The 1077879-nt window shown below is 47.5% G+C and overlaps 2 protein-coding genes and 2 long non-coding RNA genes across 8 annotated transcripts; all 4 read left to right on the forward strand.

Annotated features, from left to right (window-relative positions):
• Positions 1-46706: 46706 nt before the first annotated feature.
• LOC141051531 (uncharacterized) lies at positions 46707-52800 on the forward strand. The gene is made up of 2 exons (XR_012220655.1): positions 46707-51037; positions 51629-52800. It is a non-coding gene; the product is annotated as an uncharacterized lncRNA (long non-coding RNA).
• A 16546-nt stretch (positions 52801-69346) lies between these two features.
• PDE2A (phosphodiesterase 2A) lies at positions 69347-875566 on the forward strand. 5 transcript variants are annotated; one of them, XR_012220656.1, is made up of 32 exons: positions 306478-312230; positions 312639-312711; positions 497045-497134; positions 534578-534666; positions 642285-642394; positions 644829-644884; positions 664029-664088; positions 669843-670002; positions 670185-670237; positions 709404-709478; positions 736121-736162; positions 736332-736400; positions 742064-742191; positions 752145-752256; positions 784877-784916; positions 794659-794722; positions 795755-795833; positions 795969-796146; positions 796256-796368; positions 796453-796530; positions 798517-798639; positions 806023-806093; positions 807018-807140; positions 812823-812910; positions 812994-813041; positions 813355-813429; positions 813537-813636; positions 830936-831048; positions 831184-831222; positions 847205-847311; positions 849111-849644; positions 875429-875566. XR_012220656.1 is itself a non-coding variant. In XM_073548493.1 (31 exons), the coding sequence occupies exons 1-31, from the start codon at positions 69560-69562 to the stop codon at positions 849325-849327; spliced, it is 2841 nt and encodes a 946-aa protein (XP_073404594.1). In that variant the 5' UTR covers positions 69347-69559; the 3' UTR covers positions 849328-854173. The 5 variants fall into 5 exon arrangements, 4 of the variants coding, with proteins under 4 accessions (XP_073404594.1, XP_073404591.1, XP_073404592.1 ...); XM_073548493.1 differs by lacking the exons at positions 306478-312230; positions 875429-875566 and adding an exon at positions 69347-69627 and having other exon boundaries at positions 849111-854173; XM_073548490.1 differs by lacking the exon at positions 875429-875566 and having other exon boundaries at positions 849111-854416.
• On the forward strand, positions 215172-216092 carry LOC141051409 (uncharacterized). Its single transcript, XR_012220645.1, has 2 exons — positions 215172-215472; positions 215862-216092. It is a non-coding gene; the product is annotated as an uncharacterized lncRNA (long non-coding RNA).
• A 30717-nt stretch (positions 875567-906283) lies between the features above and the next one.
• Positions 906284-934903, forward strand: ATG16L2 (autophagy related 16 like 2). Its single transcript, XM_073548494.1, has 18 exons — positions 906284-906569; positions 908650-908746; positions 910743-910827; positions 910986-911059; positions 911302-911544; positions 912161-912226; positions 914102-914200; positions 917028-917090; positions 917400-917502; positions 917953-918058; positions 918384-918454; positions 922725-922793; positions 923144-923264; positions 924347-924452; positions 924992-925141; positions 933532-933579; positions 933707-933808; positions 934246-934903. Exons 1-18 carry the CDS (start codon positions 906446-906448, stop codon positions 934337-934339), a joined length of 1821 nt encoding a protein of 606 aa, XP_073404595.1. The 5' UTR covers positions 906284-906445; the 3' UTR covers positions 934340-934903.
• The last annotated feature ends 142976 nt before the right edge of the window (positions 934904-1077879 follow it).

The raw sequence follows: 1077879 nt of genomic DNA on the forward strand, positions 1-1077879 counted from the left end.
CTGGAAGCTGTGCCGGCTACCTGATGGGGCCACAATGAGAGGAAAAATAGGTTTCTGGGGGCCCCAGAAACCTATTTTACTCTCATTGGGGTCCCAACAGGGAGTGTGCAGAGACAGCAGAGCAGCTCACCACGCCAGGCTAGCCATCATTCTCTACACAGGGCAGGCTGCAGGGCAAGAGTCAGACAGGGAGCCAGGCGGAGAGCACACACCACCACCACACAGCCGGGCCGGCACCGCAGGACAGCGGTAGTCGGGAGCCAGCAGAGCAGAGCTGCATGACTCCGAAGAGGAGGACACTAGACGCACTGGGCAGGCCGCAGGGCTGCAGGAGTCAGACAGGGAGCCCGACAGAGAGCACACAACGCCACCACCACCACCACACAGCCGGGCCAGCACTGCAGGACTGCAGTAGTCGGGAGCCGGCAGAGCAACGCTGCAAGACTCCAAGGAGGAGGAGGACACCGGACGCACTGGTCAGGCCGCAGGGCTGCAGGACTCAGACAGGGAGCCCGGCAGAGAGCACACACCACCACCTCCACACAGCCGGGCCGGCACTGCAGGACAGCGGTAGTCGGGAGCCGGCAGAGCTACATGACCGAGGAGGAGGACACTGGATGCACTGAGCAGGCCGCAGGGCTGCAGGAGTCAGACAGGGAGCCCGGCAGAGAGCACACAACGCCACCACCACACAGCCGGGCCGGCACTGTCCGGCACTGCAGAACAGCGGTAGTCGGGAGCCAGCAGAGCTGCATGACCGAGGTGGAGGACATTGGACGCGGCACTGGGCAGGCCGCAGGGCTGCAGGAGTTAGGGAACCCGGCAGAGTCCACCACCACCACCCACCACCACACAGCAAGCCATCAGTCGTGGACATTGGACTAGTCTGTGACTGTCTGTCTCCCCTAGTGTCCCCTGGACCCCTTCCCCTGCTATTTTATACACTCACCGGACCCGCAGACCAGAGGGCTTAGCCAGGGCTGCCTGTGTACACTGTCTATAACACACAGGACCAGGAGCGGCAGCAGCAGGATGAGCGGCGCCGGCGACGTCCTCTTCTGTTCTGTGTGCTGGCGCTGCTATCAGCCAGGCAGCAGCCAGCTACAGAAGAGGAAGAGCGCGGGGGGCGGTGACTCACCGCCCATCAAAAACAGGCCGCGGCGCCGCGCGAAACACTGCACTGCAACAAGGTCACACGGCGCCCAGGAGGGTGACTCATCAGATGCTCAGGAGCCGCCGCCGCCACCGGAGACAGCCAGGGGGCTGCCGCCCGACTGCGCGCGGTGTGCGCAAAGCCAAGATTAAGTATGTGCACGTGCGCTCTTAAAGGGCCTGGCCCCTAAACAGTTAAAGGGGCAGGAAATTTAAAGGGCCCCTCGCGACCCTCGGGGCCCACCGGGCATTTACCCGATACCCCGCCAGGCCAGGCCGAGCCTGGTCAGATGAGTTTGCTGCCAATCAAGCCCAGTGATACTGTTGTGTGTACACCAGGTATTGGTCCTTTTGGCAGTGTGGACAGGGGCCAAGTCCTGCTGGAGAGTGACATTCCATCTCCATAAAGCTTGTCGGCAGAGGGAAGCATGAAGTGCTCTAACATGTCCTGGTAGACGGCTGCGCTGACTTTGGTCTTGATAAAACACAGTGGACCTACAGCAGCAGATGACATGGCTCCCCAAACCATCACTGATGGTGGAGACTTCACACTAGACCTCCAGCAGCTTGGATTGTGGCCTTTCCACTCTTCCTCCAGACTCTGGGACCGCGATTTCCAAATGAAATGCAAAATTTACCTTCATCTGAAAACAACACCTTGGACACTGACAACAGTCCGGTTCTTCTTCTCCTCGGCCCAGGTAAGACACTTCTGGCGTTGTCTATTGGGCATGAGTGGCTGACACAAGGAATGTGACACTTGTAGCCCATGTCCTGGAGACGTCTGTGTGTGGTGTGAAGCAATGACTCCAGCAGCAGTCCGCTCCTTGTGAATCTCCCCCACATTACTGAATGGCCTTTTCTTAACAATCCTTTCCAGGCTGCGGTTATCCCGGTGGCTTGTGCACCTTTTTCTACCACACTTTTTCCTTCCACTCCACCTTCCATTAATATTCTTGGATACAGCACTCTGTTAACAGCCGGCTTCTTTAGCAATGACCTTTTGTGGCTTCTCCTCCTTGTGGAGTGTGTCAGTGACTGCCTTCTGGGCATCTGTCAGGTCAGCAGTCTTCCCCATGATTGTGGAGCTACTGAAACAGACTAAGGGACCTTTATAAACACTTAGGAGCCTGTACAGGGGTTTATTGTGAATTATTCTAATGTACTGAGATAATGACTTTTGGGTTGTCATTGGCTGTAAGCCATAATCATCAACATTACCAGAAATAAACCCGTGGAATAGATCACTCTGTGTGTAATGACTCTATAGAATAGAGGAGAGTCACTTTTTGTATTGAAGAAGTAAATTAAATTTTTGATGATTTTCTAATTTAGTATGAAGCACTTGTATGATATCAATGGTGCCCATTGTCTTGTATAGGCCCCATGCTCAGGGGTGGTAATACGATCTATATGACCATCTATAGGGGGTAGTGGGTGTGATTGGGGTCCTAGCTGCAGACAGTCCTTAGAAGCTCCCGGATTTTCTGTATTTCTTGGAATCCTATATTTCCTCCTTTTCATAAGGGCGGTGGTGGGGAGAAGATGCTACTCCTGGAGAAGGGCAGAGGTTGCAGTCTCAGGCTCCATCACTCTCTGTAGAAATATACTAGGTGGATACAATGTTACCATGAAGATTCCATTCTGTTTAACCCCCGAGGGTCCCGGGTGCAACTGTCGGGGGAGTTCAGGTTATTTCCCTCATCTCTGTTCTGCCGCAGAATTACATCTCCAGAAGAAAATGTATTTATATAACTTGTCCTGAGGTCAGAATGGAGGCCACCCAGGTTCTGCAGAATTGTGGCTTGATTTCCTCCTCACTTGTTTGCTTCTGTCATTACTCTGGTTGTTGATGGGGGGCGCTGTGCATAGAGAAGGGTTATCCTCACTTGTGCTCCATGTCTTCTCCAGTGTGAATGGGCGCCTAAAGGACACGTGTACACCACGTCTTTCCCATGCGATTCCACTCTGGAACCCGACTGAAAAAGCACTAAATTAATGATCATGCCCCCCCCCCCGCGCGGTGTCAGAGCGGCCCGCTGGTCATTTGTTACGGCTTTTCAGCTTCAGGTTTCCGACCATGCAGAGTGGTTAGAAATAGTGACCCGACCAAAAAAACTTCTCCTTGGACGCCGCCATTAGATTACTCAATACAAGTTGATGTGGTTTTTTTTAAGTAAAAACAGCGACCAAAAATGTTGTAAAAAAAATAACCAAAGAGATTACAAATAGACGCTCCGGAACAAAAGACAGTGGCAGGCTGTATAGCGTGATCCTCCTGAAAAACTCAACAGCGCACATAAGAAAATAGGAAAAAATTCCCAAAAATTCAAAAAAACACATTTGAAAGGTTGACTCACCAAACCCTGAGTAATGCACTAGCAGGATGCAGCAGACCTCTCCACTGATAAAGGCTGGGGCAGCACAGGTGCAAACCACTGATGAAAACAGCCCAAGAGGGTCCGGCTGCCTAGTGGAAAAAATGCACACAAATAAGGCTTGCATAGGACATCAGTCACACAGATAAGTGTGGTGCAAAGTGCCACTAGGCAGCCGGACCCTCTTGGGCTGTTCTCATCAGTGGTTTGCACCTGTGCTGCCCCAGCCTTTATCATTGGAGGTCTGCTGCATCCTGCTAGTGCATTAGTCAGGGTTTGGTGAGTCAACCTTTCAAATCCTCCTGAAAAACTCCCCAGGTTCCTGTACTGCCCAAATCTGCTGGGTATTAGATATCCCTGGGGTCCACAGCAGACCCCCAGACTACAGCTTTAGTCCAGTAACTGGGACCCTAAGACTTGAATGGATGGGACTGTGGCCAGACTGGGACAAAAAAGCAGCCCTGGCACACAAACCCCTCCAGCCCCAATACTATAACACCCACCACCCGGATAAGTGAATTTTGCGTTACTCGGCCATGGACATCACAGGGATGGTTTACACAGAGTGGGGCCCTTGGCAAAACCTAAAAGTGGTGCCCCAAGTGCTGACATATTGCTCCATCACACATCACTGAAGCCAGTGATCTTCAGACTTCGTTCTCATGTTGTTTGCCCGAAGGCTCAGACAGTGATGCCACCGCTGATCGGGTGCCGGGCATCACGTGTCATTCCACCACATCACAGCCCCGGGGAGAGCGACTGCCGACACCGCGGGAACGGAGCCGGCACATGAGGGGAGTATAGGCTTTATTACGTTACTGGGGCCGAACATTTGCTTTAAGAAGGGGCTGTCCTAGTAGTGGAGAACCCCTTCAAAGACCAGGCCAAATTGTACAATTCTGACCACTGTCATTTCCTGAGATAATAACTCTCAATTGCTTCAACAGATCCCACTAATTCTGACATAGTTTTTTCATGACATATCGTACTTTATGATAGTGGTAACATTTCTTCAATATAATTTGCGTTTATTTATAAAAAAAAAAAAAAAAAACCAGAAATTTGTCAAAAATTGGCAAAATTTTGCAATTTTTAAAACTTTTAATTTTTGTACCCTTAAATCAGAGAGTCAAATCACACAAAATAGTTAATAAATAACATTTCCCACATATCTGCTTTTCATCATCACAATTTTGGAAGCATAATTTTTTTGTTAGGAAGTTATAAGGGTTAATAGTTGACCAGCGATTTCTCATTTTTCCACCATAACTTAAAAAAAAAAAACATTTTTTAGGGACCACCTCACATTTGAAGTGACTTTAAGGGGCCTTTATGACAGAAAATTCCAAAAGTGACACCATTCGAATAACTACACCCCTCAAGCTACTCAAAACTACATTCAAGAACTTTATTAACCCTTCAGTTGCTTCATGAGAACTGAAGCAATGTGGGAGGAAAAAATAAACATTTAACTTTTTCACAAAAATTTGAATTTAGACCCTTACTTTCTTATTCTTACAAGGCTAACTCAAGAAAATGTCCAGCAAAATTTGTTGTTCAATTTCTCCTGAGTACGTCAGTGCCCTATTTGTGGGGGAAATCTACTGTTTGGGCACACAGCAGGGCTCAGAAGGGAAGGAGCACCATTTAACTTTTTGAATGAAAATATTGGCTGAAAAACTCTGAGTCTATATTGTACTCTATGCGAGGATGCATTATACTCTTGATGGGGCTGCATTATATGCGACGGGGCTGCATTGTACTCTATGGAGCTGAATTGCACTCTATGGGGCTGCGTTGTACTCTGTGTGGGTGCATTGTACTCTATGAGGCAGCATCATACTCTATGAGGCTACATTATACCTTACGGGACTTCATTATAATCTATCAGGTCTGCATTATACTCTGGAGCTACAATGCAGTCTATGGGGCTGCATTGTACTCTATGGGGCTGTGTTATACTCTGTGGGGCAGCATTATACTATATGTACTCTATGGATCTGCATTATACTCCTTGGGGTTGCATTGTACTTTATGGGGCTACGTTATACTTGACGCTGCATTGTAACCTATAAGGCCACATTGTACTCTGTTGGGCTGCATTATAATCTATGGGGCTGCATTATACTCTATGGGGTTGCCTTATACCCTATGTGGGCTGCATTATACACTATGGGGCTGCATTATACTCCTTGGGGCTGCATTGTAATCTATGGGGCCACATTGTACTCTATGGGGCTGCATTATAATCTATGGGGCTGCATTATATTATATGAGGGTGCATTATACTCCAAAGGAGGCAGCATTATACTCTATGAGGTTGCATTATACTTGATAGGGCTGCATTGTACTTTGTGGGGCTACGTTTATGGGGCTGCATTATACTCTTTAGGGGGCTGCATTGTACTCTATAGGGCTGCATTATACTCTATGGGGCCTCATTGTGATATCTGGAGATGCATTTTACTTTATGGGGCTGCATTATACTCTATGAAGCTGCAGTATACTCTATGGGGGGCTGCATTATACGCCGAGGCTGCATTATACTCTGTGGGGCTGCATTATACTCCATGGGACTACATTATTCTCTATGGGGTTGCATTAAACTCTATGGGGCTGCATTATACTCTGTGGGGCTGCATTATACTCTGTGGGGCTGCATTATACTCTGTGGGGCTGCATTATACTCTGTGGGGCTGCATTATACTCTGTGAGGCTGCATTATACTCTATGAGGCTGCATTACTCTATGGGGCTGCATTATACTCTATGAGGCTGCATTATACTCTAGGGGCTGAATTATACTTTATGGGGCTGCATTATACTCTATGGGGCTGCATTATACTCTATGAGGCTGCATTATACTCTATGAGGCTGCATTATACTCTATGGGGATGCATTATACTCTATGGGGATGCATTATACTCTATGGGGTTGCATTATACTCTATGAGGCTGCATTACTCTATGGGGCTGCATTATACTCTATGAGGCTGCATTATACTCTAGGGGCTGAATTATACTTTATGGGGCTGCATTATACTCTATGGGGCTGCATTATACTCTATGAGGCTGCATTATACTCTATGAGGCTGCATTATACTCTATGGGGATGCATTATACTCTATGGGGTTGCATTATACTCTATGAGGCTGCATTACTCTATGGGGCTGCATTACATTCTGTGATGCTGCATTACATTCTTTGGGGCTGCATTATACTCTATGGGGCTGCATTATACTCTATGGGGCTGCATTACACTCTTTGAGGCTCCATTATACTCTATGAGGCTGCATTACATTCTATGGGGCTGCATTACTCTATGGGGCTGCATTATACTCTATGAGGCTGCATTATACTCTATGGGGATGCATTATACTCTATGGGGCTGCATTACACTCTATGGGGCTGCATTATACTCTATGGGGCTGCATTATATTCTGTGAGGCTGTGTTATTCTTGGCGCTGTTTCTGAAGTAAGCAGACACAACACAGTGTTATATATGAAGTCTACTTCATGCAGGATGCCGAAAACAACAAGCGGTGGATACCGCGTCTTAGATGACAGGCTTAACCACTGACCACCACTGCAATATGAGGACCTGTATTACATAACCATTACCCGATAGCTACTCCTGCGCTGATATTACAGCTCTGTACCAGATTAAGCGAATATTAGGCAGATCCAGGAGCCAATAACCTGTGTCCTATACATTCTTCTTTCTCCCTGCACTAAGCAGTCGGGCTGATGAAGGTCTTTGTTAGATCGAAACGTTTTTTGCAGACTGCTAAAATAAAAAGCTTCTGAAAAGATATTTCCAAGTTGAGTGCCAAGTTCTTGTATTAATACTTCATGCATGCTCCCCGTCCTCCAGGACTTGCTACCTACAATTACTCTATATCCAAACCCTTTAGTGCCCGGCTGTGATGATTCCTGACAGTGTACAGACTGAGGATGAAGAGCTTGGACAGGCAGATCCAGGAGTGCAGCAGCAGACGTCGCCTGTGCCAGGCCAGGTTACGTTTCATAAGCTGAAGATTACAACTCACATCAATGTCTAAAGTACAATGTCTATAACTTCTCAGAGGAAAAACGACAAGGAGCATGAAGGCAGCTGCAGGGGATTGACACAGCTTTGCCCCGCTATCGACCATCAGGCAAGGAGAGCAGACGACGCGTGACTGTGGATTTACAGTATATGCCCCTGAATCCCCCCAGACGATGTACGTAAGGCGGGAGAATATCACGGGGAATGTTTTGTGTAATAATTTCTCCAAAGAATCCCAGGAAGATGAGAGAGAATGTATCTATATCAAAACGACCCATGAGCGGATCTTTTGGAATTGGAATTCACCAACTTCACCAAATTTTTGCCTAATATTCAATTTGCAGTGAATAAATTTATGTATCTGAATACCATACCGCAAGTATGGGGGAGGGGAGACGACAAGAAGAATATATGCCATTTCTATGCAATGTGTCTAATTCACTCACACAATAAATCTTGAGATTTAATGAAGCTTGCTTGACGCGTGTCGCCAAGAACTGGCTTCTTCAGGGGCTTACTGTATTGTTGTGGTTTTAATGCATAACTTACTGGACATGATACAGGTGATCACTGGTCATTCATTGATGGTGCCCTCTTTTCTTTGTGAACTGCCATGTGATGTCACAGCCGAATGCATTGTGGGGAAGTAACTGACATTAATCCAATATGTTACCAGTGTGGGAAATGTGCTGGACAACATTTTCATAATGTAAATTGCGAATCAAGAGCTGTACTCACTATTCTGCTGGTGCAGTCACTGTGTACATACATTACATTACCGATCCTGAGTTACATTCTGTATTATACCCCAGAGCTGCACTCACTATTCTGCTGGTGCAGTCACTGTGTACATACATTAATGATCCTGTACTGATCCTGACTTACATCCTGTATTATACCCCAGAGCTGCACTCACTATTCTGCTGGTGCAGTCACTATGTACATATATTACATTACTGATCCTGAGTTACATCCTGTATTATACCCCAGAGCTGCACTCACTATTCTGCTGGTGCAGTCACTGTGTACATACATTACATTACTGATCCTGAGTTACATCCTGTATTATACTCCAGAGCTGCACTCACTATTCTGCTGGTGCAGTCACTGTGTACATACATTACTGATCCTGAGTTACGTCCTGTATTATACTCCAGAGCTGCACTCACTATTCTGCTGGTGCAGTCACTGTGTACATACATTACACTACTGATCCTGAGTTACATCCTGTATTATACTCCAGAGCTGCACTCACTATTCTGCTGGTGCAGTCACTGTGTACACACATTACAATACTGATCCTGAGTTACATCCTGTATTATACCCCAGAGCTGCACTCACTATTCTGCTGGTGCAGTCACTGTGTACATACATTACTGATCCTGAGTTACATCCTGTATTATACTCCAGAGCTGCACTCACTATTCTGCTGGTGCAGTCACTGTGTACATACATTACACTACTGATCCTGAGTTACATCCTGTATTATACTCCAGAGCTGCACTCACTATTCTGCTGGTGCAGTCACTGTGTGCATACATTACATTACTGATCCTGAGTTACATCCTGTATTATACTCCAGAGCTGCACTCACTATTCTGCTGGTGCAGTCACTGTGTACATACATTACATTACTGATCCTGAGTTACATCCTGTATTATACCCCAGAGCTGCACTCACTATTCTGCTGGTGCAGTCACTGTATACATACATTACATTACTGATCCTGAGTTACATCCTGTATTATAATCCAGAGCTGCACTCACTCACTGTGTACATACATTACTGATGCTGCACTGATTCTGGGTTACCTCCTGTGTTTTGCTTCTCGCCTCTGCTGGATTCTGCACCATTAATAATACACATATGTTGAGGGAGGTGACGTTGTTATGTAATAATGAAGCTGTTTCCCGCCATTAATGTAATTAACATCAGAGATGATTTGCGCGGCGGCCGTGGAGTGGTTGGTAATTGGACATGTTGATGAGATGATGACATTAGTGTAAGTCGCGGCTGATCACAGTGCGACCATATGTGCAATTATGTATGGAGAGGCGCAAAACAATCTTGGTGAGGACGACTACATGGCGGCACTTCATTACTGCATCATCCATTGAGCTCAAGTCGGCGGCTGTAGGTTTTTCAGTAATTAGTGAATATAAGATAATGAGGAGGAGATAATATAACTGGGGGTCTGCAGAGATCTCAGCAGAGGGGGCACAAATCGTAACCGGGAGGCATCAAAATGCTGAATATGTCTGCAGATCCGAGGTGGAAACAGACAGGAGAGCGCCCTGTGCAAAAAGGGTACACAGGCCCCGTAAAGAACAATAGCCAATGATAATGCACAATTCTACCTGATGTGGAGGCGACACTGACTCCCTGATCTCCTGGGCCCAGATATGGCTGCACCAATAGTAGGCCCGACCCTACCCCAGATAATGACAGCAGCAGCCACAGTAGAAGGTAGTCAAAGTGATATAGAAGGGTTAATATTTTTCCTTCTTTTGCTAAAATTTGTTCTTATATTGTTGTAGCCTTAAAGTCTCTGATTCAAGGATTTTATACTTATCTCATATGAAATGTTTTCAAGAGTCTGCAAAATCATGTTCTGGGTACATGGTAAGTAAAGGTCATCATGACCTGGGTAACGTGGGGGGGGGGCTACATGAGTTACACTGAGTTGCATTGCTGTAAATGGTATAAAATGCTGTTTCTTGTGTGAATAAACTAGGAAAGGATCTTGCTCACAAACAGTGTGCATTCTTTTCTCCAAGCGCTTGTTATCTGAGGGTCTAATCTCTTAATTCGGCCTCATTGGTGATCCGGCATATCTGACTTTGGGTCAGAACAAAATGAGCTACAACAGTTTTGGTGTCCCACGTTGGGCGCCAAAACTGTAGTAGGTGTTTTTGCTCTGACCTAAAGTCACATATGCTGGATCACCAGTGAGGCTGAATTAAGAGATTACGCCCTCAAATCACAAGCACTTGGAGAAAAGTGACTTGCTCACAACCCGTGTGCATTCTTTTCTGTGAGCACTTGTTGTTTGAGGGCGTAATCTCTTAATTCGGCCTCACTGATGATGCGGAATATCTGATTTTGGGTCGGAGCGAAAACAGCTATGACAAGAGCCTGAGGAGGAAACTTGAGCATTTTGTGGAGCTACTGGAGGTAGCCGCGAGGAGATCTCCGGTGTGAAGTCCTTGCTGAAGAGGTGTCAGTACGACAGGCACGCATCTTTGGTTTTTGAGAGGGACTACGGGAAGTACTACTCCCCAGACCCTTACAGAAACTGCAAGATGTCAGTGAATAGTAAGATAGTGATGGGGCTGACAGACAGTACGGGATCCCTGAGGAGATCCAGATCAGGGATCTTGGAGGTCGTCAGTTCATACTACTCGCACCTCTTGGGAAAGAGGGAACTGGATCGTGACAGGATGTCGGCTTTCCTGGCTGAAGCTGTTCCTGAGCCAGGGGCTGACCTCTCACTGGACGTTTTGGCAGAAGCGATCAAAGAAGAGGAAGTGAGACTGGCGATCGATGGGCTCAGGCCCAAAAAAATCGCCGGGACCGGATGGCTTAACATCTGAGTTCTTTAGGACCTTTAGGGACTCCTTGGTCCCTGTCATGGGCGGCGTTATTACCAACCTCGAGCTGTGCCATAGCTGCTTGGAAAAGGGCCTCCGATCTGGACAGGCTGGGGTGGGCAGGTGGTGGACAGTCCACTGCGGGACTGAGCATGGAGGTCTGGCTCCTTGGGGAGCCTTGGCTGAGCTCCCCCTCGCCGTCAATGGTTTTGTCCACCACCTCCTCATAGACCATAGCATTGGCCTCCCCCTTTGCCTTACTTCTGGTGCCTTCCACCATCTTGGGAACCTCTGGTTACTGACACAGCTGCAACCCTGACCTCGCACACAACTTATTATATTTGCACTCTGATCGTCTAGTGCTGGGCTGACCTTAAGACCCCAGCAGTGAAAGTTACCGCTGTTAGTCTCTAGTGTCTGGGAGTAGGGGTCCCACACACACTATTACTCTGATCCCACCGCTGCCACCAATGTGGAGGACAGGACCCGTTCCTCCCACGTCACCAATGTGACATAACTACACAGGCACAGCTCTCCGGCATCCCCTTTGTCTCTCTGGTCAGTAAGGGAGACCCGCTGGGTATTCTAAGATTCGTAATCAGAGTAAAAGCATCAGCCCAAGATTAATTTTATGGTTTAATTGCCTTAAGGGCGCACTAGATAATTACAGAAATATACAGTAAGCTATACAATGGAATTACAGTGGATTTGCAGTCAGAGTAAAATATAACAATAAGGGTATGTGATAAAACACTCCGGGATCGCCTTTGCTGGGGTCAAAGGTCACGTGCAGTCAGCATGAAACTCAGGCGCAGAGCTGGGATTCGTGTATAACTGACCCTGGGTCAGGTTTATTAACGGTGAAAGCAATGCAAAAGGAAATAAAACATAAAACAAATCCTTGCCTGTCCGGCACTAACTAAACAATGGACAACCTAACTACCAACTGGCGGGCTTCTCCCGTCCAGCCAAACCACAGTTGCAGTGGGCACTGCTCTCACTCACGTGTGTCTCTCACACAGACAGGCTCTCTGTGTTCCCAGGCTGAGACACTCACACAACCACCTGGCATCCTTTTATATCCACCTCCCATTATCCATTAGTAAGCAGGTGCGATACTGACCAGACTAGGCCACATAGGAAAGGAATCTGGGCGAGATATACCTGCCCTCATCCACTATTCCCACATGATTCTCACATATCCCCCCCTTCTGCTCAGACCACTCCGGTCGAGCAATGACACCCGCCAAGCAGTGCACTCGGGACAGGGCATCTGCATTTCCCATCTGTACCCCTGGGCGGTGCTCCACCGTAAAAGTGTAGGCCTGCAGGGCAAGGAACCACCGGGTCACCCGGCTATTCCGTTCCTTGTGCAAGTGCATCCACTTGAGAGGGGCATGGTCAGTGATCAGCCTGAACTTTTGGCCCACCAGGTAATATTTGAGGGCCTCTAGAGCCCACTTAATGGCGAGGCACTCTTTTTCTACGACTGCATACCTTTGCTCGTGTTTATTCAGCTTCCTGCTGAGATAGAGGACTGGGTGTTCCACTCCGTCCCTCACTTGTGAGAGTACAGCCCCGATACCGGTATCAGAGGCATCCGTTTGTACCACAAACTCACTGCGGAAGTCCGGAGTCACCAGTACGGGCTGAGAGCAAAGTGCCCGTTTTAGGCTATGGAAGGCTTCTTCAGCCGCTAAACTCCATTTAATCATGACGGAGTCTTTCCCTTTTGTAAGATCCGTCAGGGGGTAGCGATGGCTGCAAAATTGGGTATGAACCGGCGATAATAACCGGCGATCCCCAGGAAGGCTTGCACCTGCTTCTTGTTGACAGGTTGTGGCCAGTCCTGAACCGCCTGAATCTTATCAACCTGGGGTTTAACAACACCCCTCCCAATTACATACCCCAAATACCGGGCTTCTTCTAGCCCGATATGACATTTCTTGGGGTTCGCGGTTAGACCTGCCTCCCACAGGTCGTCAATCACAGCTTGTACTTTCTGGAGATGAGTCTCCCAGTCCAAGCTGTAAATGACAATGTCATCCAAATAGGCCGAAGCGTACCGCCTATGTGGCCTCAAGACTCGATCCATCAGTCTCTGGAAGGTCGCCGGTGCCCCGTGCAGTCCAAACGGCATATACACATACTGAAATAAACCTTCCGGCGTAGCAAATGCCGTCTTTTCTCTGGCAGCCTCCACCAGAGGGATCTGCCAATACCCCTTTGTTAGGTCTAGGGTCGTAATATACCGGGCTTTTCCTAACCGATCTATTAACTCGTCGACCCGGGGCATAGGGTAGGCATCAAATTTTGAGACTGCATTCAGTTTCCTGAAGTCATTGCAGAACCGGATGGTGCCGTCCGGTTTAGGAATTAGCACAATCGGGCTGGACCACGCACTGTGCGATTCCTCAATGACTCCTAACTCTAACATTGCCTTCACTTCTCGGGAAACGGCTTCACGGCGCGCTTCCGGGATTCGGTAGGGCTTTACGTGAACTGTGACACCAGGTTCCGTTACGATGTCATGTTTCATTAGCATAGTCTGCCCGGGTTTTTCTGAGAAAAACTTTTGGTTGTGAAGTAGAAACTGCCTGACTTCCGTCTTTTGCCGCTCCGAGAGAGTCTCTGCAACCCGTACCTCCGGCACGGTATGCGAGCAGACAGGACGGGCCAGCTCCGCTGACAAGGCAGACCGATCCTTCCAGGGCTTTATCAGATTTACATGATAAATCTGCTCAGGTTTCCGTTTACCTGCCTGGTATACTTTGTAGTTTACTTCACCAACTCTTTCCTTGATCTCAAAGGGGCCCTGCCACTTTGCCAGGAACTTACTGTCCACCGTGGGGACCAGGATCAACACCCTATCTCCGGGTGCAAACGTACGGATCTTGGCGCCCCTATCATAGATTCTTTTTTGGGCTCCTTGAGCCTGTATCATGTGTTCTTTGACGATAGGCATAACAGCCGCAATACGGTCCTGCATTTGTGTGACGTGATCTATCACTGTTTTAAATGGAGTGACCTGACCCTCCCAGGTTTCTTTTGCAACGTCTAACAGTCCGCGAGGACGTTGGGCGTACAATAACTCGAAAGGCGAGAATCCCGTGGAAGACTGGGGTACTTCCCTGATGGCAAAAAGCAAATACGGAAGTAAATAGTCCCAGTTCTTCCCATCCTTGTCTATCACCTTTCTCAGCATCTGCTTCAGAGTTTTATTGAACCGTTCGACCAACCTGTCTGTTTGAGGGTGATACACGGATGTGCGTAACGGTTCAATTTGTAACAACCGGCAGAGCTCCTTCATTACCCTGGACATAAAGGGGGTCCCCTGGTCGGTGAGTATCTGTTTTGGTATACCGACCCGACTAAACACATGCACCAGTTCCTTGGCAATCGTCTTGGTGGCCGTGTTACGCAAAGGGATGGCCTCCGGGTAACGAGTGGCATAATCCAAGATGACCAGGAAATGTAGGTGTCCACGTGCAGACCGTGGAAGGGGCCCAACTAAATCCATCCCAATCCTCTCAAACGGGACTTCAATAATAGGTAGGGGTACCAAAGGGCTACAGAACCGGGGCTTAGGTGCAGAGGCTTGGCAGTCAGGACAAGACTCGCAATATACACGAATATCGTGATGCATGCCTGGCCAAACAAAACAGTGTAATATCCTTTCGGTGGTTTTCTGGACTCCCAGGTGACCTCCCATCACATGTCCGTGGGCCAGGTCCAGGACCTGCCGCCTGTAGGGTTTTGGCACGACTAATAGTTGCACCGTATCTTCCCCCTTTTTCTCTATCTGATAGAGTAAATCATTCTCTAGAACCATGTAAGGATATGCCAGCCTAGAGCCAGGTTCTACGGGTACCCCATTTATCACTTTCACATTTGTCCTAGCCTGAGAAAGGGTAGGATCCTTTATTTGCTCGCTTTGGAAGTCATCTTTCTGAACTTCTAAATCCGGCAAACGGGGAGGTGGACGGCTGTCGGCCTCCTCCTCTTCCCCGGTCTCCTCCGTATCACCCGCCATGACTGAAAACGGGAACTGTAGGTCATTCCCAGCAGACTCTTCCCCGAGTCTTCCGGGGAGACCTCTTCCAGGGGTTCGGGACCCACACGCGCCCTGGGAGAAGAATCATGTACACTATTACCCGAGGGCATCAACTGATTCTCCCACAATTGCCAGAAGTGGGGAAAATCCCGGCCCAGGATAACATCATGCAATAACGCCGGGACGAGTCCCACTTTATGTTGCACAGACCCATAGGAAGTAGTAATGCATATGACCGCGGTGAGGTACGAACAGGTGTCTCCATGCACACACGTTACAGAAAATTTGTCTGATGGTCCAGTCGGGGCTGACACCAGACTGGCCTTCACCAGAGTCACCACACTTCCCGAGTCTAACAATGCCACCACATTTTTGCCATCAACAGTTAAATCACACAAGTGTTTTTCCGCATCCTTTTGACCGGCATTCACACTCACTACCCGTGCAACCATAGACATGCGGTTTTTAGAGTCTGTGACGTCGCACTGCATGGGTTCAGTAGTGACCGGACAGTTCGCAGCAATATGTCCCATCTCTTGGCAGCGGAAACACCTAACGGGCCCCTTGCTTAGACCATAGTTCGATAATCTCGGCCTCGCAGTGCGGGCAGTCCCGTTTTCCTTCCCCACTGTCTTAGGGATTTTTCCATCTCCCCTACTCCCTGGAACAGTCTTACCGGTTCCACGTGGAGATGATGAAGAACGAGGTGGGGTAGCGTCGTCTCGGAGTCCTTCCGCCACGGAGTAACGTTCAACCAGATCCACCAGCTGATCTGCCGTCGTAGGATTTCCATGGCTTACCCACTTCCTCAGGGCTGGCGGTAGAGCTCTCAGGTACTTGTCCATGACGACTCTCTGGATTATCTCTGGCGCTGTCAGCACCTCGGGTTGTAGCCACTTCTTCGCCACGTGGATCAGGTCGAACATCTGTGACCGCGGTGGTTTATCCGGCTGATAAGTCCATTGATGCACTCTCTGTGCACGGACAGCGGTCGTCACTCCCAGCCGGGCCAAGATCTCGGCTTTCAGTTTGTCAAAGTCCTGCGCGGCTTCAGGCTCTAAGTCATAATAAGCCTTTTGGGCCTCACCGGAAAGAAACGGGGCAATCAGGCCGGCCCATTTTTCTCTCACCGCCGTCTGTTCAAACGTGGTCAGGTATGCCTCGACGTAATCTTCGGTCGTCATTTTCTGCCAGTACCGACTCACGTGAATCACTCTCGACTCGGCTTCCAGGTTAAGCTCAGGTAAGCTTGCCAAGCGCTGCGCCACCTGCTGGAGAAGCGAACGATCGGTAACTGTCATGTCCACCAACTCCTTCAGCTGGGCCATCATCACCCGATTAGCTTCTTGCTGGACGGCGGTGGACTGTACCAGCGCTTTCACCATGTCCTCCATGCTCATGCTTGCAACGTGATGCCCGCGTTCTCCACCACAATGTGATAAAACACTCCAGGATCGCCTTTGCTGGGGTCAAAGGTCACGTGCAGTCAGCATGAAACTCAGGCGCAGAGCTGGGATTCGTGTATAACTGACCGTGGGTCAGGTTTATTAACGGTGAAAGCAATGCAAAAGGAAATAAAACATAAAACAAATCCTTGCCTGTCCGGCACTAACTAAACAATGGACAACCTAACTACCAACTGGCGGGCTTCTCCCGTCCAGCCAAACCACAGTTGCAGTGGGCACTGCTTCCACTCACGTGTGTGTCTCTCACACAGACAGGCTCTCTGTGTTCCCAGGCTGAGACACTCACACAACCACCTTGCATCCTTATATATCCACCTCCCATTATCCATTAGTAAGCAGGTGCGATACTGACCAGACTAGGCCACATAGGAAAGGAATCTGGGCGAGATATACCTGCCCTCATCCACTATTCCCACATGATTCTCACAGGTACAAGACTTAGAGATATTAAACTGGAGGTCAATTTACCAGATTGTAGGTTGCATGTGGGTGCCGGGAGCTCTGCAGTCCACAGGTACAAGAATCTTAGTTGCTGGACAGACCCCAAATCGCGGGCCACTGCTCCCCTTGGCGGATCTGTCCCCAGTTCCTTCTTAGATCATCATCATCTGGTTCTTCTGTGAGAGAGTGAGTGTCTCTGCCATGTGCTCCCAGTTCTTAAGCATGCTGGGTCCCTCCCCCTGTGTCAGAGGGTGGGCTAATAATCTCCACCCTTTAGCTCCCTGCAGAACTTATTCCCAATATCTAAGAAAGGGGGTAACTTTCTACAGCGTGATTGGATCAGGGCACGAGAGGTGCCAGTGAATGCTGTTTGTTTTGCCTGTCGTGTGGAGAGAAAACACGGCCCCATTGGGTCACTGTGGAGGGCCAATCTCTATATCTCAGGTCCCAGAGCCCTCACTGACTCAGGAGTTGCACTGCCAGATGCGCGATTTCCTCAGGGTCACGCGGATATTTTTTAGGAGTCTATAACTTAAAAGGTGTGCTCATAATCCTTGATCCTAGGATGGAGTCGAATAGGCTGGGAGAGACAATGGATGTGTATTTCTGTATCCAGCTGGCAGGTATATTCTAATTGAAGCCCCAGGCCCCTTCCTGCCCCATGCTGGCGTGGCTCCTACTCAAGCTTTGAAGTCCTGCTTTGGCCTTATCTCATTATCATACTAAAAGGCCTTTCCATTCAACATTGGAGCCCTAAATCCTGCTTTCTTCAATATACTTAATGCAGCGGCCAGGATCGTCCATCTGGGTAATCGGTACTCGGACGCGTCCTCTCTTCGCCAGTCCTTACATTGGCTGCCCATTCATTATAGGATCCAATTCAAAGTACTTGTTCTCACCCACAAAGCTCTCCACAGTGCGGCACCCCCTTACATCTCTTCTCTCATTTCTGTCTATCGGCCTAGCCGATCGCTGCGCTCTGCAAACGACTTTCGACTAACCTCTGCACTAATCCGTACCTCCCACTCCCGACTCCAAGACTCCTCCCGTGCTGCTCCTATCCTCTGGAATGCTCTACCCCAAGAAATCAGGACTATCCACAATTTGCATAGTTTTAGGCGCTCCCTCAAAACACACCTGTTCAGAGCGGCCTATCACATTCACTAATCAAAGTCATTCTCTGTGTAAATGTGCGTGTGTAGCCCATTCACTATCTCCATCCATCCTTCACTCCCGCAAGATGGCTGGACCTTCATTGTAAATACACCATTGTAAATACACACCTGTACTCTGTATCTCCCTCACCTCATTGTAGATTGTACGCTCTCACGAGCAGGGTCGTCTTATTTCGTCTTATTTTGCTTTAATTATTGTATTGTTAGCGTTGTTACTTATGACTTGTGTTTTGAAACTGTTAAACTGTAAAGCGCTGCGGAATATGTTGGCGCTATATAAATAAAGATTATTATTATTATTATTATTATTATTATATGCTTACAGGCCCTGGGGGGGGTAGGAGCAGTTAACTCCTTCATCACAGTCCCCCTCATGACTCAGGTGTTTAATGAGTGTCTCTCCTCGGGCACCCTGCCGAGATCATTAAGGAGATCAGCTTTGATCATTTTGTCAAAGATAAAGGATCCGTCACGCATTGATAATTGGCATCCCATAGCATTTCTCAATGTGGACAGGAAGGTTTTGGCTATGATACTTTTCAACAAGCTGGTGAAGTTTGCACCGCAGCTCCTTTCGGAGGCTCAGCACTGTTGCGTTCCTGGCCGTAGCACTTTCAGTGCTGTTCTAGGTGTCCGAGAGGCCATGGAGCAAGGCAGGGCAGGCATTTGGAAGGGGTTCTTGCTGACCCTGGATCAGAACACATAACAAAGAAAAGCGATCAAAAATGCCAAGATATCTTATAAAGATGCAAAAATAAAGTATTTATTAAGGTAATAGATATACGGAGAGGAGGAGTTCCACCTACTGGCACATGTGGAAAAGGACGCTCAAACGGGCCAATATACAAATATTACAATAGCCATGGGATTATATGAAAGCATACAAGGTAAGTATATAATCAAAATATATTGCACATTACCCAAATGGCCTATTACAACAATGTTACAGCCACTGCACCCAATATGACAGCATGAATCAGCATGTTACCTAATGGATTAGCAGGAGCCGGTCCAAGAGCGTCCACCCTGACACGCGTTTTGGCGGTATACGCCTTTCTCAAGGGCTTTTCTTTGTTGTGTGTTCTAGCTATATGCAATTTGCTTGTAATTGTCCACCAATGTGAAATCACACCATAATACTATCATTGGATTTTAGGGTTATATCAGTGTGATGTTGTTCATAAGACATTTTTATGACCCTGGATCAGGCAAAAGCCTTTGTTTGGGTCGACCACGAATACCTCCAGTCCACTCTTTTGAGGTATGGTCTGCCTGGAGAGTTTGTGGAATGGCTTAAGACCTTGTACGCAGGGGCTGAGAATTTCTCTCTGGTAAACGGGTGGATTGGACAAACTTTTGGGGTAGGATCTGGTGTCCGCCAGGGCTGCCCTCTTAGCCCTTTGCTTTATGCGTTCGCGATCGATCCCTTCCTCAGAAGGGTCGATTGCAGACCGTTGTTCGGGGTGAGGATGGGCGGAGTGGCGCCACAGGCTATCCTGAGTGTAGTAGCCTACGCGGATGATGTCACCGTCTTTGTTTCTTCTCAATCGGAGGCGATGGTGGTGATGTCAGAAGAGGAGAGCTACTCTGAGGCTTCCTGGTCCAAGGTCAACAAGGACAAGTGTGAGAGTCTCTGACTGGGAGCCTGGGATCCCGGGTGTGATCTTCCGGACACCCTCCCTGAACCTCAAGAACGTGCCAATGTCCTAGGCATCGAATTTGGCTAGGGTGATTACCCCACAAAAAACGGATGGCATAATCAAAGGTGTTGCCCAAAGAGTGGACCAATGGAAGGGTTGGTCTTTGACCCTGAAGGAAAGGGTTGGCCTGTGCAAAGCTTTCCTGCTCCCCTTGCTCATCTACCTGGGCAGCGTCTGTGTCTTGCCAGAGCCTCACTGGACTCAGGTCTACAGTCTGTTCTTCCAGATGTTATGAGGGAACAGATTGAACCTAGTCAAGCGGGAGGTCACTTACCGCACGAGGAGAATAGGGGGGTTGAATATGGTGAACCCCGTGGTGTTCCTAGTGAACACCATTTTGAAGGTCAACGTGGCAAACCTCTGGAAAGAGAGGGCTCCTCTGTGGGTATTCTCCTGCAAGGGATGGTTTCAGCCTTTCTTCCAGGAATGGGAGACAGGGGAAAGATTGAAGGATCTTCGCACACCGCACGGGTATCTCCCGGCTTATGTTACCCCGGTTCTGAAAATGATGCGCCGGTGGGGTCTGGGAATGTGGGAGGTGAGGTCCCTCCCGAGGAAACTCCCCGACATGGGGGTCTTGCTTTCGCATTTTCAGAGTCCATTGGTCCTCAAGGACTGCCCAAGTCGGGATCTAGAGGTTGGGTTGAGTTTGTTAAATTCTAACAGGATCTCCACAAAGTACTGGGACTTGACTTGGCGCTGCTTCCAAGGTAAGTTGTATATGAGGGAAAATTTGAAGTTCAGGAGCTCCGAGGACAGGAATTGCTCTGTGAGGCTTGTGCCAACATGCTGGAAAGCATTGAGCACTTCCTGCTTCATAATGCAGAGGTGTACGACAGGGTGGGAGCTTCCATTGGTTGGCCACGACTGGCTACTCTGTCCTATGCCGAGTGGGCCTATGGAGCGTTCAGAGACCTCGGGAGAAGGGACAGAGTCACTTTATTTATAGTCAGCGCAGTGGTCAGGTACTTCACGTGGAACACACGAGTTTTAGTTTCGACGCAGAGTAAAATCCTCCGTGTAGACGAAGTTTATAGCAGCATCCTAGGTGCCCTGGTGAAGGTCCGTTCTCTGGAGTATGAAAGACTGGGTGCCCGGAGGACGGCCCATCTCTGGAGGGGTTTCTCCTTCGGGGTGCCTTAGTCCGTTAGTACTCCTATATCCTGGTGGTGGGCTGATATCTTTGCACCCTAGATTTTTGTTTTGTATTTCTGTCTCCTGATTAGGAAGTTTGCAGGCATCGAACTTGAGCCTTAGGTGGTAAGCACGTAAGTTGTGTCCTGTAATGATGGTTTATGTATATATTGTATATAGTGTATTGTGTATAATAGTGGGTCTTCATAAGTTGGGTGTGGGGATTGGGGGGTTTCAACAGTGGTGATTAGAGACTGATCTGGCCTGGTCCAGGCCCCGCCTGGGGAAAAACTTTGGGGCCTGATCCTAGCTCGGAGAATTCCTGAACTTTGTGGCCAGAGCTGGATCAGGGGTGGCGGGATAGTTAGTGTAGGTGTGTATTTTATACATAGTAAAAAAAATTGTTAATATTGTATTGTATTTCAGTTTGTTGTAGTGTGAATATGGTGATTTAAGGAGGTGGCTGTAAGGTAAGGCAGCGGGACCAGTAGGTAATTGTTCTGTTTGCGGTGTTGTATAATATTCAGTTTAGTGTAACATGTTTATATTGTATATATTTTATATAGGACGGTGTGAATGTAGTTGGGGTTGTATATAATAGTTTGAATGAAGCTGGGCCATGGGTTTTACATGATTTTAAACTATTTATTATTGTAGGGGGTGTCAGGAACTGGGAGGCCGAGGATGCCCCCAGTTGTCTGGGATTTATTATATCCCACCAATTGTCACAAATTTACTATTTATTAGTGGTCATGGGTCTTATAACCACCACAACTTTTGTTTCCACCTTCAGTTCCAGTTTTTGAACTTGCAGCTCTCTGGCACCCCTTTATCCTCTGGTCAGACAGGGAACTACACCTAGGATAAGTAGTCACCAGAAAGGCTGCCTTGCTGTGTACTGGCTATTGGGCACTCTGCAGTAAGGACGGTATGTATGTCCCCAGACCCAGCAAGGATAATACACACATTAAACCTCTGTTCCGTCACTGCCAGAGTCTCCCAAGTCCCCAGATCACTGTGCTGCCACCAGCTCCTCATTCTATGTAAAAATCAATATCGGGTCAAGAGCCAACCCACACGGTAGCATGATTAGCGCGGAGGTCATGGTGGTACGTTATACAGCAAGGAGAAAATTTATAAATTTACTCCGGAAAGGATAGGCAGTGTTTACAAAAATATACAAGATGTTACAAAAAGAGACAAGATACAGTATATACAAACAATTACAAAATAAAGTGGATTAAAATAAAAACTTACACTTATATGAGTCCATTGCATGCTGTGTGGAGGAGGGGGAGGGATGCTTTCCCCAAGAGAAAATGGTCTATCAGCACAGCATCCTAGCTGGAACCTCGGGCAAATGACCCCCCTTTGTCTGGGCCTCTGAGCTTTATACCTTTGCCCAAAGCCAAGGGTCTCCCCTCTCGATGACCTCACTGGGTGGGCTGAGCTGTGGAATGTACTCTCCTTTTCAAAAGTTACTAAAAACTTCTGCAGGCCATATCTCGGGCTGCGAGTCTCACAGTGTGCCGGCAGCAGTGTTATAGTTTTTCTGACAAAATTAGCTTTCATTTAAGTCTAAACATCCCGTGGCTGTGTGCCATGGTTGGGTAGAACTCCGTTTCTCTGATTCTGGTGGAGGCAGATGTCACCAAACGCGGTGGTGAATAGCTTCAATGATGCAGATTCCAAAAATATATGTCTCCTTTTCCTATAACTATTCTGTGTTATTATATTTGGGTTTGAAGGAACAGAGAAAGCATGTTGTCATGGGGTCCTTCTCCGATACCACACAATCAACAGAGCGAGGGAAGGGTGAACAATCCCAAGACCTTTATTACAGGCAAAATTAGAAGGTCCATAAACAATCCACCACACTGAGGATACAATAGTCCAGAAAAAGAATGTAGTCCAATAACAGGATGAAATGTCCAGGGAGACAAGATATCAAAACTAGCACCAGAGGATAAAAATGGGTCCTTCTCTCTGAAGTGCAGTCTTTTCACGATCCACTCCAAACAGGAGCTGACTTGCCCAGCTCCTGTTCTCCCCACCCCCTTCCTTGTGTCCAGGGGTAGTCAAACAGGTTGGGGCGGTTTCCAGGCCTCCCAGAGGAGAACAAAGGAGCCTTGGGGATTAATGCACTACAGGGGGTCATCAAGAGACAGACACAGTCAGGCTGTAGACCCACAGGGCATCAAGAAGAACACTATGAAAACAAATGAAATAGAAATATACACAAAATGACATCCACATAGCATATCACACCATTACAACCTCTCCCCCCCCATAATAAGTGAGCACGCCATGAAGTCTACACAGACCTCTGGCCTGCTCACTTCAGTCCACATTGCTCAGTTATTTATAGTTCCTTGTACAGTGGCAGGGGTAGGTCGGCCTGGGGAGCCTATGGTTCTTCTTGTTGAGACACACCATCGGCGTTCTGGTGTTGGCTTCCCCGCTTGTATTGGATGGAGAAGCTGTAGGGTTGTAAGGACAAGCTCCACCACAGCAATCTTCCATTGTCCCCTGATACGCGGTTCAGACATGTGAGGGGGTTGTGGTCTGTAACAATTGTAAAGTCTCTGCCATACAAGTATGGCTGCAGCTTTTTTACCGCCCATACGATGGCAAGGCACTCCTTTTCAATAGTGGCATAGGCAACTTCCCGATCCAGTAGTTTCCGACTGGCAAAAGCAACAGGATGTTCTTCTCCGGCGGCGTTCACTTGGCTAAGTACTGCCCCAATCCCAAACGTGGATGCATCTGTCTGCACGAGGAACCTGCGTTTATAATCCGGGGCAGCCAAGACAGGAGCAGTGACGAGGGCAGTCTTTAACGCTGAAAAGGCATCCTCGCATGCAGGCGTCCACGTCACATTCCTAGGCATGTTCTTGCGGGTCAGGTCGGTTAGGGGCTTGGCCAAGGAGCTGAAGTTAGAAACAAATTTGCGATAGTATCCAGCAGTTCCTAAAAATGCAAGTACCTGATTTTTTGTCTGGGGTCTACACCAGTTGCTAATGGCTTCTACCTTGGCAGGCTCAGGCCTTAGTGTCCCACCCCCTACTCTATACCCGAGGTACTGCACCTCAGCCATCCCTATTTGGCACTTATCAGGGCGAATGGTCAGTCCTGCAGTAAGGATACAGTCTAGCACTATGGCCAAGTGTTTAAGATGTTCCTCCCAGGTTGTGCTAAAAATGCCGATGTCGTCTAAGTAAGCACAGGCAAAGTCCTGACATTGTTGTAACAGTCGATCCACCAGTCTCTGGAAAGTAGTGGGGGCAGTTTTCATCCCAAAGGGCATTCCCAGGAACTCATAAAGCCCAAATGGAGTAATAAAGGCAGAGCGCTCCCGAACGTCCTCCGTTAGGGGTATCTGCCAGTACCCCTTGCTCAAGTCTAACGTGGTCACAAATTGGGCACTGGCCAGACGATCCAATAGCTCATCAATCCTGGGCATAGGATAAGCATCACTCTTGGTGGCATCATTTAATCGTCTGTAATCAATGCAGAATCGTGTTGTACCATCCTTCTTGGGGACCTGGACGACAGGAGAGGCCCAAGAACTGTGAGATGGCTGATTAACTCCCAGTCATTTCATCTCCTCCAGTTCGTTCTTTATCATGCCTTGAACAGCCTCTGGAACCCGGTAGGCAGCCTGCTGGATGGGGCGTTGTCCGGGGGTTTCCACATGGTGGCTGGTGAGAGTAGTCTTCCCCGTATTTGAGGAGAAAGCAGCAGCCCTCGGCCTTAGTACGGCGACAATATCGTCCTTTTGTATATCCGATAAATGGCAGCCCAGGGGCACTTGTTCCAGTGATCCTCCCGCTTGGGCAACCTGGAGGAGATCGGGGAGATACTCGTCGTCGGCGGTATCACTAGGGGGGTGGCAGACAGCTAGAACAGGCAGAGATCGGTCGTGGTAGTCTTTCAGCATGTTAATGTGGACAGTTTTCTGTCGTCGACCACTAGAGTCCAGGGCAATAACATAGTTAGTGTCATTAATTTTCTTGACAACCTGATAAGGGCCTTCCCACACTGCTTGAAGCTTGTTGGCAGGGGAAGCAGTAATCATGAGCACTTGCTGTCCTTCCATAAATTCCCGGTTCCTGGCATTACGGTCATACCAGGCTTTTTGTCTGGACTGGGCCATTCGCTGATGTTCTTTAGCGAAGGTAGCTAGCTGGGCGAGACGGTCTCTGAACTCTAGAACATAGGGAACGATGGGCATTCCGGTATCTGAGATGTCTCCCTCCAAATGTTCTTTCAGAAGAGTGAGAGGCCCACGGACCTTCCGGCTAAACAGTAGTTCGAAGGGAGAGAACCCTGTGGACTCTTGTTGAACCTCCCGATAGGCGAAGAGGAGATGTGGCAGGTACTTTTCCCAGTCTTTTTCACCGTCAACAAAAGCCCTCAGCATATTTTTTAGGGTTCCATTAAAGCGTTCACATAGTCCGTTGGTCTGCGGGTGGTATGGGGTGGTGCGAATGGCTCGAACACCACAGGTATGCCATAGGGACTGGACCAGATCTGACATGAACTGAGTGCCTTGATCCGATAATATTTCACTAGGAAACCCTACCCGGGTAAAGATGGTAACAAGGGCCTCAGCTACCTTTACTGCTGTAATACTGGACAGGGCCACAGCTTCAGGATACCTAGTGGCATAGTCCACCACGGTCAGGATATATTTTTTCCCCGACCTGCTGGGGTGGGCCAGAGGACCTATGATGTCGACAGCTACACGTTGAAATGGTTCCTCAATTATGGGCAGGGATTGCAGGGGTACCTTATGTCGAGCTCCTGGATGCCGCGTTCACTGGCACACATCGCAGGTGCGGCAATAATGGGCTACCGACTGCGAGACGCCCGGCCAGTAAAAACTTTGGGTGGGTCTCTTTTCAGTCCTTTTTCTCCCTTGATGCCCAGCCAAGGGGATGTCATGGGCCAGTTGAAGTAGCTGTGCCCTGTACTTCTGAGGGACAATGAGTTGCCTGGTCGTTGCGTCAGGGTTGCCCTGGTCACTGCCCTTTGTTACACGATAATACAGTCCGTTTTCTCGAGTGAAGCCATCCCCATTATCTCCCATGTGCCCAGTTTCTGCCTTTCGCCTAAGGGCTGCTAAGGTAGTGTCACCCTCTATTTCTCTCCTAAACTCCTCTCTGTCCCAAGACTCTCCCAATGTAGTAGCAGCGAAAGTATTGCTTACCAACTCTGATGCGGTTCGTGGTGGTTGCTCCCCGGTGAGGTCCGGATGACGTAGTGCTTGAAGGGCCTGTAGTCGGGTGACTGCTCCCACAAATTGGCACTGTAACTCCCCAATGTCGTTCCCAACGAGGATATCTGCAGGAAGTCCTCCCATAACTCCAATCCAGCACAGTTTTTCTCCACAACCATAATCCAAATGCACAGAAGCTGGCTGTATATATTTGCGGGCACCCCCCGCCAGGACAATGGGAATTCCCGGACCCTGGTAAATTGCCTCGGGTCGAACCACACGGGGGTCAGCGATAGTCAAGAATGCCCCCGTGTCTCTAAATCCTGACACTTTGTATCCATCAATTAAGACATCCTGCAGGTGGCGTTGCCGTTGCTCTGAGTAGCTAAAGGACAGAGGCCGGAGACCGTACACTCCAGGAGGAGTATCTATGGTGCCGTGGTCGGTGGTTCACTCTGGTGGGGGTGGTGGTAGCTCTTCCTCAGGCGTGGTAGAGTGCACAAGATGCACTGGACGAGGTGGGACTGCATGGGGCTCCCTCCGAATCCTGGAGGGATAGCCAGACTGCAAATGTCCAGGTTGCCCACACCCATAACACCTCCTCTCTGTGATACCCCCAGGTCGTGGTCGGAACTGTTGGGGTCTAGGATTGTGAGGCGTGATTGTCATCGGCTTGCGACTAGGTGGAAGGGCAGATATAACTGGAGGAGGACGGGGCGTGGGAGCAGGCCGTGGTTCATTTTCCAGAAGTCTCCTCCATTGCGGCCGGATAGTAAGGACTTCATCGGCCAGGGCTGCAGCTCTATCCATGGTACACGGCGTGCGCTCCCGGACCCATTCCCGTACCTCTGCGGGGCACTTGGCAAGAAATTGTTCTATAAGGAACGCCTGTATAACATCTTCCACAGTAAAGGCGTTTTCTGCTTCCAGCCATCTCCGACATGCCTCGGGCATCTTATGTGCATACATCCTAAACGATCCCCCCGTGGTGCATGGGAGGTCTCGGAACTTGGCCCTATATGAGTCTGGGGTGATAGCATGGTAATCCAGGATTGTCCACTTTACAATGTTATAATCCCGATTCCTAGGTGCGTCAATGGTTCGGTAAGCCTCCACCATGCTTCCGTTCAGGAGCCCCACTAACAAATGCATCCAGCTAGAGTGGGGCACCTCCATCACAGCACACTGCTGCTCAAAGTCTTTGAAGAACCCATCCACATCTCCGGAAGCCTCATCAAATGACTTAAACTCTGTCCGGGTGATCCGTACAGGCTCCCGGATCGTTGGGGTTACACTCCACATTGCGCTACTCCCTCTTTCAAGCTCCATTGCTTCTTGTCTCCGCTGTGCCCGGCGGGCAGCCTCCTCCTTGTACTCCTGAGAGACGCCGGGGCCCAGAACCGCCATCTCTTCTTCGTACCACACCAACTACTGGCTTTTCTGGATGGGGATCACTGTCTGCAGTGCTCGTCCTTCAGACATCTGGGAGAGGGAGGGCCAGGCTAGCTCCCACCAGTAGATCGATTAAGGCCTCTTTAGTCAGTCCCTGGTAGTTCAGGCCCAGGTCTCTGACTCTCTCCTGTAAACTGGATACAATCCAATTTCTGTACTCACTCTGTGGGTGATTCTCCATTGGGTTACGCTCTGTTGATCCCACTGCTGCCACTAGTTGTCACGGGGTCCTTCTCTGATACCACACAATCAACAGAGAGAGGGAAGGGTGAACAATCCCAAGACCTTTATTACAGGTAAAATTAGAAGGTCCATAAACAATCCACCACACTGATGATACAATAGTCCAGAACAAGAATGTAGTCCAGTAACAGGATAAAATGTCCAGGGAGACGAGATTCCAAAACTAGCACCAGAGGATAAAAATGGGTCCTTCTCTCTGAAGTGCAGTCTTTACACGATCCACTCCAAATAGGAACTGACTTGCCCAGCTCCTGTTCTCCCCACCCCCTTCCTTGTGTCCAGGGGTAGTCAAACAGGTTGGGGCGGTTTTAGGCCTCCCAGAGGAGAACAAAGGAGCCTTGGGGATTAATGCACTGCAGTGGGTGATCAAGAGACAGACACAGTCAGGCTGTAGACCCACAGGGCATCAAGAAAAACACTGAAAACAAGTGAAATAGAAATATACACAAAATGACATCCACATAGCCTATCACACCGTCACACATGTGCTCAAACCTTCATTTTCCTGCTTGAGCCGGCCAGACCAGGGTCTCACATTACACAAGCTGGTATAGGGGGAGGGAGGGGTGAGTGGACATTCCAACAGGGGGGAGTCTGTGAGCTGAGCTGCACAGGAGGCTTTGTGTGCAAACTGCACAACCTAATGGGGGAAGAGCAGTGTGTCATTCAAACACCAAGGAGCTGCAGGAGATAGCTCTGTATGTGCAATCGAAACCATGGAAAATGTTCATATTTTCCTTACAGTGGGGTATTTATGCAGTTGTTTTTTTTGTTTCTTCCCTTTTTAGTTTTGTTTTCTTTATTTTATTAGAATTTTTTTTTCCCCTTATGAACTTTCCTCCATTTTGTTTCCATTTCTGGTTTATTTCTTTGTGATTTGTGTCCGATTCTGTTGTCTTGTCGTCTGATTGGAGTTTTACTCTTATGTTTTGTTCTGTTGGGTTTTATTTTGTAATGTATCGTTGTTGTGTCGTGAAGTATTTTTATATAATAAAAAAGACCTACAATCTATTACTCCCTGTTATCAGCCATTGGAAGCTGGATGAGTGGAGGGAGTGTCGGACCCCTGATATTACTGATTACTCCCCTCCTGTGTACTCTTGTGCTCCTGTCTGCTTTGTGCGTTGCTGTTGGACGGGATCACACATGACATTATTGATGCCGCTCGCTCGCGACATTATCGTCACATAATCTGACAGCTTCTGTGTCGGGTGGATTCAGTGTCGGTCCTTGTGTCATTAATGATCTTCAGTGAACTTTTCTCCCCATTCTCCTGTCCAGCCCTCCGCTGGCTGTCAGTGAACAGAAACGCTTAAAACTCATCCTGACCCCATTCTTTATAGCTGAGATTTTGCTACAAGGTATCAAATTTCTTTAAAATCCATCAGTTTGGCGCAGACACATTGCAATAAGATCCTCCATGTGTGAGTAGATGGATTTATCCTGATATACAGCTCTGGCAAAAATTAAGAGACCGCTGCACAATGTTCAGTTTCTCTGATTTTTCTCTTTATATTTTTGAGTAAAGGGTAAATTGCTCTTTTATTCTATAAACTCCTGACATGTCTCCGAATTTCCAAGCACTAAATTTTGTATTTATTTTCAGAAAATGAGAAATGGTCAAAAAATGTAGACCTCAAATAATGCTAAGAAAACAACTTCATAATCATTTAGAAACAATACTAATGTTTTACCTCAGGAAGAGTTCAGAAATCAATATTCTGTGGAATCCCCATGATTGTTAATCCCAGCTTTCCTGCGTCTTGGCTGCTTTCCACCAGTCTCTCACACGGCTTTTGGGTGACCTTATGCCGCTCCTGGTACACATATGTCAGCAGTTCTTCTTTGTTTGATGGCTTGTGACTCTCCATCTTCCTCTTGATTACATTCTAGAGGTTCTCAGTGGGGTTCAGGTCTGGAGATTGGGCTGGCCATGACAGGGGTTTGATGTGGTGGTCTTTCATCCACACATTGATTGACCTAGCTATGTGGCATGGCGCATTGTCCTCAGAGTTGGGGAACATTGCCCGAGCAGAAGGAATCAGCTGTTTTTCCAGGATAACCTTGTATGCGGCTTGATTAATACATCCTTGCAAAGATTAGCCTGCCCAATTCCAGCCTTGCTGAAGCATCCCCAGATCATCACCGATCCTCCACCAAATTTCATAGTGGGTGCCAGACACTGTGGCTTGATGCCTTCTCCAGGTCTCCGTCTAACCATTAGATGGCAAGGTGTTGGGCAAAGCTGAAAATTAGACTCATCAGAGAAGATTACCTTACTCCAGTCCTCTATGGTCCAATCCTTATGATCTTTGTCAAACTTTAGCCTGGCTCTCCTTTGCTTCTCATTGATGAAAGGCTCTTTTCTAGCTTTACATGACTTGAGCCCTGCCTCTAGGAGCCTGTTACGAACTGTTCTTGCTGTGCACTTCACCCCAGCTGCCATTTGCCATTCCTTTTGTAGGTCACTTGATGTCATCCTGCGGTTGCTGAGTGACATTCGAATAATATGACAGTCATCCAAGTCAGTGGAGAGTCGTTTTCACCCTCTGCCGGTATGTAGCTTTGTTGTCCCCAATGTCTGCTGCTTTACCTTGTTGTAATGGACTGCCGTCTTAGAAATTTTGAGGATGGAGGCAACATGATGCTCACTGTATCCCTCTGCTAGTAAAGCCAGAATTGAGCCCTTCTTTTCCTCACTCAAGATTTTTCTTTTCTACTCCTTTGGCATGGTTAAAAGTTATTTTTTCATTCCTATTACTTTTGGGATATTACTAGCACTTGTTTTGCCATCCAGCTTGTCCTATTGCAAGAGGATTGTGATCACCAGGTTTTTTATACTTTCGTTTGTTAGATAAAATTTGGTTCAGGTGATCACCTAATCAGAAGTACATTAAGTAGAATGATGTGCACTCTGGATGGAATTCAACTGACACTGGAATGGAATGGCCGTCAGACATGGAGAGAAGCTGATTTTTATAAAACTGTGCAGTGGTCCAGAACTGTAGAACTGCTTAATATTCATTGACTAGAGGGGTATTCCAGCTCTTCTGTATTTATGTGCTATTTACTCGGTCCCCCAGGGCAAGTTTTCATAACTCACCCTCCCCTGGTCCAGCGTTGAGTCTCCGCCACTGCTCCTGTTGTTTCTTATTGTCTGCAGCGCTAATGTCAAGACAATGTCTAAGTCTAATGCCATCAACTTGGGCAGAGCGTCTGAGGTCTCTGATTGGCTCCAGGACTGTTGCCACTTGGAGCAGCGGTGGAGACTCATGGCTGGACCTGGAGAGGGTGAGAAGAGCAACATGTTTTTATGATACAGATTGCAGCCGGGGTGCACGTGATTTCCCAAACTAAAAACCCCTCTAATGTTAGGATCTGTAGTGAGGCAAAAATAGTTGCAAAGGTTCAGCACTGGCAGTGTAGTACTACAACTCCCAGCATGGTCCTCAATGCATAGCATTCTGAGTGAGCACGAGACTAGGAATAAGATGTAAGAAGTAGAGGATAACTCCCACTCTCCTGACCCAGTATACTGCTGACACTTTCTAACATCCTGTATATTTTAACATTTCTATATCTCTGCTTGCTGTCAGTGAATGGGGAACTCCTCCACACCCAGCAGTTGTCACAGCGTCAGTGTTACTGTGTCCAGCATAGATACATTGTATCACCCCATCCTCAGCCTTGTGATGAGCTCACAGAGGATTGTCCGGTCTGGATGCTACTGCAACAAAAGCTCAGCTGTCAGAAGCAGCAATATTCCCAGTCACTGACAGCAAGCAGAGATCCTGAGGATGGTGAGGAATTGAAACAAGATGTTAATTAGGAACTTTCAGTGATGAAATTAGAGACTTAACCGTCCCTTTACTCCATCCTTCGCTGACACACTGTGACGCCTCCCGCAGCTGTGTGACGTTCTTCAGGCTGATTTTATGCGGCGGTGATAACAGACATAATGAATAATAATCAGCAATCACTGACTATCTTTTCGGAGCGGCCAATCAGAGTGCAGAATACATTCTACCAGCGTGAATTAGGAATGAGAGCTGAGCTGTGATTGGCTGTTATGGGTGGCAGATGTTGGGTTCATCTGAGGATGATGGGAGTGATCTTCCTGTCACTGTCACGTTCCTCCATGCTTCCTTCGTCTCCATGTAATTACGCCGATTTTTCTCCGTCATTCTCCGTACATCCCACTCATCCCCACTGTGCGCCGAGTCCTCCGTACTCCGCACTCCCACACTTCTGTTTTCTTAGTCACTTGCTATATCGGTCGTGGTGACTAGGTGGAGTGATATAGCAGAGGCGAAGCTGCGCGTCCTTCTGTGACCACTCGATGTCAGCGCCGAAGCCGAAATATCCATAGATCCAAATCCCTACGAGGAAGAAGAAAGGATCCGATTCATGAAAGATGTTGTCATCACTGCCCTCCACTCTTCTCCTGAAATCCTCTGTGCTGCTGGGCAGGCATTGCTCCAGTCACCGATGTGTAACCTCCCCCTTAATCCGCACTCGCCTCTGCTGAAATCCTCTGTGCTGCTGGGCAGGCATTGCTCCAGTCACCGATGTGTAACCTCCCCCATAATCTGCACTCGCCTCTGCTGAAATACTCTGTGCTGCTTGGAAGACATTAGTCCATCACTATGTTACAATTGATTTGTAGTCTCCCAAAAGACTAGCACACTGCTGTCCTGAAATACTTAGTGCTGCTGGGAACACATGGCTACCTACACTCCACCATGTAACTTTCAATCAGTGCCTGCTCACAAGATCAGCACACTCCTCTCCTGAAATCCTCATTCCTGCTGGAGGCAAGACCCGGCTCCTTCTACTATGTAGCTCCCAGTTTTCTTTTAGCTCTGGTGATTATTGTGTGTACCTTTACGTTGGGGGTCTACTGATCAGTGAGGAGAGGGGGCTTCTCATATATGACAGATTGGAAGAAACGGAAGAGGCTAAAGATGAGACTGCATGGGGAGTTCCTACCACCGAAGACTCACTTTGGGAGCGCAGTACACTGATGAGGCAGCAGCAATCTAGAAGTGAGAGCGAGGAAGACTCTGGTCAGCGGTGTTGCAGAATGGGCTGACATATGTGTGTACAAGGAACAAGTATATTTCTGTCCCTTATGTGACTTGTGTTTTGTATTTTCCACACGTTTTTCCCTCTGCAAGTTCTATCTCTACATTTCAGTTGTCTCTGAGCTAGTGGATGAAGTCTAGTTACTATACTGTGTCCCTTACACAGAACACATGGACGCGAGGAATTCCTGTCTCTATGTAGCACATGTTCAGAAGCAGCAGGGAGGACATTATATAGCAGTACTGCGCAGTGTAGCTGTGAAACCAGCACCAGACCACGATAAAACACTTATGTGGCGCCCCCAGGGGTATGGTCGCCACAGTGGCTTTGCCTTCCTCCAGGGGAGGGTAATGCCAGGCTTGGAGGCAATGATCGGTCTCTCTCGCAGTCAATCCATACATGCAACACAGTTCCACTCCAGGCCAGCAGGGGGAACTCTGAACTGGGATTAAGGGGAGGAGTGCTCTCTGAGGGCCAAGAGGAAGGAGTGGTCAGTTAGTCTGCGGAGGGTGAAGTGTGCAGACATGGAGAGAGAAGCTGGAGGTTGAGCTAGGAAAGGAGAGCTCCCTCACAGTGAGCGCATGAACTGGAGCCTGGTCTCCACGGTTGTATGGATACTAACGGTCCTACAACAGATAACAGAGGAGTAGGAGGCTGTAAATGCCCTACTCCCATCTAAGACTTGAGGGCACAACAGCAGCTTGGATAGAGAGCCTGGACTCAGGAGAAAGGAGTCCCGAGAGAGGCTACAGCTGTCTGCCGTGCAATTAAGGTTCTTGAGAACATCTGATAAGAGGAACTTCAGTGTAACTCGGTACTAGGAGTACTTCATTCAAACAAGCGCAAAGGAAGGAGACTGCACAGTCCACCTGCTGAGAGAGAATCCCTGAGTTGCTTCCAGGCTAGCCTGCTCCGGTACCATCTGTAACCAGGACCCTGGACAGCATTTATCAAGTAAAGGTACAGAAATTGCACCCGCTGTGTCTTGTCTGCTTCCTACCCTTACGGCACTGCTACATCAACGTGCCATCCACCTCTACACTGCCCTGGGACTATAGCTCCACCTGTGGGGAGCTTTTACACCCTTGCTGCACCATACCATCAGTCCCAGTGGATCTGCATGCAGCGTCGGCTTAACACCTCCCTTGCCGAACACCACAGGTGGCGTCACAAACTATTCCATTCCATTAACTATATTCCCCCATTACTTGGGCGCCCAGGGCCACGGACTGGGTCACCGCTGCTGTGACACATTCCCCTGACACCGACCCGGTACCGAGTACCCCACAGCCCTGGGAGGGCGACCCACTTACTAGAAAGCAGCAACATGGAGGAAAATATGCAACAGTATTTATTAGTGTAAATGTGAATCCTGCACTGGGGTAAGATAAACACTTGCTATATATGAGTAGTAAGGAGTACTTTATTTTATAGTAGTGAGTACTGTAGCTGTGAATCATGCACCAGAGAAAGATAAAACACTTACTGGAAAGCAACAGCATGGAAAAAATTATGCATGCAGCAGTATTAGTGTAAATGTGAATCCTGCACTGGAGTAAGATAAACACTTGCTATAAATCAGTAGCATGTGTAGATGTTTCACTCAGCTGTGGTTGAGGTAGGCACAGGAAGCAGTTTTTCATAAAAATGTCAAGTCAGGTTTATTTAACGTCATAAACCTGCTTAAGCATAAGCAAATAAAAACTTCTCCAACACAAAGTGAGAACAAACATAAAATCAACAGTCCATACAGTCCTGCGGTTCTGCCTGCTCAGGTCAGTGTCTTTAGCAACACACACTGGTTGCCTCCATACTGCCAGTCACAGACCCTGACTGAGAGACTCAGTCTCTATTTTGTCTGCCAAACCAGGCCCCTGGGGGGGATATGTGGGCGGTCATCCCCACCCATCTCTCTTGACTACTCATAAAACCCGGCCCTGGAATGCCCTAATAACTCTCTCAGCACTATATGTGCTGGAGCATGCTTTCTGAGCTCACCAACCTCGATGATACATATTTCCCTCCAAGGACCTGTCCAGCGGCCATCTTACATATGGAATACATTATTCTACAGTACTGAGCAGTGTAGCTGTCATTCCTGCACCAGAGCAAGCTAAAACAGTAGAAAACAGCAGCATGGAGGAAATTACATAGCCGTATTTAATTATGTAGATCCTGTTGTAGTTGTTTGTGTTCTGACCCAATGTCAGATATGCCAGATCACCAGTGAGGCTAAATCAGTAGGTTACGCCCTTCATTGACAAGCGTTGGAGAAAAAGGAAACTGCACACAGGTTGTGAGCAAGCCAATTTAACTGATAATCAGTAGCATGGAGGACAATATACTACAGTATTAGGTAGTGTAGCTGTGAATCCAAAACTGGGGTGAGATGAAACCCTTACTAGAAAACAGCAGAGTGAAGGACATTACATAGCAGCTCTGAGTAGTGGAGCTGTAAATCCAGCTCTGGGTGTCATAAAACACTTATCATAAGGTTGCAGTCCCAGCTTTCCATCTCTCTCCTACTCCGCTCCTCCTTCCTCTCCTTACAGATATTAATAAGCAGCTGTAATCTGATCCCTCAGTGATCCGGCTGTCAGTAGTGAATAATTTGTTCAGGAGTTTAGCATTCAAATACTGATGTGAAATGCTTCCAAGAAGCACAGAGTATTTTAGGACAGAAAATTGCTGACTTGGTGAGAGGAGGTCACAGATGAAGCTGTAAATGGTAGAAGGAACAGTGTACACAGAAAGCTGCCAATAAGTGGTGAGGGCGGGGTTATGCATATCTGCCAATCATTGGTGTGGGCGGGGTAATACACAGCTCAGCATTCAAGCTCTGCTACATCAGCAGCAAATAAAACTGATTCTACCCCAACTGGTGCACTCAGATACATCGCTGGAATCAGGGTCTCTGTCTCTACACCATGCTGCTGTCTGATTACATGGCAAAAATCTGCTGACAGTTTCTCTTGAAATAAAGCAGCACGGTCCTCATGCTGAACAGAATAGATCATGGGAGAAATACAAGAAGTGGGGCAAAGTAATGGAGGAGAGAGTTCAATAAGGAACCGACTCTTCCAGCAGCGCAGAGTGTTTCAGAAGTCAAACACTACAGTGGTAAAGTGTGAAGGAGCAATATCCTCCAGGAGCACAGAGTATTTCAGGAGAGGTGTCAGCGGATGGTGGGAGGCCGTGATGGATAGCTGGGGGTGCAGTGAGCTCCTCAGTAACTCTCGCTGAGTGTTCAGATCTTTAGTCGGAGCTGTCACTTTCCGCTATATAAGATTTCTCGCCGAGATCTGGTGACATTTGTCTGATAATTAGCGGTGAGCGTAGGAGGCAGCGAGTGACGGCGACGTCTCCTCCATCATAGAACTCATTTCATTTCACAACTGAGTACAGAACCGAACATGCAGCGGCCGGAGACACCAGGGGTGGGGTGAGGGGTGCATCATACCCACTGCCACTGAGAGGCTGATGGGGTGGGGGCATCGGATCCTGGTAATATTAGTGGGAAGGAGGAGCTGTGCCAGGGTGGGACGGAGGGACACCAGGAATAGTACAAACCTGCCATCACCCCGTCCTAGAACGGAGCATGGAGACACAGGATTAATATACAGGATGATCAGCGCTTCTGAGAAAACGTGGAAGAACAAACGTGGCAGCGCCACCACATCACGCTAGCGTCCCCATTCAGTGACATTAACTCTTTCCTGCCCTCGGCTGAGAAGTGGGCACAATGTATTCAGTGCAGACAATGCTCTGTGAGCGCAGAGCGCGGCTGTTACATTGTATCATTCCAGAACGTCTTCTCTCACAGAGCATTGTCCACACTGGACACAACCGATCCACCGACTGGAAACAAGTGTGATCCTTCACTGACAGCAAGCCAAGGGCTGGACGGTGATTGCGATTGGTGCGGCGCTGATCGGAGCCTCGGCTGGGCGGCCAATACTAGCGATGAGGGGGTCACGGCGGAGGACGGCGGGGGGGTGGGGGCTAGAATAAGGCAACCCATGGCGGCTTCATTATAATATCATCATCTCACAGTTATAAGAAGTTAGTGCCCCCCATAGATAACCCCCCCCACTCCCCATCCTTCTTGAAAAAGTGGTAAATCTCCGCCGATCGTGGCTGGATGTTGCGTTCCCATGGTAACGGTTGCTACGCTGTATCAGCAGTGCCTGATTCCTAGTAACAGCTGGTACATATGGAGGCCTCAGCGCTTCCAGGGATCGGAGGTTTCTCCTGAGATTCGATCATAGTCAGATTAGCAAAATTGTAATTAACAAATAAAGTGTAACAAAAGTGATTTTTTTTTATAGATTAGAGAATTCATCACCTGGAAATGGATTTTCCCCGTCCCCGTCCCCGTCATGGTCTATGGGATGTCTGTCAATGTAGGGGGCGCACTTGTACCCTCTAAATTCAATATCTCCATTAGAGCCAATCAGCAGGATACAAAATAAGCCCCGCCCCTGACTCTTTGTATTTTTCTTTAGGAGTCCGGGGGGCAGGGATCTGTCATGTGACTCCTCTCAGTTCTGCTGAGAGATGTGGAGGGTGTAAGTGTTGTACCCCACTCTATGGGGGCATTTCTGGGTCTGCTCTGCACAGTCGGACCCCCTAGTCTGGCATAATGAGGCATTTGTAAGGTGTGAGACCTGAGATGGGGCATCTGTATCTGTGAGAAGCTAATGGAGCGCCCTCACTCGCCAGGGCTGTGGGGTACTCGGTACCGGGCCGGTTGATCTTCTCAACGGGAGTTGTCATGGCAGCTGTGACCCGGTCTGTGGCCCTGGGTCTCCATTACAAAGGGGAATATTCAGTGTGCTTATGATGATTAAATGAGTCGTGACGCCACCTGTGGTGTTTGGCAATGAAGATGTTAAGCCGATGCTGCAGACAGATCCTCTGGGACAGATGGTGCGGTGCAGCAATGATGTTATAGCTCTCCACAGGCAGGGCTGTAGTCCCAGGGCAGAGTAGGTGAAGTGACACGTAGATGGTGTAGTGTCGGGCGCAGGGGGGGATGTAGCAGTGCCGAGCAGGTTGGCGCAGGAATAAGTGGAGGACACCAGGGCGTGTAGTTCCAAAGCTTTACTCACAGTCTATAAAGGTACAGGTGCCCGCATCCGTGCCGTGTCCTGCGGGTCAGGAACTCAGCCAACTTCCAGGCAAGATGAAGTCCTCCTCTCCAACACTCCGCCAACATATGTGCCTTTTCTGAACGTCTCCTCTTAGCGCCTCTAGTGAAGTACTCCTAGTACTGAGTTACACTGGAGTTCCTCCTGTCAGATGTTCATATGAACTCTACTTGTACGGCAGACAGCTGTAGCCTGCTTCGGGGACTCCTTGCTGCTAAGTCCCGGCTCACACACGTTGCTGTTGTGCCCAGGGCTGTGGAGTCGGTAAGCCAAACCTGCGACTCTGACTCCGACTCCACGACTCCGACTCCCACATATATTGCTTATATTTAAGTGAAAAATGTATTGTGGTACAATGTGAACATCAGACATTTAATCATTTTTATGATACAATAATCAAGATATTTAGATAGAACATAATATCTATTTATTGGAATACAACTTTAGAACACAAAAAACTGTAATAAATTGTAAATATGTAATACACTATGTAATATCAATTACATATACTGTATATATATATATATATATATATCGTTATGTAATAAACTATGTAAGTGGCAAAAAACAGTTTTCAACAAAAACATACTAAATAACATTTGTGCAGTCTATGAATTTGTTCTAAGAAATAGAATTGCCTCCATCGGATCCTCCTTCATAGATGACCTCACATCTGACCTAATAATGTTACGGCCAGAGAACAACCTCTCTACACTAACTTGGGGGCACAGCAGTAACCACATGGGAACATCTCTAACAATTTCCGGTTATAAAGGAATTGCCTCATGCACAGTCAGTTTTGATGAACGGTTGAATTTTTCTTTTTCTTTGAGAGCAAGTGAAACATTTTGCTGAAATATGGTCAATCTGCTGCTATAGGAGACGGAGTGAAATATTTTTCCTTGCGGCAACGCTTTGCCTGCTCCATGTCATCCAAATACTTGTCAAAGTCAAACTCCTTATCTGATGAGGATGAAGATATGGCAGCAGTAGCACTGTCAGGACCCAAGTCCTCTTACGCCTGGCAGTCCTCCTGTAGGCCACTCATCCTAACTGCTACCTCAGTCAGAGCTTCTTTTCCTTTAGTAAGCTGTTGATCATCAAGCAGTATACGATAACTTGGGTCCACATAAACAGCTGCCAGAAAATTTTTATTTTCCAATAGCTGTGTCTCTCTCCGTTTCATTGAAGCAGAAATGCCATCTGCGATTAAATCTCCTCTTTGGGACAGGCAAAATAGCAAGTTCTTCCACTCCCTTATGAAAATGCCAGGAGTTAAATCCTCAGCTTGTAATTTTTTAGTCATGGTAAATAGGTGATTAAGCAATTCCTTCAATTCAGCCACCTGTGTCCATTGAACTTCATTTAGGGTTACCTGAGGGTTCGCCTTATCTATAAGAAACGGTTTTAGCCAGGATCAAAACTAGGGGGGGGGGGGGAGAACCTCATACTGTTCCGCAGAATCTCATACTGCTGCTGCAGAACCTTATACTGCACACCCCTACACTTGAAAATAAAGCCTGCACCTTAAGATATCAATTGATGTTGATGTGTTACTGAAGACGAGCAATGCCTGTCCTGGGCGTCCTTTTGGGCAGCTATGAGGTGTACCTGACTGGTGCTAAAAAAAAAAAGGAGTGTTAGTCTGTGTGCTACCCGGCTTTCATTCTTTTTGGTACAGATAAGATATGGATAGACAGATATGGATAAATGGATAGAGCAGATTTCTAATCTGTTTTTGCTATTGAAAACATTATCTATGAGCTCAAAAACCTTTCAGGTGATGCGGTTTTTTAAAAAGATGATCTGCTTTTGCAGCTGAAAAACGTATCCTCAAAAAAATGCAGCAAAAACGCTGTGTGTGAATGTAGCCTTAGATCAGGAATAGAACAGCCATTTATAGGAGATTTCATAACTTTCCCAAATTCCTATGAAAAAATATTCAGCACATTCTGCATTGAACTACTGTACCCAATTTATTATATATTTTAGGAGTCGGAGTCGGACCATTTTATTCCGACTCTGACTCCACCAAAAATGAGCTCCGACTCCACGACTCCACAGCCCTGGTTGTGCCCCCAAGTCTGGTGTGGGAATAAAGTGGTCACTACTTCTATTACTCCGGTGTCTGCTGTAGGACCATTAGTATCCATACAACCTCAAGGACCGGACCCTGGCCTTGCGCTTAGAACTTGGGAAGGGTTCTCCTCTAACCCTGGTCCTTGTTCTCTTATTCTCACACTCCGTATCAATCCTTTCTTTCTTATGGAGAGTCAAGCTTCCTTTCTCTGTCTCTTTCCTGTGCCAGCAGACCCAGATCACTGTGGCCTGCTGCAGCGCTTCCTTCTTCCATCCCTCTCTCGGGGATCTTCTCTGTCTCACTCTCTGTCCTTCTACATCCTCACTCACTGACTGAATGACTGACTGACTGACTCAACTCTTCCCGCTCTTTTATGTAAACTCAGCTCCACCCACCTCCCAGCACGTTTCGTGTTACAAGCAGGGAGCTACCAAGGGGTGCTATGCTACACTCCAAGCAGGGAGCCGCCGAAGGTGCTTTGCTACACTACTTTGTGGTGTGGGGTGCATGTGTTGGAGCGTGGTCAGGTGTCTCCACCTTACCTGGATGGTGGGGTACCACACCTCAGGAGGAGGTGCGGTACCTCTGTGGCGACTGAACCCTCAGGGGCGCCACATACCCCCCCGTTAAACACAGCCCTTCCAAGGGCTGCAAGAAAACAGAAGTTGACAAATACAGGAACATACAAAAATTTTATAATGCTAATAAACAGTTCTTATCTAATCTTCTCAATATGAGAGGCACTGTTTCTTGAACGTTGCAAAGAATTTTAACTATCTATATCTTACTACAGTTCCTAATTCAAAGTGCTATTTCAAGCATTATCATTCATCTTTCACATTTTCTACTTTCTTTTATTAACCTTAAGTGACAACCGCTGATGCCTGGTTCATCACCTGCATTTTTCCAATCTTCATCTCTATTCAAATTTCTTTATTAAAACATTCCTATTAGTCATTGCTATTAACTAGGTTCTATATAAAAGCTATTCTCTATTAATACTTTCATAAGGCACATTATAAAATACTTCACATCAAAACTTCAACAATTCTTGTAAGTGTTGGACACCGCTCCCAGCCGGGATCTCTTGCAGTGTCCTTTTGGTAGGAGCCATGCTCCACGATGAGGTAGTTCTTATCCATAAAAGGGCTATGTAAAACCAAGAGAGGGCACCTAAAGAGGTGCAACTATATATATTAAAGTTCTGGACCATTCAGTGTCCATGATCTCCACAGTTCAGTAAAGAAAACGCTGCCAATAAAACTGGGCAACATAACTGGAAAAACATGGTGAATAAACAAAAATAACTTTAAAGCACAACGGTGCAAATACCCTCCTGGGTAACAGAGTTAGTTTTTGGTATTTCCTTTAATGTTGGTGGGCCCCTCCTGGGGTACTGGAAGCTGGTTTCCTTGGCTGCCTCCAGGGGAGATGCTCTGGGTGTCTTCATCCTGTTGCTGGCGGTCTACAAATTGCATGTACTCCTTTTCTCCTGGAGTGAGGTTGGCATCTACTGGTATAGATAGCACATCCACTGTTGCTGGCTGGCGGCCATTTTTAGCATTCATTTTACAGTCTATCAGATTGGTTATTCTGCACATTTTCACAAGCTGTTAAGTCCAATAAATCGTAGGCACACAGAACCCGGTGGCACCGGGCTTCGTCATCCTGTTCGTGACGCCAAGTTGGAGCGCCCTCACTCGCCAGGGCCGTGGGGTGCTCGGTTCCGGGCCGGTTGATCTTCTCAACGGGAGTTTTCTCGGCAGCAGTGACCCGGTCCGTGGCCCTGGGGCTCCATTGCAAAAGAGGAATGTTCAGTGCGCTTATGGTGGTGAAAGTTTATAAGTGATTCGTGACGCCACCTGTGGTGTTCGGTAAGGAAGATGTAAGCCGACGCTGCAGACAGATCCTCTGGGACAGATGGTGTGGTGCAGCAATGATGTTATAGCCCTCCACAGGCAGGGCTGTAGTCCCAGGGCAGTGTAGGTGAAGTGACACTTAGATGGTGTAGTGTCGGGCGCAAGGGATGTAGCAGTGCTGGGCGGGTTGGCGCAGGAATAAGTGGAGGACACCAGGGCATGTAGTTCCAAAGCTTTACTCACAGTCTGTTGCAGGTACAGGTGCCCGCATCCGTGCCATGTCCTCCGGGTCAGGAGCTCAGCCAACTTCCAGGCCAGATGGAATACTCCTTTCCAACACTCCGCCAACATATGTGCCTTTTCTGAACGTCTCCCTCTTAGCGCCTTTGAGTGAAGTACTCACAGTACTGAGTTACACTGGAGTTCCTCCTGTCAGATGTTCCTAAGAATTCTACTTGTACAGCAGACAGCTGTAGCCTGCTTCGGGGACTCCTTCTACCTTGTCCCGGCTCACTATTGTTGCTGTTGTGCCCCCAAGTCTGGTGTGGGCATAAAGTGGTGACAACTACTATTCCTCCAATGTCTGCTGCAGGACCATTAGTATCCATACAACCTCAGGGACTGGACCCCGGCTGTTTGAATGGGTCACCGAGGAGAAAAAAGCAAAACAAGCTAAGTAGCAAAACAAGCTAAGTCACAGAAAACCAGAGAGGTTGGTAACTATGCAGATTGCAGATCCCTGATCCTACCACACAACTAGCAGCAGCCGTGGAGCGAACCTACGATGTTCCTAGACGCTTCGTCACAGCCGGAGGACTAAATAAGCCTGAAGCATGAAAAGGGGAAAACTAACTGCCCCAGAGCAGACCCCAAAGGAATAGATAGCCCCCACACATGTATTGACGGTGAAACAAGATGAAGGCACAAACACAGGCAGGAAAATAGGCTGAGCAAACGATGGGGCCCAAACTAACTAGAACGGAAAGGAAAGGAAAGACACTGTCTGCAACCTGCAAAAAACCCTACAAAAATAATGTCCAACACTTCTGATAGCAAAATTAAGCCTGAAGTCACTAGACTTCTCCCACTATATCAGCACTCTGAAATATTCTGAGACAGAGCAAAAAGAGACCAAACTAGTAAGGGACAAAAAGCAATTTGGCAAAATACTGATAATAAGAGTGGAAATTCAGCACAGCCCCCAGCCGGGGCTGGCTGACCACACAAAAAACTGAATAGACCAACAAAATCCATTGTGAACATTAGCAGAAAAACTTAGCTTTAGATGACTGGAACAGAGCTGAAAGCCAAGAGCTGACAAGCCAGAAGGAATCTCCAGCAACTGTATAGGGCGTCAGCTGTCTTAAATCCAATCTGAGACTCCTGAGGTCCAATCGTCATCCTCATTCTCAGGTGGCAGATCTCCACCGATCAAATCAGCCTCACTACCTCCTGTTACCACCAGAGGGAGTCTGGAAGGAGAACTCACAACTGGTGAACCAGAGAATGAACTCACAACACCCGGCCTTGCGCTTAGAACTTGGGAAGGGTTCTCCTCTAACCCTGGTCCTTGTTCTCTTATTCTCCTCACGCTCCGTATCAATCCTTTCTTTCTTATGGAGAATCAAGCTTCCTTTCTCTGTCTCTTTCCTGTGCCAGCAGACCCAGATCACTGTGGCCTGCTGCAGCACTTCCTTCTTCCATCCCTCTCCCGGGGATCTTCTCTGTCTCACTCTCTGTCCTTCTACATCCTCACTCACTGACTGAATGAAAGAATGACTGACTGACTCAACTCTTCTCGCTATTTTATGTAAACTCAGCTCCACCCACCTCCCAGCACGTTTCGTGTTCCAAGCAGGGAGCCACCAAGGGGTGCTATGCTACACTCCAAGCAGGGAGCCGCCGAAGGTGCTTTGCTACACTACTTTGTGGTGTGGGGTACAGGTGTTGGAGTGTGGTCAGGTGTCTCCACCTTACCTGGATGGTGGGGCACCACACCTCAGGAGGAAGTGCAGTACCTCTGTGATGACTGAACCCTCAGGGGCGCCACACTAATATTCAGCTTTCTGTATACAGTCCAGGTGGCCTCATGACCGCCCACAATATTCCTTTTCCATCTTCCTGTCTTCTCTCCTCTACGGACCCCATCAGTCATAGGCCTCTCATCATCTCCCCCTGCTGGAGGAACGTTCTGTAAAGGTCCAGTTCACCTGATTACTGCTTTCTTCCCTATGACCAGTGAGGTCCTGGATCGTCCTATGACCCGTCCCCACTGGTGCGTCTGTGGGATGTGAGCTTGTCGCTGCGGCCGCTCCTTTATACATTTGACTCTGCCTTATTAAGGATTGCTAATGGTGATTAGGAGATTATTGCCGTTTTTCCGGAGATCAGAGGCTCCTGCTCCCCGGAGAGTCTGGGACGATTTCTGGCAGTTTTCTGCTGTTCCGATATCATCTCCATTTCCTGATGATTACTCCACTTTGTGAATCTCTGGTCTTTGATGTCTTCACATGAGTCTGCAGATTCTTCACAGAGCGGATCCTGCTGTGAAGAAACAGCGACATCCGTGTCTGAAGTCTTAGGATTAGGGCACTATGGCAATGAATGGTTACTCCATAGTCTCATAGGAATGTATACTGTCCACATAGGGGGCGCTGTACGGCTCGGAGGGTCACGCGGTCCAGTGCGGACCGAAACTGAGCGGATAACTCACCAATCAAGCGCCCAGTGAGGAAATTAGATTCACGGATGGATCATGAGACGAGACCCCGCATCTCGTATAAGGCATCCATGATCTGCTAGATCGCCTCCAGATCACTGGGGTTCAGGGCTTGTTTAGGATCAGAAAAACACATCTGTCTTCTTCCTATCTATAGGTTTATTCTTTGCTTTGCAGCTCTGCAGCATTCACTTTAATGAGACTGAGTTGCAATACCAAACACAAACTGTACAAAGGCGTCTTACGATAAGGCAGGCATGTTTTTTTTAATCCTGAACAGCTCCTTTAAGAAGCCAGGGTGAGAGTGGGATTACTGGCTGATGATCATGCTCCAAAAGTGAACAGAGATACGTTGTAAGGAAGAAAAAGAGAATCACCCAGCAGCACCCTGCTTCTCCTTGGTGCTGCAGACCCCTGCCCTCTCCTGTGCTCCTGACCAGCCTCATCCCTCAGGGATATCATCAAGCTAATCTAAAGGCAGACGTCACTTCATGCTTGTGTGCCAAACTCAGTCTGACCAAATGTATCATCTGCCATCTCCATCAGCGTCTGTGCACTGTGGTTTTACATCATCAGCTGGCTCTAGCAGAGCTCAACTTTCCTGCACTTCTCCACAACAGCCGTGCAGAGCTGCAATTTTTGCCTGCAACTAACAGATCAGTGATGTGAAACTAATGCGGCTCTATTGAGGCATGTGCAGAATATAATCCTCTGTCATATGCGTCAACAGAGCAGCATTTGTAGTTTCACTCACTAGTCTCTTAGCACTAGGCAATAGTGATGAGCAAGTATACTCACACAGCTGCGGTCGTCAAACACTAAATCTCCGAGCACGCCCAAAATACTCAGAGATCACCCAAACATGCTCGGGAAAACCAGAGCAATGAGTATACTCGCTCATCACTACTAGGCAGCAAACACAGCCCGATTAAACTAAGCCCCTGATAGGAACTGAAGGAGTTAAATTGAGTTCTGTCTATGTTGCATTCTCTTGTTTAAAACCTTATCTGTTCTTCGAGGAGATGTCTCAGACATCTCCCTTGTGAACCAAGGTCAAATACCTCTGCTTTTTCGCCTAAATGACTTTCTTTGTCTAAAACAAGTTGTAAAATCATTTGTACTGCGCATGTCTGTAAAATGTTTAAATTCTTTACTATAAAAGACGGAAGCCTAACTGATAAGCCAGAGGCGTCTTGAGAGGCATCCCGAGTGGTATTATACAGCTGGTGTCTGTGTAGTTCTTCTCGACGGAGCTGATTTAATTAGAGACATATGATGCTTCACACCTAAGAACATCGGTCCTTCAGATGAAAGAGTAATCTGAGGGATCCCGACAGTTTCCTGGCGCCCGAAACAGGTACCTGATATAGGCACCTCTCCAAGACTACCCGATCTACAGACCACTCCAGTTACTGATGAAATTGTGAACAGCAGACCTAAACACCTGGCCAGGTAAGAGATCAATTTTTCTCTTCTCTGCTCTTCATAATCTATCATTATAACTAAGGTCCGTATAAAGGGGAATCTAGTAGAGGAGGGGGCCGTAAAATCAGGTCCATATAAGAACTCTGAGGAAATCGGGTGTGACACGCATATGTAATTTCTGCTCGAATGAGAGGTTACTGTAGGTTCTGTGTGTGCACAGCTATTTTTAGAAAAAGAGCTGATGCAAATCAAAATGGGAGAGGTCTGACATTACGGAATATAAGGCTGGGTGAACAGTTCATACTGCGCAGCCCGGACGGACAAGTTTTTCACAATAGACGGTTCCGCACTAGGAATAGAGGAGGTTGTTGAATGGCTACTTTGATTTGAAAGGTTGTGGAAAGTAGACAAATAAGCTGCACAGTAGGTATTCGTTCAAAGAGTGGTGATATTGCCTAACTGGGCCATGTGACAGCGTCCTTTCGGGGAGGTCACCGCCTAAGCTTAAATCAACACCCTTTACGAATAAACCTTGTGACAGATAAGAGTGTGACCGAATGAGCACAGGACCGTGAAATGAGCCTGTGACAGGATATGACTGAAGAACCCCAGTAGATGGACACTTTATTTACAATCCTGTGTGTTGTGGGAGTATTTCTGTTCAGATGCTACATAGCATATAAGTACACGAAACACGTAGTACACCGAGGAACAGACACTCCATTTAGCCTGTTAGCACCTTAGGAAGAAGGTAACGAGGTATAGTAGAGCCTAGTCTTGAGCTTACCCAATACACCACCTAAGGCAGGGGACTAACAGGAAGACAACAAGAGAGACAGGATAAGAATAAAAGATAAGATGGGGAACAGTCAGGGAAAGATACCTGAAGAAGGAAATCGGTTATGTGATATAATTGAGGATAGATATGGAAGTAGTGCAGCAAAGAACCTGGAAAAAGTATTAATCAAATCCAAAGTGCAAGATAGGCAGGCTGTGTGAATCCTTATATATATGTCTATGAGAACCTCTGAATAAGATGAGAGATGAGTAATTGAGTAAAAAAAAAAAAAAAAATCAGTGAATGAGCACGTATGAATGAATCATCACACATCATTTTTGTGTCAAGAGATTTGTGACCTTTCTAGTTGTGGTGGAATCCCGGACAGATGCGTTATAGATATTTCAAATCTACATCTGAGACTGAATGAATTGAGTAATGATATAGTTCGTGTTATATGTGGCATTACATTGTAAAGTTTCCTGAATGCATTTGGCCAGAAAAAGGGCAAGACATGGTTAATCTCATTATACAGTTATCTGCCCTTACAGTGAAATCCCGTGATTTTGAGTTTCTTTGTAGAAATTGATTTTGATAAGTCTAAAGAACTACAGAATTCTGTGAAGGACGACGCTGCATTCTGACGGGAGGGGTGAATGATACCGCTGCGTAGTTTTTCTTCTCCCTTCGCTCTTATCTCTGCTGAGTGTGAGCTGTGCTCAAAATTCTCTGTAATTCTCTCCGTAAGGTACACGCTGAAAGATTTGTGCATTTTAAAGCAACAGTACTTAATTGAAGATTGGAAGTTAAAAGTAAGATATGGTGCCTAATTTAGAAGGGAATTGTAAGTGATTGCTTGGTCATTAATGTGTTTGAACCTGCTTCTAGTTGTGTGATTGATTTGTATAGCAAATTGTGTCAAATTACAAGAGACAGAGAAGGAAGGAAGCAGTAAAACAAGTGGGACAAATATTGAAAAAGGCAAAAATACCAGAGTGTGAATGTTTGGATGTACAAAAAGGCACAGACAAGGGAAGAAAATAGCAAGTGAATAAATGATGCTTGAGAATGTGCAGCAGTGTGGAAGGTGTATTATGAATGTTTGATTGACAAAGTGTAACCAGAGACCCAGACAAAACAGATGGACTTGTAAACACTGTGGTCAGACTCAGACAAACCCAGACTGAATAGCTACTTGTGTGACCTGTGCTACTGACCTAAGAGAATTGCACTAAATCCTATCCAGACAAGATCATAAGAAGCTGACATAATAGTGTGGATAGTGGGTAGTGGGACATTGGCCCTTGAGGAGTAAGCTGACAGTAGACATCAGACGGCCAACCCCATCAGGACCTAGAAGTGTGACTAGAATAAGAAAGATACAGGTGTATTATCCCTGGAGCCCCTCTGACCAGCTAGCTTTGCTGAAGCAGCTGCCTGCCCCTGAAGACCAACCATTCCCGTTTTACAGACACATAAAGGAAGTACAGCAGACATATAAGTGTACCTGGGCAGACCTAGAGAGGTTGGTGAGTTTAAAGGCAGGTGACGCACTAGATCATATAATTAAGACACACACAGATGTGACAAAGAATCAGGCTTGGGGCATGGATGATAAATCTGCACAATCTGGGGAGACGTACTGTGAGTCACTAAGACAATGGGCTGCAGTGGAACAATCAGAGCAGTCTGTACTCCTGACTAATGTGACACAGCAAAGAGGAGAGAGAGTAGAGATATACCTTGGACGGTTACAGCTGAAATGGGCAGACATGGGGTACATTTGCATAAACCCACTTGATGTTAGAATACTGGTGAATGCATTCATTGACGGTATGAACAAAGACTTACGAGACGCAGTACAGACAGCCAGACCTGAATGGAGACATGTAGATCCGAAAGACCTCCTTAAGGTAGCTAAAGAAATTGAGCAAACAAGGATAATAAAACGACCTGTCATGTATGCTGGAGCACAAGGAAAAAAGTGGAGACGTAATAGGGAAGGCATGTGAGATGACACTGATGTTTCTTTTGACAATCTATTCCCCACATGACATCCATGCCATACTCCTACAAGTTCAACCAAAACATCTGTCTATGGCCAGACAGCTCCGACTTGAGTGTGCTCTACTAATTCCTGAGTATGTCACTCCTCAAAAGATGTAACGTTCTGAATCCAGCCACCCTCCTGCCTGTGGATTCAGAAAAGGGGGAATTGGTGACCGTATTGGCAAGTGAGGAAGGATACTTTGACATGACGCATGAACATGTCTGCATAGAACTGATGAGTCAGGAGACAGTTGGGTTTGCACACATTCATGAAAAACCTGTTCCTAATGCAGACTTTGAGTTTCTTTTTTGTAGATGGCCCCAGATACCACCAGGATGGACGATTCTACACTGGATATGCAGTAGTATCCTCACATGAGGTAATCCGAGTGGAACCACTCTCTCCTCACATGTCGGCGCAGGAGGCAGAGTTGAAGGCACTCACTGAGGCGTGTAGAGCCGCTGCAGGTAAAGTCGCTAATATTTTCACAGATTCGAAGCCCATTAAAAATGCAGAGCTGGTGAAACAATTGATGGAGGCATTGATGTTACCAGTCCAGGTTGGCATTGTCAAGGTAAAAGCACACACAAAGGTGACTCCGTGGAGGTAGAGGGCAATAGAAGGGCGAACGAGGCTGCTAAAATAGCACAAGGCGGCCTAGAGAGAGCAGTGGACGGTGGCGGGGAGTCAGCGTATTCCAGCCACATTGGGTCTAGATGTCCTGAAATCCCTCCAGCAAAAGGCTGCCCAAACAGAGAAGGTACACCGAGGGAGACTGGGAGCTGAGCTGAACTCAAATGGAGTATGGGAGAATAAGGATAAAATGTGCCCACCAAAGTCCCTGTTCCCAATCATGGCGCAAGCAGCACATGGCCCCAATCACACCTCAAAAAGTCACATGTGTGCCATGGTAGATGCCTTCTGGATCGCTCCTGGCTTCAGTTGCGCAGCCGCGAAACTTGTACAATCATGCCTCATCTGTGCACAGCACAACCCAGGTAAAACAGTAAAAGTCCCTAAGAAAGCGACACCTAGGCCTCTCTACCCGTTTCAGAGACGGCAGATTGACGACATACAGCTACCAAGGTAGGAGTGTATGCAAATATCCTAGTATGTGTAGATCTCTTCTCTGGATGGCCAGAGGCCTACCCGGTGAAAACGGCTACAGCTCGAGCTACTGCAAAGAAACTGGTGATGGAACTAGTACCACGATTCGGTGTCCCTGAAACAATTGAATCAGACAGAGGTACACACTTTACTGCTGAGGTAATGCAAAATGTAATGCAAATGATAGGTGTAGAACAAGCATTTCATACACTCTACCACCCACAGAGTTCAGGGAAGGTAGAAAGAATGAACGGGACACTGAAATTGAAAATACAGAAAACCATGGAGCAGACCCATAGACCATGGCCAGAGTGTCTCCCATTAGCATTATTCTCAGTAAGGTACACACCCACGGGGAAAACTAAACTGTCACCCTTCGAGATACTGTTTGGAAGACCACCGAACACAGGGTTGTACTACCCACAGGTCTTAACACTTAATGTGGATAATTTGACAAGTTATGTAATCCAGTTGCAAAAGCATTTAACTCAAATGCATTCTCTAGTTTTCTCTTCCATTCCAGATCCAGATAGTGTGGAAGGAACTCACTGTCTACAACCTGGTGATTACGTATATGTCAAGAAACACTCCAGAAAGACCCTTGAACCCCGATATCAAGGACCTTACCAAGTACTCCTGACAACGCCTACTTCTGTTAAGTTGGAAGGACGACCAACCTGGATCCACGCATCGCATTGCAAACTAGCCACAGGAGTTAACAAAGCATAAGAGTGCATAATGTTTTGGTTTAGTTTTGTTGCATTATCTGTAATAATGGTAGCTGCGTGGGACAATCTAAATTCTCCAATGTCCTTGAATAATAAGTTTATACAACATCATGAAAAATTACTGAATGATTGGTCAAATCATTTGCTGGATCTGCACACATTCACCAGTATCAGCCACTAGTATTCCGTTCCTTGTTATTCCTATGCCACCCGAGGAATTATTTGCCTGGACCAGTTGTTCTGATACACTTGCTAATAATGCCACAAATAATGTGAAGTTATGGAACACAACTGTTGGTATACCTATTGTGGGATGGGTAGGATACCCTTGGTGGCAGGGTAATCTTTCAGGAAGTAACACATACCTTCAATATCTGGCATATAAAGGGGGGGCTTGGGTACCCAGGAATAGAACTCGATTAACCTACCTGGGGCAAATTCCAATGTATGGCCTACAAGTTAGTTTTAATGTAACTTCCCACTCTACTGATGCCTTCAAACCAATACTGCTAGAAAGAAGGTTGCATAACACGTCCTGGGAGTATTCCAATTTATTTCCCCAGGGCAATAATGAAACTTGTTTTAATATTTCAGGTAATATACCTTGCAACGAGTCATCTGGATATGAGAAAGGAACTCCCACCTGTGGAAATCCAGATGTAGGGTAGTGTAGCCCTTTAGGACAACTTCCAAATTGGTGTATGGTTCAGAATGTATCTGTGTTCATAGATTTAGTTCATAGACTGGTATTACAACATTCAGCCCTATGGGACCTACCTAGTGACATGTTCTGGGTATGTGGAGACAATGCATATAAATGGTTGCCAGTAGGGGTAAAAGGTGCTTGTACTCTGGGTCGTTTGACTCCAGCTACCTTTGTTATTCCGAATGACCAGTTGAATACTCAGAGCATACCTAAACACACGTTGTACAAAAGAGCTGCTGACAATACACCTCGCCTCTCTGGGAGACCACATATAGTGCAGATGAGTGTGGCTAATAAAATTGTCAGCTCTATTTTTATTTATCCTATGATTACTCAAATGTGGGATAAATTAGTCAGGGCTACAGATTACTTAGATGACCAAATATGGGATATATTGGATATATTGAACACCACCGTTGCTGTCCAAAAATCATTGTTGTTTGTATCTTCGTAATATATGTGCTATTGAAACTTGTTTTTTGGTGTATCTCTGTATGCAAGAAAAGATGTAGAAATAGATAAGGAAGTTTGACTGTAAACAACAAGAATTTAACTATTATTCCTTTGAGTCCTAGATTGACATCTCATTTCTGGCATGAAGGAGCGTACTCTTGCAATGATGGACGTGGCTTCAGTATCTGGGGGATGGAGAAGGTAGAAGACCTGTCTCCCTTGGGCAACCCGTCGGCCTGGGATAGTACCTGGTGAACGAGCCACTATCCGCTGTTGTTGCAGGATCCAGTGTTCCAGATTGTGGAAAATGAAGATGTCAAAGGGGGGAATGATAGGAACTGAAGGAGTTAAATTGAGTTCTGTCTATGTTGCATTCTCTTGTTTAAAACCTTATCTGTTCTTCGAGGAGATGTCTCAGACATCTCCCTTGTGAACCAAGGTCAAATACCTCTGCTTTTTCGCCTAAATGACTTTCTTTGTCTAAAACAAGTTGTAAAATCATTTGTACTGCGCATGTCTGTAAAATGTTTAAATTCTTTACTATAAAAGACGGAAGCCTAACTGATAAGCCAGAGGCGTCTTGAGAGGCATCCCGAGTGGTATTATACAGCTGGTGTCTGTGTAGTTCTTCTCGACGGAGCTGATTTAATTAGAGACATATGATGCTTCACACCTAAGAACATCGGTCCTTCAGATGAAAGAGTAATCTGAGGGATCCCGACACCCCTCTATACAGAGCCCCATCCTGCAGTATATTTCTCCTCTCAGCTCCTCTATAAAGAGCCCATCCAGCAGATCATTGCACCTCTCAGGCCTCTCCTGCAGTGTACCTCTCCTCTCAGCCCCCTATAATGCCCACTCTTGCAGCACATTGCTCATCAGCACCTTTATATAGAGACCCCCTCCTGCAGTACATCACTACTCGTATCCCTTTGTATCTAGTTCCCTCCTGCAGTATATCTCTCCTCTCAGCCCCCATATACAGCCCCCTCCTACAGTATATCACTCCTTCAAAATGCCTGTATATAGATTATCCTGCAGTACATCACTTAACTCAGCCCCTTGTATACAGCCCCATCCAGCAGTGCATCACTCCTCTCAGTCCTCTGTCTATAACCCAATTCTGCAGTATATCACTCACCTCAGCCCCTATATACAGCTCCATCTTGCAGTATATCTCTCCTCTCAGCCCCTGTGTGCAGCCCCATACAGCAGTATATCCTCTTCTCCAGTGTCGGACACTGACGGCTTGGGGCCCTGTGCAATAAATGTCTGGGCCCCCTCCTTTTATGGTGACAATGCGACATATACACTCACTGGCCACTTTATTAGGTACACCTGTCCAACTGTGTGTTAAGACTTAATTTCTAATCAGCCAATCACATGGCGGCAACTCAGTGCATTTAGGCATGTAGACATGGTCAAGACAATCTCCTGCAGTTCAAACCGAGCATCAGTATGGGGAAGAAAGGTGATTTGAGTGCCTTTGAACGTGGCATGATTGTTGGTGCCAGAAGGGCTGGTCTGAGAATTTCAGAAACTGCTGATCTACTGGGATTTTCACGCACAACCATCTCTAGGGTTTACAGAGAATGGTCCGAAAAAGAAAAAAAATCCAGTGAGCGGCAGTTCTGTGGCCGGAAATGCCTTGTTGATGCCAGAGGTCAGAGGAGAATGGGCAGACTGGTTCGAGCTGATAGAAAGGCAACAGTGACTCAAATTGCCACCCGTTACAACCAAGGTAGGCAGAAGAGCATCTCTGAACGCACAGTGCGTCGAACTTTGAGGCAGATGGGCTACAGCAGCAGAAGACCACACCGGGTACCACTCCTCTCAGCTAAGAACAGGAAACTGAGGCTACAATTTGCACAAGCTCATCGAAATTGGACAGTAGAAGATTGGAAAAACGTTGCCTGGTCTGATGAGTCTCGATTTCTGCTGCGACATTCGGATGGTAGGGTCAGAATTTGGCGTAAACAACATGAAAGCATGGATCCATCCTGCCTTGTATCAACGGTTCAGGCTGGTGGTGGTGGTGTCATGGTGTGGGGAATTTTTTCTTGGCACTCTTTGGGCCCCTTGGTACCAATTGAGCATCGTTGCAACGCCACAGCCTACCTGAGTATTGTTGCTGACCATGTCCATCCCTTTATGACCACAATGTACCCAACATCTGATGGCTACTTTCAGCAGGATAATGCGCCATGTCATAAAGCTCGAATCATCTCAGATTGGTTTCTTGAACATGACAATGAGTTCACTGTACTCAAATGGCCTCCTCAGTCACCAGATCTCAATCCAATAGAGCATCTTTGGGATGTGGTGGAACGGGAGATTCGCATCAGGGATGTGCAGCCGACAAATCTGCGCCAACTGTGTGATGCCATCATGTCAATATGGTCCAAAATCTCTGAGGAATGCTTCCAGCACCTTGTTGAATCTCTGCCACGAAGAATTGAGGCAGTTCTGAAGGCAAAAGGGGGTCCAACCCGTTACTAGCATGGTGTACCTAATAAAGTGGCCAGTGAGTGTATATGTACAGCCACACATACATGTATATATATTACATAGTCCCCTTTATTATGTATATTGCTGTCCCCTATTATACAGTGCCCTCTCTTGTTATGTACAGTACCGTCCCTTACATATTGGATTATATAGAGCCCTGTTTTTTATTACATACCGTCCTGTCTTGTTAGCTGTATAATGCAATGATGGCTGATGGAGCATGGGAAAGCTTCCTTTCTAATGGAGGAGCTGATGGACTGGTAGTCTGGTCACCGGCTGCTCCATCAGCACTCATTTTATATCTAACAAGAGAGGGGACTATGTAATAAAAGAGGGCACTGTAAATAACAAGAATACAAAGATCAGATCAGAAGAGGACGTTCTCTGACCCTCACGGATCTCAGTCTCAGATCCGTGATTTTCATGTATGTGTGAATGGACCTACAGTATAAAACTCTATAAGTCCGTGTGCCATCCGATAAATAAACCTGGAAGCTCACGGACAGTTCACACAAATGTGAGAATGTAGAGTAAGTGATGTTACAGATAACACTATCACTCCACATCACACAGTGCAGACACAGAATAATATCTACATCCAGGCACTTACCGCTGACATCTCGTCTGATTAGAGCGGCTTTCTGCTGTTTCTTCTCCATCTGGTCAGACCTTCATGTCGACATCTCCCAGTCACGACTCATCTTGTCACAATGATCGTCGCAGCCCTGAAAATAACAAGGTCACATATATTGTATACATACATGTGTCTCACCTCCACACATACAAACACACACACACACAGCGTCACTCACCTCCACACATACAAACACACACAGCACCACTCACCTCCACACATACACACACAGCACCACTCACCTCCACACATACAAACACACACAGCACCACTCACCTCCACACACACACACACAGCGTCACTCACCTCCACACATACACACACAGCACCACTCACCTCCACACATACACACACACACAGCGTCACTCACCTCCACACATACAAACACACACAGCACCACTCACCTCCACACACACACAGCACCACTCACCTTCACACACACAGAGCGTCACTCACCTCTCGGTTTCCCGCATTCGCAGCATCACCATGCCGGCAGCTTCCTATCTCTGACACAGCCGCGCGCTGAATGATGGCGTCATCCAGCTGCACCGCTGTGTTAGACAGGAAGCACGAACAGGACGGATCCCTGCAGCTCCGCTGTCATATTCTCATGTAGGCAGCGGATCGCTCCCTGCCAGCTGCACATGAGGGCAATCTGGCCAGCCCCCCCCCCCCCCCCCGGAGCCTCGGGGCTGGAGAAAAGGTCCAAATTGCCCTTATTATTAGCCCCCATCCAGGGACCCCCCCCACAGGCTGTACATGCGGTATGTCCGCCCCTGCTTTTCTCAGCGCCTGTATACAGCCCCAATCTGCGGTATATTTCTTCTCGCAGTCCACTGCTGCAGCAAAAAAGGCAAATGCAATTCTAGGATGTATTAACAGAAGCATACAGTCTAGATCATGTGAAGTCATTATTTCCCTCTACTCCTCTTTGGTCAGACCTCATCTGGAATATTGTGTCCAGTTTTGGGCACCACATTTAAAAAAGACATCAACAAACTGGAGCAAGTTCAGAAAAGAGCGACCAGAATGGTGACCGGTCTGCAAACCCTGTCTTATGAGGAAAGGTTGCAGGATTTGGGAATGTTTAGTTTGCAAAAGAGAAGACTGAGAGGAGACTTAATAGCTGTCTACAAATATCTAAAGGGCTGTCACATTGTAGAAGGATCAACTTTATTCTCATTTGCACAAGGAAAGACTAGAAGCAATGGGATGAAACTGAATGGGAGGAGACACAGATTAGATATTAAAAAAACTTTTTGACAGTTAGAGTGATCAATGAGTGGAACAGGCTGCCACGAGAAGTGGTGAGTTCTCCTTCAATGGAAGTCTTCAAACAGAGGCTGGACAGACATCTGACTGGGATGATTTAGCGAATCCTGCTTTGAGCAGGGGGTTGGACCAGATGGCCCAGGAGGTCCCTTCCAACTCTACGATTCTATGATTCTATGATTCTATGATTCACTGTATGTAGCCCTCTCCTGCCGCATATCTCTCCTGTCAGCTCCCAATATATAGGCCCATCCTGCAGTACAACCTCCTCTCAGCCCACTATATACAGGCCAGGGCTGGACCGGCCATCTGGCAATTCTGGAAAATGCCAGAAGGGCCTGACTGGTTGTGGGCCGCCTTCTCTGCTACATTGCTAACAGAATTAGTGTTCTCAAGACACCCATACTGTTAAGAGTTGTGATAGAGCACAAAGTCACTGACTCCGTCACTTATCCCAGCAGGCCACGGGTATCATTAGAAACATTGGCTTGTAGTTAATCTTGCTTTCCTTTATACAGGGTAATATTAGTAATGTATACCATCTGGTGCTTGGGGACGGGGACAGCATGGGCCTGTGTGATTTCAAATGCCAGAGCTGAATTTCAGCCCCAGTCCGTACCTGATACAGGCCCATCCTGCAGTACATCCTCCTCTCCGCCCCCTGTTTATAGGCCCTCTCCTGCAGTACATCCTCCTCTCCGCCCCCAGTATATAGGCTCATCCTGCAGTACATCCTCCTTTCTGCCCCCTCTATATAGGCCCTCTCCTGCAGTATATCTGCTCTCAGCCCCCTATATACAGGCCCATCCTGCAGTACATCCTCCTCTCCATCCCCAGTATATAGGCCCTCTTCTGCAGTATATCTCTCCTCTCAGCCCCCTATATACAGGCCCATCCTGTAGTATATCTCTCCTCTCAGCCCTCTATATATAGGCCCATCCTGCAGTACATCCTTGATATGAATGGGTCACCGAGGAGGAGAGCAGGTCCAGGCTAAGCCACAGAAAACCAGAGAGGTTGGTAACTAAGCGGATTGCAGACCCCTGATCATATCCACACAACTAGCAGTAGCCGTGGAGCATACCTACGATGCCCTAGACGCCTAGGCACGGCTGGAGAACTAACTCAGCCCAAAGCAAGAAAGGTGAAATCTAAACTGCCCCGGAGCAGACCCCGAAGGAATAGGCAGCCCCCTACATATATTGTCGGTGAGACAAGATGAAAACACATACGCAGCCAGAAAAATAGACTGAGAAAATGATGGGGCCCAAACTGACTAGACAGGACAGGAAAGGAAAGACACCGTCTGCAATCACGCAAAAAACCCTGAAAAATCCAACACGTCTGATGCACAAAAAACACTGAAGTCACACGACTTCGCCCCCACTATATCAGCACTCTGGTATATACTGAAAGCAAAGCAAAAAGAGACCAATATAACAGGGGACAGAACAAACTGACACAAGCAGTAGCATATGGGCGGTGATCCAGCACAGCCCCAGCCGGAGCTAGCTGACCCGCACAAAGCAGAGATAGACAAAACCAGATCAAATGCAAAAAGATTAGCAAATGAACCACTTAGCTGAACCATGCAGAAGCAGAGCAGGAGACATCAGACCTCAGAAGGCACAGGAAGAAAATCACCAGCAGGAATTTAAGGAAGTCAGCTGTCTTAAATACACCAGTCAGAAACCCCAGATCTCCAATCGTCATCATCATTATCAGGTGGCAAGCCTCTGTCAATCTGACCAGCTCCACTACCTCCAGTAACCACCAGAGGGAGCCCAAAAGAGAACTCACAACACCTCTATCAATCTGACCAGCTCCACTACCTCCAGTAACCACCAGAGGGATCCCAGAAAGAGAACTCACAACACCTCTATCAATCTGACCAGCTCCACTACCTTCAGTAACCACCAGAGGGATCCCAAAAAGAGAATTCACAACACATCCTCCTCTCTGTCCCCCTCTATATAGGCCCTCTCCTGCGGTATATCTCTCCTCTCAGCCCCCTATATACAGGCCCATCCTGCAGTACATCCTCCTCTCTGTCCCCTGTATACAGGCCCATCCTGTAGGATATATCTGTCCCCTGTTCATACCCATCTTCTGCAGTACATCACTCCTCTCAGCCCCCTATATACAGGCCCATCTAGTAGGATTTCTCTCCTCTCAGTCCCCTGTATATAGGCCCTGTAGTATATGTCCCTCTCAGTCCCCTGTATATAGGCCCTGTAGTATATCTCTCCTCCCAGCCCCCTATATATAGGCCCATCATGCAGTATATCTCTCCTCTCAGCCCCCTATATATAGGCCCATCATGCAGTATATCTCTCCTCTCAGCCCCCTATATTCAGGACCATCCTGTAGTATATCTCTTCTCTCAGCCCCCTATATACAGGCCCACCATGCAAATACAGTAATCACAAAGCACGTATTTTTACCAAAGGCTGAGAGTATGGTTCAATTATAGCCCTCCCAATGTATCAATAAAGCATTTAAATCAGGTGAGATACTCCAAAAGCAACATTTTAAACAACAAAATAAGGAGTACTTAAAACACCAAAGAATCAATATAAAAATTAATCCTTTATTATAATATTAATTACAATAATCTACATCACATACAACATAAAAAAAACAATAAAAACGAAAAAGTGGAGACATAGCTAGGTACACAGCAGGAAGGTTTCAAGTCCATGATAAGGCTTGGGTAAGCTATAGGAGTGTCAGTGTGAAAAACAATCAGATTAAGGTGCACAAAATTACCATTGCCACAGTAGTACTACAAACTGTCATACCAATAAAGCACCAAAGCGTTAGTCTAACACATACTACTGTCCCTCAATGAATGCTAACCCATAGTTAGGCAGGACTGGAAGGTGCCCTTCCCGCATCCCCTGACGCGTGTTTCGCGTGATGGCCTTCTCAAAGAGGAAATAGTGTTTTTTTATGTTGTATGTGATGTAGATTATTGTAATTCATATTGTAATAAAGGATTAATTTTTATATTGATTCTTTGTGTTTTAAGCAGCCAGGGTCATCTATCTGACTAATCGGTACTCGGAAATGTCCGCTCTTTGCCAGTCCTTACATTGGCTGCCCATTCATTATAGGATCCAATTCAAAGTACTTCTTCTCACCCACAAAGCTCTCCACAGTGCAGCACCCCCCTACATCTCCTCCCTCATTTCTGTCTATCGGCCTAACCGACCGCTGCGCTCTGCAAACAACTTTTGACTAACCTCTGCACTAATCCGCACCTCCCACTCCCGACTCCAAGACTTCTCCCGCGCTGCGCCAATCCTCTGGAATGCTCTACCCTAAGAAATTAGGACTATCCACAATTTGCACAGTTTCAGGCGCTCCCTCAAAACACATTTGTTCAGAGCGGCCTATCACGTTCACTAATCCCAGTCATTCTATGTGTACGTGTGTGTGTGTGTAGCCCATTCACTATCTCCATCCATCCCTCACTCCCTCAGGATGGCTGGACCATCACTGTAAATACACACCTGTACTCTGTATCTCCCCCACCTCATTGTACAGTGTAAGCTCTCACCAGCAGGGGCAGCTGATTGCGCTTTATTGTATCGTTAACGTTGTTACTTATGACTTGTGTTTTTGAAACTGTAAAGCGCTGCGGAATATGTTGGCGCTATATAAATAAAGATTATTATTATTATTATTTTGCTGTTCAAAAGGCCCACCTTGCAGTACATCCTCCTCCCAGCCCCTATACACAGCTCCATCCTGCAGTATATCTCTCCTCTCAGCCCCCTGTAAATAGGCCCATCCTGCAGTACATCCTCTTCTCTATCCCCTGTATATAGGTCCTCTTCTGCAGTATATATCTCTCTTCTCAGCCCTCTGTATATGGGCCAATCCTGCAGTACATCCTTCTCTCTGTCCCGTGTATATAGGCCCTCTTCTGCAGTACATCCCTACTCTCAGCCCCTATATGTAGGTCCATCCTGCAGTATATCTCTCCTCTCAGTCCCCTGTATATAGGCCCATCTTGCAGTACATCCTCCTCTCTGTCCCCTACATATAGGTCCTCTTCTGCAGAGTATCTCTCCTCTCAGCCCCCTATATACAGTCCCATCCTGCAATATATTTCTGTTCTCTGTCCCCTGTTTATACCCATCCTCTGCAGTACATCACTCCTCTCAGCCCCCTATATACAGGCCCATCCTGTAGGATATCTCTCCTCTCAGTCCCCTGTATATAGACCCTCTCCTGCCGTACATCCTCCTCTCAGCCCCCTATATACAGGCCCATCCTGTAGAATATCTCTCCTCTCAGCCCCTATATACAGGCCCATCCTGTAGTATATCACTCCTCTCAGTCCCCTGGTTATACCCCTCTTCTGGAGGACATCACTCCTCTCAGGCCCCTATATACAGGCCCATCCTGCAGTATATCTCTCCTCTCAGTCCCCTATATACAGGCCCATCCTGTAGTATATCGCTCCTCTCAGTCCCCTGTATATAAGCCCATCCTGCAGTACATCTCTCCTCTCAGTCCCCTGGTTATACCCCTCTTCTGCAGGACATCACTCCTCTCAGCCCCCTATATACAGGCCCATCCTGTAGGATATCTCTCCTCTCAGTCCCCTGTATATAGGCCCTCTCCTGCCGTACATCCTCCTCCCAGCCCCTGTACACAGCTCCATCCTGCAGTATATCTCTCCTCTCAGTCCCCTGTATATAAGCCCATCCTGCAGTACATCTCTCCTCTTAGTAACCAGCACACTCACACACCGTTGCTTCATGGTATTATCTCTCTGCACTGTAATTATGGAGGCCCATAGGGGTATGCTGATAGGATGGCAGCTGAGAGAGACTGGCTTTTGTGATGAAGGTCCGAGCATCTTTGGATCTTCCATCATGACAATAATTCCAGCACCTCACAGTCCACAGGGCCTGGTTTCAGAAGATGTTCTGAAAGATTCTGGAGTGGTCATCACAGTCACCTGACTTAACTCCAAAGAAAACCTTCGGTGGGATGCGAAGAACTTGGCTGCAGCAAACCCAAGAATATTAGTGACCTGGAAGGATCTGGATGAGGATTTGGCTAAAAATCTTCAGAAAATATGCCAGAAGCTGCTGTCTAGTCATGCATCAGGTCTGCAGCAGGTCATAACAGCCAGATAGACAGCAGGTCATAACAGCCAGAGAGACAGCAGGTCATTACAGCCAGAGAGACAGCAGGTCATAACAGCCAGAGAGACAGCAGTTTATAACAGCCAGAGAGACAGCAGTTCATAACAGCCAGAGAGACAGCAATTCATAACAGCCAGAGAGACAGCAGTTTATAACAGCCAGAGAGACAGCAGTTTATAACAGCCAGAGAGACAGCAGGTTATAACAGCCAGAGAGACAGGAAGTCACAACAGCCAGAGGGACGGCAGTTTATAACAGCCAGAGAGACAGCAAGTCATAACAGCCAGTGAGACAGCAAGTCATAACAGCCAGAGGGGCACTAAAGATGCTGGTCATGAAAGGCTGAAAAATCCTGAGGCTGCAGTAATTCATAATAGTGACAATTTGTGCAGAATTTCCTGCCGCCACCTGTCCTATAAGTCGTGTTCAGATATTTTTATCGTTCTTGTTAATTGTAAGTCTCTAAATTTTACAAATGAACCTAATGTACAATGGGGGTGGTGGGGGGTAAGTTGGATTGTAACTCTACCTATGTGCAGGATTACTGCCCTGGAATGGAAATGACCTCTTACTCTTAGAGATGTTGAACACAGTGAGGAAATGTCAATTCCATCAGAACTTTTTACTTAATCACAGATCGTTCATAATGCCAACAAATTCGATGTCGGTCTGAAATCTGAGAGTCGCCCCATTCACCAGCGCTGCCGCACAGTGTGCACAGGGCAGACGCACCGTGCGGGGGCTGTTCTCGAATATTACAGGTTCCATATTGCCATCCATTGCCCACCATGATATAGAGAAGACAGCACCAGGGTGGTCCGTCACAGGGGGTCATGTCACGGCTGGAGGGACCCTCACAAGTCATCATACTCACTCCCATTATATAGGAGCGCTGACAGTGAGGGGTTTCTTTTTATTTCCCCACCTAATAGTAGGATCTTTACACATTAATAAATGAGAACTCCTCCAGGAAACCTCACAGCTCAATCAATAGGACGACCCATAAGTCTTTCTCTGGACGGACCCCCGGACACACACCGCAGAGATCTGACGTCTGACATTTTCCCGGAGATGTGACATTTAGATAAAGGCAGTGATATGAAACACGAGACGTTCTGGAGAGATCGTGTCCTGGAATGAGAAAGAGAAGATGAATCAATGACCAATGAGCCTAGGAGACCCCCGAGCATGTGAGACACGCACCCCGGCCCCCCGCTTATGGACTGATGTGTATACGTGGAATTGATACTGTTGTACCACCAGATGCAAAGGGTGATCTTACATGAGGCGGCAGAAGGACATGTAACCACAATGTCCGCAACATCACACAGTGACCACATAGAGCGCCCGCGATGCCATCCTACATCCACAGGGGGGCAGTGCACCGAACACTGCAGACACTGCCATAATGCGCCCGTATAAAGGGTCCCCCATCCATTCCCAGCAACATATCGCCCCCAGCTAGAGCTCAAACATATTTTGTCTTCTCGCACAAAGTTACAAATCCCTGCATTTTTGTGAGACTTCAACAAAAAAATATGATTTTGTATACGGTACATATATGCAAGTAGTACAAACTGATGGAGGAAACAAAGTCCAGGGTCCTTACTGAAATACTGACTTACACCACAATTATCATAGATATAGAAAGCCTAAAAATTAAGGATTTACAGTTGTTCTCAAAAGTTTACACCCCCTGGCAGAATTTCTGCTTTCTTGGCCTTTTTTCAGAGAATATAAGGCTGTGTGCACACGCTGCGGATTATGTGCGGATTCATCCGCGCGGATTTTGTAAAATCCGCAGGTGAAACCGCAGGTCAAAAGACCTGCGGTTTTACCTGCAGATTGCTCTGCGGTTTTGCCCTGCGGTTTTTCATCTCCTCAATGGAGGAGATGGCAAACCGCAGGAGAATCCGCAGAAAGAATTGACATGTCAATTCTTTCTGCGGATTGAAAACCGCAGATAATCCGCGCGGAAAATTCCGCACCGTCTGCACTGCGGTTTTTGATTCCCATAGGGAATCATGGTACTGTACACCGCAGCAAAAACTGCTGCGGGTCCGCAGCGGCCAAAACCGCTGCGGAACCGCAGCAAAATCCGCAGCGTGTGCACACAGCCTAAATGATAACACCAAACCTTATCTCCACTCATGGTTAGTGGTTGGGTGAAGCCATTTATTGTCAGACTACTGTGTTTTCTCTTTTTACATCATATTGACAACCCAAAACATCCAAATGACCCTGATCAAAAGTTCACACACCCCTGGGGATTTTGGCCTGATGACATGCACAGAAGGTGACACACATGGGTTTGATGGCTACTGAAGGTAACATCCTCACCGCTGACCTGTGACAACTGCCAGGAAAACTGTTCTGGATGCAAAGAAAAACCCACAAATAACATCAGCTGAAATACTGGACTCTGTGAGAACTAGCGGTGTGGCTGCTTCATGATGCACAATAAGGAGGCACTTGATGAAAAATGGGCTGCATGGTCGAGTCGCCAGAAGAAAGCCATTACTGCGCAAATGCCACAAAGTATCTCATGTACAATACGCAAAACAGCACAGGGACAAGCCTCAAAACTTCTGGAACAAGGTAATTTGGAGTGATGAGACCAAAATTGAAGTTTTTGGCCACAGACATAAACGTTACATTTGGAGAGAGGTCAACAAGGCCTATGATGAAAAAAACACCATTCCTACTGTGAAGCACGGAGGTGGATCACTGGTGTTTTGGGGATGTGTGAGCTACAAAGGCACAGGAAACTTGGTCAAAGTTGAAGGAAAGATGAATGCTGCATGTTATCAGCAAATACTGGAGGCAAATTTGCAATCATCAGTCCAGAAGCTGCGCATGGGACGTACTTGGATGTTCCAACATGACAACGATCCAAAACACAAGGCCAAGTCGACTTGCCATTGGCTACAGCAGAACAAAGTGAAGGTTCTTGAGTGGCCATCTCAGTCTCCTGACCTCAATATCATTGAGCCACTCTGGGGAGATCTCAAGCGCGCTGCTCATGCTAGACAGCACAGGAATTTACAGGAACTGGAGGCTTTTTGCCAAGAAGAGTGGGCAGCTTTACCATCTGAGAAAATGAAGAACCTCATATACAACTACCACAAAAGACTTCAAGCTGTCATTGATGTTAGAGGGGTCAATACACGGTACACGGTATTAAGAAATGGGGTGTGTAGTCTTTTGATCAGGGACATTATGATGCTTCACCCAACCACTAACATGAGTGGAGAAAAAGGTTTGGTCTTATCATTCATATTCTCTGAAAAAGAAAGCAAAAATTCTGCTGGGGTATGTAAACTTTGGAGCACCACTACATACAAGAATAATAGGATCAATGGCTGCAAACAGGATCATATCATGTATCTCTGTATACAGGGAGCTCCCCCTAGTGGTGGCTGCAGACAAAATTTTAGCATGTATCTCTGTATACAGGGAGCTCCCCCTAGTGGTGGCTGCAGACAGGATCTTATCATGTATCTCTGTATACAGGGAGCTCCCCCTAGTGGTGGCTGCAGACAGGATCTTATCATGTATCTCTGTTCACAGAGAGCTCCCCATAGTGGTGACGGCAGACAAAATCTTATCATTTATCTCAGTATACAGGGAGATCCCCCTAGTGGTGGCTGCAGACAGGATCTTATCATGTATCTCTGTATACAGGGAGCTCCCCCCTAGTGGTGGCTGCAGACAGGATCTTATCATGTATCTCTGTATACAGGGAGCTCCCTCTAGTGGTGGCTGCAGACAGGATCTTATGTATCTCTGTATACAGGGAGCTCCCCCTAGTGGTGACTGCAGACAGGATCTTATCATGTATCTCTATATAAAGGGAGCTCCCCCTAGTGGTGACTGCAGACAAGCTCTTATCATGTATCTCTGTATACAGGGAGATCCCCCTAGTGGTGGTTGCAGACAGGATCTTATGTATCTCTGTATACAGGGAGCTCCCCCTAGTGGTGACTGCAGACAGGATCTTATCATGTATCTCTGTATACAGGGAGATCCCCCTAGTGGTGACTGCAGACAGGATCTTATCATGTATCTCTATATACAGGGAGCTCCCCCTAGTGGTGACTGCAGACAGGATCTTATCATGTATCTCTGTATACAGGGAGACCCCCTAGTGGTGCCTGCAGACAGGATCTTATGTATCTCTGTATACAGGGAGCTCCCCCTAGTGGTGGCTGCAGACATGATCTTATTGTGTATCTCTGTATACAGGGAGATCCCCCTAGTGGTGGCTGCAGACAGGATCTCATCATGTTTCTCTATATACAGGGAGCTCCCCCTAGTGGTGGCTGCAGACAGGATCTTATCATGTATCTCTGTATACAGGGAGCTCCCCCTAGTGGTGGCTGCAGACAGGATCTTATCATGTATCTATTTATACAGGGAGCTCCCCCTAGTGGTGGCTGCAGACAGGATCTTATCATGTATCTCAGTATACAGGGAGCCCCCTCTAGTGGTGACTGCAGACAGGATCTTATCATGTATCTCTGTATACAGGGAGCTCCCCATAGTGGTGGCTGCAAACTGGATCTCATCATGTGTCTCTGTAAACAGGGAGCTCCCCCTAGTGGTGACTGCTGACAGGATCTTATCATGTATCTCTGTATACAGGGAGCTCCCCCTAGTGGTGGCTGCAGACTGGATCTTATCATGTATCTCTGTATACAGGGAGCTCCCCCTAGTGGTGGCTGCAGACAGGATCTTATGTATCTCTTTATAAAGGGAGCTCCCCTAGTGGTGGCTGCGGACAGGATCTTATCATGTATCTCTGTATACAGGGAGTTCCCCCTAGTGGTGGCTGCAGACAGGATCTTATGTATCTCTTTATACAGGGAGCTCCCCTAGTGGTGGCTGCAGACAGGATCTTATCATGTATCTCTGTATACAGGGAGTTCCCCCTAGTGGTGGCTGCAGACAGGATCTTATGTATCTCTGTATACAGGGAGCTCCCCCTAGTGGTGACTGCAGACAGGATCTTATCATGTATCTCTGTATACAGGGAGCTCCCCCTAGTGGTGGCTGCAGACAGAATTTTATAGTATTTGTAACTAAGCAGGTAGAGTCTTCCAGACACATCGCTCCCTACAGATAAGGCTTTTGTGTGTTTTATAAATAATATAAGGTTAATAGTTTTATCATTATCACAAATAATGAGTCATACAATATGAAAAGAATAATATAAGAAGCATTAATAATGCTGATATATAATATAAGTAATATAACAAGGCATCTGATATTTCCTCCCTTACATTGAGCACTTTTGTGTCTGAGGCGAAGGACGCCCGTTGATGGACAGTAATGGATATATCCATTATAATTATCTGTTGTTACAAGATTGCGGCTGGATCTCGCTGCCTTACATTGAGGTTTCCAGCGGTTTAACTCCTGAGACGCCAGAATCAATAGTGTTACAGTGATGTTCTCCCTGTGTTTTTCCACAGGCCTCTAGCGTTTCGATCTAAGGCCACTGATGAGTTACTATGGCTGTTGGCGTCGCCCATAAAGCTCAGTAGTAGGACACATGTTTTTTTATGGATATATTGCAATTATTAATTTAGAAACTATATTTTGGCTTGAAATCAGATGCCGTTCGGATATAAAGAATGAAGAACCGGATGAAAAATCCTTCTTTCTTTGCTTGGTGAAAACCTGATGACTTTGCACATGCTGGTCTGAATACGGCCCAAGGATAGTTTCCAGTCCGTGCTTTTCATCCATGTATTATCCGTTTTTCTAGTGGGCACAATATAGTTTATGGAGCTGTTCACATTTGCCGATGGTTTTCTCCTCTAATGACGTCCATCTTACGTTCAAACTTCCAGAAGATGGGCCGACGACAAAGACTGACGGCGATTGACGCCATGTTTGTGCTGCGGGTTCTGGAAGAAACTTGTGACATTTCCATGAGAACAACGTGCGATACATAGAAACCCATTAACAGCCAGAAACCTGGACCCCGAGGTGCCGGACTCGATCTTGCTTTGTGGGTACAGAAAAAGCGCACGAGAGTTAATGAGTCCGTGAAGAATGGCGTCGGGGGGAATGGCGTCAGGGGAATGGCGTCTGTACTGAAGCTGCCCATTTAGATCTGTGAAAATAAGCGAAACATCGTAAAAAACCCCCAAAAACCTGCAATAACTAAATAAGGAAAAGCGAAAAGTGTGTGTAAATAACACAGGGTTCTGTGTAATACTTTTTTGATCACAAATCGTATAAAGCCGTCACCGCTGCCATCATCGTTTATAGCGGGGATGGGGTTTCTTTAGTATCTTGTAGGTTTTTTCAATGTTTTATGGCCAAAGTGACCCTGCGTTTATAGCTGCATGTATCCCAACTTCCGCTAAGCTCAATGTTTGTGTGTTTTATCGTAAAAAAAGAGTTGAAATTGTTTTTCTGACGTTCTAAGTGCTAAATGTTCGTTTTTATTTTAGTAAAGCTGAGAGCAATGGGAAGAAAGTGCAACAAGATGGAGGTAAAAACTGTAAGGTACCAAAGTCAGGTGTGTACGGGGTCACTGCAGGGCCAGTGTCAGGTGTGTACGGGGTCACTGCGGAGCCAGTGTCAGGTGTGTACGGGGTCACTGCGGAGCCAGTGTCAGGTGTGTACGGGGTCACTGCAGAGCAAGTGTCAGGTGTGTACGGGGTCACTGCGGAGCCAGTGTCAGGTGTGTACGGGGTCACTGCGGAGCCAGTGTCAGGTGTGTACGGGGTCACTGCGGGGCCAGTGTCAGGTGTGTACGGGGTCACTGCGGAGCCAGTGTCAGGTGTGTACGGGGTCACTGCGGGGCCAGTGCCAGGTGTGTACGGGGTCACTGCGGGGCCAGTGTCAGGTGTGTACGGGGTCACTGCGGAGCCAGTGTCAGGTGTGTACGGGGTCACTGCGGGGCCAGTGTCAGGTGTGTACGGGGTCACTGCGGAGCCAGTGTCAGGTGTGTACGGGGTCACTGCGGAGCCAGTGTCAGGTGTGTACGGGGTCACTGCGGGGCCAGTGTCAGGTGTGTACGGGGTCACTGCGGGGCCAGTGTCAGGTGTGTACGGGGTCACTGCGGGGCCAGTGTCAGGTGTGTACGGGGTCACTGCAGGGCCAGTGTCAGGTGTGTACGGGGTCATGCGGGGCCAGTGTCAGGTGTGTACGGGGTCACTGCGGGGCCAGTGTCAGGTGTGTACGGGGTCACTGCGGAGCCAGTGTCAGGTGTGTACGGGGTCACTGCGGGGCCAGTGTCAGGTGTGTACGGGGTCACTGCGGAGCCAGTGTCAGGTGTGTACGGGGTCACTGCGGGGCCAGTGTCAGGTGTGTACGGGGTCACTGCGGGGCCAGTGTCAGGTGTGTACGGGGTCACTGCGGAGCCAGTGTCAGGTGTGTACGGGGTCTGTGCGGAGCCAGTGTCAGGTGTGTACGGGGTCTGTGCGGAGCCGCATCCTGTTCTCGGTCCTGATGATGATGATGGTTGGAGGATGAGGCGGACACTCTCTCTCACACTCTCTCACTCTCTCACACTCTCTCACACTCTCTCTCTCACTCTCTCACACTCTCTCTCACTCTCTCACACTCTCTCTCACTCTCTCTCACTCTCTCACACAGGCTGCCGCTTCCCTCTCTCCTCCTCTCATCATTAGGATCTGCCTCAGCACAGGACGCAGCTTCGTCTGATCCGGATCGCGGCTGCAGAGCGCTCTCTCCGTCCTTCCACCCGGGACTCTGCTGCTGCTACATCTCCCATCGTCCTCCCTCTTCTGGGGGGAGAATGTGTAGAGATGGGCCAGGCTTGTGGCCACTCCATCCTGTGCAGAAGTCACCAGTACCAGCCGGCCACATCTGATATGTAAGTGCCGCACTCATGAGGGGGGAACTTTTTTGTACTGTGTTCTGTATGGGACATCAGAGGGCAGCAGGAAAGCCGGGCAGCCCCCATCACTGCTGCTGGTGGGTAATGTGCCAGCACCACCGAGAGCACATGGGTGAGATCAGCTCTTGAAGGGTGTCTGAATGGCAAATGTGTAGGGGAACTATACGATTGTCAGGGGGACTGTATGGCCGGCAGGGGGACTGTATGGCCGGCAGGGGGACTGTATGGCCGGCAGGGGGACTGTATGGCCGGCAGGGGGACTGTATGGCCGGCAGGGGGACTGTATGGCCGGCATGAGGACTTTGTGGCCGGCGGGAGACTGTATGACCGTTCGAAGGACTGTACCACTGTCAGGAGGACTGTATGGCTGTCAGGAGGACTATCGCGGTCAGGGGAACTGTATGACCGTCAGAAGGACTGTGTGGCTATCAGAAGGACTGTATGGCCGTCAGGAGGACTGTTTTGCTTGCAGGACAGATGTTGCTGCTGATGGGACTGTGCTGAAATCGTGTAGCTGATACCCAGTGCCCAGGACACTTACATTTAGTTCAGAGCTGGAAAGAAGGGACAGATGATGGGACTCTTGGAATCTGCCAGTGGATATCTATTGCACAGAACACTAACAGAATTTTGGTGAGGTAGAAGTGACAGGAGGAACTGCTGATGGAACTGGGCTAAAATATACTGCAACTGACTCCCAGTGCACAGGGCGCTTACATTATGTTAGAAGGGCTGGAATGACAGGAGGGACTGCTCTGGTGCTGACAGGATCAGGAGGGACTGAGCTGCTGCTGACAGTGACAGGAGGGACTGAGCTGCTGCTGACAGGGACAGGAGGGACTGAGCTGCTGCTGACAGGGACAGGAGTGACAGGAGGGACTGAGCTGCTGCTGACAGGGACAGGAATGACAGGAGGGACTGCGCTGCTGCTGATAGTGACAGGAGGGACTGAGCTGCTGCTGATAGTGACAGTAGGGACTGAGCTGCTGCTGATAGTGACAGGAGGGACTGAGCTGCTGCTGATAGTGACAGGAGGGACTGAGCTGCTGCTTCCCCTTTTGTATGATATTGCGCTCAGTGACACACGGTGCATATACTGCTGTTCTGGGGTCAGCGCCGCGCTGAATATTCTGAGCCTTGTAATAACCTGTAGCTGGAGGTCATTGAGGTCAGCTCCATACGGGTCATTGTCGTGCATGACCATACAGGTATTGTGCCATCCGGTGATCCGCGCAGAGCATTGTGCTGTTTTTTTGCGCTGATAACTATTAAACATTCCACTTGACCTGTATGTTTGCACTGCAAGGTCACCGCGTCCCTTTAAGACTATGACTGATTGAGATACAAGTGCGGAGATGAAAATGTCTATTCAGCTTCCAGGAGGAGCTATAAAAAGCCTCTGAAAGCCGATACCGGGAACGATAATGGGAATTGTGGGGCCAGCGAAGCCCGACGCCACCTGTAACTACCGGGGGAGAAAGAGGGAGATCTGACCCAGGTCTGCACAAGACGCAACGTTATGAGGTACAGGGGGGATAATAGCGATGATGGGGCATCCACAGCCCCCTACATCGCCGACGCCCGTCACAGCCTATGAATAATTAAAAGCTTCTCAACAATCAGAACATCAAGATGTGAGAAGCCGGGAAAAGAAGAGCAGTTTATCCTGCCTGAAGTATCGAGCAGAGGCGAAAGATTACATAATACAGCCGGAAAGAGAGAGACGATCATTCCACCTCCGCTCACAATGTCACACATTACATTATTAATATTACTGTAATGCTTACCTTATACATCCTGTACTATACCCCAGAGCTGCACTCACTATTCTGCTGGAGTAGTCACTGTGTACATACATTACATTACTGATCCTGAGTTACCTCCTTTATTATACCCCAGAGCTGCACTCACTATTCTGCTGGAGCAGTCACTGTGTACATACATTACATTACTGATCCTGAGTTACCTCCTGTATTATACCCCAGAGCTGCACTCACTATTCTGCTGGAGCAGTCACTGTGTACATACATTACATTACTGATCCTGAGTTACATCCTGTATTATACCCCAGAGCTGCACTCACTATTCTGCTGGAGCAGTCACTGTGTACATACATTACATTACTGATCCTGAGTTACCTCCTTTATTATACCCCAGAGCTGCACTCACTATTCTGCTGGAGCAGTCACTGTGTACATACATTACATTACTGATCCTGAGTTACCTCCTGTATTATACCCCAGAGCTGCACTCACTATTCTGCTGGAGCAGTCACTGTGTACATACATTACATTACTGATCCTGAGTTACATCCTGTATTATACCCCAGAGCTGCACTCACTATTCTGCTGGAGCAGTCACTGTGTACATACATTACATTACTGATCCTGAGTTACCTCCTGTATTATACCCCAGAGCTGCACTCACTATTCTGCTGGTGCAGTCACTGTGTACATACATTACATTACTGATCCTGCGTTACATCCTGTGTTGTACTCCAGAGCTGCACTCACTATTCTGCTGGTGCAGTCACTGTGTACATACATTACATTACTGATCCTGAGTTACATCCTGTATTATACCCCAGAGCTGCACTCCCTATTCTGCTGGTGCAGTCACTGTGTACATACATTACTGACCCTGAGTTACCTCCTGTATTATACCCCAGAGCTGCACTCACTATTCTGCTGGTGCAGTCACTGTGTGCATACATTACATTACTGATCCTGAGTTACATCCTGTATTATACTCCAGAGCTGCACTCACTATTCTGCTGGTGCAGTCACTGTGTACATACATTACATTACTGATCCTGAGTTACATCCTGTATTATACTCCAGAGCTGCACTCACTATTCTGCTGGTGCAGTCACTGTGTGCATACATTACATTACTGATCCTGAGTTACATCCTGTATTATACTCCAGAGCTGCACTCACTATTCTGCTGGTGCAGTCACTGTGTGCATACATTACATTACTGATCCTGAGTTACCTCCTGTATTATACCCCAGATCTGCACTCACTATTCTGCTGGTGCAGTCACTGTGTACATACATTACATTACTGATCCTGCGTTACATCCTGTATTATACTCCAGAGCTGCACTCACTATTCTGCTGGTGCAGTCACTGTGTACATACATTACTGATCCTGAGTTACATCCTGTATTATACTCCAGAGCTGCACTCACTATTCTGCTGGTGCAGTCACTGTGTACATACATTACATTACTGATCCTGAGTTACCTCCTGTATTATACCCCAGAGCTGCAGTCACTATTCTGCTGGTGCAGTCACTGTGTACATACATTACATTACTGATCCCTACCTTCTACATTTGTGGGTCTGGTGAGATTTGTTTGGGATAAGTTACTTAAACTGGAGTAAATAAATACGATCCTGGACCTGTTGTTAGGGCAGAATTGACCGACTTACCCCCCGAAGCTGTCACGCTTGTAACTTGTAATTCCACTGATCCATGTCGGGGGTCTGCACTGCCCCGGACGGTGATGTAACAGTTTTTCCATAGTCCTCCCTACAGTTTATTTTTGGGTTTGGTGATAAGACCAAGGTTTTCTGGTGACGATCTATGAATGCCGATGTTATAGGTCAATGTATCAAGGGCCGGTTTAGTATAAAATGTGGCCCTGAGAAACTATTACAAGTGGGGCCCCAAATGTGAACATATCGCGCCATCATACAGGGACCTTCAGGTTCCATTTACGGCAGATGATCTTCGGCACTTGTATTACCGGCCTCTACACAGGCAGACGAAGAACGCCGGGCACGGAACGATCACTGATCCCAATGTCCCCGTACAGGATCATGTTATCAGCAGCACGTCTGCAGTGTGCATCGGGCGATGTGCTGCCGAGAACAAGGAGTTTGGTTTCAGCATAAACCATCCGATCACTCATATTGCTCATTTGTTAGGTGATTGGCGACTTGTTGAACTCTCGTCCTGCCAGTGTTTATAAATGTGGATTCACACGCGCACACATATAGCGGTATATAACACACACTGCACGGTACATACACATCAGTGTGTTACACAAAGGCCCAAATTACAACAAAACAGGAATAACTCATTTACTGTACATGAACACCAGAAAACAGAGTAGATTCCAAATAAAATCAACGATTTATTGATGAAATGTCTTTAAAATCCAAACTAATACAGAGACCACTAGGCACAACAAGTGGAGCACAGTATCAATATAATATATATCAGACAAAATACAATGCCAAATTATTGAGAATTAAAGTCACTTTAAGCACTAAAGCCTAACTTACATGAAAAACTCAGTATAGATAATGGCCAGCCAAACAGTAACTAGTGAGCAGTAATAAATACCGAACTCATAAGTGCGCATTCACAATCACAAAACTGCATAAAAATAAAGAGCATAGTGCTTACAAAATTGAAAAATCAATCAGGGTGCTCTACATCGCCCTGACGCACGTTTCGTTTGCTACTTCATCAGGAGGCGTGTGTTGGGGGGAAGGATGGAACCTCTTAAATAATGCCGACCTGCCTATCCACTTCGTTATTAAAACTAATGATTGGATAACAGCGGTGGTTAATGAGACAGACGCTATACTCTCCTAAATCAGCGCATGCGCAGACGGTAGCCATCCCAAAATGGATACACCACTCCACGGCCTGGAACGCAAGCAACAACCGCCGTCATGGAGACGGCGCTTGCGCAATGCATCCCTGTGTCCGCGTCACGGAGCATCCAGCCGCGCATGCGCACAGGAGGAATCGCCCTGCAATCAACGCTGTGTGAATTACCGAAGTGATGCAAAGTGTAAAAGTGATATTGATGCACAGAGTAAGTGACGACAAGGTATTTTAGAGAGCTAAGACTAAAATTTAAAGTGCCAGTTACTAAAATTATGATGCAATTCACATATAAAAGAAAGCACACAACTTTGTCATAGAATATAAAGTGAAAATCTGCAGATGTGCCAATGATGAGAACAGTAAACGATACACGGCTAAAGATGGCAAGCTGATATAAAGAGAGCGCATATCAGATGAAATATCAAAACAACTGCGTCCTGTAATATAAAGTGACAAGCGCTTAAAGTGAAAATCTGCATGAGTGCCAATAAAAAAAAAATAATAAAAAATAACCAATAAACTTCTGAATATGGCAAAGTCCATTACAAAACTCAATGTTATACAACCATTATATATTATCTACGGCCCCTTAATAGAATCTCAAATAGTGCTTAATTACTAATCAGCAAATAATGTGTTGAACGATTTACAAAATAAGTATGAATATAATACACTATCATTTATATCAATGATGAAGCAGTAATATTCTGTCTTGACAATGCACCATCCATGCTGATCTCCAAAGTGCAGATGAAGAAAGGAGAAAAACGGAGCGTAAACCGGGTCCTGATCAATGCAGAAAGAAAAAGGTTAAAAAACAGCGAGATGAGGCATGTAAATAACATAAAATAAACCATCCAACCCCTAAAAATCGTGAAAGGATACCAATATCACAAATAAGAACTGAAGCCGAAATTTTCATTGAGACCCATTGGATTCACAGTGTTGAGACGGTAGATCCAGCGGCCCTGGATAGATCTCCTCCCCTCGGACCCAGAGACTTTGTTAATAGCCATAACTCTTAGCTTGCTGGAATCACCATTATGATAATTCCTAAATGTCTGGGTACAGTTTTAAGGGGAATCTGTCACCGGAAATTTGCGGGCTATGTAAATGCCCTGTGTCCGGTCCGATGGGCGTTTTTTTCTAATTCTTTTCTCCACCCCATCCATGGCCGCCGTCCGCGATATTTTCCAGAGTTAGAGTAGTTTGCCATATTTCGCGTGTGCGCAAAGCAATCTTGTCTTCTGCACGCGCAGTATGCTTTGCCCAACTGCGGGCAAAGCCGGAAATCATTACTGCGCATGCACCGGTGCACTATGTCCCGGAAGTATTTCGCTGTGTTCCAGGACATAGTGCACCGGTGCATGCGCAGTAATGATTTTCGGCTTTGCCCGCAGTTGGGCAAAGCATACTGCGCGTGGCTAGATTGCTTTGCGCATGCACAAAATATCGAGAACTACTCTTAATTCTGGAAAATATCGCGGATGGCGGCCAAGGATGGGGTGGAGAAAAGAAGAAACACCGCGGACCGGACACAGGGCATTTACATAACCCGCAAATTTCCGGTGACAGATTCCCTTTAAAAGTCTCATGATTCTGAGAATTTTTCGCCTTATCTATGTCTTTAACATGTTCTCTCACTCTGATTTTTAACTCTTGGGTAGTCATACCCACATAAATATAGTTACATGGGCATGTAGCATGATAAATAACGCCCTTAGATGTACATGTTAGATGATGAAGAATTTTATGTCTTCGAGCCATCCGAGTTTTTGAACTCCTTACTTTTGTACAGGCTAAACAGAATGTGCATGGAAGAGATCCCCTGATGAATTCCTTCATGGAATGTACAATCGACCTGTTTAGCCCTTGGCGAATAGTGACTCCGCACCAATAGGTCTCGTAAATTTTCCGATCTCTTGGCTGTGATTAAAGGTCTTGCTGGCAAAAAATTACCCAAGATCGTGTCCGTTTGAAGAACTGACCAATGTTTTTCAATGTTACCAGTAAATTCACGCCAAGGGCTAAACAGGTACATTCCATGAAGGAATTCAGGAGGGGATTTATTCCATGCACTTTATGCAAACTCTGATGGCTTGAAGGCGTATAAAATTCTTATTCTTCTAACATGCACATCTAAGGGCGTTATTTATCATGCTACATGCCCGCGACTCGACCATGCCGCCCATTATTCTTCCAGTGCCTCCTTATTGTGCATCTTGAAATAGCCACAAGGCTAGTTTTCAGAGAGTCCAGTATTTCAGCTGATGCTATTTTTGAGTTTTTCTTTGCATCCCGAGCAGTTTTCCTGGCAGTTGTGGACGATATTTTTGTTGCTCTACCTGACAGTGGTTTTGTTTTTACAGAGCCCCTGATTTTCCATCTGTTAATCACAGTTAGGACGCTGCTGACTGGCATTATCAATTCCTTGGAAATCTTTTTGTATCGCTTTCCTGTTTTATACAGTTCAACTACCTTTTCCCGTAGATCCATTGACAATTCTTTTGCTTTTCCCATGACTCACAATCCAGAAACGTCAGTGGCTGGATGAAAGATGCAAGAGTCTGTCTGGATCCCAGATACTCAGCTTTTATGCACACACTGATTACAAGCGAACAGGTAACAGGTGAGGATGTTACCTTTAGTAGCCATCAAACCCATTGTGTCAACTTCTGTGCATGTTATCAGACCAAAATCGCCAGGGTGTGTGAACTTTTGATCAGGGTCATCTGGATGTTTTGGGCTGTCATTATGAAAAAAAGAGAAAACACAGTAGTCTGACAATAAATGGCTTCACCCAACCACTAACCATGAGTGGAGGAAAAGTTTGGTGTTATCATTCATATTCTCTGAAAAAAGGCCAAGAAAGCAAAAATTCTGCTGGGGTATGTAAACTTTCGAACACAACTGTACATATGTATCTGTACAGATCACAAGCATACTCACACGTATACACACATACTCAGAACACATACATATACACAGCGCACATACATATACTGTATATATACATACCACACACACACACGTGTATATAGATACCTCTCACAGACATGTATAGACAGATCACACACTATAGAGGACTTACCATCGGTCTCTTGCTGTCCAGTTCCTCTAGGACCCCCCCAGGGTACAGGACCTTTCATCACATGACCATGAGGTCCCCAATAGCGCTACAGTTTTATCCTCAGCACGGCTGCTATTATCAATGCAGATCCTGCATGTAATTGCTGGGGGCCCCTATTGGTTTGTGGGCTCCATGCAGTTGTCCAGTATGCCTCCCCCCAACACAGGTGCTGGCAGCAGAATTCATATAGGATGTGACACCAATGCTGTAGCCATCGCTTGGACCCTGGTGTAAGGGAAGAAGCCCCTAGTGCCTGGGCGCTCTGCCAATGCTCATTGTTGTGATTGGGATCAATAGTGCTCACTAGGAGATTATCAAGCAATGACTGATCGGTGGGACGGGTCGGCGGGGACCGCTAAGGTGTCCTCTGCTTTCAAGGCACCCTAGATAATAAGTAATCGGATGACCTTGAAGGACCTTTGCTTTTCTTGCACTTTGGTAACTACGGAGAATTGGAAATAATGCAGAAATGAATCATGGGGCAATCATACGGGCCATAAATGCCGAGGTACGGAGCAGAGAAGGCCGCGTCTCCAAAAGTGTGACAACCTGCATCCTCCACAGTATAAGGGGCCGGTGTAGGGCCGAGTGATCCCCATGGGCTATGAGGGATCGACAGTGTGTAAACTGCGGCTGATCGCCCTCCAACAACCGGACGGACAATGCGACCATTAATGAATATAGTCTAAGTGCCAGTGTGAGAGCCGTCCGGTCACCGGACCAACACTGCTGGCTCCACCGTCCCCATAACTCCCATAGACTTCAAGGGAGAGAGCAGTATGCGCGTATGTATGTGCAACCTCCCCGAAACTGCACAGAGCGCAGTGTGTGAATGTAGCCGAAAATTATTAGTAAGAAGCCTTTCTGTGCTAAGTGATGCATAAGCATAGTAAAAACAGCAAAAAAACGAAAAGAAAATATTACAAGTAAACTAAGACTAAGAATCAAGAGGAATAGAAAGAAAAATAACAAAACAAATGAAGAAATAGTAAAGGGAAATGTCAGGTGAAGTTTCTGATGATGGATTGGAATCCAGTAAAAAGATATAAAGCTAGAAAAACGAGATTCAATTCTATTACTGTTGATTTAACAAACTTTGCAGAAAAGAACAGAACAATTGCAGATAAGAAATTTTGTTACATGTCTTTTAAGAGAAAATTACATCTTTCTCCTTGTATGAGAAACTTCTCCTCTCCTGCCTCCTGAACTAATCATTCCCTAAAAAAATCTATTTGCTCAAAAGAAGGCGGATTATCAACTCACTGAGAAGGAAGTTTAAACCCATCTATTAATGTATATGGGGAGGGGAGGAGGGAAGAGCAGTGAGACAGAAATAGGCAGAGACAAACAGAGGTGCTGCTACTTTCTAGTAAGTGTTTTATCTCACATCTAAACTATTCACAGTTATGCTGCTCAATGCTATGGTAAAATAATTTCTCCCATGCTGCTACTTTGTAATAAGTGTTTTTCTCACTCCAGAGATGGATTCACTGCAACACTGCTCAGTGTTGCCGTATAACAATAGCACATAAACAACGGTCATGTAGAAACTAAGTGAAATATATATAATTTTTTTAGCAAGAATTTTACCATTACAATTCCATTTATGTCATAGCCATGTTTCTATATCAGATGATCTTTCTTTCTGTAAGTGTTTTTCTATCCACAAAGCTGGATTCACTACACTGCTAGCTATTGCTGTGTATTCTCCTCCATGCAGCTGCTGTTTTCTAGTATGTTTATCCCCAAGTGCTGGATTAGCAGTTAAACTTGTCACAAGTTTACTGTGACAGAAAGGAGCCAAAAGACTGCAGCGTCTGATTTCTCCTACTCCTGCATGGATTGGAAGCACTTCTCTTTGATATTAATTGATGCAGGTTTCTTTTAATCTGCTCAGTTGAGAGCTCCTGGAAGCTTTCCTGCATTAAGTCAGCTGTGCACTGTTAGCCACTCCCATCTCCTATATAATCAGGGTCCTGGCTAGCACTCATTGTCAGAGTAGCTTGTGCTGCATGGCTGGAGGTTGTTGTTGGTTGTTATTGGAGAAGGCGTTTGGTGGATTTATCTGTGACTGTTGTTAGGTTTTGAGTGTGTGACTATTCCCTCTTTTCTCCTACTGTTTTTCCCCATCCTCCACTCCCCGGTGCATTCCTTTATTATATGTGTGAGTATATTTGTATGTTTGGTATTTTTCGTTATCCTGTTCATATTACCTTATAAGTCTGCTTGGTACAGTACTCTACTACTCCCCTCTTCCCTGGTTGGGGGAAGGGTACAGACTGTGGGCGGATTCAGGAGCTAAGGCATGGTGCGTGGCCCCGGCGTCTTCACCATCAGAAGGAATCCGGGGAACAGAGTGAGCTAGGGCACCCCTAGTGTTAGGGTCAGGTAAGAAGCCCCTGGTACTGGGACACTGAACAACAGAGTCGAGACAGCAGTGCTCACTACAGAAGTATAGTTTCTTCTATGCAGCTGTTTCTCAACATGTGCTACATAGAAACATGAGAGTTGGAATCCCTCAGGTCTGTGTGTGATGTGTATGAGAGACATCATAGTCTCCACCCAACAGCTCAGGGACAACTGAAAATCAAAGAGAGATCATGCAAAAGGGAAAACAGGCAATACATACAGGATAATAATAATAATCTTTATTTTTATATAGCGCCAACATATTCCGCAGCGCTTTACAGTTTGCACACATTATCATCACTGTCCTCGATGGGGCTCACAATCTAAATTCCCTATCAGTATGTCTTTGGAATGTGGGAGGAAACCGGCATAAGTCACATAATAGCCAGAAATGGTGTTATTCCTCATGTACACGCTCCACAGCTAATTCTGAAAAGTAACTTGAAAGGACTGGTTCACTTCAAGGTCTGATGACATCAAAACTCCAAAAAAAGGGAAAATATATATATGAGAAAAATCTGCATAAAATAATGTGATGTTTGAATCGTCCCTCTCCCGCACATGCAGTGATCGGAGCCGATCGTCGTGTCGCTTTCCGGCTCGGAGAAGGATCGTCTGCAGAGACTGCGACTGTCGCGGGGCCAGTAATTGCTGGGGGTCGGTGATATCTCGCCGGGGAGCTCCAGGCTCTTAACCGCATGTTATAAAACCTCTCGCTTTTTATTCTCTCTTGTGGCGGAAACTTCATGTTATTTGCCGCTATCTGAATATATGTGACATTTTTATGTCCCGGCGCTGAGGACTTTGTATCACACGATATCACAGGATCTGCAGCCGCTCCACGAATGACATCGATCCACCACAAAGGGGGAGACGCAATGTATCGTAGATCATACAGAGCCGAGTACCAGGATCTGGGAATCCAGGGGAGTCCGGAATATGCAGTGTGCACAGGGTGAAGCGCAGGAGAGCGTTATGAGCATGCTCTGTGACAGCTGCTCTCCCATTATCATCCACGGTCTGATCCTATCTGCCTCCAGGATGCCTGCTGACCCTGTGCCCAGTGTACTCAGCACACACAGAAAAGTGACAGGAAGTGTTATCCTAGTACAGAAGCACACACGGACAGCAGAGAACACCTGTGCAAGAGCAATAAAAGTCAAGATTAAAAGGATTTTATGTCATGAAAAATTTTACACAATACTTTCTCTATAGATTTCTCACAGTTTTTCAGATCTCTTATTGAATGGAAACCTTCATTATTTATAGCTAAAAAGTGTTTTGGTCATGAGCAGGATGCCCAGATACACAGCTCATTCCAGGACGCAATGCTGATGTCTGTACTGTATTTGTAACGATCTGTGCACTTGGGTGTCCATCACATGAGCTCAGTAGTGCGGATGGATAGGGGGAATTGTGTGCAGAGTCCAGAACCCATCCTCTATTTCTTCGCTAGCTCATGGGCCATGATCCAATAGGTTAGTCTGAGTGATCTTGCTGTCCTCTCAACCGAAGAGCCCCCAGACCAGGCCCCAAATCTATTCATACATCAGAATAGACGGTAAAGGGGTCAGTCCATACAGGCCGCATACTGTATATATCTGTTACATTGCTATGTGAATGCTGCAATAACCGTACAACAGGTCTAGTGACACCGCGCACGTGTGGTGTGAGTGACTGCTGAATATACAAAACATGTAAGAAATGCCCCAGGGTGAACTATGAGTAGTCAGGAAGCCGCTCAGTATACATGGTGAGAACCAAAGTGATTGCACTGTGTCCTTAAGAGATAAGGCATTGTGCACTGGTGACATGGCAGAGCCATCGGGTATCATGGGGTCAGCAGCACTAGTACAGGGAATAGAGAGGTCAGGGTCATAGACGGAGCAAAGAGGAAGAGGAGGAAGAAGCTGTGGAGACCAACAGAAAGTGCTTGCATCATAGCTAGCTAGGAAGTGGGGGTGAGTAACACTTCTTATATTTGGTGCCCGACACACTAAAAAGGTCCAAAGAGCATGTAAAGCGCTCCTGTCTGTGCTGCCTATTGGTGTTTTTATCCGCTAGGGAATAGAGCAGCTGACCTACAAGAGAAAGTCCTGCCTTTACAGAAAAAGGGCAAGGATAGCATCCACAGAGGGAAACAGAGCGGATTAATCTTGGGGTGATATGATGAGTGTGTCTGAAGATTAGCCAGTAGCCATTGTATGGGGGAGAATGCCATAGCGGAATGGAGCATAGAGGCTTATTTCTGACTGTGAGCAATGTCGCGCCAGAGGAGTCTGAGCACTGATACATGAGCCTGAGGGGCTGTGATGCAGGTAACAAGTAACAAGTGAAGACCCACAAGTGGACTGTAAGGAGAACTGTGCTCAACACTGTGTGAGCTGTACTGCATGGTGAGAGACATAGAAAATGTAGAGTGAAGGAAGTGCTGCTGAGGAGATTGCCAGCAAGCTGCTGTGTAGTAACTACTACTGACCAAACTGTGGCTTCTTGTAAAACTCTGTAGCCATCAAGCTCTTTTCCTACTGTGGATAAAGTTGTTGAACTGTTACCTATGTATAACTGCATCTCCACCTTCCCTGAGTGGAAAAACGACTCTACCGTCAATGCGTAGACCACACTCTTAAAGGGGCATGCCAATATAGCATAACATATCTGCAGCATTCACTCAGCTGAAGATGGCCAAACCAGGAGTGTTCAGAGTGCATAACTGGTGGAGTTACCGCTGTAACCCATGGCATGACAGTACAGTCACCCTCTAAGTGTCGGCTCTGACAGGGTCGGTGTGCCCCCCATAGGTCTCAGTGTTTGTTTTTGTCTTTGGCTCTTGCTGGCTTGTTGTAACAGGCGGTGATTAGCTGAGACCTAATCGAAGATGAGGCATTGGGTAAGTGAGCGATAAGGAGATTAATGTTCGGGGACAGACACATCCGCACTCTCATACAACCGTTAATTGAAGCTGATTTTACATTTTTATGCCGCACTCGGTAATAAACCTCCAACGTTGTTGGCGCACAGATGCCAGCCCATCCACACGCATGAAATATTGTGTTTTATGGAAATCGTCTCCACTGGAAATAATGTAACCCTTTAAGAACTGCCAAGTCTCAGTCCTAGAGCTGCCAGGTGAGCTCAGTGCCAGGAGGGTGGTGTAAAGCCCGTGTGATAGTCGTATCAGTGAGATTGGTTCTAGCAAAGCTCGGTGCCAAAATGCAAGTAATGTCAATTATGTACTTGTGTGGCTGGCACAGATGGCCTCAGAAGCACTGCCAGCGCACTCATCATTAGCACAGCGACCCGGGCGGCATCAGAGCCGCAGATCTGAGGAGGAGGAGGGAAAGAGAGCATAGAAGATGTTAGATATGAAAACCTGGCATCAATAATTGTGTTACATCAGGTCTCATCCTCTATTCACAGCCAAAGCTGCGCTCACTGTTTTGCTGAGTGATCATAGAGGGGATAAGAGGGGCAACCGCAGGGGAGGATTTAGGATTTTAAGGCCGGGGTCACACTAACCGATGCAAAATACGGTCCGTACTTTCCATGCGTAATATGGAGAAATGTCCCCTAAATAGTGCTCCGTATGTCATCCGTAATCAAGGTGTGGGCGCATATTTTGCGCATGTAAGCATCCGTATGTAATCCGTATGTAATCCATATGCCGAGATTTTCTCGCAGGCTTGCAAAATGTACATATAATGGAGCCCTATGACAGGTTTAATCCCAAACGAAAGAATAGATATATACACATAGAATGTGTGTATATATATATATATATACATGTCATTGGGACACATATATTTATATTTCATAGAGTTCTACATAGCAGAATAGCCGCAAAATCAATTGCCGGCTTCTGTAAAATCATTCCCCAACCCGACATGAAATGACACATGGTTACATACAGTAAACCATTTCATTTCATGTATTTTTTTTATATGTCCCTGACTAATAATTAGATGAGGGTTCGTGTGTAAAATTTGAGACGACTAGGTGTTAAATTAAGGGGTTAATTCGTTGGAAAAAATGCGTGGGCTCTCGCGGCAAACCCGCAACCAGAGAGGTAAAGCAGGTGATTGAAGGCAGATTTTAATAGCCTTGAGAGGGACCATGGTTTTTGCCCCCCCCCAGAAAAGGCGCGTCTATAAGATCCGCCTTTTCTGGCACTTATCCTCTCTATTCCCATTGCCCTGTAGTGGTGGCTAATGGGTTAATATTAATGGGTTAATGTCATCTTGCAATTGGAAGGTGACATTAAGCTGATTAATAATGGAGAGGTGTCAATTAGACACTTATCCATTATTAACCCTAGACTATTAAACGGTTAAAAAAAACACACACAGACATTAATGAAGCATTATTTTAATGAAATAAAGACACCAAGTTTTTGACCAATTTTTATTACTCTGCTATCCCAAAATAAAACCATGACCTGCAAAAATATAACATAAAAAATCAACAATATCCTTACCTCTCCGCTTTTCAGTCATGTCCCACGCTGTAATCCTTCACAAGGGGTTAAATAGTTTACAATGAGGACCAATGTTAATGCGACCAGCCCCACTGTAAACTACTTCAGAATGACTTCGTTCAGCTCTGCGCAGCCTCAATGGCTCCCTGGAGATGAACTAATTAGCGTGGGAAAGTTTCTGACTTTTTTCCCACGCTCATCAGTTCACCTCAGGTCAGCCAGGGACTCCCGCTGACGTCACTGAGGCTGCGCGGAGTCCCCTGGCTGACCTGAAGTGAACTAATGAGTGTGGGAAAAAATGCAGAAACTTTCCCATGGTAATTAGTTAATCTCTGGGCAGCCAGGAAGGCTGCGCAGAGATTAAATAATTCATTCTGGCAGTGGTTTACATGGGGCTGGTTGCATTAGCACCGGTTCATGTGTAAACCACTTAACCCTTTCTGATAGATTGCAGCTGGGGACCTGACTGAGCAGCGGAGAGGTAAGGATATGGTTGCTTTTTTGTTTTATTTTTGTTACAGGTTGATGGTTTATTTTTGGATTACCAGAGCAATAAATCTTGTCAAAAACTTGGTGTCTTTATTTCATTAAATGAATTTTTCATTAATGTCTTGTGTGTGTTTTTTAACCCTTTCATAGTCTAGGGTTAATAATGGATCGGTGTCTAATTGACACCTCTCCATTATTAATCGACTTAATGTCACCCTCCAATTGTAAGATGACATTAACCCATTAATATTAACCCATTAGCCACCACTACAGGGCAATGGGAATAGAGAGGATAAGTGCCAGAAAAGGCGCATCTTATAGATGCGCCTTTTCTGGGGTGTCGGATTGCATGAAAAAACAAGATGGAGGGCACCGCTAAATAGAGGGGGTTCACCAAAGGCTGGTCAAAAAATGTATGGCATGAAACAAGAAAACAAAGCGACTTGCCTATATGATGGGAACACATATATACACCATAGATGCAGGTGAAATATAATTAAATTAAGAAACCTTACTGGAGTGAGGCGGCAGGAGATTCGCACGGCTGCGGCCATCTTGTCAATGTTACAGCGTCTAACAATAAAGTTGTATAAGGTGATCAAACCGCGCATGCGCGGAAACAATCTTGCTGGAGTGAAGCGGCGAGATGTAATTACAACCGCGGCCATCTTGTCAATATCAGCGTCTAACAATAAAGTTAGGTGAGATGATCAAACCGCGCATGCGCGGAAACAATCTTGCTGGAGTGAAGCGGCGAGATGTAATTACAACCGCGGCCATCTTGTCAATATCAGCGTCTAACAATAAAGTTAGGTGAGATGATCAAACCGCGCATGCGCGGAAACAGCCTTGCTGGAGTGAGGCGGTGAGATGCTATTACAACTGCAGCCATCTTGTCAATATTAGACAGGGTGGCAATGAAGTTTACACAGATACTTGGATGACGCATGCGTGGAAACCAAAATACTTTACGCTTGCGCAGATGTCCAAACACTGCTGTGCAAAAATATACAACTTGTGCGCCAGATCATATATTTATTTAAGTGCCTGCGCAAAGATAATATTGACAGCACTTGAACTGAAATTAAACTTGGAGCAGCGTAAGAGATAAATGGTCAATCGCCGCAACACATGTCAAAAAGTGAGCGCTGAATGCTACACAAATGAGTCTGAATATACATGAATGCTAAATAGTAATTCTTTCTAAATGAAACACAAATTGTGCAAAGATAAGCAGTATTTATTAATTTATACACATATGTAAATTACAACCCATAAATGAGAATATTACTAAGAAATGCATGAATGCCAGTTGAACTATCGCATCCAAAATATATGTATAATGGTCTGTAAACATCGACACATTTTTTGTATCAATAGCGCATAGGCACCCGATCAATTATCACCTCTAAGAAGCATGTGTGAAATTCGGCACATGCAAACGCATACATATTTATATAATGACAATTGTGCATCCACGCTCAATAGAGTATCGCATCCAAAGCGTATGATTGAATACGCACACATGAAAAAATCTGCATATATAATCATGCATTTATCTATGGCGTCGGACGCACCTATAGATGGAACATATAAAAAATACTGAAATTAACAGGACCCATGTTAGATATAAATGATGCAATCATAAGGGAGATGCCTCAAATTTATAGGCTCCAGAAAAATTAGATAGTGCATAAATGCTTTGGTTTCAGCACAAGTTGATGCGTCATAAATCAGAAATATAAGTCAGTGTGCAATAAATCAAGAACATAGAAAGCTTACACACAATTATCAAGAGAATATACCCTGTGTTGTCAAATGGGTATAATGTATATTCGTTGGAAAAAATGCGTGGGCTCCCGCGGCCAACCCGCAACCAGAGAGGTAAAGCAGGTGAGTGAGGGCAGATTTTAATAGCCTTGAGAGGGACCATTGTTTTTGGCCCCCCCAGAAACCCCAGAAAAGGCGCGTCTATAAGATCCGCCTTTTCTGGCACTTATCCTCTCTATTCCCATTGCCCTGTTGTGGTGGCTAATGGGTTAATATTAATGGGTTAATGTCATCTTTTGTAGCCGGGGGGGGCCAAAAACAAAGGTCCCTCTCAAGGCTATTAATATCTGCCCTCACTCACCTGCTTTACCTCTCTGGTTGCGGTTTTGCCGCAGGAGCCCACACATTTTTTTCCAACGAATAAACCCCTTAATTTAACACCTAAACGTCCTAAATTTTACACACAAACCCTCATCTAATTATTAGTCAGGGACATATAACAATGACATGTGTGTGTGTGTATATATTTATATATATATGTATTCTATGTGTATATATCTATTCTTTCGTTTCTTTATTAAACCTGTCAGTGTGAGTTTACTGTATCGCGCACTGAATTGCCGGCTTTTCTAAAGGACACCGGCTGCGTATTTCTCGCAGGTCACACGTGTGGTCCGTGTGCAATGCCTGGTTTTCACGCCTCTCGCTCGTCCGTGTGTCTCTGTAGTGTGACCCCGGCCTTACTGGTTGGTGTAAAAATATGTCGCGAGATGCATTACACCGCCCTGCACCGTCTACAGGTAGATTACCTGACTGTGGAAGCTATCACAAACTGGGGGTGTGTTGTTGCCCAGGGTTTTCAGGGATTTATTATATCTCACTGCTTTTCACAAATGTATTATTTATTAGTGGTCATGGGTCATATAACCACCCACAACTTTTATTTCCACCTTCAGTTCTGGTTTTGGAACTTGCAGCTCTCTATCGACCCCCCCCTTACCCTCAGGTCAGTCAGGGAACTACACCAGATAAGTAGTTGCCAGAAAGGCTGCCTTGCCGTGTACTGGCTATTGGGCACTCTGCAGTGAGGGCGATATGTATGTCCCCAGACCCAGGGCTGGTAATACCCGCATAAAACCTCCATTCCGTCACTGCCAGAGTCTCCCAAATCCCCAGAAAGCTGTGCTGCCTCCAGCTCCTCGTTCTACATAAAAATCAATATCGGCTCAGGAGCCAACCCACATGGCAGCATAAGTAGCACGGAGGTCGTGGCGGTACGTTATAGAGCAAGGGGCATTGCACTCTTCTGAAGTGGCCTCTATGAGCCCCGACCTGAATCCTACTCAGCATCTCTGGAAAGAGCTGAAACATCTCCAGCCGTCACATTAGGGGGAGATAATTAAATGTTTGACCAAATAATACAGGATCATTTGCAAGTTGATAATTTTGTATGGCCCCAAATGATGGAATAAATATTCAAATAGCCCCTGGAAGAAAAAAATTCTTCATTCCTGATTGAGGCATTGACTAGTTGTATTATTAAGACATTGTCAGGCAGTATTTTTTACACACTGTCTAGCAGTATTATTTGTGTCCTGTCTAGCAGTATTATTCCGCACTGTCTAGCAGTATTATTCCGCACTGTCTAGCAGTATTATTCCGCACTGTCTAGCAGTATTATTCTCGCACTGTCTAGCAGTATTATTGTCGCACTGTCTAGCAGTATTATTCTTGCACTGTCTAGCAGTATTATTCTCGCACTGTCTAGCAGTATTATTTGCACACTAACTAACAGTATTATAAAGACATTGTCAGGCAGTATTATTTAGGCAGTGTCTATCGGTAATATGAAGATATTGTCTAGCTGCATTATTTATGCACTGTGTAGCAATATTATTTAGACACTGTTTTGCAGTATTATTTAGGCAGTGTGTAGCGGTATTATTTAGGCAGTGACTAATAGTATTTGTAAGACATTGTCAATCAGTATTATTTAGGCAGTGATTATATGCATTATTTAGGCACCCTAGCGGTTTTATTTAGATACTGTCTAGCAGTATTATTTCGTCAATGGTTAGTTATATTATTTAAGCACTGTCTACCGGTATCATTTTCGCACTGTCCGGTGGTATTATTTACGTACTGTTTAGCAGTTATATTTAGGCACTGTCTAACGATATTATTTACGCACCATCATTTCACTACATGAGACATGCACAAAAGTGAACAGGTCAGTATGACGGTGTTCACACCACCCAAAGACTGAAACACAAAGAAAAAACACAGTATGACAAACGTGCAAAAATACCCTGTTGTAAAAAATATATAACAGTAGACAGCAAGTGCTAGTAAAAAGATGATTTTTTGCAGAAAATGTATACTAAGCCACTCCCAACGTCACGGTATACCCATCTCGGAGCAGTCCTATCTAATGTATTTAAACCTGATCATGTGAACAGTACCTACATGAGCAGGATTCAGAAAAGCGCTGCCAGATGTGGGCACACTGTGCAAGACGGCTCTTTATGTGCATGTCTCACAAGAGAGGGGCGGGAATCTCCCAAACCTTGTATAAGCAAGAAACTAATAGATTAAAAACACATGAGACATGCACAAAAGTGAACAGGTCGGTAGGACAGTGTTCACACCACCCAAAGGCTGAAACACAAAGAAAAAACGTATCAACTAAATACCCTGTTTTTGTTATCATTTTTTACTAACACTTGCTGTCTACTGTTATATTATTCTTACAGCAGAGTATTTTTACACGTTTGTCATACTGTGTTTTTTCTTTGTGTTTCAGTCTTTGGGTGGTGTGAACACTGTCCAACCGACATGTTCACTTTTGTGCATGTCTTCATGTGTTTTTAATCTATTAGTTTCTTGCTTATGCAACCTTTGCGAGATTCCCGCCTCTCTCTTGTGAGACATGCACATAAAGAGCCGTCTTGCACAGCGAGTCCACATCAGGAAGCGCCTTTCTGAATCTTGCTCATATAGGTACTGTTCACATGATCAGGTTTTAAATACATTAGATAGGACTGCTGCAAGATGGGTATACCGTGACGTTGGCGGAGTGGCTTAGTATACATTTTTTGCAAAAAACGTATCAACTAAATACTCTGTTTTTGTTATCATCTTTTTTCTAGCACTTGCTGTCTATTGTTATATTTTTTACAACAGGGTATTTTTGCACGTTTGTCATACTGTGTTTTTTCTTTGTGTTTCATCATTTCACCACAGTATATGTTGGTATAGTGCTATTATGGTATTATTTGCACACTGTATTATTTTGTCTCTTCTTGGTGTTTTGCCAAGTATTGTACGGCACGGTTATTTGTACACTGTAGTATTATTTATCATGTAGCACTTTGTGGTGGGATTAGGTAGGCATTGTATGGTACTATTATTTGGCACTGTTTTGCTTCTCCTTGATATTCTGAGCATTGTATGTCACTATTATTTAGACACTTTGGCCCCAATTCACCACAGCTTTTCACACCAGAAAACTGGCATAAAACGCTTTATATCAAAGTGTCAATATGTTTGCAAAATGCGCAGTTGCGTAAAAGTTCTGCCAAACGGGCAAAGCTGCAGCAGGACTACCACCCGTCAAATGCATCCAATAGCGGCCACGATTTATAAACCAGAAACTTTACTCCAGTCCACGACTGGTGAGGAGCCCGCCAGTGAGAAGATGCGCCAAATTTATCGTGTCATTCACCCTTAATGAATTCTTCATTAAAGCCGTCAGTGCGGTCAGTCTTAATAAATCGTTTTATGCATTATATCCTGAGAGCCCTTGGCCCTATACGTTATGTACACTATGTATCACTATTATTCCGGTTCACTTTGTAGTTCTGCTCAGACAGTAAGCAGCACTGCAATTTAGACACTCTATGGTCGGATTATATGTGCAATGAATTTATTTATTTTACTCGCTTATATAGCGCCCTCATATTCAGCAGCGCTGTACAAACATCATTGCTGTCCCCATTGGGACTCACAACCTAGATTCCCTATCAGTCTTTGGAGAGAGGCAGGAAACCAGAGAACCCGGAGGAAACCCACGCAAACTCCTTGCAGATGTCATCTTTGGTGGGAATTGAACTCACCGCTTGCTAGGCAACAGTGCTAACCATTGAGCCAGTGTGCTAACCACTGAACCAGTGCACTAACTACTGAACCAGCTAACTAACTTCTGAGCCAGTGTGCTAACTATTGAGCCAATGTACTACTGAACCAGCAAACTAACCACCGAGCCAGTGTACTAATTGCTGAGAGTGTGCTAACCACTGAGCCAGCATGCTAACCACTGAGCCAGTGTGCTAACCACTGAGCCAGTATGCTAACCACTGAGCCAGTGTGCTAACCGAGCCAGTGTGCTAACCACTGAACCAGCAAGCTAACCACTGAGCCATTATGCTAACCACTGAGCCAGCGTGCTAACCACTGAGCCAGCATGCTAACCACTGAACCAGTGGGCTAACCACTGAGCCAGTGGGCTAACCACTGAGCCAGCAAGCTAACCACTGAGCCATTATGCTAACCACTGAGCCTGTGTGCTAACCACTGAGCCAGTATGCTAACAACTGAGCCAGTGTGCTAACCACTGAGCCAGTGTACTAATTGCTGAGTGTGCTAACCACTGAGCCAGTGTGCTAACCACTGAGCCAGCATGCTAACCACTGAACCAGTGGCCTAACCACTGAGCCAGTGTGCTAACCACTGAACCAGCAAGCTAACCACTGAGCCAGTGTGCTAACCACTGAGCCAGTGTGCTAACCACTGAGCCAGTGTGCTAACCACTGAGCCAGTGTGCTAACAACTGAGCCAGTGTGCTAACCACTGAGCCAGTGTGCTAACCACACCACTGAGCCAGTGTGCTAACCACTGAGCCAGCGTGCTAACCACTGAGCCAGCATGCTAACCACTGAGCCAGCGTGCTAACCACTGAGCCAGTGTGCTAATCACTGAACCAGCAAGCTAACCACTGAGCCATTATGCTAACCACTGAGCCAGTGTGCTAGCCACTGAGCCACCATGCTGAATGGCACCATTATTTGCACACATTACAGCAGAATTGTTTATTCTCCCCTACATGTTCTTCCTACTTCCATGCTGTATATTAGTATTATTTCTGCCTCATATACTGTTATTACTCAGGCATTGTCTGGCGCTGTTACTTTGACACCATATATTAGTATTATTTCTGCGTCGTACACCGACATTATTTCGGCATTTTATGGCGCTGTTTAGACACCATGTCATGGTAATATTGTGGGATTTCAGGCTCGGCAGGATCCTCCAGGTCAGACGTTTCCCCTCCGCCTCCATCGCTCAGGTGTTTTTATAGCAGCAGTGATAATACTATTTCTATATCTCTGTTATCAGTAGACGACTTGTCAGCTCTGTTCTGGGCTAATGAGCTAACAACGCCCGAGGCGCCACGGTGAATCCCGGATATCTATACACGTTGTCAGGAGGAGCGGAGGCTGAATCCACTCTGCTCCCTACAGTAATTATCATGTAGGTGATGGGACGGAGGAGAAGGGTCTGATCAGTCCCTAGAACGGAGGAAGAGGGTCTGATTACTCCATAGGATGGAGGAGAAGGGTCTGATTACTCCTTAGGACGGAGGAGAAGGGTCTGATTACTCCTTAGGACGGAGGAGAAGGGTCTGATTACTCCTTAGGACGGAGGAGAAGGGTCTGATTACTCCTTAGGACGGAGGAGAAGGGTCTGATTACTCCTTAGGACGGAGGAGAAGGGTCTGATTACTCCTTAGGACGGAGGAGAAGAGTCTGATTACTCCTTAGGACGGAGGAGAAGGGTCTGATTACTCCTCAGGACGGAGGAGAAGGGTCTGATTACTTCTTAGGACGGAGGAGAAGGGTCTGATTACTCCTTAGGACGGAGGAGAAGAGTCCGATTACTCCTTAGGACGGAGGAGAAGAGTCCGATTACTCCTTAGGACGGAGGAGAAGGGTCCGTTTACTCCTTAGGATGGAGGAGAAGGGTCTGATTACTCCTTAGGACGGAGGAGAAGGGTCTGATTACTCCTTAGGATGGAGGAGAAGAGTCTGATTACTCCTTAGGACGGAGGAGAAGGGTCTGATTACTCCTTAGGATGGAGAAAGGTCTGATTACTCCTTAGGACGGAGGAGAAGTGTCTGATTACTCCTTAGGACGGAGGAGAAGGGTCTGATTACTCCTCAGGACGGAGGAGAAGGGTCTGATTACTTCTTAGGACGGAGGAGAAGGGTCTGATTACTCCTTAGGACGGAGGAGAAGAGTCCGATTACTCCTTAGGACGGAGGAGAAGAGTCCGATTACTCCTTAGGACGGAGGAGAAGGGTCCGTTTACTCCTTAGGATGGAGGAAAAGGGTCTGATTACTCCTTAGGACGGAGGAGAAGGGTCTGATTACTCCTTAGGATGGAGGAGAAGAGTCTGATTACTCCTTAGGACGGAGGAGAAGGGTCTGATTACTCCTTAGGATGGAGAAAGGTCTGATTACTCCTTAGGACGGAGGAGAAGTGTCTGATTACTCCTTAGGACGGAGGAGAAGGGTCTGATTACTCCTTAGGTTGAAGGAGAAGGATCTGATTACTGCTTAGGATGGAGGAGAAGGGTCTGATTACTCCTTAGGCCTGGATCGCAATTCCCTTTTTTAAAATCCATCTAAATCCGTCGTTTTCCGTTAAACGGATCCGCCATTTTTTTGGAGGATCCGTTTTTTCGTCCCATAGACTTCCATTAGCTGCTACCGCGGATCCGTCAAAAAAACGGATCCGTTTGTGGCAAAATGTAAACGGATCCGTTTTTTCACACTTTGACGGATGCATGCGGATGCAAAAAAACGGATGTGTGAAACAGGCCTTAGGATGGAGTAGAAGGGTCTGATTACTCCTTAGGATGGAGGACAAGGGTCTGATTACTCCTTAGGACGGAGGAGAAGGGTCTGATTACTCCTTAGGATGGAGAAGAAGGGTCTGATGGTGGAGCGCCCCAAGGGGCCGTGGGGATCCTCGGAACCGGGCCGGTTCTTAAAGGGGATGGGTCACGGCAGCAGTGACCCAGTCCGTGGCCCTGGGCGTCCAATAAAAGGGGAAATTTAAAGGAGAAAAATAAGGAGTTTCTAAAGTTTGTAATAAGTTTGTGATAAAATGTTCGGAGGCCACCTGTGATTTTTGGTCAGAGGTGACCAGTGCTGCAGAGCATATCCTCTGGGACAGTTGTTGATGCAGCAGAGTTGGTCCAGATCTCCACAGGCAGAGCTTTGTCCCAGGGCAGACGTAAGATGTAGAAGGTGATGGTGATGTACTATTTAGCAAGAGATGTAGCAGTGCTTAGTAGGTGACGCAGGAAGAATGCAGAGGACACAGCTGGGTGCAGTTCCAAAGATTTACTCGCAGTTCTGGTGCACACAGATGCCCGCTTGGTGCCGCGTCCTCCAGGTGAGGGGTCCAGTGAACTCCCAGGTAGATCAGGATCCACCTTCCCAGGACTCCCTTCAGTGTGTGCCTTTCCTGGCCGTCTCACTGTGCTGGCTTCTCTACTCTTCCTTCCCAACACCTCCCAGTCAGTGTCCCAGGCCAGCAGCAGACCTTGTTGGGTAACGTCCTCGTTGCGTTCCCTTGCTCCCTTATGGCTGCCTTTCCGGAGAAGATAACTGTGGCTTGTGGCTAAGGTACCTATTGGTGCTTCTACCTCCGGCTTGCTAGTTGAGTCTGATGGTATCTCCACTAGGCTAGGGGTTGGTATCCCACTGCGACCTGATCCCTCCAAACAACGTTAATCGGCGTGGAATGAGCCCCACGGACAGTATAGTCGCTGTGCCATGCCTGTAGGATTCCTTCTCCTCTCCAGGAGCTTCCCTCTGTCTCTTTCCTTCCAGCAGCTCCTCCTGACAGGGAGCTGCTTCACCACAGGTCTGTTACTTTTACTTTATCCTCACATTCTCACTGAACTGCACTGCTCCACCCACCTCCCAACACCCTTTACTACCCAGGCAGGGTTGAGATCATGCTCCCGTAGTGTACATCCATGGTTCCCTGCTGCTATAGGGTGTGTGTTGGGTGCAGGTGTTAGTCTTGTGAGGTGCCCCTCCTTTCCTGAGAATGGGGTGCCACACCTCTGAGTGAAGTGCAGTATCTCTGTGGCGACTGAACCCTCCTTAGGATGGAGAAGGGTCTTATTACTCCGTAGGATGGAGGAGAAGGGTCTGATTATGCCCTAGGATGGAGGTGAAGGGTCTGATTACTCTGTAGGACAGAGGAAAAGGGTCTGATTACTTCGCAATGTGCGATAAACAGGTGATACAATTCTACTCCTTGACAAGCGCAGGCTATTGTAAGACAATGAACATGGAAGAGCGCAGCATGCAAAGCACCTGGCGGTCTAGTGGCGATATTTCAATGAAAGGTGGGGAGATTAGGCTCTCACCTGGAGGGTTGTGCACCCCTACACAACCTCGGTAGCGGGCGTCTTTGTGCACTCTCGCTGTGTTGCTCCGTGACCGCCCCTGTGCTTCCTGGTCTGGTCACGCGGGTCCAAGATCCGGTCACGTGTTACCACTTCACAGGATGTGACGTCACTCCAGGTCCTGATGCCTGGAGATACTCTCTATGGCCCCAAGCTGCTCCAGCCACAATCCCTCAAGGGGAATATCAACTTTTTTTGGAAAAAAAAATATGGATGTGGTCAATTTGAGAAGCACTAAGGCTCTTATAGGGCACACTGCAATAGGTTAGTGGTGAACAAACCTTTTCTAAAACCACTACGTGTTTTGGCAGCGGACCGCCACCTTCCTCAGGTGGATTTACAGACCGTGGAGGAAGCGACACATTAAATAGGAGTAATGACGAATAAGATGGAAGCATTCAATGATGTCGATTAACCCTTTGTATACCTGCGGTCAGCGATCAGAAATGCAGCAATTAAAACCAAAAACTAAAAACAAAAAATCAAAAAAGTCATATAAAATATAGAATATACAAAATGCAAATTTGAAAATAAGTAAAATATAACAATGTAATGATAAAATATAGGGACTAAAAATAATTACATTTCAAAGTAATGCAACCACCTAATCACCTACAAAATGTTTTACCATACACAATCTAAAAATGTCCTCGTCACATATTTCAAACCCAGTTATCTCAGGTTCAATAATGGGCTCCTCCCCAGATGGATTAAGAATATTCCATATGGCCAGTATTGGAGGGTTCGTGAAAATTACACAGACGATCAGGATTTCGTGAAGGAATCGGGAATCCTTATGCAGGGGTTCCTACAGAATGGACGATATCCTAAGTTATTAATAAACTAGCTGCTGGCCCAATTCTAAAGCATCGGGCACTCTAGAATATGGCCAGCGGGAGATTAAAATAAAAAAGTGATATACTCACCATCCGATGGCCCCCGGACTTTGTCCCTCCTCTAGACCAGGGTTCCCCAACTCCAGTCCTCAAGGCCCAGCAACAGATCATGTTTTCAGGATTTCCTGAGTATTGCTCGGGTGATAATTGCATCACCTGTGCAATGCAAAGGAAATCCTGAAAACATAATCTGTTGGTGGGCCTTGAGGACTGGAGTTGGGGAACCCTGCTCTACACGCTCCCGGCATCTTCCGTTCCCAGTAATGCTTTGCGCCTAAGACCGCTGCTGACGTCACTCTCGCGAGAGCGCAACGTCATCAGTGGTCTTTGGTGCAAAGCCTTACTGGGAACGGAAGATGCCGGGAGCGTGGAGAGGAGAAAAAAAGTCCAGAGGCCGTCGGAAGGTGAGTAAATCACTCTTTTTTTATTTTAATTCTATTTTTTACACATTTATGGTACCCAGGGTCCAGAGGAGTCTCCTCTCCTCTGGACCCTGGGTACCGTTAGCCGATCATCTCCTGGCTGCGTTGCTGCTGACGCCCGTGCGCCCGGAGATGACCCGCAGCAACCGTCGGGAGATCAGCGACTGGCGCCGCTGATCTCTCAACGGTAGCGGTGGCGTGCGTCCTTCTAATTGAGGACTGCGCCTGTGCACTGTGCTTGTCGCTGATTGGTCGAGGCCTGGAGGCCCCGACCAATCAGCAGCGCAGGATTTCGGTTACAGACAGACAGACACCATAAGACGATTATATATATATAGATGCCTCTATGCAGGTACGTACTGGGACTGAAATCCAGCCCTGGCATTTGCAATCACACAGGCCCATGCTGTCCCCGTCCCCAAGCACTAGATGGGATATATTACTAATATTACCCTGGATGGAGGAAAGGAAGATTTACTACAAGACCAATATTTCTGCTAGGGTAAGTGACGGAGTCAGCGACTTTGTTTTCCGTCACTACTGTTAACAGTATGGGAGTCCTGAGATCACCGATTCATTTAACAATGTAGTAGACAAAACAGCCCACGACCAGACAGGCCCTTCTGGCATTTGCCAGAATTGCCAGATGGCCAGTCCGGCCCTGCCTATAAGAGAACTCAACCTCTCACACAAGATTCCTGCATTGCAAAAATCCTTTCCACTAAAAGACCAATGAAACGAAATCTAGGGACTGGAGTATGGTGACCACTTACATCCAATCTTGAGCAAGTATTCCAAGGTTGTTAAGTCGGTACTGGTGCATTTTACAGGCTGATCCAATTCTTTCAAACCATTTGCCCAACAAGCCGAATATTGCATATAGAAGAAAGAGCAATCTGCAGAGTCTGGTGGCACCGAGCAACATTTCTTTGGAGTCGAAAAGTACAAAGGAGAAACCCATGAATTTTAATTTTGGGCTGTTATACTTGCAACACCCCAAAATGTCTGAGCTGTGGCACAATTGTTGGTGGAGCGACCTCAGATCGCAAGCACCAGGGGAGAGCTTCACCACTAACTGCAGGGCGGACTTCCAGTGTTCCTGGACTTCCAGCACCTGCATTGGACACTGGCTGGGAATGCCTGGTTGTGATAGAAAGAAAAGATCAAAGGGATGAATTTATATTTTCTTTGTGTCTTCATAGTTTTCAAAAAAAATTTTTAATCAATTTTACATGCTACAGTATAATCTGTTTTTTTTGTTTTTTGTTTTTTTTTTAGCATTTTTAGGTTGTGTATGGTCCAAAACATTTAGTAGGTGCTTAGGTGGTTGAATTACTTTGAAATGTAATTATTTTTAGTCCCTATATTTTATCATTACATTGCTATATTTTACATATTTTTATATTTGCATATTGTATATTCTATATGACTTTTTTTCATTATTTTTTTAGTTTTTGGTTCTAATTGCTGCATTTCTGATAGCTGACCGCAGGTATACAAAGGGTTAGTCGACATCATTGAATGCTTCCATCTTATTCGTCATTACCCCTATTTAATGTGTCGCTTCCTCCATAGTCTGTAAATCCACCTGAGGAAGGTGGCGGTCCGCTGCCGAAACGCGTAGTGGTTTAATAAACGGTTTGTTCACCACTAACCTATTGCAGTGTGCTCTATAAGAGCCTTAGTGCTTCTCGAATTCACCACATCCATATTTTTTCTAAAAAAGCACAGGGCATTGGCGCTTTCTGCATTTTGTCTTTCATGTGTCCTTAACGGATGTTACAATCATGGATTATGTTTCTTTAACCTTGTGTTTCTGTTTTCTGTGAGTTTTTGGCGCCTGATATAAAAGCATTTAAAAGGTCTTTGTCCCATGAAGACTTGACCACAGGACCCAGCACACCTTGATAAGGACATGCAGGGAATGACAGGCCAGTGTACCAATCAGAATGCAGAAAGTAGGCTCCACCCCCCTGACTCTTCAGATGCTGACTGTCTCATGTGATTTGTTTTTAGTTGCTGATCGACATAGGGAAAGGGGGGTGTTAAATGAATATAATCCTGACTGCTAATTTTCCTTTGATTAGATATTGTCACTAGAAGGTAACCTACGTTAATTAAAAATCCCCTTTAAATTTTATGAAGAAGCCCTTTAACATGGCTGCACTTCCCATGGCTGATACAAATGTGTTTTCTTTGTCTACCTAAATGCTATAGGATCACAACAATGCCCATGGGTACTCGCCCATGTTTGGGTGCAGCTTTTTTTTGAGGATCCAGGACTGCCATTGAATAGGGCTGATGTCTTCAGGGTGTCATATACAATCCATTATACAATGCAAAAATATTATACTGTACAGTGTCCACATAGCAAAACCATCCATATAAATACCATCATAAATAATATGGTAAGTGCCAACAATAGAGTTCACAAATCATACCGCCATATAGTGACCAAATAATACAGCCAATAATACTGACTTATAATAACAAAATGATATCAGCATATAGTGCACAAATTATACCGCCATAATATGCACAAATTATACCGCCATATAGTGACCAATTAATACAGCTTATAGTGACCAAATTATACCCCCATAGAGTGTACAAATAATAAAGCCTTACAGTGACCAAATAATACTGCCTTACCGTGTTATAATATCTAAATAATACCAGCATATAGTGCACGAATAATATTGCCATAATGTGCACAAATAATACTGCCATATAGTAACCAGATATTACCGCCTTATATTGATCAGATGATACTGCCTTATAGTGACCTGAATATTACCACCTTATAGTGACCAAATAGTACCGCCATATAGAGCACAAATGATACCATATTATAGTAACCAATTAATACTGCCACATAGTGCACGACTAATACCACCATATAGTGACCCAATAACAGCCTCATAAATAAAGAAAAGAAATTGGCAAGATGCATCGCGATGACAAGCCACCGGTATCAGGCCACACATCTCCCAAAACTAAGGCCGCCCTGTCTCTGCCCCCAGAGGAAAGTATAATTGACTCGTGGAATGACTTTTGCAATGTTAAAAAATATGGTTGTGAATGATACTGTATCAGAAGCATCGGATAATGGAGGCATCTCCTCGTTCTGTCTTCACCGCTCAGTGAATGGATCCAATATTTCCAGCGGTCGGGATCTGGCGCCTCATTAATAATTGACTCTGATCGTCTTTCGATCAATCAGCTCCGCCCACATGGCGGATTTTTCATCTCTTAATTACTGGAGTCTGCTCCTCTGTAAGGAAGAGTCAGTAATATCAGGGCTCGCAGATCCATCACAGGCGCTGACTTATCAGCAGATCCCCATGCGAGCCGTGTCTGCTGCGTCCCCCCGGGCGCAGGAAGTGCGAAGGACACCAGCGGTTAAACGCCATCAATTATGGATTTCTTCCCCAGACCCCCGGCTGCTGGACCACCGACACATGAATATTATATGTGTCCATCTACTGCTCCTCGACGGGACGTCCACAAATTCTGCTAATACCTGAGCCGCGATCAAGTGCAATCTGCACATAAGATACCGTCTATCACACAGATCAGAAGAATATAGAAGTCCAAATAAAGAGGAAAAATTAGGAGGGCACTCACAGGTAAAAAATCCAGTGTTTGTTTCCACAAGTTAAAACATCTTCGACGGGAGAATGGGAGTGGGAACGGAGACGGCGACCGTTTCGCTCTGCTGCACTTCTACGGGACGGGAGAATGGGAGTAGGAGTGCGAATGGAGACGACGGCCCCGTAGAAGCGCAGCAGCGCGAAATGGCCGTCATCTCCGTTCCCACTCCCATTCTCCCGTCGAAGATGTTTTAATTTGTGGAAATAAACACTGGATTTTTTACCTGGTGAGTGCCCTCTTAATTTCTCCTCTTGATTTGGACTGACAGTTTTGTGATTTTCTGGAGAGGCACCCGAAGTACCAGGCTTGTCTGATGCCAAAATGGTGCTGGTTTAATTGCTTTTGATGAGCACCAGGTTTTTGTACAGTGCAGATCGTTTTTTGCTTTGTGTGGACTTAGAAGAACATATAAGATGGCGTAAAATACCGTAAAACCATCATACTGTATATGTGATATACAAAATGTAACACAAATGTAAGAGAACATAGAAATGATAAAATCAGAATATCATGTAGCTGAACATGCAGGGAAAGAGCAGGAGATATCAGACCTCAGGAGGTACAGGAAAAAAATCACCAGCAGGGATAGAGGGAGTCAGCTGCCTTAAATCCCAATCAGAAACCCCAGATCTCCAATCGTCTTCCTCATCAGGTGGCAAGCCTCTGTCAATCAGATCAGCTCCACTACCTCCAGTAACCACCAGAGGGGGCCCATAAAGAGAACTCTCAATCTGACCAGCTCCACTATCTTCAGTAATCACCAGAGGGAAGCCAGAGAGAGAATTCACAACAGAGCTCCCCCTAGTGGTGGCTGCATACAGGATCTTATCATGTATCTCTGTATACAGGGAGCTCCCCCTAGTGGTGACTGCAGACAGGATCTTATCATGTATCTCTGTATACAGGGAGCTCCCCCTAGTGGTGACTACAGACAGAATCTTATGTATCTCTGTATACAGGGAGCTTCCCCTAGTGGAGACTGCAGACGGGATCTTATCATGTATCACTGTATACAGGGAGCTCCCCCTAGTGGTGACTGCAGACAGGATCTTATCATGTATCTCTGTATACAGGGAGCTCCCCCTAGTGGTGGCTGCAGACGGGATCTTATCATGTATCTCTGTATACAGGGAGCTCCCCCTAGTGGTGGCTGCAGACAGGCTCTTATCATGTATCTCTGTATACAGGGATCTCCCCCTAGTGGTGACTGCAGACAGGATCTTATCATGTATCTCTGTATACAGGGAGCTCCCCCTAGTGGTGGCTGCAGACAGGATCTTATCATGTATCTCTGTATACAGGGAGCTCCCCCTAGTGGTGGCTGCAGACAGGATCTTATCATGTATCTCTGTATACAGGGAGCTCCCCCTAGTGGTGGCTGCAGACAGGATCTTATCATGTATCTCTGTATACAGGGACATCCCCCTAGTGGTGGCTGCAGATAGGGTAATTACCAGGCCCTGTTGTATGCAGACAGTAAGTTTATGTTTGGAAACTAGGAGGATTGTTGACATAATGAGGCCAAAGAAGGAGCATGGCTGAAGATGTTGTAGTAGACTATCGTGGAGTGCGGTGGGGTGTACTATGCACTCCGGACACCCTTGTACTCACCCCGGACCGTCGTTTGGTTTTTGCACAGATTTACATATTAGTACAGCTGAGTTGCTAATTGAAATATGGAGTCATGATGGTCAGTAATGTGGTATTTATGAGCGGCTCAGCGGGGGAAGGGAATTAGAGTTAACAGCGGCCCTCCATTAAGTCTGAACAAGCCTCCGCTATTTGCCGCCGCCGCTCCGCCATGCTTCGTCTTCTCATTAAGCCTAATCAAAGATGGCGGCACTTTGCATATTTCAGCTCCGGGATTATCTGAGTCTTTGTCAGTGCGGAAAACAAGATGCAGAATGAGGATGTGTCACATATAAAAATAGAAGTTATCAAAGGCCGAAAATAAAAGGCTCCAGCGATGTCATCAGAGGCGCGCGCTCTGCTCTGCTCTGCAGGTTTACTACAAGGGGCACTGAGGGGCCGCACACAGTGAGCAGCCGCTGGGGGTCTGCCCTGATGTTCCATCATTTCTCTTTGGGTTTAAAGGGAAGCTGTCTCCTCATTTTGGCGGAACGATGGGCGGTGTTTTGGGTCCTTTCCTCCACACCTCTTTGGCCGCTGTCCGCAATATTTCTGGGAATTTTCGTAGTTGTCCTACATATTATGCACGTGCACATTGCAATCTTGCTTCGCGCATGCGCAGTATGCTTTGCCCAACTGCGGGCAAAGCCGAAAAGCATTAGTGCGCATGCGCCGGTGAACTATGTCCCGGAACACCGTGAAATCCTTCCGGGAATCTGTAATCTACCTACCTCTGTGCGGCTTTTGATCCCTGATTATTTTTTCTTCATTCACAGTCGGAGCCGCCACAACTTTCTCCTCTTTATGTAATGGCACGACATGACATCCGGGTCTGTTGTCTGTAAGGCCGTGTTCTCACGGTGCAGAAATACTGTGTTTTTTGTTTTCTGCATGATTCGCACCAAACTACACAATAACAATCGTGTCTAATTGTTGCTGCATTTTTAGGCCTTTTCCCCCTTATTTAATGAGCTTCTTCTGGTGCAGATGTGAAGCTGCGTTGTTAATGAGCTTTTTATAGTACAGAAAAGCTTAAATTTTGCTCCTTAAAAACTAACTGCAGTTTTTTACATGACAATTTTTAGGCGAAGAATCAAAACTTTTCTGTACTACTAAAAAAGCATTAAAAGCTATACTTCATATCTGCACCAAAATCACATAAAATATCGAGGAAAACGCATAAAAGAAATGCAGCAAACAAGGAGGACACCTAGAGTAAAAAAAAAAGCAGTAGAAAGCGCGCAGAATTTAGGCTGTGTGTGAACACGGCCTTAGCATTACATTGTTATTACATTTTTATGGGTGTTTAATAGTGAAAAAATATACGGTAAATCACTTTTTTTATGGTTTCATAGAGAAAATCCCTGTAAATAATCTGATGGCTGTGTTGTGCGAGTCGTTACGATTACAGGGGCACCAAATATGTCTGTTATCTGCTGATTTGTGATGTTTATTATTTTTCAAAAAAAAAAAATTAAAAAGGACAAATATTCTTTCTCATTATCAAGTGTTTTTAATTATTTGTAATTAATTTTATAGGATATGAAAATCTCTTTTAGTCTCCCTCTAGAATACAAATACATAGAAATACACTGCTATGTACAGATGTTTGTCTATGAAATCTGCCTGTGGAGTCAGAGCCTGCAATACAGACCGAGTACACAAAATTCTCCCTGTTCCATCACCAGAGCCTGTGGCTCAGCAGCTCTAGCTCCTGCCTGTAATATTAAAGATTGTGGGTCCAAATACCGGGAAGATGCACTAAAAAGAGAAAATTACATTTTTGTAAATGTCTTATTATTTTGAGTAGTTTTACAGGAACAAAAAACTCTAATTTTCTTCACCTCTACTGGAAACATAGAAATACAATGTTATATACCATGTATCTCTATGGATATGTATAATCTACTTCTGAGTTCACTGCCTGTAATACAGGTCAAGATTGCCAAATTCTCCTATCTACATCATTGTGGGCTGTGATTCATAGATAGAGCAGCATGGAGAAATGAGTTTGAGTCCTGGGAGTCCTGATCCCAGGTGAAAGTTGAATACTATAATTTAATTAATGCACTGAGCAGAGAAATGTGGCCCTGCCCCCGAGGAGGAGGAGCTACCAAACAATGAGGTGCAGGTGATTCTTAGAAGCCGGGACTAAAGCCCTGATGTGGCCCTGAATATGGAACACTTCAAACCTATCAATTAAGGCCTAGACTTTGACTAAGCCACTCTAAAACATTTACACAGTTCCCCTTAAAACACTGAAGTGTTGCTTTAACAGTATGCTTTGGTACATTGTCTTGTTGGAAGGGGAACCTTCATCCCAGTCTTAAATCACTGACAGACTGAAACAGGTTTTTGCACCATCCATGTACCCCTTAACTCTGACCATTTTGATTGTCACTGCTGCCGCAAACATCCCCACAGCATGGTGCTGCCACCACCATGTTTCACTGTGGGGATTGTGTTTTGGGGGTGATGTGCTGTGTCGGTTTGGAACCAGACATAGTGTTTACCTTGGTGGCCAAAAAGTTCAATTTTGGTCTCATCTCACCATAGCACCTTTCTCCATAGACTTGGTGAGTCTCCCACATGTCTTTTGACAAACTCAAAATGAGCCTTACAATTTGTGTGTAAGTAAAGACTTTTTTCTACCCACTGTTCCATAAAGGCCACTTCTATGGAGTGTACTGACTTCACAACAACTTTATCCCTGACTTGTTTGTAGATCTCCTTGGTCTTTGCCGTGTTGTTTGGAGATTTCCTTGGTCTTTGCCGGGTTGTTTGGAGATCTCCTTGGTCTTTGTGGTGTTGTTTGGAGATCTCCTTGATCTTCATGGTGTTGTTAGGATATCTCCTTGATCTCCGTGGTGTTGTTTGAAGATCTCCTTGGTCTTCGCGGTGTAGTTTGGAGGTCTCCTTGGTCTTTGTGGTGTTGTTTGGAGATCTCCTTGATCTTTGTGGTGTTGTTTGGAGATCTCCTTGATCTTTGTAGTGCTGTTTGGAGATCTCCTTGATCTTCGTGGTGTTGTTAGGATATCTCCCTGATCTTCGTGGTGTAGTTTGGAGATCTCCTTGGTCTTCGTGGTGTTGTTTGGAGAACTCCTTGGTTTTTGTGGTGTTGTTTGGAGAACTCATTGGTCTTTGTGGTATTGTTTGGAGATCTCCCTGGTCTTCATGGTGGTGTTTGGAGATCTCCTTGGTCTTCATGGTGTTGTTTGGAGATCTCCTTGGTCTACATGGTGTTTGGTTAGTAGCGTTTCTTGTTAATGGTGTTGCAGCCTCTGTGGCCTTTCAGAAAAGGTAAAGAGTGTAAAGTTTATATACTGACCGATATGTGACACTTAGATTGCACTCTGAAGGACGTTCTCTCGCTATGCATGGGACTTATGGGGGGAATTTCTTGTACCAGAAATATTTAGGGGTTTCATCTCAAAAGGGGTGAATACATACGCACATAGCAATTTTTAGTTATTTGATCAAATAAATTTAATTTATGCCTATATTTTTCTCACTTCACTTCACCAACTATTTAGTGCTGATGCATCTCACACAAATCTGATCTCAAAAATATTTCCCACACAGGTTGTATTGTAACAAAATGGGTAAAAAGCCAAGAAGGGGGGAATACTTTCACAAGCCACTGTAACAATACCAGTGCATAAGAGACCGAGCCTGTGTCATCTCTGCCTCTCTGGGGTTTCTGGAATTTCTGGTCCAATGTTTGAAGGCAGCAGTCCTGTCTCTACTGTCCAAAACGAAATGTGATGGATACAGATGACTTGGAGTAATATGCCGATATCAGTGCAGGAGAGACCTTGTGTCACCTCTGCCTCTCTGCAGCCGATAACCGTCATTTCTGTCTTCCCTGCCCAATGAACCTTTGTAGGTGTATACATATGGAAGGCGAGAATGCCGGAGATTCTTAGAGAAGGGACTTGTCCCATTTCACTAAAACTCCCCTCCTCTGTACCAGTATGTAACAGAAAAAGATGAAAATCTGAAAAAAAATTGCTCCTTAGAGAAAACTGAATGTAGAGTGTGACCCTCAGAAGTTACCGACGACCCTTATATGACTGATCGAAATTGTGAACTGCGCCCAAGAGCTAGCACTCCACCTCGTTATATGAGCAGCGCCTGCAGTAATACACTTAATGAGCAGATATTTGCCTGACGTGTTGCACAGCAGCATCGCTCACCATGAAGATGGAAGGTGAGAAGTGGAGAACTCGGAAGTGCCGCCACTTTGCCGCTCACATCCACGGATCAGACGATCTCCTGCGGTTCCCTCATTGACGAGCGTCTCAGGACTCGCAATTAGTTTTAATTGGCGACTGAAGAGTAAAAGAACGATTTGATCTCATCCGCAGAGAAGGTTTGATGCGCAAGTGATCCCTGACCCCGAGACAGTCAGAAGCAGCGCGTCCTGGAAGAGCAGCTCATACACCGACGGCTCCGGCATCAAGGAACATTACAAGAATATTCTATAGAAGAGAAGAAGACGACAAGAGACAAATAGGAGAAATGTAGAATCTACAGGCGCTAATGCAGACATTCCTATTTATTACAATCACCGACTCAGGATGAAAACAAGGAAAGTGCGATATCGGATTATTACACAGCTAAGGTTTATGTGTCATCCATCACTGTACAAACACCTGGAATAACAGAAAATGCAGAACCCGGACCACCTGTATTATAGAAGTTATATTCCTGTACATAGGGGCAGTATTATAGTAGTTATATTCTTGTACATAGGAGCAGTATTATAGTAGTTATATTCTTGTACATAGGAGGCAGTATTATAGTAGTTATATTCTTATACATAGGGGGCAGTATTATAGTAGTTATATTCTTGTACATAGGGGCAGTATTATAGTAGTTATATTCTTGTACATAGGAGCAGTATTATAGTAGTTATATTCTTGTACATAGGGGCAGTATTATAGTAGTTATATTCTTGTACATAGGAGCAGTATTATAGTAGTTATATTCTTGTACATAGGAGCAGTATTATAGTAGTTATATTCTTGTACATAGGAGCAGTATTATAGTCGTTATATTCTTATACATAGGGGACAGTATTATAGTAGTTATATTCTTGTACATAGGAGCAGTATTATAGTAGTTATATTCTTGTACATAGGGGCAGTATTAGAGTAGTTATATTCTTGTACATGGGGGCAGTATTATAGTAGTTATATTCTTGTACATAGGGAGCAGTATTATAGTAGTTATATTCTTGTCCATAGGGGCAGTGTTATAGTAGTTATATTCTTGTACATAGGGGTCAGTATTATAGTAGTTATATTCTTGTCCATAGGGGCAGTGTTATAGTAGTTATAAACTTGTACATAGGGGGCAGTATTATAGTAGTTATATTCTTGTACATAGGGAGCAGTATTATAGTAGTTATATTCTTGTCCATAGGGGCAGTGTTATAGTAGTTATATTCTTGTACATAGGGGTCAGTATTATAGTAGTTATATTCTTGTACATAGGAGCAGTATTATAGTAGTTATATTCTTGTACACAGGAGAAGTGTTATAGTAGTTATATTCTTGTACATAGGGGCAGTATTATAGTAGTTATATTCTTGTACATATGGGCAGTGTTATAGTAGTTATATTCTTGTCCATAGGGGGCAGTATTATAGTAGTTCTATTTTTGTGCATAGGGGGCAGTATTATAGCAGTTATATTCCTGTACATATGGGGCAGTATTATAGTAGTTATATTCTTGTACATAGGGGCAGTATTATAGTAGTTATATTCTTGTATATAGGAGCAGTATTATAGTAGTTATATTCTTGTACATAGGGACAGTATTATCGTAGTTATATTCTTGTGCATAAGGGGCAGTATTATAGTAGTTATATTCTTGTACATGGGAGCAGTATTATAGTAGTTATATTCTTGTACATAGAGGGCAGTATTATAGTAGTTATATTCTTGTACATAGAGGGCAGTATTATAGTAGTTATTTTCTTGTACATAGGGGCAGTATTATAGTAGTTATATTCTTGTACATAGGGGCAGTATTATAGTAGTTATATTCTTGTACATAGGGGCAGTATTATAGTAGTTATATTCTTGTACATGGGAGCAGTATTATAGTAGTTATATTCTTGTACATAGGGGCAGTATTATAGTAGTTATATTCTTGTACATGGGGGCAGTTGTTATGAATGGGTCACCAAGGAGGAACAACAAAAAGCTAAGTCCCAGAAAACCAGAGAGGTTGGTCACTATGCAGATTGCAGATCCCTGATCTTAACCACACAACTAACAGTAGCAGTGGAGCGTTCCTACGTTGTTCCTAGACGCCTCGTCACCGCCGGAGAACTACATAAACCTAAAGAAAGAAAAGGGAGAACTAACTGCCCCAGAGCAGACCCCAAAGAAAAAGACATCCCCCACACATATATTGACGGTGAAGCAAGATGAAAACACATACACAGGCAGGAAAATAGGCTGAGCAAATGATGGGGCCCGACTAACTAGAAACGACAGGAAAGGAAAGCCACTGTCTGCAATCTGCCAAAAACCCTACCAAAAATAATTTCCAACACGTCTGATAGCAAAATTAACCCTGAAGTCACTGGACTTCTCCCACTATATCAGCACTCTGAAATATTCTGAAACAGAGCAAAAAGAGGCCAATCTAATAAGGGACAAAAAGGCAAATTGGCAAATACAGATAAATAGGAGTGGAAATTCAGCATAGCCCCAGCAGGGGCAAGCTGACCACACAAGAAACTGAATTGACCAACAAGCGCAAGTGTGAACATTAGCAAAATACAAACTTAACTTTAGGAAGACTGGAAGAGAGCTGAAGTCCAAGACCTGAGAAGCAGGCTGAATCACCAGCAGCAGGATAGGGAGTCGGCTGTCTTATATCCAGTCTGATACTCCAGAGATCCAATCGTTATCCTTCTCATCAGGTGGCAGATCACTACCACTTAAACCAACCACACTACCTCCTGTCACCACCAGAGGCAGAACGGAAGGAGAACTCTCAACTGGAGGAGCAGAAAATGAGCTCATAACAGGCAGTGTTATAGTAGTTATTTTCTTGTACATAGGGGGCAGTATTATAGTAGTTATATTCTTGTACATAGGGGCAGTTTTATAGTAGTTATATTCTTGTACATAGGGGGCAGTATTATAGTAGTTATATTCTTGTACATAGGGGCAGTATTATAGTAGTTATATTCTTGTACATAGGGGCAGTATTATAGTAGTTATATTCTTGTACATAGGGGCAGTATTATAATAGTTATATTCTTGTACATAGGGGCAGTATTATAGTAGTTATATTCTTGTACATAGGAGCAGTATTATAGTAGTTATATTCTTGACATAGGGGCAGTATTATAGTAGTTATATTCTTGTACATGGGGGCAGTATTATAGTAGTTATATTCTTGTATATAGGAGCAGTATTGTAGTAGTTATATTCTTGCACATAGGGGCAGTATTATAGTAGTTATATTCTTGTACATAGGAGCAGTATTATAGTAGTTATATTCTTGCACATAGGGGAGCAGTATTATAGTAGTTATATTCTTGTACATAGCAGCAGTATTATAGTAGATATATTCTTGTACATAGGAGCAGTATTGTAGTAGTTATATTCTTGTACATAGGGGCAGTATTATAGCAGTTATATTCTTGTACATAGGGGCAGTATTATAGCAGTTATATTCTTGTACATAGGAGCAGTATTATAGTCGTTATATTCTTGTACATAGGGGGCAGTATTATAGTAGTTATTTTCTTGTACATATGGGGCAGTATTATAGTAGTTATATTCTTGTACATAGGAGCAGTATTATAGTAGTTATATTCTTGTACATAGGAGCAGTATTATAGTAGTTATATTCTTGTACATAGGGGGCAGTATTATAGTAGTTATATTCTTGTACATATGGAGCAGTATTATAGTAGTTATATTCTTGTACATAGGAGCAGTATTATAGTAGTTATATTCTTGTACATAGGGGCAGTATTATAGTTGTTATATTCTTGTACATAGGGGCAGTATTATAGTAGTTATATTCCTGTACATAGGGGCAGTATTATAGCAGTTATATTCTTGTATATGGGGACAGTATTATAGTAGTTATATTCTTGTACATAGGGGCAGTATTATAGTAGTTATATTCTTGTACATAGGGGGCAGTATTATAGTAGTTATATTCTTGTACATATGGAGCAGTATTATAGTAGTTATATTCTTGTACATAGGAGCAGTATTATAGTAGTTATATTCTTGTACATAGGGGCAGTATTATAGTAGTTATATTCTTGTACATAGGGGCAGTATTATAGTAGTTATATTCCTGTACATAGGGGCAGTATTATAGTAGTTATATTCTTGTATATGGGGACAGTATTATAGTAGTTATATTCTTGTACATAGGGGGCAGTATTATAGTAGTTATATTCTTGTACATGGGAGCAGTATTATAGTAGTTATATTCTTGTACATAGGGGCAGTACTATAGTAGTTATATTCTTGTACATAGGGGAGCAGTATTATAGTAGTTATATTCTTGTACATAGAAGCAGTATTATAGTAGTTATATTCTTGTACATAGGGGCAGTATTATAGTAGTTATATTCCTGTATATAGGGGCAGTATTATAGTAGTTATATTGTTGTATATGGGGACAGTATTATAGTAGTTATATTCTTGTACATAGGGGGCAGTATTATAGTAGTTATATTCTTGTACATAGGGGGCAGTATTATAGTAGTTATATTCTTGTACATAGGGGGCAGTATTATAGTAGTTATATTCCTGTACATGGGAGCAGTATTATAGTAGTTATATTCTTGTACATAGGGGGCAGTATTATAGTAGTTATATTCTTGTACATAGGGGCAGTATTATAGTAGTTATATTCTTGTACATAGGGGGCAGTATTATAGTAGTTATATTCTTGTACATAGGGGCAGTACTATAGTAGTTATATTCTTGTACATAGGGGCAGTATTATAGTAGTTATATTCTTGTACCTGGGGGCAGTATTATTATATTTTCAGGACAGATGAATCTCTAACGTATTCTGGTTTTGCACATTTTATAACACTTGTGGTTGGAGCTTTTTTCTGATTACAACATTTTACTTTTGGGAATAATCTTTGTTTTCTTGGATCCCAATCGTCAATAAGAAAGTGCAGAATGGCGTAATGCCGGGTGTATCCGTGTAATGACTTTGTGCTTTGACACTTGCACAATGATCACATTCAGTGTGGGGAGATCACAATGTGTCGTTATTATGGTTGGCGCTGTCTGGACTTAGCACAGAGGCGGCTGCTATAATAGAGCGATCTGCTGGCGGAGGCGCGCTGGATAATGGTGGAGCTGTCTCTGTGGGGATGGAGCAGGTGTTCTCAGTGCACTAACTGGCTTTGGCTCATTTACGCTGTATGCAAAGGGGAAGGAAAAGCTGCTGGAGGTAGAAAGCCCAGAAGACACCTGGATAAAAAGCTGGAACTAAAGCACAATAAACTCTGCCGTCCTGACTCGGGTCTTGTAGGATTCGCTTCCTGCACACTGTGAGTTATGAGTTGACTCCTGCCTCACTCTCCTGTAATAACCACATGTCTCATCCTCTGGAGGAATCCAGCACGTTTTACATCGTGTTGCATTTTGTAGCATCGCAGGTCGGGCTTCCTGGCAACATTTTAACTTCCTGTGTCAGTTTTCCCCCTAAAAATGTGCAAATCTGCAGCAGAAAACCAAGTTCTAGTGGAATTTTTTGCAGACCGAAGTGGCGGGATTTCAATCTGCACCTTGTGTACAGGCCCTAAGGTGTCACGATATGTGACTGGCCCTGCGTGACGCGACCCGACGATCGGTCGGTCACCAAACAGAAAACAAACAAGGAGACACCAGGGACACAATTACAATGGTGGGCCCTGCGATAGGTAACGGGGAAAGGGACACCTCCTGCACGCTGCTGCGGCTGAGTCCTGGACTAGCCTGACGTTCCTATACAGGTTCTCTCAACCTGTCGCAGAGCAGGATACCTTGTCTCTCACTTACCCTGCACCTATCCTTCACTAGGGAATTGGTAAGTGCGGATATCGGTCCCACCGCTGCACTAATACAACACCAAGGAAAGATAACAGACAAGGTAAGACAAACAACACTTAGCTTTCTCTTCTGAAATGCACCGAGCAGCAGAGTAAGGCACCAGATAAGCATTCCGCAGAAGCACCACTGCTCTCAGCCAGCTGCTGTCTTGACCACGGTTGGTATTCAAAAGGAAGTGTATCACCAACACCAGCTGATGCCTCAGGTGACCTTTTCTAGGAAGGTAGGAGTGGTCACCATCAGCAGACTCAGACTAACCAAACATGTGGTAACACCAGCGACCACGGGGGGGGGGGGGGGAACTAATATTAACCCCCGATGCCCTGAAAAGAAAAAAGTTTATATAAGAGAATCCAGAATCTGACACAGATCCCAAAATGGATCGTGACATAAGGCCCAGGAGAGGCTGAAGATGGTCCGGTGCAGCAGCGTGTTACAGGCAGCGAGCGCACGTCACCCGTGTCTGGATGGGGCACATCTACTGTCAGCGGGGTTTGCAGTGCATTTTTGGAAAATTTTTCTTTAATGGCCGCTCTCCTGCAAACCAGACCCGGAGGGGCCGTACTCAATTCTTTATAATTCTTGCAAAAAGGGTTAATAAGATGTCACCTCCTGATCAGTCACACATGGTCCTGGTGGGGGGTTTATTCCCTTCCCCCATTGGAGGTAGCCTTTCCTTCCTGATGAGTGGTCCAGTGGCGTCTGGCACAGCCTTGGATATGAGAGCACTGGCCCCAGGGGCATTGCAGGGTCTGGTGGATGAGATCCTTAAAGACAGACCCCTTCATACATCAGCGGGGGAGCCTCGGGTCACACGTTACCTTTAATCCTTCGGTAACTGCGATTATTGCGTTAGAGCGAAGTTTAAAGAGACGCTGACATTCAGGTAGCGGCTTCCAGCTGGTGCCGGTGCCATCCGACCCTTCCGCAGGTGTCCTCATACATTAACACAAATGTCAGCGTCTCCATAAAAGCTAATGAGCCTCATTGAGTCCGGCGCGGCGCTGAGTGGCGCGGATCCCTCGGCTCCTTGTTTTCTTTCTTCTTGGTAATTAGCTGCATTGTGCTGATTTAATACCTTCTCTAAATATAGCGGCAGAAGTGAGATTTATCGGGATCGTTGGCGGCGGATAATGTTACCTTGTAGCGATGGGAGAATCTTTCCGTCGTTAATTAGCGTTGTTGATTTGTAGAGAATCAAATCAAGAAAATTCCCCATCCGAGGCCTCAAAGTATTTACCGCGAGCAGCCGCCAGAAGCGCCGAGCGGCGGCCATGTTTATCTGTAGTGCCCGCATCATCATCATCATCAAGTTGAGACACGGACCCCACTAACAGGGGCCATGTGTACCAATACATTGTGAGTGCACCAGTGCTGTGGTGCAAAATGTGTCCTGACTTGGTGCACGTTATCCCGGTTATTATGAAGGTTTGTTCTTGGGAGAGCACGGCTTCCGTTCTCCGTGTGTGACGCGGCGGCATTGGTGAAGGGCCGGGGAGCTAAATCGAGTCTGATGTGCTCTCTGGCGATCAATCCGGCTTTAGATCAGCGCTTACAAGCTCTAATAAAACAGCTTGTATGGGGATGGAGCGCAGTGGTGGCCGATAACCAAGACAACCAGCATTACACATTGAAATTCTAAATCACTGATCTCGAGAGCAGAGAGAATTGCTAATAAGAGTTTGATAGTTTTTGCGATCACCTTGTCATCGTAACCTTCGGTTATGTCATAGATAAAGAAGCAGAGACTCTTACTATTCTAAGTTTATTTCACGTCCATTAAAATCCCGTCTGTCACATAGATAAACGCAGACGCGTTTCAGACTCCATCTTTACTCGTTGTGTGTTTTAGATTGTCATATTAGGAAAGTGGTAACAAATCAGCCGAGGAGCCGGTGAGATGGCGGCGACTTGTTTAGGTGATGACTTTCTTGGTCACCTGGACGTCTCCGCGAGATGCAGCAGCTCCATCTTTGTTACATTTCCTATCACATTCGCTCCAGCATCTGACTGATCAGTAAAGATTTTCTGATCTTCTTGAAGCCGTCACTTTCTTGTGTAAAGAAATGATTTTCTTTCTTGTTCTTGTGACATTTCTCTTCCATGTGGTGCCATTGCTGACCGCATGTATTGGGCAGGGTTTTTCTTTGTTCGGTATCCCATAGATAATGTGGATTCTGAAAGGAAACTAAAGTTTTTTTGGAGTGTACTCATTTCCCCAGAGCACTGTATGTAGCATGGAAAGTCAGTCTATTGTACAGCATATAATACTCATACAATACAATTTTTTCCAGCATGGAGAGGAAGTCTACTGTCCAATAAATACAGTTTACTGTACAGGTAAGTGCCCCATAAAGAAACAGTCTAATGTACAGCAGATAAAACAAGTCTGTTCAGCATTGAGAGGCAGTCTTCTGAAAAGCAGATAATACTAGTTTGTGTGAGAAAGTGCCAGTCAACTGTACCGCATAGTCTGCGCAGAATGAAGAAGCAGTCTACTGCTCAATAGATCTTAAAGTCTACTGTAAAGCAAATAATGCAAGTACTGACATTAAAGAGGCAGTACACTGAACAGCAAGTGATACAAGTCTGTGCAGCATTAAGATCATAGAATCATAGAATCGGAAGGGACCTCCTGGGCCATCTGGTCCAACCACCTGCTCAAAGCAGAATTCGCTAAATCATCCCAGTCAGATGTCTGTCCAGCCTCTGTTTGAAGACTTCCATTGAAGGAGAACTCACCACTTCTCGTGGCAGCCTGTTCCACTCATTGATCACTCTAACTGTCAAAAAGTTTTTTCTAATATCTAATCTGTGTCTCTTCCCATTCAGTTTCATCCCATTGCTTCTAGTCTTTCCTTGTGCAAATGATATTTGTAGACAGCTATTAAGTCTCCTCTCAGTCTTCTCTTTTGCAAACTAAACATTCCCAAATCCTGCAACCTTTCCTCATAAGACAGGGTTTGCAGACCGGTCACCATTCTGGTCGCTCTTTTCTGAACTTGCTCCAGTTTGTTGATGTCTTTTTTAAAATGTGGTGCCCAAAACTGGACACAATATTCCAGATGAGGTCTGACCAAAGAGGAGTAGAGGGCAATAATGACTTCACGTGATCTAGACTGTATGCTTCTGTTAATACATCCTAGAATTGCATTTGCCCTTTTTGCTGCATCATCACACTGTTGACTCATATTCAGTCTGTGATCTATTAGTATACCCAAGTCTTTTTCACATGTGCTGTCACTTAGCCCTATTCCTCCCATTCTGTATATGCTTTTTTCATTTTTATTGCCCAGATGTAGTACTTTGCATTTCTCCCTGTTAAAAACCATTCTGTTAGTTGCTGCCCACGGCTCCAGTTTATTTAAATCTTTTTGAATCCTCTCTCTCTCTTCTCTAGTATTAGCTATCCCTCCTAGCTTTGTGACATCAGCAAATTTAATCAGTTTACCCTCAATTCCTTCATCTAAATCGTTGATAAAGATGTTGAACAATGCAGGGCCCAGGACAGAGCCCTGTGGTACCCCACTTGAGACATTCTTCCAACTGGATGTGCAGCCATTTACGACCACTCTTTGGGTCCGATCACTAAGCCAGTTATGAATCCACCTAACAGTTGCCTTGTCCATTCCATACTTAGTCATTTTTTCAATAAGGATTGTATGAGAGACTTTGTCAAATGCTTTGCTGAAGTCAAGATATACTATATCTACAGCATTTCCTTGATCCACCCAATCAGTGATTCCATCATAGAAGGAAATTAAGTTAGTCTGACATGACTTATTAGTTACAAACCCATGCTGACTCTGTTTAATCACTTCATTCTTATCCAGGTATTGACATACATGTTGTTTAATAATTTGTTCAACGTAGAGATACAGTTACTTGTACAACAGATGGCTCAAATATATGTGTCACAGTGAAGCAGTCTAAAGTACAGCAGATAATACTGATATGTGCATTATGAAGTGGCAGTCTACTGTACAACATATAATGTAAGTCTGTACAGCATGGAGAGGCAGTCTACTGTTCAGTTGACAATACAGCCTATGGTAAAGCAAATAATAAAGAGGCTATACACTGTACAGCAAATGATACAAGTCTGTGCACAAATATGTGCACCATAAAAGGGCAATCAACTATATAGCAGATAAAACATGTCTGTGCAGCAATGAGAGGCAGTATGCTGTAGAGCAGGCAACATTGATATATGCACCAAAAGTAGATAGCTTATCGTGCAACAAATAATAGAGGTATGCATTATACAGAGGCAGTACACTATACAGCAGATAGTAAAAGTCTGTGTAGCATGGAGATGCAGTTATTTGTACAACAGATAGCTCAAGCATGTGTGCCATTGTGGAGCAGTCTACCTTATAGCAGATAATGCAATCTGTTGCAGCATGGGGAAACAGCAGATAATACAAGGTAATACTGTATAAAGAGGCAGTCTATTGTACAGCAGATATTACAGGTCTGTGAAATACGGAGAGTCAGTCTGTTGTACAGCAAATAATAGAAATCTGTGCAGCATAGAGAGACTGTGTACAATTCAAATAATACATGTATGTGCACCATAAAGAGGCAGTACACTGTACAGCAGTGCAACATAAATATGCAGTATACTGTGCAGCATAGCACACATGTATGTGTGTGCCACAGAGGGGTAGTCTACTGTACAGCTGATAATACACATTTCTACACACAGCATGGAGAAACAGTCTACTGTAAAGCAGAAGTCTACAACATGAAAAGACAAACTAGAGTATAGCAAATAAAACACCAGTGCAACTGCAGCAGGAAGAGGCAGAACACTGTATAGCAGATAACATCTATGCAGCACTGAACAAAAATCAAATGGAATTGCCATATCCTGTGCAGCCTATAATACAAGTATGTGCTACATGGAGAGGCAGTCTGTAGTACGGCAGATACTGTAACGCTATCTGGTTTGATTTTTATGATGTCTACTTGCTTTAAAGTGAATGCAATCTACCTGGAGGCTCTGGCAGAGCAGCGCAGACCTAGCCCTGCTCACACAGACAATATCCTGAAGAGTCAAATCTCCGGCCCCCTCAGGACGAGACATCCCCATAGTGTGTTACAATGTATCGGTCTTGACTGGATACAATAACACTGAAGGGTCTGCTGACCGCTAGTTGGGGGGGGGGGGGAATTCAATTTTGAAAAATATTTGTATTCAGCGACAGCAAACAGAGATCTTGAGAATTGTTACTTATTGAGATTATTTGTTTTTCCTTTCAATTCTCAGCACCAAACTGAATGTCCTGTGACGGCATCCTCAATGTGTGAGAGTCCCATGTCATTGTGTCTCTCCAGCCCTTTGGGGGTTAACAACATCTTTCCGCTGGGTTTATGGTGTAATGAGCCCCCCCAGTGATCGCCACTTTATATATTCCATGTAATGAGGGAAGTGCTTAACGATGTAACAAGCTTAATGGAATGTAATTAGAGGAGAAGCCTCGACGCGCGCTCGGTGACTGCGCCACATCTGTAATTGGATGATCCGCAGCTGTAAACCGCTGCACACCGGAAATAAGAATAAAAAAACGCAACGTCACAAGGACGACACAGCGGAGAGACGAGACGCCTCATTTATCAGGACGCTGCGCGATCTACAGTGCACATAGCGGGGCTTCTCACGAAAGGAGAATATCATCAAAAAGAGAATTGATTTCAGTTCTTCAATGCAAAAAGTGCCTCTCCTATACTATACAGAGTCATTCCACACAGTGTGATCTATGTCACGTGTTTATTTCTGGTAATGTTGATGATTACGGCTTACAGCCAATGACAACCAAAAAGTCATTATCTCAGGAAATTAGAATACTTTATAACACCAGCTTGAAAAATTAGTGTAAAATCTGAAATGTTGTCCTCCTGAAATGTATGATCAGTAAATGCACTCAGTACTTGGTCGGGCTCCTTCTGCATCAATTACTGCATCAATGCGGCGTGGCATGGAGGCGATCAGCCTGTGGCGCTGCTGAGGGGTTATGGAAGCCCAGGTTGCTTTGATCGCAGCCTTCAGCTCGTCTGCATTGTTGGGTCTGGTGTCTCATCTTCCTCTTGACAATACTCCATAGATTCTCTATGTGGTTAAGGTCAGGCGAGTTTGCTGCCAATCAAGCCCAGTGATACTGTTGTGTGTACACCAGGTATTGGTACTTTTGGCAGTGTGGACAGGGGCCAAGTTCTGCTGGAGAATGAAATCTCCATCTCCATAAAGCTTGTGGGCAGAGGGAAGCATGAAGAGCTCTAACATGTCCTGGTAGACGGCTGCGCTGACTTTGGTCTTGATAAAACACAGTGGACCTACACCAGCAGATGACATGGCTCCCCAAACCATCACTGACTGTGGAAACTTCACACTAGACCTCCAGCAGCTTGGATTGTGGCCTCCACTCTTCCTCCAGACTCTGGGGCCACTGACAACAGTCCAGTTCTTCTCCTTGGCCCAGGTAAGTCACTTCTGGCGTTGTCTATTGGCCATGAGTGGCTGACACAAGGAATGTGACACTTGTAGCCCATGTCCTGGACACGTCTGTGTGTGGTGTGAAGCAATGACTCCAGCAGCAGTCCGCTCCTTGTGAATCTCCCCCACATTACTGAATGGCCTTTTCTTAACAATCCTTTCCAGGCTGCGGTTATCCCGGTCGCTTGTGCACCTTTTTCTACCACACTTTTTCCTTCCACTCCACTTTCCATTAATATTCTTGGATACAGCACTCTGTGAACAGCCGGCTTCTCTAACAATGACCTTTTGTGGCTTCCCCTCCTTGTGGAGCGTGTCAGTGACTGCCTTCTGGACATCTGTCAGGTCAGCAGTCTTCCCCATCAGGGGCGGGCTGGGCCGGGTGGCAGGGAGGCAAATGCCCCTCGGGCCACTCAACCAGCAGCTGTGCAGGGCCGGCCTCCTGATGGCTGCACACAGCAAACTGCGTCCGGCCGTGTCTGCTGTGCTGCACAGTACTGTCTGTGTGATGCGGCTGGCAGCAGGGTTTGTGTCTAGAAGATCGGAGTTGATTTCTTCGGGTAATGATGTCACTGGAACGGGCAGGGTCTTCTTCAGTCCAGTGGCGATCCAATAGCAGGAAGTGAAGCTGTGTTTTGGCAAGGCTGCTGGAGAAGGAGGCTGAGGGGCTGCAGCATGGAGCCCTGTGAGGAGAGGACTGAGGTGCTGCAAATGGGAGTGAGGACGCAGGACTCGGTGTGAGGACCCTGAGGATGTGTTTTGGAAAGGGGTTGATGCTACTTGAGTGGGCCTGCAAAGGGAAGATTGTGATGAGGTGCTGTGTGGGGAATGGGGGGGGATGATGAGGGGCTTTCTGGGGAGAAAGGGGGGGGTGATGAGGAGCTGTGTGTGCTGAGAAGGGATGAGGGGCTGTGGGGAGAAAGGGGATGATGAGGGGCTGTGGGGAGAAGGGATGATGAGGGGCTGTGGGTAGATGAGGGGCTGTGGGTAGATGAGGGGCTGTGGGGAGATAAGGGTGCTGTGGGGAGATAAGGGGCTGTGGGGAGAAGGGGGATGATGAGGGGCTGTGGGGAGATGAGGGGCTGTGGGGAGAAGGGATGATGAGGGACTGTGGCGAGATAAGGGGCTGTGGGGAGAAGGGGATGATGAGGGGCTGTGGGGAGAAGGGATGAGGGGCTGTGGGGAGAAGGGGGGATGATAAGGGGCTGTGGGGAGATGAGGGGCTGTAGCAAGATGATAAGGGGCTGAGGGGAGAAGGGGGATGATAAGGGGCTGTGGGGAGAAGGGATGATGAGGGACTGTGGCGAGATAAGGGGCTGTGGGGAGAAGGGGGATGATGAGGGGCTGTGGGGAGAAGGGATGATGAGGGGCTGTGGGGAGAAGGGATGATGAGGGGCTGTGGGGAGAAGGGGGGATGATAAGGGGCTGTGGGGAGATGAGGGGCTGTAGCAAGATGATAAGGGGCTGTGGGGAGAAGGGGGATGATGAGGGGCTGTGGGGAGAAGGGGGATGATGAGGGGCTGTGGGGAGAAGGGGGGTTGATGAGGGGCTGTGGCAAGATAAGGGGCTGTGGGGAGAAAGGGAATGATAAGGGGCTGTGGGGAGAAGGGGGGTTGATGAGGGGCTGTGGGTCGAAGGGGGATGATGAGGGGCTGTGGGGAGAAGGGGGATAATAAGGGGCTGTGGGGAGAAGGGGGGGATTGATGAGGGGCTGTGGCAAGATGATAAGGGGCTGTGGGGAGAAAGGGGATGATAAGGGGCTGTGGGGAGAAGGGGGATGATGAGGGGCTGTGGGGAGAAGGGGGATGATAAGGGGCTGTGGGGAGATGAGGGGCTGTAGCAAGATGATAAGGGGCTGTGAGGAGAAGGGGGATGATAAGGGGCTGTGGGGAGAAGGGGGATGATAAGGGGCTGTGGGGAGAAGGGGGGTTGATGAGGGGCTGTGGCAAGATGATAAGGGGCTGTGGGGAGAAGGGGGATGATGAGGGGCTGTGGGGAGAAGGGGGATGATGAGGGGCTGTGGGGAGAAGGGGGGATGATAAGGGGCTGTGGGGAGAAGGGGGGTTGATGAGGGGCTGTGGGGAGAAGGGATGATGAGGGGCTGTGGCAACATGATAAGGGGCTGTGGGGAGAAGGGGGATGAAAAGGGGCTGTGGGGAGAAGGGATGATGAGGGGCTGTGGTGAGAGAAGGGGCTGTGGGGAGAAGGGGATGATGAGGGGCTGTGGGGAGAAGGAATGATGAGGGGCTGTGGGGACATGAGGGGCTGTGGGGAGAATGTGAGATAAGGGGCTGTGGGGAGATGAGGGGCTGTGGCAAGATGATAAGAGGCTGTGGGGAGAAGGTGGGATGATGAGGGGCTGTGGGGAGAAGGGGGGATGATGAGGGGCTGTGGGGAGAAGGGGAATGATGGGCTGTGGGGAGAAGGGGGGATGATGAGGGGCTGTGCGGAGAAGGGGGGATGATGAGGGGCTGTGGGGAGAAGGAGGGATGATGAGGGGCTGTGGGGAGAAGGGGGATGATGAGGGGCTGTGCGGGGAATGGGGGGATAATGAGGGGCTGTGTGGGGGATGGGGGGATAATGAGGTGCTGAGTGAGGAATGGTGAGGGTGAGGGCCTTCATAATGTGCCTTCATAATGTGTGTGTGTGTATATATATATGCAGTATATATATATATATATATATATATATACACACACAGTAGGGGAAAAAAGTATTTAGTCAGCCATCAATTGTGCAAGCTCTCCCTCTTAAAAAGACGAGAGGCTCGTAATTGACATCATAGGTAGACCACAAGTATGAGAGTCAAAATGAGGAGAAAAATCCAGAAAATCACCTTGTCTGATTTGACAAGATTTATTTTGCAAATTATCGTGGAAAATAAGTATTTGTTCATTAATAAAAGTTCATCTCAATATTTTGTTATATATGCTTTGTTGGCAATGACAGAAGTCAAATGAATTATCTAAGTCTTCACAAGGTTGGCACACACTGTTGGTGGTATGCATTCCTCCATGCAGATCTCCTCTAGAGCAGTGATGTTTTGGGTCTGTCTCTGGCAACACGGACTTTCAAATCCCTCCAAAGGTTTTCTATGGGGTTGAGATCTGGAGACTGGCTAGGCCACTCCAGGACCTTCATATGCTTCTTACGAAGCCTCTCCTTCGTTGCCCTGGGGATGTGCTTGGGATCATTATCATGCTGAAAGACCCATCCATGTTTCATCTTCAATGCTCTTGCTGATGGGAGGAGGTTTGCACTAAAAATCTCACGATACATGGCCCCATTCATTCTTTCATCTACACGGATCAGTCGTCCTGGTCCCTTTGCAGAGAAACAGCCCCAAAGCATGATGTTGCCACCCCCATACTTTACAGTAGGTATGGTGTTCTTTGGATGCATTCTGTCTTCTCCAAACACGACGAGTTTTGTTTCTACCAAACAATTCTACTTTGGTTTCATCAGACCATATCACATTCTCCCAATACTCTTCTGGATAATCCAAATGCTCTCTAGCAAACTTCAGACGGGCCCGGACATGTACAGGCTTAAGCAGTGGGACACGTCTGGCACTGCAGGATCTGAGTCCCTGGCGGCGCAGTGTGTTACTGATGGTAGCCTTTGTTACGGTGGTCCCAGCTCTATGCAGGTCCTTCACTAGGTCCTCCCGTGTGGTTCTGGGATTTTTTCTCGCCGTTCTTGTGATCAATTTGACCCCACGGGGTGAGATCTTGCTTGGAGCCCCAGATCGAGGGAGATTCAGTGGTCTTGTATGTCTTCCATTTTCTTATTATTGCTCCCACAGTTGATTTCATCACTCCAAGCTGCTTGCCTATTGCAGATTCAGTCTTCCCAGCCTGGTGCAGGGCTACAGTTTTGTTTCTGGTGTCCTTCCACAGCTCTTTGGTATTCCCCATAGTGGAGTTTGGAGTCAGACTGTTTGAGGGTGTGCACAGGTCTCTTTTATACTGATAACAAGTTCAAACAGGAGCCATTACTACAGGTAATGAGTGGAGGAAAGAGGAGACTCTTAAAGAAGATACAGGTCTGTGAGAGCCAGAAATCTTGCATGTTTTTAGGTGACCAAATACTTATTTTCCACCATAATTTGCAAAATAAATCTTACCAAATCAGACAAGGAGATTTTCTGGATTTGTTTTCTCATTGTGACTCTCATAGTTGTGGTCTACCTGTGATGTCAATTACAGGCCTCGCTTATCTTTCTAAGAGGGAGAACTTGCACAATTGGAGGCTAACTAAATACTTTTTTCCCCACTGTATAATACGTATAGGACAGTGAGGACCTTCATACTATAAATAGGGGGCAGTGGGGACATCATATTGTATATAGGGGCTATGTAGCCATTTTACTATATAGGGAGCTCTGGGGTCCTCAATGTATTATAAAGGGCTTTGGGGACCATCATATTGTGTATTGAGGGCTGCAGGACTATCATTCTGTATATATAGATCTGTGTGGGTACTCAGAGGACATTATTTGTTATAAAAGGGGACATAATAAGTTTTGATAGGGGCACTCAGGTCCCATTATTTATTTTTGTTTGGGGGGCATTATTAACTTTAAGTGGGCACTCAAGGGTATTTGTTGCTGGAAGGGGGCACTTGGGATATTATATAGAATACAGGTCTTTGCACAGTAGGGGCAATAATACTTTCTATGGGACACTTTAATTTTTTGGGGAGGGAGTAATCCTAATAATGGCACAATTTTTTAAATATTGGGGGTCAGTGCTCCACACCGCAAGTGCACGCAGAGTGGGGAGTTTTTGTAAGTTGGAAATAGATGGCGACGTCGCTTTAAATGTGTTTTTGTTGTAATCTGTGTAGACAAGCTGTGGCTGGAGAAGTGGTAATGGAGGTCTGGGCCAGATGGAAAAGAATGGAACAGTGAACAACCCGAATCAGAAAGAACTTCATGTGTAAGTTAGTATTTATAACTGTACTGTAATCATGTGTATGTTCTGTGGGACTGGTATCTACCAATATACGGTTACTGTAAGGTGGTAAGACTGCTCTTTTAGTAGTGTTTTTATTTTTTTATTTAGTAACAGGTTAATGTGTTTCAGTCATTCTGTAGTAGAAGGTGTATGGTGGTATCACTGGTCTTTGTATAGAGTGTTTTGTTATGTAGAGGTAATGGTCATATTATTATGTATTCGCTGTGTGGTGGTGATGGTAGTGGACATTGTGCAGCCGTATTGTTTGGTCTTTTGTAGTAGTCATTTTGATAATATTGGTCTTTGCATTGTGTTGTGTGTTGTTGGCTAGCAACAGTGATATACTGTAATTACATATGTACAGATGCTATTTTATATGGATATAAGGGGGTTATATTGGGAAACATGCACTATGGGGCTTGGACCCATGGTCTTTTAGGACCCAAGCAACGCCCCTGCATACTGTGTGATTACATGTCCGTGTTTCTGGAGTTGTATATATGTTTGAAGGTAAGCTCAGTTATGGTACCATATCTAAGCAGTAAGCTTGGTTCTGGTACTGTATCGATGTAGTAATCTAGATTCTGGTACCATATGTATGCCGTAAGCTTGGTATTGTTCCCGTATTTATGTAGTAGACTTAGTAAGCTTGGTTCAGCTCCCATACCGCTGTAGTAAGCTCGGTTCTGCTCCCATACTGCTGTAGTAAGCTCAGTTCTGCTCCCATATCTCTGTAGTAAGCTCTGTTCTGCTCCCATATCTCTGTAGTAAGCTCGGTTCTGCTCCCTTATCTCTATAGTAAGCTTGGTTCTGCTCCCATATCTCTGTAGTAAGCTTGGTTCTGCTCCCATATCTCTGTAGTAAGCTCGGTTCTGCTCCCATATCTCTGTAGTAAGCTCGGTTCTGCTCCCTTATCTCTGTAGTAAGCTTGGTTCTGCTCCCATATCTTTGTAGTAAGCTCGGTTCTGCTCCCATATCTCTGTAGTAAGCTTGGTTCTGCTCCCATATCTCTGTAGTAAGCTCGGTTCTGATCCCATATCTCTGTAGTAAGCTCTGTTCTGCTCCCATACCGCTGTAGTAAGCTCAGTTCTGCTCCCATATCTCTGTAGTAAGCTCGGTTCAGCTCCCATACCACTGTAGTAAGCTCGGTTCTGCTCCCATATCTCTGTAGTAAGCTCTGTTCTGCTCCCATACCGCTGTAGTAAGCTCAGTTCTGCTCCCATATCTCTGTAGTAAGCTCGGTTCAGCTCCCATACCGCTGTAGTAAGCTCGGTTCTGCTCCCATATCTCTGTAGTAAGCTCGGTTCTGCTCCCATATCTCTGTAGTAAGCTCGGTTCTGCTCCCATATCTCTGTAGTAAGCTCGGTTCTGCTCCAATATCTCTGTAGTAAGCTCAGTTCTACTCGATTATCTCTGTAGTAAGCTCAGTTCTGCTCCCATAGCTCTGTAGTAAGCTCTGTTCTGCTCCCATATCTCTGTAGTAAGCTCCGCTCTTTTCCCATTTCTCTGTAGTAAGCTCGGTTCTGCTCCCATATCTCTGTAGTAAGCTCAGTTCTGCTCCCATATCTCTGTAGTAAGCTCAGTTCTGCTCCCATATCTCTGTAGTAAGCTCTGTTCTGCTCCCATATCTCTGTAGTAAGCTCAGTTCTGCTCCCATATCTCTGTAGTAAGCTCAGTTCTGCTCCCATATCTCTGTAGTAAGCTCTGTTCTGCTCCCATATCTCTGTAGTAAGCTCTGTTCTGCTCCCATATCTCTGTAGTAAGCTCAGTTCTGCTCCCATATCTCTGTAGTAAGCTCAGTTCTGCTCCCATATCTCTGTAGTAAGCTCGGTTCTGCTCCCATATCTCTGTAGTAAGCTCGGTTCTGCTCCCATATCTCTGTAGTAAGCTCGGTTCTGCTCCCATATCTCTGTAGTAAGCTCGGTTCTGCTCCCATATCTCTGTAGTAAGCTCAGTTCTGCTCCCATATCTCTGTAGTAAGCTCTGTTCTGCTCCCATATCTCTGTAGTAAGCTCTGTTCTGCTCCCATATCTCTGTAGTAAGCTCCGCTCTTTTCCAATTTCTCTGTAGTAAGCTCGGTTCTGCTCCCATATCTCTGTAGTAAACTCAGTTCTGCTCCCATATCTCTGTAGTAAGCTCCGCTCTTTTCCCATTTCTCTATAGTTAGCTCGGTTCTGCTCCCATATCTCTGTAGTAAGCTCGGTTCAGCTCCCATATCTCTGTAGTTAGCTCGGTTCTGCTCCCATATCTTTGTAGTAAGCTCCAGTCAGTTTCCTTATCTACGTAGCATTCTTGGTTCCGGTCTCGTATCTATGTAGTCAGCTTGCTTCTGTTACAGTATCTATGTAGGCAGTAAGCTTGGTTCTACTCCCATATCTATGCAGCTAGCTTTGTTCTGTTCCCATATCTATGTACCATCCTGTCTTTAAAGCTTGTCATCGCTGCTGCTTTAATGCAGCGGCCAGAGATAAGCAGGGCAGAGGTGGGCCACCACAATTTGAGGGCCACTGCCTTGTGATTGCCCCCCAGGCTGAAAAGTGCCAGCCAGCCCCTGTTCCCCATGATTGTGGAGCTACTGAATCAGACTAAGGGACATTTATAAATACTTAGGAGCCTGTACAGGTGTTTATTGTTAATTATTCTAATTTACTGAGATAATGACTTTTGGGTTGTCATTGGCTGTAAGCCATAATCATCAACATGACCAGAAATAAACCCGTGAAATAGATCACTCTGTGTGTAATGACTCTATAGAATAGAGGAGAGTCACTTTTTGTATTGAAATAAATTAACTTTTTGATGATATTCTAATTTAGTGAGATGCACCTGTGTCATCAGATGAGAGCACTGCCTGCACTGATACAGTGTGACAAACCAGCAGCTGTGTGAGCACGACTAGGGCCGGGCAGATTTGTCAGCTCTGGAGGTAACAATTATTACATTCTCTGACAGCGGGAGCCACACTGCACCACCGCAGGGGACGAGTGTCAGGAATATACCCAGATGATTTGGTGTCATGGGGTCCAGCAGTGACACGGATTCTGGGGCCCACCATTTACACTGTTTCGGGGGGCCCAGCAATGACACTGATTAGGGGGGCCCACCAGTGACACTGATTCTGGGTGCCCACTCTGTTGCCAGTCTGAGCCTGCATTTTCGTGTGTCTGCCCTGCAGGGGTATAACTACTGTGGGTGCCAAGGATGCTGTCACACCCGGGCCCTGGAGCCTAGGGGGGCCCGAATAGTCCCATATCAGAAGACCAATCCTATTAAGAATCCATGATATTTTGGAGTCCGGTTGGAGATTTTGCACTGGGGTCCATGAGGTTTACTTCGCCCTGGTTTCGGAGGATCATCCAACTTCAAGTTGGAGACTTCTGGAATGTTCGAGAAATAGAAAAACCTCCGTGAAATACAAGAAGGCGACAAATATTCCTGGCGCTGCTGGAACGTTTCTCACGCAGGACATCGGACCCTCCGTCATCAGACCCATCTCGCTGGGACATATAATCCTGGCATTGCCCCATACTGGGCAGGGACGCCCCATATAGGGCAGTGACGGCAAATTCAGTACTGCCGGCGGTATAGGGAAACATATCTCGGTGGCACGCTTCAGGTGCTGCTGTCACCATCCTCTCGGGAGCCCACCCAGTGCCAGGCAGGTGTGCCCAAGTGACTGGTCAGATTGCGTTTGCCTCCTGTGCCACCCCCCATTCTTCCTGTGTCATCTATTCATTTTCCTCTTTCATTTGCTCTTAGGTTTTCCCGTGTCAAGTCATTCAGCAGGTAGCGCTAGACGAGCCACCTCGCCCTTTTCTTATGCAAGAGGTTCTGCAGCAGCAGCGGCATGCATGATTCTCACATTACCTATAATTGAAGGAGTGCATGATACCGTTCCTGCAACGGGCGCCTCTCCATGAGCGGATCTGCTCCTCCACATCCCGCATCTCCGGTACGGAGGATCAAAGTTGCTAGGAGACAGCATCCAAAGATTCCTTCTAAAAATACTCACCGCGGTTTAGGTCGGCCCGTGGGTGGGGGGCCGGAGTCTATCGATATCAGTCACTTCTAACAAAAAAACACACAAGACCCTGAAAAACTGAACGGAAAGTGTCTGAATGTAACCAATTCAGTTCTTGATCTCGTGATCGCTCCGCTCATTGAAGCTGCGGCGACGCCATTCATCTCAGGCACTTCCATGATGTAACATTTGAGGGGCTCCAGATAATTCCCGATCTCGTCCGTTTTGCAGCCTCATCCCAGATAATTCAGCTTCCAGTAAAGTCCAGGATGTGTAATGATCAGGAGATATCGATCGTAGGGTCAGTGATGATGGCGGCTGGTAATGCTCTCATCCCCTGTACTCTGACTTGTTAAGTGCTTCTCTGAGCCGTGAGGGGCTATGGAGATGGAGAACCCTCCTGGGTGGAGTCCTCCCTTAATTAATGGATACTGTTACCAGTGATCGAATGATAAAGCTAAAAGGAAAAAAGCATGAAAAATGCATCAGTTTCTTAACCCCTCAAAGGGAATGTATTTCTTTTTTTTTCCAAATCTGTTTTTTTTGTTATTGTAGTTTATTGTTACTCCTTTTTCGGCATATAAAGACAACCTTTCACCAAATTCTTTAGGTTGAACTGGACACACGATGTAACAGTGGTGGCAGACTAGAGTAAAAGGTTTTTTTCTTGTTTGTAATTATGACTCCGTTGTACAGATATTAGCAATCAAAGTATTTGGCACTTAATGAGTTAACTTCTTTCAAGTACAAGTGGGTGTTACCAGATAGTTTTCACTGGGGGCGTGTACTTCTTCCCCGTGTATGATGCTGTCCAATCATAAGCAGGCAGCGACACGCAGGAGAAAGGACACTCCCCTCACCACAGCTTAGACCAGATGTCTCATTGGGGGTCATATACTTTAAATGCTAATATCTCTACAGTGGAGGGGCGTATTAAAACAAAAATCCACTCTGAAGCCTCTACTACAGCATGTGTCCAGCTCAATATGAAACATTTGGTGAAAGGTCCTATTTAAAGAAATACCTTACAAAAGTCTGGTGGAGTGTTGTGAGCATGCTCTGTGATCTATGCAGAGGTCACGGTACAGAAAGGGGCAGGAAGGGCAATGACCGGGGGGGGGGGGGGTGACCCACTTCTTGCCGCAGACAGACACGAGACGGAGGCAGACTTTGTGTCCAAAAGGTCCGTTTTTATTGGCCGTCCTCCTGACGACCACAGCAATTCACCACAGCAGCTTCACACTTCTCCGTACACAGGCCCGGGTACCTTCACTTTCCTGTAGCCGTGGCGTCCCTCGTGGCTCTTTTCGCTGTGGCTACCCTAGGCCCATCCACCACAGCGCTTCACCAGTCCGAGTACACCGTCCGTTTGGCACCCCCAGGCTGTCTCCGTCTGCGGCTTCTGTCGTTTGGGCCACCCCCCGTGACCGTCTCAACTGTGGGTCCCCTCCGAAGCTTCTTTCCTGTCTCATCCCCTCAGCAGATCTTCCTGTCTCCAGTGCTCCCCTCGCTGACTGACCTTTCCAGAACCTTCTCTCAACCTTTTATATCCTTCCCGTTCTGGTAACCCCGCCCACCATGACTTGACAGTCTCTTTAGCCAATGGCTGATGTTTAGTCCAATCCTCAAACTCTCCACTGCCCTCTTGTGGTCAAACTCCAATATTACACTCTCCCTCTTTATCTCCAGCTGTTTCCCATCTTTCACTACCACAGTCCACCTACAATACACTACACCTTTGCCCTCCTACTACAGACAGGTCCGTACGTCAGTCCACCTTCCCTACATGGGCATGCTATGTGACATGTGAAGAGGTAGTTATGTAGGCTGAGGAGGTAAGCTGTGACATCACCTATTGACTTATATAAAATGTTGCTGTGGGCGTGCTCTGTGGAGGTCAGCGTGCAGAGAGGAAGAAGAGGTAAGCTGTGACCGTTATGTATTGGATATGATTGAATGTCGTGGGTATACTCTGTGATGAGTGTAGAAGCCATTGTGCAGGGAGTTGGAGGAGGTGTCCAGTGACCATTAGCTATTGACTTCTATGGGAGAGTGTTGCAGGAATGTGCTGTGATTTCTATAGAGGTGATGGTGCCGGGAGTGACCATTACCTATTGACTTCTATGGGAGAATGTCATGGGTATGCTCAGTGACCAGTATAGAGGTTGTTGTGAGGGGATAGAGATGATGACACCATCAGAGCCTGTGAATATTCTGGCTTAGTTGCCATGTTGATGTGTTTGCAACCAAAGTTTTAGAGGATCATCCCCCGTTCTGCAAGTTAGAGACTCCACAATGTCCAAGAGACCTCCCCTAAAAAAATAGGAAAAAGAGTTGTCAGATCTCCCATCTCCAAATCTCTCGGCCTCATCCCTACGTTCCCCGATCATCGGCCAGGACATGATCAGAAGATATTGATCGCAGGGTCGGTGATGGCGGCCGGTAATGGTCTCCTGCCCTGGACATGGGCTTGGTAAGTGCTTCTCGAGCCAAGAAGGGTCTGGAAACCTCCTGGGTGAAGCCAGGAGGAAACACATGAAACATGGATCAGGTTATCAGCCTCTTAAAGGGAACGTATCACCTCTAGCATCTGTTACTCATTATGACCAAATTATGATTCTTATTTATTCATTTTTTTATTTTCAGGTTTGAGCTGTTAATGTTATTTAGAGAATTTCAGGAAAGGTCAAGTGACTTTTATGGGAGAATGCTATGGGCATCCTCTGTGCAGGAAGGGGGAGGAGGTGAGCTGTGACCATTCTCTATTCTCTGCCTCCAGCTTTATATTAAAGGTCACCTGTCATTGCAGTTCTGGTAATGACCTGACGATTATAATCACCCCCTGATAATGAGTGCGGACTCCACCCTCCAGTGACAATGAGATCACTGTTGGCCCTGTCCTCTAATAAGAAAATGATCATTATCTCCACATTCTGACTGCCCAATCCTTTGCATCGGTTTACCGCTGCTTTACACTGCAGCTCAGCTCTCTTTGGTCTGCTGCTCCGTGGATGATCTAGTGGCTCGGATACTGACTGAACCCACATGATGGCCACAAATGAATATTCCTAGAAAATCCTTTAGGGCTCATACTCACTTGGAGAGACTCGCATGAAGACCTGGCACTGCCGCCGGCACTGGGACCGGAGCGTGCGGCTGCATAGAAATACATGTAGCTGCACGCTCCGGTCCGAGTGTCGGCGGCAGTGCCAGGTCTTCATGCGAGAGACTCGCACGAGAATCATGCGAGTCTCTCATAAGTGAGTATGAGCCCTAATGAAGACCCTGGGACATCTGGAGTCAAAATTGCAGGAGAGGTGAATAATGTGACAGCAAAAATCACAAAAATCCTCAACGACAAAAATAATAAAAAAATGATAAAACTTAAACTTAGATGTTTTCTGTTACTGAAGTTTCTCCGCATTTGTTGCTATGGGAACTAATAATACGGATACAATGTATCAAGGTTGCTGTAACAACCGCACATTTATAGAATCACAAAGATCATTATCACGTCCCGGTTATTTCACTAATTTTCACTGTATCTAGAAGTTTATACGTTGCATCTGTGTTCTGAAAATGACACCGTCCTATGACGGCAAAAAATAATGGTGGTTGTCGCTGATAAACTGGGAATATGGGATCCTGCCCCCTATAACCTGATCTTGCCCCCTATAACCTGATCCTACCCCTATAATCTGATCCTGCCCCCTATAACCTGATCCTGTCTCCTATAATCTGATCCTGCCTCCTATAACCTGATCCTGCCCCCTATAACCTGAACCTGCCTCCTATAATCTGATCCTGCCCCCTATAACCTGGCCCTGCCCCCTATAACCTGATCCTGCCCCCTATAACCTGATCCTGCCCCCTATAACCTGATCTTGTCCCCTATAACCTGATCCTGCCCCCTATAATCTGATCCTGCCCCCTAGAACCTGATCCTGTCTCCTATAATCTGATCCTGCCTCCTATAACCTGATCCTGTCTCCTATAATCTGATCCTGCCCCCTATAACCTGACCCTGCCCCCTATAACCTGATCTTGCCCCCTATAATCTGATCCTGCCTCCTATAACCTGATCTTGTCCCCTATAACCTGATCCTGCCCCCTATAATCTGATCCTGCCCCCTATAACCTGATCCTGTCTCCTATAATCTGATCCTGCCTCCTATAACCTGATCCTGCCTCCTATAATCTGATCCTGCCCCCTATAACCTGATCCTGCCCCCTATAACCTGATCCTGCCCCCTATAACCTGATCCTGCCCATATAATCTGATCCTGCCCCCTGAAACCTGATCCTGCCTCCTATAACCTGATCCTGCCCCCTATAACCTGATCCTGCCTCCTATAACCTGATCCTGCCCCCTATAACCTGATCCTGCCCCATATAATCTGATCCTGCCTCCTATAACCTGATCTTGTCCCCTATAACCTGATCCTGCCCCCTATAATCTGATCCTGCCTCCTATAACCTGATCCTGCCCCCTATAATCTGATCCTGCCCCCTGAAACCTGATCCTGCCCCCTATAACCTGATCCTGCCCCCTATAACCTGATCCTGCCCCATATAATCTGATCATGCCCCTATAATCTGATCCTGCCCCCTGAAGCTTGATCCTGCCCCCTATAATCTGATCCTACCCCCTATAATCTGATCCCGCCTCCTATAATCTAATCCTTCCCCTTTAATCTGATCACGCTCCCTATAACCTTATCCTGCACCCTGTAACCTGATTGTGCCCCCCATAATCTGATCCTGCACCCTGTGAAGAAACCAGATTATATCTTAATTACCCAGACGACTATGTTTAGCAAACCAAGAATTGACTTTTTATCTGTATGTTGGCTTTTGGATTTAAGTGTTGATTTCTGGTGGGTCAAGAAAACAGACTTTTGTTTGTGTAAGTCTGTAAAGGGCCTTTCACACATAACGAAATCGCTAGCGATATTGTGACGTACCTGCAACCGACCACCCCGCTGGATATCGCTGATCGTGCTCGAATGTCCTTGGCCATTTTTTCCTCATTGGCGTCCCGCTGGCGCCGACTAGCAACACATGGACGCAGACGGAAGTCATCATCACTGCGGTGTGAACGGTAACAGTGACCGTTGACGGATCGCTTATCGCTGCTGTGTCGCTGGTGAGATCTGCCTGTTTGGCAGCTCCCTAGCAACCATTTAGTGATGCACCAGCGATCCTGACCGGGTCGTATTGTTGTCGGGATCGTTGGTGCATCGCTAAATGTAACGGGACCCTAATAGTGACTTGTAAGTTCATATACCATATAGCATAGTGTGTTTATCTTTGTCTATTGAGGTGTGCTGATATGTTAATTGTGCATTGTATTCTGGAACCAGTTTGTTGACTTTGAAAGTAGAGAGGGAAAGAATATGAGGCTGGACTGAAGGACATTGGGTAACTCTAAAATCAGCTTACATGCCTCGGGTATAAAAAGACTCAGAGATCTCATCACACAGAGCTACCAGTCGAACATTCAGCAAAACACCCAACGGACGAGAGACAGGACTGAAGCCAATTCATCATGGCACCATCACGAGGGACACGGATCTATGATTCTATAGGAAACAACCTAGGGGTTTTCGGCTCCGGTTGGAAGGACACAGATTTGATCCAGTGATCGTCTCTAAACCATGGATATGTTTGGAGAAAGCCAGGTTTGGGACCCGCTGGTCGCCTGGTTCCATGGAGATGATTGGATAAGGCAGCTGGTGACTCTCGTGTCAAATGGCTTTGGACCTTGTATGGACTCCATGGACTGTTCTCGGTCATCTCCCTACACTTGTTGTTACCTCTTCTCTGTGTGTATATCAAGCTATGACGTAACATCTACCATTATCCCGGCGAGTCAACGGAAGGGTGAGACCCTGTAATGTGAACCATCTTGGGGGTAATTGCTGGGATTGCTCTGTTTGCTATTGTGTGTTGTGGTTCAATAAAGTATTGCCACACTGTTTTATCCTCACCCTGTGTTGTCTAAGTAGCGTTATGCCCATGTTTAACGGGAGAGCGGGTGTTAGGCAGGACGATTCCTGGGCCATGCGGTTTCGGCTAGCAGACTTGGGTGCCAGCCGACCACCCGTTTCCCCACACACCATATAACCTGATCCTGCCCCCTATAATCTGATCCTGCACCCTATAACCTGATCCTGCCCCTATAACCTGATCCTGCCCCCTATAACCTGGTACTGCCCCCTGTAACCTGGTACTGCCCCCTATAATCTGATCCTGCCCCTATAATCTGATCCTGCCCCCTGTAACCTGATCCTGCCCCCTACAACCTGATCCTGCCCCTATAACCTGCTCGTGCCCCCTGTAACCTGATCCTGCCCCCCTATAACCTGCTCCTGCCCCCCTATAACCTGCTCCTGCCCCCTATAACCTGCTCCTACCCCCTGTAACCTGATCCTGCCCCTATAACCTGATCCTGCCTCCTATAACCTGATCCTGCCCCCTATAACCTGCTCCTGCCCCCTATAATCTGATCCTGCCCCCTGTAACCTGATCCTGCCCCCCTATAACCTGAATCCTGCCCCTATAACCTGCTCCTGCCCCCTGTAACCTGATCCTGCCCCCCTATAACCTGATCCTGCCCCTATAATATGCTCCTGCCCCCTGTAACCTGATCCTGCCCCTATAACCTGATCCTGCCCCCCTATAACCTGATCCTGCCCCCCTATAACCTGATCCTGCCCCCCTATAACCTGATCCTGCCCCCTGTAACCTGATCCTGCCCCCCTATAACCTGATCCTGCCCCCTGTAACCTGATCCTGCCCCCCTATAACCTGATCCTGCCCCTATAACCTGATCCTGCCCCTATAATATGCTCCTGCCCCCTGTAACCTGATCCTGCCCCTATAACCTGATCCTGCCCCCCTATAACCTGATCCTGCCCCCTGTAACCTGATCCTGCCCCCCTATAACCTGAATCCTGCCCCTATAACCTGCTCCTGCCCCCTGTAACCTGATCCTGCCCCCCTATAACCTGATTCTGCCCCTATAACCTGATCCTGCCCCCTATAACCTGATCCTGCCCCCTATAACCTGATCCTGCCCCCTACAACCTGATCCTGCCCCCCTATAACCTGATCCTGCCCCCTGTAACCTGATCCTGCCCCCCTATAACCTGAATCCTGCCCCCCTATAACCTGCTCCTGCCCCCCTGTAACCTGATCCTGCCCCCCTATAACCTGCTCCTGCCCCCTATAACCTGAATCCTGCCCCTATAACCTGCTCCTGCCCCTATAACCTGATTCTGCCCCTATAACCTGATCCTGCCCCCTATAACCTGATCCTGCCCCCTATAACCTGATCCTGCCCCCTACAACCTGATTCTGCCCCTATAACCTGATCCTGCCCCCTATAACCTGATCCTGCCCCCTATAACCTGATCCTGCCCCCTACAACCTGATCCTGCCCCCTATAACCTGATCCTGCCCCCTATAACCTGATCCCGCCTCCTATAATCTGATCCCGCCCCCTTTAATGTGAATGTTTATCTTTTCCTGGCATTGGACCCTGCACCCCACAATCCTGCCCTATGATGATTTCAGCTCTGAGGTTTGGGTCTCCTGTGATACGTTCTACATGCAGCTGGTGAAGGATGAGATGTAATCGCTGTGATATTTCCCGCGAGTCTCCAGAATAAGACGTTTATCAGCTGGTGAGCCCCGATCTCTCGTCATGTCGCTGGATTGCACCTTTTCTCCTGGAAGTAAATCCTCATCGCAGACACTCAGCTCTGATGTAGAGAAACTGAGCCACAGATCTACCGGAGAAGCGGCGACGAGGCAGCAGCGCGGATAATTTATACGACATGTTAGACATTATATACATGTAGTACTGTGCAAAAGTTATAGGCAGGTGCGGAAAAATGCTGCAGAGAAAGAAGCTGCCAAATATGAAAGTCACTAGAAAAGAGAAATGTAAATCACATCAGTATCTGGTGACTGCCCGTCACCTCCATCATCAGTATCTAGTAATCGTCCGTCACCTCCATCATCAGTATTTGGTGACCGCCCGTCCCCTCCATCATCAGTATCTGGTGACCGCCTGTCCCCTCCATCATCAGTATCTGGTGACCGCCCGTCTCCTCCATCATCAGTATCTGGTGACCGCCCGTCACCTCCATCATAAGTATCTGGTGACCTCCTGTCTCCTCCATCATCAGTATCTGGTCACCGTCTGTCCCCTCCATCATCAGTATCTGGTGACTGCCCGTCTCCTCCATCATCAGTATCTGGTCACCGTCTGTCCCCTCCATCATCAGTATCTGGTGACTGCCCGTCTCCTCCATCATCAGTATCTGGTGACCGCCCGTCACCTCCATCATCAGTATCTGGTGACCTCCCGTCTCCTCCATCATCAGTATCTGGTGACCGCCCGTCACCTCCATCATCAGTATCTGGTGACCGCCCGTCTCCTCCATCATGAGAAGAAGTGATGGAGGTGATGGGCGGTCACCAGGTATTAGTGATGGAGGGATTTCTGCACTGCAGATTGAAAAAGTCCAGAGGTTTTGAGGATTTTGCTTCCATCTTGTCATCACTCGCAGATCACTGATGCCTCCATTCTCCTCCGCGCCTCCATTCTCCTCCGCGCCTCCATTCTCCTCCCCGCCTCCATTCTCCTCCCCGCCTCCATTCTGCTCCCCGCCTCCATTCTCCTCCCCGCCTCCATTCTCCTCCGCGCCTCCATTCTCCTCCGCGCCTCCATTCTCCTCCGCGCCTCCATTCTCCTCCAGGCCTCCATTCTCCTCCGCGCCTCCATTCTCCTCCAGGCCTCCATTCTCCTCCGCGCCTCCATTCTCCTCCGCGCCTCCATTCTCCTCCAGGCCTCCATTCTCCTCCGCGCCTCCATTCTCCTCCAGGCCTCCATTCTCCTCCAGGCCTCCATTCTCCTCCGCGCCTCCATTCTCCTCCGCGCCTCCATTCTCCTCCAGGCCTCCATTCTCCTCCAGGCCTCCATTCTCCTCCGCGCCTCCATTCTCCTCCAGGCCTCCATTCTCCTCCGCGCCTCCATTCTCCTCCAGGCCTCCATTCTCCTCCGCGCCTCCATTCTCCTCCGCGCCTCCATTCTCCTCCAGGCCTCCATTCTCCTCCAGGCCTCCATTCTCCTCCGCGCCTCCATTCTCCTCCAGGCCTCCATTCTCCTCCAGGCCTCCATTCTCCTCCAGGCCTCCATTCTCCTCCGCGCCTCCATTCTCCTCCGCGCCTCCATTCTCCTCCAGGCCTCCATTCTCCTCCAGGCCTCCATTCTCCTCCGCGCCTCCATTCTCCTCCGCGCCTCCATTCTCCTCCAGGCCTCCATTCTCCTCCAGGCCTCCATTCTCCTCCGCGCCTCCATTCTCCTCCGCGCCTCCATTCTCCTCCGCGCCTCCATTCTCCTCCAGGCCTCCATTCTCCTCCGCGCCTCCATTCTCCTCCGCGCCTCCATTCTCCTCCAGGCCTCCATTCTCCTCCAGGCCTCCATTCTCCTCCGCGCCTCCATTCTCCTCCAGGCCTCCATTCTCCTCCAGGCCTCCATTCTCCTCCAGGCCTCCATTCTCCTCCAGGCCTCCATTCTCCTCCAGGCCTCCATTCTCCTCCGCGCCTCCATTCTCCTCCAGGCCTCCATTCTCCTCCAGGCCTCCATTCTCCTCCAGGCCTCCATTCTCCTCCAGGCCTCCATTCTCCTCCGCGCCTCCATTCTCCTCCAGGCCTCCATTCTCCTCCAGGCCTCCATTCTCCTCCGCGCCTCCATTCTCCTCCGCGCCTCCATTCTCCTCCAGGCCTCCATTCTCCTCCAGGCCTCCATTCTCCTCCGCGCCTCCATTCTCCTCCAGGCCTCCATTCTCCTCCAGGCCTCCATTCTCCTCCAGGCCTCCATTCTCCTCCGCGCCTCCATTCTCCTCCGCGCCTCCATTCTCCTCCAGGCCTCCATTCTCCTCCAGGCCTCCATTCTCCTCCGCGCCTCCATTCTCCTCCGCGCCTCCATTCTCCTCCAGGCCTCCATTCTCCTCCAGGCCTCCATTCTCCTCCGCGCCTCCATTCTCCTCCAGGCCTCCATTCTCCTCCGCGCCTCCATTCTCCTCCAGGCCTCCATTCTCCTCCGCGCCTCCATTCTCCTCCGCGCCTCCATTCTCCTCCAGGCCTCCATTCTCCTCCAGGCCTCCATTCTCCTCCAGGCCTCCATTCTCCTCCAGGCCTCTATTCTCCTCCGCGCCTCCATTCTCCTCCAGGCCTCCATTCTCCTCCGCGCCTCCATTCTCCTCCAGGCCTCCATTCTCCTCCAGGCCTCCATTCTCCTCCAGGCCTCCATTCTCCTCCGCGCCTCCATTCTCCTCCAGGCCTCCATTCTCCTCCGCGCCTCCATTCTCCTCCAGGCCTCCATTCTCCTCCGCGCCTCCATTCTCCTCCGCGCCTCCATTCTCCTCCAGGCCTCCATTCTCCTCCAGGCCTCCATTCTCCTCCGCGCCTCCATTCTCCGCGCCTCCATTCTCCTCCAGGCCTCCATTCTCCTCCAGGCCTCCATTCTCCTCCGCGCCTCCATTCTCCTCCAGGCCTCCATTCTCCTCCGCGCCTCCATTCTCCTCCAGGCCTCCATTCTCCTCCGCGCCTCCATTCTCCTCCGCGCCTCCATTCTCCTCCAGGCCTCCATTCTCCTCCAGGCCTCCATTCTCCTCCGCGCCTCCATTCTCCTCCGCGCCTCCATTCTCCTCCAGGCCTCCATTCTCCTCCGCGCCTCCATTCTCCTCCAGGCCTCCATTCTCCTCCGCGCCTCCATTCTCCTCCCCGCCTCCATTCTCCTCCAGGCCTCCATTCTCCTCCAGGCCTCCATTCTCCTCCGCGCCTCCATTCTCCTCCAGGCCTCCATTCTCCTCCGCGCCTCCATTCTCCTCCAGGCCTCCATTCTCCTCCAGGCCTCCATTCTCCTCCAGGCCTCCATTCTCCTCCAGGCCTCCATTCTCCTCCGCGCCTCCATTCTCCTCCGCGCCTCCATTCTCCTCCAGGCCTCCATTCTCCTCCAGGCCTCCATTCTCCTCCAGGCCTCCATTCTCCTCCAGGCCTCCATTCTCCTCCAGGCCTCCATTCTCCTCCAGGCCTCCATTCTCCTCCAGGCCTCCATTCTCCTCCAGGCCTCCATTCTCCTCCAGGCCTCCATTCTCCTCCAGGCCTCCATTCTCCTCCAGGCCTCCATTCTCCTCCGCGCCTCCATTCTCCTCCAGGCCTCCATTCTCCTCCAGGCCTCCATTCTCCTCCAGGCCTCCATTCTCCTCCAGGCCTCCATTCTCCTCCGCGCCTCCATTCTCCTCCAGGCCTCCATTCTCCTCCGTGCCTCCATTCTCCTCCAGGCCTCCATTCTCCTCCAGGCCTCCATTCTCCTCCGCGCCTCCATTCTCCTCCAGGCCTCCATTCTCCTCCCCGCCTCCATTCTCCTCCGCGCCTCCATTCTCCTCCAGGCCTCCATTCTCCTCCGCGCCTCCATTCTCCTCCAGGCCTCCATTCTCCTCCAGGCCTCCATTCTCCTCCAGGCCTCCATTCTCCTCCAGGCCTCCATTCTCCTCCGCGCCTCCATTCTCCTCCAGGCCTCCATTCTCCTCCAGGCCTCCATTCTCCTCCGCGCCTCCATTCTCCTCCGCGCCTCCATTCTCCTCCGCGCCTCCATTCTCCTCCAGGCCTCCATTCTCCTCCGCGCCTCCATTCTCCTCCAGGCCTCCATTCTCCTCCGCGCCTCCATTCTCCTCCAGGCCTCCATTCTCCTCCAGGCCTCCATTCTCCTCCAGGCCTCCATTCTCCTCCGCGCCTCCATTCTCCTCCAGGCCTCCATTCTCCTCCGCACCTCCATTCTCCTCCAGGCCTCCATTCTCCTCCGCGCCTCCATTCTCCTCCAGGCCTCCATTCTCCTCCGCGCCTCCATTCTCCTCCAGGCCTCCATTCTCCTCCAGGCCTCCATTCTCCTCCGCGCCTCCATTCTCCTCCAGGCCTCCATTCTCCTCCGCGCCTCCATTCTCCTCCGCGCCTCCATTCTCCTCCAGGCCTCCATTCTCCTCCAGGCCTCCATTCTCGCCGTTGCTATTAATGTTGAGGAATGATCACTGCTGTACATCAGGCTGCCGCGTGCCGTTTGGCCGCATATACGGCTGTGAAACATTGCGCCTGCTCGCTACTTTTCACGACTCAGACACGACCGCGATACATTTCAATGGTACCGCAAAAACAACGGTGGCTTATTTTTGGGGTTCACTGTATTTGCCGATCCGAGAAGGTTTTTTGCGGGAGACAACAAAAATCACGGCAATGCGGCCCCCAGAACACCCAGGAAGTGTCAAAGAAGCCTAAAGCGTACGGTGCAGCAGACACAACATAGCAGGACTCTACTCAGAAAGGGTTAAGGGGAAAACGGTATCACCCCGAATACAGGCCCCTGTGCATGGCGACATACGACCTCCCGGGAAGCCGATCCGCTCTCACGTGTACGGAGACTTTACCTTACAGGTGTTCAATTAACACTTCTTGTCTCCGAAAATCCAACTCCCCCCCAGACTGGCACGTGTCGCCCAGAGGAAATTTTCATCAGTAACTTTACCAGTTTCCAAGCAACATGTCTGCCGCGCTCCGGCGCCCCCATCTCCTGGTGGCTGGGAGATTGTAAGTGACACTTCACTAACCGACCACTAGAGGCGCCAGAGACATGAGATTATCAAACATTCCAGATTATCAAACATTCCAGAACACTGGAAGATAAAGGTTTATGCCCCAAGATCGGCAGCACTGTGGGGGTCCTAGCAGCCCTGGTGTTCTGGGGTTAATGTCAGCTCAGTGCTGCTGGGGGATGGGCATTTTGAATTTTAGTGAACACTTTTGCCTTTTCCGCTTTTCGTCGTTCCTGATGACTCGGCGGATTTGTGGACATTCACTCGGTACATTAATATCTTTGCATTTGAATGACTTTTTTGGACCGTGAATCCCGAGCGGAGACCAACGCTGAGCATTAACAAACTTATCAGGAAGTCACAGGCGGCAGAAAGTGATTAGGAAACACGGAGTCACAACGAGAATTCTGGAAAAGAAGCGCAATCCAAGACAGACGGACTTCTATAAGACGCTGGTCACACAGATACGTGTAGTGCACCAGACTGGGAATCGCACAAAAACGGAGAGCCCCCGACACTGCCGACATCAGTGCTGTACATATATAATTATATACAGGGGATGCCCAGGTTATACCAGCTGTACATATATAATTATATACAGGAGATGCCCAGGTTATACCAGCTGTACATATATAATTATATGCAGGGGATGCCCAGGTTATACCAGCTGTACATATATAATTATATACAGGAGATGCCCAGGTTATACCAGCTGTACATATATAATTATATACAGGAGATGCACAGGTTATACCAGCTGTACATATATAATTATATAAAGGGGATGCCCAGGTTATACCAGCTGTACATATATAATTATATACAGGAGATGCCCAGGTTATACCAGCTGTACATATATAATTATATGCAGGGGATGCCCAGGTTATACCAGCTGTACATATATAATTATATACAGGAGATGCACAGGTTATACCAGCTGTACATATATAATTATATAAAGGGGATGCCCAGGTTATACCAGCTGTACATATATAATTATATACAGGAGATGCCCAGGTTATACCAGCTGTACATATATAATTATATACAGGAGATGCACAGGTTATACCAGCTGTACATATATAATTATATAAAGGGGATGCCCAGGTTATACCAGCTGTACATATATAATTATATACAGGAGATGCCCAGGTTATACCAGCTGTACATATATAATTATATGCAGGGGATGCCCAGGTTATACCAGCTGTACATATATAATTATATACAGGAGATGCACAGGTTATACCAGCTGTACATATATAATTATATAAAGGGGATGCCCAGGTTATACCAGCTGTACATATATAATTATATACAGGAGATGCCCAGGTTATACCAGCTGTACATATATAATTATATGCAGGGGATGCCCAGGTTATACCAGCTGTACATATATAATTATATACAGGAGATGCCCAGGTTATACCAGCTGTACATATATAATTATATGCAGGGGATGCCCAGGTTATACCAGCTGTACATATATAATTATATACAGGAGATGCCCAGGTTATACCAGCTGTACATATATAATTATATACAGGAGATGCCCAGGTTATACCGGCTGTACATATATAATTATATACAGGAGATGGCCAGGTTATACCAGCTGTACATATATAATTATATGCAGGGGATGCCCAGGTTATACCAGCTGTACATATATAATTATATACAGGAGATGCCCAGGTTATACCAGCTGTACATATATAATTATATACAGGAGATGCCCAGGTTATACCGGCTGTACATATATAATTATATACAGGAGATGGCCAGGTTATACCGGCTGTACATATATAATTATATACAGGAGATGGCCAGGTTATACCAGCTGTACATATATAATTATATGCAGGGGATGCCCAGGTTATACCAGCTGTACATATATAATTATATACAGGAGATGCCCAGGTTATACCAGCTGTACATATATAATTATATACAGGAGATGCCCAGGTTATACCGGCTGTACATATATAATTATATACAGGAGATGGCCAGGTTATACCGGCTGTACATATATAATTACATACAGGGGATGCCCAGGTTATACCAGCTGTACATATATAATTATATACAGGAGATGCCCAGGTTATACCAGCTGTACATATATAATTACATACAGGGGATGCCCAGGTTATACCAGCTGTACATATATAATTATATAAAGGGGATGCCCAGGTTATACCAGCTGTACATATATAATTACATACAGGGGATGCCCAGGTTATACCAGCTGTACATATATAATTATATAAAGGGGATGCCCAGGTTATACCAGCTGTACATATATAATTATATACAGGAGATGCCCAGGTTATACCGGCTGTACATATATAATTATATACAGGAGATGCCCAGGTTATACCAGCTGTACATATATAATTACATACAGGGGATGCCCAGGTTATACCAGCTGTACATATATAATTATATAAAGGGGATGCCCAGGTTATACCAGCTGTACATATATAATTATATACAGGAGATGCCCAGGTTATACCGGCTGTACATATATAATTATATACAGGAGATGCCCAGGTTATACCAGCTGTACATATATAATTATATACAGGAGATGTCCAGATTATACCTGCTGTACGTATATAATTATATACAGGATTTGCCCAGGTTATACCGGCTGTACATATATAATTATATACAGGAGATGCCCAGGTTATACCGGCTGTACATATATAATTATATACAGGAGATGACCAGGTTATACCGGCTGTACATATATAATTATATACAGGAGATGACCAGGTTATACCGGCTGTACATATATAATTATATACAGGAGATGACCAGGTTATACCGGCTGTACATATATAATTATATACAGGAGATGCCCAGGTTATACCAGCTGTACATATATAATTATATACAGGAGATGCCCAGGTTATACCGGCTGTACATATATAATTATATACAGGACATGCCCAGGTTATATCCGCTGTGCATATATCATTTTATACAGGAGATGCCCAGGTTACACCAGGTGTACATATATAATTATATACAGGAGATACCCATGTTATACCTGCTGTACATATATAATTATATACAGGAGATGCTCAGGTTATACCAGCTGTACATATATAATTATATACAGGAGATGCCCAGGTTATAACGGCTGTACATATATAATTATATACAGGAGATGCCCAGGTTATACCAGCTGTACATAGATGCCCAGGTTATACCGGCTGTACATATATAATTATATACAGGAGATGCACAGGTTATACCGGCTGTACATATATAATTATATACAGGAGATGCCCAGGTTATACCGGCTGTACATATATAATTATATACAGGAGGTGCCAGGTTATACCAGCTGTACATATATAATTATATACAGGAGATGTCCAGGTTATACCAGCTGTACATATATAATTATATACAGGAGATGCACAGGTTATACCAGCTGTACATATATAATTATATACAGGAGATGTCCAGGTTATACCAGCTGTACATATATAATTATATACAGGAAATGCCCAGGTTATACCGGCTGTACATATATAATTATATACAGGAGATGCACAGGTTATACCGGCTGTACATATATAATTATATACAGGAGATGCCCAGGTTATACCGGCTGTACATATATAATTATATACAGGCGATGCCCAGGTTATACCAGCTGTACATATATAATTATATACAGGAGACGCCCAGGTTATACCGGCTGTACATATATAATTATATACAGGAGATGCCCAGGTTATACCTGCTGTACATATATAATTATATACAGGAGATGCTCAGGTTATACCAGCTGTACATATATAATTATATACAGGAGATGCCCAGGTTATACCGGCTGTACATATATAATTATATACAGGAGATGCCCAGGTTATACCAGCTGTACATATATAATTATATATAGGAGATGCTCAGGTTATACCGGTTGTACATATATAATTATATACAGGAGATGCCCAGGTTATACCTGCTGTACATATATAATTATATACAGGAGATGCCCAGGTTATACCAACTGTACATATATAATTATATACAGGAGATGCCCAGGTTATACCGGCTGTACATATATAATTATATACAGGAGATGCCCGGGTTATACCGGCTGCACATATAGAGAAATGCTGATATAGCAGTACAGGTGACGCTCTCGCGTGGTCGGGCTGCGGTATTTTTCTTCTTTCTGCCGTTATCTTCGTGTTCTTTGGTCGGGGCCAGATTCCTCTTTATTTTATTTTTCCGCTTTGGTCGCTGCTTTCATTTCCTTCTCTCCCGGAGGCGGCAGGTTTATCTCTCGTTTATGGTGATTTTCGGGGAGATTACGGGATCTAGCGGCTTCTGATTACCAGCGATGGGTGATACATGACACAATGGCCGCTGCTCGCGGCTCCACCGCTGGAAGATTCTGTATATGGAGGGTTAGATTGTCAGCTCCTGGGGTCAAGGATGACGTCACTATAAAATTAGATATCCCTAAAAAGTAACAATGTGCCGCCCTCTCTGGGGCGCTGGCCTTAGCATCAGCATCCCACAAAGGATCCATCTTACCGGGCTTTATGTCCGCAGGCCGCTTCCTTATATCCAGGGGTGGGCAGACAGGTTGGATGGTATTCAGGACCCCCAGACCTGGGATTGGCACCTCAGGTCAAGGCACTACAGGAGAGCGGAGGGGTCCAGGAATGTCAGCCGGGGTCATCCGGAGGCATGGGCACATTCAGGCTGCAGATGGAAACTGAGCTCATTCAATTATCGGACCTTTTGTAAGATAGTTAAGACTGTAGACAATATGGGGAATACACGGAATGATGCAGAGCAACAAGGCAACTCTCCGAAAATCAGTGCAAATATGACCATAGACAGACTGATCCCTCACACCATGTCACACCATCACAGACACAGACTACTAGCAAACTCTGCAGTCCGATGTTACAGTCATGTGACCCTCTGCTCCGGCCACCTTTCCTTTTACTGTCTCTAGGAGGAGTCACACAGGAGTCACACATGACATCAGGACCAGACTACAGGGACTCATTGTAGTCTGTTACCATGGAGACACATAAGTTTGTATTTGAGATGCATACCTAAGTGGGAGCTCATCTCTTTCCTTTTTTTAATCAAAGCTATTAGCCATGTTGAAAATAAAACCATGACGTCAGCTCACCACTGTGTAGACTCCTCATGAGACAGCAAGCAGTCAGCACGGTTCCATTGAAGCAAACATGAGTAACAACAGGAGGGAAGGATCCAGCGAGAAAGTAGCAGTCTAAAAAATAACTTTTAATCCTTTATTTTTAAAAACATGGACGGCACAAAGTTGTCAGGCAAAAAAAAAAACATTGTTATCAGATCAACACGTTTCCAATTTGCAGTCTTCATCAAGATCTGTCTACTAGATGAAACATACATAGTTATATACAAGGAAGTTAAACATGATTGGTCAGACAATACACATACCGTATTCACTTGTGTATAAGCCGACCCGTGTATAAGACGACCCCCCTAATTTTGCCACAAAAAAACTGGGAAAACTTATTAACTCGTGTATAAGCCGAGGGTGGAATCCATAGACTATGCCCCCATATGCTGCTCCATAGTTTATGCCCCCATATGCGGCTCCATAGATTATGCCCCCATATGCTGCTCTATAGAATATGCCCCTATATGCTGCCCCATAGACTATGCCCCCATATGCTGCTCCATAGAATATGCCCCCGTATGCTGCTCCATAGAATATGCTCCCATATGCTGCTCCATAGAATATGCCCCATATGCTGCCCCATAGACTATGCCCCCATATGCTGCTCCATAGACTATGCCCCCGTATGCTGCTCCATAGACTATGCCCCCATATGCTGCTCCATAGAATATGCCCCATATGCTGCCCCATAGAATATGCCCCATATGCTGCCCCATAGACTATGCCCCCATATGCTGCTCCATAGAATATGCCCCCATATGCTGCCCCATAGAATATGCCCCCATATGCTGCCCCATAGAATATACCCCCATATGCTGCTCCATAGAATATGCCCCCATATGCTGCCCCATAGAATATGCCCCATATGCTGCTCCATAGACTATGCCCCATATGCTGCTCCATAGACTATGCCCCCATATGCTGCCCCATAGAATATGCCCCATATGCTACCCCATAGAATATGCCCTCATATGCTGCTCCATAGAATATGCCCCCATATACTGCTCCATAGAATATGCCCCATATGCTGCTCCATAGACTATGCCCCCATATGCTGCCCCATCGAATATGACCCCATATGCTGCCCCATAGAATATGCCCCCATAAGCTGCCCCATAGAATATGCCCCCATATGCTGCCCCATAGAATATGCCCCCATAAGCTGCCCCATAGAATATGCCCCATATGCTGCCCCATAGAATATGCCCCCATAAGCTGCCCCATAGAATATGCCCCATATGCTGCCCCATAGAATATGCCCCCATAAGCTGCCCCATAGAATATGCCCCATATGCTGCCCCATAGAATATGCCCCCATAAGCTGCCCCATATGCTGCCCCATAGAATATGCCCCCATAAGCTGCCCCATAGAATATGCCCCCATAAGCTGCCCCATAGAATATGCCCCCATATGCTGCCCCATAGAATATGCCCCCATATGCTGCTCCATAGAATATGCCCCCATAAGCTGCCCCATAGAATATGCCCCATATGCTGCCCCATAGAATATGCCCCATATGCTGCTCCATAGACTATGCCCCCATATACTGCTCCATAGACTATGCCCCCATATGCTGCAAAAAAAAAAGCCATACTCCCCTCTCCTGGGTCCATCGCCGCTATCTGCTGCTTCTTGTGGCAGTGACTGTTCAGTCAGCAGAGAGCATGGCGCACACTAATCACGTCACCGCGCCCCCTGCTGGCTAAACGTCACTGACACAGGATGCAGCAGAGACAGCGGTGAGCAGCGATGGACCGGGGGACGGGTGAATATCGCTATACTCACCCATCCTATGAGCGGCACCATGTGACCACTGGAGACAGTGGAGAAGCGAGGCTGCAGAGACGGTGGCAGGATGGGTAACTATGATCTGTGACACCCCCGCTCCCCCTCCGACCCCCAGGTATATGACCCGTGTATAAGCCGAGAGGGGGACTTTCAGCCCCCCAAAAATGGGCTGAAAATCTCGGCTTATACACGAGTACATACGGTAATTTAAATATCACATAAAGACATACAAGAGTAAAAGTATAAATATAAAATAAAAGAGGAAAAGTATATGGTAAAAGTCACAAAAAAGAGAATATAGAGAACAGGTCCAAAAAAGAAAGTTTTTTGCAATAAATAAAACCCCCATGATGAATCAAATCAATTGTAATATTTCATTAAATCTTGCCTGTTAAGCCCAGCAGTCCCCTTGTATTCAATGGGAAAATCCAAAATGATTCCCGGCTTAATAACTTGCGTTTGTAATTGCCACCTCGATGTGGCTTGTGGACTTTTTCAATTGCATTGAATCTGAAGGAGTTAACACTACCTTTATGATGTTAGCAAAGTGTTTAGACCCCGCAGATGGTGCAATCGCATTGGGGTTGAGGCTGTGTGCACACGCTGCGGATTGATCTGCGGTTTATCACCTCATGGATACGGTGTGAAACCGCTGCGGATTCCGCACAAACAATTGACATGCTGTGGATTGTAATCCGCGGAAAAATCCGCAGCATCTGCACAGCAGTTTTTGTTTTGCATAGGCTAACGGGGTACTGTACACCGCTGCGGATCCACAGCGTGTGCACATAGCCTAACTGCATCAGCCAAATGTTTCCTGCTGCGGACCTTAAGTGACATATATTGTAAGTTGCAGGAAATACGCTCCACCCGATAGACTACATACGGTGTGTTACAATTCATGTAGACGCTAGAATCTTGGGCTGAAAATTTTTTTTCCTGTTTTTCCTGCATAGTTGCATGCCTCACAAATATTGGCTCCACACTTGTCAAAGCCTTTTAAATTAAGCCAATTTTTTCGGGAAAAAGAAGCATCAGAATCAATAAAAACGCTGGGTGAAAGTATAGAACCCAAAGTGGGGGCTTTTCTGGGCAGAAATCTCACAGGATTTTTTTAAAACCTCCCTTAATTTTTTTGTCCTGATTCAAAAGGGGTAAATATCTCTTTACAATGGTCACTATTTTATTATATTGAGAGCCAAAATTAGTTGTAAGGCTACGTTCACACGTAGTGGAACTCTCGCGGAAGTTACCGCGAGAATTCCGGATTCCATTCCTATGCGGCATCAGTAGTAAAAGATAAAATGTAAAAAATATTGTTATTCTCACCTTCCGGCGTCCCGCGCAGCCTTCCCGCCTCTCTCCACGCTCCCGGTCCCAGTAATCCTTTGCGAGAATGACCGCGAGACGCCACGCTCCCGCGAGATCTCAACGTCATCGCGGTCATTCTTGCAAAGGACTACTGGGACCGGGAGCGTGGAGAGAGGCGGGAAGGCTGCATGGGACGCCGGAAGGTGAGAATAACAATATTTTTTATTTTAATTCTATTTTTTACAGGGATATGGTACCCAAAGCCCAGAGGACAGTCTCCTCTCCTCCGGACCATGGGTACCATCCGCAAATGTTCTGCTTACTTTTCGCATGGTGTGCACAGCCACATGCGGGAAGTAAGCAGAACAATGCATTCCTATGGGTGCAGGATCGCTGCGATTCCGCTAAATTAATGAGCATGCTGCGTTTTTTACCGCTATGTGATTCCGCGGGAAAATCCGCAGCATTAGCACAGCATTGCGGAATCCCATAGGAATGAATAGGATGCTTATTTTTTGCGTTTTCGCAGCAAAATCGCGTGTTTAAAACCGCCGCAAAAATGCGAAAAAACCGCCACGTGTGAACTCAGCCTAAAAGTAACCCCTGAAGAATAAGGCTATGTGCACACGTATGCAGAAAATTTCCGCATGAAAACTTCCGCATGAAAACAGGAGTCCTTCCCAGAAAACGTGCGTTTTTTATGCGTTTTTTTTTCCGTGCTTCCCAGGACACATAGAAAATAGCAAGAAATGCTGAATTTTCTGCGAAATTAATGCGCATACTGCGTTTTTTTCGCAGAAAAAATGCATCAATATGCACAGAAATTGCGGAATTCATTAAAATGAATGGAATGCTTCTTGTAAGCGTTTTATTTGGTAAAAACGCAAAAAAAAGCAACGTGTGAACACAGCCTAAAGATTATTGCAAGATTTAGGTTTTTTATTTTTTAGAAGGTTTTTTCTATCCATTTTTATTACCTTAGCCAGTGTTCACTGAACCTCATTGCATTGATCATTAAACATGAGGATCTTGAATGGACAACGCTGAATAAAGATATTGAAGATTTGCAAAATTCATTGCAGGAATTTAACACTTAGAAGGATTTTAAGTTTAAGGCTATGTGCCCACGATAGCGTTTTTAAACGGACTCCTTCCCAGAATTTTTGCACAAAAAACGCGCGTTTTTGATGCATTTTTTTCCGCACGTTTTCTGGGAACATTGGAAACAGCGAAAAACGCGGAGCAATGCGGAAATTAATGAGCATGCTGCGTTTTTAGCCGTTAAGCGTTTTCTGAGCGGAAAAAACCGCATGCATTGGCACAAAAAGCCAAAAATGCATTACATTTAATGGGAAGCTTCTTTTAAGTGTTTCTGCAGCGTCTGATCCGGCTCAAACGAAACACTTACAAAAACGCAACGTGGGCACACAGAGAACATGCCCAAATTGGAGAATCATATCATGGAGGTGAAAAAGAAAAAATTCACCAGAGACACCCAAGATTATACTATGGATGAAGTCTTTCATGGGCACACTCAACTGCAATCTATCCTTAAGACTTTGTGCCCACGGAAGCGGGGTTTTTTTTTTTGCGTTTTTTAAGTGTTTTACTGGCAAAAACGGATAAAAATTGCTGAAAAGAAGCATCCCATTCATTTTAATGCATTTTGCACTTTTTGTGCATATTGATGCATTTTTTTCCGCGAAAAAGATGCATCACGGTAAAAAAACGCAGCATGCTCATTAATCTTGTGGAAAAGTCCGCGTTTTTAGCTATTTTCTATGAGACTGGAGATGTGCGGAAAAAAACGCATAAAAAACTGCCGCCGCCGCCGACACACTGCAAAAAACAGGAAGCTGGGAGCGTGACGTCACGTGACCAGCCGCAGGGCTGGACGGATAGTAATGTCGGTCAAACTGAACGACGCGTTTCGAGGGACGAAGAAGGATGAAGAGGGACCGCGTCTTCCCTCGAAACGCGTCGTTCAATTTGTCAATTATCTAAATGACTCCGCTGATGTGCGTACTTTTTTGACATCGGATGATTACCCTGACTCTTCAGGTGCTTCTATCTGTAGCAGTGCTCCTCAATCTAATAGGGGTTCTAATACTAAGTCCACTCGAAAAAACGAAGAAGACGTGCGGGGCGTAGACACCGGAGGAGGCAGATATCAAACACGCCTCCAGAACCGCCGCTATCAGAACCGCCAATAATAAATCTGTCTAGTTTCATCATTTCTGATGATCAAATTTCTCTTCTGAGTGAAGGACTTGATTTTGCACCATCTAAAGACTTTGACATTTTTTCTACTATTTTGGACGTCAATAAACTAGCCCGTAACCTGACTATTAAATGCCATTTTTTGTCAGAAAATACTTCTTCTCCACAAGAACTTTCCAATGGGCAACGATCCACGGACGACTTCAGAAATTTGTCTGAACAAAAGGCGATGCTACTGTAGGCACGTGCGCCCACTGGGGGGAGGTCCCTTTTTCGCCGCGAACAGACTGGAGACAGAAACCGATGCACGTTCAACAGGTCCTCTTCATTGGCCGTCCTCCCGACGACCACAGCAGCACGACAGCTTCCGTACACACAGGCCCGGGTACCTTTCACTTTTTCTCCTTTCAGAATTGACGTCCCTCGTGGTTCTTTCACTGTGGCTGCCCTAGGCCTACCTCCACAGCGCTTCCCCTGTCCGAGTCCGTCCGTCTGGTACCCCCGGACTTCCTTTGTCCTGCGGCTCTCCTGTCAGGGCCACCCCCCTGACTGTTTCTCCTTCCAGTCCCTCCTCTCTGTCTCTTCCTCCTTCAGTCTCCTTCTCTGCTGAACTCCTCCTCCTGGACTGGCTCCCTTCTGGACCTCTCTCTGGCTATTTATTCCCCTCCCCGGGAATTCCCCTCTAGAGCTCCTGTAACTCCACCCACCATGACTCCGCGGTTTCATAGCCTTAAGCTGCTGTTAAGCCCTTTCCTCACTGCTCTCTGCCTCCATCTTGTGGCCAAACTCTAGTACTGCAATGTTTCCTTTTCCTGCTGTTCTTGGTCTCCCCCTAGTGGCCAAACCCAGTACTTTACCATCTTCCACTGTCTCTAGCTGTCTCCACACATACATATACAGCAGTCCACGTCAAGTACTTTTACTGCACGTTTTGCATTCACCTTCCTGCTGCAGACAGGTCCATAGGTCAGTCCACTTCCCTACACTACATTTGAGCTCTTTGCAAAAGAAGTCAGGAATGGACAGAATTTCTATCAGTGAAAACTTTCCCACCAGTAACCCTTTATTCTATCCTTTGTATTCAAGACCTTCAGTTTTAAATGGGTTTCAAGATTTAATTGAGAAAGAATTATTGGAGTTAAAAAATCAAATGGCTAAAAATTTTTTTCCAAACAACAAAAAAATTCTGTCCCATAACAAAGATCTTATGATAAAAGAATCAGACAAGGGGGGCTCAAGAGTTTTCCTAAATGCCAGTTTATATGAAAAATAGATTATTTTTCTGGATTTGGACAATAGGGATATTTATGAGGAGATGTTTTGTGATCCCACTGATGATTTCAATTTACAAGCTATTGATAAAAAAATTCTGATTTTTTATTTAATGATCACCCTATTATTCCCATATACCATGCGCTCCCCAAGGTCCATAAACACATATTCCCACCTCCTATGAGGCCCATTGTGGCCGGTATTGGATCCCTGGGTGGGATCTTGGGTAGATTTCCACCTTCAGCCACTTGTACAGGCTCTTCCTGGGTATATTAGAGATTCTAAGTTTCTGACCACTATCTTTAATGATTGTACATGGCAAACCAATCTTTCATGGCTCTCTTGTGATGTTGAGGGGCTATATCCCTCCATTCCTCACAATATAGCCCTACAGAGTTTATTATCTTTCCATTTGGATAAGTATGATCTCTATGATACTGCTACATGTGAATTTATCTTATTGGCAGTTGATTTTTTTGCTATCCCACAATTAGTTTAGGTTTGACAATCATTTTTTCTTACAGAGAAGTGGAGTTAGCATGGCAGCCAAGTTCTCCCCTTCATTGGCTAACCTCGTTATGGCACATTGAGAAGAATTATTTTTATATAATGATGACAACCCTTACAGTAACCAAATTATATGGTATGGCCGTTACATTGATGACGTCCTCCTGGTGTGGGGGGGGGGGTACACAGGAGGAGGCCATTAATTTTCTCAGCTATATTAATCATAACCAATTTAATTTGAAATTCACATATTTTTACAGCTTTTCAATTAATTTTTTGGACTTGATTTTATCAGCGGACCATGTTAATCATTCAGTGATTATTTCACCTTATTATTTCTACTTTAATGGCGAGTTCTTGTCATCCCAAACATGTCGTGGAAAAATATCCCTTATGGTGAATTGATCAGATTGCGGCACAATTGCAGCAATCTATCCACTTTTTTGGATGAATCTAAAAAAAACTTGTATAAAATTATCAGAGCGTGGGTATTCTGAGGAGGACTTAAACTTGGCTAGAAACAAGTAATAAAAATGGATAGAAAAAACCTTCTAAAAAATAAAAAACCTAAATCTTGCAATAATCTTTATTCTTCAGGGGTGACTTTTACTACTAATTTTGGCTCTCAATATAATAAAATAGTGACCATTGTGAAGAGATATTTACCCCTTTTGAATCAGGACAAAAAACTAAGGGAAGTTTTAAAAAAATCCTGTGGGATTTGTGCCCAGAAAAGCCCCCACTTTGGGTTCTATACTTTCACCCAGCGTTTTTATTGATTCTGATGCTTCTTTTTCCCGAAAAAATTGGCTTAATTTAAAAGGCTTTTACAAGTGTGGAGCCAATATTTGTGAGGCATGCAACTATGCAGGAAAAACAGGAAAAAAAATTTCAGCCCAAGATTCTAGCGTCTTTTACATTAATGACTACATAAATTGTAATACACCGTATGTAGTCTATTTCCTGTAAATTACAATATATCGGATGTACTACATGTCCACAGTAAGGCTATGTGTACACGTGTGGTATTCCCGCGGAAATTTCCACGGGAATTCCGGAATTCCATTCCGCGGGAAATATGCGAGAAATCCGCATTTTAAATGCTCGTGAATTTCCCACGGAAAAACTAGCGATTTGCAAGCGTAATTAGCATGCAGAATGCTAGCGTTTTCCAAGCGATCTGGAGCATCACTTGGAAAACTGACAGGTTGGTCACACTTGTCAGACATAGTGTTTGACGAGTGTGACCAACGTTTTACTATTGAGGCCGCCTATGCACCATCAGTAGTAAAAAGATCTAATGTTAAAAATAATAAAAAAATAAAAAATCGTCATATTCTCACCTTCCGGCGTCCCGCACAGCGTTCCCGATCATTGCGATGCTCCCGGCAAGTCCCGTTCCCAGGAATGCCTTCATGACCTTTGATGACGTCGCGGTCTCGCGACATCATCAAAAGTCATTGTCGCAAGGCATCGCTGGGAACGGGACTTACTGGGAGCATCACAATGATCGGGAACGCAGCGCAGGACGCCGGAAGGTGAGAAAAACACGATTTTTTATTTTAATTCTATTTTTTTACAGGGATATGGTACCCAGAGCCCGGAAGACAGTCTCCTCTCCTCCGGACCGTGGGTACCATCTGCAAATGTTCTGCTTACTTTTCGCATGGTGGGCACAGCCACATGTGGGAAGTAAGCAGAACAATGCATTCCTATGTGTGCGGATTTTCCCGCGATTCCACACAAAGAATGATCGTACTGCGTATTTTTCCGCGATGCGATTCCGCTGTGGAAAAATCCGCAGCATTAGCACAGCATGTGCGGAATGCCATAGGAATGCATGGGATGCTTTTTTTTTTGCGTTTTTGCGGCAAAATCGCGCGTTTGAAAACGCAACAAAAACTCTGCGTGTGATCACAGCCTTAAGGTCCGCATCAGGAAACATTTGGCTGATGCAGATAACCCCAATGCGATTGCACCATCTGCGGCGTCTAAACACTTTGCTAACATCATAAAGGTAGTGTTAACTCCTTCAGATTCAATACAATTGATAAAGTCCACAAGCCACATCGAGGTGGCAATTACAAACGCAAGTTATTAAGCAGGGAATCATTTTGGATTTTCCCATTGAATACAAGGGGACTGCTGGGCTTAACAGGCAAGATTTAATAAAATATTACAATTGATTTGATTTATCATGGGGGTTTTTTTATTGCAAAAAACTTTCTATTTTGGACCTGTTCTCTATATTCTCTTTTTTTGTGACTTTTACCGTATACTTTTCCTCTTTTATTTTATATTTATACTTTTTCTCTTGTATATATTATGTCTTTATGTGATATTTAAATTATGTGTATTGTCTGACCAATCATGTTTAACTTCCTTGTATTTAACTATGTATCATTATTATTATTATTATTATAGCGCCATTTATTCCATGGCGCTTTACATGTGAGGAGGGGTATACATAATTCATACAAGTACAGTAATCTTAATACAAGTCATGACTGGTCCAGGAGGAGAGAGGACCCTGCCCGCGAGGGCTCACAATCTACAAGGGATGGGTGATAATACAGCAGGCGAGGGTAGAGCTGGTCGTGCAGCGGTTTGGTGGATCGGTGGTTACTGCAGGTTATAGGCTTGTCGGAAGAGGTAGGTCTTCAGGTTCTTTTTAAAGGTTTCGATGGTAGGTGAGAGTCTGATATGTTGTGGTAGAGAGTTCCAGAGAAGGGGGGGAAGCACGGGAGAAATCTTGTATGTGATTGTGGGAAGAGGAGATAAGAGGGGAGTAGAGAAGGAGATCTTGTGAGGATCGGAGGTTGCGTGCAGGTAAGTACCGGGAGACGAGGTCACAGATGTACGGAGGACTCAGGTTGTGGATGGCTTTGTATGTCATGGTTAGGGTTTTGAACTGGAGTCTTTGGGTAATGTGGAGCCAGTGCAGGGATTGACAGAGGGGAGAAGCTGGGGAATAGCGGGGGGACAGGTGGATTAGTCGGGCAGCAGAGTTTAGAATAGATTGGAGGGGTGCGAGAGTGTTAGAGGGGAGGCCACAGAGCAGGAGGTTGCAATAGTCGAGGAGGGAAATGATGAGGGAATGCACTAGGGGGTTTTGCAGATACTTGATTAAGGAATGTACGGATCCAGGAAATATTTTTAAGTTGAAGTCGGCAGGAAGTGGAAAGGGCTTGGATATGTGGTTTGAAGGAGAGATCAGCATCAAGGATTACCCAGAGGCAGCGAGCTTGTGGGACTGGAGAGAGTGGGCAGCCATTTACTGTAATGGATAGGTTTGTTGGGGGAGTCACGTGAGATGGGGGAAAGATGATGAATTCTGTTTTGCCCATATTAAGTTTTAGAAATCTAGTGGAGAAGAAGGATGAAATAGTGGACAGACATTGAGGGATTCTGGTTAGTAGGGAGGTGATATCTGGTCACATGGAAAACCCGGGCCGGGGAAGGAAACAAACCGCCCAGATACCATCCTGTACTCCGTTTCAAAAATAAAGCCCAAGACCCACACCCTAGCATATGACACCGGTCACTGCCTCACAATATATATATATTTGTTGTTCCTACACAAAAAAGTCTACACACCTCCTTTTCTGTAGTCTTAAATGCAATGGAGAGCGAAAGTTTGACACCTAGATTTCTGGATTTGGTTTCAGAACCATGCAGAAAAGAAATACAAGACAGGGGTGAGAGAAAATTAGAAAAAAGTGAGAAATAGTGAGTGTGACGATGGTGAGACAGGTTTTAAATGTCATCAAATTTTCCTACCCATGATTTTGAGCCAAAAAATGCAAAAGAATTAGAGGACACAATGTGAAAAATGGTGAAAACCTAAAAATAATAAATATTCAAACTGCCATTGTGAATAAAGGTGCCTTACAGTTGTTTGCAAATGTATTCACCCCCTTGGCATTTTTTTGTGTTTTTCTACCTCACAACCTGGAATTTCACTGTTTTCCAGATACTTCAGTCTCTGCTTGTGAACTCTGCAGCTCCTTCAGGGTTACCTTTGGTGTCTGTGCTGCCTCTCTGATCAATGCCCCCCTTGCCTGGGCTGAGAGTTTTGGTGGGCTCCCTCTCTTGGTAGGTCTGTTGTAGTACCATGTTCTTTCCATGTGATGATAATGGATTTGATGGTGCTCTGGGGGATCATCAGAGATTGGGATATTTTTTCTAACACATCCCTGACTTGTACTTCTCAACAACTCTGTCCCTGACTTGTTTGGAGATCTCCTTGGTCTTCATGGTGGTGTTTGGAGATCTCCTTGGTCTTCATGGTGTTGTTTGGAGATCTCCTTGGTCTTCATGGTGTTGTTTGGAGATCTCCTTGGTCTTCATTTTGGTGTTTGGAGATCTCTTTTGCCTTCATTTTGGTGTTTGGAGATCTCCTTGGTCTTCATGATGTTGTTTGGAGATCTTGGTCTCTTTGGTGTTGTTTGGAAATCTCCTTGGTCTTCATGTTGTTGTTTGGAAATCTCCTTGGTCTTCCCGGTGTTGTTTGGAGATCTCCTTGGTCTTCATGGTGTTGTTTCGAGATCTCCTTGGTCTTCCCGGTGTTGTTTGGAGATCTCCTTGTTCTTCGTAGTGTTGCTTCGAGATCTCCTTGGTCTTCATGGTGTTGTTTGGCGATTGCCTTGGTCTTCAAGGTGTTGTTTGGAGATCTCCTTTATCTTTGTGGTGTTGTTTGGAGATCTCCTTGTTCTTCGTAGTGTTGTTTGGAGATCTCCTTGGTCTTCCTGGTGTTGTTTGGAGATCTCCTTGGTCTTCATGGTGTTGTTTGGAGATCTCCTTGGTCTTCATTTTGGGGTTTGGAGATCTCTTTTGCCTTCATTTTGGTGTTTGGAGATCTCCTTGGTCTTCATGATGTTGTTTGGAGATCTTGGTCTTTTTGGTGTTGTTTGGAAATCTCCTTGGTCTTCATGTTGTTGTTTGGAAATCTCCTTGGTCTTCCCGGTGTTGTTTGGAGATCTCCTTGGTCTTCATGGTGTTGTTTCGAGATCTCCTTGGTCTTCCCGGTGTTGTTTGGAGATCTCCTTGTTCTTCGTAGTGTTGTTTCGAGATCTCCTTGGTCTTCATGGTGTTGTTTGACGATTGCCTTGGTCTTCAAGGTGTTGTTTGGAGATCTCCTTTATCTTTGTGGTGTTGTTTGGAGATCTCCTTGTTCTTCGTAGTGTTGTTTGGAGATCTCCTTGGTCTTCCTGGTGTTGTTTGGAGATCTCCTTGGTTTTCATAGTGTTATTTGGAGATCTCCTTGGTCATCACCATGTTTTGAGATCTTCTTGGTCTTCATGGTGTTTGGTTAGTGGTGCCTCTCGTTAATGGTATTGCAGCCTCTGTGGCCTTACAGAAAAGGAAAAGTGTATGTACTGACAGCCATATGACAGATTACACACAGGGGGACGTCCTGTCACTAAGCATGGGAATTATGGAGGGAATTGCTTGCACCAGAATTTTTTAGGAACTTCATTGCAAAAGGGGTGAATACATATGCACATGCCAATTAATTATGCAATACAATACATTTAATTTTTGCCTACTTTTTTTCTCACTTCCCTTCACTTAGACTATTTAGTGCTGATGCATCATGTCATGAAGTGACTGGCCCTGTGTGACACAACCCAACAAACGGTCGGTCACTAAACGGTAAACAAACAAAGGAACACCAGGGACACAATTACAACGGTGGGCCCTGCGATAGGGAACAGGGTAATGGACACCTCCTGCACTCTCCTGAGGCTGTGCCCTGATCTATCTTGACGTCCCTATACGGCTTTTTTCAAACCGTCGCCGAGCAGGATACCTTAGCCCTCACTTGCCCTGCACCTATCCCTCAGTAGGGAATTGCTAAGTGCGGACACTGGTCCCACCGCTGCACTAATATAACACCAAGGGAAGATATACAAATGAGGTAAGACAAACAACACTTAAATTTGTCTGCTGCAATGCACCGCACAGCAGAGTAAGGCACCAGATCAAGGTAATAGCTGAAGTTCCACTGCACTCAGCCAGCTCCTGACTCCAGCTTGGTTGGTCTCCAAAGAGGAAGTGTATCACCAACAGTCAGCTGATGCAGATGGTGACCTTTTAAAGGAAGGTGGGAGTGGTCACCATCTGCATCAGCAAACTGACCAGCCATGTTATTACACCAGCGGCCACCGGGGGGAAAAACTGATATTAACCCCCGATGGCCTGAAAGGAAAAAAGGTTTAATATGCAAAGCAAAATCTGCCACAGATCCAAAAGTGGATTGTGACACATCACACACAAATCGGGTTACAAAATTATTTACACCCAAGTTGTAATGTAACAAAATAGGTAGAAGGCAGAGGGGGTAAATACTTTCGTAAGTCAGTGAAAATAGAAGAAATGCCGTAACACAACACTCCAGACTCAATGCGTCCATGTAATCAACTGACCCTTGTTACAACGCCTCCCAGACTCTGCCTCCTGCCCACAATCGTCCTTCTGAAGGATTTCCAGATTTCTGTTATATTTTCTGTTTATTGTTAGGTAAATCCTCCAATCACAAAACGCTTCAATCTGGGACATGACGAAGATCTGACATATAATTCTAAGCCCACAGAAGTTTCATAAGTCAGAGCCAGAACCTGATATTTTATTAACAATTGTCATGAGAGTCTGTGAGCATCAACATAAAGAGTCCGAATCCTATTGGTTATTTTAAATTTTGGTGGAAATTCAAAAGCTGAAAAGTGGGGCGTGCAATATTATTCGGCCCCTTTAATACTTTGTTGCGCCACCTTTTGCTGCGATTATAGCTGCAGTCTCTTGGGGTTTGTCTCTTATCAGTTTTGTACATCGAGAGACTGAAATTCTCGCCCATTCTTCCTTGGCAAACAGCTCGAGCTCAGTGAGGTTGGATGGAGATCGTTTGTGAACAGCAGTTTTCAGCTCTTTCCACAGATTCTCGATTGGATTCAGGTCTGGACTGTGACTTGGCCATTCTAACACCTGGATACGATTATTTGTGAACCATTCCATTGTAGATTTTGCTTTATGTTTGGGATCATTGTCTTGTTGGAAGACAAATCTCCGTCCCAGTCTCAGGTCTTTTGCAGACTCCAAAAGGTTTTCTTCAAGAATGGTCCTGTATTTGGCTCCATCCATCTTCCCTATCCCTGCTGAAGAAAAGCAAGCTCAAACCATGATGCTGCCACCACCATGTTTGACCAGGGGCGTATCTAGGGGGGGCAGCCGGGGCAGTTGCCCCGGGCGCAGCCGGCAGGGGGCGCAGTCCGGGCCGCCTAATGCAGCAGACCGCAGTGTCCTCCCTGGTGGCTGCATTCTGCCGCTCTCCCTGGCCTGAGAGTCGGCAGTTCTCTGTGTCAGCTGTCAAGCTGACAGCTTGCGCAGAGAAGGTGCGCGTGCCGGCTCCCAGGGAACAATTGTACTGGCGTCTGTATAGACGCCAGTACAATTGCAGCTCTGACCGCCGGGCCAGAGCGACGTCAGCAGCGTGACATGTCATGTGATCACGCTGCTGACGTCACTCCCCGGCGCCCAGAGTGAACGCTCAGCGCTGGTGGTAAGTGTGCTCCAATGTGGAGCTGAAGAAACCACCGAAGATGGGGGGTCTTAATGTGTGGCGATGGGGGTTAATGAGTGGGGCTGGGGTTAATGTGTAGTGGGGTTAATGAGTGGTGATGGGGTTAATGTGTGGGGGGCTTAATGAGTGGAGATGAGGTTAATGTGGGGATTAATGTGTGTGGGGGTTAAAGAGTGGGGATGGGGTTAATGTGTGGGGGTTAATGAGTGGGGATGGGGTTAATGTGTGGGGGTTAATGAGTGGGGATGGGGTTAATGTGTAGTGGGGTTAATAAGTGGGGATGGGGGTTACTGTGTGGGGGTTAATGAGTGGCGATGGGGTTAATGCGTGGGGGGCTTAATGAGTGGAGATGAGGTTAATGTGGGGATTAATGTGTGTGGGGGGTTAAAGAGTGGGGATGGGGTTAATGTGTGGGGGTTAATGAGTGGGGATGGGGTTAATGTGTGGGGGTTAATGAGTGGGGATGGGGTTAATGTGTAGTGGGGTTAATAAGTGGGGATGGGGGTTACTGTGTGGGGGGTTAATGAGTGGGGATGGGGGTTAATGTGTGGGGGGTTAATGAGTGGGGATGGGGGTTAATGTGTGGCGGGTTAATGAGTGGGGATGGGGGTTAGTGAGTGGGGGGTTAATGAGTGGGGATGGGGGTTATTGAGTGGGGATGGAATTAATTTGTGGAGGGTTAATGAGTGGGGATGGAATTAATGTGTGGGGGGTTAATGAGTGGGGATGGGGGTTAATGTGTGGGGGATTTGGAGTGGGGGGTACATAATGTGTGGGGGGGATTTGGGAGTGGGGATGTTTAATGTGTGTGAGGGATTTGGAGTGTGGATTGGGGGTTACTTAATGTGTGTGAGGGATTTGGAGTGTGGATGGGGGGTTATTTAATGTGTGTGAGGGATTTGGAGTGGGGATGGGGGATTATTTAATGTGTGTGAGGGATTTGGAGTGGGGATGGGGGATTTAATGTGTGTGGGGAGATTGAGGACACAGAGTATGTATGAGGAAACAGTATGGGGGTTGGGTGCAGACAGTATGGGGAGCGAACGGGTTAATGTATGGGGAGTCAGGGGTATGTGTGAGCAGACAGTATAGAGAGTGACGGGGTAAATATATGATGAGACAGTATGGTGAACAGAGGGATGTTAGAGGAGGGAGGGGAATAATGTGAGGCGACAGTATATTGCAGATATTTGTATTTAGGGGCATTATAATGACACTTCTATCTTTAAGGGCATCGTGTGGAGATTTGCTGCAGAAGACCGGAGAAGATGGAAGTCTGCAGAGACAAGATGTGGATGAGAAAACTCATCATGGGGTCTGGACAAGAAGAAGAAAAGGAGAACGACTTCAGAGACGACGTCATCTATAAGGTACCTGGATGTAAATGTTATTTGTGCTACTGACTTATTCTCGTGTTTTTATTTCTTAGAAAAATTAAAGGGGTTCTCCAGGTCTGTGCTGAGTCTGCAGTCATTCTATGTGACTGTAGACTTCTGAATTCTCACTGCACGCTGTCAGGATTCTCTTGTGCCGGTAATTTACATACATGCGGTCACATGCTGACTAGACATGTGTGGCCTCACTCAATGAAAATGAACGGAGCGAGGCCGGGCACGTCTAGTCGGAATGTGGCCAGAAGTATATAAATCACATACTTGTGCTGACATGACTGTACATCGGCAAGGAAGAATCCTAAATGTTTGCAGTGCATTCGTTGTGAGAATTCAGAAGCTGCAATGTCAGGATTCAGCTCTGCAGGTTCCAGTGTCATCACACGGACACTTCACTCATATGTGATTTTCATAGTTATGGTCCCGTGACAACGAGATTCTCTTCCTGCTTCTCTCAGACTTTTACTAAACATTGAGAGCATTAGGGAGAGCGGCTCGTGGGTACATGGCTAAGTGTGCAAGTCGCATATGGGGGGGGCGCCAAACCAAATTCTTGCCCCGGGTGCCAGGAAGCCTAGATACGCCTCTGTGTTTGACAGTGGGGATGGTGTGTTCAGGGTGATGAGCTGTGTCGCCTTTACGCCAAACATATCGTTTGGCATTGTTGTCAAAAAGCGATTTTGGTTTCATCTGACCAGAGCACCTTCTTCCACATGTTTGGTGTCTCCCAGGTGGCTTGTTGCAAACTTTAAACAACACTTTATGGATATCTTTGAGAAATGGCTTTCTTCTTGCCACTCTTCCATAAAGGCCAGATTTGTGCAGTGTACGACTGATTGTTGCCTATGGACAGACTGTCCCACCTCAGCTGTAGATCTCTGCAGTTCATCCAGAGTGATCATGGGCCTCTTGGCTGCATCTCTGATCAGTCTTCTCCTTGTTTGAGATGAAAGTTTAGAGGGATGGCCGGGTCTTGGTAGATTTGCAGTGGTATGATACTCCTTCCATTTCAATATGATCGCTTGCACAGTTCACCTTGGGATGTTTAAAGTTTTGGAAATCATTTTGTATCCAAATCCGGCTTTAAACTTCTCCACAACAGTATCACGGACCTGCCTGTTGTGTTCCTTGGTCTTCATGATGTTCTCTGTGCATCAAACAGAACCCTGAGACTATCACAGAGCAGGTGCATTTATACGGAGACTTGATTACACACAGGTGGATTATATTTATCATTAGTCATTTAGGACAACATTGGATCATTCAGAGATCCACAATGAACTTCTGGAGTGAGTTTGCTGCACTGAAAGTAAAGGGGCCGAATAATATTGCACTCCCCACTTTTCAGTTTTTGACTTGCCACAAAAATTTAAAATAACCAATAAATTTCGTTCAACTTCACAATTGTGTCCCACTTGTTGTTGATTCTTCACCAAAAATTTACATTGGTATCTTTATGTTTGAAGCCTGATATGTTGGAAAAGGTTGAAAAGTTCCAGGGGGCTGAATACGTTTGAAAGGCACTGTAAACTGGGAGCATCATGATGTCGAGGCAGAAACCCTCATTCCAGACATTTGTCACTTACTAGACTGCTTGTTGCAGTTTCAATACAATCAGTGTTTTATCAGCAGGACATTATCACTGGACTAGATGTATCATGCCTCCTCTATTAGGTGTCTAATCTTTCCAAAATTCTGGCAAAACCCGACAAAGTATTTATTTTATCATGTATTTTGCTGACTTATTTGGCGCCATTAACTCTACGGGGCTTTACACTAGTACTTTCCATCTACAAGTCCTCACCGTCTGCCGCTCCCGATACAGGAGCCATTGGTGTAACCTGTGCAGCCACACAGGGGCCCCAGGGATAAGGGGGCCACCACCGCCTCCAGCATCTGTCACAGACTCATGCTCCGGGGGCCACACACTGCTCTTGCCCAGGGGCCCCTCTGCCTGTGTCCGCCCCTGCATACAGGCTGTAGCTCGGAGACGTCTTCTATTATAAATTACCGTCATCTTGTTACATTGTATCATTCAGTAAATTACAAATTGCTTCTTCGCACTCCATTAATCGCGGTTTGGCAGAGATAACGCAGACTGACGTGGACATGTGCTCTGCAAATCCCGCGGTCGGACGGCGCCCTTCATTTATCTACATTAATTATTACAGAGGAGGCGCTGCGCCGATCACCGATCTGTCCGCCAAATGGCCACTAAACACCGAGAAGGTCGCGGCCCGGTAACGTCTGGCTGGGTTTCGTGTCTTTTTTCATCATCACTATGGATCTATATCTGGTGCCACGAGTTTAATGTCCGCCACGATGTCGCCCCAATCTGTCACCGCCTCTAGTATAATGGAGAAGTCCAAAACCAGAGCATCTCCACCACCATGCTTTACCCTGCAGGGACTGCCAGCTTCTTCAGGGTAAATGCAGTCTTGTGATCACATCGCTCAGCCTTTATACTGCACATGTCCCTGTCCTGTGTCCACACAACTCGATCTCCTCCACCATGCTTTGCACTGCAGGTATCATTCTCACCTGGTAAACTACTTTATGTGGTCTTCAAATATCTTCTGCTCCTGTGCCCATATATCTTACCCACCATGCTTTACACTGCAGGCATCAAGTTTGTCTGATCTTGCTGCTATATATCTTTATTTGCACCACCATGCTTTACACTGCAGGCATCCTGTCTATGGATCCTGTGGCCACACACTTCTCTACTGTCCAGTGCACATTGCACCAGAAGTCCTGCTGCGTCCCAGGTGCTCATCGGTGGTCTTTAGTGTTCCTCTACTGTTCTTCCTGGACAGTGGTGGTCTCCTTCTGTCACCCCCCATGTGGAGGTGAAATGTGCCTCTGTCACTAACACATGACATGCAGCACCCTCTGTCCCAGATACCCCTGATTCACACAGGATTCTGAATTTAGGGAAATTGTAGGGGGGCACTTACTTTTTCTTATAAGGAATTGAATGGTGAATGTCATCACCTTGGGATAATCGTCTGGATCCGTCCTCACTAATAACTGGACCAGTCCTGTAATGGATCTCTGTATATAAGGAGCATAAATCACACATTATCACACAGTGCAGCGCCCTCTGCAGGCTGACGCTGCCACTACACTATGGAATGTGGCCAGGTGCAGACCTGAGTCTGTGCCGCTAATTACTACCATGAGATGGACTGCCGCCTGCAGATAACAAGCATTAATGAGTCACCGTCCCCAGGGGCCCCGGGCCCCGCACCACATCCCGGCCACGGCCAGCGCCTTCTCTGATTTACATTTCATAATAAGTCATCAAAATTCACAACCATGAAAACTATTCTCCGAACATCAGTGAATTTACAATTTGCCGCTGTAATTATTTCAGGAGAAAATCTGCGTCATCTTCGCGCTCCGGGGAAAGTAAACACATCGCCATCACCGTTATCAATAACCGGCGCCACATCCGCCCGTGTCCCCGGCATCACCATCACCGGCTGCGGGAAGATGGGGGGACGTACCGGAAAGAATGAGCTAAAGGAAGGAATGAAAAGAATGAAATGAGAATCAAATTCCTTGACAGACATGAACATGGAATATACAGAGCCCGGAAAAGTCTTCATACGGTGAGGTGGATCCATAGCTGGCTCAGTGATCATACTCAGAGTGGTGATAAATGGTCGTACAGCCAATTGGACGAGTGTTACAAGTAGGGACCACAAGGCTCTGCCCTGGCCCCATTGTTACAAGTGGGGAGCACAAGGCTCTGCCCTGGCCCCAGTGTTACAAGTGGGGAGCACAAGGCTCTGTCCTGGCCCCAGTGTTACAAGTGGGGAGCACAAGGCTCAGTCCTGGCCCCAGGGTTTCAAATGGGGACCACAAGGATCAGTCCTGGCCCCAGTGTTACAAGTGGGGACCACAAGGCTCAGTCCTGGCCCCAGTGTTACAAGTGGGGACCACAAGGCTCAGTCCTGGCCCCAGGGTTTCAAGTGGGGACCACAAGGATCAGTCCTGGCCCCAGTGTTACAAGTGGGGACCACAAAGCTCTGTCCTGGCCCCAGTGTTACAAGTGGGGACCACAAGGCTCAGTCCTGGCCCCAGGGTTTCAAGTGGGAACCACAAGGCTCTGTCCTGGCCCCAGTGTTACAAGTGGGGACCACAAAGCTGTGTCCTGGCCCCAGTGTTACAAGTGGGGACCACAAAGCTGTGTCCTGGCCCCAGTGTTACAAGTGGGGACCACAAAGCTGTGTCCTGGCCCCAGTGTTACAAGTGGGGACCACAAGGCTCTGTCCTGGCCCCAGTGTTACAAGTGGGGACCACAAGGCTCTGTCTTGGCCCCAGTGTTACAAGTGGGGAGCGCAAGGCTCTGTCCTGGCCCCAGTGTTACAAGTGGGGACCACAAGGATCAGTCCTGGCCCCAGGGTTTCAAGTGGGGACCACAACGCTCTGTCCTGGCCCCAGTGTTACAAGTGGGGACCACAAGGCTCTGTCTTGGCCCCAGTGTTACAAGTGGGGAACACAAGGCTCTGTCCTGGCCCCAGTTGTTGTGAATTCTCTCTCTGGCTTCCCTCTGGTGATAACTGAAGATAGTGGAGCTGGTCAGATTGAGAGTTCTCTTTCTGGGTTCCCTCTGGTGGTTACTGGAGGTAGTGGAGCTGATCTGATTGAAAGAGGCTTGCCACCTGATAATGAGGAAGACGATTGGAGATCTGGGGTTTCTGATTGTGATTTAAGACAGCTGGTTCCCTCTATCCCTGCTGGTGATTTTCTTCCTGTGCCTCCTGAGGTCTGATGTCTCCTGCTCTTTCCCTGCATGGTTCAGCTAAGTGGCTCATTTGCTAATCTTTTTGCATTTGATCTGGTTTTGTCTATCTCTGCTTTGTGCAGGTCAGCTAGCTCCGGCTGGGGCTGTGCTGAATCACCGCCCATATGTTACTGCTTGTGTCAGTCTGTTCTGTCCCCTTTTATATTGGTCTCTTTTTGCTTTGCTTTCAGAATATACCAGAGTGCTGATATAGTGGGCGAAGTCGTGCGACTTCAGTGTTTTTGTGCATCAGATGTGTAGGACTTTTTGCAGGGTTTTTTGCGTGATTGCAGACAGTGTCTTTCCTTTCCTTTCCTGTCCTGTCTAGTCAGTGTGGGCCCCATCGTTTGCTCAGTCTATTTTTCTGCCTGCGTTTGTGTTTTCATCTTGTCTCACTGACAATATATGTTTGGGGGCTGTCTATTCCTTTGGGGTCTGCTCCGGGGCAGTTTAGATTTCCCCTTTCTTGCTTTAGGCTTAGTTAGCTCTCCGGCTGTGCCGAGTTGTCTAGGATCATCGTAGGTACGCTCCATGGCTACTGCTAGTTGTGTGGACAGGATCAGGGGTCTGCAATCCACTTAGTTACCAACCTCTCTGGTTTTCTTTGGCTTAGCCTGGGCCTGCTATCCTACTCGGTGACCCATTCATAACACCCAGTGTTACAAGTGGAGACCACAAGGCTCTGTCTTGGCCCCAGTGATACAAGTGGGGTCCACAAGTCTCTGCTCTTGCTCCAGTGTTACAAGTAGGGACCACAAGGCTCTGTCCTGGCCCCAGTGCTACATGGGGGACCATAAGGCTCTGTCCTGTCCTCAGTGTTACAAGTGGGAACCACGAGGTTCTGTCCTGTCCCAGTGTTACAAGGGGGGACCACAAGGCTCTGTCCTGGCCCCAGTGTTACAAGGGGGGACCACAAGGCTCTGTCCTGGCCCCAGTGTTACAAGTGGGGACTACAAGGCTCTGTCCTGACCCCAGTGTTTTTCAACATTTTTATAAATAATTCAGATAAGGGAACTGAAGGTAAAATTATCAAATTTGTAGACGATACAAAACTAGGAAGGATAGCTAACACTAGAGAAGACAGAGAAAGGATTCAGAAGGATCTAGATAAGCTTAAACAATGGGCAGCGATTAATAGAATGGTATTTAACAGGGAGAAATGCAAGATTCTACATCAGGGCAAGGAAAGCGAAAATTACATCTACGGAATGGGAGGAATAGAACTAAGCAACAGCACATGTGGAAAGGACTTGGGTATACTAATAGATAACAGACTCCACATGAGTCAACAGTGCGATGCAGCAGAAAAAAAGAAAAACATAGTTCTAGGATGTATTAAGAAAAGCATAGAGTCTAGATCATGTGAAGTCATTATTGCCCTCTACTCTTCCTCGGTCAGGCCTCATCTGGAATACTGTGTCCAGTTCTGGGCACCACATTTTACAGAAGACATTGAAAGACTGGAGCAAGTTCAGAGAAGAGCGACCAGGATGGTGAGCGGACTGCAAAGTATGTCCTACGAGGAACGCATAAAGGATCTGGGAATGTTTAGCTGTAAAAAATAAGTCTAAGAGGAGACTTAAGGGCTGTCAAAGTGTAGAGGGATCATTATTATTCTCATTTACACATGGAAACACAAGAATCAATGGAATAAAATTGAAAGGGAGAAGATACAGATTAACTATTAGAAAGCACTTTTTGACAATGAGTGGAACAGGCTGCCGCGAGAGGTGGTGAGTTCTCCTTCAATGGAAGTCTTCACACAGAGGCTAGACAGACATCTGTCAGAGATGGTGTAGTTGCATGGAGCAGGTGGTTGGACACGATGACCCTGGAGGACCCTTCCAACTCAAACACTGTAGGATTCTATGATTCTACCCAGTGAACTTTTCCACATGTTTCAAGTTACTCCCACAAACGTAAAAGTATTTTATTGGGATTTTCTGTAATAACAACACTAAGTAACAAGGATTTGTGAAGAGTAAAGAAAATGATGCAGTGTTTTTCATATATTTTAAAAATATAAATGTGAATATTGTGAGGTGCATTTGTATTCAGCTCCCTGTAGTCTGATCACCCAAAATAAAATATTGAGTGACCAATTTGTCCAGAAGTCACATAATTAGTACATTGCATCCTCTTAGGTGTGATTTCTTCTCAGTATAGCTACAGCTGTTCTGTGTAGGCCTCAGAGGTTTGTATGAGAACATTAGAGATCAAACAGCATCATGAAAGCTAAGAAGCCCACCAGACAGGTCAGGGATAAAGTTGTGGAGAAGAGTAAGGCAGGGTTAGGTTCTAAAAAATAACTCAAGCTCTGAATGTCTCACTGAGCATTGTTCATTCCATGTATGAAAACAAGTAGCACACAGGAAATGACCGCTTGATATAATAGTCAGAACCCAAAAGACTGTAGTGAAAGGTGGAGAGACAGACCCCAAAAGACTGCAGCAGTGACTGCAGAGAAAGGTGGTCCTAAAAAGTACTGACAAATCCCAATAATACACATTTAAGTTTTTCAGTGTAAAGTGGACAAATGAGAGAAAGTTCATGGAGCATAAATGCTTTTTCAAGGCACTGTATATACAGAAGATGCCCAGGTTATACTGGATGTACATATATAATTATATACAGAAGATGCCCAGGTTATACTGGATGTACATATATAATTGTATACAGAAGTTGCCCAGGTTATACCAGCTGTATATATATAATTATATACAGGAGATGTCCAGGTTATACCAGCTGTACATATATAATTATATACAGGAGATGCCCAGGTTATAGCAGCTGTGTATATATATAATTATATACAGGAGATGCCCAGGTTTTACCAGCTGTACATATATAATTATATACAGAAGATGCCCAGGTTATACCAGCTGTACACATATAACTATATACAAGAGATGACTAGGTTATACCAGCTGTACATATATAATTATATACAGAAGATGCCCAGGTTATACTGGATGTACATATATAATTATATACAGAAGATGCCCAGGTTATACCAGCTGTACACATATAACTATATACAAGAGATGTCCAGGTTATACCAGCTGTACATATATAATTATAGACAGTAGATGCCCAGGTTATACCAGCTGTACATATATAATTATATACAGGAGATGCCCAGGTTATACCGGCTGTACATATATAATTACATACAGGAGGTGCCCAGGTTATACCAGCTGTACATATATAATTATAGACAGAAGATGCCCAGGTTATACCAGCTGTACACATATAACTATATACAAGAGATGTCCAGGTTATACCAGCTGTACATATATAATTATAGACAGAAGATGCCCAGGTTATACCAGCTGTACATATATAATTACATACAGGAGGTGCCCAGGTTATACCAGCTGTACATATATAATTATAGACAGAAGATGCCCAGGTTATACCGGCTGTACACATAACTATATACAAGAGATGTCCAGGTTATACCAGCTGTACATATATAATTATATACAGGAGATGCCCAGGTTATACTGGATGTACATATATAATTATATACAGAAGATGCCCAGGTTATACTGGATGTACATATATAATTATATACAGAAGATGCCCAGGTTATGCTGGATGTACATATATAATTATATACAGAAGATGCCCAGGTTATACCAGCTGTACATATATAATTATATACAGAAGATGCCCAGGTTATACCAGCTGTACATATATAATTATATACAGGAGATGCCCAGGTTATACCGGCTGTACATATATAATTATCTACAGGAGATGCCCAGGTTATACCGGCTGTACATATTTAATTATATACAGGAGATGCCCAGGTTATACCAGCTGTACATATATAATTATATACAGGAGATGCCCAGGTTATACCAGCTGTACATATATAATTATATAAAGGAGATGCACAGGTTATACCAGCTGTACATATATAATTATATACAGGAGATGCCCAGGTTATACCAGCTGTACATATATAATTATATAAAGGAGATGCCCAGGTTATACCAGCTGTACATATATAATTATATACAGGAGATGCCCCGGTTACACCAGCTGTACATATATAATTATATACAGGTGATGCCCAGGTTATACCAGCTGTACATATATAATTATATACAGGAGATGCCCCGGTTATACCAGCTGTACATATATAATTATATACAGGAGATGCCCCGGTTATACCAGCTGTACATATATAATTATATACAGGAGATGCCCAGGTTATACCAGCTGTACATATATAATTATATACAGGAGATGCCCCGGTTACACCAGCTGTACATATATAATTATATACAGGTGATGCCCAGGTTATACCAGCTGTACATATATAATTATATACAGGAGATGCCCCGGTTATACCAGCTGTACATATATAATTATATACAGGAGATGCGCAGGTTATAGCAGGTTTGTCTTCTTCTTGGCGACTCTTTGGAGACGCGCTATGAGTTGGCCGCTCGCTCTGGCGCCTCCGCTATAACCCCATTACGGTTTGTGTGGGCTCGTTCTGTTCTTCTACAAATAGACATGTTTCCTGGTAATTGTCTTTACACAATGCAGATGTGCAGCAATTTGTGAGAAATCCCAGCAAGCGCTGGCGCGGCCCCGGTGAGGACACGTGCGGATCGCGGCTCGTTTTTAGGTTAGATTAGATTAGATGGAAGATAAATGAGCGATTATTTACAAAACTCACCATCATGAAGCTGTGAATATCAATATCGGGCGCAGCGGCCACTCTGCATCGTAATGGCGGGGGCTCCCGCAGCCGGGTGTGCCAGCCCTCTGGGCGTCACTGTAGGGGGTGCAGAGAGTGTGGGACCACCGAGGCCCACGGGCCTTAAAGATCCTAAAGACAACCTGCCTGAGATGAAGGAGCCACAATCATCACTACTTCCATCTCTGGTCATTTGGGGTCCCTGGATGGCGCCCGCTTTTTTGAATGGCTCCTAATCATTTATATTAAATAAAGGTGTTGGGCAATTGGTCTTAACAACCTTCAGGTCCTGTTGGGTGGAGGGAGATAATGGTGTCAGGCAGGACTGAAAGGAGGACCCCATTTTTACAATTGCTTTGACGCCCCCATTTCTCCATGTATGTCCCTGGTCCTAATGGTCATGTGTCCGGCAGACATGTAAAATATATGACTCAAATGGGACCCTGTGCCCTACAGCAGTAATTGTGCATTTTGGGGGCTTTTCTTTGCTTTTGCAGCCCCCTCAGGCAGTAGAGCCTTCATGTGCACCCTCTATAGCTGTGTCCTTGACCAAAACCTCTTCTGACTCCATCTGGGATTGGCTCTGCAGCTATGATAAGGGTCGGCATTGGGTTTTCTTCTCTTTTGCAAGGATTAGTTACATCATCAAAGGATTAATGACATTATCACTCAAGTTTGGTGATGTCACCCATCAGCTCTGCCATATCTCAGCGGCATGGAAAAAACCTCTAGGGACCGGGCTCTATAGTGCCCTCTGCTGGTGCATGATAGGTTGACCGGCTCCGTGTCCCAATACTCGTCTCTATTATCAGTACTGTTTGAGTATAAGCTGAATTAATCCTGCGTGGACATACAGGTGATAATCCTCAACACTAACAGAAATAAACCCGTGACATAGATCACTCTGTGTGGAATGACTCTATAGAAGAGGAGAGTCACTGTTTGTATTGAAGAACTGAAATAAATTCACTTTTTGATGATATTCTCATTTTGTGAGAAGCACCTGTATGACCGAGGAGTGGCGTCTTAGGCTTTTTGCCTTCTCCCTTTGCCCCCGTCTCTGCCCCCCACTGGTCACACACACAGTCTGGAGTAAGGCCTGGGCTCCTCTACATTTCTATTTGGATATTTTTGGTCAATTTGCTATAAATTACCCACATTTGAAAATCATTTAATTCTTTTTCTTATATTCTGGATCTTGTGGCGGGAGCGCGGCACGAAGTTAATGATGTCATCACCCCTGCCATGAGATAATCAGCAATTATCAGAAGATAACAGAGAACCCCGGATCATAATATGGAGATTAGGATATTATTATAACCTCATGACCTCAGGTCACATCCCATCAGATTCTCATCACCTTCTCTGAGTGCCGGCGACCAGCGCTGTGACCCACAGACAGTCTGTGCATTGGGGTCCGTGACTGAACTGAGAGCCACAGACTTCGGCGTGAGGCCTTGGGCTAGGAATAGGCTTAGTGTTAGGGATAGAGATAGGCTTAGTGTTAGGGCTAGGGATAGGCTTAGTGTTAGGGCTAGGGATAGGCTTAGTGTTAGGGCTAGGGATAGGCATAGGGATAGGCTTAGTGTTAGGGATAGGCATAGGGATATGCTTAGGGATAGGGATAGGCTTGGTGTGAGGGCTTGGGATAGGCTTAGTGTTAGGGATAGGCTTAGTGTTAGGGATAGGCTTAGTGTTAGGGATAGGCTTAGTGTTAGGGATAGGCATAGGGATATGCTTAGGGATAGGGATAGGCTTGGTGTGAGGGCTTGGGATAGGCTTAGTGTTAGGGATAGGCTTAGTGTTAGGGATAGGCTTAGTGTTAGGGATAGGCTTAGTGTTAGGGATAGGGCTAGAGTAAAAATATTTATATGAAAAAGGTGAAATATAAAAAGAATGAAGTCAAGAAAAAATACTAAAACTTTACTTTTTTAACTTTATATCAGATCAATAAGCTAAAAAAAAACCTTGTGGTTGAGGGGAAAACTCTAATGACATCAGCAACTTCTGAAAATCCCATATATGTGCTTTGCTGGCGGACGGCGTTCAGTGTTGGACTGGTGGAAGGGTCTGCGGGAACTTTATTACGGGCCACAAAAGACACTGTCCCAGGTGCATGCAACCCCCACTGCACCCCTGGACCCCCAGCCCCGGAGGGGACACCAGAGCAAAGTTCTTTGCTTTATTCATCTTCATTGATTCTGAGTTGCATTATATTATATACTCCAGTCACATCCAAAGCTGCATGGAGCCTGCCGCTTGTCTCCTGGGGTTGGACTTGGAACTGAGCTATTCCCATTTCTGATGGTGGGGGGTGACATAAACTGAAATCTGCCATTTCTGGTAGGGTTTTGAAAGCAGCTTTGGATGTGAGTGGAGAACAGGAGATGATGTGCGCAGATGTGTGATCTGATGATGGGACCCCCATTACCTGTAGAGGGTTTCTTGTTTGCTGTCCTATTTCGCCCACTTACCCAATATAATTGGATAATGGCGGTGACGTAAGTAACGAGCTCTGATAATTAGAGATGAGCGCGGAGCTAATGACAATACTATGAATGAGACCCGCGGCTCTGCGCATAATAACGCGGCAAACTCATCCCCATCATATGTGGCGCAAACATCGTCTGCAGCGCACCAGGAGAAGGTGAAAAATTAAAGGGGAAGCTACGAACATTACATGGAGCTGGATAGAGTGCAATTTATGGACATGGTGGAATTTGGGTGTGTGGGGTCCTGGACCTTGTAGGGAACCAGCAGCCCCCATCATCAGATGTTGTATCAGTATAGTATGGAAAAGACAAACTGACTGATGTGACTGCGGATGGGTTATAGGTAATGCACCGCGCCGCCGGTGTCACCCTGTCAATCATTATTAAAGGGCCGGTTCAGTCTTCGGCTTCTTTCCCATTTTGGTGAGTTTTTGACATTGCATTTCAACTCTTCACCAATGACCTCATACCTCTCACAGCTGAGGGTTCGTTACAATGTGTCCAGTTGAGACAATCCTCTGCTATCTAAAGCTATGGACAGTACAGCTTTCTTTGTTTGTCACAATGTATCAGTGCCGTTCACATGTTACAGTCAGGAGTCCACTACTAGAATGGAGACAATTGTTACCAAACCCTCAGCTGTGAGCAGGATCGGTATCAGCCTCCGGAAATAGAAAATATTAAATATTTCTTGGAAATAGTAATGAATTAAAAAGCAAAAATTAGGGTCTGTCTCATTAAAAAAAAAGATGATTTTTTATTCCTTTTCTGACCTAGCTCTTTTCTGGTAACGCACCGACCTCCCCATTCACATCTCCCCCGGTGTCAGTATCGCATCCTCCACAGTTGTTACAGCCTGGTTTCTACATTGTAGCAGATTATTGCTGTTATCTCCATGACAACTATTGTCTTCCACCAGATATTTACAGTCATGGCCAAAAGTGTTGGCACCCTTGAAATTGTTCCAGAAAATGAAGTGTTTCCCATTTCACGTGTCCAATTTGTCTTTTTTTTATTCTCTGTTTTTTTTTTTTGTTGTTGTTGTTCTTCCAATACACGAAGGAAATAAACACGTGTATAACAAAACATGTGGAATGGCAATCATTTTCTGGGAGAAATACATTTTAAGGGTGCCAGCACTTTCGACCATGAGCGTAGGTACTTTAGGAATAAGGAAGAAAAATGGTTGATAAACGACTGAAAATCATCAAAGCTTCTTTGTAAATGAATTCTTTGCACGGAGGATTTTTTTGGTTCCAGGGTAAATGCTCTTTAATAAAGATATCAGCACCTGGGATAAATTGACTCTCCCCCCCAAACGTCTCTTTATTTCCCGGCCCCTGGCATGTGGTCCATGATAAATATTCTGCTCATTTAGCATTTCTACCTTCCTGACATGAATCAGCGCTCGCCTGTAGCCGGATACGATGCATCACAGTGACACAATGTAATACCGCGCCGCTTCCCCGGAGTGTAATATTATGGTCGTGATGTCACAATCACCTCCTCCAGGGTGAAAACAGATTAGGAAATGTCACTGGAAGCCACACTTCACTGAGAAATAACATATACATTATCCCCAGAGATGATTGATCTCCACTCAGCTATCAACACAGTGTAAAAAAAAAAAATGCCGCAAGTGTCACAGAAAGCGTCGTCGGCTGTCGCATAAGATTCATCTATGGTTCCAAAAAATGCACTAAACATCTCAGACAGATGTCTGTCCAGCCTCTGTGTGAAGACTTCCATTGAAGGAGAACTCACCACCTCTCGTGGCAGCCTGTTCCACTCATTGATCACACTCACTGTCAAAACATTTTTTCTAATATCTAATCTGTGTCTCCTCCCATTCAGTTTCATCCCATTATTTTTTCATGGTTCTTTTGGTTCAAATTAAAAATAAAACCCAACAAACTAATGAACGTCCCGGACACAACGATGTTTCCTTCTCTTAGTGTTTTGTTGCACGACCTTTGAGGCGACCGCTGCAGACAGACGATTTCTGCGCCTCCCGGTGAGACTTTTGGCTCCTCGTGAGCAGACGGCTCCTCGTGTCTCAGGCGTGGAGACGTCTTCTCCAGACTGCAGATCTCAGCTCCGACCACTGATGTTCTGTAGGATCTAGATCACAGAAGCCTCTTCAGAAGACTCTGACATCCCCGAGCTCCTCCATGTGTCACAGCCGGTGCAATGTTCTGCTCTTTGCTTCATTTCTGTATCTGTGAACATAGAGCTGATGTGACCCCAAAAAGCCCCAGTTCTGCCTCCTCCGTCCACAGGACGATCCCCAGGAGCTTTGTGACCGTTAGTGTGAATTGTGGCTTATTTCACGATCACTTTTTTATGATTTGCTTTCAGCAGTGGTTTCCTCCTTGGTCGTCTTCCATGAAGTCCACTTTGACCCAGACATTGTCGGATGGTGCAACTGGACACTGACGGACCTGGACCTCAGAGTTCTCCTCTAGTCTCTCAGATGGTTGTTCTGGGCTCTGTGGTTCCCATTCATATTGTCGATCTCTTCAATTTGTCACCAGTTTTGCTCCTGCGGCCGCATCCATGGAGGTCGGCTATAGCCCCATAGACCTTACACTTCTGCATAATATGTGCGTCCGGCTGTAGGAGACGTCTTATAGCCTTTATCTCTATCGGGTTTGTCTATAATATTGTGGCGCCCCTGAGGCTCAGTCGCCACAGAGGTACTGCGCCTTCTCCTAAGGTGTGGTGCCCCACCATCCAGGTAAGTTGGAGGCTCCTGACCACGCTCCAACACTCGCACCCCACACAATAGAGTAGTTCAGCATAACCACATTGCAGCTCCTTGCTTAGAGAGAGGCAGAGCACCTTTGGTGGTTCCCTGCTTGGAACACAAAACGTGCTGGGAGGCGGGTGGAATTTAGGATACATAAAAGAGCGGGATGGTTTAGGATTACAGGTCAGTCTGACAGGAGGTCAGTCGGAGAGAGGAAGTCACTCAGAGAGGAGTGAGGAAAGGAGATCCCTGGAAGAAGGGATGGAGGAAGGAGTGCTGCAGCTGCCTCAGTGACCTGAGCCAGCTGGCACAGGAAAGGAAAGGAAAGAAGGAGAAAGACGTAGAACTGAGACCTGATCTTCCATAGAAGGGAAAGACAAGTACGGAACGTAGGAGTAAAGGGGAACACAGAGGACGTGGGTTAGAGGAAGAACCCTGCCTAGAAGTTCTAAGCGCAAGGCCGGGGCCCGGTCCCCGAGGTTGTATGAACACTAATGGTTCTGCAGCAGACACCGGTGGAGTAGTGAGCTGTAAATGCACTACTCCCATCTAAGACTTGAGGGCACAACAGCAATATGGATAGAGAGCCGGGACTAGGAGGAAGGAGTCCCCGAAGCAGGCTACAGCTGTCAGCCGTGCAAGTAGAGTTCTTGGGAACATCTGTCAGGAGGAACTCCAGTGTAACACAGTACTAGGAGATCTTCACACTTAAAGGCGCTATAGAGGAGACGTTCAGAAAAGGCACATAAGTTGGCGGAGTGTGGAAAGGAGCATTCCATCTTGCCTGGAGGTTGACTGAGTCCCTGACCCGGAGGACACGCACGGAAGCGGGCACTATAGACTGTGAGTAAAGCTTTGGAACTACATGCCCTGATATCCTCCATTGCTTCCTGTGTCCGCCCGCCTGGCACTGCTACATCCCCTGCGTCGGACACTACACCATCTAAGTGTCCCCACATCTACACTGCCCTGGGACATCAGCCCTGCCTGTGGAGGGCTATACCATCACTGCTGCACCACACCAACTGTCCCAGAGGACCTGCATGCAGCGTCGGCTTAACACCTCCTTTGCTGAACACCACAGGTGGCATCACGAACTATTCACCATTAACATATCGCCATTACTTGGGCGCCCAGGGCCACGGTCAGGGTCACCGCTGTTGTGACACATCCCGCTGACACTGAGTACCCCACAGCCCTGGGAGGGTGACCCAATATTCTCTCTAATCTCCTGAGACAACTCTCTCCTCAACTTTCTCGGCTCCATGTTCAGTGTGGTACACCATGATAACAAACAGCACAGTGACTACTTTTCACCTTTCATGATCCCTTTGGTCAAATTCTTTTCTAGGGAAACTCATTATTGTCCAGGATATTTTATTAGTTTGTTTTCATTTTTAATATTTTCTGTTTTTCATTTTTGATATTCAGTAAATAATTGACATTGAAAATGATTTCAGTGACCGGCGTGGGGTTTTCTTACTTAATAGAAGGGACAAACAGTTTTATCCACACCTGTATCTCATTGTCCGAAGGCAGGTAGCACGTCTCTGACATCACTCCAGGAGAGTCCACCCATGCCATTAAACTCTTAGTTTCCTATGGTGCTGCTCTGAGTTTGGGTGTTTTTTTGCACTTCCACCTCTACAGCCCAGATGACCATCCCACCTCATATATTGTCTAATTATTGAGAACATATTTGGGGTACAAGAGCCTCACGACTGTTCAGGACCATAAACGATGAGGTCTCATGATGACATCACAAGGTCTACCATGGTGGACATAATATAAGAAGATCCCAATGTATTTACAGAGTCACAAAAAAAACAAATCATGATGAGAGCGTCTAGAAAAGCCAATCATAGACATGGAGATCGAGGGCCAGGAAAAGGCAGCAGGAACGACAATATCCAACAAGAAATCCGATTAACCCCGTGTGTGTAAGTTGGAGGATTTGCCTTTAAAAACAATGAATTTAGTGCGGCCATAAATATCTCACCCGACAAGTACAGGAGATTGTTTATTCCCCTCAGCTCCCTGTAATGAGATCACGTTGTAGAAAGGATTCAATTACTTATGGTAACTCTGAGCAATGGAAATAACCACAGCAGCAGATAGTCAAGGAGAGCGTGACATGTCATGTGACCAGAACAACAATGTATCAAAAGCAAACACATTCTATAAATATGCAACAATGGGAAAATGCCCAGGTTATACCAGCATTTATTCACTATATGATTCTCATTCTATCCGTTCAGTCATCTCTGACTCTTGGACGCTTCATAGACCGTTTCTCGCCTGCTTCCCTGATGTGATGTCCACATCTTTCAGGTTCTTGCTGTTTTTTCCTAGTGTTATTCTTGATGGTCTTCAGACTCCTGTTTCCTTTTACCACTGACCATTCCGAGTGGCACCTTCCTTTCTAGTGAATTTGTCCCCATCACATATCCAAGCACACCACTGTGATTAATGAGGGACCCAAGAAAATGAAGTTGAACGCCACCTCTAACTGTTCATTGTTGATCATTATGTGGATTTCTTGGTTGGTTGTAGTCATAATGTTGGTCTTCCTGATGTTCAGTAGAAGTCCCATCTTCTCGCTTTCTTCTTCAGCATCAGCTTCTTTAGGTCCTTCTCACTTTCACCCTGTAGGCTTGTATCACTTGCCTATCTGAGAGTGTTGATGGTTTTGGTCTTCTGCCAATTTTCAACCCAACACTCAAACGGTCTAAGTCCAGCTTCCTCATGATTACTTCCGTATAGAGGTTGAAAACAAAAGGAGAGAGGAGTCATCCTTGTCTTGTGCCCTTTTGTGATCTTGAACCATTTTGTATCTCCATACCTTGGTCACATTGTAGCTTCTTGATCATTGTAGAGGGATCTGATAATCTAATCTGAGGTGTCGGCAGCACTCTGACCTCACTCAGTGCTTCCCAAAGCTTACCATGCTGAGCATAGCTAAAAGCCTTGGTGTAATCAATGAAGCATAGGTAGAACCTCCTCTGGTGCTCCCTCATCTTTTCTATGATCCACGACAGGTTTGCAATGTGATCTTGAGTCCCTCTGCCCTTACATAACCCATCTTGGAAATCCAGAAGTTCTTGATTAGGCTGTAGCCCAAGTGATTCTGAATGATCTTTAGAAGCACCTTGCTGGAGTGGGGGATCAGGGAGACTGCTTCATAGTTGACATAGTCCCTGGCATTGCTATTTTTTTTAGCAGTGAGATGAAAACTGATCTCTTCCGGTCTTTTGCTCATGTGCAGGACCTCCAGATCTTCTGGCATTGTGATGTATGTGCGACTTTTGGGTTGGGATCAGTTTGAGCAGCTCTGTGATGAAACCATCAATGCCAGGAGCTTTGCTGTTTCACAGCTGCTTCTACACCCACTTCACTTTCCAATATGTCTTGTTCTGGTTCCTCTTGGTCATTGCTGGTGCTGGAATACAGTCCTTCTGTGTATTTCTTCCTTCTGTGCTTGATGCTCTGCTGGTCACAAATTTCATTCCCATTTTTTACTTGTTTCACTGTAAGGGAGGTACAGGGCGGTAGTCGTGGCTGATAGCATTTGCATTAGCGCGCCCTGCCCTCCCGTCACATACACGTACTGGCCATAACACTGCATACCTGTGGCTTCTTCCCCAGCACCGTCATGGTCCTCTGTCCGTTTCTGGAGGTCTTCACGGTCCAGATTAATACAAAATGAGCCATAGACCAATTCAACTTTCAAACTGGTAACTTTACTGTTTCTGGAACACAGCATATTTGTATTCTTTCCAGCATCAACATCAGGTTCCACAACGTGCAACTTCTCCTCTGTCCCTGTACTAAGCTCGCTTCCAGGACAGACAGTACCTTACGATCCTTCAGTGTCCTCCCTGTTCAGCCTTACTTCATTGTGGGACTCCCTCAGCCGTTTCGCCCCGGTCCTGAGGGCATCAGCCCTCGCAATAAGCTGCCACATACTGAGAGACCTGCCCGTACTGCTTAGTCTTCGCTGGCAGCTGCAGTCCCACTAATACTGCACCACTAGCACTGTTGCTGTTGCTCCTACTGGTGAAATCCTTGCCACGAACACTATATGGGTGAGCATTAATCTTCGGCAACGTTGTGTAACATGGTGTTGCCTGGGGCTAGTAAGCCCAAGTGAGCTACATGGGCGCTCTGGCCCCAACTGAGTCCTATAAGGAAGTCCTTACTACCTTATCCACTGTGCCCCTCCTATCTTAACTATTTACACTACTATTCCTACTACTAAAATGCACCCCCATCTTGTGGCTAAACCTGGGTACTACACTCCCCCCTACCAGTACAATAGTATATACACATAAATACATATATATATTATATAGATACATAACCTTTATATATACAGCAACCGGGACGTAACTTAAGGGGTTAACAAGACTTTACAACCCCTTGCATCACAATGACAAATAATTCCACAGTGTGGCCCTCCTCATAGGCTTCTTCACGGTTCCTGCATTGACATTAAGGGCAGAGATACACTGGCATATTTCTCCTGCGATATTCGCATCGCACTGAACGGACTGGCCGGCACCGTTCCTGACCTGAGCATGACAGCATGATGGATTACTATGCAGCTGTCAAACTCAGGTCAGGAGAGCCAACAGCCAGTGCGAGTTTTGCAATGCGATTCTCGGACGAAAAATACGGCAGTGTGTCTCTGCCCTAAGACAGCTTCTCTCTGGATCTGAAGTTGGCATTGCGCGGCGCTTAGAAACCCGCTGTTCACCTTGGTTACCAGCTCGCTGATCGCTGGTCTCCCGTCTGGCCAGCGGGAGACCAACGGTCAAAGAAATGTCCAGGGCTTTCGAGCACGAGCAGCGATACCCGGCAGGGGGCCGGTCGCTGATACCTGTCACACACAGCGATCTCGCTGGTGAGATCGCTGTTGCGTCACAAAACTTGTGACTCAGCAGCGAGATCGCTGTGTGTGACGGGGGCTTTAGCCTTGGCCTCTCTCCTCTTACTAGTCATCTGGAGGGTGGCTGCAGTTAGCAATTTCCCACCACGTATTGGCTTCTTGTGTGGCACATGCTCTAGAGCAGTTCCAGTAATGGTTCTTTTGATCTCTGCTCCAAGTTCCTCTGGCCTCTTCCTCCTTTCTGCGTTGACTGCACAGAAATCTTCCCATCATTCTTCCTCTGTTCGGCTGTGTGCTTTTTATCTTGCCAAACTCTGAACTTGACTTCGGCTAAAAGGAGTCGGTGATCAGACCCAACGTCTGTGCCTGCTATGCTGGAGAAAAACTTGATCCTCTCCATTTTGGCTGGCAGAGGATGTCTTTGCTCTGGGTTTTGATGCTGTCCATTTGGAGATGTCCAGGTGCAGAGGTGCTACTTTGGTGAAGAAGGTGCTGGTGATGCCAAGCTTCTTCTGATGCGCAGAAGAAGCTCTCCTAGGCCATGGGTTCCACCCACTTCTGCATGCTCTCCTTCTCCAACTTTGGTGTTTAAGTTGTCCAAGATGTAACTAAAGTGCTTTCTTGGGGTTCTGTTGAGCGCACTTGGGACCTCGGAGTAGAAGACCTCAATGTCCTGCTCTGATGCGTCTGCTGTTGGTGCATAAACCTGGTGTTGGTGACACTCAAAGATTTCCCACTGAAGCAGATGAACTTGACCCTTTCACTGAAGTGCTGGGGGCTCTATACGCACCTTATGATCGTTTTATGGGCCACAATGGCTACCGGTATATTTCTCATTTTTCTCTTGTCTTAGTAAAAACATCATGTAATCATCTGAGCTGAGATCCCCAGATCCAAACCAGTGCAGATCACTGACTCCACTCGGTCCACAATCGATCTCTCCATTTCCCTCTTTTTAATGTCCGGCTTTCCAGGGTTCAGCCTTCTCCGATGGCAGATCCAATGGTAGACTATTCCTGGCAGCTCAGTTAACACTTTCCGTCTTGGGCTACATTCGCAGTTTGGACCCATTTGGGTTTCCCTCTTACTTTACCCTTGTCCTGATTACTCCAGATCTGCCACCGCCTTTCTCCAGTCACTTAAACCATGCAGTCTGGACCGAGTGCAACCATCGAACGTCATATCTGAAGATGATTCATTTTTATCCATATAATTTATGCTGAAAGTTTCATAGGTAGTTGTCCAGGATTTTCCAAAACCCATTGAATGTGTGTTTAAGTAATTATATACAGGAGATGCCCAGGTTATACCAGCTGTACATATATAATTATATACAGGAGATGCCAAGGTTATACCAGCTGTACATATATAATTATATACAGGAGATGCCCAGGTTATACCAGCTGTACATATATAATTATATACAGGAGATGCCCAGGTTATACCAGCTGTACATATATAATTATATACAGGAGATGCCCAGGTTATACCAGCTGTGCGTATATAATTATATACAGGAGATGCCCAGGTTATTCCAGCTGTACATATATAATTATTTACAGGAGATGCACAGGTTATACCAGCTGTACATATATAATTATATACAGGAGATGCCCAGGTTATACCAGCTGTGCATATATAATTATATACAGGAGATGCCCAGGTTATACCAGCTGTACATATATAATTATATACAGGAGATGTCCAGGTTATACCAGCTGTGCATATATAATTATATACAGGAGATGCCCAGGTTATACCAGCTGTACATATATAATTATATACAGGAGATGCCCAGGTTATACCAGCTGTGCATATATAATTATATACAGGAGATGCCCAGGTTATTCCAGCTGTACATATATAATTATTTACAGGAGATGCACAGGTTATACCAGCTGTACATATATAATTATATACAGGAGATGCCCAGGTTATACCGGCTGTTCATATATAATTATATACAGGAGATACCCAGGTTATTCCAGCTCTACATATATAATTATATACAGGAGATGCCCAGGTTACACCAACTGTACATATATAATTATATACAGGAGATGCACAGGTTATACCAGCTGTACATATATAATTATATACAGGAGATGCACAGGCTATATCGGCTGTACATGTATAATTATATAAAGGAGATACCCAGGTTATACTAGCTATACATATATAATTATATACAGGAGATGCCCAGGTTATACCAGCCGTACATATATAATTATATACAAGAGATGCCCAGATTATACCAGCTGTACATATATAATTATATACAGGAGATGCCCAGGTTATACTAGCTGTACATATATAGTTATATACAGAAGATACCCAGGTTATACCAGCTGTATATATATAATTATATACAGGAGATGACCAGTTTATACCAGCTGTTCATATATAATTATATACAGGAGATGCCCAGGTTATTCCAGCTGTACATATATAATTATATACAGGACTTGCCCATTTTATACCAGCTGTACATATATAATTATATACAGGAGATGCCCAGGTTATACCGGCTGTTCATATATAATTATATACAGGAGATGTCCAGGTTATACCAGCTCTACATATATAATTATATACAGGAGATGCCCAGGTTATACCAGCTGTACATATATAATTATATACAGGAGATGCCCAGGTTATACCGGCTGTACATATATAATTATATACAGGAGATGCCCAGGTTATAGCAGCTGTACATATATAATTATGTACAGGAGATGCCCAGGTTATACCGGCTGTACATAATTATATACAGGAGATGCCCAGGTTATACCGGCTGTACATATATAATTATATACAGGAGATGCCCAGGTTATAGCAGCTGTACATATATAATTATATACAGGAGATGCCCAGGTTATACCGGCTGTACATATATAATTATAAACAGGAGATACCCAGGTTATACCGGCTGTACATATATCATTATATGCAGGAGATGACCATGTTATACTGGCTGTACATATATAATTATATACAGGAGATGCCCAGGTTATACCGGCTGTACATATATCATTATATACAAGAGATGCCCAGGTTATACCGGCTGTACATATATAATTATATGCAGGAGATGCCCAGGTTATACCGGCTGTACATATATAATTATATACAGGACATGCCCAAGTTATACCAGCTGTACATATATAATTATATACAGGAAATGCCCAGGTTATACCGGCTGTTCATATATAATTATATACAGGAGATGTCCAGGTTATACCAGCTCTACATATATAATTATATACAGGAGATGCCCAGGTTATATCAGCTGTACATATATAATTATATACAGGAGATGCCCAGGTTACACCGGCTGTACATATATAATTATATACAGGAGATGCACAGGTTATATCGGCTGTACATATATAATTATATACAGGAGATGCCCAGGTTATACTAGCTGTACATATATAATTATATACAGGAGATGCCCAGGTTATACCAGCTGTACATATATAATTATATACAGGAGATGCCCAGGTTACACCGGCTGTACATATATAATTATATACAGGAGATGCCCAGGTTATATCGGCTGTACATATATAATTATATACAGGAGATGCCCAGGTTATTCCAGCTGTACATATATAATTATTTACAGGAGATGCGTAGGTTATACCAGCTGTACATATATAATTATATACAGGAGATGCCCAGGTTATACCGGCTGTTCATATATAATTATATACAGGAGATACCCAGGTTATTCCAGCTCTACATATATAATTATATACAGGAGATGCCCAGGTTACACCAGCTGTACATATATAATTATATACAGGAGATGCCCAGGTTATACTAGCTATACATATATAATTATATATAGGATATGCCCAGGTTATACCAGCTGTACATATATAATTATATACAGGAGATGCCCAGGTTATACCAGCTGTACATATATAATTATATACAGGAGATGCCCAGGTTATACTAGCTGTACATATATAGTTATATACAGAAGATACCCAGGTTATACCAGCTGTATATATATAATTATATACAGGAGATGACCAGGTTATACCAGCTGTATATATATAATTATATACAGGGGATGACCAGGTTATACCAGCTGTTCATATATAATTATATACAGGAGATGCCCAGGTTATTCCAGCTGTACATATATAATTATATACAGGACATGCCCAGGTTATACCAGCTGTACATATATAATTATATACAGGAGATGCCAAGGTTATACCGGCTGTTCATATATAATTATATACAGGAGATGTCCAGGTTATACCAGCTCTACATATATAATTATATACAGGAGATGCCCAGGTTACACCGGCTGTACATATATAATTATATACAGGAGATGCACAGGTTATATCGGCTGTACATATATAATTATATACAGGAGATGCCCAGGTTATAGCAGCTGTACATATATAATTATATACAGGAGATGCCCAGGTTATACCGGCTGTACATATATAATTATATGCAGGAGATGCCCAGGTTATACCGGCTGTACATATATAATTATATACAGGACATGCCCAGGTTATACCGGCTGTACATATATAATTATATACAGGAAATGCCCAGGTTATACCGGCTGTTCATATATAATTATATACAGGAGATGTCCAGGTTATACCAGCTCTACATATATAATTATATACAGGAGATGCCCAGGTTATATCAGCTGTACATATATAATTATATACAGGAGATGCCCAGGTTACACCGGCTGTACATATATAATTATATACAGGAGATGCCCAGGTTATACTAGCTGTACATATATAATTATATACAGGAGATGCCCAGGTTATACCAGCTGTACATATATAATTATATACAGGAGATGCCCAGGTTATACCGGCTGTACTTATATAATTATATACAGGAGATGCCCAGGTTATATCGGCTGTACATATATAATTATATACAGGAGATGCCCAGGTTATACTAGCTGTACATATATAATTATATACAGGAGATGCCCAGGTTATACCAGCTGTACATATATAATTATATACAGGAGATGCCCAGGTTATACCGGCTGTACATATATAATTATATACAGGAGATGCCCAGGTTATATCAGCTGTACATATATAATTATATACAGGAGATGCCCAGGTTGTACCAGCTGTACAAATATAATTATATACAGGAGATGCCGAGGTTACACCAGCTGTACATATATAATTATATACAGGAGATGCACAGGTTATATCGGCTGTACATATATAATTATATACAGGAGATGCCCAGGATATACTAGCTGTACATATATAATTATATACAGGAGATGCCCAGGTTATACTAGCTGTACATATATAATTATATACAGGAGATGCCCAGGTTACACCAGCTGTACATATATAATTATATACAGGAGATGCACAGGCTATATCGGCTGTACATATATAATTATATACAGGAGATGCCCAGGTTATACTAGCTGTACATATATCATTATATACAGGAGATACCCAGGTTATACCAGCTCTACATATATAATTATATACAGGAGATGCCCAGGTTATACTAGCTGTATGTATATAATTATATACAGGAGATGCCCAGGTTATACCAGCTGTACATATATCATTATATACAGGAGATGCCCAGGTTATCCCGGCTGTACATATATAATTATATACAGGAGATGCCCAGGTTATACCAGCTGTACATATATAATTATATACAAGAGATGCCCAGGTTATACCAGCTGTACATATATAATTATATACAGGAGATGCCCAGGTTATACCGGCTGTACATATATAATTATATACAAGAGATGCCCAGGTTATAGTAGCTGTATATATATAATTATATACAGGAGATGCCCAGGTTATACCAGCTGTACATATATAATTATATACAGGACATGCCCAGGTTATACCAGCTGTACATATATAATTATATACAGGAGATGCCCAGGTTATACCGGCTGTTCATATATAATTATATACAGGAGATGTCCAGGTTATACCAGCTCTACATATATAATTATATACAGGAGGTGCCCAGGTTATACCGGCTGTACATATATAATTATATACAGGAGTTGCCCAGGTTATATCGGCTGTACATATATAATTATATACAGGAGATGCCCAGGTTATACCGGCTGTTCATATATAATTATATACAGGAGATGTCCAGGTTATACCAGCTCTACATATATAATTATATACAGGAGGTGCCCAGGTTATACCGGCTGTACATATATAATTATATACAGGAGATGCCCAGGTTATATCAGCTGTACATATATAATTATATACAGGAGATGCCCAGGTTATATCAGCTGTACATATATAATTATATACAGGAGATGCCCAGGTTATACCAGCTGTACATATATAATTATATACAGGAGATACCCACGTTATACCGGCTGTACATATATAATTATATACAGGAGATGCCCAGGTTATACCAGCTGTACATATATAATTATATACAGGAGATGCCCAGGTTATACCAGCTGTACATATATAATTATATACAGTAGATGCTCAGGTTATACCAGCTGTACATATATAATTATATACAGGGGATGCCCAGGTTATACCGGCTGTACATATATAATTACATACAGGAGATGCCCAGGTTATACCAGCTGTACATATATAATTATATACAGGAGATGCCCAGGTTATACCAGCTGTACATATATAATTATAAACAGGGGATGCCCAGGTTATACCAGCTGTACATATATTATTATATACAGGGGATGCCCAGGTTATACCAGCTGTACATATATAATTATATACAGGAGATGCCCAGGTTATACCGGCTGTACATATATAATTATATACATGAGATGCCCAGGTTATACCAGCTGTACATATATAATTATATAAAGGAGATGCCCAGGTTATACCAGCTGTACATATATAATTATATAAAGGAGATGCCCAGGTTATACCTGCTGTGTTTATATATATATTATATATAGGAGATGCCCAGGTTATACCGGCTGTACATATATAATTATATACAGGAGATGCCCAGGTTATACCGGCTGTACATATATAATTATATACATGAGATGCCCAGGTTATACCAGCTGTACATATATAATTATATAAAGGAGATGCCCAGGTTATACCAGCTGTACATATATAATTATATAAAGGAGATGCCCAGGTTATACCAGCTGTGTTTATATATATATTATATATAGGAGATGCCCAGGTTATATCGGCTGTACATATATAGTTATATACAGGAGATGCCCAGGTTATACCAGCTGTACATATATAATTATATACAGGGGATGCCCAGGTTATACCAGCTGTACATATATAATTATATACAGGAGATGCCCAGGTTATACCGGCTGTACATATATAATTATATACATGAGATGCCCAGGTTATACCAGCTGTACATATATAATTATATAAAGGAGATGCCCAGGTTATACCAGCTGTACATATATAATTATATAAAGGAGATGCCCAGGTTATACCAGCTGTGTTTATATATATATTATATATAGGAGATGCCCAGGTTATACCGGCTGTACATATATAATTATATACAGGAGATGCCCAGGTTATACCAGCTGTACATATATAGTTATATACAGGAGATGCCCAGGTTATACCAGCTGTACATATATAATTATATACAGGAGATGCCCAGGTTATACCGGCTGTACATATATAATTATATACAGGAGATGCCCAGGTTATACCAGCTGTACATATATAATTATCTACAGGAGATGCCCAGGTTATACCAGCTGTGTTTATATATATATATTATATATAGGAGATGCCCAGGTTATACCGGCTGTACATATAATTATCCCTAGTTACACTAGCTACTTATGCTGTCACTCCCTCGGTTCTCGGCGATGGGATCTGTCATGTTCTGGCTTTATCTTTTCTTCATTAGTGAAATGACAATAATCTGGAATAATAAATAAATCATCGATCTTGTTAACGTGGCGACAGCTGTGATCGGTCGCGGTTCACGTCTCATTGATTTGCCGTTGCTGCGCTGAGATTTTATTAATATTAGAGAGAAATCTGCAGATTCCTTTGACATCAAATTGGAATTTCAAATAAGTCTTCAAGTCAGAACATATTGAGATAGATGGCAGCTGAATATTAAAGCTCCGACAGGGCCACGGTGCCAGGTGTGGACACATATAGGAGACGGGGGACTGAACCATGTAAGGGGCAGAGACAGAACATCCATCTATCTATTGTCTATCTATCATCTATCAATTATCTATCATCTATTTATTATCAATCTATCTACAGGAGCTTCTCACAAAATGAGAATATTAGCCAAAAGTGAATTTATTTCAGTTCTTCAATACAAAAAGTGAGTCTCCAATTAACTCACATAAATAAGAGATTCTGAATATATCATTACAACCCTCCGTGGTGGAAAAGTTGCGCACCTCCTTCCCTTTTAAATGGCATTCTGACTCCATCACCTATTTGGGAATCAAAATAACATCTAGGGTGTCCAGGCTATATGACACCAATTTCAAGCCTGCCTTACATAAAGCAGAATCGGACCTAGAAAAATGGCACAAGCTCCCGTTATCATGGTTTGGTAGAGCCAAAGTAATTAAAATGGCCTTATTGCCTCGCCTTCTTTATTATTTCCAAACGATCCCCATATATTTACCTGCCTCCTTTTTTTCCCGCCTTAAAAAAGCGATTTCCCAGTTTCTGTGGTCCCATACACGGGCTCGAATATCATACCACCTATTAAGTTGTCCTAAAAGATTGGGTGGAGTCGGCCTACCGGACTTTCTAACTTATAGCCGTGCATCATTGGGACCTTGTGTTCTAGATTTATATCATAGCAGGGATAGTAAGAAATGGGTCAGTTTGGAAAGTGATCTTAATGGTAGTGATCCTCAAATTATACTGTGCTCCACGGGGGGAAGGGGGGAGCCACCTTGCCGTTCCTGACCACAGGGCTCTTCAGACCTCAACATCTCCTGGGCCACTGACTCCTATTTATGACAACCCTAATTTCCCTGCTGGTTTTAATAGGAAATTTTATCTAGATAAGTGTAGAAGTTCACGTCCTATTGTTTATGATTTCGTGGATCGATCTGATATGAGGTCATTAGATGAGATATTTCAGGGCGGAGTACCACCCACAGGTGCCTGGTTCTTTTATGAACAACTAAGAAGTTTTATAACTGCTATATCCAAACAAAATGATATCAGGAGACCTTTAACTCCCTTCGAGGAGCTCTGTGTCACAGGGGACCCTCCGGCCCGCACGGTTTCCTTGCTGTACAATCTTTTTTAAAAAAAATCAGACTCCGACACATGACTTCCCATTATTTTTCTCAAAGTGGGAGCATGACTTGGGGAGATCCCTATCTTAAGAGGAGAGGGGCAGGGTGCTTCTATTTACATTTAGAACATTGTTCCACTCGGTATCACAGGAGAGGAGCTATAAGATTTTAACAAGGTGGTAGCGGTGTCCCTCTATGGTGCATTCTATGTTTCCGGTGATTCCGGACACATGTTGGAGAGGCTTACAGGATAAAGGAACATATGTTCACATATGGTGGGACTGCCCGCCTATAAGGAAGTTGTGGTTGTCGATTTTTGATCTCTACAACAGGCTATCAATATGTCAAATTCAACCTACAGTGGAACTTGCACTTTTATCTTTATGTGATATGTCGATTTCCAGGTTTAAGAAGAATCTCCTCAGGCACTTTCTCACGGCTACTCAGAATCTGATCCCCCGGTTTTGGAAGCAAGAGAAATACCCTTCTCGCTCTGAATTTGTTGCCGAACTCAATGATATTTATAGAATGGAGTATTTGCTGATTCAAACCACAGGGAACCCTGACAGACTATATAACACGTGGGCCTCCTGGCTAGCATTCAGGGAAACCCCGGAATTAGATATCTGGCTATCGGGACCTTGATTCATATACAGGATAGCATCAGAAATATTCTGTACACTTTAGATCTTGTTCACTTGGTTTGACCTGTTTGTCTTTGGCTTAAAATGGTCCTCACCAACTTATTATCTCCTCCGTATGGGACGGAGGACACAAAAGTGCTCGAGGGGGGGTCTGGATTACTTGACCCTCTACTTATAACTTTCTCCTTACCTCTACTTCCCCCTTTTTTTTCTCTCCCCCTCTCTTCCTTCCTCTCTTTCCTTTTTCTTTTCTTCCCTCTGACTTCTTTTTAATTTTTTTTTTCCTGTTATTTTAATGTTGTTCATCAAACCTCTATTTAAATTTTCATGAGAATACACAACACAGAGGTTGTTTTGTGTATGACAATTTTCTGGACTGAATGGTATTAATAGTTGTTATCCCAATTAGAAGATAATATTGGTGTTAAGGACGCAACAATGGAATTAATATGCAATTTGTTTCTCATTCAAGAACCAGACATGTTATTGTTGAAAGCAATGTTTTATTTTAATATTGTTAATTCAATAAACATGATTTACACAAAATGTGACTCTCCTCTATTCTATAGAGTCATTACCCACAGAGTGATCTATTCCACGGGTTTATTTCTGTTAATGTTGATGATTATGGCATACAGCCAATGACAACCCAAAAGTCATTATCTCAGGAAATTAGATACTCTCTGACCTTTCCCAGAGCCTGCGCACTACAGGACTTTGCTGTGTCCTCAACAGGGCACAAAAGCACGCCTGCGCAGGAGCGCCATGCCGGGGAGCCATGAAGCAAGCAGGAGGGCGGCATCACGAGAAAATGAGACGCCGAACCCGGACCTGCGACACCCATCGGACCGGACCGCCCTGCAGGTGAGTATTATAAAGCTTATTTTTCTTGTCTTGCAGGTCGGATCTGGGGCTTATCTACAGCATTATAGAATGCAGGGAGCTAGTAACATTAAACAATGAATAGTAACAAGGGGAGTAAACAAAGGGTTAACGCCACAGTCTGATATGCAAATGCACTTACTGTCATCTTCTATGGTTCTCATCCACATATAGTCCAGTGGGAGTTGGAGTACCGACAGCAGTTGGCTCAGTGTCCTCAGGTGGAATCCACTAATCACAGTCCAGCTTCTGCCCGCAACGGGCGGTCACCAGTTTTGCCCACTGAGCCCCGAGTCCATAAATCTTTGCAGCTGAAGTGGGGAGCGCCGCAGGAGTCTCTGTCCAACATGTGTGCTGCTGTGCGCCTATCAGTAATGGGGGACGCACCTCAGGGTCCTGCACTCGACACCATCTCTTCTGGGTGGACACTCCACACATGGGCGCGCGATGCTCTGCACACTCACTGTCTTATTAGAGCGTCCGCATGAACTCTGCTGGGGCACGACTGCGCACTATCTCTCATGCTGCTGAGCGCGCCGCACACCTGTCTCCCCTTTGACTGCCAGCAGGAAACTCACTGCTTTTTCCCGCACTTCCTGTTCTCTGCCTGGGTTATCTACAGCCCCCTCTCCGGGTCATGAGACCTGTCCGGTCCCCTATTCTTTCCCCTTGGCAACATTGGATGCAGCCTCAACACTTCCGGACAGGCATGACACAGGTACCTGCAGCCCGGTCTTCCTCCTTACAGAAGGCTGCGCTGACTTTGGTCTTGATAAAACACAGTGGACCTACACCAGCAGATGACACGGCTCCCAAACCATCACTGATTGTGGAGACTTCACACTCGACCTCCAGCAGCTTGGATTGTGGTCTCTCCACTCTTCCTCCAGACTCTGGGACCACTGACAACAGTCCGGCTCTTCTTCTCCTTGGCCCAGGTAAGACGCTTCTGGCGGTGTCCTGGCCATGAGTGGCTGACACAAGGAATGTGACACTTGTGGCCCATGTCCTGGATACGTCTGTGTGTGGTGTGAAGCAATGACTGAATGGCCTTTTCTTAACAATCCTTTCCAGGCTGCGGTTATGCCGGTCGCTTGTGCATCTTTTTCTACAACACTTTTCCTTCCACTCCACTTTCCATTAATATGCTTGGATCCAGCACTGTGTGAACAGCGATGACCTTTTGTGGCTTCCCCTCCTTGTGGAGTGTGTCAGTGATTGCCTTCTGGATATCTGTCAGGTCAGCAGTCTTCCCCATGATTGTGGAGCTACTGAAAGAGACTAAGTGACCTTTATAAACTCTTAGGAGCCTTTACAGGGGTTTATTGTTAATTATTCTAATTTACTGAGATAAAGACTTTTGGGTTGTCATTGGCTGTAAGCCATAATCATCCACATTAACAGAAATAAACACGTGAAACAGATCACTCTGTGTGTAATGACTCCATAGTGCCACTTTTTTTGAAGAACTGAAATAAATCAACTTTTTGATGATATTCTAATTTTGTGAGAAGCACTTGTATATGTCCTCCATCCTGATATATATCTCCACCATCATAGTATATATTCCATCCTGGTATATATGCTACCCCCATCCTGGTATACAGTGGGGCAAAAAAGTATTTAGTCAGTCAGCAATAGTGCAAGTTCCACCACTTAAAAAGATGAGAGGCGTCTGTAATTTACATCATAGGTAGACCTCAACTATGGGAGACAAACTGAGAAGAAAAAAAAAATCCAGAAAATCACATTGTCTGGTTTTTTTTCATTTTATTTGCATATTATGGTGGGAAATAAGTATTTGGTCAGAAACAAGCAATCAAGATTTCTGGCTCTCACAGACCTGTAACTTCTTCTTTAAGAGTCTCCTCTTTCCTCCACTCATTACCTGTAGTAATGGCTCCTGTTTAAACTTGTTATCAGTATAAAAAGACACCTGTGCACACCCTCAAACAGTCTGAATCCAAACTCCACTATGTGAAGACCAAAGAGCTGTCAAAGGACACCAGAAACAAAATTGTAGCCCTGCACCAGGCTGGGAAGACTGAATCTGCAATAGCCAACCAGCTTGGAGTGAAGAAATCAACTGTGGGAGCAATAATTAGAAAATGGAAGACATACAAGACCACTGATAATCTCCCTCGATCTGGTGCTCCACGCAAAATCCCACCCCGTGGGGTCAGAATGATCACAAGAACGGTGAGCAAAAATCCCAGAACCACGCGGGGGGACCTAGTGAATGAACTGCAGAGAGCTGGGACCAATGTAACAAGGCCTACCATAAGTAACACACTACGCCACAATAGACTCAGATCCTGCAGTGCCAGACGTGTCCCACTGCTTAAGCCTGTACATGTCCGGGCCCGTCTAAAGGTTGCTAGAGAGCATTTGGTTGATCCAGAGGAGTTTTGGGAGAATGTCCTATGGTCTGATGAAACCAAACTGGAACTGTTTGGTAGAAACACAACTTGTCGTGTTTGGAGGAAAAAGAATACTGAGTTGCATCCATCAAACACCATACCTACTGTAAAGCATGGTGGTGGAAACATCATGCTTTGGGGCTGTTTCTCTGCAAAGGGGCCAGGACGACTGATCCGGGTACATGAAAGAATGAATGGGGCCATGTATCGTGAGATTTTGAGTGCAAACCTCCTTCCATCAGCAAGGGCATTGAAGATGAAACGTGGCTGGGTCTTTCAACATGACAATGATCCAAAGCACACCGCCAGGGCAACGAAGGAGTGGCTTCGTAAGAAGCATTTCAAGGTCCTGGAGTGGCCTAGCCAGTCTCCAGATCTCAACCCTATAGAAAACCTTTGGAGGGAGTTGAAAGTCCGGGTTGCCAAGCGAAAAGCCAAAAACATCACTGCTCTAGAGGAGATCTGCATGGAGGAATGGGCCAACATACCAACAACAGTGTGTGGCAACCTTGTGAAGACTTACAGAAAACGTTTGACCTCTGTCATTGCCAACAAAGGATATATCACAAAGTATTGAGATGAAATTTTGTTTCTGACCAAATATTTATTTTCCACCATAATATGCAAATAAAATGAAAAAAAAAACAGACAATGTGATTTTCTGGATTTTTTTTTCTCAGTTTGTCTCCCATAGTTGAGGTCTACCTATGATGTAAATTATAGACGCCTCTCATCTTTTTAATTGGTGGAACTTGCACTATTGCTGACTGACTAAATACTTTTTTGCCCCACTGTATATGCCCCCAGCCTGGTATACATTATTATTATTATGCATTTATATAGCGCCATTTATTCCATGGCGCTTTACATGTGAAAGTGGAAATATAGACAAGTATAATAAACGTGTAAGACAAGGGAAACACAAGTACATATGGAGAGGGGACCCTGCCCGCGAGGGCTCACAGACTACAGTCTATATATGTCCCCCATCCTGGTATATATGTCTCCCATCCTGGTATATATGCCCCCATCCTGGTATATATCTCCCCCATCCTGGTATATATGCCCCCTTCCTGGTATATATGTCTCCCATCCTGGTATATATGTCCCTATCCTGGCATATATGTCTCCCATCCTGGTATATATACCTCCATCCAGGTATATGGGTCGCCCTCACACCCAGGGCAGTGGGGTACTCGGTACCGGGCCCGATGGTCCTCAATGGGAGATGTCACGGTAGCTGGAACCAGGCCCGTGGCCCTTGGCGCCGATTGTAAATGTTCAGTGTCAATGTGTAAGTCGTGACGCCACCTGTGGTGTTCGGCAAGATAGATGTTAAGCCGATGCTGCAGACAGTTCCTCTGGGACAGATGGTGTGGTGCAGCAGTGATGGTATAGCCCTCCACAGGCAGGGCTGTAGTCCCAGGGCAGAGTGAATGACGTGACACTTAGATGGTGTAGTGTCAGGCGCAAGGGATATAGCAGTGCTGGCCAAGTTGACAAAGGAATAAGTGGAGGACACCAGGGCATGTAGTTCCAAAGCTTTACTCACAGCCTGTGGTGGCTCAAGAGCCCGCATCGGTGCCGTGTCCTCCGGGTCAGGAGCTCAGTCAACCTCCAGGCAAGATGAAGCACTCCTTTTCAACACCCCGCCAACATATCTGCCTTTGCTGAACGTCTCCCTCTTAGTGCCTTTGAATGAAGTACTCCTAGTACTGAGTTACACTGGAGTTCCTCCTGTTAGATGTTCCTATGAACTCTACTTGTACAGCAGACAGCTGTAGCCTGCTTCGGGGACTCAATGCTACCAAGTCCCGGCTCTCTATCTTGTTGCTGTTGTGCCCTCAAGTCTGATGTGGGAATAAAGTGATGACAACTTCTATTCCTCCGGTGTTTGTTGCAGGACCATAAGTATCCAAACAACCTCGGGGACCGGACCCCGGCCTTGCGCCTACAACTTGAGAGGGGTTCTCTTCTAACCCTCAATCCTCTGTTCTCTTCCTCTCTTCACGTTCTGTACTAATCCTTTCCTTCTTATGGAGAGTCAGGCTTTCTTTCAGTGTTCCTTTCCTGTGCCAGCGGACCCAGATCACTGAGGTCGGCTGCAGCTCTTTCCCTCCTTCATCCCTCTCAGGGGATCTCCTTACACAGGTCCGACCTCGTCAGACTCCTGTGACCATCTCCCCATATCCTATCCTCTTCCAGCTCTTTAGTGCAAACTAAACTCCACCCGCCTCCCAGCACGCTTCGTGTTCCAAGCAGGGAGCCACCAAAGGGTGCTTTGCTACACTACTGTGTTGTGTGGGATGCAGGTGTTGGAGCGTGGTCAGGGGTCTCCACCTTACCTGAATAGTGGGGTACCACACCTCAGGAGGAGGTGCAGTACCTCTGTGGCGACTGAACCCTCAGGGGCGCCACATATATGTCTCTCATCATGGTATATATCCCCCATCCTGGTATATATGTTCCCATCCTGGTATATATACCCCCATCCTGGTATACATGTCCCCCATCCTGGTATATATGTTCCCAATTCTAGTATATATGCCCCCATCCTGGTATATATGCCTCCATCCTGGTATATATGTTCCCATCCTGGTATATATGCCCCCATCCTGGTATATATTAAAATTCAACTTCAAAGAAGCTTTATTGGCAGGACTAAAACACATTAGTTTTGCCAAAGCAAGTGTACAAAGGGAATGGGGATAGGGACTGTAGGGATGTTGGGTAGGGGTTGTAGGAAAGGTGGATGGGGGCAGATCCAGGATGGGGCTATAGAAGTCCATGGCATAGGGAAGGTGGATGGGGGGATGGGGGCAGATCCAGGATGGGGCTATAGAAGTCCATGGCATAGGGAAGGTGGATGGGGGGATGGGGGCAGATCCAGGGTGGGGCTATAGAAGTCCATGGCATAGGGAAGGTGGATGGGGCAGATCCAGGGTGGGACTATAGAAGTCCATGGCATAGGGAAGGTGGATGTGGGGATGGGGGCAGATCCAGGGTGGGGCTATAGAAGTCCATGGCATAGGGAAGGTGGATGGGGCAGATCCAGGGTGGGGGCCGTAGAAGTCCATGGCATATCATAGTTCTCTTTCTCGCAGTCTATGACATTCGCTCACATACTGTGTCGCTATCTCCACTGCTCTCTCTTCTTCCCCCCAGCAGGATATATGTTTTCTCTTCCTCCTTCATGGTGATGAAATCCGGGAAGAGATGTGAGAGTCTCCTAAAGTGAGTGTCCCTCACTGCTGAGTATATGGGGCAGTGTAGCAGGAAGTGGGTCTCATCCTCCAGGGCCTCCTGGTCACAGTGTTGGCACCGTCTTTCCTCGCTGGGCTTGTAGCTCTGTCTGTGTCGGCTGGATTCGATGGCCAGACTGTGGGCACTGAGTCTATACCGGCTCAGGATCTTGCGGTCTCTGGGTTCCGGGAGTTTCTCCAGGTATGGGGCCAGTCTGTAGTCTCTCTGTAGACTCTGGTACATGGTCAGTTTCTGTTAGCTGATGATGTCGTTCTTCCAGTCACTTTCGTACCTCTCCTGGCCTTCGTCTACCAGCTTCCTGATTCCGGCTTTTGTCAGGTTGTTGTGATTGGTGTTCTGGTCAGGTTGGGTTTGGGTGGGCTGTTCCAAGGGTCCTGGTTTTTCTGTTTCACCTACATGTGTCAGGGCTTTATGGTGATGGGAGCTTGGATTGCTCCTTTGTAGGTGAGCCCGGAATGACAGTGCCCTCTTTAGAACCGTTAGGTGTAGATTGAATCTGCCCAGCTCGGCCCGGCAAGCACTGTTGGAGGTGCTCTGATGGACTTGGAGAAGGTGCTTGCAGAATTCCAGGTGGAATATATCTGTTGGTCTGGAATCCCACCTTGACCAGTCTGGGTAGGTGTGAGGACCCCAGACTTCGCTGCCATACAGGAGGATTGGGGCGATGATAGAGTCGAAGATTTTTAACCAGACCCTCACTGGTGGCTTAAGATGGTAGAGTTTCCTTCGGATGGCATAGAAGGTCTCTATGGCTTGTTTGAAGCTCCCTGACCGGTGAATCTCTAGGCCCAGGTAGGTATATTTGTCCGTTCCTGTAAGGGCGCAGTTGTTGAGGACAAATGAAGGGTGCTGGTCTGATATTCTCTTTCTCTTCTGGAACACCATGATGTTGGTTTTCTTTAGGTTGACCGGTAGTGCCCAGGTGGAGCTGAATTTCTCTAAGATTTTCAGGTTGTCTTGGAGGCCTTTCTCGGTTAGTATAAACACTATAGAGAAAAAAGGTCCTCCAAGGATATTATATAAAATATTCAAATTTTATTAAATAACACAAAAAATAAAAAGAAACAGCAAACCATACAGAAAGTGGAAAATAGCATGACACTGGGTGACAATCATAAGAACTATAGAATGACTGGTACAATAATGTAGCACATGAGGGAATATAAAACAATTCTTAAAGTGCTGGTGCAGCAAGCAGAAATAGATAATATTAATGATATCATCTCACATATTAGAGCCTAATAGCATGTTAAATGAAGCCTGCAGCGACATTATGCGCAATGAAATAGAAGAAACCCAGACATTGCTGGTTTCCCCATAGCTGATCTCCTCAGAAGGAAAAAATCCTTCCTAAAAAATAAATGATGTGGGTATAGAGAGGATTAAGTAAGGGAAATACACCTCATGGCTAGAGAATTAAAGCAATAACATATTTACCAGAATGAAAGAATCACCCAGGGTCCCCCTTAACGCGCTTTTCGATGAATATCCCCTTCCCCTTCTGAGGAAGATATTCATCGAAACGCGCGTTAAGGGGGACCCTGGGTGATTCTTTCTTGGAGGCCTTTCTCGGTTGGTGACAGAAGCTGCAGGTCATCTGCGTACAGCAGGAATTTCACCTGCGCGTCGTGGAGGGTGAGACCTGGTGCTGTGGAAGATTCCAGAGCGGTAGCCAGCTCGTTGATGTAAATGTTGAAGAGCGTTGGGCTTTGGATGCAGCCTTGTCTGACTCCCCGACTCTGCTGGAAATAAGCCGTTCTTCTGCCGTTCACACTCACACTGCTGAGGTTCTCGGAGTAGGAGCTTTTGATAACATCGTAGGTCTTTCCTCCTAGTCCGCTCTCCAGCAGTTTCAGGAATAAAACTGGGTGCCACACCGAATCAAAGGCCTTTTTAAAGTCCACGAAACAGGCGTATATCTTCCCGTTCTTTGTATTGTGGACGTGGCTCTGAATGAGGCTGTAGATGTGTAGGGTGTAGATGTGGTCAGTGGTGCGGTGGTTTGGCATGAACCCTGCTTGGCTCTTGCTGAGGACGTAGTGCTCGGTGAGGAAACTGAGGATCCTTTTGTTCAGGATGCTGTTGAACAGTTTTCCCAGTATGTCCCCATCCTGGTATATATGCCGCCATCCTGGTGTATATGCCCCCATCCTGTGGTATATATGTCCCCCATCCTGGTATATATGTTCCCCATCCTGGTATATATATCCCCCATCCTGGTATATATGTTGCCCATCCTGGTATATATATCCCCATCCTGGTGTATATGCCCCCCATCCTGGTATATATATATCCTCCATCCTGGTATATATATTCCCATCCTGGTATATATGCCCCCATCCTGGTGTATATGCCCCCCATCCTGGTATATATGTCCCCCATCCAGGTATATATGCCCACATCCTAGTATATATGTCCCCATCCAGGTATATATGCCCCCCATCCTGGTATGTATGTCTGCCATCCTGGTATATATGTCCCCATCCAGGTATATGTTCCCCATCCTGGTATATATGCCCCCCATCCTGGTATATATGCCCCCATCCTGGTATATATGCCCCCATCCTGGTATATATGTTATTTTAATTATTTATTTATATAGCGGCATTAATTTCATGGTGCTGTACATGAGAAGGGGGGTTACATACAAAGTTATATATATCGTTAACAGTAAACAAATTTACAATGACAGACTGGTACAGAGGGGAGAGGACCCTGTCCTTGCGGACTTACATTCTACAGGATAGTGGGGAAGAGACAGAAGGTCGGGGGTGCAGCAGCTCTGGTGGTGATGAGGCGGCACGGACGGTGGGTGAGGCAGCAGAATGTTTATTGCAGGCTGTAAGCTTTCCTGAAAAAATGGATTTTCAGATTCCGTTTGAAGGATCCGAGGGTGGTGGATAATCGGATGTGTTGAGGCATGGCATTCCGGAGGATAGGGGATATTCAGGAGAAATCTTGGAGGCGGTTGTGTGAGGAACGAATAAGTGTGGAGGAGAATAGGAGGTCTTGGGAGGATCGAAGATTACGTGAGTGAAGATATTGGGAGATTAGTTCAGAGATATGAGGAGGGGAAAGGTTGTGGATGGCTTTGTAGGTCACTGTTAGTAGTTTGAACTGGATTCGTTGGGGAATTGGGAGCCAATGGAAGGATTTGCAGAGGGGGGAGACAGGGGAGCAGCGAGGAGAGAGGTGGATTAGCCGGGCAGCAGAATTGAGGACAGACTGGAGTGGTGCAAGAGAGTTAGCAGGGAGGCCACAGAGGAGAGTGTTGCAGTAGTCAAGGCGGGAGATGATGAGGGCATGTACAAGAGTTTTAGTAGATTGAGGACTGAGGAAGGGACGGATTCTGGAAATATTCTTGAGTTGGAAGCGACAGGAGGTGGCAAGAGTTTGGATGTGCGGTTTGAAGGACAGGTGTTATGAATGGGTCACCGAGGAGGATGGCAGGACCAGGCTAAGCCACCAGAAAACCAGAGAGGTTGGAAACTAAGCGGATTGCAGACCCCTGATCCTATCCACACAACTAGCAATAGCCGTGGAGCGTGCCTACGATGCCCTAGACGCCTCGGCACAGCCGGAGAGATAACTCAGCCTAAAGCAGGAAAGGTGAAATCTAAACTACCCCGGAGCAGACCCCAAAGGAATAGATAGCCCCCAAACATATATTGTCGGTGAGAAAAGATGAAAATACAAACGCAGGCAAAAAAATAGACTGAGCAAATCATGGGGCCCAAACTGACTAGACAGGACAAGAAAAGAAAGACAACTGTCTGCAATCACGCAAAAAACCCTGAAAAATCCAACACGTCTGAGGCACAAAAAACACTGAAGTCACACGACTTCGCCCCCTGTAAAGAATGGGTCACCGAGGAGGATAGCAGGCCCAGGCTAAGCCACAGAAAACCAGAGAGGTTGGTAACTAAGCAGATGCAGACCCCTAATCCTGTCCACACAACTAGCAGTAGCCGTGGAGCGTACCTACATTGATCCTAGATGCCTCAACACAGCCGGAGAGCTAACTAAGCCTAAAGCAAGAAAGGGGAAATCTAAACTGCCCCGGAGCAGATCTCAAAGGAATAGATAGCCCCCAAACATATATTGTTGGTGAGACAAGATGAAAACACAAACGCAGGCAGAAAAATAGGTTGAGCAAACGATGGGGCCCACACTGACTAGACAGGACAGGAAAGGAAAGATACTGTCTGCAATCATGCAAAAAACCCTGAAAAAAGTCCAACACGTCTGATGCACAGAAACACTGAAGTCGCACAACTTTGCCCCCACTAATCAGCACTCTGGTATATTCTGAAAGCAAAGAAAAAAGAGACTAATATAAAAGGGGACAAAACAAACTGGCACATGCAGTAACATATGGGCGGTGATTCAGCACAGCCCCAGCCGGAGCTAGCTGACCCGCACAAAGCAGAGATAAACAAAACAAGATCAAATGCAAACAGAATAGCAAATGAACCACTTAGCTGAACATGCAGGGAAAGAGCAGGAGACATCAGACCTCTGTAGGCACAAGAAGAAAATCACCAGCAGGGATAGAGGGAATCAGCTGTCTTAAATCCCAATCAGAAACCCCAGATCTCCAATCATCTTCCTCATTATCAGGTGGCAAGCCTTTGTCAATCAGATCAGCTCCACTACCTCCAGTAACCACCAGAGGGAGCCCAGAAAGAGAACTCTCAATCAGACCAGCTCCACTATCTTCAGTAATCACCAGAGGGAAGCCAGAGAGAGAATTCACAACAGCCCCCACTATATCAGCACTCTGGTATATACTGAAAGCAAAGCAAAAAGAGACCAATATAACAGGGGACAGAACAAAATGACACAAGCAGTACCATATGGGCGGTGATCCAGCACAACCCCAGCAGGAGCAAGCGGACCCGCACAAGGCAGAGATAGCCAAAACCAGATCAAATGCAAAAAGATTAGCAAATGAACCACTTAGCTGAACCATACAGGAACAGAGCAGGAGACATCAGACCTCAGAAGGCACAGGAAGAAAATCACCAGCAGGGATTGAAGGAAGTCAGCTGTCTTAAATACTCCAGTCAGAAACCCCAGATCTCAAATCATCATCATTATCAGGTGGCAAGCCTCTGTCAATCTGACTAGCTCCACTACCTCCAGTAGCCACCAGAGGGCGCCCAGAAAGAGAACTCGCAACACCTCTGTCAATCTGACCAGCTCCACTACCTTCAGTAACCACCAGAGGGAGCCCAGAAAGAGAATTCACAACAGACAGGGCAGAGTCGAGAGTTACTCCGAGGCAGCGGATTTCAGGTGCGGGAGAGAGCGTGATGCCGTTTACCATAATAGATGGATCGGGTAGGGAGGATACGTGAGATGGAGGAAAGATAATGAGTTCAGTTTTGTCTACGTTGAGTTTTATGAAGCGAGAGGTGGAAAATGAGGATATGGCTGATAGACACTCCGGGATTCTGGACAACAGAGAGGTGACATCTGGGCCAGGGAGGTAGATCTGAGTGTCATCTGCATACAAGTGGTACTGGAAGCCATGGGACTTTATGAGTTGTCCTAGGCCAAGTGTATAGATGGAAAAAAGTAGGGGCCCCAGGCCAGAGTCTTGGGGGACTCCAACAGAGAGGGGGCGGGATGAGGAGGTAGTGTGGGAGTGGGAAACTCTGAATGTGCGGTCAGAAAGGTAGGAGGAAATCCAGGACAGGGCAAGGTCTTTGATGCCAAGGGAAGAAAGAATCTGTAGCAGTAGGCAGTGGTCAACTGTGTCAAAGGCAGATGACAGGTCAAGAAGGAGGAGGATGGAGAACTGTCTGTTAGCTTTGGCTGTGAGTAAGTCATTAGTAATTTTGGTCAGGGCAGTTTCAGTGGAGTGGTGGGGGCAGAAGCCAGATTGGAGGATGTCAAGGAGGGAGTTAGATGAGAGGTGGGAGGAAAGTTGAGGGATAGGTTGAAGAGATGGGTTAGGGCTGGAATGATCATGTTAGTGAGATTGGGGAGCAGGTGGGAAGGGATGGGGTCAATTGCACAGTTGGTGAGGCGTGATTTGGAAAGTAGATGTGTAAGCTCTCCTTCAGTGATGTTGGAGAGGGAGGTTATTAGGGAAGGGCAGAGGTCTGGTATGTGGAACGGTTGGGGTGGTGGAACTGTAAAGGTTTGCCTTGTTTGGTCAATCTTGTTTTTGAAGTAGGTGGCAAAGTACTCAGCAGAGATGAGGGGAGTTGGAGGTGGCAGTGGTGGGCGGAGGAGAGAGTTGAATGTGCTGAAGAGTTGTTTTGGGTTGTGGGATAATGAAGAGACAAGGTTTGTGAAATAGGTCTGTTTAGCAGAGGTGAGGGCTGATTTAAAGGCAAGTGTAGCTTGTTTGAAAGCAGTGAAGAAGGGATGAGTGAGTACTGAAGTATTCGGACTTGCTATACTCGTACCGAGTATACCCTAATACTCGGGTATTCGGTACGAATAGAGAGTCCAATTATAGTCAATGGAAAATGCGAGTAATTGTCTGCTGGACCCTTCAAAGCGGTTTGGGGGCTGAGGAAAACGCTAAAAAATGTGTAAATGTTAAAAAATGTATGCTGTAAACAAATGTTTATAACATGGAGGCACCTGGTCAGGGGCTGCACAATTGTTTTTACCCCACTGCTTCACTAGAATGTACAAACACTATTTTAAGTCCTTTGTTTTTTAGCCGGAAGAGCGGGACTTGTACGCCACTTACGCAATGCCAGTGATATATCAGAAGTACCGTAAGAGCGAGTGATGATGGAGGAAATCTACTGACACCTAAGTGTGTAAGTGGTGTAAGGAGCGCAATCTGCCCTCGGGGTTGTGTTATGGTTAACGCAGGAAGAAGCCACCCATCATCATCATCATCATCATCACAAGGGATTCACAATTATAAAGCTTGGACTGCTGTCCTTGTTGTGCCACTGCCCAATGTGTAGGCATAGACATAGTGTCTTCAAAACATTAGCCCTAGAGGCTGTATCATGGTTGATGAAGGAAGCAAGACAGGACTGAAGGGCCAAACAATTATGATGAAGCCAGGACTACTAGCATAGAGGTGGCCATGCCCAGTGTCCAGGCATAGCAATAGTGTCTCCAAAAATTAGCCCAAGGGGCATGATAGCATGATTGATGAAGGAAGAAGGTCCTCACTCTCATCCCAAGTGCCTCCAATGGGAAATATTAATTAACATAACATTGTTTTTAGCTTATTGACCATGAGGTACATGTGTCAGAAGCAGGTTTTGAAAACATGTGTAAGAAGAAGAAAAGGGGCTTGTATGGGAAGGGAATGGGATGGATGTGATCACCAATTTTTAAAAAAAAAGTGTTGGGTGACTTTAGGTTGGGATACTGTCATCTGGAAGGCTTAAATAGTGTTGCGAAATGCAGTTGTGGCACCCCTGAGGATTCAGTTGCCACAGAGGTACTGCACCTCCTGCTGAGGTGTGGTGCCCCACCATCCAAGTAGGTTGGAGGCTCCTGACCACGCTCCAACACCTGCATCCCACACAACAGAGTAGTTAAGCAAAGTCACATTGCAGCTCCCTGCTTGGAGTGTAGCAGAGCACCTTTGTTGGCTCCATGCTTGGAACACGAAACGTGCTGGGAGACGGGTGGAGTTAGAATACATAAAAGAGCGGGAAGGTTTAGGATTTGGGGGTCAGTCAGTCAGTCAGGAGGAGAGAGTGAGGAGAGAAGATCCCCGGGAGAGGGATGGAGGAAGGAGGTGCTGCAGCAGATCTCAGTGACCTGGGTCTGCTGGTGCGGGAAAGGAAAGAAGGAGAAAGACATTGAACAGAAACTTGATCTTCCATAAGAAGGAGAGACTAGTACGGAACGAAGGAGTAAAAGGGAACAGAGGACGTGGGTTCGGAGAGAACCCTGCCTAGAAGTTCCAAGTGCAAGGCCGGGGCCCTGTCCCCGAGGTTGTATGGATACTAATGGTCCTGCAGCAGACACCGGTGGAGTAGGGAGCTGTAAATGCACTACTCCCATCTAAGACTGGGGGGCACAACAGCAACTTGGATAGTGAGCCAGGACTCAGGAGTAAGGGGTCCCCGAAGCAGGCTACAGCTGTCTGCCGTACAAGTATGGTTCTTGGGAACATCTGTCAGGAGGAACATAAGTGTAACTCAGTACTAGGAGTACTTCACACCAAAGGCGCTATAAGAGGAGACCTTCAGAAAGGCACATGTTGGCGGAGTGTTGGAAAGGAGCATTCCATCTGACCTGGAGGTTGACTGAGTCCCTGACCCGGAGGACACGGCACGGAGGCAGGCACCTGTTTGTACTACAGACTGTGAGTAAAGCTTTGGAATTACATGCCCTGGTGTCCTCCAATTATTCCTGTGCTAACACACCTGTACCACTACAGCGGGGTACCAGCTTCTACACCGCCTGTGCCTCTCCTCTAACCCTACATGTACACTGCCCTGGGCCTACAGCTCCACCTGTGGGGAGCTACACCATCTTGGCTGCACCACACCACCAGTCCCAGAGGATCTGCATGCAGCGTCGGCTTAACATCTCACTTGCCGAACACCACAGGTGGCGTCACAAACTATTCCATTAACTACATTCCACCATTCAAACTTCCCCTATGAATTGGGTGCCGAGGGCCACGGACCGGGTCACCGCTGCTGTGACACATCCCGCTGACACCGGCCCGGTATCGAGTACCTCACAGCCCTGGGAGGGCGACCCACAGTCCTTGTTAAATTTTATCAGAGTCAGCCTGTCTGCATTTTCTGTAGTCAACCGTGTGCATGTATCTGTGATAACTGCCCCAGCGGCAATGAAAACACGCTCTGACATCACACTAGCAGCAGGGCAGGCCAGCACCTCCAAGGCATAGAAGGATAGGTCAGGCCAACTATGCAGCTTGGATACCCAGTAACTAAACGGAACAGAAGCATCAGGAAGGACGCAGGTACGAGTCACTAAGATGGTCGTTGACCATTTTGTTCAACTTCTCCCTCCTTGACATTGCTACTGTTGCAGCTAGTCCTTGGTGATAAGCCGGTTTATTGAAGATAGCCCTGTTTGTGGACATTTTACCACCACCTCTTTTGGACCTGCTTGGCATATCTCTCCCCATTAATGCATGCTGTTGCACAGAGCTGGTATCTCTACTAGCAGTGGTGTCTGAGGGTGCTGTTGCCATCAAATAATCGACAACGGCCTTCTTGAAGGATTCCATTGTGAAACACCTTGGTGACTGCAACAGTAGCGAAGGAAATTTGTCATTGTACCGTGGGCCTAGAAAGGTGGCCAACCAGTATAGGTTGCTATTGAAAATGTGGATTACGAGAGTGTCTTGGCACAGACAGTGAGATATGAAGTGTGCCATGTGGGCCAAGCTGCAAAGAGGCAAATGTTCTTTGACCCCTGAAGGAGGAACAATACCCATCCTGTCCTCACACTGACTCTCCTCCTCCACCTCCTCCTCTCCAGCCCACCCATGTTGGACAGACATGAAGCTGGGGTTGGGATTCCCCTCTGTAGCATGAGGTGTCCCCTCGATACCACTGAAAAAGAAGTCCACTCCCTCATTATCATCTTCATCCCTCAATGTTACCTGATGATATTGGCTGGGCTGGGTAGGATCACCCATTGTGAAATCTTGCTCCATACCGAGCTGCTGGGCACGCAAAGATTCCATTTTTTGATTCTGCAGCGATTTTTTTCAGCAGACATAGCATAGGGATGGTTACGCTGATAATAGCCTGATCACCGCTCACAAGCTTGGTGCAGTACTCAAAGTTATCAAGCACATCACAAATATCAGCGATCCACACCCACTCGACAGTTGTTATGTGTCTTGGCTGAGTCTCAGTGTGACGGGCATGTTTAAGCTGGTATTCAGAAAGTGCCCTCTGCTGCTCACTTACCCTTGCCAACATATGATATGTTGAGTTCCACCGTGTTGGCAGGTCGCAAATGAGTCTGTGGTTTGGCAAGTTAAATTGCTTTTGAAGTGGTGCAAGACCGGCAACAGCGGTTGAGGAGTGGCGGAAATGGGCGCAAATACGGCGCACCTTCTCAAGTATGTATGGCAAGTCAGGGTATGTTTTTATAAATTTCTGCACCACTAGTTTCAGCACGTGAGCCTTGCATGGCACGTGTACCAGCTTCCTGAGCTTTAAAGCCGCCATCAGGTCACGCCCATTGTCGCAGACAACCAGACCAGGTGGGAGTTGCAGTGGGGAGAGCCACTGATCGGTCTGTTGTTTTAGTCCTTGGCACAGCTCTGCTGCAGTGTGCGGTGTTTCACCTGAGCAGATCAGCTTCAGCAGAGCATTTTGCCACTTTGCCGAGGCGCTGCTGCACAGCTCCCAACTTGGGAGTGATGTGGAGGGTAATTCAGCATAGGATGACGAGGCGGAGGAGGAGGAAGAGGAGAGACTGGACATATATGATGAGGCGGAAACCCTGATTGAGGATGGGCCCGCTATTCGTGGCGTGGGTAGGATATGTGTTGATGGCCCAGTTTGAGACTTTTTCCCACCCTCCACCAGGTTCAGCCAGTGTGCCGTGACAGAGATGTATCGTCCCTGGCCACAAGTACTTGTCCACGTGTCTGCTGTAAGATGGACCTTCCCGGTTACGGCGTTGGTGAGCGCACGCTTTAGATTGTTTAAGACGTGCTGGTGTAATGCGGGGACGGCACAGCGGGAAAAATAGTGCCGGCTGGGAACCGAGTATCGTGGGGCAGCCACAGCCAAAAGGTCACGGAAAGATTGTGTCCCCACAAGCCTAAACGGCAACATCTCCACGGCTAGTAACTTGGCAATGTGTGCGTTCAGTGTTTGTGCTTGTGGGTGCGTGGCTTGATATTTACGTGTCATTTCATAATCTGGGGCACGGACAATTGGACGCTTTCCTGGGACAAACAAGTGGATGAGTGTTACACCGCTCCGACATACTCACCCGGCCTCCGATCCCACGCCGTCTCTGCAAACTCACCCGGCCTCCGCTCCCACGCCACAGCCTCTCGCCACCCGACGGCCACAGCGGTCACCTCTGACAGGCTCACGGCCGATGCCATCTCTGCATGCAATGCGCATGCGCCATAGGCCGCGGCCGCGCCTCCCTTCTGCTTCTTGTGCTCCGGCTGTGCCCTGACCCGGAAGCACCTTCGGACCAATGGCAGACCAGACGGGGCCATATCAGGCCTCTTCCCCCTGAGGGAGGCGCCTGATCGTTGTGTTACCTTGCACACTGGGCCCTGCTTCCTCCTGTGCTCTCTGCAGCCTCTCGGTTCTGTCCTCGGTGTTTCCTGCAGCAGTCTCGCAGCCCTATCATCCGTGTTCCCTGCAGTCTTCTCCGTCCTGCTCCAGTGTTCCTGTTCCCTCCTGCTCTGCTGCAGCGTTCCTACAGTCCTACTCCAGTCCTGTTCCAGTGTTCCTGTTCCCTCCTGCTCTTGCTCTATTCCAGCGTTCCTACAGTCCTACTCCAGTCCTGTTCCAGTGTTCCTGTTCCCTCCTGCTCCTGCTCTGCTCCAGCGTTCCTACAGTCCTACTCCAGTCCTGTTCCTGTGTTCCTGTTCCATCCTACTCCAGTCCTGCCTCCGGTGTTCCTGCTCCATCCAGCTATCCACACTCCTACAGTCCTACTCCAGTCCTGTCTCTGTGTTCCTGTTCCATCCTACTCCAGTCCTACCTCCGTTGTTTTGCTCCAGCCATCTCTCCACGTTCCAGCCTTACAGTCTACACTTCAGTCCCGCACTCCTACTCCAGTCCATCCTGAGCCACCCCTCTCGGTACTGGCTACCGTGGTACTTGAACCCCTGGGCCTGCTCCTAACTGTCCCTGTATAGGGGTCGGTTCCACCTGGCAGCTCACCCTGGGCCCCTCGGTGCCACGGTCCAGAGGGTCCACTTCTGGAGATTCTGGCTCCTGACCACCCACGCTAACAATGAGCTTGTTGTTGGCCTGTGTCTGTGCAACCGCAGCTTGTGAGCAAGAGGTATGATGATCATCTGCTTCCTGCCCAGCAGATTGGTGAGGCCGTATCACAGGCGACACGGCTGTGGTTTGACCCGCAGTCGCAGACACTGATTTGGTACCCTGTTATTCAGCCCACTGACTCGGGTAATTGGCTGCCATGTGTTTCCACATACTGGTGGTGCTTTGGTTGCCTTTGCTCTGGCCTCTGCTCAGCTTCCTATGGCAGATGCCACAGATGACAACATTTGGTTCAGAAGGACTATCGGAAAAAAATTTCCAGACAGCGGCTGAATGCACCCTTGCCTTGACTTGGGGCACAGAGGGATTGCTCCTGGCAACAGTAGACACAGTTCGCACTCTGCTCAAACCAGTAGCCCTTGGTGCCTTTGTTGGTGCTATGTATCCACCTTCATCCTCTATGCTGCTGTGCTGGCTATGCATGCCAACGGCCCAGGTCGGATCGGTGGACTCATCATCGACCACCTTGTCGTCCAAGTCATCCTCCTTCCGTGTTGATATTGGCGACTGGCCAGATGGCAACTGTGTGTCATCACCATCAGCCTCCACCTCTTCACCCGGTATATCACGTGGATGAAAGTGGCTTTCTTCTGGACGTGGGGTTTCAAATATTTGTCAATCTTCAACAGACGATACCCCCTCACGTACTTCTTCAATGTTGCGCGGTGAGAGGCCAGAGGCAACAAAAGGAAATGGACCAAACAGATCCTCGGAGTGACCAAGGTTGGGGTCAAATGTTTCCTGTGACTCCTGACTGGGTGATGAACTAGGAACAGGTTGAGAATAGGATGACCCAGCATTATCTGTATGGACAGTAGAATGTTTTGTCATGGACGATTGGGTGCTGCTAGAACATTTCGTGGAGGCCTTTTCAGCCATCCAAGACAGTATCTCCTCTTGTTCTTCTGGCTTCCAGGCCCGTTTATGTTCCAGACCGGGAAATTTCACCAAGAACCTAGATGCATCAACCTTCTTCAATCTCCCAGACTCTGTGCCTTGTTGGGCACCAACGACCCCACGTCCACGTCCCTGTCCCTTCACAACAGCCTTTTTAGGAATTTTGGATTTTTCTGCTATAGTTGCAGATGTTCAGATGCAGATATTGGGGAACAAGGAGCAGTTAGTGCCTTGTGGAAGGTAGGACTACAGCTTTGTGTTTTACAAACAGCACCGAAGCAGCAGAAAAAAATTGCCCTGAGGTCTAAGGCAAGATTACGCACCCCAGACACCACACAAGACAGCGGTGCTGCCACTAAAAAATTGCCCTGAGGTTTAAGGCAAGAATACGCACCCCAGAAACCACACAAGACAGCGGTGCTGGCTGCGTGTCAGTTGTGCAGTATCGTGCGTGCTATTCACTGTGAACGCAGCAGCACAAAAAACCTGCCCTGCAGGGGTAAATGAGACCTAAAAAAAGCTGGGAAAACGGTCACTACTCGGTCCCTGACCTTATACTTTCAGCTCTGAAAAGAGCTTTTGGGTTTCACAGAGAATTTCTGGCTGATTTGAACCAAAAAACACAACTCTCCCTAGCAGCTGCTCACACTCTCCCTACACTAGATGTGTTCTGCTTGCAATGTGCAGAAAATGGCGGCGGCAGCAGGGCTTAGTGCCAGGCTATGATGACTCATAGGACGCTGGGCGGCCAGCCAATCATAGTAATGCCGCCCACAACCAAGAAGGGTGCGGCATTACCGTGATTGGCAACTACTGGGCAGGAGACCCGAATAGCTAGGCGAATAGTGAAATACTCGCTATGTTCCGAGTGCCGCATTACTCGCCGAGTACCGAATACCCACGAATATGCTCGCTCATCCCTACAGTGAAGTCGTCTGGCAGGCGTGTTTTCTTCCAACGCCGCTCCGCGACCCTGGGTGCTTGTTGAAGTTTTTTGTTGAGTGAAGATATGGAGGACAGAGGTAGAAGAGAGTCTGAGAGTCTGTGAATGTCTAGGTGTGCGAGGATGTGCTAATAGCTGGACATGGGGGGCAGGTGAGAAGGACAAGGATGAGAAGGTGAGTAGATGGTGGTCAGATAGGGGGAAGGGAGAGGTTGTGAGATTAGATAGGGAACAGAGGCGGGTGAAGATGAGGTCTAATGTATGTCCATCTGTGTGGGTGGCTGAGGAGGACCACTAAGTCCAAAGGATGAGGTACGTTACAGGAGTTTGGAGGCTGCTGGCTGGTGGGTGTCAATGGGGATGTTGAAGTCCCCCATGATGATAGTGGAGATGTCAGCAGAGAGAAAGTGGAGGAGCCAGGTGGAGAATTGGTCGATGAAGGCAGTGGCTGAGCCAGGTGGTCGGTGTATGACAGCCATTTGGAGATTAAAGGGAGAGTAGATACGGACAGAGTGAACCTCGAAAGAAGGGAGGATAAGGGAGGGTGGGGGTTGGATAGGGTTGAAGGAGCAGTTTTTAGAAAGGAGGAAACCCACTCCTCCACCTTGTCTGTTGCCAGGGCGAGGAGTGTGGGTAAAGTGGAGGCCACCATAACTTAGTGCGGCCGGGGAGGCCGTGTCAGGGGGTGTCAGCCAGGTCTCAGTGAGGGCCAGGAAGGAAAGGTTGCGGGAGTTAAAGAGGTTGTGGATCACATGGAGCTTGTTGCAGACTGAGCGAGCATTCCAAAGTGCTCCAGAAAGAGGGTGCGGGAGGGAGGGGGTCAGTGGCACAGGTTTTAATTGTGAAGGATTGTGGTAGTTTGTCTTAGTGTGAGAAAGATGGGGGTGAGGATTAGTGGGATGTATGAGGCAGGGGGGCCACGATTGGGGGATATGTCACCAGCAGTGAGAAGAAGCAGAGAAAGGGAAAGCAGGTGGGTAAAGGAGAGTGATCATCTTGTATTGTATTTTAGTAGGAGAGGTCTGAGGTTAAGGAGTATGTCTGCAGATGAAGCGAGGTGGGGGAGTAAGAGAAAGGGGGAGATAGTTATTTGGCTCGAGGGTGCAGGGGTTTGGGGATAGCGAAGGAGAGTGAAGATTACTGGAGCAAAAACGGTGATGGCAAATGTGAGCATGGTCAAAGAGCAGGGTAAAAAAAAAAAGCAAGTAAAGTAAGAAAGCAGTGGTTAGTCTTACCGTCTGACCGATTTCTGGACTGTGTCTGGTATATTTCTCATGTATCACTTCCTGGTATATATGCCCCCATCCTGGTATATAAGTCCCATTCTGCAGCTGTTGTTTAATGTATAAAATAATAAAATGATCATACTTCCCTTCCTCCTCTTCCATAACGTGCAGTGTCCTCTGCTGTAGCAGCGCAGACACCGGTAGCTGACATCAGCTTGCAAGCGACGGGCAACGTGTAACATCACCACCATGCTCCACCAGTGACTTGCTCGCCGACATCAGCTGTTGGCCTCTGATTGGCCAAGCTTGTATTGCAGAGCAGGGAGCCAGTGGATCCTCGGACGCACATCCAGCAGATACGTGTGCTGACGTCAGCGGATCTGACCTAGAGCACGGGCCTGGTGGTGGGAGCACACTCTGTAGCCGCGACCCTTACGCCTCTGTGTCTATCCATCATATGTCCTAAACCTAGTTTGCTACAATGTATCAAAGTCCAGGATATGTATCAAGGGGCACAAACCTTTCTCACAGGGGCGTGAATTAAACTTAGGGGTTTAGGGATTTTCACTTCGGAGACATTTTTGGCATTGACAGTAAATGCCTCTATGGGTTCGACTTTTGGGAGGCAGCTCGCCGGCCACCTCTGCACCCAAACTCCTCCATGATGGAGAGGTAACACCAGGGGCCCTCTTCTGCAAAAATGTCTGATCCCAGCATCTATCAGATGTTCATGTGTAGCTTGCCGATGGTTGGCGGACGCTCACCATAAATATGTGATGGCTCATTTGATACCGAACATTCTGGATAAGTTCAGCATCTCGCATTATTTGGGGTCTTGTACATGGTGAGTGATGGGTTGTGCCCCGGGCGTCTCTGCAACACTCAGCCCATTGCCCGCTCCTTCCTGGCAGCCGTGCGGTACCAATCGATAAAGCCATCAATATCTCGTCATCTGCTTAATGCGGCACAATCCTCCATTCGGCTAATTAGTCATTTCAGAATTGCTGAATAAAGAATAAGAGCCGGCGGATTAACCCCGAGCCGACTGCATTCACAGCCCCCCGCTACACATATAATACATACTGTATATATATATAGTGTACATGGGAGAGGACACATATACTGTACATGCAGGGCACATAACACAGAGTCCAGGACACAATTACAGAGAGGACATTACTTATCTCCTAAAGGGGAAATATACTTTATAAAAATCAGCAGTGATCATCAAGAAGAAATAATGAATCGAAAAAAAATGCTGGAGGGAGCTCCCCCTAGTGGTGACTGCAGACAGGATCTTATCCTGTATCTCTGTATACAGGGAGCTCCCCCTAGTGGTGACTGCAGACAGGATCTTATCATGTATCTCTCTATATAGGGAGCTCCCCCTAGTGGTGGCTGCAGACAGGATCTTATCATGTATCTCTGTATACAGGGAGCTCCCCCTAGTGGTGACTGCAGACAGGATCTTATCATGTATCTCTGTATACAGTGAGCTCCCCCTAGTGGTGACTGCAGACAGGATCTTATCATGTATCTCTGTATACAGGGAGCTCCCCCTAGTGGTGACTGCAGACAGGATCTTATCATGCATCTCTGTATACAGGGAGCTCCCCCTAGTGGTGGCTGCAGACAGAATCTTATCATGTATCTCTCTATATAGGGAGCTCCCCCTAGTGGTGGCTGCAGACAGGATCTTATCATGTATCTCTGTATACAGGGAGCTCCCCCTAGTGGTGACTGCAGACAGAATATTATCATGTATCTCTTTATAAAGGGAGCTCCCCCTAGTGGTGACTGCAGACAGGATCTTATCATGTATCTCTGTATACAAGGAGCTCCCCCTAGTGGTGGCTGCAGACAGAATCACTGTGTCTAAGTTGATGGTTTAATGTTTGAAGTTGTGTATGAGAAATGCTGTGGGGTTAAAGACAATGTCACAATCTACGGACAGACCTAGCGCAGCACTTTGCTTCCTTACAGTACGATAGTCGATGGTGATATTATTCTTAGGCAGCAATCTGTATGCTCGGCAGTGAACCAGGACACCAGCTGTAAGCAAGAAGCAGAGATTGATGCTATTTGCTTTTATGATGTCTACTTTATCTTGTGCCCCAAGAAGATAGGAGAAAATAAATATCTGTCACCTCCGCTGCTTCATCTGCAGAAGATTCCAGCATGAAACACATTAGGACAATGCAAGGGCACGAAAAAGCCTCAGACGCTGAAACGTAGGAATAAGACTAATCACAGGGGACAAATACTGTGGATCCATCACTATTAATAAAAGTCTAAAATGATTCCTCATTGGGCTGATGCCGGCACTCAGGCTGCGTCTCCATCTTGTGCTACAGATGAGAGAACTGAGCCAACAGGAAACTGGTTCGGTGTTAAAATCTAGCAAATAGTTTCTTCTTATTTCTGCTTATATTCCACAAGATGGCGCTGTGTGTATTCACTATAATGTAACCTGCACTAGGACACGGAAGAGATGAATCTACACATAGCAATGCTGTGTCTGTGTGCACACTACACAATATATATATATATATATATATATATATACTGCACAAGGTCACACATTATATATATATATATATATATATATATATAAGCCAAAAAAAACTGATCAGCACCTCCTAGTGTGAACATGTGCAAGCTGCGAAAACTGCACTATATAGATAAAAAAAGAACACAGCAGCACATGTGCAAGAATCTAGGCAATGTGAAAACACAGGAAAACATTGAAAACATTTAATTTACCTACATTTTCCCAAAAAATTTTTAACAAATTTTTTTTTACTTTTTTGTCTATAGAGTGCAGTTTTCGCCGCAGCTTTCACGTGTTCACACTAGGAGGTGCTAGTCAGGTTTTTTTGGCTTATTTAAGTAATACTGGATGCTGGCTGCCTCCAGTCTGATCTTGCACTCCTAACCTTTTGGCCTTGCAGGTGCCGCAATCAGCCCTGCCAGCCCATAAATTGTAGGCTGAGCCCAGTAGTGACATGTTTGTCCAAAATTGTAGGCTGGTGGCCCAGAAGTGGCTTGTAGTGTAGAGCAGGGACCCATCAGGGGGAGGTCACCTTGCCATGGTTGATGGGCTTACATGAATTGGCCAATTTGTGCGCTAAGAACCTTCATTTTTTCATCTATTACTGTAAGTAAAAAATAATTTTGTAAAACATTTTCTGGAAATTTCTGCTAAATTGAATGTTTTTAATGATTTACTATGTCTTCACATGGCCTAGATTCATGCACCTGTGCTGCTGTGTTCTTTTTGTGTGTGTGTGTGTGTATATATATATATATAATATACTAGCTGAAGAGCCTGGCGTTGCCTGGCATAGTAACCAACTGTGGTTAGTTATAACAAACTATAATGATTATATTGCACATAAAAACATTTCACATCACATAGTCAACACTACAGATTTGTAACACAAGTTAACTAAACGATTACCCAAGTATTGATAGTATTTTATTTTCAACTCATTCAAGAGCCTTTTGACAAACAACATGTTTGGTTTTTTTCCTTTCGGTGCAAAGATGAACAGATTTTTGGCAGTTCCAACTCTTGAACAGGCCACGTAAAGTTGACCATGAGAAAAACATGGAGATTGCAAATCGATCCCTACTACTTTCAAGGACTGTCCCTGAGACTTGTTAATGGACATTGCAAATGCCAGGCAAAGTGGAAACTGGAGACGTTTAAAATCAAAAAACAAATCAGATGGAATGAGTGGAATTCTTGGAATGAAAATGTCCTCTCCTTTGGCACATCCTGTTTCTGAGCCGTGTATCTAATCCCATCCTGTGTGATACTGACTGCTGAGCCGTGTATCTAATCCTCTTGTGTGATATTGACTGCAGAGCCGTGTATCTTATCCTCTCCTGTGTGATACTGACTGCTGAGCCACGTATCTAATCCTGTCCTGTGTGATACTGACTGCTGAGCCACGTATCTAATCCTATCCTGTGTGATACTGACTGCTGAGCCACGTATCTAATCCTATCCTGTGTGATACTGACTGCTGAGCCACGTATCTAATCCCATCCTGTGTGATACTGTCTGCTGGGCTGTGTATCTAATCCTCTCCTGTGTGATACTGACTGCTGAGCCGTGTATCTAATCCTATCCTGTGTGATACTGTCTGCTGAGCCGTGTATCTAATCCTATCCTGTGTGATACTGACTGCTGAGCCTTGTATCTTATCCTCTCCTGTGTGATACTGACTGCAGAGCCGTGTATCTTATCCTCTCCTGTGTGATACTGACTGCTGAGCCACGTATCTAAACCTCTCCTGTGTGATACTGACTGCTGAGCCACGTATCTAATCCCATCCTGTGTGATACTGTTTGCTGGGCCGTGTATCTAATCCTCTCCTGTGTGATACTGTCTGCTGAGCCGTGTATCTAATCCTCTCCTGTGTGATACTGTCTGCTGAGCCGTGTATCTAATCCTCTCCTGTGTGATATATATACACTGCACAGTACCACTCCTCCTGCATATACAGTTGTGGCCAAAAGTATTGACACCCCTGCAATTCTGTCAGATAATGCTCAGTTTCTTCCTGAAAATGATTGCAAACACAAATTCTTTGGTATTATTATCTTCATTTAATTTGTCTTAAATGAAAAAACACAAAAGAGAATGAAGCAAAAAGCAAAACATTGATCATTTCACACAATACTCCAAAAGTGGGCCATACAAAAGTATTGGCACCCTCAGCCTAATACTTGGTTGCACAACCTTTAGCCAAAAATAACTGCGACCAACCGCTTCCGGTAACCATCAATGAGTTTCTTACAATGCTCTGCTGGAATTTTAGACCATTCTTCTTTGGCAAACTGCTCCAGGTCCCTGATATTAGATGGGTGCCTTCTCCAAACTGCCATTTTTAGATCTCTCCACAGGTGTTCTATGGGATTTAGGTCTGGACTCATTGCTGGCCACCTTAGAAGTCTCCAGTGCTTTCTCTCAAACCATTTTCTAGTGCTTTTTGAAGTGTGCTTTGGGTCATTGTCCTGCTGGAAGACCCATGACCTCTGAGGGAGACCCAGCTTTCTCACACTGGGCCCTACATTATGCTGAAAAATTTGTTGGTAGTCTTCAGACTTCATAATGCCATGCACACGGTCAAGCAGTCCAGTGCCAGAGGCAGCAAAGCAACCCCAAAACATCAGGGAACCTCCGTCATGTTTGACTGTAGGGACTGTGGTTTTTTCTTTGAATGCCTCTTTTTCTCCTGTAAACTCTATGTTGATGCCTTTGCCCAAAAAGCTCTACTTTTGTCTCATCTGACCAGAGAACATTCTTCCAAAATGTTTTAGGCTTTTTCAGGTAAGTTTTGGCAAACTCCAGCCTGGCTTTTTTATGTCTCGGGGTAAGAAGTGGGGTCTTCCTGGGTCTCCTACCATACAGTCCCTTTTCATTCAGACGCCGATGGATAGTACGGGTTGACACTGTTGTACCCTCAGACTGCAGGGCAGCTTGAACTCGTTTGGATGTTAGTCGAGGTTCTTTATCCAACATCCGCACAATCTTGCATTGAAATCTCTTGTCAATTTTTCTTTTCCGTCCACATCTAGGGAGGTTAGCCACAGTGCCATGGGCTTTAAACTTTTTGATGACACTGCGCACGGTAGACACAGGAACATTCAGGTCTTTGGAGATGGACTTGTAGCCTTGAGATTGCTCATGCTTCCTCACAATTTGGTTTCTCAAGTCCTCAGACAGTTCTTTGGTCTTCTTTCTTTTCTCCATGCTCAATGTGGTACACACAAGGACACAGGACAGAGGTTGAGTCAACTTTAATCCATGTCAACTGGCTGCAAGTGTGATTTAGTTATTGCCAACACCTGTTAGGTGCCACAGGTAAGTTACAGGTGCTGTTAATTACACAAATTAGAGAAGCATCACATGATTTTTCGCACAGTGCCAATACTTTTGTCCACCCTCTTTTTTATGTTTGGTGTGGAATTATATCCAATTTGGCTTTAGGACAATTCTTTTTGTGTTTTTTCATTTAAGACAAATTAAATGAAGATAATAACAAAGAATTTGTGATTGCAATCATTTTCAGGAAGAAACTGAGTATTATCTGACAGAATTGCAGGGGTGTCAATACTTTTGGCCACAACTGTATACACTGCACAGTACCGCTCCTCCTGTATATATACACTGCACAGTACCGCTCCTCCTGTATATACAGTATACACTGCACAGTACCGCTCCTCCTGTATATATACACTGCACAGTGCCACTCCTCCTGTATATATACACTGCACAGTGCCACTCCTCCTGTATATATACACTGCACAGTGCCACTCCTCCTGTATATATACACTGCACAGTGCCACTCCTCCTGTGTATATATACACTGCACAGTACCGCTCCTCCTGTATATATATACTGCACAGTACCGCTCCTCCTGTATATATACACTGCACAGTACCGCTCCTCCTGTGTATATATGCACTGCACAGTACCACTCCTCCTGTGTATATATACACTGCACAGTACCGCTCCTCCTGTGTATATATACACTGCACAGTACCGCTCCTCCTGTGTGTATATATACACTGCACAGTACCGCTCCTCCTGTGTATATATACACTGCACAGTACCGCTCCTCCTGTGTGTATATATACACTGCACAGTACCGCTCCTCCTGTGTGTATATATACACTGCACAGTACCGCTCCTCCTGTATATATACACACTGCACAGTACCGCTCATCCTGTATATATACACACTGCACAGTACCGCTCCTCCTGTGTATATACACACACTGCACAGTACCGCTCCTCCTGTATATATACACACTGCACAGTACCGCTCCTCCTGTATATATACACACTGCACAGTACCACTCCTCCTGTGTATATACACACACTGCACAGTACCGCTCCTCCTGTATATATACACACTGCACAGTACCGCTCCTCCTGTGTATATACACACACTGCACAGTACCGCTCCTCCTGTGTATATATGCACTGCACAGTACCACTCCTCCTGTGTATATATGCACTGCACAGTACCACTCCTCCTGTGTATATATACACTGCACAGTACCGCTCCTCCTGTGTATATATACACTGCACAGTACCGCTCCTCCTGTGTGTATATATACACTGCACAGTACCGCTCCTCCTGTGTATATACACACACTGCACAGTACCGCTCCTCCTGTATATATACACACTGCACAGTACCGCTCCTCCTGTGTATATACACACACTGCACAGTACCGCTCCTCCTGTATATATACACACTGCACAGTACCGCTCCTCCTGTATATATACACACTGCACAGTACCGCTCCTCCTGTATATATACACACTGCACAGTACCGCTCCTCCTGTGTATATACACACACTGCACAGTACCACTCCTCCTGTATATATACACACTGCACAGTACCGCTCCTCCTGTATATATACACACTGCACAGTACCGCTCCTCCTGTATATATACACACTGCACAGTACCGCTCCTCCTGTATATATACACACTGCACAGTACCGCTCCTCCTGTGTATATACACACACTGCACAGTACCGCTCCTCCTGTATATATACACACTGCACAGTACCGCTCCTCCTGTATATATATACACTGCACAGTACCGCTCCTCCTGTATATATACACACTGCACAGTACCGCTCCTCCTGTATATATACACACTGCACAGTACCGCTCCTCCTGTATATATACACACTGCACAGTACCGCTCCTCCTGTGTATATATACACTGCACAGTGCCACTTAGTTTGTTTTCAGTCTTTTTGGCTGTGATTTGTTGTATACATTCTTCTGCTATGGAGTTTTCTGTGTTCCTAGTATTAATATGTGGGTCCCCTGCAATCAGCTGCCTGACACCCCTCCATTCAGACTAACTTAATTTCCTTCTATGACGGAATCACTGATTGGGTGGATCAAGGAAATGCGGTAGATATAGTATATCTTGACTTCAGCAAAGCATTTGACAAAGTCTCTCATACAATCCTTATTGAAAAAATGACTAAGTATGGAATGGACAAGGCAACTGTTAGGTGGATTCATAACTGGCTTAGTGATCGGACCCAAAGAGTGGTCGTAAATGGCTGCACATCCAGTTGGAAGAATGTCTCAAGTGAGGTACCACAGGGCTCTGTCCTGGGCCCTGTATTGTTCAACATCTTTATCAACGATTTAGATGAAGGAATTGAGGGTAAACTGATTAAATTTGCTGATGACACAAAGCTAGGAGGGATAGCTAATACTAGAGAAGAGAGAGAGAGGATTCAAAAAGATATAAATAAACTGGAGCAGTGGGCAGCAACTAACAGAATGGTTTTTAACAGGGAAAAATGCAAAGTACTACATCTGGGCAATAAAAATGAAAAAAAGCATATACAGAATGGGAGGAATAGGGCTAAGCAACAGCACATGTGAAAAAGACTTGGGTATACTAATAGATCACAGACTGAATATCTGTGTGGTGCAGCAGCAAAAAAGGCAAATGCAATTCTAGGATGTATTAATAGAAGCATACAGTCTAGATCACGTGAAGTCATTATTTCCCTCTACTCCTCTTTGGTCAGACCTCATCTGGAATATTGTGTCCAGTTTTGGGCACCACATTTTTAAAAACACATCAACAATCTGGAGCAAGTTCAGAAAATAGCGACCAGAATGGTGACTGGTCTGCAAACCCTGTCTTATGAGGAAAGGTTGCAGGATTTGGGAATGTTTAGTTTGCAAAAGAGAAGACTGAGAGGAGACTTAATAGCTGTCTACAAATATCTAAAGGGCTGTCACATTGTAGAAGGATCAACTTTATTCTCATTTGCACAAGGAAAGACTAGAAGCAATGGGATGAAACTGAATGGGAGGAGACACAGATTAGATATTAGAAAAAACTTTTTGACAGAGTGATCAATGAGTGGAACAGGCTGCCACGAGAAGTGGTTAGTTCTCCTTCAATGGAAGTCTTCAAACAGAGGCTGGACAGACATCTGACTGGGATGATTTAGCAAATCCTGTTTTGAGCAGGGGGTTGGACCAGATGGCCCAGGAGGTCCCTTCCAACTCTACGATTCTATGATTCTGATTGTGGGGGTCCTGGCTCTTTGAGCTTCTGGATACATTGTTACTTTTTTGCCTTCTCATTAACCCTTTCACTGCTGAGTTACAAAAGCTTTTAAACAAGTTTCTGAGCTCCGCTATATTGTGAAAGGCACAAAGGGGCCAAACGATGGGATGGGATTGGATGGCCTCCGCCTGCCGCACGCACCTATAATTACCAGAGCACTTTCCGCAATAATTCTCCCATCTCACAGGTGCTGCTATGGAATCGTTGTGTTTCCATGACAACAGTTAACCGCGGTGTCTCCCCCTTACAGCCCCTATAGGTCGGTAATGCACTGACCGTCACAGGCTCAACTATGGTGCTGTCGCCCATCACAGGATTAACTGTTTACACACTTTATAGCGTTATGGAAAACCTTGCATTCCTGCACCACAAAGGCTTCATGGGGGGGGGGGGGCTCCAGGAGAACCTGGGGCGGGATTCATAATGAAGGGGCCGTGCTGCCTAATGTTTGGAGACTTCCATATTTCTCAGTCTCCGTCACAAACCTCTGGAAGCCTCATTGATTTCAGCAGCATGGTGTCAGGCGTGTGCGCTAAAGCTCTAGAGAAATCATTGATGTTTCTCCAGATGAATGCTTTATGGAGTCGCATACATCCCTGACCAGGGGTGAAGAGGCCCCAGAACACCCTCACAGCCTCCCACCCCAAGATACATAGGGGGGAAGAGGCTCCAGAACACCCTCACAGCCTCCCACCCCAAGATACATAGGGGGGGAAGAGGCCCCAGAACACCCTCACGGCCTCCCACCCCAAGATACATAGGGGTGAAGAAGCTCCAGAACACCCTCACAGCCTCCCACCCCAAGATACATAGGGGGGGAAGAGGCCCCAGAACACCCTCACGGCCTCCCACCCCAAGATACATAGGGGGGGAAGAGGCTCCAGAACACCCTCACGGCCTCCCACCCCAAGATACATAGGGGGGGAAGAGGCCCCAGAACACCCTCACGGCCTCCCACCCCAAGATACATAGGGGTGAAGAAGCTCCAGAACAGCCTCCCACCCCAAGATACATAGGGGGGGAAGAGGCCCCAGAACACCCTCACGGCCTCCCACCCCAAGATACATAGGGGGGGAAGAGGCTCCAGAACACCCTCACGGCCTCCCACCCCAAGATACATAGGGGGGGGAAGAGGCTCCAGAACACCCTCACGGCCTCCCACCCCAAGATACATTCCGGATTGACAAAAGACAATGGTAAAGAAAATGGTCAATAAAATAGAAGATTATATTGTATCAAGTGTCAATAATAGTCTACCCCTGTACATGGTCATGAGCCGATAATGTCTCGGGATCATCGCATCATTTATCGGATTCTCCCTTTTGGACAACGTCTCTCATAAGCTTCACAAGGATATAAGGGAGGTTCCCACAAGTTCTACTAATATGGGCCATACCTTAAAGAAACCATAGAACGGATGCATTCTGGGGCATCAATGGTCGCCTCACATCACCCGGATGACCATACTTTTGAAAAGTCATCAGTATTTGGCTGTTTCTTTGATAGTCCATATATTATATTACATCCATATTTCAATACTTGCAAACAGAAAACTTTTTTTGTGTCTTCAGCTTCCATGCACAGCTATGTGGCTGCAGGCTTCAAACAAACCCTAGTTATTGTCTGAACGTGCAGACACAACGAGCTCCTTCCATCCGCCTACAGTGATGAGGATGGACGTTCTCAGGGTCTTCATGTCACCATGGAGGTCCATAGTAGTTGGTGGTGGACTGCAGTGGATGGAAACCCCTTTTATCAGGCAATTTCATATTGGTGGTCGAGTGGTCCTCCGCTCAGGTGTGTGCAGGAAGCAGTCCCAGAATGTTCATCACTGGGAAGCAATGGGCTTGATGGTCACAGGGACTTACAAGAGCGCAGACACTGGTGACTCCTTCCGTGTCTTTCCTTCTGCTCCTCACTGTCACCTCCTTCACTATGGTACTGTGTCGCTGTCTCTAACTTTGCAGACCTTGGTGATGGCCCCTTGTCACTGTCACCTCTCTCGGCCGCACTGCTCGGCTGCCACTTGTCTGGCACTTTGCACTCTTGCAGCTACTCGATCAGTCACCGTCCCTCACACACACACACTTGTTTCTGTCTTGGTAATTCTCCGTATACTCAGATTCTCACACTCAGGAATAAGCCTTTGCACTCCTCTCTGCTGCGGCAAATACTTGCCCTTATGGCAGCTAATCTTCGCCACATTGCCATTCCTCATTCACAGGAACGAGCTGCTCTGCTTCGCTGCATGGTACAATCCTCAGGATAGCTCCCCACTTGTTCCCTTGAGTCAGCACACTTTAAGGCCTCCTTCCTTCGTCTATATGATGCCCCCATGGTAAGTTTTGAAATAAAGGATTTTAATCTTGCTGTGTGTTTATCTGAAATAAAACAAAGCACGCTCTTTGAAACATTTATTAAAAAATAAAAAAAGTTATACTTTAACTCCTAAAATCCATTGAAGCCCTTGTCTCCTGTTAAAGAATAAAAAATAAACAACCATATCACGTGTCCAACAAGAAGATAATCCATACTGTCCCACGCAGTAATCCATCTCTGCTACATCTGGTTTCCAAATTGAACCCTGGCATGATGCATCCGTTCAGGCTGAAAACCAGAAGATAATGAGCTGCTGAGAATGCAGCTTCAGTGAGGAGCTGTGACCTTATAGAGATTACTGCCGGTCACTGAAGCTGCATTCCCACGCTCTGTTCACTGTGAGCTGGGACTATGAACTGCGGTGACCTCCATGTGATCACTGCTAGCACAGTGGGAACTATCTCACAGTGCTAGCGTGCAGGTGAGGAATATGGTTGTTATTATTTTAATTTTTTTTTTACATGGGACGAGAGCTTCAATGGATTTTAAGAATAAACGTGAGTATAACTTTTCTATTTTTTAATGTGTAAAACAGGGTGTTTTGTTTTATTTCAAATAAAGGTTTTTATTCTTGATGCATGTTTATTTTAAAACTTACTATGGGGTTAGTAATGGGGGTGTCTTACATTACTAAACCCTGGGCTTGATGTCAGTTGACAATAAAAAGGTTACATCAACCTCAACCCTATTACCCTACTTGCCACTGCTACAGGGAAAGTGAGAAGAGCAAGGTTAAGTGCCAGATTTGGTGCATCTTATGGTTGTGCCATTTATGGGGCGGCTGAGGGCTGATGTTGGTAGCTTGGGATGGGGGCCAATATCTCTGGCTCCTTCCCAGGCTGTTTATATCAACCCACAGCTGTCTGTTTAGTGTTTGCTGGTTTGGATTTATAGGGGGACCATGGGTTATTTTTTTTCTGAGGTCCACCGTAAACTCACTGGTAAAGGCAAAGCAAACACTTGTGAGCTGTTATTATTAGTGTGACGATCCCACCACTGCCACCAATCTCAGTGGATGGAGGGACGCGACACACTGCTGGCACACGGCTATCACAGGCACAGTGGGGGCTTATCTTAGATATCCCACCGCTGGCACCATGTGACAAAAATATACAGCAAGCTAATCTTGCCCTAACAATTTATCGCAGGGGGGTATTTTGGATGCCCCACCACTGCTAACAACCTTCCAAGAACTGCGAGGATTTATGGATATCCCACTTTCTCAGTTCCACTTTGGAACTTGCAGCTCTCAGGCGCCTCCTTACCCTCAGGTCAGTCAGGGAACTGCACCTAGGATAATTAGTCGCCGGATGGGCTGGTTGTTGTGCACGGGCAATTAGGCTGTGTGCACACGCTGCGGAAAAGGTGCGGATTCATCCGCGCGGATTTTGTACAATCCGCAGGTCAAAAGACCTGCGGTTTTACCTGCGGATTGCTCTGCGGTTTTGCCCTGCGGTTTTTCATCTCCTCAATGGAGGAGATGGCAAACCGCAGGAGAATCCGCAGAAAGAATTGACATGTCAATTCTTTCTGCGGATTGAAAACCGCAGATAATCCGCGCGGAAAATTCCGCACCGTCTGCACTGCGGTTTTTGATTCCCATAGGGAATCATTGTACTGTACACCGCAGCAGAAACTGCTGCGGGTCCGCAGCGGCCAAAACCGCTGCGGAACCGCAGCAAAATCCGCAGCGTGTGCACACAGCCTTAGACTACTGCAGTAAGGGAATTATGAATGCTTTGGCCGCAGCCACTCATTCAGCATATAAGACCCTTCCGTATTGCCAACTAGCCCAACCAACCGAACACACCACGCTGCCACCAGCCACGATTCACTTAATCAAAGAGTTAATTAAGAGGGTCAGTGGCGAACCCCCAAATTAGTAGCGATTATCTAAAAAAGCGCATAGTTCTTTTCTTAGAGCATGAAGACAGACTGATAATTTTACGATTTATTCCCCAACGAGGGCAGTGATTACATAGATAAAAAGTTGTTACAAAGGTGAGACAGTAGATATGTACAATGCAAATATAAAATAAATGGGATTAACATAGATCAAAACTTACAGTTGCTTAATGGTCGTTAGGCAAGCCATGTGGAGAAAAAAGGCGGAGCTACACGTCCCCCTGCATCTGGGGTTCTTGTCAGCACGGACTCTGCAGCTTAACTGAAGAATTTTAAGGGAGGGATATCTTATAGCCTAGGGTCGGTTACATCATGAAAGGGGTTGGCCGGGGAAGTTCAGCCCCCCTTTCTCCAAGTTGCAATTTCACTGTAAAATTTATAATAACTATATCTTAATGAGGGAAGATCGTATAAACACGCCGATGGTCTCATTTTTCTCAGTTTATCGAATCCAATAAAACAACACCAAGCATGCCGTGATTAGGACACTTCATTTGGGAATAATCCATATCTCAGTTTCGGGAGGTGTTAGAACTTTGCAAGATCCACTGCAGCGAAGCCGGGTCCGCGCAGATCACAGAAATGTCCGTATAATTTTTCTGCTGCGACCGGAGCCCGTGCTAGCTTAGCTTAGTTTAATACCTTTCATAGTTTTATTCAGCGGCATGGTTTAAACAAAGACTTCCTTTCCTGGCTGTGCAGGGAGGGGGAAGGAGAGCCAGCTGCTTGCAACAGGAAATCTTCGGTGTCCTAGTTCAGATGCAGGCAGAGCAGATACACACAGCTGGGCTGCTAAGGAGTGAAGGGGGGTGGGGGTCACCTCTGCAGTGGGTGGCAAGCAGATTTTCTCATAGAAGGGAAGATTCTAGAGTGCTCCAGAACATCATATCTTACAGTAATATCTCACATAACATTACACCTCCCCCTTTTTTGAGGGTGTTACGGAGGCATAACCTGACTGTAATCCACCATGCGCACCTTAGCGGGTTCACCCCGGCGGGACAACCCATCGGCATTACTATGTTCGCTGCCCTTTTTGTGTTGTATGGTAAAGTCGTACTGTTGAAGGGCTAGGCTTCAGCGGAGCAACCTTCCGCTGGTTCCGGATACTGTGTGCAGCCAGCTCAGAGGGTTGTGGTCAGTTACCACCGTGAAGGTGCGCCCATACAGGTAGGGCTGCAAACGTTGCAGTGCCCACACCATGGCCAGGCACTCCTCGATGGTGGAGTAGGCCACTTCCCTCGGCAGAAGTTTCCGGCTCAGGTACAACACGGGTTGCTCCTGGTTCCCCGAGTCGACCTGGCTGAGCACCGCACCGAGGCCAAACTCGCTGGCGTCGGTCTGTACCAGAAACGGGCGACTGCTTTCAACACTGGAGTGTTGCACAAGGCTATTTTCAAAGCTTGGAAGGCCACCTCACAGTCATCTGTCCAGTTGACTGTTTGGGGTAGCCTCTGTCATGATCCAGTTTGGATCTGACAGTTTAAATGGACAAAGTGAACTTTTTTCCTTTAGCTTGGTGCCAAAGTGGTGTGATTGCCCCCGGTGGCCATTAGAATTATTACACATGGTGTCGTTCATTCTAAGTTGCCCCGGTGGTGGTGAGCGATAGTGCACTTTAGTTTCTTTGGTTTAATGTGTACTTAATTTCAAATCAGATGTTAGGCTCTATAAAAGAGTCAGGTGTGTTCAATCACTGTTTGGTGATATTGTGTGTTCATTTGGCAAGTAAGCCTGAGGAAGGAGCTGAACATGAGTCCTGCGCAGCCCAGCCAGTGGCAGCTATGTGGTGTGCAAGAAGGGCTGGCATGGCGTGGTGGAGTCACAGTTTATGGTGTCGGCAGGAAGTGCTTGCATGGCTTGGTGGAGTGGCGACGATGGAGAGAGTTGCACTCAGCATGCGGGACTTGGTTGCTGAGAGCTGGACTCAAGCATGCTTGACTTTTTGGGCAGGAGCTGAACTCATCTTTGGGACTCTGTTACTGGACTTCTGCAATTGGTGGTGGACTCTGCTCCAAGGCTGCACTATTTTGATGGATCCGATATTGGTGATGGATCCGGGTGGAGGAGAAGATGCACGCAGGTGGTGGGCTCTGTTGCTAAGTGGTGTTTTCCCTGTTTTATCATCTTTCCTCATGTGTGTTTAGTGCAGTGGTGGGATTAGTTTCCGCACCGACCAATTCTCTAGTGAGGGTTTAGGTGCAGCGCGAGCTAGGGTTTGAGGTACGTGTGCGTCGCCCGGTGCGGAACCGGCATAGGGAACGTTAGGAGTGCAGGGACACGGGCTTAGGGGAGCGCAGGAGGTCTCCACTTCCCTATTCCCTATTGCAGGGCCCACCATTGTTAATTCTTCCCAGGTTCCCCCTTATCGTTTAAATTCGCCGTACTGGAGGCAGGGTTTCCAGACTTGTATATACGTGTAATGTCTAAATTTGCCAGTTGGAGGCGGTGAATCCAGGGTCACGTGTGTCTTATGGGTTCGCCTTGTGGTAGTCGCTGCGTCCAGACACACGTGACCGTGACAGCCTCTGCTTGGTGAGGTCGGTCAAGGGTTTTGCAAGAGTGCTATAGTCCTGTACGAACCGCCTATAGTACCCTGCAGTGCTCAAGAAGGACTTCACCTGTTTCTTGGTCCTGGGGGTGGGCCAGGAAACGATTGCGTCCACCTTTTCCGGCTCCGGACTCATGGAACCCCCGCCTACCCGGTGCCCCAGGTAGTAGACCTCGCTCATGCCCATCTGGCACTTTCCTGGCTTGATTGTCAGGCCTGCCTGGTGAAGATGCTTGAGCACCTCCTGGAGTTGCTGAAGGTGTTCCTCCCAGGTGGAACTGAAGATGGCAGTGTCGTCCAAGTACGCCACCTCGTACTCCTCCAGCCCCCGGAGCAGGTGGTTGACCATCTGCTGGAAAGTGGCAGGGGCATTTTTCATGCCGAAGGGCATGACTGTGGACTCGTACAGTCCAAAGGGGGTGATAAAGGTGGATTTCTCCTGCGCCTCAGGGTTCAGGGGAATCTGCCAGTATCCCCGACTCAAATCCAAGATGGATATGTATTTTGCTTTCGCCAACCGCTCAAGCAGATCCTCAATGTGCGGCATCGGGTGTGCATAAGAGGTTGTGATGGTGTTGAGCCCCCTGTAGTCCACGCAGAACCGGGTGGTTCGATCCTTTTTAGGCACGAGAATTACAGGCGAGGCCCATGCGCTTTTTGACCATCGAATCACCCCCAGCTGTAACATCTCATTGATCTCTTGGCGCATGACTTGTTGCACCGCCTTAGTGGGGGGTGATTCCCGGTGTCCACCTCATGAACCGCTAACTCCGTCCTCCCAGGTCGGTTGGTGAACACGACCCGGAAGGGTTCCAGGGTGGCCAACAACTGCGACCGCTGGGGAACTGTTAACAAACCACTTTTCTCCATGTCCTCAATGGACCCATTGGCCTTGGCTTGGGCCAGCATGTCCAGGAGGGGATCTTCCTCCCCATCCTTGGGAAGGTTGCAGACCGGTAGGACGCAGGCTTCACGTTTGTGGTGTGCTTCAGCATATTGACGTGAAAGGCCTTGCGCCTACCCCGAGCATGGTCAAGCGTGACCACGTAGGTGACCGGGTTGAGCTGTTGGTGGACGACATATGGGCCTTCCCAGGCTGCCTGAAGCTTATCCGTTGGTGCGGGGACCAGCACCCACACCTTCTGACCCACCTGGTAGGTCCACTCCCGGGCGTTCTGGTCATACCAGTGCTTCTGGTCAGCCTGAGCCTGCGTCATGTTGTCATGCACCAACTGCGTCAAGGTCTGCATCTTGTCACGGAAGTGCATGACATAATCCACGATGAACACTTCTGTGGGGTTTGGCTCATCTTCCCAGGATTCTCATATCAACCCAAGGGGTCCCCGGACTTGCCTGCCATACAGGAGCTCAAAGGAGGAGAATCCGGTCGAGGCCTGCGGAACTTCTCTGTAAGCGAACAGCAGGTGTGGGAGGTACCGTTCCCAGTCGCACCCTTGGGTCTCAACCAGCATGCGGAGCATCTGTTTGAGGGTACCATTGAAGCGTTCACACAAACAATTGGTCTGTGGGTGATACGCACTCGATACCAGGTGCTTCACCTGCATTTTCTCACAGAGAGCCTCCATTAGGCGAGACATGAATTGGGTCCCTTGATCGGTAAGCATCTCCCTGGGAAATCCTACCCTTGAAAAGATGGTCACCAGTGCATCAGCCACCTTATCCGCCCGGGTTGAAGACAGAGTTACTGCCCCTGGGTACTGGGTAGCGTAGTCTACCACGGTGAGAATGTATTGCTTTCCAGAGCTGCTGGGGACGGCCAGCGGGCCTACAATGTCCACCGCGATCCTCTGGAAAGGCTCCTCAATCACTGGCAAAGGGATAAGGGGAGCCTTAAGAGCAGGCCCCGCCTTACCCACTTTTTGACAGGTGGCACAGGAGCAGCAGTATTTTGTGTTACATCTGTCCCCATCTTGGGCCAATAGAAGTGTTGAGACAGCCGGGCCTTTGTTTTGCTGATCCCCAAGTGTCCAGCGAGTGGAATCTCTTGGGCAATCCGCAACAACTCAGTTCTGAACTGATAGGGGACGACCAGCTGTCTTTCCCTCAACCACTCCTTTTGGGATTCTCCGGGTACTGTCTCCTGGTACAACTTTCCTCATTCCCAGAACACCCTCTCCTTATCAGGCTCGGAGGTGGGCATCTCGGCGAGATCTCTCAATTTCTCCAGGCTCGCATCTGAGTGTAGAGCAGCCTCGAACTCCTGGCTGGAGGCAGCCAGAAGGGACGTCAGCGTTCCTTCCTTACTGGGACCCTCTGGAACCTGCTCTGGGTCCACCTCTGGTTCATTCTCTATTGAAGCAGAAGAGGGTCCAGAAGGCAGGGCGCTACCTGCGATCTGGGCACTCTGACTGCGTGTGACAGCTGCTACGTATGCTGTCTCCCTGGGGATTTCTACAGACCCACCAGTCGGCGCTGCTATGGGCTCTACCTCCCCATCCACCCCCAACACTACAGGAGCACTGCTACTCATGGGCCAGTTACCTTCCTCGGTGGCACTGGTCAGTTGCATGGCATTACCTTCCTCATGGTCCCCATAAACCCCCCCATTTCCTTGAGCACCGTTGCTTGCTCTTGCCAGGGGTTCCTCAGCCGTCTCACTCCGCAGAGTGACGGGGCTGAGCACTTCGGTACCTGTGGACACATCTACCGTTTCAAGGAAATTGTTAACAGGTTCAGTCGGCACCGATGCATTATCATCATTCCTAGGGAAAGATTTCTTTGGTACCATTACATCACCATCAGCATCATTCCTGGGGAAAGAATGGTTATTAGTTGCATTAATACTCATCACGGCATTAGCAGGTAACACATTAAGTTTCCCATCATTATCATCATCAGGGTTAACGTTACCCTTATTATCAGATTGGGGAGGGGTGTCAGGGACGTAGTATGCAACCATCCTCCCCAAGTCAGTCCCCAATAAAATATCAGTGGGCAGGTTTTCAGACACTCCCACTTCCCTCACCCCGCTCCCAGCACCCCAATCAAGAAAAACTTGGGCCACTGGCAAGGTACAACGGGTGCCTCAAATCCCGGTGACAGTCAGGGTTTTCCCCTCAATAAACTCTTCAGGGGCCGCCAGTCCAGGACAGATGAGGGTTCGTTTAGCCCCGGTGTCCTTGAGGCCTTTAGCAACACGGGCCCCCACCTGGACGGTTGAACGTTGTCATCAATCCTCCCAACCACAACTCCCACCAAAAGAACAGAGGCGTTGGGCCCAGAGGCCCTGGCTGGGGGGGGGTCTTCTGCTTTTCTGGACAGGCGAAACTGAAGTCACCAGTCCAATCGCAGTTGAAATACTTGTGACTATCAGTAGTAGGCCTGGTTTTGGCAACAGGGACAGGGCCTCCGGAGTGACGGCTAGCTGGGGCACTGGGGTTGGTTGCAGGCTTACCCCCTCTCCAGCTGGTGGTGACTGGCCTCCGCATCTCTGGCTTCCGGTTGGCCTCATAGTTGTCGGCGATCCGTGCCGCTTTGTCCGCGTTCGTTGGTTCGCGGTCCAGGATGAACTGTCGGACCTCAGCTGGGCAAAGGTGCAGGAACTGGTGTTTGATCATCAGGTCCCATAGCAGCTCAAAGGAATCAACGGAGAGTCAATGGATCCACAGGTCAAAGTGGGTCCTGAGTCCTGGCACCACATCGCTATAACTATCGTGTGGGCCACGTTGGAGGTTCCGGAATTTCTTTCAGTACACCTCGGGTGTCAGCCGGTATTTGGCGATCAGAGCCTGCTTGATGGCATCATAGTCATCATCGTCTTCTGGCGGGAGAGAAGCAAACGCCTCCAGAGCTTTGCCTTTTAGCCCTGGGGTCAAGTACCTGGCCCATTGTGCTCTAGGCAGCTGCTACTGTCTGCAGGCTTTCTCAAAGGCCTGCAGAAACGTGTCCAAGTGCCCGTCCTTTTCCATCATGGGGAAAATGCTCTGGCCGGGGTTTAGGACTCTGGACGCTGCTGGGCTCACTGCTTCGGGCTGTGGAGGCATTCCCCCCCCCCCCGATGGAGCACCTCCAGTTCATGGGCCCTCTGCGCTTGGCTCTCTCAGCCTCTTTTGGCTCGGGCCTCCTGCCGATATTGCTGGATCAGCCTCACCCGTCCCTCACTGTCTTCGGCGGGGAGTTCGTCCAAGGCCGCTTGCAGGTAGGGGTCCTGTTGTGAGTTCATTTTCCCCTTCGTCACTGAGGTCTGGTGAACTCCCTATTCTGGTAAAGGAAGGTAATGAGCCTGATTATCAGGCACCTGAGACTAATGATGATGACTGGCTGAGTGGAGTCACGGACTGGATATAAGGCTGCCGACGCCCTTCTGCCCTGCGGGTGATTTCTCTGTGGACTTCTAGGAAACCAGTCTGATTCCTGCTCCTCTAAAGCTAAGTTTTCTGCTTTGCCTTTTAGCATTTGTGTTTTGTTTGCCTTGCTTTTCTGGATTCTGCCATTCCCTGCTGGAGTGAGCTGATTCTCCTTTTGCCGGTTGCTCTGTCTTCAGAATATTCCTGAGTACTGACATAGTCTTTTTGAAGCCTAGCGTCTTCAGGGCCTTTTTCACTGTCAGCCTGTTTGCTCTTATTTTCATAGGGTTTTTCACGGATTGCAGACAGCAGCCTTCCTGTCCTTTCCTATCTAGTTAGCTTGGGCCCCGTCTTTGCTCAGTCTATCTTTCTGTCTGTGTTGTGTTCTTTCTTCTTGCTTCACCGTCATTATATGTGGGGAGCTGCCTTTTGCTTTGGGGTCTGCTCTGGGGCAGTTTAGATTTCCCTTTCTGTCTTTAGGCTATTTAATTCTCTGGCTGTGATCGAGGGATCTAGGGCATCGTAGGAACCCCCCACGGGTACTGCTAGTTGTGTTGATAGATTCAGGGGTCTGCAATCCGATAGCTGCCAACCTCTCTGGTTTTCTGGACTTAGCTAGCATTTCTGTTTTTGCCTCCTACGGTGACTCAATCATAACAGAATCACCCGCCATACCGCAGATCCTAGGGTACTCAATAGCAGGAAAGAATTGTTTTTTAAAAAAAAAAGTGTGTATATTCTTTCCTCTATATCTGAGGCCGTAGGGGAAATTTTTTTTTCTCTCAATGGAGATAAAGCAATTGTCTGATCGTGTGGAGCAGCTCGCTGCGGAAGTGCGGGGAATTTCCGCCTACCTTGCTCGTTCGCATGCTGTTGAACCAAAGATCCCTACACCTGATGTATTTTTTGGGGATCGATCTAAATTTTTGAGTTTCAAAAATAATTGTAAATTATTTTTTGCCTTGAAGCCTAACTCGTCAGGGAGCTCCGTGCAGCAGGTTAAAATTGTCATCTCTTTGCTGCGTGGCGATCCCCAGGATTGGGCGTTTTCTTTGAAACCAGATGATCCTATTCTGACTAATGTGAACGCATTCTTTCAAGCTTTGGGGTTGTTGTATGACGAACCTAATGCTATTGATCAGGCTGAAAAGACCCTGTTGGCATTGAACCAGGGTCGAGATTCTGCAGAGTTGTACTGTCAAAAGTTCTGAAAGTGGGCAGTACTTACTACCTGGAATGATAATGCCTTGGCTGCTCTCTTTCGGAAGGGTTTGTCAGAAGCCGGAAAAGATACTATGGTGGGATTTCCTGTTCCCTCTGGTCTGGACGATTCTATGTCATTAGCCATTCAGGTTGATCGGCGTTTACGTGAACGCAGGATTGCACGAGAGGTGTTGCCACCAGTAGAACAGACGTCTGAACCTATGCAATGTGATAGAGTTTTGTCTAAGGCGCAACGTCAGGAGTTCAGAAGGCGCAATAAGCTGTGTTTTTTCTGTGGAGATGCCTCGCATATTATTTCTGTTTGTCCTAAACGAGAGAAACGCTTCGCACACACGTTTTCTGTTGGTGGTGTTCAACCTAAGTTTCTTCTGGCAATTACTCTGATCTGCTCCCTGTCCACATTTTCCGCCAAAGCTTTTGTGGATTCGGGAGCAGCGCTAAACCTAATGGACTTGGATTTTGCTAAACGTTGTGGATTTCCAATGACACCTCTGCAGACGCCTATCCCTTTGAGGGGGATTGATGCTACTCCTTTGGCGAAAAATAAACCTCAGTTTTGGACCCAGGTGGTCATGTGGGTGGACCATCAAGAAAATTGCAGATTTTTGGTGTTACATGGTCTGCATGATGCCGTTGTTCTGGGGTTTCCCTGGTTGCAAATTCATAATCCAGTCTTGGATTGGAAATCTGTGTCTGTGGTGAGTTGGGGTTGTCGGTGTGCCTGTAGTGAGGCTCCGGTTTTTTCCACCTCTCTTCAGTCGCATGATGTTCCTGACTATTTGGCGGACTTTTATGATGTATTTAGTGAGAATGAGTCTGCGTCCTAGACATTATTAGAGCAGGGATGTTTTTCCGTGTTGGCGTATGACTGATTCTGTCCCATCACACACTCACAACATAAAGATAAAAATAAAGATAAATTCATTATAATCTGTACCCAACCAAAATGGGCACCAAGGACATGTCAGTCCTGGACAGTGCCTGGTATAAGTGGGTTCAGGAGGCACAGAGTCCATTTATTATAAGTGGGTAGGGGACTCCTTTTCGGCCCCCTGCCTTTTAAATTTTTATTTATGCAATTAACATTTGCAAAAGTGTACACACCCTTCAAATTACATTTTCTAAAAAAAAACTTTAAATTTTTTACAAGGGGATGTCATTTTTTTAGATAAATCTGTCCCCATTAAAAATGTATTGGGGTCTTTCTTGCATGTTGGTTGCTTTAATCAGCGCAGACCCCCTCGCTGTGGCCATCATTAATCCATAGTGGCTTATATTTTGGGGTACAGCTGAAAAGTCATTGTTGCTTTAAGTTACAGATTAAGACTTCCCAGGAAAAAGCTGAGACTGATATTCTGCACACTTCTTTACAAGAAAAAAAAAATCAAGTGTCGCCACAAAAGATTTGTGATCAGAGTGGAGATTAATTCTGGGGGCGTATTCTATTCATCGCTGTGTCGGCAAATCGTCCTTTGTGTCATCCAACCCTCTGAACGTGGCGGTGGCTCACAATGAAGAGATCCCACGGCACCGATCTGGAGTGCTGATTGTACACTATATATATTATATTACACCAGTTCAGTTTTATTGATTTATTTTATCCTAGCAGAAGAAGAAAATCGTTACCACTAGATGGCGACGTAAAGAGTTGAACTACATGAAGAGCACCCCCATTGGCCAGAAGTGGCATCTATTAATATAATTGCCTTGTAATGTTTTAATTTCCTGTTCTGTCCAGATGTCACCGTATCCCAGAATTCCAAGAGGCGGAAGTTCACCGACCGCCATATTGGGACACCCAAGTGATGGGTGTCTCATTATGGAAACTGCTGCTGGTACCAACCTATTGCGCGGTACCACCAGCGGAACACCGTCACACCACACACACACACATACTCAGACTCACACACTCTCACAGTCACAATCACGCTCATACACTCAGTCTCACACTCACACACACTCACTTTCACATTCACACACTCACGCTCATACCCAGTCTCAGTCACACTCACACACACTCACATTCACACTCATACACTCAGACTCTCACACTCACACACTCAGACTCATATACTCACTCACACTCTTGCGCGGTACCACCAGCGGAACACCGTCGCACTGCTCCTGTGTGAATTCCGCGCCGGCGCAGTGAATCATTCGGCTGATCTCGGCAGCAGATGGGTGACGTGTCTACAGGCAGAGGAAGCCGGTCACATTACAGGGGTTTCCCCCAAAAGTTCATTTTAAGGCTATGGGCCTACGTTGCGTGTTAAAACGCACAGTGAAAACCAGACTCTATCCCAGAAATCGCGCCGTTTTTTCCGCGCAATTTCACCACGATTTTGCCTTGATTTTCTCAAGCACTTTCCAAGCGATTTGAAGCATCGCTTGGAAAGTGATTGACAGGTTGGTCACACTCGTCACACATAGTGTTTGACAAGTGTGAGCAGCTTTTTAATATAGAGGTCGCCTATGCTGCATCAGTAGTAAAAGATAAAATGTAAAAAATAATAAAAAAATAAAAAATCGGGGTATATTTACCTTCCGGCGTCCCGCGCTGCATTCCCGGCCTCAGCGTTCCCAGTAATGCCTTGCGAGACCTGTGATGACGTTGGTCTCGCGTTACTATAGCGATCTCACGAGACTACGTCATCACAGGTCCTTGCCGCAAGGCATCGCTGGGAACGCTGAGGCCGGGAATGCAGCGCGGGACGTCGGAAGGTAAATACACTCCGATTTTTTTTTTTTTTGATTTTTTTTTTTTTTTACAGGGGTATGGTACCCAGGGCCTGGAGGACAGTCTCCTCTCCTCCACACCGTGGGTACCAACCGCACATGAGACGCTTAACTTCCCGCATGGTGGGCATAGCCACATGCAGGAAGTCAGCGATTCTCATACATTCCTATGGGTGCGGAATCGCGGCAATTCTTTGTGATTCCGCACAAAAGAATGATCATTCTGCGATTTTTTTTTTTCCGCGATGCGATTCCGCCGCGGAAAACAGCGCAGCATTAGCACCGCATGTGCGGAATGTTGTAGGAATGCATGGGGGGCGTTCTGTACAAGATTTTTAAACATTTTTGCGCCGAAAATCGTGGCAAAAACGCTTAAAAATCGCATCGTGGGCACACAGCCTAAAAATTGTCTGTGTCTGGCATACCACATCTCCTGGGCAGTGGAGGAAGCAAAACAATACTGACATTACAGCAGGAGATCACAGATGATTCATTTTGTGAGGTAAAATATTTCACTAACTGTTTATAAACAATATTTTACCTCACAAAATGAATCCTCTGCGATCTCCTGCTGTAATGTCAGTATTGTCTTTTGCTTCCTCCCCTGCCCAGGAGCTGTGGTATGCTCCGTACACGGTCAGACACAGGGGTGAGAGAGCCAGCACAGGGGGGAGACAGCTCACACGGGACAGCACATGAGGGGAGAACACAGCACAGGAAGGAGAGAGACAGCAGACAAGGGGGAGAGCACATGGGGTAGACAGGTCAAAGAGAGCACAGATGGGAGAAGTCAGCACATGGGGAAAGAGAGAGTGGATAGGTGGGTGAGCACATGGGGGAGAGATTCTCAACGCCGGAAAGCCTGCCGCCATCGTGACATTACCGCCCTCCTGAGGTGACAGCATCCGGCCTCCATCTAGTTACAGGTCTCGCATACCTAACAGCATACCATGTGGTCATTTGGGGTATTGCATGTGAAATTTGTTACAACCCAGCATGTAAGCGTTAGTAATACTTAGAAATTTTGGTTTCATCAATATAAAAGGAGATTATGTGGTCAGATGTGATATTGTAAGTAAACATTTGTTGGGCTGCGTCCCCATGGTCAGTAATTGGCAGCGCTTTAGGAGCAGGACATGTCCGCTGCCGGCTTGTGAGCGCAGGTGATTCTTCATGCGCTCATTGAACCGTGCGTGATCCTCGCGTCCCAATACATTAGACGGGTGAGATTTATATACTTGCTGCGGTCTAGAAAGACGCATCGCTTGTCCACCTCCGCAGGGGATCCGCGGGCATCGGTGCACGCATAGTGGGCATGGGATGTCTGGAAAACCCATCCACTATGCTGTAACATCTGTACACTATGGAGGTATGCAGCGTCCGACCCGCAGCGATTACTGACCATGCGTTTAAGACAAATAAGAGCCGACCGCAGTCAGTAGTAATGCCAGAAAATCCTTTCAATGATTTAATCTGGGCAGCAGTGAACCATGTGGTCAGATGTGGTATTACAATTACCATATATCAATGGTTTTATTCCCATAACAGCGCTCCATGTGGTCAGATGTGGTATTACAATTACCATATATCAATGGTTTTATTCCCATAACAGCGCTCCATGTGGTCAGATGTGGTATTACAATTACAATATATTTTATTTTACTCCTTTATATAACGCCATTAATTCCACAGCGCTTTACATACATATCAATGGTTTTAGCCACATTACAGCGCTCCATGTGGTCAGATGAGGCATTGCAGGAAATCATTGAATAGATGAAATCCCTCAATACACAATTCTCACTAAGAAGGGATTATAAAATTTTTAATTTTTAAAACATAATAAAAATTGAATAACCTATTTGTGTGCACACGCTGCGGATTCTGCTGCATTCTACAGTACCTTTTATTTTCTATGTAAAATGGAATCCGCTGTGCAGATGCTGCGGAATTTTCTGTGGTTTCAAATCCGCAGAACGAATTGACATGTCATTCTTTTCTGCGGATTCCGCTGCGGTTTGCCATCTGCTCCATTGTAGAGATGATAAACCGCAGGCTAATCCGCAGGTAAACCCCAGGTCTTCTGACCTGCGGATTTTACTAAATCCGCGCTGAAGAATCCGCAGAGCATTCTGCAGCGTGTGCACACAGCCTCAGACATACTGCACAAGTGCGCTTAAGTAACTCAGATCGTGAAGAATCAGGAAATGACTGGGCTACTATGTGCACACGGTGCGGATTCTGCTGTGGAATTTTCTGTGCAGATTTTGTGCGGATTTCCCCTGCAGTTTTCACCTGCAGACTTATGGAGCAGATGTAAAACTGCAGCAGAACTGCACAAAAGAAGGGACATGCTGCAGTTTTAAATCTGCACCAAATCTGCACGGAAAAATCTGCACCATGTGCACAGCGTTTTTTGTTTGCCTTAAATGGTACTGTACATCACTTGCAGTTCTGCAGGGCCAAATCTGCTGCAGAACTGCACAGAATCTGCACCGTGTGCACACACCCTCATGTGTGCACACAGTGCAGATTCTGTGCAGTTCTGCAGCAGATTTGGCCCTGCAGAACTGCAAGTGATGTACAGTACCATTTAGGCTATGTGGGGAAGGTGGACTGACGGACAGACCTGTCTGTAGTGGGAAGGCGGAGGTGTAGCGCAGTGTAGGTGGGAAACCGCTGAGATAAAGTGAAAGGATGTAGTATTGTAGTTTGACCATTAGAGGGCAGTGGAGAGTGTAAGAGTGGGACTGAACAACTGCCATTGGTCAGAGAAACTGTCAGGTCATGGTGGGCGGGGTTACCAGAACTGGAAGTATAAAAGGTTGAGAGCAGGTTCTGGAAAGGTCAGTCAGCGAGAGGAGCACAGTAGAGAGGAGGTTCTGCTGAGGGGAAAGAGACAGTAGAAAGGCTCCGGAGGGGACTGACAGTTGAGACGGTCACGGGGGGGTGGCCCAGAGTACAGTAGCCGCAGACGAAGACAGCCTGGGGGTGCCAAACGGGCGGTGTACTCGGACTGGTGAAGCGCTGTGGTGGATGGGCCTAGGGCAGCCACAGCGAACAGAGCCACGAGGGACGCCACGGCTACAGGAAAGTGAAGGTACCCGGGCCTGTGTACGGAGAAGTGTGAAGCCGCTGTGGTCGTCAGGAGGACGGCCAATAAAGACGGACCTGTTGAATACAAATTCTGTCTCAGTCTCGTGTTTGTCTGCAGTCCTGTAATGACGTAGTCTCGTGAGATCGCTATAGCAACACGAGACCAACCTCATCACAGGTCTCGCAAGGCATCGCTGGGAACGCTGAGGCCGGGATGGCAGCGCGGGACGCCGGAAGGTAAATATACCCCGATTATTTTTTAATTATTTTTTTTACACTCTTTCTTTTACTATTGATGCTGCATAGGCAGCCTCAATAGTAAAAACCTGGTCACACTTGTCAAACACTAATGTGACAACCTGTCTCACTTTCCAAGTGATGCTTCAAATCGCTTGGAAAGTGCTTGAATATCGCACACGAAAATCGCGGCAACATCGCGCAGAAAACAAAGCGCGATTTCTGGGAAGGAGTCCGGTTTTCAGTGTCCGGATTTAAACGCTACGTGGGCACATAGACTAAATCCGCAGGAAAAATGCCGGTGATTTAACCTGCGGATTTAGTAAAATCCACGCAGAAAAATCTGCGGGAGGATCCGCACCGTGTGCACATAGCCTAAAGGAGCAGATGCAGAACTGCACAAAAAAGTGACATGCTGCAGTTTTACATCCGCATCAAATCTGCGCGGAAAAATCTGCAGCATGTGCACAGCGTTTTTTGTTTTACATAGCTGTAGGTAGGGTAACCGACAGGGGGGGGTGACCCGCTTCTTGCCGCAGACACTTACCCTTAGGTTGTGTGGATTTTGTTAAAAAATCCGCAGGACAAAAGTCCTGCGGTTTATCTGCAGATTAGCCTGCGGTTTATCACCTCATAATGATAAGGTGTGAAACCGCAGCCGAAACCGCGCAAAGAAGTGACATGCTGCGGATTGTAAACCGCAGAAAAATCCGCAGCATGTGCACTTACCCTAATGCGATACACAAACATCACAGCATTTCTGTCTCTTGTCGTTCTTTGTGTAGCGACTCTTCAGGAGACAAATAAAAACTATTCCTATTGAGAGACTCTAGCCGCCGGCGGAGTGTCCCCACCACACGGCCTATTGGGCGTAGCCTGGAGACGCGTACGGGACACTCACCACGTAGTGTGATGGGTCCGTCCATAACTAATTGCTATTAATCTGCATACATCTTCATACTCCACGTATCTCCTCTGCCAGGAGCGGAGCTGACCCTGCAGGACCCCATCATTTGCCTCCAGCATCCCCTGCAGTGTGTCACAATGTGCTCGGCTCCATCACCCTAAGGTCAGCGCCATTATCTGCAGACGCTCAATGTAATTCTGCACTATAAATCCATCGCCAGTCCAGGCTCCACTGCCCATACCACACGATCCCCAGATCATAGCGTGTGCCCAATGCCCCGATATCCTGAGCAGATCGGCCTTTCATTTAACCTATGATCCTAGGAGCTGATTCTAGTCCTTCTAAAGTCTGCATAGCATTATGTGCATTAACGTGTTCATTGCTAGAGGCAGGACGTTAGAGAGCGTGCGCAAAAGCTTGTGTCAAATGGCGCCATCAAGACGCTGGTCATTAAAAACTCAGCTCCACCCACTGTGTGGCCTGGAGCCCGGTCACATCTGACTGGGTATTACAATTACATCAATGGTTTTATCCACATAACAGCGCTCCATGTGGTCAGATGTGGTATTGCAATTACATCAATGGTTTTATCCATATAACAGCGCTCTGTGGTCAGATGTGGTATTGCAATAACATCAATGGTTTTATCCATATAACAGCGCTCTATGTGGTCAGATGTGGTAGTACAATGGATCAATGGTTTTTCCATATAACAGCGCTCCATGTGGTCAGATGTGGTATTACAATTACATCAATGGGTTTTATCCACATAACAGCGCTCCATGTGGTCAGATGTGGTATTACAATGCATCAATGGTTTTATCCACATAAAAGCACACCATGTGGTCAGTCTTGGTATTACAGGGAAATGGATCAAGACCTCTTGTAATAGAGAGAATGTTGTGTCAGGCATTATCTTTTGCTCTTTTGTATAAGGCCGGGGTCACACTTGCGAGAAACTCACACGAGTCTCGCATCTCAATACTCTGGACCGGAGAGCTCAGCTGCATAGAAATACATGCAGCCGCACCCTCTGGTCCTGAGTGAGATGTGAGACTCGTGCGAGTTTCTCGCAAGTGTGACCCCAGCCTGAGATATTAGAACCACTGATCCCAGCTACATTTTTATTCTGTATTCCGGATTTGTCCCTTCTTTAGGATCATCCCTTCCTCCCTCCCAAGGATTGGCGTGTGCTCCCCTTTTCTGCCATTAAACACACTTCTTTGTACAGTGCGAATAGAGAGACTGATTTTCTGAGAATCAGAAGTCTTATTACTTTCCTATCCGTCTGATCTATGACTTTAATAATGTTTTTAATCGGACGTCTCCATCGGCTGCAGAAGTCACATTATCATGAAACTGCCATTTATCAGTCTGGGAAGCTTTTAGGAATTGACCGGCGAGGAGGAGAAAGTGTCCAGGACTGATGCTCTGACCGCAGAAGGTGAAGCCATGATGACCGGCTTAACGGTCGCCGATGTGTGAGCGGAAACCCCAAAGGTTGCTGGAAAGCGAGATCTTAATTAACTAAATGTCAAGTTTAGGCTTTCCTGTGCCTGGGACAAGTTTGTTATCCTAGCCTTGTCTCTAAATATCCTGTGTCGGGCAAAGTGACCTGTTGCTGCCCCCCAGGCACGTGTCTAACCTGTTCCTCCTAGCTAAACCTCTTGATCTTGGAATTCCGGGAAATTGTTACTTAAAGGGGTTGTCCGGGCTTTTCACATAATCTCAGTGCATATCTGGGCTGCAGAATGATGACAGTAAGTAATTTACCTTCTGTCACCAGTTTGCCGGGTTTGCTAGATATCATCTCTTGCTTGTAAGAAAAACGTCCAGGGGGGGGTGTTCTGGCACTGAAATGAGAACTGATCGTTTCCTCCTCAATAGTTTCACTTTCCATAGATCACTGTTCAGCGTGTGTCTGGGGGAGGAGCAGCTGCTCGCTGCACTGAGGCTGCTGGAGGGGGAGGATTTGTTACTGTGTGAGGAGGGCTAGGCTTGTTCATGTGGTCAGGGAGGGCCTGTAGCTATGGAGGGTGGGGTTTTTGCTATAGAGGGCATGTCTTTAGTAGAGTAGGAGGAAACGACCAGTTCTCATTTCAATGCCAGAACACCCCCCCCCCCCCCCCCCCCGGACGTTTTTGTTAAAAGCAAGAGATCATATCTTGGAAACCCTGCAAACTGGCCACAGAAGGTAAATTACTTATTGTCAACATTCCGCAGCCCAGATATGCACTGTGATTATGTTAAAAGCCCAGACAATCCCTTTAAAATGTTTCTTACTGTGAACTCCTCTCATGTTGCACTTACAATTTTGTCTGTCTCCTCACTGCCCAGTAACACTGCCCGATTAGTTGGCCCTTTCCTCAGTAGCCATGATGACGAAGCTTCTAATTTTTACAGCTAACGATTATTTACCCCTAACTGCATTATTTTATGTTTGGATACATTTAAAAAAGTATTTCTGTTATGGGATCAGCAGCAAAATACCAAACCTCACTTACAGGAAAATGAAATCATCCATATCAATATTGACTCCTATCTTTCCAGTTCTTCCAAGAATATCGACAAATTCTCCCATAATTGGGGAAGGCACAGCAGAAGCGACAGTCTAGGAACGCACAGGAGAGGCGACAGGCTCGGAACGCACAGGAGAGGCAATACACTGGGAATGCACAGGCGAGGTGACATGCTGGGAACGCACAGGCGAGGTGACATGCTGGGAACGCACAGGCGAGGCGACATGCTGGAAACACACAGGAGAGGCGACAGGCTGGGAACGCACAGGCGAGGCGACATGCTGGAAACACACAGGAGAGGCAACAGGCTGGGAATACACAGGAGAGGAGACAAACTGGGAACGCACAGGCGAGGCGACACGCTGGGAACACACAGGAGAGGAGACAGGCTGGGAACGCACAGGCGAGGCCACAGGCTGGGAACGCACAGGCGAGGCCACATGCTGGGAACGCACAGGCGAGGCCACATGCTGGTAACGCACAGGCGAGGCGACACGCTGGTAACGCACAGGCGAGGCGACACGCTGGTAACGCACAGGCGAGGCGACACGCTGGTAACGCACAGGCGAGGCGACACGCTGGGAACGCACAGGAGAGGAGACAGGCTGGGAACGCACAGGCGAGGCGACAGGCTGTGCCATGCACACACAGATCTCTGGAGAAAATGTCCAGGATTGCTGATCTGCATCCAGACTAATCCTGCCGGTCATTATATTATATAATACTACAAATGATGCAGTAACATCAGGATTACACGGGAGCGAGGTTTTTCGACCGAAGAAAGATGATGGCTAATGGTCACCATGTGAAGTTATCACTCCAGTGCTGAGGAGTCTCCAGGTAGTGACGCCTGGCGGTGCCGAGCTGCTCATGTCGGTTTTTCGTGCACATTTTCTTGTCATTTACAGCTGGAAACGTTCCATGTTTTACAATGAGATCTGATAGCCGCAGAGTTTACAGGCGATGGATGGGGCAGGACCCATCGATCCTGATACAATGTAATAACATGAGCCTTATAGAAATCAATAATCCCCGGCGGTAATATTTCTACCATGTCTTTTACATTGTGGATGGTGGTACTTGCCGAAAGGGTCCCATCCCCCGCTACCAGTAATGTACAGATTCTGTATCTATATTCTCCTAGAAATATATCACCCTCAATAATTGTAACAAGTGTATGCTATTTACTATATATATATATATATATATATATATATATATATATATATATATATACAGTGTGTGTGTGTGTGTGTGTGTGTATATATATATATATATATATATATATATATATATACACTATAATAAATAAAACGTCTTTACAGTTCTCGCCTGCGACAATTGACTTTCCAGAATGGAAAATTCCTGAAACAAATAATTCGTTATTTGTAATTTCTTTAATAATGAAATGTTACATAGTGTCAGGAATAACCCAGGAATAACGAGAATAGAGGGGAATGACCCCCGATAATGTGCAAGTCCAGTTACTACATAGAAATACAGAGTATTAACTAAATGCCCTGGTGATCCGGTGGTACATACATTCCTCTGTTCATGGTAATCCGGTGGTACATACATTCCTCTGCCCCCCAGTGATCTGGCGGTACATACATTCCTCTGCCCCCCAGTGATCTGGCGGTACATACATTCCTCTGCCCCCAGTGATCTGGCGGCAAATACATTTCTCTGCCCCCAGTGATCTGGCGGTACATATATTCCTCTGCCCCCCAGTGATCTGGCAGTACATACATTCCTCTGCCCCCAGTGATCTGGCGGTACATACATTCCTCTGCCCCCAGTGATCTGGCGGTACATACATTCCTCTGCCCCCAGTGATCTGGCGGTACATATATTCCTCTACCCCCAGTGATCTGGCGGTACATATATTCCTCTACCCCCAGTGATCTGGCGGTACATATATTCCTCTGCTCCCAGTGATCTAGCGGTACATATATTCCTCTGCCCCCAGTGATCTGGCGGTACATATATTCCTCTGCCCCCAGTGATCTGGCGGTACATATATTCCTCTGCCCCCGGTAATCCGGTGGTACATACATGCCTCTGCCCCCAGTGATCTGGCAGTACATACATTCCTCTGTCCGTGGTAATCCGGTGGTACATACATTCCTCTGTCCATGGTAATCCGGTGGTAAATACATGCCTCTGCCCCCAGTGATCTGGCGATACATACATTCCTCTGTCCATGGTAATCCGGTGGTACATACATTCCTCTGTACCTAGTGATCTGGTGGTACGTAAATTCATGGTGTGTATAATGTGGTTTCCTTGCTGTCTTGTTTCCCAGAGCCCGATGACCTACTGATATAAACCAGTACAAAAATAGCTGCTTACTCCCTGGTGGTCCAGTGGTATAACGAGATGAAGCGGATCAATGTGTCAGTGAAGTGGGGATTACTTTGCCACATCTTGTGTTTAATGCCACAATGTGCACCATGCAGTACCGCTGTATAACCAGTGAGGGCAGTATAGGTGCCAGCGGGCCGTATTGTGGGTGGGGGGGCACGTATATCGACTCTTTACCTCTGGCTGTATACTGTTTTACGAGCCGAGCTTATCAGAAACTGTTGGAAAAAAAAGAAATGAGATTCTTCTTTCTCCCCTGGAAAAATTATGGCAGCGGGAGGAGGCGAGAGCCGCAGTCACAGCTGGCACAGAGCTGAACCATGATGCACATCACATGGCTGATGCCTCCTCCGAGCCGCGGGCGATGGGCAGATCTCCGCTCACCCACTGATTCTTCATGTGGAGGCAGGAAAGGTGAAAATTTGTCCCAGTTTGCTCTCTGTTGGCGGCCGGCGCCGGGAAAATGGGATTAAACATCGCAAATTCAACAAAAACGAAAAACGTAAAATAAATACAAAGTTAACGCAGAGCAGGAGATGCCGAAATCATCCAGCCGGGCGCGGCGGGCAACGCAGAGTAGGAGATGCTGAAACCACCCAGCCTGGCGCAGCGGGCAACGCAGAGCAGGCGACGCCGGGCACAACGGGCAGAGCAGGAGATGCCGAAATAGCCCAGCCGGGCGCAGCGGGCAACACAGAGTAGGAGATGCTGAAATCACCCAGCCTGGCATAGCCGGCCACGCAGAGCAGGAGATGCCAAAATCGCCCAGCTTGGTGCAGCGGGCAAGGAAGATCAGGAGATGCTGAGATTACCCAGCCTGGTGTAGCAGGCAATGCAGAGCAAGAAATGCCAAAATAGCCCAGCTGGGCGCAGCAGGCAACGCAGAGCAGGAGATGCTGAAATTCCTAGTCGGGCGCAGCGTTCAACACAGAGCGAGAGATGCCGAAATTACCCAGTCGGGCTCAGCGGGCAACGCAGAGCAGGAGATGCCAAAATTATCTAGCTGGGCGCAGCAGGCAACGCAGAGCAGGAGATGCTGAAATTCCTGAAGAAGTTGTATACTTCGAAACGCGTTGAAATAAACCACCATCTTACTGTACCATATGGGATATATGTCTCAATTCTGTTGGCAGCGCAGAATTTGTCCACTAACTCCCTTTACAGTCTGATGGTCACTTGCTGACCCGTAGATCCGCTGAGGCTGATTTTCTACATTATATGCGTTTTTAACAGATTGAACAGGTGAGTTTAAAATCTGAGTGCAAAACATTGTATTTCTCGGATAAGGCTGGTTTCACATTCGCGCTTTTTAAGCGCACGCACGGCCGGGGGTAGCTCCGCCCCCCGAGCCGGCTCTCTGCCCGGCGTGCCCGCCCCTTCCTTGTAGCGCCGCCTCCTAGCGCACAGCGGCGCCTGCGATCGGCGCACCCTATCTTTAGCATAGGGTGCGCAGATCGTGCGCAGGCCGTGCGCTAGTTGCGCTTTGACCTGCGCTGCACACTTTTGAGGGTGCGCCGTGCGCGCCAAAATCAAACTTTTCGGATTTTGGCGCGCACGGCGCACCGTCAAAAGTGCGCAGCGCAGGTCAAAGCGCAACTAGCGCACGGCCTGCGCACGATCTGCGCACCCTATGCTAAAGATAGGGTGCGCCGATCGCAGGCGCCGCTGTGCGCTAGGAGGCGGCGCTACAAGGAAGGGGCGGGCACGCCGGGCAGAGAGCCGGCTCGGGGGCGGAGCTACCCCCGGCCGTGCGTGCGCTTAAAAAGCGCGAATGTGAAACCAGCCTAAGACCCCATTTGCTCTGATTTTTCCCACAAGTCAAAAAATGTCCCATTTACAGTTTGCCAAAAGCCATGTAGAGGACACAGCGAGCATGTAGAAGACAGGGCTTTGCTCAGATGAGACCAAAGGAGAACATTTTGGACTAAAAGCAAAACATTCTGTGTAGTGGAGAACTAACCCTGCACATCACCCAGAAAACACCATCCCCACCATCACACATGGTGGTGGCAGCATCCTGCTGTGGGGAAGCTTTTCTTCAGCAGGGGCAGAGAAGCTGGTCAGAGGTGATGGGAAGATGGATGGAGAAATACAGGGCAATCCTGGAGGAAAACCTGTAAGAGGCTACAAAAGAGTTGAAACTGGGGTGTAGTTTCACTGTCTAGCAGGACAACGACCTTCAACATTCTGCCAGAGCTACGATGGACAGTTTAGATCAGAGCATATTCCTATGTGTGAATGGTCCAGTCACTGTGCAGACCCAAATCCCAGAGAATCTGTGACAAGACGTGAAAATTACTGATCACAGACGTCTCCGTCCAATGTCAGTGAGCGAGTGTGTGTGTAGGTAACAGCAGGTTCGCAGGATGCAGTGACGAGACGCGAGACTGGTTGAACTTTGAAAAGCAAACTTTTATAATTTAAAGCCGCTAGGGCTATACTAAGCCACGAAAAAGGGATTACAACAGTTGTCCTCGCAGGGACTCAGTACAATCAAACACTATTTGAAAAGAACACGACTAACCCGGCCGAGGCCGGTAACTATGGGGCCACGGTATGGCCGTCTACGTGTTCTTATACTCTATAATGTCACTTATCCGTCCTGACGTCCCTCGGCGTCTCTGGGGAAGCTGCGTTGCTGATGAGGCTGCCGTGGCGTCTTTGATGAAGCTGATTTGGCGTCTTTGATAAGGCTCCTTTGGCGCCTTTGATGAGGCTGCCTTGGCCTCGCAGCCGCTGGGCCCAGCTGCTGAAGATTTGGAATAGTCTTCGGGTGTTCCAGTGCCCAGGAGGAGTTGGGGCACAACAGGCCCTGATGGAGTCCTGAGATGAAGTAACCCCCTCTTGTAACAGCGGGGTTGCGCTTGTTAGCGAGTTCAATGGGACTCCTGTCCCCAAGAAGGGTTGTGTCGCAGTGCTCAAGAGTGGTGGTTTACTGGCCACGCGCACACAGCCTGGGGCTGTGTGCAGAGTGCCTCTGACGAGGAACAGGCCCCAACTGCCGACTGCAGAGGGGCGAAGGTGGCTGTGAGCGGTGATAGACAGGCCGCAACCACGGGCTGAAGTGAAACGGCAGCGTCCGCGGGTGGCAGCGGGCAGGCCGCAACCGCGGGCTGAAGGGGGGATGGCAGCAGCCGGGAGAAGGAGCGGACAGGCTGCGGAGGGCTCTAGCTCAGCGGTAACGCACGAGGATGACCGGGGGCAGATCGTAACCCGGGATTGGGGTGAAGAGGCAGTCCCCTGTGGGTAAGCTCGGCGCCTCTCTCCTGAGGGCCACTGCGTATCTTCCCTCTGCTGCTGGTCTCTTCTCTGAACTGTCAGTGTCCTTCCCGTTCTCTCACGCCCCCTCCGTCTCCTGCTCCGTGTCTGACGTATCACCAACTGACTCCTCTGCGCGCTCCCTTTCCCTTTTATACTCGCCCCTCCCTTTGCTGTCCTGTCACTCTCAACAGTCCACTCTCCTCCTCTGTTCCCCGGGTACTGTTTCCTTAGGAACTCAGATGACGGTCCCCTTGGTTTCGGCCCGGACACTCTGTGGGGGTCCTCCTCCCTACATGTGCAAAGAAGGGGCAAAATATCACCACTGGATGTGCAAAGCTGGAGAGACAGACCCCAAAAGACTGCAGGGAAAGGTGGGAGAGACAGACCCAAAAGACTGCTGAGAAAGCTGAAGAGACAGACCCTAAAAGACTGCAGGGAAAGGTGGGAGAGACAGACCCCAAGAACCTGCAGAGAAAGGTGGAGAGACAGACCCCAAAAGACTGCAGCAGTGGCTGCAGATAAAGGTGGTCCTACAAAGTACTGACTCTATTTCTATTATTAAAATATTTAGAAAACCTTGTAAAATCTCTAAAATACATTTAAATTTGGGTGTAACATGAAAAATGTGTCAATGTTTGTGGGGTATGAATACTTTTTCATGGCACTGTATGTACAGCTAATATATTTTTAAAAAAAGAGAAATTAATCCAGCTCACCGCACTGCCTTGCTGGTAGGATCCAGATCCTGTGCACGGATTTGACTAGGCAGTCAATCAATAATAGGAAAGAAAAAAGAAGTTCCAGCGCCAGGAATGGAAAATTAAAAATCCATTTTATTGTGCCATTGCATATTAAAATTCCAGCAGGTACAGCATATCTGTCGGATGACTACAGAACAACGCGTTTCGACGCCTCAGGTCTGAACATGATTAAGACCTGAGGCTTAGAAACGCGTTGTTCTGTAGTCATCCGACAGATATGCTGTACCTGCTGGAATTTTAATATGCAATGGCACAATAAAATGGATTTTTAATTTTCCATTCCTGGCGCTGGAACTTCTTTTTTCTTTGCTAATATATTTTTGGCATCTCCTGTATATAATTATCTACAGTGGGGGGAAATAAGTATTTGATCCCTTGCTGATTTTGTAAGTTTGCCCACTGACAAAGACATGAACAGTCTATAATTTTAAGGGTCGGTTAATTTTAACATTGAGAGATTGAATATCAAAAATAAAATCCAGAAAATCACATTGTATAAATTTATTTGCACTTTGCAGCGAGAAATAAGTATTTGATCCCTCTGGCAAACAAGACTTAATAAATACTTGGTGGTAAAACCCTTGTTGGCAAGCCCAGCAGTCAGACGTGTTTTGTAGTTGATGATGAGTTTTGCGCACATGTCAGGAGGAATTTTGCTCCACTCCTCTTTGCAAATCATCTCTAAATTATTTTGAGGCTGTCGCTTGGCAACTCGGAGCTTCACTCCCCCCACATAAGTTTTCTATAGGATTAAGGTCTGGAGACTGGCTAGGCCACTCCATGACCTTAATGCGCTTCTTTTGGAGCCACTCCTTTGTTGCCTTGGCTGTGTGTTTTGGGTCATTGTCTTGCTGGAAGACCCATGTTATGAGGAGGAGCTAACTGTTATGAGGTGGTAAGATTTGAGTCAGACAGAAAAGGATGGTGATGGCAGCAAGGACTGGTATGTGAGACAGACAGGAGGCAGGCCTGTACAGGGATCTGAGCCCTGCCACTGGGAGGTAGAAGGGAAGGCAGCGGACAGCCGCCATTGTGAGAGGATTTTCACTGCAGTTCTGGGAGGGTAAGTCACCTCAGAGGGAAGAAAACAGCTGCGCCACTGAGGTGTAACTGAGTGAGGGTCTCCAGAGAGAGAGAACTGAAAGCAGCCAATATCACTGTGATAGACCCTATCACAGTGATCAAAATAAAAAAAAAATAGTAAATCAAGCCCCTTTTATAACCCCCTTAGTTAGGGAAAAATATTAAAATAAAAAAAGTATTTCCATTTTCCCATTAGGGTTAGAGTTGGGCTAAAGTTAGGGTTGGGGCTAGAGTTGGGATTAGGGTTAGGTGTTATGAATGGGTCACAGAGGAGGAGAGCAGGTCCAGGCTAAGCCACAGAAAACCAGAGAGGTTGGTACCTAAGCGGATTGCAGACCCGTGATCCTATCCACACAACTAGCAGTAGCCGTGGAGCGTTGATCCTAGGTGCCTCGGCACTGCCGGAGAGCTAACTAAGCCTAAAGCAAGAAAGGGGAAATCTAAACTGCCCCAGAGTAGACCCCAAAGGAATAGATAGCCCCCAAACATATATTGTCGGTGAGACAAGATGAAAACACAAACGCAGGTAGGAAAATAGACTGAGCAAATGATGGGCCCCACACTGACTAGACAGGACAGGAAAGGAAAGACACTGTCTGCAATCACCCCAAAAACACTGCAAAAAGTCTAACACGTCTGATGCAAAAAACACTGAAGTCACGCGACTTCGCCCCTCACTATATCAGCACTCTGGTCCCTTTTTGCTCTGCTTTCAGAATATAACAGGGGATAAAACAAACTGGCACAAGCAGTAACATGGGTGGTGATTCAGCACAGCCCCAGCCGGAGCTGGCTGACCCGCACCAAGAAGAGATAGACAAAACCAGATCAAATGCGAACAGAATAGCAAATAAACCACTTAGCTGAACATGCAGAGACAGAGCTGGAGAAATCAGACCTCAGGAGGAACAGGAAGCAAATCACCAGCAGGGATAGAGCTGTTTTAAATCCCAATCTGAAACCCCAGATCTCCAATCGTCATCATCATTATCAGGTGGCAAGCTTCTGTCAATCAGATCAGCTCCACTAACTCCAGTAACCACCAGAGGGAGCCCAGAAAGAGAACTCGCAACCCCTCTGTCGATCTGACCAGCTCCACTACCTTTTAGGGTTGGGATTAGGGTTAGGGGTGTGTTGGGGTTAGGGTTGGAATTAGAATTGGGGATTTTCCACTGTTTAGGCACATCAGGCGCTCTCCGAACATGACATGGCATGGGATCTCAATTCCAGCCAATTCTGCATTGAAAAAGTCAAACGGTGCTCCTTCCCTTCCGAGCTCTGCTATGCGCCCAGTGATTTACCCCCACATATGGGGTATCAGCATTCTCAGGAGAAATTGGACAACAACTTTTGGGGTCCAATTTCTCCTGTTATCCTTGTGAAAATAAAAAAAAAAATTGGGGGCAAAAAGATCATTTGTCTGAAAAAAATAAGATTATTTTTACGGCTGTACATTATAAATTTCTGTGAAGCACTTGGGGGTTCAAAGTGCTCACCACACATCTAGATGAGTTCCTTAGGGGGTCTAGTTTCCAAAATGGGGTCACTTTTCGGGGGTTTCCACTGTTTAGGCGCATCAGGGGCTCTCCAAACGCGACATGGCGTACAATCTCAATTCCAGCCAATTTTGGCTTGAAAAAGTCAAACTGCGCTCCTTCCCTTCCGAGCTCTGCCATGCCCCCAAACAGTGGTTTCCCCCCACATATGGGGTATCAGCGTACTCAGGACAAATTGCACAACAACTTTTAGGGTCCAATATCTCCTGTTTCCTTTGGGAAAATAAAAAGTTGGGGACTAAAATATCATGTTTGTGAAAACATGTGATTTTTTATTTTCACACCTGGGCGTTATAAACTTTAGTGAAACACCTGGGGGTTCAAAGTTCTCAACACACATCTAGATAAGTTTCTTGGGGGGTCTAGTTTCCAAAATGGGGTCACTTGTGGGAGTTTCCACTGTTTAGGCACATCAGGGGCTCTCCAAACACGACATGGCATCCGACCTCAATTCCAGCCAATTTTGCACTGAAAAGTCAAACGTGGCTCCTTCCCTTCCAAGCTCTGCCATGCGCCCAGTAGTTTACCTGCATATATTGGGTATCAGTGTGCTCAGGACAAATTGTACAACAACTTTTGGGATACAATTAATCCTGTTACCCTTGGTAAAATTAAACAAATAGGATCTGAAGTAAATTTTATGTGGAAAAAGTTAAATGTTAATTTCCAGGACGTCCACCTGACAGCACCATGGAGGACGTCCTCCTCCTCCTTACAGGGACAGGAAAAGCACACGAGAGGTTAAAAGGTCATGTCCCACCCCCTTTCCCTCAGTGTTTTTCCTGTCCCTGCACGGAGGGACACACGAGAGACTTACCGGAGGGGCTCAGGGGATCGTACGGCCAGTCCAAGCCTTCCCCGGTCAAGAGGTCCCGGGGCCGAAACTCTCCGAGGGGGAGTCCCTCTGCCCCAAAGGCCAGGAGCAGGACGACGCTCCTGAAGGGAGCTGTTACTCCCTATGGGAGGCTCTCGGCTCCAGGACGGACCGCCATAGAGGCGATGGTCAGCTCCCCGTAGGCGGCTGGCCGAACGGGCACCGACAAAAGGATGGCGCGGTCGGCCCTGGGAGGCAGGAGCGAGGCCTCCAGCAGTCCGCCATATCGGGCGAAGGCTGGGCCCCCGTGGCAGGAGGACACAGCAGACCGCCGCAGCAGGCAGAGGTCGGCTCCCCGCGCAGACCACCCTCCCCCATCCATCCCCACAACCCAGATCTAAGTAGAGCCCCTTCTGTATTATTAGGAGAAGGGAACCCCGGCAGAATCCCCCTCGGGGGTGAAGGACCCAGCAAAGGCCACCTCCAAATCAGTCCGATGCCCCGTATGCAGGGTAAAGCTGCCAGACACCTATAACAAGACCCTATGCGGACCCTGTACCTCAAGGGTCATAGGTGAGGAACAGCCATCCCTCCTTGCCGAAATGAGATCGCTGATAAGGGAGGAAGTCCGGGCCTCTACAGCCAGCCGCGCACGTCGTCAGTCCCCCAGCCTAGGGCCGAGTCGCAAACGTCCAAGGTGGGAGGCAGACCCAGAGTCGGAAGCAAGCCCTAGTGAGGAGTCTGACTTCCGGGACTCGGATCAGGAGGACGAAGGCGAGATCCTGGGGGATAGACAGGATCAGAGCAGGAAGTACCTGTTCAGACTGGAGGACACGGATGAGTTGGTCCAGGCAGTCAGGAACACTATGCAAATAGAAGAAGTCCCTAAACCACAGTCCAGACAGGACTTGATGTTTGGAGGACTAGTGGCCAGGAAACAGGTAGTGTTCCCCATAAGTGAACACATCAAAACGATGGTCCAGGAGGAGTGGAAGGAGGCAGAGCGTCGGTTGATACACTCCCGAGACTTTAAAAATAGACTGCCTTTTGATCCCGAGGAAACCCGGGCATGGGAAGAAGTCCCTAAAATAGATGTCCCAGTCGCCAAGGTTACCAAAAAAACAGCCATCCCATTCGAAGACTCATCAGGTCTCCGAGACCCGATGGATAGGAAGGCGGACGTCTTGTTAAAGAGAGCATGGGAGACGTCGGCGGCTCTTATTAGAGCCAACATAGCAGCCACCTCGGTGGCCAGGTCTATGTTTTTGTGGATGGGGCAGTTGGAGGAACGCCTAACCAACAGGACCCCTAGATCAGAGATCCTAGCGTCTCTTCCTCTCATGAAATCGGCCACGGCGTTCCTATCGGATACGTCGGCCGAATCAGTAAGGTTTGCAGCCAGAAACGGCTCCCTCTCTAATGCGGCCCGAAGAGCAGTCTGGCTTAAATCCTGGTCGGGGGACAACGCTTCTAAAACTAAGCTATGCTCCATCCCTTTCTCGGGCCTGAGGGTATTCGGGCCAGCCTTAGATAACATTCTAGAGCTGGTGTCCGATAAAAATAAGGGTTTCCCAGAGGAAAAACCCAGGCGGCCTCAGCCCTTTCGGAGAGGCTCCTTTTCTAGGAGACAGACTGAATTCAGGGGTCGGGCAAGGTCCAATAGAAGCTCCTATAGGAGCTCCTTCAGCCAAGGTGGGAGGAACAAGGGTCCCCCATTCACATCAACATCTAGATCGAGGAGGCAATGACGCCATAGGTATTGGGGGGAGACTTCGCCTCCGCAACAAACTGGTCCAGAGTCACCCACAATCAATGGGTCCTCAGAACCATCGCGGAAGGCTACAGCATAGAGCTTTATTCTCCTCCCCCCAAGAGATATATTGCCCCCACTGTTGTCCTGGAGGACTCCGCAATGTGGACGGATCTACAGGACATGGTAGACTCAAAGGTCATAGTACCAGTTCCCCCGACAGAAAGAGGAAGAGGGCACTACTCTTCCCTGTTTTCGATCACAAAGCCATCGGGCGAGGCTCGTACCATCATAAACCTGAAACCGCTAAATGCCTGGGTCAGGTACAAGAGATTCCGGATGGAATCGATCCGATCCGCAATCCTCCTAATAGACAGGGATGCCGTCATGTGTACCCTAGACCTAAAAAAGGCTTACTACCAGGTCCCTATCCATCCCTCATCCCAGAGGCTACTAAGGTTCGCGGTCAGTTTACCGGCCTGGACCTGCCACTTCCAGTGTCTTCCATTTGGGTTGGCCTCAGCTCCCAGAATCTTTACAAAGCTGGTGTTCGAAGTGGTGGCCTACCTGAGAGATCAGGGTATCGTGATCATTCCATATCTAGACGACTTCCTACTGGTGGCAAGATCCAAAGAAGAGCTCATTCGCGACACAAACCGAGCAATTACCGTAATGGAATTCCTTGGCTGGGTGATCAATTGGGAGAAGTCGGACCTCAGGCCAGAGACCAGGAAAGTATTTCTTGGAGTCCTTCTAGACTCAGCCGACAGAATATCTTGGCTACCCGAGCAGAAGCAGAGGACCATTCAGGCCAGAACCAGAGACCTGTTGAGGCGTCAATGCTCCATAAGAGAGGCAATGGAGGTCTTGGGCCTCATGACGGCCTGCATCCAGTGTGTCCGATGGGCCCAATTCCACTCGAGATCACTACAGAAAGAGATCCTCGCGAGGTGGGACAGAAGTCAGGCATCGCTAGACAGACCCCTAAGGATGCCAGAAAGAGTAAGGGAGTCCCTTCGGTGGTGGACACAGTCCAGAAACCTTCAGGTGGGCGTACTATGGACAACCTCTCCATATGTGGTAGTCACCACAGATGCCAGCGCATGGGGTTGGGGAGCCCACATAGAAGGGAAGATCTTCCAGGGGAGATGGCCAGTAGACATCAGGACCAGATCCTCCAACTTCAGAGAGCTCTTCGCGGTCTGGGAAGCATTGCGGAGAAACCAGTCGGTACTAAAGAATCGTCACGTCCGCATACTATCCGACAATATGACGACAGTGGCATTCCTGAAGCACCAGGGAGGGCCCAGACATCAACCACTACAGGCCCTAGCGGGAAGGATATTCGCGTGGGCGGAACGAACAGTCCGATCTGTGACCGCAGTACACCTAGAAGGCTCTCAGAACGACGTAGCAGACTACTTGAGCAGACAACGGATCCACCCGACAGAGTGGGAACTGAACGAAGAGATCTTCGACCATCTCTGTCAGCGTTGGGGGACCCCCAGTATAGATCTTTTCGCAAGCCGAAAGAACCCGAAGGTCCCCAGATTCTATTCCCTGAATCCGACGGACCACCCGGAAGGCGTAGATGCCCTGAGCCAGACTTGGGGAGAATCCCTCGCTTATGCATTCCCACCACTGGCTCTCATACCGGCAGTGCTCAGGAAGATACGCGAGGACCACGCAAGAGTGATGTTGATCGTTCCATACTGGCCAAAGAGAAGCTGGTTTCCCCTTCTAGGAGCCATGGCAGTAGGAAACCCAGTCGAGCTACCCCTGCGGAAGGACATCATCCACCAGGGCCCGATCTACCACCCAAACCCAGCAAGACTCCACCTATCGGCTTGGATCCTGAGAGGGACATCCTGAAGGCAAAGGGATTGTCGGATCAGGTCATATCCACCCTACAGGCCAGTAGGAAACCGGTGACATCCGCAATCTACCAAAAGATATGGAAAAGATTCTGTCTGGAAGGTGGCAGGTCCGATCTCGGGGCGGGCACCCCCGACCTCCCTAGTATACGAAGTTTTTTGTAGGCAGGTTTTAATAAAGGCCTTAAGCCCAGCACTCTGAAAGTCCAGATTTCAGCCTTGAGCGCCTTCTTCGACTACCAGCTAGCTTCACATCCCTGGGTAATCAGATTTATAAGAGCCACGCAGCGCCTGCGCCCCACGATTAGGCAGCTCACCCGCCTTGGGACCTGGGCCTGGTACTCAGGTTTCTCTGTACAGAACCCTACGCTCTCAGTGAGAAAATAACCATCCCTGCTCTCACTCGTAAAACAGCCTTCCTAGTAGCCATTACCACGGCCAAAAGAATAGGGGAGATCCAGGCCCTGTCCACTAAGGACCCATATCTTCAGATAAGAGATGACCGTATAATCCTAAGGTTAGACCCGGCATTTACCCCAAAGGTAGCCTCCGCAAAGAATCTAAACCAAGAGGTAGTGTTACCATCGTTCTGTGACAATCCCCGTAATAAAAAGGAACGGCGTCTTCACTCGCTGGATGTGAGGCGCGCAGTTCTAGACTATCTAGAGGCCACCAATAGCTGGCGCATCGACCCAAACCTGTTCATCCTTTTTGGAGGTAAAAATAAAGGGAAAAAGGCCTCTAAGGCGTCCAACGCGTGCTGGATTACCTCAGTAATCTCTGACGCCTACCAAGCCAAAGGCGCCAGCCCGCCAGATTCCATAAAGGCCCACTCTACGAGGGCAGTATCGGCCTCATGGGCGGAACGGGCGGGGGCCTCGGTTGATCAGATCTGTAGAGCAGCAACCTGGGCCAACCTTAATACATTCTGCAAGCACTACAAGCTTGATGTGTTAGCTGGTCAACAGACCGCATTTGGGAGGAAAGTTCTCCAGGCGGTAATCCCACCCTGAGGAGGTGCTTTGGTACTCTCCATGGTGCTGTCAGGTGGACGTCCTGGAAAATAGGTATTAGACCTACCAGTAATGATGTTTCCAGGAGTCCATCCTGACAGCACGGGTAATTCCCTCCCTATTATGTTATACTACGTTGTATTATGATATGTCATATGCTGTAATATGATTGTTTCATTAAACTGTTACTAGCATCATCCACCTTGTGGTACTTGTTAAATCACTGAGGGAAAGGGGGTGGGACATGACCTTTTAACCTCTCGTGTGCTTTTCCTGTCCCTGTAAGGAGGAGGAGGACGTCCTCCATGGTGCTGTCAGGATGGACTCCTGGAAACATCATTACCGGTAGGTCTAATACCTATTTTTTTTTTATATATGTACAGCCGGTATAACCTGGGCATCTCCTGTATATAATTATACATGTACAGCCGGTATAACCTGGGCATCTCCTGTATATAATTATACATGTACAGCCGGTATAACCTGGTCATCTCCTGTATATAATTATATATGTACAGCCGGTATAACCTAGGCATCTCCTGTATATAATTATACATGTACAGCCGGTATAACCTGGGCATCTCCTGTATATAATTATACATGTACAGCCGGTATAACCTGGGCATCTCCTGTATATAATTATATATGTACAGCCGGTATAACCTGGTCATCTCCTGTATATAATTATATATGTACAGCTGGTATAACCTAGGCATCTCCTGTATATAATTATACATGTACAGCCGGTATAACCTGGGCATCTCCAGTATATAATTATACATGTACAGCCGGTATAACCTGGTCATCTCTTGTATATAATTATATATGTACAGCCGGTATAACCTGGGCATCTCCTGTATATAATTATATATGTACAGCTGGTATAACCTGGGCATCTCCTGTATATAATTATATATGTACAGCCGGTATAACCTGGGCATCCCCTGTATATAATTATATATGTACAGCTGGTATAACCTGGGCATCTCCTGTATATAATTATACATCTACAGCTGGTATAACCTGGGCATCTCCTGTATATAATTATATATGTACAGCCGGTATAACCTGGGCATCCCCTGTATATAATTATATATGTACAGCTGGTATAACCTGGGCATCTCCTGTATATAATTATACATCTACAGCTGGTATAACCTGGGCATCTCCTGTATATAATTATATATGTACAGCCGGTATAACCTGGGCATCTCCTGTATATAATTATATATGTACAGCCGGTATAACCTGGGCATCTCCTGTATGTAATTATATATGTACAGCCGGTATAACCTGGGCATCTCCTGTATGTAATTATATATGTACAGCCGGTATAACCTGGGCATCTCCTGTATATAACTATATATGTACAGCCGGTATAACCTGGGCATCTCCTGTATGTAATTATATATGTACAGCCGGTATAACCTGGGCATCTCCTGTATGTAATTATATATGTACAGCCGGTATAACCTGGGCATCTCCTGTATGTAATTATATATGTACAGCCGGTATAACCTGGGCATCTCCTGTATATAACTATATATGTACAGCCGGTATAACCTGGGCATCTCCTGTATATAATTATATATGTACAGCCGGTATAACCTGGGCATCTCCTGCATATAATTATATATGTACAGCCGGTATAACCTGGGCATCTCCTGTATATAATTATATATGTACAGCCGGTATAACCTGGGCATCTCCTGTATATAATTATATATGTACAGCCGGTATAACCTGGGCATCTCCTGTATATAATTATATATGTACAGCTGGTATAACCTGGGCATCTCCTGTATATAATTATATATGTACATCCGGTATAACCGGGGCATCTCCTGTATATAATTATATATGTACAGCCGGTGTAACCTGGGCATCTCCTGTATATAATTATATATGTACAGCTGGTATAACCTGGGCATCTCCTGTATATAATTATACATGTACAGCCGGTATAACCTGGGTATCTCCTGTATACAATATACATTTACAGCTGGTATAACCTGGGCATCTCCTGTATATAATTATATATGCACAGCTGGTATAACCTGGGCATCTCCTGTATATAATTATATATGTACAGCTGGTGTAACCTGGGCATCTCCTGTATATAATTATATATGTACAGCCGGTATAACCTGGGCATCTCCTGTATATAATTATATATGTACAGCTGGTATAACCTGGGCATCTCCTGTATATAATTATATATGTACAGCCGGTATAACCTGGGCATCTCCTGTATATAATTATATATGTACAGCTGGTGTAACCTGGGCATCTCCTGTATATAATTATATATGTACAGCTGGTATAACCTGGGCATCTCCTGTATATAATTATATATGTACAGCCGGTATAACCTGGGCATCTCCTGTATATAATTATATATGTACAGCCGGTATAACCTGGGCATCTCCTGTATATAATTATATATGTACAGCCGGTATAACCTGGGCATCTCCTGTATGTAATTATATATGTACAGCCGGTATAACCCGGCTTCTTCACCCTCTGAGGGTGTGTGCACACGCTGCGGATTCCGCTGTGGATCTGCAGCAGTTTCTGCTGCGCTGTACAGTACCATAATATCCTATGGGAAATGGAAACCGCTGTGCAGACGATGCAGATTTTTCTGCGCGGATTTGCTGCAGTTTACCATCTCCTCCATTGTAGAGGTGATAAACCGCAGGCTAATGCAAAATCCGCGCAGATCAATCCGCAGCAGAATCCGCAGCGTGTGCACATAGCCTCAGTCTCTCTTCTCCATCTCCTCCTTACATCTGGATGTCATTGCTCTGTAGACCGGCATGATAGGCAGCATCTGTCCGCCATCTCCGCACCGCCGCGTCCATCTGTCAGTCTCGCTGTTCGCGGTGCTGTCACCGACAGTCAGTGTTGTTGAATCGTCCTTGGCGAATACAAAACACCATCCAGATGTCGCTGAATATAAAACCTTCTCCTACGCGAGTACTCGGCCCCCAGCTGCACATAAAGGCTCCTGCGCCCCCTACACTCGCACATGCCCCGATATCTGGGGGCCAGTCCTTGGAAAAGAATAAAGTTCTGCACAATCTCTGACAGTGAGGAGCCGCCATCATTGGTGACAGTCTACTCTGCAGCACTGCAGCTCCTCTCACTCTGTAGTGTCAGTCTGTACTGAGGTTCTAGCACCTGGAAGCTCAGGATGAGCAGGGCCAGAAGTTCCTCAGAGATGTACCAGTATTGCAGTGCAGTGATGAGGACCGTGCATAGTAAGGCTCCGATTATACCCCGGCCGCGAGCTGTGGGGACCCGGATGGGATCCTGCCGCCATTATGGCCCCGGGGAGTCTCTGTGTCGGGGCTGAGTGCTCAGTTATTTGGTGGTAATGCTGGTATCTGTCACCACCACACCACTACACATGGAGCGATATAACCAGCGGTTACCCAGGACCAGCGCAGCGTGATACTGACTGCTGAGCCGTGTATCTAATCCTCTCCTGTGTGATACTGACTGCTGAGCCGTGTATCTAATCCTCTCCTGTGTGATACTGACTGCTGAGCCGTGTATCTAATCCTCTCCTGTGTGATACTGACTGCTGAGCCGTGTATCTAATCCTCTCCTGTGTGATACTGACTGCTGAGCCGCGTATCTAATCCTCTCCTGTGTGATACTGACTGCTGAGCCGTGTATCTAATCCTCTCCTGTGTGATACTGACTGCTGAGCCGTGTATCTAATCCTCTCCTGTGTGATACTGACTGCTGAGCCGTGTATCTAATCCTCTCCTGTGTGATACTGACTGCTGAGCCGCGTATCTAATCCTCTCCTGTGTGATACTGACTGCTGAGCCGTGTATCTAATCCTCTCCTGTGTGATACTGACTGCTGAGCCGTGTATCTAATCCTCTCCTGTGTGATACTGACTGCTGAGCCGTGTATCTAATCCTCTCGTGTGATACTGACTGCTGAGCCGTGTATCTAATCCTCTCCTGTGTGATACTGACTGCTGAGCCGTGTATCTAATCTTGTCCTGTGTGATACTGACTTAGCCGTTTGCTGAATGTGCTGGTATAGGGGGTGTGTATTATTGATCATTATAGCCCTCCACTTCTTTTGAATCTTATCTTCCACTACATCCTCAAAAGTATCCAGATGGAGCCCAACAGCCATGCTTGCCTTATTGATAAGTTTGAGCTTATTAGCGTCTTATATTCTTATAATACAACACCTAACCACATGGTGCGCTGTTCTATTCTTGTGACGCCGTACCTGACCACATGGTGCGCTGTTATATTCTTGTGACACCATACCTGACCACATGGTGTGCTGTTATATTCTTGTGACGCCGTACCTGACCACATGGTGCGCTGTTATATTCTTGTGATACCGTTCTTGACCACATGGTGCGCTGTTATATTCCTTTGATACCGTTCTTGACCACATGGTGCGCTGTTATATTCTTGTGATACCGTACTTGACCACATGGTGTGCTGTTATATTCTTGTGATACCGTACCTGACCACATGGTGTGCTGTTATATTCTTGTGATACCGTACCTGACCACATGGTGCGCTGTTATATTCTTGTGATACCGTAGCTGACCGCATTGTGAGCTGTAATATTTTTGTGATACCGTACTTGACCACATGGTGCGCTGTTATATTCTTGTGATACCGTACCTGACCACATGGTGCGCTGTTATATTCTTTTAATACCGTACCTGACCACATGGTGCGCTGTTATATTCTTTTAATACCGTACCTGACCACATGGTGCGCTGTTTTATTCTTGTGATACCGTACCTGACCACATGGTGTGCTGTTATATTCTTTTAATACCGTACCTGACCACATGGTGTGCTGTTATATTCTTTTAATACCGTACCTGACCACATGGTGCGCTGTTATATTCTTCTAATACCATACCTGACCACATGGTGTGCTGTTATATTTTTGTGATACCGTACCTGACCACATGGTGCAGTGTTATATTTTTGTGATACCATACCTGACCACATGGTGCGCTGTTATATTCTTGTGATACCATACCTGACCACATGGTGCGCTGTTATATTCTTGTGATACCATACCTGACCACATGGTGAGCTGTTATATTCTTGTGATACCGTACCTGATCACATGGTGCGCTGTTATATCTGGTGTGCTGTTATATTCTTGTGATGCCGTACCTGACCACATGGTGTGCTGTGATATTCTTGTGATACCGTACCTGACCACATGGTGCGCTGTGATATTCTTGTGATACCGTACCTGACCACATGGTGCGCTATGATATTCTTGTGATACCGTACCTGACCACATGGTGTGCAGTTATATTCTTGTGATACCATACCTGACCACATGGTGCGCTGTTATATTCTTGTGATACCGTACCTGACCACATGGTGCGCTGTTATATCTGGTGTGCTGTGATATTCTTGTGATACCGTACCTGACCACATGGTGCGCTGTGATATTCTTGTGATACCGTACCTGACCACATGGTGCGCTGTGATATTCTTGTGATACCGTACCTGACCACATGGTGTGCTGTTATATTCTTGTGATACCGTACCTGACCACATGGTGCGCTGTTATATTCTTGTGATACCGTACCTGACCACATGGTGCGCTGTGATATTCTTGTGATACCGTACCTGACCACGTGGTGCGCTGTGATATTCTTGTGATACCGTACCTGACCACATGGTGTGCTGTTATATTCTTGTGATACCGTACCTGACCACATGGTGCGCTGTTATATTCTTGTGATACCGTACCTGACCACATGGTGCGCTGTGATATTCTTGTGATACCGTACCTGACCACATGGTGTGCTGCTATATTCTTGTGATACCGTACCTGACCACATGGTGTGCTGTTATATTCTTGTGACGCCGTACCTGACCACATGGTGCGCTGTTATATTCTTGTGACGCCATACCTGACCACATGGTGTGCTGTTATATTCTTGTGACGCCGTACCTGACCACATGGTGCGCTGTTATATTCTTGTGATGCCGTTCTTGACCACATGGTGCGCTGTTATATTCCTGTGATACCGTTCTTGACCACATGGTGCGCTGTTATATTCTTGTGATACCGTACTTGACCACATGGTGTGCTGTTATATTCTTGTGATACCGTACCTGACCACATGGTGTGCTGTTATATTCTTGTGATACCGTACCTGACCACATGGTGTGCTGTTATATTCTTGTGATACCGTACCTGACCACATGGTGCGCTGTTATATTCTTGTGATACCGTAGCTGACCGCATTGTGAGCTGTAATATTTTTGTGATACCGTACTTGACCACATGGTGCGCTGTTATATTCTTGTGATACCGTACCTGACCACATGGTGCGCTGTTATATTCTTTTAATACCGTACCTGACCACATGGTGCGCTGTTTTATTCTTGTGATACCGTACCTGACCACATGGTGTGCTGTTATATTCTTTTAATACCGTACCTGACCACATGGTGTGCTGTTATATTCTTTTAATACCGTACCTGACCACATGGTGCGCTGTTATATTCTTCTAATACCATACCTGACCACATGGTGTGCTGTTATATTTTTGTGATACCGTACCTGACCACATGGTGCAGTGTTATATTTTTGTGATACCATACCTGACCACATGGTGCGCTGTTATATTCTTGTGATACCATACCTGACCACATGGTGCGCTGTTATATTCTTGTGATACCATACCTGACCACATGGTGAGCTGTTATATTCTTGTGATACCGTACCTGATCACATGGTGCGCTGTTATATCTGGTGTGCTGTTATATTCTTGTGATACCGTACCTGACCACATGGTGCGCTGTTATATTCTTGTGATACCGTACTTGACCACATGGTGCGCTGTTATATTCTTGTGATGCCGTACCTGACCACATGGTGTGCTGTGATATTCTTGTGATACCGTACCTGACCACATGGTGCGCTGTGATATTCTTGTGATACCGTACCTGACCACATGGTGCGCTATGATATTCTTGTGATACCGTACCTGACCACATGGTGTGCAGTTATATTCTTGTGATACCATACCTGACCACATGGTGCGCTGTTATATTCTTGTGATACCGTACCTGACCACATGGTGCGCTGTTATATCTGGTGTGCTGTGATATTCTTGTGATACCGTACCTAACCACATGGTGCGCTGTGATATTCTTGTGATACCGTACCTGACCACATGGTGCGCTGTGATATTCTTGTGATACCGTACCTGACCACATGGTGTGCTGTTATATTCTTGTGATACCGTACCTGACCACATGGTGCGCTGTTATATTCTTGTGATACCGTACCTGACCACATGGTGCGCTGTGATATTCTTGTGATACCGTACCTGACCACATGGTGCGCTGTGATATTCTTGTGATACCGTACCTGACCACATGGTGTGCTGTTATATTCTTGTGATACCATACCTGACCACATGGTGTGCTGTTATATACTTGTGATACCGTACCTGACCACATGGTGCGCTGTTATATCTGGTGTGCTGTTATATTCTTGTGATACCGTACCTGACCACATGGTGCGCTGTGATATTCTTGTGATACCGTACCTGACCACATGGTGCGCTGTTATATTCTTGTGATGCCGTACCTGACCACATGGTGTGCTGTTATTTTCTTGTGATACCGTACCTGACCACATGGTGCGCTGTTATATTTTTGTGATACCGTACCTGACCACATGGTGTGCTGTGATATTCTTGTGATACCGTACCTGACCACATGGTGCGCTGTTATATTCTTGTGATGCCGTACCTGACCACATGGTGTGCTGTTATTTTCTTGTGATACCGTACCTGACCACATGGTGCGCTGTTATATTTTTGTGATACCGTACCTGACCACATGGTGCGCTGTGATATTCTTGTGATACCGTACCTGACCACATGGTGCGCTGTGATATTCTTGTGATACCGTACCTGACCACATGGTGTGCTGTTATATTCTTGTGACACCATACCTGACCACATGGTGTGCTGTTATATACTTGTGATACCGTACCTGACCACATGGTGCGCTGTTATATCTGGTGTGCTGTTATATTCTTGTGATACCGTACCTGACCACATGGTGCGCTGTGATATTCTTGTGATACCGTACCTGACCACATGGTGCGCTGTTATATTCTTGTGATGCCGTACCTGACCACATGGTGTGCTGTTATTTTCTTGTGATACCGTACCTGACCACATGGTGCGCTGTTATATTTTTGTGATACCGTACCTGACCACATGGTGTGCTGTGATATTCTTGTGATACCGTACCTGACCACATGGTGCGCTGTGATATTCTTGTGATACCGTACCTGACCACATGGTGCGCTGTTAGATTCTTGTGATACCATACCTGACCACATGGTGAGCTGTTATATTCTTGTGATACCGTACCTGATCACATGGTGCGCTGTTATATCTGGTGTGCTGTTATATTCTTGTGATACCGTACCTGACCACATGGTGCGCTGTGATATTCTTGTGATACCGTACCTGACCACATGGTGTGCTGTTATATTCTTGTGATACCGTACCTGACCACATGGTGTGCTGTTATATTCTTGTGATACCGTACCTGACCACATGGTGCGCTGTTATATCTGGTGTGCTGTTATATTCTTGTGATACCGTACCTGACCACATGGTGCGCTGCTATATTCTTGTAATACCGTACCTGACCACATGGTGTGCTGTTATATTCTTGTGATACCGTACCTGACCATATGGTGCGCTGCTATATTCTTGTGATACCGTACCTGACCACATGGAGCGCTGTTATATTCTTGTGATACCGTACCTGACCACATGTTGCGCTGCTATATTCTTGTAATACCGCGTACCTGACCACATGGTGTGCTGTTATATTCTTGTGATACCATACCTGACCACATGGTGCGCTGTTATATTCTTTTAATACCATACCTGACCACATGGTGCGCTGTTATATTCTTGTGACACCGTACCTGACCACATTGTGCGCTGTTTTATTCTTGTGATACCGTACCTGACCACATGGTGCGCTGTTATATTGTTGTGATACCGTACCTGACCACATGGTGTGCTGTTATATTCTTGTAATACCATACCTGACCACATGGTGTGCTGTTATATTCTTGTGATACCGTACCTGACCACATGGTGCGCTGTTATATTCTTTTAATACCGTACCTGACCACATGGTGCGCTGTTTTATTCTTGTGATACCGTACCTGACCACATGGTGTGCTGTTATATTCTTGTGATACCATACCTGACCACATGGTGTGCTGTTATATTCTTTTAATACCGTACCTGACCACATGGTGCGCTGTTATATACTTTAAATACCGTACCTGACCACATGGTGCGCTGTTATATTCTTGTGATACCATACCTGACCACATGGTGCGCTGTTATATTCTATTAATACCATACCTGACCACATGGTGCACTGTTAGATTCTTGTGATACCGTACCTGACCACATGTTGCGCTGTTATATTCTTGTGATACCATACCTGACCACATGGTGCGCTGTTATATTCTTTTATTACCATACCTGACCACATGGTGTGCTGTTATATTCTTCTAATACCATACCTGACCACATGTTGCACTGTTATATTCTTGTGATACCGTATCTGACCACATTGTGTGCTGTTATATTCTTGTGATACCGTATCTGACCACATTGTGTGCTGTTATATTCTTGTGATACCGTATCTGACCACATTGTGCGCTGTTATATTCTTGTGATACCGTACCTGACCACATGGTGCGCTGTTATATTCTTTTGATACCGTACCTGACCACATGGTGTGCTGTTATATTCTTGTGATACCGTACCTGACCACATGGTGTGCTGTTATATTCTTTTAATACCGTACCTGACCACATGGTGTGCTGTTATATTCTTCTAATACCATACCTGACCACATGTTGCACTGTTATATTCTTGTGATACCGTATCTGACCACATTGTGTGCTGTTATATTCTTGTGATACCGTATCTGACCACATTGTGTGCTGTTATATTCTTGTGATACCGTATCTGACCACATTGTGCGCTGTTATATTCTTGTGATACCATACCTGACTACATGGTGTGCTGTTATATTCTTCTAATACCATACCTGACCACATGGTGCGCTGTTATATTCTTGTGATACCGTACCTGACCACATGGTGTGCTGTTATATTCTTGTGATACCGTACCTGACCACATGGTGTGCTGTTATATTCTTGTGATACCATACCTGACCACATGGTGTGCTGTTATATTCTTGTGATACCGTACCTGACCACATGGTGCGCTGTTATATCTGGTGTGCTGTTATATTCTTGTGATACCGTACCTGACCACATGGTGTGCTGTTATATTCTTGTGATATCGTACCTGACCACATGGTGCACTGTTATATTGTTGTGATACCGTACCTGACCACATGGTGCGCTGTTATATTCTTGTGATACCGTACCTGACCACATGGTGCGCTGTGATATTCTTGTGATACCGTACCTGACCACATGGTGCGCTGTTATATTCTTGTGATACCGTTCCTGACCACATGGTGTGCTGTTATATTCTTGTGATACCGTACCTGACCACATGGTGCGCTGTTATATCTGGTGTGCTGTTATATTCTTGTGATACCGTACCTGACCACATGGTGCGCTGTGATATTCTTGTGATACCGTACCTGACCACATGGTGGGCTGTTATATTCTTGTGATACCGTACCTGACCACATGGTGCGCTGTTATATCTGGTGTGCTGTTATATTCTTGTGATACCGTACCTGACCACATGGTGTGCTGTTATATTCTTGTGATACCGTACCTGACCACATGGTGCGCTGTGATATTCTTGTGATACCGTACCTGACCACATGGTGCGCTGTTATATTCTTGTGATACCGTACCTGACCACATGGTGTGCTGTTATATTCTTGTAATACCATATATGACCACATGGTGCGCTGTTATATTCTTGTGATACCGTACCTGACCACATGGTGCGCTGCTATATTCTTGTGATACCATACCTGACCACATGGTGTGCCTTTATATTCTTGTGATACCGTACCTGACCACATGGTGCGCTGTGATATTCTTGTGATACCGTACCTGACCACATGGTGCGCTGCTATATTCTTGTGATACCGTACCTGACCACATGGTGCGCTGCTATATTCTTGTAATACCGTACCTGACCACATGGTGTGCTGTTATATTCTTGTGATACCGTACCTGACCACATGGTGTGCTGTTATATTCTTGTGATACCGTACCTGACCACATGGTGCGCGGTTATATTCTTGTGATACCGTACCTGACCACATGGTGCGCGGTTATATTCTTGTGATACCGTACCTGACCACATGGTGCGCTGCTATATTCTTGTGATACCGTACCTGACCACATGGTGCGCTGTTATATTCTTGTGATACCGTAGCTGACCGCATTGTGAGCTGTAATATTTTTGTGATACCGTACTTGACCGCATGGTGCGCTGTTATATTCTTGTGATACCGTACCTGACCACATGGTGCGCTGTTATATTCTTTTAATACCGTACCTGACCACATGGTGCGCTGTTATATTCTTTTAATACCGTACCTGACCACATGGTGCGCTGTTTTATTCTTGTGATACCGTACCTGACCACATGGTGTGCTGTTATATTCTTTTAATACCGTACCTGACCACATGGTGTGCTGTTATATTCTTTTAATACCGTACCTGACCACATGGTGCGCTGTTATATTCTTCTAATACCATACCTGACCACATGGTGTGCTGTTATATTTTTGTGATACCGTACCTGACCACATGGTGCAGTGTTATATTTTTGTGATACCATACCTGACCACATGGTGCGCTGTTATATTCTTGTGATACCATACCTGACCACATGGTGCGCTGTTATATTCTTGTGATACCATACCTGACCACATGGTGAGCTGTTATATTCTTGTGATACCGTACCTGATCACATGGTGCGCTGTTATATCTGGTGTGCTGTTATATTCTTGTGATACCGTACCTGACCACATGGTGCGCTGTTATATTCTTGTGATACCGTACTTGACCACATGGTGCGCTGTTATATTCTTGTGATGCCGTACCTGACCACATGGTGTGCTGTGATATTCTTGTGATACCGTACCTGACCACATGGTGCGCTGTGATATTCTTGTGATACCGTACCTGACCACATGGTGCGCTATGATATTCTTGTGATACCGTACCTGACCACATGGTGTGCAGTTATATTCTTGTGATACCATACCTGACCACATGGTGCGCTGTTATATTCTTGTGATACCGTACCTGACCACATGGTGCGCTGTTATATCTGGTGTGCTGTGATATTCTTGTGATACCGTACCTGACCACATGGTGCGCTGTGATATTCTTGTGATACCGTACCTGACCACATGGTGCGCTGTGATATTCTTGTGATACCGTACCTGACCACATGGTGTGCTGTTATATTCTTGTGATACCGTACCTGACCACATGGTGCGCTGTTATATTCTTGTGATACCGTACCTGACCACATGGTGCGCTGTGATATTCTTGTGATACCGTACCTGACCACATGGTGCGCTGTGATATTCTTGTGATACCGTACCTGACCACATGGTGTGCTGTTATATTCTTGTGATACCATACCTGACCACATGGTGTGCTGTTATATACTTGTGATACCGTACCTGACCACATGGTGCGCTGTTATATCTGGTGTGCTGTTATATTCTTGTGATACCGTACCTGACCACATGGTGCGCTGTGATATTCTTGTGATACCGTACCTGACCACATGGTGCGCTGTTATATTCTTGTGATGCCGTACCTGACCACATGGTGTGCTGTTATTTTCTTGTGATACCGTACCTGACCACATGGTGCGCTGTTATATTTTTGTGATACCGTACCTGACCACATGGTGTGCTGTGATATTCTTGTGATACCGTACCTGACCACATGGTGCGCTGTGATATTCTTGTGATACCGTACCTGACCACATGGTGCGCTGTGATATTCTTGTGATACCGTACCTGACCACATGGTGTGCTGTTATATTCTTGTGATACCATACCTGACCACATGGTGTGCTGTTATATACTTGTGATACCGTACCTGACCACATGGTGCGCTGTTATATCTGGTGTGCTGTTATATTCTTGTGATACCGTACCTGACCACATGGTGTGCTGTGATATTCTTGTGATACCGTACCTGACCACATGGTGCGCTGTGATATTCTTGTGATACCGTACCTGACCACATGGTGCGCTGTTAGATTCTTGTGATACCGTACCTGATCACATGGTGCGCTGTTATATCTGGTGTGCTGTTATATTCTTGTGATACCGTACCTGACCACATGGTGCGCTGTGATATTCTTGTGATACCGTACCTGACCACATGGTGTGCTGTTATATTCTTGTGATACCGTACCTGACCACATGGTGTGCTGTTATATTCTTGTGATACCGTACCTGACCACATGGTGCGCTGTTATATCTGGTGTGCTGTTATATTCTTGTGATACCGTACCTGACCACATGGTGCGCTGCTATATTCTTGTAATACCGTACCTGACCACATGGTGTGCTGTTATATTCTTGTGATACCGTACCTGACCATATGGTGCGCTGCTATATTCTTGTGATACCGTACCTGACCACATGGAGCGCTGTTATATTCTTGTGATACCGTACCTGACCACATGTTGCGCTGCTATATTCTTGTAATACCGCGTACCTGACCACATGGTGTGCTGTTATATTCTTGTGATACCATACCTGACCACATGGTGCGCTGTTATATTCTTCTAATACCATACCTGACCACATGGTGCGCTGTTATATTCTTGTGATGCCGTACCTGACCACATGGTGTGCTGTTATTTTCTTGTGATACCGTACCTGACCACATGGTGCGCTGTTATATTTTTGTGATACCGTACCTGACCACATGGTGTGCTGTGATATTCTTGTGATACCGTACCTGACCACATGGTGCGCTGTGATATTCTTGTGATACCGTACCTGACCACATGGTGCGCTGTGATATTCTTGTGATACCGTACCTGACCACATGGTGTGCTGTTATATTCTTGTGATACCATACCTGACCACATGGTGTGCTGTTATATACTTGTGATACCGTACCTGACCACATGGTGCGCTGTTATATCTGGTGTGCTGTTATATTCTTGTGATACCGTACCTGACCACATGGTGCGCTGTGATATTCTTGTGATACCGTACCTGACCACATGGTGCGCTGTTATATTCTTGTGATGCCGTACCTGACCACATGGTGTGCTGTTATTTTCTTGTGATACCGTACCTGACCACATGGTGCGCTGTTATATTTTTGTGATACCGTACCTGACCACATGGTGTGCTGTGATATTCTTGTGATACCGTACCTGACCACATGGTGCGCTGTGATATTCTTGTGATACCGTACCTGACCACATGGTGCGCTGTTAGATTCTTGTGATACCATACCTGACCACATGGTGAGCTGTTATATTCTTGTGATACCGTACCTGATCACATGGTGCGCTGTTATATCTGGTGTGCTGTTATATTCTTGTGATACCGTACCTGACCACATGGTGCGCTGTGATATTCTTGTGATACCGTACCTGACCACATGGTGTGCTGTTATATTCTTGTGATACCGTACCTGACCACATGGTGTGCTGTTATATTCTTGTGATACCGTACCTGACCACATGGTGCGCTGTTATATCTGGTGTGCTGTTATATTCTTGTGATACCGTACCTGACCACATGGTGCGCTGCTATATTCTTGTAATACCGTACCTGACCACATGGTGTGCTGTTATATTCTTGTGATACCGTACCTGACCACATGGAGCGCTGTTATATTCTTGTGATACCGTACCTGACCACATGTTGCGCTGCTATATTCTTGTAATACCGCGTACCTGACCACATGGTGTGCTGTTATATTCTTGTGATACCATACCTGACCACATGGTGCGCTGTTATATTCTTTTAATACCGTACCTGACCACATGGTGCGCTGTTATATTCTTGTGACACCGTACCTGACCACATTGTGCGCTGTTTTATTCTTGTGATACCGTACCTGACCAGATGGTGCGCTGTTATATTGTTGTGATACCGTACCTGACCACATGGTGTGCTGTTATATTCTTGTAATACCATACCTGACCACATGGTGTGCTGTTATATTCTTGTGATACCGTACCTGACCACATGGTGCGCTGTTATATTCTTTTAATACCGTACCTGACCACATGGTGCGCTGTTTTATTCTTGTGATACCGTACCTGACCACATGGTGTGCTGTTATATTGTTGTGATACCATACCTGACCACATGGTGTGCTGTTATATTCTTTTAATACCGTACCTGACCACATGGTGCGCTGTTATATACTTTAAATACCGTACCTGACCACATGGTGCGCTGTTATATTCTTGTGATACCATACCTGACCACATGGTGCGCTGTTATATTCTATTAATACCATACCTGACCACATGGTGCACTGTTAGATTCTTGTGATACCGTACCTGACCACATGTTGCGCTGTTATATTCTTGTGATACCATACCTGACCACATGGTGTGCTGTTATATTCTTCTAATACCATACCTGACCACATGGTGCGCTGTTATATTCTTTTATTACCATACCTGACCACATGGTGTGCTGTTATATTCTTCTAATACCATACCTGACCACATGTTGCACTGTTATATTCTTGTGATACCGTATCTGACCACATTGTGTGCTGTTATATTCTTGTGATACCGTATCTGACCACATTGTGTGCTGTTATATTCTTGTGATACCGTATCTGACCACATTGTGCGCTGTTATATTCTTGTGATACCGTACCTGACCACATGGTGCGCTGTTATATTCTTTTGATACCGTACCTGACCACATGGTGTGCTGTTATATTCTTGTGATACCGTACCTGACCACATGGTGTGCTGTTATATTCTTTTAATACCGTACCTGACCACATGGTGTGCTGTTATATTCTTCTAATACCATACCTGACCACATGTTGCACTGTTATATTCTTGTGATACCGTATCTGACCACATTGTGTGCTGTTATATTCTTGTGATACCGTATCTGACCACATTGTGTGCTGTTATATTCTTGTGATACCGTATCTGACCACATTGTGCGCTGTTATATTCTTGTGATACCATACCTGACTACATGGTGCGCTGTTATATTCTTGTGATACCGTACCTGACCACATGGTGTGCTGTTATATTCTTGTGATACCATACCTGACCACATGGTGTGCTGTTATATTCTTGTGATACCGTACCTGACCACATGGTGCGCTGTTATATCTGGTGTGCTGTTATATTCTTGTGATACCGTACCTGACCACATGGTGTGCTGTTATATTCTTGTGATATCGTACCTGACCACATGGTGCACTGTTATATTGTTGTGATACCGTACCTGACCACATGGTGCGCTGTTATATTCTTGTGATACCGTACCTGACCACATGGTGCGCTGTTATATTCTTGTGATACCGTACCTGACCACATGGTGCGCTGTGATATTCTTGTGATACCGTACATGACCACATGGTGCGCTGTTATATTCTTGTGATACCGTTCCTGACCACATGGTGTGCTGTTATATTCTTGTGATACCGTACCTGACCACATGGTGCGCTGTTATATCTGGTGTGCTGTTATATTCTTGTGATACCGTACCTGACCACATGGTGCGCTGTGATATTCTTGTGATACCGTACCTGACCACATGGTGGGCTGTTAAATTCTTGTGATACCATACCTGACCACATGGTGCGCTGTTATATTCTTGTGATACCGTACCTGACCACATGGTGCGCTGTTATATTCTTGTGATACCGTACCTGACCACATGGTGCGCTGTTATATCTGGTGTGCTGTTATATTTTTGTGATACCGTACCTGACCACATGGTGTGCTGTTATATTCTTGTGATACCGTACCTGACCACATGGTGCGCTGTGATATTCTTGTGATACCGTACCTGACCACATGGTGCGCTGTTATAGTCTTGTGATACCGTACCTGACCACATGGTGCGCTGTTATATTCTTGTGATACCGTACATGACCACTTGGTGCGCTGCTATATTCTTGTAATATCGTACCTGACCACATGGTGTGCTGTTATATTCTTGTGATACCGTACGTGACCACATGGTGTTCGGTTATATTCTTGTGACACCGTACCTGACCACATGGTGCGGTGTTATATTATTGTAATACCATACCTGACCACATGGTGCGGTGTTATATTCTTGTAATACCATACCTGACCACATGGTGCGCTGTTATATTCTTGTGATACCATACCTGACCACATGGTGTGCTGTTATATTCTTGTAATACCATACCTGACCACATGGTGTGCTGTTATATTCTTCTAATACCATACCTGACCACATGGTGTTCGGTTATATTCTTGTGATACCGTACCTGACCACATGGTGCAGTGTTATATTCTTGTGACACCGTACCTGACCACATGGTGCGGTGTTATATTCTTGTGACACCATACCTGACCACATGGTGCGGTGTTATATTCTTGTAATACCGTACCTGACCACATGGTGTGCTGTTATATTCTTGTAATACCATACCTGACCACATGGTGCGCTGTTATATTCTTGTGATACCGTACCTGACCACATGGTGTGCCTTTATATTCTTGTGATACCGTACCTGACCACATGGTGCGCTGTGATATTCTTGTGATACTGTACCTGACCACATGGTGCGCTGCTATATTCTTGTGATACCGTACCTGACCACATGGAGCGCTGTTATATTCTTGTGATACCGTACCTGACCACATGGTGCGCTGCTATATTCTTGTAATACCGTACCTGACCACATGGTGTGCTGTTATATTCTTGTGATACCGTACCTGACCACATGGTGTGCTGTTATATTCTTGTGATACCGTACCTGACCACATGGTGCGCGGTTATATTCTTGTGATACCGTACCTGACCACATGGAGCGCTGTTATATTCTTGTGATACCGTACCTGACCACATGGTGCGCTGCTATATTCTTGTAATACCGTACCTGACCACATGGAGCGCTGTTATATTCTTTTAATACCGTACCTGACCACATGGTGCGCTGTTATATTCTTGTGATACCATACCTGACCACATGGTGCGCTGTTATATTCTATTAATACCATACCTGACCACATGGTGTGCTGTTATATTCTTTTATTACCATACCTGACCACATGGTGTGCTGTTATATTCTTCTAATACCATACCTGACCACATGTTGCACTGTTATATTCTTGTGATACCGTATCTGACCACATTGTGTGCTGTTATATTCTTGTGATACCGTATCTGACCACAAGGTGTGCTGTTATATTCTTCTAATACCGTACCTGACCACATGGTGCGCTGTTATATTCTTGTGATACCGTACCTGACCACATGGTGCGCTGTTATATTCTTTTGATACCGTACCTGACCACATGGTGTGCTGTTATATTCTTGTGATACCGTACCTGACCACATGGTGTGCTGTTATATTCTTTTAGTACCGTACCTGACCACATGGTGTGCTGTTATATTCTTCTAATACCATACCTGACCACATGGTGCGCTGTTATATTCTTGTGATACCGTACCTGACCACATGGTGCGCTGTTATATTCTTGTGATACCGTACCTGACCACATGGTGTGCTGTTATATTCTTGTGATACCATACCTGACCACATGGTGTGCTGTTATATTCTTGTGATACCGTACCTGACCACATGGTGCGCTGTTATATCTGGTGTGCTGTTATATTTTTGTGATACCGTACCTGACCACATGGTGTGCTGTTATATTCTTGTGATAGCGTACCTGACCACATGGTGCGCTGTTATATTCTTGTGATACCGTACCTGACCACATGGTGCGCTGTGATATTCTTGTGATACCGTACCTGACCACATGGTGCGCTGTTATATTCTTGTGATACCGTACCTGACCACATGGTGCGCTGTTATATTCTTGTGATACCGTAACTGACCACATGGTGCGCTGTTATATTCTTGTGATACCGTACATGACCACATGGTGCGCTGCTATATTCTTGTAATATCGTACCTGACCACATGGTGTGCTGTTATATTCTTGTGATACCGTTCCTGACCACATGGTGTTCGGTTATATACTTGTGACACCGTACCTGACCACATGGTGCGGTGTTATATTCTTGTGACACCGTACCTGACCACATGGTGCGCTGTTATATTCTTGTAATACCGTACCTGACCACATGGTGCACTGTTATATTCTAGTGACACCGTACCTGACCACATGGTGTGCTGTTATATGCTTGTAATACCGTACCTCACCACATGGTGTTCGGTTATATTCTTGTGATACCGTAACTGACCACATGGTGCGCTGTTATATTCTTGTGATACCGTACCTGACCACATAGTGTGCTGTTATATTCTTGTAATACCATACCTGACCACATGGTGTTCGGTTATATTCTTGTGATACCGTACCTGACCACATGGTGCGCTGTTATATTCTTGTGATACCGTACCTGACCACATAGTGTGCTGTTATATTCTTGTAATACCATACCTGACCACATGGTGTGCTGTTATATTCTTGTAATACCGTACCTGACCACATGGTGCGCTGTTATATTCTTGTGATACCATACCTGACCACATGGTGTGCTGTTATATTCTTGTGATACCATACCTGACCACATGGTGTGCTGTTATATTCTTGTAATACCATACCTGACCACATGGTGTGCTGTTATATTCTTCTAATACCATACCTGACCACATGGTGTTCGGTTATATTCTTGTGACACCGTACCTGACCACATGGTGCGGTGTTATATTCTTGTGACACCATACCTGACCACATGGTGTGCGGTTATATTCTTTTAATACCGTACCTGACCACATGGTGCGCTGTTATATTCTTGTGATACCGTACCTGACCACATGGTGTGCTGTTATATTCTTGTAATACCATACCTGACCACATGGTGCGCTGTTATATTCTTGTGATACCGTACCTGACCACATGGTGCACTGCTATATTCTTGTGATACCATACCTGACCACATGGTGTGCCTTTATATTCTTGTGATACCGTACCTGACCACATGGTGCGCTGTGATATTCTTGTGATACCGTACCTGACCACATGGTGCGCTGCTATATTCTTGTGATACCGTACCTGACCACATGGTGCGCTGCTATATTCTTGTAATACCGTACCTGACCACATGGTGCGCTGTGATATTCTTGTGATACCGTACCTGACCACATGGTGCGCGGTTATATTCTTGTGATACCGTACCTGACCACATGGTGCGCGGTTATATTCTTGTGATACCGTACCTGACCACATGGTGCGCTGCTATATTCTTGTGATACCGTACCTGACCACATGGTGCGCTGTTATATTCTTGTGATACCGTAGCTGACCGCATTGTGAGCTGTAATATTTTTGTGATACCGTACTTGACCACATGGTGCGCTGTTATATTCTTGTGATACCGTACCTGACCACATGGTGCGCTGTTATATTCTTTTAATACCGTACCTGACCACATGGTGCGCTGTTATATTCTTTTAATACCGTACCTGACCACATGGTGCGCTGTTTTATTCTTGTGATACCGTACCTGACCACATGGTGTGCTGTTATATTCTTTTAATACCGTACCTGACCACATGGTGTGCTGTTATATTCTTTTAATACCGTACCTGACCACATGGTGTGCTGTTATATTTTTGTGATACCGTACCTGACCACATGGTGTGCTGTTATATTCTTTTAATACCGTACCTGACCACATGGTGTGCTGTTATATTCTTCTAATACCATACCTGACCACATGGTGTGCTGTTATATTTTTGTGATACCGTACCTGACCACATGGTGCAGTGTTATATTTTTGTGATACCGTACCTGACCACATGGTGCGCTGTTATATTCTTGTGATACCATACCTGACCACATGGTGCGCTGTTATATTCTTGTGATACCATACCTGACCACATGGTGAGCTGTTATATTCTTGTGATACCGTACCTGATCACATGGTGCGCTGTTATATCTGGTGTGCTGTTATATTCTTGTGATACCGTACCTGACCACATGGTGCGCTGTTATATTCTTGTGATACCGTACTTGACCACATGGTGCGCTGTTATATTCTTGTGATGCCGTACCTGACCACATGGTGTGCTGTGATATTCTTGTGATACCGTACCTGACCACATGGTGCGCTGTGATATTCTTGTGATACCGTACCTGACCACATGGTGCGCTATGATATTCTTGTGATACCGTACCTGACCACATGGTGTGCAGTTATATTCTTGTGATACCATACCTGACCACATGGTGCTCTGTTATATTCTTGTGATACCGTACCTGACCACATGGTGCGCTGTTATATCTGGTGTGCTGTGATATTCTTGTGATACCGTACCTGACCACATGGTGCGCTGTGATATTCTTGTGATACCGTACCTGACCACATGGTGCGCTGTGATATTCTTGTGATACCGTACCTGACCACATGGTGTGCTGTTATATTCTTGTGATACCGTACCTGACCACATGGTGCGCTGTTATATTCTTGTGATACCGTACCTGACCACATGGTGCGCTGTGATATTCTTGTGATACCGTACCTGACCACATGGTGCGCTGTGATATTCTTGTGATACCGTACCTGACCACATGGTGTGCTGTTATATTCTTGTGATACCGTACCTGACCACATGGTGTGCTGTTATATACTTGTGATACCGTACCTGACCACATGGTGCGCTGTTATATCTGGTGTGCTGTTATATTCTTGTGATACCGTACCTGACCACATGGTGCGCTGTGATATTCTTGTGATACCGTACCTGACCACATGGTGCGCTGTTATATTCTTGTGATGCCGTACCTGACCACATGGTGTGCTGTTATATTCTTGTGATACCGTACCTGACCACATGGTGCGCTGTTATATTTTTGTGATACCGTACCTGACCACATGGTGTGCTGTTATATTCTTGTGATACCGTACCTGACCACATGGTGCGCTGTGATATTCTTGTGATACCGTACCTGACCACATGGTGCGCTGTTAGATTCTTGTGATACCATACCTGACCACATGGTGTGCTGTTATATTCTTGTGATACCGTACCTGACCACATGGTGCGCTGTTATATCTGGTGTGCTGTTATATTCTTGTGATACCGTACCTGACCACATGGTGCGCTGCTATATTCTTGTAATACCGTACCTGACCACATGGTGTGCTGTTATATTCTTGTGATACCGTACCTGACCATATGGTGCGCTGCTATATTCTTGTGATACCGTACCTGACCGCATGGAGCGCTGTTATATTCTTGTGATACCGTACCTGACCACATGTTGCGCTGCTATATTCTTGTAATACCGCGTACCTGACCACATGGTGTGCTGTTATATTCTTGTGATACCATACCTGACCACATGGTGCGCTGTTATATTCTTTTAATACCGTACCTGACCACATGGTGCGCTGTTATATTCTTGTGACACCGTACCTGACCACATGGTGTGCTGTTATATTCTTGTGATACCATACCTGACCACATGGTGCGCTGTTTTATTCTTGTGATACCGTACCTGACCACATGGTGCGCTGTTATATTCTTTTAATACCGTACCTGACCACATGGTGCGCTGTTTTATTCTTGTGATACCGTACCTGACCACATGGTTTGCTGTTATATTCTTGTGATACCATACCTGACCACATGGTGTGCTGTTATATTCTTTTAATACCGTACCTGACCACATGGTGCACTGTTATATACTTTAAATACCGTACCTGACCACATGGTGTGCTGTTATATTCTTGTGATACCGTACCTGACCACATGGTGCGCTGTTATATTCTTGTGATACCGTTCCTGACCACATGGTGTGCTGTTATATTCTTGTGATACCGTACCTGACCACATGGTGCGCTGTTATATCTGGTGTGCTGTTATATTCTTGTGATACCGTACCTGACCACATGGTGCGCTGTGATATTCTTGTGATACCGTACCTGACCACATGGTGGGCTGTTAAATTCTTGTGATACCATACCTGACCACATGGTGCGCTGTTATATTCTTGTGATACCGTACCTGACCACATGGTGCGCTGTTATATTCTTGTGATACCGTACCTGACCACATGGTGCGCTGTTATATCTGGTGTGCTGTTATATTCTTGTGATACCGTACCTGACCACATGGTGTGCTGTTATATTCTTGTGATACCGTACCTGACCACATGGTGCGCTGTGATATTCTTGTGATACCGTACCTGACCACATGGTGTGCTGTTAAATTCTTGTGATACCATACCTGACCACATGGTGTGCTGTTATATTCTTCTAATACCATACCTGACCACATGGTGCGCTGTTATATTCTTGTGATACCGTACCTGACCACATGGTGCGCTGTTATATCTGGTGTGCTGTTATATTCTTGTGATACCGTACCTGACCACATGGTGTGCTGTTATATTCTTGTGATACCGTACTTGACCACATGGTGCGCTGTGATATTCTTGTGATACCGTACCTGACCACATGGTGCGCTGTTATATTCTTGTGATACCGTACCTGACCACATGGTGCGCTGTTATATTCTTGTGATACCGTACCTGACCACATGGTGCGCTGTTATATTCTTCTAATACCATACCTGACCACATGGTGTGCTGTTATATTCTTCTAATACCATACCTGACCACATGGTGTTCGGTTATATTCTTGTGATACCGTACCTGACCACATGGTGCAGTGTTATATTCTTGTGACACCGTACCTGACCACATGGTGCGGTGTTATATTCTTGTGACACCATACCTGACCACATGGTGTGCGGTTGTATTCTTTAATACCGTACCTGACCACATGGTGCGCTGTTATATTCTTGTGATACCGTACCTGACCACATGGTGCACTGCTATATTCTTGTGATACCGTACCTGACCACATGGTGCGCTGTTATATTCTTGTGATACCGTACCTGACCACATGGTGTGCTGTTATATTCTTGTAATACCATACCTGACCACATGGTGCGCTGTTATATTCTTTTAATACCGTACCTGACCACATGGTGCGCTGTTATATTCTTGTGATACCGTACCTGACCACATGGTGCGCTGTTATATTCTTGTGATACCGTACCTGACCACATGGTGCGCTGTTATATTCTTGTGATACCGTACCTGACCACATGGTGCGCTGTTATATTCTTGTGATACCGTACCTGACCACATGGTGCGCTGTTATATTCTTGTGATACCGTACCTGACCACATGGTGCGCTGTTATATTCTTTTGATACCGTACCTGACCACATGTTGCGCTGTTATATTCTTTTGTTACCGTACCTGACCACATGGTGCACTGTTATATTCTTGTGATACCGTACCTGACCACATGGTGCGCTGTTATATACTTTTAATACCGTACCTGACCACATGGTGCGCTGTTATATTCTTGTGATACCGTACCTGACCACATGTTGCGCTGTTATATTCTTTTGTTACCATACCTGACAACATGGTGTGCTGTTATATTCTTGTGATACCGTACCTGACCACATGGTGCGCTGTTATATTCTTGTGATACCGTACCTGACCACATGGTGCGCTGCTATATTCTTGTAATACCGTACCTGACCACATGGTGTGCTGTTATATTCTTGTGATACCGTACCTGACCACATGGTGCGCTGTTATATTCTTTTAATACCATACCTGACCACATGTTGCGCTGCTATATTCTTGTGATTCCGTACCTGACCACATGGTGCGCTGTTATATTCTTGTGATACCGTACCTGACCACATGGTGTGCTGTTAAATTCTTGTGATACCGTACCTGACCACATGGTGCGCTGCTACATTCTTGTAATACCGTACCTGACCACATGGTGTGCTGTTATATTGTTGTGATACCGTACCTGACCACATGGTGTGCTGTTATATTCTTGTAATACCATACCTGACCACATGGTGCGCTGTTATATTCTTTTAATACCGTACCTGACCACATGGTGCGCTGTTATATTCTTGTGATACCGTACCTGACCACATGGTGCGCTGTTATATTCTTGTGATACCGTACCTGACCACATGGTGCGCTGTTATATTCTTGTGATACCGTACCTGACCACATGGTGCGCTGTTATATTCTTGTGATACCGTACCTGACCAAATGGTGCGCTGTTATATTCTTGTGATACCGTACCTGACCACATGTTGCGCTGTTATATTCTTGTGATACCGTACCTGACCACATGGTGTGCTGTTATATTCTTGTGATACCGTACCTGACCACATGGTGCGCTGTTATATACTTTTAATACCGTACCTGACCACATGGTGCGCTGTTATATTCTTGTGATACCGTACCTGACCACATGGTGCGCTGTTATATTCTTTTAATACCATACCTGACCACATGTTGCGCTGTTATATTCTTTTGTTACCATACCTGACAACATGGTGTGCTGTTATATTCTTGTGATACCGTACCTGACCACATGGTGCATTGTTATATTCTTTTAATACCATACCTGACCACATGGTGCACTGTTATATTCTTGTGATAGCACACCATGTGGTCACGTACGGTATCACAAGAATATAACAGCACACCATGTGGTCAGGTACGGTATCACAAAAATAGAACAGCGCACCATGTGGTCAGGTACGGTATTAAAAGAATATAACAGTGCACCATGTGGTCAGGTATGGTAACAAAAGAATATAACAGCGCAACATGTGGTCAGGTATGGTATTAAAAGAATATAACAGCGCACCATGTGGTCAGGTACGGTATCACAAGAATATAACAGCGCACCATGTGGTCAGGTACGGTATTAAAAGTATATAACAGCGCACCATGTGGTCAGGTACGGTATCACAAGAATATAACAGTGCACCATGTGGTCAGGTACGGTAACAAAAGAATATAACGGCGCAACATGTGGTCAGGTACGGTATCACAAGAATATAACAGCGCAACATGTGGTCAGGTACGGTATCACAAGAATATAACAGCACACCATGTGGTCAGGTACGGTATCACAAGAATATAACAGCACACCATGTGGTCAGGTATGGTATTAAAAGAATATAACAGCGCACCATGTGGTCAGGTACGGTATCACAAGAATATAACAGCACACCATGTGGTCAGGTACGGTATTACAAGAATATAGCAGCGCACCATGTGGTCAGGTACGGTATTACAAGAATATAACAGCGCAACATGTGGTCAGGTACGGTATCACAAGAATATAACAGCGCACCATGTGGTCAGGTACGGTATTAAAAGTATATAACAGTGCACCATGTGGTCAGGTACGGTAACAAAAGAATATAACAGCGCAACATGTGGTCAGGTACGGTATCACAAGAATATAACAGCGCACCATGTGGTCAGCTAAAGTATCACAAGAATATAACAGCACACCATGTGGTCACGTACGGTGTTATATTCTTGTGATACTTTAGCTGACCACATTGTGCGCTGTTATATTCTTGTGATACCGTACCTGACCACATGGTGCGCTGTTATATTCTTGTGATACTGTAGCAGACCACATTGTGCGCTGTTATATTCTTGTGATACCGTACTTGACCACATGGTGCGCTGTTATATTCTTGTGATACCATACCTGACCACATGGTGCGCTGTTATATTCTGGTGATACCATACCTGACCACATGGTGTGCTGTTATATTCTTGTGATACCGTACCTGACCACATGGTGCGCTGTTATATTCTTTTAATACCGTACCTGACCACTTGGTGTGCTTTTTTATTCTTGTGATACCGTACCTGACCACATGGTGTGCTGTTATATTCTTGTGATACCATACCTGACCACATGGTGTGCTGTTATATTCTTTTAATACCGTACCTGACCACATGGTGCGCTGTTATATTCTTTTGTTACCATACCTGACCACATGGTGCACTGTTATATTCTTGTGATACCGTACCTGACCACATGGTGCGCTGTTATATACTTTTAATACCGTACCTGACCAAATGGTGCGCTGTTATATTCTTGTGATACCGTACCTGACCACATTGTGCGCTGTTATATTCTTGTAATACCGTACCTGACCACATGGTGCGCTGTTATATTCTTGTGATACCGTATCTGACCACATGGTGTGCTGTTATATTCTTGTAATACCGTACCTGACCACATGGTGCGCTGTTATATTCTTGTGATACCGTATCTGACCACATTGTGCGCTGTTATATTCTTGTAATACCGTACCTGACCACATGGTGTGCTGTTATATTCTTGTGATACCGTATCTGACCACATTGTGCGCTGTTATATTCTTGTAATACCGTACCTGACCACATGGTGCGCTATTATATTCTTGTGATACCGTACCTGACCACATTGTGCGCTGTTATATTCTTGTAATACCGTACCTGACCACATGGTGTGCTGTTATATTCTTGTAATACCGTACCTGACCACATTGTTCGCTGTTATATTCTTATAATACCGTACCTGACCACATGTGCACTGTTATATTCTTGTGATACCGTACCTAACCACATGGTGTGCTGTTATATTCTTGTAATACCGTACCTGACCACATTGTGCGCTGTTATATTCTTGTAATACCGTACCTGACCACATGGTGCGCTATTATATTCTTGTGATACCGTACCTGACCACATTGTGCGCTGTTATATTCTTGTAATACCATACCTGACCACATGGTGCGCTATTATATTCTTGTGATACCGTATCTGACCACATTGTGCGCTGTTATATTCTTGTGATACCGTACCTGACCACATTGTTCGCTGTTATATTCTTGTAATACCGTACCTGACCGCATGTGCACTGTTACATTCTTGTAATACCGTACCTGACCACATGGTGTGCTGTTATATTCTTGTAATACCGTACCTGACCACATGGTGCGCTGCTATATTCTTACACTATGGATGGCTGACCTCCTGGGACCCCACTGATCAGCAGAATAAGGAGGAGGCCGCCTTCCCTCAGCAGCTGCTCTCTCCCAGTGTCACTGCAGACGACAGCATTCAATGACTGTGGATGAGCTGCAGGACCACTTATCCTCAGCTCATTAGAGAAGGATCGGGCCTGAGATATCGGGCAGATCCGATCCATAATAGTCACAGGGGCGCAGAAAACGTTGTGCTCCCTCGTAGACATCTCCTACCTGAAGGTTTCTCCTATCAGTAAAATTAGGTGTGTAGCCCTTTAAGTCTTTGGGAAAAATACTTTTGTTTCCAGAATGTTTGGAATTCAAACAAGACATACATGTCAGTGACGCAGGTGACTCGCCACGTAACACGGGCCCGCCCGCCACATGCCGCAGACGTGAGACGATCACCTGCGAGGGGAGATAATGGGTGGAGTAGTCGGAAGGCGCCAGGTGAGGTCCGGCTCCAGGTAACCTGTATATACAATGTATACGGGGATGAGTGGCAACGGTTACATTGTAGTGACCATTCTGGGACACGGACTGCAGGGGGCAGCACTGAGTCTACGCAGATGCGCTGAGTGCTCAGAGGAACCAATCAGAAGGGTTCTTTTACTGACACATCTGACTGGTCACTTTGTGGGGGGGTCACATGATATAATGACCAGGACGGTGATGGGAGGAAGTTCATTTATTATATTTAATAGGTGTGAACGTGTGATCTGCTCTGTGACCGGAGGGAGCCATGAGGGCATGTGACCCCCGGAGACCCCCAGTGCTAGCCGCTGCCGTCACTTTCATCCATCGGAATCCCGGAGATTCAACGCCAGCGGATCCCAGAGGGTAATAGACACCCGACCTGTCTGACTGCCCAGAATAGCGCAGGACGGGATAACATTAGGTCAGGGGGCCGGGTGGGCCGGGGTGGGCGATGTCAGAAAGAATATCTAGAATACAATGAATTCTTCTGTCCTCCTGAGTCACGGGCGACATGTAGAAGCGACAGCAGCCATCAGTGTCAGAGCGAGGGTCAGTCCTCAAAACACTACAAGTGGGAAGGGCAGCCAAAAAAGCTCAGTGCCCCCTAACAATACCGGCCTCGGTGCCCCCTAACAATACCGGCCACGGTGCCCCCTAACAATACCGGCCACGGTGCCCCCTAACAATACCGGCCACGGTGCCCCCTAACAATACCGGCCACGGTGCCCCCTAACAATACCGGCCACGGTGCCCCCTAACAATACCGGCCACGGTGCCCCCTAACAATACCGGCCACGGTGCCCCCTAACAATACCGGCCACGGTGCCCCCTAACAATACCGGCCACGGTGCCCCCTAACAATACCGGCCACTGTGCCCCCTAACAATACCGGCCACGGTGCCCCCTAACAATACCGGCCACGGTGCCCCCTAACAATACCGGCCACGGTGCCCCCTAACAATACCGGCCACGGTGCCCCCTAACAATACCGGCCACGGTGCCCCCTAACAATACCGGCCACGGTGCCCCCTAACAATACCGGCCACGGTGCCCCCTAACAATACCGGCCACGGTGCCCCCTAACAATACCGGCCACGGTGCCCCCTAACCATACCGGCCACGGTGCCCCCTAACCATACCGGCCACGGTGCACCATAACAATGCATTGTCCTTATAACAGTATACTAGCCACAACCACAGTGCGCTCAAAACAGTGAAAACTATTTCACAGTTACAAAAATATGGAATGTAAGATGATTTCTCATGGGCTCATGTATACATATATATCTGCTGCCATTAAAGATTATTGCTTCATCTTTAGTGTAAGAATATACGGTGAGCCCTCAGTACAGTGACATCCAGGAGTCCCTCAGTGACCCGCACAGTGCCCCCATAACCCACACAGGGAAAACACTGCACATAGAACAACCAAAGAATGGAATAAAAGACTTTGTATTAAACAACTTGTATTAAAAATTATATCTGAAGAAATCGACATAAAAGTCCAAGAGAGAGTATAATAAAATATAATATTTTTTTAATCAATAATTAAAAATCAAAAATCAGGGGAATCATAATGGGAACAAAATCAGTATTGTACTAAAACAGCTGATAAGAATTAAGTCCGCACAGCCACACAATATATGGTACAATGAAGATAAAATAAACTCGGATCACAATTGCGATGAAATAATGATATGGTGAACACACACAAAAAAATATATACAGTATATATGTGTTTGCAAATCTTATTTACAAGCATAGAGTGTGATATACTAGCTGCAGAGTAATCTATATATAAAAACTAGCTGAAGAGCGCGGCGCTGCCCGGGCATAGTAACTAACTACGGTTATAGCAAATTGTAATGAATATATATATATATATATATATATATATATATATATATATATATATATATATATATATATATATATATATATATATATATATATATATATATAGCTGAGTGTATAGCCCCGCCCACTCCACATAGCCACATTCACTATAATATCCCACATCATCCCGTCAGCCAGAGCCACCAGACTACTACCCCTAATATCCCACATCATCCCGTCAGAGCCACCGGACTACTACCCCTAATATCGCACATCATCCTGTCAGCCAGAGCTACCGGACTACTACCCCTAATATCCCACATCATCCCGTCAGCCAGAGACACCAGACTACTACCCCTGATATCCCACATCATCCCGTCAGCCAGAGCCACCGGACTATTACCGTTAATATCCCACATCATCCCGTCAGCCAGAGACCCCAGACTACTACCCCTAATATCCCACATCATCCCATCAGCCAGAGCCAACGGACTACTACCACTAATATCCCACATCATCTGTTATGAATGAGTCACCGAAGGAGGAAAAAACAAAAATACAAGCTAAGTCCAGAAAACCGGAGAGGTTGGTAGCTATCGGATTGCAGACCCCTGATCCTATCCACAACAACTAACAGTAGCCGTGGGGGGTTCCTACGATGCCCTAGTCCCCTCGATCACAGCCGGAGAACTAAATAGGCCTAAAGAAAGAAACGGAAAATCTAAACTGCCCCAGAGCAGACCCCAAAGCAAAAGGCAGCCCCAAACATATAATGACGGTGAAGCAAGATGAAAACGCTAACACAGATAGAAAGGTTGAGCAAACGATGGGGTCCAAGCTAACTAAAAAGGACAGGATAGAAAAGCTGCTGTCTGCAATCCGCAAAAAACCCTACCAAAAAATGTCCCAACCGTCTGATAGGAAAAACAGGCCCTGAAGTCGCTAGGACTTCAAAATGACTATATCAGCACTCAGGTAAATTCTAAAGACAGAGCAAAGAGACAAACTGATCAGAGACAAAAATGGAACTCAGCACACCCCCGACCGGGGATGGTTGAACTCCAAAAAACAAGGAAAACAAAACTAATAAGTTTTTGCTCTGCTATTGAACTTATCTTTGGAAAGCAGGAATCAGACTGGTCTCCAAGAATCCAGCAGAGAAATCACCAGCGACTCAAAAGGGCGTCGGCTGCCTTATATCCAGTCAGCAGTTCCTGTTACCCAGTCATCATCTACCAGATCAGGTGTTTTGTAATCAGCCTCACTACCTTCCTTCACCAGAAGAGGGAGTTCATCAGACATCGACGGTGAAGGGGAAAATGAACTCACAACAATCATCCCATCAGCCAGAGCCACCGGACTACTACCCCTAATATCCCACATCATCCCGTCAGCCAGAGCCACCGGACTACTACCACTAATATCCCACATCATCCCGTCAGCCAGAGCCACCGGACTACTACCACTAATATCCCACATCATCCCGTCAGCCAGAGCTACCGGACTACTACCACTAATATCCCACATCATCCCATGAGCCAGAGCTACCGGACTACTACCCATAATATCCCACATCATCCTGTCAGCCAGAGCCACCGGACTACTGCCACTAATATCCCACATCATCCCATCAGCCAGAGCCACCGGACTACTGCCCCTAATATCCCACATCATCCCGTCAGTGCCACCGGACTACTACCCCTAATATCTCACATCATCCCGTCAGCCAGAGCTACCGGACTACTACCCCTAATATCCCACATCATCCCGTCAGCCAGAGCTACCGGACTACTACCCCTAATATCCCACATCATCCCGTCAGCCAGAGCCACCGGACTACTACCCCTAATATCCCACATCATCCCGTCAGAGCCACCGGACTATTACCCCTAATATCCCACATCATCCCGTCAGCCAGAGCCACCGGACTACTACCCCTAATATCCCACATCATCCCGTCAGCCAGAGCCACCGGACTACTACTCCTAATATCCCACATCATCCCGTCAGCCAGAGCCACCGGACTACTACTCCTAATATCCCACATCATCCTGTCAGCCAGAGCCACCGGACTACTACTCCTAATATCCCACATCATCCCGTCAGCCTGGGGTCAGAGCCAGAGCGCTGATTGGAACTGTCCTAACTTCCATACCGGGGATCCCTTTAAGAGAGGCCTGGGGTCAGAACCACAGCGCTGAGGGATTTACTCTTTCCATACTGGAGATCCCTTTAAGAAAGCCTGGGATCAGAACCAGAGCGCTGAGTGAATTTGTCCTGACTTCCGTACAGGAGATCCCTTTAAGAGAGCCTGGGGTCAGTACCAGAGCATTTGAAGGCAATTGCCCTGACTTCCATACCAAGGATCCCTTTTAAGAGAGGCCTGGGGTCAGAACCAAAGCACTGGATGGATTTGCCCTACCTTCCATACCGGAGATCCCTTTAAGAAAGGCCTGGGGTCAGTACCTAAACGCGGAGTGGATTTGCCCTAACTTGCATACCAATGATCCACGGGATGGGGGATTCTTTTCTATCATGTGCTCTGCTCCTTTCTGGGGGGCAGACAATGGCTGGGAGCTTATGTTCCCGGGGATGCTAGATTTCTTCCACCATGTCAGTGTCTGCTGAGGTGTTGTCAAGTGGGAAAACTGTTGCTCATAGCAACCAATCACAGCTCAGCTTCTTTTAACCAGCTCTGATTAAATGAGAGATGCTTCGTGATTGGTTGCAAGGAAAACTGTTGCTCATAGCAACCAATCACAGCTCAGCTTCTTTTGAACAGCTCTAGTAAAATGAAAGATGCTTCGTGATTGGTTGGTGATACACACATACATACACATTCAGTTTTATATATAGAGATGAGTGTATGTATGTATGTGTGTGTGTATGTATCAAGCCATGCCCACTCCACATAGCCCCGCCCACTCCACAAGCAAAACCCCATATAATACATATCATATATATAAATATCTAATCTAATATATCTATTTCATAGACACATCCTCTTGACCACAACAGGCTATACTGCCACGGTCTATTGTTAGCGGCGTAGAAAATCGCATCATCAGCGGCCGCACACAGAGCCGCACTGCCAGGTTACATAACAACACATCTCCAGGAACTCCCTGCTCAGCGCCACCCGGCTCGGGACTATGGGATGGAGGATATATATGACGGGTATATGGGCACTTCAGCTAGTCGAATATAAAGTGCTTAGTGCTGATGAAAATAAAAAACTATCTTCATTTGTACCATATATTGTGTGGCTGTGCGGCCTTAATTCTTATTAACTGTTTTAGTACAATACTGATTTTGTTCTGATTATGATTCCCCTGATTTTTGATTTTTAATTATTAATTAATAAAATATTACATTTTATTATACTCCATCTTGGACTTTTATGTCAGGTTCTCCTTTTTTTGTTTTTCCCTACGGTATTTCCCGATGGTCCATGATTAGGTTTTTTATTGCCCTGTTCTTTTGGTTGCAGGGTTATATATATATTTTTCCACTTGGCGAATATATTTTAAATTACTACCTTTACATTGTCATCACCATGTTCCCATTAGCTTTCCTTTGTTTTATTTCTTTTACTGATACAATAGTATAGGATGGTAAGACAGTGAAGGCGACCAATAGTGGAACCACAGGTCAGAGGCAAATAATGAATCCAGATACCGATTCCAAACAACAGCTGTAGACATAGATCATGAATAGATAATATGCCAATGTAAAACTAAGTAAAGCCACCGGTGAATAAAAACAAAAGTAGTGGAAAATGGAAGGGGAAATCGAGGATGGTGGTGAAGATGATGACCTCAGACCTGCGGTGCCACGACCCCTACGCGCGTTTTGACTTATATGCCTTCTTCCGGGGGGAGTCAAAATACTTCAGTGGCCTGCACGGTGCCCCCATAATAATGCCAGCAATAGTGCCCACATAAAAATACTATCCAACCATAATATTAAAATAACAGTGACAGTAACAGCCAAGGTGGTCCATAATAACAATGCCAACCACATTGTCACCAATACTAGTGACAGTGCCCCGATAGCAATGACAGACATAGTGCCTCCATCACAGTCACCGGCCCTGCATACAGCTAATAATTGCGCTATATGCAGTAGAAATAATAGCATTATACAGAGCACATATATAGAGCACTTATAATAGTGCCACGCCATAGGGTCCACATATAATACTGCCATACAGTCCACATATAATAGTGCCATATAGTCCACATGTAATACTGTCATATAGGGCACATGTAATACTGCTATATAGTCCACATGTAATACTGCTATATAGTCCACATGTAATACTGCCATATAGTCCACATGCAATACTGCCATATAGTCCACATGCAATACTGCCATATAGTCCACATGTAATACTGTCATATAGTCTACATATGTGACATCGGCGGTTATGCCCGCCGATGCCCCTTCTGCTGCGGCGCGCGCTGCAGCGTTTCCTCACCTGCGCGCTCCCGCCCGGTCACGCGCCCGCCGTCCACTCGTCCTTATGGCGGCTCCTGGCTCCCGCCCCCTGGTTCGCGCTCGCCGCCTTCCGCGCTCTCTCTCCTGCGGTGGGTGGCGCTGAGGGGCGGGCTTGGGTGACGCACTTCCGGGGGTTGCTGTACTTCAGGCGTCCTCGCTGTTAGGAGGACGCCTGATGATTGTGTAGTTTTTCTGCACCCTCTGGCCTCTACAGTTCTCCTGTAGCTCAACCGCTTTCCGCCTGACTCGCCCTGTCGCCCCCTGTCTCGTGTCTCCCTTCCCTTCCAGTCTGCCTGGGCGCTGCCTTCCATCCCCGGTGCCGTCCTCTGTCTCCAGTCCGCCTTGGTCTTTCCACTGTCTGTCTTCCGTATTGTTTCTGTCCTGCGCCACTGGTCCCTGCTCGTTTTTCGCACCGTTGCCTCCTCTGTCCTTCTGTCCGTGGAGCCGTCCCTCTTGGTTCCGGCTGTCGCGGCTCCGTCCTCTGTGGTCCTGCCCCAAACGATCCCTGTATAGGGGTCGGTCTTCACCTGGTGTGCTCGGCCCAGGGGCTCCGGATCCGCGATCCAGAGGGTCCACTCTCTATCTTAGTTTTCCCTCTAGTATTACAGTATCATCAGGCCATGGACCCCGCCGGTGCCGCGGCTGCCACTCAAAAGGAGTTGCTCTTCCTTAGAGAAAATCAGACCCGTATCATGTCATTCATGAAGTCCATGGACACCCGGCTCTCCGCTCTTCAAACCGCAGACCCAGCACACGCACCTCTCTTAGTCAGTCTCCAGCAGGAGCTCGCACAACAGCGCGATGCTCAGTCTCACATTTTGGGGTATATGGCGTCCGTGGATGATCGGCTGCTTTCTTTGCAGTCCTCTGCGGCCGCTCCCACCCAAGCCCGGGACACCGTCTCTTTTCCTCCCCCCCCGTCTCGGTAAACCGCCCAGGTACTGTGGGGACCCAAAATTGTGTAGGGGATTTTTAAATCAGTGCAGATTGCACTTTGATCTGTCGCCCCAACAGTATCCTTCGGACCGTGCTAAAGTGGCCTTTATAATCTCCCATCTAGAGGGGGAGGCGTTGGCTTGGGTGAATCCATTATGGGAGAGGGATGACCCGGTGGTGACCAACATCCAGTGTTTTTTGGAGACATTCCGTAAGGTTTTTGATGAACCTGGACGCCTTGCTTCCTCCACAGAGGCCCTTTTTAACCTCAGCCAGGGGTCCCTTACGGTAGGGCAATACGCCATCCGTTTTCGGACCTTGTCCTCGGAGCTGGGGTGGAATAACGAAGCCCTGGTTGGTGCGTTTTGGAGAGGACTTTCTGGTAAAATCAAAGACGAGTTGGCCGGGCGTGACCTTCCCACCACCCTGGAAGATCTCATCTCCCTGGCTACTCGCATCGACCTGCGTTTTCAGGAACGCGCCAGAGAGTCAGCCAGGGAGAGGAGGCCCTTTAGGTTATACCAAGCTCCCATTCCGCGCACCGTTGCTCTCCCTAGTAACACCGCCCCTGAGCCCATGCAAGTAGATCGCATTAAGCTGTCTGAACAACGGCGTAAGGAGAGGATGACCAAGGGACTCTGTCTCTATTGTGGAGGGGCCAATCACTTCATACGCACTTGTCCTGAGAGACCGGGAAACGCATCCGCCTAGGCCAGGTAGGAGAGGGCCCCCTAGGTGATCCGACCCCCCTCTCTTCCACTTACTGTTTCAGCTCTGCTTATTTCAGGTCGGGGGCGTAGCTCTGTGGAGGCGTATGTGGACTCGGGCGCGGCAGGCAACTTCATCCACCAGGAGGAGGTTGACAGACTCCAGATTCCCGTGGTCGTCCTAAGTAACCCTCGAGCAATCACCTCCGTTGATGGCAAACCTCTTCCTGGGCTCATCACCACGGTAACCACTGAAGTAAACCTGCAAGTTGGCGCACTTCATTCTGAAAAGATTGCCTTTTATGTCCTGCCTCAGTTATCCCACGCCATTCTCTTGGGGCTACCTTGGCTTAGGCGGCATGAGCCAGTTATCGACTGGCGCTCCGGAGAGATCCTGCGCTGGGGGCACGCCTGCCATGTAAGCTGTTTACGTACCCTGGTCCGTTCCCATCCTCAGCTCAAGCCTACAGACCTCCCTGGTCTTCCTGTGCCATACCACGCCTATGCTGATGTTTTCTGCAAGAAAGAGGCGGATTCCCTGCCTCCGCACCGGCCTTATGACTGCCCAATCGACCTGATTCCTGGAGCGGTTCCTCCCAGAGGTAGAACATACCCTCTCTCTCCAGCCGAGACCGCTGCCATGACGGAATATATCCACGAAAATCTGTCCAAGGGGTTTATCCGAAAGTCCTCCTCTCCCGCAGGCGCGGGTTTTTTCTTTGTCCGGTAGAAAGATGGATCACTGCGGCCTTGCATTGATTACCGGGGTCTGAACAAAATCACCATCAAAAATCGTTACCCCCTTCCGTTGATTCCGGAGCTTTTTGACCGGCTGAGAGGAGCTCGGATCTTCACGAAGTTAGATCTGCGGGGAGCCTACAATTTGGTCCGAATCCGTGCTGGGGACGAGTGGAAGACGGCCTTCAATACCCGTGACGGGCATTACGAATACCTAGTCATGCCATTCGGCCTTTGCAATGCCCCCGCTGTGTTCCAAGAATTTATCAATGAGGTATTCCGGGATCTACTCTATTCTTGTGTTGTCATCTACCTGGACGACATTCTCGTTTTCTCCTCCGATCTGCCCTCTCATCGCAAAAGTGTACGCTTGGTCTTGCACCGCCTTCGAGAGAACCAACTCTACGCCAAGAACGAGAAATGCCTTTTTGAGCAGTCGTCACTACCCTTCTTGGGATATGTCGTCACTGACTCCGGGCTAAGGATGGATCCCGAAAAACTCGGTGCGGTACTCAAGTGGCCCCGTCCAGTGGGGATTAAGGCCATCCAGCGGTTTCTTGTGTTCGCAAACTATTACCGTCAGTTTGTGCCTCACTTTTCTACGGTTACCAAACCCATCACGGACCTGACCCGTAAGGGAACGAAGCCCAACAGCTGGTCCCCTGAAGCGGAAAACGCTTTCCAAACTCTGAAACGTTCTTTTGCGTCAGCACCCACTTTGCATCGGCCTGTGACCAGCAGACCCTTTGTCCTGGAAGTGGATGCCTCCTCCACTGGAGCGGGGGCGGTCCTGTCCCAGCAGGCTCCGTCCGGACGGCTGGTTCCTTGCGGCTTCTTTTCTAAAGTCTTTTCACCGGCGGAGTGCAACTACTCCATTGGAGACCGTGAATTACTGGCCATTAAGATGGCCTTGGCTGAATGGCGGTATTTACTCGAAGGAGCTGTACATCCCTTTACCATCCTCACTGACCACAAGAACCTGGCCTATCTGCAGTCTGCCCAAAGGCTCAATGCCCGGCAAGCCAGGTGGGCCCTGTTTTTCTCCCGCTTTGACTTCCGACCGGGTAATAGGAACATCAAGGCCGATGCCCTTTCCAGGTCGTTGCAGTCTTCAGACAGGGAGGAAGTCCCATCCTATATCATCGAGCCTACTAGGATGATCACCGTGGCTCCTCTGAGTTTCGCTATCCCTCCGCCCGGTAAGACCTTCGTCCCTCCAGGCAAACGTATAGAGGTGTTGGGCTGGGGACATTCCTCCAAAATTGCTGGACACGTTGGGACCAAGAAGACTCTCTTACTGCTTTCCCGGTATTATTGGTGGCCCACGCTTCGCCAGGATGTGATGGACTACGTGGCCTCTTGCACAATCTGTGCCCAGAATAAGGTGGCCAGGACTTTGCCCGCCGGTCTTCTTCACCCGTTGCCAGTTCCTGAGGCCCCCTGGCAGCAGATCGCCATGGACTTTGTGACTGACTTACCCCGCTCAGCCGGATGTACCACCATCTTAGTCGTGGCAGATCGCTTTTCCAAGATGGCCCATTTCATTCCCTTACCGGGACTACCGTCCGCCCCGAAGTTAGCTGAGATCTTCATCCACCAGGTCTTCAGGCTGCATGGTCTTCCTCAGCGGATTCTGTCAGATCGGGGGGTTCAGTTCACCTCCCGCTTCTGGAGGGCACTCTGCCGGCTTATGGGTACATCTCTCGACTTTTCCTCCGCATATCATCCTCAGACCAACGGGCAAGTGGAGCGAATTAATCAGGGGTTAACCACCTTCCTACGTCACTTCACCAACGCTCATCAGGACGACTGGGTTGCGCTCTTACCTTGGGCTGAATTCTCGCACAATAATCATCCCAGTGAATCTACCACCAGGTCACCTTTTTTTGTGGTAACCGGTCAAAACCCAGGTATTCCGTTGCCTTTTTCCACCTCTACAGGGGTACCCGCAGCCGATTCTCTTGCTAAAGAATTCTCGCAGATTTGGAGTGAGACCAGGGAAGCGCTCAAAAGTGCCAACGACCGAATCAAGAAACATGCAGACAAGAGACGGAAGGATGTGCCCCCGTACCATCCAGGTGACAAGGTCTGGCTTTCAACTCGACATATCCGTCTGAGAGTTCCCTCTTATAAGCTGAGTCCTCGGTACATTGGACCGTTTGAAGTGATTGGACGTATTAAAGCCGTGGCTTACAAACTGAGGTTGCCTGCTTCGCTCCGGGTGCCCAACGCCTTCCATGTCTCGCTCCTGAAACCCGTAGTCCTGAATCGGTTCCAACCAGTTTCCATCGTCCCTCCCTCACCTGCTATCTCGGATAACGTCTTCGAGGTCAAGGACATCTTGGCTATGAAAAAAGCCCGGGGTAAGACCCTTTTTCTTATCGATTGGGTGGGTTTTGGTCCCGAGGAGAGGTCCTGGGAGCCTCGGGAAAATATCAACGCCCCTCGCATTCTGAAAAAGTTTTTGGCCAATCTCAGTAAGGGACGGCGTAAGGGGAGGGGTACTGTGACATCGGCGGTTATGCCCGCCGATGCCCCTTCTGCTGCGGCGCGCGCTGCAGCGTTTCCTCACCTGCGCGCTCCCGCCCGGTCATGCGCCCGCCGTCCACTCGTCCTTACGGCGGCTCCTGGCTCCCGCCCCCTGGTTCGCGCTCGCCGCCTTCCGCGCTCTCTCTCCTGCGGTGGGTGGCGCTGAGGGGCGGGCTTGGGTGATGCACTTCCGGGGGTTGCTGTACTTCAGGCGTCCTCGCTGTTAGGAGGACGCCTGATGATTGTGTAGTTTTTCTGCACCCTCTGGCCTCTACAGTTCTCCTGTAGCTCAACCGCTTTCCGCCTGACTCGCCCTGTCGCCCCCTGTCTCGTGTCTCCCTTCCCTTCCAGTCTGCCTGGGCGCTGCCTTCCATCCCCGGTGCCGTCCTCTGTCTCCAGTCCGCCTTGGTCTTTCCACTGCCTGTCTTCCGTATTGTTTCTGTCCTGCGCCACTGGTCACTGCTCGTTTTTCGCACCGTTGCCTCCTCTGTCCTTCTGTCCGTGGAGCCGTCCCTCTTGGTTCCGGCTGTCGCGCCTCCGTCCTCTGTGGTCCTGCCCCAAACGATCCCTGTATAGGGGTCGGTCTTCACCTGGTGTGCTCGGCCCAGGGGCTCCGGATCCGCGATCCAGAGGGTCCACTCTCTATCTTAGTTTTCCCTCTAGTATTACAACATATAATACTGTCATATAGGGCACATGTAATACTGCCATATAGTCCACAGGTAATACTGCCATATAGTCCACATGTAATACTGTCATATAATCCACATGTAATACTGTCATATAGGGCACATGTAATACTGTCATATAGGGCACATGTAATACTGCTATATAGTCCACATATAATACTGCCATATAGTCCACATATAATACTGCCATATAGTCCACATATAATACTGCCATATAGTCCACATATAATACTGCCATATAGTCCACATATAATACTGCCATATAGTCCACATATAATACTGCCATATAGTCCACATCTAATACTGCCATATAGTCCACAGATAATACTGCCATATAGTCCACAGATAATACTGCCATATAGTCCACAGATAATACTGCCATATAGTCCACAGATAATACTGCCATATAGTCCACAGATAATACTGCCATATAGTCCACAGATAATACTGCCATATAGTCCACAGATAATACTGCCATATAGTCCACATGTAATACTGTCATATAGTCTACATGCAATACTGCCATATAGTCCACAGGTAATACTGCCATATAGTCCACATGTAATACTGTCATATAATCCACATGTAATACTGTCACATAGGGCACATGTAATACTGTCACATAGGGCACATGTAATACTGTCATATAGTCCACATGTAATACTGTCATATAGTCCACAGATAATACTGCCATATAGTCCACAGATAATACTGCCATATAGTCCACAGATAATACTGCCATATAGTCCACAGATAATACTGCCATATAGTCCACAGATAATACTGCCATATAGTCCACAGATGATACTGCCATATAGACTACATGTAATACTGCCATATAGTCCACAGGTAATACTGCCATATAGTGCACATCTAATATACCCTTGACGCCCTGGTGAATGAGGAGCCATGAATAATATGGACATTTTCCTACAGCCAGGAGCTTTGTGTATCAGAATCCGCCTGTTTATCCTGCCGCAATCCCCTAATTCTGTCCCGTTAATCCGCCCTGAGAAGCCCAATTCCCGCGGCTGTAATCTTCCTCAGGGGCCGTCCTCGGTGTCTCGCCCGCGTCTTCTCACATCTCAGAGCGCTTTATCCCGGCTAAGAAGACAAATTCCAGCATTGTTTCTCCACAAATCCCCAGAGTGTCCAGCTGTGAAGGTTTCCACCTCTGGGAGATAATCCCGATATACATCAACTCGTAATCCTAATTCCTGCTGTGATCCGGCCTCCTTACTGCTGTAGTGACTTCCACACTCCTCACAGAATCTGATAACATTCATGTTAAAAAATCATATCTTTCCCAGTCATATTTTGGTGATATCTCCTCCACATTTTTCCTGGTGTGAACTGTGACAATTATCCCCCGTACCCATCGGTGGCTCCGTCCTGCTCTGTCTGGGACGCTTCCCATCAGTTTGGTGCCATGTTATTATATGACATGAATCCTGTGCCTTATCTCACGTGGTAATTCCGATTTCTGCACTTAATCCCATTTAATCACCTTCTTCTGCTTCATTCTCATTGTGATGACTGATTTCCTAACAAAATAACCGTTAATCCCATTAGTTAATCCTCATTGAATCAGTGCCTCCTCTCTTGGTTGGGCGATTCCTAATCTCTCACCTTTTGAAATACTTAATAACATTAATTCCTTTTTGAAATTTGTAATTCTGCATCTTAATCCTAATTCCTGTGAAGCGGTATGATAATCCAGATTGTCCCACTTTATAATCCACATGCAGTACCTGACAGATTCATAATCTAATTTCACTAATTGTTCAGTAATTTTCCTGACTTTATTAATCTTAATCTCACACCAATATTCTAATCTGATAACCTTAATTACTGCACTAATATATATTTATTAATCCCAGAATCTCTAGTATTTTTTCCTGCTGCATAATCCTGAAAAGTTCCTATAAAATAATCCAACACCCAGAGTTCTCTCCCTACTGGATAATCTCACATTCTGCGCCGCGGTATTGCTTTCTAGTTCTATTACATCCATTGTTTTTCCAATAAAGAACCTTTAAAGAAGCTTCCGATTCATTACCAGGATAATTCCAAATCCTTCAGTGTTATTTTCTCCTATAATCTGTATGCTGCGATCCCTCATTATAATCACAGATCTTGTACAATTATATCAGTATTATAATCATAAATGCATCATAACCTAAATGCAAATCCTTTCTTAATTCTACTTTTCTCCAATATCATAATATCTGTCACGGGGTCCTTCTCCGATACCACACAATCAACAGAGTGAGGGAAGGGTGAACAATCCCAAGACCTATATTACAGGCAAAATTAGAAGGTCCATAAACAATCCACCACACTGAGGATAGAATACTCCAGAACAAGAATGTAGTCCAGTAACAGGATAAAATGTCCAGGGAGACAAGATTCCAAAACTCTAGCACTAGAGGATAAAATGGGTCCTTCTCTCTGAAGTGCAGTCTTTACACGATCCTCTCCACACAGGAACTGACCAGTCCAGCTCCTGTCCTCCCCACCCCCTTCCTTGTGTCCAGAGGTAGTCAAACAGGTTGGGGCGGTTTGCAGGCCTCCCAGAGAAGAACAAAGGAGCCTTGAGGATTAAGAAACTACAGGGGGTCATCAAGAGACAGATACAGTCAGGCTATAGACATACAAGGCAACAAAAAACCACTATGAAAATAAGTGAAATAGAAATATACACAAAATGATATCCACATAGCCTATCACACCATCACAATATCTATAAAAAATACTCAAAACTCCTAAAGATACAAAGCATGAAAGTAGATAACTAGTCATAATATACATGATAGGATTTTGTCTTCAGCCACCACTAGGGGGAGCTCCCTGTATACAGAGATACAATATAAGATCCTGTCTGGAGTCACCACTAGGGGGAGCTCCCTGTATACAGAGATGCATGTTAAGATCCTGTCTGCAGCCACCACCAGGGGGAGCTCCCTGTATACAGAGATACAGGATAAGATCCTGTCTGTAGTCACCACTAGGGGGAGCTCCCTGTATACAGAGATACATGATAAGATCCTGTCTGCAGTCACCACTAGGTGGAGCTCCCTGTATACAGAGATACATGATAAGATCCTGTCTGCAGCCACCACTAGGTGGAGCTCCCTGTATACAGAGATAAGATCCTGTCTGCAGTCACCACTAGGGGGAGCTCCCTGTATACAGAGATACATGATAAGATCCTGTCTGCAGCCACCACTAGGAGGAGCTCCCTGTATACAGAGATACATAATAGGGATCTGTCTGCAGTCACCACTAGGGGGAGAAGTTTTATCCTCCTGTTCGCAGCTGGAGCGTCCGTATCCGTTGCAGTGAGCGACTGCACCACCGTATCACACGTGGATGTGTCAGTAGCTTTGCCTTCTCTCTCCTGAGTTCACACTCACACAGATCTATCCTGTACAGAGCTCCTGCTCTGCTGTTTGCAAACCAAACACTAACACACCCAAACCTCAACTGAAAGATTAAATGGGAATCGTGGACAAGGGCCACTCTCATAACCCAGAGTGCGGGGAGAGATCAGTCCCACTGCCATCCTACACATCTCTCCAAAAAGAACGGCCCATGGTAGGTTTTCTTAAATCCGACTTGGTCAGACAGTCTGACTAAATCCACTCTCACATTGTATCCACAGGAGTGTCTGTAATCACAGTGCTCAGCATGCCTCTGTGCGTATTCTGGGGGACACATAGAGACCCTAGTATAGGATTGCCCTCACTAGGTTAGTGATTTCTCAGCTGGACAGTGAGACTTGTCTGCAGTTGCTGGATCTTAATTACATGTTACAGATGTAATAACTATAAAGGTGCAGCGTCTGCTCCAGAGAACACTCAGTAACGGAGACTAATCATCCTGATCATGTGATCGCTCGCTTCTTGTGCGCCGCGGAGTCTTTAGTTCCCAGCATGTGGGTAATATTAATAATAAAGGAACGTTATGTGGTAACAATCAGACGTGTGATTGCTACATTGTATAAATATACCGTAACGAGTAACGTTTATGTGCACGACCCCCAGAGGACCAGACGCGGATCGCCTGCGGAGTGATGGCGGCTCACTGAAAAGAAACAGTTTTATGTAATCTTGGAAAATAATAATAGTATAAAAGAGTCATCAGGAGCCAAGAGCTGAACTCCGCACACCTGAGACAGGAGCGCCGCCCCGCATAACACACGGCAAACTAATACGCTGCATTCCCCGAGTACTGATGGTAGTATAATACTCTGTACTCCCCCCCCCCCCCCGGTACCTGCAGTATCTCACTCTGTACTCCCCCCGGTACCTGGAGTATAATACTCTGTACTCCCCCCCCCCCCCGGTACCTGCTGTATAATACTAAGTACTCCCCCCCCCCCCCCGGTACCTGCAGTATAATACTCTGTACTCCCCCCCCCGGTACCTGCAGTATATCACCCTGCACTCCTCCCCCCCGGTGCCTGCAGTATAATACTCTGTACTCCCCCCCCCGGTACCTGCAGTATAATGCTCTGTACTCCCCCCCCGGTACCTGCAGTGTCTCAATCTGTACTCGCCCCGGTACCTGGAGTATAATACTCTGTACTCCCCCCGAGTACCTGCAGTATAATACTCTGTACTCCCCCCCCCCCCCCCCCCCCGGTACCTGCAGTATCTCACTCTGTACTCCCCCCCCCCCGGTACCTGGAGTATAATACTCTGTACTCCCCCCGGGTACCTGCAGTATATCACTCTGTACTCCCCCCGGTACCTGCAGTATATCACTCTGTACTCCCCCCCCGGTACCTGCAGTATAATACTCTGTACCCCCCCGGTACCTGCAGCAGTATAATACTCTGTACTCCCCCCCCCCCCCCCCCCCGGTAACTGCAGTATAATACTAAGTACTCCCCCCCCCCCGATACCTGCAGTATAATTCTAAGTACTCCCCCCCGGTACCTGCAGTATAATACTCTGTACTCCCCCCCGGTACCTGCAGTATCTCACTCTGTACTCCCCCCAGTACCTGGAGTATAATACTCCGTACTCCCCCCCCCCCCCCCCCCCGGTACCTGCAGTATAATACTCAGTACTCCCCCCCCCCCCCGGTACCTGCAGTATAATACTAAGTACTCCCTCCCGGTACCTGTAGTATAATACTCTGTACTCCCCCCTCCCCCGTTACCTGCAGTATAATACTAAGTACTCCCCCCCCGGTACCTGCAGTATAATACTCTGTACTCCCCCCCCCCCCCCCCCCGGTACCTGCAGTATAATACTCTGTACTCTCCCTCCCCCCCCCCGGTACCAGCAGTATAATACTAGGTACTCTCCCCCGGTACCTGCAGTATGATACTATGCATCCCCCCCGGTACCTGCAGTATAATACTCTGTACCTGTACTACCCCCCCGGTACCTGCAGTATCTCACTCTGTACTACCCCCCCGGTACCTGCAGTATAGTACTCTGTACCCCCCCGGTACCTGCAGTATCTCACTCTGTACTACCCCCCCGGTACCTGCAGTATCTCACCCTGCACTCCCCCCCAGTACCTGCAGTATAGTACTCTGTACTCCCCCCTGCCCCCCCCCCCCAGTGCCAGCAGTATAATACTAGGTACTCCCCCGGTACCTGCAGTATATCACTCCGTACTCCCCCCAGTACCTGCAGTATAATACTACGTACTCCTCCCCGGTACCTGCAGTATCTCACTCTGTACTACCCCCCCCGGTACCTGCAGTATAGTACTCTGTACCCCCCCCGGTACCTGCAGTATCTCACTCTGTACTACCCCCCCGGTACCTGCAGTATCTCACCCTGCACTCCCCCCCAGTACCTGCAGTATAGTACTCTGTACTCCCCCCTGCCCCCCCCCCAGTGCCAGCAGTATAATACTAGGTACTCCCCCGGTACCTGCAGTATATCACTCCGTACTCCCCCCAGTACCTGCAGTATAATACTACGTACTCCTCCCCGGTACCTGCAGTATATCACTCTGTACCCCCCCCCCAGTACCTGCAGTATATCACTCTGTACTCCCCCCGGTACCTGCAGTATAATACTACGTAACATCCTCACCTGTGACCTGTTTGATTGTAATCAATGTGTGTGCATAAAAGCTGAGTGAGTTTCTGGGATCCAGACAGACTCTTGCCTCTTTCATCCAGCCACTGACATTTCTGAATTGAGTCATGGGGAAAGCAAAAGAATTGTCAATGGATCTATGGGAAAAGGTAGTTGAACTGTATAAAACAGGAAAGGGATACAAAAAGATATCCAAGGAATTGATAATGCCAGTCAACAGCGTCCTAACTGTGATTAACAGATGGAAAATCAGGGGCTCTGTAAAAAGAAAACCACAGTCAGGTAGACCAACAAAAATTTTACCCACAACTGCCAGGAAAATTGTTTGGGATGCAAAGAAAAACTCACAAATAACATCAGCTGAAATACTGGACTCTCTGAAAACTAGCGGTGTGGCTGTTTCATGATACACAATAAGGAGGCACTTGAAGAAAAATGGGCTGCATGGTCGAGTCACCAGAAGAAAGCCATTACTGCGCAAATGCCACAAAGTATCTTGCCTGCAATATGCAAAACAGCAGAGACAAGCCTCAAAACTTCTGGAACAAGGTAATTTGGAGTGATGAGACCAAAATTGAACATTTTGACCACAACCAAAATCTTTACATTTGGAGATCGTCAACAAGGTCTATGATGAAAGGAACACCATTCCTACAGTAAAGCACAGAGGAGCATCGCTGATGTTTTGGGGATGTGTGAGCTACAAAGGCAAAGGAAACGGTCAAAGTTGAAGGAAAGATGAATGCAGCACATTATCAGCAAATACTGTAGGCAAATTTGCAATCATCAGCCCAGAAGCTGCGCATGGGCCGCACTTGGACTTTCCAACATGGCCTTGTGTTTTGGATTGTTGTCAAGTTGACCTGTCATTGGCTACAGCAGAACAAAGTCAAGGTTCTGGAGTGGCCATCTCAGTCTCCTGACCTCAATATCATTGAGCCACTCTGGGGAGATCTCAAGCGAGCAGTTCATGCTAGATAGCCCAGGAATTTACAGGAACTGGAGGCTTTTTGCTAAGAAGAGTGGGCAGCTTTACCATCTGAGAAAATAAATAACCTCATCCAGAAGGCAGTAGTGTGGACAATAAGGGGTAGGAGAGTGGAGAATGAGGGGCAGGAGTGTGGGGAATGAGGGGCAGGAGTGTGGGGAATGAGGGGCAATAGTGTGTGTGGAGAATGAGGGGCGGGAATGTGGAGAATAAGGGGCAAGAGTCTGGGGCATGAGGGGCAGGAGTCTGGGGAATGAGGGGCAGCACTGGGAATATTAAGGTGTCAGTACAATGTAACAACTTATGGAATCTTAATCATTGTAACCATAGAAACGTCCAATTAACGCTGAAGCAGCAAAATATTAAAACCAAAACTTGTGCCAGTGTCAGAACATTTGGCCACAGTTATTATCATGTGGACTACTACCCCTAATATTCCCACATCATCCCGTCAGCCTGGGGTCAGAACCAGAGCACTGAGTGGATTTGCCCTGACTTCCTTACCAATGGTCCCTTTAAGGCCTGTTTCACACTTCAGTTTTTTTGTGTCAGTTAAAATCCGCCAAAATGGCAGAAAGCGAATCCGTTGCTAACTGATGTGAACGGATGCCACCGGACCGTTTTTTTTGATGGATCCGATGAATGAAGAATTTTAAAGGAATCGCAGGAGAGAGAGAGAGAGAGAGAGAGAGAGAGAGAGTTTTTTTTTTTTTTTCCAGGCGCCAGAACAGACTTTAGGGTTAAATTTCCGGCTGAGTGAAGACTTTTGGACATGCGCAGTGTGAAGTGCGGATCCTGCCGCCCGAAAAAACGTTACATGCTCCGTTCAGGAATGTCGGCGGACGGTAAAATTTTGTCGGATCTGCAAAAAAACGGATCCAACGGATGGCCATACGTCAAGATCTGCCGGTAATGCAACTCAATGGGGAAAAAAACCGTATCCGCCAAACAAAATGGCGGATCCGTTTTTTTTGCAAAACGGCGGATCTTGACTGATGGACAAAAACTGAAGTGTGAAACAGGCCTAAGAGGGAAGATGTGCCTATGGGATGGGGGATGTTGGTTGGGGATATGGGCGGGGGGGGGGATTCCTTTCTGTCCTGTGCTCTCTGCTTCTTTCTGGGGGGTAGACAATGGCTGGGAGCTTATGTTCCCGGGGATGCTAGATTTCTCCATCCCAGTTACTGTCTGCTGAGGTGTCATGGAGTGAGATAACTGTTGCTCATAGCAACCAATCACAGCTCAGCTTCCTTTAAACAGCTCGGGTGAAATGAAAGATGCCTTGTGATTTGGTTGGTGATACATACACACACACACACATATACATTCAATTTTATGTATATAGCTTACATTTCACTTCTTCATGTGACTCTGAGCTGTAATCGTAGCTGCTCCAGTAGACAAGGAGTTAATAGTTACACACCTGCAGTTCCTCACTGTGACCACTAGGGCTGAGATGTAGTCGGCGCCCTCTAGTGGAAAACGAAGTCACTGTGATCATTCTCATTGCTAAATAACTGACGATTATTTCCAGTGAGCTGAGGAGTCTAATCCCGGGATAAAGCGTTCTGGAAGCGTCGCTACATCATGTGCCATTTATGAAATAAGCCAGAAAATACACAACACACAAGTAAGACAAACAGGAAACACGGACAGTAAGCAGACCTAATACTGGAAGGGAAAGCTGCAGTCCTATGTAACGCCACAGATAACACAGTGATGAGTCTCTGCGAACCGATAATGTAGTAGATGTCACCTGCAGTCCTATGTAACACCACAGATAACATAGGGATAACTCTGAGTACATATAATGGAGTAGATGTCCCCTGCAGTCCTATTTAATAACACAGTGATAACTCTCTGAGTACAGATAATGTAGTAGATGTCACCTGCAGTCCTATGTAACACCACAGATAACACAGTGATAACTCTGAGTACAGATAATGTAGTAGATGTCACCTGCAGTCCTATGTAACACCACAGATAACACAGTGATAACTCTGAGTACAGATAATGTAGTAGATATCATCTGCAGTCCTATGTAAAACCAGATAATACTGTGATAACTCTGACTACAGATAATGTAGTAGATGTCACCTGCAGTCCTATGTAACACCACAGATAACACAGTGATAACTCTGACTACAGATAATGTAGTAGATGCCACCTGCAGTCCTATGTAACACAACAGATAACACAGGGATAACTCTGAGTACAGATAATGGAGTAGATGTCACCAGCACTCCTATGTAACACCACAGATAACAGTGATAACTCTGAGTACAGATAATGTAGTAGATGTCACCAGCACTCCTATGTAACACCACAGATAACATAGGGATAACTCTCCGAGTACAGATAATGGAGATGTCACCTGCAGTCCTATGTAACACCACAGATAACACAGTGATAACTCTCTGAGTACAGATAATGTAGTAGATGTCACCTGCATTCCTATGTAACAGCACAGATAACAGTGTTAACTCTCTGAGTACAGATAATGTGGTAGATACCACCTGCAGTCCTATGTAACACCACAGATAACACAGTGATAACTCTCTGAGTACAGATAATGTAATATATGTCACCTGCAGTCCTATGTAACGTCCGGGACGTTCTCATTAGTTTGCTGCTTTTTTATTTTTCTGTTGAACTAAAATTCAGAAGCAAAATCTGATTCTCATTTTTGACATTCAGGAAATTTACTCTGAAAATCACTTCTGTCAGTCACCAGGTATTTCTGCCACCAGTGGGGGTGTCCTTACTTTACCAGAAGGAACCAATGATATTGTCCACGTGTAATAATACACCTGCAGTCCTATGTAACAACACAGAGTCAGATTTTGAGCATTATACCCAGTATACAAGATAGGAGAAGTGATACTGTGCAGTGTGTGCAGAGCCTTACAAAAGTCTTCACACCTCGTGATTGTTTCCACGTTATACCCACAAACTCAAATGTATTTTCTTGGGATTTTCTGTGACACCAACACAAAGTAACAAGTATTAGTGACGTGTAAAGGAAATGATAGCAGGTTTCCTAATTATATTAAAAATATAAATTTGAACATTGTTCTGTGCATTAGTCTTCAGCCCCCTGTTGTATGATGCCAATCAATACAATTCTGAATGATCATTCACCTACAGAAGTCTCACAAATAGGACATTGTTTCCACCTGGGTGTGATTTCTTGTCAGTATAGCTACAGCTGTTCTGTGAAGGCCACAGAGGTCTGTGTGAGAACATCAGGGATCAAACAGCATCATGAAAACCAAGGAGCCCACCAGACATGTCAGGGATAAAGTTGTGGAGATGAGTAAGGCAGGGTTAGGTTCTAAAAAATAACCTAAGCTCTGAATGAGTGACAAGAGACTACAGCCGCCTGTGTGCAAACACTGAGTATATGAAGTATGAAAGCGGCACTGCTGTATAGAACATTTACTATATAATTGGCTAATTCTGTCTGTAACCGAAATCCCGCGTCGCTGATTGGTCACGCCCGGCTGGGTGCGACGACTCAGCGACAGGAACGCTGCACGCCTCTGCTATCAGCGGGAGATCTGCGGTGCGGAGAGAGATATTCTAGAATACCCGATGCGTTAGGATGGGGCCGCCATCGAGTACTCATATAATGAAGGGTCACAGCATGGCAGCGCTGCCCGTCAGCCTATGTGCGCACCTTGCGGAACTTTCTGCGCAGAATCTGCATCTCTTAGCAGAATCCGCAGGTCACAATCAGCGCGTTTTGTAGGCGGATTTCCTGTGGCTATACAGCAGCTTTCCCCGGCTTTTTTACACCTGCGGATTCCTACAATGGAAGAGGTGTAGAAACGCTGCGGAATCCACACAAAGAACTGACATGCCGCGGGAACAAAAAAGCGCAGTGTTTCCGCACGGATTTTTCCGCAGCATGTGCACAGCAAATTTGTTTCCCCATAGAATAACATTGTGCTGTAAATCAGTAGGAAATCCGCACCGTGTGCACAGAGCCTCAGGCGGCTTTTATGTAATGCTGCTTTATAGTTACAGTTTATAGCATGGGAGATGCCTGTGTGATAAGTGTCAGGTCTAACGGTGACCGGGGCGGAGGGCGCAAGAGGATCCGCCACTATGTGCTCAAATGCCCCTTATTTATAGAGGAGGATGTATCCGGGGGTCCGAGACCGGCAGTGACCTACTGCTTGTATCTATCCATCCATCCATCTATCTTTCTCTCTATCCATCTATCTGTTATCTATCCATCCATCCATCCCCTCTCATCTCTCCATCCATCCCCTCTCATCTCTCCATCCATCCATCCATCCATCCCCTCTCATCTCTCCATCCATCCATCCACTCTCATCTCTCCATCCCTCCATCCATCCATCCATCCCCACTCATCTCTCCATCCATCCCCACTCATCTCTCCATCCCTCCATCCATCCATCCCCTCTCATCTCTCCATCCATCCCCTCTCATCTCTCCATCCCTCCATCCATCCCCTCTCATCTCTCCATCCCTCCATCCATCCCCTCTCATCTCTCCATCCATCCCCTCTCATCTCTCCATCCATCCATCCATCCCCTCTCATCTCTCCATCCATCCATCCCCTCTCATCTCTCCATCCCCTCTCATCTCTCCATCCCCTCTCATCTCTCCATCCCCTCTCATCTCTCCATCCATCCATCCCCTCTCATCTCTCCATCCATCCCCTCTCATCTCTCCATCCATCCCCTCTCATCTCTCCATCCCTCCCCTCTCATCTCTCCATCCCTCCCCTCTCATCTCTCCATCCCTCCATCCCTCCCCTCTCATCTCTCCATCCCTCCATCCATCCCCTCTCATCTCTCCATCCATCCATCCCCTCTCATCTCTCCATCCCCTCTCATCTCTCCATCCCCTCTCATCTCTCCATCCCCTCTCATCTCTCCATCCCCTCTCATCTCTCCATCCATCCCCTCTCATCTCTCCATCCATCCCCTCTCATCTAACCATCCCTCCATCCATCCCCTCTCATCTCTCCATCCATCCCCTCTCATCTCTCCATCCATCCATCCCCTCTCATCTCTCCATCCATCCATCCATCCCCTCTCATCTCTCCATCCATCCATCCATCCCCTCTCATCTCTCCATCCATCCATCCATCCCCTCTCATCTCTCCATCCATCCATCCCCTCTCATCTCTCCATCCATCCATCCCCTCTCATCTCTCCATCCATCCATCCCCTCTCATCTCTCCATCCATCCATCCCCTCTCATCTCTCCATCCATCCATCCATCCCCTCTCATCTCTCCATCCATCCATCCATCCCCTCTCATCTCTCCATCCATCCCCTCTCATCTCTCCATCCATCCCCTCTCATCTAACCATCCCTCCATCCATCCCCTCTCATCTCTCCATCCATCCATCCATCCCCTCTCATCTCTCCATCCATCCATCCATCCCCTCTCATCTCTCCATCCATCCATCCATCCCCTCTCATCTCTCCATCCATCCATCCATCCCCTCTCATCTCTCCATCCATCCATCCATCCCCTCTCATCTCTCCATCCATCCATCCCCTCTCATCTCTCCATCCATCCATCCATCCCCTCTCATCTCTCCATCCATCCATCCATCCCCTCTCATCTCTCCATCCATCCATCCCCTCTCATCTCTCCATCCATCCATCCCCTCTCATCTCTCCATCTCTCCATCCATCCATCCATCCCCTCTCATCTCTCCATCCATCCCCTCTCATCTCTCCATCCATCCATCCCCTCTCATCTCTCCATCCATCCATCCCCCCCCTCTCATCTCTCCATCCATCCATCCCCTCTCATCTCTCCATCCATCCATCCCCTCTCATCTCTCCATCCATCCATCCCCTCTCATCTCTCCATCCATCCCCTCTCATCTCTCCATCCATCCATCCCCTCATCTCTCCATCCATCCATCCTCTCATCTCTCCATCCATCCATCCCCTCTCATCTCTCCATCCATCCATCCCCTCTCATCTCTCCATCCATCCATCCTCTCATCTCTCCATCCATCCATCCCCTCTCATCTCTCCATCCATCCATCCCCTCTCATCTCTCCATCCATCCATCCCCTCTCATCTCTCCATCCATCCATCCATCCCCTCTCATCTCTCCATCCCTCCATCCATCCCCTCTCATCTCTCCATCCCTCCATCCATCCATCCCCTCTCATCTCTCCATCCCTCCATCCATCCATCCCCTCTCATCTCTCCATCCCTCCATCCCCTCTCATCTCTCTCCATCCCTCCATCCCCTCTCATCTCTCCATCCCTCCATCCATCCCCTCTCATCTCTCCATCCATCCATCCTCTCATCTCTCCATCCCTCCATCCTCTCATCTCTCCATCCATCCATCCCCTCTCATCTCTCCATCCCTCCATCCTCTCATCCCTCCATCCATCCCTCCATCCCCTCTCATCTCTCCATCCATCCATCCATCTATCCCCTCTCATCTCTCCATCCATCCATCCATCCTCTCATCTCTCCATCCATCCCTCCATCCCCTCTCATCTCTCCATCCATCCATCCATCCCCTCTCATCTCTCCATCCATCCATCCATCCCCTCTCATCTCTCCATCCCTCCATCCCCTCTCATCTCTCCATCCATCCATCCTCTCATCCCTCCATCCATCCTCTCATCCCTCCATCCATCCATCCTCTCATCTCTCCATCCATCCATCCATCCATCCCCTCTCATCCATCCATCCCTCCATCCCCTCTCATCTCTCCATCCATCCATCCCTCCATCCCCTCTCATCTCTCCATCCATCCATCCTCTCCCTCTCATCTCTCCCTCCCCCCTGTGCCTCCCCCCCGGCCGTGTTCGCCCCTCACTCCGGCAGCAGGTGGGCGCAGACCCCGGGCGGTGAGGACCGCTGGCTGCAGCGGGCGGCACTAGGACCCGGCGGGCCCCGGGGAGCGGCGCAGGCTCCGGCACAGCCGCTGCTCGCTCCTCGCCCCCCGCTTGCGGCTCCGGTACCGCAGTGATGTGGATCCTGCGCTCCGCTTGCCCCATCGCTCTGGGCGGCAGCAGGTGCGTCTCCCCTTATGGTTCGGAGCCCGGGGTGGGAGCGAGGGATGGCACCGGGGAGGGGCGGCCGTGCACAGAGGACGTGCCGCCCCTCCAGGACCGCCGGGTGCCCACCGTCCATGCAGAGCGCGGAGTGCATGTGCGCGCGGAGAGTGTGCGGCGGCGGCGGCAGCATGGTCCTCAGCCTGCACCACATTCTCACTGCCCTTCTCCATTTCTTTAGACGGGGGCAGCAGGCTTTCCTGAAGGCTGAAGACTCCGCCGCTCCGGGAGGAGGATGCTCCGAAGCCCTACAGGTAAGAGGCAGGGTGGACAGCACCGTCACCTGGCAGCAGGGGGCAGCACCCTCACCTGGCAGCAGGGTGGGCAGGGGGCAGCACCCCCTCCTGGTAGCAGGTTGGGCAGGGGCAGCACCCCCACCTGGTTTTTGGCTGCACCCTGTGCCGATTGCTATAGACTGGTAGGATTTGGGTAGAAGGTGCCAGCTGCTCATGGCACAATCACCCCCATCTTGTCTGAAGGTTGTACTCACCTTAGAGTTGGCACAAGTGTGGACTGTAGGCAGCAGGTAGCACCTGAGTGGAGGCCGCAGCACATGGGGTGTCCTGCGCCTTCTGGCAGCCATGTGAGAAGTGGCATTTAAGTTGCAGCAAGTCTCACCAGGTGCGAGAGGTTTACCTGCCGCAGGGGCGGATGGGAGTTGTAGTGTCGGGCTTTATCATTGATGCCCCCTCTATGAGCTGAGGGGTCACACTGGTGAGAGTTGGGTTCGGGCCCTCGTGTCACAGGTGCCCCCGGCCGAGGAGCAGTGTGCCGCAGGTCTTTGCTGGGCGCCCGTGGGGTCCGACAAGACTGGGAGAGTGGTGATTATTGTTGGGCAGCAGATCCCGGGCAGCCGCTGCCGCAGGTTGTGGCCGAGAAATCTTTGTTTTTATTAATGTTATTCTGATACATTGTGACATCTCAATGGTGATAAAGCTAAATCCTGCGGGGGTCTGCGGCCCGCGGGTGGGGAACTACTACTCCCAGCAGGTGCTGCTCAGTCTGCAGAATGTTCTGTCATCGACTTATTGATTGCAATGAAACGTAGGAAATTATCCGGAAAATATTATATCTGGTGTCACCGCCCGTCACAGGGAGCGCGGGATTCAGCCGAAGCGACAATGATGGAGGTTGTGCTACTATGTAAATGCAGAATATAATAGGATAGATCACATCATAGGAAATGCAACATGTAACAGATAATGTGGGAGATGTCACCTGCAGTCCTATGTAACACCACAGATAACACAGTGATAAGTCTCTGAGTACAGATATTGTAGTAGATGTCACCTGCAGTCCTATGTAACACCACAGATAACACGGTGATAACTCTCTGAGTACAGATAATGTGGGAGATGTCACCTGCAGTCCTATGTAACACCACAGATAACACAGTGATAACTCTCTGAGTACAGATAATGTAGTAGATGTCACCTGCAGTCCTATGTAACACCACAGATAGCACAGGGATAACTCTCTGAGTACAGATAATGGAGTAGATGTCACCTGCAGTCCTATGTAACACCACAGATAACACGGTGATAACTCTCTGAGTACAGATAATGTGGGAGATGTCACCTGCAGTCCTATGTAACACCACAGATAACACAGTGATAACTCTCTGAGTACAGATAATGTGGTAGATGTCACCTGCAGTCCTATGTAACACCACAGATAGCACAGGGATAACTCTCTGAGTACAGATAATGGAGTAGATGTCACCTGCAGTCCTATGTAACACCACAGATAACACGGTGATAACTCTCCGAGTACAGATAATGTAGTAGATGTCACCTGCAGTCCTATGTAACACCACAGATAACAGTGATAACTCTCTGAGTACAGATAAGGTAGTAGGTGTCTCCTGCAGTCCTATGTAACAGCACAGTTCCATGTAACGTCATTAGTTGTAGTCGGGATCTTTCTCATATCAGGGTTCTTTCATCCTTTAGAACAGATCTCGATGTGACACCTGGGATTAACCTCGCCCTAATGGACAATCCACTTATAGCCCCCGGGGGGGCCGTGTGCTCGGGGCCCAGGGAAGCTTCCTAATCTCCCTGAAGACCCCGGAGCAGCGGCGGCCGGACTCCTCTTAATCTTAGCGGTGATATCATAGTCTCACTCGTCTTCTGTTCCTTTAAGGAATCACATGGCAGCGAGTGATCAGTAGTAAGGGGCCTCGGCTGGGCCCCGGGGCCCTGCACGGCTCTTTACCAGGGGCCCAGAGTTTGTTGTTTTTCTGTTCCCCCTGAGTGACGTCCATTCAGCAGTTGGCAGCCGCTCTGTGGGCAGCGGGACAATGACAGTCACCGGCTGCTCATTCATAGTCATGGAATCCTCCGGAATAAACTCTGCAAACTAAAATTAACTCTCACCATAGGCCTCTGGCTGCCAAAAAAAAGTTACTGCGCCCTCCACCCCGTCCCAGTGCCAGGAACAAAGATGCTGGAGGGACACAAAACTTCCCAGGTTTAAAAATATTCTCACTTTACTGTGCTAAGAGAAAACCGTCGGGAGGAGCTAAAGAAGAGGGGGTGGAGCTACAGAGCTATGGGAGGGAGGAGCTACAGAGGGAGGGGCTACAGAGGGTGGAGCTACAGAGATGAGAGGGTGGAGCTACAGACAGGGTGGAGCTACAGTGGGGAGTGAGGAGCTAGAGAGGGTAAAGCTACAGTGGAGAGTGAAGAGCTACAGAGAGAGAGATGAGAGAGGGTAAAGCTACAGAGATGAGTGAGGCGCTATTGAGAGGGTGGAGCTACAGAGGAGAGTGAGGAGCTACAGAGGAGAGGAGCTACAGAGGAGAGGGTGGAGCTATAGAGAGGGTGGAGCTACAGAGGAGAGTGAAGAGCTAGAGAGGGTGGAGCTACAGAGGAAAGTGAGGAGCTACAGAGGGTGGAGCTACAGAGGGTGGAGCTACAGAGGGTGGAGCTACAGAGGGTGGAGCTACAGAGGAGAGTGAGGAGCTATAGAGAGGGTGGAGCTACAGAGGAGAGGGTGGAGCTAGAGAGGGTGGAGCTACAGAGGGTGGAGCTACAGAGGAAAGTGAGGAGCTATAGAGAGGGTGGAGCTACAGAGGAAAGTGAGGAGCTAGAGAGGGTAGAGCTACAGAGGAAAGTGAGGAGCTACAGAGAGGGTGGAGCTACATAGGAGAGTGAGGAGCTACAGAGGAGAGTGAGGAGCTACAGAGAGGGTGGAGCTACAGAGGAGAGTGAGGAGCTACAGAGAGGGTGGAGCTACAGAGGAGAGTGAGGAGCTACAGAGAGGGTAAAGCTACAGTGGAGAGTGAAGAGCTACAGAGAGAGAGATGAGAGAGGGTAAAGCTACAGAGATGAGTGAGGCGCTATTGAGAGGGTGGAGCTACAGAGGAGAGTGAGGAGCTACAGAGGAGAGGAGCTACAGAGGAGAGGGTGGAGCTATAGAGAGGGTGGAGCTACAGAGGAGAGTGAAGAGCTAGAGAGGGTGGAGCTACAGAGGAAAGTGAGGAGCTATAGAGAGGGTGGAGCTACAGAGGAAAGTGAGGAGCTATAGAGAGGGTGGAGCTACAGAGGAAAGTGAGGAGCTAGAGAGGGTGGAGCTACAGAGGAAAGTGAGGAGCTACAGAGAGGGTGGAGCTACATAGGAGAGGGTGGAGCTACAGAGGAGAGTGAGGAGCTACAGAGAGGGTGGAGCTACAGAGGAGAGTGAGGAGCTACAGAGAGGGTGGAGCTACAGAGAGTGAGGAGCTACAGAGGAGAGTGAGGAGCTACAGAGGAGAGTGAGGAGCTACAGAGGAGGGTGGAGCTACAGAGGAGAGTGAGGAGCTACAGAGAGGGTGGAGCTACAGAGGAGAGTGAGGAGCTACGGAGAGGGTGGAGCTACAGAGGAGAGTGAGGAGCTACAGAGAGGGTGGAGCTACAGAGGAGAGAGGAGCTACAGAGAGGGTGGAGCTACAGAGGAGAGTGAGGAGCTACAGAGGGTGGAGCTACAGAGGAGAGTGAAGAGCTACAGGGGAGAGTGAGGAGCTACAGAGAGGGTGGAGCTACAGAGGAGAGTGAGGAGCTACAGAGAGGGTGGAGCTACAGAGGAGAGTGAGGAGCTACAGAGAGGGTGGAGCTACAGAGGAGAGTGAAGAGCTACAGGGGAGAGCGAGGAGCTACAGAGAGGGTGGAGCTACAGAGGAGAGTGAGGAGCTACGGAGAGGGTGGAGCTACAGAGAAGAGTGAGGAGCTACAGAGAGGGTGGAGCTACAGAGGAGAGAGGAGCTACAGAGAGGGTGGAGCTACAGAGGAGAGAAGAGCTACAGGGGAGAGTGAGGAGCTACAGAGAGGGTGGAGCTACAGAGGAGAGTGAGGAGCTACAGGGGAGAGAGGAGCTAGAGAGTGAGGAGCTACAGAGAAGAGTGAGGAGCTATAGAGAGGGAGGAGCTACAGAGGAGAGAGAGGAGCTACAGAGGGTGGAGCTACAGAGGAGAGTGAGGAGCTACAGACAGGGAGGAGCTACAGAGGAGAGTGAGGAGCTATAGAGAGGGAGGAGCTACAGAGGAGAGTGAGGAGCTATAGAGAGGGAGGAGTTACAGAGGGTGCTCACCAGTCTTCTCTAGTTGATAGCAGTTTGGATGCTTTTTCACCATTTTATGCCAGTTTCCACCAGTACACGTCAGTCTTCACCAGTCTCAATGAGGAATCAGTCATCGATTTTCACCATTTTTCAACGGTCTAAGACTCCATTGGTTTTTACCAGTCTTCACTAGTCTCTACACGTCTCCACATCTCCAGTAGTCCCTTCAGGTTTCCATCATTGCTCGCAGGGCTACTGTTTTCTCTCTGTTTATCTTAGTCTCCATAAATCTCTTCCAGTATTCACGTTTTTAGTCTCCATAAATTTCCTACAACCTCCACCAGTCCCTGTCCATCTCCACCAGTCCTTGTCAGTGTTAACCAGTCCCTATCAGTCTCCACCACTCCCTATCAGTCTCCAACAGTTCCCATCAGACGGGGAGGGGGGGGGGGCACAGAAGTGTCTGGATACAGTGATCCCGCCAGCTTCTGACCTGGATTTGCAAGTTGTATAGAAAGCACCTTACTATCGCACGTCTTGCTTATGGAACCGGCCGCCCTTGATAGACTGCAGAGGCGGTCGATAACCTAAACGAAGAGCAGTAAACATTAAAATCCTCTTGACAATGGAGAGGATTTGTAATAAGAGGTAAATTACCAAGTTGCCATATTCACCATCTTTAGTCTTTATGATTGGTCAGTCCTGATTATTCTTCACCAATACTCAGTCTACACTCGTTTTCTTTAGTCTTCACAAGTGTCCTGCAGAATTTTGAAGTCTCCAACAGTTTCCACCAGCTGTCACCAGTCTCCTCTTGTCTTTTTTAGTCTTTACCAGTCTTAACCAGTCTCCACCTGTCTTCACAAGTCTTTATCAGTTTTCATCAGCCTTTACGAGTGTCGACCAGTCTTCTTCAATCATCACTAGCATCCACTGGCCTTGTTTAGCTTTTACCATGCTTCATAAGTTTTCATCAGTCTTCACTAGTGACCACTGGTCTTCATTAAAATTTACTAGTCTTCATTAGTTTTCATTATTTTTAATGCAGTGAGACTTTAGCAGTCCTCAACACTTACCACTGATGTCCGAGTCTTCACAAGTGTTCAGAAGTCTACACCAGCCATACTGGACTTCATTAGTCTATAACAGTCATCACCTGTCTCCATCAGTTTTTAGCAGTCACTGCTGGTTTTCATTAGTGTTAACTAGTTCCCACCAGTTTTAATTAGATTTTACTAGTCCTCACCAGTCCTCGCTGGTCTTCATTAGTGTTCGTTAGTTTCCACCATTCCTCTCTGGTCTTCGTTAGTGTTCACTAGTTCTCACCAGTCCCCACTGGTCTTCATAAGCGTTCTCTAATCAGTCTTCACCCATACTCACTGGTCTTCATAATTGTTCACCAGTCTTCACTAGTTCTCATTGATCTTAATTAGGGTTCACTAGTTTCCACCAGTCCTCGCTGGTCTTAATTAGTGTTCACTAGTTTCCACCAGTCCACGCTGGCCTTCATTAGTGTTCACTAGTTTCCACCAATCCTCGCTGGTCTTCATTAGTGTTCACTAGTTTCCACCAGACCTCTCAGGTCTTCATTAATGTTCACCAGTCTTCACCCGTCCGCTCTGGTTTTCATTAGTATTTACCAGTCTTCACCTGTCCTCTCTGGTCTTCATTAGTGTTCACCAGCCTTCACCTGTCCTCGCTGGTCTTTATTAGTGTTCACTAGTTTCCACCAGTCCTCTCTGGTCTTCATTAATGTTCACCAGCCTTCACCTGTCCTCTCTGGTCTTCATTAGTGTTCACCAGTCTTCACCTGTCCTTTCTGGACTTCATTAGTGTTCACCAGTCTTCACCTGTCCTCTCTGGTCTTCATTAGTGTTCACCAGTTTTCACCTGTCCTTTCTTGACTTCATTAGTGTTCACCAGTCTTCCGCTGTCCTTTCTTGACTTCATTAGTGTTCACCAGTCTTCCCCTGTCCTTTCTGGACTTCATTAGTGTTCACCAGTCTTCACCTGTCCTCTCTTGTCTTCATTAGTGTTCACCAGTCTTCACCTGACCTCTCTGGTCTTCATTAATGTTCACCAGTCTTCACCTGTCCTCTCTGGTCTTCATTAGTGTTCACCAGTCTTCACCTGTCCTCTCTTGTCTTCATTAGTGTTCACCAGTCTTCACCTGACCTCTCTGGTCTTCATTAATGTTCACCAGTCTTCACCTGTCCTCTCTGGTCTTCATTAGTGTTCACCAGTCTTCAGCTGTCCTTTCTTGACTTCATTAGTCTTCACCTGTCCTCTCTGGTCTTCATTAGTGTTCACCAGTCTTCAGCTGTCCTTTCTGGACTTCATTAGTGTTCACCAGTCTTCACCTGTCCTCTCTGGTCTTCATTAATGTTCACCAGCCTTCACCTGTCTTCTCTGGTCTTCATTAGTGTTCACCAGTCTTCAGCTGTCCTTTCTGGACTTCATTAGTGTTCACCAGTCTTCACCTGTCCTCTCTTGTCTTCATTAATGTTCACCAGTCTTCACCTGTCCTCTCTTGTCTTCATTAATGTTCACCAGTCTTCACCAGTCCTCTCTGGTCTTCATTAATGTTCACCAGTCTTCACCTGTCCTCTCTTGTCTTCATTAGTGTTCACCAGTCTTCACCTGTCCTCTCTGGTCTTCATTAGTATTCACCAGTCTTCACCTGTCCTCTCTGGTCTTCATTAATGTTCACCAGTCTTCACCTGTCCTCTCTTGTCTTCATTAATGTTCACCAGTCTTCACCTGTCCTCTCTTGTCTTCATTAATGTTCACCAGTCTTCACCTGTCCTCTCTGGTCTTCATTAATGTTCACCAGTCTTCACCTGTCTTCACCTGTCTTCATTAGTGTTCACCAGTCTTCACCTGTTCTCTCTGGTCTTCATTAAGGTTCACCAGTCTTCACCTGTCCTCTCTGGTCTTCATTAGTGTTCAACAGTCTTCACCTGTCCTCTCTTGTCTTCATTAGTGTTCAACAGTCTTCACCTGTCCTCTCTTGTCTTCATTAGTGTTCACCAGTCTTCACCTGTCCTCTCTGGTCTTCATTAGTGTTCACCAGTCTTCAGCTGTCCTCTCTTGTCTTCATTAGTGTTCACCAGTCTTCAGCTGTCCTCTCTGGTCTTCATTAGTGTTCACTACTTTCCACCAGTCATTAGTACTAACGAGTCTCCTCTAGTCTTCACCAGTCTCCACCTGTGTTCATAATTCTTAAATATTCTTTGCAGAAGTATTTTTCTTTTTATTATTACAATCATCAGGTTTTCAGACAAGGCTCAGTAAATGTCCACATCTTCACCTGTCCTTTCTGGTCTTCATTAGTGTTCACCAGTCTTCACCTGTCCTCTCTGGTCTTCATTAGTATTCACCAGTCTTCACCTGTCTTCTCTGGTCCTCATTAGTGTTCACCAGTCTTCACCTGTTCTCTCTGGTCTTCATTAGTATTCACCAGTCTTCACCTGTCCTCTCGTCTTCATTAATGTTCACCAGTCTTCACCTGTCCTCTCTCTTCTTCATTAGTGTTCACCAGTCTTCACCTGTCTTCTCTGGTCTTCATTAGTGTTCACTACTTTCCACCAGTCATTAGTACTAATGAGTCTCCTCTAGTCTTCACCAGTCTCCACCTGTGTTCATAATTCTTAAATATTCTTTATAGAAGTATTTTTCTTTTTATTACAATCATCAGGTTTTCAGACAAGGCTCAGTAAATGTCCACATCTTCACCTTTTCTTTTGCCTATGAGTTTAGTTTTTCTTTGGTGGCATTAGGTGCAAAAAGTGCTCATCTTATTCATGGACTATTTTCAGTTTAGGCAAATGGAAATATTGATATGTGGAAACAAACCTGAACAGGCGGAAAAGAATGTAGTGTGCTACAAGAGTCGAGCTTTACCGACATTTGACCTTTGTATGTACGTCTAACCCAAGGAGCTTACACTCCGTGCAGTCTGCTGGGCAGCTCTTACTGGGAGCTAATGAGCGGCACTTGGCAGAGTTTGTCATTGAGGACTCCTCGCTGCACTTCACTTATACGGAGGAAAAGCGGAGCCCGACAACAGCAAAATCCAATTACTCGCAGCCACAATGTTTGTCTCCGGCTTGTGGTGCGTGTAATAATATCAGTCTGTTATATGTAAGGAGGGAGGGACAGAGAACGGCCCCAGAATATAATTCTACCATTATTATACAAAATCACATGATCTGTGGCTTCTGATTGCATGGTTATCCCAGAGCATAAGAGAGGCTAAATAGTACCGAAATCTACAGTATTTTACGGAGTGACCAACCCTGACTCCCACAATGTGCCCCACAATCTGCCCCGACTGTAATCTGCCCCGACTGTAATTTCTCACAATATTCAGTGATAAACCAGACAGCTCTGGATGAGCAAAGAATAAACAAAGGTTTCCACTGCTATAAGTGTTACATTTTTGTGTATAGAGACAGTATTATAGTAGTTATATTCTTGAGGTGACACCTTTGGGCCCAGAAGATGCCACTTTGGGCATCTTCTGGGCACAAAAACTCCATTAGAGTTTTATGAAAGCAATAATCAATACCTGAGAATTAAGAAAGCGATTTTTCCTCCCACCTCTGGGCCCTTTGCTTTGGGGGGCCCTTGTCTGTCACCTGTTGTTGACTGTGCATTATAAAAGCTATTGATTATCTATCAGTGCTGGAGTGTAGTGAGCGCTCCATGGTAATGGCCACTTCTGTCCGGACCCCTATCGATTCTCGCTTTCTCATGCTGACCTCCTGGAGAACCTGCAGCAGCAGAGAGATGAGGATGTGGTGATAAGGCTGCCGGACTGACGGGTGATTGACCGGAGAGGCAAATGGTTAATTATCATGATTGCCTCATGCTGGACACTTTTCCATTCAGCTGAGCACAGACCCCCATTATTATCCCAAACCGCATGCTCAGATACATGCGCTCCCCCCCGTAGGGATTCGTTCTTTTTTTTTTTCCTCGGGCGTTACTGCTCTTGCACTATTGGTGAATTGTCGTTATAGTGAGCTGTTCTCCCCTGTAACCTGGGCTCCTATGGTGTCTCAGTCACAGTGGAAAAAATGCACCATAGATAATATACAGTACATTTATATATCTTTCCCAAAAGATATCTTCTGTTGTCTTAATGGAAAAGTTATGTAAAAAATAGTATATAACATGCAAAAAAAAGAAAAAAATTGTCAGCACAAAGCTATATATATATATATATATATATATATATATATATATATATATATATATATATATATATATATATATATATATATATTACATTTTGATATTATAGCTATAACAAAAAATTACCTACATTATAGATCACAGGTCAGTAATTTCCTGGAAAATTGGTTCAGTTCATTATTTTGTGTAAACAGTTAAAAAAGTATTAAGAAATGTGACCAAATGAAATCACTTTTTTGTATGCATTTACTGCATAAAATACTTACATTATGTGCCCCCCAATATAATTTGTGCGGAATAAAACAGACACGCCAGAAAAAAAAGCGTTATATCTCCTGGAAAGTGGAGATGCAGAAACTGTAAACTTAGCCAATCAGGACCTGTTGACCGAGCAATAAGTTTGTCATTGAGGAATCCTCGGGGCCCCGTCACTTGGGAGAAAAGCGGAGCCCGACAATAAGAAAATCCAATTATTCTCATCCACAATGTTTGTCTCTTTTAATTTGGGGACATCTCCGGCTTGTGGTGCATGTAATAATATCAGCCTGTAATATGTAAGAAGGACGGATTCATAATATATAATATACCATTATTATGTGATATCCTATCATAAATATCCTGTAATTAATAGGAAATCAATAATGGTATACAGAATAACCGTCCCCGAATCATCTATTCTGTCCTGACTGTCACTGCACAGTATTCACCGCATTCATAATAATATATAATATAACTACTATAATACTGCCCCTATGTACAAGAATATAACTACTATAATACTGCTCCTATGTGCAAGAATATAACTACTATAATACTGCTCCTATGTGCAAGAATATAACTACTATAATACTGCCCCTATGTACAAGAATATAACTACTATAATACTGCCCCTATGTACAAGAATATAACTACTATAATACTGCTCCCTATGTACAAGAATATAACTACTATAATACTGCTCCTATGTGCAAGAATATAACTACTATAATACTGCTCCTATGTGCAAGAATATAACTACTATAATACTGCTCCTATGTGCAAGAATATAACTACTATAATACTGCTCCCTATGTACAAGAATATAACTACTATAATACTGCCCCTATGTACAAGAATATAACTACTATAATACTGCCCCTATGTACAAGAATATAACTACTATAATACTGCTCCCTATGTACAAGAATATAACTACTATAATACTGCCCCCTATGTACAAGAATATAACTACTATAATACTGCTCCTATGTACAAGAATATAGCTACTATAATACTGCCACTATGTGCAAGAATATAACTACTATAATACTGCCCTCTATTTACAAGAATATAACTACTATAATACTGCCCCTATGTACAAGAATATAACTACTATAATACTGCCCCCTATGTACAAGAGTATAACTACTATAATACTGCTCCTATGTACAAGAATATAACTACTATAATACTGCTCCTATGTACAAGAGTATAACTACTATAATACTGCTCCTATGTACAAGAATATAACTAATACTGCCCCCTATGTACAAGAATATAACTACTATAATACTGCTCCCTATGTACAAGAAAATAACTACTAGAATACTACTCCCTATGTACAAGAATATAACTACTATAATACTGCTCCTATGTACAAGAATATAACTACTATAATACTGCTCCTATGTACAAGAATATATATAACTACTATAATACTGCTCCTATGTACAAGAATATAACTACTATAATACTGCCCCCTATATACAAGAATATAACTACTATAATACAGCTCCTATGTACAAGAATATAACTACTATAATACTGCTCCTATGTACAGGAATATAGCTACTACAATACTGCCCCTATATACAGGAATATAGCTACTATAATACTGCCCCTATATACAAGAATATAACTACTATAATACTGCTCCTATGTACAGGAATGTAGCTACTATAATACTGCCCCTATATACAGGAATATAGCTACTATAATGCTGCCCCTATATACAAGAATATAACTACTATAATACTGCTCCTATGTACAAGAATATAACTACTATAATACTGCCCCCTATATACAAGAATATAGCTACTATAATACTGCCCCTATATACAGGAATATAACTACTATAATACTGCCCCTATATACAAGAATATAGCTACTATAATACTGCTCCTATGTACAAGAATATAACTACTATAATACTGCAATCTATATGCAAGAGTATAACTACTATAATACTGCCCCCTATATACAGGAATATAACTACTATGATACTGCCCCTATGTACAAGAATATAACTACGATAATACTGCCCCTATGTACAAGAATATAGCTACTATAATACTGCCCCCTATATACAGGAATATAACTACTATAATACTGCTCCTATGTACAAGAATATAACCACTATAATACTGCCCCATGTGCAAGATTATAACTACTATAATACTGCCCCCTATGTACAAGAATATAACTACTATGATACTGCCCCTATGTACAAGAATATAACTACTATAATACTGCTCTTATGTATAGGAATGTAACTACTATAATAATGCCCCTATATAAAAGAATATAACTAATATAATACTGCCCCTATATACAAGAATATAGCTACTATAATACTGCCCCTATGTACAAGAATATAACTACTATAATACTGCCCCATGTACAAGAATATAACTACTATAATACTGCCCCCTATGTACAAGAATATAACTACTATAATACTGCCTCCTAGCTGTGAGGTTGTGTGTTTGTAGCTCTCCTGATGTCTGGAGCAAGCCCAGGGGGAGGCCACCCTGGGCGGGGTAACTCCCCAAGCAAGGCCCAGGCTTCCAGGCCTACACTGGGAAGTAACGCTCAAGCTGTGTCTAAGGCGGATGCAAGTCCAAAAGTTGTTTCTGAGGGAAAGAAAGCTCAGAATGAAAGTAGCAGCAGCAAGAATGATGAAGCTGTGAAAGTACGTAAAGTAACGGAACAAGGAAAAGCCATGGCTGTGGGTAAGAAAGTTCCAGTTAAGCAGTCGGCCAGCCAAGGCCAGCAGAGTGAAGTCAACTAGGAGAAATCCAAAAGAAATCTACTGGTGAGAAGCTGAATGGAGGAAAGCAGCCTGCAGCTCAGGAGGTGCCATCACCATCTTCAGGTGTGCAGCTGACTCCCAGCAGACAGAGGAGAACCTCACTGGAGAGACAGACGCTCCAGGAGAACCTGCAGCAGAAGCATGTGGTGGCCAGCATGGCGAGCTCTGGGCGCACAAGGTCGCAGTCAGGTGGCAGCAGTAAAAGTGCTGTGGAGCCTGGAGCCACGAAACCAGCGGTGGTGAAAGTTAAGGAGACGTCTGGTTTCAAGCATCCAGGGACATTGCTGGAAGCAGGATCCCAGGAGGAGACGCCATGTGCACCTGAGCTTCAGGTCACAGAGGAGATCCCAGGACTGGTCAAGAGGCTCGGTGAGTTACAGCAGCTCAAAGACTTGCTGCAGAAGCAAATAGAAATGGGCTATAAGGTAAAGGCTGCTAATCCTGGTGGAGATCACACCTTTTATGATCAGACTCTGAACACACTGGGTATACAGCTGGCAAAAGTGGTGAGTGACATGGACTGCGTCCTAGAGAAGATGGGGCCCCTGGCAGAGACTTATAGGAACCAGGAACTGTTTATGGCACACAAGCAGGACTCTGCAGGTTCCAGCTCAGACATTGTCCCAGGTGAGCCCCAGAAGCCGGTGCGGCCAGTGCTGCAGCCTGCAAGTTTCTGCTTCCAAAAGGGTCAAATACTGCAGCCGCAGCAGCCTGCGGCAGACCCCAAGCCACAGCATGTTATGCAGATTCCAGCAGGTGTACAACAAGTCTCAGAATGCCCAGCACAGCAGCCTGCAGCAGATTCCAAGCAGCATGGACTGCACTTTCCAGCAGAGGGACTACAAGTCTCAGAATGCCAAGCACAACAGTTGGGCGGTGGACATGTGCCAGTCATTACTGATGGTGCCAAGCAGGGCTCTGATGCTGGGGATATCCGCACTGTATCTGGGGGGTTGGGGGCTTGGGGGAGCACAGTATCTTTGGTGGACGCTGCACAGTCTGATAATGACATTGATGCTGATGATAACAATGTGCATGATAATGTCTGTGATTTCCCCCCTTTAATTTCGAGCACATAAGGTGTGGCTGCCCCTCCTGCTGCAGACCTTCACCCCGTCAGTCAACCCAGTATGACCCCGCACGGTCCCCCCAGTAATGCCTGGAGTTGTGGTGCTCCGTCCTTTACCTCTGGTATCAATTATACAGGCCAGGCGTTTCAACTGGGAAACGTCGTGCGTTTCCGGCACAGAGGTGCCAAGGAGGACCTGCCAGACAGGAGGTTTGTCGTCAGGGAGCTCTTGTACCACCAGATGGGGTTTGTGCCAGTCAGCATCCTGGCAGTGATTAATCTTCCAGACAGGCAGGGCTATGACGTCAGCTTTAAGCTCATGTCTGACCTGGACAGATTCTGGTCTAGTTTCCCCAAGTTTAGAGACACGGAGGGCTGGAGTAAGTTCAGCTTTATTCCTATCTCTAAGCCAGATACTGTCACCGTAAATGTCATCTTCTGGAATGAGTCTGTTCCCCCGCAGGACATTGTGGTGTGGCTCCGGAGGCATTGTGACCTGGTCTCGGACCTCACCAAAAGCAGAGACAGTGATGGGATCTGGACAGGAGGGTGGCGGGTTTTGGTGAAACTGCGCCAATGCAATAACATCACTGCCCATTTACCCAACTCCTTCTTTATTGGGAGGGAGAGGGGTGTGTGTTTCTATCCTGGGCAGCCTCGTAAGTGCTTTAAATGTGGCAAGGCCGGTCACCTGGCAAATACCTGTACTGTGGTGAGGTGCAGCCTGTGTGGGGAGGTCGGCCATCTAGCTGCAGACTGCCAGAACATCAGGTGCAACCTCTGTGGGAAGATCGGTCACCCTCACAGGGACTGTCCAGACGCCTGGCACAATATCTGTAAGGACTTTCCTGACGAGGACTTGGTGGCAGGGGCAGAGATTCTGGAGGAGGCAGCTTTACTGTCAGGGGAAATACTGACCAGACCAGAGGTCCACCAGGGGTCTACTCAGCTAACACCAGAGCAGCAGGGTTCAGAGAGTGAACAGAGAGGAAAGGTTGCAGGATTTGGGAATGTTTAGTTTGCAAAAGATAAGACTGAGAAGAGACTTAATAGCTGTCCACAAATATCTAAAGGGCTGTCACATTGTAGAAGGATCAACTTTATTCTCATTTGCACAAGGAAAGACTAGAAGCAATGGGATGAAACTGAATGGGAGGAGACACAGATTAGATATTAGAAATAAACTTTTTGACAGTTAGACTGATCAATGAGTGGAACAGGCTGCCACGAGAAGTGGTGAGTTCTCCTTCAATGGAAGTCTTCAAACAGAGGCTGGACAGACATCTGACTGGGATGACTTAGCGAATCCTGCTTTGAGCAGGGGGTTGGACCAGATGGCCCAGGAGGTCCCTTCCAACTCTACGATTCTATGATTCTAACAGGGGAGTATGGAGGTTGTACCTCAGGGGCAGCGGTCACAGGAAGGCATTACTTCAGTGCTACCATCTGTGACTGAAGAGAATAGCAATAATCAGAAAATGAAGAAAAAGGACAAGGCCTCCCGTAAACATGAGGAGTATGACACTGGCCAAGGAGCCGGGAAGAAATTCCAGAGTTCTGCAGGTGTAATGGTCGTATCTAACAGGTTTGATGTTCTGTCTGAGTCTGACGGTGATTTTGAAGATGACCTTAAAAGAATTGACGCAGAGTGTGATAGGGACGTAGAGGACTGTCCTCCGCCAAAGCGGAAGCCCTTACCTGAGGGCACTCGGGAAGAGTCTGAGATGGAGACCGGTGGTGAACAGAATAACTCCGACTCAGATCTGTGACGCTGTCAACCAGATAATGTCCGAACTCAGATAGGGAAAATCATTAGGAGAAATTAGGAAATGTTAAGATATGGAAAGATGAGTCACTGGGTAGGAATATGATGAGCTCTGTTTGCAATGTTTTTTTTCTCTCTCAAACTAGGAGTGTGGACTTTAAGTTAATTTGATATGTAATGAATGTATGTACAATCCAAGTGAATTTAGTTTTGTATTATTGGAGGAATATTGTTAAATTTACTTGTATTTGTTTGGTTTTTACAATAAAAATTGCCCACTATGTACAAGAATATATCTACTATAATACTGCCCCCTATGTACAAGAATATAACTACTATAATACTGCCCCTATGTACAAGAATATAAGTACTATAATACTGCCCCTATGTACAAGAATATAACTACTATAATACTGCCCCTATGTACAAGAATATAACTACTATAATACTGCCCCCTATGTACAAGAATATAACTACTATAATACTGCTCCTATGTACAAGAATATAACTACTATAATACTGCCCCTATGTACAAGAATATAACTACTATAATACTGTCCCCTATGTACAAGAATATAACTACTATAATACTGCCCCCTATGTACAAGAATATAACTACTATAATACTGCTCCTATGTACAAGAATATAACTACTATAATACTGTCCCCTATGTACAAGAATATAACTACTATAATACTGCTCCTATGTACAAGAATATAACTACTATAATACTGTCCCCTATGTACAAGAATATAACTACTATAATACTGCTCCTATGTACAAGAATATAACTACTATAATACTGCCCCTATGTACAAGAATATAACTACTATAATACTGCCCCCTATGTACAAGAATATAACTACTATAATACTGCTCCTATGTACAAGAATATAACTACTATAATACTGCCCCCTATGTACAAGAATATAACTACTATAATACTGCTCCTATGTACAAGAATATAACTACTATAATACTGCCCCCTATGTACAAGAATATAACTACTATAATACTGCTCCTATGTACAAGAATATAACTACTATAATACTGTCCCCTATGTACAAGAATATAACTACTATAATACTGCTCCTATGTACAAGAATATAACTACTATAATACTGCCCCTATGTACAAGAATATAACTACTATAATACTGCCCCCTATGTACAAGAATATAACTACTATAATACTGCTCCTATGTACAAGAATATAACTACTATAATACTGCTCCTATGTACAAGAATATAACTACTATAATACTGCCCCCTATGTACAAGAATATACTATAATACTGCTCCTATGTACAAGAATATAACTACTATAATACTGCTCCTATGTACAAGAATATAACTACTATAATACTGCCCCCTATGTACAAGAATATAACTACTATAATACTGCTCCTATGTACAAGAATATAACTACTATAATACTGCTCCTATGTACAAGAATATAACTACTATAATACTGTCCCCTATGTACAAGAATATAACTACTATAATACTGCTCCTATGTACAAGAATATAACTACTATAATACTGCCCCCTATGTACAAGAATATAACTACTATAATACTGCTCCTATGTACAAGAATATAACTACTATAATACTGCACCCTATGTACAAGAATATAACTACTATAATACTGCTCCTATGTACAAGAATATAACTACTATAATACTGCTCCTATGTACAAGAATATAACTACTATAATACTGCCCCCTATGTACAAGAATATACTATAATACTGCTCCTATGTACAAGAATATAACTACTATAATACTGCTCCTATGTACAAGAATATAACTACTATAATACTGCCCCCTATGTACAAGAATATAACTACTATAATACTGCTCCTATGTACAAGAATATAACTACTATAATACTGCTCCTATGTACAAGAATATAACTACTATAATACTGCCCCCTATGTACAAGAATATACTATAATACTGCTCCTATGTACAAGAATATAACTACTATAATACTGCTCCTATGTACAAGAATATAACTACTATAATACTGCCCCCTGTGGTCAGGAATATAACTGCTGCTCACTCATGACTCAGTCTTTGGCCTTTTGCTGGCTGCTGCTGCGCTGTGGGGCATCGGTAAGTGCAGCGTTCTGCTTCGCGCCGGTCTTGATGCATAGATAAACGCTGCAATTAACTTCACTTTTCAGATTTGTCAATACCCAGCATGCTGCGGGAGGGAGGAGGGGATCAGGGGCCTTAACACTTTATAGGTATCGGGGATGGGTTTCCTTCTGGAATGTGGGGATTGGGGGTGAGCAGGCGCCGCCACTTCTCGTCTGGCGATATTCCTCTTATTAATGGTCCTCTGTATATCTGGCAATAAAGCTCCGGCCGCCGCTGTCTGCGAACGAACCAAACAGAGCAAAGTTAGAGGAATTTTTTACTTTATGGGGTAAATGTGGGGATCACTGATTTCAGTCATGCGCTGTCTGAGTTTCCCTCTTTCTTGGCTGTGAGAGCCTCAGTGATCGCTTGCTCTTCGGATAGTTGCTTCTTGACCGTCCCTTTAATGTGAACTCGATCGTGTGTTATTGATGAGACAGAGGCGGAATATGATCCAAAGTGATGACTAGAATTCATATTTAAAGGTGCCGAAATGTACAAATATCTCCGTGACTCGATCACACTGTGACTGGGCTCATACACCAGTACTGGGAGGATGGGACTGCACCTAGCAGAGGCCGCAGTGGTGGCGTTACTGCTGCTGGGGGTGCAGATGGCACTCGCTGGGTCTGGACTCATCAGGGACTAATATTAATACAGTAACATTCCACGGAGGGGGCTGGGAATTGAGGATCCATCCCATCATTCCACTGTGCTCCTCTCTGGTCATCTCATGCACCCCCTCCTCGGAATGTTGGAACTCTCCAAGGTTCTAAATAAAGACAGAAATCTGCTACATTGTAATAACACAGGAATTAAAGAGTGACAACTGGGCAGTTCACACGTCTGCACCCGCCGCCCACTCATGAAGGGGGAAGTCTGGAAGTAAACGGTACTTGAGTCAGAGAATATTTAATATTCACCTCCAGCCACACAGTCCTGCGATTCTACCGTTAGATTGTGTCTTCTCCTCCAGTCACCTCCAGAGCTGCGGTCACTATTCTGCTGTTATATCATGTCTTATCATCTAGTCTCTGGTGTCACTACCCCCCTCATCCTCCACTCTTGTGTCATTACCCCCTCATCCTCCGCTCTGGTGTCACTACACCCCTCATCCTCCGCTCTGGTGTCACTACACCCCTCATCCACCGCTCTGGTGTCATTACCCCCCTCATCCTCCGCTCAGGGGCCATTACCCCCCTCATCCTCTGCTCTGGTGTCATTACCCCCCTCATCCTCCGCTCCGGTGTCATTACTCCCCTCATCTTCCTCTCCGGTGCCATTACTCCCCTCATCTTCCTCTCCGGTGCCATTACCCCCCTCATCCTCCGCTCTGGTGTCATTACCCCCCTCATCCTCCGCTCTGGTGTCATTACCCCCCTCATCCTCCGCTCTGGTGTCATTACCCCCCTCATCCTCCTCTCCGGTGTCATTACCCCCTCATCCTCCGCTCTGGTGCCATTACCCCCTCATCCTCCGCTCTGGTGTCATTACCCCCCTCATCCTCCGCTCTGGTGTCATTACCCCCCTCATCCTCCGCTCTGGTGTCATTACCCCCCTCATCCTCCGCTCTGGCGCCATTACCCCCCTCATCCTCCTCTCCGGTGTCATTACCCCCCTCATCCTCCGCTCTGGTGTCATTACCCCCCTCATCCTCCGCTCTGGTGTCATTACCCCCCTCATCCTCCGCTCTGGTGTCATTACCCCCCTCATCCTCCGCTCTGGTGTCATTACCCCCCTCATCCTCCGCTCTGGTGTCATTACCCCCCTCATCCTCCGCTCTGGTGTCATTACCCCCCTCATCCTCCGCTCTGGTGTCATTACCCCCCTCATCCTCCGCTCTGGGGCCATTACCCCCCTCATCCTCCTCTCCGGTGCCATTACCCCCCTCATCCTCCGCTCCGGTGCCATTTACCCCCCTCATCCTCCTCTCCGGTGTCATTACCCCCCTCATCCTCCTCTCCGGTGTCATTACCCCCCTCATCCTCCTCTCCGGTGTCATTACCCCCCTCATCCTCCGTCTGGTGCCATTACCCCCCTCATCCTCCGCTCTGGTGTCATTACCCCCCTCATCCTCCGCTCTGGTGTCATTACCCCCCTCATCCTCCGCTCTGGTGTCATTACCCCCCTCATCCTCCGCTCTGGTGTCATTACCCCCCTCATCCTCCGCTCTGGTGCCATTACCCCCCTCATCCTCCGCTCCGTGGCCATTACCCCCCTCATCCTTCGCTCTGGTGCCATTACCCCCCTCATCCTCCGCTCCGTGGCCATTACCCCCCTCATCCTCCTCTCCGGTGTCATTACCCCCCTCATCCTCCGCTCTGGTGCCATTACCCCCCTCATCCTCCGCTCCGGTGTCATTACCCCCCTCATCCTCCTCTCCGGTGTCATTACCCCCCTCATCCTCCGCTCCGTGGCCATTACCCCCCTCATCCTTCGCTCTGGTGTCATTACCCCCCTCATCCTCCTCTCCGGTGTCATTACCCCCCTCATCCTCCGCTCCGGTGTCATTACCCCCCTCATCCTCCGCTCCGTGGCCATTACCCCCCTCATCCTTCGCTCTGGTGTCATTACCCCCCTCATCCTCCTCTCCGGTGTCATTACCCCCCTCATCCTCCGCTCTGGTGTCATTACCCCCCTCATCCTCCTCTCCGGTGTCATTACCCCCCTCATCCTCCTCTCCGGTGTCATTACCCCCCTCATCCTCCGCTCCGTGGCCATTACCCCCCTCATCCTCCGCTCTGGTGTCATTACCCCCCTCATCCTCCTCTCCGGTGTCATTACCCCCCTCATCCTCCGCTCCATGGCCATTACCCCCCTCATCCTCCTCTCCGGTGTCATTACCCCCCTCATCCTCCTCTCCGGTGTCATTACCCCCTCATCCTCCGCTCTGGTGTCATTACCCCCCTCATCCTCCGCTCCGTGGCCATTACCCCCCTCATCCTTCGCTCTGGTGTCATTACCCCCCTCATCCTCCTCTCCGGTGTCATTACCCCCCTCATCCTCCGCTCCATGGCCATTACCCCCCTCATCCTCCTCTCCGGTGTCATTACCCCCCTCATCCTCCGCTCCATGGCCATTACCCCCCTCATCCTCCACTCTGGTGTCATTACCCCCCTCATCCTCCACTCTGGTGCCATTACCCCCCTCATCCTCCGCTCCGTGGCCATTACCCCCCTCATCCTCCGCTCCGTGGCCATTACCCCCCTCATCCTCCGCTCCGGGGCCATTACCCCCCACCTTCGCCTATAAAGGCCACTCTCCTGTAGTATACGGCCATCTATCATCTCCACTGCCGGTCATAATGTCGGCTTAAGCCTCTTTTTATGGCCACTTTATCATGTTTCCGTTACATTGCGCGGCTTCGCTCGGCCGCTGCGCTGTGTACACACATTATCCGGGCGCCTTCGATGGCGGATTATTCCTGAGCAGCTCGGAGACGGGAGCCTGATGCTTCCTGTGACAAATATCAACTCCCCTAAAAATACCAGAAGCCGGAGACCCCAGGGAGGACGCCTGCGGGATGGCAACAGAGAAAGTCTAAAGTAGTAACAATCATTAATGTTCTGACTTTTAAGATTTGAAAACAAAAAATCCCTAAAATCCCAATATGTTTCTCCGGATCGCACCGACCGGCAGAATCGCGTCACCGAAGATTTTTTAAAACGACGTCCTCCATAAAAACACATGGCCGAAACATTTTTTTTTTTCCATTATTTAACTTCACTTGGGATTTTTTTTTACATTTTCGTACATTGTATCGTAAAACGAATGGCGTCATATAAAGCTAAATCTTATGCCGCAAAACACAAGCCTAAATTGTCTTCGGTGGAAAGGGTAAAAGGTGATGGTGACTGTGGCGCCTCTAGTGGCTGCATGGAGATCTGCACATAGGTGTTCACCTGTGCTACGTCCCATGCAACGCTGATATTTGTGGACCCCATAATTAGCAAAATAATGACGTGAATCTATAGACGCCGCCCGCTCCATATTCTCACCTCCAGCTGACAATGATGCAGCCATGTGTTTATAATACTGTGAGATCCTCCATTCTTTACACTGCAGGTTGCACCCAATGAAATGAATGCATCATGCTTTGGATACAAAAAGTTTTCACACCCCTATTAAATTGCCAGGTTTTTGTCATTTAAAATATTACACCAGGAAGAATCATTTCAGAACTTTTTCCACCTTTTTTGTTGTCCACATTCTGTGCAAATCTACTGAGAAACCAACTGGAATAATTTTGAGGAGAAAATAGATATAACAAAACTAAAATACTGTGGAATCAGCCGATCACATCTCTCCCCCCTCCCGTGTTACATAGTCAGCACTCTGCTGCCGTCATGTGCAGTGATTTTGATTAACCCCAGAGAGAGTGCCGGTGTTCCACAAGGATTTTCCTGACATTTTCTGGTTTGTAAACAGCTGACAACACAGCAAAGGATCTGATTGTGGAAAGTTGTCGGAAAGGAGAAAGATAAATAATCATTTCCAAGGCATTGGATCTACCTTGGACACTGTGAAGACGTCATCAAGAAGAACTGGAACTGGACGTCCCTTGAAAATACAAGTAGAATATTGGTCCGGTAGGCTGCCAAGAGGGCAACAGCAACATTTAAGGAGCTGCAGGAATTTCTGGACAGTCCTGGTTGTGTCCTGCACGTGACAACAATCTCACGTATTGTTCATATGTAAGACCTGTGGGGGAAAGATGGCAACAGGGAAGCCTTTTCTTAGAAAGAAAAACATCCAAGTCTAGCTGTGTGTTACCAAAACCTCCATCACATTGGCCAAACGCATGTGGAGAACGTGTTATGTCTGATAAGACCAAAGGAGAACTTTTTGGCCATAATTCCAAAAGGTACAAAGCCAACACTGCACATCACCAGAAGATCACCAGATCACCATCCCCACAGTGAGGCATGGAGGGGGCACAGTGTGTTCTGGAGCTGTTTTTTTTTTGTTTGTTTTTTTTAGTCAAAATGGAGGGAATTCTGAACAGTTCCAAATATTGATAAGTTTTGTATCAAAACCTTCAGTTTTTTGCTAAAAAGCAAAAGATGAAGATGAATTTAATCTTTTAACAGACAACGGCTCAAAGCGACCTCCAAATCTGCAAAAGAACGGCTTCTCCAAAAGAAGGTGGAAGTTCTGGAACGGCCAAGCCCAGACCTGAACCCATGGGACAATCTGTGTGCGACCTGAAGAAGGCGCTGTACAAAGGAGACGCCTGTGAAAATCACAAGGGGCTGCAACAAAGCATTAGATTAGGGTGTGCAGATTTATGCTTCCACATTGTTTTAGTTTTTATTTTTATTTTTCCACTCGAAAATTTTTTAGTTTCTCAATGGATTTGAACAGATTATTTCTGAGATGATTCTTCTTGGTAGGATATTTTTACATGACAAATCCTGGCATTTTAACAGGGGTGTGTAGACTTTCTGTATCCACTATATAAATGGTTGAATGCGGTCTCATGTCCAGCTGCCGTGTGATGTGATCATAGGATTAGTGGTTTGGTACTATGTTATGGTGATTAGGATTCCTTCCTTTTCCCATGATTTTGTGCAATGCTTGTAATACTTGATGTGTCCTGCAGATGGCGCTGTTACCATCAAAATTTATTGAAACAGAAAACGGCGACACCTACTGGTGAGAAAATCACGAAGCAATCCCCAAATCTGTGTGATCTCTGTGTGATGGTCGGACAGGGGTAGAGAAAATGTGATAAGTAATTACAGTATACGTCCATACTTTTTTCGACTCACCTCAATCTCCGACCTCATCGGCAGTGGAGGGGTTAAGGCTTCAGCTTGTTTGCTACGAAGTTGCAGTGTCGGGAATGAACCTTTGTAGGCGCCGATTCCTGTGAACTCTTCCTTCCCTCCTTCTTCAGACAATGTCGGGTCACCGGTGTCACATCCTCCGCTCACTGATCCCTCTGTACCCCCACAGTGCAGACTTTACCTCCGGAGCGGCGCGCAGACACTCAGTGGGTTCACGCGTTTCGCTAACTTTTGAACTTTATGAGATGTAGTTTACTTTCTGGATTCATTATGATAGAGACATTGTGGATTCCTGGGGCAGCAAATGGTGGAGAAGTCAAAGGAAAACTTTGACTAAAATAATCTCTTGTGTCACCTTGTCCAAGTCCTAAAAGTTTGGATCTTAACCCTACATCCATACCCCACACCATAGAAAAAGCCGGGCCTTACAGTGTACCTGTTGCTTCAGGTGACTTTTTGGAACAAGCTTTCTTGAGTGTCCAGATGTGAAATACACTCTTTCTGGCCCTTATATTCCACAATTTTCACCACTTTCCCCTCTGCAGGCTCACTCCATAATTTTCAGTTGTCCCTGAGCCAGTGGATAAGAAGCAGCTGCTGTAATGTCTCCCTTACACAAAACATTCAGACATGAGGGATTCTTGCTCTCCTGTTTCTGTGTAGCACATGTTCAGACGTAGCAGCAACACTGAGGATATTGTACAGCATTACTGAGCAGTGGAGATGGGAATATGTCACTAGGGTGACATAAAACGCTTACAAGAAAACTGCGGCAGAATGGAGGACATTATGCATAAGTAAAGAGCAGTGTGGTTATGAATCCAGCACTAGAGTGAGAAAAAACACTTACTGAAAAGCTGCAAGAGCATAGAATAAATTATACAGCAGTACTGATCGGTGTAGCTATGAATCCAGCCCTAAGGTGAGATACAACAGTTACCTAAAGCTTTCAGAATATAAAAGACATGATAAAGCAGTACTATGCAGTTATGAGTCCAGTACTAGTGTGGGATGAAATAGTTACTTGAAAGCTTCAAGAACATAGAAGATATTATACAGCAGTACTGACCAGTGTAGCTTTGAATCCAGGACTATTGTTAGACAAAACAGTTACTAAAAAGCTAAAAGAACATAGAAGACTTTTTTTTTTTCCAGTAGTGCTATGCAGTGTAGCTATGAATCCAGCACTAAAGTGAGATGCAGTCCTTACTGAAAAGCTTCAAGAACATAGAAGACATTTTGCAGCAGCACTGAGCTGCGCAGCTATGAATCCAGCAGTAGAGTGAGCTACAACAGTTACTCTTACTAAAATCTTGTAAGAGCATTGTGACGAACGGGCGGACCGCTGTCACCAAATTGTGATGGACAGCGGACCCTTGCCACCAATAGGTCACGATCCCACCACCGACACGAGTTTGTCAGCAGACGGAGGGACGTGATGCACTGCCAGCACACGGCTATCACAGGCACAGTGGGGGCTTATCTTAGTTATCCCACCACTGGCACCATGTGACAAAAACACAGCAAGCTAATCTTGCTCTAACAATTTATCGCAGGGGGGTTATTTTGGATGCCCCACCACTGCTAACAACCTTCCAAGAACTGCGGGGATTTATGTATATCCCACTTTCTCAGTTCCACTTTGGATCTCGCAGCTCTCCGGCGCCCCCCCTTACCCTCAGGTCAGTCAGGGAACTGCACCTAGGATAATTAGTCGCTGGACGGGCTGCTTGTTGTGCATGGGCAATTAGACTACTGCAGTATGGGAATTATCAATGCTGTGGCCTCAACCACTCCTTCAGCAATATAAGACCCTTCTGTACTGCCAGCTAGCCTCGCCAGCCGCGCACACCACGCTGCCACCAGCCACGCTTTACTTAATCAAAGAGTTAATTAAGAGGGTCCGCGGCAAACCCCAAAATAGTAGCGATTATCTAAAAAGGGCGTATAGTTCGTTTCTTAGAGCATGGAGACAAACATAGATTTTTATCATTTATTCCCAAAAGAATGCGGGCAGTGATTACATAGATAAAAGTTGCTATAAAGTTGAGACATTACATATGTACAAATACAAATATAAAACAAAGTGGATGAAAGAACAGAAAGTAACACTCACATGTGCGTAGTTGGTATTAGGCAGACCATGTGGCTGGAGGAGGGGAGCTTAACCAAAGTCCCCACTCATCGGTACGTCTCTCTGGCAGGAGGACTCCAGCTGAACTGACTGGAATTTGGAAGGGAATACCTATAGCCTAGGGTCTGTGACCTCACGAAATGGGCGGTCTGGTGAGGTCCAACCCCCCTTCTCTCTCAGTTATAACTTAACTAAAAAAGTTATGATAACCATATCTTAATGGGGGAAGCTCGTATGAACTCACCAAGGGTATCATGTTTCCCAATGTAACAAACCCAACAAGAAAACATAAAGAATGCACTAGATAGGACACTCCATTTGGGAGCAATCCATATCTCAATTTCTGGAAGTCCGAGAATCGTGAAATTTAGGGGTTTAGAAAGCTGGCTTCATGCCCTTTGCAGAAATGTGAGTTTCATATCTCTGTCACAAGCGAAGTGCGCGCTAGGCTTCTTTTAATATTTCCTATACCTGTATTCAAGCCTCATGGTTTCAGAACAAAGCAATGCTTTCCCTTGCAGGGGAGAAGGCTGCGAGAGGAAATGGACGGTTTCATGTTACCAGCAAGCACAGACCTGAATAAGGAGGGGGGTTGCAGCTACATGACAGGCTCGTCTCCTCAGTGTGTAGCAATGGGAGATTCTAGAAAGTTCTGCAAAATCATACTTAAATTACAAGCATAGAAGAAATTGTACAGTAGTACTGAGCTGTGCAGCTATGAATCCAGCAGCAGAGTGATACAATCATTACCCTTAATTTACATAAGATAGAACTTGTCCTTTAAAGGGCCTGACTTTAAACGGTTAAGAAAGCGTGGCCATACCTGGAGCAGTCACCTGTCAGATACTTGGGCAGAGGGGCCTATTCCAGGTGTTCTAGAAGAACTCCAGAATGTGGACTATTTACCCTGATACAATGTATCTCTCTCCTCCCCCTGGAGCTGATGATGAGGCTGATGGTTTCCATCGTGTTCCCGTACGCTTCATGTCCAGCATCTGGGGATCAGGGAGCTAAAAATATTTATTTATGCCGTCATCGCTTTAATCTTGTGTCTGCGACACATCTGGGATTCTGCTGATCCTCATATGGAAAGTCATGTATGAAGATGAGTGTCCTAGTGTGACCTGCCGGGGGGCTGCGGACCCCTATCACAATAATAACACAACAGACAAATAGGGCGAAAGTGCACAGACCCCATCACTGCAGCAAGGAGCCAATGACTACTGCCAGGTTACCATTCACATCTGTCTGCAAGGGAAGTTTATCTGGTGACCTGCTGTTATATCATGTCTTATCCTCCAGTCACCTCCAGAGCTGCAGTCACTATTCTGCTGTTACATCATGTCTTATCCTCCCGTCACCTCCAGAGCTGCAGTCACTATTCTGCTGTTACATCGTGTCTTATCCTCCCGTCACCTCCAGAGCTGCAGTCACTATTCTGCTGTTACATCATGTCTCATCCTCCAACTCTTTTATTTTACAAAATTATCAAAATTACACTCAGAAACAAACCACAATACATAAACTAAAGAAAACCAACATAGACAGACATAAAATGTGCAAAACATGCGCAAACAACTGAAAGTCCAAATCCTTTCCTTGTCCTCCACTGAGCTCGGCAGCTTAGGGTCCCCCAGCAGGAATCCACTTAAAAGAGAATACAAAGAAACATAAACCCCTCTCCCCACTCTCACTCCATTCACCCCCATTCACCCCCATTCACACCTCACCGATTTTACTAGTTTACTATTTACAATTTTACTATTTACAAAAACCAAATGAAAATAACCCTTTCCTGGCCCTCCGCCTTGAAAAAAACAAGAACTCTGCCACTTTGGCCGACAAACCTTACCTCCTATTACACAGCAAAGATTTTTTTTTTTTTTTTTTTTTTTTTTTTTTTTTTCCCCTCTCCCACACATGGCAACAAGTTCGCAGCCTTTTTTTTCCCACCACCTTGCACCGCAGGTCCTACAAGTTTGTAGCCTTGTCACTGCAAAATCTGGTCCACGAAAGTTTATGGCCTTTTGATTCCACACGAAAACTCTTTCCAGGGTCCGCAGAGTCTACTTCTCCTGCCCTGCTCCTCTGCTCCTTCATGTTGCTCTTGGCATCCGGTCATCCATCCACCACCCCCCATGCACCCCCCTCCCAACCTGACTACACCCCATCCACACATTCTAACTAAAAAAACAAAAAAAACGTGTGATATATGTTTTTCCTTTTACCAAAGCACAACCAAAAGACATTTTCCAAAACTCTCAATACCATCCCATCTACTTACGCATTAATATACAAACTAAACACAGCATTTACATACCCAAGGCCCAAGTTTGGCACCTGTAAGCCCAATATCCATTATATGTCCTGTTTTTAAAACAAAAAGCTAAGGTGGCATGCACCAGCCCACCACCAGGAAAACGGGGTTCTAGAGGCTCCATCCCTCACTAACACATTCATCCTATCCCTCAAGAACTAAGACTGTCCCTACTTCTGTCCCTAAAAAAAAGAAACCTGTCCCTATCTGTCCCTACCTGCCCCTACTCTACCTAACTTATCATAACTAACTCTCTATCTGTCCCTCAGTGCCTGTCCCTCCCTGTCCCTATCTGCCCCTACTTCTGTCCCTAACACACCCAGTGAAACTTATGCTATCCCTACCCTCATTCACACGGAGCTAGCTCTCCCTTGAGTGTGTTTTTAAAAGGAGAGGCCTCTCCAAAGCCAAGAGGCCTTCCTCACACCCAACCTTTCGAACTCCAAAGAACGGACCTTCACCAGGTCACCCAAGATGTTTCCTACCACCTCATCCCTTGGGAGGGTTTTTTTCCGCGTCGTAACTAGGCACCGTGCATTCCAAGTGTGGAACCTAACCGCTGCACTGACTAGGAATAAAGTGCACGGGTCCCGGCCACCCAGGGATCTGAACGCTCCATAGGCCCATTCAGTGTAGGAGAGGGACGCCAGCCGCGGCCAACGTATGGAGGCATCCACCCTGTTGTAAACCTCTGCATTAAAGGGACAATGAAGCAGGAAGTGCTCCATGCTTTCCAGCACGTCGCCACACTCCTCACGAGGGCAACCCCGGTCATCGGAGTTCCTGCACTTCAAGTTGTCCCTTACATACAGCCTCCCGTGGAAGCAACGCCAGGTCAAGTCCCAAAACTTCATGGGGATCCGCTTAGAATTTAAAAGCCCCAGCCCGACCTCCAGATCCCGGCCTGGGCAATCCTTAAGGGCCAGGGGCTTCTGGAAATGGGTCAACAGGACCCTCCTGTCAAGGCACTGCCTCGACATGGTCCTGATTTCCCACATTCCCAGACCCCACCGGCGGATCACCTTCAGAACCGGGGTAGCGTAAGCCGGAAGATGCCCATGAGGTGTGCGTAGGTCCTTCACCCGCCCTCCTGTCTCCCATTCCTGGAAGAAAGGCCAAAGCCAACCCTTGCAGGAGACTACCCACGGAGGAGCCCTCTCTAGCCAGAGGTTGGAGATGTTAGTCTTAAGAAAGGTGTTTACTAGAAACACCACCGGGTTGACCATACCCAACCCGCCTAGTCTCCTCGTACGGTATGTAACCTCCCTCTTGATTAGGTTAAGCCTATTCCCCCATAACAATTGGAAGAACAGGCTATAGACCCGCGTCCAGAGAGGTTCCGGCAAGATGCACACACTGCCCAGGTATATCAATAAAGGTAGCAGATAGCCTTTAGCCAGGGCAACCCTTTCCCTCAGGGTTAAAGACCAACCCTTCCATTGGTCCACCTTTTGGGCGGCGATCTTAAGTCTGCCCTCCCAATTTTGCTGGGGGTAGTCCCCGGGGCCAAATTCGATGCCTAGAATTTTGGCGGTGGCCTGGGGCCCTGGAAGGGTGTCCGGGAGATCAAAACTAGGATCTCCCCCTCCCAGCCAGAGACTTTCACACTTATCCCGGTTGATCATGGACCCGGATGCCTCCGAGTAGCGCACTACCTCCGACATGACCCAGTCCGCCTCCCCTCTCGAGGATACGAACAGGGAAACATCATCGGCGTACGCCACCACCCTCAGAGAGGAGCCAGAGCCCGCCCGGTCCATCCCGACTCCCGCCAACGGTCCACGATCTACCCTCCTTAAGAAGGGATCGATCGCGAACACGTATAAAAGCGGGCTCAGCGGACAGCCCTGACGGACCCCAGAACCCACCTCAAAAGGACGACCTGACCAACCATTCACCAGCGGAAAAGTCTCAGCCCCTTGGTACAAGATCTCTAACCATTTTACAAACCTCCCAGGCAGACCATACCTCAAAAGGACGGACCAGAGGTACTCGTGGTTGACCCGGTCAAAGGCTTTCGCTTGATCTAATGACAGCAAGTACCCCTTCCAGTGACCTGCCCTACCCTGCTCCACTGCCTCTCGGACACCGAGCACAGCACTAAAAGTACTGCGGCCTGGAACAGAGCAATGCTGGGCCCCTGAAAGGAGCCGGGGTGCAAACTTCACCAGCCGATTAAACAGCACCTTGGCCAGAACCTTCCGGTCCGTATCGAGAAGCGCTATGGGACGCCAGTTCTCGATTCGGGACGGATCCTTACCCTTTGACAGAATAATGAGGGCTGACTTCCTCATTGAGCCGGGAAGAGTGCCCGAGGAGAGACACTCATTAAAGACCCCTGTCAAGAGGGGGACCAAGGAGTCCCTAAAAGTCTTATAGAACTCAGATGTTAAGCCATCCGGACCTGGCGATTTCTTGAGCCGAAGCCCATCAATGGCCAGTCTCACTTCCTCTTCCCTGATTTCTTCTGCCAAAACACCAAGAGAGGGGTCACCCCCTGGCTCAGGGATGGCTTCAGCCAGGAAAGCCGACATCCTGTCCCGATCCAGATCCTTCTTTTCCAAGAGGTGTGAGTAGAAGGATCTGACCACCTCCAGGATCCCTGATTTGGATCTGTTCAGGGACCCCGTACTGTCGATCAGTCCTGTCACCATCTTACAATTCACTGACATCATACAGTTTCTGTAAGGGTCGGGCGAGCGGTACTTCCCGAAGTCCCTCTCAAAAACCAAAGATGTGTGCCTATCATACTGACACCTCTTGAGCAAAGATTTCACTCTGGAGATTTCCTCTCGGTCACCTCCAGTCGAGACAAGCTGCTCGAGTTTCCTCCCCAGAGCCTGGTACAAGCGGTGCCTGTTCAGACTCCTGAGGCTCGAGAGCTGACGGAAGAACCCCGCCACCCGCTTTTTGAAGATCTCCCACCACTCTGACTTACTACTACAGAGATCCAACAGCGGTACCTGGCTCTGAAGAAAATCCTCGAAGGATTGTCTCACCTCCGCTTCTTCCAGCAGGGACGAATTGAGCTTCCACAGCCCTCTTCCCATCCGAGGAGTCTCTGCAACATTCAGAGAAAAGAAAATTAGACAGTGATCGGAGAACTCCACCTCAACGGCGGACACAGCAGAAAAGATGGCGTCCTCCTTCAAAAAAAACCTGTCTATTCTAGACCTACAGCTACCCCTATGGTAGGTGAAACCTCCGTGACCTGGGGTGTGCCGGATGTGGGCATCCACCAGGCGAGCTTCACTGGCTATGCTATTCAACGCGACGCTATCATAAGCCAGGCGATCTCCGGGACCCCCCCGGTCACGGGACCTCGTAATGGTGTTGAAGTCCCCACCGAAGACCACCTGTCGGCTCGTAAAAAGAAAGGGCTTGATCCTCAGGAAGAGACATTTGCGGTCCCACTTGGACTGCGGGCCGTAGATGTTGATGAGCCGGAGCTCTTGTCCCCTCATGAAGACATCTAGGATCAGGCACCTCCCCATTTCCAACTCAGTAACCCGTCGGCATTCAACTGCTGCAGTCTTAAAAAGGACTGCCACCCCGCTATACGGCTCGGCCGCAAGAGACCAGTATGAGGGCCCGCACCTCCACTCCCTCCGTGATTTATAGATGGCCCCCATGTCTGTTAGTCTGGTCTCTTGCAAGAATAAAATTTCTGCCTCAATCCGGGAGAAAAAATCAAAGGCCGTGAAGCGAGCCGCATCTGACTTAATGCTGGCGACATTAATAGACGCCAGCGTCAACGGGGCGAGTTCAGCCATCATGGGTGATCGAGTTGGATGGCCAATTTCTTCCCTACCCCGCTATTACCTCCTCCTGGGGAGGGGTCAGACACCTTCCTTTTCAGGGAAGCTCCCGACGTGTCCATCCCACCCCCCCCGGTGTCCTCGCCCCCGGGTTCCAGGTCTGTCCCCCCCTCAGGAGGAGCAATGCCCCCTGAGGGACGGACTCCGCCATCCCCCGAAGGACCCTCCGGTGTTACCCCCGGCCCAGTACCCTCGTCTTGCGGTTCATCATCTGAACCCCCGAGGGCGCTGAACCGGTTGGAGAGTCTGATCAGAGGGGGGTCAGCGGGCCCTTCCGTATGCACCCTTGTGGTCGGGGGCGGGGGGGACTTTGAAGGCTTGTCCGCCTTCCTCCCCACCGCTTTGCGCTTGGCACGCCTGGTTTTGCCACCTGGTGCTGTAGGCTGCTCTTGGACATCCTCATCAACACTTTCATACTGAGAGGAATTGTCCGAGTCAGCCGCTTTCTCCTCTCTCTCCATCCTCCTGATCTCCTCACTCACCGCACTCTCCCCCAGGGCCTCAGAGGCTTTGGCCACGGGCCTGGAGGGAGGAGCAGGCATCACCCCGGTTGCCCGAGGCTCCACCTGTCCCTTACCTCCCTGGCGTTTTTCCTGCCTCCGCTGGTACGCGGGGCCCCTTGCAGCATTGCCCTTCCTCACTGGCCCCTCAGCCCTTCCCCCTTCGCCACCACCTGCCACAGCAGAAGCAGCGCCACCGGGGGTTGCCCCCCCGCGGTCTCCCCCCACCGGGCCTGTGGCGGCATTAGAGAAAGAGCGAGGGCAGCGGCTGAGAGGGTGACCCAGGTCACCACACAGGTGGCACCGAATGTCTTTGCACAAGGCAGCCAGGTGACCTACCCCACCACACAACGCGCACTTCTGCACCTTGCAGTTGGCGCTGAAGTGAGTGGGGTCGCCGCACTTGTGGCAGACCTTCGGTTGCCCCTGGTAGAAGACCAGGATCCTGTCCCTTCCCAGGAACGCCGAGGAAGGGATGTGGGTGACCGTGCCGCCGGAAACCTTCAATTTGACCATGAAGGTCCAGCCCCCCGACCAGATGCCAAACTCGTCCCTGTTCTTTTTTGGGACCTCGGTGACCTCCCCGTAACGGGAAAGCCACGTCATGATGTCCACGCCTGCGAGTGACTCGTTACATGTAACCACGGTCACTCGCTTGACGGAATTTTGGCGAGACACCGCTTGAGCCACGAAGTCTCGCCATCCGGGCTCTTCTCGCACCAGCTCGTAGTTTGACCAGAAGAGCTCAAGCCCCTCTGGCCGCACGAAGCTGACGTCGAAGAAGCGGGACGCCGAAGGGTGTATCAGGGCAAAGATGTCATTCGCCCCGAAGCCCATCTTAAGGAGGAGCTCCACCACCTTGCTCCTAGGTGGACAAGCTTCACTGCCCCCCCACCTAAGACGGACCACATTCCTTCTTGGCGGCCCCTGCCCGGCTGTGGGGAGAGACCAAACAGTCCCTCCCTCCCTTTGATTTTGGAAGGCTGCTAGGCCATGTCTCTCTATCCAGAAAGACAGGTCCACTGTCCTCCCCTCTACCATGATCGATCTTTCTCCCCTTTGGAGGGCCTCCAGGAAACGGCGGTGCAAACCGCCGTCCCCGGAGCCCGGAGGCGAGGAGACCCCCCCGGAACCACCCCGACCCCCAGCCGCGACCCCCGCATAATTACGTTGGGGCCTCGCGGCTGGGGGGGCAGACGGGCCAGCCCTCCCACCACTACCACCACTTGTGCCAGCACCCTCATTCACTCTCCCGTTCACTCTTTTATTATTTCCACTCGCTCCGGCACTCACTCCAGCATTTACTGCCACATTCACACTCGCACTCACTCCCTCATCCATATCGCTCACATCACCATTTATGTCCTCAAACAGCTCTTCAAAAATATCTCCTATCTCACTCCCACTCTCACTTCCAGATAGACCACTATTTACATTAGCAGACTTGGTGTTGCAGTACCCCTGCCTGCCTGCTGGGGGCCCTGACTGGCCAGTGCTCTGCTCCTTGGAGCTGCTGGCACTGCTCCAACTCTTGTCCAAGAGTGCCGCTGCCCCTTTAAATACCTCCGAGCAGAGCGCACTCAGTACGCCCTGCCCGAGCCTGGGAGCAGCAGCAGCTCCTGGGTTCTCTGGCTCCACTTTTTTTTCTTTTTGCGGTGTCTTTGCACTGAGGACAGGGACGGCCACTGCCACCGCACCCTGCCCTCTGCTGTTCGCCCCCGCCGGCTTCCCAAGGAGCGCCAGAGCCCCCGCACCACCAGATGGAGGTAAGCGGGCTGGGGACCCCGACAACTCCCTACCGACTTTTGGGGGCACTATGCTGCTTGAGGGGGTAGGCGGGACAGGAGGCAGTGGGCCCGCCAAGGCCACGCCCCCCCCGCCGGCCGCAGCCACCCCGGGCAGAGCAGTGACCCCTTGCGAGGCCACGCCCTCCCCAGGTGACGCGGGCACAGCGGGCGGGACAGCGGCCGAGGAGGACACGCCCCCCCCGCATGCCGCAGCCTTTGCAGGCTGGGCAACACTCGGGGAGGCCACGCCCCCCTCACGGACTGTCACTGCGCCCCTGAACCCACCACTTGATGTTGGCAGGGCTGGCCACTCCCCCTCGTCGCCCAGCGGCGGCGGTGCCCCCAGCACGGACCCCTTTTTGGGTCTACGCGCCGGGGACCCCGCTCTTGCCACGGGTGCCGTCAGTGGAGCTACCAGCCCCTTGCATTTTTTTAGCTGCTGCTTCACAGCAGCCTCCACGCCCTTTCTAGGTCTCTGGACCCCCATAAGTGGACCAGACTTAACGGACCCGTGCGTGGGGGATCCAGAGACCCCAGCACTCACCGCCGGAGGTGCGGTCCTGGCTGTACCCGTGCTGAGCGCCAGGCCAGCCCCCCCTGCCACCGGGGACTGAGCCCGGACACCACTACTGCCAATACCGCCAGCGGCTGTTACACCACTGGCACCAGCACCGACCTCCATGTCGCTGCCTGAACCCTCACCGCCACCACCAGATGTGACGGTAAGGTCCAGGCACACATCACTCTCCCCGCGCCCCCGCTGTGGACCCACCACAGGGCCCGAGCCAGGGTGGGCAGCGGGTTCCATACAGCGGGACAGAGGGGCCCCGGAAAGAGGGACAAACATAAGTTTGTCAGCCACGGTGTTTTTTGGCTTGCGCTTGTTTTTTTTCTTTTTCCTCTTTCCGGTTGCCTCGTCCTCAGGGCAGACCTCATCCCCAAAGAGCAGTGTGCCAAACCGCTCTGGGGACTCGATCTGCCTCACCTGTTGTAGGACGAGGCAGCCCCCCTCACTACTACTGTCCCCACTCCCACCAGCCTCCCCCTCGCCCCCACTTTCCTCCGAGTAACTGGAGTCCGGTGGGAGAGCCACTTGCTCAGGGGCCACCCCGCTGCATGTTACCTGGGTGTCGCTGCTCACCAGGCCTTCAGGTGGGGCAGGCGTAGATGTTCCGCCATCCTCCTCCTCCTCTTGGCCCTCCACCTGGCAGGGGCCTCCCGACCCCCCAGGAGACCCTCCGGTCATGGCTCTAAACCGGTCATCGTTTTTCAGTTTCTCTGCAAAGGGGCCGCTCCCACTCAGGATAGCCGCTCGTATCTCCTCCAAGGCCCTGATAGCCCCCTTCAGCCTCTCCACCGTGGCGGAGACCTCAGCTCGTCTCGAGGCGGGGAGCCGGTTCTTAGCCACCGCTCGTGCTCCCCTTAACTCCTCCCGGAGTTTTCTCAGCTGTTTGGCGGCCTCCTCATATTCGCAGAGGTGCGCATGGATGCGGGAGGCGTAGATGGTAGATGGCTCTCCCTCAGCTCTGGAGCCCCAGATGTTGGGGGGCTCTGCCACTGCACCTCTGCTCTGGGCCGCCACTCCTCCGGGAGGAGCCGCCACGGTACCAGCTTCGGGGGGCCCGGTGTCCCGGGGCTCCTGGGTCCTGCGACCCCCTCTCTCTTGGCTCCGTCTCTTCCCCATCTCCCTGGGACTGGCTGGCTGCACCCTGGCCTCTGGATGGTGCTGAGGCCCCCCACCCCCAGCTGGCTTGCCGGAGGGTGGGAGCCAGGGGCACAGCCCCGGTGCTCAGTCCCAGGGAAAGTCCTCTTTCCTGGGAAGGGAGCAGATGGAAAGTCCTTGCAGGAAAAAACCTCCCTTCCCAGGAGCTTAGCAAGGCCCTAGCCTGCAGATGCTCAGCACAGATGCTCCTCCTCTTCCTGGGCGTGCTCTATCCTCCAGTCACCTCCAGAGCTGCAGTCACTATTCTGCTGTTACATCGTGTCTTATCCTCCCGTCACCTCCAGAGCTGCAGTCACTATTCTGCTGTTACATCGTGTCTTATCCTCCAGTCACCTTCAGAGCTGCAGTCACTATTCTGCTGTTATATTATGTCTTATCCTCCAACTCTTTTATTTTACAAAATTATCAAAATTACACTCAGAAACAAACCACAATACATAAACTAAAGAAAACCAACATAGACAGACATAAAATGTGCAAAACATGCGCAAATAACTGAAAGTCCAAATCCTTTCCTTGTCCTCCACTGAGCTCGGCAGCTTAGGGTCCCTCAGCAGGAATCCACTTAAAAGAGAATACAAAGAAACATAAACCCCTCTCCCCACTCTCACTCCATTCACCCCCATTCACACCTCACCGATTTTACTAGTTTACTATTTACAATTTTACTATTTACAAAAACCAAACGAAAATAACCCTTTCCTGGCCCTCCGCCTTGAAAAAAACAAGAACTCTGCCACTTTGGCCGACAAACCTTACCTCCTATTACACAGCAAAGATTTTTTTTTTTTTTTTTTCCCTCTCCCACACATGGCAACAAGTTCGCAGCCTTTTTTCCCACCACCTTGCACCGCAGGTCCTACAAGTTTGTAGCCTTGTCACTTCACAATCTGGTCCACGAAAGTTTATGGCCTTTTGATTCCACACGAAAATTATTTCCAGGGTCCGCAGAGTCTACTTCTCCTGCCCTGCTCCTTTGCTCCTTCATGTTGCTCTTGGCATCCGGTCATCCATCCACCACCCCCCATGCACCCCCCTCCCAACCTGACTACACCCCATCCACACATTCTAACTAAAAAACAAAAAAAACGTGTGTTATATGTTTTTCCTTTTACCAAAGCACAACCAAAAGACATTTTCCAAAACTCTCAATACCATCCCATCTACTTACGCATTAATATACAAACTAAACACAGCATTTACATACCCAAGGCCCAAGTTTGGCACCTGTAAGCCCAATATCCATTATATGTGCTGTTTTTAAAACAAAAAGCTAAGGTGGCATGCACCAGCCCACCACCAGGAAAACGGGGTTCTAGAGGCCCCATCCCTCACTAACACATTCATCCTATCCCTCAAGAACTAAGACTGTCCCTACTTCTGTCCCTAAAAAAGAAACCTGTCCCTATCTGTCCCTACCTGCCCCTACTCTACCTAACTTATCATAACTAACTCTATCTGTCCCTCAGTGCCTGTCCCTCCCTGTCCCTATCTGCCCCTACTTCTGTCCCTAACACACCCAGTGAAACTTATGCTATCCCTACCCTCATTCACACGGAGCTAGCTCTCCCTTGAGTGCGTTTTTAAAAGGAGAGGCCTCTCCAAAGCCAAGAGGCCTTCCTCACACCCAACCTTTCGAACTCCAAAGAACGGACCTTCACCAGGTCACCCAAGATGTTTCCTACCACCTCATCCCTTGGGAGGGTTTTTTTCCGCGTCGTAACTAGGCACCGTGCATTCCAAGTGTGGAACCTAACCGCTGCACTGACTAGGAATAAAGTGCACGGGTCCCGGCCACCCAGGGATCTGAACGCTCCATAGGCCCATTCAGTGTAGGAGAGGGACGCCAGCCGCGGCCAACGTATGGAGGCACCCACCCTGTTGTAAACCTCTGCATTAAAGGGACAATGAAGCAGGAAGTGCTCCATGCTTTCCAGCACGTCGCCACACTCCTCACGAGGGCAACCCCGGTCATCGGAGTTCCTGCACTTCAAGTTGTCCCTTACATACAGCCTCCCGTGGAAGCAACGCCAGGTCAAGTCCCAAAACTTCATGGGGATCCGCTTAGAATTTAAAAGCCCCAGCCCGACCTCCAGATCCCGGCCTGGGCAATCCTTAAGGGCCAGGGGCTTCTGGAAATGGGTCAACAGGACCCTCCTGTCAAGGCACTGCCTCGACATGGTCCTGATTTCCCACATTCCCAGACCCCACCGGCGGATCACCTTCAGAACCGGGGTAGCGTAAGCCGGAAGATGCCCATGAGGTGTGCGTAGGTCCTTCACCCGCCCTCCTGTCTCCCATTCCTGGAAGAAAGGCCAAAGCCAACCCTTGCAGGAGACTACCCACGGAGGAGCCCTCTCTAGCCAGAGGTTGGAGATGTTAGTCTTAAGAAAGGTGTTTACTAGAAACACCACCGGGTTGACCATACCCAACCCGCCTAGTCTCCTCGTACGGTATGTAACCTCCCTCTTGATTAGGTTAAGCCTATTCCCCCATAACAATTGGAAGAACAGGCTATAGACCCGCGTCCAGAGAGGTTCCGGCAAGATGCACACACTGCCCAGGTATATCAATAAAGGTAGCAGATAGCCTTTAGCCAGGGCAACCCTTTCCCTCAGGGTTAAAGACCAACCCTTCCATTGGTCCACCTTTTGGGCGGCGATCTTAAGTCTGCCCTCCCAATTTTGCTGGGGGTAGTCCCCGGGGCCAAATTCGATGCCTAGAATTTTGGCGGTGGCCTGGGGCCCTGGAAGGGTGTCCGGGAGATCAAAACTAGGATCTCCCCCTCCCAGCCAGAGACTTTCACACTTATCCCGGTTGATCATGGACCCGGATGCCTCCGAGTAGCGCACTACCTCCGACATGACCCAGTCCGCCTCCCCTCTCGAGGATACGAACAGGGAAACATCATCGGCGTACGCCACCACCCTCAGAGAGGAGCCAGAGCCCGCCCGGTCCATCCCGACTCCCGCCAACGGTCCACGATCTACCCTCCTTAAGAAGGGATCGATCGCGAACACGTATAAAAGCGGGCTCAGCGGACAGCCCTGACGGACCCCAGAACCCACCTCAAAAGGACGACCTGACCAACCATTCACCAGCGGAAAAGTCTCAGCCCCTTGGTACAAGATCTCTAACCATTTTACAAACCTCCCAGGCAGACCATACCTCAAAAGGACGGACCAGAGGTACTCGTGGTTGACCCGGTCAAAGGCTTTCGCTTGATCTAATGACAGCAAGTACCCCTTCCAGTGACCTGCCCTACCCTGCTCCACTGCCTCTCGGACACCGAGCACAGCACTAAAAGTACTGCGGCCTGGAACAGAGCAATGCTGGGCCCCTGAAAGGAGCCGGGGTGCAAACTTCACCAGCCGATTAAACAGCACCTTGGCCAGAACCTTCCGGTCCGTATCGAGAAGCGCTATGGGACGCCAGTTCTCGATTCGGGACGGATCCTTACCCTTTGACAGAATAATGAGGGCTGACTTCCTCATTGAGCCGGGAAGAGTGCCCGAGGAGAGACACTCATTAAAGACCCCTGTCAAGAGGGGGACCAAGGAGTCCCTAAAAGTCTTATAGAACTCAGATGTTAAGCCATCCGGACCTGGCGATTTTTTGAGCCGAAGCCCATCAATGGCCAGTCTCACTTCCTCTTCCCTGATTTCTTCTGCCAAAACACCAAGAGAGGGGTCACCCCCTGGCTCAGGGATGGCTTCAGCCAGGAAAGCCGACATCCTGTCCCGATCCAGATCCTTCTTTTCCAAGAGGTGTGAGTAGAAGGATCTGACCACCTCCAGGATCCCTGATTTGGATCTGTTCAGGGACCCCGTACTGTCGATCAGTCCTGTCACCATCTTACAATTCACTGACATCTTACAGTTTCTGTAAGGGTCGGGCGAGCGGTACTTCCCGAAGTCCCTCTCAAAAACCAAAGATGTGTGCCTATCATACTGACACCTCTTGAGCAAAGATTTCACTCTGGAGATTTCCTCTCGGTCACCTCCAGTCGAGACAAGCTGCTCGAGTTTCCTCCCCAGAGCCTGGTACAAGCGGTGCCTGTTCAGACTCCTGAGGCTCGAGAGCTGACGGAAGAACCCCGCCACCCGCTTTTTGAAGATCTCCCACCACTCTGACTTACTACTACAGAGATCCAACAGCGGTACCTGGCTCTGAAGAAAATCCTCGAAGGATTGTCTCACCTCCGCTTCTTCCAGCAGGGACGAATTGAGCTTCCACAGCCCTCTTCCCATCCGAGGAGTCTCTGCAACATTCAGAGAAAAGAAAATTAGACAGTGATCGGAGAACTCCACCTCAACGGCGGACACAGCAGAAAAGATGGCGTCCTCCTTCAAAAAAAACCTGTCTATTCTAGACCTACAGCTACCCCTATGGTAGGTGAAACCTCCGTGACCTGGGGTGTGCCGGATGTGGGCATCCACCAGGCGAGCTTCACTGGCTATGCTATTCAACGCGACGCTATCATAAGCCAGGCGATCTCCGGGACCCCCCCGGTCACGGGACCTCGTAATGGTGTTGAAGTCCCCACCGAAGACCACCTGTCGGCTCGTAAAAAGAAAGGGCTTGATCCTCAGGAAGAGACATTTGCGGTCCCACTTGGACTGCGGGCCGTAGATGTTGATGAGCCGGAGCTCTTGTCCCCTCATGAAGACATCTAGGATCAGGCACCTCCCCATTTCCAACTCAGTAACCCGTCGGCATTCAACTGCTGCAGTCTTAAAAAGGACTGCCACCCCGCTATACGGCTCGGCCGCAAGAGACCAGTATGAGGGCCCGCACCTCCACTCCCTCCGTGCTTTATAGATGGCCCCCATGTCTGTTAGTCTGGTCTCTTGCAAGAATAAAATTTCTGCCTCAATCCGGGAGAAAAAATCAAAGGCCGTGAAGCGAGCCGCATCTGACTTAATGCTGGCGACATTAATAGACGCCAGCGTCAACGGGGCGAGTTCAGCCATCATGGGTGATCGAGTTGGATGGCCAATTTCTTCCCTACCCCGCTATTACCTCCTCCTGGGGAGGGGTCAGACACCTTCCTTTTCAGGGAAGCTCCCGACGTGTCCATCCCACCCCCCCCGGTGTCCTCGCCCCCGGGTTCCAGGTCTGTCCCCCCCTCAGGAGGAGCAATGCCCCCTGAGGGACGGACTCCGCTATCCCCCGAAGGACCCTCCGGTGTTACCCCCGGCCCAGTACCCTCGTCTTGCGGTTCATCATCTGAACCCCCGAGGGCGCTGAACCGGTTGGAGAGTCTGATCAGAGGGGGGTCAGCGGGCCCTTCCGTATGCACCCTTGTGGTCGGGGGCGGGGGGGACTTTGAAGGCTTGTCAGCCTTCCTCCCCACCGCTTTGCGCTTGGCACGCCTGGTTTTGCCACCTGGTGCTGTAGGCTGCTCTTGGACATCCTCATCAACACTTTCATACTGAGAGGAATTGTCCGAGTCAGCCGCTTTCTCCTCTCTCTCCATCCTCCTGATCTCCTCACTCACCGCACTCTCCCCCAGGGCCTCAGAGGCTTTGGCCACGGGCCTGGAGGGAGGAGCAGGCATCACCCCGGTTGCCCGAGGCTCCACCTGTCCCTTACCTCCCTGGCGTTTTTCCTGCCTCCGCTGGTACGCGGGGCCCCTTGCAGCATTGCCCTTCCTCACTGGCCCCTCAGCCCTTCCCCCTTCGCCACCACCTGCCACAGCAGAAGCAGCGCCACCGGGGGTTGCCCCCCCGCGGTCTCCCCCCACCGGGCCTGTGGCGGCATTAGAAAAAGAGCGAGGGCAGCGGCTGAGAGGGTGACCCAGGTCACCACACAGGTGGCACCGAATGTCTTTGCACAAGGCAGCCAGGTGACCTACCCCACCACACAACGCGCACTTCTGCACCTTGCAGTTGGCGCTGAAGTGAGTGGGGTCGCCGCACTTGTGGCAGACCTTCGGTTGCCCCTGGTAGAAGACCAGGATCCTGTCCCTTCCCAGGAACGCCGAGGAAGGGATGTGGGTGACCGTGCCGCCGGAAACCTTCAATTTGACCATGAAGGTCCAGCCCCCCGACCAGATGCCAAACTCGTCCCTGTTCTTTTTTGGGACCTCGGTGACCTCCCCGTAACGGGAAAGCCACGTCATGATGTCCACGCCTGCGAGTGACTCGTTACATGTAACCACGGTCACTCGCTTGACGGAATTTTGGCGAGACACCGCTTGAGCCACGAAGTCTCGCCATCCGGGCTCTTCTCGCACCAGCTCGTAGTTTGACCAGAAGAGCTCAAGCCCCTCTGGCCGCACGAAGCTGACGTCGAAGAAGCGGGACGCCGAAGGGTGTATCAGGGCAAAGATGTCATTCGCCCCGAAGCCCATCTTAAGGAGGAGCTCCACCACCTTGCTCCTAGGTGGACAAGCTTCACTGCCCCCCCACCTAAGACGGACCACATTCCTTCTTGGTGGCCCCTGCCCGGCTGTGGGGAGAGACCAAACAGTCCCTCCCTCCCTTTGATTTTGGAAGGCTGCTAGGCCATGTCTCTCTATCCAGAAAGACAGGTCCACTGTCCTCCCCTCTACCATGATCGATCTTTCTCCCCTTTGGAGGGCCTCCAGGAAACGGCGGTGCAAACCGCCGTCCCCGGAGCCCGGAGGCGAGGAGACCCCCCCGGAACCACCCCGACCCCCAGCCGCGACCCCCGCATAATTACGTTGGGGCCTCGCGGCTGGGGGGGCAGACGGGCCAGCCCTCCCACCACTACCACCACTTGTGCCAGCACCCTCATTCACTCTCCCGTTCACTCTTTTATTATTTCCACTCGCTCCGGCACTCACTCCAGCATTTACTGCCACATTCACACTCGCACTCACTCCCTCATCCATATCGCTCACATCACCATTTATGTCCTCAAACAGCTCTTCAAAAATATCTCCTATCTCACTCCCACTCTCACTTCCAGATAGACCACTATTTACATTAGCAGACTTGGTGTTGCAGTACCCCTGCCTGCCTGCTGGGGGCCCTGACTGGCCAGTGCTCTGCTCCTTGGAGCTGCTGGCACTGCTCCAACTCTTGTCCAGGAGTGCCGCTGCCCCTTTAAATACCTCCGAGCAGAGCGCACTCAGTACGCCCTGCCCGAGCCTGGGAGCAGCAGCAGCTCCTGGGTTCTCTGGCTCCACTTTTTTTCCTTTTTGCGGTGTCTTTGCACTGAGGACAGGGACGGCCACTGCCACCGCACCCTGCCCTCTGCTGTTCGCCCCCGCCGGCTTCCCAAGGAGCGCCAGAGCCCCCGCACCACCAGATGGAGGTAAGCGGGCTGGGGACCCCGACAACTCCCTACCGACTTTTGGGGGCACTATGCTGCTTGAGGGGGTAGGCGGGACAGGAGGCAGTGGGCCCGCCAAGGCCACGCCCCCCCCGCCGGCCGCAGCCACCCCGGGCAGAGCAGTGACCCCTTGCGAGGCCACGCCCTCCCCAGGTGACGCGGGCACAGCGGGCGGGACAGCGGCCGAGGAGGACACGCCCCCCCCGCATGCCGCAGCCTTTGCAGGCTGGGCAACACTCGGGGAGGCCACGCCCCCCTCACGGACTGTCACTGCGCCCCTGAACCCACCACTTGATGTTGGCAGGGCTGGCCACTCCCCCTCATCGCCCAGCGGCGGCGGTGCCCCCAGCACGGACCCCTTTTTGGGTCTACGCACCGGGGACCCCGCTCTTGCCACGGGCGCCGTCAGAGGAGCTACCAGCCCCTTGCATTTTTTTAGCTGCTGCTTCACAGCAGCCTCCACGCCCTTTCTAGGTCTCTGGACCCCCATAAGTGGACCAGACTTAACGGACCCGTGCGTGGGGGATCCAGAGACCCCAGCACTCACCGCCGGAGGTGCGGTCCTGGCTGTACCCGTGCTGAGCGCCAGGCCAGCCCCCCCTGCCACCGGGGACTGAGCCCGGACACCACTACTGCCAATACCGCCAGCGGCTGTTACACCACTGGCACCAGCACCGACCTCCATGTCGCTGCCTGAACCCTCACCGCCACCACCAGATGTGACGGTAAGGTCCAGGCACACATCACTCTGCCCGCGCCCCCGCTGCGGACCCACCACAGGGCCCGAGCCGGGGTGGGCAGCGGGTTCCATACAGCGGGACAGAGGGGCCCCGGAAAGAGGGACAAACATAAGTTTGTCAGCCACGGTGTTTTTTGGCTTGCGCTTGTTTTTTTTCTTTTTCCTCTTTCCGGTTGCCTCGTCCTCAGGGCAGACCTCATCCCCAAAGAGCAGTGTGCCAAACCGCTCTGGGGACTCGATCTGCCTCACCTGTTGTAGGACGAGGCAGCCCCCCTCACTACTACTGTCCCCACTCCCACCAGCCTCCCCCTCGCCCCCACTTTCCTCCGAGTAACTGGAGTCCGGTGGGAGAGCCACTTGCTCAGGGGCCACCCCGCTGCATGTTACCTGGGTGTTGTTGCTCACCAGGCCTTCAGGTGGGGCAGGCGTAGATGTTCCGCCATCCTCCTCCTCTTGGCCCTCCACCTGGCAGGGGCCTCCCGACCCCCCAGGAGACCCTCCGGTCATGGCTCTAAACCGGTCCTCGTTTTTCAGTTTCTCTGCAAAGGGGCCGCTCCCACTCAGGATAGCCGCCCGTATCTCCTCCAAGGCCCTGATAGCCCCCTTCAGCCTCTCCACCGTGGCGGAGACCTCAGCTCTTCTCGAGGCGGGGAGCCGGTTCTTAGCCACCGCTCGTGCTCCCCTTAACTCCTCCCGGAGTTTTCTCAGCTGTTTGGCGGCCTCCTCATATTCGCAGAGGTGCGCATGGATGCGGGAGGCGTAGATGGTAGATGGCTCTCCCTCAGCTCTGGAGCCCCAGATGTTGGGGGGCTCTGCCACTGCACCTCTGCTCTGGGCCGCCACTCCTCCGGGAGGAGGAGCCGCCACGGTACCAGCTTCGGGGGGCCCGGTGTCCCGGGGCTCCTGGGTTCTGCGACCCCCTCTCTCCTGGCTCCGTCTCTTCCCCATCTCCCTGGGACTGGCTGGCTGCACCCTGGCCTCCGGATGGTGCTGAGGCCCCCCACCCCCAGCTGGCTTGCCGGGGGATGGGAGCCAGGGGCACAGCCCCGGCGCTCAGTCCCAGGGAAAGTCCTCTTTCCTGGGAAGGGGGCAGATGGAAAGTCCTTGCAGGAAAAAACCTCCCTTCCCAGGAGCTTAGCAAGGCCCTAGCCTGCAGATGCTCAGCACAGATGCTCCTCCTCTTCCTGGGCGTGCTCTATCCTCCAGTCACCTCCAGAGCTGCACTCATTATTCTGCTGTTACATCCTGTCTTATCCTCCCTTCACCTCCAGAGCTGCATTCACTATTCTGCTATTACATCATGTCTTTTCCTTCAGTCACCTCCAGAGCTGCACTCACTGTTCTGCTGTTACATTGTGTCTTATCTTTCAGTCACCTCCAGAGCTGTGCTCACTATACTGCTGTTACATCATGTCATTCTCCAGTCACCTCCAGAGCTGTGCTCACTATACTGCTGTTACATCATGTCATTCTCCAGTCACCTCCAGAGCTGTGCTCACTATACTGCTGTTACATCATGTCATTCTCCAGTCACCTCCAGAGCTGCAGTCACTGTTCTGCTGTTACATCATGTCATTCTCCAGTCACCTCCAGAGCTGCAGTCACTATTCTGCTGTTATATCATGTCTTATCCTCCCGTCACCTCCAGAGCTGCACTCACTATTCTGCTGTTATATCATGTGTTATCCTCCAGTCACATCCAGAGCTGCGCTCACTATACTGCTGTTACATCATGTCATTCTCCAGTCACCTCCAGAGCTGCAGTCACTATTCTGCTGTTATATCATGTCTTATCCTCCCGTCACCTCCAGAGCTGCAGTCACTATTCTGCTGTTACATCGTGTCTTATCCTCCTGTCACCTCCAGAGCTGCAGTCACTATTCTGCTGTTACATCATGTCTTATCCTCCAGTCACCTCCAGAGCTGCAGTCACTGTTCTGCTGTTACATCGTGTCTTATCCTCCAGTCCCCTCCAGAGCTGCAGTCACTATTATGCTGTTACATCGTGTCTTATCCTCTAGTCACCTCCAGAGCTGCACTCATAATTCTGCAGTTTTTCCTGTTTTTTCTTACATTATCATTTGAAGCTGCACCTGGAGGTGTCAGTCTGGATGGCAGAACTCCGGGATCCGTTTCCTCCTGCCTGTCACCAGTCACTGGAGGTGCAGCTTCGTGCTCCGGATCTATTCCAGGCAGAGCATTGGGGCAGTTTCTGCTGCAGACCAGACACAGAATTGTGAGAGCAGCGATACAATAAGAAGAGCTGCTCTCTCCATTCTGCTGGTTGTGACCAAGAATGTAAATGTCGGTCACCTCCTGCTGGATCGGGGACTGGGCAGCGCTGTGACCTGATGTAGGAGCTGTCGAGTGTCTCACAAGGCAGAAGCGTTATTATATGGCTCCATCTCATGGGGGCCATGTGTGTCATGACATAACATCTCACTCTGAGGGGTGAATGGTGAATGCAGCTCTCAAAGTGACTGGAGGATAAGATGTGATACAATTTGTCTAGTGATGGCTTCCAAGCCGCAGAATTATGAATGCAGCTCTGCATGTGATCGGAGTCACCATTATACTGTGCCCTGTCCTTTCCCCGCTGGCAGCGTCTCTGCTGTTTCCTTCTCTGGAGGGTCGGGGTGATGGAGTTGGATCCAGATTATTGTCTTGTAATTACCATCAGGGTCGGATTATTACACAAGGCGCATTACCAGCCGCTAAATAAACTCGGTGATCGTTATACAGGAGCGCAGCCCCGAGCGATGCGGTGAGCAGGACGCGGCCACCGACGTTACGCCGCGGCCAGTGCCTCCACTAAACAGTAATTACAGTCATTGGTGTCGGTGATGAACACAGACGCAACGACCAGATGTGGAGGCAGCGCAGGGTGATGGTGGCGGGGGCGAATCTGACCTGTCCTGTTATATGAGAGTGATGGGCGAATCTGACCTGTCCTGTTATATGGGAGTGATGGGTGAATCTGACCTGTCCTGTTATATGAGAGTGATGGGAGAATCCGACCTGTCCTGTTATATGAGAGTGATGGGAGAATCCGACCTGTCCTGTTATATGGGAGTGATGGCAGAATCCGACCTGTCCTGTTATATGGGAGTGATGGGAGAATCCGACCTGTCCTGTTATATGGGAGTGATGGGAGAATCCGACCTGTCCTGTTATATGAGAGTGATGGGAGAATCCGACCTGTCCTGTTATATGGGAGTGATGGGAGAATCCGACCTGTCCTGTTATATGGGAGTGATGGCAGAATCTGACCTGTCCTGTTATATGGGAGTGATGGGAGAATCTGACCTGTCCTGTTATATGAGAGTGATGGGAGAATCCGACCTGTCCTGTTATATGGGAGTGATGGGAGAATCCGACCTGTCCTGTTATATGGGAGTGATGGGAGAATCCGACCTGTCCTGTTATATGGGAGTGATGGCAGAATCTGACCTGTCCTGTTATATGGGAGTGATGGGAGAATCCGACCTGTCCTGTTATATGGGAGTGATGGCAGAATCCGACCTGTCCTGTTATATGGGAGTGATGGGAGAATCTGACCTGTCCTGTTATATGGGAGTGATGGGAGAATCCGACCTGTCCTGTTATATGAGAGTGATGGGAGAATCCGACCTGTCCTGTTATATGGGAGTGATGGGAGAATCCGACCTGTCCTGTTATATGGGAGTGATGGCAGAATCTGACCTGTCCTGTTATATGGGAGTGATGGGAGAATCCGACCTGTCCTGTTATATGGGAGTGATGGGAGAATCCGACCTGTCCTGTTATATGGGAGTGATGGCAGAATCCGACCTGTCCTGTTATATGGGAGTGATGGCAGAATCCGACCTGTCCTGTTATATGGGAGTGATGGGAGAATCTGACCTGTCCTGTTATATGAGAGTGATGGGAGAATCCGACCTGTCCTGTTATATGGGAGTGATGGGAGAATCCGACCTGTCCTGTTATATGGGAGTGATGGGAGAATCCGACCTGTCCTGTTATATGGGAGTGATGGCAGAATCCGACCTGTCCTGTTATATGGGAGTGATGGCAGAATCCGACCTGTCCTGTTATATGGGAGTGATGGCAGAATCTGACCTGTCCTGTTATATGAGAGTGATGGGAGAATCCGACCTGTCCTGTTATATGAGAGTGATGGGAGAATCCGACCTGTCCTGTTATATGAGAGTGATGGGAGAATCCGACCTGTCCTGTTATATGGGAGTGATGGCAGAATCTGACCTGTCCTGTTATATGGGAGTGATGGCAGAATCTGACCTGTCCTGTTATATGAGAGTGATGGGAGAATCCGACCTGTCCTGTTATATGAGAGTGATGGGAGAATCCGACCTGTCCTGTTATATGGGAGTGATGGCAGAATCCGACCTGTCCTGTTATATGGGAGTGATGGCAGAATCCGACCTGTCCTGTTATATGGGAGTGATGGGAGAATCTGACCTGTCCTGTTATATGGGAGTGATGGGAGAATCCGACCTGTCCTGTTATATGGGAGTGATGGCAGAATCCGACCTGTCCTGTTATATGGGAGTGATGGCAGAATCCGACCTGCTATTGTTCTCTGTGCTCCTCGCCCTTTGCGGCAGGTGATGAGGTTGAGCTGCCATCTTGGTTTATCTCCAGCGATCTCTTCCGCTCGGCGTGTTCCTGGCACACAGCAGATGAATCCGCTGACTTTCCCGGGGGCAGAGAAAAGAGCGGCCGGCGATTCATATTCACAGTTAATTGGTGACTTTATGGAGCGAGGACATTTTCCAGCTTTGCTGTAACTGGTTCAACTGCTTTGCCCGAGGTGTGTATCACAAATTAACCGCTCTCACCCCTCGCCCGCTACTATGGTGCCAGACCCTCGTCCTTCACGGGAACACCCTGCTTACTAATCAGAAGGAGCGTTTTATCCCATTGAATTCTTAATGTCCAAATTTGTAATTAATAAGTAATCGTGTAAAATATTCCTGAGACTGAGAGCTGGAGTTATAGTAGTATAGTAGTTATATTCTTGTACATAGGGGGCAGTATTATAGTAGTTATATTCTTGTACATAGGGGGCAGTATTATAGTAGTTATATTCTTGTACATAGGGGGCAGTATTATAGTAGTTATATTCTTGTACATAGGGGCAGTATTATAGTAGTTATATTCTTGTACATAGGGGGCAGTATTATAGTAGTTATATTCTTGTACATAGGGGCAGTATTATAGTAGTTATATTCTTGTACATAGGGGCAGTATTATAGTAGTTATATTCTTGTACATAGGGAGCAGTATTATAGTAGTTATATTCTTGTACATAGGGGCAGTATTATAGTAGTTATATTCTTGTACATAGGAGCAGTATTATAGTAGTTATATTCTTGTACATAGGAGCAGTATTATAGTAGTTATATTCTTGTACATAGGGGCAGTATTATAGTAGTTATATTCTTGTACATAGGGGCAGTATTATAGTAGTTATATTCTTGTACATAGGGGCAGTATTATAGTAGTTATATTCTTGTACATAGGGGCAGTATTATAGTAGTTATATTCTTGTACATAGGAGCAGTATTATAGTAGTTATATTCTTGTACATAGGGGCAGTATTATAGTAGTTATATTCTTGTACATAGGGGCAGTATTATAGTAGTTATATTCTTGTACATAGGGGCAGTATTATAGTAGTTATATTCTTGTACATAGGGGCAGTATTATAGTAGTTATATTCTTGTACATAGGGAGCAGTATTATAGTAGTTATATTCTTGTACATAGGGGCAGTATTATAGTAGTTATATTCTTGTACTTATGAGGTAGTAATTTACATTTTCTGGATTTATTTTCCTGTTTTTTTGCTCCGTCTTCAGTATCATTTTCATTCTTCCTATACATTGGGACTCTCTGTATTCCATATTTCATATATGTCTCCATTGTCAGTCGCCTTTTACCCTCTTAAAACTAATTCATTTATTTCTGGGCAGAGTATTGATTAGTTTGGGCTCTGTCTTTTGTACATAGGATTCCTGACTCCTGCACAACAAACATTCTGTGTACAATGCAATTATCCGGGCAGAGTCATCGCTCATCTCTGGGGTCCCGTTTCATCCGGCATCTGACACTAGTCTCGTTAGTCATGTCTGTGGCAATTGTATTAGTCCAAAAAAATGAATTCTCTATATGTTCTTGCCCTGGGAAGATAAATCCTATAATATAGAGTATTCTGTTTATAAATGATAGAGGGTTGTAATGTGTGTCATTTTCTGTGCAGTTTCTTCTTTATGTCATGTTATACTGTTGCTGGATCTCAGATTTGCCTTATTAGACAATTTTTTAATATTCCATGTTTTTGTTTCTTTTGTGCTAAGTTTTAGTTTTATTGCAGGAAAGAGAATTTGCTAATTCTCAAAGCTTATAATAATCGGGAGATGCTTTGACAACCTTTCCGTAATGTCTGCCTGGAAGATACTTTCTAAGGAAAACCCTTTATGTCCTGTCATTGAGGCAAGTTGAAATATAGTTTGGGGCAGAGTCCGAATTTTGTAGTTCCCACCAGTGGCAAGAACAAGTTTGCCCAAATCCTTATTCCCGAGCAGACACGAAGACGGTAATGTGTTATTCTTCTCCATAGAGATGAATGAGTGTCGGAAGCAGCTTATTGACCTCATTTGGCTGCGTGTGATGGTCCCATTAATCTTCATGAAGGCGGACTGCACACACCTGTCCTGTTCTCTGGGCGAGTATGAGCATTCGGGTCTGATCATTCTTGGCAATGGTCGTGGTCACAGTCTGGAAGAGACAGAAAAAAAAGGCAAAATAAGCATCAGGTTAAATGGTTTCAGAATAGAATTTCTGATTCCAAAGTGTCAGAATGTTCCCAGTGAAGATTGAAGAGAAATCTGAGCCATCCAGATGGTTCTAATGAATTATTGGGATGAGGAGATGTGGAGTCTGAAAGATGATGCTTCATGATGGACTACATCGAACAGTAAGGACCAGGAATCAAAGAATGGCTTTAAGGATCCTGGATAAGAAATGGACCATGTGAACGTACCCAGTGAATAAGGACCGTGGGATCTCTCCCAATATATAAGGATCATGTGAACTCACACAATATATAAGGACCATGGGAACACCCACATTATAAAAGGACCATGGGAACACTCCCAATATATAAGGACCATGGGAACTCCCACAATATATAAGGACCATGGGAACTCCCACAATATATAAGGACCATGTGAACTCTCCCAATATATAAGGACCATGCAAACTTGCCCAATATATAAGGACCATGCGAACTCCCACAATATATATGGACCGTGGGAACTCCCACAATATATAAAGGACCATGGGAACTCCCACAATATATATGGACCGTGGGAACTCCCACAATATATAAAGGACCATGGGAACTCCCACAATATATAAAGACTATGTGAACTCTCCCTATAAGGACCATGTGAACTCCCACAATATATAAGACCATGGGAACTCTCCCAATATATAAGGACCGTGTGAACTCTCCCAATATATAAGGACCGTGGGAACTCCCACAATATATAAGGACCGTGGGAACTCGCACAATATATAAGGACCGTGGGAACTCTCACATTATATAAAGACCATGTGAACTCTCCCAATATATAAGGACCGTGCGAACTCCCACAATGTATAAGGACCGTGCGAACTCCCACAATGTATAAGGACCGTGGGAACTCGCACAATATATAATGACCATGGGAACTCTCACAATATATAAAGACCATGTGAACTCCCACAATATATAAGGACCATGTGTACTCTCTCTGAGAACCATGTGAACCCTTCCAATGTACAAGGACCAAGAAAACCTACCCAGTGTATAATGAGTATTTGATCCTTTCCAATGAAAAGGGAATTATGTAAAAAAAAACAACTTATGAATAAAGATCATATAAGAAATATCTCAATGAATAAAGCTCATGTGAACTCTCCCAGTGAAGAAATAAGAATAAACCATCTGTGAACTCTATGGAAAGAACCATAACTCAGCTGAATCATCACACTTATAAATTAAGATATCTTTAGGGATCGTATATTGTTTGGGATCGTGGAGATGCTGATTAATCCTGAAGATGATTGTGAACTTTGAACTGATTGAAACCTTCAATGGATGTAGAATCAAACATCTGTAAACATTCCCTATATGCTTTAGGGACCTTAAAGTCCTAAAAGTTAAACATAATTAAAGGAAAGAATATAAAAGGCCCAGAGAATGGTAAGGATCAAAAGAATTTGGAGAACGTTGAGATGGATCCATCTGAACGGTCTTAGTGAGGCATGGGTAATTGGTGAATAATCTTAAGTAATATCTCAGAATACTGCAGGACTCTGAATGAGATGAATGAGACTAGTGAACGATGAGAACCATCAATGGGATGAACAAGTTTATTGAAGATTGAGGATCAGGGATGGGATAAACAAGTCTGGTGAAGAATATGGAGCAAGGATGGAATGAATGGATCTAGAGTAGGATGAGGACCAAGCATGGGATGAATAAGTCTAGTGAAGGACGAGAAGCAAGGATGGGATAAATGGGTTTAGTGATAAATAAGGATGAGGAATGGAGGAAGATCAGGGATGGGATAAATGAGTCTGGTAAAGAATTAGAACAAGGAATCGGAAGAACAAGTCTAGAGAAGGATGAAGACCTGGAATGATATGTGTGAGTCTAGTGAAGGATGAGGACCAATAATGGAATGAATGGGTCTAATGAAGCATGACAACAAGGAATGGGAAGAATGATTCAAGTAAAGGTTGAGGGCCAGGAATGTGACAAATAAGCCTATAGAATGATGAGAAACAGGAATGGGGTGAATGGGTCAAGAGAAGGATGACGATCAGAAATGGGATGAATGTAACTAGTGAAGGAAGAGGAACGGGAATGTGATAAATGATTTTAAAGGATCATAACCAGGAATTGGATGAATAAGTGTAGTCAAAGATGAGGACCTGGAATGGGAAACACTAGTCTATTGAAGGATGAGGATCAAAGATAGTATGAGTAAGTCTAATGAATGATGATAACCAGGATTGGGATGAATAAGTCTAATGAGGGATGATGAGAAAGGATGTGATAAACGGGTCTAGTAATAAGGACTAGCAATGGGTGAGGACCAGGCATGAGATGAAGGAATGGGATGATTGAGTCTGAAGGATGAGAACCAGGAATGGGAAGACTAAACATAGAGAAGGATGAAGCCTGGGAATGTGATGAATGAGCCTAGTGGAGGATGAGGACCAAGGATGGGAATAAGTCTATGGAATGATGAGGACCAGGAATGAGAAGAACGAGTCTATTGAAGAATGATAACTAGGAATGGGATGAATAAGTTTACTGAAGAACGAGGAGCAAAAATGGGTCTATTGTTAAATAAGGATGAGAAAAGGGTGAGGACCAGGGGTGGGATGAATGAGACTAGAGAAGACTGTGGACCAGGAATGGGCTGAATGAGTCTGGTAAAGAATGAAAACAAGAAATCGGAAGAACAAGTCTAGAGAAGGATGAAGACCTGGAATGTGATGTGTGAGTCTAGTGAAGGATGAGGACCAATGATGGAATGAATGGGTGTAACGAAGCATGACAGCAAGGAATGGGATAAATGGGTCTAGAGAAGGATGAGGATCAGAAATGGGATGAATGTAACTAGTGAAGGAAGAGGACTAGGGATGGGATAAATGATTTTAATGAATGATGAGGACCAAGAATAAAATTAGTGGCCTCAGAGAAGGGTCTCCTCAAAGGGAACACATTAAGTGCATTGAACACTGTGGCATTTTCCACTAGCGACTTACCTTAATTAGTTACATCTCATTTGCTTCCACTCTTCCTTATTAGTGGCTGCTTGCTTAAGGTAGGATAATTACTGTAATTAGTGCAATACTTCCAATTCTGATGTCATCCTGACACTTAATTAACTCATTCCAGAGCCACAGGGAAGCGGTGATCATCTTCGTACTCCACGGCTCCTTCATGACAGGGTTGTTTCATCATCTGATAACTTATTGTCATAATCAGTGGGTTTTCTAAAGTCTCATTGTGATACAATAACTACAGCCTGTAACACTCCAGACATTACTAGGAATAACTCCAGATTGTACAGATCGGATTGAGTGATGAAATTGCCAACTCCCTGAGGAGGGCTGCTCTTTATTGTCATCACCATACACTATTATTCTGTAGAAGAAAAGAAAGTCGTATAGGAAAATCTAACGCTAATCCACTGTACCGGCGGCTGATGAGCAGAGACGAAGAGTGGATTACTGCTCTGATCACTTCTCTCCATTATATATTGTGTGTCTGTAAATCCAGTGTTTTGTTATAATAATAATCTTTATATAGCGCCAACATATTCCGCAGCGCTTTACAGTTTAACAGTTTCAAAACACAAGTCATAAGTAACAACGTTAACAATACAATAATTAAAGCACAATAAGCCGCCCCTGCTCGTGAGAGCTTACAATCTACAATGAGGAGGGGGAGATACAGAGGACAGGTGTGTATTTACAGTGATGGTCCAGCCATCTTAAGGGAGTGAGGGATGGATGGAGATAGTGAATGGGCTACACACGCACACTTACACATAGAATGACTTTGATTAGTGAACGTGAAAGGCCGCTCTGAACAAATATGTTTTGAGGGAGCGCCTGAAACTGTGCAAATTGTGGATGGTCCTAATTTCTTGGGGTAAGGCTTTCCAGAGGGTTGGCGCAGCGCGGGAGAAGTCTTGGAGTCGGGAGTGGGAGGTACGGATTAGTGCAGAGGTTAGTCAAAAGTCGTTTGCAGAGCGCAGCGGTCGGTTAGGCCGATAGACAGATATGAGGGAGGAGATGTAGGGGGGTGCCACACTGAAGAAAGCTTTGTGGGTGAGAACAAGTACTTTGAATTGGATCCTATGTAAGGACTGGCGAAGAGCGGACATGTTCAAGTACCGATTAGCCAGATAGATGACCCTGGCTGCTGCATTAAGTATGGACTGGAGAGGGGATAGTCGAGTAATGGGGAGGCCAATTAATAGAGCGTTGCAGTAATCCAGGCGGGAGTGGATCAATGTGACAGTGAGGGTTTTTGTTGTTTCCATGGTGAGAAAAGGGTGGATTTTAGAGATGTTCTTTAGGTGTAAGCGGCAAGAGCGGGCAAGAGATTGTATATGGGATGTGAAGGAGAGATTGCTGTCAAACATAACACCTAGACAGCGCATCTGCTGCCGGGGTGTTATTGTGGTGCCACCCACGGAGAAGGAAATGTCAGATTTAGGGAGGTTAGTAGACGGGAGCAGAAGAAGTTCAGTTTTGGAGAGGTTGAGTTTCTGATAGAGAGCGGACATGATGTTGGAGACTGCGGACAGACAGTCACTGGCGTTCTGTAGTACAGCGGGGGTAAAGTCGGGGAATGACGTATATAGTTGTGTGTCATCAGCATAAAGATGGTACTGAATGCCAAATCTGCTGATGGTCTGTCCAATTGGGGCCATGTAGAGAGAGAAGAGAGGAGGGCCAAGGACTGAGCCCCGAGGTACCCCGACAGTGAGAGGAAGAGGAGATGACGTGGAGCCAGAGAACAAAACACTGAAGGAGCGGTCAGAGAGATAGGAAGAGAACCAGGAGAGAGCAGTGCCCTTAATGCCTAGTGACTGGAGCCTAGAGAGTAGGAGATGGTGGTCAACAGTGTCGAAAGCTGCAGATAGGTCAAGGAGAATGAGCAGAGAGTGGTCACCATTACGTTTTGCTTCCAGAAGGTCATTGGTCACTTTGATGAGTGCAGTTTCAGTCGAATGTAGGAGGCGGAAGCCGGACTGTGAAGGGTCTAGAAGGGAGTGAATGGAGAGGTAACAGGTAAAGCGGGAGTATATCAGGCGCTCCAAGAGTTTAGAGATGAAGGGGAGATTGGAGACTGGTCTGTAGTTGTTTTTGCTGGATGAGTCGAGAGCGGGTTTCTTTAGTAATGGAGTAACGATGGCGTGTTTGAAGGAAGATGGGAAAATGCCCGAGGAGAGGGAGAGATTAAAGATTGTAGTTAGGTGAGTTGTGACGACTGGAGGAGATGTAAGGGAATGGGGTCGGTAGTGCATGTGGTTGGACGAGAGGAAGAGAGGAGTCTGGAGACTTCTTCTTCTGTGATGGGATCAAATGTGGAAAGTCAGCCAGGGGAGATGCAGGAAGGGATGGGAGTCACAGCACTTGGTGGTTGGGAGCAGATTTCCTGACGGACATTATCTATTTTCTCTGTAAAGTGGGAGGCAAGGTCATCAGCACAAATGTCTGTGTTAGGGGCTTGTGCTTTTAGCCTGAGGAGGGAGTGAAAGGTGTCAAAAAGTTTCTTGGGGTTGTTGGCTAGTGAGGAGATCAGGGTGGTGAAGTAGGACTGTTTGACGAGGTGAAGGGCAGCGTTATAGGTTCTTAACATAAATTTGAAGTGGATGAAGTCTTCTGGTGTGCGGTTTTTTCTCCATAGGCGTTCAGCACTCCTAGAGCATTGCTGGAGAAGTTGAGTTTGCGATGTGAGCCAGGGCTGTTTTACTCTGTGCTTTGAGGTTCTGAGGGTGAGGGGAGCTACTTGGTCAAGGGTGCTTCTAAGAGTGTCGTTGTGATGAACAGCCAGATCAAGACAGGAAAAAGAGGAGATTGGGGACATTGATGATTGTAGGGAGTCTGAAAGTGTCTGAGGGTTAATGGCTTGTAGATTTCTGATTGTGTGGTAGGTAGGAGTGAGCTGGTGTGCGTGAGGATTTGTGAGCGTCAAGGAGAGAATGTTGTGGTCAGAGAGTGGAAGCGGTGAGTTATTTAGGTGGGAGATTGAACAGAGCCGGATAAAGACCAGATCAAGGGTGTTACCGTCCTTGTGTGTCTCAGAGGTTGAGAGCTGTGAGAGGCCTAGAGAGGTGGTTAGTGACAGAAGCTGGGATGCAGATGTGGAAGTAGGGCTATTAATGGGGATGTTGAAGTCTCCCAGGTTAAGAGTTGGTAGTTCTGAGGACATGAAGTGCAGTAGCCAGGCCGAGAAATGGTCAAGGAAGTGGGTGGGTGAGCTTGGGGGCCGGTATATGACCGCTACTCTGAGGGAGAGGGGACGGAAGAACCTGATGGTGTGGACCTCAAAAGAAGGGAATGAGAGTGATGGAACTGGGGGGATGACCTGGAAAGTGCATTGTGGGGAAAGGAGTATGCTGACTCCACCACCATGTCTGTTTGTGGGTCTCGGGTAATGAGAAAATTGTAAGCAACCATAGGAAATGGCAGCAGGAGAGACAGTGTCAGAATCCTGAATCCAGGTTTCAGTGAGTGCCAACAGATTAAGAGAGTTGTTCAGAAAGTAGTTGTGCAGGAAAGGAAGCTTCTTACAAACAGACCGTGGATTCCAGAGGGCACAATTAAAAGATGGAGATGAGGAAGTGCAAGTAATATTAATAAGATTATTTTGGTTTCGATATGAGGTAGGGTAGGGGTTGGGGGATGGTGGACCAGGGTTGGGGGAGATGTCACCTGAAATCAGTAGGAGTAGGAAGATAAAGAGCAAATAGTTGTTGGAATTGTAAGTAGTTTTTTTTCTGCGATGTGTTTGGGCAAGATGGGCTGAGGTTTCTCAGGATGGTGAGGAGTGCATGGGAGCTGTACATGGGAGAGAGAAGTATAGAGGGGTTGATGTGTATGAGTGGTGATGGAGGGGGGATGGGGTGGAGAATGTGGATGGCACGGGAACACGGGTTAGAAGTAAAGCACGTGGTTAAAGGGAAGAGCAAAGTGTGGGTTACCTGATTCCTGCCCTGATTAACTGCCGTTTTCTTGATGCTTAGCTTCTGTGATGCTTTGCTTATGGGATGCTTGCGTGCTGCACCCCACACTGTGTGCTTCCACTTAGGAACTACTACATATGTAGGCCACACTACAGGGTCAGGAGAGAGGGATTGTGGAAGCTGGTTTGGGATAATTTGGCAGCTGGGGCCAGCACACCAGGGGTGGATAGATGATCAAAGGCACTAGACCAGGCTGCATCTATAGCACCTTCCACCTGATAAGATCTAGAAAGACCCCAGTCACGGATATAAAGCAGTAAGTATTAAATACAGTGCAACAAATGAATTATACCAAAGCTTTAGCCGGCACATTAAAATTTGTCGCAAAATGGTAAAGCAGCAGAAGACAGACAGCAAGCAGAAGTATGGACTTGTACCATTCAGGCTGCTTGCTAACAGTGAATGGAGTGAATACATGCAGGGTGGATCAGTTGATTACCACTTGGATATATTGCAGCAGAAATGACAACCAGCAGAGGTGGGGAGTTGTACCATTCAGGCTGCTTGCTAACAGTGAATGGAGTGAATACATGCAGGGTGGATCAGTTGATTACCATTTGGATATATTGCAGTAGAAAAGACATCCAGCAGAGGTGGGGAGTTGTACCATTCAGGCTGCTTGCTAATAGTGAATGGAGTGAATACATGCACGGTGGATCAGTTGATTAGCTGTGTGAAGAGAGAAGATGAATGTTAAATCCTTGCCATGGATAACTGTCGTTTTCTTGATGCTTAGCTTCTGTGATGCTTTGCTTATGGAATGCTTGCGTGCTGCACCCCACACTGCGTGCTTCCCCTTAGGAACTACTACATATATAGGCCACACTACAAGGTCAGGAGAGAGGGATTGTGGGAGCTGGTTTGGGATAATTTGGCAGCTGGGGCCAGCACACCAGGGGGTGGATAGATGATCAAAGGCACTAGACCAGGCTGCATCTATATGCTATAGCACCTTCCACCTGATAAGGTCCAGAGAGGCCCCAGTCACAGATATAAAGCAGTAAGTATTACATACAGTGCAACAAATGAATTATACCAAAGCTTTAGCAGGCACATTAAAATTTGTTGCAAAATGGTAAAGCAGCAGAAGACAGACAGCAAGCAGAACTATGGACTTGTACCATTCAGGCTGCTTGCTAACAGTGAATGGAGTGAATACATGCAGGGTGGATCAGTTGATTACCATTTGGATATATTGCAGCAGAAATGACAGCCAGCAGAGGTGGGGAGTTGTACCATTCAGGCTGCTTGCTAACAGTGAATGGAGTGAATACATGCAGGGTGGATCAGTTGATTACCTGTGTGAAGAGAGAAGATGAATGTTAATTCCTTGCCATGGATAACTGCCTTTTTCTTGATGCTTAGCTTATGTGATGCTTTGCTTATGGGATGCTTGCGTGCTGCACCCCACACTGCGTGCTTCCCCTTAGGAACTACTACATATATAAGCCACACTACAGGGTCAGGAGAGAGGGATTGTGTGAGCTGGTTTGGGATAATTTGGCAGCTGGGGCAGCACACCAGAGGGTGGATATATGATCAAAGGCACTAGACCAGGCTGCATCTATATGCTATAGCACCTTCCACCTGACAAGATCTAGAGAGGCCCCAGTCACGGATATAAAGCAGTAAGTATTACATACAGTACAACAAATGAATTATACCAAAGCTTTAGCAGGCACATTAAAACTTGTTGCAAAATGGTAAAGCAGCAGAAGACAGACAGCAAGCAGAAGTATGGACTTGTACCATTCAGGCTGCTTGCTAACAGTGAATGAAGTGAATACATGCAGGGTGGATGAGTTGATTACCTGTGTGAAGAGAGAAGATGAATGTTAATTCCTTGCCATGGATAACTGCTGTTTTTTTGATGCTTAGCTTCTGTGATGCTTTGCTTATGGGATGCTTGCGTGCTGCACCCCACACTGCGTGATTGTATATTTCTGCCCTAATGATGTGCGAAAACACACAATACAGAACACGGAGGAAGGAAGAAAGCAAATTCTGTGCACAGTATTATAGTAGTTATATTCTTGTACATAGGAGCAGTATTATAGTAGTTATATTCTTGTACAAAGGGGGCTGTATTATAGTAGTTATATTCTTGTACATAGGGGGCAGTATTATAGTAGTTATATATTGTTGTACATAGGAGCAGTATTATAGTAGCTATATTCTTATATATAGGGGCAGTATTATAGTAGTTATATTCTTGCACATAGGAGCAGTATTATAGTAGTTATATTCTTGTATATAGGGGCAGTATAATAGTAGTTATATTCTTGTACATAGGAGCAGTATTATAGTAGTTATATTCTTGTACATAGGAGCAGTATTATAGTAGCTATATTCTTGTACATAGGGGCAGTATTATAGTAGTTATATTCTTGTATATAGGAGCAGTATTATAGCAGTTATATTCTTGTACATAGGGGCAGTGTTATAATAGTTATATTCTTGTACATATGGGCAGTATTATAGTAGTTATATTCTTGTACACAGGGGGCAGTGTTATAGTAGTTATATTCTTGTACATAAGGGCAGTATTATAGTAGTTATATTATATTCTTGTACATAGGGGCAGTGTTATAATAGTTATATTCTTGTACATATGGGCAGTATTATTGTAGTTATATTCTTGTACACAGGGGGCAGTGTTATAGTAGTTATATTCTTGTACATAAGGGCAGTATTGTAGTAGTTATATTCTTGTACACATGGGGCAGTGTTATAGTAGTTATATTCTTGTACATAGGGGGCAGTATTATAGCAGTTATATTTTTGTACATATGGGGCAGTATTATAGTAGTTATATTCTTGTACATAGGAGCAGTATAATAGCAGTTATATTCTTGTATATAGGAGCAGTATTATTGTAGTTGTATTCTTGTACATAGGGGCAGTATTATAGTAGTTATATTCTTGTACATATGGGCAGTATTATAGTAGTTATATTCTTGTACATAGGGGGCAGTATTATAGTAGTTATATTCTTGTACATAGGGGGCAGTATTATAGTAGTTATATTCTTGTACATAGGGGGCAGTATTACAGTAGTTATATTCTTGTACATAGGGGGCAGTATTACAGTAGTTATATTCTTGTACATAGGAGCAGTATTATAGTAGTTATATTCTTGTACATAGGGGCAGTATTATAGTAGTTATATTCTTGTACATACAGTAGGAGCAGTATTATAGTAGTTATATTCTTGTACATAGGGAGCAGTATTATAGTAGTTATATTCTTGTACATAGGGGCAGTATTATAGTAGTTATATTCTTGTACATAGGGGGCAGTATTATAGTAGTTATATTCTTGTTCATAGGGGCAGTATTATAGTAGTAGTGTTTTCTTGTACACAGGGTTGTATGATAATAGTCTCTCTTAATTGTGCCCTTTGGAATTCTCGCTCAGTGTGTAACAAACTCTCCTTCACTCATGACTTTTTCCTTTCTAATTCTCCTAACCTCCTGGCTCTTACTGAAACCTGGATCCAGCAGTCAGACACTACCGCTGCTGCTGCTCTTTCATACGGGGGACTACACTTCTCTCATACCCCAAGATCAGACAATAGAGCAGGTGGAGGCGTTGGTCTGCGCCTATCACAAAAATGTACCTTTCAGGTTATCCCTCAAGTACCCTCACTAGTCTTCCCTTCCTTTGAGGTCCATGCCGTCAGACTCTACACCCCCTTCTCCATGCGAGTGGCGGTGGTGTATCGTCCTCCCATCAGTTCCTGGATCATTTTGCCACTTGGCTTCTACATTTTCTCTCCTGTGACATCCCTACCCTCATCATGGGCGATTTCAACATCCCCATTGCTCTTCCCCTCTCCCCATCTGCTACTCACCTTTTATCTCTAACCTCCTCATTTGGCCTTTCGCAGCTTACTAATTCTCCAACGCATGAAGACGGAAACTCCCTCAACTTGGTCTTCTCTCGGCTTTGTGCAGTGGATGATTTTGCAAACTCCCCTCTCCCGCTCTCTGACCACAACCTTCTTTCATTCTCTATCAAGAACTGCCAGGCTGCTCAGGTCACCCCCACTGTCCAGACTTATAGAAACATACAGCCCATTAACACCCAGACACTTATGATGAACTTGCAGCCATCACTGGCCCCTATCACCTCCCTCTCATGTCCTGATTCTGCATTGAAGCATTACAGTGAAACACTTCAAAGTGCCCTGGATGAATTTTCACCTCCTATAAATAGAACACGACACAGACGGCGACAACCCTGGCACACCCTGCAAACACGTTTCCTGCAGCGGTGCTCCAGGTGCGCCGAACGTCTGTGGAGAAAATCCAACCTACCCGAAGATTTCATCCATTATAAGTTTATGCTTAGAACATACAACACTGCCCTTCACCTCTCCAAACAAACCTATTTCAACACCCTCATCACCTCACTGTCCAATAACCCGAAACGTCTCTGACACTTTTCATTCTCTACTGAACCCAAGAGTGCAGGCCCCAACCACGGAGCTCCGAGCTGATGATCTGGCCAATTACTTCAAAGAAAAAATTGACCAGATCCGACAGGAAATTATCTCCCAATCCCCTCATACCATGCACTGTCCTCCCTCCCCCACTGCATCTAGCACACACTCTGATTTTGAACTAGTCACAGAAGAAGAAGTAAGCAGGCTCCTTTCATCTTCTCGCCCAACCACTTGCACCAGTGACCCATTTCCGTCACATCTCCTCCAGTCCCTTTCCCCTGCTGTCACCCCTCACCTAACTAAAATATTTAACCTCTCTCTTTCTTCTGGTATCTTTCCCTCCTCATTTCAGCATGCCGTCATACATCCACTACTTAAAAAACCATCCCTCGACCAAAACTGTGCCGCTAACTATAGACCTGTCTCTAATCTTCCCTTCATCTCTAAACTCCTGGAACACCTGGTCCACTCCTGTCTTATCCGCTATCTCTTTGATAACTCTCTTCTCGACCCTCTCCAATCCGGTTTCCGCTCTTTACACTCCACTGAAACTGCCCTCACTAAAGTCTCTAATGATCAACTATGAGCTAAATCAAATGGTCATTACTCCATGCTAATTCTCTTGGATCTCTCTGCAGCATTCGACACTGTGGATCATCAGCTACTCCTCACTATGCTCCGCTCCATTGGCCTCAAGGACACCGTTCTCTCCTGGTTCTCCTCCTATCTCTCTGACCGCTCCTTTACTGTATCTTTTGCCGGTTCCTCCTCCTCTCACCTTCCCCTTACTGTTGGGGTTCCTCAAGGATCAGTCCTAGGCCCCCTCCTCTTCTCCTTGTACACTGCCCCTATTGGTCAAACAATCAGTAGATTTGGTTTCCAGTACCATCTCTATGCTGATGACACCCAATTATACGCTTCTTCTCCTGACATCACGCCAGCCTTTCTAGAAAACACCGGCGATTGTCTAAATGCTGTGTCTAATATCATGTCCTCACTATATCTGAAGCTGAACCTGTCAAAGACTGAACTCCTTGTGTTTCCTCCCTCTACTAATGTACCTATACCTGACATTGCTATTTCTGTGTGTGGTTCCACTATTACTCCCCAGCAACATGCCCGCTGTCTTGGGGTCATACTTGATTCCGAGCTTTCCTTTGCCCCCCACATTCGATCACTGGCTCGCTCTTGTCATCTGCACCTCAAAAACATTTCTAGAATTCGACCTTTTCTTACTTTTGACTCTGCAAAAACTCTTACTGTTTCTCTTATTCATTCTCGTCTCGACTATTGTAACTCTCTTCTAATCGGTCTCCCTCTTACCAAACTCTCCCCTCTCCAATCTGTCTTGAATGCTGCAGCCAGGATCATATTCCTCACCAATCGTTACACAGATGCCTCTACCTTGTGCCAGTCATTACACTGGCTACCCATCCACTCCAGAATCCAGTACAAACTTATTACCCTCACCCACAAAGCTCTCCATGGCTCAGCACCACCCTACATCTCCTCCCTTGTTCCAGTATACCACCCTACCCGCGCCCTCCGTTCTGCTGATGACCTGAGGTTAGTATCCTCAATAGTCAGAACCTCCCACTCCCGTCTCCAAGACTTTACATGTGCTGCGCCAATTCTTTGGAATGCACTTCCCAGGTCAATACGATTAGTCCCCAATCCCCACAATTTTAAGCGTGCCCTGAAAACGCATTTATTCAGACTGGCCTATCGCCTCAACACATTAACCTAATCTATCCCTGTGTGGCACAGCCAAAAGTTTTACCTTAACCAGGTTCCCCGCATCATGTTCCCACATGCTTTATGCATCCATTAGCCCTCTGTGTCTGTACTGTTACACACTTAACATTATGGCTGGTCCATACAATCAGGGCAATTGTTACCACCCACCTTTCGTGTCTCCCTCTTTCCTCATAGACTGTAAGCTTGCGAGCAGGGCCCTCATTCCTCTTGGTATCTGTTATGATCTATGTGATTATTGTTATGCTGTAATGTCTATCGTCTGTACAAGTCTCCTCTGAAATGTAAAGTGCTGCGGAATATGTCGGCGCTATAGAAATAACATTTATTATTATTAGTTTCTCTCTTTCTCTGTGAAGTCCCCGCACTGCTGTCCCGTTAGGGGTCTTTCTGCGCGCGGTCTGGAGGAATGTGGATCCTCTCTGTTATATGTGGCTGACAGCTGCTCGGAGGTTATAGGAGCAGTGTCCTATTATAGCCTTGGGAATAGTGACCGCACAGCGCTGCAGGGCTCGGCTTCCCTAGCCTTCTGAGTACAGCGCACACCTGTAGATTCCGCCTGCGATATATATATACACATTTTTCATGAATCGGATGATCTGGTGACATAAGAGTCGGATCCCCTTGAAGTCCTTTGCTGCAGTAATTACTTATGCCTTTGGATAATATGAACCTTGCCCGTGTCCTTGTTGTTTTCTCACCTCTTTGGTGCCTTTTGCCCAATTTGGGGTTTCCGGTTACCTAGCAACCATTTGTTTTGAGTGTAGGTGAAACTAGTGCAACCTGTGCGGCAAAAGTTCCCGGGAGAGCCCGCAGCGCTCCTAGTGGCCACAGCGGGGCATGACACCCCAATGCAGCCTCCCACCTGCGGACTTTCTGCAGGGTCGCACAGACGTTGGTTTTAATGTCTCTTTTTCGGGGGCTCCGCAGACGTCGCCCGGACCGGCGTCCTCTGGGTGGGAGGTCTATGAGGGAAGATCCATCCTTGTGACGGGAGAGGACTCCGGATCCCTGCAGACATGTCTGGGCCACAGTGATGGCTGGTGCCGGACTGTCCTCAGTCCAGAATATCCCTCTGGAGCTTTAGGGGGGCTGCTCTGTGCTGAGGCCCCTCCAGATCTCCAGGGTGATGTCCTTGCTGGGGACAATGTCGGTCAGGTAAAGTGTCCCGTCGTCCCTGTCCGGAGCCCGGATCGCTGACAGATGGGACCCTCCAGCACTGTCCTCCATCAGCCAGGACCCCCGCCTCCTTCCTGCCCACCCCTCCATAGGAAGCCTGTGTGCTGAGCCCGAGCTTCACCTCCACGTCCTCCCCCCGCTCCGCTGTCACATCCCGTCACTCACACTCATGGAGCCGGCGCGCGTGTGACCGCGGCTGTCAGGAGACGGGGATGGGCTGCGGAGCCTCCGGAGAGCTGCAGGTAACTTCATGTCCTGGGAGTGCGAGGGAAGGTGGTGGTCCGGGACCCTCGTCACCAGCGCCGGCTATGGGGACAGGACGGAGCTATGCCCAGGGACAGATCGTGATACAGTGTGGATGAGATACAATGTAGATGAGATACAGTGTGGATGAGATACAATGTAGATGAGATACAATGTAGATGAGATACAGTGTGGATGAGATACAGTGTGGGTGAGATACAATGTGGATGAGATACAATGTGGATGTGATACAGTGTAGATTAGATACAATGTGGATGAGATACAGTTTGGATGAGATACAATGTGGATGAGATACAATGTAGATGTGATACAGTGTGGATGAGATACAATGAGGATTAGATACAATGTAGATGAGATACAATGTAGATGTGATACAGTGTGGATGAGATACAATGAGGATGATACAATGAGGATTAGATACAATGTGGATGAGATACAATGTAGATGAGATACAATGTGGATGAGGTAGTGTAGATGAGATACAATGTGGATGTGATACAGTGTGGATGAGATACAGTGTGGATGAGATACAATGTAGATGTGATACAGTGTGGATGAGATACAATGAGGATGAGATACAATGTTCTTCTTTTCTTGCTTTGGCAACACTAATTGTATTTTGGTCCTGCCAATAAAGCCAATTTGAATTTGAATTGAGATACAATGTGGATGAGATACAATGTGGATGAGATACAATGTGGATGAGATACAATGTGGATGAGATACAATGTAGATGTGATACAGTGTGGATGAGATACAGTGTGGATGAGATACAGTGTGGATGAGATACAATGTAGATGAGATACAATGTAGATGAGATAGTGTGGATGAGATACAGTGTGGATGAGATACAATGTGGATGAGATAGTGTAGATTAGATACAATGTGGATGAGATACAGTGTGGATGAGATACAATGTAGATGTGATACAGTGTGGATGAGATACAATGAGGATTAGATACAATGTAGATGAGATACAATGTAGATGTGATACAGTGTGGATGAGATACAATGAGGATGATACAATGAGGATTAGATACAATGTAGATGAGATACAATGTGGATGAGATACAATGTAGATGAGATACAATGTGGATGAGGTAGTGTAGATGAGATACAATGTGGATGTGATACAGTGTGGATGAGATACAATGTAGATGTGATACAGTGTGGATGAGATACAATGAGGATGAGATGCAATGTTCTTCTTTTCTTGCTTTGGCAACACTAATTGTATTTTGGTCCTGCCAATAAAGCCAATTTGAATTGAGATACAATGTAGATGAGATACAATGTAGATGAGATACAATGTAGATGTGATACAGTGTGGATGAGATACAATGTAGATGAGATACAGTGTGGATGAGATACAGTGTGGATGAGATACAGTGTGGGTGAGATACAGTGTGGGTGAGATACAGTGTGGATGAGATACAATGTGGATGTGATACAGTGTAGATTAGATAAAGTGTGGATGAGATACAGTTTGGATGAGATACAATGTGGATGAGATACAATGTAGATGTGATACAGTGTGGATGAGATACAATGAGGATTAGATACAATGTAGATGAGATACAATGTAGATGTGATACAGTGTGGATGAGATACAATGAGGATGATACAATGAGGATTAGATACAATGTAGATGAGATACAATGTGGATGAGATACAATGTAGATGAGATACAATGTGGATGAGGTAGTGTAGATGAGATACAATGTGGATGTGATACAGTGTGGATGAGATACAGTGTGGATGAGATACAATGTAGATGTGATACAGTGTGGATGAGATACAATGAGGATGAGATACAATGTTCTTCTTTTCTTGCTTTGGCAACACTAATTGTATTTTGGTCCTGCCAATAAAGCCAATTTGAATTTGAATTGAGATACAATGTGGATGAGATACAATGTGGATGAGATACAATGTAGATGTGATACAGTGTGGATGAGATACAGTGTGGATGAGATACAATGTAGATGAGATACAATGTAGATGTGATACAGTGTGGATGAGATACAATGAGGATGATACAATGAGGATTAGATACAATGTAGATGAGATACAATGTGGATGAGGTAGTGTAGATGAGATACAATGTGGATGTGATACAGTGTAGATTAGATACAGTGTGGATGAGCTACAGTGTGGATGAGATACAGTGTGGATGAGATACAATGTAGATGTGATACAGTGTGGATGAGATACAATGAGGATGAGATACAATGTTCTTCTTTTCTTGCTTTGGCAACACTAATTGTATTTTGGTCCTGCCAATAAAGCCAATTTGAATTTGAATTGAGATACAATGTGGATGAGATACAGTGTGGATGAGATACAATATGGATGTGATACAATATGGATGAGATACAATGTGGAAGTGATACGATGTTGCAGTTGTCTCCCGCTTTGAGTTTTGTGCTTATTTTCGGCTCGTTTTATCTCTTTGTGGTTATTTTAGGCTTTCTCTGTGCCCCTCTGGAGGCGTCACGGACGGCATGGGCGCTGTGTGTGATGGATATTGTGTATCAGAGCTGCCCTTGATGATTTTTTGCTATTTTTTTATTTTCCCTGTTTAGAAAATGTTATGTTTTTATTAGACACCGATAACCTGCGTCATATGGCACAAGCTGTTGTAGAAAGGCACAGCAGATACCAGACCTGGTGGTTGGGGCTTCCATGATTATGGTTGTTATCTTACACATCGTTTTTTGGGGGGAGTTGACGAGATAATCTTGAGGCCTGAATTTCTGGACAAGGGCTGCTATCTGGCCCAGATCTTAGGGGGCACATACTTTTTTAACACAGCCAATTTTTCCAAGTGGAAACTCCTCAATAATCCTAAATAATCCAGCTGGTTGTGTACTCAATGTGATATGGTATGGAGACTTATTACACTGGGTGTATTGGGTTGGATAAATGTAATTTTATATATGGTGGTTGTCATTCTCAAGCCTTAGGACCTTTATTGGTAAGACTTTGACTTACAATGTAATTGTTAAAGAAAAATAATATCTCCTGAATGCCTCTACCTGACCTGAAATTATGTATCAAGGCTTAAGAAACAACCTGAATCACGTTCCTCAAAACTAAACATGAAACATGTTTTCCCAAGAATCTAAAGCCAACCCGACTCCCACACTTCAAGGCCTAAACTCAACCTGAATCCCACACTGCAAGGCCTACAACTCAACATGAATCCAACACTTCAAGGCCTACAACTCAACCTGAATCCAACACTTCAAGGCCTACAACTCAATCTGAATCCCACACTTCGAGGCCTACAACTCAACCTGAATCCCACACTTCAAGGCCTACAACTCAACCTGAATCCCACACTTCAAGGCCTACAACTCAACCTGAATCCCACACTTCAAGGCCTACAACTCAACCTGAATCCCACACTTCAAGGCCTACAACTCAACCTGAATCCCACACTTCGAGGCCTACAACTCAACCTGAATCCCACACTGCAAGGCCTACAACTCAACCTGATTCCAACACTTCAAGGCCTACAACTCAACCTGAATCCCACACTGCAAGGCCTACAACTCAACCTGAATCCCACACTTCAAGGCCTACAACTCAACCTGAATCCCACACTTCGAGGCCTACAACTCAACCTGAATCCCACACTTCAAGGCCTACAACTCAACCTGAATCCCACACTTCAAAGCCTACAAGTCGACCTGAATCCCACACTTCAAGGCCTACAACTCAACCTGAATCCCACACTTCGAGGCCTACAACTCAACCTGAATCTCACATTTCAAAGCCTAACCCAATCCTGAATCCCAGTGTCAGGAACCCTGCACTGCACTTGCTCACTGAGGCAGTGCGTGTGTCCTGAGTACAAAAACAGTGCTCAAGGATACCTGTGGAGCAGGGCAGCAGTGGTGACGATGCGTGCTTCAGAGTATCAGGACCTGAAGCACGTGACTGTTGGGGGCGTGGCCTAAGCTCCACAGAGCTAGGAGCTGCAGGGAAACTCCTAGAAAGGTAACTACAGGACAATGTTACCAAGGGTCATAGACAGAGACAGAAGCCAGATGACGCCAGGGTCAAAGCACAAGATAGCAATACAGTACCAAAGGGTTAGACAGAATGGATAGTCAGGACGTAGCAATAGATCAGAAAACCAGAACGGGCAATAGACGGTACAATAGGGACAAACTGTAATGGAGTAACGATAGCCAAGCCAGGAGGTCAGAACCAGAAAAGACAATAGTACCAAAACGAGAGACGGAGTACATAGTGAGGGGACAAACCGGGTCATACACGGGAAGCAAACAAGCAACGCAGAATACACACACACCAGGGGTCAGACACACCAGAACAACAGTATAGCTGACAGAGAACCCTGGTTAAGAGTGAGTATAAATACCCCTCCCAGATCCAGAAAGATGCCACGAACACTTAACCCTGTGAGTGCAGGCAAGAACCCTGTTCAAACCATGACACCCACACTTGAAAGCATAACCCCAACCTGATTTCAATAGTTCAAGGCCTACAACCCAATCTGAATCCGACACTTCAAGGCCTAAACCTAACGTGAATGCATCTTACAATTTTTAGGATAAACTCAATCTGAATCCTACACTTCAAGCCCTTAATCCAAATTGAATCCCACTCTTAATGGCCTAAATACAACTTAAATCCTACAATTCAAAGCCTAACCCCAACCTGAATCCCAGATTTCAAAACCTTATCCAAAACAGAATCCCACACTTCCCCAACCTGAACCTGAACAGTTCAAGGCCTAACTCCAACATGTTTCTTACACCATTAGAATCAAAATCAAACCTTAAGCCAATTCCTCAAGTCTCAAAATCGAACCACATACTAATTTCTTGAGGCCCAAAACATAACCTGAAACCCACAATTTAGAATCCAAAACCCAGCCTAAAACAAACACCTCATGACCCCAAAACGTATCCTGAAACAATAAATTGAAAGTGACTAATCAAGATCCAAATCCATCCTGAATCCCAAACCCCAACTGGGAATCTATGCTCAATATTCACCCTAAACCCACATCTCATGACACAACTATTTTCCTTAGAACCTTACAAACCCCACCCTGTGTGTGGCCATTTGATCTCCAAACTCAACTTGAAGTCCAAAGCTCGAAACCCAACCTGAGATCCACGCTTCATGGTCAATCACCCAACTTGAAACCCAAAGTTTACGTCTGTCTTAAAATAACCAACCTGAAAGTGACCATTCAGTATCCAAGTCCAATCCTTAAGACCCAATTAAGGAAGGCCTTAAAACCAACTTGGGTCAAAAAAGTCAATTGCCAAAATACAACCAGATTCCAAACTTCAAGGCTCAAACATGAAACCTTTATAACTCACCACCCACAGTGACAATTACCTGTAGAGAACAGTGCTCCTATTGGCCACCTGATGGCATAACACATTCCTACCTATTAGATAGGATTGGGGGGGGACATAGGTGGTACTTTATGACATCTTGACTGTGGATGATATGATCCTCGGCCTCCTTGGTGGTATCTTACGACATGCGTCATTAGTGTTTGTATAAAGATCCTGACTCGCAGCACAGATTGACACAAGACCAGGGACAGTATTGTGCTTATTGGTATGCGGTTCATAGTAACCAATCAGAATGCAGTACTCATTATTTCCCTACAATGGTAAAACAAAAGCTGCTCTGTGATTGGTTGCTCTGGAGGTCGGATGTTACATTGTATCCAGTTTTCTTTTTCCTTGGTCACATGACACAGGTGCGATGGTCTCTGTGCTGTGAGGGGCTGATGTTTTCCTTTCGCCCGTATTTACCTTCCCAGGAGCCTCATTGCTTTTCCCAGGGCGCAGGGTAGTAACAGGCAAATGTCATTTTCCACACGTGGATGTTACTCCCGTCCATGACGCACAGCGACCTGACAGAATTTACATTCCGGAGACATAGGGGTCTTTATTTGCTCCAGTTTTTGCCCCTTGTTGCACCGGAGTCATTGATTGTTCACTCACGTGCATTTCTGCCCTTTTACCATCAGAAGCTTGTACAGCCAGGCCTCATGCTTTACACTGCAGCGCTGCCTTAATAGGCTACAGCTATGATCAATAATCAATAATTGCAGCTTACCTACATTGTATATTGGAGTCTTGAATATTCTGAAATCCACCTCCTGCGTCATCAGAAGGTTTCCAGCCCAGTCCTAGCTCATGCTTTACACTGCAGCGCTGCTTCATGAACAAAGCGTAGAAGAAAAGTTGGTGATTCCAAAGAGGTTTCAATCCTTGGTTTTCTTATTTGTACATTTGGAAAAAGTTGCATCTTTGCCTCTGACGTGTTATCATGGAACCACCAATCACATGAAGCCATTGTACGTGTTCTGTAGAAACATCTAAGGATAAATGTTGATCCACGGCCTGGTTCCCGTCATTCCAGCCAATTGTCTGTTTGCTCTTCATCAATAGAATCCAATAATCTCTGGTAGGAAGCGTTTTTCGTTCCCTTCTTCTTCCCTTTCGGGATTTGTAACCCTTTCTATCCCAGAACATTTCCAGCCTTCAGTTCTGTTTCTGTTCGCCTGAGTCGTTGTCTTCACCCGACTCGGTGTTTTTGCCTTTTTTTACTCTTATCTGTATATTCTGTATTGCGCTTTTGCTGACATCCGTGGTTTTATTATGTTATGATCTTTATATAAACTGAGACACATAAGGTTTCCTAATGTCGTGCCTCGATTCAGTTCGGGTTATGTTAGCAGCTTTCTCAGGCTATGTGCACACGCTGCGGTTTTTGCCGCTGCGGATCTGCAGCAGTTCTGCAGACAGTGTACAGTAGCATGTAAGTCTATGGGATTCACAATCTGCTGTGCACACGCTGTGGATTTTTAACTGTGGAAAAGCTGCGGTTTTGAATCCGCAGAAAGTAATGACATGTCACTTCTTTTCTGCGGATTCTGCTGCGGTTTACCATCTCCTCCATTGTAGAGGTGATAAACCGCAGGGAAACCGCGGCATGTGCACATAGCCTAATAAGATTGTTCTATATTCTTGTCCTTGTGTCCCCACTTTTTTTGGCTGCTCTTTATTTCATCACTTTCGAACATACAGTCATGGCCGAAAGTGTTGGCACCCTTGAAATTGTCACAGAAAATAAAATATTTCTGCCAGAAAATTATCACAATTCCCCATGTTTTCTTCTACACATGTTTATTTCCTTTGTGTGTATTGAAACAACACAAAAAAAAACAGAGAAAAAAAAAGGCAAATTGGACAAAAGTTCACACAAAACCTCAGAAATGGGCCAGACAAAAATGTTGGCACCCTCAGTTTAATGTTTGGCTGCACCCTTTGGAATAAGTAACTGCGACCAATCACTTCCTATAACCATCCACAAGCTTCTTACACCTCTCAGATGGAATTTTGGACGATTCTTTTTACAATCTGCTCCCGGCCTCATATTTCGCCTTCTACCAACAGTAATATAGAGATCTCTCCACAGGTGATCAGTGGGATTTAGATCCGGACTCATTGCTGCCACTTGAGAAGTCTCCTGTGCTTTGTTTCCATTTCTTGGGCTTCTTGAAGTCTGTTTGGGGTCATTGTCCTGCAGGAAGACCCATGACCTAGGACACAAACCCAGCTTTCTGACACTGGGCACTACATTGCCACCCAAAATCCTTTAGTAATCTTCAGATTTCATGATGCCTTGTACACAGTCATGGCCTCCAGTGCTAGAGGCAGCAAAACAACCCAAAAACATCTGTTACCCTCCACCATATCTGACTATAGGTACTGTGCTCTTTTCTTTGTTTGCCTCATTCCGTTTTTGGTAAACCGTAGAATGATGTGCTTTACCAAAAAGCTCTATCTTGGTCTCATCTGTCCACCAGACGCTTTCCCAGAAGGATTTTGTCTTACTCAAGTACATTTTGGCAAACAACAGTCTAGCTTTTTTTTATAATTTTGTGTCAGCAGTGGGGTCCTCCGATATCTCTTGCCTTAGCGTTTCATTTCATTCACATGTGGACGGACAGTCCACACTGACACTGATGCCTCCTGAGCCCGCAGGACAGCTTGAATTTCTTTGTACCTTGATTGGGGCTTTTTATCCACCATCTGTACTATCCAGCGTTGCAACGGTTCTTCAATTTTTCTCTGCCATCCACGTCCAGTGAGATTATCTACAGTGTCATGGGTTGTAAGCATCTTTATTATGTCATGCACTGTGGACACAGGAACATCAAGATCTCTGGAGATGGACTTGTAACCTTGAGATTGTTGAAGTTTGTCAACAATTTTGGTTCTCAAGTCCTCAGACAGTTCTCTTTTCCTCTTTCTGTTCTCCATGCGTCACACAATGCAGAGATTGAGGCAACGTTTCCCCCTTTTTATCCGGTTTCAGGTGTGATATTCATATTGTCTATATCTGTTACTTGCCACAGGTGAGTGTGAATGAGCATCACATGCTGGAAACAACATTGTGTACCCACAATTTTGGAAAGATGCCAACCATTTTTAGGGTTTTGTCCAATTTGCCTTTTTTTTTTTTTTTTGTTCCGATGCAAACAAAGGGAATAAACATGTATAACAAAATGTGTAATTACAATAATTTTTCTGGGAGAAATACTTCTTTTTCAGGAACAATTTCAAGGGTGCCAACACTTTCGGCCATGACTATTTGATGTGCTCATATGAATTCATGGTATGGGATGGCTCTGATTGTATGTTCCGGATGGCAGCTGTTCGCTCATAGAGTCGTGTTACCATCGATAGGTTTGCAATATACATTACCCTCCAATTGAATGTCCAAAAAAATAACTTTTTATTTGAATGGGAGGATGTGAGTCTGAGGTTTAAATGATTACTAATTAAATATCAGAGGACGATAGGGACGAGCGCCATGTCGCCCCCCCCCCATATGATAAGAGGATCATCATCAATGTAGCGGCCATACCAAACCATGTCAGGCAGAAAAGGCTTTATTGTCAGAATAAATAGAATATTCTTGGTGAGAACCTGGATCCCATTGGTGCTTCCTCTGTCTTTATGAAAAATTAATTGTTGAATGAAAAAAATGTTATGTTTTAGTAAATAATCTGGACCAGAAATGATGAATTGTTCTAGATCATCAGTATAATAACTATACTATTTAAATCAAGCCACCGTACTTGTTTTATGGCCAAGATGTGCGTGATGCACGAGTACAGGTTCACTATGTCCCAAGTGAGAAAAGCTTATGCGGCCGTGCCTCATGCTTTACACTGCAGCGCTGCTTCATTAGGCCACAGCTATAATGAATATTTATGTACCCTGATGTGGTCTGGAGCACTGTTCTACTTATTTTCAAAAGTTGTCAGATTCAGTCATGCAATGAACCATTTCTTAATGATTTCCACCTCCTGAAATCATGAACCTGTTTAGTTGTCTCTCTCGTTTCTATGACATCAAAGAGTTTTCGTTTTACAGCTACATATAATTAATGCATAAAAGTTTCAGAACTTTGAAACCTTGTTATTTGTGTAAATATAAAGATGCGGAATACTTTCTTATGCCAATTTTCTGATATTTATTTAGAGGAAATTAAGCAACCATTCCAGTAAATAAAATTCACAAAAACTGCTCTACATCATCTGCTCTACATTCAGTGATGACTCTTTTTTGCTTGTCTCTTGTACTCCTGCATCGGATCATCTATTACGATCATTGTAATGATAAGTAAGATATGACCTAAGGTAAAATGTGTATGATTTCCCTGGAAATCATACATATTTTACCTTGGGTCACATCTTACTTATCATTACACCTCCCCCTTTTAGAGTGCGCTACGGAGGCATAACCTGTCGGTAATCCGCCATGCGCACCTCACCATGGTCCAGCAGTAATCTGTGAGCATTGATGATTCCATTTTCCTTGATACCTATTCTCCATGACTGCAATATTTAGGTCAAATCTCTCACCGTGCTCGTCACTTGCTGCTCCGCAGTTTGGTGGTAGAAAGTCTGGATACGAATGCATCTGATGTGATATACGGGGAGCCCAACTCTTGTCCTGATCTCCTAATCTGCAGCCAAAATACAGGTTGTAGGCTTTCCTAATCATGGCAGTTAAGTTTCGCCTTTGTGAACCAAAAGTGACTTCTCTTCATATGTCGCAAAACTATCCACTTTGTTAATGCAAGAACGAGACATGTCTGAAAAAAACATATACATGTCAATATGCTAAGAAACTAAGCTAAGTAACCCTAAAACTGTATACCTTAGACAGCATTGATAAAAGTAGGTGATGCAGCTGTAATTAGGATGACGTCTTTGGAACGGAGTTACCGGTTTTCGATAGGTCGTCCTAAGATGATAAAATACTGATGGCTCAATAGATGATGAAATAGACGAGCTACTAACAATGCAATAATTAGGAGGAAATAATAAAGACGCAATGTTTCCAGAAGCCGCATGAAAGGTGTTGTAAGTGATTAAGATCCTCTGGATCTTCAAAAGTCGATAATAGATAGATATCCGGCATATATATAATTTCACAGCTCCACAAAATATTAGTGTCATGAGTGTGTCGCTTATTGTTCATCTATTAACCTAATAAATAAATGAAAAAGATGACGTGGGGTCCTCCCTTTTTTTCGTAACCAGCCAAGGTAAAGCAGAAAGCTGTGAGCTTATATTATCAGGCTGGGAAGGTCCCTGGTTATTGGTCCCTTCTCAGCTTAAGACTAGACCTCAGCTGCCCCAGAATTGGTGCATCACATTAGATGGATGGACCAATTCAGGCTCTTCGCCTTCACTCTTCCCGATTGCCTTGCTACGGTGGCAATAGGGGTAATGGGGCTTGTGGTTGTGTCAGCAGTAAACTGTCCAAAAGCACAGCTGCCATCAACCCCTTGTGTTAGTAATGGAGAGGTGTCTATCAGCCACCTCCTTTAATAACACAGTAAGTAAAAGAAAAAAAAAACACGCACAAAAATACTTTACTGAAATAAATACTTCTGGACTCTTTTCCTGATTCACAACTTTATTAAAAATAATCTCACATAGGTCTGAGGTAGTGCACCAAATCCGAAGTTCAGGGAACCTGAAAAAAACATAGACACAAAACACAGAGAGAGAAATAAAATAAAGAAAAATTCCTTAGTTCACCACATAATTAAAAAAAAAAAAAAAAAGGTTCCCATATAGGTCCGACGTAATGCAGGGAATCCAACGTGCAAAGCCAATGGAGCCTTGTTCTGAGCCTCCATAGGCTTTGCAAACCCAAACTACTATTACCCCAACTGCCACCATAACGGTAATCAGGAAGAGTGAAGGCAAAGCAGTGCGGCAGTGGGCTGGTATTTCTAGGCTGGGAAGGGCCAATAACAAGGGATCTTCCCAGCCTGATGATATAAGCATTCAGCTGTCTGCTTTACCTATGCTGGTTATTACAAACAGACGGGAACCAGACATCATTTTTTCATTTATTTTATTTATTAGGCTGGTACAAAGCAGAACAATAAGCTCCACATGAAAGTCACAAAAGGGTGCAATTTTATATTGTGTCGTGGGGTTGTGGAATTACATATCTGACGAATATTTATATGTGTGTGTGTGTGTGTGTGTGTGTGTGTGCATACAGCTCTGGCAAAAATTATGAGACCACTGTACAGTTTTATAAAAATCAGCTTCTCTCTGTCTGATGGCCATTCCTTTGCAGGGTCAGTTGAATTCCAACCAGAGGACACCTCATTCCACTTAATGTGCTTCTGATTAGGTGATCACCTGAACCAAATCTTATCTAATGAAGGAAAGTATAAAAACCCTGCTGTGGTGTTCACAATCCTCCTGTGATAGGACAAGCTGGATGGCAAAACAAGTGCTAGTAATATCCCAAAAGTAATAGGAATGAAAAAATAACTTTTAACCATGCCAAGAGAGTAGAAAAGAAAAGTCCTGAGTGAGGAAAAGAAGGGCTCAATTCTGGCTTTACTAGCAGAGGGATACAGTGAGTGTCATGTTGCCTCCATCCTTATAAATTTCTAAGACGGCTGTCCATTACAACAAGGTCAAGCAGCAGACATTGGGGACAACAAAGCTACAGACTGGCAGAGGGCGAAAATGACTCTCCACTGACCGGGATGATTGTCATCTTATTCGAATGTTACTCAGAAACCGCAGGATGACATCAAGTGACCTTCAAAAGGAATGGCAAATGGCTGCTGGGGTGAAGTGCACGGCAAGAACAATTCGTGACAGGCTCCTAGAGGCAGGGCTCAAGTCATGTAAAGCTAGAAAAAAGCCTTTCATCAGTGAGAAGCAAAGGAGAGTCAGGCTGAAGTTTGACAAAGACCATAAGGATTGGACCATAGAGGACTGGAGTAAGGTAATCTTACATCTGTGTGTATACACACACCTATACACACACAGTCATGGAGTTTCCTCTACCTCCTGGTGACATTAGACTCTTCTCTTTTTATTACCACCCCTGTGTTTTTTGGGAGCAAAAATGCATCAAATCCTGAATCATTTTTAGACCTGCATTTTTACAACGTTTTTGACTGACTGACTTCATTAACGTCAATGAGTGAATAAATGCTGCAAAAATGCTGAAAGAGTTGACGCTGTGGGTTTTAATCTGCACCAAATCTGCAAGTCACAAATAAGCAACGTGTGCGCGACACTTCAGGATTCTCGTTCATTTTGCTGACATTAGGATTCCCTTTAGATTTTGTGACAAATCCGAGCGGCAAAAACGCAACGTGTGGGCACAGCCTAAGGTGTTCTTAAACCTTCCTCTCGACTCATATGAGGGTCTAGCTGCTGCTTGTCCCATGCTTTACACTGCAGCTCTTCTTATTCAGATTGGCTACGGTGTATAGGCATTTCGAAAAATGTATAAGAATTCCCCAGAAACGTGTGCACATGAAGCTGTCGCCCGTCCCGGGCACGGTCCGCTCCTCTGTCCCTCTTGCAGCAGCGACCGTCCCTATTTATCATTTCAGAGTTGTCCAGGAAATCCTAAAGCACAGGAAGCGCTCGGCCCTGCACCCCTGACCGGGGCTGGGGGCATCTCACAAGACGTCCTGTCAGCAGCCTAAGTATCTCAGGAAATGCTGCGTCCGTTCCTCTGTCATTGCGGCCCCTTCATTCCATCCCTTATTGGGGGCATTTGTCAGTATCTCTATAGGGGGGGGGGGGGGCTCATTTGCTTGGCAGGCTCCTAAGACCCCGTTATGGCTGTAGGGTTCTCCGGATGACTTCTGGACCTTTTTGATATCGAGATATTGCAGGTTTCAGACACTGATAAGTAAAGCTTCTCTTCCTTGTGGCCCTATGACAACACTCCTTGTCCCTGCATTGGAAACTCACTGTAGTGATAGGAACCAAACAAAGCCGTGTCTGCCGCACTTATACCTGTCCAAAACAACTAATAGGTGAGTTTAGTTTGCGTTACGGCCCAATGATCCTATGATAACACTGACGGCACATGGCCTGACTTTGGGTAGTGTTCTTGGCATGTGATGACTTGCTATGACTAGCACTATGGGAGCCGGACCCCTCTCGCACCCACCATAGTAAAACTACCCATGACGTCAGCAGACGCACACGGCCCCATGTATCAGTGGTCCGGGCGGCTGACTATCACCCCACAGGGAATCTCCTCGTCTCCACTAAACAATGAGGGGAAAGTCGCAACCATTGTGTAAGGAATCAGAATTGTCCAAGCTTCAAATGGCAACGAATGTCAGAAGAAGGAAAAGAGGGCGTAAATATAATGTACGAGTCTCATGTATCTGCCTAACTACTTACATGCTAAAAAGTGCAACATTAGATCAGTTGTGGCCAAAAGTTCTGACACAGATTTGGTTCTCACATGTTCTCTCTTCAGTGTTTTTTGCCCTTTTCTTATTGTGTCTATGGTTACTGAAGTACAATTATAAACATTCCGTACTTTGTTACATTGTATTGACAAACACATGAAGTTTCTGTAAAGTCTCAATATTCCCCATACTCTTGCCCCTTATTCCCCACACTCCTGCCCCTTATCCTCCAGACTCCTGCCCCTTATCCTCCAGACTCCTGCCCCTTATCCTCCAGACTCCTGCCCCTTATCCTCCAGACTCCTGCCCCTTATCCTCCAGACTCCTGCCCCTTATTCCCCACACTCCTGCCCCTTATTCCCCACACTCCTGCCCCTTATTCCCCACACTCCTGCCCCTTATCCCCCACACTCCTGCCCCTTATCCCCCACACTCCTGCCCCTTATCCCCCACACTCCTGCCCCTTATCCCCCACACTCCTGCCCCTTATCCCCCACACTCCTGCCCCTTATCCCCCACACTCCTGCCCCTTATTCCCCACACTCCTGCCCCTTATCCTCCAGACTCCTGCCCCTTATCCTCCAGACTCCTGCCCCTTATCCTCCAGACTCCTGCCCCTTATCCCCCAGACTCCTGCCCCTTATCCCCCAGACTCCTGCCCCTTATCCCCCAGACTCCTGCCCCTTATCCCCCAGACTCCTGCCCCTTATCCCCCAGACTCCTGCCCCTTATCCCCCAGACTCCTGCCCCTTATCCCCCAGACTCCTGCCCCTTATCCCCCAGACTCCTGCCCCTTATCCCCCAGACTCCTGCCCCTTATCCCCCAGACTCCTGCCCCTTATCCCCCAGACTCCTGCCCCTTATCCCCCAGACTCCTGCCCCTTATCCCCCAGAGTCCTGCCCCTTATCCCCCAGAGTCCTGCCCCTTATCCCCCAGAGTCCTGCCCCTTATCCCCCAGAGTCCTGCCCCTTATCCCCCAGAGTCCTGCCCCTTATCCCCCAGAGTCCTGCCCCTTATCCCCCAGAGTCCTGCCCCTTATCCCCCAGAGTCCTGCCCCTTATCCCCCAGAGTCCTGCCCCTTATCCCCCAGAGTCCTGCCCCTTATCCCCCAGAGTCCTGCCCCTTATCCCCCAGAGTCCTGCCCCTTATCCCCCAGAGTCCTGCCCCTTATCCCCCAGAGTCCTGCCCCTTATCCCCCAGAGTCCTGCCCCTTATCCCCCAGAGTCCTGCCCCTTATCCCCCAGAGTCCTGCCCCTTATCCCCCAGAGTCCTGCCCCTTATCCCCCAGACTCCTGCCCCTTATCCCCCAGACTCCTGCCCCTTATCCCCCAGAGTCCTGCCCCTTATCCCCCAGAGTCCTGCCCCTTATCCCCCAGAGTCCTGCCCCTTATCCCCCAGAGTCCTGCCCCTTATCCCCCAGAGTCCTGCCCCTTATCCCCCAGAGTCCTGCCCCTTATCCCCCAGAGTCCTGCCCCTTATCCCCCAGAGTCCTGCCCCTTATCCCCCAGAGTCCTGCCCCTTATCCCCCAGAGTCCTGCCCCTTATCCCCCAGAGTCCTGCCCCTTATCCCCCAGAGTCCTGCCCCTTATCCCCCAGAGTCCTGCCCCTTATCCCCCAGAGTCCTGCCCCTTATCCCCCAGAGTCCTGCCCCTTATCCCCCAGAGTCCTGCCCCTTATCCCCCAGAGTCCTGCCCCTTATCCCCCAGAGTCCTGCCCCTTATCCCCCAGAGTCCTGCCCCTTATCCCCCAGAGTCCTGCCCCTTATCCCCCAGACTCCTGCCCCTTATCCCCCAGAGTCCTGCCCCTTATCCCCCAGAGTCCTGCCCCTTATCCCCCAGACTCCTGCCCCTTATCCCCCAGACTCCTGCCCCTTATCCCCCAGACTCCTGCCCCTTATCCCCCAGACTCCTGCCCCTTATCCCCCAGACTCCTGCCCCTTATCCCCCAGACTCCTGCCCCTTATCCCCCAGACTCCTGCCCCTTATCCCCCAGACTCCTGCCCCTTATCCCCCAGACTCCTGCCCCTTATCCCCCAGACTCCTGCCCCTTATCCCCCACACTCCTGCCCCTTATCCCCCACACTCCTGCCCCTTATCCCCCACACTCCTGCCCCTTATCCCCCACACTCCTGCCCCTTATCCCCCACACTCCTGCCCCTTATCCCCCACACTCCTGCCCCTTATCCCCCACACTCCTGCCCCTTATCCCCCACACTCCTGCCCCTTATCCCCCACACTCCTGCCCCTTATCCCCCACACTCCTGCCCCTTATCCCCCACACTCCTGCCCCTTATCCCCCACACTCCTGCCCCTTATCCCCCACACTCCTGCCCCTTATCCCCCACACTCCTGCCCCTTATCCCCCACACTCCTGCCCCTTATCCCCCACACTCCTGCCCCTTATCCCCCACACTCCTGCCCCTTATCCCCCACACTCCTGCCCCTTATCCCCCACACTCCTGCCCCTTATCCCCCACACTCCTGCCCCTTATCCCCCACACTCCTGCCCCTTATCCCCCACACTCCTGCCCCTTATCCCCCACACTCCTGCCCCTTATCCCCCACACTCCTGCCCCTTATCCCCCACACTCCTGCCCCTTATCCCCCACACTCCTGCCCCTTATCCCCCACACTCCTGCCCCTTATCCCCCACACTCCTGCCCCTTATCCCCCACACTCCTGCCCCTTATCCCCCACACTCCTGCCCCTTATCCCCCACACTCCTGCCCCTTATCCCCCACACTCCTGCCCCTTATCCCCCACACTCCTGCCCCTTATCCCCCACACTCCTGCCCCTTATCCCCCACACTCCTGCCCCTTATCCCCCACACTCCTGCCCCTTATCCCCCACACTCCTGCCCCTTATCCCCCACACTCCTGCCCCTTATCCCCCACACTCCTGCCCCTTATCCCCCACACTCCTGCCCCTTATCCCCCACACTCCTGCCCCTTATCCCCCACACTCCTGCCCCTTATCCCCCACACTCCTGCCCCTTATCCCCCACACTCCTGCCCCTTATTCCCCCCACACTCCTGCCCCTTATCCCCCACACTCCTGCCCCTTATTCCCCCCACACTCCTGCCCCTTATCCCCCACACTCCTGCCCCTTATTCCCCCCACACTCCTGCCCCTTATTCCCCCCACACTCCTGCCCCTTATTCCCCCCACACTCCTGCCCCTTATTCCCCCCACACTCCTGCCCCTTATTCCCCCCACACTCCTGCCCCTTATTCCCCCCACACTCCTGCCCCTTATTGTCCAGACTTCAGCCCTTCTCCCTGGTAGCTGGATATCGGCTTCTGGGCAGATCCTGACAGATGGCCGCCCGTTATCACAATTTCTGGGTTTTGTTTGTCCTTCCACTTTTTGTGGATTGACAGCAGGCTCTCAATGAGGTTGAGATCTAGGGAGTTTCCTGGTCGTGGATTCTAATGTCGTCTGAACCCCCTGAAATCGACGAATCTAATGTGTATGGGGCTGCCGCTGATTGATGGTTGTGAGAGATGATGGTCGTGCATGTATGATTTTGGACTGCCGATTGCATTGTTCTCTCACTGGCAGACTCATGGCAGAGTCACCATCTCTTCTCCAGACAAGCATTCTTCTAGATGTCCCAAAAGTCTCACTGGAACTTCATCAGAGACACTAACTTTATCCCTGTACTCCGTCCAATCCAGATATTTTCTGCAAAAGTTATTTTCTCTGAAGCTCCCAACAGACAGTTTGTAGCATAAACTTCATGTTTGTTAATAAAAGTGTAACAACTTCTGAAATGTTTATCATTGTACTACAGTAGCCAATGAAATATCCAACCACAAGATCTAAAGCATCAAACGTTGTGACACTTTGTATCAGTCCTGAATCTTTTGGCTGTAACAAAACAGTTTATGCTGCATGATACAAAGAAACAATGAAAATAAGAACTGTAAATTGTACTACTGCAATATTCATTATACACAGATATATATTATTTACATTATACTTATACAGTGTAGGTACAAAGCGCACAACAAACTGGTCAATGCATGTACGACCTTCACCCAAGGTGACCTTACTTTTATCAAGTGTGTACGCTAAAAGCTATTGATCTATTATCTCTCTATTTCTCTATTATCTATCTATATCTATTATCTCTTCATCTTCAATATAGTTTCCTTCCTTCCTTCTGCTGTTTCCTCCTATCCCCAGCTTGCAGTATGGAGTCTTCTCCCTCATTGTGGAGCTGTCAGGACAGATCAGAGCTCTCAGAATATAACCCACACATGAGTCTATAAGGGTAATTGTAGAGGAAGGTCGCTGGGGAGATGCCATTGTTTTATTGTGTTTCTCCATGACACCTACTATCGCCTGCCACATTAACCTACTGCAGGATACTGATCATTGGTAATATACAGGCACAGAATCAGCGATCTACCCAGCAAGCGAAGTGTTACTGTGCAGTGTGTATATACAGGAGGAGTGGTACTGTGCCGTGTATATATACAGGAGGAGTGGTACTGTGCCGTGTATATATACAGGACAGGTGGAGCGGTACTCTGCTGTTTATATATACAGGACAGGAGGAGTGGTGCTGTTCAGTGTATATATACAGGAGGAGTGGTGCTGTGCAGTGTATATATACAGGGGAGTGGTGCTGTGCAGTGTATATATACAGAGGAGTGGTACTGTGCAGTGTATATATACAGGAGGAGTGGTACTGTGCAGTGTATATATACAGGAGGAGTGGTGCTGTGCAGTGTATATATACAGGAGGAGTGGTGCTGTGCAGTGTATATATACAGAGGAGTGGTACTGTGCAGTGTATATATACAGGAGGAGTGGTACTGTGCAGTGTATATATACAGGAGGAGTGGTGCTGTGCAGTGTATATATACAGGAGGAGTGGTACTATGCAGTGTATATATACAGGAGGAGTGGTACTGTGCAGTTTATATATACAGGAGGAGTGGTGCTGTGCAGTGTATATATACAGGAGTGGTACTATGCAGTGTATATATACAGGAGGAGTGGTACTGTGCAGTGTGTATATATACAGGAGGAGTGGTACTGTACAGCGTGTATATACAGGAGGAGTGGTACTGTGCAGTGTATATATACAGGAGGAGTGGTACTGTGCAGTGTATATATACAGGAGGAGTGGTGCTGTGCAGTGTATATATACAGGAGTGGTACTATGCAGTGTATATATACAGGAGGAGTGGTACTGTGCAGTGTGTATATATACAGGAGGAGTGGTACTGTACAGCGTGTATATACAGGAGGAGTGGTACTGTGCAGCGTATATATACAGGAGGAGTGGTACTGTGCAGTGTATATATACAGGAGGAGTGGTACTGTGCAGTGTATATATACAGGAGGAGTGGTACTGTGCAGTGTATATATACAGGAGGAGTGGTACTGTGCAGTGTATATATACAGGAGGAGTGGTGCTGTGCAGTGTATATATACAGGAGGAGTGGTACTGTGCAGTGTATATATACAGGAGGAGCGGTACTGTGCAGTATATATATACAGGAGGAGCGGTACTGTGCAGTGTATATATACAGGAGGAGCGGTACTGTGCAGTGTATATATACAGGAGGAGTGGTGCTGTGCAGTGTATATATACAGGAGGCGTGGTACTGTGCAGTGTATATATACAGGAGGAGTGGTACTGTGCAGTGTATATAGAGTGCCTTGCGAAAGTATTCGGCCCCCTGGAACTTTTCAACCTTTTCCCACATATCATGCTTCAAACATAAAGATACCAAATTTAAATTTTTGGTGAAGAATCAACAACAAGTGGGACACAATTGTGAAGTTGAATGAAATGTATTGGTTATTTTACATTTTTGTGGAAATTCAAATTCTGAAAAGTGGGGCGTGCAATATTATTTGGCCCCTGTAACTTAATACTTTGTTGCGCCACCTTTCGCTGCGATTACAGCTGCAGTCTCTTGGGGTATGTCTCTATCAGTTTTGTACATCGAGAGACTGAAATTCTCGCCCATTCTTCCTTGGCAAACAGCTCGCGCTCAGTGAGGTTGGATGGAGATCGTTGGTGAACAGCAGTTTTCAGCTCTTTCCACAGATTCCCGATTGGATTCAGGTCTGGACTGTGACTTGGCCATTCTCACACCTGGATACGATTATTTGTGAACTGTTCCATTGTAGATTTTGCTTTATGTTTGGGATCATTGTCTTGTTGGAAGACAAATCTCCGTCCCAGTCTCAGGTCTTTTGCAGACTCCAACAGGTTTTCTTCAAGAATGGTCCTGTATTTGGCTCCATCCATCTTCCCATCAATTTTAACCATCTTCCCTGTCCCTGCTGAAGGAGTCCAAACCTTCATGCTACCACCACCATGTTTGACAGTGGGGATGGTGTGTTCAGGGTGATGAGCTGTGTTGCCTTTATGCCAAACATATCGTTTGGCATTGTTGTCAAAAAGCGATTTTGGTTTCATCTGACCAGAGCACCTTCTTCCACATGTTTGGTGTCTCCCAGGTGGCTTGTTGCAAACTTTAAACAACACTTTATGGATATCTTTGAGAAATGGCTTTCTTCTTGCCACTCTTCCATAAAGGCCAGATTTGTGGAGTGTACGACTGATTGTTGCCTATGGACAGACTGTCTCACTTCAGCTGTAGATCTCTGCAGTTCATCCAGAGTGATCATGGGCCTCTTGGCTGCATCTCTGATCAGTCTTCTCCTTGTTTGAGATGAAAGTTTAGAGGGGCGGCCGGGTCTTGGTAGATTTGCAGTGGTATGATATATATATATACAGGACAGGAGGAATGGTACTGTGCAGTGTATACACAGTGGGGAAAAAAAGTATTTAGTCAGCCCCCAATTGTGAAAGTTCTCCCACTTATAAAGATGAGAGAGGTCTGTAATTGACATCACAGGTGACCACAACTATGAGAGTCAAAATGAGAAACTAAAGCCAGAAAATCACCTTGTCTGATTTGGGAAGATTTATTTTGCAAATTATGGTGGAAAATAAGTATTTGGTCATTAACAAAAGTTCATCTCAGTATTTTGTTATATATCCCTTGTTGGCAATGACAGAGGTGAAACGTTTTCTGTAAGTCTTCACAAGGTTGCCACACACTGTTGTTGGTATGTTGGCCCATTCCTCCATGCAGATCTCCTCTAGAGCAGTGATGTTTTTGGCTTTTCGCTTGGCAACACGGACTTTCAAATCCCTCCAAAGGTTTTCTATGGGGTTGAGATCTGGAGACTGGCTAGGCCACTCCAGGACCTTCATATGCTTCTTAAGTAGCCACTCCTTCATTGCCCTGGTGGTGTGCCTGGGATTATTATCATGCTGAAAGACCCACCCACGTTTCATCTTCAATGCCCTTGCTGATGGAAGGAGGTTTGCACTCAAAATCTCACAATACATGGCCCCATTCATTCTTTCATGTACCCGGATCAGTCGTCCTGGCCCCTTTGCAAAGAAGCAGCCCCAAAGCATGATGTTGCCACCCCCATGCTTCACAGTAGGTATGGTGTTCTTTGGATGCATTCTGTCTCCAAACATGACGAGTTTTGTTTCTACCAAACAATTCTACTTTGGTTTCATCAGACCATATGACATTCTCCCAATACTCTTCTGGATAATCCAAATGTTCTCTAGCAAACTTCAGATGGGCCCGGACATGTACTGGCTTAAGCAGGGGTACACGTCTGGCACTGCAAGATCTGAGTCCCTGGTTGTGTATTGTGTTACTGATGGTAGCCTTTGTTACGGTGATCCCAGCTCTATGCAGGTCCTTCACTAGACCCCCGTGTGGTTCTGTGATTTTTGCTTACCGTTCTTGTGATCACTTTGACCCCATGGAGTGAGATCTTTTGTGGAGCCCCAGATCGAGGGAGATTATCAGGGGTCTTGTATGTCTTCCATCTTCTTATTATTGCTCCCATGGTTGATTTCATCACACCAAGCTGCTTGCCTACTGCAGATTCAGTCTTGCCAGCCTGGTGCAGGGCTAAAGTTTTGTTTCTGGTGTCCTTCAACAGCTCTTTGGTCTTCACCATAGCAGAGTTTGGAGTCAGACTGTTTGAGATTGTGGACAGATGTCTTTTATACTGATAACAAGGTCACACAGGAGCCATTACTTCAGGTAATGACTGGAGGACAGAGGAGCCTCTTAAAGAAGTTACTGGTCTGTGAGAGCCAGAAACCTTGCATGTTTTTAGGTGACCAAATACTTATTTTCCACCAAAATTAGCAAAATAAATCTTACCAAATCAGACAAGGAGATTTTCTGGATTTGTTTTCTCATTTTGAGTTGTGGTCTACCTATGATGTCTCTGTATATTTGCTCTTTAGCAGCAGATACTAAGAGCAATCACTTAAAGTCCTAGCTCCATCTGCCCATATCTGCGACACATCTAGCCTTTGGCAGTGATGGGGTTAATAGTATCAGACACATTTGTATCCCGCATGTTCCCTTTATCCCGTGTTTCCTGAGCTGCTGATTTACCCTTTAGAGAATGTCACGCTGTGTCCAGCAGTGGAGATAAGCGGTATCAGCAGTATGGGGCAGGCTTGGCGCTGCCAGGCGCTGCGTCGTCTCTGGATCCCGATTCCCTGCGTTCTGCCTAATGGGCACCAGGCCACCGACTAATGAAACCATCAAGTGGGATTACATTGACAATTTGCGCGGCTGGTGAGGAGCGGGCGCCGTCATCAGTTATAATAGGACCACGAGACAGCGTGGACCCCAAACCAACCGCTCAGCCACAAAGCAGAGATTGTAAGATTCATCACCAGAGCCCGGGAAAAATATTAAATGTGAATTTTGCTAAAGTATTCAGGCCCCTTATGTAAAATTATAGGAGGAGCTTTAAGTTGTAAAACAGCCACCAAATATGAACGAGTGCAACCAGCGCCCCCATATACAGTGCCACAATATACCGTGTGTGATAGGAAGCAACGTCCACCTCAGTAAGCACAAGCAGAATAGTGAGTGCAGCTCTGGAGTATAATACAGGATGTAACTCAGGATCAGTAATGTAATGTATGTACACAGTGACTGCACCAGCAGAATAGTGAGTGCAGCTCTGGGGTATAATACAGGATGTAACTCAGGATCAGTAATGTAATGTATGTACACAGTGACTGCACCAGCAGAATAGTGAGTGCAGCTCTGGAGTGTAATACAGGATGTAACTCAGGATCAGTAATGTATGTACACAGTGACTGCACCAGCAGAATAGTGAGTGCAGCTCTGGAGTATAATACAGGATGTAACTCAGGATCAGTAATGTAATATATGTACACAGTAACTGCACCAGCAGAATAGTGAGGGCAGCTCTGGGGTATAATACAGGAGGTAACTCAGGATCAGTAATGTAATGTATGTACACAGTGACTGCACCAGCAGAATAGTGAGTGCAGCTCTGGAGTGTAATACAGGATGTAACTCAGGATCAGTAATGTATGTACACAGTGACTGCACCAGCAGAATAGTGAGTGCAGCTCTGGAGTATAATACAGGATGTAACTCAGGATCAGTAATGTAATGTATGTACACAGTAACTGCACCAGCAGAATAGTGAGGGCAGCTCTGGGGTATAATACAGGAGGTAACTCAGGATCAGTAATGTAATGTATGTACACAGTGACTGCACCAGCAGAATAGTGAGGGCAGCTCTGGGGTATAATACAGGAGGTAACTCAGGATCAGTAATGTAATGTATGTACACAGTGACTGCACCAGCAGAATAGTGAGTGCAGCTCTGGGGTATAATACAGGAGGTAACTCAGGATCAGTAATGTAATGTATGTACACAGTGACTGCACCAGCAGAATAGTGAGGGCAGCTCTGGGGTATAATACAGGAGGTAACTCAGGATCAGTAATGTAATGTATGTACACACTGACTGCACCAGCAGAATAGTGAGTGCAGCTCTGGGGTATAATACAGGAGGTAACTCAGGATCAGTAATGTAATGTATGTACACAGTGACTGCACCAGCAGAATAGTGAGTGCAGCTCTGGGGTATAATACAGGATGTAACTCAGGATCAGTAATGTATGTACACAGTGACTGCACCAGCAGAATAGTGAGTGCAGCTCTGGGGTAGAATACAGGATGTAACTCAGGATCAGTAATGTAATGTATGTACACACTGACTGCACCAGCAGAATAGTGAGTGCAGCTCTGGGGTATAATACAGGATGTAACTCAGGATCAGTAATGTAATGTATGTACACAGTGACTGCACCAGCAGAATAGTGAGTGCAGCTCTGGGGTATAATACAGGAGGTAACTCAGGATCAGTAATGTATGTACACAGTGACTGCACCAGCAGAATAGTGAGTGCAGCTCTGGAGTATAATACAGGATGTAACTCAGGATCAGTAATGTATGTACACAGTGACTGCACCAGCAGAATAGTGAGTGCAGCTCTGGGGTATAATACAGGGTGTCACTCAGGATCAGTAATGTAATGTATGTACACAGTAACTGCACCAGCAGAATAGTGAGTGCAGCTCTGGAGTATAATACAGGATGTAACTCAGGATCAGTAATGTATGTACACAGTGACTGCACCAGCAGAATAGTGAGTGCAGCTCTGGGGTATAATACAGGGTGTAACTCAGGATCAGTAATGTATGTACACAGTGACTGCACCAGCAGAATAGTGAGTGCAGCTCTGGGGTATAATACAGGGTGTAACTCAGGATCAGTAATGTAATGTATATACACAGTGACTGCACCAGCAGAATAGTGAGTGCAGCTCTGGGGTATAATACAGGAGGTAACTCAGGATCAGTAATGTATGTACACAGTGACTGCACCAGCAGAATAGTGAGTGCAGCTCTGGGGTATAATACAGGAGGTAACTCAGGATCAGTAATGTATGTACACAGTAACTGCACCAGCAGAATAGTGAGTGCAGCTCTGGAGTATAATACAGGGTGTAACTCAGGATCAGTAATGTATGTACACAGTGACTGCACCAGCAGAATAGTGAGTGCAGCTCTGGGGTATAATACAGGAGGTAACTCAGGATCAGTAATGTATGTACACAGTGACTGCACCAGCAGAATAGTGAGTGCAGCTCTGGGGTATAATACAGGAGGTAACTCAGGATCAGTAATGTATGTACACAGTAACTGCACCAGCAGAATAGTGAGTGCAGCTCTGGAGTATAATACAGGATGTAACTCAGGATCAGTAATGTATGTACACAGTGACTGCACCAGCAGAATAGTGAGTGCAGCTCTGGGGTATAATACAGGGTGTAACTCAGGATCAGTAATGTAATGTATGTACACAGTGACTGCACCAGCAGAATAGTGAGTGCAGCTCTGGGGTATAATACAGGAGGTAACTCAGGATCAGTAATGTATGTACACAGTAACTGCACCAGCAGAATAGTGAGTGCAGCTCTGGAGTATAATACAGGATGTAACTCAGGATCAGTAATGTATGTACACAGTGACTGCACCAGCAGAATAGTGAGTGCAGCTCTGGGGTATAATACAGGATGTAACTCAGGATCAGTAATGTAATGTATGTACAGAGTGACTGCACTAGCAGAATAGTGAGTGCAGCTCTCGAGGATAATACAGGCTATCACTCAGGATCACTAATATGATTGTGATCAGAGGTGGAGGACTTTGCTTGCTGGTTTCTAGATCTGGATCTCTCCCTAGACCATATCTGACCTCCAGAGCTTACAATCCGTGGTGACAGTGATCCCGGTGTCGGTCTCGGCTCCTCGGCAGCTGCTGGTGTTTTTTATATGCACTTTTTATAGGGCAGTAAATGTCTGTCCTCTCAGTGAGTAAACTGCTCAGATAGAAGGTAAACAGGACGATGTGGATTCAGCATTGGAGCCGCGCGTCCAACATATAAAACCGCCTGACAGTAAAGTTTCTATGTGTTTATCCTGTAGGTGAAATGTCACAGGCGCTGTCAGCGCACAAGGGTTTTATGGGTGAAGTGATCAGAGTCAATCACTGACAGCAAGCAGAGATCTGGGAAATGGTGAGGAGTCCTGCACTTATTCTGATGGTTTAATATTCCAAGGCTGATGATTGAAGGGTTAATACCGGGAGTTGTACCGGAATGTTTAACCACTCGCTGCCCATATCCCTGTTGTTGGGTCTGTGAGGTGGACACGGTGCGCTGTCATCCATCCTCCTCCTCCTGTCTCCGCTGTCTATATCATACAGGTGCTGGGTGCATGCTTCGCTGCAACACATTCTGCACCACCAGTAGATGCAGTGCAGGGTCATACTATACTGACACAAGGGGTGATCTGATGAGGACGGTGCTGGCAGAGGGTCCGTGGCCCCATTGGTGTAGGGGGTGGATTTGGTGGACCCTGTGGTCTGTGCACAGAATCCTCTGATGGATCCCGCTGATTTTGCGCTGTCACCACTGACACCAGTGAGCTGCCCATGGGGTGCAGGAGACGAGGCTGAAGTTGGTTTCTTATTCGTCAGTTATTTTTCTTTTCTGTTTTTTATAGGTTTAACAAGAAAAAATAATCATCACAATAATGACGCACACTGCAGCGAGGAGCCGGATGGGAAGACACAGCTACAACAACTATAATAAGGAACTTATTCAGATCTGTGAAAACTGCCTCTCTGCCCACTCTGCTGCCAGCTCCGAAGCCCAGACCCCATCTGGCCCCGGCTGGAGGGTCCGGGGTGTGATGTGCGGCCCCCTGTTCTGTATGTCTGCACTGTGGGATCAGTGGCCCAAAGTCATTTAACCCTTTCACTAACGCCCTTCAGTGCCCATTTTAGTGCCAGTTTTATAGTTTTTGTAGCTGTTGGTAAGTGTAGTGTAAGAGCCATCATCCGGCTCCTCGCTGCAGTGTGTGCTGTGACTGTGAGGATTATTGTTTGTTGTTAAAACCATAAAAGACAGAAAAGAAGAAATTGCCAAATAAACTGAACAAATAAGAAACCACCTTCAGCCTCGTGGATACTGTTCTGTCCCAGCATGGCGCCGCCCGCACCCCCACAGCTGCCAGTCTGTTTCTCGCAGTGGGTGACACTGGCATCATTACTGCCCGGGACGCGGAGAGACCGCTGACATTGAGGGGCTCCAGCACAGCTGGGGACCATATATTACTGCACATAACTACAAGTCCCAGCAGGCGTTATCCCCACGACTCGCCATCAGCCGGGCCGCTCCCACACCCCCATTCCCAGACCCCTGTGGGTAGGTGTGGGGCAGATCAGCCACTCGGGGCCCCAGAAAGCTGCTGGGTGGGATAAAGCGCCGTGTGATGTGATCGGACTTCATTACCGCAGTCCAGATTCTGCACTTTGATGTGTAAAACCGACTGACAGACGCAGATTCTCGGGGGGATCCGGGTTCTGGGGAGGGGGCCGCTCCGCACTCATCTCATTCCCCGACAGAGAGGATGAGGAAGAAATCTATATTCAGTTCAAGAAAGGGCTCCTCACAATCTCTTCCTCCTCTGCAGTGTCTGTGTGCAGTCTTTTCCTCCTGTGCAGTCACTGTGTGCAGTCTCTTCCTCCTCTGCAGTCACTGTGTACAGTCTCTTCCTCCTCTGCAGTCACTGTGTGCACTCTCCCTCCTCTGCAGTGACTGTGTGCAGTCTTTTCCTCCTGTGCAGTCACTGTGTGCAGTCTCTTCCTCCTCTGCAGTCACTTTGTGCAGTCTCTTCCTCCTCTGCAGTTACTGTGTGCAGTCTCTTCCTCCTCTGCAGTGTCTGTGTGCAGTCTCTTCCTCCTGTGCAGTCACTGTGTGCAGTCTCTTCCTCCTGTGCAGTCACTGTGTGCAGTCTCTTCCTCCTCTGCAGTGTCTGTGTGCAGTCTCTTCCTCCTCTGCAGTGTCTGTGTGCAGTCTCTTCCTCCTGTGCAGTCACTGTGTGCAGTCTCTTCCTCCTGTGCAGTCACTGTGTGCAGTCTCTTCCTCCTCTGCAGTCACTGTGTGCAGTCTCTTCCTCCTCTGCAGTGTCTGTGTGCAGTCTCTTCCTCCTGTGCAGTCACTGTGTGCAGTCTCTTCCTCCTGTGCAGTCACTGTGTGCAGTCTCTTCCTCCTCTGCAGTCACTGTGTGCAGTCTCTTCCTCCTGTGCAGTCACTGTGTGCAGTCTCTTCCTCCTCTGCAGTGTCTGTGTGCAGTCTCTTCCTCCTCTGCAGTCACTGTGTGCAGTCTATTCCTCCTCTGCAGTCACTGTGTACAGTCTCTTCCTCCTCTGCAGTCACTGTATGCAGTCTCTTCCTCCTCTGCAGTGTCTGTGTGCAGTCTCTTCCTCCTGTGCAGTCACTGTGTGAAGTCTCTTTCTCCTCTGCAGTAACTGTGTGCAGTCTCTTCCTCCTGTGCAGTCACTGTGTGCAGTCTCTTCCTCCTCTGCAGTCACTGTGTGCAGTCTCTTCCTCCTCTGCAGTCACTGTGTGCAGTCTTTTCCTCCTCTGCAGTCACTGTGTGCAGTCTCTTCCTCCTCTGCAGTCACTGTGTGCAGTCTCTTCCTCCTCTTCAGTCACTGTGTGCAGTCTCTTCCTCCTCTGCAGTCACTGTGTGCAGTCTCTTCCTCCTCTGCAGACACTGTGTACAGTCTCTTCCTCCTCTGCAGTCACTGTGTGCAGTCTCTTCCTCCTCTGCAGTCACTGTGTGCAGTCTCTTCCTCCTCTGCAGTCACTGTGTGCAGTCTCTTCCTCCTCTGCAGTCACTGTGTGCAGTCTCTTCCTCCTCTGCAGTCACTGTGTGCAGTCTCTTCCTCCTCTGCAGTCACTGTGTGCAGTCTCTTCCTCCTCTGCAGTGATTGTGTGCAGTCTCCCTCCTCTGCAGTCACTTCTTCCTGCTGTCCAGTCTATGACTCTTCTGTCTCCTGTGCAGTCACTGTGTGCAGTGCTCCTAACTTCAGTTTTTAGGATGAGCAGTATCTGTCTGGCAGTCGCCATTGTCGGCCATATGAGCTCTCATGTAGCAGCTTTACCAGTCACGGAGTCACTCAGAGGCTTCTGCTCCTCCTCCCTCTGCTCCTCCTCCTCCCTCTGATCCTCCTCCCTCTGCCCCTCCTCCTGCCTCTGCTCCTCCTCCCTCTCCACCTCCTTCTGTTCCTCCTCCCTCTGCTCTTCCTCCTTCTCCCTCTGCTCCTCCTCCTTCTGCTCTTCCTCCTCTCTCTACTTCTCCTCCTCCCTCTCCTCCTCCTCTTCCCTCTGATCCTGTCACAATGTGACTGGCCCTGCGTGACGCGACCCGACGATTGGTCGGTCACAAAACCAACAAAGACAAACAAGGGGACACAGGGGAAACAATTACAACGGTGGGCCCTGCAATAGGGAGCGGGGAAATGGACACCTCCTGCACTCTCCTAAGGAAGTGCCCTGAACTCTCCTGACGTTCCCTATACAGGTTCTTTCAACCTGTCACCGACCAGGACACCTTGGTCCCTCACTTGCCCTGCACCTATCCCTTACTAGGGAACTGGCAAGTGCGGACACTGGTCCCACCACTGTAGAAATAAAACACCAAGGAAAATAACAGACAGGGAAAAACAAACAACACTTAGCTTTCTCTGCTGTCATGCACCGGACCGCAGAGTAAGGCCCCTGAACACCGCTTCCAACAGAATAACCACTGCTCCAGATAAACTGCAAACACCACTGCTCAAGATAGCTCCTCTCTTCAGAAGGGATGGCTTCCAAAGGACCTGTATTACCAACAGTCAGCTGGTGTACCAGGTGACCTTATATAGGAAGGAGGGAGTGGTCACCACCAGCAATAACAGACTCACAAAACATATAGTAACACCAGCCCCAGATGGCCTGAAAGGAAAAAAAAGTTTACATATGAGAAGCCTACACTGACACAGATCAAAAAATGGATCGTGACAGCTCCTCCTCCTCCCTCTCCTCCCTCTGCTCCTCCTCCTCCCTCTGCTCCTCCTCCCTCTGCTCCTCCTCCTCCCTTTCCTCCTTTCCTCTCTGCAGACACTGTCCTTATTGAATCTTTAGGGCCAAGAGTCCCTGTGGTCCATCTTGGTAATGGCAGACACACTGGTTCATGAAACGCTGTGCAGTCCGGCAGAGTCCTCAGTGACACAGGAAGTAGCTACCTTCTCTTTTTCTGGCTTTATGTTCCCATGATCCTCCCTGATCTCTGATGTTCGGTCTGTACATGGTTGTAGCGCATTGTTCTCATTCTTTATGACCGCGTTGTCCCATCACGCATCAGTCGTTACTAATTGTTGGGTTTCCAATATTGCGTGTTCTGGTAGAAGCTAAGGTGTCACATGACTGACAAAAGGGGAGGAGTCTGAGAAATTCAAAAATAAACAGAACTGTTACATTGTATCACTGAGTGCGGGGGAGGAGCCCGGGCAGCGCGGCCCCTGGCAGCACATCAGCAGCACCGGGCTTGTAGAGGATTAGATACATCAATTGGCAATTCCTTCTCTCATCACTCGTCAGTCAGAAGCCGGCGGAGACGCCAGGTCTGACACCTGCGCGTGTGGGCAGCAGATGACACCTTCTAGGATGTCAGACCCTCCGCCATCAGCCGTGTGAGCAGGACACACTGAAAGCCAGCAGAGGAGGCGAGGAATATACTAGGAAAATGGCGCCACTCACCTGTGCGTCTGCGTGACCGCTACTAACAGCAGCACAGAGGGTTTATGCAGGGCGGGGGTTCTAGGCTCCATGTGAATGCTGATGCAATGGGCCCCACTGATCGGGAGAGGACCCCTTGCCCCATGCGCGTCCCCTCACCCTACATTATGGCGCCATTGTACAGTCCCTGGTGCGGTCTAGTCTCAGTGTCAGTCTTTTGTGTGTCATTCTATTCATGAACCAGGGAGCACAGGATGAGCAGAGCAGCAGTGACTATACTGACCCCCTGTGACTCCGCTGAAGCCGAACCTTCCCCTTCCTGCGCCGCCGCCGGCTCGGGAATCTTGCTGATATCAATGGTTTCTGCTTTGTTGTACGCGGCGGTGTAAGTGTGAACTGCCGCTTCCTGCTATTATTATTCGCGCTGAAACTTTCTTGCTTTTCTCTGGGTTCAAGGTCGTGGCGCAGCCGGTCCGCCCCGGTACCTGCCATTTCCTGCCCTCTTTGGTGTCGGAGCTGTGGACAGAGGGAATCGGATGGGGGATATTTCCATGGCTCTGCTTGTGGTGTGTAACAATAGGACATCAACAGGAAGCGTCCGTGACACGGCCGGAGCAGCCGTCTCATTTATTTGGCCTCTTGGAAGTGGCAGGGGCCGCATCTGACAGCAGAGCCCAGCGAGGGCCACTTTACACCATCCTCGTATCATCTCGTCAGCAGCCACTCCTGATGGTGTTTCCCCTTCGGGGTCTCCTATACTCCTGTCACACCCAAAGCTGCTATCATGTAAAAGCAGCCAGTGGAACAATGAGTGCAGCTCTGGAAGTGTCTGGAGTATATGACTGAAGAAACAGCAGAAGTACAATTTCAGCTCTGAATGTGATAATAACATATAACGATAACTCAATATCGGTAAACATAGAGGATTTGTAAACTGCGTCTTTAAGAAGAAAACTACTCTCAAAAAGTGTTTGCCCTCTTCCTGATTTTGATGCTTTTCCATGTTTGTCACAGTTACATGTTTACGATCACCAAACAAATGTAAATATTAGACAAAAATAGCACAAAATGCAGTTTATAAATGAAGTATTTATTATTAGGGGAAAAAGAAATCCAAACCTACAGGGCCCTGTGTGAAAAAGTGATTGCCCCATAAATAACTGGTTGGGCTGCCTTTAGCAGCATCAACTGCAATCAAGCGTTTGCTATAACTGGTAATGAGTCCTTTACCTCGCTGTGGAGGGATTTTGGCCGCTCATCTTTGCAGATTTGTTATAGCTCAGCCACATTGGAGGTTTCCGAGCATGAGCCGCCTTTTTAAGGTGATTACAGCATCTCAATCAGACTAAGGTCAGGACTTTGACTCGGCCACTCCACAGTCTTAATTTTGCTTTTCTTAAGCCATTCAGAGTTGTAATTGCTGGTGTGTTTGAATCATTGTCCTGCTGCATAACCCAAGTATGTTTCAGGTTGAGGTCACAGACAGATGGGCGGACATTCTCCAGCAGGATTTTTTGGTAGACAGCAGAATTCATGGTTCCATTTACCACAGCAAGTCTTCCAGGTCCTGAAGCAGCAAAATAGCCCCAGACCATCACTGCCACCACCATATTTTACTGTTGGTATGATGATCCTTTTCTGAAATGCTGTGTTACTTGCATACCAGATGTAATGGGACATACACCTTCCAAAAAGTTTAACTTTTGTCTCGTCAGTCCAAAGAGTATTCTTCAAAAATGTCTGGGATCATCAAGATGTTTTCTGGCAAAACTGAGACGAGTTTTATGTTCTTATTGCTTAGCCGTGGTTTTCGTCTTGGAGTTCTGCTATGCAGGCCATTTTTGCCCAGTCTCTTTCTTATGGCTGAGTCATGAACACTGACCTTCACTAAGGTAAATGAGGCCTTTGGTTCTTTGGATGTTGTTGTAGGGTGTTTGCTGAAGGTTTGGATTTCTTTTTCCTTAATAATAGACCTTCATTTATATACTGCATATTGTGATTACTTGTGTCATCTTGGTCTAATATTTACATTCATTTGGTGATCTGATCTGAAACATTTAAAACTAACTTGTCAGGTTCCCCATTCATCCAGAACCACAAGCTGTTATGTCTTCTAACATGAGAGTCGCACTGCGCATGGTTGGAACTCGTACACCCGACTTCAGATGATCAGTGATGCGAGGGGAAGAAGCTGCACGCATGTGCAAGGTAAGTATAGCGCTTACACCGGCGCTCGTATGTTATGTTATCACGCCCACTACTGGTGGTTCTGGGGGCCGCGGAGGACCTGACAGGTTCCCTTGAAGTGTGACAAAAGAATAATAAATCAGGAAGGGGGGCAAATTCTTTGTCACACCACTGTATATGGTGTGGATAAGAACAAAAGCCTGCTGCTCCTATACTTCTGTGTCACTATGACAACACTTCCTGAAAGACTGAGGACCTTATTTTCACCACATTTTTCAGGTTGAACTGGACGCACAATGTATTAGTGGCTGCAGAGCAGATTAAAGCACTTTTGTTTGTTTTTTATTTCACCTCTCTATTGTGGAGATATTAGTGATCACAGCATTGAGCCCGAATGAGTTAATTTTTATTAAGTCTAAGTGAGTGTTATTGGAGAGTTCTCACTGGGGGCGTGTCCTTCTTCTTCTGTATGATGCTGACCAATCATCAACAGGCAAAAACGAACTGGAGAAAGAACACACCCCCTGCACAGCTTAGATCAGGTTTCTCAGTGTGTGAGATGTAAGGACACAGCCCTGATCTCCTGGTCTCATCTCCTGCATGATTATAAAGCACAGATGACTAACATTAGCAGCTGTTAGCTTACAGTGTTCGTTTGCCAAACATCCAGGCCACCAGAAATCCAATCTCCTTGTGTCTTTTTCAACCTTAGCGCTATCAGTTTTAATATATTGGAGAATTGGATATACCGCTGCTAAAGCCATCATATGGCACAGCTCCTGTTCCTATCTCGGACCACAAAGACTCCAATCTCATTCTATGTTTCCACCCTCAGTGTTATTATCTCTGAGGTATGGGAATATTTGGTTTATAACTGAGTAAAGCCATCACCTGTCACATTTCCAACTCTCATCTCATGCCTCTAGAACACCAGGGCTCCAGTCTTCTTGTGTTTTTCATATTTCAAGTTCTCACCCATACAAAAATACTTGATTTACCAAATCTTTCTCTCCACTCATGGTTACTGGTTGGGTGAAGCCATTTATTGTCAAACTGTGTTTTCTCTTTATAAATCATGATGACAACCCAAAACATACAAATGACCTTGATCAAAAGTTCACATATCCCATTCCTTAATACCGTGTATCGCCCCCTCTAACATCAATGACAGCTTGAAGTCTTTTGTGGTAGTTGTGGATGAGGTTCTTTATTTTCTCAGATGGTAAAGCTGCCCACTCTTCTTGGCAAAAAGCCTCCAGTTCCTGTAAATTCCTGGGCTGTCTAGCATGAACTGCGCGCTTGAGATCTCCCCAGAGTGGCTCAATGATATTGAGGTCAGGAGACTGAGATGGCCACTCCAGAACCTTCACTTTGTTCTGCTGTAGCCAATGACAGGTCGACTTAGCCTTGTGTTTTGGATCGTTGTCATGTTGGAACATCCAAGTACGTTCCATGCGGAGCTTCCGGGCTGATGATTGCAAATCTGCCTCCAGTATTTGCTGATAACGTGCTGCATTCATCTTTCCATCAACTTTGACCAAGTTTCCTGTGCCTTTTGTAGCTCACACATCCCCAAAACACAAGCGATCCACCTGCATTCTTTACTGTAGGAATGGTGTTCCTTTCATCATAGGCCTTGTTGACCTCTCTCCAAATGTAGCGTTTATGGTTGTGGCCAAATTGTTCAATTTTGGTCTCATCTCTCCAAATTACCTTGCTCCAGAAGCTTTGAGGCTTGTCCCTGTGCTGTTTTGTGTATTGTAGGTGAGATACTTTGTGGCATTTGCTCAGTAATGGCTTTCTTCTGGCATCTCGACCATGCAGCCCGTTTTTCTTCAAGTGCCTTCTTCATTGTGGATGACATTTTTGTTGGTCTACCTGACCGTGGTTTTGTTTTTTACAGAGCCCCTGATTTTCCATTTGGTAATCACAGTTTCAATGCTGCTAACTGGCATTATCAATTCCTTGGAAATCTTTTTGTATCCGTTTCCTGTTTTATACAGTTCAACTACCTTTTCCCGTAGATCCGTTGACAATTCTTTTGCTTTCCCCATGACCCACAATCCAGAAATGTCAGTAGCTGGATGAAAGAGGCAAGAGTCTGTCTGGATCCGAGAAACTCACTTAGCTTTTATGCACACACACACTGATTACAAGCAAACAGGTCACAGGTGAGGATGTTACCTTTAGTAGCCATCAAACCCATTGTGTCACCTTCTGTGCATGTTATCAGGCCTAAATAACCAGGGTATGTGAACTTTTGATTAGGGTCATTTGGATGTTTTGGGTTGTCATTATGAGGTAAAAAGAGAAAACACAGTAGTTTGACAATAAATGGCTTCACCCAACCACTGACCATGAGTGGAGAAAAAGGTTTTGGTGTTTTCATTCATATTCACTGAAAAAAGGCCAAAAAAGCAAAAATTCTGCCGGGGTATGTAAACTTTTGACCACAGCTGTATTTCTCAGAGCACCTAAAGGCGTAAATTTTCTCATTATAGTCTCATTTTATCCAACCTCTAAGACTTCTGAATACTCCTGAATTGGTAGACTCTTCTTTTGGCTCCTTCTATGGTGCAGTGCAGTCTTGACCATGAAGATCTCAACTTGGGTCTGTGAACTCCAACTTGTTTCGTGTTATTAGTTATGACTATTTTAAAATACTGAGTATAAAGCAAAAGCCCCCTTGGGTTTTATTTCCTGCTTCTATTCAAAACCTCAGGACTACCAGGACTCCGATACATAGTTCTATGTAGCTTCTCTGTGCAGCTTTAGGCATCTTCTAGGTCTCGGAGTGTTCTAGTAGATGTTTCACCATCACAGATCACAGTTCCTGTTCTATCGTATACCTCCAGACCACCAGGCTTATAATTAAATAATATCTTTCTGATCCATGTCCTCATTCTGAAGAGATTCTCAGTGCAGATTTAGACAAGGAATGTACTTATAAGTAGAGTTGAGCGAAACGGGTCGAAAAATTTCAAAAGTCGCCAACTTTTGGCAAAGTCGCGTTTCATGAAACGAAACCCGACCCTAGGATGAGGTCGGCCACGAGGTCGGCGACTCACACGCCAAAGTTGCGTTTCAAAAGTTTGTTTTGCGCTCTTTTTCAGCCAATCAGGATCCACGGACACTGTGGGCAACGTGATGACATAGGCAGGGGTCACCACCATCTTTCAGAAGGGCATGCAAGTGATTGGCTTGCTTTGGTGGGCGTCACAGGGGTTATAAAAGGGCGTGCACGCCAACCGCCATCTTACTTCTGCCGATCTTAGCATAGGAAGAGGTTGCTGCTGCTGATTCTGTAGGGAGAGCGTTAGGCAGGGAAGAAAAAAAAAAACTGCTTCTGCTGCTAGCGATTTTGCCTGTACAACACACCAGTCACTGTGTGTGCAGTGCAAGGGGAGGCTATATTGTGGTGGATCAGCGGTGTTGGTTGTTAGGCTGCCTTCTAAGGCTTCCTGACAGCTGCATTGCTGTTTACCCACTGCTCTGCAAACTGCTTTTTTAAAAGCAATCCCAATTTTTTTTTTTTGTCCTGCTGAGGTACTGAGCGTGCATTTTTTCACACCATACAGCGGTGTACGCTCCTCACACAGTACCGTGTAACGGCTGTTATCACAGCCACAGTGAAGCTATCTGTGTGTCACTCTGTGAGAATAAGTCGAGGACATGTTCCGTTCTTACAGACCTGCACCTACTAGTTTTGTCTAGCTTTCAAACAGTTAAATATATTTGCTGTTTGATCACATTCAAAACTATAGAGAGACAGCGTGTGTCAGTCCGTATACTTAAAAAACACGGAGCTTGACAATTTTACGTACACCGGACAGCCGTGCACGTGCACGCTCCTCTCAGTACCGTGTAACGGCTGTTATCACGGCCACAGTGAAGCTATCTGTGTGTCACTGTGGAAGGATAAGTGGAGGACTTGTTCCGTTCTTACAGACCTACCCTCTAGGGAGATTCCTGTTCTGCCCAATTCTACATACACCTTGTAGTTTGTGATACACTAGCCAATTTCTGCCTGTGACATAGCGCTCTGATATTCAGTGGGCCTCACACAATCCAAAAGTGTCCAGTGTCCACAAGTGTGTGTGCAGAAATTCAAAATCTCCCTTATCCTGTAGTCACTTTTTTCACACCTGTGCCATCGAGCCTGTGACATAGCGCTGTGATATTCAGTGGGCCTCACACAATCCATAAGTGTCCAGTGTCCACAAGTGTGTGCAGAAATTCAAAATCTCTGTGATCCTGTAGTCACTTTTTTCACACCTGTGCCATCGAGCCTGTGACATAGCGCTCTGATATTCAGTGGGCCTCACACAATCCAAAAGTGTCCAGTGTCCACTAGTGTGTGCAGAAATTCAAAATCTCCCTTATCCTGTAGTCACTTTTTTCACACCTGTGCCATCGAGCCTGTGACATAGCGCTCTGATATTCAGTGGGCCTCACACAATCCATAAGTGTCCAGTGTCCACAAGTGTGTGCAGAAATTCAAAATCTCCCCTGTCCTATAGACACCTTGTACCTTGTTTTACATTACTATATAGTTTGTTGGATTTTGTCTACATTTCTACAAAAAATGAGGAAGGCTGGTGGAAGAGGCCGTGGAATTGGGTGGGGATTGGCAGCTGGTAATGATGGTGTTGGTGGTGGATCTGATGGTAGTGGCAAGAGCAAAATAGGACAGAATGCAGGAGGTGTTGAGCCTGCGTCATCGTCTGGCTCCATAAGGCTTCAAAGGCTTAGTTTTCTAGGAGTTGGCAAACCGCTTTTAAAGCCAGAGCTTCAGGAAAAAGTTTTGGCTTATATTGCTGACTCAGCCTCCAGCTCTATCGCCTCCTCTAATGAAAGTTGTAAAAAGTAAAAGCACTGAGTCGTCATTGGAGGCTCATGTTCATGAACCACACCTTTCCTTGTGTCCTTCACCCCAACCAAGATTGAAGGATGACGCAGGCCATACTACTGATTACTCCATGGAGCTGTTTTCACATACCATGCCTGGATTATCAAGTGAAATGGTGAATTACCCAGGCCAAGATGAATCTGACATGGAGTGCACTGATGCACAGCTGCTGATGGATGATTCTGCTGGTACATTCACTCAGAGCACTACATTGTCCTCGCAGTGTACAGAGCCAGATTCTGACCTTGATGAGACTCAGGTGCCCCTTCCCGCACACTATACCACCATACACGGTGACACAGAGGAAGGTCCACATGACATTGAAGAGGAGGTGATGGATGACCCAGTTGTTGACCCAGATTGGCATCCATTGGGGGTAGAGGGTGCTGCTTCCAATAGCTCAGATGAGGAGCATCCACAGCAGACATCGACATCGCAACAGCTGTTATCTGGCAGGCCCGGAGCACTCCAAAGACAGGTTCCAAACATCAAAAGAGTTGCTGGACAGCTTGTCCAGAGGGTCAAAAGATCACAGCGTGCTAGGCCGCAAAATGTCTGCCAAAGTAGGAAGAGTGCAGTGTGGCAGTTTTTTGAACAAAATCCTCATGATCAGGCCAAGGTTATCTGTAAGAAGTGCGCAAATACCTTTAGCCGAGGGAAAAATCTGAAAAATTTGAATACCAGTTGCATGCTTAGACATTTAACCAGCATGCACTTGCAAGTGTGGACACAACACCAAACCTCAAGTGCCACATGTGCAACTGATCACAAAGAAGGTAGTCAGCAACGCTACATTGTTTCCCCCACTGTAAGCCCACCGGTTAGCACAGCAGCAAATGTTGAGGTGTCGTTGCAAGGCCACAGCAGTCAGGGAATCCCACTGTTATATCAATGAAATACTGAATCTAGGCCATCAGAAAGAACACCAACTCCATCACCATCATCAACCCTCTCTCAGTCCGCCCTGTCCACCGCTACTTCCACCATATGCAGCTCTCAAGTCCAGCTCACCCTCCCAGACACTATGAGTAGGTCAAGAAAGTACTCAGTCTCTCATCCGCGTACACTGGGTTTGAACGCCCACATTGCCAAACTAATCTCGTTTGAGATGATGCCCTATCGGTTGGTGGAAAGCGCAGCTTTCCGCGAACTCATGGCCTATGCAGTACCACGCTATGACCTACCCAGTCGCCACTTCTTCTCTCACAAAGCCATCCCAGCCCTCCACCATCATGTAAAAGACCGCATTGTCCATGCACTTAAGCAGTCAGTGAGCGGAAAGGTGCACCTCACAACTGATGCATGGTCCAGTCGGCATGACCAGGGCTGTTACGTGTCCATCACTGCGCACTGGGTTAATGTGGATGCAGGGTCCACAGGGGACAGCGGTGGTGGGACAGTGCTGCCTAGCCCACGGTATAGGAAACAGTTGGCTGTAGGCGTTCGACCCTCCTCCTCCTCCTCCAGAAGCGAAAGCTCGTCCACAGAGCGCAGTCGTACGAGCACTCCATCTGCAGCTGCCACTGTTGCACACGATGTGTCCCCCTATCGAGCAGCTAGTGAAAAGCGTCAGCAGGCTGTGTTGCAGATGATGTGTTTGGGCGACAGACACACCGCCGAGGTGCTGGCCGAGTACTTGAAGCGACAAACTGAGTCATGGCTGGGCAGTGTACATCTTGAGGCAGGCAAGGTAGTTAGTGATAACGGCCATAATTTTGTGGCAGCCATAGCCCTTTCAAAACTCAGCCACATACCTTGCTTGGCTCACACCTTGAACCTGGTGGTGCAGTGCTTCCTCAAAAATTATCCTGAGTTACCAGCCCTGCTCCAGAAGGTGCGAAGACTGTGCGCGCACATCCGCCGGTCGCCTGTACACTCCGTTCGTATGCAGAAGCTGCAGCGATTGCTCCACCTTCCCAACCACCGCCTCATTATCGACATTGCAACAAGGTGGAACTCCACCCTGCACATGGTGGAGCGGCTGTGCGAGCAGAGGCAGGCCATAATGCATTTGTGGGAGGATACACGGCCAGGCACTTTGAGAGCAGACATGGAGTTGACAGGTGTGCAGTGGTCGAAGCTGAAAGACCTCTGTAAAGTCCTTCAGTGTTTTGAGGAATGCACACGGCTGGTAAGCGCAGACGACGCCATCCTAAGCATGAGCATCCCACTTATGCGTCTGCTCATGCAAACTTTGACGCACCTTAAGGAGCAGACGTCTGCAGCCAATGTTGATGAGGAGGAAGAGGAGGAGGGAATCCTTGATGACATTCAGCCATTGTCTGCTCAGGGACCTCTCCTGGATGAGGTGGAGGAAGAAGAGGAGGAGGAGGAGGATGATGGGGATGATTACTTAGGGGAGGAGGATGCATCTCGTGGGGCAAGTGAAAATGTTGGCGTGGCAAGGTCTGGTACAGGGTTTGTGCGTGACTGGAGGGATGTGGATTTGCCAGAAAGTGCTCCTCCACCCAGCACTCGCAGTGCATCATTGACACCGGGAACATTGGCCCACATGTCAGATTATGCCTTGCGGATCCTAAAAAGGGACCCCCGCATTGCCAAAATGATGAACGATGACGACTACTGGTTGGCCTGCATCCTGGATCCACGCTATAAAGGCAAATTACAAAATATCATGCCACAGGAGAACCTTGACCTAATATTGGCTAATAAACAAGCAACTCTGGTAAATCGGTTGCTTGAGGCATTCCCAGCACACAGCAGCGGTGATGGTTCTCACACGAGCCGTACGGGCCGGGGGCAGCTTGGCAGAGGTGTTCATGGTGCACACAGCAGAAGTGGCGTTGGAGACAGGGGTTTCATGACAATGTTGTGGACTGATTTTTCAAGTACCGCTCACACAACTGGTAATACTGCATCGATGGAAAGTGACAGGAGACAGCAGTTGTCAACTATGGTTACAAACTACTTTTCCTCCCATATCGATGTTCTCCCACACAGGTCATTCCCCTTTGACTATTGGGCCGCTAAACTGGACACCTGGCCTGAATTGGCCCAATATTCCTTACAGGAGCTCGCTTGCCCAGCTGCAAGTGTGCTATCGGAAAGAGTCTTCAGTGCAGCTGGATCAATCCTGACAGAAAAAAGGACCCGTCTGTCAACCCAAAATGTGGATGATCTAACCTTCATTAAAATGAACCACGCATGGGTTTCCAAGGATTTTGTCCCACCTTCCCCTGATGACACATAGGGTGACAGAAAAATGGCTTGCTTTGGTCCACCTCTTCCTGGGACTTGACCTATTTCGCCTTTTGCATCAGCTGAATGTCCAACATCAACATATGCCACTTTCTAAAACTCCCTAACTGTGCTTCCTCCCCCCCATGGCCAGGGTCACCACCTAGCGCACGACACCGTGCGAGTGCCGTTGCCCTGGACAGGTGGGTAGGCCGACTCTTGGGCGCGGGCACTGGCACAGGGTCCCTCATAGTGCAATCAAGTGTCTCTGACGGTGGTGGTGCACACCCGCCGTCAGACACACCGCCGTACTATGAGGGGCCCAGTGCCAGTACCGACGCCCACGAGTGGGCCCCCCTTGCTTGGGCAGGGCCCCAGCATTTGCAATCTTTACCTCTCCCTGCTCCTCCGCTGTGTAGTCTAGGCCGTCAAATCCATACTGTGCCTGACACCGTCTGAGCCTGCCTCCTGATGTATAGACATATATTTTGAATGTGTACGCTATCCATACATGTTATCCGGGGAAACGGTACCCTTTCTCACCTTTGTGCAATCACGTGCAATCCATACTGGGCCTAACACCGTCTGAGCCTGCCTCCTGATGTATAGACATATATTTTGAATGTGTACGCTATCCATACATGTTATCTGGGGATACAGTACCCTTTCTCACCTTTGTGCAATCACGTGTAATCCATACTGTGCCTGACACCGTCTGAGCCTGCCTCCTGATGTATAGACATATATTTTGAATGTGTACGCTATCCATACATGTTATCCGGGGATACGGTACCCTTTCTAACCTTTGTGCAATCACGTGCAATCCATACTGGGCCTGACACCGTCTGAGCCTGCCTCCTGAGACATATATTTTGAATGTGTACGCTATCCATACATGTTATCCGGGGATACGGTACCCTTTCTAACCTTTGTGCAATCACGTGCAATCCATACTGGGCCTAACACCGTCTGAGCCTGCCTCCTGATGTACAGACATATATTTTGAATGTGTGCGCTATCCATACATGTTATCCGGTGATACGGTACCCTTTCTCACCTTTGTGCAATCACGTGTAATCCATACTGGGCGTGAGAACGGCTGGCGAGCTGTTAAGCAAGCTACAGCACCTGTGGTTTGCACACGTAAGTTTTTTATTTTTTCAGGAATGACGGTTAGGCCTAATTCCGGAACTGCGGTTGACCTGCACTTACTGGGAAATCATTGTTCGCGGGTAATAATTGTAATCAGTGATCCCCATCACTAACGTTGTTCAGCGGGTTATCTGCACCTGTAAGCGACAAACGCTGGCCTTTTCAGTGTAGCGCACATGCAGCCACGGACATGTAAGGGCATGACACACCAGTTATTGGCCAATCTCATGTGCCAGAGCCTCACGTGTCCCTCTAGTAAGCCGGACTCGGACCGCGGGGCATGACGGAGTCTCGTTCGTTAACGGAATTAAGCTTGCAATGTGTGCATCTGTTCTGTAGCTGGCATGGTTGAGGTTTCCCAGGTGGAGTCGAATTTAACCGTAGGCTCCACTCCTGGTGGTGCCCTTCTGGACATTCCTTTAAGGTTCAGCTTTGCAACCATACTGCCCACGTAAAACAAACACTTTGCCTTCATGAACGCTGTTTGGAGGGTCATGACTCGTGGGAATAACGCCGCCCAGTCAGTTAACCTGCTAGAGAGATCCTTCGTTGCTCCCAAGCATGACATCACACTCCCTAGGAAGAAGGTAATGCCACTGTGGCGACCGTACTCCTGGGGGCGACACAAGTGCACTGATGCCCAGCCACTGCTCGATGAATCTGCTGGTACATTGACCCAGACCACTACATTCCCCTCGCACGCTACCCGGCCTGAATCTGACCCTGATGAAACTCAGGTTACCCTTCCCATATACAGTTCCATCTTACACGGTGACAAAGAGGAAGCTGCAGATGAAAGTGCAGGTTCGGCCCACCCGCCATCAGACACACCACCGTACTATCAGGGACCCTGTGCCAGTGCCGTCGCCAACGAGTGGGCCCCCCCTGCTTGCTCAGGATCACAGCACTTGCAAAGTTGAAATACTGTGCAGTGAGATGGAAGATGGGGACGACGAGGAGTCCAGACTAGTACAGGGATTCCCTAGCGAGGAGACTTATTTGATTGTTTTCAATGTTGGGACAGCAATTTTTGGGGAGCACTATACTCTGGAGAATGATAGATGGGGCCCACCATACACTGGAACATTCCAAAGGTGGACATCAGACACTGGAGCAGCATTTACAGGGCCCATTATACACTAGAGCATTAGAAATGGGGCCCATTATGTTTGGAGCATTATTTGGGCCCATAAGACAGTGGAGCTTCATCCATGGGGACCAACATATACTGTAGCATTATGTGGAGCTCATCATATACTGTTTCAAACATTATATGGGACCAATGATTCTGTATGGAGAAATAGATGGGCCTCGTCATGAGATGTAAAAAGTGAAGTATTTTTCATTGTACTATACCGCTATTTCTCTGCCGTATCGGAACATGATGAGTTGTGGTATGTGTTAAAGGGGCGCTCTTTCGCCCAGGGCACATGAAAACCTGGAGCCAGCCCTACCCCCCACAACTTTAGCCAAATAACCCCCATTTTTCAGTGCGTAACTTGTATTATGAAGTTAATTAAGGTTGACAAATTTAAGTAAGAAGAATTGATGCTTTTGGCATTCAAATGAGCACTGTAGGTGTGTTTCCTGTCCTCCTCTCACTGCCGACTTTTATTCCCCATTGACTTACATTGGGTTTCGTGTTTCGGGACGACCCCGACTTTTCCCTATAATCGGCCGATCTTGCTCGACCCGACTTTTGGAAAGTTTCACGAAACGAAACTCGACCCTAAAAAACCAAAAGTCGCTCAACTCTACTTATAAGTCTATGTTCCACTGTCATAACTCACATCTCCTGGTTTATTCCAAACTTCCAGACCACAAGGACTCTAAGCGCCATGTAATTCCATGCATGATTTAGACACATGGACTTGTGAATGGAGGTCATATTTTTGGTAAAGTCGTCTTGAAAGGAGTCAACATCAATTAGAGGAAGAGCCATGAACAGAAGGCTTTCTACTGTCTGGTACTGTATGTAGGGCTCTGGAGGCAGCGGGATACATATATCCTGAGCTGACCCCGGGGAGTCATACTTAAGACAACGCGTTCCAGCCTCTTGGCGGCATTTGTGGATTTACTACTAGAGAGGTGGCAATAATACAAAACCTCATAAAACTAATGGCTGAAGCGTTTCTCAGCCATCATTAATATTTATGATTCGCAGCATCTCCAGTGAGAAGAAGGAACCACGAACCCTGGAGGTGAGAGTGGTCTGCGGACCTCATAATGCCGTATCAAAGTCTCTGCAAGCCGCCACATAAATCTGCAGCCAAACAAGCCCTCCACTCTGCCGACCCACAAACATCAGGATTACCGAGAAAGCTGGTGAGACAGAACACAGCACATAAAGATCAGAAATAAAGGATTCGTATTTGTGGCCATAGCAGGCAGTATTATAGTAGTTATATTCTTGTACATAGGAGCAGTATTATAGTAGTTATATTCTTGTACATAGGAGCAGTATTATAGTAGTTATATTCTTGTACATAGGGGCAGTATTATAGTAGTTATATTCTTGTACATAGGGGCAGTATTATAGTAGTTATATTCTTGTACATAGGGGCAGTATTATAGTAGTTATATTCTTGTACATAGGAGCAGTATTATAGTAGTTATATTCTTGTACATAGGAGCAGTATTTTAGTAGTTATATTCTTACACATAGGGGCAGTATTATAGTAGTTATATTCTTGTACATAGAAGCAGTATTATAGTAGTTATATTCTTACACATAGGGGCAGTATTATAGTAGTTATATTCTTGTACATAGGAGCAGTATTATAGGAGTTTTTTTCTTGTACATAGGAGCAGTATTATAGGAGTTATATTCTTGTACATAGGGGCAGTATTATAGTAGTTATATTTTTGTACATAGGATCAGTATTATAGTAGTTATATTCTTGTAAATAGGAGCAGTATTATAGCAGTTATATTCTTGTACATAGGGGCAGTATTATAGTAGTTATATTCTTGTACATAGGGGGCAGTATTATAGTAGTTATATTCTTGTACATAGGATCAGTATTATCGTAGTTGTATTCTTGTACATAGGGGCAGTATTATAGTAGTTATATTCTTGTACATAGGGGCAGTATTATAGTAGTTACATTCTTGTACATAGGGGGCAGTATTATAGTAGTTATATTCTTGTACATAGGGGCAGAATTATAGTAGTTATATTCTTGTACATAGGGGCAGTATTATAGTAGTTATATTCTTGTACATAGGAGCAGTATTATAGTAGCTATATTCTTGTACATAGGAGCAGTATTTTAGTAGTTATATTCTTACACATAGGGGCAGTATTATAGTAGTTATATTCTTGTACATAGAAGCAGTATTATAGTAGTTATATTCTTACACATAGGGGCAGTATTATAGTAGTTATATTCTTGTACATAGGAGCAGTATTATAGGAGTTTTTTCTTGTACATAGGAGCAGTATTATAGTAGTTATATTCTTGTACATAGGGGGCAGTATTATAGTAGTTATATTTTTGTACATAGGATCAGTATTATAGTAGTTATATTCTTGTAAATAGGAGCAGTATTATAGCAGTTATATTCTTGTACATAGGGGCAGTATTATAGTAGTTATATTCTTGTACATAGGGGGCAGTATTATAGTAGTTATATTCTTGTACATAGAGGCAGTATTATAGTAGTTATATTCTTGTATATAGGAGCAGTATTATAGTAGTTATATTCTTGTATATAGGGGCAGTATTATAGTAGTTATATTCTTGTACATAGGGGCAGTATTATAGTAGTTATATTCTTGTATATAGGAGCAGTATTATAGTAGTTATATTCCTGTACATAGAGGCAGTATTATAGTAGTTATATTCTTGTACATAGGGTCAGTATTATAGTAGTTATATTCTTGTACATAGGGGCAGTATTATAGTAGTTATATTCTTGTATATAGGGGCAGTATTATAGTAGTTATATTCTTGTACATAGAGGCAGTATTATAGTAGTTATATTCTTGTACATGGGGCAGTATTATAGTAGTTATATTTTTGTACATAGGGGCAGTATTATAGTAGTTATATTCTTGTACATAGGGGCGGTATTATAGTAGTTATATTCTTGTACATATGGGGCAGTATTATAGTAGTTATATCCTTGTATTTAGGGGCAGTATTATAGTAGTTATATTCTGGTACATAGAGGCAGTATTATAGTAGTTATATTCTTGTACATAGGGGCAGTATTATAGTAGTTATATTCTTGTATATAGGAGCAGTATTATAGTATTTATATTCTTGTACATAGGGGCAATTTTTATTGTAAAAACAAAACAAATACAAATAACATTCCTCCAATAATACAAAACTGAATTCACTAGGATTGTACATACATTCATTACATATCCAGTTTATACATATCAAATTAACTTAGAGTCCATACTCCTAGTTTGAGGAGAGAAAAAAAAAAAAAAACACTTTACAAACAGAGCTCATCATATTCCTATCCAGTGACTCATCCTTCTCTATCTTAACATTTCCTAATTTCTCCTAATGATTTTCCCTATCTGAGTTTGGACATTATCTGGTTCACAGCGTCACAGATCTGAGTCGGAGTTATTCTGTTCACCACCGGTCTCCATCTCAGACTCTTCCCGAGTGCCCTCAGGTAAGGGCTTCCGCTTTGGCGGAGGACAGTCCTCTACGTCCCTATCACACTCTGCGTCAATTCTCTTAAGGTCATCTTCAAAATCGCCGTCAGACTCAGACAGAACATCAAACCTGTTAGATACGACCATTACACCTGCAGAACTCTGGAATTTCTTCCCGGCTCCTTGGCCAGTGTCATACTCCTCAGGTTTACGGGAGACCTTGTCCTTTTTCTTCCTTTTCTGATTATTGCTATACTCTTCAGACACAGATGGTAGCACTGAAGTAATGCCTTCCTGTGACTGCTGCCCCTGAGGTACAACCTCCATATTCCCCTGTTCTCTCTCTGAACCCTGCTGCTCTGGTGTTAGCTGAGTAGACCCCTGGTGGACCTCTGGTCTGGTCAGTATTTCCCCTGACAGTAAAGCTGCCTCCTCCAGAATCTCTGCCCCTGCCACCAAGTCCTCGTCAGGAAAGTCCTTACAGATGTTGTGCCAGGCGTCTGGACAGTCCCTGTGAGGGTGACCGATCTTCCCACAGAGGTTGCACCTGATGTTCTGGCAGTCTGCAGCTAGATGGCCGACCTCCCCGCACAGGCTGCACTTCACCACAGTACAGGTATTTGCCAGGTGACCTGCCTTGCCACATTTAAAGCACTTACGAGGCTGCCCAGGATAGAAACACACACCCCTCTCCCTCCCAATAAAGAAGGAGTTGGGTAAATGGGCAGTGATGTTATTGCATTGGCGCAGTTTCACCAAAACCCGCCACCCTCCCGTCCAGATCCCATCACTGTCTCTGCTTTTGGTGAGGTCTGAGACCAGGTCACAATGCCTCCGGAGCCACACCACAATGTCCTGCGGGGGAACAGACTCATTCCAGAAGATGACATTTACGGTGACAGTATCTGGCTTAGAGATAGGAATAAAGCTGAACTTACTCCAGCCCTCCGTGTCTCTAAACTTGGGGAAACTAGTCCAGAATCTGTCCAGGTCAGACATGAGCTTAAAGCTGACATAGCCCTGCCTGTCTGGAAGATTAATCACTGCCAGGATGCTGACTGGCACAAACCCCATCTGGTGGCACAAGAGCTCCCTGACGACAAACCTCCTGTCCGGCAGATCCTCCTTGGCACCTCTGTGCCGGAAACGCACGACGTTTCTCCGTTTAAACGCCTGGCCTGTATAAGTGGTACCAGAGGTAAAGGACGGAGCACCACGACTCCAGGCATTACTGGGGGGACCGTGCGGGGTCACATTGGGTTGACTGACGGGGTGAAGGTCTGCAGCAGGAGGGGCAGCCACACCTTGTGTGCTTGAAATTAAAGCTGGGAAATCACAGACATCCTCAAGCACATTGTTATCATCAGCATCAATGTCATTATCAGACTGTGCAGCGTCCACCAAAGATACTGTGCTCCCCCAAGCCCCCGACCCCCCAGATACAGTGCAGTTATCCCCAGCATCAGAGCCCTGCTGGGCACCATCAGTAATGACCGGCACATGTCCACTTCCCAACTGTTGTGCTTGGCATTCTGAGACTTGTAGTCCCTCTGCTGGAGAGTGCAGTCCATGCTGCTGCTTGGAATCTGCTGCAGGCTGCTGTGCTGGGCATTCTGAGACTTGTGGTACACCTGCTGGAATCTGCATAACATGCTGCTGCTTGGGGTCTGCCGCAGGCTGCTGCGGCTGCAGTATTTGACCCTTTTGGAAGCAGAAACTTGCAGGCTGCAGCACTGGCCGCACCGGCTTCTGGGGCTCACCTGGGACAATGTCTGAGCTGGAACCTGCAGAGTCCTGCTTGTGTGACATAAACAGTTCCTGGTTCCTATAAGTCTCTGCCAGGGGCCCCATCTTCTCTAGGACACAGTCCATGTCAGTCACCACTTTTGCCAGCTGTATACCAAGCATGTTCAGAGTCTGATCATAAAAGGTGTGATCCCCACCAGGATTAGCAGCCTTTACATTATAGACCATGTCTATTTGTTTCTGCAGCAAGTCTTTGAGCTGCTGTAACTCACCGAGCCTCTTGACCAGTCCTGGGATCTCCTCTGCGACCTGAAGCTCAGGTGCACATGGCGTCTCCTCCTGGGATCCTGCTTTCAGCAAAGTCCCTGGATGCTTGAAACCAGACGTCTCCTTAACTTTCACCACCGCTGGTTTCGTGGTTCCAGGCTCCACAGCACTTTTACTGCTGCCACCTGACTGCGACCTTGTGCGCCCAGAGCTCGCCATGCTGGCCACCACATGCTTCTGCTGCAGGTTCTCCTGGAGCGTCTGTCTCTCCAGTGAGGTTCTCCTCTGCCTGCTGGGAGTCAGCTGCACACCTGAAGTTGGTGATGGCACCTCCTGAGCTGCAGGCTGCTTTCCTCCATTCAGCTTCTCACCAGTAGATTTCTTCTGGATTTCTCCTAGTTGTCCTTCACTCTGTTTGCCTTGGCTGTCCGACTGCTTAACTGGAACTTTCTTACCCACAGCCATGGCTTTTCCTTGTTCTGTTACTTTACGCACTTTCACAGCTTCATTATTCTTGCTGCTGCTGCTGCTACTTTCATTCTGAGCTTTCTTTCCCTCAGAAACAACTTTGGGACTCGCATCCGCCTTAGACACAGCTTGAGCGTTACTTCCCAGTGTAGGCCTGGAAGCCTGGGCCTTGCTTGGGGAGTTACCCCGCCCAGGGTGGCCTCCCCCTGGGCTTGCTCCAGACATCAGGAGAGCTACAAACACACAACCTCACAGCTAGGAGGCAGTATTATAGTAGTTATATTCTTGTACATAGGGGCAGTATTATAGTAGTTATATTCTTGTACATAGGGGCAGTATTATAATAATCAGATTATTGTACATAGGGGACAGTGTTTTAGTAGTTTTTTTTTTCTCATTTTCTGTTGGATTTGGGGGTTTGTATAAAAATCAACTGCCTATAATTACTGGTTAGGAGAGGGCGTCTCTGGAAGATCAGAAGTTGCAGGCTGTATCCTTTGGCTGTTTGTGGAGGATGATAATTCATTCCTTCCTCTTTCTGTGGATCTCCTTCCTATCTTCACTGTGGAATCTGACATATAAACAATACTAGGGATGAGACGTGAGTCCCTCACTATTCTGTTATAATTACCGTGTATTTGTAGAGCTGGTCAGTGTCTGGTGATCAGTGACTTTTGGTCAGTGTCCTGCGGTCAGCGCCCCATGGTCAGTGTCTAGAGGTCAATGCCCTGTGGTCAATGCCCGGCGCTCAGTGTCTGGAGGTCATTTCCTGGTGATCAGTGTCTGGTGGTCAGTGTTTGGTGGTCAGTGCCCGGTTGTTAATGCCTGGTGGTCAATGCCCTGTGGTCAGTATCTGGTGCTCAGTGGCTGGTGGTCATTGCCTGGGGGTCATTGCCTGGTGATCAGTGCCTGATGGTCAATGCCCGGTGCTCAGTGTCTGGTGGTCAGTGCCCGGTGTTCAGTACCCGGTGGTCAATGTCTGGTAGTCAGTGCCCAGTGGTCAATGCCCGGTGGTCAGTATCTAGTGCTCAGTGGTCATTGCCTGTGTCACGTGCCCCCTCCTGTGTGACACGGCCAGCAGGCTGGTAAATAATACAACAGGACACGGCACCTGTATTTGTCCAGTGTGACACAGCCCGCAGGCCGGTAACTAATACAGCAAGACACAGGGAAAAGGGAAAAACAGTTACAATGGTGGGCCCTGCGATAGGGAACGGGGGACGTGGAGACCTCCTGCACTCCCCTGAGTCAGTGTCCCTAACACTCCTAACGTTCCCTATACAGGCTCCTCACCTGTCACCGATCAGGATACCTGTCACTCTAGCACACCCTACACCTATTCCTTACTAGGGAGCTGAGTGGTGCAGGCACTGGCCCCACTGCTGTACTAACACCAACATGAGGAAAAGTGACAAACAGGGAAACACAGCATTGCTCTGATGCACTTGCTCCTGGCAACAGAGTCCAACACCTGAGTGCATCTTCATTCCACTGTGTCCAACACCTGGGTGCAGCTTTACAGCAACAGCGTCCAGCACCCGAGTGCCACCTTGGAGCAACAGAGTCCAGCACCTGAGTGCAACTGTCCAGCAACGGAGTCCAGCACCTGAGTGCAGCTTCAGCAACAGAGTCCAGCAACTGAGTGCAGCTCTACACCATAGCTGCCACTCTACCAAGCTTTGCAAGAATTCTTCACTGACACCATAGCTGCCACTCCTCCATGCTTTACACGAACTCCTCGCTGACACCATAGCTGCCACTCCAGGACTTTGACTGAGCTGCCCTGGACTCTCCTCAGCTCTTTCCTTCACCCAGGATGGTTGGAAAAGACCAACAATATCACCAACGTGAGCACAACTGACACACCTTTAGTGAGTAAACACCTGTTAGTGATTCCCGTGCAATTACACTAACCACCACCGGGGGCAAAACTATCTCTAAAAACACCAGTGCAATGACCATACTGGCCACCGGGGGCAAAACTATCTCTAAGCACAAAGCTTAGAGAGAGGAAAAAAAGGTTATCAGTGCTTTTATCTGACATGATCCAGCATGGATCATGACAGCCTGGAGGTCATTGCCTGGTGATCAGTGTCTGGTGGTCAGTGTTTGGTGGTTAATGCCCGATGCTCAGTGTCTGATGGTCAGTGCACAGTGGTCAATGCCTGGTGGTCAGTGCCTGATGGTCAATACCCGGTGCTCAGTGTCTTGTGGTCAATGCCCGGTGTTCAGTGCCCAGTGTTCAGTGCCTGGTGGTCAATGCACGGTGCTCAGTGTTTGATGGTCAATGCACGGTGTTCAGTGCCTGGTGTTCAATGTCTGCTAGTCAGTGCCCAGTGGTCAATGCCCGGTGGTCAGTGTCTGGGTGTCAGTATCTGGTGATCAGTGGCTGGTGGTCAGTGCCCAGTGGTCAGTGTCTGGGGGCCAGTGTTTGGTGGTCATTGCGCGGTGATCAGTGTCTGGTGGTCAGTGCCCGGTGGTCAATACCCGGTGGTCAGTGTCTGGTGGTTAGTATCTGGTGGTCAGAGTTTGGTGGTCAGTGCCCGGTGGTCAATACCCGGTGGTCAGTGTCTGGTGGTTAGTATCTGGTGGTCATTGCCCGGTGGTCCGTGTCTGGTGGTTAATGCCCGGTGGTCACTATCTGGTGGTCACTATCTGATGGTCAGTGTTTGGTGGTCAGTGCCTGGTGCTCAGTGTCTTGTGGTAAGTGCCCAGTGGTCAGTGCCCGGTTCTCAGTGTTTGGTGGTCAGAGTTTGGTGGTCAGTGTTTGGTGGTCAATGCCTTGTGTTCAGTGTCTGGTGGTCAGTGTTTGGTGGTGTCAGAGTTTGGTGGTCATTGCCCGGTGGTCAGTGTCTGGTGGTTAATGCCCGGTGCTCAGTGCCTGGTGCTCAGATCTTATTCACTGGCAAACCCCATGCCCGCTGCTAACTGCTGCATGCCATGGGACATAATCCGTCAGCATGGCCCCTTCATAATAAATTGGTGCCATTCTCAGAGTTCTCGTCGAGGGCTGCCCCATACAGGAAAATGTCTCGCGTTACAGATTCGGCTGTGACTAGAGGATTAGACTGAGCCGCACAGGACCCACAGATGGGCGCAGATCTATTTACATGCGGAACCGGCGCTGAGCACCTTCTACACATGTGATATCTCAGGGTGGCCTCGTCATTCCACCACAGAACCAGGAGGCTCTGGATGAGCAGATCTGTGAGCTCTCAGCCCCCTCTGTGCAGCGGCATCCCTCCCCATTGTGCCCATGCCGCATGCTTTCATGCAGAGGACACAGCAGGAGGCGGTTGATCCATGGAGCTGATGTTGGGGGTAGTCATCTATGTCCCGCACATTTACTGGTCCTCTGCTCTAAAGAAAGATCAGTAGTATATATAATCTGTAGAATATTCCGTAGAGGCTGGCGGACCCGGCCGTGCGGCCCAGAATACACCCAGCTCGTTAGGCCTGTTTCACACATCCGTATTTTACCATCAGTCAAAATCCGCCGTTTTGCAAAAAAAACGGATCCGCCATTTTGCTTGGCGGATCCGTTTTTTTTTCCATTGAGTTGCATTACCGGCGGATCTTGACGGATGGCCATCCGTTGGATCCGTTTTTTTGCGGATCCGCCAAAATTTTGGCGTCCGTCGACATGCCCGAACGGACAATGCAACGTTTTTCGGGCGGCCGGATCCGCATTTTACATTGCGCATGCCCGGAGGCTTTGCCTCGGACGCAAATTTAACCCTAAACCCTGTTCTGGCGGCTCAAAAAAATTCTCTCTCGTGCCCAGGCAGCGGTTCCTTTAAAACTCTTCCTTCGACGGATCCGTTAAAACAGCGGTCCGGTGCCAAATGTTGTGGTCAAAAAAAGTGATGTGTGAAACAGGCCTTATCGGGGAGTGCGGCATCTGTACTGAACGCGGCAGCTGCATGGCGGTGGGTCACATGACACAGGGATCGCGGTGCATTGCGGCATCGCATACAATCATTTCCTATGGTCTCACGTTGCGATTTCTGCAGATGTTTCCCAATGTGGTGGATTCTCGCTCCGGTCACAAGTTGCACGCCACTCAATAAAATAATGGGTCGGCAGCAGTTCACACACAAGACGTGCAGACGTTTTCTAGTCGCAACTTGTCCATGAAGCCCGAGCATTAAAAGGGCGCTCCAGCCATTATTGATATCATTACCAAGCCGCGACTGCTCCCACTAATAGGCCTGTTATTGGGGAACTAACAATATGGTATATACACCTCCGATTCCAACGCTTGAAATATATGTACGGTATATATACCCCGGCACGGTCACTGCCAGCGCCATAATAACACCGGACCTACTCGCTGCCACCACCAATCGCTTTACGGGCTGATTGGACACCCGTTACAGGTAGCGTGTGGCTTCAGGGCTGCGGGTTACAGAGAATAATGGGCAGTGTTTACAAAAAATATACGAGATGATACAAAATGGAAACAAAACTATACAATATATACCATTACATAAAATCAAAAGGAAAAACAAAAGAACTTAGTAAATCTGGACACAGAAATGTCTCAGAGCTCAGCGGAGGGAAGAACTCCGAATGAAAAATGGGCAGAACCTGCAGCGATCTATGCCTTCTAAGTACTAACACTTGACCCAGACGCAGTTTCTGCTTTTTATTAGCTCCTAAGTTATGCCCACACACCTGCTCTTGATGACCTCGTGTGGGTGGGATTGTGGGATGTTCTCAACCCTTCAGGATTTGATGAGATCCCTATCTTACAGGATATCTTTGCCTCTGAAGGTTCTTATTTTAGATATTGATGCAATTTTTTTATCATGATTTTACAGTTACATAGAGACAAAATATGACAGGTATAGCATCATCTATCAGGTTGTTGTTATTCATTTGGAGGGATTCTAGTGGCCCCATGGTGAATGTGTCACATCCATCCTTTCGATGCCAAAAATCAATATCCCATAAATATCAGATCTATATAAACCCCAATATTCCTATCTGACCACTGGCGCCGAAAGTCTAGCTGGTAATGTCTAGTAGCCTCTGAGGAGAACAAGAGTTGCCTCTAAAGGTGTTAAGAGTTTCCACTTATCTGCCACTTGAGCATATACACTCACTGGCCACTTTATTAGGTACACCTGTCCAACTGTGTGTTAAGACTTAATTTCTAATCAGCCAATCACATGGCGGCAACTCAGTGCATTTAGGCATGTAGACATGGTCAAGACAATCTCCTGCAGTTCAAACCGAGCATCAGTATGGGGAAGAAAGGTGATTTGAGTGCCTTTGAACGTGGCATGATTGTTGGTGCCAGAAGGGCTGGTCTGAGTATTTCAGAAACTGCTGATCTACTGGGATTTTCACGCACAACCATCTCTAGGGTTTACAGAGAATGGTCCGAAAAAGAAAGAAATCCAGTGAGCGGCAGTTCTGTGGCCGGAAATGCCATGTTGATGCCAGAGGTCAGAGGAGAATGGGCAGACTGGTTCGAGCTGATAGAAAGGCAACAGTGACTCAAATTGCCACCCGTTACAACCAAGGTAGGCAGAAGAGCATCTCTGAACGCACAGTGCGTCGAACTTTGAGGCAGATGGGCTACAGCAGCAGAAGACCACACTGGGTACCACTCCTCTCAGCTAAGAACAGGAAACTGAGGCTACAATTTGCACAAGCTCATCGAAATTGGACAGTAGAAGATTGGAAAAACGTTGCCTGGTCTGATGAGTCTCGATTTCTGCTGCGACATTCGGATGGTAGGGTCAGAATTTGGCGTAAACAACATGAAAGCATGGATCCATCCTGCCTTGTATCAACGGTTCAGGCTGGTGGTGGTGGTGTCATGGTGTGGGGAATTTTTTCTTGGCACTCTTTGGGCCCCTTGGTACCAATTGAGCATCGTTGCAACGCCACAGCCTACCTGAGTATTGTTGCTGACCATGTCCATCCCTTTATGACCACAATGTACCCAACATCTGATGGCTTCTTTCAGCAGGATAATGCGCCATGTCATAAAGCTCGAATCATCTCAGATTGGTTTCTTGAACATGACAATGAGTTTACTGTACTCAAATGGCCTCCTCAGTCACCAGATCTCAATCCAATAGAGCATCTTTGGGATGTGGTGGAACGGGAGATTCGCATCAGGGATGTGCAGCCGACAAATCTGCGCCAACTGTGTGATGCCATCATGTCAATATGGTCCAAAATCTCTGAGGAATGCTTCCAGCACCTTGTTGAATCTCTGCCACGAAGAATTGAGGCAGTTCTGAAGGCAAAAGGGGGTCCAACCCCTTACTAGCATGGTGTACCTAATAAAGTGGCCAGTGAGTGTATGTCAGACTTTCTGACTTTTCCCAGAGAAGACCTTGCTCATGTAATCACCTGGCCACTGCAGGGGTCCTCTTTTTCTAAAAAGGTGTTATCTCTCTTTCCTATTTCCCTTGTTTTTTTTACTTTCTCTCACTTTCTTTTATGTTCCATGTAAAGGCCTGCTTCCAGCTCCTCTCTCTGGAGATGTCTTATGAATTTTCATTTTTCTATGACCAAAAGGTTTTACTGTATGCGTTTATTTTACGCTCTGTCCCATCATGCTTCAGGATGGAGGCGGAGCACAGATTCCATTTTATTGCAGTGGGAGGAGCTTTATTTCCAGGGCTCATGGTCGCCCCCTGTTGGGTAATGTGTGTGTATGAAGAGCAGAGGAGGATGAGAAGTGTCATCTGCTCTGAGCGCAGCCTAGCAATGGTTAGTGAAAGGGGATACAATGTATCGATCGGTATCCCTCACTGCCTGTACACACACAGCTCAGCAGGTGGAGAGGGGGCATCATGGAGGAGGCGATATTGGCCAATTTCCCCCCGTAATATGGGCTACATGTTGATGTGTCACAGGACAGTCACAGCACAGATTTCCTTGTCGGAGACATGAGGGGCAGATGTGCAGGTCAGGTGTCGTCACTGCATCATTACAGGCCGCCCCACCTGTCCCCTGCGGCCCCACCTGTCCCCTGCGGCCCCACCTGTCCCCTGCGGCCCCTCCTGTCCCCTGAGGCCCCTCCTGTCCCCTGCGGCCCCTCCTGTCCCCTGCGGCTCCACCTGTCCCTGCGACCCCTCCTGTCCCCTGCGGCCCCACCTGTCCCCTGCGGCTCCACCTGTCCCCTGCGACCCCTCCTGTCCCTGCGGCCCCACCTGTCCCCTGCGGCCCCACCTGTCCCCTGCGACCCCTCCTGTCCCCTGCGGCCCCACCTGTCCCCTGCGGCCCCACCTGTCCCCTGCGGCCCCACCTGTCCCCTGCGGCTCCACCTGTCCCCTGTGACTCCTCCTGTCCCCTGCGGCCCCTCCTGTCCCCTGCGGCCCCACCTGTCCCCTGCGGCCCCACCTGTCCCCTGCGGCTCCACCTGTCCCCTGCGGCCCCTCCTGTCCCCTGCGACTCCTCCTGTCCCCTGCGGCCCCACCTGTCCCCTGCGGCTCCACCTGTCCCCTGCGACACCTCCTGTCCCCTGCGGCCCCACCTGTCTCCTGCGGCCCCACCTGTCTCCTGCGGCCCCACCTGTCCCCTGCGGGCCCACCTGTCCCCTGCGGCCCCACCTGTCCCCTGCGGCTCCACCTGTCCCCTGCGGCCCCACCTGTCCCCTGCGACTCCTCCTGTCCCCTGCGGCCCCACCTGTCCCCTGCGGCTCCACCTGTCCCCTGCGACACCTCCTGTCCCCTGCGGCCCCACCTGTCCCCTGCGGCCCCACCTGTCCCCTGCGGCCCCACCTGTCCCATGCGGCTCCACCTGTCCCCTGCCGCTGCCTCGTCTCTCTTAGTCTCTTGATGATCACAAATGAATCTGATGTTCTGGATCCAAATTATCTGATTACAGAATCTGCAGAAACTGACCCAGATCGTTAGCGACGAGCAGGAAGAAGTCTGACAACCCTGTGTGCTGTGCCTAGATACACGGTATCGCACAGTATAGGATTAGATACACGGTTCAGCAGACAGTATCACACAGGATGGGATTAGATACACAGCTCAGCAGTCAGTATCACACAGGAGAGGATTAGATACAAGGCCCAGCAGACAGTATCACACAGGATAGGATTAGATATACAGCTCAGCAGTCAGTATCACACAGGAGAGGATTAGATACACGGCTCAGCAGTCAGTATCACACAGGATAGGATTAGATACACGGCTCAGCAGTCAGTATCACACAGGATAGGATTAGATATACGGCTCAGCAGTCAGTATCACACAGGATAGGATTAGATACACGGCTCAGCAGTCAGTATCACAAAGGAGAGGATTAGATACACGGCTCAGCAGTCAGTATCACACAGGATAGGATTAGATACACGGCTCAGCAGTCAGTATCACAGGAGAGGATTAGATAAACGGCTCAGCACTCAGTATCACACAGGAGAGGATTAGATACACGGATCAGCAGACTGTATCACACAGGATAGGATTAGATACACGGCTCAGCAGTCAGTGTCACACAGGATAGGATTAGATACACGGCTCAGCAGTCAGTGTCACACAGGATAGGATTAGATACACGGCTCAGCAGGCAGTATCACACAGGATGGGATTAGGCACACGGCTCAGCAGGCAGTATCACACAGGATAGGATTAGATACACGGCTCAGCAGGCAGTATCACACAGGATGGGATTAGACACACGGCTCAGCAGTCAGTATCACACAGGATGGGATTAGATACACGGCTCAGCAGGCAGTATCACACAGGATGGGATTAGATACACGGCTCAGCAGACAGTATTACACAGGATGGGATTAGATACACGGCTCAGCAGTCAGTATCACACAGGATGGGATTAGATACGTGGCTCAGCAGACAGTATCACACAGGAGAGGATTAGATACGCGGCTAAGCAGTCAGTATCACACAGGATGGGATTAGACACATGGCTCAGCAGTCAGTATCACACAGGAGAGGATTAGATACACAGCTCATCAGACAGTATCACACAGGAGAGGATTAGATACACGGTTCAGCAGTCAGTATCACAGGATAGGATTAGATACACGGCTCAGCAGTCAGTATCACAGGATAGGATTAGATACACGGCTCAGCAGCCAGTATCACACAGGATAGGATTAGATACACGGCTCAGCAGACAGTATCACACAGGAGCGGATTAGATACACGGCTCAGCAGACAGTATCACACAGGAGAGGATTAGATACACGGCTCAGCAGTCAGTATCACACAAGAGAGGATTAGATACACGGCTCAGCAGTCAATATCACACAGGAGAGGATTAGATACACGGCTCAGCAGACAGTATCACACAGGAGAGGATTAGATACACGGCTCACAGACAGTATCACACAGGAGAGGATTAGATACACGGCTCAGCAGTCAGTATAACACAGGAGAGGATTAGATACACGGCGCAGCAGTCAATATCACACAGGAGAGGATTAGATACACGGCTCAGCAGACAGTATCACACAGGAGAGGATTAGATACACGGCTCAGCAGTCAATATCACACAGGAGCGGATTAGATACACGGCTCAGCAGTCAATATCACACAGGAGAGGATTAAATACACGGCTCAGCAGTCAGTATCACACAGGAGAGGATTAAATACACGGCTCAGCAGTCAGTATCACACAGGAGAGGATTATATACACGGCTCAGCAGTCAGTATCACACAGGAGAGGATTAGATACACGGCTCAGCAGTCAGTATCACACAGGAGAGGATTAGATACACGGCTCAGCAGTCAGTATCACACAGGAGAGGATTAGATACACGGCTCAGCAGTCAGTATCACACAGGAGAGGATTAGATACACGGCTCAGCAGTCAGTATCACACAGGAGAGGATTAGATACACGGCTCAGCAGTCAATATCACACAGGAGAGGATTATATACACGGCTCAGCAGTCAGTATCACACAGGAGAGGATTAGATACACGGCTCAGCAGTCAGTATCACACAGGAGAGGATTAGATACACGGCTCAGCAGTCAGTATCACACAGGAGAGGATTAGATACACGGCTCAGCAGTCAGTATCACACAGGAGAGGATTAGATACACGGCTCAGCAGTCAATATCACACAGGAGAGGATTAGATACACGGCTCAGCAGTCAGTATCACACAGGAGAGGATTAGATACACGGCTCAGCAGTCAGTATCACACAGGAGAGGATTAGATACACGGCTAAGCAGTCAGTATAACACAGGAGAGGATTAGATACACAGCTCAGCAGTCAATATCACACAGGAGAGGATTAGATACACGGCTCAGCAGTCAGTATCACACAGGAGAGGATTAGATACAGTGACATATTATGTAGCTGAGCAGTACAAGGCGATGTATAGTCAGTGGTCGGGGCGGTTTGGACACAGTTTCGGGGTCTTTTCTTCCTGCTGTTGCCTCTTGTCAGCAGCTGCCGGACGCGGTGGATGGTGCTGTGTGATGGCAGTGATGTGGGCCCGTACTAGGTCAAGGTAACTGCGGAGGATCCCGGCCGGGGACATCTTGGCCTCAGTACTGGGGGAAGTCTGCCTGTTTTCAGGGCAGGACAGACATGCAGGAGTGCAGGAAAGCTGGGTCTGATCATTAATCCAGGACGAGAATGTACCATCCAGACCAGGCGGAATCACAGGCTGCATCTCAGCTACTGGGGAGGACTCTGAACACAGCTCTGGGTGTGATTGGAGTGCAAGACATGGTATCATGGCAGAATTGTGCAGCTTTGGTTGAGACTGAAGTATTAGATCCGATGTGATGGCCGCGGTGTCAGCACAGAACAGATAGGAGAGCGTCACTCGAAATGCAGCTCTTGATGTGACTGGAGCAAACTACAAGCTGTATTAGCAGAATTGGCCATTGGGATGTGACTACAGCAGGGGGGGGGAAATAAATGTTCTCAAGGGGCAACATGAGAGACCGTGACTGTTGTGGAGGCCGAACCAAGAGGCTGAAATTAATCCTGCTCAATATCAATATTAACATACAATAAATTATAATATCCCTTAATATGGAGCATAATTAAGTGTGCTGGAATCCCCTATATACAGTATGAGTCTTACATAGCTCCCTATATAAAGTATCAGCCCACACAACCCCCTATATACAGTATGACCCTGCACACAGCCCCCTATAAACAGTATGAGTCTTACATAGCTCCCTATAGAAAGTATGACCCTGCACACAGCCCCTATATACAGTATAATCCCCACATAGCCCCCATATACAAAATGAGTCTTACATAGCCTCCTATATACAGTATAAGCCACATAGCCTCCTATATACAGTATAAGCTCTCACATAGCCTCCTATATACAGTATAAGCTCTCACATAGCCTCATATATACAGTATAAGCTCTCACATAGCCTCCTATATACAGTATAAGCTCTCACATAGCCTCCTATATACAGTATGAGCCCCACATAGCCTCCTATATACAGTATAAGCTCTCACATAGCCTCCTATATACAGTATAAGCTCTCACATAGCCTCCTATATACAGTATAAGCTCTCACATAGCCTCCTATATACAGTATGAGCCCCACATAGCCTCCTATATACAGTATAAGCTCTCACATAGCCTCCTATATACAGTATAAGCTCTCACATAGCCTCCTATATACAGTATAAGCTCTCACATAGCCTCCTATATACAGTATAAGCTCTCACATAGCCTCCTATATACAGTATAAGCCCCCACATAGCCTCCTATACACAGTGAGTCCTCACATAGCCTCCTATATACAGTATAAGCTCTCACATAGCCTCCTATATACAGTATAAGCTCTCACATAGCCTCCTATATACAGTATAAGCTCTCACATAGCCTCCTATATACAGTATAAGCCCTCACATAGCCTCCTATATACAGTATAAGCTCTCACATAGCCTCCTATATACAGTATAAGCTCTCACATAGCCTCCTATATACAGTATAAGCTCTCACATAGCCTCCTATATACAGTATAAGCTCTCACATAGCCTCCTATATACAGTATAAGCTCTCACATAGCCTCCTATATACAGTATAAGCCCTCACATAGCCTCCTATATACAGTATAAGCTCTCACATAGCCTCCTATATACAGTATAAGCTCTCACATAGCCTCCTATATACAGTATAAGCTCTCACATAGCCTCCTATATACAGTATAAGCTCTCACATAGCCTCCTATATACAGTATAAGCGCTCACATAGCCTCCTATATACAGTATAAGCCCTCACATAGCCTCCTATATACAGTATAAGCTCTCACATAGCCTCCTATATACAGTATAAGCTCTCACATAGCCTCCTATATACAGTATAAGCTCTCACATAGCCTCCTATATACAGTATAAGCTCTCACATAGCCTCCTATATACAGTATAAGCCCTCACATAGCCTCCTATATACAGTATAAGCTCTCACATAGCCTCCTATATACAGTGTGAGCCCTCACATAGCCTCCTATATACAGTATAAGCTCTCACATAGCCTCCTATATACAGTATAAGCTCTCACCTAGCCTCCTATATACAGTGTGAGCCCTCACATAGCCTCCTATATACAGTATAAGCCCCCACATAGCCTTCTCTATACAGTATAAGCCCCCATATGGCCTCCTATATACAGCATAAGCTCTCACATAGCCTCCTATATACAGTGTGAGCCCTCACATAGCCTCCTATATACAGTATAAGCCTCCACATAGCCTCCTGTATACAGTATAAGCTCTCACATAGCCTCCTGTATACAGTATAAGCCCTCACATAGCCTCCTATACACAGTATAAGCCCCCACATAGCCTCCTATATACAGTATGAGCCCTCACATAGCCTCCTATATACAGTATAAGCCCTCACATAGCCTCCTATATACAGTATAAGCCTCCACATAGCCTCCTATATACAGTATAAGCCCTCACATAGCCTCCTATATACAGTATAAGCCCCCACATAGCCTCCTATATACAGTATAAGCCCTCACATAGCCTCCTATATACAGTATAAGCACCCACATAGTCTCCTATATACAGTATGAGCCCTCACATTGTCTCCTATATACAGTATGAGCCCTCACATAGCCTCCTATATACAGTATAAGCCCTCACATAGCCTCCTATATACAGTATAAGCCCCCACATAGCCTCCTATATACAGTTTAAGCCCTCATATAGCCTCCTATATACAGTGTGAGCCCTCACATAGCCTCCTATATTTAGTACGAGCCCCCACATAGCCTCCTATATACAGTATGAGCCCTCACATAGCCTCCTATATACAGTATAAGCCCTCGCATAGCCTCCTATATACAGTATAAGCCTCCACATAGCCTCCTATATACAGTATAAGCCCTCACATAGCCTATATACAGTATAAGCCCCCACATAGCCTCCTATATACAGTATAAGCCCCCACATAGCCTCCTATATGCAGTATAAGCTCTCACATAGCCTCCTATATACAGTATAAACCCCCACATAGCCTCCTGTATACAGTATAAACCCCCACATAGCCTCCTATATACAGTATAAGCCCCCACATAGCCTAGTATATACAGTATAAGATCCTACATAGCCTCCTATATACAGTATAAGCCCTCGCATAGCCTCCTATATACAGTTTAAGCCCTCATATAGCCTCCTATATACAGTGTGAGCCCTCACATAGCCTCCTATATTTAGTACGAGCCCCCACATAGCCTCCTATATACAGTATGAGCCCTCACATAGCCTCCTATATACAGTATAAGCCCTCGCATAGCCTCCTATATACAGTATAAGCCCTCGCATAGCCTCCTATATACAGTATAAGCCCCCACATAGCCTCCTATATACAGTATAAGCCCCCACATAGCCTAGTATATACAGTATAAGATCCTACATAGCCTCCTATATACAGTATAAGCCCCCACATAGCCTCCTATATACAGTTTAAGCCCTCATATAGCCTCCTATATACAGTGTGAGCCCTCACATAGCCTCCTATATTTAGTACGAGCCCCCACATAGCCTCCTATATACAGTATGAGCCCTCACATAGCCTCCTATATACAGTATAAGCCCTCGCATAGCCTCCTATATACAGTATAAGCCCTCGCATAGCCTCCTATATACAGTATAAGCCCCCACATAGCCTCCTATATGCAGTATAAGCTCTCACATAGCCTCCTATATACAGTATAAGCCCCCACATAGCCTCCTATATGCAGTATAAGCCTCCACATAGCCTCCTATATACAGTATAAGCCCTCACATAGCCTATATACAGTATAAGCCCCCACATAGCCTCCTATACACAGTATAAGCCCCCACATAGCCTCCTATATGCAGTATAAGCTCTCACATAGCCTCCTATATACAGTATAAACCCCCACATAGCCTCCTGTATACAGTATAAACCCCCACATAGCCTCCTATATACAGTATAAGCCCCCACATAGCCTAGTATATACAGTATAAGATCCTACATAGCCTCCTATATACAGTATAAGCTCTCACATAGCCTCCTATATACAGTATAAGCTCTCACATAGCCTCCTATATACAGTATGCGCCCCCACATAGCCTCCTATGTACAGTATAAGCCCCCACATAGCCTCCTATATACAGTATAAGATCCTACATAGCTTCCTTTATATAGTACAAGCCTTCACATATTTTGCATAAAGTTCATGAACCCAAATTTGCAATCGTAACCCCATTGCGACATATGCCGTACTAGTACAGCGTATGTCGCTTCTCTCCATTTGATGTGGGCTCCGGCGGTGAGGCTACATCTTTCCCAGCACATGTCAGCTGTTTTGAACAGCTGACCTGTGCCCGGAACAGCCGCAAGGGGGAATCGCGATCCACCCGCAGCTATTAACCCATTAAATGCCGCTGTCAAATTCTGAGGTCTCCTGGAGACCTCTATGGTTGTCAATGCCGGATTGCTGTGAGTGCCACCTGGTGGCCGGCGCTCATAGCAAGTGAGGGGTTCGACTACATACAGGCGATCTGATCATCGCCTCTATGTAGCAGAGCCGATCGGGTTGTGGCAGCTTCTAGTCTCCCATGGAGACAATTGAAGCATGCCAAAAGTAAAAAGAAACTGTTTTTTAAAAATATAAAAAAATATAAAAGTTCAAATCACCCCCCCTTTCGCCCCATTCAAAATAAAACGAAAAAAAATCAAGCATACACAGAATCGCCCGATCAATAAAAAAAGGATTTACCTGATCGCTAAACGGCGTAGCAAGAAAAAAAGGCAAAATGCCAGAGTTACGGGGTTTTTTTGATTGCCACGACATTGCATTAAAATGCAATAACGGGCGATCAAAAGATCGCATCTGCACCAAAATGGTATCATTAATAAACGTCAGCTCGGCACGCAAAAAATAAGGCCACATCCAACCCGAGATCACGAAAAGTGGAGACGCGACGGGTCTCGGAAAATGGCGCCATTTTTTTTTTCTTTCAACAAACTTTTATTTTTTTTTCACCACTTAAATAAAAAAGAACCAAGACATGTTTGGTGTCTATGAACTCGTAATCACCTGGAGAATCATAATGGCAGGGCAGTTTTGGTAAATATGGTAAAAAAAAAAATCCCCCCAAAAAAACGTTGTGGAATTGCACTTTTTTTTGCAATTTCACCTCACTTGGAGTTTTTCCCCTGTTTTTTGTTGCACAGTATGGTAAAACCAATGATGTTGTTTAAAAGTACAACTCGTCCTGCAAAAAACAAGCCCTCACATGCCCATATTGACAGAAAAGTAAAAAAGTTATGGCTCTGGGAAGAAGAGGAGCAAAAAAACAGAAACGCGAAAACTAAAATGGGCTCCGGAGTGAAGGGGTTAAGGAATTTATTGCGAGAAATGGCAACAAATACAACAAGCCGAAAAAGAAAAGGAACCTAAAAAGAAGCACAAATGATGAATCTGGAGGAAAGTTTAATAGAAAGTTGCAGAACTTTTCACTTTACGATTGGCCTGCATCGGGCTTTTATCACCACTGTAGAACAATTCGGCCCCTGGGGCTACATGAGGAGTAACCCCGGGTGGAGCGTCGATCACCGGCGCTGGCATCGGATCATATTCCAGCCCCTCCATAAATCTCTGGATAAACATTTACAGCCGCAGGAAATAAAGAATCCATTAAGTCCCCGCGGCACGTCTGCACCTCCCGGGGCGAGAGAACAGCAGAACTGTGGAATAAAGTATCACTGTGTTACAATGTAGCAAAGTAACAACATGTATTTACAAAATAGAACTGTGAGGACACAAGGTTTATTCTGTTTTCTTTTGCCAATGACTTCTGGGATTTTTTTTTGGGGATCGCTCCACATGGGCGGGCGGGGAACGGGCCCCGGGCGACCTCTTGTCATCACCTGATCGGATCGCACGTTTTCGCTTCGTCAGGAAGTTATTAATCAGACAATCACTTAGTAGGAGCAACAAATCGAGGTGACGCCGCCACATCCCGTCCCTTAATCAGCAGGATGAGGCTGGAGCTGCACATTTCCCAAGCTATTACCGCGCAGGTCGCTTTTCTGACCTCCATGATGACGACTGCGGATGGGGGGGAGGTCAAAAATATGAGATTATTATTGGACAGTGCCTCGAAATTGGCTCATTTATCTATTAATCCGTTCCAGGAATTAGTAACTTCAGAAAGATGTGCGATTGGTGGCCTGGAATGTAGTATAACGCTCTCCTCCTGCCCCCCGATTAGACGAGAGACCACCACCATCACATTATTACAATACTCCATTCATTCCAGTAGGAAAAGCGATTGGCATCATGTCACATTGGCGCAGTGCTAATGCTGACTCTATGGTGCCGGGCATGAAGGGGTTCATACGCATCAGTGCGAGGGGCGTAACGACGCTCGTGGCCCCCAAACACTGCATGAGGAATCACACTATTACTGCCTATTATATAACTCCTTCTTTCCTGCATTTTCACCAGGTCCTCTCTCTTAAAGGGATTGCCAACCTCTGGCGCCAACCAGACTAGTGACGATCCAAAGATTCCAGTACTGCGATTTCCAGCAGTCGAGTGACATTGTTACATTTACCGATCGTCTGCAGCCTTCACTATTCCGGCAGAGCCGACATCCGCTGCCTGTCAGCAGATGCCAATTGGCTGCAGTGGTCACATGACAATATCACAAGCCCACAGGGAATCACAGCAGGAACTGCGCTGGTCTGGCAGCTGGGAAAATGTTTTTTTTTAGCACTTTATTGCACTTAAGTAACAAAGAAAGGACTGTCCAGTGGTTGACAACCCCTTTCATTCATAACTTGTGGATGCGGTGATGTCTCCCAAACGCAGAGACTGATTCCTACTTTGCATTCCTTATCAGACAGACAGGAGAGGAATGCAGGAAATTGTGCAGCAATACTGAGGAGTGTGGATGTGAATCCAGCTCAGGGGTGATGTTAAAGCGTTTTCTAAAGCTCAGCACGATCTTTCTGTGTCTCCCTCCGCCTGTTTTCTCACTGTTCTCTTTCCGCTTTGTCCGATCATTATAGAGAATAATAGGAGGTGTAACCTGACCCCCCACTGTGCTGGCAGTGTGTATGGGTAAGAGAAGATGAAGGTTGAGAGCATAACAAGTTCAGAAGGGAGAGGAGAGAGGAAGAAGTGACTTATAAATGGGGAAAAAGCAGAATTCTCTTATAAGATACTTTACAAAGTTTCTTCTATTTACCTGTAATCTTGATTTATGCAAAGTTTGTTAAATGTGCAGTTCCCCTTTAAATGCGTATGTTGTAATCCAGCCTGTTTTCTCTGTCCCAGAACCTTAAAGGGGTTGTCTATGATTTGATAAATACAGCTACCTTCTGCCAAAAACAGCACCTCTCTACAGGTTGTGTGTGGTACTGCAGCTCTGCAGTTGCAGGTACAACTTATAAACAGGGGTGGTCCCATTTTTTATTAACCCTGCACAACCCCTTTAATGCCCTGTCCATGATAATGGATGTCACAGTCTGCGCCTTGCTGCTGGCGCACGCCTCTGGCTCCCGATCCCCATGACTTACGTCCATTGTGATTTCATCATCATTTACCTTCATATGAATGATCTCTTGGCTGCTCCTATATTGGAGAGCCAGGTATCGGTATATAATGTATCCCCACTCAGCTTCTGTAGTGTCATGTGATTGTAATGATAGTGCCCCCTGGTGGCACGAAAAATGTGAAAAAAAAATCTTCTTAGTGCATTCTCAATGAAATGACATGAAAGTGCTGTAACGCCGATCTGCAGACGCACTGAACCCTGAGGGATGGATTATCTTCCGCTTCGCCATGGAGAGATTTGTCTTTGTGAGTTCTCGGGGTGAGGCGATCGTCTGCTCCGTAAGCTGGCAGCAGCCATTACCCAGTTCTGGACCATTACCCCCGATAGGAAAATAGGTTTCCCATAAAATTGTTTATTAGAACCCGTGCGACGTATAGCGGCGTTCCGTTCACTAATAACCTATTGTTCCTGCGCCGCAGCCCTTCGCCTCAATTATACACAGACCATTACCCCGGATTTCGTAGCACTGACGTCCTCCTGTGACCCTTTCCGTGCCAGGAGAACGTAGATGTTATCTTCTAATTGCTATTAGAAATGATGAAATCTTTTGAAATTTGAATTTGTCAGGTTCGATATTAATTTTTCAAAATAATTCTATTTGTAGCCAATAGATTTGCCTCAAATTACAAGACTGCAAAGCCTCCAATTGTCCTGAAAAGCTGAGTGCAACCCTGAAAATGTATCCCTCCTTTGTGATCAGGCGGAATGTTCTGTGCAGAACCCTGACGGGGACGCTGCCAGAGGTAACATCCTCCTGCTGTGACTAAAATGAGTATGCGTCGTTTCTTTCATTACTCCCTTATCTTCCTCCCTACTGATACATTTGCAAAGGAGACTGCTGCTAGTAGTGGCTCCCCAATCCTTACACGTGAAGTCGGATTTGTCTTTTTTTTTACGTTACATCGACCATTGTCATTGTCATATTTACTTTTACTATACATTTTGTACATGATCACTAGAATTTCCTTTCAACCGTATTTCAAAATTGGACTAAAGAAACAGGGATGCAAAATCAGACATTTACATTCTTTAAAATATTTTTATTTATTTTATAAAATTCAAGCCCCTCTCAAAAATGACGTAATAACACACATGAAGTAAGTACATGACCAAAAAAGACAATACCTGCAACATGACATTGTATTGGTGTGATGTGTAAACTTTGTGGGGAAAAAAAACCCAAACTATTTGGGACACAGACAATTAATGAGGTAGAAAGTTGCAGATTTTGGAGAATTTTATGTTAATTTTTAAAACAATCAAATTGTTCCTTCTTGGCAAAGATAATTGTAGAAGAAATGCAAAAACTCAGTGCAGCCGCTTGTGATATCCCGCACACTGTCTCTGACTGACACAGAGTTCAGATTTCTTTTTTTTTTCTCTGGCTTGTTGCTGCTTTCTAGTGCATTAAGAATGAAGACGACAAGAGCTGCTGGCCGTTTCCTGAAGCGGCTTCGTCTTGTCGGTGGCTGCGTCGACTTCTAAATGACACCATGTGCACAAACCCTAAAAAAGACATCATAAAAACCATGGGAAAACCCTGCAAAAAAAACACTCCAGAGTTTTGGACTCCTGAAAACCCAATCTGAACCAGATAAGATTCCTAAGAAAGTCCCTAAGAAATTAATGTTTCAGGAGACTGTAAAATGTTATTTTTCTACTGATAGGCCAAGAGTCCTTGCTCCCTTTTAGCGCCTCATCAGAGGGTTCTGGAATTGCTGCCTCTGTTTTAGTCCTTTTCTAGGACTCTGCATGTCTGAGAGGCGATCCACTGTCTGTACCCCCCGCGGTTAGGGACTGATCCGTCTAGGTCAGGGGTCCCCAACTTCACTTCTCGTGAACGCCACATTCAGCTCTGAAAGACGATCGTGAGCTGACAATCGTTAGAAGCTCTCATGAAGGTTACAAATCTCCCGAGTGCCCCCCTATCGAAAAGTGGTGGCCAAAATCCCCCCTTATAAAGTAATAAAGGCCTGAAAGCCCTTATGTCGTAATGGCGCCCCCAGGTGCCCCATTAAAAATGAATAATGCCACAAATACCTATTACAAAGTAATACTACCCCGAGTGCCCCCCTTTTTTCAGTAATATTCCTCAAAGTGCCCCCCTAATAGAGTAAAAATGCCCAAAGTTCCCATTATAAGGGGGCAGTCACTCAGGCAATTACTATTTCATTTATAAAGCACTAATACCCGGAGTGGCGTTTATCAAATAATAATGTGCCCTACACCCGGGGCCCTGAGGCACATGGGTCTCACAATCTGATTGTTGAGGACCCCAATTCTAGGAGAATCTACTTGGTTTCAACGATCAGCAGAAGTTTTGATTTATGAGATCGGCAGCGACGTATAGGAACGTCGGTGAAATTTTGGCTCAGCAGTAACATATGTGATTGGTAGCAACGTATGCAGCGACATTTGGGATCAGCAGTGGCATATGGGATCAGCAGCATCATATGGCATCACCAGTGGCATGTGGGATCTGTAGCGACTTAATATGGCAGCAACATACGGGATCAGCAGCGGCGTATGGGATTGGTAGCGATGCAGTGTATTGGCAGCGACGTATAAGATCAGAAGCGATATATGAGATCAGCAGCGGCATATGGGATCGGTAGCGGCGTATAAGATTGGCAGTGTCGTATGGGATCGGCAGCGATGTAATACAACAGCAACATACGGGGTGGATCACAGAGCAGGGGATTGGCAGCAACGTATGTAATCGGCCATGGTGTATGGGTTCGACAGTGATGTATGGGTTTGGCAGTGACGTATGGCTTTGGCAGCGAAGTATGGAGTTGGCAGCAACGTATGGGATCAGCAGCAATGTATGATATCGGCTGCAACTTATGGGATTGGCAGCAACGTATGGAATTGGCAGCGATGTATAGTATCGGCAGCAACGTATGGGATCGGCAGCGATGTATGGGATCGGCAGCAACGTATGGGATCGGCAGCGATGTATGGGATCGGCAGCAACGTATGGGATCGGCAGCAACGTATGGGATCGGCAGCGATGTATTGGTTCAGCAGTGAAGTATGGGATCGGCAGCAATGTATGGTATCGGCTTCGGCGTATGGGTTCGGCAGTGATGTATGGGATCGGCAGTGACGTATGGTATTGGAAGCAACGTATGGGATTGGCAGCCATGTATGGTATTGGCAGCAACGTATGGGATCGGCAGCGATGTATTGGTTCAGCAGTGAAGTATGGGATCGGCAGCAATGTATGGTATCGGCTTCGGCGTATGGGTTCGGCAGTGATGTATGGGATCGGCAGTGACGTATGGTATTGGAAGCAACGTATGGGATTGGCAGCCATGTATGGTATTGGCAGCAACGTATGGGATCGGCAGCGATGTATTGGTTCAGCAGTGAAGTATGGGATCGGCAGCGACATATTGGTTCAGCAGTGAAGTATGGGATCGGCAGCGACATATTGGTTCAGCAGTGAAGTATGGGATCGGCAGCGACATATGGGATCGGCAGTGACGTATGGGATTGGCAGAGAAAATCTGATATGCTGTGTCCTACCATGGTTTACAATACATTATAAACTGTTAATATGGTGGAGTAAAATCTTAACACCCAGCAGAACAATAATGGCAAAAGCCCAAAACCTCACATCACCTAAAGGCAGAAACATACTGAGCCCAAATGAGAGCTGTGCCCACCCCGCGTTTCGCTAGATGCTTTGTCACGTGCACTGGTCGTAATTCTTTTTGTGTTTAGGTGTATAAACAATGTAATGTATATCCATCTGTGAATGTTGTACCCACTGTGCCACCAGATCCGGGCGTGCGGAAGTCGGAGGCATCTGTCTAATGTCTCACTATGTTCCCCCTCCTCCAAGTGAGTCACTATGGAACGTCTCAGCGTCCTGACTGACAGGTGTCATGTCGCTATTCATTTCATCCGGTGACATTTCATGAACTCTGAAAATAGCTGAGGACACTTGATTATAGGTTGTGGCATGAAGAGGTCGAGTGTTAGATTAGTGACATCCGAACCGGCTGCGAACGCGTCATCTGCTGCAGGACGTTATCAGATGTGTCGTAGGCGGACACACGTCTCTTGCTATACATCTGCAGGTGAAATGCGCCCAATGCATAAATATGGGGTCATATGTGGTTTATGGGACAATGAAGACACCGGCACCACAGCGCTAGAAGAAGGACGACTCGTATTAATGGGGAGCGACTCTGTAATTCTCTTGTCAGTGTTGTTTAGATCCATAAACCGAACGGAAAAAGATAAGTGATCTGAAATCAGATTCTGAGCTCCACCATCAAATTAAAGGATCTACAGATCAGGATTCAAAGCGGCCTCATTACCGCAGAGAGAAAACTAAATACCGATATATGGCAGCAGCACAACACACACTGCGTCCAAAGTGCAACAATGATTTAAAGAAATACTGCCTCCTATGTGTATAAAACTACAATACTGCCCCCTATGTACAAGAATATAACTACTATAATACTGCCCCTATGTACAAGAATATAACTACTATAATACTGCTCCTATGTACAAGAATATAACTACTATAATACTGCCCCTATGTAGAAGAATATAACTACTATAATACTGCCCCTATGTACAAGAATATAACTACTATAATACTGCCCCTATGTACAAGAATATAACTACTATAATACTGCCCCTATGTACAAGAATATAACTACTATAACACTGCCCCTATGTACAAGAATATAACTACTATAACACTGCCCCCTATGTACAAGAATATAACTACTATAATACTGCCCCCTATGTACAAGAATATAACTACTATAACACTGCCCCCTATGTACAAGAATATAACTACTATAACACTGCCCCCTATGTACAAGAATATAACTACTATAATACTGCCCCCTATGTACAAGAATATAACTACTATAATACTGCCTTTATGTACAAGAATATAACTACTATAATACTGCCCCTATGTACAAGAATATAACTACTATAATACTGCTCCTATGTACAAGAATATAACTACTATAATACTGCCCCCTATGTACAAGAATATAACTACTATAATACTGCCCTCTATGTACAAGAATATAACTACTATAATACTGTCCCCTATGTACAAGAATATAACTACTATAATACTGCTCCTATGTACAAGAATATAACTACTATAATACTGTCCCCTATGTACAAGAATATAACTACTATAATACTGCCCCCTATGTACAAGAATATAACTACTATAATACTGCTCCTATGTACAAGAATATAACTACTATAATACTGTCCCCTATGTACAAGAATATAACTACTATAATACTGCCCCCTATGTACAAGAATATAACTACTATAGTACTGTCCCCTATGTACAAGAATATAACTACTATAACACTGCCCCCTATGTACAAGAATATAACTGCTATAATACTGCTCCTATGTACAAGAATATAACTGCTATAATACTGCCCCTATGTACTAGAATATAACTACTATAATACTGTCCCCTATGTACAAGAATATAACTACTATAATACTGTCCCCTATGTACAAGAATATAACTACTATTATACTGTCCCCTATGTACAAGAATATAACTGCTATAATTCTGCTCCCTATGTACAATATAACTACTATAATACTGCCCCCTATGTACAAGAATATAACTACTATAATACTGTTCCAATGTACAAGAATATAACTATTATAATACTGTCCCCTATGAGCAAGAATATAACTACTATAATACTGTTCCAATGTACAAGAATATAACTACTATAATACTGTCCCCTATGTACAAGAATATAACTATTATAATACTGTCCCCTATGAGCAAGAATATAACTACTATAATACTGCTCCTATGAGCAAGAATATAACTACTATAATACTGCCCCCTATGTACAAGAATATAACTACTATAATACTGCCCCTATGTACAAGAATATAACTACTATAATACTGTCCCCTATGTACAAGAATATAACTACTATAATACTGCCCCCTATGTACAAGAATATAACTACTATAATACTGCTCCTATGTACAAGAATATAACTACTATAATACTGTCCCCTATGTACAAGAATATAACTACTATAATACTGCCCCCTATGTACAAGAATATAACTACTATAGTACTGTCCCCTATGTACAAGAATATAACTACTATAACACTGCCCCCTATGTACAAGAATATAACTGCTATAATACTGCTCCTATGTACAAGAATATAACTGCTATAATACTGCCCCTATGTACTAGAATATAACTACTATAATACTGTCCCCTATGTACAAGAATATAACTACTATAATACTGTCCCCTATGTACAAGAATATAACTACTATTATACTGTCCCCTATGTACAAGAATATAACTGCTATAATTCTGCTCCCTATGTACAATATAACTACTATAATACTGCCCCCTATGTACAAGAATATAACTACTATAATACTGTCCCCTATGTACAAGAATATAACTACTATAATACTGCCCTCTATGTACAAGAATATAACTACTATAATACTGTCCCCTATGTACAAGAATATAACTACTATAATACTGCTCCTATGTACAAGAATATAACTACTATAATACTGTCCCCTATGTACAAGAATATAACTACTATAATACTGCCCCCTATGTACAAGAATATAACTACTATAATACTGCTCCTATGTACAAGAATATAACTACTATAATACTGTCCCCTATGTACAAGAATATAACTACTATAATACTGCCCCCTATGTACAAGAATATAACTACTATAGTACTGTCCCCTATGTACAAGAATATAACTACTATAACACTGCCCCCTATGTACAAGAATATAACTGCTATAATACTGCTCCTATGTACAAGAATATAACTGCTATAATACTGCCCCTATGTACTAGAATATAACTACTATAATACTGTCCCCTATGTACAAGAATATAACTACTATAATACTGTCCCCTATGTACAAGAATATAACTACTATTATACTGTCCCCTATGTACAAGAATATAACTGCTATAATTCTGCTCCCTATGTACAATATAACTACTATAATACTGCCCCCTATGTACAAGAATATAACTACTATAATACTGTTCCAATGTACAAGAATATAACTATTATAATACTGTCCCCTATGAGCAAGAATATAACTACTATAATACTGTTCCAATGTACAAGAATATAACTACTATAATACTGTCCCCTATGTACAAGAATATAACTATTATAATACTGTCCCCTATGAGCAAGAATATAACTACTATAATACTGCTCCTATGAGCAAGAATATAACTACTATAATACTGCCCCCTATGTACAAGAATATAACTACTATAATACTGCCCCTATGTACAAGAATATAACTACTATAATACTGTCCCCTATGTACAAGAATATAACTACTATAATACTGCCCCCTATGTACAAGAATATAACTACTATAATACTGCTCCTATGTACAAGAATATAACTACTATAATACTGTCCCCTATGTACAAGAATATAACTACTATAATACTGCCCCCTATGTACAAGAATATAACTACTATAGTACTGTCCCCTATGTACAAGAATATAACTACTATAACACTGCCCCCTATGTACAAGAATATAACTGCTATAATACTGCTCCTATGTACAAGAATATAACTGCTATAATACTGCCCCTATGTACTAGAATATAACTACTATAATACTGTCCCCTATGTACAAGAATATAACTACTATAATACTGTCCCCTATGTACAAGAATATAACTACTATTATACTGTCCCCTATGTACAAGAATATAACTGCTATAATTCTGCTCCCTATGTACAATATAACTACTATAATACTGCCCCCTATGTACAAGAATATAACTACTATAATACTGTTCCAATGTACAAGAATATAACTATTATAATACTGTCCCCTATGAGCAAGAATATAACTACTATAATACTGTTCCAATGTACAAGAATATAACTACTATAATACTGTCCCCTATGTACAAGAATATAACTATTATAATACTGTCCCCTATGAGCAAGAATATAACTACTATAATACTGCTCCTATGAGCAAGAATATAACTACTATAATACTGCCCCCTATGTACAAGAATATAACTACTATAATACTGCCCCTATGTACAAGAATATAACTACTATAATACTGCTCCTATGTACAAGAATATAACTGCTATAATACTGCTCCTATGTACAAGAATATAACTACTATAATACTGCCCCCTATGTACAAGAATATAACTACTATAGTACTGTCCCCTATGTACAAGAATATAACTACTATAACACTGCCCCCTATGTACAAGAATATAACTGCTATAATACTGCTCCTATGTACAAGAATATAACTGCTATAATACTGCCCCTATGTACTAGAATATAACTACTATAATACTGTCCCCTATGTACAAGAATATAACTACTATAATACTGTCCCCTATGTACAAGAATATAACTACTATAATACTGCTCCTATGTACAAGAATATAACTACTATAATACTGTCCCCTATGTACAAGAATATAACTATTATAATACTGTCCCCTATGAGCAAGAATATAACTACTATAATACTGTTCCAATGTACAAGAATATAACTACTATAATACTGCTCCTATGTACAAGAATATAACTGCTATAATACTGCCCCCTATGTACAAGAATATAACTACTATAATACTGTCCCCTATGTACAAGAATATAACTATTATAATACTGTCCCCTATGAGCAAGAATATAACTACTATAATACTGTTCCAATGTACAAGAATATAACTACTATAATACTGTCCCCTATGTACAAGAATATAACTATTATAATACTGTCCCCTATGAGCAAGAATATAACTACTATAATACTGCTCCTATGAGCAAGAATATAACTACTATAATACTGCCCCCTATGTACAAGAATATAACTACTATAATACTGCCCCTATGTACAAGAATATAACTACTATAATACTGCTCCTATGTACAAGAATATAACTGCTATAATACTGCTCCTATGTACAAGAATATAACTACTATAATACTGTCCCTATGTACAAGAATATAACTGCTATAATACTGCTCCTATGTACAATAATATAACTACTATAATACTGCCCCCTACTGTCCATGGTTATACGCTGTATACAGATTTTGGGGAGATGATTATATACGGTAATCTTCCTCCTTAGTATTGTGGTTGCGGTGATGACAATGGTGCGCGCTATAAATGTTCTGTTTCTCGCAGTTATCGGCTATTTTCGGCGGCTCTTGACTCCGGTCCATGGACACTTTCCAGCTCCTCGTTGGTGCATTGATCTCTTGGAGGAACGCGTTCTAACATCCTGAGCAGCGGCAGGAGAGATAACACCGCGGCCACTCACCATTAAACACTGTCTTATCGCAAGAATTCCGCCTTCTCCGTGTCTTTATTCCTGGACAGATTAGTGGCAGAACACGAGCAGCTCTACAGGATTTCCTCAATTTGTTTGTGGCAAAGACTCCAACAATGGAGGGGGAGTGGATGGGACTGGAGGACCCCGAGGAGGTTCAGGAATAATGTCGCTGATCCTTCGTGTAGAACATGGAGGAAGCGCAAGCGCGAGTCGTTCTTCTGTTGATATTTAGTCGAGTCTGAGCTCCTGCACGGGTAAAGAGATTGGGACTAATGGCTGATATTACGGGGCCCCTTGGGGTTGTGGCTAAATCTTCCCTGGGGTCTTACATGGGATTCTAGATTAATCTAGAGCGATTCAACTCCTGGACTATTGAATGCTGGATTCTGGATTACAGGACTGGGTGGATTTGTTGTTCGGCGTCTCTTGGCAGGCGGCACTGCTGACATCTGCAGTACTAATCGCGCTCGTCTCCCTGATGAATGACAGTCTGCGCCGCTTTCGTCTTGTGTGAATTCCTAATCATCTATAAATGTAACATATTTTCTCAGAACTCTATAAATTGTAGACGTGGACGGCTCCCAGAATAGCGGAACGACGCTGCCGGTAATTATAATCTCCAGGTCAGGCGACGCGTGAGTCATGGGATTATTATTAGTCTTGTTATTACTCACACTATGTGGTTCATGGGTCTGCATAATTGTGGCGCAAGTGCATCACTAAACATGGCGCAAGTGCATCACTAATCGTGGCGCAAGTGCATCACTAATCGTGGAGCAAGTGCATCGCTAAACATGGCGCAAGTGCATCGCTAAACATGGCGCAAGTGCATCACTAAACATGGCGCAAGTGCATCACTAAACATGGCGCAAGTGCATCACTAAACATGGCGCAAGTGCATCACTAAACATGGCGCAAGTGCATCACTAAACGTGGCGCAAGTGCATCGCTAATCGTGGAGCAAGTGCATCGCTAATCATGGAGCAAGTGCATCGCTAATCGTGGAGCAAGTGCATCGCTAAAAGTGGAGCAAGTGCATCGCTAAACATGGAGCAAGTGCATCTCTAAAGGTGGAGTAAGTGCATCACTAAATTTGGAGCAAGTGCATCACTAAACAGAGCAAGTGCATCACTAAACCGGGCGCAAGTGCATTACTAAACGTGGAGCAAGTGAGTGCATCACTAAACATGGATCAAGTGCATCTCTAAAGGTGGATCAAGTGCATCACTAAATTTGGATCAAGTGCATCACTAATCGTGGAGCAAGTGCATCGCTAAACATGGCGCAAGTGCATCGCTAAACATGGCGCAAGTGCATCACTAAACATGGCGCAAGTGCATCACTAAACATGGCGCAAGTGCATCACTAAACATGGCGCAAGTGCATCACTAAACATGGCGCAAGTGCATCACTAAACGTGGCGCAAGTGCATCGCTAATCGTGGAGCAAGTGCATCGCTAATCATGGAGCAAGTGCATCGCTAATCGTGGAGCAAGTGCATCGCTAAAAGTGGAGCAAGTGCATCGCTAAACATGGAGCAAGTGCATCTCTAAAGGTGGAGTAAGTGCATCACTAAATTTGGAGCAAGTGCATCACTAAACAGAGCAAGTGCATCACTAAACATGGCGCAAGTGCATCACTAAACATGGCGCAAGTGCATCACTAAACATGGCGCAAGTGCATCACTAAACGTGGCGCAAGTGCATCGCTAATCGTGGAGCAAGTGCATCGCTAATCGTGGAGCAAGTGCATCGCTAATCGTGGAGCAAGTGCATCGCTAAAAGTGGAGCAAGTGCATCGCTAAACATGGAGCAAGTGCATCTCTAAAGGTGGAGTAAGTGCATCACTAAATTTGGAGCAAGTGCATCACTAAACAGAGCAAGTGCATCACTAAACCGGGCGCAAGTGCATTACTAAACGTGGAGCAAGTGAGTGCATCACTAAACATGGATCAAGTGCATCTCTAAAGGTGGATCAAGTGCATCACTAAATTTGGATCAAGTGCATCACTAATCGTGGAGCAAGTGCATCGCTAAACATGGCGCAAGTGCATCGCTAAACATGGCGCAAGTGCATCACTAAACATGGCGCAAGTGCATCACTAAACATGGCGCAAGTGCATCACTAAACATGGCGCAAGTGCATCACTAAACATGGCGCAAGTGCATCACTAAACGTGGCGCAAGTGCATCGCTAATCGTGGAGCAAGTGCATCGCTAATCATGGAGCAAGTGCATCGCTAATCGTGGAGCAAGTGCATCGCTAAAAGTGGAGCAAGTGCATCGCTAAACATGGAGCAAGTGCATCTCTAAAGGTGGAGTAAGTGCATCACTAAATTTGGAGCAAGTGCATCACTAAACAGAGCAAGTGCATCACTAAACCGGGCGCAAGTGCATTACTAAACGTGGAGCAAGTGAGTGCATCACTAAACATGGATCAAGTGCATCTCTAAAGGTGGATCAAGTGCATCACTAACCTTGGATCAAGTGCATCACTAACCTTGGATCAAGTGCATCACTAAATTTGGAGCAAGTGCATCACTAAACAGGGCGCAAGTGCATTACTAAATGTGGAGCAAGTGAGTGCATCACTAAACATGGAGCAAGTGCATCACTAATGATGTTGATGTATCTGTGCCGACTGAACCCGTTAACCCTTTCTTTGAAACGGTAGATGTGTCCACAGGTACCGAAGTGCTCAGCCCCGTCACTCTGCGGAGTGAGACGGCTGAGGAACCCCTGGCAGGAGCAAGCAACGGTGCTCAAGGAAATGGGGAGGTGCATGGGGACCATGAGGAAGGTAATGCCATGCAGCTGACCAGTGCCATCGAGGAAGGTAACTGGCCCATAAGTAGCACTGCTCCTGAAGTGTTGGGGGTGGATGGGGAGGTAGAGCCCAGGGCAGCACCGGCTGGTGGGTCTGTAGAAATCCACAGGGAGGCAGCATACATAGCAGCTGTCACATGCAGTCAGAGTGCCCAGAGCGCAGGTAACGCACTGTCTTCTGGACCCTCTGCTGCTACAGGAGAGACTGAACCAGAGGTGAACCCAGAGCCGGTTCCAGAGGGTCCCAGTAAAGAAGGGACCCTGACGTCACTTCTGGCAGCCTCCAGCAAGGAGTTCCAGGCTGCTCTGCACTCAGATGCCAGCCTGGAGAAATTGAGAAGTCTCGCCAAGACTCCCACCTCCGAGTCTGATAAGGAGAAGGTGTTCTGGGAACGAGGAAGGTTGTACCGGGAGACAGTACCCGGAAATCCTCAAAAGGAGTGGTTGAGGGAAAGACAGCTGGTCGTCCCCTATCAGTTCAGAACTGAGTTGTTGCGGATTGCCCATGAGATTCCACTTGCTGGACACTTGGGGATCAGCAAAACAAAGGCCCGGCTGTCTCAACACTTCTATTGGCCCAAGATGGGGACAGATGTAACACACTACTGCCGCTCCTGTGCCACCTGTCAAAAAGTGTGTAAGGCGGGGCCTGCTCTTAAGGCTCCCCTTATTCCTTTGCCGGTGATAGAGGAGCCTTTCCAGAGAATCGCTGTGGACATTGTAGGCCCGCTGTCCGTCCCCAGCAGCTCCGGAAAGCAATATATTCTCACTGTGGTAGACTACGCTACCCGGTACCCAGAGGCAGTAGCTCTGTCTTCAACCAGGGCACATAAGGTGGCTGACGCACTGGTGACCATCTTTTCAAGGGTAGGATTTCCTAGGGAGATGCTTACCGATCAAGGGACCCAATTCATGTCTCGCCTAATGGAGGCTCTCTGTGAGAAAATGCAGGTGACGCACATGGTATCGAGTGCGTATCAACCACAGACTAATGGTTTGTGTGAACGCTTCAACGGTACCCTCAAACAGATGCTCCGCATACTGGTTGAGACCCAAGGGCGCGACTGGGAGCGGTACCTCCCACACCTGCTGTTCGCTTACAGAGAAGTTCCGCAGGCCTCGACCGGGTTCTCCCCCTTCGAGCTCCTGTATGGCAGGCGAGTCCGGGGACCTCTTGCGTTGATAAGAGAATCCTGGGAAGATGAGCCAAACCCCACAGAAGTGTCCATCGTGGATTATGTCATGCGCTTCCGTGACAAGATGCAGACTTAGACGCAGTTGGTGCATGACAACATGACGCAGGCTCAGGCTGACCAGAAGCGCTGGTACGACCAGAACACCCGGGAGCGGACCTACCAGGTGGGTCAAAAGGTGTGGGCGCTGGTCCCTGTACCAACGGATAAGCTTCAGGAAGCCTGGGAAGGCCCGTACGTCATCCACCAACAGCTCAACACGGTCACCTACGTGGTCACGCTTGACCATGCTCGGGGTAGGCGCAAGGCCTTTCACGTCAACATGCTGAAGGCGCACTACGAACGTGAAGCTTGCGTCCTACCGGTCTGCAATCTGCCAGAGGACGGGGAGGAAGATCCCCTCCTGGACATGCTGGCCCAAGCCAAGGCTGATGGGTCCATTGAGGACATGGAGATAAGTGGTTTGCTAACCGTATCCCAGCGGTTGCAGTTGATGGCCACACTGGAACCCTTCCGGGCCGTGTTCACCAACCAAGCGGGGAGGACGGAGTTAGCGGTTCATGAGGTGGACACCGGGAATCACGCCCCATTATGGCGAACACCTTATCGGATCTCTGACACGATGCAACAAGTCATGCGCCAAGAGATCGATGAGATGTTAAGGCTGGGGGTGATTCGACGGTCAAAAAGCGCGTGGGCTTCACCTGTAGTCCTCGTGCCTAAAAAGGATCGAACCACCCGGTTCTGCGTGGACTACAGGGGGCTCAATGCCATCACAACCTCTGATGCCCACCCGATGCCGCGCATCGAGGATCTGCTCGAGCGGTTGGCAAAAGCAAACTACATATCCATCTTGGATTTGAGTCGGGGATACTGGCAGATTCCCTTGAGCCCTGAGGCGCAGGAGAAATCCGCCTTTATCACCCCCTTTGGACTGTACGAGTCCACGGTCATGCCCTTCGGCATGAAGAATGCCCTTGCCACTTTCCAGTGGATGGTCAACCACCTGCTTCGGGGACTGGAGGAGTACGCGGTGGCGTACTTAGACGATATTGCCATCTTCAGTTCCACCTGGGAGGAACACCTTCAGCACCTCCAGGATGTGCTCAAGCGTCTTCACCAGGCAGGCCTGACCATCAAGCCGTGGAAGTGCCAGATAGGCATGCACGAGGTCCACTACCTGGGGCACCGGGTAGGCGGGGGTTTCATGAGTCCGGAGCCAGAAAAGGTGGACGCAATCGTGTCCTGGCCCATCCCCAGGACCAAGAAACAGGTGAAGTCCTTCTTGGGCACTGCAGGGTACTATAGGCGGTTCGTACAGGACAATAGCGCCCTTGCAAAACCCTTGACTGACCTCACCAAGCAGAGGCTACCCCAAACAGTCAACTGGACAAGCTTTGAAAGCAACCCCGTGCAGCTCTCCAGTGTTGAGAGCAGTCGACAGCAGTCGCCCGTTTCTGGTACAGACCGATGCCAGCGAGTTTGGCCTCGGTGCTGTGCTTAGCCAGGTCGACTCGTGGGACCAAGAGCACCCCGTGTTGTACCTGAGCCGGAAACTTTTGCCTAGGGAAGTGGCATACTCGACCATCGAGAAGGAGTGTCTGGCCATGGTGTGGGCACTGCAACGCTTGCAGCCCTACCTGTACGGGCGCGCCTTCACGGTGGTAACCGACCACAACCCACTGAGCTGGTTGCACACAGTGTCCGGAACTAATGGAAGGTTGCTGCGCTGGAGCCTTGCCCTTCAACAGTACGACTTCACTGTAAAACACAGGAAGGGCAGTGAAAACGGCAATGCCGATGGGTTGTCCCGCCGGGGCGAACCCGCTGAGGTGCGCATGGACGATTACCGAGAGGTAATGCCTCCTTAGCGCCCTCTTAAGGGGGGAGGTGTGATGTACAATGTCTGCAAGATGTTTTCTGTTGGAATGTGCTAAAAATCCTCCATATCGTCCATTTCCTTGAGAAGCTGCCTGCCAGTGTCTCAGTTACATTGCACACTGCTGCAGCTTCCCTTCCCCCAAGTGTTATAAACCAACTTCCTGTCATACCATTTGGCTTCTCTCAGCCTCAGCTGAAAGAGGAAAAAAAAGTGCGGGAAAAAACTTTGTCTGAAATCAGGAGTTAGAAGTAAACCTTTAAGATCCTGCCCTGCGAAAACCGTACAAAGTAGAGATATGAAAATCATATTTTGGTAATCTGAGCGGTCCCAGCTCCGCTACAGGGTATCTTTCGAAGTTCTAACCTGTCCAGAACCTGAGATATGATTTGCTCCCAAATAGAAGGTCGTACCTATGGCCGCATGGTTTTGCCTAAAGAGCCATGAACAACCGTGAGTGTACTTTCTATGTTCATCCATCTTTTATTCTATATTTGTAACTGTACATAATTAATGTCTCAACTTTATAGCAACTTTTATCTGTAATCACTGTCCTCTTTCGGAAAATAAATGATTTGATATTTAGTCTGCCTCTATGCTCTAAGAATCGAACTATACGCCTTTGATAGATAATCGCTACTAATTCAATGGGTTTGCCACGGACCCTCTTAATTTAACACTGTGAATTAAGTAACCGTGACTGGTGGCAGCGCGTTGTGTACGGCTATTGCGGCTTGCTGGCAGGACAGAAGGGTCTTATATTGCTGAATTAGGGGCTGCGGCCACAGCATTGATAATTCCCTTACTGCAGAAGCCTAATTGCCGGTTCACAACAGGCAGCCCGTCCGGCGACCAATTATCCTAGGTGCAGTTCCCTGACTGACCTGAGGGTAAGGGGGGCGCCGGAGAGCTGCGAGTTCCGAAGTGGAACTTGGAAAGTGGGATGTACATAAATCCCTGCAGTACTTGGAAGATTGATAGCAGTGGTGGGGCATCCAAATTAAACTCCCCCTGTGGCAAATTGTCAGAGCGAGATTAGCTTGCTGGATATTTTTGGTCACATGGTGCCAGTGGTGGGATAACTGCCAGTGGTGTGATAGCCGTGTGTCGGCAGTGTGTCTCATCCCTCCGTCCGCTGGTACACCCGTGTCAGTGGTGGGACTGTGACATAGTGGTGACACAGGGTCCGCTGTCCGTCGCGTTTTGGTGGGAGCGGGACCCCCGTCAGTCACCTGTATTTGGACGGTGGGCTGTTCGTCACAAAGTGCAACACTAATATGGAGCAAGTGCAACACTAAACGTGGAGCAAGTGCATCGCTAAACGTGGTGCAAGTGCATCGCTAAACATGGAGCAAGTGCATCTCTAAAGGTGGAGTAAGTGCATCACTAAACAGAGCAAGTGCATCACTAAACGTGGAGCAAGTGAGTGCATCACTAAACATGGAGCAAGTGCATCACTACACATGGATCAAGTGCATCGCTACACATGGAGCAAGTGCATCACTAAACATGGAGCAAGTGCATCACTAAACATGGAGCAAGTGAATCACAACATGGAGCAAGTGCATCACTAAACGTGGAGCAAGTGCATCACTAAACGTGGAGCAAGTGCATCACTAAATGTGGAGCAAGTGCATCACTAAACGTGGAGCAAGTGCATCACTAAACGTGGAGCAAGTGCATCACTAAACGTGGAGCAAGTGCATCACTAGACGTGGAGCAAGTGCATCACTAGACGTGGAGCAAGTGCATCACTAAACGTGGAGCAAGTGCAACACTAAACGTGGAGCAAGTGCAACACTAAACGTGGAGCAAGTGCAACACTAAACGTGGAGCAAGTGCATCACTAAACATGGAGCAAGTGAATCACAACATGGAGCAAGTGCATCACTAAACGTGGAGCAAGTGCATCACTAAACGTGGAGCAAGTGCATCACTAAACGTGGAGCAAGTGCATCACTAAACGTGGAGCAAGTGCATCACTAAACGTGGAGCAAGTGCATCACTAGACGTGGAGCAAGTGCATCACTAGACGTGGAGCAAGTGCATCACTAGACGTGGAGCAAGTGCATCACTAAACGTGGAGCAAGTGCAACACTAAACGTGGAGCAAGTGCAACACTAAACGTGGAGCAAGTGCAACACTAAACGTGGAGCAAGTGCAACACTAAACGTGGAGCAAGTGCATCACTAAACGTGGAGCAAGTGCATCACTAAACGTGGAGCAAGTGCATCACTAAACGTGGAGCAAGTGCATCACTAAACGTGGAGCAAGTGCATCACTAAACGTGGAGCAAGTGCATCACTAAACGTGGAGCAAGTGCATCACTAAACGTGGAGCAAGTGCATCACTAAACGTGGAGCAAGTGCATCACTAAACGTGGAGCAAGTGCATCACTAAACGTGGAGCAAGTGCATCACTAAACAGGATTCAAGTGCATCACTAAACAGGATTCAAGTGCATCACTAAACATGGAGCAAGTGCTGGAAGTCTGCAGTGCTAACCACTGAGCCACCATGCTGCCCCCATCCAGTGATTTGAGACCCAGAGCACAATATACATTAGATGTAAGAAGTAATGAGCCGAATAGCGCCCCCTGTGCGGCTCCCTGTTGTGTTTGGTCCTCACGCACACCCCGAGGTCTTCACTCTAGAACCTCCGGCCGCAGATAGACTTTGGAGGCCACGATGACAAGGTGACCTTTGACCTGTGCGGCCTGTTCTAGAGTGAAGCCTCTGGCACGTGGCGGCAGCGGTGAGAGGAGTATTTGGGGTCTCTGTAGCTTTTTGCTGCTGACCCTCCACAGTTCAGCAGTATGGGGGACGTGCTTGGCCACCACTTTGCTGAATCTGTACGAAGTGGATTCTCGCGTTTTTCTGGAAAATATGGAAGTTTGGAAACTTTGAGTAAAATTGATCTTCACTGGAATAAATCCGCTCCTCTCTGTAGACATCGCTGAAGGACGTGACTGACCATGGCGATCGCCGAACAGTTTACGGTTCATTTTTTTCCATTACTTCCAAGCTCTGCAGGTTTTAGGGGATAAAACGGGGAGATTGGCTGCGACTGTGGCAGCGCTGTGCAATCCTCCCTCATGCAGGGGTCCGGTGCATCCAGAAGGGGCAGCTTCTCTATGTGGAGACCACCACATGCTGCAGACAGTACAGGCCATGCTGAAAGGGAGGAAGGGGTGCAGATTACATCCCATAGTGACCTTCAGACTGCTGTTTGGGGGTCCGTGCCCTTTGTGACTTGGTGGGGAGGAGTGTGATGGGGTCCAGTTCACTTTTAGGTGCTCTCGCCTGTAGGTGGCGCTAGAGACGGCTTTCCTTCTGGAGGCGGTCGTCTGCGCACAATAATCCAAGTTCTAATAATTTGAATATTGCAACATTGTATCAATCTGAAGAAACGTCTCAACTTACTTTACCAGGCGGCGTTGCCAGATTTCTCCTATTTATATATTTGTACAACTCCCATTTGACTCCTACATTATATGGAGAAAGTATGTGCCCCCTCCCATCCTACATCCAGAGACATTAATATGGAGTTTGCCTTCCTTTGTAGCTTCCACTCTTCTGGGAAGGGTTTCTACAAAATTTTGAGGGAATGTTTTGCCCCTTCCTCCTCTTGTAGTTCGACCACATTGGGAGGTTTCCTGCCCGAGCTGCTGATTTCAGTCCCACTAGATTTCCATTTTTCAGACAATTCTTCTGCCAGATTCTGGAATTGGGTGATTTTCTGGATCGGATGATTGTCGGAAAGTTTCACGCTTCTGATTTATGGGTTGGGATCAGATTTCGGGTTCGTAAACAAGAATTTTCTTGGATTTTTATGTGGATCGCTGGGTACAGATGGCGCAACGTGAGGGCACAGCTGGCGACTCAGGAACCAAGATTTATAGTGTCCTAATAAAGAACTGCCTGCGGCACACATGAGGGATCGCTTCCCTTCTGAAATACTCTGTGCTGCTGGGAGGATCCTGCCACAGCTGCTGCCCATCGTCTCACAAGATAAGCACTAGCATCCTCTGAAATACTCTGTGCTGCTGGAAGCTGTTGTGCAGAGGATGGAATATTACAGGGGCGCTGAGACTTCCTGGCTCCTGGGTTTCGGCACCAATGTCTTTCGCTCCTCGCCCCCTCTGCTGTATACAATGGGTGGATATTAGTGGATACATGGAATGTTACATGGACACTTTTACGTGCTAACGCCTGGTTTACTTGCTGCTACAATTCCTTGGGATCTGATTGGGGTCAGTGAGGTGGTCGCTGGTGATGGTGGCATAGGTTTGGGGTTGGGGGTGACACATCCGTCTCTGCCATAACATTTCTGGTCACTAATAACCATATAAACAGCTCTGAGATTAGTAAACAGAATTCCTCCGTTCTACGTTGCTGGGATACAGCACACCCGCCGTACGGAAAATGCGGCCATCTGTCGCGGGCGGGGGCTGTTAACCCAGAAGTAGTCGGATACAAAGCAAAAATATTTTAGAAAGTTACATTGTATCAGTCTGCAACCAAGGATACATAGAGATATCATTTGACAGAAGAGAAGTTCTTTTCCTCCCTTACCTCACCCGCCGGGACGGTCACTCAGCTTTCCTAAGCTCCTGAATGTCAGATCTGCCTGGTGTTGAGGATAGAGACATAAAAACGCGACTTATCGAATTCAGTAAAAAATCAGAATGGCCACACGCAGACCCAGCTGTCAAACTGCAAATCTGACGGAGTGGGGATAGAACCCTTTGTACAGGGCCTTGAATGAGTCTTTACGTCCTGTGACATTTCACCCACAATCTAAGGCTAGTTTCACATTAGCGTTTTTTTGCGCAGCGCATCGTGCGCATAAAAAACGCAAAGAAAAGCGCAAAACAAACGCGCGTTTTTTTAACATCATGCGCACGCTGATGCGTCAAAAAAACGCAGCGTTGCTTGCGTTTTACATGCGTTTGCGTTTTTTTATGCACATGCGTTTTTAGGTGTGACATTTTTTCCATTGTCTAGAGAACATTCTAGACTTGTTTCACTCAGAAACGCATGCGCAAAAAAACGCAACCGTGCGCAAGACCATGCGCACGCATGCGTTCCCATAGACTTCAATGTGTTGTTTTTGCGCATTCCGTGCGCAAGCGTGCGCATGCGTTTTTTTGCCGAGACAGGGCGCACCAAAAAATCCAACATGTTGCGTCTGGCGCGCCTGGCGCAAAAGACAAAAAAACGCATTGCGCACGAAAACGCAAGTGTGCGCAAGACCATGCGCACGTCATGTTAAACATAGGTGCGCAGTGCGCATGCGCACGGGTGCGCACGATGCGCAGCGCACAAAAGCGCAAATGTGAAACCAGCCTTAGGCTAGTTTCACACTTGCTTTTTTTTGCAGCGCGTTTTTCCCGCAAAAAAAGCATTGAAAAAACGCATACAAAAGCATACAACTGCTGCGTTTTTTTCAAGCATTTTTATGAGCATGCATGAAAAAAATGCAGCATTTTTATGCGTTTGTATGCGTTTTTAGTGCGTTTTTACCGCGCTTGCGTTTTTTCCAAACATTAGGTGGCCCCTCACACTAACCCAAACCATGACTTTACTAACCCTGACCCTAACCCTGACCCTAACCCTAACCCTGACCCTAACCCTGACCCTAACCCTGACCCTGACCCTAACCCTGACCCTAACCCTTAACCAAACCATACCCTGATCCTAACCCTGACCCTAACCCTGACCCTAACCCTTAACCAAACCATACCCTGATCCTAACCCTGACCCTAACCCTTAACCAAACCATACCCTGACCCTAACCCTGACCCTAACCCTAACTCTTAACCAAACCATACCCTGATCCTAACCCTGACCCTAACCCTAACCCTTAACCAAACCATACCCTGATCCTAACCCTAACCCTAAACCCCCTTAACTAACCCTAACTCTAACCCAAACCCCTAAATTCCATTGTCTAAACTAATGTTAAAAAAAAAAAACACATGTGCAAAAAAACGCATACATAAGCATGCCAATGCGCACATATGCTCACCATAGACTTATAATGGGTGTCTTGCTGTAAAAAAACGCATTGCGCGCGCATGCATTTTTTTGAGGCAAGTCGGACGCCCAAAAAATGCAACAGGTTGCATTTTGTGCGCCCGAGCGCATACCGCAAAAAAACGCATGCGCGGAAAAACGCGTACAAACGCATGTGTATGCGCACATAAGCGCATCCCATGCAAAGTATAGGTAAAAAAACGCATGCGCTATTTAGCGCTAAAATACCGCTAAAAAAAACGCAAGTGTGAAACCAGCCTTACATGCATTTTTGGGGGATTTTTATGATACCAGCACAAACTAGTATGTACTGTATTTATGAAGAGTAAAGGAAATGATACAAGGTTTTCTGGTTTTCTAAATATTTTAAATATATAAACGTGAAAATTCTTCCATGCATTTGTATTCAGCCCCTGAGTCAGTACTTTGTAGGACCACCTTTCTCTGCAGTCAATGCTGCAATCTTTTGGGGTCTGTCTCTCCAGCTTTCTCTGCAGTCTTTTGGGGTCTGTCTCTCCAGCTTTCTCGGCAGTCTTTTTGGGTCTGTCTCTCCAGCTTTCTCTGCAGTCTTTTGGGGTCTGTCTCTCCAGCTTTGTCTGCAGTCTTTTGGGGTCTGTCTCTCCAGCTTTGTCTGCAGTCTTTTGGGGTCTGTCTCGCTCACCTTTCTCTGCAGTCTTTAGGGGTCTGTCTCTCCAGCTTTCACTGCAGTCTTTTTGGGTCTGTCTCTCCAGCTTTCTCTGCAGTCTTTTGGGGTCTGTCTCTCCAGCTTTCTCGGCAGTCTTTTGGGGTCTGTCTCTCCCACCTTTCGCTGTAGTCTTTTGGAGTCTGTCTCTCCCACCTTTCTCTGCCATCTTTTGGGGTCTGTCTCGCCCACCTTTCTCTGCAGTCTTTTGGGGTCTGTCTCTCCAGCTTTCTCTGCAGTCTTTTGGGGTGTGTCTCTCCAGCTTTCTCTGCAGTCTTTTGGGGTCTGTCTCTCCAGCTTTCTCTGCAGTCTTTTGGGGTCTGTCTCTCCAGCTCCCTCTGCAGTCTTTTGGGGGTCTGTCTCTCCACCTTTCTCTGTAGGCTTTTGGGGTCTGTCTCTCCAGCTTTCTCTGCAGTCTTTTGGGGTCTGTCTCTCCAGCTTTCTCTGCAGTCCTTTGGGGTCTGTCTCTCTCACCTTTCTCTGCAGTCTTTTGGGGTCTGTCTCTCCACCTTTCTCTGTAGGCTTTTGGGGTCTGTCTCTTCAGCTTTCTCTGCAGTCTTTTGGGGTCTGGCTCTCCCACCTTTCTCTGCAGTCTTTTGGGGTCTGGCTCTCCCACCTTTATCTGCAGTCTTTTGGGGTCTGTCTCTCCAGCTTTGCACATCTAGAGGTGACATTTTGCCCCTTCCTCTCTGCACACTCGCTCTCGCCCAGTGACATTGGATGGAGACGTCTGTGATCAGTAATTTTCAGGTCTTGTCACAGATTCTCTGGGATTTGGGTCTGGACGGTGACTGCGCCGCTCCCACACAGGAATATGCTCTGATCTAAACCCTCCATTTTAGCTCAGGCAGGATGGTTAGAATCATTGTCCTGCTGCAAGATGAACCTACGCCCCAGTCTCAAGTCTTTTGCAGCCTCTAGCAGGTTTTCCCCCAGGATTTCCCTGTGTTTAGCTCCATTCATCTTGTCATCAACTCTTACCAGCTTCCCTGCCCCAGCTGAAGAAAAGCTTCCCCACACCATGATGCTGGCACCACCATGTATGACGGTGGGAGTGGTGATTTCAGGGTGATGTGCAGTTCTCCTTTTGTCTCATCTGTCCAGAGCCCCTTCTCCCACATGCTCTCTGTGTCCTCTACATGCCTTTTTGCAAACTACAGATGCTACTTCTTATGGCTCTGAAAATGCCTTTCTTCCTGTCACTCTTCCATAAAGGCCAGATTTGTGGAGCACATGACTAACAGTTTTCCTGTGGACATATTCTCCCACCTGAGCTGTGGATCTCTGCAGCTCCTCAGTGACCATGGGCCTTGCGGCTGCTTCTCTCATTAGTGCTCTCCTTCGTTGGGATGTCAGATTAGGTGGGCGGCCATGTCTCAGTAGGTTTGCACTTGGTCCATACTCCTTATATTTGTAGATAATGGATTGAACAGTTCTCTGTGAGATATTCAGAGCTTGGGCTATTTTTTATAACCTAACCTGCTTTACTGTTCTCCAAAACTTTATCCCTGACCTGTCTGGTGGGCTCCTTGGTTTTCATGATGCTGTTTCATCCCTGATGTTCTCACACAAACCTCTGAGGCCTTCACAGAGCAGCTGTAGTTATACTGAGAAGAAATTACACTCAGGATGACCCAATGTACTAAATATGTGACTTCTGGGGGCGACTGGTCACTGTGGACTTTATTTAGGGGCATCAGGCTACAGGGGGCTGAATACGAATGCACAGAACAATTTTCAGAAATTATGTTATTGAAATATATCATTTCCACATCACACATACTTGACACTTTGTGTTGGTGTCACATAAGATCCCAATAAAATACATTTAAGCTTGTGGGTGTAACGTGAAAAAATGTGGAAAAGTTCACGTGGTATTAATACTTTTACAAGTCAATGTAGGTGAATGGCATTGAGATAGGAATGGATAGGAGTAAAACATGACATTGGTGTTGAATATGTGGGCACTATAAAAAAAAGTAGATTTTAAGAGTAATACCGCCATATAGTGTCACACACAAACCACCCAGAGGATACAGAAACAGCAGAGTGTGCCACAATAATGGAGAGAGAAGGATAACTGGACACTGCCACGCCATCCACACCGGCGACACAATGGTGCCATTCAGTGCCCCAGTAATACCGCCATACATCTCTACCGAGCAGAAAACACAAATCGCAGGATCTCGTCACTAGGGGCTGTGCTCAGTTTTTGCATTTCTTATGCAATGAGTTTTGTGAAATGGGAAACATTTGTTTTTTTAAAATGCAAAAGAATATTGGAAAAATTTGCAGCTCTGGATGTGATTAGAGTACATTAAGTATAAATAAGCCGAGGTGTTTGTAAAGTCCCTGAGCCACTCCTGGTGCAGTACTAATCGCTGCCAGTCTCCGTCACCACGACGGCATTACCCCATTATTAGGGGCTAGCGGAGTGGCGCCCCTGGCACCATGCTTCTGTTTGTGGTTTATTCACTTTCCGCGACTTGCTCCTCACACTTAGAGCAATTTGTGGTTAGTCGCTGCCGTCGCCGGCGCTGACAGATTTCAGGCTTATCAACAAAATGGAAAATATAGTCTCATGCCGCTCAGCAAGAGCCAGGTGCCCAACAGCTGTCACCGAGCGCCTGCCAATCAGCCTGGCAGCTCGGCTTACAGCGAGTAATATGTCAGGAATCAGGATCTCCCAGGATGGTGGGATGTCATAGCCCCCAGGTCAATGCTGAGCTACAGTGCCTTCTGCTATAGTACCCCATCACAGTGCCTACTGCCACGGTACCCTCCACCACAGTGCCCACTGCCACAGTACCCCCATCACAGTGCCCACTGCCATAGTACCCTCCACCACAGTCCCCACTGCCACAGTGCCACATCACAGTGCCCACTGCCATAGTATCCTCCATCACAGTGCACAATGCCACTGTACCCTCCATCATAGTGTCCACTCCCACAGTACCCTCCATCAGTGCCCACTGCCATAGTACCCTCCACCAGTGCCCACTGCCACAGTACCCCATCACAGTGCCCACTGCCATAGTATTCTCCACCACAGTGCCCACTGACATAGTACCCTCAACCACAGTTGCCCACTGCCACAGTACGCCCATCACAGTGCCCACTGCCATACTTTCCTCCATCATAGTGCCCACTAGCATATTACCCTCCACCAGTGCCCACTGCCACAGTACCCTTCATCAGTGTCCACTGCCACAGTACCCTCCATCACAGTGTCCACTGCCACAGTACTCTCCACCACAGTGTCCACTGCCACAGTACCCTCCACTACAGTGCCCACTGCCACAGTACCCTCCATCACAGTGCCAACTGCCACAGTACCCTACACCTCAATGCCCATTGCCACAGTACCCTCCATTACAGTGCCCACTGCCACAGTACCCTTCACCACAGTGCTCACTGCCATAGTACCCTCCACTACAGTGCCCACTGCCACAGTACCCCCATCACAGTGCCCAGTGCCATACTACCCTCCACCAGAGTGCCCACTGCCATAGTACCCTCCACCACAGTGCTCACTGCCATAGTACCCTCCACCACAGTGCCCACTGCCACAGTACCCCCGTCAGTGCCCACTGCCATACTACCCTTCACCACAGTGCCCACTGCCATAGTACCCCATCACAGTGCCCTCTGCCATAGTAGCCTCCACCACAGTGCCCACTGACATAGTACCCTCAACCACAGTTGCCCACTGCCACAGTACTCCCATCACAGTGCCCACTGCCATAGTATCCTCCATCACAGTGCCCACTGCCATACTATCCTCCATCATAGTGCCCACTAGCATATTACCCTCCACCAGTGCCCACTGCCACAGTACCCTCCATCACAGTGTCCACTGCCACAGTACCCTCCATCACAGTGTCCACTGCCACAGTACTCTCCACCACAGTGTCCACTGCCACAGTACCCTCCACTACAGTGCCCACTGCCACAGTACCCTCCATCACAGTGCCAACTGCCACAGTACCCTCCACCTCAATGCCCATTGCCACAGTACCCTCCATCACAGTGCCCACTGCCACAGTACCCTTCACCACAGTGCTCACTGCCATAGTACCCTCCACTACAGTGCCCACTGCCACAGTACCCCCATCACAGTGCCCAGTGCCATACTACCCTCCACCAGAGTGCCCACTGCCATACTACCCTCCACCACAGTGCTCACTGCCATAGTACTCTCCACCACAGTGCCCACTGCCACAGTACCCCTGTCACAGTGCCCACTGCCATACTACCCTTCACCACAGTGCCCACTGCCATACTACCCTTCACCACAGTGCCCACTGCCACAGTACCCCATCACAGTGCCCACTTCCATACTACCCTTCAACACAGTGCCCATTGCCAGAGTACCCTCTGTAACAGTGCCTTCTATCCATAGCCTCCTCCTCCCCAGTGCCTTCTATCCATATCCCCCTCCTCCCCAGTGCCCTCTGCCGTAGCCGTAACCCTCTCCACCCCAGTGCCCTTTACCCTCAGCAACCTCTATCACAGTGCCCTCCGCACCAGCACCCCGCTCCCCATTGCTCTTTGCTCTTATTCCTTTTTTCCCTAATGCTCTCCACCCTCAGCACATTCCTTCACCTCAGCACCCTCCTCCCCAGTGCTTTCTACCCTCATCCCCCTCTTCCCGGGGTCCTCCATCCACTGCCCCCTCTTCCCCAGTGCACTCTATCCCCTACCTTCTCTTCCTCAGTGCCCTCCGTCCCCTGCTCCCTCTTCCTCAGTGCCCTCCGTCCCCTTCCCCCTATTTCACAGTGCCCTCAGCCCCCTCTATCACAGTGCCCTCTGCCCTCAGCCCCCTCTATCACAGTGCCCTCTGCCCTCAGCCCCCTCTATCACAGTGCCCTCTGCCCTCAGCCCCCTCTATCACAGTGCCCTCTGCCCTCAGCCCCCTCTATCACAGTGCCCTCTGCCCTCAGCCCCCTCTATCACAGTGCCCTCAGCCCCCTCTATCACAGTGCCCTCTGCCCTCAGCCCCCTCTATCACAGTGCCCTCAGCCCCCTCTATCACAGTGCCCTCAGCCCCCTCTATCACAGTGCCCTCAGCCCCCTCTATCACAGTGCCCTCAGCCCCCTCTATCACAGTGCCCTCAGCCCCCTCTATCACAGTGCCCTCAGCCCCCTCTATCAGTGCCCTCAGCCCCCTCTATCACAGTGCCCTCAGCCCCCTCTATCACAGTGCCCTCAGCCCCCTCTATCACAGTGCCCTCTGCCCTCAGCCCCCTCTATCACAGTGCCCTCTGCCCTCAGCCCCCTCTATCACAGTGCCCTCTGCCCTCAGCCCCCTCTATCACAGTGCCCTCAGCCCCCTCTATCACAGTGCCCTCTGCCCTCAGCCCCCTCTATCACAGTGCCCTCAGCCCCCTCTATCACAGTGCCCTCTGCCCTCAGCCCCCTCTATCACAGTGCCCTCAGCCCCCTCTATCACAGTGCCCTCAGCCCCCTCTATCACAGTGCCCTCAGCCCCCTCTATCACAGTGCCCTCTGCCCTCAGCCCCCTCTATCACAGTGCCCTCTGCCCTCAGCCCCCTCTATCACAGTGCCCTCAGCCCCCTCTATCACAGTGCCCTCAGCCCCCTCTATCACAGTGCCCTCAGCCCCCTCTATCACAGTGCCCTCTGCCCTCAGCCCCCTCTATCACAGTGCCCTCAGCCCTCAGCCCCCTCTATCACAGTGCCCTCAGCCCCCTCTATCACAGTGCCCTCAGCCCCCTCTATCACAGTGCCCTCTGCCCTCAGCCCCCTCTATCACAGTGCCCTCAGCCCCCTCTATCACAGTGCCCTCAGCCCCCTCTATCACAGTGCCCTCAGCCCCCTCTATCACAGTGCCCTCAGCCCCCTCTATCACAGTGCCCTCTGCCCTCAGCCCCCTCTATCACAGTGCCCTCAGCCCCCTCTATCACAGTGCCCTCAGCCCCCTCTATCACAGTGCCCTCAGCCCCCTCTATCACAGTGCCCTCGCCTGGCTCATCTAAATTTTCATCAGAGAATGTTTTTTTTTCCAGCTTCTTAGTTACATTTGTTTCTAGGAAAGCTGGGTGACATCACAGCTCCCTCTCAGAGAGGTTGGCACATAGCTTTCTCAGACTCCTGAATGGAAAACGTTCCTAGATATATAATATTATCTCCTCTAACTAACAAGACCGGACATATTAGATGTTCATGAGTCTGAAAAGTCTGAGTGTCCATATGGCTAATATTCCATCAAAAGGGTCACCCGTGTCAGGCAGACAGAACATTCAGGCTCCGCGGGAACAGGGTGACACCCAATAGGGCTTCTATAATTTCCAACTTTCCCACACTCCTGACATTCTCCCTAAATATATAGTATTATAATATTGTTTTCAGTTTTCACAAGGAAATATATAGTGCCTAACCTTTTCATGACCGATGACGTATATTTTAGTCCTTGCCTTTGATGCAGCCTTTCACGCTGAGTTCACATTTTTCCCCACACTTGATGAGATCTGCAGAAGACCCCTGTGCCTGTCATTGAAAATCTCTTGTGAGCGCCGGCTCATGGCTGACGTTCATAGGACAACATGATTTTTGCTATACGTAGCAGGGCTTAAGCTATCTATTATCTATCTGTTATCTATCTATCTATTTATTATCTATCTATCTATTATCTATCTATCTCATACTCATCTACCAATCCGATGGCATTTATATATTTTGGGGAGTAGAACTGACTCCTTCGTGCGTTCAACTATTTGGAAGACCGAGGAAGACCTGGAAGTACCTAGAAGAGAAGCTTGTGGCTTGGGTGTATTCTACAGTGCATGTGTCTCCAGTGGTATTGAGAAGCTGGAGATACATCTCTGTTGGAATAACAACCAGTGCCCCATCTACAGGACTTGTATCTCCACTGCTTGTTTCTCCAGTTCTTATTATCCCCAGTGCTCGTAGCTTCATTACTCCTAACTCCAGTGACTGTATCTCCAGTGCTCGTATCAACACTGTTTGTATCTCCATCGCTCATATCTCCAATGCTCATCTTGCAAATACTTGCATATTCAATGTCTGCATCTCCAGTGCTCAGAATTTCAATACTGGTATTTGTGTAGTGCTTGTATTTCCAGTGCCCATATCTCCAGTGCTTGTCTCTCCAGAACTCTTATGTCCACTGTTCTCATCTCCAGTGCTCGTATCACCAGTGATTGTATCTCCAGTGCTTGTATCTCCAGAGCTTGTGTCTCCAGTGCTCATATCTCCAGTGCTCGTCTCACCAGTGACTGTGTCTCCAGTGCTCATATCACCAGTGTTTGTGTTTCCAGTGCTTGTATCTCCAGTGCTCGTATCTCTGGTGAGTGTGTCACCAGTTCTCGTATCACCAGAGCTTGTATCTCCAGTGCTCGTATCTCGAGTGAGTGTGTCTTCAGTGCTTGTATCACCAGTGATTGTATCTCCAGTGCTCGTCTCACCAGTGACTGTGTCTCCAGTGCTCATATCGCCAGTGTTTGTGTTTCCAGTGCTTGTATCTCCAGTGCTCGTATCTCTGGTGAGTGTATCACCAGTTCTCGTATCACCAGAGCTTGTATCTCCAATGCTCGTATCTCGAGTGAGTGTGTCTTCAGTGTTTGTATCACCAGTGATTGTATCGCCAGTGATTGTATCTCCAGTGCTTGTATCTCCAGTGCTCATATCATCAGTGATTGTGTCTCCAGTGCTCATATCACCAGTGATTGTGTCTCTAGTGCTCCTATCACCAGTAATTGTGTCTCTGGTGATCGTACACCAGTGATTGTGTCTCCAGTGCTAGTATCACCAGTGATTGATTATATCTCTGGTGCTCGTATCACCAGTGAGTTTATCTCCAGTGCTCATTGTAACGGGGTCATCTGGGCTGTAATACCTCTTACATTACCACCCCGTTTCTCAGGAGGTTCACTCTGCTTTTCTTCACTTCCGAATTAGGACGCTGGTTCGAAAGGCTTTGTAACATGGGAACATATAAAAGATCACTGCTACTCCATTTATTTCCAGTATGACAACATTTTACTCATCGGTCTCAGAATATATATATACATACAGAGGGCAGGACAATCAATGTGTGTCGGGCCAGTAGATAACAGGCTCTAATTAAGATGCCAGACATACATTGCAATAGCCGTGGGATTTACAAAGGTGGGGGGAGATCAGAAGTGGGATATCTTGTTTACCTCTGCCCAGGGGGTCGCAGCCGGTCGGTTGCTGCATTAAGGGCATACATCTCCAGTGTCTTCAGGGTGCTGGGGGGTTCTGTAACACGGCTCCCCCTTTTCAGTGACACGATCTGCATACACAGTCTGATCCTTAACGGATCGGCTTGGGGATGACAGAAGTCTATGGGGTTGGTACAAGTTCCGTTTGTCGACTTAGTCCATCGGCGTTACCATTTTGTTTGCCGGGTCTGTAGTGGATGGTGAAGCCTAGAGGTTGTAGGCCTAAACTCCACCGCAATAATCTGGCGTTGTCTCCAGAGACCCGATTAAGCCACACTAGGGGATTATGGTCCGTTAGGTTGGAAAACTGTCGTCCATACAAATATGGTTGTAACGTCTTGATTGCCCATACTACTGCCAGGCACTCCTTCTCGATGGCCGCATAGCTTACTTCGCGGGGCAATAGTTTCCGATTCATGTAAGCTACCGGGTGGTCTTGACCGTCCGGCCCGATTTGGCTCAGCACAGCCCCCAATCCAAACATAGAAGCGTCTGTGTGAACCAGGAAACGTTTAGTTGGATCAGGTGCGGCCAATTCCGGGTATTTGTGAGGGCGTCCTTTAGCTGGCGGAAGGCTTCCTCACACTCGGGGGGGTCCAGGTTACCTGGCGGGGGAGGTTCTTATGGGTCAGATCAGTGAGGGACTTGGCTATGCTACTGTAATTGGGGACAAATTTCCTATAATACCTTGCTGTATCATATCCCGCTGTGTGCCACCAGTGTAACGGGGTCTTCTGGGCTGTAATACCTCTTACATTACCACCCCGTTTCTCAGGAGGTTCACTTTGCTTTTCCTCACTTCTGAATGAAGGATGCTGGTTCGAAAGGCTTTGTAACATGGGAACATATAAAAGATCACTGCTCCTCCATGTATTTCCAGTATGACAACATTTTACTCATCGGTCTCAGAATATATATACATACAGAGGGCAGGACATTCAATGTGTGTTGTGCCAGTAGATAACAGGCTCCAATTAAGACCCCAGACGTACATTACAATAGCTGTGGGATTTACAAAGGTGGGGGGAGATCAGAAGTGGGATATCTTGTTTACCTCTGTCCAGGGGGTCGCAGCTGGTCGGTTGCTGCATTAAAGGCATACATCTCCTATTCGGTGTGCTGGGGTATTTTGTAACACTCATATCTCCAGTGAGTGTGTCTCCAGTGCTCGTATCACCAGAGCTTGTATCTCCAGTGCTCGTATCACCAGTGATTGTGTCTCCAGTGCTCGTATCTCCAGAGCTTGTTTCTCCAGTGCTAGTATCACCAGTGATTGTGTCTCCAGTGCTCGTATCTCCAGAGCTTGTTTCTCCAGTGCTTGTATCACCAGTGATTGTGTCTCCAGTGCTCGTATCTCCAGAGCTTGTTTCTCCAGTGCTTGTATCACCAGTGATTGTGTCTTTGCTGCTTGTGTCACCAGTGATTGTATCTCCAGTGCTCGTATCATCAGTGATTGTGTCTCCAGTGATCGTATCTCCAGTGAGTGTGTCACCAGTGATTGTGTCTCCATTGCTCGTATCTCCAGCACTCGTATCTCCAGCACTCGTATCTCCATTGCTTATATCTCCAGCACTCGTATCTCCAGCACTCGTGTCTCCATTGCTTGTATCTCCAGTATTCATGCCTCCATTGCTCTTATTTCCAGCACTTGTATCTCTAGCACTCGTGTCTCCATTGCTTGTATATCCAGTATTCATGTCTTCATTGCTTGTATCACCATTGCTCGTATCTCCAGCACTCGTGTCTCCATTGCTCGTATCTCCAGCACTCGTGTCTCCATTGCTCGTATATCCAGTATTCATGTCTCCATTGCTTGTATCACCATTGCTTGTATCTCCAGCACTCGTGTCTCCATTGCTCGTATCTCCAGCTATCGTATCTCCAGCACTCATGTCTCTATTGCTCGTATCTCCAGCACTCGTGTCTCCATTGCTCGTATCTCCAGCACTCGTGTCTCCAGCGCTCGTATCTCCAGCTCTCGTATCTCCAGCTATCGTATCTCCAGCACTCATGTCTCTATTGCTTGTATCTCCAGCACTCGTGTCTCTATTGCTCGTATCTCCAGCACTCGTGTCTCCAGTGCTCGTATCTCCAGCACTCGTGTCTCCAGTGCTCGTATCTCCAGCACTCGTGTCTCCAGTGCTCGTATCTCCAGCTCTCGTATCTCCAGCTCTCGTATCTCCAGCTCTCGTGTCTCCAGCTCTCGTATCTCCAGCTCTCGTATCTCCAGCTCTCGTGTCTCCAGCTCTCGTGTCTCCAGCTCTCGTGTCTCCAGCTCTCGTATCTCCAGCTCTCGTATCTCCAGCTCTCGTGTCTCCATTGCTTGTATCACCAGTGCCAGTATCTTCACTGCTCACCTGGACATGTAAGAAGAGTTATTATATGACTATTATTACTGATGTCTAAACCTAAGACAAAAAATCAAAATGAGCATATACCCTATAGTAAATGAATAAGTAAAAAGTAAGTTGCAATTGTTTTTTCATTTGAAAAAGACGCTAGTTAAGCATTGAAATGCGTTGTGGAAATAAAAACGATTCAAGTCCTCTTGGTGCTAAGGATTCTTCATTACAGCAGTGCATCCCGATATCATGTTATCTTCCAAATTAGTGGAGGCGTGACTCCTGAGGAAGTTTTCACAAAACGTGCGTTGGGGCGGCAGGGATGCCATTACCAACACTGTTACATCCATGTAAGTTCATCGTATTCTGTCTCTTATGTGGCCCTTTTTTTGCTAACATTTAGGAAAGTTTACCTATGCACTTTTACATTACCTAAGGGTCTGAACAATTTATCAACTTACTGTTTCATGTATTTTATTATTATCTGATCTATTTGTATGGGTCCATGGAGAGTGTTTGGCAGCCTCGGGTGATATACTGTGTTGTTTTTAATAGTTTAAATAAAAATACTATTTTACAGGCATTTATACTATCAGGATCTTCTTACCCTTTTTTGTTGTACTATTCTGTTTCTGGCATTAAAACCTTACCTTGTGTCAGACAACCTAAAAAGTGAGTAAGGGGGGAGAGCAACACAGGGGCCTGACTGTCCAACCACCTGTCCATGGGAAGCTGTATACAGTCATGGCCAAAAGTGTTGGCACCCTTGAAATTGTTCCACAAAATTAAGTATTTCTTCCAGATAATTTTTGCAATTCCTCATGTTTTTTTATACTTATGTTTATTTCCTTTGTGTGTATTGGAACAACACAAAAAAACTGAAAAAAAAGGCAAATTGGACAAAATTTCACACAAAACCCCAAAAATGGCCCAGGCAAAATTCTTAGTACCTTTCAAAATTGAGGGTAAACGACTTTGTTTCAAGCATGTGATGCTTGTTCAGACTCACCTGTGGCAAGTAACAGGTGTGGGAAATATATAAATCACATGTCTGAAACCACAAAGCAAGGGGAGACATTGTATGTCTGTGTGTGCTACACTAAGCATGGAGAACAGAAAGAGGAGAAGAGAACTGTCTGAGGACTTGAGAACCAGAATTGTTTAAAAATATAAACAATCTCAAAGTTACAAGTCCATCTCCAAAGATCTTGATGTTCCTTTGTCCACGGTGCGCAACATAATCGATGCTGCAGCAAATCTCCCTAGACGTGGATGGCAGAGAAAAATTCTTGAAAGGTTGTAGCGCAGGATAGTCCAGATGGTGGATAAGCCCCAATCAAGGTCCAAAGAAATTCAAGCTGTCCTGCGGGCTCAGTGTGCATTAGTGTCAGTGCGAACTATCCGTCCACATGTGAATGAAATGAAAAGCTATGGCAGGAGATCCAGGAGGACCCCACTGCTGATACAGAGACATACATAGTTTGCAAAAATGTACGTGAGTAAACAAAATCCTTCTTTGAAAGCATCTTGTGGACACATGAGACCAAGATAGAACATTTTGGTAAAGCACATCATTCTACTGTTTACCGAAAATGATTTGAGGCCTACAAAGAAAAGAACAGCGTACCTACAGTCACATATGGTGGAGGATCACGGATGTTCTGGGGTTGTTTTACTGCCTCTGGCATTGGGTGCCTTGACTGTGTGCAATGCATCATGAAATCCAAAGATTACCAAAGGATTTTGGGTAGCAATGTAGAGCCCAGTGTCAGAAAGCTGGGTTTGCATCCTTGGTCATGGGCCTCCAGCAGTACAATCACTCCAAACATACTTCAGCAAACCCACAGAAGTGGATGGAAACAAAGCACAGGAGAGTTCAGAAGTGGCAGCAATGAGTCTTGATCTAAATCCCATTGATCACCTGTGGAAGAGATCTTACAATCACTGTTGGGAGAAAGCGAAATGTGAAACCGGGAGAAGTTTGTAAGAAGAGTTCAACATTCCAGCTGAGAGGTGTAGGAAGCTTGTGGATGGTTATAGGAAGCGATTGAGTGTGGTTATTTATTGCAAAGGGTGCAACCAAATATTAAGGAGGGTGTCAACAATTTTGTCCGGACCATTTTTGGGGTTTGGTGTGAAATTATTTTAAATTTGCCATTTTTCCCTTGTGTTGTTCCAATACACAAAGGAAATAAACATGTGTATAACAAAATGTGTCATTGTAATAATGTTCTAGGAGACATACTTCATTTTCTGGAACAATTTCAAGGGTGCTAACACTTTCGACCATGACTGTAGATAAATACCTAGCTCATAGTGGAGGGCCATACCCCTGTGTGTTTACAATGTGCAAGAAAATGCAGCAAAACCAAAGAAATGAGTCGGAGCATAAGATGGTAGACGTGCAGTGTCTCCGATTTGGTCCACTTGGCTGCGGTGGGATGATTTTTACACTTTTTCTATCAAAATACTTACTATATGTATATGCTCAATTTGTTCTTTACTTGTGTATTGCCTGTCAAGTGGTCACAGTGTGAACGTGCTCTTACACATTGCACTTACACCGACTTATGCTCCAGCTCATTTCCTTGGTGACATCTCTCAGTGTAGAGGAATACATTGTACCGTCAACACAAAAAGCTGCCATCATGTGCGACATGGAGCAAAGACATCACCGATCTGTAGTATAAAGACTGATCTCTGCGCTGTGCACCCCTGAGACAGCGGCCTGCCCTACAAGACCCATAACCGGCTCTTATTACAGTACAGCTAATATCAGTCAGATTTTATTACAGCACAGTAGATTTATAAGCGGGGCAGTTGATGAGATAATCAGTATAAGTCTCTGGGGTGATTGTTAGAACTCCCAACATGTTTCACCTCAATAGGCTTTATCAAAGGCTAAATCAAGGACAACAGTAATCCACTCTGCCCTGGCTCTAGCCTTTATGTACGGGGTTAGGACTGCAGAGGAAGCGCGGTTTCGCTGTAGATTTCCTTATGCTTCAGGTTATATTCATTTATGGATTCCTGTGATCTATGATCTGTTCTCTGGATCTGTGTCGGCAGAGACTGATGATGACAACGTGTATAAAGCGGTGCGGAATATGATGGCGTTATATAAGAAAAGCGTAATAACTAATAATACCGTCACTTGGAATAGAAAAACGTGGCGCTATGTATATCAGGGCGTTGAGGTTCTTTCTTGGGTTCGGTTGTATCAGCTCACGTGTTGTGTTTGATGTTTCGCCGACTTTCGCCTTTTCTTCAGAAGGCGTTTGATCACTGTCAGTTTTCCCTTTAGGAAATGAAACCCTCATAGCCGTGGATTTAATCTAACATTTACATCTTACAGTGTCTGGATACATGGACACTAGAAAATCCTATTGTTCACTTTGTGGTTGCTTACCTTGTGGTTTAGCGCCTGCTCATCGCCTTAGTCAGGGGTTTATCTGTGATCTGCTTTATGGATACTAACCCTTCTAGTCTGGGAACATACACCATGTCTTTTGCTGGTTAGCTTTTACTATTTGTTTAGTCCCTTTTGTAAATTGTTTCCGTTCAGTCTTTATTAGTTATTAGTAATATTAGTTTCCGTCTTGTGTGATCTTGTAGTCTGTGGAGTACTGCACAAGTTCCTTTCCTCTTTAGTAGTTATCTATTACTCTGGTGTATACAAATTCTAGTGTCGGCTTCATCTCAGGTCTTGTCTCTTGTGTGATAATCTGTGATAGGTAAACAGAATAGCAATATGGCTGTAACAGGGGCCGTCTTTTATATCCTCACCCAGTGATCTCAGTTGTGTGATCACTTCTAAGTGAGTTACTCTATTTCTATATACCAAGTGCTTCTTCAGAGAGGAAGAGGATGTGCACACATGGCTAATTAACAGGTCAGTTTTCCATAGACTTCAGTGTTTAAAAAAAACGATCCACTTGAAATCATTTTTTTTTTTTTTGCCGGACAGAAAAGTTATGTCTGCACAACTTTTTTTTTTTATCAACGGATTGCTGCTAGATCTGTTCTAGCGAATGATTACTGGACATGTGAACATCGGCCAGGCACATTCATAATGTTATTCACCTGCAGATTAACCTCATATCTACTGGTTAATTGCGTTTTCCGACCGGACAGGTTTCCTTCAGCATCATCTGCTCCAACACAAGCCTGCAGCTGTTGTATATTCCCACAACCTTGCGTCCTGCGCTTCTTCATGGGCACAGCTGGGATTAGTAACTGCGAGGCTGTAGTAATGCATGACTATGGAGAGGGGGCGCTCCGCTGACAAGTAACATTTGGAGAAATCTCTCATTTCCCAGTATGTTACAGGCGAAGTTATAAAGTGTATATTATAATGTACAGTGTAAATGATGTCATGTGTGTGCGGTACAGTATTACATTGTGGAGCTCTTGTATGTTGTATCACATGGTGACGTATATATATTCTGTTACACTGTATCACTGAATATTACATTACGCTGTTATTATGAGAATCTCGGCCCCTGGATCGAGGTCTCGGCTGCAGATAACACACTTAGTCCTGGCCTCATTGACATTTGCGCGTCCTGCACTTGGCAGGTGGAGTATTTTTAGCAGTGATTGTCCTGACACCCGTTGAGTCCGCGCCGCTCATTATCGTTAATGCAGAACATCCCAGCGCTCCATCGCTGCTTCCAAATCGAATTGAGGTTTTATTTCCAGACATAACCTCTCCTTAGCCGTAAACTTATAACATCTCCAAAGAGTCAAATGAGGGGGAGACTCCACACAACCTCAGAGCCATCCGGGGCATCAGGTTTTTCTTGTTTCTTATTGTCTCTTGTCTTTCTTCCCTCCTTTTCCTCATTTTCTTCATATCCATCTTTTCTCCGTTCTTCTGCCTCCTCTTTTTCCATTTTTACTTCTTTTTCTTCCTTCTCTTTTTTTGTTTGCTTCATCTTTTTATCCTCCCATTTCTTTTTATCTACTTTTCTTCCTCTTCTATTTTCTTCCCCTTATTCCTTCTCTTTTTCTGCTTCGTTCTCGTCCTCATTCATTTTCCTCCTTCTTGTTCTCCTTTTTCTTTTCTTCCTTTTCATCTCTTCTTTCCTCTTGTCTCTTATATTTTCCATATTTCTTTATTATTTATTCTTTTGCTCCTGAATATCCCCTCTTCCACCTTTTCTTTCCTCTCTTCTGCTGCCTTTTCTTCTTATTTCCCGCATTTTATCATCTTATTGCTACATTACTCTTCTTCCTCTCTATCCCACCCCCTTTCCTCTTTATTCTCCTCTTTTCTATTGTTTTACTTCTTCATTTTCTTCCACTTCCTTCTTTTTTCTCCTCTTCTTTTTTTCTCCACTTTGCTCCTGATTAATCATTTAGAAGGTTTTTTTAAAGTCATTTTTCTTTGTTGATTCTTGGTTTTCGCTGACACATTTTTGTGCCAAATTCGACAAAAATGGGAGCAGAAGATTCATGAATTTTATACAAAGCCCCAAATTGTCTTTTTTTTTTCTTTAACCGTTTAAGACTTTTTACGTTGCAAAATATCAAGAAAAATGTGGGCAAAAAACTAACGCACATAATGTAACTTCAGAGGACGACTGGAGCAGAGGTGCGGCAAATTTTGCATTTTTTTTTTATAGAAGTCTAATTTTATGAATCTTTCTAAAATACCTGGAAAAGCCACAATGATGTAAAAAGCAGAAAGCTAAACTAAATTGTGAGTTATTGTTGCCAAAAACCTGGCGAAAATGTAATTATGTTTCTACTACTTTCTTTTGTTTTCATTTCTTTTTTCTTTTCTTTCTTTCTTTTCCGGTTGTTTGCTCTCTCTTCATTTCCTTTTCTTTTTCCCTCCTCTTCTTCATTCTCTACTTTTTATTATTATTATTATTATAATTTATATAGCACCATTGGTTCCATGCTGCTGTACATGAGAAGGGGTTACATACAAATTACAGATATCACTGACAGTAAACTAACAATCACAGACTGATACAGAGGAGAGAGGACCCTGCCCTTTCGGGCTTACATTCTACAGGATGGTTGGGAAGGAGACAGTAGGTTGGGGGGTTGCAGCAGTTCCAGTGTTGGTTGAGGTGATATCTCCGGTAGTGATGAGGAGGCAGCAGCGGGGTCATTGCAGGCTGTAGGGTAGGCTTTCCTGAAGAGGTGGGTTTTCAGGTTCCGTCTGAAGGATGGAATGCAGAGGACAGGTCTAGAAGGAGGAGTATAGAGTACTGTCCGTTTGCTTTGGCTGTAAGTAGGTCGTTGGTAAGTTTGGTCAGGGCTGTCTCAGTGGAGTGATGGAGGCGGAAACCAGTTTGTAGATTGTCAAAGAGCAAGTTAGATGAGAGGTGGGAGGAAAGTTCAGCGTGGACGTGCTGTTCCTGGAGTTTAGAAGCGAATGGGAGCAGCGATATTGGGCGATAGCTGGACATAGCGGTTGGATCGAGGGTTGGCTTTTTAAGGATACGCGTGAGTGTGGCATGTTTAAAAGCAGAAGGGAAGGTACCGGACGTTAGTGATAGGTTGAAGAGGTGGGTTAGGGATGGGATAAGAGTGGTGGTGAGGTTGGGGAGGAGGTGGGATGGGATGGGGTCAAGTGCACAGGTTGTGAGGTGCGATTTGGAGAGGAGACAATTAAGCTCCCCTTCAGTGATGTTGGAGAGGGAGGTTATGGGGTTTGGGGATTGGTCTGGTATACAAAGGGGTTGTGGTGGTTGAACGATGAAGACTTGCCTTGGGTTGTGAAGTAGGCCTGTTTAGCAGAGGTGAGGGCAGATATGAAAGCGAGTGTTGCCTGTTTTGACTGCAGTGAAGTCGTCTTGCGAATTTGTTTTCTTCCAACGCCACTACTTTTCCTCTTTTATATTTTTAATCTACATGTTCCTCCTCCTTCCTGCTGTTTCCTATCTTGTTTTTACTAACTCTTGTTTTTGTTTTTCTTCTCTTTTGAGTTTTTCTTTTTCCATATTTCTGTTGTATATTCCCTTTTTTTCTTCGTCAATTTCCTGTTATATTATTCTCATTGTTCTCCTGTTGCTTCCTTTCTTACGCTTTTCTTAATTTCTTTTTCCTTTTTCCCCCTCCTCCTCATGATTTCTTCTTCCTTTTCTTTTTCCTCTTTTTTATGCTCTTCTTCTTTCTAACTTGTTTCTAGCAGATCTCATGCAACTACTGAATCCCTTCGTATCTGTGATATAACTAGACATCACACACAGATGGTAAATATATACAACTAGCAGATCTCATACAACTACTGAATCCCTTCACTGTTTTTGTTGTAAATAGAAGGATGAGTTCAACCCCAAGAACACAGGAGGCTTGACAGACTTCTGTCTGAGATGGTTTAGTCAATCCTGCATTGAGCAGAGGGTTGGACACGAGGACCCTTGAGGTCCCTTCCAACTCTAAGATTCTATGATTCTATAAACACCATCCCAACTGTGAAGCATGGTGGGGAAATCATCATACTTTGGAGGTGCTTTTCTGCAAAGGGGACAGGACTCATGCACCGTATTGAAGGGTGGATGAATGGGGTCATGGATCGCGAGATGTTCACCAACAACCTCCTTCCCTTAGTAAGAGCCTTGAAGATGGGTAGTGGCTGGGTCTTCCAGCATGACAATGACCCGAAACACACCTCCAGGGCAACTAAGGAGCCGCTCCTTAAGAAACATTTCAAGGTCCTGGAGTGGCCTTGCCAGTCTCCAGACCTGAACCCAATTGAAAATTTTTAAAGGAGCTGAATCTCAATGTTTCCCAGAGACAGCCCCGAAACATAAAAGATCTGGATAAGAACTGTATGGAGGAGGAGGCCAAAATCCCTGCTGCAGTGTGTGCAAACCTGGTCAAGAACTACAGGAAACGTCTGACCTCTGTAATTGTAAACAAAGGTTTCTGCACCAAATAGTAAGCTCTGGTGTTCTATTGTATCAAATACTTATTTCATGCAGTAAAATGCAAATTAATTATGTAAAAATCCTTCAATGTGATTTTCTTTTTAGATTCTGTCTTGCAAAATCCTCAGTTTATCAAATACTTATTTTCCCCACTGTATTTATCAGCTAATCTCATATAAGGCTATAACCCACCGCGAAGAATATGGGAGATATAATTTCATGTCAATCATTTGTATCCTTTGTGGTATGGGATTATAAAACCCCCCTTCAATGTGCAGCTGTAACAGAACACCTAGACCCTCTTCAGTGTGCAGCTGTAACAGAACACCTAGACTCCCTTCAGTGTGCAGCTAGCAGCAGTGTGTGTGTGTGGGGGGAGTCAACCGTCAAAAGGCTGAAAGAGACAGATCTCACACCTTGACCCAGCCAAGCTCAGAACAAAAGGCTTGCTTGCCATGTGGATCCAAACGATGCAGTCTAAATTGCTTTGTTGACTCGGATATGATTCCATAAGGAATTATGGAGATACTATACGTCCTAGCCATACAACATTTATATTGCCAAGATCCCCAGAACATGGCAAACGCCCGCCTGGATCTCGACCTCTTCTAGCACCCAGGGGTATAGAGCTACATAGAACAGCCAGTAGAAACCAAATAGCAAAGCTGTGATTGGTCTCAACATGTAGCAGGGGCCCAGCCAGATCCCATGGCGTCAAAATCGCCTCCCTAGGACCGTTCATTAAAGAGTTATGACTCATCTTAGGTTTTGGAGTTTTTAGCTGACAGAAGCAAGGGGAGGGGATTTAGGTTCTGCCCAGAGGGCAGGAGGGTATTGATCCAAAGTGGATAAATGCTCGTGTAAATCGTGGCCTTTGGCTTTTTCTCTGGAGGTCACAGCGACATATCGTGTAGGGACCACAAGCCTTCCATGTGGCAGCCCCTCCCCCAAAAGCCAGGCCTTGAATCAACTGGTAACTGACCATATATTCTTTTATATCTTTTGTCCTACCACTACCTGTATTGGCATATCTGACCATTGTATATGTGTAACCATTGTGTTTATAGTGTATTGTGTAATGTGCCCTTTAGGTGATTAAATATATAATTTAACCTTGTGCTGCGCTTTTATCTGGATACTCAAATCCACTCGTCTGTTTCTCGATTTGACTTTCCATGCTACCGGAGCTGGTTTCTGGCCCAGTATAATCTGGTTAATGGACCAGGTTTATTTCTAACGAGAAACTGGTGGCAGTCCTACCAGGCTGAATAGGTGCTGTTTCACTGGTGCTAGTAAAAGGGACCACTCAGCCTGTCAGGGTTGCGAGCGAGTCTAATGCCACATCAGTGACTGCGTGGGCCACATCCTCTCGCTCCCCGTGCCTCCCTGGGTCCATGTGGACAGTGGATGTCTGTGTAAAGCTGTACCAAGCTGACCTTATGTTTTCCCAGGGGCTGTGGAATGTCATGTCGGTGATAGTGGGGAGACCGCACTACATGATCCGTCTGCCGTAATAAGGACGTCAGGCCGGGTGACGAGGTGCGGGTTCATCATATGTGGTCAGAGTGGTGGAATTCTGAGTGATGTCTCTGGTGCCATTCTTCACACCCACATTTAGGTAGGAGGCGTTCTACCTGCAGTTGGAACTTCAAGTCCTTCCAGGTTCTGAAAAGATGAGAACAAAGACATTGTATCCTCAGCGCTCGTGTACCCGTCATGTTGCCCTTTGTAGCTGCTTCCTTCCCCTTTGCTGTAGAAACACAAGTAAATTAGGAAGTTGCAGAAATTTCCCATATAAACTTATTGATCGTTATTTGCATCAGCTTAGATCGTCTCGTTAAACGTGGAGTTCCCCTTTAAGTCAGAGCTGTCCCCTGTCACTGCTGCCTCTTGTATGTAGCAGTGCAGTAAGTCCCGTCCCCGGCTCCTAATTGTTTGTTTTCCACCTTTAGGGAACCTATTGATGGGATATTTTGTGGGTGATGAGTCTCCGCTGTGTCGCTGCCCCTCCCCCATTCCCGGCTCATTGATCAGATAGAGGCCGTGCTGCGGGATCAATACCTCATTACTGGGAGGACTCAATTAGACGTCGTCCTGGAGTTTCCTATTGTTCCTCAGTTTTACACTTTCCCCTTCATGCTTGTGACCTCTCCTATTATCGTCCACCATTCCTCCCCGCTCAGTCGCTTATCTATCTCCTTCAACCGTCCTCGCCTCCATCACACATCCTAATCCTCCGGATCTCATGGTTGTCAGTCCTGGCTTCAGCCTCCGCTTCTGCATGGACGACGTTCCTCCCGAAAAGATGAATCAGATATTTATCTGTGAAGCCAAATACTGAAAATCTGCAACAGCCTCCATAGTGTCACTGTTAGAGGTTGTCAGCCCGGCCCCCTGTTACTGCCAACCTGCCTGAGGTTGTCAGCCACACCCCCTTGTATATGACACCCTTGATGATATAACATGTGACACGGCGCCACTTATAGTACAGTCAATGGTCCCCTGGTCCGCCGTCCTCCATCTTGTACCTGTCAGTCTGTGCGCGACCTTTACTCATGCATTTTGTGACATTTTCAGGAGGCGCCAAAAGCATCAATCAGCAAGAAATTTCAGAAGCCGAGGAGGAGGCTCCCCGCACCCAGCACATCCCTCCGCCCCACACCTCGAGAAGGATTTTATTTTCTGCATGTTATTAATCCAAACTGCAATGTGAACAAGAAAGAGAGATGACAGGAGGACTGTGTACACTTAACGGCGAAGAAAACAAGGAGCAAAATAACAAGGCCCCAGCTACAATGTACAGGGATAATGGGGCCCCAGCTACAATGTACAGAGAGACTGAAGCCCCAGCTCCAATATACAGAGAGGATGGGGCCCCAATGTACGTGGTGATCCAATAAATGAACGGTTTAGGGGTAATCTTACAAACAGCAATGCCCTTGCCTGTAAAACCTGATTGATATAATAGAATCATAGAATCGTAGAGTTGGAAGGGACCTCCTGGGCCATCTGGTCCAACCCCCTGCTCAAAGCAGGAGTCACTAAATCATCCCAGTCAGATGTCTGTCCAGCCTCTGTTTGAAGACTTCCATTGAAGGAGAACTCACCACCTCTCGTTGCCGCCTGTTCCACTCATTGATCACTCTAACTGTCAAAAAGTTTTTTCTAATATCTAATCTGTGTCTCCTCCCATTCAGTTTCATCCCATTGCTTCTAGTCTTTCCTTGTGCAAATGAGTATAAAGATGATCCTTCTACAATGTGACAGCCCTTGAGATATTTGTAGACAGCTATTAAGTCTCCTCTCAGTCTTCTCTTTTGCAAACTAAACATTCCCAAATCCTGCAACCTTTCCTCATAAGACAGGGTTTGCAGACCGGTCACCATTCTGGTCGCTCTTTTCTGAACTTGCTCCAGTTCGTTGATGTCTTTTTTAAAATGTGTCGCCCAAAACTGGACACAATATTCCAGATGAGGTCTGACCAAAGAGGAGTAGAGGGAAATAATGACTTCACGTGATCTAGACTGTATGCTTCTGTTAATACATCCTAGAATTGCTTTTGCCTTTTTTGCTGCTGCACCACACTGTTGACTCATATTCAGTCTGTGATCTATTAGTATGCCCAAGTCTTTTTCACATGTGCTGTCACTTAGCCCTATTCCTCCCATTCTGTATATGCTTTTTTCATTTTTATTGCCCAGATGTAGTACTTTGCATTTTTCCCTGTTAAAAACCATTCTGTTAGTTGCTGCCCACTTCTCCAGTTTATTTATATCTTTTTGAATCCTCTCTCTCTCCTCTAGTATTAGCTATCCCTCCTAGCTTTGTGTCATCAGCAAATTTAATCAGTTTACCCTCAATTCCTTCATCTAAATCATTGATAAAGATGTTGAACAATACAGGGCCCAGGACAGAGCCCTGTGGTACCCCACTTGAGACATTCTTCCAACTGGATGTGCAGCCATTTACAACCACTCTTTGGGTCCGATCACTAAGCCAGTTATGAATCCACCTAACAGTTGCCTTGTCCATTCCATACTTAGTCATTTTTTCAATAAGGATTGTGTGAGATACTTTGTCAAATGCTTTGATGAGTGTATAATGAGTATATAAATATATAAAGTATAAGTATATAATGCAATGATGAGTGTACATGACTCTTTTGAGGTAACCATTGTTAACAGAAGAAGACAATGATTTGAAGCCCTAGTCCCTTTTAAAACCCCCCAGCCTGCTCTTAGTATTCAGCATGACAGGGTGATATCAGCTGCCTTGTCCTCGTTAACACTTTCTCCTGAGCTAATGAGAAGATCTAGAATTATAGGGGATCTCCAAAACTCTGTATTTCCTCCTATGGGGCTTAATGATATGAAGTCAAGAAGGAATTTCAAAGTTGGGACTTGCCACTATAAAAAATGAAGCAGCAAACTGTGAAAAACAAAAATTGTATCAGTCTCAAAAATATTGGCCACAGCTCACAGCCTGAGGATTGTGACACCAGAAGACCGGCAAAACTAGAGTCCTGTCGTCTCAGGGCAACTTCTGGCTTCAAATCACCATCACCAGCTTACTGCTTGGCTGCCCCAGTTCTACCGCTAAGATACATGTGTGTGTGTGTGTGTGTGCGTGTGTATGTGTGTATATATATATATATATATATATATATATATATATATATATATATATATATACAGTGTGCAGCATAAATGAGTACACCCCCTGTGATAATTAAGCTTTCAATCAATATCTCACTAGCTACAAAAACAATTTCCACATTATTACAGTTGTGAATTTCATAGAACATTTTTACCCTATAACATCACCGGTTAATAATATAACTCTCATTACTAAATGTTCAATTTTACTCAAATTAATTGATGTAAAAATGAGTGCACCCCACATCAATACCTACTACATCTAATTTTCTGTATGACCTCCATGATGTTTGAGGACGGCTGGAATGAACAAGTTGGTGACAAATTACATAATCCTTCTTTCTCTGTTCTTCAGGATAAGCTCTAGAGCCTGGATGCCAGATAGAGAGTGGTGACAATTTGTCTCTTCAGAGCTCCCCAGAGGTGTCTTGTTTTCAGATCAACTCTATTAGATGCCCCAGTTCTGGCGCTTTGCTTGTCTCTTCACACTTGCTCTGTAGCGGTGGCAAGTGGGGTTCATACTTGTGGGGTTGATGACAGCTGTTTTATGGCTGCTGACATGAAGCAAACAAGTTAGTAATGTAAAGGCATCTATATGATGCGTATCCATTACTATCCCCATTGTCAAATTGTAAATAAACACACATTTAAAAATAAAAACACAGATATATTCACCTAATGCCCATTCCATTGAAGCCCTAGTGTCCTGTAAAAAAAGTGAAAATTAAAAATAGCAATCATGAGAAATTTCTTAGGGCGAACTGTAGTGAACTCACTGAGCTCTGCACTGGACCGTGAGACTTTCTCACGGTGCTAGTGATGATCTCACTGAGGTCACCGCAGTTCATCGGCCTGGCTCACAGCTAAGTTAGCTGGGAGCGCAGCCTCAGTAACCCGCGGTAACCTCGATGACATCACCGCTACTCACGCCGTGCTCGCAGCATCTAATTCTCCCATGGATTTCAGCATGGATGGCTTCATCTTGGCACAGTCCAGGTTGAAAACCACTTATCTCAGGCATGGATTATGTCGGACAGGTGAGGAATATGGTTGCTGTTTATTTTGGGGGTTTTTTTCAGGAGACCAGGGCTTCGATGGAATGGGTGTTAGGTGAGTATTATTAATGTTTATTATTTTCTGTTTTTACAGGGCACCAGGGATTCAATGAAATGGGCGTTAGGTAAATATAACTGTGTTTTTTATTTTTAAATAAAAAAGTAAAACGTTGAGTATTTTTATTTCAAATAAAGGACTTTATTCCCGCTATGTGTTTAGTTACAATTTAAATATGGGGTTAGTAATGGATAGGTGTCTTATAGATGCTTCTCCATTACAACGCCGTGGGCTTGATGTCAGCAGACAATACAAAGGTGACATCAATTCCACAAATATGAACCCCACTTGCCACTTCTACAGGGGAAGTGGGAAGAGTTGGGGAAAGTGCCAGGCTTGGCGCATCAAATAAATACACCTTTTATGGGTGGCTGCGGGCTGCTATTTGTAGGCTGGGGGGAATATCCATAGCCCCTTACCAGCCTGATAATTGCAGCTCCCAGCTGTCTGCTTTTGGTTGGCTGGTTTTCAAAATTGAAGGGGGCCCACAGAGTATTTAAAAATGATTTCTTTATATAATTCAAAAAACACTGTATGGACCCCTCTATTTTTGATAACCAGCCTTGCTGAAGCTGACAGCTGAGGGTTGTAGCCCACAGCTTTTAGTTTTGCTGGACTGGTTATCAAAAATAGAGGGGAACCTCTCGTCGTGTTTTTAAATTATTTATTCATGGCGCCGGCTGATGATTACTCCCATCAGTTGCCGCCTGCTCTCGCTGTTATCAGTGTCAGCAGTTGTAGGCTGATGAAAGTAGTACTCTATCATCAGCCGATGTATGGGAGCCACTGCTCATTGACCTACCGTAATGATGATGCACATGACAGTGTGTATGGCAAACGCTGGATGTTCGGGCCCCCCATTCATTTGAATGGGGTCCGAGTTCGGTTACTGTTCTGGTACCCGAACCCAACTTTTTTTTAACTCTTCAGCCGAATCAGAACAGCCACGGGACCGCCCATCACTAATCAGGAGACGCTTGGCCACTGAGTCACTGTCACCTGTTCTTTTTAAATGCAGCAGATGAGCGTTTTGTATCATTGTCTTGTGGGAGAAATGCTCGTTTACTGAGGATTTGGACTGATGACGGCATCTTCTCTGTCACAATAGAGCAGGGCTTCTGTGACTTTGCCATCCCGTCAATGACATGTAGCCCCCCAACATCAGCAGCTCATGTGTACCCCGAGACCAGCAGCTGATGTGCTCCCAGACACCAACAGATCATGTGCTCCTCAACACCAGCAGAAAAAGGACACGGCCACCACCAGGTCTCACTGGGGGCACCAGGCATTTCTCTTTGTGCTCCTCATCACACAATTTTGCAGCCATCAGTTCCACAAACCTTTCTCTTGGTCTCATCCCTCCAGAGTACAGAGTCCTAGTGTCTCCATATTTTTCAGTATACGTCCCGACACATTGTAGATGGCTTTTTGTGTCTGGGCTTTGGGAGCGGCTTCCGCCTTGAACGTCCCCCATGCTGCCGCTCCTCTGCGGTGTGCCCGGGCTTGTGTCCGCGGTCCAGCTTTCTATGTCTTTAGATAACAGCAGGGAACATACAAGTGGATTTTTTTCCCTCCTGTTCAGGTGATGACTTCTGTGGTTGCTGGACGTCTCAGAGATGCTGCAGCTCCATCTTTGTTGCATTTTCTATCACTATCACTCCAGTATCTGACTGATATGTAAAGATTTTCTAATCTTGTAGCTGTCACCTTTTTTGCATAAAGAAGTTATTTTCTTTCTTGGTCTTGTGACATTTCTCTTCCATGTGGTGCCATTGCTGAATGCGTGTAATGGAAAGGGATTAGGTATCACACTTTTATAGTCCCCGGTCTCTGGACACCAGTGTAATTAGACTTATCTGTAGGTGAATTTTTGGTAATTAGAACTTTGCAGTCTAAACTTTACCGCCTAGGATTTTCGTTGGGGTGTACTCATTTTGGCAACATGGTCTTGAATGGATTTGTCAGGAAAAAAACTTTTTTGGGTGCAAAATAACAAATCTTTGCAATCAATGGCTGATATTTGTGGGAGTATTTTGTATTGTTATGCTAAGCACTGTATATATTTAATATAGTATGTATGTCAGTATTACCAATAATAGACAAGTAATTCTGCCACACTGTGACCATATTACCAGCATACACAGATGTGACTAAATAATACCACCATACTGTTACTGAACAAATCCCAGTTATCAGAGGCTAATATTGCCAGTAATGCTGCACTCTATGGACATATAATACCGCCATAACAACTTCATATTATAAGTAATGAAACACACTGTAGTGAGTCAAAAATTCCAGCCAAACAGTGACCGTATAGTGGTAGATACCAGCTCTGTAGGAATTAAATCCAGTGACTCCCAGCTGATCTATTTCCAGTCTGGAGCCCATTATTTTCTCTTCTCCCTCTGTTCCAGAGCACCATGAAGACTTCCACTTCTCATCTGCTGATTTCTTCTACTCGATAGTCCTATAACCTGTAAGAATCCCACCTGGAGCCCTACATACAGTATTAATAGTACCGTGCTGTTGTTTCCCCTAGAATAACAGTACCCCCACCACTAATATTGCCCCCACTGCTAATAGTGCCTCATTTGTACCCCAACCACAAACAGTGCCCCCATTGTGCCCCCACGACTTATAGTGCCCCCACGAGTAATAGTGCCCCCACCGCTAATAGTGCCTCATTTGTACCCCAACCACTAATAGTGCCCCATTTGTGTCCCCACCACTAATAGTGCCCCATTTGTGTCCCCACCATTAATAGTGCCCCCTTTGTGCACCAACACTAATAGTGCCATCTTTGTGTCCCCCACACTAATAGTGCCTGTGGAGACACGGTGGTCAGTGGGTGCTTTCATCTGCTGGCCCGGCTGTCTTTAGCAAGTCTGCATGGACCAGGGCTCATACCACTGAATGACCACTCTCTCTCCCCGTGGGCAATACACTACACAGAGTGAGGGTAAAAGTGTGTGGCAATAATTTAATGAACCACAGCACACAATAGCAAACAGAACAGTCCCAGCAATTACCCCCAAGATGGTGCAAAGTACAGAGTCTTACCTGTTATGAATGGGTCACCGAGGAGGAAAAAACCTAAAACAAGCTAAGCCCCACAAAAACCAGAGAGGTTGGTAACTATGCAGATTGCAGATCCCTGATCCCAACCACACAATTAGCAGCAGCCGTGGAGCGTACCTACGATGAACCTAGACGCCTCGTCACAGCCGGAGGACTAAAGCCTAAAGCAAGAAAAGGGGAAAACTAACTGCCCTAGAGCAGACCCCAAAGGAATAGATAGCCCCCACACATGTATTGACGGTGAAACAAGATGAAAACACAAACACAGGCAGGAAAATAGGCTGAGCAAACGATGGGGCCCAAACTAAGTAGAAAGGAGAGGAAAGGAAAGACACTGTCTGCAATCTGCCCAAAACCCTACAAAATAATGTCCAAAACTTCTGATAACAAAATTAACCCTGAAGTCACTAGACTTCTCCCACTATATCAGCACTCTGAAATATTCTGAGACAGAGCAAAGAGACCAATCTAATAAGGGACAAAAAGCAATTTGGCAAATACAGATAAATAAGAGTGGAAATTCAGCACAGCCCCAGCCGGGGCTGGCTGACCACACAAAAAACTGAATAGAACAACAAAATCAAGTGTGAACATTAGCAGAAAAACTTAGCTTGAGCTGACTGGAACAGAGCTGAGAACCAAGACCTGACAAGCAGAAGGAATCACCAGCACCAGAGTAGGGCGTCGGCTGTCTTAAATCCAGTCTGAGATTCCAGAGATCCAATCGTCATCCTCCTTATCAGGTGGCAGATCTCCACTGATTAAATCAGCCTCACTACCTCCTGTTACCACCAGAGGGAGCCTGGAAGGAGAACTCACAACTGGTAGACCAGAAAATGAACTCACAACACTTACCCTTCCGCTGTCTCGCCGAGATTTGAGCTGCTTCCAGTGTTGCATACCTCGACCAGTGGCTCCCCACTTTTGGCAGGCCCCCACAGTGAGGAGGTAGCGACAAGCTTAGGAAGCTAACTGAAAGCAGTGAAGTATGTGGCCAGGTGAACTGAATGTCCCAACCTGGATTCTTCAAGACGTCTCTGGGGTTTCAATGATGGTCAATAAAGCAGTCCTATGTTCTACCAGCCGGTTCCATTGTAACCTAAGCTACAATCTTGAAGAGTAATAAATTCAATGAAAAGATCCAGCTCACCAGAGACCGCATCCTGACATCGGAGCACGAGACCGCTGTGTCAAAGCGCTTGGATTAGAACAATGAAGAAAGGAATGTACAGCTCCAAGATGTAGTGAAAACATATAAATCCTTTTATTCACTTAATCCATTCAAAGGTGAGGTTAAAAGGCTGCACAGAAAAACAAGGCTTGTGTTCTCAACGCGTTTCTGGCGTTTCTGGTGACTTCGCACCCTTAGTCACCAGAAACGCGTTGAGAACGCAAGCCTTGTTTTTCTGTGCGGCCTTTTAACCTCACCTTTGAATGGATTAAGTGAATAAAAGGATTTATATGTTTTCACTACATCGTGGAGCTGGACATTCCTTTCTTCAATCTTGAAGAGTCCCACTGACCCGAAGAAAAAGTCTCTTTATACAGAGGCATGTAACCTATTTTTAGATTTAACCAGTGTCCTTCACTCCAACCTCACAGAGAAGTATAAGAATGGTGACAACCAAGTTGCCTTGTTTGATTATGTTATCCGTTTGCACATATTTTCCTCCTCTGTTTTAAAAATCAACAAACTATCTGGGCTAGACCATGTATAATGAGCATATCAGCAGACCTCACTATTCATCGAGGATAAGAGCACACTATGTTATATCAAATATCAGCTTACAAGTCAATATTCCAGGCTTACACAAACAAAAGTCTGTTTTCTTGACCAACACTTAAATCCAAAAGCCAACATACAGATAAAAAGTCCATTCTTCTTGGTTTGCTAAACATAGTCGTCTGGGTAATTAAGATATAATCTGGTTTCCACACAGAACCCCCTTTGTGCCCTCACCACTAATAGTGCCCCCACTCTGCCCTCACCATTAATAGTGCCTCCTTTGTGCCCTCACCACTAATTGTACCCTGCTTGTGCCTCCATATAAGACTCCATATAAGAACAGTCTTCCACTCTCTAATGCCCCCTTTGTGCCACCATGTTATTGATGCCCCTTGTGTAAAGAGGAGGGTGATGGTGGTATGTGTGGGGCTGTGATACAATGACTTGTGCTGATTGCCCGCAGCTGCTGCAGATCAGTGATTTATAATTATGCATCTGTCAGGAGGTAGATGGGGCAGAACAATGCTCTGCAATGAGGTCAGTGATCTAACAATCTGCAGCTTAAGAGGCTCAGTAGTCTGCAGAGATGATGGATCTGAGTCCTCTGTGCTTTACACTGCAGCACACTTTTGGATCTGATAATACGACTGAAGAAATGAACAATGCTGTCAGTACATTGAATTACCGCGCCGATGGTGCCGCTGCTCGAGCTGCTGGAGTCGGCGCCGTCTGTTCAGCACAGATATGATACAAAGGAACAATCACAACACGACAATGTAGGATGGGTATCCATGTCCGGCAGGATTGTGTGACACGTGGGGGGCGAGCGCCGGAGCGGTAGTTTGGGGGGAGTGGGGGCGGAGGGGGAAGATTTTCTCATTTTATCTTCATCTCATATTTTATTATAAACAAAATTGAAATCCTGAGAAATAATAATGAAAAATGAAATAACCGGAGGAACGTCGCATCCTAGAACCGCGGCGTCCGAGCGCCAATCATCGGCGAGATCGGCAGAACACTTCTGTTTATGAGGATTGTTCATCTCTTCTCGTATATTGGAAATTAGAATGGGGCAGCCGCCAGGTTACAGCGTGTTACAATGTATCAGTGCAGGGAAAATCAATCAGAAGTTAGTCTGGACTGGATATAACTGTAACAAACACTCAGCTCTGAGAACGACTAGTGTCACATTGTAGCCTTCTAATTATTGGTCTTCAGCACAAAACTGCCGGAAAGGTGCAGCGTCTATGGTCACCTGCATTCACTTCTGTCTTCTCTCCCCGCAGGACGCTTTGCTGACACTTGGTTCCGCCATCGACATCCCTCGCCTCCGGGAAGCCATCAAAGATGCCATTACTTCTGTTTTGCCAAAAGTGGTGAGTTTTATACAACATCGAGCAACGCAAGCAAAAGCCGCTTATCACAGACAGAATTATACTCTACTGCAGCGCTCATAATTCTGCTGTCTTGTCTATGGATATAGTCAGCAGACATTCAGATAACGGCTGTCATAATAAATCAACAGAGCAGTGAGTGCAGCTCTTGAGTATAATGCAGGATGTAACTCCTCTCTTCTCTCCCCTTCTCTCAACTTCCTTTCTCCCTCCTTCTCTTCTCTTCTCAACCCTTTTCTACTCTTTTCTTCCCTGTTCTGTCTTCTCACCCCTTCTGTCCCCTTCATTCCCCTTCCCTCCCCTTCTCCCTCCTTCTCTTCCCCTCTCACCCCTTCTCTTCCCCTCTCACCCCTTCTCTTCCCCTCTCACCCCTTCTCTTCCCTTCATTACCCTTCTCTCCACTTCACAGCCCTTCTCTCGCCTTCTCACCCCTTCTCTCCCCTTCCCTCCCTTTCTCACACCTTCCCTCCCCTTCTTTCCCTTTTCTCGCCCTTATCTCCCTTTCTCTTACCCTCTCTCTCCTTCTACCCCTTACATCTCCTTCTCCTCAATTCCCATCTCTCGCCTTCTCCCCTCTTCTCACCCATTCTCATCCATTCTAACCTCCTTGTGATGTACAATGTCTGTGAGGTATGGGGTTTTGTCCACAAAATATGATGTTTTCTGTTGTAACTTTCCAGAAAGATCCGGCAGATATGACAATCCAGGCTGCTAGCTCTGCAGCTTCATCCCTCCTCCCTTCACACACACACAGAGCAGTGCCACCCCCCCTCCTCTACAGCCTGTGTTCGCACTAGTAATAGGAGACCCCCCTGCTGTTACAACCATTTGTTTCCTTCTCTCCTCTTCAGAGCGGGAAAAACTTCTTTGTTTGAAACGAATAAAACTATGAGAGACTATACCATAAGAACCAAATACCCTAGAGATATGAAAATCACATTTTTGCAATCCGGGCGGTCACAGCGTCGCTGCCGTGGTTCTGGCGAAGTGTAATCCTTTCAGAACCTGAGATATGTGTTCCAGCTAAACGGTGTATCAGAACTACTGCATATTTGGTCTTGAATTATTGTACTCAACAAATCACAACCAATGATGCCCTATATGTGTCTGTGCGGGCTGCCCCCACGGAGTTATGATTAGTATAAGTTTTCTAGTGTAATTCTACATCCAAAAGAGAGAGGTGGGATTAACCCAGCATGCATCTCTCCGTGATGTCACATAGCAAGTCTATAAAGCATTTCCTGGACAAAACCAGAGCAGAACAGCTCAAGTCGTCGTGCTAGAAAGATCCCCAGATGAGCGGAGAAGTGCAGCTCCGCCTCCACCCACCTTAGCCGCATGGTCTGCCTAAGGAACAATATGGAACTGTGAGTGTACTCTCTTTGTTTTCTCCACTTTTATTTTATACCTGTACTGTACATATTTTATGTCTCAATTTTATAGCAACTTTTATCTGTAATCACTGTCCTCTTTCGGAAAATAAATGAAATAATTATTTAGATCTGTCTCTATGCTCTAAGACTCGAACTATACGCCTTTGATAGATAATCGCTACTAATTCAAGGGGTTTGCCACGGACCCTCTTAATTTAACACTGTGAATTAAGTAACCGTGACTGGTGGCAGCACGTTGTGCACGGCTATTGCGGCTTGCTGGCAGTCTAGAAGGGTCTTATATAGCTGAATGAGGGGCTGCGGCCACAGCTGATAATTCCCTTACTGCAGAAGCCTAATTGCCGGTTCACAACAGGCAGCCCGTCCGGCGACTAATTATCCTAGGTGCAGTTCCCTGACTGACCTGAGGGTAAGGGGGGCGCCGGAGAGCTGCGAGTTCCAAAGTGGAACTGAGAAAGTAGGATATACATAAATCCCCGCAGTACTTGGAAGATTGATAGCAGTGGTGGGGCATCCAAATTAAACTCCCCCTGCGGCAAAATGTAGAGCGAGATTAGCTTGCTGGATATTTTTGGTCACATGGTGCCAGTGTTGGGATAACTAAGATAAGCCCCACTGCGCCTGTGATAGCCGTGTGCCGGCATTGTGTCACGCCCCTCCGTCCGCTGATACACCGGTGTCAGTGGTGGGATTGTGACATAGTGGTGACACAGGGTCCGCTGTCCGTCGCGTTTTGGTGGCAGCGGGACCCCCGTTAGTGTCGCCCGTAAGTGGACGAACGGCGGTGGGCTGTTCGTCACATATTGGTGGCAGAGCGGTGGGATAATCCTAGAGCATTAGTGATTTGGTTTGAGCAATCATTCCTCTCACTAAAAACCTGCACGGTTCCTGTGGGAATCCTGCATCATAGGTTTTGGAGAACAGACTCAGTGGTTACTAGTTCTGAGACATTTGTGTGTACGTACAAGTATTCCCTCCCATTTCTTCGTTTTTCTTTTTCTATCTTTCATTTGGCAACCTTGGCGGCAAAAGGAGAACCTTGGTACAACCGGCAGACAAAGGAAGTTCTTGCTGGGTTATGCACGTACCAAGGCCTTGACGCCACGAACAAAAACAGAGCTCAAATGATCGCAGCTCTAGTGCAGCTGGACAACGACCAGAATCCAGCGAGCGCAGAAGTTGGCCCAAGTGACAATGGGGCTGCAGCAGAGGCTCCACTCATGAGCGCGGGCCCCACATTCAACCAGAGCACGCTGGACCCCTACCTGCAAGCGGCCTTGGACGCACTCCCTGCCGAAGACCGTGACGGACGTCTGCAGCTGATCCAGCAAGCTCAAGAGAGAGCAGAGCAGCGAGCCGAGCGGGAGGCGGAGAGACGCGAGCGCCAAGCTGAGGCTGAGAGAGCAGAGCAGCGAGCCGAGCGGGAGGCGCAGAGGGCCCATGAACTGGAGGTACTCCAGCGGGGTGGGAATGCCCCCACAGCCCGAAGCAGTGAGCCCAGCAGCGTCCAGACTCCTAAACCCCGACCAGAGCACTTTCCCGTGATGGAAAAGGATGGGGACTTGGACACGTTTCTGCGAGCCTTTGAGAAAGCCTGCAGACAGTACCGACTGCCCGAAGACCAATGGGCCAGGTACTTGACCCCAGGGCTAAAAGGCAAAGCTCTGGAGGCGTTTGCTTCTCTTCCGCAAGCGCATGATGATGACTATCGCGCCATAAAAGAGGCGCTGATCGCCAAATATCGGCTGACACCTGAGGTATACCGAAAGAAGTTCCGACACCTCCAACGTGGCCCACATGATAGCTACAGTGATGTGGTGCAAGGACTCAGGACCCACTTTGACCAGTGGATCCATGGACTGTCCGTTGAATCCTTTGAGCAGCTACGGGACCTGATGATCAAAGACCAGTTCCTGCATCTCTGCCCAGCTGAGGTCCGACAGTTCATCCTGGACCGCGAACCAACGAACGCGGACAAAGCGGCGCAGATCGCCGACAACTACGAGGCCAACCGGAAGCCCGAGACGCGGAGGCCAGTCGCCACCAGCTGGAAAGGGGGTAAGCCAGCAACCAACCCCAATGCCCCAGCTAGCCGTCCCTCCGGAGGCCCTGTCCCTGTTGCCAACCACAGGCCGGCTACTGACAGTCGCCTGTGTCACCACTGCCAGCGGCCTGGTCACTTCTTTTACGCCTGTCCGAATAGGCCGAAGAACCCCCCAGCCAAGGCCCCCGGGCCCAACGCCTCTGTTCTTTTGGTGGGAGGTGTGGTTGGGAGGGCTGACGACAACGTTGAACCTGTTCAGGTAGGGGCCCGTCTTGCTACAGGCTTCAAGGACACCGGGGCTGAACGAACCCTCATCCGTCCTGGACTGGCGGCCCCTGAAGAGTTTGTTGAGGGGAAAACCCTGACTGTCACCGGGATTGGAGGCACCCGTTGTCCCTTGCCAGTGGCACGAGTTTTTCTTGACTGGGGTGCCGGGAGCGGGTTGAGGGAGGTGGGAGTGTCTGAAAACCTGCCCACTGATGTTTTATTGGGGACTGACTTGGGGCGGATGGTTGCATACTACGTCCCTGACACCCTTCCCCAAACTGATAATAAGGGTAACGTTAACCCTGATGATGATGATGATGACGGGAAACTGAATGTGTTACCTGCTAATGCCTTGATGAGTAATGATGCAACTAACAAACATTCCTTCCCCAGGTATGATGCTGATGCTGATGTGAATGTACCAAAGCAAACTGATAACCATTCTTCTCCTAGGAAGGATGATGATGATGTTGATGTATCTGTGCCGACTGAACCCGTTAACCCTTTCTTTGAAGCGGTAGATGTGTCCACAGGTACCGAAGTGCTCAGCCCCGTCACTCTGCGGAGTGAGACGGCTGAGGAACTCCTGGCAGGAGTAAGCAACGGTGCTCAAGGAAATGGGGAGGTGCATGGGGACCATGAGGAAGGTAATGCCATGCAGCTGACCAGTGCCACCGAGGAAGGTAACTGGCCCATAAGTAGCACTGCTCCTGAAGTGTTGGGGGTGGATGGGGAGGTAGAGCCCAAGCCCGCACCGGCTGGTGGGTCTGTAGAAATCCCCAGGGAGACAGCATACATAGCAGCTGTCACACGCAGTCAGAGTGCCCAGATCGCAGGTAACGCACTGTCTTCTGGACCCTCTGCTGCTACAGGAGAGACTGAACCAGAGGTGAACCCAGAGCCGGTTCCAGAGGGTCCCAGTAAAGAGGGGACCCTGACGTCACTTCTGGCAGCCTCCAGCATGGAGTTCCAGGCTGCTCTGCACTCAGATGCCAGCCTGGAGAAATTGAGAGGTCTCGCCGAGACGCCCACCTCCAAGTCTGATAAGGAGAGGGTGTTCTGGGAACGAGGAAGGTTGTACCGGGAGACAGTACCCGGAGATCCTAAAAAGGAGTGGTTGAGGGAAAGACAGCTGGTCGTCCCCTATCAGTTCAGAACCGAGTTGTTGCGGATTGCCCATGAGATTCCACTCGCTGGACACTTGGGGATCAGCAAAACAAAGGCATGGCTGTCTCAACACTTCTATTGGCCCAAGATGGGGACAGATGTAACACACTACTGCCGCTCCTGCGCCACCTGTCAAAAAGTGGGTAAGGCGGGGCCTGCTCTTAAGGCTCCCCTTATTCCTTTGCCGGTGATAGAGGAGCCTTTCCAGAGAATCGCGGTGGACATTGTAGGACCGCTGTCCGTCCCCAGCAGCTCCGGAAAGCGATACATTCTCACCGTGGTAGACTACGCTACCCGGTACCCAGAGGCAGTAGCTCTGTCTTCAACCAGGGCAGATAAGGTGGCTGACGCACTGGTGACCATCTTTTCAAGAGTAGGATTTCCCAGGGAGATGCTTACCGATCAAGGGCCCCAATTCATGTCTCGCCTAATGGAGGCTCTCTGTGAGAAAATGCAGGTGACGCAGCTGGTATCGAGTCCGTATCACCCACAGACTAATGGTTTGTGTGAACGTTTCAACGGTACCCTCAAACAGATGCTCCGCATACTGGTTGAGACCCAAGGGCGCGACTGGGAGCGGTACCTCCCACACCTGCTGTTCGCTTACAGAGAAGTTCCGCAGGCCTCGACCGGGTTCTCCCCCTTCGAGCTCCTGTATGGCAGGCGAGTCCGGGGACCCCTTGGGTTGATAAGAGAATCCTGGGAAGATGAGCCAAACCCCACAGAAGTGTCCATCGTGGATTATGTCATGCGCTTCCGTGACAAGATGCAGACCTTGACGCAGTTGGTGCATGACAACATGACGCAGGCTCAGGCTGACCAGAAGCGCTGGTACGACCAGAACGCCCGGGAGCGGACCTACCAGGTGGGTCAAAAGGTGTGGGCGCTGGTCCCTGTACCGACGGATAAGCTTCAGGCAGCCTGGGAAGGCCCATACGTCGTCCACCAACAGCTCAACCCGGTCACCTATGTGGTCACGCTTGACCATGCTCGGGGTAGGCGCAAGGCCTTTCACGTCAACATGCTGAAGGCGCACTACGAACGTGAAGCTTGCGTCCTACCGGTCTGCAATCTGCCAGAGGATGGGGAGGAAGATTCCCTCCTGGACATGCTGGCCCAGACCAAGGCGAATGGGTCCATTGAGGACATGGAGATAAGTGGTTCGCTCACCGTGTCCCAGCGGTTGCAGTTGATGGCCACCCTGAAACTCTTCCGGCCCGTGTTCACCAACCAACCAGGGAGGACGGAGTTAGCGGTTCATGAGGTGGACACCGGGAATCACGCCCCGTTACGGCGAACACCTTATCGGATCTCTGAAACGGTGCAACAAGTCATGCGCCAAGAGATCGATGAGATGTTAAGGCTGGGGGTGATTCGACGGTCAAAAAGCGCGTGGGCTTCACCTGTAGTCCTCGTGCCTAAAAAGGATCGAACCACCCGGTTCTGCGTGGACTACAGAGGGCTCAATGCCATCACAACCTCTGATGCCCACCCAATGCCGCGCATCGAGGATCTGCTCGAGCGGTTGACAAACGCCAACTACATATCCATCATGGATTTGAGTCGGGGATACTGGCAGATTCCCCTGAGCCCTGAGGCGCAGGAGAAATCCGCCTTTATCACCCCCTTTGGACTGTACGAGTCCACGGTCATGCCCTTCGGCATGAAGAATGCCCCTGCCACTTTCCAGCGGATGGTCAACCACCTGCTTCGGGGACTGGAGGAGTACGCAGTGGCGTACTTAGACGATATTGCCGTCTTCAGTTCCACCTGGGAGGAACACCTTCAGCACCTCCAGGAGGTGCTCAAGCGTCTTCACCAGGCAGGCCTGACCATCAAGCCGGGGAAGTGCCAGATAGGCATGCGCAAGGTCCACTACCTGGGGCACCGGGTAGGCGGGGGTTCCATGAGTCCGGAGCCAGAAAAAGTGGACGCAATCGTGTCCTGGCCCACCCCCAGGACCAAGAAACAGGTGAAGTCCTTCTTGGGCACTGCAGGGTACTATAGGCGGTTCGTACAGGACTATAGCGCCCTTGCCAAACCCTTGACTGACCTCACCAAGCAGAGGCTACCCCAAACAGTCAACTGGACAGATGACTGTGAGGCGGCTTTCCAAGCTTTGAAAGCAGCCCTGTGCAACTCTCCAGTGTTGAGAGCAGTCGACAGCAGTCGCCCGTTTCTGGTACAGACCGACGCCAGCGAGTTTGGCCTCGGTGCTGTGCTTAGCCAGGTCGACTCGGGGGACCAAGAGCACCCCGTGTTGTACCTGAGCCGGAAACTTTTGCCGAGGGAAGTGGCATACTCGACCATCGAGAAGGAGTGTCTGGCCATGGTGTGGGCACTGCAGCGGTTGCAGCCCTACCTGTACGGGCATGCCTTCACGGTGGTAACTGACCACAACCCTCTGAGCTGGTTGCACACAGTGTCCGGAACCAATGGAAGGTTGCTCCGCTGGAGCCTTGCCCTTCAACAGTACGACTTCACTGTAAAACACAGGAAGGGCAGTGAAAACGGCAATGCCGATGGGTTGTCCCGCCGGGGCGAACCCGCTGAGGTGCGCATGGCCGATTACCGAGAGGTAATGCCTCCTTAGCGCCCTCTTAAGGGGGGAGGTGTGATGTACAATGTCTGTGAGGTATGGGGTTTTGTCCACAAAATATGATGTTTTCTGTTGTAACTTTCCAGAAAGATCCGGCAGAAATGACAATCCAGGCTGCTAGCTCTGCAGCTTCATCCCTCCTCCCTTCACACACACACAGAGCAGTGCCACCCCCCCTCCTCTACAGCCTGTGTTCGCACTAGTAATAGGAGACCCCCCTGCTGTTACAACCATTTGTTTCCTTCTCTCCTCTTCAGAGCGGGAAAAACTTCTTTGTTTGAAACGAATAAAACTATGAGAGACTATACCATAAGAAACAAATACCCTAGAGATATGAAAATCACATTTTTGTAATCCGGGCGGTCACAGCGTCGCTGCCGTGGTTCTGGCGAAGCGTAATCCTTTCAGAACCTGAGATATGTGTTCCAGCTAAACGGTGTATCAGAACTACTGCATATTTGGTCTTGAATTATTGTACTCAACAAATCACAACCAATGATGCCCTATATGTGTCTGTGTGGGCTGCCCCCACGGAGTTATGATTAGTATAAGTTTTCTAGTGTAATTCTACATCCAAAAGAGAGAGGTGGGATTAACCCAGCATGCATCTCTCCGTGATGTCACATAGCAAGTCTATAAAGCATTTCCTGGACAAAACCAGAGCAGAACAGCTCAAGTCGTCGTGCTAGAAAGATCCCCAGATGAGCGGAGAAGTGCAGCTCCGCCTCCACCCACCTTAGCCGCATGGTCTGCCTAAGGAACAATATGGAACTGTGAGTGTACTCTCTTTGTTTTCTCCACTTTTATTTTATACCTGTACTGTACATATTTTATGTCTCAATTTTATAGCAACTTTTATCTGTAATCACTGTCCTCTTTCGGAAAATAAATGAAATAATTATTTAGATCTGTCTCTATGCTCTAAGACTCGAACTATACGCCTTTGATAGATAATCGCTACTAATTCAAGGGGTTTGCCACGGACCCTCTTAATTTAACACTGTGAATTAAGTAACCGTGACTGGTGGCAGCACGTTGTGCACGGCTATTGCGGCTTGCTGGCAGTCTAGAAGGGTCTTATATAGCTGAATGAGGGGCTGCGGCCACAGCTGATAATTCCCTTACTGCAGAAGCCTAATTGCCGGTTCACAACAGGCAGCCCGTCCGGCGACTAATTATCCTAGGTGCAGTTCCCTGACTGACCTGAGGGTAAGGGGGGCGCCGGAGAGCTGCGAGTTCCAAAGTGGAACTGAGAAAGTAGGATATACATAAATCCCCGCAGTACTTGGAAGATTGATAGCAGTGGTGGGGCATCCAAATTAAACTCCCCCTGCGGCAAAATGTAGAGCGAGATTAGCTTGCTGGATATTTTTGGTCACATGGTGCCAGTGTTGGGATAACTAAGATAAGCCCCACTGCGCCTGTGATAGCCGTGTGCCGGCATTGTGTCACGCCCCTCCGTCCGCTGATACACCGGTGTCAGTGGTGGGATTGTGACATAGTGGTGACACAGGGTCCGCTGTCCGTCGCGTTTTGGTGGCAGCGGGACCCCCGTTAGTGTCGCCCGTAAGTGGACGAACGGCGGTGGGCTGTTCGTCACACTCCTCTTTTCCCTTCTGTCTCCTTCTCCTCCCTTCTCCTCTCTTCCCTTCTCACCCCTTCTCTCCCCTTTTCTCCTCTTCTCTCCCCTTCTCACCCATTCTCCTTCCTTCTCACTCCTTCTCCTCCCTTCTCTCCTTATCCCCGCTTCTCTTCTCACCCCTTCTCTTCTCTAACCTCACTTGTTCTTCTCCCTTCTCTCTCCCTTATCCCCACTTCTCTTCTCACATCTTCTCCTCTTCTCTCCCCTTCTCTCCTCCTCCCCTCTCCTCTTCTCCTCCCCTCTCCTCTTCCCTTCTCTCCTCTTCTCCTCTTCCCTTCCTCCTTCTCCCCTCTTCTCCTCTTCTCTCCCATGCCGGATGATATGGGTATAGTGATGTCTCGGGGATGTTACATTTCATCTTTTCTGCACTCCGCACCCTAGTGCCCCAATAACGCACCGCAGCTGTAATACCACCTGGGTATTATGGCTGCCATGTGACATCCTGACTGTTATCCCTTGCCGCATCCATGAAGTCGCCCCCGGCAGTGATCTTTTTACCATTGATCCTGGTGGTCGGACGTCCTTTGATACCTCCACGATAAGAGCGATCTTATGTCGGTTTTTGCTTTCTCGCGACCGGTCGCCTGATTGCCAATTGCTTACTTTGTGTGAACGAGGACAGTAAAACATTAATGAGAACAAGGCATCTGCTGGGAATTCTCCTATGAAAACAGGCTGTGTGAACAGAGCGATGTCCTCTGCGGACCCCGGGGGATGTCGTGTTCTGCAGAGAAGCAGAATTTGGAATTAGCCACGTGCTGCAGACCTGACTCACCGGAGCCCAAAACAGCTGGAGCCTCGCTAATTGGTTTGGGGGCAATGTTTGGGGAGATGCAGACGTAGCTGCTGAGGCTCTCACGGCACGGATAGCCTTTCCAAGCGGCCAAGAATCTCCCCAGGTACCTGCAAGTTTTAGTAGAACGGAAACTTTGTCTGTTGTGTCCTAGATCGCACGTCCTAGATTGTGCTCAGCGGCTCCTCACCCCGCGCCCGTCCCACATAGAGACTCACAGAGAGACGATAAGGAGCAAACTGGTGTTATTGGGATCAGATAAGTGACCGATCATCAAGTGCAGAGAACTATCGGTCCAGCAATATAAACTCTACCCAACCCTCAGTACCAGACTTGTCCATCCAGGGGCGCTCTACATGGAATCCGTAGTGATGTTCCGGACACTGGAGAGGTCACTGTGCACAGATCGACCGTCCAGAATGTTGTTCCCATACACTGATGGGGCCACCACTGATCGGTATCAGACGACAGGAGCCTCAACATTCAGCAGTCATTTTCTGCTTTGGTGCCCGGCGCTGATGATGTGGGTGAAGCGGCGGGTGGTTAGCACTGATTTCATCGCACTGGTTGTGCTGCAGATTGCCGAGCCGGAAACAAAGGACAGAAGGAGAATTCTCTGCTCCCGATGTCATTACATTTTATGAGAGGTTTATTGAGCATGAAATTGGGATCAACTGTCCTAGAAAGGAGGAGGCTGAGAACGAGGGAAAACGTTCAGCACGGACGAAAAATAAACTCTGCTCCAACTGTCCAGGAGCCAAAGATCATTAGTGGCGACCTTCACTGTAGAAATCACCGGAAAATCCACGACCAGTCAGTGTCATGTCCTGCACCCCTAGGGTCAGTGTCATGTCCTGCACCCCAAGGGTCAGTGTCATGTCATGCACCCCAAGGGTCAGTGTCATGTCCTGCACCCCAAGTGTCAGTGTCACGTCCTGCAACCCAAGGATCAGTGTCTCGTCCTGCACCTCAAGGGTCAGTGTCATGTCCTGCACCCCAAGGGTCAGTGTCATGTCCTGCACCCCAAGGGTCAGTGTCATGTCCTGCACCCCAAGGATCAGTGTCATGTCCTGCAACCCAAGGGTCAGTGTCATGTCTGCACCCCAAGGGTCAGTGTCATGTCTGCACCCCAAGGATCAGTGTCATGTCCTGCACTCCAAGGGTCAGTGTCATGTCCTGCACCCCAAGGATCAGTGTCATGTCCTGCACCCCAAGGATCAGTGTCATGTCCTGCAACCCAAGGATCAGTGTCATGTCCTGCACCCCAAGGATCAGTGTCATGTCCTGCACCCCAAGGGTCAGTATCATGTCCGCACCCCAAGGATCAGTGTCATGTCCTGCACCCCAAGGATCAGTGTCATGTCCTGCAACCCAAGGATCAGTGTCATGTCCTGCTCTCCAAGGGTCAGTGTCATGTCCTGCACCCCAAGGGTCAGTGTCATGTCCACACCCCAAGGATCAGTGTCATGTCCTGCAACCCAAGGATCAGTTTCATGTCCTGCACCCCAAGGGTCAGTGTCATGTCCTGCAACCCAAGGGTCAGTGTCATGTCCTGCTCTCCAAGGGTCAGTGTCATGTCCTGCTCTCCAAGGGTCAGTGTCATGTCCTGCACCCCAAGGATCAGTGTCATGTCCTGCAACCCAAGGATCAGTGTCATGTCCTGCACCCCAAGGATCAGTGTCATGTCCTGCAACCCAAGGATCAGTGTCATGTCCTGCAACCCCAGGGTCAGTGTCATGTCTGCATCTCAAGGGTCAGTGTCATGTCCTGCAACCCAAGGATCAGTGTCATGTTCTGCTCGCCAAGGGTCAGTGTCATGTCCTGCACCCCAAGGGTCAGTGTCATGTCCTGCATCCCAAGGGTCAGTGTCATGTCCTGCAACCCTAGGATCAGTGTCATGTCCTGCAACCCAAGGGTCAGTGTCATGTCCTGTAACCCCAGGGTCAGCGTCATGTCTGCACCCCAAGGGTCAGTGTCATGTCCTGCACCCCAAGGGTCAGTGTCATGTCCTGCAACCCAAGGATCAGTGTTATGTCCTGCAACCCAAGGGTCAGTGTCATGTCCTGCAACCCTAGGGTCAGTGTCATGTCCTGCAACCCTAGGGTCAGTGTCATGTCCTGCAACCCTAGGGTCAGTGTCATGTCCTGCAACCCAAGGGTCAGTGTCATGTCCTGCAACCCCAGGGTCAGTGTCATGTCTGCATCTCAAGGGTCAGTGTCATGTCTTGCACCCCAAGAGTCAGTGTCATGTCCTGCAACCCAAGGGTCAGTGTCATGTCCGGTTCCCGGAGTGTCAGTTCATAGTTCTGTCACACTTATTGTCGAACTATGAATGATTCAACCCGGCAGATATTATTTTCTGGCTCGTACAATTCCTAGTTTCCCCTTTCTAGATGTTTGATACAATATTTCATGTCTTATCTCTACATTACATATGGTCGTATATCTCCTCGCGGGGGGTGCAGGACACGTCAACCGGCCACTGGATATTATTTGTATCTCTTCGCCGGGGGGAGGAGAACACATCACCCTGCCACTGGATATTATTTTTATCTCCTCACGGAGTGTGAAGAAACCAAATTATATCTTAATTACCCAGATGACTATGTTTAGCAAACCAAGAAGAATGGACTTTTTATCTGTATGTTGGCTTTTGGATTTGTGTTGATTTCTGGTTGGTCAAGAAAACAGACTTTTGTTTGTGTAAAACTGGAATATTGACTTGTGAGCTGGTATTTGATATAACAGTGTGCTCTTATCCTTGATGAATAGTGAGTAGTGATGGGCGAGTAGCATCGTTGCTCGGGTCATCTAAGAGTATGTTGGCGTGCTCGGAGATTTAGTTTTCGTCGTCTCAGCTGCATGATTTGCGACTTGTAGACAGGCTGAATACATGTGGGAATTCCCTAACAAACAGGCATTCCACGCATGTATTCAAGCTGTCTAGCAGCTGCAAGTCATGCAGCTAAGACACCGAAAACTAAATCTCTGAGTACCCCAAAATACTCGGAGACCACCCGAGCAACGAGTATACTTGCTCATCACTAATAGTGAGGTCTGCTGATACGCTAATTATACATTGTCTAGCCCAGATAGTTTGTTGATTTTTAAAACAGAGGAGGAAAATCTATGCAAATAGATGACATAATCAAACAAGACAACTTGGTGGTCACCATTCTTATCTGTGAAGCTGGACTGAACAACACTGGGTAAATCTAAAAATAGGTAACATGCCTCTGTATATAAAGAGACTCTGAGACAAAGAGAAGGGGAGAGAGCAACACAGCCGGACATTCTGCAAAACACCGAACGGAGGAGAGACAGGACTGCTGCCAATTCATCATGGCACCATCACAAGGGACATGGCTCTATGATTCTATAGGAAACAACCTAGGGGTTTTCGGCTCCGGATGGAAGAATACAGATCTGCTCCATTGACCATCGCTGAACCATGGATACGTTTGGAGAAAGCCAGGAATGGGACCCGCTGGTTGCCTGGCTCCATTCAGATGTTCGGAGAAGCCAGGTGGTGACTCTCTTGTCAACTGGCTTTGGACCTTGTATGGACTCAATGGACTGTCATCTCCCTATGCTTGTCGTTATCTCATCTCTGTATATTTATCACAGGTGTGGTAGCCGACCCTATGAGCTCTGACGTAACATCTGCCATTATCCCGGAAGGGTGAGACTCTGTAAGGTGCACCATCTTGGGTAATTTTGCTGGGACTGTTGTACTTGTTATCTGCCTGTTTTGTGGTTCAATAAAGCATTGCAACACTGTTTTACCCTCACCCTGCATTGTCTGAGTAGCGTCATGCCCACGTTAATGGGAGAGCGGGCGTTAGGCAGGATGATCCTTGGTCCATGCAGTTCCGGCTAGCGGACTGGGGCATCCGCCGACCCCCCGTTTCCCCACATGGGGGGTGCAGGATACATCACTTGGCCACTGGATATTATTTGTATCTCCACGCGGGGGGTGCAGGATACATCACTTGGCCACTGGATATTATTTGTATCTCCTCGCGGGGGGTGCAGGATACATCACTTGGCCACTGGATATTATTTGTATCTCCTCGCGGGAGGTGCAGGATACATCACTTGGCCACTGGATATTATTTGTATCTCCTCGCGGGAGGTGCAGGATACATCACTTGGCCACTGGATATTATTTGTATCTCCTCGCGGGGGGTGCAGGATACATCACTTGGCCACTGGATATTATTTGTATCTCCTCGCGGGGGGTGCAGGATACATCACTTGGCCACTGGATATTATTTGTATCTCCTCGCGGGAGGTGCAGGATACATCACTTGGCCACTGGATATTATTTGTATCTCCTCGCGGGAGGTGCAGGATACATCACTTGGCTTCTGGATATTATTTGTATCTCCTCGCGGGGGGTGCGGGATACATCACTTGGCCACTGGATATTATTTGTATCTCCTCGCGGGAGGTGCAGGATACATCACTTGGCTTCTGGATATTATATGTATCTCCTCGCGGGGGGTGCGGGATACATCACTTGGCTTCTGGATATTATTTGTATCTCCTCGCGGGGGGTGCGGGATACATCACTTGGCCACTGGATATTATTTGTATCTCCTCGCGGGGGGGGGCGGGATACATCACTTGGCCTCTGGATATTATTTGTATCTCCTCGCGGGGGGGGCAGGATACATCACTTGGCCTCTGGATATTATTTGTATCTCCTCGCGGGGGTGCAGGATACATCACTTGGCCGATGGATATTATTTGTATCTTCTCGCAGGGGTTGCGGGATACATCACTTGGCCACTGGATATTATTTGTATCTCCTCGCGGGGGGGGGGCAGGATACATCACTTGGCCTCTGGATATTATTTGTATCTCCTCGCGGGGGGTGCAGGATACATCACTTGGCCGAAGGATATTATTTGTATCTCCTCGCGGGGGGTGCAGGATACATCACTTGGCCTCTGGATATTATTTGTATCTCCTCGCGGGGGGTGCAGGATACATCACTTGGCCATTGGATATTATTTGTATCTTCTCGCAGGGGGTGCGGGATACATCACTTGGCCACTGGATATTATTTGTATCTCCTCGCGGGGGGTGCGGGATACATCACTTGGCCTCTGGATATTATTTGTATCTCCTCGCGGGGGGTGCAGGATACATCACTTGGCCGATGGATATTATTTGTATCTTCTCACAGGGGGTGCGGGATACATCACTTGGCCACTGGATATTATTTGTATCTCCTCGCGGGGGGTGCAGGATACATCACTTGGCCGATGGATATTATTTGTATCTTCTCGCGGGGGGTGCAGGATACATCACTTGGCCACTAGATATTATTTGTATCTCCTCGTGGGGGGTGCGGGATACATCACTTGGCCTCTGGATATTATTTGTATCTCCTCGCGGGGGTTGCGGGATACATCACTTGGCCTCTGGATATTATTTGTATCTCCTCGCGGGGGGTGCAGGATACATCACTTGGCCTCTGGATATTATTTGTATCTTCTCGCGGGGGGTGCAGGATACATCACTTGGCCTCTGGATATTATTTGTATCTCCTCGCGGGGGGTGCAGGATACATCACTTGGCCTCTGGATATTATTTGTATCTCCTCGCGGGGGGTGCAGGATACATCACTTGGCCACTGGATATTATTTGTATCTTCTCGCGGGGGGTGCGGGATACATCACTTGGCCACTGGATATTATTTGTATCTACTCGCGGGGGGTGCGGGATACATCACTTGGCCTCTGGATATTATTTGTATCTTCTCGCGGGGGGTGCGGGATACATCACTTGGCCACTGGATATTATTTGTATCTTCTCGCGGGGGGTGCGGGATACATCACTTGGCCTCTGGATATTATTTGTATCTCCTCGCGGGGGGGGGGGCGGGATACATCACTTGGCCTCTGGATATTATTTGTATCTCCTCGCGGGGGGGGCAGGATACATCACTTGGCCTCTGGATATTATTTGTATCTCCTCGCGGGGGGTGCAGGATACATCACTTGGCCGATGGATATTATTTGTATCTTCTCGCAGGGGGTGCGGGATACATCACTTGGCCACTGGATATTATTTGTATCTCCTCGCGGGGGGGGGGGCAGGATACATCACTTGGCCTCTGGATATTATTTGTATCTCCTCGCGGGGGGTGCAGGATACATCACTTGGCCGAAGGATATTATTTGTATCTCCTCGCGGGGGGTGCAGGATACATCACTTGGCCGATGGATATTATTTGTATCTCCTCGCGGGGAGTGCAGGATACATCACTTGGCCTCTGGATATTATTTGTATCTCCTCGCGGGGAGTGCAGGATACATCACTTGGCCTCTGGATATTATTTGTATCTCCTCGCGGGAGGTGCAGGATACATCACTTAGCCTCTGGATATTATTTGTATCTCCTCGCGGGGGTGCAGGATACATCACTTGGCCTCTGGATATTATTTGTATCTCCTCGCGGGGGGTGCAGGATACATCACTTGGCCTCTGGATATTATTTGTATCTCCTCGCGGGAGTGCAGGATACATCACTTGGCCTCTGGATATTATTTGTATCTCCTCGCGGGGGGTGCAGGATACATCACTTGGCCTCTGGATATTATTTGTATCTCCTCGCGGGGGGTGCAGGATACATCACTTGGCCTCTGGATATTATTTGTATCTCCTCGCGGGGGGTGCAGGATACATCACTTGGCCTCTGGATATTATTTGTATCTCCTCGCGGGAGGTGCAGGATACATCACTTGGCCTCTGGATATTATTTGTATCTCCTCGCGGGGGGTGCAGGATACATCACTTGGCCACTGGATATTATTTGTATCTCCTCGCGGGGGGTGCAGGATACATCACTTGGCCTCTGGATATTATTTGTATCTCCTCGCTGGGGGTGCAGGATACATCACTTGGCCTCTGGATATTATTTGTATCTCCTCGCTGGGGGTGCAGGATACATCACTTGGCCTCTGGATATTATTTGTATCTCCTCGCGGGGGGTGCAGGATACATCACTTGGCCTCTGGATATTATTTGTATCTCCTCGCGGTGGGTGCAGGATACATCACTTGGCCTCTGGATATTATTTGTATCTCCTCGCGGGGGGTGCAGGATACATCACTTGGCCTCTGGATATTATTTGTATCTCCTCGCGGGGGGTGCAGGACTCGACACACAGACACTACGACACTTCTTTAATAAGGAGAATAGTTTTCAGTTTAATAAACTGAACTTGTAGCAGAAGATGTAATGTCCTCCATCTCTCGCACGTCACATCGGGTACTGACTGATCAGAAGAGACTGATGAAAGTGTCTGGATGTCCTTCCCGCCGGAGTCTGTGTGTAACGAGCTTCTTCCTATTTCCTATTCTTCTCATATGATGATGGGATGAGGCAGACCAGCAGCTGATGGTCAGGGCTCATCACAGTGTAGTCGTTGTCATTCTGTAGTCATACGGTTCTCGGTGCAATGAGCAACACTCCCAGGACACGGATCAAAAGCTCATAGTCTCCCAACAGCTCCACCAAGGAGAACGTCTGGTGTGAACATCTCACCATCAGGCCCCTGCAGACCATTCATCAGAGGAGTCGCTGTCAACCGCAATCACTTCTGTTTTGGATACCCAACAATCAAGGTGGAGGTCAGATCGTCACCAAGTCTCCAGTTTAGTAAACGCATGTTCAGCATGTCTGGGGGTCCAGTTCTGGACCCTCAAATTTTAGCCTAAGAGAATAGTGTCTGCAGAGTGTCTGACACTTGGAGGACCCTGTGTAATGCTTCTTCCCTACTGTGGGGGCACTGCAGGGGAATTACACACGTTCTGTTGGGTTCATATAGTCAGACTGGAATCAAGCTATCAAAGGGGACTTATCCAATGCACAAAAATCTGCAATATTTGGTGAATTTAATAAGCTAAAAGCCAAATTAGGAAATGTATAGCAATAACCCGTCTTCTGGTCAGTTCTCTGTAAATCAGAACAGCTGTCAAGTGCAGTTGTTCATAAAAATGTTTCCTTTGATTGTTTATCCTCCGCTAATCTGGATGGTGCACAAACCCAGGAAAAAAGGCTGCAAAAATAATCACACCCTCAGGAGTAAGAAGAATCAGCGTCCTGGACAGAGACATGAGAGAGTCCAAAGATGCAAGAAGCGTCTTCACCTATAGACCATGGTCACCACATGGAGCCGCGTGACGGACGAGGGAAGAAGGGTGTTGGGAAATTTTGGAGACTGCGCCGCTTAATACAGAACAGAGATGTGGTGGAAATAGATATTGTTCTGCCCAATCCCAGACCTGAGAGGAAGCGGAGGATCCCGAATTCTGTCCTTCTGTTCTGTGACCTCTGGTGTTCTTCTCTCACCCACCTGGAGCCGCTCTACAGGTGACAGGGAACATATTTGGGTAACCGTGTTCTATAAAAGATCTCACTGCTTTCAGCACCTTGGAGAGAGACGTAATGAAGGAAGTCCACAGATGACGGGACGGCCATGAGATCCGGGCGGAGGTTCAGCTCATTATGATATCGGCTCATTTTTGTCCTGACCTTTGACCAGAATCTAAAGATCAGTGTTCAAAATGTACTATATGGAAGACTTCTAAGAAAGTGGCTTGGAATCAATCCTGCGCATATTTAGCAAATACCTAGAACAGGGGGGAAAGAAATAATAATAATAATCTTTATTTATATAGCGCCAACATATTCCGCAGCGCTTTACAGTTGAACAGTTTCAAACACAACAGTCATAAGTAACAACGTTAACAATACAATAATTAAAGCGAAATAAGACGACCCTGCTCGTGGGAGCTTACAATCTACAATGAGGTGGGGGAGATACAAAGCACAGGTTTGTATTTACAATGATGTATTTACAATGACGGTCCAGCCATCTTCAGGGGGTGGGGGTTAGATGGAGATAGTGAATGGGCTACACACACACAAACATGACTTTGATTACTGAATGTGATAGGCCGCTCTGAACAAATGTGTTTTGAGCGAGCACCTAAAACTATGCAAATTGTGGATGGTCCTAATATCTTGGGGTAGAGCATTCCAGAGGATTGGCGCAGCACGGGAGAAGTCTTGGAGTCGGGAGTGGGAGGTACGGATTAGGGCAGAGGTTAGTCGAAAGTCATTTGCAGAGCGCAGCGGTCGGTTAGGCCGATAGACAGAAATGAGGGAGGAGATTAAGGGGGTGCCGCACTGTGGAGAGCTTTGTGGGTGAGAACAAGTACTTTGAATTGTACCCTGTAATGAATTGGCAGCCAGTGTAACGAAGAAAGAACAAAAGAAGTATGGAACTTCAAAGGGATCTCCTGCAGAACAAATTATTTTATGGAGTAAATGTACAAAAAAAACCCCAGAAAAAAAAACACTTAAAAGCCAATAGATGATATACCATATGGTGGACCATGCAGAGATTAAAGACTTATGTGAGTGGAAATATCTTTATCCATATTTGTGATGTGCAGGATGTTGAGGCACCACAAGTATCAGTGTCATTCTCCTGTACCCCACGTATCAGTGTCATGCTCCTGTCTCCTTATCATTGTCCTTGTACTTAAGGGGGACAGGGCCGGTTGCTGTGGGCCAGAACTGAGGTCTTTTCGCCCTGAGACCCCTCTTCTAAATAGGAATGCATTCTGTACTCACTTGTCAGTTCGGAGCCCTTGTTACCTCCCCGTCCATGGGACCGGATACAGTTGGACACATAACAGGAGACCTTGCATCTGGTTCAACAGGTTCAGTTTTATTGTACAGTTCTGTACATTCAGCTGCGACATACAATATGAGACAGAGTCCCCTTTCATTGATGTTCCCTTTGCCTGGTATATTAATAGTTTTTGCCTCCATTCTCCCATGACCTGCCCCACCTCAACAACTTTTGTTTGTTCCAGTGACTCCTTGTTCAGCAACCACGCATACCTGGCTTACCACCGCTTCCGCTGGTTCTTCCCTGACCTGCCCCTTCTTCTTAGAAGAGAACGAGACATGCAGTTCAATGCCTCTTCTGGGCCGTAGGCCTCGGATTGTCTTGGAATACATGCTAGACTTTCGGTGTGCTCTCCTTCTGTATGGACGCTTGGTACTTGAACGTGAACATTCACCCTCTCTAGGAAGTCTTTCCCTCTTTTATCAGATCTAACCCCTCTCATATGTGGACTAATCCCAAGCTGTTAACTGTATCTTACCCAAACTGCTACAGCTGTATCCGTATGAATTGTAATGATTTCCTTATGGACAAACGTTCCCCATCCCCAGGAACGGCCTTGAAGTAAAACCTCTAGGAAAATCGAGACACAATTCGGCCATTAGGATAAAATGCATATACTTTATAAACAGAGATAACCATAAAAAACATTCATATTCATTACTGTTCAGATTAACTTGACTATTGACTCGACATCTTCTTCTACCCCCCTACATGCTCTCATGTCAAATGATGGTCATCCACGACCATATAACTCTATAAACAAAATCTCACATTGAAAGTTCAAAAGAAACAGTCCAAACCCCTCTCTTCTTCTCGCGTGTACAACATCCTCGTTGGTTGCTAATTGTAGGTACTTAGGCTGCATGATCCCAGAGTAAGGTGTCGAAGTCCTTTGTAAGTGGAGTAACCGGTCCCACATAGCAACAAGCTACCGCAGTTAGAAACATTGGAATCACTCTGTTGACCCAGTATTTGGCAAATGGCCCATGGAAGCTCTACCATTTTGGAAGATGTAAAACAAGAACAGAGGAAAATCTGGAAATGTTCATTCACTTTGTCTTCTTTTTCCAGGCTTGCCAGGTAATAGGAGATGGTGGTCAGTCCCACCTCCACGGCTGGTCCGGATAATGCTGTCTCCACTGGTCATTCTCAAGCAAACCAGTCCCTGAAACACAGAGCTTTATTGAAATATTGCCAAAAAGGCAAATGTTAGCACCTGGACCAGCCACTTGGGGTGCTTTGGCACCAAGTCTTCTTCATCCTCAGCCCGAACGGGGGTTTGGGTTCCAGCATCTTATTTCTGTGGCCAGGATGGTTCCAGTCCTCTGCTCAAGGGCTGAGATGATAGGTGATGGTGCTGATGGTGATGGGATTTTTCAAAGTCTGCCTCCTTCTCGCACTATGCTACTTACTCTCTGGAGGTAGGCCAGGTCTCCTGGTAGCTGTGCCAAGTGCAAGACTCGCAGTTGCTCATTAGTCAGGTTACTCTCGTGAGAACCGGCCTCTGTGAACCGTCAAAAGGACGCAGGCGCCGCCAAAATGCATACTGCGCACGGCCTGCATCCTCAGTGATAAAGATAGGGGACCCATGACGCATGCAGTGTCATGCGCCCGGAGGCGGAGCTATCGGAGGGGACGTGGCAGGGGGCGGGGCTTAGCGGCGGCTGTGCGCAGGCCATCGCTGCGCCCTGAAATGCAAATGTGAAACTAGCCTTAGCCAGACTTTCTTTGATATAGTCCTTCATTACCTCACTCTCCAGACCTGATATATTATACAACCTGCTCTTAGGCAATTTGGCCCCAGAAATGCCATTAATGGCGCAAGCATAAGGACGATGAGGAGGAATTTCCTGACACCCCTGCTCAGAGAACACATCCTAAAAATCAGACAGGTATTTTGTCACATACCGAGCATAGACCCTGGCTAAACGAGTCACCAAGCAGTGTCTTTGATAGTACTTGCTCCACCTTACCACCTCCCGAGTCTGACAGTCCACCACGGGATTGTGCAACATCAGCCAAGTTAATCCAAGAACCACAGGAGAGGGCAAGCCCTCTATCTCGTAACAATCGATTGATTCCAATTACTTGGCCCCCTACCTGCAGATGTATCCCTTGAATGACCTTAGTAAAATACCCCTGGCGCAAGGATGCAGAATCAATAGTGATCATAGGTATAGATCTAGACAATTGGTGAGGATTCAGATCCTGATCGAATTGGGCTTCAATCAGAGGATACCCCCGACCTACTGTCCAAAAAGGTTGAAATAACCACCTTACTTTCTCCAAAATGGATCTCAGCCAGTATTGTGACCTACCCACAGAGACAACATGTATACCCGGGTTATTAACCTCCCTACAACTCGGGCTCCTTAGTTTTCTGGCTTCTGTTTGCGGTTAGGTATAGATGGACAAGTACTGTCAGGACTCTGGATTCCCTGTTTCATCTGTGGTGCTTTATTGCCCTTTTCCAAGATGGCGTCTGCTGCCTCGCTTCTGCTCATGTGATCCGCCTTCCCTGTCTTTATAACCCTGGTTTTCCTTCCAGTTCTTGCTTGTGTATTCTGGCTCTGTGCTGCAAGAGACTGCTCCTCTCCAAAGGATTCAGTTCTGCTCTTCCAGTAAACCTCTCCAGCTCTCAGTAGCAAGCTGTGTGTGTTCCTCTGCGTCTGCCTCCACCTGCCGGCTTAGGACACGTAAGCTCGGCCTACTTCAGCCAACCTAGTTGGTGTGCACTGGCAGTATTTGTGACTGTTCTGGACTTCCTAAGAGACTCACTGCCCAGCACTGTTTTCTGGCCTCTTATTCAGAGACTGCCAGCCCTGTTGTGATCTGTGACTTCTGAACGGCTTTCCCTAGTGTGTGCCTCGCCCTAGAGTTTGCTGTGTTTTGAACTGTTGCTCACTTGTTGCACCTGTGACTTGTTACCGTACGTCTGTTCAGGTTACTCTTTGTCTCAAGCCTAGAGGTTCCTGAGTGTTACACTATAATTGTTACAGGATACACAAGCCATATAAGGAAACTGCTGAGACAATGGCTACTGAACCTAAGATTGAACAGTTGTTTGCTATGATGAGATCTCTGCAAAACCAGATGGGCAATCTGCATGATGGGCCTTTCAGGACTTCAGGGCTCAGATGGCCACACAAGTGATCTTACCCCCTGGACAACCGTAGGCAGCCAGTCCTCCTAAGCAGCCACCATTCCTATTCAATGGCTATCATGACAAATTTTGTGGTTTTGTAAATCAGTGTATGTTATATTTTGATGTGCATGCCGTCCGCTTTCACACGGGTCGATCTAAGGTGCTGTGTATCATCATGTTATTGACATCACGTGCACTCGCCTGGGCGAATGCAATGATCGAGTCATGTGATCCACGTCTAAACGTACTGGATGATTTTTTGGCTTCGTTCACAGAATCCAACGATCAACTGGGAGACCAAGGAAATTACATTTCCAACAAGGAGTGATTCAGCATTAACGGAAACTGTTTCGAAGTCCCTTGATTCAGAACCTCCAGAATTCACTTTACTTAACGAATTCTCCGACATCTGTGATAAAAAGGCAGATCAGCTTCGCCCACATAGGTCTTATGATTGTCCGATTGAATTGCTTCCAGGGGCAGCTCTTCCTTTAAGTACTGTAATGTTTATCCGTTGGTGGCTCCTGAGCTCCAAGCTTTGAAAGAGTATATTGACGAAATTTGGCCAAAGGCTTTATACGTGCTTCTTCCTCACCAGCAGAGGCGCCTATCTTTTTTGTAAAGAAGAAGGATGGAACTGTAAGACCCTGTATCGACCATCGGGAACTCAATAAGGTGACCATCCGGAATAGATATCCCTTGCCTTTGATTCCAGAACTATTGAAAAGAATCCGTCATGACCAAGGTATTCTCTAAAATAAAACTTCGCGGGGCGTATAATCTGGTACGTATCCGTCCCGGTGATGAATGGAAGATGGCATTCATATTTTGATATGGATATTTTGAATACTTGGTGATGCCTTTTGGGCTGTGCAATGCCCCTGCAACCTTTCAACCTCTTTCCAAGGATTTTTTAGAGATTTACTGGACCAGTTTGTTGTAATCTATCTGGACGACATTCTAATTTTTTCTGACTCGCTACAGGAACATCAAGAACATGTCAAATTGGTTTTGAAGCGTTTGCAGGAGAACCTTCTTTATATCAAGCCGGAGAAGTGTGAGTTTCATCGTTCTGAAATACAATTCTTAGGTTATGTCATCTCTCCTCAGGGGATAAACATCGAATCCGGTAAGATTCAAGCAATTCTTGATTGGCCGGTGCCTGAAAATGTTAAGGAAGTTTAACGCTTTATCGGCTTTGCAAATTTTTATAGAACCGTCATTTGAAATTTTTCAGAGAATGTCTGTCCCATCACTTCTCTGACTAAGAAGGAGAAATCCTTTAAGTGGTCTTCACAGGCTCAGGAAGCTTTTGATTGTCTTAAGTCATCTTTCACTTAAGCTCCGCTTTTGATTGATCCGGATCCAGCACTTCCTTTCACCGTAGAGGTGGACGCTTCTGATTGGGCGTTGGGAGCCATTCTCTCTCAAAGAACTGGAGAGAAGTCTCTGTTACACCCTTGTGCTTTCTTTTCCCATAGACTTACCCCTGCAGAGAGAAACTACGATGTGGGAGATAAGGAACTCCTGGCGATTATTGCGGCCTTTAAGGAATGGAGGGGCCATCTGCAAGGGGCCACACAACAAATCATAGTGCGGACCATTCATCGCCATTTAGAATTTCTCAGATCTGCTAAATGTCTGTCTCCACGTCAGGCTTGGATGTAATTTATTTTAAAACCAATTCAGTTTTGTGATTTTGTACCGTCCAGGTTCACGTAATGGGAAGGCCTACTTCAGCTAACCTAGTTGTGTGTGTTCCTCTGCGTCTGCCTCCACCTGCCTGCTTAGGACACGTAAGCTCGGCCTACTTCAGCCAGCCTGGTTGGTGTGCAGTGGCAGTATTTGTGACTGTTCTGAACTTCCTAAGAGACTCACTGCCCAGCACTGTTTTCTGGCCTCTTATTCAGAGACTGCCAGCCCTGTTGTGATCTGTGACTTGTTAGGCCTGTTTCACACCTCAGTTGTTTGACGTCAGTCAAAATCCGCCGTCTTGCAAAAAAAAAATGGATCCGCCATTTTTTTTTGGCGGATCCGTTTTTTTCCTATTGACTTGCATTAGCAGCGGATTTTGACGGATGGTCATCCGTTGGATCCGTTTTTTGACGGATCCACCAAAATTTTGGCGTCCGCTGACTTCAGTGGACGGACAATGAAACGTTTTTTGTCTGCGTCAAAATAGCGGATAGCAACGGATCCGCCGCTATCTGCCATTCATTATAATGGTCGCCTATGGGCAGCAGATCCGTTGCCAACGGTTTTTTGACGGAATCCAGCAACGGATCCGCTTTTTGACACTGAGCATGCCCGGAAGAATTTCCTTGCTAGAAATTTAACCCCAAATTCTGTTCTGGCGGGAGAAAAAGTCTCTCTCGGACTCATTTTTTCCTTTAAATTTCACTCACTACTAAAACGGATCCGTTTTTTCACAACCTGGCAGATTTTGACTGACGTCAAATAACTGAAATGTGAAACAGGCCTTACCATACCTCTGTTCAGTTTACTAATTGTCTCAAGCCAAGAGGTTCCTGAGTGTTACACTATAATTGTTACAAAAACCAACAAAATGACTGTTTTTACCACAGAAAATGCACACTCCCTCTTTGCACCGAACTGCAGGACCGTTAAAATGAGTCATCCCCTCAACTCCATGGGTTCCTCGGTAGACTCAGCCCTAGGTTCCATTGACCCATGGCCCTTCAAAAATTGAGACGTCTCTTTATATCTCTGACATAGACGGCGGTCCTATCGGATAACAAGAGAAATGGCCGCCTCCAGGGAAACCAGGGTCTCATACAGAGCAAAGGCATCCTTTACCCTCTCAGAAAACCCCTTAGGGAACTGACTATGGAGCATGGGGTCAATCCACCAAGTATCTGTAGACCACTCAGAGCAATACTCTTCCACTGGCCTGTCTCCCTCTGCTGCAGCTGACGAAGATTCGACTCAGTCAGAGAAATACACTCGGGGTCGTCATAGATGAGACCCAGAGCGAGAAAAAATTATTCGACCATCTGAAGCGATGGTGAATCAGACAGGAGAGAAAATCCCCAGACTTGAGGGTCACACTGGAGAAGAGAGATTACGATCCCCAATCGTTGCTTCTCGGTACCCAAGGAATGAGGACATAATCTAAAATAAAGTTTGCAGGCCTCCCTGAAAACCAAAAACTTATCCTGATCCCCAGAGAACCTATCTGGCAAAGCGATCTTGGACTCCACCAGGGGTTGCCCGGGAGCCGTTGGTCCTACACCTGTAGTTGATGGGCGCTGTAAAGCCATGGAAAGCAATTCTTCTACCTCCACTCAGAGTTGTTGTAGCTACCCTGCCAGAACAGGACAGCTACAGGATCCAGATTGGATCCAAAATTGTTGAGCCATTAATAGCGTCATGTAGTGTCAAGGGACTGTGGGCACCTACCCAGTCCCTTGAACTAGAAGCGCCTTAGTCTATCCCTGTCCCCTGGATTACCCCGGATGGTGGGGATTCCGGGGTCTTGTACCTAGCTATGCTCCTAACGTAACTCTTATCTGATTCCTCCCCCACCCAGAAAGGTGAGGGGCCGAATTGTATAGGAAAACACTAACCAGACAGACAAGGGTTAACAGAAAGTGATAAAATAAAACTACAATGATACAAATATACTCACAAAAAACAAAGTAGGAAACAGAGGAGAAATAGGAAGGAAGAAACTAAATGTGAGCGGATAAGGATAAACACACAAACCAACTCCATACAGCAATCTCCAGAAAAACTCTCCAACCGCCAACTCCAAAGACTGAACTTTCTCCTTCAACATGAAACCAGGAAGTAGAACTATCACTGTCAGCGCCCAAGGGCCAGCATATATATCAGAGAGGAGCGGCTAACACAGAACAGCTGAGACAATTCAGAATGGAGACCTCCAGTAGATAGACTGAACTGATTAGCCCTTGAAATGATAGAGCAAAGGGAAAACCTGCACTATTTAATAAGATGATGAAGCAGTTATAGTAAGTGCAAGAGTTTAACAAGACGCTGCAATCTCTTGGCCCCTCTCTCTGTCACGGTATCCCTGCCGCAGCGCCTTGGCTCTTCCTGATTGCCCTGGTGTGGTGGCAATAGGGGTAATTGTTTTTGGGGTTGATGTCAGCAGCTGGCTGACACCAAGCCCAGGTGTTACTAATCAAGAAGTGTCAGTCAGACACCACCATTACTAACCAAGCAGTAAAAATAAACACACAGAATGATGCTTTATTTGCATAAAGACTCCCCCACACTCCGTCGTTAATTAAAAATAAATCCAAGAAGTTCCAAAGGTAATCCAATAGTGAAATGTCCCACGACGCCCATCAAATCCTATGGAGTCTCGTTGTGAGAAAGTTCTCACAACAAGACTTCATAGTTGACTCCTGTTCTGCAGCAGGCACAGAAATTCTCACACTCCTGCCTGCTGCTGACTGCGAGAAACCCTGATCGGGAGTCAACTATGAAGTCTTGTTCATAGCAAAAGAGGAAAGAAAATGTAGAGGAAGTAAATGTAGAAGCTGCGCAATAAAGCAAGTAAAGAGAGCAGCACCCCTAGATATACTCAGACCTCAGCCTATATTACTGGGGGAACACTCCTGCAAGAGAAAAATCTGATACTTGCATCAGTCTGCAGACTGCAAATCAGGGGATCTGAAAATAAATAAGGGAACTAAGATTTCAGACTGGAACTTTATGCAATTTTAATAACTAAAGGTAACCTCTAACATAATTAATGCTAAATGCAAAACGCTATGTGTGGCAGAAAACTAACACTACACATCACCCTGAAAACACCATCCCCACTGTCACACATGGTGGTGGCAGCATCATCCTGTGGGGAGGCTTTTCTTTAGCAGCGGCAGGGAAGCTGGTTGGACACTTTACAGTTTAGTTTAGGCCATCTTTAGTCACAATATCCAATTTATTTATTAAGTGGTAAATAATGGATGTCCATTTGATAAATAGCCTTTTAATTTGGGAGTTTGAGAGGTTTTTTTGCTTTTCGTTTTTCTAGTTGATCCACTGATGTTTAACCTGGGAAAACACATCCAAAACTTGAGGGTTGCGCTCCTGCAACCAGTGCGACTAAAAGCATCTTATAGGAAATCACAGTAGAATATGTAACACTGGTGAAATATGAACATGGAAAAGTAACGTTGGAAGCTCCACAGAGAGCGATACGTTCCACTGGTAGTCAGTGACTTCACCATGTCAGCCCAAAATGGGGCAGCGCCACTTGGGACATGATGTCAGGAAAACTGGGATGTACCAGAATATTAAAGCCAAAAATGGCACGGTGCATAAGTCATACTCATGTATCTCTGCTTTCCTAATGTATCTTCAGCCCTTTGAATGTTTTTGAGATAAGTCCAGGTCTTGAATTCTTCACGCCCGTGTCTTAATATTACCTAAGAATAAAGCTTGAGCCATAGGGTCATTCTTCAGCAAATCGTCCAAATCATTGAGAGCGGCCACTTCAGTTGGGTTATAATTCCTTGTCTTATAAAGTGTTGACCCTGACTGAAGACCAGAAATGGATGATACTGTAAGCTGTACGCGGGATGGTTACATATCTGGCCTCCAGCAAATTAAGTAGTTGACACCCTGTTTTTAGACCTTTTTCGCACCGTTTTGGAAAAAAATTGTTTTCCATCCCTTAAAGAAATTCAGGATGTCCCCAAATGTAACATGTTTTCTTATTTAAAAAAAAGAAGACATTTAAGAAGTTCTCTGCATGCACTCCAAGGTGAAATAGTATCTGGTAAGATGAGGCTTCCCTTGATCTCTCCCGGCACTGATGGAAAGGGGTTACATGGGGCAGGATCCCACCAAGGAGTGGATGTCTGGGAGTGACGAGATCTCAATGCTGGATGCAGACATTAGGACCTTTCAGGACCATGGACAGGGACACACTAGAGCGCGGTGGATGTGACCGTATAGGGCGGAGATGCTTGATGCCTTCAGTTTCATTTCTTGATGAGATGAAGCAATTTTTAGCAGTAACCTCTGACCCTGACCTATAGATTTGTGTCCATCATTCACTACGTCTCACATTGAGGAACACTGACGGCCCACTGCTTTATCAATAACCGGCCACGTATGATGGCCATAGCTATGACCGGTCGGTGAATATCGGAAAAGGAAGCCTGTTTCCTGACGTAATGCCTGATTGCATCCTCTTTGGAAGAGCCGGGCGAGAAATACAAATCAGCTTAACCCCAGTCCAAATCGATTGTAGTCAAGGATTGTTCTTTCCTTTGTCAGAAGATAATAAGCTGAATGCAATAACCTCTGATCCAGACTATTGAACCGAGGTCCTCGGAGTCGATGAGATGTCTGCGAGTGGGGAGACAGAGAAACGTCTCTGAGGGATTCTATGTTCTACTCCAGAACACAAGACATGGATGACACGCTGCCTGAGAACTTACATCAGATGATGATGTAATGCTCTCTCACCTGCGTGGAGTGGAGGCCACAGATCCAGCCTGTGTGTTATATGGGTAATATCATGTTACTACTAAATGAGTGATACCATGGCATTACTATGCAAAAATGTAGAAAGAATGGCACTCACCGGGTAAAGTAGTCAAGGCTTTATTGTAAAAGCATGTTAACGGGAGAACGAGTGCTGCTGAAAGGAAGTAACGACGATCGTTTCGCACGGAGAAGGCGCTTCCACGGGTCACATGGTGAGCTGAAACCGGCGGACGAAGAAATACCCACAAACAGGAGCAAAAACACCTCCCACCAGTGCCGCTCATCTGCTAAGCAATCAACAAAATGATACAAAAAACCATACACATGTGAAAATCAAAATATTAAGACATACACATAATACTTTAAATATAATAGCACTAGAAAATATAGGAAAAAAAAGAAAGAAAAACAAAACAACAAAAAAAAAACCCATAGTGAAGCATATTTCACAAGAAAACAGACATGTCAATCCTCTCATTAAGTCCCGTGTGTTCCAATGCGTGAATCTGTATAATCCACCTGGCCTCTCGTTTTAATAGGTTTCTATTCAAATCACCTCCCCGAGGAGGTAAAAAAACCCTTTCAATACCAGCAAAAATATAACGCACCAGGATTACCACCATGTTCCTCTCTCATATGATTAATTAATCTAGGGACCCCCTTGCCTGTTAGAATAGAATTAAAATGCTCCCTGACCCTAACACAGAGAGGACGTATAGTCTTCCCTATGTAAAAAAAAACTTGCAAGGACAAAATATAACATAAACAATGTGAGTGGACTCGCAGGATATAAAATCGGAAACGTGTCTGAAGGGCCGTCCCACACCATGAAAATATCGTCCACATATCTGATATACATTTTAATATGTTTCAAATAGACATTAGAATGTGAATAAACGTGCCTGTTTTCAAATACAGCCAAAAAAAGATTGGCCAAAGTGGGCGCCACCGGAGTCCCCATAGCGGTCCCAACCTGCTGCAAGTACCATGAGTCCTGAAATTTGAACGCATTATTTCTCAAGATGAATTGAATCCCCTCGCACACAAAGTCAACAAATGTGACATCTTTGTCAGTTGTCACCAAAACTTCCCTCATAACATCCACCCCCAAATCTTGTGGAATTTTGGTATATAAATTTTCCACATCAATGGAAACAAGGGAAAAACCAGGCTGCCGCACAAAGTCTCTGACTGCCTTCAGAAAATCGTTGGTGTCCTTTATGTACGAGGGGATGTCACCAAGAAGAGGACGCAACAGCCAGTCCATGTACTGGGACAGAGGCTCAGTGAGAGACCCTATCCCAGGCACAATGGGTCGGCCAGGGGGACAAGACATGGATTTGTGCACTTTGGGGATACAATGCCAATATGGTTTTTTGGGGAACTCCGGCAGCAAGCGCTCTGCCAATTTTTTGGAAATAACTCCCAATTCAACATTTTTCCTGAGGAATGAACGAAGATCATTCTTAAATTTCCCTGTGGGATCACTCTTAAGTTTCAGGTATGTATTGACGTCTGAAAGTTGTCTGGTAGCCTCACTCAAATCTAGTGACCTCGGCAACAAAACCGTATTACCGCCTTTGTCTGCGGTTCTCACCACGACATCAGACCATTTAATAATCTGCGATAATGCCCGTTTTTCCTCAAGAGATAAATTGGAGGGAGCCCTCTTATAGATCAAAGTTTCAACATCCTTTAATACCTGAGCTTCAAATAAATCGACCACTTAGCCTGGGGAAATTGGAGGCATGTAAACAGATTTTACGCCCCGCACAAAGGGTTTCATCGACGTAAATGACCCCATATCAGCATCTGCTGTAGAAACATTCACCTCCTATAGACTGTTCAATGAAGCCGCATCCTCCCTGACGGTAGCGAATGCACTGGAGTCCGCAAGGAACCCCAGTGGACCCACAGTGCACGGGCTAACCACATCAGGTGCAGCAGTGTCAGGTTTTTTCAGAAAAGATTTATGCAAATGTATTTTACTTGTTGCTTTGAATAAGTCAATCTTAAAGTGAGGCAGTGCAGTGGCTCAGTGGTTCAAATCCCACCAAGGACAACATCTGCAAGGAGTTTGTATGTTCTCCCCATGTTTGCGTGGGTTTCCTCCGGGTACTCCGGTTTCCTCCCACATTCCAAAGACATACTGATAGGGAATGTAGATTGTGAGCCCCATCGGGGACAGTGATGATGATGTGTGCAAACTGTAAAGCGCTGCGGAATATGTTAGCGCTATATAAAAATAAAGATTATTATTATTAAAGTCCACAAAATTAAAGTCCCTAGGAAGGCAAAAATTCAAACCTTTGGATAATAGAGAAAGATGAGCTGGTGATAAATGATCAGTCAAATTAATCACCATATCATTAGAGAGTCACCATTTTTCTCTTGTTTTGTGGCGTGGTGCCTCCTCCTCTTGCCCCCTCGTCTCGTTCTCCGCCTAAAGGGACCTGTGCTGAAGAGGTATGTGCATCAGATTCACAAATCGATGTTTCATCTCTCAAAATGGTGGTAATAGAACTGTCATCACAATAGCTGGAGTCGGAGTCAGGAGTTAAATATTCTCTCTGATTTTTTTGGGGAATCTTTTAGGACGCCTGTTCCTCCTAAAGCGTGGCTGTCCAATTTTGTCACTGCCACGACTGATCTTGTTCCAAGTAAAAATATGTTCCATTTCAAAATCAGCCTTGTCTCTGACAAACTTATCTCTTTTTTTCTGTTTGATGTCCGGTTGAATTCGGATAAGTTTAGTGTCCATTTTCTTATTTAATACGCACCACTGCTGTTCAGTTAGGCGAGACTTCAATTCCTCCTTAGTTTTAATTATGTCCCTGTTCAAATCCTCATAACTCTGTACGTTATATTTCATAACCAATTGCAAAAGTTTTTGAGAGCATTCCAAGAAAATACTCTCCCATTCAATCTTAAAATTGGGGTTGTCCCTAAAATGAGAAATATCTTTAAGGGTTTACCTTAAACCTCGAGGAACACGGCCACAGTCCATGTAAGAGCTAAGAGAGTTATTTGTCCGATATAGCTTCATCTCTTTTTCCAATAAATTGCCAAACTTATATTCCAAACTTCTAGTGCTCAAAGAAAAAACTTCACCTCGTTGATCGCACTCCTTAAAAAACGCATTCACATTCTCCCGACCTGCTAAGAGGCCACTTGACACAGAAAAAGCCGCCGATTCCGCCGACTCCATTAGGAATTAGTCGGAAAGTACTGTGCTCACATAAAAAGCACTCACTCGGCTGGGAAAGTGACTATAACGTGTGTGCTCAAGCCCAAATACAAAGTGTACAATTGCAAAATCCAAGGATAGATGGCGGGCACCGTCACATAGCGGGAGAACGGGTGCTGAAAGGAAGTAACCACGATCATTTCGCACGGAGAAGGCGCTTCCACGGGTCACATGTTTTTGTTTTTTTTTACATAGGGAAGACTATACGTCCTCTCTATGTTAGGGTCAGGGAGCATTTTAATTCTATTCTAACAGGCAAGGGGGTCCCTAGATTAATTAATCATATGAGAGAGGAACATGGTGGTAATCCTGGTGCGTTATCTTTTGCTGGTATTGAAAGGGTTTTTTTACCTCCTCGGGGAAGCATCTTCTCCACGCGAAACGATCGTCGTTACTTCCTTTCAGCACCCATTCTCCCGTTAACATGCTTTTACAATAAAGCCTTGACTACTTTACCCAGTGAGTGCCATTCTTTCTACATTTTTGCAATCTGGATTTGCTTGTTTTTCATAAATGTGCACCTAAGGGTTAACAGTTAATTGCCCCCTGCGTCTCTCTCACACATACTAAGTACGGTTCGGAGGTGTGGATCTATGTGACGGTGCCCGCCATCTATCCTTGGATTTTGCATGGCATTACTATGTTGGTGATATCATGGTACTCTATATGGGTGTTATGACACTACTGTATGGATACTATCATGTCAACTACTATAATGGTTATATCATAATAATACTATATGGGTGCTATCATGACACTACTGTATGGGTAATATCATGGCACTAATATATGGTCGATATCATGACATTACTATTTTGGCGATATCATGGTACTCTTACTGTTTCTCGTATTCATTCTCATCTGGACTATTGTAACTCTCTACTAATCGGTCTCCCTCTTAACAAATTCTCCCCTCTCCAATCTGTCTTGAATGCTGCAGCCAGGATCATATTCCTCACCAATCGTTACACCGATGCCTCTACCTTGTGCCAGTCATTGCACTGGTTACTCATCCACTCCAGAATCCAGTATAAACTTATTACCCTCACCCACAAAGCCCTCCATGGCTCAGCACCACCCTACATCTCCTCCCTTGTTTCAGTATACCATCCTACCCGCGCCCTCCGTTCTTCTGATGACCTGAGGTTAGTATCCTCAATAATCAGAACCTCCCACTCTCGTCTCCAAGACTTTTCAAATGCTGCGCCAATTCTTTGGAATGCACTACCCAGGTTAATACGATTAATCCCGAAACCTCACAGTTTTAAGCGTGCCCTGAAAACGCATTTATTCAGACTGGCCTATCGCCTCAACGCATTAACCTAATCTATCCCTGTGTGGCACAGCCAAAAGTTTTACCATAACCAGGTTCCCCGCATCATGTTCTCACACGCTTTATGCATTTAATAGCCCTCTGTGTCTGTACTGTTACATATTTACATATTTAGACTGTTAACTGGTTCATGCAGCATTACAGGAACACCTGATTCTTACACTATGGCTGGTCCAAACAATAAAAGCAACTGTTACCACCCACCTTTCGTGTCTCCCTCTTTCCTCATAGACTGTAAGCTTGCGAGCAGGGCCCTCACTCCTCTTGGTATCTGTTATGATCTATGTGATTATTGTTATGCTGTAATGTCTATTGTCTGTACAAGTCCCCTCCGAAATGTAAAGTGCTGCGGAATATGTCGGCGCTATGGAAATAATAATTATTATTATTATATAGGTGATCTCATGACACTACTGTATGGATAATATCATAGTACTACTATATGGGCGATATCATGACACTACTCTACGGGCTGTAACAATTATGCCACCGCATGGCTTTCCTCCTTCCCACATGCAGGAACGCTGTCATACTCACCGCTGTGGCCGCAGAGTTAACTCCCCGTCTGGTGTCGTACCTCTTGCTTGTGCACGCTGCACTTCCTAGCGGCGAAGCAACAGTATTCATTAGTGTGTAGTTTCTCCTTCTAGTAAGTTGTTAAGTCCCCTGGTCCTTGTGAGGCCAGTGTTCTGAACCTGAACCCCTGGTCTTTGCGTGTCCTGAACCTGAACCCCTGGTCCTTGTGAGGCCAGTGTCCTGAACCTGAACCCCTGGTCCTTGCGTGTCCAGTGTCCTGAGCCTGAACCCCTGGTCCTTGTGAGGCCAGTGTCCTGAACCTGAACCCCTGGTCCTTGCGTGTCCAGTGTCCTGAACCTGAACCACTGGTCCTTGTGAGGCCAATGTCCTGAACCTGAACCCCTGGTCCTTGCGTGTCCTGAACCTGAACCCCTGGTCCTTGCGTGTCCAGTGTCCTGAACCTGAACCACTGGTCCTTGTGAGGCCAATGTCCTGAACCTGAACCCCTGGTCCTTGCGTGTCCAGTGTCCTGAACCTGGACCCCTGGTCCTTGTGAGGCCAGTGTCCTGAACCTGAACCCCTGGTCCTTGCGTGTCCTGAACCTGAACCCCTGGTCCTTGCGTGTCCAGTGTCCTAAACCTGAACCCCTGGTCCTTGCGTGTCCAGTGTCCTGAACCTGAACCCCTGGTCCTTGCGTGTCCAGTGTCCTGAACCTGAACCCCTGGTCCTTGCGTGTCCAGTATCCTGAACCCCTGGTCCTTGCTTGACCAGTGTCCTGAGCCTGAACCCCTGGTCCTTGCGTAGCCAATAACCTGAACCCCTGGTCCTTGCGTGTCCAGTGTCCTGAACCTGGACCCCTGGTCTATGCATGGCCAGTCTTGAAACTTAACTCCTGGTCCTTGTGCAGCCAGTCCTGAGCCTCGTTCCCCAATCAATGTGCGGCCGATGCCAGTGCCAGTATCTGAGACCACCTGTGTGTCTCAGCTTGTGCCTATCCAAGATGCTACTACCAGTTCAATCCAGTCGGAACCTAGCACGAGTCTGTGTTAGCGGATATGACCCCTGGGGTCAGAAGCTGTAGTAATGGGGACTACTTAGGAGTGGTACCTGGCGGCTACCTGCAGGCATCTGCTTAGCTATGCCCCTCCTAGGAAGGCTCGGCCCTGTGGAACAGTGAGTCCACCAACCACGTGCGCCACCTGCGTGCGAGACACAAGCGATATCATGGCACTGCTATATGGCCGATATCATAGCATTACTGTATGGGCAATACCAATGCACAACGATATGGGTAATATTATGGCACCACTACAGGTGCGTCTCACAAAATTAGAATACTAGCAAAAAGTTAATTTATTTTAGTTCTTCAATACAAAAAGTGAAACTCATACATTATAGAGTCACTACACACAGAGTGATCTATGTCACGGGTTTATTTCTGGTAATGTTGATGATTATGGCTTACAGCCAATGACAACCCAAAAGTCATTATCTCAGTAAATTAGAATAATTAACAATAAACCCCTGTAAAGGCTCCTAAGTGTTTATAAAGGTCCCTTTCAGTAGCTCCACAATCATGGGGAAGACTGCTGACCTGACAGATGTCCAGAAGGCAGTCACTGACACACTCCACAAGGAGGGGAAGCCACAGAAGGTCATTGCTAAAGAAGCCGGCTGTTAACAGAGTGCTGTATCCAAGAATATTAATGGAAAGTGGAGTTGAAGGAAAAAGTGTGGTAGAAAAAGGTGCACAAGCGACCGGGATAACCGCAGCCTGGAAAGGATTGTTAAGAAAAGGCCATTCAGTAATGTGGGGGAGATTCACAAGGAGCGGACTGCTGCTGGAGTCATTGCTTCACACCACACACAGACGTCTCCAGGACATGGGCTACAAGTGTCACATTCCTTGTGTCAGCCACTCATGGCCAATAGACAATGCCAGAAGCGTCTTACCTGGGCCAAGGAGAAGACCTGGACTGTTGTCAGTGGTCCCAGAGTCTGGAGGAAGAGTGGAGGCCACAATCCAAGCTGCTGGAGGTCTAGTGTGAAGTTTCCACAGTCAGTGATGGTTTGGGGAGCCATGTCATCTGCTGGTGTAGGTCCACTGTGTTTTATCAAGACCAAAGTCAGCGCAGCCGTCTACCAGGACATTTAGAGCTCTTCATGCTTCCCTCTGCCAACAAACTTTATGGAGATGGAGATGTCATTCTCCAGCAGGACTTGGCCCCTGTCCACACTGCCAAAAGTACCAATACCTGGTGTACACACAACAGTATCACTGGGCTTGATTGGCAGCAAACTCGCCTGACCTTAACCCCATAGAGAATCTATGGAGTATTGTCAAGAGGAAGATGAGAGACACCAGACCCGACAATGCAGACGAGCTGAAGGCTGCTATCAAAGCAACCTGGGCTTCCATAACCCCTCAGCAGTGCCACAGGCTGATCGCCTCCATGCCACGCCGCATTGATGCAGTAATTGATGCAGAAGGAGCCCGACCAAGTACTGAGTGCATTTACTGATCATACATTTCAGTAGGACAACATTTCAGATTTTACAATCATCTCTCAAGCTGGTGTTATAAAGTATTCTAATTTACTGAGATAATGACTTTTGGGTTCTCATTGGCTGTAAGCCATAATCATCAACATTACCAGAAATAAACCCGTGGAATAGATCACTCTGTGTGTAATGACTCTATAGAATAGAGGAGAGTCACTGTCTGTATTGAAGAACTGAAATAAATCAACTTTTAGATGATATTCTCATTTTGTGAGAAGCTCCTGTATATACGCGATATCATGGTACTACTATATGGGCGATCTCGTGGCTCCACTGTACGGGTGATAATATGGCACTGCTATATGGTAATAAGGATACTTTTGGTTAAAGTAAAATTTTCCTGTCGAATTCAAGATTTGTTCTTCTGCTCTTGACTCTGTCATCGTCTTGGGTCCTGGTTCTTGTCCTCCTGGTTGACTCCTGGATTCATAACCCTTGTGTGATATCGTTGCTTTTTGGGGCTGTTGTAGTTCCTGTCCTTCTCCGTTGCTCACCGGGCTCTTCTGTATTTCAGGACAATGCCTTCATCTACCTGCTGGACACAGAAGGCCGGTTGGTGTGCGATGACCCGTACCACGAGCTGCCTCAGGAAGGAAAACTCAGGTGAGAAGATCTGCAGGTTATGAGATCTCCATTATCCAGTGCCCAAAGGCTTCATGTGATATGTGAGGAGGGTGCAATGCGTAACATGGGGGTGGATACTAATGCAATGTGCCGAACATACAGACACCAGGTGTAAATATAACAAATATGTTCATAAGAAACATTTCCAGCAGACATGGGCAGAAGATGTCTATGTCACAGCGGGGATTACATGGTTGTGCGCTGCTTAGGGGGCAGAGTACAGCAGAATTGTCAATCTAAGGGGGGTTGCAAATGAAATAGACACATTGGGGTCCGTTCATGACTTGCGGTGATGGGATCCGGCTGCTCTGTGGATATTATCGTCTCTAATGATGAGATCCGTCCCCAGCTTGTCAGACGTGAGATAATCTCTGCTTCCCAAGAGTCTCGGTGTAATTCTCGGCTGTTGCTGAATCTTATTATCACCTGTGACAGGTACTCCAACTCCCAGCGGTAATTGTGCCGAGCCGGGGGTCCGTCTGTGCCGCCTCATCAGGATCTAGCAAAGGTTTATACAGATCCATGGATGAAGCTCTGGAATATCAAACTCAGGAACAATAAATTATTAGCGCAGGTGAAAAGTAGGATGGAAAGAAGAAATGTAAACGGCTTATTACTTCACTACTATGAAAACACGTCCTATTGATCAGAATTATGTACATCCTCGTACCTAGGAGCAGTATTATAGTAGTTATATTCTTGTACATAGGAGCACTATTATAGTAGTTATATTCTTGTATATAGCGGCAGTATTATAGTAGTTATATTCTTGTACATATGGGCAGTATTATAGTAGTTATATTCTTGTACATAGAGGCAGTATTATAGTAGTTATATTCTTGTACATAGGTGCAGTATTATAGTAGTTATATTCTTGTACATAGGAGCACTATTATAGTAGTTATATTCTTGTATATAGCGGCAGTATTATAGTAGTTATATTCTTGTACATGGGGCAGTATTATAGTAGTTATATTCTTGTACATAGGGGCAGTATTATAGTAGTTATATTCTTATACATAGGGAGCAGTATTATAGTAGTTATATTCTTGTACCTAGGAGCAGTATTATAGTAGTTATATTCTTGTACATAGGAGCACTATTATAGTAGTTATATTCTTGTACATAGCGGCAGTATTATAGTAGTTATATTCTTGTACATAGGTGCAGTATTATAGTAGTTATATTCTTGTATATAGGGGCAGTATTATAGTAGTTATATTCTTGTACATAGGGGGCAGTATTATAGTAGTTATATTCTTGTACATAGGAGCAGTATTATAGTAGTTAAATTCTTGTACATAGGAGCAGTATTATAGTAGTTATATTCTTGTACATAGGGAGCAGTATTATAGTAGTTATAGTCTTGTTCATAGCAGCAGTATTATAATAGTTATATTCTTGTAAATAGGAGCAGGATTATAGTAGTTATATTCTTGTACATAGGGAGCAGTATTATAGCAGTTATATTCTTGTACATAGGAGCAGTATTATAGTAGTTATATTCTTGTACATAGGAGCAGTGTTATAGTAGTTATATTCTTGTACATAGGAGCAGTATTATAGTAGTTATATTCTTGTACATATGGGCAGTATTATAGTAGTTATTTTCTTGTACATATGGGGCAGTATTATAGTAGTTATATTCTTGTACATAGGAGCAGTATTATAGTAGTTATATTCTTGTACATATGGGGCAGTATTATAGTAGTTATATTCTTGTACATAGGAGCCGTATTATAGTAGTTATATTCTTGTACATAGGAGCAGTATTATAGTACTTATATTCTTGTACATAGGGGCAGTATTATAGTAGTTATATTCTTGTACATAGGGGGCAGTATTATAGTAGTTATATTCTTGTACATAGGAGCAGTATTATAGTAGTTATATTCTTGTACATAGGGACAGTATTATAGGAGTTATATTCTTGTATATAGGGGCAGTATTATAGGAGTTATATTCTTGTACATAGGAGCAGTATTATAGTAGTTATATTCTTGTACATAGGAGCAGTATTATAGTAGTTATATTCTTGTACATAGGAGCAGTATTATAGTAGTTATATTCTTGTACATAGGGGCAGTATTATAGGAGTTATATTCTTGTATATAGGGGCAGTATTATAGTAGTTATATTCTTGTACATAGGGGCAGTATTATAGGAGTTATATTCTTGTATATAGGGGCAGTATTATAGTAGTTATATTCTTGTACATAGGGGGCAGTATTATAGTAGTTATATTCTTGTATATAGGAGCAGTATTATAGTAGTTATATTCTTGTACATAGGGGACAGTATTATAGTTGATATATTCTTGTACATAGGGGGCAGTATTATAGTAGTTATGTTCTTGTACATAGGGAGCAGTATTATAGTAGTTATATTCTTGTATATAGGGAGCAGTATTATAGGAGTTATATTCTTGTATATAGGAGCAGTATTATAGTAGTTATATTCTTGTACATAGGGGCAGTATTATAGTAGTTATATTCTTGTACATAGAAGCAGTATTATAGTAGTTATATTCTTGTACATAGGGAGCAGTATTATAGTAGTTATATTGTTGTACATAGGGGCAGTATTATAGTAGTTATATTCTTGTACATAGGAGCAGTATTATAGTAGTTATATTCTTGTACATAGGGGACAGTATTATAGTAGTTATATTCTTGTACATAGAAGCAGTATTATAGTAGTTATATTCTTGTACATAGGGAGCAGTATTATAGTAGTTATATTCTTGTACATAGAAGCAGTATTATAGTAGTTATATTCTTGTACATAGGGGACAGTATTATAATAGTTATATTCTTGTACATAGGGGCAGTATTATAGGAGTTATATTCTTGTATATAGGGGCAGTATTATAGTAGTTATATTCTTGTACATAGGGGGCAGTATTATAGTAGTTATATTCTTGTATATAGGAGCAGTATTATAGTAGTTATATTCTTGTACATAGGGGACAGTATTATAGTTGATATATTCTTGTACATAGGGGGCAGTATTATAGTAGTTATATTCTTGTACATAGGGAGCAGTATTATAGTAGTTATATTCTTGTATATAGGGAGCAGTATTATAGGAGTTATATTCTTGTATATAGGAGCAGTATTATAGTAGTTATATTCTTGTACATAGGGGCAGTATTATAGTAGTTATATTCTTGTACATAGAAGCAGTATTATAGTAGTTATATTCTTGTACATAGGGAGCAGTATTATAGTAGTTATATTGTTGTACGTAGGGGCAGTATTATAGTAGTTATATTGTTGTACATAGGGGCAGTATTATAGTAGTTATATTCTTGTACATAGGAGCAGTATTATAGTAGTTATATTCTTGTACATAGGGGACAGTATTATAGTAGTTATATTCTTGTACATAGAAGCAGTATTATAGTAGTTATATTCTTGTACATAGGGAGCAGTATTATAGTAGTTATATTCTTGTACATAGAAGCAGTATTATAGTAGTTATATTCTTGTACATAGGGGACAGTATTATAATAGTTATATTCTTGTACATAGGGAGCAGTATTATAGTAGTTATATTGTTGTACATAGGGGCAGTATTATAGTAGTTATATTCTTGTACATAGGAGCAGTATTATAGTAGTTATATTCTTGTACATAGGGGACAGTATTATAGTAGTTATATTCTTGTACATAGAAGCAGTATTATAGTAGTTATATTCTTGTACATAGGGAGCAGTATTATAGTAGTTATATTCTTGTACATAGAAGCAGTATTATAGTAGTTATATTCTTGTACATAGGGGACAGTATTATAATAGTTATATTCTTGTACATAGGGAGCAGTATTATAGTAGTTATATTCTTGTACATAGGGGCAGTATTATAGTAGTTATATTCTTGTACATAGGGGCAGTATTATAGTAGTTATATTCTTGTACATAGGGGGCAGTATTATAGTAGTTATATTCTTGTACATAGGGGCAGTATTATAGTAGTTATATTCTTGTACATAGGGAGCAGTATTATAGTAGTTATATTCTTGTACATAGGGAGCAGTATTATAGTAGTTATATTCTTGTACATAGGGGCAGTATTATAGTAGTTATATTCTTGTACATAGGGGGCAGTATTATAGTAGTTATATTCTTGTACATAGGGGCAGTATTATAGTAGTTATATTCTTGTACATAGGGGCAGTATTATAGTAGTTATATTCTTGTACATAGGGAGCAGTATTATAGTAGTTATATTCTTGTACATAGGGAGCAGTATTATAGGAGTTATATTGTTGTATATAGGGGCAGTATTATAGGAGTTATATTCTTGTATATAGGGGCAGTATTATAGTAGTTTATGGTGATGATGATGCAGGGATCTGATCTATGCTGATGTCACTTCTGACTGTGCTTTTCGTTTTTATTTTTACGCACTGTGTAAATTATTGACTTTCTAGATGAATGTGCTGCTCTGTAGAAGACATGAAATTTTACAGAATAATTGTTTTGTCTCTTTCTTTTCCTGGAATATTACTGGAGTGTAACTGCCCTGGCCTCATGTAATTATGCAGCGTCTCTTTGAGCATGTTAATCAGCAGTAGGGTCTATTGAATATCTCTCCCCGGCGGGCACTTACCCTGAGCCTGATGTAATTGGAGCTGCGCTCTTGCTCACCGCTCCTGCTCTCACCTGTCTTTTGTATGGACTCAGTGTCACTATCTGTTCAGCAGCTGGACCGTGTCTCAGGGTTTTAATTGAGTTCATAGAAGTTAGAGCGATGTTATTGATATTATGTTTTCTGAGCCGAATCCCTACAAGCAGAAAAATAAGAGGAACAAGGAAAATAAATCTGCATGTTTATTTTATATCATCTGTGCATACATGATTACAGTATACCTATAATAATAATCTCCTCAAATACTCAGCTAAGGGACATGTATACTGTATGCTCCCATATAATGCAGAACGTGGAGATTATTTAAAAATTAGGAGCGATAGGTGATCATTAATAGTAAAATACTTTATTAATTAACAATAGTCATACAAAAAGTCTGAAAAGGTGAGAAAATGTGTGAGACTGGGACGGAGGCTCACCTTCCAAGAAGACAGTAAGGTAAAGCTAGAGCGACACTGCGGCGGTGTATGATCACGAATAGATCAATCTGTCCATATACAGAATCATGGTATCAGCAGCACGGTCGCAGTTTACACCCGGCGATGTGCTGCTGAGAACGAGGATTTCTATTCCAACATAAACAATCCAATACCTGATGTCTGATGGCGATTGCCGACATGATTCCAACTATGAACTCTGCTGCCCTGCAAATACAGATATATTCACAAAAGCACAAACATACAGATAGATGCCTACACAGAGCACATACAGTTGTGGCCAAAAGTATTGACACCCCTGCAATTCTGTCAGATAATACTCAGTTTCTTCCTGAAAATGATCGCAATCACAAACTCTTTGGTATTATTATCTTCATTTAATTTGTCTTAAATGAAAAAAACACAAAAGAGAATGAAGCAAAAAGAAAAACATTGATCATTTCACACAAAACTCCAAAAATGGGCCAGACAAAAGTATTGGCACCCTCAGCCTAATACTTGGTTACACAACCTTTAGCCAAAATAACTGCGACCAACCGCTTCCGGCAACCATTAATGAGTTTCTTACAATGCTCTGCTGGAATTTTAGACCATTCTTCTTTGGCAAACTGCTCCAGGTCCCTAATATTCAAATATCTTCTCCAAACTGCCATTTTTAGATCTCTCCACAGGTGTTCTGAGGGATTCAGGTCTGGACTCATTGCTGGCCACCTTAGAAGTCTCCAGTGCTTTCTCTCAAACCATTTTCTAGTGCTTTTTGAAGTGTGTTTTGGGTCATTGTCCTGCTGGAAGACCCATGACCTCTGAGGGAGACCCCGCTTTCTCACACTGGGCCCTACATTATGCTGCAAAATTTGTTGGTAGTCTTCAGACTTCATAATGCCATGCACACAGTAAAGCAGTCCAGTGCCAGAGGCAGCAAAGCAACCCCAAAACATCAGGGAACCTCTGCCATGTTTGACTGTAGGGACCGTGTTTTTTTCTTTGAATGCCTCTTTTTTTCTCCTGTAAACTCTATGTTGATGCCTTTGCCCAAAAAGCTCTACTTTTGTCTCATCTGACCAGAGAACATTCTTCCAAAACGTTTTAGGCTTTTTCAGGTAAGTTTTGGCAAACTCCAGCCAGGCTTTTTTTATGTCTCGGGGTAAGAAGTGAGGTCTTCCTGGGTCTCCTGCCATACAGTCCCTTTTCATTCAGACGCCAACGGATAGTACGGGTTGACACTGTTGTACCCTCGGACTGCAGGGCAGCTTGATCTTGTTTGGATGTTAGTCGAGGTTCTTTATCCAACATCCGCACAATCTTGCATTGAAATCTCTTGTCAATTTTTCTTTTCCGTCCACATCTAGGGAGGTTAGCCACAGTGCCATGGGCTTTACACTTCTTGATGACACTGCGCACGGTAGACACAGGAACATTCAGGTCTTTGGAGATGGACTTGCAGCCTTGAGATTGCTCATGCTTCCTCACAGTTTGGTTTCTCAAGTCCTCAGACAGTTCTTTGGTCTTTCTTTTCTCCATGCTCAATGTGGTGCACACAAGGATACAGGACAGAGGTTGTGTCAACTTTAATCCATGTCAGCTGGCTGCAAGTGTGATTTAGTTATTGCCAACACCTGTTAGGTGCCACAGGTAACTTACAGGTTCTGTTAATTACACAAATTACAGAAGCATCACATGATTTTTCCAACAGTGCCAATACTTTTGTCCACCCTCTTTTTTATGTTTGGTGTGGAATTATATCCAATTTGGCTTTAGGACAATTCTTTTTGTGTTTTTTTTTTCATTTAAGACAAACTAAATGAAGATAATACCAAAGAATTTGTGTTTGCAATCATTTTCAGGAAGAAACTGAGTATTATCTGACAGAATTGCAGGGGTGTCAATACTTTTGGCCACAGCTGTATATACAGATAGATGCATACACAGAGCACATACATACAGAAATAGAGGGCATGTACACATATAATGTGCTGTACTGCATGGTGTTAATATTCCTCTATTTATCGACCTTCCTTCTGGACTTTGGTGCTGGGATGTGATACCCCAGTATATCAGGGGTAGGCTCGCATCGTCTGAGCCTTTTAGTCTTATTTTAGACACAAAATGGAACACAGGAGAAAATAAAAGCCCCCACCTCCCCCCACATAGGACATTTAATATGCCATTTTCCTTGAGGCCTTGAAATACATTTAGAGAATACTTGTATATTTAACATCTCAATAAATTAATCTTTTTCTCCTCTTTGAACAATATTAGAATTTAATGGAATTTTGTATTTGACGTTTCTGTCAGTTCGTGTGAATTCTAATTCATTTTCCATTAATAAAAAAAAAGATAAAGTAAATTATAAAAACACAAAATGTTTCAATATTACTAATATAGTGATATGGGCAAATAATATCAAATAATCCCAGGAAGCATTGTATCTAAATGTATCTATCCTGTGTGATACTGTCTGCTGAGCCGTGTATCTAATCCTTTCCTGTGTGATACTGACTTCTGAGCCGTGTATCTAATCCTCTCCTGTGTGATACTGACTGCTGAGCCGTGTATCTAATCCTATCCTGTGTGATACTGACTGCTGAGCCGTGTATCTAATCCTATCCTGTGTGATACTGACTGCTGAGCCATGTATCTAATCCTCTCCTGTGTGATACTGTCTGCTGAGCCGTGTATCTAATCCTCTCCTGTGTGATACTGACTGCTGAGCCGTGTATCTAATCCTATCCTGTGTGATACTGACTGTTGAGCCGTGTATCTAATTCTATCCTGTGTGATACTGACTGCTGAGTCGTGTATCTAATCCTCTCCTGTGTGATACTGACTGCTGAGCCATGTATCTAATCCTATCCTGTGTGATACTGACTGCTGAGCCGTGTATCTAATCCTATCCTGTGTGATACTGACTGTTGAGCCGTGTATCTAATTCTATCCTTTGTGATACTGACTGCTGAGTCGTGTATCTAATCCTCTCCTGTGTGATACTGTCTGCTGAGCCGTGTATCTAATCCTCTCCTGTGTGATACTGACTGCTGAGCCGTGTATCTAATCCTATCCTGTGTGATACTGACTGCTGAGCCGTGTATCTAATCCTCTTCTGTGTGATACTGTCTGCTCAGCCGTGTATCTAATCCTCTCCTGTGTGATACTGACTGCTGAGCCGTGTATCTAATCCTCTCCTGTGTGATACTGACTGCTGAGCCGTGTATCTAATCCTATCCTGTGTGATACTGACTGCTGAGCCGTGTATCTAATCCTATCCTGTGTGATACTGACTGCTGAGCCGTGTATCTAATCCTCTCCTGTGTGATACTGTCTGCTAAGCCGTGTATCTAATCCTATCTTGTGTGATACTGACTGCTGAGCCGTGTATCTAATCCTATCCTGTGTGATACTGTCTGCTGAGCTGTGTATCTAATCCTCTTCTGTGTGATACTGACTGCTGAGCCGTGTATCTAATCCTCTCCTGTGTGATACTGACTGCTGAGCCGTGTATCTAATCTTATCCTGTGTGATACTGACTGCTGAGCCGTGTATCTAATCCTCTCCTGTGTGATACTGACTGCTGAGCCGTGTATCTAATCCTCTCCTGTGTGATACTGACTGCTGAGCCGTGTATCTAATCCTATCCTGTGTGATACTGACTGCTGAGCCGTGTATCTAATCCTCTCCTGTGTGATACTGACTGCTGAGCCGTGTATCTAATCCTCTCCTGTATGATACTGACTGCTGAGCCGTGTATCTAATCCTCTCCTGTGTGATACTGACTGCTGAGCCGTGTATCTAATCCTCTCCTGTGTGATACTGACTGCTGAGCCGTGTATCTAATCCTATCCTGTGTGATACTGACTGCTGAGCCGTGTATCTAATCCTATCCTGTGTGATACTGACTGCTGAGCCGTGTATCTAATCCTATCCTGTGTGATACTGTCTGCTGAGCTGTGTATCTAATCCTCTCCTGTGTGATACTGACTGCTGAGCCGTGTATCTAATCCTCTCCTGTGTGATACCTACTGCTGAGCCGTGTATCTAATCTTATCCTGTGTGATACTGACTGCTGAGCCGTGTATCTAATCCTCCAGTGTCCTGTAGGTTTCCCTTCAGCATCGGGGGTTCACATACCTTTTTTGTCCCTGTTATGTTTGAGGTCACCATGAGATGGGCCTTGATCTGTGGAGCCCCCGCGGTCTGCTGGCCTCCGGGGGGCTGTGTCTTTGCTGTTGTTCCTCTCTCCCTCCTCCTGGAATAAATCACTTTTCCTGATTGGAGACTAATCACATTGATTTCTCCAGTTACCGGCAGAGCTGATTTATGACTCCCATCGTGCGAGGAGGATGCAGAGCCGCTTGTAAGGACCCTGAGATGTTGTTCGACCTCATTGTCCCAGCAGCTGTATCCTGCATACATCGAGTACCACTGTGGGGTCCGTATCCTGTATATAAGAACAGCCATCGAGCTGCGGACAGTCGCTCTCTACACCGACTCCTCACTCATGGGGTCTTCTATGATTCCTGCAGTTTCCCTCCTAATAAGCCCTTCAGCTGAGTGCTGTCCAAAATCCTACAAGACCACTGCAGAGCGTGTACAAAATCCTGCCTGCCATCAGAGAATATGTGAGACATCATCCAGAAAGGGCCATATTTGAGACGTCCTCCAGAGTGGGCCATATTTGAGACGTCCTCCAGAGTGGGCCATATTTGAGACGTCCTCCAGAGAGGGCCATATATGAGACGTCCTCCAGAGAGGGCCATATTTGAGACGTCCTCCAGAGAGGGCCATATTTGAGACGTCCTCCAGAGAGGGCCATATTTGAGACGTCCTCCAGAGAGGGCCATATTTGAGACGTCCTCCAGAGTGGGCCATATTTGAGACATCCTCCAGAGAGGGCCATATAGGACATGTCCTCCACTGAGAGCCCATATATGAGACGTCCTCCAGAGAGGGCCATATATGAGACGTCCTCCAGAGAGGGCCATATATGAGACGTCCTCCAGAGAGGGGAATATATGAGATGACCTCCATTGAGAGCCCATATATTAGAACCTTTCCCCAAAGAGAGCTTGTATTTTCGCTGTTCCAGGAAGTCATCAGGACTTTTTATGTAAGTACTGCAAGCCTGACAATCCATTAATGTGCATAGTCTACCCAAGACACAATCCTCTGTAGGTCCTCTCCGGGATGCTCTCCTCCATCTTATGTTTTACTCCTTGTCCTATCAGGAGAGTTCTCACTTACAGTGGGTACGGAAAGTATTCAGACCCCTTCAAATTTTTTGCTCTTTGTTTCATTGCAGCCATTTGGTAAATTCATAAAAGTTCATTTTTTTTCTCATTAATGTGCACTCCGCACCCCCCATCTTGACTGAAGAAAACAGAAATGTAGAAATTTTGGCAAATTTATTAAAAAAGAAAAACTGAAATCTCACATGGTCATAAGTATTCAGACCCTTTGCTCAGACACTTATATGTAAGTCACATGCTGTCCATTACCTTGTGATCCTCCTTGAGATGGTTCTACTCCTTCATTGGAGTCCAGCTGTGTGTAATTACACTGATAGGACTTGATTAGTAAAGGCGCACACCTGTCTATATAAGACCCCCACAGCTCAGAGTGCATGTCAGACCAAATGAGAATCATGAGGTCAAAGGAACTGGCCAAGGAGCTCAGAGACAGAATTGTGGCAAGGCACAGATCCGGCCAAGGTTACAAAAGAATTTCTGCAGCACTCAAGGTTCCTAAGAGCAGAGTGGCCTCCATAATCCTTAAATGGAAGAAGTTTGGGATCACCAGAAGTCTTCCTAGACCTGGCCGTCCAGCCAAACTGAGCAATCGTAGGAGAAGAGCCTTGGTGAGAGAGGTAAAGAAGAACCCCAAGATCACTGTGGCCGAGCTCCACAGATGCAGTAGGGAGATGGGAGAAAGTTCCACAAAGTCAACTATCACTGCAGCCCTCCACCAGTCAGGCCTTTATGGCAGAGTGGCCAGACGGAAGCCTCTCCTCAGTGCCAGACATATGAAAGCCCGCATAGAGTTTGCTAAAAAACACACAAAGGACTCCCAGACTATAAGAAATAAGATTCTCTGGTCTGATGAGACAAAGATAGAACTTTTTGGTGATAATTCTAAATGGTATGTGTGGAGAAAACCAGGCACTGCTCATCTTCTGCCCAATACAATCCCAACAGTGAAACATGGTGGTGGCAGCATCATGCTATGGGGGTGTTTTTCAGCTGCAGGGACAGGATGACTAGTTCCAATTGAATGAAACATGATTCCGGCCAAGTACAGAGATATCCTGGATGAAAACCTCTTCCAGAGTGCTCTGGACCTCAGACTTGGCCGAAGGTTCACCTTCCAACAAGACAATGACCCTAAGCACACAGCTAAAATAACAAAGGAGTGGCTTCAGAACAACTCTGTGACCATTCCTGACTGGCCCAACCAGAGCCCTGACCTAAACCCAATTGAGCATCTCTGGAGAGACCTGATAATGGCTGTCCACCAATGTTCACCATCCAACCTGATAGAACTGGAGAGGATCTGCAAGGAAGAATGGCCGAGGATCCCCAAATCCAGGGGTGAAAAACTTGTGGCATCATTCCCAAGATGACTCATGGCTGTACTAGCTCAAAAAGAGCTTCTACTCCGTACTGAGCAAAGGGTCTGAATACTTAGGACCATGTGAGATTTCAGTTTTTCTTTTTTTAAAAAATTTGCAAAAATGTCTACATTTACTTTTTTTTCAGTCAAGATGGGGTGCAGAGTGTACATTAATGAGAAAAATGATCTTTCTTCACTTTACCAAATGGCTGCAATGAAACAAAGAGGGAAAAATGGAAAGGGGTCTGAATACTCTCCGTACCCGCTGTATAAGATTCCCGAGGTGAGGCCTCTCATGGTCTGATGTGCCATGAAGTTTGTGTATTGGTTCTTATATGTATGTCCATACTGATCCTTGCCTGTACTATCAATAAAGCAATTTTAAATATTCTATACTTGGGACCTTGTAGTTGTCTTTTGAGTTTCATTTTTTCCCCCGTTTTCAATTATTGGCATGGCTGCAATTGGCCAGCACACCATGTGAAAAAAAAAGAAAGAAGCGGGATTCTCCCTGTGAAGATCTGAGGTTGTGGGTTTTAATAATCACCTAGGAAGGTTAATGATGCAACTATTTTTTATTCCATACTAGCTGAAGATCACGTCGCTGCCCGGGCATAGTAACTAACTACGGTTAGTTATAACAAATTATAATGATTATATCTATATATATAAAGCTGAGTGTATAGCCCCTCCCACTCCGCATAGCCACATTCACTATAATATCCCACATCAGCCAGAGCCACCGGACTACTACCCCTAATATCCCACATCATCCCGTCAGCCAGAGCCACCGGACTACTACCCCTAATATCCCACATCATCCCATCAGCCAGAGCCACCGGACTACTACCCCTAACATCCCACATCATCCCGTCAGCCAGAGCCACCGGACTACTACCCCTAATATCCCACATCATCCCGTCAGCCAGAGCCACCGGACTACTACCCCTAATATCCCACATCATCCCGTCAGCCAGAGCCATCGGACTACTACCACTAATATCCCACATCATCCCGTCAGCCAGAGCCACCGGACTACTACCCCTAATATCCCACATCATCCCGTCAGCCAGAGCCACCGGACTACTACCCCTAATCTCCCACATCATCCCGTCAGCCAGAGCCACCGGACTACTACCCCTAATATCCCACATCATCCCGTCAGCCAGAGCCATCAGACTACTACCCCTGATATCCCACATCATCCCGTCAGCCAGAGCCACCGGACTACTACCCCTAATATCCCACATCATCCCGTCAGCCAGAGCCATCAGACTACTACCCCTAACATCCCACATCATCCCGTCAGCCAGAGCCACCGGACTACTACCCCTAATTTCCCACATCATCCCGTCAGCCAGAGCCACCGGACTACTACCCCTAATATCCCACATCATCCCGTCAGCCAGAGCCACCGGACTACTACCCCTAATATCCCACATCATCCCATCAGCCAGAGCCACCAGACTACTACCCATAACATCCCACATCATCCCGTCAGCCAGAGCCACCGGACTACTACCCCTAATATCCTACATCATCCCGTCAGCCAGAGCCATCGGACTACTACCCCTAATATCCCACATCATCCCGTCAGTCAGAGCTACCAGACTACTACCCCTAATATTCCACATCATCCCGTCAGCCAGAGCCACCGGACAACTACCCCTAATATCCCACATCATCCCGTCAGCCAGAGCTACCGGACTACTACCCCTAATATCCGACATCACCCCATCAGCCAGAGCCACCGGACTACTACCTCTAATATCCCACATCATCCCGTCAGCAAGAGCTACCGGACTACTACCACTAATATCCCACATCATCCCATCAGCCAGAGCCACCGGACTACTACCCCTAATATCCCACATCATCCTGTCAGCCAGAGCTACCGGACTACTACCCCTAACATCCCACATCATCCCGTCAGCCAGAGCCACCGGACTACTACTTCTAATATCCCACATCACCCCATCAGCCAGAGCCACCGGACTACTACCCCTAATATCCCACATCATCCCGTCAGCCAGAGCCACCGGACTACTACCCCTAATATCCCACATCATCCCATCAGCCAGAGCCACCGGACTACTACCCCTAATATCCCACATCATCCCGTCAGCCAGAGCCATCCGACTACTACCCCTGATATCCCACATCATCCCGTCAGCCAGAGCCACCGGACTACTACCCCTAATATCCCACATCATCCCGTCAGCCAGAGCCATCAGACTACTACCCCTAACATCCCACATCATCCCGTCAGCCAGAGCCACCGGACTACTACCCCTAATATCCCACATCATCCCGTCTGCCAGAGCCACCGGACTACTACCCCTAATATCCCACATCATCCCGTCAGCCAGAGCCACCGGACTACTACCCCTAATATCCCACATCATCCCATCAGCCAGAGCCACCAGACTACTACCCATAACATCCCACATCATCCCGTCAGCCAGAGCCACCGGACTACTACCCCTAATATCCTACATCATCCCGTCAGCCAGAGCCACCGGACTACTACCCCTAATATCCCACATCATCCCGTCAGTCAGAGCTACCAGACTACTACCCCTAATATTCCACATCATCCCTTCAGCCAGAGCCACCGGACTACTACCCCTAATATCCCACATCATCCTGTCAGCCAGAGCTACCGGACTACTACCCCTAACATCCCACATCATCCCGTCAGCCAGAGCCACCGGACTACTACTTCTAATATCCCACATCACCCCATCAGCCAGAGCCACCGGACTACTACCTCTAATATCCCACATCATCCCGTCAGCAAGAGCTACCGGACTACTACCACTAATATCCCACATCATCCCATCAGCCAGAGCCACCGGACTACTACCCCTAATATCCCGCATCATCCTGTCAGCCAGAGCTACCGGACTACTACCCCTAACATCCCACATCATCCCGTCAGCCAGAGCCATCGGACTACTACCCCTAACATCCCACATCATCCCGTCAGCCAGAGCCACCGGACTACTACCCCTAATATCCCACATCATCCCGTCAGCCAGAGCCACCGGACTACTACCCCTAATATCCCTCATCATCCCGTCAGCCAGAGCCACCAGACTACTACCCCTAATATCCCACATCATCCCGTCAGCCAGAGCCACCGGACTACTACCCCTAATATCCCACATCATCCTGTCAGCCAGAGCTACCGGACTACTACCCCTAATATCCCACATCATCCTGTCAGCCAGAGCTACCGGACTACTACCCCTAATATCCCACATCATCCTGTCAGCCAGAGCTACCGGACTACTACCCCTAACATCCCACATCATCCCGTCAGCCAGAGCCACCGGACTACTACTTCTAATATCCCACATCACCCCATCAGCCAGAGCCACCGGACTACTACCCCTAATATCCCACATCATCCCGTCAGCCAGAGCCACCGGACTACTACCCCTAATATCCCACATCATCCCATCAGCCAGAGCCACCGGACTACTACCCCTAATATCCCACATCATCCCGTCAGCCAGAGCTACCGGACTACTACCCCTAACATCCCACATCATCCCATCAGCCAGAGCCACCGGACTACTACTTCTAATATCCCACATCACCCCATCAGCCAGAGCCACCGGACTACTACCTCTAATATCCCACATCATCCCGTCAGCAAGAGCTACCGGACTACTACCACTAATATCCCACATCATCCCGTCAGCCAGAGCCACCGGACTACTACCCCTAATATCCCACATCATCCTGTCAGCCAGAGCTACCGGACTACTACCCCTAACATCCCACATCATCCCATCAGCCAGAGCCACCGGACTACTACCCCTAATATCCCACATCATCCCGTCAGCCAGAGCCACCGGACTACTACCCCTAATATCCCACATCATCCCGTCAGCCAGAGCCACCGGACTACTACCCCTAATATCCCTCATCATCCCGTCAGCCAGAGCCACCAGACTACTACCCCTAATATCCCACATCATCCCGTCAGCCAGAGCCACCGGACTACTACCCCTAATATCCCACATCATCCCGTCAGCCAGAGCCACCGGACTACTACCCCTAATATCCCACATCATCCCGTCAGCCAGAGCCACCGGACTACTACCCCTAATATCCCACATCATCCCGTCAGCCAGAGCCACCGGACTACTACCCCTAATATCCCACATCATCCCGTCAGCCAGAGCCACCGGACTACTACCCCTAATATCCCTCATCATCCCGTCAGCCAGAGCCACCGGACTACTACCCCTAATATCCCACATCATCCCGTCAGCCAGAGCCACCGGACTACTACCCCTAATATCCCACATCATCCCGTCAGCCAGAGCCACCGGACTACTACCCCTAATATCCCACATCATCCCGTCAGCCAGAGCCACCGGACTACTACCCCTAATATCCCACATCATCCCGTCAGCCAGAGCCACCGGACTACTACCCCTAATATCCCACATCATCCCGTCAGAGCCAATAAAAGTAGAATAGTGAAATTGCACAGAAACATGGTTCACTAAGATCCCAGGTATTTAATGGTTTGTTATGGGAAAAGCATTACGTGTTATACGGGTATATTCAGGAGAATTATGGGGAAAGAAGCACTTTAAAAAAACTCACAGCATCAGAGCACAGTAACACATCAATAATGCATAAAAGTGTCTGTGAGAAAATATTAAATCTACATGACATTTAGTATGTGCACTTTCCTACATTCATGTGTGTCACATGAATACCACACGGGAGGGGGATTCATTTCTGTCATGTGTTCTGTGCTCCTTTTTGGGTGGCAGACAATGGCTGGGAGCTTATGTTCCTGGGGATGCTAGATTTCTCCCACCATGTCGGTGTCTGCTGAGGTGTTGTCAAGTGGGAAAACTTGCGCATAGCAACCAATCACAGCTCAGCTACTTTTAACCAGCTCTGGTGAAATGAGAGATGCTTAGTGATTGGTTGCAAGGAAAACTATTGGTCATAGCAACCTATCACAGCTTAGCTTCTTTTGAACAGCTCTGGTGAAATGAAAGATGCTTCGTGATTGGTTGGTGACACACACACACACTGATTTTTATATATATAGAGATGTCCATAGTTTTACCACAAATCCAGGTAGATGACCTAAATACAATGTCCTCAGTACACAAGATCCCTTCCCACTGCCCTCATACCAGGCAATACTCACTGTCTCCCAACTTTTGGATGGCCCCCAGATTTCGTATCTCCCGTCAGTATTGTCGGTAGTCACAGTCCAGGCTCCTCAAAACGACAGGTAACACAACCAAAGCCCATGTATTCAGCAGCAACAGTTGCACTTAAGAAAGTTCCTGAAATCCAGACGTCAAATCCCTCAACAGCAGCAACAGGCCGCGGCATGAAGAGAAAGGGCGGCTTAGTCAGGGACTCACCGAAACCGGCGGATGCGCACGGGAGTGTGCGATCGATGGAGCATCGCAGTATGAACAGTCGACTGATATCCTGAGAGGCGCACGCCGGGGAATGCATTGCAGTGCAGCCCTTCAGGTCACGGCGGCTGCTCAAGGGGAATCGAGGGGAATCTTGTGGAGAGATCTACTGTCTTACTCCACAGATATAGGGGCTCACGGGCAAAACTGGAGTCTTCCCGCTGCCATCAGAAAAAGGACCGTGTGCTGGGCGAGGACGCCAGCAGACATTACACCGAAAAACGTCGGCATTCTGCTACCCACGGGGCCTTCAGAGAGTGCCAGGCTGCGGAGTCACCATAAGTGAAACCTTTAACCAGAGACTGTTTGGTTAAGCGACTTTTATTTAGTTTTACCTTTCTACTCTTTGTTTACCCTGTTATTTGTTAGCGTGGCTGGTCTGGAGCCGGAATCTCCAGAAGTGGACCCTCTGGGCCGTGGCACCCAGGGGCCCTGGGCGAGCTGCCACGTGGAAACGACCCCTATACAGGGACCGTTAGGAGCAGGCCTCGGGGTTCGAGTACCACGGTAGCCGATACCGAGAGGGGCGGCTCAGGATGGACTGGAGTAGGAGTGTGGGACTGGAGTGTAGGTGACAGGACCGAGCTTGGAACACAGGAGACAGGAGTGGAGTAAGACTGTAGACTGGAACGTGGAGGAATGGTTGGAGCAGGAACACCCGAGGCAGGACTGGAGCCAGATGGAACAGGAACACCGGACGCAGGACTGGAGTAGGACAGAAGGACTGGAGCCGGGTGGAACAGTAACACAGGAGGCAGGACTGGAGTAGGACGGAAGGACTGGAGCAGGATGGAATAGGAACACCGGAGGCAGGACTGGAGTAGGACGGAAGGACTGGAGCAGGATGGAATAGGAACACCGGAGGCAGGACTGGATATCTGAGACTGGCTAATAAAAGGAAATGATTAATATGGGCAAAAGAACAGACATTGGACAGAGGAAGATTGGAAAAAAGTGTTATGGACAGACAAATCCAAGTTTGAGGAGTTTGGATCACACAGAAGAACATTTGTGAGACGCAGAACAACTGAAAAGACGCTGGAAGAGTGCCTGATGCCATCTGTGAAGCATGGTGGAGGTAATGTGATGGTCTGGGGTTGATTTGGTGCTGGTAAAGTGGGAGATTTGTACAAGGTAAAAGGGATTTTGAATAAGGAAAGCTATCACTCCATTTTGCAACGCCATGCCATACCCTGTGGACAGCGCTTGATTGGAGCCAATTTCATCCTACAACAGGACAATAACCCAAAGCACACCTCCAAATTATGAAAACCGAAAAAAGAGACCGTTGAGGTCAAAAAAAGTCAAGGGTAAACAGGATTCTTCTATGGTGAAAGAGAAGAATATATATATCTGTCAAGAGTTATCAATGAAGTCTCATAGATAAATGTCCTTCACCAGTTCATAACCACAAATATAAATGTATAATGGTATTACTCCTTGATATAATAGAGGCTCCATACATAATTGATAATCAGCATAGAAGAATTTTTTTATTAAGCATAATACATAAATAGTGACAACATGAGAGCAAAAAAGACGCGGGACAGTGAAAATTATGGGTATGGAATATCATAAATAACCAAGACAAGGAGAACATATATGTCCTTCATACACAGCAGTGTATTCAAGCACAGCAGATAAATGCATAGAATATTCACAGAAAATATAGGCTTAAATAGCTAAATATACACATGAAGGCGTGCAAGAGCATATGAAGAGGACATATGTCTCCCTATACGGGGTATATGAACATAAGAAAAGGGAAACTGTCTCACACTGCCTTAGGCTAGTTTCACACTAGCGTTTATGAGCGCAGCGACGGCCTGCGCACGGCCGCAGCTAAGCCCCGCCCCCCTGCAGCGCCTCCGCCGGTAGCTCCGCCCACCGGTGCATGACGCTGCATGCGCCCTGCGTCCCCTATCTTTATCACAGGGGGCGCAGGCCGTGCGCAGTATGCGTTTGGTGGCGCATGCGCCTTTTTGACGGTGCGCCGACGCAACCAAACTGCAGCAGGTTGCGTTTGGCACAGGTCGGCGCACCGTCAAAAGGACGCATGTGCCGCCAAACGCATACTGCGCACGACCTGCGCCCCCAGTGATAAAGATAGGGGACGCAGGGCGCATGCAGCGTCATGCGCCGGTGGGCGGAACTACCGGCAGAGGCGCGGCAGGGGGCGGGGCTTAGCGGCAGCCGTGCGCAGGCCGTCGCTGCGCTCATAAACGCTAGTGTGAAACTAGCCTTACATAGTCACTGCAGCTGCTCTCAATAGGGTTAAATGCTCCCCTTTAACATATCTAGCATAGCTATTATAAAGATCTCATGAGCAAATAAAGTAATCGCTATGTCATACATTATAAAACGTAAGTGGGAGCAGATGAGTAGATGTACCCATATACTAAATACCTTCAGTCATGGTGTAGCAGAGAGTAGGTATAGCAGGCACGTGTGGGACACCAGGAGCCTCAACGCGTGTTTCGCCTATGGCTTCGTCAGGAGGCGTGACCAATTAAAAGAGGCATGGGCTTTTTAAATACATAAGCTGAAGCTTCAGCCAATCATGAATCATCGCGTGTAAGTATCCGCCCACTACAAGGAGGCGGCAACGCGCGCCCCAGCCAACAGGAAGGAGGACAGCATCGTCACTGAACAACGTCACAGCGACGTGCACATCCCCCAACAGGGCGGCACGAAGGTATACCGCCGCAGTGGCACAGGTGTGAGATCAAGTCCGACATGTCGGCGCGCATCCTGTGTGATGCGCCCGTCCGCGGCGCAAGGCGGCGGGGGCGCGCCCCAACAATAGAGGAGAGGACACCTCCAAATTATGCAGGAACCATTTAGGGAAGAAGCCGGCAGCTGGTATTCTATCTGTAATGGAGTGGCCAGCGCAGTCACCAGATGTCAACCCCATTGAGCTGTAGTGAGAGCAGCTTGACAGTTTGGTGCACAAAAAGTGCCCATCAAGCCAAACCGACAAGTGGGAGGGGCTTCTGAAAGGATGGGGTGAAATTTCTCCAGGTTACCTCAGCAAATTAACTGCTAGAATGCCAAAGGTCTGCAATGCTGGAATTGCAGCAAAGGAGCATTCTGTGCCGAAAGCAAAGTCTGAAGGAGAAAATCACTATTTCAAATAAAAATCTTTTTTTCGAACCTTGTCAATGTCTGGACGAGATTTTACATTCATTTGGCAACTCATTTAATTAATAAAAGTACGAGTTTTCATGGAAAACACAAAATTGTCTGGGTGACCCCAAACTTTTGAACAGTAGTGTACATGCGCACATTACAAAAAGGAAAGATGTGGGAACCATGGGAGTGGGGCATCCAGATAGTATTTTGTGGGATCCATTTGTGTCGGGTAACAGGGAAGCAATGTTGAAACCAGCATTGCGATTACGCTTGCGTGCTAGCCAACGTATGACCTTCTTAGAAGTGTGGGCGAGTAAGAGAGCAGGAGCAGGGGGGCCTCCCATTCACATCCACAGGTCCGTCCATTCCTACTCATCAGTTACAAGAAACCATATAGAAGAACGTTCTCCTCTGATAACCCATATTTAAGTTTCCACGTTCTCTTAGAACCCATCTACAAAACCCTTCCACCAGTAAGACCCGATCCCTAAGACCAATGTCTCCCACTAAATTGCACTACAGTTTAAGAAGTCCGTATTACATTCTGAGGCCGAGATCACACATGCGAGAGACACGGCCGAGTCTCGCATGTTAATACCCGGCACTGCCGCCGGCACTAAAGACCGGAGCGTCCAGCTCCATGTATTGCTATGCGGCCGCACGCTCCACTCCCGAGTGTCGGCGGCAGTGCCGGGTATTAACATGCGAGAATTGGCCGTGTCTCTCACATGTGTAATCCCGGCCTGAGAATAATGCTTCTCCGAGATGTGATGAAGTGAGTCATGAGCGCAGCTCTGGAGCCGGTGACTTCATTATTAATTGTAGAGATTTATTATTCAGTGCAATCAGATTGTTATTGACCGCAGCCATGGACCTGTTCAGGATATTTTATACTAACGGTGCGCTTGTGCTCCTAGGTCGATCAGCTCTAATCGCCTGCTGTGTGCACATTGATTCACTCTCACTGCAGGAAAGTGTTAATCAATCCACAATAATTAATTTTCATCTTACCCATCACAAACATAACTTTATCTCTCACTTCTTGTATATTATCAGGCAGTAACTTAGATGAAAGCTAACGTTCCAATATTCGGCATAAACATACAAGATACATTTCTGTCAGTCTGCAGCCACCATTACAGAGAGCTCCCTGTATACAGAGATACATGATAAGATCCTGTCTGCAGCCACCACTAGGGGGAGCTCCCTGTATACAGAGATACATGATAAGATCCTGTCTGCAGCCACCACTAGGGGGAGCTCACATATACAGAGATACATGATAAGATCCTATCTGCAGCCACCACTAGGGGGAGCTCCCTGTATACAGAGATACATGATAAGATCCTGTCTGCAGCCACCACTAGGGGGGGCTCACATATACAGAGATACATGATAAGATCCTATCTGCAGCCACCACTAGGGGGAGCTCCCTGTATACAGAGATACATGATAAGATCCTGTCTGCAGCCACCACTAAGGGGAGCTCCCTGTATACAGAGATACATAAGATCCTGTCTGCAGTCACCACTAGGGGGAGCTCCCTGTATACAGAGATACATGATAAGATCCTGTCTGCAGTCACCACTAGGCAGAGCTCCCTGTATACAGAGATGCATAATAAGATATTGTCTGCAGCCACCACTAGGGGGAGCTCCCTGTATACAGAGATACAGGATAAGATCCTGTCTGCAGTCACCACGAGGGGGAGCTCCCTGTATACAGAGATACATGATAAGATCCTGTCTGCAGCCACCACTAGGGGAAGCTCCCTGTATACAGAGATACATGATAAGATCCGGCCTGCAGCCACCACTAGGGGGAGCTCCCTGTATACAGAGATACATGATAAGATCCAGCCTGCAGCCACCACTAGGGGGAGCTCCCTGTATACAGAGATACATGATAAGATCCTGTCTGCAGCCACCACTAGGGGGAGCTCCCTGTATACAGAGATACATGATAAGATCCTGTCTGCAGCCACCACTAGGAGGAGCTCCCTGTATACCGAGATACATGATAAGATCCTGTCTGCAGCCACCACTAGGGGGAGCTCCCTGTATACAGAGATACATGATAAGATCCGGCCTGCAGCCACCACTAGGGGGAGCTCCCTGTATACAGAGATACATGATAAGATCCGGCCTGCAGCCACCACTAGGGGGAGCTCCCTGTATACAGAGATACATAAGATCCTGTCTACAGCCACCACTAGGGGGAGCTCCCTGTATACAGAGATACATGATAAGATCCTGTCTGCAGCCACCACTAGGAGGAGCTCCCTGTATGCAGAGATACATGATAAGATCCTGTCTGCAGCCACCACTAGGGGGAGCTCCCTGCATACAGAGATACATGATAAGATCCTGTCTGCAGCCACCACTAGGGGGAGCTCCCTGTATACAGAGATACATGATAAGATCCTGTCTGCAGCCACCACTAGGGGGAGCTCCCTGTATACAGAGATACATGATAAGATCCTGTCTGCAGCCACCACTAGGGGGAGCTCCCTGTATACAGAGATACATGATAAATCCTGTCTGCAGCCACCACTAGGGGGAGCTCCCTGTATACAGAGATACAAGATAAGATCCTGTCTGCAGCCACCACTAGGGGGAGCTCCCTGTATAGAGATACAAGATAAGATCCTGTCTGCAGCCACCACTAGGGGGAGCTCCCTGTATACAGAGATACATGATAAGATCCTGTCTGCAGCCACCACAAGGGGGAGCTCCCTGTATACAGAGATACATGATAAGATCCTGTCTGCAGCCACCACTAGGGGGAGCTCCCTGTATACAGAGATACATGATAAGATCCGGCCTGCAGCCACCACTAGGGGGAGCTCCCTGTATACAGAGATACATGATAAGATCCTGTCTGCAGTCACCACTAGGCAGAGCTCCCTGTATACAGAGATGCATAATAAGATATTGTCTGCAGCCACCACTAGGGGGAGCTCCCTGTATACAGAGATACAGGATAAGATCCTGTCTGCAGTCACCACTAGGGGGAGCTCCCTGTATACAGAGATACATGATAAGATCCTGTCTGCAGCCACCACTAGGGGAAGCTCCCTGTATACAGAGATACATGATAAGATCCGGCCTGCAGCCACCACTAGGGGGAGCTCCCTGTATACAGAGATACATGATAAGATCCAGCCTGCAGCCACCACTAGGGGGAGCTCCCTGTATACAGAGATACATGATAAGATCCTGTCTGCAGCCACCACTAGGGGGAGCTCCCTGTATACAGAGATACATGATAAGATCCTGTCTGCAGCCACCACTAGGAGGAGCTCCCTGTATACCGAGATACATGATAAGATCCTGTCTGCAGCCACCACTAGGGGGAGCTCCCTGTATACAGAGATACATGATAAGATCCGGCCTGCAGCCACCACTAGGGGGAGCTCCCTGTATACAGAGATACATGATAAGATCCGGCCTGCAGCCACCACTAGGGGGAGCTCCCTGTATACAGAGATACATGATAAGATCCTGTCTGCAGTCCCCACTAGGGGGAGCTCCCTGTATACAGAGATACAAGATAAGATCCTGTCTGCAGCCACCACTAGGGGGAGCTCCCTGTATACAGAGATACATAAGATCCTGTCTACAGCCACCACTAGGGGGAGCTCCCTGTATACAGAGATACATGATAAGATCCTGTCTGCAGCCACCACTAGGAGGATCTCCCTGTATGCAGAGATACATGATAAGATCCTGTCTGCAGCCACCACAAGGGGGAGCTCCCTGTATACAGAGATACATGATAAGATCCTGTCTGCAGCCACCACTAGGGGGAGCTCCCTGTATACAGAGATACATGATAAGATCCGGCCTGCAGCCACCACTAGGGGGAGCTCCCTGTATACAGAGATACATGATAAGATCCTGTCTGCAGTCACCACTAGGCAGAGCTCCCTGTATACAGAGATGCATAATAAGATATTGTCTGCAGCCACCACTAGGGGGAGCTCCCTGTATACAGAGATACAGGATAAGATCCTGTCTGCAGTCACCACTAGGGGGAGCTCCCTGTATACAGAGATACATGATAAGATCCTGTCTGCAGCCACCACTAGGGGAAGCTCCCTGTATACAGAGATACATGATAAGATCCGGCCTGCAGCCACCACTAGGGGGAGCTCCCTGTATACAGAGATACATGATAAGATCCAGCCTGCAGCCACCACTAGGGGGAGCTCCCTGTATACAGAGATACATGATAAGATCCTGTCTGCAGCCACCACTAGGGGGAGCTCCCTGTATACAGAGATACATGATAAGATCCTGTCTGCAGCCACCACTAGGAGGAGCTCCCTGTATACCGAGATACATGATAAGATCCTGTCTGCAGCCACCACTAGGGGGAGCTCCCTGTATACAGAGATACATGATAAGATCCGGCCTGCAGCCACCACTAGGGGGAGCTCCCTGTATACAGAGATACATGATAAGATCCGGCCTGCAGCCACCACTAGGGGGAGCTCCCTGTATACAGAGATACATGATAAGATCCTGTCTGCAGTCCCCACTAGGGGGAGCTCCCTGTATACAGAGATACAAGATAAGATCCTGTCTGCAGCCACCACTAGGGGGAGCTCCCTGTATACAGAGATACATAAGATCCTGTCTACAGCCACCACTAGGGGGAGCTCCCTGTATACAGAGATACATGATAAGATCCTGTCTGCAGCCACCACTAGGAGGATCTCCCTGTATGCAGAGATACATGATAAGATCCTGTCTGCAGCCACCACTAGGGGGAGCTCCCTGCATACAGAGATACATGATAAGATCCTGTCTGCAGCCACCACTAGGGGGAGCTCCCTGTATACAGAGATACATGATAAGATCCTGTCTGCAGCCACCACTAGGGGGAGCTCCCTGTATACAGAGATACATGATAAGATCCTGTCTGCAGCCACCACTAGGGGGAGCTCCCTGTATACAGAGATACATGATAAATCCTGTCTGCAGCCACCACTAGGGGGAGCTCCCTGTATACAGAGATACAAGATAAGATCCTGTCTGCAGCCACCACTAGGGGGAGCTCCCTGTATAGAGATACAAGATAAGATCCTGTCTGCAGCCACCACTAGGGGGAGCTCCCTGTATACAGAGATACATGATAAGATCCTGTCTGCAGCCACCACAAGGGGGAGCTCCCTGTATACAGAGATACATGATAAGATCCTGTCTGCAGCCACCACTAGGGGGAGCTCCCTGTATACAGAGATACATGATAAGATCCGGCCTGCAGCCACCACTAGGGGGAGCTCCCTGTATACAGAGATACATGATAAGATCCTGTCTGCAGCCACTACTAGGGGGAGCTCCCTGTATACAGATATACATGATAAGATCCTGTCTGCAGCCACCACTAGGAGGAGCTCCCTGTATACAGACATACATGATAAGATCCTGTCTGCAGCCACCACTAGGGGGAGCTCCCTGTATACAGAGATACATGATAAGATCCTGTCTGCAGCCACCACTAGGAGGATCTCCCTGTATGCAGAGATACATGATAAGATCCTGTCTGCAGCCACCACTAGGGGGAGCTCCCTGCATACAGAGATACATGATAAGATCCTGTCTGCAGCCACCACTAGGGGGAGCTCCCTGTATACAGAGATACATGATAAGATCCTGTCTGCAGCCACCACTAGGGGGAGCTCCCTGTATACAGAGATACATGATAAGATCCTGTCTGCAGCCACCACTAGGGGGAGCTCCCTGTATACAGAGATACATGATAAATCCTGTCTGCAGCCACCACTAGGGGGAGCTCCCTGTATACAGAGATACAAGATAAGATCCTGTCTGCAGCCACCACTAGGGGGAGCTCCCTGTATAGAGATACAAGATAAGATCCTGTCTGCAGCCACCACTAGGGGGAGCTCCCTGTATACAGAGATACATGATAAGATCCTGTCTGCAGCCACCACTAGGGGGAGCTCCCTGTATACAGAGATACATGATAAGATCCTGTCTGCAGCCACCACTAGGGGGAGCTCCCTGTATACAGAGATACATGATAAGATCCGGCCTGCAGCCACCACTAGGGGGAGCTCCCTGTATACAGAGATACATGATAAGATCCTGTCTGCAGCCACTACTAGGGGGAGCTCCCTGTATACAGATATACATGATAAGATCCTGTCTGCAGCCACCACTAGGAGGAGCTCCCTGTATACAGACATACATGATAAGATCCTGTCTGCAGCCACCACTAGGGGGAGCTCCCTGTATACAGAGATACATGATAAGATCCGGCCTGCAGCCACCACTAGGGGCAGCTCCCTGTATACAGAGATACATGATAAGATCCGGCCTGCAGCCACCACTAGGGGGAGCTCCCTGTATACAGAGATACATGATAAGATCCTGTCTGCAGCCACCACTAGGGGGAGCTCCCTGTATACAGAGATACATGATAAGATCCTGTCTGCAGCCACCACTAGGGGGAGCTCCCTGTATACAGAGATACATGATAAGATCCTTTCTGCAGCCACCACTAGGGGGAGCTCCCTGTATACAGAGATACATGATAAGATCCTGTCTGCAGCCACCACTAGGGGGAGCTCCCTGTATACAGAGATACATGATAAGATCCGGCCTGCAGCCACCACTAGGGGGAGCTCCCTGTATACAGAGATACATGATAAGATCCGGCCTGCAGCCACCACTAGGGGGAGCTCCCTGTATACAGAGATACATGATAAGATCCTGTCTGCAGTCCCCACTAGGGGGAGCTCCCTGTATACAGAGATACAAGATAAGATCCTGTCTGCAGCCACCACTAGGGGGAGCTCCCTGTATACAGAGATACATAAGATCCTGTCTACAGCCACCACTAGGGGGAGCTCCCTGTATACAGAGATACATGATAAGATCCTGTCTGCAGCCACCACTAGGAGGATCTCCCTGTATGCAGAGATACATGATAAGATCCTGTCTGCAGCCACCACTAGGGGGAGCTCCCTGCATACAGAGATACATGATAAGATCCTGTCTGCAGCCACCACTAGGGGGAGCTCCCTGTATACAGAGATACATGATAAGATCCTGTCTGCAGCCACCACTAGGGGGAGCTCCCTGTATACAGAGATACATGATAAGATCCTGTCTGCAGCCACCACTAGGGGGAGCTCCCTGTATACAGAGATACATGATAAATCCTGTCTGCAGCCACCACTAGGGGGAGCTCCCTGTATACAGAGATACAAGATAAGATCCTGTCTGCAGCCACCACTAGGGGGAGCTCCCTGTATACAGAGATACATGATAAGATCCTGTCTGCAGCCACCACTAGGGGGAGCTCCCTGTATACAGAGATACATGATAAATCCTGTCTGCAGCCACCACTAGGGGGAGCTCCCTGTATACAGAGATACAAGATAAGATCCTGTCTGCAGCCACCACTAGGGGGAGCTCCCTGTATAGAGATACAAGATAAGATCCTGTCTGCAGCCACCACTAGGGGGAGCTCCCTGTATACAGAGATACATGATAAGATCCTGTCTGCAGCCACCACAAGGGGGAGCTCCCTGTATACAGAGATACATGATAAGATCCTGTCTGCAGCCACCACTAGGGGGAGCTCCCTGTATACAGAGATACATGATAAGATCCGGCCTGCAGCCACCACTAGGGGGAGCTAACTGTATACAGAGATACATGATAAGATCCTGTCTGCAGTCACCACTAGGCAGAGCTCCCTGTATACAGAGATGCATAATAAGATATTGTCTGCAGCCACCACTAGGGGGAGCTCCCTGTATACAGAGATACAGGATAAGATCCTGTCTGCAGTCACCACTAGGGGGAGCTCCCTGTATACAGAGATACATGATAAGATCCTGTCTGCAGCCACCACTAGGGGAAGCTCCCTGTATACAGAGATACATGATAAGATCCGGCCTGCAGCCACCACTAGGGGGAGCTCCCTGTATACAGAGATACATGATAAGATCCAGCCTGCAGCCACCACTAGGGGGAGCTCCCTGTATACAGAGATACATGATAAGATCCTGTCTGCAGCCACCACTAGGGGGAGCTCCCTGTATACAGAGATACATGATAAGATCCTGTCTGCAGCCACCACTAGGAGGAGCTCCCTGTATACCGAGATACATGATAAGATCCTGTCTGCAGCCACCACTAGGGGGAGCTCCCTGTATACAGAGATACATGATAAGATCCGGCCTGCAGCCACCACTAGGGGGAGCTCCCTGTATACAGAGATACATGATAAGATCCGGCCTGCAGCCACCACTAGGGGGAGCTCCCTGTATACAGAGATACATGATAAGATCCTGTCTGCAGTCCCCACTAGGGGGAGCTCCCTGTATACAGAGATACAAGATAAGATCCTGTCTGCAGCCACCACTAGGGGGAGCTCCCTGTATACAGAGATACATAAGATCCTGTCTACAGCCACCACTAGGGGGAGCTCCCTGTATACAGAGATACATGATAAGATCCTGTCTGCAGCCACCACTAGGAGGATCTCCCTGTATGCAGAGATACATGATAAGATCCTGTCTGCAGCCACCACAAGGGGGAGCTCCCTGTATACAGAGATACATGATAAGATCCTGTCTGCAGCCACCACTAGGGGGAGCTCCCTGTATACAGAGATACATGATAAGATCCGGCCTGCAGCCACCACTAGGGGGAGCTCCCTGTATACAGAGATACATGATAAGATCCTGTCTGCAGTCACCACTAGGCAGAGCTCCCTGTATACAGAGATGCATAATAAGATATTGTCTGCAGCCACCACTAGGGGGAGCTCCCTGTATACAGAGATACAGGATAAGATCCTGTCTGCAGTCACCACTAGGGGGAGCTCCCTGTATACAGAGATACATGATAAGATCCTGTCTGCAGCCACCACTAGGGGAAGCTCCCTGTATACAGAGATACATGATAAGATCCGGCCTGCAGCCACCACTAGGGGGAGCTCCCTGTATACAGAGATACATGATAAGATCCAGCCTGCAGCCACCACTAGGGGGAGCTCCCTGTATACAGAGATACATGATAAGATCCTGTCTGCAGCCACCACTAGGGGGAGCTCCCTGTATACAGAGATACATGATAAGATCCTGTCTGCAGCCACCACTAGGAGGAGCTCCCTGTATACCGAGATACATGATAAGATCCTGTCTGCAGCCACCACTAGGGGGAGCTCCCTGTATACAGAGATACATGATAAGATCCGGCCTGCAGCCACCACTAGGGGGAGCTCCCTGTATACAGAGATACATGATAAGATCCGGCCTGCAGCCACCACTAGGGGGAGCTCCCTGTATACAGAGATACATGATAAGATCCTGTCTGCAGTCCCCACTAGGGGGAGCTCCCTGTATACAGAGATACAAGATAAGATCCTGTCTGCAGCCACCACTAGGGGGAGCTCCCTGTATACAGAGATACATAAGATCCTGTCTACAGCCACCACTAGGGGGAGCTCCCTGTATACAGAGATACATGATAAGATCCTGTCTGCAGCCACCACTAGGAGGATCTCCCTGTATGCAGAGATACATGATAAGATCCTGTCTGCAGCCACCACTAGGGGGAGCTCCCTGCATACAGAGATACATGATAAGATCCTGTCTGCAGCCACCACTAGGGGGAGCTCCCTGTATACAGAGATACATGATAAGATCCTGTCTGCAGCCACCACTAGGGGGAGCTCCCTGTATACAGAGATACATGATAAGATCCTGTCTGCAGCCACCACTAGGGGGAGCTCCCTGTATACAGAGATACATGATAAATCCTGTCTGCAGCCACCACTAGGGGGAGCTCCCTGTATACAGAGATACAAGATAAGATCCTGTCTGCAGCCACCACTAGGGGGAGCTCCCTGTATAGAGATACAAGATAAGATCCTGTCTGCAGCCACCACTAGGGGGAGCTCCCTGTATACAGAGATACATGATAAGATCCTGTCTGCAGCCACCACAAGGGGGAGCTCCCTGTATACAGAGATACATGATAAGATCCTGTCTGCAGCCACCACTAGGGGGAGCTCCCTGTATACAGAGATACATGATAAGATCCGGCCTGCAGCCACCACTAGGGGGAGCTCCCTGTATACAGAGATACATGATAAGATCCTGTCTGCAGCCACTACTAGGGGGAGCTCCCTGTATACAGATATACATGATAAGATCCTGTCTGCAGCCACCACTAGGAGGAGCTCCCTGTATACAGACATACATGATAAGATCCTGTCTGCAGCCACCACTAGGGGGAGCTCCCTGTATACAGAGATACATGATAAGATCCTGTCTGCAGCCACCACTAGGAGGATCTCCCTGTATGCAGAGATACATGATAAGATCCTGTCTGCAGCCACCACTAGGGGGAGCTCCCTGCATACAGAGATACATGATAAGATCCTGTCTGCAGCCACCACTAGGGGGAGCTCCCTGTATACAGAGATACATGATAAGATCCTGTCTGCAGCCACCACTAGGGGGAGCTCCCTGTATACAGAGATACATGATAAGATCCTGTCTGCAGCCACCACTAGGGGGAGCTCCCTGTATACAGAGATACATGATAAATCCTGTCTGCAGCCACCACTAGGGGGAGCTCCCTGTATACAGAGATACAAGATAAGATCCTGTCTGCAGCCACCACTAGGGGGAGCTCCCTGTATAGAGATACAAGATAAGATCCTGTCTGCAGCCACCACTAGGGGGAGCTCCCTGTATACAGAGATACATGATAAGATCCTGTCTGCAGCCACCACTAGGGGGAGCTCCCTGTATACAGAGATACATGATAAGATCCTGTCTGCAGCCACCACTAGGGGGAGCTCCCTGTATACAGAGATACATGATAAGATCCGGCCTGCAGCCACCACTAGGGGGAGCTCCCTGTATACAGAGATACATGATAAGATCCTGTCTGCAGCCACTACTAGGGGGAGCTCCCTGTATACAGATATACATGATAAGATCCTGTCTGCAGCCACCACTAGGAGGAGCTCCCTGTATACAGACATACATGATAAGATCCTGTCTGCAGCCACCACTAGGGGGAGCTCCCTGTATACAGAGATACATGATAAGATCCGGCCTGCAGCCACCACTAGGGGCAGCTCCCTGTATACAGAGATACATGATAAGATCCGGCCTGCAGCCACCACTAGGGGGAGCTCCCTGTATACAGAGATACATGATAAGATCCTGTCTGCAGCCACCACTAGGGGGAGCTCCCTGTATACAGAGATACATGATAAGATCCTTTCTGCAGCCACCACTAGGGGGAGCTCCCTGTATACAGAGATACATGATAAGATCCTGTCTGCAGCCAACACTAGGGGGAGCTCCCTGTATACAGAGATACATAATAAGATCCTGTCTGCAGCCAACACTAGGTGGAGCTCCCTGTATATAGAGATACATGATAAGATCCTGTCTGCAGCCACCAGTAGGGGGAGCTTCTTGAATTATTAGATTCTCATGACATAAAATATATCAAAGTGAAAAAAGTTTTTATACTAATTATCAACCAAAGTAGAATCTGCTCATTATATAGGAGATATACGGTCAGTGAGTGAGACTAAGGAAACTTTATGATCTCTGCTGGCTCCATGTTTGCTCTCAGGTGGACGTTTTGCTGCCATCACTTCAGTTTCTATTTGATATAAAGATATGATGAACTCTGCAACTCCCAAGCTCAGAGCCTGGTAAGGTAGGGAATGTGCTGGCGGCGTGTCATATGGGCATCGCAGAAACCGCACAGCGACGTAAGTTTCCTATCACTGTCTGGACTCAGGGAAACCACCAGGTAGATAGACAGGGGGAGCTGAAACGATAAAGAATAATGTTCATTAAATTATCAGAGGGATTGTTAAATCCTGACTGATCCACTGCTGACTCTGAGCCACAGGACACAGCGGCTCCCATGTGGATCAGTCACTGACACAAGCTGTTTACAGGCATCTAAAAGATTTACCCCAATGACTGAGAAGACTGAAGAAAATAACATCATTCTGTCTGAAAAGACCCAGAGGGTAAAAGAAAAGAGTGCAAACTACAGGGAAGACAAAACGTATTATGTAACATCTGCCAAAAGTCTGAGGAACTCATATACCGTAATATCCCCATACTACAGTGCACGTACAGGGCAGACTGTGGAACATAGGGGGCAGTATTATACCGTGTTTCCCCGAAAGTAGGACCCCCCCGAAAGTAAGACAGGGTGGGGGTTACGGGGGGGTCCTTCAATGTAAGGCCTCCCCCGAATGTAAGGCAGGGTTGGGGGCCGCTGTGAAATGTAAGGCCCTTACCTTTGGGCCGCCGCTGTCCCCCATTGGGTCCCCAGGCTCCAGAGGTTTCCTCAGGTGCAGCTGGGCGGGTCCAGCGCTCATGGGGTTAACTCGCCGTGTTAACCCCGCAATCCTCCCAGCTCAACAGCTCATTGGCCGCCCCTGTTCCCCAGTCACCGCCGGCCCCCGGCTCGAGCACTGATTGGTCCAGCAGCTCAGGCTGTAATTGGCCGCCCCAGCCCCACGTCACCGCTGTTTCCCTGCTGATTGGCACAGCGTTCCCTGCAGCACAGGCCTTCCGCACCCACAGCCGCACCGCAGAGGAAAACGTCCAGCATTTAAAAACCAAGTAGGGAAACATGTACTGTATAGGGTATGGGGCTGTGTGCAGTGGGATACGGCACTGTTATGGGGTATGGGGCTGTGTGCAGTGGGATACGGCACTGTTATGGGGTGTGGGGCTGTGTGCAGTGGGATACGGCACTGTTATGGGGTGTGGGGCTGTGTGCAGTGGGATACGGCACTGTTATGGGGTGTGGGGCTGTGTGCAGTGGGATACGGCACTGTTATGGGGTGTGGGGCTGTGTGCAGTGGGATACGGCACTGTTATGGGGTATAACAGCATGTTAATAAATGTTAATTTATTGGTTAAAAAGAAATTGTCATTTTTTTTCGGCTAATGGTAAGACCTCCCCCGAAAGTAAGACAGGGTGGGATTTTTTGGGGTAAAATTAATGTAAGACAGGGTCTTACTTTCGGGGAAACACGGGTAGTAGTTCTATTCTTGTATATAGGAGCAGTATTATAGTAGTTATATTCTTGTACATAGGAGCAGTATTATAGTAGTTATATTCTTGTACATAGGGGCAGTATTATAGTAGTTATATTCTTGTACATAGGGGCAGTATTATAGTAGTTATATTCTTGTACATAGGAGCAGTATTATAGTAGTTATATTCTTGTACATAGGGGCAGTATTATAGTAGTTATATTCTTGTACATAGGAGCAGTATTATAGTAGTTATATTCTTGTACATAGGGGCAGTATTATAGTAGTTATATTCTTGTACATAGGGGGCAGTATTATAGTAGTTATATTCTTGTACATAGGGGCAGTATTATAGTAGTTATATTCTTGTACATAGGAGCAGTATTATAGTAGTTATATTCTTGTACATAGGGGCAGTATTATAGTAGTTATATTCTTGTACATAGGGGCAGTATTATAGTAGTTATATTCTTGTACATAGGAGCAGTATTATAGTAGTTATATTCTTGTACATAGGGGCAGTATTATAGTAGTTATATTCTTGTACATAGGGGCAGTATTATAGTAGTTATATTCTTGTACATAGGGGCAGTATTATAGTAGTTATATTCCTGTATATAGGGGCAGTATTATAGTAGTTATATTCTTGTACATAAGGGGCAGTATTATAGTAGTTATATTCTTGTACATAGGGGGCAGTATTATAGTAGTTATATTATATATGGGGCAGTATTATAGTAGTTATATTATTGTACATAGGGGCAGTATTATAGTAGTTATATTCTTGTACTTAGAGGCAGTATTATAGTGGTTATATTCTTGTACATAGGGGCAATTTTTATTGTATAAAACCAACAAATACAATTAAAATAAACAGAATTCTTCCTTAATACAAAACATAAATTCTCATGAATGCATCAGACAATAATTATAGAACTAAATTAATACATTAGGAATAAAGGTAACTTAGAGTTCACTCCTGTGGAAGGAAGAATATGAAATAAATACTTTTAGTAACACGATCATGTTATTATCCCACAGACACATTCCTCCATAGTTTCTCATTACTCTGACTTTTCTTTATCTCTATCGCTCTTATCCATCTGAGCTCGGACAGTATCTTTGTGGCTGCGGTGACGGGATGGAAGGGCTCGCTGTGGAGGGACACTTGGGTTCTCATGTGCCAGTGGTAATATTTAATGGTGGTAATGATCAGGTACATTGTCCCCCTGTCGATGGTACCGTCAGTGGATGGGACTCCATAGATAATGTCAGGGTATTTCAGGGACAGCAGTCTGGGGATTTTCAGCTTGGTCGATACTTCCGTCCATATTTCCCTACTTCCCCAGCAATCACAAATAAAATGCTCCATGGTTTCCTCCTGCTGACAACCAAGGGGACAGTTCCGATCCGAAACACTTAAATATTTTAAGTTCCCCCTCACAAAGAGCTTCCCATGTAGCGACAGCCAAGCAATGTCAAAAAACTTTGCTGGAAGTCGCCTCCCATTGAGGAATCCGAGACTGTCCTGAAGGGTCCTGGTGGCACAATCTCTTGGGGCCAGTGGAGAGTAGAAGAAAGTCCTACATATATGAGCACACAGATCTTTCCTCGTATTACTCTCAATGTAAGACTTCTCCAGTCCCCACTTCCTGACACACTTCAGACCATATTCCAGATACTGGGGGAGGTGGTCACCTGTCCATCTCCTCCTCTTGAGACTGCCGCCTCGCACCCAAGATTCCGCAAAAGGCAATATCCAATACCTGATACTATTCGCCCACAGGGAGCTACTGTTTGAATCCATGCTCCCAAAATTTACTTTCAGAAACAAGGAGTCAAAGAAAACCCTTGGATTCAACATATCCAGCCCGCCCCTCACTCCGCCGTAGGTACGTTATTCCCCTCTTTATCAGGTTCATCCTGTTCCCCCACAAGAGCTGGAAGAACAGGCTGAGGAGCCTCGCCGAGAAGGATTCTGGCAAAGGAAAAACGACAGAGACATACAAAAAGACGGGGACCAGGTAAGTCTTCAACATAGCAACCCTTTCTCTGTAAGTCAGCCTCCAGTTCTTCCATCGCTGAACCTTTGCATTTCCGGTCTCCAATTTTTCCTCCCAATTTAGGCTGGCATTATCGTCCCTCCCAAATTTAACCCCTAAGATCTTAATATGGGTGGAGGCCTTAACAAACTGTGGCAGATCAAAGTCTGGGTCAGATTGCAATGTCCACAGAGCTTGACTCTTCTCAAGGTTGACTAGAGACCCGGAGGCCTCTGAGTAACTTCTGATGGCCGCAGACAACATCTGCACCTCACGTGGATTAGATATCACCAGAGTCACATCATCCGCATAGGCAACCACCTTCAGAGGCAAGCAGTGGGGGACCGGCACCCCCCAAAAGTTACACTCCTGCAGTGACCTCAATAACGGGTCTATGGCAAAAACATACAGGAGTGGACTCAGCGGGCAGCCCTGTCTCACCCCCGCCTCAACTTCAAAAGTGCCACCCTGCCAACCATTAATCAGAGGAAAGCTCACCGCCTCTCTGTACAAAGTCTTCAGCCAATCCACAAATTGTCCTGGAATACCGTACTTTGACAATGTGGCCCACAGATAGTCATGATCAACTCTGTCAAAGGCTTTAGCCTGGTCCAGACTGACAACATATCTCCCACACCGCAGAGCTTTACATCTCTCAAACATCTCCCGTATCGAGATGACTGCTCCAGAGATGTTCCGCCCTTTTACCGTGCCAAACCGAGAGCCTACCAACAGTGCCGGGGACAAACAGACTAACCTAGAAAACAGGATCTTTGCCAGAATCTTCCTGTCAACATTCAAGAGGGCAATTGGCCTCCAGTTCTTGATGTCGCTCGGCTCCTTACCTTTAGACAGCAGAATTAATGAGGACACTCTCATGGATGGAGGCATCAGGTGATTTTCTAGACAATTTTTGTAAACATCCACAAGAATTGGAGCCAGGAGGTCTTTGAATTTCTTATAAAATTCTGCTGTTATACCATCCGGACCTGGTGCCTTCTTCAGATGTAACTTATCAATGGCCTCCTTAACCTCCTCCACCGTTAATTCTGCTGTCAAAGGAGTAAAGTCCAGATCATTAATATCAGGTGTTGGAGTTGCCTCCAAGAATTGAGTCATTTTATGTTTATCCAAAGCCTTCCTCTGAAACAAGTCAGTATAATAAGATTTCACAACCCCCAGGATACCCTCCCGAGATTCCTGCAATACACCCTGGGAGTCAATGAGACCTGTGACCAATTTATTGGCCACCCGCTCCCGGCAATTCTCAAAGGGATCAGGTGCCCCTAAGACCCCATAATCCCGTTCGAGAACCAAGGAGGTATACCTGCTGTACTGATACTGCCTTATCTCAGATTTCAACCGGTCGATCTTCTCTTTGTTACCCCCGCCCTCCGAATAGAGTGACTCCAATTCTTTGCGCAGCCTTAGGTACTGACTATACTTACTCCGGCCTTTCTTAGCTGACAGTCTCTTCAAGAGGTATCTGATATCATCCTTGACGTCCTCCCACCAGTCGGCCATGTTGTCATAGAAGTCCACTCTCTGTAGATGACCCTACAAAAGGGAGTGGACACAACTCTGGACAGAGACATCATGGAGGAGGCTAGAATTGAGTCTCCATAACCCCCTACCAACATCAGCTCGCTTAGTGGCCCCTAGGCAGAAATATAGGGCAAGATGGTCTGAGTATGGGACGACTCTCTCACTCATGGCACCAATGACTTCCATGGGACTTACAAAAGCCAGATCTATTCTACTGCTTCTATTGGAGCAGGAATAGGTTAATTTTGGCTTTCGTCCTCCCCGTTTAAAGACGTCACCTAATCCGGCCTGCAGGACTATGTTATTCAAGATCCTACCATCCCTCGTCACGGTTCTACCTGAGGAGCTCTCACCTGATGTCAGTATGGCATTGAAGTCCCCCACCATTATCACTGGAAGAGAGGTGAACAGATAAGGCTTGACATCATTAAATAACTGTATCCTGTCAGTCACCGTCTGTGGCCCATAGATGTTAATAAGCCGGAGTCGCCTCCCATGGATAGTGACTTCCAGGACCAGACACCTTCCCATAACCACCTCCGTCATCCTATGTACTGTCACCTCCCTGGTGTTAAACAGAATGCCGACCCCGGCGTACGGCTCCACAGCCAGTGACCAAAAAGAGGGACCAGACCGCCATTCCCTCTCAGCCTCCCTCATGAGCCCCTGAGTCGTCAGCCGCGTCTCCTGCAGAAAGATGACATCTGCGTCCAGGTATCGGAGATGGTCATAGACAGCGTGCCTCGTCCTCCTCACCTTAATGCTGTTCACATTACTGGATGTTACTTTTAATGAGAAATCCGCCATCACAATGCCACAACAGAGGAGCAGAGATGTAAAAGCCACCATCATAAGTCTGGGTCACAGATGTTCTGACTACCACCGGTCTCCATGTCAGACTGTATCTCATTGTCAGCAGGTACGGGCTTCCGTTTTGTAGGGGGTTGGTCCGCTACGTCCCTGTCATACTCAGTCTCTATTCTTTTTATCTCTTCCTCCAAGTCCCCATCAGACTCAGACAAAACATCAAACTTATTGGACATGACCATCACACCTGCTGAACTCTGGACTTTTTTCCTGCCACCCTGGCTAGTGACATACTCCTCCTCAGGTTTACAGGAGGCCTTGTCCTTTTTTTCCTTTTTACCTGATTACAGCCACTTTCTTCAGCTAGAGATGGTGATACTGAAGTGGTGGCTACATGTGGCTGCTGGACCTGAGGGACGACCTCCATGCTCCCCTCTGTGCAAAGCTGCTCTGATGTTACCTGAGCGGACCCCTGGTGGACCTCTGACCTGGTCAGTACTGTCCCTGACATTAAAGCCTCCTCCTCTTGAGCCTCTGTCCCTGTCACTAACTCCTCATCAGGAAGGAGCTTGCATATATTGTGCCAGGCATCTGGACAGTCCCTGTGAGGGTGGCCAATCTCCCCACAGAGATTGCACTTGATGTTCTGGCAATCTGCCGCTAAGTGGCCGACTTCCCCGCACAGGCTGCACTTTTCCACGGTACAGGTGTTTGCCAGGTGACCCACTTTACCACACTTAAAACACTTTCGTGGCTGCCCAGGGTAGAAGCAAACCCCCTTCTCCCTCCCGATAAAGAAGGAGTTGGGTAAGTGAGCCGTGATGTTGTTGTGCTGGCGTAATTTCACCAGCACCTTCCATCCACCGGTCCATATACCGTCCTCATCCCTGTTTTTGGTGAGGTCGGAGACAAGGTCACAATGCCTCCGGAGCCACACCACAATGTCCTGCGGGGGAACAGCCTCATTCCAAAAGATGATATTAACCGTGGCGGTATCTGGCTTAGATATTGGAATGAAGCTGAACTTATTTCTGCCATCAGCGTCCCTGAACTTGGGGAAATTGGCCCAGAATCTGTCCAGATCAGACATAAGCTTAAAGCTGATATCATAGCCCTGTCTGTCTGGCAGATTTATGACCGCCAAGATATTAACCGGCGCAAACCCCATCTGGCGGCACAGAAGCTCCCTGACTACCAGCCTCCTGTCCGGCAGGTCCTCCTTGGCACCTCTGTGCCTGAACCGCACCACATTCCTCCTTTTGAAAGCCTGCCCGGTGTAATTGGCGCCGGAGGTAAAGGACGGAGCGCCGCGGCACCAAACATTACTGGGAGGGTCCTGTGGGGCCACACTGGGCTGACTGACAGGGCGAGGGTCTGCAGCGGAGGGGCCTGTTGCACCTTGTGTGCTGGAAACCAAAGGGGGGAAATCACAAACATTTTGCACATTAATATCAACATCATCATCAATCTCAATAGCGTCATCAGGATGTGCAATGTCCACCACAGTCTCTGTACCCCCTTCAGCCCCCAACCCCACATGAACAGTATCAATATCCCCAGAATTAGTGCTCTCCTGGACACCAACAGCAGATGCAGTCTCATGTCCACTGTCTTGCTGTTGTGCTGGGCATGCTGGGACTTGTGGTACCGCTGGGATCTGAGCCTCTTGCTCCTGCTTGGGGTCTGCCGCAGGTAGTTGCGGCTGCTGGTGTAGTATCTGACCCTCCTTAAAACAGAAGCTAGCGGGCTGCAGCACCGGCCATACCTGCTGCCGGGTCCCACCTGGGACAATGTCTGTGCGGGAACCAGCAGAGTCCTGCGTGTAGGACCTAAACCGCTCCTGGTTCCTATATGTCTCTGCCAGGGGCCCCATCCTCGCCAGCACACAGTCTATGTCCCGCACCACAGTTGCCAGCTCTACCCCCAGTGCATTCAGTCTCTGGTCATATACAGAGTGATCCCCAGGATTCGCAGCCTTCACCTTGTAAATGCAGTCAATTTCTATTTGCAGAAGATTCCTCTGCTGCTGCAACTCACTCATCCTCCTGACCAGTCCTGGTATCTCCTCTGCCAGCTGTAGCTCCGGGGCACACGGCGGCTCCTTCTGGGGTCTTGCTTTAGGGGTTGACACGTTAGTTTTTAATGTCGCTGGTTTTGTGGCTCCAGCCTCCGCAACACTTTTACCGCTGCCACCAGCCTGCAACCTCGTGCGTCCAGAGCTCGCCATGCTGGTCACCACATGTCCCAGCTGAAGGTTCTCCTGGAGTGTTTGCTTCTCCAGAGATGTCCGTCTCTGTCTGCCTGGAGTGAGCTGCACACCTGAAGCTGGTGATGGACTCTGCCTCACCTTCTGTGCAGCCACCTGCCCTCCAGCACTCAGGTTCTCAGCAGAAGATGCCTTCTGGGATTTCCTTCCAGGCTCTGGACACTGTTTGCCTTGACTGGCCGACTGTTTAACAGAAACATCCTTGCACACAGACAAAGCCTTCTCTTGTTTCTTTCCCGTACTGAGCTTCAACACATGATCTTTCTCCATGCTGTTGGGACTTCCATTCTGAGGTTTAATTTCCCCAGAGGCAACTCTGGGATTTCCATCCACATGAGAAGGTTGGGAGTTTCCTCCCAGTGTAGGCCTGTAAGCCAGGGCCTTGCTTGGGGTGCTTCCCTGCCCAGGGTGGCCCCTCCCTGGGCTTGCTCCAGACATGAGGAGAACCACAGACACACAACCTCACAGCTAGGAGGCAGTATTATAGTAGTTATATTCTTGTAGCTAGGGGGCAGTATTATAGTAGTTATATTCTTGTACATAGGGGGCAGTATTATAGTAGTTATATTCTTGTACATGGGGGCAGTATTATAGTAGTTATATTATATATGGGGGCAGTATTATAGTAGTTATATTATTGTACATAGGGGCAGTATTATATTAGTAATATTCTTGTACATAGGGGCAGTATTATAGTAGTTATATTCTTGTACATAGGGGGCAGTATTATAGTAGTTATATTCTTATACATAGGGGCAGTATTATAGTAGTTATATTCTTGTACATAGGGGCAGTACTATAGTAGTTATATTCTTGTACATAGGGGCAGTACTATAGTAGTTATATTCTTGTACATAGGACTAGTATTATAGTAGTTATATTCCTGTATATAGGGGCAGTATTATAGTAGTTATATTCTTGTACATAGGGGCAGTATTATAGTAGTTATATTCTTGTACATAGGAGCAGTATTATAGTAGTTATATTCTTGTACATAGGGGGCAGTATTATAGTAGTTATATTCTTGCACATAGGGGCAGTATTATAGTAGTTATATTCTTATACATGGGGGCAGTATTATAGTAGTTATATTCTTGTACATAGGGGGTAGTATTATGTGATGGTGTGATATGTTATGTGGATATCATTTTTTGTATATTCCTATTTTTAACAATTCCAGTTATTTTCATAGTGTTTTTCTTATTACATTGTAAGTCTACAGCCTCACTGTATCTGTCTCTTGATGACCCCCTGTAGTGCATTAATCCCTAAGGCCTTTTGTTCTCCTCTGGGAGGTAACTTGTTGGACTACCCCTGGACAAGGAAGGGGGTGGGGGGAAGAACGGCAGCTGGACAAGTCAGTTCCGGTAGAGACAAGATGGTGAAAAGGCTGCATTTCAGAGAGAAGGACCCATTTTTATCCTCTGGTGCTAGAGTTTTGAAATCTCGTTTCCCTGGACATTTTATCCTGATACTGGACTGCATTCTTATTCTGGACTATCTTATCCTTTGTGTGGTGGACTGAATATGGACCTTTTCGTGTGTTTGCCTGAATAAAGGTCTTGGAATTGTTCACTCTTCGCTTGCTCTGTTGATTGTGTGATACCAGAGAAGGACCCCGTGACAACTGGTGGCAGCAGTGGGATCAACAGAGCGTCACCCAATGGAGAACCACCCACAGAGTGAGTACAGAAATTGGATTGTATGCAGTTTACAGGAGAGAGCCAGAGACCTGGGCCTGAACTACCAGGGACTGAATAAAGAGGCCTTAATCGATCTACTGGTGGGCGCTAGCCCGGCCACCTCCTCCCAGATGGATCCCCATCCAGAAAAGCCAGTGGTTGGTGTGGTATGAAGAAGAGATGGCGGTTCTGGGCCCCGGCATCTCTCAGGAGTACAAGGAGGAGGCTGCCCACCGGGCACAGCGGAGAATAACGCAATGTGGAGTGTAACCCCAACAATCCGGGAGCCTGTACGGATCACCCAGACAGAGTTTAAGCCATTTGATGAGGCTTCTGGAGATGTGGAGGGGTTCTTCAAAGACATTGAGCAGCAGTGTGCTGTGATGGAGGTGCCCCACTCTAGCTGGATGCGTTTGTTAGTGGGGCTCCTGAACGGAAGAATGGCGGAGGCTTACCGAACCATTGATGCACTGCGGAATCGGGATTATAACATTGTAAAGCGGACTATCCTGGATTACCATGCTATCACCCCAAACTCATATAGGGCCAAGTTCCGAGACCTCCCATGCACCACGGGGGGATCGTTTAGGATGTATGCACATAAGATGTCCGAGGCATGTTGGAGATGGCTGGAAGCAGAAAACGCCTTTACTGTGGAAGATGTTATACAGGCGTTCCTTATAGAACAATTTCTTGCCCAGTGCCCTGCAGAGGTACGGGAATGGGTCCAGGAGCGCACGCCGTGTACCGTGGATAGAGCTGCAGCCCTGGCCGATGAAGCCCTTACTATCCGGCCGCAATGGAGGAGGCTTCTGGACAATGAACCACGGCCTGCTCCCGTGCCCCGTCCCCCTCCAATTATATCTGCCCTTCCACCTAGTCGCAAGCCGATGACAATCACGCCTCACAATCCTAGGCCCCAACAGTTCCGTGTGCGTTTGGATTATGGTTGTGGAGAAAAACTGTGTTGGATTGGAGTTATGGGAGGACTTCCTGCAGATATCCTCCTTGGGAACGACATTGGGGAGTTACAGTGCCAATTTGTGGGAGCAGTCACCCGACTACAGGCCCTTCAAGCACTACGTCATCCGGACCTCTCCGGGGAGCAACCACCACGAACCGCATCAGAGTCGGTAAGCAATACGTTCGCTGCTACTACATTGGGAGAGTCTTGGGACAGAGAGGAGTTTAGGAGAGAAATAGAGGGTGACACTACCTTAGCAGCCCTTAGGCGAAAGGCAGAAACTGGGCACATGGGAGATAATGGGGATGGCTTCACTCGAGAAAATGGACTGTATTATCGTGTAACAAAGGGCAGTGACCAGGGCAACCCTGACGCAACAACCAGGCAACTCATTGTCCCTCAGAAGTACAGGGCACAGCTACTTCAACTGGCCCATGACATCCCCTTGGCTGGGCATCAAGGGAGAAAAAGGACTGAAAAGAGACTCACCCAAAGTTTTTACTGGCCGGGCGTCTCGCAGTCGGTAGCCCATTATTGTCGCACCTGTGATGTGTGCCAGCGAATGCGGCATCCGGGAGCTCGACATAAGGTACCCCTGCAATCCCTGCCTATAATTTAGGAACCATTTCAACGTGTTGCCGTCGACATCATACGTCCTCTGGCCCACCCCAGCAGGTCAGGGAAAAAATATATCCTGACCGTGGTGGATTATGCCACTAGGTATCCTGAAGCTGTGGCCCTGTCCAGTATTACAGCAGTAAAGGTAGCCGAGGCCCTTGTTACCATCTTTACCCGGGTAGGGTTTCCTAGTGAAATATTGTCGGATCAAGGCACTCAGTTCATGTCAGATCTGGTCCAGTCCCTATGGCATACCTGTGGTGTTCGAGTCATTCGCACCACCCCATACCACCCGCAGACCAACGGACTATGTGAATGCTTTAATGGAACCCTAAAAAATATGCTGAGGGCTTTTGTTGACGTTGAAAAAGACTGGGAAAAGTACCTGCCACATCTCCTCTTCGCCTATCGGGAGGTTCCCCAAGAGTCCACAGGGTTCTCTCCCTTCGAACTACTGTTTAGCCGGAAGGTCCGTGGGCCTCTCACTCTTCTGAAAGAACATTTGGAGGGAGACATCTCAGATACCGGAATGCCCATCGTTCCCTATGTTCTAGAGCTCAGAGACCGTCTCGCCCAGCTAGCTACCTTCGCTAAAGAACATCAGCGAATGGCCCACTCCAGACAAAAAACCTGGTATGACCGTAATGCCAGGAACCGGGAATTTATGGAAGGACAGCAAGTGCTCATGATTACTGCTTCCCCTGCCAACAAGCTTCAAGCAGTGTGGGAAGGCCCTTATCAGGTTGTCAAGAAAATTAATGACACTAACTATGTTATTGCCCTGGACTCTAGTGGTCGGCGACAGAAAACCGTCCACATTAACATGCTGAAAGACTACCACGACCGATCTCTGCCTGTTCTAGCTGTCTGCCACCCCCCTAGTGATACCGCCAACGACGAATATCTCCCAGACGTCCTCCAGGTTGCCCAAGCGGGAGGATCACTGGAACAAGTGCCCCTGGGCTCCCATTTATTGGATATACAAAAGGACGATATTGTCGCCGTACTAAGGCCGAGGGCTGCTGCTTTCTCCTTAAAGCCGGGGAAGACTACTCTCACCAGTCACCATGTGGAAACCCCCGGACAACGCCCCATCCAGCAGGCTGCCTACCGGGTTCCAGAGGCTGTTCAAGGAAAGATAAAGAACGAACTGGAGGAGATGAAACAACTGGGAGTTATTCAGCCATCTCACAGTTCTTGGGCCTCTCCTGTCGTCCTGGTCCCCAAGAAGGATGGTACAACACGATTCTGCGTTGATTACAGAGAACTAAATGATGCCACCAAGAGTGATGCTTATCCCATGCCCAGGATTGATGATCTGTTGGATCGTCTGGCCAGTGCCCAATTTGTGACCACGTTAGACTTGAGCACGGGGTACTGGCAGATACCCCTAACGGAGGACGCTCGGGAGCACTCAGCCTTCATTACTCCATTTGGGCTTTATGAGTTCCTGGGAATTCCCTTTGGGATGAAAACTGCCCCCGCTACTTTCCAGAGACTGGTGGATCGACTGTTACAACAAAGTCAGGACTTTGCCTGTGCTTACTTAGACGACATCGCCATTTTTAGCACAACCTGGGAGGAACATCTTAAACACTTGGGCATAGTGCTGGACTGTATCCTTACTGCAGGACTGACCATTCGCCCTGATAAGTGCCAAATAGGGATGGCTGAGGTGCAGTACCTCGGGCATAGAGTAGGGGGTCTGACACTAAGGCCTGAGCCTGCCAAGGTGGAAGCCATTAGCAACTGGTGTAGACCCCAGACTAAAAAGCAGGTACTTGCGTTTTTAGGAACTGCTGGTTACTATCGCAAATTTGTTTCTAATTTCAGCACCTTGGCCAAGCCCCTAACCGACCTGACCCGCAAGAACATGCCTAGGAATGTGACGTGGACGACGGCATGCGAGGATGCCTTTTCAGCGTTAAAGACTGCCCTCGTCACTGCTCCTGTTTTGGCTGCCCCGGATTATAAACGCAGGTTCCTCATGCAGACAGATGCATCCACCTTTGGGATTGGGGCAGTACTTAGCCAAGTGAACACCGCCGGAGAAGAACATCCTGTTGCTTTTGCCAGTCGGAAACTACTGGATCGGGAAGTTGCCTATGCCACTATTGAAAAGGAGTGCCTTGCCATCGTATGGGCGCTAAAAAAATTGCAGCCCTACTTGTATGGCAGAGACTATACAATTGTTACAGACCACAACCCCCTCACATGGCGGAATCGCGTATCAGGGGACAATGGAAGATTGCTGCGGTGGAGCATATCCTTACAACTCTACAGCTTCTCCATCCAATACAAGCGAGGAAGTCAACACCAGAACGCCGATGGACTGTCTCGACAAGAAGAACCATAGGCTCCCCAGGCCGACCTACCCCTGCCACTGTACAAGGAACTATAAATAACTGAGCAATGTGGACTAAAGTGAGCAGGCCAGAGGTCTGTGTAGACCTCATGGCGTGCTCACTTATTATGGGGGGGGAGAGGTTGTAATGGTGTGATATGTTATGTGGATATCATTTTTTGTATATTCCTATTTTTAACAATTCCAGTTATTTTCATAGTGTTTTTCTTATTACATTGTAAGTCTACAGCCTCACTGTATCTGTCTCTTGATGACCCCCTGTAGTGCATTAATCCCTAAGGCCCTTTGTTCTCTTCTGGGAGGCAACTTGTTTGACTACCCCTGGACAAGGAAGGGGGTGGGGGGAAGAACGGCAGCTGGACAAGTCAGTTCCGGTATAGACATGATCGTGAAAAGGCTGCATTTCAGAGAGAAGGACCCATTTTTATCCTCTGGATGCTAGAGTTGTGGAATCTCGTTTCCCTGGACATTTTATCCTGATACTGGACTGCATTCTTATTCTGGACTATCTTATCCTTTGTGTGGTGGACTGAATATGGACCTTTTCGTATTTTTGCCTGAATAAAGGTCTTGGAATTGTTCACTCTTCGCTTGCTCTGTTGATTGTGTGATACCAGAGAAGGACCCCGTGACAATTATAGAAGTTATATTCTTGTACATAGGAGCAGTATTATAGTAGTTATATTCTTGTACATAGGTGGCAGTATTATAGTAGTTATATTCTTGTACATAGGGGGCAGTATTATAGTAGGTATATTCTTATACATGGGGGCAGTATTATAGTAGTTATGTTCTTGTACATAGGGGGCAGTATTATAGTAGTTATATTTTTGTACATAGGGGCTGTATTATAGTAGTTATATTCTTGTACATAGGGGCAGTATTATAGTAGTTATATTCTTGTACATAGGACTAGTATTATAGTAGTTATTTTCCTGTATATAGGGGCAGTATTATAGTAGTTATATTCTTGTACATAGGGGCAGTATTATAGTAGTTATATTCTTGTACATAGGGGCAGTATTATAGTAGTTATATTCTTGTACATAGGAGCAGTATTATAGTAGTTATATTCTTGTACATAGGGGGCAGTATTATAGTAGTTATATTCTTGTACATAGTGTACAGTATTATAGTAGTTATATTCTTGTACATAGGAGCAGTATTATAGTAGTTATATTCTTGTACATAGGGGGCAGTATTATAGTAGTTATATTCTTGTACATAGGGGCAGTATTATAGTAGTTATATTCTTATTCATGGGTGCAGTATTATAGTAGTTATATTCTTGTACATAGGGGCAGTATTATAGTAATTATATTCTTGTACATAGGAGCAGTATTATAGTAGTTATATTCTTGTACATAGGGGGCAGTATTATAGTAGTTATATTCTTATACATGGGGGCAGTATTATAGTAGTTATATTCTTGTACATAGGGGGCAGTATTATAGTAGTTATATTCTTGTACATAGGGGCAGTATTATAGTAGTTATATTCTTGTACATAGGACTAGTATTATAGTAGTTATATTCCTGTATATAGGGGCAGTATTATAGTAGTTATATTCTTGTACATAGGGGCAGTATTATAGTAGTTATATTCTTGTACATAGGAGCAGTATTATAGTAGTTATATTCTTGTACATAGGGGGCAGTATTATAGTAGTTATATTCTTGTACATAGGGGCAGTATTATAGTAGTTATATTCTTGTACATAGGAGCAGTATTACAGTAGTTATATTCTTGTACATAGGGGCAGTATTATAGTAGTTTGTTATGAATGAGTCACCGTACGAGGCAAAAACAGAAATACTAGCTAAGTCCAGAAAACCAGAGAAGTTGGCAGCTATCGGATTGCAGACCCCTGAACCTATCAACAACAACTAGCAGTAGCCGTGGGGGGTTCCTACGGTGCCCTAGACCCCTCGATCACAGCCGGAGAACTACATAGCCTAAAGACAGAAAGGGAAATCTAAACTGCCCCAGAGCAGACCCCAAAGCAATAGGCAGCCCCCAACATACAATGACGGTGAAGCAAGATGAAAAAACAATCACACAGATAGAAAAGATAGGCTGAGCAAATGATGGGGCCCAAGCTAACTAGATAGGACAGGATAGAAAAGCTGCTGTCTGTAATCCGCCAAAACCCTATCAAAACAAGAGCCAACAGCTGATAAGGAAAAAGGCCCTGAAGACGCTAGGCTTCAAAAAGACTATATCAGTACTCAGGTATTTTCTGATGACAAAGCAAAAAGGAATTCAGCTCACGCCAGCAGGGAATGGCAGAAAGCAAGGAAAACAATGCAAAACAAAACCAAAACACAAATGCAAAAAGTAGAGCAGAAAACTTAGCTTTTGAGGAGCAGGAATCAGACTGGTCTCCTAGAATCCCTCAGAGAGATCACCAGCAAGGCAGAAGGGCGTCGGCTGCCTTTTATCCAGTCAGTAATTCCCGTCACCCAGTCATCATCATCCTGCCCAGGTGCTTGGTAATCAGCCTCACTACCTTCCTTCACCAGAAGAGGGAGTTCATCAGACCTCAATGGTGAAGGGGAAAATGAACTCACAACAGTACCTCCCCCTTGAGGAGGGGTCACCGAACCCTCATCCACGCCACCAGGGCGATCAGGGTGAGCCCGATTAAAGGCACGCACCAATCTTTTGGCATGAATATCAGAGGCAGAGACCCAGGAATTATCCTCCTGACCATAACCCTTCCACTTAACCAAATACTGGAGGCTCAGTCTAGCCAGACGGGAATCCAGTATCTTCTCTACCTCATATTCCATGTTACCTTCAACCAATACAGGGTCCGGAGGTGCCACCCCAGGAACTACTGGTTCAACAAACCTCTTCAACAAGGACTTATGAAACACATTATGGATTTTAAATGTAACAGGAAGAGCAAAACGAAAAGAGACCGGATTAATAATCTCCAAAATCTTGTAAGGTCCAATAAATCTAGGCTTAAACTTAGGAGAAGCCACCTTCATAGCGATATTTTTTGATGATAACCAAACCTTATCACCAACCTTAAACTGGGGACCAGTGGTCCTATGTCGGTTGGAAAACCGCTGGGCCTTTTCCTGGGAGAGAGATAACTTATCCACCACTTGGTCCCAGATCTGGTGCATTCTCTCCACCACAGTGTCAACACCTGGGCAGGCAGAAGGCTCCACCTGCCCTGAAGAAAATCGAGGATGAAACCCAAAGTTACAAAAAAAAGATGACATCAAAGTGGCAGAACTAGCTCTATTATTTAAAGCAAATTCGGCCTAGGGCAAAAATGAAACCCAATCATCCTGATCAGCGGAAATAAAACATCTCAAATACGACTCCAAGGTCTGGTTTGTTCTCTCCGTCTGCCCATTGGTCTGAGGGTGAAAAGCAGAGGAGAAGGACAACTGAATTCCCAGCTTGGAACAGAAAGTCCTCCAAAATCTAGACACAAACTGAACTCCTCTGTCAGATACAATGTTCTCAGGAATCCCGTTCAAGCGAACCACCTGTTGCAAAAGCGGGCACCAACTCAGAGGAAGATGGCAACTTAGGTTCTCTAAGATGGTTCATCTTGTACCACTCCCTATTACAAATCACCCAAATAACAGTCATTCTCTGAGAGACAGGCATATCAGAGATGAAATCCATTGAAATATGGGTCCATGGCCTCCTGGGAACCGGCAAAGGCATCAACAACCCACTAGAGCGAGAACAAGGTTTAGACCGGGAGCAAGTCCCACAGGACTGCACAAAATTCCTGACATCACGAGACAAGGCGGGCCACCAAAAAGACCGACTCACCAGATCTCTAGTACCAAAAATACCTGGATGTCCAGCCAATGCAGAGCAATGAACTTCAGACATCACTCTCTTCTTCCACTGGTAAGGAACATACAACTCAACGCTCAGGTTTGTCCTCCTGGAACTCTTCCAGAGCACGTCTCAAATCGGGCGAGATGGCAGAAAGAACTACCCCTTCGCCTAAGATGGTAGCAGGCTTGGTCACCACAGGAGAATCAGCAAAGAAGCTACTAGAGAGAGCGTCAGCCTTGACATTCTTAGTGCCAGGAAGAAAATAGACCAGAAAATCAAAACGTGTAAAAAACAAGGCCCACCTAGCCGGTCTAGGGTTCAAGCGTTTGGCCGACTCCAAGTAAATCAAATTCTTGTGGTCAGTGAGGACCACGACTTGATGTTTAGCTCCCTCCAACAATGTCTCCACTCCTCAAATGCCCATTTCATGGCTAACAGTTCCCGAATCCCCACATCATAGTTACGTTCAGATGGAGAGAACTTTCGGGAAAAGAAAGCACAGGGATTCATTTTAGATGTTACAGGATCCTTTTGGGACAAAACAGCTCCTGCACCAATCTCAGAAGCGTCCACCTCTACCTGGAAAGGGAGTGAGACATCAGGTTGCCGCAAAACTGGGGCAGAAGTGAATCTTTGCTTCAGCTCCTGAAAGGAAGAAACAGCCTCCGGAGACCAATTCAACACATCAGCACCCTTCTTAGATCAGTCAATGGCTTGGCAATACTAGAAAATTTTGCTATAAATTTCCGATAAAAATTAGCAAAACCCAAAAACTTCTGGAGGGCCTTCAAAGAAGTGGGCTGAACCCAATCATAAATGGCCTGTACCTTGGCCGGGTCCATTTCAATAGTTGACGGAGACAAAATAAAACCCAAAAAAGAAATCCTCTGTACCCCAAAAAGGCATTTCGATCCTTTGACATACAGGGAATTCTCCCTCAAGATCCGGAACACAGTCCGAACATGTTCCACATGAGTATCCCAATCCTTGGAGAAGATCAAAATATCATCCAGATAGATAATCAAAAATTTATCCACAAAGTCTCGGAAAATATCGTTCATGAAGCACTAGAAGACAGAAGGGGCATTAGTGAGCCCAAAAGGCATCACCAGGTACTCAAAATGTCCCTCCGGAGTATTAAACGCCGTCTTCCATTCATCCCCATGCTTAATGCGGATAAGATTATACGCCCCCCTGAGGTCAAGCTTGGTAAACCAGCAAGCACCTTTAACTCTGGAGAATAGATCCGAAATCAGGGGTAACGGATACTGATTTTTAATAGTAATTTTGTTGAGGGCACGATAATCAATACAAGGCCTTAATGAACCATCCTTTTTGGCCACGAAAAAAAACCCAGCACCTAAGGGTGAAGAGGATGGTCTAATATGACCCTTCTCCAACGCCTCCTTAATATAGCATCGCATAGCCTTGTGCTCGGGTACAGATAAATTGAAGAGCCGACCCTTGGGAAATTTACACCCCGGGCTCAGTTCAATTGCACAGTCATAACTCCTATGAGGAGGCAAAGACGCAGACTCATTCTCACTAAATACATAATAAAAATCCGCCAAATAGTCAGGAACATCATGCGACTGAGGAGAGGTGTAAAAAACCAGAGCCTCACTAAGGGCACACCGACAACCCCAACTCACCACAGACACAGATTTCCAATCCAAAACTGGATTATGAATTTGCAACCAGGGAAACCCCAGAACAATGGTATCATGCAAATTATGCAACACCAAAAATCTGCAATTTTCTTGATGGTCTGGGGCGACCCGCATTACCACCTGGGCCCAAAACTGAGGTTTATTTTTCGCCAAAGGAGTAGCATCAATCCCCCTCAAAGGGATAGGCGTCCGCAGAGGTGTCATCGGAAATCCACAACGTTTAGCAAAATCCAAGTCCATTAGGTTCAGGGCTGCTCCCGAATCCACAAAAGCCTTGGTGGAAAATGTGGACAGGGAGCAGATCAGAGTAATTGCCAGAAGAAACTTAGGTTGAACACCACCCACAGAAAACGTGTGTGCAAAACGTTTCTCTCATTTAGGACAGACAGAAATAATATGCGAGGCATCGCCACAAAAAAAAACACAGCTTATTACGCCTTCTGAACTCCTGACGTTGCTCCCTGGACAAAACTCTATCACATTGCATAGGTTCAGACATTTGTTCAACAGGTGGCAACACCTCTCGTGCAGTCCTGCGTTCACGTAAACGCCGATCAACCTGAATGGCTAATGACATGGAATCGTCAAGACCAGAGGGAACAGGAAATCCCAACATTGTATCTTTTACGGCTTCTGACAAACCCTCCCGAAAGAGAGCTGCCAAGGCACCATCATTCCAGGTAGTAAGGACCGCCCACTTTCGGAATTTTTGACAGTACAATTCTGCAGAATCTCGACCCTGGCTCAATGCCAACAGGGTCTTTTCAGCCTGATCAATAGCATTAGGTTCGTCATACAACAACCCCAAGGCTTGAAAAAATGCGTTCACATTAGTCAGAATAGGATCATCTGGTTTCAAAGAAAACGCCCAATCCTGGGGATCGCCATGCAGCAAAGAGATGACAATTTTAACCTGCTGCGCGGAGCTCCCTGACGAGTTAGGCTTCAAGGCAAAAAATAATTTACAATTATGTTTGAAATTCAAAAATTTAGACCGATCCCCAAAAAACACATCAGGTGTAGGGATCTTTGGTTCAACAGTATGTGAATGAGCAAGGTAGGCGTAAATTCCCCGCACTTCCGCAGCGAGCTGCTCCACACGATCGGACAATTGCTTTATCTCCATTGAGAGAAAAAAAAAATTCCCCCTATGGCCTCAGAGATATAGAGGAAAAAATATACACACTTTGTTTTTTTTTACAATTCTTTCCTGCTATTGAGTACCCTAGGATCTGCGGTATGGCTGGTGATTCTGTTATGAAAGTCACCGTAGGAGGCAAAAACAGAAATACTAGCTAAGTCCAGAAAACCAGAGAAGTTGGCAGCTATCGGATTGCAGACCCCTGAACCTATCAACAACAACTAGCAGTAGCCGTGGGGGGTTCCTACGGTGCCCTAGACCCCTCGATCACAGCCGGAGAACTACATAGCCTAAAGACAGAAAGGGAAATCTAAACTGCCCCAGAGCAGACCCCAAAGCAATAGGCAGCCCCCAACATATAATGACGGTGAAGCAAGATGAAAAAATACTCACACAGATAGAAAGATAGGCTGAGCAAATGATGGGGCCCAAGCTAACTAGATAGGACAGGATAGAAACGCTGCTGTCTGTAATCCGCCAAAACCCTATCAAAACAAGAGCCAACAGCTGATAGGGAAAAAGGCCCTGAAGACGCTAGGCTTCAAAAAGACTATATCAGTACTCAGGTATTTTCTGAAGACAGAGCAAAAAGGAATTCAGCTCACCCTAGCAGGGAATGGCAGAAAGCAAGGAAAACAATCCAAAACACAAATGCAAAAAGTAGAGCAGAAAACTTAGCTTTTGAGGAGCAGGAATCAGACTGGTCTCCTAGAATCCCTCAGAGAGATCACCAGCAAGGCAGAAGGGTGTCGGCTGCCTTATATCCAGTCAGTAATTCCCGTCACCCAGTCAACATCATCCTGCCCAGGTGCTTGGTAATCAGCCTCACTACCTTCCTTCACCAGAAGAGGGAGTTCATCAGACCTCAATGGTGAAGGGGAAAATGAACTCACAACAGTAGTTCTTTTCTTGTACATAGGAGCAGTATTATAGTAGTTATATTCTTGTACATAGGAGCAGTATTATAGTAGTTATATTCTTGTACATAGGGGCAGTATTATAGTAGTTATATTCTTGTACATAGGAGCAGTATTATAGTAGTTATATTCTTGTACATAGGGGCAGTGTTATAGTAGTTATATTCTTGTACATAGGAGGCAGTATTATAGTAGTTATATTCTTGTACATAGGGACAGTATTATAGTAGTTATATTCTTGTACATAGGGGCAGTATTATAGTAGTTATATTCTTGTATATAGGGGCAGTATTATAGTAGTTATATTCTTGTATATGGGGTCAGTATTATAGTAGTTATATTCCTGTACATAGGGGACAATATTATAGTAGTAATATTCCTGTACATAGGGGGCAGTATTATAGTAGTTATATTCTTGTATATGGGGTCAGTATTATAGTAGTTATATTCCTGTACATAGGGGGCAGTATTATAGTAGTTATATTATTGTATATGGGGTCAGTATTATAGTAGTTATATTCCTGTACATAGGGGGCAGTATTATAGTAGTTATATTCTTGTATATGGGGTCAGTATTATAGTAGTTATATTCCTGTACATAGGGGGCAGTATTATAGTAGTTATATTCCTGTACATAGGGGGCAGTATTATAGTAGTTATATTCTTGTACATAGGAGAAGTATTATAGTAGTTATATTCTTGTACATAGGAGCAGTATTATAGTAGTTATATTCTTGTACATAGGGGGCAGTATTATAGTAGTTATATTCTTGTACATAGGGGGCAGTATTATAGTAATTATATTCTTGTACATAGGGGGCAGTATTATAGTAATTATATTCTTGTACATAGGAGGCAGTATTATAGTAGTTATATTCTTGTATATAGGGGCAGTATTATAGTAGTTATATTCTTGTACATAGGAACAGTATTATAGTAGTTATATTCTTGTACATAGGCAGTACTATAGTAGTTTTATTTCATGTCTGATGAGTGCTGTTTTGTCCCCTTCACTTTTCTGTACTTGATGGATCCCTATAATGAGATCTGATCTCATGTTCTTACTCTTCTTGAAGTATCATCATGTCTGTCCGATCTCAGGGGGGCATTTGATCCTTAACAGACAAGTTGTAGATATCCTCGACCTCAGATCATTCCCTGAAGTTTTCGTCTAATGAAGTCGGACAGGAGCTGTGTGTTGAGCGCAGTGCGCCATGACATGCTGTACGGCTACGTCTCTTCTTGCTCCAGTCCCACAGCGGCAGTCGGGTTCTTCATGTCACAGACAGCTCTGGCTGTGCGTCTGCGATGGTTGATGTGTCATGTTGAATCTGGGATCTTATTTTCTGAGTTGGTTAAAAAGACACCGATGATGGAATAGGACAGGACATGTGAGGGAGCCGCGCAGTCAGCTGGGAGCGCCCGCTAACACAGTGATCGGTCAGGACAACTCACGTACAACGTGCAATTGTCTTATAAGTTTAATTACATCAAGAATCTACTGAGTTCACTTATGTTCGAGTTTCACGGAGCCAAGGAGGCGTTCTATACAGGCCATAATTCTGCATGTAAATATATAGAAGCCATCACAGTTATTCCCTCCCTGGCCTTCCCATTGTTAATTCAGTTTATTAGCAACATGTTCAAAGTTTCTGCTGCTACCAATAAACAAATGAAATAGGAACAATGTAGGTATCTGAACACAACTAATAGAACAAGGAGTGGCTCCAAATGCACCTCAAAATGTCACCTTTACTGACTACTCAATCTTTGGATGATTCACTACTTCAACACACATCTTTAGTGCTTAGTAGAGCTCTGGCTGTCATCACCTGCTGCCCCTCTGGCTGTTATGACCTGCTGCAGACTCGATGCATGGTCAGTCTCCAGCTTCTGGAAGTGTTTCTGAAGAATCTTATCCCTTCCTCATGAGAAATGGCCTCCAAGTCACTAATATTCTTGGGTTTTGTGCTGCAAATATTTTCCTCAGATCTCACTAAAGAAGTTTTATGAAGGTCCAGTCAAACAAATGTGACACTCCTGAATCTTCCAGGACTGCTCCCGTATGCAAGCATTGTCCTATTGGAAGGTCCAGTGATGCCTCAGATTCAGTTTCTTCAGAGGAAACATGACATTTTAGCCTAGATTTTCCTGATACTTGATTGACTTCATCCACAGGCTGCAGGTCTCCAGTGACGGAAGAAATAACGCAACCCAAGAGTATGAAGATGTATGTATGTAGATATCGCAAAACTCCAGCCATGCTTCACTGTAGACATCACCAAGCCCCAACCATGCTACACTGTAGACATCACCGAGCCCCCGCCATGCTTCAGTGTAAACATCACCGAGCTCCCGCTGTGCTTCACTGTAGGCATAGAGTCTTCGCTGTGCTTTACTGTAGGCATCACTGAGCCCCAACTGTGCTTTCACTGTAGACATTACCGAGCCCCAGCGGTGTTTCACTGTAGACATCACTGAGCCCCCGCCATGCTTCAGTGTAAACATCACCGAGCTCCCGCTGTGCTTCACTGTAGGCATAGAGTCTTCGCTGTGCTTCACTGTAGTCATCACTGAGCCCCAACTGTGCTTTCACTGTAGACATTACCGAGCCTCAGCCGTGTTTCACTGTAGAAATCACAGAGCCCTCACTGTGTTTCACTGTAGACATTACCGAGCCCCCACCTGTGCTTCACTGTAGACATTACCGAGCCCCAGCCAAGTTTCACTGTAGACATCACTGAGCCCCCACAGTGTGTCACTCTAAGCATCACCAAGCCCCTGCTGTGTGTCACTGTGGGCATCACTAAGACCCTGCCTTTCTTTACTGTAAAGTATAAACCTCCCTTACATATTGGCTAAATGTTGGCTGAACTTGTTGATATTAATGGATTCTGCACATTGTCTAATGTCTATGGGGCCCTGACAAATGAGAACAAGCAAGCGCTCCTGAGTATGGGAAAGATGACCCAGACAGCTGCCGGCCAACTGATCGGTCTTACCATTGTTTCTTCCGACAGTCATCTAAGCTTTATTTCTGTAAATGCCTAGATTCCTACGGACATTTATGTTCTGCGGGTACTGTGCCTTTAAATATAGTCAATTACAAGTGTAATTCTTCTGTAAAATGATCATACCCTCTGTGTGTAGATGGTTGTTCACGGTCTCTTACTGTGTGGGGAAGGGGATAACTCTCATTATTGTCAGGCTCATTGTCCCCTCGCTGATAAGTTATAACAATGGAGACATATTAGCGCGAGAAGCGAATCTTCCGCATGTGGAATAATAGAGAACACTATTCTGAACTGATACATTGCGCTGCTCTAACACTCGTCCTCGTAGGACACAGACTGTCCACTAATCAGATGACCGCATCGCCCATAATTGTGGAGTGTTTCACTGCCGTCTTCTTATCACTTCCACAAAGCCTCATAGGCGAGTGTGAAACTTGAAAATGGGTTTTTTACAATTGTTGGCGGAGCTGTGAGATGGAATATTAAGTGGCAGACTGCGGGCTGCTAATACATGATAGCGTTATCAGCGCACACAATCACGGTCAGATGACGGCTTCTTACTTATTCCGCTCGTATTGTGCGATATTCTGTATTTGTGAATCGTGTGAGGGAGACGTAATACTGGATTTCTGCATTTTAAAGGGACCTTTTACTTGAAGTTAGGTTTAAAGGCTCCTTGTGGGTGGAGTCCGATATTCATGAACTGTTATTTAATACTTTCAGCCAATCAGAATCCTAGGATGGAGCTTATCATATACTGCAGGGTATTTCCCACCTTTTGCTTTGCCCACTGGGGGGGCCTAACGTCAACATATGAGTCTTATAAGCAGCAGGTAAGGTATAAGAGGGGGCATTTACTGGGGTTTATGTGGCATATGCTCTGATATAATGTTTGTAAACCAAGTTCCATCCAAATAAAAGTAACCACAAGGCGGCGCACAGTATACACAGGGCATGTTTTCCTCCGTTCACATGCAACAATATTCAAGTTCACCTTTAATATCTTAACTGTCAGATTACTTTTCTGCTTAGTGCCTATTTTGTACACTCTAGTCACACAGAGAGCTGCATCTTGATTCTGCTGGCTGCCAATTGGGGTCCATCAGTAAGAAGTTTGCAGTAGTACAGTGGCTTGTGAAAGTATTCACCCCCCCTTTTTGTGTTTTGCTACCTCACAACCTGGAATTTCACTTTTTTTTTTTTTAGAGTGTGTATCAATTCTTGTAAAGAACTTGCTGCCAATTGTGAACATTTGGTTTTCTTTTTATTGTGGGGCAAACAACAAATAGGACGGAATAACTGAAAACTTCAGTGTGCATAGCTATTCACCCCCCATAAAGTCGGTACTTTGTAGAGCCTCCTTTTTGTGGCAATTACAGCTACAAATCGCTTTGGATAAGTCTCGATGAGCTTTCCACACTTTGCCACTAGGATTTTTGCCCATTCCTCAAGGCAAAACTGCTTCAGCTCCTTCACATTAGATGCTTTCTTCTGGTGAACAGCAATCTTAACCTCTGACCACAGATTCTCCATTGGACTCAAGGTCTGGGCTGTGACTTGGCCACTTCAAAACATTTACACATTTCCCCATAAACCACTCGAGTGTTGCTTTAGCAGTATGCTTTGGGTCATTGTCTTGTTGGAAGGTGAACCTCAGACCCAGTCTCAAATCACAGATAGAATGAAACTAGTTTTGCACAAAGATATCCCTGTATTTTGCAACATCCATCTTCCCCTCGACTCGGACCATTTTCCCTGTCCCTGCTGCCAAAAATCATCCCCACAGCTTTATGCTGCCACCACCATGTTTCACTATGGTGATGGTGTTCTGGTATGATGGGCTGTTTTGGTTTGGCGCCAGACATAGCATTCACCTTGTTCTTTGTTCTGCCTCTGTGATTAATTGCCCTCCTTGTTTTGGCTGAGAGTTTTGGTGGGAGTCCTCTCTCTTGGCACCATGGTGCCATGTTTTTTCCATTTGATGATATTGGATTTGATGGTGTTCTGGAGATTCATCAGAGGCTGGGATATTTTTTTATATCCCACCCTGACTTATACTTCTCAATAACTTTGTCCCTGAATTATTTGGAGATCTCCTTGGTCTTCATTGTGGTGTTTAGAGATCTCGTTGATCTTCATGGTGTTGTTTGGAGATCTTCTTGGTCTTCATGGTGTTGTTTAGAAATCTCCTTGAGCTTCATGGTGTTGTTCTGAGATCTTCTTGGTCTACATGGTGTTGCTTGGAGATTTCCTTGGTGTTCATGGTGTTGTTTGGAGATCTATTTGGTGTTCATGGTGTTGTTTGTAGATCTCCTTGGTCTTCGTGGTATCGTTTGGAGATCTATTTGGTGTTCATGGTGTTGTTTGTAGATCTCCTTGGTCTTCGTGGTATCGTTTGGATATCTACTTGGTCTTTGTGGTGTTGTTTGGAGATCTCCTTGGTCTTCATGGTTTTGTTTAGAAATCACCTTGATCTTCATGGTGTTTTTCTGAGATCTTCTTGGTCTTCATGGTGTTTGGTTAGTGGTGCCTCTCGTTAATGGTGTTGCAGCATCTGTGGCCTTTCACAATAGATAAAGTGTATAGACTGACAGACATGTGACACATAGATTGCACACAGAGGACGTCCTGTCACTAAGCATGGGACTTAGGAAGGGAATTTCTTGCATCAGAAATTTTTAAGGGCATCATAGCAAAAGGGGTGAATACATATGCACGTGCCAATTTTTAGTTATTTGATCATAGAAATTTAATTTATGCTTACATTTTTCTCACTTTACCATCTATTTAGTGCTGATACATTACACAGAAATCAGATTGCAAAAATATTTACACACATGTTGTACTGTAACAAAATAGGTAAAAGCCGAAGTGTGAACACTTTCACAAGCCACTGTAGTTCTAAATGTTTCTGCTATGCACTTTTGTGCAAATGTTATCTTCTCTAAAGGTGCGTGCAAAAGATATTGTGTGCACATACCCCTAATGAAAGAAAGCTGTCTGTAGTGCCACCGCTTGGAGGTGCCCGCTCTATAAGTCAATGCCCGACCCTTTGTAGAGCCTTGCTTGCCACTCAGTATTATAGCCACACCAGATTCTCCAGCACATCATGCACATGCCATCTGTAGACAGCTGTTTTGGGGATCTGTTATCTTCCCTAATGATCCATAGAGACTAGTGATGAGCGAACGTGCTCAGATAAGGTGTTATCCCAGAGAGACACCTGCTTTTTACAGACACTGAACATCCAGGGGGCAGAAGAAATTGTCAACTCTTCAGTCCTCATTGAAACTAAGAATAGTGACCGCAGCTCTAGAGGTGAGTGGAGGATATGTTAAGATGCAATAGCAGAATTGTGACTGCAGCTCTGGAGGATAAGACATGATGTCACAGCAGAACAATGACTGCAGCTTTGGAAGTAGCTAGAGGATAAGACACAATGTAAGGGCAGAATAGTGACTGCAGCTCTGGAGGTGATTGGAGGAAAAGACATGACGTAACCCTCTCCCGCCTGTGACTTTGTCCTATTTCTCCTGCACTAATAAGGCCGGATCTGTCTGTTGGGCATTTGAAGAGAAGAAAACACACAAGACGCCACACGAAGTAAATAGAAAACAGGTCACAGTGTCGCTTGCTGTCTCTGTCTCCTCTCAGAAGGAGAGCGCAGGTCATTAACCCTTTGTCTACATTATCCTCCCCCTCGGTGACATCCCTGCTTACTGAGTCATGTCACCTTGCGTGCTCCGACTTTTTAATTGGCTTCTTCAGGGGAACAGCAATGCCATCAAAACGCAGTTTTGCTGCCGGTCGACCTTTTGCACCACAAGAAGAAGCCGCAGTCTCTGTGGCAGGCGACATCTTCTGCCCATGGTAATTACTGTCTATGGATTCGTCATGTCATCCCTGAGACTCCTGCAGCGGGGGGGGGGCTAAGTCCAGTATGTTCGTACCGGAATGGAAAATTCTAAAGTTCAGAAGACAATGCGAGAGTCCAGACTCCTTCGATCAGTGGTAGACATATGCTGGGTGTTGATAGCAGCTCGTATCAATTACCATCCTGGACTTGAAAATTTGACCTCCGAGGGATTTGGGAAGACCACACAGTCTGATAGCGTCATAGTGATGTTTGGGGCCCGCATATCACACAGCTCCCAGAACTTCTAACCGAGACCAATGGGTGGGTTTCTAATCCAAACCCAGAAGTGGAGAATGGGCCGACACAGTGGGTCCGTGCTTTTCCCACTAAGAGGTCCACAGAATGACACCGCTCCTGCACTGCTGAACTACATGTGGTGGGTTCCAAGACGAAAACCCAAAACATGGAGGAGTGACCTATTCATCCCATGTCTGGACCATCAGGGGGTCCACAGTATTACAGTGCACCCCCTATACTTCTAATATATATTAATGGGTGGATTTCTTACCTAAAACCAAAGAGGTGGGGAAGGGCTGGCATATGGGGTCCATGCCGTTATCACCAGGGGTTCCTCAGGATTACACCGCCCTCTGCATTCTAAATTAGGCTAATTGGTGGGTTCCATAACCAAACCCAAGAGGTGGGGAAGGAGTGACATATTGGCCCAGGCCTTGACCACCCCAGCACCTCTGATCTAGGTGATCTAACGGGTGGGTTACATACCTACCACCACGACCATCGGTAGAGGTGGGGATGGGGTGACCTAGATCAGATGGATCCTCAAGTAATTTTGGGGAAGGAATGTGTGGGAAGGTGACATGTAGACCTCCCGATAATAAGATTACATCGGATTAGAGAGATCTTTGGACTGAAATATAGGGGTTCTTCCCCTGTGGCCTGGTAAAGTGACCCAGCAGTGCCGTCAGATACTCACTGACTACTCACCGGGGTCTCCGCTCAGTAAGAAGTGGACGGTCCCTCCGTGCTGCCCATGTGACCAGTGTAAACTACATATTAAACGGCTCAGCTTTCATTTTACTAGAACAACCAATTACAGCTCAGGTTTCATATTACCAGAACAACCAATCACTGCTCAGGTTTCATATTACCAGAACAACCAATCAAGGCTTAGCTTTCATTTTACCAGAACAACCAATCACAGCTCAGATTTCATTTTACCAGAAAAACCAATGACAGCTCAGCTTTCTTTTTACCAGAACAACCAATCACAGCTCAGCTTTCATTTTTCCAGAACTACCAAAAACGGCTTAGGTATCATATTACCAGAACAACCAGTCACTGCTCAGGTTTCATATTACCAGAACAACCAATCACGACTTAGCTTTCATATTACCAGAACAACCAATCACAGCTCAGATTTCATTTTCGCAGAAAAACCAATGACAGCTCAGCTTTCATTTTACCAGGACAACCAGTCACGGCTCAGCTTTCATTTTCCCGGTTCTGTTTAATGAATGACAGCTGCTCTCTTATTGGTTGCCGTGGACAACAAAGAAAGCTTCATTTTTAGATAATATTGATAAATGTAGCCCCTATAGTGTATTTATAAGTCATAGGCCTCATTCTAATAAATAAATACATATAGAAATAACCCTGCCATTAATGAGTGAACCCATCTCAGTGGCTTTCTTACTACTTGGCATGTGCGACCAGTCATGGAAGAACTACAGGACATATCCATGGGTGGCGAGGTTGGCAGAAGCCTCTTGACGGGCGGCTTTTCAGGGGGCGATATCCGTAGTAGCGAGTATTTTTGGAAATTGATTGTATTTGACAACTTTTTAGGTTTTTAACCTGCTGAGTGCTGATGGATATTGTGAGATCACCCCATTAACTGTCTGCAGGGAAGACGCGGCCCACCAATACTTTAATGTGACCGCCATGGACTTGGACGCTGAATATATGGGGGTTTTTTATGTTCTTCATGCACCCCCATATATTAAAGGTTGGACAACCCATAGATGGCGCCATTAAAGGGATCATTTAGTTTAGGTACACCCCAAAGAGGGGTAAGGGCTAAGGGGGCACACTGCCACTTGGTTCACCAAAGCGATCATCTGCACTGACCCCATGGGCTGTGAGAAGGAGACTCCTTTGTTACTCAGGAGTCCGTGGTGGTTGTCCAGGCCCCTTTAATGAGGCCATGTTCTGCAGATACAGTTTCCTTTGGTCACTGTAATTACTGTTGTTTCATGGCCTCCAGGCTCCTAATGACACATAATATGGACATATCTAAAAGGCACTTACTGCGAGCGTGGTGAGCGCACCGCCAGGCCCGGCGATGGAGGCGGCGTATCCTGAGCGCGGTGCTGCGGGGGCGTACGATGTGCGGAGGAGGCGAATAGAAAGGTGGAATGTGTAAGAACAGACATCGCTGCTCTAACCTTCAGGATATTATAACTTTTCCAGAACATAAACTCCTACAATGAGCGTCGCCGATAATGGAGGAGACCGGTGACTAACAGGTTGCTATAGCGATAAATTCTAAAGCTTCCAACGAAAATGAGGCGAAAATAATAGATCTGCTGGTCCGATATCTCCCAGGTTACTCCACTGATCCAAAAATAAAGAGGCGCGGGCGGTGGGGGAGGCGACCTTTCCTGAGAGGATCGGTAGGGATCATCCGCTAAGTAGCGTAGTATCACAATAATGCTAAAGTAATATCACAGTAATAAAGTAATCACCCAAATACTAAGGTAATATCACAGTAATACTAAGGTAATATCACAGTAATAAAGTAATATCACAGTAATACTAAGGTAATATCACACTAATACTAAAGTAATATCACACTAATACTAAAAAGTAATATCACAGTAATACTAAGGTAATATCACAGTAATAAAGTAATATCACAGTAATACTAAAGTAATATCACACTAATACTAAAGTAATATCACACTAATACTAAAGTAATATCACAGTAATACTAAAGTAATATCACACTAATACTAAAGTAATATCACACTAATACTAAGGTAATATCACACTAATACTAAGGTAATATCACACTAATACTAAAGTAATATCACACTAATACTAAAGTAATATCACACTAATACTAAGGTAATATCACACTAATACTAAAGTAATATCACACTAATACTAAAGTAATATCACAATAATACTAAGGTAATATCACAGTAATACTAAAGTAATATCACAATAATACTAAGGTAATATCACAGTAATACTAAAGTAATATCACAATAATACTAAAGTAATATCACAATAATACTAAGGTAATATCACACTAATACTAAAGTAATATCACACTAATACTAAAGTAATATCACAATAATACTAAAGTAATATCACAATAATACTAAGGTAATATCACAGTAATACTAAAGTAATATCACAATAATACTAAGGTAATATCACAGTAATACTAAAGTAATATCACAATAATACTAAAGTAATATCACAATAATACTAAGGTAATATCACACTAATACTAAAGTAATATCACACTAATACTAAAGTAATATCACACTAATACTAAGGTAATATCACAGTAATACTAAGGTAATATCACACTAATACTAAAGTAATATCACAGTAATACTAAAGTAATATCACACTAATACTAAAGTAATATCACACTAATACTAAAGTAATATCACAATAATACTAAGGTAATATCACAGTAATACTAAAGTAATATCACAATAATACTAAGGTAATATCACAGTAATACTAAAGTAATATCACAATAATACTAAAGTAATATCACAATAATACTAAGGTAATATCACACTAATACTAAAGTAATATCACACTAATACTAAAGTAATATCACACTAATACTAAAGTAATATCACAATAATACTAAGGTAATATCACAGTAATACTAAGGTAATATCACACTAATACTAAAGTAATATCACAGTAATACTAAGGTAATATCACACTAATACTAAAGTAATATCACAGTAATACTAAGGTAATATCACAGTAATACTAAGGTAATATCACAGTAATACTTAGGTAATATCACAGTAATACTAAAGTAATATCACAGTAATACTTAGGTAATATCACAGTAATACTAAAGTAATATCACAGTAATACTAAGGTAATATCACAGTAATACTAAGGTAATATCACAGTAATACTTAGGTAATATCACACTAATACTAAAGTAATATCACAGTAATACTAAGGTAATATCACAGTAATACTAAAGTAATATCACAGTAATACTTAGGTAATATCACAGTAATACTAAAGTAATATCACACTAATACTAAAGTAATATCACAGTAATACTAAGGTAATATCACACTAATACTAAAGTAATATCACAGTAATACTAAGGTAATATCACAGTAATACTAAGGTAATATCACAGTAATACTAAAGTAATATCACACTAATACTAAAGTAATATCACAGTAATACTAAGGTAATATCACACTAATACTAAGGTAATATCACACGAATACTAAAGTAACATCACAATAATACTAAAGTAATATCACACTAATACTAAAGTAATATCACACTAATACTAAGGTAATATCACAGTAATACTAAGGTAATATCACACGAATACTAAGGTAATATCACAGTAATACTAAAGTAATATCACAGTAATACTAAAGTAATATCACACTAATACTAAAGTAATATCACAGTAATACTAAGGTAATATCACACGAATACTAAGGTAATATCACACGAATACTAAAGTAATATCACAGTAATACTAAGGTAATATCACACTAATACTAAAGTAATATCACAGTAATACTAAGGTAATATCACACGAATACTAAGGTAATATCACAGTAATACTAAGGTAATATCACACGAATACTAAAGTAATATCACAGTAATACTAAGGTAATATCACACTAATACTAAGGTAATATCACAGTAATACTAAGGTAATATCACAGTAATACTAAGGTAATATCACACTAATACTAAAGTAATATCACAGTAATACTAAGGTAATATCACACTAATACTAAGGTAATATCACAATAATACTAAAGTAATATCACAATAATACTAAGGTAATATCACAGTAATACTAAAGTAATATCACACTAATACTAAGGTAATATCACAATAATACTAAGGTAATGTCACAGTAATACTAAGGTAATATCACAGTAATACTAAAGTAATATCACAGTAATACTAAAGTAATATCACAATAATACTAAGGTAATATCACAATAATACTAAAGTAATATCACAATAATACTAAGGTAATATCACAGTAATACTAAAGTAATATCACACTAATACTAAAGTAATATCACAATAATACTAAGGTAATGTCACAGTAATACTAAGGTAATATCACAGTAATACTAAAGTAATATCACAGTAATACTAAAGTAATATCACAATAATACTAAGGTAATGTCACAGTAATACTAAGGTAATATCACAGTAATACTAAGGTAATATCACACTAATACTAAAGTAATATCACACTAATACTAAAGTAATATCACAGTAATACTAAGGTAATATCACAGTAATACTAAGGTAATATCACACTAATACTAAGGTAATATCACAGTAATACTAAAGTAATATCACACTAATACTAAGGTAATATCACACTAATACTAAGGTAATATCACACTAATACTAAAGTAATATCACAGTAATACTAAAGTAATATCACACTAATACTAAGGTAATATCACACTAATACTAAAGTAATATCACAGTAATACTAAAGTAATATCACAGTAATACTAAGGTAATATCACACTAATACTAAGGTAATATCACAGTAATACTAAAGTAATATCACACTAATACTAAGGTAATGTCACAGTAATACTAAGGTAATATCACACTAATACTAAGGTAATATCACAGTAATACTAAAGTAATATCACACTAATACTAAGGTAATATCACACTAATACTAAGGTAATATCACACTAATACTAAAGTAATATCACAGTAATACTAAAGTAATATCACACTAATACTAAGGTAATATCACACTAATACTAAAGTAATATCACAGTAATACTAAAGTAATATCACAGTAATACTAAGGTAATATCACACTAATACTAAGGTAATATCACAGTAATACTAAAGTAATATCACACTAATACTAAGGTAATATCACAGTAATACTAAGGTAATATCACACTAATACTAAAGTAATATCACACTAATACTAAAGTAATATCACACTAATACTAAAGTAATATCACAGTAATACTAAAGTAATATCACACTAATACTAAGGTAATATCACACTAATACTAAAGTAATATCACACTAATACTAAAGTAATATCACAGTAATACTAAGGTAATGTCACAGTAATACTAAGGTAATATCACAGTAATACTAAGGTAATATCACAATAATACTAAGGTAATGTCACAGTAATACTAAGGTAATGTCACAGTAATACTAAGGTAATGTCACAGTAATACTAAGGTAATATCACAGTAATACTAAGGTAATATCACAGTAATACTAAAGTAATATCACACTAATACTAAGGTAATATCACAATAATACTAAGGTAATGTCACAGTAATACTAAGGTAATGTCACAGTAATACTAAGGTAATATCACAATAATACTAAGGTAATATCACAGTAATACTAAAGTAATATCACAGTAATACTAAGGTAATATCACAGTAATACTAAGGTAATATCACACTAATACTAAGGTAATATCACAATAATACTAAGGTAATGTCACAGTAATACTAAGGTAATGTCACAGTAATACTAAGGTAATATCACACTAATACTAAAGTAATATCACAGTAATACTAAGGTAATGTCACAGTAATACTAAAGTAATATCACACTAATACTAAGGTAATATCACAATAATACTAAAGTAATATCACAGTAATACTAAGGTAATGTCACAGTAATACTAAAGTAATATCACACTAATACTAAGGTAATATCACAATAATACTAAGGTAATGTCACAGTAATACTAAGGTAATGTCACAGTAATACTAAAGTAATATCACAGTAATACTAATGTAATGTCACAGTAATACTAAGGTAATATCACACGAATACTAAAGTGATATCACAGTAAGGCCGGGATCACACATGTGAGAAACACGGCCGAGTCTCGCATGTTAATACCCGGCACTGCCGCCGGCACTCGGATCGGAGCGTGCGGCCGCATAGCAATACATGGAGCTACACGCTCCTCTCTTGAGTGCCGGCGGCAGTGCGGGGTATTAACATGCGAGACTCGGCTGTGTTTCTCACATGTGTGATCTCGGCCTAATACTAAAGTAATATCACAGCAATCCTAAAGTAATAACACCGTAATACTCTGGGCAATCATATTACAGTAATACTAAATTAATTTCCTAATATTACATTGCTAAATTAATGTCACAGTAATACTCTGTACAATAATATTAGAGTAATACTAAAGTAATATCACAATAATGGTCTATATAGTAATATCCACATAGCACTGTATACTAATTTGACAGTAATACTCTGCATGATAATATCACAGTAATATACACACACACGTGGTCAAAATTGTTGGTACCCCTCGTGTAATGACAGAAAAACCCACATTGGTGACAGGAAAAACTTGCATCAAAAGTAATAATAAATCAAAAATCTATGAAAATGAACAAATGAAAGTCAGACTTCCACAGAATTTTAAAAAAAATATATATCTCATGAAATAGGCCTGGACAGAAATGATGGTTCCCCTGAAAATAATGTGACAAAAGGGACATGTTTAGTGTTGAGCGATACCATCCGATACTGAGAAATATCGGATGGGATTGGATTGGACTGATACCCAAAAAGTATCGGGTATCGCCGATTCCGATACCGGAAGTCCCATGCAAGTCTATGGGACAGAAATATCGGAAGTAAAAAAAACCCCTTTCTTTCCTTGCGCATCCAGTTCGGGAGGGGGGAAGAGTGTGGGCGGTGCGTGGGCGGACACTGTGCGTGTCTGTGTGTGCGGGCGGGGTCTGTATGGGCCTCTCGGGGGCCTATGCGGGCCGCTCGGGGATCTGTGCGGGCCTGCTGGGGCCTGTACGGGCCTCTCGGGTGTCTATGCGGGCCTTCCGGGGCCCTGTGCGGGCCTGCCGGGGCCTGTACAGGCCTCTCGGGGGTCTATGCGGGGCTGCCGGGGCCCTGTGCGGGCCTGCCGGGGCCTGTACGGGCCTCTCGGATGTCTATGCGGGCCTGCCGGGGGTTGTGTGTGTGCAGGCATCGTCCGATGGGACTACAAGTTCCATCGGGCGATGCCTGCTACAATGACAGTGATTGACACATTAGCCAATGATGGGTGTTATGAATGAGTCACCGTAGGAGGCAAAAACAGAAATACTAGCTAAGTCCAGAAAACCAGAGAAGTTGGCAGCTATCGGATTGCAGACCCCTGAACCTAAGAACAACAACTAGCAGTAGCTGTGGGGGGTTCCTACGGTGCCCTAGACCCCTCGATCACAGCCGGAGAACTACATAGCCTAAAGACAGAAAGGGAAATCTAAACTGCCCCAGAGCAGACCCCAAAGCAATGGGCAGCCCCCAACATATAATGACGGTGAAGCAAGATGAAAAAAACACTCACACAGATAGAAAGATAGGCTGAGCAAATGATGGGGCCCAAGCTAACTAAATAGGACAGAATAGAAAAGCTGCTGTCTGCAATCCGCCAAAACCCTCTCAAAAACAAGAGCCAACAGACTGATAGGGAAAAAAGCCCTGAAGACGCTAGGCTTCAAAAAGACTATATCAGTACTCAGGTATTTTCTGAAGACAGAGCAAAAAGGAATTCAGCTCACCCAGCAGGGAAAGGAAGAAAACCAGAAAAACAAGGCAAAACAAAACCAAAACACAAATGCAAAAAGTAGAGCAGAAAACTTAGCTTTTGAGGAGTAGGAATCAGACTGGTCTCCAAGAATCCCTCAGAGAAATCACCCGCAAGGCAGAAGGGCGTCGGCTGCCTTATATCCAGTCAGCAATTCTAGTCACCCAGTCATCATCATTCTGCTCAGGTGCTTTGTAATCAGCCTCACTACCTTCCTTCACCAGAAGAGGGAGTTCATCAGACATCAATGGTGAAGGGGAAAATGATCTCACAACAGATGGGACAGTAGTAGTCCCATCATCCGGCTAATGTGTTGAATGTAAAAAAAAAACCATGCATACATACTACATACATACATACTATATACATACTTCATATATACTACATTCATGCAACATACATACATACTACATACATACTACATATATACTACATTCATACAACATACATACATACTACATACATACTACATATATACAACATACAACATACATACTACATATATACTACATTCATACAACATACATAAATACTACATACATACTACATATATACAACATTCATACAACATACATACATACTACATATATACTACATTCATACAACATACATACATACTACATACATACTACATATATACAACATTCATACAACATACATACTACATATATACTACATTCATACAACATACATACTACATATATACTACATTCATACAACATACATACATACTACATACATACTACATATATACAACATACATACTACATATATACTACATTCATACAACATACATACTTCATATATACTACATTCATACAACATACATAAACATCCATACATATATACTACATATATACTACATTCATACAACATAATGCATACTACATACATACTACATTCATACAACATACATACATACTACATATATATTACATATATACTACATTCATACAACATACATACATACTACATACATACTTCATATATACTACATTCATACAACATACATACAACATGCTACATACATACTACATACATACTACATACAATACATTCATACAATATATACATATAGACATACAGTACATATAACATAGAGTACATACCATCACTTGTCACTTTGATCCCCGAAACCAGTGTCATCTGTAAAAAAATATTAAAATAACAAACAAGCGATATACTCCCTGATCCGCAGAAATCCACGAGTGTCCCACGACGATCTCCCGTGGAGAACAGCAGCATCAGCTGAAGCCACCGCTCTCTACGGGCCCCAAGATTACAATGACGGGAGGTAGGCAATATAGAATTAATCTTCAGCTCACCTGGTCCAGCCTGCTATGATTAAGGGTCAAATATGATCCGAAACGCGTAAGCCTACACATGCTTTTATTACATGGTATTGTAATTTTTAATGATGGACTAAATAAAGGCTTTTTTTAATTTTCCTATATCGTGTGCTGGAACTACAAAAAGTTTTTTTTTTTCACCAAGAATGACGGGACGCCACTGTTAAAAAAAGTCCCTAGTCTCACTTTTGGCATTGCTGTGTGAGAAGGTTCCCATGCAGCTTTTGCCATAAAGTGAGGCTAGGGACTTTTTTCTACAGTGGTGGAGGAATACAGTGCGGAAGGATACCTACCTCCCGTCATTGTATTCCTGGGGCCTGTAGAGAGCGGTCGCATCAGCTGATGCTGCTGTTCTCCACTGGAGATCGTCGTGGGACACTCATGGATTTCTGCGGATCAGGGAGTATATTGGTTATTTGTTATTTTAATATTTTTTAAAGATGACACTGGCTTCGGGGAACAAAGTGACAAGTGATGGTGAGTATGTACTGTATGTCTATATGTATGTATTGTATGAATGTATTGTATGTGTTGTATGTTGTATGTATGTTGTATGTATGTAGCATGTTGTATGAATGTAGTATATATGTAGTATGTATGTAGTATGTACAGTGGCATGCAAAAGTTTAGGCACCCCTGGCCAAAATTACTGTTATTGTGAACAGTTAAGCAAGTTGAAGATAAAATGATCTCTAAAATGCCTAAAGTTAAAGATGACACATTTGTTTTGTATTTTAGGCTAAAAAGTAATACACATTGTCATTTTTTCACATTTTAAAAATTACAAAAAGAAAAATGGTCCGATGCTAAAGTTTGGGCACCCTTTGGAGATTTTTGTGCTCAGATAACTTTGACCAAGGTTTCAGACCTTAATTAGCCTGTAAGGGATATGGCTTGTTCACCCTCAATGTTAGGAAAGGCCAGCTGATGCAGATTCCACAGGTTTAGAAACACATAGCCTCCTCTAACCTTGTGCGAAAAAACAGCCACCATGGGTTCTTTTAAGCAGCTGCCTAGCACTCTGAAAATGAAAATGGTGGAGGCCCACAAAGCAGGACAAGGCTATAAGAAGATAGCAAAGCGTTTTCAAGTTGTCCTTTCCTTAGTTCAATATGTAATTCAGAAATAGCAGTTTACAGGAACAGTGGAGGTCAAGATAAGGTCTGGAAGGCCAAGCAAAATTTCAGAGAGAGCTGCTTGTAGGATTGCTAGAAAGACATATCAGAACCCCCACTTGACTGCAAAAGACCTTCAGAAAGATTTAGCAGATTCTGGAGTTGTGGTAATTGTTCTATTGTTCAGAGACACCTTATCAAATATGGCCTTCATGGAAGAGTCATCAGAAGAAATCCTCTCCTGCACACTCACCATAAAATTTCGCATCAGAGGTATGCAAAAGAACATCTAAACAAGCCCAATGCATTTTAGAAACAAGTCCTGTGAATCGTTGAAGTTAAAGTAAAACTCTTTGGTCGCAATGATCAAAGGTATGTGCAGAGAAAAAATTGCATAGAATTTCAGGAAAAGAACATCTCTCCAACCATTAAGGATGGGGATGGATCAATTATGCTTTGGAGTTGTGTTGCAGACAATGGCACAGGGAACATTTCACAGGTAGAGAGAATGGAGTCAATGAAATTTCAACAAATTCTTGATGCAAACATAACACCATGTGTAAAAAAGCTGAATTTGTAAACAGGATGGCTTCTACAAATGGATAATGATCACACACATCAAAATCCACAATAGACTACCTCAAAAGGCGATAGCTAGAGGTTTTTCAATGGCCCTCACAGTCCCCCGATTCGATCATCATTGAAAATCTGTGGCTAGTCCTCAAAATAGCAGTGCATGCAAGACGACCCAGGAATCTCACAGAAATGGAAAAATTTTCCAAGGAAGAATGGATGAAAATCCATCAAACAAGAATTGAAAGACTCTTGGCTGGCTACTAAAAGCGTTTACATGCTGTGATATTTTAAAAGGGAGTGCTACTAGGTACTAACTATGCAGGGTGCCCAAACTTTTGCATTGCCCTATTTTCCTTATTGTAATTTTTAAAATGTAAAAAATGACAATATATAATTTTTTTGGCCTAAAATACAGAGAAAATGTGTCATCTTTAACTTTAGCCCTTTTAGAGATCATTCCCTCTTCAACTTGCTTAACTGGTCACAATAACAGTAATTTTGACCAGGGGTGCCCAAACTTTTAAATGCCACTGTATGTATGTTGTATGAATGTAGTATATATGTAGCATGTATGTAGTATGTATGTTGTATGAATGTAGTATATATGAAGTATGTATGTAGTATATATGTTGTATGAATGTAGTATATATGTAGTATGTATGTATGTTGTATGAATGTAGTATATATGAAGTATGTATGTTGTATGTATGTAGTATATATGTAGTATGTATGTATGTTGTATGAATGTAGTATATATGTAGTATGTATGTATGTTGTATGAATGTAGTATATATGAAGTATGTATGTAGTATGTATGAATGTAGTATATATGAAGTATGTATGTATGTTGTATGAATGTAGTATATATGAAGTATGTATGTAGTATGTATGAATGTAGTATATATGTAGTATGTATGAATGTTGTATGAATGTAGTATATATGAAGTATGTATGTAGTATGTATGTATGTTGTATGAATGTAGTATATATGTTGTATGCATGTAGTATGTATGTTGCATGAATGTAGTATATATGTTGTATGCATGTAGTATGTATGTTGTATGAATGTAGTATATACCGTTGTGGCCAAAAGTATTGACACCCCTGCAATTCTGTCAGATAATACTCAGTTTCTTCCTGAAAATGATTGCAAACACAAATTCTTTGTTATTATCTTCATTTAATTTGTCTTAAATGAAAAAAACATAAAAAGAATTGTCCTAAAGCCAAATTGGATATAATTCCACACCAAACATAAAAAAGAGGGTGGACAAAAGTATTGGCACTGTTGGAAAAATCATGTGATGCTTCTGTAATTTGTGTAATTAACAGCACCTGTAACTTACCTGTGGCACCTAACAGGTGTTGGCAATAACTAAATCACACTTGCAGCCAGTTGACATGGATTAAAGTTGACTGAACCTCTGTCCTGTGTCCTTGTGTGTACCACATTGAGCATGGAGAAAAGAAAGAAGACCAAAGAACAGTCTGAGGACTTGAGAAACCAAATTGTGAGGAAGCATGAGCAATCTCAAGGCTGCAAGTCCATCTCCAAAGACCTGAATGTTCCTGTGTCTACCGTGCGCAGTGTCATCAAGAAGTGTAAAGCCCATGGCACTGTGGCTAACCTCCCTAGATGTGGACGGAAAAGAAAAATTGACAAGAGATTTCAACGCAAGATTGTGCGGATGTTGGATAAAGAACCTCAACTAACATCCAAACAAGTTCAAGCTGCCCTGCAGTCCGAGGGTACAACAGTGTCAACCCGTACTATCCGTCGGCGTCTGAATGAAAAGGGACTGTATGGTAGGAGACCCAGGAAGACCCCACTTCTTACCCCGAGACATAAAAAAGCCAGGCTGGAGTTTGCCAAAACTTACCTGAAAAAGCCTAAAACGTTTTGGAAGAATGTTCTCTGGTCAGATGAGACAAAAGTAGAGCTTTTTGGGCAAAGGCATCAACATAGAGTTTACAGGAGAAAAAAAGAGGCATTCAAAGAAAAAAACACAGTCCCTACAGTCAAACATGGCGGAGGTTCCCTGATGTTTTGGGGTTGCTTTGCTGCCTCTGGCACTGGACTGCTTGACCGTGTGCATGGCTATATGAAGTCTGAAGACTACCAACAAATTTTGCAGCATAATGTAGGGCCCAGTGTGAGAAAGCTGGGTCTCCCTCAGAGGTCATGGGTCTTCCAGCAGGACAATGACCCAAAACACACTTCAAAAAGCACTAGAAAATGGTTTGAGAGAAAGCACTGGAGACTTCTAAGGTGGCCAGCAACGAGTCCAGACCAGAATCCTATAGAACACCTGTGGAGAGATCGAAAAATGACAGTTTGGAGAAGGCACCCTTCTAATATCAGGGACCTGGAGCAGTTTGCCAAAGAAGAATGGTCTAAAATTCCAGCAGAGCATTGTAAGAAACTCATTAATGGTTACCGGAAGCGGTTGATCGCAGTTATTTTGGCTAAAGGTTGTGCAACCAAGTATTAGGCTGAGGGTGCCAATACTTTTGTCTGGCCCATTTTTGGAGTTTTGTTTGAAATGGTCAATGTTTTGCTTTTTGCTTCATTCTCTTTTGTGTTTTTTTCATTTAAGACAAATTAAATGAAGATAATAATACCAAAGAATTTGTGATTGCAATCAATACTTTTGGCCACAACTGTATGTATGTATGTTGTATGAATGTAGTATATATGAAGTATGTATGTATGTATGTAGTATGTATGTTGTATGAATGTAGTATATATGTAGTATGTATGTATGTTGTATGAATGTAGTATGTATTTTTTTTTTTTTTCTTTACATTCAACACATTAGCCGGATGATGGGACTTAGACGCTCCTACACAGAAAAGAAAGCAGAGGCAGAAGCCAAGAAAGCAAAAGAAGCAGAGTTGTTTTATATTTGTACTGTACATATTTAATGTCTCAACTTTATAGCAACTTTTATCTATGTAATCACTGCCCTTTTGGGAATAAATGATAAAAACTATTAGCTCTGTCTCCATGCTCTAAGAAACGAACTATGCACCTTTTTTAGATAATCGCTACTAATTTGGGGGTTTGCCACGGACCCTCTTAATTAACTCTTTGATTAAGTAAAGCGTGGCTGGTGGCAACGTGGTGTGTATGGTTGGTTAGGCTAGTTGGCAGTCCGGAAGGGTCTTGAATTGCTGGATGAGTGGTTGAGGCCACAGCATTGAAAATTCCCTTACTGCAGTAGTCTAATTGCCCGTGCACAACAAGCAGCCCATCCGGCGACTAATTATCCTAGGTGCAGTTCCCTGACTGACCTGAGGGTAAGGGGGGCGCCGGAGAGCTGCGAGTTCCAAAGTGGAACCGAGAAAGTGGGATATACATAAATCCCTGCAGTTCTTGGAAGGTTGTTAGCAGTAGTGGGGCATCCAAAATACCCCCCTGCGGTAAATTGTTAGAGCGAGATTAGCTTGCTGTATTTTGGTCACACGGTGCCAGTGGTGGGATAACTAAGACAAGCCCCCACTGTGCCTGTGATAGCCGTGTGCCGGCAGTGCGTCGCGTCCCTCCGTCTGCTGACAAACCCGTGTCGGTGGGACCGTGGCGTATTGGTGACACCGGCCGCGCTGTTCGTCACAAAACTCAAGTGTGTGTATGCACGTATGTATGTCCGGGATTGGCATCCGCACCGTCGCAGCTACAGCCACAAAATTTGGCACAGTCACACGTCTGGTCCCCGAGAGTGTCCTAGGCTAAGTTGTGAGGCGATATTTTAACCCCGCGCGTTCCAATTCACCAAACAATTTTTCCCCTATCTACATAATGGGGAAATAGTGTGTGTGCATCAAGCCCCGCCCCTCATTATGATGTCGTAATGGTTGCCATGACGATGCTGATTCATCATAGGTTGCAATGGTGACGGTTATATCATAACGGTTGCCATGGTGATGATGATGTCATAATGTGTAAATGGGCACGCGACTGGGATGGAGGATATGTGTGATGGGTATATGGGCACGGGACTATGGGATGGAGGATATGTATGATGGCTATATGGGCACGGGACTATGGGATGGAGGATGTGTGATGGGTATATGGGCTCGGGACTATGGGATGGAGGATATGTGTGATGGGTATATGGGCACGGGACTATGGAATAGAGGATGTGTGATGGGTATATGGGCACGGGCCTATGGGATGAAGGATATGTATGATGGGTATATGGGCACGCGACTATGGGATGGAGGATATGTGTGATGGGTATATGGGCACAGGACTATGGGATAGAGGATGTGTGATGGGTATATGGGCACAGGACTATGGGATGGAGGATATGTGTGATGGGTATATGGGCACGGGACTATGGGATGGCGAATATGTATGATGGCTATATGGGCACTGGACTATGGGATGGAGGATGTGTGATGGGTATATGGGCACGGGACTATGGGATGGAGGATGTGTGATGGGTATATGGGCTCGGGACTATGGGATGGAGGATATGTGTGATGGGTATATGGGCACGGGACTATGGAATAGAGGATGTGTGATGGGTATATGGGCACGGGCCTATGGGATGAAGGATATGTATGATGGGTATATGGGCACGCGACTATGGGATGGAGGATATGTGTGATGGGTATATGGGCACAGGACTATGGGATAGAGGATGTGTGATGGGTATATGGGCACAGGACTATGGGATGGAGGATATGTGTGATGGGTATATGGGCACAGGACTATGGGATAGAGGATGTGTGATGGGTATATGGGCACAGGACTATGGGATAGAGGATGTGTGATGGGTATATGGGCACTGGACTATGGGATGGAGGATATGTGTGATGGGTATATGGGCACTGGACTATGGGATGGAGGATATGTGTGATGGGTATATGGGCACAGGACTATGGGATGGAGGATATGTGTGATGGGTATATGGGCACAGGACTATGGGATGGAGGATATGTGTGATGGGTATATGGGCACTGGACTATGGGATGGAGGATATGTGTGATGGGTATATGGGCACTGGACTATGGGATGGAGGATATGTGTGATGGGTATATGGGCACAGGACTATGGGATAGAGGATGTGTGATGGGTATATGGGCACGGGACTATGGGATGGAGGATATGTGTGATGGGTATATGGGCACGGGACTATGGGATGGAGGATATGTATGATGGGTATATGGGCACTGGACTATGGGATGGCGAATATGTATGATGGCTATATGGGCACGGGACTATGGGATGGAGGATATGTATGATGGGTATATGGGCACAGGACTATGGGATGGAGGATGTGTGATGGGTATATGGGCACAGGACTATGGGATAGAGGATGTGTGATGGGTATATGGGCACTGGACTATGGGATGGAGGATATGTGTGATGGGTATATGGGCACTGGACTATGGGATGGAGGATATGTGTGATGGGTATATGGGCACAGGACTATGGGATGGAGGATATGTGTGATGGGTATATGGGCACGGGACTATGGGATGGAGGATGTGTGATGGGTATATGGGCACGGGACTATGGGATGGAGGATATGTATGATGCGTATATGGGCACGGGACTATGGGATGGCGAATATGTATGATGGCTATATGGGGACAAGACTATGGGATGGAGGATGTGTGATGGGTATATGGGCACGGGACTATGGGATGGCGAATATGTATGATGGCTATATGGGCATGGGACTATGGGATGGAGGATGTGTGATGGGTATATGGACATGGGACTATGGGATGGAGGATATGTGTGATGGGTATATGGGCACGGGACTATGGGATGGAGGATGTGTATGATGGCTATATGGGCACAGGACTATGGGATGGAGGATGTGTGATGGGTATATGGGCACGGGACTATGGGATGGAGGATGTGTGATGGGTATATGGACATGGGACTATGGGATGGAGGATATGTGTGATGGGTATATGGGCACGGGACTATGGGATGGCGAATATGTATGATGGCTATATGGGCACAGGACTATGGGATGGAGGATGTGTGATGGGTATATGGGCACGGGACTATGGGATGGAGGATATGTGTGATGGGTATATGGGCACGGGACTATGGGATGGAGGATGTGTGATGGGTATATGGGCACGGGACTATGGGATGGAGGATATGTATGATGGGTATATGGGCACTGGACTATGGGATGGCGAATATGTATGATGGCTATATGGGCACGGGACTATGGGATGGAGGATGTGTGATGGGTATATGGGCACGGGACTATGAGATGGCGAATATGTATGATGGCTATATGGGCATGGGACTATGGGATGGAGGATGTGTGATGGGTATATGGACATGGGACTATGGGATGGAGGATATGTGTGATGGGTATATGGGCACGGGACTATGGGATGAAGGATATGTATGACGGGTATATGGGCACGGGACTATGGGATGGAGGATGTGTGATGGGTATATGGGCATGGGACTATGGGATGGAGGATGTGTGATGGGTATATGGGCACAGGACTATGGGATGGAGAATATGTATGATGGGTATATGGGCATGGGACTATGGGATGGCGAATATGTATGATGGGTATATGGGCATGGGACTATGGGATGGAGGATGTGTGATGGGTATATGGGCATGGGACTATGGGATGGCGAATATGTTTGATGGGTATATGGGCATGGGACTATGGGATGGAGGATATGTATGATGGGTATATGGGCAGGGGACTATGAGATGAAGGATATGTATGACGGGTATATGGGCACTAGACTATGGGATGGAGGATGTTTATGATGGGTATATGGGAACTCGACTATGGGATGGAGGATATGTATGATGTGTATATGGGCATGGGACTATGGGATGGAGGATGTGTGATGGGTATATGGGCACGGGACTATGGGATGGAGGATATGTATGATGGGTATATGGGCACGGGACTATGGGATGGAGGATATGTATGATGGGTATATGGGCATGGGACTATGGGATGGAGGATGTGTGATGGGTATATGGGCACGGGACTATGGGATGAAGGATGTGTGATGGGTATATGGGCACGGGCCTATGGGATGAAGGATGTGTGATGGGTATATGGGCACGGGACTATGGGATGAAGGATAATTATAATTTGCTATAATTAACCACAGTTAGTTACTATGCCCGGGCAGCGCCAGGCTCTTCAGCTAGTTATAAATATTAGTAATAATTAGTAATTAATATCTGTAGTAAACATAACCACTGCACACAAGCCAAGTAATCATCAAGAAGACTAAGGTAAAACGGACACCAGCTAAAAACTGGTATAGACCAGTACATACGGATAGTGCTAACAAAAGCACCCAAAGTGCGTTTCGCATTACATGCTTCATCACGTGTTTCCCTGCCTCTGCTTTTACAAAGGCTATTATAGTCCCTCCTGCTTGGCTGTGCTTTACTATGTGATGTGATAACTACAAGTGATTATCAGAAAGCTCATGCATTTGAGGTCATGTGAGCTTTCTCTGACTTATGCAGTCTTCTGCTTTCTGTGAGATGACAAAGGGCCTTTTTTTTTGCTATCTGCACAAATCAAACTGATTTTTTTTTTTTAATTTGCTATCTTTAATATATGGAATATAGAGTTATGACGAAAAGTGTTGGCACCCTTGCAATTGTTCGTGAAAATGAAGTATTTCTCCTAGAAAATTATTGCAATTCTACGTGTTTTGTTATACGCGTTTATTTTTTTGTGTGTATTTTAGCAAAGCGATGACAAGAAAGGCAAATAGACATAATTTCACACAAATCCCTAAAAATGGTCCAGACAGAATTGTTGTCACATTTCAGAAATAGTGGGTAAACAAATTTGTTTCCAGCATGTGATGCTCGTTCACACTCACCTGTGGCAAGTAACAGGTGTTGGAAATATGAAAATTATAAAAAAGAGGAGAAATTGATTAAATCTTTGCATTGTTTGTCAGTGTGTGACACACTAAACATGGAGAACAGAAAGAGTAGAAGAGAACTGTCTGAGGATTTGAGAACCAAAATTGTTGAAAAATATCAACAACCTCAAGGTTACAATTCGATCTCCAGAGATCTTTATGTTCCTTTGTCTACTCTGTACAACATAATCAAGTTTACAAACCATGGCACTGGAGCTAATATCCCTGGACATTGATGGTAGACAAAAATTGCTGAAAGGTTGCAATGCAGGATAGTCCGGATGGTGAATAAGCAGCCCCAATCAAGGTCCAAAGAAATTAAAGCTGCCCTGCAGGTTTAGGGTGAATCAGTGTCAGCGCGAACTATCTGTCCACATGTGAATGAAATGAAACGCAATGGCAGGATACCCCAGAGGACCAACTGCTGACACAGAGATATAAAAAAGCTAGACTACAGTTTGCCAAAATGTACATGGGAAAGCGTCTTGTGGACAGATGATACCAAGATAGAGCTTTTTGGTAAAATACATCATTCTACTGGTCACCAAAAAATGAATGAGGAAAAGAACACCGTACCTACAGTAAATTATGGTGGAGGGTCTAAGATGTCTTGGAGGTGTTTTCCTGACTCTGGCATAACGCATCATGACATCTGAAGATTACCTAAGGATTTTGAGTGGCAATGTCAGAAAGTTGGTTTTGTGTCCTAGGTCTTGGGTCTTCCTGCAGGACAGTGACCCCAAAAATACTTCAAGAAGCCTCAGAAATGGATGGAAACAAAACTCTGGATAGTTCTGAAATGGCAGCAACGAGTCTGGATCTAAATCCCATTGATCACTTGTGGAGAGATCTGAAAATTGCTGTTGGGAGAAGGTGAAATATGAGACAGGGAGCAGTCTATAAAGAAGAGTGCTCCAAAAGTCCAGGTGAGAGGTGTAAGAAGCTTGTGGATGGTTAGAAGTGACTGATTGCAGTTATTTATTCCAAAGGGGTGCAACCAAATATTAAGTTGTGGGCGTCAACAATTTTGCCTGGACCATTTTTTGGGTTTTGTGTGAAATTATGTCCAGTTTGCCCTTTCTTTTCTGTTTTTGTGTTATTCCAATAAACGCAATAGAAACAAACTTGTATATAACAAAACACGTGTAATTGTAATACTGTTCCGGGACAATACTTCATTTCTGGGGTGCCAACACTTTTGGCCATGACTGTATGTATCATATCTGTTTGGTGCTGCCTCCTCCTCCTCGGCACAGACTTTATGGTGCAGAGACGAGATCAATAAGTCTGTGATTTAATGAGAAGTCAGCGAGGAAAGTCTGGAGTCTCCACAGTCTGAGCTGCGCTCCTGCCAGAGCTGTAATCACTCATCTGAGGCTCCTCAGCACCTGGGAAGACTATAGATCATACAGGAATCAGGTCTTATTTCTGGATTTAAAGGGATACTGCAGCCAAAATATTTACCCCCCCATCCACTACAATCACTGCACCCACTCTCCATGAAGGGGGGAACATCACACGTGTCCGGCCACTGCTGCGGTCATGTAATGGTGGGGGGTGGTATCTGGGGGCCCCTTTTCTAATCCTCAAGAGCGTTCCCAGCAGTTGAGATCACTGCTCCATATGATCTGCACTGATACATTGAGTCACACTGGACTACACTGCAGACACTGCTACATCTGCACCTGGGGCACGAGGGGAATCAATTATTAAGGGCTTATCCATGTTGATAAAAATACAAAATCCAGAATAGCGCCTCCCTTGTTCATGGTTTTCCCTGGTATTGCAGGTCATGCATGCTGAAGAAGAATCCTGTTGCGTGGTAATACCACACGCTACCACCGCGCAGGGGGGAGCTGTTTCTCTCTCATCCCGGATCCCCTTTAATTTCTGTGTTTTTCCTGCGGGGGGGATTTATTGCATAATGAAATAATTTCTGTTTTCCTGGAGGCATCAGGAAATCATGAAGAATCTTCTGCGGCTAATCCCCTAATAAGCAGGAAATAAAAGGAGCAGTAAATCGGATAATCCTGTAATGCGCTGCTCCCTACACAATGGACACAGCGCCGCGGTCAATAACCCAGTCAGCTCTGCTGCATAGAATTGGTGGCGGGGCTGCGGGGGCAGGAGTAAAGGTCGGGACGTATTGTCTAGGAGCAAAGATTAAAAATAATAAGCGGCCTACCTGACTAATGAAGCCAAGAATAAACCTGCTGCTGTACCACGCAGTGGCCACAGGGGGCGATAAAGAGGTTCAGGGCAGATTTTTAGCCCCTGTTTCTATTTACTGACAGCAAGCAGAGATCTTGAAATCCGACTTTCTGAAGGTCACAGTCCTTCTGATGACATCGCAGTATCACGGTCGGTTTTCCTCTCGTCTTCTCGCACTTCGCGTTTCGTTCCAGGCGGCAGACATCTGTATTCTGCGCTCTCCGCTCCCCTTAAAAGGTTGAATTGTTTTCCCATCAGGTACAACGTGTTCATCGATGTTCACACAACTTGTCTGCCCCTTAATTGGTGTTTATGGTGCGGTGGGAAAGGTCAGGCCTGGCAGTCGGAGACGCGCGCATCTGGCCGCATACACCCAAGTGCTGCGTCCATGAGCGGAGATTGGAGTTTACTCAACAGCACCGTGAGGTTCGGAATGTTTCAGTTGTGTCTCCTGAGTGATTTCCGGATGCAGCGGTGCCATGTTTCTGCCACGGCGCACTTCACTGCAGATGGCGGGAATCAAACGTGGCTGCAACTCATCGGTCTATGTGCAAATTGTTGGGGGATAAGTAACTCTTGATCTGTGAAGTGTTCAATAAGAGGAGGCGAACAACCTATCAGGCTGTCACTGGATATTACGTCGGCACATGCCACCCTACTTTTAAACGTCAGCAATTGGTAAGAAAAGCCAATACTGTGTTTGCATGCTGTACTTATGAAAAGCAGTCACATCTCCTATAATATATTAATCTGTATGTAGTGAGCTCCCCCTAGTGGTGGCTGTATAAATCTGTATGTAGTGAGCTCCCCCTAGTGGTGGCTGTATAAATCTGTATGTAGTGAGCTCCCCCTAGTGGTGACTGTATAAATCTATGTAGTGAGCTCCCTCTAGTGGTGGCTGTATAAATCTGTATGTAATGATCTCCTCCTGGTGGTGACTCTATAAATCTGTATGTAGTGAGCTTCCCCTAGTGGTGACTGTATAAATCTGTATGTAGTGAGCTCCCTCTAGTGGTGGCTGTATAAATTTGTATGTAGTGAGCTCCCTCTAGTGGTGGCTCTATAAATCTGTATGTAGTGAGCTCCCCCTAGTGGTGACTGTATAAATCTGTATGTAGTGAGCTCTCCCTAGTGGTGACTGTATAAATCTGTATATCGTGAGCTCCCTCTAGTGGTGGCTGTATAATCTGTAGTGAGCTCCCCCTAGTGGTGGCTGTATAAATCTGTATGTAGTGAACTCCCCCTAGTAATGACTGTATAAATCTGTACGTAGTGAGCTCTGTCTAGTGGTGACTATATAAATGTCATGATCTGACCGTTTTAAATTGCACTGGGTGAACTTTTTTTACTTTGGAAAGTTCCAAGGTGTCTTGACTGTCCCCGGTGGTGGTTAGTGGTATTGCACTTTAGGTTTTTGTGCACGTAATTATGGATCAGGTGTGACACCCTATAAAGGTGTGCTAGGGGTGTGCAATCACTGCCTGTGATATTGTGAGATTGTGTTCACTCTGAGTTTGAGAGCCTGGTGGAAGGATGGAGCTGGAGAGGAGTCCTGCGCTGCTTAGCCAGGGGGGACGTGTGTCAGCTATGGTGTCTGGACGAAGGGCTGGCATGGCGTGGTGGGGTCGCAGTGATGGTGTCGGCGGGAAGTGTCTGCATGGACTGGTTGAGTGGCGACTATGGAGAGTGGCACTCACCATGTGGGACTTGGCTGCTGAGCTGGACTCAAGCATGCTTGACTTCGTGGCAGAAGCTGGACTCATCTTGGGGACTCTGTTACTAAGCAGCAGCAACTGGTGGTGGACTCTGCTCCAAGGCTGCACTAAGGTGAAGGATCCTGTTATGGTGATGGATCCGGGTGGAGGAGAAGATGCACACAGGTGGTGGGCTCTGTTGCTAGGAGCGTACGCAACAGAGCAAAGCTAAGTGGTGTTTCCCCTGTATTGTCTTCTTTCCTCATGTGTGTTGTTAGTGCAGTGGTGGGAATAGTCTCCGCACCGACCTATTCCCTAGTGAGGGTTTAGGGTCAGGGTGAGCAAGGGTTTTAAGGTACGCGTGCGGCGACAGGTGCGGAGCCTGTATAGGGAACGTAAGGAGTGCAGGGACACTGGCTCAGGGGAGCTTAGGAGGTCTCCACGTCCCCCATTCCCTATCGCAGGGCCCACCATTGTTAAAGTTTCCCAGGTTCCCCCTTTATTATTTAAATTCGCCTTACCGGAGGCAGGGTTTCCAGAATTATTGTATAACGTGTAATACCTAAATTCGCCAGGTGGAGGCTGCGTATCCATCTGCACGTTTTATTATTTAAATGCGCCCCACTGGAGGCGGTGTATCCAGGGTCACGTGTGTTATGGGTTCGCCTTGCGGTAACCGCTGTGTGCCCAGAGACACTTGATCGTGACATTATCACAGGGCCTACAGTTTTTTTTTTCTGGTGAGCCTTGGCCATGTGGAGACCTGTGGTATTTGCTGCCGGGCCTCACTGAGGTGAGAGGGGAGCGGCAAGGTGTGTTAGTGCCGCTGCAGCAGCAGTTATCAGGGTCTGGGGCCTCTGCTCAGCTAACCAGAAAATCGGAAAAAAAAAAAAAAAAAATGGCGGTTGCGGTCTGGCTAAAAGCCCCCTAGGGTCGCTGCTGGGGAGCGGGACTGGTTCATGCATGCGGGCGCACCCAGGCAGGTGGGAGGAATGGTGCCCCACGGAGCTGCCTGGTATTTCCCGAGGTGAAGGGGTACGCCCCTGTGGTGAGCTGACTGGTGTGATAGTCCGCGGGGTTTACGCCAAATCTTCTATACCATCGAAGAAGCCGCCCTCCTGGTTGTGTGGAGGCGACCAGCGAGTGTATATTTCCTCCATTTCCGGTCCCCTTCTCCTCCTGGTGTGTGCAGCAGGTGTGCTGCGGGGGAGTAGGGACAAATCTCAACCCTCGCCATTAACCAACCCTCGGAGGCGCAGACCTCATGGTTAAAGGGTTGGAGGGTGGTGTCCCTTGGTGAATAGTGGGGGTGCGAGTGTGGTGACACAGGGGGACGCCTCTGTTGTCGAGTCCAGAATGAGTTCACCAAATTTATGACAAACGAATGTGTGCAATAAACGTTCAGGTCCGGACCTGCGTGTGAACGAGCGTGTATGGGTGCCACCAAAAAAACATCTTGTGGAAATGTGTTGTGGAGTCTGATCAGCTCATAACAAACATTCACATACATAAACTCGTTCCCCAGGCCGGCGCTGTGGAGAGGAGTGGTGCCTCCAAAATGAACATATATTGCCAATACCAGCGGTGCGTTTGTCATAAACCTGAAGTGTCAGGTAATGGTGGGGTGAACTCAGGGTCTAGGCGTCCCCGCTGTAGGTGTTTCCCTAATGAGGGGTGGTCTTGAGGGTCCAGAGGCCCCTCATTAAGGAGGGGGTACTGTCATGATCTGACAGTTTTAAATTGCACTGGGTGAACTTTTTTTACTTTGGAAAGTTCCAAGGTGTCTTGACTGTCCCCAGTGGTGGTTAGTGGTATTGCACTTTAGGTTTTTGTGCACGTAATTATGGATCAGGTGTGACACCCTATAAAGGTGTGCTAGGGGTGTGCAATCACTGCCTGTGATATTGTGAGATTGTGTTCATTCTGAGTTTGAGAGCCTGGTGGAAGGATGGAGCTGGAGAGGAGTCCTGTGCTGCTTAGCCAGGGGGGACGTGTGTCAGCTATGGTGTCTGGACGAAGGGCTGGCATGGCGTGGTGGGGTCGCAGTGATGGTGTCGGCGGGAAGTGTCTGCATGGACTGGTGGAGTGGCGACTATGGAGAGTGGCACTCACCATGTGGGACTTGGCTGCTGAGCTGGACTCAAGCATGCTTGACTTCGTGGCAGAAGCTGGACTCATCTTGGGGACTCTGTTACTAAGCAGCAGCAACTGGTGGTGGACTCTGCTCCAAGGCTGCACTAAGGTGAAGGATCCGGTTATGGTGATGGATCCGGGTGGAGGAGAAGATGCACACAGGTGGTGGGCTCTGTTGCTAGGAGCGTACGCAACAGAGCAAAGCTAAGTGGTGTTTCCCCTGTATTGTCTTCTTTCCTCATGTGTGTTGTTAGTGCAGTGGTGGGATTAGTCTCCGCACCGACCTATTCTCTAGTGAGGGTTTAGGGTCAGGGTGAGCAAGGGTTTTAAGGTACGCGTGCGGCGACAGGTGCGGAGCCTGTATAGGGAACGTAAGGAGTGCAGGGACACTGGCTCAGGGGAGCTTAGGAGGTCTCCACGTCCCCCATTCCCTATCGCAGGGCTCACCATTGTTAAAGTTTCCCAGGTTCCCCCTTTATTATTTAAATTCGCCTTACCGGAGGCGGGGTTTCCAGAATTATTGTATAACGTGTAATACCTAAATTCGCCAGGTGGAGGCTGCGTATCCATCTGCACGTTTTATTATTTAAATGCGCCCCACTGGAGGCGGTGTATCCAGGGTCACGTGTGTTATGGGTTCGCCTTGCGGTAACCGCTGTGTGCCCAGAGACACTTGACCGTGACAATAAATCTGTAGTGAGCTCCCCTTAGTGGTGACTGTATAAATCTGTATATAGTGAGCTTCTCCAAGTGGTGGCTTTATAAATCTGTATGTAGTGAGCTCTTCCTAATGGTGGATGTACTGTATAATCTGTATGTAGTGAGCTCCCTCTAGTGGTGACTGCATAAATCAGTATGTAGTGCACTCCCCCTAGTGGTGGCTGTATAAATCTGTATGTAGTGAGCTCCCCCTAGTGGTGACTGTATAAATCTGTATGTAGTGAGCTCTCTGTTATGAGCTCATTTTCTGCTCCACCAGTTGAGAGTTCCCCTTCCGTTCTCCCTCTGGTGGTGACGGAGGTGGTGAGGTTGGTTTGAGTGGTAGTGATCTGCCACCTGGTGAGGTAGATTGTGATTGGATCTCTGGAGTATCAGACTGGATATAAGACAGCCGACGCCCTATCCTGTTGCTGGTGATTCGGTCTGTTTCTCAGGTCTAGGACTCAGCTCTGTTCCAGTCTTCTAGAGATAAGTTTGTTTTTTGCTAATGTTTACACTTGCTCTTGTTGGTCTTTTCAGTTTTTTGTGTGGTCAGCCAGCCCGGCTGGGCTGTGCTGAATTTCCACTCTTATTTGCCAAATTGCCTTTTTTTTGTCCCTTATTAGATTGGCCTCTTTTTGCTCTGTCTCAGAATATTTCAGAGTGCTGATATAGTGGGAGAAGTCTAGTGACTTCAGGGTTAATTTTGCTATCAGTTGTGTTGGACATTTTGTAGGGTTTTTTGGCAGACTGCAGACAGTGTCTTTCCTTTCCTGTCCTTTCTAGTTAGTCGGGCCCCATCCTTTGCTCAGCCTATTTTCCTGCCTTTGTTTGTGTTTTCATCTTTTTTTCACCGTCAATACATGTGGGGGGCTGTCTCTCCTTTGGGGTCTGCTCTGGGGCAGTTAGTTTTCCCCTTTTTCTGCTTTAGGCTTATTTAGTTTCTCCGGTTGTGACGAGGCGTCTAGGACCACCGTTGGAACGCTCCACGACTGCAGCTAGTTGCGTGTTAGGATCAGGGGTCTGCAGTCTGCATAGTTACCAACCTCTTTGGTTTTCTGAGACTTAGCTTGTGTTGTTTTATATTTCCTCCTCGGCTACCCATTCATAACAGCTCTCGCTACTGAGTTCCCTTTAGTGGGGGCTCTGTAAATCAGTGTGCCATGCTCTCATAGTGCTCTCAAACACACAGCCCGTGGGCCGCATGTGGCCCCTGAGGCAGGCATCTGCGGCCCGTGGTGCACCACATGTCTCATGCTCAGGGCCATATTTTCCACTAGGCACTTGAGGGCATGTGCCTAGAGCCGGACTCTGGGGGGGCGGCACCTGAGCAAGGTTTTTTTTAGAAGTCCGGGGTCAGATCCTCCCCTCCCCTCTTGAAGACATCATACTCACCTCCTCCAGCGGTGCCTGCAGCTTCGATGGTCTCCGGCGCGGGTATCTGCTTCCTGTGTGAGCTGTCACGTGGTACCGCTCATTACAGTAATGAATATGGACGCCCCTCCACTCCCATAGGCGTGGCGTCCATATTCATGACCTTAATGAGTGGTGCCACGTGACCGCGCACACAGGAAGTAAATACCGGCGCCTGGAGCTGTAAACAACATGCAGGGACCGCACGAGGACTCAGGTGAGCCACTGCCCAGCCATGCATACAAAGGGGGAGGATGAGAATGAGCCCAGGGGGAGGGGGGGAGGATGAGAATGAGCCCAGCGGGGGGAGATGAGAATGAGCCCAGCGGGGGGAGATGAGAATGAGCCCAGCGGGGGGAGATGAGAATGAGCCCAGCGGGGGGAGGGGAGGATGAGCCCAGCGGGGGAAGGGGAGGATGAGAATGAGCCCAGCGTGGGGAGGGGAGGATGAGAATGAGCCCAGGGGGGAGGGGAGGATAAGAATGAGCCCAGTGGGGGGGAGGTGAGAATGAGCCCGGGGGGAGGATGACAATGAGCCCAGCGGGGGGGAGGATGACAATGAGCCCAGCCATGCATACAAGGGGGGATGAGAATGAGGCCAGCGGGGGGGGGATGAGAATGAGCCCAGCAGGGGGGGAGGATGAGAATGAGCCCAGCGGGGGGGAGGATAAGAATGAGCCCAGCCATGCATACAAGGGGGGATGAGCCCAGCCATGCATACAAGGGGGGATGAGCCCAGCCATGCATTCAAAGGGGGATGAGCTCAGCCATGTGTTATGAATGAGTCACCGAGGAGGAAAAACAAAAACAAGCTAAGCCACAGAAAACCAGAGAGGTTGGTAACTAAGCGGATTGCAGACCCCTGATTCTATCCACACAACTAGCAGTAGCCGTGTAGCGTACCTAGGATGATCCTAGACGCCTCGTCACAGCCGGAGAACTAAATAAGCCTAAAGCAAGAAAAGGGGAAATCTGAACTGCCCCAGAGCAGACCCCAAAGCAATAGACAGTCCCCAAACATGTAATGTCGGTGAGACAAGATGAAAGCACAAACACAGATAGAAAAATAGGCTGAGCAAACGATGGGGCCCACACTAACTAGAAATGACAGGAAAGGAAAGATGCTGTCTGCAATCACGCACAAAAAACCCTGCCAAAAAATGTCCAACACTTTCTGATAACAAAAAACCCTGAAGTCGCTAGACTTCAATTCCCTATATCAGCACTCTGGTATATTCTAAAGACAGAGCAAAAAGAGACAAATCTGATCAGGGACAAAAAGCAAACTGGCATAAACAGAGACAAAAGAATGGAAATTCAGCACAGCCCCAGCGGGGGCTGGCTGACCACAAAAACTGAGTAAACCAGACCAAATCTCAAGTGAAAAATAGTGGAGCACACTTAGCTTGAGAAGCCAGGAACAGAACTGGAAACCAGAACCTCAGGGCAGGAAAATCACCAGCACAGAATTAGGGAGTCGGCTGTCTTAAATCCAGTCAGAGACTCCTGATGTCCAATCACAGTCCTCCTCAGGTGGCAGGTCTCCGCAATTTAGATCAGCTTCATTACCTACTGTCACCACCAGAGGGAGCCCGGATGGAGAACTCACGACTCCTCTGTCAACACAGCCAGCTCCACCCCCCTCACTAGAAGCCAGAGGTAAACCAGAAAATGAGTTCACAACAGCCATGCATACAAGGGGGGATGAGCCCAGCCATGCATTCAAAGGGGGATGAGCCCAGCCATGCATTCAAAGGGGGATGAGCCCAGCCATGCATACAAGGGGGGATGAGCCGAGCCATGCATACAAGGGGGGATGAGCCGAGCCATGCATACAAGGGGGAATGAACCCAGCCATGCATACAAGGGGGGATAAGCCCAGCCATGCATACAAGGGGAGGATGAGCCCAGCCATGCATACAAGATGGGTTGAGCCCAGCCATGCATTCAAAGGGGGATGAGCCCAGCCATGCACACAAGGGGGATGAGCCCAGCCATGCATACAAGGGGGATGAGCCCAGCCATGCATTCAAAGGGGGATGAGCTCAGTCATGCATATAAGGGGGATGAGCCCAGCCATGCATACAAGGGGGATGAGCCCAGCCATGCATACAAGGGGGGATGAGCCCAGCCATGCATACAAGGGGGATGAGCCCAGCCATGCATACAAGGGGGATGAGCCCAGCCATGCATACAAGGGGGATGAGCCCAGCCATGCATTCAAAGGGGGATGAGCCCAGCCATGCATTCAAAGGGGGATGAGCTCAGCCATGCATATAAGGGGGATGAGCTCAGCCATGCATACAAGGGGGATGAGCCCAGCCATGCATACAAGGGGGATGAGCCCAGCCATGCATACAAGGGGGATGAGCCCAGCCATGCATACAAGGGGGGATGAGCCCAGCCATGCATACAAGGGGGATGAGCCCAGCCATGCATACAAGGGGAGGATGAGCCCAGTCATGCATACAAGGGGGGATGAGCCCAGCCATGCATACAAGGGGAGGATGAGCCCAGTCATGCATACAAGGGGGGATGAGCCCAGCCATGCATACAAGGGGGATGAACCCAGCCATGCATGCAAGGGGGATGAGCCCAGCCATGCATACAAGGGGGGATGAGCCCAGCCATTCATACAAGGGGAGATGAGCCCAGCCGTGCATACAAGGGGGGGATAAGCCCAGCCATGCATACAAGGGGGGGATGAGCCCAGCCATGCATACAAGGGGGGGATGAGCCCAGCCATGCATACAATGGGAGGATACTGTAGTTTAAATAAACAATTGTTTAACAATAATTTTGTACTGTATTAAGTTTGAAAGGAATGCGGCCCGTCAGCTTATATTTTTTTTTATGTGTGGCCCACTTACTCTGCCGAGTTTGAGACCCCTGCCATAGTGCAAGGATGGGCAGTGCATTTTCCTGAGGGTCCACATGAGAGACTGTAACTGTTGTGGAGGCAGAATCAATAGGCTGAAATTAATTCTGCTCAATATTAATTACAATTCATATGAAATAATAATTCTATCACTTAATTTACATTGCACTCAAGGGTGTCTAATGTGCCAGGATTGTATTGGGGTCTCAGAGCTTGTGCCGCTCCCTTTCTAAATATACACAGTGCGACACCAGCGGGCAGAATTCTGAGTAACCAGCGGGCACCTGTGGCCCCGGTGTGTGTATTTTGGGCTCCTGTGGCCCCGGTGTGTGTATTTTGGGCTCCTGTGACCCCGGTGTGTTTATTGTGGGCTCCTGTGGCCTCGGTGTGTGTATTGTGGGCTCCTGTGGCCCCGGTGTGTTTATTGTGGGCTCCTGTGGCCCCGGTGTGTGTATTGTGGGCTTCTGTGGCCCCGGTGTGTTTATTGTGGGCTCCTGTGGCCTCGGTGTTTGTATTGTGGGCTCCTGTGGCCCCGGTGTGTTTATTGTGGGCTCCTGTGGCCCCGGTGTGTGTATTGTGGGCTCCTGTGGCCCCGGTGTGTGTATTGTGGGCTCCTGTGGCCCCGGTGTGTGTATTGCGGGCTCCTGTGGCCTCGGTGTGTGTATTGTGGGCTCCTGTGGCCTCGGTGTGTGTATTGTGGGCTCCTGTGGCCTCGGTGTGTGTATTGTGGGCTCCTGTGGCCCCGGTGTGTGTATTGTGGTGTCCTGGGCGCCGGTGTGTGTATTGTGGGCTCCTGTGGCCCCGGTGTGTGTATTGTGGGCTCCTGTGGCCCCGGTGTGTGTATTGTGGGCTCCTGTGGCCTCGGTGTGTGTATTGTGGGCTCCTGTGGCCTAGGTGTGTGTATTGTGGGCTCCTGTGGCCCCGGTGTGTGTATTGTGGACTCCTGTGGCCTCGGTGTATGTATTGTGGGCTCCTGTGGCCCCGGTGTGTGTATTTTGGGCTCCTGTGGCCCCGGTGTGTTTTGTGGGCTCCTGTGGCCCCGGTGTGTGTATTGTGGGCTCCTGTGGCCTCGGTGTGTGTATTGTGGGCTCCTGTGGCCCCGGTGTGTTTATTGTGGGCTCCTGTGGCCCCGGTTGGTGTATTGTGGGCTCCTGTGGCCCCGGTGTGTGTATTGTGGGCTCCTGTGGCCCCGGTGTGTGTATTGCGGGCTCCTGTGGCCTCGGTGTGTGTATTGTGGGCTCCTGTGGCCTCGGTGTGTGTATTGTGGGCTCCTGTGGCCTCGGTGTGTGTATTGTGGGCTCCTGTGGCCCCGGTGTGTGTATTGTGGTGTCCTGGGCGCCGGTGTGTGTATTGTGGGCTCCTGTGGCCCCGGTGTGTGTATTGTGGGCTCCTGTGGCCCCGATGTGTGTATTGTGGGCTCCTGTGGCCTCGGTGTGTGTATTGTGGGCTCCTGTGGCCTCGGTGTGTGTATTGTGGGCTCCTGTGGCCACGGTGTGTGTATTGTGGACTCCTGTGGCCTCGGTGTGTGTATTGTGGGCTCCTGTGGCCCCGGTGTGTGTATTTTGGGCTCCTGTGGCCCCGGTGTGTGTTTTGTGGGCTCCTGTGGCCCCGGTGTGTGTATTGTGGGCTCCTGTGGCCTCGGTGTGTGTATTGTGGGCTCCTGTGGCCCCGGTGTGTTTATTGTGGGCTCCTGTGGCCCCGGTGTGTGTATTGTGGGCTCCTGTGGCCCCGGTGTGTGTATTGTGGGGTCCTGTGGCCTCGGTGTGTGTATTGTGGGCTCCTGTGGCCCCGGTGTGTGTATTGCGGGCTCCTGTGGCCCCGGTGTGTGTATTGTGGGCTCCTGTGGCCACGGTGTGTGTATTGTGGACTCCTGTGGCCCCGGTGTGTGTATTGTGGGCTCCTGTGGCCCCGGTGTGTGTATTGTGGGCTCCTGTGGCCTCGGTGTGTATATTGTGGGCTCCTGTGACCCCGGTGTGTGTATTGTGGGCTCCTGTGGCCCCGGTGTGTGTATTGTGGGCTCCTGTGGCCTCGGTGTGTGTATTGTGGGCTCCTGTGGCCCCGGTGTGTGTATTGTGGGCTCCTGTGGCCCCGGTGTGTGTATTTTGGGCTCCTGTGGCCCCGGTGTGTGTATTGCGGGCTCCTGTGGCCTCGGTGTGTGTATTGTGGGCTCCTGTGGCCACGGTGTGTGTATTGTGGACTCCTGTGGCCCCGGTGTGTGTATTGTGGGCTCCTGTGGCCCCGGTGTGTGTATTGTGGGCTCCTGTGGCCTCGGTGTGTGTATTGTGGGCTCCTGTGGCCTCGGTGTGTGTATTGTGGGCTCCTGTGGCCTCGGTGTGTGTATTGTGGGCTCCTGTGGCCCTGGTGTGTGTATTGTGGTGTCCTGGGCGCCGGTGTGTGTATTGTGGGCTCCTGTGGCCTCGGTGTGTGTATTGTGGGCGCCTGTGGCCCCGGTGTGTGTATTGTGGGCTCCTGTGGCCTCGGTGTGTATTTTGGGCTCCTGTGGCCCCGGTGTGTTTTGTGGGCTCCAGTGGCCCCGGTGTGTATTTTGGGCTCCAGTGGCCTCGGTGTGTGTATTGTGGGCTCCTGTGGCCCCGGTGTGTGTATTGTGGGCTCCTGTGGCCTCGGTGTGTGTATTGTGGGCTCCTGGGGCCTCGGTGTGTGTATTGTGGGCTCCTGTGGCCCCGGTGTGTGTATTGTGGGCTCCTGTGGCCCTGGTGTGTGTATTGTGGGCTCCTGTGGCCCCGGTGTGTGTATTGCGGGCTCCTGTGGCCTCGGTGTGTGTATTGTGGGCTCCTGTGGCCTCGGTGTGTGTATTGTGGGCTCCTGTGGCCTCGGTGTGTGTATTGTGGGCTCCTGTGGCCCCGGTGTGTTTATTGTGGGCTCCTGTGGCCTCGGTGTGTGTATTGTGGGCTCCTGTGGCCCCGGTGTGTGTATTGTGGTGTACTGGGCGCCGGTATTTTCAACTCGATCCTGCCATCACTGAATGGAATTGATTTCCTGGAATACAATAATGTCTCGTTGGTGTGATGGATGCAGCGGGAGGAGAGGAAGCCGACGCCGCTTCTTATATCATTTGGTCAGGAGAGAATCATCTGTTTTATGTGATCAGTGTCCGAGAAGCCACGCTCCCCCCGCACCCGACAAAGAATGAGTCAAATCTCGTTATCCCAGAGGACAAATCAGCAGAGGAAAGTGAGCGCAGGGCATCGGGGACAAGTGGGGTTCACCCGAGAGTCGCTCACCTCCCAGGTCACAGAACAGCACACAACTAACACCCACCCGAGAGCGACCACAAAGGACATCTAATACCACTACATCTGCATTCAGAATAGTCCGCTCCACATTCTTCCCCGTAGGGGGCAGTATTAGAGTAGTTATATTTTTGTATACAGTGCCTTGAAAAAGTCTTCACACTTCGCAAACGTTTCTACATTTTTTCCATTTACACCGACAAACTTACATGTACTGTTGTGAGTTCATTTTCCCCTTCACCATTGAGGTCTGATGAACTCCCTCTTCTGGTGAAGGAATGTAGTGAGGCTGATTACCAAGCACCTGAGCTGGATGATGATGACTGGGTGACGGGAATTGCTGACTGGATATAAGGCAGCCGACGCCTTTCTGCCTTGCTGGTGATCTCTCTGAGGGATTCTAGGAGACCAGTCTGATTCCTGTTCCTCAAAAGCTAAGTTTTCTGCTCTGCTTGTTGCATTTGTGTTTTGGTTTTGTTTTGCCTTGTTTTTCTGGATTTCTGCAATTCCCTGCTGGGGTGAGCTGAATTCCTTTTTGCTCTGTCTTCAGAAGATACCTGAGTTCTGATATAGTCTTTTTGAAGCCTAGCGTCTTCAGGGCTTTTTTCCCTATCAGCCTGTTGGCTCTTGTTTTGATAGGGTTTTGGCAGATTGCAGACGGCAGCTTTCCTATCCTGTCCTATTTAGTTAGCTTGGGCCCCATCATTTGCTCAGCCTATCTTTCTATCTGTGTGAGGGTTTTTTCATCTTGCTTCACCGTCATTATATGTTGGGGGCTGCCTATTGCTTTGTTGTCTGCTCTGGGGCAGTTTAGATTTCCCTTTCTGTCTTTAGGCTATGTAGTTCTCCGGCTGTGATCGAGGGGTCTAGGGCACCGTAGGAACCCCCCACGGCTACTGCTAGTTGTTGTTGATAGGTTCAGGGGTCTGCAATCCCATAGCTGCCAACTTCTCTGGTTTTCTGGACTTAGCTAGTATTTCTGTTTTTGCCTCCTACGGTGACTCATTCATAACAGAATCACCCGCCATACCGCAGATCCTAGGGTACTCAATAGCAGGAAAGAATTGTAAAAAAAAAAAAGAAAAATGGTCTCAGAATTTCTTTGTGTATATTTTTTCCTCTATATCTCTGAGGCCATAGGGGGAATTTTTTTTTCTCTCAATGGAGATAAAGCAATTGTCTGATCGTGTGGAGCAGCTCGCTGCGGAAGTGCAGGGAATTTCCGCCTACCTTGCTCATTCACATGCTGCTGAACCAAAGTTCCCTACTCCTGATGTGTTTTTTGGGGATCTGTCTAAATTTTTGAATTTCAAAAATAATTGTAAATTATTTTTTGCCTTGAAGCCTAACTCTTCGGGGAGCTCCGCGCAGCAGGTTAAAATTGTCATCTCTTTGCTGCGTGGCGATCCCCAGGATTGGGCGTTTTCTTTGAAACCAGATGATCCTATTCTGACTATTGTGAACGCATTTTTTCAAGCCTTGGGGTTGTTGTATCACGAACCTAATGCTATTGATCAGGCTGAAAAGACCCTGTTGGCATTGAGCCAGGGTCGAGATTCTGCAGAATTGTACTGTCAAAAATTCAGAAAGTGGGCGGTCCTTACTACCTGGAATGATAATGCCTTGGCAGCTCTCTTTCGGAAGGGTTTGTCAGAAGCCATAAAAGATACTATGGTGGGATTTCCTGTTCCCGCTGGTCTTGACGATTCTATGTCATTAGCCATTCAGGTTGATCGGCGTTTACGTGAACGCAAGACTGCACGAGAGGTGTTGCCACCTGTTGAACAAGTGTCTGAACCTATGCAATGTGATAGAGTTTTGTCCAGGGAGCAACGTCAGGAGTTCAGAAGGCGTAATAAGCTGTGTTTTTTTGTGGAGATGCCTCTCATATTATTTCTGTCTGTCCTAAACGAGAGAAACGTTTTGCTCACACGTTTTCTGTGGATGGTGTACAACCTAAGTTTCTTCTGGCAATTACTCTGATCTGCTCCCTGTCCACATTTTCCACCAAGGCTTTTGTGGATTCGGGAGCAGCCCTGAACCTAATGGACTTGGATTTTGCTAAACGTTGTGGATTTCCGATGACACCTCTGCGGACGCCTATCCCTTTGAGGGGGATTGATGCTACTCCTTTGGCGAAAAATAAACCTCAGTTTTGGACCCAGGTGGTAATGCGGGTCGCCCCAGACCATCAAGAAAATTGCAGATTTTTGGTGTTGCATAATTTGCATGATACCATTGTTCTGGGGTTTCCCTGGTTGCAAATTCATAATCCAGTTTTAGATTGGAAATCTGTGTCTGTGGTGAGTTGGGGTTGTCGGTGTGCCCTAAGTGAGGCTCCGTTTTTTTCACCTCTCCTCAGTCGCATGATGTTCCTGACTATTTGGCGGACTTTTATGCTGTATTTAGTGAGAATGAGTCTGCGTCCTTGCCTCCTCATAGGAGTTATGACTGTGCAATTGAACTGAGCCCGGGGTGTAAATTTCCCAAGGGTCGGCTCTTCAATTTATCTGTACCCGAGCACGAGGCTATGCGATCCTGTATTAAGGAGGCTTTGGAGAAGGGTCATATTAGACCATCCTCTTCACCCTTAGGTGCTGGGTTTTTTTTCGTGGCCAAAAAGGATGGTTCATTAAGGCCTTGTATTGATTATCGTGCCCTCAACAAAATTACTATTAAATATCAGTATCCGTTACCCCTGATTTCGGATCTATTCTCCAGAGTTAAAGGTGCTTGCTGGTTTACCAAGCTTGACCTCAGGGGGGCGTATAATCTTATCCACATTAAGCATGGGGATGAATGGAAGACGGCGTTTAATACTCCGGAGGGACATTTTGAGTACCTGGTGATGCCTTTTGGGCTCACTAATGCCCCTTCTGTCTTCCAGTGCTTCATGAACGACATTTTCCAAGACTTTGTGGATAAATTTTTGATTATCTATCTGGATGATATTTTGATCTTCTCCAAGGATTGGGATTCTCATGTGGAACATGTTCGGACTGTGTTCCGGATCTTGAGGGAGAATTCCCTGTATGTCAAAGGATCGAAATGCCTTTTTGGGGTACAGAGGATTTCATTTTTGGGATTTATTTTGTCTCCATCAACTATTGAAATGGACCCGGCCAAAGTATAGGCCATTTATGATTGGGTTCAGCCCACTTCTTTGAAGGCTGTTGTGAGTTCATTTTCCCCTTCATTACTGAGGCCCGAGGAACTCCCTCTTCTGGTAAAGAAAGGTAGTGAGCCTGATTGTCAAACACCTGAGGCTGATGATTGTGACTGGCTGAGTGGAGTTACGGACTGGATATAATGCTGCCGACGCCCTTCTGCCCTGCGGGTGATTTATCTGTGGGATCCTTTGAGACCAGTCTGAATTCCTGCTCCTCCAAAGCTAAGTTTGCTGCTCGGCCTTTTGCTTTTGTGCTTTGACTTTGTTTTTGCTTTGTTTTTCTGGATTTCTGCCATTCCCTGCTGGAGTGTGCTGAATTCAGTTAGCTCTGTCTTCTGAAAATACCTGAGTGCTGATTCAGTTTTTGAAGCCTAGCTGCTTCAGGGCCTTTTTCATATCAGCTGGTTGGCTTATGTCTTTGATAGGGTTTTGGCAGATTGCAGACAGCAGCCTTCCTTTCCTTTCCTATCTAGGTAGTTTTGGGGCCCCGTGTTTGCTCAGTCTATCTTTCTGTCTGTGTTAGTATTTTCATCTTGCTTCACCGTCATTATATATTGGGGGCTGCCTATTTCTTTGGGGTCTGCTCTGGGGCAGTTTAGATTTCCCCTTTCTTTCTTTAGGCCTATGTATTTCTCCGGCTGTGATCGAGGGGTCTAGGGCATCGTAGGAACCCCCCACGGCTACTGCTAGTTGTGTTGATAGGTTCAGGGGTCTGCAATCTGATAGTTGCCAACTTCTCTGGTTTTCTGGACTTAGCTTGTATTTCTGCTTTTGCCTCCTACAGTGACTCATTCATAACAGAAGGCCCTCCAGAAGTTTTTGGGTTTTGCTAATTTTTATCTGAAATTTATAGCAAAATTTTCTAGTATTGCCAAGCCATTGACTGATCTGACTAAGAAGGGTGCTGATGTGTTGAATTGGTCTCCGGAGGCTGTTTCTTCCTTTCAGGAGCTGAAGCGAAGATTCACTTCTGCCCCGGTTTTGCGGCAACCTGATGTCTCACTCCCGTTCCAGGTAGAGGTGGACGCTTCTGAGATTGGTGCAGGAGCTGTTTTGTCCCAAAAGGATCCTGTAACATCTAAAATGAATCCCTGTGCTTTCTTTTCCCGAAAGTTCTCTCCATCTGAACGTAACTATGATGTGGGGAATCGGGAACTGTTAGCCATGAAATGGGCATTTGAGGAGTGGAGACATTGGTTGGAGGGAGCTAAACATCAAGTTGTGGTCCTCACTGACCACAAGAATTTGATTTACCTGGAGTCGGCCAAACGCTTGAACCCTAGACAGGCTAGGTGGGCCTTGTTTTTTACACGTTTTGATTTTGTGGTCTCTTTTCTTCCTGGCACTAAGAATGTCAAGGCTGACGCTCTCTCTAGGAGCTTCTTTGCTGATTCTCCTGTGGTGACCAAGCCTGCTACCATCTTAGACGAAGGGGTAGTTCTTTCTGCCATCTCGCCTGATTTGAGACGTGCTCTGGAAGAGTTCCAGGAGGACAAACCTGAGCGTTGTCCCAGTGGAAAGTTGTATGTTCCTGACCAGTGGAAGAAGAGAGTGATGTCTGAAGTTCATTGCTCTGCATTGGCTGGTCATCCAGGTATTTTTGGTACTAGAGATCTGGTGAGTCGGTCTTTTTGGTGGCCCGCCTTGTCTCGTGATGTCAGGAATTTTGTGCAGTCCTGTGGGACTTGCTCCCGGTCTAAACCTTGTTCTCACTCTAGTGGGTTGTTGATGCCTTTGCCAGTCCCCAGGAGGCCATACACCCATATTTCAATGGATTTCATCTCTGATATGCCTGTCTCTCAGAGAATGACTGTTATTTGGGTGATTTGTGATAGGTTCTCTAAGATGGTTCATCTTGTACCTCTCCCAAAGTTGCCATCTTCTTCTGAGTTGGTGCCCCTGTTTTTGCAACAGGTGGTTCGCTTGCACGGGATTCCTGAGAACATTGTATCTGACAGAGGAGTTCAGTTTGTGTCTAGATTTAGGAGGACTTTCTGTTCCAAGCTGGGAATTCAGTTGTCCTTCTCCTCTGCTTTTCACCCTCAGACCAATGGGCAGATGGAGAGAACAAACCAGACCTTGGAGTCGTATTTGAGATGTTTTATTTCCGCTGATCAGTATGATTGGGTTTCATTTTTGCCCTTGGCCGAATTTGCTTTAAATAATAGAGCTAGTTCTGCCACTTTGATGTCACCGTTTTTTTGTAACTTTGGGTTTCATCCTCGATTTTCTTCAGGGCAGGTGGAGCCTTCTGCCTGCCCAGGTGTTGACACTGTGGTGGAGAGAATGCACCAGATCTGGGACCAAGTGGTGGATAAGTTATCTCTCTCCCAGGAAAAGGCCCAGCGGTTTTCCAACCGACATAGGACCATTGGTCCCCAGTTTAAGGTTGGTGATATGGTGTGGTTATCATCAAAAAATATCGCTATGAAGGTGGCTTCTCCTAAGTTTAAGCCTAGATTTATTGGACCTTACAAGATTTTGGAGATTAATGATCCGGTCTCTTTTCGTTTGGCTCTTCCGGTCACATTTAAAATCCATAATGTGTTTCATAAGTCCTTGTTGAAGAGGTTTGTTGAACCAGTAGTTACTGGGGTGGCACCTCCGGACCCTGTATTGGTTGAAGGTAACATGGAATATGAGGTAGAGAAGATACTGGCTAGACGGAGACTCCAGTGTTTGGTTAAGTGGAAGGGTTATGGTCAGGAGGATAATTCCTGGGTCTCTGCCTCTGATATTCATGCAAAAAGATTGGTGCGTGCCTTTCATCGGGCTCACCCTGATCGCCCTGGTGGCGTGGATGAGGGTTCGGTGACCCCTCCTCAAGGGGGAGGTACTGTTGTGAGTTCATTTTCCCCTTCACCATTGAGGTCTGATGAACTCCCTCTTCTGGTGAAGGAAGGTAGTGAGGCTGATTACCAAGCACCTGAGCTGGATGATGATGACTGGGTGACGGGAATTGCTGACTGGATATAAGGCAGCCGACGCCCTTCTGCCTTGCTGGTGATCTCTCTGAGGGATTCTAGGAGACCAGTCTGATTCCTGCTCCTCAAAAGCTAAGTTTTCTGCTCTGCTTGTTGCATTTGTGTTTTGGTTTTGTTTTGCCTTGTTTTTCTGGATTTCTGCCATTCCCTGCTGGGGTGAGCTGAATTCCTTTTTGCTCTGCCTTCAGAAGATACCTGAGTGCTGATATAGTCTTTTTGAAGCCTAGCGTCTTCAGGGCTTTTTTTCCCTATCAGCCTGTTGGCTCTTGTTTTGACAGGGTTTTGGCAGATTGCAGACAGCAGCTTTCCTATCCTGTCCTATTTAGTTAGCTTGGGCCCCATCATTTGCTCAGCCTACCTTTCTATCTGTGTGAGTGTTTTTTCATCTTGCTTCACCGTCATTATATGTTGGGGTCTGCTCTGGGGCAGTTTAGATTTCCCTTTCTGTCTTTAGGCTATTTAGTTCTCCGGCTGTGATCGAGGGGTCTAGGGCACCTGTACGAACCCCCCACGGCTACTGCTAGTTGTTGTTGATAGGTTCAGGGGTCTGCAATCCGATAGCTGCCAACTTCTCTGGTTTTCTGGACTTAGCTAGTATTTCTGTTTTTGCCTCCTACGGTGACTCATTCATAACAATGTACATTATTGGGATTTCATGTGATACGAACACAAAGTAACAAGAATCTGTGATGTAAAGGAAATGATGCGAGGTTTACTTAAGATTTTAAAAATATAGATCTAAATATTATTCCGTGCATTTGTATTCAGCCCCTGAGTCTGTACTTTGCAGGACCACCGTTCTCTGCAGTCACTGCTGCCGTCTTTTGGGGTCTGTCTCTCCACCTTTCCCTGCAGTGTTTTGGGGTCTGTCTCTCCAGCTTTCTCTGCAGTCTTTTGGGGTCTGTCTCTCCACCTTTCTCTGCAGTCTTTGGGGTCTGTCTCTCCAGCTTTCTCTGCAGTCTTTTGGGGTCTGTCTCTCCAGGTTTCTCTGCAGTCTTTTGGGGTCCGTATCCACCTTTCTCTGCAGTATTTGGGGGTCTGTCTCTCCACCTTTCTCTGTAGTCTTTTGGGGTCTGTCTCTCCAGCTCTCTCTGCAGTCTTTTGGGGTCTGTCTCTCCACCTTTCTCTGCAGTCTTTTGGGGTCTGTCTCTCCAGGTTTGGACATCTAAAGGTGACATTTTTCCCCTTCTTTGCACCCTCGCTCTCACTCAGTGACTTTAGATGGAGAAGTCTGATCGATAATTTTCACGTATTGTCACAGATTCTCTGGGATTCGATTCTGAACGGTGACTGGGCCGTTTGCAGACATGAATATACACTGTTGTTGCCCTGCTGGAAGGTGAACCTATTCCACAGGTTTTCCACCAGGTTTGCCCTCTATTTAGTTCCATCTGACCAGCTTCCTTGCCAGTGCTGAAGAAAAGCCTCCTCACAGCTTGATACCCCCACCACCTTGTTTGATGGTGGGGATGGTGTTTTCAGTGCAATGTGCAGAGTTAGTTCTCTGCCACACATAGTGTTATGCATTTAGCCCAAAGTGTTCTCCTTTGGTCTCATCTGACCAGATCCCCTTCTTCCACATGCCAGCTGTGCCCCATTCATGACTATTTGAAAACTGCAAATGGGAATTTTTATAGCGGCTTTCAAAAATGTCTTTCTTCAAGTCCTTCTATAAAGGGAAGATTTGCGGGATATACAACTAATAGTTTTCCTGTGGACAGATTCTCCCACCTGACCCGTGGTTCTCTGCTGCTCCTCTACAGTGACCATGGGAATCTTGTCTTGACTTCTTCTCTGTTTAGTTCTCTCCTTGCTTGGGATTACAGTTTAGGTGGACAGCCATGTCTTTATAGGTTTGCATTTGTGCCATGCTCCTTCCATTTTTGGATGATGGATTGAACAGCGCTCTGTGAGATGTTCAAAGCTTGGGCTATTTATTATACCCTAACCCTGCTTTCCTCTTCTCCACAACTTTATCCTTGACCTGTCTGATGGGCTCCTTGATTTCCATGATGCTGTTTGATCCCTATTGTTCTAACACAAATCTCTGCGGTCTTCACAGAACGGCTGTAGTTATACTGAGAAGAAATCATACTTGCAATGTACTAATAATGTGACTTCTGGAGGAGTTTAGTCTTTCAGGATTTTATTTAGGGGGATCAGAATGCAGGGGGCTGAATACAGATGCACAGCACAGTTTTCAGATTTATATTTTTTAAATATTTAGAAAACCCTGTATCATTTCCTTTACACATCATAAATACTTGATACTCTGTGTTGGTTTCACAGAAAATCCCAATAAAATACATTTAAGTTTGAGGGTTGAGATGATGTGAAAAAGATCCTGGGGTATGAAGACTTTTTCACGTTATATTCGTTGTTGATTTCTTTTCTGTATTCCCAAATCTTGGAGGTCTGTGCTTTCGGTCCTCCTTCCGTGTCTTCCTCTGGCTCATTTCTGAGAATATAATCCGTACTGACGTCTTGCTTACACCGTACAGATGACTAAGCAGAGTTTTGTTTTCCGCCATTCACACCATTTTAACAGAGATCAGGGAAGTATCAAGCTGAGGTGCGAAACATTTCACACCTGGGCACCAGTCTGTAGCCCCCACAATACATCAGCGCGCTCCAGACATTGTAATATTTAATATGGCGATTTCCGGCGAGAACGCCGCCGGCTCCAGTCGTAGCTTTTAATGTCAGTGACAAATTATATAAACTCAGGGCCATTAACTCTATGAGATCACAACCTCGTTACATAATACACAGGGCCGACCTGAGCGCCGCACCGGGTGTAATGTTAATTAACTCTGCTCCCTCGCGGCCGCAACGTCCAGGATTTAAAGCTGATGAAAGCGCAATATATCAATGGCGCAGAGCGCGAGACGACGGCAGCACCGACATGGTGGAGATTCATTTCTTTAAAAAAAAAAAAAAAGTCATTTTTTCCTACAGTTTGGGATTTTATTTTTTTTTTTGCTGTTTATGCCTAGATTATAATATAGACCTTTTCACCAATGCATCTGTCCGGCGTATGAGATGCACATGACCATCCTTTTCCTCTGTTCAATGTCTACAACTTCCCTTAGCAAACCAGATTGTGAATGCAGCTCTTGATGTAACTGCAATACAACATATCAATTGTCAGCAGAATTGTGAGTGCAGCTCTTGATGTAATTGCAGTACAACATATCAATTGTAAGCGGAATTGTAAATACAGCTCTTGATGTAACTGCAGTACAACATATTTATCAGTAGAATTGTGAGTGCAGCTCTTGATGTAACTGCAATACAACATATCAATTATCAGTAGAATTGTGAATGCAGCTCTTGATGTAATTGCAGTACAACATATCAGTTGTCAGCAAAATTGTGAATACAGCTCTTGATGTAATTACAGTACAACATATCAATTGTCAGCGGAATTGTAAATACAGCTCTAGATGTAATTGCAGTACAACATATCAATTGTCAGCGGAATTGTGAATACAGCTCTTGATGTAATTGCAGTACAACATATCAATTGTCAGCGGAATTGTAAATACAGCTCTTGATGTAACTTGAGTACAACATATCAGTTGTCAGCAGAATTGTGAATGCAGCTCTTGATGTAACTTGAGTACAACATATCAGTTGTCAGCAGAATTGTGAATGCAGCTCTTGATGCAACTTGAGTACAACATATCAGTTGTCAGCAGAATTGTGAATGCAGCTCTTGATGTAACTTGAGTACAACATATCAGTTGTCAGCAGAATTGTGAATATAGCTCTTGATGTAACTTGAGTACGACATATCAATTATCAGTAGAATTGTGAGTGCAGCTCTTGATATAACTGCAATACAACATATCAATTGTCAGCAGAATTATGAATGCAGCTCTTGATGTAATTGCAATACAACATATCAATTGTCAGCGGAATTGTAAATACAGCTCTTGATGTAACTGCAATACAACATATCAATTATCAGTAGAATTGTGAATGCAGCTCTTGATGTAATTGCAGTACAACATATCAATTGTCAGCGGAATTGTAAATACAGCTCTTGATGTCACTGCAGTACAACATATCAGTTGTCAGCAGAATTGTGAATACAGCAGCTGTATTCACAATTTTGCTGACAACTGATATGTTGTACTGCAATTACATCAAGTGCTGCATTCACAATTCTACTGATAATTGATATGTTGTACTGCAGTTACATCAAGAGCTGTATTACAGCTCTTGATGTAACTTGAGTACAACATATCAGTTGTCAGCAGAATTGTGAATGCAGCTCTTGATGTAACTGCAATACAACATATTAATTGTCAGCAGAATTGTGAATGCAGCTCTTGATGTAACTACAGCACAAGATATCAATTGTCAGCAGAATTTTGAATTCAGCTCTTGATGTCACTGCAAAATGAAACACGATGTAATAGCAGAATTGTGACTGTAGCTCAGGATGTTACTGCAGTACAAGACATGGTGTGATAACAGATTGTCACTGCTGCTTTGAATGTGACTGGAGCACAGAACCCCAATGCCAAAAAAAAGTTGAGCTGCTGTGTTAAATATAAAGGAAGGAAAAGTACAATAATCTGAAGATCTCTTATCTCCATATTTTATAACAGATGAGAAGATGAATGTTGGACATTTTTCTATTCACTTGAAGTTCATGGCAGCAACAAATCTCAAAAAGTTTGTGCTTTGACTGAGTCCACCACTGTGCCTTGGCCGTCTCCACCTTTGAGCCCGAGCTATGTCCCCCATTATTCCCGAGCCATGTCTCCCATTGCATGAAATAGTCAGAGTGAGACAGATATATGGAGCGCCAGGCTGACAGGTCTCAGGGCGCTGGTAATAGTGATCCGATGCTGCTCCTGTCGGGTGCCTCTAGAGAGGATATAAACATGGGAAGCAGGGTAACCCGATCTCAGGGGAGCGCAAAGGAAAGGGAGAAGCGGAAAGGCGGTTTTCTTCTTTATTAAGTACCACCTGATGAAGACGGAGGTTATCCGTTGAAGCGCGTAGTGGTACTTAATAAAGAAGAAATCCACTTTTCCGCTTCTCCCTTTCCTTTGCGCTCCCCTGCGATCGGGTTACCCTGCTTCCCATGTCTCCCATTGTGTCTGGGCTGTGTCACCTTTATATAATGCTCAGTATTGATAGCGTTTTGCATGTGTTTGCTATCCCTATCATAAAGAAATAATGCCCACCATACATCAGAGATGCCAAGCTGGATCGTCCCTCTCCTTGATAATAAGCTGGATGTTTCCTCTCCTCTATAACAAGCTGCATGGTCCCTCTCCTGAGTTGCAAGCTGGATGGTCTATCTCCTCAATAACAGCCTGGATGGTCCCTCTCTTCAATAACAAGCTGAATGGTTCCTGTCCTAGATAACAACCTGGATGGTCCCTCCACTCAATAAAATTGTGGATAGTCCCTCTCCTTGATAACAAGGTAGACGCTCCCTTTCCTTGGTAACAAGCTGGATGGTCCCTCTCCTCAATAACAAGCTGGATGGTCCCTCTCAATAACAAGTTGGATGGTCCCTCTCCTCGATAACAAGCTGGATGGTCCCTCTCAATAACAAGCTGGATGGTCCCTCTCAATAACAAGCTGGATGGTCCCTCTCAATAACAAGCTGGATGGTCCCTCTCCTCGATAACAAGCTGGATGGTCCCTCTCGATAACAAAGCTGGATGGTCCCTCTCCTCGATAACAAAGCTGGATGATCCCTCTCAATAACAAGCTGGATGGTCCCTCTCAATAACAAGCTGGATGGTCCCTCTCAATAACAAGCTGGATGGTCCCTCTCAATAACAAGCTGGATGGTCCCTCTCAATAACAAGCTGGATGGTCCCTCTCCTCAATAACAAGCTGGATGATCCCTCTCAATAACAAGCTGGATGGTCCCTCTCCTCAATAACAAGCTGGATGATCCCTCTCAATAACAAGCTGGATGGTACCTCTCCTCAATAACAAGCTGGATGGTCCCTCTCCTCGATAACAAGCTGGATGGTCCCTCTCCTCGATAACAAGCTGGATGGTCCCTCTCAATAACAAGCTGGATGGTCCCTCTCCTCAATAACAAGCTGGATGATCCCTCTCAATAACAAGCTGGATGGTCCCTCTCCTCAATAACAAGCTGGATGGTCCCTCTCCTCCTAAGTCAGCAGGATATGGCATCCATTGTTTCCATAAAGAATTTCACATTTTGCTTCCTCCACAGAATTGTTTCCATTTTGCCTCCTTCCATTATAAACAAACTTTGGTCCAGAGAAGACGATAGCGTTTCTGGATTGTGCTGATATTTGGCTTCTTTCTTACATGATGGAGCTGTCACTTAGATTTGTGAATTATGCAGTGACCTGTGATCACAGACAATGCTTTTGGGATTATTCCGCAGCCCATGCACTGATTTGCCCGACTGGATCGTGCCTATTTCTAATGCAGTGTGGCCTAAGGGCCCAAAGATCATCAGCCTCCAATGCTGATAGTCTTGGCCCTTGTACTCCACAATCTCTGAATCTTTTGATATTATGTCGTGTATATATTCACAATCTTTGCGATTTTACATTGAGGAGCGTTTTTCTGAAGTTCTTCCACCATTTGAGCCTCAGTTGTTCACAGATTGGGGACCTCCGACCATCTTTGCTTCTGAGAGACTCTGCCTCGCTAACACCCACTGTTTATACTCAGTCTGGTGACCCTCCAGCTGATTTTCATTAGTCCGACTGACTTTTCCAGCCTCTTTTTTAACCTTATCCAACTTTCTTGAGATGGGTCGCTGCCATCAGTTTTTAATTTTTTCATATGAATGGAAAAATGTCCAATGTTCAATTTCTGATCTGTTCTGCTGTGAATAAAATACGGCTACAAGAGATTTCGAGATCATTGCATTCTTTTTTCATTAATATTTTAAACCTCTGCCCAACTTTTTTTTTTTTAATTTGGGCTGAACGACGTTATGTAAGAGCAGAATTATGAATGCAGCTCTGGATGTGACTGTAGTATAGGTCGTAATGTAACTGGAATTGTGGATATGAACGGATTATCTAGATTAATAATGGATACAATCCTCTATTGGCACTAGATAAGGAAGTCGTATAAGTGCCATTCCGGACTCTAGGAAAGCTGGGTGATGGTCGCTTTTGGTTGTCACATCTTTGTTAGAAATTGAGGAAACGACCCAATAGACCATATAATAACATCTGTGATGATTCTGGGCTGAGGATTGACCGTTGTGTTTATTTTAGGGATTCTGTTCTGCTCCGGAAGAGAATTGAATGCAGTGGACTGACCCCGTCCGAGCTCTTGGGCCAGCGGATGAGCAGTCTGGCAGCGCCACTTCCCCCGGACAAACAAGGTAGGTGAAGAGCCGGGCGCCAATCTCCTTCCTGCCGACGATAACAGCGAGAAGTCGCTCACCCTACAATCACCGCGTGATGCTCCTCGCTCGGCAAAGCACGGGCCTCCGCTGCGGTAATAATAGTCATCAGACGGGATATGTATCTGTATACTGCTGCCTGGCGGTAATGAGACCGGGAAGGTCACAAGGTCGAATAGGAATTGCATTATAAGCGACTGCCTGATAGAATGCAATAATAAGTCCGCAGAGCTGTGCAATAACCAGATCCTGCCGGCGGCGTCCTACGCAGCCAGATATCTGAGAATCGACTCCCATATCCTGTGTGCTAGGCCCTGCGTTTCCTCTTCCATTGCTTAATTAGCGCCAAGCGCAAAAGTCAATAGTCACTTAAAGTAACAGCGCACCATGTGGTAAGGAAAGGCATTGCACGTAAAAGTAAGTTGTTAATGAAATGTATCAGCACACCATGTGGTCAAAGGTGGTATTACAAGCAAAAGTCAACTTATTAATAGGAAACAGTGACCATGTGGAAAGGAAAGGCATGACAGGTCAATTGTTACTAGCGTGTAACAGCCCACCAAGTGTTCAGAAGTGGTATTACAAGCAAAGGTCAATCTTTACTAATGTAACAGCGCACCATGTGGTAAGGAAAGGTATTGCAAGTAAAAGTAAATTGTTATTAACGTAAAACAGTGCACCATGTGGTAAGGAATGGAATTACGCGTAAAACTCAATTGTTAGTAAAATGTAACAGCACACCATGTGGTCAAAGGTGGTATTACAAGTAAAAGTGAATTGTTATTAATAGGTAACAGTGTACCATGTGGTAAGGAAAGGTATGACAGGTCAATTGCTACTAGCATGTAACAGCACACCGAGTGGTCAGAAGTGGTATTACAAGCAAAAGTCAATCTTTATTAACCTAACATCGCGCCATTTGGTCAGAGATGGTACTAGAAGAAAAAGTCAATTTTTATTCACATGTCACCGCACACAATGTGGTGAGAAGTCAAAATATAAGTAAAAGTCAATCGTCACTAGCATGTTACAGTGTACCGACTATTCAGGAATGGAATTACAAACAAAGCAATAAAGGGAACCTGTTACCTGATTCATGCTGCCCAAACAAGGCGCCTGACTACATGATTGCAGCCAAGTATATTTTTCTGTGAAATATTTCCGACATTTCAGATAAAATATATTTTAAAGAACGTAGTCCGAGGCGTGACTAGTCAGGACAGCTCACGTCCAGATTTTCCTCACTTCAGGTGATTGACAGCTCTCTATCTACACACACGGGAAAGACCTGTCAATCAACTAGAGTGGAGCGCTGAGGAGCCGGACCAGGGTTGTAGCCAAATTAGTCACATCTCGCCCTATAGTCGCTGGCCACCGCTTTTAAATTACATTTCTCTTACTTTTATTTTTACAAAGTTCAGAATTTTTTTAAGCCTCTAAAATAATAATAAAAAAGCTACAAATATTTGGTTTCATTGTAGTTGCACTGATCTTTCCGCCAACTCTATTTCTAATTTTCAGTTGTCTCTGAGCTAGTGGGTAGAGGCAGACTGCTATGATGTCTCCCGCACACACAGACATAAGGAATTCATGCTCTGCTTTCTCTGTGTAGCATGTGCAAAGGTTACAGCAAGGAAGAAATTAAACAGCATTACTGAGCAGTGTAGCTGTGAAATGAGATCTTGTGTGAGATTAAACACTTAGTAACAAGCAGGTATGTGCAGGACAGTACAGATCAGTAACTGAACATTGCAGTTCGGAAACAACAAGCTGTTGATGAGTTAAGAAAAAGTTTCTAAAAATTAGTATTGTGCATTATAGTGGATAGAAGTACTGAGCAGTGTAGCTATGAATCCAGCACAGATAAACCACTTGGTACAAAGCAGTAGAATCATTGACGATATTATACAACAATACTGAGCAGTGTAGCTAAGAATACAGCTCTGTGTTGAGATAAAACATATACTTGAAAACCTCATCGGCATGGACAACAATGGCCAGCAATATTAAACAGTGTAGCTGTGAATCCAGATCTTATATTTACTTGTACTATTGATTTATGCAAAGTTTGATCATTTCTTCAAGGTAACGGCACACCAGGAGATCAGACATGGTATCCAAATAAAACATTGCTAGTTTCAATGATGAAAGGTTAGACATCTGTAGTTAGAAAAGAAAGGCCTATAATAGTGAGTAAATATGCTGCCACACTGTAGACTCTCAGGTTTTCCAACCATGACTGGGTCCTACAAAATCTCGTTTCACCATCTATTTAGTGTTTCAGTTTAATAACTCAAATTGTAACATTTCTAATGCAAAATGTTGTCAGATATCAAAGACTTCAGTAACTGGATGTACGGCCAGATGATGTGTAGTCTGACATTATCACACCTGTCTCCCTATGTATTTACAGTGTTGATTCTCCCACTACTAGAACAGGACAGTGGACGAGTTCTCTGCGTCATACTGGTAAGAAAAACCAAAACATGTACTATAGAAGGGAAAACGTAGCACAAAAGGGACTGGATGCCACAAATACTGACACACGGCAACTCCTGAGATAGTGGTTGTATGTCCTGTACACAGACTACATAATGTTGTCTTATAGTAGTTATATTCCTGTATATAGGGAGCAATATTATAGTAGTTATATTCTTGTACATAGAGGCAGTATTATAGTAGTTATATTCCTGTATATAGGGAGCAATATTATAGTAGTTATAATCTTGTACATAGGGGCAGTATTATAGTAGTTATATTCTTGTACATAGGGGCAGTATTATATTAGTTATATTCTTGCACATAGGGGCAGTATTATAGTAGTTATATTCTTGTATATAGGGAGCAGTATTATAGTAGTTATATTCCTGTATATAGGAGGCAGTATTATAGTAGTTATACTCTTGTACATAGGAGCAGTATTATAGTAGTTATATTCTTGTATATAGGGGGCAGTATTATAGTAGTTATATTCTTGTATATAGGGAGCAGTATTATAGTAGTTATATTCTTGTACATAGGGGCAGTATTATAGTAGTTATATTCTTGTACATAGGGGCAGTATTATATTAGTTATATTCTTGCACATAGGGGCAGTATTATAGTAGTTATATTCTTGTATATAGGGAGCAGTATTATAGTAGTTATATTCCTGTATATAGGAGGCAGTATTATAGTAGTTATACTCTTGTACATAGGAGCAGTATTATAGTAGTTATATTCTTGTACATAGGGGGCAGTATTATAGTAGTTATATTCTTGTATATAGGGAGCAGTATTATAGTAGTTATATTCTTGTACATAGGGGCAGTATTATAGTAGTTATATTCTTGTACATAGGGGCAGTATTATATTAGTTATATTCTTGCACATAGGGGCAGTATTATAGTAGTTATATTCTTGTACATAGGAGCAGTATTATAGTAGTTATACTCTTGTACATAGGGGCAGTATTATATTAGTTATATTCTTGCACATAGGGGCAGTATTATAGTAGTTGTATTCTAGTATGCAGGAATAATATTATTTATTCTTGTATCAATCTCCTCTGAATTACTCGGTATGAATTTTCTGGAGAATAATAATTTGATTCTGTCCATCACGTCAGTTCCCAGGGAGCGCACGATGGATTCTAGGAATTGTACATGTACTAGAGATAAGAGAATGTGAGGTTTTCTTCCCTTAATGACCGGTGTTCATCCATCTATTAGAATTCCCACTAACAGCGACCTCATTGGGTATTTATAGGATTCACTTTTCTATCTTGTTCCTATAATTTATATTATATCCTGTCAGTTTCGAACTCCACAATCTCGTGGTGGTCTAATGGTTCTGTGTCTCAGAGATTGATTGACAGAGCAGTAAACATTGCTTTCATTTGGCTGCCAATTCATATAGCTGATAGAGAATTTCTGTGTCAAACTAAGAACAATGCAAAAGTCTACACAACCTGAGATATAATATATATATATATATAGAATTACTCGCAACCAGTGGAGTACATTACGTTACTGATCCTCTGTTATACTCCAGAGCTGCACTCACTATTCTGCTGGTGCAGTCACTGTGTACATACATTACATTACTGATCCTGAGTTACATCCTGTATTATCCTCCAGAGCTGCATTCACTATTCTGCTGGTGCAGTCATTGTGTACATACAGTACATTACTGATCCTGAGTTACATCCAGTATTATACCCCAGAGTTGCACTCACTATTCTGCTGGTGTAGTCACTGTGTACATACATTACATTACTGATCCTGAGTTACATCCTGTATTATACTCCAGAGCTGCACTCACTATTCTGCTGGTGTAGTCACTGTGTACATACATTACATTACTGATCCTGAGTTACATCCTGTATTATACTCCAGAGCTGCTGTGACAAAAGCAGCGCAAGCCACCAAATTGTGACGACGGACGTGGAAGCACAGCACACTGTTGTGAGTTCATTTTCTGGTCTACCAGTTGTGAGTTCTCCTTCCAGGCTCCCTCAGGAGGTAGTGAGGCTGATTTAATCAGTAGAGATCTGCCACCTGATAATGAGGATGACGATTGGACCTCAGGAATTTCAGACTGGATTTAAGTCAGCCGACGCCCTATTCTGGTGCTGGTGATTCCTTCTGGCTTTTCAGTTCTTGGTGTTCAGCTCTGTTCCAGTCATTTTAAGCTAAGTTTTTCTGCTAATGTTCTCACTTGATTTTGTTGGTCTATTCAGGTTTTTTTTTCTATTCAGCAAATTTGCCAATTTGGTTTTTGTCCCCTATTAGATTGGCCAGTTTTTGCTCTGCCTCAGAATATTTCAGAGTGCTGATATAGTGGGAGAAGTCTAGTGACTTCAGGGTTAATTTTGTTATCAGAAGTGTTGGACATTATTTTTGTAGGGATTTTGGCAGATTGCAGACCGTGTCTTTCCTTTCCTGTCCTTTCTAGTTAGTTTGGGCCCCATTGTTTGCTCAGCCTATTTTCCTGCCTTTGTTTGTGTTTTCATCTTGTTTCACCGTCAATACATGTGTGGGGACTGTCTTTCCTTTGGGGTCTGCTCTGGGGCAGTTAGTTTTCCCCTTTTCTTGCTTTAGGCTTATTTAGTCCTCCGGCGGTGACGAGGCGTCTAGGATCTTCGTAGGAACGCTCCACGGCTGCTGCTAGTTGTCTGGTTAGGATCAGGGATCTGCATAGTTACCAACCTCTCTGGTTTTTCTGGGACTTAGCTTGTTTGTTTTTTCCTCCTTGCTGACCCTTTCATAACAGAATCACCAGCCATACCGCAGATTCTAGGGTACTCAAAAGCAGGAAAAGGTTGTTAAAAAAAAAAAAAAGACAAAAAAGTGTCAGAATTTTTTTTTCTATGTATTTTTTCCTCTTTTTCTCTAGGGCCGTAGGAGGATTTTTTTTTCCCTAATGGAGATTAAGCAATTGTCTGATTGGGTGGAGCAACATGCTGCTTAAGTGCAGGGAATTTCCATCTACCTCATTCAGTCACATGCTGCTGTAAATTATTTCTTGCCTTGAAGCCTAACTCATCGGGGAGCTCTGCGCAGCAGGTTAAAATTGTCATCTCCTTGCTGCGTGGCGATCCCCAGGATTGGACGTTTTCTTTGACACCTGAAGATCCTATTCTGACTAATGTGGATGTATTTTTTCAGGCCTTGGGGTTGTTGTATGATGAACCTAATGCTGTTGATCAAGCTGACAGAACCCTGTTGGCATTAAACCAGGGTCGGGATTCTGCAGAGTTATTCTGTCAAAAATTCCGAAAGTGGGTGGTCCTTACTACATGGAATGATAGTGCATTGGCAGCTCTCTTTCGGAAGGGTTTATCAGAGACCGTAAAAAATGTTATGGTGGGATTTCCTGTTCCCTCTGGTCTGGATGATTCTATGTCATTAGCCATTCAGGTTGATCGGCGCTTACGTGAACGTAAAACTACACGGGAGGCGCTGCCACCTTTTGAACAAACGTCTGAACCTATGCAATGTGATGGGGTTTTGTCTAGGGCGCAACGTCAGGAGTTTAGAAGGCGTAATAAGCTGTGTTTTTTCTGTGGAGACGCCTCTCATATTATTTCTCTCTGCCCAAAACAAGAGAAACGTTTTGCACACACATTTGCTGTGGACAGTGTACAACCTAAATTCCTTTTGGCAATTACTCTGATCTGCTCCTTATCCACATTTTCCACTAAGGCTTTTGTGGATTCAGGAGCAGCGTTGAATCTGATGGATTTGGACTTTGCTAAACGTTGTGGTTTTTCCATGACGCCTCTGCAGACGCCTTTTCCCTTGAGGGGTATTGATGCTACTACTTTGGCGGAGAATAAACCTCAGTTTTGGACCCAGGTGATAATGCGAGTTGCCCCAGACCACCAAGAAAATTGTCAATTTTTGGTGCTGCATAATTTGCATGATACTATTGTTCTGGGTTTTCCCTGGTTGCAAACTCATAATCCAGTTTTGGATTGGAAATCTGTGTCTGTGGTGAGTTGGGGTTGTCGGTGTGTTCTTAGGGACGCTCCTGTTTTCTCCACCTCTCCTCAGTCTCATGATATTCCTGATTATCTGGCTGATTTCTCTGATGTATTTAGTGAGAGTAAGTCTGCGTCTTTGCCTCCTCATAGGAGTTATGACTGTGCAATTGAGTTGATGCCTGGGTGTAAATTTCCTAAGGGTCGGCTTTTCAACTTATCAGTACCCGAACATGATGCTATACTATCCTATATTAAGGAGTCGTTGGAGAAGGGTCATATTAGACCATCCTCGTCACCTTTTGGTGCCGGGGTTTTTTTGTGGCCAAGAAAGATGGTTCATTAAGACCGTGTATTGATTATCGTTCCCTTAACAAGATGACGGTTAAATATCAGTACCCGTTACCTCTGATGTCTGATTTATTCTCCAGAGTTAAGAGTGCCTGCTGGTTTACTAAGCTTGACCTCAGGGGGGCGTATAATCTTATTCGCATCAAGCACAGGGATGAATGGAAGACGGCGTTTAATACTCCGGAGGGACATTTTGAGTACCTGGTGATGCCTTTTGGGCTCACTAATGCCCTTTCTGTCTTCCAGTCCTTTATGAATGATATTTTCCGTGACTTTGTGGATAAGTTTTTGATCATCTATCTGGATGATATTTTGATCTTTTCTAGTGATTGGGATTCTCATGTGGAACATGTTCGGACTGTGTTCCGGATTTTGAGGGAGAATTCCCTGTTTGTTAAGGGATCAAAATGCCTCTTTGGTGTACAGAGGAATTCATTTTTCGGGTTTATCTTGTCTCCGTCGACTATTGAAATGGACCTGGCCAAGGTACAGGCCATTTATGATTGGGTTCAGCCTACTTCTTTGAAGGCCCTCCAGAAGTTTTTGGGTTTTGCTAATTTCTATCGTAAATTTATAGGTAATTTTTCTGGTATTGTAAAACCACTGACTGATCTGACCAAGAAGGGAGCTGATGTGCTGAATTGGTCTCCTGAGGCTGTCTCAGCATTTCAGGAGCTTAAGCGGAGATTTACTTCAGCTCCAGTTTTATGGCAACCTGATGTCTCACTTCCATTTCAGGTGGAGGTAGATGCTTCTGAGATTGGTGCAGGAGCTGTTTTGTCCTAAAAGGACCCTGTGACTTCTAAGATGTATCCCTGTACCTTCTTTTCTCGAAAATTCTCCCCATTTGAACGCAACTATGACGTAGGGAATCGGGAATTGTTGGCCATGAAATGGGCATTTGAGGAGTGGAGACATTGGTTGGAGGGAGCTAGACATCAAGTTGTGGTCCTCACCGATCACAAAAATTTGATTTATCTGGAGTTGGCCAAACGCTTGAATCCTAGACAGGCTAGATGGGCCTTGTTTTTCACGCGTTTTAATTTTGTGGTCTCTTTTCTTCCGGGCACTAAGAATGTTAAGGCAGACGCCCTTTCTAGGAGTTTCTTTGCCGATTCTCTTAATGTGACCGAGCCTACTACCATCCTAGGTGAGGGGGTAGTTCTTTCTGCCATTTCGCCCGATTTGAGACGCGCCCTGGAGGAATTTCAGGAGGATAAACCTGAGCGTTGCGCTATGGGAAAATTGTATGTTCCTGACCAGTGGAGAAAGAGAGTGATGTCTGAAGTCCATTGCTCCGCATTGGCTGGTCATCCAGGTATTTTTGGTACCAGGGATTTGGTGAGTCGATCTTTTTGGTGGCCTGCTTTATCTCGTGATGTCAGGAATTTTGTACAGTCCTGTGGGACTTGTTCTCGGTCTAAACCCTGTTCTCGTTCTAGTGGGTTGCTGATGACCCTGTCGGTGCCCAAGAGGCCATGGACCCATATCTCAATGGATTTTATTTCTGATCTTCCTGTCTCAAAGGGAATGACTGTTATCTGGGTGATTTGTGATAGATTTTCGAAGATGGTCCATCTTGTACCACTCCCAAAGTTGCCATCTTCTGCTGAGTTGGTGCCCTTGTTTTTACAACAGGTGGTTCGGTTACATGGGATTCCTGAGAACATTGTGTCCGACAGAGGAGTCCAGTTTGTTTCCAGATTCTGGAAAGCCTTTTGTTCCAATCTGGGAATTCAGTTATCCTTCTCCTCCGTGTTTCATCCCCAGACCAATGGACAGACTGAGAGAACAAACCAGACCTTGGAGTCTTATTTAAGATGTTTTATATCTGCTGATCAGGATGATTGGGTCTCATTTTTGCCCTTGGCCAAATTCACGTTGAACAATAGAGCTAGTTCTGCCACTTTGATGTCACCCTTTTTCTGTAATTTTGGGTTTCATCCTCGATTTTCTTCAAGGCAAGTGGAATCTTCGTCCTGCCCAGGTGTGGACACTGTGGTTAAGAGAATGCAGCAGATATGGGACCAAGTGGTGGATAAGTTGTCACTCTCTCAGGAAAAGGCCCAGCGATTTTCCAACCGGCATAGGACCATTGGTCCCCGGTTTAAAGTGGGTGATATGGTTTGGTTGTCGTCTAAGAATATTCCTATGAAGGTTGCATCTCCAAAATTTAAGCCAAGATTTATTGGACCTTATAAGATTTTGGAGATTCTTAATCCTGTTTCTTTTCGATTGGCTCTTCCAGTTACGTTCAAGATCCATAATGTATTTCACAAATCTCTGTTGAAGAGGTTTGTTGAGCCAGTGGTTCCTATGGCAGCACCTCCTGACCCTGTGTTGGTCGAAGGCAATGTGGAATATGAGGTAGAGAAAATATTGGATTCTCGTTTGGTTAGACGGAGACTCCAGTATTTGGTCAAATGGAAGGATTATGGCCAGGAGGATAATTCTTGGGTCTCTGCCTCTGATATTCATGCCAATAGATTGGTTCATGCTTTTCACCGGGCCCATCCTGATCGGCCTGGTGGCGTGGACGAGGGTTCGGTGACCCTTCCTCAAGGGGGGGTACTGTTGTGAGTTCATTTTCTGGTCTACCAGTTGTGAGTTCTCCTTCCAGGCTCCCTCTGGTGGTAACAGGAGGTAGTGAGGCTGATTTAATCAGTAGAGATCTGCCACCTGATAATGAGGATGACGATTGGACCTCAGGAATTTCAGACTGGATTTAAGTCAGCCAACTCCATATTCTGGTGCTGGTGATTCCTTCTGGCTTTTCAGCTCTTGGTTTTCAGCTCTGTTCAAGTCATTTCAAGCTAAGTTTTTCTGCTAATGTTCTCACTTGATTTTGTTGGTCTATTCAGTTTTTTGTGTGGTCAGCCAGCCCCGGCTGGGACTGTGCTGAATTTCCACTCTTATTTATCTGTATTTGCCAATTTGCTTTTTGTCCCCTATTAGATTGGCCTCTTTTTGCTATGTCTCAGAATATTTCAGAGTGCTGATATAGTGGCAGAAGTCTAGTGACTTCGGGGTTAATTTTGTTATCAGAAGTGTTGGACATTATTTTTGTAGGGTCTTTCTGTCTGTGTTTGAGTTTTCATCTGTTTTTCACCGACAATACATGTTGGGGGCTGTCTATTGCTTTGGGGTCTGCTCTGGGGCAGTTTAGATTTCCCCTTTCTTTCTTTAGGCTTATTTAGTTCTCCGGCTGTGAATGAGGGGTCTAGGGCACCGTAGGAACCCCCCACGGCTACTGTTAGTTGTGGTGTATAGGATCAGGGGTCTGCAATCCGATAGCTACCAACCTCTCCGGTTTTCTGGACTTAGCTTGTATTTTTGTTTTCTCCTCCTTTGGTGACTCATTCATAACAGCCACATCATGATGTCGACCCCAGAGAGTGACTCGTTACTTGTCGAACGGTCACCCTCTTTACACTATTTTGTCGAGACACCGCCTGTACGGCAAAGTCTCGCCAGCCTTGCTCCCCCTTTGCCAGTTCAAAATTCGGCCAGAAAAGCTCTAAACCCTCTGGCCGAACAAAACTGACATCGAAGAAGGAGGTACCAAACGGATGAATCAGGGCAAAGATGTCCGTCGCCCTGAAGTCCATCTTCAGAAGGAGCTCCACAACCCTCACCCTTGGCGGGCACGCTTCACTGGCCCTCCACCGAAGATGGACCACATTCCCCCTGCACGGCTATCGGGAGGGACAAAACCGTTTCCCCCCTCCCTTTTATCTTGGAAGGCAGCCAGGCCGTACCTATCCATCCAAAAGGCCAAGTCCACCACTCTACCCTCTACTTCGATCATCCGTTCTCCCTTTTTGAGGGCCTCCAGGAAACGGCGCCGCAAGATGCTATCCCGAGGTCCAGAGTCGAGGAAACCCCCCGACTAGACCCTGAGGCCCCAATCACCATCCCCGAATAACTCCGAGGACCGGTGGCCGGGGGCCAGATGGACCAGCCCCCTCCCCCCTCCTCTCACTACCATCAGACACCGCACTCACACTTGCCACCCCATTCACACTTGCCACCTTAGACACACTGCCACTCGCATCCTCAACCACAAACACTTCCATACCTGCACCCTCCTTATCCACTCCATCAGTCACCCCACTCTCACTCACATGCACACTGAGGTCACCATCATTTTGCCTCACTTTTTGGGTATTTCCAGGGTTTGCTGCTTCTCCATTGCTACCGCCACCTACTGGTGGCATCTTCCCTGCTGGGGGGTCTGCAAACACAGTGCTGCTGTCCCAGTCATGCTGCCATAGGGTTTTAGCAGTACTACACCCACAGCATGTACAGAACTTCCTCTATCACTGGTAGGGAGGAAGCCAGGAGCAGTCCCGCCTCCAGCTCCGTCCTGCGTAGTTGCCGGCTCCCCCACCTCAGGTAAGCCCCCAGACTCAGGGGACCCTGCCAGGCAAGCGCCCTTGCTGCTGTTTGCTGCAGTCTCTGCTCCATTGCTGAACACAGGTAAGACCATTTTTTTTTCTTTCGCTTGGGAAGCAATGCCCCCAGCCTTCAGCTGCACAGCGCAGCCACCCAAAGCCACGCCCACATGGGCAGCGGGTGCCGAAGAGGCAACGCCCACCAAGACCGGCCCTACTGGAGCCGACCCAACCCCAGGGGCCCCCCCGGCGGTACCAGTCTCCCGGGGCACAGTGCCCCCCACCATCACACCCTGGGCCACAAACAGCCTGGCCACAGCAACTCCGGCGGCCGGCCCCAGGCTAGGCCGCTCCCCCTCAGCGTCCACCGGCAGCGGGGTCCCCGGTCCCGATTTCACCGCCGACTCCACCATTTTCTTTTTCTGAGCCGGCTCTGCTGGAGCCGCAGGCCCCTTCTCTTTACTAGGTGCCTGGGTCCCCAGAAGCGATCCAGCTTTAACGGATCCGTAAGTGGGGGACCCAGACACCCCAGCGCTCACCGCCGGAGATGCGGTCCCGGCTGTCACTCTCTTGCCCACTGGGCCGCCCTCCGCACCATGCTCCATATCAGACGCACTACTACCCCCTCCGTTACCACAAACAAAGGCAGCGCCCTGCGTGTCATAGCCTGTAATCTCCCCGTTCCCTTGCTGCGGACCCAAAACAGAGCCTGAGCCGGGGTGGGTAGTGGGTGCCGCACAGTGGGACCGGGGGGACCCAGAGAGGGGCACATACACAAATTTTTGTTCAACAGATGTTTTCTTCTTAACCTTTTTCTTCGCCTTTCTCTTCGTCCCCCTTCTGGTTGCCTCGTCTTCGCAAATCTCATCCCCGAACCTCAGCTGGTTAAAACGGATCGGGGACTCGATCTGCCGGATCTGCTGCATGACGAGGCAGCCCCCCTCACTGCTGCTATTACCACCATCCTCATCCTCCCCCTCGCTACCCCTGCCCTCTGAAGGGCCAGAATCTGACGGGAGAGCCACTTTCTCGAGGGCTATCCCACTATACGATGCCTGGAGATCTCTTACCAGGCCACCAGGCGGTGGGCAGGGCACGACCTCCTCCTCGCATTCCTGCTCCTCATCTTCCTCCACCGCCTGGCCGGAGCTCTGTGGCCCCTCCGGAGCCCCACCGGTCATGGCTCTGAACAGGTCATCGTTCTCTAGCATTTCACGGAAGGGCCCGCTGCCGGCCAAGATCTCACACCTCCGGCTTTCCAGGTCTTGAATGGATTTTTTTATGTTTCTGACCGTGGCGGATAGCTCGGCCTTCTTATTGCCTGAGGCCCTGTCCGACCTCTCCTTAGCTACCCTCAACTCCCCCCAGAGGGAGCTTTGCTTCCTTGAGGCGTCCTCATACTCGCAGAGGTGCGCATGGATGTGGGAACCATAGCCCACGGCGGATTCTTTCGCCTCCTTGGTGCCCCAATTAAGGGGAACCGCTGCAGCACCCCTGCTCGTACTCTGCCTACCTCCGGGGGAAGGAGCCATCGCGGCCATGGCCTCAGGGGTCCTACGGGTCCTCATGCTGGAGGCCAGTCCCAGAATGAGCCTTCTTTCCTGTAAAGGGGCAGACAAAAAGTCCTGGATGGAAAACTTTACCTCCCCCAGGAGCTCTCTCTAGCCACCACACACACCGAGCACACGGCAGGCTCCGCCTCTTCCTGTGTGATACTCCAGAGCTGCACTCACTATTCTGCTGGTACAGTCACTGTGTACATACATTACATTACTGATCCTGAGTTACACCCTGTATTATACTCCAGAGCTGCACTCACTATTCTACTGGTACAGTCACTGTGTACATACATTACATTACTGATCCTGAGTTACATCCTGTATTATCCTCCAGAGCTGCACTCACTATTCTGCTGGTGCAGTCACTGTGTACATACATTACATTACTGATCCTGAGTTACATCCTGTATTATACCCCAGAGCTGCACTCACTATTCTGCTGGTGCAATCACTGTGTACATACATTACATTACTGATCCTGAGTTACATCCTGTATTATACTCCAGAGCTGCACTCACTATTCTGCTGGTGCAGTCACTGTGTACATACATTACATTACTGATCCTGAGTTACATCCTGTATTATACCCCAGAGCTGCACTCACTATTCTGCTGGTGCAGTCGCTGTGTACATACATTACTGATCCTGAGTTACATCCTGTATTATACTCCAGAGCTGCACTCACTATTCTGCTGGTGCAGTCACTGTGTACATACATTACATTACTGATCCTGAGTTACATCCTGTATTATACCCCAGAGCTGCACTCACTATTCTGCTGGTGCTGTCACTGTGTACATACATTACATTACTGATCCTGAGTTACATCCTGTATTATACCCCAGAGCTGCACTCACTATTCTGCTGGTGCAGTCACTGTGTACATACATTACATTACTGATCCTGAGTTACATCCTGTATTATACCCCAGAGCTGCACTCACTATTCTGCTGGTGCAGTCACTGTGTACATACATTACATTACTGATCCTGAGTTACATCCTGTATTATACTCCAGAGCTGCACTCACTATTCTGCTGGTGCAGTCACTGTGTACATACATTACATTACTGATCCTGAGTTACATCCTGTATTATACCCCAGAGCTGCACTCACTATTCTGCTGGTGCTGTCACTGTGTACATACATTACATTACTGATCCTGAGTTACATCCTGTATTATACCCCAGAGCTGCACTCACTATTCTGCTGGTGCAGTCACTGTGTACATACATTACATTACTGATCCTGAGTTACATCCTGTATTATACTCCAGAGCTGCACTCACTATTCTGCTGGTGCTGTCACTGTGTACATACATTACATTACTGATCCTGAGTTACATCCTGTATTATACCCCAGAGCTGCACTCACTATTCTGCTGGTGCAGTCACTGTGTACATACATTACATTACTGATCCTGAGTTACATCCTGTATTATACCCCAGAGCTGCACTCACTATTCTGCTGGTGCAGTCACTGTGTACATACATTACATTACTGATCCTGAGTTTCCTCCTGTATTATACTCCAGAGCTGCACTCACTATTCTGCTGGTGCAGTCACTGTGTACATACATTACATTACTGATCCTGAGTTACATCCTGTATTATACTCCAGAGCTGCACTCACTATTCTGCTGGTGCAGTCACTGGGTACATACAACTCAGGATCAGTAATGTAATGTATGATGGATTATGAAAAATATTCAGGATTGAGAGTCCTCAGTAGTTGATACCTTTTAATGGCTAACTGAAAAGATGGTAATACATTGCAAGCTTTCGAGACTACTCAGGTCTCTTCATCAGGCTAGACTAATACAAAATCTGAAGTCACATATTTATGCACAATACAGCCTAGAAAAAATGCAATAGATAAGACAAGTGACGTGAAGCAGAACTATCAATATGGGAGAGGGAGAAACATAAATATAAACATTGGACCAGTTCATAGATAAGGAGTCTGGATGTTTTATGGTCCTCTGATTGGGGTCTAGTTCTGTGTTGCCCTGCAAGGTTTTAAAAGGAAATTCCTTAATTGATGTAAAAAGACATAAATCCATGCGACACATTCATTCCAGCACTGAGAGTGTCAAAGTTCGTCATAAATTTGTACTCCCAAACTCGTCTCTCTATCTGAGATGTGAAGTTACCTTTCAATACCAGTAATTTCATATCCATGCTGCTGTGATCAGGGATACAGAAATGTTTTGCCACAGGTAGATCCATTCTTTTTTCTCTTATTGTGTGACGATGAGCATTCATCCTTGTTCTAAGCTTTTGCCCTGTCTCCCCCACATACAGACCCCCAGTTGGACATTTAGTACAAATAATTAAGTACACCACATTAGATGTAATGCAGGTGAAAGTACCTGGGATCTTGTAGTCCTGATGTGAGTTGGGGATCTTTATCTTGTCCGTGGTCATTATAAATGGACAGGTTTTACATTTTTTCTGGTTGCAAGGAAAGGTTCCTGCAGCTGTTGGAGAGGACAGGGAGCTTCTGACAATGATGCTTCTTAAATTTGGGGGCTGCCTAAAACACAGCAGTGGGGGGTCTGGAAAAATTGATTTTAATCGGGCATCTTTTTGTAGTAAAGGTTGTAATTTCCGTGCAGCTCCCCTTAGCACCTCCAGATTTGGGTTGTAGGTGACTACTAGAGGCACTCGGTTATTTTCTTCTTTAGCTTTGTAATGTAGCAGGTGATTCCTTGACAATCTGGTGGCTCTTGTAATTTGGTTTTCAATTGTTCTTGGATGGTAACCCTGATTCAAAAAGGTTTTTTTGAGGCGACCAAGGTGTTTGTCTCTATCCATGGGGTTGGAACATATACGATTGTATCTGATGGCTTGGCTATAGATAATAGAGTTCTTTATGTGTTTTGGATGGAAACTGTCCCATTTAAGGTATGTTGGACGGTCGATTGGCTTCTGATACAGGGATGTCTCTATTTCATTGTTTTTTAGCTTAATGATGGTGTCCAAAAAATTAATCTCGGTACTGGAGTAGTTGAGTGTTAAATTGATGGTGGGATGAAATTGATTAAACTGTTCGTGGAACGTCTTTAGCTGTTGCTCAGACTCCGTCCAGATGATTAAAATATCATCAATGAAGCGGTAGTAGGCCAGGGGCCTGATGGGGCATGAGGACAAAAAATCGCTTTCAAGCTTGGCCATGAAAAGATTTGCATACTGTGGAGCCATTTTACTTCCCATAGCTGTGCCAGTCTCCTGTAGATAGATCCTGTTGTCAAATTCAAAGTAATTGTGGGTGAGGATGAATTTTATAAGTTTCACCACGGCATCAGCATCAGTCCCTGTGTTTTCCATGAAGAATTTGCAGGCATGTAAACCATCTTGGTGTGGGATATTAGAGTACAAAGATTCCACATCCATGGTGGCCAGGATGGTTCCTTCTGGTAGAGGACCTATTGCTGCTAGTTTATTCAATAGGTCAGTTGTGTCCTGAATGTAGCTGGATGTATCCTTCACCAGTGGTTTAAGAATACCCTCTACCCATCCAGATACCTGCTCAGTGAGGGTGCCCACACATGAAATAATTGGTCTTCCTGGATTTCCAGATTTGTGGATTTTGGGAAGCATGTAGAATGTCCCTATTCTTGGAGTCTCTGGTATCAGGTCATCGCCAGCTCTTATGGACTGGTCAGGCAGACAAGAAACCAACTTGTTTAGTTCCTTGTAATAGTCCTGTGTAGGATCCGACTCCAATTTTCTATAGTAGCATGTGTCCATAAGTTGCCTGTTTGCTTCCTTCATGTAGTCTGACGTATTCATCATGACTATTGCACCTCCCTTGTCAGCAGGTTTAATGATGATTTCTTTGTTGGTTTTTAAAGACTGTATGGCCTTTCTCTCCTGGGCACTGATGTTGGATGCTTGTCTCCTGTTAGTGTCTATGATTGTGGATTTTATCAAATGTCTGAAGGAGTCTATATATTTATCCAAATGAGGGTTGCGTCCAGGTGGAGGTGTCCAGTCTGACCTTTTCCTAGTTGTTACGATCCCTTTTCCTTCGGTCTGAGTGTTTTCTGAATCTTCTGTATCATTGAAATATTCCCTCAGGCGCAGTCTCCTGAAATACTGTTCCATATCACTGCAGAGTTCAGTTTTATCTAGGGCCTTAGTGGGACAAAATGAGAGTCCTCTAGAAAGCACGGCCAGTTCCACTTTGTTGGGTTTATAATCTGAGAGATTGATGACACAGTTAGATGCTTTTGTGTCTGGAATGGAGTGGTTGTCCAAGTTGTCAGGTTTTGGATTTGTTTTGTATCTGTTTGTATAGAGTCCTGAATTGAGACGCAGTCTGTGTAGTTTCTTTTCCTTGTTATGAACCAGAAAGGTCCGTAGTTTGTTGTAGTATTTCTCCCTCTCCCATATTGATAGTTCTGCTTCACGTCACTTGTCTTATCTATTGCATTTTTTCTAGGCTGTATTGTGCATAAATATGTGACTTCAGATTTTGTATTAGTCTAGCCTGATGAAGAGACCTGAGTAGTCTCGAAAGCTTGCAATGTATTACCATCTTTTCAGTTAGCCATTAAAAGGTATCAACTACTGAGGACTCTCAATCCTGAATATTTTTCTATCTACTGGCTAACATGATGGATTATGGTGACTCCTGGTCTTGATTTTTCTAGAATATAAGGGTATGTGTACATGTGAAGTATTTGTTGTAGACATTTCTGAATGAAAAGGGAGAGTGAAATGCTGCTTTTCATCACTTCATAAAAGCGCAGAAAAAAAACACGGGGCAAAAGTGTCAAATGCGATGTGTGCACTTACAGGTGCTTCTGACAAAATTAGAATATCATCAAAAAGTGAATTTATTTCAGTTCTTCAATACAAAAAGTGACTCTCCTCTATTCTATAGAGCCATTACACACAGAGTGATCTATTTCACGTGTTTCTGGTAATGTGGATGATTATGGTTTACAGCCAAAGAGAACCCAAAAGTCATTATCTCAGTAAATTAGAATAATTAACAATAAACCTCTGTAAAGGCTCCTAAGCGTTTATAAAGGTCCTTAGTCTGTTTCAGTAGCTCCACAATCATGGGGAAGTCTGCTGACCTGACAGATGTCCAGAAAGCAGTCACTGACACACTCCACACGGAGGGGAAGCCGCAAAAGGTCATTGCTAAAGAAGCCGGCTGATCAGAGTGCTGTATCCAAGCATATTAATGGAAAGTGGAGTGGAAGGACAAAGTGTGGTAGAAAAAGGTGCACAAGCAACCGGGATAACCGCAGCCTGGAAAGGATTGTTAAGAAAAGTCCATTCAGTAATGTGGGGAAGATTCACAAGGAGTGGACTGCTGCTGGAGTCATTGCTTCAAGAGCCACCACACACAGACTAATTGTCTATTGGGCATGAGTGGCTGACACAAGGAATGTGACACTTGTAGCCCATGTCCTGGATACGTCTGTGTGTGGTGGCTCTTGAAGCAATGACTCCAGCAGCAGTCCACTCCTTGTGAATCTTCCCCACATTACTGAATGGACTTTTCTTAACAATCCTTTCCAGGCTGCGGTTATCCCGGTTGCTTGTGCACCTTTTTCTACCACACTTTTTCCTTCCACTCCACTTTCCATTAATCTGCTTGGATACAGCACTCTGTGATCAGCCGGCAACTTTAGCAATGACCTTTTGTGGCTTCCCCTCCTTGTGGAGTGTGTCAGTAACTGCCTTCTGGACATGTCAGGTCAAAAGTCTTCCCCATGATTCTGGAGCTACTGAAACAGACTAAGGACCTTTATAAACGCTTAGGAGCCTCTACAGGTGTTTATTGTTAATTATTCTAATTTACTGAAATAATGACTTTTGGGTTTTCACTGGCTGTAAGGCATAATCATCATCAACATTACCAGAAATAAACCGGTGGAATAGATCACTCTGTGTGGAATGACTCTATAGAATAGAGGAGAGTCACTTTTTGTATTGAAGAACTGAAATAAATTCACTTTTTGATGATATTCTAATTTTGTCATAAGCACCTGTACTCTAAAGTCCCTTCATAAGTCAGTGTGTTCGGTGTGTGGTGACAGATTTCACACGTAATGGACACACAACTTGGACATCTAGACACATTACAATCTATGAGGCTGTGCACATGTCCATGTCACACACAAATAGACGTGTCAATTTTTTTTTAGTACAGATGTCAATGCACACCGATGATATAAAGTGTAGATAGATAGATAATAGATAGATTGATAATAGATAGATAGATAATAGATAGTTATAGGGTAGATATATATCCGTGAGATTTATAAATAGTGCCTTGCCTGTGTAGTTTACTGTACTTGCATTTAGCTAATAAATAAATAAAATGACGTGGAGTCCCACTATTTTTGACGACCAGCCAAGGTAAAGCAGAAAGTTGCAAGCTTATATTATCAGACTGGGAAGGTCCCTGGTAATTAGCCCCTTCCAAGCCTAAAAATACCAGCCCGCATCCGCACCAGAATTGGCGCAGCAAATGACATGCTCCAATTCTGACCCTTTAGTCGTCCCTTCCTGATTGCGCTGGTGCGGTGGCAACTGGGGTAATGGTAGTTGGGATTGATGTCAGTTGTGATTTGTCAAAAATAACAGCTACCAACAACCCCTGGGGTTAGTAATGGAGAGGACTGTATCGGACACATTCATTACTACCCCAGTAATAACAAAAAAAAGACACCCCAAAAAAACACCTTTTGTTTGAATGTTCTCCCCCACACTATTCCTCGTTCAACAATTTATTGGGGAAAAAAGTCCCATGCAGGTCTGCAATAATTCACTGAACCCCTAAATATCAGCCCCCAGCTGTCTGCTTTACCTTGGCTGGTTATCAAAAAATAGGATGGGGGCACTCCACTTGGTTTTTTTAATTGATTAACTTATTTATTAGGTTAATACAAGTACGGTAAACTACACACACACAGCACTAATTCTATATCTCACAGATATCTATCTCTATCTTTCCACATCTTTGCGCTCACATCCTAAAACTCAAAAATCAAGAAAATGATTTACAACATTGTAGCACATTGTAAGTAGATTTAATCTGTAAGACAGACTTCTTGTACTTGTTTTTTCATACATTTCTTTCAGACTTGGTGCCATACAGAGATTTGCAGCTTATGGACGAAACATTTTCTGCCTCCACCTTGATCCACCGCTATATAACATTCGTAGAATATTTCCACTATTTACCAATCAGCAGGAAATCAGATACAGTGTAAATTAATCACAGCACATAACGACCACGCGGAGAACTGCTTCTGAGTTTTCCTAATGAGCAATTTGTTCGAAAGAAAACAAATCTCCCATCATCTCCCAGCGATGCCCGATATATCCAGTTTTATGATCGCTGGGTAATAACACAGACGTCTCTGGCGCGGCACCAATCTCCGTGAATCTAATTCATCTGCTTTATTAACGGCAAATGGGACTTGACTGCGCTGCAAACATTGCGATGACTGGAACCCAGTGTAATAACAATCACTCCGAGAAGAGCTTCCTAAAGTATAATTAACCTCCTGTAATAAATTTTCACAAACATATTTTTAGACACAAAAAATATTACATTATATCTGGAATACTGAGCTACTGATGATCTCCCAGCGCTATGTACAAGAATATAACTACCATAATACTGCCCCCTATGTACAAGAATATAACTACTATAATACTGCCCCTATATACAAGAATATAACTACTATAATACTGCCCCCTATGTACAAGAATATAACTACTATAATACTGCCCCTATGTACAAGAATATAACTACTATAATACTGCCCCTATGTACAAGAATATAACAACTATAATACTGCCCCCTATGTACAAGAATATAACTACTATAATACTGCCCCTATGTACAAGAATATAATTACTATAATACTGCTCCTAGGTACAAGAATATAACTACTATAATACTGCCCCCTATGTACAAGAATATAACTACAATAATACTGCCCCCTATGTACAAGAATATAACTACTATAATACTGGCCCTATGTACAAGAATATAACTACTATAATACTGCCCCCTATGTACAAGAATATAACTACTATAATACTGCCCCTTGTACAAGAATATAACTACTATAATACTGCTCCCTATGTACAAGAATATAACTACTATAATACTGCCCCCTATGTACAAGAATATAACTACTATAATACTGCTCCTATGTACAAGAATATAACTACTATAATACTGCTCCTATGTACAAGAATATAACTACTATAATACTGCTCCCTATGTACAAGAATATAACTACTATAATACTGCCCCCTATGTACAAGAATATAACTACTATAATACTGCTCCCTATGTACAAGAATATAACTACTATAATACTGCTCCCTATGTACAAGAATATAACTACTATAATACTGCTCCCTATGTACAAGAATATAACTACTATAATACTGCTCCTATGTACAAGAATATAACTACTATAATACTGCTCCCTATGTACAAGAATATAACTACTATAATACTGCTCCTATGTACAAGAATATAACTACTATAATACTGCTCCCTATGTACAAGAATATAACTACTATAATACTGCCCCCTATGTACAAGAATATAACTACTATAATACTGCTCCCTATGTACAAGAATATAACTACTATAATATTGCCCCTATGTACAAGAATATAACTACTATAATATTGCCCCTATGTACAAGAATATAACTACTATAATACTGCCCCTATGTACAAGAATATAACTACTATAATACTGCTCCTATGTATGATACTGTAAGATGTCAGGTCTTTTCCTGTTTATCACTCGCCTTATTATGTATTTTCCCGTTCTTTCCTCTTCTGTTAGATGCACTGCAGTCAGCTGAGCGATTACGATGAACAGAACCTGCGAACGCTGGAGAGACACGTAAGTCGTAAATGTGTATCGAGAGGTAACAGATATTCAATTAAAGGTCTATTTTTTCTAACCCTTTGAGACTCAAGAATTGTGTTTGATAACTTGTGTCCTGTTTTATCGGGAAATTGTTTCTTTATTATTGTGTTACTTTGCTTCTTAAAATTAATTGCTTCCCTTGAGAATTGTGATTTTCTCTTTCTTTAATCCTTCCATAGAAGTCGATGTAATAGCGGGCTCAGCTTTGTCAGTGGCATCATTGATCTTTAATAACGTTAACAGTAAATGTCACCCAGGAATGGTTGATGCATCATTTTAATCAGCATGATTAGCATTGTAATGCAAATGTCATCATGAAATAATCAGCACTGGCCCTTTAAGGCCGGTCACCGTCATTCAGTGCCCTTGAACAGACACTTCCTTCTCTTTTTGCCACATCCATCACTTTTTTGTCATTGTTTCTCGCGGCACCTTTTTTTCTGAGAAGTTTCCCAAATCTGTGTGATAAGCGGCAATGAAGGAAGAAAAGTCTCTGGAGCCGGTGGAGAAATTAAAGTTTCATAAGATTAAAACTAATCATTTCCACTGTAACAAAGCAGATTGACAGGTCAATCAAATGAGAATAGGAGTTGGGGGATGTGGGGACTTATTCTATCTGATAGGGGCAGCTCACCCCTCACAGGTACCGGCACCGTTTCTGCGCCAGAGCGAGATGGGCTACGTTTGTAATAAGGGATTGAGCGGTTTATTCTCTTATCTGCCGCCTCTCCGATAGGAAACTGGGGGAAAATAAATCCTTCGGTAGTTTCGGCGGTAGTATCTTTGGGACAGACCCCATTATGTTTTATGACATAGAAGGTCTAGAGGTTAGTGATTATTCCTGGATGCCTCCCTGGTCATCTAGAGGTTCAGGGATAATATCTTTAATAGTCCAGAGCAGGTCAATAGTTGTATCGCAAGTCATTGTAGGGTTATGTTTTCAGTGGTGATTGAAAGTTTGTGAACCCTTTAGAATTTTCTAGATTTCAGCATAAGTTTGATCAAAAACTACATCACGTTTTGACACAAGATATAGAACCAAATAAAAACAAATGAGTAAAAAATGTCAGATTTTGTGTTTTTTTTTTTTTTTAACATTAAGGAAAATGGTCCAATATTACAAGTTTGCAAGTTGCAAAAGTATGTGAACCTTTGCGTTCAGTATCTGGTGTGACTTCCGTGTGCGGCAGTTACTTAATTTAACACTTTCCGGTAATTGTCGATTATTCCTGCACATTGGATGGTGGAATTTTCCCCGTTTCTCCTTACAGAGCAGCTTCAGCTCCGTTTCGTTGGTGGTTGTTTGCTTCATGCGCTCACACAGGATTTCTAGGAATAAGGTCCATACTGTGACCTGTCTGCTCCAGAACTTCATTGTTATTAGTTTGTAGAACGACTTTTTGGGACGTTATTGTGCTGCATAATCCACATTCTCTTGAGATTCAGCTCATGGACAGATGTCCAGACAGTTTCCTTTAGAATTTGCAGATAAAATTCAGAATTCTTTGTTCCACTGGCCCAGATTCCTCAATACACGCACAATAACTACCTCCACCACCATGCCTCACAGATGGTAGGAGGTTTCCTGCTGTTTTTCTTTCACCCAACATAACACTTCTCATTTAAGCCATTAAGCTCTGTTTTGTTTTCAACCGGCCATAAAGCATTGTCCCGGTGGCTTGTGATTAGTCCAGATGATCTTCACCAAGCTGCATATGGACAGTCATGTTCTTTTTGGAGAGCAGTGACTTCCTGTCTGCAATTTTGCCGTGCACACCATTGTTGTTCGTTGTCCTGCTGATGGTAGACTCATAAATAATTAGCTAATGTGAGAGAAGCCTTTAGATGCTTAGAGGTGACCTTGGGTTCCTTTGTGACCTCACTATTACAGTATATGCCTTGCTTTCGGTCGACCACTCCCAGGAATTGTAATAACAGTCTTGAATTTCCCTCATTTTTTGCACAATCTTTCTGACTGTTGTCCAAACTCTTTAGAGATGGTTTTGTAACTTTTTTAGCTTGATGAACAGACAACTTTTCTTCTGGGGTCCTTAGAAATCTCGTTTGTTCGTGCCATGTTAGCCTCAACAACTTCTGCTGTGAAGTTTGGAATTTGAGAGATTCGAGTTCTTTAAATAGAACGAGTCGTCCACTCACACTTGATTGTCATCCCATTAACTATCTGCTAATACTAAAGGTTCACTTACTTTTGCCAATCACGGACGAGATATTGCATCATTTTCTTCAATAAATATGTGCAAAGTCCCATATTTCTAACTACTTTGTTTGATTTAGGTTCTTGATCTACTTGTAGAACTTATGTGAATTTTTAGGTCAAATTTATGCAGAAATAAGGAAAATTCTCAAGGGTTCACAATCTTTTAAGCTGCACTGTAATACCCCAAAAGTTCAGGGGTAGCATTGGTTAAATATCTATTATATTTGGTGGTCTGTGAAGGTTCAGGAGCCATTGCCTAATATCTAGGGTAGGTCAGCAGTACTATCTCTGAAGATGTATGGCCATTTTATAGTAATAACTGATATGCTCTCTGCTCCTGGGTGACAATGGGCAAGTATCTGTTTTCACTTGTGGCCCACAGATGTTTAGGGGTTAATATATGATATGTGCAGTGATTAGATGCAAGCCATGTCAGACACTGTCTTGACTACGCCAGCTTCAACTGTATGTGCGTCTGAGGGGTTATTAGTACATGGAAGGGGTCATGTTGGGGTCCATGTTGGGAGTCATTATACAAGAAAAGGGCCCAGGTTGCGGGACATTACTACAGGGAGGGGCCTAGGATGAGAAACATTATTACAGGATGAAGATTCGGACGTGAGGCATTATTATAGAAAGGGACTCAGGGTGGAGGCCACTATTTCAGAAAGGGGTTCAGGTTGGGGGACATTACTACAGTAAGGGGCATTTTGGGGGGCATCATTACAGAAAAGGGCCCAGGTTGGGGACATTATTACTGGAAAGCACCATGATGGGGGATATTATTACATATAATCACCAGGATGGGGAAAATTAATACAGGAAGGGGCCATGGTGGGGGACATTATAACAGAAAAGGGCCCAGGTTGTGTGACATTATTACAGGAAAGCACCATGATGGGGGATATTATTACAGATAGGGGCCAGGATGGGGACATTATTACAGTAAAGGGCCCTGAATGTGAGACATTATTACAGAAATGGACCAGGATGGAGGATATTATTACAGGAAAGGACCATGATGGGGACATTACACAGGAAGGGACCATGATGGAGACATTATTACAGGAAGTGGCCACGATGGGGACATTATTACAGGAAGGGACCATGATGGGGACATTATTACAGGAAGGGACCATGATGGAGACATTATTATAGGAAGGGGCCACGATGGGGACATTATTACAGGAAGGGGCCACGATGGGGACATTATTACAGGAAGGGGGCCACGATGGGGACATTATTATAGGAAGGGCCCACGATGGGGACATTATTACAGGAAGGGGCCACGATGGGGACATTATTACAGGAAGGGGTCACGATGGGGACATCATTACAGGAAGGGACCAAGATGGGGACATTATTACAGGAAGGGACCATGATGGGGACATTATTACAGGAATGAACCATGATGGGGACACTTACAAGCATGTCTTTATAGGATCTAGGACGCTACAAAGGCCCTTACAATTGACCAATATGAAGGTGAGGATCCAGGTCCAAATTTTGCATTGGGACCTGTCGGATTCTAGTTACGCCACTGACAGTGATCTGGGATCGGTTATCAGTCATATTCCTGGAGATCGCTGACAACTGAGGCTTAATAGCTGATATCCCTGTGCTCAAGGGTATCTCTGGTTACATAGCTATTATCCCTGCTGCTCATGAGATGTGTAGGAGTTAATATCTAATGTCGACAGCGATTTACAGTATCTTAACCGTCATATTCCTAGTGATGAATTGCAATTGTGGCGTAAAATCTAATTTCCTTCAACCTTTTGGGTAACTAGGGTAAAGTAATAAATATCTATGATCCCTGGTGGATAAGAAATTCTTTGGGGTTAACATCTAATATCTGTGGTCATCTGAGGTGGCCATATTACATGAGATAAAGGTGGGTGGTGGCTTATTAATATTACTAACGCTCAGGGGAATCTCTGGGTAAATATCTGTTTTCACTGGTGGTCTAGAAAGGTTTAAGGGTTAACAACTAATAATTGTTTGGGTCTAGGGTCGGATAACAGTATTATCCATGGAGGTGTAGCATAATTGTATGCCAATATCTAGTATCCTTTGTGCTCTGGGGTAATTAGAGCTTAATATCCACTGTCTGTGGTCATATCCCTGGTGGTCTAGAGCAATTGTGAGAAAATATCTAATACCTCTAAAGCTCTGGAGTAGCTGTAGTTAGATATTTAATATCCCGGGTGGTCTAGAGGGGTTCAGAGATTAATACCCAAGGTCTGTGGAGGGTCTTGGGATAGGTTAATATTCCTTTTCCCGGAGATATAGGGTTATTGTAGGTTAATATCTAATATACCTAAACCTCTGGAGTAGCTGTAGTTAGATAGTTAATATCCCGGGTGGTCTACAGGAGTTCAGGGGTTATTACCCAATAACTGTGGGGGGCCTTGGACAGGTTAATCTTCCTTTTCCCGGAGATATAGGGTAATTGTAGGGTAATATCTAATATACCTTAAGTTATAAGGAAACCATGGGTGATGTCTGATATCCCTAATAGTTTAGGCTAGGGTAATAGTCACTTTTCCTGGAGAGCTAGGGTAGTTCTTGGTTAATATGTAATATCCCTAAAGCTCTGTGGTGGCTCTTGGTACATATTCAATATCCCTGTTGGTCTAAATAATTGCATAGATTAATATTTAATTTTCCTGGTGGTCTAGAGGAGTTCAGGGATTAATATCTGATATTCCTGTAGGTCTAGGTCAGGTTAATAGTCATATCTCTGTAGAGCTAGGATACTTCGTGGTTAATGTCTTATGTTCATAAAGCTCTGGGGTGAATCTGGGTAAATATTTAGATATTCCCCTTGGTCTAGAGGAGTTCAGAGGTTAATTTCTAATATTCCTGTTGATATAGGTTAGTAGTCATTTCCCTGGAGAGAGAGGGTAATTCTTCATCAATGTCCATAAAGCTCTGGGGAGTCTCTGGGTAAATATCCAGTATCCCTGGTGGTCTAGAGAAGTTCAGGGGCTAATAGCGAATATTCCTGGTGGTCTATTGAAGTTCAGGGGTTAATATCTAATATCCCTGGGGGTCTAGAGAAGTTCAGGGGTTAATATATAATATTCCTAAGGGTCAAAAAAAAGTTCAGGGGTTAATGTCTAATATTCCTGGTGGTGTAAGGAAGGTTAATAGTCAAATCCCTGGAGAGCAGGGGTAATTATCTAATGTTTCTAAAGCTCTGGGCTGACTCTGCCTAAATATCCAGTATCCCTGGGGGTCTAGAGAAGTCTAGGAGCTAATATAGAATATTCCTGGTGGTCTAGGGTAGGTTAATAGTCACATTTCTGGAGAGCGGATTAATGTCTAATGTCCCTAAAGTTTTCCCTGGTGGCCTGCAAATGATTTGTGGTAATACCCGGTGTCTGTGATGGTCTAGCGTTGCCTAGTGGTAACACCAGGTATTGCCGGCGAGGATGGTTTGGATAAGGCGCCGCTCTTGGGTAATGGATGGATCTGTCATGTAATGCCACTTTCTTGTTCCGCAGGTGGTGGTGGCGTGTAAACGGGTGCTGGCCGTGCAGAAGTTACAGCCGTGGCCCCAAGTCAGTCTGTCAACGGGTTCCTCAGAAAAATCACTGGTCAAATCCGAACCCGCTCCCAATGAAAGCTACGATGAGCTGGACCGGAAGATCCTGCAGTTATGTGGTATGTGAAACTACTGTTCATCCTGTGCCTCCTGTTTCATGAACAGAATTTTATAAGTACAGTGACGACTGACACCTACACAGTCTTGTACCTGTTATAGAACTGAGCTCAGAGCGACTCCACCCCTCTTTGGGTCTGAGTTCCCTTTAGGGACTCGATATAAACCTGTGTCTCGTCCTCAGGTGAACTCTACGACCTGGACGCGGCGTCTCTGCAGATCAAAGTCATTCATTACGTGAGTAGTCTGCGGCCAAAAGTTCTGCAACTTTCTAGTAATCCTTGTGCATTCATGTAAGATCTCTGCCGGCTGTCACTGGATGGACCCTGTCTCCAGTCACTGGAGCCTGACACAATGGGGACACAATGGGGACACAGTGGGGACACAGTGGGGACACACTGGAGACACACTGGGGACACAATGGGGGCACAATGGGGACACAGTGGGGACACAATGGAGACACAATGGGGACACAATGGAGTCACAATAGGGACACAATGGGGACACAATGGTGACACAATGGAGTCACAATGGGGACACAATGGAGTCAAAATGGGGACACAATGGAGGATACAATGGGGACACAATAGAGACACAATGGGGACACAATGGAGTCACAATGGGGACACAATGGAGTCACAATGGGGACACAATGGAGTCACAATGGGGACACAATGGAGTCAAAATGGGGACACAATGGGAAAACAATGGAGTCACAATGGCGACACAATAGAGACACAATGGGGACACAGAATGGGGACACAATAGAGTCACAATGGGGACACAATGGAGTCACAATGGAGACACAATGGGGGACACAATGGCGACACAATGGAGTCACAATGGGGACACAATGGAGTCACAATGGGGACACAATAGAGACACAATGGAGTCACAATGGGGACACAATGGAGTCACAATGGGGACACAATGGAGTCACAATGGGGACACAATGGGGATACAATGTATCAGTGTACAGGCTCCTACTGCCTGGAGGGAAACCTCCTCTCTGGATCACATTTAACAATGTTTTTATTCCTTGACAGCAAGCAGAGATCTTGGAAATGATGATGATTAATTGAAACCCAAAGGCCTGGACTCATCATTTGCATTTATTGTGACTTTTCTTTTTTTTCTCTTGTGCTGTTTGTTGCCATTTTTTGCACAATTTCTTTTCAAAATGAAACATTCTGTGGCCGATTCATCGCTGCATTTGTCGCATTATTTCTGTTTTATCGCACTTTTTCTTATTTTTTTTACTTATTTGTTTGGTTTTTTTCCCTCTGTTAAAGAATTTTTACTCCAGAAAAAAGGTGCAAAAGCATTGATGATCGGCGGCCGCAGTCTCCCGGGAGGTTGTAGACACTTTCATAACCCGGTGATTGCGCTCTGTTTGCGGGAGACCGGACTGCCCCTTTAAGCTGCACATTTTGCACGTGTTAGCAAATGCTGGCGGTTTTGCCGTGATTTGCCGCAGTTTGCAGCCGTGTGGATCGTACATGTAATGCCAATTCAATGTGTTTCATGAACCAAGCAGCTGCAAAACACGGCCAACAATGTCTCATGTGAACACGCCCTTATAGGGGTGGCGGGAGCGGAGGCCAGCTATTGGCCACTTCTATGTTTTCATCACATTTCTAGGAATTTTTTTCATTTCTTTTGCCCCCCAAAAAACAAGAGCAAACAATTCACCATGACAGTGACAGTTGGTTTTGTGGGCATCTGAGCGGTCTTTGTTCCAGTTTTACCTCTCCCTTAAGATAGGGGGCATCTTAGATTTTGGCGGCCCCTGCTCCTTAGGCTCATGCATGCCAATGGTGTAATATATATATATATATATAATATAATACTGCAGTTTGCTGCCGGAGCCGACCCACGGCACGTCCTGATCCCCCACCGCCCTCCGAGCTGCTAACGGCAGGATCTCCGTAAGTGGAAGAAGTGAACTAGTGGTGGATGATGCAAATATCAAACATATCAAACAGTGACCCCTGAAGCCGCTCACAAAAGTGTTAATTGCACTGAAGAGGAGTAATAACATAGAATTCTATTATCGAGTTAGAGGAAACAGTCAGTAAGCTGCACGCTTACTGCAGAGGCTAGGGTGCTGACACAAAAACACTGCCCCCCTGAGGACGGAACCAGCACTTGCGGGGTTTCAGCTCTTATGTACAACAACAAAAAAGTTCTGCAACTTTATAAAAAGTTTCATCCTAATTGTTTCCAAGATCTCTGCTCGCTGGCCGTGAATAGAAACCTCCTCATACATTTACTATTTCATGGCGGCTGTTTCCTCTGTCCCGTTAATAGCATCAATGGGATACAAAATAAATGTCCAGCATATGCCATCAGAGGATGGAAACATCCTGTATTTAGTGTTATTACTTAAAGGGATTGTCCGGTTTGAAATTTCTACAGCACATCAATGGGATCCTATCACAAGTGGACAATGGATACGGATCCATTCGCTGAAAATATGATCTCTGCTTGATTTCAATAAATGAGAACATTTTTAAATAATAGTTATAATTATTTTAAAATATTTTAATTCACTGAAAGCAAACAAAGATCATATTTCCAGTGAATAATTTTGTATTGTTGTTATTATTATTATGGTTTTCATTTTATTACTAACTAGCTGAAGAGCCCAGCGCTGTCCGGGCATAGTAACTAACTGTGTTTATAGCAAATTATAATTATCCTCCATCCCATAGTCCAGTGCCCATATACCCATCACACATATCCTCCATCCCATATTCCCGTGACCATATATCCATCACACATCCTCCATCCCTTAGTCCCATGCCCATATACCCATCATACATATCCTCCATCCCATAGTCCCGTGCCCATATACCCATCATACATATCCTCCATCCCATAGTCCCGTGCCCATATACCCATCATACATGTCCTCCATCCCATAATCCTGTGCCCATATACCCATCACACATCCTCCATCCCTTAGTCCCATGCCCATATACCCATCACACATATCCTCCATCCCATAGTCCCGTGCCCATATACCCATCACACATCCTCCATCCCTTAGTCCCATGCCCATATACCCATCACACATATCCTCCATCCCATAGTCCCGTGCCCATATACCCATCACACATCCTCCATCCCTTAGTCCCATGTCCATATACCCATCATACATATCCTCCATCCCATAGTCCCGTGCCCATATACCCATCATACATATCCTCCATCCCATAGTCCCGTGCCCATATACCCATCACACATATCCTCCATCCCATAGTCCCGTGCCCATATACCCATCATACATCCTCCATCCCATAATCCTGTGCCCATATACCCATCATACATATCCTCCATCCCATAGTCCCGTGCCCATATACCCATCACACATCCTCCATCCCTTAGTCCCGTGCCCATATACCCATCACACATCCTCCATCCCTTTGTCCCGTGCCCATATACCCATCACACATATCCTCCATCCCTTAGTCCCGTGCCCATATACCCATCACACATATCCTCCATCCCATAGTCCCGTGCCCATATACCCATCATACATCCTCCATCCCATAATCCTGTGCCCATATACCCATAATACATATCCTCCATCCCATAGTCCCGTGCCCATATACCCATCACACATCCTCCATCCCTTAGTCCCGTGCCCATATACCCATCACACATCCTCCATCCCTTAGTCCCGTGCCCATATACCCATCACACATTTCCTCCATCCCTTAGTCCCGTGCCCATATACCCATCACACATCCTCCATCCCTTAGTCCCATGCCCATATACCCATCATACATATCCTCCATCCCATAGTCCCGTGCCCATATACCCATCACACATATCCTCCATCCCATAGTCCCGTGCCCATATACCCATCACACATCCTCCATCCCATAGTCCCATGCCCATATACCCATCACACATCCTCCATCCCATAGTCCCGTGCCCATATTCCCATCATACAAGTCCTCCATCCCATAATCCTGTGCCCATATACCCATCATACATCCTCCATCCCATAGTCCCGTGCCCATATACCCATCACACATCCTTCATCCCATAGTCCAGTGCCCATTTACCCATCATACATATTCTCCATCCCATAGTCCCGTGCCCATATACCCATCACACATATCCTCCATCTCATAGTCCCTTGCCCATATACCCATCACACATATCCTCCATCCCATAGTCCCGTGCCCATATACCCATCATACATATCCTCCATCCCATAGTCCCGTGCCCATATACCCATCACACATCCTTCATCCCATAGTCCAGTGCCCATATACCCATCATACATATTCTCCATCCCATAGTCCCGTGCCCATATACCCATCACACATATCCTCCATCTCATAGTCCCTTGCCCATATACCCATCACACATATCCTCCATCCCATAGTCCCGTGCCCATATACCCATCATACATATCCTCCATCCCATAGTCCCGTGTCCATATACCCATCATACATATCCTCCATCCCATAGTCCCGTGCCCATATACCCATCATACATATCCTTCATCCCATAGTCCAGTGCCCATATACCCATCATACATATTCTCCATCCCATAGTCCCGTGCCCATATACCCATCACACATATCCTCCATCTCATAGTCCCTTGCCCATATACCCATCACACATATCCTCCATCCCATAGTCCCGTGCCCATATACCCATCATACATATCCTCCATCCCATAGTCCCGTGCCCATATACCCATCATACATATCCTCCATCCCATAGTCCCGTGTCCATATACCCATCATACATATCCTCCATCCCATAGTCCCGTGCCCATATACCCATCATACATATCCTCCATCCCATAGTCCCGTGCCCATATACCCATCATACATATCCTCCATCCCATAGTCCCGTGCCCATATACCCATCATACATATCCTCCATTCCATAGTCCCGTGCCCATATACCCATCATACATATCCTCCATCCCATAGTCCTGTGCCCATATACCCATCACACATCCTTCATCCCATAGTCCAGTGCCCATATACCCATCATACATATCCTCCATCCCATAGTCCCGTGCCCATATACCCATCACACATATCCTCCATCCCATAGTCCCGTGCCCATATACCCATCATACATATCCTCCATCCCATAGTCCCGTGCCCATATACCCATCACACATATCCTCCATCTCATAGTCCCTTGCCCATATACCCATCATACATATCCTCCATCCCATAGTCCCGTGCCCATATACCCATCACACATATCCTCCATCCCATAGTCCCGTGCCCATATACCCATCATACATATCCTCCATCCCATAGTCCCGTGCCCATAAACCCATCATACATATCCTCCATCCCATAGTCCCGTGCCCATATACCCATCATACACATCCTCCATCCCATAGTCCTGTGCCCATATACCCATCATACACATCCTCCATCCCATAGTCCTGTGCCCATATACCCATCACACATCCTTCATCCCATAGTCCAGTGCCCATATACCCATCACACATATCCTCCATCCCATAGTCCCGTGCCCATATACCCATCATACATATCCTCCATCCCATAGTCCCCTGCCCATATACCCATCATACATATCCTCCATCCCATAGTCCCCTGCCCATATACCCATCATACATATCCTTCATCCCATAGTCCCGTGCCCATATACCCATCATACATATCCTCCATCCCATAGTCCCATGCCCATATACCCATCACACATCCTCCATCCCATAGTCAACCTATGATGACATCAGCGTCGCCATGGCAACCATTATGACATCATGAGGGGCGGGGCTTGAAACACACACACTTTTTCCCCCAGTATGTAGATAGGGGCAAAATTGTTTGGTGAATTGGAACGCGCGGGGTTAAAATTTCGCCTCACAACATAGCTTAGGACGCTCTCGGGGTCCAGACGTGTGACTGTGCCAAATTTTGTGGCTGTAGCTGTGACGGTGCGGATGCCAATCCCGGACATACACACACACACACATTGAGCTTTATATATTAGATCAGGGGTCCTCAAACATTTTAAACAGGGGGCCAGATTACTGTCCCTCGGACCGTTAGAGGGCCGGAATATAGTTTAAAAAAAATTATGAATAAATTCCTGTGCACACAATAGGCAGCACAGGTCCCCATTAGGCAGCACAGGTCTCCATTAGGCAGGTAGATGTCCCCATTAGGCAGGTAAATGTCCCCAATAGGCAGCATAGGTCCCCAATAGGCGGCACAGGTCCCCATTAGGCAGCACAGGTCCCCATTAGGCAGCGCAAGTCCCCAATAGGCAGGTAGATGTCCCCATTAGGCAGGTAAATGTCCCCAATAGGCAGCATAGGTCCCCAATAGGCGGCACAGGTCCCCATTAGGCAGCACAGGTCCCCATTAGGCAGCACAGGTCCCCATTAGGCAGCACAGGTCCCCAATTGGCAGGTAAATGTCCCCATTAGGCGGCACAGGTCCCCATTAGGCAGCATAGGTCCCCAATTGGCAGGTAAATGTCCCCATTAGGCGGCACAGGTCCCCATTAGGCAGCATAGGTCCCCAATAGGCAGGTAAATGTCCCCAATAGGCAGCATAGGTCCCCAATAGGCAGCACAGGTCCCCAATTGGCAGGTAAATGTCCCCATTAGGCGGCACAGGTCCCCATTAGGCAGCATAGGTCCCCAATGGGCAGGTAAATGTCCCCATTAGGCGGCACAGTTCCCCATTAGGCTGCACAGGTCCCCATTAGGCAGCACAGGTCCCCATTAGGCAGCACAGGTCCCCAATTGGCAGGTAAATGTCCCCAATAGGACCCGGCTTTAAAAAAAAAAGTACTCACCTATGTCCCCCGCTGCTCTGAAGAGGCGCCCGCTCGTCTCAGTCTTCTTCCTGCACAGGCACGCAGGCGGCGTGATGACAATCACGCCGTCTGTGTGCATTGTGCTCTGCTGCATACGGAGGGCTGCGTAACGCCTTTCCTCGGCGCCTCGTCCCGCCTGCGATTACAGGGCCCGCCGGCATTGAACTGCAGTGCAGTTCATGAGTTCATTGTCGGCCTGGCGGGGAGCCGAATAAAAGTCCTTGGCGGGCCGCATGTGGCCCGCGGGCCTTAGTTTGAGGACCCATGTATTAGATAATAAAATAATAATAATAATAACAACATATATTATTATTTAAATGTTTTATGTTTTAATTTATGAGGATGTGGGATATTAGGGGTAGTAGTCCGGTGGCGCTGGCTGACGGGATGATGTGGGATATTAGGGGTAGTAGTCCGGTGGCTCTGGCTGATGGGGTGATGTGGGATATTAGGGGTAGTAGTCCGGTGGCTCTGGCTGACGGGATGATGTGAGATATTAGGAGTAGTAGTCCGGTGGCTCTGGCTGACGGGATGATGTGAGATATTAGGAGTAGTAGTCCGGTGGCTCTGGCTGACGGGATGATGTGGGATATTAGGGGTAGTAGTCCGGTGGCTCTGGCTGACGGGATGATGTGGGATATTAGGGGTAGTAGTCCGGTGGCTCTGGCTGACGGGATGATGTGGGATATTAGGGGTAGTAGTCCGGTGGCTCTGGCTGACGGGATGATGTGGGATATTAGTGGTAGTAGTCCGGTGGCGCTGGCTGACGGGATGGGGTGGGATATTAGTGGTAGTAGTCCGGTGGCTCTGGCTGATGGGATGATGTGGGATATTAGGGGTAGTAGTCCGGTGGCGCTGGCTGACGGGATGATGTGGGATATTAGTGGTAGTAGTCCGGTGGCTCTGGCTGACGGGATGATGTGGGATATTAGTGGTAGTAGTCCGGTGGCTCTGGCTGATGGGATGATGTGGGATATTAGGGGTTGTAGTCCGGTGGCTCTGGCTGACGGGATGATGTGGGATATTAGTGGTAGTAGTCCGGTGGCGCTGGCTGACGGGATGATGTGGGATATTAGTGGTAGTAGTCCGGTGGCGCTGGCTGACGGGATGATGTGGCATATTAGGGGTAGTAGTCCGGTGGCTCTGGCTGATGGGATGATGTGGGATATTAGGGGTAGTAGTCCGGTGGCTCTGGCTGACGGGATGATGTGAGATATTAGGGGTAGTAGTCCGGTGGCTCTGGCTGATGGGATGATGTGGCATATTAGGGGTAGTAGTCCGGTGGCTCTGGCTGATGGGATGATGTGGGATATTAGTGGTAGTAGTCCGGTGGCTCTGGCTGATGGGATGATGTGGGATATTAGGGGTTGTAGTCCGGTGGCTCTGGCTGACGGGATGATGTGGGATATTAGTAGTAGTAGTCCGGTGGCGCTGGCTGACGGGATGATGTGGCATATTAGGGGTAGTAGTCCGGTGGCTCTGGCTGACGGGATGATGTGGGATATTAGGGGTTGTAGCCGGTGGCTCTGGCTGACGGGATGATGTGGGATATTAGTGGTAGTAGTCCGGTGGCGCTGGCTGACGGGATGATGTGGCATATTAGGGGTAGTAGTCCGGTGGCTCTGGCTGATGGGATGATGTGGGATATTAGGGGTAGTAGTCCGGTGGCTCTGGCTGACGGGATGATGTGGGATATTAGTGGTAGTAGTCCGGTGGCTCTGGCTGATGGGATGATGTGGGATATTAGTGGTAGTAGTCCGGTGGCTCTGGCTGATGGGATGATGTGGGATATTAGGGGTTGTAGTCCGGTGGCTCTGGCTGACGGGATGATGTGGGATATTAGTGGTAGTAGTCCGGTGGCGCTGGCTGACGGGATGATGTGGGATATTAGGGGTAGTAGTCCGGTGGCTCTGGCTGACGGGATGATGTGGGATATTAGGGGTAGTAGTCCGGTGGCGCTGGCTGACGGGATGATGTGGGATATTAGGGGTAGTAGTCCGGTGGCTCTGGCTGACGGGATGATGTGGGATATTAGTGATAGTAGTCCGGTGGCGCTGGCTGACGGGATGATGTGGGATATTAGGGGTAGTAGTCCGGTGGCTCTGGCTGACGGGATGATGTGGGATATTAGTGGTAGTAGTCCGGTGGCTCTGGCTGATGGGATGATGTGGGATATTAGGGGTTGTAGTCCGGTGGCTCTGGCTGACGGGATGATGTGGGATATTAGTGTTAGTAGTCCGGTGGCTCTGGCTGATGGGATGATGTGGGATATTAGGGGTTGTAGTCCGGTGGCTCTGGCTGACGGGATGATGTGGGATATTAGTGGTAGTAGTCCGGTGGCGCTGGCTGACGGGATGATGTGGGATATTAGTGGTAGTAGTCCGGTGGAGCTGGCTGACGGGATGATGTGGGATATTAGTGGTAGTAGTCCGGTGGCTCTGGCTGACGGGATGATGTGGGATATTAGTGGTAGTAGTCCGGTGGCTCTGGCTGATGGGATGATGTGGGATATTAGGGGTTGTAGTCCGGTGGCTCTGGCTGACGGGATGATGTGGGATATTAGGGGTTGTAGTCCGGTGGCTCTGGCTGACGGGATGATGTGGCATATTAGGGGTAGTAGTCCGGTGGCTCTGGCTGACGGGATGATGTGGGATATTAGTGATAGTAGTCCGGTGGCGCTGGCTGACGGGATGATGTGGGATATTAGTGGTAGTAGTCCGGTGGCTCTGGCTGACGGGATGATGTGGGATATTAGTGGAAGTAGTCCGGTGGCTCTGGCTGATGGGATGATGTGGGATATTAGGGGTTGTAGTCCGGTGGCTCTGGCTGACGGGATGATGTGGGATATTAGGGGTTGTAGTCCGGTGGCTCTGGCTGACGGGATGATGTGGCATATTAGGGGTAGTAGTCCGGTGGCTCTGGCTGACGGGATGATGTGGGATATTAGGGGTAGTAGTCCGGTGGCTCTGGCTGACGGGATGATGTGGGATATTAGTGGTAGTAGTCCGGTGGCGCTGGCTGACGGGATGATGTGGGATATTAGGGGTTGTAGCCGGTGGCTCTGGCTGACGGGATGATGTGGGATATTAGTGGTAGTAGTCCGGTGGCGCTGGCTGACGGGATGATGTGGGATATTAGTGGTAGTAGTCCGGTGGCTCTGGCTGACGGGATGATGTGGGATATTAGTGGTAGTAGTCCGGTGGCGCTGGCTGACGGGATGATGTGGCATATTAGGGGTAGTAGTCCGGTGGCTCTGGCTGATGGGATGATGTGGGATATTAGTGGTAGTAGTCCGGTGGCTCTGGCTGATGGGATGATGTGGGATATTAGGGGTAGTAGTCCGGTGGCTCTGGCTGATGGGATGATGTGGGATATTAGTGGTAGTAGTCCGGTGGCTCTGGCTGATGGGATGATGTGGGATATTAGTGGTAGTAGTCCGGAGGCGCTGGCTGACGGGATGATGTGGCATATTAGGGGTAGTAGTCCGGTGGCTCTGGCTGACGGGATGATGTGGGATATTAGGGGTTGTAGCCGGTGGCTCTGGCTGACGGGATGATGTGGGATATTAGTGGTAGTAGTCCGGTGGCGCTGGCTGACGGGATGATGTGGGATATTAGTGGTAGTAGTCCGGTGGCTCTGGCTGACGGGATGATGTGGGATATTAGGGGTAGTAGTCCGGTGGCTCTGGCTGACGGGATTATGTGGGATATTAGTGGTAGTAGTCCGGTGGCGCTGGCTGACGGGATGATGTGGCATATTAGGGGTAGTAGTCCGGTGGCTCTGGCTGACGGGATGATGTGGGATATTAGGGGTTGTAGCCGGTGGCTCTGGCTGACGGGATGATGTGGGATATTAGTGGTAGTAGTCCGGTGGCGCTGGCTGACGGGATGATGTGGGATATTAGTGGTAGTAGTCCGGTGGCTCTGGCTGACGGGATGATGTGGGATATTAGGGGTAGTAGTCCGGTGGCGCTGGCTGACGGGATGATGTGGGATATTAGTGGTAGTAGTCCGGTGGCTCTGGCTGACGGGATGATGTGGGATATTAGTGGTAGTAGTCCGGTGGCGCTGGCTGACGGGATGATGTGGCATATTAGGGGTAGTAGTCCGGTGGCTCTGGCTGATGGGATGATGTGGGATATTAGTGGTAGTAGTCCGGTGGCTCTGGCTGATGGGATGATGTGGGATATTAGGGGTTGTAGTCCGGTGGCTCTGGCTGACGGGATTATGTGGGATATTAGTGGTAGTAGTCCGGTGGCGCTGGCTGACGGGATGATGTGGCATATTAGGGGTAGTAGTCCGGTGGCTCTGGCTGACGGGATGATGTGGGATATTAGGGGTTGTAGCCGGTGGCTCTGGCTGACGGGATGATGTGGGATATTAGTGGTAGTAGTCCGGTGGCGCTGGCTGACGGGATGATGTGGGATATTAGTGGTAGTAGTCCGGTGGCTCTGGCTGACGGGATGATGTGGGATATTAGGGGTAGTAGTCCGGTGGCGCTGGCTGACGGGATGATGTGGGATATTAGTGGTAGTAGTCCGGTGGCTCTGGCTGATGGGATGATGTGGGATATTAGGGGTTGTAGCCGGTGGCTCTGGCTGACGGGATGATGTGGGATATTAGTGGTAGTAGTCCGGTGGCGCTGGCTGACGGGATGATGTGGGATATTAGTGGTAGTAGTCCGGTGGCTCTGGCTGACGGGATGATGTGGGATATTAGTGGTAGTAGTCCGGTGGCGCTGGCTGACGGGATGATGTGGCATATTAGGGGTAGTAGTCCGGTGGCTCTGGCTGATGGGATGATGTGGGATATTAGGGGTTGTAGCCGGTGGCTCTGGCTGACGGGATGATGTGGGATATTAGGGGTAGTAGTCCGGTGGCTCTGGCTGACGGGATGATGTGGGATATTAGTGGTAGTAGTCCGGTGGCGCTGGCTGACGGGATGATGTGGGATATTAGTGGTAGTAGTCCGGTGGCTCTGGCTGATGGGATGATGTGGGATATTAGGGGTTGTAGCCGGTGGCTCTGGCTGACGGGATGATGTGGGATATTAGGGGTAGTAGTCCGGTGGCTCTGGCTGACGGGATGATGTGGGATATTAGGGGTAGTAGTCCGGTGGCTCTGGCTGACGGGATGATGTGGGATATTAGGGGTAGTAGTCCGGTGGCTCTGGCTGACGGGATGATGTGGGATATTAGTGGTAGTAGTCCGGTGGCGCTGGCTGACGGGATGATGTGGGATATTAGGGATATTAGTCCGGTGGCTCTGGCTGAAGGGATGATGTGGGATATTAGGGGTAGTAGTCCGGTGGCTCTGGCTGACGGGATGATGTGGGATATTAGGGGTAGTAGTCCGGTGGCTCTGGCTGACGGGATGATGTGGGATATTAGGGGTAGTAGTCCGGTGGCTCTGGCTGACGGGATGATGTGGGATATTAGAGGTAGTAGTCCGGTGGCTCTGGCTGACGGGATGGTGTGGGATATTAGGGGTAGTAGTCCGGTGGCTCTGGCTGAAGGGATGATGTGGGATATTAGGGGTAGTAGTCCGGTGGCTCTGGCTGACGGGATGATGTGGGATATTAGGGGTAGTAGTCCGGTGGCTCTGGCTGAAGGGATGATGTGGGATATTAGGGGTAGTAGTCCGGTGGCTCTGGCTGAAGGGATGATGTGGGATATTAGGGGTAGTAGTCCGGTGGCTCTGACGGGATGATGTGGGATATTAGTGGTAGTAGTCCGGTAGCTCTGGCTGATGGGATGATGTGGGATATTAGGGGTAGTAGTCCGGTAGCTCTGGCTGATGGGATGATGTGGGATATTAGGGGCAGTAGTCCGGTGGCTCTGGCTGATGGGATGATGTGGGATATTAGGGGTAGTAGTCCGGTGGCTCTGGCTGACGGGATGATGTGGGATATTAGGGGTAGTAGTCCGGTGGCTCTGGCTGACGGGATGATGTGGAATATTAGGGGTAGTAGTCCGGTGGCTCTGGCTGAAGGGATGATGTGGGATATTGGTGGTAGTAGTCCGGTGGCTCTGGCTGACGGGATGATGTGGGATATTAGGGGTAGTAGTCCGGTGGCTCTGGCTGACGGGATGATGTGGGATATTAGGGGTAGTAGTCCGGTGGCTCTGGCTGACGGGATGATGTGGAATATTAGGGGTAGTAGTCCGGTGGCTCTGGCTGAAGGGATGATGTGGGATATTAGGGGTAGTAGTCCGGTGGCTCTGGCTGACGGGATGATGTGGGATATTAGGGGTAGTAGTCCGGTGGCTCTGGCTGACGGGATGATGTGGGATATTAGGGGTAGTAGTCCGGTGGCTCTGGCTGACGGGATGATGTGGGATATTAGGGGTAGTAGTCCGGTGGCTCTGGCTGACGGGATGATGTGGGATATTAGGGGTAGTAGTCCGGTGGCTCTGGCTGAAGGGATGATGTGGGATATTAGGGGTAGTAGTCCGGTGGCTCTGGCTGACGGGATGATGTGGGATATTAGGGGTAGTAGTCCGGTGGCTCTGGCTGAAGGGATGATGTGGGATATTAGGGGTAGTAGTCCGGTGGCTCTGGCTGATGGGATGATGTGGGATATTAGGGGTAGTAGTCCGGTGGCTCTGGCTGACGGGATGATGTGGGATATTAGGGATAGTAGTCCGGTGGCTCTGGCTGATGGGATGATGTGGGATATTAGGGGTAGTAGTCCGGTGGATCTGGCTGACGGGATGATGTGGAATATTAGGGGTAGTAGTCCGGTGGTTCTGGCTGATGGGATGATGTGGGATATTAGGGGTAGTAGTCCGGTGGCTCTGGCTGAAGGGATGATGTGGGATATTAGGGGTAGTAGTCCGGTAGCTCTGGCTGACGGGATGATGTGGGATATTAGGGGTAGTAGTCCGGTGGCTCTGGCTGAAGGGATGATGTGGGATATTAGGGGTAGTAGTCCGGTGGCGCTGGCTGACGGGATGATGTGGGATATTAGGGGTAGTAGTCCGGTAGCTCTGGCTGACGGGATGATGTGGGATATTAGGGGTAGTAGTCCGGTGGCTCTGGCTGAAGGGATGATGTGGGATATTAGGGGTAGTAGTCCGGTGGCGCTGGCTGACGGGATGATGTGGGATATTAGGGGTAGTATTCCGGTGGCTCTGGCTGACGGGATGATGTGGGATATTAGGGGTAGTAGTCCGGTGGCTCTGGCTGACGGGATGATGTGGGATATTAGGGGTAGTAGTCCGGTGGCTCTGGCTGACGGGATGATGTGGGATATTAGGGGTTGTAGTCCGGTGGCTCTGGCTGACGGGATGATGTGGGATATTAGGGGTAGTAGTCCGGTGGCTCTGGCTGACGGGATGATGTGGGATATTAGGGGTAGTAGTCCGGTGGCTCTGGCTGAAGGGATGATGTGGGATATTAGTGGTAGTAGTCCGGTGGCTCTGGCTGATGGGATGATGTGGGATATTAGGGGTAGTAGTCCGGTGGCTCTGGCTGACGGGATGATGTGGGATATTAGGGGTAGTAGTCCGGTGGCTCTGGCTGATGGGATGATGTGGGATATTAGGGGTAGTAGTCCGGTGGCTCTGGCTGACGGGATGATGTGGGATATTAGGGGTAGTAGTCCGGTGGTTCTGGCTGATGGGATGATGTGGGATATTAGTGGTAGTAGTCCGGTGGCTATGGCTGATGGGATGATGTGGGATATTAGGGGTAGTAGTCCGGTGGCTCTGGCTGACGGGATGAGGTGGGATATTAGGGGTAGTAGTCCGGTGGCTCTGGCTGACAGGATGATGTGGGATATTAGGGGTAGTAGTCCGGTGGCTCTGGCTGACGGGATGATGTGGGATATTAGGGGTAGTAGTCCGGTGGCTGTGACGGGATGATGTGGGATATTAGGGGTAGTAGTCCGGTGGCTCTGGCTGACGGGATGATGTGGGATATTAGGGGTAGTAGTCCGGTGGCTCTGGCTGACGGGATGATGTGGGATATTAGGGGTAGTAGTCCAGTGGCTCTGGCTGATGGGATGATGTGGGATATTAGGGGTAGTAGTCCGGTGGCTCTGGCTGACAGGATGATGTGGGATATTAGTGGTAGTAGTCCGGTGACTCTGGCTGACGGGATGATGTGGGATATTAGGGGTAGTAGTCCGGTGGCTCTGGCTGACGGGATGATGTGGGATATTAGGGGGAGTAGTCCGGTAGCTCTGGCTGACGGGATGATGTGGGATATTAGGGGTAGTAGACCGGTGGCTCTGGCTGACGGGATGATGTGGGATATTAGGGGTAGTAGTCCGGTGGCTCTGGCTGACAGGATGATGTGGGATATTAGGGGTAGTAGTCCGGTGGCTCTGGCTGACGGGATGATGTGGGATATTAGGGGTAGTAGTCCGGTGGCTCTGGCTGACGGGATGATGTGGGATATTAGGGGGAGTAGTCCGGTAGCTCTGGCTGACGGGATGATGTGGGATATTAGGGGTAGTATATGAACAACGATAAAGCAAAGTCCAGCAATAACGTGAGCAATCCAGGATGCTGTTAAAAAATTTTTTCTTTTTATTCATAAATCCATTAAAATGCAATGGTCCAAGCAGTTCAAAATAGCAATAGCGCAGGAAAGTTGTGCAGATAGGACTACGCGTTTCAGCGGTAGAACCCGCCTTCTTCACGGTCCAGAATCTATATACATATATATATATACTAGCTGAAGAGCCCGGCGCTGCCTGGGTATAGTAACTAACTGTTGTTAGTTATAGAAAATTATAATTATCCTCCATCCCATAGTCCCATGCCCATATACCCATCATACATATTCTCCATTCCATAGTCCATGCCCATATACCCATCACACATCCTTCATCTCATAGTCCCGTGCCCATATACCCATCATACATATCCGCCATCTCATAGTCCATGCCCATATACCCGTCATACATATCTTCCATCCTATAGTCCAGTGCCCATATACCCGTCATACATATCTTCCATCCTATAGTCCAGTGCCCGTATACCCATCACACATCCTCCATCCCATAGTCCCGTGCCCATATACATATCCGCCATCCCATAGTCCCGAGCCCATATACCCGTCAAGCATATCCTCTATTCCATAGTCCAGTGCTCATATACCCATCACACATCCTCCATCCCATAGTCCCATGCCCATATACCCGTCATACATATCCTCTATTCCATAGTCCAGTGCCCATATACCCATCACACATCCTCCATCCCATAGTCCTGTGCCCATATACCCATCACACATCCTCCATCCCATAGTCCCGTGCCCGTATACATATCCGCCATCCCATAGTCCCGAGCCCATATACCCGTCAAGCATATCCTCTATTCCATAGTCCAGTGCCCATATACCCATCACACATCCTCCATCCCATAGTCCCATGCCCATATACCCGTCATACATATCCTCTATTCCATAGTCCAGTGCCCATATACCCATCACACATCCTCCATACCATAGTCCAGTGCCCATATACTCATCACACATCCTCCATCCCATAGTCCCGTTCCCATATACCCGTCATACATATCTTCCATCCTATAGTCCAGTGCCCGTATACCCATCACACATCCGCCATCCCATAGTCCCGAGCCCATATACCCGTCAAGCATATCCTCTATTTCATAGTCCCGTGCCCATATACCCATCACACATCCTCCATCCCATAGTCCCGTGCCCATATACCCGTCATACATATCCTCTATTCCATAGTCCAGTGCCCATATACCCATCACACATCCTCCATCCCATAGTCCCGTTCCCATATACCCGTCATACATATCCTCCATCCCATAGTCCGGTGCCCATATACACATCCTCCATCCCATAGTCCCGTGCCCATATGCCCATCATACATATCCTCCATCCCATAGTCCAGTGCCCATATACCCATCACACATCCTCCATCCCATAGTCCCGTTCCCATATACCCATCATACATATCCTCCATCCCATAGTCCGGTGCCCATATACACATCCTCCATCCCATAGTCCCGTTCCCATATACCCGTCATACATATCCTCCATCCCATAGTCCGGTGCCCATATACTCATCACACATCCTCCATCTCATAGTCAAAGGCTTGCAACCTTTGATGACATCAGCGTCGCCATGGCAACCATTGTGACATCATAATGAGGGGCGGGGCTTGACGCGCGCACACTTTTTCCCCCAGTATGAAGATAGGGGCAAAATTGTTTGGTGAATTGGAACGCGCGGGGCTAAAATTTCGCCTCACAACATAGCTTAGGACGCTCTTGGGGTCCAGACGTGTGACTGTGCCAAATTTTGTGGCTGTAGCTGCGACGGTGCGGATGCCTATCCCGGACATACAAACATACACACACACACATACACACACACTTTGAGCTTTATATATTAGATATCGATCATTATAATTTGTTATAACTAACTGTAGTTAGTTACTATGCCCGGGCAACGCCGGGCTCTTCAGCTAGTATATATATATATTTGAGAGAGAGATATTAATAGCAGAATAGCCGTTAATTCATTTGTCGGCTTCTGTAAAATAATTGCAGAAGCCGACAGGATAGGAGAGATGGATTACATATAGTAAACCATTGCATATTATGGAGATATATATATATGTCAGTGACAACTAATTTTATTAGTGTGTTTGTGCAAAATTTTGGATCTGTAGATGTTAAATGAAAGAATATAATCACGGAAAAAAATTGCGTGGGCTCCTGCGCAATTTTCTCCGCCAGAGCGGGAAAGCCAGTGACTGAGAGCAGATATTAATAGCCTAGAGAGGGACCATGGTTATTGCCCCCCTCTCCCCTGGCTAAAAACATCTGCCTCCAGCCACCCCAGAAAAGGCGCATCTGTAAGATGCACCAATTCTGGCAGTTAGCCTCTCTCATCCCACTACCCTGTAGCCATTGTATATGGGGTTATAAGGGGTTAATGTCACCTTGCTATTGTTAGGTGACATTAAGCCTGGTTAATAATGGAGAGGTATCAATAAGACACCTATCCATTATTAATCCACTTGTCTGAAAGGGTTAAAAATAAACACACATTAAGAATAAAGTCTTTTAATGGAATAATTTAACACACAGGTTTCCCATCTTTATTAAACTCCAAATCCAATCGAAGCCATCGCTCTCCTGTAAAAAATAAAACATAAAAAACAAACTATCCCATACATGTCCGCTGTATAGTCAAGTCCCACGCCGCAATCCATCACAAGGGGTTAAATAGTTTACAACCCGGAGCGGTGGTAATGCTACTGGCCCGCCTGTAAACCAATGAGGAATGAATGAAAACCTGCCTGCGCAGGCTCCTTGCCTGACCCGAGGTGAAATCTTCAGCGTGGGAAAATGTTCAGAAACTTTCCCACGCTACAGAGTTCATGTCCGAGTACAGTCTGATTTTTTAAAGGATTGCACTGGTCCGTATTTCTCGCAAATGGGTATGAGCCCTAAGCGGCTGAAAGGTGTGACTACATCCTCCTGTAACCTGGATGGACACTCATGGACTAGCAACTAATGTAATGCGCTAATGAAGGACAAATGGACAATGTATTTGTAACTATATCATCCATTTTACACTGCGTTCCAAATTATTATGCAAATTGGATTTAAGTGTCATAAAGATGTAATTTTTTGTTTTTCAAATAAACTCATAGATGGTATTGTGTATCAGGGCTCTTTGGATCACTGAAATCAATCTCAAACGTCTGTGATAATTAGTTTACCAGGTGAGCCCAATTAAAGGAAAACTACTTAAGAATGATGTTCCACATTATTAAGCAGGGTACAGGTTTCAAGGAATTTAGGAAAGAAAAAGGATCTCTCTGCTGCTGAAAAGCATCAAATAGTGCAATGCCTTGGTCAAGAGATGAAAACATTAGATATTTCCCAAAAATGTAAATGTGACCATCGTACTGTTAAGAGATTTGTGGTTGATTCTGAGCACAGACATGTTTGTGCTGATAAAGGCAGAATGAGGAAGGTTTCTGCCAGGCAAGTTCATCGGATTAAGAGAGCGGCTGCTAAAAAGCCATTACAAACCAGCAAACAGATATTTAAAGCTGCTGGTGCCTCTGGAGTCCCTTGAACCTCATGGTGTAGGATCCTTCAAAGGCTTGCTGTGGTGCATAAACCTACTATACGGCCACCCCTAAAAAGTGTTCACAAGCAGAAATTGTAGCAGTGGGTCCAGACATACATGAAGACTGTTTTTCATACAGTCTTGTTTACTGATGAGTGTCGAGCAACCCTGGATGGTCCAGATGGATGCTTGGTGGATGGTTGGTGGATGGCCACTATGTCCCAACAAGGCTGCGACTTCAGCAAGGAGGAGGAGTCATGTTTTGGGCCGGAATCATGGGGAAACAGTTGGTAGGGCTCTTTAAGGTTCCTGAAGGTGTGAAAATGACCACTGATCAGTATATAGAGTTTCTGACTGACAGCTGTCTTCCATGGTATAAAAAGCAGAAACGTGCCTTCAGGAGCAAAATCATCTTCATGCATGACAGTGCACCATCTCATGCTGCAAAGAAGACCTCTGAGTCATTGGCTGCTATGGGCATAAAAGATAAACTCATGGTGTGGCCACCATCTTCCCCTGACCTCAACCCTATAGAGAACCTTTGGAGTATCATCAAGCAAAAGATCTATGAGGGTGGGAGGCTGGTCACATCAAAACAGCAGCTCTGGGAGGCTATTCTGACTTCATGAAAAGAAATCCAAGCAGAAACTCTCCAAAAACTCCCAAGTTCAATGGATGCAAGAATTGTGAAGGTGATGTCACAGAAGGGTTCCTATGTTACCACGTAACTTGGCCTGTTATGGTGTTTTGGAGTTAAATAGCTTTTTTGTTCAGTGAATGTGACCTCCTAGTGCTGCAAATTCCACAATGAGCATTTTCAGTTCTTTAAAACAGATCAAATGTTTAGAAATTCTACTGTGCCTAATAATTTGGAACAGTGCAATATGAGTTTTTATTCATTTTGGAGATTATACTGTTATCATTGGGAGGTTTCTTCAATAAAATTTGATGTATACTCTAACGGGTGATGACTTTTATTAGACGGACTGTCATTTGTACCGACTATTTAGGAAAATCATAGAAAAATATCATTTGCATAATAATTTGGAACACAGTGTATGTTTTTGCTGCAATGACTTTTTTTGGTGGACAATAACCCACTCCATTTTTTATAACAATTATCATGACATTTTTCCTTGGAATATCGCACCTGGTAAGAAGTCCTGAATAAATAAATATTAAGTATATTTCACAGTTTCCATTAATTGACAGTAAGCAGAAATGTTGAAAACAAAGTGAAATTAGGAACACATAGTAAAGGATGGCTGTGACCGGTGATGGTAGGCCTGCTGATAACCTGCGCCGTCCTGTGATGTCATCATATGTAGCAGACGGCACAGTATCACCGCGGGTCCAGGGGGCCGGTGCCATCAGATGGCGGGCGCCTGTGCCGCGCAGATAAATCAGCGTTCTGTGCAGATTTCTACATTTTCTTTACTATATTTATTTTCACAAGAAAAAGAATTTCTCTCTTTGTGGTTCCTACCATCTCCGAGTTCAGCGCAGCGCTTCTCCATCAGAAACAATTTAGATTATCTTAAAAAGAAAGAGAACGACGTCGCCAGCGCATCAGAGAGAGAGAGGACAAAGCGGCACGAGACACGATTATTTTTACCGTATTGTTAAAAAGGACAATAGACGCTAAAAAAAAATCCAGATCTGGTTCAAGGCGGAATCAGGACGATGACAATTACAAGGGGTTGGAGCGTCACTAAATGAAATTGAAAATCTGTTTTATCTATAGTAAAAATAGCCGGAGTGTACGGAGCCGCAGCAGAGACAGCCATTGTACGGGAGGAAGAGCGAGAGCGTCAAAGCATTAATCTCCCTATAATGGTGTCAGGATATTTATAATCTGCGCTCAGCTTGTGGCAGAACATCACAGCGCACCCAACCCTTAACTGCTTCACTACTGACAGGAAGGAATAGCCTGCAATACATAACATCACCCCCACATCAGTATCAAACTAGTTATATCTTTGTGCATAGGGGGCAGTATTGTAGTGTTTCTCTTGAGGGGGCTGCCGACAGGATCTTATCATGTATCTCTGTATACAAGGAGCTCCCCCTAGTGGTGGCTGCAGACAGGATCTTATCATGTATCTCTTTATATCTCCCCCTAGTGGTGGCTGCAGACAGAATCTTATCATGTATCTCTGTATACAGGGAGCTCCCCCTAGTGGTGGCTACAGACAGGATCTTATCATGTATCTCTGTATACAAGGAGCTCCCCCTAGTGGTGACTACAGACAGGATCTTATCATGTATCTCTGTATACAGGGAGCTCCCCCTAGTGGTGACTGCAGACAGAATCTTATCATGTATCTCTGTATACAGGGAGCTCCCCCTAGTGGTGGCTACAGACAGGATCTTATCATGTATCTCTGTATACAGGGTGCTCCCCCTAGTGGTGACTGCAGACAGGATCTTATAATGTATCTCTGTATACAGGGATCTCCCCCTAGTGGTGGCTCCAGACAGGATCTTATCATGTCTCTCTGTATACAGGGAGCTCCCCCTAGTGGTGGCTGCAGACAGGATCTTATCATGTACAGTTGTGGCCAAAAGTATTGACACCCCTGCAATTCTGTCAGATAATACTCAGTTTCTTCCTGAAAATGATTGCAAACACAAATTCTTTGGTATTATTATCTTCATTTAATTTGTCTTAAATGAAAAAACACAAAAAGAAATGTCCTAAAGCCAAATTGGATATAATTCCACACCAAACATAAAAAAGAGGTGGACAAAAGTATTGGCACTGTTCGAAAAATCATGTGATGCTTCTCTAATTTGTGTAATTAACAGCACCTGTAACTTACCTGTGGCACCTAACAGGTGTTGGCAATAACTAAATCACACTTGCAGCCAGTTGACATGGATTAAAGTTGACGCAACCTCTGTCCTGTGTCCTTGTGTGTACCACATTGAGCATGGAGAAAAGAAAGAAGACCAAAGAACTGTCTGAGGACTTGAGAAACCAAACTGTGAGGAAGCATGAGCAATCTCAAGGCTGCAAGTCCATCTCCAAAGACCTGAATGTTCCTGTGTCTACCGTGCGCAGTGTCATCAAGAAGTGTAAAGCCCATGGCACTGTGGCTAACCTCCCTAGATGTGGACGGAAAAGAAAAATTGACAAGAGATTTCAACGCAAGATTGTGCGGATGTTGGATAAAGAACCTCGACTAACATCCAAACAAGTTCAAGCTGCCCTGCAGTCCGAGGGCACAACAGTGTCAACCCGTACTATCCGTCGGCGTCTGAGTGAAAAGGGACTGTATGGTAGGAGACCCAGGAAGACCCCACTTCTTACCCCGAGACATAAAAAAGCCAGGCTGGAGTTTGCCAAAACTTACCTGAAAAGCCTAAAGCGTTTTGGAAGAATGTTCTCTGGTCAGATGAGACAAAAGTAGAACTTTTTGGGCAAAGGCATCAACATAGAGTTTACAGGAGAAAAAAAGAGACATTCAAAGAAAAGAACACGGTCCCTACAGTCAAACATGGCGGAGGTTCCCTGATGTTTTGGGGTTGCTTTGCTGCCTCTGGCACTGGACTGCTTGAACGTGTGCATGGCATTATGAAGTCTGAAGACTACCAACAAATTTTGCAGCATAATGTAAAGCCCAGTGTGAGAAAGCTGGGTCTCCCTCAGAGGTCATGGGTCTTCCAGCAGGACAATGACCCAAAACACACTTCAAAAAGCACTAGAAAATGGTTTGAGAGAAAGCACTGGAGACTTCTAAGGTGGCCAGCAATGAGTCCAGACCTGAATCCCACAGAACACCTGTGGAGAGATCTAAAAATGGCAGTTTGGAGAAGGCACCCTTCTAATATCAGGGACCTGGAGCAATTTGCCAAAGAAGAATGGTCTAAAATTCCAGCAGAGCATTGTAAGAAACTCGCCGGAAGCGGTTGGTCGCAGTTATTTTGGCTAAAGGTTGTGCAACCAAGTATTAGGCTGAGGGTGCCAATACTTTTGTCTGGCCCATTTTTGGAATTTTGTGTGAAATGATCAATGTTTTGCTTTTTGCTTCATTCTCTTTTGTGTTTTTTCATTTAAGACAAATTAAATGAAGATAATAATACCAAAGAATTTGTGTTTGCATTTATTTTCAGGAAGAAACTGAGTATTATCTGACAGAATTGCAGGGGTGTCAATACTTTTGGCCACAACTGTATCTCTGCATACAGGGAGCTCTCCCTAGTGGTGGCTGCAGACAGGATATTATCATGTATCTCTGTATACATGGAGCTCCCTCTAGTGGTGGCTGCAGACAGGATCTTATCATGTATCTCTGTATACAGGGAGCTCCCCCTATTGGTGGCTGCAGACAGGATATTATCATGTATCTCTGTATACAGGGAGCTCCCCCTAGTGGTGACTGCAGACAGGATCTTATCCTTTATTATTATTATTATTATTTATTGTTATAGCGCCATTTATTCCATGGCGCTTTACATGTAAGGAGGAGTATACATAAAAACAAGTACAATAATCTTAAACGATACAAGTCATAACTGGTACAGGAGGAGAGAGGACCCTGCCTGCGAGGGCTCACAATCTTAAAGGGATGGGTGATAATACAGTAGGCGAGAGTAGAGCTGGTCGTGCAGCGGTTTGGTCGATCAGTGGTTACTGCAGGTTGTAGGCTTGTCGGAAGAGGTGGGTCTTCAGGCTCTTTTTGAAGGTTTCGATGGTAGGTGAGAGTCTGATATGTTGTGGTAGAGAGTTCCAGAGTAGGGGTGATGCGCGAGAGAAATCTTGTATGCGATTGTGGGAAGAGAAGATAAGAGGGGAGTAGAGAAGGAGATCTTGTGAGGATCGGTGGTTGCGTGCGGGAAAGTACCGGGAGACGAGGTCACAGATGTATGGAGGAGACAGGTTGTGGATGGCTTTGTATGTCATGGTTAGGGTTTTGTAATGGAGTCTCTGTGCAATTGGGAGCCAGTGAAGGGATTGACAGAGGGGAGAATATACAGGGAGCTCCCCCTAGTGGTGGCTGCAGACAGGCTCTTATCATGTATCTGCATACAGGGAGCTCCCCCTAGTGGTGGCTGCAGACAGGGTCTTATCATGCATCTCTGTATACAGGGAGCGCCCCCTAGTGGTGGCTGCAGACAGGGTCTTATGTATCTCTGTATACAGAGAGCTCCCCCTAGTGGTGACTGCAGACAGGGTCTTATCATGCATCTCTGTATACAGGGAACTCCCCCTAGTGGTGACTACAGACAGAATCTTATCATATATCTCTGTATACAGGGAGCTCCCCCTAGTGGTGGCTGCAGACGGGATCTTATGTATCTCTATACAGGCAGTTCCCCCTAGTGGTGACTGCAGACATGATCTTATCATGTTTCTCTCTATACAGGGATCTCTCCCTAGTGGTGGCTGCAGACAGGATCTTATCATGTATCTCTGTATACAGGGAGCTCCCCCTAGTGGTGACTGCAGACAGGATCTTATCATGTATCTCTGTATACAGGGAGCTTCCCCTAGTGGTGGCTGCAGACAGGTTCTTATCATGTATCTCTGTATACAGGGAGCTCCCCCTAGTGATGGCTGCAGACAGAATCTTATAATGTATCTCAGTTTACAGGGAGCTCCCCCTAGTGGTGGCTGCAGACAGGATATTATCATGTATCTCTGTATACAGTGAGCTCCCCCTAGTGGTGACTGCAGACAGGATCTTATCATGTATCTCTGTATACAGGGAGCTCCCCCTAGTGGTGACTGCAGACAGGATCTTATCATGTATCTCTGTATACAGGGAGCTCCCCCTAGTGGTGGCTGCAGACAGGATCTTATCATGTATCTCTGTATACAGGGAGCTCCCCCTAGTGGTGGCTGCAGACAGGATCTTATCATGTATCTCTGTACACAGGGTGCTCCCCCTAGTGGTGGCTGCAGACAGGTTCTTATCATGTATCTCTCTACAGGGAGCTTCCCCTAGTGGTGGCTGCAGACAGGTTCTTATCATGTATCTCTGCATACAGGGAGCTCCCCCTAGTGGTGGCTGCAGACAGGATATTATCATGTATCTCTGCATACAGGGAGGTCCCCCTAGTGGTGGCTGCAGACAGTATCTTATCATGTATCTCTCTACAGGGAGCTTCCCCTAGTGGTGGCTGCAGACAGGTTCTTATCATGTATCTCTGCATACAGGGAGGTCCCCCTAGTGGTGACTGCAGACAGGATCTTATCATGTATCTCTGTATACAGGGAGCTCCCCCTAGTGGTGGCTGCAGACAGGATCTTATCATGTATCTCTGTATACAGGGAGCTCCCCCTAGTGGTGGCTGCAGACAGGTTCTTATCTTGTCAGCTCTATGTCTATACAGTGAATTTCTAATTCTGTAACAGAAAACTGACTAATATATTCTGAAAACTATAATAAATTAACTAGAATCGTTTTCACAACATGTTTCAACAAAATAAAAAAAAACTACAAAATTTAGACCTTGGATTTTGTGCATTTCTGTGGTTACTGCCGCATTGTCTCTTTAGTTGCATGGTTACACATCCCATGTCTCCATGGATACTGTTTTCTTATTGTATTTCTATGTAACTTTCCTTTTGAATTATACGCCGCTCATCGGTGTAAATATTTTCCTCCCGAGTTCTCCTGATTCCGGATCCTAGTCGGTAATGGAGCGAATGATCAGATATTTGCTGCAGTGATAACAGCCGGGTTATTGTGTCCTCGGTCTGATCTCTCCATGACCGTAGACCTGAGGACTGACAATCATCTATTCTCTTAGTTTGCTTGTCAGAGTTGTCATGTAAAGCACATGGGCCCTAAAAGGTGACCCCCCTGGACCCATTTGCACCCCTTTGAGCCCAGGGTGTGAGTGGTCCCTCTCTCTCTGCCCCCCCATAGCAACATCACAATTATTATTACTGCATGGGGATAAAAATAAAGCTGTTGCATCCACTTGTTAGTGAGAACGCACGCCGAGAACGTTTTTCCTTTTGTATGTGTTCTACAGCTTCCCAATATATTTTGTGCTTCTATTCCTCATTTTTTTTCCAATAGATTTTCTGGCCTTCAGTGAATAGAACTTTGTGTTTCTACCAGAGGTTGAAAACTTGTTGAGACCTAATACTTTCCACAGCTGGGGGTTTGTTTCATTTGTATCCAGTCTAGACTATGCTTTGTGTGATATTGTTTTCTCCTTTCTGGTCAGTTTGCTACAATGTATCAGTACACGTGATGTATCAGCTGTTCCACACATTAATTAGAGAAGATGAAATTGTAGCAAAGCCCCAGAAATATTAGATCAGGATTGGTTTTCAGTCTCTGAGAAATGGGCAATACGGTGTTAAAATGTTACAACTGTCTGATTTAATTGTTAATTCCAGCTTTTTTTAAGCAGCTTCATTTTTTGCATTTGTTACGTCTTTCACCAAACATTAATCCGATCCTTCCTGCTGCTCGTTAGTCCTGCCCTAAATATGAGCCTTTATTAGGAGAATGATGGGGGTTCTTACATTTATCACCAATTAAAATTTCTGAATAATGATAATTTTTGTAAAAGAAACTTAGCAATCGATCCATTGTGCTCCATGAGATCTCGGTACCTGTCTAAATCCAGTCTTTGTTCCGTGGAAGCTCCGATCACAGAATGTTCTGAGCGAGGCGTTCGGGCGGCCAGCGCCGAGGACCCACCGCCTAAAAACTGTCAGTCACACAAATCACTGAAAAGCCGACTCTATGGCGCCCCTCTCTGAAAGTCTATTCATTCTATTCTTCTTTACATAATGCAAAATTAATATTTGGGGATTAAAAAGCTGAACGTTCCCCGTGGCGGCTGGATGCATCTATTAGAGCAATTTGCTGTTATTCACCTGGAATTGCTATTGTTACATTCTAACGTTTCTCATTTTAATGGAGCGACTCCAGGATGTTCTGCTGATCTCCAGAGCGGCGCAAACAGACGTCTCAAGTGTGATTTTCTCCCTCCCAGCCATTAAGTCTTGAATGGTTTCCTTATGCCGCCGACACACCGAGACTCCATTGTTCTCCTGCAGATTACGGCTTTGAATCGAACAATAGAGAATCGGACTCATGATTTCTCTTTAAGTTCCTGCAGTGTCATTACCTTAAAGAGCGAAGGCAGCCGCCATCTCCAACATCAACTCAAGTGCAGAAAACAAGGAGGAACAACAAGGTCAAAACGTGTTACAGAAAGCGCTCAACATTTTATATATAGCATTATACAGGTTCTCTAAAAGCAGATGGGACAGATTTCTTATAATATGTGTGTACCATCATGGAAATTGTAACTACTATAATACTGCCCCTATATGCAGGAATGAACTACTATAATACTGGCCCCTATGTACAAGAATATAACTACTATAATACTGCTCCTATGTACAAGAATATAGCTACTATAATACTGCCCCTATGTACAAGAATATAACTACTATAATACTGCCCCCTATGTACAAGATTATAACTACTATAATACTGGCCCCTATGTACAAGAATATAACTACTATAATACTGCCCCTATGTACAAGAATATAACTACTATAATACTGCCCCTATATGCAAGAATAGAACTACTATAATACTGGCCCCTATGTACAAGAATATAACTATTATAATACTGCCCCTACGTACAAGAATATAACTACTATAATACTGCCCCCTAAGTACAAGAATATAACTACTATAATACTGCCCCTACGTACAAGAATATAACTACTATAATACTGCCCCTACGTACAAGAATATAACTACTATAATACTGCCCCCTATGTACAAGAATATAACTACTATAATACTGCTCCTATGTACAAGAATATAACTACTATAATACTGCTCCTATGTACAAGAATATAACTACTATAATGCTGCCCCTATATACAGTACAAGAATATAACTACTATAATACTGCTCCTATGTACAAGAATATAACTACTATAATACTGCCCCTACGTACAAGAATATAACTACTATAATACTGCCCCCTATGTACAAGAATATAACTACTATAATACTGTACCTGCTGTCCTACTCCAGTCCTGCCTGTCTGTGTCCGTACCTGCAGTCCTGTTCCAGTCCTGCCTACCCGAGTCTGTGCCTAGTGTCCTACTCCAGGCCAGCCTTCCCGTGTTAGTCCCTGCACTCCATTCCGAGCCGCCCCTCTTGGTTCCGGCAGCCGTGGCATTCGAACCCCTGGACCTGCTCCTAACGATCCCTGTATAGGGGTCGGTTCCACCTGGTTGCTCGTCCGGGGTCCCCTCGGTGCCACGGTCCAGAGGGTCCACTCCGGTGAGTCCGCCTTGTCTTGCATAAAGCTATCAGTACGATCAGGCCATGGATCCCGCCGGTACTTCGGATCCCGGTGAAAAGGAGTTGCTCTTTTTGCGGGAAATCCAGGGGCATATCATGTCCGTAATGAAGTCCATGGAGTTGCGCCTGTCTGCCCTTCAGGCTGCCGATCCAGCGAACGCTGCCCAGTTGGCCAGTCTCCAGCAGGATCTGGGCCAACAGCGCGACGCCCAGTCCCATATTCTGTCTTATATGGCCTCTGTAAACAACCGTTTGGGGCCCTCCAGTCCGCCGCTGCAGCCTCGGCCGCTACTCCCGGGCCCGCTTCGTTTCCCTCTCCTCGCCTTGCCAAACCACCTCGGTATAGTGGTGACCCCAAACATTGTAGAGGGTTCTTAAACCAATGTAGCCTGAACTTCGAGCTTCAGCCTCACCAGTATCCCTCCAATAGGGCCAAGGTGGCCTTTATCATGTCCCATCTGGAGGGGGAGGCCTTATCCTGCCTGAATCCTCTCTGGGAGAGGGATGACCCCATGGTTTCAAACATTCTGGTTTTCTTGGACACCTTTCGTAGAGTATTTGATGAGCCAGGACGGGTAGCTTCCCTTACTGAGTCGCTTTTCAACCTGCACCAGGGCAACCTGACTGTTGGTCAGTATGCCATCCGGTTCCGCATGTTATCTTCCGAATTGGGTTGGAATAATGCAGCATTGGTCGGAGCCTTTTGGCGTGGGTTGTCGGGCAGGATAAAGGACGAATTGGCGGGTCGGGATACTCCCACCACTCTCGAGGACCTTATCTCATTGGCAACTCGAATAGACCTCCGCTTCCAGGAGCGTGCTCGGGAGTCAGCTAGGGACAGGAGACCCACCAGGCCAGCCCCGACCGCTACTCGTTCCTTTAGTCCATGACCAGCTGGGTCTGTTCACACTCCGCCTCCCGAGCCCATGCAGGTGGACCGGGTTCGGATGGCTGAGACACGTCAGAGAGAGAGACGGGCGCAGGGCCTCTGTCTTTATTGTGGAGGAGCATCCCACTTCATCCGTTCCTGCCCTGAGAGGCCGGGAAACTCTTCCACCTAGGCCAGATAAGAGAGGCCTCCCTAGGTGTTAATGATTCCTCTCAAGCTCTCACGTTATCTGTTCTTTTGCTTTCAGGAGAGAGGCGTGGGTCTGAGGTGGCCTACGTGGATTCGGGCTCAGCAGGTAACTTCATCCGGCGTGAAATAGTGGACAAGTATCGGATTCCCGTGGTTACCCTGAAGAATCCCCGACTGATCGCTTCCGTTGACGGCAGACCACTACAGGAACCCATCACTGCGATCACAGAGGAGGTTGTTTTGCAAGTTGGCATCCTCCACCGGGAGAAAGTGGCCTTCTACGTGTTGTCCGATCTGTCTCACGCCATTCTGCTTGGTCTCCCATGGCTACGGACTCATCAACCGGTTGTCAACTGGTCACCGGGGGAGGTTTTGCGCTGGGGAGATACATGTCAAGGCCGGTGCCTGAATCCGATTCGTCCAGCTGTCCCTGCACGCCCACCTCTGGAGCTTTCGGGGTTTCCTTCGGCCTACTGGTCTTATGCAGACGTCTTTGACAAGAAGGAGGCGGAGGTCCTTCCACCACACCAATCCTTTGACTGTCCTATCGATTTGATCCCTGGTTCCACTCCTCCTAGGGGTAGGATCTACCCACTGTCTCCCGCGGAAACTGCAGCCATGTCTGAATACGTCCAGGAGAATCTCGCCAAGGGTTTTATTCGGAAGTCTTCCTCCTCCACAGGAGACGGTTTTTTCTTCGTTAAAAAGAAGGACGGTTCGTTGCGCCCATGCATCAACTATAGGGGTCTAAACAACATCACTATCAAGAAGCGGTACCCTCTCCCACTCATTCCTGAGTTGTTTGACCATCTCAGAGGGGCACGGATCTTCTCCAAGTTGGATCTCAGGGGAGCGTACAATCTTATCCGCATCCGTGCCGGCGATGAATGGAAGACATCCTTTAACACCTGCGACGGTCACTATGAGTACCTGGTGATGCCATTCGGTCTGTGCAACGCTCCGGCTGTGTTCCAGGAGTTCGTCAATGAGATCTTTCGGGATCTTCTGTACTCCTGTGTGGTAGTATACTTGGACGACATCCTTGTCTTCTCCTCTGATCTTCCAGCACATAGGAGAACTGTCCGCCTGGTTCTTCAGCGTCTTCAGGAGAATCGTCTGTATGCTAAGATGGAGAAATGCCTGTTCGAGCAAACCTCACTACCATTTCTGGGTTACATCGTCTCCGATGCCGGGCTGCAGATGGATCCGAAGAAACTGTCTGCCTTTCTCAAATGGCCCCGTCGGCCTAAGAGCCATCCAACGTTTCCTCGGATTCGCCAACTACTACAGTCAGTTTATTCCGCACTTTTCTTCACTCTCCAAGCCAATCTCCGCCCTTACCCGTAAGGGAATCTCTTCAAACTCCTGGACGCCAGTCGCTAAAGCGGGCTTTCTCCACGGCTCCTGTGTTGTCCCGTCCCGAGAGCAGCAAACCTTTCGTGCTGGAGGTGGACGCCTCCTCGACAGGAGCCGGGGCTGTCTTATCCCAGAAGACCTCTTCTGGTCGCCTTCATCCTTGTGGATTCTTCCCCAAAGCCTTCTCCTCTTCCGAGTGTAATTACTCGATTGGTGGCCGTGAGCTTCTGGCCATCAAATTGACATTAGAGGAGTGGCGTCATCTTCCGGAGGGAGCTGTCCATCTGTTTGTCGTTTACTCGGACCACAAGAATCTGGCCTTCCTTTAGTCCACTCAGAGACTTAATCCTCGGCAGGCCAGATGGTCCTTGTTTTTGCTCCACTTTCGCCCTGGGGACAGAAACACCAAAGCCGATGCCCTGTCCAGAATCTTTCAACCGCCTGAGGTTGGGGAGGAACCGTCCCACATCATCGAGCCCGCAAAGATTATCACCGTGGCACCACTGAGGCTGCTTTCCCCACCTCCAGGCAAGACTCTCGTGCCAGAGAGTGCCAAAAGAAAAGTTCTTCTTTGGGGGCATTCCTCTAAATTGGCTGTCCATGCCAGAATACAGAAGACCCTTGCTCTCATATCTCGGTATTATTGGTGGCCAACTCTCCGCCAAGATGTAGCAGCCTTCGTTGCCTCCTGTTCCTCCTGTGCTAGGAATAAAACCCTAAAACCCCACGTCGGCCTCCGTTTGGTCTGCTGCTTCCTCTGCCGGCGCCTACGTCACCTTGGGAGAATATTGCCATGTACTTTAATACTGATTTGCCTCGCTCCTACGGCTGTACAGTGATTCTAGTGGTTGTGGACCGCTTTTCCAAAATGGCACATTTTATTCCTTTGAACGGCCTTCCTTCTGCACCCGGACTAGCCAAGATTTTGGTCCATCAGATTTTTAGGCTTCACGGCCTCCCTCAACGGATCGTGTCTGATCGTGGAGTCCAGTTTACTTCCAAGTTTTGGAGAGCGCTTTGCAAACTTCTGGATATATCTGTGGACTTCTCTTCTGCTTATCATCCGCAGACCAATGGGCAAGTAGAGCGGACCAACCAGACGTTGACTGCATACCTTCGTCATTTCCCCAATGCCCACCAGAATGACTGGGTTGACCTGCTTCCGTGGGCAGAGTTTGCCTATAGCAATCATGCCAGTGAATCCTCTACCAAGTCGCCCTTTTTCATGGTGTACGGCAAGCATCCAGGTATACCTCTTCCTGTAGCCCCAACCTCCGAGGTACCGGCAGCCAACTCCTTGTCCCAATAAATTTCTGAAGTCTTGTCCGAGACCAACACAGCCCTCAAAAGGGCTAGTGAGCGGATGAAGAATCACGCAGACAAGAGGAGGTTGGATCCTCCACCGTTTCGCATCGGGGATAAGGTCTGGCTCTCGTCCAAGTATATCCAGTTAAAATTACCCTCTTACAAGCTGGGTCCCCGGTACATTGGCCCTTTTGAGATCCTGGATCGTGTCAATGAAGTCGCCTACAAGTTGAGGTTGCCTGCTTCGCTCCGCATCCTGAACACCTTCCACGTCTCTCTCCTGAAACCCGTGGTACTAAATCAGTTCCATCCTTCACCATGTCCTGGTCCTCGGCCAGTGGGTTCCGACGACACCTTCGAGGTAAGAGATATTCTCGCCATGAGGAGAGTTAGAGGAAAGACCTTTTTCCTTACTGACTGGAAGGGTTTTGGTCCTGAGGAGAGGTCCTGGGAACCCCGGGAGAACATCAACGCACCCCGCATTCTCAGGAGATTTCTCCTCAATCGCAGCAGGGAGCAGTTTAAGGGGGAGGGTACTGTCACGGTCCCCGTGCCTCCTGTCGCGCGCCTCACCAGCCCCCCCATCGCGAGCGCTCATACTCACCCTGCGCCGCTGCCACGCTCCCCCCTGCTCCAGCGACGTCGTCCTCCTCTGACCGGCCCACGGCCGGCTCTCCGCCTGTGATCTTATCTGCCAGCGGTGCCCTGACCCGGTAGCACCGCCGGACCAATGGGGGCAAATCTGCGTCTATATCAGGCCGCCCTCCCATAGTGGAGGCGCCTGATCGTTGTTGTTTCTAACATCTTTCTAGGTCCTGTGGTTTGCCTAGCGGCTTCCACTCTATGTTACTGCCTTGTGCTTCCTTACAGTCCTGCTTGTCTGAGCCCGTACCTGCTGTCCTACTCCGGTCCTGCCTGTCTGTGTCCGTACCTGCAGTCCTGCTCCAGTCCAACCTACCCGTGTCCGTACCTGCTGTCCTACTCCGGTCCTGCCTGTCTGTGTCCGTACCTGCAGTCCTGTTCCAGTCCAGCCTACCTGTGTCCGTACCTGTTGTCCTACTCCGGTCCTTCCTGTCTGTGTCCGTACCTGCAGTCCTGTTCCAGTCCTGCCTACCCGAGTCTGTGCCTAGTGTCCTACTCCAGGCCAGCCTTCCCGTGTTAGTCCCTGCACTCCATTCCGAGCCGCCCCTCTTGGTTCCGGCAGCTGTGACATTCGAACCCCTGGACCTGCTCCTAACGATCCCTGTATAGGGGTCGGTTCCACCTGGTTGCTCGTCCGGGGTCCCCTCGGTGCCACGGTCCAGAGGGTCCACTCCGGGGAGTCTGCCTTGTCTTGCATAAAGCTACCATGTACAAGAATATATCTACTATAATACTGCTTCTATGTACAAGAATATAACTACTATAATACTGCTCCTTTGTACAAGAATATAACTACTATAATACTGCCTCCTATGTACAAGAATATAACTACTATAATACTGCCCCTATATACAAGAATATAACTACTATAATACTGCCCCTATGTACAAGAATATATCTACTATAATACTGCCCCCTATGTACAAGAATATAACTACTATAATACTGCCCCTATGTATAAGAATATAACTACTATAATACTGCACCTATGTACAAGAATATAACTACTATAATACTGCCCCCTATGTACAAGAATATAACTACTATAATACTGCCCCCTATGTACAAGAATATAACTACTATAATACTGCACCTATGTACAAGAATATAACTACTATAATACTGCTCCTATGTACAAGAATATAACTACTATAATACTGCTCCTATGTACAAGAATATAACTACTATAATACTGCTCCTATGTACAAGAATATAACTACTATAATACTGCCCCCTATGTACAAGAATATAACTACTATAATACTGCCCCTATGTACAAGAATATAACTACTATAATACTGCCCCCTATGTACAAGAATATAACTACTATAATACTGCTCCCTATGTACAAGAATATAACTACTATAATACTGCTCCTATGTACAAGAATATAACTACTATAATACTGCCCCTATGTACAAGAATATAACTACTATAATACTGCTCCTATGTACAAGAATATAACTACTATAATACTGCCCCCTATGTACAAGAATATAACTACTATAATACTGCCCCTATGTACAAGAATATAACTACTATAATACTGCTCCCTATGTACAAGAATATAACTACTATAATACTGCCCCTATGTACAAGAATATAACTACTATAATACTGCTCCTATGTACAAGAATATAACTACTATAATACTGCCCCCTATGTACAAGAATATAACTACTATAATACTTCCCCCTATGTACAAGAATATAACTACTATAATACTACCCCTATGTACAAGAATATAACTACTATAATACTGCTCCCTATTTACAAGAATATAACTACTATAATACTGCCCCCTATGTACAAGAATATAACTACTATAATACTGCTCCTATGTACAAGAATATAACTACTATAATACTGCCTCTATGTACAAGAATATAACTACTATAATACTGCCCCCTATGTACAAGAATATAACTACTATAATACTGATCCTATGTACAAGAATATAACTTCTATAATACTGCCCCCTATGTACAAGAATATAACTACTATAATACTGCCCCTATGTACAAGAATATAACTACTATAATACTGCTCCTATGTACAAGAATATAACTACTATAATACTGCCCCCTATGTACAAGAATATAACTACTATAATACTGCCCCTATGTACAAGAATATAACTACTATAATACTGCTCCCTATGTACAAGAATATAACTACTATAATACTGCCCCTATGTACAAGAATATAACTACTATAATACTGCTCCTATGTACAAGAATATAACTACTATAATACTGCCCCCTATGTACAAGAATATAACTACTATAATACTTCCCCCTATGTACAAGAATATAACTACTATAATACTACCCCTATGTACAAGAATATAACTACTATAATACTGCTCCCTATTTACAAGAATATAACTACTATAATACTGCCCCCTATGTACAAGAATATAACTACTATAATACTGCTCCTATGTACAAGAATATAACTACTATAATACTGCCTCTATGTACAAGAATATAACTACTATAATACTGCCCCCTATGTACAAGAATATAACTACTATAATACTGATCCTATGTACAAGAATATAACTTCTATAATACTGCCCCCTATGTACAAGAATATAACTACTATAATACTGCCCCCTATGTACAAGAATATAACTACTATAATACTGCCCCTATGTACAAGAATATAACTACTATAATACTGCTCCTATGTACAAGAATATAACTACTATAATACTGCCTCTATGTACAAGAATATAACTACTATAATACTGCCCCCTATGTACAAGAATATAACTATTATAATACTGCACCTATGTACAAGAATATAACTACTATAATACTGCCCCCTATGTACAAGAATATAACTACTATAATACTGCCCCCTATGTACAAGAATATAACTATTATAATACTGCACCTATGTACAAGAATATAACTACTATAATACTGCCCCCTATGTACAAGAATATAACTACTATAATACTGCCCCCTATGTACAAGAATATAACTACTATAATACTGCTCCCTATGTACAAGAATATAACTACTATAATACTTCCCCCTATGTACAAGAATATAACTACTATAATACTGCCCCCATGTACAAGAATATAACTAGTATAATACTGATCCTATGTACAAGAATATAACTTCTATAATACTGCCCCCTATGTACAAGAATATAACTACTATAATACTGCCCCCTATGTACAAGAATATAACTACTTTAATACTGCCCCTATGTACAAGAATATAACTACTATAATACTGCTCCTATGTACAAGAATATAACTACTATAATACTGCCTCTATGTACAAGAATATAACTACTATAATACTGCCCCCTATGTACAAGAATATAACTATTATAATACTGCACCTATGTACAAGAATATAACTACTATAATACTGCCCCCTATGTACAAGAATATAACTACTATAATACTGCTCCCTATGTACAAGAATATAACTATTATAATACTGCACCTATGTACAAGTATATAACTACTATAATACTGCCCCCTATGTACAAGAATATAACTACTATAATACTGCCCCCTATGTACAAGAATATAACTACTATAATACTGCTCCTATATACAAGAATATAACTACTATAATACTGCTCCCTATGTACAAGAATATAACTACTATAATACTGCCCCTATGTACAAGAATATAACTACTATAATACTGCCCCTATGTACAAGAATATAACTACTATAATACTGCCCCCTATGTACAAGAATATAACTACTATAATACTGCCCCCTATGTACAAGAATATAACTACTATAATACTGCTCCCTATGTACAAGAATATAACTACTATAATACTTCCCCCTATGTACAAGAATATAACTACTATAATACTGCTCCCTATGTACAAGAATATATCTACTATAATACTGCCCCCTGTGTACAAGAATATAACTACTATAATACTGCCCCATGTAAAAGAATATAACTACTATAATACTGCCCCCTGTGTACAAGAATATAACTACTATAATACTGTCCCCTATGTACAAGAATATAACTACTATAATACTGCTCCTATGTACAAGAATATAACTACTATAATACTGCTCCTATGTACAAGAATATAACTACTATAATACTGCCCCCTATGTACAAGAATATAACTACTATAATACTGCTCCTATGTACAGGAATATAACTACTATAATACTGCCCCTTGTAGATTTGTCTTTGAAGTCTGAGCGGCTTGCAGAAATCATGGCACCGCCGGCCTATGCTGCTGTCACTGAGGTCATTAATGGTCGTCTGAGGAAGGTTCTGCCGATGAATGTACAAGCCCTGAGGAGATGGTCCTGTGTAATCACCGAACAATGACGTCCCGGATGTGCTGGATGGAGACCAGAGACGCTGATGCCATGGGCTAACGTACATTATGCCATCCCATATTATAATCCCCGGAGTAAGATCATTGTGATGTTCCATCATGAAGGCCTCTTTTTGTCCTTGCCCACATGGTCTCTGGATGGTTCTCGGAGGCTTTATTGGAGGTCTGTGCTCTTCAGCCCCACGTTTGTATTGGACACAATGATAGCTGAAGACCACATCAGTCAAGATTTTGAACAATTGATATCTGCTCCTATGATGAAATTAGTAAGGGCCCCGGATGGTTCTGTTGACTCCTGTGTCTCCTGGGCTTAGCCGAGCACTCCTGTGTTCTCTGTGAGAGACCACCTGCTAGACTCTGCTCCTTGTGTTCAATCTCCTGGAGAGCAAAAGGATCAACTCTTGGAAATCCATAAGACTGGATTCTTTTTTTTTCCCTGACATCATCTGTAGGGAATATTTCGGGATGCCACCATACAAATTACACTGTGGTATGGTCTTGCCGATATCATTGGGTCGGCCGACTTTAGTCCATCGTGTATGGTGTCATTCATTTTGTGTGTTGGTGCCAGATTATGGCTCCAAACCAATCCTGGTATTTTGGGCGAGGAGATTATTGGATTCTTTAAGCAATTTGTTTTAGCATCTAAAATAAGAAGCTGGCAAACGGGCAAAACTTAAGAATGACGTTGTTTTAGGTTGAAAAGAATTGTTTACACTCTACAGTCCCAGAACCCGTGATTAATGGTGTCAGTAGCCAAGAAGTATCCAGGGAATTCACAATGCCACACTGCCCAGCAGAAATGAGTGACTGGAGCTCAATAGTTCCAGCGGAGGAAGCAATTTATCTCAGGGGTCTCAGAGGAGTCAGGGCGGAGCAATGCAATCTCCAGGTAGTCAAGAATATTAAGAATGTCTACTTTTTTTTTTTTTTAATTTTCCTAATGCAGGGCAGGGTATTTTAATCACTTGGTGTTTTAGCCCCATCCATAGGAAATAAAAAGCAAAGAATTCAGATCTATCCCCAAACTCTTCACTCAAAGTCATAGCTATGCAGGATTCAGAAGCTGCAGCTTCCAGACAGACATGACGAGGATAAGCTCAGACTGCCGGACTGGCCAAATAATCAAAGTAGGTCGATGTAAGAACTCCTTAGTCACTAGGACCGGGGTACAATATACAAATGCCAAGCGTCCTGCACGGTGTTGGGCTGTGAGTACAACCCCCATCTGTGGACGTCGGGCCCTCAGACCGTCCTCATTGTGTCGGTTTCTAACCATTTGTGCAGACACATGCACACTTGTGGCCTGCTGGAGGTCATTTTGCAGGGCTCAGGCAGTGCTCCTTCTGTTCCTCCTTGCACAAAGGCAGAGGTAGTGGTCCTGTTGCTGGGTTGTTGCCCTCCTACGCCCCCCTCCACGTCTCCTGGTGTGCTGGCCTGTCTCCTGGTAGCTCCTCCAGCCTCTGGACACTACGCTGACAGACACAGCAAACCTTCCTGCCACAGCTCGCATTGATGTGCCATCCTGGATGAGCTGCACTACCTGAGCCACTTGTGTGGGTTGTAGAGTCCTTCTCATGCTACCATGAGTGTGAAAGCACAACCAACATTCAAAAGTGACCAAAACATCAGCCAGAAAGCATTGGTACTGAGATGTGGTCTGTGGTCTCCACCTGCAGAACCACTCCTTTATTGATGGTGTCTTGATAATTGCCATTAATTTCCATCTTGTCTATTCCATTTGCACAACAGCATGTGACATTGATTGTCAGTCAGTGTTGCTTCCTAAGTGGACAGTTTGATTTAACAGAAGTTTGATTTACTTGGAGTTATATTCTGTTTAAGTGTTCCCCTTATTTTTTGAGCAGTGTATAAATACATTTAGGCAACAGCTGCCAACAGATTATTTGAGTTTGTGTTTTTGTTATATTTGGATAAAAAAAATCTTAAAGTAATAACAGTCCCGAATCCGTTACATAATGGACACCAGTGGCGCTCCATAGACCCTGCCGGCTCTAGAGGGGTCTGTAGGGTTTCTTCATGTAGGAGTGAACGTCGCTGTTATGTGACCGAGGTAGATTTTCTATCTTTTGGCATTTTGCTATTTTTACATCCTTCTCTGTAGAGTTTGGACAATGGCCTTTGGTCACGTTGAGCCTCTTTTTTTTCCCGTCTCGCTCCTCTCAGATGGGTTTGTTTCTTGACCTTTTCCCTTTCTCTTTAGCTCTTTGTATTCTTCCTGATTCCCTGCCACTCGGGGTTTTTATTTTCCTTTACATTGTGTGAATCCCAGCTTCATCCCGCAATGTTGTATACACCGGTGATCAGCGGGGCGTGATGTGCTGCTCACCTCCGGATCACCAGCTGAATGTCCATCATTGAAATATAGACTTTTTATCTGAAAAAGTTCTGACTTCTTTTCTTTGACTTTTCAAATCCTTTTTTATCTTTTCCAGCTGGAAGAGCAGACACAGTCCCCGAGTTGCTGCCTCCTCCTGGTATCTGAGGACAGTCACCAGCTCTTCTGTCAGGTGAGTTCTTCCTGGGGTGACAGTTCAATGGGTGACTAATTAGTGCAACACTAATACCTAGATGCGGCAGCCTGAAGACCCCTCCTTCCTCAGCTCTTCAATGGGTCAGACCCCTCCTTCATCTCATCTATATCAGACTGCTCTTTCGTCATCACTAGTGTTGAGCTTTCCGATACCGCAAGTATCGGGTATCGGCCGATATTAGCTGTATCGGAATTCCGATACTGACTTCCGATACTTTTTTCGTATCGGATACCGGAATCGAAAGTTCCCAAAAAGCTATGAGCCTGCTTGATTTGATTCAGCCAATGGGAATCCTCAGAAGTGTGGGCACATCCTGTTAGGCATGTTAACTATTGGCATGGCTGTGATTGGCTGCTGAAATGACGTCATCATGATGCGTGGTCTGTGCCGACTGCCGGTGGTCTGTACGGGCCTCTCGGGGGGCCTGTGCCGGCTGCCGGTGGTCTGTGCGGGCCTGCCAGGTGCCTGTGCCGGCTGCCGGTGGTCTGTGCGGGCCTGCCGGGTGCCTGTGCCGGCTGCCGGGGGTCTGTACGGGCCTGCCGGGGGGGCTTGTGTGTGTGCAGGCATCGTCCGATGGGACTACAAGTCCTACCGGGCGATGCCTGCTACACTGACGGTGATTGCCACATGAATGTAGTATATATGTAGCATGTATGTAGTATGTATGTAGTATGTACATATGTAGTATGTATGTAGTATGTATGTATGTTGTATGAATGTAGTATATATGTAGCATGTATGTAGTATGTAGTATATATGTATGTTGTATGAATCAGAGGCGTATCTAGGCTTCCTGGCACCCGGGGCAAGAATTTGGTTCGGCGCCCCCCTCACTCCAAATCCCCCACACATTAACCCCATCCCCACTCATTAACCCCCATCCCCACTCCAAATCCCCCACACATTAAATAACCCCCATCCCCACTCCCAAATCCCCCCCACACATTATGTACCCCCCACTCCAAATCCCCACATATTAACCCCATCCCTACTCATTAACCCCCCCAAACAATAACCCCCATCCCCACTCATTAACCCCCCCGTCCATACTCCCAAATCCCCCAGCACATTATGTACCCCCCCACTCCAAATCCCCCACACATTAACCCCCATCCCCACTCATTAACCCCCATCCCCACTCATTAACCCCCATCCCCACTCATTAACCCCATCCCCACTCATTAACCCCATCCCCACTCATTAACCCCCATCCCCACTCATTAACCCCCCACACATTAACCCCCATCTCCACTCATTAACCCCCCCACTCATTAACCCCCATCCCCACTCATTAACCCCCACTCATTAACCCCATCCCCACTCATTAACCCCCATCCCCACTCATTAACCCCCACTCATTAACCCCCATCTCCACTCATTAACCCCCATCCATTAACCCCATCCCCACTCTTTAACCCCCCACACATTAATCCCCATCCCCACTCATTAACCCCCCCACACATTAACCCCATCCCCACTCATTAACCCCCATCGCCACACATTAACACCCCCCATCTTCGGTGGTTTCTTCAGCTCCACATTGGAGCACACTTACCACCAGCGCTGAGCGTTCACTCTGGGCGCCGGGGAGTGACGTCAGCAGCGTGATCACATGACAGGTCACGCTGCTGACGTCGCTCTGGCCCGGCGGTCAGAGCTGCAATTGTACTGGCGTCTATACAGACGCCAGTACAATTGTTCCCTGGGAGCCGGCACGCGCACCTTCTCTGCGCCAGCTGTCAGCTTAACAGCTGACACAGAGAACCGCCGACTCTCAGGCCAGGGGGAGCGGCGAACGCAGCCGCCAGGGAGGACACTGCGGACCGCTGCATTAGGCGGCCCGGACTGCGCCCCCTGCCGGCTGCGCCCGGGGCAACTGCCCCGGCTGCCCCCCCCTAGATACGCCCCTATGAATGTAGTATATATGAAGCATGTATGTAGTATGTATGTATGTTGTATGTAGTATATATGTAGTATGTAGTATGTATGTATGTTGTATGAATGTAGTATATATGTAGCATGTATGTAGTATGTATGTATGTTGTATGAATGTAGTATGTATGTAGTATGTATGTAGTATGTATATAGTATGTAGTATGTATATATGTAGTATTTTTGTAGTATGGTTTTTTTTGTTTGTTTTTTTTTACATTCAACACATTAGCCGGATGATGGGACTACTACTGTCCCATCATTGGCTAATGTGTCAATCACTGTCAGTGTAGCAGGCATCGCCCGATGGGACTTGTAGTCCCATCGGACGATGCCTGCACACACACAAGACCCCCGGCAGGCCCGTACAGACCACCGACAGCCGGCACAGGCCCCCGAGAGGCCCATACAGACCACCAGCAGCCGGCACAGGCCCCCGGCAGGCCGGCACAGGCCCCCGAGAGGCCCATACAGACCACCGACAGCCCCACAGGCCCCCGAGAGGCCCGTACAGACCCCGCCCACACACACAGACACTCACAGTGTCTGCCCACGCACCGCCCACACTCTTCCCCCCTCCCGAACAGGCTGTACAAGGCAAGAGAGGGGTTTTTTCAATTCCGATATTTCTGTCCCATTGACTTGAATGGGACTTCCGGGATTGGAATCGGCGATACCCGATACTTTTTTAGATCGGCCGATCCATTCCGATACGATATTTTTCAGTATCGGGTGGTATCGCTCAACACTACTCATCACTTCTATGTCAGACCCCGCCTTCTCAATCTATTCTGTATGCCAGACCCCTCCTTCCTCTTCTCTTCTCTGTGTCAGACCCCTCCTTTATAAAGCTCTTCTATGTCAGACCCCTCCTTCCTCATCTCTTCCATGTGTCAGACCCTTCCTTCTTCATCCCTTCTTTTTCTCACACCCCTCCTTCTTCATCCCTTCTTTTTCTCACACCCCTCCTTCTTCATCCCTTCCTTTTCTCACACCCCTCCTTCTTCATCCCTTCCTTTTCTCACACCCCTCCTTCTTCATCCCTACTTTTTCTCAGACCCCTCCTTCTTCATCACTTCTTTTTCTCACACCCCTCCTTCTTCATCCCTTCTTTTTCTCAGACCCCTCCTTCTTCATCACTTCTTTTTCTCACACCCCTCCTTCTTCATCCCTTCTTTTTCTCAGACCCCTCCTTCTTCATCCCTTCTTTTTCTCAGACCCCTCCTTCTTCATCCCTTCTTTTTCTCAGACCCCTCCTTCATCCCTTCTTTTTCTCAGACCCCTCCTTCATCCCTTCTTTTTCTCAGACCCCTCCTTCATCCCTTCTTTTTCTCAGACCCCTCCTTCTTCATCCCTTCTTTTTCTCAGACCCCTCCTTCATCCCTTCTTTTTCTCACACCCCTCCTTCTTCATCCCTTCCTTTTCTCACACCCCTCCTTCTTCATCCCTTCCTTTTCTCACACCCCTCCTTCTTCATCCCTACTTTTTCTCAGACCCCTCCTTCTTCATCACTTCTTTTTCTCACACCCCTCCTTCTTCATCCCTTCTTTTTCTCAGACCCCTCCTTCTTCATCACTTCTTTTTCTCACACCCCTCCTTCTTCATCCCTTCTTTTTCTCAGACCCCTCCTCTTCATCCCTTCTTTTTCTCACACCCCTCCTTCTTCATCCCTTCTTTTTCTCACACCCCTCCTTCTTTATCCCTTCTTTTTCTCACACCCCTCCTTCTTCATCCCTTCTTTTTCTCACACCCCTCCTTCATCCCTTCTTTTTCTCACACCCTTCCTTCTTCATCACTTCTTTTTCTCAGACCCCTCCTTCTTCATCCCTTCTTTTTCTCAGACCCCTCCTTCTTCATCCCTTCTTTTTCTCAGACCCCTCCTTCTTCATCCCTTCTTTTTCTCAGACCCCTCCGTCTTCATCCCTTCTTTTTCTCACACCCCTCCTTCTTCATCCCTTCTTATTCTCACACCCCTCCTTCTTCATCCCTTCTTTTTCTCACACCCCTCCTTCATCCCTTCTTTTTCTCACACCCCTCCTTCATCCCTTCTTTTTCTCACACCCCTCCTTCCTCATCTCTTCCATGTGTCACACCCCTCCTTCTTCATCCCTTCTTTTTCTCAGACCCCTCCGTTTTCATCCCTTCTTTTTCTCACACCCCTCCTTCGTCATCCCTTCTTTTTCTCAGACCCCTCCTTCTTCTTCCCTTCTTTTTCTCAGACCCCTCCTTCATCCCTTCTTTTTCTCAGACCCCTCCTTCTTCATCCCTTCTTTTTCTCAGACCCCTCCTTCTTCATCACTTCTTTTTCTCAGACCCCTCCTTCATCCCTTCTTTTTCTCAGACCCCTCCTTCATCCCTTCTTTTTCTCAGACCCCTCCTTCTTCATCCCTTCTTTTTCTCAGACCCCTCCTTCTTCATCCCTTCTTTTTCTCAGACCCCTCCTTCATCCCTTCTTTTTCTCACACCCCTCCTTCTTCATCCCTACTTTTTCTCAGACCCCTCCTTCTTCATCACTTCTTTTTCTCACACCCCTCCTTCTTCATCCCTTCTTTTTCTCAGACCCCTCCTCTTCATCCCTTCTTTTTCTCACACCCCTCCTTCTTCATCCCTTCTTTTTCTCACACCCCTCCTTCTTTATCCCTTCTTTTTCTCACACCCCTCCTTCTTCATCCCTTCTTTTTCTCACACCCCTCCTTCATCCCTTCTTTTTCTCACACCCTTCCTTCTTCATCACTTCTTTTTCTCAGACCCCTCCTTCTTCATCCCTTCTTTTTCTCAGACCCCTCCTTCTTCATCCCTTCTTTTTCTCAGACCCCTCCTTCTTCATCCCTTCTTTTTCTCAGACCCCTCCGTCTTCATCCCTTCTTTTTCTCACACCCCTCCTTCTTCATCCCTTCTTATTCTCACACCCCTCCTTCTTCATCCCTTCTTTTTCTCACACCCCTCCTTCTTCATCCCTTCTTTTTCTCACACCCCTCCTTCATCCCTTCTTTTTCTCACACCCCTCCTTCCTCATCTCTTCCATGTGTCACACCCCTCCTTCTTCATCCCTTCTTTTTCTCAGACCCTTCCGTTTTCATCCCTTCTTTTTCTCACACCCCTCCTTCGTCATCCCTTCTTTTTCTCAGACCCCTCCTTCTTCATCCCTTCTTTTTCTCAGACCCCTCCTTCTTCATCCCTTCTTTTTCTCAGACCCCTCCTTCTTCATCCCTTCTTTTTCTCAGACCCCTCCTTCTTCATCCCTTCTTTTTCTCAGACCCCTCCTTCATCCCTTCTTTTTCTCAGACCCCTCCTTCTTCATCCCTTCTTTTTCTCAGACCCCTCCTTCTTCATCCCTTCTTTTTCTCAGACCCCTCCTTCATCCCTTCTTTTTCTCACACCCCTCCTTCTTCATCCCTTCTTTTTCTCAGACCCCTCCTTCTTCATCCCTTCTTTTTCTCACACCCCTTCTTCTTCATCCCTTCTTTTTCTCACACCCCTCCTTCTTCATCCCTTCTTTTTCTCACACCCCTCCTTCTTCATCCCTTCTTTTTCTCACACCCCTCCTTCTTCATCCCTTCTTTTTCTTACACCCCTCCGTCTTCATCCCTTCTTTTTCTCAGACCCCTCCTTCTTCATCCCTTCTTTTTCTCACACCCCTCCGTCTTCATCCCTTCTTTTTCCCAGACCCCTCCTTCTTCATCCCTTCTTTTTCTCACACCCCTCCTTCTTCATCCCTTCTTTTTCTCACACCCCTCCGTCTTCATCCCTTCTTTTTCTCAGATCCTTCTTTCTCTGTCGCTGCAGGAAATCATTGTATCCTTAATGACCTACGTTTCCATTACTAGCGCCAGGTACTTCCTGCAGCATAGTCGCCTATCTTTATTTTAGGACTTGTCTTAGTCCTGTCAATGCATTGGAACATTTGACATTTTTCTGAATTGTATCCATTGTTGTTTTAGTATCCATTTTGCTTGTTAAATGTTTAATTTTCAATCGGAGCCAAATGAAAGCCTGAAGATGAATGATCTGAGGGTGATTAAAGCCCCGGCCACATTTTACAGGGCCGGCGGATCATTATTCCCAGCACGGTGCTCAGATTTGATGTGAAATTGATGTCCAGAGCAGCGCGATCTTTAATCTCCTCCTGATAAAAAGTTAGACAGCGTAACACTCATCCAGGGAATCAATCTGCTCCTGTCAGCGTGCCAACTATTAACTTCACACATTAGTCAACAGGCTGACATTTCTCACTCCTCCGACAGAAGCTCCGGCCGTATTATTTTATGTCCGTGACTGGAACCGCGCTGCTGTCACCACATCGTGGACGCTTTCATCTTTTATTATGTCATTTTACTGGATTACAATGGATTTTTAAAATTGTGAGAAAATCTTTGATTTGTGTGTTTACTCCTATGTATAAAAGGTCCAAACTTACGGGGTTCTCCAAAATGTCTTCAAGTTCTTCTCATTTTTACCTCCTGGATCACCGCCATGCTATTTTGTCATATGACATTGTTACTTGACCGCTGCAGTCAACCAGTAGTCACTAATTGCCTGCAGAATTTAGGACATCTGCCTTCTGGAATATTTTAAGGGTTTGTGCATCTCTGGACAACTTTTTTTGAGAGCCCCCCCCCAGTGTGCTAAATATAAGCGCAATACATACAGTACTAACTGCCTGCAGCGGCTCCGCACTGAGCACTGTATCTCACTTGAGCGCTGCAGCCTATCAGTGGCTACCGATCAGCTGCAGCGCTCACAGTTTCATCAGATGTCGGCAGCGGTCTGGGGGCCGCCCAATTAGTGGACAATCCCTTGAAAGGCTGCAGCTGCTATGTATAGCACAAGCGATCAGACGATCGCAGCTTCAAGTCCCCTAAGGGAACTATTAAATACAGTAAAAAGTGAGAAAAAAAAGTTTTTTAAAAACTTTAAAAGTGTGCTGTTGTGGGCAGTTTCTGGTGGTCTGAGGGGGAGGAGAAGAGGGTAATAAACTGTATCCCCCGGAGCCTTCTAATTTATTTATTTATTTAATCTGATGATTTTAAAGATAAAAAGTTTGTACAAAATTGCTTCCAAAAACAGTGCCACCCCTATTCATAGGTTACATCTGGTATTGCAGCTTAACTGCATTGGAGTGAATGGGAAAGAGCTGCAATATCAGGCAGAACCTGTGGACGGGTGTGGCGCTATTTTAAGAAGTAGCAATCTTTGCCCTTTGAAACATCTCTATGTAACGCTACTATCCTATGTAGTTTTGGATGAAGAAGGCATTAAATCGAGGAAATGTTCCTATAATTTAATCTGAATATTCCCAGAATAATTTGAAAGGATTAGATCTCCAAATCTCCCCAATTACCTTCACAAGAAAAATGTTAAATCCTGCAGCGCCCAGTAGGGGGAGCTCAATGTATACCGATTTGGTGACAATTGACCTTAGAAATAAATAAACCCGTGAGCTCCCCCTAGTGGTGACAGAAGGAATTACAACATTTTATCTTTTAATGATTCTCCTGAACTGTTCGGGGTGGGTATTTGGTTTCTGAGACTTCACTTATTGGGGTTGTCCACTACTTAGATATTAGTGGCCTTTCCTTAGACTAGGTCAACACCATTAGATCGGTGGGAGTCCAACACCTCCACTGATACGGTGTTTGCAGAGGCGTCTGGATATACGTATACAGCGTATGACCCAGAATCGCCCAGCTCTGTAAGCCGTGTAGTGGTCATTCTCAGTACTGCAGGTCAGCTCCTATTGAAGTGAAGGTGATCTGAGCTGCAGTACCGAGATCAGCCACTACTCGGCGTACGGAGCTCCACATGCGATCAGAAGAGGTGTGCGATGTCCGATCCGAGTGTGTGTATGTGTGTGTGTATGTATGTCCGGGATTGGCATCCGCACTGTCGCAGCTACAGCCACAAAATTTGGCACAGTCACACGTCTGGACCCCGAGAGTGTCCTAGGCTATGTTGTGAGGCGAAATTTTAACCCCACGCGTTCCAATTCACCAAAGAATTTTGCCCCTATCTACATAATGGGGAAAAAGTGTGTGTGTATCAAGCCCCGCCCCTCATTATGATGCCATAATGGTTGCCATGGCGACGCTGATGTCATAGGTTGCAAGCCCTGCCGCTCATTATGATGTCATAATGGTTGACTATGGGATGGAGGATGTATGATGGGTATATGGGCACGGGACTATGGTATGGAGGATATGTATGATGGGTATGTGGGCACTGGACTATGGTATGGAGGATATGTATGATGGGTATGTGGGCACGGGACTATGGTATGGAGGATATGTATGATGGGTATATGGGCACGGGACTATGGGATGGAGGATATGTATGATGGATATATGGGCACTGGACTATGGTATGGAGGATATGTATGATGGGTATGTGGGCACGGGACTATGGTATGGAGGATATGTATGATGGGTATATGGGCACTGGACTATGGGATGGAGGATATGTATGATGGGTATATGGGCACGGGACTATGGGATAGAGGATATGTATGATGGGTATATGGGCACTGGACTATGGGATGGAGGATATGTATGATGGGTATATGGGCACGGGACTATGGGATGGAGGATATGTATGATGGGTATATGGGCACGGGACTATGGTATGGAGGATATGTGTGATGGGTATATGGGCATGGGACTATGGGATGGAGGATGTGTGATGGGTATATGTGCACGGGACTATGGGATGGAGGATATGTATGATGGGTATATGGGCATGGGACTATGGGATGGAGGATATGTATGATGGGTATATGGGCACGGGACTATGGTATGGAGGATATGTGTGATGGGTATGTGGGCATGGGACTATGGGATGGAGGATGTGTGATGGGTATATGTGCACGGGACTATGGGATGGAGGATATGTATGATGGGTATATGGGCATGGGACTATGGGATGGAGGATATGTATGATGGGTATATGGGCACGGGACTATGGTATGGAGGATATGTGTGATGGGTATATGGGCATGGGACTATGGGATGGAGGATATGTATGATGGGTATATGGGCACGGGACTATGGTATGGAGGATATGTGTGATGGGTATGTGGGCACGGGACTATGGTATGGAGGATATGTGTGATGGGTATATGGGCACGGGACTATGGGATGGAGGATATGTATGATGGGTATATGGGCACGGGACTATGGTATGGAGGATATGTGTGATGGGTATGTGGGCATGGGACTATGGGATGGAGGATGTGTGATGGGTATATGGGCACGGGACTATGGTATGGAGGATATGTATGATGGGTATGTGGGCATGGGACTATGGGATGGAGGATGTGTGATGGGTATATGGGCACGGGACTATGGGATGGAGGATATGTATGATGGGTATATGGGCACGGGACTATGGGTTGGAGGATATGTATGATGGGTATATGGGCACGGGACTATGGGATGGAGGATATGTATGATGGGTATATGGGCACGGGACTATGGGATGGAGGATATGTATGATGGGTATATGGGCACGGGACTATGGGATGGAGGATATGTATGATGGGTATATGGGCACGGGACTATGGGTTGGAGGATATGTATGATGGGTATATGGGCACGGGACTATGGGATGGAGGATATGTATGATGGGTATATGGGCACTCGACTATGTGATGGGTATATGGGCACTGGACTATGGGATGGAGGATATGTATGATGGGTATATGGGCACGGGACTATGGGTTGGAGGATATGTATGATGGGTATATGGGCACGGGACTATGGGATGGAGGATATGTATGATGGGTATATGGGCACTCGACTATGTGATGGGTATATGGGCACTGGACTATGGGATGGAGGATATGTATGATGGGTATATGGGCACGGGACTATGGGTTGGAGGATATGTATGATGGGTATATGGGCACTCGACTATGTGATGGGTATATGGGCACTGGACTATGGGATGGAGGATGTGTGATGGGTATATGGGCATGGGACTATGGGATGGAGGATGTGTGATGGGTATATGGGCACTGGACTATGTGATGGAGGATATGTATGATGGGTATATGGGCACGGGACTATGGGATGGAGGATATGTATGATGGGTATATGGGCACGGGACTATGGGATGGAGGATATGTATGATGGGTATATGGGCACGGGACTATGGGATGGAGGATATGTATGATGGGTATATGGGCACGGGACTATGGGATGGAGGATATGTATGATGGGTTTATGGGCACGGGACTATGGGATGGAGGATATGTATGATGGGTATATGGACACGGGACTATGGGATGGAGGATATGTATGATGGGTATATGGGCACGGGACTATGGGATGGAGGATGTGTGATGGGTATATGGGCACTCGACTATGTGATGGGTATATGGGCACTGGACTATGGGATGGAGGATATGTATGATGGGTATATGGGCACGGGACTATGGGATGGAGGATGTGTGATGGGTATATGGGCACGGGACTATGGGATGGAGGATATGTGTGCTGGGTATATGGGCACGGGACTATGGGATCGTGGATATGTATGATGGGTATATGGGCACTCGACTATGTGATGGGTATATGGGCACTGGACTATGGGATGGAGGATGTGTGATGGGTATATGGGCACTCGACTATGTGATGGGTATATGGGCACTGGACTATGGGATGGAGGATATGTATGATGGGTATATGGGCACGGGACTATGGGATGGAGGATATGTATGATGGGTATATGGGCACGGGACTATGGGATGGAGGATGTGTGATGGGTATATGGGCACGGGACTATGGGATGGAGGATATGTATGATGGGTATATGGGCACGGGACTATGGGATGGAGGATATGTATGATGGGTTTATGGGCACGGGACTATAGGATGGAGGATATGTATGATGGGTATATGGACACGGGACTATGGGATGGAGGATATGTATGATGGGTATATGGGCACGGGACTATGGGATGGAGGATGTGTGATGGGTATATGGGCACTCGACTATGACTGGACTATGGGATGGAGGATATGTATGATGGGTATATGGGCACGGGACTATGGGATGGAGGATGTGTGATGGGTATATGGGCACGGGACTATGGGATGGAGGATATGTGTGCTGGGTATATGGGCACGGGACTATGGGATGGAGGATATGTATGATGGGTTTATGGGCACGGGACTATGGGATGGAGGATATGTATGATGGGTATATGGGCACGGGACTATGGGATGGAGGATATGTATGATGGGTATATGGGCACGGGACTATGGGATGGAGGATATGTATGATGGGTTTATGGGCACGGGACTATGGGATGGAGGATATGTATGATGGGTATATGGACACGGGACTATGGGATGGAGGATATGTATGATGGGTATATGGGCACGGGACTATGGGATGGAGGATGTGTGATGGGTATATGGGCACGGGACTATGGGATGGAGGATATGTGTGCTGGGTATATGGGCACGGGACTATGGGATGGAGGATATGTATGATGGGTATATGTGCATGGGACTATGGGATGGATGATATGTATGATGGGTATATGGGCACGGGACTATGGGATGGAGGATATGTATGATGGGTATATGGGCACGGGACTATGGGATGGAGGATGTGTGATGGGTATATGGGCACGGGACTATGGGATGGAGGATATGTATGATGGGTATATGGGCACGGGACTATGGGATGGAGGATATGTATGATGGGTATATGTGCATGGGACTATGGGATGGATGATATGTATGATGGGTATATGGGCACGGGACTATGGGATGGAGGATATGTATGATGGGTATATGGGCACGGGACTATGGGGTGGAGGATATGTATGATGGTATATGGGCACGGGACTATGGGATGGAGGATAATTATAATTTGCTATAACTAACCACAGTTAGTTACTATGCCTGGGCAGCGCCGGGCTCTTCAGCTAGTAATGAATAAAAAAGAACCTGTACATGTTTAGTATCTGCAAACTCATACCGGCCTGGAGAATCATATTGTCAGGTCTGTTTTACCATATAGTGGTAAATGAAAAAAAAAAACAAAACAATTGTGCAGTTTTAATGCACTTGGAATCTTTTCCTGCTCTCCGGTACACTATGTGGTAAAATCAATGGTGTAATTGAAAAGTACAACTTGTCCTGCAAAAAACAAGCCCATATTGGCGGAAAAAGAAATAAGTTATGCCTCTTGGAAGGCGGGGAGGAATAAACGGCAAATCATGACGGGTTAACTGTAATGGTACTACTAATGAGACTGTACATGGTCCCTCCTATAGGAGGCACGTGCTGCCCTCCTGCCATGGGTAAGGGGGTAGGATGCAGTGACCCTGATTACTCCGTCGACCCCTCCTCTGTGTTATTTTGGGAGACTCGTTGAAATCCTCCCTAATTTTATTCGCTACTTGCTTCTCCATCGAGGACCTAAGTGCTAATCAGACCCTCATTAAAGGCTCCTTGTGTCGTTGGCGCGGTGCCACGCTTCACTTGTCAGACGGTGATGAAGTCACGCGCGGCGGCGGCAGATGGTGGAACGTGCCGGGCAGCATTGTCTCACTACAGCAGGCGTTGTGTGCCCTCCCAAGTGCCCAAATGGCACAAAACTAACAATTCCTCCTCCTGCACCTGCTTGTTTTCCTCCTCGCTGAGTGGGAGGGACGGAAAGCAAGCCTGTGCAGAGCCGAGAGGCAGTGCACTGTACGGCAGCCGCACGTATCAGATCTGGAGATAGTGTCACCGTTATTTATACGTGATGCGTAATATCCATTTATCGTCAGGTCTTTCGTTTCGCCAAATCTCAGGCTTTGAAATTTTGCATTTGGAACCATAAACCATAAAATATTTCTTCTCTTTCTAAATATTTCTAACTTTATTTGCGCGACTTAAAACGTTCGCCCTCTGGGACGTCGCCGAGAAATTCACTTTGATGTTACGTGAAGTGTTTATAGCGGCGTTAGATGCCGGAGATCTGAGGAGGAAAGGTCAGACCGCTGTGATCTCTCCGCGCAGCGCGCGTCGCGGTGTGTACATACTGATGGCCCGAAGACATGATCATTTTCACGGCGGAGCCGCGTCTTCAGGAAACTGACGCCTCATTCTGGAACATGAGAAATAAGGAGAAGAAATCTGAGCCTTTCTTACTTTTCTACCAAATGTAGACTCAGGGGCGGACATACCATTGGTGTAACCTGTGCAGCCGCATGGGGGCCCAAGAGGTGAGGGGGCCACTACCACTTCCAAAGAAAAAGCTATTGGACCCCAAAAGGTCCACATTATGTTCTCGCATTCTTTCTGTCCACTCCTGCATAGATGGACGGATTTTATCGCTGATAATCAAGGAGTTAACAATATTTGATGTTCTTTTAGGCTGTTCACCTGTCCGCCACCTCAGCTGTAGAAAGGGTTTACTATACATGCACCATCATGTCTTGAGCATTGATCACATAGGGAGATGATGCAGTTACATAGAGGATTCCGAAATGTGAGCAGGATGAAGGAGAGACACAAACGGAGGAAAAGGCCCAGGAGAGGCAGCAGACTGTGCTCAGTGCAGCGGCATGTCACAGGCAGGAGGCAAAATCCAGAAAGAAGCAATCAAATGAGGGGAAAGGCCCAGGAGAGGCAGCAGACTGTGCTCAGTGCAGCAGCATGTCACAGGCAGGAGGCAAAATCCAGAAAGAAGCAATCAAATGAGGGGAAAGGCCCAGGAGAGGCAGCAGACTGTGCTCAGTGCAGCAGCATGTCACAGGCAGGAGGTAAAATCCAGAAAGAAGCAATCAAATGAGGGGAAAGGCCCAGGAGAGGCAGCAGACTGTGCTCAGTGCAGCAGCATGTCACAGGCAGGAGGTAAAATCCAGAAAGAAGCAATCAAATGAGGGGAAAGGCCCAGGAGAGGCAGCAGACTGTGCTCAGTGCAGCAGCATGTCACAGGCAGGAGGTAAAATCCAGAAAGAAGCAATCAAATGAGGGGAAAGGCCCAGGAGAGGCAGCAGACTGTGCTCAGTGCAGCAGCATGTCACAGGCAGGAGGCAAAATCCAGAAAGAAGCAATCAAATGAGGGGAAAGGCCCAGGAGAGGCAGCAGACTGTGCTCAGTGCAGCGGCATGTCACAGGCAGGAGGCAAAATCCAGAAAGAAGCAATCAAATGAGGGGAAAGGCCCAGGAGAGGCAACAGACTGTGCTCAGTGCAGCAGCATGTCACAGGCAGGAGGTAAAATCCAGAAAGAAGCAATCAAATGAGGGGAAAGGCCCAGGAGAGGCAGCAGACTGTGCTCAGTGCAGCAGCATGTCACAGGCAGGAGGTAAAATCCAGAAAGAAGCAATCAAATGAGGGGAAAGGCCCAGGAGAGGCAGCAGACTGTGCTCAGTGCAGCGGCATGTCACAGGCAGGAGGTAAATCCAGAAAGAAATATATATATGTATATACCAATGGTGCTAAAGCGTACAACCACAGAGCACAAAGCAGCAAGTATTAAGACAACACACCACTCAGATTATCTCCATAAAAATAATAATAATAAATAAACCTTATATAAACTTGCGCTAATTGAATGTGTCTTGGTTAAAAAGAGATATCTCATGAAGAGATCTGTTACCTTTACTGGAGCTAAAGACTGGCGAGGCAGGGAGAAAAGTCTTCAGAATACAGATGGATTTCCAGGTCCTTTCCCAAAGATACTCCCCGACACAAATGTATAAAAGGTTACTGGAGCTAAAGGGTACTACCTCCTAGCATGCCGCCGTCCCGGCCGGTGACTGGCGTGCAGCTGGAGGTGTGTATCGGCCGGCTGTAGAGGTACCAGCCGCCGCTTGGAAAAGCAGGCCTGTAAGGTCCGAAAACGCTGAAGGACCTTGCGTGACGTCACAGTCACGTGGGAGGTCACGTGACAGGCAAAAAAGCGCTCTGAGGCGCTGATGGGGCCAAAAAGCAATGGCAAATCCTACGTGTTCCGGAATTCACTGATTCCTTCTTCAGGGATGGCCCCCTAGGACAAGAGGAACCCTTATATAGCCTCCAGTGATAAAGCATTATGTTTATACATTAAAATCGAATAGCTCAATTTCGCTATTTAAACCGTTTGGGATCAGAGCATTCAATTCAAATATCCATTTACTTTCTACCCTGGACATCTGATGGATGAAGTTACCTTTCCTAATGCTTCTTTTAACTATTTGAATCCCAGTCACCTTAGTGTCCCTTAGGGAGCTCCCATGATATGTAAGGTAATGGTTAGAGAGGGGGTGACCTGTGAATTTCTTACAAATATTTCGTAGATGTTCCCCAATTCTGACATTTAGGGGACGTATCGTTCAACCTATATATAATTTATCACATGGACATGTGATACAATATATCACCCCCTTCGTGTCACAGGTGATGAAATCACGAATCTGAAACTCCATGGATTTATTCATAATAGAGAGTTGTTTCTTACTACCAAATTTTCTGCAAGATACACATTTTTTTGCAGGGAAAAAAAACCTTTTAATTGCTGTTGTAAATGAGAATTGGGGCCTGATTTAGATATTGAAATAAAAGGGGCTACCAGGTTGCCCAAATTGTTTGCCCTTCTAAAGACAAACCTAGGGCGGGCTTGTAGAACTTCCCATATGGTTTTATCATTCTTCAAAATACCCCAGTGTTTATTTACAATTTTTCTGAGAATTTGACTATTTGAATTATACTGAGTGATGATGGGAATCTCGTCTATACTGAAATTTTCTTTATTTTTTATTTTATGTCTGAGGAATTGTTCCCTCGGTATATTCCCAATATGTTCCCTGGTGGCTAGCAGGGATTGAGTATCATAACCTTTTTGACAGAATTTTTTAATTAGAGTTTCAGCCTCAGTTAAATAGTCCTGTGACTTGGAACAGTTTCTATGAGCCTGTATGAATTGGCTCTTTGGAATATTAAGAAGCCAACTTGGGAGATGACAGCTTTCTAACGAAATATAATTGTTTGAGTCAGTGGGTTTGTGAAATAGTTGTGTCTGAATACTGTTATCCTCAATAAAGATTTTTAAGTCTAAAAAGTTGATCTCCGTGAGACTAGTAGTTGCAGTGAATTTTAAAAAATAACAATTTTTATTCAATTCATCAATAAAATCAGTTAAAAGAGTAGGCCCACCAGACCAAATAAAAATAATATCGTCTATGAAGCGGTGCCAGAGTACCAGATTCGCGCGCAGCTTGCCCTCAGGAAAGATGGTTTCATGTTCCCACTTACCAACATACAGATTTGCATAACTGGGCGCGAATCTGGTACCCATAGCGGTCCCCCACTTCTGGGAGTAGTAGTTCGCTCCATAGTAAAAATAGTTGTGGGTGAGTATAAAATAAATACAATCGACAATAAAAGCAATTTGGTCGCTAGGAAAGCATTTAGCCTCTGACATAAAAAATTCCGCAGATTTGCAACCCTTTTCATGTTCAATAACTGTGTAAAGGGAAGTTATATCTAAAGTCCCTAAGATGAAATGATCTTTCCATTCTATAGTATTTAGAACCTGTAGAACGTGACTAGTGTCCTTCAAATAGGCTGGAAGAGCAGGGACTAGTTGCTGTAAGTGGTAGTCCACAAACTTAGAGAGGTTAGCTGTCAGGCCATCAATAGCCGATATTATTGGTCGGCCCGGGGGTTTGATCAAACTCTTATGAATCTTTGGGATGTAATAAAAATATGGTGTCCTAGGGTGAGTGGTGTTAATAAAGTCAAATTCCTCTTTTTTTATATACCCCTTATCGAAACCACGTTTGATGAGGACCTGCATTTCTGCAAGGTACCTTTCTGAAGGATCACTGGCCAATAATTCATAGGTCACGAAGTGTTCAAAATCACTATACTGCCCCCTTTGTCAGCCGGTCTTATTGTGATTCCATGATTTGTCTGGAGCCGTTTAATAGCTGAACGTTCTCTACTAGATAAATTATACTTAAATTTTCTGCATCTTTTGTCAGATATACTCCTAATATCCTGTATCACATTATTCTGAAATGCCTCAAAGGCTTCTGAGTATTCTTGAATCGGATTGAAATTGGATTTCTTCTTTAGACCGGTATGTTGATAAGGGTCTATAATTTCAAGCGGATTCGTGACATCGCTAGAAGTCACTCTTTTTTTCATATAAAAAATTTTTATGTGGCTAATCTCCTCATAAAAGTTTTGATACCTATAAAGGCCTGAAATTTATTAAAACCCACACTGGGTGCAAATTTGAGGCCTTTACTCAGTAAGCCTTTCTCGTTGTCATTTAAACTGTAGTCACTAAGATTAAAAAATTTTTGTTCTGAATGGCTTACTTGATCCTCTGGTGTTTGTTGTTTGTTCTTTTTTTTGGTAAATTTCCCGCCCCTACATCCCCTCTGCCGTATTTTCTTGGACCCACCTGAAAAAACGGCAAATGACTTTGTTTAGTTTTAGGTTTATTTTTTGTGAGAAGAGAACCCTCATTGAGGGCTGGGGGTAATTGATTGGGATTGTTATTAGAAGTAGAAGGATGATTCACTGTACTTACAAGAGGAGAAAATCTATTTTGGGTGGGAATAGCGGGTACCGGTGTGGATGCAGTTACCGCCGTCTCCCCGAGTAGTATATTCTCTACATTGGAGTCCCCACATTGTATATGGGCTGTTTCTTGTCCATTATTGACATTGATATCGTCCATACCAGAGGTTAAATGGATCGAAAATCTTTCACTAGAGGATAAAAGAGAAATATTTTCCTGTCCATGCACTTCATCGAGGGTCACCAATGGGTTAAATGGTCTGGAATAGACATGGCTTTCCTCAATATGAGAATCAGTACTACAATAAGTGGGTTGATGCCAGTGTGTCGAATGATGTTGATTACCTGGATCGTTCCCAAAATCTCTCCCAAATTTCTTTTTTTTCCTTTCTATGATCTCCTTTTCCTTTACATGTATCCTCCTCCGTATACTAGCAGAGAGATCTATTATATCAGGATGTTTTTCGTACACTTTTATAACTTCAAATAAGCTGGAGATTTCATCCCTAATCTTAATCAAGCCATCCTTTCTTTTTTTGATGATAAAGGATACTGCTTTTTTGGAAAAATCATGGAACATATTGTCCCATTCAGCTAAAGTGTCCCCATCACCAATATCCCCCGAAAGGGGTTTATATACAACAAGTCCCTTAGGGATGATATCCCTAGAAATGTACCTTTCCAATGTGGCAATCTCCCATAGATCCCTCATCTCTTTTATGAGAAGCTGTTCCAATGTTTTCAAAGATAATCTTAGTGACTACAGTTTAAATGACAACGAGAAAGGCTTACTGAGTAAAGGCCTCAAATTTGCACCCAGTGTGGGTTTTAATAAATTTCAGGCCTTTATAGGTATCAAAACTTTTATGAGGAGATTAGCCACATAAAAAATTTTTATATGAAAAAAAGAGTGACTTCTAGCGATGTCACGAATCCGCTTGAAATTATAGACCCTTATCAACATACCGGTCTAAAGAAGAAATCCAATTTCAATCCGATTCAAGAATACTCAGAAGCCTTTGAGGCATTTCAGAATAATGTGATACAGGATATTAGGAGTATATCTGACAAAAGATGCAGAAAATGTAAGTATAATTTATCTAGTAGAGAACGTTCAGCTATTAAACGGCTCCAGACAAATCATGCAATCACAATAAGACCGGCTGACAAAGGGGGCAGTATAGTGATTTTGAACACTTCTGACTATGAGGAAGAGTCTTTGAGGATACTGTCGGATTCACGCACCTATGAATTATTGGCCAGTGATCCTTCAGAAAGGTACCTTGCAGAAATGCAGGTCCTCATCAAACGTGGTTTCGATAAGGGGTATATAAAAAAAGAGGAATTTGACTTTATTAACACCACTCACCCTAGGACACCATATTTTTATTACATCCCAAAGATTCATAAGAGTTTGATCAAACCCCCGGGCCGACCAATAATATCGGCTATTGGTGGCCTGACAGCTAACCTCTCTAAGTTTGTGGACTACCACTTAGAATCATAGAATCATAGAATCGTAGAGTTGGAAGGGACCTCCTGGGCCATCTGGTCCAACCCCCTGCTCAAAGCAGGATTCACTAAATCATCCCAGTCAGATGTCTGTCCAGCCTCTGTTTGAAGACTTCCATTGAAGGAGAACTCACCACTTCTCGTGGCAGCCTGTTCCACTCATTGATCACTCTAACTGTCAAAAAGTTTTTTCTAATATCTAATCTGTGTCTCCTCCCATTCAGTTTCATCCCATTGCTTCTAGTCTTTCCTTGTGCAAATGAGAATAAAGTTGATCCTTCTACAATGTGACAGCCCTTTAGATATTTGTAGACAGCAATTAAGTCTCCTCTCAGTCTTCTCTTTGCAAACTAAACATTCCCAAATCCTGCAACCTTTCCTCATAAGACAGGGTTTGCAGACCGGTCACCATTCTGGTCGCTCTTTTCTGAACTTGCTCCAGTTTGTTGATGTCTTTTTTAAAATGTGGTGCCCAAAACTGGACACAATATTCCAGATGAGGTCTGACCAAAGAGGAGTAGAGGGAAATAATGACTTCACGTGATCTAGACTGTATGCTTCTGTTAATACATCCTAGAACTGCATTTGCCTTTTTTGCTGCTGCATCACACTGTTGACTCATATTCAGTCTGTGATCTATTAGTTTACCCAAGTCTTTTTCACATGTGCTGTCACTTAGCCCTATTCCTCCCATTCTATATATGCTTTTTTCATTTTTATTGCCGAGATGTAGTACTTTGCATTTCTCCCTGTTAAAAACCATTCTGTTAGTTGCTGCCCACTTCTCCAGTTTATTTAAATCTTTTTGAATCCTCTCTCTCTCTTCTCTAGTATTAGCTATCCCTCCTAGCTTTGTGTCATCAGCAAATTTAATCAGTTTACCCTCAATTCCTTCATCTAAATCGTTGATAAAGATGTTGAACAATACAGGGCCCAGGACAGAGCCCTGTGGTACCCCACTTGAGACATTCTTCCAACTGGATGTGCAGCCATTTACAACCACTCTTTGGGTCCGATCACTAAGCCAGCTATGAATCCACCTAACAGTTGCCTTGTCCATTCCATACTTAGTCATTTTTTCAATAAGGATTGTATGAGAGACTTTGTCAAATGCTTTGCTGAAGTCAAGATATACTATATCTACAGCATTTCCTTGATCCACCCAATCAGTGATACCGTCATAGAAGGAAATTAAGTTAGTCTGACATGACTTATTAGTTACAAACCCATGCTGACTCTGTTTGATCACTTCATTCTTATCCAGGTATTGACTTACATGTTGTTTAATAATTTGTTCAAAGATCTTTCCTGGTATAGAAGTCAGACTCACCGGCCTATAGTTGCCTGGGTCCACCTTCTTCCCCTTTTTGAAGATAGGAACAACATTTGCTCTTCTCCAGTCTTCTGGCACTTCTCCTGTTCTCCAAGAATTTTCAAAGATTATGGAGAGTGGTTCAGAAATTTCTTCTGCTATCTCCTTCAGTACTCTGGGGTGTAATTCATCTGGACCTGGAGACTTGAATTAATTTAGGTTAGCTAAGTGTTTCCTCACTATCTTTCTGTTTATAGATATCCTGGATTCTTCTATTCCCTTAATAGGACAGTGAATAACAGTTGGTGTTACATTTCCTTTCTGAGAGAAAACAGATGCAAAATAGGAATTTAAAAGTTCAGCCTTCTCAACATCCTGTCTTACCATTTCATCATTTTCATCCTGTAAAAATCCTATAGCATCTTTGACTTTTCTTTTACTTTTGACATATCCCCAAAATCCTTTATTATTGCTTTTGACATCTCTTGCAAGCCTCAATTCATTTTCAGCTTTAGCTAATCTGATTTGTGCCCTGCAGATTCTGCAGACAGCATTATATTCTTCTTTAGATATGCCTCCCTCTTTCCATTTTATAAACATTTTTTTCTTCCTTTTTAGCATGTGCTTAAGTTCTGTGTTCACCCATCCTGGTTTCCTTAAATGCTTCCTATTCTTCCCTCTTTTCGGAATTGTTAACAACTGTGCTTTGAGAATTTCATTTTTCAAGATTTCCCATCCTTCCTGGACATTTTTGTCTTTAAGGATATCCAGCCATTGGATCCCTCCAATTATCTTTCTGAATCCCTTAAAATCTGCCTTTCTGAAATCTAACCTTGACGTCTGAGTCTTCACAGGTCTTCCGCCTCTAGTTATCCAAAATTCTAAAATAGCATGGTCGCTACCTCCTAGGGTTCCAGCCACTTTTACCTCCTCAACCATTTCCTCCCTGTTTATAAGGATTAGATCCCAGCAGTTCCCCTTGTTTTCTCCCTTACCTTTTGGAAGATAAAGTTGTCAGCAAGAGAGGATAAGAATTTCCTTGACCTGTTAGTTTTGCCTGAGAGAGATTCCCAACAAATGTCTGGATAGTTGAAATCTCCCATGACAACTATGTCGTATTTTTGGAGAACGTGGCCATTTGATGCATAAAGAGTTCATCCATATCTTCAGCTTGCACAGGTGGCCTGTAGTAAATGCCTACAATGGTGTCCTTTCCATTGTTCTGTCCTTGTATTCTTACCCAAACAGTTTCCACAGAACTCCCAGTCTCTGAAGCTTCAATCTCTGTGCAGATATACGTGTTTCTAACATACAATGCGACACCCCCTCCTCGTTTATCAAGTCTGTTTCTTGCAAATAAGTTGTATCCTTCTAGTCTTGTATTCCAATCGTGTAGCGTCCCACCAAGTTTCAGTGATTCCAATGACATCATATTTCTTTTCCTGTGTTAGTAGTTCCAATTCTCCTTGTTTGTTGCCCATGCTTTGTGCATTAGTATAGAAACATTTTAGTTTGTGATTGGTTTCTCTTTCTCCAATATTTTTATTAATTAGATTCTTTCGTCTTTGTTCTTCCTTTCCACTTCTATTAGCAGAGTTCTCAATAGCATTTGTCAGGTGTATGGCTTTTTCTGGTCTTTTGCTTCCCTTCCCATGTTGTTCTAGTTTAAAGCTCTCCTTACAAGTGTAGCAAGGCGACTTCCAAATACATGCTTTCCTGTCTTCGTAAGGTGCACCCCATCTCTAGCAAGTAGTCCATCGTATAAGTAGTTCACTCCGTGATCCAGAAATCCAAATCGTTGCTGACGGCACCATCGACGTAGCCAGTTGTTCACCTGCAGAATCTTATTCCACCTCCTTGTTCCATGGCCATCCACTGGGAGGATGGAAGAGAAGACCACCTGCGCTCCCAGTTCTTTCACTTTCTTGCCTAAGTCTTCAAAGTCTCTGCAGATGGTTTCCAGGTCGTTTCTTGCGGTGTCATTTGTCCCCACATGTAGTAGCAGGAATGGGTAGTCATCTGTAGGTCTGAAGAGTCCTGATATCCTGTCAGACACATCTTTAATTTTTGCACCTGGAAGACAACACATTTCTCTTGAAGTTATATCCGGTCTGCAGATAGCGGCCTCAGTTCCTCTCAACAGGGAATCCCCCATGACCACCACTCTCCGTTTCTTCTTCACAACATTTTTCTTTCTCCATCCAGGAGGACTCTGAAGGCGTACAAGGTTGCTGTTTGTTGGCAAAGTCTTATCCTGATGTATTTCTTCATCATTTTCCTGCGTGAGAGCCTGGTACTGGTTTCTGAGCAGTATGGGTGCTGACTGCCTCCTGATCCTCCTGCTTCTCTGGGAGCAACTAGTCCCTGCTCTTCCAGCCTATTTGAAGGACACTACTCACGTTCTACAGGTTCTAAATACTATAGAATGGAAAGATCATTTCATCTTAGGGACTTTAGATATAACTTCCCTTTACACAGTTATTGAACATGAAAAGGGTTGCAAATCTGCGGAATTTTTTATGTCAGAGGCTAAATGCTTTCCTAGCGACCAAATTGCTTTTATTGTCGATTGGATTTATTTTATACTCACCCACAACTATTTTTACTATGGAGCGAACTACTACTCCCAGAAGTGGGGGACCGCTATGGGTACCAGATTCGCGCCCAGTTATGTAAATCTGTATGTTGGTAAGTGGGAACATGAAACCATCTTTCCTGAGGGCAAGCTGCGCGCAAATCTGGTACTCTGGCACCGCTTCATAGACGATATTATTTTTATTTGGTCTGGTGGGCCTACTCTTTTAACTGATTTTATTGATGAATTGAATAAAAATTGTTATTTTTTAAAATTCACTGCAACTACTAGTCTCACGGAGATCAACTTTTTAGACTTAAAAATCTTTATTGAGGATAACAGTATTCAGACACAACTATTTCACAAACCCACTGACTCAAACAATTATATTTCGTTAGAAAGCTGTCATCTCCCAAGTTGGCTTCTTAATATTCCAAAGAGCCAATTCATACAGGCTCATAGAAACTGTTCCAAGTCACAGGACTATTTAACTGAGGCTGAAACTCTAATTAAAAAATTCTGTCAAAAAGGTTATGATACTCAATCCCTGCTAGCCACCAGGGAACATATTGGGAATATACCGAGGGAACAATTCCTCAGACATAAAATAAAAAATAAAGAAAATTTCAGTATAGACGAGATTCCCATCATCACTCAGTATAATTCAAATAGTCAAATTCTCAGAAAAATTGTAAATAAACACTGGGGTATTTTGAAGAATGATAAAACCATATGGGAAGTTCTACCAGCCCGCCCTAGGTTTGTCTTTAGAAGGGCAAACAATTTGGGCAACCTGGTAGCCCCTTTTATTTCAATATCTAAATCAGGCCCCAATTCTCATTTACAACAGCAATTAAAAGGTTTTTTTCCCTGCAAAAAATGTGTATCTTGCAGAAAATTAGGTAGTAAGAAACAACTCTCTATTATGAATAAATCCATGGAGTTTCAGATTCGTGATTGCATCACCTGTGACACGAAGGGGGTGATATATTGTATCACATGTCCATGTGATAAATTATATATAGGTTGAACGATACGTCCCCTAAATGTCAGAATTGGGGAACATCTACGAAATATTTGTAAGAAATTCACAGGTCACCCCCTCTCTAACCATTACCTTACATATCATGGGAGCTCCCTAAGGGACACTAAGGTGACTGGGATTCAAATAGTTAAAAGAAGTATCAGGAAAGGTAACTTCATCCATCAGATGTCCAGGGTAGAAAGTAAATGGATATTTGAATTGAATACTCTGATCCCAAATGGTTTAAATAGCGAAATTGAGCTATTCGATTTTAATGTATAAACATAATGCTTTATCACTGGAGGCTATATAAGGGTTCCTCTTGTCCTAGGGGGCCATCCCTGAAGAAGGATTCAGTGAATTCCGCAACGCAGAATTCGGTAGGATTTGCCATTGCTTTTTGGCCCCATCAGCGCCTCAGAGCGCTTTTTTGCCTGTCACGTGACCTCCCACGTGACTGTGACGTCACGCAAGGTCCTTCAGCGTTTTCGGACCTTGCAGGCCTGCTTTTGCAAGCGGCGGCTGGCACTCTCACAGCCGGCCGATACACACCTCCAGCTGCACGCCAGTCACCGGCCGGGACGGCGGCATGCTAGGAGGTAGCACCCTTTAGCTCCAGTAACCTTTTATACATTTGTGTCGGGGAGTATCTTTGGGAAAGGACCTGGAAATCCATCTGTATTCTGAAGACTTTTCTCCCTGCCTCGCCAGTCTTTAGCTCCAGTAAAGGTAACAGATCTCTTCATGAGATATCTCTTTTTAACCAAGACACATTCAATTAGCGCAAGTTTATATAAGGTTTATTTATTATTATTAAATCCAGAAAGAAGCAGTCAAATGAGGGGAAAGGCCCAGGAGAGGCAGCAGACTGTGCTCAGTGCAGCAGCATGTCACAGGCAGGAGGTAAAATCCAGAAAAAAGCAATCAAATGAGGGGAAAGGCCCAGGAGAGGCAGCAGACTGTGCTCAGTGCAGCGGCATGTCACAAGCAGGAGGTAAAATCCAGAAAAAAGCAATCAAATGAGGGGAAAGGCCCAGGAGAGGCAGCAGACTGTGCTCAGTGCAGCAGCATGTCACAGGCAGGAGGTAAAATCCAGAAAAAAGCAATCAAATGAGGGGAAAGGCCCAGGAGAGGCAGCAGACTGTGCTCAGTGCAGCAGCATGTCACAGGCAGGAGGTAAAATCCAGAAAAAAGCAATCAAATGAGGGGAAAGGCCCAGGAGAGGCAGCAGACTGTGCTCAGTGCAGCAGCATGTCACAGGCAGGAGGTAAAATCCAGAAAAAAGCAATCAAATGAGGGGAAAGGCCCAGGAGAGGCAGCAGACTGTGCTCGGTGCAGCGGCATGTCACAGGCAGGAGGTAAAATCCAGAAAAAAGCAATCAAATGAGGGGAAAGGCCCAGGAGAGGCAGCAGACTGTGCTCAGTGCAGCAGCATGTCACAAGCAGGAGGTAAAATCCAGAAAAAAGCAATCAAATGAGGGGAAAGGCCCAGGAGAGGCAGCAGACTGTGCTCAGTGCAGCGGCATGTCACAGGCAGGAGGTAAATCCAGAAAGAAGCAATCAAATGAGAGGAAAGGCCCAGGAGAGGCAGCAGACTGTGCTCAGTGCAGCAGCATGTCACAGGCAGGAGCTAAAATCCAGAAAAAAGCAATCAAATGAGGAGAAAGGCCCAGGAGAGGCAGCAGACTGTGCTCAGTGCAGCAGCATGTCACAGGCAGGAGGTAAAATCCAGAAAAAAGCAATCAAATAAGGGGAAAGGCCCTGGAAAGGCAGCAGACTGTCCTCAGTGCAGCGGCATGTCACAAGCAGGAGGTAAAATCCAGAAAAAAGCAATCAAATGAGGGGAAAGGCCCAGGAGAGGCAGCAGACTGTGCACAGTGCAGCAGCATGTCACAGGCAGGAGGTAAATCCAGAAAGAAGCAATCAAATGAGGGGAAAGGCCCAGGAGAGGCAGCAGACTGTGCTCAGTGCAGCAGCATGTCACAGGCAGGAGGTAAATCCAGAAAAAAGCAATCAAATGAGGGGAAAGGCCCAGGAGAGGCAACACACTGTGCACAGTGCAGCGGCATGTCACAGGCAGGAGGTAAATCCAGAAAGAAGCAATCAAATGAGGGGAAAGGCCCAGGAGAGGCAGCAGACTGTGCTCAGTGCAGCGGCATGTCACAAGCAGGAGGTAAAATCCAGAAAAAAGCAATCAAATGAGGGGAAAGGCCCAGGAGAGGCAGCAGACTGTGCACAGTGCAGCAGCATGTCACAGGCAGGAGGTAAATCCAGAAAGAAGCAATCAAATGAGGGGAAAGGCCCAGGAGAGGCAGCAGACTGTGCTCAGTGCAGCAGCATGTCACAGGCAGGAGGTAAATCCAGAAAAAAGCAATCAAATGAGGGGAAAGGCCCAGGAGAGGCAACACACTGTGCACAGTGCAGCGGCATGTCACAGGCAGGAGGTAAATCCAGAAAGAAGCCATCAAATGAGGGGAAAGGCCCAGGAGAGGCAGCAGACTGTGCACAGTGCAGCAGCATGTCACAGGCAGGAGGAAAAATCCAGAAAGAAACAATCAAATGAGGGGAAAGGCCCAGGAGAGGCAGCAGAAACACAAGACGCATTAAAAAGTTGCAAAACTTCTCATTATCCCGATATTTAGACAAAGTTACTGTTTGAGAACAGAAATGGCTGTGAAGAGACAAATCACTTTATCCAGAGACTTATTTCTTCCCTCTGGCCGGGTGGATCATTCATCTTTTCATCTTTTCAGGTTGTTGGAGACAAAGTTTTAGAAGAGGAGATCAGTTTTCCGGTAAGAGATAAGTGATTACATTACGGATGTAGCAGAGCCGAGTCTGTTTGATATCTGGAGTGGTGTCCTAGAGGCAGAACAGAAGCCGCGTGATAAGCTGGGCTCTGCTACATCCACATTAATAGCACTAATAATGATAATTACTCATACATTCTTGGATTCTTTGCAGTTGACCTTCGGACATTTGGGACAGGTTGTGGATAAAAAGAAATCCATCACGCTCCAGGACATCAGTTCGGTAGGTGGACACTTTAGAACGGACATTTGCATTAATAGTCTAATTCTTGCACAATTACAATTTTCCTCCAGTAAAATGATGTTAAAAAAAAATCCTAATGCGGAATTATTCAAACATTTTTTTCCAAATTTGTCCTATTTGACGCCAATTTTTTTGCAATGTGGGTGGAGCTTACATGAAGGGGCGTGGCCTAATAATAAATTATGGTAGAAATGTACAACAGTCCATGACCCCAGTTCATTTCTGGGCGCACAGGCAGCTGAAAACTGAGACACATTCATCAAGAATTTGGGATCATTTTGGTTCTTTTTTCTTACTTAAAAATCATTTTTGCAGTTATAAGTTTAACTCTGTCTGCCTTCTATAGCCTGTGCGTTGCTGGATGCAGAAGTAGTTAACTAAGGCTCCATCAGTGAGCTCATTCTGACACGTAAGGGGAAAATTTGCAACTCTTATTTTATTTTTCTGACCTCCTCTCAGCTGATTTATGACCACAGATCACCTCAATCTTAAATGTGTAAGGAGACAAAAAGGCTGTAGAAGAAAAATGGTGCTTTTTAATCAGACTGAATCCGCACCGCTCGCGTATTCCCACCCCCCCGACCTCCAGCTTCTAGAACGTCTCCTGTGCCGTATGTGAATGTTTCTGATAAAAATATCAGTAAATTGAGGCTTTGGAATGAACGAAGTTGGAGAAATCGCAGATACCGAAGCTTTAATAGCTCCGACCATGAATGAAGTGACCCCCGGCAAATCTGCGAGCAGGGAGATAAGGAACAGGGAGGGGGGGGGGGCTGCACCGAGCCGGAGCCAAAAGGAACAGAAAGAAGATTCTGTATATAAAGAAGATATCAATAAGGGAATATAATAAGCAGTTATCATCTGCTCCATCCCAATAACACCTGCACTTATCTGATGAAAAGAGAGAAGACTCAGTGCATCCCCCAATAAAGGAGAAGAAGCGCAAAGACGGAAAATAAGAAGAAAGTTACCGGAATTCTCAAGTCTTATGATCACGACTTACTATAACTGAGCTATGGATGGAGACAAGGTGAGTATACCTGCTGATGCTGCCATATCACTGCGCCCTACAGCTTAGACAGCAATATACAGTGTCTAGTAAAAGTCTTCATATCCTGTGAAATTGTTCCACAATTTTTCACGTTACACCAACAAATCTTCAATGTATTTTATTGTGATTTTTTTTGTGACACCAACACAATGTAGCAAGTATTAGTGACGTGTAAATGAAATGATAAGGATTTTATAATTATTTAAAAATACAAATCTGAGAATTGTTCTGTGCATTTGTATTCAGCCCCCTGTAATCTGATGCCGCTAAAAAAAAAAATGTCCACATGACCAAACACCTCCAGAAGCCACAAAATTCTCATATTGCGTCCTCCTGGGTGTGATTTATTCTCAGTATAACTGCAGCTGCTCTGTGAAGGCCTCAGAGGTTTGTGCGAGAAATTTAGGGATCAAACTGCATCATGAAATCCAAGGAGCCCACCAGACATGTCAGGGATAAAGTTGTGAAGAAGAGTAAAGCAGGGTTAGGTCATAAAAAATAGCACAAGCTGTGAATATGTCACAGAGCACTGTGCAATCCATCATCAATAAATGGAAGGAGTATGACACAGTTGTAAACTACCAAGACATGGCCGTCTAACACCTGACATCCCAAGCAAGGAGAGCACTAATTAGAGAAGCCGAGAGGCCCATGGTCACTGGAGGAGCTGCAGAGATCCACAGTATAGGTGAGAGAATCTGCCCTTTGTGGGAGAGGGGCAAGAAGAAAGGCATTTTTGTAAGCCCTAAAAAAGTCCCATTTGCAGTTTTCAAAAAGCCATATAGGGGACACAGCGATCATGTGGAGGAAGGGGCTGTGGTCAGATGCCCCCTGTGCACAATAATATCACCGCTATGATCTGTTTTTCTGCAGCGTTCTGCCCCCAGCAATGTTTCACTATGTCCTGTCCTGTGTTTCACAGTCGGAGACTTTCCATTAGGTGAGGCGGTTTTGGCCTCTTTAGACTGATTTACAAATTACCTCGTTAATTATGAGGATGGTGCAGGAATCGCTCCCGGCTGTGAGACGTTCAGGACGCGCTAATTAGCTGACGATTTTGTATTGTCAAGATTTTTATAGAACTGTCACCACGGAAGCTTCAATTATCGCTACGTCCATGCTGTTCATTTCAGTATCATTATCCTGTACCCCGAGTGTCAGCGTCATTATCCTGTACCCCGAGTGTCAGTGTCATTATCCTGTACCCCCAGTGTCAGTGCCATTATCCTGTACCCCCAGTGTCAGTGCCATTCTCCTGCACCCTGAGTGTCAGTGCCATTATCCTGTACCCCCAGTGTCAGTGTCATTATCCTGTACCCCCAGTGTCAGTGCCATTCTCCTGCACCCTGAGTGTCAGTGTCATTATCCTGTACCCCCAGTGTCAGTGTCATTATCCTGTACCCCCAGTGTCAGTGCCATTCTCCTGCACCCTGAGTGTCAGTGTCATTATCCTGTACCCCCAGTGTCAGTGTCATTATCCTGTACCCCGAGTGTCAGCGTCATTATCCTGTACCCCGAGTGTCAGTGTCATTATCCTGTACCCCCAGTGTCAGTGCCATTATCCTGTACCCCCAGTGTCAGTGCCATTCTCCTGCACCCTGAGTGTCAGTGCCATTATCCTGTACCCCCAGTGTCAGTGTCATTATCCTGTACCCCCAGTGTCAGTGCCATTCTCCTGCACCCTGAGTGTCAGTGTCATTATCCTGTACCCCTAGTGTCAGTGTCATTATCCTGTACCCCCAGTGTCAGTGTCATTATCCTGTACCCAGAGTGTCAGTGTCATTATCCTGTACCCCGAGTGTCAGTGTCATTATCCTGTACCCCCAGTGTCAGTGCCATTATCCTGTACCCCCAGTGTCAGTGTCATTATCCTGTACCCCCAGTGTCAGTGTCATTATCCTGTACCCCCAGTGTCAGTGTCATTATCCTGTACCCTGAGTGTCAGTGTCATTATCCTGTACCCCGAGTGTCAGTGTCATTATCCTGTACCCCAGTGTCAGTGCCAATATCCTGTACCCCGAGTGTCAGTGTCATTATCCTGTACCCCCAGTGTCAGTGTCATTATCCTGTACCCCCAGTGTCAGTGCCATTCTCCTGCACCCTGAGTGTCAGTGCCATTATCCTGTACCCCTAGTGTCAGTGTCATTATCCTGTACCCCCAGTGTCAGTGTCATTATCCTGTACCCCGAGTGTCAGTGTCATTATCCTGTACCCCGAGTGTCAGAGTCATTATCCTGTACCCCCAGTGTCAGTGCCATTATCCTGTACCCCCAGTGTCAGTGTCATTATCCTGTACCCCCAGTGTCAGTGTCATTATCCTGTACCCCCAGTGTCAGTGTCATTATCCTGTACCCCGAGTGTCAGTGTCATTATCCTGTACCCCGAGTGTCAGTGTCATTATCCTGTACCCCAGTGTCAGTGCCAATATCCTGTACCCCGAGTGTCAGTGTCATTATCCAGTACCCCGAGTGTCAGTGTCATTATCCTGTACCCCCAGTGTCAGCGTCGTTATCCTGTACCACGAGTGTCAGTGTCATTAACCTGTACCCCAAGTGTCAGTGCCATTATCCTGTACCCCCAGTGTCAGTGCCATTATCCTGTACCCCCAGTGTCAGTGCCATTATCCTGTACCCCCAGTGTCAGTGTCATTATCCTGTACCCCGAGTGTCAGTGTCATTATCCTGTACCCCGAGTGTCAGTGTCATTATCCTGTACCCCCAGTGTCAGTGCCATTATCCTGTACCCCCAGTGTCAGTGTCATTATCCTGTACCCCCAGTGTCAGTGTCATTATCCTGTACCCCGAGTGTCAGTGTCATTATCCTGTACCCCGAGTGTCAGTGTCATTATCCTGTACCCCAGTGTCAGTGCCAATATCCTGTACCCCGAGTGTCAGCGTCATTATCCTGTACCCCGAGTGTCAGCGTCATTATCCTGTACCCCCAGTGTCAGCGTCGTTATCCTGTACCCTGAGTGTCAGTGTCATTATCCTGTACCCCAGTGTCAGTGCCAGTATCCTGTACCCCCAGTGTCAGTGCCATTCTCCTGCACCCTGAGTGTCAGTGCCATTATCCTGTACCCCCAGTGTCAGTGTCATTATCATGTACCCCCAGTGTCAGTGTCATTATCCTGTACCCCGAGTGTCAGTGTCATTATCCTGTACCCCGAGTGTCAGTGTCATTATCCTGTACCCCCAGTGTCAGTGCCATTATCCTGTACCCCCAGTGTCAGTGTCATTATCCTGTACCCCCAGTGTCAGGGTCATTATCCTGCACCCCGAGTGTCAGGGTCATTATCCTGCACCCCGAGTGTCAGGGTCATTATCCTGTACCCCGAGTGTCAGGGTCATTATCCTGTACCCCGAGTGTCAGGGTCATTATCCTGCACCCCGAATGTCAGGGTCATTATCCTGCACCCCGAGTGTCAGGGTCATTATCCTGCACCCCGAGTGTCAGTGTCATTATCCTGCATCCCGAGTGTCAGGGTCATTATCCTGCACCCCGAGTGTCAGTGTCATTATCCTGCATCCCGAGTGTCAGGGTCATTATCCTGCACCCCGAGTGTCAGGGTCATTATCCTGTACGCCGAGTGTCAGGGTCAATATCCTGCACCCCGAGTGTCAGGGTCATTATCCTGTACCCCGAGTGTCAGGGTCATTATCCTGTACCCCGAGTGTCAGGGTCAATATCCTGCACCCCGAGTGTCAGGGTCATTATCCTGTACCCCGAGTGTCAGGGTCATTATCCTGCACCCCGAGTGTCAGGGTCATTATCCTGTACCCCGAGTGTCAGGGTCATTATCCTGCATCCCGAGTGTCAGGGTCATTTTCCTGTACCCCGAGTGTCAGGGTCATTATCCTGTACCCCGAGTGTCAGGGTCATTATCCTGCACCCCGAGTGTCAGGGTCATTATCCTGCACCCCGAGTGTCAGTGTCATTATCCTGCATCCTGAGTGTCAGTGTCATTATCCCGTACCCCGAGTGTCAGTGTCATTATCCTGTACCCCGAGTGTCAGTGTCATTATCCTGTACCCCCAGTGTCAGTGTCATTATCCTGTACCCCGAGTGTCAGTGTCATTATCCTGTACCCCGAGTGTCAGTGTCATTATCCTGTACCCCCAGTGTCAGTGTCATTATCCTGTACCCCCAGTGTCAGGGTCATTATCCTGCACCCCGAGTGTCAGGGTCATTATCCTGCACCCCGAGTGTCAGTGTCATTATCCTGTACCGCGAGTGTCAGTGTCATTATCCTGCACCCCGAGTGTCAGTGTCATTATCCTGCATCCCGAGTGTCAGGGTCATTATCCTGCACCCCGAGTGTCAGGGTCATTATCCTGCACCCCGAGTGTCAGGGTCATTATCCTGTACGCCGAGTGTCAGGGTCAATATCCTGCACCCTGAGTGTCAGGGTCATTATCCTGTACCCCGAGTGTCAGGGTCATTATCCTGTACCCCGAGTGTCAGCGCCATTATCCTGTACCCCCAGTGTCAGTGCCATTCCGTGCAGGTTCTTGCAGTCCTGTGTGCCAGTGTTGAGCCTCTTTTTTGTGACTGACTGCATACATTTCTATGATTGTTGTCACTTCTCTTCCAGGAGGAGCACAAGCAGCTGAATAACATGTTGGGCTTCGAGGTTCGTTCGATGCTTTGTGTCCCAGTGATTAGTCGGGCAATGTCACAGGTGGTCGCCCTCGCCTGTGCATTCAACAAACAGGGGGGAAAGTAAGTAAGGAGCCCCCCGTCCTGTGTGTCCTGTGCATCGCCATGATCGTCTCAATGCTGCATGTCAGACTTAAAGCCTTCCACTAATGGGGCCGACTTAAAGCCTACCACTTATATATGCTCTCCCATACTTCTGTTTACCAGTAAGTGTTTATCTCAGCCACACTGCTCAGTGCTATTTAATTTTTCTTATGCTGCTGCTTTTTAGGGGGTGTTTCTCTCACCAGTGCTGGATTCACAGCTACACTGCACAGTACTGCTATATAATGTCCCCATGCTGCAGATGCTTTCTCCTGAGTATTTATCTCACCTAAGTGATTAGTTCACAGTTACACTGTATTTTTTCCCTCCATGCTTCTGCTTTCTAGTAAGTGTTTTATCTCATCCCAGTGTTGGATTTACAGCTATGCTGTTGAACAGAGCTGTATAAATTTAACCTTGCTGCTACTTTCTAATAAGCGTTTTATCAAGCCAAAGGGCTGGATTCACAGCTACACTGCTCTTTACTGCTATATAATATCCTCCATTCTTATGCAGCTTTCCTATTTATCTCACCCTAGTGATGAGGTCACATCTACACTGTTCAATACTGCTGTATAACATCCTCCATGCTCATGCCGCCTTCCTATAATAGTCTTATTTAATGCTAGTGCTGGATTCACAGCTACACTGTTTGATATTGCTGCATAACATGCATCATGCTCATGCAGCTTTCCTATATCTGTCTTATAGCATACTAGTTCTGGATTCACAGCTGCACTGTTCGATAATGCTATATAATATCCTCCATGCTTATGCAGCTTTCCTATAAGTGTCTTATCTCACTCTAGTGCTGGATTCACAGTTATACTGTTCAGTACTTCTGTATTACACCCTCCATGCTGCAGCTGAACAGCTGGCTATATACAGGAAAGCAGGAATCCCTCTCTGCTTGCACTGTGTATGGGAGATATCATAGCAGCTAGTTTCCACCCACTAGCTCAGAGGCAACTGGAAATCAGAGATCACATCTGCAGAAAACTGCTGAATAAAGTAAGATAGAGGTCACATGGCAGCCAGAAATAGTGTTATTCCTCATGTACACACAGGACAGCCTATTTGGGAAAGTTACCTAAAACGTGCTGGGGGGTGGTATATTGGGATAAGTCTCCTGCGTAGACCTAGATCATCTCCTTGGTCTGTGACTTGTGGTGTCCTCCTGAGTCTCAGTAGATGAGATCATGACTCCGCTCTGTCACCGGCGCTGATTGGGAATTTGCATGTGTCTAATCCCGGAGGATCGCCGAAGTTGTGAGGAGTGATTCTAGGGTTTGGGGGGCGAGCTCTGCTCCTGGCTGCGGAGAGGTCTCGAGTCTCCATCAAACGCAGACGTCTAGTCGCTGACTGATATAATTAGGGGAAGAGTGGAGACTCAGACCTGGCGTCTCGGGCTGATTTTCCGCACACACGGATCTGGTTTATGGCGGTGGGTGGATTTACACTGGATTATGCTCCAACCTCAGCTCCTCACTCGTGATGGATCCGAGGTGTCACGGAGGTGACGCTTCGCTCATTCTTAAAGAGCAAAATCCACACTTTTCCCGACAGCCGCTGTCTTCTGTAATTTACAGCCTCACTGATTCCTCCTATATATATGGGTGACAGTCGGGTGACAACCAGCACGGCCCGCTGTCATAGGTCTTGTCACCCCACATATATCTGGGTGACAACCAGCGCGGCCCGCTGTCATAGGTTTTGTCACCCCACATATATCTGGGTGACAGGTGGGTGACAACCAGCGCGGCCCGCTGTCATAGGTTTTGTCACCCCACATATATCTGGGTGACAGGTGGGTGACAACCAGCGCGGCCCGCTGCCATAGGACGTGTCACCCCACATATATCTGGGTGACAGTCGGGTGACAACCAGCACGGCCCGCTGTCATAGGTCTTGTCACCCCACATATATCTGGGTGACAACCAGCGCGGCCCGCTGCCATAGAGCTTGTCACCCCACATATATCTGGGTGACAGTCGGGTGACAACCAGCACGGCCCGCTGCCATAGGGCTTGTCACCCCACATATATCTGGGTGACAGGTGGGTGACAACCAGCACGGCCCGCTGCCATAGGACTTGTCACCCCACATATATCTGGATGACAGGTGGGTGACAACCAGCACGGCCCGCTGTCATAGGTTTTGTCACCCCACATATATCTGGGTGACAGGTGGGTGACAACCAGCACGGCCTGCTGCCATAGGGCTTGTCACCCCACATATATCTGGGTGACAACCAGCGCGGCCCGCTGCCATAGAGCTTGTCACCCCACATATATCTGGGTGACAGTCGGGTGACAACCAGCACGGCCCGCTGCCATAGGACTTGTCACCCCACATATATCTCGGTGACAACCAGCGCGGCCCGCTGCCATAGAGCTTGTCACCCCACATATATCTGGGTGACAGTCGGGTGACAACCTGCACGGCCCGCTGCCATAGGGCTTGTCACCCCACATATATCTGGGTGACAGGTGGGTGACAACCAGCACGGCCCGCTGCCATAGGGCTTGTCACCCCACATATATCTGGGTGACAGTCGGGTGACAACCAGCGCGGCCCACTGCCATAGGGCTTGTCACCCCACATATATCTGGGTGACAGGTGGGTGACAACCAGCACGGCCCGCTGTCATAGGTCTTGTCACCCCACATATATCTGGGTGACGGGTGACAACCACCACGGCCCGCTGTCATAGGACTTGTCACCCCACATATATCTGGGTGACAGGTGGGTGACAACCAGCACGGCCCACTGCCATAGGACTTGTCACCCCACATATATCTGGGTGACAGGTGGGTGACAACCAGCACGGCCCGCTGTCATAGGACTTGTCACCCCACAGATATCTGGGTGACAGGTGGGTGACAACCAGCACGGCCCGCTGCCATAGGGCTTGTCACCCCACAGATATCTGGGTGACAGGTGGGTGACAACCAGCGCGGCCCACTGCCATAGGACTTGTCACCCCACATATATCTGGGTGACAACCAGCACGGCCCGCTGCCATAGGACTTGTCACCCCACATATATCTGGGTGACAACCAGCGCGGCCCGCTGCCATAGGACGTGTCACCCCACATATATCTGGGTGACAGGTGGGTGACAACCAGCACGGCCCGCTGCCATAGGGCTTGTCACCCCACATATATCTGGGTGACAGGTGGGTGACAACCAGCGCGGCCCACTGCCATAGGACTTGTCACCCCACATATATCTGGGTGACAACCAGCACGGCCCGCTGCCATAGGACTTGTCACCCCACATATATCTGGGTGACAGGTGGGTGACAACCAGCATGGCCCGCTGCCATAGGGCTTGTCACCCCACATATATCTGGGTGACAGTCGGGTGACAACCAGCATGGCCCGCTGTCATAGGACTTGTCACCCCACATATATCTGGGTGACAGGTGGGTGACAACCAGCACGGCCCGCTGTCATAGGACTTGTCACCCCACATATATCTGGGTGACAGGTGGGTGACAACCAGCGCGGCCCACTGCCATAGGACTTGTCACCCCACATATATCTGGGTGACAACCAGCACGGCCCGCTGCCATAGGACTTGTCACCCCACATATATCTGGGTGACAGGTGGGTGACAACCAGCACGGCCCGCTGCCATAGGGCTTGTCACCCCACATATATCTGGGTGACAGTCGGGTGACAACCAGCATGGCCCGCTGTCATAGGTCTTGTCACCCCACATGTATCTGGGTGACAGTCCGGTGACAACCAGCGCGGCCCGCTGCCATAGGGTTTGTCACCCCACATATATCTGGGTGACAGTCGGGTGACAACCAGCACGACCAGCTGCCATAGGGCTTGTCACCCCACATATATCTGGGTGACAGGTGGGTGACAACCAGCATGGCCTGCTGCCATAGGACTTGTCACCCCACATATATCTGGGTGACAGGTGGGTGACAACCAGCACGACCCGCTGCCATAGGGCTTGTCACCCCACATATATCTGGGTGACAGTCGGGTGACAACCAGCGTGGCCCGCTGCCATAGGGCTTGTCACCCCACATATATCTGGATGACAGTCCAGTGACAACCAGCATGGCCCGCTGCCATAGGACGTGTCACCCCACATATATCTGGGTGACAAGTGGGTGACAACCAGCACGACCCGCTGCCATAGGACTTGTCACCCCACATATATCTGGGTGACAGGTGGGTGACAACCAGCACGGCCCGCTGCCATAGGGCTTGTCACCCCACATGTATCTGGGTGACAGGTGGGTGACAACCAGCACGGCCCGCTGCCATAGGACTTGTCACCCCACATATATCTGGGTGACAGGTGGGTGACAACCAGCGCGGCCCGCTGCCATAGGACGTGTCACCCCACATATATCTGGGTGACAGGTGGGTGACAACCAGCACGGCCCGCTGCCATAGGGCTTGTCACCCCACATATATCTGGGTGACAGGTGGGTGACAACCAGCGCGGCCCACTGCCATTGGACTTGTCACCCCCACATATATCTGGGTGACAACCAGCACGGCCCGCTGCCATAGGACTTGTCACCCCACATATATCTGGGTGACAGGTGGGTGACAACCAGCACGGCCCGCTGCCATAGGGCTTGTCACCCCACATATATCTGGGTGACAGTCGGGTGACAACCAGCATGGCCCGCTGTCATAGGACTTGTCACCCCACATATATCTGGGTGACAGGTGGGTGACAACCAGCGCGGCCCGCTGCCATAGGGCTTGTCACCCCACATATATCTGCGTGACAGGTGGGTGACAACCAGCGCGGCCCGCTGCCATAGGACTTGTCACCCCACATATATCTGGGTGACAGGTGGGTGACAACCAGCATGGCCCGCTGTCATAGGACTTGTCACCCCACATATATCTGGGTGACAGGTGGGTGACAACCAGCGCGGCCCGCTGCCATAGGGCTTGTCACACCACATATATCTGCGTGACAGGTGGGTGACAACCAGCGCGGCCCGCTGCCATAGGACTTGTCACCCCACATATATCTGGGTGACAGGTGGGTGACAACCAGCACGACCCGCTGCCATAGGGCTTGTCACCCCACATATATCTGGGTGACAGGTGGGTGACAACCAGCGTGGCCCGCTGCCATAGGGCTTGTCACCCCACATATATCTGGGTGACAGTCGGGTGACAACCAGCGCGGCCCACTGCCATAGGGCTTGTCACCCCACATATATCTGGGTGACAGGTGGGTGACAACCAGCGCGGCCCACTGCCATAGGGCTTGTCACCCCACATATATCTGGGTGACAGGTGGGTGACAACCAGCGCGGCCCGCTGCCATAGGGTTTGTCACCCCACATATATCTGGGTGACAGTCGGGTGACAACCAGCATGGCCCGTTGCCATAGGACTTGTCACCTCACATATATCTGGGTGACAACCAGCACGGCCCGCTGCCATAGGACGTGTCACCCCACATATATCTGGGTGACAGGTGGGTGACAACCAGCACGGCCCGCTGCCATAGGGCTTGTCACCCCACATATATCTGGGTGACAGGTGGGTGACAACCAGCGCGGCCCACTGCCATAGGACTTGTCACCCCACATATATCTGGGTGACAACCAGCACGGCCCGCTGCCATAGGACTTGTCACCCCACATATATCTGGGTGACAGGTGGGTGACAACCAGCACGGCCCGCTGCCATAGGGCTTGTCACCCCACATATATCTGGGTGACAGTCGGGTGACAACCAGCATGGCCCGCTGTCATAGGACTTGTCACCCCACATATATCTGGGTGACAGGTGGGTGACAACCAGCACGGCCCGCTGTCATAGGACTTGTCACCCCACATATATCTGGGTGACAGGTGGGTGACAACCAGCGCGGCCCACTGCCATAGGACTTGTCACCCCACATATATCTGGGTGACAACCAGCACGGCCCGCTGCCATAGGACTTGTCACCCCACATATATCTGGGTGACAGGTGGGTGACAACCAGCACGGCCCGCTGCCATAGGGTTTGTCACCCCACATATATCTGGGTGACAGTCGGGTGACAACCAGCACGACCCGCTGCCATAGGGCTTGTCACCCCACATATATCTGGGTGACAGGTGGGTGACAACCAGCATGGCCCGCTGCCATAGGACTTGTCACCCCACATATATCTGGGTGACAGGTGGGTGACAACCAGCACGACCCGCTGCCATAGGGCTTGTCACCCCACATATATCTGGGTGACAGTCGGGTGACAACCAGCGTGGCCCGCTGCCATAGGGCTTGTCACCCCACATATATCTGGATGACAGTCCGGTGACAACCAGCATGGCCCGCTGCCATAGGACGTGTCACCCCACATATATCTGGGTGACAGGTGGGTGACAACCAGCACGGCCCGCTGCCATAGGACTTGTCACCCCACATATATCTGGGTGACAGGTGGGTGACAACCAGCACGGCCCGCTGCCATAGGGCTTGTCACCCCACATGTATCTGGGTGACAGGTGGGTGACAACCAGCACGGCCCGCTGCCATAGGACTTGTCACCCCACATATATCTGGGTGACAGGTGGGTGACAACCAGCGCGGCCCGCTGCCATAGGACGTGTCACCCCATATATATCTGGGTGACAGGTGGGTGACAACCAGCACGGCCCGCTGCCATAGGGCTTGTCACCCCACATATATCTGGGTGACAGGTGGGTGACAACCAGCGCGGCCCACTGCCATAGGACTTGTCACCCCCACATATATCTGGGTGACAACCAGCACGGCCCGCTGCCATAGGACTTGTCACCCCACATATATCTGGGTGACAGGTGGGTGACAACCAGCACGGCCCGCTGCCATAGGGCTTGTCACCCCACATATATCTGGGTGACAGTCGGGTGACAACCAGCATGGCCCGCTGTCATAGGACTTGTCACCCCACATATATCTGGGTGACAGGTGGGTGACAACCAGCACGGCCCGCTGCCATAGGGCTTGTCACCCCACATATATCTGCGTGACAGGTGGGTGACAACCAGCGCAGCCCGCTGCCATAGGACTTGTCACCCCACATATATCTGGGTGACAGGTGGGTGACAACCAGCATGGCCCGCTGTCATAGGACTTGTCACCCCACATATATCTGGGTGACAGGTGGGTGACAACCAGCGCGGCCTGCTGCCATAGGGCTTGTCACCCCACATATATCTGGGTGACAGTCGGGTGACAACCAGCGTGGCCCGCTGCCATAGGGCTTGTCACCCCACATATATCTGGATGACAGTCCGGTGACAACCAGCATGGCCCGCTGCCATAGGACGTGTTACCCCACATATATCTGGGTGACAGGTGGGTGACAACCAGCACGGCCCGCTGCCATAGGACTTGTCACCCCACATATATCTGGGTGACAGGTGGGTGACAACCAGCACGGCCCGCTGCCATAGGGCTTGTCACCCCACATGTATCTGGGTGACAGGTGGGTGACAACCAGCGCGGCCCGCTGCCATAGGACGTGTCACCCCACATATATCTGGGTGACAGGTGGGTGACAACCAGCACGGCCCGCTGCCATAGGGCTTGTCACCCCACATATATCTGGGTGACAGGTGGGTGACAACCAGCGCGGCCCACTGCCATAGGACTTGTCACCCCCACATATATCTGGGTGACAACCAGCACGGCCCGCTGCCATAGGACTTGTCACCCCACATATATCTGGGTGACAGGTGGGTGACAACCAGCACGGCCCGCTGCCATAGGGCTTGTCACCCCACATATATCTGGGTGACAGTCGGGTGACAACCAGCATGGCCCGCTGTCATAGGACTTGTCACCCCACATATATCTGGGTGACAGGTGGGTGACAACCAGCGCGGCCCGCTGCCATAGGGCTTGTCACCCCACATATATCTGCGTGACAGGTGGGTGACAACCAGCGCGGCCCGCTGCCATAGGACTTGTCACCCCACATATATCTGGGTGACAGGTGGGTGACAACCAGCATGGCCCGCTGTTATAGGACTTGTCACCCCACATATATCTGGGTGACAGGTGGGTGACAACCAGCGCGGCCCGCTGCCATAGGGCTTGTCACCCCACATATATCTGCGTGACAGGTGGGTGACAACCAGCGCGGCCCGCTGCCATAGGACTTGTCACCCCACATATATCTGGGTGACAGGTGGGTGACAACCAGCACGACCCGCTGCCATAGGGCTTGTCACCCCACATATATCTGGGTGACAGGTGGGTGACAACCAGCGTGGCCCGCTGCCATAGGGCTTGTCACCCCACATATATCTGGGTGACAGTCGGGTGACAACCAGCGCGGCCCACTGCCATAGGGCTTGTCACCCCACATATATCTGGGTGACAGGTGGGTGACAACCAGCATGACCCGCTGCCATAGGGCTTGTCACCCCACATATATATGGGTGACAGGTGGGTGACAACCAGCGCGGCCCACTGATATAGGGCTTGTCACCCCACATATATCTGGGTGACAGGTGGGTGACAACCAGCGCGGCCCACTGCCATAGGGCTTGTCACCCCACATATATCTGGGTGACAGGTGGGTGACAACCAGTGCGGCCCGCTGCCATAGGGTTTGTCACCCCTCATTCCAAGTCAAGACTGTTAACACTTGGAATTGCACTTTCTTCCCATGAGAGCAGTAAAAATGCAACATTTTTTTCTCGATTTTGTACAATCGTGAGCAGACGATGCGTTTTGTCCACAGTTTCTGCAATGCGCCTTATACAGTAATATGGGAGCGGGCCGAGACCCCCGGACGAGACCCCGGGATCACAAGGAGCTTTCACAATGGACAGGATGGACAGATAGAATTTCAGCAAAACTGAGAATCGAGGATTTACTGTAAATTTCTTCATTTTAGGGGACGTCAACATTGCATCAAATAAAAGCAGCATCGTGTCCAAATGTCATAGTGTGAATTACTGCCACAAAGTGCTGATAATAAATCTGTGCAATGGACAAATAATATCTCCCATAGTGCCGAATGGCTCCACTCAGTGCTCTGAAAAAACAGCTCCAATGGCAGCAATAAAAGCGTGAAATGATCAAACACCCCCATAGTGTCCCCCGACAGTGGTGCAATAATAGTGCCGTGACGCGTCTATACTGCGCAGCAATCTCTTACTGTGCACTGCACTCATCCAGTACCGCCATATGATGATAACCACTGGAATAATACCGCCATGTTGTTTCTTATTTCAGGGATTTTTCTACCATTTTTGTAATTTTGCCACGTGTGAATATGTGACAGATGTGGCTCTTCCTAATCCCAGGGAGTACTGGGCTGCCATTGCTAGGGTCGGCGCGCTGCGGTTTTTTTCCAGACTTTCTGCACATTTTTGCAGCATTAACCTTTTTTATAATTGAATCTCCACAGAGGAGACGCCGTCACCGTAGGACAAATGTTCTGTCTGTATCTGTGGCCGGAGCCTCCTCTCCATCTGCCGGGGCGCTCCGGAAGGTCGCCCGGTCCTCCGGATGTGCAGCCCGGCTGTGGCAGAGGCTGCAGATGTTTATCTGCTTCTGGCCTGTTGGTGCCGGAGATGTTACACCTAGGGAAGTCCTAAGCAATGGGGGTCCTGCGCCCTCTCATCACCAGCTTTTTACTTTCACCTTCACTCTTGGACTCTTCACCTGGAGCCTTATTCTTAGCTGAGCTTTAATTTCTTAAAGGGGTTGTCCAGAATTTTAAAAACATAATTGCTATCTTGCTTTCTTCCAAAAACAGCGCCACACCAGTCCACAGGTTGTGTCTGGTATTGCAGAAAATCTCTATTCAGTTTAATGGAACTTAACTGCAGTACCAGACACAACCTGTATACGGGGGTGGCGCTCTAAACATTGTTACCTTCTGTTACTTGTGTATATATCATGTCCTGTCCTGGGTTGCACTGACCACCGCTCGTCTCTTTCCAGCTACACAGAGGTGGATGAGCACAAGATCCAGCACTGCTTCTGCTACACATCCACGGTCCTCACCAGCACGCTGGCCTTCCAGAAGGAGCAGAAGCTCAAGTGCGAATGTCAAGTGAGTCCTAATCCTACTACACTCATTTTGCGATGCTCTGCATATGTCAGTTGTGTAATAGTCTGCAGGATGCATCACTATGTATCAGCCAGGAGCGATGCTCTGCAGACTCCGGAGAGGTCAGTTGTGTAATAGTCTGCAGGATGCATCACTATGTTTCAGCCAGGAGCGATGCTCTGCAGACTCCGGAGAGGTTAGTTGTGTAATAGTCTGCAGGATGTATCACTATGTATCAGCCAGGAGCGATGCTCTGCAGACTCTGGAGAGGTTAGTTATGTAATAGTCTGCAGGATGTATCACTATGTATCAGCCAGGAGCGATGCTCTGCAGACTCTGGGGAGGTTAGTTATGTAATAGTCTGCAGGATGTATCACTATGTATCAGCCAGGAGCGATGCTCTGCAGACTCTGGAGAGGTTAGTTGTGTAATAGTCTGCAGGATGTATCACTATGTATCAGCCAGGAGCGATGCTCTGCAGACTCTGGAGAGGTTAGTTATGTAATAGTCTGCAGGATGTATCACTATGTATCAGCCAGGAGCAATGCTCTGCAGACTCTGGAGAGGTTAGTTGTGTAATAGTCTGCAGGATGTATCACTATGTATCAGCCAGGAGCGATGCTCTGCAGACTCTGGAGAGGTTAGTTATGTAATAGTCTGCAGGATGTATCACTATGTATCAGCCAGGAGCGATGCTCTGCAGACTCTGGAGAGGTTAGTTGTGTAATAGTCTGCAGGATGTATCACTATGTATCAGCCAGGAGCGATGCTCTGCAGACTCTGGAGAGGTCAGTTGTGTAATAGTCTGCAGGATGTATCACTATGTATCAGCCAGAAGCGATGCTCTGCAGATTCTGGAGAGGTTAGTTGTGTAATAGTCTGCAGGATGTATCACTATGTATCAGCCAGGAGCGATGCTCTGCAGACTCCGGAGAGGTTAGTTGTGTAATAGTCTGCAGGATGCATCACTATGTTTCAGCCAGGAGCGATGCTCTGCAGACTCTGGAGAGGTTAGTTGTGTAATAGTCTGCAGGATGTATCACTATGTATCAGCCAGGAGCGATGCTCTGCAGACTCTGGAGAGGTTAGTTGTGTAATAGTCTGCAGGATGTATCACTATGTATCAGCCAGGAGCGATGCTCTGCAGACTCTGGAGAGGTTAGTTGTGTAATAGTCTGCAGGATGTATCACTATGTATCAGCCAGGAGCGATGCTCTGCAGACTCTGGAGAGGTCAGTTGTGTAATAGTCTGCAGGATGTATCACTATGTATCAGCCAGAAGCGATGCTCTGCAGACTCTGGAGAGGTTAGTTGTGTAATAGTCTGCAGGATGTATCACTATGTATCAGCCAGGAGCGATGCTCTGCAGACTCTGGAGAGGTCAGTTGTGTAATAGTCTGCAGGATGTATCACTATGTATCAGCCAGAAGCGATGCTCTGCAGACTCTGGAGAGGTTAGTTGTGTAATAGTCTGCAGGATGTATCACTATGTATCAGCCAGGAGCGATGCTCTGCAGACTCCGGAGAGGTTAGTTGTGTAATAGTCTGCAGGATGCATCACTATGTTTCAGCCAGGAGCGATGCTCTGCAGACTCCGGAGAGGTTAGTTGTGTAATAGTCTGCAGGATGTATCACTATGTATCAGCCAGGAGCGATGCTCTGCAGACTCTGGAGAGGTTAGTTGTGTAATAGTCTGCAGGATGTATCACTATGTATCAGCCAGGAGCGATGCTCTGCAGACTCTGGAGAGGTCAGTTGTGTAATAGTCTGCAGGATGCATCACTATGTTTCAGCCAGGAGCGATGCTCTGCAGACTCTGGAGAGGTTAGTTGTGTAATAGTCTGCAGGATGTATCACTATGTATCAGCCAGGAGCGATGCTCTGCAGATCCTCCGCACTGGCTTCCAGCTGCCGCTCTCACTTCTGATGGATTTTCCTCATTTTCATGTCATTAACCTACTTCTTAATATGCAAAACTCCATCAGTCTTAATAAACGTTTCCAAGGGCGAAGCGGACGCCGTCTGGACAGATCGCCCGTCACTGATGGAACGTGGCACAGCAGCGCGGTGGTAAACATTGGGTCGATATGGCAGCGGTGATACAATGTATCAATCAACATGTCAGGCCATCCTGGTGTCATCGATGGATCCACGGCGTCTTATTACTGAGGAAATCTCAAACATCTGCGATAAAATCCTCCTCCCCCGTTGTACATTCCTTTTTTAGGAACATTCACAACAAAAAACAATGAAACAAGAACAATGGGAATCGCTGAACATGACAATTAGAGAAAGTGGTGGCTCCGAATTCTGCAGCCTCAGGAATATTCACCCCTTCATGACCATCATCTTTAGCACTTAGTAGAGCCCCTCTGGCTGCTATAACCTGCTGCCCCTCTGGCTGTTATAACCTGCTGCCCCTCTGGCTGTTATAACCTGCTGCTCCTCTGGCTGTTATGACCAGCTGCAGATATGATGCATAGCCAGACAGCAGCTTCTCCAGTGTTCTTGAGGAATCTTAGCCAAATCCTCATGTGGAATGGCTTCCAGGTCATAATCTTGGGTTTGCTGCAGCCGCCTCCTTCACATCCCACCAAAGGTTTTCTTTGGAGTTAAGTTAGGTGATTGTGACGACCGCTCCAGAATTTTCTAGAACATCTTCTGAAACTAGGTCCTATGGACTGTGAGGTGCTGGAATCATTATCCATTTGAAAAGTCCAAAGACGCCCGGACCTTCATCACAGAAGGCATGATGTTTTCCAGGATTTCCTGATGCTTTATTAAATCCATCCTGTCCTCCACAGGTTTGAAATTTCAGTAGAAGCAAAGCAGCTGCAGAACATCACTGAGCTCCCACTATGCTTCACTGTAGCCAGAGGAGCAGCAGGTTATAACAGCCATGGGACAGCATGTTAAAGCAGCCAGAGGGATAGCAGGTTATAACTGCCAGAGGGGCAGCAAGTTATAACAGCCAGAGGGTCAGCAGTTTATAACAGCCAGAGGGGCAGCAGGTCATGACAGCCAGGGGGGCAGCAGGTCATGACAGCCAGAGGGGCAGCAGGTTATAACCGTTAGAGGAGCTGTACCAAGATATAAAGATGCTGGTCATGAAAGGGTGGTACTCCTGAGACTGCAGGAGTCACTGACAGTGGCATTTTGTGCTGAATGTGGAGAATCTGCTTGTTATGTTAGTCTTGTTCAGTAACTTACATTGTTTCATTGGTTTATTGCAGAGAACAGAAATGTGTAAATTCTCTCTTGAACTGAATTTGCAGCAGGGAGGTGGATAATTCTGATTTTACCTGTCCATGAAGCCCCCAGGCATGTTTAACCCCTTCCTCTCCACCTACCATCCAGACACTGATGGGTGATGATCAGATCCCTGATACCCGAACATCACAGACCGTCACTGGCATCAAACTACCCCCCAGCCCCGCTGCCTCCACAGCAGCTGGAAATGATCAGATCAGCAGAGGGATTAATTAGATCACATCTCACATACACCCCGGGGGTCTCACTGCTGATTGCGAACTGATGGGGGCACTGGGAATAGGAATGAATATTCTGAGAACAGCAGAGATTGAGAGAAGTGGTGTAAGACCACAATCTCAGGGAGCATAAGAGCTCCTCACAAAAATGACCGCAGCTGCTGCAGAACCTCTTTTGCGTGGTTTCTTTCATTGACAAGCAGCTCTCCATCTTGAGCAGCATCTGTGGTGGGATTGATACGGGAGCTCGATATTTCCACAATTCTGCCGGCAGACCTGTGAGGCATCAGCAGGAACTTACCTAATGGTCTAGAAGGTAGAACTCCCACCAGGTTACTGTGCCTTTAATACCTTCATTTACATAAATGCAAATTAGGTGAAGGAATATAATTAGGTGAAGTGTCTAATGAACGCTGGGAAGAGGACAACTGGGAAAATCTTCTTAACAAGTGCCCCCGTTATACCGGCAAATGCTCCGCAGCGTCTGATAATGATGGAGAGCCGCAGGAAATAACATACAGCGAGTGTGCGGCACCGCAAATACTGTCACCACATGACCCTCATATACAGTGCCAGACACATAGCCCTCATATACAGTGCCAGACACATAGCCCTCATATACAGTGCCAGACACATGACCCTCATATACAGTGCCAGACACACGGCCCTCATATACAGTGCCAGTCACACGGCCCTCATATACAATGCCAGACACACGGCCCTCATATACAGTGCCAGACACACGGCCCTCATATACAGTGCCAGACACATGGCCCTCATATACAGTGCCAGACACATGGCCCTCATATACAGTGCCAGACACATGGCCCTCATATACAGTGCCAGACACATGGCCCTCATATACAGTGCCAGACACATGGCCCTCATATACAGTGCCAGACACATAGCCCTCATATACAGTGCCAGACACATGACCCTCATATACAGTGCCAGACACACAGCCCTCATATACAGTGCCAGGCACATAGCCCTCATATACAGTGCCAGACACATGGCCCTCATATACAGTGCCAGACACATGACCCTCATATACAGTGCCAGACACATGACCCTCATATACAGTGCCAGACACATGGCCCTCATATACAGTGCCAGACACATGACCCTCATATACAGTGCCAGACACACGGCCCTCATATACAGTGCCAGACACATGGCCCTCATATACAGTGCCAGACACATAGCCCTCATATACAGTGCCAGACACATGGCCCTCATATACAGTGCCAGACACATAGCCCTCATATACAGTGCCAGACACATGGCCCTCATATACAGTGCCAGACACATAGCCCTCATATACAGTGCCAGACACATGACCCTCATATACAGTGCCAGACACACAGCCCTCATATACAGTGCCAGGCACATAGCCCTCATATACAGTGCCAGACACATGGCCCTCATATACAGTGCCAGACACATGACCCTCATATACAGTGCCAGACACATGACCCTCATATACAGTGCCAGACACATGGCCCTCATATACAGTGCCAGACACATGACCCTCATATACAGTGCCAGACACACGGCCCTCATATACAGTGCCAGACACACGGCCCTCATATACAGTGCCAGACACACGGCCCTCATATACAGTGCCAGACACACGGCCCTCATATACAGTGCCAGACACACGGCCCTCATATACAGTGCCAGACACATGGCCCTCATATACAGTGCCAGACACATGGCCCTCATATGCAGTGCCAGACACACGGCCCTCATATACAGTGCCAGACACATGGCCCTCATATACAGTGCCAGACACATGGCCCTCATATACAGTGCCAGACACATAGCCCTCATATACAGTGCCAGACTCCCTCTATCCCTGCTGGTGATTTTTTTCCTGCCAATGTTATTCTATGGGGCTGCTCCCATCATGCGTTTTTTTATCGCATCCATTCCTTGGACCGAGACAATCGCAGCATTCTGCGATTGTCACCGATTTTCGGATCGGATTCGCCAATGCAAGTCTATGGATGCGATTAAAAAAACGCGTTGAAAATGCACCACAAGTGTGACTTGCAATTAAATCGCAAGACTTCTCCTGGTCACCGGAAAGAGCATCAGGCATTAGATGTCAATTTGATGCTTAGATGCGAATAAAATCGGTTCATCGCCGGAAAATGGGATGACAGACGGATCCCTGGACAAGAATTCTTTGTGCGATTTCGTACCGTTAAAATGGGACCGATTTTTTATTCGTTGTGTGTGACTCCAGCCTTAGTTTCCAGCTCAGTCCCTCCATGCTCAGCTAAGTGTTCTTTTGCTATTGTTCACATTTGATCTGGTTTTGTCTATTTCAGTTTTGTGTGGATCAGCCAGCTCCGGCTGGGGCTGTGCTGAATTTCCATCCATATGTTACTGCTTGTGCCAGTTTGGTTTGTCCCTTATTAGATTGGCCTCTCTTTGCTCTGCTTTCAGAATATACCAGAGTGCTGATATAGTGGGCGAAGTCGAGTGACTTCAGTATTTTTCTATTAGACGTGTTGGGCATTTTTTGCAGGGTTTTTGCGTGATTGCAGACAGTGTCTTTCCTTTCCTGACATGTCTAGTCAGTTTGGGCCTGTCTAGTTTCACACTTGCGCCGTTTTGCGCAACGCTTCTTTGTGGGACGTTCTCTGTCCTGAATTTATGCCCCTGCCCACCGCTGAAAAGTGGATGGAAATAGCTGAAAAATTCTGGACAGTCTGCAATTTCCCCAACTGTTTGGGTGGATGGGAAACACATCCGAATTATCAAACCAAAAAGAACTGGATCGGAGTACTATAACTACAAAAAGTACTTTTCTACTGCACTGATGGCCATTGCGGATGCAGACTGTATGTTTATTGCAGTGGACATTGGGGCATTTGGCCGTGGGAATGACTCCCAGGCTTTTAAGACCTCTGACATGGGCCGGAGGTTGTATGGCAACCAGTTCAATTTCCCCAACACCGAAGCTCCACCACAGCCCTTTGTAATGGTTGGGGATGAGGCATTCCGGATCTCAAGCCCTACTCCAGCCAGGACCTGGACCACACCAAAAGAATTTTTAATTGCAGGCTGACCAGGGCCAGAAGAACTGTAGACTGTGCCTTTGGTATACTTGTCTCCAGATGGCGCATTCTCGCCACAGCCATTAATCTGAAACTGGAAACAGTGGATGAGGTGGTGAAGGCCTGTGTGGTTCTACATAATTTTGTCATGGTTAGAGAGCACCCGAACTTTGAACTCGATGATGCCGCTCCTAACCCCTTGCCTGAATTTACTCAGCGCCCTCTCAGGTCATCCATGGAAGTGGCCCAAATGAGGGACCAATTTGCGGCCTACTTTATCTCAGATGTAGGACGGGTGGAATGGCAAGAGCAAATGGTGTAAAAATGTTTTCTTGTGTGTGTTAATAAAACACCTTTTTTGGGGGGCGTGGTCTGGATCGCTTGTGGGGAGGACGTGTTGTGCTGTTGCTCCCGCTGCCAGCCACGAAGTGAGCCCTGTTTTGACCCCAACGGGGGTGTCTGTGTGCCCCCCGGAGAGAGCTGGACCAGGAGAGAGTGGTGGAGGACTGCGTGGAAGGAACCGCGGCTCTCTGAGAGGAGAGCGGTCGCGGGGAACGGGCCTTGGCGCCGGAGGTGGACAGGCGCCATCTTTGCTGCGTCTTCCTGCTTCTTCCTGAGCTGCGTGGGCCAGAGGACTGCGGAGAGCCGTTGGAGGGGGTGGAGGGTCGCGGCCTATGCTGGAGGAGAGACCGCTGACCGTTACAGAAAGGAAGGAGAAGGTCTGCTTACAGGAGAAGGTCTGCTTACCGGAGGAGAGGGAGGTGAGCTGGTCGCAGGAGCCTGGCTGGTGATCAGAGGGTGGCCGCAGTGCTGGGTGCTCCTGGTGACTGGGACGGGCGCTCCTGCTGTATATAGTGACTGGGGGTTTGGGGGTACTGCTCCCCCTTTCCAGAGACGCTAAGACCGGCCTGATCCCATACCACAGCAGTGAGAAACTATATATAGGGCACCATATCAGGGCCTAATCTACTAATGCCAGCGCTCCACCTTTTAAGACGCATGAGGTTATCTTCACCTATGAACATGCATTAATAGACTTTCCCTGACTGCACGAGGAGTGATTTAAATGCACACTTTAATTCAACATTATGGTCAAATCTAATAAAGAGCGTGCAAAACCGCTGGATACTAGGGTACATCAAGGCAGGCAAAGCGAAATGGAGAAATTTTTGAAAAATAAACCTGGGTCGGCTAGGCCCACACCAAAAAAGCTACATGCAAATGCTGAGGTAGAGGAACAGGTCGAGGACTCGGACTCAAGTGAAGATGTCTCAGGCAGCGACATTACCCACTCAGACTCTGGGAAGTTCTCTAGATCAGTATTTAAAAAACTTCTAACCCAAGCATTAAAACCTTTGGTTACAGAGATATCCGGTATGAGAGCAGATTTGTCACACATTGGTAACAGAGTGGAGTCTCTTGAATCATCTCAGTCCTCTCTCATTAGCCACTCTAATGCCATGAAGGACCATTTGGACTACCACGGAGCACAGCTTAATGACTCTCTTCTGGCCTTGGAAGATCAAGAAAATAGAAGTCGCAGAAAAAATATAAGGATTAAAGGATTGCCTGAAAGTGTCTCTGCAGAAATACTGGAAAAATCCACAAAAGAAATCTTTGCCCTCCTAATCCCGCAAGAAAAATGCGACCAAATTGTGATTGAGAGGGTCCATAGATCGCTCAGACCCAAGCCTAAGCCCTCTGAACCCCCGAGAGATGTGATCTGTGGCTTGTTGAGTTATGTGGACACCAATGTTATTTTGTCTGCCTCAAGGGATGTTAAAAATCTCGCCTACGAAGGATCTGCCATACAACTCTACCAGGACATTGCGCCGTCGACCCTTGCAAAGAGAAGAATCCTGAGACCCTTATTGGAAATACTACGCTCGCGTAAAATTCTCTATAAATGGCTGTTTCTGTTTGGAATATCGGTAAATGGGGATGGCAAACAAGTAACAGTGAGGAGTCCCGAAGACTTAAGCAAAATATGGGACACTTTTGACATTGCTTCTATTGATATTCCTTCATGGTTACCTTTGGATATGGATCTTCGCACGCCTCCTCCTATCAACGCTTATACAGGAGGTCAGGGGGATTGGGCCTCAGTGAAGAGACGCATGCCCCCTAAGCGAGGGAAATCTGGGGCAAGAAAAGAGATGCCCCCCTGAATTCTGTTTTATTCGGTCTAGTCGTATTTTTTTTTTGCATTTGGACCCAGTAGTTTTGGTTTAACTTTGCAATGTTTTGGATCACTTTGGTTTGCCTTGATCGGCACCTGCCTAGGTGTTGATGCTTTCATTTAACTGCCGTATAAGCTAGCATGTGCCACTCGTGTGTTGGGGATGTGATTTCCTGCTCTGTCATGGGGGGCACGTTGGACCCCCTGCTCCTGCCGCAGGCAGGTAGTTGGTTATTGTTATCTATTGGTTACTGTTATTTTACCTTGCATTTTGTATTTTTTGTGGTCTGTGCATGGGACACTTTATCATTTATTTTTTCTTTTGCTACATCTAATTTACTATGGGTGACAAGGAAAAATTTGCCACTATAGTAGTGGCTTCGTATAATGTAAAGGGGCTACGCTCCCCGTGTAAGAGAAATCAGGTATTGAACCTTCTGCATGCAAAAAAGGCTAGTGTGGTCTTTCTACAGGAGACACATTTTAAAGCGAGGAGAGTACCAGACATGTCCAGATCTCGTTACCCGACCTGGTATCATAGTACAGGCGGGTCGGCGTCTAGAGGAGTGAGTATTGCTATTAAAAAAAATGTTCCCTTTGTCTTGCATGATTGCCTTTCGGATTCTGAAGGAAGGTATATTATACTGAAGGGCCTTATTGCCAATACTAAAGTCACCCTATGCAACTTATATGCCCCAAACAAGAATCAGATTGGATGGCTGTGCAGGACAATGAATGCCTTAAAACTATTTACTGAGGGTTTATTGCTGATGGGGGGAGATTTTAATGTATCACTTAATCCATCTTTGGATACTTCCACGGGCAAGTCGACCCTTTCTCAAAAGGCACTGAGAAAATTACACCTTTCTTTCCAAGAATTACACTTGATAGACCCCTGGAGGACACTCTCTCCTTCGGGCAGAGACTACACTTTTTATTCCCATCCGTGTGGCAGCTATCATAGAATTGACTATATATTGATACAAACAACCAACCTCTCATTAGTCAAAAATGCGACCATAGACGCTATCTCTCTATCGGACCATGCTCCTATTTTTCTCGACATAGGCATAGAAACCCTTCCGCGACCAGCCAGGTCATGGTCGCTTAATGAGACATTATTAGATTCAGATTCCCACATTACGAGACTGACTGACACTCTTGAATTCTTTTTTCAGACAAATTTGCACTCTGGCCCACCCATACCTGTGGTGTGGGAATCACATAAAGCGGTAATGAGGGGAGAACTTATAGCTTTGAGTTCCCATCTCAAAAAAGAAAGGACAAAACAGGTTGTGTCTAATTTGCACCAAATTAATTCCTTGGAAAGATTGCATAAGAGATCTCAAGTAATTAAGATACTAACTGAACTGACGGACCTAAGAAATTCGCTAAAAAATCTTTTAAATATCCAATCGGCCAAAACCTATATGAGATGCAAACAGAGGTTCTATCTCCATGGCAATAAAAGCAGTAAACTTATGTCTTCATTGTTTAAAAAGCAGCAAGAAAGGACGTTTATTAGGCAACTCAAAACTCTGGATGGCTCCTCAATTTTCGAGACCGCTGACATTGCCGAGGAGTTTAGATCCTTTTATGACAGCTTATATAATCTAAGCATACCAGATAGTATGCAAGATCCAATAAAAGCTATAGAAAAAATTAGAGTTCCTGACTCCACTAGTTTTACCTAAAATAACCCCGGAAGGCCAAACTTTGTTAACTACTCCGGTTACCCCTAAAGAAATTTTGGATACTCTTTCCACCATTCCAAATGGAAAGGCCCCAGGCCCGGATGGTCTCCCCATTATATATTATAAAAAGTTTATAAAATCATTCTTACCTCAATTGGTGACCTTGTTTAATTCCTATTTGAAAGGCCAGCTTCCCCCTAAGCAATCACTGGAGGCATATATTGCGGTTCTCCCGAAGGAGGGTAAGGACCCCAACCTGTGCACCAGCTATAGACCAATCTCATTACTTAATGCGGACATAAAAGTGTGGGCTAAAATACTAGCGGGTAGAATAAGCAACTTTTTACCCAAATTGATTCATGCGGATCAGGCGGGCTTTGTGAGGGGTAGGGAAGGGAAAGATAACTCCACTAGGGCCATACAGTCTATAATGTTTGCCAAAACCCGGCAGGTCCCCTTGGTACTCTTGTCAACGGATGCCGAGAAGGCTTTTGACAGAGTGTGCTGGAGATTCATGGAGCAGGTGTTGATTAAATTCGGCTTCCCTCCTCAATATATAACAGCAGTCCTCTCTCTCTACTCCCAACCGACGGCCAGGGTCAGGATAAATGGCACCCTATCAAAAAGTTTGGAGATTCACAAAGGGACTAGGCAGGGATGCCCTCTGTCCCCATCTTTGTTCATTTTAGTTATAGAAACTTTGATACAAAGCATCAGACAAGAACAACGCATAGAGGGGTTGTCGGTGGGCCCGGGGACATTTAAAACGCTAGCTTTCGCAGATGATTTGCTTTTCCTCATATCCAACCCATCTCAGGCATTCCCGATCATCCTCCGAATTTTTCAACAGTTTGGCTCCCTTTCCAATTTTAAAATTAACCTAGCCAAATCGGAAGGGTTAAATATCACTCTCCCTCATTCCCAACTTTCCATTCTTCGTACGCAGACTCCCTTCTCTTGGGCTAATGGCTCTATTAAATATTTAGGAATATTGATAACTAGGGGCCCCACTAACTTATTCCAAAGTAATTTCATACCCTTACTGAAGAAAGTTACTAATCTGATGCATAAATATAACCTACCCACTTTATCCTGGTTGGGTCGCATCAACGTGTTTAAGGCATATATTATGCCTATTATTTTGTATACCATGAATATGGTACCGATTCAGATACCCCTGACCTTTTTCGGGTCATTGAAGTCACTAATAGGAAAATTTATCTGGAAATCTAAACCGGCTAGGTTGCCTTATAGGCTTCTTACTTACCCAGTCTCCTCTGGTGGATTGGGAGTTCCAGACCCCCTGGTATATTATAACGCAATCCACCTTGGCAGATGGTTAAAGGTGGTGTCTTGCACTGAGGGTGGGGAGGGAGCTTGTGTCGACCTGGATTTACTGGGCCCGAGGGGTTTGCCTTATCTCTGGACTAGGGCTAAACCACCGCTTACTCTTAGACTGGACGAGATAACTTCTACTACATTACGTATCAAAAGATCGATGTTGGGGGAATTACCGGAGGACACTTTTCCTTCGACATTAACGCTGATTAGCTCATTACCGTTTCTATTGGATTTTGATTTTCAGGATCCTTATAATCTATGGTTTACCCTCCCTAGAGATATATTGAATAGCTTTTACGGTAATAAAATATTACAGGGAGGAGTTTGGCCATCAAATGCAATGAGTCAACCAACTAATTTTCTTCAGTGCCAGCACATTCGACGTGCGCTTCTGCAATTTAAGAAGAAATTCCCGACCAAATCGAACTGGTCCTGGTTAGATATCATGGTCAAACTCCCGCTTCCACGGCTAAAAATCTTGTCTCGTATTTACTCACATCTGATCTCTCCAGGGGTACATTTTAAGCCCTCATTTATTTACTCTTGGGAAATGGAACTTAATACTACGTTCACAGGGGAACAAGTATCTAGGATGCTATCTAGTGCACAGGGATTCTCCAGGTGTGTTCTTTTGCAAGAAAATTCTTATAAAATATTGACCAGGTGGCATTGGACTCCCGCGAAGCTCTTTCAGAGGGGTCTTGCTGATAATGATGCTTGTTGGAGATGCCTCAACTCTGGAGGACATCATACACACATATTCTGGGATTGTCCCAAATTGAGACATTTTTGGGACGGTGTCGAGCTAGTTCTCAAGAAATTGCAATTAATAAAGACCAATCTCAGGGCTACGGAGGTTCTTCTTTCGTGCCCATCAAAGGATTTCTTACCAAAAAAACATGGCCTACTCCCATTGATTCTAAGTGCTGCAAAACAACTGATAGCTGTACATTGGAAAGATGTCGCTCCCCCCACATTGGAGGAGTGGCATGTTAAGATAAATCAGATTTCTCATCTGGAGGAGCTGTCTAGCTGGGAGATTTTCAATCACAAATCTTATGTGTCGACCTGGGACCCGTGGACTAGATATCTGGGGGATAATCCTCGAGGTGAGAGATCGGATAATACATGAGTCTTACTTAGACCTGATGGCCTTTATTTTGGGGTAGCTGGTTCCAAGGTTACTTATAGAACTGTTCACCTACTCTATTTTCATAATACACTCATTAACTGCTAGTGTCGATGCCGACGACTGCTTTGTGTTGATGTTATTGTTATTGTTTGTTATTATGTATCCCTCTTTTCCCTTCCCTTCTTCTTCTTCCTTTTTCCCACCCACTTTTCCCTCCCCCCCTTTATTTTCCCCCTTTTTTTTTTTTTTATCACCTTGGACCGACGTCTAAGCAATAATTAACCATCTGTATTTGTAAAACTGTGTTCTGTCTTATGGTGTGGTTTAAACTTAAATGACCAGGTGTACCAGTGAATTTATGATGCTGTCTTTTGTGCATCATAATTTTGCTAGTACTCCTGACCAGGTGACTATACACACACACACACACACACACACACACACAAGTTGTATGACCTTTATCATCTCTACAGTGTGTTTTCAATTAGCAGCGACAGTGGAGATAATACAACTAATATTTGTGTCACATGGCCTGATGTTACAAATAGTGATTTGTGGATGCACTAGCATCAGTCACTCTTTATGACAACTAACCATGTGACTAACATATTATTTGCAGGATCACCACTGTGTTTGAACGCAGACTGGAGACATAATAAAGGTTATACAACTTCTACAATCCCCAGGCCTGGTGTCATGCTGAAGTGAGGACGCACAAAGTAACGCATCCTGACTTCAGCAAGTTATCACACATGGGCTGGAGAATACATATGAGTGAAACTGCAGCATCGCTACAGTCTGCTTGAAATATATGCAGACTGAAGCGACGCTGCAGGTTAAAAATCATGTGTATTCACCTGCGCAGGTGTGACAAATAGTTATGATACGAGGCCTGGGTATTGTACATATGACGTGTATTTTCACCATCATGTCATCAGTTTAATCACCACTCACTGAATAGAGGATGTGGTTAATTACAAGGTATATCTAGAATCCCTTGCCTTGTCTCACTAATATTGAAATGATGATGGTAAAAAACCAACATGGTCAATTAACATTTTATGATACCGGGCAAGGTAACATTAGATATGCCTTGCACTCAACACCATCCTCTATACCAGGTGTAATGTACTGTAAGGCATGATTTTGTTGGAACCTTCCAGAATCCTCCATTCTAGAAGAAAATATCCTTGTCACACAGCTGCAGCCCCCCTCCTTTTGTTTCTCCCTCCTTATTCACTTACAGCTCTCTGCCTGCATTTGGTAACAGGACACCATCCATTTCCTGTTGTAGAAAGGAATGTTGATTAGTTAAGGGACAGCATTTCTTTGTCTGAGACATGCGGCTGAAATAAAACAATGAGAGATATTAAAGAAGCTCTAGTGTGCACCTCCTTCACGGCAGATATATAATAATTACATTTCTGCGAAAGGCACGAAACCAACTTTCTAATCCCTAATTCTCACGGCTCTAACCCCTCCAGAAACTGAGATATGGATTGCTCCCAAATGGAGTGTCTTAATTATGGCAGGTTTGATGTTGTTTTATTGGATTGGATAAATTGAGAAAAATGAGAGCATCGGTGTGTTGATATGAGCTTCCCTCGTTAAGATATGGTTATTATAAGTTTTTTAGTTAAATGGCAACTTGGAGAAAGGGGGGCTGAACTTCTGCAGACTGCCCCATTCGTGATGTAACCGACCCTAGGCTATAAGATATGCCTTCCTTGGAATTCCTCAGTTAAGCTGGAGTTTTGATACTGAAAAGACCTGCAGATGTCTGGGGATGTGTGGCTCTGCCTTCTTTCCCAGCCACATGGCTTGCCTAAAGAACCATAAGCAACTGTAAGTGTAATTTCTGTTTTCATCCATTTTTTTTATATTTGCAATGTACATATTTCCTGTCTCAACTTTGTAACAACTTTTATCCATGTAATCACTGCCCACATTTTGGGAATAAATGATAAAATTATCAGTCTGTCTTCATGCTCTAAGAAACAAACTATGCACCTTTTTTAGATAATCGCTACTAATTTGGGTGTTTGCCACGGACCCTCTTAATTAACTCGTTGATTAAGTGAATCGTGGCTGGTGGCAGCGTGGTGTGTTCGGTTGGTTAGGCTAGTTGGCAGTACGGAAGGGTCTTACATGCTGAATGAGGGGCTGAGGCCAAAGCATTGATAATTCCCTTACTGCAGTAGTCTAATTGCCCATGTACAACAAGCAGCCCATACGGCGACTAATTATCCTAGGTGCAGTTCCCTGACTGACCTGAGGGTAAGGGGGGCGCCGGAGAGCTGCGAGTTCCAAAGTGGAACTGAGAAAGTGGGATATACATAAATCCTCGCAGTTCTTGGAAGGTTGTTAGCATTGGTGGGGCATCCAAAATACCCCCCCTGCGATAAATTGTTAGAGCAAGATCAGCTTGCTATATATGTTTGTCACATGGTACCATGGGCAGGATAACTAAGATAAGCCCCAAGCCCCAACTGTGCCTGTGATAGCCGTGTGCCGGCAGTGCGTCGCATCCCTCCGTCCGCTGACATACGCGTGTCAGTGGTGGGATCGTGACATATTGGTGAAACAGGGTGCGCTTTCGTCACACCAGGGTTCCCCAACTCCAGTCCTCAAGGCCCACCAACAGATCATGTTTTCAGGATTTCCTGAGTATTGCTCAGGTGATAATTGCTTCACCTGTGCAATACAAAGGAAAGCCTGAAAACATGACCTGTTGGAGGACTAGAGTTGGTGAACCCTGCTCTATTAAGTCTGTGCAATATTAGGTGACTGAAGAGACTGGTGGTGAAAATAGAAGTCATACATTTGTGTATTTGACACCACATAGCTCCATTACTGACACAAGAAACATGTCAGTATTGGAGCTATGTGCTGTCAAAAAGGCAAAGTGTACGGCGCAGTGTGTGGAGGCGGCGAAAGACACATTAATCCAAACCGTGTTTTGTGAAAGCAGATTTGCAAATTTATTTATTTTTTTAAATATTAATTTTATTGTGAAGAACGTTTGGGGGAAGATTGGGATACTTTGGGGGTGTGGAGAGAGGAGGAACGGCTGGAAATTGAGGGAGGGGTTCTAGGGGAAGGGGCGACGAAAGAAGTGGGGGATGGGAGATCAGGGATGGAACTGGAGGCAGGGTGAGACACATTAGGAAGAGAGGGGGGACTGACAAACAAAGTCTTTGGTTTCTTTGACTTCTTTGGTGCAGGAGTCTCCTGCCGGGACCGACTTCCACCGTGTGACCGCCTTACATTGCTCGACCACCTGGAGCTGCTGGACCGTGGCCTTGATGAGTAAAACAGGGAATGTCGGTCACCCGTTTGATATTCGGTGGTGGTGGCGGTACTCCTTGAAGTGGCGATGGCGGTGCTCCTAGTAGGAGACGTAGTGGCGGTTCTCCTAGTAGGAGAAGTGGTGGCGGTGCTCCTAGTAGGAGAAGTGGTGGCGGTGCTCCTAGTAGGAGAAGTGGTGGCGGTGCTCCTATGATGAGTGGTGGCGGAGCTCCTAGGAGGAGAAGTAGTGGCGGTGCTCCTTTGATGAGGAGTGCTGGCGGAGCTCCTAGGAGGAGAAGTGGTGGCGGTGCTCCTATGATGAGGAGTGCTGGTGGAGCTCCTAGGAGGAGAAGTGGTGGCGGTGCTCCTATGATGAGGAGTGGTGGCGGTGCTCCTATGATGAGGAGTGCTGGCGGAGCTCCTAGGAGGAGAAGTGTTGGCGGTGCTCCTATGATGAGGAGTGGTGGCGGTGCTCCTATGATGAGGAGTGCTGGCAGTGCTCCTATGATGAGGAGTGCTGGCAGTGCTCCTAGGAGGAGAAGTGGTGGCGGTGCTCCTATGATGAGGAGTGGTGGCGGTGCTCCTATGATGAGGAGTGCTGGCGGTGCTCCTATGATGAGGAGTGCTGGCAGTGCTCCTAAGACGAGAAGTGGTGTCGGTGCTCCTATGATGAGGAGTGGTGGCAGTGCTCCTATGATGAGGAGTGCTGGCGGTGCTCCTATGATGAGGAGTGTTGGCAGTGCTCCTAGGAGGAGAAGTGGTGTCGGTGCTCCTATGATGAGGAGTGGTGGCGGTACTCCTTGAATGCTGAGTGGTGGCGGTGCTTCTAGATGGGGAAGAGGTGGCAGTGGCCCAAGCAGGTCCTGTGGTGGTGCTGCTCCACGATGTTGCTTCGGTGGCGGTGCTCCAGACAGGAGCAGCGCTTGCCGTGGTGGCGAGGGTGGAGTGTCCAGCAGCACTCGGCATTGGTGTGGTTTACTGGTGTCCGGCTTGGCTAGGAATGCAGGTGGCCGTGCAGTGGTATGTAGCAGAAGTCGGTAGTTCGGTGTGGCGAGTCAGTGGTGGCACAGGTGGGAATGACACCACTGACTGCTGCACGTACTGATTCTGCTGCATAGCCTGCAAGTAAGCATTGTTGCAGGCCTGTAACACAGTCAGCTGTTGCTCAGGACTAAGGTGATCCACCATGCCCCGTTCAATTTTACTAAAAAAAATGGTGCGCTGGTCTGTTGAGGTCAGCCTCCAGACGGTCAAGGCGCTGGTCGACAGAGTGGAAGCGGAGTTCCATGTGGTTAAAACCGCGTTCCATGAGTGAAAAACCGCTTTCCACTGTCTGACAGCGCCTTGAGGCTGGCATGAAAGGCCTCGCTCAAGTGCATGAACTCGGGCAAGACATTCCTGTCCAAGGCCCTCTGCCGTTGGCGGGTAGTGCCCGCATAACCAGTGGCAGAGACCTGGGACAGGGGAAGACCTGACATACAAGCTTCCTGGTCACCAGCTGTCTGTGTTGCTGACCTGCAAGATGCTTCCTGGCTGTCAGATGGCTGGGACGGGTCCGAGGTCGATCGATGAAGAACCGCTCCAGGGACAGGTTGCAGGGTGCTGCTCCAGGTGCTGTGGAAAGAAAGGAAAAACATTACTATCATGCATTTACTAGAAGCATCAGCTGTGGACTAGAAAAGCACAGGTTATTAAAATATATATAAATAATACTTACGCTCTGGTGGCATGGACCGGTCTTAGGAATGCCAACTCGCGATGATAGCGGTACTTTCTTCTGGGCCTTGCCGCTGAACCACTGCGAACCTGTCCCTCAGCACGAACATCAGTGTTGAAGCGGTGTTAGGCATCAGATTCCTGCAGCGACACAACAGGAATCCAGAGCCTCACATGCTGCTCTGCAGCAAGCCATTCCTGAGGCTAAGTCCCTCTGCCGCTCTACTGAGCATGCTCACGAGATGATCTCCCATTGGAGGTCGGGAGTCATGTGCTCAGGTCCTTCTCCATATCTGATTGATCCATCTCAGAGATCTGGAAGGTCCTAGCAGCGCACAGCTATGAAAAGGCCCGCATGGCCGCTCGGCCATGCGCTAGTATAGACTCTTCTTGCTAGATGTGTGAATGGTGATGGATGTATGATTCTGGTGACTGACTTATTAAGATTCCCCTCCCTCTGATATTACGCATGTGGATAGAGAACTAGAGAAAGAGTCAGCGCCAGTCAGTGGCAAACCTTAGGCCACTGTGCACACCGCACCTCTACACTAACGTCCGGTGGTGTCTCGTCTCACGGCACTATCGCATAGCGGCTGTGTCTGCCGCCGCGCTGCATTCAGCAGCACTTACCGGCTCCGTAGTAGCAACGCCGCATGCACAGTAGGTCTAGACGGACGCCGTCCCCTGTCTTGGACCCGTGTCCTGTGACCTGATACCATGCGTGCAATTTCGCTGAGACCTGTGAGTCTAACAGGCTCGGTGTTTATGTTTATGTTACAGCGCCTCTGTGAGTTAACAGAGTCCGCTCTGCGCACATCGGGTGAAGTTGAACCCATGCGCATTATACCGCCATATAGCGCGTCTGCCATTAATTAGCAGCAGTTTAACACCTTCTGCATGGTGGACCCCGAGCGGCGAACACACTTTATTATTTATTTATTTATTTCGTTCCGCCGTTCCTAACAAGCGGTCCTTCATCGAGCACCAACGTGTGCGGACTTTGTTCACTGTTGGAAAAACAAAGAAAAAATGTTATACAATGCACTGATGGCAACATCATTATCAGCACACAAACCGAAGTGAACTTTGCAAGCAGTCAATGCGGCATCACAAAATAATTCTAAACACAAAGCAGTCACTGTTGATCCAGAGAGCACTGGTGTGTTTGATGCAAGAATATATCTTTCAAAAAACACACCAGTACCTTCAGGAGCAAGAATGACACCAGAATCAATACAGCAGTCCAATACACAATGCAGTCACTGTTGATCCAGAGGACACTGGTGTGTTTGAAGCAAGAATATATCTTGCAACAAACACACCAGTACCATCAGGACCAAGAGTCAATGCAGCATCACAGAGCAGGTTTATACTTACTGAAGGCCTTTTTGGAAGTTGGAGAGGCGCTGTCCCAGCCATCCATCATCGCTGCGGCCACCTCATTCCAGAGCTGCCGGGTCACCACATTGTCCTTGTACTGCTGGTCACGGCTGTCCCACAACGGGATACGCTCCTGTACAAGGTTGATCAGGCGCTCATTATCTATCTAGATGTCGTCGTCATCCCGTTGTGGAACCTAGAAAAAAAAAATTATTATCTTTGAAATTTTGGAGAATGGAAAAGATAGAAAAACAAAACAGAAAAGAAGCAAGATAGAAGATGAACATCAGGACAGAAAAAAAAAAATTACAGAAAAAATGACATTGAAAGACTATATACCGTATTTTTCCGACCATAAGACGCACTTTTTTCCCCCAAAATTTTTGGGGTAAGTGGAGGGTGCGTCTTATGGTCGCAATACACGGTACTAACCTGGTGGCTGGTGGCAGCGGGCGGGACTCTGCGGTGCGGTGGTGGCAGCGGGCTGCGCTCTGCGGTGCGGTGGTGGCAGCGGGCTGTGCTCCGGTGCAGGGGCGGCGGCTCCGCCGGCATTTCTTCGCAGCCCGGAGGCCTCCGCACTTCCCTTGCTGGCCGCCGCCATGTTGCGGTGGCCTCCGGGAGCATGGACGCCGGAAATATGGCCGCCGGTCCGGGGACGGCGCATGCGCAGCTTCAGATCTCGGGGGACGAGATCTCGTTGCCGAGATTTGAATCTCGTCCCCCGCCCGCTGCCACCACCGCAGAGCCCACCTGCCCCAGCCCCAGCACAGCTGCCCCTGCCTCAGCACAGCTGCCCCTGCCCCAGCACAGCTGCCCCTGCCCCAGCACAGCTGCCCCTGCCCCAGCACTGCTGCCCCTGCCCCAGCACTGCTACCCCAGCCCCAGCACTGCTGCCCCAGCCCCAGCACTGCTGCCCCAGCCCCAGCACTGCTGCCCCAGCCCCAGCACTGCTGCCCCAGCCCCAGCACAGCTGCCCCTGCCTCAGCACAGCTGCCCCTGCCCCAGCACTGCTGCCCCTGCCTCAGCACAGCTGCCCCAGCCCCAGCACAGCTGCCCCTACCCCAGCGCAGCTGCCCCAGCACAACCAACCTGCCCCAGCACAGAGCCGCCAATGCACGAGTCTGGACCACTGAATGACCCCTGTGACTACTTCTCCACCTGTGCCGGATCCCTTCCCAGGTAAGCTGAATTCGGACTGTAAGACGGACCCCCATTTGACAAATTATTTTTTTTTCCCTATTTTCCTACTGAAAATTGGGGTGCGTCTTATGGTCCGGTGCGTCTTATAGTCCGAAAAATACGGTACTTACATAACGTCTCCTCGCCGGGACTTGGCTACGCTGCTCCCGCTCTTCGGCCTCACTTGCCGTGTCCGATGTCTGTAAAGAAAACAAATTATTACACATTTGTAGAGGCAGCTATACTTACCAAAGGCAGCAAGATCCTCACCTGCTTGGGCCAGTTCTTGCCGGGATTGAGAATATTCCGATCCAGATGACATGCTGCAATTTAAACAAAAAAAAAAACATTAGTACATAACATTTTTTACAGGACAGGCACATATTATATGTTGAACAATACTCACTTTTTGGATGCTGAAGCTTGAATCCAAGACTCTTGTCTGGTCTTCTCTTCAAGGCTGTCTGTAGAGTAAGTGGTGTGGCCCTGCAGACACCTACTTTTATGTAGACTGCTCCCAAACAATGTTGCTTGTTTAGGGGGAGGTTTAAACAAATGTCTAGACATTGTTTAATGAAGTCACGTGCGCACATCCAAGCGCACGTCAGCGACCCCATAGACTGTAATGCTATTTTCTTGCACATACCGTGCATGCGCAATTTTTTTGAGAGGTTGGGAACAAAAAATGCAACATGTAGCATACGGCGCCTCTGGGCGCACACCTGGAAAATGCGCAGCGCACGCAAACGCTGATGAGCGTGTGCAATCGCTATACACTGCGCACGCCATTTTAAAGATAGGGGACCATTGCGCATGCGACCGATAGCGCACGATGCGCTGCGCGATAAAACGCTAGTGTGAAACCAGCCTAAGAGGAGGAGACTTAATAGCTGTCTACAAATATCTCAAGGGCTGTCACATTGTATAAGGATCAACTTTATTCTCATTTGCACAAGTAAAGACTAGAAGCAATGGGATGAAACTGAATGGGAGGAGACACAGATTAGATATTAGATAAAACTTTTTGACACCTAGAGTGATCAATGAGTGGAACAGGCTGCAACGAGAAGTGGTAAGTTCTCCTTCAATGGAAGTCTTCAAACAGAGGCTGGACAGACATCTGACTGGGATGATTTAGTGAATCCTGCTTTGAGCAGGGGGTTGGACCAGATGGCCCAGGAGGTCCCTTCCAACTCTACGATTCTATGATACACAGTGTCAGGACATGGCGATCATACACAGTGTCAGGACATGGCAATCATACACAGTGTCAGGACATGGCGATCATACACAGTGTCAGGACATGGCGATCATACACAGTGTCAGGACATGGGGATCATACACAGTGTCAGTACATGGGGATTATACACAGTGTCAGGACATGGCGATCATACTGTTAGGCGTTGGATTTCTGTCGCTGCACAGTGAGAATCCCGAGCCTTACTTCCAGCGGTCTCCCATTCCTCTCCAGCCACAGAGGAGGTTGTTCAGCAAACTGGTCGGTCCAGGCGCTCTGCCCAGACCAGCTCCGTGGGTTTGCTTGCTGCTGCCACCTCTGGCACAGCTATGGCAATACATGCTGCTCAGCAGCGAGAATCTCCATGGACTAAGTCCCCATGTCAGGCCACTGAGCATGCCCGTGGAGTGATCTCCCACTGGAGATCGAAGGTCACGTGCTCAGGTCCTGCTTGTGTTCGGATTGGCCCATCCGAGAAGCCAGGAAGGTCCCGGATGCTCGCGGCTATATAAGGTTCGCATGGCAGCTCGGCCATGCGCTAGGATAGCCTGTATTTTCAGTCTATAAGGAGTGAGTGGTGTATGTGTAGGGTTCAGCAGGTTAGCAGGATGCAGTGACGAGGCAGGAGACTGAGTGTGGTTTGTGGAAACAACTTTTATAAACTGTAGCCGCTGGGGCTATATTGAGCAAACAAAAGGGGTTAACAATAACCAGTCCACGTAGGGACTCAACAAACCTAACAACACTTTCTTATTATGGATGCGACTAACCCGGTTTGCCTGGGGTGCTATAGGCCAAGTATGACCAAACTGAGGGTCCTTATCTACTATAATAAACTTATCCTTCCAGGGGTCTGTCAGGTTCACAGGCGTGGCCACGTAGAGGTCGCTGATGCGGCTGCCTTGTCGCCTCGATACTCCAGGATGAAACTGGGCGCAACAGGCCCTAAAGAAACGATGCCGGTGGGGCGCAACAGGCCCTGAAGAAACGATGCCGGTGGGGCGCAACAGGCCCTGAAGAAACGATGTCGGTGGGGCGCAACAGGCCCTGAAGAAACGATGCCGGTGGGGCGCAACAGGCCCTGAAGAAACGGTGACGTTGCGGCGCACAGGCCCTGAAGAAATGGTGACGGTGGGGCGCAACAGGCCCTGAAGAAACAATGACGCTGGGGCGCAACAGACCCTAAAGAAACGGTGCCGATGGGGTGCAACAGGCCCTGAAGGAACAATGCCAATGGGCGCGGTGATGACGCAGTCTCTAAATGTAACCGTTCACCAGTCTCTGCCCAGAGTCCCTCAGCAAACCGGACGGGGGCCTCTACTGCGGCCTGTAGCGAGGTGGCGCCCCCTGGGGCCGGTGATCACAGGGCCGCAGCTGTGGGAGAAGGCAAGGGGGCAGTGTCCTGACTGCTGTAAAGGAATAGTCTCTAGTCGCAGCGGTCAGTGGAGGTCGTGGACCTGTCACAGCAGGATGGGAAACAGCGGGGGCGGCTGTATGTGACCATATGAGGGGAGCGGCCGCCGGTTCAAGGCTCTCACGTGTCACTAGTCGGTAAGTCCGCAGCTTTCCTTTCACAGGGCCCTGTCGGTCTCTCCACAACACACCGTCTGCTCCCTCGGTCCTCTCTGTCTCACACGGCTTCCTGTCTGTTGTCCTGCTCTCTGTCAACTGCCACTTCAGCGCGCCCCCTGCTCCTTTTACCCTTGCTCTGCCCCCTGTTTCCCTGAAAACTTCAGTGACGTCTCTCCCTTTACTGTTCTCCCTGTATCGTTCCCTCAGGATCCCTGTTGGCGGTCCCCTGGGTACCTTCCCGGTCACTGCATGGGAGTCCTCCTCCCCACACTCCCCACCCTGTAAGCTCGCCAGTCCTCGGACGAGGGCCTTAGTCTATTGAGATGGGTCTGTAGGGGTTTCAATGTTTGTTGACATATGAATTGATCTTGCTCATATCGTTCAGGGGGTTTGCTGGCTGCTGACCGCTCGGAGCGTCTAAGTTCAACTGGGGTAGAGTTGTCTGAGGTGGGGGACATCGGTGGGCTGATTGATGCGGGTGGGCTAATCATGTCAGATGATTCATTACTGAGTGGAGGGCCTCTGTGTCCTGGGAGACAATCTTCGTCGTCGTCCGGGTCCCAACATACGGAAGACGGCACGGATGTCGACGGGGTAGGCTCCGGTTGCTTTGGGTCGGAGGAAGTACATGGGCGTAGCATATTACGATGCACAATACGAGTGGGCAATGTTTCATCCTTCTCAGGTTGTATCTCGTACACCGGTCCGTCTGGATGGATACGGTGTAAGACCCGATAAGGACTTTCTTCCCAACGCGGCTCCAGTTTGTTCTGGGGGCGTTGATCTAGTACAAGCACCCGGTCACCGCTTTGGAGGTGAGGAGGTGGGGTTGCATTCTTCCCTGCGTGCTCCCAGTCTCGGAGCTTGGTGTGTACAATTCGGTGAAGAGTTTGCAGCCAGTGACGATGATTTCGGACCCAAGACGAAACTCCAGTCCAGGGCTGAGGCTCTTCGGGGTTTAACTCCACCTCCGTGATCCCTTTACCTTCTCGTCCGAAAAACAGGGAAATAAGGGGTATAGCCAGTCACTCGATGTACCCTATTGTTATAGACCCAAACTAATTCAGAAACATATTCGGGCCAACGGGCCTTCTATTCACTCTCCAGAGTGCGCAACATCTGAATCAATGTCCGATTAAATCGTTCACAAGCCCCATTCCCTTGCGGGTGATACGGTGTGGTCCGGGATTTGTCAATTCCATAGAGGTGATGTAGTTCTTCTATGACTTTTCCCAAAAAACATGCTCCCTGATCAGAATGTATTCGTTGAGGACAGCCGTATACTTGTATAAAGTTACTACAAATTGCGGAGGCAGCTGACTCTGCGGTCTGATCCCGAGTGGAGGTGACCACAGCGAACTTGGTGAAATGATCCACCATGACGAGGCAGTGTTCGTATCCCTGGAATGCGGGACCAATGGTCAGGTAATCCACCGTCAGGAGCTCAAGGGGTGCTGAAGTCACAATTGTCTGTGTTGCGGCTCGCTGAGCGGGCGGTTTGGCCAATTCACATAAGCGGCACGTCTGGCAAACTTCGTCCACAACAGCCGGCAAGCGTGGGTGATAAGCTTTGTGTTGCAACTAGAGTTGAGCGATACCGTCCGATACTTCAAAGTATCGGATCGGAATGGATCGGCCGATCTTTAAAAAAAGTATCGGTATCGCCGATTCCGATACCGGAAGTCCCATTCAAGTCTATGGGACTTCCGGTATCGGAATAAGAAAAACCCTGTTTTTGCCTTGTACAGCCTCTCTGGGGTCTGTACGGGCCTTTCGGGGGGCTGTGCCGGCCTGCCAGGGGGTCTGTGCAGGCTCCGGTGGTCTGTGCCGGCCTGCCGGGGGGCTGTGCCGGCCTGCCGGTGGTCTGTGCAGGCTCCGGTGGGCTGTGCCGGCCTGCCGGTGGTCTGTGCAGGCTCCGGTGGGCTGTGCCGGCCTGCCGGGGGGCTGTGCCGGCCTGCCGGTGGTCTGTGCAGGCTTCGGGGGGCTGTGCAGGCATCGTCCGATGGGACTACAAGTCCCATCGGGCGATGCCTGCTACCATGACAGTGATTGACACATTAGCCAATGATGGGACAGTAGTAGTCTCATCATCCGGCTAATGTGTTAAATGTTAAAAAAAAAAAAAAAAAATACTACATACATACTACATGCATGCTACATACATACTACATGCTACATACATACTACATGCTACATACATACTACATGCTACATACATACTACATATATACTACATGCATGCTACATACATACTACATGCTACATACATACTACATGCTACATACATACTACATATATACTACATACATACTACATACATACTGCATGCTACATACATACTACATACATACTACATACATACTACATGCATGCTACATACATACTGCATGCTACATACATACTACATACATACTACATACATACTACATGCATGCTACATGCATGCTACATGCTACATACATACCACATACATACTACATACATACTACATACATACTACATGCATGCTACATGCATGCTACATACATACTACATGCATGCTACATGCATGCTACATACATACTACATGCTACATACATACCACATACATACTACATACATACTACGTACATACTACATACTACATATATACTACATGCATGCTACATACATACTACATGCTACATACATACTACATATATACTACATGCATGCTACATACATACTACATGCTACATACATACCACATACATACTACATACATGCTACATGCTACATACATACTACATACATACTACATACATACTACATGCATGCTACATACATACTACATACATACTACATGCATGCTACATACATACTACATGCATGCTACATACATACTACATGCATGCTACATGCATGCTACATACATACTACATGCTACATACATACCACATACATACTACATGCTACATACATACTACATATATACTACATGCATGCTACATACATACTACATATATACTACATGCATGCTACATACATACTGCATGCTACATGCATGCTACATACATACTACATACATACTACATGCTACATACATACCACATATATACTACATACATACAATACATTCATACAATACATACATAGACATACAGTACATATAACATAGAGTAACATACTTACCAATACTTGTCACATTGTTCCCCGAAGCCATTGTCTTTTCCGGAATAAATATTAACATAACAAACCACAAAAATACTCACCCACGATCCGAAGCAGTCCACGAGTGTGTCCCACGACGATCTTGGGTAGAGAACTGCAGCATCAGATGATGCTGCCGTTCTCTACGGGCTGCAGGAATCCAATGACGGAAGGTAGGTAATTCCCACACAGCAATGGCATAAAGTGAGACTAGGGACTTTTTTTTTTTTAAGTGGCGGAGGAATACAGTGCTGAAGGATACCTACCTTCCGTCATTGGATTCCTGCAGCCCGTAGAGAACGGCAGCATCATCTGATGCTGCAGTTCTCTACCCAAGATCGTCGTGGGACACACTCGTGGACTGCTTCGGATCGTGGGTGAGTATTTTTGTGGTTTGTTATGTTAATATTTATTCCGGAAAAGACAATGGCTTCGGGGAACAATGTGACAAGTATTGGTAAGTATGTTACTCTATGTTATATGTACTGTATGTCTATGTATGTATTGTATGAATGTATTGTATGTAGCATGCATGTAGTATGTATGTAGTATGTATGTAGCATGTAGTATGTATGTAGTATGTATGTAGCATGCATGTAGCATGCAGTATGTATGTAGCATGCATGTAGTATATATGTAGTATGTATGTAGCATGTATGTAGTATGTATGTAGTATGTATGTGGTATGTATGTAGCATGTAGTATGTATGTAGCATGCATGTAGTATGTATGTAGCATGCATGTAGTATGTATGTAGTATGTATGTAGCATGCATGTAGTATGTATGTAGCATGCATGTAGTATGTATGTAGTATGTATGTAGTATGTATGTAGCATGTAGCATGTATGTAGTATGTATGTGGTATGTATGTAGCATGTAGTATGTATGTAGCATGCATGTAGTATATATGTAGTATGTATGTAGCATGTAGTATGTATGTAGCATGCATGTAGTATGTAATGTAGTATTTTTTTTTTTTTTTTTTTTTTTTTAACATTTAACACATTAGCCGGATGATGGGACTACTACTGTCCCATCATTGGCTAATGTGTCAATCACTGTCATGGTAGCAGGCATCGCCAAATGGGACTTGTAGTCCCATCGGACGATGCTTGCACAGACCCCCGGACATCAGCACAGCCCCCCGGCAGGCCGGTACAGACCCCCACAGGGTGCACAGACCACCGGCAGGCCGGCACAGCCCCCCGGCAGGCCGGTACCGACCCCGGGCAGTCCACACAGCCCCCCCCGGCAGGCCGGCAGAGACCCCCGGAAGGCCCGAAATGACGGCGCATCATGATGCGCACACACCGCGCATCATGATGACGTCAGGCCGTCAATCAACTTTGAACTTCCGATTCCGATGCCGAATTCCGATATTGAAAAAATATCGGAAGTCGGTATCGGAATTCCGATACAGCAAGTATCGGCCGATACCCGATACTTGCGGTATCGGAATGCTCAACACTAGTTGCAACCATTGCAAAGTCTTTTTAACTCCAAAGTGGGCCCCTTTTTCGTGAGCCCCTCGAGCCAGTTCGTGTAGTTGAGCTCCGGGCGTAACCACCTGCCAAACCGTCATTGAGGTTTTTTGCGATGTTACTTTACGGCACAATAATCCCTTTCGGATAACCAACCTCTCCCATTGTCGCAGCATAAGCAAAAGGTCTTGAGTCAAATTTTGCCATTGAGAGTCAGTGGGTAGTTGCCCAGCGGCGACCCATGTCCTGAGAAGGCCAAGCTCTTCATCTTCTTGTTGCTGTTGTATCCACTTATCCCGGGATTGTTCCAATATGCCCCTTGGGGACTCAGAGGAAGATATTTTTTTATTGTCAGTTGTAAGCACGGCAGCAGTGAGAGCGAACGGTATTTCCTCTCCTTCCAATTCTTCGTCTCGATTCTGTCCTGGAGTTGTATGTCGAATCCTGGAGAGGGCGTCTGCATGGACATTCTCGGCCCCTCTTTTGTAGATAATCTTATAATTGTACTTCGCCACCCGGGCCACCCATCGCTGTTCCAGAGCCCCCAATTTGGCGTTTTGGTTGTTGTCAGTTCGCACTACCACCTCGGAGCCCGCTAGGTACTCTGCGAATCTCTCCGTCATAGCCCACACCACTGCGAGGAGCTCGAGCTTAAAGGAACTGTAATTGTCAGGGTTACGCTCGGAGTCATGGAGTGAGCGACTTCCATATGCGATCACTCTCTCCCGGCCATCCTGAACCTGTGACAACACAGCCCCCAGCCCGTGAAGACTCCCGTCAGTGTGCAAGATGAACGGTTGAGAGAAATCCGCGTAAGCCAACACTGGGGCATCCGAGAGCGCAGCCTTGAGTTCTCGGAAGGCCTCTTCCTGAGGGTGTTGCCACTGGATTTTTCGCCCATTGGCCCCAGCGGGAGCCCCCTTCAGCAGGTCGTGCAGGGCTCGAGCTCGACATGCAAAATTCTTTACGAAGCGACGGTAATATCCGGCTAACCCCAGAAAAGCCCGCACATCTTTCACCGTCTCGGGGGTAGGCCATTCCTGGATAGCAGCCACCTTCTCCCGGGATGGCCTCACACCCTCTGCCAAAACGACACGACCCAGATACTCAATCTGAGAGCGAAATAGGTGGCATTTCTGAGGCTTCACCTTCAACCCGTACTTTTGCAACCGGCTGAGTACCTGTCCCAACCGCTTCAGGTGGTCCTCAAAGGTGGCGGCATAGACGATGATGTCGTCCAGATAGATCATCGTAGCCTCAAAATTGAGATCTCCCAGACACCGCTCCATCAATCACTGAAAGGTCCTGGGGGCGTTGGCCAGCCCGAACGGCATCCGATTAAACTCAAACAGTCCCATGGGCAATATGAACGCCGTCTTGGCTCTATCTTCTTCTGACATGGGCACCTGCCAGTACCCACTGGCCAAATCCAGGGTTGAAAAATATGTTGCTTTTCCCAAGGCTGACAGGGATTCTTCTATGCGGGGCAGTGGACATGAGTCTTTAATAGTGCAAGCATTCAGTTTACGATAATCCACACAGAATCGTAGTGTACCATCTTTCTTCCGGACCAACACGATTGGGGCTGCCCAGGGGCTTTGACTTTCCCGTATCACCCCTTTTCGCAGCATTTGGGCCAGCAAAGTTTTCACCTCTTGATAGCGTTGGGCGGAATCTGTCGATATCGTTCCCGGATAGGGACCGCTCCTGCTGTGGGGATTTCATGAGTGATGGCGGTGGTACACCCAAAATCGTCCTCACGACTAGCAAATACTTCATGGTACTGTCCCAGCAATGTTTTTATCTGTGAGAGTTGGGCTGCAGTTAATCCAGAAAGCTCAGCCCGCATCTGCTCCAAAATATTTCAGCCCTTCTCTTGTGCCGAGACTTCGTGGGCCTGTAAGGTTCGTATTGTTACTTCCCAAGGATCCTCGGGGTGTACTTGTAATTGAACCGCAGGAGCTGGCAGCACTTCTAAAGGCCTTACTAGTTTGGCCAGCACAGTCCGTGCTTTCAGAACAGTGTCTTGGTTTTCAAGGTTAACGCAGCGCACCAGGGCGGCTCCTTTTTGCACAGTAGCCAGGGAATGGGCCACCTGTATGCCAGGAGGTAAGCGCTCCGAGTGACACGGCTCCACCTGCACCTCCACGGGTATCGGGGCTCGAATGGGCATGACCACCACAGTCTATCCAGGAGGTAACACAAGCAGGGGAGTCGCTGGCATGATGACCTTACCCAGAGCCTCGCCTTCCTGGCGGTCCTGATGTACCCGTGCTCCCCGCACCAGCTGCTGGAATACCTGTCCCTGGGCTGTGCGAGAACCCCACTGCTTCAGAATCCTCTGCGTAGGGTCATTGAGCAGTAGGTTGCCGAACTCTCGTAGAACATTCATGCCTAGGGTGATGGGGTGTTGCTTATCAGCTTCTCCTTGAGTCAGTACCACCCCTCTGCGACCAAGGGATTTACCGCACAGCGTCACTTGCACCCACACCACCCCGGCAACTGGGACCGGCAGTTGGTTGGCAGCTACTAGTCTAATCACGGGCCCCCACTGAGGCCTTGCTGCTTCCGGGAAGTTCTGTTGAAAATATGTTGCGGGCATAGTGGTTACTTGTGACCCCATGTCCACCAGGCACCGGACGGCCTGGCCCTCCACTTCTGCCCAAACCACCGGGCATTTTGCTACCAAATCTTCGGGACTTCCACCACCCCTAGTTGTGGTTTTCGGCTCCGAGCGGCGTCCCCCCAGCCCGGAGCCCTTTAGTTTAATGGCGGCCGGAGTGGGAATCTCCCATGCCGCGGACACTCTCGGGCAAAGTGGCCTGGTTCTCCACACTCAAAACACCGGGCCTGTGTGGGTTGACCACCCCGCGGGGAGCGTGATCCCCAGAAGCCGGGTTTAAAGCTAAGTCGTCCAGTCCCGGTCTCGGTTCTTCTCTTTACTTCGGCCAACTCGCCCTTAATACTTTTCAGCTCTTGCTTCATCTCTTCCACCCACTGAGGCTCCTTGACTACATTCGCGGAGGCCTCCACACCTTGGACTTTCCCCACGGGGACCGCCATCCCCTGCTCCTGCTCTCGAGCACGTGCCTGACTCCCCACTTCTGAAAAATCTATTCAGGGATTCATTCTGATCTGTTCCCACAGTGCCTGTTTGACTAATGGATCCCGCAAACCAGTCACCAGTAGGTCACGTAGGGTAATGTCAACAGGTCCTGCCCCTACCCCGTCCTTTCTTTCTATAGCCGTATGCAATTCCTGGAGGACATTCATATACTCTGTGATCGTCTTCCCCTCTACCTGCATCTGACTAAAGGATCAGGGGTCTGCAATCCGATAGCTACCAACCTCTCCGGTTTTCTGGACTTAGCTTGTATTTTTGTTTTCTCCTCCTCCGGTGACTCATTCATAACAACACAGTGTCAGTACATGGCGGTCATACACAGTGTCAGTACATGGCGGTCATACACAGTGTCAGTACATGGCGGTCACACACAGTGTGAGTACATGGCGATCATACACAGTGTCAGTACATGGCGATCATACACAGTGAGTACATGGCGGTCATACACAGTGTCAGGACATGGCGGTCATACACAGTGTCAGGACATGGCGGTCATACACAGTGTCAGGACATGGCGGTCATACACAGTGTCAGGACATGGCGGTCATACACAGTGTCAGTACATGGCGATCATACACAGTGTCAGTACATGGCGATCATACACAGTGTCAGGACATGGCGGTCATACACAGTGTCAGGACATGGCGGTCATACACAGTGTCAGGACATGGCGATTGTGGATGCAGAGCCTCCTATAACCCGTGTCCGGCTGTGAAGTTTTCAGCGTCTCCTATAACGTTGCGTGTGCATCAGATGCGTTCATATCCCTAGGGCCGAGCGTCTCCCCAATTATCCTACATTTCTGGTTAATTAGTTGAACATGTAAATAAGATGATGGGGGTTGTAGTTTTCGCCTTTTCCCGACCCCTGTGGAATCCGAGGCCGCTCCACGCACCATAAGTCTTTATCTGATTAACTCGGCCGACCTCATATTTTGGCTTTCGGCGCCGTTTCTGGGTAAGGTGATTTCAAAGTGCGAAGGTGAAAAAAAAAAGCGAAAAAGACAACGATGGAGAAATGTTTTCTAATCAAGGTATTAATGGAAAGTAATTAAAACGCACAGAGCTGGAGATTAACGAGGAGATGACTGACAACTTATTATATGCTGGCAACCAGCGAGATAAATGGGAGATGACCCCGGGGGGAGAGCGCCCGCTGCAGGAGTAGAGCGTGAAGATTCCTCAACAGCTGCAAGATCTCTGCTTGCTGACAATGAATAGAGCAGAGGCTATCCGCTTAATACTTCTCACAGCTGAAGGTTTGTTACAATGTATCCAGTCCAGACAATCCTCTGTGAGCAGAACAAGTCTCAGATGGTTACAATGTGTCAGTGCAGGACCTTCTGTGCTGCAGCGGAGTCACAGCTCCCCCTAGAGGGCATCGGTGGGACTGTCTGATGAGGGATGTCCGCTCCCCCTTGTGGTCAGCCTGTGTACAGGGGGCATGTTCAGGGGTCTGCAGGCAGTCTGTGTTGTCGTCCTCCATGTAGATGTGATATTTACATAAAGTGTCAACTAAACCAGAATTATGTAAATGTCCTCATGAATATTAATGAGCTGTGTTTTCCAATCACAGGCACTGCTGCAAGTTGCCAAAAACCTCTTCACACATTTGGGTGAGTTCTGTGTTATTATTATTTTTTTTTAAAGCCCCATTAATTCCATTGAGCAGCAAATGTGAAGACGGCGACATACAAATTATAGACATATTATATCCATACTACATACTGTACACAGAGGACCCTGCACACAGTCTGTAATACCACTACTCACCCTGCGTCCCCCTCTCATCAACCCCTCCACCCAGTATCCCACTCGCCTCACAGACCCCTCCACCCTGCGTTCCCCTATCACAGACCCCTCCACCCAGCGTCCCCCCTCTCACTGACCCCTCGACCCTGTGTCCCCCCTCTCACTGACCCCTCCACCCTGTGTCCCCCCTCTCACAAACCCGTCCGCCCTGTGTCCCCCCTCTCACTGACCCCTCCACCCTGTGTCCCCCCTCTCACTGACCCCTCCACCCTGTGTCCCCCCTCTCACTGACCCCACCATCCTGTGTCCCCCCTCTCACTGACCCCTGCACCCTGTGTCCCCCCTCTCACAGACCCTCCATCCTGCGTCCTCCCTCTCACAGACCCCTCCACCCTGCATCCCCCCTCTCACAGACCCCTCCACCCTGCGTTCTCCCTCTCACAGACCTCTCACCCCTCCACCCTGTGTCCCCCTCTCACAGACCCCTCCACCCTGCATCCCCCCTCTCACAGACCCCTCCACCCTGTGTCCCCCCTCTCACAGACCCCTCCACCCTGCGTCCCCCCTCTCAGACCCCTCTTCCCTGTTTCCACCCTCTCACAGACCCCTCCACCCTGTGTCCCCCCTCTCACAGACCCCTCCACCCTGCGTCCCCCCTCACTGACCCCTCCACCCTGCGTCCTCCCTCTCACAGACCCCTACACCCTGCGTCCCCCCCTCACAGACCCCTCCACCCTGCGTCCCCCTCTCACAGACCCCTCCACCCTGCGTCCCCCCTCTCACAGACCCCTCCACCCTGCGTCCCCCCTCTCAGACCCCTCTTCCCTGTTTCCACCCTCTCACAGACCCCTCCACCCTGTGTCCCCCCTCTCACAGACCCCTCCACCCTGCGTCCCCCCTCTCACAGACCCCTCCACCCTGCGTCCCCCCCTCACAGACCCCTCCACCCTGCGTCCCCCCTCACAGACCCCTCCACCCTGCGTCCCCCCTCTCACAGACCCCTCCACCCTGCGTCCCCCCTCTCACAGACCCCTCCACCCTGCGTCCCCCCCTCACAGACCCCTCCACCCTGCTTCCCCCCTCTCACAGACCCCTCCACCCTGTGTCCCCCCTCTCACTGACCCCTCCACCCTGTGTCCCCCCTCTCACAGACCCCTCCACCCTGTGTCCCCCCTCTCACTGACCCCTCCACCCTGCGTCCCCCCCTCACAGACCCCTCCACCCTGTGTCCCCCCTCTCACAGACCCCTCCACCCTGTGTTCCCCCTCTCACAGACCCCTCCACCCTGCGTCCCCCCTCTCACTGACCCCTCCACCCTGCGTCCCCCCTCTCACAGACCCCTCCACCCTGCGTCCCCCCTCTCACAGACCCCTCCACCCTGCGTCCCCCCTCTCACAGACCCCTCCACCCTGCGTCCCCCCTCTCACAGACCCCTCCACCCTGCGTCCCCCCTCTCACAGACCCCTCCACCCTGCATCCCCCCTCTCACAGACCCCTCCACCCTGTGTCCCCCCTCTCAGACCCCTCCACCCTGCTTCCCCCCTCTCACAGACCCCTCCACCCTGTGTCCCCCCTCTCACAGACCCCTCCACCCTGTGTCCCGTGCCCCCCACCCTCAGCCCCTGGCATCCAGATGATTTAGGGCTCCTCGTTACTTTGTATTTATCCGCTGAAAGATGGAAATAATTAGCGCCAGTCATCAGGACTGTGTCGTCTGCTCTTTACCTTCCGACGCTGTGAGAATCCATCACAAATATGAATCCAGTCTCATAAAAGAGGACAAATCACTCCGGGCTGAAATTATTTCTGCAGACGCCAAACCGCTTTATCAGGAGCAAATGCCGCTGTCACCGCCGCTCCTGACATTATAATAACCTTTCTCCCAGTGATTAAACGGCACGATGTCAGAAGCAAAATATCGGCGATTACCGAATATTAGGGAGGCAAGAAAACCATGCCCCTTCTAAACGAGGCGCTGTCACTTTAAGAGGTCCGCAAACAGCAGAACACTCACTGGAGGGGGCGCCAGATCTGCGGGGGCTGAGCGTCCTCAGACGGTCGGCTGCTGTATAATGGGGCTGTTTCTATATGGCGGTAATATTATTTAGGTGCAGATACTCTGCTCTACATTGAAACTTTAGCACCAAGAAGGAAAATGGTGAACGATGGAAATCTCAGGATGGAGACTTCACAGATCAGTCCGGAGTCTGAGCCTCGTGCAGAAATCCTGGCACCTCCAGCCCCGGCTGCTATCACTGAGGTCACTAATTCTCGTCTGAGGAAGGTTCTGTCGCTGAACATACAGATCATTAAGATCCTCTACCGGCAGCTCCTGTGTAATCACTGACCAATGACATCCCCGATGTGCTCGAGGGAGAGAAGTCCGAAGACACTGCTAACAGCTCCTGTGTAATCACTGACCAATAATGTCTCTGATGTGCTTGAGGGAGAGAAGTCCGAAGACGCTGCTGGCAGCTCCTGTGTAATCACCGACCAATAATGTCCCTGATGTGCTCGAGGGAGAGAAGTCCGGAGACGCTGCCGGCAGCTCCTGTGTAATCACTGACCAATAATGTCCCTGATGTGCTCGAGGGAGAGAAGTCCGAAGACGCTGCTGGCAGCTCCTGTATAATCACCGACCAATAATGTCCCTGATGTGCTCGAGGGAGAGAAGTCCGGAGACGCTGCCGGCAGCTCCTGTGTAATCACTGACCAATGACATCCCCGATGTGCTCGAGGGAGAGAAGTCCGGAGACTCTGCCGGCAGCTCCTGTGTAATCACTGACCAATGACATCCCCGATGTGCTCGAGGGAGAGAAGTCCGGAGACTCTGCCGGCAGCTCCTGTGTAATCACTGACCAATGACATCCCCGATGTGCTCGAGGGAGAGAAGTCCAGAGACACTGCCGGCAGCTCCTGTGTAATCACCGACCAATGACATCCCCAATGTTCTCGATGGTGACAAGTCCGGAGACGCTGCCGGCAGCTCCTGTGTATTCACCGACCAATGACGTCCCCAATGTGCTCGATGGAGAGAAGTCCGAAGTTGCTGCCGGCAGCTCCTGTGTATTCACCGACCAATGACATCCCCAATGTGCTCGATGGAGAGAAGTCCAGAGACGCTGCCGGCAGCTACTGTGTATTCACCGACCAATGACGTCCCCAATGTGCTCGATGGAGAGAAGTCCGAAGTTGCTGCCGGCAGCTACTGTGTATTCACCGACCAATGACATCCCCAATGTGCTCGATGGAGAGAAGTCCAGAGACGCTGCCGGCAGCTACTGTGTATTCACCGACCAATGACGTCCCCGATGTGCTCGAGGGAGAGAAGTCCGGAGACTCTGCCGGCAGCTCCTGTGTAATCACTGACCAATGACATCCCCGATGTGCTCGAGGGAGAGAAGTCCAGAGACACTGCCGGCAGCTCCTGTGTAATCACCGACCAATGACATCCCCAATGTTCTCGATGGTGACAAGTCCGGAGACGCTGCCGGCAGCTCTTGTGTGATCACCGACCAATAACATCCCTAATGTGCTCGATGGAGAGAAGTGCGGAGACGCTGCTGCTAGCTCCTGTGTATTCACCGACCAATGACATCCCCGATGTGCTCGATGGAGAGAAGTCCAGAGACGCTGCTGGCAGCTCCTGTGTATTCACCGACCAATGACATCCCCGATGTACTCGATGGAGAGAAGTCCAGAGACGCTGCCGGCAGCTCCTGTGTATTCACCGACCAATGACGTCCCCAATGTGCTCGATGGAGAGAAGTCCGAAGTTGCTGCCGGCAGCTCCTGTGTATTCACCGACCAATGACATCCCCAATGTGCTCGATGGAGAGAAGTCCAGAGACGCTGCCGGCAGCTACTGTGTATTCACCGACCAATGACGTCCCCAATGTGCTCGATGGAGAGAAGTCCGAAGTTGCTGCCGGCAGCTACTGTGTATTCACCGACCAATGACATCCCCAATGTGCTCGATGGAGAGAAGTCCAGAGACGCTGCTGGCAGCTCCTGTGTATTCACCGACCAATGACATCCCCGATGTACTCGATGGAGAGAAGTCCAGAGACGCTGCTGGCAGCTACTGTGTATTCACCGACCAATGACATCCCCGATGTGCTCGATGGAGAGAAGTCCAGAGACGCTGCCGGCAGCTACTGTGTATTCACCGACCAATGACATCCCCGATGTGCTCGATGGAGAGAAGTCCAGAGACGCTGCTGGCAGCTCCTGTGTATTCACCGACCAATGACGTCCCCGATGTGCTCGATGGAGAGAAGTCTGGAGACGCTGCTGGCAGCTCCTGTGTATTCAACGACCAATGACGTCCCCGATGTGCTCGATGGAGAGAAGTCCGGAGACGCTGCTGGCAGCTCCTGTGTATTCACCGACCAATGACGTCCTCGATGTGCTCGATGGAGAGAAGTCCGGAGACGCTGCTGGCAGCTCCTGTGTATTCACCGACCAATGACGTCCCCGATGTGCTCGTTGGAGAGAAGTCCGGAGACACTGCTGGCAGCTCCTGTGTAATCACCGACCAATGACGTCCCTGATGTGCTTGATGGAGACGAGTCCGGAGACACTGCCGGCAGCTCCTGTGTAATCACCGACGAATAATGTCCCTGATGTGCTCGAGGGATTGAAGTCCGGAGACACTGCCGGAAGCTCCTGTGTAATCACCGACGAATAATGTCCCTGATGTGCTCGAGGGAGAGAAGTCCGGAGACGCTGCCGGCAGCTCCTGTGTAATCACCGATGAATAATGTCCCTGATGTGCTCGAGGGAGAGAAGTCCGGAGACGCTGCCAACAGCTCCTGTGTATTCACCAACCAATGACGTCCCCGATGTGCTCGATGGAGAGAAGTCCAGAGACGCTGCCAGCAGCTCCTGTGTAATCACAGACGAATAATGTCCCTGATGTGCTCGAGGGAGAGAAGTCCGGAGACACTGCCGGCAGCTCCTGTGTAATCACCGACGAATAATGTCCCTGATGTGCTCGATGGAGAGAAGTCCAGAGACGCTGCCAGCAGCTCCTGTGTAATCACCGACGAATAATGTCCCTGATGTGCTCGAGGGAGAGAAGTCCGGAGACGCTGCCGGCAGCTACTGTGTAATCACCGCCCAATGACATCCCCGATGTGCTCGATGGAGAGAAGTCCGGAGACGCTGCTGACAGCTGTGTAATCACCGCCCAATGACATCCCCGATGTGCTCGATGGAGAGAAGTCCGGAGACGCTGCTGACAGCTCCTGTGTATTCACCGACCAATGACGTCCCCGATGTGCTCGATGGAGAGAAGTCCGGAGACGCTGCTGGCAGCTCCTGTGTAATCACTGACCAATGACATCCCCGATGTACTCGATGGAGAGAAGTCCGAAGATGCTGGCGGCAGCTACTGTGTATTAACCGACCAATGACGTCCCTGATGTGCTCGATGGAAAGAAGTCCGGAGACGCTGCTGGCAGCTCCTGTGTAATCACCACCCAATGACATCCCCGATGTACTCGATGGAGAGAAGTCTGGAGGACGCTTCTGGCAGCTACTGTGTATTCATCGACCAATGACGTCCCCGATGTGCTCGATGGAGAGAAGTCCAGAGACGCTGCCAGCAGCTCCTGTGTAATCACAGACGAATAATGTCCCTGATGTGCTCGAGGGAGAGAAGTCCGGAGACACTGCCGGCAGCTCCTGTGTAATCACCGACGAATAATGTCCCTGATGTGCTCGATGGAGAGAAGTCCAGAGACGCTGCCAGCAGCTCCTGTGTAATCACCGACGAATAATGTCCCTGATGTGCTCGAGGGAGAGAAGTCCGGAGACGCTGCCGGCAGCTACTGTGTAATCACCGCCCAATGACATCCCCGATGTGCTCGATGGAGAGAAGTCCGGAGACGCTGCTGACAGCTGTGTAATCACCGCCCAATGACATCCCCGATGTGCTCGATGGAGAGAAGTCCGGAGACGCTGCTGACAGCTCCTGTGTATTCACCGACCAATGACGTCCCCGATGTGCTCGATGGAGAGAAGTCCGGAGACGCTGCTGGCAGCTCCTGTGTAATCACTGACCAATGACATCCCCGATGTACTCGATGGAGAGAAGTCCGAAGATGCTGGCGGCAGCTACTGTGTATTAACCGACCAATGACGTCCCTGATGTGCTCGATGGAAAGAAGTCCGGAGACGCTGCTGGCAGCTCCTGTGTAATCACCACCCAATGACATCCCCGATGTACTCGATGGAGAGAAGTCTGGAGGACGCTTCCGGCAGCTACTGTGTATTCATCGACCAATGACGTCCCCGATGTGCTCGTTGGAGAGAAGTCCAGAGACACTGCTGGCAGCTCCTGTGTAATCACCGACCAATGACGTCCCCGATGTGCTTGATGGAGACGAGTCCGGAGACACTGCCGGCAGCTCCTATGTAATCACCGACCAATGACATCCCCAATGTGCTTGATGGAGACCAGTCCGGAGACGCTGCTGGCAGCTCCTGTGTAATCACCGACCAATGACGTCCCCGATGTGCTTGATGGAGACGAGTCCGGAGACGCTGCCGGCAGCTCCTGTGTAATCACCGACCAATGACGCCCCCTATGTGCTCAATGAAGACAAGTCAGGAGACTCTGCCGGCAGGAACTGTGTAATCACCAACCAATGATATCTCCTATGTGCTCAATGGAGAGAAGTCAGAAGGCCATGAGGGACGGTGGTTACACAAGAACTGGAGTATAATACGTGATATAGCAGCCGAGCCATCGGTGCAGCTTTGGCAGTGACTGGAGTATGACATGATGTGACTGATGATGGAGTAACTTGTGGAGATTTGACCTTTCACACAAGGAACTTCTCGTTATAGATGATCGCAGGGATGCCCCAATGTCCTTCACATTTCCCGGTGCTTTGACGGCCGCGGCTGCTCTCTGATTCCCTTGTTGTAGGTTGTTATTTGCTCTGCAGCCGGCGCCTGAGTCTACAATTTATTGGAAAAGTTTAATCTGAGTTGATATTTGTTTTTCGGCTCTCGAGCGTCAGTGTGGATGTCCTCCGGTATAATGAGCCTTCAGCCTCTTCTCTTCGTACAGCGCTGCTCGGTTTTATGGTAGCGCGTCACGTACTGGAGCTGCCATCACACCAGGGAGAATGCTCCTCACCGAGGTCTGCACTACAACGCCTGGAGGACACGTACAGCGCCTAGCACCACGTGTGTGATTGTGGCTCGGGCTTAGCCACTTGAAGTCATGAGATTGAATGAAAGGGTTTTTCTGAAAGCCTAAACCTGGCTTACTCTGAGGATAAGGGAGCGAGAAGGGACTTCACACTTCAGGAGGACTTCTGTAGACCTGGGGACAGCGCCTGAAATCCAGGACTGTCCCGATCTGCGAAAAAAAATTAAAATTCTAGGTCACTGGAGAAGTCAGTAGATAGACCCCTCTGAGGCTTGTAGGCATCGCTGGTCACATATACACGTGGGGGAATGGAGCAAGGCCATTGGCTTCCCTGTCTTCTCACATCGCACAGTATCACTCAGTCCGGTCATTGTCAAGACACCTAGGGGGACAGGTCCACCATAATATGTCCTTGCAGCTCATCTACCAATCTGGCAGCCGAGTCATCCGTCATCGCCTGCACCACTTGGATGGGACTTACACTGGGAATATAGCAAGGCTCCGTTGCAGCCCCTGACCCGTAGCAGGGTCATTGCTCATCAGACGTCACCTCTACAGCATCACCGTGAGGTCCCGTCATGGCCCTGAAGGATGGAGCATCTTCACCAAGAGGTGGACCGGACTGTGCAGCACTGATCCAACAACTTCCAGGGATCTGCATGGCACCGGGCAATGATGGACGGCTTACTGACCCATCATTTATCGCCATACTTGCCAGTTTTCCTGAAATATCCCAGGAGTCCATAATTCCCAGGGTCATGGACTCCTGGGAGTGTGAGCACTTCTCCTCTGCGGCCCAACAAATCCTTCCTTAAATCAGCAATTGTAGAAGGCTTCTTGTGTCTCGGGGAGGTGGGGATAGTGGAGTTGAGGAGGTGGAGAACAGTCTAGGACGGGTGTGGACTAGTCAGTGCCACAAGTTTCTGGCTGGTGGCACCTACTGCAGGGATAACCCTCTCATGATCACCAACTTTCCAACGTTTGTCAAGTGTGTTCATGGCATCGTGAAGGGAAGCAGGAGATCTGGAGCTCTGTACCCGGAAACACAAAGCTGAACACCCCGACCCTGAGCAGAGAAATCTGAGAACAAGAGTTCCCCTTTAAGAGAAGAAAACCTGATCCAGTTCCCAACAAGTTGTCACATTAGTAATTTAAGACAATTACAGACATTTTCTGAGGAATTTTCCTAGATCCAAATTCCCACATAAATCCCGTGGGAGCTTCCGTGTGACCTGGGATCTGCAGCTGCGGAGGGGAAATATCCGTATTCGCACCACGTCCATCACGTAAGAGAGATTTCCCATATTGGAATAATTTGGAGTCTTAAAGGGGAATCTCAGCAGTTCGGAGGGAGGGTTTGTAAGCTGAAACATTGCTGATTCCAAACTTCATGGTGCAGCAAAGCCCACCTGACATGACAGACTGGAAAGTTTAACGTCTCTCGTTGTGGAGAGTGCAGGCCTGACATGCCAGTGTAAGCAGACTTATAGGCCATGCAATGCTCCTCTGGTCATAAATATGCAAATTGACTCTTCAGAGAGGAAGAGGATTTGAACTTTAATATCACCTACTGGAAGTAGTAATACTACAAGTCAATATCGACCCTTTAATGAGCCTTAACATGACTTTAGATAAAAGCCAAACCAGAATCTCAATATACAGACACGTGTTTCAGGGTGTTTGCCCCTCCTCAGTGTCTCATACAGCCATATCAGATCTCATGTTTTGCATGATGAGGGGCAAACACCCAAAAACACGTCTTTGTAAAGTGAGAATTTGGTTTGGCTTTTTATATTTTTTTTTTATATCCAAGTAATGATTTTTTACCTTTTTTGACTTTGTCTATTTATATTAGATTTTGTGCTTTTTTTTTAATGATTTTTCTTAATAAAAATAGTCACTTGTTTATAGTTTTTTTTTTCCAGTTGTTTTCAAAGGGGTAGTTTGTGTAAGGATTCTTGTCACTTGTACTGTGGTTATCGTTTACAACTTAAAATTGGTTTCATCGGTTCGTTTTCATGGTTTTCCACCATAAGCATTAGACCTTTCTTGGTTGCGGTCAGGATCTGGGGTAACACATACCACGAGGGTTCACCAACTCATATATTTACTCTGCTGGGCCTGATATTTGATGGCATTATCTTACAGCATCAGGGTCCCTATATGAAACGTGGGGAGATGACAACCATTCGAGGCACATTCCTGACTCGGAGCTGTTGTCATTTTTAGTTTGTGAATAGACCAGAGAAATCTTATTAAATTGAACCGCGCCAACCATGACTGGGGCGCCCCAGCCAATCACTCCAGCTTAGGGTTTGGGGCATGGTAACATTTTGAGTGGATCCATTATGGATTGTGAAGATTTATGGAGGTGATCGTCACACACTGATGATGTCCCTATTCATGATGATGTCACACCTTTTGATTTCTTTATTTTCCAGATGACGTATCGGTTCTACTCCAGGAAATTATAACAGAAGCTCGAAATCTCAGCAATGCGGAAATGTACGTACTGCTCCAGCCACGATCGTCCTGTAGACCCAGTGATCCACTCTGGCCCCTCTGTCCTTTGCCACTACCAGGTGTCACAAGAACATTTGTAGATCTTTCTAAGATTCCGATGAATTGGTCTACCAGAAGTTGCCCTGAGTTTAACTTTGTCTTGTCCAGGGTTGGGGTTCGGTAATCCTTGTAGACCTCGTCAGGGATTTGGACTTGCAGATTTAGCCCATTATTTGGTTCTCAGATCCTTAATCAGGATCTAGTTTTGTAGATCTTACCCAGGATCTTATCTCAGTTTCAGGTCTTGAAGACTTTTTTTCAGTATCTGACCTCGAAGATCTTATCCAAAATCTATTTTGTAGGTCTGGTCTATTATCTTGTCTCAAAGTCCTGGCTCTGGATTTGTGCTTGCAAATCCTTATTTGGGATCTGGTTTTGTAAGGCTTGTGTAGGATGATTTCATGGTCTAGTTTTCTAGACTTAGCTTAAAGTCTCATCTTTAAGACCGGCCAAAAGTTAGTCTTGTAGACCTCTTCCAGGATACATGCTTGGAGGTTTTGTATTGGATCTTGTCTTATAACCCCATCTCAGTAAGACTTCTTAAGAGTCTGCTATTAAAAACTGCCCAGAACTCTTGTAGACCTTGCCTACGCTCAATCTTGTAAATCTTGCCTTGGTTGAGTCTCTTGGACCTCGTCCGGGCTCCGCCTCTTGGACCTTGTCTGAGTTCACTCCAGAAGATCTTGGCTTAGATTAATGTCATAGACCTAGTGTAGAATCATCCTTTTATACCCCATCCAGGCTCATTTTTGAAGATCTGGTCCAGGATCAGTCTCATCCACCTTGTCCTTGATGAGTAGTTTAGATGTTTACATGGTTCAGTCTCCTAGATCTCGACCTGGAATGGAATCTGTCCTTGCAGACTGGTCCCTGTTGATCTGTTTCTGGTAAAACCCTCCTGAAGACCCTCCTAGTTTGCAATGATGAAGGATCTGGGAATGATTTCCTTGCATTATATCTTCTCTCTTCCAATAGATGCTCCGTTTTCCTTCTTGAGAGACACAGCCACGAACTCGTTGCCAAGGTCTTTGATGGAGGAGTTGTGGATGATGAGGTGCGTACAGATGATATAATACAGTCTGCCTGTTATCCGTCATTTATTGTAAACGCGCCCCCTATAGATGAGGAAGAGCCCTAACATTATTATATACTAATTATATTAGTATTCCTTTCTACATTATGTTTCCAGAGCTACGAGATAAGGATCCCAGCGGATCAAGGCATCGCCGGACACGTAGCAACAACTGGCCAAATCCTGAACATTAAAGATGCTTACTCACATCCCTTGTTCTACCGCGGAGTGGACGACAGCACCGGATTCAGGACCAGGAATATCCTGTGTTTCCCCATTAAGAATGAGAGTAACGGTGCGTGCAAACCACTACTACCCCCTTTCTTCTTCTTTGGAGGGTTGGGACCTTTAGCTTTCCTACCATGGAACCATATAAAATTGCTAACCAGTCCCTTGTCCTGCAGAGGTCATTGGAGTGGCGGAATTGGTCAACAAAATTAACGGTCCCGGATTCACCAAATTCGATGAAGATTTGGCGACTGCCTTCTCCATTTACTGCGGGATCAGCATCGCTCATGTAAGATTCGATCTCTCCGGTGTGATAATTATGAACATCTCAAGAGTTTCGCTGATACTAATCTGTCCCCTTTCCTTCCACCAGTCGCTGCTGTATAAACAGGTCCATGAAGCTCAGTTCAGGAGTCACCTGGCCAACGAGATGATGATGTATCACATGAAGGTACTGCAGTACCAGGAGTGGCCACCAAATGGCGCAACTACATTTTTACTTTATATAGAAGCTGCCAAGTTGTTTACCATTGCCCATGAGAAAAGTCCCTGCCCCATTAGGTGGCACCTTACTACTTCTAGATGCCACCAAAGGAATGAGAAGGAGCAACCGTAAGACTCAAGAGGGGCCATTACAGAATTTGCAGTCATTGTGCAGGATCTGGTGCAAGGATGCTCCAGGGTCTTGCTCACAGCTGCTCCAGGGTCCGGTTCACGGCTGCTCCAAGGTCCAGTTTATGGTTGCCCCAGGGTCCGTCTCATGGCTGCTCCATTGTCCGGCTCACGGCTGCTCCAGGGTCCAGTTCATGGCTGCTTCAGGGTCTGGCTCATGGCTGCTTCAGGGTCTGGCTCATGGCTGCTTCAGGGTCTGGCTCACGGCTGTTCCAGAGTCTGGCTCATGTCTGCTTCAGGGTCTGGCTCACGGCTGCTCCAGGGTCTGGCTCATGGTTGCCCCAGGGTCCAGTTCACGGTTGCCCCAGGGTCCGGCTCACGGGTGCTCCAGGGTCCAGCTCACGGCTGCTCCAGGGTCTGGCTCACGGTTTCTCTAGGGTCCGGCTCACGGCTGTTCCAGGGTCCGGCTCACGGCTGCTCCAGGGTCCGGCTCACGGCTGCTCCAGGGTGCGGCCCATGGCTGTTCCAGGGTCTGGCTCATGGCTGCTCCCGGGTCTGGCTCACAGTTGCCCCAGGGTCCAGTTCACGGTTGCCCCAGGGTCCGGCTCACGGTTGCCCCAGGGTCCGGCTCACGGCTGCTCAAGGGTCCGGCTCATGGCTGCTCAAGGGTCTCTATTTTCTCTTGTTAGATGAAGTCCAAGAGCCTAAGCTGCCTTCTCCTGGTGCCCCCATATCAGTGGGAAATTAAATTCGTCATCTTAATTCCCATAAACCAATTTCTTGCTTCTAAACAAATTCCTGCAACTTTCTGATTTGGGAAGATTTCCTTAGACTTCAGTTTTTTCAGTTCAGTCTAAACAATTTTGTGGCGGAGTAAAGAGGAGCGCACCATCGGGGCAGTCATCCACACACCAGAAATCCAACCGAAAAGTCCCACGGTTTAGTGCAAAGCTTCCCCCTGAGCACTGTCATTTCAGCCCATTTTCAGGGTTTGCTGTCGGTGAATGAGAACACTGCTGTTTCCATTCTGAGCCAGTCATCCTGTCCACAGCTCATCCGGGATACAATGCTACAATGCTCTGTGAGAGAGACTCATCAGTGCGGAGTCCACAGAGCATTGTCTGCACTGATACATTGTACCAACTTCTCAGCTGTGTTCAGGATTAACGTCTCATTCACTGACAGGTCACAGAGATCCAGAAAACGGGGCGCAAATTAAAAATGTTTATTCCAAAGTTGGAAAACGTTTCAACTAAACAGAAATTAAGTATCATATATATAGAGATACTTTGATAGAAAATGTCACTGTTGGTCTCGGTATTTCGTGTAGGGGTCGTACTTTGCGCGCCACGGCCTCCTGAGATTGTGACGACCCTTCTGCTCTGACGGGTGGTGCGGATGTCTGCTGGTGACACCGGGGACCTTCTGGGTGGTGCCGGATCTGATCGTGTCAGATAACAGTGACCTGTGGCTCCTGGAGGACCCGGGGTGACTCCGAGCCACGAGCCGGCCATAACAGAGACCTCCCGTGTGTGCACAGCTGTCAATGCAGGATCTGTACAGGGGTCCGCACCCACAATGTGCCATTTATAATACAGGGGTCTTCTTATGTGATGGAGGGGTCCCTAGGACGCACCAGAGCCCAGGACCGCTTACCGCCGCTGCACTGTAAAGTATCAGGGATACTTGGCGGTGGTGATGTCTGCAGGTCACATGACCTGTGCAGGAGGCACAGTGACATCATCAGAGGGAATCTTCTGGGGGATCTTCGGGGACACGTTGGGTCCTGGTCACATAATGATCCGCACGTCGTTATCTGTTCCAGGTCTGTGATGAAGAAGCCAAGAAACTGGAGAGTGACGGGATTCCCAGTGTCGCCACAATCGATCCAAATTTTGCAAATTTCAGCTACACCCCCCGATCCCTCCCCGAGGATGACACAGCTATGGTGAGTCAGTGGGGAAGGCAACCAGCGAGGGGATCGCTGCACGTAACCAGTGCACCCCCATATATAGCCAGTGCACCCCCATATATAACCAGTGCACCCCCATATATAACCAGTACACCCATATATAACCAATACACCCCCATATATAACCTGTTCACCCCATATATATCCAGTGCGCCCCATATATAACCTGTACACCCCATATATAGCCAGTACACCCCCATATATAACCAATACACCCCCATATATAACCAGTACACTCCCATATATATCCAGTGCACCCCCATATATAACCTGTACACCCCATATATATCCAGTGCGCCCCATATATAACCTGTACACCCCATATATAACCAGTGCACCCCCATATATAACCAGTACACCCCCATATATAACCAGTACACCCCATATATAACCAGTACACCCCCATATATCACCAGTACACCCCATATATAACCAGTACACTCCCATATATATCCAGTGCACCCCATATATATCCAGTACGCCCCATATATAACCAGTACACCCCATATATAACCAGTACACCCCATATATCACCAGTACACCCCATATATAGCCAGTAGACCCCCATATATAACCAATACACCCCCATATATAACCAATACACCCCCATATATAACCAGTACACTCCCATATATATCCAGTGCACCCCCATATATAACCTGTACACCCCATATATAACCAGTACACCCCCATATATAACCAATACACCTCCATATATAACCAGTACACTCCCATATATAACCAGTGCACCCCCATATATAACCAGTACACCCAATATATATCCAGTGCGCCCCATATATAACCAGTACACCCCCATATATAACCAGTACACCCCCATATATAACCAGTACACCCCATATATAACCAGTACACCCCCATATATAACCAGTACGCCCCATATATAACCAGTACACCCCCATATATCACCAGTACACCCCATATATAACCAGTGCACCCCCATATATAACCAGTACACCCCCATATATAACCATTGCACCCCCATAAATAACCAGTACACTCCCATAAATAACCAGTACACTCCCATATATAACCAGTGCACCCCCATAAATAACCAGTACACCCCCATATATAACCAGTACACCCCATATATAACCAGTGCACCCCCATATATAACCAGTACACCCCTATATATAACCAGTACACCCCATATATAACCAGTACACCCCCATATATAACCAGTGCACCCCCATACATAACCCGCCCCATACATAACCAGTACACCCCCATATATAGCCAGTACACTCCCATATATAACCAGTACACCCCCATATATAACCAGTACACCCCCATATATAACCAGTACACCCCCATATATAACCAGTGCACCCCCATACATAACCCGCCCCCATACATAACCAGTACACCCCCATATATAGCCAGTACACTCCCATATATAACCAGTACACCCCCATATATAACCAGTACACCCCCATACATAACCAGTACACCCCCATATATAACCAGTACACTCCCATATATAACCAGTGCACCCCCATAAATAACCAGTACACCCCCATAAATAACCAGTACACCCCCATATATAACCAGTACACCCCCATATATAACCAGTGCACCCCCATATATAACCAGTACGCCCCCATATATAACCAGTACACCCCCATATATAACCAGTACACCCCCATATATAACCAGTGCACCCCCATACATAACCCGCCCCCATACATAACCAGTACACTCCCATATATAACCAGTACACTCCCATATATAACCAGTACACCCCATATGTAACCAGTACACTCCCATATATAGCCAATACTCCCCCATATCTAACCAGTACTCCCCCATATATAACCAGTACACCCCCATATATAACCAGTACACCCCATAAATAACCAGTACACCCACATATATAACCAGTACACCCCCATATATAACCCGTACCCCCCCATATAAAACCAGTACACCCCCATATATAACCAATACACCCCCAAATATAGCCAGTACACTCCCATATATAACCAGTACACCTCCATATATAACCAGTACCCCCTCATATATAACCAATACACCCCCATATATAACGAATACACCCCCATATATAACCCGTACACCCCCATATATAACCAATACACCCCCAAAAATAACCAGTACACCCCCAAAAATAACCAATACACCCCCATATATAACCAGTACACCCCCATATATAACCAATACACCCCCAAATATAACCAGTACACCCCATATATAACCAGTACACTCCCATATATAACCAGTACACCCCATATATAACCAGTACACCCCATATATAACCAGTACACTCCCATATATAACCAGTACACCCCCATATATAGCCAGTACACTCCATATATAACCAGTACACCCCCATATATAACCAATACACCCCCAAATATAGCCAGTACACTCCCATATATAACCAGTGCACCCCCATATATAACCAGTACGCCCCCATATATAACCAGTACACCCCCATATATAACCAGTGCACCCCCATACATAACCCGCCCCCATACATAACCAGTACACTCCCATATATAACCAGTACACTCCCATATATAACCAGTACACCCCATATGTAACCAGTACACTCCCATATATAGCCAATACTCCCCCATATCTAACCAGTACTCCCCCATATATAACCAGTACACCCCCATATATAACCAGTACACCCCATAAATAACCAGTACACCCACATATATAACCAGTACACCCCCATATATAACCCGTACCCCCCCATATAAAACCAGTACACCCCCATATATAACCAATACACCCCCAAATATAGCCAGTACACTCCCATATATAACCAGTACACCTCCATATATAACCAGTACCCCCTCATATATAACCAATACACCCCCATATATAACGAATACACCCCCATATATAACCCGTACACCCCCATATATAACCAATACACCCCCAAAAATAACCAGTACACCCCCAAAAATAACCAATACACCCCCATATATAACCAGTACACCCCCATATATAACCAATACACCCCCAAATATAACCAGTACACCCCATATATAACCAGTACACTCCCATATATAACCAGTACACCCCATATATAACCAGTACACTCCCATATATAACCAGTACACTCCCATATATAACCAGTACACCCCCATATATAGCCAGTACACTCCATATATAACCAGTACACCCCCATATATAACCAGTACACTCCCATATATAACCAGTACACCCCCATATATAACCAATACACCCCCATATATAACCAGTACACCCCCATATATAACCAATACACCCCCAAATATAACCAGTACACCCCATATATAACCAGTACACCCCATATATAACCAGTACACTCCCATATATAACCAGTACACTCCCATATATAACCAGTACACTCCCATATATAACCAGTACACCCTCTTATTTCCCATTACTAGCATGAATCATGAGCTGTGTCCACAGTGCATAATACAAAGAATGCAGCATCGCCCCCTAGTGGAAATCCTCCAAATTTCACTTGTCATTATAATTTTTTAACATCACATAAAAATGCTATAAAGTGCACAAGAAAGTGTCCAATATCAGCACTATAGAGCGCACACATGATACAGTACTATGTAGAGTAGAAATAATACCGCCATAAAGCGTACTATGTCAACGCTATACACTGTTCCAAATTATTATGGAAAAAATATTTCCTCCTATTTTCTGTAAATTACCTATATGAATTGCAGTCGTTGTTATTTTCCAGTCATCTAATATTCTAGTATAATTGCAATGTTTTTGAACAAACTGCCTATGAAAACAGTATACTTTTAAAAATAAGAAACACTCAAAATGCATGTTCCAAATTATTATGCACAGCAGAGTTTTCACCCTTTTTATTTTGAACAAAAAATGGTCACTTGTGAAGTTATCAGCATTATCAGCTTATTACAGAATGACATCAAACAGTTTTCAAGTCAAAACTTTCTTCTCGGTGATGTTACATTTGCACATAGGACCCCTTGTTGGAAAGAAGCTTCTGAACTCTCTCGTCCATTGAATTTGTCAGTTTTTGGATGGTTTGTGCTTCAATTTTTTTGCATGTGGACAGAATCCCCTCCCAGAGCTGCTGCTTAGATGTGAGCTGCCTCCCGCCATCATAGACGCTCCTTTTGATGATGCTCCAGAGGTTCTCAATGGGGTTGAGGTCAGGGGAAGATGGTGGCCACACCATAAGTTTGTCCTCTTTTATGCCCCTAGCAGCCAGAGATGCAGATGTGTTATTTGCAGCATGAGACGGTGCATTATCAGGCATGAAAATGATCTTGCTGCGGAAAGCACGGTTCTTCCTCTTGAACCATGGCTGGAAGAGCTGTTTTAGAAACTCCACATAGATTATGGAGTTCATCTTTACCCCTTCAGGGATCCTAAAGGGGCCGACAATCTCTCTCCCCATGATTCCAGCCCAAAACATTACTCCACCTCCTCCTTGTTGGTGCCTTAGCTGTGTTTTCATGGGGTATCCATCAACCAGCCATCCTCCACTCCATCCATCTGGACCATCGAGTGTTGCACGGCACTCAGTCTTCATGTATCGTTTGGCCCACTGGAGCCGTTTCTGCTTGTGTGCAGTGGATAGAGGTGGTGGACAGGACGGCTTACGCACAGCTGCAAACCTCTGAAGGACCCTGCATCTTGTTGTTCGGGGGACGTTGGAGGCACCAGCAGCTTCAAAAACTTGTCTGCTGCTATGACAAGGCATTTTTGCAGCTGCTCGTTTAACCTGACACAATTGCCTGTTGGAAAGAGTCCTCAATCTTTCCTTATCAGCACGCACACGTGTGTGCTGGGAATCAGCGACATACTTCTTGATTGTGCGATGATCACGATGAAGTGTCTTGGCAATGTTGATTGTAGTCATGCCTTCACCTAAATACTCCACAATTTGTTGCTTCTCAGCAGCCGACACATCCTTTTTCTTTCCCATTTTGGCAAAAAATGTCGGCTGCTTAATAATGTGGAACAGCCTTTTTCAGTAGTCTCGCCTTTATTTGGACACACCTGCCAAACTAATGTGCACAGGTCTCTGCAATTGCTTTCAGTGATATAAAGAGCCCTGACACACATCACCAGCAATGAGTGTAAATGACAAAAAACTCTAACCTTATCACTCCGAAACTCTTTTTGCATAATAATTTGGAACACAGTTTATGAGCGCACACATAATGATACAGAATACAAATAATACTGCTATAAATTGTTCGCTATTGGCTCTATAGATCGGCAAAGACATATTGATTCTATGTAGTGTTCAATGTCAGCGCTATATAGCGCACACATAATGATTCTGTGTAGAATACAAGAAATCCTGCCAGTGTCCAATGTTGGTCTTTAGAGTGCAGATGACAGCCCTATTGAAGATACAGTCATATGTAAAAGTTTGGGCACCCCTATTAATGTTAACCTTTTTTCTTTATAACAATTTTGGTTTTTGCAACAGCTATTTCAGTTTCATATATCTAATAACTGATGGACTCAGTTATATTTCTGGATTCAAATGAGGTTTATTGTACTAACAGAAAATGTGCAATCTGCATTTAAACAAAATTTCACCGGTGCAAAAGTATGGGCACCCTTATCATTTTCTTGATTTGAACACTCCTAACTACTTTTTACTGACTTCCTGAAGCACTAAATTGGTTTTGTAACCTCATTGAGCTTTGAACTTCATAGGCAGGTGTATCAAATCATGAGAAAAGGTATTTAAGGTGGCCACTTGCAAGTAGTTCTCCTATTTGATTCTCCTATGAAGAGTGGCATCATGGGCTCCTCAAAACAACTCTCAAATGATCTGAAAACCAAGATTATTCAACATAGCTTTTCAGGGGAAGGATACAAAAAGTTGTCTCAGAGATATAACCTGTCAGTTTCCACTGTGAGGGACATAGTAAGGAAATGGAAGAACACAGGTACAGTTCTTGTTAAGCCCAGAAGTGGCAGGCCAAGAAAACTATCAGAAAGGCAGAGAAGAAGAATGGTGAGAACAGTCAAGGACAATCCACAGACCACCTCCAAAGACCTGTAGCATCATCTTGCTGCAGATGGTGTCACTGTGCATCGGTCAACAATACAGCGCACTTTGCACAAGGAGAAGCTGTATGGGAGAGTGATGCGAAAGAAGCCGTTTCTGCAAGCACGCCACAAACAGAGTCGCCTGAGGTCTGCAAAAGCACATTTGGACAAGCCAGTTACATTTTGGAAGAAGGTCCTGTGGACTGATGAAACAAAGATTGAGTTGTTTGGTCTTACAAAAAGGCGTTATGCATGCGCTGTATTGTAGACCGATGCACAGTGACACCATCTGCAGCAAGATGAGGCTGCCGGTCTTTGGAGGTGGTCTGTGGATTGTCCTTGACTGTTCTCACCATTCTTCTTCTCTGCCTTTCGGATATTTTTCTTGGCCTGCCACTTCTGGGCTTAACAAGAACTGTACCTGTGTTCTTCCATTTCCTTACTATGTTCCTCACAGTGGAAACTGACAGGTTAAATCTCTGAGACAACTTTTTGTATCCTTCCCCTGAAAAGCTATGTTGAATAATCTTTGTTTTCAGATCATTTGAGAGTTGTTTTGAGGAGCCCATGATGCCACTCTTCATAGGAGAATCAAACAGGAGAACTACTTGCAAGTGGCCACTTTAAATACCTTTTCTCATGATTTGATACACCTGCCTATGAAGTTCAAAGCTCAATGAGGTTACAAAACCAATTTAGTGCTTCAGGAAGTCAGAAAAAAGTAGTTAGGAGTGTTCAAATCAAGAAAATGATAAGGGTGCCCATACTTTTGCACCGGTCAAATTTTGTTTAAATGCACATTTTCTGTTAGTACAATAAACCTCATTTGAATCCAGAAATATAACTGAGTCCATCAGTTATTAGACATATGAAACTGAAATAGCTGTTGCAAAAAACAAAATTGTTATAAAGAAAAAAGGTTAACATTAATAGGGGTGCCCAAACTTTTACATATGACTGTACAAATAGGGGCAGAAAGTGTTGAATATCAGTATTGTCCATTGCACACAGTGTAGTACTATAAAGTGCACAGATAATACCACCATACAATACATAATTGTACTATTACTATGCGCTATACCCATATTACACCACCATACTGTGCTCCAGTAATGTTCATCCGCTGCTGTCCGAGGGGCGGAGGTCTCACGCTTCAGTACATTTGTACACAAGCCCCCGCGTGTTGCTTTAGCTTTGCACTACTTCTCAGGTTATTAGATTTCCAGCTGTTGGGTCAGTTCTCCCTCATATGTGACACTGTGACTTTACAGGTCTGTCTCTTTATGCATTGTTATGTGTTCTTGTCGCCCCCTGCAGGCCACTCTCAGCATGTTCGAAGACATGGGCTTCATCAGCAACTACAAAATCGACCGGATGACACTGATCAGGTCTGTACTGTGCCGACATGTAGGGACAACTGTCAGGGTAACTCTGAGGGGAGCGGTTAGGAGAACAAATAGCAGAACTGTGAGGGGAACGGTGAGGAAAACAGTGAGAACGGTGAGGGTAACTGTCAGTATAACAGTCATGAGAACGGTGAGGACAGTGGTGAGGAGAACAGTGAGGGTAAAGGTGAAAGGAACGGTGAGGATGACTGTGCAGGGAACGGCCTGGAGAATGTACTGCAGAATGGTGAGGACAATGGGGAGGGTAACAGTCAGTGTAACGGTCATGAGAACTGTGAGGAGAACTGTGAGGAGAATGGACTGCAGAACAGTGAAGTCAACGGTGAGGGTGACTGTCAGTGTGACAGTCATGAGAAGTGTGAGGAGAGCTGTGAAGGGAATGGTAAGGAGAATGGTGAGAGTAACGGTCAGGAGAACGATGAAGAGATTGGTGAGGGTAACTGGTTACTGTCAGTGTAACGGTCATGAGAACTGTGAGGAGAACAGCCTGGAGAACGTACTGCAGAAAGGTGAGGACAACGGTGAAGGTAACTGTCAGTGTAACCGTCATGAGAACTGGGAAGAGAATTGTGAGGAGAACGGTGAGGGTAACGGTCATGAGAATGGTCATGAGACCGGTCATAAGAACTATGAGGAGAACTGTAATTAGAACTGTGAGGGGAACGTAAGAAGAACGATGACGAGAACGGTCTGAAGAATGAACTGCAGAATGGTGAAGAAAACGTTGAGTATAACTGTCAGTGTAACAGTCATGAGAAGGATGAGGGGAACAGTGAGGAGAATGGTGAGGGGAACAGTGAGGAAATGGTCAGGGGAACAGTCAGGAGAACAGACAGGACACTCCACTGACTACTGTCTGATGCTGTTCGACAATTGATTTGTGGTTTGACATCTCTATGTCTTTAGATTTTGCCTTATGGTGAAGAAGGGGTACAGAGACCCCCCATATCACAACTGGATGCACGCATTCTCTGTATCACACTTCTGCTACCTGCTCTACAAAAACCTGGAACTCATCAATTATCTGGAGTAAGTGGCGTCTCCTATAATGTGGTCATCCTGCTTCCACCACTAGATAGAGCCATAGTGCTGTATTATCCTAGAGGTGACACATACTGTACTACCACTAGATGGAGCCATAGTGCTGTATTATCCTAGAGGTGACACATACTGTACTACCACTAGATGGGGCCATAGTGCTGTATTATCCTAGAGGTGACACATACTGTACTACCACTAGATGGGGCCATAGTGCTGTATTATCCTAGAGGTGACACATACTGTACTACCACTAGATGGGGCCATAGTGCTGTATTATCCTAGAGGTGACACATACTGTACTACCACTAGATGGAGCCATAGTGCTGTATTATCCTAGAGGTGACACATACTGTACTACCACTAGATGGGGCCATAGTGCTGTATTATCCTAGAGGTGACACATACTGTACTACCACTAGATGGGGCCATAGTGCTGTATTATCCTAGAGGTGACACATACTGTACTACCACTAGATGGGGCCATAGTGCTGTATTATCCTAGAGGTGACACACACTGTACTACCACTAGATGGAGCCATAGTGCTGTATTATCCTAGAGGTGACACATACTGTACTACCACTAGATGGGGCCATAGTGCTGTATTATCCTAGAGGTGACACATACTGTACTACCACTAGATGGGGCCATAGTGCTGTATTATCCTAGAGGTGACACATACTGTACTACCACTAGATGGGGCCATAGTGCTGTATTATCCTAGAGGTGACACATACTGTACTACCACTAGATGGGGCCATAGTGCTGTATTATCCTAGAGGTGACACACACTGTACTACCACTAGATGGAGCCATAGTGCTGTATTATCCTAGAGGTGACACATACTGTACTACCACTAGATGGGGCCATAGTGCTGTATTATCCTAGAGGTGACACATACTGTACTACCACTAGATGGGGCCATAGTGCTGTATTATCCTAGAGGTGACACATACTGTACTACCACTAGATGGGGCCATAGTGCTGTATTATCCTGGAGGTGACATATTCTGTACTACCACTAGATGGAGCCATAGTGCTGTATTATCCTGGAGGTGACACATACTGTAATACCACTAGATGGGGCCATAGTGCTGTATTATCCTAGAGGTGACACATACTGTACTACCACTAGATGGAGCCATAGTGCTGTATTATCCTAGAGGTGACACATACTGTACTACCACTAGATGGAGCCATAGTGCTGTATTCTAGAGGTGACACATGCTGTACTACCACTAGATGGAGCCATAGTGCTGTATTATCCTAGAGGTGACACATACTGTACTACAACTCGATGGCGCCGTGGTGCTGTATTATCCTAGAGGTGACACACACTGTACTACCACTAGATGGAGCCATAGTGCTGTATTATCCTAGAGGTGACATACACTGTACTACCACTAGATGGAGCCATAGTGCTGTATTATCCTAGAGGTGACACATACTGTACTACCACTAGATGGCGCCATAGTGCTGTATTATCCTAGAGGTGACACATACTGTACTACGACTAGATGGCGCCGTGGTGCTGTATTATCCTAGAGGTGACACATGCTGTACTACCACTAGATGGAGCCATAGTGCTGTATTATCCTAGAGGTGACACATACTGTACTACGACTAGATGGCGCCATAGTGCTGTATTATCCTAGAGGTGACATACACTGTACTACCACTAGATGGAGCCATAGTGCTGTATTATCCTAGAGGTGACACATACTGTACTACCACTACATGGCGCCATAGTGCTGTATTATCCTAGAGGTGACACATACTGTACTACCACTAGATGGAGCCATAGTGCTGTATTATCCTAGAGGTGACACATACTGTACTACCACTAGATGGAGCCATAGTGCTGTATTATCCTAGAGGTGACATATACTGTACTACCACTAGATGGGGCCATAGTGCTGTATTATCCTCGGTGACACACACTGTACTACCACTAGATGGAGCCATAGTGCTGTATTATCCTAGAGGTGACACATGCTGTACTACCACTAGATGGAGCCATAGTGCTGTATTATCCTAGAGGTGACACATACTGTACTACCACTAAATGGGGCCATAGTGCTGTATTATCATAGAGGTGACACATACTGTACTACCACTAAATGGGGCCATAGTGCTGTTTTATCCTAGAGGTGACATATACTGTACTACCACTAGATGGAGCCATAGTGCTGTATTATCCTAGACGTGACACATACTGTACTACCACTAGATGGCGCCATAGTGCTGTTTTAGCCTAGAGGTGAAACACACTGTACTACCACTAGATGGCGCCATAGTGCTGTATTATCCTAGAGGTGACATATACTGTACTACCACTAGATGGAGCCATAGTGCTGTATTATCCTAGAGGTGACACATACTGTACTACCACTAGATGGTGCCATAGTGCTGTATTATCCTAGAGGTGACATATACTGTACTACCACTAGATGGAGCCATAGTGCTGTATTATCCTAGAGGTGAAACACACTGTACTACCACTAGATGGAACCATAGTGCTGTAATATCCTAGAGGTGACACATACTGTACTACCACTAGATGGAGCCATAGTGCTGTATTATCCTAGAGGTGACACATACTGTACTACCACTAGATGGCGCCATAGTGCTGTATTATCCTAGAGGTGACATATACTGTACTACCACTAGATGGGGCCATAGTGCTGTATTATCCTAGAGGTGACACATACTGTACTACCACTAGATGGAGCCATAGTGCTGTAATATCCTAGAGGTGACACATACTGTACTACCACTAGATGGAGCCATAGTGCTGCATTATCCTAGAGGTGACACACACTGTACTACCACTAGATGGAGCCATAGTGCTGTATTATCCTAGAGGTGACATATGCTGTACTACCACTAGATGGAGCCATAGTGCTGTATTATCCTAGAGGTGACACATACTGTACTACCACTAGATGGTGCCATAGTGCTGTATTATCCTAGAGGTGACACATACTGTACTACCACTAGATGGAGCCATAGTGCTGTATTATCCTAGAGGTGACACATACTGTACTACCACTAGATGGCGCCTTAGTGCTGTATTATCCTAGAGGTGACACACACTGTACTACCACTAGATGGAGCCATAGTGCTGTATTATCCTAGAGGTGACACACACTGTACTACCACTAGATGGAGCCATAGTGCTGTATTATCCTAGAGGTGACACATACTGTACTACCACTAGATGGAGCCATAGTGCTGTATTATCCTAGAGATGACATATACTGTACTACCACTAGATGGCGCCATAGTGCTGTATTATCCTAGAGGTGACATATACTGTACTACCACTAGATGGAGCCATATTGCTGTATTATCCTAGAGGTGACACACACTGTACTACCACTAGATGGGGCCATAGTGCTGTATTATCCTGGAGGTGACATATTCTGTACTACCACTAGATGGAGCCATAGTGCTGTATTATCCTAGAGGTGACACATACTGTACTACCACTAGATGGAGCCATAGTGCTGTATTATCCTAGAGGTGACATATACTGTACTACCACTAGATGGAGCCATATTGCTGTATTATCCTAGAGGTGACACATACTGTACTACCACTAGATGGAGCCATAGTGCTGTATTATCCTAGAGATGACATATACTGTACTACCACTACATGGAGCCATAGTGCTGTATTATCCTAGAGGTGACATATACTGTACTACCACTAGATGGAGCCATAGTGCTGTATTATCCTAGAGGTGACACATACTGTACTACCACTAGATGGGGCCATAGTGCTGTATTATCCTGGAGGTGACATATTCTGTACTACCACTAGATGGAGCCATAGTGCTGTATTATCCTGGAGGTGACACATACTGTACTACCACTAGATGGAGCCATAGTGCTGTATTATCCTAGAGGTGACACATACTGTACTACCACTAGATGGCGCCATAGTGGTAGTAACTCGATGGCGCCGTGGTGCTGTATTATCCTAGAGGTGACACACACTGTACTACCACTAGATGGCGCCTTAGTGCTGTATTATCCTAGAGGTGACATACACTGTACTACCACTAGATGGAGCCATAGTGCTGTATTATCCTAGAGGTGACACATACTGTACTACCACTAGATGGCGCCATAGTGCTGTATTATCCTAGAGGTGACACATACTGTACTACGACTAGATGGCGCCGTGGTGCTGTATTATCCTAGAGGTGACACACACTGTACTACCACTAGATGGCGCCATAGTGCTGTATTATCCTAGAGGTGACATACACTGTACTACCACTAGATGGAGCCATAGTGCTGTATTATCCTAGAGGTGACACATACTGTACTACCACTAGATGGCGCCATAGTGCTGTATTATCCTAGAGGTGACACATACTGTACTACCACTAGATGGCGCCATAGTGCTGTATTATCCTAGAGGTGACACACACTGTACTACCACTAGATGGCGCCATAGTGCTGTATTATCCTAGAGGTGACACATTCTGTACTACCACTACATGGCGCCATAGTGCTGTATTATTCTAGAGGTGACACATACTGTACTACCACTAGATGGAGCCATAGTGCTGTATTATTCTAGAGGTGACACATACTGTACTACCACTAGATGGCGCCATAGTGCTGTATTATCCTAGAGGTGACATACACTGTACTACCACTACATGGCGCCATAGTGCTGTATTATCCTAGAGGTGACACATACTGTACTACCACTAGATGGCGCCATAGTGCTGTATTATCCTAGAGGTGACACATACTGTACTACCACTAGATGGCGCCATAGTGCTGTATTATCCTAGAGGTGACACACACTGTACTACCACTAGATGGCGCCATAGTGCTGTATTATCCTAGAGGTGACACATTCTGTACTACCACTACATGGCGCCATAGTGCTGTATTATTCTAGAGGTGACACATACTGTACTACCACTAGATGGAGCCATAGTGCTGTATTATTCTAGAGGTGACACATACTGTACTACCACTAGATGGGGACATAGTGCTGTATTATTCTAGAGGTGACACATACTGTACTACCACTAGATGGGGCCATAGTGCTGTATTATTCTAGAGGTGACACATACTGTACTACCACTAGATGGAGCCATAGTGCTGTATTATCCTAGAGATAACATATACTGTACTACCACTAGATGGAGCCATAGTGCTGTATTATCCTAGCGGTGACACACACTGTACTACCACTAGATGGAGCCATAGTGCTGTCTTATCCTAGAGGTGACACATACTGTACTACCACTAGATGGGGCCATAGTGCTGTATTATTCTAGAGGTGACACACTGTACTACCACTAGATGGAGCCATAGTGCTGTATTATCCTAGAGATAACATATACTGTACTACCACTAGATGGAGCCATAGTGCTGTATTATCCTAGCGGTGACACACACTGTACTACCACTAGATGGAGCCATAGTGCTGTATTATCCTAGAGATGACATATACTGTACTACCACTAGATGGAGCCATAGTGCTGTATTATCCTAGAGATGACATATACTGTACTACCACTAGATGGAGCCATAGTGCTGTATTATCCTAGAGGTGACACATACTGTACTACCACTAGATGGAGCCATTGTACTTAGTGTTATTCTAGAGGTCCCATATCCATTGTTCCTTTTTCTTTCAGGGATATTGAGATCTTTGCCTTGTTTGTGTCGTGTATGTGCCACGATCTGGATCACAGAGGGACTAACAATTCCTTCCAAGTGGCCTCGGTAGGTGTTCAGACTCCTCCTGGCCGCTGTCTACATCTCTCCGGTTCTCAGTTTACAACAAACGTTTCCTTCTTTCCATCTAGAAATCGGTTCTGGCGGCTCTGTACAGCTCCGAGGGCTCCGTCATGGAGGTGAGTTGGCTGCGACCCTCCCAATAATGGGTCCTATTGGGTGACGGGAGCCGCGGTGGGTGACGTCACATTATAATGCTGCATTACCTGCTGTCCTTTACTCCAGTCACATCCAAAGCTGCATTCAGATTGAAGTTCCTTAAAGCACAGGTCCCTGCAGTTCTGCATTGCCAGGGATGTCAGCGAACAGCAACCACATGTGAGACCTACAAACTGGGAGTTCCAGAAAAGCAGCAGAATTATGGATGCAGCTCTGGATGTGAGTGGAGTCGTGATATGAACCGTAATGAGGATTCTGTCTTCCTCCCGGCAGAGACATCACTTTGCTCAGGCCATCGCCATCCTCAACTCACAGGGATGTAACATCTTCGAACAGTTTTCAAGAAAGGTGAGTAAAAGTGCAGATGATGAACCCCAGAACTCTCCGGGGGGTCACTGTCCCCTTTATGTCCTGATGTTAGCGGTGATGCCATTTTCTGGTGTCTCCCCCTGCAGGATTATCAGAGGATGCTGGACCTCATGCGAGAAATCATCTTGGCCACAGACTTGGCGCATCATCTGCGTATTTTCAAAGAGCTTCAGAAAATGGCAGCAGGTGAGCGCAGCGCCTGACCAGAGAAGCGTCTTCTTCTGCCCTCTAGAGGGCGCACTGTCGCCACACAAACCCCCACATTGTACACTGCACAGACACAGTCTGTAGTCAGCCCCAGCACTGCTGCCCCCAGGAGATCACAGGCTAATCTGTCCCATCACAATTTATTGATAAGGAAATTTCTGTTCTTCACAGGTGAAATAAAAATATGTTTAAAATAAATGTTACAGAGATAGTGACAGAGGTAGAGGTAGCGTTAGAGGTGGAGTTAGGGTTAGGGGTAGAATTAGAGGTAGAATTAGATGTAGAGTTAGGGGTAGAGTTAGAGTTAGGGTTAGGGGTAGAGTTAGGGGTAGAATTAGGGGTAGAATTAGAGGTAGAGTTAGGGGTAGAGTTAGAGGTAGAGTTAGGGGTAGAGTTAGGGGTAGAGTTAGGGGTAGAGTTAGAGGTAGAGTTAGAGGTAGAGTTAGGGTTAGGGGTAGAATTAGAGGTAGGGTTAGGGGTAGAGTTAGAGGTAGAGTTAGGGGTAGAGTTAGAGGTAGAGTTAGGGTTAGGGGTAGAATTAGAGGTAGAGTTAGGGTTAGGGGTAGAGTTAGAGGTAGAGTTAGGGGTAGAGTTATGGGTAGAATTAGAGGTAGAGTTAGGGTTAGGGGTAGAGTTAGAGTTAGGGGTAGAGTTAGGGGTAGAGTTAGTGGTAGAGTTAGGGGTAGAGTTAGGGGTAGAGTTAGAGGTAGAGTTAGGGTTAAGGGTAGAATTAGAGGTAGGGTTAGGGGTAGAGTTAGGGGTAGAATTAGAGGTAGGGTTAGGGGTAGAGTTATGGGTAGAATTAGAGGTAGAGGTAGAGTTAGGGGTACAATTAGGGGTAGAGTTAGGGGTAGAGTTAGGGGTAGAGTTAGGGGTAGAGTTAGGGGTAGAGTTAGGGTTAGGGGTAGAATTAGAGGTAGAGTTAGAGGTAGAGTTATGGGTAGAGGTAGAGGTAGAGTTAGAGGTAGAGTTAGAGGTAGAGTTAGGGTTAGGGGTAGAATTAGAGGTAGGGTTAGGGGTAGAGTTAGGGGTAGAGTTAGAGGTAGGGTTAGGGGTAGAGTTAGGGGTAGAGTTAGGGGTAGAGTTAGGGGTAGAGTTAGTGGTAGAGTTAGAGGTAGAGTTAGGGTTAGGGGTAGAATTAGAGGTAGAGTTAGAGGTAGAGTTATGGGTAGAGTTAGAGGTAGAGTTAGGGTTAGGGGTAGAGTTAGAGGTAGAGTTAGGGGTAGAGTTAGGGGTAGAGTTAGTGGTAGAGTTAGGGGTAGAGTTAGAGGTAGAGTTAGGGTTAGGGGTAGAATTAGAGGTAGGGTTAGGGGTAGAGTTAGAAGTAGAGTTAGGGTTAGGGGTAGAATTAGAGGTAGGGTTAGGGGTAGAGTTAGGGGTAGAGTTAGAGGTAGGGTTAGGGGTAGAATTAGAGGTAGGGTTAGGGGTAGAGTTAGGGGTAGAGTTATGGGTAGAATTAGAGGTAGAGTTAGAGTTAGGGGTAGAGTTAGAGGTAGAGTTAGGGGTAGAGTTAGAGGTAGAGTTAGGGGTAGAGTTAGGGGTAGAGTTAGGGGTAGAGCTAGGGGTAGAGCTAGGGGTAGAGCTAGGGGTAGAGCTAGGGGTAGAGCTAGGGGTAGAGCTAGGGGTAGAGTTGTGGTTAGGGGTAGAGTTAGAGGTAGAGTTGTGGATAGGGGTAGAGTTAGAGGTAGGGTTAGGGGTAGAATTAGAGGTAGGGTTAGGGGTAGAGTTAGGGGTAGAGTTAGAGGTAGGGTTAGGGGTAGAATTAGAGGTAGGGTTATGGGTAGAATTAGAGGTAGAGTTAGAGTTAGGGGTAGAGTTAGGGGTAGAGTTAGGGGTAGAATTAGAGGTAGGGTTAGGGGTAGAGTTAGAGGTAGAGTTAGGGTTAGGGGTAGAATTAGAGGTAGGGTTAGGGGTAGAGTTAGGGGTAGAGTTAGAGGTAGGGTTAGAGGTAGAATTAGAGGTAGGGTTAGGGGTAGAGTTAGGGGTAGAGTTATGGGTAGAATTAGAGGTAGAGTTAGGGTTAGGGGTAGAGTTAGGGGTAGAGTTAGAGGTAGAGTTAGGGGTAGAGTTAGAGGTAGAGTTAGGGGTAGAGTTAGGGGTAGAGTTAGGGGTAGAGCTAGGGGTAGAGCTAGGGGTAGAGCTAGGGGTAGAGCTAGGGGTAGAGCTAGGGGTAGAGTTGTGGTTAGGGGTAGAGTTAGGGGTAGAGTTAGAGGTAGGGTTAGAGGTAGAATTAGAGGTAGGGTTAGGGGTAGAGTTAGGGGTAGAGTTATGGGTAGAATTAGAGGTAGAGTTAGGGTTAGGGGTAGAGTTAGGGGTAGAGTTAGAGGTAGAGTTAGGGGTAGAGTTAGGGGTAGAGTTAGGGGTAGAGTTAGGGGTAGAGTTAGGGGTAGAGCTAGGGGTAGAGTTAGGGGTAGAGCTAGGGGTAGAGCTAGGGGTAGAGCTAGGGGTAGAGCTAGGGGTAGAGTTGTGGTTAGGGGTAGAGTTAGGGGTAGAGTTAGGGGTAGAGTTGTGGTTAGGGGTAGAGCTAGGGGTAGAGCTAGGGGTAGAGCTAGGGGTAGAGTTAGGGGTAGAGTTAGGGGTAGAGTTAGGGGTAGAGTTAGGGGTAGAGTTGTGGTTAGGGGTAGAGTTGTGGTTAGGGGTAGAGTTGTGGTTAGGGGTAGAGTTGTGGTTAGGGGTAGAGTTAGGGGTAGAGTTGTGGTTAGGGGTAGAGTTAGGGGTAGAGTTAGGGGTAGAGTTAGGGGTAGAGTTAGGGGTAGAGTTTGGGGTAGAGTTTGGGGTAGAGCTAGGGGTAGAGCTAGGGGTAGAGTTATGGGTAGAATTAGAGGTAGAGTTAGGGTTAGGGGTAGAGTTAGGGGTAGAGCTAGGGATAGAGTTAGGGGTAGAGTTGTGGTTAGGGGTAGAGTTAGGGGTAGAGTTGTGGTTAGGGGTAGAGTTAGGGGTAGAGTTAGGGGTAGAGTTAGGGGTAGAGTTAGGGGTAGAGCTAGGGGTAGAGTTGTGGTTAGGGGTAGAGTTAGGGGTAGAGTTGTGGTTAGGGGTAGAGTTAGGGGTAGAGTTAGGGGTAGAGTTAGGGGTAGAGTTAGGGGTAGAGCTAGGGGTAGAGCTAGGGGTAGAGATGTGGTTAGGGGTAGAGTTAGGGGTAGAGTTGTGGTTAGGGGTAGAGTTAGGGGTAGAGCTAGGGGTAGAGTTAGGGGTAGAGTTGTGGTTAGGGGTAGAGTTAGGGATAGAGCTAGGGATAGAGCTAGGGGTAGAGCTAGGGGTAGAGCTAGGGGTAGAGCTAGGGGTAGAGTTGTGGTTAGGGGTAGAGTTAGGGGTAGAGTTAGGGGTAGAGTTAGGGGTAGAGTTAGGGGTAGAGTTGTGGTTAGGGGTAGAGTTGTGGTTAGGGGTAGAGTTGTGGTTAGGGGTAGAGTTAGGGGTAGAGTTGTGGTTAGGGGTAGAGTTAGGGGTAGAGTTAGGGGTAGAGTTAGGGGTAGAGTTAGTGGTAGAGTTAGGGGTAGAGTTAGGGGTAGAGTTAGGGGTAGAGTTAGGGGTAGAGTTAGGGGTAGAGTTGTGGTTAGGGGTATTGTTAGGGGTAGAGTTAGGGGTAGAGTTAGGGGTAGAGTTAGGGGTAGAGTTAGGGGTAGAGTTAGGGGTAGAGTTGTGGTTAGGGGTATTGTTAGGGGTAGAGTTAGGGGTAGAGTTAGGGGTAGAGTTAGGGGTAGAGTTAGGGGTAGAGTTAGGGGTAGAGTTGTAGTTTGGGGTAGAGTTAGGGGTAGAGGTAGAGTTAGAGGTAGAGTTAGAGGTAGAGTTGTGGTTAGGGGTAGAGTTAGGGGTAGGGTTAGGGGTAGGGTTAGGGGTAGGGTTAGGGGTAGAGTTGTGGTTAGGGGTAGAGTTAGGGGTAGAGTTAGGGGTAGAGTTAGGGGTAGAGTTAGGGGTAGAGTTGTGGTTAGGGGTAGAGTTGTGTTTAGGGGTAAAGTTGTGGTTAGGGGTAGAGTTAGGGGTAGAGTTAGAGGTAGAGTTGTGGTTAGGGGTAGATTTAGGGGTAGAGTTGTGGTTAGGGGTAGAGTTAGGGGTAGAGTTAGAGTTAGGGGTAGAGTTAGGGGTAGAGTTAGGGGTAGAGTTAGGGGTAGAGTTAGTGTTAGGGGTAGGGTTAGGGGTAGAGTTAGGGGTAGAATTAGAGGTAGGGTTAGGGGTAGAGTTAGAGGTAGAGTTAGTGTTAGTGGTAGAGTTAGGGTTAGGGGTAGAGTTAGGGGTAGAGCTAGGGGTAGAGCTAGGGGTAGAGCTAGGGGTAGAGTTGTGGTTAGGGGTAGAGTTAGGAATAGAGTTGTGGTTAGGGGTAGAGTTGTGGTTAGGGGTAGAGTTGTGGTTAGGGGTAGAGTTGTGGTTAGGGGTAGAGTTAGAGGTAGAGTTAGGGGTAGAGTTAGAGGTAGAGTTGTGGTTAGGGGTAGAGCTAGGGGTAGAGTTAGAGGTAGAGTTAGGGGTAGAGTTGTGGTTAGGGGTAGAGTTAGGAATAGAGTTGTGGTTAGGGGTAGAGTTGTGGTTAGGGGTAGAGTTGTGGTTAGGGGTAGAGTTGTGGTTAGGGGTAGAGTTAGAGGTAGAGTTAGGGGTAGAGTTAGGGGTAGAGTTAGGGGTAAAGTTAGGGGTAAAGTTAGGGGTAGAGCTAGGGGTAGAGTTGTGGTTAGGGGTAGAGTTAGAGGTAGAGTTGTGGTTAGGGGTAGAGTTAGGGGTAGAGTTAGGGGTAGAGTTGTGGTTAGGGGTAGAGTTAGGAATAGAGTTGTGGTTAGGGGTAGAGTTGTGGTTAGGGGTAGAGTTGTGGTTAGGGGTAGAGTTGTGGTTAGGGGTAGAGTTAGAGGTAGAGTTAGGGGTAGAGTTAGGGGTAGAGTTAGGGGTAGAGTTAGGGGTAAAGTTAGGGGTAGAGTTAGGGGTAGAGCTAGGGGTAGAGTTGTGGTTAGGGGTAGAGTTAGAGGTAGAGTTGTGGTTAGGGGTAGAGTTAGGGGTAGAGTTAGGGGTAGAGTTGTGGTTAGGGGTAGAGTTAGAGGTAGAGTTGTGGTTAGGGGTAGAGTTAGGGGTAGAGCTAGGGGTAGAGCTAGGGGTAGAGCTAGGGGTAGAGCTAGGGGTAGAGCTAGGGGTAGAGCTAGGGGTAGAGTTGTGGTTAGGGGTAGAGTTAGAGGTAGAGTTGTGGATAGGGGTAGAGTTAGAGGTAGGGTTAGGGGTAGAATTAGAGATAGGGTTAGGGGTAGAGTTAGGGGTAGAGTTAGAGGTAGGGTTAGGGGTAGAATTAGAGGTAGGGTTACGGGTAGAATTAGAGGTAGAGTTAGAGTTAGGGGTAGAGTTAGGGGTAGAGTTAGGGGTAGAATTAGAGGTAGGGTTAGGGGTAGAGTTAGAGGTAGAGTTAGGGTTAGGGGTAGAATTAGAGGTAGGGTTAGGGGTAGAGTTAGGGGTAGAGTTAGAGGTAGGGTTAGAGGTAGAATTAGAGGTAGGGTTAGGGGTAGAGTTAGGGGTAGAGTTATGGGTAGAATTAGAGGTAGAGTTAGGGTTAGGGGTAGAGTTAGGGGTAGAGTTAGAGGTAGAGTTAGGGGTAGAGTTAGAGGTAGAGTTAGGGGTAGAGTTAGGGGTAGAGTTAGGGGTAGAGCTAGGGGTAGAGTTAGGGGTAGAGCTAGGGGTAGAGCTAGGGGTAGAGCTAGGGGTAGAGTTGTGGTTAGGGGTAGAGTTAGGGGTAGAGTTAGAGGTAGGGTTAGAGGTAGAATTAGAGGTAGGGTTAGGGGTAGAGTTAGGGGTAGAGTTATGGGTAGAATTAGAGGTAGAGTTAGGGTTAGGGGTAGAGTTAGGGGTAGAGTTAGAGGTAGAGTTAGGGGTAGAGTTAGGGGTAGAGTTAGGGGTAGAGTTAGGGGTAGAGTTAGGGGTAGAGCTAGGGGTAGAGTTAGGGGTAGAGCTAGGGGTAGAGCTAGGGGTAGAGCTAGGGGTAGAGTTGTGGTTAGGGGTAGAGTTAGGGGTAGAGTTAGGGGTAGAGTTGTGGTTAGGGGTAGAGCTAGGGGTAGAGCTAGGGGTAGAGCTAGGGGTAGAGTTAGGGGTAGAGTTAGGGGTAGAGTTAGGGGTAGAGTTAGGGGTAGAGTTGTGGTTAGGGGTAGAGTTGTGGTTAGGGGTAGAGTTGTGGTTAGGGGTAGAGTTGTGGTTAGGGGTAGAGTTAGGGGTAGAGTTGTGGTTAGGGGTAGAGTTAGGGGTAGAGTTAGGGGTAGAGTTAGGGGTAGAGTTAGGGGTAGAGTTTGGGGTAGAGTTTGGGGTAGAGTTTGGGGTAGAGCTAGGGGTAGAGCTAGGGGTAGAGTTATGGGTAGAATTAGAGGTAGAGTTAGGGTTAGGGGTAGAGTTAGGGGTAGAGCTAGGGATAGAGTTAGGGGTAGAGTTGTGGTTAGGGGTAGAGTTAGGGGTAGAGTTGTGGTTAGGGGTAGAGTTAGGGGTAGAGTTAGGGGTAGAGTTAGGGGTAGAGTTAGGGGTAGAGCTAGGGGTAGAGTTGTGGTTAGGGGTAGAGTTAGGGGTAGAGTTGTGGTTAGGGGTAGAGTTAGGGGTAGAGTTAGGGGTAGAGTTAGGGGTAGAGTTAGGGGTAGAGCTAGGGGTAGAGCTAGGGGTAGAGATGTGGTTAGGGGTAGAGTTAGGGGTAGAGTTGTGGTTAGGGGTAGAGTTAGGGGTAGAGCTAGGGGTAGAGTTAGGGGTAGAGTTGTGGTTAGGGGTAGAGTTAGGGATAGAGCTAGGGATAGAGCTAGGGGTAGAGCTAGGGGTAGAGCTAGGGGTAGAGCTAGGGGTAGAGTTGTGGTTAGGGGTAGAGTTAGGGGTAGAGTTAGGGGTAGAGTTAGGGGTAGAGTTAGGGGTAGAGTTAGGGGTAGAGTTGTGGTTAGGGGTAGAGTTGTGGTTAGGGGTAGAGTTGTGGTTAGGGGTAGAGTTAGGGGTAGAGTTGTGGTTAGGGGTAGAGTTAGGGGTAGAGTTAGGGGTAGAGTTAGGGGTAGAGTTAGGGGTAGAGTTAGTGGTAGAGTTAGGGGTAGAGTTAGGGGTAGAGTTAGGGGTAGAGTTAGGGGTAGAGTTAGGGGTAGAGTTAGGGGTAGAGTTAGGGGTAGAGTTAGGGGTAGAGTTGTGGTTAGGGGTATTGTTAGGGGTAGAGTTAGGGGTAGAGTTAGGGGTAGAGTTAGGGGTAGAGTTAGGGGTAGAGTTAGGGGTAGAGTTGTGGTTAGGGGTATTGTTAGGGGTAGAGTTAGGGGTAGAGTTAGGGGTAGAGTTAGGGGTAGAGTTAGGGGTAGAGTTAGGGGTAGAGTTGTAGTTTGGGGTAGAGTTAGGGGTAGAGGTAGAGTTAGAGGTAGAGTTAGAGGTAGAGTTGTGGTTAGGGGTAGAGTTAGGGGTAGGGTTAGGGGTAGGGTTAGGGGTAGGGTTAGGGGTAGAGTTGTGGTTAGGGGTAGAGTTAGGGGTAGAGTTAGGGGTAGAGTTAGGGGTAGAGTTAGGGGTAGAGTTGTGGTTAGGGGTAGAGTTGTGTTTAGGGGTAAAGTTGTGGTTAGGGGTAGAGTTAGGGGTAGAGTTAGAGGTAGAGTTGTGGTTAGGGGTAGAGTTAGGGGTAGAGTTGTGGTTAGGGGTAGAGTTAGGGGTAGAGTTAGAGTTAGGGGTAGAGTTAGGGGTAGAGTTAGGGGTAGAGTTAGTGTTAGGGGTAGGGTTAGGGGTAGAGTTAGGGGTAGAATTAGAGGTAGGGTTAGGGGTAGAGTTAGAGGTAGAGTTAGTGTTAGTGGTAGAGTTAGGGTTAGGGGTAGAGTTAGGGGTAGAGCTAGGGGTAGAGCTAGGGGTAGAGCTAGGGGTAGAGTTGTGGTTAGGGGTAGAGTTAGGAATAGAGTTGTGGTTAGGGGTAGAGTTGTGGTTAGGGGTAGAGTTGTGGTTAGGGGTAGAGTTGTGGTTAGGGGTAGAGTTAGAGGTAGAGTTAGGGGTAGAGTTAGAGGTAGAGTTGTGGTTAGGGGTAGAGCTAGGGGTAGAGTTAGAGGTAGAGTTAGGGGTAGAGTTGTGGTTAGGGGTAGAGTTAGGAATAGAGTTGTGGTTAGGGGTAGAGTTGTGGTTAGGGGTAGAGTTGTGGTTAGGGGTAGAGTTGTGGTTAGGGGTAGAGTTAGAGGTAGAGTTAGGGGTAGAGTTAGGGGTAGAGTTAGGGGTAGAGTTAGGGGTAAAGTTAGGGGTAAAGTTAGGGGTAGAGCTAGGGGTAGAGTTGTGGTTAGGGGTAGAGTTAGAGGTAGAGTTGTGGTTAGGGGTAGAGTTAGGGGTAGAGTTAGGGGTAGAGTTGTGGTTAGGGGTAGAGTTAGGAATAGAGTTGTGGTTAGGGGTAGAGTTGTGGTTAGGGGTAGAGTTGTGGTTAGGGGTAGAGTTGTGGTTAGGGGTAGAGTTAGAGGTAGAGTTAGGGGTAGAGTTAGGGGTAGAGTTAGGGGTAGAGTTAGGGGTAAAGTTAGGGGTAGAGTTAGGGGTAGAGCTAGGGGTAGAGTTGTGGTTAGGGGTAGAGTTAGAGGTAGAGTTGTGGTTAGGGGTAGAGTTAGGGGTAGAGTTAGGGGTAGAGTTGTGGTTAGGGGTAGAGTTAGAGGTAGAGTTGTGGTTAGGGGTAGAGTTAGGGGTAGAGCTAGGGGTAGAGCTAGGGGTAGAGCTAGGGGTAGAGCTAGGGGTAGAGCTAGGGGTAGAGTTGTGGTTAGGGGTAGAGTTAGAGGTAGAGTTGTGGATAGGGGTAGAGTTAGAGGTAGGGTTAGGGGTAGAATTAGAGGTAGGGTTAGGGGTAGAGTTAGGGGTAGAGTTAGAGGTAGGGTTAGGGGTAGAATTAGAGGTAGGGTTATGGGTAGAATTAGAGGTAGAGTTAGAGTTAGGGGTAGAGTTAGGGGTAGAGTTAGGGGTAGAATTAGAGGTAGGGTTAGGGGTAGAGTTAGAGGTAGAGTTAGGGTTAGGGGTAGAATTAGAGGTAGGGTTAGGGGTAGAGTTAGGGGTAGAGTTAGAGGTAGGGTTAGAGGTAGAATTAGAGGTAGGGTTAGGGGTAGAGTTAGGGGTAGAGTTATGGGTAGAATTAGAGGTAGAGTTAGGGTTAGGGGTAGAGTTAGGGGTAGAGTTAGAGGTAGAGTTAGGGGTAGAGTTAGAGGTAGAGTTAGGGGTAGAGTTAGGGGTAGAGTTAGGGGTAGAGCTAGGGGTAGAGTTAGGGGTAGAGCTAGGGGTAGAGCTAGGGGTAGAGCTAGGGGTAGAGTTGTGGTTAGGGGTAGAGTTAGGGGTAGAGTTAGAGGTAGGGTTAGAGGTAGAATTAGAGGTAGGGTTAGGGGTAGAGTTAGGGGTAGAGTTATGGGTAGAATTAGAGGTAGAGTTAGGGTTAGGGGTAGAGTTAGGGGTAGAGTTAGAGGTAGAGTTAGGGGTAGAGTTAGGGGTAGAGTTAGGGGTAGAGTTAGGGGTAGAGTTAGGGGTAGAGCTAGGGGTAGAGTTAGGGGTAGAGCTAGGGGTAGAGCTAGGGGTAGAGCTAGGGGTAGAGTTGTGGTTAGGGGTAGAGTTAGGGGTAGAGTTAGGGGTAGAGTTGTGGTTAGGGGTAGAGCTAGGGGTAGAGCTAGGGGTAGAGCTAGGGGTAGAGTTAGGGGTAGAGTTAGGGGTAGAGTTAGGGGTAGAGTTAGGGGTAGAGTTGTGGTTAGGGGTAGAGTTGTGGTTAGGGGTAGAGTTGTGGTTAGGGGTAGAGTTGTGGTTAGGGGTAGAGTTAGGGGTAGAGTTGTGGTTAGGGGTAGAGTTAGGGGTAGAGTTAGGGGTAGAGTTAGGGGTAGAGTTAGGGGTAGAGTTTGGGGTAGAGTTTGGGGTAGAGCTAGGGGTAGAGCTAGGGGTAGAGTTATGGGTAGAATTAGAGGTAGAGTTAGGGTTAGGGGTAGAGTTAGGGGTAGAGCTAGGGATAGAGTTAGGGGTAGAGTTGTGGTTAGGGGTAGAGTTAGGGGTAGAGTTGTGGTTAGGGGTAGAGTTAGGGGTAGAGTTAGGGGTAGAGTTAGGGGTAGAGTTAGGGGTAGAGCTAGGGGTAGAGTTGTGGTTAGGGGTAGAGTTAGGGGTAGAGTTGTGGTTAGGGGTAGAGTTAGGGGTAGAGTTAGGGGTAGAGTTAGGGGTAGAGTTAGGGGTAGAGCTAGGGGTAGAGCTAGGGGTAGAGATGTGGTTAGGGGTAGAGTTAGGGGTAGAGTTGTGGTTAGGGGTAGAGTTAGGGGTAGAGCTAGGGGTAGAGTTAGGGGTAGAGTTGTGGTTAGGGGTAGAGTTAGGGATAGAGCTAGGGATAGAGCTAGGGGTAGAGCTAGGGGTAGAGCTAGGGGTAGAGCTAGGGGTAGAGTTGTGGTTAGGGGTAGAGTTAGGGGTAGAGTTAGGGGTAGAGTTAGGGGTAGAGTTAGGGGTAGAGTTAGGGGTAGAGTTAGGGGTAGAGTTGTGGTTAGGGGTAGAGTTGTGGTTAGGGGTAGAGTTAGGGGTAGAGTTGTGGTTAGGGGTAGAGTTAGGGGTAGAGTTAGGGGTAGAGTTAGGGGTAGAGTTAGTGGTAGAGTTAGGGGTAGAGTTAGGGGTAGAGTTAGGGGTAGAGTTAGGGGTAGAGTTAGGGGTAGAGTTAGGGGTAGAGTTGTGGTTAGGGGTATTGTTAGGGGTAGAGTTAGGGGTAGAGTTAGGGGTAGAGTTAGGGGTAGAGTTAGGGGTAGAGTTAGGGGTAGAGTTGTGGTTAGGGGTATTGTTAGGGGTAGAGTTAGGGGTAGAGTTAGGGGTAGAGTTAGGGGTAGAGTTAGGGGTAGAGTTAGGGGTAGAGTTGTAGTTTGGGGTAGAGTTAGGGGTAGAGGTAGAGTTAGAGGTAGAGTTAGAGGTAGAGTTGTGGTTAGGGGTAGAGTTAGGGGTAGGGTTAGGGGTAGGGTTAGGGGTAGGGTTAGGGGTAGAGTTGTGGTTAGGGGTAGAGTTAGGGGTAGAGTTAGGGGTAGAGTTAGGGGTAGAGTTAGGGGTAGAGTTGTGGTTAGGGGTAGAGTTGTGTTTAGGGGTAAAGTTGTGGTTAGGGGTAGAGTTAGGGGTAGAGTTAGAGGTAGAGTTGTGGTTAGGGGTAGAGTTAGGGGTAGAGTTGTGGTTAGGGGTAGAGTTAGGGGTAGAGTTAGAGTTAGGGGTAGAGTTAGGGGTAGAGTTAGGGGTAGAGTTAGGGGTAGAGTTAGTGTTAGGGGTAGGGTTAGGGGTAGAGTTAGGGGTAGAATTAGAGGTAGGGTTAGGGGTAGAGTTAGAGGTAGAGTTAGTGTTAGTGGTAGAGTTAGGGTTAGGGGTAGAGTTAGGGGTAGAGCTAGGGGTAGAGCTAGGGGTAGAGCTAGGGGTAGAGTTGTGGTTAGGGGTAGAGTTAGGAATAGAGTTGTGGTTAGGGGTAGAGTTGTGGTTAGGGGTAGAGTTGTGGTTAGGGGTAGAGTTGTGGTTAGGGGTAGAGTTAGAGGTAGAGTTAGGGGTAGAGTTAGAGGTAGAGTTGTGGTTAGGGGTAGAGCTAGGGGTAGAGTTAGAGGTAGAGTTAGGGGTAGAGTTGTGGTTAGGGGTAGAGTTAGGAATAGAGTTGTGGTTAGGGGTAGAGTTGTGGTTAGGGGTAGAGTTGTGGTTAGGGGTAGAGTTGTGGTTAGGGGTAGAGTTAGAGGTAGAGTTAGGGGTAGAGTTAGGGGTAGAGTTAGGGGTAAAGTTAGGGGTAAAGTTAGGGGTAGAGCTAGGGGTAGAGTTGTGGTTAGGGGTAGAGTTAGAGGTAGAGTTGTGGTTAGGGGTAGAGTTAGGGGTAGAGTTAGGGGTAGAGTTGTGGTTAGGGGTAGAGTTAGGAATAGAGTTGTGGTTAGGGGTAGAGTTGTGGTTAGGAGTAGAGTTGTGGTTAGGGGTAGAGTTGTGGTTAGGGGTAGAGTTAGAGGTAGAGTTAGGGGTAGAGTTAGGGGTAGAGTTAGGGGTAGAGTTAGGGGTAAAGTTAGGGGTAGAGTTAGGGGTAGAGCTAGGGGTAGAGTTGTGGTTAGGGGTAGAGTTAGAGGTAGAGTTGTGGTTAGGGGTAGAGTTAGGGGTAGAGTTAGGGGTAGAGTTGTGGTTAGGGGTAGAGTTAGAGGTAGAGTTGTGGTTAGGGGTAGAGTTAGGGGTAGAGTTAGAGGTAGAGTTGTGGTTAGGGGTAGAGCTAGGGGTAGAGTTAGAGGTAGAGTTAGGGGTAGAGTTGTGGTTAGGGGTAGAGTTAGGAATAGAGTTGTGGTTAGGGGTAGAGTTGTGGTTAGGGGTAGAGTTGTGGTTAGGGGTAGAGTTGTGGTTAGGGGTAGAGTTAGAGGTAGAGTTAGGGGTAGAGTTAGGGGTAGAGTTAGGGGTAAAGTTAGGGGTAAAGTTAGGGGTAGAGTTAGGGGTAGAGCTAGGGGTAGAGTTGTGGTTAGGGGTAGAGTTAGAGGTAGAGTTGTGGTTAGGGGTAGAGTTAGGGGTAGAGTTGTGGTTAGGGGTAGAGTTAGGAATAGAGTTGTGGTTAGGGGTAGAGTTGTGGTTAGGGGTAGAGTTGTGGTTAGGGGTAGAGTTGTGGTTAGGGGTAGAGTTAGAGGTAGAGTTAGGGGTAGAGTTAGGGGTAGAGTTAGGGGTAAAGTTAGGGGTAGAGTTAGGGGTAGAGCTAGGGGTAGAGTTGTGGTTAGGGGTAGAGTTAGAGGTAGAGTTGTGGTTAGGGGTAGAGTTAGGGGTAGAGTTAGGGGTAGAGTTAGGGGTAGAGTTAGGGGTAGAGTTAGGGGTAGAGTTAGGGGTAGAGTTGTGGTTAGGGGTAGAGTTAGGGGTAGAGTTAGGGGTAGAGCTAGGGGTAGAGCTAGGGGTAGAGCTAGGGGTAGAGCTAGGGGTAGAGCTAGGGGTAGAGCTAGGGGTAGAGTTGTGGTTAGGGGTAGAGTTAGGGGTAGAGTTAGGGGTAGAGTTAGGGGTAGAGTTAGGGGTAGAGTTAGGGGTAGAGTTGTGGTTAGGGGTAGAGTTGTGGTTAGGGGTAGAGTTAGGGGTAGAGTTAGGGGTAGAGTTAGGGGTAGAGTTAGGGGTAGAGTTAGGGGTAGAGCTAGGGGTAGAGCTAGGGGTAGAGCTAGGGGTAGAGCTAGGGGTAGAGTTGTGGTTAGGGGTAGAGTTAGGGGTAGAGTTAGGGGTAGAGTTAGGGGTAGAGCTAGGGGTAGAGCTAGGGGTAGAGTTGTGGTTAGGGGTAGAGTTAGGGGTAGAGTTTGGGGTAGAGTTTGGGGTAGAGTTAGGGGTAGAATTAGGGGTAGAGTTAGGGGTAGAGTTAGGGGTAGAGTTGTGGTTAGGGGTAGAGTTAGGGGTAGAGTTAGGGGTAGAGGTAGAGTTGTGGTTAGGGGTAGAGTTAGGGGTAGAGTTAGGGGTAGAGTTAGGGGTAGAGTTGTGGTTAGGGGTAGAGTTGTGGTTAGGGGTAGAGTTAGAGGTAGAGTTGTGGTTAGGGGTAGAGCTAGGGGTAGAGCTAGGGGTAGAGTTGTGGTTAGGGGTAGAGTTAGGGGTAGAGTTAGGGGTAGAGTTAGGGGTAGAGTTAGGGGTAGAGTTAGGGGTAGAGTTAGTGTTAGGGGTAGAGTTAGGGGTAGAGTTAGGGGTAGATTTAGAGGTAGAGTTAGGGGTAGAGTTAGAGGTAGAGTTAGGGTTAGGGGTAGAATTAGAGGTAGGGTTAGGGGTAGAGTTAGGGGTAGAGTTAGAGGTAGGGTTAGGGGTAGAATTAGAGGTAGGGTTAGGGGTAGAGTTATGGGTAGAATTAGAGGTAGGGTTAGGGGTAGAGTTAGAGGTAGAGTTAGGGGTAGAGTTAGGGGTAGAGCTAGGGGTAGAGCTAGGGGTAGAGTTGTGGTTAGGGGTAGAGCTAGGGGTAGAGCTAGGGGTAGAGCTAGGGGTAGAGCTAGGGGTAGAGCTAGGGGTAGAGTTGTGGTTAGGGGTAGAGTTAGAGGTAGGGGTAGAGTTAGGGGTAGAGCTAGGGGTAGAGTTGTGGTTAGGGGTAGAGTTAGGGGTAGAGTTAGGGGTAGAGTTAGGGGTAGAGTTAGGGGTAGAGTTAGGGGTAGAGTTAGGGGTAGAGTTAGGGGTAGAGCTAAGGGTAGAGTTAGGGGTAGAGTTGTGGTTAGGGGTAGAATTGTGGTTAGGGGTAGAGTTAGGGGTAGAGTTAGGGGTAGAGCTAGGGGTAGAGTTAGGGGTAGAGTTAGGGGTAGAGTTAGGGGTAGAGTTAGGGGTAGAGTTAGGGGTAGAGTTAGGGGTAGAGCTAGGGGTAGAGCTAGGGGTAGAGTTAGGGATAGAGTTGTGGTTAGGGGTAGAGTTAGGGGTAGAGTTAGGGGTAGAGTTAGAGGTAGAGTTGTGGTTAGGGGTAGAGTTAGGGGTAGAGTTAGGGGTAGAGTTGTGGTTAGGGGTAGAGTTGTGGTTAGGGATAGAGTTGTGGTTAGGGATAGAGTTGTGGTTAGGGGTAGAGTTGTGGTTAGGGGTAGAGTTGTGGTTAGGGGTAGAGTTAGGGGTAGAGTTGTGGTTAGGGGTAGATTTGTGGGTAGAGTTGTGGTTAGGGGTAGAGTTGTGGTTGGGGGTAGAGTTAGGGGTAGAGTTAGGGGTAGAGATGGGGGTAGGGTTGTGGTTAGGGGTAGGGTTGTGGCTAGGGGTAGGGTTGTGGTTAGGGGTAGGGTTGTGGTTAGGGGTAGGGTTAGGGTTAAGGGTAGAGTTAGGGGTATAATACAGAATGTAACTCAGGATCAGTAATGTAATGTATGCACACAGTGACTGCACCAGCAGAATAGTGAGTGCAGCTCTGGAGTATAATACAGGATGTAACTCAGGATCAGTAATGTATGTACACCGTGACTGCACCAGCAGAATAGTGAGTGCAGCTCTGGGGTATAATACAGGATGTAACTCTGGATCAGTAATGTATGTACACAAGTGATTGCACCAGCAGAATAGTGAGTGCAGCTCTGGAGTATAATACAGGATGTAACTCCGGATCAGTAAACACAGTGACTGCACCAGCAGAATAGTGAGTGCAGCTCTGGAGTATAATACAGGATGTAACTCATGATCAGTAATGTATGTACACAGTGACTGCACCAGCAGAACAGTGAGTGCAGCTCTGGAGTATAATAAAGGATGTAACTCAGGATCAGTAATGTAATGTATGTAAGCAGTGACTGCACCAGCAGAATAGTGAGTGCAGCTCTGGGGTATAATACAAGATGTAACGATCACTAATGTATGTACACAGTGACTGCACCAGCAGAATAGTGAGTGCAGCTCTGGGGTATAATACAGGATGTAGCTCAGGATCAGTAATGTAATGTATGTAAGCAGTGACTGCACCAGCAGAATAGTGAGTGCAGCTCTGGATTATAATACAGGATGTAACTCAGGATCAGTAATGTAATGTATGCACACAGTGACTGCGCCAGCAGAATAGTGAGTGCAGCTCTGGGGTATAATACAGGATGTAACTCAGGATGAGTAATGTAATGTATGTACACAGTGACTGCACCAGCAGAATAGTGAGTGCAGCTCTGGAGTATAATACAGGATGTAACTCATGATCAGTAATGTTTGTACACAGTGACTGCACCAGCAGAATAGTGAGTGCAGCTCTGGAGTATAATACAGGATGTAACTCAGGATCAGTAATGTAATGTATGTACACAGTGACTGCACCAGCAGAATAGTGAGTGCAGCTCTGGAGTATAATACAGGATGTAACTCAGGATCAGTAATGTAATGTATGTACACAGTGACTGCACCAGCAGAATAGTGAGTGCAGCTCTGGATTATAATACAGGATGTAACTCAGGATCAGTAATGTAATGTATGTACACAGTGACTGCACCAGCAGAATAGTGAGTGCAGCTCTGGAGTATAATACAGGATGTAACTCATGATCAGTAATGTATGTACACAGTGACTGCACCAGCAGAATAGTGAGTGCAGCTCTGGAGTATAATACAGGATGTAACTCAGGATCAGTAATGTAATGTATGTACACAGTGACTGCACCAGCAGAATAGTGAGTGCAGCTCTGGAGTATAATACAGGATGTAACTCAGGATCAGTAATGTAATATATGTACACAGTGACTGCACCAGCAGAATAGTGAGTGCAGCTCTGTGGTATAATACAGGATGTAACTCAGGATCAGTACTGTAATGTATGTACACAGTGACTGCACCAGCAGAATAGTGAGTGCAGCTCTGGATTATAATACAGGATGTAACTCAGGATCAGTAATGTAATGTATGTACACAGTGACTGCACCAGCAGAATAGTGAGTGCAGCTCTGGGGTATAATACAGGATGTAACTCAGGATCAGTAATGTAATGTATGTACACAGTGACCGCACCAGCAGAAAAGTGAGTGCAGCTCTGGAGTATAATACAGGATGTAACTCAGGATCAATAATGTAATGTATGTACACAGTGACCGCACCAGCAGAATAGTGAGTGCAGCTCTGGAGTATAATACAGGATGTAACTCAGGATCAGTAATGTAATGTATGTACACAGTGACTGCACCAGCAGAATAGTGAGTGCAGCTCTGGGGTATAATACAGGATGTAACTCAGGATCAGTAATGTAATGTATGTACATAGTGACTACACCAGCAGAATAGTGAGTGCAGCTCTGGAGTATAATACAGGATGTAACTCAGGATCAGTAATGTAATGTATGTACACAGTGACTACACCAGCAGAATAGTGAGTGCAGCTCTGGGGTATAATACAGGATGTAACTCAGGATCAGTAATGTAATGTATGTACACAGTGACTGCACCAGCAGAATAGTGAGTGCAGCTCTGGGGTATAATACAGGATGTAACTCAGGATCAGTAATGTAATGTATGTACACAGTGACTGCACCAGCAGAATAGTGAGTGCAGCTCTGGGGTATAATACAGGATGTAACTCAGGATCAGTAATGTAATGTATGTACACAGTGACTGCACCAGCAGAATAGTGAGTGCAGCTCTGGGGTATAATACAGGATGTAACTCAGGATCAGTAATGTAATGTATGTACACAGTGACTGCACCAGCAGAATAGTGAGTGCAGCTCTGGGGTAAAATACAGGATGTAACTCAGGATCAGTAATGTAATGTATGTACACAGTGACTGCACCAGCAGAATAGTGAGTGCAGCTCTGGGGTATAATACAGGATGTAACTCAGGATCAGTAATGTAATGTATGCACATGATAGTGTTCAGAGCATGTATTGAGGACGCAGCCTGTATTGCCAGTTACATGTAGAGATAACATTACACTGCGGCCCCCGGTAGACGAGGAGACCCCATTTAATCTCCCCCACTTTGTTCATTGATATCTATGTGTATTGCAGATGGTTATGATCCCAAAAACAAGCACCACCACGACCTCCTGCTCTGCCTCCTCATGACCTCATGTGACCTCTCTGATCAAACCAAAGGCTGGAAAACCACCAGAAAGATTGCTGTGAGTGTCCGCTCCGGAAATCCTCTGTGCTGCTGCGGCTTGCGCTCCTTCCACCACTGTCTTATTAGTGGTTAGAATTTACTAGAATTTGTATGAAATGGACGGAAAATGTAATCAGATATTCTGTGGTTTCAGGAGCTGATTTACAAAGAATTCTTCTCTCAGGGAGACCTGGTGAGTGACTCCACGAGCACGGCACATACACGTCCTCCACCACATGTACGGCACATACACGTCCTCCACCACATGTACGGCACATACACGACCTCCACCACATGTACGGCACATACACGTCCTCCACCACATGTACGGCACATACACGTCCTCCACCACATGTACGGCACATACACGTCCTCCACCACATGTACGGCACATACACGTCCTCCACCACATGTACGGCACATACACGACCTCCACCACATGTACGGCACATACACGACCTCCATCACATGTGCGGCACATACACGACCTCCACCACGTGTACGGCACATACACGACCTCCACCACATGTACGGCACATGCACGACCTCCACCACATGTACGGCACATACACGACCTCCACCACATGTACGGCACATACACGACCTCCACCACATGTACGGCACATACACGTCCTCCACCACATGTACGGCACATGCACGACCTCCACCACATGTACGGCACATACACGACCTCCACCACATGTACGGCACATACACGACCTCCACCACATCCACGGCACATACACGACCTCCACCACACGTACGGCACATACACGACCTCCACTATATGTACGGCACATACACTACCTCCTCTATATGTACGGCACATACACGACCTCCACCACATGTACGGCACATACACGACCTCCACCACATGTACGGCACATACACGACCTCCACCACATCCACGGCACATACACGACCTCCACCACATGTACGGCACATACACGACCTCCACCATATGTACGGCACATACACGACCTCCTCTATATGTACGGCACATACACGACCTCCACATCATGTACGGCACATACACGACCTCCACCACATCCATGGCACATACACGACCTCCACCACATGTACGGCACATACACGACCTCCACCACATGTACGGCACATACCAACCTCCTCTATACAGTGGGGAAAAAAGTATTTAGTCAGTCAGCAATAGTGCAAGTTCCACCACTTAAAAAGATGAGAGGCGTCTGTAATTTACATCATAGGTAGACCTCAACTATGGGAGACAAACTGAGAAAAAAAAACCCAGAAAATCACATTGTCTGTTTTGTTTTCATTTTATTTGCATATTATGGTGGAAAATAAGTATTTGGTCAGAAACAAGCAATCAAGATTTCTGGCTCTCACAGACCTGTAACTTCTTCTTTAAGAGTCTCCTCTTTCCTCCACTCATTACCTGTAGTAATGGCACCTGTTTAAACTTGTTATCAGTATAAAAAGACACCTGTGCACACCCTCAAACAGTCTGACTCCAAACTCCACTATGGTGAAGACCAAAGAGCTGTCAAAGGACACCAGAAACAAAATTGTAGCCCTGCACCAGGCTGGGAAGACTGAATCTGCAATAGCCAACCAGCTTGGAGTGAAGAAATCAACTGTGGGAGCAATAATTAGAAAATGGAAGACATACAAGACCACTGATAATCTCCCTCGATCTGGTGCTCCACGCAAAATCCCACCCCGTGGGGTCAGAATGATCACAAGAACGGTGAGCAAAAATCCCAGAACCACGCGGGGGGACCTAGTGAATGAACTGCAGAGAGCTGGGACCAATGTAACAAGGCCTACCATAAGTAACACACTACGCCACCATGGACTCAGATCCTGCAGTGCCAGACGTGTCCCACTGCTTAAGCCTGTACATGTCCGGGCCCGTCTGAAGTTTGCTAGAGAGCATTTGGATGATCCAGAGGAGTTTTGGGAGAATGTCCTATGGTCTGATGAAACCAAACTGGAACTGTTTGGTAGAAACACAACTTGTCGTGTTTGTAGGAAAAAGAATACTGAGTTGCATCCATCAAACACCATACCTACTGTAAAGCATGGTGGTGGAAACATCATGCTTTGGGGCTGTTTCTCTGCAAAGGGGCCAGGACGACTGATCCGGGTACATGAAAGAATGAATGGGGCCATGTATCGTGAGATTTTGAGTGCAAACCTCCTTCCATCAGCAAGGGCATTGAAGATGAAACGTGGCTGGGTCTTTCAACATGACAATGATCCAAAGCACACCGCCAGGGCAACGAAGGAGTGGCTTCGTAAGAAGCATTTCAAGGTCCTGGAGTGGCCTAGCCAGTCTCCAGATCTCAACCCTATAGAAAACCTTTGGAGGGAGTTGAAAGTCCGTGTTGCCAAGCGAAAAGCCAAAAACATCACTGCTCTAGAGGAGATCTGCATGGAGGAATGGGCCAACATACCAACAACAGTGTGTGGCAACCTTGTGAAGACTTACAGAAAACGTTTGACCTCTGTCATTGCCAACAAAGGATATATCACAAAGTATTGAGATGAAATTTTGTTTCTGACCAAATACTTATTTTCCACCATAATATGCAAATACAATGAAAACAAAACAGACAATGTGATTTTCTGGATTTTTTTTTCTCAGTTTGTCTCCCATAGTTGCTACCTATGATGTAAATTACAGACGCCTCTCATCTTTTTAAGTGGTGGAACTTGCACTATTGCTGGCTGACTAAATACTTTTTTTCCCTACTGTATGTACGGCACATACACGACCTCCACCACATGTACGGCACATACACGACCTCCACCACATGTACGGCACATACACGACCTCCACCACATGTGTGGCACATACCAACCTCCACCACATGTACGGCACATACACGACCTCCACCACATCCACGGCACATACACGACCTCCACCATATGTACGTCACATACACGACCTCCACCACATCCACGGCACATACACGACCTCCACCATATGTACGGCACATACACGACCACCACCACATGTACGGCACATACACGACCTCCACCACATGTGCGGCACATACCAACCTCCACCACATGTACGGCACATACACGACCTCCACCACATCCACGGCACATACACGACCTCCACCATATGTACGTCACATACACGACCTCCACCACATCCACGGCACATACACGACCTCCACCATATGTACGGCACATACACGACCTCCACCACATGTACGGCACATACACGACCTCCACCACATCCACGGCACATACACGACCTCCACCATATGTACGGCACATACACGACCTCCACCACATCCACGGAACATACACGACCTCCACCACATGTACGCCACATACGCGACCTCCACCACATCCACGGCACATACACGACCTCCACCACATGTACGGCACATACACGACCTCCACCACATCCACGGCACATACACGACCTCCACCATATGTACGGCACATACACGACCTCCACCAAATGTGCGGCACATACACGACCTCCACCATATGTGCGGCACATACACGACCTCCACCATATGTGCGGCACATACACGACCTCCACCACATGTATGGCACATACACGACCTCCACCACATGTACGGCACATACACGACCTCCACCACATGTACGGCACATACACGACCTCCACCACATGTACGGCACATACACGACCTCCACCACATGTACGGCACATACACGACCTCCACCACATGTACGGCACATACCAACCTCCTCTATATGTACGGCACATACACGACCTCCACCACATGTACGGCACATACACTACCTCTTCTATATGTACGGCACATACACGACCTCCACCACATGTACGGCACATACACGACCTCCACCACATGTACGGCACATACACGACCTCCACCACATGTACGGCACATACACGACCTCCACCATATGTACGGCACATACACGACCTCCTCTATATGTACGGCACATACACGACCTCCACCACATGTACGGCACATACACGACCTCCACCACATGTACGGCACATACACGACCTCCACCACATGTACGGCACATACACGACCTCCACCACATGTACGGCACATACACAACCTCCACCACATGTACGGCACATACACGACCTCCACCACATCCACGGCACATACACGACCTCCACCACATGTACGGCACATACACGACCTCCACCATATGTACGGCACATACACGACCTCCTCTATATGTACGGCACATACACGACCTCCACCACATGTACGGCACATACACGACCTCCACATCATGTACGGAACATACACGACCTCCACCACATCCATGGCACATACACGACCTCCACCACATGTACGGCACATACACGACCTCCACCACATGTACGGCACATACACGACCTCCACCACATGTGCGGCACATACCAACCTCCACCACATGTACGGCACATACACGACCTCCACCACATCCACGGCACATACACGACCTCCACCATATGTGCGGCACATACACGACCTCCACCACATCCACGGCACATACATGACCTCCACCATATGTACGGCACATACACGACCTCCACCACATGTACGGCACATACACGACCTCCACCACATCCACGGCACATACACGACCTCCACCATATGTACGGCACATACACGACCTCCACCACATCCACGGAACATACACGACCTCCACCACATGTACGCCACATACGCGACCTCCACCACATGTACGCCACATACGCGACATCCACCACATGTACGGCACATACACGACCTCCACCACATGTACGGCACATACACGACCTCCACCACGTCCACGGCACATACACGACATCCACCATATGTACGGCACATACACGACCTCCACCACATGTGTGACACATACACGACCTCCACCATATGTATGGCAAATACACGACCTCCACCACATGTACGGCACATACACGACCTCCACCACATCCACGGCACATACATGACCTCCACCATATGTACGGCACATACACGACCTCCACCACATGTGTGACACATACACGACCTCCACCATATGTATGGCACATACACGACCTCCACCACATGTACGGCACATACACGACCTCCACCACATGCACGGCACATACACGACCTCCACCATATGTACGGCACATACACGACCTCCACCACATCCACGGAACATACACGACCTCCACCACATGTACGCCACATACACGACCTCCACCACATCCACGGCACATACACGACCTCCACCACATGTACGGCACATACACGAACTCCACCACATCCACTGGACATACACGACCTCCACCATATGTACGGCACATACACGACCTCCACCGTATGTGCGGCACATACACGACCTCCACCATATGTGCGGCACATACACGACCTCCACCACATGTACGGCACATACACGACCTCCACCACATGTACGGCACATACACGACCTCCACCATATGTACGGCACATACACGACCTCCACCACATGTACGGCACATACCAAACTCCTCTATATGTACGGCACATACACGACCTCCACCACATGTACGGCACATACACGACCTCCACCACATGTAAGGCACATACACGACCTCCTCTATATGTACGGCACATACACGACCTCCACCACATGTACGGCACATACACGACCTCCACCACATGTACGGCACATACACGACCTCCACCACATGTACGGCACATACACGACCTCCACCACATGTACGGCACATACACGACCTCCACATCATGTACGGAACATACACGACCTCCACCACATCCATGGCACATACACGACCTCCACCACATGTATGGCACATACACGACCTCCACCACATGTACGGCACATACCAACCTCCTCTATATGTACAGCACATACACGACCTCCACCACATGTACGGCACATACACGACCTCCACCACATGTGCGGCACATACCAACCTCCACCACATGTACGGCACATACACGACCTCCACCACATCCACGGCACATACACGACCTCCACCATATGTGCGGCACATACACGACCTCCACCACATCCACGGCACATACATGACCTCCACCATATGTACGGCACATACACGACCTCCACCACATGTACGGCACATACACGACCTCCACCACATCCACGGCACATACACGACCTCCACCATATGTACGGCACATACACGACCTCCACCACATCCACGGAACATACACGACCTCCACGACATGTACGCCACATACGCGACCTCCACCACATGTACGCCACATACGCGACATCCACCACATCCACGGCACATACACGACCTCCACCACATGTACGGCACATACACGACCTCCACCACATCCACGGCACATACACGACCTCCACCATATGTACGGCACATACACGACCTCCACCACATGTACGGCACATACACGACCTCCACCACATGTACGCCACATACGCGACATCCACCACATCCACGGCACATACACGACCTCCACCACATGTACGGCACATACACGACCTCCACCACATCCACGGCACATACACGACCTCCACCATATGTATGGCACATACACGACCTCCACCACATGTACGGCACATACACGACCTCCACCACATCCACGGCACATACATGACCTCCACCATATGTACGGCACATACACGACCTCCACCACATGTGTGACACATACACGACCTCCACCATATGTATGGCACATACACGACCTCCACCACATGTACGGCACATACACGACCTCCACCACATGCACGGCACATACACGACCTCCACCATATGTACGGCACATACACGACCTCCACCACATCCACGAAACATACACGACCTCCACCACATGTACGCCACATACGCGACCTCCACCACATCCACGGCATATACACGACCTCCACCACATGTACGGCACATACACGAACTCCACCACATCCACGGGACATACACGACCTCCACCATATGTACGGCACATACACGCCCTCCACCGTATATGCGGCACATACACGACCTCCACCATATGTGCGGCACATACACGACCTCCACCACATGTACGGCACATACACGACCTCCACCACATGTACGGCACATACACGACCTCCACCATATGTACGGCACATACACGACCTCCACCACATGTACGGCACATACCAACCTCCTCTATATGTACGGCACATACACGACCTCCACCACATGTACGGCACATACACGACCTCCACCACATGTAAGGCACATACACGATCTCCTCTATATGTACGGCACATACACGACCTCCACCACATGTACGGCACATACACGACCTCCACCACATGTACGGCACATACACGACCTCCACCACATGTACGGCACATACACGACCTCCACCACATGTACGGCACATACACGACCTCCACCACATCCACTGCACATACATGACCTCCACCATATGTACGGCACATACACGACCTCCACCACATGTGTGACACATACACGACCTCCACCACATGTACGCCACATACGCGACCTCCACCACATGTACGCCACATACACGACCTCCACCACATGTACGGCACATACACGACCTCCACATCATGTACGGAACATACACGACCTCCACCACATCCATGGCACATACACGACCTCCACCACATGTACGGCACATACACGACCTCCACCACATGTACGGCACATACCAACCTCCTCTATATGTACAGCACATACACGACCTCCACCACATGTACGGCACATACACGACCTCCACCACATGTGCGGCACATACCAACCTCCACCACATGTACGGCACATACACGACCTCCACCACATCCACGGCACATACACGACCTCCACCATATGTGCGGCACATACACGACCTCCACCACATCCACGGCACATACATGACCTCCACCATATGTACGGCACATACACGACCTCCACCACATGTACGGCACATACACGACCTCCACCACATCCACGGCACATACACGACCTCCACCATATGTACGGCACATACACGACCTCCACCACATCCACGGAACATACACGACCTCCACGACATGTACGCCACATACGCGACCTCCACCACATGTACGCCACATACGCGACATCCACCACATCCACGGCACATACACGACCTCCACCACATGTACGGCACATACACGACCTCCACCACATCCACGGCACATACACGACCTCCACCATATGTACGGCACATACACGACCTCCACCACATGTACGGCACATACACGACCTCCACCACATGTACGCCACATACGGGACATCCACCACATCCACGGCACATACACGACCTCCACCACATGTACGGCACATACACGACCTCCACCATATGTATGGCACATACACGACCTCCACCACATGTACGGCACATACACGACCTCCACCACATCCACGGCACATACATGACCTCCACCATATGTACGGCACATACACGACCTCCACCACATGTGTGACACATACACGACCTCCACCATATGTATGGCACATACACGACCTCCACCACATGTACGGCACATACACGACCTCCACCACATGCACGGCACATACACGACCTCCACCATATGTACGGCACATACACGACCTCCACCACATCCACGAAACATACACGACCTCCACCACATGTACGCCACATACGCGACCTCCACCACATCCACGGCATATACACGACCTCCACCACATGTACGGCACATACACGAACTCCACCACATCCACGGGACATACACGACCTCCACCATATGTACGGCACATACACGCCCTCCACCGTATATGCGGCACATACACGACCTCCACCATATGTGCGGCACATACACGACCTCCACCACATGTACGGCACATACACGACCTCCACCACATGTACGGCACATACACGACCTCCACCATATGTACGGCACATACACGACCTCCACCACATGTACGGCACATACCAACCTCCTCTATATGTACGGCACATACACGACCTCCACCACATGTACGGCACATACACGACCTCCACCACATGTAAGGCACATACACGATCTCCTCTATATGTACGGCACATACACGACCTCCACCACATGTACGGCACATACACGACCTCCACCACATGTACGGCACATACACGACCTCCACCACATGTACGGCACATACACGACCTCCACCACATGTACGGCACATACACGACCTCCACCACATCCACTGCACATACATGACCTCCACCATATGTACGGCACATACACGACCTCCACCACATGTGTGACACATACACGACCTCCACCACATGTACGCCACATACGCGACCTCCACCACATGTACGCCACATACGCGACATCCACCACATCCACGGCACATACACGACCTCCACCACATGTACGGCACATACACGACCTCCACCACATCCACGGCACATACACGACCTCCACCATATGTACGGCACATACACGACCTCCACCACATGTGTGACACATACACGACCTCCACCATATGTATGGCACATACACGACCTCCACCACATGTACGGCACATACACGACCTCCACCACATCCACGGCACATACATGACCTCCACCATATGTACGGCACATACACGACCTCCACCACATGTGTGACACATACACGACCTCCACCATATGTATGGCACATACACGACCTCCACCACATGTACGGCACATACACGACCTCCACCACATGCACGGCACATACACGACCTCCACCATATGTACGGCACATACACGACCTCCACCACATCCACGAAACATACACGACCTCCACCACATGTACGCCACATACGCGACCTCCACCACATCCACGGCACATACACGACCTCCACCACATGTACGGCACATACACGAACTCCACCACATCCACGGGACATACACGACCTCCACCATATGTACGGCACATACACGACCTCCACCGTATGTGCGGCACATACACGACCTCCACCATATGTGCGGCACATACACGACCTCCACCACATGTACGGCACATACACGACCTCCACCACATGTACGGCACATACACGACCTCCACCATATGTACGGCACATACACGACCTCCACCACATGTACGGCACATACCAACCTCCTCTATATGTACGGCACATACACGACCTCCACCACATGTACGGCACATACACGACCTCCACCACATGTAAGGCACATACACGACCTCCTCTATATGTACGGCACATACACGACCTCCACCACATGTACGGCACATACACGACCTCCACCACATGTACGGCACATACACGACCTCCACCACATGTACGGCACATACACGACCTCCACCACATCCACTGCACATACACGACCTCCACCACATGTAAGGCACATACACGACCTCCACCATATGTACGGCACATACACGACCTCCTCTATATGTACGGCACATACACGACCTCCACCACATGTACGGCACATACACGACCTCCACCACATGTACGGCACATACACGACCTCCTCCACATGTACGGCACATACACGACCTCCACCACATCCACGGCACATACACGACCTCCACCACATGTACGGCACATACACGACCTCCACCATATGTACGGCACATACACAACCTCCTCTATATGTACGGCACATACACGACCTCCACCACATGTACGGCACATACACGACCTCCACATCATGTACGGCACATACACGACCTCCACCACATCCATGGCACATACACGACCTCCACCACATGTACGGCACATACACGACCTCCACCACATGTACGGCACATACCAACCTCCTCTATATGTACGGCACATACACGACCTCCACCACATGTACGGCACATACATGACCTCAACCACATGTGCGGCACATACCAACCTCCACCACATGTATGGCACATACACGACCTCCACCACATCCAATGCACATACACGACCTCCACCATATGTACGGCACATACACGACCTCCACCACATCCACGGCACATACACGACCTCCACCACATGTATGGCACATACACGACCTCCACCACATGTATGGCACATACACGACCTCCACCACATGTACGGCACATACACGACCTCCACCACATGTACGGCACATACACGACCTCCCCCACATGTACGGCACATACACGACCTCCACCACATGAAAGGCACATACACGACCTCCACCACATGCACGGCACATACACGACCTGCACCACATGTACGGCACATACGTGACCTCCACCACATGTACAGCACATACACGACCTCCACCACATGTACGGCACATACACGACCTCCACCACATGTACGGCACATACACGTCCTCCACCACATGTGCGGCACATACACATCCTCCACCACATGTAAGGCACATACACGTCCTCCACAACATGTACGGCACATACACGACCTCCACCACATGTACAGCACATACACGTCCTCCACCACATGTACGGCACATACACGTCCTCCACCACATGTACGGCACATACACGACCTCCACCACATGTACGGCACATACACGACCTCCACCACATGTACGGCACATACACGACCTCCACCACATGTACGGCACATACACGACCTTCACCACATGTACGGCACATACACGACCTTCACCACATGTACAGCACATACACGACCTCCACCACATGTACGGCACATACACGACCTCCACCACATGTACGGCACATACACGTCCTCCACCACATGTGCGGCACATACACATCCTCCACCACATGTAAGGCACATACACGTCCTCCACAACATGTACGGCACATACACGACCTCCACCACATGTACAGCACATACACATCCTCCACCACATGTACGGCACATACACTTCCTCCACCACATGTACGGCACATACACGTCCTCCACCACATGTAAGGCACATACATGTCCTCCACAACATGTACGGCACATACACGACCTCCACCACATGTGCGGCACATACACGACCTTAACCACATGTATGGCACATACGTGACCTCCACCACATGTACGGCACGTACACGTCCTCCACCACATGCACGGCACATACACGACCTCCACCATATGTGCGGCACATACACGTCCTCCACCACATGTGTGACACATACACGACCTCCACATGTACGGCACATACACGACCTCCAACACATGTACGGCACATACGAGACCTCCACCACATGCGCGGCACATACACGACCTCCACCATATGTGCGGCACATACACGTCCTCCACCACATCTGTGACACATACACGACCTCCACCATATGTGCGGCACATACACGACCTCCACCACATGTACGGCACATACACGACCTCCACCACATGTACGGCACATACACGACCTCCACCACATGTACGGCACATACACGACCTCCACCACATCCACTGCACATACACGACCTCCACCACATGTACGGCACATACACGACCTCCACCATATGTACGGCACATACACGACCTCCTCTATATGTACGGCACATACACGACCTCCACCACATGTACGGTACATACACGACCTCCACCACATGTACGGCACATACACGACCTCCACCACATGTACGGCACATACACGACCTCCACCACATGTACGGCACATACACGACCTCCACCACATCCACGGCACATACACGACCTCCACCACATGTACGGCACATACACGACCTCCACCATATGTACGGCACATACACGACCTCCTCTATATGTACGGCACATACACGACCTCCACCACATGTACGGCACATACACGACCTCCACATCATGTACGGCACATACACGACCTCCACCACATCCATGGCACATACACGACCTCCACATGTACGGCACATACACGACCTCCACCACATGTACGGCACATACCAACCTCCTCTATATGTACGGCACATACACGACCTCCACCACATGTACGGCACATACACGACCTCCACCACATGTGCGGCACATACCAACCTCCACCACATGTACGGCACATACACGACCTCCACCACATCCACGGCACATACACAACCTCCACCATATGTACGGCACATACACGACCTCCACCACATCCACGGCACATACACGACCTCCACCATATGTACGGCACATACACGACCTCCACCACATGTACGGCACATACACGACCTCCACCACATGTACGGCACATACGCGACCTCCACCACATGTACGGCACATACGCGACCTCCACCACATGTACGGCACATACGCGACCTCCACCACATGTATGGCACATACACGTCCTCCACCACATGTACGGCACATACACGTCCTCCACCACATGTACGGCACATACACGTCCTCCACCACATGTACGGCACATACACGACCTCCACCACATGTACGGCACATACACGACCTCCACCACATGTACGGCACATACACGACCTCCACCACATGTACGGCACATACACGACCTCCACCACATGTACGGCACATACACGACCTCCACCACATGTACGGCACATACACGACCTCCACCACATGCACGGCACATACACGACCTTCACCACATGTACGGCACATACGTGACCTCCACCACATGTACAGCACATACACGACCTCCACCACATGTACGGCACATACACGACCTCCACCACATGTACGGCACATATACGTCCTCCACCACATGTGCGGCACATACACATCCTCCACCACATGTAAGGCACATACACGTCCTCCACAACATGTACGGCACATACACGACCTCCACCACATGTACAGCACATACACGTCCTCCACCACATGTACGGCACATACACGTCCTCCACCACATGTACGGCACATACACGTCCTCCACCACATGTGCGGCACATACACGTCCTCCACCACATGTAAGGCACATACACGTTCTCCACAACATGTACTGCACATACACGACCTCCACCACATGTGCGGCACATACACGACCTTCACCACATGTACGGCACATACGTGACCTCCACCACATGTACGGCACGTACACGTCCTCCACCACATGCGCGGCACATACACGACCTCCACCATATGTGCGGCACATACACGTCCTCCACCACATGTGTGACACATACACGACCTCCACATGTACGGCACATACACGACCTCCACCACATGCACGGCACATACACGACCTCCACCATATGTGCGGCACATACACGTCCTCCACCACATGTACGGGACATGCACACCTCCGCCACATGTACTGCACACCTCCACCACATGCACGGCACATACATAACCTCCACCACATGTGCGGCTCATACATGACCTCCACCATATGTACGGCACATACACGTCCTCCACCACATGTACGGCACATACACGACCTCCACCACATGTGCGGCAGATACACGACCTTCACCACATGTACGGCACATACGTGACCTCCACCACGTGTACGGGACATGCATATCTCCACCACATGCACGGCACATACATAACCTCCACCACATGTGCGGCACATACACGTCCTCCACCACATGTACTGCAAACTTCCACCACATGTACGGCACATACGCGACCTCCACCTATGTGCGGCACATACATGACCTCCACCACATGTACGGCACATACACTACCTCCACCACATGTACGGCACGTACACGACCTCCACCACATGTACGGCACATACCAACCTCCTCTATATGTACGGCACATACCAACCTCCTCTATATGTACGGCACATACCAACCTCCTCTATATGTACGGCACATACACGACCTCCACCACATGTGCGGCACATACCAACCTCCTCTATATGTACGGCACATATGCGACCTCCGCCACATGTACGGCACATACACGACCTCCACCACATCCACGGCACATACACGACCTCCACCATATGTACGGCACATACACGACCTCCACCACATCCACGGCACATACACGACCTCCACCATATGTACGGCACATACACGACCTCCACCACATGTACGGCACATACACGACCTCCACCACATCCACGGCACATACACTACCTCCACCATATGTACGGCACATACACGACCTCCACCACATCCACGGCACATACACGACCTCCACCATATGTACGGCACATACACGACCTCCACCACATGTACGGCACATACGCGACCTCCACCACATGTACGGCACATACACGACCTCCACCACATCAACGGCACATACACAACCTCCACCATATGTACGGCACATACATGACCTCCACCACATGTCATAAACGACCTCCACCACATGTGCGGCACATACACGACCTCCACCACATGCATGGCACATACACGACCTCCACCACATGTGTGACACATATACGACCTCCACCACATGTACGGCACATACACGACCTCCACCACATGTACGGCACATACACGTCCTCCACCACATGTACGGCACATACACGACCTCCACCACATGCACGGCACATGCACGGCACATACACGACCTCCACCATATGTGCGGCACATACACGTCCTCCACCACATGTGTGACACATACACGACCTCCACCACATGTACGGTACATACACGTCCTCCACCACATGTACGGCACATACACGTCCTCCACCACATGTACAGCACATACACGACCTCCACCACATGTACGGCACATACACGTCCTCCACCACATGTAGTGCAAACCTCCACCACATGTACGGCACATATGCGACCTCCACCATATGTGCGACACATACATGACCTCCACCACATGTACGGCACATACACGACCTCCACCACATGTACGGCACATACACGACCTCCACCATATGTGCGGCACGTACACGACCTCCACCAAATGTACAGCACGTACACGACCTTCACCACATGTGCGGCACGTACACGACCTCCACCACATGTACAGCACGTACACGTCCTCCACCACATGTACGGCACATACGCAACCTCCACCACATGTACGGCACATACACGTCCTCCACCACATGTACGACACATACACGTCCTCCACCACATGTACGGCACATACACGACCTCCTCCTCATGTGCGGCACGTACACGACCTCCACCACATGTACTGCAAACCTCCACCACATGTACGGCACATACGCGACCTCCACCACATGTACGGCACATACACGACCTCCACCACATGTACTGCAAACCTCCACCACATGTACGGCACGTACACGACCTCCACCACATGTGCGGCACGTACACGACCTCCACCACATGTACAGCATGTACACGTCCTCCACCACATGTACTGCAAACCTCCACCACATGTACGGCCATACGCGACCTCCACCACATGTACGGCACATACACGTCCTCCACCACATGTATGGCACATACACGACCTCCACCTGCATCCAATGTACGGACAGCTGCTGCCCTCGGTCCTCACCTCTATCTAGACTTGTCACGTCTTTACTTTGTTCCTCCTGCAGGAGAAAGCCATGGGGAACCGGCCGAGTGAGATGATGGACCGGGAGAAGGCGTACATCCCCGAACTACAGATCAGCTTCATGGAGCACATCGCCATGCCCATCTACAAGTGAGCATCGCAACCACAGCATGAGGATGGCCCAGAGTAGTGGGAAGACCCCCAACAAGGGTGTAGGGGATTACCAGGATCAAGGACGTAGTTTGGGGGGGTGTCAACTAGCACCAGATGATGAGCCCCTTGTAATTATTTGTTTTCAGTTACATCATATGTTATCTCTAGTCACATCCAGAGCTGCATTCATACTTCAGCTTCTTCCCATAAGCTGTCTGAATGTCTCACTGCTGCTCCTGCTGGCTGTGTAGGTGCATCACACTCTTAGCGCTGCTACGCTACCACAAAGCATCACAGCGGAATAGAAGAATTACATTAGAAATTAAATGCAGCTCTGTCTGTGACTAGAGTATTAGATGTGAAGATGATTTGTCCTCAGCTGTGCGGTTAGGATAGTCTTTGTCTACTTTTTTCCCTTTTATTGTTGTTCAAATCCTTTGTGAAAAAAATACAAATAGCAGAAGTACAATACTGTGGTTGCATAAGTGTTAGCACCCTCTTATAATTGGGGCTGTGGTTGTATTCAGAAGCATCCAATCACATTACCTTCCATGTTACATAGTAGTCAGCGCTCGGCCGCCGTCATGTACAGTGATTCTGATTAACCCCAGAGAAAGTGTCGCTGCTCCAGGAGTATTTTCCTGACATTTTCTGGTCTGTAAACAGCTGACAACACAGCAAAGGATCTGATTGAGGAAAATTGTCAGAAAGGAGAAAGATAAAAAAAATCATTTCCAAGGCTTTTGATCTACCATGGACACTGTGAAGATGTCATCAAGAAGGGGCTGAAATTTTGGCCCAACAGCGACATTACCTAGAACTGGACTTCCCTCAAAAACTGATTAAAAGACAAGAAAAAAATTGGTCCAGGAGGCTGCCAAGAGGCCGATAGCATCATTAAAGGAGCTGCAGGAATTTCTGACCACTTCTGGTTGTGTCCTGCATGTGACAACAATCTCCCGTATTCTTCATCCAGGCATCGCAATGTGTTACCAAAACCTCTATCGTGTCACCAAAGTCAGGAAATGTGTCATGTCAAATATTCTAAAAGGTATGTTTGTTGAGAAACCAACACTACGCATAACCAGAAGACCACCATCCCCACAGTGATGCAAGGTGAGATCAGTATTTTGCATCACCAGAAAATAAACCATCCCCACAGTGATGCAAGGTGAGATCAGTATTTTGCATCACCAGAAAATAAACCATCCCCACAGTGAGGCATGGTGAGGGCAGCATTTTGCATCACCAGATCACCATCCCCACAGTGAGGCATGGTGAGGGCAGCATTTTGCATCACCAGATCACCATCCCCACAGTGAGGCAAGGTGAGGGCAGCATTTTGCATCACCAGATCACCATCCCCACAGTGAGGCATGGTGAGGGCAGCATTTTGCATCACCAGATCACCATCCCCACAGTGAGGCATGGTGAGGGCAGCATTTTGCATCACCAGATCACCATCCCCACAGTGAGGGCAGCATTTTGCATAACCAGAAGATCACCATCCCCACAGTGAGGCAAGGTGAGGGCAGCATTTTGCATCACTAGATGTGCAGAGCGATAAACCCCGAACCAAAAATACTGAATGTCAGAAATACACAGGGGTGTGCAGATTTATGCAACCACATTATTTCACTTTTTTCCCCACCTGAAAACAATTAAGTTTGTTTCTCGATGGATTTGTACAGATTACGGGCGACATTACAGGGAGGAAATTTCTGAAATGCGTTTTCTAGGCATGATCTTGATGGGGTGTGTAGACTTTTGCTATCTCCGGTTCTGTCTGTGTCCAGGCTGCTGAAGGACCTGTTCCCGCTCTCGGCGGAGCTCTACGAGATCGTGGCTTCTAATCGCGTGAAGTGGAATCGGGTCTCCCACAAGTTCACCATCCGGGGTCTGCCCAGTAACAACTCGCTGGACTTCCTGGACGAGGAGTACGACATTCAGGAGAGCCTGGACGACGACTATAACAGACTGAACGGGGTGAACGGCTCCATGGAGGCGGAGTGACCCCACCCGCGCGGACCCTCTGTACACACACACGTCTGTACGTCCAGTGTCAGGACCATCGATTGTGCGCCGTGCTCCGTCAGTGTGCAGTGCAATGTATGTTACACCAGATGGCGCTGTGGAGCCGCGGACCGATCCTTCCTGCCAATCTCGCCTCAAATTCACACCCAGCGCTCCCGCGGATGCAGAACATCGCGGGGGCGGATATTTGCTGCAGATTTTTCCTGAACTGAATGTTGGGAATTTTTTTTTCATGTAAGTCGTTACCCGGGGTCCCCGCTGCTGACCGGACCGCACCCCCAACACCGGTTTATAAGGTTGAGTATCTTTGTAAATATTTATCACTTTACTTTTATCCTTTGGGTTCAGCGTTCCATCACGTCTCCAGTCACAGCCAAAGCTGCATTCACTATTCTCTTGGTTATTATTTACCCTGATTCCCTGTGTGCCGGAAAAACACCACCTCTCCCACGATGCCGGACTGCAGACACTGAACCAGGGGAGTTTGGAGAGAAGAAGCAGCTCTGGCTGTGTTTGGAGGATTAGATATGACAACAGATCTTGGTGTGACTCGAGTATAATATAACGGAGTAGCGATGAGCTGTCGATGCAACTCTGCCTGGGATTGGAGTCGAATATGTGGTAGATGAATGGAGCTGTCGATGCAGCTCTGGCTGGGATTGGAGAATAATAGGTGCTAGAAGTGTTGAATCGTCTATACAGCTCCAACTGGGATTGGAGTATAAAAGATGTTAGCAGAATTGAGCTGTTGTTGCAGCTCTAGTCTGGATTGGATGATGACATATGACAACAGATGTGGGTGTGACTGGAGTATAATATTACGGAGTAGTGATGAGCTGTCGATGCAGCTCTTGCTGGGATTGGAGAATAATAGGCGGTAGATGAGTTAAGCTGTCGATGCAGCTCTGGCTGGGGTTGGAGAATAATAGGTGCTAGAAGAGTTGAGCCATTGATGCAGCTCTGGCCGGGATTGGAGTGTAATATGTGATAGAAGAGGTGAGCCGTTGTTGCAGCTCTGGAGGTGATTATGACATGACTGAACAGTAGAGTTTTCATTGCAGCTCTTGCTATGGTTGGAGTAGAAGACTTGCTGTAACTTGAAAGGGTTTTCCAGGCAGAACATTTCGGTGACCGATCCCTGGGATTGGAGGGGCTCCGACTCCCCCACTGATCAGCTGATAACAGACTGAACAGAGCTACTAAGCACAGCTCCACTCAGCGTGTGGTGGCCGCCGCCGGTACTGCAGGACGTCTCCTAGTGAAGAGGAGAATGCGGGATGCAGTACCTGCGGCGGCCTCTGCACATGGCGTGGCGCTGCACTCAGTAGCTCTGTTGTCAGGGGGCCGGGTGTCGGAGCCCAACCAATGTCATATTGATGACCGATCCCACCGCTCATCAGTATTTAGGACACGGACAACCCCTTTAAGAGAAGAAATATGTTTGCTGGTTTCCTTTAATGCGCTGAAGGATTAACCTTTTTAGTGCTGGACACAATGAGAAATGTGCTGCAGATACAGTGGTGGAGACAATCAGCAGGTTGGATTATGGCGATGGGCAGGATCAATGACTGTCGTCAGCCCCGGGCCGGTACCGATCCAATGCTCCACTGCTGTCGCTATCAGGGGCCCAAGCGGGGGAAGGGCAGTCAGGTATATAAGATCAGCGCTGCTCTGCAATACACGCTGCCGCCTAATCAGAGACCGGTAGCTGACGTCGGCGTGCCCGTCATGGGCCGTGCATGGCGGTGACTCTACCAATGGCGGGCACGCTGAAGTCATCTACCGGCTCCTGCACCGGATATTAACGAGGACGCTGCTCATCGTGGAAGCGGGGGAAAGTAAGAAGAATCTCTTTGGGTTTTTTTAAATGTGTTGGGGAATAGCAGGGGATATTATGACTGGAAGGGGCAAGGACGGAGGACAGTATTATAGAAAGGGGCACAGGATGAGAGACATTATACTGGAAGGGACCTAGGATGGCCAAAATTACTATAGGAAGGGGCCCAGGATAGGAGACATTATTATAGGAAGGGTCCGGGATGGAGACATTATTATAGGAAGGGTCCGGGATGGGGACATTATTATAGGAAGGGTCCGGGATGGGGACATTATTATAGGAAGGGTCCGGGATGGAGACATTATTATAGGAAGTGTCCGGGATGGGGACATTATTATAGGAAGGGTCCGAGATGGAGACATTTTATAGGAAGGGTCCGGGATGGAGATATTATTATAGGAAGGGTCCGGGATGGGGACATTATTATAGGAAGGATCCGGGATGGAGACATTTTATAGGAAGGGTCTGGGATGGAGATATTATTATAGGAAGGGTCCGGGATGGGGACATTATTATAGGAAGGGTCCGGGATAGAGACATTTTATAGGAAGGGTCCGGGATGGAGACATTATTATAGGAAGGGTCCGGGATGGAGACATTATTATAGGAAGGGTCCGGGATGGAGATATTATTATAGGAAGGGTCCAGGATGGGGCTATTATTATAGGAAGAATCCGGGATGGGGACGTTATTACTGGAAGGGGCCTAGGATGGCCAACATTGCAATAGGAAGGGGCCCAGGATAGGAGACATTATTATAGGAAAGGTCCCAGGATCGAGGACATTATTACTGGAAGGGGCCAAGAATGAAGGATATTATTATAGGACGAGGTTCAGGATGGAGGACATTATTATAAGAAGGGTCCAGGATGGCTGACACTATTAAATAAACTGGAGAAGTGGGCAGCAACTAACAGAATGGTTTTTAACAGGGAGAAATGCAAAGTACTACATCTGGGCAATAAAAATGGAAAAAGCATATATAGAATGGGAGGAATAGGGCTAAGTGACAGCACATGTGAAAAAGACTTGGGTATACTAATAGATCACAGACTGAATATGAGTCAACAGTGTGATGCAGCAGCAAAAAAGGCAAATGCAATTCTAGGATGTATTAACAGAAGCATACAGTCTAGATCACGTGAAGTCATTATTGCCCTCTACTCCTCTTTGGTCAGACCTCATCTGGAATATTGTGTCCAGTTTTGGGCACCACATTTTAAAAAAGACATCAACAAACTGGAGCAAGTTCAGAAAAGAGCGACCAGAATGGTGACCGGTCTGCAAACCCTGTCTTATGAGGAAAGGTTGCAGGATTTGGGAATGTTTAGTTTGCAAAAGAGAAGACTGAGAGGAGAATTAATAGCTGTCTACAAATATCTAAAGGGCTGTCACATTGTAGAAGGATCAACTTTATTCTCATTTGCACAAGGAAAGACTAGAAGCAATGGGATGAAACTGAATGGGAGGAGACACAGATTAGATATTAGAAAAAACTTTTTGACAGTTAGAGTGATCAATGAGTGGAACAGGCTGCCACGAGAAGTGGTGAGTTCTCCTTCAATGGAAGTCTTCAAACAGAGGCTGGACAGACATCTGACTGGGATGATTTAGCGAATCCTGCTTTGAGCAGGGGGTTGGACCAGATGGCCCAGGAGGTCCCTTCCAACTCTACGATTCTATGATTATGGGAAGGGGCCCAGGATTGGAGACATTGTTATAGGAAGGGTCCGGGATGGGGACATTATTACTGGAAAGGTCCAAGAATTAAGGATATTATTATAGGATGAGGTTTAGGATGGAGGACATTATTATAGGAAGGATCCACAGTGGGAGACATAATTACGGGAAGGGGCCATGGATGAAGGACATTATTATATGAAGCGGCTCAGGATGAGGACATTATTACAGCAAGTGGCCAAGGATAGGAGACGTTATTATAAGAAGAGTTCATGATGGGAGACATTATTACTGGAAGGGGTCACGGATGGTGGACATTATATTGAAACGGCCTAGGATGGGGACATTATTATAGGAAGGGGCCCAGGATGGGGGTCAGTATTAAATAAGGGGCCTGGATGAGAGACATTGTTGAATAAAGAGGCCATGATGGGGGACATTAGTACAGGAAGGGGCCAGGATGGGGGACATTATACTCATAAGGGGCCCTGGATGGAGGACATTATTAAATAAAGGGGCCTAGAATGGGAAACATTATTAGGAGATGGTGCCAGGATGGAGGACAAATCTACAGGATGGGGAACATTATTAGAGGAAGGGGCCAGAATGGGGACATTATTTTATAGGAAGGAGCCTATCACAGACATTATTAAATAAAAGGACCAGGACGCAGGACGTTATTATTATATGTCCCAGGATGGGGGACATTATTGAAGAGGCAAGGATGGAGGACAATATTACAGGAAGTGGCCCAGGATTGGAGACATCATCACAGGAAGGAGTCTAGGATGGGGACATTATTAAATAATGGGCCCAGAATGTTATTCAAGGGCCCATACATCTGACCAATATGCAGGTGGGAACCCAGGTCCAAATTTTGCATCGGGGCCCTATGGACTCCAGTTACGCCACTGCGTCTGGGCTTTTTGTTATTATTATTAACTATTTCTGTTTATATCAGCTTTATGTAGATATGCACAGAAACCCCACCTCCTCCATGCACCCCTACATTGGAGCCCACGAGGGTGTGTGTTTCCTCAGGCCCCTCAACAACAATAGTGTCATGTACACAGATTCTGTGTTTCCTTTTTTTACAAGGGCTATTAATGTAGCAATGTGTGAGATTCAGTCTAAGGGCATAATTAGTATGAACTATGAGTGCAGCTCTGGAGTATAATACATTACTGATCCTGAGTTACATCCTGTATTATACTCCAGAGCTGCACTCACTATTCTGCTGGTGCAGTCACTGTGTACATACATTACATTACTGATCCTGAGTTACATCCTGTATTATACCCCAGAGCTGCACTCACTATTCTGCTGGTGCAGTCACTGTGTACATACATTACATTACTGATCCTGAGTTACATCCTGTATTATACCCCAGAGCTGCTCTCACTATTCTGCTGGTGCAGTCACTGTGTACATACATTACTGATCCTGAGTTACATCCTGTATTATACTCCAGAGCTGCACTCACTATTCTGCTGGTGCAGTCATTGTGTACATACATTACATTACTGATCCTGAGTTACATCCTGTATTATACCCCAGAGCTGCACTCACTATTCTGCTGGTGCAGTCACTGTGTACATACATTACATTACTGATCCTGAGTTACATCCTGTATTATACCCCAGAGCTGCACTCACTATTCTGCTGGTGCAGTCACTGTATACATACATTACTGATCCTGAGTTACATCCTGTATTATACCCCAGAGCTGCACTCACTATTCTGCTGGTGCAGTCACTGTGTATATACAGTCATGGCCAAAAGTTTTGAGAATGACACAAATATTATATTTTCTCATGATCTGCTGGCCTCTGGTTTTTATGTGTGTTTGTCAGATGTTTTTATCTCATACAGAAATATAATTGCAATCATATTATGAGTAACAAAAGGTTATATTGACAGAATGAGTTAATGCAGCAAGTCAATATTTGCAGTGTTGACCCTTCTTCAGGACCTCAGCAATTCTCCCTGGCATGCTCTCAATCAACTTCTGGATCAAATCCTGACTGATAGCAGTCCATTCTTGCAAAATCAATGCTTTTATTTTGTCCGAATTTGAAGGTTTTTGTTTGTCCACTCGTCTCTTGATGATTGACCACAAGTTCTCCATGGGATTAAGATCTGGGGAGTTTCCAGGCCATGGTCCCAAAATCTCTATGTTTTGTTCCCTGAGCCATTTAGTTATCACCTTTGCTTTATCACAAGGTGCTCCATCATGTTGAAAAAGGCATTGTTGATCGCCAAACTGCTCTTGGACGGTTGGGAGAAGTTGCTCTTGGAGGACATTCTGGTACCATTCTTTATTCATGGCTGTGTTTTTAGGCAACACTGAGAGAGAGCCCATTCCCTTAGCTGAGAAGCCACCCCACACATGAATGGTTTCAGGATGCTTGACAGTTGGCATGAGACAAGACTGGTGGTAGCGCTCACCTGGTCTTCTCCGAATAAGCCGTTTTCCAGATGTCCCAAACAATCGAAAAGGGGATTCATCAGAGAAAATGACTTTACCCCAGTCCTCAGCAGTCCACTCCCTGTACCTCTTGCAGAATATCAGTCTGTCCATGATGTTTTTCCTGGAGAGAAGTGGCTTCTTTGCTGCCCTCCTTGAGACCAGGCCTTGCTCCAAGAGTCTCCGCCTCACAGTGCGTGCAGATGCACTCACACCTGCCTGCTGCCATTCCTGAGCAAGCTCTGCACTGCTGGTAGCCCGATCCCGCAGCTGAAACACTTTTAAGAGACGGTCCTGGCGCTTGCTGGTCTTTCTTGGGCGCCCTGGAGCCTTTTTGGCAACAGGGGAACCTCTCTCCTTGAAGTTCTTGATGATGCGATAGATTGTTGACTGAGGTGCAATCCTTCTAGCTGCGATACTCTTCCCTGTTAGGCCATTTTTGTGCAGTACAATGATGACTGCACGTGTTTCTTTAGAGATAACCATGGTTAACAGAAGAGAAACAATGATGCCAAGCACCAGCCTCCTTTTAAAGTGTCCAGTGGTGTCATTCTTACTTAATCATGACAGATTGATCTCCAGCCCTGTCCTCATCAACACCCACACCTGTGTTAATGGAGCAATCACTGAAACGATGTTAGCTGGTCCTTTTAAGGCAGGGCTGCAATGATGTTGAAATGTGTTTTGGGGGATAAAGTTCATTTTCTAGGCAAATATTGACTTTGCAAGTAATTGCTGTTAAGCTGATCACTCTTTATAACATTCTGGAGTATATGCAAATTGCCATTAGAAAAAATGAAGCAGTACACTTTGTAAAAATTAATATTTGTGTCATTCTCAAAACTTTTGGCCATGACTGTACATTACATTACTGATCCTGAGTTACATCCTGTATTATACCCCAGAGCTGCACTCACTATTCTGCTGGTGCAGTCACTGTGTACATACATTACATTACTGATCCTGAGTTACCTCCTGTATTATACTCCAGAGCTGCACTCACTATTCTGCTGGTGCAGTCACTGTGTACATACATTACATTACTGATCCTGAGTTACATCCTGTATTATACTCCAGAGCTGCGCTCACTATTCTGCTGGTGCAGTCACTGTGTACATACATTACAAGATGTAACTCAGGATCAGTAATGTAATGTGTGAACACAGTGACTGCACCAGCAGAATAGTGAGCGCAGCTCTGGAGTATAATACAGGATGTAAGTCAGGATCAGTAATGTAATGTATGTACACAGTGACTGCACCAGCAGAATAGTGAGTGTAGCTCTGCAGTATAATACAGGATGTAACTCAGGATCAGTAATGTAATGTATGTACACAGTGACTGCACCAGCAGAATAGTGAGCGCAGCTCTGGAGTATAATACAGGATGTAAGTCAGGATCAGTAATGTAATGTATGTACACAGTGACTGCACCAGCAGAATAGTGAATGCAGCTCTGGAGTATAATACAGGATGTAACGCAGGATCAGTAATGTAATGTATGTACACAGTGACTGCACCAGCAGAATAGTGAGTGTAGCTCTGGAGTATAATACAGGATGTAACTCAGGATCAGTAATGTAATGTATGTACACAGTGACTGCACCAGCAGAATAGTGAGTGCAGCTCTGGAGTATAATACAGGATGTAACTCAGGATCAGTAATGTAATGTATGTACACAGTGACTGCACCAGCAGAATAGTGAGTGCAGCTCTGGAGTATAATACAGGATGTAACTCAGGATCAGTAATGTAATGTATGTACACAGTGACTGCACCAGCAGAATAGTGAGTGCAGCTCTGGAGTATAATACAGGATGTAACTCAGGATCAGTAATGTAACGTATGTACACAGTGACTGCACCAGCAGAATAGTGAGTGCAGCTCTGGAGTATAATTCAGGAGGTAACTCAGGATCAGTAATGTATGTACACAGTGACTGCACCAGCAGAATAGTGAGTGCAGCTCTGGAGTATAATACAGGATGTAACTCAGGATCAGTAATGTAACGTATGTACACAGTGACTGCACCAGCAGAATAGTGAGTGCAGCTCTAGAGTATAATTCAGGAGGTAACTCAGGATCATTAATGTATGTACACAGTGACTGCACCAGCAGAATAGTGAGTGCAGCTCTGGGGTATAATACAGGATGTAACTCAGGATCAGTAATGTAATGTATGTACACAGTGACTGCACCAGCAGAATAGTGAGTGCAGCTCTGGAGTATAATTCAGGAGGTAACTCAGGATCAGTAATGTATGTACACAGTGACTGCACCAGCAGAATAGTGAGTGCAGCTCTGGAGTATGTATAGAGATGAGCAAACTTGAATTCAGTTGTTCGTGGTCTGTACCGGACAGCTAGACTTCTCCCTGAACTGTTGTGATGTTCGGAGCTCTGGGGAGTGTCCAGGAGGAGACAGAGTTTTTCCCAGCTCTAAACTTCGGGTTCCCATTATTTTGAATGGGTTTCGGGTTCTGGTAAAGTTCGGTTACAGTTCTGGTAGCCGAGCCGAACTTTGGAATAGAGTTTGGGCCGAGTAGCAGAACCCGAGCGTCCACGGCTCCGCTCATCCCTAGTTGTGTACAATATTGGATGTAACGGAGAATCCGTAGAAGGAATTCTGTGGTTTATTTTCAATGTGACTCTCCTGTAGACTATATCTCTATAATGTGACACGCGGTGTTGGGGGCTGTGAACTCCGTACTTTATACTTTGGAGCATTGCTCGTCCATCCATCTGACAGACATTTTTCTATACCATGAACAGTGAGGGAGACCGCAGGACACCACCCCATCCCATTCTCCTTTTCCTGCTCCCACTGGCAACTATTTGATATTTTGTCTTAAAGGCGCAGTACCAGCTTTTTCAGATTGATGATATGACTAGGGGAAGACATAACACAGTTCATGATCTTTTGTATTTACGCTGTTAAGACTCTGCAGATATTGTGGAACTACATTCCCCAGCATGCCCTTTTTTAATCCAGGTTTTAACCGTTTTCCTGCTAGGGTGATACAATGTCCTCATTTTTACAGTCGTAGGGAATCTATTTTTAATAATACGTTTTACTCTATGGACATAACCACTTGTTGATATCACTGTATGTTGTGTGGACCTGGTGCAGCGGGTGAGACCCCGGATAATGCCGTCCAATAAGCAGGGGCGGAGCCTGGACATCGGCCGTAGGACGGAGCGCGCCTGGTGTCGCCGTTGCTGTGTGTTCACTGTGTGTATATAATTGTAGATGATGTAAAGCAGTGTGATCGTAGGAGCCTCTCCGCTAATGTGTGAATCTCGGCTTAAAGCGTCACCTCTGATGTCGTCTGATGAAGGGGAACAGGGCAAAGTCCGTTTTTATTTTTCTTGTTTCCTAATAAATTTCATACACTGAAGTTGCTTCTGCGTTTTTTTACGGTATGTGATGTGAGGTCCCGAAATGTGTGAGAAATTCAGCTGGAGGTGGGGATAAATAATGAAAAATATGAAGCATGTTACATATTCATATTTAAAAAAAAAAAAAACACCGTCCGTACATGAATGTATCACCAGAACCACCATCAGTACATGCATTCAGCACCAGAACCACTGTCAGTATATGAATGCAGTATCAGAACCACTGTCAGTATATGAATGCAGTATCAGAACCACCTACATGTACATGAATGCAGCACCAGAACTATGGTCGGGTACATGAATAAAGTATCAGAACCAACTCCAGTACATGAATGCATCATCAGGACCACCATCATTACATGAATCCAGCACCAGAACCACGGTCAGGTACATGAATGCAGCATCAGAACCACGGTCAGGTACATGAATGCAGCATCAGAACCACCATCTGTGCATACATGCAGCATAATAACCACCTTCGGTGCATGAATGCAGTTCCAGAACCACCGTCAGTACATAAATGTAGCATCAGAACCACATTCAGTACATGCATGCAGAATCAGGGCCACCATCCGCTCAAACCACCATCAGTACATGAATGTGTAATGTGAGTGAGGGAACACTGTGCCGTGGCCCGAGGAGAGCCTGGAGGGGTGTGATTAGGTAAGCTTCTGACTCTTCACTGAGGGTGGGGATAGGCTTGGCTCCCAGTCTACACCTGGTGCTACTCCAGGACAGACTTCAAACGCATGGCATCTGACCCACAAGGGACAGGTAGCTGGAACAGTTCAGTAGGAGAGTACAGCTGATACAGGCACGCACGACAGGAACACGGGCACCACAGATGCAGATGGGTACGGCTGGTGTACAGCTAGGCACTGGCAGGTGAGGACTGGTACGGCTTATATATAGATAGGTGCAGGTGTGTCCAACTAATATACAGGCTGGCATGGCAGGAGCAGGTGGATCTGGCTGATATGCAGACTGGCACAGCAGGTAGGGTAGGGTCCGGCTCCCCTTCATTTTGCTTCTTGCAGCTAAAAATGCCAAAACTTAAAATGGGCCATAATCTTTCCCATCTGGTTCCTACTGCCATTTTACGTTCTACCCTCCCTGGGATGCAAGAACGGATCGAGTCCCGTGGAGACATTCGGTCCATTCCAGAGATGGCTGTAGATGCTGCAGAGCTCACCCAATGGCCAGATATTCCTTCTCCATCGTGGAGTAGGGACCTCCCTTGGCAGGAGCTTCTGGCTCAGGTACAATACAGGGTGTCTTTGGCCCGTAAAATTGACTTTGAACACAACGCCAAAGTCACTGGCTTCGGTCTCTACTACAAATGACCGAGTAAACTTGGCTGCTTGTAGTACCGGGAAACTGGAAAGAGCGCTCTTCAGCGTCTGGAAGGCGGTATCACATTCATTTGCCGATCGACTGCGGAGGGCAGCTTCCTCTTCGCTAGGCAAGTATAGTGAGGGACGAACCTCCTATTGTACCGGGTGGTGCCCAGGAAGGATATAAATACATCTCGATACAATTGAACTATAACAGTCGCGGTGGTACCGAGCCTCCACTCCCCGATATGGGGAGAAGAGAGGAATTCCATCGATCCCAGATTTTATCGAATTTCCCCAGACAGCCCCTGTTTTGATAAAGTGTTCGCTCATATGGCATGACCGAGTTTACCAGGTCGATCCAGGCTCTGCGAGAGGGGTCCGACCCTCCCATCCAACGTAACGCCAGCACCTGCCTAGCCAAGAAGAGTGTCTCGCATAGAAAAATCCTAACAGTGTCCCCAATTCTCCTCATCTAGCACCCCGTATAAACAAACTCATGGACTAAGGCCTGTTTCACACTTCATTTTTTTCTGTCAGTCTAAATCCGCCAAAATAGCGGAAAACAGATCCGCAGGCGGACTGACAGAAACGGGGGACAGCGGATCGGCGGATGTACGGATCCGCCGATGGTAAAAATTTAAAGGAACCGCGGCAGGAAAAAAAAATTAATACCGGTCATCTCGCGGGATGTGGCTGGAGATCGCGCAATCAGAGATGTGGGGCTGGAGATCGTGCGATCAGAGATGTGGGGCTGGAGATCACGCGGTCATCTCACGGGATGGGGCTGGAGATCGTGCGATCAGAGATGTGGGGCTGGAGATCACGCGGTCATCTCGTGGGATGGGGCTGGAGATCGCGCGATAAGAGATGTGGGGCTGGAGATCACGTGGTCATCTCACGGGATGTGGCTGGAGATCGCGCGATAAGAGATGTGGGGCTGGAGATCACGCGGTCATCTCGCGGGATGGGGCTGGAGATAGCGCTGTCATCTCGTGGGATGGGGCTGGAGATCGCGCGGTCAGAGATGTGGGGCTGGAGATCACGCGGTCATCTTCCGGGATGTGGCTGGAGATCGCGCGATCAGAGATGTGGGGCTGGAGATCGCGCGATCAGAGATGTGGGGCTGGAGATCGCGCAATCAGAGATGTGGGGCTGGAGATCGCGCGATCAGAGATGTGGGGCTGGAGATCACGCGGTCATCTCGCGGGATGGGGCTTGAGATCGCGCTGTCATCTCGTGGGATGGGGCTGGAGATCGCGCGGTCAGAGATGTGGGGCTGGAGATCCCATCGCGCAAGAGGAATGGAGGTTGCGGGTAAGGAGAGAGAGAGAATGAATTTTCAACCAGCAGCGACACTTGATTTCGGTGAACTCTGTGGACGCCAAAATTTTGGCGGATCTGCAGAAATACGGATGGAACGGACGATCATCAGTCAAAATCCGCCGATAATGAAAGTCAATGGGGAAAAAAAAGCATCCGCAAGGAAAATTGGCGGATCTGTTTTTTTCACAAAACGGCGGATCTTGACTGATTGTGAAAAACTGATGTGTGAAAGAGGCCAAAGAGGAGCAGGAATTGGCACTACGGGTGTTAACAGCGATGATACATCAGACCAGTATGAAAGGACAATGGGGCGTCCCCACACATGGGCGTGGAAAGGGGTGAACATCATTTCACTTCAGGAGGTCTCCTGGCTGTCAGTGACAGTTAGCCGCAGCAGCCAGCTAGCACTGCCCACCACCAGGCCCCCGCTCCCGCCAGCCCTGGCAGCCCCTCTGCGGCAGTGACGGCCGGCGCCGCCCTCAATTGTAATGGAAGAGAAAGCGTCAGATGACGCCGCTCCCTCTCCCATCAGTCCCCTCTGCTTCTGACTCACAGCCGGTGCGCAATGACGTCACCATCACCCACCCGCTGTGTGTCTGGCAGACAGCAGCTCCTGACACTGAAGCACGGCCGCCGCTGGAATCCGCGTGGGAGCGAGGAGGAGAGGTGAGTATTGTGGTCTGGTTTTTCTCTATCTATCGTTCTATCTTTCTATAGCTACCTCTATATCTATCTATCTGTCCCTATGGCTGGGGTCACACATAGCGACTCACCAGCGATCCCGACAACGATATCACCTTGTCAGGATCACTGGTGAGTCGCTACATGATCGCTGGTGAGCTGCCAAACAGGCAGATCTCAGCAGCGATCAGCACAGCGACGCCGAGCGCGCGGCTCGCTGTGTTCGTTAGTTACCAGCGCGCTGATGCAGGGAGATGGTAACTAACGTACACATCGGGTATCCAAGGAGCGCGCGGCCCTTGGATACCCGATGTGCACGTTAGTTACCAGCAGATCGCTGGTCTCCCGCCTGTCACACGCAGCGATGCGTGCTGGCCAGCGGGAGACCAGCGACCAAAAAAATGTCCAGCGGTTTCCTACAGCGATCAGCGATACCGGCAGGGGGGCCAATCGCTGTCACAAACAGCGATCTCGCTGGTGAGATCACTATGTGTGATGGGGGCTTATATCTATCTATATCTACCCCCATCACTATGTGTGATGGGGGCTTATATCTATCTATATCTACCCCTATCTATCTTCTATCCCATTATACTATGAGGGGGGCTACATTATACTATATGAGGGGGGTGCCTTATACTATATGAGGGGGCTGCCTTATACTATATGAGGGGGGCTACATTATACTATATGAGGGGGGTGCCTTATACTATATGAGGGGGCTGCCTTATACTATATGAGGGGGGCTACATTATACTATATGAGGGGGGTGCCTTATACTATATGAGGGGGCTGCCTTATACTATATGAGGGGGGCTACATTATACTATATGAGGGGGGTGCCTTATACTATATGAGGGGGCTGCCTTATACTATATGAGGGGGGCTACATTATACTATATGAGGGGGGTGCCTTATACTATATGAGGGGGGCTACATTATACTATATGAGGGGGCTGCCTTATATTATATAAGGGGGGCTACATTATACTATATGAGGGGGGCTACATTATACTATATGAGGGGGGTGCCTTATACTATATGAGGGGGGTGCCTTATACTATATGAGGGGGACTACATTATACTATATGAGGGGGGCTACATTATACTATATGAGGGGGCTGCCTTATATTATATAAGGGGGGCTACATTATACTATATGAGGGGGGTGCCTTATACTATATGAGGGGGGCTACATTATACTATATGAGGGGGCTGCCTTATACTATATGAGGGTGCTGCTTTATATTCTATGAGGGAGGCTACCCCAACCCCTGCTACATAATTAAGACGTATACTACCTTATACCCTGATATTAGCACGTTTTACGACACCAGTTGGTGCTCATGTATTTATTTCTTTGTAGCTACATAGTGGGCCCCAAGAATGCTTCTCTCTGGTGGGGCCGAGGTGCTCCAGTCCGACGTGGATTGAGCCATTCTATTATTGATAGCTGGAGATACTTTAGTTGGGAGATTCAGGGATCTCCTCCCAATCCTCAGCCTGAGCCTCAGGAATGAGATCCTCCCAGTTCCCCCTAATGGTCGTCGCCGCAGAGTCAGTTCCCGCAGACAAGATGGACGTGTGCAGAGTAGAGCGAAGGCCCCGTGGGCCTTGGGATTGAAGGATTCCAATTAAAGGGAGAGATGAGATCGCTTGGGTCCTACATGAATACCGTAAATGCGAATGGACAGCTGATCTGTGTTGAAGGTAACAAAAGAATTGGGATCTAGGGACATTATATTTAAATTGGATTTCTTCAAAAGACATAAGCATATTACCTTCATATAAGTCTTTTATCAAAGAGACATTGTGTGAGATCCAAAAGCCGGTGGACAGGTGGTTCAACAGCACCGGGAAGTAGTTATTGTTCCATAGTGGCATTTCAGCACAGCGGATCACTTTTTTGATCTGTCTCCAAACCGATCTCGCCAAACGCAGTAGAGGTAACAATCGGGGGGGCAATAAGGTTATCTGATTCTAGAAAACCTAATGGGCAGCCAGTGTCTGCAGCATGAATGCGGTGATGTTCCGAGTTAGGTAGATTATTATCCGGCATCCACTTAAAGCTTTAATTTGTCCGGCCAGATAGTATAACTAAAAGTCCGGCAGTGCCGCTCCCCCCATCCGTCTAGACCTCTGTAGAGTGGATAATTTAAGTTTGGGTCTAGATTTCCCCCATATAAAGACGTGGTCAGGGAGTTCAGATTGGTGAAGATGGATTTAGGAGCCAGCACCGCACTATGCTGGAGGGAGGAACAAAGTTTGGGAAGTAGAATCATTTTAATTAGATTAATACGGCCGGGAACAGATAGCGGAAGGTTACTCCATGAGGCAAATTTGAGTTTAACTAGTTCCAGTAATGGGACGATATTAAGTTGTAGGTCAAGTTCACTGCTCTTAGATATATTAATTCCTAGATATTTAAAATGAGACACCATGGGCAATGGGGACAGAGAGCTAAGATGGGTCGTAGGGCCATGAGAGAGGGGCAAGAGAGCGGACTTGTTCCAGTTAATATATAGGCCAGTGTTGTGAACTCATTTTCTGGTCTGCCTCTGGTTTCTGGCGAGGGAGCTGGTTGTGCTGACAGAGGAGTTATGAGTTCTCTTTCCGGGCTCCCTCTGGTGGTGGCAGGAGGTAATGAAGCTGATCTAATTAACAGAGACCTGCCACCTGATAATGAAGACGATGACTGGATATCTGGAGTCTCAGACTGGATTTAAGACAGCCGACTCCCTATTCCCATGCTGGTGATTTTTTTCCTGCCTCCTGAGGTCTTAGTTTCCAGCTCAGTTCCTGCCTTCTCAAGCTAAGTTGTTCTCTGCTTATGTTCACATTTGATTTGGCTTTGTCTATTCAGTTTTTTGTGTGGTCAGCCAGCCCCGGCTGGGGCTGCGCTGAATTTCCACTCTTATGTCATTGTATGTGCCAGTTTGCTTTTTGTCCCTTATTAGATTGGCCTCTTTTTGCTCTGTTTTCAGAATATGCCAGAGTGCTGATATAGTGGGAGAAGTCTAGTAACTTCAGGGTATTTTTTGCTATCAGAAGTGTTGGACATTTTTGCGGGGTTTTTTGGTGTGATTGCAGACAGTGTCTTTCCTTTCCTGTCCTGTCTAGTCAGTGTGGGCCCCATCGTTAGCTCAGTCTATTTTCCTACCTGTGTTTGTGTTTTCATCTTGTTTCACCGACAATATATGTTTGGGGGCTATCTATTCCTTTGGGGTCTGCTCTGGGGCAGTTTAGATTTCCCCTTTTCTAGCTTTAGGCTTATTTAGTCCTCCTGCTGTGACGAGGCATCTAGAATCATCGTAGGAACACTCCACGGCTGCTGTTAGTTGTGTGGATAGCATCAGGGGTCTGCAATCCGCGTAGGTACCAACCTCTCTGGTTTTCTGTGACTTAGCCTGGACCTGCTCTCCTCCTCGGTGACCCATTCATAACAGGCCGGAATATTTACTAAATTTATCTATGGTAGTAATCACATGTGGCAACGTCTTGTCTGTTTTATCCATAAACACCTCCATGTCGTCAGCATATAGACCAATAGTGTCTACACGATCCGCTATTTTTATACCCCTAATACTCGGAGAGGTCCTCATACGTATTGCCAACGCTTCTATAGCGAGGGCAAAGGGGGCCAGGGAGAGGGGGCACCCCTGGCGCGTTCCCCTAGATAGAGATAAGGATTCCGATATGGAGTTATTTATGATTATATGAGCTTTAGGTTTTGCATATATTGCACCGATCAATTTTTGAAATTTAGCACCAAAGCCATATCTCTATAAACATGCGAACAAGAATGGCCATTCAAGGGAATCGAAGGCTTCAGCTGCGTCCAGTGACGCCAGGGCCCAATTATTATCCGGTACCAGGGCGCTATATTGAACCACTGACTGGACCCTCCTGATATTTATAGAGGCGCTCTTACCGGGCATAACGCCCGTCTGGTCTGGGTGTATAAGATCTAATATTACTGAGTTTCATCTTGTGGCCAGCATCTTAGTGAAAATGTTATGGTCTACATTTACCAGTGATATGGGGCGATAAGATCCACACTCAAGGGGGGTCCTTCCCTTCTTTCTTGAGTATGATAATGTTTGCTTCATAAAAGGAGTCAGGTAAGCGGTCCCCCCTCCAAATCCTTTGGAATACTTTTAGAAGAAGTGGTGCCAGAATATCTTGATATTTTCTATACATTTCAACAGGGAACCCATCTGCTCCAGGGACCATAGCCATCATAGCATTTTTAATTTCCTCTATAGTAAAATCAGCGTCTAAAAAAGTCCGCTGGCAGCATCCAGTGTGGGGAATTCTATGTCTGATAGATAATTCAGGCATTGTGGAGTATCAGGACCACTCGCTGAACTATAGAATGTTGTATAATACTCATAAAAACAGTGAAGTATATCTTCAGTTGAGGTCACCACTGAACTATCCGATGTCCGCATCTGGAGTATGGTGTTAGATGTGTTATGCTGACGCACTAGGAAAGCCAAGAATTTACCTGCCCGATTCCCTGGTTCAAAATAGGATTGCCGAGTAAAAAATAATTTGCGCTTAGACTTGGTGTCCATGTGCTGAGTATATAGCCTATGGGACGTCAGCCGTACCACTCTCTTCCCATTAGTCTGGTTAGATGGATATGCTGCTTGTCGTTGTTCCATCTCATCATCTTCCATTGAGGTCACCTGTTTAATATAAGAGATCGTAGAGGACAAACATCCTCTCAAATACGCCTTAAGGGCGTCCCAAAACAGATTAGTATCCTGTGGTTCAGGGTGAGACGAGATGAAACAATCTAATTGGTCTTGGTCTATCGTTCCGTCATTAGAGCCTATCAATCTCAGCCAAAATGGATTTAGTTTCCAAAAAGTATTGTGTTTTGATCGGCCAAAATTAAGTCTAAGTATGATCGGACTATGATCTGAAATTCCTTTGTTACCGTGTTCTATGTCAACCACCCACATCGCTAAGCTACTGGAACCAAATATATGGTCTATACGGGATAGAGTACGTATAGTAGACGAGTGACAGGTGTATTCCTTTACCCCGGAGTGGCGCATCATCCTCCACAGATCCAGCCGACCACTATCCTCCATAAACAACACCAGTGAAGAGGGAGATGAGGGTAAAGAAGAGGTCCCTCCGGAAATCTCGCTATCCAGTCTATCGAGACAGTCATCAATCACAAGATTAAAATCCCCCATACATGTAATGTGTGCATCAGCATAAGTTAGAGCAAAGCACCTTGCCATCTGAAGGATTGACATATTGGCTGGGGGGGAGATTGTATATACATAGTATGACGTATGTCTTGGAGCAAAGCGGTCTTCCGGGTCTCTTTGAGCCTCCCTGACCTCCCATCTCACATCCCGGTGTATCCACAATGAAACCCCCCTCGAGTAGCTAGTAGGAAATCCTTGAATAGACCACTGTAACCATGGCTTCTGTACATGTCGGGCTGAAACCCTGGTGAGGTGCGTCTCGATCAGAGCTACGACGTGAGGGCAATGACGCTTAATTCTCCCAAGACCCCTCACATTCCAGGTCATACAGACAAATTCAGAACCCTTGTCACCTCATCTAGGTGTGAGACGCCGTATCACGCGAGTGGAGTTTACAGGCAACACACAGAGATGCTTGGCAGCGATATCCATAAAAACCACAACAAACAGAACTAACAAGAAAAAGAGAACAACAAGGAGTTCAAAAATAAAGGAGCAAAGTCCTGCTCTCCTGCCGCAGATCAAACATGGGGATACCCTCACTGGAAACGGGGTCCGGTATGGTGGTTAAGTCGAACGCCAGTGGAATTAGCTCCAATTCTACAATTCTTCAGATAAATCTCAATTTGCTGCAAACATATCAGGACTTATTTCCACGAGATCCAGTGTGAGAGCATAACCCCTCAGCTGCCTCCGCCGGATCCGTAAAGAACATGGAAGAGCCCTCATGGACAATGCGGAGACGAGCTGGAAATAGCATTGAATAGAAGATGTTCTTTTCTCTGAGCTGCTTTTTAATGTCCATGAATTGTGCCCTTTCAGGGTCGGACTGGGGTGTCTAGGGGCCCACCAGGGGAATTGACTCTAGGGGCCCACCAGGGGAACTGACTCTAGGGGCCCACCAGGGGAACTGACTCTAGGGGCCCACCAGGGGAACTGACTCTAGGGGCCCACCCTATGGCTACCATAAACTGTTTTATTACGTGTTCATTTTTTGGGCTATCCCACTAAAACATGCCATTTAGCAAGCTGTACAGTGTGCAAAAGAGAACGCTCTCACCCTCCTATATATCGTACAGACCGCGCTCTCACCCTCCTATATATCGTGCAGACCGCACTCGCAGCCCTCTATATATCGTACAGACCGCACTCTCAGCCTCCTATATATCGTACAGACCGCACTCTCAGCCTCCTATATACCGTACAGACCGCGCTCTCAGCCTCCTATATATCGTACAGGCCGCGCTCTCAGCCTCCTATATATCGTACAGGCCGCGCTCTCAGCCTCCTATATATCGTACAGACCGCGCTCTCAGCCTCCTATATACCGTACAGACCGCACTCTCAGCCTCCTATATATCGTACAGACCGCACTCTCAGCCTCCTAAATATCGTACAGACCGCGCTCTCAGCCTCCTATATATCGTACAGGCCACACTCTCAGCCTCATATATATCGTACAGACCGCACTCTCAGCCTCCTATATATCGTACAGGCCACACTCTCAGCCTCCTATATATCGTACAGACCACACTCTCAGCCTCCTATATATCGTGCAGACCGCACTCTCAGCCCTCTATATATCGTACAGACCGCACTCTCAGCCTCCTATATACCGTACAGACCGCACTCTCAGCCTCATATATATCGTACAGACCGCACTCTCAGCCTCCTATATATCGTACAGGCCACACTCTCAGCCTCCTATATATCGTACAGACCACACTCTCAGCCTCCTATATATCGTACAGACCGCACTCTCAGCCTCCTATATATCGTACAGACCGCACTCTCAGCCTCCTATATATCGTACAGACCGCACTCTCAGCCTCCTATATGTCGTACAGACCGCACTCTCAGCCTCCTATATATCGTACAGACCGCACTCTCAGCCTCCTATATATCGTACAGACCGCACTCTCAGCCTCCTATATATCGTACAGACCGCACTCTCAGCCTCCTATATATCGTACAGACCGCACTCTCAGCCTCCTATATATCATACAGACCGCACTCTCAGCCTCCTATATATCGTACAGGCCGCACTCTCAGCCTCCTATATATCGCACAGACCGCACTCTCAGCCTCCTATATATCGTACAGACCGCACTCTCAGCCTCCTATATATCGCACAGACCGCACTCTCAGCCTCCTATATATCGTACAGGCCGCACTCTCAGCCTCCTATATATCGCACAGACCGCACTCTCAGCCTCCTATATATCGTACAGACCGCACTCTCAGCCTCCTATATATCGTACAGACCGCACTCTCAGCCTCCTATATATCGTACAGACCGCACTCTCAGCCTCCTATATATCGTACAGACCGCACTCTCAGCCTCCTATATATCGTACAGACCGCACTCTCAGCCTCCTATATATCATACAGACCGCACTCTCAGCCTCCTATATATCGTACAGACCGCACTCTCAGCCTCCTATATATCGTTCAGACCGCACTCTCAGCCTCCTATATATCGTACAGACCGCACTCTCAGCCTCCTATATATCGTACAGACCGCACTCTGCCTCCTATATATCGTACAGACCGCACTCTCAGCCTCCTATATATCCTACAGACCGCACTCTCAGCCTCCAATATATATCGTACAGACCGCACTCTCAGCCTCCTATATATCGTACAGACCGCACTCTCAGCCTCATATATATCGTACAGACCGCACTCTCAGCCTCATATATATCATGCAGACCGCACTCTCAGCCTCCTATATATCGTACAGACCGCACTCTCAGCCTCCTATATATCGTTCAGACCGCACTCTCAGCCTCCTATATATCGTACAGACCGCACTCTCAGCCTCATATATATCGTACAGACCGCACTCTCAGCCTCATATATATCCTACAGACCGCACTCTCAGCCTCCAATATATATCGTACAGACCGCACTCTCAGCCTCCTATATATCGTACAGACCGCACTCTCAGCCTCATATATATCGTACAGACCGCACTCTCAGCCTCATATATATCATGCAGACCGCACTCTCAGCCTCCTATATATCGTACAGACAGCACTCTCAGCCTCCTATATATCGTACAGACCGCACTCTCAGCCTCCTATATATCGTACAGACCGCACTCTCAGCCTCCTATATATCGTACAGACCGCACTCTCTGCCTATGTACGGCATACAGGAGGATGATAGTGCGGTCTGTACTCTCGGTATACAGGCCTCATATGACATATTAGGCCATATAAGAGTGTGGTGTGTGTACCTTATATAGGAGGCCCTGGCAGAGATTGTTATCTGTGATGCTTCATCATGTCATGTGTATGAGCAGGGCCGGTTTTAGGCAAAGTGGGGCCCCAAATGCTGACATATTGCACATCACACAGAAGCATTTCGATTGTATTTACATGCGCTGAGTTCAGGCCGCTAAATCAGTGTGATCGACAATATTGAAGACGTTCAACACTTGTTTCCCGGCCTCTTTCCACCGTCTGAGAAAGAATGATGGGAACAGAACAATCACTAATGGATCAGTCTGTCCCCATACAGTATCATGTTATCAGCAGCACATCTACAGTTTACACCCCATAGTCCTTCATATAATATAATCTGCCCCATAGTCCTCCTTATAGTATAATACACTCCTCAGTCCTTCATATATTAAAATACACTGCTCAGTCCTCCATATAGTTTAATACACTCCTCATAGTGCTCCATATAGTATAATACACCGCCAGTCATCCATGTAGTACAATTCACATCCCATAGTATAATGCACCTCATAATACTTCATATAGTATAATGTCATGATCCATGCTGGATCATGACTGATAAAAAGCACAGGTAACCTTTTTTTTCTTAAGCTGTGCTTAAGTTTGGTTTCTGCCCCCGGTGGCCATTAGGATTATTGCACTGTGGTGTCTTTTGTTCTAAGTTTGCCCCCGGTGGTGGTGAGCGTCATTGCACTCTGGTTTCTTTAGTTAGTGCACATGATTATAATGTAAGTGTGATTGCTCTGGCTCTGCTATAAAAGAGTCACAGGTGTTGCAATCAGTGTTGGTGATAGTGTTCATTTCAACCATCCATCGTGGAGGAAGGAGCTGAAGAGCGTTCCTTGCAGCACTGTCTTAGCCCTGGTATGGAAGGATTCATAGGGGATTTCCTTTTAGCTCTGACAGAGCTTGGTGGCAGCTATTCAGGAGGAGAACTGCATTCTCGTGGTGGGCTCTGTTGCCAGGAGCAAGAGCAACAGAGTAAAGCTAAGTGGTGTTTCCATGTTTGTGTTTTTCCTTAGTGTGCATTAGTACAGCGGTGGGGCCAGTGCCTGCGCCACCCAGCTCCCTAGCAAGGGATAGGTGTAGGGTGTGCTAGGGCGACAGGTTTCTGATCGGCGCCCGGTGCGGAACCACCATAGGGAACGTTAGGAGCGTTAGGGACACTGACTCAGGGGAGTGCAGGAGGTCTCCACGTCCCCTTTCCCTATCGCAGGGCCCACCATTGTAACTGTTTCCCCTTTCCTCGTGTCTTGTTGTTTTAGTTACCGGCCTGCGGGCCGTGTCACACAGGACAGTATCACGTGCCGCGTCTTGTTGTTCCAGTTACCGGTCTGCTGGTCGCGTCACACAGGACTTGTCATCATGACAAATGTATTCCCCATAGTCCTCAATACAGTATAATGCAGCCCACATAATATAATGCAGCTACCCCATAGAGCATAATGCAGCCACCCCACAGAGTATAATGCAGCCCTGCCATACAATATAATGTAACCCCCATAGAATATAATGCAGCCCCCCTCTTATAGTATAATGCAGCCACCCCTTAGAGCATAATGTAGCCACCCAACAGAATACAATGTAACCCCCATAGAATATAATGCAGCCCCCCTCATATAGTATAATGCAGCCCCTACATAGAATATATGGCAGACCCTTATATAGTGTAAAGTAGCCCCTCCATAGAATACAATGTAGCCCTCCTCATATAGTATAATGCAGCCCCAATAGAATATAATGTAGCCCCCTCATAAAGTATAATAAAGCCCCCCTAAAATATAATCTAGCCCCCCATAAAATATAATGCAGCCCCCCGTAGAATACAATGTAGCCTCCTCATATAGTATAATGTAGCTCCTTCATAGAGTATGATGCGATCACCACCATAGAATATAATAAAGATAATACAGCCCCCCCATAGAATATAATGTAGCCCTGAATAGAATATAATACAGCCCACATCCCCATAGAATATAATGTAGCCTCCCATATTATATAACACAGCCTCCCCTATAGAATATAATGTACCCCCCATGGTATACAACATGGTATAATACAGTCCCACATGGTATATAGCACAGCCCCACATGGTATACAGCACAGCACCATGGTATACAGCACAGCCCCCCATTGGTATACAGCACAGCCCCCATTGGTATACAGCACAGCCCCCATTGGTATACAGCACAGCACCATGGTATACAGCACAGGCCCACATGGTATAAAGCACAGGCCTACATGGTATATAGCACAGCATCACATGGTATACAGCACAGCTCCCATTGGTATACAGCACAGCCCCCCATTGGTATACAGCACAGCCCCCCCATTGGTATACAGCACAGCCCCACATGGTATATATCACAGCATCACATGGTATTCAGCACAGCCCCCCATTGGTATACAGCACAGCCCCCATTGGTATATAGCACTGCGCCATGGTATACAGCACAGCCCCACATGGTATAAAGCACAGGCCCACATGGTATAAAGCACAGCCCCACATGGTATATATCACAGCATCACATGGTATTCAGCACAGCCACCCATTGGTATACAGCACAGCCCCCCATTGGTATATAGCACTGCGCCATGGTATACAGCACAGCCCCACATGGTATAAAGCACAGGTCCACATGGTATAAAGCACAGGCCCACATGGTATATAGGACAGCACCACATGGTATACAGCACCATGGTATACAGCACAGCCCCACATGATATACACAGCACAGGCCTCTTCCTCCTCCGGACCCCTCTGGCCTCCTCTTCCATTTCCAGACCCCTCTTCTCTCCTCTTCCTCCTCCAGACCCCTCTGGCCTCCTCTTCCTCCTCCGGTTCCCTCTGGCCTCCTCTTCCTCCTCTGGACCCCTCTGGCCTCCTCTTTCTCCTCTGGACCCCTCTGGCCTCCCCCGGACCCCTCTGGCCTCCTCTTTCTCCTCCGGACCCCTCTGGCCTCCTCTTTCTCCTCCGGACCCCTCTGGCCTCCTCCAGACCCCTCTTGCCTCCTCTTCCTCCTCTTCCCCTCTGGTCTCCTCTTTCTCCTCCGGACCTTTCTGGTCTCCTCTTCCTCCTTCGGACCCCTCTGGCCTCATCTGGACCCCTCTTCCCTCCTCTTCCTCCTCCAGACCCCTCTGGCCTCTTCCATGGAGACCCTTTGCTCCCCCTCCTCTCCAGGGACACAGACCACCCATCACCCACTCTCTAGACTCTACTCACCGGTCCGGAGCAGAGTAGGAGCGGGAGCAGCAGCAGGGAGAGCAGAGCTCGGCGGCGTCCTCGTCTCATACGCTGGCAGCCGTAAAGCAGCCATCAAGAACAGTGCTGTTGCGCTGATGTCACGACTCACGCGGCAAGGTCCTGGGGCTGCATGAGTCATCAGAGAGAGCCGGAGCCAGAGCCAGCAAGGGGGTCGCCCGATGCCACCTCAGCGCCTCAGATAGGGGTACACTAGGCCCGCACCGCCGTGCGCTATGGTATGTGCACGCGCGCGTCCATTCAAATCATGGGACGCACTTTTAAAGGGCCCATGCACTTAAACGAGCAGCATTTTTAAAGGGCCCCCAGCGACCCCCGGGGCTCACCATGCATCTGCCCGGTACCCCGCCAGGCCAGACCGAGCCTGTGCCCGTTGCTTTTGGAGTTCCATAGAGAAATCGGGGAAGATTGAAATTGCTGTGTTGTTAAACTTAATACTTCTGTAATGCGCCCCCTCATGGTTTGCATATCCTGCCGGAGGCGCCCCTCCTCAGAATGCACATCCTCTATCTTTTCAGTCAGGGATGCTCTAGTTAAAGATATGGCCTGCATTAACTGCTCGGATGCTTACCTAAGAGTCAGATCATCCTGGTCCCCACCTCCCTCACTATTAGAAGCGTGGTTTTTGCGCTGATCTGTAGCTTTAGCATGTGATGAATTATGCCTGAGAGATTGTGCACTGTCGGACGGATCAGTTCTTGCAAATTCTTTCAGTTTGTCAGCCATCCCCGACCCACCTGAACGATTCATATTGAACAGTGATGCAAAATGGCAAGCTGAATAAACGTGTGCCCACAAAGTCCATTTTTCCCTCCGACTCCAGCAGCAATAGTGTTAATCTAGAATATATATATATGCTCATTTAGGCTTGGTAATAAAGAGGAGTGCAGTGAGCTCAGTATAGGGTCGCAGGATGAAGTGCTGAGTTGTGACCAGCCTGAGGTCGTCACCCAGGCCCCGCAGCACAGGGTGTATTGCAGTGCCTGCAGGGGGGGGCGCAGTCTGAGTGTACAGACCTCTGGACAAGCGGGAGCCGTGGGCTAGCTTATGGTGACCAGGGGAGCGTGGGGCTCACTTCTCAGAGCTCACACCACGCTTCCCCTGCAAGTACCTCCAAGAATTGCTGAGTCTGCCCGCCGGTCCCCTCAGGAGCGGGACCCGACAAATGACGTCCATCTCTTAGCAGGAGACACTGGAGAACATGGCCGCCGCCGTCCACCACAGGCCTCACTCATCCGCCGGAACAGCTGCGGGGCCGCCTCACTGAAGTCGCTCAACGCACCTCCCGGGGAGCTGGAAGCTGTCAGGAGCCCGGGAGACCCCACCGCAGGCAAGTACAGCGCTCTCAGCAGGCTCTGTACACAGGATAGTTGGCTGGGTTATAGGAGCTCTCCCGAGATGCGTCCTCACGGCTCTGCTACATCGCCCCGCCCACCACTGTAATATAATTTACTTGTTAGGAAACTGTTTTCCATGGAGGGAACATAGGGAGGTTCTGTTACTGTTCCGGGTGACATTACATCGTTTTTTTTCTTAGTAGTAGTGTAGACATCAGGGAAAAAGTGGAGAAAGTGCTCTGGAAGCAATCAGCTATTGATGACTGTGTGGTGTTTTTTGCAGAGACGAGTACTGGCTGGAAGAAGTGATGGCTGTCTGTGCTGGTTGAAGAAGAAAAGCAAAAATGAAGGACTTCAAATACAGACGTCACTGGTGAGTCAGTGTATTACATGTACACGCACACTATACACAATATACTGTGTACAGAGCTCCCTGTGTATAATGTCACCGGTGATCACTGTATTACCTGTACACTATACACTATATACAAAGCTCCTGTTTATAATGTCACTGGTGATCACTGTATTACCTGTATACTGACAATATAAACAGAGCTCTTGTGTATGATGTCACTGTTGATCACTGTATTACCTGTACACTGACACTATATACAGAGCTCCTGGTTATCACTGTATTACCTGTATACTATATACAGAGCTCCTGTGTATAATGTCACCGGTGATCACTGTATTACCTGTACACTGACACTATATACAGAGCTCCTGTGTATAATGTCACCGGTGATCACTGTATTACCTGTATACTGACACTATACACAGAACTCCTGTGTATAATGTCACCGGTGATCCCTGTATTACCTGTACACTGACCCTATAAACAGAGCTCCTGTGTATAATGTCACTGGTTATCACTGTATTACCTGTACACTGACACTATATACAGAGCTCCTGTTTATAATGTCACTGGTGATCAATGTATTACCTGTAAACTATATGCTGTGAGAATCATGTGGGAGTAGTGGATGAGGGCAGGTATATCTCGCCCAGATACCTTTCCTATGTGGCCTAGTCTGGTCAGTATCTCACCTGGTTACTAATGAATAATGGGAGGTGGATATAAAAGGATGCCAGGTGGTTGTGTGAGTGTCTCAGCCTGGGAACACAGAGAGCCTGTCTGTGTGAGAGACACACGTGAGTGAAAGCAGTGCCCACTGTAACTGTGGTTTGGCTGGATGGGAGAAGCCCGCCAGTTGGTAGTTAGGTTGTACCTTGTTTAGTTAGTGCTGGACAGGCAAGGATTTGTTTTATGTTTTTTTTTCTTTATGCATTGCTTTCACCTTTAATAAACCTGACCCAGTGTCAGTTATACCCGGACCCCGGCTGTGCGCCTGAGTTTCATGCTGAACGCACGTGACCTTTGACCCCAGCAAAGGCGATCCCGGAGTGTTTTATCACATTGTGGTGGAGAACGCGGGCATCACGTTGGAAGCATGAGCATGGAGGACGTGGTGAAAGCGCTGGTACAGTCCACCGCCGTCCAGCAAGAAGCTAATCGGGTGATGATGGCCCAGCTGAAGGAGTTGGTGGACATGACTGCTACCGATCGTTCGCTTCTCCAGCAGGTGGCGCAGCGCCTGGCAAGCTTACCTGAGGTTAACCTGGAAGACGAGTCGAGAGTGATTCACGTGAGTCGGTACTGGCAGAAGATGACGACCGAAGATGACGTCGAGGCATACCTGACCACGTTTGAACGGACGGCGGTGCAAGAAAAATGGCCGAAGGCACGATGGGCCGGCCTGATTGCCCCATTTCTTTCTGGTGAAGCCCAAAAGGCTTATTATGACTTAGAACCTGAAGCCACGCAGGACTTTGACAAACTGAAAGCCGAGATCTTGGCCCGGCTGGGAGGGACGACCGCTGTCTGTGCACAGAGAGTACATCAATGGACTTATCAGCCGGATAAACCGCCACGGTCACAGATGTTCGACCTGATCCACGTGACGAAGAAGTGGCTACAACCCGAGGTGTTGACAGCGCCAGAGATAATCCAGAGAGTAGTCATGGACAAGTACCTGAGAGCTCTACCGCCAGCCCTGAGGAAGTGGGTAAGCCATGGAAATCCTACGACGGCAGATCAACTGGTGGATCTGGTTGAGCGTTACTCTGTGGCGGAAGGACTCCAAGACGACGCTACCCCACCTCGTTCTTCATCATCTCCACGTGGAACCGGTAAGACTCTTCCAGGGAGTAGGGGAGAAGGAAAAATCCCTAAGACAGTGGGGGAGGAATATGGGACTGCCCGCACTGCGAGGCCGAGAGTAACGAACTATGGTCTAAGCAAGGGGCCCGTTAGGTGTTTCCACTGCCAAGAGATGGGACACATTGCTGCAAACTGTCCGGTCACTACTGAACCCATGCAGTGCGACATCACAGACTCTAAAAAACGCATGTCTATGGTTGCACGGGTAGTGAGTGTGAATGCCGGTCAAAAGGGTGTGGAAAAACACTTGTGTGATTTAACTGTTGATGGCAAAAATGTGGTGGCATTTTCTGTAACGTGTGTGCATGGAGACACCTGTTTGTACCTCACCACGGTCATATGCATTTCTACTTCCTATGGGTCTGTGCAACATAAAGTGGGACTCGTCCCGGCGTTATTGCATGATGTTATCTTGGGCTGGGATTTTCCCCACTTCTGGCAGTTGTGGGAGTATCAGTTGATACCCCAGGGTAATAGTGTACATGATTCTTCTACCAGGGCGCGTGTGGGTCACGAACCCCTGGAAGAGGTCTCCCCGGAAGACTCGGGGGAAGAGTCTGCTGGAAATGACCTGCAGTTCCCGTTTTCAGTCATGGCGGGTGATACGGAGGAGACTGGGGAAGAGGAGGAGGCCGACAGCCGTCCACCTCCCCGTTTGCCGGATTTGGAAGTTCAGAAAGATAACTTCCAAAGTGAGCAAATAAGGGATCCTACCCTTTCTCAGGCTAGGACAAATGTAAAAGTGATAAATGGGGTACCCATAGAACCTGGCTCTAGGCTGACATATCCTTACATGGTCCTGGAGAATGACTTACTATATCAGATAGAGAAAAAGGGGGAAGACACGGTGGAACTATTAGTCGTGCCAAAACCCTACCAGTGGCAGGTGCTGGACCTGGCCACGGACATGTGATGGGAGGTCACTTGGGAGTCCAGAAAACCACCGAAAAGATATTACACTGTTTCGTTTGGCCCGGCATGCATCACGATATTCGTGTATATTGTGAGTCTTGTCCTGACTGCCAAGCCTCTGCGCCTAAGCCCCGGTTCTGTAGCCTTTTGGTACCCCTACCTATTATTGAGGTCCCGTTTGAGAGGATTGGGATGGATTTAGTTGGGCCCCTTCCACGGTCTGCACGTGGACACCAATATATCCTGGTCCTCTTGGATTATGCCACTCATTACCCAGAGGCCATCCCTTTGTGTAACACGGCCACCAAAACGATTGCCAAGGAACTGGTGCATGTGTTTAGTCGGGTCGGTATACCAAAACAGATACTCACCGACCAGGGGACTCCCTTTATGTCCAGGGTAATGAAGGAGCTCTGCCGGTTGTTACAAATCGAACCGTTACGCACATCCGTGTATCACCCTCAAACAGACGGGTTGGTCGAACGGTTCAATAAAACTCTGAAGCAGATGCTGAGAAAGGCGATAGACAAGGATGGGAAGAACTGGGACTATTTACTTCCGTATTTGCTTTTTGCTATCAGGGAAGTACCCCAGTCTTCCACGGGATTCTCGCCGTTCGAGTTATTGTACGCCCGACATCCTCGCGGACTGTTAGACGTTGCCAAAGAAACCTGGGAGGGTCAGGTCACTCCGTTTAAAACGGTGATAGATCACGTATCCCAAATGCAGGACCGTATTGCGGCCGTTATGCCTATCATCAAAGAACACATGATGCAGGCTCAAGGAGCCCAAAAAAGAATCTATGATAGGGGCGCCAAGATCCGTACTTTTGCACCCGGAGATAGGGTGTTGATCCTGGTCCCCACGGTGGACAGTAAGTTCCTAGCAAAGTGGCAGGGCCCTTTTGAGATTAAGGAAAGAATTGGTGAAGTAAACTACAAAGTATACCAGGCAGGTAAACTGAAACCTGAACAGGTTTATCATGTAAATCTGATAAAACCCTGGAAAGATCGGTCTGCCTTGTCAGCGGAGCTGGCCCGTCCCGTCTGCTCGCATACCGTACCAGAGGTACAGGTTACAGAGACTCTCTCGGAGCGGCAAAAGACTGAGGTCAGGCAGTTTCTACTTCACAACCAAAAGTTTTTCTCAGAAAAACCCGGGCAGACTACACTAATGAAACATGACATCGTAACAGACCCTGGTGTCACAGTTCACGTGACACCCTACAGAATTCCGGAAGCGCACCGTGAAGCCGTTTACCGAGAAGTGAAGGCAATGTTAGAGTTAGGTGTCATTGAGGAATCGCACAGTGCTTGGTCCAGCCCGATTGTGTTAATTCCTAAACCGGACGGCACCATCCGGTTCTGCAATGACTTCAGGAAACTGAATGCAGTCTCAAAATTTGATGCCTACCCTATGCCCCGGGTCGACGAGTTAATAGATCGGTTAGGAAAAGCCTGGTATATAACGACCCTAGACCTAACAAAGGGGTATTGGCAGATCCCTCTGTCGGAGGCTGCCAGAGAAAAGACGGCATTTGCTACCCCAGAAGGTTTATTTCAGTATGTGTATATGCCGTTTGGACTGCACGGAGCACCTGCGACCTTCCAGAGACTGATGGATCGAGTCCTGAGGCCACATAGGCGGTACGCTTCGGCCTATTTGGATGACATTGTCATTTACAGCTTGGACTGGGAGACTCATCTCCAGAAAGTACAAGCTGTGATTGACGACCTGTGGGAGGCAGGTCTAACCGCGAACCCCAAGAAATGTCACATCGGGCTAGAAGAAGCCCGGTATTTGGGGTATGTAATTGGGAGGGGTGTTGTTAAACCCCAGCTCGATAAGATTCAGGCGGTTCCGGACTGGCCGCAACCTGTCAACAAGAAGCAGGTGCAAGCCTTTCTGGGGATCGCCGGCTATTATCGCCGGTTCATACCCAATTTTGCAGCCATCGCTACCCCCCTGACGGATCTTACAAAAGGGAAAGACTCCGTCTTGATTAAATGGAGTTTAGCGGCTGAAGAAGCCTTCCATGGCCTAAAACGGGCACTTTGCTCTCAACCCGTATGGGTGACTCCGGACTTCTGCAGCGAGTTTGTGGTACAAACGGATGCCTCTGATACCGGTATCGGGGCCGTACTGTCACAAGTCAGGGACGGAGTGGAACACCCAGTCCTCTATCTCAGCAGGAAGCTGAATAAACATGAGCAAAAGTATGCAGTCGTAGAAAAAGAGTGCCTAGCCATTAAGTGGGCTCTAGAGGCCCTCAAATATTACCTGGTGGGCCAAAAGTTCAGGCTGATCACTGACCATGCCCCTCTCAAGTGGATGCACTTGCACAAGGAACGGAATAGCCGGGTGACCCGGTGGTTCCTTGCCCTGCAGGCCTACACTTTTACGGTGGAGCACCGCCCAGGGGTACAGATGGGGAATGCAGATGCCCTGTCCCGAGTGCACTTTTTGGCGGGTGTCATTGCTCGACCGGAGTGGTCTGAGCAGAGGGGGGGGATATGTGAGAATCATGTGGGAATAGTGGATGAGGGCAGGTATATCTCGCCCAGATTCCTTTCCTATGTGGCCTAGTCTGGTCAGTATCGCACCTGCTTACTAATGAATAATGGGAGGTGGATATAAAAGGATGCCAGCTGGTTGTGTGAGTGTCTCAGCCTGGGGACACAGAGAGCCTGTCTGTGTGAGAGACACACGTGAGTGGAAGCAGTGCCCACTGCAACTGTGGTTTGGCTGAACGGGAGAAGCCCGCCAGTTGGTAGTTAGGTTGTACCTTGTTTAGTTAGTGCCGGAGAGGCAAGGATTTGTTGTTTTTTTCTTTATGCATTGCTTTCACCGTTAATAAACCTGACCCAGTGTCAGTTATACCCGAATCCCAGCTCTGCGCCTGAGTTTCATGCTGAACGCACCTGACCTTTGATCCCAGCAAAGGCGATCCCGGAGTGTTTTATCACAATGCTATATGCAGAGGTCCTGTGTATAGTGTATGGAGGTGGCAGGCACCCTCATGTGCCTCCTCTCTCCTTAATACCGAGTACCTGTGTCCTGTGCGGCTTCCTGGCGTTTTATTAATGTAATGTGCGGTCTTCTATTGTGATGCTCTCTTACAATACAGTCCCCGGGCCGGGTCCCCACCGCCAAGGTTGCCTCATCGGGAGGCGAGGCAGAGGCGGCCGCGGGTCTCAGCTTACAGGCCGCAGTCGCGGTACAGAGCAGAGCAGTGGCGGCCGCAGGTCTCGCTGTACAGGCCGCAGCTGCCGTACGGAGTGGGGCACTGGCGGCCGCGGGTCTCGCTGTACAGGCCGCAGACGCGGTACGGAGCGAGGTGGTGGCGGCCGCTGGTGTCTCTGGATATCGTCCTTGTGCTGCTCGGCACCGTCCGCTTCCCCTGATCAGGTGAGCCCCCGTCACTCCAGTGTCGAAAGTGCTGACTCACTCTCGCTCCTGGACGCCACTTAGACTCCTCCCTCCTGTCTCTCGTCTCCCCCCCCGCCGAGCGTCCCCTGCTGGTCTCCACCGCTCGTTTTATAGTTGCCCCGCCCCCTTTCTTTGACCCGCCCCCACGTTTCCTGGTCGACTGTCGGTCTCGGCTTGCAATCATTCCCCTCGGGACCGTAACCCCTGGGAACCCGGGTGACAGCACCCCTAGTTACAGACCAGACCCACGGCGGGCCCTTTTTCCGGGACCCTTCCCTCTACAATGTGAAGCGTGGACGGACACTGGCTCTGTGGAATCGTCCCCAGGAGAAATTCGGGGTTCGGGACCAGGATAAGAGCTGGTGGTGTGCAATGTACTAAGGCCACAGTGAAATGATAGGAGGAAATGTTGCTCTGTTTGTATCGTGTCACGGGTGTGACTGTTCAGTAAAGTTTCACTGTTGGAAGAGGACTGTGGCTTGTGGTGTTTCCTGAGATCTGGTCCCCTACAACCGACGTGAACGTGATGAAGGTAACTGACTGTACTGCAGGACTGGAACTACACTTGTTTTTCTATGTACAAGGTGCCAGGGTTCTCACTGACAGTTGCTTGGTGAACTCGCCCACGACTACCACACCGTGCCACCTTGTTACATTTGGCATAGTCGGCAGGATCGAATCCAGAAGCCCTGCAGCTACAGAACTGGTGGAAAAGATTCTCTGGACTTGTGGACTGGTGACTGAGTTGTGGTCCAAGTTGGCGCCAAACACTGTCGAGAAGGAGACAGTCAGTGGCGCGAAAATGGAGGGCGGTGTCGAATTTCGTGGGCATACAAGAGAAAAACTGGCGCCAAAAGGAAGGAGGACGTGACCTGAGCCGATGCCACATCCCACTGTGATTAATGCCCACCCGAAATGGGTGCGGACGAAGAAGTTTCAGCGTGAGGAAAAGGGTGGAGCAGCCAGAAGTGACTCTGCCCACGAACGGGAGGAGCCCAGAAGGATGAGACAGCATGTCAAGAGAGGAGACACCATTGCCTGACAACATGCATAAGTAAAGCATGCCCTTCCACGCTGGCATTGGACACCAGGATTGGAAGCGATCTGTGACCCGGGCGGAGAAAGGCTTCTGCTTCGGGACCTGGTGGATGAGTGAGTGGGTGGAGTGGTGCCCTTTTCGATGGTCAGAAAAGCAGGCTGTCGAGGACGAGGATCTCGCGAGATCAGCAGAACCGGAAACGGCCCAAAGACCTTGGAGGCTGTTCTGAGAGGGGTAGTCATGACCGTAGTTCCCAGTTCCCGTGGTCATGTGAAAAGATCATCACCGGGCACATCGCCGGCGAGTAGGGAACTTGCGTCCGACCAGACTGTCACTGCGACTCCTACCCCTCCCCTCCCTTGGCCCCGCCATCTTCGCTGACTCCTGCTGCCTCCTCCGGCGCACACCTGGATGAGTCCAGAGTGCGCTGTCCCAAGGAGGTCCGGTGGATCCTAGGTGTGATCAACGAAAAGAAGCGGCGAGAGTGCCACATCTTGCAAGAGATACAATGCCCCAGTGGGGGAGCTATATCAGACCAGGTAACCCATGGGTACATTAAGTACTTTCATCCTACCCGGGGATATGGATTCGCCTACAAGCCTGAGACCCGGCAGAAAGTCTACGTGAATGCCGGGTCTATTTGCTCTGACGGTCACATACAGGAGTGGGACAGGGTGTCTTTTATCAAGGAGCAAGGTTCTCGGGGGCCATTTGCGGTGGCTGTCAGGATGGTCTCCAGCCCAGGGGAACAACAGGCGCGGGCAGCCCGATGCGATGTGCGGCCGAATGCAGCTAGACAGAAGAAAGTGGCGCCTGGACAGAGTGTGGCGACCGCAGTTGAACCAACAGAGTCGGAAGTTCTGGGAGCCATGGGACCACCTCTGGAGGGGGCATGGAGTAGGAGAAATAGTGGAGACATCTCCTCCAGCAGATCCTTGGCTCACATAAACATTGTGGTGCAGGGCCCAAATGCGGCTCACTACTCTCACCATCGGCCGTGCATAGACTGATGTGGCCCTGTTTTGAAAAAATGTTGTTGTGCCGGTTGCACCTGCTGAAGGGATGAGACTTCTGCGTCTCTGAAAGGGCAGTGAACGCTATATGGCATCAGGACTGGGTGTCAGTGATGACCCGTATGGTCACAGTTGAAGGACTTTTGTTTGTTTCCCCCTCCTCCAAGTTCCTTTGCGCACGCTGTGCACCCCCTGCTGGATTACGGGACTGAAACCCTGAAAGGGTTAATCACAATGGACTGTGTATGCGGTGGTTTTAAGGACTGTGTTATTTTTACCCTACACCTTACCTGTATTTGCCCCAAATTTCACCTGTTTTAACCTTTAACTGTTCCCTGACACAGCTGCCCACGTGTATGTAAGGGCCCATGATCTGCTCAAAGGAGGGAGGGGGAAAGATCTGCGCAGGAGGACTGAACTATGGGCCCGAACTGATGCGGTACCTCCGAACTGTTGGTATTTGGTACCTTATGTGGACTAGCCCTAGGAGTCACAGGACTGGAGTCAGTCTGACTCACTTTAAAAGAAACTTGAACTATTTGATTCCAGGGCTCCTGCCAAGTGGAGCCGAGGTGACGTGTGACCTAGTAGTAGTGTTTAATAAGGACTGTATTCATTTGATGGATGTTTTATGCATGTTGTTTTACGGTTTACAGGTGCTGCCATGGTTGAGGATGACAATATTTTAGGAAGAAGGGGTGTAAGGAGGTGGCGGAGACCCTGGTGTGCCTTCTCTCTCTTTAATACCGAGTACTTGTGAAATGTGCGGCTTCCTGGCATTTTATTAATGTAATGTGCTGTATTCTAACGTGATGTTCTCTTGATGTCCTATTACTGTAATATAAATGTATTTGTGCCTTTGTGCTTTAGTTCATGGACAGAATGAGCACAGCAGATTTGAACAGTTGGGAGGATTTCCAGGCTTTAGAGCAGAGGCCGGGCAGGCTTGCCCAGGGCGTGAGGTGTGCCTAGCAAGGAGAAAGGATTCCCCAGTCGTGAAGATAAAAGTTGCCCTAGTTTGATGGGCAGTGTGGATGGACACTGGCTCTGTGGAATCGTGCCCAGGAGAAATACGGGGTTCAAGACCAGGATACGAGTTGGTGGTGTGCAACATATTGAGACCGCAGGGAAAGGATAGGAAACATTGCCCTGTTTGTACCGTGTCACGGGTGTTACTGTTCTGTAGAGTTTTACTCTTGTAACAGAATTGTGGCTTGTGGTGTTCCCTGAGATCTGGTCCTCTGCATCCGAAGAGAATGTGTGATGAAGGTAACTGACTGTAACGCAGGACTGGGAGTTCACTTGTCTTCCCATGCACAAGGTGCTGGAGTACTTAGTGAACTCGCCCACGACTACCACCCTGTGCCACCTTGTTACAATGTCACTGGTGATCACTGTATTGCCTGTACACTGACAGTATATACAGAGCTCTTGTGTATAATGTCACTGACAATCTCTGTATTACCTGTACACTATATACTATATACAGAGCTCCTGTGTATAATGTCACTGGTGATCACTGCATTACCTGTTTGTTGACACTATATACAGAGCCCCTGTGTATAATCTCACTGGTGATCTCTGTATTATCTGTACACTGACACTATATACAGAGCTCCTGTGTATAATGTCACCAGTGATCACTGTATTACCTGTACACTATATACAGAGCTCCTGTGTGTAATGTCACTGACGATCCCTCTATTACCTGTACACTATATACTATATACAGAGCTCCTGTGTATAATTTCACTGGTGATCTCTGTATTATCTGTACACTGACACTATATGCAGGTGGGGTACCTCCATCACAGCACACTGCTCCTTGAAGAACAACTCCACATCTACAGAAGCCTCATCAAATGGCTTAAATTCTATCCAGGTGATCTGTACAGGCTCCCGGATCGTGAGGATTACAGTCCACATTGCATTACTCCCTCTTTCGATCTCCATCGCTTCTGGTCTCCGCTTTGCCCGTCTGGCAGCCTCCTCCTTGTACTCCTGAGAGATGCAAGGGCACAGAACCACCATCTCTTCTTCGTACCACACCACTCACTGGCTTTTTGGGGTGGGGGTCTCGTCTCCTGCTCTTGTCCTTCAGACATATGGGAGTAGGTGGTCTGGCTAACACCCACCAGTAGTTCAATTAAGGCCTCTTTAGTCAGTCCCTGGTAGTTCAGGCCCAGGTCTCTGGCTCTCTCCTGTAAACTGGATATAGTCCACTTTCTGTATTCACTCTGTGGGTGGTTCTCCATTAGGTTACTCTCTGTTGATCCCACCACTGCCACCAGTTGTCACGGGGTCCCTTCTCCGATATCACGCAATCAACAGAGCAAGAGAAGAGTGAACAATCCCAAGACCTTTATTTAGGCAAAAATATGAAAGGTCCATTTACAATCCACCACACAAAGGATAAGATAGTCCAGAAGCCGAATGCAGTTCAGTAACAGGATAAAAGCCCTGGGAGATGAGAGTCCAACAATCCAGCAGACAGAGGATAACATAGTCCATATACTCTTCTTTCTCTCTGAGGTGCTGTGTTCACATCATAGTTCCACACAAGATCTGAGATTGTGTCTCACCTCACTGATAGAAGTCCCCCTCCTCATTCACAGATCAGGGGAGAAGGTTCCAGGGGCTCATTGTTTCAACATGCTAGGTCAATATGTCATTAGCGTATTAGCAAATACAGTACTGTGGGGGCTGATGTCAGATGGAAAAACAGCCATTTATCAATTAACAAATAACAACTCACCCCACAAGAGAACACCATGAAAATCAGTAAAATATTAATATAAACAAAATGATACCCGCATACCATATCCCACCATCATAGTGGTAGCATTGGTCTTGGTATAGGGGATTGTGTTGTGTATGGCGGTCATTTGTTCTCTCTGATATTAATTGGGAGAAGATTCTTTATTTCCATTAAAGACTAAATACTTTGTACACAGCGGCAGAGATGCAATTACAGGGGTTTTCCTGTGAAAAAAAATAATCACCTCTCCACAGGATAAGTGATAGTGGCATGTCCGACTTGACCACTGATCCATTCTTCCCCTCAGTGGCTGCACTTCTTTTTATTCTGGAAGCCCCAAAGAGAATGAATGGAGCTGGAGTCAGACATCCCACCTGCCGCTCCATTTTAAAATGGGGATAAGTGTCCTATCAATGAAAAACTTCCTCATTCTTCCGATCGGTGTAGTTCCTAATGGTCGGACCTAAGCGATCACCTATCCTGTCTCTCCCATGGATTGGTGATAACTTGTTTTAACCAAAGAATCCCATTAATGTAAACTACCGTAATTATACATCCCAGTTATGGGGGCGCACAGTAGATGTGCAGGAGCCGCCTGTGTGTTACAGTATAATGGGGGAACGACTGACAGATATTTGCAGATAACTGTTGGGTGGGCCCCTAAATTCCATTCCCCCTGTGGGCCCCAGACACCCCAGTCTGTCTCTGCTTCTGGTAGGTTGCATAGGGGGATTGCACAGGCCTCACACTCATGATGTACCTTCATCATATTCACATGGAAGGCCTCCCGCCGTCCCCAGGCAAGGTCCAGGCTGACCAGGTACGTTACGGCTTTGAGCTATGGTGCATTAGATAAGGGCCCTCCCAAGCCGCCTGAAGCTTGTCCTGTGGTACGGGGGCCACTACCCACACTATTTGACCCACTTGGTAGGTCCTCTCACAAGCATTCTAGTTGTGCCATCGCTTCTGGGCTCACGTCATATTATCGTGCACCAGCTGCACCAAGGCCTACATCTTGTCACGGGAGGGCATCACATACTCAAAGCCCGACACTCCAAGGGTGGCTAAGTCTCCTTTCCAGACCTGTTTCATCAGGGGCCCTGCACAAGTCGCCTGTACAGGAGCTCAAAGGGGCAGAACCCCACCGAGGCCTGTGGAACCTGCCAGTAAGCAAAAAACGTGTGGGGGGTACCACTCCAAGTCGCACCCGTGGAAGTCGACCAACATCTTAAGCATCTGCTTTAGGGTGCCATTGAACCGTTCGCACAGGCATAGGCCGTTGGTCTGTGGCTGATCACCAGATTTTGCACCTGTATCTGCTTACAGAAGAACTCCATCAGCTGGGACATGAACAGGGTCTCCCGGTCGGTGAGCATTTCCTGGGGAAAACCCACTCGGGAGACAATCTCCAGTAGGGCGGGTTCCATCGTGTCAGCTCGAATGGACGACAAGGCTACTGTTTCAGGGTACCAGGTGGCGTAGTCTTCTACAATCAGTATGTAGCGTTTCCTGGAGCTGCTGGAGTCGCCATCGGGCCACCAAATCCACAGCCACCTTCCTGAAAGACTCTTCAACGATGGGCAGAGTTAACAGTGGGGCTGTCCCACCTTCCCTACCCTCTGACACGTGTCACACATCGTCCCCCATCCTTGGCCAGAAGTAATGCTGGGATAGTCTGGCCTTGGTCTTATTGATCTCTAGATGTCTGGCCATCGGAATCTCATGTGCAATCCGCAACTCCACCCTGAACGGATAGGGTACCACTAAACGTCAATCCCTAGACCCTGCTGGACCGTCACCCTGAACAGCCTCCCTTGGTCCCAGACTGCCTGCTTGGAGTCCGAGGGAGGCTGAGTCGCCTGCTCCTTGATAGCTATTAGGCTGTTGTCAGTTTCCAACGCTGCCTGAAACCCCTGAACGTGGCCTGGATAGAGACCGCAACGTCTTCTGTCAGTTTTCGAGGACCTGTCTCCTAGCCTTTGTCTGACCCGGCAGCCACTTGGTCGAAAGGTGGAATCCATCGGACCCTGGAGGGACCCCGGCGTTTCCACTAAGTGTGATATCAGCCAGAGGCACAGCAACTGCGGGTAGTGCTTACTTCTCCTCTACTTCCGACCAAGTCGTCTGTCCAGACTGACTAACCTGGCCCTCTGACATCCCGGACATGGATGAACCCTGCAATGAGGTCTTACCTGGGAGCCATGCCCTCAATTGCATGCTCCCCTTCTGCAGCTGTCTGCCTAATATCTCTCTCTTCCATGACCACCTCACAGCGCAAATGGTTCCAGCGTGTCGATGGCCACATTCTGAGGCATTATTACAGCGGGGGAGATGTACACCATACTTCCCCATCAGTAGGCATGTTAATGCCTGACATCAACAGGGGTGCACATTAGGTTGTTGCCTGGAGGATCAGGCCTTGGAGGTTCACTGGCCACATACTGGGACACTAGCCACCCCAAGTCCGTTCCAAGCAAAGCACTTGTGGAAATATTCAAGGTGCCCCCCACCTCCAGCACTCGCTTCCTTGCGCCCCAGTACAAATACACCATGGCGACGAGCAGCGCTTTTTCGATGCCTCCAATCCTGGAGACAGCAAGGGTTTCCCCGGTACCAAAACCTGTGGGGACACATGCTCAGGCCGCACAAGGGTCATCTCAGCCCCGGTGTCCCATTGTCCCATGGCCATGGCCTATGGTGACAATCAAAAGTTGTCAATGGACCTCCCACCACCAACACACAAAACAGTGGACGGTTTCTGGGATGGAAACGGACCCTTCTGGCACTGGGGACACGTGGCTTTGAAGTGTCCTGGCTGTCTGCAGAGGTGACATAGTTGGAGTTCCCCCACCAACGTGGAGAGTGAAGCATGGGCAGATGCCCCCTTGGGCTTGGGGGCAGGGACAGCAGACACCGTGTTCGTCTTATTCCCTCTCCAGCCAGCAGGTTTCTTGGCCTCTGGAGTCCTGTTCTTGGAGTACATGTCGGCAAGTGTCACTGTTTCTGCAGTGGCCACCTTTGGCTTCTGGTCACGGAGATACTGCTGGAGGTCCTCTCGGCAGTTCCACAAACACTGCTCAGTCGCGATGAGCTCCTTCAGCTGCTGGACGGTGCTGAGCTTCAGCCCCGTGGTCCACTGCTCTCAGTAAGGCCCGCAAATGAGCGGCCCAGCAGTTTGCAGGACCCCACTGCATGCTCCGAATCTTCCGGTATATCTCAGGGGTCAAGTTGTACTGCCGGACTAGTGCAGCTTCCCTCACACACTATATAGTGCTACTCCCCTCCTGGGCCCCTTCCTGGTATAATGACCCCCATCCTGGACCCTTCCTTGTATAATAACCCCCAACCTGGACCTTTCCTTGTATAATGACCCCCCATCCTGGACTCTTCCTGATATGACCCCCATCCTGGGCCCCTTCCAGGTATAATGACCCTCATCCTGGACTCTTCCTGGTATAATGACCCCCATCCTGGGACCCTACCTGGTATTGTCAGTTCTGTTTTCCAAAACATAAAAGTAAAAATATCCTTCTTATCTTCCTTCACTCCCACAACGTCCTCTCCTGTGGCCAGCAGCTGACTTCACTGTGCCAGCACGGGCCGCTCATGACGTCCCTACCATGCGTCACTCATGACTGTTGGCGTGTATTGCAGCGCGGAGAGCTGGAGGGTCTCTGCGCTGTAATACACGTTGGTGGACTGTGCGTCTGCTGAAGCAGGTACTGGCATCTGCCCCTCACTGCAACAGTGGTGTTTCCGCCCCTGACCTGGCGCCATCAGTCAGGGCGCGATTTGTATTCACATTCAACCTAATACAAATGTATTTGTGCTCAAGGCCCTGACAGTATCTACAGTATATCGGTGATACATTGTGTTTCCATATCGCCAATAATAGGAACCCTTGAAATTCTGCAGTTTTCACTCGATGGTTCCTGCTGTGGTAGATACATGAAGGACAAGAGACTGTATCACAAGATTATTGGGAAATAAAATCTGTGTAATTGACGGATGAATCAGAAAAATCAACATCTGCGCTGCGCCAAGAGCACAGGAATAATCAATGAAGTCAATGTAACGACAAGCAGAGAATGAGCCAGACAGGGAGGACATACGGAAGATGGGAGCACCAGGGACAGATGTCCGGTAATCTGGCGCCCAGTAACCTGTAGCTGAATGGCAGCAAACATTTCTGTTACATCTCACATCCAGATGACATTCTCATTGATTCTGAGGCCGGACCTTCATCAGACATGTTCACAGATTGTAGGATTCTGTCTGGGTTTTTTTAATCATCGCAGCTCATCTCAGAGAGGAGGAAGTGGTCGCTGTAGCAGAGCGTGAGCACCAGGAAGCGGTGACCAGGCGGCGCAGCACCAGGTACTTGTATACTGGGAAACAATACCGAGACATCACTCAAAGTTACAGCGCGGTTACTACTGAAATCAGCTCATCAGGTTACAGAATATCGTGCTAGTCATTAGGTAGATAGATAGATAGATAGATAGATAGATAGATAGATAGAGACGCAGAACTAGGTTATACCAATTCAGGTTTTCATGCCTCCAAGACAAATACTAAAAAAAAGTCTTATAAAAAGAGGCAGGACGTCAATAAATTATCTTATGCACAAAATTGGAGTCTATTAGCTCAATACAATTAGGATTTTTCTTGATGAAGGGTATGGCAAAATTCCTATTTAAATTACAGCAGGTACATGTAAGAAATGAGGACATATTGGCATCATTTGATGTTATTTCTTTGTATAGCCCTATTGATCACAATAGAGCACGGACACCAATTGTGGTGTAGTAACCATTGAGTCCGCTAGGGGGCGCTGTGTGGATGTCCCAGGAGAAAGGATGAATGGCAGAATACGGAATGGCCGTTATGTATCCCAAAGTGGGTGGCTTTGGGATGGAGACTTATGTGTTGTTCAGCAATGATATTGCTGAGGTGTTGTTTCAATGTGTAAGGGAGAAGTCTCCAGGTAACTAGAGAGATGGGCGGCATGGTTACCTACAAACCCACCCAGGGGGTGTGTTTAAAGCACTGTTGTAAAGAGTGTGTAAATGCTTGAAGGACCTATGATGAGGTCAGAGTCATGTGACCCAGTGGGCATGGCTATGAACCATATAATGTGGCCAGGGTAGGTCACAGGTGGTGAATGCTTGGACCCGGTTGGTCCAGTGTGGAAGGTCCCGCTGAGATGGGGCTTCCTGACTGACAGCACGTGTGGACGCTGTGAGTAATGGCTGCAAGTGCCTGAGAGTTCCCTGGAGGGAATGAATGTCGGCAGTATGGAGAAACAGCCATGAGAGAACCCTGACGGGGTGAGATATAACTGTGAGGCTGAAAAGCCTGCGTTTTGGACATTGTACAACCTGTGTGAACACAGGGTTTACAGAGTGAAGCTCTGTCATGGACGCTATGCCATTTATATATTGCTGGTCATGGTTTATGATGTTTAATAAACCACATGGACTATACTGGTTTATGGAAAACCTGTGCCGGATCTGGTTTTGTGGCTGCCAAGTGAGTAATCCCCTATTTAAATGACAGCACTACCTCACACAATAAAAAGAGACTTACATGTACTGTAATAAGAGTAAAGATCTTTTGATTATACTTCTTGAGACTGTTCTAAGACATACATATTTTTATTCGGAGATTATTACAATTTACAGGCATGTGGTACCGCCATGGGTACGAACATGGTGTCAGCATCTCTGTGTCTCACCATTTTGGCCATCCTTTGAGGTGGTGGAGATACATAGATGGCATCTTCTTCCTATGGACTCTTACCTTAGCAGAGCTGCAAGATTTCCATGTCTTCATAAATCAATTAGCATTAAATTCCCTTTGAGACCAGTGCACTGTTCTTAAATGTTTTGTTCAGCAGGAATGATGAGATACATTTCACATCACTTCATGATTGTTTGCCTTCACCCCTCTAAGGCCGGAATCACACATGCGAGAAACTCAGACGAGTCTCGTATCTTGATAACCGGGAATTGGGATTGGAGCGTGCGGCTGCATGTATTTCTATGCAGCCGCACACTCCGCTCCCGAGTGCCTGGTATTAAGACACGAGACTCGGCCATGTTTCTCGCATGTGTGATCCCAGGCCTCATACCTATCAAGGCGGAGGATTTTAAGTTGTTTTTACTAATATTATTTAACATTTTTTTCACAGAATAATCGCAGTTAACACACAATGTACCTGAAGAGAGATGATGTTCTACATGGGATTTTCTTGGCCTTGAACCTTTACTGCAAGAAGTGTTTCTACAAATACAAACATTTAACCATTTTTAAGCTGAATGAAGAGTTTGATACTAACCTGCGTAATAGGAAATTTGTCATTTCTGAAATCCATTGGGGAGCAGTGACATATTCTAGGCCCCCGGGGTGTGTGTGGCCCCCTGATATCCCCCTGCCAGTGACATTAAGACCCCTGGGGTATGTGTTGCCCCCTGATATCCCCCTGCCAGTGACATTAGGACCCCGGGGTGTGTGTGGCCCCCTGATATCCTCCTGCCAGTGACGTTAGGACCGCCAGGTGTGTGTGGCCCCCTGATATCCTCCTGCCAGTGACGTTAGGACCCCTGGGTTGTGTGTGGCCCCCTTATATCCCCCTGCCAGTGACGTTAGGACCCTGGGGTGTGTGTGACCCCGATATCCCCCTGCCAGTGACATTAGGACCCCGGGGTGTGTGTGGCCCTGATATCCTCCTGCCAGTGACGTTAGGACCGCCGGGGTGTGTGTGGCCCCCTGATATCCCACTGCCAGTGATGTTAGGACCCCCGGAGTGTGTGTGTGGCCCCCCTGATATCTCCGTGCCAGTGACGTTAGCACCCCTGGGGTCTGCGTGGCCCCCTGATATCCCCCTGCCAGTGACGTTAGGACCCCCGGGGTCTGTGTGGCCCCCTGATATCCCCCTGCCAGTGACATTAGGACCCCAGGGTCTGTGTGGCCCCCTGTTATCCCCCTGCCAGTGACATTAGGACCCCGGGGTGTGTGTGGCCCCCTGATATTCCCCTGCCAGTGACGTTAGGACCCCCGGAGTCTGTGTGACCCCGATATCCTCCTGCCAGTGAAGTTAAGACCCCTGGGGTATGTGTGACCCCCTGATATCCTCCTGCCAGTGACGTTAAGACCCCTGGGGTATGTGTGACCCCCTGATATCCCCGTGCCAGTGACGTTAGCACCCCTGGGGTCTGTGTGGCCCCGATATCCCCCTGCCAGTGACGATAGGACCCCTGGGGTATGCGTGGCCCCCTGATATCCCCCTGCCAGTGTCGTTAGGACCCCTGGGGTACAGTTGTGGCCAAAAGTATTGACACCCCTGCAATTCTGTCAGATAATACTCAGTTTCTTCCTGAAAATGATTGCAAACACAAATTCTTTGGTATTATTATCTTCATTTGTCTTAAATGAAATAAACACAAAAGAGAAGGAAGCAAAACATTGATCATTTCACACACAACTCCAAAAATGGGCCAGACAAAAGTATTGGCACCCTCAGCCTAATACTTGGTTAATACTTGGTTGCACAACCTTTAGCCAAAATAACTGTGACCAACCGCTTCCGGTAACCATCAGTGAGTTTCTTACAATGCTCTGCTGGAAGTTTAGACCATTCTTCTTTGGCAAACTGCTCCAGGTCCCTGATATCTGAAGGGTGCCTTCTCCAAACTGCCATTTTTAGATCTCTCCACAGGTGTTCTATGGGATTCAGGTCTGGACTCATTGCTGGCCACCTTAGAAGTCTCCAGTGCTTTCTCTCAAACCATTTTCTAGTGCTTTTTGAAGTGTGTTTTGGGTCATTGTCCTGCTGGAAGAAGCATGACCTCTGAGGGAGACCCAGCTTTCTCACACTGGGCCCTACATTATGCTGCAAAATTTGTTGGTAGTCTTCTGACTTCATAATGCCATGCACACGGTCAAGCAGTCCAGTGCCAGAGGCAGCAAAGCAACCCCAAAACATCAGGGAACCCCTGCCATGTTTGACTGTAGGGACCGTGTTCTTTTCTTTGAATGCCTCTTTTTTCTCCTGTAAACTCTATGTTGATGCCTTTGCCCAAAAAGCTCTACTTTTGTCTCATCTGACCAGAGAACATTCTTCCAAAACGTTTTAGGCTTTTTCAGGTAAGTTTTGGCAAACTCCAGCCTGGCTTTTTTATGTCTCGGGGTAAGAAGTGGGGTCTTCCTGGGTCTCCTACCATACAGTCCCTTTTCATTCAGACGCCAACGGATAGTACGGGTTGACACTGTTGTACCCTCGGACTGCAGGGCAGCTTGAACTTGTTTGGATGTTAGTCGAGGTTCTTTATCCAACATCCGCACAATCTTGCGTTGAAATCTCTTGTCAATTTTTCTTTTCCGTCCACATCTAGGGAGGTTAGCCACAGTGCCATGGGCTTTAAACTTCTTGATGACACTGTGCACGGTAGACACAGGAACATTCAGGTCTTTGGAGATGGACTTGTAGCCTTGAGATTGCTCATGCTTCCTCACAATTTGGTTTCTCAAGTCCTCAGACAGTTCTTTGGTCTTCTTTCTTTTCTCCATGCTCAATGTGGTACACACAAGGACACAGGACAGAGGTTGAGTCAACTTTAATCTATGTCAACTGGCTGCAAGTGTGATTTAGTTATTGCCAACACCTGTTAGGTGCCACAGGTAAGTTACAGGTGCTGTTAATTACACAAATTAGTGAAGCATCACATGATTTTTCGAACAGTGCCAATACTTTTGTCCACCCTCTTTTTATGTTTGGTGTGGAATTATATCCAATTTGGCTTTAGGACAATTCTTTTTGTGTTTTTTCATTTAAGACAAATTAAATGAAGATAATAATACCAAAGAATTTGTGTTTGCAATCATTTTCAGGAAGAAACTGAGTATTATCTGACAGAATTGCAGGGGTGTCAATACTTTTGGCCACAACTGTATGTGTGGCCCCCCGATATCCCCCTGCATATGCTGTGTGGCCCCCTGCCAGTATAAGGTGAGGCTCCCGGGGTGTGTGTGGCCCCCTGCCAGTATAAGGTGAGGCCCCCGGGGTGTGTGTGGCCCCCTGCCAGTATAAGGTGAGGCCCCCGGGGTGTGTGTGGCCCCCCTGCCAGTATAAGGTGAGGCCCCCCGGGGTGTGTGTGGCCCCCCTTCCAGTATAAGGTGAGGCCCCCCGGGGTGTGTGTGGCCCCCTGCCAGTATAAGGTGAGGCCCCCGGGGTGTGTGTGGCCCCCGGGGCAGCGGCGTATCTAGGGGGGGGCACCCGGGCGCAGCCAGCAGGGGGCCGCAGTCGGGCCGCCTAATGCAGCGGTCCGCAGTGTCCCTCCCTGGTGGCTGCGTTCTGCCGCCCCCCCTGGCCTGAGAGTCGGCGGTTCTCTGTATCAGCTGTCAAGCTGACAGCCGGCGCAGAGAAGGAGCGCGTGCCGGCTCCCAGGGAACAATTGTACTGGCGTCTATACAGACGCCAGTACAAATGAAGCTGTGACCGCCAGGCCAGAGCGACGTCAGCATCGTGATCAGGTCATGTGATCACGCTGCTGACGTCACTCCCCGGCGCCCAGAGTGAACGCTGGTGGTAAGTGTGCTCCTCTGTGGAGCTGAAGAACCACCGAAGATGGGAGATGAGGGGGAGTTAATGAGTGGAGATGGGGGGGATTTGTAGAGGGGATGGCGGTTAATGTGTGGGGGTACTTAGAGTGGGGATGGGGGTTAATGTGTGTGGGGTTAATGAGTGGGGATGCCATGGGGTTAAAGTGTGGGGGGATTTGGAGTGGAGATGGGGGTTATTTAATGTGATGGTGGTTAATGAATGGGGATGGGGGTTAATGAATGGGGATGGGGGTTAATGTGTGTGGGGGTTAATGAGTGGGGATGGGGGTTAATGTGTGTGGGGGTTAATGGATGGGGGTTAATGTGTGGGGGGATTTGGAGTGGAGATGGTTATTTAATGTGTGGGGGGATTTGGAGTGGGGATTGGGTTAATGTGTGCGGGGGTTAATGAATGGGGATGAGGGTTAATGTGTGGGGGCGTTAATGAGTGGGGTTGGGGGTTAATGTGTGGGGGGGATTTGGAGTGGGGGTGGGGGGATTTGGAGTGCTGATGGGGGTTAATGAGTGGGGATTGGGTTAATGTGTGGGGGGATTTGGAGTGGGGATGGGGGATTATTTAATGTGTGGGGGGGATTTAATGTGTGGGGAGATTTGAGGACACAAAATAAAGAGTATGTATGAGGAAACAGTATGGGGGATTGGTGTAGACAGTATGGGGAGCGAATGGGTTAATGTAAGTGGACACAGTATGGGGAGTCAGGGGTATGTGTGAGCAGACAGTATAGAGAGTGACGGGGTAAACATATGAGGAGACAGTATGGTGAACAGGTGGGATGTTAGAGGATACAGTATGAGGAGGGAGGGGAATAGTGTGAGGCGACAGTATATTGCAGCTATTTGTATTTAGGGGCATTATAATGACACTTATATCTTTAAGGGCATCGTGTGGAGATTTGCTGCAGGAGACCGGATAAGATGGAAGTCTACAGAGACGAGATGTGGATGAGAAAACTCATCATGGGGTCTAGAAGAAAAGGTGACTGACTGCAGAGACGACGTCATCTATAAGGTACCTGGATGTAAATGTTATTTGTGATTCTGACTAATTCTCATGTTTTTATTTGTTAGGAACATTACAGGGGTTCTCCAGGTTTGTGCTGAGTCTGCAGTCATTCTATGTGACTGCAGACTTCTGAATTCTCACAGTGCTCACTGCACGCTGTCAGGATTCTCTTGTGCCGGTAATTTACATACATATGGTCACATGCTGAGTAGACATGTGTGGCCTCACTCAATGAAAATGAACGGAGCGAGGCCGGGCACGTCTAGTCGGAACGTGGCCAGAAGTATATAAATCACATACTTGTGCTGACATGACTGTACATCAGCAAGGGAGAATCCTAAAAGTGTGCAGTGCATTCGTTGTGAGAATTCAGAAGCTGCAATGTCAGGATTCAGCTCTGCAGGTTCCAGTAGTCATCACACGGACACTTCACTCATATGCGATTTTCATAGTTAAGGTCTTGTGACAACGAGCTTCTCTTCCTGCTTCTCTCAGACTTTTACTGAACATTGAGAGCATTAGGGAGAGCGGCTCGTGGGTACATGGCTAAGTGTGCAAGTCGCATATGTACTGAGGTGGGGGGGGGGGCGCCGAACCGAATTCTTGCCCCGGGTGCCAGAAAGCCTAGATACGCCTCTGCCCCGGGGTGTTTGTTGCCCCTGCCTGTATAAGGTGAGGCCCCCGGGGGGGTGTGGCTCCCTGCCAGTATAAGGTGAGGCCCCCGGGGGGGGGGGTGGCCCCCTGCCAGTATAATGTGAGGCCCCCGGGGGGGGTGTGGCCCCCTGCCAGTATAAGGTGAGGCCCCCGGGGTGTGTGTGGCCCCTGCCAGTATAAGGTGAGGCCCCCGGGGGGGTGTGGCTCCCTGCCAGTATAAGGTGAGGCCCCCGGGGGGGGGGTGTGGCCCCCTGCCAGTATAATGTGAGGCCCCCGGGGGGGGTGTGGCCCCCTGCCAGTATAAGGTGAGGCCCCCGGGGTGTGTGTGGCCCCTGCCAGTATAAGGTGAGGCCCCCGGGGGGGGGTGTGGCCCCTGCCAGTATAAGGTGAGGCCCCGGGGGGGGTGTGGCCCCCTGCCAGTATAAGGTGAGGCCCCCGGGGGGGGTGTGGCCCCCTGCCAGTATAAGGTGAGGCCCGGGGGGGGGGGGGGACTGCGTCGGACTGGCCCACCGGGGAACCGGAGGATTCTCCGGTGGGCCCTGGCATCTGGTGGGCCCTGGCACCTGCTGGCATACAGGGCCAGCAGTTGCCTAGGGCCCCCGCTGCTCCAGGGGCCCCCAGCCAGTGGTGTGTCGCACACCATGCAGCTGCTATGGGGGCCCCTGCCAGCAGAGCAGCAGCGGGTGTCAGGAGGCAGGAGCCCCTGTCCCCGCTGCTAAAGAGAAATGAATATTCACTGCGAAGCATATCATTTCAGGTCTCCACCCCCAGAGGCCCCGCCCCCAGCCCAGTAAGCCGCTCTGCAGACTACAGCTGTAAATCAGGGCCGGCGCCGCCCTCAGTCCTCTCTGCTCCTGGCTCACAGCCAGTGCGCGATGACGTCACTACATCGCGCACCCGCTGTGTGTCTGGCAGAGGGGGCAGCTCCTGACACTGAGGCCGGGATCAGCGTGGGAGCGAGGAGGAGAGGTGAGTATTGTGGTTTGTTTTGTTTTTTTATATCTCTCTCGCTCTCTCTATCTGTCTCTCTCTATCTATCTATCTCTATTTCTCTATATATCTCTCTCTCTATCTCTCTTATATCTATCTTTCTATCTCTATCTATTATCTATATCTATCTATCTCTATATCTATCTCTATCGCTCTATCTTTATATCTATCTTTCTATCTCTACATCTATCTCTATATCTATCTATCTCTATATCTATCTATATATATCTCTATATCTATCTATTATGTCTATCTATCTATCTCTATATCTATCTATCTCTATATCTATCTATCTCTATATCTATTATCTCTATATTTATTATCTATCTAGCTACCATCTATATCTATCTATCTTTATCTATACACTCACTGGCCACTTTATTAGGTACACCTGTCCAACTGTGTGTTAAGACTTAATTTCTAATCAGCCAATCACATGGCGGCAACTCAGTGCATTTAGGCATGTAGACATGGTCAAGACAATCTCCTGCAGTTCAAACCGAGCATCAGTATGGGGAAGAAAGGTGATTTGAGTGCCTTTGAACGTGGCATGATTGTTGGTGCCAGAAGGGCTGGTCTGAGAATTTCAGAAACTGCTGATCTACTGGGATTTTCACGCACAACCATCTCTAGGGTTTACAGAGAATGGTCCGAAAAAGAAAAAAAATCCAGTGAGCGGCAGTTCTGTGGCCGGAAATGCCATGTTGATGCCAGAGGTCAGAGGAGAATGGGCAGACTGGTTCGAGCTGATAGAAAGGCAACAGTGACTCAAATTGCCACCCGTTACAACCAAGGTAGGCAGAAGAGCATCTCTGAACGCACAGTGCGTCGAACTTTGAGGCAGATGGGCTACAGCAGCAGAAGACCACACTGGGTACCACTCCTCTCAGCTAAGAACAGGAAACTGAGGCTACAATTTGCACAAGCTCATCGAAATTGGACAGTAGAAGATTGGAAAAACGTTGCCTGGTCTGATGAGTCTCGATTTCTGCTGCGACATTCGGATGGTAGGGTCAGAATTTGGCGTAAACAACATGAAAGCATGGATCCATCCTGCCTTGTATCAACGGTTCAGGCTGGTGGTGGTGGTGTCATGGTGTGGGGAATTTTTTCTGGGCACTCTTTGGGCCCCTTGGTACCAATTGAGCATCGTTGCAACGCCACAGCCTACCTGAGTATTGTTGCTGACCATGTCCATCCCTTTATGACCACAATGTACCCAACATCTGATGGCTACTTTCAGCAGGATAATGCGCCATGTCATAAAGCTCGAATCATCTCAGATTGGTTTCTTGAACATGACAATGAGTTTACTGTACTCAAATGGCCTCCTCAGTCACCAGATCTCAATCCAATAGAGCATCTTTGGGATGTGGTGGAACGGGAGATTCGCATCAGGGATGTGCAGCCGACAAATCTGCGCCAACTGTGTGATGCCATCATGTCAATATGGTCCAAAATCTCTGAGGAATGCTTCCAGCACCTTGTTGAATCTCTGCCACGAAGAATTGAGGCAGTTCTGAAGGCAAAAGGGGGTCCAACCCCTTACTAGCATGGTGTACCTAATAAAGTGGCCAGTGAGTGTATATATCTCTATCTAATATCTATATCTATCTATCTCTATACCTATCTATCTATTTATCTATCCGTTATCTATCTCTATATCTATCTATATCTATATCTCTCGCTATCTATCGCTCTATCTCTATATCTATCTCTATATCTATCTTTATATCTATATCTATAAATCTATCTCTATCTATCTCTATATCTATCTCTATTTCTCTCTATATCTATCTCTATATCTCTATAGCTATCTATCTATATATCTCTATCTATCTCTATATCTATCTCTCTGTATATCTATCTATCGCTCTATCTCTATATCTATCTTTCTATCTCTATATCTATATATCTATCTATCTTTATCTATTTATCTCTATATCTTTTCTCTGTATCTATCTCTCTCTATATCTATCTCTATATATATCTATTATATCTATATCTATCTCTCTCTATATCTATCTATTTATCTCTATCTCTCTGTATAGCTATCTATCTTTCTATCTCTATATCTATCTCTATATCTATCTTTCTCTATCTATCTATTTATCTCTATCTATTATCTATATCTATCTCTCTATCGCTCTATCTCTATCTTTCTATCTCTACATCTATCTCTATATCTATCTTTCTATCTATATCTATCTATCTCTATATCTATCTATTATGTCTATCTATCTAGCTATCTCTATTATCTATATCTACCTATCTCTATATCTTTCTATCTTACTCTATCTCTATATCTATCTGTTATCTCTATATTTATTATCTATCTTTATCTATCTCTATCTATTATCTATATCTATCTCTCTATCTATTTATCGATCTCTGTATCTATCTCTATATCTATCTCTCTCTCTATCTACCGCTCTCTCTATCTCTATCTATATCTATCTATCTCTATATCTATTATCTCTATATCTATCTACCTATCTATCTCTATATCTATCTCTATATATATATATATCTGTTTCTCTCTATATCTATCTCTATATCTCTCTCTCTATAGCTATCTATATATTATCTCTATATCTATCTATCTATATATTATCTCTATATCTATCTATCTATCTCTATATCTATCTCTATATCTCATTATCTATCAATCTCTATCTCTATCTCTCGCTCTTTATCTATCTATTGATCTATCCATCTATCTCTATATCTATCTCTATATCTATCTATTATATCTATCTATTATCTCTATTATCTATATCTATCTATCCATCTATCTATCTAGCTATCTCTATCTATCTCTATATCTCTCTATATCTATCTTTCTAACTCTATATCTATCTATCTCTATACATATCTCTATATCTAGCTATTATCTCTATATCTATCTCTATATCTATCTTTCTATATCTATCTGTCTCTATATCTATCTATCTATCTCTATATCTATTATCTCTATATCTATCTATCTCTATATCTATCTATCTCTATATATCTGTATATCTATTTTTATTTATAGCCATCTATCTATATATATTTATCTCTATATCTATCTATATATGTCTATATTATTATTATTATTATTATTATATCTGTATATCTCTATCTATTATCTATCTCTATCTATATATCTATCCCTATATCTTTCTATCTATAGCCATCTATCTCTATATCTATCTATCTATCCATTATCTATTTTCTATCTATCTCTATATCTATCTACCTATCGATCTATCTATCTATATTTCTTTCTATATCTATCTTTATATCTATCTCTATCTATCTATCTCTATGAATCTTTCTATCTACACTCACTGGCCACTTTATTAGGTACACCATGCTAGTAAGGGGTTGGACCCCCCTTTGCCTTCAGAACTGCCTCAATTCTTCGTGGCAGAGATTCAACAAGGTGCTGGAAGCATTCCTCAGAGATTTTGGACCATATTGACATGATGGCATCACACAGTTGGCGCAGATTTGTCGGCTGCACATCCCTGATGCGAATCTCCCGTTCCACCACATCCCAAAGATGCTCTATTGGATTGAGATCTGGTGACTGAGGAGGCCATTTGAGTACAGTGAACTCATTGTCATGTTCAAGAAACCAATCTGAGATGATTCGAGCTTTATGACATGGCGCATTATCCTGCTGAAAGTAGCCATCAGATGTTGGGTACATTGTGGTCATAAAGGGATGGACATGGTCAGCAACAATACTCAGGTAGGCTGTGGCGTTGCAACGATGCTCAATTGGTACCAAGGGGCCCAAAGAGTGCCAAGAAAAAATTCCCCACACCATGACACCACCACCACCAGCCTGAACCGTTCATACAAGGCAGGATGGATCCATGCTTTCATGTTGTTTACGCCAAATTCTGACCCTACCATCCGAATGTCGCAGCAGAAATCGAGACTCATCAGACCAGGCAACGTTTTTCCAATCTTCTACTGTCCAATTTCGATGAGCTTGTGCAAATTGTAGCCTCAGTTTCCTGTTCTTAGCTGAGAGGAGTGGTACCCAGTGTGGTCTTCTGCTGCTGTAGCCCATCTGCCTCAAAGTTCGACGCACTGTGCGTTCAGAGATGCTCTTCTGCCTACCTTGGTTGTAACGGGTGGCAATTTGAGTCACTGTTGCCTTTCTATCAGCTCGAACCAGTATGCCCATTCTCCTCTGACCTCTGGCATCAACAAGGCATTTCCGGCCACAGAACTGCCGCTCACTGGATTTTTTTTCTTTTTCGGACCATTCTCTGTAAACCCTAGAGATGGTTGTGCGTGAAAATCCCAGTAGATCAGCAGTTTCTGAAATACTCAGACCAGCCCTTCTGGCACCAACAATCATGCCACGTTCAAAGGCACTCAAATCACCTTTCTTCCCCATACTGATGCTCGGTTTGAACTGCAGGAGATTGTCTTGACCATGTCTACATGCCTAAATGCACTGAGTTGCCGCCATGTGATTGGCTGATTAGAAATTAAGTCTTAACACACAGTTGGACAGGTGTACCTAATAAAGTGGCCTGTGAGTGTAGATCTATCCATTATCTACTTTCTATCTCTATATCTATCTATTTCTACATCTATCTTTCTATCTATATCTATCTAACTCTATATCTATATAGCATTATACCCTATGAGGGGGGCAGTATTATACCCTATGAGGAGGCAGCATTATACCCTATGAGGAGGCAGCATTATACCCTATGAGGGGGTGCATTATTCCCTATGAGGGGGGCAGTATTATACCCTATGAGGGGGGCAGTATTATACCCTATGAGGGGGCAGTATTATACCCTATGAGGAGGCAGCATTATACCCTATGAGGGGGTGCATTATTCCCTATGGGGGGCAGTATTATACCCTATGAGGAGGCAGCATTATACCCTATGAGGGGGGCAGTATTATACCCTATGAGGAGGCAGCATTATACCCTATGAGGAGGCAGCATTATACCCTATGAGGAGGGCAGCATTATTCCCTATGAGGGGGGCAGTATTATACCCTATGAGGGGGTGCATTATTCCCTATGAGGGGGGCAGTATTATACCCTATGAGGAGGCAGCATTATACCCTATGAGGAGGGCAGCATTATACCCTATGAGGGGGGCAGTATTATACCCTATGAGGGGGGCAGTATTATACCCTATGAGGGGGCAGTATTATACCCTATGAGGAGGCAGCATTATTCCCTATGAGGGGGGCAGTATTATACCCTATGAGGAGGCAGCATTATACCCTATGAGGAGGCAGCATTATTCCCTATGAGGGGGGCAGTATTATACCCTATGAGGAGGCAGCATTATACCCTATGAGGCAGCATTATACCCTATGAGGAGGGCAGCATTATACCCTATGAGGGGGTGCATTATTCCCTATGAGGGGGGCAGTATTATACCCTATGAGGGGGGCAGTATTATACCCTATGAGGGGGCAGTATTATACCCTATGAGGAGGCAGCATTATACCCTATGAGGGGGTGCATTATTCCCTATGAGGGGGGCAGTATTATACCCTATGAGGAGGCAGCATTATACCCTATGAGGGGGTGCATTATACCCTATGAGGGGGCAGTATTATACCCTATGAGGGGGGCAGTATTATACCCTATGAGGAGGCAGCATTATTCCCTATGAGGGGGGCAGTATTATACCCTATGAGGAGACAGCATTATACCCTATGAGGGGGTGCATTATACCCTATGAGGGGGTGCATTATTCCCTATGAGGGGGGCAGTATTATACCCTATGAGGGGGCCAGTATTATACCCTATGAGGGGGCAGCATTATTCCCTATGAGGGGATGCATTATTCCCTATGAGGGGGGCAGTATTATACCCTATGAGGGGGGCAGTATTATACCCTATGAGGGGGGCAGTATTATACCCTATGAGGGGGGCAGTATTATACCCTATGAGGAGGCAGCATTATACCCTATGAGGGGGTGCATTATTCCCTATGGGGGGCAGTATTATACCCTATGAGGAGGCAGCATTATACCCTATGAGGAGGCAGCATTATTCCCTATGAGGGGGGCAGTATTATACCCTATGAGGAGGCAGCATTATACCCTATGAGGAGGCAGCATTATACCCTATGAGGAGGGCAGCATTATTCCCTATGAGGGGGGCAGTATTATACCCTATGAGGGGGTGCATTATTCCCTATGAGGGGGGCAGTATTATACCCTATGAGGAGGCAGCATTATACCCTATGAGGAGGGCAGCATTATACCCTATGAGGGGGTGCATTATTCCCTATGAGGGGGGCAGTATTATACCCTATGAGGGGGCAGTATTATACCCTATGAGGAGGCAGCATTATTCCCTATGAGGGGGGCAGCATTATACCCTATGAGGAGGCAGCATTATACCCTATGAGGAGGCAGCATTATTCCCTATGAGGGGGGCAGTATTATACCCTATGAGGAGGCAGCATTATACCCTATGAGGAGGCAGCATTATACCCTATGAGGAGGGCAGCATTATACCCTATGAGGGGGTGCATTATTCCCTATGAGGGGGCAGTATTATACCCTATGAGGAGGCAGCATTATACCCTATGAGGGGGTGCATTATTCCCTATGAGGGGGGCAGTATTATACCCTATGAGGGGGTGCATTATACCCTATGAGGAGGCAGCATTATACCCTATGAGGGGGTGCATTATTCCCTATGAGGGGGGCAGTATTATTCCCTATGAGGGGGGCAGTATTATACCCTATGAGGGGGTGCATTATTCCCTATGAGGGGGTGCATTATTCCCTATGAGGGGGGCAGTATTATACCCTATGAGGGGGCAGCATTATACCCTATGAGGGGGGGCAGTATTCCCTATGAGGGGGGCAGTATTATTCCCTATGAGGGGGGCAGTATTATACCCTATGAGGGGGCAGCATTATACCCTATGAGGGGGCAGCATTATACCCTATGAGGGGGTGCATTATTCCCTATGAGGGGGTGCATTATACCCTATGAGGGGGGCAGTATTATACCCTATGAGGGGGGCAGTATTATACCCTATGAGGGGGGCAGTATTATATTCTATGAGATGGCTGCATTATACTATGTGAGGGGGCTGCTTTATATTCTATGAGGGGGCTACCCCAACTCCTGCTACATAATTAAGACATGTACAACCTTATACCCGGATATTAGCGTGTTTTACCGCATAATAGGTGGTCTTGTATTTAACTCTATGCAGCTACATAGTGGGCCCCAAGAATGATTTTCTCTGGTGGGCCCAAGGTGTTCCAGTCCGACGCTGTGTGTGGCCCCTGCCAGTATAAGGTGAGGCCCCCGGGGTGTGTGTGGCCCCTGCCAGTATAAGGTGAGGCCCCCGGGGTGTGTGTGGCCCCTGCCAGTATAAGGTGAGGCCCCCGGGGTGTGTGTGGCCCCTGCCAGTATAAGGTGAGGCCCCCGGGGTGTGTGTGGCCCCTGCCAGTATAAGGTGAGGCCCCCGGGGTGTGTGTGGGCCCCTCAGCGCCGCCCCCATTGATTCCTGTCAGATATCAGCTGATAACAGAGCGGAAGGCCTCTGGGATACCAAGTATCGCTTCTCGGGTCATGTGACGTGCGGGGCGGGGCCGGGCGCAGCTGGTGACGTGTGGCCCCGCCCCCGGCGGTGGCTCCGGTCGCAGCGGGATGCAGGACGGTGCGGAGTGCGGAGCCGCAGGGGGGAGAGCGGCCTGGAAGCTGCACATCATCCGGCAGCTGCGGCACCGGGACCGCTCCCAGCACGGCGCCTTCCTGGAGCTCATCCAGTCCTGTGAGTACCGGCGGCGGTGCGCTGTATGGCCGCTGCTGGACTACAAATCCCAGCATGCCTCCAATCACTCCACCGCAGGAGGGAGCTCTGGGCATGCTGGGAGTTGTAGTTCAACAGCTGCTTGTGACGTGTGTGTGGGGCTGGAGCTGCACAGTAGATTCCCCCGGACTCTGCACCGGGGAGAGGAAGCTGCGGTGCACGGGGCGCTCAGCCCTCCAGGGGCCCGCACGGGTCTGCGTCACCGTCACTAACCAGCTGACATCTCCTGCTCTCTTTTATCAGCCATCAGCGGCCAAAACATGAGGCCTCCGCCCGCCTGACAGGAGGAATGGGGACTGCGAGCCCCGGAGGAGGCCTGATGGGGAATGTCACACAGACCTGCAAGACAGGAAACGACTCCCATCATCTGTCCGAGAGACCTGCTCCACTCACCTCCAGAGCTGCAGTCACTATTCTGCTGTGACTTAGTGTCTTATCCTCCAGTCACCTCCAGAGCTGCACTCACTATTCTGTTACATCGTGTCTTATCCTCCCGTCACCTCCAGAGCTGCACTCACTATTCTGTTACATCATGTCTTATCCTCCAGTCACCTCCAGAGCTGCACTCACTATTCTGCTGTTACATCATGTCTTATCCTCCACTCACCTCCAGAGCTGCACTCACTGTTCTGCTGTTACATCATGTCTTATCCTCCACTCACCTCCAGAGCTGCACTCACTGTTCTGCTGTTACATCATGTCTTATCCTCCACTCACCTCCAGAGCTGCACTCACTATTCTGTTACATCGTGTCTTATCCTCCCGTCACCTCCAGAGCTGCACTCACTATTCTGCTGTTACATCGTGTCTTATCCTCCACTCACCTCCAGAGCTGCACTCACTATTCTGCTGTTACATCGTGTCTTATCCTCCACTCACCTCCAGAGCTGCACTCACTATTCTGCTGTTACATCATGTCTTATCCTCCACTCACCTCCAGAGCTGCACTCACTATTCTGCTGTTACATCATGTCTTATCCTCCAGAGCTGCACTCACTATTCTGTTACATCGTGTCTTATCCTCCAGTCACCTCCAAAGCTGCACTCACTATTCTGTTACATCGTGTCTTATCCTCCACTCACCTCCAGAGCTGCACTCACTATTCTGTTACATCATGTCTTATCCTCCAGTCACCTCCAAAGCTGCACTCACTATTCTGTTACATCGTGTCTTATCCTCCACTCACCTCCAGAGCTGCACTCACTATTCTATTACATCGTGTCTTATTCTCCAGTCACCTCCAGAGCTGTACTCACTATTCTGTTACATCGTGTCTTATCCTCCAGTCACCTCCAGAGCTGCACTCACTATTCTGCTTTCCTTGATGCTCTCGGGCTGCAGTGACTTGTGCTGCTCTGCTGCCCCCTGCTGTCCAGTGCACGTTTTGCTGTGTTGCTCTATAGTGTAATTGACAATCAGCAGAATTATGAATGCTGCTCTGGATGTGACTCCAGCGTTGGATGTTGGTGCAGGGCGAGCTGGATGCCGCGGGTTGAGGAGGAATTCTGCGCTCCCCTTAGTGTTGGCGCCACTTGTGTTGGGCTCAGTAGGTCATCTCATCCTTACTCTGATTGTCGGCCGTAGGGTGACGGGGGGACGTCGCCTCGTCCTGTGTGGACAGGTGTTTGGCGGCATTCTATCCTGCCCCACTGTGATCTGTGTGTTATGGACGCCGCCCCTCCCCCGCTGCACTTTTGCTCAGTGATGATGTTTGTTTTTGTCCTTGAACTTCTGTGATTTTGGCAGGGGGGGGGGGGGGCATCCGTGGGTGATTGCAGCTCCGGAGGTCACCCGAATCGCTCATTATGTTACATTATGTAGGTATGATTGGGGGCTTTTCTTGAGGGTATGATGTAGTCTATGACTTCGCCCGGGGGTCTCGCCAACTTCTTGTTTTGAGTTATCGGCTCTCATACTCCGGACCCTGCAGGTGGTTGTCAGATTGGAGGACTGAGCCCCCCCCCCCCCCCCCAAGACGTCTCCTGCCCTCATTCGGGGGTCTCTGCTTCAATGATCTCTGATCTGATGATTTTTTTCCAGATAATAAACTTCTGGAGAAATCCGTATTTCTGAAGGATCTGACCGAGAAGATCCAAACTGACCCCGTGGTATCACCGGCCGGCCGCCATGCTGCGAGGTAGGTACAGACGGGGTGAGCGGAGGGTCTGCGGGGACCGAGACAATGTATATAATCTCATCCTGTGTGATACTGACTGCTGAGCCGTGTATCTAATCCTATCCTGTGTGATACTGACTGCTGAGCCGTGTATCTAATCCTGTGTGATACTGACTGCTGAGCCGTGTATCTAATCCTGTGTGATACTGACTGCTGAGCCGTGTATCTAATCCTATGTGATACTGACTGCTGAGCCTTGTATCTAATCCTATCCTGTGTGATACTGACTGCTGAGCCGTGTATCTAATCCTATTCTGTGTGATACTGACTGCTGAGCCGTGTATCTAATCCTCTCCTGTGTGATACTGACTGCTGAGCTGTGTATCTAATCTCATCCTGTGTGATACTGACTGCTGAGCTGTGTATCTAATCCTCTCCTGTGTGATACTGACTGCTGAGCCGTGTATCTAATCCTCTCCTGTGTGATACTGACTGCTGAGCCGTGTATCTAATCCTCTCCTGTGTGATACTGACTGCTGAGCCGTGTATCTAATCCTCTCCTGTGTGATACTGACTGCTGAGCCATGTATCTAATCCTCTCCTGTGTGATACTGACTGCTGAGCCGTGTATCTAATCCTATGTGATACTGACTGCTGAGCCGTGTATCTAATCCTGTGTGATACTGACTGCTGAGCCGTGTATCTAATCCTCTCCTGTGTGATACTGACTGCTGAGCCGTGTATCTAATCCTCTCCTGTGTGATACTGACTGCTGAGCCATGTATCTAATCCTCTCCTGTGTGATACTGACTGCTGAGCCATGTATCTAATCCTCTCCTGTGTGATACTGACTGCTGAGCCGTGTATCTAATCCTATGTGATACTGACTGCTGAGCCGTGTATCTAATCCTATGTGATACTGACTGCTGAGCTGTGTATCTAATCCTGTGTGATACTGACTGCTGAGCCGTGTATCTAATCCTATGTGATACTGACTGCTGAGCCGTGTAGCTAATCCTCTCCTGTGTGATACTGACTGCTGAGCCGTGTAGCTAATCCTCTCCTGTGTGATACTGACTGCTGAGCCGTGTAGCTAATCCTCTCCTGTGTGATACTGACTGCTGAGCCGTGTATCTAATCCTCTCCTGTGTGATACTGACTGCTGAGCCGTGTATCTAATCCTCTCCTGTGTGATACTGACTGCTGAGCCGTGTATCTAATCCTATCCTGTGTGATACTGACTGCTGAGCCGTGTATCTAATCCTGTGTGATACTGACTGCTGAGCCTTGTATCTAATCCTATCCTGTGTGATACTGACTGCTGAGCCGTGTATCTAATCCTCTCCTGTGTGATACTGACTGCTGAGCCGTGTATCTAATCCTCTCCTGTGTGATACTGCTGAGCCGTGTATCTAATCCTCTCCTGTGTGATACTGCTGAGCCGTGTATCTAATCCTCTCCTGTGTGATACTGACTGCTGAGCCGTGTATCTAATCCTCTCCTGTGTGATACTGACTGCTGAGCCGTGTATCTAATCCTATCCTGTGTGATACTGACTGCTGAACCGTGTATCTAATCCTCTCCTGTGTGATACCGACTGCTGATCCGTGTATCTAATCCCATCCTGTGTGATACTGACTGCTGATCCGTGTATCTAATCCCATCCTGTGTGATACTGACTGCTGAGCCATGTATCTAATCCTATCCTGTGTGATACTGACTGCTGAGCCGTGTATCTAATCCTATCCTGTGTGATACTGACTGCTGAGCCGTGTATCTAATCCTATCCTGTGTGATACTGACTGCTGAGCCGTGTATCTAATCCTATCCTGTGTGATACTGTCTGCTGAGCCGTGTATCTAATCCTATCCTGTGTGATACTGTCTGCTGAGCCGTGTATCTAATCCTATCCTGTGTGATACTGACTGCTGAGCCGTGTATCTAATCCTATCCTGTGTGATACTGACTGCTGAGCCGTGTATCTCACCCCCTGGTGTTCTCTGTGTTGGTCTTGCAGGGTTTCGGCGGGGGTCCTGTGTACCGCGGGGTCAGAGGCTCCTCCCACACTACAGATCGCTGAGCTGCGGGACTATAACGGGGAGGTGAGTGCTGCGGCCGCTGGGTCTGAGGCTCCTCCCTCTTGGACTTGTTGGCTCCCGGGATCTGGCTCAGTAATGATGTGGATATTCTGATACTCTGGACTCTCTGATAGTCCGGCACCGCGACCCTCCAGTACTCTGTCATCTTCTTGTCTTTGCAGTTGGCCTTTCAAGCCTGCGAGCTGAAGAAGGAGGCGCAGAAGAGGGACGAGGAGCTCAGGCAGCAAAAGTCCAGGTGCGGCAGTCACCATGCTTTACACTGCAGCTCTGCTTTATTACAGCACAATCCTGAGCAGTGATTCCGTTAGTCTGAGGTGGTCTGGCATGTGCCCCCCTCGTCACTGTGTGTTGGGGTCAGGGTTAGTCTGGAGTTAATCTGCTCTGTTCCGAGGCTGGGATTATTGCTCGGCCTCCCATCCCCTGTGCTTTTCACTGCAGCACTGCCTGGTGATGGGTCTGACTTTCTTCGCTCTGCAGCGTCTCCTTCCTGTCGGCCGTGGCGGAGGATCACAGGCGGCAGTGTCAGTGCCTGGAGAGTGAGGTGGCCCAGATGGTGTGTGCCAACGCCGACCTGAAGGAGGACTATGATCGGCTGCTGGCGCGGCGCCGCCTGGTGGAGGGGCGGCTGCATATCGCCGAGGAGCAGGGGCGGGAGATCTTAGAGGAACTGACCAAGAGGAAAGCGCTGGAGGCAGAACGGCAGAACAACGTCAACGAGAGGTGTGGAGCACGGGCGGGGGACCCCACTGTATGGGAGAAGAGGGGGATTCTTCCCTGTACCATCTCCCCACTGCGCGACCCCACTGTATGGGAGAAGAGGGGGTGCCGTCCCCCCGCTCCGGGACCCCACTGTATGGGAGAAGAGGGGGTACCGTCCCCCCCCCCCCCGCTCCGGGACCCCCACTGTATGGGAGAAGAGGGGGTGCATAGTCCCCCCCCCCCCCCCGCTCCGGGACCCCACTGTATGGGAGAAGAGGGGGTGCAAATTCCCACCTCTCTGGGACCCCAGTGTATGTGAGAAGCGGGGGTGCATATTGCCCCCAGTACCTGTACCTGACCCCACTGTATGGGAGAAGAGGGGGTGCATATTTCCCCCGAGTACCTGTACCTGACCCCACTGTATGGGAGAAGAGGGGGTGCATATTTCCCCCCCCCCGCTGCAGGACCCCACTGTATAGGAGAAGAGGGTTGCAGATTCCCCCCTAGTACCGTCCCCCTGCTGCAGGACCCCACTGTATGGGAGAAGAGGTGGTGCAGATTCCCCCTCAGTACCGTCCCCCCGCTGTGGGACCCCCCGGTGCTCTCCCCTTCTTACATCCTGGACTTCTCTTTGCAGGAGGAAGGGGGAGATGTTGTCCCGCATGGTGAAGACCGCGCTCTGCAAGACGCTCAGCGCCGAGGGGTGAGTGCCTCCATCTGCCCCAACACTTTCCCGATTCTTCTTCTCCTTTCCTGCACTGTAACCCTTTCCTGGCCTGTGGATGATTGTGGAGCGGCTCAGATTCACCGCCGGCAGCGACCGGGGCAGCTCTGGTCTCTGCTGTTTAACCACTTAGTTGCCGTCGTCAGTCACAGCAGCATTGAAACGGAGCAGTGTGAGCTTTGACCCTTTAAAAAGAAAAGAATGTTGTTTGCTTGTTTCGTCTGCATTTCAATTATTGGACCTGATCAACACAGAGCAAAAAAAAGAAGTAACAAGTAAATCACCGCCCCATGAAAATCTCTAAAACCGCGAGGACCCCAATAATGGCCGCAGCTCCATCCACGAAGGAACACAAAGAACTCGCTGATATCACAACACATTTATTTCTATTGAAATATTATTTACAAACATCTGAACAATTTCTTTCATCACTTAAATAAAAAAAGAGAACCCAGGATACAAGTTTGAAGAATGGCGGCGCCCCCCTCGGTCAGCAGACACAGATCACAAAACCCAAGGGCAGAATCACAGGTTTTCACAGAACTTAAAAGTTTTTTCTGATTTTTCACTACATTACGGTGAAACAAAATGTCACTAACTACAACTCCTCTCATAAAAAGAAAACACAAAGACAAGACCATATACTCCAGTCACATCCAAAGCTGCATCCATAACACTGTTCAATGCCAGACAGTAGGATCTCACGGCTGCTAGCTGAAATTAGGTGACATCCATCAGTATAAGATAAGACCCGATGTAACAGCAGAAGAGTGAGTGCAGCTCTGGAGGTGACTGGAGGATGAGACACGGTGTAACACCAGAATAGTGACTGCAGTTCTGAAGGATAATAAAGGGTATACAATGGATGAGGACAGGTTGCTGCGTGCACTGACTGTTTCCGATGGCTTTCTTAGTAGATTAGCGCCTGTTGACTGCCCGCAGATGTTTCTGACGGTGTATTGGTCGTCCACCCTCCTGTCCGTGTCGGTCGCTCTGTTACTCGGCTTCGCCCCTGTATCTGGCCTCGTTTTTTCATACTCATCTTACGGTTGAGCTGTTATACCCAAATATTGGAGATTTACATTACTGCCCCGATGGGTTTGTCTGTGACCTGTAATTGTAGTATAAACTTTCCCCACCCCAAACCCGTACAATCCACCACACAAAGGATAAAAGAGTCCAGAAGCCGAATGCAGTTCAGTAACAGCATAAAAGCCCTGGGAGATGAGAGTCCAACAATCCAGCAGACAGAGGATGACACAGTCCATATATTCTTTCTCTCTGAGGTGCTGTGTTCACATCATGGTTCCACACAGGATCTGAGATTGTGTCTCACATCACTGATATCTTAGAAGTCCCCCCCTCCTCATTCACAGATCAGGGGAGAAGGTTGCAGGGGCTCATTGTTCAACAAGCTAGGTCAATATGTCATTAGCAAATAAGACAACAGTACAGTACTGTGGGGGCTGATATCAGATGGCAACAACAGCCATTCATCAACTACCAAATAGCAACTCGTCCTACAAGAGAACACCATGAAAATCAGTAAAATATGAATACAAACAAAATGATACCCACATACCATATCCCACCTTCACAACATCCGTCAGTCAGGCTGACCACCCAGGGACCGTAGTCAGGTGTCATATTGAGGGAACCCAACCATCAGTGCCCGGAGGCCCCGACATCGGCTCATTCTGGAACTTCTATTTAATCGTCAAGAATTAATGTCTAACCCTAAGAGAGACCAGAAGCTGATCACTGATCACACGACTGAGGGGTCCTGTCCAAATACTGAGGATTGAAACCAACCTTATCTCCCATGGGGATACTTACATCTGTGTCTGTTCCTAGGGACTTCAGTAGCTGGCGAAACACAGATGGACATGACTCTAAAAGTTTGGAAATGACCAGGAGCCTTAAAATAGAGAAACCAGCACCGAAGAAATCCAGGTGAGCGAAAGAGTGAAAAAAGAAATATAACTACTATAATACTGCTCCCTATGTACAAGAATATAACTACTATAATACTGCCCCTATGTACAAGAATATAACTACTATAATACTGCTCCTATGTACAAGAATATAACTACTATAATACTGCCCCCTATGTACAAGAATATAACTACTATAATATTGCCCCTATGTACAAGAATATAACTACTATAATACTGCCCCTATGTACAAGAATATAACTACTATAATACTGCTCCCTATGTACAAGAATATAACTACTATAATACTGCCCCTATGTACAAGAATATAACTACTATAATACTGCTCCTATGTACAAGAATATAACTACTATAATACTGCCCCCTATGTACAAGAATATAACTACTATAATATTGCCCCTATGTACAAGAATATAACTACTATAATATTGCCCCTATGTACAAGAATATAACTACTATAATACTGCCCCTATGTACAAGAATATAACTACTATAATATTGCCCCTATGTACAAGAATATAACTACTATAATACTGCCCCTATGTACAAGAATATAACTACTATAATACTGCTCCCTATGTACAAGAATATAACTACTATAATACTGCTCCCTATGTACAAGAATATAACTACTATAATACTGCCCCTATGTACAAGAATATACTATAATACTGCCCCTATGTACAAGAGTATAACTACTATAATACTGCTCCCTATGTACAAGAATATAACTACTATAATACTGCTCCCTATGTACAAGAATATAACTACTATAATACTGCTCCCTATGTACAAGAATATAACTACTATAATATTGCCCCTATGTACAAGAATATACAGTGCCTACAAGTAGTATTCAACCCCCTGCAGATTTAGCAGGTTTACACATTCGGAATTAACTTGGCATTGTGACATTTGGACTGTAGATCAGCCTGGAAGTGTGAAATGCACTGCAGCAAAAAAGAATGTTATTTCTTTGTTTAATTTTTTTTTAAATTGTGAAAAGTTTATTCAGAGGGTCATTTATTATTCAACCCCTCAAACCACCAGAATTCTGTTTGGTTCCCCTAAAGTATTAAGAAGTATTTCAGCAACAAAGAACAATGAGCTTCACATGTTTGGATTAATTATCTCTTTTTCCAGCCTTTTCTGACTATTTAAGACCTTCCCCAAACTTGTGAACAGCACTCATACATGGTCAACATGGGAAAGACAAAGGAGCATTCCAAGGCCATCAGAGACAAGATCGTGGAGGGTCACAAGGCTGGCAAAGGGTACAAAACCCTTTCCAAGGAGTTGGGCCTACCTGTCTCCACTGTTGGGAGCATCATCCGGAAGTGGAAGGCTTATGGAACTACTGTTAGCCTTCCACGGCCTGGACAGCCTTTGAAAGTTTCCTCCCGTGCCGAGGCCAGGCTTGTCCGAAGAGTCAAGGCTAACCCAAGGACAACAAGGAAGGAGCTCCGGGAAGATCTCATGGCAGTGGGGACATTGGTTTCAGTCAATACCATAAGTAACGTACTCCACTCCGTTCCAGACGAGCCCGTAAGGTACCTTTACTTTCAAAGCGTCATGTCAAGGCTCGCCTACAGTTTGCTCATGATCACTTGGAAGACTCTGAGACAGACTGGTTCAAGGTTCTCTGGTCTGATGAGGCCAAGATCGAGATCTTTGATGCCAACCACACACGTGACGTTTGGAGACTGGATGGCACTGCATACGACCCCAAGAATACCATCCCTACAGTCAAGCATGGTGGTGGCAGCATCATGCTGTGGGGCTGTTTCTCAGCCAAGGGGCCTGACCATCTGGTCCGCATCCATGGGAAGATGGATAGCACGGCCTACCTGGAGATTTTGGCCAAGAACCTCCGCTCCTCCATCAAGGATCTTAAGATGGGTCGTCATTTCATCTTCCAACAAGACAACGACCCAAAGCACACAGCCAAGAAAACCAAGGCCTGGTTCAAGAGGGAAAAAATCAAGGTGTTGGAGTGGCCTAGTCAGTCTCCTGACCTTAACCCAATTGAAAACTTGTGGAAGGAGCTCAAGATTAAAGTCCACATGAGACACCCAAAGAACCTAGATAACTTGGAGAAGATCTGCATGGAGGAGTGGGCCAAGATAACTCCAGAGACCTGTGCCGGCCTGATCAGGTCTTATAAAAGACGATTATTAGCTGTAATTGCAAACAAGGGTTATTCCACAAAATATTAAACCTAGGGGTTGAATAATAATTGACCCACACTTTTATGTTTAAAATTGATTAAAATTTAACTGAGCAACATAACTTTTTGGTTTGTAAGATTTATGCATCTGTTAATAAATCCTGCTCTTGTGTGAAGTTTGAAGGCTCTAACTTATTTGCATCTTATCAAACCTGCTAAATCTGCAGGGGGTTGAATACTACTTGTAGGCACTGTAACTACTATAATATTGCCCCTATGTACAAGAATATAACTACTATAATATTGCCCCTATGTACAAGAATATAACTACTATAATACTGCTCCTATGTACAAGAGTATAACTACTATAATACTGCCCCCTATGTACAAGAATAGAACTGCTATAATACTGCTCTTATGTACAAGAATATAACTACTATAATACTGCCCCTATGTACAGGAATATAACTGCTATAATACTGCCCCTATGTACAAGAATATAACTACTATAATACTGCTCCTATGTTCAAGAATATAACTACTGTAATACTGCCCCTATGTATAATATTGCTCTGTATATAGAGGAATATGTGTTGTACGTTTGTGGATGATGTATGGGGTTGTAATATGTTTGCGTCGGTCTCGCTCTGTGTTGCAGGTCGCAGTCTATGATTGCTTTGGGTCCTTCGAAGGTCTTGGAAACATTAAGGAGTTTGTTTGAGTGAGTCTAGTATAGCGGTATATTTGTGCATTTTCTGGGGATGGCAGCAGTGAGTCCCTCAAGATGACTGATCTCTGTGTTGGGGGCTGGTGGTCACACATATCAGAGACCCTCGTGCTGTGATTTATTGGTGGTCCCCACTATTCTCTGCATTCTGTAGTTGAAGACATTGTCTCACTACAGAAAAATGTATATAATCACTCTTTGTAAACATGTCCTGTTGTCACTGGTGGTCTCTCTCTTTTTGGTGGTGGGCTTCTCATTGGTTATTATGGAAGTTTTGAATTTTTTTTTTTTTTTTTCTGTTAGGCTTCGGAGGCGGCCGGATGATTGCGGTGTGGACAGTGACTGGTACCATCCCTCCTCTGTTTGCGTCTTCTGCAGCCCACCTAATAGAGCGCTCTACAGCAAGGTGAGACACCCCCCCCCCCCCCCCCCCTCCCGGCCGTATACTTGTGGAACCCTCTGAAGATGAATTGTCTTTGAGATTCATCTAAATACTAGCTGAAGAGCTCGGCGTTGCCCGGGCATAGTAACTAACTACTGTCCCGCTCGCTCTGTCCGCAGCCCCGCTCTCCACTCGCCATCCCGCGCTTTCCCTCCGCAGCCCCGCTCTCCACCTGCAAGTGGGCATGGCTTGATGCATACACACATATACTCAAATATAGATATATTCACTTCCTGAGTGTCACGTCTAGTTTATTCCCTCCTTAAAGGGATTGTTCTGTGTCAAAAGACCCTTAAGAATAAGGGTCAGCTGATCAGTGAGGACCTGTTCTGTACACGGGTGATCTTGCCCCTCTCTGTGGCCCCTTTTCTTATCGTGGGTCTGTCCTGTTGCTCAATTAATATATTTTTTCAGGAGGTTCATGAGTCTGAAATTGACGCTGTGAAGTTTAGCCCAAACTCCAGGATGGTGGCCACTGGAGGGGCCGACCGGGTGGTGAAGATCTGGGACATTGTTGGAGGTGAGGATCATAGGAGGAAAGTAAAATCCTGAGCTCTGGGCTGAGGCACAACAGGAGGGAAGGTCAGATACAATGTATCCATCTGTCCCTTTAACCCTTTCCTAACATTTGCTGAGAGTGTGCTGGGGAGGAGATGTGTGGGGGGGCAGTGCCTTGTCCCAGCTGTCACCTACAGGGTTAATCTAAAGTTCACCGATAGTTATATAGGAAATGCATCAATTAATGGATGAGAATCCTCCATGGCAGGATGGGTTCAAACTTTATTTGTCCGGTCTCTAGATTTTTTTTTTTTTTTCTTTTCATTTTCTCATTTGTTTCCTCCCAGGACAACTCCAGTGCCGGCAGGTGTTACAAGGAAGTAATGGGGGGATCACCAGCATCGATCTCGACCCCTCGGTGCGTATGTGATGTAATAGAGAGCTGCAGCCTGTCACTCATCAGCGGACAATTGCTCTGTTATTCCAAGCTGTAGAGAGGCCTGACTGTAGTCTCCTGTCCTACAGTCTCCTGTCCCCCAGCAATGGCTGATAATGGGGAGTAATAGATTGTAGTCTCCTGTCCTACAGTCTCCTCCCCCAGTAATGGCTGATAACAGGGAGTAATTGTAGTCTCCTGTCCTACAGTCTCCTCCCCCAGTAATGGCTGATAATGGGGAGTAATAGATTGTAGTCTCCTGTCCTACAGTCTCCTCCCCAGTAATGGCCGATAATGGGGAGTAATAGATTGTAGTCTCCTGTCCTACAGTCTCCTCCCCAGTAATGGCTGATAACGGGGAGTAATAGATTGTAGTCTCCTGTCCTACAGTCTCCTCCCCAGTAATGGCCGATAATGGGGAGTAATAGATTGTAGTCTCCTGTCCTACAGTCTCCTCCCCAGTAATGGCCGATAATGGGGAGTAATAGATTGTAGTCTCCTGTCCTACAGTCTCCTCCCCCAGTAATGGCCGATAATGGGGAGTAATAGATTGTAGTCTCCTGTCCTACAGTCTCCTCCCCAGTAATGGCTGATAACAGGGAGTAATAGATTGCAGTCTCCTGTCCTACAGTCTCCTCCCCAGTAATGGCTGATAACGGGGAGTAATAGATTGTAGTCTCCTGTCCTACAGTCTCCTCCCCCAGTTACGGCTGATAATGGGGAGTAATAGATTGTAGTCTCCTGTCCTACAGTCTCCTCCCCAGTAATGGCTGATAACGGGGAGTAATAGATTGTAGTCTCCTGTCCTACAGTCTCCTCCCCAGTAATGGCTGATAACGGGGAGTAATAGATTGTAGTCTCCTGTTCTACAGTCTCCTCCCCAGTAATGGCTGATAACGGGGAGTAATAGATTGTAGTCTCCTGTCCTACAGTCTCCTCCCCCAGTTACGGCTGATAATGGGGAGTAATAGATTGCAGTCTCCTGTCCTACAGTCTCCTCTCCAGTAATGGCTGATAACGGGGAGTAATAGATTGTAGTCTCCTGTTCTACAGTCTCCTCCCCAGTAATGGCTGATAACGGGGAGTAATAGATTGTAGTCTCCTGTCCTACAGTCTCCTCCCCAGTAATTGCCGATAACAGGGAGTAATAGATTGTAGTCTCCTGTCCTACAGTCTCCTCCCCAGTAATGGCTGATAACGGGGAGTAATAGATTGTAGTCTCCTGTTCTACAGTCTCCTCCCCAGTAATGGCTGATAACGGGGAGTAATAGATTGTAGTCTCCTGTCCTACAGTCTCCACCCCCAGTAATGGCTGATAACAGGGAGTAATAGATTGTAGTCTCCTGTCCTACAGTCTCCTCCTCCAGTAATGGCTGATAACGGGGAGTAATAGATTGTAGTCTCCTCCCCCAGTAATGGCTGATAACGGGGAGTAATAGATTGTGGTCTCCTGTCCTACAGTCTCCTCCTCCAGTAATGGCTGATAACGGGGAGTAATAGATTGTAGTCTCCTGTCCTACAGTCTCCTCCCCAGTAATGGCTGATAACGGGGAGTAATAGATTGTAGTCTCCTCCCCCAGTAATGGCTGATAACGGGGAGTAATAGATTGTAGTCTCCTGTCCTACAGTCTCCTCCCCAGTAATGGCTGATAACGGGGAGTAATAGATTGTAGTCTCCTCCCCCAGTAATGGCTGATAACGGGGAGTAATAGATTGTGGTCTCCTGTCCTACAGTCTCCTCCTCCAGTAATGGCTGATAACGGGGAGTAATAGATTGTAGTCTCCTCCCCCAGTAATGGCTGATAACGGGGAGTAATAGATTGTAGTCTCCCGTCCTACAGTCTCCTCCCCCAGTAATGGCTGATAACGGGGAGTAATAGATTGTAGTCTCCTCCCCCAGTAATGGCTGATAACGGGGAGTAATAGATTGTAGTCTCCTGTCCTACAGTCTCCTCTCCAGTAATGGCTGATAACGGGGAGTAATAGATTGTATTCTCCCGTCCTACAGTCTCCTCCCCCAGTAATGGCTGATAACGGGGAGTAATAGATTGTAGTCTCCTGTCCTACAGTCTCCTCCCCCAGTAATGGCTGATAACGAGGAGTAATAGATTGTAGTCTCCTGTCCTACAGTCTCCTCCCCCAGTAATGGCTGATAACGGGGAGTAATAGATTGTAGTCTCCTGTCCTACAGTCTCCTCCCCCAGTAATGGCTGATAACGAGGAGTAATAGATTGTAGTCTCCTGTCCTACAGTCTCCTCCCCCAGTAATGGCCGATAACAGGGAGTAATAGATTGTAGTCTCTGGTCCTACAGTCTCCTCCCCCAGTAATGGCTGATAACGAGGAGTAATAGATTGTAGTCTCCTGTCCTACAGTCTCCTCCCCCAGTAATGGCTGATAACGGGGAGTAATAGATTGTAGTCTCCTGTCCTACAGTCTCCTCCCCCAGTAATGGCTGATAACGAGGAGTAATAGATTGTAGTCTCCTGTCCTACAGTCTCCTCCCCAGTAATGGCCGATAACAGGGAGTAATAGATTGTAGTCTCCGGTTCTACAGTCTCCTCCCCCAGTAATGGCTGATAACGGGGAGTAATAGATTGTAGTCTCCTGTCCTACAGTCTCCTCCCCCAGTAATGGCCGATAACGGGGAGTAATAGATTGTAGTCTCCTGTCCTACAGTCTCCTCCCCCAGTAATGGCCGATAACGGGGAGTAATAGATTGTAGTCTCCGGTCCTACAGTCTCCTCCCCCAGTAATGGCTGATAACGGGGAGTAATAGATTGTAGTCTCCTGTCCTACAGTCTCCTCCCCCAGTAATGGCTGATAACGGGGAGTAATAGATTGTAGTCTCCTGTCCTACAGTCTCCTCCCCCAGTAATGGCTGATAACGGGGAGTAATAGATTGTAGTCTCCTGTCCTACAGTCTCCTCCCCAGTAATGGCTGATAACGGGGAGTAATAGATTGTAGTCTCCTGTCCTACAGTCTCCTCCCCCAGTAATGGCTGATAACAGGGAGTAATAGATTGTAGTCTCCTGTCCTACAGTCTCCTCCCCCAGTAATGGCTGATAACGGGGAGTAATAGATTGTAGTCTCCTGTCCTACAGTCTCCTCCCCCAGTAATGGCTGATAACAGGGAGTAATAGATTGTAGTCTCCTGTCCTACAGTCTCCTCCCCCAGTAATGACTGATAACGGGGAGTAATAGATTGTAGTCTCCTGTCCTACAGTCTCCTCCCCCAGTAATGGCTGATAACGGGGAGTAATAGATTGTAGTCTCCTGTCCTACAGTCTCCTCCCCAGTAATGGCTGATAACGAGGAGTAATAGATTGTAGTCTCCTGTCCTACAGTCTCCTCCCCCAGTAATGGCTGATAACGGGGAGTAATAGATTGTAGTCTCCTGTCCTACAGTCTCCTCCCCCAGTAATGGCTGATAACGAGGAGTAATAGATTGTAGTCTCCTGTCCTACAGTCTCCTCCCCCAGTAATGGCCGATAACAGGGAGTAATAGATTGTAGTCTCCTGTCCTACAGTCTCCTCCCCCAGTAATGGCTGATAACGGGGAGTAATAGATTGTAGTCTCCTGTTCTACAGTCTCCTCCCCAGTAATGGCTGATAACGGGGAGTAATAGATTGTAGTCTCCTGTCCTACAGTCTCCTCCCCCAGTTACGGCTGATAATGGGGAGTAATAGATTGCAGTCTCCTGTCCTACAGTCTCCTCTCCAGTAATGGCTGATAACGGGGAGTAATAGATTGTAGTCTCCTGTTCTACAGTCTCCTCCCCAGTAATGGCTGATAACGGGGAGTAATAGATTGTAGTCTCCTGTCCTACAGTCTCCTCCCCAGTAATGGCTGATAACGGGGAGTAATAGATTGCAGTCTCCTGTCCTACAGTCTCCTCCCCAGTAATGGCCGATAACGGGGAGTAATAGAGTGTAGTCTCCTGTCCTACAGTCTCCTCCCCAGTAATGGCTGATAACGGGGAGTAATAGATTGAGGTCTCCTGTCTAGTACCATATTGCTCTCTGTTATCAGCCAGTCCAGGCTGGGGTGAGGGGGTGGCTGAATGTGACCGGTTGCTGGGTACATCCGGTGCCGGACGCGCTGTGGGGGGGTGCACGTTCTTGTATTTCTGCAGTGTTCCTCCTGTAGGTGGCGGTAGAGCCTTGTACCTTGCTGACTGTTGCTGTCTCGCTCCTGGCTGCTGTTTTTAGTTTCGAGGGTCTTATCTGACCCCTTTCTCTCTCTTTTCAGGGTGCACAGGTGTTGGCCGCCTCATACGATGGCTCCGCTCATCTGTGGAATCTGGGCAGTAAATCCAGCGTACGTCCGCTCTGTCGGTCAATGTGCAGTGAGTTGTCTGGTATGGTGGTATCCGGGGGGGCTGCTACCTTGTAGCTGGGGGTCTGGGGCAGCACCCAGTAATTTATATAAATATTTGCCCTGCTGACTTTTTGGTACAATGTATCAGTGCAGGAAGAATGTGTCTACATAGAAATGTCACACTGTCAGACGTCTGTGATGTGTGAAGTTTCCGTTCCCTGGCAGCGAGCGGAGATCCTGATCGTTATCCGGAGCCGTTTGTCCCAGTGTTCAGACAGTAGTGATTCCGGGCCCCTGGTCTGAGTCCTGTGGGGCCCCGGTCATTGATCCTGACTGCCTCTATTCTGCAGGTGAAGATGACCGGTCACACGAGGAAGGTGACAGCCGCCCGGTTCAAGATGTCCACGTCCCGCGCGGTCACCTGCAGCATGGACCGCAGCGTCATGGAGTGGGATCTGCACGCAGCCGCCTGTAGGTGACACCTATATACTTACTGCGGGGGGCTCTGTGGCTGCTGCTAGCGCCCCCTGGGGGCCATGCCATAGAGAATATTCCCAGATCTTCCCATAAGAAATAATGTATTCAGATCGTCATGATCCATGTTCATTCCTTAAAGGGGAAGTCCACCTAATATACCTGTGAGTGGGCTGCACCTGGTCGCTCCTTCCATGCTGGTCTTGTAGGGCCCCTGTGATATGTATTGTGCAGCTGATGTTGAGTTTCCCCTTTACTTTATTGCTTCGCCAGAGGACGGGTAAGACGGGGCGGCCGATTCTCCAGTCTTGTCACTCATCAGACATCTTGTGTGAGTGATCTCTACATCCCCGTAATAACCGGGTAGTATCAGGACTCTATCCAATGACCTACACAGGTGACTTCCGATAATTTGGCACCCAGTGGTATTCCATTATATGGCCATTTGCTGACGCCTCTGATAATCTGGCACCTAGTAGTATGGAATGATATGGTTCTATACCGGTAACTTCCGATAATCCGCAACCTGATACTCTGGAGTCATATTGCCATATAGTATATATACCAATAACTAGGCTCCCTGTAGCGTAGAATCATATGGCTATATTCTACATATACTGAAAACTTCTGATAATCCGGCACCCAGTAGTCTGGAATCACACATCTTTATACTGGTAACATCTGATAATCCGGTAGTTTGGAATCAGATCGCTATATATTATCTATACCAATAATCTCTGATAATCCGGCACCCAGTAGTTTGGAATCACACGTCTTTATACTGGTAACATCTGATAATCCGGTAGTTTGGAATCTTATGGCTATATACTATCTATACCAATAATTTCTCATAATCCGGCACCCAGTAGTCTGGAATCTTAATCTGTATATACCAGTTACTGCCGATTATCTGAACTTTTTTTTATGTGTTGTGACACCAATCTTGGCGCCCCCCAGTGGCCAGAGCTCTGTCTATCACCGTGTACTCCATCCATTGCATGTTTTTGTTGCTCGCAGTCACATGACCCCATCCACCATGTCTCCTGGCTGGCGCTGATGTCACCCTCTTCTGCTTGTAGGTATCAGGCGGATCCCGGTGCCCTCGTACTGCAGTGACGTCGTCTGCTCTGACTCCTATATGGTCAGCGGACACCACGACAAGAAGATCCGCTTCTGGGACAGCAGGTAATGAGCCTCTGCTGAGCTGGCCCCGACCTCTGCTGAGCTGGCCCCGACCTCTGCTTCTTAGTATGATGTCAGGTTACAACATCTCCTCCAGTCACAGCCAGAGCTGCCAGCTGTCATTGCACTGGGGGCTCTCATAATGCAGTGCGCATCCTAATGGTATAAACACTACATTTCCCATAGTGCACCGCAGCAGAGCTTGTTTTGTCCAAACGCTGTTCCCACCACAGGGGAGAAGAAAAGCCAATAATTAATTTTCAGGATTGGGAATGCAGCTTTGGATGTGACTAAGTAATAAAAAAACTTTTGTTTATACTCCAAAGGGACATTAACACTGAAAAAAAAAAAAAATCCCCAATCAGCTTACTATTGTCAGGCTGCCGGGATTCTCCCATAGTCTGGTGCCAGATAATGAGATTCCAGGTTGTAGGATTCACTCTCTAAATTTCTCTTTATTCTGATAATCCAGAGAGTTTGATAATCTGCTATCCTCACCAGGTTTAGTGATGCCAGATTAGAGGAATGTTTTATGTCTCCAGGTCTCAGCGCTGTATCCGGGAGGTGACGCTGGAGGAGAAGGTGACATCTCTGTTCATGGAGCCGGAGCAGACGCAGCTTCTGAGCTGCTCCCGGGACGACGCGCTCAGCCTGATCGATCTGCGGATGGGAAGTGTTCGCCAGGTGTTCAGGTATCGTCTGCCGACTCCATGTGTTATAATTCAGGACCATGCCACCACTGCAGAGGCAGCATTCACACATATATGATCAGCGTCTTTAGTACTTGGCAGAGCCCCTCTGGCTGTGGTGGGCTGTGGTGACCCGCTGCCCCTCTGGCTGTGGTGACCCGCTGCCCCTCTGGCTGTGGTGACCCGCTGCCCCTCTGGCTGTCATGACAATCACGCTCAGGTTACTAATAATCTAAGGTTGTCAAAAGAATTGTCAGAGATCATTGTACAAACAAGGTAGAGGACACAAGAAGATACAAGGACACTGAATGTTCCTCGAGATCCAGCTGGAAGCAGAGGCCACATAGGAGCTTCAGCTGCAATACATGGACGTGGCAGGAGGAGGACGCCGTCACCAGCTGCCACCAGGTCCCTGAGCAATCAGGTTATCATAGTCCCTGAGTGTCCACTAAATACCTGCAGTGGGATCTAGTGGCTGCAGATGCTGCTGGTTCAGTCTACACCGTAAGCCACATACTAAATGCTGAAAGTTTACATGGCCAAACTCCAGTATGTTGCCTCTCCTGACCCAAAAGCACAAGACAAATATGGTCCAATATGCTCAGACCAGTGAAGCATGGCGGGGGCATGGTGCTGCCTACTGTGAAGCACGGCGTGGGCTCGGTGTTGCCTACTATGAAGTACCGCATGGGCTCAGCGCTGCCTACGGGGAAGCACGGCGGGGGCTCGGTGCTGCCTACGGCGAAGCATGGTGGGGGCTCGGCGCTGCCTATGGTGAAGCGTGGCGGGGGCTCGGTGATGGTAAAACACTGGAAACCTGTAGTGTGTGGATGGGAAGATGAATTGATTCCAGCATCAGGAAATCCTTGGCGAAAACGTTTCACCTTCTGTTTAGAGTTGAAAATCTTTGTAATGTGAAGAAGGCGGCTGTAGCAAATCCAAGATTATTAGTGACCCGGAGCCATTGCACATGAGGAGCAGAGATATTCTTCAGGAGCCTGGCCACGCATCATGAAACTAAACCGTCCACAGATCACTCATGGTGGCGACATCAGCACAGGAGGAGATCACATCCGAGCAATGTACAAGCCGCGCTCCCCAGGGAGGTGTATGCAGAAGTAGAGAGTCTTTATTTCTCGGATTCCTCCAGAAGACGCTGTTGTGACCCCCATGGTCTTTCAGTCTGTTAGACCTCACACCACGTTCTCTGTATATACAGAGTATTCTGCATCAGTGACAATCGTGTGTCGTATCTTCTCCTACATTAATATGTAATGAAACTTATTCCCACCATCACTAGAAGTTACATGTGAAGGTGTCAAATCCTGTCCTAATATAGAGGAGAATCGGTGCCAGTATCAGTGGTGGTATATACCGGCGGCGGCTGGGCCGTTGTGCGTATACCGGCGGCGGCTGGGCCGTTGTGTGTATACCGGCGGTGGCTGTTGAAATATCGGACATGCGTCCAATTAACCAGTAAACTCCAATGCATCTCTGGTAACAGTGATCACATGAGGTTAATCAGAGGGATGGAATAATATGGCGATGTGAGGAGTAAGGGAAGCGCCAGGATCCGGGAGGAAATCATCATAAAGATGGAGATTTTGCTGCATTGTCACATAATAACTGTCTGGAGCTACAAGGTGACGAAAAATCACAGGCGAAGAACAAGAGCTCGTGGTGCGGAGGACGAGGAGAATCCGACTACATGGGAAAACGATGTGTTGCAGAATGGAAATATTACAGAGGGCCTGAATGATGACGTGTCCGCCTGTTACAGACGGAGGATCGGGGGGATTTTGTATAGACCAGGGTTCCCCAACTCTAGTCCTCAAGGCCCACCAACAGATCATGTTTTATTCGGACTCCCATGACAGCACCACGAGAGAGGGGATCCGCCCTATAGGAACAGGAAACCTACAGATACAAAAGGGCGGCACCTCTCCCACGCATCAGTTGGTTTCCTGTTCCTGAGGGGACGGGATCCTACAGAAGATTTGGATCCCAGGCCGGCCAGCCGACACCGGTAGCGAGGGGGTCTCCTACCTCGGCCTGGTTCGGATTTCCTGGAAGACGCCACGGTGGCCCAGGATGGGTGTCACGGCGGTGGCGTGGACAGCAGGGAGCGGCGTCCGGAGGATGGCCGTCTCCAGGAATTTAGCCGCCGCCGGTAAGTATACCCCCCCCCGGGGATTTCCGGCTCCGGCGGCGCACATGGGTGGCAGCGCTGTGCAGGGGGCTGCGACCGGCGCTGCTCCGAAGCTCCCGGGCGTCCCGCGGGGCTTCCGGCGTTTCCGGGGTAGCGGTGACGTCAGGGGGCGGGCGGAGGAGGCGCTTCCGGGTCAGCGCGCCACTGCGCATGCGCGGCAATTCCAAGATGGCGGCGCCCATCGGAAACACCGATGGCGCGAGTTCGGGCGCCAGCTGGGGTAGGGAGCTCCATTAAGGGGGGGGGAGGGGCGCGGCATGGATACTGCTGACCGGAGGAGGGGGTATTTAGGCGGGACCCGGGCAGGGTTCCTTGCCTTGGCCACATTACTACATGCAGCAGTGTGCAGCAGCAGCAGTGGTAATGGAAAGCGATCGAGAGCAGCAGCAGCGGCAGAAGCAAGGGCAGCAGCGGCAAACATCACTGCCGCCCCTGGATGACCTTCGGCAGGTCAAACAGAAAAAGAAAGGGTCCCGTGACAGTAATGCGGGACGAAGTGACCAGTCCACTCGTAAGAGCTCCTCCAGGCAGACAGGAGCATCGACCGAAAGAAATCCCCCTCGTTCTCCGGTACTTGATTGTGGCACTGGTAAGTGATCTTCGTGAAAGTTCACTCAGTGACGGGACCCCCCTTCTGTGTTTTTTCTTTTCTAGGGAAAGAAAGCTACAACTAAAAATAAGCATAGGGAATGCGCACTGTGTGCATGCCCATTACCGGATGCGTGCCTCAAAAGATTGTGCCCCCCTTGTATTCAGCAGACGGTGGCAGATGAGTCGCCTGCAGTAGCGGCGAGTTTGAGAGACATTGTCAGGGTAGAAATGAGGGAAACCCTAAAGTCCTTGTCTCAGCCGCAAAGTCTAAGGGGCGAGGTCCCGGCGGAATCTGATTCCTCGATAGAGTGGAGAAAAAGCAGAGACTCCCAGGCTTCATCTCCCTCGTCCTCCTCAGGAGAAGAGGACTTGGGGCGATTTTGTCTGCCTCTTGACCGGGTAGATAAGCTGGTCAAAGCAGTCAGAGGGACAATGGAGGTAGAGGAGCCTAAGCCCCATTTATCCATGCAGGATGTCATGTTCGGTGGGCTGGAACAGAGGAAGCGGAGAGTCTTTCCGTTGAATCAAAAAATACAGGATCTGATCCACAGAGAGTGGAAAAAACCGGACAAAAGAGGGTCGCTACCACCCGCCCTCAAAAGGAGATACCCCTTCGACGATCCGGCAGTAAGTTCTTGGGACAGAGCCCCCAAATTAGACGCTGCCATTGCGAAGGCATCAAAAAAATCCTCGCTCCCATTTGAGGACATGGGAGCCCTTAAAGATCCCTTAGATAGGAAAGCTGATACTTTCCTAAAAAACACCTGGGAGATGGCGGCCGGGTCCTTAAGACCAGCAGTGGCTTCAACGTGCACGGCCAGGTCCATGATGGTCTGGTTGGACCAGTTGGAGTCACAACTAAAACAGGGTACATCAAGACAGACAATTCTTGGGGCCCTACCGACCATCCAAGAGGGAGCAGCCTTCCTGGCAGACGCCTCAGCGGATGCAGTGAAAATGGCCGCCAGAGCAGCAGGTCTTTCTAACGCAGCTCGCAGAGCCCTGTGGCTAAAGTGCTGGCAGGGAGACATCCAGTCCAGAGCAAAGCTCTGTGCGATTCCATGTGAGGGCGAATATTTGTTTGGGACTGTCCTAGACGAGCTGCTTGAAAAGGCGGGGGACGACAAGAAAAAGTTTCCAAACCTTTCATCAGCGTCCTACCGTCGCCCATTTGGTAGAAGGAGATTTGGCCAGGGGAGAAGGCGCAACTCTTCGCCTGTTAGAGATCGACCCAGATGGGAAGACAGAAGGAGACGAGGTACGGGCTATATGTTTACACGCTCGTCGAGAGATCAAAAGAAACCAAACCAATGACTAGCGGTTCCCGTGGGGGGTAGACTGTCATTCTTCTTCCCGGCATGGTCACAGATTACGAATAGTGACTGGGCGCGTAAGGTAATATCCACCGGGCTTAGGTTGGAGTTTACCCAGATCCCGCGGAACACCTTTAAACTGACCCCCTTAAGATCTTCTCATCTCGAACAAGCGGCTTTAGAAGCGGAAGTCTTGAGCCTATGTCAGAAAAATGTTCTGGTAGAGGTTCCAGAGGCTGAAAGAGGAAGAGGGTTTTACTCTCCCCTGTTTCTAATCCAGAAGCCTGATAACACATTCAGAACGATTATAAACCTTCGTTCCCTTAACGAGTTTTTGATTAATCATAAATTCAAAATGGAGTCCATTAATACAACAATAAAAATATTGTTTAAAGGTTGTTTTATGGCAGTCATAGATTTGAAAGACGCGTACTATCATGTACCTATCCATACAGACTTCCAGCAGTTCCTGAGGGTGGCAGTTTCAGTAGAGGGCACAGTATGTCATTTTCAGTATAGAGCCCTTCCCTTTGGTCTCTCAGCAGCACCCAGGGTTTTTACAAAGTTAGTGGCCGAAGTTATGGCTCACTTACGGGAGGTGGACGTCTTAATCATTCCATATTTAGACGATTTCTTGATTGTAGGAAAATCGGTGGGTCATTGTAAATCCCAGATAGAAAAAGCTAAATCCAGGTTAGAAAACCTGGGATGGATTTTAAACTACGAAAAATCCCGACTCCAACCCTTAAAGATACAGAAATTTTTAGGGTTGATACTAAATTCAGACACTCAGCGGTGCCTGCTACCACTAGATAAAATACAAAAGATACAGGAGCAGGTCCTTCGAGCAATGGATAATCCATCTATGACCCTCAGACAGGCCATGTCCCTGTTAGGTTCTCTAACTTCATGCATCCCAGCAGTAAGGTGGGCACAGTTCCATACCAGAACCCTTCAAAACGACGTCTTGTTTAATAGCAGGGCCCTTGGAGGCTCCTTACAAGGTCGGATGTGTCTAAGCCCCTCAACTGTTACATCACTGAGATGGTGGCTTGAGAGCGAGAACCTAGCGTCAGGGGTGCCCTGGATAACACAGATAACCCGTATTATAACCACAGACGCAAGTTCCTTCGGTTGGGGAGCCCATATGGGGGACATAGTGGTACAGGGGCAGTGGGATTCTAATTCTGAAATCTCATCCAACCAGAGAGAACTATTGGCGATAGAGCGGGCAGTCAAGAAACTCATTATCTACCTGCAGGGCCATCATGTGAGGATACACTCGGACAACCAGGTAGCGGTAGCATATGTCAACCACCAAGGTGGAACCCGCTCCAGCGCTCTGATGCAGATAACAAAACGGCTCCTCCAGATAGCAGAGGAAAATTGTCTATCTTTGACCGCGCTCCACATCAGCGGAAAAGACAATGTAAGAGCAGACTTTTTAAGCCGCAAGGCTCTAAGACAAGGAGAATGGGCCTTGAACAAAAATATTTACCGCCAGATTGTCCGCAGATGGGGCCAGCCAGAGGTAGACCTCTTTGCCACCAGGAAAAACAGAAAAGAAAGATTGTTCTGCTCTCTGAACCCCAGGGAAAATCCCCTGGCGGTGGATGCCCTACTGATAAGATGGGATTTTTCTCTGGCATACGCCTTCCCACCATTGAATCTTCTTCCTCTGGTAGTCAGGAAGATCAGAGAGGATCAGGCAAGAGTCATACTGATTGCCCCCTTTTGGCCCAGGAGGACCTGGTTCGCATGGTTGAGGACCATGTCGATAGGCGATCCCTGGGTATTGCCGAACCTTCCGGATCTCCTCTACCAGGGGCCAGTCAGCCACCCACAAGTAGCGGGACTTCATTTGACGGCGTGGTATTTGAAAGGTCACTGTTAAAAAATAGAGGGTTCTCCAAGAACTTAATTGACACCCTCCTAAGAAGCAGAAAATTAACCACCATTAATATCTATGCTAGGACCTGGAAACGCTTCCTGTCCACCTTTCACTTTGACATCAGAGATGGAATTCCCACGAAACAGATTCTGGAATTTCTCCAGAAAGGTTTCGAATTGGGTCTCTCCACAAGCACGCTAAAAGTACAAGTTTCAGCCTTAGGGGCCCTGTTTGCAGCTGATATTGCAAAAGATTATTGGGTAGCAAGGTTCATCAGAGCAGCGGCCAGATCGAGACCTATACACAAAGACAGATGCGTACCGTGGGACTTAAACTTAGTCCTTACAGCCATGACAGAAAGTCCGTTTGAACCTTTAGATTCCGCCTCACTAAAGATTATATCCCTTAAAACAGCATTTCTGGTAGCAATAACATCCGCACGTAGGGTGAGCGACATACAGGCACTCTCCAGATTGCCTCCTTACACAGAGTTCTTACAGGATAGAGTGATCCTAAGGCCAGATCCAGCATACCTTCCCAAGGTAGCAACACAATTCCACAGGACACAGGAGATAGTTCTGCCTTCCTTCCTCCCTAACCCAACCAACCCTAAAGAGCAGAAACTCCAGACGTTAGATATTAGAAGATGCTTACTGACATATTTAGCAGCCACGGATCCTTGGAAGAAGGAGAACGCATTATTCCTATCCTTCCAAGGTTCCAGGAAAGGATACAGAGTATCAAAACGCACATTAGCAAGGTGGATTAGGGAGGCTATCTCTCTTGCCTACACAGCAGGTGGCGGTCCGGCTCCACAGAACCTGAGGGCACATTCCACTCGGGCCATGGCATCATCCTGGGCGGAGAGATCTGGAGTATCAATTGATCAAATATGTAAGGCGGCCACCTGGTCATCTCCTTCCACCTTTTTTAACCACTATCGGTTAGACATGGGTGCCTCCTCAGACCTCACCTTCGGGCTAAGGGTGCTGCAGGCTGTAGTCCCTCCCTAAGTTAGTTTACATCTCTGTAATTCTCTCGTGGTGCTGTCATGGGAGTCCGAATAAAGTATTAAGTTACGTACCGGTAACGGTATTTTTCGGAAGCCCATGACAGCACCCTTAGTTCCCTCCCTTGTTCACGTATAGAGGTGCACTCCTTTAGAAGATTGTTTATAGAATCACCATAGGTGGGAGATGGTATGGAATAATTCGGTTAAATAGGGTAGATAGGTTGTATATATCATATGTTGTGTACTAACCATGGTAGCCTCTCAAGCTCTGTAATCCAACTGATGCGTGGGAGAGGTGCCGCCCTTTTGTATCTGTAGGTTTCCTGTTCCTATAGGGCGGATCCCCTCTCTTGTGGTGCTGTCATGGGCTTCCGAAAAATACCGTTACCGGTACGTAACTTAATACTTTCAGGCTTTCCTTTGTATTGCACAGGTGAAGCAATTATCACCTGAGCAATACTAAGGAAAACATGATCTGTTGGTGGGCCTTGAGGACTGGAGTTGGGGAACCCTGGTAAAGACGGAGGATCGGGGGGGGGGGGGGGACGTTGCGTAGACAGAGGATGGGGACGTTGTACAAGCGGAGGATCGGGGGGGTTGAGATGTGAAGGGCAATCTATTACATCTGCAATTGATGAAGAATAACAAGCAGCACCGTCCTCCCTCCAATCACTGCTCAGGTGACCGGGGGGGGGGCTCCTTGCTGCATCAATACCAGTGCCAGCAGTCAGATCAGCGAGCGAGTCCACACCGTACCCCCAATCCCCAATATATACAACTCCATCCAGCTCTCCACCCTCCAACCGTCACACCAGTCACGTTACTGAAGGAGATTAAATGCAGAGGACGATCTCCAGAACCAATCGTATATTAAAGCAGCGCAAGCGGTCGCTCACACCCCACCATTTTCCAGTTGTCACTATCTCTCCCCAAATCAAAGACAAAAATTATGTACATAATAACTACCCACCAACCACCCAAAGAGAGGAACGCATGGCCATGCATTATATTGGCAGCAGGTCGTATCAGCCAAGGGGGGCAGCAGGTCCTATCGGCTGGGGGCGGGGCAGCAGGTCCTATAAGCCATGGGGTGCAGCAGGTCGTATCAGCCAGAGGTGCTCTTGTAAGTACTAAAGACCTTGGTCATGAAGGGTTGACTCCTGTAACTGCGGGAGTCAGTAGAAGTGGCATTTTGTGCAGAGCTTGGAACCACCACTTGTTATATTAGTTGTGTTCAGATATTTACATTATCATTGCACACAGCATAAAGTTCTGTAATGTTACTAATAAACTGAATTTCCAGTATAGGATGGTGGGAAGTAATTGAGATCATATATCACACCTGTAATATTCTAATGGCCTCTCTTCATTGTACAGAGCTGACGGGTTCAAATGTGGCTGCGACTGGACCAAGGCGATCCTGAGGTGAGTGCAGCAGCGTGGTAATGTGCCGTGTCCGGGGGTGGGAGAGCGAAGTCAATGGGTCCTTTGATCCCAAGAGCTTGCCATTATATTATCAGAGACATCCGTGTCTGCTCCTTTGTATCCGCAGCCCAGATGCCAGTTACAGTATGGCCGGCTCCTCCGATGGGACCATCTTCATCTGGAGCACACGGACTGGAGTCCTGGAGCGGAGTCTGACTGGGGAGCACAGGTGAGATCACCACCATCCTCTAGTCTCAGCAAGAGCTGCAATTAAAAGTGTACAGATACATTGTGTTATCCTCCAGTCACCTCCAGAGCTGCAGTCATGATTCTGCTGTGACATCGTGTCTCTTCCTCCAGTCACCTCCAGAGCTGCAGTCACTATTCTGCTGTTTCATAGTGTCTTATCCTCCAGTTACATCCGGAGCTGCATGTGCAGTTTCTCTGATGACAGGTTGGAACAGCATGACCAGGATTGCTCCGCTTCTGGTCAGTGTGAAATGGGTGATAACAGAGAACAGAAGATTGTCTTCCATTACACTGTTGTGGGGGGAATCTGTGGATGACGCACTTTTATGTGGGGGTGATGGTGTGACGGCCCACCGGCAGCACAGAGGATTTCAGGACCGTCGTGTATTACATTTATCCTGCGCTTTCTCCCCACAGTGTGGCAGTGAACGCCGTGGCCTGGTCTGTGTCCGGGGATTACGTGGTCAGTGTGGACCGTGGGAAGAAGGCCGTCTTGTGGAGTGAATACTGAAAATGGCGGGCAGAGAACCTACAGCAAAATGAGACCTGAAACGACACCTGGACGCCCAGGATCATGTTTTAGCCTCTGGCGATGGCTTCCTATTTCTGCTGCACAAATTTTGCCGCTAACCAGGCATCGGGCAACCGGACCGACCCGCGGATGCCAGGAATGGACGCACAACTGACCGCCCACCAGACCGTGGTCCAGATATCTGCCGTTATAATGTATCTGATGTAGCAGAGCTGAATGTGTTACGTGGGACTGCAGGTTACACACATCTGTACCTATGCAGAGATACGTCTGAGTACAGACAACAGACTAGATATTGCCTGCAGTCCTATGTAACAGACAAGTGTTGTCACAATAAGCTCTGTCTCATTATTGAGGCCAAGTGTTAGAAATTATGTCCTGTGTCATCATGACCCCTACAGAGTAGTCCAGTGGGTGTGGCCATGACAGTGCCCCTCCCCTTTATATAATGTAACCCTGGCGGCCATTCACACCTTGGGGGTGGGGTGCCGAGACGCGGTGTTTGCACTTTATCATTAACATAAAGCTCTTCTTTTTATTATCGCCTCGTCCTCTGTTTGGCGTCCTGTGTAGCCGCTGATTAGTGATAATTATACAGGCCGTAGCTGCGGGTAGTTGGGCTGATTAGCGCTGCCACACTGCATCATGGAGGATGTCATGTTCTCTCCATCCGGACGATGGATAAGAGAGCAGCGCCTTGTGGGAGCTCACTCAGCAGAAGTGTGCACGCAGCTCCGGCTGTGACTGGAGCATAGGACGAGCTGTATCAGATTCATCGCAGCCGAGCTGTAGCTGGCGATTTGGATAATGGAGGTCGTCTTCCTTCAGATCCGCGGATTTCTTCCCTCATTATACTAATGCATTCTGCTTGTATACGTGTAAAGCAGATTATCATCCGCGGGTGCGATGTGCGGCGCCGCAGATGGAGCAGGCTTTATCACACTTCAATCTTTGTAGTGAGCGGATGAGATTTCCACAGGAGGACAGAGCGTGCCGCTATGTTGTCCTGCTGAGATATTCACCTTGATCTCTCTGGGCTGTGTATATTCATCACCTACAACGACGATGACGGCGGGGGTGAGGATGCAACTGACAATGGGCCTCATGAAACTTCTCAAAATGAACTAAATGCTCCAAAATGAAATTACACAGTGGTAAAATGAAAGCTGGGTGCTGGTTGCTATGGTAAAATGAAAGCTGCGCTCTGGTTGCTATGGTAAAATGAAATCTGGGCGCTGGTTGCTATGGTAAAATGAAATCTGGGCGCTGGTTGCTATGGTAAAATGAAATCTGGGCGCTGGCTGCTATTGTAAAATGAAATCTGGGCGCTGGCTGCTATGGTAAAATGAAAGCTGGGCGCTGGCTGCTATGGTAAAATGAAATCTGGGCGCTGGCTGCTATGGTAAAATGAAAGCTGGGCGCTGGTTGCTATGGTAAAATGAAATCTGGGCGCTGGCTGCTATGGTAAAATGAAAGCTGCGCTCTGGTTGCTATGGTAAAATGAAAGCTGGGCGCTGGTTGCTATGGTAAAATGAAAGCTGCGCTCTGGTTACTATGGTAAAATGAAAGCTGGGTGCTGGTTGCTATGGTAAAATGAAAGCTGGGCGCTGGTTGCTATGGTAAAATGAAAGCTGCGCGCTGGTTGCTATGGTAAAATGAAATCTGGGCGCTGGCTGCTATGGTAAAATGAAAGCTGGGCGCTGGTTGCTATGGTAAAATGAAAGCTGGGTGCTGGTTGCTATGGTAAAATGAAAGCTGCGTGCTGGTTGCTATGGTAAAATGAAAGCTGCGCGCTGGTTGCTATGGTAAAATGAAAGCTGGGCGCTGGTTGCTATGGTAAAATGAAAGCTGCGCGCTGGTTGCTATGGTAAAATGAAAGCTGCGCGCTGGTTGCTATGGTAAAATGAAAGCTGCGTGCTGGTTGCTATGGTAAAATGAAATCTGGGCGCTGGCTGCTATGGTAAAATGAAATCTGGGCGCTGGCTGCTATGGTAAAATGAAAGCTGGGCGCTGGCTGCTATGGTAAAATGAAAGCTGGGCGCTGGTTGCTATGGTAAAATGAAAGCTGGGCGCTGGTTGCTATGGTAAAATGAAAGCTGCGCGCTGGTTACTATGGTAAAATGAAATCTGGGCGCTGGTTGCTATGGAAAAATGAAAACTGGGCGCTGGTTGCTATGGTAAAATGAAAGCTGGGTGCTGGTTGCTATGGTAAAATGAAAGCTGCGCGCTGGTTGCTATGGTAAAATGAAAGCTGGGCGCTGGTTGCTATGGTAAAATGAAAGCTGTGCTCTGGTTACTATGGTAAAATGAAAGCTGCGCTCTGGTTACTATGGTAAAATGAAAGCTGGGTGCTGGTTGCTATGGTAAAATGAAAGCTGCGCGCTGGTTGCTATGGTAAAATTAAAGCTGGTTGCTATGGTAAAATGAAAGCTGGGTGCTGGTTGCTATGGTAAAATGAAAGCTGCGCTCTGGTTACTATGGTAAAATGAAAGCTGGTTGCTATGGTAAAATGAAAGCTGGGTGCTGGTTGCTATGGTAAAATGAAAGCTGGGCGCTGGTTACTATGGTAAAATAAAAGTTGGGCGCTGGCTGCTATGGTAAAATGAAAGCTGGGCGCTGGCTGCTATGGTAAAAAAAGCTGCGAACTGGTTGCTATGGTAAAATGAAAGCTGGGTGCTGGTTGCTATGGTAAAATGAAAGCTGCGCGCTGGTTGCTATGGTAAAATGAAATCTGGGCGCTGGCTGCTATGGTAAAATGAAATCTGGGTGCTGGCTGCTATGGTAAAATGAAAGCTGCGTGCTGGTTGCTATGGTAAAATGAAAGCTGCGCTCTGGTTGCTATGGTAAAATGAAAGCTGGTTGCTATGGTAAAATGAAAGCTGGGTGCTGGTTGCTAAGGTAAAATGAAAGCTGCGCGCTGGTTACTATGGTAAAATGAAAGCTGCGCTCTGGTTACTATGGTAAAATGAAAGCTGGGCGCTGGTTGCTATGGTAAAATGAAAGCTGGTTGCTATGGTAAAATGAAAGCTGCACGCTGATTGCTATGGTAAAATGAAAGCTGCGCTCTGGTTACTATGGTAAAATGAAAGCTGGTTGCTATGGTAAAATGAAAGCTGGGCGCTGGTTGCTATGGTAAAATGAAAGCTGCGCGCGCTGGCCGCTATGGGAAAATGAAAGCTGGGTGCTGGTTGCTATGGTAAAATGAAAGCTGGGCGCTGGTTGGTATGGTAAAATTAAAGCTGGTTGCTATGGTAAAATGAAAGCTGTGCTCTGGTTGCTATGGTAAAATGAAAGCTGCGCGCACTGGCCGCTATGGGAAAATGAAAGCTGGGTGCTGGTTGCTATGGTAAAATGAAATCTGGGTGCTGGTTGCTATGGTAAAATGAAATCTGCGTGCTGGTTGCTAAGGTAAAATGAAAGCTGCGCTCTGGCCGCTATGGTAAAATGAAAGCTGCGCTCTGGCAGCTATGGTAAAATGAAAGCTGCGCTCTGGTTACTATGGTAAAATGAAAGCTGGTTGCTATGGTAAAATGAAAGCTGCACGCTGGTTGCTATGGCAAAATGAAAGCTGCGCTCTGGTTACTATGGTAAAATGAAAGCTGGTTGCTATGGAAAAATGAAAGCTGGGCGCTGGTTGCTATGGTAAAATGAAAGCTGGGCGCTGGTTGCTATGGTAAAATGAAAGCTGCGCTCTGGTTGCTATGGTAAAATGAAAGCTGCGCTCTGGTTACTATGGTAAAATGAAAGCTGCGCGCTGGTTACTATGGTAAAATGAAAGCTGCGCGCGCTGGCTGCTATGGGAAAATGAAAGCTGGGCGCTGGTTGCTATGGTAAAATGAAATCTGGGTGCTGGTTGCTATGGTAAAATGAAAGCTGGGAGCTGGTTGCTATGGTAAAATGAAAGCTGCGCTCTGGCTGCTATGGTAAAATGAAAGCTGCGCTCTGGTTACTATGGTAAAATGAAAGCTGCGCTCTGGTTACTATGGTAAAATGAAAGCTGCGCGCGCTGGCCGCTATGGTAAAATGAAAGCTGCGCGCTGGTTGCTATGGTAAAATGAAATCTGTGTGCTGGCTGCTATGGTAAAATGAAAGCTGGGCGCTGGTTGCTATGGTAAAATGAAAGCTGGGCACTGGTTGCTATGGTAAAATGAAAGCTGGGCGCTGGTTGCTATGGTAAAATGAAAGCTGGGCGCTGGTTGCTATGGTAAAATGAAAGCTGGTTGCTATGGTAAAATGAAAGCTGGGTGCTGGTTGCTATGGCAAAATGAAAGCTGCGCGCTGGTTGCTATGGTAAAATGAAAGCTGCGCTCTGGTTACTATGGTAAAATGAAAGCTGGTTGCTATGGTAAAATGAAATCTGGGTGCTGGTTGCTATGGTAAAATGAAAGCTGCGCGCTGGTTGCTATGGTAAAATGAAAGCTGCGCTCTGGTTACTATGGTAAAATGAAAGCTGGGTGCTGGTTGCTATGGTAAAATGAAAGCTGGTTGCTATGGTAAAATGAAAGCTGCACGCTGGTTGCTATGGTAAAATGAAAGCTGCGCTCTGGTTACTATGGTAAAATGAAAGCTGGTTGCTATGGTAAAATGAAAGCTGGGCGCTGGTTGCTATGGTAAAATGAAAGCTGGGCGCTGGTTGCTATGGTAAAATGAAAGCTGCGCTCTGGCTGCTATGGTAAAATGAAAGCTGCGCTCTGGTTACTATGGTAAAATGAAAGCTGCGCTCTGGTTACTATGGTAAAATGAAAGCTGCGCACGCTGGCCGCTATGGGAAAATGAAAGCTGGGTGCTGGTTGCTATGGGAAAATGAAATCTGGGTGCTGGCTGCTATGGTAAAATGAAAGCTGGGTGCTGGATGCTATGGTAAAATGAAATCTGCGTGCTGGTTGCTAAGGTAAAATGAAAGCTGCGCTCTGGCCGCTATGGTAAAATGAAAGCTGCGCTCTGGCTGCTATGGTAAAATGAAAGCTGCGCTCTGGTTACTATGGTAAAATGAAAGCTGGTTGCTATGGTAAAATGAAAGCTGCGCGCTGGTTGCTATGGTAAAATGAAAGCTGCGCTCTGGTTACTATGGTAAAATGAAAGCTGGGCGCTGGTTGCTATGGTAAAATGAAAGCTGGTTGCTATGGTAAAATGAAAGCTGGGCGCTGGTTGCTATGGTAAAATGAAAGCTGGGCACTGGTTGCTATGGTAAAATGAAAGCTGGGCGCTGGTTGCTATGGTAAAATGAAATCTGGGCGCTGGTTGCTATGGTAAAATGAAAGCTGGTTGCTATGGTAAAATGAAAGCTGCACGCTGGTTGCTATGGTAAAATGAAAGCTGCGCTCTGGTTACTATGGTAAAATGAAAGCTGGTTGCTATGGTAAAATGAAAGCTGGGCGCTGGTTGCTATGGTAAAATGAAAGCTGCCCTCTGGTTACTATGGTAAAATGAAAGCTGGTTGCTATGGTAAAATGAAAGCTGGGCGCTGGTTGCTATGGTAAAATGAAATCTGCGTGCTGGTTGCTAAGGTAAAATGAAAGCTGCGCTCTGGCCGCTATGGTAAAATGAAAGCTGCGCTCTGGCTGCTATGGTAAAATGAAAGCTGCGCTCTGGTTACTATGGTAAAATGAAAGCTGGTTGCTATGGTAAAATGAAAGCTGGGCGCTGGTTGCTATGGTAAAATGAAAGCTGGGCGCTGGTTGCTATGGTAAAATGAAAGCTGGTTGCTATGGTAAAATGAAAGCTGCACTCTGGTTACTATAGTAAAATGAAAGCTGCGCTCTGGTTACTATGGTAAAATGAAAGCTGCGCGCGCTGGCCGCTATGGGAAAATGAAAGCTGGGCGCTGGTTGCTATGGTAAAATGAAATCTGGGTGCTGGTTGCTATGGTAAAATGAAAGCTGGGCGCTGGTTGCTATGGTAAAATGAAAGCTGCGCTCTGGCTGCTATGGTAAAATGAAAGCTGCGCTCTGGTTACTATGGTAAAATGAAAGCTGCGCGCGCTGGCCGCTATGGGAAAATGAAAGCTGGGCGCTGATTGCTATGGTAAAATGAAAGCTGGGCGCTGATTGCTATGGTAAAATGAAAGCTGGGCGCTGGTTGCTATGGTAAAATGAAAGCTGGTTGCTATGGTAAAATGAAAGCTGCGCTCTGGCTGCTATGGTAAAATGAAAGCTGCGCTCTGGTTACTATGGTAAAATGAAAGCTGCGCTCTGGTTACTATGGTAAAATGAAAGCTGGGTGCTGGTTGCTATGGTAAAATGAAAGCTGCGCGCTGGTTGCTATGGTAAAATTAAAGCTGGTTGCTATGGTAAAATGAAAGCTGGGTGCTGGTTGCTATGGTAAAATGAAAGCTGCGCTCTGGTTACTATGGTAAAATGAAAGCTGGGTGCTGGTTACTATGGTAAAATAAAAGTTGGGCGCTGGCTGCTATGGTAAAATGAAAGCTGGGCGCTGGCTGCTATGGTAAAAAAAAGCTGCGAACTGGTTGCTATGGTAAAATGAAAGCTGGGTGCTGGTTGCTATGGTAAAATGAAAGCTGCGCGCTGGTTGCTATGGTAAAATGAAATCTGGGCGCTGGCTGCTATGGTAAAATGAAATCTGGGTGCTGGCTGCTATGGTAAAATGAAAGATGGGCGCTGGTTGCTATGGTAAAATGAAAGCTGGGCGCTGGTTGCTATGGTAAAATGAAAACTGCGTGCTGGTTGCTATGGTAAAATAAAAGCTGCGCTCTGGTTACTATGGTAAAATGAAAGCTGGTTGCTATGGTAAAATGAAAGCTGGGTGCTGGTTGCTACGGCAAAATGAAAGCTGCGCGCTGGTTGCTATGGTAAAATGAAAGCTGCGCTCTGGTTAATATGGTAAAATGAAAGCTGGTTGCTATGGTAAAATGAAAGCTGGGTGCTGGTTGCTATGGTAAAATGAAAGCTGCGCGCTGGTTGCTATGGTAAAATGAAAGCTGCGCTCTGGTTACTATGGTAAAATGAAAGCTGGTTGCTATGGTAAAATGAAAGCTGGGCGCTGGTTGCTATGGTAAAATGAAAGCTGCGCGCGCTGGCCGCTATGGGAAAATGAAAGCTGGGTGCTGGTTGCTATGGTAAAATGAAAGCTGGGCGCTGGTTGCTATGGTAAAATGAAAGCTGGTTGCTATGGTAAAATGAAAGCTGCGCTCTGGCTGCTATGGTAAAATGAAAGCTGCGCTCTGGTTACTATGGTAAAATGAAAGCTGTGCTCTGGTTACTATGGTAAAATGAAAGCTGCGCGCGCTGGCCGCTATGGGAAAATGAAAGCTGGGTGCTGGTTGCTGTGGTAAAATGAAATCTGGGTGCTGGCTGCTATGGTAAAATGAAAGCTGGGTGCTGGTTGCTATGGTAAAATGAAATCTGCGTGCTGGTTGCTAAGGTAAAATGAAAGCTGCGCTCTGGCCGCTATGGTAAAATGAAAGCTGCGCTCTGGCTGCTATGGTAAAATGAAAGCTGCGCTCTGGTTACTATGGTAAAATGAAAGCTGGTTGCTATGGTAAAATGAAAGCTGCGCGCTGGTTGCTATGGTAAAAAGAAAGCTGGTTGCTATGGTAAAATGAAAGCTGCACGCTGGTTGCTATGGTAAAATGAAAGCTGCGCTCTGGTTACTATGGTAAAATGAAAGCTGGTTGCTATGGTAAAATGAAAGCTGGGCGCTGGTTGCTATGGTAAAATGAAAGCTGGTTGCTATGGTAAAATGAAAGCTGCGCTCTGGTTACTATGGTAAAATGAAAGCTGCGCTCTGGTTACTATGGTAAAATGAAAGCTGCGCGCGCTGGCCGCTATGGGAAAATGAAAGCTGGGCGCTGGTTGCTATGGTAAAATGAAATCTGGGTGCTGGTTGCTATGGTAAAATGAAAGCTGGGAGCTGGTTACTATGGTAAAATGAAAGCTGGTTGCTATGGTAAAATGAAAGCTGGTTGCTATGGTAAAATGAAAGCTGCGCTCTGGCTGCTATGGTAAAATGAAAGCTGCGCTCTGGTTACTATGGTAAAATGAAAGCTGCGCTCTGGTTACTATGGTAAAATGAAAGCTGCGCGCGCTGGCCGCTATGGTAAAATGAAAGCTGCGTGCTGGTTGCTATGGTAAAATGAAATCTGTGTGCTGGCTGCTATGGTAAAATGAAAGCTGGGCGCTGGTTGCTATGGTAAAATGAAAGCTGGGCACTGGTTGCTATGGTAAAATGAAAGCTGGGCGCTGGTTGCTATGGTAAAATGAAAGCTGGTTGCTATGGTAAAATGAAAGCTGGTTGCTGGTTGCTATGGCAAAATGAAAGCTGTGCGCTGGTTGCTATGGTAAAATGAAAGCTGCGCTCTGGTTACTATGGTAAAATGAAAGCTGGTTGCTATGGTAAAATGAAATGTGGGTGCTGGTTGCTATGGTAAAATGAAAGCTGCGCGCTGGTTGCTATGGTAAAATGAAAGCTGCGCTCTGGTTACTATGGTAAAATGAAAGCTGGGTGCTGGTTGCTATGGTAAAATGAAAGCTGGTTGCTATGGTAAAATGAAAGCTGCACGCTGGTTGCTATGGTAAAATGAAAGCTGCGCTCTGGTTACTATGGTAAAATGAAAGCTGGTTGCTATGGTAAAATGAAAGCTGGGCGCTGGTTGCTATGGTAAAATGAAAGCTGGGCGCTATGGTAAAATGAAAGCTGGGCGCTGGTTGCTATGGTAAAATGAAAGCTGGGCGCTGGTTGCTATGGTAAAATGAAAGCTGGTTGCTATGGTAAAATGAAAGCTGCGCTCTGGCTGCTATGGTAAAATGAAAGCTGCGCTCTGGTTACTATGGTAAAATGAAAGCTGCGCTCTGGTTACTATGGTAAAATGAAAGCTGCGCGCGCTGGCCGCTATGGGAAAATGAAAGCTGGGTGCTGGTTGCTATGGGAAAATGAAAGCTGGGTGCTGGCTGCTATGGTAAAATGAAAGCTGGGTGCTGGCTGCTATGGTAAAATGAAATCTGCGTGCTGGTTGCTAAGGTAAAATGAAAGCTGCGCTCTGGCCGCTATGGTAAAATGAAAGCTGCGCTCTGGCTGCTATGGTAAAATGAAAGCTGCGCTCTGGTTACTATGGTAAAATGAAAGCTGGTTGCTATGGTAAAATGAAAGCTGCGCGCTGGTTGCTATGGTAAAATGAAAGCTGCGCTCTGGTTGCTATGGTAAAATGAAAGCTGCGCTCTGGTTACTATGGTAAAATGAAAGCAGGGCGCTGGTTGCTATGGTAAAATGAAAGCTGCACGCTGGTTGCTATGGTAAAATGAAAGCTGCGCTCTGGTTGCTATGGTAAAATGAAAGCTGGTTGCTATGGTAAAATGAAAGCTGGGCGCTGGTTGCTATGGTAAAATGAAAGCTGGGCACTGGTTGCTATGGTAAAATGAAAGCTGGGCGCTGGTTGCTATGGTAAAATGAAATCTGGGTGCTGGCTGCTATGGTAAAATGAAATCTGGGTGCTGGTTGCTATGGTAAAATGAAAGCTGGTTGCTATGGTAAAATGAAAGCTGCATGCTGGTTGCTATGGTAAAATGAAAGCTGCGCTCTGGTTACTATGGTAAAATGAAAGCTGGGCGCTGGTTGCTATGGTAAAAAGAAATCTGCGTGCTGGTTGCTAAGGTAAAATGAAAGCTGCGCTCTGGCTGCTATGGTAAAATGAAAGCTGCGCTCTGGTTACTATGGTAAAATGAAAGCTGGTTGCTATGGTAAAATGAAAGCTCGGCGCTGGTTGCTATGGTAAAATGAAAGCTGGGCGCTGGTTGCTATGGTAAAATGAAAGCTGGTTGCTATGGTAAAATGAAAGCTGCGCTCTGGTTACTATGGTAAAATGAAAGCTGCGCTCTGGTTACTATGGTAAAATGAAAGCTGCGCGCGCTGGCCGCTATGGGAAAATGAAAGCTGGGCGCTGGTTGCTATGGTAAAATGAAAGCTGGGCGCTGGTTGCTATGGTAAAATGAAAGCTGGTTGCTATGGTAAAATGAAAGCTGCGCTCTGGCTGCTATGGTAAAATGAAAGCTGCGCTCTGGTTACTATGGTAAAATGAAAGCTGTGCTCTGGTTACTATGGTAAAATGAAAGCTGCGCGCGCTGGCCGCTATGGGAAAATGAAAGCTGGGTGCTGGTTGCTATGGTAAAATGAAATCTGCGTGCTGGCTGCTATGGTAAAATGAAAGCTGGGTGCTGGTTGCTATGGTAAAATGAAAGCTGCGCTCTGGCCGCTATGGTAAAATGAAAGCTGCGCTCTGGCTGCTATGGTAAAATGAAAGCTGCGCTCTGGTTACTATGGTAAAATGAAAGCTGGTTGCTATGGTAAAATGAAAGCTGCGCGCTGGTTGCTATGGTAAAAAGAAAGCTGGTTGCTATGGTAAAATGAAAGCTGCACGCTGGTTGCTATGGTAAAATGAAAGCTGCGCTCTGGTTACTATGGTAAAATGAAAGCTGGTTGCTATGGTAAAATGAAAGCTGGGTGCTGGTTGCTATGGTAAAATGAAAGCTGGTTGCTATGGTAAAATGAAAGCTGCGCTCTGGTTACTATGGTAAAATGAAAGCTGCGCGCGCTGGCCGCTATGGGAAAATGAAAGCTGGGCGCTGGTTGCTATGGTAAAATGAAATCTGGGTGCTGGTTGCTATGGTAAAATGAAAGCTGGGAGCTGGTTGCTATGGTAAAATGAAAGCTGGTTGCTATGGTAAAATGAAAGCTGCGCTCTGGCTGCTATGGTAAAATGAAAGCTGCGCTCTGGTTACTATGGTAAAATCAAAGCTGCGCTCTGGTTACTATGGTAAAATGAAAGCTGCGCGCGCTGGCCGCTATGGTAAAAAGAAAGCTGCGCGCTGGTTGCTATGGTAAAATGAAATCTGTGTGCTGGCTGCTATGGTAAAATGAAAGCTGGGCGCTGGTTGCTATGGTAAAATGAAAGCTGGGTGCTGGTTGCTATGGTAAAATGAAAGCTGGGCGCTGGTTGCTATGGTAAAATGAAAGCTGGTTGCTATGGTAAAATGAAAGCTGGTTGCTGGTTGCTATGGCAAAATGAAAGCTGCGCGCTGGTTGCTATGGTAAAATGAAAGCTGCGCTCTGGTTACTATGGTAAAATGAAAGCTGGTTGCTATGGTAAAATGAAATGTGGGTGCTGGTTGCTATGGTAAAATGAAAGCTGCGCGCTGGTTGCTATGGTAAAATGAAAGCTGCGCTCTGGTTACTATGGTAAAATGAAAGCTGGGTGCTGGTTGCTATGGTAAAATGAAAGCTGGTTGCTATGGTAAAATGAAAGCTGCACGCTGGTTGCTATGGTAAAATGAAAGCTGCGCTCTGGTTACTATGGTAAAATGAAAGCTGGTTGCTATGGTAAAATGAAAGCTGGGCGCTGGTTGCTATGGTAAAATGAAAGCTGGTTGCTATGGTAAAATGAAAGCTGGGCGCTGGTTGCTATGGTAAAATGAAAGCTGGTTGCTATGGTAAAATGAAAGCTGCGCTCTGGCTGCTATGGTAAAATGAAAGCTGCGCTCTGGTTACTATGGTAAAATGAAAGCTGCGCTCTGGTTACTATGGTAAAATGAAAGCTGCGCGCGCTGGCCGCTATGGGAAAATGAAAGCTGGGTGCTGGTTGCTATGGGAAAATGAAAGCTGGGTGCTGGCTGCTATGGTAAAATGAAAGCTGGGTGCTGGCTGCTATGGTAAAATGAAATCTGCGTGCTGGTTGCTAAGGTAAAATGAAAGCTGGTTGCTATGGTAAAATGAAAGCTGCGCTCTGGCTGCTATGGTAAAATGAAAGCTGCGCTCTGGTTACTATGGTAAAATGAAAGCTGCGCTCTGGTTACTATGGTAAAATGAAAGCTGCGCTCGCTGGCCGCTATGGGAAAATGAAAGCTGGGTGCTGGTTGCTATGGGAAAATGAAAGCTGGGTGCTGGCTGCTATGGTAAAATGAAAGCTGGGTGCTGGCTGCTATGGTAAAATGAAATCTGCGTGCTGGTTGCTAAGGTAAAATGAAAGCTGCGCTCTGGCCGCTATGGTAAAATGAAAGCTGCGCTCTGGCTGCTATGGTAAAATGAAAGCTGCGCTCTGGTTACTATGGTAAAATGAAAGCTGGTTGCTATGGTAAAATGAAAGCTGCGCGCTGGTTGCTATGGTAAAATGAAAGCTGCGCTCTGGTTGCTATGGTAAAATGAAAGCTGCGCTCTGGTTACTATGGTAAAATGAAAGCTGGGCGCTGGTTGCTATGGTAAAATGAAAGCTGGTTGCTATGGTAAAATGAAAGCTGCACGCTGGTTGCTATGGTAAAATGAAAGCTGCGCTCTGGTTGCTATGGTAAAATGAAAGCTGGTTGCTATGGTAAAATGAAAGCTGGGCGCTGGTTGCTATGGTAAAATGAAAGCTGGGCACTGGTTGCTATGGTAACATGAAAGCTGGGCGCTGGTTGCTATGGTAAAATGAAATCTGGGTGCTGGCTGCTATGGTAAAATGAAAGCTGGGCGCTGGTTGCTATGGTAAAATGAAAGCTGGTTGCTATGGTAAAATGAAAGCTGCACGCTGGTTGCTATGGTAAAATGAAAGCTGCGCTCTGGTTACTATGGTAAAATGAAAGCTGGGCGCTGGTTGCTATGGTAAAAAGAAATCTGCGTGCTGGTTGCTAAGGTAAAATGAAAGCTGCGCTCTGGCCGCTATGGTAAAATGAAAGCTGCGCTCTGGCTGCTATGGTAAAACGAAAGCTGCGCTCTGGTTACTATGGTAAAATGAAAGCTGGTTGCTATGGTAAAATGAAAGCTGGGCGCTGGTTGCTATGGTAAAATGAAAGCTGGGCGCTGGTTGCTATGGTAAAATGAAAGCTGGGCGCTGGTTGCTATGGTAAAATGAAAGCTGGTTGCTATGGTAAAATGAAAGCTGCGCTCTGGTTACTATGGTAAAATGAAAGCTGCGCTCTGGTTACTATGGTAAAATGAAAGCTGCGCGCGCTGGCCGCTATGGGAAAATGAAAGCTGGGTGCTGGTTGCTATGGTAAAATGAAAGCTGGGCGCTGGTTGCTATGGTAAAATGAAAGCTGGTTGCTATGGTAAAATGAAAGCTGCGCTCTGGCTGCTATGGTAAAATGAAAGCTGCGCTCTGGTTGCTATGGTAAAATGAAAGCTGCGCTCTGGTTACTATGGTAAAATGAAAGCTGCGCTCTGGTTACTATGGTAAAATGAAAGCTGCGCGCGCTGGCCGCTATGGTAAAATGAAAGCTGGGCGCTGGTTGCTATGGTAAAATGAAAGCTGGGCGCTGGTTGCTATGGTAAAATGAAAGCTGGTTGCTATGGTAAAATGAAAGCTGCGCTCTGGCTGCTATGGTAAAATGAAAGCTGCGCTCTGGTTACTATGGTAAAATGAAAGCTGCGCTCTGGTTACTATGGTAAAATGAAAGCTGCGCTCTGGTTACTATGGTAAAATGAAAGCTGCGCGCGCTGGCCGCTATGGTAAAATGAAAGCTGCGCGCTGGTTGCTATGGTAAAATGAAATCTGGGTGCTGGCTGCTATGGTAAAATGAAAGCTGGGCGCTGGTTGCTATGGTAAAATGAAAGCTGGGCACTGGTTGCTATGGTAAAATGAAAGCTGGGCGCTGGTTGCTATGGTAAAATGAAAGCTGGTTGCTATGGTAAAATGAAAGCTGGGTGCTGGTTGCTATGGTAAAATGAAAGCTGCTCTCTGGTTACTATGGTAAAATGAAAGCTGGTTGCTATGGTAAAATGAAATCTGGGTGCTGGTTGCTATGGTAAAATGAAAGCTTTGCGCTGGTTGCTATGGTAAAATGAAAGCTGCGCTCTGGTTACTATGGTAAAATGAAAGCTGGGTGCTGGTTGCTATGGTAAAATGAAAGCTGGTTGCTATGGTAAAATGAAAGCTGCACGCTGGTTGCTATGGTAAAATGAAAGCTGCGCTTTGGTTACTATGGTAAAATGAAAGCTGGTTGCTATGGTAAAATGAAAGCTGGGCGCTGGTTGCTATGGTAAAATGAAAGCTGGTTGCTATGGTAAAATGAAAGCTGTGCTCTGGCTGATATGGTAAAATGAAAGCTGCGCTCTGGTTACTATGGTAAAATGAAAGCTGCGCTCTGGTTACTATGGTAAAATGAAAGCTGCGCGCGCTGGCCGCTATGGGAAAATGAAAGCTGGGTGCTGGCTGCTATGGGAAAATGAAAGCTGGGTGCTGGCTGCTATGGTAAAATGAAAGCTGGGTGCTGGCTGCTATGGTAAAATGAAATCTGCGTGCTGGTTGCTAAGGTAAAATGAAATCTGCGCTCTGGCCGCTATGGTAAAATGAAAGCTGCGCTCTGGCTGCTATGGTAAAATGAAAGCTGCGCTCTGGTTACTATGGTAAAATGAAAGCTGGTTGCTATGGTAAAATGAAAGCTGCGCGCTGGTTGCTATGGTAAAATGAAAGCTGCGCTCTGGTTACTATGGTAAAATGAAAGCTGGGCGCTGGTTGCTATGGTAAAATGAAAGCTGGTTGCTATGGTAAAATGAAAGCTGCACACTGGTTGCTATGGTAAAATGAAAGCTGCGCTCTGGTTGCTATGGTAAAATGAAAGCTGGTTGCTATGGTAAAATGAAAGCTGGGCGCTGGTTGCTATGGTAAAATGAAAGCTGGGCGCTGGTTGCTATGGTAAAATGAAAGCTGGGCGCTGGTTGCTATGGTAAAATGAAATCTGGGTGCTGGCTGCTATGGTAAAATGAAAGCTGGGCGCTGATTGCTATGGTAAATTGAAAGCTGGTTGCTATGGTAAAATGAAAGCTGCACGCTGGTTGCTATGGTAAAATGAAAGCTGCGCTCTGGTTACTATGGTAAAATGAAAGCTGGTTGCTATGGTAAAATGAAAGCTGGGCGCTGGTTGCTATGGTAAAATGAAAGCTGCGCTCTGGTTACTATGGTAAAATGAAAGCTGGTTGCTATGGTAAAATGAAAGCTGGGCGCTGGTTGCTATGGTAAAATGAAATCTGCGTGCTGGTTGCTAAGGTAAAATGAAAGCTGCGCTCTGGCTGCTATGGTAAAATGAAAGCTGCGCTCTGGTTACTATGGTAAAATGAAAGCTGGTTGCTATGGTAAAATGAAAGCTGGGCGCTGGTTGCTATGGTAAAATGAAAGCTGGGCGCTGGTTGCTATGGTAAAATGAAAGCTGGTTGCTATGGTAAAATGAAAGCTGCGCTCTGGTTACTATGGTAAAATGAAAGCTGCGCTCTGGTTACTATGGTAAAATGAAAGCTGCGCGCGCTGGCCGCTATGGGAAAATGAAAGCTGGGCGCTGGTTGCTATGGTAAAATGAAATCTGGGTGCTGGTTGCTATGGTAAAATGAAAGCTGGGCGCTGGTTGCTATGGTAAAATGAAAGCTGGTTGCTATGGTAAAATGAAAGCTGCACTCTGGCTGCTATGGTAAAATGAAAGCTGCGCTCTGGTTACTATGGTAAAATGAAAGCTGCGCTCTGGTTACTATGGTAAAATGAAAGCTGCGCGCGCTGGCCGCTATGGGAAAATGAAAGCTGGGCGCTGGTTGCTATGGTAAAATGAAATCTGGGTGCTGGTTGCTATGGTAAAATGAAAGCTGGGCGCTGGTTGCTATGGTAAAATGAAAGCTGGTTGCTATGGTAAAATGAAAGCTGCGCTCTGGCTGCTATGGTAAAATGAAAGCTGCGCTCTGGTTACTATGGTAAAATGAAAGCTGCGCTCTGGTTACTATGGTAAAATGAAAGCTGGTTGCTATGGTAAAATGAAAGCTGGGCGCTGGTTGCTATGGTAAAATGAAAGCTGCGCTCTGGTTACTATGGTAAAATGAAAGCTGGTTGCTATGGTAAAATGAAAGCTGGGCGCTGGTTGCTATGGTAAAATGAAATCTGCGTGCTGGTTGCTAAGGTAAAATGAAAGCTGCGCTCTGGCCGCTATGGTAAAATGAAAGCTGCGCTCTGGCTGCTATGGTAAAATGAAAGCTGCGCTCTGGTTACTATGGTAAAATGAAAGCTGGTTGCTATGGTAAAATGAAAGCTGGGCGCTGGTTGCTATGGTAAAATGAAAGCTGGGCGCTGGTTGCTATGGTAAAATGAAAGCTGGGCGCTGGTTGCTATGGTAAAATGAAAGCTGGTTGCTATGGTAAAATGAAAGCTGCGCTCTGGTTACTATGGTAAAATGAAAGCTGCGCTCTGGTTACTATGGTAAAATGAAAGCTGCGCGCGCTGGCCGCTATGGGAAAATGAAAGCTGGGCGCTGGTTGCTATGGTAAAATGAAATCTGGGTGCTGGTTGCTATGGTAAAATGAAAGCTGGGCGCTGGTTGCTATGGTAAAATGAAAGCTGGTTGCTATGGTAAAATGAAAGCTGCGCTCTGGCTGCTATGGTAAAATGAAAGCTGCGCTCTGGTTGCTATGGTAAAATGAAAGCTGCGCTCTGGTTACTATGGTAAAATGAAAGCTGCGCTCTGGTTACTATGGTAAAATGAAAGCTGCGCGCGCTGGCCGCTATGGGAAAATGAAAGCTGGGCGCTGGTTGCTATGGTAAAATGAAATCTGGGTGCTGGTTGCTATGGTAAAATGAAAGCTGGGCGCTGGTTGCTATGGTAAAATGAAAGCTGGTTGCTATGGTAAAATGAAAGCTGCGCTCTGGCTGCTATGGTAAAATGAAAGCTGCGCTCTGGTTACTATGGTAAAATGAAAGCTGCGCTCTGGTTACTATGGTAAAATGAAAGCTGCGCGCGCTGGCCGCTATGGTAAAATGAAAGCTGCGCGCTGGTTGCTATGGTAAAATGAAAGCTGCGCTCTGGTTACTATGGTAAAATGAAACCTGCGCGTGCTGGCCGCTATGGTAAAATGAAAGCTGCGCGCTGGTTGCTATGGTAAAATGAAATCTGGGCACTGGCTGCTATGGTAAAATGAAAGCTGGGCGCTGGTTGCTATGGTAAAATGAAAGCTGGGTGCTGGTTGCTATGGTAAAATGAAATCTGGGTGCTGGCTGCTATGGTAAAATGAAAGCTGGGCGCTGGTTGCTATGGTAAAATGAAAACTGCGTGCTGGTTGCTATGGTAAAATGAAAGCTGGTTGCTATGGTAAAATGAAAGCTGGGTGCTGGTTGCTATGGCAAAATGAAAGCTGCGCGCTGGTTGCTATGGTAAAATGAAAGCTGCGCTCTGGTTACTATGGTAAAATGAAAGCTGCGCGCGCTGGCCGCTATGGGAAAATGAAAGCTGGGCGCTGGTTGCTATGGTAAAATGAAATCTGGGTGCTGGTTGCTATGGTAAAATGAAAGCTGGGCGCTGGTTGCTATGGTAAAATGAAAGCTGGTTGCTATGGTAAAATGAAAGCTGCGCTCTGGCTGCTGTGGTAAAATGAAAGCTGCGCTCTGGTTACTATGGTAAAATGAAAGCTGCGCGCGCTGGCCGCTATGGGAAAATGAAATCTGGGTGCTGGCTGCTATGGTAAAATGAAATCTGCGTGCTGGTTGCTAAGGTAAAATGAAAGCTGGGTGCTGGTTGCTATGGTAAAATGAAATCTGCGTGCTGGTTGCTAAGGTAAAATGAAAGCTGCGCTCTGGCCGCTATGGTAAAATGGAAGCTGCGTGCTGGTTGCTATGGTAAAATGAAAGCTGGGCGCTGGTTGCTATGATAAAATGAAAGCTGCGCGCGCTGGCCGCTATGGGAAAATGAAAGCTGGGCGCTGGTTGCTATGGTAAAATGAAATCTGGGTGCTGGTTGCTATGGTAAAATGAAAGCTGGGAGCTGGTTGCTATGGTAAAATGAAAGCTGGTTGCTATGGTAAAATGAAAGCTGCGCTCTGGCTGCTATGGTAAAATGAAAGCTGCGCTCTGGTTACTATGGTAAAATCAAAGCTGCGCTCTGGTTACTATGGTAAAATGAAAGCTGCGCGCGCTGGCCGCTATGGTAAAAAGAAAGCTGCGCGCTGGTTGCTATGGTAAAATGAAATCTGTGTGCTGGCTGCTATGGTAAAATGAAAGCTGGGCGCTGGTTGCTATGGTAAAATGAAAGCTGGGCGCTGGTTGCTATGGTAAAATGAAAGCTGGGCGCTGGTTGCTATGGTAAAATGAAAGCTGGTTGCTATGGTAAAATGAAAGCTGGTTGCTGGTTGCTATGGCAAAATGAAAGCTGCGCGCTGGTTGCTATGGTAAAATGAAAGCTGCGCTCTGGTTACTATGGTAAAATGAAAGCTGGTTGCTATGGTAAAATGAAATGTGGGTGCTGGTTGCTATGGTAAAATGAAAGCTGCGCGCTGGTTGCTATGGTAAAATGAAAGCTGCGCTCTGGTTACTATGGTAAAATGAAAGCTGGGTGCTGGTTGCTATGGTAAAATGAAAGCTGGTTGCTATGGTAAAATGAAAGCTGCACGCTGGTTGCTATGGTAAAATGAAAGCTGCGCTCTGGTTACTATGGTAAAATGAAAGCTGGTTGCTATGGTAAAATGAAAGCTGGGCGCTGGTTGCTATGGTAAAATGAAAGCTGGTTGCTATGGTAAAATGAAAGCTGGGCGCTGGTTGCTATGGTAAAATGAAAGCTGGGCGCTGGTTGCTATGGTAAAATGAAAGCTGGTTGCTATGGTAAAATGAAAGCTGCGCTCTGGCTGCTATGGTAAAATGAAAGCTGCGCTCTGGTTACTATGGTAAAATGAAAGCTGCGCTCTGGTTACTATGGTAAAATGAAAGCTGCGCGCGCTGGCCGCTATGGGAAAATGAAAGCTGGGTGCTGGTTGCTATGGGAAAATGAAAGCTGGGTGCTGGCTGCTATGGTAAAATGAAAGCTGGGTGCTGGCTGCTATGGTAAAATGAAATCTGCGTGCTGGTTGCTAAGGTAAAATGAAAGCTGGTTGCTATGGTAAAATGAAAGCTGCGCTCTGGCTGCTATGGTAAAATGAAAGCTGCGCTCTGGTTACTATGGTAAAATGAAAGCTGCGCTCTGGTTACTATGGTAAAATGAAAGCTGCGCGCGCTGGCCGCTATGGGAAAATGAAAGCTGGGTGCTGGTTGCTATGGGAAAATGAAAGCTGGGTGCTGGCTGCTATGGTAAAATGAAAGCTGGGTGCTGGCTGCTATGGTAAAATGAAATCTGCGTGCTGGTTGCTAAGGTAAAATGAAAGCTGCGCTCTGGCCGCTATGGTAAAATGAAAGCTGCGCTCTGGCTGCTATGGTAAAATGAAAGCTGCGCTCTGGTTACTATGGTAAAATGAAAGCTGGTTGCTATGGTAAAATGAAAGCTGCGCGCTGGTTGCTATGGTAAAATGAAAGCTGCGCTCTGGTTGCTATGGTAAAATGAAAGCTGCGCTCTGGTTACTATGGTAAAATGAAAGCTGGGCGCTGGTTGCTATGGTAAAATGAAAGCTGGTTGCTATGGTAAAATGAAAGCTGCACGCTGGTTGCTATGGTAAAATGAAAGCTGCGCTCTGGTTGCTATGGTAAAATGAAAGCTGGTTGCTATGGTAAAATGAAAGCTGGGCGCTGGTTGCTATGGTAAAATGAAAGCTGGGCACTGGTTGCTATGGTAACATGAAAGCTGGGCGCTGGTTGCTATGGTAAAATGAAATCTGGGTGCTGGCTGCTATGGTAAAATGAAAGCTGGGCGCTGGTTGCTATGGTAAAATGAAAGCTGGTTGCTATGGTAAAATGAAAGCTGCACGCTGGTTGCTATGGTAAAATGAAAGCTGCGCTCTGGTTACTATGGTAAAATGAAAGCTGGGCGCTGGTTGCTATGGTAAAAAGAAATCTGCGTGCTGGTTGCTAAGGTAAAATGAAAGCTGCGCTCTGGCCGCTATGGTAAAATGAAAGCTGCGCTCTGGCTGCTATGGTAAAATGAAAGCTACGCTCTGGTTACTATGGTAAAATGAAAGCTGGTTGCTATGGTAAAATGAAAGCTGGGCGCTGGTTGCTATGGTAAAATGAAAGCTGGGCGCTGGTTGCTATGGTAAAATGAAAGCTGGGCGCTGGTTGCTATGGTAAAATGAAAGCTGGTTGCTATGGTAAAATGAAAGCTGCGCTCTGGTTACTATGGTAAAATGAAAGCTGCGCTCTGGTTACTATGGTAAAATGAAAGCTGCGCGCGCTGGCCGCTATGGGAAAATGAAAGCTGGGTGCTGGTTGCTATGGTAAAATGAAAGCTGGGCGCTGGTTGCTATGGTAAAATGAAAGCTGGTTGCTATGGTAAAATGAAAGCTGCGCTCTGGCTGCTATGGTAAAATGAAAGCTGCGCTCTGGTTGCTATGGTAAAATGAAAGCTGCGCTCTGGTTACTATGGTAAAATGAAAGCTGCGCTCTGGTTACTATGGTAAAATGAAAGCTGCGCGCGCTGGTCGCTATGGTAAAATGAAAGCTGCGCGCTGGTTGCTATGGTAAAATGAAATCTGGGTGCTGGCTGCTATGGTAAAATGAAAGCTGGGAGCTGGTTGCTATGGTAAAATGAAAGCTGGGCACTGGTTGCTATTGTAAAATGAAAGCTGGGCGCTGGTTGCTATGGTAAAATGAAAGCTGGTTGCTATGGTAAAATGAAAGCTGGGTGCTGGTTGCTATGGTAAAATGAAAGCTGCGCTCTGGTTACTATGGTAAAATGAAAGCTGGTTGCTATGGTAAAATGAAATCTGGGTGCTGGTTGCTATGGTAAAATGAAAGCTTTGCGCTGGTTGCTATGGTAAAATGAAAGCTGCGCTCTGGTTACTATGGTAAAATGAAAGCTGGGTGCTGGTTGCTATGGTAAAATGAAAGCTGGTTGCTATGGTAAAATGAAAGCTGCACGCTGGTTGCTATGGTAAAATGAAAGCTGCGCATTGGTTACTATGGTAAAATGAAAGCTGGTTGCTATGGTAAAATGAAAGCTGGGCGCTGGTTGCTATGGTAAAATGAAAGCTGGGCGCTGGTTGCTATGGTAAAATGAAAGCTGGTTGCTATGGTAAAATGAAAGCTGTGCTCTGGCTGCTATGGTAAAATGAAAGCTGCGCTCTGGTTACTATGGTAAAATGAAAGCTGCGCTCTGGTTACTATGGTAAAATGAAAGCTGCGCGCGCTGGCCGCTATGGGAAAATGAAAGCTGGGTGCTGGCTGCTATGGGAAAATGAAAGCTGGGTGCTGGCTGCTATGGTAAAATGAAAGCTGGGTGCTGGCTGCTATGGTAAAATGAAATCTGCGTGCTGGTTGCTAAGGTAAAATGAAAGCTGCGCTCTGGCCGCTATGGTAAAATGAAAGCTGCGCTCTGGCTGCTATGGTAAAATGAAAGCTGCGCTCTGGTTACTATGGTAAAATGAAAGCTGGTTGCTATGGTAAAATGAAAGCTGCGCGCTGGTTGCTATGGTAAAATGAAAGCTGCGCTCTGGTTACTATGGTAAAATGAAAGCTGGGCGCTGGTTGCTATGGTAAAATGAAAGCTGGTTGCTATGGTAAAATGAAAGCTGCACACTGGTTGCTATGGTAAAATGAAAGCTGCGCTCTGGTTGCTATGGTAAAATGAAAGCTGGGCGCTGGTTGCTATGGTAAAATGAAAGCTGGGCGCTGGTTGCTATGGTAAAATGAAAGCTGGGCGCTGGTTGCTATGGTAAAATGAAATCTGGGTGCTGGCTGCTATGGTAAAATGAAAGCTGGGCGCTGATTGCTATGGTAAAATGAAAGCTGGTTGCTATGGTAAAATGAAAGCTGCACGCTGGTTGCTATGGTAAAATGAAAGCTGCGCTCTGGTTACTATGGTAAAATGAAAGCTGGTTGCTATGGTAAAATGAAAGCTGGGCGCTGGTTGCTATGGTAAAATGAAAGCTGCGCTCTGGTTACTATGGTAAAATGAAAGCTGGTTGCTATGGTAAAATGAAAGCTGGGCGCTGGTTGCTATGGTAAAATGAAATCTGCGTGCTGGTTGCTAAGGTAAAATGAAAGCTGCGCTCTGGCCGCTATGGTAAAATGAAAGCTGCCCTCTGGCTGCTATGGTAAAATGAAAGCTGCGCTCTGGTTACTATGGTAAAATGAAAGCTGGTTGCTATGGTAAAATGAAAGCTGGGCGCTGGTTGCTATGGTAAAATGAAAGCTGGGCGCTGGTTGCTATGGTAAAATTAAACCTGCGCGTGCTGGCCGCTATGGTAAAATGAAAGCTGCGCGCTGGTTGCTATGGTAAAATGAAATCTGGTCACTGGCTGCTATGGTAAAATGAAAGCTGGGCGCTGGCTGCTATGGTAAAATGAAAGCTGGGCGCTGGTTGCTATGGTAAAATGAAAGCTGGGTGCTGGTTGCTATGGTAAAATGAAATCTGGGTGCTGGCTGCTATGGTAAAATGAAAGCTGGGCGCTGGTTGCTATGGTAAAATGAAAACTGCGTGCTGGTTGCTATGGTAAAATGAAAGCTGGTTGCTATGGTAAAATGAAAGCTGGGTGCTGGTTGCTATGGCAAAATGAAAGCTGCGCGCTGGTTGCTATGGTAAAATGAAAGCTGCGCTCTGGTTACTATGGTAAAATGAAAGCTGCGCGCGCTGGCCGCTATGGGAAAATGAAAGCTGGGCGCTGGTTGCTATGGTAAAATGAAATCTGGGTGCTGGTTGCTATGGTAAAATGAAAGCTGGGCGCTGGTTGCTATGGTAAAATGAAAGCTGGTTGCTATGGTAAAATGAAAGCTGCGCTCTGGCTGCTATGGTAAAATGAAAGCTGCGCTCTGGTTACTATGGTAAAATGAAAGCTGCGCTCTGGTTACTATGGTAAAATGAAAGCTGCGCGCGCTGGCCGCTATGGGAAAATGAAAGCTGGGCGCTGGTTGCTATGGTAAAATGAAATCTGGGTGCTGGTTGCTATGGTAAAATGAAAGCTGGGCGCTGGTTGCTATGGTAAAATGAAAGCTGGTTGCTATGGTAAAATGAAAGCTGCGCTCTGGCTGCTATGGTAAAATGAAAGCTGCGCTCTGGTTACTATGGTAAAATGAAAGCTGCGCTCTGGTTACTATGGTAAAATGAAAGCTGGTTGCTATGGTAAAATGAAAGCTGGGCGCTGGTTGCTATGGTAAAATGAAAGCTGCGCTCTGGTTACTATGGTAAAATGAAAGCTGGTTGCTATGGTAAAATGAAAGCTGGGCGCTGGTTGCTATGGTAAAATGAAATCTGCGTGCTGGTTGCTAAGGTAAAATGAAAGCTGCGCTCTGGCCGCTATGGTAAAATGAAAGCTGCGCTCTGGCTGCTATGGTAAAATGAAAGCTGCGCTCTGGTTACTATGGTAAAATGAAAGCTGGTTGCTATGGTAAAATGAAAGCTGGGCGCTGGTTGCTATGGTAAAATGAAAGCTGGGCGCTGGTTGCTATGGTAAAATGAAAGCTGGGCGCTGGTTGCTATGGTAAAATGAAAGCTGGTTGCTATGGTAAAATGAAAGCTGCGCTCTGGTTACTATGGTAAAATGAAAGCTGCGCTCTGGTTACTATGGTAAAATGAAAGCTGCGCGCGCTGGCCGCTATGGGAAAATGAAAGCTGGGCGCTGGTTGCTATGGTAAAATGAAATCTGGGTGCTGGTTGCTATGGTAAAATGAAAGCTGGGCGCTGGTTGCTATGGTAAAATGAAAGCTGGTTGCTATGGTAAAATGAAAGCTGCGCTCTGGCTGCTATGGTAAAATGAAAGCTGCGCTCTGGTTGCTATGGTAAAATGAAAGCTGCGCTCTGGTTACTATGGTAAAATGAAAGCTGCGCTCTGGTTACTATGGTAAAATGAAAGCTGCGCGCGCTGGCCGCTATGGGAAAATGAAAGCTGGGCGCTGGTTGCTATGGTAAAATGAAATCTGGGTGCTGGTTGCTATGGTAAAATGAAAGCTGGGCGCTGGTTGCTATGGTAAAATGAAAGCTGCGCGCTGGTTGCTATGGTAAAATGAAAGCTGCGCTCTGGTTACTATGGTAAAATGAAAGCTGGGTGCTGGTTGCTATGGTAAAATGAAAGCTGGTTGCTATGGTAAAATGAAAGCTGCACGCTGGTTGCTATGGTAAAATGAAAGCTGCGCTCTGGTTACTATGGTAAAATGAAAGCTGGTTGCTATGGTAAAATGAAAGCTGGGCGCTGGTTGCTATGGTAAAATGAAAGCTGGTTGCTATGGTAAAATGAAAGCTGGGCGCTGGTTGCTATGGTAAAATGAAAGCTGGGCGCTGGTTGCTATGGTAAAATGAAAGCTGGTTGCTATGGTAAAATGAAAGCTGCGCTCTGGTTACTATGGTAAAATGAAAGCTGCGCTCTGGTTACTATGGTAAAATGAAAGCTGCGCGCGCTGGCCGCTATGGGAAAATGAAAGCTGGGTGCTGGTTGCTATGGGAAAATGAAAGCTGGGTGCTGGCTGCTATGGTAAAATGAAAGCTGGGTGCTGGCTGCTATGGTAAAATGAAATCTGCGTGCTGGTTGCTAAGGTAAAATGAAAGCTGGTTGCTATGGTAAAATGAAAGCTGCGCTCTGGCTGCTATGGTAAAATGAAAGCTGCGCTCTGGTTACTATGGTAAAATGAAAGCTGCGCTCTGGTTACTATGGTAAAATGAAAGCTGCGCGCACTGGCCGCTATGGGAAAATGAAAGCTGGGTGCTGGTTGCTATGGGAAAATGAAAGCTGGGTGCTGGCTGCTATGGTAAAATGAAAGCTGGGTGCTGGCTGCTATGGTAAAATGAAATCTGCGTGCTGGTTGCTAAGGTAAAATGAAAGCTGCGCTCTGGCCGCTATGGTAAAATGAAAGCTGCGCTCTGGCTGCTATGGTAAAATGAAAGCTGCGCTCTGGTTACTATGGTAAAATGAAAGCTGGTTGCTATGGTAAAATGAAAGCTGCGCGCTGGTTGCTATGGTAAAATGAAAGCTGCGCTCTGGTTGCTATGGTAAAATGAAAGCTGCGCTCTGGTTACTATGGTAAAATGAAAGCTGGGCGCTGGTTGCTATGGTAAAATGAAAGCTGGTTGCTATGGTAAAATGAAAGCTGCACGCTGGTTGCTATGGTAAAATGAAAGCTGCGCTCTGGTTGCTATGGTAAAATGAAAGCTGGTTGCTATGGTAAAATGAAAGCTGGGCGCTGGTTGCTATGGTAAAATGAAAGCTGGGCACTGGTTGCTATGGTAACATGAAAGCTGGGCGCTGGTTGCTATGGTAAAATGAAATCTGGGTGCTGGCTGCTATGGTAAAATGAAAGCTGGGCGCTGGTTGCTATGGTAAAATGAAAGCTGGTTGCTATGGTAAAATGAAAGCTGCACGCTGGTTGCTATGGTAAAATGAAAGCTGCGCTCTGGTTACTATGGTAAAATGAAAGCTGGGCGCTTGTTGCTATGGTAAAAAGAAATCTGCGTGCTGGTTGCTAAGGTAAAATGAAAGCTGCGCTCTGGCCGCTATGGTAAAATGAAAGCTGCGCTCTGGCTGCTATGGTAAAATGAAAGCTGCGCTCTGGTTACTATGGTAAAATGAAAGCTGGTTGCTATGGTAAAATGAAAGCTGGGCGCTGGTTGCTATGGTAAAATGAAAGCTGGGCGCTGGTTGCTATGGTAAAATGAAAGCTGGGCGCTGGTTGCTATGGTAAAATGAAAGCTGGTTGCTATGGTAAAATGAAAGCTGCGCTCTGGTTACTATGGTAAAATGAAAGCTGCGCTCTGGTTACTATGGTAAAATGAAAGCTGCGCGCGCTGGCCGCTATGGGAAAATGAAAGCTGGGTGCTGGTTGCTATGGTAAAATGAAAGCTGGGCGCTGGTTGCTATGGTAAAATGAAAGCTGGTTGCTATGGTAAAATGAAAGCTGCGCTCTGGTTACTATGGTAAAATGAAAGCTGCGCTCTGGTTACTATGGTAAAATGAAAGCTGCGTGCGCTGGTTGCTATGGTAAAATGAAATCTGGGTGCTGGCTGCTATGGTAAAATGAAAGCTGGGAGCTGGTTGCTATGGTAAAATGAAAGCTGGGCACTGGTTGCTATGGTAAAATGAAAGCTGGGCGCTGGTTGCTATGGTAAAATTAAAGCTGGTTGCTATGGTAAAATGAAAGCTGGGTGCTGGTTGCTATGGTAAAATGAAAGCTGCGCTCTGGTTACTATGGTAAAATGAAAGCTGGTTGCTATGGTAAAATGAAATCTGGGTGCTGGTTGCTATGGTAAAATGAAAGCTTTGCGCTGGTTGCTATGGTAAAATGAAAGCTGCGCTCTGGTTACTATGGTAAAATGAAAGCTGGGTGCTGGTTGCTATGGTAAAATGAAAGCTGGTTGCTATGGTAAAATGAAAGCTGCACGCTGGTTGCTATGGTAAAATGAAAGCTGCGCTTTGGTTACTATGGTAAAATGAAAGCTGGTTGCTATGGTAAAATGAAAGCTGGGCGCTGGTTGCTATGGTAAAATGAAAGCTGGGCGCTGGTTGCTATGGTAAAATGAAAGCTGGTTGCTATGGTAAAATGAAAGCTGTGCTCTGGCTGCTATGGTAAAATGAAAGCTGCGCTCTGGTTACTATGGTAAAATGAAAGCTGCGCTCTGGTTACTATGGTAAAATGAAAGCTGCGCGCGCTGGCCGCTATGGGAAAATGAAAGCTGGGTGCTGGCTGCTATGGGAAAATGAAAGCTGGGTGCTGGCTGCTATGGTAAAATGAAAGCTGGGTGCTGGCTGCTATGGTAAAATGAAATCTGCGTGCTGGTTGCTAAGGTAAAATGAAAGCTGCGCTCTGGCCGCTATGGTAAAATGAAAGCTGCGCTCTGGCTGCTATGGTAAAATGAAAGCTGCGCTCTGGTTACTATGGTAAAATGAAAGCTGGTTGCTATGGTAAAATGAAAGCTGCGCGCTGGTTGCTATGGTAAAATGAAAGCTGCGCTCTGGTTACTATGGTAAAATGAAAGCTGGGCGCTGGTTGCTATGGTAAAATGAAAGCTGGTTGCTATGGTAAAATGAAAGCTGCACACTGGTTGCTATGGTAAAATGAAAGCTGCGCTCTGGTTGCTATGGTAAAATGAAAGCTGGGCGCTGGTTGCTATGGTAAAATGAAAGCTGGGCGCTGGTTGCTATGGTAAAATGAAAGCTGGGCGCTGGTTGCTATGGTAAAATGAAATCTGGGTGCTGGCTGCTATGGTAAAATGAAAGCTGGGCGCTGATTGCTATGGTAAAATGAAAGCTGGTTGCTATGGTAAAATGAAAGCTGCACGCTGGTTGCTATGGTAAAATGAAAGCTGCGCTCTGGTTACTATGGTAAAATGAAAGCTGGTTGCTATGGTAAAATGAAAGCTGGGCGCTGGTTGCTATGGTAAAATGAAAGCTGCGCTCTGGTTACTATGGTAAAATGAAAGCTGGTTGCTATGGTAAAATGAAAGCTGGGCGCTGGTTGCTATGGTAAAATGAAATCTGCGTGCTGGTTGCTAAGGTAAAATGAAAGCTGCGCTCTGGCCGCTATGGTAAAATGAAAGCTGCCCTCTGGCTGCTATGGTAAAATGAAAGCTGCGCTCTGGTTACTATGGTAAAATGAAAGCTGGTTGCTATGGTAAAATGAAAGCTGGGCGCTGGTTGCTATGGTAAAATGAAAGCTGGGCGCTGGTTGCTATGGTAAAATTAAACCTGCGCGTGCTGGCCGCTATGGTAAAATGAAAGCTGCGCGCTGGTTGCTATGGTAAAATGAAATCTGGGCACTGGCTGCTATGGTAAAATGAAAGCTGGGCGCTGGCTGCTATGGTAAAATGAAAGCTGGGCGCTGGTTGCTATGGTAAAATGAAAGCTGGGTGCTGGTTGCTATGGTAAAATGAAATCTGGGTGCTGGCTGCTATGGTAAAATGAAAGCTGGGCGCTGGTTGCTATGGTAAAATGAAAACTGCGTGCTGGTTGCTATGGTAAAATGAAAGCTGGTTGCTATGGTAAAATGAAAGCTGGGTGCTGGTTGCTATGGCAAAATGAAAGCTGCGCGCTGGTTGCTATGGTAAAATGAAAGCTGCGCTCTGGTTACTATGGTAAAATGAAAGCTGCGCGCGCTGGCCGCTATGGGAAAATGAAAGCTGGGCGCTGGTTGCTATGGGAAAATGAAAGCTGGGCGCTGGTTGCTATGGTAAAATGAAATCTGGGTGCTGGTTGCTATGGTAAAATGAAAGCTGGGCGCTGGTTGCTATGGTAAAATGAAAGCTGGTTGCTATGGTAAAATGAAAGCTGCGCTCTGGCTGCTATGGTAAAATGAAAGCTGCGCTCTGGTTACTATGGTAAAATGAAAGCTGCGCTCTGGTTACTATGGTAAAATGAAAGCTGCGCGCGCTGGCCGCTATGGGAAAATGAAAGCTGGGCGCTGGTTGCTATGGTAAAATGAAATCTGGGTGCTGGTTGCTATGGTAAAATGAAAGCTGGGCGCTGGTTGCTATGGTAAAATGAAAGCTGGTTGCTATGGTAAAATGAAAGCTGCGCTCTGGCTGCTATGGTAAAATGAAAGCTGCGCTCTGGTTACTATGGTAAAATGAAAGCTGCGCTCTGGTTACTATGGTAAAATGAAAGCTGGTTGCTATGGTAAAATGAAAGCTGGGCGCTGGTTGCTATGGTAAAATGAAAGCTGCGCTCTGGTTACTATGGTAAAATGAAAGCTGGTTGCTATGGTAAAATGAAAGCTGGGCGCTGGTTGCTACGGTAAAATGAAATCTGCGTGCTGGTTGCTAAGGTAAAATGAAAGCTGCGCTCTGGCCGCTATGGTAAAATGAAAGCTGCGCTCTGGCTGCTATGGTAAAATGAAAGCTGCGCTCTGGTTACTATGGTAAAATGAAAGCTGGTTGCTATGGTAAAATGAAAGCTGGGCGCTGGTTGCTATGGTAAAATGAAAGCTGGGCGCTGGTTGCTATGGTAAAATGAAAGCTGGGCGCTGGTTGCTATGGTAAAATGAAAGCTGGTTGCTATGGTAAAATGAAAGCTGCGCTCTGGTTACTATGGTAAAATGAAAGCTGCGCTCTGGTTACTATGGTAAAATGAAAGCTGCGCGCGCTGGCCGCTATGGGAAAATGAAAGCTGGGCGCTGGTTGCTATGGTAAAATGAAATCTGGGTGCTGGTTGCTATGGTAAAATGAAAGCTGGGCGCTGGTTGCTATGGTAAAATGAAAGCTGGTTGCTATGGTAAAATGAAAGCTGCGCTCTGGCTGCTATGGTAAAATGAAAGCTGCGCTCTGGTTGCTATGGTAAAATGAAAGCTGCGCTCTGGTTACTATGGTAAAATGAAAGCTGCGCTCTGGTTACTATGGTAAAATGAAAGCTGCGCGCGCTGGCCGCTATGGGAAAATGAAAGCTGGGCGCTGGTTGCTATGGTAAAATGAAATCTGGGTGCTGGTTGCTATGGTAAAATGAAAGCTGGGCGCTGGTTGCTATGGTAAAATGAAAGCTGGTTGCTATGGTAAAATGAAAGCTGCGCTCTGGCTGCTATGGTAAAATGAAAGCTGCGCTCTGGTTACTATGGTAAAATGAAAGCTGCGCTCTGGTTACTATGGTAAAATGAAAGCTGCGCGCGCTGGCCGCTATGGTAAAATGAAAGCTGCGCGCTGGTTGCTATGGTAAAATGAAAGCTGCGCTCTGGTTACTATGGTAAAATGAAACCTGCGCGTGCTGGCCGCTATGGTAAAATGAAAGCTGCGCGCTGGTTGCTATGGTAAAATGAAATCTGGGCACTGGCTGCTATGGTAAAATGAAAGCTGGGCGCTGGCTGCTATTGTAAAATGAAAGCTGGGCGCTGGTTGCTATGGGAAAATGAAAGCTGGGTGCTGGTTGCTATGGTAAAATGAAATCTGGGTGCTGGCTGCTATGGTAAAATGAAAGCTGGGCGCTGGTTGCTATGGTAAAATGAAAACTGCGTGCTGGTTGCTATGGTAAAATGAAAGCTGGTTGCTATGGTAAAATGAAAGCTGGGTGCTGGTTGCTATGGCAAAATGAAAGCTGCGCGCTGGTTGCTATGGTAAAATGAAAGCTGCGCTCTGGTTACTATGGTAAAATGAAAGCTGCGCGCGCTGGCCGCTATGGGAAAATGAAAGCTGGGCGCTGGTTGCTATGGTAAAATGAAATCTGGGTGCTGGTTGCTATGGTAAAATGAAAGCTGGGCGCTGGTTGCTATGGTAAAATGAAAGCTGGTTGCTATGGTAAAATGAAAGCTGCGCTCTGGCTGCTGTGGTAAAATGAAAGCTGCTCTCTGGTTACTATGGTAAAATGAAAGCTGCGCGCGCTGGCCGCTATGGGAAAATGAAATCTGGGTGCTGGCTGCTATGGTAAAATGAAATCTGCGTGCTGGTTGCTAAGGTAAAATGAAAGCTGGGTGCTGGTTGCTATGGTAAAATGAAATCTGCGTGCTGGTTGCTAAGGTAAAATGAAAGCTGCGCTCTGGCCGCTATGGTAAAATGGAAGCTGCGTGCTGGTTGCTATGGTAAAATGAAAGCTGGGCGCTGGTTGCTATGGTAAAATGAAAGCTGCGCGCTGGTTGCTATGGTAAAAGGAAAGCTGGGCGCTGGTTGCTATGGTAAAAGGAAAGCTGGGCGCTGGTTGCTATGGGCATTACAGACGGCTTCGCTGTAACACCGTTATGAGGAATCATCCTGTACAGGTCACGTGGGGGCCCAATGTCATGGCCAATCCTCTACTTTTAGAGGCTTTATTCCTGGGCTGGAGTCGCCTGTGTCTTTTTGGGGAACGTGAGCTATTCTTTAGACTGCAATGATGCATAGGAAGACCAAGATGGAGGCAACGGGGACCGTCAGCAGGTTTAGCTGCCAATGTAACCCATCAGAACCCTACAATGGCATCACAGGAAGGTGGCGGTGAGGAGGAAGTCAATTGGCCCTGACAAACTGGATGCAGTCAGGTGGGAGGAGCTTACGGAACATTAGCCACTGCGCCTGTTCGTTTATTCTTGATTGGACAGATTCAGCCTCATTCTACCATCAAACAGGAAAATCAGCCCCGTTGCCCTTAGCAACCACTATCATTTTATTAGGTGTAACCCCTCTGACTAGGCAATTTAAAAAAATATATTTTTGCCTTTTTTTTGTTTTTCCCCTCACCTTTTTCCCAGTTCCATAACTAACTTTTTTTTTTTCAGTCCACATCCTTATTAATTGAACAGATTAAAAGCAAAACAACACAAGTCTCTGGTCTGATTTTCTGCCAAACCTGTTTCGCCTAACCAGGCTTCCTCAAGGGCTCGAGGTCCTTCATTCCAGGAAACCTTTTCACAAATCCTCCCGGCTCCGGTCACGTTCCCCAGCATTCTATAATACGCACTCTTCTGCAGCGTCACCATATAATGTTCATTCTAATATTACCGTACACGGACGAGTCACATGGATGTGTGAATGTGCGGATTTTCATGCAGCATATGAGTCCCGGAAAGGTGATGAGATTTGTAAATCGGATGCCCTATATTTTGGAGGGTTTTTTTTAGCACTGCAGAAGGCACCCTGAGGTGCGCTTATTAAATCGGTAACTGAGAAGCAGGAAGGTTCAAGAGCGAAATAGAAAAAAAAATGCAATAAAAACTTCACTGAAAAATGTAAGTACCGTAACCTAGAGAAAACCTGCAACAAGAAACCAAATGCTCATCAGGGGAACCTCACATGGGTGAAAATTGGACCACTTGTCATCCATGTTGAATTAATTTTAGGTTTTTTTTTGTAAATACTTTTAAACAGAAGCAGATAAACTGTTAGAACTTTTTTTTTTATTATTATTATTTACTCTGTGTTATGTAGCAGAAAAACAGGAGCACAATGTACGCATTCCATGTTCCATCCATTTTACATGGACCTGACATAGACTGGCTGAGTCTGATCGGCCAAACGGAGACTAGGACGAGCGTTGAGTCCCGTTGATCGGACTGATGTGTGTAAGCCTCAAAGAAAATCTGTGTTCCTGTTCTGTCTGAGATAAAAGACCGAATATGGATGTGCCAATGTAGCCTGTGTGTTAGGAAGGCCTATATAAAACCGCTTCCAACCTACTTTATTTATTGCACTTACAAAATAAACAGGAGAAAGACAGCTTGAATGTCTCTCTGGAGTGGTTCTTATTCTGACTGATCCGGTTTCGCCTAACCAGGCGTCCTCAAGGGCTCTAAATCCTTAATTCCATTCTCAGGTTTTAATTACATTCTTCCGGGTCATGTCAAATTCGACATGTAAGATCGTGCTCCTTAAATTCCTCTGTCATAGATTGACAGCAGCGATCAGAGCTGACTCCAGTCGCTACAGTTAGAGGCAGGCGCCGGCTGCATAACACAGCTAACATCTGCTCGGTATGGCACCCGCTCAGCTCTTCAGCTTGCTCCATACACGATTAAAGAAGTGCTGCAATCCCAATCATCCTAAGCATCAGTGGGTGCTGATCAGTAAGTGATGGCACAGCCTAGTGATACTTTTCTGAGATATAAAGTTAGGTGTCGACTTCTTGGTCGGCCACGACTGCTCTCAGAGATGTCACCTTCCCGGACTCCGGATCATACGGCGTAGAGAGGAGACGTATAGCATTAGTATGTTTGGAATGGATTCATGTTCTTCTCTCTTATGTGAGACGCTGACATCACATTGTTCCATCAATCTATAGTTTCCAGTGTGTGGTGGGCTGTGGACACGGAGCTGCGACCAGCCGGGGGTCTCCTGATGACCATCACACACAGATACAATGTGCGCTGCATGGAGCGCAGCAGATATGTGCCGGAGATTTATTGCCCCAGTCTCGGGCCCATTACAGGCAGAGGCAATTAGCTGGATGAGCAGAATATGGGCCCGTCAGTCTCCAGGGCCCCATAATGTCCACATCAACATCCAGGCTGCTCGGTAGAATGGCTGCTCTGGGTTATAATACAGAAGTAATGTGTGCAGATGGTGTCCTGTTCATACATCTCAGAAGAAATTTTATATAGTCTACTATGTGTCTATATATTATTTACACACGGGGTCAAAATTATTGGTTCCCCTCGCGTAATGACAGAAAAACTCACAGAAATAACTTGAATCTGACAAAAGTAATAATAAATCAAAAATCTATGAAAATGAACAAATGAAAGTCAGACATTGCTTTTCAGCCATGCTGCCACAGAATTAACAAAAAATAAAACTCATGAAATAGGCCTGGACAGAAATTATGGGACCCCTGAAAATAATGTGACAAAAGGGACATGTTACATCGTGGTGTGTCCACTAATCATCACAGGTGTCTACAGTCCTTGAATCAGTGAGTGGCCTGTATAGAGGCTACAGATCCTCACTGTGCTGTGTGGTGACATGGTGTGTATCACACAACATGGACCAGAGGAAGCGAAGGAAAGAGATGTCTCAGGAGATTAGAAAGAAAATTATAGACAAGTTACAGGTAAAAGTTCCAAGACCATCTCCAAGCAGCTCTAAGTTCCTGTGACTACAGTTGCACATACTATTCAGACATTTAAGCTCCATGGGACTGTAGCCGACCTCCCTGGACGTGGCCGCAGGAGAAACATTGATGACAAATCAAAGAGACGGATAATACGAATGGTAACAAAAGAGCCCAGAAAAACTTCTAAACAGATTAAAGGTGAACTTCCAGCTCAAGGAACATCAGTGTCAGATCGCATCATCCGTCGCTGTATGAGCCAAAGTGGACTTCATGGGAGACGACCAAGGAGGACACCAGTGTTGAAAAAAAAATAAGCCAGACTGGAATTTGCCAAACTACATACTGACAAGCCACAAAGCTTCTAGGAGAATGTCCTATGGACAGACGAGACAAAAATGGAACTTTTTGGCAAGGCACATCAGCTCTATGTTCACAGACATTAAAATGAAGCATATCAAGTAAAGAACACTGTCCCTACTGTGAAGCACGGAGGAAGCTCTGTTATGTTCTGGGGCTGCTTTGCTGCATCTGGCACAGGGTGTCTAGAATCTGTGCAGGGTACAATGAAATCTCCAGGCTATCAAGGGATTGTAGAGAGAAATGTGCTGCCCAGTGTCAGAAAGCTTGGTCTCAGTCGCAGATCATGGGTCTTGCAACAGGACAATGACCCAAAACACACAGCTAAAAACACCCAAGAATGGCCAAGAGGAAAACATTGGACTATTCTGAAGTGGTCTTCTATGTGCCCTGACCTAAATCCTATGGAGCATCTTTGGAAAGAGCTGAAACAGGCCGTCTGGAAAAGGCGACCTTCAACCACGAGACAACGGGAGCAGTTTGCTCTTGAGGAGTGGCCAAAATACCTGTCGAGAGGCGCAGAAGTCTCATTGACCGTTACAGGAATCGTCTGATTGCAGTGATTGCCTCAAAAGGTTGTGCAATAAAATATTAAGTTAAGGAACCATCATTTCTATCCCGGCCGATTTCATGAGGTATATTTTTTTTATAATTTCTGTGGAGGCATGGCTGAAAAGCAATATCTGACTTTCATTTGTTCATTTTCATAGATTTTGTATTTATTACTTTTGTCAGATTCAAGTTATTTCTGTGACCATTGTGGGTTTTTCTGTCATTAAACGAGGGGCACCAACAATTTTGACCATGTGTAACCATTATCTATAGATTATCTATTGATCTATCTATTCTCTGTCTATCTATTACCATATCTATCTCTCTAGATGTCTGCTGTATGTTCTCATATCTTTCCCCCAGAGACAGATAATAATCCATTTCTTGTTTTTCTTCTTACATAAGTAAGATCCGTTCATATTCTGCTATAAAATAATAAAGATTTGGAAAAAGACTAATGACGGCAGAAATGCTTTTTTATCTCATAAATTATAGATCTGGAGCGGCTGTGTCTTCACTCCCAGAATTTCCGCCCACTCACCAGCCCTGCGCTCAGATTGCGAAATCGTTTCTGGAAATCTGAGGTTATCCTAGGCCAATATAGTAATGTCTGATTTCTGTCTATCGATAGTTGTGATCAGACATATTGAGTCGCTCGTGGTTATATGAGTATATACAGCGAAGCGGAAACTTCTTTGAGTCACACATGGTAAGAACAGACGAACTGTACGCAGGTCTTAATTACTGCCAACACTGATCCCATGAAAGTCTTTTACTGTACAATACTCAAATAATGCCATTATGTCATGGATAAATACCGCCATACTATGCCTCATAATCTCACCATGCTCAAATAATGTTGTGCCGCCAAACAATGCTCTGAGTGATATTGTTACACGGTGCCAATCCATATCCATCCTGGCCTGTGCAGGACCAATTCCATAACCTACCATGCTGAGATATTTACATACGGTGTTAATATATAATATTGCTATACCTTGCCCGCATACTGCCTTCCCAAATGTCGCCAAGTATGTCCCCAAGTACTACCAAAGTGATGATGTCCTATAATGTTCAAATAACTTTATCATACATTTCTTAGAATACTGCCAAGCTGTGCCGAAATCCTGCCATCCGCCAAACTAAAACCGTATAGTGCCCAACTAATGTCAGCCTAAATTCTCATATAATGATACCGCCCACTGCTACACTATGTACAGATCCTGCGAAGCTCAAATGATGTTACCGTAGAGGGGGAAAAATAATACTGCTATACTGTGCCATCACAAGTCCAAATAATGTTACCATCTAGGAAAGATTACTGCCATACAATACAATAGCTGTGCCGTATAGTGGCCAAAATGACCAATATCCATTGAAATGAGAGTTAACAACTTAAGGTCATGAATGTGAGGGAGAACACTGTATAAATGTCCAACTATTACCAGGCCACATCATATGTGTTAACTATTTAGATAGCCGCCTTCTACCATGCCTTAATCCATTCTGGGGTCTATGTATCTGTTGACCATCGGTGGTCACCTACTGGACCGATGACTTGTAATTATGTCATATTTTCCGGAGTTTCATCCCATATGTGTTTCTTCCTCTTTTCCTTTTCACCTCTGGTCCCATTTCAGAGCATCTCGAGGCCTCATTAATATTAACGGCCAACGAGGTATTCACTTGGAAAGTCATTTCTCGCTCATTTCGGGAAGATGAGTGAAGTGAGAATTTCTGAGTCCTCCTCACCCCGCTAATGAGAGATGGATTGTAGAAAAAGGAAACGTTCTTTCCAATTACCGCGTCTTCTGGGAAGCCGGCTGATGTCTTACTGTTGTCTCTTTTGGGATCGATAACTCAGAACGAACCTGCAAGAATCATCTCGGTGTTTAGCAAATTAAAAATTTAGTCCATAAAGATGAAATCAAAATGAAACTCAACTGGATATTCTCATAAACCGCCCTTCATGGACAATCCATCTCATCAGGCCATACATCCACGCACAGGCGTCCACTTGTCCTCCCATTGTTGTGTCCGCCACCACCTTTATTCTTCACGTAGATTGTGTCACCAACTTAATGACATCGCAACGTTTATTTAAAAGGCCAATGGTCTCACCAAAGCAAGAGATGAATATTTCTGAGGACTACCGCTTCCTTAGCCAAGATATCTTATTCCTCCATGGTCTCTATCATTTTGCTCCCATGCGCCACGCCGTGGTCTTTGCCGTCTTGATGCAACTCTCGCTAAAATTCCAAAATCCAAATTACCAGACGTTCTCCTCCAATAAATCACTTTATTCGTTACAGCATACGCAGGTTAAAAATTACTTGCGACGTTTTGGCCACATAGGGCCTTTAGCAAGCCATAAATGACAATCGGGGATCGCTGCATCATCGTGTGCAGCCGCAAAGGGGCTCAAGAGGTAAGTGGGCCAACTTTCAGATCTGTTTGCCATTCTCGACCATAGATTGTTCCTCACTTTATCCTGCATTTTGGTTGACCTTTTTTTCTTCATGATCAAAATGGAGGAGTAACATCAGTGCCTTTTTTCTTGAACTTCTGACTCTAAACCACAGCATGTTCTTTGCTATGGTCTCGGATCAGTGACTTGTGATCTTTGAGAGTTCTTGGCCATAGTACATATAACAACCTCTTCTCTCCTATCACTGGTGCAAGCAATCATCTCTGTCATCAAGACTCTGCTGTATCGTGCCCGTTCATCACTGCCGCTGATTGCAGATAGGTATGTCAGAGATATCTACCGAAAGCATACAGCTACCAATAACCATGTGTCTGCTGCAAGTCCAATCTACGGTTCCCGCGTACATCCACACTCCTGCCTTTGTACCTTCTGGTGTTTTGTGCTCCCCTTGTCCACCTGCTGTCCTCATACCCTGCAGCCCATGACCTGGCTGGAATGCCCTGCTCTGCTGCTCCATCGCCTTTGGTTAAAGTTGCTTACTTTGACTAAGGGCTTAAGAAGTCAACCTCACCTTGTGAGTCTCTAACAATTAGACTGTATCTTCTTTACCACAGTCTTCTTCACCTTAGATGTTATCATCTTCTTGGTCATGATTTCTTGTCTGATCTTAGACCTTGGTTTGTGTGGTGCCCCCAGGAGTATGGTCGCCACGCTGGCATTGCCTTCCTCCAGGGAGGGTGATGTCAGGCTTGGGAGCAATGAAGGGTCTCTCTAACAGTTAATCATTTTCATACAACACAGTTCCCACTCCAGGCCAGCAGAGGGAGCTCTGAACCAGAATTGGGGGAGGAGTGCTCTCTGAGGGCCAGGAAGGGAAAAGAGTAAGTTAGTTAGTGTGAGGAGGGCGAAGTGTGTAGACGTGTGGAGAGAAGCTGGAGGTTGAGCTGAGGACAGAGAGCTCCCTCCCGGTGATAGCGCATGAACTGGAGCCTGGTCTCCACGGCTGTATGGACACTGATGGTCCTGCAACAGAAACCAGAGGAATAGAAAGCTGTAAATGCTCTATTCCCAACTAAGACTCAGAGGCACAACAGCGACGGGTGAGCCAAGAGAGATAGAAGGCTACAGCTGTCTGCCATACGAGGTAGTTCTAAGAGAAGATAAGGAGGAGGAACTTCAGTGTAACTCTGTACTGCATGTACCTCAAGCCAGCGCTAGGAAGGAGACTACACAACCCATCTGATAGAGAGATCCCTGAGTTGCTTCCAGGCTTGCCTGCTCCTGTGCCATCTGTAATCAGGACCCTGGACTGCGTTTGCCAAGTAAAGGTAAAGAAACTGTACCCTGTTGTGTCCTTGCCTCCTTCCTGCAACATCCTCAACACTGCTACATCTCTGTGCCAAACACTGCACCTTCTTCCTAAACCTTTATCTTCGCTGCCCTGGGACCTACAGCCCTGCCTGTGGAGGGCTACACCATCATTGCTGCACCCCACCATCTGTCCCAGAGGATCTGTCTGCAGCGTCGGCTTAACACCTTCATTGCCGAACACCACAGGTGGCGTCACGAATCACTTATAAACTTTATTCCCAATTCAACCCCTTTTACATGGGTGCCCAGGGCCACGGACCGGATCACCGCTGCTGTGACAATCCCCTCTGAGAGACCGGCCCGGTACTGAGTACCCCACAGCCCTGGGAGGGCGACCCATTTGACCTTGATCATGGGCTTTATCTTCTTGGTCATGATCTCTTGTCTGTGATTTTAGACCTTGGATTGCCCTTGATCATGGGCTTTATTCTCTTAGTCATGATCTCTTGTCTGTGATCTCAGACCTTGTATTTACCGTGTTCATGGGCTTTATCTTCTTGGTCATGATCTCTTGCCTATGATCTTAGACCTTGGATTGACCTTGATCATGGGCTTTACTCTCTTAATCATGATCTCTTGTCTGTGATCTCAGACCTTGTATTGACCTTGATCATGGGTTTTATCTTAGTCATGATCTCTTGTCTGTGATCTCAGACCTTGTATTGACCTTGATCATGGGTTTTATCTTAGTCATGATCTCTTGTCTGTGATCTCAGACCTTGTATTGACCTTGATCATGGGTTTTATCTTAGTCATGATCTCTTGTCTGTGATCTCAGACCTTGTATTGACCTTGATCATGAGCTTTATCTTAGTCGTAATCTCTTGTCTGTGAACTTAGACCTTGGATTGCCCTTTATTCTCTTAGTCATGATCTCTTGTCTGTGATCTCAGACCTTGTATTTACCGTGTTCATGGGCTTTATCTTCTTGGTCATGATCTCTTGTCTATGATCTTAGACCTTGGATTGACCTTGATCATGGGCTTTATTCTCTTAGTCATGATCTCTTGTCTGTGATCTCAGAGCTTGTATTGACCTTGATCATGGGTTTTATCTTAGTCATGATCTCTTGTCTGTGATCTCAGACCTTGTATTGACCTTGATCATGGGTTTTATCTTAGTCATGATCTCTTGTCTGTGATCTCAGACCTTGTATTGACCTTGATCATGGGTTTTATCTTAGTCATGATCTCTTGTCTGTGATCTCAGACCTTGTATTGACCTTGATCATGGGTTTTATCTTAGTCATGATCTCTTGTCTGTGATCTCAGACCTTGTATTGACCTTGATCATGAGCTTTATCTTAGTCATAATCTCTTGTCTGTGATCTTAGACCTTGGTTTGACCTTGGTCATGGGCTTTATCTTTTTAGTCATGATCTCTTGTCTGTGATCTCAGACCTTGTATTGACCTTGATCATGGGTTTTATCTTCTTGGTCATGATCTCGTCTGTGATCTTAGACCTTGTATTGACCTTGATCATGGGCTTTATCTTCTTTGTCATGATCTCTTGTCTGTGATCTTAGACCTTGTATTGACCTTGATCATGAGCTTTATCATTTTGGTCATGACCTCTTGTCTGTGATCTCAGACCTTGTATTGACCTTGATCATGGGCTTTATCTTCTTGGTCATGATCTCGTCTGTGATCTTAGACCTTGGATTGACCATGATCATGGGCTTTATCTTCTTAGTCATGATCTCTTGTCTGTGATCTTAGACCTTGTATTGACCTTGATCATGGGCTTTATCTTCTTGGTCATGATTTTGTCTGTGATCTCAGACCTTGTATTGACCTTGATCATGGGTTTTATCTTCTTAGTCATGATCTCTTGTCTGTGATCTTAGACCTTGTTTTGACCTTGATCATGAGCTTTATCATTTTGGTCATGACCTCTTGTCTGTGATCTCAGACCTTGTATTGACCTTGATCATGGGTTTTATCTTCTTGGTCATGATCTCGTCTGTGATCTTAGACCTTGTATTGACCTTGATCATGGGCTTTATCTTCTTGGTCATGATCTCGTCTGTGATCATAGACCTTGTATTGACCTTGATCATGGGCTTTATCTTCTTTGTCATGATCTCTTGTCTGTGATCTTAGACCTTGGTTTGACCTTGATCATGGGCTTTATCTTCTTGGCTATAGTTTACTAGATATTAGATTTAATATTCTTGGCCATAGATTATTTTGAACATTAGATTCGTCCTTCTTCTTGGATATAATCACCTGTTTGTGACCTTAAATCTTGTAATATTCTTACCTAAAATCTCCAGCTTTAGATTCCTTATCATTAAATTCCCCTGCTTGAGTTGATCTGTAGAGATCTGTTCTTGACCACAATTTTCCACTTGTCCGTGGCTGGAAACATCTTTATTTATAATCTTCATTATAACGAACCATGATGGTAATTGTCGAGTCTAAATGGGCCGTACTCTATATGATCCTCAATGACCCTCCATGGAACTGATCAGACAAACATCTACATTGCTTAAGAGTTAAGACTGTTTCTATATTTTTTTTTAAGAAATGTGCTTGTTTTACCCTGAATTGTGCATTTCATCATTGCTTTTGCGAACATTTTGAGGTTCTTCTTCTGCAACCAATCTTATCATTGGTCAAAATGGAAGATCAGAGGTGATTTTTTTTTTCATGCGGTTACGCGATGAGCATCTTAAAGAGAATCTATCAGTTTTGCCATCTAATTTGAGAGCAGCATAATGTAGGGGCAGAGACCCTGATTCCAGCGATGTGTCACTTACAGGGCTGCTTGCTTTAGTTTTGATAAAATCACAGTTTTAATAGCAGGAGATTATCACTAGTAAACCTGCTGCCATATAGTCCTCCTGTAACTCCGCCTCACCACTGATTGGCAGCTTTCTGCCTCTGCACAGTGTTCACAGATATCAGCCAATCAGTGGTGTGGGGGCGGGGTTATACAAAGCTCAGCACTCGGAGAACTGCCAGATCTTCAGCAGAGAAAACTGTGATTTTTTTTTTTTTAAATTGCAGCCTAGTAATTGGTAGATCTTCAGAATTAGGATTTCTGCCCCTACATCATGTTGTTTTCAGACAAAATGGCAGAAACCTGGTGACAGATTCCCTTTAAAGACTTTGTTTCCTAACTTTTCTACCTGCTTTGAATTTGCTCCACTTGGACATAATCGAAAAAGACCATGTCTCCTACCAACAATGTCCTTGCACCTTCTGTGATCTGCAGATGGTGTCTCCATCATCAAAGATAATCCAGAATTGCACAAAAATTTCTAGAAAATGTATTCTATTCTGAATAGTTTTTAGTGTCAGTCTTATTGGAAATATTAATGCTTTTCTTCTAGGTTCTGCAGGTTGGATCCGGAGCAGAGCACTTTCACCGGGCAAGGTCTGATCCCCTACTTTTGACTCATCTTTTAGGTTATGGTTTCCTGTCTGTAACCTTAGATCTGGGTTTTGGACTTCTGGACATCAGACTTACTCCTCTTTTTGGCCAGAATCTTTTCGATATTAGATATAATTTTCTTCTTGTCCATAATCTTCTCGACAACTTCACCATTGATTGCTCCTACTTATAGCCACATGAGGAGCTTTGTTCCTGAATACAACCTTCCGCTTGTGACTCTAGACCCTGGCTAGTTATCGGCTTGTATTTACGATTGCTCTGAACCAAAAATTACAACTGACCAATGTAAACCAGCTCCATCTTGACTCTCAATAGAACTGATAGGACCATGTCTCGAAAAACAAGTCCCCAAACCTCAAATCTTCTTTTGGCCATCAGCAATTGATGAAAACTGTTTACTCCTGGCCATCATCTCCTGCATTTGACCTTAGGTCATGGAATGTTTGCTACAATCCTACCTGTCATCACTGACCTTACCTTCAGCATTGTCATATTGGGACCACGTGAGGAGACTTGTTCTTGACAACAGTGTTCCACTTGACTAATGCTAAGTTACTATGGACATGGTTTGTGACGATAGAAAAGTGTTTCCCAAGCTCCAGACCTTACGGCCCCAATACGTCATGTATTCAGGATTCCCTTGGTATTGATTAAATTATTATCAAGACATCAGAAATGGCCACAGCTACTGTCACCTAAGAAAATCCTGAAAACACGATCTGTTGGGGCCAAGAGGATGGGGTTGTGAAACACTGCTCTAGAACATGTGACGATTTTGGTTTTGATTTTCAACCTAACATTATTCTTGGTCATTTTCTTCTGACATTAAATTTAAAGGTCATCACTATCTGATCAGTGGGAGTTCAACACCCAGGACCCCCATCGATCAGTGGTTCCTGGTGCCAACAGTGGTTGGAAGTGCTCAGTTGTGGAGGTGCACAGCTCTGTCAATGGTATAGTAGCCATGGCCGGGTACTGCTCCTCTGCCTTGTCCCGAGTTCTACCAGGGGTAGATGTGTAATACTCTGCTGGGGCCGTTATACTGTTGATGGAGCTGTGCAGCTCAGCAATTGAGCATGTCCATCCGGCGCTGACTATGGCTGATCACATCCCTACCATTCAGATATCGCAAGGATAGGCCATAAATGTAAAAGTTCTCAAGAGTTATCATCTCCTCTCTGTGACGTTATACTTTGGTTTGTTCTTGAGTATAATCTTCTGCCTATTACTGATGACCTTCATCACACTATTTTGGATCATGTGTGGAGACTTTCTCTTGACCACAACCTTCCACTTGTGACTCTAGACCTTGGCTACAATCTGCTCTCTGTGACTTTGGCTTGTACATGACTATAACCTCATGTCTTTCTCTGGATGGAGTGTCCTTGACCGCGGTCTACTGCCTTTACTTGAGACCTTGACTAGTTTTTGGGTATCATCTGCTCTCTGTGACCTCAGTTGGTACATGACTATCATCTCATGTCTTTCTCTGGATGCAGTGTTCTTGACCGTGGTCTACTGCCTTTACTCCAGACCTTGACTAGTTTTAGGCTATTATCTCCTATGTGACATTACACCTTGACTTGTTCTGGTCCATCATCTCGTGTGTTTTCCCTTGGACTCTATATTGTTTTTCCAGCTATGTCTTTATACCTGGGATCACATAAACCAACCATGTATAACTGAGAACATTTTATCATCTCCAGTTTATGAAATATAGTCGGCAGCCGCGGTTCTTTGCTCTTGGTTTGGAGTCGTCATCCATGTGCCACCATCTTGTCAACTTCAAAACTGATATCCATTAAATGAGGTAAAAGACAAATACTCGATCTTGCCGCCAACAATCATCACTCCATCTGGTTATTATAGCTTGTGTTCAGTTATTCTTTTATTACAGATTTTATCGGTTTCCCAGAGAAAGTCCAGGAGCCTTTCGTGAAGTCAACCAGAAAGCTTTCCCCGGTCAGAGTAAACATCTCCCTGAATACTTTTGTACCTTTCCTTTCAATTTCCTTCTCTGTAGGAGATGAAGACTTGAACGATGTTAATGCTTCAGTATTACACATTGTTTTATTGGATAATTGTCCTTTAATATTAGTTGAGGAGAAGTGTGATGGGATCAAGTGTAAAGTGCGCAGCTCCTCCGCCTGATCGTCCTTCTACAATGTGCACAGACCCTGTAAAATAAAAAGAAACCCCTGTCTGTTACATGATATTACTCCTTTGAGCCCCCCGAACACCAGGTAATCTCTTTACGGATCTGGGGTCGCTGGTAAGGTCAGTACTGAAAAGCTTTCTCAATGGTTTACTCTTGGGATCAATACACATTGCACAAAACCAATAATCCAGCATGGCTCTAAGTGGGATCGATAGAGAAGACGTCTCCCGGGACCACTTTAGTCACTCAGAACAACTTGTAAATGGTGACAATCGCTTCCTGCCCTCGAGCGACGCACGGATCTGCAAGGAGCAGTGTCTGATGTCATGTCGCTACCAGACGCGTCTTCATTCACAGCAATTGTTACTACCGTGGAGAAAGAGACAAGTGTAATGATGATCAACCTCATAAGACCACCGGGACCCCTGGAAAGGATAGCTCCATCTCTTCAAGTCTGAAATCATGTGATGGCCAATACTAGCGTCCAAAAATTCCAAAATGTTCCCGTCCATCTTCCGTCTGTAGCTTAGGATGTTGTGGATGAGAATCCTCATGGCTGGTCCACATGAAAACTCATCGCCTGCAGAACTGGAAACTCTCATCCACTTTACTAACACTCCGCCATAGGTTAGCGGATCACTTCAAAGCTCAGAAAACTTGGATTCGTCAGAATCCAGAGGATTCTCACAAAACGGTGGTCGGCGGTGGCCAGATGTGATTTTGCTGGATTTAAAAGGTCCAAGAACAGATTAGTAAAGTAAGATCAGAGGTCATTTAGTTTTGGCCGAGGTGATGTTTAAAGCTTCTCAACCACTAATACCCAAAGATGGGGAAAGGGGAGGAAGCGGCTGCCAGACCTCTCATCCCTCTGTTCCTTCCAAAATCCAGCGTCCTCCTCTGGACTTGTTTGTCCCCTGTCAACTCCTCTTTCCCATCCATTCTGTTCTGTCCTCCTCAAGACTCCTCTGTCCTCCTCCAGATTCCTTTGTCTCTTTCATGACTTTTTGATACCCTCTAGCCCCTTCTGCCCGTCCAGACATCTTTGGCTCCTTGAGACTCTTCTTTCTCCTCCAGAATTATTGTCCTCCTCCATACCCCTATTTTCTTTTCAGACTCCACTATCCTCCTCCAGCCTGGGCTGTCCTCCATTAGAACCCTCTATCCCCCCCAGACCCCTAAGACCTCTATGTACTTTTAGACTCCTCTGTCCGCTTTCAGACTTGTCTGTCCTCTCCTCCAGACTCTCCCCTTCTAGATTCCATTGATCCCCCCCTTCTGACCCTTTCACACACCTTTTTCTCCATTAGATTATTCTGTTTAGTCCAGACCCCTCTGTCCTATACAGACTCCTCAATCCCTTCCTCCAGACCCCTAAATCCTCTTTGGACCCCTCTATCCTCCTATAGACTTCTTTGTCTCCTTCAGACTCCTCTGTCACTTCCTCCAGACCCCACCGTCCCTTCCTCCAGACCCCACCGTCCCTTTTGGATACCTCTGCCCTCCTACAGATATCTTTGTCCCCCTTAGACCCCTCTGTCCTCTTCAGACACCTTTGTGTCCTCCTCCGCTCCTCTCTGCAGCCTCTAGACACCCCTGTCCCCTCCAGATTCCAATAGGGGCTATATATCTTTCAGAAAATCAAAAGGATCAGAATTTAAAGTTCACTTTTCCAATCCGCTCCTGTCCTGTCTGCCACATTCTCATTAAATGGTCGTACAGTCCTGACAACTTTCATCTCATGTGTACGGGGGGCTTTAGGCTGACCTGCAGTAAATGACCTTGGACACTTGGTGGAATCAGAAGGACCCCGTCTCCCACCCGCCATGTCCTCGCAGCTTCCACAATGCCCAAAATGTATTCAAAACGGCTCAAAAATGTATTTCGCCCTGCACTGTTCTCTCCGTCATTCTTACAGGACACTTTACAGCTTTTCTTCTTGGAAATAATCCTTGGACCCTTTGAATGCTCCGTCCCTTATAGATGACCCTTCCATCATATGGCTCCATGATCTGCACAGATCTACCCCAGCCGATCCCTTCAGTGTCATCCCGGAGGGTGAAGACCCCAATCCAGGGAGGTTCTGCAGCAGTGAGGAGCATTTCTGCTCGGAGATCTTCCTGATGTCACTGGCCTCCATCTGGCATTTTTTTTTTGCCTTACATGAGCACTGAGTGGAGGCAGATGGCAGCGCCTGACGGCGGCGTCCTGGCACAGGCCGGTCCTCTGGAGGAGAACAAGGCTTCCCAGGCTCCTGGCAGCACATCACAGGCTCGGCGGTGGCCACAAGGATTCTGCCGGGGCGTCAAGTACGGGATTAATTAAAAGTGGAGAATCTGCTGCAAATAAAATCATCATAAAATATCAAGAATAACGTGTAATATAATGTATAATACCGTGTGAGATCATCGTATATAATACTATGGGCTGTATAGTAATACCCAGTGATTTATAATACATGATACATTGTATAATACCGTGTGATACTTTGTATAATGCTGTGTGATATTGTATATAATGCTACATGTTATATTGTTTTAATACCCAGTCATTTACACTACCATTTCAAAAGTTTGGGGTCACCCAGACAATTTTGTGTTTTCCATGATAACTCATACTTTTATTAATCCAATGAGTTGCCAAATGAATGTAAAATCTCGTCCAGACATTGACAAGGTTCGAAAAAAAGATTTTTATTTGAAATAATAATTTTCTCTTTCAAACTTTGCTTTCGGCACAGAATGCTCCTTTGCAGCAATTCCAGCATTGCAGACCTTTGGCATTCTAGCAGTTAATTTGCTGCGGTGATATGGAGACATTTCACCCCATGCTTCCAGAAACCCCTCCCACAAGTCGGTTTGGCTTGGTGGCACTTTTTGCGCATCATACTGTCAAGCTGCTCCCACTACAACTCAATGGGGTTGAGATCTGGTGCCTGCGCTGGCCACTCCATTACAGATAGAATACCAGCTGCCGGCTTCTTCCCTAAATAGCTCTTGCATAATTTGGAGGTGTGCTTTGGGTTATTGTCCTGTTGTAGGATGAAAATGGCTCCAATCAAGCGCTGTCCACAGGGTTTGGCATGGCGTTGCAAAATGGAGTGATAGCCTTCCTTATTCAAAATCCCTTTTACCTTGTACAAATCTCCCACTTTACCAGCACCAAAGCAACCCCAGACCTTCACATTACCTCCACCATGCTTGACAGATGGCATCAGGCACTCTTCCTGCATCTTTTCAGTTGTTCTGTGTCTCACAAATGTTCTTCTGTGTGATCCAAACACCTCAAACTTGGATTCGTCTGTCCATAACACTTTTTTCCAATCTTCCTCTGTCAATGTCTGTGTTCTTTTGCCCATATTAATCATTTCCTTTATTAGCCAGTCTCAGATATGGCTTTTTCTTTGCCACTCTGCCCTGAAGGCCAGCATCCCGGAGTCGCCTCTTCACTGTAGACTATGACACTGGCATTTGTGTGTACTATTTAATGAAGCTTCCAGTTGAGGACCTGTGAGGCGTCAATTTCTTAAACTACAGACTCTAATGTACTTGTCTTGTTGCTCAGTTGTGCAGTGGGTCCTCCCACTTCTCTTTCTACTCTGGTTAGAGCCTGTTTGTGCTCTCCTCTGAAGGGAGTAGTACACACCGTTGTAGGAAATCTTCAGTTTCTTGGCAATCTCTCGCATGGAATAGCCTTCATTTCTAAGAACAAGAGTAGACTGTCGGGTTTCACATGAAAGTTCTTTTTTTCTGGCCATTTTGAGAGTTTAATGGAACCAACAAATGTAATTCTCCAGATTCTCAACTAGCTCAAAGGAAAGTCAGGTTTATAGCTTCTCTAATCAGCCAAACTGTTTTCAGCTGTGCTAACATACTTGCACAAGGGTATTCTAGCCATCTATTAGCCTTCTTACACAGTTGGCAAACACAAAGTACCATAAGAACACTGGAGTGATGGTTGTTGGAAATGGACCTCTATACAAATATGAAGATATTTCATTACAAACCAGACGTTTGCCGCTAGAATAGTCATTTACCACATTAACAATGTATAGAGTGTATTTCTGAATCACTTAATGTTAGCTTCAGTGGAAAAAACTGTGCTTTTCTTTCAAAAATAAGGAAATTTATAAGTGACCCTAAACTTTTACAAGGTAGTGTATAATACCGAGTGAAACATTGTATAATAATAATAATAATGATATTTTGCATGTGGTCATTTACTAAACTTCTGTTAGGCCTCTTTCACACGTCCGTGTCTCCGGTACGCGTAGTAACAGTTTTCACACGTACCGGAGACACAGACACACGTAGACACATTCAAATGAATGGGTCTGTGCACATGTCAGCGTGCTTCCACAGACCGTGTGTCCATGTGCACCACACGTAGACATGTCCGCTTTTTGTCATCATCACGGACGGCAAAACGTCCTGCACACGTGCACACAGAGAACACAAATTGATGTCCTTCATGTGACACGGACGGCCGCCGAGGAAGGAGCGTTACAGTTAGTGCTGTTCCCCGGTGGCAGGTGCTGAGGCCGGCTGTCATCATTCTCCTCGGTCTGCCGGCGATCAGAGGAGAATGATGAGCGTTATATGAACGACTGAACTACAGCGGGTGGGGGCTTTTGGGACTGTTACCCCCCCATCATCCAACAACTGGTGCTGTTAATAACAGTGAGAGTAGGTGCGGATGATCGGGGTATTCCACAGCCCCGGTCTGGAAATATACGGACGTGTGAAAGGGGCCTTACTATGTATCGATTAATAGCATGTAACTGTGTGCACTTACATAGTAACATAGTTAGCAAGGCCGAAAAAAACCGTATCTCCGTCCAGTTCAGCCTGTATTCCGTCACAATAAATCCCCAGATCTACGTCCTTCTAAAGAACCTAATAACTGTAAGATACAATATTGTTACGCTCCAGGAAGTCATCCAGGCCTCTCTTGAACCTCTCGGCTGAGTTCGCCATCACCACCTCCTCAGGCAGGGAATTCCAGATTCTCACTGCCCTAACAGTAAAGAATCCTCTTCTATGTTGGTGGAAAAACCTTCTCTCCTCCAGACGCAGAGAATGCCCCCTTCTGACCGTCACCTTCCTTGGTATAAACAGATCCTCGGAGAGATATTTGTATTGTCCCCTTATATACTTTTACATGGTTATTAGATCGCCCCTCAGTCGTCTTTTTTCTAGACTAAATAACCCTAATTTTGCTAATCTCTCTGGGTATTGTAGTTCCCCCATCCCCTTTATTAATTTTGTTGCCCTCCTTTGTACTCGCTCTAGTTCCATTATATCCTTCCTGAGCACCGGTGCCCAAAACTGTACACAGTACTCCATGTGCGGTCTAACCAGGGATTTGTACAGAGGCAGTATAATGCTCTCATCATGTGTATCCAGACCTCTTTTAATGCATCCCATGATCCTGTTTGCCTTGGCAGCCGCTGCCTGGCACTGGCTGCTCCAGGTAAGATTATCAATAACTAGGATCCCCAAGTCCTTCTCCAGGTCAGATTTACCCAGTGGTTTACCATTCAGTGTGTAATGGTGATATTGATTCCTTCTTCCCATGTGTATAACCTTACATTTATCATTGTTAAACTGCATCTGCCACCTTTCGGCCCAAGTTCCCAACGTATCCAGATCCATCTGTAGCAGAATACTATCTTCTCTTGTATTGACGGCTTTACATAGTTTTGTATCATCTGCAAATATCGATAGTTTACTGTGTAAACCTTCTACCAGATCATTAATAAATATGTTGAAGAGAAGAGGTCCCAACACCGACCCCTGCGGTCCCCACTGGTCACAGCGACCCAGTTAGAGAATATCCCATTTATAACCCCCCTCTGCTTTCTATCACTAAGCCAGTTACTTACCCATTTACACACATTTTCCCCCAGACCCAGCATTCTCATTGTGTGTACCAACCTCTTGTGCGGCACAGTATCAAACGCTTTGGAAAAATCAAGATATACCACATCCAATGACTCACCTTGGTCCAGTCTATAGCTTACCTCTTCATAATAACGGATTAGATTGGTGTGACAGGAGCGATTCCTCATAAACCCATGCTGATATGGAGTTACACAGTTATTCTCAGTGAGATCATCCAGAATAACATCCCTCAGAAACCCTTCACATATCTCACCAACAAGAGAGGTTAGACTTACTGGCCTATAATTTCCAGGTCACTTTTAGAGTCTTTTTGAATATTGGTACCACATTTTCTATGCGCCAGTCCTGTGGAACAGACCCCGTCGCTATAGAGTCTCTAAATATAAGAAATAATGGCTTGTCTATTCCATTACTTAGTTCTCTTAGTACTCGTGGGTGTATGCCATCCGGACCCGGAGATTTATCTATTTTCATCTTATTTAGCCGGTTCCCCACCTCTTCTTGGGTTAGATTGATGACCCTTAATATCGGGTCTTCTTTGTCTCTCGGCATTTCATTTTCCACCGTGAATACCGTGGAGTAGAAGGTGTTTAATATATTAGCTTTTTCCTCGTCATCTACAACCATACTTTCCTCACAATTTTTTAATGGGCCTACACTGTCACTTTTGATTCTTTTACTATTGATATAGGTGAAGAACAGCTTGGGATCAGTCTTACTCTCCTTAGCAATGTGCTTCTCTGGTTCCTTTTTGGCAGCTTTAGTTTTTTTAGATAAAGTATTTTTCTCCCTATAGTTTTTAGAGCGTCACTTCTTGTGTCCGCCTGCAGGTGGCGCTCTGTATATGGATTTTCTTGGCAAAGTAAAGTTGCTAAAATCTTGAAGACAAACAGTGTGAATGTCTCCAGGAGGGCGATAGATGTAGATATAGAATGCGTGCTCTCTGTTATCAGCTGTGCCATCTTCTGTCCCCGATTCCCCTCCTCGTGTCGGGGCTCAGTGGAGCCTGTGGCCCCGGGGCCGGTGAGGTCTCGCCCGCTCCTCGGCTTCTTGTTTAGCAGAAGATTATCTGCATTATTGTCATTACCAAGGTGGAGACTGTGGGACTCATTGTCCGTGAGCCAAGGCAAACAGCTCCGACCGCCGCGGCTAATGCCGAGCAAAGAAATCGCTGCGCTCACTGATATTTACTGACAAACATCATCAGGACGTGAGAAAGAAAGACACAATGCAAGGAACAGCGAGAAAACCGGCGCGGGACACCGGGAGACTCACTACAGACACTACGGGCACCTCCAGAGCTGCAGTCACTATTCTGCTGTTACATCATGTCTTATCCTCCAGTCACCTCCAGAGCTGCGCTCAGTGCCGCTCGCTATTCTGCTGTTACATCATGTCTTATCCTCCAACTCTTTTATTTTACAAAATTATCAAAATTACACTCAGAAACAAACCACAATACATAAACTAAAGAAAACCAACATAGACAGACATAAAATGTGCAAAACATGCGCAAACAACTGAAAGTCCAAATCCTTTCCTTGTCCCCCACTGAGCTCGGCAGCTTAGGGTCCCCCAGCAGGAATCCACTTAAAAGAGAATACAAAGAAACATAAACCCCTCTCCCCACTCTCACTCCATTCACCCCCATTCACCCCCATTCACACCTCACCGATTTTACTAGTTTACTATTTACAATTTTACTATTTACAAAAACCAAACGAAAATAACCCTTTCCTGGCCCTCCGCCTTGAAAAAAACAAGAACTCTGCCACTTTGGCCGACAAACCTTACCTCCTATTACACAGCAAAGATTTTTTTTTTTTTTTTTTTTTTTTTTTTTTCCTCTCCCACACATGGCAACAAGTTCGCAGCCTTTTTTCCCACCACCTTGCACCGCAGGTCCTACAAGTTTGTAGCCTTGTCACTGCAAAATCTGGTCCACGAAAGTTTATGGCCTTTTGATTCCACACGAAAATTATTTCCAGGGTCCGCAGAGTCTACTTCTCCTGCCCTGCTCCTCTGCTCCTTCATGTTGCTCTTGGCATCTGGTCATCCATCCACCACCCCCCATGCACCCCCCTCCCAACCTGACTACACCCCATCCACACATTCTAACTAAAAAAAAAACAAAAAAAACGTGTGTTTTTATATGTTTTTCCTTTTACCAAAGCACAACCAAAAGACATTTTCCAAAACTCTCAATACCATCCCATCTACTTACGCATTAATATACAAACTAAACACAGCATTTACATACCCAAGGCCCAAGTTTGGCACCTGTAAGCCCAATATCCATTATATGTCCTGTTTTTAAAACAAAAAGCTAAGGTGGCATGCACCAGCCCACCACCAGGAAAACGGGGTTCTAGAGGCTCCATCCCTCACTAACACATTCATCCTATCCCTCAAGAACTAAGACTGTCCCTACTTCTGTCCCTAAAAAAAAGAAACCTGTCCCTATCTGTCCCTACCTGTCCCTACTCTACCTAACTTATCATAACTAACTCTCTATCTGTCCCTCAGTGCCTGTCCCTCCCTGTCCCTATCTGCCCCTACTTCTGTCCCTAACACACCCAGTGAAACTTATGCTATCCCTACCCTCATTCACACGGAGCTAGCTCTCCCTTGAGTGCGTTTTTAAAAGGAGAGGCCTCTCCAAAGCCAAGAGGCCTTCCTCACACCCAACCTTTCGAACTCCAAAGAACGGACCTTCACCAGGTCACCCAAGATGTTTCCTACCACCTCATCCCTTGGGAGGGTTTTTTTCCGCGTCGTAACTAGGCACCGTGCATTCCAAGTGTGGAACCTAACCGCTGCACTGACTAGGAATAAAGTGCACGGGTCCCGGCCACCCAGGGATCTGAACGCTCCATAGGCCCATTCAGCGTAGGAGAGGGACGCCAGCCGCGGCCAACGTATGGAGGCACCCACCCTGTTGTAAACCTCTGCATTAAAGGGACAATGAAGCAGGAAGTGCTCCATGCTTTCCAGCACGTCGCCACACTCCTCACGAGGGCAACCCCGGTCATCGGAGTTCCTGCACTTCAAGTTGTCCCTTACATACAGCCTCCCGTGGAAGCAACGCCAGGTCAAGTCCCAAAACTTCATGGGGATCCGCTTAGAATTTAAAAGCCCCAGCCCGACCTCCAGATCCCGGCCTGGGCAATCCTTAAGGGCCAGGGGCTTCTGGAAATGGGTCAACAGGACCCTCCTGTCAAGGCACTGCCTCGACATGGTCCTGATTTCCCACATTCCCAGACCCCACCGGCGGATCACCTTCAGAACCGGGGTAGCGTAAGCCGGAAGATGCCCATGAGGTGTGCGTAGGTCCTTCACCCGCCCTCCTGTCTCCCATTCCTGGAAGAAAGGCCAAAGCCAACCCTTGCAGGAGACTACCCACGGAGGAGCCCTCTCTAGCCAGAGGTTAGAGATGTTAGTCTTAAGAAAGGTGTTTACTAGAAACACCACCGGGTTGACCATACCCAACCCGCCTAGTCTCCTCGTACGGTATGTAACCTCCCTCTTGATTAGGTTAAGCCTATTCCCCCATAACAATTGGAAGAACAGGCTATAGACCCGCGTCCAGAGAGGTTCCGGCAAGATGCACACACTGCCCAGGTATATCAATAAAGGTAGCAGATAGCCTTTAGCCAGGGCAACCCTTTCCCTCAGGGTTAAAGACCAACCCTTCCATTGGTCCACCTTTTGGGCGGCGATCTTAAGTCTGCCCTCCCAATTTTGCTGGGGGTAGTCCCCGGGGCCAAATTCGATGCCTAGAATTTTGGCGGTGGCCTGGGGCCCTGGAAGGGTGTCCGGGAGATCAAAACTAGGATCTCCCCCTCCCAGCCAGAGACTTTCACACTTATCCCGGTTGATCATGGACCCGGATGCCTCCGAGTAGCGCACTACCTCCGACATGACCCAGTCCGCCTCCCCTCTCGAGGATACGAACAGGGAAACATCATCGGCGTACGCCACCACCCTCAGAGAGGAGCCAGAGCCCGCCCGGTCCATCCCGACTCCCGCCAACGGTCCACGATCTACCCTCCTTAAGAAGGGATCGATCGCGAACACGTATAAAAGCGGGCTCAGCGGACAGCCCTGACGGACCCCAGAACCCACCTCAAAAGGACGACCTGACCAACCATTCACCAGCGGAAAAGTCTCAGCCCCTTGGTACAAGATCTCTAACCATTTTACAAACCTCCCAGGCAGACCATACCTCAAAAGGACGGACCAGAGGTACTCGTGGTTGACCCGGTCAAAGGCTTTCGCTTGATCTAATGACAGCAAGTACCCCTTCCAGTGACCTGCCCTACCCTGCTCCACTGCCTCTCGGACACCGAGCACAGCACTAAAAGTACTGCGGCCTGGAACAGAGCAATGCTGGGCCCCTGAAAGGAGCCGGGGTGCAAACTTCACCAGCCGATTAAACAGCACCTTGGCCAGAACCTTCCGGTCCGTATCGAGAAGCGCTATGGGACGCCAGTTCTCGATTCGGGACGGATCCTTACCCTTTGACAGAATAATGAGGGCTGACTTCCTCATTGAGCCGGGAAGAGTGCCCGAGGAGAGACACTCATTAAAGACCCCTGTCAAGAGGGGGACCAAGGAGTCCCTAAAAGTCTTATAGAACTCAGATGTTAAGCCATCCGGACCTGGCGATTTCTTGAGCCGAAGCCCATCAATGGCCAGTCTCACTTCCTCTTCCCTGATTTCTTCTGCCAAAACACCAAGAGAGGGGTCACCCCCTGGTTCAGGGATGGCTTCAGCCAGGAAAGCCGACATCCTGTCCCGATCCAGATCCTTCTTTTCCAAGAGGTGTGAGTAGAAGGATCTGACTACCTCCAGGATCCCTGATTTGGATCTGTTCAGGGACCCCGTACTGTCGATCAGTCCTGTCACCATCTTACAATTCACTGACATCTTACAGTTTCTGTAAGGGTCGGGCGAGCGGTACTTCCCGAAGTCCCTCTCAAAAACCAAGGATGTGTGCCTATCATACTGACACCTCTTGAGCAAAGATTTCACTCTGGAGATTTCCTCTCGGTCACCTCCAGTCGAGACAAGCTGCTCGAGTTTCCTCCCCAGAGCCCGGTACAAGCGGTGCCTGTTCAGACTCCTGAGGCTCGAGAGCTGACGGAAGAACCCCGCCACCCGCTTTTTGAAGATCTCCCACCACTCTGACTTACTACTACAGAGATCCAACAGCGGTACCTGGCTCTGAAGAAAATCCTCGAAGGATTGTCTCACCTCCGCTTCTTCCAGCAGGGACGAATTGAGCTTCCACAGCCCTCTTCCCATCCGAGGAGTCTCTGCAACATTCAGAGAAAAGAAAATTAGACAGTGATCGGAGAACTCCACCTCAACGGCGGACACAGCAGAAAAGATGGCGTCCTCCTTCAAAAAAAACCTGTCTATTCTAGACCTACAGCTACCCCTATGGTAGGTGAAACCTCCGTGACCTGGGGTGTGCCGGATGTGGGCATCCACCAGGCGAGCTTCACTGGCTATGCTATTCAACGCGACGCTATCATAAGCCAGGCGATCTCCGGGACCCCCCCGGTCACGGGACCTCGTAATGGTGTTGAAGTCCCCACCGAAGACCACCTGTCGGCTCGTAAAAAGAAAGGGCTTGATCCTCAGGAAGAGACATTTCCGGTCCCACTTGGACTGCGGGCCGTAGATGTTGATGAGCCGGAGCTCTTGTCCCCTCATGAAGACATCTAGGATCAGGCACCTCCCCATTTCCAACTCAGTAACCCGTCGGCATTCAACTGCTGCAGTCTTAAAAAGGACTGCCACCCCGCTATACGGCTCGGCCGCAAGAGACCAGTATGAGGGCCCGCACCTCCACTCCCTCCGTGCTTTATAGATGGCCCCCATGTCTGTTAGTCTGGTCTCTTGCAAGAATAAAATTTCTGCCTCAATCCGGGAGAAAAAATCAAAGGCCGTGAAGCGAGCCGCATCTGACTTAATGCTGGCGACATTAATAGACGCCAGCGTCAACGGGGCGAGTTCAGCCATCATGGGTGATCGAGTTGGATGGCCAATTTCTTCCCTACCCCGCTATTACCTCCTCCTGGGGAGGGGTCAGACACCTTCCTTTTCAGGGAAGCTCCCGACGTGTCCATCCCACCCCCCCCCGGTGTCCTCGCCCCCGGGTCCCAGGTCTGTCCCCCCCTCAGGAGGAGCAATGCCCCCTGAGGGACGGACTCCGCCATCCCCTGAAGGACCCTCCGGTGTTGCCCCCGGCCCAGTACCCTCGTCTTGCGGTTCATCATCTGAACCCCCGAGGGCGCTGAACCGGTTGGAGAGTCTGATCAGAGGGGGGTCAGCAGGCCCTTCCGTATGCACCCTTGTGGTCGGGGGCGGGGGGGACTTTGAAGGCTTGTCAGCCTTCCTCCCCACCGCTTTGCGCTTGGCACGCCTGGTTTTGCCACCTGGTGCTGTAGGCTGCTCTTGGACATCCTCATCAACACTTTCATACTGAGAGGAATTGTCCGAGTCAGCCGCTTTCTCCTCTCTCTCCATCCTCCTGATCTCCTCACTCACCGCACTCTCCCCCAGGGCCTCAGAGGCTTTGGCCACGGGCCTGGAAGGAGGAGCAGGCATCACCCCGGTTGCCCGAGGCTCCACCAGTCCCTTACCTCCCTGGCGCTTTTCCTGCCTCCGCTGGTACGCGGGGCCCCTTGCAGCATTGCCCTTCCTCACTGGCCCCTCAGCCCTTCCCCCTTCGCCACCACCTGCCACAGCAGAAGCAGCGCCACCGGGGGTTGCCCCCCCGCGGTCTCCCCCCACCGGGCCTGTGGCGGCATTAGAGAAAGAGCGAGGGCAGCGGCTGAGAGGGTGACCCAGGTCACCACACAGGTGGCACCGAATGTCTTTGCACAAGGCAGCCAGGTGACCTACCCCACCACACAACGCGCACTTCTGCACCTTGCAGTTGGCGCTGAAGTGAGTGGGGTCGCCGCACTTGTGGCAGACCTTCGGTTGCCCCTGGTAGAAGACCAGGATCCTGTCCCTTCCCAGGAACGCCGAGGAAGGGATGTGGGTGACCGTGCCGCCGGAAATCTTCAATTTGACCATGAAGGTCCAGCCCCCCGACCAGATGCCAAACTCGTCCCTGTTCTTTTTTGGGACCTCGGTGACCTCCCCGTAACGGGAAAGCCACGTCATGATGTCCACGCCTGCGAGTGACTCGTTACATGTAACCACGGTCACTCGCTTGACGGAATTTTGGCGAGACACCGCTTGAGCCACGAAGTCTCGCCATCCGGGCTCTTCTCGCACCAGCTCGTAGTTTGACCAGAAGAGCTCAAGCCCCTCTGGCCGCACGAAGCTGACGTCGAAGAAGCGGGACGCCGAAGGGTGTATCAGGGCAAAGATGTCATTCGCCCCGAAGCCCATCTTAAGGAGGAGCTCCACCACCTTGCTCCTAGGTGGACAAGCTTCACTGCCCCCCCACCTAAGACGGACCACATTCCTTCTTGGCGGCCCCTGCCCGGCTGTGGGGAGAGACCAAACAGTCCCTCCCTCCCTTTGATTTTGGAAGGCTGCTAGGCCATGTCTCTCTATCCAGAAAGACAGGTCCACTGTCCACCCCTCTACCATGATCGATCTTTCTCCCCTTTGGAGGGCCTCCAGGAAACGGCGGTGCAAACCGCCGTCCCCGGAGCCCGGAGGCGAGGAGACCCCCCCGGAACCACCCCGACCCCCAGCCGCGACCCCCGCATAATTACGTTGGGGCCTCGCGGCTGGGGGGGCAGACGGGCCAGCCCTCCCACCACTACCACCACTTGTGCCAGCACCCTCATTCATTCTCCCGTTCACTCTTTTATTATTTCCACTCGCTCCGGCACCCACTCCAGCATTTACTGCCACATTCACACTCGGACTCACTCCCTCATCCATATCGCTCACATCACCATTTATGTCCTCAAACAGCTCTTCAAAAATATCTCCTATCTCACTCCCACTCTCACTTCCAGATAGACCACTATTTACATTAGCAGACTTGGTGTTGCAGTACCCCTGCCTGCCTGCTGGGGGCCCTGACTGGCCAGTGCTCTGCTCCTTGGAGCTGCTGGCACTGCTCCAACTCTTGTCCAGGAGTGCCGCTGCCCCTTTAAATACCTCCGAGCAGAGCGCACTCAGTACGCCCTGCCCGAGCCTGGGAGCAGCAGCAGCTCCTGGGTTCTCTGGCTCCACTTTTTTTTCTTTTTGCGGTGTCTTTGCACTGAGGACAGGGACGGCCACTGCCACCGCACCCTGCCCTCTGCTGTTCGCCCCCGCCGGCTTCCCAAGGAGTGCCAGAGCCCCCGCACCACCAGATGGAGGTAAGCGGGCTGGGGACCCCGACAACTCCCTACCGACTTTTGGGGGCACTATGCTGCTTGAGGGGGTAGGCGGGACAGGAGGCAGTGGGCCCGCCAAGGCCACGCCCCCCCCGCCGGCCGCAGCCACCCCGGGCAGAGCAGTGACCCCTTGCGAGGCTACGCCCTCCCCAGGTGACGCGGGCACAGCGGGCGGGACAGCGGCCGAGGAGGACACGCCCCCCCCGCATGCCGCAGCCTTTGCAGGCTGGGCAACACTCGGGGAGGCCACGCCCCCCTCACGGACTGTCACTGCGCCCCTGAACCCACCACTTGATGTTGGCAGGGCTGGCCACTCCCCCTCGTCGCCCAGCGGCGGCGGTGCCCCCAGCACGGACCCCTTTTTGGGTCTACGCGCCGGGGACCCCGCTCTTGCCACGGGCGCCGTCAGAGGAGCTACCAGCCCCTTGCATTTTTTTAGCTGCTGCTTCACAGCAGCCTCCACGCCCTTTCTAGGTCTCTGGACCCCCATAAGTGGACCAGACTTAACGGACCCGTGCGTGGGGGATCCAGAGACCCCAGCACTCACCGCCGGAGGTGCGGTCCTGGCTGTACCCGTGCTGAGCGCCAGGCCAGCCCCCCCTGCCACCGGGGACTGAGCCCGGACACCACTACTGCCAATACCGCCAGCGGCTGTTACACCACTGGCACCAGCACCGACCTCCATGTCGCTGCCTGAACCCTCACCGCCACCACCAGATGTGACGGTAAGGTCCAGGCACACATCACTCTCCCCGCGCCCCCGCTGCGGACCCACCACAGGGCCCGAGCCGGGGTGGGCAGCGGGTTCCATATAGCGGGACAGAGGGGCCCCGGAAAGAGGGACAAACATAAGTTTGTCAGCCACGGTGTTTTTTGGCTTGCGCTTGTTTTTTTTCTTTTTCCTCCTTCCGGTTGCCCCGTCCTCAGGGCAGACCTCATCCCCAAAGAGCAGTGTGCCAAACCGCTCTGGGGACTCGATCTGCCTCACCTGTTGTAGGACGAGGCAGCCCCCCTCACTACTACTGTCCCCACTCCCACCAGCCTCCCCCTCGCCCCCACTTTCCTCCGAGTAACTGGAGTCCGGTGGGAGAGCCACTTGCTCAGGGGCCACCCCGCTGCATGTTACCTGGGTGTTGTTGCTCACCAGGCCTTCAGGTGGGGCAGGCGTAGATGTTCCGCCATCCTCCTCCTCCTCCTCTTGGCCCTCCACCTGGCAGGGGCCTCCCGACCCCCCAGGAGACCCTCCGGTCATGGCTCTAAACCGGTCATCGTTTTTCAGTTTCTCTGCAAAGGGGCCCCTCCCACTCAGGATAGCCGCCCGTATCTCCTCCAAGGCCCTGATAGCCCCCTTCAGCCTCTCCACCGTGGCGGAGACCTCAGCTCGTCTCGAGGCGGGGAGCCGGTTCTTAGCCACCGCTCCTGCTCCCCTTAACTCCTCCCGGAGTTTTCTCAGCTGTTTGGCGGCCTCCTCATATTCGCAGAGGTGCGCATGGATGCGGGAGGCGTAGATGGTAGATGGCTCTCCCTCAGCTCTGGAGCCCCAGATGTTGGGGGGCTCTGCCACTGCACCTCTCCTCTGGGCCGCCACTCCTCCGGGAGGAGGAGCCGCCACGGTACCAGCTTCGGGGGGCCCGGTGTCCCGGGGCTCCTGGGTCCTGCGACCCCCTCTCTCCTGGTTCCGTCTCTTCCCCATCTCCCTGGGACTGGCTGGCTGCACCCTGGCCTCCGGATGGTGCTGAGGCCCCCCACCCCCAGCTGGCTTGCCGGAGGGTGGGAGCCAGGGGCACAGCCCCGGCGCTCAGTCCCAGGGAAAGTCCTCTTTCCTGGGAAGGGGGCAGATGGAAAGTCCTTGCAGGAAAAAACCTCCCTTCCCAGGAGCTTAGCAAGGCCCTAGCCTGCAGATGCTCAGCACAGATGCTCCTCCTCTTCCTGGGCGTGCTCTATCCTCCAGTCACCTCCAGAGCTGCACTCACTATTCTGCTGTTACATCGTGTCTTATCCTCCAACTCTTTTATTTTACAAAATTATCAAAATTACACTCAGAAACAAACCACAATACATAAACTAAAGAAAACCAACATACACAGACATAAAATGTGCAAAACATGGCAAACAACTGAAAGTCCAAATCCTTTCCTTGTCCCCCACTGAGCTTGGCAGCTTAGGGTCCCCCAGCAGGAATCCACTTAAAAGAAAATACAAAGAAACATAAACCCCTCTCCCCACTCTCACTCCATTCACCCCCATTCACACCTCACCGATTTTACTGGTTTACTAGTTTACTATTTACAATTTTACTATTTACAAAAACCAAACGAAAATAACCCTTTCCTGGCCCTCCGCCTTGGAAAAAAAAAAGAACTCCGCTACTTTGGCCGACAAACCTTACCTCCTATTACACAGCAAAGATTTTTTTTTTTTTTCCTTTTCCCCTTTTTCCCTCTCCCACACATGGCAACAAGTTCGCAGCCTTTTTTCCCACCACCTTGCACCGCAGGTCCTACAAGTTTGTAGCCTTGTCACTGCAAAATCTGGTCCATGAAAGTTTATGGCCTTTTGATTCCACATGAAAATTATTTCCAGGGTCCGCAGAGTCTACTTCTCCTGCCCTGCTCCTTTGCTCCTTCATGTTGCTCTTGGCATCCGGACATCCATCCACCACCCCCCATGCACCCCCCTCCCAACCTGACTACACCCCATCCACACATTCTAACTAAAAAAAAAAAACGTGTGTTATATGTTTTTCCTTTTACCAAAGCACAACCAAAAGACATTTTCCAAAACTCTCAATACCATCCCATCTACTTACGCATTAATATACAAACTAAACACAGCATTTACATACCCAAGGCCCAAGTTTGGCACCTGTAAGCCCAATATCCATTATATTTCCTGTTTTTAAAACAAAAAGCTAAGGTGGCATGCACCAGCCCACCACCAGGAAAAAGGGGTTCTAGAGGCTCCATCCCTCACTAACACATTCATCCTATCCCTCAAGAACTAAGACTGTCCCTACTTCTGTCCCTAAAAAAGAAACCTGTCCCTATCTGTCCCTACCTGCCCCTACTCCACCTAACTTATCATAACTAACTCTCTATCTGTCCCTCAGTGCCTGTCCCTTCCTGTCCCTCCCTGCCCCTACTTCTGTCCCTAACACACCCAGTGAAACTTATGCTATCCCTATCCTCATTCACACGGAGCTAGCTCTCCCTTGAGTGCGTTTTTAAAAGGAGAGGCCTCTCCAAAGCCAAGAGGCCTTCCTCACACCCAACCTTTCAAACTCCAAAGAACGGACCTTCACCAGGTCACCCAAGATGTTTCCTACCACCTCATCCCTTGGGAGGGTTTTTTTTCCGCGTCGAAACTAGGCACCGTGCATTCCAAGTGTGGAACCTAACCGCTGCACTGACTAGGAATAAAGTGCACGGGTCCCGGCCACCCAGGGATCTGAACGCTCCATAGGCCCATTCAGCGTAGGAGAGGGACGCCAGCCACAGCCAACGTATGGAAGCACTCACCCTGTCGTAAACCTCTGCATTAAAGGGACAATGAAGCAGGAAGTGCTCCATGCTTTCCAGCACGTCGCCACACTCCTCACGAGGGCACTCCCGGTCATCGGAGCTTCTGCACTCCAAGTTGTCCCTTACATACAGCCTCCCGTGGAAGCAACACCAGGTCAAGTCCCAAAACTTCATGGGGATCCGCTTAGAATTTAAAAGCCCCAGCCCGACCTCCAGATCCCGGCCTGGGCAATCCTTAAGGGCCAGGGGCTTCTGGAAATGGGTCAACAGGACCCTCCTGTCAAGGCACTGCCTCGACATGGTCCTGATTTCCCACATTCCCAGACCCCACCGGCGGATCACCTTCAGAACCGGGGTAGCATAAGCCGGGAGATGCCCATGAGGTGTGCGTAAGTCCTTCACCCGCCCTCCTGTCTCCCATTCCTGGAAGAAAGGCCAAAGCCAACCCTTGCAGGAGACTACCCATGGAGGAGCCCTCTCTAGCCAGAGGTTGGAGATGTTAGTCTTAAGAAAGGTGTTTACTAGAAACACCACCGGGTTGACCATACCCAACCCGCCTAGTCTCCTTGTACGGTATGTAACCTCCCTCTTGATTAGGTTAAGCCTATTCCCCCATAACAATTGGAAGAACAGGCTATAGACCCGTGTCCAGAGAGGTTCCGGCAAGATGCACACACTGCCCAGGTATATCAATAAAGGTAGCAGATAGCCTTTAGCCAGGGCAACCCTTTCCCTCAGGGTTAAAGACCAACCCTTCCATTGGTCCACCTTTTGGGCGGCGATCTTAAGTCTGCCCTCCCAATTTTGCTGGGGGTAATCCCCGGGGCCAAATTCGATGCCTAGAATTTTGGCGGTGGCCTGGGGCCCTGGAAGGGTGTCCGGGAGATCAAAACTAGGATCTCCCCCTCCCAGCCAGAGACTTTCACACTTATCCTGGTTGATCATGGACCCGGATGCCTCCGAGTAGCGCACTACCTCCGACATGACCCTGTCCGCCTCCCCTCTCGAGGATACGAACAGGGAAACATCATCGGCGTACGCCACCACCCTCAGAGAGGACCCAGAGCCCGCCTGGTCCATCCCGACTCCCGCCAACAGTCCACGATCTACCCTCCTTAGGAAGGGATCGATCGCGAACACGTATAAAAGCGGGCTCAGCGGACAGCCCTGACGGACCCCAGAACCCACCTCAAAAGGGCGACCTGACCAACCGTTCACCAGCGGAAAAGTCTCAGCCCCTTGGTACAAGATCTCTAACCATTTTACAAACCTCCCAGGCAGACCATACCTCAAAAGGACGGACCAGAGGTACTCGTGGTTGACCCGGTCAAAGGCTTTCGCTTGATCTAATGACAGCAAGTACCCCTTCCAGTGATCTGCCCTACCCTGCTCCACTGCCTCCCGGACACCGAGCACAGCACTAAAAGTACTGCGGCCTGGAACAGAGCAATGCTGGGCCCCTGAAAGGAGCCGGGGTGCAAACTTCACCAGCCGATTAAACAGCACCTTGGCCAGAACCTTCCGGTCCGTATCGAGAAGCGCTATGGGACGCCAATTCTCGATACGGGACGGATCCTTACCCTTTGACAGAATAATGAGGGCTGACTTCCTCACTGAGCCGGGAAGAGTGCTCGAGGAGAGACACTCATTAAAGACCCCTGTCAAGAGGGGGACCAAGGAGTCCCTAAAAGTCTTATAGAACTCAGATGTTAAGCCATCCGGACCTGGCGATTTCTTGGGCCGAAGCCCATCAATGGCCAGTCTCACTTCCTCTTCCCTGATTTCTTCTGCCAAAACACCAAGAGAGGGATCACCCCCTGGCTCAGGGACGGCTTCAGCCAGGAAAGCCGACATCCTGTCCCGATCCAGATCCTTCTTTTCCAAGAGGTGTGAGTTGAAGGATCTGACTACCTCCAGGATCCCTGATTTGGATCTGTTCAGGGACCCCGTACTGTCGATCAGTCCTGTCACCATCTTACAATTCACTGACATCTTACAGTTTCTGTAAGGGTCGGGCGAGCGGTACTTCCCGAAGTACCTCTCAAAAACAAAAGATGTGTGCCTATCATACTGACACCTCTTGAGCAAAGATTTCACTCTGGAGATTTCCTCTCGGTCACCTCCAGTCGAGACAAGCTGCTCGAGTTTCCTCCCCAGAGCCTGATACAAGCGGTGCCTGTTCAGACTCCTGAGGCTCGAGAGCTGACGGAAGAACCCCGCCACCCGCTTTTTGAAGATCTCCCACCACTCTGACTTACTACTACAGAGATCCAACAGCGGTACCTGGCTCTGAAGAAAATCCTCGAAGGATTGTCTCACCTCCGCTTCTTCCAGCAGGGACGAATTGAGCTTCCACAGCCCTCTTCCCATCCGAGGAGTCCCTGCAACATTCAGAGAAAAGAAAATTAGACAGTGATCGGAGAACTCCACCTCAACGGCGGACACAGCAGAAAAGATGGCGTCCTCCTTCAAAAAAAAACCTGTCTATTCTAGACCTACTGCTACCCCTATGGTAGGTGAAACCCCCGTGACCTGGGGTGTGCCGGATGTGGACATCCACCAGGCGAGCTTCACTGGCTATGCTATACAACGCGACGCTATCATAAGCCAGGCGATCTCCGGGAACCCCCCGGTCATGGGACCTCGTAATGGTGTTGAAGTCCCCACCGAAGACCACCTGTCGGCTCGTAAAAAGAAAGGGTTGATCCTCAGGAAGAGACATTTGCGGACCCACTTGGACTGCGGGCCGTAGATGTTGATGACCTGGAGCTCTTGTCCCCTCATGAAGACATCTAGGATCAGGCACCTCCCCATTTCCAACTCAGTAACCCGTCGGCATTCAACTGCTGCAGTCTTAAAAAGGACTGCCACCCCGCTATACGGCTCAGCCGCAAGAGACCAGTATGAGGGCCCGAACCTCCACTCCCTCCGTGCTTTATAGATGGCCCCCATGTCTGTTAGTCTGGTCTCTTGCAAGAATAAAATTTCTGCCTCAATCCGGGAGAAAAAAATCAAAGGCCGTGAAGCGAGTCGCATCTGACTTAATGCTGGCGACATTAATAGACGCCAGCGTCAACGGGGCGAGTTCAGCCATCATGGGTGATCGAGTTGGATGGCCAATTTCTTCCCTACCCCGCTATCACCTCCACCTGGGGAGGGGTCAGACACCTTCCTTTTCAGGGAAGCTCCCGACGTGTCCATCCCACCCCCCCGGTGTCCTCGCCCCCAGGTTCCAGGTCTGTCCCCCCCTCAGGAGGAACAATGCCCCCTGAGGGACGGACTCCGCCATCCCCTGAAGGACCCTCCGGTGTTGCCCCCGGCCCAGTACCCTCGTCTTGCGGTTCATCATCTGAACCTCCGAGGGCGCTGAACCGGTTGGAGAGTCTGATCAGAGGGGGGTCAGCGGGCCCTTCCGTATGCACCCTTGTGGTCGGGGGCGGGGGGGACTTTGAAGGCTTGTCAGCCTTCCTCCCCACCGCTTTGCGCTTGGCACGCCTGGTTTTGCCACCTGGTGCTGTAGGCTGCTCTTGGACATCCTCATCAACACTTTCATACTGAGAGGAATTGTCCGAGTCAGCCGCTTTCTCCTCTCTCTCCATCCTCCTGATCTCCTCACTCACCGCACTCTCCCCCAGGGCCCCAGAGGCTTTGGCCACGGGCCTGGAGGGAGGAGCAGGCATCACCCCGGTTGCCCGAGGCTCCACCTGTCCCTTACCTCCCTGGCGCTTTTCCTGCCTCCGCTGGTACGCGGGGCCCCTTGCAGCATTGCCCTTCCTCACTGGCCCCTCAGCCCTTCCCCCTTCGCCACCACCTGCCACAGCAGAAGCAGCGCCACGGGGGTTGCCCCCCCGCGGTCTCCCCCCACCGGGCCTGTGGCGGCATTAGAGAAAGAGCGAGGGCAGCGGCTGAGAGGGTGACCCAGGTCACCACACAGGTGGCACCGAATGTCTTTGCACAAGGCAGCCAGGTGACCTACCCCACCACACAACGCGCACTTCTGCACCTTGCAGTTGGCGCTGAAGTGAGTGGGGTCGCCGCACTTGTGGCAGACCTTCGGTTGCCCCTGGTAGAAGACCAGGATCCTGTCCCTTCCCAGGAACGCCGAGGAAGGGATGTGGGTGACCGTGCCGCCGGAAACCTTCAATTTGACCATGAAGGTCCAGCCCCCCGACCAGATGCCAAACTCGTCCCTGTTCTTTTTTGGGACCTCGGTGACCTCCCCGTAACGGGAAAGCCACGTCATGATGTCCACGCCTGCGAGTGACTCGTTACATGTAACCACGGTCACTCGCTTGACGGAATTTTGGCGAGACACCGCTTGAGCCACGAAGTCTCGCCATCCGGGCTCTTCTCGCACCAGCTCGTAGTTTGACCAGAAGAGCTCAAGCCCCTCTGGCCGCACGAAGCTGACGTCGAAGAAGCGGGACGCCGAAGGGTGTATCAGGGCAAAGATGTCATTCGCCCCGAAGCCCATCTTAAGGAGGAGCTCCACCACCTTGCTCCTAGGTGGACAAGCTTCACTGCCCCCCCACCTAAGACGGACCACATTCCTTCTTGGCGGCCCCTGCCCGGCTGTGGGGAGAGACCAAACAGTCCCTCCCTCCCTTTGATTTTGGAAGGCTGCTAGGCCATGTCTCTCTATCCAGAAAGACAGGTCCACTGTCCTCCCCTCTACCATGATCGATCTTTCTCCCCTTTGGAGGGCCTCCAGGAAACGGCGGTGCAAACCGCCGTCCCCGGAGCCCGGAGGCGAGGAGACCCCCCTGGAACCACCCCGACCCCCAGCCGCGACCCCCGCATAATTACGTTGGGGCCTCGCGGCTGGGGGGGCAGACGGGCCAGCCCTCCCACCACTACCACCACTTGTGCCAGCACCCTCATTCACTCTCCCGTTCACTCTTTTATTATTTCCACTCGCTCCGGCACTCACTCCAGCATTTACTGCCACATTCACACTCACTCCCTCATCCATATCGCTCACATCACCATTTATGTCCTCAAACAGCTCTTCAAAAATATCTCCTATCTCACTCCCACTCTCACTTCCAGATAGACCACTATTTACATTAGCAGACTTGGTGTTGCAGTACCCCTGCCTGCCTGCTGGGGGCCCTGACTGGCCAGTGCTCTGCTCTTTGGAGCTGCTGGCACTGCTCCAACTCTTGTCCAGGAGTGCCGCTGCCCCTTTAAATACCTCCGAGCAGAGCGCACTCAGTACGCCCTGCCCGAGCCTGGGAGCAGCAGCAGCTCCTGGGTTCTCTGGCTCCACTTTTTTTTCTTTTTGCGGTGTCTTTGCACTGAGGACAGGGACGGCCACTGCCACCGCACCCTGCCCTCTGCTGTTCGCCCCCGCCGGCTTCCCAAGGAGCGCCAGAGCCCCCGCACCACCAGATGGAGGTAAGCGGGCTGGGGACCCCGACAACTCCCTACCGACTTTTGGGGGCACTATGCTGCTTGAGGGGGTAGGCGGGACAGGAGGCAGTGGGCCCGCCAAGGCCACACCCCCCCCGCCGGCCGCAGCCACCCCGGGCAGAGCAGTGACCCCTTGCGAGGCCACGCCCTCCCCAGGTGACGCGGGCACAGCGGGCGGGACAGCGGCCGAGGAGGACACGCCCCCCCCGCATGCCGCAGCCTTTGCAGGCTGGGCAACACTCGGGGAGGCCACGCCCCCCTCACGGACCGTCACTGCGCCCCTGAACCCACCACTTGATGTTGGCAGGGCTGGCCACTCCCCCTCGTCGCCCAGCGGCGGCGGTGCCCCCAGCACGGACCCCTTTTTGGGTCTACGCGCCGGGGACCCCGCTCTTGCCACGGGCGCCGTCAGAGGAGCTACCAGCCCCTTGCATTTTTTTAGCTGCTGCTTCACAGCAGCCTCCACGCCCTTTCTAGGTCTCTGGACCCCCATAAGTGGACCAGACTTAACGGACCCGTGCGTGGGGGATCCAGAGACCCCAGCACTCACCGCCGGAGGTGCGGTCCTGGCTGTACCCGTGCTGAGCGCCAGGCCAGCCCCCCCTGCCACCGGGGACTGAGCCCGGACACCACTACTGCCAATACCGCCAGCGGCTGTTACACCACTGGCACCAGCACCGACCTCCATGTCGCTGCCTGAACCCTCACCGCCACCACCAGATGTGACGGTAAGGTCCAGGCACACATCACTCTGCCCACGCCCCCGCTGCGGACCCACCACAGGGCCCGAGCCGGGGTGGGCAGCGGGTTCCATACAGCGGGACAGAGGGGCCCCGGAAAGAGGGACAAACATAAGTTTGTCAGCCACAGTGTTTTTTGGCTTGCGCTTGTTTTTTTTCTTTTTCCTCTTTCCGGTTGCCTCGTCCTCAGGGCAGACCTCATCCCCAAAGAGCAGTGTGCCAAACCGCTCTGGGGACTCGATCCGCCTCACCTGTTGTAGGACGAGGCAGCCCCCCTCACTACTACTGTCCCCACTCCCACCAGCCTCCCCCTCGCCCCCACTTTCCTCCGAGTAACTGGAGTCCGGTGGGAGAGCCACTTGCTCTGGGGCCACCCCGCTGCATGTTACCTGGGTGTTGTTGCTCACCAGGCCTTCAGGTGGGGCAGGCGTAGATGTTCCGCCATCCTCCTCCTCCTCTTGGCCCTCCACCTGGCAGGGGCCTCCTGACCCCCCAGGAGACCCTCCGGTCATGGCTCTAAACCGGTCATCATTTTTCAGTTTCTCTGCAAAGGGGCCGCTCCCACTCAGGATAGCCGCTCGTATCTCCTCCAAGGCCCTGATAGCCCCCTTCAGCCTCTCCACCGTGGCGGAGACCTCAGCTCGTCTCGAGGCGGGGAGCCGGTTCTTAGCCACCGCTCGTGCTCCCCTTAACTCCTCCCGGAGTTTTCTCAGCTGTTTGGCGGCCTCCTCATATTCGCAGAGGTGCGCATGGATGCGGGAGGCGTAGATGGTGGATGGCTCTCCCTCAGCTCTGGAGCCCCAGATGTTGGGGGGCTCTGCCACTGCACCTCTGCTCTGGGCCGCCACTCCTCCGGGAGGAGGAGCCGCCACGGTACCAGCTTCGGGGGGCCCGGTGTCCCGGGGCTCCTGGGTCCTGCGACCCCCTCTCTCCTGGCTCCGTCTCTTCCCCATCTCCCTGGGACTGGCTGGCTGCACCCTGGCCTCCGGATGGTGCTGAGGCCCCCCACCCCCAGCTGGCTTGCCGGGGGATGGGAGCCAGGGGCACAGCCCCGGCGCTCAGTCCCAGGGAAAGTCCTCTTTCCTGGGAAGGGGGCAGATGGAAAGTCCTTGCAGGAAAAAACCTCCCTTCCCAGGAGCTTAGCAAGGCCCTAGCCTGCAGATGCTCAGCACAGATGCTCCTCCTCTTCCTGGGCGTGCTCTATCCTCCAGTCACCTCCAGAGCTGCAGACAGTAACTATTCTGCTGTTCCCTCCTGTCTTATCCTCCAGTCACCTCCAGAGCTGCAGTCACTATTCTGCTGTTCCCTCCTGTCTTATCCTCCAGTCACCTCCAGAGCTGCAGTCACTATTCTGCTGTTACATCCTGTCTTATCCTTCAGTCACCTCCAGAGCTGCAGACAGTCACTATTCTGCTATTCCCTCCAGTCTTATCCTCCAGTCCCCTACAGAGCTGCAGTCAATATTCTTCTGTAACATCATGTCTTATCCTCCAGTCACCTCCAGAGCTGCAGACAGTCACTATTCTGCTATTCCCTCCTGTCTTATCCTCCAGTCACCTCCAGAGCTGCAGTCACTATTCTCCTCCAGGCGAAGACGTTGTGACAATCGGCCGTCACAGAACTGTCTGCAGAGCGGGGGTTAATGGGGTCTCCCGGGATAAAGGGGGCAGGCGCATCGCGCCGATCTGTAGGAAGCTTTCAGCAAATTAATTGTTTGCCGTTCAGCAGGGTCCTGACAAATAATCTGCAAATGCAGAATGAATCCCCCCGGAACATCGAGACGCACGACAAAGCGCCATGGCCGCCGGCTTGGGGAAGACATAGTATGGTAATGGAGGCCGGGACTTGTGTCTGATGTGTTCACTACTATGGAGCTCCTGAGATCATCGATGAAATGTCTATAATACCGCCATTCAGGGCCAAGATAATACAGCTTCCCTCATAGAGTCCACACAACAGACCCAGCAAGCCAAAGTACTACCACTATACAGTGCCCACATAACACGGCCTTATAAATACCGCCATATAATATTCACACAATGCAGTGCCCACATAACACTGCCTTATAAATACCGATATATAATATCCACACAATGCAGTGCCCACATAACACGGCCTTATAAATACCGATATATAATATTCACACAATGCAGTGCCCACATAACACGGCCTTATAAATACCGCCATGTAATATCCATACAATGCAGTGCCCACGTAACACAGCCTTATAAATACCGCCATGTAATATCCATACAATGCAGTGCCCACGTAACACGGCCTTATAAATACCACCATATAATATCCACACAATGCAGTGCCCACATAACACGGCCTTATAAATACCACCATATAATATCCACACAATGCAGTGCCCACATAACACGGCCTTATAAATACCGCCATGTAATATCCATACAATGCAGTGCCCACGTAACACGGCCTTATAAATACCGCCATGTAATATCCACACAATGCAGTGCCCACATAACACGGCCTTATAAATACCGCCATGTAATATCCATACAATGCAGTGCCCACATAACACGGCCTTATAAATACCGCCATATAATATTCACACAATGCAGTGCCCACATAACACTGCCTTATAAATACCGATATATAATATTCACACAATGCAGTGCCCACATAACACTGCCTTATAAATACCGATATATAATATTCACACAATGCAGTGCCCACATAACACGGCCTTATAAATACCGCCATGTAATATCCATACAATGCAGTGCCCACGTAACACGGCCTTATAAATACCACCATATAATATCCACACAATGCAGTGCCCACATAACACGGCCTTATAAATACCGCCATGTAATATCCATACAATGCAGTGCCCACGTAACACAGCCTTATAAATACCACCATATAATATCCACACAATGCAGTGCCCACATAACACGGCCTTATAAATACCGCCATGTAATATCCATACAATGCAGTGCCCACATAACACGGCCTTATAAATACCGCCATGTAATATCCATACAATGCAGTGCCCACGTAACACAGCCTTATAAATACCACCATATAATATTCACACAATGCAGTGCCCACATAACACGGCCTTATAAATACCGCCATGTAATATCCACACAATGCAGTGCCCACATAACACGGCCTTATAAATACCGCCATGTAATATTCACACAATGCAGTGCCCACATAACACGGCCTTATAAATACCACCATATAATATTCACACAATGCAGTGCCCACATAACACTGCCTTATAAATACCGCCATATAATATCCACACAATGCAGTGCCCACATAACACGGCCTTATAAATACCACCATATAATATTCACACAATGCAGTGCCCACATAACACTGCCTTATAAATACCGCCATATAATATCCACACAATGCAGTGCCCACATAACACGGCCTTATAAATACCGCCATGTAATATTCACACAATGCAGTGCCCACATAACACTGCCTTATAAATACCGCCATGTAATATCCACACAATGCAGTGCCCACATAACACGGCCTTATAAATACCACCATATAATATTCACACAATGCAGTGCCCACATAACACGGCCTTATAAATACCACCATATAATATTCACACAATGCAGTGCCCACATAACACTGCCTTATAAATACCGCCATATAATATCCACACAATGCAGTGCCCACATAACACGGCCTTATAAATACCGCCATGTAATATCCATACAATGCAGTGCCCACATAACACAGCCTTATAAATACCACCATATAATATCCACACAATGCAGTGCCCACATAACACGGCCTTATAAATACCGCCATGTAATATCCATACAATGCAGTGCCCACGTAACACAGCCTTATAAATACCACCATATAATATTCACACAATGCAGTGTCCACATAACACAGCCTTATAAATACCGCCATATAATATCCACACAATGCAGTGCCCACATAACACGGCCTTATAAATACCACCATATAATATTCACACAATGCAGTGCCCACATAACACGGCCTTATAAATACCGCCATATAATATTCACACAATGCAGTGCCCACATAACACGGCCTTATAAATACCGCCATATAATATCCACACAATGCAGTGCCCACATAACACGGCCTTATAAATACCGCCATATAATATCCACACAATGCAGTACCCACATAACACAGCCTTATAAATACCGCCATATATTATCCACACAATGCAGTGCCCACATAACACGGCCTTATAAATACCGCCATATAATATCCACACAATGCAGTGCCCACGTAACACGGCCTTATAAATACCGCCATATAATATTCACACAATGCAGTGCCCACATAACACTGCCTTATAAATACCGATATATAATATCCACACAATGCAGTGCCCACGTAACACGGCCTTATAAATACCGCCATATAATATTCACACAATGCAGTGCCCACATAACACGGCCTTATAAATACCGCCATATAATATCCACACAATGCAGTGCCCACATAACACAGCCTTATAAATACCGCCATATAATATCCACACAATGCAGTGCCCACGTAACACAGCCTTATAAATACCGCCATATAATATTCACACAATGCAGTGCCCACGTAACACGGCCTTATAAATACCGATATATAATATCCACACAATGCAGTGCCCACGTAATACAGCCTTACCGCCATATAATATCCACACAATGCAGTGCCCACATAACATGGCCTTATAAATACCGCCATATAATGTCCACACAATGCAGTGCCCACATAACACGGCATTATAAATACCGCCATATAATATCCACACAATGCAGTGCCCACATAACACGGCCTTATAAATACCGCCATATAATATCCACACAATGCAGTGCCCACATAACATGGCCTTATAAATACCGCCATATAATATCCACACAATGCAGTGCCCACATAACACAGCCTTATAAATACTGCCATATAATGTCCACACAATGCAGTGCCCACATAACACGGCCTTATAAATACCGATATATAATATCCACACAATGCAGTGCCCACGTAACACAGCCTTATAAATACCACCATATAATATTCACACAATGCAGTGCCCACGTAACACGGCCTTATAAATACCGCCATATAATATCCACACAATGCAGTGCCCACATAACACGGCCTTATAAATACCACCATATAATATTCACACAATGCAGTGCCCACGTAACACGGCCTTATAAATACCACCATATAATATTCACACAATGCAGTGCCCACATAACACGGCCTTATAAATACCACCATATAATATTCACACAATGCAGTGCCCACATAACACTGCCTTATAAATACCGCCATATAATATCCACACAATGCAGTGCCCACATAACACGGCCTTATAAATACCGCCATGTAATATCCATACAATGCAGTGCCCACATAACACAGCCTTATAAATACCACCATATAATATCCACACAATGCAGTGCCCACATAACACGGCCTTATAAATACCGCCATATAACGTCCACACATTGTAGTGCCCACGTAACACAGCCTTATAAATACCGCCATATAATGTCCACACAATGTAGTGCCCAATTCATACGTCCATGTAACGCCTAATTCTTGCTTCTCCATATACCGTCATATATTCTCTGTACACAATATTGCCAGACCGTGCACGCACAATACAGATATTCAATGCCCATATAATATCGCTAAAAAATGCCACCAACATTTTGCCAGACTTTGTCCACAATACGTCCAGTTACCAAATAATGCTGCCATACAATATCCACAAAATAGTCAATCTTTTGCCCCAGACATCGCTACACACAAAACACGGCCTGTCAGCGACAAATTACACTAGGAGTTCGAATAATACCGCCATGTGCATCCGACACTATACAACCATACAGTGACCACATAACACATGCTAGACACATTATACAGTGCCAATATAACCCATGCAGGACACAAACGGAACTGGTCAGAAATTCCTGCAGCTCCTTTAATGTTGTTGTCGGCATCTCTGCAGCCTGCAGCACCAGCTCTGGGTAATGTCACTGTTGGGCAAAATTTCAGTGACTACTTGATGACGTCTTCACAGTGACTATGGTAGATCTAAAGCCTTGAAATGATTTTTTATCTTTCTCCTTACTGACAACTTTCCACAATCAGATCCTTTGCTGTGTTGTCAGCTGTTTACAGACCAGAAAATGTCAGGAAAATCCTCCTGGAGCAGCGACACTTTCTCTGGGGTTAATCAGAATCGCTGTACATGACTATATAACATGGGGGAATGTGATTCTGAACACAATACATCCCTAAATATAAGAGGGCGTTTACACTTATGCAACCACAGTATTTTAATTTTAAATATTTATTTTCCCTTTGTTTCTAAGTGGACATGTGCAGATTATGGCCATGTGAGGGCTGTGTTCACACTTTGCGTTTTGCTGTATTTTTTTATGCAGATTTTCAGCTGCGTTTTACAGTATCAGCAAAGTCTAGGAGATTTCTGAAATCTCTCGTTGGTTTTATTTTCTGACCGAAGTCAGAAGGTTTTTTTTGTGGAAAATCAACTAAACTAAATAGTAAAAACGTAAAAACAAAATCAAAAAGTGATAATAAATGAAATGTTTCCCAACTCCTGGGAACTAAACTCCCCGATGTCTAGAGTGACTCATGTCACTGCACTGATACATTGTAACAAACTCACAGGACAGAAGCCAGGATTGTGCTACTGAGGTGTCACCGAATACACAGTAACAAACCCTCCGCTGTGCGCACTCCATGCTCTGCTCAGAGGTTTCCATTCACTGTCAGAATTCAGAATTCAGGAGGATTATAAGGCCTCTTTCACACATCAATTTTTTGCCATCAGTCGCAATCCGTCAAATTTTGAAAAAAAACCCCGGATCCGACGACTGATGCCGCTGGATCCGTTTTTTTTCCTCATAGACTTGTATTAGCGACGGATTCCGACTGATGGCCGCACGTTTCATCCGTCGTTCACCGGATCCATCAGAAATTCTCTGTCCGGTGGCCGGAGACAACGCACAAAGGAACGTTTTTTGTCTCCGTCGAAAAGTCGGACAACGACGGATCGTTTGCTAGAATGGAAACCTGTGGGCGACGGATCCGTCGTTGTCCGACAAATCACCGGATTCCGTTTTTTTAACTGCGCATGCTCCGACAGTGTGTGCCTGTATGGTGTGTGTGGGCTATGTGTGTGCGTGTCTGGCGGGCGGCTGTGCGGGGGGTCTGTGGGGCTGTGCGGGGGTATGCGGGGCTGTGTGGGGGTATGCGAAGGGGGTAATACTGCATACCCCCGCACAGACCCCCCGCACAGACCTCCGCACAGCCCGGCATACCCCTGCACAGACCCCCGCATAGCCCCGCACAGACCCCTGCATAGCCCTGCACAGACCCCCGCACAGCCCCGCATACCCCTGCACAGACCCCCGCACAGTCCCCCCGCATAGCCCCACACAGAGTCCCGCACAGACCCTCGCATAGCCCTGCACAGACCCTCGCACAGCCCCACACAGACTCCCGCACAGACCCTCACACAGCCCCGCATAGCCCTGCACAGACCCTCGCACAGCCCCACACAGACTCCCGCACAGACCCTCACACAGCCCCGCATACCCCTGCACAGACCCCCGCACAGTCCCCCGCATAGCCCCGCACAGACCCTCGCACAGCCCCACACAGACTCCTGCACAGACCCTCGCACAGCCCCGCATACCCCTGCACAGACCCCCGCACAGTCCCCCGCATAGCCCCGCACAGACCCTCGCACAGCCCCACACAGACCCTCGCACAGCCCCACACAGACTCCCGCACAGACCCTCGCATACCCCTGCACAGACCCCCGCACAATCCCCCGCATAGCCCCGCACAGACCCTCGCACAGCCCCACACAGACCTCCGCACAGCCCGGCATAGCCCTGCACAGACCCCCGCATAGCCTCGCACAGCCCCCGCATAGCCCCGCACAGACCCCCGCATAGCCCCGCACAGACCCCCGCATAGCCCCACACAGACCCCCGCACAGACCCTCGCACAGCCCCGCATACCCCTGCACAGACCCCCGCACAGTCCCCCGCATAGCCCCGCACAGACCCTCGCACAGCCCCACACAGACTCCCGCACAGACCCTCGCACAAACCCGCATACCCCTGCACAGTCCCCCGCATAGCCCCGCACAGACCCTCGCACAGCCTCACACAGACTCCCGCACAGACCCTCGCATACCCCTGCATAGACCCCCGCACAATCCCCCGCATAGCCCCGCACAGACCCTTGCACAGTCCCACACAGACCTCCGCACAGCCCGGCATACCCCTGCACAGACCCCCGCATAGCCCCGCACAGACCCCCGCATAGCCCCGCACAGACCCCCGCATAGCCCCGCACAGACCCCCGCATAGCCCTGCACAGACCCTCGCACAGCCCCGCATAGCCCTGCACAGACCCCCTCACAGTCCCCCGCATAGCCCCGCACAGACCCTCGCACAGCCCCACACAGACTCCCGCACAGACCCTCGCACAGCCCCGCATACCCCTGCACAGTCCCCCGCATAGCCCCGCACAGACCCTCGCACAGCCTCACACAGACTCCCGCACAGACCCTCGCATACCCCTGCACAGATCCCCGCACAATCCCCCGCATAGCCCCGCACAGACCCTTGCACAGTCCCACACAGACCTCCGCACAGCCTGGCATACCCCTGCACAGACCCCTGCAAAGCCCCGCACAGACCCCCGCATAGCCCTGCACAGACCCCCGCACAGCCCCGCATACCCCTGCACAGACCCCCGCACAGTCCCCCGCATAGCCCCGCACAGACCCTCACACAGCCCCACACAGACCTCCGCACAGCCCGGCACACCACTGCACAGACCCTCGCACAGCCCCACACAGACTCCCGCACAGACCCTCGCACAGCCCCGCACAGACCCCCGCACAGTCCCCCGCATAGCCCCGCACAGACCCTCGCACAGCCCCACTCAGACTCCCGCACAGACCCTCGTACAGCCCCGCATACCCCTACACAGACCCCCACACAGTCCCCCGCATAGCCCCACACAGACCCTCGCACAGCCCCACACAGACTCCCGCACAGACCCTCGCATACCCCTGCACAGACCCCCGCACAGTCCCCTGCATAGCCCCGCACAGACCCTCGCACAGCCCCACACAGACCTCCGCACAGCCCGGCATACCCCTGCACAGACCCCCGCATAGCCCCACACAGACTCCCGCACAGACCCTCGCACCGCCCCGCATACCCCTACACAGACCCCCGCACAGTCCCCCGCATAGCCCCGCACAGACCCTCGCACAGCCCCACACAGACTCCCGCACAGACCCTCGCATACCCCTGCACAGACCCCCGCACAGTCCCCCGCATAGCCCCGCACAGACCCTCGCACAGCCCCACACAGACCTCCGCACAGCCCGGCATAGCCCCGCACAGACCCCCGCATAGCCCCGCACAGACCCCCGCATAGCCCCGCACAAACCCCCGCATAGCCCTGCACAGACCCCCGCACAGTCCCCTGGATAGCCCCGCACAGACCCATACAGACTCCCGCACAGACCCCCACACGCCCCGCATGCGCAGTTTAAAAAACAGAATCCAGCAACAGATTCCGTCATTTGTCGAACAGCGACGGATCCGGCACCCATAGGCTTCCATTCTAGCAAACGACGGACGGCGCCATCGCTATCAAACTTTACAACGGAGACAAAAAAGTTCCTGCATCCATCGTCTCCAGCCGACAGACAAAGAATTTCCGACGGATTCAGCGAACGACGGATGAAACGTGCGGCCATCAGTCGGAATCCATCGCTAATACAAGTCTATAAGAAAAAAACGGATCCGGTGACATCAGTCGCCGGATCCGTTTTTTTCAAAATTAGGCTGATTGCAACTGATGGCAAAAAACTGATATGTGAAAGGGGCCTTAGAAATCAGCAGAATTTCCCTTTTCCCTAACTGGAGACCCCACTATTACCAGTCACAGAGAGCAGAGACCCCACTGCAGTGACAGCACATTTCTATAGGAGCAGAGATCTCAGTACCAGACCCAAACCTTAGGGGGCGATAGTGGAGGCATTTCTCCGCATTCCCCTGTCGCTCCCAAGAATTCCGTGAATGTCACGGATTCCATAATAAGCAACAATTCCTAACAAAGTGACACACAAGGTATAAAGAGCGGCCGATAGGACATCCGTACACAGAGACCCCACTACATATCGTGCAGAGATGACGAAGGATTTCCTAGAATTGGCCTACCGATATTCATTTTCCTATTAGTCTTTGTCCATGTGGACATTCCTGATACAATGTATCACACTAAGAACGGAGGTCAGCACAGGCCCCATCAGAGGAGGCCACTGTGGCCACGCAACGATCACTGATCAGCTATATTAATGATTGACACTCGTCCTCTGAGGCACGGGCCAAGAAAAAGGGTATGGGGAAGATGCTCCTTATAACACCCATGTAGAGTGGGTCGCCCTCCCAGAGCTGTGTGGTACTCTGTACCGGGCCGGTGTCAGGGGAATGTGTCACAGCAGCGGTGACCCGGTCCGAGGCCCTGGGCTCCCAAGTAATGGGGGAAATGTAGTTAATGGAATGGAATAGTTCGTGACGCCACCTGTGGTGCTTGGCAAGGGAGGTGTTAAGCCGACTCTGCAGACAGATCCTCTGGGACAGATGGCAGGATGGAGCAGTGATGGGTATAGCCCTCCACAGGCAGGGCTGATGTCCCAGGGCAGTGTAGTGGTGATGGTTGTGGAAACGCGCAGGCAGTGTAAAAGATAGTACCCAGATGTAGCGGTGCTGAGTGAGTTGGCGCAAGAATGAATGGAGGACACCGAGGCTTGCAGTTCTAAAGCTTTACTCACAGTCTACGGTACACGAGGGTGCCTGCCTCCGGGCCGTGTCCACCGGGTCAGAGACTCAGCCAACCTCCAGGCCAGATGGAAAGCTCCTCTCCAACACTCCGCCAACATGTGCCTTTCCTGAACGACTCCTCTATTGCGCCTTAAAGTGTGAAGATCTCAAGTACCGTGGTACTCTGGAGTTCCTCCTGAAAGATGTTCCCAAGAACTCTACTTGTACGGCAGACAGCTGTAGCCTCTCTCGGGGACTCCCTTCTCCTGAGTCCCGGCTCTCTAAATCACTTGCTGTTGTGCCCCAAGTCTTGGATGGGAGTAGTGCATTTACATCCTGCTACTCCACCGGTGTCTGCTGCAGAACCATAAGTGTCCATACAACCTCGGGGACCGGGCCCCGGCCTTTCGCTGAGAACCTATAGGCAGGGTTCCTCTTCCAACCCACAACTCCTCTCTGTTCTCCTACTTCTTCGTTCCACGCTGTTCCTTCTCTCTATTATGGAAGCTTAGGTTGCAGTTCTATGTCTTTCTCCTTCTGTTCCTTTCCCATGCCAACTGGCTCAGATCACTGAGGCAGCTGCAGCACTCCTTCCTCCATCCCTCCTTCTAGGGATCCCCACTCCTCCCGAGTGGCTTCCTTCCTCTCTGACCCGACTGACTTTCCAGACTGAACTGAACTGAACTCTCATCCTATACTTTCCCATCCTTTTATATGTCTCAACTCCACCCACCTCCCAGCACATCTCGTGTTACGAAGCAAGGAACAACGAAAGGTGCTCTGCTACCCTCTAAGCATGGAGCTGCAATGTGGTCAGTGCTGAACTATCCTGTGTGTGGGGTGCAGGTGTTGGAGCGTGGAAAGGAGTTCCCAACTTACCTAATTGGTGGGGCACTACACCTTAGGAGAAGGTGCAGTACCTCTGTGGCGACTGAGCCTCAGGGGCGCCACAGAGCACTAGCCGACCCTAGAACCCTTGTGGGGAAGGTGACTTGACGGACAGACTTGACTGGAAGTAGGAGGGGACGATTTGTGCACTACAGACGAAGATTGTCAATGACAGAAAGGTAACAGCAGGGAGAGACAGAAAAGGGAGTGCAGTACTGAAATTTGACCACAAGATGGCAGGGGAGAGTGTAGTTCAGGACTTATCATCAGCGGCTATAGAAACTGCTTAGTCATGGGGGGCGGGGAAATAGGAACCCAGGAGGGAAATTCCCAGTGAGAGAGAGGATAAATAGGACAGGACAGGGTTCCAGACTAGGCTTGTCCCGGGAGAAGCTCAGGAGGAGAAGACTCAGGATAGAAGACAGAGAACGGTGAAGAGCTCGACCAGAGGACTGACAGGAGAAGACAGTCAGGGGGGTGGCCCTGACACAGCGGACCGCAGGACTGACGAGGCCCCGGGGGTACCGATTGGACGATGACCTCGGGCAGGTGAAGCGCTGGCGGTAGATTGGTCTAGGACAGCCCCAGCGAAAGATCCGCGAGGGACATCATGACGACTGAAGGAAAGGCGAAGGTACCCGGGCCTGGAAACGGAGAGCTGTAAACGTGCTGCGGTGTATGGCTACGGTCGTCAGGAGGACGGCCAATAAACTCGGACCTGTTACAATTGGAATCTGCCTCCATTTCGTCATTGCATCGTCTGGTTGTGGTAAGCAGTGGACCACCCCCCATTCCGGCCCCCTACCACATTTGGCGTAGTCGGCAGGATCGCCACCGCTAATACGACATCTTCCGCGGCAGGCCTGCGCCAGGAGAATTCCAAAAGGACTTGAGCTGCCCACCTGTGGATTACAAATTTGAGACTCGGTTCCGGATCCTGGAGGAACCGGGGCGGTACCAGAAGCCGGACAACATGGCTGTGATACTTCAACGACGGGAAGAGGCCCAGGTGTTCGCCGCTGCGCTGGATGGACTGGGGCTGCCTCAAATTCACCCCTGGGGGAAGCGGTGTAGAACTGGAGACCGCCACCCCCTCATACTGGACCCGGGAAGATTGGTGGAAAAGCCGACCATCGCCCCACCCAGGAGTGGGAGTGGCCCAGGTGGGAAGGCGGGCTGCGGCTGTTTGGCGCCATTCGTCTGCTGTACACCGGATAGGATGTGAAGCTGCAGCTGCCGTGGCCTCGGACGCCTGGAAAGGCGGTGGCGTCTAGAGGTCGAGTCTCACTGGGAGACCTGCTTTCTGGAGCCATTGACAGCCAGCCGGACATCGAGCGGAGAGGTGGAGCGACGGCGGGCCCTGCGGGAGCAGCCGCTGAAGACATTGTCTGGGAGCCTCTCCGCAGGACCCACGAGCCTGAAGGCTAGCCCTGCCGGATGGCGGGGTGAAGATCGGAGGTTGCGGGAGGAGTCGTGGGGTGGCCAGTCGGAGGCCGCGGCGCCGGGGAAGGTGAGAGGTCCCCCGGCTCAGCCGGCGGCTCCGCGACCGGCTCCCTCCACCCGGCCTCCCCGCGTGGCCTCCTAAGTTCCTGTGGGCCCGGCTGTGGAGGGCTCTGCTGCCTCCTCCGGGCTGAGCGGCGCCTCTGTTCACGTCCCCGAACCACCCCGCCCGGCGGCGCCACGTCCGGTGTCGCCAGTGCGGAACCCACCGGTTGTCATCCCTGCTGCGTTCCATCTTGTGGCGGCGGCCTATCCACCGCAGCCTGCCGCCGCTCCGGTCCCATCTGCGACTCCGGTTGCGGCCTGCTCCGCAGCCGCATCTACGTCATCCCCGGAGTCGGTTGCAGCCTGCTTGTCGGGCTCTGCGGCCTACCCGCCAGGACCCGCGGCCGCCCCTGCCCACCTCCCGGCCCCAGCGGCTGCTGGGCTGCCGGAATCTGCGGCCGCCTCTGCCCCTCTCTCAACCCCGGCCGTGTCCCGCCCACCGGACTCCAAGGCCTACACCGGACCCTCCATCTGGGTCGCGGAGGTCATACAGAAGATAAAGGCCAGGGAGCGGGAGGTCTGGAACCTGCTCCATGAGAGAGGGGAGGCTGGCATGGCAGCTTCACGATCTACGGGGCGACTCGTGTACACCAACCTGGAGAAGGGATACGGGTTCATTCGGGACCTCGCAACCGGCCAGAAGGTATATATCAATGCGACTTCCATCCGTCACGGCCGAGCTTTGCGGGAGGGGGACTTGGTGTCGTACTACAAGGAGTACTGTCCCCGAGGCTACTACGCGGTAGCCGTAATCGCTGAACCCGAAGGTCACGAGACCCCGTAAAAAGGACCCCTAGAGACACTCCCTGCATTCTGGGAGCTCCACGGCTGTGGGGCCCCTTGCTACCGGCTATTAGGAGATGGCCCGGACTGTCGGGATTTCGCTGCACCGTTGTGCAGGCCACGAGGACAGTTTTTCGTCCAGGTTAAGAAGAATGTTTTTTATTGTTTGACCTTTTCTCCTGACATAGCGGGGGATGTGGGGGAGGAAGTACTAATGCTAAAGGAAGGGGGAGAAGTTATATTCTGTTTTAAAGATGCTGCGAGAAAATGTTATGTTGAAAGAAAAGGAAAAAAAAAAGAAAAACGAAACAAAAAAAAGGGGGGGTTACTCCGGTTAAGTAACTCCTATTGTTATTAAAGTATTGGTGATTATATATACGGTATGTTAAAAGTTGATTTAATGAATAGTGTGTGTAACCAAAAAAAAAATGTGTGTAACAAAAAGAAAAATGTGTGTGTAACAGGTCCCGGGTACGAGGTAGATCTGACGAAGACGCCGACCATGACTCTTTTAAGTGAAGGACGAAGAGACGAAGAACATTGAACCAGACAGTGGTCCATCAGTCAGGTCCACGACACCACAGACACCCCAAAAGGACGGGCGGGCGTCAATGATGACCTGGTAGGCAAAAGGCCTCGGTCATGGCGTACTGGACAACTGAAGGTAGTAGAAGGGGAGAGTAGTGGGAGGTACATGCCGTAGAGTAGTCCGGGTGGACCTCGCCAACCTGAAAGAAGTTGTCACGTGGCGTGCGTGCCGGCGAGTAGCAGTAGGCTGCTCGGAGCAAGGTGCTCCCGGTTTGGTTCGGCCCCCGTGGGTGGCGGGTTTGGCCCAACGACCGGTCTGACAACAGACGGTGGACAAGCTTTAGGACGACGTAGGTAGGGAGTACGATTGTCGGGACGACAATGGACAAAGGAAGGGGGAGTGTGGGGAAGGTGACTTGACGGACAGACTTGACTAGAAGTAGGAGGGGACGATTTGTGCACTACAGACAAAGATTGGCAATGACAGAAAGGCAACAGCAGGGAGAGACAGAAAAGGGAGTGCAGTACTGAAATTTGACCACAAAATGGCAGGGGAGAGTGTAGTTCAGGATTTAATATCAGCTTACGGCTATAGAAACTGCTTAGTCATGGGGGGTGGGGAGATAGGAACTGAGGAGGGAAATTCCCAGTGAGAGAGGGGATAAATAGGACAGGACAGGGTTCCAGGCTAGGCTAGTCCTGGGAAGAGCTCATGAGAGGAGGACTCAGGACAGAAGACGGAGAACGGTGAAGAGCTCGACCAGGGGACTGACAGGAGAAGACAGTCAGGGGAGTGGCCCTGACACAGTGGACTGCAGGACAGACGAGGCCCCGGGGGTACCGATTGGACGACGACCTCGGGCAGGTGAAGCGCTGGCGGTAGATTGGTCTAGGACAGCCCCAGCGAAAGATCCGCGAGGGACGTCATCACGACTGAAGGAAAGGTGAAGGTACCCGGGCCTGGAAACGGAGAGCTGTAAACATGCTGCGGTTTATGGCTACGGTCGTTAGGAGGACGGCCAATAAACTCGGACCTGATACAATTGGAATCTGCCTCTGTCTCGCCTTTGCATCGTCTGGTCATGGTAAGCAGTGGACCACCCCCCAATCTGGCCCCTACCACACCCTCATACACAGCACTATCCAGTCCTAGACCCCCCATACACAGCACTATCCAGCCCTAGACCCCCATACACAGCACTATCCAGTCCTAGACCCTCCATACACAGCACTATCCAGCCCTAGACCCCTCATACACAGCACTATCCAGCCCTAGACCCCCCATACACAGCACTATCCAGCCCTAGACCCCTCATACACATCACTATCCAGCCCTAGACCCCCATACACAGCAATATCCAGCCCTAGACCCCTCATACACAGCACTATCCAGCCCTAGACCCCCATACACAGCACTATCCAGCCCTAGACCCCTCATACACAGCACTATCCAGCCCTAGACCCCCCATACACAGCACTATCCAGCCCTAGACCCCTCATACACATCACTATCCAGCCCTAGACCCCCATACACAGCAATATCCAGCCCTAGACCCCTCATACACAGCACTATCCAGCCCTAGACCCCCATACACAGCACTATCCAGCCCTAGACCCCTCATACACAGCACTATCCATCCCTAGACCCCTCATACACAGCACTATCAAGCCCTAGACCCCCCATACACAGCACTATCCAGCCCTAGGACCTCTTCTTAGTGGACCGTTTGATGTGCGTCCTATTAACCCTAGCAGGGATGACAGATTACTGTTTCACATCCGAATCTTGAGAGAGGATGCCCAAAATACCATGTGATAAGCGGGAGCTCTGTACTGAAGGGGGCAGTTTGCGCTTGATGTGGAGTTCCCCTTTAAGCTGACTGTTTGCTGTGAGTTTCTCGGTTCCAGAAAGCAGAACTCCACGGGGAGGAAGCGACTTCTGTAACCAGAGGATTCAATCGGAGGGATTAAGAATTCATCAGACACCGTGACACCGACATATGTAGGGTTTTTCTCTTGGTACACCGTGACCCTGACATATTTAGGGTTTTTCTCTTGGTACACCGTGACCCTGACATATGTAGGGTTTGCTCTAGGTACACCGTGAACCTGACATATTTAGAGTTTGCTCTTGGTACACCATGACCCCGACATATTTAGGGTTAGCTCTTGGTACACCGTGACCCTGATATATTTAGGGTTTGCCTATGGTACACCGTGACCCTGATATATTTAGGGTTTGCTCGTGGTACACCGTGACCCTGATATATTTAGGGTTTGCGCATGGTACACCATGACCCTGACATATTTAGGGTTTGCTCTTGGTACACCGTGACCTTGACATATGTAGGGTTTGCTCTTGGTACACTGTGACCTTGACATATTTAGGGTTTGCTCTTGGTACACCGTGACCCTGATATATTTAGGGTTTGCTCTTGGTACACCGTGACGGGGTATACGACAGAGCAAGAAGGGACAACAGGCCGAGGGACGATCCAACGAGATTTATTAAGGCAGGGAGCATACAACATCAAATATCCATAATGTCCTTGGAGTCCATGAGAAGTCCACAATAAGTCCACACAATGGAAACAAATCCGGGCACCTCACGATAGTCCTTGTGCCAGATGCGATAACAATAATCCTTGCAATAGTCCACAGGATTCCACACAATCCCACGGACGTCACGAGCTGGCCTCAACTCAGTTCGTGACTCCTTCACGTCCGCACTCAAATCACAACTGATCTTGAAAGAAGAATGTATTGTCAGGGCTCCTGGGATCAGCCCATCTGAAGGGGGGTAGGGGTCACACCTACTATTCAACGGTTTGGTCCATCAGAAGATTCTAGAAATGTAAGGGCTCCACTGAGTCTACAGGATGTGTATTGTAGGTTATCTTCTGCTTAGGAAAACAATAGCCACAGTTCCACTAGCTGTTGACACAAGCCTAAATTAGATTATGGTCCAGGTACATCATAAGACATTGCAAAGTATTGGGGGAAGGAGACATGGTTAATTTACAGCAAATACAACCAGAGAAAAGTTAAATGACATATTATACAAAATACAGGACAGGGCAAAACTACAAATCATGACAATCCCTTCCCCTCCAAATTTGTGTACGTACTAGGGACCTCTACAGGTCGCTTGTTAAGTACACACAGGCATGGCTGACCAGACTCAGGGCTCCTCCTGCCTGGACAGTCCATCTGCATTTTGGTGTTGGCTGCCTCTTCTATACTGTAGATAATGAACAGGCAAAGGCGGTCTGTAGCTGTCTTGCCTCCGAACGCCTGGACATTGGAATTGCAGATGCCCAGGCTGCCCACATCTATAACATCTACGCTCTGGGATTCTTCCTCCACGTCATAGTCCCGAAGGTGGAGCAGGAGTAATGCGAGGCACAGTCACACGAAGGTCACCATGAGTTGATGGTCTAGTGGGATGGTGAATATTGGAGGCCGAAGGACCAGGGGCCTCCAGCGTGGGGGGGCTGGTAGTTTTTTTCTCACTGAGTAGTAGTTTTTTCCACTGAGGCTTGATGGTGAGAGCCTCATCAGCCAGAGCTGCAGCTTCCTCCACGGTGGCTGGTCTCCTTTCACGCACCCATTCCCGGATCTCAGCGGGGCACTTGAAGTAAAACTGCTCTTTTAGGATGACTTGGAGGAAGGTCTCCCAAGTTAAGGCCTCCTCTCCCTCCAGCCAGCGATGACATATTTGTTTGAGTCTGTGGGCATACATCTTGAAGGACACTTCCTCATCACAGGCTAAAGTACGTAACTGGGTCCTGTAAGTGTCTGGGGTCACAGCATAATGTTCTAGAATAGTCTGTTTAATTTCCGCATACTCACAGTTCCACAGAGGGTCCATAGCTCTATAGGCTGCGGCAGCTCCACCCTCTAAGAGCCCCACCAGATGTCGGACTCACTCCCTTTCCGGGACTTCCATTAATCGACACTGATGCTCAAAGTCCTGGAAGAAGCCCTCAATGTCACCTGAAGCCTCATTAAACGACTTGAAGTCTTCGCGGGACACTCTGGGGAGTTCCCTCATGGTGGGTGCTGGGGTTACAGTCTGTCTGGAGTTTCTAGCTGCTTCCACAGCGAGCTGCCTCTCCAGCAATGCCCTCTCTTGAGCTCTATGAATGGCCTCCCTCTTATCTTCTATGGTGGCCTCTTCTCCCAGCAATGCCAACTCCTCTTCGTACCACACAACCCACTGACTTTTTTGGGTATTTACCTCCGGGTGCAGTCTTTCCTCCGTTTGCTGTGGGGATCCTTCCTCAGCGTCATCTTGCAGGTGAACGCCTTCCAAAAGCCTCAATCAGCTGCTCCTTGGAGAGTCCCTTGTAGCTGACTCCCAGTTCACGGGCCTTTGTTTGTAGGTTCACCGCAGTCCAGTTCTTGTACTCTGCGGTGCTGGTTCCAGATGTTGATGGGCCGTTGTCCTCCATTCCTTCTGCTCTGATCCCACTGCTGCCACCAGTTTGTGACGGGGTATACGACAGAGCAAGAAGGGACAACAGGCCGAGGGACGATCCAACGAGATTTATTAAGGCAGGGAGCATACATCAAATATCCATAATGTCCTTGGAGTCCATGAGAAGTCCACAATAAGTCCACACAATGGAAACAAATCCGGGCACCTCACGATAGTCCTTGTGCCAGATGCGATAACAATAATCCTTGCAATAGTCCACAGGATTCCACACAATCCCACGGACGTCACGAGCTGGCCTCAACTCAGTTCGTGACTCCTTCCACCTCCACACTCAAATCACAACTGATCTTGAAAGAAGAATGTATTGTCAGGGCTCCTGGGATCAGCCCATCTGAAGGGGGTAGGGGTCACACCTACTTTTCAATGGTTTGGTCCATCAGAAGATTCTAGAAATGTAAGGGCTCCACTGAGTCTACAGGATGTGTATTGTAGGTTATCTTCTGCTTACGAAACAATAGCCACAGTTCCACTAGCTGTTGACACAAGCCTAAATTAGATTATGGTCCAGGTACATCATAAGACATTGCAAAGTATTGGGGGAAGGAGACATGGTTAATTTACAGCAAATACAACCAGAGAAAAGTTACATGACATATTATACAAAATACAGGACAGGGCAAAACTACAAATCATGACAGTGACCCCGACATATGTAGGGTTTGCTCTTGGTACACCGTGACCCTGACATACAGTATGTAAGGTTTGCTCATGGTACACCATGACTTTGACATATGTAGGGTTTGCTCTTGGTACACCGTGACCCTGACATATTTAGGGTTTGCTCTTGGTACACCATGACCTTGACATATGTAGGGTTTGCTCTTGGTACACCGTGACCCTGACATTTTTAGGGTTTGCTCTTGGTACACTGTGACCCCGACATATGTAGGGTTTGCTCTTGGTACATGGTGACCCTGACATTTTTAGGGTCTGCTCTTGGTACACTGTGACCCTGCACTGATCATCATTGCGCCCCATATACAGTGCAGGGCTCTGCTAAGATTTTATATATTTTTTTTCCTGTTGTGGATGAATTAGTGACATTGTTGCGGCTTTTAGGACACACTCTGGCCCTCATGGACCCTCCATCTGCTGTGTGCTGAATTCTAGGCATCGCCCGGACCTCTTGGGCTCACAATCATATCCGTTTTCCCACAGAGAATTATTCCATCATCCCAATCCCACAAGCTCTGATCTTATCTGCCGTTCTCACACAATGTTTCACCCATTGCTGCCAAAACTCACAAATGTATTACTCCCATCATCCCAAATCCTCCGCCACATCCAAACATCAAGTTGTCCCCTATCGGCCGGATAGTGGAACACTTCTAACCCCTGGGGATCTGACTGCTGGGACCAGAAGATCGTGGCTCTGCAGCCTGGACCTACACGGAGCAGCGGTACGCCTGCCCAACCTCCACTCCATTCATTGTCTACGAGACTGCCAGAAATAGCCAATAGGGTAAAGCTGGATTTTTTGGGAATAACCCTTTAATTTCAGTAGTTGCCCACACAATTTACATAAATCACTGAGAGCTTTTCCCTCTAACTTGCAGAGCGGACCCCGGCAGCCATCCATGCAGCCCCAGAATCATTTACATTGCCCCCAAGAAAATATGTTTCTTTCTAACAGTCAGTCAGATTCATTTGTTACAGCCGAATGTGAGTCAGTGAGCATTCTAATACCGCCCTCCCCCAATGTATGAAGAAATGTGTCTATAATAAGGGAAACCGCACAAAGCGCAATTCCCCAACAACCAGGCAGGAATACACCGCCATACAGTGATCACATAATACACCGCCATACAGTGATCACATAATACACCACCATACAGTGATCACATAATACACCGCCATACAGTGATCACATAATACACTGCCATACAGTGATCACATACTATTCACTGCCATACAGTGATCACATAATAAAATACACTGCCATACAGTGATCACATAATACACTGCCATACAGTGATCACATAATACACCGCCATACAGTGATCACATAATACACCACCATACAGTGATCACATAATACACTGCCATACAGTGATCACATAATACACCGCCATACAGTGATCACATAATACACTGCCATACAGTGATCACATAATATTCACTGCCATACAATGATCACATAATAAAATACACTGCCATACAGTGATCACATAATACACTGCCATACAGTGATCACATAATACACCACCAGACAGTGATCACATAATACACCGCCATACAGTGATCACATAATACACCGCCATACAGTGATCACATAATACACCGCCATACAGTGATCACATAATATTCACTGCCATACAGTGATCACATAATACACCGCCATACAGTGATCACATAATACACCACCATACAGTGATCACATAATACACTGCCATACAGTGATCACATAATACACTGCCATACAGTGATCACATAATATTCACTGCCATACAGTGATCACATAATAAAATACACTGCAATACAGTGATCACATAATACACCGCCAGACAGTGATCACATAATACACCGCCAGACAGTGATCACATAATACACCGCCATACAGTGATCACATAATACACCACCATACAGTGATCACATAATACACTGCCATACAGTGATCACATAATACACTGCCATACAGTGATCACATAATATTCACTGCCATACAGTGATCACATAATACACCGCCATACAGTGATCACATAACACACCGCCATACATTGATCACATAATATTCACTGCCATACAGTGATCACATAATAAAATACACTGCAATACAGTGATCACATAATACACCGCCAGACAGTGATCACATAATACACCGCCATACGGTGATCACATAATACACCACCATACAGTGATCACATAATACACCGCCATACAGTGATCACATAATACACCGCCAGACAGTGATCACATAATACACCGCCATACGGTGATCACATAATACACCACCATACAGTGATCACATAATACACCGCCATACAGTGATCACATAATACACTGCCATACAGTGATCACATAATATTCACTGCCCACATCAAGGCGCTAAACCAAGCCCAAATTATACACAATGACAATGTTCCCAATAATATCCCCAGAGTGGCAGCTATAAATATACTGACAGGGACTGTATTAAGATTTTCTGCAACACAAAGTAACAAGTATTTGTGACGTAAAGGAAATGATGCGAGGATTACAAACAGAAATCTGAACATTGTCTCACTGTGCATTTGTATTCAGCCCCTGAGTCAGTACTTTGTAGGACCACCTTTCTCTGCAGTCACTGCTGAAGTCTTTTGGGGTCTGTCTCTCCCACCTTTCTCTGCAGTCTTTTGGGGTCTGTCTCTCCCACCTTTCTCTGCAGTCTTTTGGGGTCTGTCTCTCCCACCTTTCTCTGCAGTCTTTTGGGGTCTGTCTCTCCCACCTTTCTCTGCAATCTTTTGGGGTCTGTCTCTCCAGCTTTCTCTGCAGTCTTTTGGGGTCTATCTCTCCCTCCTTTCTCTGCAGTCTTTTGGGGTCTATCTCTCCATCCTTTCTCTGCAGTATTTTGGGGTCTGTCTCTCCACCTTTTGCTACAGTCTTTTGGGGTCTGTCTCTCCACCTTTCTCTGCAGTCTTTTGGGGTCTGTCTCTCCCACCTTTCTCTGCAGTCGTTTGGGGTCCGGCTCTCCCACCTTTCTCTGCAGTCTTTTGGGGTCTGTCTCTCCCTCCTTTCTTTGCAGTCTTTTGGGGTCTGTCTCTCCAGCTTTCTCTGCAGTCTTTTGGGATCTGTCTCTCCACCTTTTGCTACAGTCTTTTGGGATCTGTCTCTCCACCTTTTGCTACAGTCTTTTGGGGTCTGTCTCTCCCACCTTTCTCTGCAGTCTTTTGGGGTCTGTCTCTCCACCTTTCTCTGCAGTCATTTGGGGTCCGGCTCTCCCACCTTTCTCTGCATTCTTTTGGGGTCTGTCTCTCCAGCTTTGCACATCTAGAGGTGACATTTCTCCCCTTCCTCTCTGCACACTCGCTCTCGCTCAGTGACATTGGACGGAGACATCGGTGATCAGTAATTTTCACGTCTCGTCACAGATTCTCTGGGATTCGGTCTGGACGGTGACTGCGCTGCTCACACACAGGAATATGCTCTGATCTAAACCCTCCATCGTAGCTCTAGCTGGATGTTTAGGGTCGTTGTCCTGCTGGAAGGTGAACCTACGCCCCTGGCTGAAGTCTTCTGCAGCCTCTTATAGGTTTTCCTCCAGGATTGTCCTGTGTTTAGCTCCATCCATCTTCCCATCAACTCTGACCAGTTTCCAAGCCCCTGCTGAAGAGAAGCCTTACACCAGCAGGATGCTGTCACCACCATGTGTGATGGTGGGGATGGTGTTTTCAGGGTGACATGCAGGGTTAGTTTTCTTCCACATATAGCTTTTTTGCATTCAGCCTCATCTGACCAGACCCCTTTCCTCCACGTGCTCGCTGTGTCGCTTACATGGTTTTATTCAAATGCAAACTGGAATTTTTATGTCTTTAAGAAATGTCTTTCTTCTTGCCCCTCTTCCATAAAGGTGAGATTTGTGGAGTATATGACTAAGGTCGGGTGCTCACGATCCGGAACATGCAGTTCATTGTCTCCGCAAGAGAGATTGACATGCTGTGGTCTGGAAAGATGCGCTGTCTATTCCTCTCCGCAGGCATCTGTGGACACATAGTGTATATGGGATTTCTGTCACAGCGGGCTGCTGCGGGTTTCATGCTGCATAAGTACACAGCGTCAAACCTGCAGCAACTCCAGATTGTGGGCACATACCCTATTTGATGTCCTGTGGACAGATTCTTCCCCCTGAGCTGTGGATCTCTGCAGCTCCTCCACTGACCATGAACCTACTTCTCTCTTTAGTGTTCTCCTTGCTTGGGACATCAGGTTGTGGATGGTCATGTCTTCGTAGATTTGTAGTTGTGCCATAAACCTCACATTTTTGGATGATGGATTGATCAGTGCTTTGTGAGATGTTCAGAGCTTGGGCTGTTTTTAATAACCTAACCTGCTTTACTGTTCTCCAAAACTTTATCCCTGACCTGTCCGGTGGGCTCTTCGGCATTCATGAGGCTGTTTGATCCTTAATGTTCACAAACAAATTTCTATATTTTGAGTTGAGGTACCTTTTAAATAAAGTTTATACAGGGAGGATTTGCACCCTGTGTGTCTCTGAATGGTTGATTCACTTTCATTGTCGCATCCGCTCGCTGCACTCAGGGCTGATGAATCTGCAAAATGTGCTTCCTGAAAATAACATTTCAGGTCTTATCATGGAAGCCATAGAAATGTCCTGTAGACAAGGAAATGGAGGCAGCACGACCACCAGAATGTAACATGTAACCGAGAGCCTGTCCCTCGTAGGTCCGCACCCTAATACAGTCACGGGGTGTTTTACTGATGATACCGGGAGCGGGTCAGTCCTCAACATCTTCTTGTACATAGGGGCAGTATTATGGTAGTTATATTCTTGTACATAGGGTCAGTATTATAGTAGTTATATTCTTGTACATAGGGGTAGTATTATAGCAGTTATATTCTTGTACATAGGGGCAGTATTACAGTAGTTATATTCTTGTACATAGGAGCAGTATTATAGTAGTTATATTCTTGTACATAGGAGGCAGTATTATAGTAGTTATATTATTGTACATAGGAGCAGTATTATAGTAGTTATATTATTGTACATAGGGGGCAGTATTATAGTAGTTATATTCCTGTACATAGGGGGCAGTATTATAGTAGTTATATTCTTGTACATAGGGGGCAGTATTATAGTAGTTATATTCTTGTATATAGGGGGCAGTATTATAGTAGTTATATTCCTGTACATAGGGGGCAGTATTATAGTAGTTATATTCTTGTACATAGGGGGCAGTATTATAGTAGTTATATTCTTGTACATAGGAGGCAGTATTATAGTAGTTATATTCTTGTACATAGGGGCAGTATTATAGTAGTTATATTCTTGTACATAGGGGTAGTATTATAGTAGTTATATTCTTGTACATAGGATCAGTATTATACCAGTTATATTCTTGTACATAGGGGGCAGTATTATAGTAGTTATATTCTTGTACATAGGGACAGTATGATACCAGTTATATTCTTGTACATAGGGGACAGTATTATAGTAGTTACAGTGGGGAAAAAAAGTATTTAGTCAGTCAGCAATAGTGCAAGTTCCACCACTTAAAAAGATGAGAGGCGTCTGTAATTTACATCATAGGTAGACCTCAACTATGGGAGACAAACTGAGAAAAAAAAATCCAGAAAATCACATTGTCTGTTTTTTTTTCATTTTATTTGCATATTATGGTGGAAAATAAGTATTTGGTCAGAAACAAGCAATCAAGATTTCTGGCTCTCACAGACCTGTAACTTCTTCTTTAAGAGTCTCCTCTTTCCTCCACTCATTACCTGTAGTAATGGCTCCTGTTTAAACTTGTTATCAGTATAAAAGACACCTGTGCACACCCTCAAACAGTCTGACTCCAAACTCCACTATGGTGAAGACCAAAGAGCTGTCAAAGGACACCAGAAACAAAATTGTAGCCCTGCACCAGGCTGGGAAGACTGAATCTGCAATAGCCAACCAGCTTGGAGTGAAGAAATCAACTGTGGGAGCAATAATTAGAAAATGGAAGACATACAAGACCACTGATAATCTCCCTCGATCTGGTGCTCCACGCAAAATCCCACCCCGTGGGGTCAGAATGATCACAAGAACGGTGAGCAAAAATCCCAGAACCACGCGGGGGGACCTAGTGAATGAACTGCAGAGAGCTGGGACCAATGTAACAAGGCCTACCATAAGTAACACACTACGCCACCATGGACTCAGATCCTGCAGTGCCAGACGTGTCCCACTGCTTAAGCCTGTACATGTCCGGGCCCGTCTGAAGTTTGCTAGAGAGCATTTGGATGATCCAGAGGAGTTTTGGGAGAATGTCCTATGGTCTGATGAAACCAAACTGGAACTGTTTGGTAGAAACACAACTTGTCGTGTTTGGAGGAAAAAGAATACTGAGTTGCATCCATCAAACACCATACCTACTGTAAAGCATGGTGGTGGAAACATCATGCTTTGGGGCTGTTTCTCTGCAAAGGGGCCAGGACGACTGATCCGGGTACATGAAAGAATGAATGGGGCCATGTATCGTGAGATTTTGAGTGCAAACCTCCTTCCATCAGCAAGGGCATTGAAGATGAAACGTGGCTGGGTCTTTCAACATGACAATGATCCAAAGCACACCGCCAGGGCAACGAAGGAGTGGCTTCGTAAGAAGCATTTCAAGGTCCTGGAGTGGTCTAGCCAGTCTCCAGATCTCAACCCTATAGAAAACCTTTGGAGGGAGTTGAAAGCCCGTGTTGCCAAGCGAAAAGCCAAAAACATCACTGCTCTAGAGGAGATCTGCATGGAGGAATGGGCCAACATACCAACAACACTGTGTGGCAACTTTGTGAAGACTTACAGAAAACGTTTGTCCTCTGTCATTGCCAACAAAGGATATATCACAAAGTATTGAGATGAAATTTTGTTTCTGACCAAATACTTATTTTCCACCATAATATGCAAATAAAATGAAAAAAAAAAACAGACAATGTGATTTTCTGGATTTTTTTTTCTCAGTTTGTCTCCCATAGTTGAGGTCTACCTATGATGTAAATTACAGACGCCTCTCATCTTTTTAAGTGGTGGAACTTGCACTATTGCTGACTGACTAAATACTTTTTTTTCCCACTGTATATTCTTGTACATAGGGGTAGTATTATAGTAGTTATATTCTTGTACATAGGAGCAGTATTAAAGTAGTTATATTCTTGTACATAGGGGTAGTATTATAGTAGTTACATTCTTGTACATAGGGGTAGTATTATAGTAGTTATATTCTTGTACATAGGGGGTAGTATTATAGTAGTTATTTTCTTGTACATAGGGGTAGTATTATAGTAGTTATATTCTTGTACATAGGGGGCAGTATTATAGTAGTTATATTCTTGTACATAGGGGTAGTATTATAGTAGTTACATTCTTGTACATAGGGGGCAGTATTATAGTAGTTATATTCTTGTACATAGGGGCAGTATTATAGTAGTTACATTCTTGTACATAGGGGGCAGTATTATAGTAGTTATATTCTTGTACATAGGGGGCAGTATTATAGTAGTTATATTCTTGCACACAGGGGCAGTATTATAGTAGTTATATTCTTGTACATAGGGGTCAGTATTATAGTAGTTATATTCTTGTAAATAGGAGGCAGTATTATAGTAGATATATTCTTGTACATAGGAGCAGTTTTATAGTAGTTATATTCTTGTATATAGGAGCAGTATTATAGCAGTTATATTCTTGTACATAGGGGGCAGTATTATAGTAGTTATATTCTTGTACATAGGAGCAGTATTATAGTAGTTATATTCTTGTACATAGGGGCAGTATTATAGTAGTTATATTCTTGTACATAGGAGCAGTATTATAGTAGTTATATTCTTGTACATAGGAGCAGTATTATAGTAGTTATATTCTTGTACATAGGAGCAGTATTATAGTAGTTATATTCTTGTATATAGGAGGCAGTATTATAGTAGTTATATTCTTGTACATAGGGGGCAGTATTATAGTAGTTATATTCTTGTACATAGGAGCAGTATTATAGTAGTTATATTCTTGTACATAGGGGGCAGTATTATAGTAGTTATATTCTTGTACATAGGAGCAGTATTATAGTAGTTATATTCTTGTACATAGGAGCAGTATTATAGTAGTTATATTCTTGTACATAGGGGGCAGTATTATAGTAGTTATATTCTTTAACATAGGAGCAGTATTATAGTAGTTATATTCTTGTACATAGGGGTAGTATTATAGTAGTTACATTCTTGTACATAGGGGGCAGTATTATAGTAGTTATATTCTTGTGCATAGGGGTAGTATTATAGTAGTTATATTCTTGTACATAGGAGCAGTATTATAGTAGTTATATTCTTGTACATAGGGGTAGTATTATAGTAGTTATATTCTTGTACATAGGGGGCAGTATTATAGTAGATATATTCTTGTACATAGGAGCAGTATTATAGTAGTTATATTCTTGTACATAGGGGTAGTATTATAGTAGTTACATTCTTGTACATAGGGGGCAGTATTATAGTAGTTATATTCTTGTACATAGGGGCAGTATTATAGTAGTTACATTCTTGTACATAGGGGGCAGTATTATAGTAGTTATATTCTTGTACATAGGGGCAGTATTATAGTAGTTATATTCTTGTACATAGGGGCAGTATTATAGTAGTTATATTCTTGTACATAGGGGGCAGTATTATAGTAGTTATATTCTTGTACATAGGAGCAGTATTATAGTAGCTATATTCTTGTATATAGGAGGCAGTATTATAGTAGTTATATTCTTGTGCATAGGAGCAGTATTATAGTAGTTATATTCTTGTACATAGGAGCAGTATTATAGTAGTTATATTCTTGTACATAGGGGGCAGTATTATAGTAGTTATATCCTTGTACATAGGAACAGTATTATAGTAGTTTTATTCTTGTACATAGGAGCAGTATTATAGTAGTTATATTCTTGTATATAGGAGGCAGTATTATAGTAGTTATATTCTTGTACATAGGGGGCAGTATTACAGTAGTTATATTCTTGTACATAGGAGCAGTATTATAGTAGTTATATTCTTGTACATAGGGGGCAGTATTATAGTAGTTATATTCTTGTACATAGGAGCAGTATTATAGTAGTTATATTCTTGTACATAGGAGCAGTATTATAGTAGTTATATTCTTGTACATAGGGGGCAGTATTATAGTAGTTATATTCTTTAACATAGGAGCAGTATTATAGTAGTTATAGTCTTGTACATAGGAGCAGTATTATAGTAGTTATATTCTTGTACATAGGGGCAGTATTATAGTAGTTATATTCTTGTACATAGGGGGCAGTATTATAGTAGTTATATTCTTTTACATAGGATCAGTATTATATTAGTTATATTCTTGTACATAGGAGCAGTATTATAGTAGTTATATTCTTGTACATAGGAGCAGTATTATAGTAGTTATATTCTTGTACATAGGGGCAGTATTATAGTAGTTATATTCTTGTACATAGGGGGCAGTATTATAGTTGTCATATTCCTGTATATAGGAGGCAGTATTATAGTAGTAATATTCTTGTACATAGGAGCAGTATTATAGTAGTTATATTCTTGTACATAGGGAGCAGTATTATAGTAGTTATATTCTTGTATATAGGGGGCAGTATTATAGTAGTTATATTCTTGTACATAGGGGGCAGTATTATAGTAGTTATATTCTTGTACATAGGAGCAGTATTATAGTAGTTATATTCTTGTACATAGGGGGCAGTATTATAGTAGTTATATTCTTGTACATAGGGGCAGTATTATAGTAGTTATATTCTTGTACATAGGAGCAGTATTATAGTAGTTATATTCTTGTACATAGGGGGCAGTATTATAGTAGTTATATTCTTGTACATAGGAGCAGTATTATAGTAGTTATATTCTTGTACATAGGGACCAGTATTATAGTAGTTATATTCTTGTATATAGGAGGCAGTATTATAGTAGTTATATTCTTGTACATAGGGGCAGTACTATAGTAGTTATATTCTTGTACATAGGAGCAGTATTATAGTAGTTATATTCTTGTACATAGGAGCAGTATTATAGTAGTTATATTCTTGTACATAGGGGGCAGTATTATAGTAGTTATATTCTTGTACATAGGGAGCAGTATTATAGTAGTTATATTCTTGTACATAGGGGACAGTATTATAGTAGTTATATTCTTGTACATAGGGGCAGTATTATAGTAGTTATATTCTTGTACATAGGGGGCAGTATTATAGTAGTTATATTCTTGTACATAGGGGCAGTATTATAGTAGTTATATTCTTGTACATAGGAGCAGTATTATAGTAGTTATATTCTTGTACATAGGGGGCAGTATTATAGTAGTTATATTCTTTAACATAGGAGCAGTATTATAGTAGTTATATTCTTGTACATAGGAGCAGTATTATAGCAGTTATATTCTTGTACATAGGGGGCAGTATTATAGTAGCTATATTCTTGTACATAGGGGCAGTATTATAGTAGTTATATTCTTGTACATAGGAGCAGTATTATAGTAGTTATATTCTTGTACATAGGAGCAGTATTATAGCAGTTATATTCTTGTACATAGGGGGCAGTATTATAGTAGCTATATTCTTGTACATAGGGGCAGTATTATAGTAGTTATATTCTTGTACATAGGGGGCAGTATTATAGTAGTTATATTCTTTAACATAGGGGCAGTATTATAGTAGTTATATTCTTGTACATAGGAGCAGTATTATAGCAGTTATATTCTTGTACATAGGGGGCAGTATTATAGTAGCTATATTCTTGTACATAGGGGCAGTATTATAGTAGTTATATTCTTGTACATAGGAGCAGTATTATAGTAGTTATATTCTTGTACATAGGAGCAGTATTATAGTAGTTATATTCTTGTACATAGGAGCAGTATTATAGTAGCTATATTCTTGTACATAGGGGCAGTATTATAGTAGCTATATTCTTGTACATAGGGGCAGTATTATAGTAGCTATATTCTTGTACATAGGGGCAGTATTATAGTAGTTATATTCTTGTACATAGGAGCAGTATTATAGTAGTTATATTCTTGTACATAGGAGCAGTATTATAGTAGCTATATTCTTGTACATAGGGGCAGTATTATAGTAGTTATATTCTTGTACATAGGAGCAGTATTATAGTAGTTATATTCTTGTCCATAGGAGAGGATAGACGTGTGTTTGTGAGCTCCCAGCAGGGCGGAGGCATGGCTTCTGACCCAGGTGGAGGGGAGGGAAGCTGGGCTGATGATCCAGGGAAAGCCCCTAGCCTGCCGCATGGACCTGATGGTAATGGAAAGCTGGACATGGTGGCTGGTGAGTCTAAACCTGCTTGTTATGTTGCTGGATTGAGTGGTAAAGTTACAAGGCAAAGCATTTTTAAGCTGGAAATGCAAATCAGCAAATTACAAGATGAAATTAAGAATGAGACTGATCCAAAGATAAAACTGATGAAATGTGAGAGCTTGGATGTTTGCAGACGAGAGCTGGACGTTCGGAAAGGAAACCTGGACAAAGATGTGAACTCTGTGCCCAGAAAGGAAACTTGGGCTATGGAGAATGTGCTCAGGACCCGGGCATACGTTTTGTGATTGCCCTCATGCAGAGCATAATAAATATAATGGCCTGACCTCCTTGGAAATTATGGGAAAAGAAACCACAAGAGGTGCAGATGTTGTCCAAGAAGCCGGCACTGATGAGGTGATAAGTCACAGTTACAGCGAGCCTGCTCCAGAGTCTGATATAATATTGATGGATGCTGCACTATTAGGACTACCAGCCACTGAAGAAACACCTAAAGTACCACCAGCTAGAGCTAAGCCACCATCAGCCAGTAAAGTGAGATCTAAGCAATGTTCAGCCATTAAACTAAGACCTAAAATACTAGTCACTAAGGTGTCTAGAAAACCTGTCACCAAACCATCCAAGCTTCAGCCCAGTATATCTGTAGAAGTAGATAAATTGTCCGCAGTGTCCAGCGTGGATGACGAAGGTTTTGTGACCATAAAAAGGAAAAAAAACCTTTGTGGATTCCTCCAGGAAAATCACAACAGTCCAGAAAACCTCTGAGCCTCCAGCGCTGGTGATAAGTCCAGGACGTTACAATGTACTGGGAGAAGAAGATGAAGAAGAGGCACAAATGGAGCAAGGTTCTTCATACATCATAGAAAATGACTCTGATGAGGTGGATCCTGACCCTCCCGTGTCCATAAAGAGATGGGGCACTGCAGGTGACAGCAGTGGAAGGAGAAAGAAGACCAGAAAGTCTAAGTGATCAGGATGCGGCTGAGACTAAGCTCTATTAATGTGAACAGTGTGAGGACTGGTAGCCGGCGGCAGGCGATCTACCAGCGATTGTCTGATGAGAGATCTGACGTCTTCTTCTTACAGGAGACGTATCTGAAATGTAATGCCCATGTGTATGCAGCCAAGAGAGACTGGAGACTAGGTCCATCATTCTGGTCCTTTGGGCTGGAGAGGAATGACGGTGTGGGAATCCTCTTTAATACCATGGATGTCCAGGTGGACAGAGTCCTGGAGATCTGTCCGGGCCGCTGTCTGATGCTGGACTTTGTACTGGACTCCATCCATTATAGAGCAATAAACATTTATGCTCCGCAGACAAGGAAAGAGCGGAGGGAACTGTTTGACCATATGAAGCCATATTGCTTTACCTCTAAAGTGTTTATATTGTGTGGGGATTTTAATAATGTGTCTTGTAATGTGGATAGATCCAGTAGTCACAAGAAACTGAGAGATGATGAGACATTTCTTAATAATATAGTCCAACAGGCCCATCTAGTAGACCCCTATGGTTCCCACCATACCAGTAAGACGTATACATACCATAAGGGTGGTAATGCCAGCAGAATAGACCGGGTGTATATAAAGAGAGAGGTGAGGTGCTCTCAGTACAGGATCAGCCCTCTGGAGTTCTCTGACCATTGCATGGTGAGCGTGACGCTGGATCTGGCCCAAGCTGTGGTCTGTGGAAAGGGGTACTGGAAGGTGAATAGCTCCGTGATCCAAGATCCACGGTTCAGAGAGGCCTTCACCACCTTCTATAACGATCGTAGGACCACCCAATGTATGTGTGATGACACAGCTGAGTGGTGGGAGACCATGAAAAGTGACATCAAGCAGTTTATTATACGAGCAGCCAGGAGACATAGTACTATGGATTATATGAGATACTCTGCCCTGAGACTGCAACTGAGCCGGCTATATAGCAGGATGAATGGTGGTGAGGAGGTGGATGGACAGAGTGTCAGCCATATAAAGCAGCGAATGAGGGAGCTGCAGTATGATCGCCTCAAGTCTCTCAAGGCAGAGGGACAGTTTGATAATTGGGGCATTCATAACCCAGATCCTTTCATTTCCTGTAAAAACAGGGTCAGTAAGAAGCTAATCACTGGTTTGTTGGATGACAATGGGCTGGAGCAGTCAGAGCAGGAGAAAGTCCACAAGATCGTTGCTGATTATTATAGTGATCTCTATAAAGGGGCTAATATTGATAAGGAAGCCATTAATGCCTACCTGAAGGGGGTGTCCCTACCAACATTAGACCCCACACAGGCAGATAGTATGGCCGGTCCCATAACTGAGGAGGAGGTGAAGAAGAGCATTGACTCCTTAAAGGCCAACAAGAGCCCGGGGCTGGACGGCCTGACCAGCGAGTTTTATAGAGCGTTCAGGGACTTATTCGCTCCAGACCTGGTGCAGGTCTATAATGATTGCCTCTCTGCAGGGAAGCTTCTACCGTCCCAGTATAAATCTGTTCTGGTCCTTTTGGCAAAAAAAGGAAATCTAAAAGATATAAAGAACTGGCGTCCATTGTCTCTGCTGAACACGGATTATAAAATTCTGGCCAAGATCTTGTATTATCGGCTGAGTGAGGTGGCGGGTGAGCTCATCATTGCCAACCAGACGTGTGGTGTGAAGGGTCGGACGATAGAGGACTCATTGTTGTTGGTGAGAGAAGCCGTGACGTACATGAAGCAGCACCATGTGGGGCCGTATATTGTGGGCTTAGACCAGAGTAAAGCCTTTGATAGAGTCCATCATGATTACCTGTATCAGGTGTTGTTACAGTATGGCCTCCCGATGCGGTTTGTGCAGTGGCTGCGATTTCTGTATGAGGAAGCTATAAGCCTGCCGCTGATTAATGGTCACTTGGTTGAGACCTTTGCGATCATGTCAGGGGTGAGGCAGGGCTGTCCTCTCAGCCCATTGTTGTATGTTTTCAGTCTGGATCCTTTCCTCAGAAAACTGCAGGATCATAGAGATTTTACAGGGCTGAGGTGCCACCTCCAAAGTATGGTGGAGGAGGTAAAGTTCTGTGCCTATGCGGATGATGTGTCGGTTGTGGTGTCTTCTAGAGGTGACTGTGCGGCTCTACAGCAGGAGATCACAGCCTTCTCCCAAGTATCTAACTCCTCTGTGAACATGGAGAAGAGCGAGGCGTTGTGTCTGGGGAGTGACCGTGATGTCTTCTCGGTGCCCTTCAGAACAGTTCAGGATCAGATAAAGATTTTGGGAGTTGTGTTTGGTGCTGTAGATGATGGGAAGGTGAACTGGGAGGAGAAGCTGGTGGTGTGTGAGCGGAAGGTGCAGAGCTGGAGACACTGGAAGCTGACATATCTGGAGAAGATCCGCCTGCTGAAGACCTTCCTGCTCCCGCTGTTCCTCTATATCAGTGTGGTGTTCCCGCTGCCAGATACGTTGCTCCCCAGACTTACCAGTGTCTTCTTTCACTTCTTGTAGGGCAACAGGGTGAATGTGGTCAGGAGAAACATTGTTTATCTCCCTCATAAGGATGGTGGTCTCGCCATGCCTTGTCCGGAGCTCCTCTTTAATCTTTTGTTTCTCATGAAGAATTTTTCGTTTTGTAAGAATTCAGAGAAGGTGCCATGGTCGTGTTTGTTTAAGAGCCAGATCCAGCAGTTTGTGTCTGTGTGGTCGGTAGGGGACCCCATCAAGAGAATCTCAGGACGGCTAAAGAATAATGTTTCTTGGTATGGTGTCCACATAATAAGTAAGGTCGTCAGATGGAGGATCTTGTATGATGACGTCAAGCAGCTTAGTAGGAAGGAGCTGTATAAGAATGTCCTGTCATCTCACTTCAGTGTCCAGGTACAACTGAGGGGCGCTCCTAGTCTGGATGTAAAATGGGCTGTAAAAAAACGTGGTAGATCCCAGAGTTCCCCCTCATATGAGAGACATAGCGTGGCTGGCACTCCATGGTAAGATGTACGTTAGAGATAATCTAAAGTGCAGGAATGTATCAGACAGATCCTGTCCCAGAGAAGAGTGCCCCCATATACTGGAGACGATGGACCATCTGCTGTTAGTGCCCCTTCAGTATGCAGGTATGGGAGTCTGTGTCCTTGTCCCTAAAGTTGCCGCACCTGGTTGGACAGTCGTATGGTCAGCTGCTGTACGGAGACTTCCAGCCTGAGCTCAGGGCTATGACAGAAGCTCTCTGTATATAACAAATGTGGTGACCATCTACCATCTGTGGTGTGCGCGGTGCTGCCTGCTTATCAATAAGGAAGTCCTGTCCTGTGATACTGTCAGGTACAAGATCCTAGAAAGTCTCAAGGCCGTATATAAGAAGGATATAAAGGGGAACCCAGGGAACGTGAACTGGAGGAACATTCATGCATCGGGATTTGTCAATGTTTCCTAATGCTATTGTTTAAGTGATGTAACAACATTTATCTCCTTTACTATTTATTGCTTTGAGATTTTAATGTAACATTTTTGTAATATATTGTTGCCAGTTTTTAAATAAAAAGATCATTATAGTAGTTATATTCTTGTACATAGGGGCAGTATTATAGTAATTATATTCCTGTACATAGGGGGCAGTATTATAGTAGTTATATTCTTGTGCATAGGGGGCAGTATTATAGTAGTTATATTCTTGTACATAGGAGCAGTATTATAGTAGTTATATTCTTGTGCATAGGGGGCAGTATTATAGTAGTTATATTCTTGTACATAGGGGCAGTATTATAGTAGTTATATTCTTGTACTTAGGGGCAGTATTATAGTAGTTATATTCTTGTGCATAGGGGGCAGTATTATAGTAGTTATATTCTTGTACATAGGGGCAGTATTATAGTAGTTATATTCTTGTACATAGGGGGCAGTATTATAGTAGTTATATTCTTGTACATAGGGGCAGTATTATAGTAGATATATTCTTGTACATAGGAGGCAGTATTATAGTATATTCTTGTATATAGGAGCAGTATTATAGCAGTTATATTCTTTTATATAGGAGCAGTATTATAGTAGTTATATTCTTGTACATAGGAGCAGTATTATTGTAGATATATTCTTGTACATAGTAGGCAGTATTATAGTAGTTATATTCTTGTACATAGGAGCAGTATTATAGTAGTTATATTCTTGTACATAGGTGGCAGTATTATAGTAGTTATATTCTTGTACATAGGGAGCAGTATTATAGTAGTTATATTCTTGTACATAGGGAGCAGTATTATAGTAGTTATATTCTTGCACATAGGAGCAGTATTATAGTAGTTATATTCTTGAACATGGGAGCAGTATTACGGTAGTTATTGTAACAACTGTTATGATTGAGTCACTGTAGGAGGCAAAAATAGAAATGCTAGCTAAGTCCAGAAAACCAGAGAAGTTGGCAGCTATCGGATTGCAGACCCCTGAACCTATCAACACAACTAGCAGTAGCCGTGGGGGGCTCCTACGATGCCCTAGGCCCCTCGATCACAGCCGGAGGACAACATAGCCTAAAGACAGAAAGGGAAATCTAAACTGCCCCAGAGCAGAACCCAAAGCAAAAGGCAGCCCCCCACATATAATGACGGTGAAGCAAGAAGAAAGAACAAAACACAGACAGAAAGATAGACTGAGCAAAGATGGGGCCCAAGCTAGCTTAGATAGGAAAGGACAGGAAGGCTGCTGTCTGCAATCCGTGAAAAACCCTATGAAAATAAGAGCCAACAAACTGACAGTAAAAAAAGCCCTGAAGACTCTAGGCTTCAAAAAAGGCTATGTCAGTAGTCAGGAATATTCTGAAGACAGAGCAACAGGCAAAAGGAGATTCAGCTCACCCCAGCAGGGAATGGCAGAATCCAGAAAAGCAAGGAAAACAAAACACTAATGCAAAAAGGCAAAGCAGAAATCTTAGCTTTAGATGAGCAGGAATCAGACTGGTTTCCTAGAAGTCCACAGAGAAATCACCCGCAGGCCAGAAGGGCGTCGGCAGCCTTATATCCAGTCATTAACTCCACTCAGCCAGTCATCATCATCAGCCCCAGGTGTTTGACAATCAGGCTCACTACCTTTCTTCACCAGAAGAGGGAGTTCACCAGGCCTCAGTAGTGAAGGGGAAAATGAACTCACAACAGTACCTCCCCCTTGAGGAGGGGTCACCGAATCCTCAACCACGCCACCAGGGCGATCAGGGTGAGCCCGATGAAAGGCACGCACCTATCTTTTGGCATGAATATTAGAGGCAGAGACCCAGGAATTATCCTCCTGACCATAACCCTTCCACTTAACCAAATACTGGAGTCTCCGTCTAGCCAGACGGGAATCCAGTACTTTCTCTACCTCATATTCCATGTTACCTTCAACCAATACAGGGTCTGGAGGTGCCACCCCCGGAACAACAGGTTCAACAAACCTCTTCAACAAAGATTTATGGAATACATTATGGATTTTAAATGTGACAGGAAGAGCCAAACGAAAAGAGACCGGATTAATAATCTCCAAAATCTTGTAAGGTCCAATAAATCTAGGCTTAAACTTAGGAGAAGCCACCTTCATAGCAATATTTTTTGATGATAACCAAACCATATCACCAACCTTAAACTGGGGACCAATGGTCCTATGTCGGTTGGAAAACCGCTGGGCCTTTTCCTGGGAGAGAGATAACTTATCCACCACTTGGTCCCAGATCTGGTGCATTCTCTCCACCACAGTGTCAACACCTGGGCAGGCAGAGGGCTCCACCTGCCCTGAAGAAAATCGAGGATGAAACCCAAAGTTACAAAAAAAAGGTGACATCAAAGTGGCAGAACTAGCTCTATTATTTAAAGCAAATTCGGCCAAGGGCAAAAATGAAACTCAATCATCCTGATCAGCAGAAATAAAACATCTCAAATATGACTCCAAGGTCTGGTTTGTTCTCTCTGTCTGCCCATTGGTCTGAGGGTGAAAAGCAGAGGAGAAGGACAACTGAATTCCCAGCCTGGAACAGAAAGTTCTCCAAAATCTAGACACAAACTGGACTCCTCTGTCAGATACAATGTTCTCAGGAATCCCGTGCAAACGAACCACCTATTGTAAAAACAGGGGCACCAATTCAGAGGAAGACGGCAACTTAGGGAGTGGTACAAGATGAACCATCTTAGAGAACCTATCACAAATCACCCAAATAACAGTCATCCTTTGAGAGACAGGCATATCAGAGATGAAATCCATTGAAATATGGGTCCATGGCCTCTTGGGGACAGGCAAAGGCATCAACAACCCACTAGAGCGAGAACACGATTTAGACCGGGAGCACGTCCCACAGGACTGCACAAAATTCCTGACATCACGAGACAAGGAGGGCCACCAAAAAGACCGACTCACCAGATCTCTAGTACCAAAAATACCTGGATGACCAGCCAAAGCAGAGCAATGAACTTCAGACTTCACTCTCTTCTTCCACTGGTCAGGAACATACAACTTTCCACTGGGACAACGCTCAGGTTTGTCCTCCTGGAACTCTTCCAGAGCACGTCTCAAATCGGGCGAGATGGCAGAAAGAACTACCCCTTCGCCTAAGATGGTAGCAGGCTTGGTCACCACAGGAGAATCAGCAAAGAAGTTCCTAGAGAGGGCGTCAGCCTTGACATTCTTAGTTCCAGGAAGAAAAGAAACCACAAAATCAAAACGTGTAAAAAACAAGGCCCACCTAGCCTGTCTAGGGTTCAAGCGCTTAGCCGACTCTAGGTAAATCAAATTCTTGTGGTCAGTGAGGACCACGACTTGATGCTTAGCTCCCTCCAACCAATGTCTCCACTCCTCAAATGCCCATTTCATGGCTAACAGTTCCCGATTCCCCACATCATAGTTACGTTCAGATGGAGAGAACTTTCGGGAAAAGAAAGCACAGGGATTCATTTTAGATGTTACAGGATCCTTTTGGGACAAAACAGCTCCTGCACCAATCTCAGAAGCATCCACCTCTACCTGGAACGGAAGTGAGACATCAGGTTGCCGCAAAACCGGGGCGGAGGTGAATCTTCGCTTCAGCTCCTGAAAGGAAGAAACAGCCTCCGGAGACCAATTTAACACATCAGCACCCTTCTTAGTCTGATCAGTCAATGGCTTGGCAATACTAGAAAATTTTGCTATAAATTTCCGATAAAAATTAGCAAAACCCAAAAACTTCTGGAGGGCCTTCAAAGAAGTGGGCTGAACCCAATCGTAAATGGCCTGTACCTTGGCCGGGTCCATTTCAATAGTTGACCGAGACAAAATAAATCCCAAAAAAGAAATCCTCTGTACTCCAAAAAGGCATTTAGATCCTTTGACATACAGGGAATTCTCCCTCAAGATCCGGAACACAGTCCGAATATGTTCCACATGAGCATCCCAATCCTTGGAGAAGATCAAAATATCATCCAGATAGATAATCAAAAATTTATCGACAAAATCTCGGAAAATATCGTTCATGAAGCACTGGAAGACAGAAGGGGCATAGTGAGCCCAAAAGGCATCAATAGGTACTCAAAATGTCCCTCCGGAGTATTAAACGCCGTCTTCCATTCATCCCCATGCTTAATGCGAATAAGATTATACGCCCCCCTGAGGTCAAGCTTGGTAAACCAGCAAGCACCTTTAACTCTGGAGAATAGATCAGAAATCAGGGGTAACAGATACTGATATCTAACAGTAATTTTGTTGAGGGCACGATAATCAATACAAGGCCTTAATGATCCATCCTTTTTGGTTACAAAAAAAAACCCGGCACCTAAGGGTGAAGAGGATGGTGTAATATGACCCTTCTCCAACGCCTCCTTAATATAGGATCGCATAGCCTCGTGCTCGGGTACAGATAAATTGAAGAGCCGACCCTTGGGAAATTTACACCCCGGGCTCAGTTCAATTGCACAGTCATAACTCCTATGAGGAGGCAAAGACGCAGACTCATTCTCACTAAATACATCATAAAAGTCCGCCAAATAATCAGGAACATCATGCGACTGAGGAGAGGTGGAAAACACCGGAGCCTCACTAAAGGCACACCGACAACCCCAACTCACCACAGACACAGATTTCCAATCCAAAACTGGATTATGAATTTGTAACCAGGGAAACCCCAGAACAATAGTATCATGCAGATTATGTAACACCAAAAACCTGCAATTTTCTTGATGGTTTGGGGTGACCCGCATTACCACCTGGGTCCAAAACTGAGGTTTATTTTTAGCCAAAGGAGTAGCATCAATCCCCCTCAAAGGGATAGGCGTCTGCAGAGGTGTCATCGGAAATCCACAACGTTTAGCAAAATCCAAGTCCATTAGGTTTAGAGCTGCTCCCGAATCCACAAAAGCCTTGGCGGAAAATGTGGACAGGGAGCAGATCAGAGTAATAGCCAGAAGAAACTTAGGTTGAACACCACCAACAGAAAACGTGTGTGCAAGGCGTTTCTCGCGTTTAGGACAGACAGAAATAATATGCGAGGCATCTCCACAGAAAAAACACAACTTATTACGCCTTCTGAACTCCTGACGCTGCTCTCTGGAAAAAACTCTATCACATTGCATAGGTTCAGACATCTGTTCAACAGGTGGCAACACCTCTCGTGCAGCTCTGCGTTCGCGCAAACGCCGATCAACCTGAATGGCTAAAGACATAGAATCGTCAAGACCAGAGGGAACAGGAAATCCCACCATAGTATCTTTTACGGCTTCTGACAACCCCTTCCGAAAGAGAGCAGCCAAGGCATTATCATTCCAGGTAGTAAGGACCGCCCACTTTCGGAATTTTTGACAGTACAAGTCTGCAGAATCACGACCCTGGCTCAATGCCAGCAGGGTCTTTTCAGCCTGATCAATGGCATTAGGTTCGTCATACAACAACCCCAAGGCCTAAAAAAATGCGTTCACATTAGTCAGAATAGGATCATCTGGTTTCAAAGAAAACGCCCAATCCTGGGGATCGCCACGCAGCAAAGAGATGACAATTTTAACCTGCTGCGCGGAGCTCCCTGACGAGTTAGGCTTCAAGGCAAAAAATAATTTACAATTATTTTTGAAATTCAAAAATTTAGACCGATCCCCAAAAAATACATCAGGTGTAGGAATCTTTGGTTCAGCAGCATGTGAATGAGCAAGGTAGGCGGAAATTCCCCGCACTTCCGCAGCGAGCTGCTCCACACGATCAGACAATTGCTTTATCTCCATTGAGAGAAAAAAAAATTCCCCCTACGGCCTCAGAGATATAGAGGAAAAAATATACACACCTTTTATTTTTTTTTTTTTATACAATTCTTTCCTGCAATTGAGTACCCTAGGATCTGCGGTATGGCGGGTGATTCTGTTATGATTGAGTCACTGTAGGAGGCAAAAATAGAAATGCTAGCTAAGTCCAGAAAACCAGAGAAGTTGGCAGCTATCGGATTGCAGACCCCTGAACCTATCAACACAACTAGCAGTAGCCGTGGGGGGCTCCTACGATGCCCTAGGCCCCTCGATCACAGCCGGAGGACTACATAGCCTAAAGACAGAAAGGGAAATCTAAACTGCCCCAGAGCAGACCCCAAAGCAAAAGGCAGCCCCCCACATATAATGACGGTGAAGCAGGAAGAAAGAACAAAGCACAGACAGAAAGATAGACTGAGCAAAGATGGGGCCCAAGCTAGCTTAGATAGGAAAGGACAGGAAGGCTGCTGTCTGCAATCCGTGAAAAACCCTATGAAAATAAGAGCCAACAAACTGACAGTAAAAAAAGCCCTGAAGACGCTAGGCTTCAAAAAAGGCTATGTCAGTACTCAGGAATATTCTGAAGACAGAGCAACAGGCAAAAGGAGATTCAGCTCACCCCAGCAGGGAATGGCAGAATCCAGAAAAGCAAGGAAAACAAATCACTAATGCAAAAAGGCAAAGCAGAAATCTTAGCTTTAGACGAGCAGGAATCAGACTGGTTTCCTAGAAGTCCACAGAGAAATCACCCGCAGGCCAGAAGGGCGTCGGCAGCCTTATATCCAGTCATTAACTCCACTCAGCCAGTCATCATCATCAGCCCCAGGTGTTTGACAATCAGGCTCACTACCTTTCTTCACCAGAAGAGGGAGTTCCTCGGGCCTCAGTAGTGAAGGGGAAAATGAACTCACAACAAACAACCCTGCCAGCATCACTGCATGGCCTCCCATCCCCCACACACCAACTTACTAATTGCTTCAGGCCATACTGTGTGTTCTGTCTGCTGCTGGCTCCAGGCTCTGTGCCTCTTGCTTCCTGCCTGTTCTCTGAATACTTCCTGGCTGTGTGCATAAGGGGGCGGCACCGGCTCTCTCCGCTTCTTATGGAATCAGTGTGCACCTGCCTAATGTGCTCCCGGCCAATCACCAAGAGGCTTCTAGTATTTAGGGCAACACCTTCACTCAGTTAGTGCCTTCCTACTGAGTTGCCAGGTTCTGTCCTGTGTTTTGCCTTCTCTGTAGGCTTGACTCCTAGTCCTGTATCCGTGCCTGTCTGCTCTGTCCTCCAGGTGGCAGAATATCCTGGTCTCTGTGTCTTTGTTCTAGCCTTGTCTTGTACCTGTCTTGCCGCCGTCCAGGAGGCAGAATATCATAGTCCCTGTGCTATTGCTCCCTGGCTTGTCTCGTACCTATCCTCTCTGCCCACGAGGAGGCAGCATATCCTGGTCCCTGTGTCTTTGTTCCTGTACTTTGTCTCGTACTGTTCCCTTGTCTGAACTCAGTCTTCTGTCTCTTGGTCTCCTTGTCTGTGGCTACTTTTCCTGCTGTGCCTATCCTTGTGTCCTCTTCATCTGCTTGTGCTCCGCACTCTTGATGCTCTGCCGGTGCTCTGCACTCCTGTTCTGCTTTGTTCTGCTTCTGCTGCTGCAGAACCTCTTGCTGCTAACTGCACCTCCTCTCCGCAACCTTGCAGTTCTTCTCCAGTGTGAACAGGTCCAAACCTGTTCCTTCATACCCATCTATATTTCCATCCTTCCCGTACCAGTACCTGCACCACCTGTGTGAACAGGTCTCTACCTATTCCTTACACTACTCCTTCCTGTCCATGTCCCTGTGTCTTCCCAGTCAGTCGTGCCCGCCTGCCAATGTCTCAGCCATGCCCGCCTGCCAGTGTCTCACCCATACCCGCCTGCCAGTGTCTCAGCCGTGTCTGCCTGCCAGTGTCTCAGCCGTGCCCGCCTGCCAGTGTCTCAGCCGTGCCCGCCTGTCAGTGTCTCAGCCGTGCCCGCCTGTCAGTGTCTCAGCCGTGCCCGCCTGTCAGTGTCTCAGCCGTGTCCGCCTGCCAGTGTCTCAGCCGTGCTCACCAGCCTGTCTGTCAGTCGCATCTGTCCTAGCGTTCTGTTCCCCAGTGGGATCAGCAGCCACAGCCAGACACCACCCTGGAGTGGTACTTGGCAGCTACCTGCCTCACAAGCCTGACCTCACCATCAGAGGCTCCAGCAAAGACCGAGGTAGCTGTCGTAGTCATGCACCCTTCCAGGGTAGTCTGATTTGTGGCACACTGGGGCCACAACCCCCTTACTTGCACCAACCTGCCAAGGCGCTAGCGTGAGTTATATTCTTGAATAGAGAATAAATCTGTGTTTTGCTGTAATTAATGGTGGGAATGATGGAAACACTATTACAAATCCGTATTGTATAGGGATTCGTCAACACGTGTCAGGTAATCATTTCCCTTTTATTGCTATGATGTGTTTTTTTTTATTATCCTCCTGGATATCGATGACACTTCTTCAACAATCAATGGCTTTTACAGCTGCAGATACACACGTGGTGAAAATTGTTGGCACCCCTCGTTTAATGACAGAAATAACTTGAATCGGACAAAAGTAATAATAAATAAAAAATCTATGAAAATGAACAAATGAAAGTCAGACATTGCTTTTCAGCCATACTTCCACAGAAATTTTTAAAAGTTGATGTCATGAAATAGGCCTGGACAGAAATGATGGTTCCCTTAACTTAATATTTTGTTTCACAACCTTTTGAGGCAATCACTGCAATCAGACGATTCCTGTAACTGTCAATCAGACTTCTGCGCCTCACGACAGGTATTTTGGCCACTCCTCAAGAGCAAACTGCTCCAGGTGTCTCGTGTGTGAAGGTCGCCTTTTCCAGACGGAATGTTTCACCTCTTTCCAAAGATGCGCAATAGGATTTAGGTCACGGCTCATAGAAGGCCACTTCAGAATGGTCCAATATTTTCCTCTTAGCCATTCTTGGGTGTTTTTAGCTGTGTTTTGGGTCTTTATCCTGTTACAAGACCCATGACCTGCGACTGAGGCCAAGCTTTCTGACACTGGGCAGCAAATTTCTCTCTAGTATTTCTTGATAGTCTGGAGATTTCATTGTACCCTGCACAGATTCTAGACACCCTGTTCCAGATGCAGGAAAGCAGCCCCAGAACATAAGAGCTTCCTTCATGTTTCACAGTAGGGAGAGTGTTCTTTTCTTGTTATGCGTCATTTTTCTGTCAGTGAACATAGAGCTGATGTGCCTTGCCAGAAAGTTCAATTTTTGTCTCATCTGTCCATAGGACATTCTCCCAGAAGTTTTGTGACTTGTCAACATGTAGTTTGGCAAATTCCAGTCTGGCTTTTTTATGATTTTTTTTTCAACACTTGGTCGTCTCCCATGAAGTCCACTTTGGCTCATACAATGATGGATGGTGCGATCTGACACTGATGTTCCTTGACCTTGAAGTTCACCTTTAATCTGTTTAGAAGTTTTTCTCGGCTCTTTTGTTACCATTCGTATGATCCATCTCTTTGATTTGTCAGCAGTTTTCCTCCTGCGGCCACATCCAGGGAGGTCGGCTACAGTCCTATGGATCTTACATCTCTGAATAATATGTGCAGCTGTAGTCACAGGAACATCTAGCTACTTGGAGATGGTCTTGCAACTTTTACCTGAAACTTGTTTGTCTATAATTTTCTTTCTAATCTCCTGAGACATCTCTTTCCTTCGCTTCCTCTGGTCCATGTTGAGTGTGATACTCACCATGTCACCACACAGCACAGTGAGGATCTGTAGCCTCTATACAGGCCACTCACTGACTCCAAGATTGTAGACACCTGTGATGATAATTAGTGGACACACCGCGATGTAACATGTCCCTTCTGTCACATTATTTTCAGGGGGACCATCATTCCTAGCCAGGCCTATTTCAGGAGTTTTATTTTTTTTTTAATTCTGTGGAAGCATGGCTGAAAAGCAATGTCTGACTTTTATTTGTTCATTTTCTTAGATTTTTGATTTATTATTACTTTTGTCAGATTCAAGTTATTTCTGTGACCATTGTGGGTTTTTCGGTCATTAAACGAGTTTTTATCACGTGTGTTAGTAAGGGATTTTCTTGCTCCCTAAAGAAGGCTCACAGAGGGGGACACCCAGCCCCTATAGTAATGCCGCCCTATGGTGCTGCCCCCTGTAGTGGCGCTGCCCCCTGTACTGGTGCTGACCCCCTGCACTGGTGCTGACCCTGTGGTTCTGCCCCCTGTAGTAGTGCTGACCCCCTGTGGTGCTGACTCCTCTGTAGTAGTGCCGCCCTGTGGTGCTGACCCCTGTAGTGGTGCTGCCCCTGCAGTGCTGCTGATCCCCTGTAGTGGCGCTGGCCCTTCTGTAGTAGTGCCCCCCTGTAGTGGTGGTGCCCCCTGTAGTGGTGGTGTCCCCTGTAGTGGTGGTGTCCCCTGTAGTGGTGGTGCTGCCCCCTGTAGTGGTGGTGCCCCCTGTAGTGGTGGTGCCCCCTGTAGTGGTGGTGCTGCCCCCTGTAGTGGTGGTGCCCCCTGTAGTGGTGGTGCTGCCCCCTGTAGTGGTGGTTCCCCCTGTAGTGGTGGTGCTGCCCCCTGTAGTGGTGCTGCCCCCTGTAGTGGTGGTGTCCCCTGTAGTGGTGGTGCCCCCTGTAGTGGTGGTGCTGCCCCCTGTAGTGGTGCTGCCCCCTGTAGTGGTGGTGTCCCCTGTGGTGGTGGTGCTGCCCCCTGTAGTGGTGCTGCCCCCTGTAGTGGTGGTGCTGTCCCCTGCAGTGGTGCTGCCCCCTGTAGTGGTGGTGCCCCCTGTAGTGGTGGTGTCCCCTGTAGTGGTGCTGTCTCCTGTAGCGGTGCTGCCCCCTGTAGTGGTGCTGCCCCCTGTAGTGGTGGTGCTGTCCCCTGTAGTGGTGGTGCTGTCCCCTGTAGTGGTGTTGCCCCCTGTAGTGGTGGTGTCCCTTGTAGTGGTGGTGCCCCCTGTAGTGGTGGTGCCCCCTGTAGTGGTGTTGCCCCCTGTAGTGGTGGTGTCCCCTGTAGTGGTGGTGCCCCCTGTAGTGGTGGTGTCCCATGTAGTGGTGGTGTTGTCCCCTGTAGTGGTGGTGTTGTCCCCTGTAGTGGTGGTGCCCCCTGTGGTGGTGGTGTCCCCTGTAGTGGTGGTGTCCCCTGTAGTGGTGGTGTTGTCCCCTGTAGTGGTGGTGTTGTCCCCTGTAGCGGTGGTGCCCCCTGTAGCGGTGCTGCCCCCTGTAGTGGTGGTGCTGTCCCCTGTAGTGGTGGTGCTGTCCCCTGTAGTGGTGTTGCCCCCTGTAGTGGTGGTGTCCCCTGTAGTGGTGGTGCCCCCTGTAGTGGTGGTGCCCCCTGTAGTGGTGGTGTCCCCTGTAGTGGTGGTGCCCCCTGTAGTGGTGGTGTCCCCTGTAGTGGTGGTGCCCCCTGTAGTGGTGGTGTCCCCTGTAGTGGTGGTGTCCCCTGTAGTGGTGGTGTCCCCTGTAGTGGTGGTGCCCCCTGTAGTGGTGTTGTCCCCTGTAGTGGTGGTGCCCCCTGTAGTGGTGCTGCCCCCTGTAGTGGTGGTGTCCCCTGTAGTGGTGCTGCCCCCTGTAGTGGTGGTGCCCCCTGTAGTGGTGGTGTCCCCTGTAGTGGTGGTGCCCCCTGTGGTGGTGGTGCCCCCTGTAGTGGTGGTGTCCCCTGTGGTGGTGGTGCCCCCTGTAGTGGTGGTGTCCCCTGTAGTGGTGTTGTCCCCTGTAGTGGTGGTGTCCCCTGTAGTGGTGGTGCCCCCTGTGGTGGTGGTGCCCCCTGTAATGGTGGTGTCCCCTGTAGTGGTGGTGCCCCCTGTAGTGGTGTTGTCCCCTGTAGTGGTGGTGTCCCCTGTAGTGGTGGTGTCCCCTGTAGTGGTGTTGTCCCCTGTAGTGGTGGTGTCCCCTGTAGTGGTGGTGTCCCCTGTAGTGGTGGTGCCCCCTGTAGTGGTGGTGTCCCCTGTAGTGGTGGTGCCTCCTGTAGTGGTGGTGTCCCCTGTAGTGGTGGTGTCCCCTGTAGTGGTGGTGCCCCCTGTAGTGGTGGTGTCCCCTGTAGTGGTGTTGTCCCCTGTAGTGGTGGTGCCCCCTGTAGTGGTGGTGCCCCCTGTAGTGGTGGTGCCCCCTGTAGTGGTGGTGCCCCCTGTAGTGGTGGTGTCTCCTGTAGTGGTGGTGTCCCCTGTAGTGGTGTTGTCACCTGTAGTGGTGGTGCCCCCTGTAGTGGTGGTGTCCCCTGTAGTGGTGGTGCCCCCTGTAGTGGTGGTGTCCCCTGTAGTGGTGGTGCCCCCTGTAGTGGTGGTGCCCCCTGTAGTGGTGTTGTCCCCTGTAGTGGTGCTGCCCCCTGTAGTGATGTTGTCCCCTGTAGTGGTGGTGCCCCCTGTAGTGGTGGTGCCCCCTGTAGTGGTGGTGTCCCCTGTAGTGGTGGTGTTGCCCCCTGTAGTGGTGCTGCCCCCTGTAGTGGTGGTGTCCCCTGTAGTGGTGGTGCCCCCTGTGGTGGTGGTGCCCCCTGTAGTGGTGCTGCCCCCTGTAGTGGTGGTGTCCCCTGTAGTGGTGCTGCCCCCTGTAGTGGTGCTGCCCCCTGTAGTGGTGGTGTCCCCTGTAGTGGTGGTGTTGTCCCCTGTAGTGGTGGTGTCCCCTGTGGTGGTGGTGTCCCCTGTAGTGGTGGTGTCCCCTGTAGTGGTGGTGTCCCCTGTAGTGGTGCTGCCCCCTGTAGTGGTGGTGCTGCCCCCTGTAGCGGTGGTGTCCCCTGTAGTGGTGGTGTCCCCTGTGGTGGTGGTGTCCCCTGTAGTGGTGGTGTCCCCTGTGGTGGTGGTGTCCCCTGTAGTGGTGGTGTCCCCTGTGGTGGTGGTGTCCCCTGTGGTGGTGGTGCCCCCTATGGTGGTGCTGCCCCCTGTAGTGGTGGTGTCCCCTGTAGTGGTGGTGTCCCCTGTAGTGGTGCTGTCCCCTGTAGTGGTGGTGTCCCCTGTGGTGGTGGTGCCCCCTGTGGTGGTGCTGCCCCCTGTGGTGGTGGTGTCCCCTGTAGTGGTGGTGTCCCCTGTAGTGGTGCTGTCCCCTGTAGTGGTGGTGTCCCCTGTAGTGGTGGTGCCCCCTGTAGTGGTGGTGTCCCCTGTAGTGGTGGTGTCCCCTGTAGTGGTGCTGCCCCCTGTAGTGGTGGTGTCCCCTGTAGTGGTGGTGTCCCCTGTAGTGGTGTTGTTCCCTGTAGTGGTGGTGCCCCCTGTAGTGGTGCTGCCCCCTGTAGTGGTGGTGCTGCCCCCTGTAGTGGTGGTGTCCCCTGTAGTGGTGTTGCCCCCTGTAGTGGTGGTGCCCCCTGTAGTGGAGGTGTCCCCTGTAGTGGTGGTGTCCCCTGTAGTGTTGTCCCCTGTAGTGGTGCTGCCCCCTGTAGTGGTGGTGCTGCCCCCTGTAGTGGTGGTGTCCCCTGTAGTGGTGTTGTCCCCTGTAGTGGTGGTGCCCCCTGTAGTGGTGCTGCCCCCTGTAGTGGTGTTGTCCCCTGTAGTGGTGGTGTTGTCCCCTGTAGTGGTGGTGTCCCCTGTAGTGGTGCTGCCCCCTGTAGTGGTGGTGTCCCCTGTAGTGGTGGTGCTGCCCCCTGTGGTGTCGTGCTGCCCCCTGTTGTGTCGGTGCTGCCCCCTGTGGTGGTGTTGTCCCCTGTAGTGGTGGTGTCCCCTGTAGTGGTGCTGCCCCCTGTATTGGTGGTGTCCCCTGTAGTGGTGGTGCTGCCCCCTGTGGTGTCGGTGCTGCCCCCTGTGGTGTCGGTGCTGCCCCCTGTGGTGGTGGTGTCCCCTGTAGTGGTGCTGCCCCCTGTAGTGGAGGTGTCCCCTGTAGTGGTGGTGTCCCCTGTAGTGGTGGTGTCCCCTGTGGTGGTGGTGCCCCCTGTAGTGGTGCTGCCCCCTGTAGTGGTGGTGTCCCCTGTAGTGGTGGTGTCCCCTGTAGTGGTGTTGTCCCCTGTAGTGGTGGTGTCCCCTGTAGTGGTGGTGCCCCCTGTAGTGATGGTGTCCCCTGTAGTGGTGTTGTCCCCTGTAGTGGTGCTGCCCCCTGTAGTGGTGGTGTCCCCTGTAGTGGTGTTGTCCCCTGTAGTGGTGGTGCCCCCTGTAGTGGTGCTGCCCCCTGTAGTGGTGGTGCTGCCCCCTGTAGTGGTGTTGTCCCCTGTAGTGGTGGTGCCCCCTGTAGTGGTGGTGTCCCCTGTAGTGGTGTTGTCCCCTGTAGTGGTGCTGCCCCCTGTAGTGGTGGTGCTGCCCCCTGTAGTGGTGGTGCTGCCCCCTGTAGTGGTGTTGTCCCCTGTAGTGGTGCTGCCCCCTGTAGTGGTGGTGTCCCCTGTAGTGGTGGTGCTGCCCCCTGTAGTGGTGGTGCTGCCCCCTGTAGTGGTGGTGCTGCCCCCTGTGGTGTCGGTGCTGCCCCCTGTGGTGTCGGTGCTGCCCCCTGTGGTGTCGGTGCTGCCCCCTGTGGTGCTGCCCCCTGTAGTGGTGGTGTCCCCTGTAGTGGTGGTGTCCCCTGTAGTGGTGCTGTCCCCTGTAGTGGTGGTGTCCCCTGTGGTGGTGCTGCCCCCTGTAGTGGTGGTGTCCCCTGTAGTGGTGGTGTCCCCTGTAGTGGTGTTGTCCCCTGTAGTGGTGGTGTCCCCTGTAGTGGTGGTGCCCCCTGTAGTGGTGTTGTCCCCTGTAGTGGTGGTGTCCCCTGTAGTGGTGGTGTCCCCTGTAGTGGTGGTGCCCCCGGTAGTGGTGCTGCCCCCTGTAGTGGTGGTGCTGCCCCCTGTAGTGGTGGTGCTGCCCCCTGTAGTGGTGCTGCCCCCTGTAGTGGTGGTGTCCCCTGTAGTGGTGGTGTCCCCTGTAGTGGTGGTGCCCCCTGTAGTGGTGGTGTCCCCTGTAGTGGTGGTGTCCCCTGTAGTGGTGTTGTCCCCTGTAGTGGTGCTGTCCCCTGTAGTGGTGCTGCCCCCTGTAGTGGTGGTGTCCCCTGTAGTGGTGGTGTCCCCTGTAGTGGTGTTGTCCCCTGTAGTGGTGGTGCCCCCTGTAGTGGTGGTGCTGCCCCCTGTAGTGGTGCTGCCCCCTGTAGTGGTGGTGTCCCCTGTAGTGGTGGTGCCCCCTGTAGTGGTGGTGTCCCCTGTAGTGGTGCTGCCCCCTGTAGTGGTGCTGCCCCCTGTAGTGGTGGTGCCCCCTGTAGTGGTGGTGTCCCCTGTAGTGGTGTTGTCCCCTGTAGTGGTGGTGTCCCCTGTAGTGGTGTTGCCCCCTGTAGTGGTGTTGCCCCCTGTAGTGGTGGTGTCCCCTGTAGTGGTGGTGTCCCCTGTAGTGGTGGTGCCCCCTGTAGTGGTGGTGCCCCCTGTAGTGGTGGTGTCCCCTGTAGTGGTGTTGCCCCCTGTAGTGGTGGTGCTGCCCCCTGTAGTGGTGGTGCTGCCCCCTGTAGTGGTGGTGCTGCCCCCTGTAGTGGTGGTGCTGCCCCCTGTAGTGGTGGTGCCCCCTGTAGTGGTGCTGCCCCCTGTAGTGGTGGTGTCCCCTGTAGTGGTGCTGCCCCCTGTAGTGGTGGTGCCCCCTGTAGTGGTGGTGTCCCCTGTAGTGGTGCTGCCCCCTGTAGTGGTGCTGCCCCCTGTAGTGGTGGTGTCCCCTGTAGTGGTGCTGCCCCCTGTAGTGGTGGTGCCCCCTGTAGTGGTGCTGCCCCCTGTAGTGGTGGTGTCCCCTGTAGTGGTGGTGCCCCCTGTAGTGGTGTTGTCCCCTGTGGTGGTGTTGTCCCCTGTAGTGGTGGTGTCCCCTGTAGTGGTGGTGTCCCCTGTAGTGGTGCTGCCCCCTGTAGTGGTGGTGCCCCCTGTGGTGGTGTTGTCCCCTGTGGTGGTGCTGCCCCCTGTGGTGGTGGTGCCCCCTGTAGTGGTGGTGCCCCCTGTAGTGGTGGTGTCCCCTGTGGTGGTGGTGCCCCCTGTGGTGGTGGTGCCCCCTGTGGTGGTGGTGTCCCCTGTAGTGGTGCTGCCCCCTGTAGTGGTGGTGTCCCCTGTAGTGGTGGTGCCCCCTGTAGTGGTGCTGCCCCCTGTAGTGGTGGTGTCCCCTGTAGTGGTGCTGCCCCCTGTAGTGGTGGTGTCCCCTGTGGTGGTGGTGCCCCCTGTGGTGGTGTTGTCCCCTGTGGTGGTGGTGTCCCCTGTAGTGGTGGTGTCCCCTGTAGTGGTGGTGTCCCCTGTGGTGGTGGTGTCCCCTGTAGTGGTGGTGCCCCCTGTAGTGGTGGTGTCCCCTGTAGTGGTGGTGTCCCCTGTAGTGGTGGTGCCCCCTGTAGTGGTGGTGTCCCCTGTGGTGGTGGTGCCCCCTGTGGTGGTGCTGCCCCCTGTGGTGGTGGTGTCCCCTGTGGTGGTGGTGCCCCCTGTGGTGGTGCTGCCCCCTGTGGTGGTGCTGCCCCCTGTAGTGGTGCTGTCCCCTGTAGTGGTGGTGTCCCCTGTAGTGGTGCTGCCCCCTGTAGTGGTGGTGTCCCCTGTAGTGGTGCTGCCCCCTGTAGTGGTGGTGCCCCCTGTAGTGGTGGTGTCCCCTGTAGTGGTGGTGTCCCCTGTGGTGGTGGTGCCCCCTGTGGTGGTGCTGTCCCCTGTAGTGGTGGTGCCCCCTGTAGTGGTGGTGTCCCCTGTAGTGGTGTTGTCCCCTGTGGTGGTGGTGCCCCCTGTGGTGGTGTTGTCCCCTGTAGTGGTGGTGCCCCCTGTAGTGGTGGTGTCCCCTGTAGTGGTGTTGTCCCCTGTGGTGGTGGTGCCCCCTGTGGTGGTGCTGTCCCCTGTGGTGGTGGTGCCCCCTGTGGTGGTGGTGTCCCCTGTAGTGGTGTTGTCCCCTGTAGTGGTGGTGCCCCCTGTAGTGGTGCTGCCCCCTGTAGTGGTGCTGCCCCCTGTGGTGGTGGTGCCCCCTGTAGTGGTGGTGCCCCCTGTGGTGGTGGTGCCCCCTGTGGTGGTGTTGTCCCCTGTAGTGGTGGTGTCCCCTGTAGTGGTGGTGTCCCCTGTGGTGGTGGTGCCCCCTGTGGTGGTGCTGTCCCCTGTGGTGGTGGTGTCCCCTGTGGTGGTGGTGTCCCCTGTAGTGGTGCTGTCACCTGTAGTGGTGCTGTCCCCTGTAGTGGTGGTGCCCCCTGTGGTGGTGCTGCCCCCTGTAGTGGTGCTGCCCCCTGTAGTGGTGTTGTCCCCTGTAGTGGTGGTGTCCCCTGTAGTGGTGCTGTCACCTGTAGTGGTGCTGTCCCCTGTAGTGGTGGTGCCCCCTGTGGTGGTGCTGCCCCCTGTGGTGGTGGTGTCCCCTGTAGTGGTGGTGCCCCCTGTAGTGGTGCTGTCCCCTGTAGTGGTGGTGCCCCCTGTAGTGGTGCTGTCCCCTGTAGTGGTGGTGTCCCCTGTAGTGGTGCTGCCCCCTGTAGTGGTGCTGCCCCCTGTAGTGGTGTTGTCCCCTGTAGTGGTGGTGTCCCCTGTAGTGGTGCTGTCACCTGTAGTGGTGCTGTCCCCTGTAGTGGTGGTGCCCCCTGTGGTGGTGCTGCCCCCTGTAGTGGTGGTGTCCCCTGTAGTGGTGGTGCCCCCTGTAGTGGTGCTGTCCCCTGTAGTGGTGGTGCCCCCTGTAGTGGTGCTGCCCCCTGTAGTGGTGGTGCCCCCTGTAGTGGTGCTGTCCCCTGTGGTGGTGGTGCCCCCTGTGGTGGTGCTGCCCCCTGTAGTGGTGGTGTCCCCTGTAGTGGTGCTGCCCCCTGTAGTGGTGGTGTCCCCTGTGGTGGTGGTGTCCCCTGTGGTGGTGGTGCCCCCTGTGGTGGTGCTGCCCCCTGTGGTGGTGGTGCCCCCTGTAGTGGTGCTGCCCCCTGTAGTGGTGCTGTCCCCTGTAGTGGTGGTGTCCCCTGTAGTGGTGGTGTCCCCTGTAGTGGTGCTGCCCCCTGTAGTGGTGTTGTCCCCTGTAGTGGTGGTGCCCCCTGTAGTGGTGCTGTCCCCTGTAGTGGTGGTGCCCCCTGTAGTGGTGGTGTCCCCTGTAGTGGTGCTGTCCCCTGTAGTGGTGGTGTCCCCTGTGGTGGTGGTGCCCCCTGTGGTGGTGCTGCCCCCTGTAGTGGTGGTGTCCCCTGTAGTGGTGCTGCCCCCTGTAGTGGTGGTGTCCCCTGTAGTGGTGGTGCCCCCTGTAGTGGTGGTGTCCCCTGTAGTGGTGGTGTCCCCTGTAGTGGTGGTGCCCCCTGTAGTGGTGGTGTCCCCTGTGGTGGTGGTGCCCCCTGTGGTGGTGCTGCCCCCTGTAGTGGTGGTGTCCCCTGTGGTGGTGGTGCCCCCTGTGGTGGTGCTGCCCCCTGTAGTGGTGGTGCCCCCTGTAGTGGTGCTGCCCCCTGTAGTGGTGCTGTCCCCTGTAGTGGTGGTGTCCCCTGTAGTGGTGCTGCCCCCTGTAGTGGTGGTGTCCCCTGTAGTGGTGATGCCCCCTGTAGTGGTGGTGCCCCCTGTAGTGGTGGTGTCCCCTGTAGTGGTGGTGTCCCCTGTGGTGGTGCTGCCCCCTGTGGTGGTGGTGTCCCCTGTAGTGGTGGTGTCCCCTGTAGTGGTGGTGCCCCCTGTAGTGGTGTTGTCCCCTGTGGTGGTGGTGCCCCCTGTAGTGGTGTTGTCCCCTGTAGTGGTGGTGTCCCCTGTAGTGGTGGTGCCCCCTGTAGTGGTGGTGTCCCCTGTAGTGGTGGTGTCCCCTGTAGTGGTGGTGCCCCCTGTAGTGGTGTTGTCCCCTGTGGTGGTGGTGCCCCCTGTAGTGGTGGTGTCCCCTGTAGTGGTGGTGTCCCCTGTAGTGGTGGTGCCCCCTGTAGTGGTGGTGTCCCCTGTAGTGGTGGTGCCCCCTGTAGTGGTGGTGTCCCCTGTAGTGGTGGTGCCCCCTGTAGTGGTGTTGTCCCCTGTGGTGGTGGTGCCCCCTGTGGTGGTGTTGTCCCCTGTGGTGGTGGTGTCCCCTGTGGTGGTGGTGTCCCCTGTAGTGGTGGTGCCCCCTGTGGTGGTGTTGTCCCCTGTGGTGGTGGTGCCCCCTGTGGTGGTGGTGTCCCCTGTAGTGGTGTTGTCCCCTGTAGTGGTGGTGCCCCCTGTAGTGGTGGTGTCCCCTGTAGTGGTGGTGTCCCCTGTAGTGGTGGTGTCCCCTGTAGTGGTGGTGCCCCCCTGTAGTGGTGGTGTCCCCTGTAGTGGTGGTGTCCCCTGTAGTGGTGGTGCCCCCTGTAGTGGTGGTGTCCCCTGTAGTGGTGCTGTCCCCTGTAGTGGTGCTGTCCCCTGTAGTGGTGGTGTCCCCTGTAGTGGTGCTGCCCCCTGTAGTGGTGCTGCCCCCTGTAGTGGTGTTGCCCCCTGTAGTGGTGGTGCCCCCTGTAGTGGTGCTGTCCCCTGTAGTGGTGGTGCCCCCTGTAGTGGTGGTGTCCCCTGTAGTGGTGGTGTCCCCTGTAGTGGTGCTGCCCCCTGTAGTGGTGTTGTCCCCTGTAGTGGTGGTGTCCCCTGTAGTGGTGCTGTCACCTGTAGTGGTGCTGTCCCCTGTAGTGGTGGTGCCCCCTGTAGTGGTGGTGCCCCCTGTGGTGGTGCTGCCCCCTGTAGTGGTGGTGTCCCCTGTAGTGGTGGTGCCCCCTGTAGTGGTGCTGTCCCCTGTAGTGGTGGTGCCCCCTGTAGTGGTGCTGCCCCCTGTAGTGGTGGTGCCCCCTGTAGTGGTGCTGTCCCCTGTGGTGGTGGTGCCCCCTGTGGTGGTGCTGCCCCCTGTAGTGGTGGTGTCCCCTGTAGTGGTGCTGCCCCCTGTAGTGGTGGTGTCCCCTGTGGTGGTGGTGTCCCCTGTGGTGGTGGTGCCCCCTGTGGTGGTGCTGCCCCCTGTGGTGGTGGTGTCCCCTGTAGTGGTGCTGCCCCCTGTAGTGGTGGTGTCCCCTGTAGTGGTGCTGTCCCCTGTAGTGGTGGTGTCCCCTGTAGTGGTGCTGCCCCCTGTAGTGGTGCTGCCCCCTGTAGTGGTGCTGCCCCCTGTAGTGGTGTTGTCCCCTGTAGTGGTGGTGCCCCCTGTAGTGGTGCTGTCCCCTGTAGTGGTGGTGCCCCCTGTAGTGGTGGTGTCCCCTGTAGTGGTGGTGTCCCCTGTAGTGGTGCTGTCCCCTGTAGTGGTGGTGTCCCCTGTGGTGGTGGTGCCCCCTGTGGTGGTGCTGCCCCCTGTGGTGGTGGTGTCCCCTGTAGTGGTGCTGCCCCCTGTAGTGTTGGTGTCCCCTGTAGTGGTGGTGCCCCCTGTAGTGGTGGTGTCCCCTGTAGTGGTGGTGTCCCCTGTAGTGGTGGTGCCCCCTGTAGTGGTGGTGTCCCCTGTGGTGGTGGTGCCCCCTGTGGTGGTGCTGCCCCCTGTAGTGGTGGTGTCCCCTGTGGTGGTGGTGCCCCCTGTGGTGGTGCTGCCCCCTGTAGTGGTGGTGCCCCCTGTAGTGGTGCTGCCCCCTGTAGTGGTGCTGTCCCCTGTAGTGGTGGTGTCCCCTGTAGTGGTGCTGCCCCCTGTAGTGGTGGTGTCCCCTGTAGTGGTGCTGCCCCCTGTAGTGGTGGTGCCCCCTGTAGTGGTGGTGTCCCCTGTAGTGGTGGTGTCCCCTGTGGTGGTGGTGCCCCCTGTAGTGGTGTTGTCCCCTGTGGTGGTGGTGCCCCCTGTAGTGGTGTTGTCCCCTGTAGTGGTGGTGCCCCCTGTAGTGGTGCTGCCCCCTGTAGTGGTGGTGCCCCCTGTGGTGGTGGTGCCCCCTGTGGTGGTGTTGTCCCCTGTAGTGGTGGTGTCCCCTGTAGTGGTGGTGTCCCCTGTGGTGGTGGTGCCCCCTGTGGTGGTGCTGCCCCCTGTGGTGGTGGTGACCCCTGTGGTGGTGGTGCCCCCTGTGGTGGTGCTGCCCCCTGTAGTGGTGGTGCCCCCTGTAGTGGTGCTGCCCCCTGTAGTGGTGCTGTCCCCTGTAGTGGTGGTGTCCCCTGTAGTGGTGCTGCCCCCTGTAGTGGTGGTGTCCCCTGTAGTGGTGCTGCCCCCTGTAGTGGTGGTGCCCCCTGTAGTGGTGGTGTCCCCTGTAGTGGTGGTGTCCCCTGTGGTGGTGGTGCTGTCCCCTGTAGTGGTGGTGCCCCCTGTAGTGGTGGTGTCCCCTGTAGTGGTGTTGTCCCCTGTAGTGGTGGTGCCCCCTGTAGTGGTGTTGTCCCCTGTAGTGGTGGTGTCCCCTGTAGTGGTGGTGTCCCCTGTAGTGGTGGTGCCCCCTGTAGTGGTGGTGTCCCCTGTAGTGGTGTTGTCCCCTGTAGTGGTGGTGCCCCCTGTAGTGGTGCTGCCCCCTGTAGTGGTGCTGCCCCCTGTGGTGGTGGTGCCCCCTGTAGTGGTGGTGTCCCCTGTGGTGGTGGTGCCCCCTGTGGTGGTGTTGTCCCCTGTAGTGGTGGTGTCCCCTGTAGTGGTGGTGTCCCCTGTGGTGGTGGTGCCCCCTGTGGTGGTGCTGTCCCCTGTAGTGGTGTTGTCCCCTGTAGTGGTGTTGTCCCCTGTAGTGGTGGTGTCCCCTGTAGTGGTGCTGTCCCCTGTAGTGGTGGTGCCCCCTGTGGTGGTGGTGTCCCCTGTGGTGGTGGTGTCCCCTGTAGTGGTGGTGCCCCCTGTAGTGGTGTTGTCCCCTGTGGTGGTGGTGCCCCCTGTAGTGGTGGTGTCCCCTGTAGTGGTGGTGTCCCCTGTAGTGGTGGTGCCCCCTGTAGTGGTGGTGTCCCCTGTAGTGGTGGTGCCCCCTGTAGTGGTGTTGTCCCCTGTAGTGGTGGTGTCCCCTGTAGTGGTGGTGCCCCCTGTAGTGGTGGTGTCCCCTGTAGTGGTGGTGCCCCCTGTAGTGGTGGTGCCCCCTGTAGTGGTGGTGCCCCCTGTAGTAGTGGTGGTGTCCCCTGTAGTGGTGGTGTCCCCTGTAGTGGTGGTGCCCCCTGTAGTGGTGGTGTCCCCTGTAGTGGTGGTGCCCCCTGTAGTGGTGTTGTCCCCTGTGGTGGTGGTGCCCCCTGTGGTGGTGGTGTCCCCTGTAGTGGTGGTGCCCCCTGTAGTGGTGGTGTCCCCTGTAGTGGTGGTGCCCCCTGTAGTGGTGTTGTCACCTGTAGTGGTGGTGTCCCCTGTAGTGGTGGTGCCCCCTGTAGTGGTGGTGTCCCCTGTAGTGGTGGTGTCCCCTGTAGTGGTGGTGTCCCCTGTAGTGGTGGTGCCCCCTGTGGTGGTGTTGTCCCCTGTGGTGGTGGTGCCCCCTGTAGTGGTGGTGCCCCCTGTAGTGGTGGTGTCCCCTGTAGTGGTGGTGTCCCCTGTAGTGGTGGTGCCCCCTGTGGTGGTGGTGTCCCCTGTGGTGGTGGTGCCCCCTGTAGTGGTGGTGTCCCCTGTAGTGGTGGTGCCCCCTGTAGTGGTGGTGCCCCCTGTGGTGGTGCTGCCCCCTGTAGTGGTGGTGCCCCCTGTAGTGGTGGTGTCCCCTGTAGTGGTGTTGTCCCCTGTGGTGGTGGTGGTGCCCCCTGTAGTGGTGGTGCCCCCTGTAGTGGTGCTGCCCCCTGTAGTGGTGGTGCCCCCTGTAGTGGTGCTGCCCCCTGTAGTGGTGGTGCCCCCTGTAGTGGTGTTGTCCCCTGTAGTGGTGGTGCCCCCTGTAGTGGTGGTGCCCCCTGTAGTGGTGGTGTCCCCTGTGGTGGTGGTGCCCCCTGTGGTGGTGGTGTCCCCTGTAGTGGTGCTGCCCCCTGTGGTGGTGGTGCCCCCTGTGGTGGTGGTGCCCCCCTGTAGTGGTGGTGCCCCCTGTGGTGGTGCTGCCCCCTGTAGTGGTGCTGCCCCCTGTGGTGGTGTTGTCCCCTGTAGTGGTGGTGCCCCCCTGTAGTGGTGTTGTCCCCTGTGGTGGTGGTGCCCCCTGTGGTGGTGGTGTCCCCTGTAGTGGTGGTGTCCCCTGTAGTGGTGCTGTCCCCTGTAGTGGTGGTGTCCCCTGTGGTGGTGGTGCCCCCTGTGGTGGTGCTGCCCCCTGTGGTGGTGGTGTCCCCTGTAGTGGTGCTGCCCCCTGTAGTGTTGGTGTCCCCTGTAGTGGTGGTGCCCCCTGTAGTGGTGGTGTCCCCTGTAGTGGTGGTGTCCCCTGTAGTGGTGGTGCCCCCTGTAGTGGTGGTGTCCCCTGTGGTGGTGGTGCCCCCTGTGGTGGTGCTGCCCCCTGTAGTGGTGGTGTCCCCTGTGGTGGTGGTGCCCCCTGTGGTGGTGCTGCCCCCTGTAGTGGTGGTGCCCCCTGTAGTGGTGCTGCCCCCTGTAGTGGTGCTGCCCCCTGTAGTGGTGGTGTCCCCTGTAGTGGTGCTGCCCCCTGTAGTGGTGGTGTCCCCTGTAGTGGTGCTGCCCCCTGTAGTGGTGGTGCCCCCTGTAGTGGTGGTGTCCCCTGTAGTGGTGGTGCCCCCTGTGGTGGTGGTGCCCCCTGTAGTGGTGTTGTCCCCTGTGGTGGTGGTGCCCCCTGTAGTGGTGTTGTCCCCTGTAGTGGTGGTGCCCCCTGTAGTGGTGCTGCCCCCTGTAGTGGTGGTGCCCCCTGTGGTGGTGGTGCCCCCTGTGGTGGTGTTGTCCCCTGTAGTGGTGGTGTCCCCTGTAGTGGTGGTGTCCCCTGTGGTGGTGGTGCCCCCTGTGGTGGTGCTGCCCCCTGTGGTGGTGGTGTCCCCTGTGGTGGTGGTGCCCCCTGTGGTGGTGCTGCCCCCTGTAGTGGTGGTGCCCCCTGTAGTGGTGCTGCCCCCTGTAGTGGTGCTGTCCCCTGTAGTGGTGGTGTCCCCTGTAGTGGTGCTGCCCCCTGTAGTGGTGGTGTCCCCTGTAGTGGTGCTGCCCCCTGTAGTGGTGGTGCCCCCTGTAGTGGTGGTGTCCCCTGTAGTGGTGGTGTCCCCTGTGGTGGTGGTGCTGTCCCCTGTAGTGGTGGTGCCCCCTGTAGTGGTGGTGTCCCCTGTAGTGGTGTTGTCCCCTGTGGTGGTGGTGCCCCCTGTAGTGGTGTTGTCCCCTGTAGTGGTGGTGTCCCCTGTAGTGGTGGTGTCCCCTGTAGTGGTGGTGCCCCCTGTAGTGGTGGTGTCCCCTGTAGTGGTGTTGTCCCCTGTAGTGGTGGTGCCCCCTGTAGTGGTGCTGCCCCCTGTAGTGGTGCTGCCCCCTGTGGTGGTGGTGCCCCCTGTAGTGGTGGTGTCCCCTGTGGTGGTGGTGCCCCCTGTAGTGGTGTTGTCCCCTGTAGTGGTGGTGTCCCCTGTAGTGGTGGTGTCCCCTGTGGTGGTGGTGCCCCCTGTGGTGGTGCTGTCCCCTGTAGTGGTGTTGTCCCCTGTAGTGGTGGTGTCCCCTGTAGTGGTGCTGTCACCTGTAGTGGTGCTGTCCCCTGTAGTGGTGGTGCCCCCTGTGGTGGTGGTGTCCCCTGTAGTGGTGGTGTCCCCTGTAGTGGTGGTGCCCCCTGTAGTGGTGTTGTCCCCTGTGGTGGTGGTGCCCCCTGTAGTGGTGGTGTCCCCTGTAGTGGTGGTGTCCCCTGTAGTGGTGGTGCCCCCTGTAGTGGTGGTGTCCCCTGTAGTGGTGGTGCCCCCTGTAATGGTGTTGTCCCCTGTAGTGGTGGTGTCCCCTGTAGTGGTGGTGCCCCCTGTAGTGGTGGTGTCCCCTGTAGTGGTGGTGTCCCCTGTAGTGGTGGTGCCCCCTGTAGTGGTGTTGTCCCCTGTGGTGGTGGTGCCCCCTGTAGTGGTGGTGCCCCCTGTAGTAGTGGTGGTGTCCCCTGTAGTGGTGGTGTCCCCTGTAGTGGTGGTGCCCCCTGTAGTGGTGGTGTCCCCTGTAGTGGTGGTGCCCCCTGTAGTGGTGTTGTCCCCTGTGGTGGTGGTGCCCCCTGTAGTGGTGGTGTCCCCTGTAGTGGTGGTGTCCCCTGTAGTGGTGGTGTCCCCTGTAGAGGTGGTGTCCCCTGTAGTGGTGGTGCCCCCTGTAGTGGTGTTGTCACCTGTAGTGGTGGTGTCCCCTGTAGTGGTGGTGCCCCCTGTAGTGGTGGTGTCCCCTGTAGTGGTGGTGTCCCCTGTAGTGGTGGTGCCCCCTGTGGTGGTGTTGTCCCCTGTGGTGGTGGTGCCCCCTGTAGTGGTGGTGTCCCCTGTAGTGGTGGTGTCCCCTGTAGTGGTGGTGCCCCCTGTGGTGGTGGTGTCCCCTGTAGTGGTGGTGCCCCCTGTAGTGGTGGTGTCCCCTGTAGTGGTGGTGCCCCCTGTAGTGGTGGTGCCCCCTGTGGTGGTGGTGTCCCCTGTAGTGGTGGTGTCCCCTGTAGTGGTGCTGCCCCCTGTAGTGGTGGTGTCCCCTGTAGTGGTGGTGTCCCCTGTAGTGGTGGTGCCCCCTGTAGTGGTGGTGTCCCCTGTAGTGGTGGTGTCCCCTGTAGTGGTGGTGCCCCCTGTAGTGGTGGTGTCCCCTGTAGTGGTGGTGCCCCCTGTAGTGGTGTTGTCCCCTGTGGTGGTGGTGCCCCCTGTAGTGGTGGTGTCCCCTGTAGTGGTGGTGTCCCCTGTAGTGGTGGTGCCCCCTGTAGTGGTGGTGTCCCCTGTAGTGGTGGTGCCCCCTGTAGTGGTGGTGTCCCCTGTAGTGGTGGTGCCCCCTGTAGTGGTGTTGTCCCCTGTAGTGGTGGTGTCCCCTGTAGTGGTGGTGACCCCTGTAGTGGTGGTGTCCCCTGTAGTGGTGGTGTCCCCTGTAGTGGTGGTGCCCCCTGTAGTGGTGTTGTCCCCTGTGGTGGTGGTGCCCCCTGTAGTGGTGGTGTCCCCTGTAGTGGTGGTGTCCCCTGTGGTGGTGGTGCCCCCTGTAGTGGTGGTGCCCCCTGTAGTGGTGGTGTCCCCTGTAGTGGTGGTGTCCCCTGTAGTGGTGGTGCCCCCTGTGGTGGTGGTGCCCCCTGTGGTGGTGGTGCCCCCTGTAGTGGTGGTGTCCCCTGTAGTGGTGGTGTCCCCTGTAGTGGTGGTGCCCCCTGTGGTGGTGGTGTCCCCTGTAGTGGTGGTGTCCCCTGTAGTGGTGCTGCCCCCTGTAGTGGTGGTGCCCCCTGTAGTGGAGGTGCCCCCTGTAGTGGTGGTGTCCTCTGTAGTGGTGGTGCCCCCTGTAGTGGTGGTGCCCCCTGTAGTGGTGCTGCCCCCTGTAGTGGTGGTGCCCCCTGTAGTGGTGGTGCCCCCTGTGGTGGTGCTGCCCCCTGTGGTGGTGGTGTCCCCTGTAGTGGTGGTGTCCCCTGTAGTGGTGCTGCCCCCTGTAGTGGTGGTGCCCCCTGTAGTGGTGGTGTCCTCTGTAGTGGTGGTGCCCCCTGTAGTGGTGCTGCCCCCTGTAGTGGTGGTGTCCTCTGTAGTGGTGGTGTCCCCTGTAGTGGTGCTGCCCCCTGTAGTGGTGTTGTCCCCTGTAGTGGTGGTGTCCCCTGTAGTGGTGGTGTCCCCTGTAGTGGTGGTGTCCCCTGTAGTGGTGTTGTCCCCTGTGGTGGTGGTGCCCCATGTAGTGGTGGTGCCCCCTGTAGTGGTGGTGTCCCCTGTAGTGGTGGTGCCCCCTGTAGTGGTGGTGTCCCCTGTAGTGGTGGTGTCCCCTGTAGTGGTGGTGCCCCCCTGTAGTGGTGGTGCCCCCTGTAGTGGTGGTGCCCCCTGTAGTGGTGGTGCCCCCTGTGGTGGTGCTGCCCCCTGTAGTGGTGGTGCCCCCTGTAGTGGTGGTGCCCCCTGTAGTGGTGGTGCCCCCTGTGGTGGTGCTGCCCCCTGTAGTGGTGGTGCCCCCTGTAGTGGTGGTGTCCCCTGTAGTGGTGCTGCCCCCTGTGGTGGTGCTGCCCCCTGTAGTGGTGGTGTCCCCTGTAGTGGTGGTGTCCCCTGTAGTGGAGGTGTCCCCTGTAGTGGTGGTGCCCCCCTGTAGTGGTGGTGCCCCCTGTAGTGGTGCTGCCCCCTGTAGTGGTGGTGCCCCCTGTAGTGGTGCTGCCCCCTGTAGTGGTGGTGCCCCCTGTAGTGGTGGTGCCCCCTGTGGTGGTGCTGCCCCCTGTAGTGGTGGTGTCCCCTGTAGTGGTGGTGCCCCCTGTAGTGGAGGTGTCCCCTGTAGTGGTGGTGCCCCCCTGTAGTGGTGGTGCCCCCTGTAGTGGTGGTGCCCCCTGTAGTGGTGCTGCCCCCTGTAGTGGTGCTGCCCCCTGTAGTGGTGGTGTCCCCTGTAGTGGTGGTGCCCCCTGTAGTGGAGGTGTCCCCTGTAGTGGTGGTGCCCCCCTGTAGTGGTGGTGCCCCCTGTAGTGGTGGTGCCCCCTGTGGTGGTGCTGCCCCCTGTAGTGGTGGTGCCCCCTGTAGTGGTGGTGTCCCCTGTAGTGGTGTTGTCCCCTGTGGTGGTGGTGGTGCCCCCTGTAGTGGTGGTGCCCCCTGTAGTGGTGCTGCCCCCTGTAGTGGTGGTGCCCCCTGTAGTGGTGCTGCCCCCTGTAGTGGTGGTGCCCCCTGTAGTGGTGTTGTCCCCTGTAGTGGTGGTGCCCCCTGTAGTGGTGGTGCCCCCTGTAGTGGTGGTGTCCCCTGTGGTGGTGGTGCCCCCTGTAGTGGTGGTGTCCCCTGTAGTGGTGCTGCCCCCTGTGGTGGTGGTGCCCCCTGTAGTGGTGGTGCCCCCCTGTAGTGGTGGTGCCCCCTGTGGTGGTGCTGCCCCCTGTAGTGGTGCTGCCCCCTGTGGTGGTGTTGTCCCCTGTAGTGGTGGTGCCCCCCTGTAGTGGTGTTGTCCCCTGTGGTGGTGGTGCCCCCTGTGGTGGTGGTGTCCCCTGTAGTGGTGCTGCCCCCCTGTGGTGGTGCCCCCTGTAGTGGTGCTGCCCCCTGTGGTGGTGGTGCCCCCTGTAGTGGTGCTGCCCCCTGTGGTGGTGTTGTCCCCTGTAGTGGTGGTGCCCCCTGTAGTGGTGGTGCCCCCTGTGGTGGTGCTGCCCCCTGTAGTGGTGCTGCCCCCTGTAGTGGTGCTGCCCCCTGTAGTGGTGGTGTCCCCTGTAGTGGTGCCCCCTGTAGTGGTGGTGCCCCCTGTAGTGGTGCTGCCCCCTGTAGTGGTGGTGCCCCCTGTAGTGGTGGTGCCCCCTGTAGTGGTGGTGTCCCCTGTAGTGGTGGTGTCCCCTGTAGTGGTGGTGTCCCCTGTAGTGGTGGTGCCCCCCTGTAGTGGTGTTGTCCCCTGTGGTGGTGGTGCCCCCTGTGGTGGTGGTGCCCCCTGTAGTGGTGGTGCCCCCTGTAGTGGTGTTGTCCCCTGTAGTGGTGGTGCCCCCCTGTAGTGGTGGTGCCCCCTGTGGTGGTGCTGCCCCCTGTAGTGGTGCTGCCCCCTGTAGTGGTGTTGTCCCCTGTAGTGGTGGTGTCCCCTGTAGTGGTGTTGTCCCCTGTGGTGGTGGTGTCCCCTGTAGTGGTGGTGTCCCCTGTAGTGGTGCTGCCCCCTGTGGTGGTGCTGCCCCCTGTAGTGGTGCTGCCCCCTGTAGTGGTGTTGTCCCCTGTAGTGGTGGTGTCCCCTGTAGTGGTGGTGTCCCCTGTGGTGGTGGTGCCCCCTGTGGTGGTGGTGTCCCCTGTGGTGGTGGTGTCCCCTGTAGTGGTGGTGTCCCCTGTAGTGGTGCTGCCCCCTGTGGTGGTGCTGCCCCCTGTGGTGGTGGTGCCCCCTGTAGTGGTGGTGTCCCCTGTAGTGGTGTTGTCCCCTGTGGTGGTGGTGCCCCCTGTGGTGGTGCTGCCCCCTGTAGTGGTGTTGTCCCCTGTAGTGGTGGTGTCCCCTGTAGTGGTGGTGTCCCCTGTAGTGGTGCTGCCCCCTGTAGTGGTGCTGCCCCCTGTAGTGGTGTTGTCCCCTGTAGTGGTGGTGTCCCCTGTAGTGGTGCTGCCCCCTGTGGTGGTGCTGCCCCCTGTAGTGGTGGTGCCCCCTGTAGTGGTGCCCCCTGTAGTGGTGTTGTCCCCTGTAGTGGTGGTGTCCCCTGTAGTGGTGTTGTCCCCTGTAGTGGTGTTGTCCCCTGTGGTGGTGGTGCCCCCTGTGGTGGTGGTGCCCCCTGTAGTGGTGGTGTCCCCTGTGGTGGTGGTGTCCCCTGTAGTGGTGTTGTCCCCTGTGGTGGTGGTGCCCCCTGTGGTGGTGGTGCCCCCTGTAGTGGTGGTGTCCCCTGTGGTGGTGGTGCCCCCTGTGGTGGTGTTGTCCCCTGTGGTGGTGGTGCCCCCTGTGGTGGTGGTGCCCCCTGTAGTGGTGGTGTCCCCTGTGGTGGTGGTGTCCCCTGTGGTGGTGGTGCCCCCTGTGGTGGTGTTGTCCCCTGTGGTGGTGGTGCCCCCTGTGGTGGTGGTGTCCCCTGTGGTGGTGGTGCCCCCTGTGGTGGTGTTGTCCCCTGTGGTGGTGGTGCCCCCTGTGGTGGTGGTGCCCCCTGTGGTGGTGGTGTCCCCTGTGGTGGTGGTGCCCCCTGTGGTGGTGTTGTCCCCTGTGGTGGTGGTGCCCCCTGTAGTGGTGGTGTCCCCTGTAGTGGTGGTGTCCCCTGTAGTGGTGGTGTGCCCTGTAGTGGTGGTGTCCCCTGTAGTGGTGGTGTCCCCTGTAGTGGTGCTGCCCCCTGTGGTGGTGTTGTCCCCTGTGGTGGTGGTGCCCCCTGTGGTGGTGCCCCCTGTAGTGGTGGTGTCCCCTGTGGTGGTGGTGTCCCCTGTGGTGGTGGTGTCCCCTGTAGTGGTGGTGTCCCCTGTGGTGGTGGTGTCCCCTGTAGTGGTGGTGCCCCCTGTAGTGGTGGTGTCCCCTGTAGTGGTGGTGCCCCCTGTGGTGGTGGTGCCCCCTGTAGTGGTGCTGCCCCCTGTGGTGGTGTTGTCCCCTGTAGTGGTGGTGTCCCCTGTGGTGGTGGTGTCCCCTGTGGTGGTGGTGTCCCCTGTAGTGGTGGTGCCCCCTGTGGTGGTGGTGCCCCCTGTAGTGGTGGTGCCCCCTGTGGTGGTGTTGTCCCCTGTAGTGGTGGTGTCCCCTGTGGTGGTGGTGTCCCCTGTGGTGGTGGTGCCCCCTGTGGTGGTGGTGTCCCCTGTGGTGGTGGTGTCCCCTGTAGTGGTGGTGTCCCCTGTAGTGGTGGTGCCCCCTGTAGTGGTGGTGTCCCCTGTAGTGGTGGTGCCCCCTGTGGTGGTGGTGCCCCCTGTAGTGGTGCTGCCCCCTGTGGTGGTGGTGTCCCCTGTGGTGGTGGTGTCCCCTGTGGTGGTGGTGCCCCCTGTGGTGGTGGTGTCCCCTGTAGTGGTGGTGTCCCCTGTAGTGGTGGTGCCCCCTGTAGTGGTGGTGTCCCCTGTAGTGGTGGTGTCCCCTGTAGTGGTGCTGCCCCCTGTAGTGGTGGTGTCCCCTGTAGTGGTGTTGTCCCCTGTAGTGGTGCTGCCCCCTGTAGTGGTGGTGTCCCCTGTAGTGGTGGTGTCCCCTGTAGTGGTGGTGCCCCCTGTAGTGGTGCTGCCCCCTGTAGTGGTGGTGTCCCCTGTAGTGGTGCTGCCCCCTGTAGTGGTGGTGTCCCCTGTAGTGGTGCTGCCCCCTGTAGTGGTGGTGTCCCCTGTAGTGGTGGTGTCCCCTGTAGTGGTGGTGCCCCCTGTGGTGGTGGTGCCCCCTGTAGTGGTGTTGTCCCCTGTAGTGGTGCTGCCCCCTGTAGTGGTGGTGTCCCCTGTAGTGGTGGTGTCCCCTGTAGTGGTGTTGTCCCCTGTAGTGGTGCTGCCCCCTGTAGTGGTGGTGTCCCCTGTAGTGGTGGTGTCCCCTGTAGTGGTGCTGCCCCCTGTAGTGGTGGTGTCCCCTGTAGTGGTGTTGTCCCCTGTAGTGGTGCTGCCCCCTGTAGTGGTGTTGTCCCCTGTAGTGGTGCTGCCCCCTGTAGTGGTGGTGTCCCCTGTAGTGGTGGTGCCCCCTGTAGTGGTGGTGTCCCCTGTAGTGGTGCTGCCCCCTGTAGTGGTGGTGTCCCCTGTAGTGGTGCTGCCCCCTGTAGTGGTGGTGTCCCCTGTAGTGGTGGTGCCCCCTGTAGTGGTGCTGCCCCCTGTAGTGGTGGTGTCCCCTGTAGTGGTGTTGTCCCCTGTAGTGGTGCTGCCCCCTGTAGTGGTGGTGTCCCCTGTAGTGGTGCTGCCCCCTGTAGTGGTGGTGTCCCCTGTAGTGGTGGTGTCCCCTGTAGTGGTGCTGCCCCCTGTAGTGGTGGTGCCCCCTGTAGTGGTGCTGTCCCCTGTAGTGGTGTTGTCCCCTGTAGTGGTGGTGCCCCCTGTAGTGGTGCTGTCCCCTGTAGTGGTGTTGTCCCCTGTAGTGGTGGTGTCCCCTGTAGTGGTGGTGTCCCCTGTAGTGGTGCTGTCCCCTGTAGTGGTGTTGTCCCCTGTAGTGGTGCTGCCCCCTGTAGTGGTGGTGTCCCCTGTAGTGGTGGTGTCCCCTGTAGTGGTGTTGTCCCCTGTAGTGGTGCTGCCCCCTGTAGTGGTGCTGTCCCCTGTAGTGGTGTTGTCCCCTGTAGTGGTGCTGCCCCCTGTAGTGGTGGTGTCCCTTGTAGTGGTGGTGTCCCCTGTAGTGGTGGTGTCCCCTGTAGTGGTGCTGCCCCCTGTAGTGGTGCTGTCCCCTGTAGTGGTGGTGCCCCCTGTAGTGGTGCTGTCCCCTGTAGTGGTGGTGTCCCCTGTAGTGGTGGTGCCCCCTGTAGTGGTGGTGTCCCCTGTAGTGGTGGTGCCCCCTGTAGTGGTGGTGTCCCCTGTAGTGGTGCTGTCCCCTGTAGTGGTGCTGTCCCCTGTAGTGGTGCTGTCCCCTGTAGTGGTGTTGTCCCCTGTAGTGGTGCTGCCCCCTGTAGTGGTGGTGTCCCCTGTAGTGGTGGTGTCCCCTGTAGTGGTGTTGTCCCCTGTAGTGGTGGTGCCCCCTGTAGTGGTGCTGTCCCCTGTAGTGGTGGTGTCCCCTGTAGTGGTGGTGTCCCCTGTAGTGGTGCTGCCCCCTGTAGTGGTGTTGTCCCCTGTAGTGGTGGTGCCCCCTGTAGTGGTGGTGCCCCCTGTAGTGGTGTTGTCCCCTGTAGTGGTGGTGTCCCCTGTAGTGGTGGTGTCCCCTGTAGTGGTGTTGTCCCCTGTAGTGGTGCTGCCCCCTGTAGTGGTGGTGTCCCCTGTAGTGGTGGTGTCCCCTGTAGTGGTGTTGTCCCCTGTAGTGGTGCTGCCCCCTGTAGTGGTGGTGTCCCCTGTAGTGGTGGTGTCCCCTGTAGTGGTGTTGTCCCCTGTAGTGGTGCTGCCCCCTGTAGTGGTGGTGTCCCCTGTAGTGGTGGTGTCCCCTGTAGTGGTGCTGCCCCCTGTAGTGGTGGTGTCCCCTGTAGTGGTGGTGTCCCCTGTAGTGGTGGTGTCCCCTGTAGTGGTGCTGCCCCCTGTAGTGGTGCTGCCCCCTGTAGTGGTGGTGTCCCCTGTAGTGGTGTTGTCCCCTGTAGTGGTGGTGTCCCCTGTAGTGGTGCTGCCCCCTGTAGTGGTGGTGTCCCCTGTAGTGGTGGTGTCCCCTGTAGTGGTGCTGCCCCCTGTAGTGGTGCTGTCCCCTGTAGTGGTGGTGTCCCCTGTAGTGGTGGTGTCCCCTGTAGTGGTGCTGCCCCCTGTAGTGGTGCTGTCCCCTGTAGTGGTGTTGTCCCCTGTAGTGGTGGTGTCCCCTGTAGTGGTGGTGTCCCCTGTAGTGGTGCTGCCCCCTGTAGTGGTGGTGTCCCCTGTAGTGGTGGTGTCCCCTGTAGTGGTGCTGCCCCCTGTAGTGGTGCTGTCCCCTGTAGTGGTGGTGTCCCCTGTAGTGGTGCTGTCCCCTGTAGTGGTGTTGTCCCCTGTGGTGGTGGTGTCCCCTGTAGTGGTGGTGTCCCCTGTAGTGGTGGTGCCCCCTGTAGTGGTGGTGTCCCCTGTAGTGGTGGTGTCCCCTGTAGTGGTGTCCCCTGTAGTGGTGCTGCCCCCCTGTGGTGGTGTCCCCTGTAGTGGTGGTGCCCCCTGTAGTGGTGCTGCCCCCTGTAGTGGTGGTGTCCCCTGTAGTGGTGGTGCCCCCTGTAGTGGTGGTGTCCCCTGTAGTGGTGGTGGTGCCCCCTGTAGTGGTGCTGCCCCCTGTAGTGGTGGTGCCCCCTGTAGTGGTGGTGTCCCCTGTAGTGGTGGTGTCCCCTGTAGTGGTGCTGCCCCCTGTAGTGGTGGTGTCCCCTGTAGTGGTGTTGCCCCCTGTAGTGGTGTTGTCCCCTGTGGTGGTGGTGCCCCCTGTAGTGGTGCTGCCCCCCTGTGGTGGTGTCCCCTGTAGTGGTGGTGTCCCCTGTAGTGGTGGTGTCCCCTGTAGTGGTGCTGCCCCCTGTAGTGGTGGTGTCCCCTGTAGTGGTGTTGTCCCCTGTAGTGGTGTTGTCCCCTGTGGTGGTGGTGTCCCCTGTAGTGGTGCTGTCCCCTGTAGTGGTGGTGTCCCCTGTAGTGGTGTTGTCCCCTGTGGTGGTGGTGTCCCCTGTAGTGGTGGTGTCCCCTGTAGTGGTGCTGTCCCCTGTAGTGGTGGTGTCCCCTGTAGTGGTGCTGTCCCCTGTAGTGGTGTTGTCCCCTGTAGTGGTGCTGCCCCCTGTAGTGGTGGTGTCCCCTGTAGTGGTGGTGTCCCCTGTAGTGGTGTTGTCCCCTGTAGTGGTGGTGCCCCCTGTAGTGGTGCTGTCCCCTGTAGTGGTGGTGTCCCCTGTAGTGGTGGTGTCCCCTGTAGTGGTGCTGCCCCCTGTAGTGGTGGTGTCCCCTGTAGTGGTGTTGCCCCCTGTAGTGGTGTTGTCCCCTGTAGTGGTGTTGTCCCCTGTGGTGGTGTCCCCTGTAGTGGTGGTGTCCCCTGTAGTGGTGTTGCCCCCTGTAGTGGTGTTGCCCCCTGTGGTGGTGTTGCCCCCTGTAGTGGTGCTGTCCCCTGTAGTGGTGCTGTCCCCTGTAGTGGTGCTGTCCCCTGTAGTGGTGGTGCCCCCTGTAGTGGTGCTGTCCCCTGTAGTGGTGTTGTCCCCTGTAGTGGTGCTGCCCCCTGTAGTGGTGGTGTCCCCTGTAGTGGTGGTGTCCCCTGTAGTGGTGTTGTCCCCTGTAGTGGTGGTGCCCCCTGTAGTGGTGCTGTCCCCTGTAGTGGTGGTGTCCCCTGTAGTGGTGGTGTCCCCTGTAGTGGTGCTGCCCCCTGTAGTGGTGTTGTCCCCTGTAGTGGTGGTGCCCCCTGTAGTGGTGGTGCCCCCTGTAGTGGTGTTGTCCCCTGTAGTGGTGGTGCCCCCTGTAGTGGTGTTGTCCCCTGTAGTGGTGGTGTCCCCTGTAGTGGTGCTGTCCCCTGTAGTGGTGCTGCCCCCTGTAGTGGTGTTGTCCCCTGTAGTGGTGGTGTCCCCTGTAGTGGTGGTGTCCCCTGTAGTGGTGGTGCCCCCTGTAGTGGTGTTGCCCCCTGTAGTGGTGGTGTCCCCTGTAGTGGTGGTGTCCCCTGTAGTGGTGTTGTCCCCTGTAGTGGTGCTACCCCCTGTAGTGGTGGTGTCCCCTGTAGTGGTGGTGTCCCCTGTAGTGGTGTTGTCCCCTGTAGTGGTGCTGCCCCCTGTAGTGGTGGTGTCCCCTGTAGTGGTGGTGTCCCCTGTAGTGGTGCTGCCCCCTGTAGTGGTGTTGTCCCCTGTAGTGGTGGTGTCCCCTGTAGTGGTGGTGTCCCCTGTAGTGGTGTTGTCCCCTGTAGTGGTGGTGTCCCCTGTAGTGGTGCTGCCCCCTGTAGTGGTGCTGCCCCCTGTAGTGGTGCTGCCCCCTGTAGTGGTGGTGTCCCCTGTAGTGGTGTTGTCCCCTGTAGTGGTGGTGTCCCCTGTAGTGGTGCTGCCCCCTGTAGTGGTGGTGTCCCCTGTAGTGGTGGTGTCCCCTGTAGTGGTGCTGCCCCCTGTAGTGGTGCTGTCCCCTGTAGTGGTGGTGTCCCCTGTAGTGGTGGTGTCCCCTGTAGTGGTGGTGTCCCCTGTAGTGGTGCTGCCCCCTGTAGTGGTGTTGTCCCCTGTAGTGGTGGTGTCCCCTGTAGTGGTGGTGTCCCCTGTAGTGGTGTTGTCCCCTGTAGTGGTGGTGTCCCCTGTAGTGGTGCTGCCCCCTGTAGTGGTGCTGCCCCCTGTAGTGGTGGTGTCCCCTGTAGTGGTGTTGTCCCCTGTAGTGGTGGTGTCCCCTGTAGTGGTGGTGTCCCCTGTAGTGGTGCTGCCCCCTGTAGTGGTGGTGTCCCCTGTAGTGGTGGTGTCCCCTGTAGTGGTGGTGTCCCCTGTAGTGGTGCTGCCCCCTGTAGTGGTGCTGTCCCCTGTAGTGGTGTTGTCCCCTGTAGTGGTGGTGTCCCCTGTAGTGGTGGTGTCCCCTGTAGTGGTGGTGTCCCCTGTAGTGGTGTTGTCCCCTGTAGTGGTGGTGTCCCCTGTAGTGGTGGTGTCCCCTGTAGTGGTGCTGCCCCCTGTAGTGGTGCTGTCCCCTGTAGTGGTGGTGTCCCCTGTAGTGGTGGTGTCCCCTGTGGTGGTGTTGTCCCCTGTGGTGGTGGTGTCCCCTGTAGTGGTGGTGTCCCCTGTAGTGGTGGTGCCCCCTGTAGTGGTGGTGTCCCCTGTAGTGGTGCTGCCCCCCTGTGGTGGTGCCCCCTGTAGTGGTGCTGCCCCCTGTAGTGGTGGTGTCCCCTGTAGTGGTGGTGGTGCCCCCTGTAGTGGTGCTGCCCCCTGTAGTGGTGGTGCCCCCTGTAGTGGTGCTGCCCCCTGTAGTGGTGTTGTCCCCTGTGGTGGTGCTGCCCCCCTGTGGTGGTGTCCCCTGTAGTGGTGTTGCCCCCTGTAGTGGTGTTGTCCCCTGTGGTGGTGCTGCCCCCCTGTGGTGGTGTCCCCTGTAGTGGTGTTGCCCCCTGTAGTGGTGCCCCCCTGTGGTGTTGTCCCCTGTGGTGGTGGTGTCCCCTGTAGTGGTGTTGCCCCCCTGTAGTGGTGGTGCCCCCTGTAGTGGTGGTGCCCCCCTGTGGTGGTGGTGCCCCCCTGTAGTGGTGGTGCCCCCTGTAGTGGTGCTGCCCCCCTGTGGTGGTGTCCCCTGTAGTGGTGGTGCCCCCTGTAGTGGTGCTGCCCCCTGTGGTGGTGGTGCCCCCCTGTAGTGGTGGTGTCCCCTGTAGTGGTGGTGCTGCCCCCCTGTGGTGGTGTCCCCTGTAGTGGTGGTGCCCCCTGTAGTGGTGCTGCCCCCTGTAGTGGTGGTGCCCCCTGTAGTGGTGTTGTCCCCTGTAGTGGTGGTGCTGCCCCCCTGTGGTGGTGTCCCCTGTAGTGGTGGTGCCCCCTGTAGTGGTGGTGCCCCCTGTAGTGGTGGTGTCCCCTGTAGTGGTGGTGCCCCCTGTAGTGGTGCTGCCCCCCTGTGGTGGTGTCCCCTGTAGTGGTGGTGCCCCCCTGTAGTGGTGTTGCCCCCCTGTAGTGGTGGTGGTGCCCCCCTGTGGTGGTGTTGCCCCCTGTAGTGGTGGTGCTGCCCCCCTGTAGTGGTGGTGCCCCCTGTAGTGGTGTTGCCCCCTGTGGTGGTGGTGCCCCCTGTAGTGGTGGTGCTGCCCCCCTGTAGTGGTGCTGCCCCCCTGTAGTGGTGGTGCTGCCCCCCTGTAGTGGTGCTGCCCCCTGTAGTGGTGGTGCCCCCTGTAGTGGTGGTGCCCCCTGTAGTGGTGGTGCCCCCTGTAGTGGTGCTGCCCCCTGTAGTGGTGTTGTCCCCTGTAGTGGTGTTGCCCCCTGTAGTGGTGGTGCTGCCCCCCTGTAGTGGTGCTGCCCCCTGTAGTGGTGGTGCTGCCCCCCTGTAGTGGTGGTGCCCCCTGTAGTGGTGGTGCTGCCCCCCTGTAGTGGTGCTGCCCCCTGTAGTGGTGGTGCTGCCCCCCTGTAGTGGTGCTGCCCCCTGTAGTGGTGGTGCTGCCCCCCTGTAGTGGTGGTGCCCCCTGTAGTGGTGGTGCCCCCTGTAGTGGTGGTGCCCCCTGTAGTGGTGCTGCCCCCTGTAGTGGTGTTGCCCCCTGTAGTGGTGTTGCCCCCTGTAGTGGTGGTGCTGCCCCCCTGTAGTGGTGCTGCCCCCCTGTAGTGGTGCTGCCCCCTGTAGTGGTGGTGCCCCCTGTAGTGGTGGTGCCCCCTGTAGTGGTGCTGCCCCCTGTAGTGGTGTTGTCCCCTGTAGTGGTGGTGCTGCCCCCTGTAGTGGTGGTGCTGCCCCCTGTAGTGGTGCTGCCCCCTGTAGTGGTGTTGTCCCCTGTAGTGGTGGTGCTGCCCCCCTGTGGTGGTGGTGCCCCCTGTAGTGGTGCTGCCCCCTGTAGTGGTGGTGCTGCCCCCCTGTAGTGGTGCTGTCCCCTGTAGTGGTGGTGCTGCCCCCCTGTAGTGGTGCTGCCCCCTGTAGTGGTGGTGCTGCCCCCCTGTAGTGGTGCTGCCCCCTGTAGTGGTGGTGCTGCCCCCCTGTAGTGGTGCTGCCCCCTGTAGTGGTGCTGCCCCCTGTAGTGGTGCTGCCCCCTGTAGTGGTGCTGCCCCCTGTAGTGGTGCTGCCCCCTGTAGTGGTGGTGCCCCCTGTAGTGGTGCTGCCCCCTGTAGTGGTGGTGCCCCCTGTAGTGGTGCTGCCCCCTGTAGTGGTGTTGTCCCCTGTAGTGGTGGTGCTGCCCCCCTGTAGTGGTGTTGCCCCCTGTAGTGGTGTTGCCCCCTGTAGTGGTGGTGCTGCCCCCCTGTAGTGGTGCTGCCCCCTGTAGTGGTGGTGCTGCCCCCCTGTAGTGGTGGTGCCCCCTGTGGTGGTGGTGCCCCCTGTAGTGGTGGTGGTGCCCCCCTGTAGTGGTGGTGTCCCCTGTGGTGGTGGTGCCCCCTGTAGTGGTGGTGTCCCCTGTAGTGGTGCTGCCCCCTGTAGTGGTGGTGTCCCCTGTAGTGGTGGTGCCCCCTGTAGTGGTGCTGCCCCCTGTAGTGGTGTTGCCCCCTGTAGTGGTGTTGCCCCCTGTAGTGGTGGTGCTGCCCCCCTGTAGTGGTGCTGCCCCCCTGTAGTGGTGCTGCCCCCTGTAGTGGTGGTGCCCCCTGTAGTGGTGGTGCCCCCTGTAGTGGTGCTGCCCCCTGTAGTGGTGTTGTCCCCTGTAGTGGTGGTGCTGCCCCCTGTAGTGGTGCTGCCCCCTGTAGTGGTGCTGCCCCCTGTAGTGGTGTTGTCCCCTGTAGTGGTGGTGCTGCCCCCCTGTGGTGGTGGTGCCCCCTGTAGTGGTGCTGCCCCCTGTAGTGGTGGTGCTGCCCCCCTGTAGTGGTGCTGTCCCCTGTAGTGGTGGTGCTGCCCCCCTGTAGTGGTGCTGTCCCCTGTAGTGGTGGTGCTGCCCCCCTGTGGTGGTGGTGCCCCCTGTAGTGGTGCTGCCCCATGTAGTGGTGGTGCTGCCCCCCTGTAGTGGTGCTGCCCCCTGTAGTGGTGGTGCTGCCCCCCTGTAGTGGTGCTGCCCCCTGTAGTGTGGTGCTGCCCCCCTGTAGTGGTGCTGCCCCCTGTAGTGGTGCTGCCCCCTGTAGTGGTGCTGCCCCCTGTAGTGGTGGTGCCCCCTGTAGTGGTGCTGCCCCCTGTAGTGGTGCTGCCCCCTGTAGTGGTGGTGCCCCCTGTAGTGGTGCTGCCCCCTGTAGTGGTGGTGCCCCCTGTAGTGGTGTTGTCCCCTGTAGTGGTGGTGCTGCCCCCCTGTAGTGGTGTTGCCCCCTGTAGTGGTGTTGCCCCCTGTAGTGGTGTTGCCCCCTGTAGTGGTGCTGCCCCCCTGTAGTGGTGGTGCCCCCTGTGGTGGTGGTGCCCCCTGTAGTGGTGGTGGTGCCCCCCTGTAGTGGTGGTGTCCCCTGTGGTGGTGGTGCCCCCTGTAGTGGTGGTGTCCCCTGTAGTGGTGCTGCCCCCTGTAGTGGTGGTGTCCCCTGTAGTGGTGGTGTCCCCTGTAGTGGTGGTGTCCCCTGTAGTGGTGCTGCCCCCTGTAGTGGTGGTGTCCCCTGTAGTGGTGCTGCCCCCTGTAGTGGTGGTGTCCCCTGTAGTGGTGGTGCCCCCTGTAGTGGTGGTGCCCCCTGTAGTGGTGGTGCCCCCCTGTAGTGGTGGTGTCCCCTGTAGTGGTGGTGTCCCCTGTAGTGGTGCTGCCCCCTGTAGTGGTGGTGCCCCCCTGTAGTGGTGGTGTCCCCTGTGGTGGTGGTGCCCCCTGTAGTGGTGTTGTCCCCTGTAGTGGTGCTGCCCCCTGTAGTGGTGGTGTCCCCTGTAGTGGTGGTGTCCCCTGTAGTGGTGGTGTCCCCTGTAGTGGTGGTGCCCCCTGTAGTGGTGGTGTCCCCTGTGGTGGTGCTGCCCCCTGTAGTGGTGGTGTCCCCTGTGGTGGTGGTGTCCCCTGTAGTGGTGCTGCCCCCTGTAGTGGTGGTGCCCCCTGTAGTGGTGGTGTCCCCTGTAGTGGTGGTGCCCCCTGTAGTGGTGGTGTCCCCTGTAGTGGTGCTGCCCCCTGTAGTGGTGGTGTCCCCTGTAGTGGTGCTGCCCCCTGTAGTGGTGGTGTCCCCTGTAGTGGTGGTGCCCCCTGTAGTGGTGGTGTCCCCTGTAGTGGTGGTGCCCCCTGTAGTGGTGGTGTCCCCTGTAGTGGTGGTGCCCCCTGTAGTGGTGGTGCCCCCTGTAGTGGTGGTGTCCCCTGTAGTGGTGCTGCCCCCTGTAGTGATGGTGCCCCCCTGTAGTGGTGGTGCCCCCTGTAGTGGTGGTGCCCCCTGTAGTGGTGGTGTCCCCTGTAGTGGTGCTGCCCCCTGTAGTGGTGCTGCCCCCTGTAGTGGTGGTGTCCCCTGTAGTGGTGGTGTCCCCTGTGGTGGTGGTGCCCCCTGTAGTGGTGGTGTCCCCTGTAGTGGTGGTGCCCCCTGTAGTGGTGGTGCCCCCTGTAGTGGTGGTGTCCCCTGTAGTGGTGCTGCCCCCTGTAGTGGTGGTGCCCCCTGTAGTGGTGGTGCCCCCTGTAGTGGTGGTGTCCCCTGTAGTGGTGGTGCCCCCTGTAGTGGTGGTGCCCCCTGTAGTGGTGCTGCCCCCTGTAGTGGTGGTGTCCCCTGTAGTTGTGGTGCCCCCTGTAGTGGTGGTGCCCCCTGTAGTGGTGGTGCCCCCTGTAGTGGTGCTGCCCCCTGTAGTGGTGCTGCCCCCTGTAGTGGTGGTGTCCCCTGTAGTGGTGGTGTCCTCTGTAGTGGTGCTGCCCCCTGTAGTGGTGGTGCCCCCTGTAGTGGTGGTGTCCCCTGTAGTGGTGGTGTCCCCTGTAGTGGTGGTGCCCCCTGTAGTGGTGGTGTCCCCTGTAGTGGTGCTGCCCCCTGTAGTGGTGGTGCCCCCTGTAGTGGTGGTGTCCCCTGTAGTGGTGCTGCCCCCTGTAGTGGTGGTGCCCCCCTGTAGTGGTGCCCCCCTGTAGTGGTGGTGTCCCCTGTAGTGGTGGTGTCCCCTGTAGTGGTGGTGCCCCCTGTAGTGGTGCTGCCCCCTGTAGTGGTGCTGCCCCCTGTAGTGGTGGTGCCCCCTGTAGTGGTGGTGTCCCCTGTAGTGGTGGTGCCCCCTGTAGTGGTGGTGCCCCCTGTAGTGGTGGTGTCCCCTGTAGTGGTGGTGTCCCCTGTAGTGGTGGTGTCCCCTGTGGTGGTGGTGCCCCCTGTGGTGGTGGTGCCCCCTGTAGTGGTGCTGCCCCCTGTAGTGGTGCTGTCCCCTGTGGTGGTGCTGCCCCCTGTGGTGGTGCTGCCCCCTGTAGTGGTGGTGTCCCCTGTAGTGGTGGTGCCCCCTGTAGTGGTGCTGTCCCCTGTAGTGGTGCTGCCCCCTGTAGTGGTGGTGTCCCCTGTGGTGGTGGTGCCCCCTGTAGTGGTGGTGTCCCCTGTAGTGGTGGTGTCCCCTGTAGTGGTGGTGCCCCCTGTAGTGGTGGTGTCCCCTGTAGTGGTGGTGTCCCCTGTAGTGGTGGTGTCCCCTGTGGTGGTGGTGCCCCCTGTGGTGGTGGTGCCCCCTGTAGTGGTGCTGCCCCCTGTAGTGGTGGTGTCCCCTGTGGTGGTGCTGCCCCCTGTAGTGGTGGTGTCCCCTGTAGTGGTGGTGCCCCCTGTAGTGGTGCTGCCCCCTGTAGTGGTGGTGTCCCCTGTAGTGGTGGTGTCCCCTGTAGTGGTGGTGTCCCCTGTAGTGGTGGTGTCCCCTGTAGTGGTGGTGCCCCCTGTAGTGGTGGTGTCCC

The sequence above is a fragment of the Dendrobates tinctorius genome, unplaced genomic scaffold (genome assembly GCF_039654945.1).
Source record: "Dendrobates tinctorius isolate UK_male_01 unplaced genomic scaffold, ASM3965494v1 ptg000157l, whole genome shotgun sequence".
Lineage (NCBI taxonomy): Eukaryota > Metazoa > Chordata > Amphibia > Anura > Dendrobatidae > Dendrobates > Dendrobates tinctorius.

Excerpts from the sequence above, each read along its gene's own strand:
- PDE2A (XM_073548490.1), top strand. The coding sequence starts at position 309,505 with ATGCCCCTTATTTATAGAGGAGGATGTATCCGGGGGTCCGAGACCGGC. Across the intron at positions 742,192-752,144 it reads TTCAACAAACAGGGGGGAAA|CTACACAGAGGTGGATGAGC; the intron begins GTAAGTAAGGAG and ends GTCTCTTTCCAG. Across the intron at positions 813,042-813,354 it reads CCGAGGGCTCCGTCATGGAG|AGACATCACTTTGCTCAGGC; the intron begins GTGAGTTGGCTG and ends TCCTCCCGGCAG.
- ATG16L2 (XM_073548494.1), top strand. The coding sequence starts at position 906,446 with ATGCAGGACGGTGCGGAGTGCGGAGCCGCAGGGGGGAGAGCGGCCTGG. Across the intron at positions 918,059-918,383 it reads GATCTGGGACATTGTTGGAG|GACAACTCCAGTGCCGGCAG; the intron begins GTGAGGATCATA and ends GTTTCCTCCCAG. Across the intron at positions 923,265-924,346 it reads GGATCTGCACGCAGCCGCCT|GTATCAGGCGGATCCCGGTG; the intron begins GTAGGTGACACC and ends TTCTGCTTGTAG.